The following is a 1153433-nucleotide window of genomic DNA, read 5'->3' as shown; positions in this document are numbered from 1 at the left end:
GAATATCGTGTACCTAGAGGAAAGTTCCATGTTAGGCATAGAACTTTCCTAGGCAGTTCCTAGGCAGTTCCATGTTAGGCAGCCCATCCTGCAGTATATATGGGACACGACTCAGAGGCTTGGAGAACCACAGGCAAGGATGAGAGAGGAGAATATGGAAGGGATTGGAGAGGAGGTGAGGGAGCTGATGGAAAAGCTGAGGGAAAAGCAGTCTGCGGGCAGTTAGCACGGACCTCCCTCACCATGACCATCGTGATGAGTTTTGCCTTATGCCTTGAATCCTGATGTTTTCCCTGAAGTTAATAGGGAGACACACCTGCTTCCTTAACTTACATGTTTGTGGTGTACCTTTGTTGTAAACCTTTTGGTGTTACTTGTTTCTTGCGGGTCTCCTATTTCCAGCTTCTAATTGAATGTTGTGTTTTTGACCCAATCTGTAAGTTTCTGTCAGCAGGAGAGTTTTACTTATTGCATGGAGAGATGTTCATTATATATTGTGAAGTTAATAAAGTAGTTTAAAAAAAAAGTAAATAAATAAATAAAACCAACAAGGACCTACTGTATAACACAGGGAACTATATTGAATATTTTGTAATAATCTATAAGAGTAAAAGAATATGAAAAAGAATATATATATATATATATATATATATATATATATCTGAATCACTGTGCTGTACACCTGAAACTAACACAATATTATAAATCAACTACACTGCAATTAAAAAAAATTAAACTAAATTTTTTAAATAAAGATGAGTTGGCTGCACACTGAAAAACTAGAAACAAATGAAGAAAATAATCAACTCTTAAGCCAAAAAGCCATTGGTTAGTGACTCAGGTATATGTTTGCATGTTGAGTTTTCCCATACCTGAGAAGATAACCAAAGTCATGGGCTGAGAGGAGGGGAGAGGAGAGGGAAGCAGAGACTAATTAAGGGGGCAGGAGAAGGTGACACTGACAATCTTAAACTCACAAGAGCAGTTGGGTTATCCTTACTGCTTCCATTGAGGGGTATCAAGAAAAGAGTGGAAACAATAAAAGAAATGCTTGCAAAGATAAAAAATAAACAAACAAATAAATAAGAATTACTGCCTCATATAACTAGAAATCCAAGGCAGAAAGTTTCCAAAATTGGTTAATTCAGCAACTCAACAACATCATCCAGAACCCCAGCGATTTCCCTTTCTGCTCTGCCATCCTCAGCATGCCACTCGCCTTAGGGCTAGCTCCCCTCATGGTGACAAGGTGGCTGCCTCAGTTCTAGGCAGCAAATTTCAATCGGTAAAGCCCAGCTGAAAAAAGGAGGGCATCAGTCCTGCGTGTCTGCTTTCATGAGCCAGAGAACTTTTGCAAGAAGCCCCTTGAACAGACTTTTCCTCTCATTTCATTGACTAGTTGCCAGGAAGAGTTCACATGCCTATTCTTAAGGCTGAGGCTAATCAGGATTAGCTCTGGGTCACTGAGTCAGGGGTAAAAACCTAAACAATTAGGATCAGCCACCAAGGAAGAGTAAACGGCCTTGGGTTGGCAACCAACAATGCCTGCTGTATAGTCTCCCACTACATGCTGGATGACTGTGTATGACCTTTAACATATCTGAGCCACGACATCCTCATTTGTAAAATAAGGAATTTCATAAATTCTACATGTTACTTTTCAACTTCCTGTTAATTATCTTTCATGAAATGTTATCTTTCTCTTCCAAATTTTCTTCTCTTCAGTTGTATTTCTTGTTTTTGACTGAAATTTAGGAAGCTGGTGGTTTAATGCTACAAAGCCATTTCAGATAAAATTCAGATGAACAGAAAAAAAAGTGGTAGAAAAAATTTGCAATTCATACAGATGAAGGGCTGAATTTATATATATATACATATAAGAAGGAAGGTTCCTTCAAATTGGAAAGAAAAAAATCAAATTAAAAAAATGGGTGAAGTTCATAAAGAAACATATCCTGAAAGAAGAAATACAAATGATTCTTAGGTATATGAAAATGACACAGTTCAGTTATAGTGAGAATAATTCACATTAAAACTATACCGCAATACCATTTTTCACCTGTTAGACTGGAAAAGGTCCAAAAGTTTGGTAATGCCCTCCATGGGCAAAACTTCAAGAAAGCAGGAGCCGCGTGTGTCTCCTATAAAACTGGAGATGGGGAGACTCCTCTGTAGGGTAAGTAGCTGATAGCTCTCCACATGACAAATGCACATGCCCTCTGAGCCAGCAAAGCCAATTTTAAAATATTGTCCTATATTGTATCTCTGGTAACAAGATAATTCACTGCAAAGTTATTCTTTAAAACAAAATACTGGAAACATCTCAATATCTGTCAATAGAGGATTGGTTTTAAAAAATTAAGTAGTATACTGCATACATACAGAGAAATAGTATGCCTGAGGAAAAGCAAAAAAAAAAAAAAAAAAAAAAAAAAGGAAGACTGAGGTGCTCATACATATACTGATGTGAAAAATCTCAAAGACCCACAGACCAAGAAAACACACATAGTATGATAATATTTGCTCAAGAAAAGTGGAAAAATATATACTATTTTTGCTCACATTTAACTATCTCATTAATTGCTTAGAAACTAATCACATTGATTCCCCGTGTGGAAGAAAACTTGACAACTGGGAGACAGAGTTGGGAGAAAAAAATGTTTTCACTGTAAATCATTTTATATTTTTTGAGTACTTAATTATATAGGTACATTGCCTATTCAAAGTTAAATAAAACACTTTAAAATTATTATGATAGATGCCTCATAAAACTAAAAAGTTTACTTCAACATCTATCTCACAAAATGTAACAATAATCATCATAAGCTGGAAAAAAACTCCTACAATATAAATTTCTATTCAGGAAAAAGTATATTTTTTAATTTAAAAGAATATATAAGTGGACTTAAGAACAGTATTTGCTCATTGATTACTGACTGTTCCTAAAAGTGATGCCTGTGGGGTGGTTGAAGTTGGTTTATAACAGTGAGCATCTAGAAATTGATTGTGTATACAAATCCAAACTTTGGTATCCTGCCATCAGCTGCTGTGGTAGCCATGTAATTCACTCACTAGGAGCCCCCCCAGGGCAGGAGAGGAGCCAATACATTTCCTTATTTCCTTGTTCATCTGCCACAAACCAGCAAAACATGACTAGACCCATGATAAAGATCAACCCTCAGCTTCATCTGTGTCATTATGGAGATTGGATTTTCTTTAAAGATGAGAATCAGGACCACATTTTAAGCAAGTGCACATATCTATTTTGAACACTGGGCAATAAGAAACTTCCCTGATTTGAACTATAGCAAGCTATTTGGGGAAACTATAATAGTGGGAGTACTGTCCAGAATAGTCTAGTCAGCCACTGCCAGAAACGAAACTCCTCTTTGTACATTTCTGAGTGCATCCCAGCAATATAATTTTTTGCCTTCAGAGCCTCCTTTACATCTTTCATATCCTATTTACAAATAAATTCATTTGTAATTTATCTACATTGACTTCTTTAGTAATAAATTATATATAAAACCTACACAAGAAACAGCAATATTTTTAAAGATCAAGAGATAAACATATATAAAAATTTTAATATTTCCTTCCTACAGTCCAGCATCATGTTCTCCTTCTGGTGCACACACCCTACCATAGAATATCAAAATTAAATAATTTAGTAATTTTGTCAGGATTTTCATACTATTAGAACTTTTGTTTGTGAATATAATTATAATTAATATCCATACCTGAACCAATAAGATGACTTATTTATCCAAAAAAAAAAAAAAGATTTCATGATCCTGAACTACACAGAAGGCTGTGTTCTACATGTTTTGAATGAAATAATGATTAAGAACTCTTTATCCTTGTCCTTAAGGAGCAGAGAACTTAGTAGGGATGTTGCAATCCATGTTTTTATGTAAAATCTGTATTACCAGGAACTGATAACTATTATATACTCAAATGATTTGCAGTTTAGAGGGAAGATTAAAGGGCATTTCCACAGGAATCTTCAAGAAAGACATGACTGAAGAGGCTAGGTTACATCTTGGCTTTGAATCACAAGAAGAATTTCAACCAGTGGAGGTGGGTGTGGTCAGGTCATGGTAGGCTGCCATGGCATTCTACACGGGGAGAAAGGCAGGAGCAATATGGTAGAATGATGAGGGGTGTTCAAAGAGCAAGGAGAGGTGAGCTAGAAGTGTGAACTGGGAGTCAGACTGTGGAGGACCTTGAATTGCTGGCTAAGGATTTGGGTGTTTACTTAACACTCATTAAGAAAGCTCTGAAGAAGATGTAATGGAATTGAAAGAATTCTAAAATAAGAGTTAGGACACCTGGTTCTAGTGCTACTTACAGTTATTTGATATCAAGAAAATTAATCTCTCTAAACCTCATTTTCTTTCCTAGATGAAAGCTTCTTTCATCACTGATATTCTATAATTCCTCAAGGACTTTTGAGCTTGTCTTAGCATAAGCTGGGATCTGGTTAAAAGTATATCATAATAATCCAGAGGCGGGTGATGGTGGTCTACACTAGGGAGGTGACAATGGAAGAAGGCCATGGTGTCCACAACAATGGAACAAGGACTGCCCTGCTACAGGCTTTACTTAAGAAATTGTCCAAATAAGACTGGAAAGGAAGAAAGAATATGAATGACATTGCCAAGATCTTACCCTGGGGCATAGTGAGTAGTTGGAAACAGGGGGACAGGAGAGAGAAATGCAAGAGGATTAAAAAATTGTTAGCCTACACTATCAAGAGAATTTCGGCACCACTAACAGAGGGATTGGGATTTGAAAAGGAAAATATTATAGAAGTAGGAGGTGAGGACAGTTTGCAGGCTTTTGAGTAGGTAGGAGATTGTCTGGGTCAAAATCTCCAGCAAGGAGCTGTTAACTTGACATGATAGATTTGAGTCATCCCCCCAAAAAGGGAAAATTCAAGATCAGAATTATAAATAAATGTTTCCAAAGAGTTTATAAAGACATAGGAAAACGCTCAGGAAATATTCTCAAGGGGGAAAAGAAAACAATACATACATTTTGGTTGCAATGTATGTACATATAGGTTCACAGATAAAAGGTAAAACCAAAATAATCAAAATATTATTATTCAGTCTACATTATGAATATATAAGCGAATTTTATTCTTTATACTTTTTTCTCCCAGTGTTCTATAATGAACATACATTATTCTTATAAACAGAAAAGAAAAACAGTAAAAAAAGAAATGCAAAAATAAAAGTGATGATCAAAAAGTTTCTATTAAATCTTGATCAGGTTTTTAACACAAATGTCTCTGAAAAAAAGGTCTGTCTCAGAAGTGCTTATACTGACTACAAATCACAGTTCATGAAAGTCCAGTGGGACAAAAGGCAAGAATTAATTTTCTCAAGACTACATGGTTCCAGTTATAAACAATGGGCTATTTATTCTCACATTCCTAGTAGAATCAGGTACATTCTACCTGTCTTCTTCCATAACAGGCGTCTGTATTCTTAAAAGAGAAATAGAAATATATCTGGACATGGAGAAAACCTTTGAGGGAGAAAAGATAACTCTAAGTGTCAAGGTAGAAAACTTGAGCTTCAACAATACAGGACTGACCCATTAAAATCACTCCATCACCAAGCATTAAAACTGAGACTTCAGTTTTAATTTTATGGTTTAATACATGTTGGCAGCATCTTTTCTCTTAACCCCTGACAAAAAACTATATCAAATATAGGAGGAGTCTTAACTGAAAAAAGAAACACTGTTATTAAATCTAGAATTAAGCAACCTAATTTGTTGGGTCAGATGTAACCAAAGTATTAAAAAAAAGTAAATATATTGGCTTTGTCTACTCAGAAACTCACATTTATGCTAACATTAACTATAATTAGCCTAGAGCAGAATATAGCAGCTAATCAACAGGATACAGGATTCCAGGATTCCTCTGAAATTGGTTAGTATTTTTCCTTCCTAGCTATCTGGAAGGGAGCTATTTCGGTTACACCAAGTGGCCTGAGACATTCATTTCTCCTAATGAGAATTCTCCTAGGGCCACTTGGATAAGGATAAAAACATAATTGACCCATGTGATGTCATGAATAAAAAGAACAGACAGTGACAGGAACAAAAGAGAGGTCATTCCTTATATATCATTTAGGTGGGAGGCAATTAAGGTGCTAGGTGCTCATCTGCAATTTCTTAGCCCAATGGAAGTGATCACTGGGTCAGCCTAGACTGTTGATCCCACATCTGGAGCACTAGAGAGTAACGTCCAGCTGAGGACTGAATCTAACTTAGAGCAAACCTCCAGAAAGAACTATAGTTGCACCATAATTGACTTTCTAATATCCTCTGCTTATGATCTCACTAAGGTACCAGAAAACAACATAGCATATTGAAAGGAACACAGGTTTTGAAACTACAAAGACCTGGATTTAAATTCCAGTGCCATCATGTGACACTTACCATATGGCCTTAGACTAGTCATTTAACCACTTGGAACCTGAGTTTTTGCATCTGTAAAAAATGGGGGGAGAAAATTTTACAGGGGATAAGCATGATAACTGAGATAACCACCTACAAATACTGTAACTGTATCAACTCAATATTAATATAGCAAATTGCCTTGTAACAAAGAACTCTTGTATTAGTCAGGTTCTCCAGAGAAGCAGAACCAATATGAGACAGATGAGAGAGAGATATATATATACATACATACATACATTCATACATACAGATACATAGATAAATACATAAGCAGATAGATACATGGAGAGAGAGAGAGAGAGATTATTAAAGCTGAGAAATCCCAAGATCTAAAGCAAGCAAGTTGGATACCCAGAAGAGCTGATGATACAGTTCCAGTCCAAAAGCCAACAGACTTCAGACCCAAGAAGAACCAATATTTCAGTTTGAGTCCAAAGGTAGGAAAAGACTGATGTTCCAGCACAAGTAGCCAGGTAGAAAGAGATCTATCTTACTTGGCAGGGTGTTAGCCTCTTTGTTTGATTCAGGCCTTCAACTGATTGGATGAGGCCCACCCACATTGGGAGGACAATCTCCTTAACACAGTCCAATGATTCAAATGTTAATCTCATCCAGAAATACCTTCACACACATACCCAGGATAATTCTTCACCAAATATCAGGGCACCCCATGGCCTACTCACGTCGACACATGAAGTTAACCATCACTACAAAATCTTAGTGGTTTACAAGAAGAATTCATCCTCCTTAGACCAGTGGCTACCCCAGGCATGGTCTCACAACGATGGTGGACATGCATGAGAACATGTCCATTTCATGTACAAGCACATTTAAGCATCTGTTCACATCATGTCTGTTAACATCAGATTAACTAAAGCAAGCCACATAGCAAATCCAACATTAATAGAACATGGAAATATACCCACCTCTGGTAGGAGAAACTGCAAAGCCACAGAACAAAGGGCTTGAGTACAGAGAATGGCAAAAACTGTGGACAAATAATACAATTTACTATGGTAACCCATGCCAGGAACATGTTAGATAGTCAAAAAATTTTACTTGTGTGCCTTTCCAACTCCCTCCACCCCAGTTCCACTTGCTGTTTTCCAAGAATTTTCCCATCCCTCTATGCAATGTTCTACATTGAATACAAATATAATATTTTAAGGAATTAAGATAATGCTATTAATAAGAGAATGCTCTTTCACTCTATGGAAAGTTTCACATACCAGGCAAGATGTTTCCTTAACTGACCCACAGTACCTGTTAGTTCATTGCCCTAAGAAGTTTTATAATCAATTAGGAATGTACAGTGTGTATAAGTAATTTACATCCTATTCTTCAGTATGTCCTACTTCACACTTGCCTGTTTCAAATTTCACCTGCTGTTATTTTGCTCAATTAACTATGCTCATTCCACAATTATCTAATCTATTTAGTATGTACTAAGAGTCTTTAAAGCTCCTTTCTCATCTTTGCCCTGACTAAATAATTTATCATCTGGCACGTTAACCGTCAGGCCATTCAGCCCAGCTTGTCAGAAACTTCTTTGAAAATATGAACATTTCAAGTTCCAGTGTAGAAGGCATGGATGTTGTACAATTAATTTCTTTTCATGCTGTGACTTGCCTTTTTCTCTTCCTTGTTTTGCTAATCTCTCAACTCATTTTAAAATCCATGATAGAATTTTAAGTCTCACCACAATGCTGCCAGTTTCTTTGTGTACTCCTTTATGGAACAAATATGAAGATCTTATCAAGATATCAAGAGTCACAATTACTTGAGGCAACATGAAAACCACTCATAAAGAACTGAAGGGTTCATGTGGAATTTTAATCTTTAGAAGCCAATGTTTAACAGGAAGATGGGTATTTAACCCTTAAGATGTCTTATTTCAAAGGAAGAACACTACTTTTATTGCCTCTTCTAGGATCTATCAGGCCCTGTATGGATGTGCTCACTTTTTTCACTTTAATTCTCACCACAACCTTACCAAATTGTTACTGTTATTTCTATTTTACAGATGAAAAAAAAAAATGTATTAACCACAAGGACTCGACAAGGGTTGTCAGCAAAGATGTGAGATTCCTAATGGTTGATTTCAAAGTCTGTCTTTCCTCTAAACCTCACTTAATAGCTCTTTCTCATTCTTTTGTCTATGACTCTTAGTGATAAAGAAAATTTCTCACTATTACATAGCTATATTGGGTATTATATTTCAAAAATAAATTGAAGCAAGAGGACAAAACACCAGGTTTTTCAAACTATACTCTTCCCTTAAAAAAGAAAAAAAATGCATATATATACATAGATATATATAAAATATGACTTCCCATGGGAGAGTTCCCCTCCCAATTTGAAAATCAATCCTTTATAATATTAAAATTAGTTCATGAAAATTATCTCCCCTATACCAGTCTCCAAATTCACTAGGCTTATTTACTGTTCTCACCATACAGTAACTCCGGACATTTCTGGTCCGACATTTCTATTAGTAAAAAATTTTGCATATCCATCTCCAAAGCAAGTATATTGATTTATACATTATTTACATGGACTATTTTGATCCATATGCTAAATTTTTCATAAAGCTAATGTTTTTCTTGTTTTCAGGAAACAAACTTAATTAGAAGTTTTAGTATCTTTTCCTCCACGTCCAGGTGGGAGCAAGGGTAGTTAGAGACCAGTGCTGAATCATAAGCTCCTTGAGGTCCTCAACAGTGCCTTGTTTGCCTTTGACTCTGTGAGACTGAGCAAAGACCTGGACCATGCTAGGCATGGAACTGAGGCTTGTAAGATGAACAATGGATGATGGAGATGACTTTTTAGGAAAAGATCAGAGCCAAGCCTTTGTTGTACTTCTCTAACTCCAGAAAAATACCTTTTGTCAAGAGCACATTGGGAAAAAAAAATTAAAGAAAAGAACACATCGGGCCTTACATTATTTCCTCAAATAATCTGAATTTTCTCATGAAATGAATCTGGCTTGCCGCCATAACACTCAAATCTCCACTCTAATATGAAATGGTTCCTAGGAAAGGGCACTGGCGTGAGACTTCGAGATTTGAGTTTCAGCCCTTTTACTGGCTTAACTTCATGCCTTTGCACAAGTCAATCCAGCCCTCTGAGTCCCTTTTGTACCAACTATTACAGAATCATGGAATGGATAATTATGAATAACACTGCAGCTATACCCATCTAAATAAAGACTGCTTGTAATTTTTTTTCTAAAAAAAAAGTTATATTGTATATATTCAAAGATTTATATTATATAAAAACCTTGAAAAAATAGTTACCTGAACTAGTCTGAGACTGAGAAAAAAATCCAAAAGCTATTCCTTCTTCTCTGTATTCCTCAGTAAACAAGCAAATTACGCCCAGAGGTGAGTAAGGATGTGGCTAGGTCCAAACATGGTTAAGGGTTGTAAGAGGTACCATCCTTCAGCAACTCCCGTGTAAACACACTGTGTAATAAATTCCCAACTGTTTCCCTATGAAGCCTACCTTTGTGGTAGAGTCTCTAAGGAGAGATAAAGACAATCAATCTAAGGCTAACAGGTGATGCAATAAGAACCAAGTCATAAATTTATTTGTTCTGGTCTGTTTCTGTTCAGGGAATGGATGCAACTTGATTAAATTACAAAAATGCTATTATAGGAAAAGACAAATAAAGGAGCATTGGGGTTAGGGGAGGAGAGATTCTTTCTTAGAGTAGCTGAAAATTTCCATTTTCAAAGAAATAACATTTATTTATGTAATTAAATATATCATGTAAATCGTTCTGCCAGACACACATTGTATCTAAAAATCGCCTCTTGGGGTTTTGTCAGACTCTGATGTCTCAAAGCCCACACGAATGTGAAAGATTGAAATAAGTTATGCTGAATAAATAGAAAATTCTACCATCAGATGGCAATTTTCTGTCAGAGATCTGCCCTTTATCTCTTGAATTAGATCTAGTTGCCTTCCTGGAAATAAGCATTCTTATCAGAGATTGAAGTAGTCCCAATACAAAAGAAAAAGTTTAAATGCTCTACAGTTTCACAAAGCAACCTTCTGACTTCCCAATATTTATTACTTTGACAGAAAGTAAAGTGTACATTGTAATATGTATTCAGCAGGATGAAAATAGAATCCTTAATTTTTTTTCCTTCGTGAAATGGTTTGCTTAAGGAAACTCCACAATCAAATGTTCTCTGTAAGAAAGGCTGCTTGCTGGACAATCTCCTGGTGAATAAAGTGGATTGGGGAAGATTTTCCTTCACAGGAGCAGTTCTATGGCTTTTTTTCTCATTCTACAGTGTTTCCCACCAAGGATGTAAGACTCAGAGCAAGGAATGCCCAAAGCCAGCTTTTGAGCCCCTACTAACAGCCACGTGATCTCAGGGAGGTCATCTGAGTGTGGATAAGACAGCATTATTCCCTTTTTATAGCTGAGTAAATTGAGGCGCAAAAAAGGTAAAATAACTTGCCCAAATCCAGATAGCTAGCAATGACCAATGTCTGTTTACCCCAAAGCTCACTATATCATGCTAGCGTGTGGACAACCTGCTGATATCCTGAATGCTCCAGTCTTGTTTTCATCTCAACAGTGATGGAATAAAATAGAATTCCTCCAGACACTCCTGTTACTTCATACAAGATTAATCCTTTACTCTTTTTTTTTTTTTTTGCTTTATAACAAATGTAATCAGTTATACATATACATATGTTCCCATATCCCCTCCCTTTTGCGTCTCCCTCCCACCCTCCCTATCCCACCCCTCCAGGCGGTCACAAAGCACCAAGCTGATCTCCCTGTGCTATGCGGCTGCTTCCCAATAGCTATCTACCTTACGTTTGGTAGTGTATATATGTCCATGGCGCTCTTTCACTTTGTCACAGCTTACCCTTCCCCCTCCCCATATCCTCAAGTCCATTCTCTAGTAGGTCTGTGTCTTTATTCCTGTCTTACCCCTATGTTCTTCATGACATTTTTTTTCTTAAATTCCATGTATATGTGTCAGCATACAGTATTTGTCTTTCTCTTTCCGACTTACTTCACTCTGTATGACAGACGCTAGGTCCATCCACCTCACTACAAATAGCTCAATTTCATTTCTTTTTATGGCTGAGTAATATTCCATTGTATATATGTGCCACATCTTCTTTACCCATTCATCCGATGATGGACACTTAGGTTGTTTCCATCTCCGGGCTATTGTAAATAGGGCTGCTATGAACATTTTGGTACATGTCCCCTTTTGAATTATGGTTTTCTCAGGGTATATGCCCAGTAGTGGGATTGCTGGGTCATATGGTAGTTCTATTTGTAGTTTTTTAAGGAACCTCCATACTGTTCTCCATAGTGGCTGTACCAATTCACATTCCCACCAACAGTGCAAGAGGGTTCCCTTTTTTCCACACCCTCTCCAGCATCTATTGTTTCTAGATTTTTTGATGATGGCCATTCTGACTGGTGTGAGATGATATCTCATTGTAGTTTTGATTTGCATTTCTGTAATGATTAGTGATGTTGAGCATCCTTTCATGTGTTTGTTGGCAGTCTGTATATCTTCTGGGGAGAAATGTCTATTTAGGTCTTCTGCCCATTTTTGGATTGGGTTGTTTGTTTTTTTGTTATTGAGCTGCATGAGCTGCTTATAAATTTTGGAGATTAATCCTTTGTCAGTTGCTTCATTTGCAAATATTTTCTCCCATTCTGAGGGTTGTCTTTTGGTCTTGTTTATGGTTTCCTTTGCTGTGCAAAAGCTTTGAAGTTTCATTAGGTCCCATGTGTTTATTTTTGTCTTTATTTCCATTTCTCTAGGAGGTGGGTCAAAAAGGATCTTGCTGTGATTTATGTCATAGAGTGTTCTGCCTATGTTTTCCTCTAAGAGTTTGATAGTGTCTGGCCTTATATTTAGGTCTTTAATCCATTTTGAGCTTATTTTTGTGTATGGTGTTAGGGAGTGATCTAATCTCATACTTTTACATGTCCCTGTCCAGTTTTCCCAGCACCACTTATTGAAGAGACTGTCCTTTCTCCACTGTACATTCCTGCCTCCTTTATCAAAGATAAGGTGACCATATGTGCACGGGTTTATCTCTGGGCTTTCTATCCTGTTCCATTGATCTATCTTTCTGTTTTTGTGCCAGTACCATGCTGTCTTGATTACTGTAGCTTTGTAGTATAGTCTGAAGTCAGGGAGCCAGATTCCTCCAGCTCCATTTTTCATTCTCAAGATTGCTTTGCCTATTCGGGGTCTTTTGTGTTTCCATACAAATTGTGAAATTTTTTGTTCTAGTTCTGTGAAAAATGCCAGTGGTAGTTTGATAGGGATTGCATTGAATCTGTAGATTGCTTTGGGTAGTAGAGTCATTTTCACAATGTTGATTCTTCCAATCCAAGAACATGGTACATCTCTCCATCTATTTGTATCATCTTTAATTTCTTTCATCAGTGTCTTATAATTTTCTGCATACAGGTCTTTTGTCTCCTTAGGTAGGTTTATTCCTAGATATTTTATTCTTTTTGTTGCAATGGTAAATGGGAGTGTTTCCTTGATTTCACTTTCAGATTTTTCATCATTAGTATATAGGAATGCCAGAGATTTCTGTGCATTAATTTTGTGTCCTGCAACTTTACCAAATTCATTGATTAGCTCTAGTAGTTTTTCGGTAGCATCTTTAGGATTCTCTATGTATAGTATCATGTCATCTGCAAACAGTGACAGCTTTACTTCTTCTTTTCCGATTTGGATTCCTTTTATTTCCTTTTCTTCTCTGATTGCTGTGGCTAAAACTTCCAAAACTATGTTGAATAAGAGTGGTAAGAGTGGGCAACCTTGTCTTGTTCCTGATCTTAGTGGAAACGGTTTCAGTTTTTCACCATTGAGGACAATGTTGGCTGTGGGTTTGTCATATATGGCCTTTATTATGTTGAGGAAAGTTCCCTCTATGCCTACTTTCTGTAGGGTTTTTATCATAAATGGGTGTTGAATTATGTCGAAAGCTTTCTCTGCATCTATTGAGATGATCATATGGTTTTTCTCCTTCAATTTGTTAATATGGTGTATCACGTTGATTGATTTGCGTATATTGAAGAATCCTTGCATTCCTGGAATAAACCCCACTTGATCATGGTGTATGATCCTTTTAATGTGCTGTTGGATTCTGTTTGCTAGTATTTTGTTGAGGATTTTTGCATCTATGTTCATCAGTGATATTGGCCTGTAGTTTTCTTTCTTTGTGACATCCTTGCCTGGTTTTGGTATCAAGGTGATGGTGGCCTCGTAGAATGAGTTTGGGAGTGTTCCTCCATCTGCTATATTTTGGAAGAGTTTGAGAAGGATAGGTGTTAGCTCTTCTCTAAATGCTTGATAGAATTCGCCTGTGAAGCCATCTGGTCCTGGGCTTTTGTTTGTTGGAAGATTTTTTATCACAGTTTCAATTTCAGTGCTTGTGATTGGTCTGTTCATATGTTCTATTTCTTCCTGATTCAGTCTTGGCAGGTTGTGCATTTCTAAGGATTTGTCCATTTCTTGCACGTTGTCCATTTTCTTGGCATAGAGTTGCTTACAGTAATCTCTCATGATCTTTTGTATTTCTGCAGTGTCAGTTGTTACTTCTCCTTTTTCATTTCTAATTCTATTGATTTGAGTCTTCTCCCTTTTTTTCTTGATGAGTCTGGCTAATGGTTTATCAATTTTGTTTATCTTCTTAAAGAACCAGCTTTTAGTTTGGTTGATCTTTGCTATCGTTTCCTTCATTTCTTTTTCATTTATTTCTGATCTGATTTTTATGATTTCTTTCCGTCTGCTAACTTTGGGATGTTTTTGTTCTTCTTTCTCTAATTGCTTTAGGTGCAAGGTTAGGTTGTTTATTCGAGATGTTTCCTGTTTCTTAAGGTGGGACTGTATTGCTATAAACTTCCCTCTTAGAACTGCTTTTGCTGCATCCCATAGCTTTTGGGTCGCCGTGTCTCCATTGTCATTTGTTTCTAGGTATTTTTTAATTTCCTCTTTGATTTCTTCAGTGATCACTTCGTTATTAAGTAGTGTGTTGTTTAGCCTCCATGTGTTTGTATTTTTTACAGATCTTTTCCTGTAATTGATATCTAGTCTCATAGCATTGTGGTCGGAAAAGATACTTGATACAATTTCAATTATCTTAAATTTACCAAGGCTTGATTTGTGACCCAAGATATGATCTATCCTGGAGAATGTTCCATGAGCACTTGAGAAAAATGTGTATTCTGTTGTTTTTGGATGGAATGTCCTATAAATATCAATTAAGTCCATCTTGTTTAATGTATCATTTAAAGTTTGTGTTTCCTTATTTATTTTCATTTTGGATGATCTGTCCATTGGTGAAAGTGGGGTGTTAAAGTCCCCTACTATGATTGTGTTACTGTCGATTTCTCCTTTTATGGCTGTTAGTATTTGCCTTATGTATTGAGGTGCTCCTATGTTGGGTGCATAAATATTTACAATTGTTATATCTTCTTCTTGGATCGATCCCTTGATCATTATGTAGTGTCCTTCTTTGTCTCTTCTAGTAGTCTTTATTTTAAAGTCTATTTTGTCTGATATGAGAATTGCTACTCCAGCTTTCTTTTGATTTCCATTTGCATGGAATATCTTTTTCCATCCCCTTACTTTCAGTCTGTATGTGTCTCTAGGTCTGAAGTGGGTCTCTTGTAGACAGCATATATATGGGTCTTGTTTTTTTTTTTTTTTTTTTTTTTTTTTTTTTTGCTGTACGCGGGCCTCTCACTGCTGTGGCCTCTCCCGTTGCGGAGCACAGGCTCCGGACACACAGGCTCCGCGGCCATGGCTCGCGGGCCCAGCCGCTTCGCGGCATGTGGGATCTTCCGGGATCGGGGCACGAACCCGTGTCCCCTGCATCGGCAGGCGGACTCTCAACCACTGCGCCACCAGGGAAGCCCCATGGGTCTTGTTTTTGTATCCATTCAGCCAATCTGTGTCTTTTGGTGGGAGCATTTAGTCCATTTACATTTAAGGTAATTATCGATATGTATGTTCCTATTCCCATTTTCTTAATTGTTTTGGGTTCATTATTGTAGGTCTCTTCCTTCTGTTGTGTTTCTTGCCTAGAGAAGTTCCTTTAGCATTTGTTGTAAAGCTGGTTTGGTGGTTCTGAACTCTCTCAGCTTTTGCTTGTCTGTAAACGTTTTAATTTCTCCATCAAATCTGAATGAGATCCTTGCTGGGTAGAGTAATCTTGGTTGCAGGTTTTTCTCCTTCATCACTTTAATTATGTCCTGCCACTCCCTTCTGGCTTGTAGAGTTTCTGCTGAGAGATCAGCTGTTATCCTGATGGGGATTCCCTTGTGTGTTATTTGTTGTTTTTGCCTTGCTGCTTTTAATATGATTTCTTTGTGTTTAATTTTTGACAGTTTGATTAATATGTGTCTTGGCGTATTTCTCCTTGGATTTATTCTGTATGGGACTCTCTGTGCCTCCTGGACTTGATTAACTATTTCCTTTCCCATATGAGGGAAGTTTTCAACTATAATCTCTTCAAATATTTTCTCAGTCCCTTTCTTTTTCTCTTCTTCTTCTGCAACCCCTATAATTCGAATGTTGGTGCATTTAATGTTGTCCCAGAGGTCTCTGAGACTGTCCTCTGTTCTTTTCATTCTTTTTTCTTTATTTTGCTCTGCAGCAGTTATTTCCACTATTTTATCTTCCACCTCACTTATCCGTTCTTCTGCCTCAGTTATTCTGCTATTGATCCCATCTAGAGTATTTTTCATTTCATTTATTGTGTTTTTAATCGATGCTTGATTCATCTTTAGTTCTTCTAGGTCCTTGTTAACTGTTTCTTGCATTTTGTCTATTCTATTTCCAAGATTTTGGATCTTGGAAATAGAATCTTGGATCATCTTTACCATCATTATTCTGAATTCTTTTTTAGGTAGACTGCCTATTACCTCTTCATTTGTTAGGTCTGGTGGGTTTTTATCTTGCTCCTTCTCCTGCTGTGTGTTTTTCTGTCTTCTCATTTTGCTTATGTTACTGTGTTTGGGGTCTCCTTTTTGCAGGCTGCAGGTTCGTAGTTCCCGTTGTTTTTGGTGTCTGTCCCCAGTGGCTAAGGTTGGTTTAGTGGGTTGTGTAGGCTTCCTGGTGGAGTGGACTAGTGTCTGTGTTCTGGTGGATGAAGCTGGATCTTGTCTTTCTGGTGGGCAGGTCCACGTCTGGTGGTGTGTTTTGGGGTGTCTGCGGACTTTTTATGATTTTAGGCCACCTCTCTGCTAATGGGTGGCGTTGTGTTCTTGTCTTGCTAGTTGTTTGGCATAGGGTGTCTAACACTGTAGCTTGCTGGTCGTTGAGTGAAGTTGGGTGCTGGTGTTGAGATGGAGATCTCTGGAAGATTTTCGCCGTTTGATATTATGTGGAGCTGGGAGGTCTCTTGTGGACCAGTGTCCTGAAGTTGGCTCTCCCACCTCAGAGGCACAAGCACTGACTCCTGGCTCCTCAATTTGGGATGATTTGTTGTCTATTCATGTATTCCACAGATGCAGGGTACATCAAGTTGATTGTGGAGCTTTAATCTGCTGCTTCTGAGGCTGCTGGGAGAGATTTCCCTTTCTCTTCTTTGTTCTCACAGCTCCTGGGTCTCAGCTTTGGATTTGGCCCCGCCTCTGCGTGTAGGTCGCCAGAGGGCGTCTGTTCTTCGCTCAGACAGGAGAGGGTTAAAGGAGCAGCCTCTTCAGGAACTCTGGCTCACTCAGGCCGGGCGGGAGGGAGGGGCACGGAGTGCGGGGCGAGCCTGCAGCGGCAGAGGTCGGTGTGACGTTGCACCAGCCCGAGGCGTGCCGTGCGTTCTCCCAGGGAAGCCGCCCCTGCATCCCGGGACCCCGGCAGTGGCGGGCCGCATAGGCTCCCGGAAGGGCGGTGTGGACAGTGACCTGCGCTCGCACACAGGCTTCTTGGCGGCGGCAGCAGCAGCCCCAGCGTCCCACGCCCGTCACTGGGCTCCGCGCTTTCAGTCGCGACTCGCGCCCGTCTGTGGAGCCCCTTTAAGCAGCGCTCTTAATCCCCTCTCCTCGCGCACCAGGAAACCAAGAGGGAAGAAAAAGTCTCTTGCCTCTTCGGCAGCTCCAGAGTTTTCCCGGACTCCCTCCCGGCTAGCTGTGGCACATTAGCCCCCTTCAGGCTGAGTTCTCGCCGCCAGCCCCAGTCCTCTCCCTGCGCTCTGACCGAAGCCCGAGCCTCAGCTTCCAGCGCCGCCCGCCCCGGCGGGCGAGCAGACAAGCCTCTCGGGCTGGTGAGTGCCGCTCGGCACCGATCCTCTGTGCGGGAATCTCTCCGCTTTGCCCTACCCAGGTACGTGGGGAGTTTCTTGCCTTTTGGGAGGTCTGGGGTCTTCTGCCAGCGTTCAGTAGGTGTTCTGTAGGAGTTGTTCCACGTGTAGCTGTATTTCTGGTGTATCCGTGGGGAGGAAGGTGATCTCCGCGTCTTACTCTTCCGCCATCTTACCCGGAAGTCTCTAATCCTTTACTCTTGATTTGACTTTACATTGTGGGAATTTTTTTAATATTTAAAATTGAACACAACTTTTTTCCTCTGAAAACAAAGCCACACGTCCTTAATGAATCATGCACCCACAAAATGTTTAAAACCAGGAAAAGTGAGTTACCCAGATGTATAAAGAAATCCACTCTAGTAATAACTTTCTCCTTAAGAATTTACAGTGTCTTCATATTTATCATCTCATTCCTTATAACATCTTTCTATAAAACCTAATTACCACATTTCATGATTGGTCATAGTTTCCAAAGACTGCTATTTCTAAACTAGCTCATCCAAAGAAACCGCAGGAGGAGAGAAAGATTTATTTCATTGTCTTAGCTTTAGCACAGGTTTTTCCTAAATAAAAACAACTGAAGAATGGAGAGTACTTGTTCTAGTTGAATGTAATTCTAACCAATACCTATAACCCACTAGCTTTTCACAAAGTGCTTCTTTCCATTCTCTCACTGCTGCCTGCTCCCTCCTTTCCCTCAAAGAAAATTTGGACAGATTCTAGAGTCATAATCAAGTAAATTTCTCCATCATTCTCACAACATACAATGCAGACACACATGTGCATGCATGCACATACCTTTTTATTTATTTATTTATTTATTTATTAGAAAAGCTACAATAATATGTCTTTCCTTACTAAAGGCTGGTGATTCTGCAAGCCAGGCAAGAAGAATTTGTCATTTTCACTAGGATTCCACAAGTTTTGAATTTCTCAAAATTTTCTTTCCTTAAAAACTAGTGAGTAAAGCAACACATACAGTTATATAGAAAAAAATATACTGCTGTCCATGCCTTTAAACATAACTAGACTAGTAAGCTCAAGCATAAATTTTCATGGCATTTAATAGATATTCACTGCAACAAGGGAAAAGGGATGGAAAGAGATATCCTCAGAGTCTCAAATAAAGAGACTAAGATCTACCCAAATGCACAGTTGTGGCCCCACTGTTGTGGATCAGATTTACCTGGAATAAGAGGCCTTATTATGGCATCCAAATGTAACCATTTACTACCTCAAAGCCCGGTTATCTACACCTTTGTACAGGTTATCATATGAGTAAAAAAAGATTTTCACCACTTGTTATTTTACCTTATTATCATGTAGAAGATCACATCGATGCAAATTACCCACACTGGTATCAACTCAAGTAATTTTTGCTCTTACTATAAAACACATATTCCATCCCTTTGCCCAAAAGCTGTCCCTGTGATTAAAAAGGATTCTTAGAAAAAGAAATGTAATCCAAATTGGAAATGAGAACCATCACTGAGTCTCCAACTTTTCTCTTAGATGAAAAAAAATATGAATTTAGAAGTATCTTTATTACTTCTCTTCCAGACACCTATCAAATACGACATCAGGGAGAAGCTGCATAGACGCCTCACAAGAGGAACCTCTCTAATTTATATTTATCATTGTGATTATCACCAATGAGTTCCTGGGTAATACATAGCTCCCCTCTACATGTAACAAGTGGTGCTGGGCAAAACCCTGTCAATTTTCCTAAGACATGAGTTAGTTTGCTAGGGATGCCATAACAAAGTACTACAGATTAGGTGGCTTAAACTACAGAAATTTATTGTCTCACAGTTATGGAGGCTATAAATCCAAAATCAAGGTATCACCAGGGTTGGTTCCATCTGAGGGCTAGAAGGGAAGTATCGGTCCCAGGCCACTTTCCTTGGCTTGTAGATGGCTGTATGCTTCCTATGTCTCTTCATATTCTCTTACATCTATGTGCATCTCCATGTCCAAATTTCCCCTTCTTATGAGGACACCAGTCATGTTGGATTAGGGCCCACCCTAATGAGCTCATTTTAACTTAATTATCTCTATAAACATTCTATCGTAACATAAAGTCACATTCTGAGATACTGGAAGTTAGGACTTCAACATATGAATTTGGAGTGGACACAGTTCAGCCCATAACAAGACACTGCTACCTAAATATCATGCACAGTTTAGGAGAACTGTGTCACGTTTTATGCAGTAAGTTACTGATTTTTATCATCACCAAATTTTTATAAGAAACTGTTGCAGATACAGGAGATCCAAATAGCATAAGCACCCAAATTCTGCCCTCAAAAGCTAACCAATCTTTGAGAAACTGGACACATACAATGTGAGATAGTATTACGATGAATAGTGAGATAGAATTTTATAAATTGTATTACATTCTTTCATTTACTTTTGATTTTAATTATACATTTATCAGTGCAACCAAACTTGACGTGCTTGAGCAACCACAGCAGAAATCACAGCCATGACTTAGAGTGAATAGAGGCCAAGTACAAACAGAAACACCACCCGGAAATTGTTTTTAAGTGTAATAGGCCAGTATCAGAGCTCAATGTACAATAATATATCAACAGAACCTTTGTGTCTGGTTTACTTGCTCTGGATGCTAGTTTCGACACTTGTGCTAGCAAGAGATGCAACTGCCAGCTGTTACACAGGTCATCTTATTTGGTTTTCCCAGCACATGTATTGTAAATTTACAAATGAGGACAATGAAGCTCAGGAGCCCTTAGTTGACGTGGCCAAGGTTATACCACAACTTGGCACCAAAAACAGGTCTAGATCTTGGGTTCTTCTGCTTCTCCTCACTGTTCTGCTTCTCATAAAGTGGGTAAGGAGTGCAAACCTTGCATGGATAAGATTGCTTTTTTTTTTTTAACATCTTTATTGGAGTATAATTGCTTTACAATGGTGTGTTAGTCACTGCTGTATAACAGTGAATCAGCTATATGTATACATATATCCCCATATTTCCTCCCTCTTGTGTCTCCCTCCCACCCTCCCTATCCCACCCCTCTAGGTGGTCACAAAGCACCGAGCTGATCTCCCTGTGCGATGCAGCTGCTTCCCACTAGGTATCTATTTTATATTTGGTAGTGTATATATGTCAATGCTACTCTCTCACTTTGTCCCAGCTTACCCTTCCCCCTCCCCATGTCTTCAAGTCCATTCTCTATGTCTGTGTCTTTATTCCTGTCCTGCCCCTAGGTTTTTCAGAACCATTTTCTTTTTTTTTTTTAGACTCCATATATATGTGTTAGCATACGTTATTTCGGTATTTGTTTTTCTCTTTCTGACTTACTTCACTCTATATGACAGATTCTAGGTCCAGCCACCTCACTACAAGTAACTCAATTTCGTTTCTTTTCGTGGCTGAGTCATATTCCACTGTATATACATGCCACATGGTTTCTCAGTCAATCTGCACCTGCTCCAGGTAGCTGCCTCGTAAATGTGTTTTGTGGGTCACAAGGCCTATCAGTGAAAGGCTGTGAGTGAATCAATAAGAACAATTTAAAATGAATGCTCTACCGGTGTTGGGTCAGGAACAATCTACCTATCTTATTACATGAAAAATGTACTTATAAATTCTATTATAGACAGTCAGCTAAAAAAACAAACAAAAACAAAACAAAAAAAAACCCCAGCATTCTTTGGAACCATTTCTGTTCCCACAGCCTTGATATCATGTTTACAAATCTGTTGCTATAGTTTCATGCATTCACACAACAGTTTCCTACATGTATGGGTCTTGTTGCTACTATGATGAATAGACACAGAATCAGAGCAGCTGTGGAGGAGAGAGAGAAATATAATGGAACAGTCATTAGAGTAGTTGAGCTTACACACTGGAGATTCTCAAACCAGAGGAGTCCTGTCCCTAAGGAGACCTCAGAATCACCTCACATGATAGACTGTCCCCAGATGATGACAATGATCCCTCACATCCCGATGTTCTTTCACTAATGTAATTGTGTCCTTTTCTCATCAAGAGCTGGTGTCTATTTCCCCTGCACTTAAAGCCGGGCTGACCCTGTGACTTATTTTGACTTTGGTGCTTTTTGAGTTTGGGATCTCCATCTTAAGAGAACTTACAACTTCTGTTTTTACCTTCTTGGAAGCCAGACGTCACGTAAAGAAGCTGGGGTGAATGATGAATTACCATGTGGACAGAGAATGCTCCCAGCCTCCTAGGCATCCTCAACAAGGCCCCAGACACGATGGTGTGGGTGAAGTCATCTTGGACCTTCCCACCCGCCAGCTGCCAGCTGAATGCAGCAACCTAAGTGAGGCCAGGGAAGACTAGCAGAAGAACCATTGTGCCAATCCACCAATCATGAGAAATTAAATGGTTGTTGCTTTAAACCATTCAGTTTGGGATTGATTTGTTAGAGAAATAAATACCTGAAACACCTGAGAGATTTTCTGAAATACCCATGCATCCCTAATTTACTCCATTGGACTCTGATGTGCTACTTACCTTCCCAGGAACTTGAGATTCATCAAGTAAGAATCAATAATATGACCTTTTCTTGCTTTCAGTTTGTTCAAGTGAAGACAATTAGCCACAGTACAAGGCAACTTGTGGTAAGTGTCATAATTTAGGGGCACAAGAATTTTGTATTTTATCAGAAGTGCACCCCACTCTTGTCAAAAGAATTGAGAATTTCTACTTTAAGGAACAATTAAAAATAATTCTCATTCAACAACAACAATAAATAATCACATTTATTTTTAAAATGAGCAAAAGACTTGAATAGACACTTCTCCAAAGAACATATACAAATGGCCAGCAAGCATATGAAAAGATGCTTAATATTACTAATCATTAGGGAAATACACATTAAAACCATAATGAAATAACCACCGCATACCCATGGAGATGACTACTATCAAAAAAAGAAACAAAAAATAACAAGTATTGACAAGGATGTGGAAAAATTGGAACACTTGTGTATAGTTGGTAGGAATGTAAGATGATGCAGCTACTGTGGAAAACAGTATGGTGGGCCTCAAAAAATTAAATATAGAAATTCCATATGACCCAGCAATTCTACTCCTGGGTATATATCTGGAAAAAAAGGAAAATGCTAATTCAAAAAGACAGGTGCACCATAATATTCATAGCAGCAGTATTTACAATAGCCAAGATATGGAAGCAACACGAAGTGTCCATCACAGACAAATGGATAAAGAAGATGTGATATATATGTATAGATATGTACATATACATCATGGAATATTACTCAACCATAAAAAGTAATTAAAGTATGTCATTTGTAGCAACATGGATGGACCTAGAGAATATTATGCTTAGTGAAATAAGACAGAAAGACAAATACTGTATGCCATCAATTATATGTGGAATCTAAAAAATAAAACAAGCAAATGTATATAGCAAAACAGAAACAGACTCACAGACATAGAAAACAAACTAGTGATTACCAGGTGGAGAGGGAAGGGCAGAGGGGCAAGTTAGGGGTATGGGATTAAGAGATACAAACTACTCTTATAAAATAGATAAGCAACATGGATATATTGTACAGCACAGGGAATTATAGCCATTATCTTGTAATAACTTTTAATGGAATATAATCTGTAAAAATACTGAATCACTATGCTGTACACCTGAAACTAATATAATATTGTAAATCAACTATACTTCAATTTTAAAAAGAAGAAAGATACTCCATTGTAGAGTAGCACTGACATATATACACTACCAAATGTAAAATAGATAGCTAGTGGGAAGCAGCTGCATCACACAGGGAGATCAGCTCGGTGCTTTGTGACCACCTAGAGGGGTGGGATAGGGAGGGTGGGAGGGAGACGCAAGAGGGAGGGGATATGGGGATATATGTACGCATATAGTTGATTCACTTTGTTATACAACAGAAACTAACAAAGCAATTGTACTCCAATAAAGATGCTTAAAAAAAGAAAGATAAACTCCTAAAAAAATTTATATTCACACAAAAACCTATCCATGACTATTCATAATTGCAAAAACTCAAATACCCTTCAACTGATGAATGGATAAGCAAACTATAGTACATCCCTACTATGTGATGCCTCAGTTTCCCCAGGGCAAATGGAACCATATGAAGAGATTAGTTCTGAGAAGATGTGGATAGAAACACATAGATCTCAGCTTTGTGCAGTATTTCTTTCTGACACATATCCCATCAAACACTGTGACCAGGAAGCTTCCTGGCAGAAATGAAAAGAGCAGGTCTATGCCATACAGATAATGGGCAAAATAAAGGATGTGCTCCATGTGGTTTGAGGTCAGTCTATTCTCAATCACATTGGAGAAATGAGACCTAGGTAGAAGTAAAGAATGAATAAATGACCAATCTCTGCCCTCAAGAAACTCAAAGTTTAGGAAGGAATTGTTCACCAACAAATGGCAACTGTCCAATATAATAGATGGAGTAAGAGTAACATGTAGTGAGCCATGGAAATACAAGGAAGGGGATGATCCACGGAATCAGAGAAGGCCTAAGAGAGGAGACGATAGCTGGGTTTCATTTTTAACAATCCTGTTACGCCACCAAGGAAATGTAACTTAAAACCTTGAGATACCACTTCACACATACTAGGATGGCTAATTTAAAAAGACAGATAATGACAAGTTTTGGTGAGGATGTTGAGAAATTGGAACCCTTGAACACTACTGATGGGAATTTTAAATGGTGCAGTTACTTTTGATACAGTTTGATACTCCTCAAAAAGTTAAAAAGTAGAGTTACCATATGACACACCAATGTCACTTGTAGGTATATAGCAAAAAGAAATGAAAGCATATATGCACACAAAATCCTGTATACAAATGTGAATAATAGCCCCTAATAGAAATAACCCAAATGTCCCTCAACTGATGAATGCATAAATAAAATGTGGTATGTCTATACAGTGGAATATTATTTGGTAATAAAATGAAGTACTGATACATACTACAACATGGATGAATCTTGAAAATATTATTCAAAGTGAAAGAGGCAAGTCACAAAATGCCACATATGAATGATTCCATTTATATGAAACGTGCATAATAGGCAAACCCATAGAGACAGAAAGTAGAAGTGGTTGCCAGGAGCTGGAGCGAGGAGAAATGGAGAATAACTGCTAGTGGATATGAGGTTTCTTTTTGGAGTGATGAAAATATTCTGAAATTGATTATGAATAAATTAAAGACCATTGAATTGAACACTTTTAATAGGTAGATATTATGAAATGTAAATTACATCTCAATATAGCTATAAAAAAGTTCTGAAGGAAATATGACAAAATTCTAATGTTTCTTAATCCTTTTGTGTGTTGGGGAGTAAGTGTAAGTTCATCAGAAGACAGCAAGGGAATTGAACTCCAGGGTAGAGAACGTGGTCCAAGGCATGGAGGCATTAAAGAGCATGTTGTATTGAGGGATTAGTGAGAAATCCAGTATGGTCCTGGAAGGGTATGGAAAGTATGAAGTGGTAAGAGCTGAGGCTGGAAAGAGGTTTTCATCTTTGGAATTTGCATCAAATTCTGCATTTGCCCTGAAGGTAACTGAGAACCATGAAATGTTTTTAAGCAAGAGAGTGAGTCATATTTTAGGAATATTTGTCTGGCAGTGTGGAGTGAATTGCTGAGGTAGTGACTGTAAGCAAGAGAGACCAGTTGGAGGGTGGCTATGATCATCTTCATGAGACCTGACAAGGACCTGACACGTGATAGTAGTGAAGATGGACAAGAGGGAACATATTTGAAAGCTAGTTACAAAAACTCGAAAAGACCAGAAAAGTCACTTACGATGCTAAGATTTCTAGGTTGGGAGAATAAGTAGATGCTGTTAGCAGTTTTACCCTTTATAGTAAAAGCCAGCAAATTTGGGATGCAGTGTCCATGAAAATGCACCAGTGGGATCTCCTGCTGCAGGGGCATAAGGACTGAAGGCTCAGGTGCTCTGAATTCACCAATTTGTTAGCACCAAGGTTGCGCTTCCCCTGGGGTGCTCTCAGCCAATGATTGATGTGGTAGGAGCACTAAGGCAGGTCCCTTCCTGCAAAATGTGGCCCTACTCTGAGAGGCAAATTTAACTCAAGGACTTCTTACTGAAACTTGCTTAGAATGGTGCTGCAGTATGAGGCTCCCTCTCTCCTTCACCAAGGTCAGACCTGCATGGCTCTGACAGCTCTCTCAGTCTCTTCCAGCTCCCTCCCATTTTTCCCTTACAGGTTGCTCTAGACTGAATGTTTATGTCTCTCCAAAATTCATATGTTGAAATCTTAAGCCCCAATATGATGGTATTAGGAGTCAGGACTTTTTTTTTTTTTTTTTTTTTTTTTTTGCGGTATTCGGGCCTCTCACTGTTGTGGCCTCTCCCGTTGTGGAGCACAGGCTTTGGACACACAGGCTCAGTGGCCATGGCTCACAGGCTCAGCCTCTCCACGGCATGTGGGAGCTTCCTGGACCGGGGCACGAATCCATGTCCCCTGCATCGGTAGGCAGACTCTCAACCACTGCGCCACCAGGGAAGCCCGGAGTCAGGACTTTTGATGGTGTGTGCTGCACCCCTATGTTCATAGCAGCACTGTTCACCATAGCCAAGACATGTAAGCAACCTAAATGTCCATCGACAGATGAATGGATAAAGAAAATGTGGTGTATATATACAATGGAATACTACTCAGCCATAAAAAAGAATGAAATAATGCCATTTGCAGCAACATGGATAGAACTAGAGATTATCATACTAAGTGAAGTAAATCAGAAAGAGAAAGACAAATACCATATAATATCACTTATATGTAGAATCTAAAATATGACCCAAACAAACTCATCTACAAAACAGAAACAGACTGACAGATATAGAGAACAGACTTGTGGTTGCCATGGGGGAGGGGAGGGAAGGGAGGGATGGATTGGGAGTTTGCGATTAACAGATGCAAACTAATATATATATGATGGATAAATAACAAGGTCCAACTGTATAGCACAGGGAACTGTATAGCACAGGATACTATCACAAATATCCTGTGATAAACCATAATGGAAAAGAATATAAAAAATTCTATATATATATATATAACTGAATCATTTTGCTGTACAGCAGAAATTAACACAACATTGTAAATCAACTATACTTCAATTAAAAAAAAAAGATCTTTAGGGGTATGACTAACTCCATTTTGTCAGCTCCATCTTAGACCCACAGTCCTACCCACTCCCTTCTCTATGTAACTGAACTTTAGCCTACTCACAAGGAATGTGCACAAGGCAGATAAATTCCTCATCAACTTTTACCCTTGCCTTCATCTGATATGAAAACTGGAAGAGTGTCTTTTTCTGATACAGATGGTTAATGGTCATGAGACCCCTGGTGAGGAAGGAAAAAATTCCAGTTCCAGTCAGTACAGACAGGCTTCTCACTTGATAGTCAAATACTATTTTTAGTGTTGGTCCCTTTAAATCCCGCTGTACCCCTTTCAGTGATGCGCAGTGCAGCTGTGAATGCCTCTGGATCTTCTGTCTGCCTGCCCCATTTTTCCTGCCTGTATGTAACTTACCCACAACAAACTTCATAATTGCACTTTAGGGAGTTGCACACTCAGTTTTTCAGTCTCAAAGTTCCTTCTCAGTTCAGAGAATATTACTCAATATCTCTGTCTCCCAACAGGAAGATTAGAGCATGAGGGTGAAGCCTTCATGAATGGGATTAGTGCCCTTACAAAAGAAAAACCCAGTGACCTCCCTCACCCCTTCCTGCATGTGACAATACAGTGAAAAGACAGCCATCTGCGACCCAGAAGACGTTTCTTACCAGAACCCAACCGTGCGGGCAACCTGATCTCAGACTTCCAGCCTCTAGAAATGTAATAAAGCTCTGTTGCTCATAAGCCACCCAGGCTTTGGTGTTCTGTTACAGTGGCTCACACTGACTAGGACAGAAGCTGGTACTGAGAGGTGGAGGTGCTGCTTTGACAAATACCTGAAAGTGTGGAAGCATCTTTGCAACTGGTAGAATCTGGAAGAGTTTTGAGGTGCATGCTAGAAAAAGCCTCCATTGCCACAAGAAGACTGTTAAGGGCAATGGTGCTGAGAGCTTATAAAGGAGAGGAGAGCTCCAGGGAAAGCCTCAGTCTTCTTAGAGATTACCTAACTAGCCATGAACAGAGTGTTGGCAGAAAGGTGGACAGTCAAGGCCATCTTAATGAGGTCTCAGATGGAAATGAGGAACATGCTATTGGACAATGGATGAAAGGTGATCCTTGTTATAAAGTGGCAAAAAAACTTGGCTCAACTGTGGAAGGTAGAATTTGTGAGCAATGAAATTGGATAGTTAGCTGAAGTGATTTCTAAGCAAACTGTTGAAGGTGCAGCTTGGTTCCCCGTGACTGCTTATAGTAAAATGTGAGAAAGGAGAAATGACTTTACAAAAGAATTGTTAAGCAAAAAGAAACTAGTTTAAGTTCTAGTTTTAAGATTTGGAAAACTCTCAGACAGTGGATATTGCAAAACATGAGAGTGTGTTGGGAAGGGAACACTAGGGTGTGGCCAAGTGACCATCTGATGAAGATTTTAGTCTGAGTGTGAACCATGGACTTAGTCACCTATTTCAACAGAAGCCAGGCGCTATTCTCCAAGCCAGTGGAAGAATGACCTCAAAGTCAATTCAGAGAGCATCAGAGTTGCCAGTCTACCACAAGCCCAGAGAAAGGAAGGAGGGTCAGGGAGCAGAAGGGACCACATGATTTCAAAGTCAAAAGACTGGCGCCTGTGGGTCCTGGTACAGCATGGGCTGCTTTGGCTGCCCCTCTGGAGGACACAGGCAGCAAATTTTGGCAGTTTCCATGTGGGCCTGAGGGACATGGCTGCCTCCACCTGGATTTCAAAGGATGAGACTTGTCTAGCAGAGCCTCTGGCACAGGACCCCAACCTGGGAGAGCCCAAGGGTCTGGGCAGAAAGCTGCTACGAGGCCATCCCACTGAGCCATGGGGTAACAATGCCATCATAGTTGGGCCTGGAAGGCAGAGCATTGAGCCAAAGAGAATTATTCACAAACCTTAAGATCTCATAGCATTTGCTGTGGAGTTTGGACTTAACTTGGAAGCAGTCTATCCTGTGTTTGTCCCACCTTCATATTTTGGAAGTACACAACTTGTTTGGTTTCACAGATTCACAGCTGGAGAGGAATTGGCCTCATAATGACTGTACCTTGAGTCTCACCCATATCTGATTTAGATGATACTCTGACAAGAGTTTGAACTTTATACTTCAGTTGATGCTGGACTGAATTAACACTTTTGGAGCTGTTGAAATGGAATGAATGTATTTTGCATGGACATGAATTTTGGGGGACCAGCAGTGGAATGTTGTAGATTAAATATATGTGTACCCCCAAAATTCATATGTTGAATTATTAACCCCCATATGATGGTATTGGAAGTGGGGGTCCTTTGAAAGGTGATTAGGTCATAAGGGCAAAGCTCTCATAAAGGAGATCAGTGTCCTCATAGAAGACAACCCAGAGAGTTTCCTTTGCCCCTGCAGCCATGTGAGGACAATAAGAAGTAAGTCATCTATGAGCTAGGAAGTGGATCCTCATCAGACACCAAATCTCTCGGCACTCTGATCTTGGAGTTCTCAGCATCCAGAACTGTGAGGAATAAATTTCTATTGTTTATAAGCCACCTAGTCTATTGTATTCTGTTATAGCAACCCAAACAAACTAAAACACAGGTGTTTTCTCCAATAAATTTCTTGCAATCTAATCCCATCTTGGTATCTGCTTCTCAGAAGATCCAAAATAATAGAGGAAAAGAGATGAAAATAATGCTCCTTATTCCTTTAGCCTAGTTTCATTTTTTTTCATTGAAATTCAACATTCACTCAACAATATTTTTGAAAACCTATACAATGATCCATAGAGTAACTGAAATCAAATGCCACAAAGGATTTCTTGGTTATAGTTGTTTTCCAAGGTTCTGTGATTTTGTATTACGTATTAATGACCTGGCCTTGGTTCAGTAAACATTTTATAGAGAAATATCATATAAAAATAAACATTGTATAATACTAAGGGAACAAAAACAAAGTTAAAACTTTAAGGTTTCCCCAAATATTTTAAATGTATTTATGTACAAAGAGAGAGAAAAGACTAAAAGAAAATAACAACCGAAACTTGAATGTTGATTTCTGAGAGGTAGAAATTATGAATTATGGGTTAGAATTATGAGTAACTTTCCGTGTTTACTCTCTTCATTATATTTTTTTAATTATCCAAAATTGCTGAAACAAACATTTTTGTAATGAGCAAGATGTCTATTTTTTGAGGTTACCTATAGAAAGAACTAAGTTCTTTGAGGCAGATAAGAAAAGATTACTTTCTAGTATCAGAGACCTTGGCTAGACTCTTTTAGTGTGTTGCCATGGGAATTAAAATAAAAATAAGAATTGCTATGATTTTTTTTAAATCTAGAAAGATCCACATATAGTGTTGAATCTCCTAGATTATCTGAATCATCACTCTGCAGTTCTATGTATATGTTCCCATAAGTCTTACTATTAAAACCAGGTTTAAGAGCTCACCCTTACAAACTGTGCTATAAACTATGAAAAACCGCTCTCTTAAATACAGGAATAAATATGCCCCCAATGCTCATTAACACTGAAAAGATATTTAAATTTAACATAATCCTTGAAAGAAAATTTAGGGGCAGCGATGTCTGTGCCTAAGGTGCACTTCAGTTCCCTTTCCACTACACCATTGGTTTTTTTTTTCCTTCTTGGTCTTCTTCATAAAAACTCATCCCTTCACCCTGGCTGCTATTTTTGCCCACAGCAAGAAAGTCAGATGTGGCATAAGCCTGTACCTAAAAGATAAAAAGTAAATGACATTACACTTCTATCCTTGGGAGACATGACTTTGCTTGCTTCATTATGTCTATGGCTATTGTGCCACTCAATTACTCAACCAGAATCCAGTGAAGAATAAAACATAAATGTTTTATAACTCTTGCCAACACCCTGAACAACCAGTCAACTAGAGCTCCAGATTAAAAGACCCAGTAGATATAGAAAAATGAAGGTGACCATTCAAGAAATTTGGTGCAAAGAAGTCATCAAGGTGTAAGAAACAATAGCATTATTAGAAAAATGGAATCATTTTCTTTTCTTTAAGAAGACAAATTTCACTGCTTAAAAGACTGCACAGGGGGCTTCCCAGGTGGCACAGTGGTTGAGAGTACGCCTGCCGATGTAGGGGACACGGGTTCGTGCCCTGGTCCGGGAAGATCCCACATGTCACGGAGCGGCTGGGCCTGTGAGCCATGGCCGCTGAGCCTGCGCGTCCGGAGCCTGTGCTCCGCAACGGGAGAGGCCACAACAGTGAGAGGCCCGCGTACCGCCAAAAAAAAAAAAAAAAGACTACACAGTATTCAGTTTGAAATACAGATCTCTGGGCCAAAATCTCCAGCTTTAAGCTCTTGCTGTAATACACTGGACCAAGATTGCTGTGTCTAGGTAGCTCTCAGTGAATGGTGAGAGCCATTTGATTTTGTGAGAAGGGAAATAAATCTGGAAAATACAGAGACTATTTTGGAGGAACCAAGTAATCTTTTATGCATTGCTATGAATTTGACTAGTGTTCCCAGTCTCAAATTAGTATATTAAAAAAAAAAAGGTAAATACTTTAGTTACACAAAACCAACAGGACTTGAAATGTAAGCAATCTCATTTCACAATACAGAGCAACAATGGCAAAAATAAAGCAGATCATTATTACAATGTTCTCTATTAATTATTCACATGTAATATAACAATATTGGACTGAGAATTAAAGAAAGCCAAGTTCTAATCTCAGATCCACCCTCTACCAGCTGTACTAATTACAGCAAGCAAACTGAACTTTGTCAGTTTCCTCATCTACAAAATGGGTTTAATAATACCTGCCCTGTCAACCTAAAGGAATTATTTGAGATTTGAATAAGAAAATGGCATAAAAGTGCTTTGAATACCATGAAGCATTACTTAAAGCAAAAATTATTATTACTTCCAAATTATTAATGTATAGCACATGGGAAATATGGCAATGTGCATTTCTACTCCTCAGCAATGTCAGATAGAATGCTCTCTCTCTCTCTCTTTGTCTCCCTCTGCCTGCAAACACACACACACATACACACCATCCCTTATCAAAGCCAGCTATGAAGAACAACTTGGGTGATAAAAGAAATAATAATATTTAAGAGCACATTAAACACATCTTTAACTCATTAAAGAAAAAAAATCTGTGTTTTCTGGGAAGGGGAAAAGGTGATCAGGTGTGAAGATGTTGGGTGTGACATGCCTGAGAAACATCCAAAGATGTGAGGAAACAGATTAGGAAAGAGATCTGTATGGGAAATAGAAATTAGTGAATTGTCAACATAGAGTTTACATTTAAAGCCATTGTAGTAGGTAAGATAAGGCTAAGAAAAGAAAACAGAAGGAGAATAGGATATTGCTGCTGAAACTGCTGAGTTGTGGAGAAAACGAGTTTTGTGGGTGCAACACTTCTGAGAAGTCAGGTGAATACAAGAATGAAAAGTATCTTTGGGATTGGTATTTTATTAAAACCGTTTCAACCACTCTATTTCTAGGAAATTATTCTAAGGAAATAATTTGAGGAGCACAGATGCCATTAGGTAAAAAGGTGTCACAGAATTCTTTATAATAGGAAAATAATCTAAATGACTGAAAATAATTGATTAAATTATGTTTCGTCTATAAATAGAATGCTATTAAGTCATTTTAAATGTTTTTGAAGAATGCATAAGTAAGTATACAGGAAAATTTTCAGGATATTTTTTAAAAAGCAGAATACAAAAATACATAGCATGATTTCAAATTTTGTAAAAAAAAGTCACAAATATAGGATTCCACACAAAATATTTTTAAAGACAATATATCAAATTCTTCTCTATGCAAAGTTATGGATGATTTCTATTATGTTTTTTAGTTTTCACAATATTTCTACTGTGACTGTGTATTACTTTAATAGAGAAGAAACTATAAATTATACACATGTTTTAATAAGAGGTTGCCTATGCACCTCTGAGCACCCTATAGTTTTTAGTGATAGTAAAACCATTTTTCACAATTCAAATATGTTTCAAATAATGTATCTAACCAGTCGAAGATGTTTTTTATTTTTATAATAAAGGTGGAAAATATTGATCCAAAAATATTTTTTCACATGCCAAAAATCCAGAAATAGCAAAATTAAAGCCACCAAGTCAATAAATAGTAAGAGTTGATTGTGTATATAAGAACATTTTGCAAGCTGGGAACTTCCTAATTCCAAGACTGATATGAAGCTCAGGAGCAAGAAGTTACAAGATGGACTGTAAAGTGAAACTGAGAAAGTTGTTAACCTTTACAATGATTGATTATTATAGTGAGGGTTTTCAGGCAGCAGGGTATTGGTGAAAAGTAATTATCTCATACGTTTTTAAGGAAGATGACTTGTTGTTTTTATGATGGTCAGAGGCATTTACAAGAAATGACCTAAGTTAAGTTTTGCTTATGTTCATAAAGCAAGCTAGATTTAGTTTTGCTTATGTGTCTTAAATGCTTTTGTCTGCTTGGGAGAGTCTCAAGTCTGGTCTCCATTTTGTATTGAACACATAAAATAAATTTAGGTTACAGGGAAAAGACGGGAGAGAATGAATGAGCCATGGGACAATCAAGGAAGAATACTAGAAAATAAATGATCTCCAAGACTTCTTACAAGTACCAAACCTTAGGCTCAGAAAGGCCAGCCCTTTGTAGGAAGAGTTGCAGAGAGCTGGTGACGTTTCACTTCTTCTAAAGCCAGGACACCTGCATCTCTATTTCTTTAGCAGATTATGCTGCTGACACTGCTAACTGGATAAAAAAAGAGACCCAAAATTCCCTCCCAAAAGTTAAAATTCTATATCCCTTTCTTTGTAAAGTGATATAAATGAAACTAAAACAACAGCAACAGAGAGTAAAGGAAAATAATTGATCTAGATTCTTGGTTTCAGAACTCAATGTTCAAATCCATCACCCATCGAAATGACACTTGGGGAGGAGTCTTAGACATGTAGATAATAGCTTCCAGCTAAAAAATGAAAGAGCAGTACAGTAGGTTTTGAATGGGTCATTGAGTTCCTGGCCTGGAGCAAGTCAGTCTGCTTAAAAAAGAAAAAAAAAAAAGTCTGTTTCTCACAATGTTACCATGCTTTCAAAATCAGAATTTAAAGTTTGTAATAAAAGACAATATCTACTTGCAAAAAAAAAAAAAGTATAGTAAAACAGTTATAGAAAATAAGTCTTCACTGCACTGCTCCCACAAGACACATACACCCTTTAAAAGGGATGCCTGCCTTTTCATTGAGGACTAAAGAAACATTGAAATCTTGGTGGCAAAAGTTACTGCAGGTATACAGACAAATTTTGAGGTGAGAAAACCCAATATTTTGTTTCTGAGAATAAGAAGGATTTACAAATGCCATACTTTTGGAGCACATTCTCATGTACTTTTCTCTTTTCCATTGAGCTGTATGCCCTCAAATGTTCTCTAACACTACTTATTACAATAAAAACATCTTGCTTCTGCTTCAACCTACTTTAAACTAAGGTTATCCTTTTTTTAAAATCTGCTTTACTTGCTTTAAAAGAAATTCTTCATTGAAACAAAGAAAAAAATAATCCACAGTTATAAGTTAATCTTTAATAACTTTGAACATAAAGATTAATAAGGAAAATCAGCTTTTTAATGGAAAGCACCTATTAGCACAACTAAGTTTGAAATGTGTTAGAGTATCTTGCTTAGTAATCTTACTGCCTCCTTTATTAAAAGCCTATCATTTTTTAGCTATGCTTGACTTTCTGCCTCAATTCTTAAGAGAGATTAAAAATCTACCTTCCATTTTGACAGATTAATTTTGCTAACTTCCAACTTTCAGAGTTTCAGAAGTTTTCATGAAAGTGTACTGTTAGCAGAGCTTTGTTAAACTAATTTACTCAGCATCTCTCTTTATTACTGTGGGCTCAGTTTCCAATAGTCCTCTAAATTATATCTGCAAAGTATGATAACCTTCTCAACAGACAAAATTGCTTATTTTCTGCATAATTGTTAATTTTGACCATAGTAATACAAGAACTTATCTGCAATTTTAGAAGTCTTTGCCAACTTATTAGATCCAAAAGAATGTTTTCGTATCGTTCAAGAGCTGATAGATATTTAAAACTTTAGTTCGAGGTCTAAGAAGGAGAATATTTAATTTATTTTTTCATTTTACTTGGTCACTAAATATAGACTAGCTCCCATACACAGACTAACGAGACCAGGATTTCCAAACACAAATGCCTACCAGTGTCAAGAAAGTTGAGAATATATGAGAAAAGCAGAAGTGCCCTGCACAGTAAGAGGATATGACCCATTCAGAGCAGACAGCTGCCCCTCAGCACTAGCCAACTTTTGCTAGGAGAGAATATCGACCAGATGAAACAGAGCTTTTGATTCATCAGAGGAAGCCAGAAATTTGGATTTATATATCCATTAGCAACTAATGTTTAAAAAAAAAAAAACTCTGAAAATTAAATCAAACAAATAAAAAATGTTTGTGGCCCATATCCAGCCACGATTTTGTTACTTCTGGTGTAGGAAATCCCTACAAGAAGTGCAAGTCCCTCTGTACCTGTTCCTTTAAAGGTATAAATTTTACTGTTTAAATGTAATTATACTATCTGAAAGGAAAAATATTAATATAGTCTTAGTTTATAAAATCAGAAAAAGATTAATCCAAAACTAACAGAAATGAGGGACTTCCCTGGTGGTCCAGTGGGTACGACTCCACACTCCCAAAGCAGGGGGCCGGGGTTTGATCCCTGGTCGGGGAACTAGACCTTGCATGCATGCTGCAACGAAGATCCCGTGTGCCACAACTAAAACCCAGCACAGCCTAAATTAATTAATTAATTAATCAATTAAAAAAAAGAAAACTGCAATGGATTGTAGCATGAGAAAGCCTAGATGTAGATGAAGCAATGGTCAGGGATTTTTTTTTTTTTTTTTTTTTTTTTTTTTAGATATTGGGGGTAGGAGTTTATTAATTTATTTATTTTTGCTGTGTTGGGTCTTCGTTTCTGTGCGAGGGCTTTCTCTAGCTGTGGCAAGCGGGGGCCACTCTTCATCGCAGTGCGCGGGCCTCTCACTATCGCGGCCTCTCGTTGCGGAGCACAGGCTCCAGACGCGCAGGCTCAGTAGTTGTGGCTCACGGGCCTAGTTGCTCCGCGGCATGTGTGGGATCCTCCCAGCCCAGGGCTCGAACTTGTGTCCCCTGCATTAGCAGGCAGATTCTCAACCATTGCGCCACCAGGGAAGCCCAGGGATTTTTTTTAATGCAAATGAAGTACATGAGCTTGGGAGGCTTTGAGGATCTAAAGGCTCTGCAAGAGTCCCAAGGAATAAGGATGAGGCTGCAAAAGCTTCAGCGATTTCTAAAAGTTGGAAGAAGTCAGCTTTGTTCTCAAACAACTATTTCTATTGGCAATTTAGTGTAATAAGTCCCGAATCAATCAATCAACTGACTAAGTACAGTACATGGGAAGAGTTGCTAACTTTTTTCATCCACCATGTTAAAATTAAACATTATGCAAAGCATTCAGACATTTAAGAATCATATTATTAAACCACCACCAAGTCCTGGAAACCAAGACACAACAAGAAATCAAACCAAAAGAGGAATAGTGATAGTACAGCGCTGGTGTTTTTGCAAGCCAATTTGTTTATAGGTGTTGGGTAGAAAACTAGAAAGTTCTCATAGGATTCAAAAGAGGGCCAAATATTGAGGTAAGTGCACAGCCAGGTTCTAAATTACATATCCCAAGTACCACGAGACCAAAACACCTCACACTTCAATTACCTCTATTCTGACCATGTTCACTCTTTTGTTTCTTCTGATGATGCACAATATTCTCATGCTCTTTCATTATGGCATTTACCGTAAGCTGGCTTGTATTGATACTGTGGTTAATTGTCTTTACTTGAACAGCTGGAGAACAGGAAAAGGTTATTTTATTACCACTAACATACATAGCAGGGGCCCTGGTAGAAAATACCAGCTCCATAAACTTTGGCGTGAATCTAATGGATGATGGTGTTTCCCTATTGCTTCCTGGTAGCTCCCTCTTCTTCAACTATTCCCCAGCAAACATCTGCTCTACCTTCTTATCCGGCTCTGCTGCCAGCCTTATCAAGAATGATCTCACTTCTCCCAACAGAATCTGTCATCCAGAAACTGTTTACAAAGTTTGCTTTTCATAATACCCTTATGCTGGCTCTAACTTTGTGTCTTGGTATTGAAAATGGTCTTTTAAAAACTAGCTTTTCCTTCACATTTTACAAATTATTCCTGATACAAAATTCTCCCAACCTCTTATAAAACCTGAAAACTATCTTAATGTAGTCAATAACCTTCCTAAGACTTTATGATGATAAAGACTTGAACTCTGTCACATTTACCTCTGAATTTCCTAGTATTGCAAATTCCCGTCTCTTCAGAACTATTATTTAACTCTCTCTTAGGGTATGATTTGGTCCTTAATCGGTATTGACTCTTCTTTCTGACAGTCCAAAGACACCTTCATCCTTATAGCAATAGACAAGGTTTAATTTCCTTTCTCTCTGCTAGAATAGCTGCCAAGAGAAATGGCATTGCTGAAAAGTGAATGCGATTCGATTCTCCATTTGGATGGTGAACCCACATGCTCAAGTGGGCATCCCAAAAGTCTATCAGGGATCTCAGGAGAACACAAACCTATCTTGCTTGAACAGGCCCTTGACAAAAGAAAACCAGTGCTTCTCAAACTTTGGTGCTCATATGAATTACTTGGGGATCTGGTGTAATGCCCATGCTGGGTCTTGCAGTCCACACAGACTGCACTCTGAATACCAAGGATCCAGACAAGGTGCCTTTTGAACTCTTCCTCTGACACTTTTTCAGTTTTCCTTTTCTCCAAAGCACCCACCCAGTTTCTACACCTACTCTTGGTCACACTGCAATAACCCACACAAGCCTGCCTCTCATGTACTGACTGGCCCACCCCAGTCCCTCATTACTCTCTGTGTGATTCCTATAGGGACCTGCCCTAAGCAGGCTGCAACATTGCAAGAAAAAGCTAGTCAACTGACTCACATGAAATGTTAATAGCTGCTTTCTGAGCTATGCTTTATTTTACGAATCTCTACTTCATCTAAGAGCAGTGAGAGGAAGATTCTAGAGCAAGGGTGGGGGTTTTCTCTAGACTCCTTAAATCCCAAACCATTGAAGCTACCTAAACTCACCTGTGTCAGCTGGCTCCCTTCTGCTCTTGAATGTTATTACTATACTAGAATTTTCCACTATTTGGTACAGCTCAAGTTCACCTGCCTAGAGTGACTCTGATTCTCCTTATTTTCTCCTAACCCCCAAGTGGAGATGCTGTGACAGCTTACTCAAGAGCTGAGACTGTAAAAATTGTTGAAGTGCTTCTGAAAGCCTATCAGACTTGGCAATATTACAGGGATGAATCAGACACAGAGGTATGTTCAACTTTCAGCTGAAATGAGAATGTCTGTATCTAAATTCCATTAAGCCTGGCACCTTTCAGAGAGTTCTCCAACAGGAACAAAACTCAAACATAGTGTCTGCAAGCCTGCCAAGTTCCCCTTATCTGAATAACCTTCAATTTAGGGCTGGCCTATATCATTGACTTTAGAAAATTACCTGTCATTCCATTTTTGCTTCTTGTGTATTTTAGGTTTTATTATAGTCAACTTGAAGTATCATTTACAACATAATATTAAGATTCTTTATGGTCATTATTTTAACCTCCATAAGCATACACGCCCATGGGTGAGAAAGAGAAGAGATTTTAAACTTGAAAAATTTTTAAATATTCATGATCAACTGCTCCTGTATCAACAAAGAAGAACAACCAGCCCCCAATTTTAGGTGTATTTTTCCCTGAGAAATGTTTTTAAGCAGAGGTGAAGTTTGGGTCATCTGTAAGCTGGATGAATGTGCCCTGTCTCTTTTATAGATTAACCATCAATAGAAACAGAAAGGAGAGGTCAAGTCAACAAGAGGCGAAGCATATCATTAGGTGATGAAAAAAAGAGGATTACTAGAATGGGAATCAGAGACAGGAAGATATTTGTCTTGGATTTCCTCCTTAACCCACTAGCATGATTCTGATTACAGCTCCTGTATTTGCTTCTTTAAACAAAGATTATCCTAATGATTTTTTCAACAATTACTTAGAAAAGCACTGCCTTACTTTCCCAATTAGGCACTAAGCAAACAAAAATAGGATCTGATTTTACAGTATTGACAGAATGAAGCAGCCACAACCCAGGGTCAGCAGAGAAGAGTATTGAGAGACACAGACCAAGAGCTTCCTCTCCTGAACTCCAAAAGGTACATGTAGTGTTGCCTAGCATTTCCTATTTTGGAACTCATTGTTTCCTTCTCTTTGAATACAAAAAAGGTTGACACTAAAAATCTGTCTGAAAGGGCATACACTGGGCAAGGCAGAGCAATGTGAGGGTCCTCCTGTAATTCTGAATGTGTCTAAAGCTGAACAGCCTTAAAAGCTGGTATGTTCAATCTCACAAAATCCCTATCACCTATGTGACTTTGATTTATCAAGAAAACCCCCAGCTAACTTCTAGGCTCTGACTTATAAGAAATAAGCAGGAAATCATTAGTTATGAAGCACACAAAGCAAGCATGTGCTGGGAAGTTATATAAATCCAACCAACTCTTAAGTTCCCGAATTAGAGCTATAATCCTGGGAGGGCCTCTTAGCCTCCCACCAGCAGCTTTGGTAGGGTATGAAAAAAAGGAACAAAGGAGCCAGTGCAGGTTGTAAATCTACTGTGATGGATTCCTCGATGACCTTGAAGCTGGAGAGATAGCTCTATGGTAGAAGGCTCTGGAAGCCTGCAGCCTGAAGCTGATTGCATAGCAGCTAGAAAATGTAATCCCAGAGTCAGCAGCAGCTTCTACTAAGTGTGAGTTGTCTGCAGGTGCCCACTTATCATCCTTAATAAGTGCCTGGGAGGTGTCTGTCATGTTCACAGTCTGGTCAGACAGAAAGAAAAATGTGTACAGCAAGGTCCTTTCCCTGTTATACCCTTGTTTACTTTATCCATAAACACCACTCAAATCCTTGGCCCACAGGAAATCCTCAGTGAGCATCTGTTGAAAAGGCACATAGCCCAGAACTGAGAATGGGAACATTTCAATAGATTAAAGGACAGAAGCCAACAGATTCACTTATAAATTAAAAAGAAAAAATGGGAAGAAAGAGTTGTAGACAGAGGTTGGCTTAGTGAGTTTGGACACTAATCAAACTACCATCAGTATCATCTGGATTTTAAAGACCTGGCATTTTCAGAACTTGCCATCTGTTAATTATATAATGCCCAAGTTTTCCTTTCTGAAAATTACCAATTCATGAAATAAAAGATGTTCTAAATGTTATAAATGAAAACACGTATTTCTCCACTACTCTTGCACTAACATGAAATCTGGTTTCTTCTGTTTGAAAACACAGTTACCAAAATGCGGCTTTACAAATATTACCAAAATGTATTACTTTATATCATCTCATCAGAAAGTGGGCATAGAGTAAAATAACAGAAATATTCTATATTTCTCAGTCAGCAAAGGCCATTATATACCCAAGGCAAGAAATTATTTGCCAGAGTAAACTATTAAACTATTTTATGACTCAATCAATTGTCAACAGAATAACGCAAATATTTTAGAAGGCTTGATTACATAAGACTAGCTCACGAATGAGAAGTTCAAAGTATATTTATTTAATAAATGTAATAAGCTCTTGCGAGAACACCAGAATCACAACTAACTGCTGAACAATCATCAACAGGAAGACACTGGATCTCACCATAAAATATACCCCACATCCAAAGACAAAGAGAAGTCGCAATGAGATGGTAGGAGGGGTGCAATCACAATAAAATCAACTCCCATAACCATAGGGTGGGTGACTCACAAACTGGAGAACATTATATCACAGAAGTCCACCCACTGGAATGAAGGTTCTGAGCCTGACATCAGGCTTCCCAACCTGGGGGTCCGGCAACGAGAGGAGGAATTCCCAGAGAATCAGACTTTGAAGGCTAGTGGGATTTGATTGCAGGACATTGATAGGACTGAGGGAAACAGAGACTCCACTCTTGGAGGGCACACACAAAGTAGTGTGTGCATCAGGACCCACGGGAAAGGAGCAGTGACACCATAGGAGACTGAACCAGACCTACCTGCTAGTGTTGGAGGGTCTCTGGCAGAGCAGGGCAATGGCTGTGGCTCACTGCAGGGACGAGGACACTGGCAACAGAAGATCTGGGAAGTACTCCTTGGCATGAGCCCTCATGGAATCCACCATTAGCCCCACCAAAGAGCCTGTAGTCTCCAGTGCTGGGTTTCCCTCAGGCCAAAAAACCACAGGGAGGGAACTCAGCCCCACCCATCAGCAGACAAGTGGATTAAAGTTTTATTGAGCTCTGCCCACCAGAGTAACAGTCAGCTCTACCCACCACCAGTCCCTCCCATCAGGAAGCTTGCACAAGCCTCTTAGATAGCCTCATCCACCAGAGAGCAGACAGCAGAAGCAAGAAGAACCACAATCCTTTAGCTTGTGGAAAGAAAACCATATTCACAGAAACATAGACAAAATGAAAAGGCAGAGGACTATGAGCCAGATGAAGAAACAAGATAAAACCACAGAAAAACAACAAAATAAAGTGGAAATAGGCAATATTCCAGCAAAAGAATTCAGAATAATGATAGGGAAGATGATCCAGGACCTTGGAAAAAGAATGGGGGCAAAGGTCAGCAAGAGGCAAGAAATGTTTAACAAAGACCTAGAAGAATTAAATAACAAACAAACAGAGGTGAACAATACAAAAACTAAAATGAAAAATACACTAGAAGGAATCAATAGCAGAATAACTGAGGGAGAAAAGTGACCTGGAAGACAGAATGGTGGAAATCACTGCCACAGAACAGAATAAAGAAAAAAGAATAAAAAGAAATGAAAACAGCCTAAGAGACCTTTGGGACAAAGGTTAAACACACCAACATTCACATTATAGCAGTCCGAGCAGGAGAAGAGAGAGAAAGGACCCGAGACGATATTTGAAGAGATTATAGTCAAAAACTTCCCTAACATGGGAAAGGAAATAGCCACCCAAGCCCAGTAGGCACAGAGAGTTCCAGGCAGGATAAACCCAAGGAGACACACCAGGACTCACAATAATAAAATTGATGACAATTAAAGACAAAAAAAAATTATTAAAAGCAACAAGGGAAAAATGACAAATAACATACAAGAGAACTCCCATAAGGTTAACAGCTGATTTCACAGCAGAAACTCTACAAGCCAGAAGTGAGTGGCATGATATATTTAAAGTGATGAAAGGGAAAAACCTACAATTAAGATTACTCTACCTGGCAAGTATCTCATTCAGGTTCAACACAGAAATCAAAAACTTTACAGACAAGCAAAGCTAAGAGAACTCAGCACTACCAAACGAGCTCTACAACAAATGCTAAAGGAACTTCTTAAGTGAAAAAAACAAGAAAAGGACTTACAAAAACAAACCCAAAACAATTAAGAAAATGGTAATAGGAATATACATATCGATAAATACCTTAAACATGAATGGATTAAATGTTCCAACCAAAACACACAGGCTTGTTGAATGGATTCAAAAATAAGACCTGTATATTTGCTATCTACAAGAGACCCACTTCAGACCTAGGGACACACACAGACTGAAAGTGAGGGGATGGAAAAAGATATTCCATGCAATGGAAATCAAGGAAAGCTGGAGTAGCAATACTCATATCAGATAAAATAGGCTTTAAAATAAAGAAAGTTATAAGAGACAAGGAAGGACACTACATAATGCTAAAGGGATCAATCCAAGAAGAAGATAAAACAATTATAAATATATATGCACCTAAGACAGGAGCACCTGAATACATAAGGCAAATGCTAACAGATATAAAAAAGGAAACTGACAGTAACACAATAATAGTGGGGGACTTTAAAACCTCACTGACACCAATAGACTGATCATCCAGATGGAAAATTAATAGGAAACAAAAGCTTTAAATGACACAATATACCAGATAGATTTAATTGATATTTATAGGACATTCCATACAAAAACAGCAGATTACACTTTCTTCTCAAGTGCACATGGAACATTCTCCAGGATAGATCACATCTTGGGTCACAAATAAAACCTTGGTAAATTTAAGAAAATTGAAATCATATCAAGCATCCTTTCTGACTATAACACTATGAGATTAGAAATAAATTACAGGGAAAAAAAGTAAAAAACAAAAACACATGGAGACTAAACAATACGTTACTAAATAACTAAGAGATCACTGAAGAAATCAAAGAGGAAATCAAAAAATACTTAGAGACAAATGACATTGAAAACACGATGGTCCAAAACCTATGGGATGCAGCAAAAGCTGCTCTAAGAGGGAAGTTTATAGCAATAAAATCCTACCTCAAGAGACAAGAAAAATATCAAATAAACAATCTAACCTTACACCTAAAGGAGCTAGAGAAAGGAGAACAAACAAAACCCAAAGTTAGTAGAAGGAAAGAAATCATAAAGTTCAGAGCAGAAATAAATGAAATAAAAACAAAGAAACAAAGAAAACAATTGCAAAGATCAATAAAACTAAAAGCTGGTTCTTTGAGGAGATAAACAAAATTGACAAACCATTACCCAGACTCATCAAGAAAAAGAAGGGGCTTCCCTGGTGGCGCAGTGGTTGAGAGTCCACCTGCCGATGCAGGGGACACGGGTTCGTGCCCCGGTCCGGGAAGATCCCAAATGCCATGGAGCGGCTAGGCCCATGTGCCATGGCTGCTGAGCCTGCGCGTCCGGAGCCTGTGCTCCACAACGGGAGAGGCCACAACAGTGAGAGGCCTGCATACCACAAAAAAAAAAAAAAAAAGAGAGAGAGAGGACTCAAATCAATATAATTAGAAATGAAAATGGAGAAGTTACAACAGACACCGCAAAAACAAAGCATCCTAAGAGACGATGACAAGCAACTCTATGCCAATAAAATGGACAAACTGGAAGAAATCGACAAATTCTTAGAAAGGTATAACCTTCCAAGACTGAAGCAGGAAGAAAGAGAAAATATGAACAGAATAATCACAAGTAATGAAATTGAAACTGTAATTAAAAAGCTTCCAACAAACAAAAGTCCAGGACCAGATGACTTCACAGGTGAATTCTATCAAACATTTAGAGAAGAGCTAACACCCAACCTTCTCAAACTCTTCCAAAAAACTTGCAGAGGAAGGAACACTCCCAAACTCATTCTATGAGGCCACCATCACCCTGATACCAAAACCAGACAAAGATACTACAAAAAAAGAAAATTACAGACCAATATCACTGATGAATATGGATGCAAAAATCCTCAACAAAATACTAGCAAACAGAATCCAACAACACATTTAAAGGATCATACACCTTGATAAAGTGGGATTTATCCCAGGGATGCAAGGATTCTTCAATATATGCAAATCAATCAATGTGATAAACCATATTAACAAATTGAAGAATAAAAACTATATGATCACCTCAATAGATGCAGAAAAAGCTTTTGACAAAATTCAACACCCATTTATGATAAAAACTCTCCCGAAAGTGGGCATAGAGGGAACCTACCTCAACATAATAAAGGCCATATACGACAAACCTGCAGCCAACATCATTCTCAATGGTGAAAAACTGAAAGCACTTCCTCTAAGATCAGGAAAAAGACAAGGATGTCCACTCTCACCACTGTTATTTAACATTGTTTTGGAAGTTCTAGCCACGGCAATCAGAGAAGAAAAAGAAATAAAAGGAATCCAGATCAGAAAAGAAGAAGTAAAACTGTTACTGTTTGCAGATGACATGATACTACATATAGAGAATCCTAATGATGCCAACAGAAAACTACTAGAGCCAATCAATGAATTTGGTAAAGTTACAGGATACAAAATTAATACACAGAAATCTCTTGCATTCCGATATACTAACAACAAAAGATCAGAAAGAGAAATTAAGGAAATAATCCCATTCACCATTGCAACAAAAAGAATAAAATACCTAGGAATAAACCTACCTAAGGAGACAAAAGACCTGTATGCAGAAAACTGTAAGACACTGATGAAAGAAATCAAAGATGACATAAGCAGATGGAGAGATATACCACGTTCTTGGATTGGATGAAACAATATTGTGAAAATGACTACACTACTCAAAGCAACTTACAGATTCAATGCAATCCCTATCAAATTACCAATGGCATTGTTTACAGAACTAGAACAAAAATTCTTAAAGTTTGTATGGAGACACAAAAGATCCCAAATACTCAAAGCAATCTTGAGGGGAAAAAAAGGAGCTGGAGGAATCACACTATACTACAAAGCTACAGTAAGCAAGATAATATGGTACTGGCCCAAAAAAAGAAATATAGATCGATGGAACAGGATAGAAAGCCCAGAGATAAACCCACGCACCTATGGTCAACTAATCTATGACAAAGGAGGGGAGGATATACAATGGAGGAAAGACAGTCTCTTCAATAAGTGGTGCTGGGAAATCTGGACAGCTACATGTAAAAGAATTAAATTAGAACACTCCCTAACACCATACACAATAATAAACTCAAAATGGATTAGAGACCTAAATGTAAGACTGGACAGTATAAAACTCTTACTGGAAAACATAGGAAGAACACTTTGACATAAATCACAGCAAGATCTTTTTTGACCTACCTCCTAGAGTATTGGAAATAAAAACAAAAATAAATAAGTGGGACTTAACGAAACTTAAAAGTTTGCACAGCAAAGGAAACTATAAACTCTCAGAATGGGAGAAAGTATTTGCAAACGAATCAACGGACAAAGGATTAATCTCCAAAATATATAAACAGCTCATGCAGCTCAATATTAAAAAAAACAATCCAATCCATAAATGGGCAGAAGACCTAAACAGACATTTCTCCAAAGACATACAGATGGCCAAGAGGCATATGAAAACCTGCTCAACATCACTAATTATTGGAGAAATGCAAATCAAAACTACAATGAGGTATCACCTCACACCAGTTAGAACGGGCATCATCAGAAAATCTACAAACAACAAATGCTGGAGAGGGTGTGATGAAAGGGAACTCTCTTGCACTGTTGGTGGGAATGTAAATTGATACAGCCACTATGGAGAACAGTATGGAGGTTCCTTAAGAAACTAAAAATAAAATTACCATATGACCCAGCAATCCCACTACTGAGCAAATACCTGGAGAAAAACATAATTCAAAAAGACACATGCACCCCAATGTTCACTGCAGCACTATTTATAACAGCCAGGGCATGGAAGCAACCTAAATGCCCATCAACAGACGAATGGATAAAGAAGTTGTGGTACATATATACTATGGAATATTACTCAGCCATAAAAAGGAACGAAATTGGGTCATATGTAGAGACGTGGATGGACCCAGAGACTGTCATAAGAGTGAAGCAAGTCCGAAAGAGAAAAACAAATGTCGTATATTAACGCATATATGTGGAATTTAGAAAAATAGTACAGATGAACTGGTTTACAAGGCAGAAATAGAGACACAGATGTAGAGAAAAAAACATATGGACACCAAGGGGGAGAAGGTGGGGGTGGGATTAATTGCGAGACAGGGATTGACATATATACACTAATATGTATAAGATAGATAATAAGAACCTGCTGTATAAAATAAATTTTTTTAAAAAATTTTAAAAAAATGTAATAAATATGTATGTTGATCAATAAAATATTAGAGGTAGATTAGATTTTTGTTTTTTAAGTATTTCCATTGCAAAACAGAAAAGTAGCTCTTGCTATCATATATGTTTTGCTGTTCAATGTTCTCTGTTAGTAAAGTAAAACATTACCCAAGTATGATGGCAAGTCATATCCTAGAACAGGTAAACCAAGAGTTGACAAACTTATTCTGTAAGAAGTCATACAATAAATATTTTAGGCTTGCAGGCCACTTCGTCTCTGTTACAATTACCCAACTCTGCAGCTACAGCATAAAAGCAGCCATAGACAATACATTGAAGAATGAACACGGCAGTGAGACAATAAAACTTTATTAACTAAAACAAGTAACAGACTCAATTTGACCAACAGAATATAGTTTGTTAACACCTGTGTAAAGCCAAACCCCACTGTAAAAATCAGATCCAACAATGTTGTCAAATTTTACCTAATATTTCTAGTATTTGGCATTTATTTCAACTGCATTTTCTAACTGTACTAAACTCATATTTCCACAAGTATGCAGAAAATGAAAAATTCTGATAAAGTGTATAATCAGGTTAACATTTTTTTCAATGTATAAGTATTCATTAAACTAGGACATGTCACATAATATTGTGCTAATACTAGATTACATAGAAAATTGCATGAAAAGCAAATAGTATTCTTCTAAAACATCATAATCAAAGCACCTTTCAGGATCTTAAAGTAGTGCTGAAATGTATGTATAAACAAACTTCATTATATAACATTGTTAAAATATAATTACAAAAAAGCAAATCGTGGCTCTCAAGCAAACATAAACACATGCTAAAGATTTTATTTAACTCATTATTGAATGAGAGAAGTGGTTCAAGGAACATTTGAAAAGGTATATGTTGGCAATTTAAGAAAAACATATTAGGATAAGATTACAGGGCTAGATTTAAAACTGGTTAATTGACCAAAACTGAGGTTATCTATTCCACTGGACAGAAATTATTTGCATATTACCTGCCATAAATTTACAAGTTAATCTTTGTCCCACAGAATTATAAATGGCCAAGTTAATAGAAGCCCAGCACTACACTGAAAGAATACCCAGTAATCTCTTTTGCCTCTTTCCAAGTTTCAAATGATTTTTCTGGCAATATTGGAGATCAGCCTATATCTATTCTGCATGTATAAAATATCTTAAAATGTATTAAATAAATTCTATGTATTACCTTGTGGTCTCATTTTTTGTTTTGCTATAAGAGTAGAGGATAGAATTAGGAAAAAGGTGGGCTTCTCTGCATCATAGCACAATGGAGACTCTAAAAAATTATGACAACAAACAGCCTTCTCCCAAGTTGTTCTGCACTAAGCCCTTGGTTGTGAGGACTGCACACCCGTGTCCTTGGGCTTTACTGTTCCCAGAGTCTGTATTCACATGGCCAACAACGAACAGCTGAATGGAGGATGGGATATTAGTACCATAGAATAAGTGCAGCTGTTGCCATCGTGTTGGAGAAACATTTTTTGGCATGAAAATATTTTCATAGTTTATTCACAGGTGAAAAAAATTAAGCTACTGAACAATATGCATAGGCACTTCTTTCTGTGTGTGTATTTTCCTGTTTTTTTTTTCATTACTTTTATAGCTTTTAAAGTTTAAGGTTCTCTCTGTATTCCTTAAATGTAGTCTGTACATAATAACGTTTTTTTCCAAAGAGTACAGTATGCAAAGGGAGGAAAAAATAACTTTACAGTGAAGACACCTGACAAACACTACCTTAGCCAGGTAATCAAGGTCAGTATCAACAGTGATCATTCATTCATGTTGACACCATATACCCTTAATATGATGTGATGAAATGTCACTTTACCTCTGTGGTCTTCCTCCCAAAAACCCATCGCCCCAGTCTAATCATGAGAAAAAGTTCAGAGAAATCCAAATTGAGAGACATTCTACAAAATCCTGGAATTGTACTACTCAAAATTGTTGAGATCATCAAAAAGAAGGAAATTCTGAGAAACTGTCACATCCTAGAGGAGCCTAAAGAAGACATGACAACTAAATATGATATCCTGGAACAAAAAAGGACATCAGGTTAAAAACTAAGGAAATCTGGGGACTTCCCTGGCAGTCCACTGGTTAAGACTCCATGCCCCCACTGCAGGGGGTGTGGGTTTGATCCCTGGTCAGGGAACTGAGATCCTGCATGCTACATGGTGAAAAAAAAAAAAAAAACCTGAGGAAATCTGAATGAAGAACAGACTTTCATTAATAGTAGTCTATCAAAATTGGTTCATTAACCTTAATAAATGTATCATATTAATGTAAGACGTTCGTAATAGGGGAAACTTGCATGTTGGACATATTGGAACTCTGAAATATTTCACAAGTTTTTCTGTAAAGATAAAACTGTTTTAAAATAAAAATTACATTAAACTTTTTTGAGATTTATGAGTCTCTATTTTCTGTATCATTATTTTTTCACTTCAATCTCTTCAAAAATTTTCATCCACGTTTCCCCTTCATAAAGTGAAGGCATATTCACTTTAAATGAGGAAGGCATATTTTGTGAATTTATGCTTCTATATTTTCAAAGCTGCCATCTCAAGTCTCAAAGTCTCTTTTCTCAAAAAAAGAATACTTCTATATGCATCACACCACAATTTTCTCCAATATCTCCTTAATCATTTCCTTTAAGAGAATCCTCTGCACAAATATGAAAAACTGTAACTTTGATATAATGAGACTTAAAATTCTTCATAGGGTTTGCATGATTTATTTCCTATCACATAAACTATCTTCTGTAATAATATTTTACTTTATGAATACCACCCTAATGCCTCAGTTAAATCAATGCAGCTGTATTGGTAAGGAAAGAAATAGTAAAAATATTAAATGTGGGCCCTGCTTTATAAACATTCCAGTATAGTCTAGGGTGACAGAGGAATCTAACAGGTAATCTGGTGGTCAGAACTGATTTGTGTCTTAAACTTTATCCCATACTTACTGAGAGGTCAAGTTATCTGTGTGGTAATTTTAAAGTATAAATAATATGATATACGTGTGTAAATTAACTTTATATTCCCAGGTAGCTCATTAGTGGTTGGAAGACCCCAGTCAGAAATCTACAGGACAGAAGTGTCTAGTAAGCCCTTCAAATGCCTTTATTGAAATATGCATCAGGATATTTGTTAATTAATATAGAGGGTATCTAGAAAATAATTTTCATGCTTGAAATAAATTGTGTTCCATGGTGTTTACCTGGACTAAAATGATTATACAGACTCCACCAGCCTTGAATGAAGTGAGCACAAAAAGCCAACAAGCCCCACACTCTAAACCTACTGCTCCGTTCATTAGGGGAACCACTGACAAAAACCACCCGCCCTGGCCAGGCATGATAGTAACCACTTGCATGAGTTATCTTACAACAGGAGGTCCTGGTAAGGAACACAGAACTGACAAGCTACCACCAACTGAAAGAATTCAGGAAATGTCAAAAGGAGAGAGGAGATGCCAGTCCATATGTCCTACCAAATTCCCAGAATCCTTCTCACTGGAATTCATATTAGCTGAGCAATACATCCTGAGTCAGAATGATTGGCCAGAGACAACCTGGAAACTAACCCCATTACCATAAACTGTGAGACTGCGAGCCACGTGGCAGAGCAGTTCTCCTGGTTTCCCTCACCCTGCTGCTCTCCACCCAGATGCCCCTTCCAGATAAAGTCTCTTGCCTTGTCAGCACGTGTGTCCCCTCAGACAATTCATTTCCGAGTGTTAGAAAACAGCCCACTCTCAGACCCTGGAAGGCGTCTCCCTTCCTGCAACACATGGGGTTCTGAGTTCTCCCCACTTCTCAGGTGACCTGTGGCCTGACCACTCCAGAGTTAATGTTGGGCCACTAAAACGGTGGAACATGGTTTGTGTCCATGTCAGTGTGAATCTTAAAAGTAGGAAGAACTAAGATTTATTGATCAGTTGCTGTAAGTCGGGCATTGTTCTAAGCTTCATACACACAAAAACTCATGCAGTGTCTCTGAACCCCCCTAAGAGATGCAGAGCTATGTAGCACAGATGAAGAAACAGAGGCACAGAGAGGTTACATAACTCACCGAAGGTCTCACTGCCAATCAGTGATGATAATGAAAGAAGCCCTCCTAACCCATGCAAGTGTACTATGTCCTATATTTTATTTTATTTTATTTTATTTTATTTTATTTTATTTATTTTTTTTTTTTTTTTGCGGTACGCGGGCCTCTCACTGTTGTGGCCTCTTCCGTTGCGGAGCAACAGGCTCTGGGCGGGCAGGCTCAGCGGCCATGGCTCACAGGACCAGCCGCTCCGCGGCATGTGGGATCTTCCCGGACCGGGGCACGAACCCGTGTCCCCTGCATCGGCAGGCGGACTCTCAAGCACTGCGCCACCAGGGAAGCCCTATGTCCTATATTTTAAAACAGCTGTCCCCTACCTTTTTGGCACCAGGGACCGGTTTTGTGGAAGACCGTTCTTCCACAGACTGGGGAGGGGAGGAGGTGGGGGATGGTTCAGGCGGTAACGCGAGCGATGGGGAGCGGCAGATGAAGCTTCACTCGCCTTCCCGCTGCTCCCCTCCTGCTGTGCCGCCCGGGTCCTAACAGGCTGCGGACGGGTCGCAGTCCGAGGCCCAGGGGTTGGGGACCCCTGTTCTAAAAGGTAGAAATTCCAATAACAAAGATATCCTTAAGGTATACACTGCCTTGAATATATTACATGACAGGACACTCTCCTTTGTTCTTCTGAATTGACTCCCAATTGACTCCCTTTTATTTCAAATGTTTGTTTACTCTGTTGCCCCTTCTTTTTAAAATGTTTATTTGAATTTCTTTTCAAACGTGTATTTGACCTCTTTTTTACTGCTATCTCCTAAACTTGGAAAATAAATACTTTAATTGCTTTTAAATTCATGTGTTCAAAAACTATTGTGTGCATACATCCTTCCTCTATGTCTGCATCTCTATTCATGCCTGCAAATCGGTTCATCTGTACCATTTTTCTAGATTCCACATATATGGGTTAATATACAGTATGTGCAAGGTGGCGGGGGGGATGAACTGGGAGATTGGGATTGACATATATCCACTACCAAGTGTAAAATAGATACCTAGTGGGAACCTGTGCTATAGCACAGGGAGCTCAGCTCGGTGCTCTGCGGTGACCTAGTTCAGTGGGATGGGGGTGGTGGTGGTGAGAGGGAGGTCCAAGAGGGAGGGGATATATATGTATACATATAGCTGATTCACTTCTTTGTACAGCAGAAACTAACACAACATTGTAAAGCAACTATACCCCAATTAAAAAAAAAAAAAAAAAGAACGACAGAAAAAACTATTGTGTGTTAGTACTTGGACTCCAGCTGAAATGACTGACCCATCATTTCATCCTCCAAAGGGACAAATGTTATGCTGGTCTTTTCCCACCATACTTTGGTGTAGTTTTGGCCTGACAGGAAACAGAACAGACCCTGAAAAAGAGTAGATGGGCTACAGGAAAAAGGCTCATCAAAATCTCCAGAAAACATGCCCTGAGCAGTTTTCACTTCAAAAGGCTCTCATTATTTCAAGTACACTGAGCCCGACTTCTGTGTTTGCTTGTTCTGTCTATCCTGTCATCCCTCCCTACCACGTTAACATATTTTCTATAAAGATTCCATTAATCACTTTTTCTAGGTAGCCTATTTTCATCCTTAGGCAAGATCCACTTTTTATAGATGCTCTCTGTCCAAGGGTCAGGGAAGTAAAGCCCCACCCTGCTCAGTTATTTTCAACTAAATGGACTCCATTCTGCATAATTTGCTGTACCAGCGATGACCCAAGGTATTCCCTTGATGACTTCTAGGATCATCATGACCTGAATCATCTCAGAAAAAATAGAAAATGTTTTTCCAGTAGAAAAATTCCATCCTGGCCAGATGGAACCTGGTATCTACAGGAAGAAGAAGCATGCAAAAAAAAAAAAAAGAAAAGAAAAAGCCATATTTTAATTGATTCCCTCTCAGATGCCCAGGAGAGGTTGAAAACCTTACTAAGTACAGAGAGAGAATTTGGGGACAAACCTTATAAATGTATCTGTTATAAGGCCCCAAGAGCAAAAGTTCTAATCCTCCTACCTTAGAGGGGGTACAGGCTCAGGTCCCTCCACCAGACTATGATTGGAGACATGGACCCCTGAGAAACTCCTGGCACTGATAAAGTGTAACTGAGCAGGACCCCAGGGGGCCTTCCCGGGACAGGCCTTCCCCCAGATCCTCTGCTGTGGCTCCTCTCTGAAGTACCTAGATTATAGTATTTGATTGCACATTTCCTGAGTTGTTTTGCAGATGTAAAAAACCCCCCTCTCCAACAAATGCACAATGTTAACTATTGACAACCATGAGCACATAGCCCCAAGCCTCCTGGAGCCTAAGGACTGATAACGTTAACCCCTGTGACACCACCCTGCTTCCTCACCATCAGCCAATCAGAGAATTGTGCACAAGCTGATCACATACCCTGCGAGCCCCCCTCCCTCACCTGACTTTCAAAAGTGCTCTGTCGAAACTCTTCGGTGAGCTCAGGGCTTTTTAGGGCATGAGCCACCTCGTCTCCTTGCATGGCCTTACAATAAACCTTTCCCTGCTCCAAACTCTGGTGTTTGTTTGGCCTCACTGTGAGTTGGGCACATGAACTCGTGTTAATAAGAGGAGTGTCCAATAACTTCAATAACCTTCATACTTTGCTCCTAGGCTTATAACCACCCATACAGTGAGTCCCTACCAGCTTCCAGATTTCCTCCCTCAAGGATGGTAGGAAAGTTTCTGAACAATTACTTCGGTATAAGATTAAATATTCAAAGCATTATTATTGAAGTTCCTAAACCCTGAGGAGGTCACAGCTTAGAAATAATGGCCAGTGGTGGCCATTCCACTTACAGTAAATGGAACAAAAACGAATCCACAGAAAAAGCCTTCCTCTGCTGTCCATTCCTTTACTTTTAAATGGTAGGAAGTAGATCAAAATAACCTCTCTCAAGCAAGCCTAAATTACAAAGAACAGTAGAATAGAAAAATTATTAGTCTAGCAGGAAGCAGTGAGTAGATGTTGAAATTCAAACAGGTATAATTGTAAGCAATTCTGTTTTAGGTTGTAATGTAATCTCTCTTCCATAGATGAGAAATATTATCCTAAAAAAATTTTATCCTAAAAAAAACTAAAAACCTGTTTGGATAATTACAAACATAAACTTGTTGAATTACAAATGATGTTGAGAACTCTTTAAGAATCTTAAAAACTGTCTGTTTGAAAAGGAGCACTCCAAATATATTTACCATATAAAATGTCTATTTTAAAAAAGTATAAAATGTATTGAATGTAAAGTAGAATATTTTGACTGAATATGACAGTTGATTTTTTTTAACCAGAAAGACAGGATGACACTGAAAGTTTGTGTATGAAAATTTAAAAATAGTCTTAAATACTTTTTAGTTGTTTACAATAAGAGTCTAACACTCAAAAAGAAAAAGCTATCTGTGGTCTGATAAAGGCCAGCAACAAGCCAAGTAACTGATTCTAGGCTTGAGCCTGAGGCCAACCTTTGAAAGTGAATAAAAAGAGAGGGAGGATGACTTCCCCGGAGGTCCAGTGGTTAAGACTCCATGCTTCCACTGCAGGGGGCATGGGTTCCATCCTTGGTTGGGGAACTAAGATCCTCCCACATGCTGGACTTCAGTTCTAGAAAACTGGGGAAGAGGTGACCTCATTACATCCTTTTCTTTAATAAAATATTCATATTTTATCTCACTTTTCTTTCCAAAACATTCATTGCAGTTTTGTGGAGGTTTTGTTGTTGTTGTTGCTGTTTTAAACATCCCTGTTGGGAAAAATATATCTAATATATGGAAATAGGCAAAAGGATGAGTGTGTGTCCTTTCATTGTCGTCCTGGAACATTGTCTAATAAGAGTCAGTGGACTAGGGGAGTATTCCTTTGTTTGACTTACTATTTACTGTTGATTAAAGTTCAGACAGTGTAAAGTTAGCTATTAACTTACAGAATACATATAAGTTGCAAATGATTTTGATCTGGTAGAGATGTAAATAATGACTGCCCTATAGAAAATACAACCCCAGAGATTAAAGCTTTATTGTCCTGTTTTGCACCTAATTTAGTGCTCTTATTTCAGCATTCTTTTTTTGAATACTCCTTTGATCCAGCTTTGCCACCCTGCTGGTTTCCTCTTTAATGAGTTGAATATATCTTTGACTCATTCTATATTTATATGAGAATTATGTTTTTAACTATCTACCTATTATACTTTGACATCTTTAAATCTCAAACCATAAGTTTTAAAAACATTGAATAATAAAAATGAAATTTCTATTGGTGTACTTGAATTGTAAGGAATATAATTTTATATTGTACTCTAGTTACAAGAGCAATTACTATGAGATATGAAATTGGAAATCTCAGGCAGAGCATATTTGTTTCCATTCAAGAATTTGAATTTCTGCACTAAATCTGAAGAGCTAACGTTTTATGTAAAATATGACATTTCTTTCATTTGGAACGAAGTGCAATTGAAATGCGTTATAATTATAAACCTGGGTATTCTTTACAAGTATCATTCTAACAAGACCCCAAGAGAATCTGAAAATTATATGAATCCATGGAAAAGTTTCCACTTGAATTTCTTGAGTATAAAATCTTCAACATTTTCCAATTATTTTTAAATCAATTTCATTTTATTTGGATATACTCTTGATAGATTTTAACATTCTTAGTTGAGCTTTAGAAGTCTGAATTCATAAATCCTAACATAATATCTAACTGTGTTTATCCAAAGGCTTCTGAAAAAATGGTTGTGTTTATTAGAATCATTATTAAACTAAGGATACCAATAATATATGTGTAGTAAGTATTTTTGACCTTTTATTCCAGACAAGGCCTGAGAAGCCTATAGATCCATGTTTTGTTCTTTGATAATCACATGAGTTGTAACATATGAGGTGTTGCCTTGATATCCTTGGAGCAAAATGGAAGACCTTGACGGTACTGGGTCAATATGATCCTAGTTGGGAGATTTGGATTTGGATACCGTAAATTTGGTATAACAACGTAAGTCATGAGATGCTGAGTCCTTAACGGGATGTTATATATTGTAAAATAAAATAGGAATTTGTAGCTCAGAAAAGGAAGCAAAATAAGATCAGGAGATGATTTAGCAGAGTTTAAAATATATATAACTAAATACATAAAATATATAGATTCTGATATTCTAGAAATTCAAGAATACTTAGTAATATTTTAATATATGATTTACTTTCATATTTTTATTAGGGATGATGATGTTATAGACAATGTACAGAATTTTGAAAACTGAGCTATTCGCATTTTATCTCAAGTAGAGCAGATCTTTCTCTCTCCTAGTTGACAACAGGCCAAAAACTAAGGAAGCTTATGAAGTCGTGTCAAAATTACACCACGGCCAATCATAATGGAGCTCCCATTGGCCAAAATTGTAATCATCTGGGCATCAAAAGGAGAAAACTGGCTGAAGTTGACTCATACTTTAAATCTGAAGAGCCATAAATCCATAATGATACATGAGTGGGGAAAAGGCTAATGTAAAATAACCTGAGAGAAAAGAACTAAAAAATATATTTCTATCGTTTTGTACTCAATCAAGATGGTCTTACTGAATCATTTATTATATCAAATGATTAATAAATAATTAATCATTATTAATCATAATGATTCATTATAATCATTATAATTATAATAAAGCAAATAAATGTAAAAACTTAGGTAAAAGGCATTTTCTGATTATGGAAAATAGCAATAGAAAGACTCCATAAAGTATGACCTGGGGACAGATAAAGCCACATAAAATGTACACATTCAACCAAGATAATGTTAAATATTTTAAAGAATTGATCTGAAACATGTAAAAGAATACACAATTTCACCAGGTCCCAAGACTTTACATTTCTCAGGATACCAGAGCGAGGAGACTGACCTGAGTGGGAGCTGCAGAGTTCTATGGTGACATAGAAGAATCAGGCAATAGGAAGAACTGGAATGCAGGAGAACGGGCTATAGGATCACCACCCTCTTGAAGACAGAGGATAATTGACATGAAAACCACAAGTGGGACTCAGCATACTCCTACAAAGCCTACCTGGTTGGTGTACCACAGTATACAGTAATGGTTAATTTTATGTGTCAACTTGACTGGGTCACAGGTACCCAGATACCTAGTTAAAACATTACTTCTCGATGTGTGTGTGGTTGGGGAAGGGGGGTGGTACTTCCAGAAGAGATTAACATTTGAAATGGTGAACTGAGATAAGCAGATGGTCCTCCTCATTGTGGGTAGGCATCATCCAATTGGTTGAGGACCTGAATAGAACAAAACGACGAGGAAGGGAGAATTTTCTGTTTGATTGCTTGAGCAGAGGCATCAGTCTTCTCCTGCTCACAGACTGGGATTTACACCATTGGCCCTCTGGTTCTCAAGTCTTAGACTTGGACTAGAACTTACACCATCGATCCTCCTGGTTGTCAGGGCTTTGGAGTCAGACTGGAACCACACCACTGGCTTTCCTGGGTCTCCAGCTTATGCATGGCAGATTGTGGGACTTGGCAGCCTCCATAATTCTGTGAGCCAATTCCTTAAAAATAAGTCTCTTTATATTGACACTGTTTCTCTGCAGTACCCTGAGTAATACCACACTACAACAAGGAAGTCTGAAAGAACTGCATGGAGACACAGGACAAATAACCTCAGGACTGTGTTATGAATTTGAAAAGCCATTACACTAATAGTGGCTATAGGATTCATTCCTTCTTTACCTCACTTACAGTTGTAGTTTGCTGCTCCCTACAAGACGTTCCTTCTAACCCATTTCTCAGACTTCACCTTCCCCAAGTATCTCTCACAGTGAACAATGATAGTGCTTGGAAAGGCAGAGTTAACAGAGTTAATAAAAAATATGTAGGTATAAATGTGTGGATTTTTATACCCAGAAAAGAGAGAAAATGATGACAGAATCAGAACCTCTATAATCAACAGAAGTTTAATATATGTTCTAAAATTTTAAATCTCAATTCATTTTTAAAAATCCTTAACTTTTCTCTCTGGAAGCAACTTCATGAAGGCTTCAATATCACATCGCTCTTTGTTCTTCCAAAATAAAACTTGACCCCCACCCCATTCTTTGCAATAGATATCTGAATTTCTTTTCAGAACTGTATTTACTTTGTTTACTATGTCTCCCTTGTTTCAAATGTATATTTCATTTTTTTAAAATTCACATTTGATCTAATTTACTGTTGATATTCCCATTTTCAAAATATATACTTGAGTCACTTTTAATGTCCTAAGAATTGAAGTGTCTGACTTCTGACTGATAGATGTTCCCTTGTTTCTTCCTCCATGTAAATTTTATACAAATAACAAGTCTTTTTTCCAAAAGCCTTCTATACTCTTTTCCCCTATCCAAGGCAGAGCCTGTGGATAAAACCTAGTATCTCATTGATCAAGTGTCTGATGATAGGAAGTAGGGTGTTTAATTAAGATTCAAAAATAGGTTCTATGGTATCTCTTTGCTAATAAGTAATGCCTTGCTTCATAGAATTTGGCCTAAGACTTACTTTAATTCTAATATACCCCTCAGACAGAGTGGTGAGAGATAGATATGGCCTAAAAGATCCTGAATCACCAGAAGCTCCTGATATTTACCAAAAGAACTTAGCAACTGCTGAACAGCTCTGGTCACAGCACAAGGCTATTTCACTATATTAAACATTAATATTCTTTTTTATTGAAATATAGTTGATTTACAATGTTATGTTAATTTCTGCTGTACAGCAAAGTGATTCAGTTATGCATATATATACTTTTTAAAATTCTTTTCCCTTATGGTTTATCACAGAGTACTGAATATAGTTCCCCGTGCTATACAGTAGGACCTTGTTGTTTATCCATTCTGTACATAATAGTTTGCATCTGCTGATCCCAAACTCCCAATCCATCCCTCCCCCACCGACTTCCCTCTTGGCAACCACAAGTCTGTTCTTTATAAACATTAATATTCTTACTTACTAGGTCAAAATTAATAATGAGAACTCAGACTTTGTGTTTTGTAGATAAAGCTGGACAGTGATTTTTTTAAGCTACCTTGGTATGCATTTTAAAAATAAACAGGCTAAAGCCTGTCATTTTATCAATAAAATATTTTTAAACTTAACACATATTGATTTCTAATCATGCAGTCCAATTTCTTAAAACTGCAGATGCCTTTGGAAAGTCAAAAGACTCTAATTCTACCTCTTTTCATGCTGTTAATTATCTGTGGGCAAGTAACTCAGATGTTAATACCTTTATCTATTGTTCCTTTTCTTCAGAGTATTGTAGTAAAGATCAATGAAGAAAACATACTTGACAATGCTTCAAAAAAGTTAAAAACAAATAAATAAGGCTACAGTTGTCAACCTTTTTTCTACTGTGAAATAAAATTTGTATTTTATGGCAAGACAAAAAAATTTAAACATAAAAAATTTTCTCTGCCCTTTGGCCTCCTCTTTCCCCTCTACTGTGCATTGTGCACCTGCATTATGCATTCACCAAACCTCCCCCAACAGCAGAAATACTGGCTCAACCATAAAAAAGCATTCCTCTAGCCTTATTCTCCTAGCATCAACAAGACAACTCTTTAAAAGATAACATTCCTTTTTTGATCTTAGTTCTGGATTGTGCAAACTGTCATTTAATGTACAGCCCTCTGTCTCAAAAAACTTAAATAACTGTGCCTTGACTTCTAAAGAGCAGAAGAGTTCTCAGACCTTTCTGAGATGCTGTTCCCAGGTTATAACCCTCAGTTTGACTCAAATAAAATTTTCCATTTCTTTCTTAGATCGACTGATTAATTTTTGTTGACACTACCGAAGAGTACATGATAGATGATGTTGACATACACTATCCACTCCTATGGGAATATTTATATATTTTACAAACATTCAAACAACACTTCCTCTGTTCCAGGCACCCTTCTAAGCAATTTGGAAATAACAACTCATTGAATCCACAACTCCCTATGAAGTAGGCGTCCTTATAATGTCTATTTTACAGATGAGGAAACTGAGGCACAGAGAGGTCATGAAACTTGCTCAAGGTCACACAGGAAGATGAGTCAAAGAATTAAAATATAAACTTACCACACTATGACTTCTTACCTACCACAGGAAACTGTCTCTAATGAAAATAAAGTGAATCATGATGCAGTTTTTGTTTGTTGTTTGCTTTTGAGTTTTTAGCAGTTATACACAGTCACACGAAAAATAAAGTCAGCTACTTGAAGACCCAAAATTGTAATTTTACAGAAAAAATAAAATAAAAATAAAAATAAACTGAACCTTTTTAAAAATCTCAATTTTTAAAAATCAACTCTTCTCTCCCCACCTTGGGTAATAATAATAAGACAATCACTTGAGAGGCATATGGCATAGGGGTAGAGAGGAAAGTTTCTGGAGTTAGACTTCAGAACAGCTTAGCACTGACATTCTTGAAGGATCTTGTAACTATTGTTCATGAGTATTTAAGGGTCAAAGAATAATATTTGTGATTTTCCTCATTCAAGACCTGTTGCTGAATCATTTCCCACAGATTCAGGACCCCCAGAGTCTCTCTTTTGTCTGTTCTACATGGGAGAAAAAAAGGGGGGCAGAAAGCAGAAAGATGTTTCTCAGACGATAGCATAAATTTCTGGGTTCTCTTGTTTTCTTTTCTAATCAGAAAGCATAACTTTTACTCATAAACAAATAAAAGGATACCTTTCTTCCCCAGCAGAAGTTTTACTGATTGCTGCGGGTAAGGTATTTAGTGAAGTTTAGTAACAATGGATTTCCTCTTCAGCTAGAGTTGCCACTGGCTGCAATTCCGTTTTCCACATATTTCAGCAAGGTAATATTTCAGAAATGATGCCTCAGTATCTTGTATCCTTAACAGAAACAAAGATCTTTAAGCATTGCAGCAGAAAGAGTAACTTCACAGTTATTTTTATACAACAAACACTCCTGGTGGTAAATGCCTACTATGTGTGAAGTCCTGCACTCATCGGGGAGACCAATGTAAGTCATGGAACATGTCCTAAAAGAGGTCCCATAGCAGTGGTGGAAGCAGTCAGAGGAGTAAATAATGACAGAGTAATATGATTTGTGGTCTGACACAGGCAGATAAAATATTGTGGAAACACTGCAGGTGAACAGCTCCATCATCCTAGGCAAGCAATGATGGGATGACCTTTAGTTTTGCCTTGAAGGGCAATAGAATTTTAATAGGTGGAGAAGGGAAGCAGAAGGTGTCCATATTTCAAGAAGGAGGAACAGTATGAGAAAGGGCTAGAGGGATCAAAGGCAATAATTTGTTGTGGAACTGATGATAATTCTTAGTGGCTAGAGAACAGCACCCATGGGAGAAGGCTGATGAGAAATGAGGCTGCTGAGGAGTATGGGGATGATTTGTGAAGAACCTTGGAGGGCATTTTAAGGAGTTTACATTTTATCCCCATAGACAAATAGGAGAATTTTTTTTTTTTTTTTTTTTAGTTTAAAAGTAAGCCAAGTAACACTTCTAAAAAAAACTGTGGTTTTGAAACATCACTCTTGTTGTAATGTGGAGGTTAGAGAAAAGGAAGAAATTAGAGGTGGGAACACTGCTAGAGGAGTATTGGGATAATCCTAATGGAAGATAATAAGAGAGTAGCCAAGGAGATCAAAAAGATGATTTGAAAGCACTTCATGAGGGGACTTCCCTGGCGGTCCAGCGGTTAAGACTTCGCCTTCCAATGCAGGTGGTGTGGGTTCGATCCCTGGTTGGGGAGCTAAGATCCCACATGCCTCGGGGCCAAAAAACCAAAACATAAAACAGAAGCAATATAGTAACATATTCAATAAAGACTTTAAAAATGTTCCACATCAAAAAATCTAAAAAAAAAAAAAAAAAAAAAAAAAAGCACTGCATGACGTATTAATAGAATCAGTGGGAGTTGCTAACCATTTGATTAGCTGAGATGAGAAAAAGGATGACACATAGGTGTGTGGTCTGGATCATCAGAGTAGGGAGTATAGAAAGAGAAAGATTTAATCAGAAAGTAAAAACTGAAAACATACCTGGTACTCATGCTCTGCCAGAAAAGGACAATGGGGAGTAACTGAATCAGAGTCTCTGAAGTGGGTGTTTGAATGCAAAGCACAGAAAGATAGGAGTGGGTAGTAGAATCAGAAGCAGAGAGACACCCAGAGTGAAAGCACTTAGAAGAAGCTATATGTCTGTAGAAGTCATGAGGTGGTAGGAGCCACAGGGCATCAAAAACCATTCCACCAAGAGAAGGAGAGGGGAAAGAATTCAACTAATAAAGGCAGGAGCAATAAAGGCAGAGATGGTGCTCGATGGGTTGCTTTCATGTGAAGCTCCTCCAAAGTAAGGATGCATAGTTTCTAGAGCTGCCATTGTATCTCCAACAGTGCTGGAGGTCAACTGCAGGACTGCCGCTTTGCCCAATGAATCCTGACCATTCAGCTGTTCCTGGTCTTCCAGGATTGCACAGGGAGCTCTCTATTCCTCCACTCTTTCCCACGTACTCTGAAAATAAAACCTCTGTCACCTGAATCAACATGAGTTTATTTGTTGTATACTGCTTTGTTTTGTCTTTATGCAAGCTTATTACAGAAAAAGACAGTGAACTATGCTTTAATTGACTTCAAATCCATGGCATTGGATTATTTTGGCAAGTATTGTACCTCTAGAGATTTGATACAGTAATATAATTACACCATTCAAGGACTACACCCTTCTTAGAAGTTAATTTCTGAAAAAAACTCATAAATTTGTGTTTGGAATTTCATGATCATAAGGGTATCATTTTAATGCTAATGAAACTTCAATAAACAAAAGTTATCCTTCAGACACTGTACATGGCTTGCCCATGTACATATATGTCTGCCCATAATTTCTAATTCCTTTTCTTCTTATGTTAGATCAGAGGTAGCTGTAAGCTCTGAGGTTTTAATTGAATCAAAATTAATAAAGAACTTGCTGCAGGAAAGTACAGGACAGATGACATGGTTTCTTCAACAAATGAATTACAAAGAAAAAAAGAGAAATGATATTAAACCCATAGAATAAGAGAGGTTTAAAATCATACTAATCACAATGTGTGAGCTTGATTTAAATAATGTAAACAAATTCAAGTAAAAATATAAATAAATACAAAAAAGTTGGCATTTATGAGACCCTTGGAAATTTGAACACTGACTGGATTTTGATGGCAAGAAGGAATATTGTTAATTATATTTGTTTGTGATAATGTTTTGTGGCTATACATAAAAAAAAAAGAATCCACATCTTTTAGATGCACAAACTAGTATCTAGGATTTCCTTCAAATAATACAGGAGGGGAAAAAGAGTGAGGACATAGATGAAACAAGATTGGTCATGAGATAATTGTAGAAGCTGACGATGGAGACTCATAATACTATTCTGACTCCTTTAACATATATTTTGAAATTTTTCATAAAAAATCTTTAAAAAAATTAATAAAGATTTTGAGCATCTGTTCTTTCTGAGCCTTGATATTATGTAACAAAAATGAGATAATTTTGTCTTCTTCCAAATGTGTGTTTATGGATATGTATATATGAAGATATAATTGGAAATAAAATGCCAAAATATTAATAGTGACTATATGCATATGGTATGTGCTTTAGACTGTTTGTATCCCCCTAGAAGTCATATATTAAAACCTAATGCCCAGGGCTTCCCTGGTGGCAGGGAATAGTCCGCCTGCCAATGCAGGGGAAATGGGTTCGTGCCCTGGTCCGGGAGGATCCCACATGCCGCGGAGCGGCCGGGCCTGTGAGCCATGGCCGCTGAGCCTGCGCATCTGGAGCCTGTGCTCCACAATGAGAGAGGCCACAACAGTGAGAGGCCCGTGTACCGCAAAAAAAAAAAAAAAAAAATCTAATGCCCAATGTGATGGTGTTTGGAGATGGGACATTTAGGAGGTGATTAGATCATGAAGGTGTAGCCCTCATGAATGTGATTAGTGCCCTTATAAAAGAGGACCCAGAGAGCTCTCCTGCCCCTTTGGTCAGGTGAGATTACAGCAAGAAGATGGCTGTCTATATACCAGGAAGCAACAGACACTGACTCTGCTGGCACCTTGATCTGACATTTCCCAGCCTCTGAAACTGTAAAATATAAACTTTTATTGTTTGTAAGTCATCCAGTTGATGGTATTTTTCTTACAGCAGTCAGAATGGACTAAGACTACATGATTCTGAAAGAACGCTTTAAAACTTTCCTGCTTATCTGTATTGTATATATATATATTTTTTTTTTCCTCCCATAGTGGGTATATATGATGTAAGAGATTTTTTCTTTCATTTTGCACAAATATCCATAATGCCTGAGATAATAGTTGAATCATCATGCTGAAATTACACTGCTCAAATTGGTAGATATCCCTGAACTGAAACATATACAAGTTGAGAATTACTGGGCCAATCAGAAACCTGCTAGGGACTAATACTTTCAGCCACAGTTCTCCCTTATTCCCTGAATATCACATTGATATTGTTCTAACTGCTTTCAAATGTATACTTTCTTCATGATTTACTCTAAAATACCACATTCTCAAAAGTCAAATTCTAATTTTTTTGCCCAAAATAAATCTTTTCCTTCTACTGCGTATTTCAGGTATCAAATTAATTCTTTTGGCAAGTCGAAATTCCAAAGATCTACAAATTTACAAACATTTATTGAACATCTATTGGGTTTAAGATACTGTGCTGAGTACTACAGGAAATAAAAAAGATGAACGACACAGCAGTCCTGTCTCTACATATATATAATCTTTTGTAACATTTTATATATTTATATATATTGGCCAAACCAATATATATGTATATATATAATCTTTTGTGATATTACACATTGTGTGAGACTTCATATATATACACACACACATATATGTATCTCTCTTTTGTGAAAATTATGACAGCAACACAAGCAACTACAAACATAAGGCAAATGGAATGTGATAAAATGGAGATGTTAAAATACTATGGGGAAAATAAAGGAGGGACAGATTACTTCTGATGAGACGCTCTTGGAATCCTCATGGAGTTGGTTACATTTGACCTGGGTCTTCAAAAGTAAGTGGAATACAACAAGCAAAAGTGCATAGAAGGATATTTCTCCCATTTCTAGGAAAAACACTCCTGTGTTCTCCTTTTTTCTCACACTTACCACATTTCTGACACTACATGTGTGGGTTTTCCACACATCAAGTAACTCCCTGCAACACCACCTGAGTCTCTATAATCCAATTCAATTCTGATGCTGTCTACCTGAAGTTAGCATCATATCCCACAAGTTAAGGGCTCAGTCCCACAAGACTGCTCCCACTTCAGACATCCATTGCAAGTCTCAGGTTGTCACCTGTACTTCTGACCCACTGTCTATAGGTGGGGGTTCCCACCGCCCCACCTTGGGTTCCATAATTTGTTAGAATGACTTAACGGAACTCAGGGGAACACTTTCTTAACATTTACTGGTTTATTACAAAGGTTATAATAAAGGATAAGAATGAACAGCCAGCTGAAGAGACATACAGGGTGAGGTCCAGAAGGGTCCCCAGTGCAGGAGTTTCTGTCCCCGTGGAGTTGGGATGTGCCACCCTCCTGACACGTAGTTGTGTTCACCAAACCCAAAGCTCTTCAAACCCTGTAGTACTGGGATTTTTATGGAGGCTTCATCACATAGGCATAATGGAACATTAACTCAATATCCAGCCCCTGTCTCCTTGCCAGAGAATGGAGGGTGGGGCTGAAAATTCCAAGCTCCCAATCACAGCTTGGTCTTTCTGGTGACCAGCCTCCCATGCAGGAGCCCACTAAGAGTTACCTCATTAGAACAAAAGATACTCCTATCACCCAGGAAATTCCAAGGTGTTTAGGAGTTTTGTATCAGGAACTGGGGTCAAAGACAAAACATAAGAACAAAAGATGCCCCTAGTGCTCTTATCATTTAGGAAATTACAAGTGTTTTAGGAGCTCTGTGCCAGGAACCAGGGCCAAAGTTTTTTGTTTGTTTGTTTGTGTTTTAAAGAGAGATTTATATTTTTATCATATATTTTTTATATTATTTCACACTCCCTGGTATAGGGAAAGGACAAAAAGAAGCAGTCCAGTGGCACACAGCCTACAAGAATCTTAAGTGAGAGATGAGTCTGGAGAAGTAAATTAGGGTCAAATCATAGGTGGCCTTAGATACCATATTGAGACTTCTATGCAGTTTAAGAAAATGAGGCCAAAAAATTAAATTTTACTCAGATGCAATTTTATTGGTATCACAATGCTCTCTAAATGTAACGGTCTAGTTAGTTACCACAATCAATACTATTGAAAATTTTACTAAAGTGGGCCTCTCAGAACCTTTGGGACCCAAGGCCCCGGCTGGATCAACTTAGTTTTCCATTGACACTGTGACTGTAGATAAAACTCTTGGGAATGTCTACATATTTAGGAAGTGGGCAAAATGGGAAGAAAAAGTGGATTACTTACAGGAATATGTCAAATTTCCTTTGAGGTTTTTGCTTTAAAAAAACCCTCTTTTCCCATCCCATGTCTTCTCCCTGGTCCTACACATGCTTTTCCTTGACCTCCCAGTTCACATTCCTGCATCTACACTGGGATCTGTATAGTCACTGTAAACAGAAGGCCAGGCCTAACTCTGAGCACACCATGTTCTGACATGCTTCAATACTAAGCCTTTGTCTCTAAGCTCATATGAGAAAGAAATACTCCCCCTCTCAGGACATATTTTTATACTACCGATGCCCCTGATGAATATTAGATTAGTAAAATCCCATTACCATACATCCCAATGGATAGAAAGGAAAGCATCATACATGATCCTATCCTGGGTAGACTGAAGGAACACTCTCAGCCTGGTCTGACTGCATTTATTGCTCCCCAGCAGACACAGCTTGGGGCAGAACAGAAAACCCCAAAGTGATCACTTTATGATCAACAGGTTACAAGAACAAGCAATTTTACAAAGCAGCCTTAGGCAGCAATATATACAAGTGTGTATAAAAACAATGGGAAGTTTTAAAATAAAATCCAAATGTCAGGCATAAAAATGCATTTTTCTTACTTTACTCTGAAAGGATGCACCAGGGAGAAATTCAGCAAATAAAACCTGTTGAAAATATGAGCGTTCCTGCAGGCTTATTTCCAGTGGGACATTAACACAGGCTTGCAGTAATACCTCTATTAATGAAGAGGATGTGTTCAAATGACACACTTATTCATCAGATATTTCATAAGCAAGACAGAAAAAATACAAAAGATCTAGGTGTTAGCTTCAGATCTTCATGTAGGAGGGTAAAAATATGACATATATTACAGGGGAATATGACAAAATACTAAAGAAAATAGTATCAAATCTGTGGGAAAACATAAAACAGGCCTCCTATGAGTCAGTGTTGAAATAAATGATGAGAAATCATGCTAAAGGATTTTAGGAAAGAAACCCAATATTAACCCTGTAGTTAAGAAAGGTGGATGGTTTGGGGGAAAGTTGATGGGAAAAGTTTCACCAGGTGACCTGTTGAAGGGCAGGACAGCCCAGGTTTCAGTAAGACCCTGTAGCAAAAGACACAATTTCATCCAGCTCCAGCCACCCCAGTAAGTGCTGTTGGTGACCCAGTGGAGGGAGGGGGAGAGACAGGGAGGAGTAGTCTAGGGAAAACATTGAAGTATCATTCCTCCCCTCCTATTTGTATTTTTTTTTCATTTTTCCCCAGTTTTATTCAGATATGATTGACACACAGCACTATATAAGTTTAAGGTGCACAGCATAATGATTTGAGTTACATAAATCATGAAAGGATTGTCACAATGTTTAGTGAGCATCCATCGTCTCATATAGATACAAAATTAAAGAAATAGAAGAATAAAAATTTCCTGTGATGAGAACTCTAAGGATTTACTAAGGGTTAACAACTTTCACATATAAGTTACAACACTTTTATATTTACCATGTTGTACATTACATTCCTAGTACCTATCTATCCTACAACTGGAAGTTTGTACCTTTTGACCATCTTCATCCAATTCCCCTACTCCCCACTCTTTTGCTTCTGGTAACAACAGATCTTATCTCTTTTTCTATGAGTTTGTTTCTGAAGTATAATTGACCTACAACACTATGTTAGTTACACAATATAGTGATTAAATATTTCTATACATTTCCAAATGATCACCATGATATGTCTAGTCGATATGTCACTACACATAGATATTAAGTAGTTATTGACTATAGTCAATAACTATAGTTCCCACAGAGTACACTTCATACCTGTAACTTGTTTATTTTGCAACTGGAAGTTTGTACCTTTTAATCTCCTTCATCTATTTCTTTCCTCCACCCACAATCCCCCCCCCCCCATCTTTAATAGGAGTAACTCTACTTTCACAATCTAGAGACCTCATGATTTGAGTTACTTACATACCTGCTTCCCAAGGTCTGATATTCTTTTAAGAGGAAACCAAATCTCTCCCTTCACAATTAGAATGTATAGGTATAAAACTTAAATTCGTAAAACGTAAGTGCTATTGAGGGTAAAATAATCATTAAATACAGCAGTCAAAAGAAATGTCCACAAGGGCCAGCAGGTGACATAAATGAGTGAATCAGCTGAGGAGGGAGAATGATGGAGTTGCTGTCGGGGGCACGTCTTGTCTGCAGGGGACAGACATCTCCCAGCTTCAACTTTGGGTGGCCAAGGGAAAGTCTGGATGGTTACACATGTTGCAAGAGCTTCTTATATTTCAAGAGAGATGCTGACCCCTATTTTTATGTAAAACGTTTGTATTTTCAAAACAGTGGTAACTAATTCATTCGAGCAAACAAAACAAAATACTCTGTGAGGGCAAACAAAAGTTTTAACAGCCAAACGCAGGATATAGATAGCCATTTTGTAATTTGCTCTTCAAGAGGCATTCAGTCAATGAGGAAAGCTAGTGGAAGTGAGAGTTATTAGAGCTTCCTCTTTTGGCAAAGTAGAGAGTGAAGAGCACAGGAGGGTATTGGTTTAACGGGGTGAGGCATATTTTGACGGCCTCACAGTTTTGCTCCTTGTAGCCCTGGCCACCTGTATTTAGATGGGACAAGTGGAAGCCATGTAGTGCCATCTGTCAAGCTGGTTAACCACATACAAAGTTTTACTTCCCACAGTTTTTTTTTTTGTTTTTTTTTTTTGTTTTTTTTTTTTGCGGTACGCGGGCCTCTCACTGTGTGGCCTCTCCCATTGTGGAGCACAGGCTCCGGACACGCAGGCTCAGCGGCCATGGCTCACGGGCCCAGGAGCTCCGCGGCATGTGGGATCTTCCCGGACCGGGGCACAAACCCGTGTCCCCTGCATCGGCAGGCGGACTCTCAACCACTGCGCCACCACGGAAGCCCCTTCCCACAGTTTTAATACTGCCAGTTTCGTGATAAAGGAGACCAGTTCCCAGAGTTTTCACTAATCAAGGTATCACATTATGTTTTTTGGCACGAAGCGTATTTATGAATCACATTAAGTTCCATCTATATGGATGATTTTTCCAAGATGCAGCAGACTGAGTGTGGTTTTGGATTCTGCAGCCCGAACATCAACAAGGCATTTTTTTTTTAAGGAATTAAACTGTAATCTGCAATGCAGCAATAATTCACCTCAGAGCTTTGGGCAAGAAGCCTGCCACAAATTGTCAGCCTGAAATGTTATTAACACATCAGCTACTAAGGTCACCAAAAGACAGTATAGAAGCTTCTTTTACTGTTTTTAGATGGTGAAATACAAAAATCACTTAACTGGTGCACAGAACTTGCTTTAAACAAATAACTTCAACATTTGCTATTAATTGATTTCAAGGAAAGCAGCAAGCTGATGAATAGCTCTTGGAATAGTGAGAATCCTAGAGCTTAAGTTAGATAGCAAGAATCACCCACAATGATACCCCAAGGTACTCACGTACCTCTGAGTAAGAGGAACATATATATGTTTATAGGTATGTGCATGGGGTAGCTATATAGTGTGTGTGGAGAAACTGTTCTCTTGGAAAAACTAGAAACATTCATATGGTCTCACTATGAATTTTTTAAAGCTGGTACTGCTTGGTTACATGCTTTTTGCACTCTGTTGTAAATTTATTTTATACATAAATAAATATTATCTCATTACCAACCATCTCCATTAGAATCTAGCAGACCATGAAATAGGCTTTGCAAGATCAAGCAATGCACTTAGGCCCGGAAAAACATTGTTTTGGCTTCTAGCTTAAGAATTCACAGAGAAATAAAATTTTACATAATAGTTTGAAGAACATACACTATATAATCCTTTCTAGTCAAAGGCATTTCTAAAAAGGAAAGCAGATTATTTATAATTGTGAAAAATAAATGTTTCTACCTAAGTCTTCGTCTACCTTACTAGTATTTCTAACTTACACATTTTCTGACAATCCATGTTTAAAAAAGTATATTTTCTGTAATACAAAAATAACCCAAGGGGTACTTCCCTGGTGGCACAGTCGTTAAGAATCCGCCTGCCAATGCAGGGGACATGGGTTTGAGCCCTGGTCCGGGGAGATCCCACATGCCGTGGAGCAACTAAGCACGAGAGCCAAAACTACTGAGCCCACGTGCCTAGAGCCCGTGCTCCACTACAAGAGAAGCCACCGCAATGAGAAGCCCACTCACTGCAACGAAGAGTAGCCCCCTCTCACCGCAACTAGAGAAAGCCGCGCGCAGCAACGAAGACCCAACACAGCCAAAAATAAATTAAAAAAACAAACAAACCCAAGGACAAAGCATCCTGAGATTTAAATCTGCTAAATTAAAGACCAAGTAAGTGATCAATCCATTCCCCGACTTGTTTCGGGCACATAACTTCCAATGATAATGTCACTAAGAATATTATAAAGTTCAAGAGCAACTCAGTGGCCACATCCTAGATGCAATTCTGAAATGTTGCTAAAATGTCAATGAATCAAGTGTATATTCCATTAATTAGGCAAATGATGCCCTATGATAATGACAGCAAATATACACAACCAATTATGGTTATAGGCATTCATTTAAATTTTTATTTAAATTGCATAAATTTTAGCACTTTTACAAAGTGCATGTGCCGAGAGCCCAAAGTTCAAAAGGAGCATTTAAGTACCCTCCCAAAGAAAAAATTAAAGAGTTGTATTTTTGCCCAGCATTTAAAGTGAGCCGGAAATATAGCAACACAAACTTTTGCAGCACAAGTTCTCTTGCCAAGTTTAGGAACTGGCAAAAGCCCAGGAAAGTTGGCACAGCGGGAACAGTCAGTTTTGACTGGCAGAAGGCATGCCTTGAGAGGCACAGCAATGCACACACAAGGGCACTTGTATTCTGGCTCCTGTGAGCCCCAGAAAAGAGGCAGTGTAAGGACCCCAGGATGCTTACACAGCAGAAGGCATCAGTTCTGCAGCATGCATGAAACATATCAATATTTTTATTTAGCAGAACGTGAGAGTTTTAAAAGAACTGAGCTTATGCTTGAAGAAAAATGAATTCATCTGTTAAGTCATTTGGTCTAATACAGTGTTTATATCGCTTATTATAGGATGTAGATTTTGGGTGGCCATATTTCAAAGTCATATACATTTTTCACATCCTCCAAGGGATTTCTAAAAAATCAAGTGTATTTAAATATTAACTATTTAATTAGAGGATTTTATTTTCAAAAAAGTAATCAGTCTTAAAGTTCAGCTACTTGGTGGTGCTGAGACATCACTGTAGAGACTGATGGCTGGAGGGGAGGAATGTAGGTTTGTAGGGAAGGACCTGGCTGGGGCCTCTTGGACTCAGGGAATCAGTCTTGGCCCAATGGTGGAGGGGTGGTGGGATGCATTAGGAACTAGGTGACATTACTCATAAAGCATTTGTGTCAAAAATGTATCAATACAACCTGAATCAAGTCACTCCTAAAGATCAAACTTCTGGTTTATAGAAAAACAGGCGCTGGAAGAACAAGCTAAAGCAGCATCACCAGGAAGCAATTAAACAAATTCAAAAAGCAGGTGGTTTTACAAGACAACTTGCCTAGTCTCATCAACAAGTTAATATCATGGAAAGGGAAGGAAGTAAGGGAGGGAGGGAGGAAAAAGTGGGGGTTGTAGATAAAAACAAACAAAAGACATCACAACCAAAAGCACTGTGTGTCCTTCGTTAGGATCCTGGTTTCAGTAACTGGCTATAAAAGACATGTTAGGGACAACACAGAAAATTTGAATGTGGGCTCAGTACTAAATAGTGTAAGGTAATTATTATTATATCTTTAGCTGTGATAGTAGAATTGTAATTATGTGGGAAACTGCCTTTATTTTCTAAGAAATTCATTCTGAACTATTTAGAGACAAAATGTCATGATGCCTATAATTTATTTTAAAAGATTTCAGAAAAAATAGAAATATGGCAAATCCCAGTAAGGGGTGTATGGGTGTTTATATGTGGTATTCTCTATACTTTTCAGTATGTTTTAAATTTTTAATAATAATAAATATAAATGAAACAAAACAAAGTTATTTATCTTTTTTTTAGTTATTTATCTTTTTAAAGTTACTTCTGTTACTTTATTAACTTTAGAAATTCAAAGCAAAATAGTCACTATATTGCATTTAACTATCTCCCTGTCCCATAAGTCCTAATGAATAATTTTTGATCTTCTATTTATTCATACTCTTTAATGCTTTTCAAAAAAGCAGCAGGTTTCTGGGTCTTAATTCAGTAAATTTTATAGAACACTTAAGAGCATACCTTATTCTACTCCTCTAAAATACAAGTTAAAAAATAAAGTATTTTAAAAGATAGCATGTCACTCAATACCATCATCCAAAAATGACCATGGTTAATATTAATATTCCAGTCTTTTTTTAGAGTACCATATATTTTAATATACTAAAGATATTAATATATCCAAATTTTTATTCTGCTTTTTACATATATTGTAACAGAGACCAGGTATTGGTCTTTTTCTAAATATTACTTTAAATTTTCTTAAAGCAATTTCCCAACACAGGGTAGATTTTATAACTACAGTGCACCTATGCATAAGGAAGAATTTTTTAAGTCAACATTTAATTATCTTTTCCATTAGAGAAAGTCCTATTAAAGAAGCCACAAAGAGGAAAACCACAGTTAGCAGACAACCACCAAGCTATATTATGACTAGATCACAGCCCCAGGGCTCCCCACTGCCTACATCCAGCCAGAGATGGGGGCAGACTCATTCCATTCAAAGTTGCATAATACTGACATCCAATTTCATAACTTTAAACAACTTGAGGCAATATAGCCTTGGGGATATGCTCCTTCAGAATGGAATAACTGAACTGAGATAGAAATATTTATAGAAGTAAGACTTAGTTGGACCTGGAAGAAAGCATGGCATGGATATTTGGACTGAGAGTCAGGGTGAAGGTAAAAAAGCAAGAGAAGGGATTGAATTGGAGAAGGGTTTGAAAATGGGCATCTCTGGCAAAGACAACATAAGCAAAGATGTGGGGATATGCTGAGTTTGTATCAGAAACCAAGCTATAGCAGAGAGTATAGTTTGGGGAGATTTAAAAGACAATTTCTATAAGTACTATTAGACTGATGATAAAAGACCTTGAATGACAGTCAAGTTCAATTGGATTTCAAACTTCAAGTCATATACAGTTGCTGTGAGCTCTCAAGCCAAAGAGAGCCACAATAAAAGCAATGTTCTAGTTAGGTTAATCTGGCCAAAATGTGCAGTATGGTTTGACCTGGAGGTAAATAAAAGCTGGGAAAGAGTGACATGCTGGTAACAACAATGAGTCAGCAGAGGGCTGTAGCCATGGCACTAGGGAGGAAGGGACACTGCAAAGGAAGAGTAAGCAAGATTCCATGGCTAATTAAATAAGAGAGATAATGGAGAGGAAAAAGTGAACGATGGCTCATGGACATATCCCTTAGTGACTGGGAGAGAGGTATGCCACTGATTGAAAAGAGGGGTGGGGAGATGGGAAGAGGAGCCAGATAAGAGGGAGGCTTGACTCAGGATACTAGAGTTTGAGCTGATAGTGGGACATGAATATGAAAATGCTCTATAGGCCTCTGGAAAGATGAACCTGGACCTAGAGCGAAGAGTAAAACTCTGACAATAAAGTAATGTGAAGAGTTTCATGAGTGGTTTGTAGAATCCAGCATCTTAACTAACTATATAGGACTCCTTGTACAGGCCAGTTACTTAAGTGGTCACTGAAACAAAAGTGAAAAATAGTCTTCATTCATTCATTTATTCAACAAATACACACTTATTTTCATCATGAATGACATACTACATTTACTCTTCATCAGTGACATTCTAATCCCATTCACATTAAGAAGGTTTACAAGTAAAATTCAAAGTACATGAAAGTCAATTCAGGATAACTAGGGAAGGTGTGCTCTCTTCCTCTATGTTGGCAATTACCTGTGTATTGAAAAATCGAGACGGGTTGTTTTCATATCATAGAATTTATCCGTGTGACTCTATCTCCACAATTTGATAACACATTCTTTTAAAAATACTTGTTAGCAAACTTAGTCTTAAAAGGCTATTACCTCTGGAGTCAAAGTTATATTAAACCCACTTATAAAAAATTCCCTGCCATTATCTTTGCTATGACTGTCAATATTACTCAGCTCCCATTATCCACGACATGATTAAGTCCCACTGAGTCTATTCCAATTCTCTTACATAGTTATTCATGGTGTTTCTGCTATGTCTCTAACCCACATAGGTATGAGGTCATATAATTCACAAAACTGTCAAAAAAAAAAAGTGAATCAAAAGGACATTAGCATAAGGGCTTAATCATTCAAAAATGAGTGGTGGTAGCTAGATGAGCAAGTCAAATGCCTTTTCAGAGCTCTTTCCCAGGGTATCAAATTCCTGATTTTCTTTATCCTATGCCATGGTCTAAATATTGTTAATAGTGTTAATATTTTTGTGCATAATGTTAATAAAAAACCAATATGTCAGAAATAACCATTTCTAATATAGGTCATTAGTCAGCTGATATTAGCTGGAATGCTCTCAGCTGCAAATAAAAATATGATTTAAGCTATCTAGGATAAGGATATGTATTGGCTCATATACCTAGAATTCCAGAGGAAGGCATAGTGAAGGTTTGGAACAAGCCAATAAACTCCAGTCCTATTTCTCTGTAATTCACTCCACTAAATCCTCCACTGTGAATTAATTTCATCCTTAGATTAGCTTCTGCATAGTGGAAAAAGAGCTGTGGCAGTTCTGAGCTTTTTATCTGCACTTCCATGATGACCAGAGAAAGCAAGAATATCCCTTTTGAGTGGCTCTTCCTTAAGAGCAAGAAAATCTCTTTCCCTGAAGCACTTAGCAAACCTTTCTTTACATCTCACTGGCACAAACTGGGTCTCATCACATGTCCATTTCTGAAGCAATCACTGGCAAAGAAGAGGGATTATTTTTGGTCAGTGATACCAATCCTTAGAACTGAGAAAAAGGGTCTTACCCAAAGTCCGTGAGCTGCAGGGGGACAAAGGGGAGATATTAACAAAAAAGGCAGGGGAGGGACTTCCCTGGTGGCTCAGTGGTTAAGAATCCTCCTGCCAATGCAGGGGACATGGGTTCAAGCCCTGGTCCGGGAAGATCCCAAATGCCGCAGAGCAACTAAGCCCATGCGCCCCAACTACTGAGCCTGCGCTCTAGAGCCCAGGAGCCACAACTACTGAACCCACACACAACAACTACTGAGCCCACATGCCACAACTACTGAGCCCATGTGTTGCAATTACTGAAGTCTGTGCACCTAGAGCCCGTACTCCACAACAAGAGAGGCAATGCGAAACTTGCGCACCACAGAAAAGAGTAGCCCCCACTCACAGCAACTAGAGAAAGCCTGCGCACAGCAATGAAGACCCAACGCAGACAAAAAAAAAAAGAAAAAAAAAAGGCGGGGGAGGGGGATTGTTAGGAAGGAATAGATGCTCTAACAGACCAAAAGCTCTGCCACTGGACATTATTATTATTATTATTTTCAGGTAGGGAATTTTTGGTGTGAGGTAAAGAAGAAAATGGACAAGAAGCTATTTGCCAGTTCTCATGGTTATCCACTCCTCCCAATTGCCTCAATTTTTCTTTTGGATTTTTCAAGATACTTTGCCCTGTCATTGCTCCTCATTTATTAGCCTAATTGCAAGTTTAATTTCTCAATAAGATTAGTGACTAGGATCCAATATACTGGGACTACTTCTTCCTAGTAATTTTTTTCATGTATGTATTTTTCTTTCTTCTATTTTTAGAAATATTAGTCAAGTTTCTAACACTTGAGGGAAAACTCATCAAGAAATAAAGATTTTCTGTGTATCACTTCCAATACTAGATCATTTGAATACTTTTTCGGGGTGGGAGTATGCGTGGTATTTTTAAGACACCAACAATTTATCAAAAGAGATCTCACATTATCACTGCTAGTTAAAAATTTTAAACACAATATGCTTGAGCCTGGTCAGATTGAATGTTCTCTCTGTCTCCCATAAACTGCTTCTGAAAGGGTGTAGTTGTATCTATTACCTTCCTTGTTCTCCCACTGGTATGAAGAATTAGTCCTTTGCTCCCAAATCTGAAATGTATTACAAATAATAGCTACTATTTATTGAGCATGTAGGAGGTTATCTAAGTTAGTCCTCATATCAATTCTGCATGGTAAAAATTTTTCACTTAATTTATTCCCAAGAAAACTGAGGCCCAGAGAAGTTAAATTTCACAAAGTTTTCAGACTAATGACTGGTAGAGTCAAGATTCAAATAATGTCTGTCTGATTCAAGGTCCATCATGTTATTTTCACTGCATCAAATGGAGTCTTAATTCCAAATTCCCACCAACAATTTTTTTTAATTAAAAGGCTTTTCTTTTTTTAAGAGCAATTTTAGATTCACAGCAAAACTGAACAGAAACGGAACCAAAAGTACAGACTTCCCTTATACCCGCTCAGATGCAGAGCTTCCCCACTATCAATATCCCTTACTGGAGCGGTATATTTCCTTCAGTCGACTCACTCTTGATGTCATGCATTTAATGGGCTTTGATATACATGCAATTCAAGTACACACTACTGTAGTATCATACAGAATAGTTTTACTGCCCTAAAAATCCTCTGTGCTCTACCTTCATCCCTGACACCCTCTTACCCCTGGCAACCACTATTATTTTTACTGTCTCCATGTTGTTTTGCCTTTTCCAAAGTGTTGTATAGTTGGAATCATACAGTACGTAGTCTCTCAGATTGTCTTCCTTCACTTAGTAATATGCATTTAAGTTTACTCTGTGTCTTTTCATGGCTTGATAGTTCATTCCTTTTTAGCACTGAATAATATTCCATTGTCTGGTGGTACCACCATTTATTTATCCATTCACCTACTGAAGGAAGCAATCTTAGTTGCTTCCAAGTTTTGGCAGATATGAATAAAGCCACTATAAACATCTGTGTGCAGCTTTTCATGTGATATGTTTTCAATCCCACCGACAATTTTCAGTCACCGCCAGCCCCAACAAATCCATTTAAACTATACCAATTGTCACAAAGATTTCCTGCAACCTTGTCCTCTGAGTGGAGTTTCCCAGGGGCATAAAGAATTCTCTAAATCCAAAAGAAAATGTTTTAGAAATATAGATGAGCTGTTAATAATATTTTACGAGAGAGTTTATATCAAAATTATACAAATGCTTAATATGGACTTCTCAACACAAATGGAACTCCTGAAATATTGTAAAAATGTAATTTGAAGAATATTATTAACAAAGATTAGTTTTCACTGTTCTTCAATTGGTAGAAATGAAAGTCTCAATGTCAAAGGAAAATAATAAAGAGGAATTATTTTCCAGGAATCACATATTTGTATCCCATCCATTCTTGGCACATATTTTAGAGTGAACATATAAAGAAAAAGGAGAAGGCTGTGGAAGCAAACACAAGAACCTTATCTTCAGAGGCCTTAGATCCTGTGCTCCCATGGGAAAGGCGAAGGGTGTGACATCTGCAGTGCTGGAGAGCAATATAATTAATTCCAAATCATAAATTTCACTGAGGGCTAATGTCCAATATGGGCTGAAACAATCATTTTAAAACAAGGACACATAAAATAAATTCCATTTTCAGGACAATTTTAGGAGCTTAATATGAACCCGATGAATCATGTTTAACACATATAAATTTTTATTGGTACAGTTCATGTTATTTTAGATCTTTTTTTTATTATACAGACAGATCTCAAAGATATTGTGGGTTTGGTTGCAGACTGCTGCAATAAAGTGAATAATGCAATAAAGCAAGTTACACAAATTTTTTCGTTTCCCAGTGCATGTAAAAGTTGTGTTTACACTGTACTTTAGTCTCGTAAGTGTCCAATAACATTATGTCTGAAAAAACAATGTACATAACTTAATTAAGAAATAATGCTGTTGTTTGGGGGTTCCCTGGTAGCTCAGTGGTTAAGAATCTGCCTGCCAATGTAGGGGACAAGGGTTCGAGCCCTGGTCCGGGAAGATCCCACATGCTGCGGAGCAACTAAGCCCATGCACCACAACTACTGAGACTGCACTCTAGAGCCCATGAGCCACAACTACTGAGCCCAGACACTACAACTACTGAAGCCCGCACGCCTACAGCCCGTGCCCCACAGTAAGAGAAGCCACCGCAACAAGAAGCCCACGCACCACAACAAAGAGTAGCCCCCACTCGCCGCACTAGAGAAAGCCCGCACGCAGCAACGAAGACCCAGTGGAGTCAAAAATAAATTAAGTAAATAAAGTTAAAAAAAAAAAAGAAAGAATGCTGTTGGAAAAATGGTGCAAAGAAACTTGCTTGTGATGTAGGGTTGCCACAAACTTTCAAAGACGGAGTGGAGAGGCTAGACAAGGGACCCACACTTGTGAGGCTATAATGAGCTGCCCCAAACCCTGTCTGTGGTACCGTTAAAGAAAGTAAAGTAGGATGCAAAAACCTCCATACCAGAGAGGACATCCTTGTCTTAAATCGTTTCTGACACATCTGCTGTCAAATCTTTTTAATTTATTTTATTTTCAGAAATAATGTGATATTTTCAATACTAATGTCCCAACCATAAAACAAATCAAACAAACACAACACCTTGATGTTAGTTAAAAATTTCTGGGAGGTGTTATAAAATACTGAATAAACATTCAAACTGTGAATAGTACAAAGACAGTTATGTCTAAAAGAACAAAGTTAAAACTGTACTATATAATCTTAATAGACTAAATATTAACACCTTATTTTTTAAATTTAATTTTATTTATTTTTATACAGCAGGCCCTTATAAGTCATCAATTTTATACATATTAGTGTATACATGTCAATCCCAATCTCCCAATTCGTCCTACCATGCCCCCCACTGCCCACCACTTTCCCCCCCTTGGTGTCCATACATTTGTTCTCTACATCTGTGTCTCTACTTCTGCCCTGAAAACTAGTTCATCTGTACCATTCTTCTAAGTTCCACATATATGCGATAATATACGATATTTGTTTTTCTTTTTCTGACTTACTTCACTCTGTATGACAGACTCTAAGTCCATCCACCTCACTACAAATAATTCAATTTCATTTCTTTTTATGGCGTAGTAATATTCCATTGTATATATGTGCCACATCTTCTTTATCCATTCATCTGTCGATGGCCACTTAGGTTGCTTCCATGTCCTGGCTATTGTAAATAGATCTGCAATGAACATTGAGGTACATGACTCTTTATGAATTATGGTTTCTCAGGGTATATGCCCAGTAGTGTAATTGCTGGGTCGTATGGTAGTTCTATTTTTAGTTTTCTAAGGAACCTCCATACTGTTCTCCATAGTGGCTGTATCAATTTACATTCCCACCAACAGTGCAAGAGAGTTTCCTTTTCTCCACACCCTCTCCAGCATTTGTTGTTTGTAGATTTTCTGATGATGCCCAGTCTAACTGATGTGAGGTGATACCTCATTGTAGTTTTCATTTGCATTTCTCTAATAATTAGTGATGTTGAGCAGCTTTTCATGTGCTTCTTGGCCATCTGTATGTCTTCTTTGGAGAAATGTCTATTTAGGACTTCTGCCCATTTTTGGATTGGGTTGTTTGTTTCTTTAATATTGAGCTACATGAGCTCTTTATATATTTTGGAGATTAAGCCTTTGTCTTTTGATTCGTTTGCAAATATTTTCTCCCATTCTGAGGGTTGTCTTTTTGTCTCATTTATGGTTTCCTTTGCTGTGCAAAGCGTTTCAGTTTCATTAGGTCCCATTTATTTTTCTTTTTATTTCCATTACTCTAGGAGGTGGATCAAAACAGATCTTGCTGTGATTTATGTCAAAGAGTGTTCTTCCTATGTTTTCCTCTAAGAGTTCTATAGTGTCTGGTCTTACATTTAGGTCTTAAATCCATTTTGAGTTTATTTTTGTGTGTGGTGTTAGGGAGTGTTCTTTTTTTTTTTTTTTTTTTTTTTTTTTGCTGTACGTGGGCCTCTCACTGTTGTGGCCTCTCCCATTGCGGAGCACAGGCTCCGGACGCGCAGGCTCAACGGCCATGGCTCACGGGCCCAACCGCTCCGCGGCATGTGGGATCTTCCCAGACCGGGGCACGAACCCGTGTCCCCTGCATCGGCAGGCGGACTCTCAACCACTGCGCCACCAGGGAAGCCCTAGGGAGTGTTCTAATTTCATTCTTTTACATGTAGCTGTCCAGTTTTCCCAGAACCACTTGTTGAAGAGACTGTCTTTTCTCCATTGTATATCCTTGCCTCCTTTGTCATAGATTAGTTGACTGTAGGCACGTGGGTTTATCTCTGGGCTTTTTATCTTGTTCCATTGATCTATGTTTCTGTTTTTGTGCCAGTATCATATTGTCTTGATTATTGTAGCTTTGTAGTATAGTCTGGAATCAGGGAGTCTGATTCCTCCAGATCCATTTTATTCCCTCACGACTGCTTTGGCTGTTTGGGGTCTTTTGTGTCTCCATTCAAATTTTAAGATTTTTTGTTCTACTTCCATAAGATATGTCATTGATAATTTGATAGGGATTCTGTTGAATCTGTAGATTGCTTTGGGTACTATAGTCATATTCACAATATTGATTCTTCCAATCCAAGAACATGGTATATCTCTCCATCTGTTGGTATCATCTTTAATTTCTTTCATCAGTGTCTTATAGTTTTCTGCATACAGGTCTTCTGTCTCCCTAGGTAGGTTTATTCCTAGGTATTTTATTCTTTTTGTTGCAATGGTAAATGGGAGTGTTTCCTTAATTTCGCTTTCAGATATTTCATCGTTAGTGTATAGGAATGCAAGAGATTTCTGTGCATTAATTTTGTATCCTGCTACTTTACCAAATTCATTGATTAGTTCTAGTAGATTTCTGGTGGCATCTTTAGGATTCTCTATGTATAGTATCATGTCATCTGCAAACAGTGACAGTTTTACTTCTTTTCCAAGTTGTATTCCTTTTATTTTTTTTCTTCTCTGATTGCCGTGACTAGGACTTCCAAAACTATGTTGAATAATAGTGGTGAGAGTGGACATCCTTGTCTTGTTCCTGACCTTAGAGAAAATGGTTTCAGTTTTTTACCACTGAGAATGATGTTTGCTGTGGGTTTGTGGTATATGGCCTTTATTATGTTGAGGTAGGTTCCCTCTATTCCCACTTTCTGGAGAGTTTTTATCATAAACGGGTGTTGAATTTTGTCAAAAGCTTTTTCTGCATCTATTGAGATGATCATATGGTTTTTATTCTTCAATTTGTTAACATGATGTATCATACTGATTAATTTCTGTATATTGAAGAATCCTTGCACCCCTGGCATAAATCCCACTTGATCATGTGGTATAATCCTTTTAATGTGTTGTTGGATTCTGTTTGCTAGTATTTTGTTGAGGATTTTTGCATCCATATTCATCAGTGATATTGGTCTGTAATTTTCTTTTCTTGTAGTATCTTTGTCTGGTTTTGGTAACAGGGTTATGGTGGCCTCATAGAATGAGTTAGGGAGTGTTCCTTCTTCTGCATTTTTTTGGAAGAATTTGAGAAGAATGGGTGTTAGCCCTTCTCTAAATGTTTGATAGAATTCACCTGTGAAGCCATCTGGTCCTGGACTTTTGTTTGTTGGAAGATTTTTAATCACAGTTTCAATTTCATTACTTGTGATTGGTCTGTTCATATTTTCTCTTTCTTCCTGGTTCAGTCTTGGAAGGTTATACCTTTCTAAAAGTTTGTCCATTTCTTCCATGTTGTCCATTTTATTGGCATAGAGTTGCTTGTACTAATCTCTTAGGATGCTTTGTATTTCTGTGGTGTCTGTTGTAACTTCTCCTTTTTCATTTCTAATTTTATTGATTTCAGTCCTCTCCCTCTTTTTCTTGATGAGTCGGCCTAATGGTTTATCAATTTTGTTTATCTTCTCAAAGAACCAGTTTTCAGTTTTATTAATCTTTGCTATTGATTTCTTTGTTTCTATTTCATTTATTTCCGCTCTGATCTTTATGATTTATTTCCTGCTAACTTTAGTTTTTCTTTGTTCTTCTTTCTCTAGTTCCTTTAGGTGTAAGATTCGATTGTTTATTTGAGATTTTTCTTGTTTCTTGAGGTAGGCTTGTATAGCTATAAACTTCCCTCTTAGAACTGCTTTTGCTGCATCCCATAGGTTTTGGATCATCGTGTTTTCCTTGTCATTTGTCTCCAGGTATTTTTTGATTTCCTCTTTGATTTCTTCAGTGATCTCTTGGTTATTTAGTAACATATTGTTTAGCCTCCATGTGTTTGTGTTTTTTACATTTTTTTCCTTGTAATTCATTTCTAATCTTATAGTGTTGTCATCAGAAAAGATGCTTGATATGATTTCAATTTTCTTAAATTTCCTGTGGCTGGATTTGTGACCCAAGATGTGATTTATCCTGGAGAATGTTCCGTGTGCACTTGAGAAGAAAGTGTAATCTGCTGTTTTTGGATGTAATATCCTATAAATATCAATTAAATCTATCTCATCTATTGTGTCATTTAAAGCTTCTGTTTCCTTATTTATTTTCATTTTGGATGATCTGTCCATTGGTGTAAGTGAGGTGTTAAAGTCCCCCACTATTATTGTGTTACTGTCGGTTTCCTCTTTTACAGCTGTTAGCAGTTGCCTTATGTATTGAGGTGCTTCTATGTTGGGTGCATATATATTTATAATTGTTATATCTTCTTCTTCGATTGACCCCTTGATCATTATGTAGTGTCCTTCCTTGTCTCTTGTAACATTCTTTATTTTCAAGTCTATTTTATCTGATATGAGTATTGCTATTCCAGCTTTGTTTTGATTTCCATTTGCATGGAATATCTTTTTCTATCCCCTCACTTTCAGTCCGATGTGTCCCTAGGTCTGAAGTGGGTCTCTTGTAGACAGCATATAGATGGGTTTTGTTTTTGTATCCATTCAGTAAGCCTGTGTCTTTTGGTTGGAGCATTTAATCCATTCACATTTAAGGTAATTATCGATATGTATGTTCCTATGACAATTTTCTTAATTGTTTTGGGTTTGCTTTTGTAGGTCCTTTTCTTCTGTTGTGTTTTCCACTTAGAGAAGTTCCTTTAGCATTTGTTGTAGAGCTGGTTTAGTGGTGCTGAATTCTCTTAGCTTTTGCTTGTCTGTAAAGCTTTTGATTTCTCCATCGAATCTGAATGAGATCCTTTCTGGGTAGAGTAATCTTGGTTGTAGTTTCTTCCCTTTCATCACTTTAAGTATATCATGCCACTCCCTTCTGGCTTGTAGAGTTTCTGCTGAGAAATCAGCTGTTAGCCTTATGGGAGTTCCCTTGTATGTTATTTGATGTTTTTCCCTTAATGCTTTCTATAATTTTTCTTTGTCTTTAATTTTTGCCAGTTTGATTACTATATGTCTCGGCATGTTTCTCTTTGGTTTATCTTGTATGGGACTCTGTGCTTCCTGGATTTGGGTGGCTGTTTCCTTTCCCATGTTAAGGAAGTTTTCAATTATAACCTCTTCAAATATTTTCTTGGGTCCTTTTTGTCTCTCTTCTCCTTCTGGCACCCCTATAATGTCAATGTTGTTGTGTTTAATGTTGTCCCAGAGGTCTTTTAGGCTGTCTTCATTTCTTTTCATTCTTTTTTCTTTATTCTGTTCCACAGCAGTGAATTCCACCATTCTGTCTTCCAGGTCACTTATCCATTCTTCTGCCTCAGTTATTCTGCTATTGATTCCTTCTAGTGTAATTTTCATTTCAGTTATTGTATTGTTCATCTCTGTTTGTTTGTTCTTTAATTCTTCTAGATCTTTGTTAAACATTTCTTGCATCTTTTTGATCTTTGCCTTCATTCTTTTTCCGAGGTCCTGGATCATCTTCACTTTCATTCTTCTGAATGTTTTTTCTGTAAAGTTGCCTATCTCCACTTCATTTAGTTGTTTTTCTGGGGTTTTATCTTGTTCCTTCATCTGCCCCATAGTCCTCTGCCTTTTCATTTTGTCTATCTTTCTGTGAATATGGTTTTTGTTCCACAGGCTGCAGGACTTTAGTTCTTCTTGCTTCTGCTGTCTGCCCTCTGTTGGATGAGGCTATCTAAGAGGCTTGTGCAAGTTTCCTGATGGGAGGCACTGGTGGTGGGTAGAGATGATTACTGCTCTGGTGGGCAGAGCTCAGTAAAACTTTAATCTGCTTGACTGCTGATGGGTTGGGCTGGATTCCCTCCCTGTTGGTTTTTTGGCCTGAGGCATCCAACCACTGGAGTGTCCTGGGCTCTGTTGTGTGGCTAATGGTGGACTCTGGGAGGGCTCACACCAAGGGGTACTTCCCAGAACTTCTGCTGCCAGTGTCCTTGTCCCCATGGTGAGCCACAGCCACTGTCCGCCCCTGCAGGATACCCTCCAACACTAGCAGGTAGGTCTGGTTCAGTCTCCCCTGAGGTCAGTGCTCCTTCCCCTGGGTTCCGATGCACACACTACTTTGTGTGTACCCTCCAAGAATGGAGTCTCTGTTTCTCCCAGTCCTGTAGAAGGCCTGCAATCAAATCCCACTAGCCTTCAAATTCTGATTCTCTAGGAAATCCTCCTCCCATTGCCAGACCCCCAGGTTGGGAACCTGACGTGGGGCTCAGAATCTTCACTCCAGTGGGTGGACTTCTGTGGTATAAGTGTTCTCCAGGCTGTGAGTCACCCACCCAGCAGTTATGGGATTTGATTTTACTGCGCCCCTCCTACCGTCTCATTGTGGCTTCTCCTTTGTCTTTGGATGTGGAGTGTCTTTTTGTTGAGTTCCAGTGTCTTCCTGTTCATTATTGTCCAGGAACTAGTTGTGATTCTGTTGTTTTCGCAAGAGGGAGAGAGAGCACATCCTTCTACTCCGCCATCTTGGTTCCTCTCCAATCTTATCTTTATTAATCTATAGTGTGTGTTTTTTTGCTTTTCTCCTTTAGTTGCTTTTAAGATTTTCCTTTCATCACTCCTTCTAGGTAATTTAATCATAAGGTTACTTGGTGTAGTTTTCTTCATGTTTCTTGTAAATGGGATTCATTGAGCTTCCAGGATCTGTGGGTTTAAAATTTCACAACTCTGAAAATTTTTCAGCCATTATTTATTCAAATATTTTTCTATACCCCACTCCCTTTCTTCAGAGACTCCAATTACAGTCATATGAGGCTGCTTGAAGTTGTCCCAAAGCTCACTGATGCCCTTTTCTTTTCTTTTATGTTCTTTTGTCTCTCAACCATTCGTTTTGGATACATTTTATTGTTATGTCTTCGAGTATACTAATCTTTTTCTTTCCTGTAATGTCTTATCTATCGTTTATCTTATTCAGTATATTTTAAAATCTCAGTCACTGTGGCTTTCATCTCCAGAAGTTTGATTTGGGTCTTTTAAAGATATTTAATTTAGCTTTTTGAATATAGCTTAATCTATTTTAATGTCCTTTTATTAATCCAGTTCTGGGTCAGTTTCAATTGATTGATTTTTCTCATTATTATGGGTCATGTATCTCTGATTCTTTAAATTCCTGGTAATCTCTGATTGGATACCAGGCATTGTGATTTTTGTATTATTGATGGCTGCATGCTTTTGTATAAGTATTCTTGAGTTTTCTTCTTCAACACAGTTAAGTTATTTGGGAAAAATTTGATCTTTTTAGATTTTGCTTTTAAGATTTGTTAAGTAGGACTAGAGTAACATTTAGTTTAGGGCTGATTAATTATTCTCCACTGTGGAGACCTTTCTTAGTACTCTACTCAATGCCCTGAATTGTGAGATTTTTCCAGTGCAGCTGGTGAAATCAGGCCCTCTTCTTGGCAGTATGTGAATACCAGGTTCTATTGCCTCTAATCTTTTTTTTTTTTTTTTGAATAGTTCTTTCCTTGACCTTAGGTAGTTTCCTCCCATGTAGATGTTGATTAGTACTCCACTGAATACTAGAGAAGGTTCCTCTGCAGATTTCCAAGATTCTCTCTCTGTGGAGCTCTCTTCTTTCAACACTCAGCCCTGTGAACTTTACCTACCCTAATTTCTCTGAACTCCCAGCAGCATCTCCTTAACTCAGGGAGTCCACCATTCTCTGCCTCCATTTCTTTTTTCTGTGCCAAGGCCTAAAAACTCTCTCAGGCAATAAAAGAGGCAATAGTAGGGCTAACTTCATATGTTTCCCATCTTTCAAGGATCACTATCTTTATGTCCAGTGCCTTGAAAACTATTTTTTTCATATATTTTTGTCTTATTTGTTTAAAGCTGGAGATTAAATTCAATCTCTGTATTCTCTCTTAGCTAGAAGCAGAAGTCTGGTGAGAAGATCTTGAAAAAAACTAGATTTGGGAATTGTACAGTCAGAAGAGAAGGGAACATGTATCTGCCTACTCCCTTTTACTCTTCAGTGGGATTTGGTGTTCTGATAGTCACCATTAACTAAATTTTCTTGTCTCCCTAGACCCCACCTTCACCAATTCTCAGAATACCTCAGCCTTAGGGAAATGTGCTCTTAGGAATGGGGGATATATACTGGAACTACATCCTACTCCTCTGTATAGGAGTTGAGTTTTTCTGAAAAGTCAGTGGAGATTCACCCAGCACAGTTTCAGCAGAACTTGGAACAGAGGATGCAAACTTGAGATTAGCACATGGCATTTAACCTGTGAAGGCCTGAACTTTTTGAATGTGTTTTCACACCAGCCCTGAGAAGCACACATGATCCGAAGGTGCAAATTCCTCTAAGGGGAGAACTCAGGAGGGATGAAGCTAAAATCTCCCCTTTTCTAACACATTCTAGAATAAGCAAATCTTAATTGCATTACTTAATTTCCCCAAGAAAGAATATAAATAATAGATTCATAAATATAGTGAGAAGAGACTATGGTGAAAGCCACAAGTTACTAAAGTTAGACTCATTTGCTTAGTCTGAGATTGCTGAAACTGACATTCAGAGAGCAAAGTTTCCTGGCTGTGCAAAAACAAGTTTATTCTTAGACAAGAACAATTAAAGAAATGACCAATACATAAAAAAATGATTTTCAGCATATAATATAGACAAGCTTGCAACATATTTTCAATGTAATGTTACCAAAACCTGCCATTTGAGTTGAAGTTCTAGTGAAAAAGTTAATCCTCAGGAGTGACCAGCTTCCCTGCCTTCTTCCAAATTTCACTCCAACTTCCTTCTTGGAGAAACTCCTATTGCTTATATGGACATACATCTTATCCTTTCATGAAGTTCATTCCTCAGATGACAGCCCAAAAGGAAGAGCATAGGACCTTGTTTGAATCCTATGATATTAAAGATATCGATAAACTTTACAAGGAAAAACATGGTATCCTAACACCAAAACTCAAGCTTGCCTGCAGATATCCTACCTTTTCATAGAATCTAATTCAAATCTTTCAAATGTATAGAGGTGATTTAAAATAAATTCTTTCTTCATTAACACTCCCCCACCAAGGTCTCTATTAGAAATTCAGTGTAATAGGTTCAGCCACTTCTTTCTTTCCCCAAACCACCATTTGTCTTTCATTGAATCTGGGAGATAGGCAATAGCTCTAAAACAATAATATGTAAGAAATGGCTGAGCCCTTACTCACAGGACATAGAGGTATCTGATGTGCCCAAGGTCCCTTTACACTCTGAGCACATAATCCCCTCTCCTATACTAAGATTGAGCCCCAAGCCAGCTGAGAAGTCTTGATTTCCTAATCTTATTAAAGCATAGGTATAATAAATAAGTACTTTAAGCCTCCAATAGGTGGGAGGGCAGATCCTCCTCTGATAGGACAAGAAAAATCTTCACTCTGCTACAGAATCAAGCTATCATACAATCCCCAGCTCTAGTACTACATACTGCTCCTAGCTCCAATTCTACAGTAGCAATATATGCTCCTAGTCATTTATCCAACAGATATCTATTGTGCACCTGTTCTGTGCTAGGCATTGTGCTAGATGATAGAGACACAAAGGAGAACAACTCAGAAAAGGCCTCTGATGTCACAAAGAGTGGAAGAAGGTGAGAACAGATAATAGATGAGTAAACGAACAAGACAATTTCAGAAAAATGAATGCTTAAGGAGATAAAACAGGGTAATTATGAAAGAGTACTTTAAATGTGGTATAGGGGTTTCATTAAATAGAGTGGTTAGGGAAGGTCTCTCTGATTAGGTGACACTTGGGTTGAGACGGAAGGCAAGCCAAGCAAGAGCCCAGGGAAGAACCTTCTCTCAAGTAAAAGGGCAGGAAGGGCAAGGTAAGGCCCTGTAAGACCCTAGCCAAGCTTGTGGTCCTTTTCTGGAGCCCCTACCTCCCAGACATCAGGTCACATAAACACTTACTTTCTGACCTGCCCTACTATGACACACCTGTCCTACCCCCAAACTCCTTTCATGTTGAGCACAAGCACTAAAGATTCCCAGCTCTATCAAAAGAGTCACCATCCCAGGTCCAACCTTCTGCTCATGATCAGCACTCCAAGAATTGCATTAGCTTTACCCTACAAGTCTATGTAGACATAGTCTTTGGGTGTCTTCCCAGCCAGGTGTTAGATCTGTGCTCAAAGCACACTTACAGGAAGAAGCAGAGATAAGAGATGGGGAGAAATTGATGTTTTCCAGTTCCTGGAGTCACTCCCTTCCTGAAGCCTGACCACAGTCATGCTGTCGGCATATGAGACACTTATAATAAATAATTTTTAAAAACACAAGCTAGCTTGAGTTACTCTGTGTTACTTACAATCAAAGAATATTAACCATAATGCTCTCTCCACTTTTCCCTCTACCATGCAAGTATTTCTATCTAATGTGAGTTCTGAACTATGTACCCAGTGATTTAATATAATGATGTGTGACCACACTTTCTCAGGCATTTTCTTCCTGATGGTAGAGAAGTTTCACTAGACAGTCTGTCATTTCTTAGATGCTAGTGGCTTGTACTGTTTTCCGAATATAATACTGGATCTAGCCTTCAAATTGCCCAGCTGCTATTTATTTCATATCTTTCATCTGATGGCTATGCACTTTGATAATAATGTGTTCATTTTCCTGATTCTGTCATGTTTACATATTTTACTTAATATTCACTTTGACGTTAGAGTCTTATTTTTTCCTATAAATATTTTAACAAATCTTCTTATAATATTTGCCTTGATATCACTGAAAGTTTCAAAATGGGTTCTGTTGTAGCAAAACACCCATGCTCTATTCTTTGATCAGTAATTATGTGTAAAAGAAATGTCACGTTTTCCTTCTCACTTGTTAATTTATTTTTTTAACTCTTTATTTTATATTGTAGTATAGCCGATTAACAATGTTGTGATAGTTTCAGCTGCATAGCAAAGGGACTCAGCCATACATATAAATGTATCCATTCTCCCCCAAACTCCCCTCCCATCCAGGTTGCCACATAATATTGGACAGAGTTCCCTGTGCTATACATTAGGTCCTTATTGGTTATCCATTTTTAAATATAGCAGTGTGGACATGTTGATCCCAAACCCCCTAACTATCCCTCCCCCCCAGGTTTCCCCCCTGGTAACCATAAATTTGTTCTCTAAGTCTTCTCACTTGTTAATTTAGTTCAGTGTATTTGTTAGGTATTTTAGACTACATCAATTTTACTCTCATGTACAAATACATAATAAAAGCAAAATCAGGAATAGATGCTAATCAGGGAAAGAAGCACTGGAAACTATTTCACAAAAAATAACTTAGAATCTGTTCCCAATAAGAACAAGTTTTTCTGAGAACACAAATTCTGTTTTTTAGTAGCCATCACCATTTTTATAATACTTGTAAGAATAATTCCAATAGAAGAAAGAGTTGTTGGAAAAAATTATTGGAAAGATTCAGACATTTAAGTCACTTTTTTTCTTAGTATAAACAAATGATCCTTAGTTACTATTTCTAAGATGATTTTAGTAATCCATCTACAATTGATTTAGTTATGCCAATAAATATTTTAATTAAAAGATAAACCACACTTAGATAAGTGATGTCTAATGGAAACTCTAATTTCAAGTGTATAGAAAGAGACATTGGAGATGTGATGTGTTCGTATTTTGGTGTTCGAAGCCCATAGTGGGTGTGTAATAGAGCAATCTAGTAAATAGGCAACCCCATTCAGATATAATAGATATATTTTCAAAGCATTAGACCAGCCCATTTACCCCATTCTCTTTGAAATGCCCCCTGACACACTGGGCTGAAACCCTGGCAGCCATTTTTGCAAGGGGAAATAAGAAAATAAACAACTAAAATATACAGTACTTATATGATAAAAAGTGCCACGGAGAAAAATAAACCAAGGAAGGGGCTCAGTCATATTCAATGCATCTTTTACACAGGGGCACATTCATGTTCTATTTCAAATGTGAATATGATTTTGTTTTACAGATATTTAAAAGAAATTTGATGAGACTCTTAATATTTAGGACCTAATAGAATACATAGCTATTTAGGGACTTAAAAAATGTGTCAAGGGGGGGGCTACCCTGGTGGCACAGTGGTTGAGAGTCCGCCTGCCGATGCAGGGGACACGGGTTCGTTCCCCGGTCCGGGAAGATCCCACATGCCGCGGAGCGGCTGGGCCCGTGAGCCATGGCCGCTGAGCCTGCGCGTCCGGAGCCTGTGCCCCGCAACGGGAGAGGCCACAACAGTGAGAGGCCTGTGTACCGCAAAAAAAAAAGTGTCAATGGAACACAAGTTTATAATGCTTTAAAAATAGTTCCTATAAATAAAAAAGCTTTACCAAATTCCAGAGAATAGCACTTATTTAGCAACAAGATCATCCTCCACGTTCATCTCCATCAACACCACACATCATCCCAACAAAGAACAGGCCACACACACATGAATGTCTATGAAAGCAAATATATTTCATTAAGGTACTAAAATCACTCACAAGAAAGCATGGAAAAATAGGTCTAAGAAAAACTTTATCCCTTGGTCTTATTACTTTATGCACCAACCTGTTTCTCACGCAAAGTCTGCTAAGACCCACTACAGTTTACAAAACACATCTAATCCTCCAGCAAGCTTTTAATACAATCCATTTTGCCTCACACTCTAGTTATTCGTGTTCACGTCCCATCATACTGACAGACTTCCAGTTCCTTAACGGTGTAATATTTATTGAAAGAATATTTTTAAATATTTAACAACTTTTTAGTAACTTGTTCAATATGACTTATCCAATGATATAGTAGATATTATTTCAGAACACAGAATAGTTGTTATTTTAGGCAGGACTTTTTGAGAACTCAAGATATGATGTATAAGTGTATAATGAAGACCACAGTCAATTTATATCAACTTGAAATTATAGAAAACTGCAGCTGAAACAATCTTTAGGAATAATTTAATCCTATTTCCCTTTAAGAGGAAAAAGTTGAAAATCAAAGAGAAAAAAGTGATTTTCCCATCTGCACTTTGATAATAATGTGTTCATTTTCCTGATTCTGTCATGTTTACATAATGCCTGAGAAAGTGTGGTCACACATCATTATATTAAATCACTGGGTGCGTAGTTCAGAACTCGCAATAGATAGAAATACTTCCCCATCATTTCCCATCCACTAGTGAGCTGATTATTCAGCTCACTAGTGGTAAGGAGAGGCCTCAATCAAAAATATTCTGGCATCTAAATCTTATCTTCTCTCTCTAAAACTTGGCAAATGCCCTCAAACTTAAAAGTTAATACTCTGAATTATAATTCAGCAAACTGCATTTTCTAAAGTATTGTGTAAAAATCCTTAAAATGCTTAAATATGCTCTGAGAATGTATATCCTTAAATTTACCCATAGACAACACTAGCTTCATCATAGCAAAACAGCAGCATTTAAGTCTTCTCTGCCAAATGATATTTAATGGAAAAATATACAGCCTTTGCCTTGAGGTTGCAGCCATCCTGACCTTGGTGCCCCATTGTCTAAGATGAAGACATTTAGGTAGACATTGTAGTAGCTCTCTGCAAAGAGCATCTACTCGCAAATCCAAAGAGCTAATTCAACCTTAAGGATGAGGCATTTTCTTATGTTATCCTTCAGGTTTGACCTAGCCTCAAAGACGAAGAGATTATTCACAGTGACTCAGCTCTGGAGTGGCAGCAAAGGAACTAAAGCGTGGGTACAGATGGAATTCAAATCTGGAACATTATAAGACAGAAATCGTTCTTTTAGGGCCATGGTTTCCATATGGAAATTACATTGAAGGCTTTTGTCTAGGACTGCCTCCTTGCATCCTACAGAGTAAAGCACACAATTAGATTTTTTTTTCCCTCAGTAGACATCAAAGAAAATGTCCTAAACATTCTTCAACCAACCTCAGTGCTGAGCAGACATGCACATTTATTTACAAGGCAGCTGCTCAGAGGAAAAAGGGGGAAACCTAAGCAGTTTCCAAAAATTTTAACTTACAGTAAACTAAGGGACTAGTGGTTAACTTTGATGAGACAGCACATTCTGATGTCCCTTTATATCACTTAAAGTGGTAAAGACACGGCTTCCCTGGTGGCGCAGTGGTTGAGAATCTGCCTGCCAATGCAGGGGACAGGGGTTCGAGCCCTGGTCTGGGAACATCCCACATGCCACGGAGCAACTGGGCCCGTGAGCCACAACTACTGAGACTGTGGAGCCTGTGCTCCGAAACAAGAGAGGCTGCGACAGTGAGAGGCCCGTGCACCGTGATGAAGAGTGGCCCCTCGGGCTTCCCTGGTGGCGCAGTGGTTGAGAGTCCACCTGCCGATTCAGGGGACACGGGTTCGTGCCCCGGTCTGGGAAGATCCCACATGCCGCGGAGCGGCTGGGCCCGTGAGCCATGGCCGCTGAGCCTGGGCATCCAGAGTCTGTGCTCTGCAACGGGAGAGGCCACAACAGGGAGAGGCCCGCATACCGCCAAAAAAAAAAATGTGGCCCCCGCTTGCCACAACTAGAGAAAGCCCTCACACAGAAACGAAGACCCAACACAGTCAAAAATAAATAAATAAATTTATAAAGTGGTGAAGATGAACCTGCTCTCCTAAAGACTTCAAATGTAAACAGACAGAAAAAAAATTAATGAATGTGTCCTACTTTTTCAGATTAAGTTTTTCCCTCCTTTAAGAATGATTTTTCAACAGTATCCTGTTTGCAAATAGTCAGGCTGAAAATTGTTCCAGCATTTCTTCTTTGTCTTGGTTGAAAAGCGTGGCGAGTAGTTGAAGGATGAGTTCCCATGGCCACAACTCTTCTTCTTTTTCCAGTTTCTCATATATGTAACTCTAGGTACATCCACAAATAGAAATGCCCTCCAAAGAAAGGACAACCTTTTAAAATGTGGAAACACGTATGAGCATATATTTTGTTGAGCTCAAGGCCTGGTACAAGCTAACTTTTTCTTGTCAAAATATAAAATGGTGCAAGGCAAGTATTGAAGATCACATCACAGGCATATATTTTTAAAAGCATCAAGCTGTCAGAAACTTGCCAAGAGGAAACAAATATCACACGCACAGAAAAACATCTTGCCAAAAACTTGAACAAAGTTGAAAGATCTGCAGACCCATAAAATCTTTTGCCAGTAGTACTAAATATAACCTGAGGTGGCATGTAAACTCAAAAGCTAATCTCATCTGATGGGTCATCTCCTAAATGTGACTTGAGAGTATTTTAAAAAGGAACACAAAACAGATACGAACATTGCTTTTAGCAGTTGTCAAAACTCAGAATTTTTGTTAAAACCAGACATGCAGGGTAAATAAAAAACTGATGGCTTGAATTCAGTTTTTTAAATCACTCTTTTTATCCCTATAGAATGTACAAAACAGACAGTAAATAAATGCTTCTTAGTTAGTAAAAACACTATGGGGAAAGAATTGCTGGGAATTTCAAATGGGACCCAAATTACTAAACTGTTTTCTTAAGGGGGTTCTTCATCCAAAGGTATGACATAAATAAATTTTTCTTCAGGGACCGCATCACAGATATGTTTTTGACAGTCTGGACAGCTTGTCAGAATAACAAAAGCATTACTAAAGACCTAGAGAGCTTAGCAATTTTCCCCATGATTGCCAAGATTCATCTAGACTTTAGAGATGGTAACAGCATACTTATAATTCAGAACTTAATTTTATGAATTCAGTAAGAGTGAACAGATTATTTTCTCAAAATCAGACTGAAATACCTGTACTTGAAAAAGTGTGCATCACAAGAAAAAAATTAGAATCAAGTGAGAAATTTAAAGATGCTTCTATACATTTTTACCTTAAATTTTTATTGGGGTTACCATTAAAAATGAAATGAATCCTTTTTTTAAAAGTATCGCCTCGTGCCTTTATTTTACTTTCTACTCCTTTTTAATATTTATCATCCTACCATGATGAGCATAAAAAGCACATCCATTTTAAATAACTCTTAACAAAATAATATGAGTAAGAGACCCTCAAATATTGGTGATATGGACTTATATCATGAAAGATTATTGAGTGGGAGCAGATCAAATGAGAAGTAGGATATGTAGTGAAAGAAGACCCAAACTGGGGCAGGAGACCAGTTTCTAGGCTAAATATTGCCACCAACTGCCCCCTCCTACTTCCTGGTAATGACCTTAACCACTCCTGGTATAATTTCTCATGTATCATGAAGAAACTAGATTTGGGGACTTCCCTGGTGGTCCAGTGGTTAAGACTCCACGCTTCCACTGCATGGGGCACGGGTTCCATCCCTGGTTGGGGAACTAAGATCCCGCACGTTGTGTGGCACGGCCAAAAAATAAATTTAAAAAAAGAAAAAGCAACTAGATTTGATGAATGATTTTTTTTTTTTTTTTTTTTTTTTTTGTGGTACGCAGGCCTCTCACTGTTGTGGCCTCTCCCGTTGCAGAGCACAGGCTCCGGACACGCAAGCTCAGCGGCCATGGCTCACGGGCCCAGCCGCTCAGCGGCATGTGGGGTCTTCCCGGACCGGGGCACGAACCCGTGTCCCCTGAAACGCCAGGCGGACTCCCAACCACTGTGCCATCAGGGAAGCCCAATGAATGATTCTTTTAACTGTGTTTTTCAAAGTAATAGGGTTTTGAGGAAGTGCCTCCTTTGGGGCCACCCTGAGGCTGGCATAGGTGATGGCTACAGCAGTCAGAGTGGGCCTACACTATCTATCGGGAATCCTTCAGGGATTTTGTTTGCAAATAGTTTACCTCTGCTTGTAACACTTTCAGAAACTACTGGACTAAACCACTAACATCGCTTTGGCCCTAAATTCTTAAAAGTGAGAAATAGTTATGGGTATTTAAAGGTCTCTGCTGTGATCCGTTGATTCAATTCTCTCTGCTAAAGAGTAGCACATCCATTTCTTTCTGTGGCTGCCTTGTCATGTTTTTAAGTGTTGTCTAAAATCCAGGTATTACCTGCATTCTGATGTGCCTTCCCAGAGGGAGACAGTCCATGTGTTAAGAGAATGTGCTCTAAGTAGGATGGGGTAATCTCCAAGACTGGAGAGCAGACCTTCCTGGGAAGCTCTGTGTCAGCACTGTCCTAGCCGATCTGACCTAGCAGGTCCCAGCTGGCCAGGCTGACACTGGAGAAAAGTAGCATAAGCATTATATGTAAAGGTGCAGTCATCATTATCATCATGATCATCATCTACATACAAACTAAGGTGAGAAAGAACAGGAAAGATGGGAATAACCAGGAAGTGTGGAAAGCTTTCAATTTTAAAGCTGAATCCAGAAGTTAAAAATAAAGTTACAAAGGGACAGCAGAGAAGCTATGATGGCTGAGGAGGTGCTGTGAGTTAGAAGCTCTACCTAGCCATGTATGTACACAAATGGAACCTCTAGCAATCTTTTGATGTTCTAAAGATCCAGCACTAGGAGTCCTTATGAAAGTCATACATGATGGAGAAATGTGAAATCAATGGCTTGATTTCATAATACTTGTTTATAGAAATAGTAGTGCTACTTATCATGTGACCTGCAATGATTTAATTTGGCTGATATGATATAGCTGTAAACAAAAAATGTTGCCTGCCATAACAGTTCTACAAGGATCAAATTATTAGCCACTGCAGTCGCCCATTGACAGTGCACCCTGAGGGGAATTCAGGATGGAGAAAAACAGGAAGTATTCTGTGCTTTGGATTGACGGGCCTCTAGATAGTTAAGATACATATTTAAGGAAAAATTTCAATGACCCCAGATTCTTGCATCTTCACATACATAGAAAAGCACTAAAATCTTTAACTTGAGATGTCCATTCTTTGTGATTAGCAGTAATCTCTTGATGTTCGTCATTTTTTTTTTTTTCGCAGCAAAATTGTATATATATGCTGGCTTCTCATTTACCTCTTAAGAACAGTTCCTCAGAGCTGTCTGAGAGGCTGTCTCCTGGGCTATAGTCCTCAGTAAGGTCCCTGAATAAAACTTAACTAACAACTTTTATGTTTTGTGTTTTCCTTTCAGTTTACACAGCCTACTGGGAACGGTCTAAAAACTTAGGTGGGGTACTACTGGGCATATACCCTGAGAAAACCATAATTCAAAAAGAGTCATGTACCACAATGTTCATTGCAGCTCAATTTACAATAGCCAGGACATGGAAGCAACATAAGTGTCCATCAACAGACGAATGGATAAAGAAGATGTGGCACATATATCCAATGGAATATGACTCACCCATAAAAAGAAACGAAACTGAGTTATTTGTAATGAGGTGGATGGACCTAGAGTCTGTCATACAGAGTGAAGTTAAGTCAGAAAGAGAAAAACAAATACCATAGGCTAACACATATATATGGAATCTAAAAAAAAAAAAAAAAAGAAATGGTTCTGAAGAACCTAGGGGTAGGACAGAAATAAACACTCAGATGTAGAGAATGGACTTGAAGACACAGGGAGGGGGAAGGGTAAGCTGAGAAGAAGTGAGAGAGTGGCATGGACATATATACACTACCAAATGTAAAATAGATAGCTAGTGGGAAGCAGCCACATAGCACAGGGAGATCAGCTCAGTGCTCTGTGTCCACCTAGAGGGGTGGGATAGGGAGGGTGGGAGGGAGACGCAAGAGGGAGGAGATATGGGGATATATGTATACGTATAGCTGATTCACTGTTATAAAGCAGAAACTAACACACCATTGTAAAGCAATTATACTCCAATGAAGATGTTAAAAAAAAAAAAACTTAGGTGGGGTAAGGTGTAGAACCTCCTTGAACGTTAAAAAATGCTCAGGCTGTATCAGTGTCTGGATCATTTATCTATTGCTGCTAAACAAAAGTATCTAACACTTAGATATGGGAACATATGTATATGTATAACTGATTCACTTTGTTATAAAGAAGAAACTAACACACCATTGTAAAGCAATTATACTCCAATAAGGATGTAAAAACAAAAGTATCTAACACTTAATGACTTTAAAAAATAAACATAAATCAACCACATAAGTCAATTATTTGCTCATGATTCAGTGAGTCAGCAATTTAGGCTGGGCTCAGCTGAGCAGTTTTTCTGTTGCTTTTGCCAGGTCACTCATGTGGCTGCAGGTATTAGGTGGCTCAACTGAGACAGGATGGTCTATGATGACCTCATGGACATGTTGATGAAAAATTAATCAGTCGATCTAAGAAAGAAATGGGAAATTTTATTCAAGCCAAATTGAGGATTGTAACCCAGGAACAGCATCTCAGAAGGCTCCGAGAACTGTTTCTGCCCATTAGAAGTCAAGGTACAGTTATATAAGTTTTTTTGAGACAAAGCGTTGTACATTAAATGACATATTATGGGCAGTTTACATAATCCAGATCTAAGCGTCATGGTGGACCCTTACAAGATCAAGAAGGAATGTTATCTTTTCAGGAGTTGTATTTTTGATGCTAGGAGAATGTTGCTCCTATGGTTGATTAGGTATTTCTGACTATGAGGGAGGTTTGGTCAATGCAATAATGCAGATCCATGATGCACAGTAGGTGGTAGACAGGAGGTCAAAGGGTAGAGAAAATCTCTTATGTTTAAATTCTTCTTGTCTTGCCATAAAATGTGAATTTTATTTCACAGACATAACTGGCAGTGGGTACTGCCCATCAGCTGAGTCACATGTCTTCAGGCCATGTTCTCAGGCTCCTTCACAGAACAGCAGCTGTGCTCCAGGAGGGCAAGAGCAAACACCTTAAGCCATCTTGAGGCCTAGGTTCAAAATTACACCATTCTGCCATAATCTATCAGCCAAAGCAAGTAACAAAGCCAGTCCCAGATTCAAGGAATGGGAGAACAGAATCTACCTCTTCATGGGAAGAGGAGAAAAGCCACACTGCAAAGGAGCTTGTGTACAAGTGGGATGGATTACCTTCCACAATGTCTTTAATGCATTTTTCCTCACTCATACCTGGAGTGACAGCTCCCAATATAGAAAGAAAAGGAAAGGATAGGAAAGGGAAGGGAAGGGAACCTGGCATTTAAATAAATGATGCTGACCTTAGTAACTTTGGAATATGTTTTGTCTGGAAACTGTTAAGACTAAAGACAAAAGGAAAGGTGCATAAATACTGTACTTAGATGGATAAAGTTGTTTCCTGTGGAGGTTAACATTTCTGAAAGTACTCTACATATATACTGAGATTGAGCAAATAAGTAAAGGCAGGACAGGTGGTGGGAGCCAGGTTTCTCCCTATTGGAGAAGGAGGCTACAGGCTAACAAGAGGGGCAGGCTAGAATGAACCGTGTGGGCTTGGATTAAATTTGGCGACATCAGCATGAGCTCATGTTTAGCTTAATATAGATACAGAGGGATAGATACATGAATAACTATAGATATTTGTGTATACATATGTGTACATGTATGTTAATACACATACATATATTTCCTAGCTCTCTGCACTGAAAAGGCTTAGGAGCAATGACACTCCCATAGCAACAGGCACACCAAGGGCCCACATGTTGCTTTCTGTACCATTCTCCTATTAAAGAACCAGTGATCTTTGGAGAAATGGCTGATTCTAGGGCTGGTGCCGGGAATATACCAGATGAACCTGGAGTGTTTTGTAGTGCCAGAAAGTAAGGAAACGCTGAAAAAATAAACGATGTGGTCATGTCAAAGGGACACAGGAGCCAATCTGAAGAGCTCCCAATGGCCAAAGCTGAAATAATTCAAACAATAAAACAAATAATATGGTATTGGGTTATAGCCCAAAATATAAAATAAATATTCAAGAGTCTGTGCTGATATAAATGAATGATTGAATAAATAAATAAATGGGGGAGAAGACACAAATCTCTCATACAGGAGAATTCCAAATAATTTATGTAGATATTTCTCTGAAAGACGCAGCTTAACTCCCCACCCCTCAAGTATAGGCTGTGCTTAGTGACTTGCTTCCAAAGAATAGAACAGGAAAGTTAAAAAAAGTAACTTTACAGTGGAAAAACGTGGCAAAAACTACCTCAGGCAGGTGATCAAGGTTAACACTTACAATGATAAGTCATGCTAGTAACATGAACCCTTGGTATGAACATGAACCTTAATGAGATGAGAATGGCACTTCACCTGTGTGGTCATACTTCCCCAAATTCCATAATCCCTGTATAACCATGATAAAAACATCAAACTACCCCTCAAAACTGCCAAGATCTTTAAAATCAAGGAAAGTTTGAGAAACTGTGATAGACTAGAGGAGGCTGGGGAGACATGAGGACTAAATGTAATGTGATATCCTGGAACAGAAAAGGGACATTAGGCAAAAACTAGTGAAATCCAAAAAATTATGGAGTCGAACTAATAATGTACCAGTGTTAGGTCCTTAGCTGTGACAAATTTACCATTGTAATGAAAGATGCTGATGACAGGGAAACCAAGTGAGGGTTATACAGGAACTCTCTGTACCATCTTTGCAACTTTTCTGTAACTCTAGAAGGCTTAATAAAAAGCTTATTAAAAAACAAACCTGACTCCTACTCTCTGGTTTAACCTTACATCTGCTTTCCCAACTTTCCATCCTACGATCTTGGACCTGGAGTCTCTTAATATGCCCAGCCCTTTGGGTTGAAGTCTGGATGACCCATTGATTTTCAAATGAAAAACATATATATATATATATATATGTTTAAATATACATATATACATATACATATACATGTGGAATGCACACACACATACATATATGCATATACACACATATATAATCACATTGCAGAGATACAAGATAAAAATATACCAAAAGTAAAAATATAAAAAATAACCACTGCTAGCAGCCCTCTGCATAGCCCATTAGGCTTTTCTGAAATAAGAACAAAGTTTCACACGCTATTGAGAAAACTACCTTCTTCACAATGTGTATTTATGAAGCTTAAGCTTTAAAGCCCCACATAAGCATAGACCCCTTCCAGGTATCTGAATCTATCTTCTTCTTAAAGAAATTGTGTAAACTTCAGGCCCTACATACCTGGATTCGCTCACTTCCATGTGAATAAGTGTATCTCTGCATTATCATTTTAAGTGCCAGAAAGCATCATAGTATTTGACTGCATGGATGGACCATCCTTTTTTCAATTAATCCCTTAAAGAGATGTCTAGCTTTTCTAACTCTTTGGAATATCACTCAGTATTTGCACTTGGGTGTTGAGTTAGCATCGCTCTAAAATGCTTCCTCTGAGCCCTGAAGCCCCGCACTCAATCCAGGCTTCTAGCTAGTGTTCCTGTCCTTGGTGCTTCTGGCCCCTAAAGGTCTTGAGGGGAGAACTGGGAGTAAATTTGGGACAACAGAATATAAGTGCGAGTTCTTGAGAAGGAAGTCAGTGAGAGGAAGCTGTGTTTGGAGACTGTTATTATGACAAGCATTTTATCAACAAATCAGTATGGCGTGTGTGTGCTTTGCAAATGTAACTCTCAGAGTAACAGGAAAAAGAGAAACTGTGACAGATCTGAGACCCTCCTGTAGTAGCAGTTGCAACCCCAGGGGCATAGGATCCCTTGACATGGCTCTTAGGAGACACAATCTTTGAGCTATAAGTAAACAAATAAATAGGAAATAGAGGGTCTGCTGAGAGGGCAGGGATAGGGTATGTGGGTGGGTACACTTTAGAAAGGTACCCCCATAAGCTACCTTTTTTTTTCTCCTGTGAAAATAGGAGGCCCCGTTATGCAGGAAGAGACAGGAGTTTGATGTTGAAATATGCACTAAGTCGACAGAGGAGGTTATAAGAAAGTAAATTCATACCAGCAGCACAAGGGATGGTTTAAGTTTGGGAATGAAGCCTAGTACATCACTAACCAGACACCAGACACAGTGAAGGAATCGCACAGCTCCGGGCAGAATCACAACAAAACAACAGCCAGTCCCAGGAAGGGCAAGGCAAGCCTGCAAGGAAGAGGGGCCTCGCTCTTTCTGACAACGGTAGGCAGGAAAGGGTGGTCGTTAAAGAAAGCATTTCAAATGTGGAATTGTAGGGCCAGAGCGGCACAGTGAAGAGGGCTGGGGGAGGGGGCACACCCCATCTTTGAAGTTCACTAGCTCTGGGGCCTTGGGCAGACACTTAACCTCTAGGACCATAGTTTCCAGTATGTAAAATGGAAATAGCATACCTCTCTTGCTTTAAAGATTAGATATAAAGTGTTAAGCACAATGCCTATCACTTAGTGTGTGCTCAAGGGGAGTGGTATTTTAAATGATGTTAATAGACCTAAATCATTTGCTTCTTCTCTCTCCCTGTCTCTTTTTGGTAGCTTCTTCTCTCCCCAAGCTCCAGGTCACTTCTGTGGTTTCTCACTCTCTCTCCTTTCTTAGGCAGAGCCATTGAGCTCTTTCCACCTGCTTTTCCAAATTTAAAAAGATGAATTGTTCAGTAACTCTGGGCATAGGCTTACTCCTTAGATTTATTTACAATGGCTAATCTCTTTGTTTCTAAAGATACAATTAAAGAACCTCTGGCTGCTCTTGCACTTCATAAGACATACACCTGTGTGGACACTGTTGCTCCCAGTTCCCTCACAGCCATTGCTTCACCCTTACCAAGTCTGGGACAACAATGGACAACTTTCTGTTCATCTCCATGGTGTCAATCAGATGTTAAAGTTAAAAGATAAGTGATAGTCTGGCAATTTCTGAAAAGGTTAAAAATAAAATTCCCATGTAACCCAGCAATTCCACTCATGCATATACCCCCAAAATTGAAATCAGGGACTCAAACAGTCACCTGTATGCTAACATTACTTTCAGCATTATTCTCAATAGTCAAGAGATGGAAATAATCCAAGCATCCAACAATAAATAAATGGATGGGGAATTCCCTGGTGGTCTAGTGGTTAGGACTTTGTGCTTTCACTTCTGAGGGCCCGGGTTCGATCCCTGGTCGGGGAACTAAGATCTCACAAGCCATGCAGTGAGGCAAAAAAAAGAAAGAAAGAAAAAGAAATGAATGGATGAACACAATGTGGTACAGACATAAAATACAATATTCTTAATAAGGAATACAATTCTGGTACATGCTACAACATGAGTGAACCTTGAAAACAAGTGAAGGAAGCCAGACACAAAAGGACAAATGTATGACTCCACTTACATAAAATATTTAGAATAGGCAAATTCATAGAGACAGAAAGTAAATTAGAATCCTGGGGCTGGGGAAAGGGGTAATGCAGAGCTGTTGATTAATGTGTACAGAGTTTTGTGTGAGGTGATGCAACAGTTTGGAAATAGACAGTGGTGATGGTTGTACAATATTGTGAATGTAACTGATACCACTGAACTGTACACTTAAAAACGGTTAAATGACAAATTTTGTTTTATATATTTTACCATAGAAAGAAAAGAAGAGGCATGACACATTGGAAAAAAAGCACTCTAATTCATCAGTTAGAACACAAACATTTCTTCAAATTTTAATATATCTGACACCAACATTTGTTTTACAATCTCTGCGTCTTATGTTTGCTGTCTACCAGGCTGTAGTTGTGAAATGAAGCCATTGCCTGCACATGTTCAAATGTGGTTGATACTCCCATTATTATTGGAAAGGTGCAACCTCAAAACACGAGGGTTGACATGCTATTCAAGAACCATTTAAGGAGAAGAATGAGACTTCTAGTTTTTTTGTCTGAAACCCTGTTACTTCTATTGGTAAGTTCAAGACAGTACCAGCATCAAAACTTAAAGAATTGGTGGCTATGGCTTGGAAGAAAATTCTGGAGACTGCACCGAAGCACTCTTTGGAGAAACGTGGCTGCACCAATGTTCTTGGTGACACAGAGGATGACATATAGTGTGGAAAAATGTCTACAGCAAGGGCTCTGATAAGTGTGTCAAGAGAGTGAATTCTGAATATAAAATGTTTTGCAAATACCTTAGCCAATCTATTTTGCTTATATTTTCCCTCTTAAGTATACACTCAAAAAGTCTAAGCAAGCTCTTTCAGTACATATAAAATAAAAATTATAAGTGATAAGACTCACTGTGACATAGCTTCACTAACAGCGTTTTATTTTGTTTTTTAGGCTTACTCCCCTTAGGAGTATATAAAATAATGGTATCTCACAAGCAATGGCACCTTAGATTTAATAAATGCAGTAATTGTGGTAAATAACCAAAGATTAATATCCTTAATAAGATGAAGCGCTCCTACAAATCAATAGAAAAATATCAACCAGCTTTTAAAACTGGTCAAAGGATAACAGCAAGCAGTTCACACAAAAATTAAATGGTCATCAAACTTATTGGAAAGATGGTTAACCTCACTAAGGCAGGAGCTGGGGTGTTGGGGGAAGACATTAACTCATGTTTCCAAGTGGAAGGACTGCCTGAGAGGGGCACTCCTGATCTGTCTTCTCCCCTTCTCCAGTGACTCATCTAACTGGTGAGTTGGGAAAGGGAACTGGACATGTGTGGTCAGACACTTTCTCTTTCTTTAAGGGGTATGACTGTCTTCTGAATCACAAACTCTCTGCTTCTCCATGTATGTTTTCCAAGGAGAGACAACCAATGGCAGAAGGTCTGTTGTTTTGCAACGCTGCCTGTGATAAAAGTGGGGAAGATTAATTCTAGGATATAGTATTCAGAAGACGATTTTTATCATGGACATAGGCCATGCTGTCCAACAGCTTTATATTGATAAATAGCATAGGTGATATTCTCCATCTCCTTGATTCCTGCATTTGCCTCTCAATTTATTCTAAATCAGGCAGGAAGGTAAGAGGGTGTTATTAGTTCTCTCAAGCTTCATCAACTAATTATTAGGAATAAGGGGAATAGTATTTTGCACATAATATTTGTAAAAATAAAACTAAATAGGGAATTCCCCGGTGGTCCAGTGGTTAGAACTCGGCACTTTCACTGCCAGGGCCCAGGTTCAATCCCTGGTTGCGGAACTATGATCCCACAAGGTGTACAGCACAGCCTATATGTATATACATATATATATATATATATGTATATATATGTATATATACGTATATATATGTATATATATGTATATATATGTATATATACGTATATATATGTATATATATGTATATATACATTATAGTCAGTGTTGGCAGGCAGTAAGAAGCCTATCCTCGTACAGTTTAGGGGAGAATAAGTTGGGAAGCCTTTAGAGAGTTTGGAAGCTATATTTCCATATTTAAATATGCATACCTTTGACCTGGCATTCACTTCCTACAGAAGTACTCATATATGTACAGTGTTATTTGTATAAGGATAGTCAAAACAACTGTGTTTAATAGTGAAAAATTGGACATGATTACAAAAATAAAGTATGGTTATTATTATTTTTTTTTTTGGTACGCAGGCCTCTCACTGTTGTGGCCTCTCCTGTTGCGGAGCACAGGCTCCGGACGTGCAGGCTCAGCAGCCATGGCTCACGGGCCCAGCCACTCCGCGGCATGTGGGTTCCTCCCAGACCGGGGTGCGAACCCGTGTCCCCTGAATCGGCAGGCGGACTCTCAACCACTGCGCCACCAGGGAAGCCCAAAGTATGGTTATTTTTATGCAGAAATACTATGTAACAATTTAGAACAGGAGTTGGCAAACTGTGACCCATGGGCCAAACTTGGCCTATTTTTGCAAATAGAGCTTTATTGGAACACAACCATGCTCCTGAGTTTTTGTATTGTCTATGGCTGCTTTTGTGCTATACAACTGCTATACAACGACAGAGTTCAGGAATTCCAACAAAGACCACATGACTTGCAAAGTCTTAAAGAAAATGTTTGCCAACCCGATTTGGAAAAATGAAGTAGATTTAGACTGATAGGCTCTGAGTTCTACCAAAAAAAAAAAAAAAATCCAGTTGAAGACTAGTATGGTGCCTATTATGTAGTTAATGTGATCTCCATTATGTAAAAAATCTGTATGTATGGCTACATAAATGCAATCCAACACAAACAGTATGAACAGCAGTTACTTTTTTGAAGGAGAAGAGCTGGGGTAGGGGAAGAGGGGTGATTTTAATAGGTATATATTCATGTGTTACTTTTGGAATTCTTATACAGGCATCAAAAAGGGCAAAAAAATGTCTGGATCCATCCAGGGATTTCTCTCTTTGCCTTCTAGCCTCTCTAGCCCTTTACTAAATCCTTGCTCTAGACTCATGTTCTGACAAGCCAAGAAGAAAAACTCTTCATCTGCTTCTGTACCATTTTTACTGGTACTGTTTCCTTCCAATGAGGAGGGTGTGGAAGAAGTGGCTTATTATTTGATTATTAATAAGTTCGCATATTTTGCCATGTCAGCCCCATTATGTATCCTCTTTTCAGAACTGTTAAGACTTAAGTTACATATACTATGCTGGTTTCATTATTTTTGATCAAAGAAGATTCTAAGTAAAACCATGAGCTGAAAATAAATAGCCATACTTTAAGTATCATGGTAACTGATATTTTTTACTTTTTGATATTTCAACAAAAGATGCAAAAATTTAGCTTCAAAAATGATAATTAATTTGACAAAAGTCTTGGAACAGTCCCTTCCCCGAAAAAAGTTTGTGATTTTTTTCCCCCTGTGGATTATAAATTATTATCCTATGAAGCACAAGAACCTGGAAACTTAAAATTCTCATGCTGAATCATACCTTTGGCAATTTCATCTAAACCACAGGAAGTTTTCTAAAAATATCTGCTGCCTTTCCTCCTGCTAAAACTAGTTTAGAGCCTTAAGTTATAAAGAGGTAAAAGTCATGGGTGCCTGTGCACTTCCAGCTAGCAAGAAGCCAATTATTTAATCCTTGAATGAAGCCTCTTCTTTCTCTCTGGGCAAACCATCAATGTTTATTTGTTATTACCATGTACTTGTATAGCACTTCACAGCTTACAAAGTGTTTTCCCTTACATTACTGCATCTGGCCAGTAAACTTGTAGTAAGAGTCAAAAGAGGAAATTCTGTGTTTTTTAATGTGAACACTATCTCACAGATGTTAAATAATTTGTCTAGGGGAACAACTGGCAAGTATCAAAGAAGAGATTCAAACTCTCTAAGAAACATTTAAGTATACATTTTTAATAATTCAAAGATGTCTTTGTTCTCTTTTTCACTGCCTTTTCTCAAATGACATCAGAGAAACATTTTTTCATGGGGGACATGTAAGTGTTAAGTGTTTGAGATTTCTATTTGTGGCTTTAATAACAAAAAATGACTTTTTAAACGAATATTAGTTTCAGAGGAAGATAGAAAAGAGCTATACTCAAAACTTCATTACAGGGCTTCCCTGGTGGTGCAGTGGTTGAGAGTCCACCTGCCGATGCAGGGGACACGGGTTCGTGCCCCGGTCCAGGAGGATCCCATATGCCATGGAGCGGCTAGGCCCGTGAGCCATGGCCGCTGAGCCTGCGCGTCCGGAGCCTGTGCTCCGCAACAGGAGAGGCCACAACAGTGAGAGGCCTGTGTACCGCAAAAAAAAGCAGAAAACAAAACAAAAAAACTTCATTACATCTGAGTACACCAGTATCATTAACTAATTTCATGAGACCAAAATCTGCCTGTAACTTCTAATTCTTACCTTATTCTACTTCCACAACATTTGAAAATAAGTTATGTCTGAAAATCATTACATAAAAGGACCACAAAAATATAGTGTCCCAGTAATAGTGGGGAAAAAAAATCAAAGAAACTCAAAAATACAGGCGTTGATTAAAAAAAAAAAAAATTCTAGAAGGTTGCCTTTCAGAATTGTTAATGAGACAACTGAAAACACCTTTCAAAGCAAGTCTCAGGAAATAATTTGGGTAACCCAATATTATGAAGTGATTACTTAAAAAACGTAAAGATAACCTACGTGGGAAGTCCTTAGGAGACTGTAAGTATAATTAAGTAATTTGCATAGCTAAAAAAAGAAAAAAATGAATACATATTACAAGAAACTAAAACCAATAATCAATGTCTTCAAGTATAAAAAGAAAAAATGGAAAAATAGTGAGACCACTCAATGTCATTGGAGAGCCACTGGTTTTGTTTCAGGATTAAAGTGAAATACAGAGAGCATTGCTTCTGCTTGTCCTACCTTTATCTAACAGCCTACAGGTGACCTCTTTCAGTATTCTGAGTCACTGAAACACCTGAGATATACAACTAAAAGGAAAACAAATTAACAAAATCCCAAGCCTGACTGCATAAATGTTGAGCTTATTTTAATGGTCTGTCACCTTACAAGGCAGACTTTCTTATAGGTCTGTATAGTCTTAGAACTTGGGAGTATAAGGCATGATGTACAGTTTCAAGTTATCTGTAGGATAAAGAAAGGGAAGAAAATAACTTGAAAGGTTGAGGTAGATCCCTAGAGACAGACTATATTAGTAAACTCATGTTGGGAAGAGTAATCTAATCTATATAGATCTATGAGGCCTAACATTTCAAGGTCAAAGACGAAAACATCTTACCCTTTTATTTCTCTCACTCTCTACTCTTCTCCCCGCATCTCTCTCCTTTTTTTTTTTTAACCTTGTATTTGTTTTTAAATTTTTTAAACATCTTTATTGGAGTATAATTGCTTTACAATGGTGTGTTAGTTTCTGCTGTATAACAAAGTGAATCAGTTATACATAGACATATGTCCCCATATCTCTTCCCTCTTGCGTCTCCCTCCCTCCCACCCTTCCTATCCCACCCCTCTAGGTGGTCACAAAGCACCTAGCTGATCTCCCTGTGCTATGCGGCTGCTTCCCACTAGCTATCTATTTTACATTTGGTAGTGTATATATGTCCATGCCACTCTCTCACTTCTTCTCAGCTTACCCTTCCCCCTCCCCTACCTTGTATCTTAATTGGGATTTTTCTACTTCTTGCCCTCACAAATCTTCCCCTCCACTAATTTATTAAAAATTGAGGATATGGATGTAAACGTTTTATGCAATTATATTCATATGCTCTTGTCCTCAACTATATGCTTCTGGTTCTTAAAAGTTGCCACATGGTATAGGAGAGTGTTGAAGTCAACCAGAAAATCAATGTTGAGCCGCAGGTCTGCCACTACCTATTTTTGTGACCATGGGCAAATAACTTTTCAAAAAAAAAAAGAACTATAATGTCTTTATCCAAAATTTAGACATATAGACAAAATTTAGACTTCATATAGGTAGTTTTATCGTTTTTCCACATATTAAGGCAAGTGCAAAATTAAAGTAGATGAGGTTACTCAAGACATCCACCTTTTTGTTTAGTTGTTCAAATTTGTTTCCACTTGGTTTTAAAATAGATTTGTTCAAATCAGGATACAAAGGTGACATTTGCATTTACTTTATATGTTACTAAAGTCTCTTTTAATGTATAGGGTCCCTCTCCTTTTCCTTGCAATTTGTTAAACAAAGCCAGGTCATTTATCCTGTAGAATTCCGTGTTCTGTTGATTGTATTCTGTAACATGTTCTGTAACATGTTCTTTTGTGCTGTGTTTTTCCCATTAATGGGTAGATCTAGGGGCTTGATCAGATTCAGGCTTTTTTTTTTTTTTCCCTGTCAAGACACTTCATAGGTGGTGCTGGGTACTTTTTCATTGAGTTGTATTAGAAGACACATCATTAAGATTAACCAATGAGTTCATCAGGCTGCCATTCAGATCCATTCATCCAAAGTTCCTCATCAGCTTTTCAATTAATAGCTTCAGCTGTCACTGATGTGCATTGCCTAGCTCTTGCCAATTCATTAGGAATTTAAAAATGGTGATATTCTAACAATACTCCTTCTGCATACTAACTAGAATAATGCTACAAATTCTTCCCCTCAGTTGTTTGATTATCCTGGGGGTAAGGCAGGATAAATGCTTCTTTCTCTCCAGGTTTCCAGTTTTCAGAATAATTCCTCAACATCTTTCCAAAGGTAACTGAGTTGTTTTGTTTTTGTTCATGTTTATCATTTTGAATGCATAGGTTACATATTTAATGAATTTCATTGCATTTCAGTTATTATCCTTATTTATCATCATATTACTCCATGCATGTATCGCCAGTGGTTTAAAGTCCCTGCAGTTGGATCTTGAGCTTCTGAGAAAACATCTTTGAGTTTCCGAAAGCTCTCTTGCTTTGGTGATATTGAGGTATTAAGTTTTTGGATGTGAAATTTTTGCTGGAGAAAATGCCTAATGTGCACAGCTGAATCAAATGATATCTCTCGTAAAATAAGCTGCGGCAAGTAGGCTGAGGTACAGATGAAACAAGTTTGGCCACCCGTTGCTAACTTTTGAAATTAGTATAACCACAGTTTATTATTGTTCATTATATTATTTTCTTGTATACATCTGAGAAATTCCATAATGAAGTTCTCTATCCCATTTTAGTAGTAAAAGTTTAAAAAGTCACCAACTACTACAGAAAAACAGAAGAAAATAAACACACCTTAAGTTCGGATCACACCCAACCAGATAGTTTCTGAAAATTATATCAAAATATATGCAAGAGAAAAAAAAAAAACTTATCTATATAACCCCACTTTCCATTCAAGAAAAAGCTGTATATTTGAAGTTAAGAGATAGTCTGAAAAGTGTGATTCTTAAAGTATTCTTTATTAAGATCATTAAAAGTTGTAGAAACAACTTTATATTATAAAGGCACAGGGAGACAGTTCTGATAAAATATTCAAATTAAGCAGTAACTTACAGTACAAAAGACAATTTTAATGCACATACAAATCCCAAATGTCTGATTCAAAAATATTTTACTGCGTCTATTAATGGGCAATGATTAAAAATATAAATTGCTGCTGTATAATAAATATCTGATAGTGAACATCTTGATAGCAAAGTGAACAAAATATTTATTGCTTTTCACATACATATTTTTCCCTGTAATTTTAAATTCCTAATTCTTTTACTATCTTCTCCTCAACTTTTCCAAAGATAAAAGAAATTACACGTAATCTCATGGGGGAAATGGTAGTTATAAAAAACTACCTCAAGTTGCAATCACTGCTGGCAGTGTTTTCTCACTTCCTGTTCTGCAATCACAATCACTCTTCCAAAAAGTAAGATAAATGTCTGCTAAACCACAGAAAGACAACTCCTCTAATGACTGGCATTCTAAGGTTTGTAATGAATACTTATCAAATATAAAAGGTGCTCCATTTTGAAAATGTGTATTTTATTTGAAGTTTTGAGTAAGAGGCGAATGTTTGACACGTAATTTTACCTACTCCCCTCAAAAGTTTTCCAAAGTTGTAAAAAGTCAGCTTAGTAAAATTTCCAGCACTTAAATATTTCTTTGAGGGCTAGTTGATACATGTAATGTACTGATGTATAAAAATTAACTTTACAACGAAGAGATCTTACCCTTCTTCCAGTTTTTAAACTGGGATTAACTTTATTGATTTCCTCCTGCTCTTTTTGTAGCAACCCAGTTGCAGATGGTACAGGTGGAACTTCCATCACAACGGTAAAATAACATGAAAGCATCATCCTAATTTAATGAATGCTCTTTCAACTTAAGAAATACCCACATTAAAGTCTTTGATAATCATTTTAAAGTTACTTAACCATATGTCATGTTCAGACAGTGTGTAGCAGCTAGTAATGTACCTGGCACAGAGTTGATGCTCAATAAATAGTTGCTGAATGAATGAAAAAGAAAAGAAAAACTTGGCTTTGGTTGTGCATATTTAATCACTTTCTGATTAGAATAAGGTCAGTCTAGAACTAAATACTGCACACTACACCAAACTTTGCGGTAAACAAAAGTTGTACTTTCAAACAGAAAAATATCACCTATGTTAGTGATAGCCTATTTATACATATATTGTAACTTTAAAAAACAGCCCACAGAAATCTCACACGTTTAACTTTTATCCATATACTTAAATTTGATGATTTTTATGGCTAACAATTGGGTAATGAAGATCAAGTTGGACAGACTGGCTAAACCTGTCTGCTTTATAGTAAGAATTATTAGTCCATCAATAAATAAAAAGTTATGATGCCATATTAAACTCAAACAATGACTACCACATTGACTTTTGCAAAACTACCAATGAATAAAAGGTACGACATCTTTAAGTTACATATGTTTGGAAGCAGTAGCTTAACTTTTCAATGTAAAAGAATAATCAGGAAGATATGAATTTAATAATGACAGAGTTGAAGTACTGGAAGTAGGATAGTAAAAATAGGTAGGTGACCAATTTTAAAATCTAACCATAGGACTAGGTCTAATATTTCTTTGGCATGTGCATTACTATCCTGGAATAGTTAGCATTTAAAAAATACTGGGTTTTTTTTTTTCCCTCAATCAAATTAACATCAAGCTATAGATTGCTAGTATACTCTTAAAGCCTTTTAAGGGACAAAAATGACATTTTGCAACATATGCCAAAGTTCATGTTTAGCGTACACTTATAATTTATTGGCATAGAGGGATGTAACTGTTAAACAACCTTAAATGATCTCATGCAATGGTGAAAACACAGAAAGTGGGAAGAAATGTATTTACATAATAAAATATTCAGCTTTCTGAAAAAACAGTAAACCTGGGAATCCTGCCCTAACGGTAAATGTGTACCTTACAGCACTGAATGAAAACTAGCCCAGATGTAAATGAATACCTATAGTAACCTGAATGTGTAAAATTTAATTAAAAACATAAAAATGGGAAAAAAAACCCAAATCTACACATCAGAAGGAAAAAGTAGCCTATAAAACAGGCCAATCTAATTTGACATTCAAAGTAAATACAAGAGATTCACAAAATCATAATCATAACGCAAACTAAATCAAGTACCAAGTACCCTTTGATACACAAGCCAATATAACTATCAGACTCATTTCCAATAGCTTAACAATACTCATTAATCCAGTCAGGCATTCAGGGGGTAAAGCAGTTAACGATAGCTCAAGCCTCCAAAGTGTAAGAACAAACTTATTTGCAGAAGCATCATGTGATTTTTTGAAATTATGTCTTACTTTGATGGATGTTAACATTAAGATCTATCAGTGCAAGTTTATCATCCTCTGAATGTATTACTTCCAAATTTCATTTTTCCAGATAATTTTTGGTGGTTTCGTTTTAGCCAGTGCTATTTAAATGAAGAAAAGCGAAGAAAAGTCCACTATAGACTACCTCACATTGTTACTTAATTGTGCTAGATATTCACGCAGTTCTTTTGCAGCCTGGAATCTGCCATAGCGCTTCTTTGGGTTGGCGCACTCATCCAGCAAGGCCTCTAGTCGGCCATCTTTGGCAATTTCACTTGGTGGATCATGAAGCAGTCCTCCAGAGGTGCCACGCCAGGTGGCATGTCTGGATAAGAGGTTCTGACAAACAGCATAATAATTGTGGTCCACAGTGGCACGAGCACAAAGAATTTCTTTTGAAAATGATAAGCAAGCTTCCTTATCACAGTCATCAAATTTGCTTTCATACCATACATCCCAATTTTCAGGTTTATCTGTGAAAAGCGAAAAAGGAGAAAGAGAAAAATACATTTTAAGAGAGTTTTCATTGTTTCCCAAAATGTAACATTTGACTAATTAACACAGTATTTGTTCTTAAAATTGTATAACATTAAACACTTAAATATATTAATTTATACACAAACGTTTATCAGGAGTCCACCAATGCCAGGCAGAAGGATCAGACAAGGTCCCTGCTACTAAAAGGTTCAGCGTAGAGTGAAACTCTCCATGATACAGAGAAAGTGCCACACAGAAGTATGACATAGTGTGACGTGAGTACAGAGGAAGCAGTACCTGTGCCTGGGGCTGCAGAAAGCTGCACAGAGGAGAACAACTGATTTAGGTCTTGAAAGATAAGCAAGTCTGAAAAGCAAAGAGGGAAAACAGCATGCTAGGCCCAGGGTACAGTATGTACGAAGGCACGGATTTAAGCGATTGGTACGGCTGGTTCAGGAAACAGTAAATTCACTGTGGCTAGAGCATGAGACAGATAACTGGGGAGGAGGTACAGATAAGGCTAGAAAATAGTTTGTACCTTGGATGGTCATGACCATGATTCGTCTAATAGAAATGTAAATCTGGGCTGAAGACTGGAGGGACTAAGATGGTCTAGGAAAAAAAGCCAGACTGTAGAAACATTTGAGAAAAAAATTAACAGGGAAGTGTATGAGTAAAGTCTGAGGTTCTAACTAGATGGCAAGATAGACACTATTAACATGTTAATATTTTATACATAAATACAGAGTAATATAAAGTAGCTGTGAGGTATTCAGTGGAAAGGTTCATTCAAGAAACTAAAAGGCCACTGTAGCTGAAGCATTAAGGGCAGTGGAGGGATGTTAAAAATGAAGCAGAACAGATCCAAGTCACACAGATTATTCTCTGGTAAGGAGTTCGAATTTTACTCGAAGAACCATGGAAAGTCATTAAAAGCATTAAGCAAAGGAGTGCTAAGATCAGATTTATGTTTTAAAAAAGGAACTACCTGAATAGAAGGAAACCAAAGGAGGAAAGAATTTCAGAAAGTTGTTACTAATCAGTCACTTCATGAATTTGCCAATTGGGTGGTTGCAGATGGTAATGCAGTCTTCTAAGTCAGGTTTAATGGGTGGAGAAATGAATGGAGGCTGAGGAAGCAGAGACAGGCAGTAAGCAACTTTTTAAAATGCTGGGAAAGCAGAAAAGAATCTTATGCATACTTGTTTTGGGGAAGGTAAGAAAAATTGGATTTTAAGGAGGAGGGTGGAAAGTAGAAGAAGATAACTGATGCAACAATTTCTCAAGGAAGGATCTATTCTGTTTGAAAAAAATGAATGTGTATTGTTTTTACTAGTTTAGATGATAAAGGGAAGGACATTGAGGGAGTTGCCACAACAAAATCACAATTTCCCTGTAAAGGTCATTTACAAGAGTTCAGAAAAGAGGGTGAATAACTAAATATGGCCTTTTGCAAAGTGTCTATTTAGACAGCCCTACCATGAGACATTTGAAAAGAATTAGCCAGAGCTAAAGTAGCACTGGAGTAATGCTCACTGGATGAAATGCGAGAATACAGAAGCTATATTGTATTCATTCAAGGTCAGGAATTAGTTGGTATAAAACTGTAACATGTATTCCAGGAATGCTCACATTAAAAAGAAAAAAAAAATTACAAAAATATTATTTTTACGAATACTGGAATTAAAGTGTTTTAAAGTTTAGGCAAGTTGCACAACTCTGAATATAATAAAACCATTGAATTGTACACTTTGACAAAGAAAAGCATGGTGTAAGCTGCTACAACATTCACAAATGTAGGAAGAGATAAGTAGGAAATGAAGCACTCCAGAGCATGGCATCCACTCCCCATGAAAGGATCTACATGGCAGGTCAAGAAATAATCAGAAAGTAGTTTGGTGAGTACGGAATCAGATCAAGGCATTGAGAAAAATAAAGTATTTAACAAGATCAAGCTGATGTAAAAAGTATAAACCTAATAGATTGCTGTTACATTCACTGCATTCCATAGGTGCCACAAATTTTTGGTCTCTTCATCAACAGACCCCCATATGATATGAGGGGATTAAGAATACAAGACCTTCACCATGGAATAACAACCCTTTGGGATTTTTTTTACTAAATACATTAGTTATAGAACTATAGGCTTTGTCTCTTAAACTTTAAAATTCCTGTGACACTTAATTTTCAAAACACTTCAGCCATTCTGCCCACCTATCCTTTGAAGAGCTCATAAATAAACGGAGAGCAAAGTTTTGGATGAGACGTAATAATGTCAAACCAAAGTTAGAGATCTGCAGTGCTACGAATCATCTAAATGGTTGAAAAGAAAAAAAAAATCACTGAAGGGACCTCACAGAACAATGAAACACAGGATATCGCTATAAGAGACTCCACAGAAAAATATGGACTCCACGAAAGCAGTACAGTCTCTCTGGTGGCCTTTAACTATATAAAAACTTAATTCTGCATTAGATCCTAAACCACAGCATAAATCAGACAGTATGAAAAAGACATGTGTACACACACACACACACACACACACACACAGTATATCTGCGTCCATTTGAATCTGAAGGCTATTTTCTAAATAAGGACAAACTGTGACTAAGAGTACAAGCGTAAGTATAATAAATCAGTATTTGTTTACTGATACTGGTCAACTAAAACAAAGAAAGATGCAAGGTTGCCCTCTAAGGAGGAAATTAAAAGTTTGCTTCACATAAATGTAAACATTATTTTGACATAGAGAAAATCTAAAAGTTATAATACTTACTTTGTCTAATTAACCTTTTGTCAGCAACCAAAACATTTTCAGCATCCACGATGATCACCTTCCCATCTCTAGGACCAACTGCAAAATTGTCAAAGCTGACGTCCAGGAGGTAGAGTGCAAATTCAAAGTCATTGTTTGTCAGCTGCTCTGCTATTTCCATTAATTGCCAAGCGAGGTCAACTCGTTTCTCCCATGGTGCATTAAAGTAACTCCACAGTTCTTCTCCAACATAATTTACAGCCACCATTCTTCCACAAGCTCCAAGATATTTTGCAAATGGCCAACCTTCATCAGATGGAAAACTCTACAAAAGAATTATCTTATTATAAGAGATTCTGATGAAGATATCCTAGGTCTACCCCAGATCCTCCGTAGGGATTTCTACTAGGCATGAGCTTGGATTTTCTTTTTATATTCAATAGTTCAATAGAGATCAACTTTTTTTTCCTTCTTTCTTTCTTGAAGTATAGTTGATTTACATTCAGTTATACATATATACACATTCTTTTTTTAAATATTCTTTTCCATTATGGTTTATCTTAGGATACTGAATATAGCTCCCTGTGCCACACAGTAGGGTCTTGCTGTTTATCCATTCTATATGTAATAGTTTGCATCTGCTAACCCCCAACTCCCAGTCCATCTCTCCCCAACTCCTTCCCTTCCCCTTGGCAACCACAGGTCTGTTCTCAATGTCTGTGAGTAACTTTATTTCTTCTTTAACTCATACCGTGACCATGGACATGAAAATTTTTTAATAGATTACATTATAAAGCTAAAATAAAGAAAGTCTTTCTTATCAAAATCTCAGAACCAAATTGATCAACAAGACACAAGACACCTTCTTTATTACCAGATCTAAAAGTATGTATGCTTTCCTTTATCTTTTTGACTCCTGTAAGTACAATCAACCAATCCTTTCTTCTGAATGAATAGGACTGTAGGCCTATTAGCCAGCAACTGTTTAGCAGGCACCAGGCACCGTGTTATGCTGGAAGAGTGAACTACACAGTCTCTAAAATAAAAATTTTAGAAGAAAAGACATATACCAAACAAATAATTATGAGTGCGATAAGTGTTAGTTACTAAAAGGTGGTGCAGGTCCTAAGAAAGTCTTTAATAGGGGCCTTATCTAGTCCAGAGGAAAGCAGGGGTGGAATTCAAGAAGGATTCTTGGGAAGTATCTTCTATCTATACCCAAAGATTGGTAAAGAGCAATCTGATAACCTACCAGTGCAATCTCTACTCCAAGTATCTCTGGTCCCAAGTTAGCCTTGCTTCCCTTTCCAATGCCATCACATTGTCTATTCACCTTAAACCCAACTTCAAAATTATTTATTCTCTTAATCTTGGCAAGATTTTCTAATGGATTTTATAACTACTAGGAAGATTAACATCCTAAAACAAAAATCTTCCAGGATCATGAACAAGTCATTTTCAACCTAAGTAAAATGGCAGGCTTATTCTAAGGTACTCACTCTCCAAAGCTAAAACACCCAACTACAAGATGAGCAATGGAGTGCAAAAGGGTGATAAGTATTGTTTTAAACAACTTTTTGGAAGACCACATGACCAGAGGCGTTTTTTAAAGAGACATTTTTCAGTCTAGTACCTTTCCCTAAGTTGGGGGAAGAAATTATATAAAGATGATGTTTACATAAACTTCAGGGGAAACAAAGCAAAACACTACAGAATATAAATGTAGCCTACTTCTATTGCTAAAAATTGAACAATCTACATACAAGAGCTGGAGATGAGGCTCTTCTTGGGCCTCTCAAGAAAAGTAAGTAATTTTACCCTGAGCTTTTATAAAATTGACAAAGCTCAATAATACCCTTACATTAAAACTTTTATCAACTTTAAAACCAAAAGATTTTTAGAACCAAACTTCCTCCATAATTACCTATGTTCATTTGTGTTTCCTTTCAACACTATCAATGTACAATAACTATTTGTTCTTGGTACATATACCTTTTTTTCTTTTAAATTTTAAGATCTGGAGTTTTGTGATAAAATACTAATTATGTAAATTAAAAATTTAGATATGATAGTATGAATCTTTAAATACAGTAAATGAATTGATTCAATTTTGTTCAGAGACGATATCTACTGATTTCTTTAATAATTAGAGGAAAATACGTTTTTAATCGTATTACCTGAGATTTTAAAATTTCTTGTGGGCAATGGGAAGAGTGACAGATTGCTCATGTCCAATGTGACATGCAAAAACTGCTAACCACATGTTATTTTCAACCTTTCCTCCCAACTTAAAATACCTCCACAAACTTGAAAATTTATTTAGACAAAATGATTACAAAAGATTTAACTATTTCCCAGAAGTATTCATGTATAAAACCTGACATATAAATGAAAGCACTGAAAGTACGTAAATATGTGAGATTACATAGTTTTGTCATGCAAAAAGTAAACGAAAAAACTCCTCCATACACTATTGGTATATTATTCACATGCCATATTGTAGAACAGATACAAACTTATCTTTGTGAAAATAAAATGGTCTTTGACAACAGGAGAAAAGGGAACCCTGCCAACCTCTGCACATGTACAAATGCCTCCTTGTTTTTGGAGGCTTTCCAACTGGCAAACGACAGTCAGATATACACTTCATTACTCAAGTCCCTCATGGAAGACGATAAAATATATGAACAAATGTCATACTGAGCAACTTTACATTCATACAGTAATTTCTGACAACGTTAACTGAAATCCTGTTATACCTCATTTTAAGAAGAGCACTACAATTCTTTCATACAGTTTGCTACCTAATCTTTTGGAAGAACTTTAACAAATGAATTCATATCACTTGCTCATGAGAAGAATGTTCATTGTGTAGTCAAAATAGTCAGACTTCATTAATGAGAACAGAATTCTATTGAGCATTCTATTGAAAATGCTTCAAGGAAGCCAAAATATTTATAATTTGTATTTAAAACAATTCTGGCTTAGGATCAAAGTACCATGATGAAGGAGAGTTTGAGAGACAAACTTTTAATGTTACTGCTTGGATTTATTAAATATATCAAGCAATAAGAAACACAACTTCTGACTTCCTGACTACCCAACTCCCACAGTGCACAAAACCACAGTAGCTAAGATAAGAAGTATACTGCTGAGGTCCACATTTTTTTTCTTTAAACAAGATCTTAAAATCAGATTTTCAAACTGCCTAGCACAACAGGCACACAATTTAAAGTAACCTGAAATAAAATGCGTGTATTTCATTTTTATTTCTATTTTTACTTTATTTTTTATTGAAGTATAGTTGATTTACAATATTGTGTTAGTTCCAATTGTAAAGTACAGTGATTCAGTTATACATATATATCCTTTTTCAGATTCCTTTCCCTTATAGGCTATTACAAAATATTGAGCGTATTTCCCGATGCTATACAGTAGGTCCTTGTTGGTTATCTATTTTATATATAGTCGTGTACACATGTTAATCCCAACCTCTTAATTTATCCCTCCCCCCTCTTCCCCTTTGGTAACCATAAATTTGTTTTCAAAGTCTGTGAGTCTTCTTCTGTTTTGGAAATAAGTTCGTTTGTATCTTTTTTTTTTTTTTTTTTTAAAGATTCCACATACAAGCAATACCAATATAACATTTGTCTTTCTCTGTCTGGCTTACTTCACTTAGTATGATAATCTTTAGGTCCATCCATGTTGCTGCAAATGGCATTATTTCATTCTTTTTTATGGCTGAGTAATATTCCACTGTGTATATATACATCTTCTCTATCCATTCATCTATTGGTGGACATTTAGGTTGCTTCCACATCTCAGCTATTGTAAATAGTGCTGCAACGAACACTGGGGTACATGTATCTTTTTGAATTTATGGTTTTCTCTGGATATATGCCCAGGAGTAGGGTTGCAGGATCATATGGCAACTCTTATTTTTAGTTTTTAAAAGAACCTCCATACTGTTCTCCATAGTGGCTGCACCAATTTACATTCCCACCAACAGCGTAGGAGGGTTCCCTTTTCTCCACACCTTCTCCAGCATTTATCGTTTGCAGATTTTTTGATGATGGTCATTCTGACTGGTGTGAGGTGGTACTTCATTACAGTTTTGATTTGCATTTCTCTAATAATTAGTGATGTTGAGCATCTTTTCATGTGCCTTTTGACCATCTGTATATCGTCTTTGGAGAAATGTCTACTTAGATCTTCTGTCCATTTTTTATTGGGTTGTTTTTTTCTGATATTGAGCTGTATAAGAAAATGTGTGTATTTTACAGGATTATTTACTACTGAAAAAATGTGTACAAACACTTTTCATGTGAAGGAAAGAGACTTTCAACCTGGAATGGTTTAAATTCTAATTGGATTGGAGGCACTCCAATTAACTGTTCAGGGCTTTTCATCAGGCTTGAACGTATATGTCATAAAGTGTAGTATGTGAAGTTTTTATAACTATTAGTCTAAGATTACACAAAGGCACATAATAGTTACAAAACAATATATTTACTACTCTATTACTCTTTTTTTTATATTGAGTGGGTGACTACCCAAAGAAAGTCTACAGAGTATTATTACCAATTTAAAAATTAAAAATGGAAATTTAAGTATCACGTCAAACATGCTTAACTCTAAGATTTAAAGCAACATTAAATGCCTTCACTGTTAATTTACATAATAAAAGGTACTGTGAATATGAAACCTAAGATAAATCATCATGTCTAGGTATCTTTTAGCTTAAAGCCAAGGTTTCGGAAACAAACAAAACCACTAGGATCATCTTCATTTTATGAGAAAATAAAATGAAGGTGACATAAAACATATATATCAATAAAGAGAAAATTTATTTTATACTCTTTAAAGTACATAGTATTTCATAAAATTTCTACATTTAAAGGGTGAAACAGTATATGAACAGAATAATGGACTTGATATCACAAGTCTAGCTTTTGAGTTTCACCTTCACCTCTGCATCTCACTAGCTGTGTGATGGTGGCAAAGCCAAAACTTTTTAGAGCTTTAGTCTCTTCCTCTGTAAAAGTGGAATAATATTTGCCCCATATTCATCAGGGCAATGTAAGATCAAAGAAAAAAGTATGAAATGTACAATTTACTACTGCTTTATAAAGAATTGCTTACCAAAACATTTTTATACTTCCTGTTTAAATCTTCCTATTTATATAAGTCCATACATTCATCAATAGAGGTGCTTGTTTGCAAACCGCCTATTGAAAAGGCATCTACAAATAATGAACACCTTCCAAACGTAGCCAAGAACCACTAAACTAGAAATCTATCTTCACTGTCCTCTAGTAGTTTTTAATTTACAAAGGAATGTATAAATTAGTTACCAAACTTTAAAAAGGCTCAATGCTATGAGAAATGTATAGGGCATCCACAAGCACTAAAAATATAAAAAATTTAAAACTTGGTAATATGTATAAACACAGCATTGTAATTTGATTTTCATTTATAATAGGTAAGCACCACAAAATGGCTATTTTATAGCCATTTATTATCTCACAACATTCCATTAAAAGGAATATAACTTTGCAGTTCGCCTAAGAAGGAAATGTGTTACAAGACTGGCTCTTTTTTTTAAAATTCTAAATGCTGACATAACTATCACATATCTATTGATCAAAACCAAATGTCACGACACTTTATGTGACCAATAAATGGGATGTGAAATCTTAAGAATTCTAGATTTGGAGGGTACCTGAGTTGTAAGTACAGTTCAACTTTATCAGCATAGTTTAAGTGATTTGCCTCAAGTCAAATTACACAGGTAATTAAGAGGTGAACTCAGGCTAATACAACCCCTCAATCCAATATCCCTCTATTTCAGAAGTTTTCAGATTTTGGAAAGGTGACAGTACGTATATTTCATACTCATATTATGCAACGCCTCAAGGAGAGTCTGAGGTAGCACCTCACAAGAAAACATATTACACTGCAAAAATACTATAAGCTTATTCATCCTAAGTGGGATAAAGCACATAAATTACCTCGCGTTTTCACATTTGTTTGTTTTTAATTTGACGAAACCTACTTTTCTTCAGATTTTTAAACTTGGAATTACAGATAAGGGATTGTAGGTCAACCCACATTTCATTGAGTACTACAAGCAGCTGGAGTAAAAGGCAGTGAGACAGTTACTGTAGAATGAAAAAATACAAACCTTGAATTAAAAAATCCTAGATCTAGCCTAACTCCATCAAGAAATGCTAAGTAAAGAGCTGTAAATAAAACATAGCCCCTATTCTAAGGAAGGCTTTTTAGCCTGAGTTAGGAAGATGATTATTAAGCATGTATAAGTAATAAATTATGGAATTTGTTGCAAATCACAGAAAAGTATACAATATGTTGAGAAAGAAGAGTAGGGATCTATTTTAGATGGTGTGGTAAAGGGCAGCCTCTCTAAGGAAGTGCTACTTAGGGAGAGATCTAAAGGTTGAGTATAATATTACGTAGACTGGGGATGAGGCAGTTTAGAATGTTGGAGGCATATGTTAGAGCCAGAAACTGTCCTCTTCAGAACTTAAAAAAAGTCCAAAGCAGCTGCAGTGAAATGAGGAGGGAATTGCTTGAGGTAATGGAGTCTGGAGAGGGAGGTAGGGATCAGATCACGTTGGGACTTACAGAACAAAACACAAACTCCTCAACATGGTCCACATGCCATGAAAATACAAAGTATGTGTCCAAGGCTTAACATTCAGAAACATCTTACTTACTGGAGTTAGTCAATATCCCGTGGTATATAACATCATTCCAAAAAACAAGTTTTTACAATATCACAATATCCTTTAATCAATAGCCATTGTCCTACCAGATTAATTACGTCATTTTATTCTATTATGTCAGAACACAGTCCTAAAAAAAGGAGATATGGGATGTATAAGAAAAACTGATAGAACAAAGTAAGGTCAGCTCTAAAGAGTTTGTATTCTATTATCTTTTTCTCTCCTTACATGACCAAAAGTAGTTTGCATACTAAGTTTAAAAGATCCGAATTCCTTTCATACAAAAAACATAAAATATTTTATAGCCATTTATTATCTCACAACATTCTATTAAAAGGAATATAACTTTGCAGTTCGCCTAAGAAGGAAAATGTGTTACAACAATGGCTCTTTTTTTTTAAAGAAGAAAATTCCTAGTAAAGACACCGAATTGAAAAAAAAAAAATCCATTAATAGTCAAAACATGCAATCTAAAATCTAGTTAATAGGTTTTCTAAAGAACTGGCATTTCTACACGTACACGCAAATTTAAACTTGAGAACATTTTTAGAAAGTAAATTATCAAAAGCATAGAAAATGCTTAAAGGTTCAATTTGAGCTTCAAAATTATTTTTAAAAGCCAAAATTTGAACAAAATCCCATTGTAGTAACGCATGTTGTAACAGCTGTTCATAGAGATTAGTCAAATGCACTGGTGACAGACTAATGTGTTCATAGTTTTGTGAACTGTCTGGAGGGAAAATATAGTAAAATTACTGGGATGATTTAATGGTTACCTAATTTTTGATAAAATTTCTCTAAGACTTCAGCTTCTTAATTTATACTGCCAAATAGTGGCCAAAATCCATTGCAAATACTGTAGAATCTTAATAATCTCAAGATTTTCAAGTCACAGGGTATGTTCCATATATTTCATGAAATAATTTTCTGAATGCCATTTCCACCCACCTAGAATTCCAACAATATTAAGCAATGCCTTGAAAATAGCATGGTTGTGTTATTTCACTGAATATCATGTCCAACAGCTGTATCTAAAATAGGAAACTAACATCAAAACAAAAAATCTACTAAGTTTAACAGAAATAACTCATCTTTTAGAATGAGTAGCTTAAGAAATGCTCTCCCACACCAAAAAAAAAAAAAAAAAAATCACTTGGCCACAAATTTTAAATGTAAATTTTTAAATATATAAATATTTAACTCGTCTCAACTGACCCTTTCTTACCTCATGAGAACCAGCAACTGTGATCCATGTTTCTAAGTTGAAAGATATACCTAGAAACACTATACTCAAATATTTACTTTCAGTAAAACAAAATGTCAAATAAAGAAAAAAAAAAGATATAAGCAGCTTCTTTTGAACCCAATAACCTACATTACTTTCTTTAGTCAAGACCTGATTTCTTTAAAAAGTCTGCCAATAGAACAATACTAACTTCCCCCCTTCCCTTTAACTGAATTAACACAGCCCTTCAGAAGTAAAGCAAAATACCTGCCAGGAACATACTATCTCTGCATTAAATACTTGGTGCCTGGTTTTAGATTTGTATTCCTGTTGTCTTAACTTTATCATAGCCAAAACAAAACTCTTGGTTCCCCCTACTCCAACAGCCATTCCTTCTCTGGGCTTCCTCATCAACAGTTGCTCGGACCAAAAACCCTGGAGGTATCTTATTTTTCTCTTTCCCTCATACTGTAACCAATCCCAATCATCAAGTCCTGTCAGCTATTTCTCCAAAACATATTGGGTCTAACAGCTTTTCATAACCTCAACTGCAACCACCTTAATACAAACCACCAAGCTGTCTCCTACAAACCAGTGCAAAAGCCTTTCTGATTGATTCCTGTCTTATTTCTTATAACCCATTCTCCACAAATCAGGCCCTACTAAAAACACTTCTACTGTTTCCCAGTGCTCTGAAAACAAAATTCTAAACTCATTAAGCATGTTTCCAAGGCCCTACAGGATATGGACCTTGCCTACTTCTATGATCTTGTGTTCTACCACGCTTTGCTACTCCCATGCTTGATCCTGTTGGGGCCTCTAAATTTGTCATACCTCTTGCTTAAAAACACTCTGCCTTCAGAACTTTGCACCACTGGCTTTTTCTCATCATTCGTACCTCAGCTAAAATGTCACTAAATTCTGACCACCAAATTTAAAATTCTATCCCCAATCCAATTCTCCATCATAGGAATCTGCTTTGTTCTTTTCATAGCATGTAAAATCTAAGATTACCTTGTTCTCTATTTGCTGCCCACATCTAATGCCCCAGAAAGCAAAGACTGCACAAACTGTGCCCTGGCGTGTCATCTTTACTGTATCCTAAGGGCATATAGGTCAGTTCCCAGTACTACGGAGCGATGCTACAGAATTCCTGTCAGATCTTTTCAGTTCATAGTTAAAATTCCAAATGAGCACTAAGGCAAATTATGAAGACCCTGAAACATCAAACTTACCTCAAATAATAAATCTTCTAACATTCTGTCTCAGAGTCTAAGAATGTCTAGAAATAACCCAGACTTAACCTCTAGTTTTAAAATTATCATTCATCAATGTACTAAACAAAATTATTAAGCTTAATAATGATTTACAGAGAAAAATTAAACTACTTGCTTTGTATTAGTGAATCCTTACAAAAAACCATGTTTCGTACAATATTCACTCTATTCGTCATACGGGACAAATCCTTAACCCCCTTTTAATTGCTAGTCCAAAAAAACTATAGCCTGAAGCAACAGCTACATAGGTATTTATGATGTGTGTATGTGTATGTAAGGGTGGTGACATTTGAACATTTGCCATAGGAAGAGTAAAATTTACATATTTCTAAGATATCAACACAGTGTACTAAGGAAGTTTACTATAGATGTCTAAAAATGGAATAAGCTGATTTGCAAAGTAATAATATACTGTAAAAAACTTCACAAATAAGGGTATTTTGCATATAGTACCTGAATAATCCTATCTCCTTTAAAATAATCCTTTCTATCAGTATTAACATTCCCATTTTACTGATTCAAAAACTCAGGCTCTGAAACATTAAGGGACTCGTTCATTGCCACCCAACAACTTTGTGGTAGTACAGAACGCTATCTCAATACTGTCCTCACCACACCTCCTGGGCCCCCCCAAACCCCCACCTCCCAAATCTACAGGCAAAATCCCATTTATCCTCAGAATTCAATTCCTCTGTGAAATCTTCCCTGGTATCCATTCTCATGAAGATACACCCAGATGTCCCTCCCTAAATGAGTCATCTGACAGGGTGCACAATATCCTTTTTTTTTGTAGGGCTTATTATGATAGCATAATAATTAATGGTAATTAGTCATGTATATACCTACCTCCTACACAGCTAAGCTACTTAGTAGTTGCCTAGAAAGAAGGTTTCAATCCAAATGCCTTATAACAGACTATTTAGCAAATGAGGAAACAAAATTCAGTTCTTCTGACTCTAAGTCCAGGGCTATGGTACGTCCAAAGAGCTTCCGGGTATTTTACAGATAACTTCCTCCTATAATCTACAAAAAGACATAAAAATTGGATAAAAAATTTGATTACATAATTTAAAACCTTTCAAGGTCTATGACCAGGATGAATAACTATCCTCATCTTACACCAATAATTTACAGTCTCAAGACAGCTTACAATCATGTACTAAAGTTCATTGCATGTATAGGAAAAATGCAGGGCTTATATTCTAAGCCCATGTTAGTTTAATATATACAAAATGAGTGAGTAAAGAAAGAAAACGTGTCAGCATTCTGTGAAGAGTCAGCAGCAATAACTGCAATATAGGAAGTAGACCAGAGACATAAGCCAGAAAATCAGAATAAAAACCAGACTGATGAGCCACTGAGAAACTGACCACCTATGTCCAGAAAGTAGATCCCCCAAAAGTAAGCTTTCTACCCCCCACCAACATACGTGAGGAATATGTGCTGGTGCAAGCAATGGAAATATGAGGGAAAATAGTTCAAAGGTTAGACAAAAGTACAGAAAGGATCTCAGAACTAATAAGAGTCAAATGATATGAACATATCCAGAAAATAGGCTAGGGTGTCAAATGATTTTGCTCCACTGATCTGGAAGTGGTGCTTTCCTATGGGTGACTGTCTGTTTCTATACTCTTTCCAAAATAAAAGTCTCCTTCTTTTTAGGACCTGAGTTACACAGATTTTATTATTTTTGTTTGCTTTGTCCGGAAGCACAATCAAGTGTCAATGAAACCTCAGATAAAAAGAAAAACAGGAAATAAAAAACAACCCTCTAGATTTAAGCTCATTCATTTATTAGATAAAAAGTGCTCTACTCAGAACTATCTAGTCAGAACCATCTCTGAAGCCTAAATCGGGGAGTGCAGGAGTGTGGTTACTGCAGCAGCAGCCAGGAGGAGAGAAGGAGGTAGCCCCTTAAACTGTTGCTTGAAAAGAAATTCCCGTGACAAAGTCTGGAACATCCTTTCTAGGTGCCAATACCCGACAAGACCCTTAGCTACCTTTAGCTCCAGATTTGCTTCCTTTAAAGGCAGTCTCGAATTTTGATTTGCTTTAATCTGATTTCATGTGTGTAAAAATTTGAGGCTAGGAAGACAAGCCTGAAAAAGGACTATCTATCCTGGCCTCCAACCCATAGCAGGGATCAAGTACAAAAACGCCCAACCCCCTTTTATAAGAGCTTAAACTCACCAGTTAAAGTCAAGCTCAGAAGAAGAATAATTTCTCAAGTCGAGAGTTTGAGAGTCACAGGATGTTGGGGCTGAAAAGAATTTAATCCAATAGTCTCACTTTATAGCTAAGTAAAGGGAGTCCCATAAAAAGTTTATCAACTGGTCCAAAGTAAGACAATTAGATAAATGGCCATAATCTTTTGTTTACGTCAAAAACTGCATCTTAGTGCATCTTAAAAGTACATTCTTTTCCTGTAGAAATTATTTTTAAGGACAAAAACAACAACATTCACTCAAAGTTTAATTATAAAATTCATCTTGTAATGTAGGAATGGAATAAATCTGTAATTAAAGATATGGTTGATATTCAGAATCATAACTATTTTTAAGGTGATTCACATTCCAAACAGGCTTCAAAACCACTAATCAAATGCATTGGATAATTAAGTCACTTACTTATTTAATATCTAAGCACTCTAATTATTGAGTGCTTACTATGCATGAGGCACTACATAAAATGCTTTCAATGTATTATGTCATTTGTAAGAATAGAAAAGTTTAAAATCTATAGCTTAAACAATGATAGTTACGTTACACACTGTAAATATTAAAGAAATCCCATTAAAACCATGATTCAGAAAATTTAAGACAAAGTTCTACAAATATAATAAGACAAATTCCCACCTCCTTGCCCCAAACAACCAAGAGCTTTCTTATTTCTATAAACAGGACCATCTTCACTATCTCCAAGCGATAACGTCAGAGAGACAGTTTGGGCCTTAGGAAATCCAGACAGCATTTTTCTCCCTTATACACACAATTTTTATAAATTCAAGGATAAGTAAGTACAAATACTGGTAGAAATTTTATCAATAACAGAAAATATCCTACTATCTTGCCAAATACTTCAACACCTCAATTTCTGACTATTCCAAAAATGCCATACGAATATTACAAAGTTCCTCTCCACATTTTTTTCCAGTTAAGATTAGCATACTTGTAATTAAAATATACCTCTGGGTGAGGTAAAAATGTGAAGAGAAAAAGTAGAAAATAAAGATTCTAGCATTATCTTGTTGCTTGATGCTTATAAAAATTTTTTAGAAGATAATTCTATGGCAGAACAACTTTCCTTAGAATTAGATAAGCTGCTGAAGGCTAGTAAAACTATCTAACAATGGGAAGAGAGTTGTACTTCTGTATCATTTCATATCGGGAAATCTATACTACAAATCTGTATAGCCTTACATAGCTAAGGTATGTCCAAAACATATCTTGCAGACATTTAATACCATTCATGTCTCCTTTCAAGGCATAACAGAAACTTCAGTTTGTTACTGTTTCTTAAAATCAGAAGATGCATGTTTAATGGGTTACATTAATATATACTTTTCAGTTTTTTCTTTAGTACCTTATCAAAAGAGATTTTTCAATGTTTATTTTTGGAAGCATGTTTCCTACATTGGAACTTTTCTTAAGAATAGTTTGATGAATTCAATCCAAAAGACTTTTTCTCTCAAGTAGTTAATCTGGGGGCAATATAAGAAAAATCTAGTTTGTTATCAACTGTCCAAAAATTCAATAAGTAGCTCCCTCTCCTGGAAAAAAAAAAAAAAAAAAAACAGAAAAAAAAAAAAAAAAAGCAAGTTCAGAGTCTTCAAGCTGTAAAACACACACTTGTACCCTTAAAAATATTTTTTAAAACTACATGAACCCCAAAATATATAGAGAGCCAAATCTGAGTGAGTTTTTCTACCATTATCAATTAATATCCCAATACTACCATAAACAGCTATGAACAGTTTCACAGAAACCTGTATAAATACTAAAATTGTGTATGTCTGTCTAGCTAACAAAAAGTAATGAACATCATGATGTGACTTAGTGTATAACAATCTTTGTACTTGACCAAAGAATTGTGAGATTCCTTTCACTTCAGTGGTTTTATACTGTCATCAAATTTTAATTATATTGTTCATACTTAACTCATTAGTTTTTACCGAAGATTAAGTGGTTCTATAAAGTAAGTAGCAGCTCTATGAAGATCTTCTATTTAAAAATAAGTCTTCTTATTCTACTTGTTTGTTCAACAGTTAAAAAAAAAAAACCAATGACTGACTGGTATTAAAGACCCCAAATTTATATTTCACACAGCATGTAAACAGCTATAGAACTAAATTAAAATTTCAAGTTACAAATATCACAGTCAACAATGTTGATACAGATATTCCCTCACATACTGAAAACAAACTCTTATACTATAACCCACCTAGCCACCTGCTCACTGCAATTGTGTCAAGTAAGCTTAAATTACAAAAATATAACTGATTTTTTAAAAAAGTTTTTTATCACTAAAGATGAAAAGAGAAGTTTAAGCGAAGAGTTCATCAGAAAACAAGATATACGTACACTTGACTGTCTCAACTATAAAGTAAACTGAAAATACCAAGACAACTTCAAGCTTCAAAAACATGTAAGTTTCCCAAATAAAGCAGATTTACCTTAGTGCAAATCAAATGCCAACATTTCTCATATTAAAATGCCATACATTTATAGAACTGGATATACAACGTTCTTAAAATATTGGTTCTAATATAAGTAGAATTAACTGATAAAAACCTTTCAATATGCAGCCACTATTTTAGTTGCAGAAAATGTGTATTACTAAGATAGCTCTTTACTAAATTTTTGGGTCCCAGAGAATTTGAGAGACTATCTGCTAAGCAAACCATACTGCTAGAGCTTTCTCCAGGGACTAACCTTGCTAACATAAACATCTATTTCTCACAGAGAAAAAGCAGCTTAAATGGAAAAAACCTTTCAAGTCAAATGTATGTATCCTAAGTATGGACTTAAACTTTAGAGGCTGACTAGTTTTGGAACTACCGAATAATGTAATTTCTTCGAGGAAAGCTTAACCAGTTTTATATACCATTCACTGTTAGAGAAGCATTTAATATACAATCTGTACTTTAAATGACCCGTTACATACATCCTAGGACGACTTAAAATTTACTACGGTTTTGTTGGAGGCAAAGTATTTATTTTGTGTTAAAATTATTTGGCTGAACTAATCAAACGATGCTGGTTTCTCTTAGTTAAGTTGGGCAGCGAAGAACTTGAGAAAAGCCAGCAATATAAATGAATACTGCACATTCCTATTGATGCACTTTAGATTTTAAAAAAAATGCAACCCTGTAAACACCCCCCCCAGCCATCAGTGCCATTCTTAGCAGCGCCGAAAGGGCGTGAAGTATTCAAAATTACTTGTGATTAATTTTACGTCATGTTTTTTTTCCCTTTGTATTTGAAATACAGCACAACTGCTATGTAAAAGGAGCAAGGTAACTTTCCCTGCGGTTATCGGGCTAGATCAAAAGCCCAACAGTTGTAACCACTATCCAAGGACACACTGCACTAAAGGCGAGTGGGAATGTGGATAAACTCAGCAACTTTTCCCAAGGTAAACACAGTTTTGAGAGGTTCTGTTTTCTTTTTGGCTGTCACCACCAGTAAAAAGATCCCAACCTACTCCCCTAAAAGGCTCGTTTGGTTTCAAAATAAACTCACGAGAGAACCAATAAGTCAGCTAGAAGAGAGATGACTCTCCTTTTTCCCTGTTTTCTAACCCTGGCCTAACATTTCACCTTCCTGCTGCCAAATTACCGCATGAATAGAGCAGGTCACAGGATCAGGATGAAAATGTCCGTCTTGGCCTTAAAGCCTCGCAGCCCCAAGTCCAACGGGCCTTACTTTTTCCTCTTTCTAATCCCACCCAAAGCACGGCTTGCAGACTAACCCCAGCCCGGACCCCGGTCCCCATTCTCTGACCTCATCCTCCCGAGTCTATCCCCAAATTGGCGGCCCCAACGATGTGCCAGGTGAATGAGCTAAGGAATAAAACAAAGACAGACTTTGGGGCCGAAGTGAGGCCAGCCGCGCGGGGTGCTGAAGACGAGACCAAACGCGGCACAGAAACACTGGAGAACTGAGAAAGGTCCAAGGGCTCGTGAACACACTGCGCCGCGGAAGCGCAAGCCCCGGCGGATCAAAGCAGAAGGGCAGGGAGGAGAGCCGAAAGAAACTCGGCGGAGAGACATTTTGCGAGCGTACAAGACGCGCTCCCTCTGGCGTTGAAGGATCCGCAGTCAGACCCGAGATGAGCCCGCGCCCAGCTGAGAAGAGCAGACCCTCCAGCAGCCGGGTCCCCCTCCGCGATACCTCACAGCGCCAGGGGTCCTCCAAGCGCCGCCCCCTCCCCACGCCCGCCACCTCGCCTCGCCGTGCCGCACTGGGTCCTGACCCGGCGACGGGCGCGGGAGGGGCCGCTTCTCCGGACTCTCGTTCCCCGGGCGGCCCTCCCGGCAGGACGCCCCCCGCCCGGGCTCCGCGCCTACCTGTAGCACCAGCGGCTCGGGGTTGAAGGCCAAGGTCAGCAGCAGCTGCATGCGCTCCGAGTCCTTGAGGTTGCGGAGCAGGAAGCTGCCCGAGTCCTTGGTCTCGGCGTAGCGGCGCACCAGGCGGTCGAGCAGACGCTGCGAGGGGCAGTGCACCAGGTCGGACCAGCCCTCCACCGCCTCCGGCGTGAGCAGCCGCACGTCGCCGTTGAGGCGCGCGAACTCGGTGCGGGGCATGGCCTGGAGCAGGTCGCAGCGGGGCCGGCCGGTGGCCCGCTTGCAGATGCTCTGGTCGAGCTGCGCCAGCTCGCGCTGCGAGCCGAGGCGCTTGAGGACCACTCGGCGGCGGCCGCCCTCACGGGGCTCGCCGTACTGCGCGAAGTAGACGTTCTTCACGTTGAGGAAGTCCAGCAGGCGCAGGCGGCCCCACGCCTCGAACACCACCTGCCCGTTGAGGAAGCGGCGGCACCAGCTCGTGCCGAAGCACGCCGGGCACTTATTGAGCTGCAGGAAGCGCCGGTCGGCCAGCTCGTTGCGCTGCCAAGAGGCGAGCAGCGACGGCGAGTGCAGCACCATCAGCACCAACAGGCTGCCCAGCGCCGCCAGCTTCAGCGAGCGGGACAGGCGGCCCAGCTTCGGGGGCACCAGGCGCCACATCCCGCCCGCCGCCCGTCCGCCCGCACCCGGAGGGCGAGGGCACCCCCGGGGCGCCCCCGCCGCGCCGAAACCCGGAGAGTGACTGGCAGGGGCCCCCGGGCGAGAAAAGGAGCGAGGGCGCAGGCTGGGGCGGAAGGCGGAGTAGGTGTGTTAAGAGAGAGAGAGAGAGAGAGAGAGACGGGGAGCGGGAAGGAGCCGACCGGAGCAGGCTGCCACTTCTCCCAGTCACTAGTCTCCACAACTCTCGAGCTCCCTCCTCCGAGCTCCCCGCCCTCCGACTCCGGCGGCGCCTCCTCCAAGCCAGTCAAGTTATACAGCGGCGGGAGGGGGAGGGAGCGCGGGGACCTGACGGCCGCGCGCCCGCGTCCGCCCGTGTGCGCGCACGCGCTCTTCTTGTTTGGGGCGCGAAAGCTGTTGCGCTGGTGGCCGCCCGTCGAGCGAATGGGGTCTCTAATAAGAGGAAAGGAGGGACTCACGGAAGGGGATGAGAAGCTGGAATGTCTCACATCGAAAAGTAGCAACAGTGTAGGAAGGTGGGAAGGATGAGGTGCCCGCGCGTCCCTGACGCCGCATGCCCTAGTTCGTGCGCGCTGGCTCTCCTGAGGGAGGGAGAGGGGGCCGGAGGGCGGGGCTGGCGGGGCGGAGCGAGCGCGTCGCGCACCGCCCGGAAAGCGTAAGCGCGGGCTCCCAGGGGCGGCTTTGGGTGGGGGTGGGGGGTGGGGGGGCGGCTCCATGGGGGCGGAGTTCGAGCTATTTTGGAGGCGGGGTAAACTCGCGAGCTCCTGTGCTGAAATTACTTTTAGCAACAGTTACTCTTTTATGATTGTTGACTTCTACTGGGCCCTGTTTTTTGCCATTGTGGAAACAGTCTTCTAAGAGGAAAAAAAAAAAAAAAAAAGAAAGAAACTGCGGAAACCTATTGCAACCCTTGCCTCCGCCCGGCGCGCGCGCGGGCTGGAGGCAAGGTGGGCGGAGCGGCGTGCCCCCCGAGCCTTATACGCGTGGGGCGCGCGCCCGGGGGCGGGGCGAAGCGAGGCCGCGGCGGGAGCTCAAGCTTCCCCTGTGCCCGGACAACTCTCACTCGGGGGCGGCCCTGCGGAGAAAACGTGGGAAAAGGCGTGAGTTTTGGCGGGACTGTTCGGAGGCTTCACCTTTGGCGTCTGTCACGTTTGTGGAGGCATCTTAAATTATCCTGCGTGGGCACGGAAAAAACGAGGTCTGCAAGGCACCATGATAAAAAAGGGAAAGAAGGATGTAGAAGGAACTGACGCGGCCTGGTGTTGCTGGGAGCTCTGCCCTAGCCATTGCGAAGAAGCAGGGACGAGCATTTGGCTTGCTCCCCGCCAGCTTTCCCAGCCCGGCCCTGAAGCCGTTTCCTCAACTCGGGGAAGACAGTGTCCCGGCGCCTCCCCTGAGCGTCCCTGAGGCGCGGGCGGGCGCCCTCGCCCCTCCCCGCGAGCTGGGGCCTGCCTTGCGGGACGCGACGCGTTGCTGTGGCGGTAGCCGTGGGGACCCGGGGCCGCCTGGTGCGCCACACGGGCACCTTGGCTCAGATTCACGTCACAACTGCAAAAATAACTCGGAAATGCTGAACTACAGCGCCTTGTTTTGGTAGAAGTTTTAGGGGACCCAGACTCTACAGTAGCTGGAATATGCAATTATAATGCTTTTCAGTTTTAGCGCTAGAATAATTAAAATGAGGACTAGTTGTTTTTCTGATGGACAAGTGATTCTTGATGTGACATTAAATATCGGGTTTTAACTGAGTTAATGATAGGGATTGGACAATGATTTTTAGAAGAACCGTTAACTGGCCTGTATACATCAACTCTGGAAGGCTTAATGAGAAACATCTATACTGGATTATCAAATTTATTTCTCTGTGTTGTTCTCAGTAGCTGTTTAATTGTAAAAGGCAGAGCCATCCTCTTGAGAAGTACTGTTGAAGTCAGTGTTTTGACCTTCATGATATAAGAATTCAAACTTTGAAAAAGGAAACAAAAAACTTGTACAATTTAATAAATGCATTCAACACAGAAGTGACTTTTATTTTTTTTATTTTTATTTTTTGTGGTACGCGGGCCTCTCACTGCTGTGGCCTCTCCCGTTGCGGAGCACAGGCTCCGGACGCGCAGGCTCAGCGGCCATGGCTCATGGGCCCAGCCGCTCCGCGGCATGTGGGATCTTCCCAGATCGGGGCACGAACCCGCGTTCCCTGCATTGGCAGGCGGACTCTCAACCACTGCGCCACCAGGGAAGCCCCAAAAGTGACTTTTAAATGGTGTTACATTGACTACAGACAAGTTGGACAATTTAGTCTTCCGATTTGTACAAAGCCTGTACAAAGTGCTTAAGAAATGTGATAAAGCTAAGGACTTTTTGAAGCCTTTGGCAGTAATTGGATTTAACTTACCTTCAAAGCATCCCAGAACTTCATAAAATGTAAAATTATGAGCAATATCTCAAATGAGGATTTCGTAAGAAAAGAGTTTGGTGCGATTGGTCTGGAGAAGTCAGCTCTGCTGAATGGTAAACTAGGCAAGTTATTACTAAATGCAAATTTCTTATCCCTAACATCTTTTCTACCTGTCATTTAGATGTGTTCAATTAATAGTAGATAATTTATGTGGAATTGCTTTAAAACAATAAAAGCACTACATACATTTTTATATTTTTATTTAGAATGAATGATTCCATTGGCACTTTTGCCAATGATTAAGCTGAGAGGATTGAGGGGCAGTGAGACACCATTTACGGCCCTTGTAACAGGATTAAGGAAGTACTGCTTCTATGTATAGAAAAGATCTTTGGAGTTCTTAAGCTATTTTCAGTCTCCAAATCTTTGCAATTTTATAGGCATCATTTGAAGAATGGAAGTAAAAAAGATTACTAGCCTATATAAGTTGAATTTTGAAAAATATTTGTATCTAAATATATTACATGTGTTTAAAAGCCTTGATACTCTTTCAGTTCAGTTTTCTAGACTTTTACAAAGAAAGATAGTCCTCAAGAACTTAATACATTCATCAAGGGGAAAAAAAAAAGAAGGCTTAGAGCTATATGAGGTAAACTCGAGTGTTCTAAGGTACCCGTTAGGGTTTGGGAAAAGATCTGTAAATGAATGTTAATGTACATTACCCACCTATCCTATGAACTGCTGAATGCCTTTGGCTAATGGATTGTGAGCTAACATCCAAAGTTCCTCCCCATAAGTTCAAATAATGGCAATGTAATTTCCAGTACATCATAAAATGTAATTTTACAATCACTCTTTTAAATGTATGCAATGGGATTAAATATAGTATTTTGATACCCATCATATATTTTAAAAAAATGAACTAGCTCTTTGATAAAGTTTTACATTACACTGCTATTATATTCCCTACAGCAGTGGCACTCAATTAGGGAATATTGCCTCTCAGTGGGGTGGGGGAACATGTGGCAATATCTGGAAACATTTTTGGTGTCATAACTAGGGAGTAGGGGCTATTGGCATCTAGTGGGGAGAGGCCAGGGATATTGCAAAACATCCTACATTGCACAAGGCAATTCCCAACAACAAAGAATTAACCAGCCCAAAATGTCAATAGTGCTGTACTATTGAGAAACTCTTAACCTACAAAATGCCACTGTTAGGTAGTAAGGTTTTAGGTATGGAAGTTTTATTGGTTATTCTTTTGCAGCAAAAAAAGTGTGTATATTTACATTTATTGCGTATCTTGTGATCATAATGTTCTGAACGTTGTCAATTCAGAGAAATTTTTTATCATTACAGCTGTTATTAGTATACAGCTGATCAAAGTATAAATGTCACAATTTTGAGTATTATAAAAAGTAATATTTTATTGGAATACATTTCTTAGGATATTGGGGTTTTTTATCATTTAGGTAAAGTTTTCATGGATGAGTAGTATTTATTGCTGTAATCTGACAGAGTTCAATGTACATTCTTTTTCTCTTTTTCAGTTTTAGAGATGTAAAGGCCAAAACACCTTGTTAAGTTGAGAGGAGTAAAAAGAATGTTATAAAGTAATGTCATTCAATTCTTTTTATTCCTTCAATGTTGTATGCCAAAAATCATTACTGACAGTGATCTATCAGAATATTCTTAATGACATATCAATTAGGTTCTCCAGTTTAGTCTGGTTAAGAAGCAGAGCATTGGAATCTTGACTTGGAAAATGATTCCTTACTGAGTCATTAACTTTCTCATTGTTGACTGTTTAGTCCCCTCATAGTTATGTCCTGGGACAATGCATCATAGTAAATTTAGGATGGATAAGAGGTATTCCTTTTGTAAAGGCCAAAGGGGCAATTCTCTGTGTACTTAAGTACCCCAAACAGTGTCTGATATAAGTGGTTGTTTATTAGTAGTTTTTGGATGGGTGGATGGATGAACAGTTGAAGCAGTGAACACTTTAGGATTAAATATTGTTGTAATAATCCAAACTAGAAATGACAGCTGATAGCAAGGAAGCTGGTAAGAACGTTCTGGTTATATTCCGAAGACCGATGTAACAGAATTTACTCAAGGTTTGGATGTGAGAGAAGGAAAAGCATCAGCTATCACTGCATAGTTTTTGTCCCAAACTACTGGAAGAGTTACCATTTACTGAGATGGGGGAGATTTAGAGGAAAAGAATGAGGAAGATACAAGTAAAATTTTCCATGTCCATTTACTTCAGTGCCACATTTGTGTTTCTAAGCTTAATTTAGCTGTTGAAACCTGTAGCTACCTATCAAAATATGAATAATAATAATATATTGTTTTCAGTCTAATTAAAAGACCTATGTCATTTTCCCACAAAATGATGGGGTCTTTTCCCTGTTTCCAACTCCAATACCTAAAATTCAAACACTTGACAATGTTAACTGTAACTCTTCTACTAAGTAATGTTAATTATCTCATTTATGTATATTAGATGTACCATAAGAACAGGTTTTGTAGTTAAAAGCTGTTCAGTGTTTCAATAGAATTTTAAGCACATTTTATTGTATTTTAAATCAATGACACTATACACAGGTGTTTTTTAGGACAGGTTTAGTATCAAACAGTTGGCTTCATTGGATGTAAAAAATAGACTTCTCAAACTAATAAACCTCAAAACCATGACTTTGTTTGAGATAACTGAATCATATAGTTTTCTGACTTGGTCAGAATAATTCAAATTAGCTCAACTGCAACTGCAATTTATAATTATTGATGTATATTAATTCAGATTAACATGTAGTATTACAAAAGAGTTTTCTACCTTGACTACGCTAATCCAGAGAGGCACATTTTCTCTTAGTAAATTTTTAGTACTTCTGTTTTTTTCCCAGCTTTTTTCAGCAGAGAAAGTAAGATAAGCAAAGACAAAAAAATTAACACCATTTCAATGAGAGAACACTTACAAACCCAGTTGTCAAGATCTTTTGAAAAGTTAAACCAAAACTTATGTAAATTAGCATTATTATTATCTACTTTATGAGTTGGCATACATACTGGAAGTGCCTCTTATTCACTTCCACCCAAGTACAAGATTCTGTGGGTTTGGGTTTTCAGAGTCCAGTGGAGAGACAGGTACATACATATTAACTTTATTACATGTTTGAGAAATATTGAGATATAAGTAAATATTAAAGATTCATAAATAAGGAAGAAATTCCTATAGCTTATAGACATTATCTTTGCATTCATAGCACTCCTCTTAGGAGAGTAGGCTTTGTGCACTAGGATAATTTTGCTTCTTTTTCCCTTGACAGTCTCTTTTCCTCATAAGCCTCACATTTTATGTCTCCTACCCCCCTGAATCTACTGGCTTATGCATCTGATGTTCCTGTCACCTCTGCTGGATGATGGCAGCTGCAGCCCATTGCTCCTTTTAAGCAAGTATGCCAGAAAGCTGGGAGAACCACAACTGCCCTTTTCAGAGCAACAGAATCTTCTGGGTAGCTACCGCTCGGACTTCTTCTAAGTAAGGATCCCTTCACGGAAACCACATGTATAGGTAAAAGATCTGCCGTAGTCTTCAGCCTAATGGCTGTGGCCGTCATAAAGGTCAGCCACAGCTGAGGAAGGCCATTTATGTTTTGCACTTGGATATCAAATGTAGTGTGTATTTAGTATTCAAAATTATGTGGTTGATATATGTCGAAGTTTTTGGTTTTTTCCTTATAAAAGGGTTTATAAACCCTGTAGGTAAATAATTAAGAATCCCATTTTGGGGACCTAAAGATTCTGGTCACCAATTCCTGTGTGTGGGGTGTATGTGTGTGGGAGGGCATTCCCCACATCAATAAGCAATTATCTGACACCAGCTGGATATCCTACAATTTGACTCAATTCTGACACTGTACGTCTGGAGAGAGCATCAGATTCCACAGGTTAAGGACTTAGTCCCACAAGACTGCTGTTTACTTCAGAAGAAATTTGTGAGCCCAGGTTGTTGTTACCTGTGCTTCTCATGACCAGCTATAAATCAGAGGTTCCCTCGACACCCTCTTTGGGTTACAGGTTAAGGGGTCCATCCTACAAGACTCCCCCTCCCACTTCAGAAGCCGGTCATGTCAGTCCAGGTTATCACCTATGCTTCTTACCATATGCCCTCCTTGGGTTTGGTTAATTTGTGAGAGTGGCTCACAAAACTCAGAGAAACTCACCAGATTACTGGTTTATTATAAAAGGATATTACTCAGGAACAGCCACATAGAAGAGATGCATAAGGCAAGGTATGGGCAAAGGGCTCAGAGGTTCCATGCCCTCCCCAAGTGTGCCACTCTCCCGACTCTCTACACGTTCACCAACCCAGGAGTTCTCTGAATCCCATCCTTTTGGGGTTTTATGGAGGCTTCATTACATAGGCACAGTTGATTAAATTATTGGCCATAGGTGATTGATTCCACCTCCAGTCCCTTTCCTCTTGCCTCTCCCCTCATCACGGAGAAGGACTGAAAGTTCCAATCCTATATTCAAATTGTTTCCCCTGGCAACCAGCAGCATCCTTAGGTGCTCTCCAAAAGTCACCTCATTAATGAAAGCCAGCTGTGGTGGAAGGGGGCTTGTTATGAATAACAAGACACCCACTTCATCTTGATGGCTCTGAAGTGATTTAAGGAACTGAGGACAAAAGACCAAATGTTATAACAAAAGGTGCTCACATTGCTCTCTGCTCAGGAAATTACAAGGATTTGGAACTATGGGCCAGGAACCAAAGGCACATATGTATTTTTTATTATAAATCACTATGTCACAGGAACTAACTGTAGAGATGTCTTATTATCCAGTCTAATCTAGTTACAGAGTATGGCCAGTAGAACTATGAGTTCACAATAGAGATATAATTGATTCACTGGTCTATCCGATTTGACAGATCATCTACTACTTTTCTGTACTTCTTACGCTGCCCTATACTTTCTGTAGAAAGTAGAGGGGATGCAGAAACAAAGGAAAAGCAGTATAGCAAGAAAAGTAAGGATAACCTAAACAATAGTTCGGTGAAAAAAAGGAGTCCTAGTTCCTCCTTAAGGGATATACATAACAAACTGATGCTTTTTCCCTTTTTTTCCTTTTTTTTCTTCCAGGAAATAGTAAAGCTCTGGTTATTTTTTGAGAAGTTGCTACTGAACTGAATTTGAGTCTGCTTGCCTGCCTTGTAGCAAAGCCAATCTACTGACACTAGGTTGTGGTTAAGGAAACTACAGCATTTATTTTCAGGGGCCCAAGCAAGGAGAAAAGGCAGCTCATGTTCAAAAGACCCAAACTCCCCAATGGCTCTCGTGGAAGGGTTTTTAAAGGCAACATTTGGGATGAGGGCTGCAGCTCAGGGATTTTCTTCTAATTGGTTGGTGGTGAGGTAACAGCATGGCCTTTCAGGAATCTTAACCGTCAGCCTTCTGGTTCCAGCCAGTCTGGGGTCTATGTTCTCCTGGTCAGCATGTAGTCCACCTTCTTCCATATGGGTAGGGGGTTTTAGTTTCTGCAGAACAACTGGAAGATATGCATCAGATCATTATGTATCTCCCTGGAGGAGGAACTAGAACTCTTTTTTTTTTTTTCACTGAACTATTGTTTAGGCCAGAGGTCCCCAACCCCCAGGTGATACCTGACAGAAACCTGTTAGGACTGCACAGCAGGAGGTGAGCAGCAGACAAGCAAGGGAAGCTTCATCTGCCACTCCCCATCGCTCACATTACCTCCTGAACCATCCCCCCATTGCTCACATTACTGCCTGAACCATCCCCCCACCCCAGTCCATGGAAAAATTTTCTTCCACAAAACTGGTCGCTGGTGCCAAAAAGGTTGGGGACCACTGGTTTAGGTTATCATTACTTTTCTTACTTTACTGTTTTTCCTTTGTTTCTGCGTTCCCTAACTTCCCTAATTAGTAACTATTTGAGTCTGCTCTTTGGAACTCAGGGAAGGCCTAGGAGATTAAAGTCTTTTTCTGCAAACAAGAACCAGGAGACATGGAGGGGTTTTTGTCCCTGGGAGGGGCCGGAAGGATCCTGCTCAGTTTCAAAGTCAGGGATTAAAATCTTAAATCACATCAAAGGGATTATAAATATTACATATTCCTTTATTATAACTAAGCTTCCTTGAAGATTTGCCTGATACTTAAAAATAGAACTGAAATAATTGTATAAGTAAAACATGTGTAGTGATCTAATTAATGATAAAAAAAATTATAGAACTTGTTGACAAAGTAAAAATAGCAACTTAGTAAACTGAAATGTAAAAATAATTTATATATTTATAAATGTTATATCATTCTAACATAAGGTAGTACCTAATTGCAGCTATTAGTTTGCAGACTCAGTAGTAAATACAGTAATTGACGTTCTAGCATGTATTTTAAAAGAAGCTTTAAACTCTACATAAGGGCAGATTTTATTTTATTTTATTTTTGGCCACAATGTGCGGCTGGTGGGATCTTAGTTCCCCCTGCCAGGGATCGAACCTGGGTCCTAGCAGTGAAAGTCTTAACCACTGGACCGTCAAGGAATTCCCAAGGGCAGATTTTAATTGTTTTTTGGATTAGGTTTTGATTCCCAAGTCTTTAAGACACTAGTACTTAGTATGGAACTGTAGATAATGAAAGACAATTTAAAAAACAGTTAAGTAATCTTCAGTATCAAGAGAGAAAAACTAGTTCAGTGTTAAAGTCTGAAATACCAAAGCAATGACCAATAGTAAATAGTAAAAACTTTCCTATAAAAATCATTAAATCATAACATGTATGTTTATTCATTTTTTGGAATGTTCGGTTTCTACCAAAATGACTACCAATGAACTACATTTCCTTTACATTGTTTTCTCTCTTAAAACTGGAAGTAATTTCAAAGGAAATTACAGAGAAAATACTAAGAAAAAATTTATTTTAAAAATTGCTTTCAAATTCCACAGATATTTTTAAAAGTCACAGCTCAATGTGCAGGTTAATCCTCAGCAAGACTCTAGGTCAGCCTTCTACAGATCTCTGCAGTGATTTCTATACATTATTATATCTCCTCAACATCATTATATCTTGCAAATTATAGAAAACTTGGCATCCTTAAACACCAAACTCCAGTTCCCTAATTTAGTGTGACTGCTGATTTCTGTTTGGGTACCCTTTCATATGATGCAACCTGGAAACTCCAGAAATAAGCTTGGGCAAAATAGGGCTTACCTTCCTTATTTCCTTTTTAACAGGGTCATTGATCACTGTCCTGTGCTGACATTGCCCAGAGTCTGAAAACCATTGTTTCATATAGTTTGTTCCCTGACCAGGAATCTATTTGTTATGGCAGGAGGATAAAATCTGATCCCTCTTACTCCACCATAGCTGGAAACTAAACTTACTTCAGAGTGTTTTAAAAACTTTTTTGAAATTAAATTCCTTGAGAAGGCACAAACTTTCCAGTTTTACCCCTAAACTACTCACTCACCACTAAATATAGTTTTAGAATGAACAGTTTCACACACATTTATGCCACCTGCTTGGTCTCTAAAGTTGGCTGAGTTTGCAAGTGATTTCTAGTGTCACCTTTCCAGTCAGCTTTCTCTTCTTAGAGTTTTTTTTCTTTTACAACACTAAAGCTCCTACAACTGTTCAAAGAACAAGGACAAAAATAATACACAGGGCAATCCAGATCCAAACATAAAAGGATACTTTTGCCAAGGAAGCCCCAAAACTTGTAGAAACCTGATACCTAGGTACATTTGATTTACAAAACAAAACTCTTAGCTGCTCTAAGATATTTACATTCAAGATTCTTGTGGTTTTCTCAGGAACAATAGATACATGACTTGATTTACTTTACAGGCCCACTTTGTGGCTTTCTTAGAACAAAGAAACAATCTAAAAGGTAAAGTTAACCTCTTAAAAAGCAGACATACTTATAACATTTAAATGGCATTTTTCCCAGTCTGTATTCATCCAGGATTCAAAAGCATCTTGTAGTCCAGTGTGTCACCTTTTTGCATAAATGTGTAATAGAAAAATATTTGGTCTTTGTCCCTAGTTTCTCACCCAAATCCAAAATTTCTGGAACTTCCTTAGTGGTAAGGCAGGCCCTTAGATGGCTTCTGGATGGATTCTGGTCACCAGAAAGAGCAATCCACGATTAGAAGCTTGGAACTTTTGTTATCTGAAAATAGGTTCACCTTTTAGTGAGTGCCAAAAGACACAAACAAGCCAAAGAGCGGGGCAGGGATTTATTACTTGCAGCAAGTAACGAGAACACCGGGGATCTTTCCCAAAGCATTGTTCCCCAAACAGCAAAGCTGAGGAAGTTTTAAGCTAAGGGTACATTCATATTCATGAAGGGTCTTGGGCAGTGTATGCATATTCATGAAGGGGCTTAAGCAGAGGAGAATTTAGCATTGAATTGAAGCAAAGGTTGACCAAGTCCAAGCTTTAGTTGATTAAAGTCATGAGGGTCAGAAAAGGTCAACATCATCATTCCTTAGGTTCCACCAGTCTGAAGTCTCAGCGTGTAGTTACTATCCTCCACCTGGGTGTGGGCCTTAGTTCCTGTGGAACTGAAAGAAATGTATCAGAGTGTTCTGTATATCCCTTGAGGAGGAACTAGGACTCTTTTATCTGAACTATTGTTTCTTGACTGCTTTTCCTTTGTTTCTACATTGCCTCACTTCTCTTAAGATCATTAATTACTGAGACCTGTTCAAGGGCAAACATTGTGGCCAGGCTTAGATCACAAAAGGACTTAGGCCAAAAATGGTTTCTTTTATGTCTAAAAAGCTATGCCTGGTTCTCTTTCTCTGGGACCTCCTACCCTTTCTGCTTACACTTTCAGCCCTACCCTCCAACCTCCAGGAAGGGAGAGGGGCTGGTGATTGAGTTATTTACCAATGATCAATAATTTAATCAATCATGCCCACGTAATGAAACCTCCTTTAAAAACCCTCATCAATGGAGTTTGGAGAGTTTTTCAGTTGGTAAACTCATTGAGGTGCTGGGATGGTAATGCATCCAGAGAAGGCATGAAAGCTTCACACAACTACACCCATACCTTGCCCTACACACCTCTTCCATTTGACTGTTCCTGAATGATATCTTCTATAATAAACCAGTAGTCATAAGTAAATGCTTTCCTAAGTTCTGTGAGTTGTTCTAGTGAGTTACCAAACCTATTGAGAGGGTTGAGGGAACCCTTGAATGTTTAGTCTGCTGAGCAGAAATGTAAGTATTTTGGCACCCCGTTTGTGGCTAGTGTCTCTAGTGGGGGCACTCTTGTGGAACTGAGACACTTGTGGATCCTGATGCTAACTCTGGGAGTTGGTGTCAGAATTGAATTGAATTGTTGGAAACCTAGTTGATACAGGAATTAGTTGATGTGAATAAACAGCAAGTATTTACTTTTACAGTGACAATTGTTATGGGCTGAATTGTGTTTCCCCAAAATTCATCTGTTGAAATCCTAATCCCCAGTATCTCAGAGTATAATCATAGTTGGAAATAAAGTCTCTAAAGAGGTAATTAAGTTAAAATGAGGCCATTAATGTGGGTCCTAATCCAAGCTGACTGGTGTTCTGGGGAGCAGATAGGGTAGGGGGGGAATCCTTGGAGAAAGAGAACCAGGCATGGCTTTCTTAACATAAGAGAAGCTATTTTGGGCCTAAGCAGGCATGGCTTTCTTGACATAAGAGAAGCTATTTTTGGCCTTAGTCATTTGCTTTTATAGAAGAGGAAATTTGGACACAAAAACTGACACCAGGGGGTGTGCACACACAGAGAAAAGACCATGTGAAGAGGCAGCAAGAGTGCAGCCCTCTGCAAACTAAGGAGAGAGGCCTCAGAGGAAATCAATACTGTTGGCACTTGATCTTAGACGTCCAGCCTCCAGAACTTTGAGAAAATAAATGTCTGTTGTTTAAGCCACCCAGTCTGTGGTATTTTTTTATGGCAGCCCCAGCGAACTAACACAATTTATTACTCCTTCTTCATTTCTGCTGATTTTATATGCTTATTTCAGGCCTGAGTCTTTAGCCTGGAAATTTTAGGAGCACATTAACTAGTATCCCTATCTCACACTGTCCCAACCCAAGGATTTGAATAATAATTTTCACACTTTAAAGCTCAGCACATTAAAAGCCAAAAACTCAGCACATAAATCATATATCAGAATTAATAGTATGAAACATGAAATGGTGGAAAATTGAGAGCACAAAACAAAAATATAAGTGGATGGAAAGCATAAAAGACGAGATCACGGCTTCCCTGGTGGTGCAGTGGTTGAGAGTCTGCCTGCCGATGCAGGGGACATGAGTTCGTTCCCTGGTCCGGGAAGATCCCACGTGCCACGGAGCAACTAGGCCTGTGAGCCATGGCCGCTGAACCTGCGTGTCCGGAGCCTGTGCTCCGCAACGGGAGAGGCCACAACAGTGAGAGGCCCGCATACCGCAAAAAAAGAAAAAAAATAAAAGACAAGATCAGAGAACTGAAAGACACATACAGAAGACCCAACAGAGTAACAGGAGTTCCAAAGGGAGGAAGATTAAAAGATGGAGTAGCATTTCATATAAAAAAATATAGAAACAATGTTCCTGAACTAGAGAAAGACATTCATCTGCAGAATAAAAGATCTCACTCAGGCAGGATTGATGAATGAAAACATTGTTGTGGAAAATAAGACCATAGACTCCAAATTTTAAACAAGACTTTGTTGTTTACTAAGAATGACATTGCAGAAAAGGAGGGGAGTTCCCATCAGCTATAGCAAAGCAACCATAACTAATGTCTTAATACATCAAAATTATCATGGTTTATATTACACAGCAGTACAATGAAAGCCCAATTCCAAGAATTGCATTATAGGCAAAAGGGAAGAAAGGACTTCAGTGACAATGAGAAAGGAAATATCATCAGTCACAAATTAGCAAACAAAAATGACTACGTGAGGGCTTCCTTGGTGGCGCAGTGGTTGAGAGTCCGCCTGCCAGTGCAGGGGACTCGGGTTTGTGCCCCGGTCCGGGAGGATCCCACATGCCGTGGAGCGGCTGGGCCCGTGAGCCATGGCTGCTGAGCCTGCGCGTCCAGAGCCTGTGCTCTGCAATGGGAGAGGCCACAACGGCGAGAGGCCCGCATACCGCAAAAAAAAAAAAAAGAAAAATGACTACGTGAAAGATATGCCAATATCATGCAATTAGAAAGGGTCATAGAATCTATTCATTAATATCTTAAGGACCTGTCATTTTGTTGAGGTTTCAACTTTATTCACATGCTGACTTTTAATACTATCTTGTTATGGACATATTAGAAATAATCTTAAATTTCTAAGTTCCAAGGATAAAGAAAAAAGTCTGTCTTCCTTGGTAAAAGAATAAATCATGAAGGAAAAATAATCAGACCACCTTTTACTTACAATATGAGAAGCAAGAGGAAAATTTAGTATCATTTATATTGAGAAAAAAGACTATGACCCAATAACTCTAATATAACTAAGATATCATTTAATTGTCAATTTCAAAGGAAGTTGTTTGGAAATATGCGAAGATTGATAGAATATATCACTCAGTAGTACAACTGAAGAAATAGTAAAGGAAAGGACTGTAATCAAACAGCAAACAAATGAAAGAAAATACAGCCCTCAAAACATGGGAAGATGGACTAGATGAAAGAGTGATGAGCTCTGACACATTTGTTACCTGAAGAGAAATCTAAACAGAGATGCAGGCTGAGTATGTATAATATGAGTACAGACTGTTGATTCTTGAAATAGAAGTGGCATATATGAGGAATCCCTGATAATAGACTGACTAAAGGTAATTCTCAATAAAATATGCTAATAAATCCTAGCAGTTTGGGGGTGGGGAGAGGGGACGTAAAAGTATTGTAAAGGGCTCATCCAGTGAAGGAGCAGAGCACCTAAAAACAGAATTCATTGGTTTCTTATTTTCATATAATCCTTTCGTATGGGTTTCATTTTGAGTATATGAAAATGATAATCAGTTGAATGGAAAAGTGTAATAAAATTTGCTAATTATAAAGAGGAAAAAGATAAGTAATAGTAATGATCAGAGAGGGAACTAGTAAGGGAAATATTTAGAAGGAAAAAAGGAAAATGTTTAAAAAAGCAAACAGGGCTTCCCTGGTGGCGCAGTGGTTGAGAGTCCGCCTGCCGATGCAGGGGACACAGGTTCGTGCCCTGGTCCGGGAAGATCCCACATGCCGTGGAGCGGCTGGGCCCGTGAGCCATGGCCGCTGAGCCTGCGCATCCGGAGCCTGTGCTCCGCAACGGGAGAGGCCACAACAGTGAGAGGCCTGCATACCGCAAAAAAAATAAAATAAAAAATAAATACAAATGCAAAGTATAAGGTGAAAGGAATAAATCATAACAAATGTTTAAATTCCCCATTGTGTAAAACAGATTCTCAGATTTAGTTGATAAAAACAAAACCTATCAATGTATTCCTAAACACACACACACACACACACACACACTTAAAGCAGTGAAGAAATATTGGAAATAAAAAATAGGAAAAGAGATAAGCAACTGCATACAAAATAAATGGAAGAAAGGCAACATTCATATCAGATCAAATAAAAAGGTTAAAAGTATTAAAGATTATGCAGTGATAAAAGTCACAGTTTACAAAAAGAATATAACAGTTATAAGCCAGGTTTTAAGGTATTATCTCTCAGCTTCAAATTGACCCTTCTATATTTTGCTTTGTGATGCTGGAGTTAGAACTCTGGAAATTGCACTTCTGGTTTGTCAGCTTGCTTCCTGTTAACCTCTGGCAATAGGGAGAAGTATAGGGTGATCACAGGACAGAAGGAGGAGGAAAGAAACTCTTCTTTTTCTTACTATTTTCTTCCTGTTCTATTAGCATCACCCCAATAAAGCTTCACTCTGGCACTAACATTTCCTTTCAGCATCAGCAGTTGACTGTAGTTTGCAGTCTTTCAAATATCATGTTGATTATGTCCCCTCAGGGAAACCAACACGAATGTTGCTCCAGCTTCTCTTAGAGCTGGATCCCAACTCCATGAGTCCCCTCATCTGAACTCAGAAATGCCAGCACCAGCCAAGTAATAAACATTCTTCGGTTTCCCAGATCTAGATATCGTAGTTGCTTCCTGCAGTTTCTAGCTCTGTGATATTCAAGAGTTCTTTTTATGCCTTTTGGTTCTTTAACATCTAAATAACTTTTTTATATTAAGTCATCTCACTTAAATAACTGTGTGAGATTCTGAGAGGATGGTAATAGAGATGGTAGCATATGTTTGAGATCTTTTGAATCCCCACATAAAAAGACATTGCAACTAGATAAAGCCAAAAACAAACAAACAACAGGCTGGCTCTCCTCACAAACCCCAGAATACAAGCAGGTGGGACAATAGTCATAAGACCTGTGTCTTATCAATGTCTATGTAGGGGAAAGCAGTGTGAAGCCAAGGGACATCTGACGGAGCTGAGAACAGAAAAACCCCACATAAACTAAAAGTTATTCCCTGGAAATCATGGCAATTCAATTTGAGAACAGCAGCTAAAACTGGGAGAGGTGTAGCATATTCCAGTAATCAGACCTAAGTCTTAGAGTTGGTTCATTCCCATAAATTCTCATGACTGAGACCAGGGCTCGCTTCAAGTACAAGGTCTCACACTGAAGAGAAACTGCTGGGATGACACAAAATTGTTCAGCATGGGAACAACTAAGACAAAGGAAAAAGAAGATCCAGAGAAAAGGGAGAAGGAAACGGAGCTGTTAACTGCACCAAGCAAGCACTTATAGCTTTACTAATATAGCAAACTATAGAAAAGGGAGCTCATGAGAAGTTAGAAAAGCTATATGAACCAAATCTAAGAAGCTATGCAAATTAAATCCATGTAAAAATGAACATTGGAAAACTATTGAAGTCAAATAACATACAAGTAACTATAAGAAAAGATGACAATAAGAAACAGAATAACCCTGCAGGCAAAGAAAACATACTAGAAAGACATGCTCAACGTGTATGCAAACTGAAACATACCATTTCAAAATGAGCTAAGAGACTTAATGTTGCTTAATGAAAAGATACAAGATATGAAAACAAAAATTAGAATTAGGAAAACTCAGAAATTAGCTAATAAAGCTCAAAAAAGAAAGAAAAGAAAAAATATTTCAGAACTGAAGAATAAATTAGAAGAAAAATACTTAACACACACAGATACACACACACACAGACAAATACAACAAATAATGCCTTACAAGAAATAGTAAATTAAAGGGAGGGAGTTTAAAAAAAAAAAAATGAAAGAAAAAAAGATTTGAGGGAAAATGACAAATATTGAAGCTATAAAAAGAAGATTCAACATATAGGAGTCCCTAAAAAAAGAAACAAGAACATCTAGGGAATAGAACAAATATTAAAAACTTGATGAAAAATATTACTGTGAAATATACATTAAAAGAGCACACTTTTACATGAGACTATTCAGAAGAACTAAGACCAAGAAATATTCTAGTAAAGGTATTGGACTTTAAAGGAAAAGAAAAAAAAATCATTGGGAATCTAGGCAAAAGAGTACATATTTCAGAAGGGCATCAAAATTATCAGATTTTTTAACAGCAATGCTTTATGCAGGAAGAAATGGGACAACATACTTAAGATACTTAAATATGGGATAAAAAACAAGGATAAAACAAATGAGCAATTGTGATATATTCTAAATCTATCATTACTTGTGACCTTGAGAATGAGGATTCTCAGTGTGAAAAGAAAGATGTAAAATAAAAAAGGTTAATTAAAAACCCTGTAGTCCTGAATTTGAAAAATCCTAGAAAAAAAAAAATCACCAACCAGTAGCAAATAGCAACCCTAGCTTCCAGACTATTCTTTTGACGTATCATTTTCTTTTGAAGGAAACCATAAAGGCTTCTTCAAGATATGATTGATTCCAGGTGTACAGCAGAAAATATACTAGAACATCTTGAAGTATTATATAGCAGAAAAACAATCAGAAATTACAAGGCTCATGTCACAAGGATTCAGAAGTCAAATTGAGGCTCTAATTGGCCATAGTTTGTATAAAAATTACAATAGATTGAAGCCAATCAGATATGTTTAAACTTGTGAGTTCATAATAATAATAAATAATATTTTTTAAAGATTGCATTGGTCACTGTGGTAGGCCTCCAGAGATATACAATTTTTACTGTATGTGGAAAAAGGGTCTTTGCAGATATGATTAAGAATAGTTAGATGGTGGGACTTCCCTGGTGGCACACTGGTTAGGGCTCCGCGCTCCCAATCTAGGGGACCTGGGTTCGATTCCTGGTCAGGGAACTAGATCCCACATGCATGCCGCAACTAAGGAGCCCTTGAGCCACAACTAAGGAGCCTGCCTTCCTCAACTAAAGACCCAGCACAACCAAATAAACAAATAAATATTTTTTAAAAACAGAATAGTTAGATGGGGAGATTATCCTCAATTATCCAGGTCTTAAACATAATCACAAGTATTCTTATGAGGGAGAAGGAGATTTGACTACAGACAGAAAATAAGAAGGCCATATGATGGAAACATTGTCAAAGAGAGAAGATGGAGGAAGCACCTGGACATGGGATTCTCACCTAGAGTCTTTGAAGTGAGTGTGGCCCCGCTGAAACCTTGATCTTAGCCCCATGATACTCATTTCAGACTTCTGGCCTCCAGCATTGTAAGGGAACAAATATATGTTGTTTTAAAGCATCAAGTTTGTGGTAATTTGTTACAGCAGCCATAGGAAACTATTATAGTCGCAAATCATTATCTTAAAAATAAATGAAAGGAAAACAGCAAGCATTCGTGTCACCCTACCTAAGTGAACCATACCACTTGGTAAATAGTAAATAAGTTTGTGTCTTCTTATAAACTTATTTCAACTAATAAAAACATTAGGCTATCACTATTTCACAAGCACCAATGAATTAATGAATCTAGGCATTGAACACAAATGGCTGCACACATCAAAACTGAGTGAAAACAAGCTATAAGTGCCTTCAGATGAAAATTATAGTCTTACCAAAGGGATAAAAAGGTAGTTTTATCAAGCTACTGGATCCCAAAGACAGTTTGCAAGAAATAGAAAAAATAGAATATTTGAATTACACCATGAATACGTAAACAGCAAAATTCATACTGTGAGAAACTGGACAGGACAAACAGCTCAGTTCTTCAACAGATAAATAGTAAAGAATAGAAAGGGATGAAGGGAACTCCTGTATATAAAAAGAGGCAAGACAATTCAAGTTAACAAAAATGGGTAAGGGTCTAGGGGTGCCCACTTCAGTGATTGAAAACCATAAAAACTCCAAGGAGGTGAGTATTATAAAAGTTGGGAAACTAGATATGGGTGGGAGGGGGCTGTGAAAGGAAAAGAGCACACAGAGAATCTTCTAGGATGGCTAGTCAATTTCTGTTTCTTGGCCAGAGCGATAGTTACAAAGGTGTAGTCTTAGACTGTTTGGGCTGCTATAACAAAATACCACAACTGGGTAGCTTATGAACAACAGAAGTTTATTTCTCACTGTATTAGAGGCCAGAAGTCTATGATCACAGCACTGGCATGGCTGGATGAGGGCCTTCTTCCAGGTCACAGAATTTTTCTTGTATTCTCAGTAGGAAGACAGGGCTAGGGAGCTCTCTTTTGCCTCTTTTATAAGGCAGAGTCCCATTTGTGAGGGTTCCACCCTCATGACTTAAGCACCTCCCAAAGGTCCCACCTACTAATACTATCACCTTTGGTGATTAGGGTTTTAACATATGAATTTCGGGGGGACACAAAAATTCAGACCATAGCAGGTATTTAACCTTATAATAATTCATTAAGATTCATTTTCTTTTGTGGTTTTTTTCTGTAATTTTATTTTATTTCACAATAAAAATACAAAAAGGAAAGTAAGTAAAAAGTACTAGACTGGCATACAACTAAAAAACTGGACAAAGTATAGGAAACAACTGTTTTCAGACTTCAGAAAACAGGCAACACAAGGCTGTGATCCTAAAGAGAAGGGAAAGCACTTAAGTGAGTCCAGCAATCATTCTACCTTTCTAACTGGAGGCACTTTCCAGAATGAAAAGCAGGAAGGTAGAGCATAGACAGACCTGGGGTATATTTGAGTTCAGACCAGCCAAAGTGTAGTAACATTAGTGAACGGTCCAGGCATTCAGCAGAGACCCCAAAAGGGTACTACCTTAGTAACAAGGCTAAATTACATCCACATTAAGGCTAGTCTAGCACCTCACAAACAAAACTTTTTAAACAACCTCAAATGGATGAATAATTGTGTTACACAAAAAAGTCAGCATTCTTTAGAGGAAAACTAAAAATCCAGACTCAACAACATGAAAATTATCATATTCAGCATTGAATCAAAAATTACTAGACATGCAGGAAAAAGCAGCTAATAACTAGGAATGCAATTAGTTAATAGAAACAAACCCATAAATAAAATAATGATATTAGCAGACACATTCTTTAAAATAGCAATTAGAAATATTTTTAAGGAATTATAATGAGGAAAGAAAGTTATGAAAAGAGAACTAAAATGAACCTTGAGACCTGAAAAATATATCCAAAATGAAAGAAAAAAAAAAAACAGGAAACAGTAAATGGGCTTAATGGCAGATTGTCCAGTGTAAAATAAAGAATCAATGAACTTAAAGATATAGCAATTAACAATTATTTAAAACAGAGAGCAAAAGGGTTGAATATAAATGAACATTCACTCTGTGAGCTATGGGACTATATCAAGTGATCCAACTTAAGTACAAATGGTGTTCCAAATGAGGGGAGCAGAAATTTTTTTGATGAAATAACAGTTAAGTATTTTTTTCAAATTTTAAGAAAATTATAAACTCACAATCCCATGAAGCTCAATAAGCCCCAAGTAGAGCAAACACAAGAAACCATACCAAGGGACATAAAATCAAATTGTTGAAAATCAGTGATAAAGAGAAAAATTTTAATGAACCAAAGATTAAAGAAGGGGGGGCATTTTCCATGCTTTGGAATTAATAAGAGTTAAAATTGACTTCTCATTAGAAACAATATCAGCTGGAGGGCAATGGAAAAACATCTTCAAAATAATGAAAGAAAAAGAAAACTATTGATCAGATTCCATATCTAGTTAAAATATCCTTCAAAAATAAAGGCAAAAATAAAGACATTTTCAGACAAAGCTAAGAAAAATATATCATTAACAGTCCAGGGCCTCCCTGGTGGCGCAGTGGTTGAGAGTCCGCCTGCCGATGCAGGGGATACGGGTTCGTGCCCCGATCCGGGAGGATCCCATATGCCGCGGAGCGGCTGGGCCCGTGAGCCATGGCCGCTGAGCCTGCGCGTCCGGAGCCTGTGCTCCGCAGCGGGAGAGGCCACAACAGTGAGAGGCCCGCGTACCGCAAAAAAAAAAAAAAAAAAAAAAAAAACAGTCCAGCGCTACAAGCACTACAAAAATAAAGGAAGTTATTTTTGGCTAAATAAAAATTTAGATGGAAATTTGGATCTACACAAATATTCTTACAGTCCAATTAAAAGGTAGAGATTTTCAGACTGGATAAAAAGGCAAGGCCAAACTTTATGGTGTCCACAATAATCACTTTAAATATAAAGACAATTATAGGTCTTTAGTTGTAAAAAAGATAAAGTGGCTATATTAATATAGGACAAAATCAATTTCAGGTCAAACAATATTACCAAAGTGAAGAATGTCATCTCATAATAATTAAAGGATCATTTAATCAAGAGGACATAATTCTAAATGTGTATGTGCCTAATAATGAGCTTCTAAATGCAAGAAGCAAAAACTAAGAGAATTGAAAGGAAAAATAAATTAATCCATAAATGTTGTTGAAGATTTCAACACAGTTTAGTAATTCATAAAATAGGTTGACAGAAAATTTCTCTAAGATTATAGAAAACATGAATAACAATAGCACCCTGATTGTCCTAACTGAAATTACAGAAAACTACACCCAACACAGAATACATCTTATTTTTGAATGGGCAGGAAATATTCATCAAGATAGATCATATGTTGAGTCATAAAAGAAGTTCCAATAAATGTAAAATAATCAAAGTCATACAGCATGTATTCTGTGACCACATGAAATTAATTTAGAAAACAATGACAACATTTATCTTGAAATAAATCTCTAAATATTTTAGAATTAAATTACACAGTTCTACATACCTCATTGGTCAATGAATAAATAACATGGTAAATTAGAAAAAAATGTTGAACTGAATGAAATATTATTTTTGAACTATAATGAAAATAACACATCGAAATTTGTAGGGTGCAACTACAGTAACTTACAGGGAAATTTATAGCTTTAAGTGCTGATATTAGAAAAGAGGAAACATTTAAAAACCAATGATCTAAAACCAATGATCTAAGCTTCTATTTTATTTTATTAATTTTTTTTTTTTTTTTGCGGTACGTGGGCCTCTCACTGTTGTGGCCTCTCCCGTTGCAGAGCACAGGCTCCGGATGCACAGGCTCAGCGGCCATGGCTCACGGGCCTAGTTGCTCCGCGGCATGTGGGATCTTCCGGACCGGGGCACGAACCCATGTCGCCTGCATCAGCAGGCAGACTCTCAACCACTGCACCACCAGAGAAGCCCTAAGCTTCTATTTTAAAAAGTAAAACAAACAAACAAAAAATTAAACCCACTGTAAGTAGGAGGAATGAAATAAGGAATAGAATAATAAATTAAATGGAAAATAAACGATAGAGAAAATCAATTGAACAAAGAGCTAGTTCTTTGAAAGGATCAATAAAATTGATAAACCTCTTGCTAGACTGATCGGGAAAAAATGAAAAACAAAAATTGCCAAAGACCGGAATAAAAGAGGAGAAAACGCTTTGGAGCCTACATACATTAAAAGAATAGTAAAGACATATTTTGTTAAAAACTATGACTACTTAGATAAAATAGAATACTCCTGAAAGGCCAAATTAAAACTGGCATGGGGGGAAAAAAACATGTAAGTCTCCTATTTAAGAAAATGAAATTGATTATTTTAAAACTTCCCTTTTACAAAGGAAACAGCAGTCCCACATGGTTGGACTGGTAGATTAAAACAAATATTGAAAGGAAAACATCACTAATCTTATACAGTCTCCTTCAGAAAATAGTGGTAATGAAACTATTACCAATATCCAATTCATTTTATGATGCCAACATTATCCTAATAACCTAAAACCAGACAGAGACGTTGTTAAGTAAACAGAACTACAGACCAATATCCCTTAGGAACATAGATTCAAAAATTCTTATCAAAATATTATAAATTCAGCAATATATAAAAATAATATATCATAACTAAGTGGAACTTATTCTAGAAATGCAAGATTGATTTAATTTTCAAAAACTACAGATACTTAATTTGAAATGGGTCATTGATCTAAACATAAAAGCTAAAACATCATAGAACTTCTGGAAGTAAACTTAGGAGAAAATCTTCACAGAACTGGAGTAGAAAAATGTTTTTGAGATAAAACACCAAAAGTTCTCATCATGAAATCAAAAACAATGATAAATTTGGGGAATTCCCTGGTGGTCCAGTGGTTAGTACTCGGTGCTTTCACAGCTGTGGCTCCAGGTTCAATCCCTGGTTGGGGAACTAAAATCCCACAAGATGCAAGGTGCGGCCAAAAAAAAAAAAATAGGCTAAATTTATTTTATCAAAGTTGAAAACTTTTTTAAAAATGCTTTTATTGTAAATTTTATAGTTTAACAAATTATTTAATAAAATATATAAAATATATTTTATGAGGTAAGGAACTGAAGTAACTGGAGAACTGGTTACAAAGGTTATTGAGAGAGCGGGCATGTGGATTCTGAGATCTAATTGTCTGAATATAAATTGCAGGTACTAACGAGGAGAGCATCCTGACTCCATTAACATTCTGAAGTAATTCTTCATGCCAGGAAATTACTGCAGCTTTTAAAACTCTATTTGGCAGGGTAAGACCACACTTCATCCTAGGGTAGAATGTGAGAGCAGCTATATGTTTTAAGGCTAGTTTAAAATCTACTAATATTCTTTTTTTTAACATTTATTCTGTGATTCTGACTTTCCTACTCCTTTTCTCTTTTCCAGTTTCTTCTTAATTATTAGCTGTTGGTTTACAGTGCTCACCCAGTTTATCCTTACTTAATTGTTTTCCCTTGCTTGATGTTTTTTCTTGCTTGAAGGACATGTAGAGGTGCCAAAAGATCTCATGGTGATAACTGCCCCTCTTCTTTTCTCCTGTGCTTCCCACTCAGGGTTGTTTTATTGATTTTTTTTAATAAATTTATTTTATTTATTTATTTTTGGCTGCGTTGGGTCTTCATTGCAGTGAGTGGGCTTCTCATTGTCGTGGCCTCTCCTGCTGCAGAGCACGGGCTCCAGGCATGTGGGCTTCAGTAGTTGTGTCATGCGGGCTCAGTAGTTGTGGCTCGCTAGCTCTAGAGCACAGGCTCAGTAACTGTGGCACACGGGTCTAGCTGCTCGGCGGCATGCGGGATCTTCCCGGACCAGGAATCGAGCCCGCGTCCCCTGCACTGGCAGGCAGAATCTCAACCACTGTGCCACCAGGGAAGCCCAGGGTTGTTTTATTATCCATTTTCTAGGTGTAAACCTGTATTACTATGTGTTTTGTTATGACACAGTCACAGTCTTGGTTCCTTTTGGAGTGGTTTTAATAAATGAGTTATTTTTAGATTTTGCAATAGTATCTTTGTTATATTTTTCCAGTTTTATTGATATATAATTGACATACAGCACCACATAAGTTTAAGGTGTACAGCATAACGATTTGACTTACATATTTGTGAAATGATTACTGCAATGAATTTAGTTAACATCCATCATCTCATATAGATACAAAAAAAAAAAGAAAAATTGTGTGTGTGTGTGTGTGTGTGTGTGTGATGAGAATTCTTAGGATTTACTCTCTCAACAACTTTCAAATGTGCCACAGAGCAGTGTTAACTATAGTCATCATGTTGTATATTACATCCCTATTACTTGTTTATCCAATTACCTTCACAGCCCCACCTCTGGTAACCATAAATCTGATCTCTTTTACTATGAATTTGTTTTTTGTTTTTGTTTTTGGCTCCACATATAAGCGAGATCATACAGTATTTGTCTTTCTCTGTCTGTCTGACTTATTTCACTTAACATAAATGCCTCTAAGTCCATCCATGTTGTCACAAATGGCAGGATTTCCTTCTTTTTATGGCTGAATAATATTCTATCATATACATATATATATATGGTGATATATGTATATATATATATATATCATAACTTCTTTACCCATTCATCTGTCAGTGGCCACTTTGGTTGTTTTCATGTCTTAACTATTGTAAATAATGTTGCTATGAACATTGGGGTGCATGTATCTTTTAGAATTAGCATTTTCATTTCCTTCAGATATATTTCCAGAAGTGGAATCGCTAGATCATATGATAGCTCTATTTTTAATTTTTTGAGAAAACTCTATACTGCTTTCCATAGTGGCTGTACCAATTTACAATTCCTCCAATAGTGCGCAGGGGTTCCCTTTTCTCTACATCCTCACTAGCATTTATCTTTTATCTTTTTGATGATAGCCATTCTAACAGGCATGATGTGCTATCTCATTGTGGTTTTGATTTGCATTTCCCTGATGATTAGTGATGTTGAGCACCTTTCCATGTACCTGTTGGCCATTTGTATATCTTCTTTGGGAAAATGTCTATTCAGGTCTTTTGCCCATTTTTAATTAGATTATTTGCTTTTTTTACTATTGAGTTTTATGAGTTCTTTATATTTTTTGGATATTAGCCCCTTATCAAATATACAGTTTGCAAATACTTTTCCCCATTCTGTAGGTTGTCCTTTTACTTTGTTGATCATTTCTTTTGCTGTACAGAAGCTTTGTAGTGATGTAGCCCTACTTGTTTATCTTTGATTTTGTTGCTTGTGCTTTAAATGTCATATCCAAAAAATTACTGCCAAGACCTATGTCGAGGAATTTTTTTCTTATGTTTTCTTCTAGAAGTTTTATGGCTTCTGGTCTCAATTTGAAGTCTTTCATCCATTTTGAGTTAATTTTTGTGAGAGGTATAAGATAGGGGTATAATTTCATTCTTAGAAATATTCAATTTCCCCTGCAATATTTATTGAAGAGACTGTCATCTCCATTGAGTATTCTTGGCTCCCTTGTCAAATATTTGTTGACCATATATGTGTGGATTTATTATGTTTCTAGGCTATTGATTCTGTTCCCTTGGTCAATGTATCTGTTTTCATGCCAGTATCATACTGTTTTACTTACTTTAGCTTTATAATATAGCTTGAAATCAGGAAGTGATGCCTCCCACTTTATTCTTCTTTTTCAGGATAACCTCTGCTCTTTAAAACACATGATTAAGAAAATGAAAAGGTAAGCCATATTGGGAGAAAATGTTATATCTATCAAATTACATACATATATATGTGTGTATAATTATACATGTATAATACACATATATATTTATATTATAATTATATTTTATATAAAACTATATGTATTACATAAATATGTAAAAATATAGGTAGTCAACAAACACATGAAAGAATGCTCACTATCAATAGTTGTCAGAAAAATACAAACTTAAATGCAAATGAGTTACTACTACACATCATTTCACATGGCTAAGATTAAAATAACTAGAAATAACAAGAGTTGGCAAGGATGTGAAGCAACAGAAACTCATACATTGCTGGTGGGATTGTGAAATAGTACAACACTTTGGAAAACTATTTAGCAGTTTCAACAACATCTTGTTGTAGAACACATTTACACAAATAAGTCAATGTCAATAAATAGCCTAAACATTTACCTTATTCCAAAAGTAAAGAGAAAATTATATAGAAATTCATCCCAGTTACAATCAGTGCTAGAAGATGAGGCAACATTATTTACATTTTCCTCAGGAAAAGAAAGAACATCAGAAAAATTTAATACAAAACCAAATTATTATACATGTTTAAAGCCAACAAACAGAGTTTTCAAGCCTAAAAAATCAGAGGATAGATTATATTAATTTTAAAAAGAAAACCATTGAAATTTTAGGAAGAAAATAAGCTTAAAACTAAACCAAAGAGAAAAGATAACCTTATAGTAAACATTAAAAAAGTTAAAAGAAGAAAACAAAACAATTTGACAAAACTAAGAACAAACATATCTATCAGATCAATAAATTTAAATAAAATAAACTCAGCTAGTGAAAGAGGAATCTCTTAGGTCAAATCATAGAGCTAAACCCAAGTATAAACTGTAGATTCAAGAGATTCATCTAAAACCAATCTAATCCAGAAAGGCTGAAAATTAATAGTTGGGCACAGACATACCTGCAAATGCCAACAAAATGAAAATAGGAGATACTTGTATATGTTTGTATGTGTCAATTTTTTTTGCAGAAATTTTTTTTGCTAGGTGCTTATCAATCCCACTTCTCCTTCCACATAGGAAGACTGCCTTTCCCGGCCCAAACTGCAATATGAATATGACTGGATTCTAGACAAAGTAGTGTGGTAGATGGGATACATCCACTTCCAGGGTTGACAGCAAAATGTTTCATGCAGCCTTCTCACTTTTTCTCTTAGCCAGCTAAAAGCAAAAGATCCAGCATAAAATTCTGAGAGGGTCATAGTAGGTGGCTTGAACTAATTTACTCTTTTCTAAATATAAATATATAAAGATGATAGTTTATACTTATTCCTCTAGAAAATATGGTCCTCCACACCAGAAGATAGCATCTCTGGGGGTGATTTCCTAGTTCTGGGGCCTTGGTCTGCTCAAATCCCAACTATCAGATATCCTTAAGCTTCAAGGGAAAGGTAATGTTGAAATATTGCTGGGTAGTGCAATGTAAAAACCATTGTTTATAATGGAACTATAGCTGATTTACAGTGCTTCAGGTGTACAGCAAAGTGATTCAGTTATACACTTATACATATATAATATACAGATTCTTTTCCATGATAGGTTATTACAGAATATTGAATATAGTTCCGTGTGCTCTACAGTAGGCCATTGTTGTTTATCAGTTTTATATATAGTAGTGTGCATCTCTTAATGCCAAATACCCAATTCATCCCTCCCCCGCCTTTCCCCTTTGGTAACCATATGTATAAAACCCATTTTTATTCACATACTTTCCACCATGTAAAGGTTCTAAATCATCAAAGCTTTGTCCAACTATTAATATTTTCAAGTCAGTCTAACCATTTGATGAGAATGATCTAATTCCTAGCATGTCCCTTTGTCTAAATAATTTCTTTTTTTATGTTGTGTACTTACTCTTGACATATGGTTATGATTTTTGGTTCTTCCAGCAGCCTTTTCATGATCTTTTAACTAAAAAGTTATTGCTAGCTTCTGGTTACCACTTTTGTTACTGAATATATCTTTCTTGTTACTATCTCCTGGAACCACTTTTCGAATCTCTCCTTTAACTCAGATGCCATGATTTTCTTTCTCACAAAATGGAATTTTCTGTTTTTTCTCTTAAAGTTCTAAAGAATTTCTGACTATGATATTTATAGATTTTTTTTCAGATTTTCTGGTGGTTGTTAACTAGTGATAAAGTGCTGAATTATATCAATGTATTAAAATGTGTTTTGAACAGTAAAATAACACCACGTTTTAGATTTCAAAGTCCAATTGAACTGCTCTAAAATCTCAGCCTTAACCAAATCACTGTTGACAAAATGATGGATGTTATACTCCTTTAAAAGTTTCCTTCTGATATTATTTAAAATTTCCTGTTTCCCTTTTCCCATCTATCTGGAGTGTCTGTACTTCTTTGGCCCAAATCAAATATTGCTCTAGGAGTTGGGACAACCTAAATGACCTCTCCTGTCTTGTAGACCCTTGGCTTGCGTAAAGTTTAAAAGTACATCCTTGGACGTTAAATCATCCTCTGTTACTTATAAAACTAGCTCATGTTCTCCAAGTCCACTTGGAATGTTGTTACATACCTAGAATCTCCTAATGTTGTCTTAAAGTGAGAAAAATAAAATGTGCTTTATTGTGGAGAGCATAAACATATTTTTTTACTTAAAGATTGTACTACGTGATTCAATTTACCTTCTTGTTCCTTCTTAACTGCTTATGAAAGACAGGAGACACAGCCCCTTAGCTAATAGTTCCTAGAAAATAGTAAATCTTTCTAAACAAGTTCTGTGCCCTGTTAAATCTAGAAGATTTATTAAAACAGTTGCTGTCTCACTTTTCTAAGACTGCCATAATAAAGTACCACAAACTAGGTGGCTTAAAAAAATTACCCAAAAATCTATTGTGTCACAGATCTAGAGGCTAGAAGTCCAAAATCAAGGTGTCTGCAGGGCTATGCTCTCTCTGAAACATACAGGGGGATCCTCCCCTGCCTCTTCCTCGCTTCTGGTAGTTTACAGCAATTTTTAGCATTCTTTGGCTTGGAGATGCATAGTGTTCACATAGTGTTCTACCTGTGTCTCCTGTTGGAAGCATTCCTCCCTTTGAAACTCAGACCTGTAGATCAGAGTGTAAAGTTGCAGGTATAGGGAGCAAAAATTTTGCTAGTGAATCACTAGGAGTAATAGTAAGTGGTGCCACTCTCATATTCTTCAGGAGGCTATTTACGTCTAAATCAGCATCCAATATACGGTATTGTTTCTTCCATAGCCAGTATTCACAGGGCCAGGTATCAGAGGTAGAAATGGGAATGAATCCTATTGCTGTTTTTTGTTTGTTTGTTTGTTTGTTTGTTTTTTGCGGTACGTAGGCCTCTCACTGCTGTGGCCCCTCCCGTTGAGGAGTACAGGCTCCGGACGCGCAGGCTCAGTGGCCATGGCTCACGGGCCCAGCTGCTCTGTGGCATGTGGGATCCTCCCGGACCGGGCACGAACCCTTGTCCCCTGCATCAGCAGGCGGACTCTCAACCACTGCGCCACCAGGGAAGCCCCTTATTGCTGTTTAATACAACTGTTTCCATACTAATTTGACCAATAATAGTATTTTGATGATTAATTAAAATTAACTCTTAAAAAAGCTTTTAGCAATATTTTAATCACTAATGTAAACACATAATTATATATTGCTTATACTATAAATTTTGAAAGAGAGCTGAGTTGAAGTTTACTTGTACCTTATCTGAATTCTTCATAGTTCTCTTCTTTCCCCATCTGTCAGTGTTGACTCCTTAATCTTACCATCTCAAATTCCTCATTTATCTTTATCAAAGATAGAGAGGAAAAAAAAAGATAAACTCAGTCACCTTAACAACTCAACAAAAAGAAATAAACTAGTAACACGAGAGAAACAAGTTTAAAAAAAAAGGTAAGATTTTTAGACTTTATGTTTTTGAGTTTAAAACACTTTGTGACTAATTTTTCACAGCAATGTTATCGTCATTGCCATCTGCCTTGAGTTCTTAAGTACTAGATGTGTGATATTTATTAATAGAAAAGAATGTGGACAATAGTCCATGATTTATTTACAGTTTCTTTCATGTATAATTTTATTATTTATGAAATATTTTTATATACACTATTTCACCTAATCAAAAGCCCTTAGAAGTAGATTTAGAAGTAGCCTTTTTTTCTAGTAAGAAAACTAAGTTTCCAGGCAGCTAAACAATTTGTGTTCAGTCGTATAACTAGTTTAGTGGCAAATAGGAAACTCAAAATCCTTTTTTTCTACTAAACTCAGCTTTCCAACAACATTACAAACTGAATATTCTCTAGTGAATATTATTATAAAGATTAGTTGGTATATTAAAATTCTCCTTTTAAGCTATCAAAGATTATGCTACTTGTATGAACCCCATTCTAAAAGGTATAATGGTATAAAAAATAATTTTTATTTATAATTTACTTACTATTTTAAAAATACCACTGGATTGTTTGAATATTAAAATGTGTGATAAAACAATTTTAAGAAAAAAGCAGTTACAGCTGAAAATTATCATTTCTTAGTCATGATAAGGTTTTTTTAGTTATAGTCTAAAAAGACCTCATGCATCATCCAATATAATTTTCACAATTACTTCTTGTGTTCATCCCAAGGACATTTAAAAAGTTGTGGGGGCAATGTTTCCTTTTATATACATTTTCTGTAGTAAAGGATTATAAGTCATCAGGTGCCAGTGTAGTTGAGAAGGTCATGGGTATAACTTCTAGAAAAAGTATTTCACTTTGAAAGGAAATGACTGCACCACTTTGTTTAAAAACAGTCCAATGTGTTAAACTTGAGAAAAATGGTACACTTCCATGTACTTGTGATGGTCTAATTTATATCTGCAGCCTTGATTGCTCTTCTGAGCCCCATACACACATATCTGCCATTATGACCTATGCACTGGGATGACCATTAGGCACCTCAAGTTTAACCTGGCCCTAACAGAACTCTTGTGTCAGCCTTCTAGCCCCATCTTTGTAGATGGCTAAAATCTCAGACAGTCTTATTTCCTCTTTCCTTCACACCTTACATCCAACCTATCTGCAAGAACTATTTGGTTTATTTTCAGAATATATCCTGAGTCCGACAACTTCTTGAAACCACTACCCCTACCATCCTAGTCCAAGTCGCCATTATCTCTTCTTCAAACCACAGCAGTAGTCTCCTAAATGTCTGCCTGCTCCTACCAGACCATTACCCTACCATCCAGTCTCTACATGGAAGCCAGGGTGATATTTTTACATTGTAAATTAGACCATATATGTTGCCCCATAGCCCAGAATATGGCCCAATGTTTTTACGTTGGCCTAAGGGCCTGCATACCCTTGTCTAGCCTCATTTGATATCACTCTCCCCCTACCATTGCTCCAGCCACACTATCCTTCCAACTCTTCCTACGAATACACCAAGCTTTCTCTGGCTTCAGGACCTTCCTACTTGCTATTTCTTTTACCTTTCACTGGATATTTTTGCAGATTCAGTCCTTCACCTCATTCAGGTGTCTGATCAAATGTCCCCCTGAGAAGCTTTTCCTGATTGCTTTATTGTACAATGCTACCCTTCTCCACTACTTAATTTTTTTTTTGTATTCCTTGGTTCTTTTTCTTCATAGGAAGTATTTATTTTTTGTTTCCATATTAATTGTTTGTCCCTCCTGTAAGAAGAGTAGCTTTGTCTTTTTCATGGCTTCATCCCCAGTGCCTGGTACAATGCCCAATGCTTAGACAGAAATAAGTATTTTTGAATGAATGTATAAATGCATTTATTTAAATACTCATAGTTTTAAAATTGAGGCAAAATAGTTTAATTTAAAAATGTATAGTGCTCGCTTAAAAAAGTTATATTGCTTTAGAAAAATCTCAATCAGTTAAAATTGTATGCAGTTTGCTTCTATGAAGAGAGTTGATATGCTGAGTGAATCAAGCATTAATGGACACACCTGGTGGCAGGTGCAGGTATTGCAAAAATAAAGACTAAAAAAACCAATTTGTCTCCATCTACAGCAGTGGTTCTCAAACTTGGCCATACATTAGAATCACCTGGGGAGGTTATACAGGTCTAATGACCAGGATGGACCCCAGAACAAGTAATTCAGAATCTTTAAGGGTTGTATCCAGGGCTCTATTAACATGTTTTTAAAAGTTCCCCAGCTGATTACAATGGACAACTAAGAATGAGAACCACTGATCTATAAGGTAGGGGATTTTTGCAAAACTATTCCCCATGCTGACAATAGTATAGGAAGTATTCAAATACTTGTTAAATGAATTAATGAGTGAGTGAATGAATGAATGGGTGAATGTAAAGTGTATTGATAGCCAGCTGAACTCTTGAAAACCATTCAAAGCCAGATTTAGCAAATGAAAATACCGAATTCCCATTTAAACTTGAAATTTAGAGGAACAAGGAACGTTTTACAGTAATCCATGTCCCAAATATTGTAGGGGAGGCATACTTATACTAAAAATATGTTTTTATTATTTGCCTCAAATTGAAGTTTAACTGGCATCCTGTATTTTATGTTGCAACCCTATCTATTGATGAGGGAACAGTTAAGGTTCTCTTGTAAAAATCAGCATGTTATTAAAATATTTAAAACAATTCACTGTTTTTTATTAAATTTATTTATTTTTGGCTGCATTGGGTCTTCGTTGCTGCGCGCAGGCTTTCTCTAATTGTGGTGAGCAGGGGCTACTCTTCGTTGCGGTGAGCGGGCTTCTCACTGTGGTGGTTTCTCTTGTTGCAGAGCACAGGCTCTAGGCACGCAGGCTTCAGTAGTTGTGGCTCACGGGCTCTAGAGCACAGGCTCAGTAGTTGTGGTGCACGGGCTTAGTTGCTCCGCAGCATGTGGGATCTTCCCAGACCAGGGCTTGAACCTGTGTCGCCTGCATTGGCAGGTGGATTCTTAACCACTGTACCACCAGGGAAGCCCAACAATTCACTGTTAAAGTGGTAATTGAATCTCTCCTATCTTCAGCTATAAAAAGCTACCACAGAAACAGTCTATTATCCTTAGGAATAAACTTAATTTTGCACTGTTAAGCTATTGATAGAGTAATCATAAAAATGAGGTGAGTTCTTGTGCATTATAGATTTTCCAAGCTAACTTAGAATTTAAATTCTTCAGTATCTATTTTCAAGCTATCAAATCTTATTCCATAGAGTAAGAAAAGCAAAATTCAGACTGTTTTTAAGACCTATGAAGTACATTCTCAGCATGACTTCTGAATCAGGGGCTACATTAAGGTGCTGTGTCTTGAATTCTCCACAGGTCCCTAGGAAGTGTGAGAAAGACAGGAATCCTTCAGGCTATAGACTTTATTTCTCCCTAGCTATTTTCTGCTCATTATACTGACCAGCTAAAACTAAGATTAAATGATAATAATGAATAATACTTGACTTTAATTCTGGAAAAAGAAAATTATTGAAACAAATCAGTTGAATAATTTGTCATGCAAGCAGAAGTATCAAGGACATTGCCTTTTTCTTAAAGGATCCGTGAAAGTTCCAGTCCTTTGTAAATGGCAGATAAACACCTTTCACCAGAAGGTAGCATGCCCATATGTTCAGAAACTCTCCAATGAATGGGTGACCCAAAAAAGGATCAATTACCGTTTGATTATCAGTGTGGAAAGAATGGAATGATGAAAAGACAGAACAGAAAAGGCTGTTCACATTTGTAATGTTTTCTGTCCCCAACTGAAGTGCACAGTGTGGACTGGTTTCTATGCTTCCTGCAGAATGTGCAGGAAATGGCTTGCTGAGAGTTAGGTGGTCAAAATTTTTGATTTTCTTGGAACACTACCTTTTATTGTTTGAAGACATCTTCAAAACTTGTGCAAATGTTGTAATAAAAACCAAACTTTTGCAGCAATTTTCTTGGTTATATGCCATTTCTTTGCAGACATGTTAGCAGGCAGCCATCCCTAAATCCAATGATGGATTAAAAAAACAAAACCAAAAAATCAGGAGGGGAAAAGGTCTATCTCAGATAGAAGTTTTACTCTGTTTATCCCATAAGTCTGAGACTGTTTCGGCAAGGGCAAACTCCGACAAGCTATATATTTTCTGCATATTGCTCTGGCTGACAATCTGAAGTGAGGATATAAGAACATAGGAACTCAAATTGATTATTCTGAAATGGACTGCATATGGCACTATGCTCTTTCACAAACATTACTGCACCTTACTTTCTCAGAGCTTGAGATGACATAATTGCAGGCTTTATCACTTTTCAGCAACACACACTATTTAAGATATCTGATGCAGATGTGAACATAAATTTGGAAATCAAAATTTCAAATTCTGTTTCTTAGAAGGATTGTCCTGGGAAAGTGGATTCAGGTGTGGAGTGCTTAGTGCTTAGCTCTATTTTGACTTTTAGAAGTTGTCCTCATATTTACTTTGCAATTCAGTACAAAGATAGATGCTCTCAATTCAATAGGTTATACCTGAAACTATTTGATTCCCTAATTGCATTTGTCAAGTTTCAAACATATGCATAGGTGTATCTTTTTAGTACATTGATTTTATGTTTTTTTTAAACTGATACCTATGGTAATAATAATAATAATAATAGCTATTTTTTGCTGAGGTAGTACAGTAAAGGTTAAAGGCAATGGCTCTGAGGGGTTTCCTTCTTGGGCTCTGTCTCTGATTAGCTGTGTAACTTTGGCAAACTATTTAATCTCTCTAAACCTTAAGAGAAAATAAATGCCAAGTCTCCAGCATGTAGTAGGCAGTAGATGGTTGGTAGCTGCTCCTCTAAGGGTAGAATTTGTAAAGTGGAAGTTAACATTTCAATGAACTCATCTCTGAATGACAGATAACGGTACCTCCCTTTATGGCTTTTGTGAGGATTAAATGATGTAAAGTATATGACATACTGAGTTTAGTGGCCTTCACATAGTAAGCAAGTCAATAAATGGGAGCGATTGTTTTATTATTATTATTATTCTTTTTTCAGGTACCATATACACTATATCTATCACCAATAAAAATATTATCCCCATTTTATTAAGTAGAAACTTTGGCCCAAACAGCCTAAAAGGAATTCGATCCAGCAGTCAAACCCCAGTCTGGTTCCAAAGCCCCAGACCCTTTCATGACAATCTATTTGGCTCTAACCAATGGCTATTCTGACATCAAAAGAGCTGACATTGGGCAACCAAGGAACAAGTTTTATTTCAATTTAATTGTTCAGAGATGGTAAATTCCTCACACCACTTTGCTGATACTCTACTATATAGTTACTGAAAAGTACATTATTTACTCTAAGTTTTGAGGCCTTTTTAAAAAACATCATAATGAAATTATCTTCTATCATTCAGACAATGAGATTACAGAGATTTCATAACTGAATAAGATATAAAGAAAAAGACAATATCATATTCTTTAAATTCTCCAAAATCTCTGACAGAATTATAGACTTCTTTGTACTTCTTGGTGCATTTTAAAAGAACAAGAAAGCCAGTGTGAAGTACTTTGTATAAGGATGTTATATGAAATTATTATTTTTTACCTCTAATGCTTAGTTTTGACTGCTAGTGTTTACAAAATGCGCCTGGCTAAACATAATGAGTCAATCAGTTGGTGTTCCAGATGTTTGGGGAAATATCCAGATGTTTGTGATCTTAAAAAAGGATATTTTCAAAACAAACATTTTATTTTCCCACTTTTCAGCTGCATGTACTAGCCTAGCTATTATCAGACTTAACTATAATTTGCTTTTTAGTGTAAAATAACCTGAATCTTTTCACAGAGAAAATCTGATTTCAAAAATATAAACATTAAGTCACTTTGGAAACATTTTAGAAAATTTGAGTGGAAAGATTGGCAAACTTTTTCTGTCAAAGACCAGATAGTAAATATTTTAGGCTTTGCAAGCCTAAAATCATTCTTGAAACTATACAGCTCTGCCTTTTGTAGAGTTGATAGGTGTGGTTGGATTCCAACATAGCTTTATTTACCAAAGCAAGCAACAGTGGGCTGCATTTGTTTGGCCTAGGTCTAAACACACTGAAGATATTAGATATATTCTATTTTGGGTAATAAGTAAACATCTGTCGACATAAATTAGGGAGAAGAAATTTCAAAATGGTAGCATCTATCACTGTTTAGTTGGCCTTGAAGATGGGCTGATTATGCTTCGTGTGCCCTCACTTCCTTGTTCTCCTTTCTCTGCCCTCCTCTGTCTACTGGGAGGCTGACCTTAACAGACTACATCACCACTGGACATTTGGGTGACACCAATAGGAGATGAGAAGCTAGAAGGAGGGAGAAACTCTTCCAACTTTGGAGTGCCTCTCCCAGACACAGATAATTCACTGCCTCCCAAACCTGACTGTTGTGTTCTAAGGGAAACCCATACTGGGCACAAATCTTTCCCCTCTCCTCCAAACACAAGTGTCTTGCTTCTATATGTATTCTCTCAGGGCAAGCTTCCTGCTGATTGTCACGTAGAAAACAGATGCTAAGTCTGCTAAGTATTGACTAAACCCGGGGTGTGTGGGTGGTGGATGTCTCTTTATTAGAGGACTCCAAGAAATGCCTTAAAAAGTAAATAAGAAAGGAATTTATAAAGATGGTACCAAAAGCTGCCCTGTGGAAAATGAGGGCAAAAGAGCCATTCTGGCAATTCCTACCATAGAGAAAATTCATTATTCATAAGTTCAGCCTTGATACTGGCAGTGAACCAAGATTTGGAGTCACAGGTTTGTTGTGTCACCTCACCAAATGCCATTAGGGCTTAACAAGTGGTGTAGTATTTATTCACATTTGGTGCCACCTTTACTACCATTCTAGAGATACTTTTTTTTTTTTTTAAGATTTTTTTTTTGATGGGGACCATTTTTTTTTTTAATGTCTTTGTTGAATTTGTTACAATATTGCTTCTGCTCTATGTCCCGGTCTCTTGGCCCCGAGGCATGTGGGATCCCAGCTCCCCGACCAGGGTTCGAACCCACATCCCCCCACACTGGAAGGCGAAGTCCCAACCACTGGACTGCCAGGGAAGTTCCGATTCTAGAGATATTTTAAATTATTCTCAATTGTCAGGTGTTATGCTACCCATGATATAATTGAGAGATGATGAAGTAGAGCTAAAGAGGTGATATTTTTCATGGTATCTTAATGACATTTAGAGATATTACTGTTTTGACTAGGTATGTGTCTACAAAGAGTCTGTTGGAAAAAAACCCCTTTAAAACTCTTTTAATGAGCCATTTGTACTTTTATAATTCCTGAAGTCCACTTCCTGGAACACTAATCCTATGAGTCTCTGCAAAGGAGTCCTGTTATAACCTGCTCTTAAAGGATCACAATGCACAGGAGAAGATTAAAGCCTCTGGGAAGTATTGGCAGTAACTAACCTGTTTAACTTTCTTCACTAAATGTTTCCCAAGCTTACTTAACCATGACATTTTATTTTGAACATGATTTATTAACACTCCATGGAACTTACTTTAGGAAATGCTGGTAAAAGCTATTAAGATATTTGGTCTTAATCACTAGGAAAACTGCTACTATTTCACTTGATTATTTTTGTCATCTATCAATTGATTTGAATATTTATTTAAAATTGTTACCTTTGAACAGATTTATAAGGAAAAAATAATAAGGCATTTCCCAAAATTTCTGGTAAATAACTTTTGCCTGCCTCGAAGTGTTAGATCTGCTGAAGTCAGGTCACCAATAGTGCTTGAGAGGAAGTACGTCTTACCTGTGTCCGACGTTCAGCTCAAGTATCACCTCCACTTGGAAGTGTTTCTGACCCATGATCCAGTTACTTGCTCCCTCCTTTGTGTTTCCCTTACCACGGCATTTACTAATCGTATTTATAGTCTGTGGCTTACTTATCTAATCCCACTCTCATGGATTATAAAATCCTTGAGGACAGAGACTATAATTAATCTTCTTTGTTCCTAATATCTAACACAGTACTTGATTTTTAGTAGATGCTTAATAAAGTGAATTTTTTGATAATTCTAGATGGTTTGAAGCTGCTATAGAAATAATTTGCATTCTCACTAGATATTGAAGCAGTGGTGTGCCAGAACTGGTATATACCAACTCATGAGAGCAGGTGGTCAAAACTGGAGGAATTTTGCCAGCCACTTGATTTCCTATTAGTACCTTGATATCAGGCCATGGTGAGAGTATTTACAACATAGAAATAGGCAAAAGCTACAAATCAAGGCTTTTTCATTTTCCTGGGGAGCCAGTTGTTAAACATTTACCAGCATACCACTATATATGATATCTTTTATCATTTTTTCATTAAATAGTAATTTAATAATAATAAAATAAAATAAATTTTAACTGTTTTAAAAGTAATGATTTTTAAATGAGTTGTTCTGTCTCCTCATTTAGATTGCAAATTCTCTGGGGAAAGGGCCATTACTTTCTTTACCTTTATTGCCCCAGTGCCTAGGAACTTATAAGCACTGAATAAATAATTGTATGTGGAGAGACTGATGTCCTAAACAGGCTTTGTGTTTTGAGGAGTAGGGGTGGGAGTGTCAAAAAGGAATGGAAAAAACAAAATCATGTTTTGAGTTGATCCTAACACTGAATTCTGTGTTCAAAATTTTGGGTGTACCATATATTATTTTTTCCTTCTGATTTTGTATTTATTCTCAAATTTTAACTATATTGAAAGAGTTATATTAAAACCAGTGACATAATCATAGCCACAAGATTATAATCTCAGGGATACAGGATTTTATGGTGGCTGGACTACAGACAAAGATATATTTTCACTGATGCAAAACTGCAGCAAAATTAGCTGGAGTTGCAGGATTTCCTTAGTTTACCATTTTAAAAAAACTACCTTAAAAGACTGTTAATTTCCAGCGATATTAATCAACCTCAGGAACTAATTTATTGTGTGGAATGTGATGAGAATTTCAACAGGAGTTTTTGACCATAAGTGAAGAAAATGCTGCCTCTGCAATGTACCATGTAGTATTTATGCTCATGCTGTTACAGATAAAATGAATCTTTGAAGCCAAAAGCGTCTAAATCTAGGATTTCACCTAAGCAAAATACATATTCTAAAAATATTTTAAAATAAGATATCTTTTACATATAGTAAAATACACAAATCTTAAAAGGAAAGTTTGGGCTTCCCTGGTGGCGCAGTGGTTGAGAGTCTGCCTGCCGCTGCAGGGGACACGGGTTCGTGCCCCGGTCCGGGAAGATCCCACATGCCGCGGAGCAGCTGGGCCCGTGAGCCATGGCTGCTGAACCTGCGTGTCCGGAGCCTGTGCTCCGCAACGGGAGAGGCCGCAACAGTGAGAGGCCCGCGTACAGCAAAAAAATAAAAATAAAAAAAATAAATAAAAAGGAAAGCTTGATGAATTTTCACAAACATATAAACCTCTGTTACCATCACCAGATCAAGAGATAGGCATTTCCACCCTGCCAGAAAGTTCTCTTCTGCCCCTTGCCTGTTGATACTCATCCTTCTCATATTATTATTCTGACTTCTACCACAATAGATTAATTTTGCCTGTAAAAGACATATTTTATGTCTATTTTTTTATTGTTAAGAAATATATAAAATTGAATGATTACTGTCTGAGGACTAGTTTGGGACAAATGAATATAAAACAGATTAGTGATTATATATTTATTAATAATAATGATTAGATATCACTTTCAGGCATCTAGCAATGCTTTCTTAAGGCGATTTTTAAAATATCTTCCAACACTTTAGGAACATCTTAGGACTTGTCAATTAGCTACTACAATTTTATTTACTCTTTGCCTACAGTTCACTTAAACAGCATAGCTATTCTGTATGAAGAACTTTTCATAAAAAGAAACATTTTTTATTCTTTGAGCTCATTGTTAGAGGACCAAGAGACCAAATTAAACAGACAATTCTGTCAAGAAGTTTATGATCTAATGTCTATAGGATGTACACATCTTTCATCATTCACCACTGTTTGCTTTATTAAGCTTTCTCTCCTAAGTAGTATGTTTAAAACCAACCGAGGATTGGAATCTGGTTCTCCAAAACACTTACCCTATGGTTAGCTCAGCCTAGTCAAAAGAAAAAGAAAAGATGTTTCCTTTGACAGTGGGCTGCAGGGATGTAGCCACAAAGCCAAATGCTCTTGCTCAAGTGGAACATTGTAGGCCCTGAACATATGGTTTCTGGGAGAAGCCTGAAGGGTGTGATTTTCTGTAATGTGTCTGCACAGACAAGATGGACTTCAGAGGCTGGAATGATAATAATTATCCTTTGTATGGTCTAGAGGTTTCTTGCTTTCCAAGTTGCTTTTGAGAAGGGGCAGAATGTGAATGGAATAAGTTCCTCAAGACAGCATTCTTATGGTGCTGCTTTCCTGGCCTGCTCTCCAACTCTGAACACCACAATTCTGTCTATAATTGTCAGCTGGTGTCCTGGCTAGAGATTGACTATACCCTCTGCATCTTTAATCCCTTCAGCAAGTATTCCATACTGCCTATTGCTGTTGGCAGTCAGCATCCCACCTCACTATTCCCCTGGTGGAGTGTAACAAAAGCCTCATGAAAGAAAGGTTAATGATTTCTATATCTTCCCTTTACGTGTTTAAAAAAATTATTAATCTATCCAAGAGACTCCTGTTTTCCTTCAAAGATATTTCATTCATCCTAGTCCCCTAATATTCCAAACTTAAAATTGAAGTTAAAAAAATTTAACCTGAAATTTTGCCTAAATACGATTTCTCTTTTCTCCTAATTATTCTTTCAAACTTAATTTAAATGAACTCAATTAAACAAATATCTCTTGGGTTCTATTGTGTGCCTGGCACATATCCTAAGTCCTGGGGAAGCAACAACAAATAAGAAGCTCACAGTTTATTAGGCAAAGGTTCTCAGAGTGGCTGGGGTTACAGAGACAGGGCAAGCCTGGGAACATTTTTCTTTTCTTTCTTTTTTTTTAAAATTCCCAGTGAATGAGAATTTTGAGAATCACATGTAGTGAATATTGTGGTGTGACTTTCTCTCCAGCCTCTATTTTTCTTTTCTTAGAAACTTCCCTGAATTTTCACTTTGGTAGACACAACGACTTCAGACACCCCTGGCTCTAGGGTGAGGCATGAAGTTCAGGCTCAAAGTAGATTTTATATTCTCATGTTTGGATCTCAGTGATTGGTTAATGGTTGTACCACTGTAGGAAAGCCAGACTCAGAATGAGGCTAATACATTGAAGACTGAGACCTAGAAAGGAATGACTCCTTGATCAAACCAATCCTGAAGCCCACAGAAACCCTAGACTTTCTAGTTTCATTAATCAGTAAATCCCTTTTTTAAAAAAATTTGTTCTGTCTTAGGGTAAATATTAAGCTGCTATAACAAAGAGACCAAAAAAAAAAAAAAAAAAAGAAACCCCAAATTAGTTGCTAAAATAAGATGGTAGTTTATTTCTTTCTTGTGTTATAGTTTGCCTTGACCATCTAAGGCTGAGGAAGCAGCTCTGCTCCATGAGGCTGTCCAGGGACCAAGAACCCTCCATTTTATTCCTCTGCTATCACTCGGGTTACCTCTTTTTGGGGAATAGTTGAAGCTGGGTCACTGCCATGTCTGTACCCCAGCCTATAGGAAAAGGGGAAAGAGAAGCTGGAGAGATATATCCCCAGTGTTTTTAAGACCAAAGCCTAGAAATGGCAAACGTTATTTCTATTCACATATTGGTCTAAATTTAATCACATGGTCCTATCAAGCTACAAAGCAGACTGGGAACTGTAGTCTCTATCTGTATGCCTAGCTAAAACTTGATTACTAAGCAAGAAGGGGGAGATAGACTTAGGAGACAACTAGCAGTGTGTCAAACGGTTTACGTCTAGTTTTCTGTTACAACATCAAAACTTCTGAGACATCATTATTATAAGAGGAGAAATTCATGTTAACATTTTTATGTAGTGAGGTAAATACTACAGAAACACAAAAAGCAAAGCATTTTCCCCCCTTAGATCTTGCTTTAACGATAAAAATTACAGATCTATGAAACTATTTGTAGGGCACATTTAAGCCATTAGAAGGTTCTTGGGGATGTCCAATAATTTTTATTTGATCCTTTGTCTCACAGTTCCCTCTATCCTGGTCTATTATCTGCTTTTCATTCAGTTTTCTGCTTTACTTCAAAGTACAGCCTCCAAAATGGTCTTTTATTGAATATTTTGAGTTGTCTTTCTGAGCACATACAAAACTAAAAATGTTTTCCAATTAATTGTTGCTTTTATTTGTTCAAACAAGAGTATGGGAAAAGTCAATGGCATTTATAGAAAGGTACTTCAACCAACCAAAACTTTGTCAATATTTTTTACACTCATTGGGCCATCTATGTGTAAAATGGCTCATTTTAGTAATATAATTTCATTTAAAAATCACAATAGTGGAATGTTTTAGTTAAAACCTGAGGAAACAATATTACAATTTTACTTGAAAAAAATTTACTTCCTTTTGAAAAATGGTAGCATCCAAGAGCTTATAGATTTTTTATGTAGGCTTTATTTTTTTTAAGATTTTATTATTTTTTTAGAGCAATTGTAGACTAACAGCAAAGTTGAGAGGAAAGTCCGGAGTTCCCATATACTCCCTGCTCCCACACATGCATGGCCTCCCTCTTTATCAATATCCCCCACCAGAGTAGTACATTTGTTACAATTGATTAACCTGCAGTGACACATTATAAGCACCCAAAGTCCATAGTTTATATTAGGGTTCGTTCTTGGTGTTGTACATTCTACGGGTTTCAACATATGTGTAATGACAAGTATCCACTATTGTGGTATCATACAGAACAGTTTCACTGCCCTAAAAATCCTCTGCACTCTGCCTGTTCATCCCTGCCACCCTCCTACCCCTGGCAACCACTGATCTTTTTACTGTCTACATAGTTTTGCCTTTTCCAGAATGTCATATAATCGGAAACATACAGTATGTAACCTTTTTAGGTAAAGCTTCTTTCATGTAGTAATATGAATTTCCGTTTCCTTGAGATCAAGAGAGCTCAAATATAGCCATCCCCTTTTTTAATAGTCCAGCTAAAAATTTTCACTTGAAGTAATGTTTTTTTCCATTTAAAATATTCCGATTCCACATCAGATCTAAAGTGAGGCTTTTAAAAGCTTTGGGGATTGATTACTGAAGTTTCTCAAGGAGCTATTTTCTCCCTGTTGACCTCCAGAATTTTATTTTCATACTTAATCTCAAAGATTTGCTTTCCTACTAAGGGCATTTCCCATGTAGCATCACTTCATTCTCTTTTCAAATCCTATGGTTTAAAGATACAAACATACACAAATATACATTTATTTCCAAATATGTATATAATTTTAAATTTTAAGAGTTTAGTATATTTAAAAAATGACAAGATGTTTCCCTTTACCCAACACATCCTTAGCAATTAGGTCTATGGCTGTTGCCTTTTTTATTCATCTTCTGAAAAGTCTTTCTTAAAAGAGTTATTAATGCAGCAATAAGATGAGTTATGACAACAAGCAACAATACCTCCCTTATTTGTTAAAGAGAAATTTAGTAAAGAATCACAATTATTAATCAGTTAATGTTTTATTTGTTTACAAGATGCTGTGTAATGGCTATATTATATATTGTATTGGCATGTCATTAAATTTAATTCATATTAATACAGAAGTAAAGAAGTAGAACTGTAAAATAAAATATTTATATTCTCTGTCTGAATTCCAAGTTGAGATACTCATTTCATGCCATGTATTATTTGTTACCAATCGGAAATCATAACATAGCATAATTTTATATCTGGGAAATTGCAGAAGTTTGAAGAAAAATATATTTCTTATTAAGTTGTTTTCCTACATTGACATATAATTCTTAAATTCACATAACATTTTGAAAGAGGTCTATTCATCTGTAAAATAGGTCAAAAAATATACTTCCACTTTACAAATTCATTATTTCAATGTCAATGACAGATGCATTAAACATTGGTCAACAGTTTCAATGGTCTTCAAAGTAGGGCACCTCCACACCTTAATTGCTATGCAAATTGATCCAGTGGGGTGTGGGGAGATAATGTTAGAACATATATTTCTTGTTAACTTTTGAAAATCTGATCCATTTAAAATGGCTGTTTTTATGAATTCTTACAATATATACAATATTAGTACAGGAACACATGTATGTTACTTATAAATAAATAATGGATGTACTGCTTCTTTTTTCCTAATAGTATTGTTCAGTTTAAAAATTTTGTAGACACTGTCTCTAGATATAAACTTCATTGTTCTCTTTTGTATGACTTGTACCTCATACAGTACTTGACACAGAGTAGAGATGCTCAGTAAATATTTGTGAATGAATAATTAATCAGAATGGGTAGAGAAGGGCCCCATGCATTACTTAAATCTGGGAATGCCATGGAAACAGGCCCAATATATAAGCAGGCAGAGTAAATGTTTTCCAGACATTTTTTTAGGACACTTAGACTTAGTGATTGCTGTGATACTGCATTGCCCCAGGAAGCACAGAGCCTTCTAAAATGCATTCCCCCCCATTTTTAAACTTTATGCAGAACAAGAACAAAAATAAAAACAAATAAATAAACATAAGTGGTTGATAGGCTAGAATTCCGTTTGGACTTAATGAAGAGGAGATTAGGGAAGAATTTACTATTGACTCTAAAAATGTGGAAAGAGAGCAAAATGAGGTGTTGACACAGATATTTACAAAACCATATCTTCTACTAATGTTCAAAACCTAAACCTTAAGAAGGAATATAATTTAAATTTGTTATAGATCTTTATACCTTTAAGTTTATATAGGTTTCTTAGAGTCTTTAAAATTAAGTAATAAGGAGAAATAGAAATTTAGGGGAGAGTTCTTTTTAGAAAGGAATGAGTGACTGCATAGCTTCTCATACAGAAATTACAGCCCTGCTGTTTAAGAGGGAATGGGAGTATTTTCTCAGGCACCTGCACTGTGGGCCTCAGCAAGGTGTAGGAAAGGAAGGAAATAAGATTGGTATATACAGTTAAACTTGATGATCAAAGCAGAGGACATATGCAAAGTAACTAGAAAGACAGGAGTCTTGGCTGTCCCCAGACTGAATGAATCACCATGTCCAAAGAAAGGCTTGCCAATAAGGTGGGGCTGTTCAGTCAAGGAGCACCCGCTGACCTAGCAGCTGGACTTCATAGTGTTTGATCTCCAGTGAGTCCTGGTATAGTTAACAGATGCAGGGAGTATTACCAGTGAACTTTAAAGGGTGTTGTTTTGCTTTTTTTTTTTTTTTTTAAAGCAAGACCTTCCCCCTTCTGAGGTTCAAGTTAGTGTTTCTGCCTGATCTGATTTCATCCCAACAAGGAGCCTTCTGAACAAAGGTCCTTTTTCTGATTTGGCTGCTCACAAGGGCTCACTTACAAGGAGAAAAATATACTGATTATATGAATTTGGGTTTTTCCTGATTCCTATGATAGTGGTTTCTTAAAGTAAACTAATTAAGTGGCTTCTGATGATGTTTGGGGTTCAAGCTGAGAAGGTGACCATGCTGAAGAGGCCAGCAGTCCAATCTAAGAGAGTTCTTACTCTGCATGAACTGGTGTCTTCTTCTAGTTCACACTCATTTTAGGAAGCATGAATCTTGCTCAGGTCTTATCATTCCTCAGTGAGGATAAAAGTGAAATATTTGGCATTGCAAAATGTTGAAAGGCTGGCCTGAATCCAGGATTTGTCAGTCCGATGAACCAGCCTTTGCTTAAAGAACTTAGCTTGGCTACCTCTTCTGTGCTCTCTCTCCCTTACCCAGGAAGGAATTTGAACACAAAGCACCGAGTTCTTTCACCTCTGTGTAAAAGAACAAAGAAACTACCAAAAACTTGAAGAATAACTTGGACATGTGTTATGAGTTTTCTTAAAAGGGTGGCACAGTTATTTCACACTGTGCATCATATAGCAAGCCACCCCCCCTCCACACACACATATCTATTAGCAGCTCTCCTTCTCCACGTTTTCACCCTTGAGCAGCTATTTAAAAATGAGTCTCTCTCCCCAGCCTTTCTCTGAAAGTAGTTCTATCACCCACATAGCCTGCATTTCACAGTCCTCAGCCCAGGCCCTTCCAAAATCCCACCTAACATCTGGCTTGCCCTCTCCTGAAAATAGTGCATTCCTCATGCTGAGCAGTCCCCCTGAGATGCTGGAGAAAACAATCCTTTACCTCAGCTCAGCAGTGAAAACAAAAACTTCCTTAGAAATAGTCTTTGACATGATGTGTCACTTTTGTGTTAAAAATAAGCAAGTATATGGGCTTCCCTCGTGGCGCAGAGGTTGAGAGTCCGCCTGCCGATGCAGGGGACATGGGTTCGTGTCCCGGTCCGGGAAGATCCCACATGCTGCAGAGCGGCTAGGCCCGTGAGCCATGGCTGCTGAGCCTGTGCGTCCGGAGCCTGTGCTCCGCAAGGGGAGAGACCACGGCAGTGAGAGGCCTGCGTACCGCAAAAAAAAAAAAAAAAAAGAAAAGAAAAGAAAAGAAAAAAAAAAGCAAGTATCAGATGGATGATTTCTTACCTTAGCATAGGCACAAATTCTTTAAAAATATGAAAATAGCATATTGAGAGATTGATTATTCAAACCTTTCAATTTGGTAACAAATGACCCTATCATAGGAAAAAAGGGCTTTGAAAAGAATTCCAAGAGATATTTGAAAGTATTTAGTAATGAAGAAATAAAAGAATTGTGGTTTTGTTTGTTTGTTTGTTTTTTGCGGTACGCGGGCCTCTCACTGCTGCGGCCTCTCCCATTGCCGAGCACAGGCTCCAGACGTGCAGGCTCAGTGGCCATGGCTCACGGACCCAGCCGCTCCGCGGCATGTGGGATCTTCCCGGACTGGGACACGAACCCGCGTCCCCTGCATCGGCAGGCGGACTCTCAACCACTGCGCCACCAGGGAAGCCCAGAATTGTGTTTATTTTTGATATTACAGAGCTAATTGCTAGACAAACCTTCCTCTTAATCTCAAGCCATTACCCAGTTTACTGTATTTTTATTCTTCATTTTTAATTTTTATTTTTTTGAGTTCATTCAGTCAAAATTTATTGAGCAGCAGCTGTGTGCCCAACATTGGGAATACAGCAGTGAACAAGATGGACATGATCTCTGCCCTCATGAGCTTACAATCTAGCAGCCAGCCAGCCAATTACATCCATAATTTTAACATTACTATTGTAATAAGTGCTCTGAAATAGACATGGTGCTAAGAGAAGATTTAACAGAAAGTCTTGACCTGCATCGAGAAATCAGAAAAGGTCTCTTTGAGGAAGAAACACTTAGGATCAGCAAGGTGGGAACTGGAAGAGTGTTGTAAGCAGGGAGAACAGCCTGTGTGCCGGCTCTGAGGCAAGAAAACCTTTAGTGAACAGAAAGCCAGGGAACAAAGAGGGGTGATGCAAGGTAGAGGCTGATTTATGCAAGGTCTTTGCATTTAGGACTTTATTCCAAAAGCAGCTGGAAGCCACTGAAGAATCTGAAGGAGGAAAGTTAGATGTTTAGGTTTGTTTTTCAGAGCTCACTCTGCTGTGTGTGGAGGACAGAGTGGAGATGGGAGGACCGGTTAGGAAGTTACTGCAGCAGTCCCAGACCAGAGGTGATGATAACAGCTTCGAGAAAAGAAGGTGGATTCCAGAGATGTTTAGGACATAGAATCTACTGGGAGAATGACTGGGTGTGTGAGGAGAGGGATGTGTTTCTGGCAAGAGGTACTAAAGTAGGAAACTCTGGAAGAGGGATGAGTTTGGGCAGGTCCCATAGGCACAGGCCCTGTGGCTGGGGTTACAGCAATAGCATAGCTTTGGTTCTCAAATAGTTTAGGGTTTAGTTGAGCAAACAAGATACACATGAAACAACTGCAGGTGGATACAGATGTCTCCACCTCTGTCCATGCTGTTCATAGTCAGCCCCTCAGCATACTCCTCTGCAGCCTACCCAGTGTCTCCTAGGGCGCCACCTTCCACAAAGGTGCGTGCACATCTCCCTGCTTTTTTGCCTGCTACTGTCAAGAAACTCACCTGTGATTCTCATTCCCCTTCCCTGCTTAGGTCATAGGGTACCAAATCTGGCCACTGCCCTCCATGGTTGTTCTCTTTTGAACACCAGAAGTTTTCTGACTTAATTAGCACTTCTCTTTACCTCACCTCTGTCAAGCCCCTTCTTGTAGAGTCACCATCTGGCAAAGTCGACCCTGTCTTCCTCATCTTCCCTTCAGAGGTGCAGGCTCATCATGAATATACATGCTGTTGCCTCCTTTTTGCTCCCCCTTCTAAATGGTCCCAATCCAAAGGCCCTTTCCCACTCTAATTTTCCTGGAGTCAGTATATAGCCACCTCTTTGCCTCAGAAAAGTCAGAGGAAAGTTTTGCTGTGTGATTAACCATGAAGTAGCCTCAATAGCTATGACTCAGCTGACACATAGCCTTCCCTGTGTCCTCTCTGCCACTGCAGAACTCTGCTAAGTCCCTTGCAAAGACAATAACTAAAAAAACAAAACAAAAAAGCACAACACCACAGCTACACAATAGGCCTATAGGTTCCCATTGTGCAGTGAGCCTGGACATTGAGAAGAACATAGACTTTGGACTTGGGAAGACCTGGGTTTGCAATCTGGTTACTAACTGGTGTGCCTTTTGTGCTATTATATCTTGCTAAGCTTCAGAATATTTATCTGTAAAATAGTGGTAATGGTATCTGTCTTATGGGTAGTTGTATTAAATGAGGTATATAAAGCACATAGCATAATACCTAGCCTGAATTACCTGGTGACCATTCACTTCCTTCGCTCCTCTTGGGTTTCAGCTGCCAAATACTATTCAGAAGAGAGATTAGCCAGTTTTATATGGCCAGTGATAGACATTTCCTATTCCTGTCTTTGTAAATCCCATCTTCCTGCAGCCATCCCATTTCCATCATTGCCAGAAGAGTTCTTCCATCCCTCATCCCTGTGTTTGACTTCTCTTTCTCTTACTATTGAAAAGTTCTGCCTGAGCTCTCTCTGACTATCCTCTTCTACATCTCCCTGATCTAAGATACTTTATTTTCTTGTATCATTCCTAAAAATTAATTCACTTCTAGCATTCTTCCTAACTTTCTCAGAGTAAATTGTAATTAACCCAAGGAATAGGACCTTTACACTTCAGTTGAGCATGGGAACCTCAGGCCAGCTCCCAGAGCAGAATGGAGGTCTAGGTCCAGGTACTGCCCTCCCCGCCCCATCCCCACCTCTTTTCCTACAGGGCACAGAAACAGCTAAACTCAAAATATGTCTTGAGCCTACATGAGCATACATCTCCCTTTCTGTAGCTCTGTGAGGTCATCATTGAAGTACAGCAGTACTGCAGGTATGTAGAGTGTACTGTCCATATTGAGATGATCAAATTCTTCCTCCTCATCCCAGATGCCATTCTCTTCCAGGGTATAATCCATGTCAGGTTCTCCCCTTCTTATTTCCACGTGTAGCTGGCAGCATGTGCAGCATAGGGGAGATACCTGTGTAGGATTTCCCACATTGATTCCCGGGCCCCCACCTCTGGTGTGTGCTCTTGCGATGTGCGCGTGTTAATGATGCAGTTATTCCGGGTCTTGGCGGACAGCCTCCCCACATCGTAACGCGACCCCTGCCACCAAGGCTTCCCGAAATCATTGGCCCAGTCCGAAAGGGGCAGCTGAGGCGGCACATGCAGAAAGCAGCCCCGGGGGGTACGGTATCTCAGGGAACCTGTCAGCGGATCTGTGTGCTTTGCCGATGTCTCTGGTGTCTGGATCAAACCAGTGGCTGATGTCCTGGCCCGCAACTTCCACGATGGGTTTCAGCAGCAGGTCTCCCTTGTACTTCTGTAATAACCGCGTTAGGTCATACACGTTCCCCAGGTAAGACACTCAGAGGTCTTCCGGCTGGTTATGTTGGGCTACCTCTGCTGGCGTGAAAGAGTGACGCTGAAAATAGTCAAAGTCTGGCCCGGCCACTAGGCCCCGATGTGGCATGGCTCTTGCTCTATCTGTTACCGACTCCTTTAGTAGCTTCCTCACTTTTCAGCATGCAGTCACTGCTGCATCCTCCCTCTCGTCCAGGAGCTAAGGTGAGCATGTTTATCCACTCCAGGTTACTGTATTTTTTTTTTTAAAAATATTGAATTTTGTGGTCTTTTATATTTCTGACATTATAACTGCACTATGAGTTCATTGTACACAAATTTTTTCCCCCAACTTTAGAGATATAATTGACATATGGACTTGGAGATACATGTATATATTGCAAAATGATTACCCTATAGCATTAGCTAACACCTTCATCACATTACATAATTATGATTTCTGTTTTGTGGTGAGAATACTTAAGATTTACTCTCTTAGCTGCTCTTTCAGAGGTTCTTGTATTTTGTTTTTATCGTATTCTAGGGAAAACCACTTGGCTAGACTTGGCCCAGTGTCAAGCCACGTGATGCTACATTTCTTGGAACTTCATATTCTTCATCTGTAATCTAGGATTAATATTTGCCCTGCTATGGAGATTAAATGATACTATTAATATATGTGTAATAAGGAAAATTTTAACAACTGATACCACAGTCCTTCCTAGGGAGAATGTTAAGGGACAGTTGCCTATATGCTAGAACATAAGGTGAGAGTTTGCGTTTTTTTACCCTCAAAATTATTTATCCCTCCAAAAAGATAGCAACCTTACATTCAAATCTCATAGGACATTATTTCAGTAGTATCATGTTGGAGGACAAAGAACTGTTTGGGGAAGATCAGCCTGAAACCACTTCAATCAATGTTAATTTCAGTTGTTTATAAAGGTCACTCAAGAGAATTGGTTACAAAAAAGGACACAAGGAAATTTAACCCAGCTGTAATCATTATTCCCCAGTACGAGCTCTCAATTGCAAGTGTTGAATGTCCTTGTAAATAAGGCTTAAAGGTCAATTTTAAGAAGCAGAAAATTAAGTGGTTACATTATGGAGAACATAAATAACAGGTTGATTTTTATGGCTTGGGCTGACTGGATTAAGTATGCTGTACTTCAAATTAGTTAGAAAGAAATTAACTTCATGTGTTTTAGAGAACTGTGTTAGATGACTCAACAATGGCTCTATTGATGGCAAAGACACCTATGTCAAATATGAAGAATTTGTTTCCCCCAGTTCTGTGGAGCTCCTGCAGTCAAGCCCCACTGGCCTTCAAATGCAACTGCTTTGGGGATTCCTCCTCCGGATGCAAGACCTCAGAATGGGGAGCCTGATGTGGGGCTCAGGACTCTCACTTTTGTGGGAGAACCTCTGCAGTCTCTTCAATAAATGGTGCTGGGAAAACTGGACAGCTACATGTAAAAGAATGAAATTAGAACACTCCCTAACACCATACACAGAAATAAACTCAAAATGGATTAAAGACTTAAATGTAAGGCCAGACACATAAAACTGTTAGGGGAAAACATAGGCAGAACACTCTTTGACATAAAATTGCAGCAATATCTTTTTTGTTCCACCTCTTAGTGTAATGAAAATAAAAACAAAAATAAACAAATGGGACCTAATTAAACTTAAAAGCCTCTGCACAGCAAAGGAAACCACAAACAAAATGAAAAGACAACCCACAGGATGAGAGAAAATATTTGCAAGTGAAGCGACCAACAAAAGATTAATCTCCAAAATATACAAGCAGCTCATGCAACTGACAGAAGATCTAAATAGGCACTTCTCCAAAGAAGACATACAGATGGGCAAAAAGCACATGAAAAGATGCTCAACGTCATTAATTAACAGAGAAATTCAAATCAGAACTACAATGAGGTATCACCTCACATGGGTCAGAATGGCTGTCATCAAAAAATCTACAAACAATAAATGCTGGAGAGGGTATGGAGAAAAGGGAACCCTCCTACACTGTTGGTGGGAATGTAAATTGGTGCAGCCACTATGAAGAACTGTGTGGAGGTTCCTATAAAAACTAAATATAGAACTACCATATTATCCAGCAATCCCACTCCTGGGCATATATCTGGAGAAAACCATACTTTGAAGAGGTACCTGCACCCCAATGTTCATTGCAGTGCTATTTACAATAGCCAGGATGTGGAAGCAACTTAAACGTCCATTGACAGGTGAATGGATAAAGAAGGTGTGGTACATATATACAATGCAATATTACTCAGCCATAAAAAAGAATGAAATAATGCCATTTGCAACAACATAAATGGACCTAGAGATTACCATACTAAGTGAAGTAAGACAGAGAAAGACAAATATCATATGATGTCACTCATATGTGGAATCTAATTTTTTTAAAAAAGAAAAGAAACAAATGAACTTATTTACAAAACAGAAACAGACTTACAGATATTGAAAAGAAACTTATGGTTACCAAAGGGGAAATGTTGCAGGGAGGGATGAATCAGAAGCCTGGGATGAACATACACACACACTACTATATATAACATAGATAACCAACAAAGACCTACTGTGTAGCACAGGGAACTCTACTCAGTATTCTGTGATAAGCTATATGAGAAAAGAATCTTACAAAGAATGAATATATGTACATGTATAACTGAATCACTTTGCTGTACACCTGAACATAACACAACACTGTAAATCAACTATACTCCAATTAGAAAAAAAGCAATATAGGTCCTCTATAATGCATTCTTTTAAGTATGATTGTGTGATTAAATTGATAAATTCAATACTGTAAGAAGACATATGATGGGTTCTTCTATATCAATCATTTATATACATATTTAAGTTGGCTAAAAACTTTTTAAAGGGGACCTTCTCTTTTGGAAAATACATTCTTGGGTCTCTTATGTTCAGGCATATTTAGTATCTTGGTGAGCATCTTGTTGGAGAACTTGTGACTCTGGAGATGGAGAAACAAGTTTGTTTACCCCTGAGGGAATGAGGCAGGAATAGACGGAAGCAGGAAGCTAGAACCTACTGAAAGTATGGGGCAAGAATCTCCTTGGGGAGGACCTTCAAGATGGCAGAGGAGTAAGACATGGAGATCACCTTCCTCCCTACAAATACATCAAAAATACATCTACATGTGGAACAACTCCTACGGAACATCTACTGAATGCTGGCGGAAGACCTCAGACTTCCCGAAAGGCAAGAGACACCCATGTACCTGGCCGTGTGGCTGACAGGGTCTTGGTGCTCCAGCCAGTTGTTAGGCCTGAGCCTCTGAGGTGGGAGAGTCAAGTTCAGGACATCGGTCCACCAGAGACCTCCTGGCCCCTCATAATATCAATCGGTGAAAGCCCTCCCAGAGATCTCCGTTTCAACGCTAACACCCAGCTCCACTCAACACCCAGAAAGCTTCAGTGCTGGACACCCCATGCCAAACAACCAGCAAGACAGGAACACTACCCCACCCATTAGTGCAGAGGCTGCCTAAAATCATAATCAGTTCACAGACACCCCAAGACACACCACTGGACGTGGTCCTGGCCACCAAAAACACAAGATTCAGGCTCATCCACCAGAACACAGGCACCAGTCCCCTCCACCAGGAAGCCTACAAAACTCACTGAACCAACCTTACCCATTGGAGGCAGACACCAAAAACAACGGCAGCTACAAACCTACAGCCCATGAAAAGGAGACCCCAAACACATAAGCAAAATAAGAAGACAGAGAAATACACAGCAGATGAAGCAGCAAGGTAAAAGCCCACCACACCAAACAAATGAAAAGAAAATAGGCAGTCTACCTGCAAAAGAATTCAGAGTAATGATAGTAAAGATGATCCAAAATCTTGGAAATAGAATGGAGAAAATACAAGAAACATTTAACAAGGACCTAGAAGAACTAAAGAGCAAACAAACAATGAACGACATAATAAATGAAATTTCAAATTCTCTAGAAGGGATCAATAGCAGAATAACTGAGTCAGAACTGATAAGCAACCTGGAAGATAAAATAGTGGAAATAACTACTGCAGAGCAGAATAAAGAAAAAAGAATGAAAAGAATTGAGGACAGTCTCCAAGAACTCTGGGACAACATTAAACACACCAACATTCAAATTATAGGGGTCCCAGAAGAAGGGGAGAAAAAGAAAGGGACTGAGAAAATATTTAAAGAGATTATAGTTGAAAACTTCCTTAATATGGGAAAGGAAATAGTCAATCAAGTCCAGGAAGCACAGAGAGTCCCATGCAGGATAAATCCAAGGATAAACTCGCCAAGATACATATTAATCAAACTATCAAAATTAAATACAAAGAAAAAATATTAAAAGCAGCAAGGTAATCCCCATAAGGTTAACAGCTGGTCTTTCAGCAGAAACTCTGCAAGCCAGAAGGGTGTGGCAGGGCATATTTAAAGTGATGAAAGGGAAAAACCTACAACCAAGATTACTCTACCCAGCAAGGATCTCATTCAGATTCAACGGAGAAACCAAAAGCTTTACAGACAAGCAAAAGCTAAGAGAATTCAGCACCACCAAACCAACTCTACAACAAATGCTAAAGGGACTTCTCTAGGCGGGAAACACAAGAGAATGAAAAGACCTACAATAACAAACCCCAAACAACTAAGAAAATGGTAATAGGAACATACATATTGATAATTACCTTAAATGTAAATGGACTAAAGGCTCCAACCAGAAGACATAGACTGGCAGAATGGATACAAAAACAAGACCTGTATATATGCTGTCTACAAGAGACCCACATCAGACCCAGGAACACATACAGACTGAAAGTGAGGGGATGGAAAAAGTTATTCCATGCAAATGGAAATGAAAAGAAAGCTGGAGTAGCGATTCTCACATCAGACAAAATAGACTTTGAAATAAAGACTATTACAAGAGACAAAGAAGGACACTACATAATGATCAAGGGATCAATCCAAGAAGAAGATATAACAATTGTAAATATTTATGCACCCAACACAGGAGCATCTCAATACATAAGACAAATGCTAACAGCCATAAAAGGGGAAATTGACAGTAACACCATCATAGTAGGGGACTTTAACACCCCACTTTCATCATTGGACAGATCATCCAAAATGAAAATAAATAAGGAACACAAGCTTTAAGTGACACATTAGACAAGATGGGTTTAACTGATATTATAGGACATTCCATCCAAAAACAACAGAATACACTTTCTTCTCAAGTGCTCATGGAACATTCTCCAGGATAGATCATATCTTGGGTCACAAATCAAGCCTTGGTAAATTTAAGAAAATTGAAATCCTGTCAAGTATCTTTTCTGACCACAACGTTATAAGACTAGATATCAATTACAGGAAAAACAGTGTAAAAAATACAAATATATGGAGGCTAAATAATACACTACTAAATAACCAAGAGATCACTGAAGAAATAAAAGAGGAAATCAGAAAATACCTGGAAACAAATGAAAATGAAAACACAATGACCCAGAACCTATGGGATGCAGCAAAAGCAGTTCTAAGAAGTGTATAGCAATACAATCCTATCTCAAGAAACAAGAAAAATCTCAAATAAACAACCTAACCTTACAGCTAAAGCAACTAGAGAAAGAAGAACAAAAAATCCCAAATTAGCAGAAGGAAAGAAAACATAATGATCAGATCATAAATAAATGAAAAAGAAATGAAGGAAACAATAACAAAGATCAATAATACTAAAAGATGGTTCTTTAAGAAGATAAACAAAATTGGTAAACCATTAGCCAGACTCATCAAGAAAAAAAAGGAAAAGACTCAAATCAATAGAATTAGAAGTGAAAAAGGAGAAGTAACAACTGACACTACAGAAATACAAAGGATCATGGGAGCTTACTACAATCAACTATATGCCAATAAAATAGACAACCTGGAAGAAATGGACAAATTCTTAGAAAAACACAACTTTATGAGAGTGAACCAAGAAGAAATAGAAAATATAAACAGAGCAATCCCAAGCACTGAAATTGAGACTGTGATTAAAAATCTTCCAACAAACAAAAGCCCAGGACCAGATGGCTTCACAGGCGAATTCTATCAAGCATTTAGAGAAAAGCTAACACCTCTCCTTCTCAAACTCTTCCAAAATATAACAGAGGGAGGAACACTCACAAACTCATTCTACGAGGCCACCATCACCCTTTTATCAAAACCAGACAAAAATGGCACACAAAAAAGAAAACTACAGGCCAATATCATTAATGAACATAGATGCAAAAATCCTCAACGAGATACTAGCAAACAGAATCCAACAGCATCTTAAAAGGATCATACACCATGATCAAGTGGGGTTTATTCCAAGAATGCAAGGATTCTTCAGTATACACAAATCAATCAATGTGATAAACCATATTAACAAATTGAAGGCGAAAAACCATATGATCATCTCAGTAGATGCAGAAAAAGCTTTCAGTGAAATTCAACACTCATTTATGATAAAAACCCTCCAGAAAGTATGCATATAGGGAACTTACCTCCACACAATAAAGGCCATATATGACAAACCCACAGCCAACATCGTTCTCAGTGGTGAAAAACTGAAACCTTTTCCACTAAGATCAGGAATAAGACAAGGTTGCCCACTCTCACCACTATTATTCAACATAGTTTTGGAAGTTTTAGCCACAGCAATCAGAGAAGAAAAAGAATCCAAATTGGAAAAGAAGAAGTAAAACTGTTAATGTTTGAAGATGACATGATACTATACATAGAGAATCCTAAAGATGCTACCAGAAAAGTACTAGAGCTAATCAATGAATTTGGTAAAGTAGCAGGATACAAAATTAATGCACTGAAATCTCTTGCATTCCTATACACTTATGATGAAAAATCTGAAAAAGAAATTAAGGAAACACTCCCATTTACCATTGCAACAAAAAGAATAAAATACCTAGGAATAAACCTACCTAAGGAGACAAAATACCTGTATGCAGAAAACTATAAGACACTGATGAAAGAAATTAAAGATGATACAAACAGATGGAGAGATATATCATGTTCTTGGATTGGAAGAATCAATATTGTGAAAATGACTCTACTACCCAAAGCAATCCGCAGAGTCAATGCAACCTCTATCAAACTACCAGTGGCATTTTTCACAGAACTAGAACAAAAAATTGCACAATTTGTATGGAAACACAAAAGACCCCAAATAGCCAAGTAATCTTGAGAGAGAAAAACCGAGCTGGATGAATCAGGCTCCTGACTTCAGAGTATACTACAAAGCTACAGTAATCAAGACAGTATGGTCCTGGCACAAAAACAGAACTATAGATCAATGGAACAAGGTAGGAAGCTCAGAGATAAACCCCCGCACATCTGGTCACCTTATCTTTGATAAAGGAGGCAAGAATATACAATGGAGAAAAGACCGCATCTTCAATAATGGTGCTGGGAAAACTGGACAACTACATAACAAAGAATGAAATTAGAACACTCCCTAACACTGTATACAAAAATAAACTCAAAGTGTATTAAAGACCTAAAGGTAAAGCCAGACACTATAAAATTCTTAGAGGAAAACATAGGCAGAACACTCTGTGACATAAACCACAGCAAGATCCTTTTTGATCCACCTCCAAGAGAAATGAAAATAAAAACAAAAATAAATAAATGGGACCTAATGAAACTTAAAATGTTTTGCACAGCAAAGGAAACCATAAACAAGATGAAAAGACAACCATCAGAATGGGAGAAAATATTTGCAAATGAAGCAACTGACAAAGAATTAATCTCCAAAATACACAAGCAACTCATGCAGCTCAATATCAAAAAAACCAAAAAACCTAATCCAAAAATGGGCAGAAGACCTTAACAGACATTCCTCCAAAGAAGATATACAGATGGCCAACAAACACATGAAAGGATGCTCAACATCACTAATCATTAGAGAAATGCAAATCAAATGCAAAATCAAAACCACGATGAGGTATAACCTCACACCGGTCAGAATGGCCATCATCAAAAAATTACAAACAATAAATGCTGGAGAGGGTGTGGAGAAAATGTTACCCTCTTGCACTGTTGGTGGGAATGTAAATTGATACAGCCATTATGGAGTACATTATGGAAGTTCCTTAAAATCTCAAAACAGAACTACCATACAACGTAGCAATCCGACTACTGGGCATATACCCTGAGAAAGCCATAATTCAAAAAGAGTCATGTACCACAATGTTCACTGCAGCTCTATTTACAATAGCCAAGACATGGAAGCAACCTAAGTGTCCATCGACAGATGAATGGATATAGAAGATGTGGCACATATACACAATGGAATATTACTCAGCCATAATAAAAAACGAAATAGAGTTATTTGTAGTGAGGTGGATGGACCTAGAGTCTGTCATACAGAGTGAAGTAAGTCAGAAAGGAGGATAACAAATACTGTATGCTAACACATATATATGGAATCTAAAGAAAAAAAATGGCTCTGCAGAACCTAGGGTCAAGACAGGAATAAAGACGCAGACATAGAGAATGGGATTTAGGACACGGGGAAGGGGAAGGGTCAGCTGGGATGAAGTGAGAGAGTGGCATGGATATGTATACACTATCAAGTGTAAAATAGATAGCTAGTGGCAAGTAGCCACATAGCACAGGGAGATCAGCTCCGTGCTTTGTGACCACCTAGAGGGGTGGGATAGGGAGTGTGGGAGGGGGACACAACAGGGAGGGGATATGGGGATATATGTATATGTATAGCTGACTCACTTTGTTATTACAGCAGAAACTAACACACCATTGTAAAGCAATTATACTCCAATAAAGATGTTAAAAAAGAAAAAAAAAGAATCTCCATGGGGAGAAGGGCCAGTGCACATTCCCAGTAATGGAGAGACTGAAGGACAGGAAAGAAGCAGAGAGGGATATGTTCATATGAAATTACTTGTGTGCTTCAAGATAAGCCCTTCCAAATCTTCCATCAGGCATAATCTTCAGAAAATGCTATACACTTTCACATTGCTTTGGGAGAGCAAAATTTTCTGGGCGACTCAAGAGGGGGCATGTTTTGCATCTGAGTTAACACTGGAACTGGGTCAGAGGAACCTGGAGGCCAAAATGACCTTACGAATATAGATTATTCCTTGTTCTCTCACCTTGTACTTGTGGGAAACTTGAGGAAGGCTCAGAGATGTCACCAAGCAGAGGTCAGATCAGTCTCTCCCAGACTCCATGGGAAGGGGGACCAGGTGACATGTGGACCATAAGCATGAGAGTTGGCAACACTAATGCACTTCATAAAGTTAAGACTATATTATTATTTAATTTAATTATTATTACTTTCTATCTAGCAACTTGTATCAAAAATTTAAGTACTTCTGATACAAATAACAATGGAGTATTTTAAGTGTCCTACTCTGACTTAAAAATATAATGTTTCAGACCCTTGTGTATTTTTTTTTTTTTTTTTTTGCGGTACGCGGGCCTCTCAGTGCTGTGGCCTCTCCCATTGCGGAGCACAGGCTCTGGACGCACAGGCCCAGCGGCCATGGCTCACGGGCCCAGCCGTTCCGAGGCATGTGGGATCTTCCCGGACCAGGGCACGAACCCGTGTCCCCTGCATCGGCAGGCGGACTCTCAACCACTGCGCCACCAGGGAAGCCCCCCTTGTGTATTTTTATAACAGATTAATTTTCTCTTACCTCATTTGAGCCCTATTTTCAAAGAAAAAAATATATTTGAGTAATCGATTGTTAACTTGGAAGTAAGCACTTTATGAAATAAGAATCCATGTTTTTATTGAAGTAAAACCTGTCACTGAGTGAGTTTGAATCTTCCTCACTTTGTTTTTACATGAACTGTAAGTACTCTTGCTAGAGTCACACAGTTGCTCAATTTTTCTGTATTTGATTTTGTAATTTAGTTATTACCTTCATTTTACAAAGAACCACGTTAGAAGTTCAGCTTTATTATTTATGTTACCAGAGAGCTTTTCTCAAGAATATAAATACTAGGAGTAGCAAATATCTGTCTCATAGCTCGGATGAGACCTTGAGGGGACTTCCCTGGTGGTCCAGTGGGTAAGATTCCACGCTCCCAATGCTGGGGTCCCGGGTTCGATCCCCGGTCAGGGAACTAGATCCCACATGCATTCTGCAACTGAAGTCCACATGCATGCCCCAACTGAAGTCGGCATGTGGCAACTAAGAAGTCAGCATGCTACAACTAAAGATCCCACGTGCCACAACTAAAAAAACAAAATAAAAAGATCCTGCATGCCACAGTGAAGATCCCATGTGCTGCATCTAAGACCCAGCACAGCCAAAATAAATAAATAAATAAATATTGAAAAAAAAAAGACCTTTAGGAAAATTACTTTTAAAACTTAATGGAAAAAGCATTAGCTTCAAGAATCATAACTTTTTAAAAGTCAACAAGATTGGATTAAAATATGCTCTAATTTTATTCTAAAATGATCTTCATATATTTCTGGTTTCTATAACAATAAAAAAGCTTTCATCATTTTTGTTAAATGAAAGTGGCATTTTATAGGCTTTGGTAAGGAAAGCAGTTATAGGAAGTTACTTCTGTTAGTAAATTTTGCTAAATTGGTCAGTCTTGTTTGAGCCATTTAACTTCTTACATCATTTTAAGTGTGTTATCTGTTTTGAAAGCAGGCATCTAGCTTATCCTTGAAAAAAAATTAAGTTAAAATCTGAATATGCTTTGCAGTTTACTGTCCTGTGCAGTAAGGACTTATTTTTGAGAATGTTTAAGATGGAGAAGTGGGGAGGAACAGGATGCCACTTTTTTAGTCACAAAGGATTTTTACTGTGATCCTTGTGTTTCTTGTTATCTTGGATCTATTTCTGTAAAACTTGTAGCTTTACAAAACTTGTAACTATTTTCTAAAAAAAGAATTTGAGGCCTAACTGCTGATATGTAATTATAGCAGTATTATTATGTCTTTTGGTATAATCCACTATAATCAAAGCTGTGTACTCCCTGATTATATATCCAATTGTTCTACCAACCATGAAACAGTTGCTAGGAATGTTCTTGAGAACCAATTTTGCTTCTCCTTATCAGTCCTTCATAAAATCTGCTTCTGCATTTACTGTAAAATCTTGAAGACCTTGTCTCTCAGAAACTCATTATCTTCCATACATATAAAGCTTCATGTGAGGAATTTCTTTTAGAATTTAGTTTTGAGGTTCCAACTTTCCATACTGACAAAGAAAATGAGAGGTCAGAGAGAGGCAACTCGACAAAAGCAACTCAAAAAAGAATTAAAAACAAAAATGTCCTTGGCCAACCTTGTTTATATTTTTGTTCTTCCCACTGGGAAGCTCATTTGTTCATCCCTGAGGACCCCATATTGTTCTGGGGGTTGGAGTAGCATTTGTAATCCCAGTTTCGCCTGTTACACACCCCATTTCCTGTGCCTGTGGCTGACATTGTTAGTTAATTTGGGTATTAGAATCCTCATGACCTCAGAATCCCCATCAATAAACAGGATTGGCAGCCCCTCCCAAGCGATCATAGTTGGCTTGCAAGATGAAATCCATATGTCATCTTTAGTTTAGAAGGTATGACTAACAATTCCCTTTTAAATGCTTTTATTGATGTTTGTGTGAAAACATTGAAACTTTCTTATTAGATTTATAAATGACATCATGGTGTGAAGATTGATTGTTATGAGAGCAGTTTAGTGTTGTGCAAAGAACAGTGGTCTGGGTACAAGTCCAGACTTTGACCCCTCTGTGTGACACTGCACAAATTACCTTCCTTTGTCTGTCTGCTTTTCCCTTTTGTAAAATGGCTATCATGATGTACCAGTTAAGTCTGCAGTTAGAATCTAATTTAATACTGGATGTGACAACCTTTGTAAAATGTCTGATGATATACACATGGAAGTCAGTGTTATTTTTATGTTTTCTTTGAAAAACTGTGAAACAAGCATATGTTTTACTCTTTTGTCTTAGTCTGTTAGGGCTGCCATATCAAAGCACAACAGATATTATCTAAGTAGAGCTGCAGTCAAACAGACCACTCACCTCTAACAGACGACTGAAGCAGTTTAGTCCATTAGTCACAAGGAGCTGGAAAATTTCCCTCCTTTCCTATTCCCCAGCCCTCCTCTTCCCTGTCCCCTCTTCTCCTTTTTCTTCTCTTTCTCCACTTTCCTCCTCTGCCCCAACTTCTTCTCTTTCCTCTAGGATGTTTTAAGGGAATATTTGGCTAAAGATTAGGGAAGATTCCCTTTGCTATACCAGGCCTCAAATAAATTGATAAACTCTTTTTATACAGCAATAGATAAAAAAGTTCAAAATGCCAAGAGACAGTCATCAGTCAAGGTTTTGAATAAAGTTGCTTATTTATATACTTAAGAAAAGGTGAGGTAATAGTCAGATGTCACCTGTACTGGTTTCACAGCCCTGACAGATGAGGCTTTGCTTCTTCCAACTGTTTCAAAGATCTGAGAAACCTATCCTAGGAAGGAGAGATCCAAAGGGGGTCATGCATGGTCAAGATCCATGGCACAATCTGGTCACTCTTCCTCCTGCTTCAGAAGAGGTATCTCTCCCTTTCAGACCCAAGAAAGATAATTGACAGTGAGGAAATCATCAGTAACTTTACTGTTCTCATTTGTGGTGATGAGAGGCCACCTTTCTTTTCTCTCTAACAAATTTACAAGGTCAGAAGCATGCAAAATTGCTAAACAAAGAACAAGCTATAAAGCATATTATGCTTTTGTTCTTTGCCCCTTGTTTTCACTTATGTAAATTACCTTGTGGGCCAGGTTAAGCTTGCCATGTCAGGCTTTCCTAAAGAGTGGATACCCATCGCATGTGCTCAAAGACTGTGTAAGATCAGGACACTCTCTCTGTGTGCTTTATGAGATTAGGCAATAATCTGGAAAATGAAAGAAAAAGAAATAGAAATATCCCGTTTAGAGCTGTGTAACAGTGGAATAGGTTCCTTCACAAAGCAGTGAAATTCCTGACACTGTAAGTATTGAAGAGGGGGGGGGGGTGTGCAACTTTTAGAGACATGTCAGTAGAGTTTTCCTCTACTTTGGCTCAAATGACATCTGACTGTTCATTATAACTCTAATATTCATGGATCTTCTGGTTCTGTATGACATCTTAGCAGGGGGCAGATACCACAGACAACTGAAATTTAGAGAAGCAGTTGAGGAAAACAATATTGAGTATGTAGAGTATAAGATTATATGAATTATGACTGTAAGAGCCAGTTCTTGCCACAGAAATTCATCAATACCAACACACAAAGGCTGCCTACTGTCAGTAAGGGCCACCTTAGCTTTCCAACATGTAACGTATTAGGTTAGCCTAATTTGCATATATCCAATAATACTGAGAGTGTGAAGAGAAGTAATTCTGGGTGAAATAGTCACAGAATAGGAGCACCTCACCACAGAGAGCAGAACCCCAGGCTTCCATGGCTAGATGGCCTTGCTCCCTCAGCAGGGAGCCATTGCTCTGTTTTCCCCACACTTGAAAGTTGAGGCTCTGGATCCCACTTGACTCTGACAATACAATTTGCTCCATGACAACAGCCAGACAATTTCCTGGGAGAGAGAAAGCATTCATATCTACAAGGCAACCAATGGACCAATGCAGCTACCCACCTAGAGACCTCACCCCTCAGGAATGTATGTGTGATGGAGGGAGGTGCATGTATTAATGGAAATGGCTCTACATTTGTAATTCTGTAACAGCTCTAAGAGAAGTTATATTCCACTTAGTACATCAAGACCATGGATGTTACACTGTCACTGTACATCTGACCCACCAGGAGCTTTTAGGATGTAGTTTCAATATCTCAGTACTTTGGAGTTTTTTTCCAGAGAGTCCCCCACTCCAAGGTTAGACTCTTCTGGAAATGAGAGGACCCCATTGATTATATTAACCATGGCAAGTACTGCTCACCCCCAGACCCACTCCTGTGAGGCAAAAAGGCCATCATTGATGGATCTGGGGAGTCCCACTCTGGTTGATTCTGACAATGGTAGGGCTGAACAGGGACATTAGGAACTTTTGTCTTGCCAGTGGTGGGTGGAGTTGGATTGGACGTAGTTTTAAGTTCAGGATTCAGCAAGCCTTGGGCCTCCACGTATTGAAAGCTCTGGTCTTCCATGCTGGTCAGTCCCTGCACTAAGGGTCTGGTCAAAGTCGGTACTTTTTCTGCCTCAATTTTCTGTTCAGCTTTCCAATTCTCTAGGGAACTATATACTCCAGTATAGCCCTTAAACCTGGGCAGAAAGGGCCCCCGCCCTGAGCCCTGAACTCTGGACAGCCTACATATCAGAAATATCAAACTGCAAAGATTATGAGAATGTTTTTTGGATGTTTGGTAACTGATGGAACAAATGGGAGTTATAAGAGAGGAATTTATGAGCTGCACTGGGCGTCCATCCAGCCCAGAAGATGCAGGGCTGAGAACCCTCGCCTGTAAATGTGGTGGTGAGGGTGGGAAGGGGTGGGTAGAATAAAATCACAGCCTCTGCCTTGGGGAACCAGGGAGAGGGAGTAGCTGCTTTTTATTTGAAGCTGGCTGCTATTTATTCAAAGTGGCATCTATGCAAACTGGATTCCATAGATAACTGTACTCCCTCCTTCTTTTTTGGGAAATGCTAAAAATTCTGAGAAGAAAAAGTTCATTGTGGGAAAGAGAACTGGCCCCCTTCAACATTCTGGGGATCTTTTCTGGATCACTGGGCCTGGGCCCAGTTTCTGCACTGCCCTGCCCCACCCCAGCTAGTCTGTGCTGGCCCAGGAGAGAGGCCTCATCCTTCAGCCGTCAAGGCTCTAGGGTAATACCTGGGATACCGGTGGGAGAGGAGGTGCCTTGGAAGAGAATGTGGACCACGCACTACACTTTTGCCAGTCCCTTGTGCTGGGTTACATGAGGGGGATTGGATTCTGCTTCTGAGAATCAGGTCATGGTCTGGGATCTTACTCAATAAACTGATTATCTGGAAGGACAGTGCCACTGCCTGCTCTCTGGGTTTGAGCTGAGTTGCCTAGGAGCTTATGCTGCGATGTCCTTCCTCCCTAGAATACCCACCATCATAACATCACCACCACAGCTACCACGTTGGGTCATCTTGGATAACTTAGTTAGCCTGAGCTAATCCTCAGTTTGCCTTGGGATGTTGGATATTAAGTAAAATCAATTCTCCCTTAACCCCATTTCCTCCTAGGCCTGATTCCCTGGTGAAAAAATATTTCAGGCCAGGTGAAAACTGTGGGTTAGGCACTGTAGTTAGTTTTCTGGGGCTGCCATAGCAAAGTACCACAGACTGGGTAGCTTAAACAATAGAAATTTATTTTCTCAAAATTTCGGAGGCTAGAAATTCAAGATAAAGGAGAGTTGGCAGGGTTGGTTTTTCCTGAGGCCTTTCTCCTTGGCTTGTAGATGGCTGTCTTCTCACAGTGTCTTTCCTCCGTGGGCCCCCATCCCTGGTATCTTTCTGTTATAAAGACAGCAGTCATATTGGATTAACATTCACCCTAATGATTTAATTTTCATTTAATTACTTCTTTAAAGATCATATATCCTAATACAGTTACATTCTGACGTATTGGAGGTTAAGACTTCAACATATATAAACTTTGGAGGGGATGCAGTTCAGCCCATAACTGTTACTTATTGACTGTGTGACCTTGGAAAAGTTATTCAGTCTTTCTAAGTCTCAGTTTCTACAGTTATAAAGTGGAGAAAGGCATAACCACCCGATGAAGTTATTAAAAGAATTAAACATATAGTATATGTAAATAACCAAAATGCTCCTTGGCACTCCAGAGACCCTGGGATGCCAGCTTGACTACTGTGGGGTGCCTGAATGTGTGATTAACAGCTCCGCTAATTCAAATCACTCATACTATGGTGCCTGTGTGTATATGTGAATGTGGGTAGAAAACACATGACTTCTAAATACCCACTTATGGGCTTCCCTGGTGGTTCAGTGGTTAAGAATCTGCCTGCCAATGCAGGGGACATGGGTTCGAGCCCTAGTCTGGGAAGATCCCACATGCCGCGGAGCAACTAAGCCCATGCACCACAACTACTGAGCCTGCGCTCTAGAGCCCGCGAACCACAACTACTGAAGCCCTTGTGCCTAAAGCCCATATTCTGCAACAAGAGAAGCCACTGCAATGAGAAACCCACGCACCACAACGAAGAGTAGCCCCTGCTCGCCGGAACTAGAGAAAGCTGGCACACCGCAACAAAGACCCAATGCAGCCAAACAAACAAAAAACGTTTACCATTAAATAACCACTCATGTATGTGCCTTTCTAGTGTCTGACACAAGTATTTATAATTTAGTTTGAAGAAAAACCCTATACAATTTCAGAAATGAAAGTTACAGTCAAATTCAGGTGTTAGAAAATGAAGGAAAGCCTGTTTTCCTTTTGGTGCAGTTTTTTGTTTTTATTAATCTTTCGACACTTTAACTTTGGAGTAAAGCAATTCAAATTATGTTGCCGAATGGCCTTTGGTGTGCAGTTTACAAACTGAAGAAACAGAATGAAACAGAAGAAAGAATCTACCATTGGTATAATAGGTTTCATTTTTCTTCTTTCTCTTTTAACATATTGTTTTTGAAGTAGATTCCCCCAGGAGTAGAATTTCCTTCATGAAAGTTGAAATGAAACTGAAGAGCTCTTCACAAAGAGAAGGCTGCGTGATTCCAAATATGGTTTCCATTCATCTCCATAATGAGGATGAATTTTCTGTGACATCACTGAGAAATGTGGGCATAACGGCTGGGGTTATCAAATAGGGCAAGGTCCATCTCAAGGAAAAGCAACAACAACAAAGAGAAAATGACCAACAAGAGAATTTGCTTTTCCTTAGTGCCCTTTGCCATGCAGAGCTGGTAATTCCCGGAAGCTCTGGTCAGAGGCTTGTCTGGGGACAGGGCTGAGCTGAGTCCATTCTAATGCAGGTCTTCAGAACAGCTTAGGAGGAGTGGTCAGGCCCAAAGGGCCCCTGCAGCCTGAATTCCAGGGCGAGGTGTTTGGGCCTAATGAAGAGTGTTTCACTTCATGGGCATAAGCACATGGGGGAGGTGGGGAAAGGAGGCCTTGTACTGCTACTTTGATATCTTTCTGTAAACAGCCTGAGGGTATTTTCAGGACATCTTGAACTTGTTTTTGGAAGTCTTTTCCCATTGTATCCAGTGAAATAGTTCTGTTGCCCTGGCAGCTAGTCTGAGATGTGCAGGTAGCTTTCTAAATGTCCTTATGCTTTCTGTCTATTTTTCCCATCTCCCTGACAGCCCCGGGCCCAGGCCTTCTCACTGGTCTCCCCAGCCTTTCTCAAATCCATGCTTCACACTGCAATCAAAGTGTCCTATAGATAAAGCTCCAAATCCTTTCTATATCATGTAGCAATGCCAGATAAAATACAGGATGACCAGTTAAATTTAAATTTCAGATAAACAAAGAATAGTTTTTTCAATACTTGGAACATACTTGTGCTACAATGTTACTTGTTATTTATCTGAAATGAAAGCTTACCTGATAGTTCTGTATTTTTATATGCTAAATTTGGCAGCTTAGTGCCCTGCATACTCTGGCCTAACCTTGCTTTAACCTCTTTGGATATTACAAGTTTTCTCTGTGGCTCAGCTGCTTCCAACTCACCCAATAAGGCTGCTTAGTCTGGATTCCCCAGAGCAGACCCTGTGACAAGGACTGGAGGGAAAGCCCTTTATCTGAGAAGCAGAGAAAACACTGGTAAGGAGTGGGGAAATGACACAGGAAAAGGAAGCCAGTGCCCACAGTGGGGGATTGGAGCTAAATCCCTGGGCAAATTCTGGGAAACATAAAACACACTTAGAATTATCCCACCTGAGGGAAGAAGGAACTGGGGTGTTTTCATATTAACTGCACCACTCTGTCATTGTTTGAGGGCTGCTCTAGTGGGTATTAGTCCTCTCAAGCTTTTTACCAGCATTTCCCAAGAGAGGGAAGAGTGGCCTTCTGCTGCCCTGGAGGAAAACTATCAGGTGGAGATGCAGATATAGGCAGGTGAAAGTGCCCTGAGAACAAGGAGATTTTCAAGCCAAGGGACATAGACAAGGCAGCCACAGCCTTGCTATACAGATAGTGCTTTTCCTCTTCTAGGTCTCTTTTCTTTGCTACTCTTAGACTCCGCTCATCTCCCCAACGCCTTTTGTTCTATTCCCTCTGCAGTATTTAATTTAGATGTCACTTCTGGAGGAATTTTCCCCACCCCCATGCCCACCCACTCTTACACCCAAAATTCAAATACTCCCCATATCCGTGTGCTAAAACTTCTATTACAACTCTTAGTAATTTTCTTTTCTTTTTTTTTTAACTGAAGTATAGTTGATTTACAATATTGTGTTAGTTTCAGGTGTACAGCATAGTGATTCAGTATTTTTGCAGATTATACTCCATTATAGTTATTACAAGATAATGATTATAATTCCCTGTGCTATATAGTATATCCTTGTTGCTTATCTATTTTATACATAGTAGTTTGGATCTTTGTCTCTATCTCTTTTATAGAAAACAAACCATAAGTTTGTTTTCTATATCTGTGAGTCTGTTTCTGTTTTGCATATATATCCATTTGTATTATTTTTTAGACACATAAAAGTGATATCGTACAGTATTTGTCTTTCTCTGTCCGACTTATTTCACTAAGCATAATATTCCCCAGGTCCATCCATATTGCTGCAAAAGGCAGTATTTCACTCTTTTTATGGCTGAGTAATATTTCATTGTGCATATACACCACATCTTCTTTTTTTTTTTTTTTTTTGCGGTACGCCGGCCTCTCACTGTTGTGGCCTCTCCCGTTGCGGAGCACAGGCTCCGGACGCGCAGGCTCAGCGGCCATGGCTCACGGACCCAGCCGCTCCGCAGCATGTGGGATCTTCCCGGACCAGGGTACGAACCCGTGTCCCCTGCATCGGCAGGTGGACTCTCAACCACTGCGCCACCAGGGAAGCCCCACCACATCTTCTTAATCCAGTTATCTGTTGATGGGCACCTGGTGCTGCTTTTCAGCCAATTTAGTTATGAGTATGTGTCAAAGTTTCATTACAACTTTGCTGCAAGGAAAAAGCCTATGAGTGTGTATGCTGGTTAAAGATTCTTTCTTGGTAAGGAATTTTATAGTCAAAAGAATGATTAGGTAGTTATTGTTGAATCAGATCAAAAAGAAAAGAATATTTGGTAAAAGTTTATCACACTTTTGACTGACAGTCATCAGGATGATGGGTTACTTGATTCCCCAGAGCAACTTTTTATCTACTAAAATCTGTAGGGATATTATTTAAAAATTAATCGGAAGTAATACTTTCTCCCAAAAGGACATCATGAATTACATAACTCAAAACATGTTCTTTCTCAGATCAGGCTTGGAACAACTTTTTCAAAATGTGATTACATATTTTTTTTCTCTCTTGCCTCCCTCTAACTCCTTGAGAATAATGATTATATCTGGCTCCTGTTATATTCCCAGTAACTAGTACAGTTGTAGAGCCCTCATACACAACATAGTGGGGACTAAATAAATACTTAGTATTCTGGATGCTACTAGTCTGGTACTAGCCTGGTAATATAGCCTCGAATCTTGCTTCTCAGCCTTAATCAAAAATGTGTTTCCAAAAAATAATTTCAGCAGGGACTTCTGGTATCCAGCCTGGCATGTAAGGATCATAGAAGTTATCACTCTGTTCTAACAATAAGTAAAAACTTTAACAAATCAACAACTCAGTCTATCACAGCAGTGACGTTATAGGGTAATCCACTGCCCCCCAAATCAGTGTCTTAGTCAGTTTTGGCTGCTATAAAAAAATATCATAAATTGTGTGGCTTAAACAACCAAACATTTATTTCTAACAATTTTGGAGGAAGACCAAGATCACGGCGCCAGCAGATTTGTCGTCTGGTGAGAGTCTGCTACCTGGTTCATAGATGGCTTTCTTCTTGCTATGTTCACACATGGTAAGAAAGGGCAAGAGAGCTCTCTGAGTTCTCTTCTGTAAAGGCGCTAATCCCATTCATGAGTCTGATTACCTCCCAAAGCCCCCACCTTCAAATACTGTCATATTGGGGGTTAGGATTCAACATATGAGCTTTGAGGGAACACAGATATTCAGTCTGTAACTTTCCATCCCTGACCTCCCAAAATTCATGTCCTTCTTGCATGCAAAGTATGTTTATTTCATCCCAACAACCCCAAATGTCTTAACTTGTTCCAGCATCAACTCTAAAGTCTGAGTCCAAAGTCTTGTCTAAATGCCATCTAAATCAGATATGGGTGAGACTGAAGGTAGGATTTATCCTGAGGCAAATTCCTCTGTAGCTTTGAACCTGTCAAACCAAGCAAGTTGTGTGCTTCCAAAAAACAGTGGTGGGGCAGACATAGGATAGACATTTCCATTCCAAAAGGGAGAAATAGGAAAGAAAAAGGGGCTAATGGGTTCAAAGTAAGTCCAAAACCAAACAGGGCAAATAACATTAAACCTTGAGGCTCAAAAATAATCCTTTTTGGCTCAGTGTTCTGCCCTCTCGTCCCACTGGGATAGCAACATCACCCCAAAAGTCAGTGGGGCACTGTTAATGCCATGCTCTCTGCAGCGGCCCTGCCCTTGCCGCAGCTCTCTGCTGGGGCCATATCACTGAAGCACTGGGGCCATGTCACTGAAGTACTGGGCATTCTAGCCCAGCTGAACTGGAGAGGCAGCCTCATCCTTTGAAACCATTCTGCTACCTGGGTCCTTTCACTCTGGGACTGTGGTGGAAGTGGCAGGCCTGATCTCTGAATCACTTTGGGAAGATGGGGTATCATTCTTTCCTGTCTTGGAGAATAGTGCCTGGCTTCTGCTGAAATTGCCATTTAGGTGCATGGTTCATATCCACATTAATCTCCTTATCAGATTATCTTTTTCCTGTACCCTAATGTTCTCTTTAGAACATGCTTTCTCATTTTTGCATATGGATAGGCTGAGAATTTTCTAGATCTTTAATTCTGGTTCTTTTTTGCTTAACAATTCCATTTTCCAAAGACTTCTGTCTTGTCACATCTTACTACAAGCAACCAGAAAGAACCTTTAACATTTTGCTTAGAGATCTCCTCAGCAAAATATCAAATTTCATTGCTCAAAAGTTCTACCTTCTACAAAGCACTATGACATGAATACAAATCAGTCAAGTTCTTTGCCACTTCACAACAAGGATGGCCTTTTCTCCAGTTTCCAATAACATGTTCCTCATTTCCATGTGAGATCTCATCAGAATGGCCTTTACCCGTGTTTCTACCAGTATTCTGTTCAGGATTACTTAGGTATTCTCTAAGATGACTGAAGCTTTCTCTACAGCTTTATTCTTTTCTTTTGAGCTCTCACCAGAATCGCCTTTAATGATCCATTCAAAATGTAATTTTTAACTAACTTCTACCTAAAATTCTTTCAGCCTCTCCCCATTACCCAGTTCCAAAGCTGCTTCCACATTTTGGGGTATTTGTAACAGCAGCACTCCAACTTCATAGTACCAACTTCTGTATTAGTCAGGGTTCTCCAGAGAAAAAGAATCTATCTATCTATCTATCTATCTAGAGAGATTGATTTATTAAGAGGAATTGGCTCATGTGATTATGGAGGATGAGGAGTCCCACAGTCTGATGCCTGAAAGCTGGATACCTAAGGTGGAAGTATAATTCAGTCTGAGTCTGAGGGCCTAAGAAGCAGGGGAACCAATGGTATAAATCTCACTCTGAGGGCAGGAGATGAAATGAGATGTACCAGGTGAAATAATGAGGCAGAAAAAAGGAGAAAATTGCTCCTTCTTATACCTTTTATTCTATTCAGGCCCTCATTAGATTGGATGATGCCCACCAACATTGGGGAAGGCAATCTACTTTAGTAAGCCCACTGATTCGAATGCTTATCTCATTCAGAAACACCCTCAAAGACACCCAGAAATGATGTTTATCCTTTAGGTACTCTATGGCCAGACAAGCTGACATATAAAATTAACCATGACAATCAGAGAGACAAACGATATGGAGAATCACAACTAACCAGATCAGCAACCCATGAGAGCCCGTGCCAGGGTAGGAAAATCTAAACTGTAATTGATGAATTGTTAGAGGCTTAGGGTGGACAAGTCTGAGAATTAAAAACTCCAGGGAGGACTTCCGGGTAAGATGGCGGAAGAGTAAGACGCAGAGATCACCTTCCTCCCCACGGATACACCAGAAATACAGCTACACGTGGAACAACTCCTACAGAACACCTACTGAACGCTGGCAGAAGACCCCAGACCTCCCAAAAGGCAAGAAACTCCCCACATACTTGGGTAGGGCAAAGCGGGAGAGATTCCCGCACAGACGATCGGTGCCGAGCGGCACTCACCAGCCCGAGAGGCTTGTCTGCTCGCCCGCCGGGGCGGGCGGCGCTGGAAGCTGAGGCTCGGGCTTCGGTCAGAGCGCAGGGAGAGGACTGGGGCTGGCGGCGAGAACTCAGCCTGAAGGGGGCTAATGCGCCACAGCTAGCCGGGAGGGAGTCCGGGAAAACTCTGGAGCTGCCGAAGAGGCAAGAGACTTTTTCTTCCCTCTTGGTTTCCTGGTGCGCGAGGAGAGGGGATTAAGAGCGCTGCTTAAAGGGGCTCCACAGACGGGCGCGAGTCGCGACTGAAAGCGCGGAGCCCAGTGACGGGCGTGGGACGCTGGGGCTGCTGCTGCCGCCACCAAGAAGCCTGTGTGCGAGCGCAGGTCACTGTCCACACCGCCCTTCCGGGAGCTGGTGCAGCCCGCCACTGCCGGGGTCCCGGGATCCAGGGGCGGCTTCCCTGGGAGAACGCACGGCGCGCCTCAGGCTGGTACAACGTCACGCCGACCTCTGCCGCTGGAGGCTCGCCCCGCACTCTGTGCCCCTCCCTCCCGCCCGGCCTGAGTGAGCCAGAGTCCCCGAAGAGGCTGCTCCTTTAACCCTGTCCTGTCTGAGCGAAGAACAGACGCCCTCCGGCGACCTACACGCAGAGGCGGGGCCAAATCCAAAGCTGAGACCCAGGAGCTGTGAGAACAAAGAAGAGAAAGGGAAACCTCTCCCAGCAGCCTCAGAAGCAGCAGATTAAAGCTCCACAATCAACTTGATGTACCCTGCATCTGTGGAATACATGAATAGACAACAAATCATCCCAAATTGAGGAGCCAGGAGTCAGTGCTGTGCCTCTGAGGTGGGAGAGCCAACTTCAGGACACTGGTCCACAAGAGACCTCCCAGCTCCACATAATATCAAACGGCGAAAATCTTCCAGAGATCTCCATCTCAACACCAGCACCCAGCTTCACTCAACGACCAGCAATCTACAGTGCTGGACACCCTATGCCAAACAACTAGCAAGACAGGAACACAACGCCACCCATTAGCAGAGAGGTGGCCTAAAATCATAAAAAGTCCGCAGACACCCCAAAACACACCACCAGACGTGGACCTGCCCACCAGAAAGACAAGATCCAGCCTCATCCACCAGAACACAGGCACTAGTCCCCTCCACCAGGAAGCCTACACAACCCACTAAACCAACCTTAGCCACTGGGGACAGACACCAAAAACAACAGGAACTACGAACCTGCAGCCTGCAAAAAGCAGACCCCAAACACAGTAACATAAGCAAAATGAGAAGACAGAAAAACACACAGCAGGAGAAGGAGCAAGATAAAAACCCACCAGACCTAACAAATGAAGAGGTAATAGGCAGTCTACCTAAAAAAGAATTCAGAATAATGATGGTAAAGATGATCCAAGATTCTATTTCCAAGATCCAAAATCTTGGAAATAGAATAGACAAAATGCAAGAAACAGTTAACAAGGACCTAGAAGAACTAAAGATGAATCAAGCATCGATTAAAAACACAACAAATGAAATAAAAAATACTCTAGATGGGATCAATAGCAGAATAACTGAGGCAGAAGAACGGATAAGTGAGGTGGAAGATAAAATAGTGGAAATAACTGCTGCAGAGGAAAATAAAGAAAAAAGAATGAAAAGAACAGAGGACAGTCTCAGAGACGTCTGGGACAACATTAAACGCACCAACATTCGAATTATAGGGGTTGCAGAAGAAGAAGAGAAAAAGAAAGGGCCTGAGAAAATATTTGAAGAGATTATAGTTGAAAACTTCCCTCATATGGGAAAGGAAATAGTTAATCAAGTCCAGGAGGCACAGAGAGTCCCATACAGAATAAATCCAAGGAGAAATACACCAAGACACATATTAATCAAACTGTCAAAAATTAAACACAAAGAAATCATATTAAAAGCAGCAAGGCAAAAACAACAAATAACACACAAGGGAATCCCCATCAGGATAACAGCTGATCTCTCAGCAGAAACTCTACAAGCCAGAAGGGAGTGGCAGGACATAATTAAAGTGATGAAGGAGAGAAACCTGCAACCAAGATTACTCTACCCAGCAAGGATCTCATTCAGATTTGATGGAGAAATTAAAACATTTACAGACAAGCAAAAGCTGAGAGAGTTCAGCACCACCAAACCAGCTTTACAACAAATGCTAAAGGAACTTCTCTAGGCAAGAAACACAACAGAAGGAAAAGACCTACAATAATGAACCCAAAACAATTAAGAAAATGGGAATAGGAACATACATATCAATAATTACCTTAAATGTAAATGGACTAAATGCTCCCACCAAAAGACACAGATTGGCTGAATGGATACAAAAACAAGACCCATATATATGCTGTCTACAAGACACCCACTTCAGACCTAGAGACACATACAGACTGAAAGTAAGGGGATAGAAAAAGATATTCCATGCAAATGGAAACCAAAAGAAAGCTGGAGTAGCAATTCTCATATCAGACAAAATAGACTTTAAAATAAAGACTACTAGAAGAGACAAAGAAGGACACTACATAATGATCAAGGGATCGATCCAAGAAGAAGATATAACAATTGTAAATATTTATGCACCAAACATAGGAGCACCTCAATACATAAGGCAAATACTAACAGCCATAAAAGGAGAAATCGACAGTAACACAATCATAGTAGGGGACTTTAACACCCCACTTTCACCAATGGACAGATCATCCAAACTGAAAATAAATAAGGAAACACAAGCTTTAAATGATACATTAAACAAGATGGACTTCATTGATATTTATAGGACATTCCATCCAAAAACAACAGAATACACATTTTTCTCAAGTGCTCACGGAACATTCTCCAGGATACATCATATCTTGGGTCACAAATCAAGCCTTGGTAAATTTAAGAAAATTGAAATTGTATCAAGTATCTTTTCCGACCACAATGCTATGAGGCTAGATATCAATTACAGGAAAAGATCTGTAAAAAATACAAACACATGGAGGCTAAACAATACACTACTTAATAACGAAGTGATCACTGAAGAAATCAAAGAGGAAATTAAAAAATACCTAGAAACAAATGACAATGGAGACACGACGACCCAAAACCTATGGGATGCAGCAAAAGCAGTTCTAAGAGGGAAGTTTATAGCAATACAGTCCCACCTTAAGAAACAGGAAACATCTCGAATAAACAACCTAACCTTGCACCTAAAGTAATTAGACAAAGAAGAACAAAAACATCCCAAAGTTAGCAGAAGGAAAGAAATCATAAAAATCAGATCAGAAATAAATGAAAAAGAAATGAAGGAAACAATAGCAAAGATCAATAAAACTAAAGGCTGGTTCTTTGAGAAGGTAAACAAAATTGATAAACCATTAGCCAGACTCATCAAGAAAAAAAGGGAGAAGACTCAAATCAATAGAATTAGAAATGTAAAAGGAGAAGTAACAACTGACACTGCAGAAATACAAAAGATCATGAGAGATTACTACAAGCAACTCTATGCCAATAAAATGGACAACCTGGAAGAAATGGACAAATTCTTAGAAAGGCACAACCTGCCAAGACTGAATCAGGAAGAAATAGAAAATATGAACAGACCAATCACAAACACTGAAATTGAAACTGTGATAAAAAATCTTCCAACAAACAAAAGCCCAGGACCAGATGGCTTCACAGGCGAATTCTATCAAGCATTTAGAGAAGAGCTAACACCTGTCCTTCTCAAACTCTTCCAAAATATAGCAGAGGGAGGAACACTCCCAAACTCATTCTACGAGGCCACCATCACCTTGATACCAAAACCAGACAAGGATGTCACAAAGAAAGAAAACTACAGGCCAATATCACTGATGAACATAGATGCAAAAATCCTCAACAAAATACTAGCAAACAGAATCCAACAGCACATTAAAAGGATCATACACCATGATCAAGTGGGGTTTATTCCAGGAATGCAAGGATTCTTCAATATACGCAAACCAATCAACGTGATACACCATATTAACAAATTGAAGGAGAAAAACCATATGATCATCTCAATAGATGCAGAGAAAGCTTTCGACAAAATTCAACACCCATTTATGATAAAAACCCTGCAGAAAGTAGGCATAGAGGGAACTTTCCTCAACATAATAAAGGCCATATATGACAAACCCACAGCCAGCGTCATCCTCAATGGTGAAAAACTGAAACCATTTCCACTAAGATCAGGAACAAGACAAGGTTGCCCACTCTCACCACTCTTATTCAACATAGTTTTGGAAGTTTTAGCCACAGCAATCAGAGAAGAAAAGGAAATAAAAGGAATCCAAATCGGAAAAGAAGAAGTAAAGCTGTCACTGTTTGCAGATGACATGATACTATACATAGAGAATCCTAAAGATGCTACCAGAAAACTACTAGAGCTAATCAATGAATTTGGTAAAGTTGCAGGATACAAAATTAATGCACAGAAATCTCTGGCATTCCTATATACTAATGATGAAAAATCTGAAAGTGAAATCAAGGAAACACTCCCATTTACCATTGCAACAAAAATAATAAAATATCTAGGAATAAACCTACCTAAGGAGACAAAAGACCTGTATGCAGAAAATTATAAGACACTGATGAAAGAAATTAAAGATGATACAAATAGATGGAGAGATGTACCATGTTCTTGGATTGGAAGAATCAACATTGTGAAAATGACTCTACTACCCAAAGCAATCTACAGATTCAATGCAATCCCTATCAAACTACCACTGGCATTTTTCACAGAACTAGAACAAAAAATTTCACAATTTGTATGGAAACACAAAAGACCCCGAATAGCCAAAGCAATCTTGAGAACGAAAAATGGAGCTGGAGGAATCAGGCTCCCTGACTTCAGACTATACTACAAAGCTACAGTAATCAAGACAGTATGTTACTGGCACAAAAACAGAAAGATAGATCAATGGAACAGGATAGAAAGCCCAGAGATAAACCCACGGACATCTGGTCACCTTATCTTTGATAAAGGAGGCAGGAATGTACAGTGGAGAAAGGACAGTCTCTTCAATAAGTGGTGCTGGGAAAACTGGACAGGGACATGTAAAAGTATGAGATTAGATCACTCCCTAACACCATACACAAAAATAAGCTCAAACTGGATTAAAGACCTAAATGTAAGGCCAGACACTATCAAACTCTTAGAGGAAAACATAGGCAGAACACTCTATGACATAAATCACAGCAAGATCCTTTTTGACCCACCTCCTAGAGAAATGGAATTAAAGACAAAAATAAACACATGGGACCTAATGAAACTTAAAAGCTTTTGCACAGCAAAGGAAACCATAAACAAGACCAAAATACAACCCTCAGAATGGGAGAAAATATTTGCAAATGAAGCAACTGACAAAGGATTAATCTCCAAAATTTATAAGCAGCTCATGCAGCTCAATAACAAAAAAACAAACAACCCAATCCAAAAATGGGCAGAAGACCTAAATAGACATTTGTCCAAAGAAGATATACAGATTGCCAACAAACACATGAAAGGATGCTCAACATCTTTACTCATTAGAGAAATGCAAATCAAAACTACAATGAGATATCATCTCACACCAGTCAGAATGGCCATCATCAAAAAATCTAGAAACAATAAATGCTGGAGAGGGTGTGGAAATAAGGGAACACTCTTGCACTGTTGGTGGGAATGTGAATTGGTACAACCACTATGGAGAACGGTATGGAGGTTCCTTAAAAAACTACAAATAGAACTACCATATGACCCAGCGATCCCACTACTGGGCATATACCCTGAGAAAACCATAATTCAAAAAGAGACATGTACCAAAATGTTCATAGCAGCCCTATTTACAATAGCCCGGAGATGGAATCATCCTAAGTGTCCATCATCAGATGAATGGGTAAAGAAGATGTGGCACATATATACAATGGAATATTACTCAGCCATAAAAAGAAATGAAATTGAGCTATTTGTAATGAGGTGGATGGACCTAGAGCCTGTCATACAGAGTGAAGTAAGTCAGAAAGAGAAAGACAAATACTGTATGCTGACACATATATATGGAATTTAAGAAAAAAAATGTCATGAAGCACATAGGGGTAAAACAGGAATAAAGACACAGACCTACTAGAGAATGGACTTGAGGATATGGGGAGGGGGAAGGGTAAGCTGTGACAAAGTGCAAGAGCGGCATGGACATATATACACTACCAAACGTAAGGTAGATAGCTAGTGGGAAGCAGCCGCATAGCACAGGGAGATCAGCTCGGTGCTTTGTGACTGCCTGGAGGGGTGGGATAGGGAGGGTGGGAGGGAGACGCAAAAGGGAGGGGATATGGGAACATATGTATATGTATAACTGATTAAATTTGTTATAAAGCAAAAAATAAAAAATAAAAAAAATAAAAATAAAAAAATAAAATGTCCAGGGAGACCCAGTCATAGAGAGGGCCCACAGTATTGTGAGATTTACCTCCAGGAGCTCTACCAGGTTCTCATAGTGAATGTTAGAGACAAATCCCCTCATACTTCCAGCAGGGGGAGGGGAAAATGAACCATTTTCAAATACACCAGAGCATTCTGTTCTTAACAAACCTTTCCCTCAGGAGAAACTATTTTACCAGAGCCTAAACCTGCTGGGATTTTGTCAGCAATAATCTACCTGGAGAAAGGGAAATAACCAAATCCAGCTGACTTAGCCTTCCATGTGGGGGAAACAGGAACAGATGACTTCACAGGTGAATTCCACCAAACATTTACAGAAGAGTTGATACCTATCCTTCTCAAATATTGTGAAAAATTCGAGGGTAAGGAACACTTCCAAACTCATTCTATGAGGCCAGTATTACCCTGTTACCAAACCCAGACAAAAACTACAAAAAAAAAAATTATAGGTCAACATCTCTGATGAACATAGATGCAAAAATCCTCAAAATATTAGCAAACTAATCAATAGTACATTAAAAGGATCATATGCCATGATCAAGTGGGATATATTCCAGGGATGCAAGCATGTTTCAATATATACTAATCAATCAACCTGATTCACCACATTAACAAAATGAAGGATAAAAATCACATGTTCATCTCCATAGATGCATAAAAAGCATTTGACAAAATCCAATATCCATTGCTATAGAGGAAACATATCTCAACATAATAAAGGCTGTATACAACAAACCCACAGCTAACATCATACTCAACGATGAAAAGCTGAAAGCTTTTCCTCTAAGATCAGGAATAGGACAAGAATGTCCACTCTCCCTGAGGCAGGAGGAGCAATATTGGAAGTTCTAGCCACAGTAATAGACAAGAAAAAGAAATAAGAGCATCCAGATTGGAAGAGAAGAAATAAAACTGTCACTATTTGTAGATGATATGATATATAGAAAACCATAAAGACTCCACTAAAAAACTGTTAGAACTAATAAATGAATTCAGTAATGTTGCAGGATACAAAATTAATATACAGAAATCTATTGCATTTCTATACACTAGTAAGCTATTGGAAAGATAAATTAAGAAAATAATCCCATTTACAATTTTATTAAAAAGAATAAAATACCTAGGAACAAATTTGACCTAGGAGGTGAAAGACCTGTACCCTGAAAACTGTAAGATATTGATCAAAGAAACTGATGATGACACAAATAAATGGAAAAATATACCATGCTCATTGACTGGAAGAACTAATAATGTTAAAATGTCCATACTACCAAAAGCAATCTGCAGATTGAATGCAATTATTAAAATACCTGTACCATCTTTCACACAACTGGAACAAATAATTCTAAAATTTGTATGGAACCACAAAAGACCCTGAATAGCCAGAGCATTCTTGAGAAAGAACAAAGCTGGAGGTATCACACTCCCTGATTTCAAACTATACTGCAAAGTTATAGTAATCAAAGCATAATGGTACTGGAACAAAAACAGACACAAAAATCAATGGAACAGGATAGAGAGCCAGAAATAATCCCATGCGTATATGATCAATTAATGTATGACAAAGGAGGCAAGAATACACAATAAGGGAAGAAATAGCCTCTTCAATAAATGGTGCTGGGAAAACTACATGCAAAAGAATCAAACCAGACTACTTTCTCACACTATATACAAAAATAAACTCAAAATCAATTAAAGATTTAAATGCAAGACCAAAAACCATAAGACTTCTAGAAGAAAACATAAGTAGTATGCTCTTTGACATCAGTCTTAGCAATATTTTTTTTAGTGTGTTTTCAAAGGCAAGGGAAACAAAAGCAAACAAACATATGGGACTACCTCAAAATAAAAAGCTTTTGCATAACAAAGGAAACTATCAAGAAAACACGAAGGTAGCCTTCTGAATGGGAGAAGATATTTGCAAACAATATATCTGATAAGGGATTAATATACAAAATATACAAAGAACTCATACAACTCAACATCAAAAACAAAAACAAAAAACGCTGATTAAAAAATGGGCAAAGGATCTGAATAGACATCTTTCCAAAGAAGATACGCAGATGGCCAACAGACACATGAAAAAAAGGTCAACGTTACTAATCATCAGGAAAATGCAAATCAAAACTGCAATGAGATATCACCACACCTGTAAGAATGGCTATTATCAAAAAGATAACAAATAACAAGTGTTGGTGAGGATATAGAGAAAAGGGAACCCTCTTGCATTGTTGATGGGAATGTAAATTGGTATAGCCACTATAGAAAACAGTATGGAGGTTCCTAAAAATATTAAAATTAGAACTAACATAAAAGCCAGCAATTCCACTCCTGGGTATTTTTATGAAGGAAAAACCCCACTAATTTGAAAAGATATGTGTACACCTATGTTCACTGCAGCATTCTTTACAAAAGTTAAGACATGGAAACAGCCTAAGTGTCCATAGATTGATGAATGGATAAAGAAGATATGGTGTATGTATCTACAATGAAATATTACTCAGCATAAAAAAGAATGAAATCTTGCCATTTGCAACAACATGGATGGACCTAGAGGGTATTATGCTAAGTGAAATAAGTCACACAGAGAAAGACAAATACTGTATGATTTCCACTTATATATGGAATCTAATAAACAAAACAAATTAGCAAACACAAGAAAATAGAAACATACTCATAGATAAAGAGAACAAACTAGTTGTCAGAGGGGAGGGAGGGGGGATAAATGGCCAAAATAGGTGAAAGGGATTAAGAAGTGCAAACTTGTAGTTATAAAATAAGTCATGAGAATGTAATGTACAGCACAGGGAATAGTACTGTAATAACTTTTATGGTGACAGATGGTAACTATACTGATAATGGTGATTACTTCATAATGTATAAAAATATTGAATCACTAGCTGTGCAACTGAAACTAATATTATACTGTAAGTCAACTATACTCCAATAAAAAACTAAAATAATAAATAGTTGTGAAATTAAAAAAAAAAGAAAAACCAGAACTGAATAGCCAAGAACTGTGAGACAACTACAAAAAGTGTAACATATGTGTAATGATAATACTAGAAAGAGTAGAAAACGAGATAGGAACAGAAAAAATATATGAAGCAATTGTGACTGAGAATTTCCCCAAATTAATGTCAGACACCAAACCACAGATTCAAGAAGCATAGAGAACACCAAGCAGAATAAATATCAAAAATACCTACACTTAGACATATCATATTGAAACTTCAGAAAATGAAAGAACAAGAAAAAATGTTGAGAGAAGCCAGACAAAAAAATACCTTACCTTAAGAGGAGCAAAGAGAAGAATCCCATCCACCTCCTCCTCAGAAATCATGAAAGGAAGAAGAGAATGGAGTGAAATATTTAAATTCTAGAAACAAAAACAAAAACAAAAACAAAAGAAACAACCTAGAATTCTGTACACTGCAAAACTATGCTTCAAGTGAAGGAGAAATAAAGACTTTCTCATACAAACAGAAGTTGAGGGAATTTGTTACCAGTAGACCTACCTTGCATGAAATATTAAAAGAAGTTCTTTAGAGAGAAGGAAAATGATATAGGTCAGAAACTCAGATCTACATAAAGTAAGACCATTGGAGAATGAATTAGTGAAGGTAAAATAAAAATTTTATTTTTCTTCTTAATTAATCTAATAGCAGTTTGTTTAAAATAATAATAGCAACAACATATTCATTTATAAATTCTTATGTATAAATGAATATAAATTATAGCAATAATATAATAAATGGAAGGAGAAATTAGGAATATTTTGTTATAAGGTCTTGCACTACCTGTTAAGTGCTATAGTGTTATTTGAAAGTGGATTTGGATTAATTGTAAATATATGTTGTAGGATAACAATGAAAAAAAGAAGTACAACTGATATGCTCAAAAAGGAATTATATTAAGTTTTGCAGTAAAACTACAAAAAGCAGAAAGAGTGTGGAAGAAAAAAATAGGAACAAAGAACAATGCAGTGAATAGAAAAGAGTAACTAATATGGTAGATATTAATCAAACTATGTCAATGATCAGTTTAGTCATTAATGGCCTACATACACCAATAAAAGACAGAGATTGCTAGAGTACATTTTAGAAAAAGGACCCAACTATACGTTATCTACAAGAAACCCACTTTAAATATAAAGACATATATATTCTTCAAAAAACTCAAAATAGAGTTGCCATATGATCCAGCAATCCCACTCCTGTTCATGTATCCAGACAAAACTATAATTCTAAAAGATACATGAACCCCTGTGTTCATAGCAGCACTTATTTACAATAGCCAAGGCATGGAAACAACCTAAATGTCCATCAACAGATGAATGGATAAAGAAGATGTGATATATATATATATATATATATATGTATATATATATATATACACACACACACACACACTAGAATATTACTCAGCTATAAAAAATGAAATAGTGCCATTTGCAGCAACATGGATGGACCTAGTGATTATCATACTAAATGAATTAAGTGAGAAAGAGAAAGACATGTACCATATGATACCACTTATATGTAGAATCTAAAATACGACACAAATGAACTTATCTATGAAACAGAAACAGACTCAGAGACATAGAGAAGAGACTTGTGGTTGCAAAGGGGAAGGAGAGAGGGGTGGAGGAGGGAAGGACTGGGAGTTTGGGATTAGTAGACACAAACTATTATATATAGGATGGATAAACAACTAGGTCCTATTGTATACCACAGGGAACTAGGTTCAATATCCTGTGATAAACCATAATGGAAAAGAATATGAAAAAGAATATATATGTATAACTGGATCATTTTGCTGCACAGCAGAAATCAACACAACATTGTAAATCAACTATACTTCAAAAAATTTAAAAAAAAAGACATATATAGAGCTAAAGTAAAGGGAGGAGAAAAATACACCATACTAATCAATATACATTAGTATATTGTATAAGTTATATAATACCACATGAGAGTTGCTATATTAATTTCAGATACAGCAGACCACAGAATAAAGAAAGCTATCAGGGATAAGGAGCGGCATTGTATAAATATAAAATATTTAATAATCCAAGAAGGCATAACAATCATTATTGTGTATGCATCTAACAACAGAGTGTCAAAATACATGAGGCAAAAACTGATAGAACTGCAAGGAAGAAATAAAAGAATCCAAAGACTTTAATAACCATTTATTCGAAATGTTCAGATCCAGCAGGCAGAAAATCAGTAAGTACATAGTTGAACTCAATAGCACCACCAATCAATTGGATACAATTGACATCAAAATGCTACTGTATCCAACAATGGCAGATTACACATTATTATCAAGCTCACACAGAACATTCACAAAGATAGATCACATTTTGGGCCTTAAAACATACATAACAAAATGAAAAGAATGTAATTTACATAATGTCTACTCTTAGACCACAATAGAATTAAGTGAGATAGGAATCAATAACAAAAAGGTAGCTGGACACCCACCCCCACCCCACCCCAGTACTTGGAAATGACCAAAATACTTCTAAATAGCACATAGGCCAAAGAAGTAATCTCAAGAGAAATTTAAAAATATTTTGAACGAAATGAAATGAAAACACAACTTCTTAAAACTTGTGGGATGCAGCAAAAGCAGTGCTTAGAGGGAAATTTACAACATTAATGCATATGCTAGAAAAGAAGTAATATCTAAAATCAATCCTCCAAGCTTTCACTTTAGGAAAGTAGAAAAAAAAAAAGATAAACCCAAAAGAAGCAGAAGAAAAGAAATAATAAACGTTAGAGTGGAAATCAATGAAATTGAAAATAAGAAACCAGTAGAGAAAATCAACAAAACCTAAAAGCTAGTTCTTTGAAAAGTTTAATAAAATTGATAAGCCCTTAGCCAGGCTAATTAAGGAGGAAAGAGAGAAGACACAAATTATTAATATCAGAAGAGAAAGAGTGAACATGACTACAGATCCCAGGCACATTAAAAGATGATAAATGAATATTGTGAACACTTCTAGGCCCATACATTTGATAACCTGGATGAAATGACTGATTCTTTGAAAGACACAATCTCTGAAAACTAACATAAGAATAAATTGTTAATCTGAATAGGCCTATATCTATTCAATAAGTTGAGTCAGTAATTAATAACTTTGAAAAATAGAAAGTATCAAGCTCAGATGTGTTTACTGGTGAATTCTACTAAGGATTTAAGGAAGAAAATACACCAATTCTTTACAATCTCTTCCAAAAGATAGAAGCAGAGGGAATATTTCCTAACTTATTCCATGAGGCCACCCTTACCCTAATTCTACAACCAGACAAAGACAGTACAAGAAAAGAAAACTACAGAGCAATATCTATCATGAATATACATGAAAAAAATCCTCAACAAAATATTAACAAGTCAAACCCAACAATGTTTAAAAAGAAATGTACACCGTGACCAAGTAGGATTTACCTCAGGTATGCAAAGCTGGTTCAACATTTGAAAATCAATGAATGTAATCTATCACATCAACAGGCTAAAGAAGAAAAAATCACACACTCATATCAATAGATGCAGAAAATGCATTTGACAAAATCCAATACACATTCATGATAAAAACTCAGAGCATATGAAGAGTAGAGGGAACTTCCTCAACTTGACAAAGTGTTTCTACTATCTACCTACAGCTAACATTGTACTTAATTGTCAGAAACTTGAAGCGTTCTTGCTAAGACCAATAACAAGTCAAGGAGGTCCTCCTCTCACCACTGCTTTTCAACATTGTACTGGAAGTAATAGCTAAAGTACCAAGGAAAGAAAAGGAAATTAATGGTATGTAAATTGGGAAGGAAGAAATAATACTGTCTTTATTTGCAGATGATATGATTATCTATGTAAGAAAACCAAATGAATCATCAAGTATCTCCTGGAACTGATAAGTAAAATAGAAAGGTTGCAGGATAAAGAGTTAACATATAAAAGTCAGTCAATTTCCTATATACCAGCAATGAACAGGTGGAATTTGAAATAAAAAACATATTACCATTTACAGTAGCACCCCCAAGGTTTAATTACTTAGGTATAAATCTAACAAAATATGTACAAGACCTATACAAAGAAAACTACAAAAATCTGAAGAAATATATCAAATAGGTAAATGGAGAAATATTCCAAGTCCATGGAAAGGAAGACTCAATATTGTCAAGATGTTAGTTCTTCCCAACTTGATCTACAGAGAATCTATGCAATCCCAAACAAAAGCTCAGCAAGTTATTTTGTAAATGTCAGCAAATTGATTCTAAAGTTTACATAGAGAGGCAAAAACCCCAGAATGGCCAACTCAGTATTGAAGGACAAGAACAAAATCAGAGGACTGTACTACCCGACTTCAAAACTTATAAAGAAAAAGTAATCAAAACAGTGTGGTATTGGTAAAAGATAGAAAAATCAATAGAACAGAATAGAGAACCCAGAAATAGACCCCCATACATATAGTCAACTGATCTTTAACAAAAGAGCAAAGGCAATACAATGGAGCAAAGACAGTCTCTTCAACAAATGGCACTAGAAAAAAAGGACACCACATGCAAAAACCATGAATCTACACCCAGACCACCCTTCACAAAAATCAATTCAAAATTGATCAGAGACACAAATGTAAATCAAAAAGCTATAAAACTCATAGGAAATAACCTGGGAAAAAACCTACGTGACTTTGGGTATGGTGATGACTTTTTAGATATAACACCATGGGTACTATCCATGAAAAAAGTAATTGATAATCTGGTCTTCATTAAAATTAAGACTTCTGCCCTGTGAAAGACAATGTCAAGAAATGAGGAGACAAGCCACAGACTGGGAAAAAATATATGCAGAGGACATATCTGATACCTGACTGTTATCCAAAATATACAAAGAACTCTTAAAATTCAACAGTGAAAACACAAACAACCCAATTAAAAATGGGCAAAATATTTGAACAGTCACTTCACCAAAGAAGATATACAGATGACAAATAAGCATATGAAAGTATGTTCTATATGATATGTCATTAGGGAAATGCAAATTAAAACAACAGTGAGATACCACTACACACCTATTATAAAGACCAAAATCTAAAACACGGACAACACCAAATCCTGGTGAGGATGTGGAGCAATAGGAACTCATTCATTGTTGGTGGGAATGCAAAATGGTACAGACACTTTGGAAGACAGTTTGGCAGTTTCTTACAAAACTAAACACGCTCTTGCCATATGATCCAGCAATCATGCTCCTCGGTATTTATTGAAAACTTACATCCACACAAAAACCTGCTTATAGATGTTTAAAACAGCTTTATTCATAATTGCCAAAACTTGCAAGAAACTAGGATATCCTTCAGTAAATGAATGGATGAACTGTGGTACATCCAGACAACACAATATTATTCAGTGCTAAAAAGAAATGAGCTATTAAGCCATAGGAAGACATGGAAGAACCTTAAATGCATATTAGTACATGAAAGAAGGCAAACTGAAAGGCTACATGCTGTATGATTCCAACTATATGACATTCTGAAAAAGGCAAAACTATGGAAACAGTAAAAGATCAGTGATTGCCAGGGATTGGGGGTAGAGGGGAGGAATGCATAGGCGGAGCACAGAGGACTTTTAGGACAGTGTAATGATTCTGTGTGATACTACAATGGTGGATAGATGCGATTATACATTTGTCAAAACCCATAGAATAGACACAACCGCAAGTGAAACTTACGCTACAGGCTTTGAGCGATAATATATGTCAATGTAGGTTCATCATTTGTAAACAATGCACCACTCTAGTAGAGTATGTCGATAATGGGGGTAGTTGTACATGTCTGGGAATAGGACGTATATGAGAACTCTCTGTACTTTCCACTCGGTTTTGCTGTGAGCCTAAAACTGCTCTAAAATATGTTTATTAATTAAGAAATTTAGTTGTACAGAGATTTTATTTTTTTCCCCTATGCCTCCATTTTCCTCATCAGATCCAGTCACTTCCAAAGGTGAGAATAATAGAGAAGGCCTTTTAGTAAAGCTGACTGAAAGAGCTGCTAAAAAGATTTTAACAGTGTAGTGTGATTACCTCGCAGGTACCTCGTAATATAGGATTAGAGTCTCTTCCTATCCCTAGCCCTGTCTAGCCTAGGAAAAATCTAGCACAAGAGGCTAAACCAAAGGTAGAAGAGGGTGGACTCTGTGAAAGAAGGTGAAGCCAATATTATATGATCCCATTTGTATGCAATGTCCAGAATAGGCAAATCTATAGAGACAAAAGATAAATTAATGGTTGTCAGGGGCTGGGGGAAAGGGGCCACAGGTAGTGACTGCTAAGGAGTGTGGGTTTTTGGAGGGAGGGATGAATATGCCCTAAAATTGATTTTCTGATGGTTGTACAGCCTGTGAATATACTAAAAACCATAGAAATATATGCTTTGAACTTTATGGTTTGTAAATTATATTTCAATAAAGTTGTTTTTAAAAAAGGAGAGTAAGGCAAACCAAGAGCTAAAATGACCAAGGAGTGGGAAAAAGGAGAAGGACGGGAAAGAGAAAATCAAAAGGGGAGGAGTTTCTTGGCCATCCTCCAATTTTCAATCTCAGAGGAATGACCACATGCGGATGCCTTGATAGTTTAAAAATTAGACTTCAGGTTTTTAAGGAACTACAGAAAATAAGAGTGAAGAAGCCAATTCTGAATCTCAGTCCCTCTGTGAACTCTGTAGGGACTGGAATAATCAACTTGAACCAAAGGAAGAGACAATTTTGCACATGCTTCTGGACTCTCTCTGTGTGCCTATCAGTGCGATTGTTTGGGACCCACCTCCCTTTAAAATAGAGGGAAACTCACAATAGGGAGTTACCTATTTTTGAATCCCTCTTGATGTTTTATATTTTAACATAAGATCAAACATGAACCTCAGAGAACTGTGTACTCAAACTGTACTCTTTGGTCATCAGAAAATTGCTTTTATTTAATTGTGTTTTGTCATTTTGCCATCTGCCTCTTGAAGAATGCATTGAAAAAACAACGCTTGAAATTCAACATCATCTTTATTGTAGGGGTTGTTCTCCAAAACATGTTCACAGACCTGACTACATCAAAAGCACCTGAAGCTCTTATCAAATGCACAGATGCAAAGCTACTGAATCATAACCCTGAGACTGGGGCCAGGGTTATGATTCTAAATGTTAACATATAATTCTGTATGTTAACGAAGGACTCTTCTGTTGCATATCCCAGCTGAAAACCACTATAGTACATCACCTGTTCCTCCTCTATAACACCCCAGAAGTGTTTTTTAGAAAAAAAAATTGAGACCCAGAAATAAAGTTATTTAGGCTTGGATGATATGGCAGGTCTCTTGATTCTTCACTCAGTCCTTTCCTTACCACACCATATCCACATTACTTACTGATTTGCTAATTTTTAGGGGTCAATAAAGGAGAGTCATTGCTTCTCATTCCATGTAGACTATATTCTAAACACTAACCTGAGGGATGCACTCTGGACGACCCAAGACTTTAGAACTAGGAAGACACCACTACCTGGGCTTAGTACATGAAAGGAGTTGGGAGCTGAGGGGCCATTGAATCATCAGGTGTTAAATAGCCCAGAAGTCCACAGGCCTTTGCTTCATTGCCTGCTGGGTTAGTCTGGCCCTCCTCCATGCTATCCCTAAAAGTCCAATCTCTCCTCCTTTCAGTGGGAGCACCTCTTAGAAATATGTGGAGTATGATATGAGCATTTTCAAAGAAAAGATGGTTCTTTGGAGAACATTTTATTGATGGGATTTTTCCCCTTTAGAAACATGAAAGGTTTGGTCTGAAAAGCCCAGATATTATATGGAATCATTCATATTCTGGTGTTACCAGGGACAAAAGTATGTGCAAAATCACAACACTCAGAAGGGCAATTTATTTATATTATATGACAATTAGCAATATGTAGATGTCCTAAAATTGGTTATAGTTATATATTGCAATAATTTCTAATCTATTTCTCATGAAATGACAATGACAGATTACAAAATATAGCAACAAACATGATTCCTCTTGAGTCAGTCTGCTCTCATTCTGGCTCACTTGTTCTTTTTTTCATCAAGAATGAAATATTGATAATGCACATTGTGATATTCTATAACTTCTTATTTGGGTATATTTCCAGAATTTGATGTCTCTGAAAGCAAAAGCACTTAAGATCTATAAATGTTAATATTAAAGTATTGTATAAATCAGCTCAGGCCACCATAACAAATACCATAGACTGGGTGGCTTAAACAACAGAAATTAATTCTTCACAGTTCTGGAGGTTGGGAAGTCCAAGAACAAGGTGCAGGTAAATTCAGTTCCTGGTGAGGACTCTCTTCCTGGATTGCAGACAGCTGCCTTCTAGCTGTGTCCTCACATGGTAGAAAGAGAGATGAAGGATCTCTTTCTCTTCCTCTTCTTATAGGGCTACCAATCTTATTGGATCAGGGCCTCACCCTTACAACCTCATTTAACCTTAGTTACTTCCTAAAATCCCTATCTCCAAATACAGTCACACTGAGGACTGGGATTCAATTTTATGAATTTTGTGGGGGCACAGTTCAGTCCATAGCAGGTATGTTTTTTTTTTTCTTTTTTTCTTTTTTTTTTTTTTTTTTTTGCGATACAAGGGCCTCTCACTGTTGTGGCCTCTCCCGTTGCAGAGCACAGGCTCCTGATGCGCAGGCTCAGCGGCCATGGCTCACGGGCCCAGCCGCTCCACTGCATGTGGGATCTTACCAGACCGGGGCACGAACCCGTGTCCCCTGCATCGGCAGGAGGACTCTCAACCACTGCGCCACCAAGGAAGCCCCACAGGTATGTTTTTAATATCAAGAATAATTAGAATAGGAAGGGAGGACAAACAAAGACAGGGGAGAGAAATTTTTCAGGGTGTGAAGATATAAACATTGGTGTCCTGGTTTTTCGGTTCCTGAATGGGCTGCTCTTAAGTTTATGGCCTCGAGTTTTACTGCTACAAACAACCATTAACTAAGAAACATTTCCGCGCAGGCTGTCCCACACAAAGGTGTAAGCTAGCATCCTTCTCACAAGTTTCCACGGAATTCTCGGCTAACTGGCATTGTTATAGCAACCAGAGTGCCAATGGAAGCAGTCATGGTCTTCATCATCAAGTATCACTATGGCAACAGGAGCCTCTGGAAAGTAAAAGAAAAAAAAACCCTTAAACTGTCAACTGGAATAAAAGAGGTTTGTGAAGGAAAAAATGTGGAGGCTGAAATGAACATGAGGCTGAAGGAAGGGGCAGAGCAAAGAGAAATGATTGTACAGATGCTGAGCAAGCAAGAGAGAAAGGAAACAATACGCAAAACGGAGGACAGAGGGCCTTCCCTGGTGGCGCAGGGGTTGAGGATCCACTTGCCAATGCAGGGGACACGGGTTCGATCCCTGGTCGGGGAAGATCCCACATGCCGCGGAGCAACTAAGCCCGTGGGCCACAACTACTGAGCCTGTGCTCTAGAGCCCGTGAGCCACAACTACTGAGTCTGCATGCCGCAACTACTGCAGCCCGCGCACCTAGAGCCCGTGCTCCACAACAAGAGAAGCCACCGCAACGAGAAGCCTGTGCACCGCAACAGAGTAGCCCCCGCTCACCGCAACTAGAGAAAGCCCGTGCACAGCAACCAAGACCCAACTCAGCCAAAAGTAAATAAATAAAATAAATAAATTAAAAAAAAAAAAACAGAGGGCAGAGACATGACTCACATAAGAAATAGGAAGGCAGGAAGAAACATAAAATGGTAAAGATAAAATGGTGAAAACGTGTTTCTAATGAAGGATTTGTAATATTTATTGATTTGAATAGCCCAGAGATAAACATAGGATATTAAGGTCTATATTGTTGGAACTATCCAACACACTACCATTACTAATAAAGAAATATTTAGAATCAGCCCACAAGACAGTAAGAAAGGGTAAACCAATTTATGGAGTGCTTTTGGCATAGCATCCTTCTGACTAGGAATTCTTGTAATACTTGGTGTTCCGAGGCACCACAATTAAATGTGGATCTTCCCTTATTGAACAGTGTGATTGCTTCAGACAAGGGCATGTTGCCATTTGGTCCATTACAAATATATATTTCCTTCATTAAAGTACCTTAATGGATGTTTTCTTCCAAAAGAGAATTAAGGTAATTACTCTAATACTATTAAAAAGTGAGTGGCAATGCCATTTGGAATTAAACATTTTCACTTAATGTTTTCTGTTTTATTAGTGCTCAGACAGATTGAAGTTTCTCATGGACCAATATTAATTTTTGTAAATGGAAAATATCTACTTTATGAAAAGATGCCACTAAAATGTTGTTACATTTTTTTAGAATTAAGAGAAGATTTTGAGAAATGAGAGATTAAAGAAGGAATGAAAATAGAGACAGGGAAAGATGTGATAGGTGCAGTCATAAAGAAATAAAGCAAAAGAAAAATAGCAAAAGCTTGAGATTAAAACATAGAAATAAAACCAGCAGTCTGGGTGCTTTGCATAAATCTGTACTTAAGAATTTAAATAGGATTTTAATTTTTGCTGTTTTCTGTTTTAATGACAAGTATTTCTCTCAAGCACTGTATTTCAGGTGTCATTTGCTAACTTGGCAAGGGGTGGTTTGTGGCCATTTCTCTTCTGCTCAGAAAAAGTCAAGTGGTTGACACCAGAGATGAACAACACTCTTCACGAAGGTCCACGTTTTCAGTAGCCATTGACCCCTTCTGACCTGTTCCCACCAGAAGTACAGACCAAGCCCCAGAGCATATCACAGGACAAATATCCATCTGGTGTTTGGGATCCTTCCCAAAAGCTTGGATGCCAACAGTGATTATGCCTCTTTGTCAAAGTCTGTGATTCAGAAACCAATGCAAAGCTTTTTCCTGGATAATACTCTCAAACAAGTTGCATTTTTCTTTTTAGTATTACAGCTATGTTTTAATTTTTCCATATTTTTCTACCAACACATACACCAAGCATCATAATTTATAAAATGTGTATAAAATTCAATTAAATGAATAAATAAAATAGCCAATTTCTAATATTCTAGATACTTAAGAAATGAAACAAAAAAGTGAGAGAACATGCAAATAGAAGTCAAATTATGGATTATATCTTTAAAAAATAAAACTTTTTGTGAAGTATAATATATAAACAGAAAACGACCTAAAAATCATATTGTAAATGCATTGCTTGATGAATTATCACATAGTGAACATACCTGTTTAATCATCCAAATCACGATATGGAACACTATATTATATATTATAATACACTGTATTATAATATAGTAGAATAAATTCTACTATATTATTTTCAATGGTTTTCTAATAATGTAAGAAAAGAGTTTTGATATATTTTGCAACCACAGCCATTTACATTGTAAGATTGGTAAGCAAAATGAAAATATTCCATTCCAACATCTAAGAATTTTTTGTACCATGTGCGGAGAGAGACCCCTGCTGGAACAATTTTTTTTTTTAAAGAGAATGTCTAAACCAACCCAAAGAAATTGTATGGGGAAAAAGAAGAGCTGCCACTAGCTCTTACGGCACCCTTGTAAAAATTAGAAGAAGGTGCCCATTTTTCAGTACCCCTTACTTACCTTTGCCAGGAAATTGTTCTAATATACTTACGTAAACAAATGAACATTTGTTAAATGCAGTCCGGGGTTCTGGATGATGAGCCGCAGTTCAACAACAGACCCAAGAGAAACTGAAATAGAGAAGTTATTACTCATAGTTCCTGGAGGAAGTGCCCAGGACATCTCAAGGGGCCACATGGAGAGGTCAAGCCAGAGAGAAAGAGACAGGACCTTGGGCACATGCTTTTATTAAGCACTGGTGGAGTGCTTTGGGGTTCCCAAGTAAGGGACAGATTGACCAATTCAAACCAAAAGAGCTGTGTTTTTGTGAGTCCATGAGGGTCTTATGTAAGGGGTGCATAAGGCAAGCAGACACTGGGAGACAGGGGGCTTGATCACGTGGGCTGTTGAGGAAGTCTTATCGGGAACTGACTTTTGCTTCTGATTCTACTGGCTGCTATCTGGGGCATATGCTTGTATGACAGGGCTAGTGTCCATTTAAGGTTACTGCAGGCTTCTTGGCTGAACAAAATGGATGCTGAGGCAGCAGTACTATGGAGTAACTTAGCTAAACTCTTGATACCTTAGTTTGTTAAAACAAAACACTTTATGTCTATCTGCCAGAAAAAGTGTTGTAATAACTCTATGATATCCGCAGTGGGAATGACTCCCCTTTATGTGTGGTTCCCCTATACATTACAGACCTGCATAACCGTACACAGCATCTGTGGTCATGAGAGAAAGATGCAGTACATTAGCATACCTTGGAAATCTCCAGAAGTATTTGAAAGTGAGAACCTGCTAATCAGAGCAGGTTAGGACTGGCTAAAGAGAACATTACCACTTCTGTTTGCATGCATGAATGATGTTTTTAAACAATCACACACGGTGTATATTTTCACCAAACTGGGCAGCAATATAGATGACTACATAGACACTATAGTCTAGTCCATCTACAGTTATCAGAAAGTCCCCTTTGAAAGCAGTCCAAGACTTTCCCCAGACACTTCTTTTAAAAAAAAGGATAAGGGCTTCCCTGGTGACACAATGATTGGGAATCCGCCTGCCAATGCAGGGGACGCGAGTTCGTGCCCTGGTCCAGGAAGATACCACATGCTGCGGAGCGGCTGGGCCCATGAGCCATGGCCACTGAGCCTGCACGTCCGGAGCCTGTGCTCTGCAATGGGAGAGGCCACAACAGTGAGAGTCCTGCGTACCGCAAAAAAAAAAAAAGGATGAGATGTCTGGTCACCTTGTTCAAATCCAAAGAATTGGATCCTTGCTGAATCTGGCTTAATCTTCCTCTGTCCTGAAAGATGTAAGATGTCCAGCATTTTCTATTTATACATGAAACCATCTACTCCTACTTTTCAGGCAGCAAAGAACTGGAATGCTAACCAAGACAAGGGACCAATGCCAGGGCTAGGTGTGAGAGCTGGCTGGTTGGCCTGTGGACTATGAAATGCAAAGGAGAAATGAATTCTGAATCTGGGAATGAGGGAAGCTAGTAAGAATGGGTCAATCTGGAATATTTGGTCTAATGGGGAAAATGGGAACAACAAGCGTATCAGAAGCAGAGAGTCTAGAACAGGTGAAAACTGATTTGGTAGGGTCAGGAGGTGAAAGTGGAGGAGATACCTTGGGGTGATGCTGCATAGAGGGAAGACACCCCACATGGGGAAACCCAGGGGAGGGGAGGGAGCTACAAAGGCCAAGCTGGTTCAGAGGGGAAATGTGTCACCTCTGTGACTGTTCAGAATCCAAACACTTTTCCTGTTTGGGGTTAATTCCAAATAGATGAGAAGCAGGACCCCACCTCTCACCATAGCATCATAGGTGAGGCAGAAGTGCCTTTTCCCAGCTCACTGGCGGGGGACATGAGCATTGTAGCCCAATATCAACCAACTGACTGCTCCAGCCTGGAAATTTGAAAGTTAAGGTTGTGACACTGACCTAACACTTGTTCCCTCAATAAAAGGCCTGGAAGAAAACCCTAGATGCCAAGTTTTTTTGTTTGCCAGGGAAACAAGAGTGAGAAGGAAAAGGGAAGTGAAGCACAGGAGGGAAAGAAAATACAAAGTGATGCATTACAGATCTGGCCACAGCTTTTCAAGAAGACACCATTGGTAGCTCAGTTATGTGAGACATGACCACAGTATGTGCACGGAGGTCTGTCTCAGAACAGCCCAGCAGCGGCAGAGAAGAGGAAGAATTTCCTGTCAGCTTCTTCCTATCTTCCATCTCCTGTAGATCAAAGTCCTCCTCATTTGGGTGTTAAATCTCCTGCACTTTTCGGTTGTGATAACCTGCCCCCATGGACAGCTCTGGGGAAGGCTCAGTATGTGTGGACAGATTGGACTGGCCCTGGAGCTGCTTTGGACATACAACACCTAATCCCATCTCAGAGGAGACTGATAAGGTAGATGGTAATAGGAGATGTGATGATGTTTGCAGCAAAGGTTTAGCACCATAGAAACAGCATGCTCCATCTCTGGAGCTATGTGTTTAGGAAGCCAGGCAAGTGGCTCAGGCCTGAGAGCATGAGGGCCCAGCAGCTCTGGTGTGGTACAGAAAGTGGCTCTGGAACTAGGAAGTAGTCAAGGAAACCACTGAAGATTATTTAAGGACATATCTCATGTCCCAAGTTGGCCATGCCAACAGTGACATTATAACAACTATTCCCATGATTAGGCAAAAATGTAAATGAGCAATCATTTTTTAGCTTTCTGTGGATCCTTAAGCTACTAGATTTCCTTCCAGTAAATCAGCTGTCAGCATAAATAACCAGAGTGGAGTTTTCTGGCTTACATCAGAAAACCCTGATATCCATCATAGCCAATTATCCTTTGGTTTGCAAAATGCATTACTCTTTACTTGCTCTGGATGGAGCGTGTGTGTTAACATAAGCATATATGTTGGGCTTGAGATAGGTAAAACTATTTTTATGGCTCTAGAACAAATCACCAGTGAAACATTTTGAAAATTATTTCAAGTTTTTAAGATACTATATTATAGGGTATGGGAATTCTCTGGTGGCTCAGTGGTTAAGAATCCACCTGCCAATGCAGGGGACATGGGTTCCAGCCCTGGTCTGGGAAGATCCCACATGCCGTGGAGCAACTAACCCCGTGCACCACAGCTACTGAGCCTGTGTTCTAGAGCCTGTGAGCCACAACAACTGAGCCCATGTGCCACAACTTCTGAAGCCCACATGCCTAGAGCCCGTGCTCGAGAAGCCACCGCAATAAGAAGTCTGCACACTGCAAGAGAGTAGCCCCCGCTCGCCGGAACTAGAGAAAGCCCGTGCACAGCAACAAAGACCCAACGCAGCCAAAAGTAAATAAATAAATTTATTTTTAAAAAATACTATATTACAGGGTATGAAGAAAGGAGCTAGCATTTTCTGGAGCTCATTTAATTTACCATGTATCTTATGTATGTTATTTTATTTAAGTGTAGGAACAACTTCTGTGATAGGCATTAATCTCAGACACCACAGAAAGTTTAGACATAGCCAGAATGGTTCAGGCACTCCTTAATTGCCATTTCTTAGAAATGTAAACCTCTGTTTTATATAACATTCTCTCCCTCTGATATCTTTATTAATGTTTTTGTTGGTATCTCTGAATTTTTCTTTGCAATACTTCTAACATAGTAGGCCCTCCAAAGGTTCAGCAAATGGAGTTAGTTATATGCCATATACTACCAAAAACTGCCTTTACAGAGTACGTAAAAAGCTACTTTGTATTCAATCTGCATATTGTAGCAATGGATTTTCATTTTTTTATGGACCATGAACAGAATAGCAATCTTGATGTCTCCTCAAACTTGTTAAAAGAAGAATTTACCTGTCTGTATATGTCTGTGCGTGTATAACTCTTTTGTTTTGGAAAATGACAGTGACTGTGATTACTCTCTGCAAATCACTTAAATGACTGCTGTATAATTAGCAATCATTTCTACATTGTACACACAAAGATGCCCATTTGATTTTAACCCATTGTTGCTGTTTGTGTGCTGTTCGTTCTTCTCACTGTAGATGGCAACCCACCACTTAGATTTACTTTCAGGCAGATTATTTTATGAGACACTTGACATCTCTTTTGCCCCAACAGCTCCTCATGGTGCCACACTTGTTCATTCAGTAACTATTTATGAAGCACCTGCTGTGTGGGCTTTGGTGTTATTGGGCTTCAATGAATTCTAAGCATTGCCTTGATTTTTCACATAGGACCTTGATTTTTCTATTAGTTACATGAAAATCTAAGTTGCTATAACAAAGAAGCCAATAAACTAGGGGATTAAAGAAAATTATTTCTCTTATCTAGCGGTCCAGGGTGGGTTGCTGAGCTGCTATGCACCACATGGCTATTCAGGGACCCAGCTGCCTTCCCTCTGGCTTCCACTGTAGGTTGTCACCCTCATTTGCATGGTCAAAGGTGGATCACAAGCAGCAACCTGTTCCAGTTCACAGAAAGGAAAAGTGGGAAGGAGGCTATGTATAAGGCCCAGGCCTGGAGTGCCGCACATCATTTCTGTTCACACTCCATTGTCACACCTGGATGCAAAGAGACCTGGACTCAGTAGCCCATAGCTAAGTGGCCACATATGCAGGTACAACTGCACTCACATGCAGAAAGGGGAGAGTGGAAATTTGTCTGTTACAGCCTCAGGACAGTCAGGGCTTCTTATGCTTTGCACTTTGTTTTTGAGCAGTGTAAGTCACTGCCTTTTTATGAGCACCACTGCAGAGCTATCCTGAGGCCTGACTTTTGGAAATAAAGGTTTTGTTGACCAACTTCTCTAGAATTTCATGCTGGTCCAGGAAAATGACATTTTTCTTCTCCACAGTTGATGTAGCACCTTTCCTTCATCTATTATCTCACTTTCCTAGACTCATTCCTGACCCCAGATCACCCCAACTCCACTACATCTCATTGTTCCTGGAACTTGCTTGCTCAGAAATCTATTATCATTAAAGTTAATCCTTGTGGCCAGATAATTTATTAAAATATTTACTGAGGTATGCATTTGTGTTTTTGTTTTCCAATTTCAGAAAAATCAGAGAGGTGCTTATGTTTTTCTTTTTTATTCTCTAAAAGTTTTTTGAGCATCTATTTATTTATTTAATTGAGATATAATTGAAATATAATATTATATTAGTTTCAGATGTACAGCATGATTCAATGTCTGTATGTATTGGGAAATGATCACCACAGTAAGCCTAGTTACCATCCTTTACCATACATTGTTACAGAGGTTTTTTTTCCCTGTGATGAGAACTTTTAAGATCTACTCTCTTAGCAACTTTCAAATATGTAATATGGTATATCAAACTATGGTCACAATATTTTGTGTTACATACCCATGAGTTTTTTACTTTATAACTAGAAGTTTGTACCTTTTAACTCCCTTCACCAATTTTGCCCACCTCCCATGCCCCACCTCTGGTAATCACCAATCTGAAATCTATATCTATGAGCTCACTTGTTTTTAGATTCCACATATAATTGAGATCACATAGTATTTGTCTTTCTCTGTCTGACTTATTTCACTTAGTATAATGCCTTCAGGGTAAGATGTTATTCCTTTTTATGTTTGAATACTGTCTCTTTTATATATACCACATTTTCTTTATCCATTCATCCATCGACAGATGAACAGTTAGTTTGTTTCCACGTCTTGGCTATTGTAAGTAATGCTGCAGTGAATATGGGGATGCATATATTTCTTTGAGTTAGTGTTTTCAATTTTCTTTGGATAAATACCCAGAAGTGGAGTTGCTGGATCATATGGTAGTTCTATTTCTAATTTTTTGAGGAATCTCCATACTGTTTTCCATAGTGGCTGCGCCAATTTACGTTCCCACCAACAGTGCACAAGTGTTCCCTTTTCTCCACCTCCTTGCCAACACTTGTTACCTTTTGTCTTTTTAATAATAGCCATTCTATTAGGTGTGAGGTGATGATGTCTTATTGTGGCTTTGATTAGTATTTCCCTGATGATTAGTGATGATGAACGTCTTTTCATATGTCTTGGCCATCCGTAGGTCTTCTTTGGAAAAATGTCTATTCAGATCCTTTGCTGTGCAAGACACTTATGTGTTATGCTGAATGTTTATTTTTTTGATTATAGCCAGGCCTCTTCCTTCCGTGGCCTTGAGTTGCAGTGGGGTGCTATATTGAAGGCTAAAAACAGAAATTGCCTAAGTTCTTGCTTTCAAAACTTTGAGTTAATTGAATGCATTGTGCTAGGTCAGTCTTTCTCAAAATGTAGCCTCGGGGCTTCCCTGGTGGTGCAGTGGTTGAGGGTTCGCCTGACGATGCAGGGGACATGGGTTCGTGCCCCAGTCCGGGAAGATCCCACATGCCGCGGAGCGGCTGGGCCCGTGAGCCATGGCCACTGAGCCTGTGCGTCCGGTGCCTGTGCTCCGCAATGGGAGAGGCCACAACAGTGAGAGGCCCGCGTACAGCAAAAAAAAAAAAAAAATGTAGCCTCAAATCAGAGTCACATGGAGGATTTGTTAAAACACTTCCTTCTGGTCGTCTACATCGAGATTCTGATAATTTCCATTTCTAACAAGCTCCCCCAGTACTGCTGCTGCTGCTCTCAAAATCACACTTAGAGAACCCCCGTGAGAGAGGTAAGGTAGGAAGGAGAGTGTCCCAAGAATACTTCAGAAGCAGCATAAGAAAGGAAAACAATTTCCTCAGGCTGAGAAGGGGTCAGAGGCCCCAGGGACCTGAGACCTACTAGATGTCAGACAATGGCTTGCATCAGAGTCTCCTGCCTTCTCCCAAAGAGGAGCAGTGCCCCTGACCTCAAAGGACATGTGGGCTTTGCTAACGCACATAACAAAGAGGGACTGCACTCCTGGCTGCTTCTTACCCTTTGAAATGTTCTTCTCTGTGTAAGATCCCCAGGACTTTCTCATGACCCTGGTGAGTGGACCTAATAATCCTGAGATTGAATTTCCCAACAGCTCTGACCAATCAAGATGGAGATTGAATTATGATTTGAATAAAGAAAATGACATTCTTGCACATCTGGGACTACAGGGTAAAATTCCTACATGCTTCATTGACTAAGTTGCTTTCAGGGACTGGCTTAGGGCACTAACCCTTCTCTTTATACCTGTACATCTTTCCAAGGCCACAGGGAGAGTACTTCAAAAGGTCACTTATAAGCCCTGTGATTTAGCTCTGGAAGAGGACTGGGACAGGAGGCCAAGATCATGCCCATGACTCTGATCCTCTGCCCATCCAGCACTGCCAGCACAGCTGTTTTGAGGTTATGAGTGAGGGGACCTGGTACCCCGGTTCAGCTGACCTCCATTTTATCTAGACCTTAGGGCTACACTCAGCTGCTGCACTTCTATAAACACGTTTTCATTTAAGCAACAGTGGAAAACTTTTGCAAAAATTATTATTGTTCCTCAATTCCCCCAAACAAAAGGCCATTTTGTATAAATGGCCAAGATGTTTAAAACAAATGTTCTCAATCAGAAATGTTTACTCTCCAAATGTTATAAACAAACTTTTTTTCCATACACTTACCCAAATAATGTGTTTATTGGGACAAAGTGTCTTCTGAGAAACTTGTCAGGGAAATCTCCAAAGTATCTGGAATATTTCATTTAATGCTCTACTTTGTCCTTTCAAAATCACCCTTCATTTTGGCTTTGGCCTGTTCTTTATTGACTGAAGTTCTAAGCATAGCCAAGAATAATGTCTGTTTTCTGAATTATTTTCTGGCCATTTTCACAGAAACATGGAAGGAGTTGGTCATTATACTTAAAGGACCCGAGAGTAGAAAGAGAAGGTGACATAAATAAGGTTTATAAATACTTATCAGGTATTGACAGTGAGATGAACCACTGTGAAAGAAAGTGGAAAATGTCCCTATTATTAAAGTATGGTGTTCACACTGGATCATTAATTCATATCCTGCTGTGTCCAGACCACACAACTATTTGACACAGAACCTGCCAAGTTTAGTCTCAGTCTAAGCTTTACATTATTTGTGAAGAGGCCCCAACTCTCACTTTCTGCACATAGATGAACTCTGTCAAGTCACATAATATATGGCTGTATTGGGTGCTCTATTAGGTGTGGCATAAATGCAATACAACATGCAGCACCCCTTCAAAAAGGCAACACTAGATTATTATTTATCTATTATTATAGCTTGGGCCTGATACATTTTTGGTAGTTATAGAAATTGATAGCTATAAAAATAATCAAACTGCATACTGGGGACTGGTATTGCTTCACAGTTCTAATTTCAAAATAAATTAGTAAAAATATCAGCTTTTGCTGCTGTAAATGCACCATTGGATCCAACACAGGAAAGGGATACTGTGTATAGGGGACAATTCCAAGTCAGCCTCTATCCACTGTCATTTCAGGTTCTGTCTTTTTTGGTTAAACTGTAGAGAGTTCTTATATTTGCCATTTGCTAAGATGTGGAGAATTCTTAGACACTGTGCTAAGAAATGTGCATATATTTCTCATTTAATCCCTACAATAATGCTATGAGGTTGATACTTGTTTTAACTCAGACTGGCATAACAAAATACAATAAACTGGGTTTCTTAAACAAGAATTTATTTCTCACAGTTCTGGAGGCTGTAAGTACAAAATCAAGGTGCCATCAGGGTTGATGTTTGATGAGAGCTCTCTCCTTGGGTTGCAGACAGCCACCTTCTCCCTGTGTCCTCACATGGCCTTCCTTTGGTGCATTTGGATAGGGAGAATGAGCAAGTTCTCTGGTATCTCTTCTTATAAGGGCACTAATCCCATTATGAGGGCCCCACCCTTATGATCTCATCTAACCTAATTATCTCCCAAAGGCCCCATCTTCTAATACAATCACACTGGGCATTAGGGTTTCAATATATGAATTTTGGAAGACAACATTTCAGTTCATAGCAGCACTATTATTATTTCCATTTTATAGATGAAGAAATCAAGCTCTGAGAGGTTCAGTTAATCAGTGGAGGAGCCAGGAATTGTATCCATTCCATCTCCAAATTCTGATCTCTGGAAGACCATATGACTTTCATAGAGCCATCCTTGGGACAGTATCACTGGCTGATGTCAGTATCACCTAATCCCCCAGGCCTTAGCAGCTTGTTCTATAAATGGAGTTAAATTTCCACTAGATCCTCCTTTCCTGCTCATTCAGGGTCTCATCCCTTTCAGATTGCAGCCCTCCAGTGCTTCTGGGAGATGGCAGGCAGATACCTCCTATGGGCAACTATAATTCAGCTTCAGTAAGACTGTCTCTCCTAAGGTACCTGTCCTCTCCATCCCCAAATACTATACTTCACACCAGGCTTAGATCCTGGAAGCTTCAAACGTCATGACTTCCTACTGGAAATGTTTATTGAATGTCTTCTGTGTTCCTGGCACTGTGCTTCATTTACCACCATGGGTGAGACAGAATATAACTAGTGAAGTATTATATACATGACTACAAATTATGGTACGTGTTTTAAAGTTTCAAACCTGTGTGTTGCAGGGGGAAAAGTATATCTTTCTCCCTCTTTTTATGAATGTATTAAGAAAAAAACCTAAAACAGAAGAAAAGGCAACAGGTAACTGTGTGCTTTTTTCAAAATCATAATAGACTAGTGATTCTCAACCATGGGCAATTTTGTCCCCCAGGGTCATTTGGCAATATCTGGAAACACTTTTAATTGTTATGACTGGGAGGGAAGGTGCTACTGGTGTCCAGTGGGAAGAGGCAGAGATTCTGCAGAACATCATACAGACCACAGAATAACCACCCCCCCATGACAGTTATGCAAATTATGCAGCCCAAAGTGCCAGTAGTGCCAAGGCTGAGGAACCCTGTACTCTAGAGCATTGTCTACTAAGCCTGATTAAGGGTCAGCTGGTGCTCCAGGGAACTGTAACTTTGTTCGACTTTCTATTTACTATTGATTGTCTTAGACTATGTAAAGTTGGATGTTAACTTACAGAAGATTGATAAACTGCCAATGATTTCTGTCTAGTACAAAAGTTTTATTGTCCTAGTCGTCACTGACCATTTTTTAAAATCTAACTTTGAAATTGATTCCAGCATTCTTTTTTTTCTCTGAATATATATACAATTGATGTTCATTGTTTGTGGTAGTTATGTTCTATAAGGTCACTCTGAATGCTGAATTAGTGAATACTGAACCATTGCTCCTAGAGGGAGTATGGGGTTAGGTTCCTTCAAGCTTCTGGTCACATTTTAATCAATATTTAACCTTGATTTATATGTGTTTCTGCTTCAAGGGCAACTTATTTGGTATATGCTGTTGATTCATTAACACTGAGCTCACAGCCAGCAGCACCATAATTCGTGCTTGAACGAAGCTTATGTGACACACAGAGTTCCTCTGTGAGGCATATCACAGTTTTCTTGAGCTTAGAAGCAATAGATAGAATCCCAACACTGCATGTAGGACTTATTTTGAACAGTAAAATCACCAAGAAAAATGCAAAAATGCAAAAAAAGTGGCAATAAATAGACCTCAAAAATGACACTTATTTACAATATGAGAGCTGAAACAAGAAGGCAGAGCATGCAGTTGTTTGACCTTGGCTGGGAGCTTATATGTTGGGAGACTCAAATAGTTTGCCTCTCTGCACATGACCTCTGTGTGTCCTTGAACACTCCACAAATGACCACGAAAGTGCTGCAAGGCTTGATTTTGTGATTACAAATAAATTTTAGTGAGTAGACAAATTTGCAAATATGGAATCTGTGAGTAATGAGGATCTATTTTATTAGTTTCTCATGTTCTATTTTGAACCAGCTTTTCAAAACAGATGTTAGTTCCTTCATTACGGAATTAAAAAATTATTTGACACATGCTCACTATATTGGTATAAGATTTATGTTTTTAGCTTTTTGAAAATTAAAATAGAAAACTTAACCCCCCCCCCCTTTTTTTTTTTTGCGGTACACGGGCCTCTCACTGTTGGGGCCTCTCCCTTTGCGGAGCACAGGCTCCGGACGTGCAGACTCAGCAGCCATGGCTCACGGGCCTAGCTGCTCCGCGGCATGTGGGATCCTCCCAGACCGGGGCACGAACCCATGTTCCCTGCATCGGCAGGCGGACTCTCAACCACTGCGCCACCAGGGAAGCCCAAAATTTAACCCTTTTTAGGTGTCAAAATTTGTTATTTAGATAGACAAGTGCCCAGTGTCTTATGATGGTTTAGGGTGGTAGCTCTTCCAGGTTTATTTTAGGGACATGAGTCCCTCCCAGTCAAGTCTCTGGACCCAGAGACAAATGTGCATGGCAGACGACTCACTGTGTTCACAGTCTTCTCTCCCTTCAGGTGTTCCTGGCTAAGCCCCTTGTGTCTGGCATCTACTTCCCTCAGCATGAGTTCTCCCTCAGGAGGCTCTTAGTCCTCAGGGAAACAGGCTGCTACTGAGCCCACTGCACAATTTCCAGAAATGCCAGGCTAAACTCAATCTGGGACCCCAAGAGACAGGTGGGAAGCTGGTCTTTGAGGTCACAGCAAGAGTTAGCTGAAGTCAGGAAAGTTTCAACAAAGTTAAACCAAAAAGAATTCTGAGGGAAAAGACTCTCCACAGAGTGAATTCTCACTGAAGGGACTGGGGAAATTCTCTTTCATAATAGAATTTTCTGGAACTTAAAGTGATAAGGCCCAGGGCCTGTAGCAGAATAAATGTGTAGCAACTTCCACATACAACTGAAAGTTTATCAGAAAATTAACATGTAAGAAGTCTTTGCAAGTAGGAGGTGCTACATTATATTAATGGGGCTGCTAAGAGGAAGGCTGATGTCTTGAGAACCAAAAGTAACTTTACAATCTCTGCATACCTAGAGTCCATGTGAGTTGTATTTTTAAACAGTAGTATACATTTTTTGCTTGGGGAGTTTTAAAGTTAAAAATAGTATTTAAAAAACTCAGCAAGAGATAAAGTAACATTTTCCTTTTCCTTTCCCTTCCCTTCCCTTCCTCCTTTTTGTCTTTAGCAACAAAAGACATGAATGTTTTTGTCTATGAATCATCCTTATAGCCTTGTGAAAATTACTGGGGTGGTGTTTTCATCATTTACAGCAGTGGTTCTGTTACCGACCTGTCTGAGTCTGAGTCGGTCCCCAAGAAGCGTTCTTCTGCCCAGTGTCAATCAAGTAAATAGAATGAGATCAAGCTCCATTCAGAAGCAATGGAAAGCTTTATCCTTTGATCAAAGAATGGAGAGGTGTGAGCTCGACTCTAGAGTACGTGTTCTCTAGAGTACATGTTGGCAGGGCTTCTTTATAGGGTTCTCTGCTATGGAGGGAGGGATGGATGGAGTTCCTACAGGTCCTTGCAGTCATGTTGCTCACAGCGCTCCAGACTGAAGTGTTGGGCACAGCATCTCTGCACACAGTATGCAGTTGCCACCTTGAACTGCAGTGTTGTGGGCAGCGCTTCTGCACATGATGTGCCAAGTTGGGGTATGGGGCGCAGTGGTTCTGTGCTGGGGATGCTAATCCATAACTTAGGTGTAAGATTTTATCACCTAGATTCCATCTTATTCCCCTCACCTCAGTCCCCAGTGGGCTTGGTCTGTGACAGTTCTCAACCAGGAGGGATTTTTGCCCTGCAGGGGACATTTGGCAATGTCTGGAGATGTTTTTTCATAAGGGATGGAGGGGTGGTTAGGGAGTAGTCCAAAATATCAATAGCGCCAAGGTTTAGAAACTAGTCTACCCAGGGATCAGCAAACTTTGTCTGTAAAGGACCAGATAGTAAGCATTTTAGGCCATACTCTGTTGCAACAACTCAACTCTGATTGTAACGTGAAACTAGCCATAGACAACATGTAAATAAATGAGTGTGGCTGTGTTCCAATGAAATTGTATTATGAACACTGTTAAATTAATTAAGCAAGGAAGCCATTAGGCTGAGGTAGCCCTAACGCTGTGACTGCCTACACAAGCAAACCCAAATCTAAGCCTATAAATACCACAAATGTACGAAATTGAAACCTAAGGCCAACCAATCGCAAACAGCCAACTAGGCTTTAAGCTGTACCCATCAATAATTTCCTTTCTTTGCTTCCACGTTTTTTTCTATAAAAGTCTTTCCTGAGCTCCTGTCAGCAGAGCTGTCCTTAGCACTTCTGGTTTGGCAGTGCCCCATTTGAATCAATTTTTGCTCGAATAAACTCTTACACTTTTTAATATGAATCAGTTTATCTTTTAATAACATTGAAATTTGAATTTCATATAATTTTCATATGTCATAAAATATTATTCTTCATTTGATTTTTTTTCTTTTTCAACAATTTAAATATATAAAAGAAAAACCATTTCTAGCCTGCAACCCATACAATAAAAAGTATTGGGCCTGATTTGGCCCATGGTCCCAGTGAATAGAAAGGTTTTTGCTTCCATCTCTTTTAAAGGAAGTACAGTACTTTCATTCAGCAAAACCATTTATTCTTATTTTTTAACTTACAATATTTTAAAGTATGATTTGTGTTGTGTGATTCAGTGATTCAGCTAAGAGGAGCTGTGGATGAAGAATAGCCCTTTTTATGTAAGCAGCGCTGTTGTGTTCCAGTCATTAAGAACTGAATTTTTAATAGGCTCATGGACTGAGGAAAATTATTCTTTTTCTTAAGTGTTTATGATTTGCTTATTTAATCTTTGTCCCCTTTTTTAGCCTTCTTGTCTTCTTTCGGCTCAGTACTGGATCTTCCGACTGAAGCAGACCCAATTTTCTGTGGGACTGAAATTTCACCAGGGGTGAGTTCATTCAGATTCAGGGTCATTTACATTTCAAGTCTGCAATTTGATCTGATTATCACTGGCTGAAAAGAAACACTAAGGGCTTTTTAATGTGGGCTGAACTGGATAATCCATTCCAAGGGCTGGGTAAAACTGGGAGAAACTGGGAGTCTGGAGGGTAGTTGCTTTTTATTTCTCAGCAGGGGAATATCATGGGAGAGTTTTATAAACACCATTTTCCAAAGAACAACTGAAAGAAGCTTGAGATTTTTGCTGAAGAACGGGGGAGGGAGAAACACTTCCTGCCAGGGTGAAAAAGAAGGAAGAATGGAAAAGGAACATAAAGGAGTTATCGTGGAACAGGCTGAAATATGCCTAAGGGTGAAGGGCATAGTTATAGTACTTCCAGTACTTTCTCCTTTCCTAAGTGGTGTAAAGAGTACCTGAAAAAACTTCTAGAACTGATAAGAGTTTGCTACAGTGCCCAGATATCATATAAAATATACAAAACATTAATTTCTCTAAGTTTACCTATTAGAAGACATGATATGGAAACAAAGGATCCCATTCTCAATGTCAACAAAAGACATAAAATAGCTAAGAATAAGCCTATCAAGAAATGTGTAAAGTATACATGATGAAAACTACAATATTTTACTGAGAGGTATAAAGAAAAAATTGAATAAATGGAGAGATATTTTACCAGTCAGGTTTCTGTCAATGAAGCAGAACCATTATGAGTGATGAGAGTCAGGGATTTATTCAAGGATTGGGCCTTACACAACTGTGGGAACCAGTTGAGAAATCAATGTACAGCAGTTGTTTCTGCATCTGGTGCTGGCCTCATGTCAGCAGAGCTGGCAAATGGGAAAGAAAGATGGTCTTAAGTGGGGGAGAGCAGGGAAAGACTGGAAATTGCATTTCTTTTTCTTATCACCTCCAACCTCCAACCTGAACCTGGCACATGAAGCTGATTCTGAGAGCTGGAGGAGGAGGTCCGGCATTAACTGCTAGAACCATAGGTCCAGATGCTGCTTCATTTCTTCTCTTCAAATCTTGTACACATTTCTCTTGGCCAACGCTAACAGAACCGTACAGGAGAGGAAAGTGAAGCATAGTTCCAGCTTAGCTAAGTTGACCCTGTATAAAGCAACCATACATACTTTGTCTCTGGATGATGATGATATTGGTGATGATGATAATAATAACAACAATAATAATGTAGCAAATATATGACATTAACTACATGTTAGACACTTTTCTAAGCATTTTACATTTATTAACTCTCACCACAACTCTCTGAAGTAGGTATGATTATTAGCCTTATTTTATAAATGAGGAAACTAGCTTGCTGGTGGCCACATAACTTGCAAGTGGTAAAGCCATCATTTAAATCCAGACAGTTTGGAAAGACCGCACTTTTTTTTTTTTCTTTTTGCAGTATGTGGGCCTCTCACTGTTGTGGCCTCTCCCGATGCGGAGCACAGGCTCCGGACGCGCAGGCTCAGCGGCCATGGCTCACGGCCCTAGCCGCTCCGTGGCATGCGGGATCTTCCCGGACCGGGGCACGAACCTGTGTCCCCTGCATCGTCAGGCGGACTCTCAACCACTGCGCCACCAGGGAAGCCCAAGACCGCACTTTTTAAAATGTCAGGTCTCATCAGGGACTTCCCTGGTGGTCCAGTGGTTAAGATGCCACTCTCCCAATGCAGGGACCAGGGTTCAATCCCCAGTCAGAGAACTAGATCCCACATGCCACAACGAAGGTCCCACATGCAGCAACAAACATCCCATGTGCTGCAACTAAGACCCAGCACAGCCAAATAAATAAATACATATTTTTAAAAAATAAATAAAATGTCAGGTCTCATAAGATTAATGTATTTTAATACAATCTCAGGTAAAATCCCAGTGGGCTGAGTATTGAGAATTTGTAAGATTTTTCCAAAGCTTTTCTGAAGCCTAAACATGAGACTACATAAATAAAATTCCAATAATTAAAATAGCACATTTCCATAAGAATCAACAAGGAATCAAATACAGCTCTAAACAGAGCTTAATATACAAACATAGAAAAGAAGATCTAGAACGTGACAAATGCACCCTTGCAAAACTGGCTTCTGGGTGGGGAAGAATCCAGTGAGACCCCCATCTCCCTGTGACTCACTGTGACTGTGACGTTAGAAGAGGGGAGGCGACATCACTTGCATACTTTCTCACTGCCATCCTGGCAAACCTGCCACATCAGCCCCTTTTTCTCCTGTGTACTTGAGAGCTGCCCTGGGCAGGTAGGTCCCATCATTTATTCAACCATCTTTAGGTAATAAGTCACTCTAGTCACATTCAGTCATAGAAGTAGGAGTGGTAAAGGGCAGAAAGTTCTAACTGACAGGCAGAGGTCCTCTGATATTCGCTCCCCCTGGCTGTCACAGATGTTTAAAGCAGGATTCTTATTATTCAAAAGTTTTTGGGGTGGGGGGTGGTTACCCTAAAAGCCCCTGCTGGACCCCTTCCACTGCAGATCCCCTGAGGGGCAGAGTTCCTCCTGGCCTGGTTCTTGCCTCCCACCTTAGCCTCTCCTGAGGGCTGTTTTGCCTCTTTTTTCATAACTTCTTGGGCAATGTGTAAGGTGACCAGCCACTCTGGTTTGCCTGGGACTGAGGGCTTTCCCAGGATATGAGACTTTCAGCGCTAAAACTGACAGGCCTGGACAAATCAGGACGATTGGTCACTGTCAAAGGTCCCTTTTAAACACCTCTCTACGACCATGCCTGTCTGCATCGGCTCCTAAGAAATAAGCCCTTTTGTTTGTAATAACATCCCAAACACAGCCTTCTGAGGCCATGGATCACTACTGGTAAGTGACTTGAGTCTTACTCTGGTCCACTGTGTTCCCAAATACCAGGGAACTATGCACCAGGCTCTCACAGTGGCCTCCTAGAAGCCCCCAGTTGGGCTTGTGGTGAAAGGAAAGAGTCCCCAATTTCTCCCTTCAGAATAGGTGTGGGACCCACACTGACAACTCTCTCTAAAGACAGCTACCCTCCCTTGGCTTTTTCGTTGTCAGTCCTTGTAGGTCTTTCTCTACAGTTGGCTAGGGGCCACACACTGGTGTTTGTCATTTCTTTGCAGTGCTGCTGAGTCACTGAAGTTTAGGCATCCCACTTTGGAATGTGGAAGCACCTGCCACGCACTTTCATTGGTCATGAGCTTTTTAGACTTCAGAAAAAACTGTGATAAAAAGAATTAGAGTTTTAATATCATGTTTCATAAACCAAAAAAAAAAAAAATTTCAGGGCAAGAGAGGATTATGAAGCATTAAAATAATTGATTTGATACATGGAATTGTTAAGTATCTGTACATCAAAAACTGTATACAAATTTAAAAGTTAAATGACAACCAGGAATTTATCTCCAACAAAATAACAAATAAGAAGCTAATAAACATAATTATGTAAAAAAAACCACTTTTACAAATAATAATCTAGAGTCCACCTCTCACCACCTGTACCCCACCTCCCCTGTACAAACCACTTACCAATTTCTGGGCCCCAAAGCATAGCAATTTAGGCTAATGGATGCCTCTCTTGTCTGCCTATGTGCTATTCACTACCAGCAGTAAAATGATCCTTTAAAAATGTAAACAAGGGCTTCCCTGGTGGCGCAGTGGTTGAGAGTCTGCCTGCCGATGCAGGGGACACAGGTTCGTGCCCCGGTCTGGGAAGATCCCACATGCCGCGGAGCGGCTGGGCCCGTGAGCCATGGCCGCTGAGCCTGCGCGTCCGGAGCCTGTGCTCCACAACGGGAGAGGCCACAACAGTGAGAGGCCCGCATACTGCAAAAATAAATAAATAAATAAAAGTAAACAAGATCATGTCGTTGCTCTACCTGAATTTTCTTTATGGCTTACCTTACATTTAAAAGTGAAATCCAAAGGCCTTACACGCCATGGTGCAGAAAGCCTCATGCTATCTGGTTCTGGATGCATTTCTGACCTTATTCACACCCTAGCCCTCTGTGAGAGCAGGAACTTTATTGCTATCACTCAGAACAGTGCTTAGCACAGAGTGGACCCTCACTAAATTTTTTTTGAATGAATGAATTAATGGATGGATGACTAGAAGAAAAAAGACCAATGAATTATGAAGAGTTTTTTTTAAAGAGGATACAATTCATCATTGGCTAGTTGTTAAGGGCACTCTCATATACTGCTTGAGGACATGTATATGTAGACAGTATTTGGGGAAAAAAATTTGGAAATAAGAATGTAGATTTTGTGAAGTTCATATCATTTTAAGATTTAGTAGTTTCAACTATAAATCCAGAATATGCATACCTACTGATTTAGGTAAAAGGAGCTTATTATAGCATTATTAATCATAATAAAAAATCGGGAACAATCTAAATGTCCAACAATAGGGGAAAAGTTTAATACATGTTTGTCTACTCACATGATGGAATATTGTATAGGTATTACCATGATTTCCAAACAAATTTTTACTTCTGGGAAATTGCTAAGTAAAAGAAAAAAATACAAAATTTTAGATATCATATGATTATAATTAAAAATACATATGTATAAATTTAAAATTGGAGTAAATCATTACAATGTTACCTGTGGTTAATTGTGGTTGGTGGGATAACTAGTGATTTAAATTTTCTTCATTATACTTTGTTTAAATTTCAAATTTTATTATGTTTAGAATCAGAAAAGCCTATAAAATTTATTTTTTTAAATCATTATAATTGACAGAGAAACTACTGGTCAATGAATGCTGGCAGTCTTTAACACTTCCACAGACAGGTGTGGGCCAGTGAATTGATGAATGTGAATCAAATGTGCATAAAATTAAATTACTTTCCTACAAAACAAGGCCAGAGAACCTTATAACAAGATTTCAGTTCACGTCTATGGCTCAGATATTCATAAAAAGGAACTTCCTTTACTTATTTATTTTTTTAATAACTGGTCCCATTTTATTCTACCTTCTTCCATGCCTCTTTTGGTAGAAAATACTTGATTTGTCAGCCGATGTTGTCTCTGTCTCATAGAGTTTAAAATAGTAATTACAATGTGCTATTCCATCACTTCCTTCTTTGGTTGATGTAAATCTGGGGGACATGCTTTATGAGTTTGCTCTAGAGACATGTCATTTCATCCTTGCTGGACCTGCTTACAGTATCTCACTTCATCTGACCACATGCCACATCTGCCTCAGTGTCTCCTGGCCCCTTAGTGACTGGGGTCCTGTTCCATCAATTATGGGAGTGAGGATGGTCTCACCTGGTGTTCGGGGCAGTGTTTGCAACTGATGCTTATAACAACTAGCTTTTATTGAACATATATCATGTGCAAGGTCGTGCATTCTAACAACCTGAGGGGTACTAGCTTGTGCAATCCTCATACCACCTCTATGAGATAGACAGACAGATAAGGAAACTGTGGCTCAGAGAGAGTAAGTACTTTGCCCACAGTCTGTAAGTGTCAAGATCAGATTGTCCATGGACCTTGTCACTGCCCCCAGTTGTCAGGCTCCCTCATGCTGTGGGCTTCTCATTTGACCCCAGGTCTCCTAGGGACCGCTTCTTCACAGTTACAGGAACCCTTGGCTGCTTCTCTACAGGAGAAGTTGGACCCTATGAGGTTGTTCCCATACCTACGTACAAGTCTGTACCTTGATTCTACAAGCATTGCTACATTACTTTGCCTTGCCAAGGCTGTCGGAGGCAGTAATGACAGGCTGGTGGTTTTCCCAGGGTCCTCACAGGGAGAGAAGGGAATTTGTCCCACTGTTTTCTAATTTTCCAGAGTCTGCCTTCCTGAGGACTTTTGGGAAACTCACTTTCTCCCTCTAGCTTCTGGATGAGCTTTCTCCTTTTGAGCTTTGACCTTTTTCCTCCTTGTCTGATCTTCCAGCTTTAGATACTGATGTGTGAAAACCAAGTTGTGGGATATTTGATAAAAACATTGAAAAGTAAGGTTATTAGTACAGAAAAAAGTCTTCCTAGGAGAAAAGTTCAAACAAGTCTTCTTAACTTCAGGTCTTACCAGTTTGTTGCTTTTCTGGATTTGTCTATGATGAAGAGCTGAAGAGGAAAAAAACATCTGAATTACACAGAAACGACACTGGGTGATATTTGAAAATGTTACCCTGCTCCTTATTTTTATCTTCAACCCTGAAGGTCTATGCTAGCCTGGCTGTCCCTATCTGGAAGCACCCCTTCCTGTCTTGGTCAGTGGTCCTGCCTTTCCCATCCTGCCATCACGCACTCAAGAGCTATTAATATCCAGGTTCTGCCATTCATGTCAGCATTTGTAAGGTTCTTGGGTTTCAAAGGACCCTTGTTTAAACTCCACACTGGTGAAAGCAAAATCTTAAGCATCAAAAGCTGACATCTTAGCTACAACTCACTTTTGTGTTACAAGTGAGAGTGGGAAAAAGAACTCAAAGAGGGAACCCATAGAGGGCCACTGAGAGCATTAGCATGTTGCCCAGAAGACCCTCTTCTTTCTAGTATGAATGCCCTCATTGCACAAAGGGAACACTGTGCTACTTGCAGTTTAAATCTGTTTAATGATAACAAGTCTTAGTTATCTTCATTTTGTCCACACATCTACTTCCAGATTATGTTTTACTCATGCAGGAGAAACAATCAATATTCCCTTTTTATACCAAAGTGTTTAGACTCACATTATTAACTCCATTCAATCTTAGTCTATAATTTACTCTAAGGTACTTACTCTAAGGTGAATAAAAGTGAACAAGCAAGCAAACAAAACCTACAGATTATGCTTACACTGGAAGAAAATAACAAAAAGAATCACTTTTCACTCAGGTTTTGTTACAGAACCAAACTTGGACCCCAGACCCCAACCAGAAGCCTGGCATAAGATTCCTGGGACACCACTCTGTTACCTCACCACCAACTAAACAGAAGAAAGTCACACACCCTGCAACCCTACCCCTAAATTTTACCTCTAAAAACGCTTCCCTGAAAACCATCAGGGAGTTGGGTCTTTTGAGCATGAGCTGCCTGTATTCTTTGCTTGGCACCTGCAGTAAACACTGTACTTTCCTTCACCACAACCAGGTGAGAGTAGACTGGCTTTGCTGGGTGGTGGGCAAGAGGACCCTAATAACATGCTGTGTTAGGGAACATGTTGGAAAACACATATCCTAAAAATTGGTGCTGAGATTTGGCAAAATCTGACAAAGTTGACAATGCATATAGTTGTTGACCCATAAGTCCCACTTCCAGTAAATTTATCCTATAAGTATATTCACACCCAGGCAAAGTGACAGATGTAGAAGTTTTTTTTTTTTTTAACATCGTTACTGGAGTATAATTGCTTTACAATGGTGTGTTAATTTCTGCTTTATAACAAAGTGAATCAGTTATACATATACATATGTCCCCATATCTCTTCCCTCTTGCATCTCCCTCCCTTCCACCCTCCCTATCCCACCCCTCTAGGTGGTCACAAAGCACCGAGCTGATCTCCCTGTGCTATGTGGCTGCTTCCCACTAGCTATCTATTTTACGTTTGGTAGTGTATATATGTCCATGCCACTCTCTCACTTTGTCACAGCTTACCCTTCCCCCTCCCCATATCCTCAAGTCCATTCTCTAGTAGGTCTGTGTCTTTATTCCTGTCTTGCCCTCAGGGTCTTCTGACCTTTTTTTTTTTTTTTTTTTTAGATTCCATATATATGTGTTAGCATAGAGTATTTGTTTTTCTTTTTCTGACTTACTTCACTCTGTATGACAGTCTCTAGGTCCCTCCACCTAACTAAAGATAACTCAGTTTTGTTCCTTTTTATGGCTGAGTAATATTCCATTGTGCATATGTGCCACATCTTCTTTATCCATTCATCTGTTGATGGACACTTAGATTGTTTCCATGTCCTGGCTATTGTAAATAGAGCTGCAATGAACATTTTGGTACATGACTCTTTTTGAATTATGGTTTTCTCAGGGTATATGCCCAGTAGTGGGATTGCTGGGTCGTATGGTACTTCCATTTTTAGTTTTTTAAGGAACCTCCATACTGTTCTCCATAGTGGATGTATCAGTTTACATTCCTACCAACAGTCCAAGAGGGTTCCCTTTTCTCCACACCCTCTCCGGCATTTATTGTTTGTAGATTTTTTGATGATGGCCATTCTGACCGGTATGAGATGATATCTCACTGTAGTTTTGATTTGCATTTCTCTAATGATTAATGATGTTGAGCATTCTTTCATGTGTTTGTTGGCAATCTGTATATCTTCTTTGGAGAAATGTCTATTTAGGTCTTCTGCCCATTTTTGGATTGGGTTGTTTGTTTTTTTGATATTGAGCTGCATGAGTTGCTTATATGTTTTGGAGATTAATCTTTTGTCTGTTGCTTCATTTGCAAATATTTTCTCCCATTCTGAGGGTTGTCTTTTCCTCTTGTTTATGGTTTCCTTTGCTGTGCAAAAGCTTTTAAGTTTCAGTAGGTCCCATGTGTTTATTTTTGTTTTTATTTCCATTTCTCTAGGAGGTGAGTCATAAAAGATCTTGCTGTGATTTATGTCATAGAGTGTTCTGCCTGTTTTCTTCTAAGAGTTTGATGGTGTCTGGCCTTACATTTAGGTCTTTAATCCATTTTGAGTTTATTTTTGTGTATGGTGTTAGGGAGTGTTCTAATTTCATTCTTTTACATGTAGCTGTCCAGTTTTCCCAGCACCCCTTATTGAAGAGGCTGTCTTTTCTCCACTGTATATTCTTGCCTCCTTTATCAAAGATAAGGTGACCATATATGCATGGGTTTATCTCTGGGCTTTCTATCCTGTTCCATTGATCTATATTTCTGTTTTTATGCCAGTACCATACTGTCTTGATTACTGTAGCTTTGTAGTATAGTCTGAGATCAGGGATGCTGATTCCTCCAGCTCCATTTTTCATTCTCAGGATTGCTTTGGCTATTCGGGGTCTTTTGTGTTTCCATACAAACTGTGCAATTTTTTATTCTAGTTCTGTGAAAAATGCCAGTGGTAGTTGGATAGGGATTGCATTGAATCTGTAGATTGCTTTGGATAGTAGAGTCATTTCCATGATGCTGATTCTTCCAATCCAAGAAGGTGGTATATCTTTCCATCTATTTGTATCATCTTTAATTTCTTTCATCAGTGTCTTATAATTTACTGCATACGGTCTTTTGTCCTCTTAGGTAGGTTTATTCCTAGATATTTTATTCTTTTTATTGCAGTGGTAAATGGGAGTGTTTTCTTAATTTCACTTTCAGATTTTTCATCATTAGTGTATAGGAATGCAAGAGATTTCTGTGCGTTAATTTTGTATCCTGCTACTTTACCAAATTCATTGATTGGCTCTAGTAGTTTTCTGGTAGCATCTTTAGGATTCTCTATGTATAGTATCATGTCATCTGTAAACAGTGACAACTTTACTTCTTCTTTTCTTTCTTTTTCTTCTCTGATTGCTGTGGCTAAAACTTCCAAAACTATGTTGAATAATAGTGGTGAGAGTGGGCAACCTTGTCTTGTTCCTGATCTCAGTGGAAATGGTTTCAGTTTTTCACCATTGAGGATGATGTTGGCTGTGGTTTTGTCATATATGGCCTTTATTATATTGAGGAAAGTTCCCTGTTTTCCTACTTTCTGGAGGGTTTTTATCATAAATGGGTTTTGAATTTTGTCGAAAGCTTTCTCTGCATCTATTGAGATGATCATATGGTTTTTCTCCTTCAATTTGTTAATATGGTGTATCACGTTGATTGATTTGCATATATTGAAGAATCCTTGCATTCCTGCAATAAACCCCATTTGATCATAGTGTATGATCCTTTTGATGTGCTGTTGGATTCTGTTTGCTAGTATTTTGTTGAGGATTTTTCATCTATGTTCATCAGTGATATTGGCCTGTAGTTTTCTTTTTTTGTGACATCTTTGTCAGGTTTTGGTATCAGAGTTTTGGTGGCCTTGTAGAATGAGTTTGGGAGTGTTCCTTCCTCTGCTATATTTTGGAAGAGTTTGAGAAGGATAGGTGTTAGCTCTTCTCTAAATGTTTGATAGAATTCACCTGTGAAGCCATCTGGTCCTGGGCTTTTGTTTCTTGGAAAACTTTTAATCATAGTTTCAATTTCAGTGCTTGTGATTGGTCTGTTCATATTTTCTATTTCTTCCTGGTTCAGTCTCAGAAGGTTGTGCATTTCTAAGTATTTGTCCATTTCTTCCAGGTTGTCCATTTTATTGGCATAGAGTTGCTTGTAGTAATCTCTCATGATCCTTTGTATTTCTGCAGTGTCAGTTGTTACTCCTCCTTTTTCATTTCTAATTCTATTGATTTGTGTCTTCTCCCTTTTTTCTTGATAAATCTGGCTAATTGTTTAGACAGATGTAGAAGTTTATTGTAGAGTTGTTCTTAATAGCTTTACTGGAAACAATCTTAAATGTTTATTAATAGGGGTTGGATAAATTATACTACATCCCTACATTGGAATACTAAGCAGCCTTAAAAAGACTGAGAAGGGGGACACCTTCAAGATTGCGGGGGAATAAGATGTGGAGATCATCTTCCTCCCCATAAATACATTAAAAATACACCTACATGTGGAACAACTCCTACAGAACACCTACTGAACGCTGGCAGAAGACCTCAGACTTCCCAAAACGCAAGAAACTCCTCACATACCTGGGTAGGGCAAAAAGAAAAAAGAAAAAACAGAGACAAAAGAATAGGGATGGGACCTGCACCTCGGGGAGGGAGCTGTGAAGTAGGAAAAGTTTCCACACACTAGGAAGCCCCTTCACTGGCAAGGACGTGGGGTGGACAGAGGGGAAGCGTCGGAGACATGGAAGAGAGCACAGCAACAGGGGTGCAGAGGGGAAAGTGGAGTGATTCCCGCACAAAAGATTGGTGCCGACCAGCACTCACTAACCTGAGAGGCTTGTCTGCTCACCCACTGGGATGGGTGGGGACTGGGAGCTTAGGCTTGGGCTTTGGAGGTCAGACCCCAGGGAGAGGACTGGGGTTGGCTGTGTGAACACAGCTTGAAGGGGGCTGGAGCCCCACAGCTTGCCAGGAGGGAGTCTGGGAAAAAGTCTGGACCTGCCAGAGAGGCAGGAGACCTTTGTTTCGGGGCACACAAGGAGAGGGGATTCCTTCCCATTGTGCCCACAGAAGTCAGAGCACTGCCTAAGTGAGGTCCAGAGACAGGTGCCAGCCGTGGTTATCAGCTCAGACCGCAGAGATGGGCATGAACTGCTAAGGCTGCTGCCACCAAGAATCCTGTGTGCAAGCACAGATCACTATCCACACATCCCTGGGAGCCTGTGCAGCATGTCACTGCCGGGGGCCCATGATCCAGGTCCAGCTTCCCTAGGAGAACACATGGCGTTCTTCAGGCTGTTGCAACATCATGCCAGCCTCTGCCTCCTCAGGCTTGCCCCACATTCCAATCATGACTACCGTACCCCTCCACTTCCCCAGCCTCAGTGGGCAGGAGAGCCCTAATCAGCCACTGCTTTAACCCCCTCCTGTCTGGGTGGGGAATAGATGCCTGAACGTGGCCTACACACAGAGGCGGGGACAAAAACCATAGCTGAACCCCAGGAGCTGTACAAGCAAATAAGAGAAAGGGAAATTTCTCCATGCAGCATCAGGAGCAGCAGATTAAAACCCCACAATGAACTTGATAAAACATGCATTTTAAGAATACCTGAATAAACAACAAAAGTTCCGAAAATTGAGGTGGTGGACTTTGGGAGCAACTGCAGACTTGGGGTTTGCTTTCTGTGTCTAATTTGTTTCTGGGTTTATGTTTATCTTAGCTTAGTATTTAGTGCTTATTATCATTGGTGGATTTGTTTATTGGTTTGCTTCCTCTCTTCCTTTATATATATATATGTATATATATATATATATATATATATATATATATTCTTTTTTTCTACTTTTTCTCTTTTTGTGAGTGTGTATGTGTATGCTTCTTTATGTGATTTTGTCTGTATAGGTTTGATTTTGCTTTTACCATTTGTCCTAGGGTTCTGTCTGTTCATTTTTCTTTCTTTCTTTTTTCCTTTTCTTCTGAGCTGTGTGGCTGGCAGGGTCTTGATGCTCCAGCCGGGTGTCAGGCTGAGCCTCCAAGGTGGGAGGACTGAGTCCAGGACATTGGACCACCAGAAACCTCCCAGGCCCATTAATATCAATCAGTGAGACCTCCCCCAGAGATCTTTGTCTCAACACTAAGACCCAGCTCCACCCCAATGGCCAGCAAGCTCTAGTGCCGGACACCCCATTGCAAAAAACTAGCAAGACAGGAACACAACCCCACCCATAAGCAGAGAGGCTGCCTAAAGTCATACTAACTCCATGGACACTCCAAAACACACCACCGAATGCAGCCCTGCCCACCAGAAAGACAAGAAACAGCCCCACCCACCAGGACACAGGCACCAGTCCCCTCCACCAGGAAGCCTACACAACCCACTGAACCAACCTTACCCATTGGGGCAGACACCAAAAATAACAGGAACTATGAACTTGTAGCCTGGGAAAAGGAGACCCCAAACACAGTAAATTAAAAAAATGAGAAATGAGAGAAATTTGCAGCAGATGAAGGAGGAGGATAAAACCCACCAGACCAAACAAATGAGGAAATAGGCAGTCTACCTGAAAAATAATTCAGAGTAATCATAGTAAAGACGATCTAAAATCTTGGAAATACAGTGGAAAAAATACAAGAAACATTTAATAAGGACCTACAAGAACTAAAGAGCAAACAAACAATAAATGAAATTTAAAGTATTGTAGAAGGAATCAGCAGAATAACTGAGGCAGAAGAACGGATAAGTGACCTGGAAGATAAAATAGTTGAAATAAGTCCTGCAGAGCAGAATAAAGAAAAAAGAATGAGAAGAATTGAGGACAGTCTTAGAGACCTCTGGGACACCATTAAACACACCAACATTCGAATTATAGGGGATGCAGAAGAAGGAGAGAAAAAGAAAGGGTCTGAGAAAATATTTGAAGAGATTATAATTGAAAGCTTCCCTAATTTGGGAAAGGAAATAGTCAATCAAGCCCAGGAAATGCAGAGAGTCCCATAGAGGATAAATCCAAAGAGAAACACACCAAGACACATATTAATCAAACTATAAAAATATAAATTCAGAGAAAAAATATTAAGAGCAGCAAGGGAAAAGCAACAAATAACATACAAGGGAAAACCCATAAGGTTAACAGCTGATCTTCCAGAAGAAACTCTGCAAGCCAGAAGGGAGTGGCAGCACATATTTAAAGTGATGAAAGGGAAAAACCTACAACCAAGATTACTCTACCCAGCAAGGATCTCACTCAGATTCAGTGGAGAAATTAAAACCTTTACAGACAAGCAAAAGATAAGATAATTCAGCACCACCAACCAGCTTTACAACAAATGCTAAAGGAACTTCTCTAGGCGGGAAACACAAGAGAATGAAAAAACCTACAATAACAAACCCAAAACAATTAAGAAAATGGGAATAGGGAAATACATATTGATAATTACCTTAAATGTAAATGGATTAAAGGCTCCAACCAAAAGACACAGACTGGCTGAACGGATACAAAAACAAAAGCTGTATATATGCTGTCTACAGGAGACCCACTTCAGACCTAGGGACACATATAGACTGAAAGTGAGGGGATGGAAAAAGATATTCCGTGCAAATGGAAATCAAAAGAAAGCTGAAGTAGCAATACTCATATCAGACAAAATAGACTTTAAAATAAAGACTATTACAAGAGACAAAGAAGGACACTACATAGTTATCAAGGGATCAATCCAAGAAGAAGATCCAAAAATTGTAAATATTTATGCAACCAACATAGGAGCACCTCAATACATAAGGCAAATGCTAACAGCCATAAAAGGGGAAATTGACAGTAACACAATAATAGTAGGGGACTTTAACACCCCACTTTCACCAATGGACAGATCATGCAAAATGAAAATAAATACAGAAACATAAGCTTTAAAACACACATTAGACCAGATAGACTTAATTGATATTTATAGGACATTCCATCCAAAAACAACAGAAGACAAAAACAACACTTTCTTCTCAAGTGCTCATGGAACATTCTCCAGTTTAGATCATATATAAGGTCACAAATCAAGCCTCAGTAAATTTAATACAATTGAAATTGTATCAAGTACATTTTCTTAGCACAACACTATGAGACTAGATATCAATTAGAGGAAAAAAAGTGTAAAAAATACAAACACATGGAGGCTAAACAATACACTACTGAATAACCAAGAGATCACTGAAGAAATCAAAGAGGAAATCAAAAAATACCTACAAACAAATAACAATGAAAACACAATGACACAAAACCTATGGGATGCAGCAAAAGCACTTCTAAGATAGAAGTTTATAACAATACAATCCTACCTAAAGAAACAAGAAAAATCTCAAATAAACAACCTAACCTTGCACCTAAAGCAATTAGAGAAAGAAGAACAAAAAAAAAACCAAAGTTAGCAGGAGGAAAAATCATAATGATCAGATCAGAAATAAATGAAAAAGAAATTAAGGAAACAATAGCAAATATCAATAAAGCTAAAAGCTGGTTCTTTGAGAAGATAAACAAAATTGATGTACCATTAGCCAGACTCATCAAGAAAAAAAGGAAGAAGTCTCAAATCAACAGAAGTAGAAAAGAAAAAGGAGAAGTAACAACTGATACTGCAGAAATACAAAGGATCATGAGAGGCTACTAAAAGCAACTATATGCCAATAAAATGGGCAACCTGAAAGAAATGGACAAATTCTTAGAAAAGTACAACCTTCCGAGACTAAACCAGGAAGAAATAGAAAATATGAACAGACCAATCACAAGCACTGAAATTGAGACTCTGATTAAAAATCTTCCAACAAACCAAAGCCCAGGACCAGATGGCTTCATGGGCGAATTCTATCAAACATTTAGAGAAGAGCTAACACCTATCCTTCTCAAATTCTTCCAAAATATAGCAGAGGGAGAAACACTCCCAAACTCATTCTACGAGACCACCATCACTCTGATACCAAAACCAGACAAAGATGTCACAAAAAAAGACAACTACAGGCTAATATCACTGATGAACATAGATGCAAAAATCCTCAACAAAATACTAGCAAACAGAATCCAACAGCATGTTAAAAGGATCATACACCATGATCAAGTGGGGTTTATCCCAGGAATGCAAGGATTCTTCAGTATAAACAAATCAATCAATGTGTTATACCATATTATCAAACTGAAGGATAAAAACCATATGATAATCTCAATAGATGCAGAAAAACTTTTCTACAAAACCAACACCCAGAAAGTGGGCATAGAGGGAAGCTACCTCAACTTAATAAAGGCCATATATGACAAACCCTTAGCCAACATCGTTCTCAATGGTGAAAGACTGAAACTGTTTCCTTTAATATCAGGAACGAGACAAGGTTGTTCACTCTCACCTCTATTATTCAATGTAGTTTTGGAAGTTTTAGCCACAGCAATCAGAGAAGAAGAAAAAAATAAAGGGAATCCAAATCGGAAAAGAAGAAGTGAAACTGTCACTGTTTGCAGATGACATGATACTATGCATAGAGAATCCTAAAGATGCCACCAGAAAACTACTAGAGCTAATCAATGAATTTGGTAAAGTAGCAGGATAAAAATTCATGCACAGAAAACTCTTCTGTTCCTATACTCTAATGATGAAAGACCTGAAAAAGAAATTAAGGAAACACTGCCATTTACCATTGCAACAAAAAGAATAAAATACCTAGGAATAAACCTACCTAAGAAGACAAAAGACCTGTATGCAGAAAACTATAAGACACTGATTAAAGTAATTAAAGACAATACAAACATATGGAGAGATATACTGTGTTCTTGGATTGGAAGAATCAACATTGTGAAAATGACTCTACTACCCATAGCAATCTACAGATTCAGTGCAATCCCTATCAAGCTACCTGTGGCATTTTTCACAGAACTAGGACAAAAAATTTTACAATTTGTATGGAAACAAAAAAGACCCCAAATAGCCAAAGCAATCTTGAGAGAGAAATATGGAGCTGGAGGAATCAGCCTCCCTGACTTCAGATTATACTACAAAGCTACAGTAATCAAGACAGCATGGTACTGGCACAAAAACAGAAATATAGATCAATGGAACAAGATAGAAAGCCCAGAGATAAACCCACACACATACAGTCACCTTGTCTTTGACAAAGGAGGCAAGAATATACAGTGGAGAAAAGACAGTCTCTTCAATAAGTGGTGCTGGGACAGCTACATGTAAAAGAATGAAATTAGAACACTCCCTAACACCATACACAAAAATAAACTCAAAATGGATTAAAGACCTAAATGTAATACCGGACACTATAAAACTCTTAGAGGATAACCTAGGAAGAACACTCTTTGACATATATCACAGAAAGATCTTTTTTGAGCCACCTCCTAGAGTAATGGAAATAAAACCAAAAATAAACAAATAAGACCTACTGAAACTTAAAAGCTTTTGCACAGCAAAGGAAACCATAAACAAGACCAAAAGACAACCCTCAGAATGGGAGAAGATATTGGCAAACAAAGCAACTGACAAAGGCTTAATCTCCAAAATATACAAGCAGCTCAATATCAAAAAACTCAATCCAAAAGTGGGCAGAAAACCTAAATAGACATTTTTCCAAAGAAGATATCCAGATTGCCAACCATCACATGAAAGGATGCTCAACATCACTAATCATTAGAGAAATGCAAATCAAAACCACAATGAGGTATCACCTCACACCAATCAGAATAGCCATCATCAAAAAAATCTACAAATAATAAGTGCTGGAGAGGGTGTGGAGAAAATGGAACCCTCTTGCCCTGTTGGTGCGAATGTAAATTGATACAGCCACTATGGAGAACAGTATGGAGGTTCCTTAAAAAACTAAAAATAGAAGTACCATATGACCCAGCAATCCCACTACTGGGCATATACCCTGAGAAAACCATAATTCAAAAAGAGACGTGTACCACAATGTTGCACTATTTACAGCAGCACTATTTACAATACCCAGGACATGGAAGCAACCTAAGTGTCCATTGACACATGAATGGATAAAGATGTGGCACATATGTACAATGGAATATTACTCAGCCATAAAAGGAAACAAAATTGAGTTACTTGTAGTGAGGTGGCTGGACCTAGAGTCTGTCATACAGAGTGAAGTAAGTCAGAAAGAGAAAAACAAATACTGTGTGCTAACACATATATATGGAACTTAAAAAAAAAAGTGATTCTTGTGAACCTAGGGGCAGGACAGGAATAAAGATGCAGGCATAGAGAATGGACTTGAGGACACAGGGAAGGGGAAGGGGAAGCTGGGATGAAGTGAGAGAGTAGCATTGACACATATACAACTATCAAATGTAAAATAGATAGCTAGTGGGAAGCAGCTGCAGAGCACAGGGAGATCAGCTCAGTGGTTTTTGAACACCTAGAGGAGTGGGATAGGGAGGGTGGGAGGGAGTCATAAGAAGAAGGAGACATGAGGATATATATATACATATAACTGATTCACTTTGTTTTACAGCAGAAAGGAACACAGCACTCTTAAGCAATTATACTTCAATAAAGATGTTAAAAAAAAAAGACTGAGAAAATATACATAGGTACATAATGATCTCTAAATATAAGTTAAAAGGGCAAAGTATTGAAAGGGGGCTACTATATGTATAGAATAGTTGAAGGGGAGGTCTTTATTTATGTACAGCATTTTCTTATAGTAGCAAAAAATAGCTCAGGAAACTGATGGCATATGTTGTCCCCACAGAAGGCACCTGGAGGTCTCGGTTGTGGAGAGGGAGTGACATTTTTCACTATATTTCTATCTATCTACACAGATACAAATATACAAATTATTTTTTGTTTGAATTTTGGACCACACAAATATATTATCTATTTAAATCGTACACACACTTTTGTTTATAAGTAGCAAACACTTTTAAGTAACTGTGAGCTGTTTCTACTTACAACACTTCAGACATAAAATGCATGGTGTTCTTCTAGCACCAACAAATTCTCCAACTCTTCAGCCATCAACTGGGTGTTCTACAATTCATTTTAATTCTGACACTAACTACCCAGAGTTAGCACAGATCCCATAGGTTAAGGGCTCATTCTCAGGGTAGTAGTGCCCCCACTTCAGACACCAATTGTATTGATAAGTTCTGGATCCCCTTACTTCTGACCAACCAGTTATAAATTGGGGGTTCCCATGACTCCCTCCTCAGGTTTGATAATCCGCTAGAACAGCTCACAAAACTCAGGAAAACACTTTACTTACGATTACTGGTTTATTATAAAGGGTGTAACTCAGGAATTCACTCAGTCATTGGCCCCTGTCCCTTTCCTGTAGGTTAGGCAATGGCACTGAAATTTCCAACCCTCAAGTAGTGCCTTGGTCTTTCTGGCAACCAGACCCCATCCTGAAGCTATCTAGGGGCCCTCAGTTAGCAGTCATCTCATTAGCATACAAGAGACACTCTTTGGCTCCAGAGATTCTAAGGGTTTTAGGAGCTGTGTGCCAGGAACCACAGACAAAGACCAAACATATATTTATTCCATCACAGTAACACGATATCACTTTACAGAGGATGTGGCAGATTAAATTTTCCAAAGGTCGCTACATCAATATATCCCATCTCACGAGCTCTTCTTACAATATGATGCTGACGCTCCTCTTGAATCTGGGTGGGGCTGGAACCATGTGACAGCTATTTGAATTTCAAGGTTAAGTCATAAAAGGTGATATAGCTGCTCCAGTCTCTCTTTCTCTCTACAGACGCTTGCCCCTGGAATCTAGCTACATTGTTGTAAGGAAGTCAAGTAGCACCTTAGCAAGATTTTGTAAAGGTGTTTCTACCCCAGCCCCAACTGAGGTCCAGGTGGCAGCCAGTACCGACTGCCAGACTTGGGATTAAGTGAGCCAGCTCCCAGCCTTCAAGCCATCTCAATTGGTGTTGACTAGAGCAGAGACAAACTGTCCCCTCCCAGCTCTGCCCAAACTGCAGATTTATAAGCAAAATAAATGATACATTGTTTTAGGCCACTAAGTTTTGGATGGTTTATTGTCACACAGCAATGAATGAATAACTAGAACAGAGGGGAAGTTGTTGGAAGTTTTTGAGAAGACCTCTGAGGCACTTTCATGAAATAAAGCCAGGGATACAGCTTGGTGTCAGGCACAGCTAGAATCAGATTGGTCACTTCCACAATTTCCTCTCTCTATATCAGTTTCTCCCCATCGGTTGGTCATCGCTGCTACTTTTTTTTCTGGATATCATTCTCTTAGGTCTTTTGGCTTCATTTGCATGGTATGCTTTCCCAATTCCCAATTCCTAACTTGGCCCTTTAAGAAGAACTAAGCCTCTTTTCTTAGTTACAGGGTTCAATATCCTATGAACAACTTTGGCCCAATCAAATGTGCCTAAAGGGAGGGTCCTATAACATTTGGCCCTAGGGGCTCCTCTGGAGAATTGGGGCTATTTTCTGAGAAGAGAAAATTGCAAAACGAGTAGTCCTCACTTTTGACTTTGGGGAACTCTTAGGAAAATAATAAATTGCTCTCTGCGTGAGTTTAAATCTCAAGCCAAAGGTAGGTCTAATTTTATGATGGGAATCAGTGTCAAATAGGATTAGCTGAACAGGAATTCTTCTAATGGTACCATCTTGGATCTTCGATAAAAATCATCAAGATCAATTGATTAGGGAGCCAGCAGGATGTTAATAGTAAATCGAAAGGGAGACTGTGAAGGGCACATTTATCCAGTATGGCTTTAAATGTAAACTAATTTTATGGAGCAGCAATACATTATAGTTGTTAGAAACCTGGACTCTGGAGCCGGATGGCTCTGCTCAATGTGGCTCCACCACTGCCATCTTTATGACATTTAGCAAGTAGTCTCTCTGTGCCTCAGTTTTCTCATCTGAACACCGGCACTAACAACATTTCCTGCCATACTGGGTTATTGTGGGTTTTAATAAATTACATGCTGAGCACTAATAATAGTGGCTGGCACAAAATGAGTCCTCAATAAATAATGACTCCTGCTTTTATATTCCAGACATCAGATGCCCTGTAGAATTTATCCCAAATTAAGTCTTTGTCATTGGAACTTACAATCAAGTTAAATTCATCAAGTGTGAGCAAGTCCCAGCCAAAAGTTAGATGCTAATGGGAAACTCCTTTCTGTTGCCCTTTGGTTCCTGTCTCCGCCGATGTTTGGGAGTGGTGGAATGTTATGGATATGGTAGATTGGCCTTCAGCCTTAGTTCCCAACTCCTCCGCACATGCTTGGAGTTACACAGAGACTGGCGTACTGAAACCTACCTTTCCTAAACTTCCACACAGCTGGTATTCTGGGTACAGATTAACTCTTTAATCTGACGCGTTTATGCAGAGTCTTTAAGGTGGACGTGAGATGGGTGCCATCTTCCTGTTGCTTTGGATCTTACTGGCAAACATCATTGTGAGGATTTTGAGATTTTTCTGGAGAAGTCCAGCATCCCTTGACTAGTTCCATGTGTGTTGAAAGGCAGCTGTGATGTGGAGGGCAGTGGCTGCAGCTTCTTGATCCCCGGATCGCAGTAGGTGGCAGTGGGTTTTGAGGTCAACCAACCCAAACGTCAACTCCTGAAGCCCCACATTTCCGAACGGGTCAGAGGTAGCAGCTCTCTTGGAGGACTTGTTGCATGACGTTGTTTGGGAGTAATTCCTCCAACCCTTACACCACTAACAGAAACACCCAATTTCCTACACTGTATCCTTTTAGCTCCTTTTCTTGCAGCCACACTCTGACTGATTCAGACAGGAAGCCACAGAAGTTATCTTCCCCATGGTAGTCCTCTGTCAAGTGATTAATTTTTTCAACTTATTCCATGTGACCTTGCTGAGCTTCTCTATATAATGGAGGAGAACAAGAAAAGGAGGGTGTGGGCTAAGGAGTTGGATTGCTGATAAAGGATGATTCTTTAAAAAATAACAAACAAGTTCATCATGTGCACAAGGGAGAAAGCCATTCCTCTGCTGCTGCACTGTTACGGGAGTGCACTGGGGTCATGTAGTGAGGGTACCTGGAGTAGTCCTCAGTGTGATCACCCCCGAAAGAATTTCAGTTGATTTTACAATTTATTGTTAGATTTTTCCACTTGAGCAGAACGATTTGGATCTGTTTTAATCTCCTCTGCTGTGCCACCTTGAAAAATTGACTTTTTAATGCCTGTCATTTTTCATCAACACTAGCGTTGGGTTCCCCAAATGTTCTCAGCCCCTTTCTTCCTTGCCACAGAGCATAGAAAGCCATACACTTACTGCTCTCCCTTCTCTCGCCCTAGCAGGGATCATATGATCCAGTTCTAGTGGAACTCTGGAGTAGCTTCTAGAAAAGCTTTTGTTTTCCTTACTTAAAAAAAAAAAGATATAATTAACAGGACTCCCTCCTTCCTTCTCTCCTACCTTAAAAATAAATATGGTGCCTGGAGTCATATAGCAGCCATTTTGTAAACATGAGGTGACAAGTCAATTCACCAAAGACAACAGAGGAAAAAAGAAAGGAGTTAAGATCTTAGGTGACACCATTGAGTTTCTGCATTTGCCCTGAATTTCTTACCCCAGGGCTTTTCCTTAAGTGAGAATAATAAACCTCTATTTATTTAAATAAGTATTTGTAGGGTATTCTATTCCTTGTAGTCTATAAAATTTCTATACAATATGTTATTTGTATCTCCTGGAATTTTGTGGGGATCCAACAAGATAACTGGTGTGGCAGTACTTTGAAAAACTATAAAAAGAGAACTAATTTTAGGACTTCCCTGGTGGCTCAGTGGTTTCTCAACCACTCCTGCCGATTCAGGGGATGTGGGTTCGTGCCCCGGTCCGGGAGGATCCAGTGTGCTGCGGAGCGTCTGGGCCCATGAGCCATGGCCACTGAGCCTCCGCGTCCGGAGCCTGCTCTCCACGGCGGGAGGGGCCACAGCAGTGAGAGGCCCGTGTACTGCAAAAAAAAAAAAAAAAAAAAAAAAAAAACAGAGAGAGAACTAATTTTAAAGTCCTATTTTTAAGGGAATCAGATGTTTTCTGAGTAGCTCAAGGTAGAGGAAATTTCAATGAAATAAATATGCCACATATTCCTTTCAACAACTCAGATGAAGGCTTGCTTCTCTCTTAAATTATTAATAACCCCATTTAGTACTTTCAAAGTGCTTTGCTATCATTTGATATTTAATCCTCAGAATTTCCCTAGCAGATTGTAAAATCTCATTTTACAAGGGTAGAAGTGAAAACAAGGTTTTTCAAAGACTTTCTCAGAGACAGATATGCCTGTGGCAGACTCAGAACTAAAAATCAAAGAATCTAACAGTCCGGTGTGTAATTGGCTTTCTCATGTAAGTTTGATATGCAGGACATGACACAGCCTAAGGAAGCCCTAACCATTTAAAGTTTCATAGTATATGTATATTCAAACTAAGATCCAGCTAATCATGTACTTTATACTCTTTATCCTGTGAATAAAATGCCTTTATGCACAACATTAAAAGAGGACAAGGAAATAATATCCTCTACCAGTAATGAACTTAAGTCTATTTACACACTGCTCTATATTGTGTAATAGTTCTGTGTTCCCCCCACATTCATACGTTGAACCTAATCCCTAATGTGATATTTGGAAGTGGAGCATCTGGGAGGTGGTTAGGTCATAAGGGTGAAGCCTTCATGAATGGGATTAGAGCCCTAAAAAGAGAGACCCCAGAGAGCTCTTTAGTCCCTTCCACCATGTGAATATAGCAAGATGGCGGTTTTTGAACCAGAAAGAGGTCTCCCTAGATACTGAATCTGCTGGTGCCCTGACCTTGGGTTTTCCAGCCTCCAGAGCTATGAGAAATGAATTTCTGTTGTTTATAAATCACCCAGTCTATGATAATTTGTTATAGCTACCCAAACTAAGACACACACTGAAAGCATCATCCTATCCTGGCATAAAAGAAATGAGGTCATATTACTTTGTTATTTTCCTGATGTACATTGTTATAAGCAGTAAAATGGGGGTTCTTTTGATACTACATGTTGAAAAAAACAGGGGCAAAGTAAGGAGAATATCTAACTGCCTAAACAGGAAGTGGTTCATGCTTTAAAAAGGAAGTGAAGAAAAATCATCGGTGATCAAAACTTCATTCAGAATTGTGCTGCTGAGAATCTCCCTCCACCTTCAACCCAAGAAAATGTTCTGGCAATTTTAATAATGTTATGTTCAATGAAAAGAAACTTGGCCCTTAATTAATGGTGTTATTTTCAAGAAAAAATTTATCCATTTCAAAGCCTTTTATCCAAATTCCGACTTAGTAAGATTTACATGACATGGGATCAAAGAGAGGAAAAGGAAAAAAAGAGCTCAAACAGAAATACAAAAAGGCCTTAATTAAGTCTATATTATTACTATCTTTATTTTCAAATCCAGAGATGGATGATATAGAGATTTCCTTCCCCAGCTCTACTACTTCCTAGCCATGGGACTTTGGGCAAGTGGCTCTCTCTGTGTTTAATTTCCTCAAGTGGTAAATGGACATAATGATAGTACCTACTTCATTGGGTGGTTAAGCGGATTGTATGAAATGGTATTGTAACAGTAATGTTAGCTATTAGTATTGTCTGTAAAAACCAGGAAGCAATAAGCACAACTAAGTCAGGGACACCTGCGACACATACTACAAAGTTGCAGGACCTATGTCAAATACATTTTGTAAAATACTAAATGGTAGATTGTTGAGAGGTGACAAAGAGCACACTTTTGTCCAGTTCTACTATTCCTAAGGGCAACAATAGTCACTGGATTCAAGAGGACATAGCTGAATTTGAGGAATGAAGAAGGTGGTGTTCAGCAAGAACAGGGATGTTCCTGAGCAGAAATCCACTGTAAATGGGAGAAAATTATCAAAAATTATTAACGGATTATTACTGGTCACAACAAGGAGCAGATGGCTTCCCAGAAAGCCTACCTAGTAGAACTCTGATAAACCCTCTGGATTCTTGTTGAGGCTTATGAATTTATGGGAATAGCACACAACCTGGGAAAATGAGAATTTTGTAAGATATTTAAATCTCTGCCACCTGATGTTCTAAAGGCTGTTGTATTTATACATTTTATTTGTTAACTACCTCTTTTTCTTTTTTTTAACAAATAAGTTTTTAAATTTTTATTTATTTTTATTTTTAAATTTTTTTTTTATTACTGTTATGTTTTGGGCTGTGCCGTGTGGCATGCAGGATCTTAGTTTCCCGACCAGGGATCGAACCCGTGCTCCCTGCCGTGGATGCATGGAGTCCTAACTACTTGACCGCCAGGGAAGTCCCTGTTAACTACCTCTTTTGAGACAGTTTTATGATAATTAGAACAGGGGAGTGAGGTGACAATCTTTCCTGTTTTAGAAAACAGATATTTTCAGGATGTAGTGTAATTGGATTGGGGGAGAGATAGGAAAATGAAGCCAGAGAAATCAAGTGCTTGAAACTGGAAGAATTAAACTGGGTAAACTTCAGGAAAGAAATGTGCATAACATACTTGTCAGGCCAACCCTGGCTTCTAAATATTGTTACTGCCAAGAGCACCGAGCACAGGACAGGGCCCTTCACCAAGTGTCCTGTGTTCCAAGAACACCTCTAGTGTTTCCTGTCTGCCTCCCAGGTGGCTCGGTCTCTCGTGAATAAGCTACACTGAAAGGGGAAATACGATGAAAGAAGGGTGAGGAAGAGAAGACAACAAGGAAAAAGAGGGAACCAATGAAGAATACAGAGGAGCGAGGGAAAGTTAAGAAGGGAAAGAGAAAGGAAAAGAAGGAAGAAAATGAGATAATATGGGGAAGAAAGAGATGAAAGCATGAGAATGGGACAAGCATGGAATAACAGAGACATCACTAGGAAGCTTGGACTGGAGTGTTGAGCTAGAATTGGATACAGGAATGGAGAGAGGAGACACTGTGTCAGGAGGAAATTCTTGAGAGTAGAGGAGGTAGGAGAAAATGAGGTTAGAGGAATAAGAAAACACTATGTGTTATCCTAGATGTCTGGATTAATAATCATCTTTATGTCTGTTGTGTCAAAGCTCTTAGTGACATTGTGGGCAGAACCACTTCCAGTACTGTTTCAGAATAATGACGGCTTTTGGTGAAGCAGAGTGTATGAAGGGGAGGAGAAATTGGATGAATGAAGAAGGAAGAGATAGGAAGCCAGTCCCGCAAGACACCACAGGGAGACGCTAATGCTGAACCCTTGGAAATGAAAGTGATGCAATGCCTGTGAAAATGAGCAGGATGTTTACTATCTTTCTGCTCAATTAAAAAAAAAAAAAAAGAAAAAAAAATGATAGCACTGGCTACACACTACTGTTTCTTAAAGAAGAACATATTGGCATCCAATTTATCTGAGACTGGGTGTCACCTTGAGGATTTGGCATGTGTGTTATTACTTACATGTGATGTTCCATACCAGTTATTTTACTAGTTTTAAACCAGGCTTTGACACTTTTTCATTTGTATATTTGCTCCTTTTACTTTATGGTATGAGTCATTTATTGCTCTATCAATTCATACCTCTGTCAAGATACCTCTTGGACCAGTCGTTCTCACACTATAATGAATCTCAGAACCATCTGGAGGGCTTGTTCAACGTAGATTTCTGGTCTCTACCCCTTCAGAGTTTCTTACGTATGCAGTGGTCTGGAGTGGAAGAACTTTCATTTCTAACAAGTGTCCAGGCCATGCTGATGCTGCTGGTCCAGACCTCGCTTTGAGAACCACAGTATTTGATAAATAATAGAGTGTTCCTACTGGGTGCAAATTCTATTATTGCAGAGATATTAACATACAAGATTGTATGTCCAAGGGTGGAATTTTTAGACTTCAGAAAAACTGTGAGAAGCATTACTATACAAAACTATCAATTATATTATTTTATCAATAGTAAAATCAAAGAGTTCTATGACTTTTTTCAGGAAAGTTTCTGAATTTGTGACTTTCTCTGATTAGATGATTCACTTGAAATTCTGGCCTTCCCACTGTAGTTTCCTCAATTTTAAAACCTCAAACTTAAGAGCTGTGAAGGAAGTATTACACCTGAAACTAACACAATATTGTAAACCAATTATACTTCAATTAAAAAAAAAGTTGAAAAGAAAAATTTCTCCTCTTCTTCACATGATCCCATCTTGGCCCAGAGAGAAGGACGCATTCACCAATATTTCTGTCCTCTCAGAATCGTTCTGGTGAGAAAGCTTGTGCCCCTCCCTCCACCTGCTGTGGACAGAGCATGATACTCATTGGGCCATATTGGTTGTGAGGACTGTGCCCATGAAAAGAGGAGGGGGCCTTCTTAATCTCTGTGACCCCCCTAGGCTCTCAGGTGCAAACAGGCTTACCTGCACTTCTGTGGCCAAGCAGTAAGCCCACCTGGGTAGTGCCCTTCCACGGGCATCAGTCCCTGCTGGAGACATTACACAGTGTAGCCTGGTCCTTGCAGCTGACTGGGTAAGTGGACACAGAGTCCTATCTGTGACCTGGACACAGCTCCAGGGTAAATGTGCAGATCCTATATCTAAGAAAACTTCAGGGCAAAGCTGTAGTCTCCAACATGTTTTAGCAGAAGCCCTGCTAAACCATTCATACAAGTGGCTATCTGTTCTTTAAGTGTTTGCTTTATCAGTCAGCACTCTAAAGGGGAGCAGAATAGGATTTTAGATCTAAAAGACCTCTAAAATAGGCTGGGAAGCAAGTATATACATAAGATGGGCATGTGGGCAGCAAAAGGCAACCTAGGGAGACTGAGGATCTCAATGTAAGACTCAGTGGTCAGCTTGGGCTGGGGCAGCTCACAATGGTTTATTATACAGCCATAGCTGGTACATAAGGCACAGAATGCTCAGAAGCAGAGTTCTGGTTAAATGCAACCTCAAAACATGTGGTCTTCACTCTGTGAGGCCTTTTTAGACATTTGTAGAAAGAATGATTGCTACTTTCATAGTGTCTTTTTTCTCCATATAGTGCTTGGGGCACAGGACACTAATGTGTTCATTCTGACCTCCAGTTTGTTAGCATCAGGCCTGAGTAGCAGCTCCAGATAAGTTCCAAATCTTACAAATAGTCTCTTGGGCTCATGAGGCTCCATTATAGGATTTTGGAAATATACAACCTCTACCTTTGGGTTGTAAATTGGCTCTGAAATGGGTATTTTAGCAATTCTGCTCATCGGTGTGGATTTATCCCAACCACAGCTTCAACCATGGAAGGGTAGTGCAACAGGCAAAGAGGAATATGGAATTTCTCCAAAGGAGCTATGTCACATTTTTAAGCTGGAGTAGAGTTCAAAACAAAACCATCCTCATTATGAACCAAAGGCTAGTAGGAACAATTTCAAGATTTCCTTCCAGGACACTCTGTCATTTGGAATTTGGTTTGCTTAGTGATATATTGAGGAAAGAAAACTGGAAAGAGGTTTGATCTTACAATCAAAACATCAATGAGAAAAAGTAAAAGCAAAATGAAGGCATACACACTGAGAGTATAGATAGAGATGGAGAATGAACTTTTACCTGTAAAGAAAGGTTGAATTCTTGAAAAAAGATGTAACTGGGAAAAAGGGAAATATTTTAGTTGTTACTCAATCAAGGAGTTTGGGGAGCTCATGAAACCAAATAAAGGAAATGAGATGGAGAGAGCTAACTGGGTTAATTCTCCCAGTGAGAGCCCAGATAGAGAATACTGCTGAGAGTGAAACTTTCCCTTCCTCCCCTCCCCTGCCTCCCCATCCCTTCCCTTCTCTTCTCTTCTTTTCCTTTCACTTTCTTTTCTCCTCCTCCTCCTCCTTCATGTTTTAAAAAAACATTTTAATTACCAAAATTTCCTAACAAACACAAAAGAAGAGAGAATAATATGATGAACCTCCATGTGTTCATCTCTCAGCTCCAGCAGTTATAAACATATGGTCATTCTCATTTCATCTATACCTCTCCATTCCTCCCCCAGCCCCTTATCCCACGCTGGATTATTTTAAAGTTAATTTCAGGCACCATCTAGTTTCATTTGTATTGTCTTAAAGAAATAAGGATTTAAAAAGCAAAATTTAACCACAAGCTTCTTTCATATCTAAAAATATTGATAATAACTCTAGGAGCTAATAACCTATTATACCAAAGTTCCAGGATACAATGTTAATATGCAAAAGTCAATTGCTGTCCTATACACAAACAATGAGCAAGTGAAATTTGAAATAAAAAATGCAATATCATTAACATTAGCACCCCCCCCCCAAAAAGAACTACTTAGGTATAAATCTAAAAAAAAAAAATGTGTAAGACCTATATGAAGAGAACCATAAAACTCTGATGAATAAAGTCAAAGAAGAACTAAATAAATGGAGATATATTCCATGTTCATGAGTAGGAAGACTCAATATTGTCAAGATGTCAGTTCTTCCCAACTTGATCTGTAGATTTAATCAAAATTCCAGCAAGTTATTTAATGGATGTGGCCATACTCATTCTAAAGTTAACATGGAGAGGGAAAAGTCCCAGAATAGCCAAAACAGTACTGAGGGAAAGGAACAAAGTTGGGGAACTGACACTACCCAACTTCAACACTTGCTGTAAAGCTACAATAATCAAGATGTTTTGATATTGTACAATACGGGGAATATAGCCAATATTTTATAATACCTATAAATGGAGTATAACCTTTAAAAATTCTGAATCACTATATTGTAAACCTATAACTTACATAATATAGTACAGAAACTATACTTCAATTAAAAAAATAATTTGGTATTGGCAAATAACAGATTAATAGAACAGAACATAAAGCCCAGAAAGAGCCACTCATAAATATAGTCAACTGATTTTTTTTGAAGTTATAACTCACATTTTTATTAATATATTTATTCACTTTAACAATATTTCTAAGTTTCAAGCCATGTAATTTTTTGGTTTTGTGTTCAAATGTAGACTTTTCACTCTTATACCTTCCGAGATGAGTTGCATAAATCAGTTGTTAAAAATACTAGATTCATCTGCTCTGACAATATTCCCTGCTAATTTAGTCATTTAAAGATTTAGCTTAACTTCTAAAACTAAAACATACTACACCTTTCTTTGTGAAATAAGAACTAGCCATTTTATTCAAGAGTACTGATGTCCGACTATAGATAATTTTGTTACAAAATTGCCATTATTTAGAAACAAGACCAATAAGTCAAGACAATCATTAAGTCCTACAACAGAAGTGTGAATTAATAAATGTAACTGAGAACCACTAAGTCAATGAATAATGACCATATCATATACTTTGCTCAGTTGTTTTAAAAAGCATTCATCTGTACTTGTGACTGACAGATGCCACTAGCATGACATCAGGCCCAATATGCATACATAATAACTTTGGTTGAACACATAATTATTTAATTATTATAAAGTTATTAAATACATAATAACTTTTACTGTGTCCATGTGCAGAAAAGAGTTACCATGGCATGCCTAACACTGTTCTCCTTAGAAAGGCCCGCTTACAAGGCTGGCCCTTAGCTGGCATCAGAACCTGGATTTGGGGAGCATTCCCGCCATTCCCTAATTGATGAGAGCTGCTCACTGCGCCTAAACTGTCTGGATAAACCACGTGGTTTGTGTTCAATCCCTGCTTTCCTTCTGGTATTCTGGAATTTTGGTACATGCTATGCAGAGGCTGCCACGTGACCGACTCCCAGTTAGAAGTCTGAGGCTGAGTCTCAAACGAGTTCTCCCAGAGACAACATTTCACACGTTGTCACAATTCAACCATGGTGGAATTAAGCTCATGCTGAGTGACTCTACCAGGAGAGAACTCTAGAAAGCTTGCACCTGGTTTCCTCTAGCCTTTGTCCCATGTGCCTTTTCCCTTTGCTGGTTTTGCTCTAATAAATCTTAGCCATCAGTATGACTATATGCTTAGTACTATGACTCTTTGTAGGAAATCACCAAACCCAGGGGTGGTCTTGGGGACCCTGACACAGTCCAGTGTAGGTCCAAAAAAGAGGACTTGTGCCTTAAATCTCTTTATATTTCTTAGAATATATAACATGCTCTTATACATAACAGATACTCATATTTTGTGATTTTATATATCCTCTCAATATACCCAAACCAGTCTAAAGATGTGTTGAATCTCTACTTCAGCGTGTAGTCAACAGATCTTTGACAAAGGAGCAGAAGTAATACAACAGAGCAAAACCAGTCTCTTCAGTAAATGGTGCTGAAATGCCACAGACTGGGAGAAAATAGTTGCAAAAGATATCTGATAAAGGACTGGTATCCAAAATATAAAAAGAACCCTTAAAACTCAACAATAGAATAATAAACCACCCAAGTAAAAATAGGTAAAAGATTTGAACATAGAGCTCAACAAATAAGATACACAGATGACAAATAAGCATATGAAAAGTTGCTCCATATCATATGTCATCAGAGAAATGCAAATTAAAACAGCAATGAGATACTACACACTTATTAGAATGGTCAAAATTTGGAACACTGACAACCCCAAATGCTGAGGAGAATGTGGAATAATAGGAACTCTCATTTATTGTTGGTGCAGCTACTTTGGAAGACAGTTTGGCAGTTTTTTAGAAAACTAAACATAATTTTACCATATGATCCAGCAATCCTGCTCCTTGGTGTTTATCCAAAGAAGGTGAAAACTTGTGTCCACATGAAAACTTGCACATGGATGCTTATAGCAGCTTTATTCATAATTGTGAAAACTTGGAAGCACCAAGATGTCCTTCAGTAGGTGAATAAATAAATAAACTGTGGTACATCCAGACAATGGAATATTATTCAGTGCGAAAAAGAAATAAGCTATCAAGCCATGAAAAGACATGGAGGAATCTTAAATGCATATTAGTAAGTGAAAGAAGCCAATCTGAACATGCTACATACTGTATGAGCCAACCATATGACATTATAGGAAAAGCAAAATTATGGAGATAATAAAAAGATCAGTGATTGCTAGTGAGGGGCAGGGGGTGAGGAGAGGGGAAATATGAATAAGCAGAGAACAGAGGATTTTTAGAGCAGTGAAAAAATTCTGTATAATATTATAATGATGGATATATGCCATCATACATTTGTCCAAACCCATGGAATGGACAACTGCATGAGTGAACATTAAGGTAAACTATGGACTTTGGGTGATTATGATGGGTCAATGTAGGTTCATACTTGGTAAAAAATATACCATTCTGATGAGTGATGTTGCTAATAGGGAGGCTATGCATGTGTGTGGGCAAACTATATATCTCTGTACCTTCCGTTTAATTTTTTTGTAACACCTAAAACTGTTCTAAAAACTGTCTTTAAAAATATTAACAATACGGGCTTCCCTGGTGGTGCAGTGGTTGAGAGTCCGCCTGCCGATGCAGGGGATGCGGGTTCGTGCCCCGGTCTGGGAAGATCCCACATGTCGTGGAGCAGCTGGGCCCATGAGCCATGGCCGCTGAGCTTGCGCGTCCACAGCCTGTGCTCTGCAATGGGAGAGGCCACAGCAGTGAGAAGCCCGTGTACCACAAAAAAAAAAAAAAAAAAGAAAAAAAAATTAACAATAATTCCCTCATATTATGCGTATATTGTTATCCATATATTCATGGACATTTCATGGAAATGCTGTATTGGGTGGTTGCAGAAAAATTGGGTACGGGGACTTCCCTGGTGGTGCAGTGGTTAAGAACCCACCTGCCAATGCAGGGGACATGGGTTCAGTCCCTGGTCCGGGAAGATCCCACATGCCACGGAGCAACTAAGACCATGTGCCACAACTACTGAGCCTGTGCTCTAGAGCCCACATGCCACAACTACTGAGCCCATGTGCCACAACTACTGAAGCCCGCATGCCTAGGGCCCGTGCTCTGCAACAAGAGAAGCCACCTCAGTGAGAAGCCCGCACACCACAAAGAAGAGTATCCCCCACTCGCCACAACTAGAGAAAGTCTGCGTGCAACAACGAAGACCCAATGTAGCCAAAAACAAATAAATTTTTTAAAAAAGAAAGAAAAAGTGGACAACGTTTATGATAGAAGGACTGGGAAGATTAGCAGAGAATACATTAAACATTGTTTGATGAGTTCGAAGGTAACAGTCATTTCAGGTGGCCAACTCATATGGCCATTGGGGGAAGATGTCCAGGAAAATCATAGGGTTAGCACTCTGAGCAAAGATTTAGGGAAGATGAGGTACAGTGAAGGCGAGCCTGGTAGGTTTAAAAGAGATCAATTCCAGACCAGGGTCAGGTGCTAGGCTGATGGAACGTACTTATGGGTAGAATTATCGAGCTTGGGATGGTGAAGGTAATTGGATATGTTTGAACAGTGAACACATTTGGCTGACCCAGAACTGACTGATTTCATGTAGGGGATCCCAGAACAACTGTCTGGTTTGAAAAAAAAAAAAGTCAGGAACTCTGATCCAGCAATAAGTGCTACCCAGGAGGAAAGAAAATTCAAAGCTTTGCTGAGCCTGCAGAGTTCATGGAAGAAGAGAAGGAAATGGAACATTAGGGGATATTAAACTGCTGTAGGAAAAGATGAAGCTGAATGAATAGCTCTGCTACCAATGATGTGGGAAGAGAGACGTTCAAGGTCTGAAAAGTCCAAAAGCCAAGGAAAGGCAAGGTTTGGGGGGAAAGGACGTGAAAAAGAACACAATGATCCTCATTTAGAACTATCCACAGAGGATTCAGATAAGGGTGTACTGAGGATAATTCTTTAAATGAGACCATCAGGGTGATAAGAGGGAACTGCATCTATAAGATATGGTTCCTTAGATTAAGGTTAAAGGAATTCCAGCTCCAAATCTGCTCCAGCACAGGCTAAAATCCTTTTGAGTTTCTACTGGAGATGTAGAAATAGAGAAGGAAAGAGGTTGAGTTTACATAGAATGTTAGGTCATGAATATGCTTAGAAGGGGATGAAGCAGCAGTGTCACTAGACAGAGTTCAGGCTCTGGGAGGAACTGGATACTCCAAAAGCAGCAATCAAGAAGGAAATAAAAATATAGTTAAAATTTTTTATTGTGGAAATTTTGAATTACACATAAAAATAGATAGAATAATATAACATTCCCATTATGCAGTCACAGCAACCATAAAATTGTTGCCATTCTTATTTTAATTATTCCTTCACATGATTTTATGGTGGAGTACGTTAAAGGTCCAGATGTTTATTATTTCATTAATAAATAATTAAGAGGTTTTCAACATACAGGACAGACACAGAGCGGACCAGTGAAGCCTTGGGTTAACCCAGAGTACTAGACTAGAGGTGTCACCCCTGCACATTTCACAGTTTTAGAAGAAGTTACCATTTTATTTTATTTTTAAATTTCTTTATTGAACTATAGTTGATTTACAATATTGTGTTAGTTTCAGGTGCACAGCAAAGTGATAAATTATATATATATATATATATATATATATATATATAGTGATATCTGTCTACATATATATATATATATATGTATATATATATATACACTCTTTTTCAGATTCTTTTCCATTATAGATTATTATAAGATACTGAATCTAGTTCCCTATGCTATACAGGAAATCCTTGTTGATATCTATTTTATGTATAGTAATGTATATCTGTTAATGCCAAATTCTCAATTTATCCCTCCCCACCCTTTCCCCTTTGGTAACCATAAATTTGCTTTCTATGTTTGTGAGTCTGTTTCTGTTTTTAAATAAGTATATTTGTACTATTTTTTAGATTCCCCATATAAGCGATATCATATGATATTTGTCTTTCTCTGTCTGACTTACTTCACTCAATATGACAGTCCCTAGGTCCATCCATGTTGCTGCAAATGGCATTATTTCATTCTTTTTTATGGCTGAGTAATATTCCATTGTGTATATATACCACATCTTCTTTACCATTCATCTCTTGATGGACACTTAGGTTGCTTCCATGTCTTGGCTATTATAAATAGTGCTGTTATAAACATTGGGGTTCATGTATCTTTTTGAATTTGAGTTTTCATCTTTTCTGGATATATGCCTAGGAGTGGTATTGCTGGGTCTTATGGTTATTCTATTTTTAGTTCTTTAAAGGAATCTCCATACTGTTTTCCATAGTGGCTGTACCAATTTACATTCCCACCAACCGTTTAGGAATGTTCCCTTTTCCGTACACCTTCTCCAACATTTATTATTTGTAGACTTTTTGAAGATGGCCATTCTGACTGGTGTGAGGTGATACCTCATTGTAGTTTTGATTTGCATTGCTTTAATAATTAGTGATGTTGAGCATCTTTTCATGTGTCTGTTGGCCATCTGTATGTCTTCTTTGGAGAAATGCCTATTTAGGTCTTCTGCCCATTTTTTGATTGGGCTGTTTGTTTTTTTGATATTGAGTTATATGAATTGTTTGTATATTTTTAAAATTAATCCCTTGTCAGTTGCATCATTTACAAATATTTTCTCCCAGTCTGTAGGCTGTCTTTTTGTTTTGCTTATGTTTTCCTTTGCTGTGCAAAAGCCTGTAAGTTTGATTAGGTCCCATTTCTTTATTTTTCCTTTTACTTCTTTGGCCTTGGGAGACTGAGTTAAGAAAATATTGCTATGATTTATATCAGAGAACGTTTTGCCTATATTCTCTTCTAGGAGTTTTAAAGTGTCATGTCTTATATTTAAGTCTTTAAGTCATTTTGAGTTTATTTTTGTGTATGGTGTGAGGGCGTGTTCTAACTTCACTGATTTACATGAGGCTCTCTAGCTTTCCTAACACTACTTGCTGAAGAGACTGTCTTTTCTCCATTGTGTAGTCTTGCCTCCTTTGTCAAAACTTAATTGACCATACTTGTGTGGGTTTATTTTTGGGCTCTCTATTCTGTTCCATTGATCTATATGTCTGTTTTTGTGCCAATATCATGCTATTTTGATTGCTTTAGCTTTGAAGTATTGTCTGAAGTCTGGGAGGATTATGCCTCCAGCTTTGTTCTTTTTCCTCAGGATTGCTTTGGCAATTCTGGGTCTTTTGTGGTTCCATACAAATTTTTGGATTATTTGTTCTGGTTCTGTGAAAAATGTCAGTGGGTAGTTTGATAGGGATTGCATTAAATCGGTAGATTGCTTTGGATAGTATGGCCATTTTAGCAATATTAATTCTTCCAATCCAAGAGCATGGGATATCTTTCCATTTCTTTGAGTCATCTTTGATTTCTTTTATCAATGTTTTATAGTTCTCAGCATATAGGTCTTTCACTTCCTTGGTTAGATTTATTCCTAGTTGTGTTTTTTTTTTTTTTTTTTTTTTTTTTTTTGACGTGATTTTAAACAGGATTTTTTTTTACTTTCTCTTTTTGATATTTCATTGTTAGTGTAAAGAAATGCAACAGATTTCTGTATATTAGTCTTGTATCCTGGTACCTTGCTAAATTCATTTATTAGTTCTAATAGTTTTTGTGTGGAATCTTTAGGGTTTTCTATATAAAGTATCAAGTCATCTGCATATAATGACAATTTTACCACTTCTCTTCCAATTTGGATACCTCTTATTAATCTTGTCTGATTGCTGTTCCTAGGACTTCCAGTACTATGTTGAATAGTAGTGATGAGAGTGGGTCTCCTTGGCTTGTTCCAGAATTTAGTGGGAAGACTTTCAGTTTTTCTCTGTTGACTATTATATTGGCTGTGAGTTTGTAATAAATGGCTTTGATTATGTTGAGATATGTTCCCTCTATACCCTCTCTGCTGAGAGTTTTTATCATGAATGGACGTTGAATTTTATCAAATGCTTTTTCTGCAAGAAGATAGGATTTCAAATGCCTCTCTCTAATGGAGAGACAATATATCCAAGTGAATTTTCCCATCGCTGCAGGAAACACGGTATGACCACTAATGGACAATTTCTCCCTTGTGGGTTTAAATTTGCTGGAAATGGCCTCTGGACCACATGCCCAGATTGATGTCTGTTGGTTAGCCTGAAACCAAAATATTTTATCTATAACTGTGTTTTCTTCACGTGCCTGTCTTTCCCTAGGATAAAACTCTCAGCAATGTTCTGCAGATAACAAAAGTACAGAACTAGATTGTACTGTCTACAAAACTCTGGACAGATAATTTTGCTTGGGATAATGCTCTGGTGGCACAGGAGTTTCTTGCTTGTATTTTCTAAACTTCGTTAGAATAAGTCTGGTGCTGTGATTCTCAGGCACAGCAGAATGCATGAGTAATTTGTAATTGGGTAAATTCAACTTTGTAGCTGCTGAAGAAGCTATAATTATTCTAGTGCTTCAGAGATGGCGCAAAACACTGCAGCTGCTAAAAGAAAGCTGGCCACATCAGAGTGAGATGAATCCATTAAACCCAGAAAGAGACAGAAAAAAAAAAATTGAATTTAGTTTACAAGGAGAAGGGGAATTTGATTTAGACTATTAGTACTTTCTCTCATAATTTAACAATCAAATAATTAATATTCAAATTTGGGGTGTTTGAATGTTGTTTGTATGGTGTGTTTTTTGAGTAGTTTTATGCTGGCACACGGAGCTTTTATACTTTTTTTAAGCTGTGAGTTGCACAATGTGGATCAACACAACTTACCGAAAATAAAAAGAATTGAATAGGAGTGAGTTTTCATCCTTTGGTGTGTGGTGGAGTTAAGGCAAATTTAATGGGTTCTTATCCTTCCTCACAGGTTTTGGGAGCAATAGTTAGACCACTCAACACACTGTCCCAGGTGGATGCAAAAGAAGCATCCTCTTGAACACAGGAGCATGATTGCTTAGATACAATGCTGATTTCCATTCTGGAGCGGGTCAGTCTGCTCCTGGTTGATCACAAGCCTGGCAGTGAAGTCTAACAAATACCTGGGGAGAGTTTATGGGGAACATTTCTGCTCCTAGCCCCACATTTCCACACTGGTTCATGCAGGAGAAAACTTCTACCTATGCTTCTGACCTTTTGCAAGTGCCATGAAGGAGCTTCTGCTTCACTCTTGATCCCTTGGAACAAGAATGTTCAGTGGGTGATCTAGGCATCACATGGGCTGGGCCACACCTTATTAGAGGGAAGTTTTCTGGGCTTAGGAACAGAGAAGTCTGAACTGTTTCTTCTCTGACTACTACAGTCAAGGTGAGCCCAGAAGGTTAAGGAGTGGTTGAAGCCCTAACATTCTTTCTTTCTTTTTCCTGCTGTGTCTCTGCAGGAGACCTCCTTAAAGCAGGCTGAGTGCATGGATGTGGATTCTGCTCTGCTGATAAGGTCTTACATCATTAGGTGTGTCTCTGAATGTGCTCTCCTCAGCCTCTTTGTAGATTTGGGATGAGGTGGGAGACTTGTGGTCTAAGCCACCTTCTCAAACATAGTTCACAAAAATTTTATATTTTGGATGCGACTATTTTGTTCAGTTATTTGTTTTGCGTGTATTCTCCTTTGGTTAAGATGGTGGCAGGGAGGAGCTGTGAGGTTAGGCTGCTCATGGAGCCTAACAATTCCAACAGAACAATTCCATTTTTCACATGGAGATGAATCTAGCTATTATAGTAGATTTTGGTGGAATCCAATACTGTTTCTATCTCAAATTGCTGACAACCAATTGATTCTGCTCTTTCCAAATTTAATATTTCTTAATTAGAGTGCCTTAACAGACAAGGTTTAAGTAAGTTGAAAGTAGAGTTAGAAAGACATTTTTGTTTTAAAAAAAAGATTCTTCATTTAACATTTAGAAACTTATATAGTTTATAGTCCCTCAATTTTGAAGCCCAAATGTACTGAAGAAAAATTCTTCTTTTAACAAGAATACTAAGAATGAATAAATATTCAAAGTTATCTATTCTTTTTTTTTTTTTTTTTTTTTGCGGTACGCCGGCCTCTCACTGTTGTGGCCTCTCCCGTTGTGGAGCACAGGCTCCGGACACGCAGGCTCAGCGGCCATGGCTCACGGGCCCAGCCGCTCCGCGGCATGTGGGATCTTCCCGGACCGGGGCACGAACCTGTGTCCCCTGCATCGGCAGGTGGACTCTCAACCACTGCGCCACCAGGGAAGCCCTATCTATTCTTTTAAAAGTAATTTTGTTGAAGAATCTGGGAACCTGAAGGCCTGCTATAACATAATGTTCTCTGTTACAGCTTAATTGAGATTTATAAGCCCTGATAATATTTTGGGGAATAGTTCTTTCCCCCACCCAGTGTCTAAGAGACATTTCTGTCAAAATCTGCTTGACATTTATGTACTTCATTTCAGAAAAATATTTCCAAGTTTATACAACTTCATGTTGTTGGGAACTCTGTCTTCTCTCCTCCTGTGTACGTTTCTTTAACTGGAGAAATATGCAGAGACCAGGGAGAGGTGAGGGGCATGGTGCCTTTCTTCGTTAGTTCATATAAAATTTTAATAATTTAATGGAGAAGTGATAGGGCAAACTATCAATATATTTCAGCTAATGAGGTCAGAGTTATTAGTTTGTAAGACACAGAATAGAAGTTACATCCTAAGAGGAATGTGAATTTATCTTGTAGACACTTAGGAGATCAAAGGAATGAATTTTCTCAGGTCTTTGATCACAGAAACTTTGCATTAAAATTATCAATAGTTGCAGCTTGGAGTGTCAGTTCTCCATCTCGTCCTCCCTGTCCTTGGTTCCAGAGCTCATACTTCTTTCCAGCTCTGAAGTCTCCATCCTGGGTTGTAGGGAGGTTTCAGCCACTGTGGCCAGCCTGCACTTACCCTGCCTCGTGAACTGACTGAACAAAATGAAAAGGCAGTGAGTGAAATTTTTCTCACAACTTACCCTTCAGTATGTTCAAGACAGAAGAGGGGACCAGTGGACCGAAGCTTGTTACTTTTTTTTTTAACTTTTTAAAAACTGATATATAATTGACATGTAGCATTTATTATTTCTTACAGTGGTACCCTCTACAAAAGAAAAGGGGGGATATGCTGTGGATAGAAGTCTAGGAACAAAGAAAGAGAAGAGGCAGAATTAGGAATCAAGGGGTATTCATCTGGGACCCTCGTCACTCTGAGGCTTTAGCTGTGAAGCCCTTTGATGGCACAGGGATGACATGGCTAGATCACAGGCAAAATGCCAGCCTTGCCTCTCTTCAGCTCTGTACAGCTTTGGGACCCTTCAATGAAGCAATGCTTAAATTAAAAAAGTGGGATCCAGTATATGTTTGCTGGGACAAAGCCAGCAAGTGGCATCTAGTGCAAGTGTAAGGCGATTGCCCTTTTCTCTGGTCACCCCTGGTTTGGGGTCCTTATTATGTACTTGTGTACATCAAGGATGAACAATCTAGAGATAAGACCTCACCTTGGAAAACAGTAAGGTCTGTACCCCAGTTTTCCTTCCTCAGAGCATGACTGGAACTTGGTGGAGTAGAAGAAGGACGAGATCCTCATTCATGCGCACATGTTTCTATATATGAGTTGTCTAATGAAATTATACAAGCCCTCTCATTCTCACTAGTTTTCAGTGAACTTTATTTCACTTTGCCGCCATAATGAAGAGCAGTGGAAAAAACATGCACTTGGAGGTTATGTCCTGGGTTCATGGTCCTTGGTCCCATAGACTCAGAGTCTGAAGAGAAAAACCAGGTATTAGGCAGTGAATGTCTTTGGGACTTAATACTGTCCAAGTGTTTACATGGAATTTAACTTTCTGTGAAATTTTTGAACTTTCATTTCTCTGTGGGAATCTACTAATGGGAGCAGTTCATATTGTTCAAATCAGGGACATTTTTATGCTAACATGTGACTTTTGGAGGGTGGGGAAAGCTAAGACGTGTTAAAAGATAAACTGAAGCACATTAAGGTTTTCAAGAGTTTATTTGTGCATACATCCATTCAAACTGGGACAGCACCAAACTGAAAGTGATTAGGAGCACTCCACCAACAGAAGCTTAGAGAGAAGTTTTTGTAGGAAAGATAGGGAAACAAAGCAAGGACAGTATTTGATTTGCTATAGCTTTCCTGGTTGCCTTATTTGGGAAATCTTAGTTGGCCGTTTGTGATTGGTTGTTCTTAAATTTCATTTTCTTGGATTTGAGCACATTGACTCTGGCTTAGGTTTGGTTTGCTTGCATAGGTGACCAAGGCATTAGAGTCACCCCAGTCTAATAGTTGCCTCATTTAATTACTTTAACAGATGGATTTATGGCAAGTTTGAAAATAGAATAGGGGGTGAATCTTTAGTTTAGTTCATTGTGTGACCTTCAAGTAAATTTAATTACAGTCCTGTCCTGGTCTATTTTAGAACCTTTGGGGGCAAAATATGAAACTGCCATCTCACTGGTCTCAGAGAGGGATTCATATCAGGAGAAAGGCCAAGTGAATGAGGAAATGGGATTTTCCTCTAACCCAGGGCCTGAATTGACTTAAGTATTTTCCGTGAAGCCCGATGGTTGAGAGAGAACTAAGGCTGGTCAGAGTGGGGCTCTAGGGAACAGGGAAGAGGAACTCTCAGCATCTCTCCTCACCCCAGGAAAGTTTCCCTTCTCGATCCTCTGAGCCCACAATCTCCACTGTCCTCTCCAAGAGCAAGGAACTCTCAAATGATTGGCTAGATTATGAAACACAGTCTATGGGTTGTAACTGGTCACATTCACTAAGGGTGGGGTTATTATGCTACACCAAGTTATTTGGCTTGGAAGTCTCTTCTCTTCAAGTTTTTCCTTCCATGAAACTAGATGGGCAAGCTGAGACAGGGGAATTTCACTGCATAAGCTCGGCCATCCTGTTTTTCTCTTTACTTCCTTCCTCTTACTGGCATGTTGCATCTTTCAGCAAGAACCTTTGACTCAGTGGCCAAAAGGTGTTAAGATCTGAATTAAGGGACAATCAAGAATTCTTCTTTGGGAGTATTTAAGTTTTGAGATCCCAACTTTGTCAGAGACCTAGTACTAAGGTTTATGTCACCAGCTAATAAAATACTGCCTTAATTTTTAATTGATATTCTTCTTTTTGTGAATACCTCCCTCAGGAATCTCATAAAGAGTAGTCATTTTTGATAGTACAGGATTTGTAATTTTGGGGAACCTTGGCTATTAGGGTGACCAGTTGTGCTGGTTTGCCTATGACTGAGAAGTTTCTGGGATACAGGACTTTCAGTCCTAAAACCACGAAAGTCTCTAACAAGGCAAGGTGAATTGATCACCCCAGCTAAAATGCCATCTTAACGCCACTAAACCCTGTGTGTGAATTTAACCCCTACTGGCTGTGCAACCTTGGATATATTACCAACCCTCTCTGAGCCTTAAGTGCCTCACATGTAGGGTTTTTATGACTATTACATTAAATTAAATTTCCCAGCATATTTCCTGGTTCATAGTAGATATCAAAGTAATATGTGCTTCTACTTAGTTTTCTTATTTTTCTTGGTACATAAGAATATTAAATGATAGTCTGAGAAGAAAACACAAGATAGGAGGAATTGAAATACTTTTCTGAATGGAAGAATTGGAAAAGTTTCCTAAACCCCTTTTCTTTTCAGCTTCCCATCCTAACAGTAAACAGTATCAGGATCGGACAATGGAATGGTGAATGTATTCCATTCCTGGAGTGAACAAGGGGCCACATGTTCAAATGACTGTAGGGGTCATGCAGGGAACATAAATGAGTGAAATAGAATGAATGGGACTTGTGGCAAACAGGAAACCCCTCAGCCTTAACAGGTTGTGGCCACATGGGAAGGAGGGTCCAGTGTGCCAGATCTTACCAGTTTTTTTCTAGAGGAACCATGTGTCTGATATTTTTATGTGAAATATACCTTTTTTCATATGTTGACATCAAGTTTAGGATTTTTAAAAACAGTGTATTAGCCAATCAAAACATTCCATAGGCCTTTAATCCTCTCACTGAGTTGCTTCTTTGGGTAAGAGAGTGAAATTGGATGTTGTAATAAGACAACCGAAGAAAGTTTATCCTGGCCAGATGGAATAATCATCATTATTAAAAGGAAACCAAAGTAATTAAATGATGACTGAAAAGAAAAAAAAAAAGATAGGAAATTGCCACGTTTTGAAGTTGGGTTATCTTGTAAATCTAACAACTCAAGACTAAACTTGTGGGGTTGCAAAATTGTAAAGGTAGAACCTGCTAGCAAAGCTTCATGAAATGCTTGCAAGCATTATCTGACAGATTTCAAAACAGTTTGAATATTAGTCATCACGGATATGTCTGCCAAAAAGGGTAGTGTGTTAAAAGAACATCTGCAACCCACATAAATACCCCCTGCTGAGTTAAACTCAGGAAATCAGCTTCAAAAGTTGAGAAGGCAAAGAAGCTGAAACAGCAGAGTTTTATATTAAGTGGTTGATAGACTTTCTCTGTGGGTAAAACTGTTATTGAGGAGCTAGTTTAGCCCCCAATATATTGTGTGTTTGACCTCTAGCTTTTGGTGACAAGATATTCTGAGGCTCTATTTGGACTCATCTTACTCAATGAATCACTTACACCATATGAATTGAATACTAATTCCATCAAGTATGGGGATACTAGATGATTATTACAACCCCTGAGTTATAATAATATCATGAAATGATGAAGAACCTCACTTAACCCTGTATCTAATTGTATCATAAGACCAATAAGGCAAACGAATCATAACAATTACTAAGAAAACAGCAGAGCCTATGGTAGTGTTGCCTTGATCTTTTTCAAAAAGCATAAGAATCTTAATTCAAACAGAACTAACCTGCCAAATGCAAGATGGTCTGAAGAATCATCACTTTCTGTGCCCTGGAATTCTGGAAACTTCATTGTTGGTGGCAGACTATTCCTCAGTGAACCACATAGGACAGAGGAGGTTTGTGATCCGTGGCAGATTCTGTGGGTCCTGAATGTCTGGACCAGGAGCTTTACAAAGAGAAATCCACAAATGTTGCATTACTGGGAATGGCTGTATGGTTTTTTCCTTCAAAGACACGTGTTTAGTTTCTTTTCTTTTTTGACTCAAAATATAAAAACAGCACACAGCTGTAGAGATAGGACAAAATTCTTTTTGTCTTGTGCTTTCATTTATTCTTGTTAAAAGAAAAGCAATTGATTCAGAGTTTAAATACTGCTCTTGTGACTACCAGTTATATAAAACCAGAGAGAGAGACAGTCATATACAAAATTATTTCTTGCTTCTAAACTTAAAAAAAAATCCTTGTGAAATCATTTTCAGTCTGTCCCCATCACATTGCTAGGCTTTGGTTGGAAAGGAAAAATCTCGAATGTGAGTGAGGTTATGATTCAGGAATTGGCTTTTTGAATTTAGAAAATGTTGGTGATGTAAGGTGATCTGCTTTATTATTAATCTACAATTCACCTGTTATGCAGCTTAAGAAGACTTGTTCTAAACGATAAGATCATGACTCAAGATCTCAGAATGACTGATAGCAGGTTTGTCCGATATGAAAGTTAATTTCATGGAATGAATCATTTAAAGACAGTAAGAGTCGATGATGAAACCACACGCTGGAGTTTGAAAAGAGACGAGGCTGCTTTAAGAGAGAAACAGGAAGTTGTAACTAGAAGCCATCTGAATACTAAGCCAAGGCAGAATGCTCATGAAGTAGCAACTTAAGTGGCAGTGTTATCCTGAAATCCTCAGGCAGCCAGACCGTCTTAGGCAAACCTTGATAAAACAGTCCTTATCCAGGTTTTTATCTAAGGAATCCCGAGTAGACTGGAGAATGGAGAGACAGCAAAGGTTCATGTCAGAGAGGGACGAGTATCAGTTTCAACATCAGGGAGCGGTGGAGCTGCTTGTCTTTAATTTTTTGCTCATCCTTACCATTTTGACAATCTGGTTATTTAAAAATCATCGATTTCGCTTCTTGCATGAAACCGGAGGAGCGATGGTGTACGGTGAGTGCAGAAACTGTAGGATTGATGTGAAACTTGTTGCTTGGGCGTAATTAGAGACTTGTGCTCAGATGGCAAAGTACCGAAACTGGAGAAAACATGCTGATTGAAATGTCATTAGCTTGATGAAAGGTGCTGCAGCATAATGAATGCTCATCTCTATCCAGATGAGCTGCCAAAATTTGCCTTGTCACAAGAGTAAATGTCACAGTCATGTTCTCACGCGGCACATAATGCGAGTCTGTTGACAGATGCAGGTCCATTGTCATGTGGGGAGACAAACAGGGCTAGCTGTTTGTTTTTGTAATGATAGATATTGGGAAGTCACAGAGAGCAGCCTTCTTTCACTGGAGGGGCTGATGAGCTTTATAAAGTTCTAGAAATAACATCACTTAAACATGTATTGAGTAAATCCTCTTACATCAACCAGTTTCAAGAAGAAAACTTGCAGAAACGTATGTATTCCACCCCTACTATTGGAGTAATTTTGTTCAAATCTATTTTAATTATATGAGCATGTTTTATTTTCTTATAGTACACAAGTTTCTTTATGCAGTGCTCTTCATTTCTTAGCCTGATTTCATAATTTCTAGTTTATAGTTATTATTAGTATGATTTACTATGTATCTTCTTTTTTGGAGGGAGGGACAAGGTGTGGAAAAGAATTTAACCTTTTAAACTCCCAAGGTATTGCTCTTTCTGTGCAACTTACCATGTCATTCCTTTCAGAAAGCTTAATAAAATATGACAGAGATTATCCAGTATGTACTCTCATCTTTTAAAGTAAAGTGTAAGACACTGGTGGTTTTAAAACTGATCTGATTTATGAAATAGTTTGCTTTACCACTCTTAGCCAGATAATGGATAGGAACTTTGAACACAATGGAAACAGCTGAGGCATTGTTATAAGTCATAGTAAAGAATATACTTTTATATTTCACTTCCCTTAATTTGGAAGTCCTAAAGCCTTTTATACCCCCGAGGTTCAGGGAACAGGATCAGTGCACATTTTTTATGCTAACCATATGATGTCCTGATGATAAGAATGTACAGTCATGATTTGAGACCATAAGAAATCGGATGCCTTAACTGGATCCCACTGTGAGATACTTGAGCTAGAAGGCAGAAGTTTTAGGCTAAGCAGTGTAATTTCTTTCAGGAGACTGATGTGCTGGTCCATTCAGAGCACAGTTAAGTTCCTTTCCATTGAGGGACTTAAAAAACATAACAAAACTCTCATTTGAGGGGAAAAACTTACGATCAGGTTAAAGAGAAATAGTCAGAGAGAAGGGAAGTGACACCACCAGATGGAAAGCCCGCGGCGCCAGTCACTGCCCTTCTCCGCCATCAGCGGACCAGGCTTTCTACTGACTCTTCTAATAAATAATCAAAGAGGATATAGGATGTAATCTGAGAAGCCAGAAACAATGTAATTCTTGGCATTAAATTAAAGGGCTATATATAGTTTAGCAAAACCACACTGGTTTTAAAATTATAAACCTTTATTAGAGGGGAAGATTTCTTCACAGCCCTGAATTTGATTGAACTATGACTCATTTACCAATTTCAGCTTATCTATGATGGAGATACTATTTTGTAAAACTTTTGATTAAACTTTGGTGACCTATTAAAATTCAGACATACTTTGTACTCACGACACATAAATGTAACTTTTACTTTTTAACATGAAAATTCCCAGATTAACTTTAATCCTTAAAAACTGCATGAAATACTTTTAAGTTGTGGTTGAAGTCATAAAATATTAGCACATTTACTGTATAGCACAGGAAACTATATTCAATATCTTGTAATAAACTATACTGGAAAAGAATTTTTAAAAGATTCGGTAATATATATACATATATATATGTGTGTGTGTGTGTGTGTATGTGTGTGTGTATATATATGTAAAACCGAATCGCTTTGCTGTACACCTGAAACTAATGCAATATTGTAAATCGACTATACTTCGATAAAGAAGAAAAAAAATTAACACATTGAGCAATAGTTGAGATAGCGTTTCTCTAAATTGCTATTCTTAAGGCAGTTTAAGCTTAAGGTTTGTGTGGGATTAAGTTGAGCTATCTGATTTCTGTCCTTTTATAAATTTTTTATATGGGAGTTATTGAAAGCAAGTTCTGAAACACTACAATGTATAAGGATTATAAAAATTATGGAGACATCTATATATATGTATAACTATCCCATTACTAGAATTTTTAGTATCCTTGAGTTATCTTGAACTGTATAAATCAGTGAAAAGACTTTTATTTTAGTGTTGTTTAGTTTTTTTATTGGCATAGGATTATAATTGTTGGAATTTAAGGAGATCTTAAAGGTTATTTTCTCTAGCCACCTCATTATACAGAGGAAGAAACTAAATCTCAAAGAAGTGAACTTCCCCCAAACTGAATAGCTACTCATGGCGGCGTCCATGTGATTTTACTCATCCACATGTCTAATAAGGTTCATGTTCACCTCAAAAGAGTTCTCACTGATAATCTCTGAAAATAGTCCATATGGATAGCACTGGTAACATCTCATATTTCTTCTTCAGGGATGATCTAAATGTTATGTCTAAAATATTTATTAGAGACTTTCTGTCAGTGATGTAATAAAATCGTCTGAAACTACAACAGAGAAATAAGATGGGACATTCAGATAAACCTTTTTTGTTGTTTTATTGGAGTATAGTAGCTTTACAATGTTGTGTTAGTTTCTGCTGTACAACGAAGTGAATCAGCTATATGTATACCTGTATCCCCTCCCTCTTGGACCTCCCTCCCACCTACCCCCCCCAACCCACTCATCTAGGTCACCACAGAGCACCAAGCTGAGCTCCCTGCGCTATACAGCAGGTTCCCACTAGCATGGTAAGGGGAAGGGAAATGCCAAGTGAATGAATCTGCCAGTAGCTGTAACTGAATTTGAAATTCATATACTGGGAAGGAGTCAGAGATTGTAGGTCCAGCATCCTCATCTCACAGGTAAGGAAATGAAGACTTAGAGATATGAAGGTCATGTAATTAGCCACCAAGCTGGGCTATCTATGTATCTCTATTAAGAGATGCTGAAGATATTTTAAAATAAATAAATTCTTTCAATGATTGTCATAGAGAGAAAATGTATCTGTGAGATCCAGATGCATCCTCATATTGTTTATGCTTTCAAGATTAGTCAGATAGATTCTATTTTCCAGAAAGTCCAAAAGAATGAAATTTCAGAGTAAGACCAAACAAACCCCTTCATCACCAGAGGATGGAAGCCATGGCTCTTGCGAGAGTTCTGCCAGGGGCCTGGTGATAATCAATGGGGAAGAAAAGAAACAAAACTATGGTTCACGTTGAACTTTTAAAACTTTTTTTTATCTTCAAGGAGATGAACACTTGAAAGTAAACTGTACTTCAGTCAGCTCCATCTTACAGACAGATATGCTTGTAATGAAACATCTTCTAAAATTGCTTGGTCCTATACCTGACGCTTATCAATGAATTTGACTAATAGTTCCCCTACTAGACTGACTACTGCTCTTACTCTCGTCAACTATTTGTATAACGTTTCATTTTCCTCTGCATCAAGAACCATAAATATTTTTCTATGGCCCTGGATTTCCTGTTTCAGCCCAGCCAGCCTTTTGCCTTTCTGTCACTATTCTGCCAATATGTGTCAGTTATCCTTTAGAAGACACACTAGATGTTGATGCATTTTATCTGTATATGGGGAAATCCAATTTAAAAAATTTAGGGAGGAGTGTCTTAGGAAATGAGCAATTAAATAAAATTGAGGAGAAAAGGGACCAAACAGAACATTTAACTGCTCTTTTATAGTTATTGTTAGGAACCATTTCCACGTTGTTAACCTTATATTATATGAAGTGTTGTAGAGGCCAAGAAAAATCATGGGTGGTGTTTGATTTGACTCTGGAGTTCATTGGAGATAATTCTGATACTCCAGATACAAATAATCTATCTTTCTTGGTATCAAGTGTCCTAGGATGCTTTTAAAAATTAGTGGCAGCATTTTAACAATATTTTTGCTTCACCAGGAACAGTGGTTGGTAATTGTGTCTCATGACATTCTACAGCTCTCATTATTTCAAAATCAAAGGATTAGAATCCATAACTAGCTTAAAGTATAAGCCATGATGATATTCATTTAAATTGGACTAAAAGCTTAAGAGACTACTAATGGTCAAAATATTGACTGGCAGCAGATGGTGCACTTAGCGCTGCTCACTTAAGGCCCTGTATCCATTGCTCGTTGTTCGTAAAAGAAAAATTGCTCCTTGTTCCCTGATAGCATTAACAATTCCATTACACATCACTGGGGGCTCCCTTACTTTGTAGGACATTCATAATGCCATGCATTTGAGGGTTGGGATCTGAGTTTAGGGACAGACCAATTTAAATCTCTTAGAATTCTACCTTTGATTTCACAGCCTTATAATATAAGGGACAGTCTCCAAATACAAGGGGAAATCTTGCTCACTGTTCAGTGGGCTGAAGGGAAATTTTAAGCCACAAAGTTTAGATTTTGAATTCATTAAACTATATTATATTAACCTATTAGATTATGTCTGATCCTCTAAGAATATATTTAGCAGTTTAATAAGGCCAATTGAGTTCACTCAACAGCCTGTTTTTCAAGATTTAAAGAAAACATAGTTACATAGTCAAGCACTAAGGTTTTAAAAGCTATTTTTCTTAAAAAATCATAAGGCATTAATTTTATCCTAGCACTGCTTGGAGGTTCCTCAGGATAAAATAGGCTTGGTGGACATGATGTGGCTCTCCCCTACTCATCTGCTTCAGTCCAGCCCTGCCTCCTTGACTGCCAGGCCCATAGGAGATGTTGACTGCCACTTCACACCCTTCTCCCTGCCTGGAAGGCCCTCCTGAGGCTTTTACTTATTCAAATGTAGCATGCTTTATAGAGAAAGCATTGGATGCTCTCTTGGGGATCTGGGTTTTTAAATCCTTATGATTTTCTCTTTTTTTCAGTAGCTAGATGCATTACTTTGGGCAAGCGATTTAATCTCTAGCCCTAGTTTTCTTATCTATAAAATGATGAAAAAATGAAATAGATTTCACTAACCTTCCTTCCAGCTTCAAAAGTCCTTCAAAATTCAGGCCAAGACTGACATTAGCCATCAGGCAACTCTCAGCCACTCCAACTCACACCAATAGCTTTTTTCCCCTACCAGCCTGTAATGACATCCGAGTCTTTCTCCCAGATGGGATTTTAATTAGTGTTATTTTACCATTCTTACTTCTTCCAGTCCTGCTCTGATTTTATATGGAATGCTCAGTAAATCCTGTTGAATTCATGTTAGAAAGGCAAAGAGAGAAAGTTATACCATCAGAACAGTGAGGTCTGGCTGTGGATTTGGGGATCTGTGGATGCATGTCATATGAAAACCAGAGTGGCTCTAGTTTAATTTGAAGGGATCTGCAGGAAAGGTAATTAGGGTTAAGAGCCTTGTAAAACTTGCTTTCCCTCTTAGGGGAAAAAAAGGTTGGTTTTAAGAAGCTTTGGAGATCAGGGCAAGGTTTTCCATGCTGTAAAGTGTTAGCCAAAGAAAGTTTGAAAAAGTGGAAAAAATCAAAGATGTATTGCTCTGTGTAGGTTTTTAAAATTTGATTTTAAGAAAATAACTTCCTATATATCCTGCTGTGCTTCTGAATTACTAAGGAGCTACAGAGGAAGCCCATAGAGCAAACTACTGTGTTGCCTCAAAGGATCCCATCTCAGATTCTAAAGGCTAATGAGTGTGCACATCAAGAAAATGAATTTTTGATTTAAACTGTTTATGGAGATATTATATATAGTCTAAATGGTTAGGCAAGTGGTAACATGATAAACTAATATTTGCTAAACATTTATTATGTCAAAATAACATATAATAAAAATAACAATATAACAAGTAACAATAATAAAAATAGCTAACACAAATAGCATTTACAGTATGAATTATGCTGTCATAAGTACTTTACATATATTAACTCATTTAATCCTCACAACAACCATTTTTTATGTGGGGAAACTGAGACGCCAAAATTTTAGTAACCTGCTTAAGGTCACACATGTACTAGATATCTAAGCTGGGACTCATACCTTGGCAGTTTGTCTCCATAAGGCCACTGGGTATCACAAACATGGGTGTGTTTGTGTGTGCATGTGTGTGTTGCATGGGGGAGGTATTGTCATTTTTATGTTACAGATGATGAAACCAACACTCAGAGACATAAAGTGACTTGCTGGTAACCACCAGGGCTGAACCTCAAACCCACGATCATAAAACCCATACTTTCACCTGTATCACACATTTAGCCCTAGAAGTGTTGCTGTTACTTAATAAATGTCTATTTTGTGCCAGGTGATAGTACTTTAGAAAGTTTATAAAAGAAAGACAGAGATTGAAAGATCTAACTACATACTAACCCTCATGGCTAATCATCACCATATCCATGCAGAATAGGTCTGAGGCTCTTCAGTTTGTATATAAGGAAACAGAAACTCAAAAAATTTACAACTATGGCCAAGGCTGCCCACAATAATTGGGAGAAATACCATTTTTGGAAGCTAGTGCTCTCAAATTCTGGCCACAGTTGTCCTCTCATCAAAGTCTGCTGTTGGTATTTAACTCTCCCAGGAAGTTAGGAGTGAGGAGAGGTTGGGAAAGGGAGGTGGGTCGTTAAGTTTTCTTTTTACCTTGAGGCCTCAGAAACATTATACTGTCCATAGCAAAAAGCCCAGCATGGGAAAGGCAGTGGGAGCAATATTGTGAAAGCACATCCATGCCAAGCAGCTGGGTTGAAATGTCCCAGTGAGAGTGATGAGGCTGACCCGGAAACTACCTGCCCCAGCATCAGGGAAGGTGGTGTTGCAAGTCCACAGTGATTCTGGTTTTAAATGCCTGTGGTTGTCAGAATGGGTGGGGAAGGAACTGCAAATGCCTTATTCCTGTGGAGTGTGCAAAACTAGGCTTTCATCTAATCTGAGTTTAATGGAATTAAATTTTTGGAAGAGACTGAAGATAAAATTAATTATTCCTCTGGGCTCTCCAAGCTTGATGAAACCTGTGTGCATGAACCTGAGGTGACATGGCTTTTGATGGAGTTCTATGACTGTGATGGCAGTCGTATTGGTAGAAACTGCTGTCTTACAAGACAGTGCTTCTCACAGTAGGGTTCCAGAAGCAGCAGCAGCAGCATCACCTGAAAACTTGTTAGAAATGTATATATGTGGCCCCCAACCCAGCCTTGTTAAGTCAAAAACTTGGAGTCCAGCAGAGCAGTGGTTTAATGAAACTTCCAGAGGTTTCTGATGCACTAAAGTCTGAGAACTACTCCACTAGGAAAATGAAACATGCAGTTTTTCTGGTTTTGTCTCCTTTTCTCCTATCTTTTTTCTTTCTCACTTCATTACCCTGCTGTGATGAAGAGAGAGTTTGGGAGACAATCTCCATGTATTGGAGAGTCCCTTCCTCTTTCACTATCTAGAATACTTTGTGATGTTTCCACCTCTGGTTTGAGAAAAAATAGACTGTTCTGTGTAAACATTATAAAAGAAATCATTTTGTTTTAGTCAATATTTATCTAGTTAGATATCTCTATATTTCTTTTGTAAACTTCCTAAGATGATTTCAAGGAAGGGTATTAGCTACATATAAGCTGTGGCTGAGATAGTTTCTAGAGAAAAGTTACCTATAGTGCTATGTTAGGAATCCTGGAGTGCTGTGAAATGTGTGTGTTTGTTGTATGCACGAGTGTGTGCATGTGTGTGTTGTCTGGTATGCACCAAGGATGGATGTGCACATCGGGCAGCCTACCATGGTGGAAGATCTCATGGTTGGGACTCTGTCATTTCGCATATGACTCTAACCTGTGAGAAGATAGAACTTTGAATGGATGAAGCATCCCAAGGTGGAACAGCTTCATGGACCACTTTCCACCTTGGAATATCATGGGATACTCTTGCGGGCAGATGCCCCAGACAGACCTGTTCTGAAATCGTTATGGGATGCTTTTCTTCAGCAAAGCAAGTTGATAGTGAACCAGCACAAAGCAATAAATTATGTCCCTTTTAGCAACACCCACACCTTCCTTTAGTCCTTTGAATTTAGAAGGTTGGTGGGAGAGCAGAGAGGGAACAAAAGCCCTAAATAGCCAGAAGGCATTGTATATTTTTACTTTTGGTTCTATCCCTGACTAATCTCAGTGTAAAACTAAACTGCTAAAGGAAAATGTTAGGGAATGCATTTAGCATGTGAAACTCAATCCCATACCATCCCTCTAAATCAGTGTTCTGACAAAGGCTTTGATAAGATGGTAGAGGTGGATAAATATCAAACAGTTAAAAATTGTAGCGATAACACGTAATATCTAATATTTGTGAATGCTATCTTACAGTTAAATGGTGTCCACTGACTTGGCTTCCTTCGAATATTTATCACACCCTTTCCTTCTTCATTTCCACATTTGGATCCCTAGTTCATATTTTTTTAATCTGAGTGACTGAAATAACATCTTAGATTCCCTGCCTTAAAGAGTCTCCCACTATAAAAAGTCTTAAGAGTGGTAAAGAACACTCTTCCTTGGCTTTATTTTATTCCTGTCATCTTGAAATTCCTCTACTCAAATTCCTTTGCTAAATTCTTTTTCATATAAGTAGACACTATTTCTGATGTTGACTTCCTCTCCATGTTCCCACTGTATCTCAGTTCTCTTTTCTCTCTTCGGATAATTTTCTCCAAATGCTCTTTCCTCTGCCCCGAAACAGAACAAATCTGCCTCTTCAAAAGGAGCTCACTCGGTTCTTCCTCAGGATCTTCTTGGCAACCATCTCTCCCTCTTGAACACCCTCTTTTTCTCAGCTGCACTGGGGTCCTTGATCTCAGGTGCCCTAGTGGGCCACCCAAACTGCTCGATGTTCCCGATTAGCACCCCACTTATTGATTTCCATGTGCTTCTCCCTATAAAGTCCACGCCCTCTTCTCTCTCTTGCAAATCCTGTGCATCCTTAAGAAGCTCCTCTGCGAAGCCTTCCTTAATACTGTAGGGGGTGGAGTTAGTCGATCTCTCCTTTGGGGTTCTTTGGGACTTTGTACATTCACTTGTTAAAAAAAAACTGTATCTGTTAGGATGTGTTCAACTGCTAGTCACAGGAACCCTAACTCAAACAGACTTAAGCAATATGGCAATTTATTATCTCCCATAACTAGAAGTCTAGAGAAGCGTAGTCTTCAGGGCTGGCTGATTCAGCAACTGCTGTTGTTTAAAAGGACGCAGGGTTTTTTTTTCCTTTTCTCCGCTCTGCCATTCCCAGTGCTGACTTCAATGCCAGGCTGGGCGCGAGGTGGGCATGGCAGTTCCTGGTGTCCTGACCAGGCACAATAATAGCCTGAGGAAGAAGAGAGCTCATCTCTCCTCTGCCCCTCTTTTAGGATGTCAAAACTTTTCTAAGAAGCCTCCTAGCAAGCTTCTCTTCACATTTTATTGACAGGAATAGAGTTACATGCCTTCTAGCACCAATTATCGGCAAGGGGAATAGAAACACCCTTGGAACTGAGAGAGAGGTCAACTTACCCTGAGCACATGTGGGGAGGGATCGTTAGCCGAAGAAATCAGGGTTTTGTTGGGAAAAAGAGGGGATAGATGCTGAGTTGCCAATCAGCAGTGTCTGATACCCTTACTAAGTTGAAATATCATATTACGTAGTTTAAGGATTTATCTTGTTTTTTCAGTAAGAGACAATACCTCATTTATTTAGCTTATTCTTCGTAGCCACTCCGTGCATAGAGAGTGAAAGAACTACAAAACTCAGTTCTTCAATCTTCATGTATTAACTACATTTTCTTGAGGCTCCTAAATTCTCTCCAGTGTCACGTGGCACTTAAGTATACCTGTGTGACAGTCTGATTAGATGCATGTGTACAGTTGGGCTTGTTGCTTTATGTGACTCCTACAGGAAGAGAATCTGAAAGGAGCCCGCTGGAGTGTGCCATGCAGTGTGGCAGTGTGTGTGATAGTGTGTGAACACAATCATTGGTCTGAACATAGACAAAGAGGTTTCAACATGTGGTGTTTTAAAAACCATCCTGTTATCCATTTCATTATATATAAATATGATCATTATCTATAAAAGTAAATCCCCATCTATATTCCTCTGAGAAAATTCTCTTTAGGATAACATTTCAGCATCATGTAGAATGACTAAATAAGATGCAGGGGAACTGGTTAGGAAATGCAGGCTTAATATAAGAAGACACTTAGGACACCTTTGTACCTTATTCTTACTGGAAATCAGGATCACAGGATTGGGCAGAAGGAAGAGGACTGGTAGGATTAAAATATTTTAATATTTTATGATCAGGGCCATATGTTGTTCATTTTTATAATTCCCACAAGTCCTAGAGCAAAGCCTTCCATGTCTGTAGCATGAAAGCAGAAGGAGGGAGGGAGTGGGGTTTTCTCATATTTTCAGTGTGGAGAATGGAGAGCCAGTCCAGAAAGAGGAGGCTCATATTTCTAAATGTCTCGCAGTTTGAGTACTCATGAGGCTCTTTCCTCCTTCCTTCCTCCGTCCCTCCTTTCCTCTCCCACAGACATCACCGTGTCAACTGTATGTCAGGCATCTGCTCTGAGAGTTATATTGCAAGCTCTGTAAGGACAGGAACATCACGACATTTGGTGTGCTGCTCCTTACATGTGACATTTCAAAATGTCGGTCACTGACTAACTACATAAACTCAGAGGATCCTTTTCTTCTTGAATCCAAGGGAGTTTGTGGACTTGGAGAAAGTTGGGTTATAACTGCCTAAAGTGTTTGGATTTTCTAGAGAAAAAAAGAGATGAAGAATAGCACAGCTTCTGCCCTAAACAGTCTCATTATCCAGTGGGGGTGACAAAGCCAAAGTCTACAGAGCAGTGCTGAACAGTATATATCTTTATATAAAATGGGGCCAAAAAGGGTGTGGTGCAAACTGTAAGTACTCAAAGATTAGGGAACTTAGTGAGTACAGGCTGCATCAGAGCACAGGTCCCCCAGCTGGGACTTGAGATGGACTTTGTAAGACTGTGAGGACCTTAGGGATGAGGCCTGTTGTCCAAGATCTGTCTTGGGAGTTTGTGTGCTTCTGGGGCAAGGTCAGTGTTCACTAGAAAGCAAGTTCCCACTGCTGTCACCCTATTTGCCCAGATGCTCAAATTTGTAGACCCAGGGGATGCATCTGGACTAGAGTTTCTGCTTGGAGAAGGTAATGCCACCAGCCGGCCAAGTGACAGAGCTCAGCAAAGTGTCATGCTTGTGAGGATACAACCTGGGGTCAGGGCTACGCACACATGTGTTTGTGGTATTGCTTTGCTGGGACAGGCTACCTCCTTTTCTCCCCGGGCAGGTAGGGTTCTGGTTCATGGCTTACCAAAGAGAGTAGTGGTTTGTGTCCATAAGTCATGGTAGACAGTCCCCTCTTTTCTTCTGTGCACAAGTGGTTGATGCTCTCTTTACCCTGTATCTTTGTGGGAGTATAAAAATAACCCCTTTTCATTAGCATTTTCTTCCTACTAGCAATCCTACCTTACCTGTCACCTGCTCTCATGCAATACTGGGCTGGAGTGTGTTAACTCAATATTCTACGTTTGTGTCAGCATACAGCTAAAGCTCTGAGTGGCTGTCAAAAGCATTATGAGGCTCTATGAGTAGGTGTCTCGCCTCCAACATTAAGGATTTTCTCATTGCTGCTACTGCACACAAATGGGTGGATGCATTTGTTAACCGAGTGCATGGTGAGGCTGCAGCTTCCCCACTGGCCCTTGTACTGTGCCAAGATGTTGATTCCTCTCAACCCTTGTGATTGGGGAGAACGAAGGCCAGGGCCTTCTGTCTAGTGTGTTAATTTGGGTCCTCCAAGAAGCAGATGCCGGAGAGAGATTAGCTGTGCAAAAGATTTATTGGGGGAAAATTCCTTTGAGGAAAAATGGGGAGGGAGACTGCGGCTGCTGAGCCAGCTATCAGGTCTTGGAGCAGCCCACCCAGCCCCTGTGGAGAGAGGGAAGGAGAGGAGGCTGCGTAGGAAAAGGTTTAGGCTGCGGTGCAATTCTAAGAAAGGTTGGGCAAACCTGACGCGGAGGCTTTGAGCCATGGTGACCCTTCAGAGGAGTCCCATCTCCCTGTCTTAGTGCCCCTGCTGCGATCAGTCATTGGCTGGCTTCAGCATGACTGCAGTCGTGAATTCCAGACCATCGGTCAGACTACACGCTCCTCATAGTGGGAGATCTATCTGCAAGGTGCATTTTCATGGCTCTTACATCTGGTCATCTCTGGCAGCGAGCAGCTTACTCCCCTTACTCCAGTGTGCCGCTTCTCGAAGGCTGGAACCAGAGAGGTACAGAGGGCCAGGCACCGCCGTTTAGCTTTTGAGGCATTGTATGAATTTAACCACAGAAACCCAGGTACTAAGCACTTGTTATTATGACAAATACTTGTTTCCCCTGCTTGAGAAGAAACGATGGACACTTCATGTTTACTTCTTGTTACTGCACTGAAGGCATATTGCAAAAATAAGCGGCTCACAGCTCACCCTTTGGGAATTTCAGATGTTATCAAAACAGGTTCTCTCCATTCAGGCCCTATGCATGTAGTACCTTGTTTCCCTTCTTTATATTCCACTTAGCAGAAAGCAGAGGTCATAGTATCATTCATGGTAATTGCCAAGTAACTCTTAGAAAACGAGTCCTTCCTAGGATTCCACTAGAGTGTTGGAAAAGTGATGTTCTTACGCAGGCACCCTAAACCATGTGCAGTGTATGTGGTGTGTCTTCCCTTCTCTTTCCTGACTAGTTTTATTGTAGTCATTTGACACTGCACATCGAAGGCTGCCCACTTTTCTGTGATGGGTCAAGTGCTCATGATGGTTACATACCCATCACTTAGTTTTTCTTGCTGGCAAAGGTTGAGATAAAATATTTCTCACTATTATGGGGGAGTGGGCCAAATACTGAAGCAGGAACAAGTAAGGTAAAAATATTTTTGACAGAAATCTGCTTTCATTCTCACCTATTACTCTAGTTCTCTACATTACTGCCAAAGTGATAGATCTTATATGAAAATCTGACTGTTTTACTGTCCTGCCTAAAATCTTTCAATAGTTCTATATTACCATTGGGTTAAAAATAAAAACTTCTTAGCACGACAGAGGAGTCTCTTTATGACCTGGCCCCTGTGGTCTAGATTTTCTCTCTCTTTGTCTCTGTCTCTGTCTCTCTCCACCTATTCTCTTCTTACTCCACTGCTGATTCCCTAAATCCATCAGATTTCTTAAATTCCTCTGTATTTATACATTATATTATTAGTTTATCCTAGTGAGTGTTAACACAGAACCACTCACATTTCAGTGACTACACAAGTGAAGTTAACTCTTCAGTCAAGTAACAGTCCAGTGCAGGTTTTCCTGGTTGGCGGATGGCTTTCCCCCACCAGGGATGCAGACTTCTTCAGTGTGGTGACTCTGTCTACCTATAGGGCCTTTGTTTCCGCCCCATCCATATGATAAATGGGGAAAGAGAAGGGAGAAAACTCACCTACTTCTTCAGTGCTGTGGCACACATCACTTTTGCTTATATTCCATAGGTGAGAACCCAACCAAATGCCAGAGAGCTGGAAACACAATCTCTGGCCAAGCAGCCACTTCCTGACAACTATTCTACACATTGGCAAACAAAAATACTAGGGAACATTTATCTGTCTCTGCTGTTACGTGCTGCCACCCACATGTGCAGCCTGGATCCCAACTCATTCCCTGATTCAGGTCATCTGGACAAATCTTATGTGACCTTTTAAGATTCATCTAAAGCTTTGCATCATTCACAGAGCTTTGGAGTGTCTCCTCTCTGTACTCGTATAACACAGGGTACTTACCGGCTGTCATAGCACACGTCACATTGTATTATAATTGTTTGCTTATGGATCTTCATTTTACAAACTTCAGCTCCTGTAGGACTGGGACTGTATTTTTATTTTAAGTCTATAAATATCTGAAGCAAAATATGCACCCAACAAATGTTTTATTGAATAAATGAAAGGCCATTAGATGACTAGATTTACAAAAGAGTGGTAAAACCTCCAACCTTTGATGTTTTAAAGAGTGAACTGTGGATTTATCCTAAAACAAATACATCAATCCTAATTTTAAATTGAGGAATGTGTGGACCTCTAAAGTTTCTTTGTGATTTTGTTAATAAATCCACAATATTAAGAGAGTTCACATTTATCAGATTACCATGAGCATCCTAACAGAGTCTGTAAACTCAAAAGTCAAGGATTGTCACTTGAGTTCAACTCTTTGCTAAGGGACTATTGTATCATTAGAATGCGTTTGGCTGCAGGTAAGCAGAAACTTGATTTTATATTGTTTGAAAAATTAGAAAATGTATTATGTCACATAACAGGAAGTCTAAAATTAGGGTAGCTCCAGGATAGGTTGATCCAGGGCTCAGTGAAGGCATCCAGGACCTGGGTTCTGTCTATATCTCAGTCCAACCATCCTCCGTATATTGACTGTGTCCTTGGACTGTATCCCCTCGAGGTCACAAGATACCTGCCAGCAAAAAGTGGAGAAACATATTGCCTTGATCATATCCTGAGGGAGAGAATAAGAACACTTGTCCCCTAACCACAGTATATAAGTGCAACCTTTTAGTCTGATGGGGCTGTCTCAGATATGTGCTGATCTGTGGACCAGAAACTTTCTCCAGGGGAATTCCATCTCCTGACTGATTAGATTACTCAGTATCTCTCATGGAGCCAAGGTTTTCTTGAGCACTTGGATGGATAGAAGAGGTGGGTAGCTTGTCTCTCCAAAATCTGTGGGTCCATTAGGAAGGAAAAAAGGAGAAGTATTAACAGTGTCCATCGCAAATATTTTAACAATACAGTCTATTGAGTTGAGCTGGTATCTATGGAAGAGTGAACAATTTTCTAAACCAGGCAACGACCCTTTCTCCTGCCACCTATACAAGTTACAAATCATATATTTGAAAGCATCTAGTAATGAACATTTTAGATTACAGTTCTCCAGTGCAATTATTTATTCTTTATTTTAGGCCTTGTAATGGGATTAATTTTACGATATGCTACAACACCAACTGATATTGAAAGTGGAACTGTGTATGATTGTGGAAAACTGGTCTTCAGCCCTTCAACTCTGCTGATTAATATCACTGACCAAGTTTATGAATATAAATACAAGAGAGAAATAAGCCGGCACAACATCAATCCTCATCAAGGCAACGCTATACTTGAAAAGGTAAGGATCCTCCCTCTCTGGTCACATATTTTTGTTTTCCAGTATAAATAATTGCATCATATATGAGCCACCATAAGTAACGCATCCATACACATACATATGCCTTTTTTCAACACCACACTAATGGGGTGATTTAGCTAAGTGGTTAATGCCTTGATATACTCTGATTGTAAGTTCAGTTGACTGTATTTTTTTCTAGAAGTTGGAAAAATAATGCTTTTTATTATAACTGTTTTGCAAGCCACAGTTACATTAGGTAAAAAGATAATAGTAATTAAGCTGACTCTGCCTTTCATGTTACTTGATTCAAGTTTTCACATGTTTTTTTTTTTTAATTTTTGGTTGCATTGGTGTTTTTTTTTTTTTTTAATTTTTGGTTCCGTTGGTTGCTGCACGTGGGCTTCCTCTAGTTGCAGTGAGCGGGGGCTACTCTTTGTTGTGGTGCACAGGCTTCTCCTTGCAGTGGCTTCTCTTGTTGCAGAGCACGGGCTCTAGGAGCGCAGGCTTCAGTAATTGTGGCACACGGCCTCAGTAGTTGCGGTGCTTGGGCTCAGTCGTTGTGGCTCACGGGCTCTCGAGCACAGGCTCAGTAGTTGTGGCGCACGGGCTTAGTTGCTCCACGGCATGTGGGATCTTCCCAGATCAAGGATGGAACCTGTGTCTCCTGCATTGGCAGGGGGATTCTTAACCGCTGCACTATCAGGGAAGTGCCACATGTGTGTTTTAAGTGTTGTTGTATATATTACCAGCTGGCCATGCAGTTTAAATCTCCCTTAAGTCAAAAGGAAAACGGAGGGCTTCCCTGGTGGCGCAGTGGTTGAGAGTCCGCCTACCGATGCAGGGGATACTGGTTCGTGCCCCAGTCCGGAAGGATCCCACATGCCGCGGAGCGGCTGGGCCCGTGAGCCACGGCCGCTGAGCCTGCACGTCTGGAGCCTGTGCTCCACAACGGGAGAGGCTACAACAGTGAGAGGCCCACGTACCGTAAAAAAAAAAAAAAAAAGAAAGAAAGAAAGAGCCCTGACTTCATTAAGTTGAACTCCATCATTTTATAGATGAGTAAAAGAAGAACTTAAGCCCTAAAATTGATTTAAGTCAGTGATTTACAAACTTGTCTGAATTTTGGAATCATTTGAGGCTGCAGAAAATCCTGATGCTTGTGTTCCACCCCTGAAGTTTGTAATTTTACTGGTTTGGGATGCCACCTGAGCTTTGGAACTTTTAGAAGATCACCAGGTGATTCTTTTTTTTTTAATTTTTTATACAGCAGGTTCTTATTACTTATCTATTTTATACATATTAGTGTATATATGTCAATCCCAATCTCTCAATTCAACCTCCCCGCCCCGACTTTTCCCCCTTTCACCAGGTGATTCTAATGTGCAGACAAGGTTGGGAACCACTGATTTTGGTCCTGTGTTGTGTTCAGGTGAATATAGTGAGGAGAGAAATGCCACTTTTCTGCTGCTTCTCCTCGCCTCCACTGCTGCAGATCTATCAGCCCCTTTTATACACAAAGTACTTTTCTTGCTTCTGGACCTCTACACATGTTATTCTTTTTGCCTAAAATAGTCTTACTCCTTCTCTTTGGATGCCAGCCTCCTTCTTATCCCTAGAATCTTGAAATGCCATCCCTTCAGAGAGGGCTCGCCCTGTGATTTTCCCACACTGTATCCCCTCTCTCTCTTTCTCTCCTGCCCTCTCTTTTGTTTCAAAGTACTTAGCACCATATGAAATTTTATATGTATTTTCTTGCTTATTAATTATCATTCTTACATTGTTTGATGTCCACTAGACTGTAAACTTCACAAAGGCAGGGATCATGCCTTTTTTATTGACCAGTGTATCCCCAAAGACTACCACAGGGCCCGATGCATATTGCTGCTAAATAAGTAGTTTGTGAATGAATGAATGAGTAAATGGAAGAATCTGAGAGCTTGGTGGAGTATATACAGCTAGACTATTTGGAAGTTATCATCTTGGAGTTGGTAGAATAGTGTCTTGGATACTTAATGGTTGAAGAGACTAAGATATTATCTAATCTTAGTTGTGTACATATAGATAGAAATTCATATCCAGAGAAATTATTTGCTGGGTCCAGGGCCCCACTACTGGTGTAGAGGCAGAACTGAGACCCATAGCACTTTACTCTGAGTCCTGAGTGATATATCATATCCCACATCATTGGACAGGCTCTTGAGTGGCCCTGTGGACAGAGAAAGACTGAGGCCTGGGCTATCTTACACTGAGATGGGTGGAAGGAGATGAGGACCAGTGCTGGAAAGAGAAGAGGATGGTCAGAATTACAGAAAGAGTTCTAGCACCCTGGTGTTACAGAAGTCATTGGTGCGGTTCCACTGGGACCTTTTTCTTTGTGGTACAGATTTAAGGGAGTATTTGGCCTTTGTTTCTAAAAGTTACAGGATGAGGAAATGAGTTTTACTCTCAGAAGAATGTAGTTTAAGGGCTTGGATGAAATTTCTGACTTCAGGATTTGAAGAGGCTGAAATAAATTCCTGTGCCATATAATCATCTCTTGGAATACTCGTAAGAGCACGTGTATTTCTGAGACGGTTAGGCCTTGATGTGTTTGGAAACAGCTCTGGGCTTGATGGCTCCCTGAGTTTCTTCCAATAAGAAGGTATAAAACTGGAAAATATGAGAGCTGTTGGCATGTATATATGCAGCAGTGTACTGTGCTTTTATGCCACATTATAAACATATAAAAATTTCAGGAAATACCATATGCCAAGCTTCTTTTGGTCATGCTCAATACAGATAAGGAAAAAATATTTTCGCTTAAAGATGTGTGAAAACAGTATTTTTCTATATGTTATGAGCAGCTGATGATCTCAAAACAACCTTCTGAGAGAATAAAACTAGATCGTGTTGCTTTGTATCTATCCGGTTAATGCTTCCAACACTGTTTGTCAAACTGTTCTGTGGATCTCGTGTATCCTTAAGTAGTTTTAACTGAGTGGGGCCTATATTCTATTACACAGTGGCTTTACAGACATTAGTTTGTTACAGAGTATTTAGTCATTCTAAGATGTCTACTAAGCATTTCTGAATTTCATATCAATAGGAAGCTTAAATCTTGCTCTTGAAGAGCAGGAGATAAAAGAACTTTCTCCATCACTCATTCATTCTTTCAACACAAGTGAACTGAGTGAGTCTCATCCATTTCAATTCTGAAATAAAGAATGATCTCAAAGAGTTTATTAGTAAATTGGAGGAAACACAGCATATGAATAAATGAACAAATACACCACAAGACAGCTATCAAAGGAGTGGGTCAGATACCACAGACATTCATAGGGGGCAATATTATTTCTTGTTAGGGTGACAGGAAAGATTTCAAAGAAGGATAGCTGATTAACTCTGGTGGTGATATATATAGTGTGTGAAGGTAGGAGAGTCATTCCAAGCAGAGGTAAAAGCATGATGTGGAGGTAGAAAAAGGGGTAGAGAGTATTCCAAGAAAGAAAAACATTTCCAATAATTTGAAGTATGGAAGACCAGTGAAACATAGGGTGGGAATAAAGGCAGATCTTGTTTACGGAATCCCTTAAATGCCAGGCTGAGTAATGCCTACTCTATTGGTAGTCAGTGGAAGAGTGCAGTGTTGACAAAAGAAAATAAATAGTTAGGCTCCTGTGCACAAAGTAGAGAGTGAAAGCAGAGAGACAGATGAGGCTAAGCTTGAATGGTAACCAAGGGGCAGATGAAAGAGAAGCAAGAAAGGAAGACGCTGTAGAGTTTGGACCAATTGGGCACAAGGACGAAGAGAGAAGAGCTAATTCTGCTACCCTCTCTTGTGGGTTCACAGACAGTGGCAGGACAGAAATGGGGACCTTAAAAGTTAAGGGAAGGAGCTGGTTTGTAGTGGAAAATCACAAGTATAGTTTAAAACTGATGAATGAATTAATTTCTCTCATCATTAATTTATCATTGATTTAACACATTATGTTTTTCCACATTGAGTTGGAAAGGTCAGCAGACCATTTGGCTGGAAAAGTCTTGCAGACCCAGTAGGTTTTCAAAAGGTTGTCAGCACAGTTAAATTTATACTTCCTATAACTTATAAGTCAGTTGACTGTAATGTGAAAAGTCAAAGGAAACTACTCAGTGAAATGTTTGCCAAGTCTTCACTTCCTGTGTGACAAGTGACACTATCATTTGGTGAGGAAAGTTATTTTGGAGTAAGTTACACTGCTGAGTAATCTGTCCTGTCTATTGTTTCAGTAAAGAGAATTACCAGGCAAATAGGTCACCCTGAAGCTGTTATCAATTGTGCTGATAATACTGTATATTTTTGAGATATTTTAAGGAAGTCCTTATAGCCACAGCTAATTATATGACTTTAAAAAATAATTTTGTATTTGAAGTATCAAAACATCAGGGTCTTAATATTTTTCCCACTGTCCAACTTTTTTTGATGGTGATTTTGACTGTCTGTGGTTCGGAGTCTTAATTCTCACATATTTATTTGTAAACTATTTCTGTTCTTTCCATTCTTTCTTATTGCTTGATTATTCTGGCTCAGAGGCAAGCTCTTCTGGTAACAGGAACAGCTTGATCAGAAGGAGTCATTAGACCATGAGATAAATATGTGCAGTTAGTGCTGGGGCACTTTTGGAGAGGATAAAGAAAAGACAGGAAAGAAATCTCTAAAACTGTTCTAGGCACAATGAGAGAAGCAAGCATCATGATAAATCAGCACTTTGGATTTGGAGAAACATTTGTAGGACACTATCAACTATTTCTCCATTATATAGAGAACAGGGATTCATGATTTATGTTTCTTTATCATGACAAGTCCTGACTCTTACACATGAGATTGTCCTGGGGGGATCTCAAGCTTGGCAGAGCATGGGATGAGGCTGTTTGGATAGACTTAGCTACTTTCATCGTAAATCTTAGTTAAGAGATCTGTTGTTAATAAAGAAAGCTAACATTTTAAATTTGTATTATCTGGTTTCTTCCACCTTTGTTCAACTTTCTTTGTAGAACATTGGCCTGAGAAATGATTTCAGAACTGTCTCGACTCTAAATATTCCATTAAAAATTTTTTTCCAATTTTATTGAGATAAAATTAACATATAAAATTATATTAGTTTAAGGTGCACAACATAATGATTTTATATAGATATATAGATATCTATATATATATCATGCAAAATGATCATCACAATAAGTTTAGTTAACATTCATCACCTCATGTAGTTACAAATTTTTTTGTGATGAGAACTTTTAAGTTCGTAACAACTTTTGAATATACAATACAATGTTATTAACTATAGTCACCATGCTGTACATTATATCCCCAGGATTTATTTATCTTATAACTGGAACTTTGTATCTTTGGACCACTTTCAACTATTTTTCACACTCCTCATCTCTCAGGTCTTGCAACGACCAATCTGTTCCCTGTTTCCATGAGTTCATTGTTTTTTTTTTTCTAGATTCCAAGTTAGTGAGATCATACAGTAGTTGCCTTTCCCTATCTTATGTCACTTAGCATAATGTTCTCAAGGTCCATCCATGTTGTTGCAAATGATAGGGTTTCCTGCTTTTGTACTGTCGAATAATTCAATTGCATATATCTATATATATACACCACATTTTCTTAATCCAATTATCCATCAGTGGACACTTAGGTCATTTCCATGTCTTGGCTATTGTAAATAATGAGACAGTGAACATGGGTGTGTGGCTATCTCTCCAAGATCCTAATTTCAATTCCTTTGGATATATTCTCAAAAGTGGGATTGCTGGATCATATGGTAGTTCTATTTTTTAATTTTTTGAGAAACCTCCATATTGTTTTCCATGCTGGCTGCACCAATTTTCATTCCCACAAACAGTGTGAATAGTGTTCCTTTTTCTCTACATAGTGGTCAACACTTGTTATCTTTTGTCTTTCTGATAATAGCCATTCTAACAGGTGTGAGATGATATCTCCTATGTCGTTGTGATTTTGATTTGCATTTCCCTGATGATTAGTTCCATTTGATTTTAATTTAGTCATTGAACAACATAGATTTTCTTTAGTCATTTAGTCATTCAACAAATATTTATTGATTGGACACTAATCATATGCCAGTTTGTTTTAGATGATGCAAATACAGAAGTGAACAAAGCAAAGTCCTCAATCTCATGGAGCTTAGGTTCTAGGGGAGAGGCAGATAAAGTACAGTTCAACATAAGTATTCATAATCTAATGCCAGGTGGAGACACGTGCTATAAAGAAAGGTTAACAAAATGAGGGGATGATGAGAGAAGTGTATTTAGGTATGTCCTGCAGGGAAGGTCTCATTGAGGAGGTGAAGCTGGAGCCAAGATCTGAATGAAGTTGGAGTGAGCCACGCAGAGATCTGTAAGCAGAGAATTTCAAAACAGAGGGCAAAACTAAATAAGACTAGGTGCCTTTGCTTTCTGGAGGTCATTTTCTTCCCTTGCCAGTTCTTTGCTATATTTTTCATCAACATCCAACACCATTTTTGTCTATACAAAAAGTTCTGGAAAAATTCTATTTGTTGTGGTTGAGAAGGGTAGAGGAGAAGAAGAGAGACGTCCACTTGGAATGGGCAGTGAAAATGCAGAAAACGTAGAAATAACAGAACATCGTGCCCCAAAGACTGGCAGGCTCTGCCTAGCGTCCTGGCAATTTTTGCAGTCTGGCCTTCAGAATGCACAGTCCAGACACAAAGGAGTTGTTCTACTACAGTTTGACTGTAACCTGGAGCACCCCCAATGCAGGATTAAGAATTACCCTAGACAGATCTATGTGGCAGGGTTTGGATTAAGCCCTTGCCACCTGGAAGGCAGCTCAGCTTTCTAACACAGGGCTATGGAGGCAGCACTCAAAAACTCTTATGACTTCCTTTCTTCTTCTTCACAGATCATCACTCAGGACTCATGTTCTAAGGAAACTGACCACTGGAACATTTATTTGTGGCAGGGATTGCATTCCAACCAGCTGTCTGATTTTATTTCTTAACAAAAAGCCTAGCTACTCAAAATAATGTAAAAACTGTTGGTGGCAATGGTCTCTTGGAGTGTCATGTGATTAGAGCACAGATTGTACTGATATCTCTCATATTCACTCTTGGCTGGGAAAGGAAGGAAGTCACGTGAAAGTGTATGAGTAGGATGAACACTGGCATGGTGCTCTTTCTAACATGACAAAATTTGATAAGAGGAGAGCAGCTATGGAGTAAAGGGATAGCTTCTCAGAGTCCTGGCTTCAAGCCCGAGAAAATATCCCAGACCACCATGGGGAGAAACAACTGAGCTGCCCACCCATCTCCCAATCACCTCTGCCTCCTGACTGTTGCCTGGTCTTGGACCATCTTAGCACGTCCATTTGGTCATCCATTTGCCTGGTTCCAGAAGGGACTTAAAGTGGTAGCACAGACATATTTTTAGGAACTATGGGAGCCAGCACGGCAGACCACACCGTGGACTAGCATTTTGGGGTGCTGAGTAGCCATCCACTTAGCTATCAAATGACAGGTTTTCAAAGCTATTTTGAGGGGAGGGGGGTGGCTGAGGGCTCTGAAGCTATTCTCTCCACTTCCCTATCCTACTCAGTTCAAGATCATGGTGAAATATATTCCATGAGAGGCCAATCTTAAAAGAATGACTTATACCTTGTTATTTGTTACTATTTTCTGTAATTATTAATGTCTTGTATTTATTGTGTGTTATCTCAGAACAAAATATTCCTCCTAGGTGATCTTTCCAAAAAACACCAAAGTATTATTCTTTTAAACATCAACACATACGTGCTGGGAACTGGAGTGTATGAGGCAGCATAATACGGTTAGAGCCCCACGCTGCAATCAGAATACCTGGGTTTAAATCCCTGGTCTGCCTTTTTTTTTTTTTTTTTTTTTTCTTTGCGGTACGCGGGCCTCTTGCTGCTGTGGCCTCTCCCATTGCGGAGCACAGACTCCGGATGCGCAGGCTCAGCGGCCATGGCTCACGGGCCCAGCCGCTCCGCGGCATGTGGGATCCTTACCGACTGGGGAACGAACCAGCGTCCCCTACATCGGCAGGCGGACTCTCAACCACTGTGCCACCAGGGAAGCCACCCTGGTCTGCCTTTAACCTGATCTTTAGCATGTGACCTAACCCTTGGTGCCTTTGTTTCGTCAAATGAGGCAATACTAGTACCAACCTCAAAAGGTTATTATGAGGACTAAATTAAATAATTCATATAACCAGATAATATGTTATAGCATTAATAAATCCTCAGTAAATATTAATTGTTATTATTAAGCACCAGCTAACTGCTAAGTACTTTAAAACACTGATTTCCATACTTTGATATGTGCATCAGTAAAACACTATTATGTGTACCTAATATATGCCTATTTATTTACAAATGAGATGAAAGTACTATTGTACCAATGTACTGTGTATATTATAAAGCAGTATCAAACTAGAATTTTTTAAAGGATGAGATAAAAATAAAATGTAAAAAGTTTTTTGCACACTCAGGTGGATCACCTTGTTTACTTCCTAACATATGTACACCTCAACTTAAGGACCAATAGAATAGTTCATATTTTATTAAAATTTTATTTTTATTTTAACTATTTTTGATGTTTCCTGAAAAAATCTGCTCTTCTCTAAAATCTTACTATATTCTGAGTCTCAGCAGCACCAGTATGTACATGGGCTCTCAGCCTGAGATAGGGATGCTCTTAGGGGCTGTGAGCTTTGTGAGAACATTCAACCCCACCCTAAGTGATCCCACACTGCCATACTTCAGTACCTAGTTCTATCGTCTCAAAGCTCCAGCTGGTGTTCTCCTACTGTATCTTAGCTGAGTTGTAAATTAAGATTTATATCTATGATGTTGGATTAATGTCTGTCTCCTCACCAGACTATAGGCCCCAGGAGAGGAGGAGGGACCAGGTCTGTCTGTGGTCACATTGTATTCCCAGCTGACAGCACATGTGTGCTGGTGCCTGGCACATGGTTGATACTCTGTGGACCCTGGCAAGTGAGTGGGTGATATAATGAAGTATTCTTCTCTGCTTTTCAGTTGCAACTTCTCACTGCTACTGTGTCCTGTCTTAGTTGTCAGCCATTTTATACCCAAGTATCTATCACAGATTTCTCCTCAGAGTGAAGTACCAGGACTTTGTGATGGCCTTTTGCTACTCGGAGGGTTGAATTGCTGGCAGTCTCATCTCCAAATAATTGAGTAAGGATAGAGGGAGAGGGAGAAAAGGAGGCTGGGTACAGGAGAGACAAACAGAGGGAGAGAGAAGGAGGGAGGGAGAAAGAGAGATTTCTCATAAGGCTTATAGTCTCAGTAGATAAAACTTAAAACGGATCTTTCAATTTCTTTCCTCTTTGCTTTATTCCTTCTAAAACATTAAACCGTGGCGAGAGTGCACATTTATCATTGCTGGGCTCCAGTGAGTAGTTATATAAGGTTCTATCCAACTGCATTTTCTGGTTCTTCCCAAAGGTCATTAAGAAGCTCCTCATTAGTAGCTTATACAGCCTGAAGGTAGGATATGCATCAGTGGCACAGGAAGGGTGGGGACCATCAAGAGAGGTGAGAACCTTAAGGAAGCTGTGCATTTAACTGGCTTGTCTCCTGATGCCATGTGAGCCTGTCTTGTGTTAGGGGTCTCCCAGCTGCTCCTCTCAGATCCATTTTTAATTATAAGGCTACACATGGTCTGATTTACAGAGTTCTGCCTCAGGTGAAGGTGTGTGAGTCGAGAATGTCTACAAATTCAGGTTCTCTTCACTGTTCCTTTTTTGTTTGGTTTGGTTTGGTTTTGTTGGCCGTGCCACAAGGCATGCAGGATATTAGTTCCCCAACCAGGGGTAGAACCCGTGCCCCCTGCAGTGGAAGCACAGAGTCCTAACCACTGGACCACCAGGGAAGTGCTCTCTTCACCATTCTTTCTGACTATTGGGTTCCTAGAGGACTCAGAGGTGGGGTTTAATGGGATGGTTAAGTGCTCTTGAGATCAACACCTTATGAATGGAAGAGGAAGAAAGGCTGAGAGGGCCAAGGGAGAAGTTAAGCTGTGATGCAGGCCCAACAATTTTGTCTAACTCCCTGGGAAGCTCTGGAGTTAGAATGGCTCTTCAGAGTCATCCACGGTTGGACTGAGATGGCCTGGACTCTAAAATACCAAATCATTTTGTCTTTGGATGTGGGCTACTCTGGGAAGGGCATGACTTTGCGTGAGCTGCCTCTTTTCAGTCTTGGCAATCTCTGAAGGGGCTGACAGCATTCTAAGCGGCAGAGGTGACAAAGCCTTCAATGAAGGAAAATCCCAGTGTCTAACACATTGACCCTTGTAGGGGAGAGAAATCTTTCTCTCTGCCTGTCTAGGTTTTTGACTAGGGCCCTTGTAACATAAGACAGATTAACAAGAGAAAGACAAACAGAAGTTTATTAACATATTTATTTCATGTATACCTGGGAGAAATCTAGGGAATGAGTAACCCAGAGAGATGGCTTAGAATTCAGGCTTCAGTACCATCTTTAGCTAAAATAACGAAAAGTGTGTAGGGGAGGCAAGTTTTAGGAAGGTGAGCAGGACATGTTTGGTAAAGAGGGTAAGGTTATGATGCAGATTTAAGTCTGTGCCTTTTTTATTGGTAAGTTTCATATGATTTAGAGTCATCCTTCTCTTCCTAGAAGGAAACACCCTTACAAACGGAGGTTTCCTTAATGTAAGTTTCCCTTACAAAAGGGTAACTTCTACTCTGTTTTCAGAGCTTCTCCTGTGTCTGCTGTTTCTCAAAATAATCAGGTCAAAATAATTCTAAGGCCAAAGCATATTTTGGGGGGATATAATATATCCTGGCCTCCTATACCTTCAGTAGTGTGAGAAGCTTTATATAGGTTATGTGTGCAAGAAGAGTACCCAAATGATGAGTTAAAACATAGTTGAAGTAAAATAATGCAGTGGAGTACTGAGAGTCTGTGCTCTGAGAGCTGATTATTTATTAAATATCCAGGAATCTTGCAAGCCAGTTGATCAAACATTGACAACTTGAAATGGGCTGTGGTAGGAGTATTTAGACTACAGAAATTGTCAACTACTGCAAATCGGGGCTTGTAGGCTTTTTTTACTCCAGAGAGATGATTTACTAGCACACCACTGAATATATACTATATCATTGCATTTTTAGGAGAACTGAAAATATCCACACACCACATGTTTCATCTCACAAAAAAGTTCTTTCTCACATGATGATTGTCTTAAAATTTCACTATTAGAGCTTCATATCTTCAGCTTGAACTGACTCCCTCTAAGGTGATATAGAGAAATGTGTAAGGTTTATGTCTTTGTCTTTTTGGGCAGCTATAACAAAAATACCATAGCCTGGATGACTTAAACAACAAACATTTATTTCTCACAGTTTTAGAAGCTGGAAAGCCCAAGATCAGGTCACCAGCATATTTGGTATCTGGTGAGAGCTAGCCTTCTGATTCATAGATGGCTATCTGCTTGCTGTGTGTCCTTATGTGATAGAAAGAATGAGATAGCTCTCTCAGTTTTCTTTTATAAGGACATTAATCCCATGTATGAGGGCTCTACCCTCACAACCTAATCACCTCCCAAAGGCACCACCTCCTAATACCAACACCTTAGGGGTTGGATTTCAACATATGAATTTTGAAGAGATGCAAATATTCAGTCCATTGCAGTTTTGCCATTACACCTAGGGCTGAATCCTACCTCTGCCACTTTCAGCATTGAAACTTGGAGAAGTTAACTTCTCATATTTTTCTTTATCTATAAAACAGGGATCAGTGATACCTATCACTTTAGCTTTACAAAATAAAGGAGAAAAAGTTATTTAGTGTTAGGCGTGCTGTAAATATGACTCTGCTTCCTTAACATCGGCCCTCGGTAAGCATGGATTTCCTCCTTGGGACAAAGTTTGAAGTTGGCATGTTGAAGGAAGTTTGGTGTTGTTTTTTAATGCATCATTTTTAAGATGAATGCACTGTTTGAAAAATACATCATTTTAATTTTAAATCAAGATGTATGGTATCATTTTCTGCTGATTTCAGCACCTCCCCCCCACCCCACTTCCCCCAAATCCCCTCAAGCATGCCTGCTGTGACTGTGGTCCTTGCTGACTCAGCCCTTCCCTGTCCAGCTTCCCCAGGCCAGTTGCTCCCTGGTGAGGTCTTGTGATGGGGAAGCTACAAGCACACTTCAAAACTAAGGACCAAAAAGATAATGCAAACTCAGAAAAACTGTAAGGCAAAAAAGAAACTCTGTGGGACTGTGATGCTCCTGTATATTCCAAGGGTTGGAAAGCACAGTTTCTTTGGCTTATAATATAAAAATTGGCCAAGATTAAGATTGATTCCAGATTAGCGGGGAAATCATTCTTGAGGCACAGGTTTTCAGTTCTGTTAGATGTCTTTCCTTTTGCAACCCTCCCCTGGGTACTGAGGAATGAATACTCTTGGTGAGATGGGGGACCAGGCCCTTCTCACACACACCTATTATTTTCTCTTCCCCTGCTGATCTGTAGCCAGGGAGTCCCCCTGTCATGTTAATACCACAGCTAGTGGAGGTAAGGGGGCTAGGCAACCCACACAGCAAAGGGTACCAGCAGCCAATCCGAGCTATATGTAGGGAGTTAAAAGGTCAGGAGTCTGGGTGTCTAGGGTCGGGAGTAGGAAACCATATCATTTGATTTTCAAACTGGAACTCTTGAGAGCTAAGTGAGGCATGATAAATAATGAGGCCAGGACAACAGGTATTACCTGGGACTGTTCTGGTCAAACCAGAAGGTATGGTTACCTTAGTAAAGGGTCACAAAGGTAACAGAGGTAAGTTCATATGTCAAGAATCTTATGCAGAAATATAGGAGACTCTCTGCCCATCGGTGTCTAGGTGCTGTGGCAATGATCTGGGAAATGTAGGTGGTCTTTATGTATTTGAAGCTCATGAGGACACATCCAGTAGTGGAGTGGATAACCTGAACCCATAGGTGGATGGCAGATGGACTGTTTTAGTTAAGAAGGAGGCCCCTGGCGTCATATTACTTGGTTCGAATGCTACTTAACAGCTGTGTGATGCTAGATGAGATGATTAGTTTTCCTATGCTTCAACTTCCCCATTTGTAAAATGGGATATTCCTAACTAGCAGTACTTTGTAGGGTCATTGTGAGTTGCAAATGAGAAAATACATGTAAAGCACTTAGAATAGTGCCTGGTTCATAGTAAGTGTTCAAGGTATATTAACTGTTAGTTTTGTTATCTTTATTGTTATCAACAAAGCAATGGACTCACAATTAGAAGCTAAGGTTTGAGTCCAAGTCTTACTACTTACAAGGTGTGACTTTGTGAAAGCTACATATCTCTCTGAGCCTTGGTTCCACCTCTGTAGACATGGGGTGTTCACAGTACTTACCTCAAAAGGTTGTTGTAAAGAAAAAATGAGAGTCTGTGTATGAAGGCACTTTTAAAACTGTAACAGCCTTATGGAAATGTCAGGGTTTTTTAAAATTATTACTTATTATTGTAATTAATTGACAAGTGGTAACTGTAGTAGTCTATAAGTGAGGAAGACAGACCCTGAGCTTCAGCCCTGCCTAACTTATAATGACTGTGCATTCCCTTTTCCATAGTAGTTGTTATTTCCATTTCAGTCTCACCATTATTCCATGAGGTGATCAGATATCACCCCTATGTTTCAGAAACTGAGGCTCTGAAATCTTATGTGACTTGGTCAAGATTGATCCGTGGCCCAAATGGTCTTCTGACTTTGAGTTCAGTGTTCTTTCCACACCTCTGTGTTGCCAAGCTAAATATTTAGAATTATATGAATGTTTTGTTCTCAGTTCTCCACTTAAGTTTGCCTGGGTTTATAAACATTACCTACCTCCAATGAAATACCAGTGCTTATATCTGTCATTTTTGCATGTATAATGTTCACAATAGTGTATTTCTAACTTCTAGAATTTTAATTACTTGAAAAGTCATCATAGTTTTGTGAGAAATCTCACAATTTCTCAATGATAATTTATAATTATTATTACAAATAAAATATATTTACATATATTTTACATATTTTTCTATGTGATTTAAATCAGATGGTCTCTCAAACTTTGCAACTTGCTTTATTTATTTATTATTATACCCTTACCTTTCCTCAGGCTTTTAAAAGTTTAGGGTAAACAGCCAATTATAAAACTTCAGGAGAAAATATATTTATGACATCAAGATAAGAGAAGATTTTTTAAAGAAGTTACCAAAAGCTGAATCAAAGTAAAAATGGAATAAATTTTACTACATTAAAATGAAAAACTTTTGCATGAAAAGACACCATGACAAAGTTAAAAAACAATGTTAAAAAGTTTAAGGAGGTGAGAGAATAGAAGAATGTATTTGAAGTGTAAATAACCAAAACAGAATAGTAATCAGGTTGTGTGAAGAACTAATAAACAAGAAAAAGTCATACTGGGTAAAAGGTATGATCCAAAAATTCACTAAAGAGATGTCACAAAAGACCAATGAACAAGGAAAATATGCTTATTTCATTAGTAATGGGAAATGCAAAGAAAACAGTAATGTGGTAGCAGCTCATATATATCTTACTGCTAAAAATTAGAAATTTGTCAATACTAAGTGTTGGCTAGAAGGTGGAGAAATACTTCTAGACTTTCCCGTGGAGTGTAAATGGTGTAACCACTTTAAAGTTACTTCAACCTACTACTGTTGAAGATTCGTATACCTTATCATCCAGCAGTTCTACTGCTATGTATTTTCCTCTTCTAGAGAAATTTACACATGTATGCAAAGGCTTAAGTACAAGAATATCTATTGCATTATTTTTAGTCATAGTGAAAATAGGAAAATACCTAATTGCCCTAATTCTCTTATCAGAGAAGGGAAAAAATTGTGATATATTCATCCAACAGAAGGCTATACAGCAGTTGAAATGAATAGACAAGATCCACATGTATTAACATAGATAAATTGTAAGAACACTTCTGAATGTAAAAAGCAGGATACAAAAGGCTAGTTATGGCTAAATTTCTGTAAAATTTTAAAATACACAAATAATACTAATTATTTCTATGGATACATGTATATGAAGTACAAGATTACAGTCATGGAAGGAAAACACTTTCTAACTTCAGGGTATTGGTCACTTCTGGGGAAGGGTCTTCAACTCTGACACATCATTTAAAACTTGTTTGAAGCAAAAATAAGAATATAAATATAATAAAAAGAGAAACAGCTCTGGTTTAGGATTTCAAAGTTCAGTGGTGCCTCTGAGTGATCCTGTGATTTTCCACATGTCCCTTGAACTTTCTGGGGGACAATATTAGGTCAGGGTTTCAAACATTTTTTAACAGAGGAACACTTCATTCAAAGAAAATCTGAAAATCCTTCACAATGTGTGAAACAGGTAAAATCAAAACTGCTCAGGCAGAACCTGGAGAGCAGAGCCAGGGTGGACGCAGCGCAGTTGTCTCCACTTCCCATCACCACCACTCCCTCTGTGCAGCCCAGGGATTGGCAGAAATCAGTTTGCAGACCCCTAAGTTGGGTGACGTCTAAGGCAGCTTCTCCTTCTGACAGCCTGTGTGTCTGTGGCACTCTGTATTTCTTAAACAATAGCCTACAGGAGGTAAAGCCTATTTCTCTGATGAGTCCCTGCCACATATAAGAGCTCTTAGGAAGCCATCTGGAAAAATGAAGAATGCTTTTCACTGTGAATAACTATCTCCTAACCTGGCCATTCCATAGATTTGAATGTCAAGAGCAGGATTTCTCCCCATTTTTAAAAGACAGTAATTCATTATCTTTTTGCTGCTTGTATGGCTTCCTTATCTCCCTAAACTTATATCCTTACCATTCTTTGTCCTGATCTCACTTATTCTAAGTAAATATTGTTGAATGAATGGATGTCTCCTGGGTTTGGTCCTTTCTTTCCATTCTGTCACAGTCACCTTCATTCACATTGTTATTACCTTGTGCTCATTTTGGTTCTGTGACTTGACAACGGTTTCCCTTCATCCAGGCTAAACTTGAGGCCCCTTCAAACTAATCTACCTGAGACACCTTTTTTTTTTTAATGACTTTAATTTATTTTTTGAGTAAGTAATACATTCATGTGGCTCAACGTTCAAAAGGTACAAAAAAGGCAGGTTGGCATCTTGAAGACATTATTCAATATCACTTCTTTTGCCCATCTGATTTTTAACTTGATAGTATTTATTAACAAAGACTTTTTGTTGTTGCAGTATAGTTACCCATCTGATTTTATAGTTAGTTGAGACATAGATACAGGAATGAGAAAGACAGAGAGCAAAAGCTAGGTAAAATAATGAGTCTCAGTCTGTAAGCTGGCTTGCTCATCTTTCACCCCAGAATTAGAAGGACTGACCCACCCAGCCATGGACCCAGCTGGACAGCATGAGCCTTCCCTAGGTCTGGGAGGAGCCAGGGACATCCACTTTGAGCAAGCAGGCCGGTTCCAACACCGAGAGAGAGGGAGCTGAGATGCACACACTCAGTTCCTTTACTCCAGCTTACCAATTAGACTAGTCACTCTCTGTTTCCTAGGGAGAGTGAGTGAAATGTGGGACCAGGGCCAGGAGTGTTAAATCCTGTACAGCGCTCCCCACCTGGTGTGCTGATGGGTTACAGGTGTGCCATGAGATATCAATGTCTTCATCCTCAGGCTGAGGATGGTCAGAGTCCTAGTCTCATCTTTTCATCCCTGAGTAGTCTCATCAGGACCCTAATTTCCCCACAGTTTACCCCATTGACCCAATATACTCATTTTCTGTGTGTGTGTCATGATGGCAAAAATGCTGGGATGCCCTGCTCTAAGCAGCAGTCTTCTCTGTATCCATAGGTATGAAGCCAGGGCAAAGAAAGTCAGCCCTCACTAAGTACACACAGAAAATCCTTCTCCTAACCCCCATACTTCCTGCCACCAAGTTCTCCTCCCTGGCCTCCCCAGAAGCAACTGATTATATATATATATATATATATATATATATATATATATATATTATATATTATATATATATTATATATTATATATATATATAACTTATATATATAATATACAGTAGACAATAGTATATATATGCATATATACACACACACATATTTATAATATGCAGGTAAATATTCTACACATCGTCCTTTTCCATACAAATCATGGAATAGGCCAAATGCTTTAACAAACTACCCCCAAATCTCTATGACTTAACACAATAAAGGTTTATTTCTTGCTTGTATTCCAATCCATTGTGGCCTTTGGGCCATGAGGGGACCACTGTAGTCTTCTCCAGGGGCCATTAATCATTCCCATCTTCCTTTAATCTAGTGGTTCTGCCAGTCCCTAGTATTTGAGACCTCTGCCAGATGTTCTACAGGAGCTAACAAAGGCAGAAAGACAGAGAACATGGAAGATTCAGGGGATTTTTAGAGACCAGGGTTGGAAATTATTTATATTACTTGTATCCATATTCAACTGGCCAGACCTTTGTCATATGGCCCCATGTGACTACAAGGAAATGTGGTCTAAGTGTCTGGCCAGGACAAAAAGAAAATGGGGTGTGGTGAGGCCATAGCAGTGTTTGTTACACATGCCAGACAGACTGTTCTACACCTTGCTTTTTTAGCTTGACAGCAAATTTTAGAAAGCAACCATATCAGTTCATAGACAGTTTCCTCAGCCTTTCTAACAGTTGCATAGTATTCAATTTTACAGATTATAGTTGACCCTTGAACAACACAAGTTTGAACTGCGTGGGTCCACTTATATGCAGATTTTTTTCAATAACAAGTACTGCAGTACTAGATGATCTATAGTTGGTTGAATCCGCGGATGCAGAACCATGGATAAGCAGGAACTGCAGAAAGGGAAGAATCTCATATACAGAGGGCCAACTGTGAGTTATACCCAGTTTTCGACTGCATGGAGAGTCAACACCGCTAACCCCTACCTTGGTCAAGGGTCAGCTGAATATTGTGATTTATTTAACCAGTCCATTTTTCAATCATCGTCAATGCTTTCTTTTTCCCCATTTATTCATCTGCAATGAATACTCTTGCCCTTATGTCATTCTACACATGTGCAAGCATATCTGCAGGATAAATTCTCAGATGAGGTGTTGCTGAATCAAATGGTATGGATATCTGGGCTTTCCTGGTGGTGCAGTGGTTAAGAATCCACCTGCCAATGCAGGGGACACGGGTTCGAGCCCTGGTCCGGGAAGATCCCACGTGCCGCGGAGCAACTAAGCCCATGCTCCACAACTACAGAGCCTGCGCTCTAGAGCCTGCGAGCCACAGCTATTGAAGCCCACGCGCCTAGAGCCTACGCTCCACAACAAGAGAAGCCACTGCAATGAGAAGCCCGCACACCGCAATAAAGAGTATCCCCCACTCCTTGCAACTAGAGAAAAGCCCGCGTGCAGCAACAAAGACCCAACACAGCCAAAAATAAATAAATTTCAAAAACAAAACAAAACAAATGGTATGGATATTTGACATTTTGATAACTTTTGCTAAATTACTCCACTAAAAGGTTATACAAATTTGTACTCTCAATAGCCATTTTATTGTTTAATCCTGCTGTGCAAAATATCTCTATTTTCTTCCGTGTTTGAGTGAATATAGTTTCAGTTCATTTCCACTGGGTTAGAGAGGTTAATAGTCTGGGCAGTATGCATAGCCAGGCCTTAACGTCCTCCCACATCACTTAGGAGGTCTACATTTTCTACTTCTGTTCCCAAGTGCACCATGTACCTCCAATCCTTAACCCATTGCTTCAACAGTTTCTTCCATTTCAATTCAAGTATAGTGAGCATTTCTTGAGAAACAATCAGTGTCAGGTACCAAGTAGAACACTTTACATCTCTTATTACATCTAATCCTCAAAAGCAAGTCTAGGAAGTAGGCATTTGCATGCCCATATTACAAATGATGAAACTGAGCCTCAGAGAGATTAAGTGGACTAAGCTCATCTAATTAGTAGGTGGTATATTTTCATCAGATATTCTGAATTTGTTCTCCATTCTCCCCCTCTGGTGCTTTTCATACCAAAACTTAGGGCAGAGGAAAGGAAACACACACCCTTGAGTTGTCTCTATGTATATCCCAAAGCTGTCTCCCCCGAGCAAGCCAAGGTTTCTTTGAATTCTCATATTTATATTAAAAATGCATATGGGTTTTGATTTTCACTTTTAAATATATCTGCATTTTAAAAATATTTAAAATATTTCAAACTGCTTGCTATCAAGTGTAACTGAAACTCCAGGAAGCCACCAGTTTCCCTTGTGGCTTGGTGAACCCTGGCCCACTGCTTCCAGGGCAGACAAAGGAGCATGGTTCTGTATGTTGGTGCCCCATGGAGAGGCTCCTACCCATCCTTCAAAACCCAGCTCATAGGCTGCTTCAATATCAAGCCTCCCTGCAGGGTTAGCAAGCCCAGAGTGGTGTCTCTGTCCTAGAGAACCATGAACTACAACGTAACCCTGTGCAGTGTACTGAAACTACACAGCTTCTTTCTTTTGACTATAACCTTCATGGATTCAGTCCATCTATCATATATCTTCCAGAACTTTGCAACAGAGAGGAGGCTTGTTAGATTTCTAATGAACAAAGCATTGAAGATAAGTGAACGCATTGTTGTGTTAACCACTTTTACTTTTCCAAAGGAATTGGGAATTGCCAAAATAATGAAAGCCTACTTCTGAGTCCCAACTTCTCTTAAACACTCCTAAGTCTTGCTTTAAGTAGTTATGTTAGCCTGGTTCTCCCTTGGAAAGCACACATTTAGCTTGCCCATGCAGATACACCCAATTCCCAGCAATATCCCTGACACATTCATTGACACTGGGCATGCCATTCATTTCTTCTCCTGTCTCTGGAAAAAGGGGATAATTGCATTTGCTAGTTACCACTCAGGAATGCTATCAGAGTTGATGAAACTATGTTTTTAAAAGGCCTCTTTGGGAGTAATATGCCACATAAATCACAGTCCCCTATTAAAGTGGTTCTTTTAATGCTTATTTATTTAGTAGTTGCCTAGAACACTGATATTTTTTCCTAGATAGTTCATACTGAGTTGCTGGATGCCTTAATACTCAGGACCAAACAGAATTTTTTTTTTTTTTTTGGGTGTGTTGGGTCTTCGTTTCTGTGCGACGGCTTTCTCTAGTTGTGTCAAGCGGGGGCCACTCTTCATCGCAGTGCTTGGGCCTCTCACTATCGCGGCCTCTCTTGTTGCAGAGCACAGGCTCCAGACGCGCAGTCTCAGTAGTTGTGGCTCACGTGCCTAGTTGCTCTGCAGCATGTGGGACCCTCCCAGACCAGGGCCCAAACCCGTGTCCCCTGCATTGGCAGGCAGAATCTCAACCACTGCGCCACCAGGGAAGCCCCAAACAGAATTTTTGTATCTATAACCTTCTGATGAGAATTAAACTTGGTACCTTTGCTTTCTGCTTTTGGAAGTTTTCAAGTTGATTATCTCTATCAACATGTCCAGGCCATTCCTAGCCAAATACCGGTGCATATTTGAGTTAATAGGTAAAACTACTGCATCCTTGTAGTAGTTGAACATATTGGTATTTTTCTGTCTCATATTATCTGGTATTTTAAGAATTGAATCTCAGTATTTAAAAATCTCACAGTTTTCATGAAGCATCCATAATTCTACCACCTGAGTCTCAGGTCGGTTGCTCCAAATTAGCCATTCCTTATATGGGACGATAAACCATCTAAGAATTGAATGGTCTGAATTTTAAAATTCTAGTAACTGTCTATAAATGTACTGTCCAACAGTTACTAGCCACAGAAAATAAAAATTTCAGTCCCTCAGTTCCAGTAGCTTGCAATTCAATTGCTCAATAGATCATGTGACCCATGGCTACTGTATTGGGCAGGACAGTAATAGAACATTTTCACTTCACAGAAAGTCCCACTGGACAGTGCTGGTGTATAAAATTTGTATCTTAAGACTAATGTATTTAGCTGGAAGATTTTTAACTTTCTGCTCTTCCCTTTCACACCTGTCTTAGGTTTTTTCCCCCCTCATACTATAATGAAGAATTTTAATTGTTTGGGCCTTAAAAACAGTCTCACCTCCAAGGCCACGATTTGAACACAAAGTCTGAGGAAAATGACATGTGGAATCACCATCTGGAGGTTGGTGCAGTGGCAGATCCAGCCATTTCTGAGAAATTGTCTGGGTTTGGAGTTACTCCCAGAACTCTGATTTAGCAGTTCCTAAGCTTATAGCAAGTCTGAAAGGAACACAAATCTGTTTTGTATATACAAATAAATCCTCGTACACTGCATGCCATTCTCAGCCTGCCAGTTTCATCTGGCTGCTCCAGAAAATATAATTCAATAACACATTAGTTAACCTGCATGCAGGGAATGGGGCATTCTGATTATTGAAATGTTCTGGTTGAGTGACTAACCTGATTTTTGCAGAAAAACTGCCGAGGCGAGGGATTTTCTGTCCAAGATGTTGTGCCACTGTAATTCTCTCTTCCAGATGATCACGGCTGCATTGCTTCTCTCCTCCAGAACTCAGAGATACACCTCTTTGCTAAAAACTTTCAAATATGCAATTGATACACTCTCAAAGAGGCCTCAAAAATAGATCAATAATGGTGTTTCAGATAATCTTAGAAAAAAGAGTAAACCTTGAAGGAAAAGTAATATCTTTGCCCAAATGTTACACAGTTGTAACACTCAAGAGTTCCTAGCAACAGGGCAACTTCTTCAAATAGTATAACTTCAAAATATTAATTCAGATATTTCATTTTCTTTAGTAATAAATACTTAAAGGTGCTTGCTAGATGTTAGGCAATGCTGCAAGGGCTTTGTAAGTATTAATTCATTTAATTTTTATAACCATCTTAAAATTAGGTACCAGATTATTGTATTCATTTTCAAGATGAAGAAACTGGCACAGAGAGTTCGGGATGGGCCAAGCTGATCTATCTGAATGCTTACCGGTACAAGAAGTTGTAGCATCAATGAGGGAATAACTAGGTTTATGAGAGGGTGCCCAGCTGAGTTAGGTGGCTCCTACTTCCCCCCTTCCCCTTCCCAAATATTAGAAGAATAGAGTTGAGGGGCCAGTATGCAGAAAAGCGAAGAGGGACTCTGGCAATGCTCAATTAGGCCCAAAGTAAAAAATGGGAGTTAAGAAAGGCTTTTCTTAATTTTTACTTAAGTAATTCTTACCTGTAATGTGTAAGGTTGTTAGGGATATATATAATTCATTCCATTTTAATAGATTTGTCTCTCAAAGGCAATTAATTTTTTTTCCAATTTAGCAAATATATATTGAGCAATGGGGTAGCACTGGGAGGGATGAAAGCAACACAGAATTGACTAAGACATCATCATGATCCTTGATGGCTTCCCAATTTAACTGGGAAAGCAGTCAAACGGAAACCAATAATCGTGTAAAATATGTTATGAAACACATATGCTGCAAGGGAGGGTACAAAGTGCTGAAAGAACATAGAAGAAAGAATGGTCAGTTTTGACTCGGGAAGTCAAAGCATGTTTCAGAGAGGAGTAGCTTTTGAGATCCAGCTTCAGAGATGAGTAAGAATTCAGGCAAAAAGGGGGAGGAAATTAGAAAGTATAGTTGTGAAACCCATACATCTCAAAGATTTTGACGAATGCTGTAATGGTAAGAAGGCTTAGTGGTGAAATAATGAATGGCAGTATGTGTGTGTGTGTGTGTGTGAGAGAGAGAGAGAGAGAGAGAGAGAGCAAGAGAGAGAGGGAAAGTGTGGAAGAAGAGAATGAGCCTAAGGAAGGTTTTAAAAATTAAATGAGTTAACATTTTCAGACTACCCAGCAAATAGCAGATATTGGATTCAAGAATTTCTACATCTCATTTCATTGTATTTCACACCAAGGAATTTTTTGCCAAGTTTATTTTAACATTTAAGTAAAAGCCAATAAACAAATACTAGAAAAATCCAGTTTCACTTTCAAATGTGTTTTTCCAGAGTCCAGAAAATATTTTGAACTTCAGAGTGGGATAAAGTGGGAAAAGTAAGACTAAATTTCTAAAAATGCTTTATTTGAGAAAACCTTAGATAAATCCTTGTCAGAGCTAAAATATTGGAACACTACCAATCTCCTCAACCAGAAAAATATAAAATATAATAAAAACATTGAAAATATGAGGAATGAATAACTAATCAAAGGAAAAGGAAAAGGTTTTTTTGCCTAGAGAGGTTTCATTGAGGTTTTTTTGATGTTCTTATTAGCTACAGAATAAAGTTTTACATTTAAAATATTACTTTAGGGCTTCTCTGGTGGCACTGTGGTTGAGAGTCCGCCTGCCAATGCAGGGGACACGGGTTCGTGCCCCGGTCCAGGAAGATCCCACATGCTGCGGAGCAGCTGGGCCCGTGAGCCATGGCTGCTGAGCCTGCGCGTCCGGAGCCTGTGCTCCACAACGGGAGAGGCCACAACAGTGAGAGGCCGCATACCACACACACAAAAAAAAACAATTACTTTATAGTTGTATTCAATTATGAATTTCTAAGTTTGCATTTTCTCTTATTTTCATCTTTGCTAATTTAATATCATGTTAATATGCCTCAGACAACCTTAGCAAGGGTGACTATAACAATTTTTTTAAACTTATTTTTAGTAGCCCAAAGGAGCATCTTCTTAACTATACTTTTGTCTTTTCTGGCAGATGACATTTGATCCAGAAATCTTCTTCAATGTTTTACTGCCACCAATTATATTTCATGCCGGATATAGCCTAAAGAAGGTAAATATACAGTGATTTTTTTCTTCTTTTATCATTAAGTAGAGAATTTTGCCAGCACTAATGAAAAAAATTATTTTATTTCATGGGTTTACCTATTTGGTAAGAATATCATTACCTTAGATCATATGTGATACAGATTCAAATCTGACATGCTTAGAATCTTCTAAATTGTGCTATGTCCAATATACTGACCAATAGCCACGTGCCATTGAAATGTGACTAGTCTGAATGGTGTGCTTTTTCTTTTTTGTTTGTTTTTTTAACTTTTATTTATTTATTTATTTTTTAATATTTGGGGCTTTTTAATCAGTTGTTTTTCTACAGTTATCATAGTTTATTTTATTTTATTTTATTTATTTATTTTTGGCTGCGTTGGGTCTTCATTGCTGTGTGCGGGCTTTCTCTAGTTGCGCCGAGCAGGGGCTACTCTTCATTGAGGTGCACAGGCCTCTCATTGCGGTGGCCTCTCTTGTTGTGGAGCACGGGCTCTAGGCACGTGGGCTTCAGTAGTTGTGGCGCTTGGACTCAGTAGTTGTGGCGCCCGGGCTTAGCTGCTCCATGGCATGTGGAATCTTCCCAGACCAGGGCTCGAACCCATGTCCCCTGCATTGGCAAGCTGATTCTTAACCTCTGCACCACCAGGGAAGCCCCTGAAGATGTGTTTTAAGTGTACAATATGCACTGGATTTTACAGACTCAGTATCAAAAAATAATGTAAATTATTTCAATAATGTTTTATATTGATTTCATATAGAAATGATAATGTTTGAATATATTGGGTTAAATAAAACATTTTATTATCAACATTCATTTTACTTTTTAAAATCTTATTTTAATGTGGCTACTAGAAAAATTTTAAATGACATATATGGTTTACATTATATTTCTACTGGGCAATATTATTGTAGATGATTATAACCAAAGAGTTTGCTGTTAATTACATTGGGTTTACCCATCACCCATTGGGTGAAAACTTAAGATTGTTTTGCTAATACTCAGCTGTTGATGCTCACAGAGACAAAGTCCGGTTTTGCAGTTTCTATGCACTTGCAAAACATTACTTAGGTGCAGCCTGAATGCTCACATTTCCTAAATTAGTAATTCACATAAAAGTTTAGGTGCTAGCATCCCCAGTGCTGCAGAGTGAGGTTCTGGCCTGAATGAGTTTTGAGATGCAGAGGTAGTGCAGTTGCTTTTCCGCTGCCCACCACCCACTCCAGAGATTCCTAGCCCTCTCCTCCTTTGGCCTGTGGGCTCCAGCAGCCTTTGCTTTTTCAGCACAGACCTGATTTTCTTGTGTACTCCAGGCTCCCTCTTTCTGTCAGTTCTGCCTACTCAGGTGCCACTTACAGAACTGGAAGCGAGTTTTCCCGAGCAACCATTTGAAAAGATTTAGAAAGCTAGACTTATTCCAGTCATCCTTCCTCATCCCCAGCCCCAAGACTAGGCATCATTTTGTGTGATTCATTAGAATAAACTGTTGTAGGTGGTTAAGGTTTTGTTTCATCACATTCAGAAGAACTGTAAATCAGAGATCCAGTAAAAGTCAAATGACAACTTAAATCTTTTAGAATAGTATATTTAAAGTGCTGAAGGGGCTTCAGTGACAACAAAACTTCTGAAAAACTCTGTCTTCCTTTAATCATCCCAGAATCCTGCATGGCCATTGCTCCAGTCCCTTCCCTCTCTCTCAGGTCCAGCCAGTTCTGGCAGTAGTTTCTCTCATCTCTACCCTGTCACCTTCCAGGTGTATTTTTTCCCCTATTTTTTGGAAACCTCTATCCTTTTCTGTGTAAATCAGTTAAGCCTTATTTGTACAATAAGGCCAGGAAATGATGCTCCAAAAACAAAATTTGCCTAAACAGTGAGGGAAGGGTGGGGCAATTTATTGCATTTATTTTTATTTCCTGTTAACACTAAGAAGAAAAATGCTGATGTACTATATAAAATGTATCTTTTTCTCCCCAGAGACACTTTTTCCAGAACTTAGGATCTATTTTAACATATGCCTTCTTGGGAACTGCCATCTCCTGTATCGTCATAGGGTAAGTGACATTTGGAGCTCAAGTTCCAGAAGGCTGTAGGGCCGGTGCTCTGGAAATGTGGGAGGAATCTCACATTTCCTGGACTCACACTGACTGGGTGAATTTTCTCTTTTTTTCAGTATATCACCTCTTTACACATTTTTCTGACTCAATTCCAAGGCTTGCATGTCTTCTGACAAACACAAGTCTTCAAATCAAAGCAAACTAGAATTAGACTGTTGGATTTTCTCTGTGAGTTTTGAACTTCTGACTTAGGGAATGTGGATAATTTGGTTTGAGTTATGTGAAGCACGTTGCCTTTTTTTGGCTTAAATGATGCAAATACGCACATCGCATTCCTTTTCCTTCTTCTTGGCAGAACCTTACCTATAGTTGATAGGAGTAAAATAGTAACTATACCTTAAGGGTTTTCTTTCTAAGGGAAAGTTTACAAGAGAGCAGTCTGAGACAGACATCTCTAAATATCAGCAGAGTTGTTTAATGCTGTGATACACTGTAGGACACAGACTTGTTTTTTTCTCATTATATTTTATTGGTTATGCTGCTAAGCCCCAAGTCTAACTATACGGACTCCGGCTTGCAGCTCATCATAAAGCAAAATGTGGTACAAAATGGTGAAGCCAATCCAATTCACTTGTAATACTATCCAATACGTTAAATCTCCACTGCAGAAAACATGTACAGCTGCTATGACTACAATGGCGTGGATGTCTTAAATTGTCGATACAGCCAGTTCTACCCTGGAATTTTACTGCATACAGCTGTTATATCCCTAACACAAGAAACTGAGGCTAAAAACACCCATTAGTCACTCATCCAGCCTTTTCCTTATGAAATATTTAGTGTGTGTCACTGGAAGGCTAAGGAGCTCTCATTACTTGGACCTGAAAGTGGGGAGCAGGGCGGGGGGGGGCATTATTTTGAATTCTCTGTTAAATTTTTATTGATTCAAACCTAGAACAACTCAGGCTACATTATATGAAAATGTCCAGCATGGTTAAGGTGGTGAGGAAGTTGAAGATTTTAGCACCTGAAGATGGAGGCTTGCAGAGATGTAGACTAGGGAGCCTTATAAAATCTGGACCACTAAGAGATCTATCAACTGTTTGTGATTGAGAGTCACAGTGGATTTGATCTTTCTCAAAGCTTGTTCAAGGCGGGCTTCTCTGTTCTGTGGATATGCCATAGCTAAATATCCAAATTTCAAAGCTGGCAAGGGCCTCAGAGATCTGTGTAATTAAAACCCCTCCTTCTGAAGATGAGGAATGTAACATCTTGAAAGGCTAATTAATTGTTTCAGTCTCACCATCTATGAGAAGTAGGACCATGGTCAGGACAAAATTCAGAACTTCTGCTCTTGATCCAGTAGGTCTTTCCATCACCCCCCTCTTCATTTAGCAATTTATCTTGAATTTCTATATATACCTAATATTATTCCTATACATTGACACAAGACTCTGAGATGTGTGGACCTACAAATGATTATCAGTTTATAGCAAGATTGATCTTTAGCAGTTTTATAATATGGAAATCTGAGATTTACAATAGATGCAAATTCTAAACTTGTGGACAATGCTGTCAAACTATGACATAATCAGTTTCATTATTACTCTGTTTATTTGCATAACTGATTTTAAGTATACATAAGTGTATGCATTTATATAATATGCTTTACTATTATTAAAAATCTATACATCTATTTTTAAAGCACAATAATGTATAGTGTGTGTGTGTGTGTGTGTGTATGCTTGCACTTGCACATTGTATATATTGACTTGTTCTTAAAATTTTCAATTCAAGAGATCTAGTGATATGTATTTATTGGAGTTGAGAAACTCTTCTAGTTGATTTTTAAGGCTGAGATCAATAATTTATAATGAAAAGTGATTTGAATAAAAAGTACAGCGCTGGCAAAACTTTTAGAACCATGTTCCTTGTTTGAACAACAAAAACTTGTAGGGTGCCTTCCTAATGTGGGTCATTAGGTTAAAGTGCAGAAGGGTTAGATAGTTTAAAGATTTTAGGATCCTATCCAGCAAGGTAAGGGAAACCGTTGAAGAGCTTTAGCTTGAGCGTGACAAGGTCAGATTTATACTTTAGGAAGGACATTCTGGTGGCCATGTGAAGTGGGAAAAAGGCAGCAAGGGGACTATTTTAGAGGCAATTTCCAGGCTAGGTTGGAAGTGATGAGGGCCTAGTCTTAGGCAGTGGCCGTAAAGGTGGATATGGAGCTATCAACTTGTTAAAATCTTGAGAGAATGAAGTCATCCGGGGCAAGTATGTGGAGTGAGAAAGGAAGGTACTTATGCAACAGCACTATTTGAAGAAAGGAAGAGGTGCCCACGAAGGACTAAGTACTGGGCCCAAGAAACAGGAAGCAAACCAGCAAGCAATGTATCTGGAAGTTAAAGTAAAATGTAGATGGAGGGTGGACAGTGTCTAACACAGGAGAGGTCAAGTGGGATAGGCGTAGGTCCATTGGATTCAACCCCTAGGAAATGATGGGCGACTCCACACTTATGCTATGGGCAGAAATAGAGGAAGAGTATTGGTAGGTTCAGTTGTTTGGGGTAGTGTACAATGAGAAACCATCATTTATTTTTATGCTGTTCTCCAGATACAATCAGAAATTTTGAAAGAAAGGCGCACACTTAAATTCAGACCGAACACTTTCATAATTTGGTGACTCCTGTTGTGAGTCACTCAAACTTACACTTAAGTCTTAGAAAATGACCAGTTATAGTTTCTGATAACTTAATGGTGGTAAGAACAACGCAACAAACATTTATTCAGTGCTTAATATGTACCGTGCCCTTTTTAAAAGTACTTTACATGGATTATTTCATTTAATCCTCCAAATAATCCTATTAAGTAGATAATGTTATTAGCCTCACTTAACAGTTGAGACAGCTGAGGTTCAGAGAGAATAACACAGTGTAAGTAACAGGGCTGGTGTTAGTAACCAAGGCGTTTGACTCCAGAGTTAAATTCTTAATGCCAAAAAATGTGCTTTACTTCTATGTATTGGTATCACTAAAAAACAGCATTCAGAATATTAAACTAAAGAAAACATTGTGTACATCAGTCAATATTTACTCACATGCCCCTTGTTTCTTCATTTATCCCCTTACAGGTTCTCACAGACATGAGAGATTTTTATTAGGGAACCCTATCTAAAAGAAATCCACATGTTTAAGGGGAAGAAGGGGGAGGCCTGAGTTTATGCAGTTCTGTTTATACTCGCATAAACTGGGCAAGAGGAGGGATTCAGGACCGTCAGGTAGATTGGGCTCTGAGAATAAGTTTATAAAGAAGGCAGATTCTGGGTAGTCACTTAGTGAAGAGGGATGAGGTAGTTGGCTTTTCCATACTCTCAAGTGCATTAGTCCTGGTGGGTATGGGGAATATTGTGCAAGTTTCCAAGTTAGAGAGTAAGTCTCACTGAGCAATGTAAGAGAATGTGGGAACTAAAATACTGGAGCATCAACTGACAGGTGGCCATGAAGCCCAGGATCAGAAATATATTATATTTTTATTTTTATTAAAAAAAATTTTTTTTTTAAATTTATTTTTGGCTGTGGTGGGTCTTCATTGCTGCATGCGGGCTTTCTCCAGTTGCAGCGAGCGGGGGCTACTCTTTGTTGTGGTGCACGGGCTTCTCACTGTGGTGTCTTCTCTTGTTGCAGAGCCATGGACTCTAGGCACACGGACTTCAGTAGTTGTGGCACGCGGGCTCAGTAGTTGTGGCTCGTGGGCTCTAGAGCACAGGCTCAGTAGTTGTGGCTCACGGGCTTAGTTGCTCCGCGGCATGTGGGATCTTCCCAGACCAGGACTCAAACCCGTGTCCCCTGCATTTGCAGGGGGATTCTTAACCACTGCACCACCAGGGAAGCCCCAAGATCAGAAATTTATGAGAATGTGAAGGTCACAAAGAGTGATCTTGGAATATGAATGAAAACTCAGCTAGTGGGTCATGGTCTTCTGTAGGTAAACACTGTAATCAAACTACAGGTTGGTTTTAGAGCTGGATTCAGAGGCTTTAGTAATTTAGATCATTGGGTCCATTTAAATGAAAGAGTTCTTAACCTTTATTAACTTCATTTTGTTTCAAGAATTAGATGTGAGGGCTTCCCTGGTGGCGCAGTGGTTGAGAGTCCGCCTGCCGACGCAGGGGAAACGGGTTCGTGCCCCGGTCTGGGAAGCTCCCACATGCCGCGGAGCGGCTGGGCCCGTGAGCCATGGCCGCTGAGCCTGCGCGTCCGGAGCCTGTGCTCCGCAACGGGAGAGGCCACAACAGCGAGAGGCCCGCGTACCGCAAAAAAAAAAAAAAAAAGAATTAGATGTAAATCATCTTTCATATTACATGGGAAATTTTAGCAGTATCCTCCTGGCAATAAAGTCAAAGAAACCTTTAACCATTTTTTTATAGGATGGATTGTTCTTAAAGGATCAAACCATCTTTTCTAGTTTTCTCTCCCATTTTATCACTTAAGAAATATTTTAAATGCATATCTGTTTTTAAATAAAACCCATGTGTTTGAATTATTTTGCTATTCATCTCCTTCATCTTTGGGGACTATTCCTTTATCTTTGACTCCATGTTTCCACTCTATGGCCACACAGATGTGTCATCATAATGACAACCTACCTAATGCTTACTGTCAGCACATACATTTTTGTTCTAAGAACTCATTAGTACCCATGAAGTGCTTCTTCTTCAAGAGCAATGAAAATGATACCCTTTTAGCTTCTCTGTTAATGAGGAATTAAAACAAATGCCACAGTTTCAAAAATATTTGGAAAAAAGGGACATGGAAGATTTCCCTGGTGATGCAGTGGTTAAGAATCCACCTGCCAGTGCAGGGGACACGGGTTCGAGTCCTGGTCTGGGAAGATCCCACATGCTGCAGAACAACTAAGCCCATGAGCCACAACTACTGAGCCTCCACTCTAGAGCCCGTGAGCCACAACTACTGAGCCCGTGGCATGCCACAACTACTGAAGCCCGCTCACCTAGAATCCATGCTTACAACAAGAGAAGCCACCACAATGAGAAGCCTGCGCACCGCAACGAAGAGTAGCCCCCACTCTCCGCAACTAGAGAAAGCCCGTGCGCAGCAACGAAGACCCAACACAGGCAAAAATAAATAAATAAATAATAAGAAAGAAAGAAAGAAAGAAAGGGGACATGGATCTAAATGATGAAGAATGGGGTGTTAATGTTAAAACTAGCTCACTTTTTAAATCGCATCCCATGTGCCACACTGACCTATGCTTCTATCTCATTTTATTCTCATAATGCCCCTATGAGACAGGTACTATTATTATCCTTATTTCACATACAAGGATGCTGAGGTTGAGACTTGCTCAAGGTTACACAGGAAGTAAATGGTAATAAATGGCATAGCCAGTCTGACTTTAGAACAGACACACTTAGAATCTCCTTGTCCTCCTCCTCCTCCTAAGATGATGCGTTACATTTCCTGTAGTGTTTTGCAATTAATAACTATATATGCCAGACAAACCAAGTCCTCAATAATTTCAGATTCTTGTATTTATCATTATGGCTAGCAATTATGAAAAATCTGTATGTTTAAGAATGAGCTGTGAATATAATTGCAAAGTAGAAATGGAACCTGTCTTTTCTTACTGGAGATAGTTGGAGGGATGGTATGAATCCATTTTACTTGCCTAGAATTGTTGGACTCTGCGTAACTCACTCTGGAAAACTTGGATTCAGAAATGTGAGGTTGTTTATATTATTCCTATCAACATTCCTCAGGAATGTTGATTTTCCTGCTGGGCTCCTTAATATACCACAGAAGCATGCCTGACCCTGCCCTCTTGTGTCATCATGCCTGCTGAGCTGGGGACCCGTAGGTCTAAGTGCCCATGGCGCTGGTTCTGGAATCGCTGTTGCTCTGTCCTTAAATGGGATACTGTATGCTGAGGTTCAGTAGTCTCCAAAGGCTGACTCCTAAACCTGGAAGAAGGAACAAGTGTCTAGGACCAAAACCTGAAGAGGTTTAGTTCATAGATGGAGGCCGAGTGATACCTCAGTGCCTTAAGCTCTAACACTGGGAAGAGAGTGACTTAGAGCAGTTCTTAATTCCTAATCCAGTTCTTAATCCAGGAAACACAGACCCTTAAATGGTTCATAAAAGGACTTCAGGGTGGGGCATTCAACCCCCTTAAATCGTCCATGAATTTTTCATGGGAGAGAGTCTGCATAGATTTCACTGATTCATCAGCTTTGCTAAGAGATTGAAGTTGACAAAGAACAAGTATGTTTTTCAAGAGCCGAAGCAAAGAGAGTGTTGAGAAAGGAAGGATTTCACATATCTCCATATTTAATTAGAACTGAAGAATTCTCTAGACTGCATTCAGTGTGGCCATAAAGTCTGTAAATATGCATGCTATTATCTTATCATGTACTATAATGTAATAACAATAAACTAGCTATTACGTATTTGTCCATGGTCCCAGACTTGGTGGCCATTCTGTATCCATGCCTAAGAGTGGAAGTGCCAGGTGGTACGGTCTGCAAAATACTACTCATTTTTACAAAATAATGCAAAATCATTTCCAAAGCACTTGTACCAATTTTTCCTCTTAAATTTTGGCAACCTAATAGGTGTGAAGTGAAATTATACTGTGGTCTTTATTTGTATTTCTCTGATTGTTAATGAAGTTGATTATATTTTCATATGATGCCTCACCAAACTTTTTTTTTTTAATTTATTTATTTATGGCTGCGTTGGCTCTTCGTTTCTGTGCGAGGGCTTTCTCTAGTTGCGGCAAGTGGGGGCCACTCCTCATCGCGGTGCGCGGGCCTCTCACTATCGCGGCCTCTCTTGTTGCGGAGCACAGGCTCCAGACGCGCAGGCTCAGTAATTGTGGCTCACGGGGCTAGTTGCTCCGCGGCATGTGGGATCTTCCCAGACCGGGGCTCGAACCCATGTCCCCTGCATTGGCAGGCAGATTCTCAACCAGTGCGCCACCAGGGAAACGCCCTCACCAAACTTTTTGTCCATTTTTCTAATGAGTTGTTTTACCATATTTTCATTAATTTGCCTGATTTATTTGTATGTTCTGCATGGTAGTCTGTATTCAGTTACATATGCCACAAATATTTTCTCCCAGTTTGTGTCTTATGCTTTTACTTTTCCATGATGTCTCTTAATGAACAGAATTTCCTAAATTTAATGTAGTTAAATTTATAAATTTTTCTTTTATGGTTACCGTTTTTGTATTTTATTTAAAAAATCCCTCCCTACCCCAGAATCAGAAAGACATTTTCTTCTAAAGTGTTTTAAAGTTTTGCCTTTTGCAGTAAGTCCATTTTCCGGAATCGATTTTTGTGTATAGTATGAAGTAGACATCCAATTAAAATTTTCTTTCTCAAAGGGACAGCCAGTTATTCTAACATCATTTATTGTCTAGTCCCACTTTTCCCCAGTATCTACAGTTCCTCCTGTACTATGTGTTGTGGTTTCTGTTTCTAGACCATTAATTCTATCTTATTGGTCTCTAATCTATCCCTGCACAAATACCACATGGTCCTAATTATGATGGCTTCATAATAAGTCTTTATATCTTAAAAAGAAACTCTTCTTCATGAGTACCTTTTCTATTATTATTTCTTTACTCTTGAATATAAATTTATTCCAATGTATATATTTATGAGTATATAATTTTAACATTTATAAATACATTCTTATATACTTTGTACATATTTGTATAACTTATAACTCTATTTCTGAGTGTTTTCCTAAGGACCCCCTTGTACATGTGCACCATGCATAAAAGTATTTGTAGCAATTTTATATAGTAATATATATATTATCATATATAGTTATATATATTATTTATATATATATATATTATATGATAGCAAAAACTTGTAAACAACTCATTTCATTAAAAGGAGAAAAGAGAAATAAATGTATTTAATATTATACAGCAGTGAAAAGCAATGAAATAAAATTGCTAATGACAATAGAGGTGAATCTTGGAAACATAAGGTAAGATCAATAAATCAAGTCCTGTAAGACCTTTTTTATAATGTTCATAAATGACCAAGATTAAACAATGTTGCATAAGCATACATGCATATAGGTGAGGATGCATATATGCATATGTGTAGTAAATAAGGGAATTAAGAACACAAAATTCAGCCAAGTGGTAATTTCTGGGAAACAGGGAAAAGAATGTAATGGAAAGAAACATGTAGAAGAAATAAGTTATTGGTAATATTCTGGCTTATGGGTTGGGGTGGGTTTCCAGGTATTCAATATACTACTATAATTTATAACTTGCATATATCTTCTATATATTCTCTTGCATGTGTCAATTGTATTAAAAAGAAAATAAAAGGGAAAACAAGTTGATGGAGCTATTTAATAGATTTATAAATATAAGCAGCTTGGTTATGTTGCTTACTTCCATTTCTGGGAAACTCAGACTCTTCTATTGTTTCTCTTTGTGTGTGTTTTAATAAGAGCAACTCTGGTTGGCAGGCAGTAGCAGAGATGCAAAGGTGCCAAGAGTGTATTTGCTAGTATCCCCTGGTTAATTCTTATCAACCACAAAGCCCTCTGTTTTTCCTCTCTCTTCCCTTATCTATCTTCACCTTCTCTCTTCTTTCTCCCCACTCTCTTCCCCTCCATCCCAACCGTGTTTTTCTCACTGTCCCCTGAGACTCTGTCTGGGCTGCTGCTCTCTGAGACTCCATTTTCAGTAGGCTGCAACACAGCAGAGCTCGGGAGGCTGTGTTGAGTCATCCTAGAAGGCCCCATGCTTCCTCAGTGCATTCATTTACTCTCTAGATACGGAGCTGGCACGGTAATAACTGTCACTGGTGTCAAAGAGAAAAATAAATGTGCTGCTGCCCTGACACAGCCAAATGAGAAAAAAATAATCTCTAATCTGTCAAGTACAGCCCGAGCTGCTTAGCAGTGTGGTTTCTCATATCCATATCACAGCAGGCACGGGCTGTATTTCTGGCAGCAAAGAGGAAAGTGAAGTTTATGAGGAAAAGAAACAAAAGGTAAGGAGGGAGGGACTGTGGAGAACATCAGAGATGTAGTTTGGAGGTAAAGGAGGTGAAGCCGTCAGAGCGCCATATGGATCTATGCATTAGTTACCACGTTACTCCTTCTATCACAGCCTTGAAGATGTTGGGAATAAGAATGACAGCACAGAACAGAGAAAAGTAAACAAATTCTGAAAGATTCAAAAAGGAAAGCAAAGAAAACCTAACTCCAAATTAGGAAGAGGAATGCTGAAAATCATGTAGAAGGAACAAAATACGTGAGATTTTCTACATGGAAAAAGAGAAATATATAATAATAAAAAGGTATAAAAATAATTGAAACAATCTATTCTGAAAAAGCATTTGCCTGATAAGTCTTATTATTAAATAATATATTCTAAAGATTATAACTATGAGATTCCTTTTAAATGAAATATTCAAGTCTTGGAATTACCTAGTTTATCTTCATTCTTCATTACCCTTGGGCACAAAGTCAAATATTTTTCTCAATTTGACCAAAATCTGATGGAGAAGCTTTAAATGTGGCTCTGCTTCTACATGCACACACACACACCACAGCCCTTGCAGATAAAAGGTAAAAAAAAAATAAGGGAAATATATCAGTTATCTGTTGCTGTGCAACAAACCACTCCCCAAACTTAGTGGCTTAAAACAGCTATTTTATTAGTTCACAATTCTGTGGCTCAACAATTTAGGTTGGACTCAGATGAGCAGTTCTGTGGTTCTCATCTGAGGTCACTCATGTGACCACAGTCATCTGGGGCTTGACAGGGATTGGGTGGTCTAACATGGGCTCACTCAAATGTCTGGTGGCTGATTCTGATTATTAGCTGGTTGGTCTGGGGACTCAGTTCTGTTCCATGTAACCTCTCACCCCCCAGTAGGCTAGCCCTGGCCTTTTTCCATGGTGGTCTCAGGGCAGCATTCCAAGATGATGAGAACCGAAGTGCAAGACTCTTAAGGCTCAGTCCCAGAAGTCTTGCAATATCACTTTCACTGCACTGTATTGGTCAAATTATCACAAGAGCAGCCAAGATTCAAGGCATGGGGAAATAGGCTCCAGCTCTTGATGCAGGTTGTGATAAAGTCACATTACAAAGGGGTATGCATACAGGGATGGGAAACTTATTGTGGTCATCCTTGCAAATATTCTACCACAGGAAGGAACTATAAAATATCTTCAGAGATATCAAGGTAAGAGCTGGCATTAAAAAATGGGACTCAAAACTTGGTGTGAAACCTATGGCTACGAAAGGAAAACATGATGGAGAATCAAGTTGACCTTAGAAAGGCTAACTCACCAGCCTTCTCTGTTAGACTTCCCGATGTTCTGAAAAGAGTAATAATGAATCTGTACCCTGATGACTTAAGTGACTTTCAAAGAAGTATCTTATAACATTCTGTGTTTGGATATAAAATTTTATGCAAAAATATACAAAAGTTCAAAGGAAATAAAGTAGAGAGCTTGGCTCACTAAGATTTTATGCTACCAAACCAAATGGCATTCGTGGAAAATTGAGCCCTGCTCAGCTAGAGTGGAGGATTATGGAAGAGTTTTATTTAATTTGAGAATTTCAGTTGCTCTGTTTCCAACCAGTGGTGCTGAGAATGTGGAGGCAAAGGTGTGGCCATGTTCACTGTAAAGGCAACAACATCCTTGCTGAGGTTTCTTTCATGGCTGCACATCCCTTGCCAAGGGCTGTCATAACAAACCTGATTTGCATGCACTATTGTCTGACTGATTGTGGTGCTTTGGGAAAGGGTGGAGCTTTGGAGATGACTAAAGCTTGATCTTGGCAGCTTATTCATTTTGTTTGAACAGTTTAAGAAGAAATAAGACTAAGGAGTTATGCCACATGGCCTTTATTGTATGTTTTCGGGGCCTTGAAAATTTCCTTAAAAATGGAAACCCATGAATCTTTCACTAAACTATAAGCTACATTGCCAAAACTGTCCAACTTACCTGTGTGCTCCTCCCCATTCTCCTTCCCCCCATCCCCAGAGGTAAATCTTACGCTGAATTTTTATTTACAGTCTTTCCATGTGCTTTCGAACTTTATAAAAACAGTATTATACTTTATGTCATCAAGCCATTTTCTTTTTTCCCCCCACTCATGACTTTTCTAAGATTCATCCATGTTATGCTTTTTAGCTGTAGTTCATTCACTGTCATTGGTAACATGTAAATGTGGGAATAGTCCACGCTTTACTTATTCTCTTATTGATGGAGTTGCTTCCATCTATGAATATTCTTTTTTTTAATAAAGCTGCATTTATTTTTGTTTGTTTGTTGTTTTTGTTTAATTAATTTATTTACTTTGGGCTGCGTTGGGTCTTCGTTGCTGCACGCGGGCTTTCTCTAGTTGCGGCGAGCAGGGTCTACTCTTCATTTTGGTGAGCAGGCTTCTCATTGCGGTGGCTCCTTTTGTTGCAGAGCATGGGCTCTAGGCGCACGGGCTTCAGTAGTTGTGGTGCACGGGCTTAGTTGCTCTGCGGCATGTGGGATCTTCCCAGACCAGGGATCGAAACTGTGTCCCCTGCGTTGGCAAACAGATTTTTAACCACTGCACCACCAGGGAAGTCCCATCTATGAATATTCTTGTACAAGTCACCTGCGGCTCTTGTAAAAGATTCTTTAAACAATGAACTTGAAATGGAATGTGTGATACCACATTGTTTTCCAAAGTGGTATCCCTACCAGCTGGTGTGTTTCCATTGCACCACATCCTCACCAGTGCTTATTATTGTCAGACTTCATGATCAATTTGTCTAGCCCCGTGACAGTATCACACTACTTTAGTCATTGTTGCCTTCTAGTAATTAACTCAATATTTAATAGGAACCACCTTACCCTCCTCCCCACCACACACACCCTACAATATTCCTTATGAGTGTCATAGCTCTTTGGATCTTTTTCTTTTACTGTAAAAATTTTAGAATCATCTCATCAGGTTCTTTGACTCACTGTGATGGTATTTTGATTAGAATTGCATCAAATCTATAGATCAATTTAGGGAAAACTGACATATTTATGATATTGCCTTTCTATTCTTAAAATCTGATATCTCTTTTTACTTATGTTTTCTTTAAGTCTTCCAATAACAGTCTTGCACAAATTTTACTAAATTTATTCCTAGGAATATTGTATTATATTATAAATAGTTTTATTTTCAACATTTCATTTTCTTAGTGTTGCAATTTAGCAGTCTTTGAAAAGCAATAAAATGGCCCACTTCTAGCTGGCCTGGAGCTTACAGTCTACAAGGGAGGCATTCATGAGGGAGTCAAATAAGCACATGGAAAAGCACAGCTACAGAGAGTGTGAGCAAGGAGAAGTGAATGCTGCCAAGAGATCAGAGACTTGGAGGATCTGCTTGAGGCTTGGGTCTGGAGTGATAAGAGCTCTGAAGGGGTAGGTAGAGGGAGCTGTGGGAGCACACTAAGGAGACCAGGAGGGGCTTCCGGGCAAATGACTTCTAACCTGAGATCCTACATTTATTTCAAAGGAGGAACCCAGGAAAAGATCTGAGAGAAGACATTTCAGGCAGAGAGTATAGCAGGTGGGAGGCCAGCAGCAAGGTGAAACTTTAGTTCTGGCTTTTGTCCAGGGCCAGAGTATGGACAGGAAGCAGTAAGAGATACACAGGGTGAGGGCAGCATTTTTTCTGGGAACTTGAGACCTTGTTCTGGAGTTTGGACATAACTCTGTAGGCTGTAGAGTGCTCAACAGGATATAAGCACTTTTAAAATTTCACTCCAATTGGAATATGAAAATGGATGAGAGAAAGTCAAGGTGGGAAACAAGAGAGCAGCTAGGAGGTGATGCTACTTTAAACCTGGAGACTACTTGGTTGGATTTGAGAGCTGACTGGGAGATGGAACTGACAGGACATGGCCATTCATCAGATTTACAGAAATAAAGGACATCATGGATAACTGTCAATTTTCTGGCTTCAACCATAAGCTCACTCTGAATTTGACTGTCAAATCTAGCACAGTTTGGACCTTATGTGCTATCCCCTTCCATCCTTGTCTTATGTTCCCTCATAGAATTAACCCCTTGGGGGCCTCCCTGGTGGCGCAGTGGTTGAGAGTCCGCCTGCCGATGCAGGGGACACGGGTTCGTGCCCCGGTCCGGGAAGATCCCACATGCCGCGGAGCAGCTAGGCCCGTGAGCCATGGCCGCTGAGCCTGCGCGTCCGGAGCCTGTGCTCTGCAACGGAAGAGGCCACAACAGTGAGAGGCCCGCGTACCGCAAAAAAAAAGTTAACTTCTTGGTAATCATGCCCTTACTTTTAGTAAAAGTCAGTAACTATATTGCCAAGTGAATCAGTGAATTGATGAAAAGATCTGAGAAATGTATATCCTTTGGTTGACAAAGAGGTAGTAGAAGTAACAGAAGTTTCAACAGAAGCTAGCTTTTTGGTTCATTTTTTTGGTTCCTGGCATTGAACTGACCATTCTGCATTTACTATCTCATTTAATCTTCACAACAAACAGCAGAGATGAATAATTTCTATTCTTCCCTTTTTGTAAGTGAGAGGTATGAAGCTCATATTGCTTAAGTAATTTTTCCAAGGAGTGATTGACTCCAGAACTCGTATGCTAAACGCATCCTTACAACTTAAGTTGCATCTTTGTACCTGCAACAACACCTGGAGTTTCTTAGAAATGCAGTCTTGGGACTCATCCCAGACCTCCTGAGTCCTAATCTGCATATTAACAAAAGCCCTAGGTAAATTTACTATGCTGCACTTCCAAATTGGTAGTGAGATTCAATACCTTACTTAGGGATTTAGTAAGAACAGACTATAGGAATCAAGATGATTTTAACTTGCATTTAATTCATATTACCCAGGCATCACTGAAACAAAACCAAATCAATTAATTTCAGAATTTATATCCACAAGATTTATATAGCTATCTGTGTCTGTGCACATATCTGAGTCAAATACTGTATGTGTGTTACGTAGAAGGTAATTGGTAGATTACTGTTAGTGGGGCACATAGAGCCATCCAGTGAGAAATGCCCAAAGTTCTGGTCTAAGGGTTTTAGCAGTATCAGTGTAGGAGGTACACTACCTGATTTAGCAATTACGCTCTGATGTCAGTAAAATGAAATGGCCCCAATAAAAGGAATAGAAGTCAATCTTAACCACAGCTCTGAGATGCTTTATTGCTCTATTTCACCCTTACTTACTAATTCCCTCTGCGTGAGAGGCAGCTATAAAGGTTTCCAATAGGTAAGCTACATTATCAACAGAATCATGAATATGAATGATGACATCATTGTTTTAGCATCAATGAGCAAGTTTAAACTTGAAGGTCATTGCTACTGGATTATAGGTACCTACGATCTATTTTTATATGATTCTTGACTATTTGCCCTGTGGTTGCATCTTCTTCCTCCTTGTGATTTCAACATCTATATGAATTTGACCTGCTTTTGACTGGATTTTTCTTGGCAACTCTGTTCTAGTGCTTGGTGAAGTGAATTACTCAGTCTTTTCTTTAGCTTCTGAAGGATACCATATCACTTTGTCCCCGTCTTCAAATAAGGTGTATAGCTATGAGAACTATCAACTCTAATGATGATAATTGCTTGCATTTATTGAGCATGTACTTTGTGCCAGCCACTGACATGCACTTTACACATATTAAATTCATTCATTATCACAACCCTCCATTTAAAGATTTTTCTCATCATAAGCATATACATTTTCATATTCTTTACTAAAACAATTTTTAATTTTTATTTAGAATGTTAAAAAGTTTTGCAAAATACTTTCATAAATATTCTTACTTATGGAATAGACTCTTGCTGGAATGTTGTTAATATACAGTAGAAGCTTAGGGTTCTTAAGGAAGAGTGTCCACAAAGACAAAAAATGAACCCCAATGTAAACTACAGACTTTAATTAATAATAATGTATCAATATTGGATTATGGTAGATGAAACTGGAGGAGAGTGAAGGGGTATATGGGTAACTATCTTGAGATTTTGAATACTTTCTACTCAATCTTTCTGTAAACCACTCAAAAAATAGTTCATTAATTAAAAAAGAATGTCCACTTTATAAATCTTTTACACAACCTCTTTCTTTGATAACATATAGAATATACCAGATATTTCCTATGGCCCTAGTGGTCCGATATTGGATGAATACTAGAGGTTCTTATCCTTATCTAAACCTAGGACTGTAACTCTTTTGGGCTCATGGACTCCCAAAGTCCACTTAGCCTGTTTTAGTGATAACACCTTAGTTGACCAGTTTGGCAATGGCCCTACTACACTTCGTCTCTATCATAGTACCAGGGGTCCTAAGAATAGTAGAACTAGAAGCTGAACTCTTTATGGCTGATGGGAAACTTTCCCTCTGGTTAGCCTCCATTATATGGTGGCCACCTCCCCAATCTCTTAGAATAGGTGTTATGAGGATGATGCTTTCTGAATTGCCCAAGTTAAATCATATTTCTTCTATTTTACAGAATGGATATTAGCACTCATGAGTTTCTTGCTTCTCTTCTTTCAGTGTCCAAACTACACTATTGACAAAATCATGATTGAATAAAACTTTTCATAAGAGTGATCATAATGTATCATCAAGCCCTAATTGGCTGTGATTCACTAATCACATTTCTCAAGATCATTTTCTCCATGGCTATGATCATAATATCTTCATTATGTTTTTTGGTTGCATGTAGTGTGCCAATGTTTTCTTCCCTCCAAAATACTAACCATAATTTAGTCATTTGTTACTAATTGATTCTTTCTCTCTGCGTAATACCTGACACTTCTTTTTCAAAGTTTACTTATGTGTTTAGTTTTTCCTGTTGATTTTGTATAGCTTGGCTTCTGTTATTGAGCTGTCCTCTATCCAGGTGACCTATGGCTTCTAACATATGTATATGTATATGTAATAAATAAACTGCTTACATGATTGTGAAGGCATTGCTTTTAATTTGCAGCAAAAATACATCTATTCTAGGTCACAAATTTAAGACTTCTACAGGAATCAATAACCTAATTATCTAATAAGTTATCTACTGTGCTTCACAGGGCTAAATACAATTACAGCCTTATCCCAGCAGAGAGAAATTAAGAGTATAGGAAAAGGTAAGCCTTATCCTCTAAGGGTGGAAAGTAGATGGAGACTCATTTGGAAGAATGTAAGTGGTTATTGTGGATGGCACACGCTTTAGGAAAAAATTTTACTTTCAAATGGCCTGTTTTCATAGAAATGATACTCATTTTAGAAATATGAGCGAAGTGTACTATTCTCGTAGTCCCTTGCCCTCCTCACAAAGTGTATTCATTTGCATTTTACCACAACCATACCAGACAGGCAGAGGCAGAAATTATCCTACTTTATACATAAGGAAACTGAATATTAGAGAAGTTATATTACTTTCTAAGATACTTTTTTCATTAGTATTTGTCAAAACTGGAAATAATATCTGTTTTTTCTAATTCCTAGATCTCTTCAAATGCTTTACATCCTTGGTTAAGGGCTATCCCACTCTTGAAATCTATTCTTTTGCTAATCATTCAATACAACAAGTGAAATTTGAGACTTATAATAGACATGATAAATAATAACAGTGTATTACGTACACTGCAGGTGTATATATATATATATATATATATATATATATATATATACACACATATGTATAATGCATACACATATGTACATTATATATATATATATATATATACATACCTACACATGCATACACATGCACACACAGACACATCACTTTCAATTTTTAATTAATTTTTTTTACATCTATTATTTTAACTGCCTATCAAGACAGCAGGGATGTGAGATTTCCCCCCAAAGACATCCCTGAGCCAGATCCAGAAATGAATATAAATCCAGTGAAATTGTTTAGGACACTGGAGGTGTAATTTCATGTCATTGCAAGAGTCCTACATTAGAAATAGTGCTGTGTTCACAGAATTTTGGAGAACTGTATTTAGTTGATCTCTAGAGGAAATTACATACACAGGGCATGCAAGTCAACCAGCATTAACTCACTCAATGGCAGCCCAAATTATACTTTTCAGGAGCTGTGTCTCTAATCTTAGATTCAACTGTTCTATTACTTCCACTGATGTTCAGTTTAGCTTGGCTACTTCCAATGAATAACTCTTTGTAAGGAAATCGATTTTCCTGTTGGGAAAAAGTACAGAAGTTTCCCCAAAGGTTTTACTCTCTTTCCTTCTAAATTTAACTAACTTTCCATATATCAGGTTAGGAAAATACAGCTATTTTTAAAGATATTTTCTTACATAGTTGCCAGATGATTTCCAACCCTCCTTTTTCTCTTCCTCCCTGCCTCCCAGATGGATACGTTTACAAGGAACATAGTTAAGCATGGATATACAGTTCCAAAAGCCGTTCTCTGACTCCATTCCTCCCATTTTGAAGAATTTCAGCATTCAGTAATAGTTATGGGATTTTTGTTTTAAAGTTTTACAAGATGAAAGCGATTTTACTTAAACCTTGAGTTATTCATAGCTATTTAGATACTTTGAAACATATTTTGAACAATGTTAGTACTCTTAAGGCAATGTAGCTATGAGAACATGTCAAGTTTTTTACAGCCTTGCTGTAAGAGGAAAGGTCATGAGCACAATGCTACTGAGAGTGTTATCTGCAGACTGGTGCTGGTCTGTGAGCTGGGTGCTATTAGATTGGGAGGAATAATTACAAAAACTGAGAATAAACATTTAGGAATAGCCACAGTCATTTGATACCTGTTGAATTTAATAATAAAATATTTGGACTTGCATTTTGTGTAATGTAAAAATACAATTTATGCAGCATTTCATTTTTATTGCATTTTACAAAAGTATCAGTGGCAATAGTTTGGAATTAATAATAATAATAATTAACTAATTGATTAATGCTCCTTCACCACAGAGAGTTTGAGAAGCAGTGCTCAAGGAGGTCAATTCAAAAATGTCCTTATGGTAGGGGTATTTCATAGAGGAAAAGAAAGTAGTTAGAAAATCAATTCTAGGTTATGGTTTTAAAAAAGTCTGGTTAAAGTCCACTAGGTGGATAACTAGTTTCTCAGAACAAATCTTAATTCCATTAAAGTTCATCAGAAAATTACTTAACCATTTTTATAAGATGACATTTTTTCAAGAAGGAGATTTTTAATTTAAGATATATATAAAAATATAACTCAGATAAACTTTGCTTCAAATTTTCTTTTATTGGAGTCAGGGAGGAAAGGCAGGCAATTCAGTTGTATACTTGAAATCTAACTTGACTACGTTTCTTCCTGATGTAAGCTCTCCATATTGAGTAAATTTCTTTGAGGCAGCCGGACTTCAAGTAACTCTGACTATCTAGTTTTTAATTAAAATGGCTGTTTTCCAAGATAGGTCCCGTAGAACTGAGATTCAGGCATGATCTCTGTGATGGGTACACCAACACCAGCCTAGTATTTTTAAGAAAGAGAGAATGGGGCCAAGGAAGAGGTGATAAAAATGCCTTTTGGTGGCCTCCTTAGTCCCCCAAAGAACTAAACTAATGCATCTTTCACCAGATAGATATTCAATTCCTGAATGTTGTGAGTTGCTTCCCCAGAAGAAAAATTTTATATTGAAAATATATCTTAGCATTCTCTTAAGTGAATTTACAAAATTCTTATGATGGGAAGTGTTCAAAATTTGCAGCCTTTCTAAAATAACAAACATATGTAGGGATAGATTTTCCTCAATTGAAGCAACATTGCTACCATGGTGTGAAATTCATTCACTTGAAGGGGAAATATTGGTAAAATATTGCTTAAAAACAACACTTATAATTGAAAAGAATTCTGATCTAGAAAAATATCCCCCCCTCTCAGATTTTCAAATTTTAACATCTAATAATATTTGTAAGACTTTTTGTTTTATTAATTTGAATTTTAGTCTTTTTTTCCCTCCAGTTACATGGTTTTCAAAAATCCATAATTCTGTAGAAGAAGTTATAGTTATGGGAAATAGCTTTTATTTTACATGGCATATTCCTGCTTTATCCTTTTTAAAAAAGGGGGAGAAAATAAATAAATAATTATATATTTTAAAAATAAATAAAAATAAAATAAAAGGGGGGAGAAAACATTACAAATTATATTCCTTAGAATGGAAGAGTTGACTTTATAATGCTTTAGAGTTTGTTTTCATCACCTGCCTTGCTGTTCAGATTTTTTCAGATGTTCACATGTTTTCTTGCTAGTTTACAACTTCACAGGATAAGTCCATTAAATCACTATGAAGAACATCTCAATAGGGGGAAATTCCCTTAACAAAATTTGGTTTGAAGAGATGGAGAAAAATTATACAATTGCCACAAGATATAAATAAAAGATCTAATGATAGTCTTTATACCTATTCCTTTTGAAGGATAGGAATAATATATAGCTTATTATTACATGTATTAAAATCCTTTCAAACTGCCATTATACTAAATAAACACATGTTTTGAGAAAGCAAAAAAGAATAGTAAATTAGTTTTTTTAATTGTGATGTTTTAGATTTAAAGAACATACATTAAAAATTTGAAGGTGATAGATTTTATTTAGAACATGATAAGGATGTGTATATTTTCTCAGTGTCCTGAGAATTTCCATGTAAACTAGATTCGGAGCACAAAACAAATTGATAAAGCTACACCCCTTGCTTTTTAACAACTAACACCCACACAGAGTTGAAGCCAGATTTTAGCAGTGTTTAAAGGCACCATAGAGTGTTATCATAAGTTTACATTTCAAGATCATTTCAAAGTTACAATGTTTTGCCTATTGGAAAAAAAAGTTGGAACTTAAAAAAGGTCTGTTTCAATAAGCAGATGTGAAAAGCCATTTTGGTAAAATTATTTGTGTATTTCAGACCCAAGGCAAACCCTAAACATGTGAAGAATGGAGTGTGGATTATATTAAGATGGATGTTAAACAGGAGGGGGCAACTATCACCACCTAGGAAGCTGAAACGCCATTCCAAAATCAACAGAATGAAATAATTATACACAGTAAACATACACCAGCCATAGCTCAGCAGCCATTGGCTTTTATACTGTGCCCTCTGGTGGGAAAATTTATAAATCACAATTTTAACAGTTTCAAACTGACTCAACAAGATTTATTATTTCTGGGCTTTATGTATAATCAAACTTTAGCCTAAGGGAGGATATGTACTGATTTTTTGAGGCAGAGTTGCCTAGGGCATCAACTAATCCAACCCCCCAGTTTTACCTGGAGATGTTAAATAATTTAGTCAGGCTTAAAAAAAAAGTGAACTATTTATTATTCAGTTCTCCTTTGTCCCAGGAAAGTATTAATTATTGAATACCTCTTAAGTGCCAGACACTATATAATCATCATTTCATTTAACCTCACTAACTCTGAATTCAGTCCAATACTTTCCCTCTTCATTTCCCTGTTACCTTAAGGTCTTCCCAGAGCTAAAACCTCATCTCCAGTCTGCTCATATTTGCAAATACAGGTTTTAAATGTTATTTGCTTCCTCTCCCCTTTCAGAGAGGGCCAAGTAGGGGCAAGACCAGCAGGGTAGAGGTGGGTCCCAGGAGGTGCTGCTCTCTTTTGACTAGTGAGACCTGGGGTCCTTCACACAAGTTACAGTGGGACTGGGAAATCCAACTCCAGGTCACCTATCTGGGGCCAGGTGGGGACAAAAGTCCGTAGCAGTGGGCCACAATGAGGCTTGTGAAGCTGAAAAAGCTGAGGAGAAAATGAACCAAGGAGGCAGGGGAGAGGAGGGTCCTGGGGTAGGGGTGGGGGATGGCTGGAACACGATGGGGCATTTTCACCCAGCCTTGGGCTTGTCCACATATGCTAGGTCAGTTTGAAAGGCTGAGAGTTGGCAAATATGTACATAATATGAACATTTTTAGAATTAGAAAATGTTGCAACAATATGTAGTTCAGCTTTCGGTTTTTTAAAGATTGTCTTCTTTCCTTCTTTATAATATGATACATGATACACATAATAATAATATAATTGCTAACCTTATAGGCCATCTTTTATGTATGTATTTTGTTCCAAGCCTTTCATATATCTTAATCCATTCAGTCCTCACAAACACCCCATGGAGTGGATGGTGGTGGTGTCCTCAGTTTGCTGGTGGGGAGACCACAGCCCACTGGGAATAGGAACCATGACAGATGTCACATGGACAGTACGTGTGAAGAGCTGAGGTTCAAACCCAGGCCAGCCGGCTTCAACCTATGCTCCTAACCAATATGCCATGCCTATTATGAAGCATAATAATAAATCACACACCTATAAACGCTTGGCTCAACTTTAGAAATGAAAGGCATCACTGGTGCCAGTGAGGCCCTCAACCAGTGAAGGTTCCTTTCTCAGAAAGGCTAAGTGACTGTCCCACAGTTGGTTATTATATCTTGCTGAGTTTAACACTCAGCCGTTGAGTTTATATGGATGCTACATAGTAGCAAATGTAGAAGTTTACTAGTTGATTTATTATTTATTAAAGCCAAGAAAATAGAATTTTTGCCTTATATGCAGGGGTCACCCCCTCCACCCCTTAGTTGATTTTAAACAGACCTGAATCTTTTAGTGCATTTGCATTTGGAAGACTTTTAGGCTCAGAGAGTTACTCATTAACTAATGAGCCAGTTAATTCACCAAACATATGTAAAACACCTACTAGGTGGCAATCACCATGCTAGGGACAGTGTGACGATCAGTGCCACACTGAAGTGGCTTGTACTGGCTCACAAGAGCCAGTGGTTAATGTTTCAGGACTTTTGTGAGTCAGTTGTCAAACACATCCATTATTAAAAATTATTAAATTATGTGAACATACAAATATATAAATTATATTAAAACAAAGTTAATAGTAAAAACATCACTTCTTAATTTTCACTACATTTTATTATTCATGCTTTTGAGGTTATTTACAAGTGTATCTGTATGGTGGAAATACAATGTAAGAATGTGCTATCAACTGTGCATTTTTTCCCAACTCTACTTCAGAGATCTCACGTTGGTAGCTTGAAATTGGCTATTGTGTATTTACATCATAGAAATCGGCAAAGGCTATAAATCAGAGCTTTTCTTCTTAAAGAGCTAGTTTTTAAACATTTAGCAGCACACCACTAGATACAGTGAAGACTAATATACAACTAAAAAAAGAATTCTTGGTCTATTGGAACTAGTTATTTGAGCAATACACACACTCAAAATGTTAAAAAAAAAAAAAAAAAAAAAAGGCTGAACAAAACAAACACCAAAACCCACCGTGGTCTCCAACAATGATAATTTTAAAGTATCACCTTTCAACATAGTTAAAATCAACTTCATTTCCATATTTCTCTGGAATTTGCAGTTGGAAATACAGAACTGCTGCCACACTTCTGAAATTGGAATCAGTTGGGCAGGACCTCTTGGGGGCAGTGGTGTCTCTATAAATGTTTCCAGTCACAGCTCCAATCTGACAGTTTTCCACAAACTGGACTTTGGGGCAACCAATAAGCTTGCTAATTAGCACTTCACAAAAGTGGTCACAAGTCTTCTTTTGAAGTGAAAAGGCCGTTTGTAGTATTTAACTAACAGGGGTTAAGTGCTACAGTTCCTTCCGGAACCTGCTTTCACTTCAGGTTACAACTAGGCAGAGAGAATGCTCGGAAACAACCACGGAGTCCCTGGGCTTACAGCATAAACTATATATGACCCAACCTGGAGTTTGAGGCCCTTCTAACTAGAACCCTCCTTCTCAAATATCTGTATTTGATTTTACTGACTGTCCTTTAATCCACAAGCTTGAGTGTACCAGAAAGAAACTTTTCTTTACATTTTTTTCTGTAACTAAAATTTGTTTCTGTTTTGAGGCTTTAATATCCTGTCTGGGTGGCTGAAGCTAAATCTCTCTCCCTGGGATCATGTGCAAGACTAGGGGACTTTGGAGCCCCAAGGTATCAGGGTGGGGGGCCCCCTGGATGTTATCAGGGCACGCTGGCATTCACAGAGACACCATAGTCTGGACTTCAGGCATTGGTCTACACGTTTCATTTGTATACCCTTCCTTGTCCTGGCAGCAAAGTCTCGCCAGGGCTTCCAGCAGTCTGAGTCATGAGTGTGCCACTCTGGGACCCATGAAAAAAAAACATTCTGCTGCCCCTCCACTCACACATTCGGGAGCTCCTCTGAGGCTGCCTTGGACCCATCTGCCTAGGCTGGAAGCCCACCTGTGGCTCAGCTGACCATCTGGCCATCCTTGAGCACTTCTTCTTCTGTTTCTGCTGCGCAGACTGGAGGGTAGTCTGGAAAGGAGGCTTTTCCAGAAGGGGAAGTGGTCACTTCTCCAAGTGATGACAAGAAGAGAAAAGAGTCTGAGTGGTTTCCACTACTTTCAATTCCAGAAGGGGAAGTGGTCACTTCTCCAAGTGATGACAAGAAGAGAAAAGAGTCTGAGTGGTTTCCACTACTTTCACAGCCAAAAATATGACAAGGAATGGCAACAGGAGTAGAGAGGAAATCATAATGTCTTATTAACCAAGTCCACCCCAATGTCAATAAAATTCCTGTTTATAATTAAGGAGTTTCCTGGGTTTTCAAAGACAAGTTAGCCTAAAAGGGGACAGTTCAGTGTAGAGGATAAATTCCCATTCAGTCTCTTTATCCTTGAGCTTGAGATCTCAGCCTTTCCCCCATGACACCTACTCTCTGCAAGGTCAGGCTGTCTGTCTATGTGTATGTGTGTGTGACTAATAATGACAGTGTTAATCTGAAAAAGCAAGCTTCACTCAGTCTAGTCACTCCATCACTTCCCTTCTTTGGTACATGCCATGCACCACTTGCAGTTGAATCAGAATCCCACCCAACACGTCATAAGAAGGAAATAAATATCATAAAGAATACCTCCTGGGCTTCCCTGGTGGCGCAGTGGTTGAGAGTCCGCCTGCCGATGCAGGGGACGTGGGTTCATGCCCCGGTCTGGGAGGATCCCACATGCCGCGGAGCGGCTGGGCCCGTGAGCCATGGCCGAAAAAAAAAACAAAAAGAATACCTCCTCCTCCTTAACATGGTTGGAACTCAGTGAACATTGGTTCAGTGTAGAGGAGACTCCTTTCCCAGTTCCCTACAGATGCTCTCATCAGCCATTACAATTCAGCCCTGTTATGAGATCCCTTTGCTTCTTTTGTGTTGTATGAACTGAATATTTGTGTCCCCTTCCTCAAATTAATATGTTGAAGCCCTAACACCCCAAAGTGATGGTATTTGGAAGTGGGACCTTTAGGAGGTAATTAAATTTAGATGAGAACAGAAAGGTAGGATCCAATGATGGAATTCGTGTCCTTATAAGAAGAAGAAGAGAGGCCAGAGCTCGCTCTCTCTCTGCCAATGTGAGGACACGGCAAGAAAGCAACTATCTGCCAGCCAGAAAGAGGGCTTTCACCAGGAATGTAATCTGCTGGCACCTTGATCTTAGACTTCCCAGACTCCAGAACTATGAGAAATAAATGTCTATTGCTTAAGCAACCCAGTGTATGGCATGTTGTTATAGCAGCCAAGCTGGAATATTATATAGTGTGTGCTTAGAATCAGGGCACCAAGTGGAACATAACAGGGGAGGCATTTTCCCTTCTACAAACCTTTTAATTTGATCTTTGCCATTTTGATAGGCGAAAAAAAAAATAGCTTGTAGTTTTCATTTACATTTCTCTTACTGTGAGTAAGGCTGAGCATCTTTAAATTTGTTTAAGAGCCATTTATATTTCCTTTCATTGAATCATCTTCTTCATAATTTTTATTTATTTTGTCTTTTATTAAGTTGTAGGAGCTCTTTATACATTAGTGAGATTAGTCTACTGTGATGTGAGTTGCAAATATTTTTCGCAGTTTGTCATTTCATTTTTACTTTTAGGAAATTTTTTTTCCCATATAATTCTTGTTATCAATACTTTATTTTGTGGCGTTTAGATTTTTCTCACAAAGGCCTTTCCCAGTCTAAATTTTATTCATTTTTTCCCGCGTTTTCTTCAAGTGCTTTCACTCCTGTTTGTATTTGTAGTAATTATTTTGTCTATCTTCAATTTCTGGCATAAAAGTTATGATGTAAGACTCTAACTTTATCCACCCTCCATCTCCATCCAACCCCCCCAAATAAATAGTTATTTATTCCTATAGTATTTGTTGAATGCCTCATCTTTTGCCCACTTATTTTAAATACTATTTTTGTCATATACTATATTTATACGTTTATTTGGGTCTATTCCTGAACAGTATAGTCTGTTTCATTGATTGTTTTTTTTAAGAACCACCAGTACCTCACTATCTTCTTCTTCTTCTTAATTATTATGGCTGTAAAATACGTTTGCCTATATGAAAGGGCTAGTGTCTCTTCCTTTTTTCCCCAGAATTTTTCTTACTATTCCTGTTTGTTTATTTTCAATATTAACTTATGAATCACCAGTATAATCTTGCACCAAAATCATCCAGAACTAGGTGTTTTTACTAGGATTGCATTAAATTTATAAATTAACTTGTGAAAAATTTGTATATTTATGAGGTTGAGTCCTCCTATTCGAGAAACAAGATATGTTGCAAGTAATTTATTCTGAATGATAAAGTATCAATAGAGGAAATAATTTATATGCTTTATATAGTTAGAATGACTCTCAGGTTATCCATAAACATTCATGTTTACTTGCATGCAGCTATATCTTCTCTTGAATTGGGGAAAAAGAAACCAAGCTTGCAGCTAGCTCCCTAGGAATTCCACACATCTCTTGGCATATCTTATCTCTGTACTCAAGGCTGTGTATTCTTCATGTAAATATCATCCATCCTTGTGTCACATTGGGAGGAAAAAGGTTTTGAATTTTAGCCAGAGCCTATGCTCCTATTTATCTAACACAGATTGCTGTGCTTTCTTGACCTTTTCCTGGAGTACTACCTTTTCAGATCAGTATTGGCCTAACTCGCTGCTATATTTTTAGTTTTTGTATGTTTGTTTGCACTTTTTATTCATTAGCTTACATGGAATTACAAGTTAGCACAGCTTGCTGGAAATTTGGTGGCTGCAAGTCTACTCTTAGAAAATAGCAAAAGAGAACATTTGTAATAGTGTGGAAAAGAAAGAGTTCTCACAGTTTCTAGTGTTTTCTTCTGATTTTGCTTTTGTTTCAGAGGAATACCTTGGGTACTGAAGAATAAAACATTAAAAAGACTAGGCTGGTATCAGCAACTGAATTTAATATGGGCTTGTTTTCACTAATGTTAACATGGATAAGGATTGTATAAATCCACTGAGGGGAATAAAGAGAAGTGTTGGTTTCTGGGCATAGGATAAGCATGATGCAGAGCAGGGGCCAAAGCAAGTTCAGGTTGTAGTAAGAGTTGAAGAAGCCACTCCTGTATTTTTAAGATTATAAAATACAATTTATTTTCATTTAATTTGACAGCTCCTTGCCTCACCTTTAATTACTGGTAGTAACAACATTTACTATCTACTATGTGCCAGTTGCTAAGTATTTTACTTACATTTTCTCCTTTAATCCGATAACTCTATCATGTTGTTTCTTTTCACTCTGTAGATGAGGAAATCTAGGCTTGAAAAAGTTAAATAATTTGGCCAAAGTCTCACAGACAGTAAATGGGGGAACTTGAGTGAATGTTTAAATACTTAACCACTAATCCATGCTTAACCTTTTATAACAGACTAAAAAACCTTATTATTTTTAATTATTCATATTTTAATGTGAAACATTTACTCAAAGTGACAAAATATAAACATTTGTACTAAATGTTGCATAGAGGTATATAATCTTGTTTTAAATAGCGTTAGTACTTTGGAATTGGAAACTTTACCGAGAAATACCATTTCCCTTTATTTACCACATTTTACTGAATGAAGACATATTCATAGAGTATTAACATGCCATGCCATTTATTCAGCAATTACTTTTAAAGTACCTATTATGTATATAGCACTGGATATCTTAGTAACCTCATTATAATGAATCTGTGTCTTTTTTTTTTTTTTTTTTTTTTTTTGCGGTACACGGGCCTCTCACTGTTGTGGCCTCTCCCGTTGTGGAGCACAGGCTCCGGACACACAGGCTCAGCGGCCATGGCTCACGGGCCCAGCCGCTCCGCAGCATGTGAGATCTTCCCAGACTGGGGCACGAACCTACGTCCCCTGCATCGGCAGGCGGACTCTCAACCACTGCGCCACCAGGGAAGCCCTCTGTGTCTTTTTGTACACATGAGTAGGAGTTCTTTCACCTGAAGTAGCCCTTTGGTATCTTCAACACAGTTCCTCCTGTGTTTGGTTAGATGAGGTACACTCCATCCAGTTTCAATACCTCATTAAATCGTGTTCTATTACTAGATTCACATGCTCAGAGGAATGTGGTACATCTGATTCCAAGAGAACCATGTTTCATTCTCTTAAAAAAAATAGAACAACCATTTCCAGCATCTATAACTTAGGGACGAAATATAGGGCAGGGTGTTTTCAAGAGTAAATAAATTAATATATAAGAAGTTCTTAGAACGATGCCAGATACATTTTGTCCCCTCAGTCAGTAGTGTTCTTGTTGCTTATTATCACAGCCATCACTGTTATATATAGGTAGAAATGTTTATATGATTTTTCCTCCTGACTGAGAATCGTTGAGAGAGGAGCCCTTCAGGTGTGTAAACTTAGTGTATAGCAGTTAATGGGTGAATATTGCATGCAAGCAAGAAGAGGGGGTGGTGTGAAGAGTAAGAGGGGAAAGGAAATGATAAGAAACGTGGAAAAGTCCAGCTGGAGGGGCTAGAGCAAACAGGGTGGTTATGGAGAGTATCTCTATAGCTGTCATCTACTTACCTTTAATTGCCTGGTACAAACTTTGCAACAAACAGAGCAAACATGAGAATTCATACCAGCTCTCTTCAAGAGAATATATTTTGATCATTAAAAAATTCTGAGGAAGTGAGAGACTGGAAAGATATAATTACTGTCTGTGTAGTTAATTCTAAACCATTAGGCTTCTCCTTTATAATCATTTAGGTATAAGATAGAGAGGCGTCACAGAAATGCATGAAGTGATAAAGATGATTGGGAAACCAGACATCTAAATGACCATTTCATTAAGGAAATAGGCTGTTATTTTTAAACATTCCATGATTTTTTAAAAAAATCATGCTGTAAAGGACGAAGGAAGATTCACACTTACTGCTGAAAAAATTCTAAAGCTTTTCACCTCTATAAAAACAAGCAGCTAGTTGTTTGGCTGGAGGCATCCCAGCACTGTTGCCTGCGGGCTATTGGGTGCTGCCAGGTCTCAGTGCAAATGAGCCAAGAAATTAGCTTCCAGCAGCAGTGTTCCTGCAGCTGAATGTTCCTCAGTGTGTCCTCCACCAGTGTTCACATTCCCAGGGTGAGCCACAGCTGTACGCCCTCTGCTCTCCCAGAGACTCTCCAAGACCAGCAGGATGGTGGTTCTTAAAGCGTGGTTCTTGAAGGAGACCTTCAAGATGGTGGAGGAGTGAGACGTGGAGATCACCTTCCTCCCCACAAATACATCACCAAAACATCTATATGTGGAACAACTCCTACAGAACACCTACTGAACGCTGGCAGAAGACCTCAGACCTCCCAAAAGGCAAGAAACTCCCCACGTACATGGATAGGGCAAAAGAAAAAAGAAAAAAACAGAGACAAAAGAATAGGGGCATGACCTGCACCTCTGGGAGGGAGCTGTGAAGAAGGAAATGTTTCCACACACAAGAAGCCCCTTCGCAGGCAGAGACTGAGGGTGGCCGAGCGGGGAAGCTTTGGAGCCACCGAGGAGAGTGCAGCAACAGGGGTGCGGAGGGCAAAGCAGAGAGATTCCTGCATAGAGGATCAGTGCCAACCAGCACTCACCAGCCCAAGATGCTTGTCTGCTCACCCGCCAGGGCAGGTGGGGGATGGGAGCTGAGGCTCGGGCTTCAGAGGTCGGATCCCAGGGAGAGGATTGGGGGTGGCTGCGTGAACACAGCCTGAAGGGTGCTAGTGCACCACAGCTAGCTGCGAGGGAGTCTGTGAAAAAGTCTGGACCTGCCAGAGAGGCAAGAGACCATTGTTTCGGGGTGCGCAAGGAGAGGGGATTCCTGCTCCGTGTGCCCACAGACAGCAGAACACTGCTTAAGCAAGCTCCAGAGATGGGTGTGAGCCACAGCTATCATCTTGGACCCCAGAGGCAGGCATGGACCACTACTGCTGCCACCACTGCCAGCAGGAATCCTGTGTGCAAGCTCAGGTCACTACCCACACTCCCCCAGAAGGCTGTGTAACACACCACTGCCAGAGTCCTATGATCCAGGGACAACTTCCCTGGGAGAACACACAGCATGCCTCAGGCTGTTGCAACATCATGCCAGCCTCTGCCGCTGCAGGCACACCCTGTGTTCCAATTATGACTACCATACCCCTCCCTCTCCCCAGCCTCAGTGAGCAAGAGAGCCTTATCAGCTGCTGCTTTAACCCCCTCCTGTCTGAGCAAGGAACAGACGCCTGAGGACGAACTACATGGAGAGGTGGGGGCAAAACCAAAGCTGAACCCCAGGAGCTGTGCAAACAAAGAAGAGAAAGAGAAACTTCTCTGTCCAGCCTCAGGAGCAGCAGATTAAATCCCCATAAACAACTTGATAAACCCTGCATTTTAAGAAGATCTGAATAGACAAAAAAGTTTCCAAAATTGAGGGGGTGGACTTTGGGAGCAACTGTAGACTTGGGGTTTCTTTTGGCATTTGATTTGTTTTTGGTTTTATGTTTATCTTAGTTTAGTTTTTAGTGCTTGTTTTAATTGGTGGGTTTGTTTATTGGTTTGGTTGCTCTCTTCCTTTTTTTTTCTCTTCTTGTGGATGTGTGTGTGTGTGTCTGTGTGTCTGTGTGTGTGCATGTGTGTGATTTTGTCTATTTAGTTTTGCTTTTAACATTTGTTTGGGGGTTCTGTATGTTCATTTTTCTTCTTCTCCTTCTCCTTCTCCTTCTCCTTCTTCTTCTGTGCTGTGCAGCTGGCAGGGTGTTGGTGCTCTGGCCAGGTGTCGGGCCTGAGCCTCCGAGGTGGGAGGGCTGAGTCCAGAATATTGGACCAACAGAGACCTCCCAGCCCCATGGAATATTAATTGGTGAGAGCTCTCCCAGAGATCTCTGTCTCAACAGTAAGACTCAACTCTACCCAATGGCCAGCAAGCTCCAGTGCTGGACACCCCATACCAAACAACTAGCAGGATAGGAACACAACCCTACCAATTAGCAGAGAGGCCACCTAAGGTCATAGTAAGTTCACAGACACCCCAAAACACACCACCAGACATGTCCCTGCCCACCAGAGGGACAAGATCCAGCCCCACCTTCCAGAACACAGGCACCAGTCCCCTCCACCAGGAAGCCTACACAAGCCACTGAACCAACCTCACCCACGGGGGGCGGACACCAAAAATAAGAGGAACTGTGAACCTGCAGCCTGGGAAAAAGACACCCCAAACACAGTAAGTTAAACAAAATGAGAAGACAGAGGAATATGCAGCAGATGAAGGAGCAAAGTAAAAACCCGCCAGACCGAACAAATGAAGAGGAAATAGGCAGTCTACCTGAAATAGAATTCAGAGTAATGACACTAAAGATGACCAAAATCTTGGAAATAGAATGGATAAAATACAAGAAACGTTTAACAAGGACCTAGAAGAACTAAAGAGCAAACAGTGATGAACAACACAATAAACGAAATTAAAAATACTCTGGAAGGAATCAGTAGGAGAATAACTGAGGCAGAAGACCGGATAAGTGACCTGGAAGATAGAAGAGTGGAAATAACTGCCACAGAGCAGAATAAAGAAAAAAGAATAAAAAGAATTGAGGACAGTCTCAGAGATATCTGGGACAACATTAAACTCACCAACATTCAAATTATAGGGGTCCCAGAAGAATAAGAGAAAAAGAAAGGGTCTGAGAAAATATTTGAAGAGATTATAGTTGAAAACTTCCCTAACATGGGAAAAGGAAATAGTCTATCAAGTTCAGGAAATGCAGAGTCCCATGCTGTATAAATCCAAGGAGAAACACACCAAGACACATATTAATCAACCTATCAAAAATTAAATACAAAGAAAAAATATTAAAAGCAGCAAGGGAAAAGCAACAAATAACATACAAGGGAATCCCCATAAGGTTAACAGCAGATCTTTAAGCAGAAACTCTGCAAGCCAGAAGGGAGTGGCAGGACATATTTAAAGTGAGGAAAGGGAAGAACCTACAACCAAGATTACTCTACCCAGCAAGGTTCTCATTCAGATTCGAAAGAGAAATTAAAACCTTTACAGACAAGCCAAAGCTAAGAGAGTTCAGCACCACCAAACCAGCTCTACAACAAATGCTAAAGGAACTTCTCTAGGCAGGAAATACAAGAGAAGAAAAAAGACTTACAAAAACAAACCCAAAACAATTAAGAAAATGGTAATAGGAACATACATATCGATAATTACCTTAAATGTAAATGGATTAAATGCTCCAACCAAAAGACATAGACTGGCTGAATGGATACAAAATAAGACCTGTATATATGCTGTCTACAAGAGACCCACTTCAGACCTACGGACACATACAGACCAAAAGTGAGGGGATGGAAAAAGAAATTCCATGCAAATGGAAATAAAAAGAAAGCTAGAGCAGCAATTCTCATATCAGACAAAATAGAGTTTAAAATAAAGACTATTACAAGCGACAAAGAAGGACGCTACATAATGATAAAGGGATCAATCCAAGAAGAAGATATAACAATTATAAATATTTATGCCCCCAACATAGGAGCACCTCAACCCATAAGGCAAATGCTAACACCCATATATGGGGAAATCGACAGTAACACAATCATAGTAGCGGACTTTAACACCCCACTTTCACCAATGGACAGATCATCCAAAATGAAAATAAATAAGGAAACACAAGCTTTAAAAGACAAATTAGAGGAGAGAGACTTAATTGATATTTATAGGACATTCCATCCAAAAACAACAGAATACACTTTCTTCTCAAGCTCTCATGGAACATTCTCCAGTATAGATCATATCTTGAGTCACAAATCAAGCCTTGGTAAATTTAAGAAAATTGAAATCTTATCAAGTATCTTTTCCGACCACAGTGCTATGAGACTAGATATCAATTACAGGAAAATAAACTGTAAAAAATACAAACACATGGAGGCTAAACAATACGCTACTAAATAACCAAGAGATCACTGAAGAAATCAAATAGGAAATCAAAAAATACCTACAAACAAATGACAATGAAAACATGATGACCCCAAATCTATGGGATGCAGCAAAAGCAGTTCTAAGAGAGAAGTTTATAGCAATACAGTCCTACCTCAAGAAACAAGAAACATCTCAAATAAACAACCTAACCTTATACCTAAAGCAATTAGAGAAAGAAAAACAACAAAAAATAAACCCAAAGTGGGCAGAAGGAAATAAATCATAAAGATTAGATCAAAAATAAATGAAAAAGAAATGAAGGAAACAATAGCAAAGGTCAATAAAACTAACAGCTGGTTCTTTGAGAAGATAAACAAAATTGATAAACCCTTAGCCAGACTCATCAAGAAAAAAAAGAAGACTCAAATCAATAGAATTAGAAATGAAAAAGGAGAAGTAACAACTGACACTGCAGAAATACAAAGGATCATGAGAGACTAGTACAAGCAACTATATGCCAATAAAATGGACAACCTGGAAGAAATGGAAAGATTCTTAGAAAAGCACAACTTTCTAAGACTGAACCAGGAAGAAATAGAAAATATGAACAGACCAATCACAAGTGCTGAAATTGAACCTGTGATTAAAAATCTTCCAACAAACAAAAACCCAGGACCAGATTGCTTCACTGGTGAATTCTGTCAAACTTTTAGAGAAGAGCTAACACCTATGCTTCTCAAATTCTTCCAAAATTTAGCAGAGGGAGGAACACTCCCAAACTCATTCTATGAGGCCACCATCACTCTGATACCAAAACCAGACAAAGATGTCACCAAAAAAAGAAAACTACAGGCCAATATCACTGATGAGCACAGATGCAAAAATCCTCAACAAAATACTAGCAAACAGAATCAAACAGCACATTAAAAGGATCATACAACATGATCAAGTAGGGTTTTTCCCAGGAATGCAAGGATTCTTCAATATATGCAAATCAATCAATGTGATACACCATATTAACAAATTGAAAGATAAAAACCATATGATCATCTCAATAGATGCAGAAAAAGCTTTTGACAAAATTCAACACCCATTTATGATAAAAACTCTCCAGAAAGTGGGCATAGAGGAAACCTACCTCAACATAATAAAGGCCATATATGACAAACCCACAGCCAGCATTGTTCTCAGTGGTGAAAAACTGAAACCATTTCCTCTAAGATCAAGAACAAGACAAGGCTGCCCACTCTCACCACTATTATTCAACAAGTTTTGGTAGTTTTAGCCAAGCAATCAGAGAAGAAAAAGAAATAAAAGGAACCCAAATCAGAAAAGAAGATGTGAAACTGTCACTGTTTGCAGATGACATGAATTATACTGAGAGAATCCTAAAGATGCCATCAGAAAACTACTAGAGCTAATCAATGAATTTGATAAAGTAGCAGGATACAAAATTAATGCACAGAAATCTCTTGCATTCCTATACACTAACCACAAAAAATCTGAAAGCGAAATTAAGGAAGCACTGCCATTTACCATTGCAACAAAAACAATAAAATACCTAGGAATAAACCTACCTAAGGAGACAAAAGACCTGTATGCAGAAAACTATAAGACACGGATGATAGAAAACAAAGACGATACAAACAGATGGTGATATATACCATGTTCTTGGATTGGAAGAATCAACATTGTGAAAATGACTATACTACCCAAAGCAATCTGCAGATTCAATGCAATCTTTATCAAACTACCAATGGCATTTTTCACAGAACTAGAACAAAAAATTTTACAATTTGTATGGAAACACAAAAGACCCTGAATAGCCAAGGCAATCTTGAGGGAGAAAAACGGAGCTGGCGGAATCAGCCTCCCTGACTTCAGACTATACTACAAAGCTACAGTAATCAAGACAGTATGCTACTGGCACAAAAACAGTAATATAGATCAATGGAACAGGATAGAAAGCCCAGAGACAAACCCATGCACATATGGTCACCTTATCTTTGGCAAAGGAGGCAAGAATATACAATGGAGAAAAGTCAGCCTCTCAATAAGTGGTGCTGGGAAAACTAGACAGCTACACATAAAAGAATGACTTTAGAACACTTCCTAACACCATACACAAAAATAAACTCAAAATGGATTAAAGACCTAAATGTCAGGCCAGACACTATAAAACTCTTAGAGGAAAACACAGGCAGAACACTCCGTGACATAAATCACAGGAAGATCCTTTTTGACCCACCTTCTAGAGAAATGGAAATAAAAACAAAAATAAACAAATGGGACCTAATGAAACTTTAAAGCTTTCGCACAACAAAGGAAACCATAAACAAGACAAAAAGACAATCCTCAGAATGGGAGAAAATATTTGAAAATTAAGCAACTGACAAAGGATTAATCTCCAAAATATACAAGCAGCTCATGCAGCTCAATATCTAAAAAACAAACAACCCAATCCAGAAATGGGTGGAAGACCTAAATAGACATTTCTCCAAAGATATACAGATTGCCAACAAACACATGAAAGGATGCTCAACATCACTAATCATTAGAGAAATGAAAATCAAAACTACAATGAGGTATCAGCTCACACTGGTCGGAGTGGCCATCATCAAAAATCTACAAACAGTAAATGCTAAGGAGGGTGTGGAGAAAAGGGAACCCTCTTGCACTCTTGGTGGGAATGTAAATTGGTACGGCCACTATGGAGAACAGTATGGAGTTTCCTTAAAGAACTAAAAGTAGAACTACCATATGACCCAGCAATTCCACTACTGGGCATATACCCTGAGAATACCATAATTCAGAAAGAGACATGTACCACAATGTTCATTGCAGAACTATTTCCAATAGCCAGGACATGGGAGCAACCTAAGTGTTCATCGACAGATGAATGCATAAAGAAGATGTGGCACATGTATATAATGGAATGTTACTCAGCCATTAAAAGAAACAAAATTGGGTTATTTGTAGTGAGATGGATGGACCTAGAGTCTGTCCTACAGAGTAAAGTAAGTCAGAAAGAGGAAAACAAATACCGCATGGTAACATATATATATGGAATCTTAAAAAAAAATGGTTCTGGGGGCTTCCCTGGTGGCGCAGTGGTTGAGAGTCTGCCTGCTGATGCAGGGGACACGGGTTCGAGCCCTGGTCTGGGAGGATCCCACATGCTGTGGAGCAACTGGGCCCGTGAGCCACAACTACTGAGCCTGCGCGTCTGGAGCCTGTGCTCCACAACAGGAGAGGCCGCGATAGTGAGAGGCCTGCGCACCGCGATGAAGAGTGGCCCCCACTTACCAAAACTGGAGAAAGCCCTCACACAGAAACAAAGAACCGACACAGCAAAAATAAATAAATTAATTTTTAAAAAATGGTTCTGATGAACCTAGGGGCAGGACAGGAATAAAAATGCAGACATAGAGAATGGACTTGAGGACACGGGGGGTGGGGAAGGGTAAGCTGGGACTAAGTGAGAGAGTGGCATGGACATATATCCACTACCAAATGTAAAATAGCTAGCTAGTTGGAAACAGCTGCATAGCACAGGGAGATCAGCTTGGGGCTTTGTGACCACCTTGAGGGGTGGGATAGGGAGTGTGGGAGGGAGATGCAAGAGGGAGGATATATGGGGATACATGTATACATATAGCTGATTCACTTTTTTATACAGCAGAAACTAACACAACACTGTGAAGCAATTATACTCCAATAAAGTTGTAAACAAAACAAAAACAAAAAAACAAGGCTGCGCTAAAAGTCCCCTACTACAAAAGAGGAGAAAAAGTAGAACATATTTGTTGAGGGTCTACAATGTTCATTCCAATGGAGTTGAATGCTACAGGTATTTAAGAGTGAGATGAGTCCCTGGCCACAGGGAGCTTTCTAGTTGAGGTTAATGAGATATTTGCCTATGAAACTATCCTTCCTCTCCCAAAACATGATAGTCAGTTAAGTTAGCCTTTGAAGTCAATTTATTTTTTCACTTTCTTGCACTCTCTCTCTTTCTGTTTCTGTTTCAGTAACCAAATCATATGAAGGGCCGTGCCAGCCCATGTGTGTATATGATAGGGAAGGAGTAAATAGCTTTACTCAGTATGGAAAATTGCATGTAGCTGGGTGATCATCCACATCTTCAGAGGTTTTATTGTCCAATCCTGTCTGAAGATACCCTGGCATGAAGGCATGAATAACTTGCATGAAGTTTGGCCTTGTTATTGTAGTCAAACATCAATTCTTTCACTTTGTCCCCTGCAGAAACTTCTGGAGATCCAATCAAGGGGCATACCTCCTGAATGAGACATATGCTCTAAACCCCTAACCATCTTATTAGCATAATTCTCATGAAATATTCTTCAACTCAGACGCACTCAAATCATAGTGGTATTAATGTTACAGATACTGCTTTCTAATTGCATACAGTAATTTTGGGCATGACTACCATGCATTGTTTCTCAAAATAATAAATTGGTATACTGAGATAATAGGGTTATGGGACATGTGGAAGGAGCTTTGGAACTCTTCTAGTCTACCCCTCCACTTACAGCTAAGAAAAACCAAGACCTACTTGTAGAAATGCAATTTGCAATTCCTTAATGGTTAAAGCAATCATCCCGCTATTTTTAAATATGTGGTGAGGTCAAATCCTGTGTGGTAGCCATTCTCTTCCATCAGAATCCCTTCCTTCCACACACATTCACTAAGCGTGGTCATATTGGTTCTGGCCTTGTTGCCTGATACTATATCCTTGTCAACTTTCTTAAATGTCCACTTATTTTCACCATGAAGTACTTTTTCACTTTTGTTCCTTGTAGCTCTCCTTTTTCAAAATCCCAAACTACAGTTCTTCTTTGCTCTCAGATGACTATTTTTCAATAAGAACTTCCTCTGGTTAACCCCTAAGCCATCCCAAAACTTAGTGTGCATCCTCTATCAGTTATCTATTGCCTCAATGACAATAGACGTGGCAAATAGATGGAAGGGTGAGGAATTGGGGCCATTAATGAAATCATTACACCAAAATATGACAGGAAAGTAATTTGAATTTGGCTGCAAAGAGCCCAGGGTGACCCTGAAACATAGATTTATGTCAGTGGTTTATATCAGCAATCACAGGCTTATATTTTTCATAGGTAGCAGTCTTTATACCAATTGACCACTGATGCTTTTTGTTTTTGGAGTAAAGGACAATTATTGTATAAATTATGTGTTGTCCATGAATAAACAGCTAGTCTATTGAACAGCATAATTATAACAAGATCCCTACTGAACCCGAAATGCCCCACATCTTTCTAGGCAGCATATGGATAGTGTGACAGACTCATGGGATATGAACTCAGGGATCCCTCTTGGTTCAATGATCTCTCGGGGATCATTGGTAATTAACACAGGTGCCAGAAACAAAATACCAGACGTGATGAAGAGAAGACGGAAAATTCAGCAAAGGAAGTCAGCCTTTCCAGATCACTGAGGTGGACACATGAGGTGGTGACTATGCACCTAAAGATTTTCCAGAAGTTACTCTGAGAGCAGCAGTTAGTACTGCTTGTGGAAGTGTAGCTTGCATTGCATATGTTTTACCTTTCAAAGGGAAAAATGATCAGAAGTGGTCTATCTGGAAAATTACATGCTATCATTGAAATTCATTCAGTTGTCTACACAGATATAATCTGTATTCATCCTGAGAAGTAGATGAGAGCCCCATGATTTATTATGTCTCTTTAATCTATCTGAGAGCACTCACATCACCTTGTTAGATACCTTATCAGCAACTTTCTCCATCAACCTTTTGATAATAATTAATAACTAGGAAAAAATGTCCTTTCCTGAGCAACAGTCCCTTTCTTTTCCCTACCCATTCAGAGTGGAGTTTTTATAAAGCAGTGTCTTCTGATATGAGCTTGGCAAAGGGAAAGAAGAAGAACCCAAGTACCCTGCTTATGATATGACAAAGGATGGCTTTCAGGGGTCAGAGATCTTAGTTGAAAAAGATCTCTTAATAGTAACCTAGGAAATGTGAACCCTCCCACTTAAAAAGAAGCAATATTGACTTATCATATCAGACTCTCAATAAATACATTTTGTGTAGAAAAAAAATCACTCGTCTGACTTGATGGCCCCATCCTCAAATTTCTTAAGTTTTAGAGGTTTTACAACAGAGTTATCACCTTAAAGATTCCACTAGGTGGAGATCCTGAGCCACATTCCATGCTTTAGGACAAATACGAAGAAATGTGAAAAATATTTTATTTTGCTTTTTACTTCATTTTTCATAGCTTTTTTTCTTCTGAAGGATTGCAGAGTGGAACTATCTATTTGTTGGTATATTAAAGAAAATCTGGCATGTACAAACAAGCACTCCAAAGATTTTTAGTAACACCTATCGCAGGAGGCTGAATTGATACCAGAAACTAGGAGTACAAAATCCATGATGGTATTTATTTATAAAAGAGAAGTGCAGGGGTTTGTGCTTTGTTTTAGAACCACAGTGACCAAATCCCACGTCTATTATTTGAACTTATCTGTTTATAAAGGCATTTACCTTAAGTCAGATTAAGAGATTTTTCTGACCTCAACATTTCTTTGTTCAGTAAAGAAACTAGTAAGATAAAGTCAAGTTAAACAAAAAAAGTAGATGGATGTAAATTTCCAAAGCTTGTGAACTAAATGGCTCTGGCTTTAGTGACTGACACAGATATCTGAATGTCATTGTGGGTTGAATCTCATGCACATTATCTGGGTTCTGAAGGAAGAGGGTGGGGAACTCCCTTGGCTCACAAGAAGACCCTATGAATTTCCAGTTCTGAGCACTGTATAGGAAAGCCAGTAGAAGCTGCCACCAAAAGCCCCAATGGGAGGCTAGCCAGGTTTTCTAGAGGCATCTGAGGACTCTCCAAAATGTCAAGAAACCATTGGAACTAGTTCCGTCTCCTCACTTTTTTTTTTTTTTTTTTTTTTTTTTTTCAAATGGGACCCAAAAGCACAGCTCTGTAAATGGCAGAGCCTGGACCAGAACTCCCCATCCAGTGCCTGGCCATTCTACTGGATACTTCTCATGTGAATTGATCTGAGTTCCTCAACCTTAGGTTGCCTCTTAATGTTATGAAACTGGTAAAAGCCACAAAACCTTCTCAAAGAGGTGAAATGTAAAGAGCTTTAAATCAGGAATATTAGCTGACTCAGGATCTAGTGCCAACACTGCCACTAAATTGTGTGACCTTGCTCTTTAGGCCTCAGCATTCTCATCTGCAAAATGAGAATGATGGAGAAGGCCTATCTGTTCTATCTGTGTTTAGTCACAGGCATATTAATTGCTCAGGCAAGTTCAGGTCAACTTGAGAAAATAACCATAGGCAGTATCCTTGCCTCCATCCCCCTCATAAAAACATAGTTGATGTGGGAAAGTTGCTTTGGAGATCATCACGCTATTAAAGCAATCCACTGCAAAGTTTTATTTGCGAGTATAAAAGTTAAGCTTCTATCAGGGGCTATTTTAATTATTTATCAGGGATTACAGTAGAATTCCATTTTAATGAAATTGGTAGACTATCAAAAGAGCCCAAGTACCATTAAAATTAATGTCTACTCTACAAATAAAAAGGGTATTTGTGATATCAGATGTGATGGTGGCTATTGTTATCATTTAAAAAGTCATTTCCATAAAGCAAATATGTACAGTACACTCTGTGGTTATTTTGTTCCCAGTCTTTCTAGTAGGAGATGGAGGTCTGCTGGTGTCTGTGATATTTTTATTGTTCTAAGACTAAATCTCAGAGGGATTTAGGAAAGGGTTTCTTATCTGAAAGAAGACAGAAAATGTTGATGAAAGGGATAAATGCTTAAGACAGTAAAATACAGAAGAAGAGATAGAAACTACAGATTGGAGTTCTCTGTGTTATTTTAGTTACATCTCTGGTTGTAAGTGACAGAAACCAACTCAGAGCAGGATAAGCAAAAAGGGATCCTTATTATGAGGATAGAGGGCATTTTACTGAATCTAATGGCAGGAGAGGAGCTGGCCTCAGTTTGGCCTGGAAAAAAGGAGCTGGACACCCACTAAGGACCTAGGAAATGCTCCCTTTCTATCTCTTTTCTGTGTCCTTCCACTCATTCCCCAGCTTCTATCTCTCAGTAGACCTGAAGGGAAGGAGGCAGATACATGGTAGCCCCTACACTGACATTTCTCAGCCTAAAGGACCAAACTCACTGGTTATTTCTATCCCAATTCCAAACTGTTGGGGTGGGGGAGAATCTGAAGGGATTAGTTTGGTGCAAGGTGCCTACCTTGATTTGAACAATTCTGTCCTGGGGAGGGGATAGTGCACGCAGGGCTTCTGGGGTCCACTCTTGTTGGGGTAGGGATAGTTCTCAAGGGGTCTGTCATCCTGGGAATAACAGAGAGTGTCAGATGTGAAAAGAGGCAGTGTCACTTGACAGTTAAAAGCAGGGATTTGGAGCCAGATGCCTGCCTTCAAATTCCCCTTAGTACCCATGTGACAGAGTTGACCCAGTTATTTAACCCTCTCCCCCTTAGTTTCTTCATCTGCAAAATGAGGATGCCCATAGTATTGACATAAAAGAAGCTAATCCATGTAAAGTTAATAGAACATGTTGATATTATCATGATTATTAAAAAGTACAGATGTTTTAAAAACATATCAAGAGTTACTTTGAATCAGTTTCTGAGGCTGTAGGAACTTGTTAGTGACCTCTTATTTTGTAATCCTCCCTTCCTTGTCAATAAGCGTGGACATTACATTTAAAAGCCCAGCTTCATACCAAGGCTTAGAGGACTCCTTCCTCCCTCAAACCCACCCCTCCCCCATATCCCCTCTCTCCCCTGCAACACACGCCCGGTCTGCTAGTCTTTGCTTCTCTGCTAGAACCAAGCTTAGTGTCAGTTATACCTCCTGACCTTTCCTTACACTGGTTCTTCCACCCTGCTTTACCTATGTCTGACACTTCTCTATTCTGAACTTTTGAAATTGTCTGACACCTATATGCCCACCCCCACCTTGGTTCATTTTCTCTTCTCTGTTAAATTTCATTCCAAACATCTTCAAATCTTCATATCCCTGAGACCTTTTTCTTTTTTTTACTATTTTAAAAAATGCGAGGGCCATTTCTCCATGGGGGGAACCCTACAGTCATCAAGTCCTTATAGTTTACAACATTCTCCACTCGGAGGAAACAAAAAACTGAACTTTGAGAATTGATGCCAGATTTACACAGGATATTATAACATGCAATCATCCAAAAGTAATTTCTATTTATGAATGAAACACTATATCAATAGGTGTATTAACTAGGTTGACTGGTAAATGAACAATGACTTGGGAATACGTTTGTCTTACATGAGTTTTTCATTTAAGGAAGCTAATTATATCCATAACAGCAACCTTGAGTTACTGTGGGCTGTTGACCATGAGTTGGCAATGGCCTCATTATGTAGAACTGGATGTTATAAATGGTGGTCATTAAGACAGGATTCTAACTTAATTTAGGGGCCAAAGATATAAATGCAAAGTTTCTCAAATTGGGCATTCTGGGAAAGTTCCAAGGTGATGGAAGAGGATGAAAGAGAGCAGCTTTGAAAAACTGTGTGGTGGTAGCAATAATAAAAATCACTAGTCCAGCCTCCATCTCCACATACTTTCCCTGCTGTTTCCTTTGCCTAGTGACTGTACTGACTTGCCCTTGATCATTTTCTCTTCCTCCTCATCTCATTATCTTCATATTTCCTGCCAATCCCTTCATAGTACCCTTTCTAATTCGATGTAAGACAAAGGAAAGGGCCTGCTATTATACTGTTCTCCTTAAATCCTGAAAATCATTTGGTGAAAAAGGAAAAATACAAGGTGAGATATGAAAATACCAAGAGGCAGAATAGTTTAGACATGGAACTAGACACTAGTTCCCACCTTGGGGGGTGGGGGAGGAGTGGGAAACACACATTTGAAATTTGTGGGGTGGTGGGAACACCTTCAGTTGCCTGAATGGTGCTATAGCTTTTGGTTCCTGGGAGACCCGGATGACCACAGACTTGCAATGCACAACAAAGTGCTGCACAGTGAAAGTTGGTTCCACTCCAAGTGCCAGTAGTTCCACTGTTGAGAAACTTTAGTGGCGTGAAATATATTGATTATTTAGATCAGGGGTCACAACATAGCCATTGAGCCAACAACTGTGGTCAACAGATGTACAATATTTTGTCTGTCTTGAGGCTTGTTTTATAAAAATTTACATTTGAATGATGGGAAGGCACATTCTCCATTTCCCCATAAGGCCCACCCTCTGTGGTTTTTCACCACTTCATTCATTTATACCCACACTTCCAACCTGAAGGCATTTAAATTTGCCCAGTGATTTTGGTTTAGGTGTCACAAATCTATGTTTTTGAAAAGAGAACCCTGAGTTCTCCCTGTTATTGGTTTGGTTTTTTCTTCCTCCAGCATGTGTAAACTGTTTGGCTCTGTGGACCAGATATTGTTCCAGGGGACAGTTTCTGGGATATCACAAGGAAACTTTATTCTCATTTGTCTTGTACCCTGATATGCATCTTTTGGTTCATCCTGCATTTTACCTAAGTTCCTTTAGAAAGCATTTTTGTTTTATTACATTTGCTTATACATGATTTACACCTTTTAAAAAAGACTTTGAGCAGCTTACAGTAACAAGACAATTAAAAATAGAAACAGAACCATTTAAGAGATCAATTAAAAGGAGTAGAACTGGGCTTCCCTGGTGGCGCAGTGGTTGGGAGTCCACCTGCCGACGCAGGGGACACAGGTTCGTGCCCCGATCTGGGAACATCCCACATGCTGCGGAGCGGCTGGGCCTGTGGGCCGTGGCCGCTGGGCCTGCGTGTCCGGAGCCTGTGTTCCGCGGCGGGGGGGACCACAGCAGTGAGAGGCCCGCGTACCGCAAAAAAAAAAAAAAAAAAAAAAAAAAAAAAAAAAAAAGGAGTAGAACTACCAGGATTAATTTGTTACTTCAGTCAGACATTTAACCCTGTGCTTCGGATGAATCAAAGAATAGACTATAGAATTCTCTTGCCCGGTTAACGGAAGCATACACCTTTGTTTGGAGGGACAGACCTCTTGAGCTGATATTGAAGTCTGAAAATATTTTATTGCAGAGATTCTTATAGTGTGGTAATTCCTATTAATATGTTCAGCCTGTCTCTATTTATTGTTACAAAAATGGATTATCCATTCAATAAACCAACACTCTCCCCAGAGCGCCTTAGTTTCTGAAGTGTAAAGGTGTGGAGGACCAATGAATGCTTTTGAGAATAAGTACTTCTGAAAATCTTTGGAGGCTTAGCGTACACAGGGCAAAGAGTATAAGGCAAATGGACGCTTGTGCTAAAATTTGTCAGGCAATTTGGAGCATAGATATTTTTAAGAAAGCACACTAAAAATAGGGTACTAGAATGAGATAGTGTATGGAAATGACAGCAATAACTCTCTTTTCACGCTAAAGCCCTTGCCTGGTGAGTCAGTGGCTTTAACTGGTTTATTCCAAGGATTTATAAGGGCTGGATACTGCTACTGTTCTGTGAAGAAGTGCTTTTCTTTCCTGAATCCTGAGGTCTAGTTGTGGGATTGTGGCCTTCCTGTTTTGTGACCATAGGCACAGAAAGGCCTGTAGATATTTTCTTTTTCTGAGACAGTGTGATGGATGAAAAGTGATTTGTTTGCTTTTGTGTGTGTGCAAAGAGGAGGAAGAAGACCCGATTGGTAAGAAACGGTGCTCTACCTGCCATGGTGTTTTAGAGACTTGGGCCCTGCAGTCCCCACTGCATTACCTAAGAAGTGCCACTGATCAGGTTTCTTACTGGAACCTCAGTTTGCTCAACAGTTATATCCATCATCTTTTCTTTTTTCTTTCCTTTTCTTTTTTTTTTTTTTTTCCATTTCTTTTCTTGTTCTAGGAAGTTCAAAGAGAAACTTAGAGCCAAATTACTTTAACTTACTTTTTAAAATCCAATACAATTCTCTCCCACTCTTCCCTTGGTATGTTTTAAAAATTACATACACACACATGCATGCATATTTGCATATATAATAGATATATTTGGCATAATATATATTATGACATTATATTCTAAGCAACTTCAAACTATTTTTGGAAGTCACAGGAATATGTACTTTAAATACACTAGATAAGTCATGAATTATGATTTTTTTTTAGTGCTTTTTAGCAACCCTACTATATTTCTATCTTCCACCTGACTGTTTAATAGGACACTTCTATGTCCTGTCCATGTAGGAGCCTCACAATAAATATTTCTTGAACGTCTTGAAGCCAATGCTTCTACTAGGGCTCTAAGACATTTTCAAAACAGGTCTTATAAGTTTACTATTAAATCACCATGACCAAGGTTGCATACCGATTTAGGCAGTCCCTCTTTCGCTCTGTCCTTGAATATAATCTGTAGAGCTCTTCCTTGCTCTGAGATACCTGTGAACATGTTAAACGCTTGAGAACACACTTGTGGTCATTTTGGGGAGTACTCTTTTGAGGGAATCAACAAATCTTATAGATGTGTATACCAGTGCAGGTCCAAATGTGTTCACCTTGGAGAAGCCGAGGCAGTGAGCCTTGGCAACCTACTGAGAGGGAAAGTGTCTTCAGTTCATTCTAGGGTGGCTTGGGGGCAGCTGGAGAGAGCCCGGCAGCCCACACTGCTCCCTGAGAAGGGCTGGAAGCTCCTAAATCACCCATTGTGCAAACACCTATTCACTAGCAAGTTGTGGTTATAAGATTATATGTCCATAGCAAGGTTTTGATGGTGCTGTAAACCACTCAGACTCAGCTGTTATAATTTATTGAAACATCAGTTCCCCTCAAGGGAATTATAGGCTGATAATTATCATTTGTCCAGGTGCCATAAACAACAAGTCAAGAGACTTTGGATTTCTCTATGGCAGAACTAAACACTGTGCTGTAATGGGGGGAGAAAGCTTTTGTAAAAACTAAACTGCTTAACAGACAGGAACCATGTCATCCAGATGAGGTTCTTTTGATACACATATTCCCTCATCTCTTGTTGCCACCCACCCTTGTCTAAATCCCTAAAACTTCCTTTTTTTGGAGGAGCTTCTGTGATAACCAGCTTTCCTTTTGAACATCTCGAGAAGATTTTGTTTTCATCGCAGGCTTTGTCTTAGGACTGCTGGCTCAGTTTCCGCCCCTCTGTTTCCCTTTGTCACTTTCCTCTCCTGGCTCCTGCCTCTGTCTGACTCGTGCTTTTCAGTGGCTCAGCCTTTTTAGTCACTTGCTCACATGGGGAAAAAGTCTGTTCTCCTCGGGGACCCACTGAGGCTTCCATATCAATAAAGCAAATTGATGGCAGCTTTAACACATTTCCCAATTATTGTCTGCAGATGCTTTTCAGAACAAACAATCCCCCAAACCCTTCACACACAAGAAAACACTCCCCTGGCAAAATGATCTTGTTGGGAGGTTGAAAAGGAAAACCCTGACAAAGGAAGAATAGAAAATATTCATTGGCAGGAGCTTCCTGGCTATAGACCTTACTCCTGTTCAGAGGGATAAGAGCAGGAAAAAATCCCAAAGCATGATAACCTGACCCTGGGGTTCCCATATTGGAACTAAATTTTACTGAGACAGGGTGGCTGCAAGAACACTTTCCCTTATTTTATCAGCTCAGTGGTTACATATTTCTGTATTTTCTATTTCTTCGGTCTCACTTTTCCCCTATTGTGGATTCAGGTGGCTAATCCTGACAGCTGGCCATGTCTTTTCCATACCTTTGTCTTAAGAGTCTCTCAGACTCTTAAGATCTCTGAAAGGTCTATCCAAAACTGTGGAGGATGGTTGGGCTTCGAGCCCTTTTCCTGGCTCCTAGGAGGAGAAAGAGAAATCCTGAGACATCCAGACAGACCTGATTATAGGGGAAGATTCAGCACATGTCTTGGTCTGTTCCCTGTTGGCAGACAATATCTGGTAAGTTATTTACTTTTTCTCTTTGTCAAAAATCTTTCTTTTTCAGTATCCCTTTTTCCTTCCTCTCTCCACATAAAGAATTAGGGCATCTACCTAGACAAAACTATACTTCGAAAAGATACATGCACCACTATGTTCATAGCAACACTATTTACAATAGCCAAGACATGGAAACAACCTAAATATCTATTGACAGATGAATGGATAAAGATGTGGTATATATATACAATGGAATGTTAGCCATCAGAAAGAATATTGTCATTTGCAGCAACATGGATGAACTTAGAGATCTATCATACTAAGCGAAGTAAGTCAGAAAGAGAAAGACAAATACCATATGATATCACTTATATGTGGAATGTAAAATACGATACAAATCAACATATCCATGAAACAAAAACAGACTCTGATATAAAGAACAGATTTGTGGTTGCCAAGGGAGAGGGAGTTTAGGGGAGGGAAGGATTGGGAGTTTGGGGTTAGCAGAGGCAAACGATTATATATAGGATGGATAAACACCAAGGACCTACTATATAGCTCAGGGAACTACATTCAATATCCTGTGATAAACCACAATGGAAAAGAATATGAAAAAGAATATATATACACATATATATGTATAATTGTCACTTTGCTGTACAGAAGAAATCAATACAACATTGTAAATCAACTATACTTCAATAAAATTTAAAAAAAACGACTGACTCCTAAAAGAAAAAAAATTAGTTTCAAGATACTTTCTTATATCTGTTATAACTACACACCATTCTGGGCAGCACCGGTAGATATGCAAGTGACCTCTGCAAGGCTGAAGGCCTGAGAGGACTAAGTCCCCTCCACACTCAGCCATGTCCATCTACAGTGAGGGGCCACAGGGGTTTGAAAAGCTCCCAGGACTGCCGCAGTGGAGTACAGCATCATCCCTGGAAATCCTCTAATGTTGCCATGGATAGTCACCATTCCAAAACTCAGCTGTAATAACCTGTTAGGGTCCTGAAGGGCACCAGGGAAGAACAAAGGCCGGTGCTTCATCAGGCCCAGGGGACGGCCTCCGTCGGCTTCCTTTCTTTTCCTCTCTTGGAGGAAAAATTCCACCTCGTTTTTTTCACCCATCCAAAGAAGGGATTGGAGTTCTGTATGGCTGCAGTTAACAGAAAACGGGGCTGGTGGGGAGGGGAAAGCAAGCTTTCAATTGATGTTTGGTATCTCTGCAAAGTTCAGCTAGTCTGCTACTTCCCAGTTTGCATGCATGTGGAGTCAGCAAAGTCATACATCTACATCTTTCTTTTTTTTTTCCACATGGGCCAAATCCTAATTTCAAGGAGACAGAAAAGCCTTCCAAATGTGGCAAAATACAAAGCAAAACTACAGCCAAGGGGCAGATGTGAGCTTTCTAAAAGCAGAGCAAAACTTATTGGAGCCATTCTGCTCAAGGGAGTGGGGAAAGAGAAGGAATGAAGGCCTGAACTTCAAAGAAATGTAAATAAAACATTCCTCCTGCTCTGACTGTAATCTTTTCATTGGCCGCTTTCTGTGAGGGGGTCCCTAAGTGAGTAGATTTGCCTACCCCTTCAACAAATCAAAGCTTTCCAGAACAGGATCATCAGCGGGGACTCCTTACCCCAGGAAACTGTAGTTGGAGGTAAATATTAATTTTAGAGGAAGGCCTTTGAGCCCAGGAAGTGCAGCAACAATGTGCCTCCGAGGAGCCACTTCTTTTCTCTTCCATATCCATTGGAAGCAGATTGTGGGAGCAAAGCTTATCTCCCATTTTTATCCACTTTAACAATGCTCTGCCTACTGCTAGTTAAACTGAGCTGCCTTAAGCTCAACACAAAAAGCTCTTTTCAGAGCATCTGGCAGATACCTTTAAAAAAAAAAAAAAAGAACAGAAAAGGAACCTTTTCACACAGCTCTCCCCAGTGCCTTTTCATGAGATGTGGCTGTGTGCAGACAGCCAAGCTTTTGGGGATAAAGACATCACCAAGTATTAGGTCTACACTTATTATTCTTCTTTAAAGTTGCTGCCATACTCTTGCCTCTACCTTCTGCCTTCCTACAACACCCACCCTCACTCCCCCAAGGTGGGTAGGCCTATGCTGGCAGCTATGATGGTTTTTCTTTGCATGTTGGTCAGTAAAGCCCAGTGAGGATCTCCTGTGTTAAATCACGTCTCACCTTCATCAAGTAGTTGTGTCTAAAGCCCATGGTCTCATCTGGAGACTTACTAGACCACCTATGGTGAAGGTGATAAAAAGGAGAATTCAAAACAGACGGGATGGTGGCCAGATTCTGCTAGAAACCTGTGAACAGTTTGTGTCCGTAATCAGCAGGGCTAAAGATGGGCTGCTGTTCTCTCTGCTAATGAGACAGATCCCTGGACTGCCATCTCCCATCCATGATAAGGGCAGGAGAGGTGCTCACTCTGCTACTGCTGCTGAGGAGGTTTCTGAGAACTCCAGAGTTTATTTTCAAATCTCTGAACCTCACTTTGATAAGGCTTCTTTGAAGTAACTCTGAAGCAGGTTCTGAAGAGTTTGATGAGTGTCTGAGAGGTGATTAAATAGACTGTGGATGGAGGAATAGTCTCTCCTCCCAACCCTAGTTGTCCTTTCCTCTCAACAGCGGGCCGTGTTGGTGGCAACAGGTTTTTCAATAGTGAGACTCACTGAGGAGGCCCCAGGCTCTGGTCCAGAATCCACTTGACTCAACTCAGCCTGAGGAGAAAGGAAAACATTGCCTATTTCGTTTTAGTCTCCAGCGTGACCTACTTCTCCCCCGTACCTCCAACTACTTTCTTTCACATCCTTTTATCATTTGCCTATTGACGCCATGCCCACCTTGTTAATGACTGTGATCAGTGTCATACCATTTAACTTCTTTTTTTTTTTAATTAATCTTTATTGGAGTATAGTTGCTCTACAATGCTGTGTTAGTTTCTACTGTACAGCAAGATGAATCAACTATACATATACATATATCCCCTCGTTTTTGGATTTCCTTCCCATTTAGGTCACCACAGTGCATAAAGTAGAGTGCCCTGTGCTATACAGTATGTTCTCATTAGTTGTCTATTTTATACATAGTACAAATAGTGTGTATGTGTCAATCCCAATCTCCCAATTCCTCCCTTCCTTCCCCCTCAGCATCCATACATTTGTTCTCTACATCTGTGTCTCTATTTCTGCTTTGCAAATAAGATCATCTATATCATTTTTCTAGATTCCACATAGATGTGTTTGTTTGTTTGTTTGTTTGTTTGCAATACGCGGGCCTCTCACTGTTGTGGCCTCTCCCGTTGCGGAGCACAGGCTCTGGATGCGCAGGCTCAGCAGCCATGGCTCACGGGCCCAGCCGCTCCGTGCCATGTGGGATCTTCCCCGACCGGGGCATGAACCCGTGTCCCCTGCATTGGCAGGCAGACACTCAACCACTGCGCCACCAGGGAAGCCCACATAGGTGCGTTAACATATGATATTTGTTTTTCTCTTTCTGACTTACTTAACTCTGTATGACAGTCTCTAGACCCATCCACATCTCTACAAATGACCCAATTTCGTTCCTTTTAATGGCTGAGTAATATTCCATTGTATATATGTACCACATCTTCTTTATCCATTCGTCTGTCAATGGACATTTAGGTTGCTTCCATGACCTGGCTATTGTAAATAGTGCTGCAATGAACACTGGAGTGCATGTGTCTTTTTGAATTATGGTTTTCTCAGGGTATGTGCCCAGTAGTGAGATTGCTGGGTCATATGGTAGTTCTATTTTTAGTTTTTTAAGGAACCGCCATACTGTTCTCCATAGTGGCTGTATCAATTTACATTCCCACCAACAGTGCAAAAGGGTTCCCTTTTCTCCACACCCTCTCCAGCATTTATTGTTTGTAGGTTTTTTGATGATGGCCATTCTGACCGGTGTGAGGTGATACCTCATTGTAGTTTTGATTTGAATTTCTCTAATAATTAGTGATGTTGAGCCAAGAAGAAATAGAAAATATGAACCGACCAATCACAAGTAATGAAATTGAAATTGTGATTTAAAATCTTCCAGCAAACAAAAGTCCAGGACTAGATGGTTTCACAAGTGAATTCTATCAAACTTTTAGAGAAGAGCTAACACCTGTCCTTCTCAAACTCTTCCAAAAATTTGCAGAGGGTGGAACACTCCTAAACGCATTCTATTAGGCTACCATCACCCTGATACCAAAACCAGACAAAGATATCACAAAAAAAGAAAATTATAGGCCAGAATCACTGATGAACATAGGCGCAAAAATCCTCTACAAAATACTAGCAAACAGAATCCAACAGCACATTAAAAGGATCATACACCATGATCAAGCAGGGTTGAACCCCAGGAATGCAAGGATTCTTCAATATACGCAAATCAATCAATGTGATAAACCATATTAACAAACTGAAGAATAAAAACCATTTACTTCTTCTGGAAGGGAACTTCCTGTCATTTCTCTCACAGGCCAATTCCTTAGGAAGCCAACTCTGAAGCAGAGGTTAGTGTGCAGAGATTAAGAAGTGTTCTCGTGATACAGGCCTGTGGAAGGAGGTAGGGTGGGGCAGAGTGAGCTACAACGCAGTCCCAAGGAAGGCCCCAGCTGACCCCAAGGGGGTGGGAGACCCTTGAGCCAGGACCACCCTTCAGAGTTGCCCCAAACTGACACAAGGAGGCCAGGCCTTTATACCCTTTATAGCACTGGATGTAAGCTGACTTTGGAAGGAAGTATGCCCTTATACAAGGTGAGTCTCTTCAACCAGGGCAATCCCTCTAAGGGGCTGACAGCAGCAGGGGAATAAGTCCTGCATTCCTGAAGGGAGATGAGACCATGCATCATATCATGTACTACAGTCTCCATGTTAAACCATTAGGTGGTCCTTCTAGGAACATCCTACTAGTGATTTTAAGGTGATAGATGCTTAGAAAGGAGGGTGCCCTCTGAGAGTGTGTATCCTCCTGTCCACACATCAAGAACCTGATGGAGGTGTGGCAAGAGCAGCCACCACAACTCATCCTGCAATGCCGGACTGGGGTCCCCGCCAGCCTGGCTTCAAAAGCAGGACTGTCCATAATGGTGACTTCCTATCTTATCGAAGCAACATCTGATGTGCATCTCCTCCAGCAGCCCTGGAAACTGGTTCTGCCAGTTGGAGAGGAGAGAGCCAACAGCTAGACTCAACAGGAAGCCTGAATTTCAACACAGAGAAAAAAATATAAATATTTATCTAATCACATAATTAAAGGAAATCCACTGTCCCTCCCTGTACAGTTGCAGTCTAAATGGCCCACTTCATTAAAATGCAAAAGTTTTGTGAAATACTTAAAAATATTTCCTGAAAAGACTCTCTCCTCCATGGATTTATTTTTTTAAAGAGGAAATATATAAATATATTTATATGTAATATTAACATATTTTATTTAAATAAGAAATATATTTTATTTAAGTATATATTTTACATACCATATGTAGTCATATATGTGACTATAATTTGCTTTTACCCTGTACCTTCTTCCCACTTTTCTGTAGAGTAGTTATTGGTTATTGGTACTTAACAAAGACATTACCAAATGGCATTATGAAACATTTTCTTCTATGTTATCATTATAGGATAGCGGGTAGATTTGTCTGCACAGGTAGGGGAAGTGGAGAGCTGAATTATTCAACGACTTTGATTAATGTTTATGTCAGAGCACGAACTAATGCATCAGTAATGGGGAAGTTCAATTAGTGCTTTAATTAATTAGACTCCTGTTTTTAGCTCTATTGTGAAGGATAATTATTTGTTAGCTTTGCTTAGGACCTGGGTGAAGGCCTTGATTACAGGTATTACAAAAAATATGCCACTGAGTTTGGGGCTGTTTGAAGAAATGTGAAGCTTGTGAAAATAGAAAATGTCAGTGAAAATTTAAACACATTGTCATTTACTAAGCCATTAAAGGCTCAATTGAAAGTTAGAACAAAGTTCAAAATAAACGGTTATAACTGAAGATGGTATTGATGCATTAATTGTCTTCTATTTGAATTTAGGGCCACTTTTAACTACAAAATCAGGACAATACAGTATCATGCAGTTAACCATAAGCTGACTTACTTTTATCCTTACAACGATAAATCTACTAACAAATATTAAGATCATGAAGGCCTAGTCTTACCAAAAAATGGAGTAGCACCTGCAGAGGAGCGTGCATAATTTACATTTCTCCCCCTACTCACTGCTAGGGTTTAATCATATCTGAAAGACAGAATAATTTAGATGCCTAAGCATCGGCATATAGATTTTCCTTTTGTTCCTTATTTTAGTCTGACCAGTGGTTCTGAAACTTTAATGGTATACTCATGGATTACTGTACAGAATTATGTTCTTGAAACCAGGATAGTTATACCTCATGGACCAATAAGGGCTGTTCAAGGGCAGTTTTGGCTATCTGAGAATTATAATAAGAAGCTAATCAACTATTGAGCCACTTAGGCCTTGAAATCAACTAAACATCAAAAGCGTTGTCCCAAAATGCCATTCTCCTCAACTCTAGCTTTAAGATGGAACACAAATATTAGGCTTCTGATAAACTGTTGAGTGATTTGCTTTTCACTTTTGAATGAAGTAGAGAACATTAAACATTAGTCCCATAAAGTAGCATGCTTAATCTTTGGCATCTAGGAATGTTTTCCTAAGTGGGATAAAAGGAATTCCAGCTAAGTCTCCAGACGCAGAATTTTTAGCCTAGCTCTTTAATGCTGCAGCATTTTGCTGTGGGTTGTCTTTCAAATTACTGTAGTGTTTCTAAAATGTGATTTTACAGTTAATTTTCTTCTTAACTTTAACCATGGATTCATTTTTTCTAAAAGGAAAAAAACAAAGAATAAAGGAAGAAAGCATTTTGATTGTGTGTGATAATGACACCATAGCTATCTGTTTTAAACCTCCCAACAGTTTCAATTCCTCCAAAACAAGGCAAAGAGATTTATGTAGGCTTTATAAATATCAATTTAAAATAACAAGGAAATGAGTAAAACCATGTGTTCACAATATTTATAGTAATAAAATGCTTTAAATTTTTAAATAGTCTGTACTTGCATCCATAAAATGCATGAAAGTCTAGAAAAAAATATTTAAAAAATTAAGTTTAGCTAGACAATATATATTCCATATTTAACTGTTTTCTATGAAAAATGACACTTTTATTATTCACATGCTTGTATAATTCTATTATGCACATCTTTATTGTGTTTGGCTTTTTTTGGTCTACAATTTTAGTTTTATTCCTGTCTTCAGTTAGTACCATCCTTTTTTAATGTCTTCTTTTACCCTTCTTTCAACTATTTTATATAGTTGAAATAAATCTTTCATATTTTACATTATCCCTTTAAGACTTCTGAAATCTTTTTTTTATAAAGAAAGTGTGTATATATATGTGTGCATGTGTGTGTGTTTGGGAAGGAGGATAGTGGTAGCAAGCAAGAAAGTAAATAAACAAAGATCTTAAAACAAAACAAAACAATATATATATATATATATATATATATATATATATATATAGAGAGAGAGAGAGAGAGAGAGAGAGAGAGAGAGAGAGGCATACATGGCCCTGTACCTCTTACACGGCTGTACTTGAATGAACAAATGAACACAATCAGGAAGAAAGCTGTTCTTAGACTTCATATATATTAAATCTATGTAATTAACTTACATATTCATTGGGATTTTTGAATATGCTTCTCACTTGCAGGAAAGAAATGATTGATAAGATGTGACCCTTGCTTTCAGGCAGCTTGTGGTCATAGGAAAGGACAGAATAGTATACAAGCTATCACTGTTTCATGAGATAAGTTCTGGCAATACTTGTGCTTAGGCCTGAAGGAAGAATAGGAGCTCTCCATGAGAAAGGTCCTCTCTGTTATCAAGTCAACAAAATCCAAAGCAGCAAGAGTAAAATAATCAGCTCTTGGAGCTTCATTGGAGGAATAGGTTCGTTCTTTCTGTTTATGATGGGAAAGAGAAGCACTGGGGTACCAGATAAAGCATGAACATTCCTGAAACAAGTAAGAGATAGTGAGCCCAGGGGATCATAAATCACACATCCTGTCAAAGGGAAGGGAGTGAGGAAGACTGGCATTTATTAAAAATCTCATATGAGATGGGTGACGGATTCACTGAACCCTCAGAGCAAGCCCTTGACAAGTGTTCATTCAGGATATAGTTACAGAGCAAACACTATGCTAGGCACTGAGAATACAGCAGGGAACCAGTCAGCAAGTCCCTGCCCACACGGGGCTTCCACTCCATTAGGAGAAACAGGCAGCCAATACAGAAACAAACAAGTGAACGTGTGATAGAATGAGCCTGGGAGTGGCTCTCAGGAAGTGATAGTTGAGCTGGGAGGTACTTGGAAGAAGGGGTCCAGTCCTGAGGCAGTGTGAAGGCAGAACATTCCAGGCAGATACAAAGGACCCTAAAATGGAAATGAATAGAGCATCTTCAAGGAACAAAGGAAGGAAGGTGGGTCTACAGAAAGGTGAGCAAGGAGAAGCAGGGAGGAGAGGAAGTCAGACAGGAGCCACACCCCAGCTGTGGGCTGTCCTGGAGAGTTTGGCTCTTCTAAGTGTGGTGGGAAGTCCTTAGGTAGTTTTCCGCAGAGGACTGATGCCAAAGAAAAACCAGAGCTACACAGTAAGGTGGTCAAAACTGATTTTAACCAGGAACTATTGCAATGGGGGAAAGAGACCTCAGTATAGAACTGGGCTCAATTCTGAATACAAGGAAAAGAGGGGATTTACAACCAATGAGCAGGGTGAGGGTCAGTGGACAAAAAAGTATTAGAGGAAACATTAGGGCTGAGGGGAGGATTCTGGCTAAACTAACTCAACAGGCTTCTTGTTGAAGGCAGGCCAGGCGTGATCAGATATTGAGGGTGAAGGATTCTCCACAAATTGACTTAGAAGGATTCTTGCTCTTGAGGACAAGGACCCCAAACAGGGCCTAATCGAAAAGGGGCAAGAGCCTGACTAAGTTTGACAAAGGTGAGAGTCTTTGCCCGTGACATGATCTGATTGTCTTACTAAAAATATCTCTCCAGCTCCCGGGTCGGAAATGGGCTTTGGAGAGCAAGAGTAGAGACTCTGAGGTCACTGCAGTGGAGCAAGCAACAGGCAGCTGAAGCCCCATGAACTTAAAGACTGTGCCCCCAGTGGTGGAGCACAGATTTGATGCCAAGTCTGATTCCAAAGCCCCAATTCTTTCTGTTATTGGATCCTCTCCCCTGTTGGTTGTAGTAATGTGCCAGGACTTGTATTATACAAGAACTCTGATCAAGGAGCTCAAGAACATGGAATGCTCTTTAAACTAGCTATCAGACACTAGGACTTGGGCAAGGAAGAGGAAATCACAAGATGTCAGCTTGGTAAGCCCAGACCTATTCCTGGGTCTATAACATTTGTGGGGACCTGGACAAGAGCATAGACGGACACCCACATATCATATGCCTACATATTTAAAGGTAAAAGGCAGGCCCAAAGACTGCTAAATAAATATGTTCATACTTATACCTTGACAAATATACCTTTATAATGACCTGGAAGGCCAGCTCCAATTTGGAATTCTCAAGACGCCAAGTTCAGTGCCAGAACATAGGGGCAGTGAGAGTGTGAGTCTCTGGTCCCTGGCTGCCACCCACTTTGGCTCCATCTCAGACTTAGGAAAAGGGCCCATAGAATCCCAGGAGCTGGCTTGGCACCATTAGTGGCAGGGGATCCTGGAGTCTGAGAACAAGAGTGTGGCCTGGATAGCAGGGTTATGGGTTCAGGGTGGCCACATCTCATTGGCCCATACACTTTCCACCCCGGGGAGAGGGGACATCTGGACAAGGTCAATAGTTGGGTCTCTAGGGCACAGGACCTTGGACAGGTGGTCATTTCACCAGGTCTGAGAGCAGTGCTGCCTGTCCAGTGAGCTGAGAGGTAAAATGGGATGCTGCAGAGGACAGAATGCAGACCAGATCCCCAAGGAGAATTCTTAAAAAAATAACTCAAAGCATAACATTGCTGTATTGGTTTCCTATGGCTGCTGTACGAATTACCACAACCTTAGAAACATAAAATAACAGAAATGTATTCTCTCACAGTTATGGAGGCCAGACTCTGAAATCAGTTTCACTGGTCTAAAATCAAGGTCTTATCAGGGCTGCGTCTCCTCTAGAAGTTCTAATGGGGAATCGATTCTTTGCTTCCTCCAGCTCCTGCTGGCTGCTGGCATTCTTGGCTTGTGGCTGCATCGCTCCGATATTCAAGGCCAGCATCTTCAAATCTCTCTGCCCCATCTTCACATCTCCTTTTCTCTGTGTGTTCAGATCTCTCTCTTCCTGTTTTATAAGGATATATGTAATGGCATTTAGGACCCACTTGAATAATCTAGGATTATCTCCCCACTTCAAGATTTTTATCTTAATCATAGCTGCAAAGTCCTTGTGTCTGTATAACGTAACGTTTACAGGTTCTGGTGATTAGGACCTGACATTTTCTGCGCTCACTGTTCAGCCTACCACTGCACTGTCTTTGTCTGATGGTTCAAGTTATAATATTTGGTCCAAAAGAATTAAAAATATTACTTTTGAGGGAAAAAGCAATTCGATTTGTCACATGATTTAATAGAGAGAGATAAGTATTTTCATCTTGGATGTTGTCAAGACCATCACCAGTGAAGACAAAAATTTTCTGTTTAGTCATCTTTTTCCATGGTTATGGAGGAAAACTAATAGTAGATAAAGAAGAAAGCAAAGATTTCTAGCCAACTACTTTCCTATTCTGTTTATATGAATCAGCACTATTTTTATTTGGAATGGGCAGGTGGCAAACCACACTACCTTGGAAGGAAATTATTTGAGCACTTTAAAAAATTGGTGAATGTACTCACATAGGCAGGGCTTGATGACAAGCTTTTTTCCTGAGAATTTGAGATAGGAGTCTTGAATTCAATTCAACATATTAATTAAACACAAAAACGTTTATTGAGACACTGCTAGATGCCAGGCCCTGGGCTTTGGAAATAGAAAGATAAATTATATTCCATACATGTCCTTCAAGAACTCACAATTTAGCATGTGAGAAGAGACACAGAAACAAACAGCTAAAAAATGAAAATACAATGTGGTACGTTCTATGAGAGGGATATAATGGAAGTGCTGAGGCTGAAGGCTCAGGAGGAGAAAAGAGAAAATAGGAAACTATCGGACATTCAAGGAGCGCTCAGTAAATACTTGAATGAATGGCCACTGCTGTCTCCTCCCTAACACCTCCTGCACCTGCTCCGAGTTCAAGCCACCACCATTTCTTGCTTGAACCACTCTCAGACCTTACAAACTAGCCCACCAGATCTATTCTCCATGCAGGAAATCCATGTCTTCTCTGCCTAAGACCCTCTAATTGCTTCTCAGCATATTGGGAATAAGATTCCACCTGCTTGCTATGGCCTAAGTGACATGGTTTACCCTCTGCCTACTTTTTTAAAAAAATTTTTATTGAAATATAGTTGAATTACAATGTTGTGTTAATTACTGCTGTACAGCAAAGTGACTCAGTTATACATATGTATACATTCTTTCTCATATTCTTTCCCATTATGGTGTATCACTGGATATTGAGTACAGTTCCCTGTGCTATACAGTAGGACCTCGTTGTTTATCCATCCCGTATATACCAGTTTGCATCTGCCTACCTTTAGAGTATTGCTTATGGTCAACTTTCTCCAGCCACGTTGGCCTTCTTTCTCTTCCTGGAAACTCTGAGCTTATTCCTGCTTCAGGACCTTTGCTCTTGCAGTTTCCCTTGTTCTACCTCAGCTTCTCTTTTCATCCAGTCCCTGCTCAGGTGTCGCCCTGATAGAGGAATTCGTCTGATCACACACAGCAAGTATCAATTTCCAAAGTGATTTCCTGTGTTTATTTTATTTCTTTTCAACTGAAATGCAATTTCCATGAGGCAGGACCTTGTTAATCTTATACATTTTATCCCTATTGGTTGTCTCAAGATAGATGTAAACTTTGACCCCTGCCATGATATGAAAACTCTAAATCTACACTGCCCAAAGTCAGGACCTTGATGAAGAGAATTTCCAGAAAAATGTAGAGCAAGCCCTAGTGTTCTAAGTATTGGTGACATTATTATCCGAATCCTTTAAGTAGGCTTGAGAGTTAATCCCATAAAGGTAGCGTTGCACAGTTGTAAAGTTTTCATGAAGGATGATTTTAGTGTTCTTTGCAGACTTCTAGGCTAGTCATTGAGCTAGGATTATGACACAGGAGTAAAAATGGTCTTAAAAAATAACAGTATCACTTTAAAATGAGAACAATTCAGGAGATACAACTGTGATGATTTGAATTAGTTATTTGAAAATCTCTCTTTTTTTCTTTTTCTGGAGGCTTTTTTCTGTATTGCAACAATAAAAATATCTGTAAATGCTTTGCAATCAAAGAAGCTTATTATAAAAACATATCTTGGTTGCTTGAAAATGCTCACTGGTCAGTATTTTTCATTTATCAGTCTCTATGCCGTGTTTTGTCTGGAAGCTCCGTCTCTCTCTCTCTCTCTCCTGTGAGTTATTGCCTGAGCATCCAACTAGTATATTTTGTATGCCAGTCATATTAAATTAGAAGTTAAACTGAAAAATCTCCTTTGTGTAAAGGTCAAGCTCTCTTTAAAAAGCTTTTGGCATTCAAAGTCAAAGCAGTAAACAACAAAAGAGGATGGCAGAGTTGAACAAATGGGGCTTAATTGGCCATTAGACTTGGACTGATTTAAAAACGAATACCTAACTCTGCATTCTGGGTATCCACCAAACCTAAGGTAATTCCTCTTAGTGGGCTTACTTCAGATAAGTATCATCTAATTCCTTTCTCATTAAAAACTTCCTCTGGATACTGGCACAGTAAATACCTGGTATAAAAAGCTACCCCTGACTCACACCCCTTTCCTCTGATTCTCCACTTAATCAGACTTAATCATTATTCATTTGCCTAATTCAGGAAACATTTAAAGCTGTTTTTCACTTAATCATTTTGACTAAAAAAGCTACAAGACCAGTGGAGACTTTTTTAAGCCTTTTAAAACCTTTAGAGCATAAAATGGTGAATTCGAATTATTATCTAAATAAGACAGTGGAAAAAAAGAGAAACAGGAAGTTCTTTTCAATGGCGAGAGGAATGCAGGGAGGGCCTGGGTAGGCTGGGGAGTGAGTGGATGGGGCCCTGGGGAGAGGGAGAGTCAAGTTTTCTATTACTGTGGCTCAGCTCTGAAGCGGTTTTGAGTTAGGGACACCTGTGTGGGAAATAACTATGTACAGGTAACTGTCATTTCTGATTAGCACAGCCTGGAGTCCCGTGATGAGGGAGACACATTCAGGGCCTGTTAGAGATTCGGTCTCCCCAGGCAATAGGTGCCATGAGGGATGTCTTTGGCGGGCGTGAAGTGGCCTTTGCCAATGTTTCTGAAGAGGACTGGGGCAGCAACAGGTTTCTACCAGCTGAGCCCATGTCTGGGGATACCGGAGCCTAGGGCACAACTGGAACATCGTGATGCTCTAAAGCAAAACTGAGAACTGGCATTAACCTGGAGGCGTTAAAGACTCTGGACTTTTCAAAAATTACTTTGAACTGGTGGTGCCTGGGATGTGGTTAAGTATTTAACTGATGTTGCTACTATGATTACTATTAATCATATTAGCTACTCACTACCTGAATCCACAGAATCAGAATTCTTTAGACCATCTAAAGCCTCGATGGTCATCTGGTCCAGACTTCTGCCTTTAGGGGCTTAGAAGTGTCAGAATATATTAAAGTTGAACTTCTCACTTGCATTCATGTCTAAAGAATTGTTCAGCAGAAAAAATATTCTCCTCACTCTCATGCTTTCATTCCCGAAATAATTAGGAATGCCACAGCAAACTAACACAGGAACTAGCACATACCAAGGCATCTATGCAAATTAAAAGCATATACCAATGCCTTTCTACAAATTACACAAAGTTGACCCCTCTGAAGGGGTGCAGTCTATTACCTGGGCCATGGGCTGTACAAGCAGAGTGGGAGTTGGGCTTCAGCCCCCGATCACCCTCCTAAATTGGCATAAATTGGAAGGAGTTAAAGAGAAGCTCCTGGGAACAGGCAGCAGGCTCTCTTGGAGAGTTGTGATACATTTATTTTAACTCTTTAAATAATAGGCTATATTTTAGAACAGTTACAGATTTACAGAAAAACTGAGCAGCCAGTACAGAGTGTTCCCATTATGTCTCCCCATACCCCCAACCCGTGCAGTTTCCCTTATAATTAACGTCTTACATTAGTTTTGTTAAATAACAAAAATTCCACTGAGTAAATTTTAAAGACCTAATTGACTTTACTGAACGATTCATGAATCGGGCAGCAAGCCCTCTAGCAAGTAGAAAGGAGCTCTGAGGAGTTGTACATAGTGGAAGCCTTTTCTAGGCAGAGGGGGAGGAACAGTAGGTTTCAGGCTTAGGTACCTCCTCCCTGTGGGGGATGGAAGGGCACATGTGGCAGATTGCTGCATTGGTCCTGACTAGAATTCCAGACTGACTGGCTAAGACTACATTCCTGGGAGAGGTTGTAGCTGCATTTAGGGTAGGTATTAAGTCTTGATTTGCTGACATGAGGCTTACCACAAGTGACTCCATTTGGTCCTGTTGTTTCCTTTTTAACTGTTTGGTACGTTTGTTACAACAAATGACCCAATATTGATACATTATTATTAACTAAAGTTCATGCTTTCATTCAGATTTCCTTAGTTTTTACCTAGTGTCCTTTTTCTGTTCCAGGATCCCATCCAGAATATCACATTACATTTAGTTATAATGTCTCCTTAGGCTCCTCTTAATTGTGACAGTTTCTCAGACTTTTCTTGATTTTCATGACTGACAATTTCCAGTACTGGTCAGATATATCATAGAATGTCCCTCTACTGGAATGTGTTTGATATTTTTCTCATGATTAAGACTGGGGTTATATGTTTTAGGGAGAAAGATCACAAAGGTAAATTGTCATTTTCATCATACCATATCAAGGGTACAGAGTTTCAACATGATTTTTTTTTTTTTTTTTTTTTGCGGTATGCGGGCATCTCACTGCTGTGGCCTCTCCCATTGCGGAGCACAGGCTCCCGATGCGCAGGCTCAGCAGCCATGGCTCACGGTCCCAGCCGCTCCGCGGCATGTGGGATCCTCCCGGACCGGGGCATGAACCCGTGTCCCCTACATCGGCAGGCGGACTCCCAACCACTGTGCCACCAGGGAAGCCCTCAACATGATTTTTGACTATTGATGTTGACCTTGGTCACCTGCCTGAATTAGTGTTTGTCAGGTTTCTCCACTATAAAGTTACTCTTTTCCCCTCCTTCCAGTTACTCTTTGGAAGGGAGTCACTATGTGCAGCCCACACTTATGGCATAGAGAGTTATGTTCCTTTTCCTTTCCATGGAGTATCTGCATCAATTTTTGGAATTCTACATGGAGAGATTTGTCTCTTCTCCCCCATTTATTCATTTGTTCAATTATTTATTTATTTCAGTATGGACTCATGGATATTTATTTAGTATTTTGGTTGATAATCCAATACTACTTTATTTTATTGCTCAAATTACTTTAGCTTTGGCCACTGGGAAATCTTTTCAGTTGGCGCCTATACCCCGCTGACATATTCCCATCACTGTGGGATTCCTTGAGTGGGGGTGGGTCACTTCCTTACTTTCTGGGGCTACAACATGCTCCAGGCTCAGACTGTATAATTTCTGTCCAGAGCTAGAAACAGCCATTTCTCTAGGGAACACTGGTTTCTTTTGTTGGAGAATGATGTTAGAAACCAAGATCTGAGGACTACGTGTACTCATTGCTACTGGGTCCTCTCTTTTAGGCCTCTCAGCTGACAGAGCAAGGAAATATATGTGTGTATACTGTCTACATGCATATATCTATAAATATCTCTATATGTAACTTTCTGAATCTATATTAACTAAAACATGAATTCTTACCGAGTCTCCAACTCTGTTACCACAAGGGTTGTTCTAGCCTCCTCCCCTTGCTGACCTATAAATTTTCTCTCCAAAGGGGAGAACCATTTACTTACTTAATTTTAATATACATGTATAGCAGTATCAGAGTTTTTAACCTCTACCTCCATGGAAAACAATTTTATCAATTAAAGTATTTATGTGCAGTTCCTTTTGCCTTTAGTTTTAGGTCAGCCTTTTCCTCCTTCCTCCTTTAGTGAGTTGTTTCATACATTTGTGATATAGCTAGATACTCTTGTCAAAGTCTGCATTCTTTCCAGAGATTCTCTAATGAAGAGATATGATAATTTAATAAATTAATTAATCTCATATTTACCAAACATATCACTGATATGCATTTATTTTAATTTGTACTAGAAAAAAGTATATAACTAGACGAACAAAGCTATGATTTCGTGACAATTATTGATTAGGACAAAGGTAAATATATTTAATTTTAAAACTGGGTCATATTAATGAAAATTGGCAGTGACGGGGAAAGGCTGAAGTCTGGGAAAAACTGAATTAATTTATGCACAAGGCCCATCAAAATCATACCTATATCTACTTTTAATGCATAGCCAATTGAGAATCCTGCTTCCACTTCAGATCCTCAACCTACAACATTCTCGACAGTTCAAAACAATCTAGTGTACAGATATTAATGATCTATCATACATTATATATTTTTCTCTTAATTTTTTGTCTAAAATAGTGATGCTGCTCTCTCTGATCTAGTCTCATTTAATTTTACAACACATGAGGCAACAGTCAATTCATAACTTTGGCCAACTTCTCACTAAGTTCACAACTTCTTCAAATGGTATACTCTAGAGAATTCCAGGATCTCCAAATGGAGGAAGCTGGATTTTGTCAGATCTTAAATAAGACAGTCCTAGTTGACAACACTAATGCTCTAACTCACCTTACAGACACCCAACCAAGAGAAATAGCATCTCAGAGGGAGCATAGGTAAGACCAAGATACCTTGACAAGGATAGGGATAGAGATTTTAAAAATAGACAAAAAAATCTTAGAGGATTTATTAAACACAGATTTCTAGGTCCCACCCCAAAGTTTCTAATTCAGTAGGTATAGGTGGGTCCCAAGAATTTGCATTTATAACAAATTCCCAGGAGATACTGAAGTTTGGGGTACAGGGATCACACTGTGAGAATCATTGGTTCAGGCGTTCAGGCAGTGGCTTAACAGAAGCAAAAGAACAGATTAATCTTGTATATGTTATTATAGAAAATATCACTGCTTGAAGGCAAATGAAACTTTAAGTATCTAAATGAAATTAAACTTGAACTTTGGAGCATCCTTAATTTTATTGTGGTCACTGATCACAAGATCAGGTAAGGAAATATTAAACCTTCAAATTTAATAAACGTGACAATTATCAACATCATCATCTTTGTTTCCTTTCATGGCAGGTTTTAAGTAAGTATTAAGTAACTATTCTCTTTGGGTTTGACCTTTTTAAAATCAGGAACATTTTGTTGTTTTTTTTGGGGGGGGGTGTTAATAGGAGCAAGTGGTTTGGTCACGAAGAAATTTCTTTTACTTTGTTTAGTTTGAAAATATACCTCAAATTTGCTTCATATTTCATTTGCTCATTTGCTTATTATTTTAAAATATAAGTATAAAAATTTTAAAGAAATTTGTAGCCTGAGATACAGTAACCCAATTTTTAGGAATCTCTCTTTATGGTACAATGTGAAATGCACGTAAAGCTTGAGAGCATTATTTAAGAGTAAAAACTGGAATTTGTCTCAATGTCCAATATTAAAAGACTGTTTAATATATTATGTTAAATAAAATGAAATGGGGCTTCCCTGGTGGTGCAGTGGTTGAGAGTCCGTCTGCCGATGCAGGGGACGCGGGTTCGTGCCCCGGTCCGGGAAGATTCCACATGCCGCGGAGCAGCTGGGCCCGTGAGCCATGGCCGCTGAGCCTGCGCGTCCGGAGCCTGTGCTCCGCGGCGGGAGAGGCCACAGCAGTGAGAGGCCCGTGTACCGCAAAAAAAAAAAAAAAAAAGAAAGAAAGAAATGTTCTATGACTCATAAGTTAAGTGTGTAAACGAGAAAGAAAATCATGTACTATTTGAAAAATGGTAATTTGCAACATTTTATAAATGGTATGGGTCACAAATGGGTTTAAATGCATAAAAATTAAATTGGCATAAAATGTGCTAAAGTTATATACAATTTATCATAGGACTTAAAAGTGCTGCCTCTGGATGCAGACTGAATGGACATAAACCTCAGCTCTAACACTTTCTAGTCTTGTGGCCTTGAATGAGTTTGTCAGTCTCTTTTTATTCTCCACTGTGAAATGGGAGTTGTGGTACAGTGGGGAATATATATTTGGTCTTTTTCCTGGCTTTCTGACACACAGCTCCTAAAATCTTTGGAATTTTCAGAGTGATAGGAGTGTCTTTCATTATTTGTGATAAGCTCCCTTCAACTATACCTGCATTTATGCTTATGAGGTGACTCTTGCAGGCCTCTAGATAGCTTCAGGACAGGGATTGATTGCCAGAAAGACCAAGGCATGATCAGAAAGAAGCCTGGAACTTTCAGCCCTACCCCACGACCTCCAGGGAAGCAAGAAGACCTAGAGATTAAGTCAGCCATCAATGGCCAATGATTTAATCACCAATGCCTATATAATAGAACCTCTATGCAAGCCCTAAATGATGGGGTTCAAAGATGTGTTCCAGGTTGGTGATCACATCAAAGGGCTGGGAGGGTGGTGTGCCTTTCCACCCCACCCCCTGCCCCTGCCGTCCCGCTGCCACTATACCTTGCCTTATACATCTCTTCCATTTGGCAGTTCCCAAGTTGTATCTTTTATAATAAGCTGGTAATAATGAGTAAAAAGTTTTTACATGTTCTCTGAGCTATTCTAGCATGTTACTGAACCGAGAAGGGGCTGTGGAAACTCCTGATTTATAGCTGGTGGGTCAGAACTAAAAGTGGCTCAGGACTTGTAACTGGCATTTGAATTGAGGGCAGTCTTGTGGAACTGAGCCCTTTAACTTGTAGAATTTGATGCTAACTCCAAGTAGATAGTGTCAGAATTAAATTAAATTATTGGACATCTAGTTGGTGTCCAGATAATTGGAGAATTGGTTATTGATGTTGTAAAATGCCCCAGGAGTCATAATATTATTTAGCTATAACACTAACGGTTCAGTTGAGAAAACAGATCCACTCTAGGTATTTCAAACAGAAACTATGTAATAATATTTGGGGGTTTACAAAACTGTTGGAAGGGCTGGAGAGGGAAGTAAAGAGGGTGGCCATTAGATTTTACAGCTGTGTCCCAGAGATCCCATCCAGTGGTGAGGGACTGTAGGACACCTTGCTGTTATCCCAGTTATGCCTGTGTCCTATGGCATGTGACTGGAAGGGGATTCAGAAGCCACTGAAAGACTGATTTCTCCTAAGGCCCACATATCTGCCACTGCAGGAGAAAGAAGAATGAATTCTGACTCCCTCTTGTCTCCCAGATCTAGTGCTAAAGTATTTCACTAAATGGCAAAATATAAAGTACATGCAGAACCTAAGTGTTAATGGAGTCTAGGACATGTAGTTCTTGGTCTTCCAGCCCCTGTGATAAAGGAAAGGCACAAAGAAGCATGGGGATATTATAAGCTAATCACTTAAAATAGTTTTAAAAATCCAGCATACTATCTCATAGGATTTTGTGGGGATTAAGTGAGAAATTCATGTAAAGCATTAACAGAGCATGTGAACACATTTTAAGTATTGAATTAGTGTAAACATTCTTGATGATGATGATGATAAGGTCTTAGAGGGTGAGGGAGAAGATGGATAATGTCTTGCTCTATACTTTTCCCCCACTTTCAAATTTTCTACAGTAAAAGCTTATTATATATTTAGAAGAAAACTAAATACCAACATAAAGCTAGGAAATCATATTTTCTATAGGTGTATTAGTATAGGACAGCATATTAGAAGAAATTGTATATAAACTCATAAGCAAAATATGTTTTCTGCACAAACCAAATACATTGACCTTCATCCTGCACATGTTTGAAACTTGAGATTGAAACATGCCATCAGCACAGTCTTCACTAGCTTTGCCATTCATGGGAGTTTTAAAACTCCCTTTAGTGGGGTTCTTATTTTAGGTATTGAGTGAATTCTGAATCAAGCCTTTATTTCTGTGATTCAAACTTAATTATTCTACCTGCTGTCTTCCAAAAATAAAAGTGCATCCAATTCCTGTGAGAACATCTTGGTAAAAATTGGAAAAGGCAAACGACTAACAGGAAGGACACCAAATGTACCTGGAACATAAAGAGTAATAGGAAAATGAAAAGAGCTAATTTTTCAGTGAACCCAGGGAGGCAATTCCAGTTAAAGGACTAATTAAAATACTGGGGCAGAAAATGTTGCTTTCATGGTGAAATGATGTAAAGACTTAGAAGCTTGGTACTTCCAGAGCAAATCTTAAAATGTGACACACTGCCTTGACATTTTTAATGTGGCATGAAGTCTATTGAGTTATTATTACCATAAATCTTTAATAATACAAAATATTATAACTTGGTTTTTTAATCAAAGAATATTATTAGAATGACTCAATATCTGAGCTTTTCTCTACTTAGTGTATTAAAATAATTCTTTCAAATGCTCCAATTATGATTGTCAGAGTAAGTGGAAAATAATTTATTTAGGAAGTAACCGCATTCTTAATGTTCCCTACCCACTGACTCAGAGCTGATTAATACTTTACAAACTAGATGTGATTAGCTGGCAGCCTGGCTTGGAAGAGTCATCTCATTACTGGCCCATTATCCTGTTAGCCCTTTGCTCAAAAACTGATTAGTGAGCCAATTAACTACTTCTCCTTAGTGTGCAGGAGCATAGAATTGTGGTGTGTTTGTCTTTTACAGATGTCACCTACCATAGTCATTTATTTTGAATATCATGAGAACTAAGAGCAAATAAGACAGAGATTTCTCAGTCTTAGACCTTCTTGCTATTGATTAAAACAAACCCCAGAGGGCTTCCCTGGTGGTGCAGTGGTTGAGAGTCCACCTGCCGATGCAGGGGACGCGGGTTCGTGCCCCGGTCCGGGAGGATCCCACAGATCCCACATGCCGTGGAGCAACTAGGCCCGTGAGCCATGGCCGCTGAGCCTGCGCGTCCGGAGCCTGTGCTCCGCAGCGGGAGAGGCCACAACAGTGAGAGGCCAAAAAACAAACCCCAGAAATTTAGATAAAACTTGAAAGAGGGAGTAAATAGTTACTTCCACAGATCCCCCTGTTTAGGGTGTAGTCTGTGTCTCTTCAACATTTATTGAATATCCACGTCCTCTAACACGTAACTTCTAAGAGGGTAGGATTTTTACCTTGATCACCTTGGAATCCACATGCTGAGAACTGTGCCTGGCATGTCGTCGATGCTCAGTAAACATGAGTAAATGAGCAAATGAACACTTGACAGGATGCTCGTGCATAACGGCAAAGAGAACATTGTTCTTACCTTTAGGGAACTCCCAGGCTAGAAGAGAAACAGACACATAAGCAAATAGCTATAAGGTAGTGGGTGATGAACTATTATAATACAGGTGCAAGGAAGAATGTGAGTCAGGGAGAGACTAAATTTTGTGTCAGGAGCGGGGGGTGGGGTAGGAGCAGCGCAAACTTTCCGAGGATGGAGATGCATAGACTTTACAGAATCGTTAGGAACTCCACAAGCCAAATGAAAGGTTCCAGAGAAGGAACACAACATGTATAAAGATGTGGATTCCTGGAAGAGCATCCTCTATTAAAAATATCTCAAGGGAAGTTTTCTGCATAACCCAATAACTTTTGAGATCTCATGTCGTGATTTTCAAAAAGAAAAATGACAAGATATGGGAAAGAACAAATAAGTTGCCAGGAGAGTCTGAAAGAGGCACATTAAAATGATTGTTGAAGACATTAAGGCTCAGAGAGGGCTAAGTAACTTGCTCAATGTTAGACAAGTAGCAAATGGGAGATCAGGGATTTGAATTCATCTCTCTTTACAACCCATGATCTTACACACTAACTCTTGGCAGTATCTGTGAGGCATCCACTTCATTTTTTCCTTGAATTATTATACCTGAGAAATTAGATTAGTTATTCAAAGCCTTATTTGGTGAGCATGAAGTCTTAAAGAAGGAAGCCTATAGTTTGAATGTTTTTACAGAGTCTTACTTTCCCTTCAGCTTTCCGCAGGTTCATGGCTTCATTCATTCAGTCAGCAGTTCATAGCTCATGTAAGCCAGGCACCGTGCTGAGCATTGACTCTATAACACTCCTTACCTTGGGCTTTGTGAGACAGACCATGAGAAAGTCTTAATTTCCAACTTTACTTTCTCAGGCTCACTGGAGTGTTCCTGCAAATCTAATTTTACAGATAGCATATCTTTTAAATCTAGGATTCCAAGGTTGAACAAAATATTACTTGAGTAATTCCTGGGATTCCCCAAAGGGTAGGAGTTCTTTTATTTGAGGTCTTTAGAGGTCTGTTGTCTACTTTTCTGCTTCACATTATTGACTGCAGAAGCTTTAATCATTATTAAGCTTTTCATTTTGGTAGTTGGTCCTCAAAAACCATTCTAGTGATTGCTTTCTCTTTGAGGAATGGGGAATTTTATTTTACCAACAGGACAAGAAGTGTGGCTCTCACATGTATTAGTGTTTATTTTGTCAGGGATTGCATTGTGTGTTCTAGTGAACAGGCCCTTCCTTCTACATAAAGCAAGTGTGTGACTATGAGTACACTAATTATTGTCATTTGTTAAATAGATCTGATTGAGCTGTAGCCAGACTGACTGATGCATCTTTACTAAAGTACATGTGACAACACAATTCACAATCTGATAATCTTTATTATGACTTAACCACAAGATACTTCACCAGGGATTTTCTTTAGCCACTTAGAGAGGGAGAGTAGAGGACAGAGCATGGCCATGTTACTCCACCTTAGTTCACCTCCCAACTCTGTCACCTCTGTGACCTTGAACACATTACTGAAGCTCTCCATAATACAGCCTGCTCATCCACAAACCTCCCCAGGTTTTTTTATGGAGGGTATTTATGAGGATAAAAGATAGTAGCTATATGTAAAGTAACCAGAACATAATCAGTAATCAATAAGTGCTGACATTATTTTCTAGGAACCATAGATGTTTTACTCGTTAGTGTAATGGCACATATACATGGGAGCACATGAGAACACTGGAAAAGGGTTAGAGAAGAACCACAAGATGAATTTGAAGGTTGAAGAATGAGCTTTGGAATGGAAGACTATAGAGACTGAGGTTCATGATATTAGAGATGAGAAGGAGGAAGACAGTTTTTTAATGGTGTTGAGCAATATGGTTATTATCCCAAAGATGACAATTGGCTGTTTGCCATTTAACTGAATACAAAGTAGGATAATTGGGGCCTACGATACAGAATGGTGAGTAGGGGACAAGTAAGTTGTTCCCATGATATTTGCACACACTAGACTCTTGATGCACTAGTTGGATGAAAACATACATGAATTAATGAGCAAATGTGGAATAATTTCCTAGTATTTATGTTTCTTGAACATTGGGTTATTACTGAGAGGGGTTGAAAAACTCTTTTATCTGGTGAAATGAAAAGAATGGAGATGTAATTAAAGAGGGGCCTTCAACTGTCTTGATAATGTGTTATTTCTGAGCTGGGTGGGTATGTAGTTACTATAGTTGTATGTTGATTTATTCTTTACTTTTCTGAATATGTTAAATATTGCATAATAAATTTAGAAATAACCACACCCACTAAAATAGATTCAAGTGTCTCAGAGGATGAAATTCTTTGGCAATGAGGCTTAGTGATGAGAAGGAATAACAGGAGAAAAGGATACCAAAATGCTCGTTTTGATGGCACCTGTGGAATTTGCTGTACTAGTTACCCAGGATTCAACATGCAAGGGGCTGGGCCCCACATATACATTGTTCCACTGCCCTTGTGGTAGTTGCCCTGGAACCGAGGCTGCAGCAAAGGCAGGAGAGAAAGGTATTCTGCTGCTCATAGCTCCTGAGGTGGGCCCAGGAGAAGCTGGGCTAGTTCTGAGCATGTAACATGACAGGCTGTGACCTCAGGCTTTCCCCTTGGCGGTCGGTAGTGGTGACAGCTACCATCATGATTCTATGTGTTTTTCCATTATATTAGCACAAATTTAAACTAGTGCTCAGAGGTAGTTAAGTGTTGAGTGAATGGAAATAGGGCATCTTTCCAAATGCTGAAAAAGAAAACTGTAAAGAAATATAAACAATTAACAGTTTTGAGTATTATTGACTCAAGTAGACAGACTTTCCTCTCTCTGTTTCCAATGGGCAGTTGCTTCCACCTTTGGTTCCAATTTGGTCCTTCTCTCAGAGTACCTATTTGGAATGATCTGTCCAGTGGTCAAAATGCCTGTAAATCACAGGAGGTTCCTGTGGGATTCCTGGGCCCTTACAAATGGAGGACAAAGAAGAGACCAATTATCCCCCTTCATCCCTTCCTCTGAATTGTGAGCCCCTGAAGAAGACTTCCTACAGCCTTGTGACCATTAGCTTGCTCTCCCCTCCCCTCCACCCCCCATCCCTGTCAAAATCCTCCTTGTGGCCATCCTGAGTGTAAGACCCATGAGTGGTAGGTAGTAGGGTCAGTGTTCCTTCATTCGCTTTTTAATTGTGAAAAAATATTTGTAACGTAAAACGCCATTTTAAACATTTTTAAGTATCTAATTCAGTGGCATTAATTGAATTTCCAATGTTGTACAGCCGTTATCACTATTTATTTTCAAAACTTTTCAACATACCAAATAGAAACTTTGTAACCATTAAGTAATAGCTCTCCATTCTCCCCTGCTCCAAGCCCCTGGTAACCTCTAATCTACCATCTGTCTCTATGAATCTGCCTATTCTAGATATTTCATGTAAGTGGAATCATACAATCTTTGTTCGTTGGTGTCTGGCTTATTTCATTTAGCATAAGTTTTCAGGGTTCATTCATGTTGTAGCACGTGTTAGAACTTCACTCCTTTTTATGACTGAATAATTTTTGTATAGCATAAGCTACATTTTCATAGTCCTGGGTCAGCCATACAAAGATAAATAAATAATACATAATCTGTGTTCTCAAGATGGTCATGATGCAGGGCAGGATGAGGGAAGGATTCATGGAAAGTGGAAAACAAACAAGTAAATCAGTCATCATTGATCGTACCATGTGCTAAGTATGTGCACCGTGTAACAGGGCTGCAAGTAAAAAAAAACAACAGTTCAAAATGCCTTGAACAATAAGTGGATTTACTGTCTCAAATAACCAGACATCTGGAGTTCTCACAGTTGGTTAACTGAGCAACTTAAATCCAGGCCAGTGTCCTCTCATCTTTCTGCTCTGCTATCTTCAGTCTCTTCCCACCAAGCTAACTCCCCTCCTCACAATAGCTGTGAGGTTGGACAATAGCTGAAACAGTTCCAGGCAGCTATTTCTCACACACAAGTGACCAGAAGCTGAAAGGGGGACTCTATCCATCTTGAGTCTCCTTTTAAGAGCTAAGGAACATTTTCCACAATACCCACCCACCCCTAGCAGATTTCCCCTCGTGTTTAATTGGCTTAGATTGTCCTGCTTCACCCCTGGGCCTGGCATGTGGCCTCTCACCCAGAGTGCACCAAGGGAGGCTACCTGAACAAACTCAGTGTTCCTCTAGTAAGAAAGATGGGAAGGAAAGGGCCTAAGGTGAGCAACCGCATCCCGTTACATCCTGGGACAGAAGTGCTCACGGGGTTTCTAAACAGCTTGCAGAGTAGGAAGGGCTTAGATAGGATCTTCTCTTATTGATGTTTCATTTCTCTGATGCTCACAAACTGGTTACTTACGTCAAATTCTTCTTTCTTTTGTAACTAATAGTTTTATTTCCAATATTGAAGTTCACATGCCTCTTGAAACATGTTTAAAATAAAAAATATATGAAGAAGAAATAAAAATAAGACATAATTCTACTATCCTGGGGTTTATTTTGTATATTTCTTTTCTTTTCCCATAAATTATAGATATATATAATCTGTCAAAATCTCAGGTATATAAGCCATCTAACTTTATGTTTTCCATAATTCAAATCACCATTATGCCTGGGGGCAAAAACAAAATCTTGACTAGTTACATTAATCTCAATCAATTCAAGGTTTTAATTAGTCAATCCGAGTTATCCTCAGTCAGTTCAAAATGTTCTCTTTCTCTTTTCTTGGGGATTCTCTAAATTCCAGGAGTCACAGTGTTGGACTCCTGGAATTTAGGAGAAAAATGGAAAGTCAGGGCATTTGTTATTTCATTGTCCTCTGTCCACAGTCCATGGCTAGATCTGAATCCTGGGTAGTTTCTCATCTTTGGTTCAAATAAATGATGACCATGTCCTCATTGTTTGTATAGCAAGACCTCTTGGCTCTGTTGGCTATCTGCCTGTTTGCCAAGAATCACACCACAGTATCTAGGAAAAGTTGCCTTAGGCCTGTGTGTGTGGATACCTCACACCTGTGTTTCTACCTGACATCTCTCAAGGCATGCTCCACCAGTGACCAAGGTGAGGTAGGTGCCCTCACTGGGACCTACCTAGAAAACAATCCATACAGGCTATGCTCTCAAATACCCCAAGTCTACCCGAGGAGTGGCATCTATCCTCCCATCCCCACTCCCAACATGCAGCCAGGGATGAACCAATGTGTAAAGTCTTTTCTTTACCCTCCTCCCATCCCCATCTCTTCTCTCCATTTAGCCTGGAAAACTGTCCCTCATCTGGATTTGGTGCTGAGGGTAGAGGGATTGGAAAACCTGGCATATGATTGAAATCATATCCTTCCATATCTATTCATTATGACTGAATCCTTCGAGGTCTTTGCTTTTGACATTCCAAACCTAAGCTTTTGAGAAAAACTCAAAAGCCATTTTCTCTCCAACATTTGTGAATTTTAAAGTTCAAAATCTGAGAATTATAAAGCCAAAGGCTGAGCCAAAGTGAAACCTGAAAGAAGTAATAATAGTCCATGGAACAGACAATTAGGGAAAAAATAAAATATCCAGTTGATGTAGAGAATATGGCAAAGTATTGTCTTTACTGACTGATAGGTCAGTTGATGGTTTTGATAACTTTTTATCCCCGTTTCACCATTCCAAGTGCTAGTTACCACTCAGCATATTCAGTCTAAGACAGCCATGTGGTCCGACTGAACTGGTTCTAGTGATAATCATGTCATATTTTACCACTTTTTTTACCTCTGATCCAAATTTCCTTTCTCTGGAGTTCACAAACTGGCCATTGTTATTTTCTGTGAGTAACAAAATTCCTTTAGAGGAGATAACTCAGCGGTGCCTTGAATTACCAGGAGGTGTAGCAAGGGAGGAGGTTAATGAAGAATTTAGATGGATTCTAGTGAAGCATGGATTTGTCTATTGTAAAACTGGACATTAAACATTTAAGCAAACGCTTTGTTAATGAGAAGTCAAAGTGGTCAGAGGCTGTCCTTAAATCCCCATTCACAATTCCCATGTGTCTCTCTAAGACATTCACACATGAAGCTGAAGGCAGTGTTGCCTAAAGCTCTTTCTTTGAGGTTAACACCATAAACGCACACTTTCATTTATGAGAAAAGGGTCATTAATGGTATTTGAGGGATCTCTGTCACATAAGGAGAGAATGATGAAGAGCCGCCCCACTTTTCTTTGTAAACTCTCTACATTGTCCACAGATTAAACGCAAATTAAGATATTTACAGATAAAATGCGCAATAGAATTTAGGAGGCCAAATTAAGGGACTTGTGGATTTTTGACAGAGAGGCATAAACTGCCACCAAGTTTCAGACAAAGTGAAATATTTTAAATTCATGGCACAGTGAGCTTATCTTTTGAAGTGTGAGATCTGGGCCTTCTGTTGTCGTCAAGTTCATCCTCTGAATCAGTGACACATGCTCCAGTAAACATCAAGTTACAGCTCCTAGTCACTAACCAACACAGGGTTCCTGGAGCAGATCCAATCCTCAAGAACAGAAGCCATGTAAATAAACTCTGTTCAGCAGGTCATGCACTGAGAGGGAACCAGACTAAGACATCAAGGCAATTCCTGGGCATATTGCTATAGCTGAACAGATGGCGGGCAAGAGAAGTGCTTAAAGGAGCCACTGGAGCACAATTTCAAGTGGTGTCTCACATCCTTTGACAGTTGGAGAGTGATAGAAGCAAACAGATCATGGGGATGTGTTACCACTTGGAAAGAAATGATTTCATTCAAAGATGACTGAAGCAAAAGACACAGTAGGATCTCCTCAGAAAAGGGCAAGGTGATATGGAGAGTTGACTGCAACTTGGGCACCAAGGACCTATCCTGGGTCAGGAGTGTAGCAAAGGGGACTTTTTCGCATCTTAAGAGTATTATATTCATTGTGGGGCTCTGCATCACAAGTCATCTTAACAGTAAGAATACTTGATATTAGAGGAGGACAGGTATATTCAAGCACTTCCTAGCTCAGAAGTATGTCTGAGGACACATTATGTGGTTGAGCCTACAGGTGGGAAGACGAGTGAGAACAAACTGTGGAGTACGAGAATCAAGACCCTGAGGGAACGAAGTGAGGGCTGACAACAAGCAGGAACACTGTCCTCATCCCTTTCTAGACCTTGCACAGGCCAGGAAGGAGCAGTAGAATTCAAACTCAAACTTGTTTGGGTATGCATGTTGAATAAGGGAATCAATTGGGAACTTCAGCTTGAGGAACAGATATCTACCCAGCATCCTCTCTTCCTCCCCCTTGCTACCAGAACTCCTATTTTGTTTAGGCATCTACCCATTATCCACATGGCTCTGAGGATGATGATCTCTTCCCTAGTTCAAGAGTAAATCTCTGTAGGCATGACTAGGCCCCTTGCCAGAGATTGGTGGGCCTGTGAACTAGTTCTGGCCCATGAGGCTTGTGGGGAAAGCCTCTGAGGGGTTTCCGGGAAAGGTTTCCTCTCTCCTAAGGGAAGATAGCCCTTTCATCTCTGAAAGTTATTGTGTCTATATATAAGGGTTGGAACAAAATATTGCAGCCATGCTGTGACCACAAGGAAACAGTCTATGTTGATCAGGTGAAAGTGGCTGAGCTGGAAAATTACCAATATGAATCAAGGTTTTTGTTTTTGTTTTTGTCACTTGCAACCTATATCATCTTAAGTGACAGATTTTTTTTAAGTCATGCTAACTTTTCTGAAAGTTTAGTAGAGGTCTGGGGGAGGGGAGGTGGCTTAGTCTGCAAGGCTCTATCTTCTGCTCTGTCCATCCACCCATCTATCCATCCATCCATCCATCCATCATTTATTATGTGCTTACAATATACCAGGCATTTAGATGAGCATTGAAGGTATGAAGATGAATTGGAAATAGCCCCTGCCCTTGCAGTGCTCATAACCCTATTAACAGATGGTATGATATGTCTTGTAAGATAGGAATGTACAAAATGTCTTGGTAGTCCAGAGTGGGTAGTGATGAGCTCTAATCTCCAGGTCGGACGTAGAGCAGGACATACAGAGACTGATTAGGACTTGCCCAGCAGAAAGTATGTTTCAGGGAGTAGGAACTGAAAAAGCGAAGAGAGGTAGGAAGGAAAGCCCAACTGCTTCACCCCTAGATGTAAATCCATTCAGAAAGGTAGGCTACGTAGAAATGGACAGTCTGTATCATAAGAGAATCTCAGAGAATGGTGAACAAAAAAGGAAGACAGTTTACTTATTTAGATGCTGCAAGGGAAAGAAGGTAGGTTTGAGGAATGATGGAAGGTGGGTTGTAAGACTAATCCTTGCTCTTGAGATACACAGTCATGCCAAAGTCTCCAAAATACCTCTCTTTCAAAGGTGGTCCAACAGTGAATATGCTCCCTGAGTTTTTGTGACCCCCTTTCTGGTTCTGATTGTCAGAATTATATAAGGCCACCACACTTGGCCTTAACATGTGCACTTCAATTCTGAAAACATTTATGTAATCAACCACTTACTATATGTGATACAGTTTGAAGAACAAGATACGGTGATAAATACCAGGATTCATACCTAAGGAACCCACAGGATAGAAGAGAAAACACACACATAACACATACCTATCATACAATAGAAAACATTACCATAAAAGTATGTACACAGGTGAAATCCTTGAGGGATACAATGGGGGGACCTTGGCCACGTATAGAGAGTAGATAGTATTTCTGTTGATTCTGAATGGTAAGTAATAGTAGGAGTTTCCAAGTTGGGAAGGTACTTCCAGATAGAAGGACCAACAAAAAGAGGGAACCCCAGAAGAAGAGGGCATCTAAGGTGAGAATCTTCTAGGGGGCAAGAAGGTACAATGAGGTGAACTGGGGGGGGTGGCACAGAGAAGTGGATGAGAGAGCGGTGTGAGGTGACAAGATGGAGAGGGCTTATGGACCAATAAAGGTATTGTATGCAGTCTTGAGGAGTTTGAATTTCATTGATTATATATATGTTGAGTGTCTCCCATGTGCCCAGGAGTTTTAGGATCCACAGATACAATTTCAAGTTTTAATCCCTACTCTCCAGTAGGCCTGGACCTGTGGAGGAGATAGACACATGGACAGGAGTGAGGAGAGTTAATGTTTGAAGAGCCTTGACCTTGTGCTAGCACTCTACCTCAATTATATGATGTATGCCTCACAATGTACCAATAATAGAATATTATTATTCTGATTTTACAGAAGAGGAACTGAGGTACAGAGAGGTCAAGCAACTTTTCCAAGACCTCACAGCTAAAATAACAAGTAGTGTGGATTCAGACTCAGGTCTGTTTTATTCCAGAGCCAACACAATAATGTATAAATTTGGAAGCTCAATAGAGTGGTACTTAGCCTGAGGATCAAGGAAGCCTTCCTTAGGGAGATGATGTATAAGCTAAGTTTTAAAAAGTAGAAGGAGTTGGCTAGGTGATGAAGGAAGGACATTCCAGGCAGAGGGAAGAGCATGAACAAGAGTGTGGAGGTAAGGAACTGCCTGGTGGTAGAGGGAATTAGGTGTTGGTATCACATACGTTATGAGGCAAGAGGGGAAGGAGATGAGTCTAAATATGTAAGCAGCAACCAGATTATGGATGACCTTTATATTATAAGGATAGGACATTGACCAAAACACATTTCTTTTTCAACCATGTCACGATCATCAGCTCCCTGCAAAATATCTTCACCACGTCAGTTATTGGAACCATAATCTACTTGATTAAGACTAGACCTTGATAGTCATCCCTGATTTTTCCATACCTCTACCCACTTATCCAATGAATCAAGAGTTAAATGAGGCCATTTCTTCCTTCTAAATACATCTCTAATATTCTCCCCGCTCCATCCTCACAGCTACTTCCCAACTCTGAGAAAATCGTTCTTCACCTGGTTATGGTGAGGGCCTCCTTCATGACCTTGCAATTCTGCTCAGCATCCACAGCAACTTTCTAAAAATGTAACTCAGACCACCTACCTCCTCACCCCTGCTTGAAATCCTCCTGTGAATTCTCCTGTATTTCAGATGAAATCCAAATACCTTACCATGGCTGTCAAGGCTCTGCTTTCCTCTCCAAGCTTACCGCACCCCTCTGTCTCCTTCATCCGTTTTGCTCCACTTCCTTCAAGGTCCTAGAATGCGCTATATCCCTTGCCTCGAGGTCTTTGTCCATGCTGGTCCTCCTGCCTGCAATGATCACCTTCCAGATCTTTACATGACTTCCTCCTTTCCATCCTTCAGATTTCAGCTTAAACAGTGCGTTATTTGATTCCTCTTTCCATTCTCCTCCATCCTACTCTGATTTGTTAGCCATCATTGATATTGTGATTTTCTTAGCATCCTCACCACAAGAAGTCACCATGCTATTTGCTCATTAAATATCTGTCTCTTCTGTTGGTCTGTAAACTTGCAAGAGGACAGCACCATGTTGTTTTGCTCACACCTTACCCTGAATGCCTGGCCCAGAATAGCCACAGTCCTTAGAAATGTGGCTGTCTCCCATTAATTGTTTAATAACAGCTCCATCAACTAATAACTGAAGACTTAAAAACAACTTTAAGGGACAGTATGAGATATAGAAGAATGTGGAGAAGAAATAAAAATTTGTGCAGGAAATATAGGGAAGCATGAGGATAAATTCAATTTAGGAGGCATGGGGACATGGTAACTCCTCTGGACAGTGCCTGGCACAAAATAGTCATCAATAAATATTTGTTAAATAAATTAATATTAGCTAAATGATTGAATCTATTGACACAGATGAATAATCCAATACTAACAGACCTCATAGTGGCAAGTAGAAGTAATAGCCCAAGGTGGGTCGCTGTCTAAAGCATTTTCTTCATCTGTGAAAGGAAAGCACTCAGTGAATTAATCTGTTTTATTTTCTCAGCTGTCTTTTTTTCTTTACTATACAAATTTGAAGCCAAGATATAATTTGTTACAGAAGATGAGCCCTGCTAGCCATAAAATTTTGGCAGGAGAGACGCAGAAGCCTTTTCCCATGGTAGTAAATAAAATCTGATTCACTAAGAGTAATCTAATAATAGTGAGAGAAACAAGTGTCAAGGCTAAAGAGTGGCCAGAGAATCTTTGGTCTGCATAGGCTAATGCATGGATAGGAATATATTTTAATTCTAAATTTTATAATTCAAACAGCACAACATACTAATCCAATCACTGAAGTTGGATTTTAAAAATATAACAATGTTTCCATTGATGCCCCAAGTAGCACCTATAGAGAAAGCATTTAATAACACAGATTTTCTTTGCTGTTCACCTTTTATATTTGGATAATACGCAGTCTATGTTTGAGCTACCTTGGTTAGAAATAAAGATAAGATTTTAGACAGTTGTATCCTCTTCTCAAAGTACTCAGAATTTTTTTTTATTCCTGCTTATCAGACAACAAAGATTTATTGAATATCTGCTATGTATCAGACAGTGTTAATTAAAGTTTGTTTCTCCTTTGTCATGTTAAAACTCTAGGCCTTTTTTTGTTGTTTGCAGTATAATTAGGCAGGCAGCTTCTATTTTCTTTTTTGATTTTTTGAATTTATTTTTTTATACAGCAGGTTCTTATTAGCTATCCATTTTATACATATTAGTGTATATATGTCAATCCCAATCTCCCAGTTCATCCCACCACCACCACCACCACCCCGCCACTTTCCCGCCTTGGTGTCCATGTTTGTTCTCTACAACTGTGTCTCTATTTCTGCCCTGCAAACTGGTTCATCTGTACCATTTTTCTAGTTTCCACATATATGCATTAATATACGATATTTGTTTTTCTCTTTCTGACTTACTTCACTCTGTATGACAGTCTCTAGATCCATCCACGTCTCTACATCCATCCACGTCTCTACAAATGACCCAATTTCGTTCCTTTTAATGGCGGAGTAATATTCCATTGTATATATGTGCCACATCTTCTTTATCCATTCATCTATCGATGGGCATTTAGGTTACTTCCATGACCTGGCTATTGTAAATAGTGCTGCAGTGAACATTGGGGTGCATGTGTCTTTTTGAATTATGGTTTTCTCAGGGTATATGCCCAGTAGTGGGATTGCTGGGTCATATGGTGATTCTACTTTTAGTTTTTTAAGGAACCTCCATATTGTTCTCCATAGTGGCTATATCAATTTACATTCCCACCAACAGTGCAAGAGGGTTCCCTTTTCTCTACACCCTCTCCAGCATTTGTTGTTTGTAGGTTTTTTGATGATGGCCATTCTGACCAGTGAGAGGTGATACCTCATTGTAGTTTTGATTTGCATTTCTCTAATAATTAGTGATGTTGAGCAGCTTTTCATGTGCTTCTTGGCCATCTGTATGTCTTCTTCGGAGAAATGTCTATTTATGTCTTCTGCCCATTTTTGGATTGGGTTGTTTGTTTCTTTAATATTGAGCTGCATGAGCTGTTTATATATTTTGGAGATTAAGCCTTTGTCCGTTGATTCGTTTGCAAATATTTTCTCCCATTCTGAGGGTTGTCTTTTCTTCCTGTTTGTAGTTTCCTTTGCTGTGCAAAAGCTTTTAAGTTTCAATAGTTCCCATTTGTTTATTTTTGTTTTTATTTCCATTACTCTAGGAGGTGGATCAAAACAGTTCTTGCTGTGATTTATGTCAAAGAGTGTTCTTCCTATGTTTTCCTCTAAGAGTTTTATAGTGTCTGGTCTTAAATTTAGATCTCTAATCCATTTTGAGTTTATTTTTGTGTATGGTGCTAGGGAGTATTCTAATTTCATTCTTTTACATGTAGCTGTCCAGTTTTCCCAGCAGCACTTAATAAAGAGACTGTCTTTTCTCCATTGTATATCCTTGCCTCCTTTGTCATAGATTAGTTGACCATAGGTGCATGGGTTTATCTCTGGGCTTTCTATCCTGTTCCACTGATCCTTATCTCTGTTTTTGTGCCAGTACCATATTGTCTTGATTACTGTAGATTTGCAGTATAGTGTGAAGTCAGGGAGTCTGATTCCTCCAGCTCCGTTTTTTTCCCTCAAGACTGCTTTGCCTATTCGGGGCCTTTTGTGTCTCCATATAAATTTTAAGATTTTTTGTTCTAGTTCTGTAAAAAATGCCATTAGTAATTTGATAAGGATTGCATTGAATCTCTAGATAGTATAGTCATTTTCACAATGTTGATTCTTCCAATCCAAGAACATGGTATATCTCTCCATCTGTTTGTATCATCTTTAATTTCTTTCAGCAGTGTCTTATAGTTTTTGGCATACAGGTGTTTTGTCTCCCTAGGTAGGTTTATTCCTAGATATTTTCTTATTTTTGTTGCAATGGTAAATGGGAGTGTTTCCTTGATTTCTCTTTCAGATGTTTTCATCTTTAGTGTATAGGCATGCCAGAGATTTCTGTGCATTAATTTTGTATCCTGCAACTTTACCAAATTCATTGATTAGCTCTAGTAATTTTCTGATGGCATCTTTAGGATTCTCTATGTATAGTATGATGTCATCTGCAAACAGTGACAGTTTTACTTCTTCTTTTCCAATTTGTATTCCTTTTATTTCTTTTTCTTCTCTGATTGCCTTGGCTAGGACTTCCAAAACTATGTTGAATAATAGTGGTGAGAGTGGACATCCTTGTCTTGTTTCTGTCCTTAGAGGAAATGGTTTCAGTTTTTCACCATTGAGAATGATGTCTGCTGTGGGTTTGTCATATACGGCCTTTATGTTGAGGTAGGTTCCCTCTATGCCCACTTTCTGGAGAGTTTTTATCATAAATGGGTGTTGAATTTTGTCAAAAGCTTTTTCTGCATCTGTTGAGATGATCATATGGTTTTTATTCTTCAATTTGTTAATATGGTGTATCACATTGATTGATTTGCGTATATTGAAGAATCCTTGCATCCCTGGGATAAATCCCACTTGATCATGGTGTATGATCCTTTTAATGTGTTGTTGGATTCTGTTTGCTAGTATTTTGTTGAGCATTTTTGCATCTATGCTCATCAGTGATATTAGCCTGTAGTTTTCTTTTTTTGGGTGACATCTTTTTCTTGTTTTGGTATCAGGGTGATGGTGGCCTCCTAGAATGAGTTTGGGAGTGTTCCTTCCTCTGCAATTTTTTGGAAGAGTTTGAGAAGGATGGATGTTAGCCCTTCTCTAAATGTTTGATAGAATTCACCTGTGAAGCCATCTGGTCCTGGACTTCCGTTTGTTGGAAGATTTTTAGTCACAGTTTCAATTTCATTACTTGTGATTGGTCTGTTCATATTTTCTATTTCTTCCTGGTTCAGTCTTGGAAGTTTATACCTTTGTAAGAATTTGTCCATTTCTTCCAGGTTGTCCATTTTATTGGCATAAAGTTGCTTGTAGTAGTCTCTTAGGATGCTTTGTATTTCTGCGGTGTCTGTTGTAACTTCTCCTTTTTCATTTCTAAATTTATTGATTTGAGTCCTCTCCCTCTTTTTCCTAATGAGTCTGGCTAATGGTTTATCAATTTTATTTATCTTCTCAAAGAACCAGCTTTTGGTTTTATTGACCTTTGCTATTGTTTTCTTTGTTTCTAGTTCATTTATTCCTGCTCTGATTTTTATAATTTCTTTCCTTCTACTAACTTTGGGTTTTGTTTGTTCTTCTTTCTATAGTTCCTTTAGGTTTAAGGTTAGATTATTTATTTGAGATTTTTCTTGTTTCTTGAGGTAGGCTTGTATTTCTATAAACTTCCCTCTTAGAACTGCTTTTGATGCATTCCATAGGTTTTGGATCGTCATGTTTTCATTGTCATTTGTCTCTAGGTATTTTTTGATTTCCTCAGTGATCTCATGGTTATTTAGTAACATATTTTTTAGCCTCCATGTGTTTGTGTTTTTTACATTTTTTTCCCTGAAATTGATTTCTAATCTCATAGCATTGTGGTCTGAAAAGATGCTTGATATGATTTAAATTTTCTTAAATTTACTGAGGCTTGATTTGTGGCCCAAGATGTGATCTATCCTGGAGAATGTTCCATGCGCACTTGAGGAGAAAGTGTAATCAGCCGTTTTGGGATGGAATATTCTATAAATATCAATTAAATCTATCTGGTCTATTGTGTCATTTAAACCTTGTGTTTCCTTAGTAATTTTCTGTTTGGATGATCTGTCCATTGGTGTAAGTGAGGTGTTAAAGTCCCCCACTATTACTGTGTTACTGTTGATTTCCTCTTTTATAGCTGTTAGCAGTTGCCTTATATATTGAGGTGCTCCTATGTTGGGAGCATATATGTTTATAATTGTGGTATCTTCTTCTTGGATTGATCCATTCATCATTATGTAGTGTCCTTCCTTGTCTCTTGTAACCTTCTTTATTTTAAAGTCTATTTGATCTGATATGAGTATTGCTACTCCAGCTTTCTTTTGATTTCCATTTGCATGGAATATCTTTTTCCATCCCCTCACTTTCAGTCTGAATGTGTCACTAGGTCTGAAGTGGGTCTCTTATAGACAGCATCTATATGGGTCTTGTTTTTGTATCCATTCAGCAAGCCTGTGTCTTTTGGTTGGAGCATTTAATCTATTCACGTTTAAGGTAATTATCGATATGTATGTTCCTATGACCATTTTCTTAGTTGTTTTGGGTTTGTTTTTGTATGTCCTTTTCTTCTCTTGTGTTTCCCTCTTAGAGAAGTTCCTTTAGCATTTGTTGTAGAGCTGGTTTGGTGGTGCTGAATTCTCTTAGCTTTTGCTTGTCTGTAAAGCTTTTGATTTCTCCCTCGAATCTGAATGAGATCCTTGCTGGGTAGAGTAATCTTGGTTGTAGGTTCTTCCCTTTCATCACTTTAAATATATCATGCTGCTCCCTTCTGGCTTGTAGAATTTCTGCTCAGAAATCAGTTGTTAACCTTATGGGAGTTCCCTTTTATATTATTTGTCATTTTTCCCTTGCTGCTTCCAATATTTTTTCTTTGTCTTTAATTTTTGCCAATTTGATTAACATGTGTCTCAGTGTGGTTCTCCTTGGGTTTATCCTGTATGGGACTCACTGCGCTTCCTGGACTTGGGTGGCTATTTCCTTTCCCATTTTAGGCAAGTTTTCGACAATAATCTCTTCAAATATTTTCTCGGGTCCTTTCTCTCTCTCTTCTCCTCCTGGGACCCCTATAATGTGAATGTTGTTACATTTAATGTTGTCCCAGAGGTCTCTTAGGCTGTCTTCATTTCTTTTCATTCTTTTTTCTTTATTCTGTTCCGCAGCACTGAATTCCACCATTCTGTCTTCCAGGTCATTTATCCGTTCTTCTGCCTCAGTTATTCTGCTATTGATTCCTTCTAGTGTATTTTTCATTTCAGTTATTGTATTGTTCATCTCTAGTTGTTTGTTCTTTAGTTCTTCTAGGTCTGTGTTAAACATTTCTTGTATCTTCTCGATCTTTGCCTCCATTCTTTTTCCGAGGTCCCGGATCATCTTCACTATCATTATTCTGAATTCTTTTTCTGGAGGGTTGCCTATCTCCACTTCATTTAGTTGTTTTTCTGGGGTTTTATCTTGTTCCTTCATCCGGGACATAGCCCTCTGCCTTTTCATCTTGTCTATCTTTCTGTGAAGGTGGTTTTTGTTCCACAGGCTGCAGGATTATAGTTCTTCTTGCTTCTGCTGTCTGCCCTCTGGTGGATCTTCTTTTTTTATTATTCAGTTTCTTTTTTACAATTACTCAGGAGTTTTTTGGGGGTGGGGGTCTTTTATGTTTAAAATCTTCTGTGATTCATCTCAATCCTCGAGTGATTATTAAATAGTCCAACTGATGCAGTAAGTCCAATCTTGAGGCACTGGGATGAGTCCTTTATACTTTATGCTGGAATGATGGATTCCTTGAGAATAAGTAAAGATAACTGCTATCTTTGTTATTATATTTCCAGTCAACCATATTCTCCCAGAGTATTTTCCTTAAGCATTTTACAAAGGAGGTGGATGTTTTTTCCATCTCTGAAGACTCTTATTCAATTCACTGGGTCAATACTTTTTAAAATTCTGACTACAAAAGCCAGAGTTCACCTCTCTTTGCCTCCTATCTGAATATACTTTTATTATAGTTTATTCACGGACAAGTAGCTTATCCACTGAAAAGACATGTCACAGACTGTATTCAGAATATTCAGGGGCAAGCAGAAATCTAATGATGTGATATCATTTTGTGTGCTATCTATGTCTGATGATCTTTTCTTTTACCTTTTAAAATGAACTTTATCAAGGTGTAATTTTCATACAGTAAAAGGCACCCATTTTAAGTGTACAGTCAGATAAGCTTTAACAAATGTATGCCCATTTAAACAACACCTCAATCACTATGAAGGATGTGTCCATCATCCCAAAAGTTTCTTTGGTGTCCCTCTGCAGTCAGTCACCCTCATCCTCACCATAGGCAACATTGATTAGTTCTGTATTTCTAACTTTCTCCTAATCACTGGGCAGGATGAAGGACAAGACACATCTCCTGCCTTCAAAGCCCTTATGCAATAATGGGAGGGGGGTAAATGGACACTGAAGAAATTCAGCAACAAGATAGTAACATACTCAAGAATCACGGGTGTTGGGGGCAGGCAGTGCTGGGATGAGAAGAGGCATGGATTAAGCAATACATACAAGGCCTGGGCTCTTTCTTGTACGGACTCTATTTCTAACCCTCTGTCTTGGTTTTCCCAACTATAACACGAGGAGCTTGAACCACCTGACCTCTAAAGGCCCTTCAGGTGTCTTGCCTTTATATTTTACTTGTGAGGAGTGAATGCTCAAGTCCGTGGGACCACCACTGGTGCGGAAGTCTGTAATTACTCTGTGGTAGGTAAAATGTCTGACTTCACTCACCAAACACTTTTTCATAAAAGCTAATGTTTTGGGTGTTTAGCATATTAGGATCTTCTCATCAGAAGCAATCAATGGAGTTTTATTTCAGTCTGTTTACATAATTTGAAATAATTTGAAGGAGCTACTTTTTGGTTCAGTTTGAGAAATATGTTAATTGATGTTTTCTAGCAAGGATATAGCTGCAAGAGACTGTCCTCAGTTGTCTATCATCTCCCCTGCTGGCCAGTCTCCTTTACTCAAAGGTGGCTTTCCAAAAAGTTAAATCTCCAGAAAGTTACAACTCAAACAGGAAATGAGACAGCAAGTGAAGACAGAGGAAAAGAGATCTCCACAGTGGTCTTCAGTTAGAGCAAGGGTAAAACTTCCATCTCCAGTAAATAATTGGGCAATTATTTAGACATTATTCTAGCTTCTCTTCTAGCTTCTCTGACCATTAAGGGTGTTTTATTTTTCTTCATTAGGCTTCTCATACTTTCACAGGTTAAACTTCTCAAATCACCTGTGAATGTTGTTAAAATGCAGATTCCAAGCCAGCAGGTCTGGGGAGGGGCCTGAGATTCTGCATTTCTAACACACTCCCAGGTGGTGTGGATGCTTTTGGACCAAGGACACACTTGGACAGGTGCCTGAGGTGGTGAAGTGTTGGATGGGTCACCTTTTCTGGATAACTGACCTACCGACCGCTCTACTTCAAGTTATTTATGTTATAAAAGGTGCATAGTTTAGAAATGTCAACTTATTCAGGGAATACTCTTCCTGTGAGTCGAGTCCAAAATAGAGAGTTGAGTCCAATATAGAGGCAGCCCTCTGAAAATGTCATTGAAACACACATTTTCCATTGGGCAACCAACCCATAGTCTAGCCTTCTGGCTAGAAAATGTTTCATTCTTTGGATTAACATGAAAAATATGAAAATTATCTCCACCCTAAAACCCCAGGGACCCGTTTACAGGAAATAGAGGCCCCATCCATCACCATCCTGGCCTTCTGATGGACTTAAACTTGAGGCAATGGCAGGTTTGGGTCTCTCTACCCAGGACACTTGTTTTTGGAGTTTAGCTTCTAATTCTCTGTGTGCAAGAGTCTGACCAAATTTTTCTCCTGACTGTGGTTTTCAGGAACACAGGTTTTTTTGTTTTGTTTTGCTTTGGTTACTGCTTATTGGTTTGTTGATTTCTAAAAGCAATCTTTGTTCCATCAATCACATACCAGGAAGACATATTATTTTTATCTCCTAAAAAAGGCAGATACTGAAACTCAGAGCAGATTTATGTGTTGTTGGGTTTATTTATCTGTAGGGGTACCAGAACTCAACCAGCCTGCTGGGTTGACTAGCTAGGAGTAAAGTGGACAGTAATCATCAAACTATAGTGAGGAGGCTGGGGAGAAAGTTAGGAGACAGTGAAGTCATTGGTGTTCTGAGCCCTGTTTATACTCAGCAAATATTAAAATACCAATTTTCAAAAATAATTGGTCCTTAGGAATAGAGAATGGATAAATAAACAGAAAATGGTCTTGGAAACATAACACAGAGACTATTTACTGGCCACTGAAGACAAAATTGACCAAAAATGAAAAGGAAATTGGAGGGGAGTTGGGGAGTAAAAAGAAAATGTCCTCTTCTCAAAGAAGGGGAACAAAAGGAAAAGAAAGTTAAGGCCAGAGAATTTTTGACCAAGGAGAGAGAGAGGGAAACCTGCATTCTATGTGATTCTGCAGTTTGTATGAGACTCCAGGAAGCCAGACCTTTGGTACACTGGCTTGGCCCTAGGGTGTGCCATCAATTTTATTGATGACTACGACTCATTTTAGCCTGCAGAAAACTGTTGAATTCAGGAGGAAGGAGAGTGTTACCAGATTTACACCTGGCAAAATTGCACCTTATTTCCCCATCATACCCCCCACCCCTCCATTCATCAGATTCTTTAAAACTTAACATGATACTGCTTTCCTTCATTCACTTAAAAAAATTGTTTTTGACTCACAAAAATCTTTGTAAAGGCCATGTTTTCAATAATACTTTTGTTTTAGACGCTGACTTGTCAGATTGCTGAGACATAAAAGCAAACCTTCCGTTTAAAAAATGATGTTTTTCTGGGCTCTTCTTCATCTGTTCTTTGTCTGATGTCCATCTGACCCTCGGTGTTAAAGGTCACCTCAGAAAGGGCTGGCCACTTTCTCTCCTTGTGCTGAGCTGCTACTGTGTGGGGATTTCTCGCCCTCCTCCCTTCTCCTCAGTCTCCACCACCACTGAGCCGTACAACCACAACCACCAGTGATTCGGTGCCTCACTTCTACCCAAGGGACTCTATAAAGCCTGGGCTGCTGGGAAGAAGTTAGGGGGGTGCAACAGGAGGACAGTTACCTACCTCCACAGCCACTGTAACAAGGCCTCTCCCCGGGACCTGGGATGGATGATTGAGACACACTTTCAGCTCTTCCCCTCCACTCTCTTCTTTTTATTTATTTAGTTACTTATTTTTGGCTGCGTTGGGTCTTCGTTGCTGCACGCGGGCTTTCTCTAGTCATGTCGAGTGGGGGCTACTCTTCATTGCAGTGCGTGAGCTTCTCACTGCTGTGGCTTCTCTTGTTGCAGAGCACGGGCTCTAGGGGCACGGGCTTCAGTAGTTGTGGCACGCAGGTTCAGGAGCTGTGGTGCACGGGCTTAGTTGCTCCACGGCATGGGGATCTCCCCGGACCAGGGCTCGAACCTATGTCCCCTGCTTTGGCAGGCAGGTTCTCAACCACTGCACCACCAGGGAAGCCCCCCTCCACTCTCTTCTTATTAACTACCTCCTTCTCCAGAGATTCCCTTCCTACACCTTCACAGGCATCCTCAGATTCAGAGAGTGGAAACTCACCACTTCTTTTATTTTTTCAGTTAGACATTGGATTATTTATTTTATAGTAGAACATACCTTTTGCACCTCCTCTTTTGTTTCTAACTCAACAACATAGCTTAGAGATCTTTCCGTATTAATGTATGAAGAAGAGCTTCCTCCTTCTATTTAAAGTCTTTGTGGATGAATTCTAATTCATTTAACAATCTTCTGTTGATAACATGTTGATAGCATTATAATATTTAACTCTTATTTTAGATACTCAGTATTGTCTAGGTGCTGGGGATACATTGATGAGGACAAAAAATAAAAGAGCATATTTCCTCTCCTCATGGAACTTGAATTCAATGAGATAGACATTAATAAAAGACCTACTCAGATAAATGTAGAATCATAACACTGATAAGTGCTGAGAAGAATCTAATAGTGGGAATTTATATAGTCAGGGAGTAAAAGATAGCTTTCCCACAAAAAAGTGGTAATTGAACTGATATCTAAAGAAAGAACTCACCACTTCTGTTTCTTTACACCATGCCATTAAAAGGATTAATGAACGGAAGTTGCTAGTATTTCTCCTCCCTCTGTCTGCCCACATGAGGGGTTTCTGACTTGGTCCTCTCCTATAGCTTCCTCCCACAAGCTCTGAGGATGTGGCATGTGATTGTAGCAGGTGGGAGATGTAAGGGAGGATTTTGAAGAGGTATTGTTGGGACATCTTTAGGTTCAAAAATTATATCTGATGACCTGGACTTTGTTCTTGTAACAAAGATAAAGCTTAAGGAAAATACTTAAGGACTGAACTATACATGGGTTATAGCCTCAAAATATTAAATCAATTCTTCCTATACCTAGACAGCTAACATTTTCATTTATCCATTCTTTTGCCTTCCTAAACTGGACCTAGAAAAGATTTGAACATGAGAACCTAAGAAGGCACTTTTCATTGCTCTGCCCATTTTCCCGTTGAAGGCTACATGCGTTCCTCAGAGACAGGGGGGTGGAAATGAGGGGGAAGCTGAGGCTGTTGGAAGCAACAGAAGGTGGAGGTAGAAAGGGATACTGGCTCTTTGCAGTTATCCCTGCAGGGGTGTGACCGGAAGCCCGTAGGCCTAGGAGACCTAGGCCTAAGCCTTTTGAGGAGGCTTATACTGGCAGGAGAGCCTGGTTTCCTGACATCTCTGTACGTCTGGCTTGAATTTAAAAGAGTAAAACTCCTCACCTGCTCATTTGTTCTTTCCTCAGCAAGTGAGACCCGAGTCGTTGACAGCCAAATGCATCCTCCTCAGGTTGCCTCCAGCCTCACAGTTAGTTCTGACTTTGATTGCTAGGCAAAGAACAGCAAAGAAAAACCCTGGGCCTAGGTAGAAATCTCTTTTGTTTTTTCAAATCATTTATCATGTGTATAGCTATATAGATAGAACCCTTGGAATATCTGCCTCATAATTCCAGTAGAGAACCCAAGTGTGGCACATTGGTGAGTGTGTGTATCAGAATCTTTACAAATATCAATTGGGTTTATTAGAACATTCATTTGGAAGCCTTTTAAAAATACTGCCAGATGGGCTTCCCTGGTGGCGCAGTGGTTGAGAGTCCTCCTGCCAATGCAAGGGACACGGGTTTGAGCCCTGGTCTGGGAGGATCCCACATGCCGCAGAGCAGCTGGGCCCGTGAGCCATGGCCGCTGAGCCTGCACGTCCGGAGCCTGTGCTCCGCAACAGGAGAGGCCACAACAGTGAGAGGCCCGCGTACCACAAAAAAAAAAATAAAAAAATACTGCCAGTTATTTAGGGTTAGGAATTACAGCCAAGCATGAGAAGAAAAGTAGATTATTTATTTAATTGTATAATTATTGGGCATCTACTCAACAGTAGGAGCAATAGTAGAAGCAGTTTTTCAGGAGGGAACTTCAAGGAGTCTCCATGTAAGAGGGCCTCTGATTCTCTGATTGAAAGTATTACCATGTTTGACCTACACACACATGGGTGGCTGAGTGAGAAATGGAAGGTGATATCCCAGAATGACAAGAGGGCATACACAGGACTAGGATTGGAGATAGTTCAGTACAGCTACCAGAGTATTCCTGTTTTTTCATTTATCATAAATGTTTTCAACAAGAAATTATTCAGCACCTCTTAAAGGCCAGGCACTGTGCTAAGTATTGAAGATAAGAGAAGAATTAAATATGGTGCCTGCAGAGGGCATACACAGCCTAGTAACAACAAATAAACAAATGTTACCAAATGACAAGATAAGCTACATCTACCATGGAATCAGGGATAGGAGAAGGAAGGAGAGAACACTACCTTGGAAGACCCAGTGTAAACGGTGGACAGGTCCAGATGGCTTCCCAAAGATAGAGCCCCTGAATTAAAACTTGAAGAACGGGTAGGACTACTTCAGGGGCTGTCCAGGGGTGGGAGTGGTGGAGGTAGAAGGTATTCCGTGTGAAAGAAACAGCAAGTACCAAGGTGCAGTTTTATCAGCCTGACATGTTATTCAACAAGGAACATCACACACATATTTGCATATATTTTATTTTCAAGTAAAAATAGGAACTTGTATTTCTCCAGTACCACGTCTTCCATATTGTTAAGACTCTCACCATCTCCCTATTAGGAAAAACAAGCAGATACTCAAATAAAATAGTGACTAGATTAATTAGGGCAAAGATAATTAAAAGCTGAAGATCTAAAACTCTCTTGTAAACTAATTTCTCCCATTCCTGAAAGGACTTATTTTTTTTTTAAATTTTTATTAAGGTATCAAATTTGTCATATTAGTTGTACGTTTAATGAATCCCTTTTTTTTTTTTTTTTTTGCTGTACACGGGCCTCTCACTGTTGTGGCCTCTCCCATTGCGGAGCACAGGTTCCGGACGCGCAGGCTCAGCAGCCATGGCTCACGGGCCCAGCCGCTCCGCGGCATGTGGGATCCTCCCGAACCGGGGCACGAACCCGCGTCCCCTGCATCGGCAGGCGGACTCCCAACCACTGCGCCACCAGGGAAGCCCAGGGCTTATTTTTTGAAAGCTAAAGGATGTGTTTTGGTTGCTTGTATTTTTATTAAAGACACAAGAAAAGGGACTTTTTTCCCAAGTAAAAACAGGGTTTAAATTTACAATTTACTTTATCATCATCAAGCATCATGCCTGTGCATCTGGTGCCCCTGGGCTGCTGCAGCCCAGATGTCTTCCCCATAGGAATGGAGGTGCCTTGAGGGAGCTAGGAGTCCTGCCCAAAGATCTTGTAAAATAAAAGGTGGCAAGTCACCTGTCTGCAGGAGGAAACTCTGAGCCCTTTATCTGCCATGAAATACAAATTTCCACAGTTAGAGCCTCTCAGTAATGTGCACTATGTTCTATAAAGAAGCAAATGCGAATTGAAAGAACACATTAAGAAATTAATGTCCATGAACACATTAGCATGGATTTTCAAAACTCTGTTTAAGATTCAACAGCCATTTGTTTGTTATCCTCATCTTACAGAGGAGACTGAGTTTCTGAGAAGCTGAGCTGTCCTAGTTTAAACAGCTACTAAATAACAGCACTTGGAGTTGAACCCAGAGTTTATGACCAGTCAAATGCTCTTTCCCCTATATTCAGTTCTCACCATTTTTTTTTTTTTTTTGGCGGTACGCGGGACTCTCACTGCTGTGGCCTCTCCCGTTGCGGAGCACAGGCTCCGGACGCTCAGGCTCAGCGGCCATGGCTCACGGGCCCAGCCTCTCTGCGGCATGTGGGATCTTCCCGGACCGGGGCACGAACCCGTGTCCCCTGCATCAGCAGGTGAACTCTCAACCACTGCGCCACCAGGGAAGCCCAAGTTCTCACCTTTAAACTCAGAAAGCAGGGTCCTAAGGAATGGAATTCGAGATTAAATAATTTTTTTAAGACAAGAAGTGATAAGGAAATTTTTAATCCATGAGATACTACCAGGGTGGGCTGACCCAGGTGAGCTGCTGCAGGGCTGGGCATGGGCCACTTGTAGGAGAGCTATGAAGGGCTCGAGAGCAATAGCAGAACCTGCCTGTCCAGGTGGTAAGTGGGAATGGGCTGGGAAGGAGTGGAGCCCAGGTATTTCACCCCATGAGGGGTTCAGCTCCAGGTGAGAGGTGCTGGTACAGCAGGGACGTAACTGAGCCCGATCCAGTCTCGCTGGCACTTTGCTGCCTGTGCTTTTCATTCAAAGCTCTTGATTCCCTAGCAGGGGCAGAAATGTTCACTCTGCAAGGACTCTGTTGGATACCATTTCAACAAAAACAAGAAAGCATTATGCAAGGAAAACATTTTCCCCTGAGTTTCTTCGCAAATATGTGTGTATGTGTAGGAGAGAGAAATATGTGAGAAGAACAGAAAAATGTAAGTAAACAGTGCAAATCAAAGCAGTAGGCGAGCTTGCACACCCCAAGACGACAAGGAGGAAAAAGGAGTTATTTCAGCTTTATATTGTTCTCTCTGAAGGTTTCTTTTTTGTTCTTAATGTTTTCAAGTCAGAGGCTTGTAAACTTGCCAATTCCTAAGAAATGGCTTAGCTGGACTGCGCTATCTTTTGTTTCCTTCTTCTTAGCTTCAGTCATTCTCTTCTCCCCTGTTTAACTCCCCATAACCTATTTGATCTTCAACTTCTGTGGCTTGAACTTTCCATCACCATCTGGATCCTTCAGTCATCATTGAACATGATTAGCTGCTTAATTCTTACCCCTTGAGAAGGTTACATCCACATTGTGACATGTGGACCTACTAACCCCACCACTGTTTATTCAACGAATCATTTTGCTCTCTTTATCTGCAAGTGGATAAGGAAGGCCACCTTGCCATAAAAAACGTGTTCTTTCTGAACTTGTCTGCATCCTTAATACCAGGGATATAGCTTTCTAAAATGGAGAAATGTGTTGATAACTAAAAAGACTTGACTGGAAGCAAAATTCTCTTTCAAAATACGGGGTGCATCTCAGTTCAGACTAATATAGCAGAATTCACAGACACAAATGCAGAAGGGGATGCAGCAAGGGATGTAAAGATTGAAGCCAGCTAGATGTAAGAGTAGTTCAGACTGTGGTCAGGTAGGGAAGCAGGCAGCCACCGCTCAGTTCCAATGGGCTGCTTCCATGAGGGAAACATGGTCCAATGTTGCTAGATCTTCTTAGTTTCCAAGAGAAGCTCATAGTCTGAATTTTTATGTGTGATCTTTTACTGTTAGCCACTAATCCTAACAATTTTCAAGGCATTCAACTGCCTCTCAGCAGCCAGATTACAGTCTCTGTGGTAGGTGAGGAATGAAATAGAGATGCCATGCTGAGATAGCACCATTCACTGGAAAATGCCTGTCGCGTGACGTTGCTCCTTAAGTGTGGTCCATTGACCAGCAGTATTCATATCACCTGTATTCCAATCTGAATGCATTAGAATTCAGAATCTCAGGCCCCACTTGAGACCTACTGAATCAGAATCTGAATTTTAACTAGGTCCCTAAGTGATTGATCTGTGCATTACAGGTTAAGAAGCATTGATATCTGTATAAGGTGATGATTAGTGTAAGGACAACTTTGATGTTCTGGAAAGGGGCTCCGCCATGTTCACCCACTCTGGGAGGCACCAGAAGAGGCTTATTAAACTCAAGGAGCTACAGACAGTAAAGCAGCTGAAGGTTGTGGTTCATTTGCAGTCCTCTCTCCCTCATCCTCTTGCTCGTCCTCCTTTGCCCCATCCCGGGTCTCACCAGCTGTGGTTGGAGGAAACATGGCTGTTGCTCCCCATAGATCTCCCAGACATCCAAGCCAACAGCAAAAGAGCCACATAAAGGGCTTTAGCAACCTCCTCCACTTCCACTCTATAATTCTCTCTCCTTTTTCTCCCTCTGCCTGCTGCACATTGCCTCACGTACCATCTCTCCCTTGGTCATCATGTTGCTTGGTTTTCTGTTTGTTTGATTTTGTTTTGTTTCATTTCACCTCAGCCCTTGTCCATCACCCTTTGAGCTGACGACTGCCTGCTGGACTGATTTCCTAACCTCGACCTTGTGCTCTCTGATGATGCTTCTTCTGAGTGTCCTTTCTCCTCTCACAGCCACGTAATGGGAGAAACTTGCCAGAGTTCAGCATAGGCTCCGGGGCTAACCGTGGCCACTCTTCGCTACTTGGCAGGAGTCTGGAATGAGACACTTTAATTAATCTCTTATTTGATATGAACTGATAATTAACAAGCAATGCTTAATAAGAAATTATGAATGTGGGGTTATTTTTTCTGAAAAATATTCATATTTGAGTCTTGAAGGAAAAACACTATTTCTCTTTTGAAAATAACTCAAAGCAACACCTATGTCAACTCCAGCCAAGTTGCTATGTGGTGGCTTTGTGTGCAGTAACAGAAAATGACTTACTCTTTGGGGTATAAACCTCACATTTTGAAAATGCATTTAATTGAAGATATTCTCTTTGACAATCTCCTTGTGAAAAGTATCCTGCCAAACAATTTTTTGATGTCATACCTCCCCCAAATTTTCTATGACAATTAGAGGACAGTCTATGCTGCCCTCACTTCTTGGCCTTGTAGTGTGGAAGGTTTTGGTTTGTGATGGCTCTGGTCAATCTGACTGGGGCTCTTTCATTCCTGCCTTGGCCTTCCTCTCCACCTATCCCTCTTCCCCACTCTCACCAACCTTCTTATTTGATAAATAATTATTGAGCACCTATGTGTAAGTGTCCTAGGGATTTGGGGATGGCTAATACGGGATGGTCCTTACCCTCATCCTAGCAGGAAAGACAGATATTAGACAGTCTATTATACAATTAATCATTTAATTCTATGGTGAGTGCTATGAAGAAGAGAAGGCATGACAAAAGCTTCTATTAGGCAGATCTGACTCTTGCAGGAGGGTCCAGAATAGTTTCATTGAAAGAGTAATGTTTGAGGACTATTTAAAGGATGTGGGCAGGGCAAAGAAAAAACATAAGGGGTAGTCTGGTTTCCCAGGGCTGGTAATAGTGGGGCACAATTATCTGAGGGGGGAAGTGATGAAGAGGTATTAGAACCTGAAGAGATCTGTGTGGACAGGACCAACTGAATTTAGGTGTGACCTTTATTGAAGGACAAAGAGCCCATATAGTCCCTGAAGGGAGAGAACTGAAATCATAAAGAATAAATACCCCAACCTTATGCTTGTCTGCCACTTTGATCTCCTGCCAGCGTCCCTTCACCCCTTTGACCTGTTGGTCAAATCAAACCAAAATCCAGAGAATAGGAGAGCTCACTGATAGAGCTCATACATGTCAGCCTCTTGGAGCACAGAGCAGGGTGGAAAGGATGGAGAATGGACCTGGAAAGGAATAGCCACCACAAGTATTCTGGCATTTAATCTAAGAGGAATGGGAAGTCATGAAAAGGCTTTGAACATGGAGATATATGGTCAGATTTGTGTTTTACGATGATTCTGGCTACACATTGGTGGGCAGTGAAGGGATACAAGGAGACAATTTCAGCAAGCATAGAGATATCTGGAGGAGATGTGGCCTAGGCTAGATAGATGTATTTGAAACCAACTCAAGAGGTAAAATAGCAGTTTAGTGATAGATTGCCTACAGGGAGGGGCATGGAGAGGAGGTAGAGATATGTCTAAGATGACCTCCAGTCTTCTGGGTAGGAGTTGCTGCCTTTGCTGAAGAAAAAAAAAAAGAAAAAAAGTCACTGGAATAACCCCAGGGTTCTGGAGAAGATCCTATGTTCAGACTCAAAGCTAGTGAGTTTGAGGTGCCTACAGGTCCTCCTAGAAGCCAGAACAGGAGCCTGGGTATTAGATAAGGTATAGAGGCTGCTAGACATCCTGTTCAGTGTCATCTGGGAAATAAAAATGAGTTGTTCTCCAGTCTTGGGGAATTCAATGAGTTTTGTGAATGTCTCATCCCATCTCCTGGGAAGGTGGAGGTATTTGACACAGGCGAGGATAACCTCATCTGTTTGCATTCTATTCCAAAATAAGCATTTGTGAAGGAGCTACTGTCAAGTTAGGAAAAGAGTGCTGGTTAGTAAAATCAGTTCCTGGTGCCAGACTTTAGGTCCTGTCAAACCTGTCTTTATTTTTACTTTGATAACTGACTAAATGCTGGAAAGTATTGTCAATTATGAAGTTTCCCATCTTCCTCTCTTGGTCTTTGCTTTTATTTTATTCTTCAGATTTTTATAAAATCATGAAATTTTAGAGTCTGAAATCACCTAAAAATTTATTTAGCTCCACCCCCTAAATTCACTCCCTCAAGTACACCTGTATCCTTTTCATATAATAAGCCAGCATCCTTTCTGGAGAATACTTAAGGGATGCTTAAATTCCTCCAGGGAAGGAAACTCACTGCTTCCCACCATAGTGGATTCCTACCACACTGTGGACAGTTCCTCAATAGGCTGATCTGACTCTTTGTAATGTCCTGGTTGTCTGGAGGAACATGGATTAAATTCTCTTTCTCCCTTCCAATGACCACCCTCCAATTCTAAACTCTGGGTACCATGTTGCTTCTTGACCTTCTCTCAGGTGGCAAACCCAGCTCTACATCTCCTGCCCATCTAACATGTTTCTAATCCCTCAGTATCTTAAGAGCCATTTTCCAGCGGGGTGTTTTGAATAAGAAAATATTTTAGCTGAGATCAGACCAGTTTTGAATACAGTGGAATTAGTATGTCTCAAGGTCTGCACAAGTATACTTTCATCGATATAGATATCTTTCCCCTCCACTACTTCTTTTGCCATAGATCTGTCTTCTCTTATCATCTTCTCTTGTCACGTCACTAGCTTTGGGAATTTTGTGATATTTGTTTGAATATTTTCATTATGTGGGTGAATAAACCTATTAAGCTATTCGTGACCTCCTGGCAAGCTTCTCTTCACCATCTTCTGCTTGGCTACTTGCCTGTTTTTTTCAGGCCCAAAATTGGATGTGGTGGGGTCAGGGGATGTGGTCTCTCAGTTGTGTGCTGTGCTGACAACACTAGATCCGGTTGAAGAATCATTTAAAGGAGTAATCTCTTTGCCAGTGAGGTCTTGGCAAATGTCTATAATGAAATTAGATGAAAATGTATGTTTCTATGTTGAAAACAACCTATTAAAGGCTTCTCTTGATAACTCGAAATCTGAGCCTTTCTCAATTTGCTGATTCTTTGAGGGAGATGGTCTCAAAGGCTAAATGACATTTTGTGTTTCTCAACAAAAGTAAGAGCTGGAATAACTAAATAAGCCCTTGGGTCATTCAGCAGTGGTTCTCTGGTAATAATATTGTACAAAAGGAGGACTATTATTATACCCATCTTATGGACAAGGAAACTGAGGAAAGGATGAGATAGACAAGTTGCCTAAAGTCAAAGAGCTAGAAAGCAGCAGAGGCATCTACCATAACAGATTTTAACAATCCGTTTACTTCTCTATGTACCTGAGTAGACTGCTCATTATCTTTTTTTTCCATTTTATGCCTGGCACCTGGCAGGGTTCTGGGTATATAGTAGGCACTCAATTAAAAATGTACTGTATGGCTTAATAAATAAACTTGATTCTTACCTCTCCCTCTAAGCCTCATTTTTTATAAAGAAGAAAACATTTACTCCTTCTATTGATATGTTGAGTTTTTAAAGATGAAATTATGCTTGATAATAACAGGTGCTTTGTTCTTCAGAGGTATAGAGTTGTTAAGAAATTAAATCATTAACTATTGGCCCATTTACTTGGGTGAGTCCTCTGCATATGGTTCATACCACCATGTCTGTCTTACAGCTGAATTAAAAGCCCATTCAATTCAAATCACATGGGGACGTGCCCAACTGTCTACATTTCAGTTCAATGCCTAATAGTGTAAAGCAGTCTGTATGTCAGGTAGGATGGGGGTTAGTAGACAATAAGTAGGGGCATAGATGAAGAGTAGTTATATCAATTGTCTGGTGCTGTGTAGACCAGATAGGTGGGTAATTGTCAGAAATGTTCCTATAGATTGGTCAGGCTGGCCCCAGGTAGATCTAGCCCTGGAGTCTGGTCATTTAATATTATGACAGGGACAACTTGGGAGTAACAAGATTTAACAAACCAAATGGCCTTTTTTGGAAATGCTTGTGTTGCTGGGTTGATGGGGAACAGCAGTAGTGATCTCAAAGCTCAGGATCTATAGGGGAATACATAATTTCTTTATGGCACTAAATATTTTATTGTTTTCTTGTTCTCTAAATCATTTGGGTGATTTTTTTCTATATTTGATTAGTTGGTAAACTCTGTTATTAGTAGAGAAACCCATGAGAACAATCTGTCTCTGGGCTCTGATAGTTGATTTGAAATATTCCAAAAGAAATTCACTTTACAACTACAAAGGAATTTCAAGTAAGAAGTTGTATTACATGCATCAGAAGCAAAACAGACCATTGGAAACTCTCCATTCTAGATCAAAAAGTTTTCAAAAATATATTGACATGATTGAAAAAGAAGAATCAGGGCAAGGAATTAATGTTTGATTTTCATCACTCACAAGATATATTGTTCATTCTATCTTGTCACCAATAATAATAATATATTTTAAAGCCGTAACAGTGAATAGTGTAACATCCTACTTTGAGCTAAATATGTTTTATACATCTACATTATTTATGAGCTTGCTACTTGCTGGAAAATTCATCTGATTGGGGAAAATCCAGAGAGTTGCATTTTCTTGTTATTTACATTCTGTTGCAACCAGCAGTTGGCTTTAGGGTTCCAAATGGTACAGCTGAAGAACATAAATATGCTTTAGGGAATATGAAAAGGGATGAAAAGTTTTCTGGGAATAATAGATTAGGCAAATTATATTCAAATCACAGGTTTTATTCCCTTTGCTGAAATCCTAGGCAGCAGAGCGTCTGTGGTATCTGCCAGTTCCGGTAAAATCTCTTTAGGAGAAAACTGGCATTCCAGTCCTGGCTCCCCTACCAGCCGAGTTCATTGTGACTTTGACCAAGCCACTAACCTAGGTGAGTCGTGGTTTTTATATTTTTAAATAGGGATTCTGAGTTGAATAATTTTTTAAGGTTTTTTTTTTTCCAGATCTAAACAACTGGTTCCAAAGTGTTTTAGTTTCACACCTGAGGAAAAATGGTGGAGCAAGTGCTGTGAGGCGGTAATAGGCTGCTAAGCTCCTTGTGACGGTTACTTCATCTGTGAAAGTAGGATAATGGAGCTTGATTTTATCCACCTCCCAGGAAGGGTGAGAGCAAGTGAGGCAACAGTCATGCATGTGTTTTTAAAGATGAAAAGTAGTGGCTAAGGGGCTAACTGTACAGGGCAGCAGGCTCCTCTCTTGCTGCTTTAGCCTGGATGAATTTCATAGTTAGAGATATTTTGTACAAGCTCATTTGTTATTAATCAAAGATTATATGTATATATGTGTATACATATATGTATGTGTGCATTACACATGCACACACACGTACATACACGTATTTCTACTGCCAATCAGAGCTTCTGAGTTGATATAGTTCAGCCCAAAGCAAAGAAATGGGTTGCTTTATTTAACAGGCATAGTATTCCTTTAACAGACATGCAAATTTCTGCTAAGAGTAAAAAAAAAAAAATTAAAAAGAAAAGCTTGAAGATACCCTTTATCACTTTTGAAGACTCAGTAAAACTTTGCAGTGACCAGCCTCAGATTTGATGAGACCAAAGGAGTCACCCAGCTCTTTCCCTGTGTCAGTGAAGGGTGGGTCTCTGTACCTAGGACAGAAGTCTCCATGGAGCTGTAAATCAAAGGCATAATGGAAATCTGTTAAATTTTACATTTTACTGGGAGAGACATTCTTTCACTCCCTCTTCCCCACCTCTTTTTAAATTTTCTTCTACAAAGAGCTCCAGATTGGAACTGAGAGGTAACAGTACCTTGAACCTTCATATGTTATTCAATAAGCCTCATCACTCATCCACAAATCAGCAGGGAGACCAAGTCACCATGCAGTGGGTAGTAAGTATTAGGTGCTTATCTGTATGTGAACCTGTATTAATTGCATCTCAAGCAAGCTCCCTGTGTGAATTCAAAGTGCTGCCTAGAGTTTACCATTAGAGCCAGAATGTGTACAAGTGTCTCAGTGATTTTCCTTAGTTCGCAGCATCCTCATTTAGGGTCTCCTACTCCAAGTGTGGCATGAAACCAGCAGCATCAGCACCTGGGAGCTCATCAGAAAGGCAGAATGGCAGGCCACACTCTACGGGCTGATCCTTAGGTGATTGGTCTGGACACTAGAGACATAATGTGGTGATTTAGAACACTTGTTCTAGATCTGGCTGCATAGTGGAACAGTGGAAGAACTTTAAAAAAAAATACTAATGTCTGTGTCCCACCTACAGAGATTCTTATATTCTTGGTCTGGGATGTAGCCTGGGCATCATGATTTTCAAAGCTCCCTATGTGATTCTAATATGCACCAAAATTTGAGAACCGTTGAATTAGACTATATAGTAATTCATAGTGGAAGAATCCATCACACTAAATTACCCACGTTTCATTGTCCACACCTCAGGTGTTGCCACCCACTTGCTTTGGTGGCCCATGTTAACTTTTCCTTAGTGACCACCCCACCCCTTTACATGACTACAACTCATGTCTGACCCCATTGGTCCTACAAGAAATATGCACCTCCAGTGCTTTCTTCCCCCAGACCATAGTTCTCCTTTCTTCCCCTGAGTTACCCCTTTAGCTTTCTTACCAAACTTGTTATTTGTTACTTAGTAGTCCAGTTATTTATACACTTAGCTTGTCCCTTCTCTAGGAGCTGTTAGCTCCTAGAGGGCAGAAGCCGTATCAGATTCATCTTTGTAACCTTTAGTATCTAGCAAGGCTGGGTAATATGTGCTTAGAATGGAGACGGGAACAGAGAGGAAGAAGGCAGAACAGTCCAGATGTGCTGTCTTTCTTCAAATTAGTCAGGTAAGATAGGCACACAAAGAATGCATGAGCGGAATTTAGGATCTGGATGAAATAAAGAAGAGAGATTTTTTAACCACATCAGAGGGCGAACAGTGGGGATACAAGTTGAAAGAGGAATGGCAGCAAGAGAGCAGTGATTATATCCAGCAAGTGTTAGGCATGGTTTTTTGAAAGGAGAAGGCAGGGTGCCCGGGTTGTAGAGAGAGCTGAGATGACTCAGAGCACTCTAAGGGCCAGGCATCCCTGGCTGCTGGCGTAGGCTGACACACTGCAAGGGAGGTTGTCATTTAGGGTACCTGATGCCTTTAGTGAGTGTGACTGACTCCCACACCGCCTTCACTGTTCCTCTCAGTCTCCTCAAAAGCAATCCTCTTTCAGCCCTGGATGAGCCAGCGTACTCCCAGAAAGTGGACCTGAGTAGACACGCCATTAGGATGCCTGGTCAAGCTCTCACCTGTGTGTAGTTCACCCTTCAGTAGATCTCAGCTTCTTGCTGCATTTCAGCATTGTGACTTCTGCCCATTCCATATTCATGCTTGGGATGTATATCCCATTTCCTCCAAGAACTGTGAAGCACTTAACAGGAGGGTAGCTTGTTTCCCTGCAGGCAACTATGTAGGTTGCTATAGGGCCTCTGGGGAGGCCCAAGAAAGTGACAAGTTGACAGGCAAGTGGGCAGTAGAGTATGTGGAAAAAATGGATTCGCTTAACTTTGTTCCAAGGATCCCACGGTCGCAAAGCCTCAGACTCCAGCCATGGTTAAAAAACAGTGTATTTCATCACAACCTCCTCTCTGCACCCTTTCCATTCTTGAAAAGACATGGTGACCATGTTTTCTTCTAGGCCCATAGGAAGCCTGATATAGAACTGACTTAAAGGGAAAATCATGGAAGGTATGGTGCTTTCCAAACCCTCTTACAGCCAAATTTGATGCCGAAAAGCAAGGTCTTCAAGGCATTCCTAACCCTTAAAAAGCTGGTCCCTTTATGTATCATGCCAAAAACATTCTTTCAGAAACAAAGAATATAGTAATGGACTTTTAAAATTTGGGAAGCCAAGGCAAAGATATCTTAAATTTTCTACTCAGTGTCCTATACTAAAAAGTAGAAAGGAACATATATTTAAATCTCATTTCTATCCTTAGCTGGATTTCCTTGTCTGTAATATAAGATTCCTGATAGCTGCCCAACTGGTGTGTGTGTGTGTGTGTGTGTGTGTGTGTGTGTGTGTGAAGATTTAAAAAATATAGAAAATGCACTCACATGGGAGGTCTACAGAGTAGGAACTCAAATGTTCGTATGTTCATTGCCTTCCTCCTTCCCCCATTTTTATTCCTAATACTTTTATTCCTTAAAATCTCAGGGCCAGAGAGCCACCTACCCAATGACAGTTCAGCGCCTTGAAAGAATTAAAGTTCCATGGGGTTGGCAGCCAAGAAGAAAGTAGGAGAGTAGAAGCCATGGGGGGTACAGTTGTCTTGCTGATGGCTGTTGCAAACAAAATTTTTGAGTGGTCAAATGTTCCGGCATAGAATTTCCCAGCCCTGACACACGCATTTATGCCCCTGACAGTGAAACCTCCCCTCATCTCTCCTCTTCCTCTCACCCCCACCCCCTTCCCTAACCAGCCTCCTCTTTCCACTTAGGGACAGAAAATTCGGATACAACCTTTCCCTTCCTCTACTCCTCTCTCCCTCTACCCCTTTCAGAGGAAAGAGGATTGAGGGCAAGCAGTCTGCACTCTTCCTAGTTGCTGGTACAAGATATCTGATAGAGGAGCTGGACAGGAGTTCACTTGTCACCATAGCAAAGCTGAGTGGGGCTTCACCTGATCCCCTATCTTCTTTTAACATGGCCACAAGCCACCCAGTTGATTCCTTCATCCTCCTCTTCTCCTCAGCTTTCACTAAAACAGAAGGAACAAAGTCTTGGGGCTGGTGGGAAAACTAGAATGGGCCAAGGGGTCATCTAGTGTATGAAATCTTAGCACCTGACTCAGCTACAGCAGGGCCCATGGGCTTCGTGGGCTTCTTGGGGCCGAGCAGCCCACTCTGGGTGCTGAGATAAAGGCCATAAATAGAGTCACCGTTCAGTCAGGACAAGCCTTTCCCCGCCATCTCTGCAGTGGGTGGCAGATGGCAGATGGTTTCCTGGATTGCTAAAGGAGAGGTTTCATTTTTTGGCCATTGTATTTTTATTGATCCAAGAAGAAACCACCTTCAGTAGGAACAGTTTTGCATTCTAGGGGAGGAAAATCAGTAGTTTGGGCATCTTACATATAGATGGGATATTGCTGGCAGTCTCCTTCCTACTTGAATGTATATTTCAGATTCAGCAAATACGCCACCTTCCTCTCAAAGCCTTTCCTGCGTCCCCAGGAGAGCTGCTTCTCCTCTGTGAACTCAGTGCATTTGATCTGCAACTCACCTAGGACACATAACACTTTCTATCACGTATTCTGCTTTTGTAGGTGACTTGTCTCTCCCTCCTGAGGATGGAAATCATACCTAACTTATCTTTGCATTTCTCATAAGCCTTAGTAAAGGCTTTTATGATATTAAATACTATATATATAAATATATATATATAGAGAGAATTTACTATCATATATATGTATGAGTTTATATATATATAAACGTGTGTGTGTATACACACACACACACACACACACACACACAAACTGAGAAACAGTGACAAAAGAGGAGAATCATTTCTTTGATACCTAGGAGCAAATGATCCTACATACCCTTTAAGGCCCATATAGTTTCACCTAAAATCAGACTCACCATCTCACGCCACTACTCTTGACAAAGCAGAATTCTTATTTTGTAACTCCTGTTTGTGAGCCCCCATGAGATGTGAGCTTCTTTACAGCCTTCTTCCCCACATCTTTAAGATCAACTCAAGTCTCACCCTAAACCCCCTTCTGGAGACAGACCCGATTTCCCTTATAGCCAAACCTCCCAAAAGTATGGGTATGTTGCCTGTCTCAGTTTCCTCATTTTTTTCCATGGGCTCTTCAACCCATTCTAATCGCGCTTTAGTGCCCACATTCCTAATGACACTCAATGAAAGGGCTCACTTGGCCACATTCAATCCTACGTATCACACCCTCCTTCTTGAAACACTCTTCTCTTGACTCTTGTGACACTCTACCAGATTTCCACTCATGTCTCTGTGGACCAATTCTTTGTATCCTCTTTTCCTCATCATCTCTACCTCATCTTCAAATGCTGGAGTTCCCAGGCCTCAATCGTGGGCCCTCTTCCACTTTATGTTCTCTTCACGTTTTCATTCACACCCAACGCTGAATACCCAATAGGCTCACCAGCTTCTCAATCTCAACATTTCTCAAGTTGAACGTGTAATCTTTCCTATAAAATAAAGTCCCCCTTTATTGTTTCCAGCTAATAGAAGTGTGGACGTGTGCAATCTGTACTTCTCTCCATAGGACTTAACCACAATACTGTTAAAATAATAAATTATAAATTAGCTATTAAACATCTGGCGCCCCCAATAAAATATAAGCTCCCTGAGAGGAGGAATTATGTCTGTTGGTACGTATTTGTTGAATGAATGAGTTAATGAGCAAATTAATGAATGCATGAGTGAATGAATTTGGCTAGAAGACCTTCCCAATTCCATCCATCCCAACATTAGTAAATTATGAGTTCTCTCATGGAAACAGAGAGCAAATTGGTGGCTGCCAGGGGCAGGGGTCAAGGGGGAGGTGGGAGAAGTGAGTGAAGATGGTCAAAGGGTACAAACTTCCAGTTATAAGATGACTGGGGATGTAATGTATATCATGGTGACTAGCGTTAATAATGCTTTCTTGTATATTTGAAAGTTGCTAAGAGAGTAGGTCTTAAAAGTTCTCGCCACATACAAAAATATTATAACTGTGGGGTGATGGATATGCTAACTAACCTTATTGTGGTAGTCATTTTACAATACATACATATATCAAATCATCATATTGTATACCTTAAACTGACACAAAGTTATATGTGAATTGTATCTCAGTAAAGCTGTAAAGAAAAAGAATTTATGGGGCTTCCCTGGTGGCGCAGTGGTTGGGAGTCCGCCTGCCGATGCAGGCGACACGGGTTCGTGCCCCGGTCCAGGAAGATCCCACGTGCCGTGGAGCGGCTGGGCCCGTGAGCCATGGCCGCTGAGCCTGCACGTCCAGGGCCTGTGCTCCGCGACGGGAGGGGCCGCAGCAGTGAGGGGTCCGCGTACCACAAAAAAAAAAAAAAAAAAAAAAAGAATTTATGACTTCTCTAGTGGGGTATTGCTCTTGAATGCATGCCCCAGAAAAAAAAGAAACTGAGATTGAAACTATCCATGAAATGTGAACAAATAAATAAAGATGCTTATCCAGAGGAAATGTTTGAGTATAGAAATCAGAAATTTAGGTGCAGATTATAATCTTTGTTTTGCTATCAGAGCCTGTTGGTGCTGGGCTTTCCCACTGCAGAGTGAGGTCCACGTAATGGTCTGTTTCACAAGCTTTCACAGGCAGGAATGTGGCTCTTCTGACAGTTAACAGGCCTGGTCCACACAGCTGTTGCCAAACTGACAGCAATTCCCCTTGCATATCTCTAGCAATTCAAAAAACTGCTTTTTCCAGTAGATCTATTCATAGCTTGATCAAGACTATTTTTAAAAAAGAAGATGTATTCTTTTTAAAAAATACCGAGAGAGACTAAGATGGCATACTTAAAAATCATCCAAGAAATTGAGCCTTCTGGAACTTTTTGTTTTGAAACATTTCTGCAACATACCTTTAGGTGTGCAGCTTTAATAGTGTGAAACAAGCTCATGAAATTCAAAATCAGTACGTGTGTCACAAACACTCAATAAAGTGAGTATATGGAGCATTGTGTAGGACATTTCTTCAAATTCTCTTTTACCCAATGCCTTCTATAAGTGACATGACTGCCATCCTGTGAAACTCTACTCTTTAAAGGCAGGTCATGGATTTGCACCTTTGTATCCTCTGTAGCATAAGCACTCTGCTTTTTAAAGAATAGCACTAAGTGGATATTTGTTGAAATCAATGTTATCAGCAATTTTGCTTTTTATATGGCAGTTCTGCTTCTGCCCATCCCTGTGACCTGGGCTGTCCCTAAGCACAGGCTGACCCCAGAAGGACATCTCACTTGGGTCCACCATCTTCACAGCATTGCGTGCACTGGAACTCACTGGCTTCCCTCTCCCCATCAGACCACATCTTTCCTGTATCCTGAGCCATCTGAAATAGTTTCTGTGAAGTGCTGATAGAACATACCACCCTGCGAGAATGTGGTGGTTGCTAATGGGTTCATTTTTTTATCCTCCCAGTTAATATAGTTACAATTAGTTAGTTATAATAATGTAGCAACAATAACAATAGCTATTTTTTTAAAGTGCCTGGCACATAATAGATACACACTAATTATTGACATTATAGTTATCAGTGACAATGACCATTGTTATTGGTAATAATAACAAAATGATCATTCTGAGCTCATACTACACTGGGCTTTTTCTGTTTTTCTTGCTTTTTAAGGTATTATCTCAAGGAAGATATTGGAATTATAGTTATTTCGTGTCCAGGAGTTGATTTGGAGCAAACAAATCATTTACTTTCTTTTTTTAAAAAAACAAACTGTGTGTATGGGGTATGTGTATATATGTGTGCATGTGTATGTGTGTGTGTACATGCACATGTGTTTCTCTTGATTTCAAAACAGTTCCCGAATTTCTATAGAATGGTGGTTGTGTATGCAGATTTTGGCATCCAACTGCCTGGGTTCAAATCCAGCTCTGTCACAAGCTAACTTCTGTGACCTTAGGCAACTTACTTAACCTCTCTGAATCCTGATTTTCACCTTTGTAAAAAGGAATAATTATAGTACCTAACTCAAGTATTATGAAGATTAAATGACATAATGAATGTCATGTCACATAATAGCACTCACTAATGTACATTGTTATTTTTTTTATTATGACTGTTATTTAGAAAGAACTGAAAAATGCAGAATAGGAAAAAAGAAAATAGTCACATGTCATTTTATAACCACTATTAACTTCCCAGACTATATGCTTCTGACCTTTTTCTGTTTATATGTGTGCTTAAATATATTCAATTTTTATAAAATTAGAAATTATTATATACTACCACTTTATAATTTGCTTTATCAATTTACTTTTCAATGCCTAATATACACTCTTGTATATAGTATTAATAGTTGCATAGTAGTTCATTATATGTGTGTTCTGTAATTTATTCACTGGATATTTAGATTGCTTTGAATTTTTCACTCATGAATAGTAACAATCTGAAATAATCTAAATACTTTCTGGTGTGTATTCAGATTAATTTCTTGGCAAAAATTCATAGAAAATCATTTAATAAGCTACAGAATATAAAAAATTTACTACTTTTAAAATAAATTGTCAAATTGGCTTTTATAAAGACTTTAATTTTATTTTCATCAATAGTATATGAGGCTTCTAGTTTCCAAGTAATCTTCCCAAGCCTGGTTAATATATATGCATGCATATATTTTTTTTATCTTACCCAATCTAATGGCTTCTGTAGGGCAATATGGGGCAAGTCATTTTAATTCTGAGGCTCAGATTCCTAACTTGTAAAATTAACTAATGGGTATAGAATTCAGAAATATAGTCATAGGTCATAAAGTTGATACTGATTCCAGAGCCTATCCATGCTCCATATTGGAAGTGTAGCTCAAATGAGAAAGAACTGTGGTGAAGTCAGGGTAACACCAGGTGAGGCTGAAGGGATGACTATCGGAGAACATTTCCCTGGTAATGTTGTGACTGTCCAGAAAGTCTCAGTGTTCATCAGACATGCAGATTCTAATTCAGAGGGTGATGTGGATAACATATATAATTAAAATCTATGATTATATTTATTGCCATCTGCCTTGCTATAAAAGACATGCTCCATAAGGACAGGGATCTTTGTCTTGTTCACTGATGTATTCTAAACACCTAGCACAGAGCCTGACAATAGTAGGGGTTCAGTAATAAATATCTATTGAATAAACAAGCTGAATGACTCTACTCTTAACCTGTCCAGAGGCTGCACACCCTGGTAACCAGCAGAATGCCCTCCCCAAGATAAGTGTAGGTGAGCTGCCATGATTGAGGCCTCTTCCCAGAAACCATTGCTGTGTCACATGACACAGGCTTTCTCAGATATGTTAACACTTGCAGCCTAGTTAAGATTCAGCCTCCCCTGCTAGAATCCACACACTTCACAGCAATATTAGGTCTCTGCTCAAACCCATGTTGGTTGTCTTAATAGTTCAACTCATGGGTAGTAGTATCTCCAAGTTCTTAGGGATACTCCATTGCTGCGCCTTTGTCCTATATAGAACAACCACCTTATGGACTAGTTAAGAGTATACTGTATGAGATAACATATAACGTACAATATAGAACTGTTCATGTAGGCAATATGACATGGGAATTAAAAGCCCGGGATCTGGGTCAAATTCCTCAGTTCAAGTCTGGGTTCCACAATTTAATAGCTGTGTCACCTTGAGCAAGTTACTTGATCACACAGTGTTCAGTTTTCTCATCTGTAAAATGCAAATAGTACCTACCTTGTAGGATCAATGTGTGGATGAAATGAGTTAAAACATGTGAAGAAATAGATATAGAAAGTGAATATTACCTATTTTGATAATTACTATTAGCAGTAATAATCTCATTGAGAATTTACTATGTGTCAAAACCCAAATTTATATTACCTCAGATAATCCTTAAAACAGCTCTGTAGACTAACCATAATTGTTATACCTACCTCAGAAGGTTTCAGTAATGCCCTAAAATCACATACTAGTAAGTGGTAGAAACTGGATTTAAATGCAGGTGTGTCTGAAATATTCTCTCATAGAGAAATTTTTCATAAGAGAATTTGAAATATCCACATTCTCATTGTCATTAAAATTTTGAATATCTGATTCCTAGTCTTTTTAGTCATGCTCACAACCCTAGAACATTTTTCAAGAAACTAATTTAAATACGTGTGAATATCTAAGCAACAGTCTATTGGTCTGAGAGTCAGTGGTTTCTAAGGACTCTTACAGTCACTTTTAGTGATTCTACCGTGGTCCAGTTCACCAATTTTTGTGTTTCCTCCACTAGGATTTAGAAAAATCAGTTAATTAAATACAACTTAAAAGCTATAGGGTGGCAAATGATGACCAAAACAGATAATTTGCATTCCATGGGTTTGGTAAACATAATCTCATGAAAAGAATGGCTTTCTTTGCAAGATCAAACTGTAACCATTTCAAGATTCATTTTCAACTGTGTTGAAGTTACAGGCGCTCTAAACCTAACAGTGATTCTCTACCTGGTGTGGAAGTGTCCTGACACCACCAGTAGTAGAGACTCATCTATTGTAAAGTAACTGGTTGACTGAGTGCCCTGTGAGTGGCCAGTATCCTTCTCATCACAGTGACAGGCTTGAAACTTGAACCCTTTTCAGACACTCTAGCAGACAAAACAGTAAAACTGAAAAGCAATCCATTTACAGATGTCAACCCAGCCACTATATTTGTGGGTATGATTTGCTATGCCATATTTCACAGATAATTTTTTATATCCTTGAGATTTGTTTTCACTGAAGTACAGTATAAAATGTTCTTTTACCTTTTGCCAGGTGAATAAATTGTGATATTTAGTACAGTGTACTGAGAACTAGCATGGCTACAAATAGGCAGAATAGTGGTAATTTGTGCATCATGCTTATTCAGGAAGCCCATTAGAATGTCAGCTATGATGGCATGGGTTTACACAGGATTCAAGTTGATGTTTAAAGATCACATTTTTCTCTTCAACAGGTTAATTATGTATGGCTTTGTGAAGGCTATGGTATATGCTGACCAGCTGAAAAATGGAGACTTTCATTTCACTGACTGTTTGTTTTTTGGTTCACTGATGTCTGCTACGGATCCAGGTAATTGCCCAAATGATATGTTTCCTTCTTTCTAAGAGTCAAACATTTAAACTGAATTTTTCTCTAATGACCATCACCCGAGTCTACATGATAATATTCCTTATTCCTTTTCACTTGCAGTTGACATATCTGTTAGTGATTACAAAAAAAAAAGAAAAGAAACAGGTGAATATTCAAACACCTCTCAAAAAATAGTTCTGAAAGCAATTTCAGTAATGGGAAAGACTCTTGAAAATTCATCACTGTTTATTTCTGTAGAATATGTAGCCATTTTGAGCTATGGTCCTTAATTTCTCTCTATTTAATTTTCTTCTTTCAAAAATGCTCTATTGGGCTTCCCTGGTGGTGCAGTGGTTGGGAGTCCGCCTGCCGATGCAGGGGACACGGGTTCATGCCCTGGTCCGGGAGGATCCCACATGCTGCAGAGCGGCTGGGCCCGTGAGCCATGGCCTCTGGGCCTGCGCGTCCGGAGCCTGTGCTCCACAACGGGAGAGGCCTCAGCAGTGGGAGGCCCACGTACCACAAAAAAAAAAAAAGCTCTATTGAATTAAATGGTAAAAAATAATTTTTAAAATTGTTTACTATGTAACATTTTAAACATATTAAACATAGGGAGAATAATAAAAAGAATTGTCATATACCCTTAAAATTATCAAATTATGATGAGTATCAAATATGGCCAATGTTTTTATGTATACCCTTCTACACTCCTTCTCACTATGACTGAATTATGTTAAAGCAAATCCTAGACAGCATATCATTTTATTTGTAAATGTTTTGAAAAATGACCATTGTCATAATGAAACCTAAAAATATTAATAATCTTTTTTAATATTATCAAAGAGCTAGCCTCTGTTCAAATAGCCTCAATTGTCTTTTTGTCATTATCATTATTAGTTTGTGTAGTAGTTTGTACAAATTAGGACCCAAATAAGGGCTACACATTACAATTGATGGATATGATTATTGAGTTTCTTTTAATCTATATGTTCCCCTTCCATCTTCTAATTTTCTTGTCACTTATTTGTTGGAAAAAAAGGCAAATTGTCTCGTGGTTGAATTAAATATGGTTGCTTAAAATGTTCCTCTAGCTTCTGTATTTCTTGTAAACTGATGGTTAAATCTAGAGGTTTAATCAGATCAGCGTTCATCTTTTTTGGCAAGATTACTTCCTTGGGGCTTCCCTGGTGGTGCAGTGGTTGAGAGTCTGCCTGCCGATGCAGGGGACACGGGTTCGTGCCCCGGTCCGGGAAGATCCCACATGTCACGGAGTGGCTGGGCCCGTGAGCCATGGCCGCTGAGCCTGCATGTCCGGAGCCTGTGCTCTGCCACAGGAGGGGCAACAACAGTGAGAGGCCCGCGTACCGCAAAAAAAAAAAAAAAAAAAAGATTACTTGCTTGCTATGAATCTCTATAGCATCACATCAGGAAGCACATACTGTTTAGTGACTCACCTGCCAGCCTGATCCACCACACTACTGAATTGCTACTCCAGCAAAGACCACCAGAGCACACCTGTAGTTGAACAAGATGTGTTTATTACATGTTTTAATGAAGAGAATGCTCACCAGAGGAACCATGGGACATCTCAGAGAGTGTTAGAAAGGACTTGTTATAGGACTTGGGCTTATGCTTGGTGATTTTAGGGAAGGCTTAAGGAATTGGGGCTTTGCTCTGGATTAGATGCTGTCAGAAAGCATGAGTGATTGGGCATTTTAGTAAGTCTTATCCGGCAGGAGGAAAGACTGAATAGAGCCTAAGGCTACAATTTGTAAAGAAGCGGCTCCACTTATAATAGCCAAGATAGGGATGTTGTGGTTTGGACAGTGTTCATTTTTTGTGTTTAGATGTGATTACACAGTAGGCTTGTTTTTGTCTTGATCCATCATGGTCACAGAGTAAATTTGTCTGATGTTTTCTGTGAAATTGTTTACACTCAACAAGAGAACAACAAAGCCCAGCTGATAGTACCAGGCCAGCTCCCGGATACTAGGGGCTGCTCTTCTCTTTCTTAGAATGGCCCTCTGACCAGCAGTATTGGCACCATGTGGTAGCTTGTTTTAAATTCAGAATCTCGGGCTCAACTCTAGAACTACTGAATCAGATTCTAGAATTTAATATCCTCAGGTGGTTTATATGCACAGTAAAGTTTGAGAAGCTCTTAATGTTAGACTTCCCCATTTTAGCTAATGGCTTTAGTACCTGTTGATGGTTATGCTTAGTCTAGAATTTGTTAGGGGTTACAAACTAGTGGTATGCTAATTCTATCCTACATTTTGCATGTATTAGCTGGTACTGTCCTGAAAGAAGCAGTTTTCCAGATCAACTTTTTGAGTACCCTGTGATAATTATTTGAACAAAAAGTCAGGATAAATTATTTATTCTTTTTGTTTATTTACTAATTTCTAATTTTCAAAATAATGAGTTGTTTATCATCTCCCACATATGGTCAAGGAGGTGGTTTGGGTCTTTTTTTAAGTATCATATCAACACATGGATTTAAACATAGTTGATATGTTTCAATCTACTATAGTAATTATACTTTTTGAACAAAATATTCCATCTTTGACAACTGGGAACCTCTTCAAGTTTCTCTTATATCCTTTTGCCACAAACCCAATAGTCTCTCATAGATTTCTTGTTTTGGAGCAGGACTAGATGTTCCAACCTTATTTTGTATGTTTCCTGTACCCTGATTTAGAACCAGACATTTCTCTAAGAAGACTTGGTTCTTTCCAAGAGGGAAATTTATTTAGAGAACAAAATGTGGGCACTGGGTGTTTTCATTACTATTGTATTGGTCATTGTTACTACATATCTTTATTTGTTTTGAAGGAGAAATAATATCACAAATTCAAATTAATATTGTTACTTCCAATTTAGGATTATAGAAATTTAACTTAACTGCCTTGAATTTATTTTGCATTTAAATTTTTCTTCTGCTTACTTTTCTTCTTTCTATTACATTAATATAATTTCTTACTTCCTTTAAATGTATATTTTCAAATTTACAATACACATATTATTACTAAAAATATGATTATTGAAAACTGCTTAGATTACATTGTGGTTCTTTTTAACCTTTGTGTATACGCCACTAGGATGAACAGTTAAAAATTACTCTGTTTTAAGAGCTCTTGAAATAATCCTCTGTGTGGATAAGCCACAAGTCAATTATACAATAATGTTCATTTGTTTCATTTTGCTTTTAATTGTTGTTTTAAAATTAGATTAAATATCTACAGAATTCCAAAATGAAAACCATAAGACAAAAGAAGAGAAATCTAGCTTCTAGACCTGTCCCCTCTATCCTAATTTTTCAACCATTTTGGTTGGTTTTTAGTTTATGCTTCTATTTTTATTTTTTTAACATCTTTATTGGAGTATAATTGCTTTACAATGTTGTGTTAGTTTCTGCTGTATAACAAAGTTAATCAGCTATACGTATACATATATCCCTCTGGTATCCCTCTGGTGCGTCTGACTCCCACCCTCCCCATCCCACCCCTCTAGGTGGTCACAAAGCACCAAGCTGATCTCCCTGTGCTATGCGGCTGCTTCCCACTAGCTATCTATTTTACATTTGGTAGTGTTTATATGTCCATGCCACTCTCTCACTTCATCCCAGCTTACCCTTACCCTTCCCCGTGTCCTCAAGTCCATTCTCTACGTCTGCATCTTTATTCCTGTCCTGCCCCTAGGTTCATCAGAACCATTTTTTTTTTTAGATTCCATATATATGTGTTAGCACATGGTATTTGTTTTTCTCTTTCTGATTTACTTCACTTTGTATGACAGACTCTAGGTCCATCCACCTCACTACAAATAACTCAATTTCGCTTCTTTGTATGGCTGAGTAATATTCTATTGTATATATGTGCCACATCTTCTTTATCCATTCACCTGTCGATAGACACTTAGGTTGCTTCCATGTCCTGGCTATTGTAAATAGTGCTGCTGTGAACATTGTGGTACATGTCTCTTTTTGAATTATGGTTTTCTCAGGTATATGCCTAGCACTGGGATTGCTGGGTCATATGGTAGTTCTATTTTTTTTTTTTTTCTTTTTGCGGTACATGGGCCCTCTCACTGTTGTGGCCTCTCCCGTTGCGGAGCACAGGCTCCGGACGCCCAGGCTCAGCAGCCATGGCTCACGGGCCCAGCCGCTCCACAGCATGTGGGATCTTCCCAGACCGGAGCACGAACCCGTGTCCCCTGCATCGGCAGGTGCACTCTCAACCACTGCGCCACCAGAGAAGCCCTATTTTTAATTTTTTAAGGAACCTCCATACTGTTCTCCATAGTGGCTGTATCAATTTACATTCCCACCAATAGTGCAAAAGGGTTCCCTTTTCTCTACACCCTCTCCAGTATTTATTGTTTGTAGATATTTTTATCATGGCCATTCTGACTGGTGTGAGGTGACACCTCATTGTAGTTTTGATTTTCATTTCTCTAATGATTAGTGATGTTTCATGTGTTTATTGGCCACCTGTATATCTCCTTTGGAGAAAAGTCTATTTAGGTCTTCTGCCCATTTTGGATTGGGTTGGGTTTTTTTTTTTGATATTGAGCTGCTTGTATATTTCGAGATTAATCCTTTGTCAGTTGCTTTGTTTGCAAATATTTTCTCCCATTCTGAGGGTTGTCTTTTTGTCTGTTTATGGTTTCCTTTGCTGTGCAAAAGCTTTTAAGTTTCATTAGCTCCCATGTGTTTATTTTTGTCTTTATTTCCATTACTCTAGGAGGTGGGTCAAAAAGGATCCTGCCGTGATTTATGTCATAGAGTGTTCTGCCTATGTTTTCCTCTAAGAGTTTTATAGTGTCTGGCCTTACATTTGGTATGCTTCTATTTTTAACTCTAAGCAAACAAACATGAACATGCTCGACTATATACTACAGCACACATGTTTCATCACCTTGCTCTTCTTTAATTAACAGTATTCTGAAGAGTAATCCATAGCAACATATAAAGAGTTTTCTCATTTTCTTTTATAGCTGAAGAGTACTCCATAGTTTATTCAACCAGTTGCCTGTTAATGGACATTTGGGTTCTTTTTTGTCTTTTGCAATTATTCATGGTGTTACAGTTAATAAATTTAAAATTAATAGCTTTCCACATTTTGCTCCTGTTTCTTTGGGATAGATTTGTAGAAACAGGTTAAAAGGTATTTGTAATTTCCTAGATGTCAAATTCCTCCCCATAAAGTTTGTACCATTTTGCATTCACACCAGCAATGTATGACAGTATCTGTTCTGTACAGCCTTGCCAATGCAGAATTCTGTTACAATTTTGGGTTTCTGCCCATACAATAAGTGAGGATTTGTATCTCTGTGTGGCTTGACTTAATATTTCTCTTAATATGAGTAAGGTTGAACATTTGTTCATACGTTTAGGGAACATATGCACTTTTTTTTCTGAAAAGCAAATGTTTATAAGATGCCCTTTTCCAGTAGGGTTGTTGGTCTTTTATTTTTCATGCTTTAGAAGCCCTTAATATACTAGGGATATTAACCCTTTGTCTGTAATATAAGTTACAAATATTTTTTGCACATTTTTGTCTGTTTTATTTTGCTTATGGGATGGGGGAGGAAAAAGCATTTTTTAATGTATGATGTTGACCTGCTTCCTGGAAGAGGATGAAATGAAAGTATGTCTCAGATTTAGAACTCGTGGTGTCCATTAGAAGATCAGAGTCCCAGAGTGGGTACAGGGAGAGACCGTTCCATATCCAGGCCTAGAGAAGACCTGGCCACTAAATCATTGCTGGAACATTTCACGCTACCATCCCCCAAACCCAGGGAAATGCAGAAGTCCTTTGGCATCCACGGAAATGGGGCCTCAAGTAAATTATTTTCAATCCATCAGTGATTTCTAGGTAGTTCAGGTTATTCTCTTCTGCCATATATGGATACTTTGCTTTTCATAGTCAGTTCCCATTTTAGGTCACCTGTGCACAAATCTGCATTTTGAAAAGTATTGCATCCATTGTTTTTTGGTCCCAATGCTAATGGCCAAGTTGTTGTATTTTATGGAGTGATTCAGCCAGCTCCAAGTGTGTTGTGTTCAAGCTTTGCTCCTTCTGTGACTAGTGATATTCCTGAGGTTATGTTTACGTGACACAGGAAAACTGATTGAAATAGAAAAAAAAATCTAGCTCAGTAAGATGGTTATTTATCTACATTGTATCAAACAACTGAGCTGACTGAATTTTTTTGAAATACAGATTTGACTCACAGCCATAACGAGAATCCTGGGAACCAAGTCCACTTTCCAAGTCTGGCACAGACCAGCTGTACAACTTTGGGCACCACTTAGCCTCTCTAGATTTTATGGGTTATTGAAAGTGGAAGATATTCGATCTCATCTTTTCCAACCCCTTCATTTTACAGATGAAGAAACTGACTTTTCATCTGTAAAATGAAAAGTTTAGACTAGAGCCCTTTCCAGCTCTAACATTTGGCACTTATTTCTGTGAGACTGTTTTTTGTTGTTGTTGTTTTTTAATTTTATTTTAAAACAAGTTTTTGTTTTAAAGTAGTTAAAAGTGAACCCAAAGCCCTCCACCCAGACATTTGGGGGTTCTAACACCAACTCAGCAAATGTTAGAGAAGATCTCACATAGCAGAGACCCACACATGAACAGGAATACTTAAGCTCCCTTTTCTTCTGGGAGCTAATTGTTATATTAAAACACACTGAACCTACTCTCTGCTAAATTGGTGCAATTTAAGATCTTCAACAACCTTTAAACACCTAGTTAATCTTACCCTACAATTATTCATTTATTGCCTAAATTATTGTGACTCACTAATTTATGAAAGAGAACCTATGCTCTCCAGGTCTGATTTTTCTTGGCCTTCTTTAAATTAATTCTTTCCCATTTAGCCTTAGCTAAATCTTAGCAAGGTATTATTAACTATTCATATTTTTCTTTTACAGTTACATATTTAGACTTAAATCTAATTCTTCCTGCATGTTTCAGACTCCCTTCAGCCAATTTTCAGTTTACCTCCAGTTAGGGTGATTTAGATATTATTTGATTGATTTAATTTCCTCCTTTCCTCACTGATGAAGATCTTGCTGATGATGTAAACATCATCAGCATCCCTTAACAGAAAGAGTGGATAACTAAAGGGAGAGCCCCCAAAGAGACCATGTATGATAAACTGCAGGGTATGGGAAGAGAGAAGTACTTGCAGGGCTTGATCGGTGAACCAGCTCATCTTACGGTGTGTTTAGACAAGGAAAAATAGGAGGATGGGGGAGGGAAGAGAAACAATCAACAAAATGGTAATAGAGTAAGAGACCCAACAACTGGAAATAGATACTATAGTTAATATCCCTCTTTTTACAAATGGCCAAAGCCCATTAGGAGTCTCTCCGACCTCATACTATCCTCCTGTCTCTTTCATCACTGACTTGGGTCCCAGTTTGGTATATTTAGATTATCCAAGATAACGATTTTTATTATTAAGACTGAAATGTCCCTTTATATGGAGTGAGTGACATAGAGAGGTCCTTAAGGTATGTAAAGATACTTGGGAATCCCACTGTACCCATGTGCTATTCCTTAAACACACCAGTCTTTTTATTATTATTATTATTCAAGTATAGTCAATTTACAATATTAGTTTCAGGTGTACCACATAGTGATTCAATGTTTTAATATATTCCATTTAAAGTTATTACAAAATAATAGTTACATTTCCCTGTGCTGTACAATATATCCTTGTTTCTTATTTATTTTATACGGATTAGTTTGTATCTCTTAATACCATACCCCTGTCTTGCGCCTCCCCCTTTTCTCCCCACTGGTAAATACTAGCTTGTTCTCTATATCTGAGTCTGTTTCTGTTTTGTTATATACATTCATCTGTTTTATTTTTTAGAGTCCACATATAAGTGATAACATAGTGTATTTGTCTTTCTCTGTCTGACATTTCACTAAGCATGATACCCTCTAGGTCCATCCACATTGTTGCAAATGGCAGAATTTTATTCTTTTTTATGGCCAAGCAATATTCCATTGTGTATATATACCACATCTTTATCCATTTGTATGTTGATGGACACTTAGGTTGCTTCCATATCTTGGCTATTGTAAATAATGCTGCTACGAACATCGGAGTACATGTATCTTTCGGAATTAGTGTTTTCATTTTCTTTGGATATGTACCCAGCAGTGGGATTGCTGGATCATGTGATGGTTCTATTTTTAGTTTTGCGGGGATCCTCCATACTGTTTTCCATAGTGGCTGCAACAATTTACAATCCTACCGGCAGTGTACTAGAGTTCCCTTTTCACCACATCCTTGCCAACATTTGTTATTTGTAGAATTTTTGATGATAGTCATTTTGACAGGTGTGAGGTGATATCTTATTGTGGTTTTGATTTGCACTTCTCTGGTGATTAGCAACGTTGAGCATTTTTTCATGTGCCTATTGGCCACCTGTACATCTTCTTTGAAAAAATGTCTATTCATGTCTTCTGCCCATTTTTTAATCGATTGATTGTTTTTAGATACTCAGTTGTATGAATTGTTTATACATTTTGGATATTAAACCCTTATTGGCCATATCATTTGCAAATATTTTCTCCCATTCAGTAGGTTGTCTTTTCATTTTGTCAATGTTTACCTTTGCTGTGCAAAAGCTTTTAAGTTTAATTAGGTCCCATTTGTTTATTTTTGCTTTTATTTGTTTTGCCTTAGAAGACAGATACAAAATAATATTGCTAAGAATTATGTCAAAGAGTGTTCTGCCTATATTCTTTTCTAGAAGTTTCCTGCTTTCCAGTCTTATATGTAGGTCTTTAATTCATTTTGAGTTTATTTTTGTATATAGTGTGAGGAAATGTTTAATCTCATTGCTTTACATGCAGCTGTTCAGTTTTCCCAGAACCACTTACTGAAGAGACTGTCTTTTCTCCACTGTATACTCTTGCCTCCTTTGTCATAGATTGATTGACCATAAGTGTATGGGTTTATTTCTGGACTCTCTATTCTGTTCCATTGATCTATGTGTCTGTTTTTGTGCCAGCACCATACTGTTTTGATTACTGTCGCTTTGTATAGTCTGAAAGCTGGAGTGTGATACCTCCAGCTTTGCTCTTTTTTCTCAAGATTGCTTTGGCAATTCTGGGCCTTTGTGGTTCCATATAAACTTTAGGATTATTTGTTCTAGTTCTGTGAAAAATGTCATGGGCATTTTAATAGGGATTGCATTAAATCTGTAGATTGCTTTAAGTAGTATGGATATTTTAACAATGTTAATTCTTCTAATCCTCTAAGAACATGAGATATCTTTCCATTTACTTGTGTCATTTTCAAATTCCTTCATCAGTGTTTTAAAATTTTCAGAGTATGGGTTTTTCACCTCCTTGGTTTAACTTATTCCTAGGTATTTTATTCTTTTTGATGTGATTTTAAACAGGATTGTTTTCTTGCTTTCTCTTTCTGATAGTTCATTATTAGTGTATAGAAAAGCAACAGATTTCTGTATATTAATCTTGTATCCTGCAACTTTACTGAATTCATGTATTAGTTCTAATAATACATGAAGACTGTTTGGAGACTTTAGGATTTTCTGTATAGAGTGTCATGTCATCTGCAAATAGTGACAGTTTTATTTCTTCCCTTCCAATTTGGATACCTTTTATTTATTTTTCTTGTCTGGTTGCTGTGGCTAGGACTTCCAATACTGTGTTAAATAGAAGTGGTGAGGGTAGGCATCCTAGTCTTATTCCTGATTTTAAAGGAAAGGCTTTAAGCTTTTCACCACTGAGTATGATGTTAGCTGGAACACACCAGTCTTGCTGCTGCCTCCAGACATTGCATTTGTTGTTTCTCCATCCTCACCTTCTTCAGGTCTTTTCTCAAATGTCACCTCAATGAGACCTTCCCTAACCATCCTAGCAAAAATCACTCCCTTCTTCTCCCCAACACAGTTTGCCCCAAATCACTGTGCTTCCCATCCTTTTTCCTTGACTTACATTCTTGTACAGCACTAATCACTATTGATCTACTATTTATTTTATTTCCTTATTGTTCCTTAGTTTTTTGTCCCTCTGAAAGAGGAGGGTTTTTTTCTATTTTTTCTGGGGGTTTTTTCCTATCTTTTCACTCTTATATTTCTAGTATCTAGAACAGTAGGTTTTCAATAAATGCTTGTTTAATTAATGAATTAATAAATTTGTGGAAGAAACTGCTAGACAAAGTGTGGAGCTTGAAAGGGTATCTTTTCTCAAATGTGAAATGTGAAGCAGTTGAATATCCCAGCTCACCCTTGGAGATAAGGAGTCTCATGACCCCAGGAGGGACAGTGACTCAAGATGAAGGTGGAACTCCTAGCACATAGCTGAACTTCCAGCACAAGCTGAGTGCAAATATTAGTTTCTGTCCTCTGGAAAAAAAAAAAAGATATATCCAGCTAAAACAAAAATGTGTCTTTCTTTTTGTTCAACCATGCAGCCAATATTTCTTTCCCCCTTTTCATCGGTGGTCAGTAGCTTAACACTTTCCAGAGAGCACAAAGCTGTAGATTGTAGACTTGCAGAAGCAGTTATAACAGTGTGAGGTTTTTTTTCAGGTTGAAAGATGTCCAAAATAGGAGGTTCCTTTAGGAAAAGGAAGAACTCAGCACAATACATTAAATATTGATCACCCAGAAGATGACAGAAACTCATCCTGGTATTTACAGGACTGACATTTCTTCCAAGGTCCCAAGGAAGCCATTCATTCAGGAAAATGCACAGTGGGCTGTGCATTTTCTCACTTCATCAATTTCCCTGTTTCCTATTTGGATTAAAATGTCTTCATTTTATGTGATGCAGCTACTTTGAGACTCAAATACAGCTGTGCTATTTTGAACTCCAGAAGTATTAGTCCAGTATTTAAAACTAGAAAATAATTCTTACTTTGTAGACTTGTCCTATTTTCTCTCAAGAAAATTAATCCAGGTTGTCCTGACTTAGGCAACCTCAAATAGGGCTTACTTGAGCATTGCTCTGTCCAGTGTGATGGCTATGAGCCACACGTAGCTATTGAAGTGTAGCTAGTCAAAATTGATGGGCTGTATGTATCAAATACACCCTAGATTTCAAAGACGTAATGTGAAATAAAGTAAAATATCTCACTGATAATTTTTATACTGACTACATTTTGAAATAATAATATTAATTGAATATTGAGTTAAATAATATATACACTACCAAACGTAAAATAGATAGCTAGTGGGAAGCAGCCGCATAGCACAGGGAGATCAGCTCGGTGCTTTGTGACCACCTAGAGGGGTGGGATAGGGAGGGTGGGAGAGAGGGAGATGCAAGAGGGAAGAGGTATGGGGACATATGTATATGTATAACTGATTCACTTGGTTATAAAGTAGAAACTAATAATAAAAAAAGTGAAAGATGCACATTTTTGCTTGTTTTCCTGGTAATAGTAAATGGATTTCCATAAATCTACATACTTGGTTAGTGGAATGTTCCCTTGACCACCTCCATTTGTTCATGAGTTGGGAGTGTAATATATATAATGTGGCAATTTTGCTTTGGATAAAACACAAATACACTTTTATATTTATATTTCACAGGTAGAAGATAATATGTGAAAGCAAGTCCCAGACATTGCCATTTTTCCCCATGTGTTTTGGTATGCATCTCTATAATTATGATCATTATTCTTACATAACCATGGAGCCATTATCAAACCTGCAAAATTTCCCATAATCCATTGATATCATCTAATACCCAGTCCACATTCAATTTCCCTGATTTTTGCCTTTTACCTTAATCAGACCCCAAAAAAGCTTCACATTTGACATTTAGGTGTTATATCTCTGCATTCTCTCTTAGTCCAAAGCAGTGTTTCCCTCTTCTACCCCACCACTTTTTATGCTATTGACTTGTTGAGGAAATTGGTCAGCTCTGTAGGACATCCCACATTCCAGATTTGTCTGTTCACTTACCGGTGGTGTCATTTAATTGTTCCTGTATTTCCATTTTGAAAGTTAGTTCAAAACATCTTGATTAGATTCAGGTTCACCAGTTTTGCAAAAATGCTGCATAGAGGATGCTGTATAGCTCATGTTGCATCATATCAGAAGTTACACATTCTCTGGGTGTTGACTTTTAGTGATGTTAAGTGTGATCAGTGGGGTTCAGGTGGTGACAGCCTGATTCCTCCTTGTGAATTTTCCCATGAAATTTTCATGTAATAGTTTCGTCCATTGATGCTTATTGTCTGAACCTATTAGTTTCATTAAGATTGACAAAATAGTGATTCTTTTCTAATTTTGTCATTTCTTTCAGATTATTAGCTAGAATTATTATTGCTGCAAAAAATCCTACGTTATTATTTTAAACCAATCCTTATATCATCTAAAAGGAATGAGTAGACAATACCTGGATCTTTGGTCAAATAAAGCAGCTGTAAACAAATTTCCATTTTAAACATCTGGCTTAAAACATAGCCCCAATGCCATCATCACAACTAAAATATTAACAATAATTTTTGTGGTAGGCAAAATAATGGTCCTCCACAGACATCCATGTCCTCATCTCCAGAACCTGTGAATATGTTACCTTACTTTGCTAAAAGGGCTTTGCAGGTGTGATTAAAGACCTTGCAGTGTGGCTATTACCCTGAATTATCTGGGTTGGCCCAATCTTATCACATGGGTCCCTAAAAGCTGGAGAACCTTTTCTGGCAGTGATCAGGAATAGATGTGACTATGGAAGAAAGGTACAAAGAGATAAAATTTTTCTGGTTTTGAAGATGGAGGAAAGGGGCTATTAACCAAGGAATGTGGAGGGTGGTCTCTAGAATCTGAAAAGGACAAGGAAACCAATTCTCTCATAGAGCTTCCAGAAAGGAGTGCAGCCCTGTTGACACCTTGACTTTATCCCATTGAGACTCATGTCAGACTTCTGACCTCCAGAACTATAGGATAATCCATTTGTTTTGTTTAAAGTTTGTGATAATTTGTTACAACAACAATAGAAAACTAATATAATTTAAGTGTTATCAAATATATAGCTAGATTTAAATTTCTCAAATTGTCTCATAAAATTTTTTATAGCTTCTCTATTAGACCAAGGATCAAGACAATGTTTGCACATTGCTTTTGGATGATATAAGGAGTAATTTAAAATAATAAAATTGTAGAATTTTTTTATTAATTAATTAACTTATTTTTAAATTTTTTTTACTTATTTGTTTTTTTAACATCTTTATTGGAGTATAATTGCTTTACAGTGGTGTGTTAGTTTCTGCTTTGATAACAAAGTGAGTCAGCTATACATATACATATATCCCCATATCTCCTCTCTCTTGCGTCTCCCTCCCACTTTGCAGAAAGAGACTTTAGAAATCATTTAAGGTAACACTCCTATTTTACAAAAGAGTGAACTAAGGTTTAGAGGTGAATTACTTGACCCTAAGACATGTCAAAACAACATTATAATCACTCTGAAAAATTTATGAAGGTCTGCAGTGAGTTCTGGGAAAGTGATGGCCTTAACTTGACTTCCTTGCCTTTTATTACTCACTCTAATCTACCTGATTTTGCTAAAATCAGATAGATGCCTATATGCAACTGAGTGCTGGTGAAGCAGTGAGCCCACCACAAGTGAAATAACAAGCACTGAGCTTTCTCTACCATGAATAGCATGAGCATCTAGATGCCATCTTCACAGATGTTTTTAGATGGAGACTGGAAAGCTATGAATACTCAGTAAAGGTTTGGGTTTGCAGAAGTCTGTGTATCTTAGTGATGGAAAAGGGAGAATAGGTTGACCCACTTGATCCTGTATGAGTGAACTTGGTTTCCTTGATTACTGGGCAAAGGTGTAGCCTCATCCAGCTGTCTGAGGGTAGCCCACATGCTTCTACACCACTGGCCTACTTTCTGCCACTTATGGGACTGCTGTCTTGGAGGGTAGTCCAACAAACAGTCTTAAGCCCCAATAACCCAACAAAGAAAAATAAAAACACAACATGGCTTTTCAGTAGCCTGAGAGAGGAAGATCAGTCGAAACAAACAGAACACACACACACACACACACACACACAGAGAATAAATTCCTGAAGTAGTCAGAGGACAATTTGAACAATATTTTTATAAGAAAAGTTAAGAGGATCAAGGGCAGATAAAATTCATGATTTTTCCAAGTAAGCAATTGGGTAGATAAATCAAAGGATTATGCAGTTAAGACCTTCCCTCCACAACAGATAATCATCTGGCCCAAAATGTCAATAGTGCCCAAATTGAGAAACCCACATTAGCTAATTTCTCGGGTCGGGTTTAGACCCTTAAGGAAAGACAGCACTGGGAATCCACCAGCCCCAGGATTTGTATGGAAAGAGAATGACTAAGATTCTCATCAATTCCTTACGCCAGGATATCTTTTGTACTGCCCGATATTACTCCCAGGAACACTTGTTCTATTGTCTAGCTAACTGTGTATGCTTAGTGTGGCAAGGAGCTGAGCAATAATTACTCCATGGAATGCAAGTGAGCCAAAAGGGTGGCGCTTATATTGATTTTTTTCTAATTTGTCTTTTCACTGCTGTGTATAGCTGCCCTTTGCTGGAGTCTGATGTACGTACCTTTCCCAACTCCCTCACCTCCCTTCCACAAGCAGCAATTCAAAACAGACTTCTTCCTGGGGATTTCTCATGGCTTTTGTTGGTATTGTTATTATTGTCTGTTAGCTCCAATTCCATTTTCTTTGTATACTTTCTCTATCATTGATTTAGGGGAGGAAGCCAGTAGCTTACACTAGCTCATCGTCTTGTTGATGGGAAGAATGCTATGATTAAAATGCCACTTTTTCTCAAATTAATATAAAAATTTAATGCAATTCCCATGAAAACCTAACACTTTAAAAATTTGGAACTGGATAAAATTATCTTAAAGTTTATAAAGTAGAATAAAAGCATGAGGGGAACTGCCTAACCAGATATAAGAATAAACTACAAAGCTATTATAATCAAATTAATATGGTATTGGCCTAGGAATAGGGAGACCAGTGGAAAAGAATAGAGGATCTAGAAACAAGTCTCAGTATAAATGGGAATTTGAGGGGTGGTATTTCAGTTCAGTGGGAAAAGGATTGTGTATGTGACAGATGATATTTGTAAAATTGGCTTTCTATCCATTTAGAAGACATTAAAATTGGATACTTATCTACCATTTACAAAAATATACCTAGAAGAATTAAAATGTAAATGAAAAAATGAAGTAAAAGAACTTTTTCAATAAAATCTGTACATTTATATTTGCAGATTATAGATAAGGAAATTCTTCTTAACAAAGAATGGAAACCTGGAATCTACAAATAAAGAATAAACATACTTGACTATATAAAATTGTTTTAAAACAATTTTTAAATTGTTGGGGGAAAAACATTTAAATATAGAGGACAGAGTATTATTGTCTCTAATATACAAAGACACTTAAAAAGGACAATCTGGCAATAAATAACAGAAAAATGGACAAAGACAATAAAGAGACAGTTCATAGAAGTACAAATCCTCTTGGGTCTCAAATGTGAAAAGTTATTCAAACTCATCAGAAACCTTAGAAATGTAAAATAAAGTAACAGCATATCATTTTACCCCTAGCAGTTTGGCAACAACTGTAACACCAAGTAACAGTCATTGCTGTCAAGGAGGCAGGGAAAAGTGGACTCTTACACATTTCTAGTGGAAATTTAAATCATCAACAGACTTTTGGAAATCAATTTTGCAACAGCTATTAGAATTTAAAATACATAACCCCTTCTCCCAGCCATCTAACTCCTGGGAAGTTGTCCAACACAAGTAAAAAGACTGATTCTTAAGGATATATGGACAGGGATGTTTATTGCAACGTCTTTTTAAGTGGAGGGGGAAAAAAAAAAGAAGCAAAGTGAATCCTATCCATAAGGGAATTGTTGGATAGGTTGCAGGACATCTACACGATGTCATGTAGCCATTAAAAAAGAAAATTAGTGCTCTTCCATCTGACTTGAAAGCTTTCCAGGAGGCACTGTTGACTATGTAAAGCAAAATGCAGAAGAGTATATATATGATTCAAATTTTTTAAAAACAACAGTCATTCCCATGTATTTATGTATATAAATGTATTTATATACATAATGTACATACATAAATACATGGGAAGGCCTGTATTTGTATTTACATATACATATATATGTATAAAGCAGGACTCATGGGGTATAACTGTAGAAACTGCTTTTTTTCTCCCATTGCTCTTTTAAAAGTATTCTTTTAAAAGACTACTCCTTTCCCACGTGGATGAAAACTTTTGGTCTTTAAGTTGCAGTCAGAGTCTCAATTCAGCAATGAATATGTCCAATATCATGTAATATTGCATGTTTTCAAGTTAATTTAAGACTTTGCCCCACATCTCCCAGCACGTTGAAGGCAGGTTGGTTGGGGTCTTCTTTCTCACATGCCTCATCTACCCCTTGCTAGATGCAGCTCCTGACTCCTACAAGATGGGGGCAGAGATGAAGTAAGGAAATTTTTTATTTGATTAACAGTAAGCCATCATTAGAGCAGCTGGACAGCCACATCCCATTAGATTTCTCAGGCGAGAGTCAACCAATATTCCACTGTGTTCCCCAACTCCAGGGGTCACATCTTAAGCTGCCTGACGGTCTAGGCAAAGATCCTTTTCGTAGGCTTGAGATAAGGTCAAACACCCCCAGCCCTCCCCATGTGGGAGTGTGAGATTCACAATTCACAAGTAGCAGAACACCATTCACAAATCTTAACCTGCTAGGCTAGAGTCTAGAGACCCTTTCACATTCTTAAGGTAGGTGAGAGGTTTAAAGGAATCATGTAACTGGTTTTTGGATAAGTACTTTAAAATTGTGCATCTCACTGTGGAAAATGTTATTTTTTTCTTTTCTCCTCAGTTTAAACTTCTGATTTACTTTGTTACAAATGTGTGTGTATGTGATTAACATAAAGAGAATTTTCGTATGAAGAGACATTGGTGGGATGTGTACTAGATTGTAAAGTTGGGTTACTTTGGAAGGAAAAGAAGAGATGGGGAAAAGGGAGACATGTCAAAAAGGAAAAGAAAAAAAAGACTATTAAAACAAAGCAAACAAAAAATGTATAAATATAATGTGACATTTACATATTTATGCATTTATATGGAAGCACATCTATGTATGCAAAAAAGAAAACTTCAAAATTTCATAGAAATGGGAACATTGATGAATTTTTTAATGTCATGTTATTAAGCCACTATAAAGTGTAATTAGAAGATCTTAAAAGAAGATCTTCAAACTCGATATGATATTATGCATACTACAAAGTAAAAAAAAAAGTTCAACGACTTTGCATATTACATGTAAGTCACACATCTTGACTTGATCTGGCAGCTAAAGTGTGCTAAGAATCCCAAGTGCTTGATGAAGCCCTGGACCCTGGGTGTTGGCTTTCATAAGGAGACTACTGGCTCATGTTAATTGAATTTACAATATTCACTCTGGCATTATCCTGTCTGGAGCCCAAATTAAATGCATGGATAATTCATTTATTGAAATTAGAAGCCAAGAGGAATATAGATACAAAGTCTAAGTCTCTGCTTTGCTAATACGGAGCCCAACCAGCTTCTTGACAAGTGTTGTAGCACCATGTTATTTTTGTAACTGGGCATTGGGTGATCTAAGGTCTAGTTCAGTTCCTGCTACTAACTCACAGGGCAAATTCGGGTGGCCACTTAACCTTTCTAGGCTTAGTTTCCTCATATATTCCTAGAAGAATTAGATGATTGCTGAGGTCATTCACTTCCTGTTCTCCATTAGTGATTCTCCAACTTGAGCGTATGTAAATCTCATTTGGAGAGTTTTTTAAAATTCAGATTACTGGGCTCTGCTTCCAGAGATTCTGATTCAGTAAGTCCAGGTGGAGTCCAGAACTTCAATTCTGACAAATGTCCAACTGACGCTAATGATGCTAGTCCAGAAAGAAGCCTGATGAATATAAGAACTGATGAGTGAAATATTTGCAATCCTGAGTAAACATGGTGAATCATAGAAAGTGAAGTAGGCTCAGTACTGATGTTTTTAGGTTGAGGTAAATATCGGTTTACACACTTATAGGATATATATGTAATTTCAAGGGTGGCAAAAACGAACTTTTTAGGATAATTGTAGTAAAGATAAATTCTCACCACCATATGTGTTCCCTCCTCAGAGAATGTGAACTGTAAATGTCCTAGTTCCCAGGAGATTGCAGAAGTATAGAAAGTGCTGCTAGAAAGCCTCAGAGACGTCCACCTCTGGGAGGTGGTGACCTCCCTCCTGAGACACACCTGACTGTCTCCTGGCAGGGCAGCCTCCATTGCCCAGCTTTCCCAGCATGTGCTACCTAAAATCACAGCTAGGTGTCACTCTAATTCTGGGGCTAGCTGGTCTCAAGTGGAAAGCTAGAATGAGCCAGGGCACTGGGGAATACATTACCAGCTCCTATGTTTGTGGGTTAAAGCATTTAAGAGATCGCCTAGGAAATTCTCCACATAAAAGGATCACAGTTAGGGATGGATCGTAAACTTTCAATCCCAAGAGGAATTGCCACTAAAAATAAAATAGGTGTGTGATGGTGTAGGAGAGTTACCTAAAAATGAGGTCAGGATGGGGCCTTCCAGTGGCCAAATTGTCCTGGATATTGAAAGTATATGTTCATTAAGGCAAGATTAGTGCCATGGGTGAATGGAGCACCATATTTTAGTGATTTAACTTCTCTGAACTTCATTTTCCATGTCCTTAAAATAGATACTGTAAAAACAAAACAAAACATCAAGTACCTTCAATTTCTTCACAGAATTCTTGTGAGATCAAAAGAAATGTTGTTATTTGTAAATTGCTAGGTATTATTATTAAACAAATTTTTACTAACAATGAGTTGTTCTAAGTCACTTTATTGACTTTTTAGATGACACTGTCAAAACATTTGTTTATAATTGAACATGAAATTGCCAAATATCCACTCTTTTCTTAAGTAACCATGAAGAAACAGTTGTTGTCTCATGATATTTCATTACTTCTCCATCCGCTTTCAAGGTAAATCCCAAATGTAAAAGGATTAAAAAGAAACAACAATTAAATTGTGTATATCTTTGTGTGGATTCTCTACTTTTTGTAGCATCCAGTGTACATTATTTATTTATTTATTTTTATTGAAGTAGAGTTGATTTACCATGTTGTGGTAATTACTGCTGTACAGCAAAGGGATTCAGTTATACATATATATACATTCTTTTTTGATACTGCTTTCCATTATGGTTTATCATAGGATATTGAGTATAGTTCTCTGTGCTATACAGTAGGACCTTGTTGTTCATCCATTCTGTATATAAAAGCTCACCTCTGCTAACCCCAGCCTTCCACTCCATCCCTCCCCCAAACCTCTCCTCCTTGGCAACCACCAGTCTGTTCTCTCTGTTTGTGATTCTGTTTCTGTTTCATAGATAGGTTCATTTGTGTCATATTTTAGATTCCACATATAAGTGATGTCATATGGTATTTGTCTTTCTCTTTCTGACATACTTCACTTAGTATAATAATCTCTAGTTGCATCCATGTTGCTGCAAATGGCATTATTTTGTTCTTTTTTATGGCTGAGTAGTATTCCATTGTATATATGTACCACATCTTCTTTATCCATTCATCTGTTGAAGGACATTTAGGTTGTTTCCATGTCTTGGCTACCGTGAATAGTGCTGCTATGAACGTAGGGTTACATGTATCTTTTTGAATTATGGTTTTGTCTGGATATATACCCAGGAGTGGGATTGCTGGATCTTATGGTAATTCTATTTTTAGTTTTCTGAGGAACCTCCTGTTTTCCACAGTGGCTGCCCCAACTTACATTCCCACCAACAGTGTAGGAGGGTTCCCTTTTCTTCACACCCTCTCCAGCATTTATAGTTTGTAGACTTTTTGATGATGGCGATTCTGACTGGTATGAAGTGGTACCTCATTGTAGTTTTGATTTGCATTTCTCTAATAATTAGCAATGTTGAGCATCTTTTCATGTGCTTATTGGTCATCTGTATTTCTTTGGAGAAATGTCTGTTTACGTTTTCTGCCCATTTTGGAACTGGGTTGTTTGTTTTTTTGTTGTTGAGTTGTATGAGCTGTTTGTATATTTTGGAAATTAAGCCCTTGTCAGTCCCATCATTTGCAAATATTTTCTCCCATTCTGTAGATTGTCTTTTCATTTTGTTGATGGTTTCCCAGTGTACGTTATTTAAATATTTAAAATTCAGAGTAGTTTCCCTGTGCTTCCAGATGCTGCTCCTGGAGTCATATCAGGCATAGCAAAATGTAGTAGAAAGGCTTGAATACCAGCCTCTGTTTGGGATTATAGATCATGGAATAATTAAGAATGAGTGCTCTGGCCTTTTATTCCCTGCTCACCCATCCCTCCCCACCCCATTCTAATACTACCACAAATTATAAAGCCAAATTCAGATCTATGTTTGGGTTGGTACTTCACTGGTCTTTCAAACGAGTTCCACTTCTCTAATTAAAGGCTCCTTTTCTTCATAATTTGACTGCCAGTCCACACCTTGAGTCACTGACTATAGCTTATCCCACGTAATGTGTGTCTACAATCACCACTGACCAAAGCCACCCTCTGAGTGCATGGGCACAAAATATGTCTTCTCATCCTGCAGGGCGCCCAAGGGTAGGGTTTTACCTGTAACAAATTCTCCAGCTTGGCAAAATGATTATTATTGTCTCCTCAGCATAATCAGATGGAAGCACTGGACAAATGAACAGCATTGAGTTTTCATCTTTTCTATTATTAACACTTTGAGGAAATCAGAGTCTTCCAAAATAAAGGTGTTTTTATACACCATACTTGCAAGTCACTATTTTCATTTAACATTTAAGTTGTAAGGGGAAAAGAGCCACCTTTATCCTTTACAGTTTGCTGCAGTGTAACTATTCCAGAGGCACATGAACTACATTACCTTTGATCGTGTTGATAATCCGAAGAAGACCCTTTCTATTTGGGGTTACTATGGTTACGGCTGCACGGGTGATGTGCGAGCTACACTGCTGTTTTGATAAAAATAGGTATTAACTACCAGTCATAGTGCTTCTCATTTCACAGTAGTTCTTGCAGAAGAACAGCATATTTTTTTAACAAAGGAGGAAAAGAAAGAAAAAAAGCCTTTCCAAAGAAGCACGAAGGAATATCTGCATAAATAATGGTGATTGGTCATGTGTATAAAAATATTTTTAATTAAATTCTTTTTAATTAAACAAGGCATTTTGCTGAATCCTTCTCTGTTATTTGCACCAAGCTTAGCCTTGAGGAAGATGGCTGATTAATAGACCCAAGAATCTATAATTAAAAGCAGAACTGTTATTTTTGGAGAAAAGCCTCTCCAGTAAGGGTGACTTAATTGGGCTGTCTCTCATATTTTTTCATTTGTCATTGAACTCTCTGGTTAGAATTTTGATTTTTTTAAAATTAATTAATTAATTAATTTTTGGCTGCATTGGGTCTTCATTGCTATGCGTGGGCTTTCTCTAGTTGCAGCAAGCGGGGGCTACTCTTCATTGTGGTGCACAGGCTTCTCATTGCGGTGGCTTCTCTTGTTGTGCAGCATGGGCTCTAGGCATGCGGGCTTCAGTAGTTGTGGCACACAGGCTCAGTAGCTGTGGGTGCAGGCTCAGTAGTTGTGGCTCACAGGCTCTGGAGCACAGGCTCAATCGTTGGGGCTCACAGGCTTAGTTGCTCCACAGCATGTGGGATACTCCTGGACCAGGGCTCGAACCCGTGTCCCCTGCATTTGCAGGGGGATTCTTAACCACTGTGCCACCAGGGAAGCCCTGATTTTTTTTTTTTTTAATATTGGAGGAATGATTATTAACACTGTCAGGCTTCCCTGGTGGTGCAGTGGTTGAGAGTCCGCCTGCTGATGCAGGGGACACGGGTTCGAGCCCCGGTCCGGGGAGATCCCACATGCCGTGGAGTGGCTGGGCCCATGAGCCTATGGCCGCTGAGGCTGCCTGTCCAGAGTCTGTGCTCTGCAACGGGAGAGGCCACAACAGTGAGAGGCCCACGTACCACACACACACACAAAAAAACATTGTCATAATCAGAAGACTTTTCGTTGTTTAGTTCTGTTTTTTTAGGTCCCTTTGATCACACGCTCTCTTCACTATTGTCTTTCAATATTTAATTGTGGTCTTCATTTCTTTTGTTTGTATTATAGCTTTTTTTTTTTTTTTTTTTTGCGGTACGCAGGCCTCTCACTGTTGTGGCCTCTCCTGTTGTGAAGCACAGGCTCTGGACACGCAGGCTCAGCGGCCATAGGCTAACGGGCCTAGCCGCTCCACGGCATTTGGGATCTTCCCGGACCGGGGCACAAACCCGTGTCCCCTGCATCGGCAGGCGGACTCTCAACCACTGCGCCACCAGGGAAGCCCTATAGCTTCTTTTTTTACAGTCATATATATTGTTCTTTTTCTTCTTTGGTCCTCTCTGCCTCTGCATTTCAGAGTTTCAGAATACACCAAGTTTGTGGTTTCTCAACACTGGTGTTAGCAGCATTCTACACAGAAATTCAAGAGAAAACTGAATAACTTTCTATCTGCAGACAAAAAAAAAAAGATGTAATTTACAAAGCAGTCTCTTCAGCACCAGGGCTGGCTTTGAGAACAAAGACAACATTCATTTAATATCTGCTAAGCAGCATAGGAAGAGATTGAGATGGTTTTATTCCCATATTCAAAAAAAAAAAAAAAAAGCTCACATACAGTATAAGGTTATGTCCCTAAATCATTTGCCTAGTTATCTGTAGAGAAACTTGGGTGACTCTACTTCTATTGTGTAATATTTGGTAGAGAAGTACTGTATTAGTATTGCTGTGGAAGAAGGCAAGCAGTGAGGGATCATTTGGGGTCTTTTCATACGTTTTCATTGAATTCCAGGTAGAAAAAAATTACACATCTGAGGAAGTCAGGGGATATTAGACCAGCGTACTTCCCATAGAAGGCAGCAGGCTTCTAGAGACTGCAGACAGACCAGCCATTTTTACAAGGCAATCTGTGCTTCAAACCTATACACAGTGTCATTTAATAGTATTCGGTTGCATTTTTTTGTGTCTGTCCAATTCCATGTTAGACACACTGGGATAGCATCAGTTTAAAAGTCTCTACATAAACCCAGGTCTATAAAACACCATCATATAAACCCAGATTCTATTCTTGAGCTAATTTGTCCAGAAATAAAAAGAACAGGTTGAATTTATATTATGTATCTCTTTCAGCGAACTGAAATAGCTTCCACACGCAGTATTTCAATTACTTTCATGTAGTTTTCTTGGGTAGAGAGGATCCATTTCTTAGATGAAATAATTGAAGCACAGAGAAATGTTGGGTTTTTCTTAAGATTTTATAGTAAGTCAATGAAAGTTTGACACAAAAGCCAGGACTTCTATTTTCTTAGATGATTAGACTATGTTTTCTATAAGACACTAACATCTGTATGATCAAAATGTATTATTGACTTCAGCTAACGTGCAGCCAGCTCTAAAATCAGTAACGTCCTTATTCTAACCATCAAAGCATGTGTTAAGTCAAAATTTGGAACCCAAAGCCACCAATTGGTAGCAAACAAAAACCTCCATCTGAATTTTTCTACCTGGAGAGTATACCATTTAGTGATAACAACAATTAACTAAGTGTGTACACATATATCATATAATTTGATCATCACCACAGCCAGCCAATTATCTCCATTTTAAGAAACTTAAGATTATAAATACTTAAGTGGTTTATTTAAGTCTACAAGGGTCATAAGTGGCAGAGATGGGAGACAAAGTGTATCCAACATTCTTTGTCCTACACCACTGTTATTTCTCAAAATATTATAGAACAGTGATGTGCCCATTAGGCTTAGCACAAAATGAAACCTAATAGTCAATTTCTCACTTTATTGTTGATTTCATTTAACAAACATTTATTCAGCACCTGCTATGCACTAGGTACTATAGGAGTGACTGAGGGAGGGAGTGAGAAGCAAAATACTGATCCTGCCCTCAGGAAACTCCAGTCTAAAGGGGGATATAAATATGACAACTGGCAGTAAGTTTAAAAGATAAGACAGAGGTAGTCAGGCAGCTTTGTGAGCTCGGAGGAAGGGCCCCATGAACTCTTGTATCACTCTGGTTGGAAGAGGGTCCTGGGAAGACATAGGACCTCCTCCACGACAGTATTTTGCTTGATTGAAGAAGACAACATGGGGCTTCCCTGGTGGCGCAGTGGTTGAGAGTCCGCCTGCTGATGCAGGGGACACGGGTTCGTGCCCCGGTCTGGAAAGATCCCACATGCCACGGAGCAGCTGGGCCCGTGAGCCGTGGCCGCTGAGCCTGCGCGTCCGGAGCCTGTGCTCCGCAATGGGAGAGGCCACAACAGTGAGAGGCCCGCGTACCGCAAAAAAAGAAGACAGCATGTCAGTTGGAGGAACCACAAACCATGTTTCTCCCCTATAAGAGGTGGCCATATGAGTAGGGTTCTTTTTAAATTCCCATTCAGGCCACAGATGGCATGACCTGCTCAATTTTAGCAAGATTTTCCTAGGCTCAGACTCCCTTTGGGGGTGTCCTGGCTTGATAATTCAGGGGGCCAGGGTCAAATCGAGAGCACACACTCTTGCTATTATAACAGCTCTCTCCTCACTTATGCAGAAGAGTCAAGCTCATGATCATTTGTCTTTGACACTCTTATGCACCTGTTGCTCTGCAACCCCTGATCTCAGTCCCCACCCAGGCTCCATCAGCATAATTGGAAAATATACACTCTCCACACCCAGAGTCTACAGTTTGGAGTTTAGGTCTGAGAGCCATAGAATCTTAGTTTTGGAAGGACCTTAAAGACAAGCTCTCTCAATCTCATTTTTAGACGGGGACCTTGAGACTCAGAAAGAGAAAGTAAATGTACGTTGAGTAGGAGTAGGTGTTCTTTCCAAATGCAGAAATTCAAGGGGTAATTTGTGAGAAATGGAGGGAGGCAGAGAAGAGTTTTCATCACTTCTCTGCTTGATAATATCTATTTACCTCTCTTGAAGTCATTTTTGAGTATCAAAGGGGAAACACACAAGTAGAAGGTGTCATTCCGTTTTATAATGGACAAACCCTCTGATGGTTTTGATGACATGAATAATAGCATTAATGGTAACCACCATTAACTGAAATACAATATGCCAGACACTTTACATAAATTATCCCACTTAATCATTCTCCAAAAACCTACGACAGAGGGAATATTTTTATCTCCCTTTTGCCAATGAAGCTTACTGAAAGCTTAGTGAGGTTAAATAACTGGCTCAAGATCACCAAGTTCATTTGCATTGCAGCTCGGATCTGAATACAGGTTGGTTTGACGTCAGAGTCAAGTTCCCAACCATTATGTCTACCTCAGAACAGAGTTGTGAATAGCAAGGTCTTGGCACAAAGTTCTTGCTTCAGAAATTGGAAGCCTAGTTATGGAAAGTCAGCTCCACAGAACAGAATTAGAGAAGATAGTGGGTGACAACCAACTATATAAATGCCCGGGATATTGAGAGTGGATAAAGCAAGACTCCAGGTGTTCTGAGGATGGGATTTCAAGAACACACTGAAAAACCATTTGAAGCAATTCAACAGCTCCGTGGACAGCTGGGAAACAGCTGTGGCTGACAGACCTCTCTGGCTCGCTGCTTTGGGGAACAGAATGACTCTGTTTAAATGAAAGCAGTTCATTTTCAACAGTGCTCAAAGACAGACCTGCAGAACAGAAGTTTTGAAAGTCAGTGTCCAGCCCACACTTTCCATTTATGTGTTAAAGAAGATATTGCATATGGTGGAAAATTGGATTCAGAAATTTCTTGGAGAGTGTTTCCTTGGACAAGAGCACCCTCTGGCTCCCTTTAGGGTTTGGCTTGGCTGACTGAGGTCAAAACCATGGGGCAATGAGGCAACTACTGAGTCACACTGAAGGCAGCATTCACTCTCAGAGTCATGTAAATGCAGCGTCAGCACTTGCACAACCTGAAAGTGAGCACCTCCTGAAGGGTGAGATACCTAAGGAGCCAGGAGAGCCCCCCAGGTAGCAGCCTGGGTTGAGTCCCCTTGCTCTACAGAGACTCTCAGAGGCCCCTGGGGTTAGGATCCTTTGAAAAGTGGTTTCCCTCTTTCTAGAACACAGCCAAGAAAGGACAGGGACTGACCTTTTACCTGGGTACTATAAAAAAAACACATTGTAGTGTTCAATGTATTATTTTGAACTGAAACAAAAACAGCTTTTTATAACAAGTGCTACCAGGTCAGTGAGTGGGCAAAGAAGTCATTGACCACAATGGGAGGACACAAGAGAGGCAGGAGCCGGTCTGATCTTCAAGGAGTTAGCCACATGGCGCATGACCTTCAAGTTTCATTCATTTGTTCACTCATTAGGTCAACAGAATTAATTGCCTGCTGCTTGCCAAAACTATCAAAGGCATCAACAAATATATAGATGAATAACCGATACCAGTGATGACCAACTTTTTATCCAAGGGGACCAATTTAAAGAAAAGTAAAAATGCTTGCAGGCTGTTTTTTTGGGAGGTGTTTTTGTTTGTTTGTTTGTTTTTTAATACTGCTTTCACATAAGAAAAAGCATTTATCTGCACCTGAACTTCTGCCTGCTTATATTATTTTCCAATCCAGAAAGGATTACTGTAGAGGGATAAAATTTCAGAAATGACAAAGCTAGTTCACACTGCAGTATCTGATGTAATATAGCACCTCTAGAACTGGTTCCTTTTTCTTTCCTTGACTGACCTTGTAAACCACTGAACTGCAAAGTGTGACTTGTCTCTTAAAAGTATATCCTATAATGCCAGAGATTTTTCCATTATAAATAAGATAAGTCAACATTTTTTTACACAGACAAAAAGTTTCTGAGTAGGTAATGATGCCATTCCTTGAGATTGGTAGTTCAAGAGCAAGAGCAGCCGATTGATAAAGGCTGGTTAGGGGACAGGGAATCTATAGCACATCCATACCCAGTGCCAGGCACACAGTGATGCTTAACAAGTATTTGTTCCAGTAGAAGAACTCCAGGTGGAGTTGTCTTGGCAGTGGCTAGATACGGGAGTCTGTAGCTGAGGGAGAGGAAGAGATAGGCTGGAGATTGAGATTACTTAGTGTGGATGAGATTGCTCAGGGAGAGTTGGTAGAGTGAGAAGGGAACCGAGGAGGAGTTTCTGGGCAGCATCTGCTTGAGTTTACACAGGAGAGAGAGAAAAAGGTTTGAGTTTACACAGGAGAGAGAGAAAAAGAGACAAGAGGGGTTGAAGGGAAATTAGGTGAAGCTTGTATCCCCAACACAAAGGAGAGCACTTGGAGAGACAAGAAGTGTCCACAGTGTCATGTCACATAGAGGGCTCAACAGTCTGGAAGCCCAGGGAGGAAGTTCTGAGAGAAAGGGAGGAGGTGAGGGGTGTTCACATATGGCATCCTGGGCCGTGGGAAGAGACTCCAAGTTCCATGCTGTATCTCCTTATTAAGTTTGGCCAATTTTTTTTTTTTTTTTTTTTTTTTTTTTGCGGGCCTCTAACTGTTGTGGCCTTCTCCCATTTTAGAGCACAGGCTCCGAACGCGCAGGCTCAGAGGCCATGGCTCACAGGCCCAGCCGCTCCGCAGCATGTGGGATCCTCCCGGACCGGGGCACGAACCCGTGTCCCCTGCATCGGCAGGCAGACTCTCAACCACTGCGCCACCAGGGAAGCCCAAGTTTGGCCAATTTTTAAGATGGTTTTTACCTTTCTTATTCTAAAAATAGTGCATGCTTATTGTAAAAATTTATAAAATACAAAACAAAGTTCAAAGAAGAAATATAAAAATTATCCTGAGAGCTGCTTTATGACTTTTGGCTTGCCCGCTTTAGACTTGGCTTACCCAATTGTGCTAACTTTCCACCCTGGTTTGGAAGTTATCATTCCCACTTCAGCACCAATTCTTCACAGTGTAGGTCATATAAAATAAACACTGGAAAATAAAGCGATCTGATGAGCTATAAAGTAATACATTCTGAGTAAATGAGTGATCTGTTGTGTGTGATGATCATACCAAGGGTGACTCACATGGATAATTAATTAGCACAGAGGGCCCAATACGCACAAATATTTTCAAACCCACAGCTTTCTCATCGGTCCAAGTTTTCCCTTGCTAAGCATGAGCTAAAAGATTTGTCTAAGTGCCTTCTTTTCTACCCATGGTGGGGTAGGGGCCGGGAGGACTGAAGGGCCATTCTAGCTACATCCCCACTCAGTAACTCATATATTGAAAAGTCAAATGCCTGGAAGTTTAGCCATTTTGTAGTTCCTATGGTGAGAGGGTAGCAGAGTGTATTCATTTGCTAGGGCTGCTATAACAAATTACCAGAAATGTTGCAGCTTAAGACAACACAAATTTATTATTTTACAGTTCTATAGGTCAGTAGTCCAGGTTGGCTCAACTGGGGTCTCTACTCCAGGTTTCACAAGGCCAAAATCAAGGTGTTGGCTAGTTGGGTTCTTACAGGGAAGCTCTAGGAAGAATCCTCTCCCAGGGTCATTCTGTTTGTTGGCAGAATCCAGTTCCTTGCAGTTATAGGACTGAGGTTCCTGTTTCCTTGCTGGCTGAAAGCTGGGAATACCTTGGCTTCTAGAGATCTCCCTCTGGCCCTTGCAAGTGACTCCCTACATCTCAGAGTTAGCAATGGAGTGTTGAATCCTTCTCACACTTGGAGTCTTCCTGACTCCCTCTTTTTTTCAGTCTCTCTTCTGCCTTGCCTTCAACTGCATCTCTGACCAGGCAAAGAAATTTCTCTGCTTTTAAGAGCCTGTGTGATTAGGTTGGACCCACCCGAATAATCCAACATAGTCTGCCCATTTTAAGGGAACCTTAATTACATCTGCAAAGTCCCTTTTGCCATGTAAGGTTATATATGCACAGGTTCCAGGGGTTAGTGCATGGACATCTTTGGTTGGGGGGTGGGGTGGAGGGCAGGCATTATCCAGGCTACCTCACAGAGTGATGACATGAATGATTGGACACATGGTATGATCCCTCTCCTCCCGTCCCTTTTCCCCTCTCTCTCACACAGGCCCAGTGTGGACTCTTCTCAATATTACTCTTGTTCATCCTTAGCAGCTTGTCTAAACTGCTTAGAAAGCAGGAATATGCACCCTCTACTTTGAAACCTTTCAGTAATGTCCCTTAGGGTCTTGATCCACAGATTGGGCAATGATGGTGTAAGATACCTGCTTGTTTCATATCTTTTTGTAGCAAGAGAAAAATTTATTTGTGAAACCCACTTATATTATGACCATGACTAACACTACCATCTTTTTTCCTACAATTGTTACATTTAATGGGTCACAGTGATATTTTTACCTTCCATTGATGACCCATCCAAGCTTTGTCTGCTTTATGGCTCCACTGAGCTTTTCTCTGAATTTATTTCATGATTTGTAGGCAAACCCTCGCCTACTGTGTTCATTTTTAAAATGGCAAAATGCTTGTCGTAATCCTGATTGGAGAACGCTTTTTGATGACAGGGTGAGTCATCTTCACTCAGATATTGTGCATACTGCGAAGATTCCCCATTAAACTGCACCATGGCTCATTAAACCCCATTGGTGAGAAAACTGGGTCTTATTTTAAATGTTTATGTTCTGTGCTAATGTTAAATTTAGAATATTTCTGTTGCAGGTACCTTTGGGAAAAATTTTAATGCACCAGCTAAAGTGCCAACAGATTTCAGCCCATAAGTTCCCAAATATGGAATCCGGGAAACATCCCCCCGACCCCTGTATTTATTCTCAGTTTCTCCCTTCCTAATCTTTAAATATCTTTTTTTTCTTAATACCAAACCTTGTGATCTTCTGATTACCTTTTTATAGTCTCAGTAACTGCTAAGGACTGTACTCCTGGTTTTAAAACAAAAGAGGAAGTAGATTATTCTGGAACAACATTCAGCCATGTTTGAAGTCAAGGAAAGGACGTATGATTGTCAGTGTTTTTATTATTCATATATTGAAGAAATAATCTCTGTCCACAAAGCACTTACATTCCAAAAACGGACTTAAACAAACAGAAACACTCATGACAGAACTGTGATTCCAGAAATGTGCCAGTGGAATTAATATGAAAAGAATAATTTTCCTCATGTGGGAGTTTTAGAAGTCCTCTACATATATGCCAGAAGAATCAGCTGGTTATAGTGTGGCAAAAGATATTAAGATCTAGGGTGGCTTTCTCAACAGGAATCCAACAAGAGAGTTAAATTCTACAGAAAATGATTTGAGCAACTATTTTCTCATTTCTCTCAAAGATGATGCTTAGCCAGTATCATTCTGGCTGCAGAGGATGTAAATTAATTCATTATGTACAACAAATGCCTTTGGACAATGGTTCTCAAGCTTTTTGGTGTCACAACCACTTTACAGTTCTTCAAAATTAGAAAAGACCTCAAGGAGCTTTTTGTTTATGGGTGTTATATCTATCAATTCTTACCATGTTAGAACTTTAAATTTTTTAACATGTTTTCATTGATATATTTAAAATAGCCATCATAAACCATTTATAAGCTAAATGACATATTTTTATAAAAATAAATTTATTTCCAAAACAAAAAAATTTCCTGAGAAGGGTGACATTGTTTAACATCTTTTCAAATCTCCTTAATGTGTGGTGTAGTAGAAGACAGCTGGATTCTCACATCCGTTTCTGCATTCAATTGCACTCGCACACATCATATAACTTCTGGAAAATTCCACTGTACACAGATGACATAATAAGAAGGAAAAACTCAAGTGACATTGTCATATTATTCTGAAAATGGTTTTGACCTTGGGGATCTTCCTGGATAGGTCTCAGGAACTCCCAAAGGACCCTGGACCATACTTTGAAACCATTGCCTTGGGGCATTGTTTCTCTCGAGGATCCCTGGTGAAGAGGGCTGCAATAGTGTGCTTGCATATGGTATTTTCTCCACTACTAACTCAATACCAAAATAACATATCATATTGATGGCCAAAATAAAATTTCAGCATTTTAGGGTTAAATCATCCATGATGATTTTGTGTAACTTCTGATTTAGAATAACCTCAAAGAAGTAAATCTAGTGGTTAGCTTTCTAGATCTGGCATAGTTTCTCTGACTTATTTCAGAAGGGTTAGGTTTTCTAGCTGTAATTCTAGGATATGATTAGCAAAGCTTGACTGGCAAAACCAGTACATGCACTGATTCTGCTGCCAAGGCTTCACTGAGAAGGTTTAGGCTCAAAATAATTCCAGTATTCTAGCCTGTACTAGGATACCTCAACTTTTTTGGAAGACTCTCCTTGAAATCTCACTCTGTATAATATTTCAGAAAAGTGGGAAGAGTTACAGGAGAATTTCTTCTATAGGAATTACATGAGTAAAAAAAAAAATCCCACATTTCCCCAATAATCACTTGTGGAAATGCAAAAATGCCATCTTATTTATGAGACTACCAGGATTCTCCACCTGTCAGGCCTGACATGGTTCAGCTGCATAAGCCAGAGACATTTTTGATTCTCCATGTGTCAGGGACAAGTGTCATACATACTGATTTGCACAGAAAACCACAGAGAGCACTCTCCAGGGAAAGCCAGCATTTTGACAAGGCTCAGTGATGACTTAGAGCAACAGGGGTAGGAACTATTGTGTGATGTTGTCCATAGACCCATATCATTTGAAATTTAAATTCCTTGTAAAACACCAAGAAAATATGGGTCAGAGAGCTGCTAATGGGGATTCTAAGGAAGGGACTGTCACTAAATCACCCTGAAGACTTAAGAGTGACTGAAAGAGCAATGAGGCCAGTTCAAAAGCTAGCAGTAAAAAAAAAAAAAAAAAGCAAAACATCATTTAAGAGTCAACACAGTGAGGTACTGATGGAGTCAGCCAGTCATTTTCTGAATTTTTATCTCCAGGTATGGATATTACATTTGAGATGAGAAAATATTAGTTTCAATGCTTTACAGGGGTTCCCCTCTTTTTCCTCTCTCTTCAACTTCTCTTTCCGCTTATTCTGCTCAATCTGTAATTTAGAAATTGAAGAGAAAGCCTCTCTTGGCTTTCTGCTCCATAGGCTTAGCTTTATCACCAGCTTCTCAGAAGTGCCATCCACACCACTGCCTCATTCATTCCCCCAAGACCCCTCGCTGTTTGATTTCTGAAACTATTTTCTCAGATATCTCCAGTGAGTCAGTGGCATTTCTCAACCATCCTCTGTTCTTACCTGGGGGTAGTTGTGTGTGCTTGTGTGTGTGTGTGTGTGTGTTTGAGCATAAAGTTATGTATGCTTGCATTCCTTACTACCAATTTGGGAGACAAAGCGGATATTTCTCCAGCTAAAAATTCAAGTAGAAAGGGGATGTGTTGGGGAGGGGTCCTGAGCCCCAAGCGGAGCTTTCAACCCACCACTAAGCGATGGGTGCAACTACAGCATGACAAAGGCAAATATGACTGAATCCCCTGATAAAACCAGAGGCTTAAGAAATTGGATTGTGTCTTCTCCCCTTCTTATCCACATGGGGTCTAGAATGTTCTCCCCATACTGTCACAAGAAGGCTCATCTAACTATGCATTGCTTTTCAGCCCAGCCTCGGACCTAGGTTGTCCTTACAAACCCAGCAACGCGTGGGCAGAGCTTGTGTGAGCATGTCCACAGCTGTTCCAAGAGATTCTCTCCTGGGAAGATGCCACAGAGTCTTGGACATTGTGTGTGAGATTGAGCCCTGCCAACGAGCTAATTAAATGGGTTTTTTAAAAGCTCTAAGCTTAGCAGCGAGAGTGGGCAGCTAATTTCCTGACTCACCTATTCAACTCATTTGTGGTCCCAGCAAATACTTCCTCTTGTAGGACACACTGCCTGGCTCTATTTCCAAGCCCTTCCATTTCTTCACAGGGTAAATAGGAATGCACAAAGTAATAGCTTTCTCTCTTGTGTGGGATAACGTTTATGAAGTGGAATGCAGTTCTTTGTGCAAAAGGAATTGTGGGAATGTCAGAACAGTTTTGAACAAAACTGGATATTCAGTTAAAAGCCTTTCCCTCCTAAGGCCCAGAGCTCTCACTGGAAAGGTGCAGAGTCCATCCCAGCCCAGGGTGGACTTCGTAACTGGGGATGTGAGGAAAGAAACCCTGGGCCTTACATCCCTATTCATGAGCCTAGGAAACCTGTGTGTCTGGGAGCGCAGACAAGCTGCAAGTCATCTTCAAAGCTTGGAAAATCAACAATCACAATAAAACAACAGCCAATATTCAATAGAGCTTCCATGATAGAATTTTCTAATTTAAAAATTACTTTTATTCCACAAAATCCTAGCAAAAGGAAAATGTTGCTAATTAAAACCCCCAATGGAAGTCTCTTTGTTTTGATTAGATGCAGGGTCTTGACTATCCTAGCAGGAGACAGAGGTTACTTAGCAGAGGTGATTGTTAGCCCCTCCTACGACCGCCTGCAAAGGCTAAGGGTGGTGGCAAATGTGAAAAACTACATGCTAGTAGAGAGGACATCTCTGCCATTCTGCCTATCGTGATTAAGGATCTACTCAGCTAGAATAATGAAATTGACTCTATGCCTAGTAAAATGGGAGCCGGCTAATTGTCATGCCAATTCATGACATTTTATATCTGTTGTCTCTTTACCTTGGAGCTAGTTGTTGAATTCAATACTCCTTTCCCTAGGATAATTTTTATTAAATAAAACTCTATGCATGATGAGTATGGTTTTCAGCCAACTTGTTCATGCTTAGGGTCAGGTTTGGCAAATATCCCACGTGTATATTTCATGCTTCTTTTTCTCCATTTACCCCTTAGCTGTAAGTGTTCCCCAAGGATCTCTCATGAACTCTCTTCTCTTTCTATATACTTTGCCCAGGCAATCTCAGCCACTCCTGTGGCTTTATGTTCCAACTACATACTTATAACACTTAAAATCTTTCTTCTGCTTTAACTCTGTCCAACTCAGCTTACAGCCTTTTATTTCCAGCTTTCTTACTGAAATTTCCATTGGAAATTCTACCTGGCTATTTAAGTCAACATGTCAAAAACCAAACTTACAAAATGCTCCTGTCTACAAACTAATTTCTCTTATGCAACCCATCTACCAACTGCCCAGGATTGAAACCAAGATCACTCCTTGCTGTCTCTCAAGCACCAAGACCCACCAATTCTCCATCCCAAATATCTTGTGGGTATTGTCACCTCTGCTCTATCCTCCCTGACATTATCTTTTATTCATTCACTCACTAAAGGCTTACTATATTCTAGCACTGTGCTAAGGGCTAGTGACACAGAGGGAAGATGAGAACCAACGAGTAAGTAAAGTACAAAGCACGGTGGTCATTGACCTATCAGAACCCAGGGTGGAGGATGTTCAGGGCAGAGCAGGATGTGCAAGAGTTTAGGACTCTAGGAATCTAGGACTCTTCCTGTCTTGGTACAACTCATCTCTTGCCAGAACATTTGGGAAAGCTTCTAGCCACACATCCATTCTGCCCTCTGCCCTGCTGCCTGCACTTAATTTCCAAAGTTTAAATCAGATTGTGTCACTGTCTGACTAAAACCCTTCCATTATAGCAGGACAAGCGCCAAACTTCTTGATTCTACTTAAAAAACAGTCCAACTCAGCTTTTCCTCCCCCCAGCACTCTTTTATACAACACAGTTCCTAACCTCACAACCCATGAAATAGGAAAAGAAAGAGCAGAACTGAAAATGCCCACTCTGCCTTAAAAATTTACCATCAGTGTCATTTGCAACCACCCTCTTTTCCCCTTTGGCAACCAACTCAATGGATCATTTTCCTAATGATTGCTGTTCACACTTTGCATGACTGTTTCAAGTATCAAGACACTGAATAGATTTGATGACCACAGCTAATCAGTGTGTGATTATCTACTGCCCTGGTGTACTCCCAAAGGCTCCATACATATATGAGGTATATAGTAGCCATGCAGCAGGCTGCCAAAAATGAATCCTCAGGTCTTGCTTTTAGGACCATTGAGTCCATCTTTATAGATGAGTGTGATCTCGAGAGAATGAGAGCCAGGTGCCGACTACCTCTCCCTTCACAGGAATAAGTCGCTGCGACAACATTCATTCATTCATTCACTTAGTCGTTCACACATCAAACATTTATTGAGCGTTTGCCAAGAGCTCACAGTCTCTTCTGTGATATGTTCTGTGATCCCAACTTCTGGGATCAAAAAGGAGTGACCCAGGTTTTTGCTGAGGGATCAGCGGGGGTGGAGGGGAAATTTGAAAGGCTTTTAAAGATTGAATAAAGGGTTTTTGTTGTGTTTTGGTTTGGGTATTTTTTGGAGCAAGAAGTGTGTGTGTGTGTGTGTGCGTGTGTGTGTGTCTGTGTGTGTCTGTGTTTATGTATTTAAGGAAGGAGGGGAACAGTAGCACTTGGATGGGAAACAAATAGCTGCTCTGGTAAAGTGAGTCAAAATGCCAAGGTAATTAAAAAATGACATGTGTTTGGGAAATTATGGCAAATTCCTTGTGGCTTGAGGGAGGCAGCAAAGGGTGGTTAGGGGGTGGGAGTGGTGCAGACAGAGATGCTGGAAGGTAAAGAGCATGAAGATTATAGAAGACTTGTACCTAGGAGCTCAGACTTTCTCTTGTAAGCAGGGAGGAGCGAGCCCAGAGAAATCTCTAAGCAGGGGAGTGAACGGTTACATCGTTTTTTGATTAAAGGTTTGGTGCGTGTATAGTGATGGATTTGAGAAGATGAACATTTAATGAGTGCTTTATACAGGTGACCACAACCAAGGACAAGTCCCTGGCAACGTCCCAGCTAACTCTGCATATCTGTGTGTCTTCCCTAGTGACGGTGTTGGCCATTTTCCATGAACTGCATGTCGACCCCGACCTGTACACACTCTTGTTTGGGGAGAGTGTGTTGAATGATGCAGTTGCCATAGTCCTTACATAGTAAGTACCAGAACTTGGCCTGTGCTTCTTTGACCACGTAAAATATGCTTCTACTTGGTGATAATTCCTAGTGGCTTTAATAGTATCTTTTCTGTTACGTCATAGAGATACAGTCAATTTCTAACTTTTAAGGAATTATTATCACAGAAGAGCTCCAAGAGTAGGAACATTTCATTAGCCACTTAATTTCTAACACCATTAATAAGCTTCATGTTTCCAGCTTATTACAAGATACTACTCAAAGGGTAACATTTTTTTTTTCCTCAGTGTATGTATTTAGCTGATTCACTTAGGCTTCCTAAAATGCACATGAATAAGCTTTCTTCATTTCAAATCAATATCATTTAATGTTTTCCCTTAAGTCGCTTTCCAGATAATAGACTAATAGAAACCGTTGTATTTATACTAATTTTGGCAAATTGGAGATAGAAGTTGAGAGTCAGAATATTCTTTATTTATCAGTGCAAATGTAACACGTTATAGGAACACACATGTTTTAAAATCATCACGTGACAAGTAAAAATAATGGAGCTTCGTCTGCTAAGAGTTAATGTAATTTTCCCTTCATCCTGGAAGAATTTTCTCTTCAAGATGAGAACTAGTACTCTTTCCTCACCTCCCCTTTAGATGTTTACCATTTATATTTAATAAATGACACTTTGGTGGCTTTCACTATGTCAGAGGTCTCTTCTTGGCTTTAGATTAAGACCAACATTTGGGGCAACAGTCAAATACCCTAGAGGAAGGTAGCTATCTAATAATTAAATGTGACAACAAGATTCAATTCAGGGTGTTAATTACTTCAAATGCATTTGAAAATGTATTGCAAAGTAACAAAGGATTTTTAAAAGTCAGATCACCCAGAGGGGCGTAGGAAACAACAGAGCAGCACTGTTCTTTCTTTCTGCGAGCTGACATTTCTTAAGGCTGCCACCCTAAAGTTACCACTGAATTCAGCAACTTTCAAGAAAGAGTCTCCAAAAAAACGTATATTTTACCTGGCTACTGCGAAGTGCCTCTCCTGCATTAAAGGAAAATACCAGTGAGTGCAAATTAAGAGCAAAAGCCATGGCAGATTCACAAATGCCAGAGGATGCTTTTAAAGAAACACCAAGAACAATTAATTAAAACATCAGGGATCTTTGTCCAAGATATACTAGTATTAAAGGAACATTTGGAGGAAAAATTTTTAAAAATCTGCTGAGTCCCTCATCTTCACTTCCTGAGCTGCCATGTTGTAAAAAGGCCAAGCAAAGCAAAACGACTAAAGCACAAATGAGCCTTGGGAAAGAATCATGCAGCTACAGCCAAGGAAAGGTTTGGCCTTTCTACTTTCAGCACTACCATGCACAGTAGTTTTCCATTCAAAATGCAGACTCCAAGGATGAATGTTGACACTGTTGAGCACAGGCCTGGGGGGCATTTGAAACAGTCCATTTAAGATCTCCTCAGGTCAATATGTGGTTATTACTGGTAGCGCCTTTTCTACTCCCCTATCCATGCGCTGCATGTCTTAATAAAATGTGTTTCCCACCATGGCAAGGTCCTTTACTTTCTAGGCACCAGACACTTGCCATTCTAGCTGAAATCTTGTGCTTCCCAGCTTTGGCATTTCAGGTATTGTGCAGAGTGACCCCAGTGAGTTTCAACTTAAATAAAGATAATTCTAAATTAGGAATACTTGACACGGAAACTTCCACCCATTCAAACCTGCAAGCTCGTTCTTCCACCTGGTGCATTTGGACTCCACCAGCCTCTTCCAGGAGCTCTACTTAGCGTTAATGTACAACTGTCCCTCTGTATCCACAGGGAATGGGTTCCAGGCCCCCTGTGGATACGAAAATCCACAGGTGCTCAAGTCCCTTATATGAAATGGCATAGTACAGTCAGCCCTCTCTATCCGTGGGCTCCATGTCTGCTGAGTCAACTAACTAAACCTCGGATTGTTCGATGAGGAACCCGAGAATACGGAGGGCCTCCTGTAACTAGGTTACCCTGGGTCTAGACTCTCTGTCCCCCTGTGCCGTCTGTTGACCATTTCTTCTTTCACCTTACACAATCCTCCATGTGTTTTACTCTTCACTTTTCTCACTTGCTTCTTAAACTTAGTTTACAGCACGTATGACAATCTCTTTTTTTTTTAACATCTTTATTGCAGTATAATTGCTTTACATTGTTGTGTTAGCTCTGCTGTATAACGAAGTGAATCAGCTATATGTATGCATCTATCCCCATATCTCCTCCCTCTTACATCTCCCTCCCACCCTCCCTATCCCACCCCTCTAGGTGGTCACAAAGCACCGAGCTGATCTCCCTGTGCGATGCGACAATCTCTTTTTATACATCTACTTACACACATATTCCCTCTCCTTTAATGCTGCATCCCCACCCTCTCTCTTCCAACTATCTTCCAGTTCCCATGAAAGAACCCTATTTAACAGTCTTCCATGACTTTCAGACCAGGAGTTCAAACATTTGTCTCTCCATTTTTCTCTTCCTTCACTCTAACTTCGCATAGTAGCCAGACACGTCTCTCTGGCTTGTAGCCTCATGCCTTTCTTCACAGGCGCAAATTTCTCTCTTCCCAGCTCCTGCGTCTGCCCCATCAAGTCTTTCACCATGTACCTCAGTCTCCTCCTCTGGGAACCACTAGCCCACATGCTAAGTCCCTCCTCCACCTCTGTATGTGCCTCCATCGATTCCTTGCCAGCTCAGCCATGAAATCTTGGGTTTACACGTATATTTGCTTTTCTAGATAGTAACTTTCTGAAGATGGAGACTTTGCACTTGAAACGTATATTAACAGAGCAAATGAAAACCTCCTTTGTATTTTCCCTTTCTCAGTTCCATCTCTGTGTGGTTTTGAAGTTCAAGAATAGAGGTAGAGCTTTTATTGTACCACGGAAAGGAAAAGACACATTTTGATGTGAACTCAAGCCCAGTAAATGACCTAAATCATCAGCCACTATGGCCTTGGCAGTGACTCCAGAGCCTCTTTGGAATAGCCACACACTTTCATTTGTCTTTCCATCTTCTACAAGCAAATCTCCTTGCTTAAGAACCATCCTCTTAGTATTTAAAAAAGTTTTATTGTTAGTTTTTTGACAGTAATGTGCTCTAGTATTTCTCATTCAAATACAAAGTAATTTAGCCACATTTTAGATTAAATCAGCTTTTCTGTGCTAATCTAAGAAGCGACTAACGAATTATAATACTTCTTCTTAGGTTAAATGTGCTCTGAATTTCAGACAACTAATTTATAATTGAATTTGATGACCACAATTCTTGTACACAGCGACATGTGGTGGGTGGTGTCCCTAAGGCTTAAAATGATCCAGAATTATCTTAAGATAAAAGTAACTTTATTTAACAAAAAAGTTTTGAAATTAGCTTTTCTCTGATCCATGCTATTATTTCAAGTATATAGGGAATGTCATACCCAAATATGTATGTGTGTTGGTTCATGAATGAATTCCATGTGATGGATTTGCATTTCTAAAGATTGTGTAATAGACTGTGAAGGAAGGCAAAAGATATAATGAAGACATTTTGAAAGGTGTGTGTTTTTGAATCCTGAACAAAGACATTACTTTCAGAGACACCATGGTAGGGTAGAAAGAGCCCTAGATTTAAGTCAAAAGTGGTGGTGTCAGGATTGTCACGAATTAACTGTACAATTATTACAGTTGACATGAAATCAACCCAAACTGGAGTAAACACAAGGGGAGTCTGTGTTGGCTGATGTAACTGAACAGCAGGAGTAGAAATGGCTCAGGAGAGGATCCAGTGAAATGAGCTGAGATCTCACCTCACTCAGCTTCTTCAGGGTTATCTCCCTCACTCAGTCACTAGATAGCTGCCAGCGAGTCCCAGGGCTGTATCTTTCTTCAGGAGGATAGAGCAAGAATCTTTGTCCCATTATTCCCAACATAAATCTTAGTACACCTTATAGATTCTGATGCTATTCCAGACCCACTTGTGGCCAGGGAAATGTGCTTCATTTACTGTCTCAGGTCTAAGTCACATTGTTCATAAATTCAGGGCAGTAATTAGTTTTACTTGGAAGCACATGAACTGAGACTGGGGAAAGATGGGATTCTTGCTTAGAGTAATACTGCCACAGAACAGGAAAAGTGGATGCTGGTCAGAACCAAAACAAAACAAAACAGAACCTTAAAGACCACGACAGCGACTTCATATGGCCATAAACTCTTCATGCTTGTTTCCTAACCTATAATATGTAAGAATAGTTCTGTATACATTACAAAATTATTCTGGGCAATAAATAAAGCAATATATTTGGAAAGGCTCTATAATCTATATAATCTACATAATCTATGCTTATAAATATATATACTTATTATAATTTATATAGTCATGTATATCAATATCTTTCATTGTACTTACACAGATCTCTCTGGTTTCTTTGTTATGACTAAAGACAGGCCTGCTTCTAGTGAAGCATTCCTTCATAAATATGGCATTTTATGATCCAAGGGATAGAGAGAATAACCATTTTTACATGTGATTTCCCCCATTAGGAATGAACCACTTAGTTAAGATACACTGTCTAAAGAACTAGAGGTTGAAGTATATTACTTAAAGTTATACAGGTACTCACAACCAAAACTGATATTACTTGTGGAAGTTAATTGGAGGACAAGAGAGAGAAAGGCAGGGCTAAGTTACCTAAAATGTCACATCTCTCACAGTAAGAAATCAATATATATGTGTGGAGTTGATAAATCAAGAAATGGAAGTATATACATATTATTTAGAGTCATGGGGCAGCCATCAGAAGAAATGGTTAAAAGGAGATAATTTTGCTATTGTAGGACCATGACAAAGGGGGAAAAGATAATTTAACTCTTTGTGTCCTTTCATACTGTCTGAATGCTTGTATGTGTTTGAATTATATTTATTTAAAACATTCTTCAGGTGATCAAATATCAAAATAAAAGCCAATTTATTTGATGAGAATAGAGTCAAGCAATCCTAGCAGGCAAAATTCACTACAAATAAAATTAAATGACAAAGGATAAACCAAGGAAAGCAGTTTCAACACACATATTGATAGGTTAATAGTCCTTATAATATATATAATGATTGTTAATCTTTTTAATGTACCAAATGTACTAGTTATGTTACCTGAGACAAATTACTTAACCTCTCTGTGCACCAGATGTGTCGTTTATAAAATAGGGGTGGTAACAGGACTTATCTCGTTGGGTGGGATTAAACATAAAGCTCCTGGAACAGGGCCTGGCTCATAACACTCAATAAACATTAGATACGTACTGCTGATATTACTCCTGTTATAAAAGACCAATAAAGAAAAGGGAAGGGCTTGCCTGGTAGCACAGTGGTTGAGAGTCCGCCTGCCGATGCAGGGGACGTGGGTTCGTGCCCCGGTCCGGGAAGATCCCACGTGCTGCGGAGTGGCTGGGCCCGTGAGCCATGGCCACTGAGCCTGCGCGTCCAGAGCCTGTGCTCCGCAACGGGAGAGGCCACAACAGTGAGAGGCCCGCGTACCGCAAAAAAAAAAAAAAGAAAAGAAAAGGGAAGCATAATAGAAAAATGGACAAAGGATATAAATAATGAACAAGAGAAGAAACAAAAATGGCTGATGCTCCACTAAATAAGATCGCCTTCACTAGTAATAAAACAAATTACATACCATTTTTTGCCTAGCGAATCTTCAAATTTTCAGAACTCAAAAAAGAACAATCATACTTGGGGTAAATTGGAGTTTGGGGAAATGGGAACCCTCCCACATTACTAAGCAAAAAGAGAAAAGTGATAGAACTTCTACAGAGGCAATTTGGCGATATTTACAGTCATTAGATTTTGTGAATCCTTTCATCCATTTATTTTATTCCTGGAAATTTATCCTAAGAAGCAGCTAAGGGCATGCACAAACATTTCTCCATGAAGATGAATGCATTGATTTGAACAAAAAGTTGTACATAAGTTACTAGTTGGTTGAGTAAATTATAATATATTAAGATCATGAAATCGTATGCAGACATTTGAAAAATGATAGAAAAGGAGTGTTGATGTTAAAAGATATTCACAATATATTTTTTTAAGAAAATAGGAAAAATTTTTAATGGTGTATACTCTAAGATCTATTTTGGTTAAAAAAAATCACAGCCAAATTCATGTGTGTGCATGCATGTGGGTGTATAATTAGAACACATTATTATTTATATACAAAATCAAAGTGTTAGGTGGCATCACAGGTGATTTTTATTTTCTTCTATTTGCTTGTATATATGTACTGGAAATAGATTAAACTACTTATGATCAACTCTGGTCCAAAGAATCCCCCGTTAACATACTTGAAAATTGGCAATCTTCATTTAAATGCAGATTCTACAGAGGTTTGAGTTTGAAATCTTTTTCTACCCATGAAAGAGAAGAAAGAGGATGATGATTTGTTCTCAGCCATTTATCTGCGAAACTGAAATATTGCCAGTATTGTACTGAAACATCTTCTTGTAAAATAATTCCACAGTATACAAATGCCTCCAGATTTTCTTAGAGATAAAATAAGAACCTCATTAAACAGCTGGCTCTTGGATGATAATAAATACATACTAGGTGCCTTTATTTTCTGCTAAGCAAATGCTTACAAGGAAATTTAATATAGATTATTGAAAGAGATGGAGAAATGGACACCATTTTCTCATTTTAAATAAGAGTGTTATGCTGCTTAGAGGCTCTTACTAGAAAATGTCATTTCAAGTGTGATACTGGTGAGTGCTTGGCACTTAGGAGTGAGTGACATTTTGAAAGACCACATTTCTTATAGTCCATGCATCTTAAGGGAAATTTAACATGGAAATTAATGGGATGGCTGTGAGACTCCAAGTACCATGCGACTAACAGGAACCTTGAGATGTCATCCAGCCATTTGACAAAAATGTACTGAGGACCTGTATGTGCCAGACTCTATGCTGAGCGTTGGTAATGTAGATGGATGGGCACAGTCACTTATCCCTACTCTCAACAGCTCCTCACCGAAACGAGGCAAAGGATAGCTAAAGCAGGATTTAATATGTGCAACAAAAACTTGCTCTATAAATTATCCCAGAAAATAGCTATGTAGGGATTGGTTCTAAACATATATCGTTAAGAAAATCTATTATTTCTCTTGGTACCATCATCTCTAAGTAGATTACAAGCTCCTTGAACGAAAGATATACTTTTCTCCATCCTCCATGACATGCAGCTAATTATCTGGAAGTTTCTCAACCTTTCAAACACAGGTGGGGACATTTTACTTATCCTCTCATTAAAATACATTCCAGAGGATGGATGTTTAATATTCTTCATACTGCTTCTTCTAAATATATGAAACGCCTTATTAGTTATCCTCACTAGCACTACTTCTCCCATTTTACCCATAGCTGTAAACATAGAGGTGATAAGGAGATGTCTCCTTTTGATGAGAATGAACCAAAACTGTTATTACCACCAGAAAGTATAATATTTCTCATGAATCTGCTTAACTTAAAAACAAATTGCTTATATCTTGACGCATCTTTCTGAGGGTAAATCACTTTGATATTTGCCTTGGAAACTGGTAATCAGCATAAAATACATTTATTTTGATGCCTGTCTAGATACTGCTGGGATACATAATTAGAAAAAAAAAAAATTATGGTCCTTTTTGCTTAAGGACTCCTTGCCCTAACAGTCAATCCATGCCAACTTCAATTTTTGGACACCAGGTGGCACCACCTAGCAGGAATGGGACAGTGTCCTGGCATCTTTAAGAAGCTACTGGGAGGCAAAGCTCAGCTGACCTCCAGCATAACTCAGAACGCCCAGTGTTTGCTGTCCACACCCCTGCCTGCTGCTGCGGCCTTGTTTGCTTTTCCTTGTTCCTGATCCCTGGTTCCTGTTTCCTGGCTATGACTCTGGCATCTCCCCTACCCTATCTTTTAATGTCCCTGTTCAGATTCCTGGGAATTGACATTGACTTTATCCTGTGACTCCAATCCCTTGCCTCTCAGATTAGATCTGACGTTTACTCACTGCTTCTTGGGAACTCAGAACTTGCTTTGCTTCATGTCAAACCATGCACTACAGACTGAACTACCAAAAATAAATAAATAAAAGAAATCCATATTGGGACTTCCCTGGTGGTGCAGTGGTTAAAAATCCACCTGCCAATGCAGGGGACACGGGTTCGAGCCCTGGGCAGGGAAGATCCCACATGCTGAGGAGCAACTAAGCCCATGCACCACAACTACTGAGCCTGCGCTCTAGAGCCCGCGAGCCATAACTACTGAAGCCCGCACGCCTAGAGCCCATGCTCCACAACAGGGAAGCCACCACAATGAGAAGCCTGCACACCACAACTAAGAGTAGCCCCCGTTCACCACAACTAGGGAAAAGCCCGTGCGCAGCAATGAAGACCCAACGCAGCCAAAAGATAAATAAATCAATAAATAAACTTAATAAATAAATTAAAAATTTTTTAAAAAGAAAAAAAATCCATATTGATGGTTTCTTATCTCAATTCAATTTATACTTTAATTTATTGGTGTATAAGTCAGATGTAAGTGCCAGAAACCCAATTCAAGTTAGCTTAAGCAAAAGGAATTCACTGGCCTATTTAACACGAGTTGGGCTGACTCTGAGCATGCCAGGATTTAAGGATTCAAATGTGGTTGTCTATTCTTTCTTGGCTCTGATTCCCTGAGTGCTAGTGTCATTCTTTCCTAGTACAGACAGATGACTGCACAGATAGATGACTACAAAGTAGGAGAGAGTGACCTATGGCATCTCCAGGCTTATATTGTTCTAGTTCAGAATAACACTTAATTCTCCCAATATTTGCATATCAGCCACAGAGAAGGACTCCTATTGGCTCTGCTTGTATCAGAAGATCACCTCTAGGCCAATCACACAGTACTCTATGGAAATTAAACATGATAATTGGCCAGATCTGAATGATATCCCCATCCTTGTGGCCAGTGGCATGGAATCTATTATTAGAAGAAAGTGATTGGAAGTCAAGTTTAATCCCAGAACAGCAACTACCGTATTTCACAATAATGGAATGTTCAGAACATAATGAATTGAAATGAAGCACATAGGCCCTATGCCTTTACGAACTTTAAAAAATGCTTTATATATCTATTTTTGTTTTTATTTCCATTTCTCTAGGACTACACTACCAAATGTAAAATTGATGGCTAGTGGGAAGCAGCCACATAGCATAGGGAGATCAGCTCGGTGCTTTGTGTCCACCTAGAGGGGTGGTATAGGGAGGGTGGGAGGGATATGCAAGAGGGAGGAGATATGGGGATATATGTATATGTATAGCTGATTCACTTTGTTATAAAGCAGAAACTAACACACCATTGTAGAGCAATTATACTCCAATAAAGATGTTAAAAAAAAAGTTTTATCTAAAAAGGCAAAAAATCTTTGCTAAATGTAGAATTGATTTGAAGGAGAGAAAAGGAAATTCCCCCGGTGTACAAGGCAAGAGTGGGAAGATACCACTGTCAGTAGCTGCATGATTTTGTATAGGACATAAACCCAGAGGTTTTGGAGCTGGAGTCCCATTTCCGTGTGGAAATCAGAACACTTTCTCTTGTAGGCTCACTCATGATAATAAACTTGAGCAAAGCTCTTTGAATAAAGCCTGGATTCTCAAAGTGGTCCCTCCATCACAGACTCTGTCCATCAGCCTTAAAAATTGGTGAGGAGGGGCTTCCCTGGTGGCACAGTGGTTGGGAGTCCGCCTGCCGATGCAGGGGATGCGGGTTCGTGCCCCGATCTGGGAAGATCCCACATGCCGCAGGGCGGCTAGGCCCGTGAGCCATGGCCACTGAGCCTGCGCGTCCGGAGCCTGTGCTCGGCAACGGGAGAGGCCACAACAGTGAGAGGCCCGCCTACCGCAAAAAAAAAAAATGGTGAGGAAACGTGTCATTTATCTGGATTTTGCATCAGAATCCCTGGCCTGGGAAGTTGTGTGTAGGAAATACAAGCCAATGAATTAAGATTAAAAGATTTTAGGACTATTGAAACATCTGCCCCAGCATTATTTCCCTTTCCTTATTTCTAAATATGCTAAACTTCTCTGAAGCGATACTATCTCAACCCAGACACATGGAAATCCAACAGAAAAAAAAACAACCCTTCCTGAAAATAAATTCACAATAAAAATTTACAAGCCACAAAAGGAAATAACTCCACTATGAAGAAAAGTCAGGAAATAAAAGTAAATCAGAACAAGCACCCTAAGGAACTAAACAAAAATTATAAAATCTTGAGATATATTATAAATAAGCATACTAAAATGACTAAAGAGATAAATGGAGGAACAGAAAACAAGTTAGGAAAGAATAATGCAGATATCGACATTAAAAACTAAATGGATGAGATAAATGTCCTATTAAATGCAGCTGGTTAACCAGAAGATAAAGTTTGCAAATGACCCAGAATGCAGAGCAGAATTAATCTGTGGCAATATTTGAAGAGATAATGGATGATAATTTTCCAGAGTTGAAGAGAAAAACTGAAACATCATATTATGTCCAGAGCTGGAAAAATTAAAACTAACCCACATCCAAATATATTATAGTGAAATATGAGATCATCAAAGACAAAGTGGAAATCTTAAAAGCAACCAGAGAGGAAAGATGAATTACTTACAGTGGAAAACAATTTGGACAGTAGAATAATATGTACAAAGTTATGAGGGAAAATAGCCTACAAACAAGGTTCTAAATTCAACTAAAGTACTATTCAAGGGAAAGAATGAAATAAAGACATTTTCAGGTAAATAGAGTTTACGACTCATAGATAATCAATTATAGAAATAAGAAACTGAACTCACAAAGACTTGGGAGACAAGGAGTGGTGAGCAAAGATATTGGTGAAACAATCATAAATCTAATAAGCAATGACTGTGACAACAATAATGATGATTAATGGGGAGGGGCAAATTATGGAAGAAACAAGCACTATATTATCCACTACAGTATTCAGAGATAGTGGACATTGAATGATAGTGGACTGAGAGATGATGGATGGTATATAGAAGAAGTGGAGATACAGCAAAAGAGCTGTTTTAAAGCAATCCAATTTTCACTCAAGTAGCCATATTTACCGAAATGTTTCTCAAAATGGTGCAAGAGTCTGACAACAAATAATCTTTTTCAGTTTGGTTTAGAAATGCTGCAATCAATTTATACTTGCTCTGAAACCTTAGATAGTCTTTAATAATTTTAAACGGTATGAGGTATTTCTATACATTAGGAAGCTGGTAAAGTATCTTCTCTGGGATCCCTCCATTTTTCTGTTGAAGATTGTAGGCTGTATCCTTTGCACCTCTAGCGTCTCAAGTGTGGGACTCGTCGTGTTCTCTCTGGAGGCTGTCCTTCATCTTTCTCATTGTCTTCCTACTTTTGCTTACTCTCTGTTCTGATTTCCTCATGTTCTCTTATTGTCAGATTTATGATCCACACTAGGAATTCATCTATTCAGTTCTTGCCAATTCCTGAGAAGAGGTTACTTCCATGGGTGGAAAGCAGGGGACGTTTTCTACCACACCAGTTCTTGATATGCTGTGTGATGGAGATTCTTTTAAAAATTGTTCTTTATGTGCACAAATGACTGTGAGCTAATGTTTTAGGCAAAAAAAAAAACAGTTGTGAGAGTTGAAAGAGGTAGTTCTGTCTTTTGATGTACATTGTCACCAAGTCATAGTAGTGCCTTATTTATTTTAGGCCCTGTTTGAAATTTTGGCTCTCTCTCTACACTGAAGAACCTGGTGATGTTCTCTTGTTTAGGCCTGGCATGACCAGCCATGTACTAAGAGAATGATTTGCACTAAGCCAAGTATGCATGAGGCAGAGGTGGAACCAGGGTGCTGATATAATAAACACCAAGAAGTTACTGACCCATGGACCAGACTATCCATGCTAGCATGATCAGCTCATTTTCTTTCAATAGTCAAGCTACTTAGGAAGCTGAATCATAATCAGCATCCACTTTATTAATTCACCACAGGAAATTACTGTCACCGGGATTTGAAGTACCCCAAAGATCACATGATAAAAGCAGTATTTCCTGTGGCCTGACCTGCATATAAAGACAAATAATATCCAAAGGATTGTATGCTCAGCATGGGGACAGATGAAGGGTAGATTGATGAATCAGATGTTTATCTGCATCTTTCACACAAAAGGTATTTTTTCCCCAACGGAACTTGGAATTTTGAAGTGGTAGGCAATGGCAACCACTCCCCAAATCCATACCAACGTTTAAGACATTTAAAACTATTCTACATTTGTTAGGATAACTAAACCTTGCTCTCTCCCCACTAGATAAACCTGGGATGGTCACTTGCAGTGTTTGATTCTGTGATTCTCAATTCTTCTATGACTAGTCCGTCCTTCTTCTGATTGATACATTGCACTTTTGTCACCACACATGAATGCCTTTGTCTCTAATTAATGTCCTTTAATACCTGGTGGGAGAGTTAATAGTGATTGTCTCTCCTTCTCTGTGTTGTGACCAGTGACATACATTCACAAGACAGTGGCCTAGTGATAGAGGATAGTTCATAACTAGGTATCAGGGACATCTATGAGAAGAAACAATCATGGCTTTGGCTTCACGTGAGGTAAGATTTCCAACATTGCCAAACTGGCTTCTGTTCATAACATGATCTAAAACACTACACATTAAACTTTTGGGGAGGAGGTCATAAACTTCTTTTAGAATATGTAGAAAGCTATGGCTCTCATGTCAGAGAGAGGGAGGTGTATCTAAACAAAAAAGACAAAACTTTATATTTCAGGAGCTCTGGGTTAAGATTTTGTTTTGTCCTAAAGCATATTTTCTTTCCATTGTGTTTAAGCTTGACTTCTCATTCTGAACAACCATGAAAATGCCTTTTATTTTAGGTGATCAATTCTGAATTTTTTCCCAAGAAAAAAATTTCCAGAGAACAAGGGGTCAAATCAGTATGCGATCATAATTTTAGTCTAAATTAAAAGCTCTCTCTTGGCCTGGAGAATATAATCTGTTCATGTTATTTGGGCTCCATAACGAATTTACATGGCAGGCTTATTGCAGATTTTATGTGGGCTCTGCCTTACTGGGGCATGTAATGCTCTGGGAATCTGATTAAAACTTTGGGAAGGAGCAGCTGTTCAGCCATAGAAGGTGAACTCAGGACCCATTTTTCAGAGCATGACCATAATGCCGGATACCCTGACCTGCTATTAGATGATAAATGAACTGTCTTTGAATGCCCAGCTCCTGTGTTAATAGCTTTAAAAGATCGGTTGTTTATGGAAAAGAAGTTGGGAGCTCTTATCAATTTTCCTGTCCCGGGGGTCCTCAAATGCATCATTTTTTTTCATTGCCAGAATGACAGGCAGTGTTGAAGGGAAAAGGAAGAAATTCTTCCAGTATTTAGGTTGCTCTTCATGGGTTAACATCAAGAGTTTCTCATTTCAAAAGATAGTGGAGTGAGTGCCCAGTGAATTCTTTTATGAAGTGAAACACATAAAATCCAGACCACATGCTTGCTGGCATTATCCTATAGTATCAGAATCGTTATGTAATTCCATCTGATTTTTCTAAAGGTACTTAATTCAACTCAATATATGAAAGTCAAATTCTGGAACCTGTGCCAATTAGCTTATTTCCAGAATGACAGCTAAATGGTCAAATTTGATCTAATGCCATTGATTGAGCATGCTATCCCTGATGCCATTATATTAAATCCTGACCCCAATATATTTGGAGGTTTATCCTTTTTTATCTTTAACCCCATCCCCACCCTCATCTGCCTACTTTGTTTTTATGGACATCAGGATATCTTCAAAGCAGAGTTAATTTTTCATTATGTGACTATTGAACATTTAGATTTTTAGACATTGCCTATTGTTCTAACAGCAGTCTGCTTTTAGCCTTTTCATTAACATGTTTATAAGAACAAGTTATGAAAAATAAAAAAATATACATATGTATGCATTCAATTTCATTTTATTAGGAGTTCTGGTAAAAGTTTTGGTGGAAGAATTTTAATCTTAGAACATACCTCATGTGTGGGTTGTGTGTTTTACTTTCTCCATGAAGAAGCGAAGGCTGGGCTGGGAGTCTGGATGATGACTCTATCATTTACTAGCTTTATACCATTGAGCAAGTCAGTCAGTTTCTGCAAGTCTGCTTTCTAATTTCATCAAGATGGCAGCCTCAGTATACACATCTATCCTAATTTAAAATATAAAAATCTGTTGGGATTTTAGAAGTGAGATTGCACTGAAGATATAGATTATGAAAGCAATAACATCAGTGTCATGGGAAAACAAAACTATAGAAAACCAAAGCCCAAAACATGTATAATTATTTACTAAGATGGGGTAAAAGACTATATCCTGAAGACAGGGATAAGCTGAAATTTTAAAAGTAAACTCATACAAATTTAAAATATAAAAATTAAAATTAAATACTTAATAGATGAGCTGATATAATTGTCTACTTAAAAATACAAGCGACTCAAATGGCAAAATTTAGAGAGCTCAGAAATCTAGCTGGACAGAAGACTGACACACAAACATCAATAGTTTTTCTAGACTTCAATAACAACTGATGATAAAATGTCATGGAAAATTATTTTGTTCACGATAACATTTTAATATTTAAAATAACTAGAATAGCCCTAAATAATAAACCTATAAGATACGTGAGAAGAAAAATCTTAACTTTAGCGAAGGACAAAAAAGACAACCTCAATAAATGAGGAGCCCTACTACGAAACAGGATGGGAAGATTCAATATTGTAAAATAGTCAGCCCTTCCCCCAAGTAATCTGTACCTTCAGAATAATCTGCCTCCTCAAATCCCAACAGATTTTTTTAAGGTGATTCTAAAGTTCACATGGAGCTTCTGCTTAAAACAGGAGGATAAAATATTTATCCTACTAGACGCCCTCAAAACAAACTAAAATTATGAAAAACACAGAAAAATAGAGGGGAAATTTTCATAGCACATGAAACATAGAAACAGTCACAACTCCAAACCACAAACTATGAAATATTTACGTATGAAGTATTGCTGCCAAATAATGTGAAATCTTGAACAAGAGATGGAAAGATGCTGAGCCAGATCAATTCCTTTCAGATTTGACAGCATATCACATCACTGACAGGCCTAGCTAACATTCCATTGTTTAAAGCACAGATAAGATCAGGTTGGATGGGCCAAGGAAGAAATGGAGGAAAATAATCTGACCCTTCAAAATGCAAGATGAGTAGAAATCATGCTGACCTACACTCTAGTTTCCCAGCTAGGGCATTGCAGGAGGCTATTTGCATGGGGGTGGGTGGGGGAGGGAGGGAGGCAAAAATTTCCAAACCAAAACATACTTTATCTGTCACTGATGGATCTTTTCTCTATGGCACTCAATTTGAATGCCATGGACTGCAAAAAGATGTATTCCCAAAAGAAACAAAACAGATTTAGCAACAAATGCTTGAGACAGACAACTTGGGGCAGTTTTTCAAACATGACTCCCAAATTCTTTGACAGTCCTCCCATGGGGAGGTGAAGTCTATGTTCCCTCCCCTTGTCCCTGTAAATCTATAAAATGCAGAGGAAGGGATGCTGTGCCAGTTTCCAGGCCCAGGCCTTAAGAAGCTAGCAGCTTCCACTTCCCGTTCTTTGTGACACTCCCCATTGGAACGCAGCCACCTTACTGTGAAGTCAAGCCTCTCTGTGAAGTGTACCACCTGGGGAGAGAATGACAGCCAGCCTGACTTCCCAGACCTTTGGGTGGTCCATCCTTGAAGTGGATCCCTCAACCTCTTTAGAGCTGCCCCACTGATACCATGTGCAGCAGAAATGAGGTGAACCTGCTGAGCTCCACCCAATTTGCAGATTTGTAAACAAAGCAACTGATTGTTGTTTTAAACCACTAAGTTCTGGGGTAGTTTGTTTTGCAATGATAGATAACCAGAACAAAACCCAAATTAGAACTGCAATTGGCTTCTGCTTACTCAACTCTATTCCACCCATTTCCCTGTATCCCTGCACTATACTATTCTTTAATAAACAGCCAGTCTCTTTTAAAGATGAGTAATAATCAAAAAGGAGGGAGTGAGACATGTTCATCAAAACTGCAAAATATTTTTTTTAACTTAAGCCAAAGAAGAGCCCACAATCCCCCAAATAAATTTACTAAAGTATTAAAGAAAAGTTTAGCCAAAGAGTTCTCCACTATTATGAAGGACAGCATGAATTTTCTCTCTCTCTCTAGATGTAGATATAGATAGATAAAGATATATCATTAAAGATTTCACAGAAGAGACATAAAAAAATCAAGGGAGATTAAAACTGTGCCAGCAGAGCTCAAGAGAAAAGTTGGAGAGATAAATAAAATCACTTAAGAGATAAAAAAGACTTTAGAAGCAACAAAAATAGAATGAACTTCTCTGAAAGCACTGTTAGGGACATAGAAGATAGATTTGAGGAAATAACATGAAACAAAGTAGAAAAGAGCAAAGTTATAGTAATGACTCTAAGGAATATGGTAGAAGTGGATGGCAGATAGTTGAGTGTTTTTGAAGAAGAAAGCACATGGAAATTATTTTAAAACATAATAAAACAATATTCTCCTGAAATGATGTAATAAGTGGATGGAAAGACTTAAAGGACCCACCAGATGCCAGGAAAATTTCATTTGGAATCATCAACACGATGAGACAATCTGGCAGAGTTATTGAATTTCAAGTTTAAAGAAAGAATTATGGGGACATCTAAGCAGAAAATCCAAGTCACTTACAAAAGCAGGAATAATCAGGTTGGCCTTGGACTTGACCAAGGCCCAAGTGACATTCAATTTCAGAAAATGGAAAGGCAGCACATTTTTACTTCTGAGGGACAGAATGTGAAACCCAAGCCAAATTGTTCTTGCAATATAAAGGCAACAGATTAGGTGTTTTAATAAATAGTGTGGGTCAATGGGCTATTCCTTTGGGAGACAAAGTTAAATGCCTAATTCATATTGTTCCTAAAAAGAAACTCTAGAGGGGTTACAGAGCAAAATGTTAAGAAAAAACTATAAAAATACCAGGAGCTATTTCTATAATTTTGGAATGTTGATGGTCTTCCTAAATAACACTCAAAAAAAATACCACTCAAAACTTAAAAACAGTAAAATTAAAAATTAACCAATTTATACACAAATTTTTAAAAGTAAATAGCATAAATAGGAGACAAAGGACAGACTAGAAGAAAATATTTGCAACATCTTTACAGTCTTAATATTTTAAATACACAAAGAACACCTACAAATCAATATGAGAAATTTTCAATACAAAGTTGAATAAAAATATGAAAAAATAATTTGCAGATCTCTGTATGTGTGTGTATATATATATATATATATATATATATATACATACATACACACACATGTATATAGCCAAGTAAAATGATGTTTATTTACAAATTTAGAAAATTCAAATGAGACATTTTACATCCATCTGATTAGCAAGATTTAGAGTTTTTTCACGTTCAGTTCAGTGTTGGCAAGAATGAGGAGAATCAGGTGTTCTTATACACATTTTTGTTGGTCACTCAACATTTTAAATGTACTCAGTTAAGCTGCTTCTAGTAATATACCTCAAGAAATATTTCCTTATGCAGACAAAGATACCTATGTAGTGCATCAGTATAATGACAACAAAAATGTAAACAGCCAAAAATGTCTATTGATAAGGAAGAGATTAAATATATTGTACTATATACAGCATTGACATACATACACTACCAAATGTAAAACAGATAGCTAGTGGGAAGCAGCTGCATAGCACAGGGAGATCAGCTCAGTGCTCTGTGACCACCTAGAAGGGTGGGATAGGGAGGGTGGGAGGGAGGCTCAAGAGGGAGCTGATATGGGGATATATGTATACATATAGCTGATTCACTTTGTTATACAGCAGAAACTAACACAACATTGTAAAGCAATTATACTCCAATAAGGATTAAATATATATATATATTGTACTACATACAAACTAGTGAAGACTTTGGAGCCTATAAAAAGTAGAAGACATGGAAAAATCAACCTTTTTAGTTACAAAATAATGTTTCTGAAAAATGCATATTGTATAATAGCATTTATGCAAAAATGACATTTGTATGTAAATGCGTATAAACGTAAGGGAATGGCTTTCACATTTTACTCTGTACACTTTTGCATTGCCTTAATCTTCAATACAGAGGGCGTATTTCTGTTTTACTTCTGTAGTAAATGCATTTTTAATGGGAAGAAAAGTGCCTTACCTGCTTACTTAGTAGAGGTTTTAAGTTGTGTTTATTGCTACATTCTGAGCACCTACAACTAGCATAATAGTTGGCCATCTGTAGTTAGTAGGCCTCTGTCTAATGAATGAATGAATAGGGATTTGGTGAGAATCCAATGGGAGGATGGTTGTAAAAAGCTTATACAAGCAGAGGTATTTGTGTGACAGCAAAAACCTGATTTTAAATTATAAGAATGAAACTCTAGAAATGTGTGTGTCTCGGATGCCAGAACAGTTGATTGAAAATTGAAATCTTTGGCCAATTCATTTAGATCATTTTCAAAGTTCCAAATCCCTAACCATATAAGAATGTTTAAGACGTATTGGATGTATGCATCATGAACTTGACTCAGGAAAATATATTCACATAAAATCAAAAAAAATTTGCCTTTGTATTAATGATAATACAGCTCTAAGTAGTTTGTGAACAAAGCAGGTAATACGAATTTGTGATGGTCCAGGACACAAGACAACAAAAAGTGGTGGGGCCAGTGACTAAGTGGAGGATGCATGCCCTCCAAAAGTACTTTCGGTTCAATTTTAATTTTAAGCATTGTGATAGCCAAGCCTAGCTGGAGGGGGCCAGTTTGTGACCCTAGGTGTAAGCGACATAAACAATCCACTTCCATTAGAATCTTCTCATTGCCATCTGCGTTTCAGGCTATCCTCATTTCTACCTTAATTCTTTTGTGCCTTCTCTTTTATCAGTTAGGAATTCCCTCCCAAGTCTTCTGTGTCCAAATGGTTATTGTTTTGCAAAGCTGAGATTACATCCTACCTCTCCAACAAACACTATCAAGAACGTTCCAGCCATAGATTCCTTTCTCTGAACCCCCAGGGAAAGTTTTATTTGGAACCATAGCCTCTCAGAGTGAGACTGGGCATTAAAATTCAATCAGTGCAGTTTCAGATAAGGCTGCCTTCCATCATGACCAGCAGGAGGTCACTCCGCCCAGAGCTGGTGATCTGGAGGGAAAGCAGGGCAACTCCGAGGAGCAGCGAGTGCTTCTCTCCACTCACCTCCTACCTGATTCCCTGTATCTGCAAATCATTGGTCCTGGTCTCACCTCTGGGAATCCTATAGTAACTAGAGCTTGGTTTTGTTGGGCTTCCCTAGTGTTGACTGGCAAAGTTTTTTGTTTTCTTTTTAAACTCTGAATTTATTGCCCAGATTTAAAAATCAAGAGAATTAACATAAAAACCCAGATTTCTGATTACTTTTGAAAAAGCTGTTAGCTGTACTAATATTGGGAGTGCATAGATAACATCTCCCCTGAGAACAATTAGCTGGCATTAGGAAATGGCTGCCCCCGCTTTTAATCCGCGGGGAATACCCCAGTTAGTCACAGTTCCCTCCACTCCATGTTGCCCCTAAACTGAGCCCAGGGATCCTCTGCCATGGGCTATTGAGTTTACACAGTGCCTTTTTACAGGAGAGTTAAGAGGAAAGACATTATTTCCTGTGCTTCTGTCTCTATCAAAGGTGGAAAAGGAAGAGTAAGGCTGTGCTCCCTCACTCACATTGCCTTCCAGACCTCTGTGGAAGTTTGAATTTGCCACCTTAGCAATGAAGATGAACACCTTCTTTTTCATATGAAAGCCATTTATACGTTAGAAAAAAAAAAAACTATCAAAAAAAATTCAATGTTTTCTTCTCTGCAAATCCCTATTTCTGTTCTACATACGACATAGTTCTGAGTTCATTCATCATCCTAGTTGCTCTACTGTGAACGAGTTTGCTGCTATGTTTTCAAAAGTGCATTAGAATTTTTGACCCAAATGCAGGGATTATTTTTAATCCCTACTAAATTTCGTCTGGATTTATGCAAGGCACTTAGCCTCTCATCAGAAACTTGTGGAATAATATGGAGAAGTTAGAGTTAGTAAGAAGCAAAATTAAGTAATTGGGTATTGATTTAAGTATCAATAAAAGTCCGTATTTCTAGTAGCTTGGCAGAGAGCTCGACTGAGGGATTTATTCTGTTTAATATTTTTATCGGTGACTGACATGGAAGGACAGATTGCAGACTTATCAAATTTGCAATTGATATGACTCTAAGAGGTATAGCAAATAGACTGAATATGATATTGAGATTCCAAGAGAGAACAACAGGCTGGAGAAGTAGTCTACCCTATGTATTTAAGGTTAGCTTGACGTAACTAGTCTCTGAATTACTATATCATAATCATCCTATCAGATTGTTTTGTTTTGGGCTATTAATTGATGAATAAACCTAGGTAAGAGCATTTCCAAAGAAATATACTTTAAGCAAAGTCTGTAATATTCATAAAATACATTGGAATATGAATTCATTTTTTAATTTGCTCAGATAAGCAAATTAAAAATTGAGCCTTTGGGCTTCCCTGGTGGCGCAGTGATTTAGAGTCCGCCTGCCGATGCAGGGGACACGGGTTCGTGCCCCTGTCTGGGAGGAACCCACATGCCGCGGAACGGCTCGGCCCGTGAGCCATGGCCGGTGAGCCTGCTTGTCCGGAGCCTGTGCTCCGCAACGGGAGAGGCCACAGCAGTGAGAGGCCCGCATACCGCAAAAAAAAAAAAATGAGCCTTAAATTGGATTCTGTTTCTTCCCCTTAGATTTTCACATAATGAACTCAACTCATGGTTTGAAAGCTAACCTCTGATCATTTTTCCTGAACTGCATTACCATTAATACAATGGATATTATCTGAAAAATCTCAGATAATTGTCAAGGCAGAAAAAATTTGCCTTAGCTTCTATGATGAGAGGGATGGCTCTGTGCTCTTATCCACAAGAATCACTCCTTTCCCCCAGATGAACTGATCTTCAGAGCAAAAACACAATTCACTGGAGAAAAAGATATCTGTGGTTATCCTGGAACTTTCCAGATGGTTACATTTCTAGAATTTATCTTTTTTTTTTTGGTCCTTTCTCGCATCCAGAGCATCTTTGCTATTCTTGAGGCACACTGGATCAACCAAGTGGTTGTTTTGTGTTCATGTCTTTGTGCCTTTTGCCTTTTTTCTCCACTTGAGTTGATTGGTTTAGGGAGTTATTTAAACGAGTATGAATTTTCTCTAGAGAGTTCATTTTACTTCTCATTAATTTTGAAGCATTTTATTGATGAGCAACCCAAAGACAATTATTGTAAAGGATAACAAAAGGTTGTCTGTCAATTTCTTTTTTTTCTTTTTTTTTCCCCTGGCCAAGTTCAGGATAAATGGTTGTTGAATTCAACAAATACACATTTTTTGTTTTTTTCTTTGAGCCTCATATTAGCAGCTAAGGGAATAAAAGTGGTATAGTTGAATTATCTTCCGTTCCCTTGCTAAATATGATCTCACTGCTGCTGTGCCCTGTTGTTCTCAGTTGGTACTTTAGACTTGTAGGTCCATGAGAGTAGAGAATGCTTCTGTCCTGCTCACCATTGTACCCCCAGTGCACAGGGCCTGGCTCATAATAGACACTCAGTGAATACTTGCTGAATGAATGAACATCTCGGGGCCTTTGAACCCCTTTGAACCCCCTATGAACCCCTTTTTGTCTGGAATTCTGTACCCCCCACCCATACCTGCAACAACATCCCACCATATGCCACCCTATTCCTTTCCTGACTGGCTCCTTTTCATCTGTTCAGTCTCAATTTAAATAGAGTGTCTAGAGTGAGCCTTGCTTGATTATCCTATCTAATATATCTCTCCCCTGACTCTCTCTCACACACACACACACACACGCACACGTGCACACACACACACATGCACACACACATTTATTTTCTGTACTGGTAGGGTTGCCAGATTTAGCAAATGAACATGTAGGACTCCCAGTTAAATTTGAACTTCAGATCAACAATGAAAATTTCTTTTAGTATATGTAAGTTTAATACTGGCAACCCTAAGTATGGTGCCCTGATCATAGCTCTTATCATGATTTGCAATTATATATTCATTTATTTACTCATTTATTGTCTCTTATCCCCTACTATGATGTAAACTCCATGGGAGCAAGGACCATGTCTGTTTTCCTTACCAACATGTCATTATCACTCAACACATCTCCTTGCACTAGTAGATGCTTAATACGTATTTGTTGAGTGAGTTGATTGGAGATCAGATGAGCTATCAAGCTTAATAAATGATTTTTCATTAATTGATTGATGAGTTGCGTAGACAGACCGTTTATTGCTTAGTGCTTCCCCCCACCACGTGATGACAGATTGCAGTCAGTTACATTAAAAGAATATTACCTTTTTTTTTGATGACATCACCAAAAAAGTGACCTAAGTGCAGGTGATCCAGAGGAAACAGAAATGGTCATGAACTTACCCAAAAGAGATTTTGATTAGTAAACCACTGATACTGAAGCTCCTCTGATGCTGGTATTTGTGTCTGTTTTAATCTTTTTAGCAAAGAAAAATACTTAACTAAGCTACATTTTCTTTTGTTTTGTTTTGTTTTGGCTGCACCACACGGCTTGTGGGATCTTAGTTCCCCCACCAGGGCTCGAACCTGGCTCCACAGCAATGAAAGCCCGTGTCCTAATCACTGGACCACCAGGGAATTCCCTAAACTATATTTTACATTTTAAAATGTATTTTACTTTATTGTTTTTGCACAAGAAGAAATTTTGAATGCATTAATCTTGAAGAAAATAAGGTGGTTTAACTATGACATTTCAAAGACATATTTGAACATACTCTTTGGGCCTGATTTACGTTACCTGCAAAATGAGTGTTAATGAAATGCCTCTTATTTTATGTAGTGTAACTCTGACATCCCAAAGCATAGTTCAGAAGATAACTTAGTTCAGAAAATGATTGTTCTAACAGAACTAATCAATTTAAGTGACTCAAATAGGTCTCTATATTCCATCTAACTAATGATGAATATTAAGGAGTGAGTTATTATGTTATTCTCTCTACCCTTTTATCCTTCCATCTCTCCATCTCCATCCATCTGTCCCTTAGGGAAATAGCTTCTGCACCCCAGGCTCTCACATTCTAAACAAGACTATCTTCCTTCTAAGAGGTGAGAAAGTAGTGTTTTCCTAAGAGTGTGTAGAAAGGATTAACATATTCTTAGGGAGAGCCCCAGGGTAGAATACACACTACATTAAATAAAATAAATAGGAGCTTCTCTGGTGGCGCAGTGGTTGAGAGTCCGCCTGCCGATGCAGGGGACACGGGTTCGTGCCCCGGTCCGGGAAGATCCCACATGGCGGAGCGGCTGGGCCCGTGAGCCATGGCCACTGAGCCTGCGCGTCCGGAGCCTGTGCTCTGCAACGGGAGAGGCCACAGCAGTGAGAGGCCCGCGTACCACAAAGGGGAAAAAATAATAATAATAATATAATATAATATAATAAATACAGATACATGAAATAAATAATGGCCTGTCCTCCTGACAGCTCACAGTTTAACTGGATAAGTAAATGTTCTCCACTGAACTTTCATATTACCAGCTTCCTGCTAATTAAAAAAAATTGTTTTCTTATCTATTGAGTGTTTAGTACATGTTATGTATTGATAAGTGATTTGCATACACCATTACATTTCATCCTCCCAACAATGCTATGTGATAGATACTTCTTATCCCCATTTAATAGATTTAAAAAAACCTAGGCTCAGGGATGTTAAGCTACTTGCTAAAACTCCTTAGTTAGAAAGTGGCAGAACTTAGTAATGGAGCCACTGCACAGATAGTTAGTTGGTACCATTTGAAGTGATATAAATATTATAGAATAAATGTCAAAAGAAAGAGGACCTGCAAGAGAAGGACCCTCCCTGAAAATGAACTGAAGTATTATGTCATGACTCCCAGACACAGGGGCCACTGAAAGGAAGAGGGCTTCCCCCACTCTTGCTGCTGTTCCATGGCCAAGGCACAGCTGTGACAACCCAAACACTGCCTGGGTTGAAGCCCTGCATCTGCCGCCTCCTAATGATCCAGGACAATTATTCAATCTATTTGACCAGCATTGCTGTCATTAACAGCAACTTTTATGAAAACTTAATGAGATGGGCTTTCTGTTGACTGTAAAACACCATGAACGTGGGATTTATTATTTGGTCTCTTAGTGGGTCCAGAAGTTGTTGAGATACTGAGAAAGAAAAGGCCATTCTTAGAAGTGCTTCACCTCAGTTCTTCCTCAAATCTCTGGCCATGTGGGTGGCCCTCCAGAGTCAGCTGCAGGGTAGTGAGATTAAGGAGGACTAGTTTATCCTCTTACCCAAAGCTATTGTCCTGTTAAAATGAGGATTTGTGTGCCTTTCCTCAGGATCGACACAGCATGACACCACAAGATGAATTTTTATCTGGGGCAGTGCAAAATGTTGTACACATGCATTACACTAAATAAAAGGCTCTGTAAAGATTTTAATATTTGAATGCTGTGCATGGAAAATGTGTGTGCGTTATGTATAAAATGCAAATTTTTGCAAATTTGAAAATCCCATTTTTATCAGACAAACCTAATGGTTCTAGTTTGCTTCCAGTAAGTTTCCTTTCTAAATATTAGTTACTGTTTCAAAATGTGTTTTCTTTCTTTTTTCTCCATACACAAACAAAATTACTCTGCTTAGAGCAGTTATCACAAGTTCTCTCCAACAGTGAGCATTGTCTGAGATTTTGCTTCAGAAACTGTCATCTTTACAGTGACAGCATTTTCTACGTTTCCTTTTTAACCTCTTTGCTTTTCCCCTTGTCTTCCAGTTACTCCTTGTGGATTTTCTTCAACACCTCTCTATAATACTGGTAAAATATAGGGCTTAGAAAATTGCCTCAACTACTCTTCTGAATGAATTTGACAGAGGTGTGTGGGTTGTTAAGGAAAAATCCTTTCTCTTCTGTAAGATTCGGTTCACTGTTAATGATGAGCTTGATTGGGGAAGCTACCATTATTTTCAAAATTCAGGATGCTGTGGTTTGAGTTTCTTTGATGTGATGCTCCATGGAAACTGCCATGTCTTCTCTCCTCAGAGAAATGGCTTAAACCCTCTGTGTCTTTCATTCTCCATTTGGTCAAACTCTTTAGAAAATGCTATTGAGTACTTGTTTTTTCTTCAAATAAATAACTGTTTTGAGATTATCTCTCCATTCACAAATGAAAGTAGCATTTCAATTCTCCTTACTATTAGGTGGGAATAGATCCTTATTGGAAAGCTCGTGAGGGTCTTTCCAGCAGGCAAGAAGTGACTCGTCTGCTGTGCATCTAAGGAGGCTGAGAGGAATGGTAAGTCTCCTTTCATAGTCCTAGGTTGGTCCTGAGGGAGCTGCTCTTCCACCATCAGAAACCATCCTTGGTTTTGGAGGCAGAATTAGGAAGGAGTAGAAAGAGGCAGGTGGATTTGGTATTATCTTTGAGCCCCTGTGAGGTCTCTATATCTATCTGTATCTACCAGACTTTCCAAATCTAGGATGTACATTGGACCCCAAGGCTCCCAACAAAGCCATTTCTCCCTTCAACTACCTAATATTCTACACCTACCTATAATGGAAGGCCACTGGCCCCAGATATTTTTTTTATAGTCTCTTCCAAAGAGCTTCTCTGCCCCACCTCAATGCCTGTCATCCCCAAAGCTCCTGATACATAAGCTGTCTTGACCCAAGGTCGATCAGTCAACCATACAAAGCAGGCCCTATGCCTTATTGACTTTAAGAGTTTGTTGACAATCCCCAAGTGGGTGTTCAAAAAATGGTCAATGCTAATGCTTTTCCCCACACCATTCTAGTAGAAGTAGCAGTGGTGAGCTTTTGTCAATCTAATATCTCCTCTTTGTAGCTCAGTCCCAACTGTGCTTTTGGTTGCCTTGTAAATATTCCTAATACCGATTGCTTCTTTACTTTCCCTCTGACACCAAGTTAAGGCCTCCCCCAACTCTTTACCGGACTTCGTCAAAAGCCTCTTAACTGGTCTTACTGCCTCCAGTCACTGTTTCCATTAGTTCATTCTTCGTGGTGCTATCAGAGTATTGTTCTTTAAAAGGCCAGTCTCCTCAGGTCAGTTGTCTCTTTCAAACCTTTCAGTGGCTCCCCGGCAGCTCAGGATCAAGTTCAAACTCCTCCACAGGGCATTCCTAGCTCTTTACTGAATCACTACTACCTTTATCTCCAGCTTCTTCTGGAGTTTGTACACTTAGATTGCTGCAGGACAGAGGTAGATAGACGAGTGGATTAGGCTGGGAGTGGAAGGACAGTGGGAAAATGGAGAGCTCATGCCCATGCAGGGGGTTGCCCCTCGTCAGCTCTAATTCTGGCTATGCAGAAAATTACATCCAAAAGTGTTAGCACTTCTGATTTTTCAAGAGTAGCTAGGAATCTGGGTTTTTTTTATGTGTGATCTCAATTTTAAATGTTGAAAAGATTTCATATTTTCTTTTAAACAAACAAAAGAACAGTGTATAGGCCAAATAAAACATGGCAATCAGATGAAGCCCATAGGCCATCAGTGAATAATCTGTCCCCCTGCTTCCATCTACTCTAATCCAGGGTTCTGCAAACTTTTTCCGGGAGATTGTCAGATGATAAACATTTTAGGGTTATATGCCATATGGTCTCTGTGGCAACTTAACTCTGTCATTGTTGTACAGTGTAATCTTTTGTACTTCCAGAAGTCTCTCAAACTCTTTACAATTTGCCATTTCTAATATGTTTTACAGTATAAAACTGGATAATCAACTTCTCTAAACTTCTTAGAATTGTGTAGATAGTAAGGATGAATGGAAGCAAAATACTGTACTGAAAAGAACACAAACATTAGTCAGATGAAGATTCAATTCTTCCTTCTTTCACTCACAATGTACAGCCTTGGGGAAGGCACCTAATCTCTCTGAGATGTTTTCCTCATCTATAGAATGGGGCTAATTTTACATATCTCATGCAGTTGTTGTAACAATGATGATAAATTATTTATAGCATCTAATACATAATGAAAACTCAACAAGTGATGCCTGCTACATTTATTTTACTATTACTATTGGCTCTGACTTATCTCCTGTGATCATTTTAATACATGGACATAAGCTTTCATAACCTATTATGTTTTTTTTCAAATGTCTGGGCTTACAGCTACCTTTTGAAAAACTGAGATTGTCATAAAGCCAGATAGTATCTGAGAGAACAAGTACCCCATCTGACACATAAAAAGATCCCATGAATGTAGAATCTGAATTGATAGTTCCACCACCCATCATGGGAGTGGAAAGTTTTCAATGTCCTAACCATGGTTTATATCTTTCTTATGCTAATAAAGAAACCAAAAAAAAAAAAAAAATCCAAAAGCCTTAAATTGTCCTGGATCCCTATTGAATGCCATGTGAGCAAAGACATGATCCAATTATAGCACACTGAGAGAGCAATTTCTCCTGGTTTTATTAGGCAATCAGTAAGATATACTCTTATTGTCTGTTGGAGGACTGTGAGTTAAAGTGCCTGGAATCAGAAGAGAGCTCTGCGTAGTCTATTTTCTCCCAAGCTAGAGGTGTCTCTGAATAAGCTTTGTGGTTCATTAGAAAGGAGAGTTAGAAATGATTGAGAGCCAGAAAGACTGATCAAAGAACTAAATATACAGCTTACCAAATGATACGTAGCAAGAGTGGAGGGTGGGGGAAAGAGGATCAGAAACTGATACAAGCATACCACAAATGAGTAGAACGACCTTTTTTAGAGAGAAACTGAGCCTAGGAAACACTAGTCTTATTTCTCAGAAATGAAGTACTCATCACATGGCTCGTTGAAGACTCCCCCAGAGCAAACAGTGGAATAACCCAGACTCATTCAAGCTATTGGGTGCTGCTCTGGAGCAGAGGGGTGATGGAAAACACAAGCAGAGGTAATGCTCAGAAACTATAGGAGGAGAATTATAAAATTTGAAGAGGGGAGAGATATACTATTGCATAAGAAACTCATTATTAAAAATGTTAATTCTCCCCGAATTAGTTTTAAAATGTAATGCAATTCCCAAAAGTAATATGACCACTTCTACTAAAACTGGATAAAATTATTTAAATTTTGTATAGGAGAATAAATGAGTTACGATAATGTCTAAAGCAATCCTGAAAAAGAAAGCCTAACGGAATGATACAATTATAATTATTGCAATATGGTACCAGTACAGGAATAGACAAGTCAAATAAAAAAAATAGAACACTCAGAAATAAACAGAGGTGTGTCTGTGGACATGTATGCACATGTGTTTTATGTTTAAAGTAACATTACAATTCAGTGAAAAATGAAAAAGAAGATGAAGTTGGAACATTTTGCTGGCTAATTATAAGAAGACAAGAGGAAAAGATTATAACTCTACCGTCATACCTTACATGAAAACAAATTCCAGATGACATGTAAAAAAATGTACGTAAAACCACCAGAAATACTAGGTTTACTACAACTTAATACTAGCTAGTAGCACTTAATAAATATATTTGTGGAAGATTTTGTGGCCATAAGATTTAATTGCAAAATTTGAGAGGTTTTGATATATTCTGAAGACTGGTTGCCAAGACTTCAAACATATTAAAATTACAGAAAGTTTCACAAATTCTTTATGATTCCATGCTTAATTTTCTTTTTAGTAAGTTATTATCCATAACTGCCAGAAAATTAATCATTTGCTATTGACATTTGGAATTCTTTTTACACACTTTTCAATTCTAAGATGTTTTTTGAAAAGAAAGAAAAAAAGAAAAAAAACAAGTATACCTCGGGGCCCCGCCCCCTCTGCTCCCTTAGACATTAATCATGTGACTAACGACAGCACAGCACACAGAAGGAAAGGTAATTGATCACAGTAAAACACCTTGCCATAAGAAAATGTTTTGTAACTTTTCAGTACTTCCAGGAGTCAAGGAATCAAACTGAGAAGAAAATACAAGCAGTATATTATTGGGAGACTATCGCAATCCACACAGCTGTTTCCAAATTGTTTGTCACATATTTCAGCCCCTGCTGTGTTAGTTTTTTTCTTTTTTTCTACATTAGAAAAAAAAATCCATATTGGTTTGATTTAGCTTTCTTAAAGTGCTTCAGGTTTCTAAGGCAGTTCTTTAAGTAAGTTGCTATTGAGGTAATTCCTTTTGTTTACATGTAATATTCAAATTGAAATCACAGTCGTCCTCTCTAAGTGTCAGCTGGAACATTTCAGTGCGAGGTGTCATAGAGTTTGCCCTCAGGGATGTATGAAAATGTAACTTGGTGCAAATTAGCTGGGAATTCCTGTGCATGTCATTTAAAATCTGCTCAAGACAGTTGCAGGTATTTTGGTCTGTTTTTCTATAAACAAAAGGATACTATGAAATGGAGGTTTGATAAACAGACAGTTCTGTCGGAGAACCTTGAAATCACCTCAGGGAAGAAATTATTTACCTCTGTATTCAATCGGTTTGCATACTGGTGGTCTAGCATCCTAACATGATCCTCTTGCAAACCTGTCAGAGCACAAGGGCACCACCCTGAAGGTCAGTGTGATTGCAAGCCAAGCCAGATCCTTGCTCATTTATCTGTCTTTTGAATGCTTCGAACATTGACGATTGACCTAAAGCATTGACTTAAAAGTATCCCCTGCTTTAATCTCCAATTGCTTCACATCGACCTCTATAATATCGTTGTCTTTAACCTCTTGATTTTTTCAAACCAAGATCCACTCTGAGTCAACCCACTCTGTATTTTTCACTCATGCTCCCAGGCCCTAGAACACCTCCTAGTCATCTTGCAGGACAGGATCCAATTTAAAACAACTTTAAAGACCAACTGGCTGCAAACAAATTGATCTATCAATACAATAATTTTTTTCCATATATCAATTGCATTCTGTTTTTTTTTTTTTTTTTATGTAGCAGTTCGATTTTTGAAGTGCCCCAGATCACTTTTAAAATGCTTTGTTTGGGGCTTCCCTGGTGGAGCAGTGGTTAAGAATCCACCTGCCAATGCAAGGGACATGGGTTCGAGCCCTGGCCCGGGCAGATCCCACGTGCTGCAGGGCAACTAAGCCCGTGCGCCACAACTACTGAAGCCCACGCGCCGTGCTCCGCAATAAGAGAAGCCACTGCAATGAGAAGCCCGCACACCGCAATGAAGACCCAACGCAGCCAAAAATAAAAATAAATAAAATACATTTATAAAAAAATAAAAATGCTTTGTTCTCCTCTGCTCATCTCTTTTTGGTTTTTTGCTGTTTCCTCCAAGTCACCCCACCCCACCCCTATATACCCCAGAATACAAGGGGAACTAAATGTTCAAAAAAATGTATTATTGATAAGTTGAAAAAAACCTAAATACTCAACAGTTGGGGGTTACAGCCGCCATAATTGTTTGGAAAAGTTTTTAATGGATTGAGGGTAAAAAAATGAACGTTTCCCTTCACTATATCAAGACTTTATAACTTTTTGTATAAAGGTCATGAGGTAGTATATGAGGAGACCACAGAACAGGCCTAACAGCTGAGTAGACTCACTTGACTAAGAATTAACTCAAACTTTATAAATTAAAGAAAAATATCTAAAAGGCCTAAGTCTGAAAATTTTTAGTATTTTTCATTTTCTGTGTTTTTCTTTTCACCTATAAATAAAAGTAGTTTAGGCCCTACAGAAGAAAATCATAAATTGCAGACAAGCAACAAGACGTACATCAGAAACCCCACCATGATCCAACCTAGAGACAACCACGATTATAGATATACCATTTCTTTGCTCATACATATGAATAACATATACATATATACCTTATTCAGAAATTATCTCATACCATACTTAGTGTTTGAGAACATTTAACCAATCATCTATTGTTGGATATTAGTTTTATTTGTGAGTGTGTGTGAGTGTCTTTTGGTAAATTTTTACTATTACAAATAAGTACAGTAATAGTTATAAAAATAGATATTGAAAACTTAAGAAAGGAAAAAGGAAAAAATATTCTGGAAATTGACAAAAATATTTAACAGTGAAACATTATAAATAAAACTGAAGGAGCACCCAAGTTACCTAGTGTGGGGAAAAAAAAAGTGTTTTTGATAATTATTTTCAGCAATTCATTCTTTTGTCTAAATTATCTTGTTTAACAAATTTCTCATGAACTAGTTATTTCCTATCACCAAGTCCCTTTATTGGGTCCCATTAAAGTTTTTTGCTGCCAGTGTCTGTCTCTCATGAGGAGAGTGGTTCTTCCTGAGCCCCAAGTGTTCTGCAATTTAACGTTTCAGATCTATTCCTTGCTCCTTAAACCTCTGATTCTTTTACCCTCCTTCTGAGTTTCTCCTTCAGGCAATGATTTATAGTAATACCCAAGTCACTGCTTATAAATTAACTTTTACACAGTCAACCAGACCTTAACATATCATCGTTCCTGCTTTTGTCTTCTTAATCTTTTCATGTGTCTCAGATAAACTCTCCTTGTTAGAGTGACTGACTTCACTTGGATTCTCATCCCTTTGTGTCCATTTTAAGACTTTGTTTCTAAGCTCATCTCTTCCTCTGTTTTGCTGTATCTCTTCTTCTGTATCATCTCCTTTTTTTCTTTCAGCTATGCCATTATTTTCCCCTCCTTAAATAGTACTTTTGCTTGTCTCTACTATCTATTTTTACTACAAATATATTTTTCTTCTTCCTTGCATCACCAATCTAGTAAATGAATTGTTCTACTCTACTTTCTCATATCCCTCCTTAACCCCTGTAAACTGACTTCCATCCCATTGACTCAACAAACCTGCTTCTCCATTCCTTTTGTGCCTATTCAAACTGTGCTTTCCAAGAATTCAGACTTCTTCTCTGAAGCATCAAAAACTGTTTAACCACCTACTGTTTAGGACTCTCTCCACTTCCATCTATTCTCAACTCTGAACTAACCTAGCTTTCCATCTGTCTTTCTCTAGACCCCCTTTTGTTTTGTCTTAACTGCATCTTTCTCCTGGTCCCAAGTTTATGAGGCTTAAGTCTGTGTCCTCACCTCCATTTCTCTCTTGGCATTTACTCCCTTCAATAACTTATCTCTTCTCATAGTTTCACATCCATGCTCTATTTCATCTTTCCCCTATATTTTCATGGAGCATATCCTTCAGTATGTTTCTGCAAAGGGAACATAAAGAGCAATTATTCTGAGACATTGCATCACTGCATGGTAAACATGGCTTTACAGTTGGACCTCCATATCCACGGATTTCACATCTGCAGATGGAAAATATTTGGGGAAAAAAAACTTTCGAAAAGGTCCAAAAAGCAAAATTTGAATTTGCTGCAAGCTGGCAACTATTTATATCACATTTACATTGTGTTAAGTATCATAAGTAATCTAGAGATGATTTAAAATATACAGTTAAGGGGTGGGATAGGAAAGGTGGGAGAGAGACGCAAGAGGGAGGGGATATGGGGATATATGTATATGTATAGCTGATTCACTTTGTTATACGTCAGAAACTAACACAACATTGTAAAGCAATTATACTCCAATAAAGATGTTAAAAATAAATAAATAAATAAAATAAACAGTTATTATGCAAATACTATCCATTTTATGTGAGGGACTTGAGCTTCCATAGGTTTTGGTATCCACAGTGGGTCCTGAAACCAATCCCTTGCAGATACCCAGTTTCAACTATATTCCTCTCTCATGCTTGGAATGATTCTTTGGCTGGCTATGGAATTTTAGGTTAGAAGTCATATTACTTCAAAATTTTCAAGACATGTTTCATTGTCTTCCAACTGCTTTCAGAAATCCACTGCTGTGTGACTTCCACCCATTTGTTTGTGTTCTTTCTTTTGTCTCTCAAAGAATTACTTAAACATTCTCTTTATTCCTTTTATTTGAAATACCACAATAACGTGTCTGAGTATAGTGCTCTTTTCCATTCATTGTGCTTCATATTTGGTGAGCCTTACAATTTAGAAACATATTCTGCAGTCTGGGAAATTTTCTCATACATTTTCTCTCATAATTTCATCTTTTCTTTTCTCCTTTCTTTCTTTTTTTTTTTTTTTTTTTTTGTGGTACGCAGGCTTCTCACTGTTGTGGCCTCTCCCGTTGCGGAGCGCAGGCTCCGGTCGCGCAGGCTCAGCGGCCATGGCTCACGGGCTCAGCCTCTCCGCCGCATGTGGAATCTTCCCAGACCGGGGCACGAACCCGTGTCCCCTGCATCGGCAGGCGGACTCTTAACCACTGCGCCACCAGGGAAGCCCTCTCTCCTTTCTTTTCATGGAACTCACTTTGTAATGTTGACCTGATCATCTCATTTTCTCATCTTTTCTCTTGTACTTTTCAATTCTTTATCATATCTAGCTAAATGTCTATCTATTAATATAAATATTTTCGAAGAGATTTACTCAACTTTATATTCCAGTTTTGAAATTTTCATTTCAGCCCTTGTAATTTTCTTTCTAAAAGTCCTTTCTTGTTTTCTGATTGCTTCTTTTTCTAGAGTCCTATTCTTGCTTCATGAATGCAATATTTTCTCTTGCCTCAAAATACTGATAATAGGTTTTGGAAGATTTTTTTCAGAACCTTAGGTTGTGTCTGTTTTCTGAAAATTCTTTTTCTTTTTTCCTGTCTTTTCATTTTGTTCTCTGTTTTTCCTCATCTCTCTAGAGAGGCTTGGCTGAATATCTATATTTAAGAGTAAAGGGGGGAGAAAAAGCCTAAGAAGGCACAGGATGTGGGCTAAGGGCAAGTCTTGGCTGTCAACTGGTTAGCCTCATTGTAGGGTAATTGGAGAACCTGACCTTTATTTGGGAGTACCTCCAAATCTAAGTACCTGTGAACCAGTCAGCGTCTACAAATAGTCCTTCTAATGGGAGGTGTAAGTAGATTACCAACACCCTGGGAGTACTGCATGGAAAAGGATCTAAGGGTTCTCACAGTTTATGGTATGGACTCTTATTTAACCCACCTCTATTCAGTTCTGTATCCTAGTCTTCCTCCCCTGTTGTTGCCTGCTGTCCCCAGTCCAGACCCTCCCTGCCTCAATTTCTTAAGTAAATCCTCTGGAGATGGAGTGCACAATAATGGCTGACAGCTCAGAGAAACAGATTGGATTTTTTTTTTTAATTTATTTATTTATTTATTTATTTTGGCAGTGTTGGGTCTTCATTTCTGTGTGAGGGCTTTCTCTAGTTGCGGCAAGCGGGGGCCACTCTTCATCGCGGTGTGCGGGCCTCTGACTATCGCGGCCTCTCTTGTTGCGGAGCACAGGCTCCAGACGCGCAGGCTCAGTAGCTGTGGCTCACGGGCCCAGTTGCTCCGTGGCATGTGGGATCTTCCCAGACCAGGTCTCGAACCCATGTCCCCTGCATTGGCAGGCAGATTCTCAACCACTGCGCCACCAGGGAAGCCCCAGATTGGATATTTTAAACTTAACAAAATGATGCTAAAGTTTATCTGGAAAAATAAACATTCAAGAAAAATTCTGAAAGTCCTGAGTAATGCTGAGGTACATGATCTACCAGATCGTAAAATGTATTATGAGGCTCTAGCCATCAAAGTTTGGTGCTGTGAAGGAAAAGGCTGGCAGTTTTATGGAAGACTAGAGTTAGAAGAAATCCGAACAAACACATGTGGGAATTTTGGATATGTTAAAAGTGGCTGTTCATATCTGTAGGGAAAAGATGAATTATAACAGGATGTTTATTGCAACACTGTTTATAAAAACAAAAAATTAAAAACAACCTAATTGTCCACCAATACGGAATTAGTTTAATAAATCTGATCACTTTATACAATATTTGCAACTGTTCAAAAGCACGAAATCATTAAATGTGAGCTTATTTGGAAGATATCCAATATATCACTTAAGTTAAAAAGCAATTTATTGAATAATACGTATGGTATTTTCTCATATTTTTTCTAAAACTAAGAGAGGGTATATATTGCTAATCCATACATAAAAGTTTTAGAAGCAGAAGAAATATTAATAGTACTTCTGGGAGTGGGAATTGGAGCCTGGAGAGGAAGGAAAAGTCTTTCACTTTTCATTTTATACCCTCTGCACTCTTTGAATTTTTTTTTCAGTTTTTTTCCCATGAGAATACATGTCTTGTATAGCTAAAATTTTGTTAAAAATTAATAACTACAACATTGCTAGCTTGATGTCCAAATACTAGATTGTGAAACAGTTTTTAAATGTAATTGAAAAAATATTGATTCTCGGCTGGCTTGCCTGTAACAAATTGGCCCATGAGCTGGGATTTCTTCAGGCTTGTCATCATCCCATATTTTTGCCTACACCAACTCCAACTGCCAACCATCATGCTTTCTTGCTTGCTTCTTAGAACACTCTCTCCACAATTTTTATTTACCTACTCTGTTGCAACATAAAAGTTTCCCAGATATCTGTTCTCTTAGGTCATTTGCTACAGTTGTAGCAGACCTGTACCTGGAACAGACTGAGAATAGACTTATCTTCTCCCCTGCTTTAACTCCCTGGAGTGTGGAAATAGGTCAGATAATGGAGTTATAGATCACCACCTACAAGGGACACAACAAACCATGTTCCAGCATAGATAACTAGAGATTTTACATGATTTCACATTTCTTTTGTCTTAGAGAAAATGTTTAAAATGATTCAACTATGTAAAAGTGTACAGAAAAAAATATACCCATTACTCAGATTTTTTTTCAAAAGATTGATATTACCTTAGAACTCTTTTTAAAGGAATAAAAATACAGCTACTGTTGTAGTCCAGTTCCTTGCTATTCTCTTCCTTCCCCCAGCTCCCTTCTCCCCGAAGGTAACCACTACCCTAAAGTCAGTGTTTACCCTTCCCGACCATTTTTTATTATGCCCTATGTCTGTATGTATCTGTATACAACATATAACATATTTCTGTAAATTTTATGTAAAAATTTACATAAATGGTATTATACTTATTTATTTCAATTAGATTGCATTCAGCTGCAAGTAACAGAAAAATACACTATAAGGTAGTAAATAATTGAGTATTATTTGTCTCACAAAACAAGAAGTCTAAGGAAAGGTGGTCCTGTGGTGGTCCAGTGGCTCAGTGATGTCATCTGAGATGATAGTGATGTTATCTGTCATCCTGCTCCACTGTCGCAGTGGGTAACTCTTCACCTGCTGGTGAGTTGGCTACGAAACCTCAGGACTTCACGTTCCAGGGAAGACAAAGAGGGAAGGCAATAGCCTTTGCCTTGTTAAGTTTTATTATTTTATTTGGGAAGGAAAAGACACCCAGAGAATTTCACTGCATCTCATTTGCTAGAACTGATACACCCTTTGCTACAAGAGAGGGCAAAGTATCGAATATTTTAGCTTTTCAGCTTTCTTGTAGAGAAAGTCACTGGGGAAAATGGGAGCTATTAACTTTTAAGTAGCTAGTCATGATGTCTGCTAGGTTATTCTTTTAAAAGTTGCGTTTTTCCATTTGCCGTCATTTCATTTTCAGCTTATCAATATTGGTAATTCTAGATATAATCCATTCATGTTAACTGCTGAGTAATAGTTCATTATATAAATATATCAAACTTTATTTGAGTATTTTCCTATCGATGGACCTTTAAGTTGTTGCCATATTTTCACTATTACAAAAATGAAATCCTTGTGTGTATATATATATATATCTTTGTACTCATATGATAATTGTATATATAATACATATAGATTACATAAAGTGTAATATATAATACATATATTACATACTATATTATATATTAGTATACTATATATTATTATTGAATACATATAAAATATATCTTTAAATAATGAAATAGGACGATAGATCATGTCATTTTCATCTCTGATCACACACACACGTGTGTGCATACATATACCTTACTTTGTGCTTTCAATGTAAATGCTTTTCTATGTTTCTTGTTTTCTCCTTTGCTTTTTCATTTGGAATATTGAGTGCTCTATGTCCCTTTTATATTGTCATTGTTACACTACTGTGGAGTGATTCATTTCAGTTATTTGTGTTACCTTAGTCATTATCCTTAAATTTTAAAGATATAATTCACATAGCATTAATAATTAACAAAGTCTGAAATAAATAAATATCTCTAGCATCATCCTGGATAATACCAAGAAATTAAAATGCTTTAACTCTTCTTACTTCTCCCATCATTCATGTTATTAATTGGCTAGTATTTTAATTCCAACTCATTTTTAACCATTCAATAATAATTATTGTTGTTACAATTAATGCTTATTTTGGTTCATCTTCATGTTTAATAGTTTCTTTAATTAACATTGCTTCATGAACCTACTCTTTCTTCTGTGTCCAGTTTTCTTCTTTTTGAAGCTTCTTCTGTAATGATTCTTTTACTAAAGATGTTAGATTAACAGATTATCTCAGTAATGGTAATTTAGCAGTAAATTATTAGTCTTTGGCTTAAAATTTTCTTTATTTTGTCCTCACTTTTGAAATATAGTTTATCCAGTTATAGAATTCAAAGTTGACAAATATTTTCCCTCAGAACTTTAGACATGTTAGAAAATTGTATTTTTGACTTTGTTGCTATTAACAATATGCTCTATAATCATTATCTTTTTAAAACTAATCTATCTTTTCTCTCTGGTTGATTTTTGGTTTTCTCCTTATATACTGTAATTGTGCAGTTTCACTGCAGCAAGTCTAAGTATGCATTAATTTTACTTTATTCCACTCAGAATAATGATTATTCAATTATATAAAAATTCTCCTAGAATATTGTCTCTCCCTCATCTCTTTTCTTTCATCTGAAACTGCTATTAGATATATATTGGATCTTTTCAATTTATTCTCAGTGTGTCTTATTTTTTTAAATTTTTTCTCTCTTTATGTTACTTGAGTGATTTCCTCAGATCTTGTTCTCTAATTCTCTTTTGAGCTGTGCCAACTGAGTTTTTAATTTCATTGTCTACAGTTTACTTTCTAGATTTTGGTTTCTTTCTTTTTAAAATTGGCTATGTTCTTTCATTATTATTATTATTACTATTTTTTTGTGGTACGTGGGCCTTTCACTGCTGTGGCCTCTCCCATTGCGGAGCACAGGCTTCGGACACGCAGGCTCAGTGGCCACGGCCCACGGGCCCAGCCGCTCCGCGGCATGTGGGATCCTCCCAGACCGGGGCACGAACCCGTGTCCCCTGCATCGGCAGGCGGACTCTCAACTACCGCGCCACCAGGAAAGCCCTCATTATGTTTTATATTTATTTTTAACTTACCATTAATCGTTTTAAATGTAACTGTTTTGGAGGGTTTTTCAGACTGTGCTGCTATTTCTATTTCTTATGGTTCTAGTTCTCCCTTTTTAAATTTTTTTTATTTTCTGCCTCTCCCTCATGGTGGTTTCTCTTTTTACACTATGTATATATTTTCAAATTTTTTTGTTAAACAAAGTTAGAATGAAAAGTGAAGGATATTGATTTAAATTGTCCTCCAAGTCGGTTAAAGAAAGCACACAAACTTGTCTTTTGTGAAGGTTTTGTTTTTTTTAGTAGCATCAAGTGGAGCTGATTCTTGCTTTCAGTTTTTCTTTTGTTTCTTACTCCTAGGGATTTCCACTTCTTTATTTCACATTCAGCTATGAGTTCAAAAAGTTGTTATAATTTACGTTTAAATTTATATACACTAATACGGGAAGAAACTCTACATTAGTTTAGTTCTACTGTTTGCATGAACCCCCTATTAATGACTTTCTGAGGACACTTAACTTCCTTAACACTGCTCTGTACTCCTGTCAGCACTCAGTGATGTCATAAAGTTATTGAAAACAAATACAAATCTTAAAAGTGGTTTCTGAACAATTTTTTAATATGTGCCAAAGATAATACTTGCTAATATAATTTTCTAAGTCTGAAGTTACAAACATATGGTCCACTGCTCATATCCCATATTAAGACACATTTTGTTTAGTCCACACAATGTTTAAAATTTTGTATTAGTTTCCAACATTTAAAAATTGGCCTATTTTATATAATGGTTAAGATTTTTAGTGTCTCTTACAAACAAAGTAACCAAAAAAATGCAGTTCCTCCTGCATGCCTGTGCCAGTACTGAAAGATGGAGTTCTCAACCCTCTCCCTTGTTTCCACAAACAGTTTGTTCCTTTATAGGTGTGGCCTTGCACACACCTGAGTTTGTAACTTCTGGTCTAAGGAAGTAAAAAATTTGTGGAGTGCCACAAAATACATCACCATTCAGCTCCTAATAAACATGTAAAGGAATGATTAATCTGATTAGTTCACTTTAGTATGTAAGCACTTTAACTCACTAAGATCAGAAAGATGATCTGCTTTTTTTTGTGTGTGTGTGTGATATGTGGGCCTCTCACTGTTGTGGCCTCTCCCGTTGTGGAGCACAGGCTCCGGACGCGCAGGTCCAACGGCCATGGCTCACGGGCCCAGCCGCTCCGCGGCATATGGGATTTTCCCAGACCGGGGCACAAACCCGTGTCCCCTGCATCGGCAGGCGGACTCTCAACCACTGCGCCACCAGGGAAGCCCCATCTGCTCTTTTGACATACTCCAAGGGAAGCATATTTACTTTGGGGAGTAATCCGAGGTCCTGTAAAGAAAACACAGACACTAATTTTAGTAAATATAAACATAATGGGTTCCAGTGTGATTCAGACCAGCAGAAAAGAGCAGAAAATCTTTCATTTTTGCTTCGTATTTGTGCATTTGTATCTTTGTGGGGTTTCATGGTTTCTTTTGGAAGCAGAGCCTCCAGAACTTTCTCTAACTCTTGTTTCAACCAGTGGGCCCCTTGTTGGAAACTTGATAGAATCTGTGGGTAATTAATAAGAATTGGACATGTTTCCAATTTTAAGTTATTCCTTCTTTCTAGTTTTGCAAGGATTCAGCAGTATCACAGCCAAGTAGGGGTGCTGTAAAATGTTATGAAATAGCTTTATTATTTCCTGTTAGGTTAGCTATTTATTCATTTGGTCAGTACTCACGTGGAAAAAATAGGCTTTATTGTGTTACAACCTCTTCCATATAAACTGTGTTCCCAGATACTGAGAAGCATATTACTTGTTTTTATTTGTACCCCATACACTTCCACCTCCACTTCACCCCCACTTGAGCCGCACTAAGCTCCTCACCATATCCTAGATGACTCTTATTTTCCCTGAAACATAACGCCAGCCTCTCCCTCTTCGTCAGGCCCAGTTTGGGTTTTGTCTCAAGTCAGGAGTCATTTTCTCTTGCTAACACTTTCATCCTGCTTCATTCACTCTGTGATGAGCATGACTGTCACTTGGTTTTATGACTGGTTCTCCACATAGCTGTTCAGTACTAGATTTTGAGCTTCTTAAAAGCAAGCCTTACTTCTTGTCTTATTCATCTTTGTATTTCTAGGGCCTGGTACCCTGCTTGGCACCTAAGAGTTACTCAACAAACTCACAGTATCTTGAATTAGACTTAATTATGTCCAGAAAGGAGTTGAGTTAGTTTACGGGACTAAGGAATATTTACTTTCAAAAAGGATAATAAGTAAAAGATTAAAAGACACCTCTTAAAAGAAACAAGAAAATGTGTATCTGGCACCACTTAGTCACTTAATTTAGCACTAAATTTTGTTCAGAGCCTCCTGGCTACAAAGTGAAAAGGGAAGTACAACAATTTATATAGTTCTTCAAGCCAGCTAAAGAAAGCACACAGATCATCTGCCAGTGTTGTTTGTTATTGAACTCCATGAGAAATAAGGCATAGGGTGACACAGTAGACAATGTTCTTGACTACAGTCTTATGAAAGACACAAAATTATTCTTCATATTGACCTTCTAAAATCTGCCCTCTGCCAAAGCTAAAAGTAGAGCAATAATCCCTAACTAAATAAAGCCACTACTATAATAGTTCTTTAAAGTTGTTTCCTGATGATCTGATGTGAAACAAAGTTAGAGCTTAAGTGACTGTTAGTTATCCATTGCTGGGTAGCAAATTACCCCACAACTTTGCTGCTTAATATGGCAAACATTCATCTCACCATTCCTGAGGGTCTGTTGAGGCTAGGTGTTCTGGTTCGAGGTCTCTTGTGACTTTGCAGTTAAGCTGTTGACCAGAGCTGCAGTCTCTGAAGACTCAACTGGGACTGAAGCACATTCACATGGCTGTCAGCAAAACGTTTAACTTCCATGCCACACATTCTCCTTCACAGGGCTGGGCATGACTTGACTTCCCTGACAGAGAGCAATCCAAGAGAAAGATTGAAAGATTATGATGTAGCACATGTGAGAGAAAGAAAGAGCAACCAAAATGGAAGCCGTGGTGACTATTTCAGTCTAGTCTCGGAAACGACGTATTATCACTTCTGTTGATCACACGGATCAGCCCTGGTACAATGGGAGAGGGGACTACACAAGGGTGTGGATACCAAGTGTCAGGGATCACTGGAGGCCATCTCAAAGGATGGCTGCCAAAGCAACCGAAGAATGTTTGGTTCTCGTGTACTTTAGATGGTCCTTCTGGAATCTCAGATGTGAGCACTTATAAGTAGTGCATGAAGACCATTCAGAGTTGACTTCTGAGGTTGCAAGTCAGTAGTTATGTTGTTGATTAATGAGAGATGTATATACTTCCAGTCTCAGGAGATTAATGTACCTGGTACGGGGTGAAAATGTGCAGGCCTGATGCGCATGTTTCTTTCCCACCCCTGCAGTGATAAAGCCAACAGTTTCCTTGAAAGAAATCTGATTATGTTTAATTACTCAAAAAGGCTGCACATAGATTTCTGCATGTAAAATATGGAAGAAAAACTCTTGGCTTTAAAACTTTTAAGCCATGTGTGGTCACAGGTATTCTCAGCCACAAGTCTTAGAAATGCCATTTCACATGCTTGACTTTCAGTAGGACTGCATGTTAAATGGTCCTCAGGGACAGAGCTAAAGAAGGGAACTGTCTTAAAATGTGAAAGGGACTCTTTTGGAGAAAGCCAGGTACTGTTATCCCTATTGTACAGGGGGATTAAGTAATTTACCCAATATTACAGAGCTAAGCATCAGATATATTCAGCCAGGAATAAAGAGGTTAAGTACTCTCATTTTAGACTACATGCAGAATTGTCCCACTCATACCCATATTTCCTTTAGCCTTTTAAAAGGATTTATTAACCCATTAAAAATGAATGAAATATTAATTAAAAGAAACACAAAAGCTAGTATTAAATAGAGTTAAAGTAATGTATTTGAATGTTAAGAATTTCTAGCGTGTAAAAAAATTGCTTTAATTCCTTTTATAGGCAACTAGTAAATGTTTGGAGCACTGACATGATACACAGCTGGCTTTCCTCACCGGGAAGAACTTCTTAAGGGGCAGACTTTAGCTAAGATCTCACCATTGAGATCTTGAGAGGTGTTGACATAGAGTCCTTGGATCTGAGTCAGAGCCTCCAGCCCGGGTCAGGAACATGCGCGGGAAGGAGGCCCATGACTGTGGGGCTGGCTACGTACTGCTGGTCCCACAGTGAGCAAGCCAGCGATTTTTCAAAGCAAACTGGTCCAACAGGCCTCCTCTCTCCCCTGACTCTTGGCTGCTTTGAAACATTGAATAATACAACAGCAAAGTTAGTTTTTTATATGATAGTGTTAGGGATGAATAAAGCCTGCAGGAGTAATAAGTTTTTAAACATTGAAGAAAGGCATTGTCGAAACATTTAAAATAAATAGGAAAGAGAACACTGGAAACCTGTTATATACACTGGAAATGTAATAGAGGAGAATTTCTCCAGGAAATCTCCCCGGCAGGGCCTCAAGTCTTAGCCAGGGGAGTGTGAGAGCTCGGAGGGATGGTGGTAAGGGTTCGGGGTGCAGGGGGTGGGGATGAGTGTGGGAGCCGTGCGGGGTGAGTGGAGGGCGAGTGAGAGGGTCTGGGGCCCAGCAAGGGTGCTTCCTCCAGAAGAGTCTACAGAGGGAGCAGTGCTCCTGTGCAGACACGTGGACACATCCCATTGAGTTCAGGCATGTTTCAAAATATGTAGAACTGAGTCTTCCTTCTGGGTGACTTCATATGAGAGCTAGATAATGGGCTCATTAAATTGTCCCCCAAAAGGTGTGCTTTGCAGCCCTCTGGGCTTGAGAACCTAGGAATCAGACCACCTGGTCTGTTAGCTGGAGTTTTGCTCACACCATGGCATTGGCCCCAAACTTCAGCAGACCACTTGGGTCCTCTTCGTGAATGGAAATAACAAGAAGCCTAGTCTAGCTACATGTCTTCTGTCGGGCATCTGATTTAGAGGATTCCTTTAGCGATAATTATACTTCACCATTCACAAAGTCTTCCTACGTCTGTTGTGCAATGTTTCTTATGACCACCCTAAGAGATAAATAAGGTAAACTAACGTAATTATCATTCCCTTTTTTCCAGTGAGCCAACAGAGGCAAAGAAAAGTAGTGGTAACTCCCCAGGGTTACATCTGTAACCATCATGTTGCATGTGCCATGCATTGCCTCATCCCATTGAATCCTTACTGCAGTCCTGTAATTTACTGTACTTGGAGAGGTTGAGTGACTTGCCCAGTAAACTGCTGCCTCCAGGGTGATAGAACTTACTCTCAAACCCAGAGAGTCTGGCACCAGCCCTCCTATCTCTGCACAGTGAAATTTGAAAGCAATGGTTAAACTGCAAAGCTATAAATTAGCAGTACGGAGTGGGAGGGTTAAATACATGAATTTGGAGAATTATTTAATACTGGATTTGGAAACTGTACATAGGTACATAAAATTTTAAATCAATCCTTGGAGGTGGTATGATATAGTAAAAGAGCAGAGGTTTTGAAGAAAGGCGTTCTGAATTTAAACCCTGGCTTCCCCATTCACTGTTTTTGTTTTTGATAATTGTTTTTTATGTATTTTATTCTTTTTTATTTTTATTTTATATTGGAGCATAGATGATTAACAATGTTGTGTTAGTTTCAGATGTACAGGAAAGTGATTCAGTTATACATATACATGTATCTATTCTTTTCCAAATCCTTTTCCCATTTAGGTTATTACAGAATATTGAGCAGAGTTCCCTATGCTATACAGTAGGTCCTTGGTTATCTATTTTATATATAGTAGTGTGTGTACATGTCAATCCCAGACTCCCAACCTATCCCTCCCCCTCACCATCCCCCCCACCCCCCAAGCCCATAACATTCACTGTTTAAATGGATTTGGCCAAGTCACTTCACTTTGCTTAATTTCAATCCCCAAATCTACAAAATGGAGCTTTCGCCACAAAACTTATGTCATTGGAATATGATGAAACTCAGATAAGATATTGTCTATGAAGTCACTTTATAATTCTAAATTCTGAATTATTTCAGATCTTTATGTGGGGAGGGTCACAGATCATTCCCCATCTCAAAAGATTGATTGTTGATTTTCATATTTATTTTCTGTCTCTTTGCCTCCCCCCTCTATATTCACCTATGGCATCTACAATAGTGCCAGGCACTTAGTAAGCACTCAGCAAATATTCATTGAATGAATAAACATGAAAACCAATAGAAATAATCATACTGGAATTTAATTAAAGAGAAGAAATTTTGAAAAATAACTCCCCTACTATCATTATTGAGACTGTTTCTCCCCTCAGCGTCCCATGTCTAGGGGAAATGAAATGTGTACCTAAACAAATACACACTTGAGGCATTTACACTTACATCCCCAATTGCCACTTTCTTGTGCTCAGTTAAAATAAATCACACAGAGCTTCCTCCCCATATTGTTTTCTGATCTTCAGCAAGCTCTGCCAAGAGCTAGAGGGACAGCCCAGTGGGTCTCTTCTCTCAGCCTTGGACACAGTGAAAGAGAGGATTTGAAGTAGTTGAAAGCATTTGTGAAAAAAATATTTGGGCCTTCTGGTCTATTTAACAGCCTGTATCACCCATATTTCATTACCTTAGCTCTTCTCGACAACTATGAAATAATTTCCCAATTCTTTCCTTAGCCATGGTTGCTGATCAACATAGGTGTTTCCATACTGATCAGTTTTTTTGATTTGCTGGGAGTTGAGTTTGGGGACAGTCATCTCAAATCCACTGAGGAACAAGAATGTCACCAATCTCTGTACATCATTAATATTTAAAAAGCTAATAATATTTATTAGCTTTAAGGATTGACTTACCAAGGTTAATATTTAAATCTGATAAATTAATGAGTTCTACTTTTGTTTACTTTTTTCACGCTTAAAGAATTCTAATCTGTCTAGAGGAAACTTTTGTTTTTGCTGCCTTTCAGGGCAGCAGACTATCTGCAAGCAGCACTGGACTGATAGGTAAGAGGCCAAGAAAATAATAGTTGGGACAGTTATTGATTAGCTGCATGACCCTTGACAAGTGACTTCATTCTCCATATTTCCTTTGGTTTCTGAGTTTAAAAAATAAAATGGAAAGAGCCACTGATTTCCTACTTTGTGACATCATGAGAAGACAAATGGAATATTTTGCGACACTGATTTCTTATAGGTCTCGAGGGACCCAGATGAGTTTGTTTTATTTCTGTTTTATTATACACTTCATTATGGATGACACTGAACACTTCAGGGCACTGTGAAGGAACTTGGATTCCTTATTCCTCACAGCCTTGTCTGTGGTCAGCCTCAGCGCCGTTTGTATTGCAGTAGTACAAAGGAGAGAAGTGATATTTTGCTGGGTCACAGAGAATGTCAGTGACAAGTTAGGACCAAACACAGGCAATTGTTTAGCTCATAAAGCCCCACAGCTTCCCGTGGATTATTTGTGGGTCGCATCTCAACCTTATGTTTAATAACAATAACCACCACAAAGATTGCTGATTACTCAGATGTTAAGCACAGCCGTATTTCTTTGCAAACAAAGGCCTTCCTCACAGAATAAAAGGACCAATTATGCTTTCCAAGTAAAGTCCTTTTATTATTAGATTCCTGGGCATTTGGTGACTTATACCATTTATAATTCAATGCTCTTAGTGATAACAAAATAGCTGTAACCAACTGCTTGATAAAATACAGAGAATTCCAGAAACATAATTATGTTTTTAAGAGTTAAACAGTGATACGCGACAGGGAATATAATTTCTTTTCTAACTCTTTTCCCGTGAGGCATATGGTAAGCTTTCCTTTCCTACTTTGCTGCCAGAGTCCCACTGCGCCTGTGTGACCGCAAGAACTGTCCCTCAGGTTAACGAAGGGATAACTTCTTTGAATCTTGTTTAGAATGAGGAATTGAGGCCACCAACATTTTGAAGCTACTCCCATAATTTTCAGCATCTGAATTTGCCAAGCAAATCAAGGCCTTAAAAACAAAAAACAAAGCAACAAGCAAAAGGGTCCTGCTCCCTGAGAAACACAATGTCATTGTTAAAGAAATGTCAGCTCCACATGTATCTATGTGTCGTTATTGATGCCTACTGCACCCCACACAGAGAAGACCAAACTTTTTCCCTCTTGAAAGACCAGGACAGCAGCAGGCAGCGCACCCTCCCCAACTGGAAAGTGGGGAATGATTTTAAATACATTGTGTTGACTTTCTTGCAGCCTTTTAATAACACATAGGTAGGAGGCCATGGAACTTCAGATAAACAAGGACTGAGTGAGTGCTGTCAGTTGAGCTTGCTTCTGGAATGTTCTGGGGTAACGTTGAGATTTGGGGGATGAGGGTATGTTTTGAAAAGGCAGCTACTGGAGAAAATTATGTAAACCTGGTGCTAAGTATCTGCCTGAAAAAACTGGGTATAAGTTGAACTCTCATCAGCTTTAAGTTACCCTCCGATAAGCCCTGATGGGAACATAGCTACAGCCCCATCTTTAGTTCTGCTTAGACTTATACGCATGTCCCTCTTACTACAGCAAAAGACAGTAGCGTCATTACATCTGGACGTGTTTTATGATTCCTCTTGGAAACAGCTGTGTTGCCTGTCTTTGTGTGGATACAGTTTTTTAAAAATGAAAGTCACCATGGCAACAGCTGCAGCCACTTATTACAGAGCAGTGGAAGTGATGCTGGTATTTGTGAAGAAAGCTATGCTCTCAGAATAATGTGCCTCTTACAGTGGAGTGGATTTTTCCTGCTAAAATTTCCATTTTTAAAAAATACAAAAGTATAAGAGTGTGTTGAAAAGAAATTTAGCAGGGAACTGGAGAGCTCAGGGAATTGGTATGCAAGAATGGAGGCTTTCATCTGTGGCCCCTGAGTTAAAATCCAACTGTTTGTTACTAGCTCCCAAAAATGGGATTCTAGGGAGAGCAGTGCTCATTATTTGTTTTAAACTCCATGGTACCTAATATGGTACTCTAAGTAGAATTGCTTAATAGCAATCATAGTGATGATTAGAATTAATTGAAGCCAGTTTTCTGCTTCTTTTAGCACCACACCTTCCTTAGAACTTTGAGGAACCTCTAAATTTGGGACTATAGGACCCAATGTGCTCCATCTCAGCCAATAAGTATAAAGTAGTTTAAGAGTAAGTTTTGGTTTTCTTTTAACTCAGTTCTGAGATTAATGACATATTTCATAGGCTCATGATAAATGTTCTGGCACTTTCTCTGTGCTAAGCACTAAGAAGTAGAGTGAAAGGGAAGCTAGCAAAGAAGATTGCCACGACATATGTTCAAGACTTTTTACGTTATGGGGGGAGCATCTGCATGCTGAGTTTTGAACAAGTTTTTCATATTCCCTAAGCATGATGTCACATCATTTTAATGATCCCATAGACCATGTTCTTCATGGAAGCAGCCAGATAATTCAACAGGAAGTGTTTAACTATAAGGAAACAGAAAAGCGATACCAATTTGGGGTACCTTATGGAAATAATAAAACCTCCAAAAGCTGTGGTCTCTAAGACTACAGATAAATAAGCCTTGAGCATAGCACAAACATCCGTCAAAACCAAAATCCTTCACTCACTTCCAAAGAACTCTGACACCTGATGAGGTCCTTCAGTTGTGCAGGGGTATGTGGCTACTTATGTCTCTGAGTGTGCATGTGTGTATGTGTGTGTGTGTTGAGAAAAGATTAGGATTTATATGATCTGCTCTATCTCTCACAAAGTTCAAATCCCTTAAATAAAAGTTATTCCATATATTTTTCTGGTTGTTGGATCCTAAAGTTTTAGAGTGTATATTTCACCACCAAAGTTATACTTCATCTGAACTTGGTTAAACTATGTTGTGCCATGGTTTGTTTTCCTCCCATCGCTGGGAAGAAGCAGAGAAGCCCATGGAGAAAGTTTTTGCCCTGGGCTATAGGCAACATATTGCAAAAAGTCTCCATCTCATCCTATTCCAGGAAACGACTGAAAAACAAAAACTTTCCCCCCGTTAAGCCCAGCCACTAGGGATTGTTTTATGTTTATTAGAAGTCAAGGCAGCATATTAGAATCTATTGTGCAGCAAGCAATATGACCCATCTCTCTCCTTTCTGCTGCCAAGTTTGTTTCCCATTCAAGCCAACCAAGCAACTGTTACACAAAATAAGCCAGAATTTGGGATTAGAACACCATTTGATGGACTCTCTCCAGAGAAATCTTCAGTGCTCGTGATTTACCCCTCCCCTTATTTCTACACTCCACACATACCACCCGAACCCGTGCATTCGTGGCATTGCATCATATCTTACTTGAGAGACTCAGGAGGAAGGTGACTCTAACCATTTTATTTTCACTGAACTAGGCAAAAAGGGAGGACGTGCTGATTTAATCCTGATGCAGGAAAGGGAACACTGAAAGGAATACAACAGTAAAGAAGGAAGATAATCAGTCTTTTCATAAGAAGTCAATACATTTTCCTGGATCTGGTAGCCTCAGGCAGATGTTTGATAAGAGTTGTTGGTTGAGAGGGAATCACCATCTGGCATGAAATGCATCTTAGTATCATTAATTTCTCATTTAATAAATGTATTCCATTTTGCTGGACCACTCTGAAGCCAAAGGAATATGATTCTGTTGGGAGGATCTTGGATCTGAAAGGTGGATCAGGTCCACCTTTGCTGCTGTGCTTAGGTCACAAGGAACCACTGCCCCCAAATCTGGTGTGTTCAAAGGAGAACTCATCAAGGGTTGCATTTCTGGGTGACACCTGTCTTCAAGTCTGCTTTGGCGGTGTAGGCTTCCATCATTGGGTACTCCGTTTGGTACTACATTCCATTCTGATAGAAAAATAATGTTTTGATTATCCATAAAATTTAGTAGCAGCCAAGGACAGATATGCTACTTCCTGCCAGATAACAGGCAAAACACTCTACCTTTCAAACACAGACATTTTGTTAAGCCTAGGGCAAAGTCTGGAGGAGAGCTGACCCTGTTCAACTTCAGTTTCAGTAGCCCTGTGGACTTTTTTTTTTTTTTCCTGCTGGTTTGCTATTAAATAAACACACAAAGGAAGGACTAAAGAAATATGCAGATAGATACTTTAAAGACCTCACCTCACCAGTAGAGATTACCAAAGGGAAGGACTTACCTATTGGGACCAGCACATATAGCTACCCTTTTGTTGATGCACACTTGAGGACAGTTTACTGGGAGGGGTCCGTAAGGAGGTTTAGAACTGGGTTCTAACGCTGGTCCTACCACTTACTTGCCATGTGTCTTTGGCCACGTAGCTTAACCTTCCTCAATGTCCTCAGTTTCTCCTTGTAATATGCAGATAATATTATCTCTCCTGTGGGGTTGTTGGAACCATTACAAATAATGTATATGCTGATCACAGTTCTGGCTTGCAAGAGGGCTTCAATAAGTGGCAGCTATTAGCATTGCAATGTGGAAAGCACAAAGTCCAAGAGGATTTTAACACTGAATATTTTGCAGGAACATACCATATATGCTTTCCGAATTCAGTATTTAAGACTCTAAAATGAAGCTGGCATTGCACGGACTGATCACTCAATTTACCAACTATCTTTTTATATCTTACCAGTTTATTTTATTATGGTTTGAAAAGCCAGAAATTATTATTTTTTTCTTGGTCGTCATTTTGGTAATTTACTGAGTCCTTTTTTTTTTAAATCCAGAAGTTTGAAGGCAAAACGTTTTCAAAGTAAATAATTTAATAGAACCAGTGTTCTCTTGCCTCTCCACTGCCACCTACACAGACTGGTTGGTGCCAGAGCCAAAGATTGTCAGGCAGTCCAAGGTAGAAGATGGCAGAGGTGCTTGTCTGGTTCTCTGAGACCTCCCAGTTCATTACATTCCCCAAATTCTGGCATTAAGTTTGTGGGGATTATCATACTTTTCCTGTGATGAAGTTACCTGGGCCTTCACCATCACAGTCCATACACATCCATGGTGCTGTAATCTCTAATTATGCACTGACCTCCTCCTGACGATGTTTCATTAGCATTAAGTGATAAAGCAGGCTTTTCACACACAAAAACATGGATTTTGCTATTTCTCTGCATAAGATTTTTTAGAGCTTCTCTCTCTCTCTCTCTCTCTTGCTTTCGCTATCACTCTCGCTCTCCCTCTTTCTCTAACACACACACACACACACACACACACACACACACACACAAAATGGATATGAAAGCAGCACAATCCTCTATTGTTTTCATCTAAATGGCATTCTCCTCTTCTATCACTGGCTCACCTCTGTTTCCATTTGGATGCTTTCTAGCAATGGCCCCGAGGCATGTTTTTAAAAACTGGATTTTCCAAGAAGGTGGTAATAGGTTTGAATACAAATCTAATGAATACATTTAATCCAGAGGAGACAGTGAGGTATAATTATTGAATTTCACCCTTGATCTCAAAGACTTTGTAATTTCTATATAACCTTAGTCCCATTTAAGTAGTAAAGTTCAACACTAGCTGGTAGCATACCCAGTTAGTGGTGGGTAGAATGGTAATACAAAATAGACCTGACCAAAGAAATCCAAAAAACAAAAAACAAAATGAGAGAGCGAGAGAGACCCCTACCATAAAAGGAGGAGAGGGTAATTATCCCAAAGCAGCCTTCCCCACCTGCCACTTGCCCTCCAAATAGGAGGGGCCACATCTCCAGCACCTCCTTCTGACCCACCCTGGCTACCAGTTTCTTCCCTTGCAAACAATATGAACAATTCACTAGTTTTTAACCCATCTCACAGAGAGACATCTACCTCCCAAATGCTTTTTATTACCAACATGTTACTTATTTCATAATTGAGCCATCAAGGAACATTTCTCTCGCAAATTCCCTGTTTCTCCCATGTGCTCTCATGACATATAAATAAAGACAGTAGATCTTTCGAAGATCTTGCCATGGGTGCACTGAACGAGGCCTGGGAGCTGTTGTGTCTCACACATTCTGATGGACCTAAGGAGAGCCAAGCCCTGGTAGTGGTGGTGGTGATGGTGAATTTGGATGTTTTGAATCAATAAAGTTGACATAAGCTAAACCCTGAAGAGAGAGTAGGATTGATTCAAGCCACAGTTAATTTATGCTTCACGATGTTATCTGCTATACTTCCTCTGTCATTTATTCCTGTGTAAATACAACTCTCAAAACCTCACCTTTCTCTCCAGATATACTTAGATGTCATTATTTACTTACATTCTCCCGTGCATTGCCTGCTAGCCCACAGCTGCCATATACGACCCCTACCCGAGCAGGCAGCGAGTGAAAGGCCATGGCTTACGCACGGGGTTCCCTCCATGACCCCACTCCTGTTTCTTGTACCTTGATCTGGTTATCTGATTTTGTCTCCTACCTCCCCTTCTGCAGATCACTGTTAGCCTCAGCTTCTGACCACTCCCTCCTTGTTCTGCCATCAGAATTCGTGTACCCCTACTTCAGTGGTATTTAACCTTTTTGAGGTCATGGAATAAATGGTGAAGGTGTATGAAAGTTAAGGACTCTTCTTCCAGCAAAGTGCTTGTGTGTATTTATGTTGGGTTCACATCCATCCCTGGACTCCCTGAATCATTGATTCCCTGGCTGCCTTGCTGGTTGTATATATACTCATTGTGGCTTGCTCACCTGGGTCTAACTTGAGGTGTTGTACTGACCTGACTCCACCCCAATCCTCCACCAAGTCTTCCAGTCTGCATTTTCCCCAGCCTCTGACCTGCTGTCCACCTAGATGTGCAAAACCTAGCTTCTTGAATCTTTAAGACTGCTTCAGGGCCCAGGGCTCAGGGCCCTAGCCCTAGGAGCTTGTGCTCCTTCACGGCTCAGCAATGGCCTTGGTAAATGAAGTGTTCATCCTGGTGCTTGGCTTCTGACTCCAAGTCTTAGAAACTATCTTTATTACATGGGTGGGAAAAACCTATTAATTGCTTGAGTTAGAAATCTCTCAATTTTTACAAGTTGTATTGGTTTGAGATTGAAATATACCATAAAGTCTACATTGTTATCCTAGATAAAGCTGTATCCTGAAGATGCAGTATCAGAGATGACTCTACTGTGGAACTTTAGCATTCTGCAATATATACTTTATAGCAACTGCTAGACACATATAATGTGATTTAAAAGCATTATGTGAAAGCAAAACCCTCTTTGGTAAGATTTGTTGGTCCACAGCTCCCATGCTTCAAACATTAAATCAAAATCTGTAGAGGGGAGGCAACATACCTATGTGCTTTGCCCCCAAAGATAAACTTGTACTCAAGCAAAATTATCTGCAACTCTATTTAGTTGCAACTCTATTTATGGATGCAGATTCTCAATTAGGTTGTGATTTGGGGCCCAGATGCTCACTTAATTGCTAATAAATAGAAGCACAGGAGAAGAATCTGGGGATATGAGTTGATCAGTGCAAATATTTTCTGGGAGTTGGCTTGTCACCAGGTGAAACTCCATCAGGCTGTCTCAGGAAGCTGTTTATAACAGGAATGAGTTTTGTTTAACACAGGAATGAAAGGCACCCAGATTAGGAAAGCTTTTCATAGAACATTGTCTATGAAAAGTCCTTTGACCCAGCCAGAGGAAGCTAGTGTGTCATTCAGCCCCTCATCTCTGTCCTCAGCCCACAGCATCTGTGAAGCACTGCAGGCCCCAATGAAAGCAAGTGCCTGTTTTCGGATTCTTTTTATCTCTATGTAGCATGCAGTGAGCTGTGAATTGGTGATCGCCATGAAAGCAGACTCCATCGGTTTCATGATTTTTCCTTGATTGTTGCTGATCCACGATTCTATACAACTTCATTAGATACTTTCTGTTCATGAACATTTTTGCTTCAGGTATAGCAACGGGATTTCTGTGGTATGTCTATCTTGGTGTCCCCTTCTCCAGCAAGGCTGCTGGAAGTTAAACTCTGCTGGATTTGTATAACAACCGTGGATCTTTTGGTCTTAACTGTTGTTAACAATTTACATGCATCTTCTTTTTTGATACTATCCCAATAACCTTCTGCCTTACAGGTCTCATTAAGAAAAAGATGAATTCAGTGCATGATCTAATTCCAAATGTATTACTCATTCCACCTCAGAAGACTCTTATAATGTTCTGACACCTTAATTGGAATTCCTGAATGCCTCTATATTCTTAGAAGAAGAGCTCAGTTTTTATTGATTTCTTTTGAGCAAATGGTGAAAGATAATCATTCCAACAATAATATTGATATAAATAACAGTAACAACAATAATAACAGCTCACATTTATGGAGTGCTTTCTATGTTCCAAGTAGAAACACTGTACACGTATTAACCCAGTTAATCCCCACTCTATGAAGGAGGCACAGTTGTTATTATCACCATTTTTTAGATGAAGACACTGTGACACAAGTAAGTAACTACTATAAAGAGACAGTAGTCACCACATGGCAGCACAGGGTGAACAACTGCATGACATGATATGACGCCTGAGTTGGTGCTGGCATGAACATCAAGAGACATGGAGTGTACGTAGTTTCATAACAAACTCATTCAATGGGGAGAAAAGCCCTCCATGAAGAAATCCTGGCCTACAAGCAGCAGTAGGTGGTCAGCAAAACTCCTCATATCGAAATGAATATATTCATTAATGCAGTTTTTTTCTTCCAAATTAGTACTAGAAGTCCTAAAATCTTAACCTTCTGTGAGTAGTCTTTGCCTCTGTCCTATGAACGTGAAACGTTTGTTGAGTTACTTATCTGTGTGTACACTCAGGCGATGGATCCAAGTGTTTTCACTTCCCAGTCTACATTGCACACGGGCTTTCACTAGTGGGACCTGAGTTGAATGGCTGCCGCTCCAGTTACTAGTGAGTTACTTGAGGCAAATGATTTACCATCCCTGAGTCTATTTATCTCTAAAATGCAAATACTTTCTTCATTACATTTTTGGAAGGATTAAATGAGGTGAGATATATAAAGTTACTTCATTTCTCTAAGCCCTAGTTTCCTCATCTATAAAATGGAAATCATAATAGCACCTACTTCAGGGGGTCACTGGGAGGGTTCAGTGAGATAATGTTTATAAAAATGCTTAACATAGCACTTGACACATAGTGAATGCTCCATAGTAACAAATACAGCGAATAATATGTATTCTGAATTCTCAGTAAATGTTGGAGCACCTGACCCCCTTCTCCATTTCAGCCTTGGGGATTAATATTTGGTCTTTCTTACACCTGTTAGTGATTATATTTTAATTTTAACTAGATTTCCATCTTTAGTGGCTATTAACCTACTTTTCTATATCTTTTTATATCTATTATGACTAAAAATTTCACATATTACTGTACTCTTTGGAGCTAAGATTTCATTAGTGAGGATTAAAGGAACTGAAAAGTTGGAGAAAGGGTTGAAGTTCCCATTAGATCATGAGAATTAGTGTCTCTCTCTTTTTTTTTTTTTTATCTCTTTTAAATAGGTTCACAGTGGTGGGATTCAAATTCCTGTTTCTGCTTCAGAAAAGAAAGAAAGAAAGCAAACAAAATAAGAAGAGTATTTGCGAGTTATTTTTATCTTTAGGACTATCTCAGATTCACTTTCCTCTCAATATTAGGTGCAAGAGAAAATTTCTCAAAGCCCACAGACTAATCCAATTCTGACAATACTTTTCAGGCTGAATCGCAAAGTAATTTAAGATCTCCTTTCAAAGAAAATGTACATATAATTCATAACAAACCTCCTTTAACTCTTCTTCCCTTTGAACCAATTTAAAGCTCAGAGCTCTCTTTGTCACTTTAAAGTTGGAACTTAATGGACCAGAGCCACTTAGGAATCTGTCAAAGACTTTATTCCGTGCTGAAATTTGTAACTGTTCTTTATTTTATTTTATTTTATTTTTTTGCGGTACGCAGGCCTCTCACTGTTGTGGCCTCTCCCGTTGCGGAGCACAGGCTCCGGATGCGCAGGCTCAGCGGCCATGGCTCACGGGCCCAGCCGCTCTGCGGCATGTGGGATCTTCCCGGACCGGGGCACGAACCCGCGTCCCCTGCATCGGCAGGCGGACTCTCAACCACTGCTCCACCCGGGAAGCCCCTGTAACTGTTCTTGATGTCATCATTATCAATACGGTTCCCACCTAAATCATCGGCACCTTCAATGCATCCCCACTGAAGTACTGCCCCCGCTCGCTGAATACTCAGCCGTTTCCAGTGGCAGCATTTGGGTAGCACAGAAAGCCAAGTACCCTCCATCCCTCTCTTGATAGTCCTGGAGGAAGCTGGAAATAGATGGGGAGTCAGTGACCCTGGGGGCGGGAGGTTCCTCGAGGCCACATTATCCCACTGTCTAGTGCATGAATTTTCTCCATAACCCCCTGACAGGTAACTCTTTCATTCTATGTTTAAGTATCTCCAGCGACAGAGAACTTGACTTTTATAGATCTCATTTCATTTTCCATCAGATCTAAGAATTAGGAAATTCTGAAATAGAGTATAAAGCTGAAATCTTTCTCCCTCTGATGTTTTACTCGTGGACTTTATTTTGCCTTCTGGAAACACAGAGAATGAGGCCAGTCCCTCCTCTGCATGGCCGCCTTTCCGAGGCTCGCTGTAGCTGTTTCTGCTAAATTCATCCATCCTTTAAACTCCCCTCCTTCCTTACTTCTACTTCCCCACCACCCTACTCTTTCTCCTGTGGTCTGCTATGGTTTGTCAGCTTTCGTTCAGACGGTGCCACCCAGACCAAAGAAGAAAGCCCCGTCTGATCCAGCCATGGGAGAGGACAACGGGACCATGCTGACTCCTGTCCCGCTTCCTCTACTGTTATTAACATAGCCTTCACCTGGAATGTTCTATACCATGCTCCCCTACCCCAAACCCTCCAGTGGATGCCCTTTCACCCCTAGAGGAAAATCCTAAGTCCTAAGAAAGTCCCGTAAACTTCCACACGACCTGGCCCCAGCCCAGTCTCCAGCCCTGTCTCCTACCACTTTCCCCTTGCCTGTTCCCCTCCAGCCACACTGCCTCTGCTTCAGGGACTAGAAAACTCTCCCCTCTCGTTTCATGCCGGACTCCACTTAATAATGTTTTTCAGAGAAGCCTTTCCTGACCATCCTAAGTAAAACAGCACCCTCATCACTCTCTATTCCATCCCTTCATGCTGCTTTCTTTTTCTTTTCTGTCTCTGTCCTTAAATCATATGTTTACTTGCTTAGCTGTTTATTATGTTGATTTCTCCACTGGAACGTAAGGAACATGAGGTCAGAAGGTTTGTTGTGTTCCCTGCTGGATCTTTAGTGTCTAGGAAAAGGTCTGCACATAGTAGGTGCTCAAGAAACATTTGTTGTTAGAATGAATCCATTAATTCAGCCTGAGATCGTATTATTCTGGGGGCAGCCATGATATACTAACTCATACTTCCCACAAAATTCTCCTTGTCTTGTGGTGCCAGACATCAAAATGGCAAAGTGATATTTGGAAAAATCACTGTTTGGTGTGAATTTGGACCCTAAGGGAGCGGTCATTAACTAAACAGTCCTTCAGAAGCTGAAAGAGTTCATTAATGTGCTCTCCTGAAACACAGCCCTTGACGCTGCAGGGCTGTTGGCCCTTGGGAAGGTGAGACCCTGTGGTTCTAACTCAAGCTCAGTGAACTTCTGGCCAGAACCACTTATTATTAAAAGGCAGCTTTTCTAACCTCCCAGGGTGCCTGGAATGCCCCCAATTCCTGAAGTCATTATGTTTTACAGCAGGTTCTCTTGACAGAACTTCATCAGCCTTTGGCAGGACATAAGCCAGAATAATGGGCAAGCAGATGCCAGAATGAATTCCAATGTGTACACACAATTCTTGGCCCCATAAAATCAATTCCTTATTCATAATTAAGCAACTTCTTGAGAAAGGGCAGGTTGGTAGAGTTATTAAAAGGTAAATAATAGATAAGGATCCACTTGTTTCTTTTTTGGGGGGGGGGAGATAAAAAATTTTAAACACAAAATAGCACTGTAATTAGTTTTTATTCTACTTTATTACCTGTGAAACTCAGGGCCAAACAAATAGAGCGGCTTTTACAAATTTCCATCACCCCTCTATGTTGTATTTCTCCTTAAAATGTATCCTTCAGAGCAGAATGACAAGGCAACTCTAGATAGATGGGGAGAAAAGAAACTAGAAGCACCCAGACATAAAGGTCACAAGATGCATCATCCTGTGGGGTTTTGCCTGTTTTCCAAACTGGGTTTAGGAAGCAGACCTGAAACAAAAGTTGCTAAACGCCTCCGTACTAAAAGGAGCATCAGGGCTCCCCAGCACTTAGAACCACACACCTCCCAACGGGCTTAATTGGCAACAGAATCAGCCTCATTTCCTCCAATTCCTACCCCATCTCCTTGGTCTCAAAACAGTGTATGAAAGGAGTGGGAAAGAAAGGGGGTCCTCCTTGGAGAGACTGCAGCGTTTGAGGTGTGAAGCTGTTACCCCTCCCCATGAGGGAGCTTCCTCTCCCCTAAGTCAAGTGGAAGGAACGCCACTGGAATCACCCAAATAGATGGAGGCTGCCTGCAAGAGGAAGGCTGCCAGCTTGTTCCCATGGGAGGAACTGCAGAGGGGCTGAGCCCCCTCTCAAAACAGAGCAGGGAAGGAGGTTCTTGGATGTGGCTTCTTGGAGTGAGACAGCAGAAGAACACAGGGACTGGCCTTCAGATTTCTGAAAGGAGTCAGCTGGAGTCCTCTGTGTCAGCAGGACCTGAAGGCTCCCTAGTTTGCTGTGTTTGGGGAGTGGGCAAGGTTGAGCCCTCCTAGAAGAGTGCTCCATGGCCCATGGAGGGTGCTCAGGGGTGCCCTAACTAAAGGGGACTGGAGATCAAGAGAGGTGTGAGAGCCACTGAATTCCCCAAGTGGCCCCTGATCCAAGCCATAGAAAAGGGCTGCGAATATATAGAACTGGCAGGGCAGAAGGAAAACTGAATGGTCCCTGTGAGGGGATTCTTAATAAATTGGAGGTGCCACCATGTCAGCAGGGGCTTCCAATAAACGGACCAAGCAGGGGCAAGAGTGAGGCCAGGGACCCTGTCCATTGTGGCCAAACAATTGGCCACAAAAGGTGGAGAGCTTGGCTCCCCATCACTCCTCCATGTCTCTAACACCAGGGGGCGCTGGTGCTCAGGAGGGAGGTGGAGGTGAGCATTCCTGACCACTTTTTGTTTTTTTGGCTGCGTCGGGTTTTTGTTGCTGTGCGTGGGCTTTCTCTAGTTGCGGTGAGCGGGGCTACTCTTCCTTGTGGTGCGCGGGCTTCTCATTATGGTGGCTTCTCTTGCTGCGGAGCATGGGCTCCAGGCTCACGAGCTTCAGTAGTTGTGGCGCACGGGCTTAGTTGCTCCGCAGCATGTGGGATCCTCCTGGACCAGGGCTTGAACCCATGTCCCCTGCATTGGCAGGCAGATTCTTAACCACTGTGCCACCAAGTGCGCCACTCCTCCCTTTCAAGTCATCCTGCCTGCTGCTCTAGAATATTCTGCAGGGAGAAAAAGAACCTTGCTTTGAAGATTTAGGTTTTAAGCTGGACAGTATTAAGTTGTGATAACCGAAAGGAACTGAATAATGGAATTTGACCAAGACATCATTAATGGAACTATACACCCAGCACAAAGAAGGATTCAATATAGTACAGTTGGAAGAATCAAGAACTCTGTAAAAAACTGGTACTAGTAGTTTAAATTTTTTTGTTAGGGACTAAAGATTTGGCAGAGAAAAGGGAAGGTCCTTTTTGTATATCTTTGGCTATAGTAATCATCTTCCCATCTTTTTCTTGATTACATTCATAGAAATTCAAAAATGGATGTGATGTATATGCTTAAAACTTTTCTTTTAAAATTTTAAAGTGTCATTGATTCATGTTAACAAGAGAAGTGAGACTGGACTGGGAGATAAGAGAAGCAGGTTGTCCCAATCAGTCACCCAGAATATTGAGTAGATTGTGGGAGTTGGGAGGACCTGTCAGAGACGAGCATCATTATGAAAGAAGGCTGCCCAGGAGCTTGAGGTTGTTGAGTAGTTTCTGTGAGGGAAAATTATGGGGAAAATATTTTAGCAGTAGCAGTAAAGAGTAACAGGAGTGGGTGGTGATGGAAGCTGGGTGGTCTTAAGATTGTAAGAATCAGGAGAGCGATGACTCAGTAGGGTCCAGAATGGGAAGATGGCCAGAGTTTTGGAAGGGATGGCATTGGCGGCAGTGATGGTGGTTCCATTTATAGGATACTTTCTATACATTATCTCATCTTCACTCTCAGCATGATTGCAATAACTTCTTCCCTACTTCCTCTTCTTTCGTTTCCTCCTCGCCCCCCTTCTCGTTCTTCCTCATGGCTGGCATTTATTGAGCATATGTGCCACATGCTATTCTACACAAAACAATGTGTATGATCAAATGATCCCTGATACCAAGAGATTCTAGACCAAGGACCAGTCAGAGTGGGAGAGAGACAGGTGATGACTTCTCAGTTCTGTTTTGGTTGAGGTACTCATTAGACATCTAGTTTGGTATACTTCTTTTAGAACTAAACCAATCTCTCAGTTTGAGAAAGAGACGGAAAGACAGACAAACAACATGATGACAAAGCAGAGGAAGGGGGAGGGGGAGGGGAGGGGAGGGGGAGGGGGAGGATGGGTTATTTGAAGAAGGATGATTAACTTAAGAAATGCTTATCCAGTTCTCACTATGTGCCAGGTACCATTCTGAATGCTTTATACACATTAACTGATTGACTTCTCATAGCAACCTTATGTGATAGGTACTATTAGTATCATCCTCATTTTATTATCATTTTTTAACTATCATCATCATAGGAAACTGAGGTGCATATAGTCTAAGTAACTTGGTCAAGTTCACACAGCCCGTAAGTGGCAGAGCTGAGATTTCAACCCAGATCTCAGATTGAGATACTATGCCCTTAATGCCACCTAAGTTGCCAGGGGGTTTCCTGTAGGAACATCGTAAAGATGAAAAGATGGGTTGTTGAGAAACTCTGGAGTTTTGATGGTGTCTGTGAGTCTTAAACGATACAGCGAAGGGCTTCCCTGGTGGCGCAGTGGTTGAGAGTCCGCCTGCCGATGCAGGGGACACGGGTTCGTGCCCCGGTCCGGGAGGATCCCACATGCCGCGGAGCGGCTGGGCCCGTGAGCCATGGCCGCTGAGCCTGCACGTCCGGAGCCTGTGCTCCGCAATGGGAGAGGCCACAACAGTGAGAGGCCCGCGTACCGCAAAAAAACAAACAAACAAACTATGATTTCATAAATATTATTTAATAAAAGCTTTTGCATTTGAATAAAAATGAGTTGATTTAAGAACAAACATTACGTAAGTAATGATACAGAATATGGCCAATAGAAGTGATGGTGGTGCTTCAAGCTAGGGAAGCATAGGGACAGAGAAAACACTCTCAGCGAGTGCAAAGGTGAAGATGGGGTTGAAGAGATGCCTGTTCTAAGGATCAGATCTGCTGGGAGCAGCCTTAGGAATTAACAGGATTATTTACAAAACTGTTACTGTGCAAAAACCTTTGTTTGAAAGACAGGCAGCAACTGGAATGTTTTTTTTTACACACGCAGCCATGGGCACCAAGTTTCAGAACGGCCATGGGGTTTTACACCCTTTCCCAGGACTGTCAGCTACAAAGGACCCAAATATGGGTTTGCTTTTCCTTTTTTTCTGCAAAGCACAACACTTTACAAAAAGAAGAACACTTCAAAGGCAATCCCTTTCTCACATACATATCAGGGCTCCATTTGAGACCCACATTCATCTTCCTTATCCAATTACATGATCAAAGCAGAAGTGTTTGAAACAACCTAATCAAAAAATGGGCAGAAGACCTAAATAGACATTTCTCCAAAGAAGACATACAGATGGCCAACAAACACATGAAAGAATGCTCAACATCACTGATTATTAGAGAAATGCAAATCAAAACTACAGTGAGGTATCACCTCACACCAGTTTGAATGGGCATCATCAGAAAATCTACAAACAACAAATGCTGGAGAGGGTGTGGAGAAAAGGGAACCCTCTTGCACTGTTGGTGGGAATGTAAATTGAGACAGCCACAATGAGAACAGTATGGAGGTTCCTTAAAAAACTAAACATAGAATCAGCATATGACCCAGCAATCCCACTACTGGGCATATACCCAGAGAAAACCATAATTCACAAAGACACATGCACCCCAATGTTCATTGCAGCACTACTTACAATAGCCGGGTCATGGAAGAAAACTAAATGCCCATTGACAGACAAATGGATAAAGAAGATGTGGTCCATATATACAGTGGAATATTACTCATCCATAAAAAGGAACGAAATTGGGTCATTTGTAGAGACGTGGATGGATCTAGAGACTGTCATACAGAGTGAAGTAAGTCAGAAAGAGAAAAACAAATATCGTATATTAACACATATATGTGGAACCTAGAAAAATGGTATAGATGAACCGGTTTGCAAGGCAGAAATTGAGACACAGTTGTAGAGAACAAACATATGGACACCAAGGGGAGAAAGTGGTGGTGTGATGAATTGGGAGATTGGGATTGACATATATACACTAATATGTATTAAATGGGTAACTAATAAAAACCTGCTGTATAAAAAAATAAATTAAATTTTAAAAAAAAGCAGAAGTGTTTGGCCTACTTTGGGGGTTTAAAGACATCCAGGGAAAAACTAGAAACATTTAAAACTACCTTTTTTATGCCACACATTTTCCTGGAGGAGAATTGGAACCCACTCCCCCCCATTCTCTCTTAACTAGTCTTTAGACACAAAAAGTCAGGTCAGAGAGTTAACATACTCTCATCATCCAAGTCACAAGAGATTCAGTTACATCTCTGTAAAATCCTATCTAACCTCAAGTCAGTGTGTCTGGTGTACTGTTTGCTCTCTAAGAGCTACAAAGTCCCTCCCAGCAGCTGCTGAGAAACTATTGATGTCTGATTATCTTTAAAGACCTTGTATTAAAATAAAAACTGAAGGGCTTCCCTGGTGGCGCAGTGGTTGAGAGTCCACCTGCCTATGCAGGGGACATGGGTTCGTGCCCCGGTCCGGGAAGATCCCACATGCCATGGAGCGTCTGGGCCCGTGAGCCATGGCCACTGAGCCTGCGCGTCCGGAGCCTGTGCTCCGCAACGGGAGAGGCCACAGCAGTGAGAGGCCTGTGTACAGCAAAAAATAAAAAAATAAAAACTGCAAAAAAAAAAATCTGAAAAGTTACTTCATTAGTCTCCCGAAAGCTACTGGTTCTAGCACATCCGTTCATTTTGATGCTACAATACAGAGCTCATGTTTCCTAAAATAGGACACACGTTGTCCTTTACATTGACACTGTGGGATTTGAGGCCCTGGTTACAAAAAGAAAATAGCAAATATGACATCCTCAAAAATATTTAAGTGAACAGACTGCCTATTGGTAGATTGATTTTTCTCTGTGGGTATAAATCTGTTGGCAGCCACCAGAATTGGGGTATAAAAGATGACCTCAGGCAGCTGCTGCCATTGGTTTCAGTGGGAAAATGAGGGTTTTGTCTCTCCCCAGGGGTTAATACTGTGATGCTCTGAACGTCCTCTGGGCTCTGTTTCTGAAGGGTTACACTGGAGAGGAACAATGCTTTGTGGTTTATGACAAGATCACAGCAGAATATTTTGTGCATGCTGTGATTTGTATCACCCATTTGTGCACAGGACATAAAAGTGCACTTTTTATCAGGAACATTTGTGAATATATAACAGCACTGAAGACATATGGCCACTAAATAATTCACAGTTATCTATCTCCTCAGCAGATTCCTTATACACCTACCATGTTTTAATGCCTAGTTTGCTCAGAAACAATATTCCTTACGACCCTTCTTATATAAAAATGTTTACTGACAGGCAGCAATATATAGATACCATGGGATTGGGTTGTAAGGAAACGGAAAGCCTTCTGCCTTCTCCACCTCTCCCGGTCCTCATCCGTTTCCCCTGAAAGCTTCCAACCAGCACCTAACCTCATGGGAAAACGTGCCCTTCCCAAAAGTGGGTGCTAAATTCTGACTTCTGGTATTTGGGCCATGAGATGGGAGTCGCTGACTAACCTTCACCCTCTTCTCTTTTCAGTTCTATATCCATTTACAGTCCCAAGGAGAATCCGAATGCATTTGATGCTGCAGCATTCTTCCAGTCCGTGGGGAATTTCCTGGGGATCTTCGCAGGCTCATTTGCAATGGGGTCTGCATATGCTGTTGTCACGGCACTGATATCCTTTGTCCCGTGTGGAAAGCTGGGGACTGTTAAGAGCAGTCAACTTCCCTGGAATGTTTCTGAGGACTGACAAATTCCAGGCTAGGAAATGGTTAGATAGTCTTGTTCAAGTGCAGTATGGCACCACTGGAGCCATCTTGATTCCGAGCCACCCCTCAAAGCATAGGTCGGTACCAGTGGAAGAGGGGCCCAGGCTCTTTTCCTCTCCAAGGCCAGTTCTAGCACTGCTCATACTGTCTGATCCTAGGATAGCAACAGTCTTTAAAAAATTCCCACCTAGGAATATAGGTGACCAGGGGGTATCAGGCTTGGATATATTAAGGTCAAGAGGAAGAACTGAAGATCCAAGGTCAAGAATAAAACATGATTGACTGGGAGTGTTCTCTGCCTCCTTTTCAAACTTGTATCAAGCACTAGTTCACAGGGCTGGCCAAGCCAAAGATCACTGTGAGTTTAAATGAGCATCCATAGCTCTTTTATGGAAGGGGAATAGCAAGGAAAGCAGAAATGATGTTTGCCATATCCAGGCAACTGTGTCATCTTACTCCCTCTTTTTCAGCAGAGAGGTGGGAGGATGGGTAAAGTTCCTAGAGGATTTGAGCCAGGGAAAGAAGCTGGTCTGGTGAGCTCTTCACTCACAGCAGTTGGATGGGACAAAAATAAGTCAGATTTGAAGAGGAAAGCCAGAAGGCTAATGTCAAGTGTTAACTGAGGCTACAGAGAAGAGGCAGAACAAAGGACCAGAGACCTTGGGGGAAAAGAGAAGTAAGAAAGGAGAAAGACGCAAGAAGGGCCCGGGATTAAGGCAAGGAAAGCAAAACGTTGGGGTCTTTTTTCATGAGGACTAGCCTAACAGTTCACTGAACACCTGCTAAAAGGCTAGGTTCTACTAAAGTTTTCTAAGATAAGTCAGAAGGTGAATAAAACATGGACTCTGCCTTCAACTAATGGCAAACTTGGAAAGACAAGCTCTACAGTAAGAGTTGGGTGGAAAGTGAGCGCTAAAGCTGCAGCCACCTTAGTAAGATTATAAAAATTCAAATGATGATGAGGCCACTGTGTCTGGGATAGTCCAATAGACTCTTGGCCAACCTTATGATTCAGGAAAATAATCTGAAAAGCAGTATTTACATGCAGAGTAGGACCTGGGCTTGACCTGAAAGATGGGTAGGATACAGGCAAAAGCCACATGGTAAGAGATTCAGGAGAAGACCAGCATTCATGAAGGTGTGGCGGAGGGAGCAGTGACATGGCACATGGCAGTTGTGCCTGAAAGGACCTGAGGGCTCAGGCTGGTGAGCGGTGGAAGATGAGGGGACACAGGTGGGATGGAGTCAGCTTGTGGAGTATCTTGGAGTATTATTCAAAGGAGCCTGGGCATCTTTCTGTAGTCCACAGAGAGGGACACAATGAAAGTCCTGTTTTTAAAACATAAATAAGGAACTGGTATGTAGGGTGAATGAGAGAAGGAAGATTAAGATCAAGGAAAACTGTGATGATAACCTGTGGGGGGAAATCGGGAAGGAGGCCAATGTTTAGAAGAATCTCTAGGACTTAGTGATTGGTTGGTCCTAAGAACTAAGGAAGAGGAGAGAATCAAAAGACCCCTCCAAAGTCATGTCCTGGAAACCCTGGAGAATGTCAACTCCATTGACAAAAGTAAGTCGGAAAAGGTAGGGCTGACTTCCAGCTAAAAATAATGATTAAAAATCTACCCAGGACCGGAGACATGTCAGGCCCCCTACTACTTGTTTTACATGCAATAACTCATTTAACTTTCACAATGGTCATAGCTTTTTTTACTGGACACTGGAGCTTAGAAAGGGTAAGCTATTGCCCAAGGTCATACAGCTTGGAAGTAGAGCCAAGATCAAACCCAAGGAGTGAAACCGAGAGACAGATCATGCTCTTGATCACTACTCCCTGTTGCCTCTTAATTATTAAGTGGAATGACGATGGGGGTCACATGTTGTTTGGCGTAGAGTAATAGCAATGATCACGACATTTAGTGAATGTCTAGCATGGGCCTTTATATATATATCTCCTTATTCGAATTAACCCTGTAAGACACCGGGTTACACAGGAGGAAACCGAGGCTCAAGGAGGTTAAGTAGCTCACTCTGAGTCACATATCAGTAATAGTGGGCATGATATTAATTATGTCATCTTACACATGTTCAGAACTGTACCACGTGCCAGCCATTGTCCTTACTATTTTACATAGATTATCTCCGATAGTTTTTATAAGAACCCTGGCAGGGAGATACTGTTATTCCCCCAATTTTCAGCTGAAGAAGCTGACGCATAAGGTTAGGCAACTTGTCTAAGTCCACACAGCTAGGACATTTCAGGGCAGGGATTTAAAACCAGTCCTTTGGTCCCAGGGATGGCACGAGGTGGAAGGGCTGAGATTGGAACTTTTTTCTGCCCAGTGTGCAGGGAATGTATGGATACATAAGTTAACAAATTGATAAGGAAGGTAAAAATTCCTGGAGGTTGGAAGTCTGCCCTGATATTGGATCAGATCTGGGAAAAGGGGTGGAGAAAAGGAAGAGACAGGGGCTCAGTAACAGTGGCGACACCTGATGGCCTTGGGTCACAAACTCAGGCTGTGAAGGAGACAGGGGCACAGTCCATTCCTCCACCATAACCACCTGGATGCCTTGTCCACGATGAGGCAGAGGCTCCTCAGATTGTGGGCCCCTGGGCTCCGGACAAACTTAGGGCTTGACTCAGAACTGAAGAACTTTCTGGAGGCCATGGAAAGAGAAGAACACTTTACGCCCAGTTGGTATTCTGTTACTCAAATCGGCCTGAGCCTTCTTCTCTTTACAACAAACTAGGGGAGGGAATTCAGAGGAACTAACTCCATTAGAAACAAAGCCTTCCCTCCAAGTAAGAAGACGGGACATTGGAAAAGGGTCAAAGGGCAGCCCATATTTTCCTCCAGATAAAGAATTGCTTCCAGACCCTTACTGAATCTCTTTCCAGAAAAGATGTTTTACCAAACAAATTTATTTAAATCACACTAATTGAAAAACTTACACATCCTTTGTTATATACCAGGCACTCTTCTGAGTGTTAACATACTGTAAGTGGTTTATATACCTAGGAGGTAGGTGGCACTATTATGCCCATTTTCAGACATGGAAACCAAAGCGTAGAGTTTGGTTTAGACACGGACCCGTCTAAGCTGATACCGTGAATATGAGCCCAGGTAGAGTTGCCTTCCAGAGGCCACACTCCCAACCATGACATGATCCTTAGTATTTTGTGCTTTCTAAGACTTTACAAAACATTTTTAATATCTTCATTGCATGTTACTCTGCACATTGTATGAGTAGGTATTATTCTTATTGCCAGTTCACCTAGGATACAAATAAGACTCACAGACGTTAACATACTGCTCAGAAATCACACAGCCAGTGACTAGCAGAGCCAAGACTCAAACCCAGATCAACTAATGCAGAGGTCATACATTTTTGCTTCCTTGCCCTGCTGCCAAACATCTCCTAATATGGAATCTTCCTTACACTTTGCTGTAGAAACATAAAAATGCAACCGCATAACATCTCTTTATCTGTCAGGGCATTTTCCGCCTGGTGGTGGACACAATTACAAGGTAGCCCTTTCCCATCCATCGCTTACTCCTAATCATCTCCCCATAGCCCATTCTCTGCCTGACTCAGATCACTGTGCCTTTGTTCTATTTGCAATTTATAGACTATTGACCAAGTATCATCCTGGCCAAAATTAACCACTGCCCGACAAAGGGCATCTTGCTTGACCTAGAAACAACACCCATTTTCCTCCATCCTACTTTTACAAAGAGAGTCCGGGCAGCTTCCCTCTCACTGAACATAAATGCTCCTCCTCATTCAATTTCTATCCCCAAGAGAGAAGGCTCTTCAAGGTGATCTGTCCACAGACCAGCACTCCCTGGGGAGCAGTGGCCTCCTTCAGTGTTGACGCACTGGCAGCATCTCACCCAGCCTCACTCCCCTTGGCTTTGTTTTCCCAGATCTGCCAGTATTCTGAGGGGCACACCCCAAGGGCTGAGGCCAAATTTAAGAAGTTTTGTGTCTACACTTAGCTGATTTTATCCTCTTAGTAAGACATCTTTTTTATCTGAACACCAGTTTGCATTTTTATAGGAGTGTTCAGCCCGCTGTGAAGCATGATTCCTGATGGCCTTCAAAGTCAAGTCTCAGTTAGTTACAGTCAGGTCTGAAAATTAGTTCTCTCATCTAAAACACAACCAGATTAGTTTTTCACAGCCAAAAAGGAGATTTATTCATAAAAGCAGTTGTTATTTCCCTTAACGCATCTTTGTCACTTGACCAAATTTACCAAACTGTGTGAGTTCCCTATGCTGGAAACGGGCCTGTTTTTCCTCCTGTCTTGGAGCGCCTTCCTGTCTGCCGAGGCCGCTGGCCTAACAGGTCAGTGTTTCGTCCAGCGCAGCAAACTGGATGTGTGAACACATGTGCTCCCCCTGCCTCTCCCCATGCCCCCCTCCCTGACCCAGCCGGAGGTGAAATGGAAGCCCTTTTCTATAGGTTTGTGTCAGAATCAGCCTCTCCTGGGTACCCTGGGGCGAAGAAAAAATATCATCCATTTATACAACAGCTCAACTGAAAGTCTCCAAACTGCCGTTTCCTCTCCTGTCCTTGCTGGTCAGGAAGGGGATGTTGAAATCTATGAATGACTGGTATACTGAGGTGATGGATGAATTTACAAATAGGAGTCTCTGCTCAGAGTGTGAAGGATGCACAGCCGCTTTGTGGGAAAGGGTGGTGACTTTCCATTGGCTGTTAACAGCAGCGCCCACGTAGGCAGCCTCTCCTGGTGTGCTCATCTCCACACTCAGCCGTGTTTAAAAATCTTTGCATACGCTCCATGGCAGGCCAGAAAACAAGGAGCTAACTTGGTGGCTTCACGGTTTAATTAATGTCTCTTACTGTAGAAAGTCTGTATGTAGAGTCCTCTGAGTTGGAGCAGTTGATAGAGAGAGAGGCCGTCCCTAAGGTCCCAGGTGCCACGCATCCTGTATCTGGATTCAGCAATTAGATTGCCTTTCTGCAACAGCGAGGGTTTGCGCTTGGCTAGCTGCAACGATTGGGTACTTTTCCATGTAGAAGAATCACTGTGGCTCTGAGCAAAATTTCAAAGCTGTTTCTCTCCTTTGGCTTAGTTCCTTGCTTCTCCTGGGTTTCAGTCCTGGATCCCTTGCTGCTCACTACATCTTAATTGACTTTCAAGTGGTGAGACTCCCCCGCCCCCCTCCGAAGTACTAACTGGGAATAAGGTATGCCTCCCTGGGTACTTGCATTTTAAAAGGTGGTACTTTAAGTGTAAATAATAATAAAAGTTGATATATAGTGAAAGCATACCATGGGCCAGGTGCTGGCTAACTGCCTTTCATGGATTTTCTCATTCATTGACAGAAGGACCCAAAGTTAGGGACTATGCCCAGTTTACTCAGCCAACAGTAAGTGGTGGAGCAGGGATTTCAGATAAGGAGATCTGATTCTAGAGCCTGGGCTCATGGGTACCAGGCATTGCTACCTTGAATGAAATTCTATCTATAGAATATGAGGCAGGCCCCCAGGAGTAGGAAGATATTTGGGGCCCCAGAAGCCTGCTTCGTCCATTTGCTTCTAGGCTGGTTTGGCCTCTCCTGTGAAAGCCATGGCAAATCTTTTTTGTAATGATAATTTGTTGCTCTGGGCAGCTGACCCAACTTACTTCATAGCCATGGGAACCAAGCTATTTCCACAGGCTTTGAGGGTGTCTGTTGCTGATACAGACAGCCACCTGCCAGTTATTATGACACTATAATCAAGACTGCATTACCAGAGTCCACCCTACCAGGCCCAGTATCATTCCAAACCATTCTAATACAACATCCATTATATTAGAGCCTTACCGTGTTATTAGAAAAGTTGCTAAAGAGCTTATGCCTTGCAAAGAAAAAGGATACTGGGGTCTCTTAAATGAAATAATGGAGGAAACAATTTACATACGTCATTCAGAAAATTGTGGTTCCCTTTCCTGCACATTCTATGCCCTTTTCAGCACTTACCATATTGTAAAATGATGTAAGTAATGTTAACAGTTAGAATACATATTTGACCTTCTGGAAAGATAAAGAAGTACCTTAACTCACCTGACATTTTTTAGTCTACTGTTGATCATTGTAATAAACACACACACACACACTTACACGCACACATCCCAATGCTTAAGATTGTTTCTGTTCATGAAGATTGTCTATTTCCTGATCCAATTCAGCAATATCTTGTTTTCTTAAATGTTTTTAAGGTTATGGTCCAAGTATAAACTCTTCGTTTATCTGTGCCTTGTTCTTTTGCTATGCTTTTGACCTGATATCCTTATTGGATACCATGCAGATCACTTCTAAGGAGCCAGCATCATGGGGTGGGTGGATACATGTGTGGGCCTTGGTAGCAGAAAGACCCAAATGTCCACGTCTGCACCCAGGGGAGCGCTCATCCAGAACAGTACTCCAGATTAAGCAACATGCCCGAAAGGCATTTGATACAAATCAAACTTTAGGTGTGAGCGTTTTGTACTGCCGAAGACCAAGCCTGCTTAGTCCAAATTACTTATGTGTTTGTTTGTTTATTATTTAATCCTTGCCTATTTCTAAATTGGCTTTGAGACAACTCATAACCTGAGCCATGCATATCATGGGACCATTTAGTTGAGGCTAGACACTCAAGTGCTTTGGGATAGAGTTTTTCTGCAAAATGAGGCAGCTGTTCATTGCTGTGGTTTGGCAATAAATATAGCTCTGAGCTTTCTGGCAGCCAAAGCCAAAAGGGAAACATGATGAGTTATGTAGGAATAATACAGTACTATAAAAGGAAGTCACAATTATTTATAAAAATGGGCAACCTTTTTTTCTAAAACTTTAGGGGAATTTATCACACGCATCTTTATGTAAGGGCCTTTGAGCACCATAACAGACAATGTATTGTTTTAGTGAAGATGGAGATCCATTCTTCATGTAATCATTTCTCATATCAACCTTCAATAAAATCTGATGGTGTGGAATTAAATTATATTCTCTGAGGATATTTCATGTAGTAAGAAAATCTTTTTATCTCTAATCCACAAGTAAACTAATATAACACAAAGCTCAAATCTAGAAAAATTTTCAGAAAGTGCTTAACGAATGAACATATGACAATGAATATAGTGAACTAAATGAAATGAACTATTAAATAGTTTATGAGTAACTGTAGTGGTAACCAGCCATCCTGGGGCCGTGTATGGGTTCACTGAAAATACATCATGTAGGACCCAGAAATGGTGTTTACACACAATGGGTTCTCAGCAGAATTCCCCCAGCCCTGACATTGCTAGGTGAGGGCTCAAGGGTGCCCATCAAGGGAGCAGGCCTCTAGGCCTGCCACCCCTACTTCATCCCTCTTATTGGTTCCATAGATTGGGTTTTCACCTAAGATTTCATTTTAAAAAAAGGATTTCTGTTGCTTTAAACAAAATATATCTGTTTTAAGAATATATTTTTTATTTTTTCTTACTACCAAGGTAAGGCATATACATTGTAGAAAATTTGGAAAATGTAGATTTACAGAAGGAAATAAAATTAGAGTTACCTGTATTCTCACTGCCTATTAATAACTATTGTCAGTATTTGTCTGAATTGATCTAATTATATGCAAATACATATACGTAAGTAAATATATACATGCGAACATATATGTAATTACATTTTTATTTTTAAGTAACTTGCTTTTTTTCACTTAACAATCTATAGTGAATGTTTTTCATGGCATTAAATATTCTTCCATATTATTATTTTTAATTGCTGCCTGGTACTATATCATATTAACTTGCCATAATTTATTATACCAACCTTTTGATTGTTTATAGTTTTCAACATTGTTAATATGATTGCAATGGTAATCCTTATAGCTTGATGTATGAACTTCTATTTATATAACTGCCTAAAAATAAAATTCCTGGGTTAATAAGAATGCTAACATTTTAATGTCTTGGAAAAATTCATCCAAGTTATCCTCCAGAAAATTTGCATTCCTTTATACTTCCACCAACGATGTAAGAGAGAGCTCATTCACTCACCTCTTCATCACCCAAACTCATATTCACCCCTGCTAATTTGATAATCAAGTTCCATCTTATTCTGATTTAAATTCATTATATTTTTACTGAGGAAATCATTTTAATTATATGTCATTGGCAGTTTGTATACTCCCTTGGTGAGCTACCTGTTTATGACCTTTGTCCTTTTTTCCTATTGAAGTGCTTATTTTTGTCACGTTAAATTTTAGAAGCTCTTTATCTATTAGAAAATCTTAACCTTTTGACTGTCATGTAGGCTATAAATATTTTCCAATTCATGGGTTTACCTTTTAAATATGTTATGCTTTATTTGTTTATGTAAGGGAAAGGTTGGTATAGACATTTTCAAGTTTCATGTGGTTAATTTTATCTCTTCCTTAGAAAGCCCAAGATTTTATTGATTTCTACTTATAAAGCCCACTTTTATTAATAATAATATACGTTTTTTTAATACTCATCTGGTTTTATCTTTGCATTGGAACCCATCTGGAATTTGTCTTGCTATGAGGTGCAAGATATAGTAGGGATTTGATTTTCTTCCTAGATTGTTGTTCACTCATCCTAACACCCTTCAAACTTAATCTATGAATTTACAATATAATGTCCATGTATGTAGGTACATATATGTGTATATATGTTCTGGGCTTTCTGTTGTTCCACTGAGCTCTTGATCTTTACTGTTTTCATCATTTCAACTCCATGGTTCCTTTTAATAGCTAATAGATCCATTTCTCATCCCCCTTCCCCAATTTCAGGAGATTCTTTGCTATACTCACATATTTATATTCCAGAATGACTTAAAATAACTTTCTTATGTTTCAAGCAGAAAATAACTTTAGGATGATGATTGGGGTTGTATTAAATTTTTAGATTAATTTGAGGAGGAATGGTGTTTTTACAATGTTGAGTCTTCCCACAGAGGAATATGTTATGTCTCTCCATTTATTCAACTCATCTTTTATGGCCCTTAGTAAATTTTTATAGTTGTCTTCACATTAGACCTACAAATTTCTTGTTAAGCACTTTTTAAGTTATTTTATATTTTGGCGTACTATGATGAATGGAAACTTCTTCCATTATAGTTTCTGGAAGGCTATTGTTTGTTTATGTGCATCTAGACCTCACCATGCTATTTGATTTACTCTCCGCAGTTCTGAAATATAGAACCATAGCTGATGTGTAGAATTTGGATTGATGGGCCACAATTATATTAGACTATCAGGTTTGTGAGGACTATATCAACACCAGCAGTGTGGCTGAAGCATGCTAGGCATTCAATATCTTTTGAGCAATGGAATGAAAGATTTTAGCTTAACAAAAGGAAAATTTTCTAAAATCTGAATAACAGACTGTTTTATGAGTTAGTGAGTGCCTTATGCCTGATAATATTCTTGTAGGTTCTTTATGTCCACCAGTCAGGATATTTCACAGCAGATTCATACATCAACTAAAGGATATATCATAAATTACATTAATCTGCAATTTCATTTCCCTAACTCTTAGGTTAAAATGGAGACATGGAGACCTTGGGAAACAAGAGTCTTATCTAAAAGAATATGGTGGGCATATGTCGGCTTTGGCTGCCCAGCACCCATTCTCCCTTTCACTGAGAATAGCATCCTGATATTATTTGGGGAACTACCCCTCCTCCATCAGATACCATCTTCTTTTTTTTTCTTTTTTTTTTTTTCTGGTACACGGGCCTCTCACTGTTGTGGCCTCTCCCATTGCGGAGCACAGGCTCCGGACGCGCAGGCTCAGTGGCCATGGCTCACGGGCCAAGCCGCTCTGCGGCATGTGGGATCTTCCCGGACCGGGGCACGAACACGTGTCCCCTGCATCGGCAGGCAGACTCTCAACCACTGCGCTACCAGGGAAGCCCAGATACCATCTTCTTAACCAAGGTACCCCACCCTCACCTGCCAAAGAGAATAGGGGCATCCTAAGCTAGGTCAAACAGACACTCCTTCCCTGTGATATGAACTTTTAGGAGGGAGTTAGAAGTATATACAACTGTTGGCACCCGGACTTTCCAACAGCAAAACCCTATTGGGACCCCCTATTTATTCCTGCCACAGATCTCTGGAGCTGCCTTTATGCCTCTTCCCTCCAATAAATTCCTTTCTGATTACCGTTGCTGGAATCAGTGTTTATTGCTTGCAAACAAAGAAATCTAAATAATACAAGGGAAGGAATAATCTATGAGGTATTTCAACAAAAGAAGCTGCATAACTTGGTGACAATTCAGAAGGGAAGAGAGGCTCAAAGACAGCACAGCCTCTAGGCTAGGATGCTTGGGACCATCTCATGCCAGGTGCGTACTGATAGACAAACAAAAAGAATCAAGCTTACAAAGACAGTTTGCACAGTCTTCATTATTCTTTTTCGATTCGCCTCCTTAGAAGATTCATTATGAACACTTCAGTGTGGTGGGCGGGGCTTGCTCATGACCACATTTGTTGCTTTCACTTTTAGTTGTTACTAATTTGATGATGATCATTTGATTTATTTTGATCATCTTTTACTTCAAGGGCCACATTTGCAGCCGCCTCATCTCAGTCTCTTAGAAATTGCACCTGCAAATGTTCAGTAGTCACACAGAAGCACTTAGTTTTATGGAAACAAGTGGCTTTTAGACATGCAAATGAAGGTTGGCATTTCTATTACCCAAAGGTCTGATGCTCTGCTACTGGAAATGTACAAGTGCTGTCTGAGAAAACTTTTATTTACGAAGACTGGGCAGAATATCAAATGCAAGTGAGAAGTCTTTCTAGAAGATGAGGGTGTGTAGATAGAAATGGACTTTAGGGAGTCCTCACAAGCTGGGAGAGCATAGAAGGAAGAGAATGTATATGGAAGTTTCTGCCCTAATTACAAAATCAGCCACTAAGGGGGATGTCTCGGATTTCTAGTTCTTCTGCTAACTTGCTGAGGGATAGGAATGTCGCCCTGTTAATTGGTATCTCAGTTTTCTTTACTGCTGAGGTAAAAAGATTTTATTATTTTATAGTGGAAGGACATGGCACACATACAAAATGTGGCTTTTGAGTAAATACATGACCTGAGGTATTCTCTCTGTCAGGTACCTGGTACACATGCATACCTAATTTCTGATCAAGTAGAATTTTTCTTGGCCTATTTTCTAAAAGTCATTAGGTTACTGAGCCATTATTTTAAATTGAATATTGAAAATAATGCAGCAGTATTATTTATAGCATAATCTCTGGTGGCATTGAATGCTGTCATAGAAGCTGCTTTACAGTTTATAAAGATAACCAAAAAGCACAGCTGGATAGGTGGTTTGAAAATTCATTTTTATAATCTGTGTCCCAGCTGAGACTTTGGGGGTCAGGTTTTTGTTTTTTTTTTTTGTTTTTTGAGGTACACGGGCCTCTCACTGTTGTGGCCTCTCCCGTTGAGGAGCACAGGCTCCGGACGCACAGGCTCAGCGGCCATGGCTCACGGGCCCAGCCGCTCCGGGGCATGTGGGATCCTCCCGGACCGGGGCACGAACCCGTGTCCCCTGCATCGGCAGGCGGACTCTCAACCACTGAGCCACCAGGGAAGCCCTGGGGGTCAGGTTTTTGCCAGAAGCAAATTTTCAGGGACTGTCATTAAACACCCAAAGAGTAAGATTTCTAATGGCAACATTGACACTGCATCTAATGATTTCTCTGCTTCCAGGCACTGTTGTAATAAAGGCAGCTTCCAATTTTAGGTTCCTGGGGCATATTTTATGTCAGCTGGAAGTGAAGGAGGAGGAGGGAGGCCCTTGGCATCCCTCACTTTCTCATACAAAAAGTCAAACAGTATAACCCACTATTTACTCAGCTTAGAATGGTTTCCATCTAAGAAAACAAACGTGTAAAAATCTGAAAGAAAAAAAGTCCTGATTATTGTACTAAGCAATGCTATTGGGCTTTGTAGTCTGACTCTAGAGAGTAAGAGACTCTGAAAAAACTTTTGAACGTAGAAGGGTAAAAACAAATGCCACTCTGGCTCATTCACTAAGGAATTGACCAAGATGTCTGAACGAGAGAACTCAGCACACACAAACATAAAGCACAACATAAACAGTCAATTCACCTCAGTGCCATCCCCCAGCCTCGTTCCCCACTGGTCTCAAATGACAAGGGCCTAATTACATTGTCATGATAAGGAAAAGCTGACACCTGAAAGCTCAGGTCCTGCTTATCTGTCCAGTCAGCTCTTGAAAGGCTTTTGTAGAATACGTAGTTGGGAAGGGGGGAAACTGGGAATGTCTTTCTTTTTGGCAACAGACAAGGAAAGATTTCCAAATGAAATGACTATTACTGGACACGTTGAGACTTTACTTGATCTGAGTAAGTAAGTTGGCTCATTACTTCTCATCTCCATCATCTCTCGACTTGGTGAATACTTGTCTGAAACTCTTAAGGCTTCTAGTTCAGGGATAAACGTGTTCCATTTGGCTTGCCACTGATGCATCGCATGACTGGATGGGAAATATATTTCTAGATCTCAGTAAATAAAACAAATCACCAGGAGGGACTTAGTTTGAATTGTTCCTCAAATCAAATCAGGCCAGTTTTAGCTTCTAAATGCATGTCATTAGCTGACATCTCAGCTTCAAACTGTTCTTGCTTTCATATTGACAGGACCATATGAATCCAACTTAATTAGCCAACAATTCACCAACAAATGAGGTGCACTGAGTGTTTTCCAAGGCAAAAATAGAGCCAGAGGCTCAAAATATGAGGCATTCAAGCTGTAGCAATAGACACCCAAAATTCTCAAGGGGATTTATTAACTAGCTTGCTGAACCAAGGGCAAACACGCAAAGACACCATCTCAGTAAACACAGGTGTAAAGTACACCTCCTAGCATAATAACTCATTAACTCACACCTGCACTTTCTTGAACCAAATAACTCATCATTTCAATATTCAAACAATCTTTCATATATAACTTGAATAGTGGACAAATATACCTCTGCTTTCTTCACTGTAAATGTTTTCTGTCTTTACTTAACATCTCCTCACGGTGCCGGCAGCCATAGGGAAAAGAGAAAGTTGCTCATGTCCTGCACAGGCGTGTAGAAAACTTTCAGAAGATGGATGGCATGAGTGATTAACACACTTGAAGGAGAAAAAGGAGTCGAGGATACTGGGAATTATATCAAATAGATCAATGGTTCATTTCACCAAAATGGGGAATGTGAGTGAATACATGTAGCAGAAAGAGAGACACAAAAATTAGTTCATTCCGGGCTTCCCTGGTGGTACAGTGGTTGAGAGTCCGCCTGCCGATGCAAGGGACACGGGTTCGTGCCCTGGTCCAGGAAGATCCCACATGCCGCGGAGCGGCTGGGCCCGTGAGCCATGGCCGCTGAGCCTACGCGTCCAGAGCCTGTGCTCTGCAACGGGAGAGGCCACAACAGTGAGAGGCCCGCGTACCCCCCCCCAAAAAAAAAATTAGTTCATTTGAAAGTCTTCTGGATTCTATACAAGTGTGGAATTTCTACATGGAAAGGTACAGTGGTCAATTGGACATGGATACCTGGGATGAGGCTGCTGACTAGAGATTTAGGTGACACTGGTGTACATGTATTAAGCGACTCCAAGGAAATGAAAACTGAAAAGAAGGAGTAAACCTGACAGTACCAACATTTGAGGTGGAAAGCCAGGGATCTAAAAAAGGATATTTTTCTTCTCCTCTTGACCTCAAGTTAATTTGCATAAGTACTCACTTCTACATTATTTAAGGAATTTTTTATTTTAAATGGAAATTTATAAACCTTGCAACACAGACAGGAAGTAATCTTAAATGCATGCCTACCCTCTGCACTGGAGGATCTAGAAGGAAGAACATAGATTTGTGCTGTTTTCTATATTGATATTCTTGTATCCCACAGACTCATCATTCATCTGCCAACCGTAGCATTGCCAAATATAGTAAACTAGACAGTAATTGTATTCTTTGCAAACTTGGAATCCTTCATATTCCCTGAAGGAGTTTTCCATTTCGTTAAGTCTTTGACTTCTCAGTTCCAGGTTCACATTCAGCAGTGGTGGTAGGAAACCTGTCAGAAACGTCTCGTTTTACTAGATCAAAAATAAATAGAAGTGTGGCATGGAAAAATAACCCGTCAACCTTAAAACCCCTCAGAGTGCTGCCTGAGAGCAAGACACATTTTTTTCTTTCTCACTCGCTCTCTTTCTGTGTTCTGATGATATAATCAATATTTCCTGTCCAAAAACGCAATATTCTCCAGTCTTAGAAACCCCTCAAGTCTGCATTTAATGCCAAAGAAAATCATGCTCCATATGACAGATGTTTATTTTTCAGCTTCTGTATCTGAAGTCTTCATCAACTTTTAATGAGAAAAGAACCACTGAATAATGTTATCAGTAGCAGAGACCGTACGTGACAATAGTCTTGAATAAGAAAATTTAAATGTTAGAAGAAAATAGACTCTGCCACTAATAAATCCAGATAAACATCTATTTGTATGTGAGGACCAAAAATAATTTCTCCTTCGTTCTCTTTTTAGAGCAGATAAATATTTCTTGAAATAGAGATTCATTACTTTGACAAACCTGCATTTGAGTGTCTGATGTCTACTGGGCACTGTTATGGGATTGGGAGAAATACAAAGAAGCAGGTCATAGACCCAGCCCTTGAGGAAATCTAGGTCGAGAACGTAATCTAGTTGTCAGGAAGTCCACGTGAGGCTTACATGGGGGTCCCATGTAATTCTCCAATTCCATATATGCAGTCCTTGAAGCAAATGTAAAAACAGCAGTTCAGATCACAGACACTTAAGATGGGAAGGTGCTCAGAGATCATCTAGAGCAGTATTTACCACAGTTTCTTGACCCTTATCATAAAAAAATAAGATAGTTTTATCATGCACTTATCTGCACATGAGCGTATTTTTTTGCCCACAATGGTACTTACCTACCTTAAAATACACAAAAGTCCTAATTAAAAGTTATGAACCTGAAACTATCACATTATTAATCAACTGTACTCCAATATAAAATAAAAAGTTAAAAAAAATTTATGAAGTTCTTATATTTTCTTCTACCCTTCAGTGGGTTTTTTGCATACCCCAATCTAAAGAACACTAATGCAGACCATCTTCTTTAATTCTTTGAGAAGAAAACAATGGACCAGGCAATGAATTTGAATTGCATTAGTCATTCAACTAGTTAAGTGTCCAAACTATGCCAGATAGATCCCAGGTCTCCTGACACCCATTGTAGTACATTTTTTCTTACATAATTTACAACCACACAATGAACCTTGATGTCATGTAACCATAGCTTTGTGTGTGATGTGTGTAAGCATAGGTTAATGTTACTAAATATTGTATATACACAAGCATTAGTAACACTAATGCTTTCTGAGAAGGTCCAGAAGTGGGAATCATGGAGAACAGTGTAAATGGTGTTCTGTTAACCAAAAGGAGCTAATTGTCCTCTCAGAATTGATCTCTCTGGGGCTTCCCTGGTGGCGCAGTGGTTGGGAGTCTGCCTGCCAATGCAGGGGAAAACAGGTTCGAGCCCTGGCCCGGGCAGATCCCACATGCTGCGGAGCAACTAAGCCCGTGCGCCACAACTACTGAGCCTGCGTTCTAGAGCCTGTGCACCACAACTACTGAAGCCCATGCGCCGTGCTCCGCAATAAGAGAAGCCACTGCAGAGAGAAGCCCGCACACCGCAGCGAAGACCCAACGCAGCCAAAAATAAAAATAAATAAAATAAATTTTAATAAATTAAAAAAAATTGATCTCGCTGGAAAGAATTTACTTGCCAGCAGAATCATTATTCTTCCCAAAGAATTACAGACCTCCTCATGCTGTTTCCTAAACTTCTTTGCCTGGCAATAATTTGAATTTAACTGTGTACCTCTTTGTGGTTTCTCATACAGCTCTTTTAGTTAGTGTCATAAAGTATCGGTTCTAGTTCTTATTCAAAATTGCACAAATGAGTCCTTGCAGACAGCTCTTCAGGGATCTTGCCCACCACTGAAAGCTCACTGTGCAAACTGAAAGGCAATTTTGAGCATACACGTGAGTCAGAAACTCTTATTATTATTTTCTCTAAGCCACTTCTTGATTTCTTTCAGAGCTCCTTATCTATTTTAGTTCTCAGATATTTTTGAGCATGCTCCCTCCCTGTGGATCTTGATGTATGTACTTGGTTCCACTTGTCATTGCTACAGCGCCCCATAAATACAACTTGAAACCAAAACCTTAGACTTGCAACCCTCATAGTTGCATTTAATGACCGCTTGTGTTTTTCAGAAGAGATGGAAGCAGAATGATCAGGTTTTACCTCAGTTAGGAAAGAAAATACAGTAATGTTTGCCAGCAGAAGATCAACATATTAGATGTTTCATAGTTCTATTTTATGGATACTAGGATTAACACAGCATGTAAGAGAAATACTTTCATACTTATAATAATTAGTTTGATCATTTTAAACATAGAGCATATTAGATGTTTCTTCTAAGTTTTGTATTTGGAAAAATGTAATTAATTAATTCAACGTGTATTTATTCCCTAACCTATAACAGATTCCAACCCAAAGTGTGCAGGTAAACTGCATGTTCCTGGGACATGACACATAGTCTCCTAGCTTTCGCCCTTCACTCACAATGAATTCCCTACCCCCGACCCTGCACCTCCAAATTCTTCTTATCTTCCAAGACCTAAATGCCTCTGTGTCCTTTAGGAAAACTTTCCCCATCTCTCTCCCACTTTCCCCAGCCCAAAAGAAATCACTCCCTCAGAATTCCCATTTTCTTATCACCTACTTCATTCGACCTGCTTTTAGATATCTCTGTGTATGTGTGGTCTCTGGTAGGAGACATAAAGCTACTTGAGGTCTAGGACTGGGTTTATTCATCCTTGCATTCCCCACATCCATAACCCATGTTTTCCTCATTGAATATCTCAGTAGATAGATAGAATTTGCAAAAATCTGATACCTTAACTGTAATATTACTGAAAATTGTCTAAGTTTGGATTTCTAGGAGTGAGGCACACATTTTCACCTGCTTTTCCTTGTTGCAGGAGTTGATGTGGAAGAGAAGGCAACAAATAACTATTAAGGACATAAAAGGAGTGAGACGTGCTAGATGTTTTGTATTTCTTGCCCCAGCAACTTGTTGAATAGGAAATGTTGTTGTGTTTAGACCTGTAATGAGCTTCTCTGAGTCATTCCTTCTTTTCATGCTTTCTTCCTTTCACCTACTTCTAGTAATTATAGCAAAACCTTATATTTATTTGTTAGTGTTTAGTTTACAAATCATTTTAAAATCCATTGTATTGCTTTATACTTAGAACAGACCTGTGAGACAGGTGGGCCCTATCCAAATGAGAAAACTGAGTCTTAGGTGGATGAAGCCCTTGGCCAACATCACCCATTGCATACCTGCAGCCATGGCCAGAGAACGGCAGCCTGGGGAGGATGGACACCTGAGGGACCCCAAGGCCTGAACCATATGGTTATCAGGAATGTTTTCTTTGGCTGTATTTTTTCATTTTTCTTTATTAAGTTTTTAATTCTACTGTCTTTGGTTCCATTTTTATGTCTTTTGTCTAGATTCTTTAGGTAAATAGTCCATTTATTTTCCTTTTATTTTTTCTAACAGAATGCATGTAAGAATATAACCTTTCCTCTGAATAATCCTTTGGTTTTATCCCATTGGTTTTGATAAGAAATGTACTATACACTTACTGTTATTTATCTCTACATAAGCTAAAATTTCAAATTTGATTTCATCTTCAACTCCAATTTTATTGAAAAGAATACAGTTAAAAATCTCTAATGGTTACATTTATGTAGCTATGCTTTTTGTTAATTTTCAGTTTTATAACATTTTGATCAAAGGATGCAATTTGTTTGTTTTGTTTTGTTTTGATTTTTAGAGGGGGAAAGAATTTTTGAACTATTCGATAGTAAAATATATCATCAATTTATTCCATGTTAACTAATTTCTTTTATATTCTAGTGTTGCTCAGATTAAAAAATAATTTTAAAATAAAGAAAAAAATGTGTAACTCCTCAAACATTCTTAATAGATAATTGTTCCATGACCCTAAAATTATTTCATGGAATCATGTCAATTCTAGAAAGTCACAGAAAGAAAAAATGGAGAATAAGACACAAAAATATAATTTAAAAAAATTTTAGAGTTAGCAAGAGCTGCGAAAATAAAAAAGGGACACTGAGGCAACACAGAGGGAGTCACTGCAAGAAGCAAGTGTGACCCCTTGGACTGGAGGAGCAAAGGGAAGAGAATCTAGAAGCTCCTAAGAAGGAACCACGGAGCTGGGACTCAGACCTCTGAGGACACTGCCTGACTGCCGCTGCTTTCTCTGAGGGGGTCCCAGGAGGCTGGTCTGGAAGTGAAGGAAAACAACAAAAAACAAAAAGAGGAAACAAGGCTGGGACCAACTGCCAAAGCTGTGGTGAAGAACCATGGCTGAGATGCAGCTGACAGGACCGGCAGGCAAACAGGAGGCAGCAAGGCCTTCTCTCCCGTCTGCATCCTACTCTGCTCCTGGGGCTCTATACTGACAGAGCCCGTCAGGCAAAGGAAGGTGTAGTCTGGAGAGCCCCAGCCTCAGGATCACAGAGCCAGCACAGGAGGGTGGGCTTTGGGCTCAGACACTAGCTCACAGCCTGGCACAAGGAACACTTAGTCCCCCTCCCCGTCCTTTTTACAACTGAGAATCTGAGATCCAGAGCATGTAAGAGAGTGGTCTAGGGCCTCACATAACAGGGGTACAACTAGGGCTAGCAGGCACAGGTATGTAAAACTATAGTGGCAATTAAAATATACTTTTGTAAGGTAGAAAACTGGCAACTGTGAATCTGTTTAGATGGCAGAGAATTTTATAGCTAATAGATGTATTCGGGTGAAACATTTTCAAAATGTGTTTTAATTTGTGTGAGTGAATTAATTACCAAGCTATAGAATTATGATTATGCATGCTAATACTAAGGGTCAGATCAACTTTGTTGTTTTATTTTACTTACAACACCAGGACTCTGGGCATGTAGGCAGACTCTCCATTGTTTGCTGCTTGTGTGACATATCTGTAGACAAAACTCAAAAAATATTAGCAGAAACTTTGCCTATTAGTGTTCTAATGGGAAAACCAATGGAGCTACTGGAGAAAATATCCTCAAAGGAGATGTCCAGCCAGGTATATAATCTCAGGTATATAATCTTCATCACCAAATCTCTGACTCTTTCCCTGGGACATCAGAAATGATATTTTTTAGATGGCTTAAGATTACCTTAAAACATTCCTGGAGGGTCTAATACAGGCAGAAAAGTACAGGGAGTCTGTGGAATTTTGAATCTTAGCTCTGCCACTTTCAAGGTGACCTTGAGTAAATTACTTTGGTTTCTTGTTACCTGGTGATAGGAATGTTCATTTATTTATTCAGCAAATATGTGAAGTGCCTACCATGTGCCTGACATTGCTCTAATGGCTGGGGACCAGTGAATCACTCTGCACTCCCTGAGCTTTCCACTGCAGTGCAGGAAGGCAGAAAATAAACCTATAAATATATGAAATGTTAGGTGGCAGTAAATAATATTACAAAAATAGGTCAAGGTAGGCAAGTAGAGAACGACGAGAGGGATTATTTTTATAGAGTGCACAGCAGAGGCCAGTCTGATAATGTAACATCTTAAGGAAAGGAGGGAGCCATGTGGATGTTCTGGAGAAGACTTTTCCAAACAGTGGGAACCAGACATGCCAGGGCCCTGCAGCGGAACCTGCTTAGCGAAGACGAAGAGGGTGTGTGACAAGGGGTGGGGCGTGGGAAAAGTGGAGGTCCGGGAGCTGGGGGGAGGGGAGGAGGAGGCAGGACTAGATCCTGCAGGGCCTGCTTGTTATGGGTTTCCATTACAGAGCTGGGACCAGAGGACTGACATGACCTGAATTGTCTTAAAAGATTCACTAGCGCTGCTGGGTGGCAGGTAGACTGTGGAGAGTCAACAAGGGAGACGGGGTCGGAGGTGCAATTAGGAAGCTCTTGCTGTAATCCAGGCAGAAAATGATGGTGGCTTAGAAAAGGGTGTTAGTGTGGCGATGTTGAGAGGTGATGGCATGCCGGGTAGGTTTTGAAGGACCAGTTAACAGCACTGCTGATGTACAGAGAGGGGAGAAGTGAAGAGTGTTCCCACAGGTTGTTGTTGTTGTTGTTTTTTGTTTTTTTTTTTTTTGCGGTACGCGGGCCTCTCACTGTTGTGGCCTCTCCCGTTGCGGAGCACAGGCTCCGGACGCGCAGGCTCAGCGGCCATGGCTCACGGGCCCAGCCGCTCCGCGGCATGTGGGATCCTCCCGGACCGGGGCACGAACCCGTGTCCCCTGCATCGGCAGGCAGACTCTCAACCACTGCGCCACCAGGGAAGCCCTTCCCAGAGTTTTTTGCCTGGGCGGCAGGAAGAATGGAGATGCTGTTACTGAGAAGGGGAAGAGAGCGGGAAGGGCTGGTGAATCGTGTGAAGCCTGTTGTGAGATAATAAATCAATGAAATAAATGAGATGATGTGAATAAAACTAGTGTGTTCCTTGCCCACAATAAGCATTCAGCCGGTCTTAGGGCCCTTACCTATCCTTTATTCTTTGTTACTTCTTTTTGTTCTCAGAATGCATTTGTGCACTACCCACACACCCCTCCCTTTTTATTCACTACTTCTCCGCAGATCAATATATAGTCAAAACATTTCCACAACAGTGGGAGGTGGGCTAAACCTCACCCAGAAAAACTTCCAACAGACTGCTGAATCAGCAGAGGTAGATAAATTGCATTTTTAAAGAAAGAAAGAAAACTACTTGATGACAAAACAACATGCATGGCAATCCTTCCAGTTCCTCGAAGTCCTTGAAGTCCTTCAGTACCCACAAAGTTTCCCTGGTACTGGTTGTTTTTTAATAGAAATTCTGTGAAGAGTGAAATATAGTATTTCATAAGCCGTTTTTTCTTTGAATTTCTGAAGAGAGGCTAGAAAACTGAAAAGTTACCCAAAGCAACTATATAAATGCTTACTGCATATATTATTTCTTGGCACAATTTCCTAGTTGTTTTTATTCTTTTGCCTAAAAGTTTGAAGCATAATATTAAAAGGAAATAAGTGATGTAAATGTGTTAGACAAATATGTCTTAGCCATATTTTATCCAAAGCCAACACCCAAAATAACCAACATATAAATAGAAGCATACAGTGTACATGTAGAAAATATGCTTGGTTCTTTAAAATTCTTTACTGCAAAATTTTTATTTCATTTGAAATGTCAGTATTCAGTTCACATATCTCTATACTCTTAAGAATCATCAGCATTTAATTTATGAGTGTTTTTAGTTGGAAAGAGTCTGCTGTTTAAAATTCAATTCAATCCCCTTGGTTTGGGTTGAAGACTACTTACATCTTGTGTTTTTCCCAAAGCCCTCCTCTATGCCCAATTTCCCATAGCTAATCAAATCTTTAATCCAAGGTAGAATGCAGCCCCTACCACTTCCCCACCCCAGCTCAGGGGCAATAACACAGAGAATAACAGAGCCCAGGGACAAATAACACATTTGTCCCATGGTTTCTCCTCCTCTGTCCCCAGGCAGCATCTAGTGTATGTGTGGCTTCATGTAGCATTTAAAACTGGGTATAATGATGGCTTAAGAAATAAATCCTGCAACCAGCCAAGAAGCAGCTGAGGGCCCACTGTGGATAAGAAGCACACAAGAACAGACCAGCTTACCTTCAAGGAGTGTGTGCCTTGGCTGTGTTCACGAGATTATCCAGCAGCAGAAAGACGAAGCCCCCAGCTTTGCCAAGGAGGTATAGAGGCAAACAAGGATCTCTTTTTGGGCTTGGCAAGTAGGAGTATTGGCAGAGGCAACTGAACCCTTGTAGATGTCTTAGGTTTATGACTCGTGGTTTTTAATACTAAATTATGGTATGATAAGAACTTCTCAGGCTCCTGAAGGTACACAGTGGAAAGCAAATATCTAAGCAAATATGCCAGCATTTAGTATAAAATGCAGCCAAGTAGTTGGCACTAGCTGTGAGAGGCCTGGAATTGACTATACAGTCTTTTGTTCATGGGTTTCCAAGCATAACTTTCCTAACTCATGACCAGAGAATCATTTATCCCCATGAAGAATCTACTTCTTAATGCTTTTCTTTAACTTTAATCCTGTTAAGTTCCATGTTTAAAGTAAGCAGCCAGGTTTACCAAAGGTTTCATCACCGTAATTATTAGCAATTTTAACTCTACTGATACAAAGTCTGTTTTCCAGCTGGGATAGCCCTACCCCTTTGACTTAGATGGGAAAGAAAATTGATTTTGACTGATATGTTTTTAAATTTCAGGGATAGTTGCTGTTCTCTTCTGTGGAGTCACACAGGCACATTACACCTACAACAATCTGTCGTTGGATTCCAAAATGAGGACTAAACAGGTAAAAGAAAAAACTCACTACAGGCTTTGTCTCTTTTCTCAGTGTAATGGTTATGTAATTCTGGCAGGGCACTTGGAAAGAATTTCATTAGTAAAGGAAGACAGTAAGCTGAAGCCTTCGTTATAGGTTGGATATTTATAGTTTTTTTTTTTTCTTCAGGATAACTATTAACAATTCTCTTGGTAAGCAAAAATATAGTTATAATAGTCTCTTCCTCCTGAGAAATGTGGAACGTAGACTGTCAGTCCTGAAGATGAAAGGCCCACCGTCAGTAATAATTCACAGTCACTTACATCTAAAAGCACTATAAAGCATGTGAGATTGGCTAGTTTTATAGAAAGAAGGAAATGAAGAAGGATAAGGAAGTAATATTTGGTCTTTAATTGGGTGCTTTTGCTTCCAAGTAAACTCAACTGCCAGTTGTCACATAAGCAGAATGTATCTCCCATATGCCAGGAACACATCTGTTTTGATATTGGCACATAAACACAGATTCCTCCCACAAACATTTGCTGCATCACCACTCTGTGCCAAGCACTGTGCTTGGTACAAGGAATCAAAGGGCAGATAATATATGACCCTGCCTTTAAGTGGTTCATTATCAAGTGTGTTGAGGAGGATAAAGATGTGCAGTGAGCAATTAATTATCCACAGTGTGATAAGTACTGAGATAGAAATGTCTATATAGGTTGTTTGGGGAGAATTCCATAGGGCCTCCTCCCATGGTTAGGCCTGGGAAGGTGCAGAGAAAGTTTCCAGAGATGATAGCCCAATCTGGAGCTTGAAATACAAATAGAAGGTAATTAGGTAAAGATGAGGGATCCAGTGGGGGATGAGAAGGTAGCAGGAAGGGCATTCGAGGCCAAGGTTGTAGCATGGACAAAAGCTCTGAAGCAGTTTATTGGAGCACTTTAAATAGTTCTATGTGGCTAGTGAATGGGGTAAGGCTGAAGTTAGTGGAATACAGTATGCGATGAGACTGCACACACAGCCAGAGACCAGCTTATTGAAGGACTTTCATACCTTGTGAAGAAGTTTAGACTTTAACCTAAAGGTAATGGGGAGTGGCTCTAACAACAGAAATTTATTGTCTTACACTTCTAGAAGGTACAAGTCTGAGATCAAGGTATAGGTAGGATTAGTTCCTTCTGAGGGAGAATCTGTTCTATTCCTTGTTTTTACCTTCTGGTGGTTTTCTGTGAATCTTTGGTGTTCTTTGGCTTGTAGACACATTATCCTAATCTCTGCCTTCATGTTCACACGGCATTCTCCCTGTGAGCATGTCTGTTTCTAAATTTACCCTTTTTATAAGGATACCAGCCATACTAGAATAGGGACCCACCCTACTCCAGTATGACCTCATCTCAACTTAACTAATTACATTTTCAAGGACTCTATTTCCAAATAAGGTCAGATCCTGAGGTACTGGGGGTTAGGAATTCAACATATGAATTTAGGACGACATCACTCAGCCCATAACAGGAAGTCATTGAAGTGTCTTAGGTAGAGTAATTTTCAGATAATTGAAGTTCCATTTTAGAAATATCAACTGACAGACAAGAAGAGCATGGATCAAATGGCACTTGTATCACCTAGCTTGTGCTGTATAACAAGCAACCCCAGTGGCATTTAACAATAAACACTTATTTATCGTGCATCTGCAGGGCTTAGCTCTTTTGATCTGGGTTGATCTGGGTGGCTCTACTTGTCTCAACTAGGATGATTCACTGTCTGTGGGTTTGGTGGGGCTCTATGCTAGAGTGGGCTTGTCTGGAGCACCTTCACCAGTGTCCCATGTCTGTCATTCTTCTCCTGGCAGAAGAACAAACCCCCATGTGCCGGTTCATTTCAAGCTTCTGCTTGCATCACATTTCCTAAACATCCTATAGGTAAAGAAAAACACATGGCTGAGCCCAGGGTCAAGGGGCTGAGCAGGTCACTAGCTTACAGTGGGAGAACACTGTAAAGTTACATGACAAGGAACATGGATATAGAAAATTATGAAGAATAGAACCAAATTATTGCAGTCTATCCCAAAATGCAAATGGAGGTAGATAGGCTCCTATAATAAGCCCAATGATGCTGAGAACATCTGATATTGGAGCAGTGGGAGTGGAAAAAACCCAAAAAGACATCTAAGCAAACCTGTAATTGGCTAGGCATTCCTAAACAGTTTTTGAAGACTTACCTTAAAGCTCTGTAAAATGGCTATTGTTTTCATCCTTCTCTCTTTGTCATGTCCCAAGCTCAGCTGGACCTGAGTCCATCTCCCACCTACCCAGCAGGGACTCTGCAAGGTCACCCTTATCTCTGCCCATAAGAGGACACAGGAAATGCAATTACAGACATTTTAAGGAGCCCCAGTTTTAAAAAGTGCACCAGAAAACTGAGACCAGTACCTAGAAACTTCCGATACATAGTCTCCTAGGATCCTTTTAATTATGGAGACTACTAGCATTCTCTAGAATTTAAAGGGAAATATCTTAGGCTGGTGTTTCCTGACCTCATATGGTTCTCTGAGCATTTGTATTCTGAAAGGCTGAACTCTGTTTAGGGACTTGCACTTTTAAGTCACGCTATCCAGACCGCTCAGCAGAACTTCAAAGATAACTCATCTCATGGCGAGACAGCAGCCCAGCACCTAGGGGAGCCAAAGCCAAACTCAGTGCCCCGCAGCCTTCTGTTCTTCTCTGAATGGCTTGACAGGCACTCCCTGATGGGCTGCCAGCACCCATTTTTACAGCGGTCTCCTTTAGGGAAGGAGATGTTGACAAGTTCATTCCTTCACATCCAGAGGATTGCATCCCTCCATCTTTGCTCCCCCCAGCGCCTTCTTTCCTGGGTGTCTGGTTCATAGTAGGAGCTTAATGGACGCTAATTCCCTTCCCTTCCCTTCTCATACCTTTCTCACTTTTCTTCTGTCAGGATATCTCATTTTCTATTTATTGTTTCTCTCAATATATGCATACACAGCAACTGTGCATATTTATACATGAATATATATGCATACATCTACACACATATTCCCCACTCTAGCATATATAGAGTCCGAGGTCACCATTTTAAAAAAAATGAGATCAAGTACTTTCTTTTTTATTTTTTTAATTTCAATAATACACTTTATTTAATGCAATGTAGCCAAAATATTATTTCAACTTGCATCCAGTGTAAAAAATTATTAAGGATGTACTTTACTCTTTTTTCTGGTTACTAAGTCCTTGAAATCCTGCATCTGTGTCACCCTTATTACAGCACATCTCAAGCCACATTTCAAGTGCCCATTAGCCACATGTGGCTAGTGGCTACCGTATTAGATAGCTCATGTCTAGAGGCTTGATCAGGTTCAGTTTTGATTTCCTTTTTTCTTTTTTTTTTTTTTTACATCTTTATTGGAGTATAATTGCTTTACAATGGTGTGTTAGTTTCTGCTTTATAACAAAGTGAATCAGTTATACATATACATCTGTTCCCATATCTCTTCCCTCTTGCGTCTCCCTCCCTCCCACTCTCCCTATCCCACCCCTCTAGGTGGTCCCAAAACACCGAGCTGATCTCCCTGTGCTATGCGGCTGCTTCCCACTAGCTATCTATTTTACGTTTGGTAGTGTATATATGTCCATGCCACTCTCTCACTTTGTCACAGCTTACCCTTCCCCCTCCCCATATCCTCAAGTCCATTCTCAAGTAGGTCTGTGTCTTTATTCCTGTCTTACCCCTAGGTTCTTCATGACATTTTTTTTTTAATTCCATATATATGTGTTAGCATACGGTATTTGTCTTTCTCTTTCTGAATTACTTCACTCTGTATGACAGACTCGTGGAGAAAAGGGAACACTCTTGCACTGCTAGTGGGAATGTGAATTGGTACAGCCACTATGGAGAACAGTATGGAGGTTCCTTAAAAAACTACAAATAGAACTACCGTATGACCCAGCAATCCCACTACTGGGCATATACCCTGAGAAAACCATAATTCAGAAAGAGTCATGTACCAAAATGTTCATTGCAGCTCTATTTACAATAGCCAGGACATGGAGATCAAGTACTTTAATGAACTTCACAGATCAAAAGTCCTTGGCCACATCTTCACCAATGTAGCAAGCAAAGTTTAAACTCCATGTGGGAAACCAATTATAAATTGTAAAGAAAAGCTAAGGCAGGGATTATAGAGATTGCCACTGTTTCCTTTTGAAACGGATAAAGGTTTAGAAAGTATTATATGACAACACATGGTTACAGAATACATTATCTTCCTCTGCATCTCCCTGAGTGGTGTTCATTGTCAGTAGGAGAAATCGCCTCTTTGCCTCTGTCCCCAGGACTGTTTAATGGGAGTGAAGGAAGTCAATTAGTGAAGTGCAGGAAAAAATCAATGAAAATCCACTTTGTGTTATAAAATCCTTAGTTATGAGCTTCCCTGGTGGCACAGTGGTTGAGAATCGGCCTGCCAATGCAGGGGACACGGATTCGAGCCCTGGTCTGGGAAGATCCCACATGCCGTGGAGCAGCTAAGTCCGTGCTCCACAGCTACTGAGCGACGAGAAGCCCGCGCACCGCAACGAAGAGTAACCCCTGCTCACCGCAACTAGAGAGAGCCTGTGTGCAGCAAGGAAGGCCCAACTCAACCCAAAATAAATAAATAAATAAATGTGTATATTAAAAAAAAATCCTTAGGTAATAAGATTTTAAAAAGAATTTTATTCCTGGACTGTGCCTAGATCAGCTAATGAAACGGCTATATCTGGATACAAAGACTTTTGAGGATTAATATATCCTTTGTAGCTTCAAGAATTAGAGTGCCTTTTTTTTTTTTTTTTTTTCGGTACACGGGCCTCTCACTGTTGTGGCCTCTCCCGTTGCGGAGCACAGGCTCCAGACGCGCAGGCTCAGCGGCCATGGCTCACGGGCCCAGCCACTCCACGGCACGTGGGATCTTCCCGGACCGGGGCACGAACCCGTGTCCCCTGCATCGGCAGGCGGACTCTCAACCACTGCGCCACCAGGGAAGCCCTAGAGTGCCTTTTTAAAACTGCAGTTTTACATTAAAATATGTTTTGTAACTGATAATGACCATCTAGATGCCGGTGAATTGATTTTCACTCCAAGCCATGAAGAAACATGTAGTATCACTGTGTGTTAGGCACAAAGCAGCATAATAGAGACATTCTGGTGCTTTTACCCACCATGTGGATTTCTATTTCCATAGCAAAGCACTCTAATAAAGAGTATATGAACATACGTGGCAACCCTTTCCCTGGACTCAAAGCTGTTTGCTTACTTTAGGGTGTGCACATCTAGCCCTAGAGACAGACAAATACTACAAGCCCTGACTCTTGACCTAGAAACTGAGAACCGTTAGAGATTCTCGAGATGGACATCAGCACACGGCAGTCTGTGAGCCTAGAGGTCTCACCCTGAAGCATCCAGAAGACCTCATACCGACCTCCTCACCCCACTCACACAAGTCCCGGCCTGCCTCCCAACCCCTTCCTCCCTCATGCCCTCACCCGCTAGGCAGGCCTGGGAGCTGATAGTCTGGGCCAGATTCCAGGGTGTTTCCATCAGCTGTCTCTTCCTGGCCTGAGACTGACTTACAAAACCATGTACTTCTCTACCATCCTTTTTTTTTTTTTTTTTTTTTAAGATTAAAGGGTATCCTTCAATTTTTCCTCCAAGGTTTTGGGTTTTTTTTTAAATTTATTTTATTCAAGTGTATTTGATTTACAATGTTGTGTTAATTTCTGCTGTACAGCACAGTGATTCAGTAATACATATATATACGTTCTTTTTCATATTCTTTTCCATTATGGTTTATCACAGATCTACCATTCCTTTTAATTAGAATTTCTCCTTCCCTTCCTGCAATTTCCACCTAAAAATTACTTTTACAGATACACATGGGCGTACAATGTTAATTTAAATAATTAACATCTATGATGCATTAACATGTACAAAGTACTTATTTAATTTTTACTTACTTCTCTACCTAAGTGGTAGCTCTTCTTATTATCACTGATTACCTTCATTCATTCATCTAATATTTTGTGAGAGCCTATTTTGTGCCAGCCACTCTTCAAGGTGCTGAGATACAAGAGTGAATCAAAAAGAATTGCTAGTAGAGGATTTTGGAGTAATCAAAATAAATAAGCAAAACATATAGAGTGTTCACGGTAAGTTATAAGGCCCATGATAAAGCAAGGAAAGGAGGAAGGAGTGTGTGTATATGGGAAGGCAGCATTGCTACTTTAAACAGGGTGGCCAAGGAAGGCCTCAAAAAGAAGGTGATCCTCGAAAGAAAGAAAAGAGGGAGCTATGTGGACATCTGGGGCAGAGCTATCCAGAAATTGGGAACCACATACACAATGGCACCCTGGGACAGGGTGACCAATGTGGCTGAGGTGGAGTGTACCAGGGGAGAGCATGAAAGACAATATCAGAGCAATGACAAGGGACGGGTCCTGGACAGCCTGAACAAGGTGGGAAAACACCAGAGGCTTTTAAGTTCAGGCATGGCATGATACGATTTAAATTTTAAAAGAAGGGAGGTGTCATGTATTAACTGGAGAAGATTGCAAGATAGCACATTTGAGGGACAGTCAACAACCAAGTGCTGATTTGTGACATTTGAGATGTGTATTAGTCCACAAAGCAAAGCTATTGATAGCCAGTGGGACAAAGAATTCTGGAGTTCAGGAGCGAAGTTTAGGCTACAAGTATAATTTTAGAAGTCACCAGGATAGAGATGATATTGAAAACATGAGGCTGGATGAGATCTCTAAGGAAGTACTAGAGGAGAGATCCAAGAACCAAGCTTTGAGGCACTCCAATGGTGGTAAGAGGTCAGGAACCAGCAAAGGAGACCTAGAGGGAGAAGCCAGTAGGGAGAAGGAAAACCAAGAAAGTATGGTGTCCTGGGAGTCAGATGAAGAGTCTCCAGAAGGAGCATGAGGAATGGTGCCAAATACTGCTGAAAGGTCAAGTAAGGTGAAGAACATGAATGTCATTGATGACATTGATAAGAACCGTGTTGGTGGAGTGTCAGGGTAAAAGCTTGAATGTAATGGGTTCAAGAGAGAATGGAAGGAAAGAAATTGGAAACTGTGTGTATAGACGAGTCTTTCAAAGGATGGGGAGCAAAGAAATGAGATGATAGCTGGAGGGAAAAATGAGGCCGAAAGACAAATCGTTTTATTTTTAAGATGGGAGAACTAACAGTACTTTTGTGTGCTGATGGGAATAATACAGAGTAGAAGACCGTGTTTGAGAGGGTTTGCCAAGACTTATGAGTGGCAGAGGGAAATTTTTAACTTAGGTTTTTTGACTTGTCGTTCAAACTATTTTTCCTTTTACTATTCTTTGATTAGTAAATGGGTTTCGTAGCAATTGGGGGGCTTAGCATCATTTATTCAGTAAACCTTGAGTGGATGGATAGATGAATGAGTGAGTGACGAATGAATGTTTGGCTATCTTTATTATCCTTTCAGCTAATTAGTCATTTAGCTTATATTTAATTCTGTCATCTTTGAAAGTCTTTCAGTGCATTTTAATTTTTTTATTAAAATATAGACCGAGATGGACATAGATGTTTTCATGCATTTATTTTTGAAAAGCCAGATTCTTTGCCTAGCATTTATGGGCAAACAATGACATCTTCGTTACAGCACTTTCTTTCCAGATGCTTATTTTATTTCCATTCCCCCCAGATGATATTTTGAGTGTTTATCACCATTGAATGGAAAAGCAGCAATGCAAATCCAAATTTAAATTTCCAATAAAAAAAAAAAGACAATGGGAGCCAAATTAGATGTGCTATGCATGACTTTGTAAAAAAAAAAAATTCAAGAAAAAGAACAGGAATGTGGGGAAATCCAGATGATATGGTGAAAAGAACACTTAAGTGAGAGTCCAGAAAGCTAGAGTTTGCCCATTATCTCTACAACTAATGGTGGGGCCTTGGATAATTAATTTAACACCTGTGAGCTTTACTTTTCTCATTTGTAAAATGAATGATTGAACTATATGACTGGGTTTTAAGGAGGATGCTATAAACCTAATAATTCTCTGACTTGACATAGAGCATAAAACACACATCTGGTTCCCTCTTCCAGACTGGGATGGGCAGGGATCACTTGATTACAATGCAATGCACAGAGATGAGAGGAGCAGTCACAGTTTGCCAATGCTCTTGTTGACAGATCGTTGGGTAGACCATTTTAATAAGCTGTCAAATCAAATCCAAGGATGAAGCTGTAGAACATCAAAGTCCTTGATTTATCCTGGGGTGAAAAGTTTCACTGAGGGCTGGATACTTTTTCCTGGAAAAATTCTCTGTTCCTATGTGAGTGATTGTAATGGGTTCTTCAAAGACTGCCTGCTTCCTTGGGGGTGGAGAGAACAAAGCTTACGTTGCTACCACTCAGTGTCAGGGTCTGACTGAAGGGCTTCCCAGCTTTTCATTTCAAGCATGGACTGAGTGTGGACTAAGCACCACATGGTTGCATGGCAGGCACCATGCTAGAATCCAGGGAGACAAAGGCAAAAAAAAAGGCAACCAGGAGACTGAATTGCTCCCTGGAGGCAAGGTGTTCACGGGAGACTATAAAGATAATTAGGAGATTATCATGCAGATTTCATGGGAAATGAAAACAAAGAGAAAAGAGTATGCAAAAGCAGAAAACGAAGAATGATCTTGACAAGTCCTAGAGACAAAGAGATAGCACACTCTGCCTGGGGCTCAGGTTCCCTTGGGGAAGTAGATAGGGGTGGGTTTGGGCTGCTGGTGTAGGTTGTGGAGCAGGAAAGGGAAAGGTTTGGGAGAGGGTTGAGGATTAAAATGGAGAGATGAGTTCAGGTGGACATTTTAGTGTCTCACTGTGCTACGTTTAGGAGAACTATATTCTTTTTTTTTTTTTTTTTTTTTTTTTGCGGTACGCGGGCCTCTCACTGTTGTGGCCTCTCCCATTGCGGAGCACAGGCTCCGGATGCGCAGGCTCAGCGGCCATGGCTCACGGGCCCAACCACTCCACGGCATGTGGGATCTTGCCAGACCGGGGCACAAACCCGTGTCCCCTGCATCGACAAGCGGACCCTCAACCACTGCGCCACCAGGGAAGCCCAGGAGAACTATATTCTATAAGGCTCATACTTGCTTAAGGCTTTTAGACATAGAGATGATGATAATAATCAGATTTGTTACAAAGATAATGAAGGTAGGATCATGAAGGAAATGACATCAACCCATGACATCAGTCTCCCTGCTCACCACACTTCCTTTTGATAAATGCTTATATATGTAGCATCTAAATTTATCTTAACCTTCTGTGGCTCTAGGTATACTTTTGTCCTGTCTGATTCTCTTAGGATGTTGTGGTCTATATGAAAAGTTTATGGAAGTTTACCATTTAGTTTTGTCTTGAACTTAGGAGTTGCTGAATTAATAAAAAAATAAATGAATGAGTGAATGAATTATGACCTTTAACATTCCAAAATAAAAAATAGAGAGGGGAAACAATGTATGCTAATTCATAGTTTTATTTAATTCTGATATGATGCATTAATTTAAATGTAATGAGTTGGACGTACAAAGCAAATGTCTAGGGTAATCTTGAGATATTGAAAGAAAGATCAAGTATAATTCCATTGCTTGTTTCCTGCAGTGTGCATCTGCCTTATTGATTTGCATTACAGTGGTTTTTGATTATGGTTTTCTGCAATTTTTCTCCATCACTTTTAACAAAAGCAAGCTCGTTTCATCCCAGTTACCTGTTCTGAGGCACAAAGTACAGAGAAAGTCGGGGGCAACAATGCCCCTGTCTCCCTGGCTTCTGAGAAGTAAGATCAAAGATATCTTCATAAAGCTTAGAATTGCCATTTAAAAAAAACTCTAATTACATTTCCTTTGTCAAGATTTCTACCACTTTTCTTCTTCCCTTCATTCAAAGTACGTTTAAAAATACCATCCTAGAAGGGTTGAATTCATAAAAGATGGCAAAGTGTTTAAATTTCTCCTTAGCTAAGCTGGTGATTCTTTCCAATGAAACTCATTATATTGTATAAAGGACATTTAGTAGTTCAGCTAATAAGTGTTCTCTTTTAAATGCTAATGAGAGTGGAGCTCCCACATAATGGCAAGAACACACTGTACTTTCGGTGCCCAGAAAGAATTATTGTCTGTGAGCCCCTAGTTAAGAAGCCGTATGCCACAACCAACTTGGATTATAGTAGGGGCCACAATTGACCATTAGGCGCCCTCCATAGTAGGTATCTCCTATATGCCAGGTACTAGGGAGAAATAAAGCTGAGTAAGACATAAGATGTGCTTTCCCTTGAAAATTTTTCATGTAAGTTTTTTTCTCTGATAAAGCTGTAACATCAAGGTACCGTAACTTCTCGATTAAATTTTAGCTACTCTTTTAACCACACATCTGTGTTTGTTTATCATAGTATATAATTGCAGTTGAGAATTTTAAGTCATAAAATCTAAGAAGTTCAGAGCAAGGTGGGAATATAAAGATTTTAAACCCAGAATTATGTTGGAGGAAACTGAAGCCCAAGGAAGTTCGATGACCTGAGGGGTAGAGTCAGTTCTGCAACCCAGGGGCCAACGTGGTCATAGACCAATGCTCCAGGGATATGCCCTGCAAACTAAGAATACCCAATACCCACCTCCAAAAAGCAGCCTTGGGTGTATTACTTATCTATTGCTGTGTAATGAATTACCCTAAAATGTATCAGTTAAAACAACAAACTTGTACTATTTTGTATTGTTTTTGAGGGATCAGAGTCTAGGAGCATCAGCTTAGCTGGGTAGTTCTAGCTCAGGGTCTCACATGAGGTTGCAGACAAGCTGTTGGCCATGGCTGCAGTATCTGAAGACTCAGCTAGGCCTGGAGGATCCACTCCAACATAGCTCACTCACATAGCCATTGGCAGAAAACCTCAGTTCTTCACCATGTGCCTTCCATAGGACTGCTTGGGTGTCCTCATGGTGTGAAAGTAACTTTCCCCCAGAGCAAGTGAAACCGGAAAGAGAGAGAGCAAGAAGAAAGCAGCAATGCTCTTTTTTTTTTTTTTTTTTTTTTGCGGTACGCGGGCCTCTCACTGTTGTGGCCTCTCCCGTTGTGGAGCACAGGCTCCGGACGCACAGTCTCAGCGGCCATGGCTCATGGGCCCAGCCGCTCCGCAGCATGTGGGATCTTCCCGGACCGGGGCACAAACCCGTGTCCCCTGCATCGGCAGGTGGACTCTCAACCACTGCGCCACCAGGGAAGCCCAGCAATGCTCTTTATTAACTACTCTCTGAAGTCACACACTGTCACTTCTGCCATATTCTGTTTGTTAGAAGCAAGTCACTAAGGCCAGCCCACACTCAGTGGGAGGGGAATTAACCTCCCCCTCTTGAAAGGAGGAGTTTCAAAGAATTGTGAACATATTTTAAAACTACCATGGAGCCTGATGCCATTTTGGGAAGAGATTTTTTGATCATGGTTTCAATTTCTTATATAATTGAATACTTAGGTTTTCTACTTCCTCAGTCAACTTTACTTTCCTAGTAAACCATCTATTCTCTCCAGCTTTTCAAAAATTTTAATAACAACAATTGTTGAACACTACTACCTGGCATTATAAATATATATTTCACATAAATTACTCCAATTAAAATTCACCAAAAAATTCATGAGGTAAATAATATTAATCATATTTTACAAGCCTTAGAGAAGTTAAAAAGGTCACCCAAAGGATAGAGTTGTGCACCATAACCCATTATTATTTTAATGTCTTTTTCATATATTTGATTATAGACTTTTCCTGTAGAAAGTGATGTGTATGTATTTTCCCCTTTCTTTTTTTTTTTTTAAGAAGATGTTGGGGGTAGGAGTTTATTAATTAATTTATTTATTTTTGCTGTGTTGTGTCTTCGTTTCTGTGCGAGGGCTTTCTCTAGTTGTGGCAAGCGGGGGCCACTCTTCATCACGGTGCGTGGGCCTCTCACTATGGCGGCCTCTCTTGTTGCGGAGCACAGGCTCCAGACGCGCAGGCTCAGTAGTTGTGGCTCACGGGCCTAGTTGCTCCGCGGCATGTGGGATCCTCCCAGACCGGGGCTCGAACCTGTGTCCCCTGCATCGGCAGGCAGATTCTCAACCACTGCGCCACCAGGGAAGCCCTTCCCCCTTCTTTAATTTATGAAACTGCATATTATACTGATCATTTTAAGAAATAGCACTTGGATTTGTTTATCTATTCTACTACCGTGTTTTCTAATTCATTCCTTTCTCTTTTTATCACTGTCACTTTCTTCCTCTCCTTGGGCTTCACTTCTTCCTCCCTGTCCCCTTTGTAGATGACAGTGAACCCAAGTAACCCTGTCCTTGCCGACCAACACTCCTCCCTTTTCTCTTCTTTTCCTTTATCAGCCTTAACACTAACCGGAGACAGCCTTGATAGGTAGAACCAAGAATGACTTTTCTTTTTCCACCAAAGTATCGATGCTGTCACATCTTCTATCCTATTCACCTCCTTATCTTGTGACAGATATTTTATTCCATTTTGCTGCTGTTGTTTTCCTCTTTCTTCAGGATTCATCAGTACTCCATGTAGCTAAGAGTAATTGAGTATTATTGTTGTTTTCTTCTGCTTCCTCATCCCGATCATAAAAGGCTCTATATCTGAGTCACCTGCCAGGACTGTCTATCTCTACCCAACAGGCAATATTTGGGGGATCCATATTAATTCACCATGACATTTCTTGCCAACAAGATTCAAAGCCTTCTCTTAACTTTTGTCTTATCTTAACCCTAGGAAAGTATACTCACCTCATTCAGCATTTTCTAAAATTTAATTTTTTACTGCGTTTTCCCCAAAATAATGGCTTTGTATTCTTTACCACTATGTAGAGCTTCAGCCTCTCAGAGAGATGGTCCTCTCGCTCTCTCTTTCTCTCTTGCCCTTTGTCTCAATATTTTCTCTCATTTCTTTCACCTTTAGAAAACAAGAAAAAAAATCATTATTAATGCTTAAGTATTAACATATAAATATATATGATCCATGTCCTTCTATGTATGAGTCTGATTCACTGCTTAATGGGAAAAATTTATCTGAATAGGTTTTAAGAGATCAACTGGCCTGGTCTCCATTTTGATGACATTCAAGACAGATGGTTGCTCATTATTACCTTAAAATTTCTAAGGATGGCAATGACATAACCCCCTTGAATAGCCCATTATAGTTTTATCACCCTGCTTGACAGGTGCAGGTATGAAGGGCTTCAGTCTCATAATGGCATTTTGGGATGATAAATGGAAATTACTGTCATCTTTCTACTCATTTTAATTAAATTTGATTGATGCAGCACAGAAAACATCAAGGCTGAATACGTGCACCAGAGCATGTGTTTGTTAAAGAATACTGCCAAATTTAAGGATGCCATTTCCTTGATGGTCTTGAAAGATGCAGCAAATGGATTTAATAAAATGTTAAGTCTTTGTGCAATTCCTTCAGAAGAGAAATTGAATTACTTCTGGAGGCACAGCTCAAAAATCCAAAAAATCTCATCAGTGGAGAGATGATACAGAACACCAAATTACCTAAAAGGAAAATCTAATAAATGAGAATAAGACTTTGGTTTTAGGAAAGTCACTTAATGCAATTGTTCTGAGTTGCATTGAGAAGGCACTTGATTGGAGTCAGCAGTGACCTATCTGTTCTTGAGGGAGAAGAGAATGTCCCTTATTATGGACTGCTGTAGCAGTGAGCACCCAAATAACAAACTATTCCTGATGTATTTTTCCATTGGTTCCAAGATGTTAAAAATTATGCTTGAAAACATACTTCTTTTCCCTTTTCGTACTGTGTCTTGCTCCATTCCAATTAAATTTTCAAGGACAAACTAGAGGGGCAAAGATGCCTGATGGAAAAATAAAGGAATTCTTCTGTTGAGAAAGAATGTCTAATCTTTTCTGACATTATAGGTAACTGAATTTACACAACTCTTCTCTTCCCCAGAGATCTGTGAAAATGTGGTCCTTGGGACTCAGATCTGGAAAAAATGTTATTTTAGGTTTCTAGGACAATGACTTCAGACCTCAACACTAGTCATCCTCTGACTTGCTTTTCTTGTCTAAAGATGCTGCTCTGATGATAGCACAGGGATCTACAACATAGGGCGGCCGAGGTAGAAGATCTCTTGGCCGACTAGAAACAGACAGGCAGAGAAGGGCTCAAGGTAGCACGTGGGATGAGATGAGAACCAGCCGAGTTTCGCTATTTTGAGTTCTGACACAGCAGGTTTCTGGAGAGTTACTGTGAAGTTCTATGAGCAGCCTCTGGGTTCTTTCCTAGGGTCACAAGGTGGACTATATCTTAACTGTTTATTCCTTCTGCAGGTGTTCCCAATGGTGGTTTGTAGGCTAGTGTGATAATGATTCAATTTTATGACACTGCCTGCACTCAGTTCTGGCATAAATTAATGATTTACACCACCCTCTTAGGGGAAACACCACCGTTCTTCCACTTTGTGCTAATCTATTGTTTGGTTTTGGGCTTGCTTTTATAGTATCAAGTGGGGCAGGTAGTCTACAGGGGTCTTTTGCTTCATCCAAGTTTATTAGAGACAAAAGAGTTTGAAACCATCTAACATTCCAGGGAAAATAGTCTGATTTTAAAGGAACATTTCTGGCTTGTTCGGCCCTACTGAATGTTTCATGTAATGGCTGGACTGTTGCTAGGACTCAGATACACTGGCCTGTGGAATAAAGCACCATTCCTTAAGGGTCTTCCCTATGTTCTGGGCAAAAAAGTACCTTATTAAAGGCTCTAGAATGTTCCCAGGCACTAATACAGGCATCTAGCCCTAGTTCCTGATTTGTCCAAGGTCCAGACAACCCAAGGGAAGGAGCTTGAATTTTATCCCTGACTGGGCTTCAGGCATGTAGTGATATATGTATGAGGAAGGGGTTAATGACAGAAGCCAGACACAGAGAGGAATAACCAAACCCTTAAGTGGGAAATTCCTATAAATGGGAAGGGGTCTAGTACAGCCTGAGGGTCAGCATCTTTTTGTGGGACTTTGTGAGAATGGACGTGGCCCTCCTAACCCACCCACCTGCTGGCCTGCCTATACTCTGAGGACGAGAGCACTAATTGGTAAAATAGGGAGGCAGCAATGTGTCCCTGCTGGGACCCTCCTCTCTTCCCAGAGTGCTGGCTGGTAAACTAGAAAGAATTTAAGTGGGTGTCCAAATACCTCTACTAAGGGGCCATCTCTAAAAGAACTGGACACAAGGAAACCAAGTTGGAAGGAGAGAGAAGCGGCAAAGACCAGGAGGCAGGCAGAAATAGAGCTTCAGGTGCTGGTGGCAAAAATAACAGGTGCCCCCAGGAACGAGGCTGTCCTAGAATTGCAGGCAGCAGGCAGCTGTGGTGCAGGCGGCATGGAGAGCACGGTCAGCAGCTCGGAGTACAGCGAGAGTAGGTGGGCGCAGGTAGCACGGCTGTGGCTGAGCCGAGCAAGCACGTGGGCAGCCGGAGCTGAGGCGTGGCAAGTTCCAGGCTCTGGTCATATGTGCCACCCCCGCTCCCTCCTCCTGAAAGCCCTCAGAGCAGGCGTTCTCAACCCTGGACTCTGTTGGAATGACTGAGGAGCTTTCACAAATCCCAGATGCCTAGGAACTCTGATTTAGTTACTCTATGGTAGGGCCTGGGCTGCAATATATATATATTTTTTAACTCTACCTAAGTGATTCTAATGAGTGACCAAACCTGGGACTCTAGAAAGACACTGGGCGGGGAAGGGCTGAGGTTCTGTCATTTGACAGGTGGGGTTTTGATCCAGCAGCTAGAAGCCAAACTGTCCAGGTGACTTCATGGGGGGTGGGAACTGCACGCTGGTGGGCTTGAGGCCCTTCTCCAACCAGGCTGCACACTGGAATTACCCAGGAGTTGTGCCCGGTGCCTCCCCCAGGGATTCTGATTTAATTGGCATGGGGTGGGATGGACCAGGCAGCAGAGCTCTTTAAATCTCCTTGGGTGGCTTTAATGTGCAGCAACTCTTGAGAGCCAGTGACTTGGGGGACATTAACATCACTCATGGGGTTCCCCTTTGGGATTCCCATAAATATTCAAGAGAAAAGGAGGGGCTTCCCTGGTGGCGCAGTGGTTGAGAATCTGCCTGCCGATGCAGGGGACACGGGTTCGAGCCCCGGTTTGGGAGGATCCCACATACCATGGAGCAACTAGGCCCGTGAGCCACAGCTACTGAGCCTGCGCGTCTGGAGCCTGTGCTCCGCAACAAGAGAGGCCACGATAGTGAGAGGCCCGTGCACCGCGATGAAGAGTGGCCCCTGCTTGCCACAACCAGAGAAAGCCCTTGCACAGAAACGAAGACCCAACACAGCCAAAATAAATAAATTAATTTTTTTTAAAAAAGAGAGAGAAAAGGAAACTCTGGAAGGGATTTTTACATTCTGTGTGAGTAGGTGGAGGTTCAGAGCCATCAATGTTTAGATGTTTGTACAAATGCCTTTATCTTTGCAGTCAGGATGTTTCGGGGACATTACCCAGATAGGTATTTCCACAGTTCTTAGATCTGGGGAGGCAGTCAGACTGACAAGCCGAAGAGAACGATCGACAGACCCTGTCGTAGGGTGACTTGCTCACTTGTCTGAAGCAGACAAATGGAGGTTTCACTTTAAGATTCACAGATTCACTGTAGTGATCACAGATTGCAAAACTGTTGCACTACATAGAAAATGGTACTTCAACTAGAATGAGCTATTTAGGGGTATTTATTTTCACTACTTTCATCTTTAATTTGGGAGAATGCAGATTTGATTAATATTTATTGAATATCTAATAGGTGCCAGTCACTGTCTAAGGTGGTTTACTGAAAATTAGTATATTCAATCTTCATGACAACAACTGGTCAGTTAGGTCTTAAGAGCAGCTATTTTACTGAGGAGGAAACTGTCACACACAGAGCTAACTCATTTACCTGGGATCATACAACAAATAGACCTGGATGGGTTTAGGACAGATTCCAAGTTCAGGGTTTTTTTTCCACCTCACCAAGCTGCCTTTCTTCCACCTCTACTTATTGACTTGAGGGTATCCCACAGTTTAACTTTCATTTCCAGTTGTAGTTTCGTAGGAGCATTTATTTGTGATGAATTTCATGAAATACCTTGGGAAAGTTGCTAAGTATACGATCCATATAAATCTAGACTTACCTACAGTATCCCATACTATAGATAATTCTAGGATAGAGAATTTTTTCCACCTAAAATTATTTGAAGCCTCAATAAATAATATCTTTTTAGAGTCAATACTCTTGAGAATGTTGAAATCAAATCTCTAATTTCTTCAGCTAAGGAGGTGGTATTCTTAAATGACAGTGATTCTAATTACTGTACTCTACCATGTATGGATTGAGAGAAAACTTGCCACGTCTATTTCTCAGAAGCTGTGGCTAAGGCACACTTTGATAATTTTCAGAACTGTACAAAAGAAAGTTTAATGTTTTCTATATGATGAGGTAGACCTGTAAAGAAGAATCGTGTGTTTAAAGTTATAATCTATGTGCAATTTTTGTACATGTTTAAGAATTTTAGATCCCCAACTAGGGATCTAACCCATGCCCTCTGCATTGGACGTGCGGAGTCTTAACCACTGGACCACCAGGGAAGTCCCAAGAATTTTGGATTCTTTAACATTCTCAAGAGCTTTCATCTTAGAACACCTTATTCTATTCACTGAATCCTTCCCCCACAAAGAACACATTTGTGTAAGTTATCAGTACTCTGAAAGCTCATATCACCATAAGGAACATACTCAGCTACTTGGAGATAGATAGAAAAAAATGCTGTTTCCAAAAGTGTATATTAGTACTTAATTTCAAGCAATTTACACCATGTTTTTCAGAGTTAAGCAAAAAAAAAGTAAATTCATTGACAATGTTCAACTGGACATGAAAATAAAACACCCAGGTATCATTGGCAGAAAGTGATAGGATTGAAGCTGACTCCAGGTTCTGCTTCTGACATGAATTTTTTTGTTCAGAAACAGTATGTGCTAGTTGATTTTGTGATATAGAAACTTCTATGACAGAACACTAAAGTCTTCTAAGCTGCCTTAAGACTTGCTCCAATCTCTATGTTCGTCAATATCTTAATTTTACTTTGACTTGAATGTATATATTCTATGCCTTCTCAGCACTTTTAAGTGCTTTTAAGTGATTGATTCTTTCCTAAGTGTTTTTCTTGGTTGTGATTTATTATGATGATTTAAGTGGTGACCTACAGGAGTTAAACTTCAGATCTGCTTTTAAAAGAGAGACAATTCCATTTCTATTGTTCATCCGAATATTCTAAGGATTTAATGATTTATGCAATCAAAGCTCCTTTTTCTATCATTTTTTAAAAGGCCTCCCTCAACCTAGAAATTCCATTTGAAAAGAAAATGCTTTTTTATTTTAAATTGCAGCAGAAGCTTCAGCTTATGCCGCAGAACACAAAAGTGACTTTTTTTAAGCCTTTTTTTTTTAAGTAAAATGTTAGTTGTACCATTCGTTTCCCAATGACTTAAGGGTTGCAGTTCAAAGAAAACCTCATGCCAAACTTATTTATTCCAAATATGTTTTTCTGATCCCACTGTCCAGCATCCCAACTCTTCCACCAGTTTCCAAATGTCAAGCCAAGCAACCACTAGGGTTGATAAAGAAACACTTAAATCTACCCTGCTGGTCAGCACAAAAGACTCAGAGGGATGCCGGGACCCCTAGCTCCGCCCTAGTAGTAAACCCGAGCTCTGTGGACCAAAAGAGTCTGGGGTCCCTAAATGAACCCATGATCTTTAACGTGAACAAATGATCCTCCTGCTAAAAAATGCCCAGCACCTGTATCCAAAAAACATCATTGCCTGACCCTGGGGGAGTAGTTCCAGGGTTCTGGGAGAGGGGTCCAAGTGCAGTGGGCTCCTGGAGAAATCTGTTACCATAGGAATATTGAGAAATCCAGTTAAAAAATTCACATTTTACGGTCAGTCAACTTCAAACAGTCACGCTTTCCCTTTCAAACTTTGAACTAGGTGAACAGAGAGATGATTTGATTTGTGGTTCTGCTGCACAGAAGTTACACATCATTTAAAATAATTTTTTAGAATTTATTTTCAAATGTTTAAAAGCACCAATAAATTATTTTTGTGTTTTATTGACTTTCAGATTTACTTGATTCTTGAAACATTATTACCTTTTAATTACTATGAGCTGGTCTTGAGTTTCAAAGTATCATCTGACAACTGATTTAATTTTCAATGTGTAAAATATGGGCTTTCTTCCCACAAACATAACTGGTTTTTTTTTTAAGCGAAATCTGGGCAAGATAATTGTTACACTCAGTTTTTACCATATGAAATCTTTAATAAGAAAAGCTTTTTGCTGTAGCTTTGTGAATTGTTCCAACTTGCAATATATAACTCAATTTATTTGTAGATGCTTATGCTAAAAATTGCATTATATTTTAGGCAATAGGTTAGGTGGACTAAACCCAGACATTTATTGCTTTACAGAAGAGATCTACGCTATTATTTTTTGAAAAATATGCATAATAGCTATTCACAAATGTTCACCTCATTAAAAAAGAAATGCCATTTCACTTTAGCTACAAAGACCTTTCCTTGACAAAGGGGCGTTGGCTACAATGGTCTGTTTGAAATATTTTTCTCTCTCTCTCAGATACATTTTTAAAATACCTCTACCTCCAGATGATTCGAAGATATATGATATTTAAAGATGTAGGGTTTCTTTCATGGTTATGCATCAGTAACACAACAAAGGTCGGCTTTGCTATGCTTTGCATGTGGTATGCTCGTATATCTGACTTCTACCTGTTTAGCCTCACTTACTGCACCTTCCCAGATTCCAGTGTGTTTGTCCTTTTCAAAGCATCCTCTGCTGGGTTAGAGCCATGACTCTTTGAATTATTAACACCTGCACAATGCCTCCCAGAAGCGAGAGGATACAAGTACTGAATTATCCTGTGTGTCTCCAAGTCAGTCTTCACACAACCTTGGCATCTGGGAAGCAGGGAAGGTCGGGCAACTGACACTGGACATGGGAGACCTGGGCTCTCGGCCTGGGTCTGCTCGTGCACTTGTGGTATCTCCCTACACCAAAGATTCTTTCTTTTATTTATTATTATTATTTTTTTTGTGGTACGCGGGCCTCTCACTGCTGTGGCCTCTCCCGTTGCGGAGCACAGGCTCCGGACGCTCAGGCTCAGCGGCCATGGCTCACGGGCCCAGCCGCTCTGCGGCATGTGGGATCCTCCCGGACCGGGGCACGAACCCGTGTCCCCTGCATCGGCAGGCGGACTCTCAACCACTGCGCCACCAGGGAAGCCCTTTCTTTTACTTTTCACTATTTTTTAACTTACTATGTCATGGGCGATGTTCCAGGCCACGATATAGATATCCTTCATTAAAATGAGGCTTGTGGATATATGCTGAGCAACAATTACCTAGATCATTTGGTCTTGTTTTTTCCTACCATTTCTCATCATCTACACCCACATTTTATATTTTATAGAGAGTTAAGCTATAAAGAGGAACTGCGAAGGAACCCAGTGAAGGAAGGTTTGCATAGACTCCCTCTTTTCTAAAGATTTTTCAGACAAGCTTCCCACATGTCATGTCCTCCCTGGTTTACTGCACTTCCAGCAGGAGGACGGACTGTGGACCACTTGTGGTGTGGGTTCTTTCATCCCCTCATCTGAGTCCCAATCCCCAAAGACAAGAAAAGGTGCCCTTACTACTCTTTTGAAGAGAATCAAATAAGTAAAACTCAGCTGAATCCATTGTGGGCTCAGGAGAGTCCAGAGCAGAACTCTCAGGAAAAGAGGAAGTCTGGGGATTGCAGTTTGCTTCCCGTGCCAAGAGAGCATTCAACATCTCAAGAGGTGGGTGAGGCCAGGATACCCAAAAGGAGGCCTGAGGGGGTGAATCAGGTTCATTCATGAATGGGGATAATGACAGCTTCTACTTCACGGCATCAGAATCTGTAACAGAGTTCACCAAATAGCTGTTGACGAATGAATAGAATTGTGGTGAGGATTAAATAAGTTTTCACACACTCGTTTTTACAGCGTTTGTGGCACTTATATGCATGTTAGGTTTGGTTTTGGTTATTTTGTTTTTGTTTTGTTTTATTTGTTTTCTGAGTGCTAGAATTAGGACTCATAATTACATCTTGCAGTTCAAGCTTCTGTTCTGTAATAGAATTATCTTATTCCATGAAGTCAAATTTAAAATGCTAAAAGAAGCTCAGTTGACATAGGCAAATCATGGATCGCATTATAGCAATTTTTCAATGAACTTAGGTAGAGTAGCAACCAATCTGAAGCTGGTTAGATCAGAAAACAGGTAGTGGGGAACGCATGTCTTGACAGAGCAGTGAGAGGCCATATCTGCCCTTCAGCTGCCTGATTCTTGTCTCTGTTTGCTGTGTGCTGCAACAACTATTTGGATAGTGTTTTCAAGACTTCTGACAGACTTGAGAAAATGCATGGGCATTTTTCCACCTGGTCAGTAAGGGAAAACCTTGACCAGATAAAATAACTTGGATATTCTACCAACCATGATAATTCATTTGCTTAGTAGCCACTTCTTGTTTATTAGCCACAAACCTCTCCATTCCTCAAAGGCAGGTATTCCTTCCCTTCTGCTTGCACAGTGTGTGTCGCAGACTCAATAAATGCAGGCTGAAATAAACCATAAAGCTTAAACGAGGCTGCAGCTGCCTTCCAGGCTCTAAGAACAGGTGATACTCAGGCTAGACTCTTGGCAAGCACGACCCCAGATTTCTCATTCTCACTCCTCCATCCTGGAGTCATGGGGGGTGGCATCCCTTCCTCCCATAATAAATTTAAAACGAAGTAAGGCACTCCTTGGACAAACTCTTCTTTTGAGAAATTAGCTAAAAATACAGCATCAGATATAATGTCCAATTTTTTTAGGCTTCCATTTTTGAATTCTTCACTTTTTAATATATATCAACTACTTTATACTTTATAAATACTATACAAATTTATATAAATATCAAATACTTTATATAAATCTCAATCTCTCCCTTGAAGCCAGTAACCATTCATAGGTCACAGCGTCCTTGGAATTGAAAGCTACGACTTCTATTTTCTTCTCTGTTAAAATGTACTTTGAGTTTTCTTAAGTTAAAAACCCCTGCTCTAGTGTGTTCAGTTCATCCAATATATAAAACTATCCAACAAAACAGAGTTGGATCCTTCCAAAATCCACTCACAGATCCTTTCAAGGGATGACATTCCCCAAACAAAACTTCATAATGCCCTTGTTTTATCTAAACCCCTAGAGAGGATTACATATCAAAAACAATTAAAACTTTTTAGTAGAAATGGGGCCAAAATGCTTGAGATGAATAAGAAATCCTCTAGGTCTTTGCCAAAAGCCAATGAACCTGGACTTTTTCTCCCTCCTGTGTTTTTATTAAAAAAATTTTTTTTAAGTTTAACTTATGTTTTTCTTAACTGTCTCAGTGTTGTGGTTTAGGCCATGGAAGGTTGACTTCCTTCCAGAAAGGCATTTCCCACCCTGAAGTGAGATACTGTGATTGTTGCTCCAGAGGCTTCTGGATCTGAACTTCAACGAGTTAGGTTCCCCCAAGGGTCACTGCACCCTGTTCAGACGCTCTCTCTCCTCCCACCATGGCCCTGGCTCTCTCCTCATCTGTAGGATGCACATGTTCTCCTTCAGGCTTTTTTTCTTTTCCTTTCGAGTTAATGCTCTTGCTGGCTTTATATTTCCATTGTTTCATGTTGTTGATTTTCCCCACTTATGAATCATGAAGATTAACCAAAGTAAAGTCCTGATTTACCACACAGTAAATACTCAAGAAATCTTTGTTGCCTTTTATTTCTTTTAAGCTAAAGGGACAAGTTAAAGTATAGAAGGCACCTTCTTCTCCTTACCCACTCCTAGCCATGTTAGGACTTTTTACTGTGTTGGACCATATGAAACTGTGGCTATTTGACGTTTTCAACTACAGAAATGGCAATTTCGTATGATTCAACTAATACCATGCTGCTAAGCAGCTGGGCATTCTGTTTGCAAAGAGTTCCCACACTCATTACTAGGTGACCAGCCAATGGTCCTGGTTAGCCCAGCACTGAGGGGCTCCCAGGATATGAGATTTCAGTGCTACAACAGGAAAAGACCCCAGCAAACTCAGACTAGTTGGTCACCCTAGTCGGTATACTACAGTCGAATTCTGCTTTCTGTGATTTCTTATTTCCTAAATGTGTAAAGAAAAAAATGTCCAAATGTATCATAAAAATATAATCATCAGTAAGAGTTATTGAAGACCCACCATGTGCAGACACCTCAGTTAATCTGTTTAATCCTTCCAATAATTCTATGAGGTAGGAACTCTTCTTATCTCCATTTTACCTGTGGGTAAAAGGAGGCACAGAAAAGCAAAGTTGCCTGACTGGGGTCACAGAGCCTGCAGTGGTGGAGCAGGGAGCTGAGCACAAAGAATCTGAATCCAAAGTTAGTGCTCAAAGGAGAAATATTCACTTCTCCCTTCCTTGGGTGTCTATGGTTTCTGCAAAGTCGGCTGATGAAAGTGGTTTCTGAGGAAAAGGAATGGATATAGTTTTCTCCATCCCTCTCCGGCTTTAGTCTTCTTTTTTTCCCTCCCACTTCCATGCCCTGGATATTGACTTTCGTTACAGCCACTTAGCCTTGGTCATGCTACTGCCTAGCCCCAACCTGGTGGTATTCTCGTCACCTTGTCCCAGGTGCACACGCCCGGCTCTTAACATGAGGTGCCACTCTCTGTCCACTAAGCCTGTCCCTCACCTCTGCCTGGACCACCACTCCCTGCAAAACAGTTTCATATGTGGCCCAGACCACCTCTTGGCTCTGCTCGCACTACTAAGGGGCAGAGGGGAGGAGGGCTAAGCATCAGGAGATGGGCCTGGGGCTAGATCTTGCAGAGTGTTGAGTCTTAAAAGTCATGCTAAGCAGTTTGGCTTTTATTTGACAGATGGTAAGGAGGCAGCTAAAGTTGATGGGCAACGGCAGGAGCACACTGTGTTTTAGAAAGATAAGTCAGAAGGTGGACTGGGGCAGGGAGAGTCTCTAGGATTGCTTTCATTATATGAGAGCCGGCAAATTCTGATGCAATAGCGCTCAGCGTATACTGTGTGGCACCAAGACAACTCGTCAATTAGATGAAAAAAAATCATCCTAATCCAGTTACATCAGCCTTGTGATCATGTTCCCTGATTTTCACTCTCCTAAACCGATAGAAAATGCTAACAATGAAAAGACACAAGTTGTCAAGTTTTGTCAAGTGTCAATTAAATACTTTTCGCTGTAGTGGATCCTACTGTGCTCCAATACGGCTAATATGTGTAGTTAAAATGATAGTCTATTAATCTTATGTTAAGGTGTAAAAAGGAATGACAGAACTTATTTCATGCTATCTATGAAAAATGGTGAAAAGCAAAAACAAAAATGAAAATGTTAAATCTGTGAAGGGGAAACAGGTCATCACTGTTCTGGGTATATTTGTGGATTCCAAGTAGATTTGCCTAAAACTGCATGGAAGGAGTTTCAGAACTGGAAGTGTAAAACCCTACTTTAAAATAAGCAAATATCTCCCCAAATAACCCTGGTCCCTAATACGGGGTAGATCTGCTTGAAATGAATGCAACAATTGTCCATGTCCACGTCCGTAGTTCCGCAAGGGTGCCCAAGCCCCTCACCGCACAGGAAGCTTGATATATATTTCAACACATAAGATAGCATATACTTTGCACTGAGACTTCCTTGCTAAGTTCAAGATCCTTACAATGGCTGCCAACTCCTAATATTTCAAAGACTGTCTACATTAATATCTTTCAAAGCCCCAAACCTTGGCAAGGAACAAAAATTGTTTTTGAATCTGCTTCAAGAATTAATATTAGAGAATAGGAGGTTTTCCTCTCAGCAAATTGAAGCTGAATAAATTGTTCTCTGTCTCCTTAGAAATGGAACTGATTGCTGGAGGTGAGCACGGCTGGGAGGGGGCAGCATGCAATGCTGGGGAGGGGCCTGTGTGGGCTCAGAGGGGCCTTTGTTCTCCTAAATTATTGGCAGATCAGTTTCTTTAAACCCAGTGTAGATGCTAAAATACAGGAAGTAAGTATATTAGCTTGGAGTTACATTAAAGACAGCTGGAACTGCTGGACGATTACTGCCTATTTTCTTTGATTATTGCGTGCCCACAGAGCAGCCTGCTCCCAAGCATTTCTGGGCGGTTGCTCACGTCCTCACCACTATGACAGGTCAATTGAAAGAATCCTGTGTAGACCTGCATTCAGGCTATTCCTTGGAACAAGACAACGAGCCCAAGAGACATTTCCTTGTGGCGCTTCTGACGACTGCTTTGTCACTCCCTGCCCCATACAAGCAGGGATTCTGTGGTTTGATGGTTTGGTGTCATTCCCCCTGTGGACTTAAAAGACCCAGACTTCAAAGCCACCTGCCAAAAGCTTTTGGTAATGGCTTTGACTTTATTTTTTCTATTTATAAAAATAACATAATTCTTGTAGTATACCAGTAAATATAAAACAGAATAATGAGAGTAAAAGAAAATCTTACTGCCTAAAAGCAGCCACTGTAACTGCTAATACTTTGGCTTATTATTATTATTATTTTTTTTGCTGATCTGTTGCAAACTGCTTTTCTTTCAAATCATTACTTCTCTTTGCCTTTTAGAATATCATTATATTCCCAAAGAACCAACACAGTTTCTCCATTCCTGATCAGAACAACTAATACGTATCTACCCACAATTCCAGGATTTACAAATGTATGCTAAGAATTCATTGCATATTACCTGAACTTGGCATTTTTTTTCTGCTAGTATTTCTTAGCTATTTTAATTTAGTCAAGAATAAACTGTGTGTGTACAATTTTGTATCTTGCACCATCTACTTGACAGTTACAAACTAAGCATCTCCCATTAATTTTAAGTCTTCTTCTTTGTTTTGTCATTACTGGCCAAATAGATGTATCTAGATCCATCTACTTTTCTTCTCTTACAACCTGTGGATTTTTATCATTTCATTCTTTCTGATTTATACATCAGATTAAATCAGATGCCACAACAACTTATTGACACCATCTAAGTGAAAGGGTGTGTTTTAAAGGGATAAAATTGTTCTTCATTATAGACTCAGAAATATGCTCTTAAGGGTGTAATGACATTTGAATGCCAATTCCTAAAATAAAAGAAGAAATGTTTCCCCAAGAGACTCACAGAGCAAAGAGAAGATGGTAGGGAGATTTGAAGGATGAGATTCATATGCTACTTCAGCATTCTAGAGAAAGTATCCATCAGTAATCTGACAGAGCCAGGGTCCTTACTTGTCACTTGCTATGTGATCTTAAATATGTCACTCAACAGTCTGAGCCACAGAGGCTTCATCTGGGAAATGGGAGAAATAATACTCACCTCATGCAGGGACACTATTTAGCATGTAATCGACGCTTGTTGGAGCTCTGTCCTTACTATTCAAGATGAGGTCTTTTTCATAATGGATTTGTGTGAATTTAAGCAATATAAAAATAGAGAAATGACATTTTCAAAAGCCTTAAACATATAAGAACCAGTTCCTTAACTGCATCCTCCTTTAGCTAGCATTTTTTAGAACAGGTAGCCATATTTTGCCTAAGCTGACAATTTCTTTTGACATCTGTATAGCATTCAGTATACTTTGTTCATCTTGGTTGAGTATGGATATAGATCTCAAGAAATCTAATTCCATTAATTGGTCATAATGATGGGCACTCTGGAAACCCAAACGATTAATATAGATAGAATTCTAGGGTCTTGTTTCAAAAAATATATGCAAAAACTGATTTTAGTACAGTCAAGTATTTTCGAAACAACTATGTACGTATGAAGAAACAATGTGGCCACCACACATTCTTCCCTGATTATTAAAGCTGATCCACTTTCTCCTCTTTCTGCACATTCTCCAATCCCATGCCACCCTTGCCTTCAGCTTGACTTTGATACCTGAGACTATTAGTTGGATGGGTAATCTATTAACCTTGATCCCTCATCTCAGTTCAGCCTCTATCCTTTTCCTCTCCTGTGAGAGCAGGGACTTGGATCTCCTCAGGGACTTCGGTCATCTTCTTCCCCGCTGTGTCTTCAGCCTTTCCATCCCTTCTAGCTATTTCTCCTCAGCACAGTGTTTTTCATCATAGACAACAGATACATTCTTCAATCCACCTCTTTACTTGGTTTCTCGGAGACAGTCAGTCCCCTCCTGATCTTCCTCCTCCTTTCTGCTCTTCCCTTTTCAGTCTTCCATCTGCTCTGCTAAGGCATCCATTCCCTGGACCACCCAGGGAATTCCCTGGTGGTTCAGTGATTAGGACCTGGCACTTTCACTGCTGTGGGCCCAGGGTTCCATCCCTGGTCAGGGAGCTAAGATCCCACAAGCCATACAGTGAGGCCAAAAATGGAAGAAAAAAAAAAAAGGACCCCCCAATATTATGTCCTTTCAGCATATCAAAGAAATGTAACATTATTGTTAGATTTCATTGTTTGACTTGGGTAAAGGAGACATCTATATTCAACTCTTTCTTCTTTTTACATAGCTTATGTGGCAGAAGTCAAAATAAATATATGTACCATAAATATTTTGTTTCTTTCTCATTACCTTCTTACCTTAGATATACACAGTACACACAATCTTGTCATGACTGGTTGTCTTTCAACGATTAATAATTGAGAATCCCTATGTGCTAGACATTGAGGGGATTACAGAAAAATATAATGATAACAGTTAGCCTTCATTGAGCCCCTCATGTTTGCCGGAAGGTTTACATAACAACAATGTTGCACAGTAGGTATTAAATTCTCCAGTTCTACATGGAATAATGTTGAGGCTTCAAGTTTTCAAGTTCACACAGCTTGCAACCAAAGAGCTGGGATTCAAGCTGTGTCTTTATAACTCAACACTTTCTTTTTATGACTCGACGTTAAGTATAACAGTTCCTAAGAGGTACAAATTACTAGGAGGGGTGATTACTGGGGTTAGCTTTGAGTTTTGATAAAATTAATTATATGGGTTTTTTAAATTTTTCATTTGTTTTTCTAAAAATTAAGAAAAATATGAAGTTCTGCAAAGTTTGAGTTTTGTGAAAAGTAAAAATAAGTCACTCCTATCCACATTTTTCATTTTAATTTACATGTCAATTTTTTTCTACCTTATGAAATTGTGCATTTTGGAAGCAAAGATAAGCATTATATGAAAATACATTCAGAAAAGTTAAGTGCTGGCCTTTCGCTGGTCACGCCTAAGAGCTGTAGAGTAGGAATTTTTACATGATTCAGGATGTGTTGAAGCTGTGTCTCCCTGACAGTTCATTAATTATTGACATTTTCTCTTTTTCTCTCCATGGAATTCTGGGACTGGAAGAGACCCTGTTATGTAGCCCCCATATGAAAATAAGCAATGACCTGAGAACCAAATGAAATCCAGGCAGGCCCAATGAGAATCAGGAGGTGTGGGTAACGAGAGGCAGGCAGTTGGCCTAATGAGAAACTTTACAGATCCTGTTTCTTTCTATTACCTTTTTTCTATTTTTCAGGGTAATCTTTTAGGTTGTGTTTTACTGAATTTTTAAGCATATTTTCACTTATGCTTTCTTATATTCTTATAAGTTTCTAATGTAGTGAATATAATGGCATGAAGTGGCAAGGTTGTGCCACAATGTAGGTAAATATCCAGGGCAGTGTTAAAGTAGCACAGGGAAATTCTTGTTAGATCTGATTGTTTCTATGCCACCCTGGTGCCCAGTCTTTTCTGACCTTGGAAGCTGGTTATAATTGGAGGGAATACTAGATGCTTCAGGTCTTTCTTCTAGGTCAGGAAAGACAAGAAAGGATGATATATGAAGACTCAGATGAACTGACAATATGATGTAGAGGTGGAGTTTTATGACTGTTTCCAAAATCAATGGAAAAGAAAGCTGGGACCAATTAAGTACCTGTCATGGGCATACAAGGGAGAACTTGTGGTGCACATACTAGGTTTTGACCATTTCTATGTAACAAGACTGTAAATTTCTCTATCCAACTATTATTTCCTTGAAAATAAGAATTATGTTTTATTTCTTATTGTATCCCCAGTGACTAGCACATCTTTAACATAAGGCAAACAGTCAACCAATATTTGGAAATAAATGGGAATTGAATTAAGAGGATACAAATGATGATTTTAAATTATTATCAAGTCTAATTTCCAGGCTAGACTTGTCTCCTAACTAGTTCTTACATGTGATCTACTATATCTACAATATCTCAGAAAACATTGGTGGGTTCTAGGTGTGGAAAGATGTATCCCCTGAGAAATTTAGACTTCAGGCTTGACCTTATGAGAGTTTATGGTTTAAATTTATATTGCCTATGATATCCACAAAACCCAAACTTAAAATATAAATTTAAAATGTGGTCCAGGTTGGAAATATGCCTGGAACAACTGGCAAAAACAAAAACAAAGCATCTTTGGCAAGCCACCTTCTAGACAAAGGCCACAAAGTTGTCACCTCTGTTAAAACTCCACCATTAGCTCATAGATCAAAATTAAAAACACACAAGGAAAAAAACCACCATGAGAGACAGCAGGAATAGCAAACAATAGAACTAGACCTCAAGATTTTGATACAATGAATAACTGGATAAAGATTATAAAAAATTATATTTAAAATATTAAAGAAATAAAAGATGGAAGCTGGGCTTCCCTGGCGACGCAGTGGTTGAGAGTCCACCTGCTGATGCAGGGGACACGGGTTCATGCACCAGTCCAGGAAGATCCCACATGCCGTGGAGCGGCTGGGCCCGTGAGCCATGGCCGCTGAGCCTGCACGTCCGGGGCCTGTGCTCCGCAACGGGAGAGGCCACAACAGTGAGAGGCCCACGTACTGCAAAAAAAAAAAAAAAAAAACTACAAAGAATTTAAATTTAATGAGTAACAATATCAGTTTAAGGGTTAAGAAAAGGAACAAGCAGAACAAGTCCAAAGAACAAAATTAAGTAAAAAATAAAGGTAAAAGCAGTAAAAAAGGAAAGAAAAGAAATGGAAAGCAAAGCTACAATAGAGAGGATCAACAAAGCCAAAAATTGTTTCTTTGAAAAAAACCAATAAAATGGACAAATTGGATAAGGCAAAAAAAAAAAAAAAAAAAAAAAAAAAAAAATTAACAATGTTAAAAAAGAAAAGGAGGACATTACCATAGGTGCTGTGGAAGTTAAAAAGATGAGATGTCATGCACAATCGATGCAAATAAATCTAAAAACTTAGGTGAAAAGGACAATTTCCTAGAACCATATAACTTACCAAAACTGTTTGAAGGGACTCCTGTTTTCCATTCCCCTCCCCCTCCCTTCCCCGTCCCAGACGACCGGATCCTGAAGAGACATCTGCAGTGGCAGCTGCTGAGTTCTCGGTGAAGGTTTTTCATTTCTCCCATCCCCTTCTCTCCCCACCCCATCCATTAATATTATTCTTTTGAAGATTCTTCATTGTCAAGCTGCCAAAGTGGTGAGTGTGATGGTAGAAGCGGCTGCTTCTCGTTTCAGTGCTTCTTCGGGCAGAGAAGGAAGTAAGGGTGCACCTCAGCACTACCCCAAGACTGCTGGCAACAGCGAGTTCCTGGGGAAAAACCCCAGGGCAAAACGCTCAGAAATGGATACCTGCATCAAGCACTAGACGAGATGACAACTCCGCAGCAAACAACTCCGCAAATGAAAAAGAACGACATGATGCAATCTTCAGGAAAGTAGGAGGCATACTAAATAAGCTTACTCCTGAGAAGTTTGACAAACTATGCCTTGAGTTCCTCAATGTGGGTGTAGAGTCTAAACTCATCCTTAAAGGGGTTATACTGCTGACTGTGGACAGAGCCCTAGAAGAGCCAAAATATAGCTCACTGTATGCTCAGCTATGTCTGCGATTGGCAGAAGATGCACCAAACTTTGATGGTCCAGCAGCAGAGGGTCAACCAGGACAGAAGCAAAGCACAACATTCAGACGTCCCTGAATTTCCAAATTACAAGATGAATTGAAAACTGAACCAGAAATGTTGATGTCTGTGATAAGCATGAAAATCCCCTCCTCCCCGAGGAGGAGGAACAGAGAGCCATTGCTAAGATCAAGATGTTGGGGGACATCAAATTCATTGGAGTACTTGGAAAGCTTGATCTTATTCATGAATCTATCCTTCATAAGTGCATCAAAACACTTTTGGAAAAAAAGAAGAGAGTGCAACTCAAAGATAGGGGAGAGGATCTGGAGTGCCTCTGTCAGATAATGAGGACAGTGGGACCTAGGTTAGACCATGAACGAGCCAAGTCCTTAATGGATCAGTACTTTGCCCGAATGTGCTCCTTGATGTTAAGTAAGGAATTGCCGCTGCAGGATACTGTAGAGTTGAGAGAACACCACTGAGTTCCTCGCAAGGCTTTTCTTGACAATAGACCAAAGACGATCAATCAAATCCGTCAAGATGCATTAAAAGGTCTAGGAGTGTTTATTCCTGCTGCTATGGCTCAAGGGATGAGAAGTGACTTCTTTCTGGAGGGCCCATTCATGCCACCCAGGATGAAAATGGATAGGGATGCACTTGGAGGACTTGCTGATATGTTTGGACAAATGCCAGGTAGTGGAGTTGGTACTGGTCCAGGAGTTACCCAGGATAGATTTTCACCCACCCTGGGGCGTCATCGTTCAAATCAACTCTTCAGTGGCCATGGGGGACACATCATGCCTCCCACACCATCGCAGACTGTGGAGACAGGAGGCAAGTTTATGAAAACCAGGGGCTAAGCCAGCTCTCCCATAACCAGAGTCAGGGACTCTTATCCCAGCTGCAAGGACAGTCAAAGGATATGCCACCTCGGTTCTCTAAGAAAGGACAGCTTAATGCAGATGAGATTAGCCTGAGGCCTGCTCAGTCTTTCCTAATGAATAAAAATCAAGTGCCAGAGCTTCAGCCCCAGATAACTATGATTCCTTCTAGTGCAACCACCACGCACTCAAACACCACCTCTGGGACACACACCTCAGCTTGGTCTCAAAACTAATCCACCACTTATTCAGGAAAAGCCTGCCAAGACCAGTAAAAAGGCACCACCATCAAAGGAAGAGCTGCTTAAATCAACCGAAACTGTTGTAACCGAATATTTGAATAGTGGAAATGTAAACGAAGCTGTCAGTGGTGTAAGAGAGATGAGGGCTCCTAAACATTTTCTCCCCAAGATGTTAAACTAAGTAATCATCCTGTCACTAGACAGAAGTGATGAAGATAAAGAAAAAGCAAGTTCTTTGATCAGTTTACTCAAACAGGAAGGGATAGCCACAAGTGACAACTTCATGCAGACTTTCCTGAACGTACAGGACCAGTGCCCCAAACTGGAGGTTGACATCCCCTTGGTGAAATCATATTTAGCACAGTTTGCATCTCGTGGTATCATTTTGGAGCTGGTGAGCATTTCAGAACTAGCTCAACCACTGGAAAGTGGCACCCGTTGTCCTCTCTTCTTACTTTGTCTTCAGCAATTAGCTAAATTACAAGATCGAGAATGGTTAACAGAGCTTTTCCAACGAAGCAAGGTCAATATGCAGAAAATGCTCCCAGAAATTGATCAGAATAAGGACCGCATATTGGAGATCTTGGAAGGAAAGGGACAGTTTCTTACTTCCAGTCCTCCAATTGGAGAAGGAACTGTTAAAGCAAATAAAGTTGGATCCGTCTCCTCAAACCATATATAAGTGGATTAAAGATAACATCTCTCCCAAGCTTCATGTAAAGGATTTGTGAACATCTTTTTTTCTTTCTTTTTTTTTTTTTTTTTTTTTTTTTTTTTGCGGTACGCAGGCTTCTCACTGTTGTGGCCTCTCCCATCCATCACGGAGCACAGGCTCCGGACACGCAGACTCAGCGTCCGTGGCTCACGGGCCCAGCCGCTCCGCGGCATGTGGGATCTTCCCGGACCGGGGCACGAACCCGTGTCCCCTGCATCGGCAGGCGGACTCTCAACCACTGCGCCACCAGGGAAGCCCGTGAACATCTTAATGACTAGCTTCTTACAGTACATTTCTAGTGAAGTAAACCCACCCGGTGATGAAACAGATTCTTCCTCTGCTCCTTCCAAAGAATAGTTAGAGCAGGAAAAACAACTGCTTCTTTCCTCCAAGCCAGTAATGCAGAAATTCCTTCATGATCACGTTGATCTACAAGTCAGTGCCCTCTATGCTCTTCAGGTACACTGCTACAATAGCAACTTCCCGAAAGGCATGTTACTTCACTTTTTTGTTCACTTCTATGACATGGAGATTATTGAAGAAGAAGCTTTCTTGGCTTGGAAAGAAGATATAACCCAAGAGTTTCCAGGGAAACGCAAGACTTTGTTCCAGGTGAATCAGTGGCTAACCTGGCTAGAAACTGCTGAAGAAGAAGAATCAGAGGAAGAAGCTGACTAAAAACACCAGCCAAAGCCTTAAATCGTGCAAAACATACTGTTGCTATGATGTAACTGCATTTGACCTAACCACTACGAAAATTCATTCCGCTGTCGCATTTTCACAATATTTAAAGCAGAAGCACGTCAGTTAGGATTTCTTTCTGCACAAGGTTTTTTTTTTGTAGTGTAATGTCTTAATCATAGTCTACCATCAAATATTTTAGGAGTATCTTTAATGTTTGGATAGTATATTAGCAGCATGCAATATTACATCATAAGTTCTCAAGCAGAGGCAGTCTATTGCAAGGACCTTCTTTGCTACCAGTTATCATAGGCTGTTTTAAGTTAGAAAACTGAATAGCAACACTGAATACTGTAGAAATGCACTTTGCTCAGTAATACTTGAGTTGTTGCAATATTTGATTATCCATTTGGTTGTTACAGAAAAATTCTTAACTGTAATTGATGGTTGCTTCTGTAATAGTATATTGCCTGTATTTCTACCTCTGGTAATGGGCTTTATGTGCTAGATTTTAATATCCTTGAGACTGGGCAAGTGCACAAGCCTTTTTAAAAGAAACATGGTTTACTTGCACAAAACTGATCAGTTTTGAGAGATCATAAATGCCCTTGAAGTGGTCTTTGTGGGTGTGAAACAAATGGTGAGAATTTGAATTGGTCCCTCTTATTATAGTATTGAAATTAAGTCTACTTAATTTATCAAGTCATCTTCAAGCCCTGATTTTATATACTTGTATCTGTCAGTAAACATTGTGATACTCGAAAAAAAAAAAAAAAAAACTGTCTGAAGGGGAAAAAGAATTAAGTAGACCTATAATCATTAAAGAAATTGAATCAGTTGCTAAAAATCCATTCACCAAAAAAAAAAACAAGGCCCAGATTGTTTCATAGGTGAGTTCTATCTAACTTTCAAGAAACAGATCATTCAATTTTATACTTACCTTTAAAGAAAAAAGATAAAGGAGGAATGCTTCCCAAGTCATTTAATGACACTATTATAATACTCCTGAAATAAAAACCAGTCAATGGCAGTAATAAAAATGAAACGTGTATGCCAATCTCATTTATGGACATAGATACAAAGATTGTGAAAACAATATCAGCAATCCAAATTCATCAGTGTAAAACAAAAGTACATTATGACTGAGCTGGGTTTGTCCCAGGAATATAAGTATGCTCTAATATTAAAATATTGTAAGTATAATTTACCACATAAACAAATGAAAAGAAAATATCTCAGTAGATTTTTAAAAAGCATTGAATATGAAAGATTCAACAAATATTTATTTTAAAAATTCCTGGCAAAGTATAGAAGGGAAGAATTTCCTTTATCTGATAAAATGTATCTGGTAAAAAGCCATAGGAAACATCATACATGGCAGTGAACCTTCAGAAGTGTAATCCCTTTTAAATTGCTTAAGTGTTCTTCTTTTGATGTATGTTTTGGTTGTCTTCCATATCTTTTTATTTTAAGCAATGAACATCTTGATGTAATCTATGTATACTTGTCACATTATTTGCTTAGGAAAAATTCCAAAAAGTAGAATTGTTCAGATCAAGGTTTTACATCTTATAAATTTTATTATATTTTCCTAAATTTCCATGAAGGAAGATTGTGCAAACTTACAGTGACACAGGCAATTCCTTAGAGTTCCCTTTTTATTCACTTTGTTTATTCAATAGATATTTATTGAACATTATGATATGCTAAGCTCTCTGCTGGGAGTTGGTGTTCAGTGACAAACACGACAAGTGTGCTAGGCACCCTTCTGAAACTTACAGATTAGTTTTGGGGTCATCTGTATATATTCTTTAAGATTTGCTTGTTTGTGACTTATCCATTTTTCTGAATTTTTAGTTTGATTTTCCAGAAGTCAAGATTCTAGGATGTTTGGCATCTGAAGTATAAGGGGTACAAGGAATGAAATCTCTTGGGGTAAAGTGACTTTGTTTTCCAAACCAAAAATAGAATAGAGGATAGAAAAGCACAATAGTACTTAGATGGGGACAAAAGAACAAAGTGTCTGAAAATAGGTCGGTCCCCAAAAGTCTGAAATAGATGATTTCCTCACCCATGGAAAGGGAGGAAGTGCCACACGCAGAGAGGCTGAGGGCATAGGCCATAGACAACCTCATATCCCCAGTTTTGCCTTGAGCAGGCTTTTCAGTAGTTTGACTCAAATTAAACTCAGAAACCCCTATGGAGGAGAACACTTCAATACCATTTATCATTCTCAATCAGCAACTTTAACTTTAAAAATAATACAAAACTCAGTGATGACAAGATAGCAAACTCGCTTCAGCTGCTGGCTCCTTCTTCCCAAGTGAAACCTGGAGAAACTACATGATTGAGAGAAAATATGGAACCAAGCAAGTAATAAAAACTATAAGAACACCTGGAGAGGCCAGAGGTGGTCAAAGTGGTATGAAGGATGGCCACACCTGCACAGCAGCGAAAGCAGGAGCCGGAAGAGAGGATCAGTTAGAGATTTTAACTTCTGCATTTGCTTCTTGCCCTTATTGTTTTGGGGTGATCTTCACCCGCCTCCTTGCAATAGCCTAGAGCATCCATTGTGGTAGCCCTGGAAGTAGCATCTGGGCAGTGAAGAAGTTGATAAAAGTGCAGGATGACCAGGTGCCCTGCCTTTGAGCATCCTCTGTCTTCCATCTCCTGTGCCTCCAAACCCTCAGGATGATGGAAAATGACCTAGACTCTGCCTCTTCCCAGTGTTGCTATGTTCTAAGGGTTTAAGGGTGAATCCCTGACAGAGGAATTGCCAGAGGAGTGAAACCAATTCAGTTTTGGGGGGTGATCAAAAGTTTGATGGTGCTGAGGGCTTCCTCCACCCTGGAGCTCATCCCTGCTCATCTCCTAAAAATCACTGAAGGAACTCTAGTGTGTGTCCCTCGTAACATTTCCTCATGACATTGGCAGACAGGATTGACCCCAGGAAAATATGGGCTCACAGGCCAAAATAACAAAATGTCCAAAAAGCACAACCACTTAAAACAGAGACCAAAATCTGGACATAGACCACAAGAAGCAAAACTATTGGAAACGGCAAGCCAACAATTTAAAATATGCATAATTAGTATCCTTAAAGAGATAAAGAAGAATATTAATAATTTGGAACAGGTACAAAATGTTGTAAAAAAATAATCAAATGGAAATATTAGATACAAAAAAAGTGTTAAAAGAGAGAAAAACAGGCACCACTTTTATCTAAAGCAAAATTAGCATCAGTCAATTAATGGAAAAGTCAGTTAAAGCAAGGAATCATTTTAAAATGACACAAATACCTCCAACATTTAATCGTCACTTACACAAATGCATATTAATTTGCCAATCTTTTGATAAAGATTCAATGCTTTTTCTTTGAATCTTAGGGTTCTAGGATGCCTTTCTTGCACAAAGCACACCCAAAATATATCTACCAGAATTTCCAGTTTCTATTTCTGTGTCTTTAGTTCAGAGCCAAGAATTAAAGACATCGGCAGAGCATATATGTTAAGAACTTTTCTGTATTTAAACGTTTTATAGTTGTCCTGCTCACCACTAATTTAGTAGCATTTTCTACGCAACTAAATTTTACCAAGTCTTTTCTACATATTTAACTTAGTTTTGAAAAACATCAACTCTTTCTTTCATAGTCACACTTAATCTACGTAGTTACATTAACAATTACAAATACCAATTTAAAGCAAAGATAAACAGACTTTGGAACAAGTGGAACTGGCTCATTAAGCCTAAAAATGTATGTGGTAAGAAGGAATGGAGGGTTAAACTAGAGAGTAGAGACTGATTAAGATCTTCTAGTGCATATCTACAGCTGAGTCTTTCCCTCGGTATTTGCATATGATTTGTTTTGCATACAAACTCATTCTGAACATCGTCAAAAATACACATGTAGCCCAAGAGAACTTTGTGTGGTAACTCTGAAGTCCCCAAAGAGTTTGGAACAAAAATAAAATTAGCTCCAAACCACCAAAGTAAGTCAAAGCTAAAACTCTCATACAGAATCGATTTAGGCATGCCTGGTTTTTATGTGAAAATAGAATTGCCTTCCTTGGAAACAAAGAGAAATACATTCACGTACTGTAATCATTCATAATTTTTGACATTTTACTTATATTGTCAAGGGTGTGCAGGAGCTTCAATACAAAGAGGCTTCAGGGAGGGGGCTTTAGAAATCTTGCTGAAAAAGAAGCTCAACAAAGTTAATCGGTGTAAAATAAGAGTTTTCTGGAGTTCAATACAAGCACTGACAATCTACATTCACTACATTTTAACTCTCCATTACAAAGAAACAAGTCAAGCAAACTTAATTTTCATCAGCTATTGATTTAGTGATATTTGTGCCTTCATAAAAATCATTTGGCAGCTGTTTTCTAATTACATGGCATTATTCAATTGTCATATATTTTTGTCTCATTTTCATTGATTTCTCTGATTTATAAAGACTCTTTCACATGTTCCAATTTCTTATCATGTTTAGCACAATGTTCTACTCTAAGCTTCAAACCTTCTATTGAATGCCTTTCCATAATCCAATCCACCATAGTTCAGGAATTGAATTCAAAATCTTCTTCATAATTAAAATGCTTTTTAGGGGCTTCCCTGGTGGCGCAGTGGTTGAGAGTCCTCCTGCCGATGCAGGGGACATGGGTTCGTGCCCCGGTCTGGGAAGATCCCACATGCCGCGGAGCGGCTGGGCCCGTGAGCCATGGCCGCTGAGCCTGCGCGTCCGGAGACTGTGCTCCGCAAGGGGAGAGGCCACAACAGTGAGAGGCCCGCGTACCGCAAAAAGAAAAAACAAACAAAAAAAAATGCTTTTTAACTCTTCGTTGTGATATTTTCTTTGTCAGTCAAATCAATGAACTCTTTAACCATCTGGAAAACAAAAAATTAAGAGTTTGCATATTACTATTTACATATAATATAAAGTTGTGTTATATACTTGTATCAGACTTAAAATAATATTGAAATACATAAGAAAAAATATATACCTCTTTACATTCTAAATTGTGAAAAACCTACCTCCATGTATTGTACAAGAGATGACCTCAAAGCAAAAGGAAAAGTTGAACAAAGAGTTTGGTCAGGTTAGATAGCAAACCAGTTGAATTAGTCTTCAAATAACTTTCCCTCAAAAATAGGAGATGGGGTAAGGGTGGTAAAATAGTTTTTTCTGAGAAGTTCTGGCTACTGTCATACCATTACAGTAAATTATTCAAAATTATCTAATTCAGAAAGTTTATCAAAGGAATTCAAATATGATAGATGCACTAACATAAATGACAGTGTTTATTAGGCATAACATAACATGAAACAAAGAATCTCTGGAAATTTTCAAGCTAGCTTTACAACTAAGTGTTATTCCACATGCTTCAACTTCTCAATCTGAAATACTGAGGCAAAGCCTTTCTCAGTGAATACTGGTTTGGCTCTAGTGTTTTGCATTTGTCCTGATATTCTATGCATTACATTGTGAAATAGCTGATCATGAAACAACACCGAGTAATGTCCTTAATCCTAGGCATTTTAGTTTGTAACACTTTCATCAAGGAAATGAGATGGCAGGAAGAAGTCAAACACAGCTCACAGTGTTTGGGGCTCCATATACTGTATGTTGCCAGTGCCAAATCTTCATGTAGAAAGAGCACAATATTCTCATGGTGGATGGAGCAATATATCCTCAGCCATGTTGTGGGTGGTTGTCACTCAGATCAGTGGCAAGGGCTGGGGTATTGGTATTCAACTCAGAGACCTAAAGAAATGACATCATTAGAAATCTTCCTTTGGGGCTTCCCTGGTGGCGCAGTGGTTGAGAGTCCGCCTGCCGATGCAGGGGACACGGGTTCGTGCCCCGGTTCGGGAAGATCCCACATGCCGCGGAGCGGCTGGGCCCGTGAGCCATGGCCGCTGAGCCTGCGCGTCCAGAGCCTGTGCTCCGCAACGGGAAAGACCACAACAGTGAGAGGCCCGCGTACCGCAAAAAAAAAAAAAAAAAAAAAAAAAAAAAAAAAGTGGCATTTGCTGCCTACACTGTAAAATTGCCTAAACTGCAACACTTCTGATAGAAATCCCCTTTCTTTCTTTTTTTTTTTTATTAGTTTCTGCTTTATAACAAAGTGAATCAGTCGTACATATATATCTGTTCCCACATCCCTTCCCTCATGCATCTCCCTCCCTCCCACCCTCCCCATCCCCCCCCTCCAGGCGGTCACAAAGCACCGAGCTGATCTCCCTGTGTTCTGCGGCTGCTTCCCACTATCTATCTACCTTACGAGAAATCCCCTTTCTGCTGTTAGAGCAAAGCAGTATGGAATAAAATGATACCCTACTTGACTTATTTTTTTTATGAGCTAAAGAAGTAGAAGTAGGAGAAGTAGTTGAAAGTGATAGAGAACGAAATTTCAGCTCAACATAAGAAAAGATTTTCTTACAGTTACAGATGTCTAAAAATGCCATTTGCTTCCTTGGTAAGTGGTGAGGTTTCTGCCTTTGGCTGTGTTCAGTTATAAGCTGGAGAGACCATTAACAAGAGTGTTGGAGCAATCAAGCGTTGGCTAGATGTCTGGACTATATACATCACAAGGTGACTCTACCTTTGAAATTTGTGTTCCTATATCATGGTGTGCCTGTGTATGTGCATGTGTGTGTGTGTGTGTGTGTGTGTGTGTATGTTTAAATTCATCAAAATAGATCTAAGGACAGTCTTATTTGGTGAACCAATATTCCTGATCAATATCATGATACTAAGAACTTTGAAGTTGCAGACTTGAGAAGTTATTCTTAACCTAATAGTGTATTAACTTAAATTCAACCTTGCAAAACTCTACACTTTTACCTTAATAGCCCCCAAAAAAGGAAGAATCAAAACTGGAAAACCTCCAGAAATAAGAACACCATTATCAGTGTTTACTGGCTAAAGTAATTTAGCAAATTCATAGAAAATAACCTTCCCCTTAAGTTATAAGCTCAAGGATTTCAAGAAAATCTGGCTATAGTATTTATTCAGTTTAATGAAGCTCAATTCCTTGTAGCTGTAACTACATTCATTTCCTATATTAGCTTTACTTACTTAATGATGCCTATTCATCTTCGTAAAATGTGTTCTGTTGTGTTTTTATAGGCTGTGCTTTTGAAATTCTCATGTTTTTAAAAAGTCAAATTAAGTTTAAAAGAAAACAATGAAAAATGCAGGGGACGGGAGAGAGCTGGGTAGCAGCCAGGAGTGCATACGGAACCCAAGAATTCTCAAACAAACAATTCTCAAACTTTTGGGTTGGCCAAAAGTTTCATTTGTTTTTTTTTCAGTAAGATGGCTCTAGTAGCACTTAGCTGTCTTTAACTTCATTCGAAACAATTTTGTTAGATTGTATGTGACAGCTGTCATATCAACATGCATTTTAAAAAGACATCAAAATTGGTGAATTTTTGTGTAGCCATTTTAATATTGAAGATGGAAGAAAAATAGCAACATTTTCAGCATATTATGCTTTCTTATTTCAAGAAAGGTAAAAACGCAACTGAGATGCAAAAAAAGATTTCTGCAGTGTATGGAGAAGGTGCTGTGACTGATTGAACGTGTCAAAAGTGGTTTGCAAAATTTCGCACTGGAGATTTCTCACTGGATGATGCTCCACGGTTGGGTAGACCAGTTGAAGTTGATAGTGACAAAATCAAGACATTACTTGAGAGCAATCAATGTTGTACCACGCGGGAGATAGCCGACATGCTCAAAATACCCAAATCAAGTATTGAAAATCATTTGCACCAGCTTGGTTAGCTCAGTAAAAGAGCTCTCCGAACCTCCTTTACTTCAGGGCCTGTATTGTCCTAACTTTGAAGAATCTGATCTTGGATTTGGAGTCCACCTCCGAGACATTGCATGAAGTTTGTCTTATTTTAGGCCATAGATAGATAGATACATAGATACCTAGATACAGAGAGATATAAAGATATATATATGTATCATAATATATATATAAAACCATATACAATCATTATGTAAGGCACAGTGAAAAGTCCAGAATTTCTCTAAGGGGAAAGGGGTGAATGGGAAGGAGATTTGTCTTGAAGTTACAAATGCATGGCAAGACCTTTGTTTTTACTTTTTGTACTTTGAGAGGAGGGAAAGGGTTGGAAGAATTGGTTTGGGTGAGCGGATGGTAATAGACATTGCGGGGAGATAAGTATCCCCTACCTCAAGTCACCCCCTGCATCCACTAGTTGGGTACAAGGAAATTTACCTTTCGGGTTTCTTTACTTGAAAAACAATGTGGTCAGAGTCACAGATATCTTCCCTACCAACCAAGAGTTGCTCTGATGATCAAACAGGATGTATATATGTATGAAACTATACTTTGCAGACTGTAATGTGTTACAAATATTCACCAGTACTATTATTACAAACTTCTTGCTGTCCCTGAACCTGAATCTTGTCTAATGGAGAGGCAGCCTAGTCTGGCAGAAGTGGCATGGGCCTTGGACAAAACTCAGAACAACTCATTTCTTCCCTTTATTGTGCTTTACATGGGCAAATGCATTACTATGGTTGGGTGCAATTTCCCCAGCTGTAAAATAGAAATAATATTATCAATTTATGAGTTTTCTTTTCATAATGACATGAATTGCTAAAAATGTTTAAAGTAAGCAAAAGCCTTTAACTCATTCCCTAGCACAAGTTAAGTCCTAAAAAAATGAGTCCCATTAGCATTATTACTATTTTAGAAGTAGTAATACTGATATTATTACAGTGTCCTAAATCTAGAAGAGGATCTCAAAGGATTGCCCTTGTACTTATTTGTAACTATAGATCTTCGGCTTTATAAGGAGAAGCTTCACTCTGGGAACCATGACCTTGACTGGCAACAAAGCTTTCAGATCCCTTATGTCCTGGTGGTAAAGGTCACAGGTCTTCAGCACAATTCAAGTCCTATGCTACCTGTAGAGCCCACAGGAATTATTGGGTTCACCTTGAACAGATTTCCTCAGGACTTGGGACTAAGCAAATATTAGAATCCCAGGAGCAAAAGTTTATAATTTTAATAGAATATATTGTAATGTTTGTTTGCAAATCCCCCAATATAGGAATAAAAATTGTTTACTTGTACTCCAGTTTGTTCAGAATAGTTATAGATATACCCAATAATGTATAAAAATTGAAATCTGAGATATTCTCTAAAGAAGGCTCCCAGTTAGGAATAAGGGTAAATTTTATTAACAAACAAACAAAAAATTAATCCCAGCACAAAATTATGGGGAAAATAAAAGAATATATTTAGTTCTTTCTTTCCTTTCACTTTTATTATAGTTTTGTAGGTTCTTTAACATCCCAATTAAAATGCATTACTTGGCCAAGTAAATGAAAGTCAATATGTTGAAACAAACTTTAAGTCAAATAAAAGCCATATTGAGGAGTTCATATGAATTTAATTAGTATTAGTTAAGCAGGGTATAGTGAACTGCTGTAATATTTCTGTACATGATCCACAATAATATGGTTGTTTCATTCTTTTACTAATAGGAGAAAAAGTCAATCAGAATTAGTAATAAACATATTTTATAAAACAGATATGACTTTTTCTTACTTTCTAATAAGTACAGTAAGTAACACTAACTGAAAAACGTAGTATCGAATAAGTCTTTAGAGAACACAGTTTGCTGACCAGATTAAGTTGTTTAACATGTAAGTTGTTACCATGAACTTTCAGAGTTTTTAAACACAGATTGTCCTCTTATGCAGTTTAAATATTTCCCTAGTCTTGCTTGCCCTATTAAACGTGCTTTTTTGTCCTAAAGAAAAGCTCTGCTAAGCAAATATTACTTTTAACCTGGGTCCCCTCCACAGGCTCACAAACTGTGAATTAAGGGAGATAAAACAAATGTTGCTTACTGTACTGGATAAATAAAATGTTGACTCAAGTTATTTTTCATTGACCCTGAGTGGGAAGGAAGTAGATTCAAGGTTATTCATATTAAATACTGAATTAACTAGTTTGACATTTATTATTATTATTATTATTATTGGTTTGGGGGTGGAGTTTGTTCTTTTTTCTTTTTTCCAAAATTGACCAGTAAATCTATTCCCTCAGTAATTGACTACTCTGGGCCAGACTCAGGCAATGAAGATTTAATGGTCAAATTGGTTGCTTCTGTCAGCTTGGCCTTAATGTACGTTCTCTTTCTGAAACATGTCTTCAGGAGATTTTTGCATGTGAAACACAAAGTTGAATTTGCCCACACATTTTCATTAAGTGCCCTGAGAAGGAAGTTATTATGAAGCCTATTCATTCAGAGGAATGTTGTTACATGATATAAGTAGACAAAGGAGTGCTAATCAGTGCTGCTGCCTTGCTATGAAGGGAATCTTTTTTAAAATGATAACAGCCATCTACAATTTAAAATAAGTGAGTCTATTAGATTGTCAAAGTTTTTTTAAAATTGATAAAAATTAATTTTGGCAAGAGTGTGAGGAAAGGGCAGCCTCTACACCATTATTAGAGATGTAAATTGGTATAATCTTTCTGAAGGGTAGACTGGTAGTATGTTGAAAAAGAAAATTTAATATATATCCTTTGACAGAAGTAGCCCATATCTAGGAATTTCACCTAAGGAGTAATCACTCAGCTGGGGAGCGAGATTTGTATAAAGATGCTCGTGCAGCATTGTTTATAAGGGGAAAATCTGAAACAACCAAGTGTCTAATAATGGGTAATAATAGATACAGTGAAATAAAATTGGGTATGAACATACAAAGGGATATTGTGCTGCCATTAAAAATTGTTCAGTAGATTGAAATTTATTGCCATGGAAAGAGGTTTGTGAAATATTACTGAGTTAATTGAAGTAAATTATATAAAAATACGGTCAGATTTATGTAACATTATGCTTGTTGTCTGTATAATCTATGGATCTGTGAATAAAGAGATCACTGAAAAAGATGTTCCACAAAAAGATAAGTGCTTTTTTTGGTTGTTGTTTGTATTTTCCTGCACTCAAGAACAATTTTTAAGGAAAATAAGAAAAATATTAGAAATAGATAAGAATGCTTGATAACTTCCTGAAAGTAAAAAGATGAAGAGTTGGTGCTTGAGCAAGGCTAAAGAAGGAAAACATTTGGGAAGTATTTTATTCCACTTTAAAATTTTTGTTATAATTTAATTCAGTTTTTTAAGCTATGAAAGTAACATGTTCATGGTAAAAAACAAAATTTAATAGGAATGTCAAACGTCTGTAAAGTGGAGTGCAAGTTATGTGTATATGTATATGTATATGTGTATGTTAATACACGATGGATTCATACGTATACAGGCATATCCTTTGTTTCCTTAACTTACTTTTCTTTTTAATGTCTCACAATCAGAAGTCCTAACTCCAGCTAATAACTGCTGAATTCATCACACACATTTCTGAACCAAACATGCTGGGCTGAGTGTGGGGAAAGAGGTGGACCCCAGAGGCAAATTGGGGTATGACCACTAACAAGAGGCTGAATGGATCCTAGTCAGCAAAATGTCCCCTCTAGAGTAAAATACACTTGGGATGGGGACCAGAGAAGGAGAAGCCCTATGAATTTAACCTTGATATGTGATTATTAATGTCAAAAACTGGGTAGCTGCTCTGGACTGAATGTCTCCCCTTAACCCCCTTCAAATTCATTTGTTGAAGTCCTAATCCCCAGTGTGATGGCATTTGGAGGTGGGGCCTTTGGGAGGTAATTATATCATGAGGGTGAAGTGCTCATGAATGGAATTAGTGCCTTCAGAAAAAGAGACACAAGAGAGAAGATTTCTCTTTCTCTCTGCCATGTAAGGATACAGCAAGTAGGCTGCTGTTTGCAAACCAGGAAGAGGACCCTCACCAGAACTAAATCAGCCAGCACCTGGATCTTGGACTTCCCAGACCCAGCACTATGAGAAATAAATTTCTGTTGTTCAAGGCACCCAGTCTATAGTATTTTGTTATAGCAGCCTGACATGTTATGGCAGATTAAGACAGCAGCCAAATCTCACTTTTTGAAAAAGTAAAGACATAATGAGATAGAAAAGTGTCCCCCATCTCCTATATTTCCCCCTATATTTTCAAGCTGTCTGTGGTTATCTGAGTGACGCTGTTTGTTTAGATGGGCTGGCCTAGAATGAGTACTCAGGATAACTGACGATCGCTAACCCCTGCAGAAAGACCATTCTGTACCAAAAGGGCTGTGTTTTTTTTTAATCCATTCTTTCTATTACTGGTTTTAAATAATATGTCTGACAAGATTCTGCTTTTCTTTCTGTCAGCTGTCAGTGAACAGGTATTGGGCATTATTTGTGGGGCTGTAGATACATTACATGAAAAAATAATGCGTCCTTAAAAAATCAAGAGAAATGTCTCTGGAGACATCTACCTAACATGGTGATTTATGTAGGTCTGGGAAAGAAGTTTCAGAACTTCCAAATGAAATAGTCTGGATCATAAACTAAAATCTCTTCTAAATATGCCTTTGCTGTAGCCCTTGGACACATTTCCCTTTCACTTCTAATCTGGAAGTTGGAGAATGTTTTTCTTGTTCAACGTAAATTGTTTAGTTAATGGTCTAAGAATAACTCTTGGGGGCGTCCCTCAGCATTACATGTTATTACTCTATCCCTCTGACTGAATTTGATCTATCGGTTGTGTTCTTGCTGAATTAACTGACCCCTGGGATTAATCATTTCCTTTTTACCAGCTAGAGATTGTAGACATTTAATGGATATACCTACGTCAGTCAATTTAATGAGTCCCATTGTCTGAAGTTTGAAATATACTGATTATTCTAATGTTGAAATATAGTCGACATTCATCCTCACTACAGGTTTCTAAGTTTTCCAGGTTTGCCCCTCCTGCCTGCCTGAGGAAGGTAATTTAGCTAAAGCTTTTTTTTTTTTTTTTTTTTTTTTAGTTCTTCAGGGTCTGGAAACTCACGTGTATCTACTGGGTGATGTGCAGAAGGGGCTAAACAATTCTTGCATCGTTCACTATGGTACACGTTAAGCAAATCATGTAGTTTCAGTTTCTGTAACAGGGACTATTCTTTCATCCTAGTAGGAATTGTTCCACGGAGGATCATGTCAGTTAATCTCACCCTGGGGTATCTCTGGCAGCCCTGCAGTTGGAAAGGAGGGTGGGATGTTGACATGGCTGCAGCATCTGTCACTGGGTAGAGAGCCAGGGTAGAGTCAGCTGACCTGGCAGAATAGGCAAGGCCCCTGCATCCCGCCAGAGGCTGAGCAAAAGGCCAAAGGATGGCCTTCCCAGTTACAGGAGGACCATCCAGTCACCAAATACAGTCACAAGAAATTGAATGGACTCAAAGCTGAGTCATAATTCATGGATTCTGTTTTCTGTTTTGTTTTCAGTTGTTTGAATTTATGAACTTCTTGGCTGAGAACGTCATCTTCTGTTACATGGGCCTGGCGCTGTTCGTGTTCCAGAATCATATCTTTAATGCTCTTTTCATACTTGGAGCCTTTGTATCCTTTGAAATACAGAACAATGGGTGATGAGAAAAGAGAACAAACTACCTTTAGTGATTATTCTGTTAAATTGTTAAAGTAATTTCCTCAGGTTTACTGCAAAGCTCAAATTCAAGGCAGACAAGTAATTCTAATTAGGGGTGGAAAGTATCCTAAGAAATTGGGACCTTTATTAAATGTTATGGTTCAGGGTAAAAAGTTTGGAAAATACTGAGGGAAGTAAGGGGGAAAAACTAAAAGAAAATTATGTTTTTTGAATATTCAAAATATGTTCAACTCAAATTATGAATCATTTACATAAAGAGTATGTCAATCCATTATTTATATTTAATCTGCATTAGAATGTATCATAAGACAGCCAGGATTTAGAACTTCAGAAATACTTCTAGTGCAAGATGGTAAAATCTTTTTTTCCAGTGAGGACTTTGAAAAAAAGATAAAGAGCAAGTGAAATTAACATGATAGATGTGCTTTCAACGTCTTAAGCACTGTGCACATGTAAGTTTATTTTAATAAGATAGCCCCTTTCCTGTAAGTAAAAGGACAGGTAAAATCTAGACTTCAGTTTTAATGCAGAGGGCTTTTCTAGCTCTAGGTCTGGGGTATAAGCATTGCCAGTAGGAAGGGATGTCTATCAGAAAGGATACTGAACCACTGCAGATGTCCCCAAAGGACAGTCAGCAGCTGTTGTCCTTGTTCCCACTTGGAAAATGGGCAGATGCCCCCTAGGATCACAGGCAGATGATCGTAACAGCCAAGAGAACCAGCTCCTCTCTGGAAGCCAGGGTCCAGCTAAGCACCTGCACCTACCTCTTGTTCTCTTTTCATTGAGCAGTCAAGTGAATTTTCAAATTCCATCCAAAACCTGGATCTTAGAAGGAAGCTCCCTCTTCCCAAATAACTCCATCCCATTTGAGGACAAACTAGAATAGACAGGCTATCAGGGAAGGAGTCCAAGAAGTCAAAAGAGGAGAGATGACTACCACAAATATTTTCATAGATTTTTAACCTAGAAAGCTTGGAGTTTAGTGAAACACCTCTTAAAGCAGAAGTTGTATTATACATTTAGACAGGCAGTTCCTCTCAAAATTAAATCCACTAAAAGAAAAAAAAAAAGTGAAACTTGCTAGGTTTAAGGAGTATAAACTGATGGAAAGTAAGATGATAATCATGAGCTGAAGCACATTTATCCTTTCTAAAGCGCTGCTTGAGAGGACGATGCCACCACCTCGGAATGGTCTCTGCCTCACATTTTGCAGCAGAACTGAGTGTAGAGTCAGTTATCAGCAACATAAACATGATGAGAAAATTTACAGTGATGGAAACGATATTGGGTTCACAATTTTAAACCGAGTATATGTTCAAAGAAGACAGAGTTCTCTACTGTTTCTGGAAAGGAACTGACATTGAAAAATGAATTTTGGAAGCAAGTTGGACATACATGTATTGACATGTTTATTCCTGTTTTCTGGGTCCTAATATAGAGAAGCTTAAGGACATAATATTTAAAGCTCAAGAACTCTCACCCTTATTGCAGGAACATTTTCCTCAATGTTTCCCTGTGCTTATCCACAGCTAGCAATTTTTGTAGCCAGAGCATGCAACATATATCCCCTCTCCTTCCTCCTGAATCTGGGCCGGAAACACAAGATCCCCTGGAACTTTCAGCACATGATGATGTTTTCAGGTATGTGAACTACATTGTGTGTCAGTGCATGTCTTCTCCCGTAATTTCCCAGTACTTGAAAAACCATGAGGATACTTAGAGACCTTCTGGGGAAGCATAACTTCTCTTTATCCCGTTGTACATACTGCCATGTGGATATCCATAAGTTCTGAACAACAATGGGATTTTTTTTTTTCCAGAAGGGAAATGAAATTAAAGGGAATCTTGTTGGAATGGCCTCAAGGTTCAGTATCTGCCAGAAACTGGCCTGGAATAGGCATTGGACTTTCCCCTGACTTATTTCGGATCAATTTTCACTCGGGAGAATTTGCCTAATTTAATCATTTCATAAATTGCATACTTGCAGGTAAATAGTGTGTAAATGGTACCATTTTTGTTCAGTGTTAAAGCTCCTTCTCTTTAGAACCCCTGCTCCTTCCCTAATGCCAAGCTCCAGCAACTTCTTATGGTTAATACAAAAGCAAATCATATCTAAGTATGATCAGTTATTAGTTGAGAAAACAAGTATTAATTGCACTCTCACCAAATTCCAAGAGCGTTCTAGGCACAGGTGGATGAAATCGACAGGATCTCTGCTCTCAAACCATACCTGAAGGCCCTTTTTTTCCCAAAGAAAATAAACAAAATGAATTTGCTGACCCTGAACTACTCTGGGGATTCTGTTTCTCTCTGTTCAATTAATTTTCCTACCATCAGCCTTTTCTTGTTTGGAGACCTTTCCCTGTACATGCCTTCTATGTATTTGTGCACTTATATTACACTCAGAGGTAGTTCATTGGAAGATGCATGAGAGTAAAACAAAACTGCTTCAGAATAGAGCAAACAAAATTTGGGGTATTCAGGGAGATATGGAAAGAGTGAGAAAAACTATCATTTATTGAATATCTGCTGTTTGCCACTCACTATATATCAATCCTATAAAGCAGATATTAACCTATTTTGTATATGGAAAAACTGAGGTTCAGGATCTCAAAGAGGTCAAGTAACTTGGCCAAGGATGAAATCATCCGTAAACCCAGGTCTGTGAGACTTCACCTCAAACCCAACCAAGTGTCCCAAATCCACATTTTTAGAAGTAGTAGTAGGAATAAAACGCTTGTTTCACCTTCAGGTCCCTGAGAATGAGTCATTTAATCAAGTACTGGCAAATGGAGACCCAGAGTTTAACAATGTCCTTCTGTAGGCCTCTGACAGTGCTTCTCTACATTTCCAGACATGCCAGCGAGGTGAGAGAGGGAGTCATACAGAGGATAATTCGTACCGATAGGTGATCTTTGACTTAGAGCAGTGATGAACTTTGGTAATGATTGACTCCATTATGGGAAAGCAAAAGGCAAATTGGATCACATAAATAAGAAGTCGGCACTGGGTTGCATTTTTGCAAAGCATTTCTAGGAGTTGGGAAGCACTTTTCCTTCTTTCCCATCAAAATATCAGTGGCTTTACTCTGGAGAATGGTGGTTTATTTTTAAAACTTGGAGATTACATTTTAAACAATGCTTTTTTCTTACAAAGAAGATTGTGAGAGAAGTGCAAGGTTTAGATAGCCATGTTGGGATGTGAAGTGTTTGCCCAAATAACCTCGTGGCTTGGTGGTTTTCTGGATTTGGCACCTTCTATGTTTGCTTAGCTGTTGGATTGGAGCTGCATTAAAAACTGAGGCCAGGGCTTCCCTGGTGGCGCAGTGGTTGAGAGTCCGCCTGCCGATGCAGGGGACACGGGTTCATGCCCCGGTCCGGGAAGATCCCACGTGCCGCGGAGCGGCTAGGCCCGTGAGCCATGGCCACTGGGCCTGCGCGTCCGGAGCCTGTGCTCCGCAACGGGAAAGGCCACAGAAGTGAGAGGCCCACGTAATGCAAAAAAAAAAAAAAAAAAAGACTGAGGCCAGCAGTATGGTGTGTATGACCAGGGGATGTGAGGAAGCCCAGAATTCGGTGATACCTTTCTGATATCCTAAATCAGGGAGTCAGCAAACTATGGCCTTTGAACCAAATCTAGCCCACAGGAATTTTGTAAATAAAGTTGGAACACAGCTATACTCCTGTTTACATATTGTCTGTGGCTGCCTGTTGTGCTATAAGAGCAGAGGTGATTGTTGCAACAGAAATTGTATGGCCCACAAAACCTAAAATATTTACTATCTGGCCCTGTTCTAGATCATCTTCACCCTCTAGAAGAAAAATAATAACCCCATCACTTTAATGGGATTGACATTAATAGTTTAATTCAAGGGAATATCCATCTGCTAGTTCCTATCATTAAGAACATTGGATTTTCCGCTAAAAAGCTGTCTTCTTAGCTTTAAAATGAGGAGATTGTAATGTTACATGGTTATGTAATGGAATCATAGATGCTCAACTCCAAAGTCACTTTATACCTTTCTAAGACCTTTTGTGTGTAATGTTTTGAGACTCATAGCCAGGGCAAGATAAGATAGGTGCTATTGGTCTCTTCCTGCAGGTTAAAAAAAAGAAAGAGAGAGAGAAAGACTGGAGAGTTTTTGAGTATCTTGCTCACGATCTGACAACTCATTAAGAGATGAAATTGAGACTTGAACCCAGGCCTCTTGACTTTGAATTTAGAGCCTTCTCATCTATCTTGACACAACTTCAGATTTACCCTCAAGGTCATGAGAACAAAAGTTAAATCAAAACCATGCCCTTCCTAGCCCAGGCCAACTCCAGCATGTCTTAATATGTCTCTCATGCAAACCTGACCCCGATCATGTTCACAGTAAACCACACACGTGGGTGACACCCCTCCCAGCCATAGGTTCAGGTTCTACACTGCACCCACTGACCCCCTCCAGAATGTAGGAAGGACCAGTGGAGTTTACCATGTGCAGAGCAGTATTTTTCTTCAAAAGAGAATGGTTCAGACTGGGCTTTGATTTTCTGCATGAGTTCTGATATGCCATACCTCACTCAGGACCTAAAGTTTTAAATATATTTGCCAGGAAGTAAAGAATTTAAAAGGTCAACATAAGGTAATGTAAGCCTGAGGAGGAAGTGAAAAAGCAGATCAAATAACACTGTCTAGCCTTTTCTGGGTGTGTGGGCACAACAGCCGCTGAAACCAGAAGAAACAGCCAAACCCCTTAAAGAATATTTGCATTATAATGTAGTTTAATGTTCTTAATTATGTCTATCTCTGGTGGAAACTAGTTGTCCATGCCTCACTAATAAATTTAGATGGAGCCTTTCTTTACATAGCTTAAAATGTTTTTCAAAGAGTCCTCTGGAGAAGGTAAACAACAATGACTCTAGATCTAAAATGAGAGCGTGAAGTTATTTACACAATCCCTCAATCAGTCACCCAGCTACTCACTCAGCAGACACTCCCTGACAGGCTCTCTTTGGTAGGTATTTGGGTGAACGAAGACAGCAATGAGAACCCTGCCCTCAAGGTGGCTTGCAGCCTAAGAGAGAGAACTTGGCTTTGGGCCAAGCTTGGTTCACCAAGCCCATGCACCACAGATGGTTCAAAGACCAAACAAATAAGAACCAGAACTTCTGTCTTAGTCAATTACACCTACTATTTGATAAAGCCTTTTCCATCACCTTTACCCTCACCTTGTGCATGCCTTTTTGCACTGGCTTTACTTGTAAAGTTAAAGAAGCTTCAGTTTTAAGCTCCCCGTGTCCCCCTTCCAAGACCCTGGGATGGGCGCTAGCAGTGTGTCCTCATGGTATATAAAATTTGTGAAAGGTGTTTTTGTATCATTTTCTTAAAGAGGATCCAAAAATGTGTAAGTTTCAGGCTCCATAAAACCTGAATCAGACCTGTTTCCAAATACGGATGCACCTGGAGGTGACAGTTTGCAGAGGGATCCAGCTGCTTATTACTTACCTCCTGGTGGGGAGCACACACTACCGGCAGTGAGCACTGAAGCAAAGCGTGGAGCTGTGTAGATGGCTGGGGTACAGCAGTGTTTTTGAGCAAAGCACACATTGTTCATGGATGACCCTACTGCCACTTCCACCACCCTGTGCCCTCCCCTCCCCCGACCCCGTCTCCACCTTTGGCCTCTAGAGCCAGTTAAACTGAGCGAAGCAACTGTCAGGACCCAGATGGAATTTCTCACCTAGCACAGGCCCTACCCGATTGGTTTTGTGTAGTCTAGTAATCCACACACATGCAGCCTTGGAACCTTAAAATGAGGTCTCAGGGTCAGGAGTAGTGTGGTCTCTCTGCCTCATTTGCCTTGAGAAGCTTTTAATAACGCAAATTCTGTTTTTGATAGCTAGGTTGCAGTTAAGAATCAGTTGGGGGAGTTTACCCTGAGACATTTCCAGACCTTCTTTAAATTCAAGGCCAGGAGTTCACAACTGCTCTGCTGTATCATGTGACACCCAGCACAAAGGGCTTAAGAGGACCGCTAAGCTCCCCTGAAACTGTTCCTGTCCCTCTCAGCACAGCCCTGGTTAGTGCCTGGTGTGAGCTGCCCTGCCCAGCGCTCAGCGCCCTTGAAACCGGAGAAGCAGAGCTCTGTGGTTTAAATTAAAGGAGGAGATGTGCTTTGCACAAATTAGCTTTCCTACTGATGTGGTGCATATTACAAAGATCGGGCCTCTTGTTTTAATTCAAATCCATGTGCCGCAATTTTGATGTAATTTAAAACTAAATAAGAGCCGGGACTTGCTTGAAGGAGGGGAAAAACCAAGCCCAGTTGAGCCCCGGCAGCCTTCCTGAAACCACCGTGGCTGGGGACTTTAGCCTACTGGGCTTCAGAGGCTCCATGCAGAGCTGCTGTGCTGATCCGGACAGAACGGAGGCCCTGAAGCACCCGGGCAGGTTCAAGGGGCCCAACGGTGGGTCACAGGACATAATTCTCCAATTTGTCCATTTCGGTTGCACTTTGAAGAGACATTGCAACCCTGATGTGTCCTATTGCATAAACTAGGAAGGGTTTTTAACCAGGGAAATGTGACCTCAGTGTATGGATATAATATAAAACCTCATCCATGAGTTTACATAGCCATAAAGACAACAGCACCAAGCGTGGCCAGGCTTTGCTGCTAATGTTGCTTGTTGCTCATTTGATTGTCCCCAGCACTCATTAGCATTCAGACAGCTACTGGCACCAAAGAACTGAGAGAAAGGCCTGGAAGTAAAACTTTAAGAAAATTTTCCCATTAGCATTAAGTTTTTTCCCCCTTAATGGTAAAAAGTCTGCCATTACTATTCAAGTTCTGGGAAGTACTGTATAGAACCTCAGTGTTCTACAGAAGGACAGCTTAAGGACCACTGCCCAGGTGTAGGTGACGACCTTTCTCAGTGCCTTTTTGGTGAGCCACCAATCAGGCCATTGTCAGAGCCAGTCTGAGACTTTGACCAAGAAGTGGCCTTCCCAGTTGATTTATCAATTATACCCAGGAAGAAAACATAAGTGGAATTCATGAAAGTGAAGAGTCAAGGTTATTGTTTCAGCAGTGCCTAGGAACAGGACTCTGTATCTATGACCACCCAAATTAATGGAACGCTATTAAGCCACCAGGACTGTCCCACAATAACTACCAGCCACCATGAAAAAGGGACACTTCCATGCTTTGTTGATCCTTCAAACCCAAAAGTGTGGTCCAGGGACCAGCAGCTACGACATCACTTGGGGTCTCTTTAGAAATGCTGAATCCGAATCTGCTTTCTAACAAATCCCCAGGCAATTCGCATGCATGTGAAAGTTTGAGAAGTGCATCCCAGAACATAATCACAATTCATGGTTTCTGTTCTGAACCTCTCTCTTCAATCCATCCCTCCCACCTTATTCTGTTTTGCTTTGGACCCTCTTGGGTGCCAGTCTTGCTTCTTGTCCTTCCCCTTGCCGTCTGATCAGCACAGCAATGTTTACCCATTTACAGAATCTCCTCCAGTTCCTCGAGTATGTGGAACTCTTTCCCTGTTCACTCAGGCTCTCCATCTGCCTGGACCCCTTTCCACACCCACCCACCCCCCTCACTCTTTTACTCAGCTAATACCTTTTATCCTTCAGATCTTGGCTTAGACATCACTTCCTGTAGGAAACCTTGTAACTCCTCGAGTCTGGGTTGATGTCCCTCTCCTCTGTTTCCATAACACCCAATACTTCTCCTCTCCTAGCACCCATCACATTCTACCATGATTTTTGGTTTGCCTGCCTGTGTGCCCCTCTAGACAGGGAACTTTGTGAGGCCAAATACTTATCTGTTTCATTCACTCTGTACCTCAGCACCCAGCCCGCTACTTGAACCTTCCACAAATAATTGAGGGATGAATAGGCAAATGAATGAACAACCTACAACAATGTCTATGCAACTAAAATTGTACATTTCACTAAAATTTCACTTAAGGACTCTCCATTCCTGTTCTATCAGCCTGGGAACTTCTGAATCCAGAATTGACCCCAAAGGCAGCTCTCAGACCATGTTTGCCCAGGTGGGAGCTAAGCAACAATAAATTTAAGGAAAGAGATCAACAAATAAAGACTTTTGTTTTTGAAATAAAAGAAAATATTTTTCACCTACTCACTTCTGGCTAAAAAACCCTTCCCTGAGCATTCATAACAGTAAACATTGTTAACACTTCCCCAACAGTAGCATTCGGATATGAAACTATTTTTCAAATCTTTGCTTGCTTTGTGTTGGATGGATGTTTATGATTTCCAGTCAAAGACCTAAGATCTCATTAAAAACCCTGGGACTTTTATATGAGCCAAATGATTTGAATCAAGAATCAGGCTTGGGGCTTCCCTGGTGGCACAGTGGTTGAGAGTCCGCCTGTCGATGCAGGGGACACGGGTTCGTGCCCTGGTCCGGGAAGATCCCACATGCCGCGGAGCGGCTGGGCCCGTGAGCCATGGCTGCTGAGCCTGCGTGTCCGGAGCCTGTGCTCCACAACGGGAGAGGCCACAATAGTGAGAGGCCCGCGTAGAGCAAAAAAAAAAAGAATCAGGCTTGACTTCAGCTCAGGAAAAAGATTTCTTTAAATGCATGTACAAGGGTTGTCTGAGAGACTGAGTCTTCTAAGCAACAGGACTGTTTCTTTTCTTGGCTTTCAGGGATCTTAGTTCCCCGACCAAGGATCGAACCTGGGCTTGGCAGTGAAAGCGCCAGGTCCTAACCACTGGACCGCCAGGGAATTCCCGACAGGACTCTTTCTCTCCTTGTCTCTTCCTTTGTTCATCCTTCCAGAGAGCGACAGCCCAGATGACGCCATCACGCTGTCAAGCATTCCTTGCCAAGCCTTCCTCTTCTCAGCCCCTCCCCAAGAGTCCAGTGTTCCCTCCCGTTCCCGTGGTGGTATATCTCCTTCCTGCTCTGGGCATATCTTGTGCAATTAATTAGGCCACTATCTCTTCCTTACCAGTACAAGGTCACTAACCAGCTAATGGGACATAGGCTGAGAACATTTTCTCCATTAGAGTGACTACCAAGTCCCCACCTCTCTCACGTGACACCCACTGTGGCCCGGGGCAGGCATTAGTGAGCAGGTGGCTGACTGGTGAAGGTCTTCTGAGGTCTTCAAATGGGACAGGGTTAACCAGCTTATGCAGGAAATGAGTCATGAAAATGTTCTAACCAGTGTGTCCAACAGTCAGATAAAACACATCTTGAATAACAAGTAACCACTTGCCGCATTGCTGTGACAAAGTAGACAAGCACGGTAGGTCCGTATGAACTGAAGATCCCATTAAGTCCTCATAGTTTCAAATGCTGAGAAAAGTTTATGTGATGATGACAAATTCAGAACATCTGAGAACTAGCTTTGAGCTACAGCCAGCCCCATAGTGTTCTCCTATGATTAGGTCAAAATAGCATATTCTTCACTTAGTTCCAAAATAAATTTGCAGTAAAAGTTATTAGCTCTTGCATTTTTAAGCAGCATATTAGATTCTATTGGGCACCCCACATATTTTCTAAATAGGAACTACCGTTTTGGTGAAATGCAGAGGGCTCAGGCTTTGAAGCAGCCTCAGCCATGGGGCGCTCTATGGTTAACTCTCTCTAAACCTCAGCTCCCGTGGCTGTAAAATGGTACTTACATTAGACGGTCAGTGTTGAAAACCAGAGTAGAAAGTGTGTATAAAATGCCTGGCACAGGGACCGCCACTTAGGCCACGTTCGACAATTGGGAGTTTCCATCACTTTCTTTAACCACCAGATAGGAGATAGCCGTTAGTGCTTCACAGAGACAGGATTCATATAAACTCACAACAGCTCTCGGAAAAACCTCCTATCAGAGGTTAAGGTTTTTATTCTAAGTAAGGTTTGACCGTCAGATCACTGCTGAGGACCTAGTCTGAGGCCAATGCTAAGTGCTAGTGACATACCCGTGGAAGGCAAGATCCAAGGCTCCACCCCCCTCCCCTTCATTTAAGGACAATTGCTGATATTCTACTTTTAGTTGCAGCAGTGACCTACTCCTGGCACTAAGACATGGAACGTTGTAAACTCAAAGTGAAACTCAAAATACCAGTTTTTGTGAGGAAAATATACTGTAGCCCCCTCTGGGACAAGTTGACACATGCAAAATGCCACTATCTACTTAGATATTTATTGAGTGTGAAAAAGTGGCAAGGTCTTGTAGATTACCCAACCGCACTATATAGAGACAGTAGCCAATAAGAACACTCTAGCCCCTGAGAGACACTGAGTAATGAAAGGGGACAACCCAGAACACTTGTCACCTCTCCCTGTGTTTCAAGGATAAGGTCTTAGATACAGAAAAATGAATAATCTTATTTAATTTGGGAAGTTTCTGTGTGCATTTCAGTTTTTCAGGAGTGTCACAGATATCACAAATATCTGACCGATGGTTTTAACCAAGCTAACCTGTCCACTGAGGCAAACAAAAGGACCACGTTGTTTTTCCCTGTTTTCTGCCTGAATTTGCTTACTAATTGCTTGCTTGTTTTTGGCATTAGGTAAACATAACCTTAGAAAACTATCAATACACACGAACCAAGCTCAAAAAATAAGTCTGTTTGTGCCATGCATAAATCCCTCTAATTCTGCCCTCAGGTTCTGTGAATAGAGTTCAGAAGAAGTCAATAGGATTGACTCTAGTAAGTTATATGTGCAAATGAGCAAGAAGCAGTTACATTTAAAAATGCCTTGTGCTAAATTTCAAAAGGGCCATTACATCATTTAGGAATTATCGGCACTGGCTCTAATATACTGAGGACATTCCAGTGCTGTTTGGGCAACCAAATCCTTCACAGACAGACCAAACCTGTATGAGTAGGGCTGGGTCCCAGCCACACTGCCCAGACTCCCACTGACCCTCTTCCAAAAGCACCAGGAACTTTTAGAGGCCTGTGGTCGCACTTGAGGGCAGAAGGAGACACCAGAGGTGCCCTGCCTGTGAATAACAGCCTCGCCCTCCCTTTACAGGATCCTCAGTCCCACTCACCAACCACTTCCCTCAGTGCCTGAAAAATGTCACTAGACCTTCCTGGAGCTGTTTTAAATTCCACAAGTAAATGTGAAAGCACGCATGTTAACTATTTTAAAAAGCACGCCCTTCAGGAGAATTGTGTGCTCTCCTTCCCCAGCAGATTTCTTCCTTCCAATTGTTTTCTTCCTGGCAGGAAGCTCATTTTGGCTGCATGCGGAAATGGGAGTTTTGACTGAAGAGTCAAAAACCGATCATTTTAGAGTAGGGTGGCTGGGACTGGGATGGGGAGGGCAGCAAGATGGCAGTAATGCGCAGAAAGGGAGAGAGACACAGAGACACAGAGAGAGAAGGCACAGAAAGAACTGGGGAGGGAGAGCAAAAGGCAAAACATCTTTTTCAAAATGTTGCCTCAGGTTGATCGTCTGCCTAGGAAAGGGGAAGAAAATTTTCTTCTTCGCATCTTTCCTAAAAATTCAAATTATTAAGATAACCATGATTTTTTTTAATCTTTGTTATGGGTTATATATTCAGTGGGGAGAATGAAACAGTTGAATAACAAGCCATACCATTTACTATGTAGCCTTGGCTACGCCATCCTTCCCAGCCCGTATTCCCTCATCTGTTAAGAAAATATTCTGTGATTCTACAGGGACATGTAAGGGAGAGAGATGTAGGTTGGGTAGATGTAGAGAGCCTTTAGATAGGCTAAGCTGCTAGAACACACAGACTCCTAAAATTCAGTTGTTGAACCACAGTAGTAAATCCTCTCTCATTCAAGTCACAGGTAGGGTTGATATTAACATGAGGATGGGGGAAAGATGCCCCTCCTCCAGGTGGTGATTCAGATATCACCAGGCCCCTTCCATCTTGTGGCATCATAATCCCCTAAGTCAAGGGTTCTAAAAGTGTGGTCCCCAGACCAGCAGTATCAGCAACACCTGGAAACTTGTTAGAAATGCAAATCCTCAAGCCCCACCACAGACCAACTGAAATCAGACACTCTGGGGGTGGAGCCCAACAATCTAAGGTTGAACAGGTCCTCCAGGTAATTCTGATGTAGCTAAAGTCTGGGAACTGCTGCTATAGGGATTCATCATGATTTATAACTGGCTGGTGGAACGGGAAAGAGAGACTGGGGTAGGTAGCTTTTCTTAAAAGCCTGGGCCCAGAAATGACATGTATCACCTCTGCTCTCATTTCTCTGGTGAGAACCAGCTGTATTCCTAGCTGCAAGAGACGCTAGGAAATGTAGTTTATGCAGTTATAGCAGCATAGCATGGATGATAAAAATAGGTTCCGGTGGACAGATAGCCATCTTTGCCAAAATAGCCCTCTGCAGTAGGAATATTTTTAGCGTTGCTCCTATGGGAAAAAAGCAATCCAGTGTCTAAACTAGGGTTTCTCAAACCAGCAACTATTGATATTTGGGGACTGATAATTCCTTTTTGTGGGGTCTGTCTTGTACATGGTAGGATATTTAGCAGCACCCCTGGTCTCTACCCACTAGATTAACATTAGCACCTCCCACCATCCAGTTGTGGACAATCACAAATGTCCTCAGACATTGCCAAATATTCCCTGGGGGACAAACTCACCCAAGTTGAGAACCACTGGTCAAATAGGAAACTTATAAGTTGACCTTTGAAACACAAGCTGGCCATAAGTTGGGTACTGCTCACAGAAAGTTGACTTTCTTCTGATCTCTCTTAGCCTTTCTCTTGAAACCCGCCATTGAAGATATCAGCTAGTGGCAAGGATTATTCCACAGTTCCCTACCACATCTACCTTCCCTATGTAAAAATAAACTTCCAAAGACAGAGGCATCTATGCATATTGACTCAGAGCTGTGACAGAGCTAATCCTATTTACAATTACCCTTCCTGGCTGCCTAAGGTGTCCAAAAACAAACTTCATTCTATGCAAAAATATATTGAAGTTATGTCGCATTCCTTCTCAGTGGCCTTAGGTTAAAATGATTCAAGTTCAGGAAGAGAGATGAAGGAAAGAAAGTTCTGCTTGTCTAACACAGACTTACTTTCCAGAAAAACTCAATTTATTTTTGAATGCAGAGGCTTTTTCACTGAAACAATCTGTTGGCTTCGCTTCCATGTGATAAAACGACGTTGAACTGAAAATGGGACTGTATAACAAGGTTGTACTATCCTGGAAAATGTATTTTGAAATCAGACTGACATTTTTGCTGAAAGTAGTTACCTTTTGCAAGGTCATGGGACTTCAGCAAAGGTAAAAGCAATACATAATTCTATTGTAGACTCAAACTAGGGTTTGATTTATCAGAGTGATGAGAAGGTGTTAAATCTTTGAAATCAACCCCCTCACAGTACTTGAAATGAAAGGAAAAAAGGTATTGCAATGGATTATATCCCAAATGAAAAGGAAGGCAGCAAAATAACTTATCTAAGGGATATTTCTTTTAAAGAATGGGTCAGTTTCTCAGGGACATTTCTGCATCCCTGTCCAACTACTGTTCATTTGCCTTTGGATTCCAATTGTGTTTCAAAGGCAAAAGATGATCTTTCCCTCATCCATTCACTCATGCATTTATCCAATGCTTAAGGAGTGCCTACTATATGAGAGGCACCATCCTAGCACTGGGCCAGCTGTCACTGAACTCACTGTCTTGTGGAGGGACACAGGTCTTAAAGGCTAAAAAACAAACATATAATTTCAAATGGTGATCAGTGTAATAAATGACATGTGAAAAAGGCCTGGGTTCAAGTGGAGGACACTTAGCTGGCATGGTCAGGGCAGCCTTTCCGAGGACTGAAATGAATGAGGAGAAGCCAGGGCTGGGGGCCGGCGGGGGAGACTGGGGAACGGGACGAGGGGAAGCCTGGGAAGATCACTGGAGGTGCAAGGAGCAGCACAAAGTCCTTAAAGCAAGAGAAAACATGGTTTCAAATAAACTTTATCTTCCCACACTTTTCAAACTCCAACTCCCCACTGTCTCCAGTAAAAAAGACTCTAACCTCTCCCCTGAACTCCAGACCCTTAGCTCCAACCACCCACTCAACCTCTGCACTTGTATGACTGCTAGGGATCATAGATTTCACATGGCTGGAATATAACCCTTGATCTCCTCCAGACACCCCAATATGCTCTTCCCACAGTTTCCCCCAATTCTTCCAGTTGTTCAAGCCATAAGTTCTTGGAGTTCTCTCTTCTCCCCATACCCCTCATCCAAACCATCAGCAAATATTGTCAACCTTTGACATTATTCCAGTACTTACCATGCTACCATCCTGTTCTGATCCATTTCCACTTCTTGCCTGGATTATGCAGCAGACTTCTCACTGACCTCCTGCCTCCAGCCTGGAAATCTGTTTTTCATAGCAGAGCCAGAGTGATCCTTTTAATCATAGAACAGATCCTAGCACTACCCTGCCAAAAACCTTCCCGAAGTTTTCCATCTCAAAATAAAATTCAAAAGCCTTGCTGTTAAAGAGCCCAGCATGATCTGGCTCGTTACCTCTTTGGCATTATCTCCTTCCACTCACCCCCCACTCCCGCCCCCCATTGATTCCATTCTAGCCACACCAGCCCCTTTGCTGCTATGTGAACATATCAGGCATATCCTTTCCTCAGGGCCTTTGAGCCTACTGTTCCAGAAGCCTGGAGTGCTTTTCTTCCGGGTACCCACATGGCCTCTCCCTCATTAGAGTCTATGCTCAAATGTCACCTAACCAAAGTGGCTTTCCTAACCACCCTAAAAACTCCAGCCCTTCACATAAATATATCCTCTATCTTCTTATCCTACTTTTGTTTTCTTCAAAACAACTTACATATTACTTTTTTTTTCTTTTTTAAACTAATCTGGAAGCCGCTTTAAGGCAGAAACTATCTCTTGTTTTCTGCTATCCCCTAGAGCCTGAATGAATGAAGGAACATATGAATGTCACCACCTCATATCTCAAGAGTCTGAAGCCACTGTAATCATTCAATTCAAAAGCGTTTACTGAGTTTCATGTTTTGGATACTATGAGAGATATTAAGTTGTGTAAAGAAGTTGTAATTCCAGCCTTTTAAAAGATTAATAATTGAGAGGAAAGAATAGATCATATTAAACTACTGATTCATCTCAGACTATCATTCAATAATAGGAGTGGCATGAGCAATATGTTTTATAGGATTTCCAAGAAAAAGAGAGCAATGTGGACTGGAGTATTCCAGGAAAACTTCATGGAGGTGGAATAGAGGCAGAAAGAAGTGAAACACAGGCTTAACAGTGGGATCATGGCATAGGGGCAAGGATAACAATTGTTTACGGAGAGAAAGAAGACCACTTTGTTGGTATGCAAAGCTCTCAGTGGACAAGGGGAGGTAGACCCGGAAAGGGGGGCAGAATTCTGATTGAAGTGTTTCTATGGACTGTAGGAAGCCCCTTACGGTTTCTGGGTCAGATCACCACCTCATAAAGCTAAATTCTGAGGAAACTGTTCAGAGGCACGTTGATAGTCTGGAAGGAAGAAAGGATGGCGGCTGTTAGGCCAAGAGACAAGGTTGTTGGTTAGGGGCACAGTCAGAGTGTGAGGTGATAGGCCTTGGACCAAGGTGGTACAGAGGGAAGAGAGAGGAGCCTGAGCTTTCAGGTAACTCATTCTCTGCTGAATCCAAATCTCTAGAGTCAGGACACTAGCATGAATAACTCATACATTTTTAAGTTTCACAGTTGATTCTGATGTGCACTTCTGGCTAAAGACCACAAGCTAGTCTTAAAACCTCCATTCAGTGATGAGACAACACAGATTCAGATGAGGCTAATGATGATGCATCCTGTCGGGCAGGCCTGAGAACAGATCCCAGGTCTCTTGACTCTCAGTATGAGGCTTTAAGGGTCTCAATAAATAATAAAAGGGCAGAAGCCAAACTTGAAGAAACAATTACTCAACCATTCCATTGAACTAAGAGATATCAATCACTTTTCCATTTGTAATCAAGAATCATGAAGAATCAGAACATTCATCTGTTCATTGACCTTGTATGTGCTTGGCATTGCTCTACATGTGTGGATAAACAAAGAGCCAGCCAATTAAAGTGTAATGTCATAAGTCACCTGATAGGCCAAGCACAGTTTGTCCTGGGAATGTCAGTTAGCCTAACCCAGGCCCAGACCTCAATGGAGGCTTCACAGAGAAATCAGAGGCTCAGCTGAGCTCTGAAGATCATTGGAATTAGGTGAAATTTGGGTGAGGGTTATAGAAGAAAGAACTAGAGAAAATTTGAATGGGAGAAAAATGATTCAAGTATAGAAAACCACATGTCAAAGACCTCTTTCACCCCACCATTGATTTCAGTGCCTTAAACATTGCACATTTGTTAACAATGGCCATGATTTGGGCCCTCATGAAATTTAGCAATCTTACCTTTTTCTTCAACAGACTATACATGCAAAGCATACTCTTTATACCTCTAATATACTTTATCATAATTTACCTGTTAAGAGACTCATTTTTGTAGAACCTTGAGCCCTAAAATAGAGGAGCCCAAGCTTCCTCACCATTGCATCCCCCCACTGTGCCTTGGGTAACAGGTAGCACAGAGTGAGTGCTCAATAAATGTTTAGGTTTAGACTCTTGCTTTGCACCTTCAATGCAAATGACTTAGCGGGTACTTGTATTCTTGTGATTTAAATGTAGCTGTATATGACCTTCACCCTGTTCAGAACACATTTGCAAATTTATAACAGATTAAGTTTCACTTTTGCTGTTTAAAGATAAACAGGAAGCTGCACTTTTTCTGCAGTAGGGGTCCTTGCCTGAAAGCTTTCCTTGGTTCAATAGTCTTCTATTGTTATGAATAGAACATCAACATAATTAACATAAGAATCCCTTAGAGGCCAATTTTAAATGAAACCACATTTAATTTCAGGTAATTCTTTTATTCCACAAGATGATGCTAACTTTCCAACTGAGTATGTAAAATATGTCAAGTCTCTGAACAGTAAACCCATCTAAAATGAGATGATATAGTCTATAACCCCCAAAAGTATAAAATTATGTCCATTAGTTGGCCAAAACAAAGAGAAAAAGAAAAGTAAATCCAAAGAATCAAAGTACCCATAAAACAAAATAAAACACAAGTTTTGACACTGAGTTCTGAATTTCCTGGTTTGTAAGCAAAATAGCATGTGTTCTTGGAAAATAGTGTTTTGCTAAAAGAAACTCCTAAGTCAATACTAATCTTTAATTTCTAGTATTTTGCTGGTAGCCTAAGTAATTTATTTCAGTCCTAAAGTCCTCTGTTTCCCAAATCCATGGTGTGAAGGAGATAGGATAAGTGTGCCCAGAGCCTCCACATAACAGATAATCAGTACATATTGCTATGGACTCCCCTCACATAGTGTCCCCTTCAAATCCATAAGTTGAAGCCCCAACTTCCAATATGATGTTATTTGGAGATGGAGCCTTTGGGAGACAATTAGGTTTAGATGAGATTATGAGGGTGGGGTGCCCTATGATAGAATTAAGAAGAGACACCACTGAGCTTGCTCTTGCATGGCAAGCAGGTCGCCTTCTGTAAGCCAGAGAGAAAGCTCTCACCAGACCTGGCCATGCTGACACCCTGATCTTAGACATCCCAACTTCCACACTGTGAGAAATATTTTCTGTTGTTGGAGCCACCCAGACAGTGGTATTTTGTTATGTCAAACTAAGACACATATGTGCTGAATGAAGCAATGAATGGCCATTGATTTGACAATTGTCTAGGTGCCAAATGTGTGATCAATAACTGACTTCATAAAGGATGAATGGTATGTAGGCAGTTGTTCTCATCTAGAGTTCTAAATGAGCTTCACTTTGTCTACTTAGTGACCTCACCTTTCTCAGTTCCATGCTTCCCATGCTACTAGGCCATCTCACATGTGGCATGAGCCATATTTGCGACAAGTGGCCAGGGCTACAGACAGATACTCTCTTCTCCAAAAACACACTGTTTCTGTGGTTTTTAGGTGACCATTATATGGGGAAGGGCTCCTCTTATAGAGCCATCTTAAAGTTGGTTCTAAATATCAATGTTTCTTAATATTCCACAAGTACAAGTACAAGGCAGTGGCTGCATTTTTCTTTCTTCTTTTTTTAAAAGAGATCTCTACATTGCATCTCCTGTAAATATAGAGTTTTATTTATAGGATATAGATTTTTTTAGAAGTCAGAATAACATATATCTTTTGAGTATATTTTTAAACTAAGAACTGCTCATGTATAGATAATTTAGATTTAAGAGCCTAGCTATGCTAGTTTAACATAATAACAATACATTATTAAACATATTCAGGAAGATAAATGATTATGTCCATCCTTGCCCTTGGTAACTAACATGAACTTTACAATAAACACGACATAGCAAGTTTTAACTTTTATTCCAGTCTCTATTTTTCTCTTTCTCACAAAATTCAAAGTAAAAACAAAACAAAAAATGAAAAAACAAAGCCAAAAACATACACACACACACAAATATTCAATATAATGAAAACAAATACTTCGAGTCTTAGCACTTAATATTTCTAATACACACCATTTAACTGGAGTAATGTTTCTTTATGGACACATCTGGAAATGTGAGCTTGAGGAAAAGAGAAAAAGAAAAGATCACTTTCTATCTCCAATCTTGTCCTGATTAAACACTGCTAGGAGCTTTACCTTAACCTATACATTTTCTCCTCAGATATAGAAGGCTGTTGGAAAACTGCTTCTTTCAGTTCTCATTCCCTAATGACACCATTTGTATTTCCTGGAGAGAACATTATTGAAATATTCTCCAGTAATAAGGGTTATTAATATCCCCACTCTCTTGTCCCCAGCTGGGTCTAAGTGCATGAACGTCTCTGGTGTACTCTTCTTGAGTACAGCCATCTAAGTGTTCAGAATTTCTGATGTATAAGAACTTTTCTTTATTAATATCTACTTCAAATGTTATCTTTCTTATCTTCAGGCCATTTCCTTGTCTACATGGAGATTTAGAATAATTTTCTTCCTCCATTACATTTTGTTCCTTGAAGGTAATTTTATAATCAGAGTGCATGTTCCTCTCTCTTTCTGAGGCTTCCTTCTTTCAGGCAAAATATATTAAGTCTCTCTATTCTAGTCCTCTGGATCTTGTGTTATGCCACTTGTCTCTTGTATATTCTCAGTGTAAAGATGAGAAAGGAGCATTATATTCTAAGTTGTGAAGCCAAGGATAAAGACCAAAGTAGTTACAGTTTTTCTCATCCTACCCTGTATCCAATTTCTAAAAGTCTTTTAATGTATGAATAAAGATTTAGAAAATTAGAAACCTAGATGATATTAATACAATAAATATTATAAAAAATGGACCATTGAAATTTTATGTATGTGACTTAAACCTTCCTATAAAAGTAGCAAAAATCACTACCTTTGACTTATACTTGCTGTAATTATAAATGTTTATTTGCCCTGTTACGTGGTATAACAGAGCCTGTAAATGTCTTATAAGTCTTGTGTTACCCAAGAGAGATTTTCCATTTTAACTTTTTTATTTTAGTACTTGTGCTTTTATTTACTTTTCTTCAAAGTCTACATCTGTTTTTATAATGTTATCACACTTTCATTTGAAATTGTAACATTTCATCTTCTTTAACATCTTCTTGCAAATATATTTAATATGGATTCATAAAAATTCAATTAACATATTATTATTAAAGAAGAAAAATAGACAAAAAAGCAGGTTTTAATAGGTCAGTTTAGATTATAGACTTTGTAAAAGTATGTTCTCAGGCTGGAATAATTCTTAAATGTCATTTAATCGTTTATTAATTTTCAATGGTCCATAAGCTTGGTTTTCCTTGTTGTCTAACACACTTGATTTTCTAAAAGTATTTGTGCCCAGAAAGATTTTTTTTTGTAAATACAGACGATATTCTTTTAAAATTTTATGGAGAGGCAAAAGATCTAGAATATTTAAAACACTTTTGAAAATGAAAAATAAGTATCACTCTACCCAATTTTTTTTAATAGATCTTTATTGGAGTATAATTGCTTCACAGTACTGTGTTATTTTCTGTTGTACAACAAAGTGAATCAGCCATATGCATACATATATCCCCATATCCCCTCCCTCTTGATCCTCCCTCCCACCCTCCCTATCCCACCCCTCTAGGTAGTAGCAAAGCACCAAGCTGATCTCCCTGTGCTATGCTGCTGCTTCCCACTAGCTAACTATTTTACATTTGGTAGTGTATATATGTCAATGCTACTCTCACTTTGCCCCAGCTTCCCCCTTCCCCACCCACCCCGTGTCCTCAAGTCCATTCTCTATGTCTACGTCTTTATTCCTGCCCTCCCACTAGGTTCATCAGTACCATTTCTTTTTTTAAATTCCATATGTATGTGTTAGCATAAGGTATTTGTTTTTCTCTTTCTGACTTACTTCACTCTGTATGACAGACTCTAGACCCATCCACCTCACTACAAATAACTCAGTTTCATTTCTTTTTATGGCTGAGTAATATTCCATTGTATATATGTGCCACATCTTCTTTAGCCATTCATCTGTCAGTGGACATTTAGGTTGCTTCCATGTCCTGGCTATTGTAAATAGTGCTGCAATGAACATTGTGGTACATCTGTTTTTTTGAATTATGGTTTTCTCAGGGTATATATGCCCAGTAATGGGATTGCTGGGTCATATGGTAGTTCTATTTTTAGTTTTTTAAGGAACCTCCATAATGTTTTCCATAGTGGTTGTATCAATTTACATTCCCACCAACAGTGCAGGAGGTCTACCTGATACTAAGTCCTACCATATACCTACAGTAATCATGACAGTGTACTATCAAAACAGGAATAGACACATAGATCAATGGAACAGAATTGAGAACCCAGGAATAGAGCCATGCAAATACACCCAATTGGTTTTTGACAAAGGTACAAAAGCAATTCAATAGAGCAATTAAACATCCATAGGCCAAAAAAACAAAAAAAGATCCTCATCCTAAAACTCGCCCCTTATACCAAAATTAACTCAAGATGAGCATGGACTTAAAGGTAAAATGTAAAGCTAAATAACTTTTAGAAAAAAATTTAAAATACAAGGGAAAATCTTTGGGACCTGGAGCTAAGTAAAGAGTTCTTAGACTTGGCTCCAAATAGATGATTTATAAAAGGAAAAATCAACAGATTAGACTTTATCAATAAAAAGCTACAAAGTGGGAGGAAATATTTGCAAACTATATATCCAACAAAGGACTATTATCTAGAATATATAAAAAAAACTCTCAAAATTTAACAAACATCTAACAATTCAGTTAGAAAATGAGATAAAAACACAAAGAGCCATTTCACCCAAGCAGGTAGATAGATCACAAATGAGCACATTAAAAAATTTACAATACCATTAGGAAAATGGAAATTATAACCCCAATAAGCTATCAAAATGGCTAAAATTTAAAATAATGACAACACTAAAAGCTGGTAAAGGCGGAGAAACTGGATGACTTATCTATTGCTCCTGGGAATGTAAAATGCTAGAGCCATTCTGGAAAAGTTTGGTAGTAATTTCTTTTAAAAACATGCTATATAAAAAAATAAATTTAATTAAATTTAAAAAAGAAATATAATGTACACGTGAGACATAATGTTATAATATATACAATGTCATACATATAAATTTAAATAATGTTACTTCAATAAAATTTTCAATTAGAATCAATTAATTTAAAAAAGACCATGCAAATACCATATAACTCAGTGATTGCACTCCTGGGCATTTATCTCAGAGAGCTGAAAACTTACGTTCACTCACACAGCAGCCTTATTTGTAACAGCCAAAAACTGGAAACTACCCAAGTGTCCTTTAACAGATGACAGTTAAACAAACTGTGGAATATCCATACCATGGAAATACTACTCAACAATAAAAAGGAACAAACTATCAATACATTTGGCAACCTGGATGAGTATCCAAAAATTACGCTGGGTGAAAAAAAGCCAATTACAAAAGGCTACATACTTCACGATTCCATTTATATAACATTCCTGAATCGGCAAAATTATAGAAATGGATGATTGATTACTGGCTGCCAGATGTTAAGGAGTTTGTGGGAGAGAAGTAGGTGTGATTATAAAGGGCAACATGAGGGATCTTTATGGTGTTGGGAATGTACTGAATCTTGACTATATCAGTGTCAAAATCCTGGGTGTGATATTGTACTAGACAGTTTTGCAAGATGAGACATCACCGCTGGGGAGAAAATGGGGAAAGGGCACACAGTAAGTCCCTATTATTTCTTACAACTGCATGTGAGTCTACAGTTATCTGAAAATTAAAAGTTTAATTTTAAAATATAATTGTGTTTGTCAGTAAATTGTAAAGATACATTCAATGAAATGAGAATGACACTCGTGCAGATGTTTCTTTTCCTTCTTTTCCTTCCTTACAGGTTTGCGAGGAGCGATAGCTTTTGCCTTAGCTATTCGGAACACAGGATCTCAGCCCAAGCAAATGATGTTTACCACCACTCTGCTCCTGGTGTTCTTCACAGTCTGGGTATTCGGAGGAGGAACAACCCCCATGCTGACTTGGCTTCAGATCAGGTGAGTGACACTGCTTAACAAAGGAAATCATTATGAGGCATGGCTACACTGTTCCGTTTCTGATGTTGCTGACTGGTCAAGAGTACAATGGCATGTCTGTACACTAACTTTCCCTGGGGTCAAGTTGACCTTCATTCACAAGGTGAAACAGTATGACCTATCACCAACAGAACTGACTTTTCCAAGAGTTCTAGAAATCTCAGGATGATGTTTATAGTCTACAGTCCCTAGAAATGAATTTCTTTATGAATTTTTCCATTCAATCATATTTACTGAGTATAATGTGATAATCTATGGAGTTTACAAAAATGAGTAAGACATGAGTCTTGTCCTCAAGATACTTATGATACAGTAGAATTTATACAGAAAAAGCTATAATACCAAGGAGAAAATGAACTTGCTTTGTTTTTAATTTGTCACAGCACTTAGGATAGAATTAGAGACACAGGAAATGCTTAAATGTATTTGATTATTCAGCCATATGTTTGGCCAGAGGGATGCTATAAACACAGATTAGACAATTTCTTAAAGGAAAATCGGGTCAAGGCTTCAGTTAGGGGCCATCCAATAAGCAGTGCTTGGAAGATGATTGCTATTAACCCAAAGTATGCAGGTAGTAGAAGATTTGATGAAAAATGAATAGCTTGTGCCAATTGTGAAAAAGTAAAATGTTGTTGTCTTTGTTTCTTTGATCTGGGTCCTCATTTTCATATCCCAGAATGTAACAGTGTTTTGCATAAATCACATTTTACTTTCCAAAGCCATACATCTTGATGATCATGCAGCCCCTCCCTGGTCCCCACCCATTCTCTGTGAGTCAAATCCATACCCACCACCTCTGACAAGAAAAGATCCATCTGACTGGGAGGGGATTTCCAAGAAGATTTTTTTTCAGGCAGGGACTCTGTTATTCCAGCACCAATGAAGTGCTTGGCACATAGTAGAATGGAATAAATAATTGCTCCATGAAAAATTGAATGAATATAACCACACATGTAAATTCCTTTTGTTAAGCCTTTACTGACAAATTTCTATCCATCTGACAAATAGAAGCAGAAGCAGGACTCATGAGTTTAGGGTAAGAAAGCTTATGTCTAAACTGGGCCAAGTGGTTATGCATTAAACGCAATTCAAGGAAAAAAGGACCTCTTCAAGTATTGTGAATATTGCTAACACATAAAAGGGCTTTGACCAAAGGTTGAAATGGAGAATGTTTTGAAATACTTGTTGAACTATTTTCTAGGCATATAAATGTGACTTTCAATTTCTTTCACGGTAGTAGCTGCTTATAGGCTCCTCTGGATGAGCACGAATGTTTTATTAAATGCTATAGTGTTGAGTCTCCTGTAAACTGATAGTAAGATAACGGTGTGTTCAGGTTTCGGGAAAATAAATTCAGTAGGTGGATCCATGCATGGAAAAATTGGGACTTGGAAAGCAGAAGTTAGAGGATACCAATCCTCACAAGATAAATGTATTGAATGCTCTATCAGGTAAATTAGAATATTCAGAACATAAAGTGGTGCCGGCAACATTTTCTTAAAGTAATCCAAACATAACTTATTTTCTACTATTGTCTTTCTTTACCCTGAAGGATTTGTCCCCAAATCAATACATGTTTTACCCTAAAATGTTTACCTAACTCTACTGTAGTGTTTTCCAAAGGTATCCACTGACTTCAGATAGATGTCATAGCTCATGCAGTCTCTTGATATCCAGATCAGTAGGAACAGGGTAATATAAAATGGGGCCTAGGCAGGTTAGAATGTTTATCAGGTTATAGGACAAGGACTAATAAAGAAGGATAGTAATGTCAACTATAACGTCCACAGGTGAGGGGCCTGGAGGTCATCTTAGGCCCATGCTATTATGGCCTGCTGGGCAGCACAGCATGGAGTTGCCAGGTCATAGAGATGCCCCAGTGCGAACTGGCTCCAAGTGACCCAACTGATTCAATGCCAGACTTGTCCACCAGCCAGGAGGGGAGAAGAGTAAAAGCAGGACCGTGATATATTTAAGGAAAGGAGCTGACAGGGCTCTGGTCCAGCAGGCCAGGTGGAAATCCCAGCTGGGAGCTAGAGTGTTAATCTGAAATCAGGGCATAAACCCAGTCAGAGAGACAGAGACCCAGTAATGAGGAAATCAGAGGGGATAACTGAGCTTTATAGGGGCTAACTTGAAGAGAAAAATTCATTGTGCATTCAACGAGAAGGAAATAGAGCACAATAGAATAAACGTAAAAGAATAGGATCATAAGTTAGTGTGTGTTCAAACACACACAAGCATGACATAAGTTTGGTTTGACCATGTTATAGTGATACCAGCATATGCTCCACTTCCACTGTGGTTTATAATGCTATCAAAGAAATCCTTCATTTCATTATTGCTTTTAAATGATAGTTGTTCATCATTTTTTTTTTTTTTTTGCGGTACGCGGGCCTCCTCTCACTGCTGTGGCCTCTCCCGTTGCGGAGCACAGGCTCAGGACGCGCAGGCTCAGCGGCCATGGCTCACGGGCCCAGCCACTCCGCAACATGCGGGACCCTCCCGGACCGGGGCACGAACCCACGTCCCCTGCATCGGCAGGCGGCCTCTCAACCACTGCGCCACCAAGGAAGCCCCCTTTTTTGGTTTTTTTAAATTTCTACATTTTTTTCTCTTAAATTATTAGGTATGCACTTGAGTTTATTTATTTATTTTTTTAGTCCCTATAATATTTGCCATTCAGCTGCAAACTACCACAGTAAGATGCAGGTAAAATGTTTTATGTAAGCTAAAAATTGATATTAATATGAATTGCACTTTGATAGAAAAACTTTAAAACAGCAATGACTTCATGCTTAAAGAGATTCAGCATGATCTTAACATATGAAACAAATTCTCCACTGGTTAACTTTTATCCTAAGCGCATTCAAATTTCTTGTCCTAAAGCTGTTGTTTTTTTAATAATAACAAATATTTTTAATGCAGCATTTGAAATAAATCACGAACCTTTGTTTCTTAAAATTCTAGAGAAAAAGAAAAGACTCCCCCAGTATTATTTTGGAGGTTTTCAGGTAAAAGAAAGCAGAATGGTTTCTCGATTAGAATCCAGATCTCCTCCCTTCTGTGAATTACATTAATGCTGGTGGTGACGAAAACCCAGCTCCCAGTCTCCAAGGACTAGCTCTGCTGTTAGCCAAGAAACAAGAGATCAAAGGTGTCAGGCTTTGCCCTGCAGACGCCAGTAAACAGTATTGTCCACCAAATAATTACACATGCCTACAAATACACCTCAGAAACCAGTGGGGCAGGGCTCTCCGGCAGTGGTAAATAATCTGGGATGGTAACCCCATCCTTAGTTTAGGGTAGGGTGTCACATGGAGTTAACAGAACTCACGAGAATGGAGCCCATACCACAGTGCAAACCTTTCCTGGCTTCTCCCAGATAGGAATGCTGGACCCATCTCTTCGAAATACCTCAAGCACAGTACAGAAAGCCTTGCACACCAGAGTAATTCAGAACTTGTATTCCAGACAATATGAGAAAGTGCCCCCAGCAAGATGACTTCTACAGTTTCCAGATTTTTGCTTCGAACATCTCAAAGAGTAATAGCTGGCTTTTTTTTTTTTTGCGGTACGCGGGCCTCTCACTGTTGTGGCCTCTCCCGTTGCGGAGCACAGGCTCAGGACGCGCAGGCTCAGGGGCCATGGCTCACGGGCCCAGCCGCTCCGCGGCATGTGGGATCTTCCCGGACCGGGGCACGAACCCGTGTCCCCTGCATCGGCAGGCGGACTCTCAACCACTGCGCCACCAGGGAAGCCCTAATAGCTGGCTTTTATTGACTATTTACTCTGTGCTAGATATTTAGAAAATAAAGTGCCAGGCATAAGACCACCCTGTGACTCAGCCTCTAATCTATAAAATGGGAATGATAGCAGTAGCTACCTCCTAGGGTGGGTGAGGCCTGGCAAAGTGGCCCAGGGTCACCCCCACTGTCCAGCTACAGAGTCAGACTACAAGGCCTGGCAGCCTGAGCCCAGGGCCTGCACTCCCAACTGGTTCATTCTTCTGCTGCCCCAAATAAATGAGCTAATTCCTGAAGCCTGCAAACTACCTTGATTAACAAATTCTCTGGGGAAAAAGAGATGTACTTTTATAAGCAAGACAGGCCAGTTAAAAACAAACACAGGGAATCTTCATCCCTCATGAGTGATGGGGTTGACCTGCTAGTGTTGCACAGAAGTTTCTTGCTGCAGATTTTTTTCCTTGACCTAGAAAACTTAAAGGTAAACAAGGCCAGCCCTGATCTCAGGTAGCCAAGCAGGGACGTTTGTCTTCCTCAATTATAGGATTTGGAATTAGAGGAATTTGTTACCCTCAGGCTCATTTCCCAACCCCATTTGGGATCCCAAGTCAGCCTGCTGTCAGCGCCTTCCTCAGATCAAACAAAAAATCACACATACTGCCCTGTGTCCATTGCAGAGTGAATAACTTTTAGCTAATGCAATGTCTCCACTACCATTATTTTAGTTAAGTATTTAAAATTTATTTTGGGTTTATGGCCCATCCTATTTTATGTCATCCTAGAATGATTTCTTCATCATATATACCCACTGGCTACAAAGTTTATAATAACAGCCACCATGGGAATGCACACAGTGGTAAGGAGAGAACTGTCTTTAGTAATATTTTTTCATCTTAAACAATAGTAGAGTTAAATACACCTGCTTACATACAGACTTCCTTTATTGTTGAGGTGAGGCAATGTCAATTGTATATAATGGAAGAATACATATAATCAAGTTCCCTTCATATCCAGCTGTGTTCTGCCTGGTTTTCTTTCTAGCATCCAACGTCTCATGCATGCTTAACAATTTACTTCACTGGTGTATTAACATAGTAGATCAGTGCACACATTCTGGAGGCAGATGGTATGGGACCCAACCATGCCTCCCTCTCTTACTAGCTATGGGATCTTGAGCAAGAAATTCAACCTCTCTATGCTTCAGTTTTCTTATTTGTAAACTTGGAACAATAATAATACCTACCTCTTTAGATTTTTATATGGATTAAGTATTGCATGTATAAATTTAGGGCACACAGTAAGTGCTCAATAAATGTTGCTGTAACACTACCCAAAAGACCACCTATGAGCCTTTTCTTATCCAAACACTCTTCTTCTGCCTATGGCATATATATACACACACACATACATACACATAAAGTGTTATTAATTAACTGTATTTATGAAAGCATGCTTTACATGGGGAATAGAAAGAAATAGCCTCTGGGGAGCTTAGTTCATTTTTTGTAATGATTAGATTCACCAGTTTTACAGGCAGCTCCTATTTCTGCATTCAAAATGATAAACCTCTTAAGGAAAAATGCTCACAAAAAGCATTATATTCATCCAACAGCTCAGAAAGATTCTTTCTAGAGCATGCTTTATTTCCTTCTGGACATGATAATCTTTGCTTAGGATCTCTTCAGATATTTAATTTGCACCGCTTCATCAATGTGTATCAATTCATTATTTTGCATTGACTGTGTACCAATTTATACATTTTGTCTCAATTTTTATTAATTGGCAGGTCCGAGAAATACCCTTTGTCAAGAAACATGGAAAACCAGTTTACTCATTTGAATGTAAACTTGTACTTAATATCCCCTACCTCTAACCCCCATTTAAAATTATGTTCTATTTTCCATAGGCTCTTTCACAACTCCAAATATTTATTGCTTAAATCAATCTAGTTTGACATATTTTATTAAAGATATTGTATAACTCTAGTAACCTATTGTTAACCTAAATATATCCTAGGTTTTTAACAAGCAGGGATTAGCAGCTCCTAAATTTGCCTCCAATGCCATCTGGGTTCTTTAATACGCTTTCTTTCTATGTACTGAATCTTCCCAGTTTCAGAGATAATAGACTTTATGTTCATAACTGCCAGCTATCCTCCACTAGGCATGTTCTTATTTATCTTCTCCAACATGCTCTTGAGAACATCGATGTTAATAAGCTTCACCCATTTATTAAGTTTACCAAGCAGTGAACATTTTCTTCTATCGAAGAGAATTTATTAGCTTGCTACCATAAAGTATAATCAAATATAGGTGCCTAACTTTAAGTAATAGATGTATCTTTACTTTGGGTAATAGGTGAAGTCTGAAAAAAAAATATTTTAAATGCAATAGATGGAACTTGTGATCCAAAAGACTATGGAGGTGTTCCGGTTCTGGTCAAGATGGTGTAACACACTTACTCCCCTCTGGCTCTTCCAACGAATGCAACTAAAATCCCTGGCCAGAATGAATGTAGCAGTCATCTAAGGACTCCTAAAAGCAAGTGCCAGCAGATACATTGGGGAAGGAAACCAGAATTCAGAGTACTATTAAAACAGTGATTAATTTCCCTTTTTTTTTTCCTCTCTGGAATCTCTTGACCTGAACTCAAAGGCAGTTTAAAGGCCAGAACTGCACAAAAAGGAAGAACTGCAAAAGAAATGTTCTGTTTTGGACATAAGGAACAGGACAGAGGACTGCTGTGGGTCAAAAGAGTGGGGGAAATCCCCTCTTTTGTTTGTTGTTATCATTTACTCCATTCTCATTCCAGTACCAGGCAAACCTGAGGCAGCAGTGGTAATGATGGCAGCAACAGTTGGGTGGACCCCAAATTCCCAACCAGAGGAACTGAGGTCCAGAGGTCTTGGGAAGAAGTCCCACTGCATTTTTTTCTCTCTTAATCTTATCATTGCTTGAGCTTGGAAACAGGCCCAATATTATGGAAAAATCATGGGAAACATGTAGCAGTGTAGGGAAACGAAAGCCCTGAGCTTTGGGAAGCCAGAAAACATGGAAGACATTGTGGAGTAGAGGGAGTACAAGAAAGTGATCCAATAAAATTGTGTATAAACTTTTGGGCTCACTTCCAAGCTATGTAAGCATGTATCTGAGCCTAAACAGCACACCAAAGTGTGAGACATGAGCTACAAGATAGAGCATCACTCAGGTCCCAGACTATACACTGGATGGCACACATGCAGGACATGTGTGGATCATAGATCAATATGTAAAATATAAAACTATAAAACTTCTAAAAGGAAACATAAGAGAAAAATCTTCATGACCATAAATTACGCAAAGGAGTCTTAAATGTTATACCAAAAGCATCATGTACAAAAGAAAAAAATGATAAATTGGACTTCATCAAAATGAATATTTTTCGATTTGCAAAAGACACTGTTAAGAGAATGAAAATACAAGCTACATACTCACACTTAAAGAGAATGCATTGCTGGTGGGAATGCAAAACAGTATGGCCAATCTGTAAATCATTTTAGCAGTTTCTTATAAAGTTAAACATACAATTATTATAGGACCCAACATTCCCTCTTCTAGAGCCTAGAGAGCAAAATGGGGATAACAGGATCTGTCTCTGAAGATTAAATGTGTGAACATTAAATAAGAAAATACATGCTAAAATCCTTTAAGCAGAACTAAGCACTCATTAGTAACCTTCTTTTATTCACAGCTTTTATTAGAAATGTCAGATAAATTTTAACAGTATTTTCAGCATATATTGAGATAATCACATAGTTTTTTCCTCTACTTTATTGATGTGATGAAATATATTGATAGATATCCTGGTATTGAGTTATTCTTACAATATCAGGATAGCTATTTTTTCCTACAATTCTGCTATCTATAACAATAACTGAGGTTAGTCTATACTTTTTCTTTCTGGGGGTAGAGGGGGCTGTCTTTATTGGGTTTAAATAGTGTTAAGGATGTGCTACATTCATAGCATGAGCTAAAGACTTTTCTATTTTTTCATGGCCTGAAATAGCATAGCATAGAAATGATCAGATTTTTAAAGGCTAGTTAGGAGTCAGCTGTAAAACCATCTGGTTCCTGGAGTTCTTTTAATGGTGGGTTTTTAATCACCCTTCTAGTGTCTCCTATGGTAATTGGTGTATTCAAATGTAAAATAGTCATTTCTTTAAACTCAAAAATGGTCAAGTATTGTTAAATTCATATAGTTCAACTAAAAAGGATATCCATATACCATTTACCTAGTTTTATCCACTGTTAATAATATGCCCATTTTGCTTTCTTGCCTTTATATATACATATATATCACATATATACATATATATCACATATATTAAATGTGTTTTTATTTATTCTTTTCTTTTTCACTGAGTCATTTCAATGTAAAAACAGACATACACTTCTTATCTAAATACTAAAGGATACAACTTTGAAAAACAAGGACATCCTATTAGGTAACCAAAATACCATTACTGTGTCTAAAAATATTAAAAACAATTAATAATTTAATCAGTACATACACAAATTTCCCCAGTTATTGCAAAAAAAATATGTATAGGTGTTTTTTAATTCATGATCAAATCAAGATTATGTATTATATTTGGTCAATTTTTTTTTTTTTTTAGTCTCTTTTAACCAGTTTCTCTCATTTTCTTCCCCATGACATTGATTTTTAGAAGAAACCAGGTCAGTTGTTTTGCCCACTATTCCACATTCTGGACTTGTTTGTTTCCTCCTAGCATCCATTAATATATTCTTCTCTCTGCTATATTTCCTGTAAACTAGAAATTAGGTCGAGGCTTGAAATTCAGGTTGAACCTTTTAGACAAGTATATTCATTGGCAAATACACAAGTCTTTCTCACTCGTTAGGGGTATGCTTCAAATACAACTGTTGGACTGTACTATTCCACAGGGTACCTGGTAGCCCCATGTCTTTTGACCATGTGGATGTGGCTAGTCCAAACTGAGACTTAGCATGCTGTGTAGTGAACTGTGTCCTCTCAAAATTCATATATTGAAGCCCTAATCCACAGTGTGAGTATACTTGGAGACAGGGCTTTTAGGAGGTAATGAAGATTAAATGATATCATGAGGGTAGGGTCCTAGCTGACAGGACTGATGGACTTGTAAGAAGAGAGATCGAGATCAATCGCTGTCTCTCTGCACACACGCTCCATGGAACGCAATGAGGACACAGGGAGAAGGTGGCTGTCTGCAAACCAGGACAAGTGCCCTCACTAGAACTTAGCCATTCTGGCACCTTGATCGTAGACTTCTAGCCTCTAGAACTGTGACAAAATAAATGTCTGTTGTTTAAGCCAAAAAGAAAAGAATATTCATTGGTAATGCTCTATGCTTAATAATGTGTATTTCAAAAAAAATTAATAATGCGTATTTCATATCAACAGGCACGTAAGGTCAAGTTGTCCCACTCTTGGTGATGCTAAGTTTGTTCATATGGTTATAGTGCTAACCCCCATTGTAAAAGTATAGTTTTACCTTTGGAATTAGTTTTTAACCTATGGGACAATACTTGAGCACTGGGTGAATCTCCTGTCTCCAATCTCTCTGTAAGCCACTGTTTTTAGCGTCCATTGATGATCCTTGTCTGATTCAATGATTACATTTGAGATGATTCAGTTTTGATTTCCTTTGATAGGTAATTTTCTTACAGATTCTTAGTTTACCAAATGATCACAGTTTTGATCACCTTTTAAAAAATTTATTTCTAATTTATCAAATTATGAGAATGTTATCAGTAATAATTCTACTTTTAAAATGTAAGATTTTCTGGACTTCCCTGGTGGTCCAGTGGCTAAGACTTTGCCTTCCATTGCAGGGGGTGTGGGTTCGATCCCTGGTCAGGGAGCTAGGATCCCGTATGCCTCACAGCCAAAAAACCAAAACATAAAACAGAAGCAATATTGTAACAAATTCAATAAAGACTTTAAAAAAATGGTCCACATCAAAAAAAAATTTTTTTTTAATAATAAAATATAAGCTTTCTTTGTGATCAAGTACACGACTGATTTGGGTGTATATTCCATGGACATGAAAAGACATATATTTGCTATTTTTAAGAAGAAAGTTCTGTACATATGTATTGAGTTTCTTGATTATGTTACTCAAATTCCCTATATCCTTATCTATATTTTTACTAGATGTCAGATTCTGAAAGAGGTACATTAAATTTCCCACTATAATTTTTTTTTGTAATCAAGGTCTTGCATTCTAATTTTATACAGTCTTTCACATATTTCTGATGTGTTGTGTGTAGTACACCATTTTATGATAGGGAATCTTCAAATTGTCTGGTATGTCTTTCTCATCCCAGAAATGAAACTTAAAATGGTTGTATCCTTCTTATATGTTCATGCCCCTCTTCTATCCTCTAGTTCTCATAATGTGGAATCTTAAAAAGTAATATAGAAAAGTCATTTTCATTAGCACTAGACAGTGGGGACTCCCTATTTCCTCCATTTCATTCTGGTTATAAGTAAGCAGTGAGCTAGTAGATTTCAGTGTTTTGATCAACATCGTTTCATTCCCTGAAGTCCTTAACTTCTCTTCAGAAAATAAAGTCTTATTTTTTAATCTATTATAATCTTTTACCTGCTAGTATGCACTTTAAACCTTATGGTTTAAAATGTGTAAAATCCAAAGAATTACAATAAAGCTCCCATTTAGCATCTACCGTAGAGATCAATTGCAAGCCAAAATATGGGATTTTAACTGGAGTTTTTTAAAATAAGTGTTGAATTCTATCACACAGAGTCACTTGGAAGAAATTGCTTAAGACAGGGAATTGCCCATTAGAGGCAAAATACGCTTTCATGCAGATTTCATTGTATTTGGTACAACGAATGTTTGGAAGAGCCTTAGCTGTTCTTTTCTTTTCTTTTTTTTAATGGGCAGTGTTCTATGCTTCCCAGTGCTAGATCTGTAGTGCAGAGTATAACTGGCCAGTTATGAAGCAACACTCATGTTTGGAGATGATGGTGAAAAGCATCTCAGCAGTTGACTTCTCAGTGGCACTGGCTGCTTATTTCTTATTTTCTGCAGGATTCAAAGTGGACCTCAAAGGTCACCACATGTTCCCTTGAGCCTGCTTGTCGCTCTTTCTCCTTGGGCACAGCACCCACACATGAGTCCCCACCAAGCAAATGATCATCTTTGTTTGGAAAGTTCCAGCTAAAATGCTGGGAATGGGTTTGGTTCAGTCCATTCTGGGGCCACCACAGCCTGGGTTTCCTCACCTGCCCCTCTGCCAGGGAGTGCAGCTGCCTGCCTGCAGCCTTTGTCCCTGTGGGTTGCAGTTTATTCTGGTCTAGCCAGCAAAATAATCCCACCCTTCTCTCTTTTTTTTTATTTTACTGTCACCATGGATCTACTCATTTTTATACAGCACTCTTAGCATTTCAAAGGATTCTCAGAGAAAGGAGAGAAAATACAAATGTTTGAAACAGTAATCTTAATTCTATTTTTCATGAGCCATTACCAGGCATTTAAGCAGGTGTTTAATTTTTATGAGTATAAACTAATACATGCTTATTATATAAAATTAGAAAACTAAAAAATTATTTTTTTATTTTATTTCATTTTTTTTTAAATTAGTTTCTGCTTTATAACAAAGTGAATCAGTCATACATATACATCTGTTCCCACATCCCTTCCCTCATGCATCTCCCTCCCTCCCACCCTCCCCATCCCACCCCTCCAGGCGGTCACAAAGCACTGAGCTGATCTCCCTGTGCCCTGCGGCTGCTTCCCACTATCTATCTACCTTATGTTTGGTAGTGTATATATGTCCATGCCTCTCTTTCTCTTTGTCACAGCTTACCCTTCCCCCTCCCCATATCCTCAAGTTCATTCTCAAGTAGGTCTGTGTCTTTATTCCCGTTTTACCCCTAGGTTCTTCATGACATTTTTTTTTAATTCCATATATATGTGTTAGCATACGGTATTTGTCTTTCTCTTTCTGACTTACTTCACTCTGTATGACAGACTCTAGGTCTATCCACCTCATTACAAATAGCTCAGTTTCATTTCTTTTTATGGCTGAGTAATATTCCATTGTATATATGTGCCACATCTTCTTTATCCATTCATCTGATGATGGACACTTAGGTTGTTTCCATCTCCGGGCTATTGTGAATAGAGCTGCAATGAACATTTTGGTACATGTCTCTTTTTGAATTATGGTTTTCTCAGGGTATATGCCTAGTAGTGGGATTGCTGGGTCATATGGTAGTTCTATTTTTAGTTTCTTAAGGAACCTCCATACTGTTCTCCATAGTGGCTGTACCAATTCACGTTCCGACCAGCAGTGCAAGAGGGTTCCCTTTTCTCCACACCCTCTCCAGCACTTATTGTTTGTAGATTTTCTGATGATGGCCATTTTGACTGGTGTGAGGTGATACCTCATTGTAGTTTTGATTTGCATTTCTCTGATGATTAGTGATGTTGAGCATCCTTTCATGTGTTTGTTGGCAACCTGTATATCTTCTTTGGAGAAAAGTCTATTTAGGTCTTCTGCTCATTTTTGGATTGGGTTGATTATTTTTTTGATATTGAGCCACATGAGCTGCTTGTATATTTTGGAGATTAATCCTTTGTCTGTTGATTCGTTTGTGAATATTTTCTCCTATTCTGAGAGTTGTCTTTTTGTCTTGTTTATGGTTTCCTTTGCTGTACAAAAGCTTTGAAGTTTCATTAGGTTCCATTTGTTTATTTTGTTTTTATTTCCATTTCTCTAGGTGGTGGGTCAAAAAGGCTCTTGCTGTGATGTATGTCATAGAGTGTTATGCCTATGTTTTCCTCTAAGAGTTTGATAGTGTCTGACCTTACATTCAGGTTTTTAATCCATTTTGAGTTTATTTTTGTGTATGGTCTGAGGGAGTGTTCTAATTTCATTCTTTAACATGTAGCTGTCCAGTTTTCCCAGCACCAGTTATTGAAGAGGCTGTCTTTTCTCCATTGTATATTCTTGCCTACTTTATCAAAGATAAAGTGGCCATATGTGCATGGGTTTATCTCTGGGCTTTCTATCCTGTTCCATTGATCTATATTTCTGTTTTTGTGCAGTACCATACAGCCTTGATTACTGTAGCTTTGTAGTATAGTCCGAAGTCAGAGAGCCTGATTCCGCCAGCTCCATTTTTCTCCCTCAAGATTGCTTTGGCTATTCGGGGTCTTTTGTGTTTCCATACAAATTGTGAAATTTTTTGTCCTAGTTCTGTGAAAAATGCCATTGGTAGTTTTATAAGGATTACATTGAATCTGTAGATTGCTTTGGGTAGTATAGTCCTTTTCACAATGTTGATTCTTCCTATCCAAGAACATGGTATACCTCTCCATCTGTTTGTATCATCTTTAATTTCTTTCATCAGTGTCTTATAGTTTTCTGCATACAGATCTTTTTTCTCCTTAGGTAGGTTTATTCATAGGTATTTTATTCTTTTTGTTGCAGTGGTAAATGGGAGTGTTTCCTTAATTTCTCCTCCAGATTTTTCATCATTAGTGTATAGGAATGCAAGAGATTTCTATGCATTAATTTTTTATCCTGCTACTTTACCAAATTCATTAATTAGCTCTAGTAGTTTTCTGGTGGAATCTTTAGGATTTTCTATGTATAGTATCATGTCGTCTGCAAACAGTGACAGCTTTACTTCTTCTTTTCTGATTTGGATTCCTTTTATTTCTTTTTCTTCTCTGATTGCTGTGGCTAAAACTTCCAAAACTTTGTTGAATAATAGTCATGAGAGTCAGCAACCTTGTCTTTTTCCTGATCTTAGAGGAAATGCTTTCAGTTTTTCACCATTGAGAATGATGTTGGCTGTGGGTTTGTCTTATATGGCCTTTATTATGTTGAGGTAGGTTCCCTCTATGCCCACTTTCTGGAGAGTTTTTAGCATAAATGTGTGCTGAATTTTGTGGAAAGCTTCTTCTGCATCTTTTGAGATTATCATATGGTTTTTATCCTTCAGTCTGTTAATATGGTGTATCACGTTGATTGATTTGCATATATTGAAGAATCCTTGCATTCCTGGGATAAACCCCACTTGATCATGGTGTATGAACCCTTTAATGTGCTGTTGGATTCTGTTTGCTAGTATTTTCTTGAGAATTTTTGCATCTATGTTCATCAGTGTTATCGGCCTGTTGTTTTCTTTTTTTGTGACATCTTTGTCTGGTTTTGGTATCAAGGTGATGGTGGCCTAGTAGAATGAGTTTGGGAATGTTCCTCCCTCTGCTATATTTTGGAAGAGTTTGAGAAGGATAGGTGTTAGCTCTTCTCTAAATGTTTGATAGAATTCACCTGTGAAGCCATCTGGTCCTGGGCTTTTGTTTGTTGGAAGATTTTTAATCACAGTTTCAATTTCAGTGCTTGTGATTGGTCTGTTTATATTTTCTATTTCTTTCTGGTTCAGGCTTGGAAGGTTGTGCTTTTCTAAGAATTTGTCCATTTCTTCCAGGTTGTCCACTTTATTGGCATATAGTTGCTTGTAGTAATCTCTCATGATCCTTTGTATTTCTGGAGTGTCAGTTGTTACTTCTCCTTTTACATTTCTAATTCTGTGGATTTGAATCTTCTCCCTTTTTTCCTTGATGACTCTGGCTAATGTTTTATCAATTTTGTTTATCTTCTCAAAGAACCAGATTTTAGTTTTATTGTTCTTTGCTGTTGTTTCCTTCATTTCTTTTTCCTTTATTTCTGATCTGATCTTTATGGTTTCTTTCCTTCTGCTAACTTTGAGGTATTTTTGTTCTTCTTTCTCTAATTGCTTAGGTTAGGTTGTTTATTTGAGATGTTTCTTGTTTCTTGAGGTAGGGTTGTATTGCTATAAACTTCCCTCTTAGAACTGCTTTTGCTGTATCCCATAGGTTTTTGGTGGTCATGTTTTCACTGTCATGTGTTTCTATGTTTTTTTTTATTTCCTCTTTGATTTTTTCAGTGACCTCTTGGTTATTTAGTAGTGTATTGTTTAGCCTCCATATGTTTATATTTTTTACAGTTTTTTTTTCACTGTAATTGTCTAGTCTCAGAGCATTGTGGTCAGAGAAGGTACTTCATATGATTTCAATTTTCTTAAATTTACCAAGGCTTGATTTGTGACCTAACATATGATCTATCCTGGAGAATGTTCCATGAGCACTTGAGAAGAAAGTGTATTCTGTTGTTTTTGGATGGAATGTCCTATAAGTATCAATTAAGTCCATCTTGTTTAATGTGTCATTTAAAGCTTGTATTTCCTTATTTATTTTCATTTTGGATGATCTTTCCACTGGTGAAAATGGGGTGTTAAAGTCTCCTTCTATGATTGTGTTACTGTCGATTTCCCCTTTTATGGCAGTTAACATGTGCCTTATGTATTGAGGTGCTCCTATGTTGGCTGCATAAATATTTACAATTGTTATATCTTCTTCTTGGATTGATTCCTTGATCATTATGTAGTGTCCTGCTTTGTATCTTGTAATAGTCTTTATTTTGAAGTCTATTTTGTCTGATATAAGAATTGTTACTCCAGCTTTCTTTTGATTTCCATTTGCATGGAATATCTTTATCCATCCCCCCACTTTCAGTCTGTATGTGTCCCTAGGTCTGAAGGGGATCTCTTGTAGACAGCATATATACAGATCTTGTTTTTGTATCCATTCAGCCAGTCTGTGTCTTTTGGTTGGAGCATTAAATCCATTTACATTTAAGGTAGTTATAGATATGTATGTTCCTGTTACCATTTTCTTAATTATTTTGAGTTTGCTTTTGTAGGTCTTTCCCTTCTCTTGTGTTTCCTGCCTAAAGAAGTTCCTTTAGTATTTGTTGTAAAGCTGGTTTGGTGGTGCTGAATTCTCTTAACTTTTGCTTGTCTGTAAAAGTTTTAATTTCTCCATTGAATCTGCATGATATCCTTGCTGAGTAGAGTAATCTTGGTTGTAGGTTTTTCCCTTTCATCACTTTAAGTATGTCCTCCCACTCCCTTCTGGCTTGCAGAGTTTCTGCTGAAAGATCAGCTGTTAACCTTATGGGGATTCCCTTGTATGTTATTTGTTGCTTTTCCCTTGCTGCTTTTAATATTTTTTCTTTGTATTTAATTTTTGATAGTTTGATTAATATGTGTCTTGGTGTGTTTCTCCTTGGATTTATCCTGTATGGGACTCTCTGTTCTTCCTGGACTTGATTGACTATTTCCTTTCCCATATTAGGGAAGTTTTCAACTATAATCTCTTCAAATATTTTCTCAGTCCCTTTCTTTTTCTCTTCTTCTTTGGGACCCCTATAATTCGAATGTTCATGCATTTAATGTTGCCCCAGAGGTCTCTGAGACTGTCTTCAATCCTTTTCATTCTTTTTTCTTTATTCTGCTCTGTGGTAGTTATTTCCACTATTTTATCTTCCAGGTCACTTATCTGTTCTTGTACCTCAGTTATTCTCCTATTGCTTCCTTCTAGAGAATTTTTAATTTCATTTATTGTGTTGTTCGTCATTGTTTGCTTGCTCTTTAGTTCTTCTAGGTCCTTGTTAAATGTTTCTTGTTCTTTCTCCATTCTATTTCCAAACTTTTGGATCACGTCTACTATCATTACTCTGAATTCTTTTTCAGGTAGACTGCCTATTTCCTCTTCATTTGTTTGGTCTGATGGGTTTTTACCTTGCTCCTTCATCTGCTGTGTGTATCTCTGTCTTCTCATTTTGTTTAACTTCCTGTGTTTGGGGTCTCCTTTTTTTAGGCTGCAGGTTCATAGTTCCCATTGGTTTTGGTGTCTGCCCCCAGTGGGTAAGGTTGGTTCAGTGGGTTGTGTAGGCTTCCTGTGGAGGGGACTGCTGCCTGTGTTCTCGTGGGTGGGGCTGGATCTTTTCTTTCTGGTGGGCAGGGCTGCATCCTGTGGTGTGCTTTGGGGTGTCTGTGAACTTAGTGTGATTTTAGGCATCCTCTCTGCTAATGGATGGGGTAGTGTTCCTGTCTTGTTAGTTGTTTGGCATGGGGCTTCCAGCACTGGAGTTTGCTGGCCACTGGGTGGAGCTGGGCCTTAGCATTGAGATGGAGATCTCTGGGAGAACTCTCTCTGATTGATGTTATGTGGGGCCGGGAGATCTCTGGTGGTCCAATGTCCTGAACTTGGCTCTCCCACCTCAGAGACTCAGGCCTGACACCAGGCCAGTGCACCAAGACCCTGTCAGCCACACAGATCAGAAGAAAAGGGAGAAAAAAAGAAAGAAAAAAAAATTTTTAATAATAAATTAAATTTTTTTTTAATTTTTAAAATAAAAGAATAAAAAAAGAAGAGAGCAAACAAACCAATAAACAAATCCACCAATGATAATAAGCGCTAAAAACTAAACTAAGATAAACATAAAACTCAGAAGGAAATCAGTCACAGACAGCAAAACCCAAGTCTACATTTGCTCCCAAAGTCCACCACCTCCATTTTGGGATGATTCATTGTCTATTCAGGTATTCCACAGATGCAGGGTACATCAAGGGGATTTAATCCACTGCTTCCAAGGCTTCAGGGAGAAATTTCCCTTTCTCTTCTTTGTTCGCATAGCGCCTGGGGTTCAGCTTTGGATTTGGCCCCGCCTCTGCATGTAGGTCGCACTTAGGCCTCTTTTGGGAAGTCTGAGATCTTCTGCCAGTGTTCAGTAGGTGTTCTGTAGGAGTTGTTACACATATAGATGTATTTTTGATGTATTTGTGGGGAGGAAGGTGATCTCCATGTCTTACCCCTCCACCATCTTGAAGGTCCCTCTTCCAGCTTATGATTACTGAAAACTCCTGTGAGATTCTAGCACTAGTCTGCCCATTATTTTAGGGTTTCAATGGTATTGGAGTTGTTTGCCTTTTCTGGGCCTTCAAAAGCATTTTAGTAGGAAATTAGGAGGGGTACCATTAGGGACTGCTAACGTGAAACCATTTTAAACAGAAGTCACACAGGGCATTTGCAAATTTTGACTTGCTCTGTTTCCTTTTTTCAAGGTAAACTTTGAGGCAATCATTTTTGGAGAAATTTTTTGCTGGCAACACAACAAAAGAAGCACAAAAGTATAGGAATAAATATATTTTGTAAAACTACTGATGATTATTGATGATAGTATAGTTTTGCTTTTTTGTTTTACTTAATATTTCTGCCTCCAATCCTGAACACAAACATCTGGCTGTGATTTTGTTTTTTTCTGTCACTGAGCCAGATCCTGTCTAACTCAGTAGGATACTAAGGTGAAATGAAAATCTGGCCTGTGTTTACATCCTAGAGTTAACTTCTCTTTGGATTGTTCAGTGTGTCTCATAACTTCTAATACATGCTATAAAAATAAATAGCAACATCGTAATTTTGTCTTCTGCCAAGTGTATTTGTGATATGTGGGGCTTAGTGGGGGGATACAGAGGTAGTTTCAAGTATGTGACATGCATCAAATGGAAATGGGAAAAAGGCAGAATGTTGCTGATGGTAACATTCTCTACCTTAGACTGTGAGACTCCCGAGGGCATGGTCTGGATCTCTTCCCTTTGTCTCCTAGCTTTTAGCATCACGCTTGGCACTCAGAAGACACTCAGGGCCTTTGAGGGATGCGCAGAAATAATCCTAAAGTTCCCTAACCCATTAACAATCCCACTCTGCTAGACAAGCTCATTCGTACCTTCTCTCCACCCCGCAAGCCCCCATCACCTCTTCCCCAGCTTTCTCCTTCCTTTGATGAACTTCTCAATTCACTAAGGAAACAGAAGCAATCAGAAGATACTTTTCACAAGTTCCCCCTTTATCTACCTACTTCCCTGTATCAATGCCCTTAAACTCCACCTTGTTGTATTACAAGGGACAAACTGATTTTGCTCCAGTTAAGGCTCATCCTCCTGTTTGTGTGTTACTCTCATCCTCTCTCACTTACTGGAAGACATCACTCCAGCATTTATCTCTCTTCTCTCTCATATCATCACTTGCCCCCATTTGCCCCCTTCCCTGAATAATTTAAAAACCTAGTGTAATCACTCTCATCGTAAGTAAAAACAAAAAACCTTTCCTGCCCACACATCCCCCTCCAGCTATAACCTCATTCTTTGCTGTCCTTTATATAAAGCAAAATCCCTCAAAAGAGTTTTCAAATCACAGTATCTACAAATCCTCTCCTCCCAATCTCTCTTGAATGTACTCTGATATTGCAGTGGCCCTCATCATTCCACCAAACTCTTCTTACCTGTCTTTTTTCTTTTTTGTTTTTTGGCTGCGGGGCTTGCAGGAGTTCCCTGACCAGGGATTGAACCTGGGTCCCCTGCAGTGGAAACGCGGAGTCCTAACCACTGGACCACCAGGGAGGTCCCTGTTCTTACCAGTCTTGATGCTCCCCTGCATGTTGCTAAATCCAATGGTCAAGCCTCACTTTTCATTTTATTGGACGATCAACACCATTTAACTCAATTGCTCCTCCTTCTTACTTGAAACCTCCTTCTTCACTTGGATTCTAGGACATACTCCCTCTAATTTTCCTAATACCTACTGTGCCACTACGTAGCTAGTCAGTTTTTGCAGCAGGGACAGTAGCCCAAATATCTCAGGGATCTGCAACCACAGAGGTGTTTGTTGATGTTTGATGTTTGTTGTTCAAGTTATGTAAAGGCTATGAGTCACCTACATGTCTGCTTGACTCTACCGGGCTCTACTTAGCTGCAGCTCAGCTGGGCTTGACTCCTCTTGGCTGCCAGTTGGCTGGAGCTCTGCCATCTGTTTTCTCATCCTAAAACCCAGGCTAAGGAGCAGCCTTATCTGGAACATGCTCCTCTCCCATGACAGGAGAAAGGGCTGAAACTTCCAAAGTCTCTAAAAGCTTCCACTTGGACGTAGTGTGTATCATGTTTACTCACATTCCACTGGGCAAAGTAAATCTGTGAGTCCCATCATGTATAAGAAAGGGGTAACACAGATGAAGTTTGCCCCTCCCCTTAAGCCCCTGAGACGAGGTTCATTGAGACCATTGACAAGCTTGATGAATATCCCCAGAGGATTGAGAGACCCAGTGTCAGACCTGCTGCCTGACCCACCTGAGAAATCTAAAGGGCCAGGAGCTGGCTGAAACAGCCTGCAACAGAGTGAGAGCCACAGTTTAGGAAGCTGATGTGTTTCCACTGAGAACGCATCTAAGGAGCATGTTTCCTATTGACTGATCATGTGGTGTAATAGGCTGATCCTGTTGTGTTGAGTTGTCATAGACCTGGCCCTAGAATGTCACCTGGAGAGGCCAGAGATCACAGCAGAAGAAAGCCAGGGCTATGCAGCTGGTTGTTCAGGGGCCAAAGGAGGGGTGGATGAAACGCACAAACCGTGTAGGAAACCACAGGTTAGAGAGCCCTCTGGGCTTCCTGAAGAGCCCTCACAAATGCCCACACCAGTCAACTTCCAACATCTGTCACAGCCAAAGGGAAATGGCACCTTAGTTGTGCCAGACAAATGAAACCTTTCTTGCCTATTTATTTCTCCTCCTTCTCCTGTCCCCTAACCTTGGAGAAGCCAAGCTAGCAAGTAGGAGTGGAGTGGGAAACATCAGGAGGATCAAAAGAAAGATGGATCCTTGCAGCAGGCCCAAGCTGGTGAAGGGAACTCACTTGGAATGAAACTCAGATTCTGATACTATTACATGTGACTGGACATAGTTATTACCTGAGACTATTTCTGTGATTACAAGTGACCAGAGGACTCTTTTTTAAATTATCTTTCTTTTTGAATAGGAAATGCACATATAAAGTACAAAATTTGAAAGATACAAAAGAGTAAATAATGAAAAGTCTGCCCCACCCATATGTATAACATACTATACACACTCTTTTTTATAGTGTATTTTGTTCAAGTAGAGTTGATTTACAACGTTGTGTTAATTTCTGCTGTACAGCAAAGTGGTTCATATATATATATGTTCTTTTTTACATTCTTTTCCATTATAGTTTATCATAGGATATTGAATATAGTTCCCTGTGCTATACAGTAGGACCTTGTTGTTTATCTATCCTATATATACTAGTTTGCATCTGCTAATCCCAACTCCCAATCCATCCCTCCCCCACCCTCCTGCCTTGGCAACCACAAGTGTGTTCTCTATGTCTATGAGTCTGTTTCATAGATAAGTTCATTTGTGTTGTATTTTAGATTCCACATATAAGTGATATCATATGGTATTTGTCTTTCTTTTTCTGACTTACTTCGCTTAGTATAATAATCTCTAGGGCCATCCATGTTGCTACAAATGGCAATTTTTCATTCTTTTTTATGGTTGAGTACTATTCCACTGTATATATCTATACTGTACCACATTTTCTTTATCCATTCATGGGTCAATGGACATTTAGGTTGATTCCATGTCTTGGCTATTGTCAATAGTGCTGCTATGAACATAGGGGTACATGTATCTTTTTGAATTATAGTTTTGTCTGGATATATGCCAAGGAGTGGGATTGCTGGATCATATGGCAACACTATTTTTAGTTTTCTGAGGAAACTTCATACTGTTTTCTGTAGTGGCTGCACCAATTTACGTTCCCACCAACAGTGTAGGAGGGTTCCCTTTTCTCCACACCCTCTCCAGCATTTGTTATTTGTAGACATTTTAATGATAGCCATTCTGCCCAGAGTGAGGTGGTACCTCATTGTTTTGATCAGAGGACCATTTTTTAAGCTATCTGAAAGTAATAAAAAGTCATAGGACCAGCCCCACAGAAGGAGTCTGTAGAAGCAGAGGTGTGTATGCATGTGTGTGTGTGTGTGTGTGTGTGTCTGTGTGTGTGTTGGGTGGAGGGGAGAGAGGCCTGAGAAAGGTGTTTTCTTTCTTGCTGCATGAGCCACATTCGCTCCAAGGGCTCTTGACCCCTGGCCTCGTTGCTTCAATCTGCCTGGATTTTCTCCATACTAAGAAGTTACATCATGACTTTATGGTGTCTTCACTGGCATCTTTGATCATGAGGCTCCAGGAGGCCAGAACCTTAGTTTACAATTGGCTGCCCTCACATTTGACCCCGTTTACGCAAAGGAAATCTAGGCATCTGGCCAATTCAGGACCAAAGAATTTTGCAGTGGGGGTGTTGAGCTTCATTTCCTTTTTCATTTATAAACGCAGTTGGAGCTGATTCCAACATGTTTTTAGGAAGTCAGTAAAAACATTTAGGCGTAACTACTACTGTTTTATGAAATTTCAGCTATTGTTTTCACCTCGCCTGTGCTTAAATCCAGAAATAAAAAGCTTGGTGTGGCCGTGGGGGAGTGGAGAGGCGTTATGTCATTACAGCACCTACTTCAGGTTCAGGAAACTCTGAACCCACCATCCGTTTCCTACTTTACTAAGCCAAGGAACGCAGTCGAGTGTGTGACCAAGGGTAACATGATTCAGGTTAAGAACTGGGTCTGTGGAATTTGTTTCCTGGCCAAGAGAACTACAATTCAATTGCTGCTAGAGTTAAGTGGAAAATATATACTTTTGCCTTCACTAGAGCTATTGTTACTTTTAAAGACTTGTTGAGAACAGAAGCTCAAACTCAAACATGATAGCATGGATTCTAGTTATTGGAAACGAAGAGAGCCCTTGGGAATATTGCCTTCCACTCCCAGCTCTACCCATGCTCCATGTCTGACCTTGGGTATCACACCTCAGTCCTTACACTTGAAAGAGAGACTATTGCTCATTAACACTCAACATTGGGCAAATTAAAAAATGCTCATTTAGACACTGGTTTGACTAATGTAATCTTATCCTTATGTGGATTTATTTATCTAGTTCTTCACTTCTTAACATGGTACCCTTCACGGAAGCATCTTGGGATACACGCAGCACATTAAAACAGTAATTAAAATAGATAAAATATTGCAAAGCAGCAATTAAAAGAGCAGCAAATAAGGTTACATCTTAAAACACTATTATGCTTAAAACCGAAAAACAATGCTCACCTCATCAGTACAGGAGGCGCCTACGCAAGCAGTGAACAGGAGACTTGGGGTGGCTTTGAGAAATCATACATGGGAAGCACATGATGATAAAATTATTCTAAACCTTGCTTCAAAATGTAATTTTCCATCCCTCCCCACCTCTGCCCTACTCTGTTCACCTGTAGGGTGGCTTGCTGTACACTGTGCTTTCACGTGTCTGTTCAGCCAGAAAGGGTTACAGAGGGTTCAAAAGCTCCTTTCTTTCCCAGAGGCTGTAACCGGAGTCCTCAGTCATACTTTACACGGCTTAAAGGGCAGTTGATGATGCTTAAGTACTGGAAACAAAGGATTATAACCTCAGAGAACATTCTACCAACTGAAATAGGAAAAGCCTTGTCCTTCACCACCAGCTCCTACCCCACTGGGTCCCACAAACCCACCCAGTGTCCTTACATGACCCCGCGGACCCTCGCAGCCTGTCACACACCTAACCCAACCTACTAACTGGCCTCACCCATCCTGTTTCGCTTTCCCCTGTTAATGAAGGATACTCGAAAGATGTGGCTTTTAAAAGTTAGGATTTGCGTGGGTAGCAAGCAGTTTACAAAAGCTGAGCACTGTGCCATTGTCTGGCTGTTAGGCATGTGAGAGCTTGGTGAACGTTCTGAAATGGGAAGTTGAAAGTGGATTGTCTCCATTATGTTGAACCAGGGCGCCAAGATGCTGTTCTCCAACACACTGAGTCCTTTCAGAAACTGCTCTGTAGGAAGTCCAACTTGTTGTTTGTGTGAAATTGTCACTGCATGTCCATTTTGGTTCATAAGGTACTTAAAAGGCAGCGTTCCACTGTGCCAGCGCCTGCCTCTGCAGTCCTGGCTCCGGTTCCACCCTCCCACTTTCTCTCACTCTAGCGAGGCCAAACCACTCAGGATGCTCAATTCAGTGAACAGAATTCCCAGTAACAGCATCTTTAAATCTATAGTTCTGGACCAAGCTCTGTAGAATAACAACCCACAAAAGTTATGCCAGGCTTATTTTAAAGTTTCTTCTGTATGAACATATTTAAACAGTTTCAATTCTGCCAGCAAATCTCCTTTGGGGGATGTACTGGTTCAAATAGTTTTTTACCACAAAGCCCTCTGTGATCATTCTGGAAGTTCTCATCAAAGGGAGCAAGAGCATCTTGATGTTCAGTAAAGACCCTGCCTTGGGAAGCAGAGGCTTGCTGAGGCCCCTTGGCGAACCCCTCCAGGTTCCTAGGGCTCATTTCATAAAGAACTTCATGTACCCGTTGGGATGTGTCGCCACTCTGTCAACAATAAACAATAGGGAAGTCTCCCAGAATTCAAACCACATTAGCATGGCGGTGATTAAAGAGATCATTAGAATGTCTTAAAGGACCTTTTGATTTCACAGGACACATGAAGTCGCTGTGTTCTCAGAGCTTGTAAAATCCTTAGGTGGGTCTCCCCTGCCGAGGAAAGCGGCAAACCAAGGTCAAACACACTCTCCACTAGCATCAGCCTGTGTTCCCCTTGTTTCCTGCACCATTCACTCCATCTTAACTGTCTCTTTCCTGCTCTAAGCACAGTTTGAATGTGGCTTAAGTGAGCATGAAGACAAAGCAACTTGCATTGGCTAATTCTGCTGCCCTGGGAAGGCCGTAAGGTCAGGGGCAGGCTGAATTTGGCACCAGGGTAGCCTCTGAACTCCTGAACCCATAGAGCCACTGTGGGCTTACCTTTAAAGCCCAGACGTAAGTGCCAGAGCTTTAGAAGAGCTGCCTCTGCCCCAGCAGGACTGGCTTCTGATTCGTCCTTGTGGCCACAGCTGCCCCTGAACTATCTCCTCTCCTCAGAGCCAGGGTCCCTGCATTCTCTGTCCCACCCTCTCCTTTTCATTCACCTGGTATTTATTGGGGGCTCTGGGTGGGAGACACAGAGGAATGGCATGGTCCCAAAAGGTGGCCCCTTACTAGGGGGACAGATTACACCTAAAAGCCACATGACTCCACAAACCAGGAAGTGACAGGTACCCCACTGCGAGGTCCCTCCTCCACCCTCTGCTCCTGAGCCCCCAGAGCTCAGGCTGCCTTTCTTGCCTTAATTCTTCTTCCTACTCCACCTTCCACCTGGTGCTGATTGTGGCGACTTCTCATCTGTGAACCTTTCCTGATCCCACGGAGAACTGACCCTGTGCCTCCACTGGACTCTCAAGGTACAGCGAGCTTAGCCAGAGGCAGTGCGAGGCTGTGGCTAGGAAGATGGGCTCGGAGGCCCAACTACCAAGGTACTAAATCTTAGGTCTCTTTAGCTGTGTGACTTGAAGCAAGTCTTTCTGTGCCTCTGTTTTCTCATCTGCAAAATGGGACAACAGCACCTACTGCACAGGGTTACTGTGAGGGATTAACTAAGTAAACAGAAAAGGCTCCAGACAGTGCCTTGCAAGTGATAAGTTCCTGTAATTGTTGTTCATTATTACTGCTGTCACTGCTGTTAGGCTGTGTTATTCCCTAGGATATAGACACTGCTCATTTAACTTTATATCCCCACCCCTTGCAGCTGTGAGTAGCACAGAGTGGGCAATCACACAAGGTTAACACTGTACAAATTGAACAACTGCATAAATGACTGAATCAACAAGCGAAAGGACCTTAGCAAGGACAAAGGAAGCAGCATGTTGTTGTAGCCAGAGCCCTGGGCTTTGAATGGGGAGGCCTGAGTTCAGCCAGCGGCAGTGTGACCTTCCTCCGTCAAATGAGCCCCCAAGTCCTCCAGCAGCCGCATTCCCGAAGAAAGGCGGTGGGGTGTGGCTCTGGAGACTGGAGTCCACTCCCTGATCAGAGGTTCAAGATCCATGTGGCTCCAACAGTCTCAACCTTGGTTTCCTCAGCTGCCAAAGGCAGGTGCTGGACGGACCAAAGGGCCCCAAACCCTGTGGGTCATTCCAGACTAAGGGCTTGTAAGATAGTGTTCTCACTCTCCCCTGGGAGACCATTTCCGCTGTCTCAAGTGGGGCTGGGGATCTGCATTTTTAAAAACTCCCCAGGTTTTAAATCTCATGTGTTTATGAATCTCAGACACATGCTTCTGAACAACTAAGCTAGACGATTTCTCAGGCTGGAAGGCAGAGATGGCTTTCGGGCTGTACCCTGGAGTGTACTTCTTTTGCAGAATTCCACCAGACTCCCTCCCAGCCCCTACCTCGTGTGTGCGTGCGCATGTGTGCACACACACACACACATGCACACCAGGGGGACACTTGGTAGAATCCGTCTCCACCCTGCTCCAGAAACACAGAAACTTGGGCACTGCCAAATCCCACATAAACCTCTGCTCTGTGAGGGAGTGCAGAGTTGCTGCTCTGAAGCCACCTTTCTGCAGAGACTGGGCCTCCCGCCCCCGGTCCCTCCCCACAGCACACACCTGACGAGCAGTGGGCTGAATTACCACCTGCGACTGATCCATGCGAGTTCTAAACTGTATGGACCTGGTTAATTGTCTTGCTTGTATAAGCACATTTTGCTTCATCCACTTGTCAAGCTGAAGGAAGGTTGTTTTATAAAAGGGGGTTTAATTAAATGTTTTGTCCCAGCCTGGCCTTTCCTTTCCTCATCTGCATTATGCTTGTGTCATATTTTCCCTGGAGGGCAGGAAAACAATTTAGTGAAAATGAAGGATCCATTGATTTACTATTGAAAAAAGAAATGCCAAGCTAACAGTCCCCCTCTATAATTTTCTACTGACCATAAGAGGGAACCCAGCCGTTTAACTTAAAGACAGTGTGTTTCCTGGTGCACCTGGCTCTTTACATCCCTCTGTACCATTCATGCTGTTATGTTTATGGCCTTGCTCTTGATTGAAATTATTTCTTGAACACTCTTAAGAGCTATTTTTCTTCCCTGGACAGAAAAGATGTTTCTAGTAAGTAAAACCCTTTCATTTTTTCCTCCTCCAATTTGGTGACTGGGGGCGGGGAATCTTTCTTTCCCTGAGACCGTATCAGTGGGATCATAACACGCCTCCAATCATTTAGCCACAGATCTCCCTGTGCACAGAATTTAACTTGACCTACTTTTCTGCCTGTTGAGCTGCCTCTGGCCTCAAATGTTCTAGTAGAGATCAGCTGTTTTTCTGGGTTAAAGTCTTAGATCTTTAGCTCAATACAGTATCCCAAGTCCTCAAAGGAAGCAGGTTGCACTAACCGTCTAAAGGTGCTGAATATGACAGGACCCACACTGGGCATCCCCTTCCTCTAGCCACCCTATGTCCACTGATTACCATCCTGGAATCCGAGCCTGAGGCCAAGGACCAGGGTAGTTCTGGAAGTGACCCATTTCATTCTGAAGGCAGTGAATGTGGGAAGGAATCTGGAATTCGAAATCAGGAAAATATGATTGCTATAAGGGACACTGTGTCTTTGGACACATTATGTCACCTCTGGGGGCTTCAGTGTCCCTTCCAGTGCTAACAGTCTGTAATTCCTTCATTCAGTTTTACTGAGCATCCGCTAGGCGGCAGCCTCTGTGGCTGGAGCAATAGTGGGGAACCGAGGCAGACCCAGTCCTGCCATCATGAAGTTCCGAGTCTAGGGGGAGGAACAAGCTGAATCAAGTGTGACATGATAATACTCTGATTAGAGCTGTACACAAAGGGCACACGAGACGATGAGACATAACCGGAGGACCTAGCTAGGTGCCTGGCTATACGTAATCCAGGAAGTGGAGAAAGGCCTTTAGAAGGGAGTGACTTCTGAGTGAACCCATAAAAGGTGAGTTAACTAGGAGGAAGGTGGCTCAGGCAGACCCATGCAGACAGAGCAGCAATGCTACCACAGACTCGGCCAAGCATCCCGGCTAAGGAAGCTCATTTCCCCGGGACAAGCATTTGCCTTCTCTCTTTTTGATCTGTTAGGAAACACACCAGCTGACCTCTGGATTGGAGCTGGTCAGCCAGAAAGCACTTAGGCCTAATTAGTCACAACTTACTGTCCATGAAGAGGAAGTATTTTATTTTGCTATATTAGACAGGAATCAGGGCAGCCGTCCTTCTCACTGTTGCCTCTCCCACCCGCGCCGTGAAGAAAGCAAGGGAGAGGCCCTCGCTTCTGCTCTGATTTTCACAAATCATCTGACCAAATCGCAAGGGACTCGATGGAACAGGACAGTAACTCACCTCTCACTTGCTGATGGACCGAACAAGGTCTGACTGAGGCTGTTTTGCATTTATAGCACTTTCCACCTGAAGGCCTCAAAATGTTTTGTGAGCATGACAGGTAACAGGGTGTCATGTGAATGCTAAGTGCTCTCATGTTACATGTTCACAGGCCAGGGTCTGGCTCTTTAGCCACCTGGGGTCGGAGAGGGGCATGACCGGGATGGGGTAATGAGCTGAGCCTGTCAGCTAAGACCAGACCCTGTGCCCACCAGCCAGTGCTCTCACCACAGACACCAAGTGTGAGCCTCATGCAGACTTGAACCTACTTCTCCCCATGGAGAAGGGAGCCCCCATGGCCCTTGTGTCTGAAGAGGTGCTGTGAGGGCTGATTGACAGGAACTTGGAGCAAGAGAAGGGCAAAGAGAGACTAGAGGTAAAGCAGGAAAGGCCTGCCTTGAGGATGAGGGAGGGTAAGGAAAAAGGGCCTAGGGGGTTGATTACAGTGACATAAAAGCTGGCACAATCATCTTAAAGGTTTAGTGTCAGGGTCTGTGACTTATCTTTCTACACGATTCCTTCTAGTCCTATACCTCCAGCCCCACTATGTCCCTCGAGGGAGGAAAGGATGTAACGTGTGGCGCAATCCTCTTTTGTATATAATTATGTTAGTCCTCCAGGTGTATTAGTGGTTTGACTAAGCAGAGTAGAGAGATGGATTCTCATGTGCCATTTCAGACTGAGTGGCACTCAAGCTGGGACCCTTTGGGAGAGATCTGAGTGGGGCTTTCTGTCACCCCTCAGATCCTGCCACTCTACAGGCTGCTCTGAAATCTGCCCTAGGCTTCCAGGTCCCTGGCCCTCTCATTCCAAAGCCCTTATCTCCTAGAAAGCTTGATTTCATTGATTAATTACTTAAAAATAATTTACTGAAAGTCTAAGGTGTTCAGGCAATGTGTTAGACTCAAAGTGAAGACATTTTCCCTTGCTTTGACTTCTGAATTTCCCAAATTTTCTGTAATGAGTCTGCAAATTTTTTTGGACAGTAGGATTTGCTGTAGAATTATAATTGAAAATGGATATGTAAGCTAAGCATTTATTAGATACATAAGCAAATTATTACTTTTTTTAAAAAGTCACTTGAAACTCTTACTTTAAAACCTTGACTTTACTGTCTTCTTCATCAAGAAAATACAAGGTTATTGGACTCCAACTTTCTCATTATCTACAATGCCTTTCCTCCAACTCAGGGAATCAGGTACATTGGGTTTATAATGGGAAAAAAACAAACAAAAAACTTCTTTAAAAAGCAAAGACACAGTCGTGCCTTCTGTCCTCAAGATGCTTACAAGATAGTCAGGAATAAAGACGCTGACATAGAGAATGGACTTGAGAACAAGGGGAGGGGGAAGGGTAAGCTGGGACAAAGTGAGAGAGTGGCATGGACATATATACACTACCAAACGTAAAATAGATAGCTAGTGGGAAGCAGCCACATAGCACAGGGAAATCAGCTCTGTGCTTTGTGACCACCTAGAGAGGTGGGATAGGGAGGGTGGAAGGAAGATGCAAGAGGGAGGGGATATGGGGATATATGTATACATATAGCTGATTCACTTTGTTATACAACAGAAACTAGCACAACACTGTAAAGCAATTATACTCCAATAAAGATGTTTAAAAAAAAAGGTAGGAGAGAAAAGACATCCCAAAATAGAATCTTTTATAATACAAAATATATGAAATATTATATTAAATATAAGACAAGATTGAGAGGGATAAATATTTTAAAAGGTATCTTGATAAGGTCTAAGGGATGCCAGTAGGAGGTGTTTATTCCAGCTGAAGTCTGGGAAAGCCTGATGATGAAGAAGCACAGGAGCCATGCCTGAAAGAAAACAGGGTCCAGAGCCACAGTCAAGGGCAATATTGGGTGACCAAAAAAGGGGTTAGCATGAGTGGTAGGAGAGAGGTCAGAAGAGGCTCATGGGATGGACCACATGAGCTTGGTTAGCATGAAGCCCAGGAGACATAAAGAGATGGATGTAAGGCTGAGAGAGCTGGGTGTGGAGAGGTCATGGAGGGTGCTGGGGACCAGGCTGAGGGAGATGATTCTATCGTCAGAGGCACTGACATGATGAGGACTCTACCCACATCCAATTGGTCCAGCAGCAGAGGTTATGGATTGGGGTGGGGAGAGATGGAAGGTTATGGAACTGAATCCAAATGAGATGAGATGAATACGTGACCTAGGGGAGTAGCTGCGGGGATAGGGAGAAGGGGAAGGCACAAGAGGCATTTTTGAGACAGAACCAGTAGATTCTGGAGAAATAAGGAGTTTTCTTTCAACCTGTGCCCTCAGATTGGATGGGCCCAGCAAGAGGAGGCCAAGATGGTTAGTAGTTGCAATAAAACACTGGAAAGGAAAATTACAGCACAACACAGAGGCTGGAAAGGAAAAATTACAGGATGTTCTTCCATGAGAACTTCTTCAGTTCAGAGACGCTAGAGGAGATGCCAGCATAATGAAAGCTAAACATAGGGTTTCCAAATAAGCAAGAAAGATAACCTATAAAACTTCTCTTTCATTTTCCTTTCTTGCCTCTCTCTTTCTTTTAACTCATCAGTCACTAAATATCTATAAAGCAGTCACATTATGCAAGAAACCAAAGAAACACAATTTAACACCTAGTTCCTATTCTCAAATGACTCTCAATATATTTGCAGAGATAGAACTGCATCCACATGTCAACATAGCATCATATACTGTAGTTCATGATAAAGGCCACCTTGAAAAAGATGCTGAAACTTGAAGCAAACTTGAAACATTACATAAATTAGAAGAAACTAAGTATGTGTGTGTTGGGGAGAGGAATGCATGTATCATAGTGTAGTGCTACTATGTGCCATATACTTTTTATCTTATTCTTGTGCCCATTTTTTAAAATTGGAGTACAGTTGCTTTACAATATTGTATTAGTTTATACTGTACAGCAAAGTGAATCAGCTATACGTATACATATATCCCCTCTTTTTTGGATTTCCTTCTCATTTAGCTCACCACAGAGCACTGAGTAGAGTGCCCTGTGCTATACAGTAGGTTCTCATTAATTATCTATTTTATATATAGTATCAATAGTGTATATATGTCATTCCCAATCTCCTAATTCATCCCACCCCTCCTTTCCCCCTTGGTATCCATACATTTGTTCTCTATCGCTAAGTCTATGTCTCTATTTCTGCTTTGTAAATAAGATCATCTATACCAATTTTTTCAGATTCCAGATATATGAGCTAATATACGATATTTGTTTTTCTCTTTCTGACTTACTTCACTCTGTAAGTCTCTAGGTCCATCCATGTCTCTACAAATGACCCAATTTTGTTCTTTTTTATGGCTGAGTAATATTACATTGTATATATGTACCACATCTTCTTTATCCATTCATCTGTTGATGGACATTTATGTTGCTTCCATGACCTGGCTATTGTAAATAGTGCCACAGTGAACATTGGGGTGCATGGGTCTTTCTGAATTACGGTTTTCTCAGGGTATATGCCCCATAGTGGATTGCTGGGTCAGATGGTAGTTCTATTTTTAGTTTTTTAAGGAACCTCCATAATGTTCTCCATAGTGGCTGTATCAATTTACATTCCCACCAGTAGTGCAAGAGGGTTCCCTTTTCTCCACACCCTCTCCAGCATTTACTGTTTGTAGATTTTTTGATGATGGCCATTCTGACCTGTGTGAGGTGATACCTCATTGTAGTTTTGATTTGCATTTCTCTAATGATTAGTGATGTTGAGCATTCTTTCATGTGTGTGCTGGCCATCTGTATGTCTTCTGGCAGAGCCAGAAGAGCCTTCCCCGAAGACCCTCTGCAGCACATCACCCTCTAGTGAGGCAGAGATCAGGTAGGAAGATACCTAAATGAAAACTTGATGTGCAAAGATAAGGAAGATACAGGCTATCTAAACTTCAAAACCATTGAAACGCTAAAGGTTTGGTATGCAACTCCCCACTTACTTTACTTTATGGGTGATTTTAATCAAGGTTTCTGAGAGATTCCTGCTGCTGCCAAGAATCTGCACATTTCCTCAAGATGTGGGGCAGGGCAGGACAAGATAGAAACACACGAGTAAACAGAGTATAAGTGAATTGCTTTCTGGAGTGTGTATGAGAGTCAGGTTTAATCCTTGTGTGGTTCTATATGCCTGCCTCCTGGGCTTCATAGGGTTAAGAGACACCAACCTTTTATAATATCAGCAGATCTTGATTAATCTGGCAAATGCTATAAATCAAGGGGCAGTGTGAAATTGGACACTAACTGTATTGGACGTTATTATAAAAAGAGAAATTGGATAATTTCTACTCATTCCTATCTGAAAATGAAAAACCGCCAAGGTAATGAATCTCCTTGATCTGCTGAAATGCCTATCAGTTATAAAGTACTTTTCCATCAAAGAGATAAGCAGAGTCAAAACACACAATAAAAATTATTCATCTCAGTATTTTTGAATACAAGTAAATAAATCTCCATGATGCTTGTGCTATAAACCCCCCACCCCCCAAAAAAGACCAAGTGACCATCTCTTTTTAAAAAGCCATAAAGTCAAAATCAAGAGGTGCTCTTGTTGCCCTGACACATTTGAGTCAAGGGAGGAAACCTCTGCAGTCATTACGGGAACTGTCCACCTTTCCAGGAAATCAAGAGCAAACTTATCAAGACTGAATCTTATGATCAAGTCCAATTAGATGTGCATGAAAAGGAATGCTGTCTCAAGGGTTTTATTTAAATTCTCCCTTTCATTGTTAAGTTCAAAGAAATTACCAGGGCTGTAACTTCATTCCCAAGGGAGTTGGTTGATGCTGTTACTCCAATCAGATTATGTCCTGGATGCTGATTTCCAGTCAAAAAGGCGAGAGTGCCTTCAGATGAGATAAAATGTGGGCAAGATCAGCCAGCTGGCCTCCATCTCAAGGAATAAAAGCCCTTCAAATACTGATTCCTGGGCAGCCTGCTCATTGTAATAACATCTTTCTTTGTAAAGTTCCTCAAAACCTGGACCCAATCTGTTTCCCTTTCTGTATGAATTATGGATGGGATTGTAATGAAGGAGCCCTCCAGAAATTAATGTTTTAATTCTTATTCTTCCTTTATATGATAAATATACCCTCTACCTATTAGTGAGACTAGTCTAAGTAGGGTAACTGGGATGGTAAACAATCATCTAGCTGCAGACTCTCAGGAGCCAGGACCGTAGCTCATTCCCACCACATCCCTAGGACCTGAGAGGGTGTGACACACGGGAGGTCCTCAGTGCCATGTTAATCTTAATCGTTTAAGATTAATTTATTAATTAATTTATTAATAATTAGATTAATTTAATTTAAATAAATTAAATTATTATAAATAATTTATAAAATAAAATAAAATTAATTTTATTTACTTAAATAAATAATTTATAAAATAAAATAAATTTATTTATTTATTTATTTATAATTTATCCATTTATTCAGACACTCAACAAATATTTATGTGCAAAGCACAATTCTGGGCACTTGAAATAAGTCAGCTATCGAAAAAAGACAAAAATGCCTGCCCTCAGGGAGCTTTCCTTCTGGCAAAAGGAAGTGAACCATAAGCAATTAGCACAATAAATAGGTAAATTATACAGTATATTAGAAGGCGGTGAGTGCTATAGAGAAAAATAGAGCAAAGTAAGGGAAAGTGGAGGGCTGGATACAGGGGATGGGGTTGGGTTGCAATGTGAGTCAGGGTGGTCCAGGTAGGTCTAAGGAGAAGGTCTCTCTTGAGCAAACACTTGAAGGAGGGAGAGGAGGAAGAGAGCTCTGGCAAAGGGAGCCACTTACGCAGACTGTAGGTGAGAGCGAGCCTGACATGTTGGGGCAGTGTCTACGGGCCAATGTGGGTGAAGAATTAGAGTTAGAAGGAGACCCTGGAGAAACAATGGGGGCAGGAAGGTCGTACGGGACCTTACAAGCCATTGTAAGGACTTTGCCTTTTACTCTGAAAGAACGAGGAGTCACTGGCGGATTTTACAAAGAGGGATGTATCTGACTGGTGTTTCAAAGGAACCTCTCATCCTGAGAATACACTGTAGGGAGGCAAAGGTGGAGGCTGGGAGTCAAGTTAGGAGGCAGTTGAAAGAATCTAAGCAAATCAGCAAATAATACATGGTTTTATGTGTCGTGGCGATGGTACGAACAAGGTTAGAGTGTAGAGCAGGGTGTGCGACCAGTTCCCCGGAGGACTTCTCAGGGCTGTGATATTTGGATCAGAGGAATGGGGTTTTGAGAAGGGAGGGAGGTGGCAGCAGGTGAGACAGGAAAGGTTTTGTGGCATCGGATTGTGAAAGGCCTTGAATCCCAAGGTTGTTACTTGTTATGATACCAGGAAAATACCCAACTATGTAGCTTACACAAATAGGGTCTTCTTTGTCTCACATATTAAGAAATCCGAGGATCTGTCCAGAACTAGTGCAGAAAGTCGATGATGACAATGGTGACTCAGGCTCTTTCCATCACCTCTGTCATGTTAGTTTGTCGCGGTCATAAGAGGCCGCCACAGATCCGTGTCCTCAGAAGGAAGAGGGGGGAAGACAGCGTGTATAGCACATGAATCTGTCACCTCCTTGATTTAACCAGGAGAGCAGATCCCCTAGAAGCCCCATCCAACAGCTTCGGCTGATGGATCTTTGGCCCAACTGGGTCACATGACCATCCCTACCTGGAAGATTGTTGAGCAGAAGGGCAGGTGGACCAGGTGCGTCCATGACTAACAGCGCTGCTACGAGCTCTTCATGCAGCTGATGCAAGTGAAGAGGATGCTTTCCCAGAAGGCCACGTGCAGCTGCACGGCCTCCCCACCCCTTGTAGGCAGGGTCAGTGGAAGGAGAGTTGCCTAGAAGCACCCACTCCCAACCTTGGCTGTCATTGCCCTGCCCCCTCCACAGGGGCCCAGGTGGGCCAGCTGGGGCTTCCAAGTCTTGCCTTTCCTGTGTGTCTGTGAGCATCACTGACTTGGCCGTGGGTTGGGCTCCTGTGCTGCCTTTGGGGTCTTCCTCTCAGTAGAGAAGGGGGGTGTATGCGTGTATATAACACTCAACATTTCCCTAAGCCTGCAGAGCTCGCTTGTGTTTTGTCAGAAGAGGCTTCTGTCCTGTCAGCCTAAGTGATGTAGCAGGAAGGCACCCGTGTGAGGGCACCCGTGGCTGTGTGTGACTGAGCCACATTATGAATCTGCAAAACTTGATCTCAGTGGCCACAACCAGCCCTCCCCAAACCCAGGGCACTGCTTCCTATCTCTCTTCACCCTCTTTCCAAATCTATTCTCCTAGAGGCTCTGATGAAGTCACTACCCCTGGAGTGTAAATGACTCATAAGACAGAAAATAGCCCCTCCCCTAAGCGTGTCCTTATTTTCCTAACTGCCAAGCCCCTGTGGCTCAGGCCTAAGTGTGGCATGAATAGGGCATCAGAGCATCTGGTTTCTATTTCTAGCTCTGCCACTCACTGCCCAGTCAATCAGTAGATCTTGTGGGCTTCAGTTGCCTCATCTGTAAAATAACAGATTTGGAGGAGATGACCTCTAAGGCCAATACAGCCAAGTAATGAACCCAGGACACCGTGACTCTGGCCTCTGCTGGGCCTTAGTGGCCATCGTGGATGCAGGCTTTGTCCTACACACTATCTGACGACCAGGACCACAGACACTCTGCTCCTCTTCGGGGGTGATCTCCAGCCAGGGGTGCAAGTCCTTCCTCCCAGACCTCTGTCTGACTTCCTCTAAAAGTAAGTATCTTGGTGTGGACAGCCATGGAGAGGAGCTGCCTGTTAGTGTCATCCACTAGACCATCAACCTGTTGAGGGCAGGGATGTGTCTGGGTCACCATGGTACCGTAGCATCCAACACAGTGCTGACACACAGCAGGCATTCAACAAATGTTTGTAAAGATGAACTGCCCTAATTGTGGTTCGAAAGGTAGCAGGGACAGACCTCTTTCTCCACTCCTCTCCTTGCAGATAGACTCAGTGGGGCTTTGAATTCTAACTTTACCTGCCTTCTCTCCTCTCTTCCTAATACAAGTCAATGCCTGCTTTACATACAGTCTTTTTAGGGCGTCCCAAGTTGACCCCTTACCCCAAACATCATCCAGACAGCCTCACAGCCTATACAGCTGCCCGAGTCACCACTGAATCAGCCCCCTAATTTAAAGGTATTATTGCTTTGACTGTCCCATTAATAATAATAAATACCTCTAACACCTTTTCAAGTTTTCCAAGTGTTCTCATTTATTCTACCCTGCTCTCTTGGGAGAGGTCGTTTCTCAAACCGATATCAAGCCCTGACTTCTAAGAGATGAGCCGACAGCCAGCTGAGAGACCCTGGGAGGAAGGTGCCTCAGGAGACATGTGGAGAGAAATATCAGCATTAAGTACCAGTAGCCGGGCAGGGAACGAAGATAAAAGATGGAATATCAGGAGCTAAGACACGTTTCACCAACATCACACCATTGCTTTGTGCCAATTAAGCACGAAATGCTGGGCTCATTTGTCATAACTATGTCCGGCCCTAAGTTTTCTAAAACCATCATTTTCTACCCACCCCTCCCTCCATCCCCCTCATCATGACATAACACTTGTCCTTGTCCAACTACGTGACCTTCTATCGTAAGTTGCCTCAACTCCTATTTTGTAAAAGGATAGGGTATGGGTAAGAAGTACCTTACTTGATCATTATTAGGGACCATTTACTCTACACAAGATGCCCTGATGCAATAAGAAGAAGATCCAAGAATAGTTTTAAATGCCTAAAAAGTAGCCTAAATTTGTAAATAATAACAATAATAGTTGTAAATATGTGGCAACATATGGTGGTTTCTTTTCTTAGAGTATGAGACCACATAAAGAGGTAACCTTATGTGCATGAGTGTGTTACACAAGCATAACTTTTGCCACTATTTCCATGGATATTTTCTGGACATTTAACCCACTTCATGCTTTAACCTGGTTCATAGTAAGCAAATGTATATTCCCCAGGAATCTCATCAGTGCGGTTGTCAATCAGTATATGAAGACATTGCTTCTCAAATCTCTTTTACTTCATTTTTATGGATTTAAAAACAAACAAACGAACAAAAAGCTTCGACCTTGCTTCAACAGTCATCATGTTTTGTAGATACTAGTAGACTGTAGTGGCTGAAAGCATGGGCTCTGGGGCCAGCTGCCTGGGTTTGAATCCAGCTCTGCCACTTGCACGTTCCATAACCATGGCCTAATCACCCAGCCTCCTGGCACCTCCCTTTTCTTTTTCTAAACTGGGGACTATAATAGAAACCACCTCAGAGGGTCATTGTGAGGTCATTAACTGAATTAAATTGTGGACAGCGTATACAGTACTTTAAACAGTGCCTGGTACATAATAAGTGCCCTATAAGTGTTAGCTTTTATAATTATGAACAGTCATCCATTGTTACACTTAACAATTTCCATTTCTAGTGACATTTTCCAACATGGCATTGCTTATTATCTAAATTATTAGCTTTTTTCAAACAGGTTGTCCATGTAAGGGTAATCATAAAATTTCCATTTGACCTTGAACAAAATTAGCTTCTTGTGTGTTCTGCATGTGTGTGTATTTGAAAAATATTAAGAATATGAGCCTACATTGAGATAAAAGAATTTATTTAAGGATGAACAAGAGGAAAAAGGTTGGGGGAGGGGGAAGGCAAGAAAATTGCTTCTACATTTTCCAGAAATGAAGAATCAGTGAACTCCCAGCTGAATGTTTTAAGAAAAGAAACTGATAGGTTTCCACAAGATGCTTCTTATAAACCCAGATCAGCTTGGAAATTTCCAGTGGCTTAATTGTGAGGGGCCAAAATGGTTCCACACTAGTGACTGAATCTAAAAGAGTTGATTAAAATACTTTCTTAGTAGTTCACATCCTTGAAAGTAAAGTCCCGGCTATGACCTGAGCCAGTAACAGCCAGTAAACAGCTAATTACATTATAAAGTGTGTTTTTTAATTGTTAATTATAATAAAAGAAGCAACAACCAAACAATAATTTGCCAGTCCGTGCATCTGTGAAGTTTAAATGGGAAAAGTGCCTCTTGTCTCAGCAAGGATGTAATTGATTCTTGGGCAATTAACAATATAATACCAGTTGCTGCCTGTTCTTTCTTCCTTCAAAGAGCTGACACTATTATGTCACTGATATAAATGGAATCTTGAAGTTGCATCAAAAATTCTCTGCCTTGGGGCTTCCCTGGTAGCGCAGTGTGGTTAAGAGTCCGCCTGCCGATGCAGGGGACACGGGTTCGTGCCCCGGTCCGGGAAGATCCCACATGCCGCGGAGTGGCTAGGCCCGTGAGCCATGGCCGCTGAGCCTGTGCGTCCGGAGCCTGTGCTCCGCAACGGGAGAGGCCACAACAGTGAGAGGCCTGCGTACCGCAAGGAAAAAAAAAAATTCTCTGCCTTTTGAGAAGACAAAAAAAAAGGAAAAGCCAATGTGGCTCTTTAGTTCAGAACACCGGCATATTCAAGTGGACATCCCAGGGTCCAGGTCAGAGTTCAGCCCAGCTGGAGGTTTTCACTCTTTTCCAAGGGGTGAGGTGGATCCCATTTTGTCATGTTAGCAGTGGTCATTGTGAACCTCTGAAACGTTTTAAAGTAACATTTTAAAAGACTGCCAAATGAGAGAGCAAAGAGGCTTTGTCGGGGCCCATCGGCTCTCATGTCAACCAAAGCTAACTGAAAAAGAACTCAGGGTTCTTAAAACTGAATTTCATTAGTGGAGACGGACCCAAAAAAAGTATGCATTGAAGATAACTAGCAAAATACTAGCCTTACTCCCCAACCCACACTCAGCTTCTCATATTGTGTTATTCCTGCTCGGTATTAAGTATCCAAAGGGCAGAAAAGGAATAATTTCAAAGAATCAACATCAAAGTGCAATCTGTGCTTCCTTCCCAACCAGAACATTGTTTTAATTTCCATTTTTTATTTCCATTTTTAACTGAATTAGCCACTGTTGGTAGTGGATACACTTTAATCCTTTATAATAGGCCATGCATGTATATTTTTTAAATTGCTTGAGAAACATCTTGTCAATGTGATAATCACTTTTTCTTCATAGTAATGCCTAGATTATTCCTAACACAATATCTTGGCCTGATAGGATAATTATGTATAGTTTAAAAAAAAACTAATCCCCATTGGGCCCTACATCAAAAAGTATATATCCAAAGATTACAGACACATCTGTGTTATTTTAAACTTTCTCAGTCTGTGAAATCTACAGCCATCTGCCTGAATAATAGGATTGACCACATAGCACATGTTTTCTAGCTGAATTCTATTTCTAGCTGAATAAGTCAGAAAGAGTAGGCCAGATCTCTCTCCCTGGCATACACCTTGAGGGGAACATGGATCACAGAGAACCATATCACTGCCTACCATGTAAGAAGAACAACCAGCAGTATTAAGCACTGATTACAGACCTCACGATATCAAGTACTTTATGGTTGCTAACTCATTTAAATCCACAAAGAATCTATGTTGGTACTTTTATTATCCCCATTTTACAGACCAAGAAAGTAAGTCACAGATAACTTAGGCCTAAGTTCACATAGCTAGTAAGTGGAAAAGCTGGAATTCAAATCCAGAGCCTAAAGAATGTTTTTAACCACTTTACTATAACTTCTGCATGGACCACCTGTGTTCCATTTTATTTTTGTTTTTGTTCTGAGATGTTTATTGTTTGGGGAGATAACTTTTTATCTTGAAAACAAATACAATACAAAGACCTTTTTCTTCCTGAGCTATCTGAGAGTAAGTCGTTCACCTGATACATCTTACCTTGAAATATATTAGCATGTAATTCCAATAAAGCAGATATTCTCCTACACAACCACAACACAACCACCAAGATCAGGAATTTAACATTCAAAACATTTCTTCCATCTAATTCTCACACCCCATTCACATTTTACCAGTTTACCACTAGTGTCCCTTAAAGCAAAATCATGTGTTACATTTATTTGTCACATCTCATTGGTCTCATTTAATCTGGAACATTTGCTCAATCTTTTAACTTTCATGACCTTGATACCTTTGAAGATTACAGACCAGATCTTTTGTAGAGATCCTTCCTTTGGTGGGTATCTGATATTTCCTCATGATTAGATTCAGATTTTCATCTTTAGCGGGAATATCACAGAAGTGATGCTGAGTTCTCTCATTGCATGCTCTCAGGGGCTCATGATTTGGACGTATCACATTGCATTTTACCCTCCATAATTAACAAGAATTTCTGTGGGGGGGCATTTTGAAGCTATGTAAATATTCCGATTCTTATCAATTTTCAAGTCATTCATTTATTTATGAATACCAACATAGACGTGCTTTTCTACTTATTCAGTGGATTATAATGTATTACTACTGTTTTTTTATTTTGATATTCCAGTTGTCTTCAGTTTGCCTATTGGGAGCCCCTTCAACCTGTCTGCTTTGTCTTTTTAAATTTTCCTATCATTTTTAGAGCACTTCCTTGCGAATTGGCACAATAAGATATTCCAGGCTCATCTTGTACCTTCCCTGCTCCAGCCTTGGCATCAACCATTTCTCCAAGGATCCCTGGTTTCTTTTCATGAAGAACAGTATTTAGAAACCAAGATGTGGTGTTGGTGTGCTCATTGCTGCTTCAAAGCTGGCCCTCTAGGTAGAAAGAATTAGGAATTATGTGTATACGTGAAGAAAGAGAGATTTACATATACGTTCATTTCTATTCTGGATGTGGCTACATATACCTTTATATATGAGTTCATACCAATGCCTTCAAAACAAGTCTAATACCGTTCTAGTTTCTCCCTTTCCATATTTCCATCTCTGACAGCAAGAAACCTAACAGCCTGTGCTCTTAACCATTCTACACTATTGTCTGCCCCCCGGGGTTCAAGGAAAAGGAAGAAAACTGCACTGAAACTTGGGACTGAGTCCCGGGCCTCCTCTTCAATAGCTATATGATCTTGAACAAGTCACTTAACTGCTCCGGTTTGCCATTCTTCATCTGTAAAATAGCTGTGACCATAATACCTGTTTCAGGAGCACACACAGGATGGAGGTCAGAGTAAAGGGCCTGTGGCCAGACTGGCGCTGACACCCGCTGGCTGTGTGAACTTGAAAAAGTGACGCAACTTCTCTGAGCCTTGTTACTTCATTTTTAAAATGTAAATAATGCTACCACCAAGCTCCCAAGTGGTTGTGATATTTAATTGTATGCAAAACTGTTTGGCAGAGCGCCTGGTAGATAGAAACAATTAATAAATAGTTATTCCCTTCACTTTTCCCCTCACCACAATGTTAAGTAATAATAGTAATAACAATAATAATACAACTATAGGGGGCTTCCCTGGTGGTGCAGTGGTTGAGAGTCCTCCTGCCGATGCAGGGGACACGGGTTCATGCCCCGGTCCGGGAGGATCCCACATGCCGCAGAGCGGCTGGGCCCGTGAGCCATGGCCACTGAGCCTGCGCGTCCGGAGACTGTGCTCCGCAACGGGAGAGGCCACAACAGTGAGAGGCCCGCGTACCGCAAAAAAAAAAAAAAAAAAAAAAAAAAAAACTATAATTATACCTATATAGAGTTAAAAAATGAGCAACGAAGTTAAAATGATCATGTAATTTCTTAAGTATGGTCTAGTGAGATAACCTTCTAAAAGAGCAATTGAGTATAATAAGTTGCATTTTTATGGCATTTTCACCCTCTCTGAATATTTCCAAGGTGCGATAGAACTCGGAGGAAGAGATGGCTGCTCCAGCAATAAAGGATGCATTTAAGACAATTTTACCATAGAGTTTTAACTCTGTGTAATAATAATGATGGCTCTGGGTTGATTGAATGCATATTATACTAGGAAATTTGCAAACTCATTGCTAATCCTTAGAACATCCCTGCAAGGAAGATCCATTTCATAGATTAGAAAACTGCAGTTTGGAAAACTTTAATGTCTTCCCAAGGCTGCACAGGCAGTAAATGACTGGGTCCAGATTGGATCCAATGTGTGAGGGGCGCCAGACCTACCTTCTGTTCAGCCCACTGTCACGTTACTCGTCAAGAGAAATATGCCCAGGACGTGACCCCATCCAGTTGATTTGTGGAACTCTGACCGTGCCCCACTTGGCCAAAGAGGCAAATTAAAATTGCTAACAATGAGCTCAGAACACCACCTCCAGTTCCCAGCATTCCACATTCCCCTTGTTCCGGACATTCAAGAGCACAATGACTAGAGTTTTTGGCCTCTTGTTGCCAGAGTATTTCTGTAACACAACCAGAAGAGTTGGCGTCTGCTCAGGGACTAAAAAGGCTGCCATTGAGAATGAAATAAATTCGGCACCATTGACCTGTTCTTTTTCCTTATGTAGTTTGTTTTTCACAGGATCTTGTGTCTCTGGGGGTTTCCCTGTATCCTTTGTTGTACTTTCCCTGTCCATTTGTCTGATCCCCAGCTAGACTGAGTTCTGGGGATGCAAGGAGAGTGTTTTGGTCACCTTTATCTCATTTGTGCTAAAACAAGGTAGGCCTTTCATAAATATATGTTGGCTGGTTGGAGAGATGGTACTGGTCATCTTTATCCTTAATGATGGCAACAGCAGGAGGTACATGCAACATGAGGGGAAGGTAAGGAAATAGCCTAGTTAGAGGTAGGTAGATCTATTATAAATTTTCTCAGAAAGTAAATATTTTAAAGAGACACAAATTTTTTAACTTCTTTTCAAGGGTGCCCTAGAGAAGCATAGAGGTACAAAGCATGGAGTCCAGAGCAAGGCTGCCTGGTTGAATCTTAGCTCTGATACTTCCCCGCTGTGTGACCTCATGCAAGTTACTTAAGCTCTCTGTGCCCTACCTGAAAAATGAATGAGTTCATATATGTAAAGTGCTTAGAACAGTGCCTGGCACATAGTAAGTGCTATAGAAGTATGAGCTTTCGTTGTCATCTTGTGCCTTTGTTGCTTTGGCACAGAGAGATTAAGACCCTGATACGGTAATAAAAAGAAAATGCAGTACCCAAAGCCACATGAACTTAGAAAATGAGTTCTTTGTCCAAAGCATTCTACAAATTAAATTACCATAAACTGGTAATTTACACATGTGGTCTCAGGGGAAAGGGACAAGGAAATGAAAATGAAGCTACAACAAGGTGAGAAGACTCTAGAATATTTCCCTTCATCATTAACATAGTATGTTATGAACAAAACTGGCACAATCGTCATGTATAAAAGCAGATGTTAGTGCACAGTGGACACACAGCCCTGCAAACGAGGACAGTCAATCAGAAAGCAGCTCCACGCCTTCTGCCTGCATCACCCCGGGTTGCTGGATGTTGGAAGAAGTTCACACAATCAAGCCTCTGTTTTCACTTTAAATTCATGATCTCAAGACTTAAATTGGCACTCAATATTCCTCAGCAAGCTTGCTAGGTTTCTCTAGAAGGTTCATTTTCCCCCTCTTTTAGACATCTAACTCATTCCTTCTCCAGCCTTCACAAGCCTCCCACGGCCCCTCCTCCACACTGCCCATCAGCTGATGACCTTGTTTCACGTTTCACTGAGAAAACAGCAGCCAGCAGGCACACACCCTCTCACCCTCCACTACCAAAACTGCCACCCCAACTTCACTTGCTCCCATCTTGTTCTCCCGATACAGTCAAGACCATTTTCCTTTAGAAGCATATGCCTTGGACTAACTGAGCTGGCCATGCTTCAGCTCCAGGAACTGCCATGGGTCCCCTGCTAATGAACTCAAGGAAGAAAAACAGAAAAAAATAATAAGAGCCAACATTAAGTATTTACCACATGCTAAGATTTTTTACATATATTAACTTTCTTGACTCTCCACAACAAGCCTACAACGTGGATGGTGTTATTGTCCCCACATTACACATAAGAAAACAAAGGCACAGAGAGGTTAAGCAATCTGCCCTAGGTCACGATACTGGTAAAGTGACGAACCCAGGCATCTGGCTCCAGAGACTGAATTCTTAAACCGGTACAGCCTCACCATGAAGCATGGGTAGCAGAAGTGGGAAGAAGAGGCAATAAATCATGAATTTTTATGTCAACCTTTTTGTGCTCAGAACAGACCCTCCTGCTGGGTCTGCTTCCTTCTTGAGGGTATTGAGTAGGAATTAACCAAATAGAATGCCATGGTAGAGGAGCACAAGAAATGCATGTAATGAAGCTCCTTGCACTGGAGAGTAAGGCTACGGAATCCTGATACTCCTTCCTCTGAGCGTCTCCCATTGTCCCAGGCTCTGTGACCATCACACAAAGCAAAGATATGCTCTTTCCAAAGCTAGAGTCCCTCTGGGCCTTGGAAGCTACTCTTTCACGGGTCAATGGCTGTGTGGTAAGAGTCCTTAGGAGGGGCATCTTAGTCTGCTCAGGCTGCCAGAACAAAATACCAGCGACTGGGTTGCTTAAACAATAGAAATTTATTTCTCACAGTTCTGGAGGCTGGGAAGTCCGAGATCAAGGTCCCAGCAGATTCAGTTCCAATTGAGGACCTTATTCCTACCTTGCAGATAACTATCTTCTGACTATGTCCTCACATGGACTTTCTTCAGTGTGTGCAGGTAGAGAGAGAGACCTTTGTCTCTCTTCCTCTTCTTATAAGGCCACTAATCCTATGGGATTAGGACCTCACCCTTATGTCCTTATTTAAACATGAATTACCTCCTAAAAGCCTTATCTTCAAATACAGTCACATGGGGGTTAGGGCTTCAATATGAATTTTAGGGGACCCAATTCAGTGCATAGCAAGGAGAATTTCACAGCTTTCTGCTACAGTTGCTACTGCCCTGAGAGCACAGAAACAGGGTCACGCAGCTTGGAAGGAGCCTCCGAACCCAGTAGAAGGCTTGCCCCTTCTCCTATCTAAAGCAACCTCTCCCCTGAGCTCTGGAGTCTATCCTCTCTCACTCAGATCTTCCCTCCTTCAGTCCTCCTCTCCCTTTTTCCTGTACCATCAATATCTCCCTTTAGACTGGAAGGTTAATATCAGCATCCCAAATGTTCTCCTATACCCCATTCCCCTGTCCTCCTCCAGTAATGCTACAAGAATCAAGGAATAAACTTAAGCAAGATGTCGTTTAGACTCTTTTCAGGCTAGATTTTATGAAGAAATGGCTTCATCATCAGCCGTAGTGGGTATCTGATATACACATTTTTTATTTATAAAATATATATTTATACTATATATATTAAATGTGTGCATGCACACACATATATACATACCAACATACATAAACACATACATGTAGATATATACAAGTATATACACATGCACAGATATGTACAGATTTACGCACATATACTCCTCCACACAAAAATATATTCACATATACACAGACATATATACAGATATACACATATACACACATATATAAAAGCATATACAACTTTACCCACATAAGCACATATACACATACACATACAAACACACACATATACACATGTAGTCTTGAAGAGGTTGTAAAGAGGAAAGGAGAAATTGGGATGCAATTATAAAAACAAATGGTATAGGGGCTTCTCTGGTGGTGCAGTGGTTGAGAGTCCGCCTGCCGATGCAGGGGACGCGGGTTCGTGCCCCGGTCCGGGAAGATCCCACATGCCGCGGAGCGGCTGGGCCCGTGAGCCGTGGCCGCTGGGCCTGCATGTCTGGAGCCTGTGCTCCGCAACGGGAGAGGCCACAACAGTGAGAGGCCCACGTACCGCAAAAAACAAAAAACAAAAAACAAAAAAAAACAAGTGGTGTAAAGGCCAAAAAGAAAGGAAAGATCAGACTGAATCTCTACCTTTCCGCTGAATGCTGACTATTCCATTTTCAGCACATTTTTCAAGAGCCTGCTATGCGTCTGGCCCTGTGTGAGGCACTGGCCGTTGCCTTTAAATGGTGCATTTAAAGTGACAGTGTGCTAAATGGGATTCTTAAAGGGGCCAACAGGCTCCTTTCCAGGAAGAGCTGCAATATTTTCTCACCAAGGGAAGGCTGCTGCTAATACATCTTTACAATAAACACACACTCAGTTAATAATACAGGTCTCTGTATTTTAGTACCTTCAACTTGGCTTTCTAAACAAGAGCAAGAAAATGGCACCGTGACACCAGCTACTTCAAGGACCCCCAGGCAAGAAAATGGTTAAGCTAGTCAAGGTTAGACTGTTGATTATCCAATTGTGTCATCTTTGCTCATTCCCAAGTCACAAAGAGGTCTGGTGACAGGTGAAGTGTTCTTCAGAAAGTTATGGTTCTCTATGAAGTGGGAGTCTGCAAGCAGGTGGAAGGAGGGTGAGTCCTGCTTCATTATAATCAGCTGCCTTGGGAAAGGCACCTCCCAACTCTTCTTGTGCATTCTGTAGGACTGCACTTTGCTTGACTAATCTCTCTACTTCTTAACATGATGAATCTTTTCAAACTTCCTGAAGTGTCAGAGGCATTTCCCCCTCAGAGCTTATCTTTGCAATGGTTCATGTACGACAGACAGGTCTTCTGAAAAGCACAAACCTCTGGTCTTTCGCGGGCCATCTTCTACCTGACTAAGCTGCCTACTTCCAGGCAACTGGAAGTGACATGCAGTGGCTGTGACTGACCACAAACCCTGTTACCCACATCCCGTCTCTCTCTTTATAATAACACCTCGGTGGAGTAGGAGAAAATAATTGGAAGTCCTTCCCATAAGATTCAGTGGCCTTTTCTGAAGGTGCAAGTCTGTAAACTGATGCTGAGGACATCAGTTCCTCTGTTAAACTCCAGTAGATCTCAATGACGCTATCTTCCACCAATAGTTAAAAAAAAAAAAAAAGCCCAGGGTTGCTCCTCCAATGTCCAGTTTAATCGTTTTCCATTGTCAATTCAACACTACAAATATTGGGCATCCATTTCACGGAAGACACAGTGAGAAGAGATCAAATAAAACAGACCTAGAACCTGCCCTCATGTTATTTAGGGTCTGGGGTGGGAGAGGGAGAGAGAGTAATTTAAGAAAAGGCTGGTTGGGACTTCCCTGCAGTCCAGTGGTTAGGACTCGGCACTCTCACTGATGAGGGCCCGGGTTCGATCCCTGGTTGGGGAACTAAGATCCCACAAGCCACGCGGCACGGCCAAATGAAAAGAAAAGAAAAGGTTGGTTGTATGAAGTGCTGTCACTGAGGAACAACTAGGAGCTATAGGGACACAGAGGAGGGAAGAATAAATTCCAACTGAGGCTTCCTGTAAAAGGTGGCATCTGAATCAGAGAATGAAGAGGATGCCGGAAGTCAGAGCAAGGGGAAGTGGTGGGACTTCCCGATGAGGGGAACGTGCACGTCAACACAGAAAGGGAATACACGGCATGGGTCTGGAGAAAGTGAGGAGTCAGGTATGACAGAAAACAGAGGGGGTGAGGCCTGGTTCAGTGCATCCAACTTAAGGAGGGTTCAGCTCATAGGGCCTAGGGCTTGGATATTGTGCTACAGGAGAGGGGAGCCACTGGAAGGTATCAGTATCGCCTACACTTTGGGAAGATAGCTTGGAATCTGAGAAGGGGACTGCCAGAGAGAAAGCATGGCCTTGTCCCCTGTCCTTCTCAATAGAAGTGAGACTAGAGCCAGAGTCCAGAGGACACAACGAGGGAGAGCATGTTGGGGACTTCGGGCTCCATGGCAGCGTTGACTGGAAAAAACTGCACAACGTGAGAGCTGTGAGTTAAGTTTTATTGGGGGCAACATGAAGACTATAGCCAGAGAGACGGCATCTCAGCGAGCTCTGAGGAACTGCTCCAAAGAGGTGGTGGGGAGATCAGTTTATACGTGATTTTGTGAAGGGGGGTACATGCGATCAAGCGCACGTTTTTGGCAGAAGGTTGCTTCTCATCTCATGAAGCTTCCTGCTAGTCACGAGGCGCAGATGTCACCGTGAAGGATTTTAAAGCTTTTCTAGATATGAGGAGATGCAGGAATTTGAGCTCATAAATTCTTCTCCTGAAAACATCTAACTATCCGAAGGCTTGTTCTGCCGGTTTTTTCCCAGAGCACAGAGATTCCTGATCTCCACCCTGAACTCCTTTCAGGGGGTGTTGAAGGTCAGCATCTGCAGCAGCTCATAATTTAACCCTGGTAGAGGCAGATGGCAAGTGCCAATTTGTAGTTGGCAGCCACCAGCAAGGCCTGGTCACCAATGACAGAGGAGGAGCCATAAAGTGAGGACCTTGGATTTTGCGACTCCCCAAAGAAGCCCCTCTGGCAGATGTCTGTCTGTGCCCTTGGAAGGGGGCTGTGTCTCTCCCGACTACAGATGTGGAATTCGAAGAGGTCACCAATTTATGCTCACCCTCTTGGACCTACATGGGGCTTCCCTGATGGGCTGGATCTGTTCTATTGAGAGAGAGTTCGATCAGCACCTCAACAGAAGGTAACACTTTGCCTGCTTGCTGGCCGCCAGCCCATAAAAATGGGCACTGGCATGCCTCCTGCCCCATGCTCTGCCATCACTGATAGAATTCCCCAACTGGCTGACGGGGACATGAATTGAGGGAGCACACAGCATCAGTAGGTAATGAAAAATTACAACCCACTTAAGGGGGCTCTGTAGACAGAGGGAGAAAGACAAGGCTGAGCAAGTGAAGCTGGCAACTTCATTTACATTAGAACTAATGGAAGAGAGAGAGAGGACATTAATAACAGTAATTAGAGCAAGATCTAATTAGAACACAGAAAGGGCTTCCTTGGTGGCGCAGTGGTTAAGAATCCGCCTGCCAACGCAGGGGACACGGGTTCGAGCCCTGGTCCGGGAAGATCCCACATGCCGCGCAGCAACTAAGCCCTTGCACCACAACTACTGAGCCTGCGCTCTAGAGCCCATGAGCCACAACTACCGAGCCCATGTACCACAACTACTGAAGCCCGCGCACCTAGAGCCCGTGCTCCGCAACAAGAGAAGCCACCGCAATGAGAAGCCCACGCACTGCAACGAAGACCCAACGCAGCCAAAAATAAATAAATGAATAAATTTATTTAAAAAAAAAAGAACACAGAAAGACTTCCTGGAAACAAGAATGATATTTCTGAATTTTAAAAGTTCAGTAACAAATTGAAAAAAAATGAATGCTCACTGCTGAGAATAGAAGTCATGTTCTGTGAGATCAAGTTAAAGAAATATCTCAAGACACAGAGAACTAGTCCCCAAAGTATAAGTCATGTGAAATGAGAAAAGAGCCCTAGAAGACACAGCCAGAGGATCTACCATGTTAACATATGAAGTAACGTGTGCAGAGCCATAAGCAAATAATGGAAGAAAATATTCCCTAAACGGAAGAAATACTTGGTGCTTCAGACTGAAAGCTCCACTGAGTCCTAGAGAAGATGAATTAAGAGGGGAAAGCAACAACAATAAAAACCTGAGACATACTCTAGTGAAATTTCTACCTTTCAAAGATAGGGAGGAAATATTACAGACCTTCTGACAGAAAGAACAGGTCACTTGTTCATCATCTGAAATACTAGAATCTAAAGAACACTGAAATAACACCTGTATAGAGAAAGAAAGATTATTAATAAAAGCAGATTATGATCCTAAAATCTTATCCAGCCTAAGTGTCATTCACCTGAAAGGGAAAGGAAAGAATATCATAGTCCCCATCCTTGAACAACATGGAGGTTAAGGGTGCTGACCTTCAGTGTAGTTGAAAATCTTCCTATAACTTGTAGTCTACCTTCCATATTCAAGGTTCTTCCATATACGCAATTCTGCATCAGGCATTCAACCAAACACGGATGAATTATGCAGTACTGTATTATTTACTACTGAAAAAAAAATCTGCATATAAGTAGACCCATGCAGTTCAAACCCATGTTGTTCAAGGGTCTACTGTATATTGTAAATCAACAACAAATGGTTACCCAAAACAAGTGTAATTACCTGCAAATTAAGAAACGTTCTTTGGCATAATAGGCAAGTCCTAGCAAAAATGTGACATTATCTAGAGAGTAACAAAAAAGTATACATTTGATGCCAAAGAGTACAGGACGCAGCTAAAACTGTATTCAAAAGGAAAATGTAAAGCTTTAAATGCTTTTAGTATATTAGAAAAATTAAAATGAAAGTAAAGAAAGACTGAAGAGGGCTTCCCTGGTGGCGCAGTGGTTGCGAGTCTGCCTGCCGATGCAGGGGACACGGGGTCATGCCCCGGTCCAGGAAGATCCCACATGCCACGGAGCGGCTGGGCCCGTGAGCCATGGCCGCTGAGCCTACGCGTCCGGAGCCTGTGCTCTGCAACGGGAGAGGCCACAACAATGAGAGGCCCGTGTACCGCAAAAAAAAAAAAAAAAAAAGAAAAGAAAAAGAAAGAAAGACTGAAGATAAATAAAATGTACCTATTCAACTTAAGAAATTAGAAGAGGGATACCAAAGTGCAGAAGAAAACAATTCTGGCAGCAATGCCCTGAGATAACGGTGGAGATAATTCTGCAGCAAAGTGATGAAGCCTAAAATACCGAAGTGGCAGGATCAGAAGAAGAGCTGGATTGAGAATGAATCTGGAATGAAATGATCCTGGCATTTGGAAGCAGAAAATAGGAAGTAAAAGGAGTCAAAGGGGAGTGAGAGTTGGAGATTGGGTCATCAGGTGAAGGTGATACTATTAGTAAGACAGAAAATGGAGAAGGAAGAATAAGTTGGAGAGGGAAGACATGAAGTTCAATTTCAAATACATAGCGTTTGAGGTACCTGTGGTGGGCAAGGCACTTTATGAGGCGCTGTACTCATCATAAATCTGAATATGCCCCTGCTCACCCAGATGCCTCTGTCACCAGTCCAGGGATGCAGTTATCTTATAAAGGTGATAAATAATCAAAAAAATATATGTTTAATATAGACTGATTCCAGAAATGTCCAGCCAAGCTCTGGAGTGAGAGAGAAGAAAGTTCCCTCCTCTCCAACCCTCTCTGCTACAGTTCAGAGGGCCCGTCCTAGGGGACTGGGGATGGAGGGTGGGGACAGAGAAAAACAAGCAAGGTCAGCATTTCCTCATTATTATTCCTCGAGGCCTCAGTATTCAACTCTAACGTCCTACTTAGGGAACAAGTGAGCTGCTCAAGAGACTTGTTCCTAAAGTAATTAAACACAGCTTCACAGTTGTAACTCAATGACTATTAATACAGCTTTAGTTCTTCAGCTCAATTTATGTTTTCTTTGTCTTTCTTTCCTCCTGCCCCTGCAGTCCAGAACCCTAACAACACATCACTGAGAAATCTAGATCTTGGGAATCAAATAAAAGAATCACTGGTCAAGATCTCTTCATATTCAGATAACTCTTTCAAACAAAACTGGTAACAAACATTCTGGATTCCATCCAAGTCAATCTTCCTGCATAGCTTCTAGAAAAGCAACAAGTCGATGATAATATTTGCTTGGGGGAAAAAAAAAGAGCCAGGCAGTGAAGCATCCAGGAAAGACTTTTCTGTTCTGTGCCTCTACTTAGGCCAGCTTGATTTTCTCTTTGATGGAGAAGGGTAGGTTCAGGCAAAGTATATTTGCTGAACTCTCTACCACTGATTTGTGCCATGTTAATTTAGTCTTTTGGTGAGGTTTAGCCTGTGAATGAAATGGAAACATTGAATATTGGCAGCTGATTTTATTTTATTTTTGCTGTTTATCTTTTTATTGGAGTATAGTTGCTTTACAACGTTGTGTTAGTTTCTGCTGTACAGCAAAGTGCATCAGTTATACGTATACATATATCCCCTGTTTCCTTCCCATTTAGGTCACCACAGAGCATTGAGTAGAGTTCCCTGTGCTATACAGTATGTTCTCATTAGTTATCTATTTTATACATAGTGGTGTATATATGTCAATCCGACTCTCCCAATTCGTCACACCCTACCCTTCACCCCTTGGTAACCATAAGTTTGTTCTCTACATCTGTGACTCTATTTCTGCTTTGCAAATAAGTTCATCTGTACCATTTTTCTGGATTCCACATAAAAGAGATATTATACGATATTTGTTTTTCTCTTTCTGACTTCATTCTGCATGACAATCTCTAAGTCCATACATGTCTCTGCAAATGGCACTATTTTTTTCCTTTTTATGGCTGAGTGATATGGCATTGTATATATGTACCACATCTTCTTTATCCATTCCTCTGTCGATGGACATTTAGGTTGCTTCCATGTCCTGGCTGCTGTAAATAGTGCTTTGGCAGCTGATTTTAATCAAACCTTTCTGGTCCTTCGTTTGAGGCTATGCTTTGTTGCTGAGAGGCTAAGTCACTATTCTAGACTCCCAGAGATGCTTAAAATATGGAGAACTCAGTTTGGTCCTCCAGCCATGAACCTGTATCTGAGAACATCTGTGCAGTATCCCAAGAAGTGTTCTTCCATGTTCAGGCCATGGAAGGTCAGATAATTATTTTTACCCACCACTTTTCAGTCAGAAGAAATAGCAGGATATCACACTATTTACCGTTGAAGTCTCTAAAGTTTTTCTTTGGGTTAATAACATTAATGGGCACAGTGGCCTGACCTCACATCCAAATGAGCCTGATTCATGCTCAAGGAAAACAAAGGCACATATACCCAAAGTAGTTCTGAGAACCACTGACATACCACTGGAGAAAAATGGTATTCCTGAGCCCAGAATTAACTTGCCTCATTTGTAGGAAACTGTCAAAATACATCTGGGCAGGCATTCTCTTTTCTTTTTCTTTTCCTTTTGTGTGTGTGTGTGTGTGTGTGTGTGTGTGTGTGTGCAGCTCTTTTGTAAAGTCAGTCCTCAGTTCTCCTGGTTGGTGATGCTTATCAGCAGCCCAAATAAAATGATGGCAAAATGGCCTGATTCATCATCTTTTTCTAAGTTTTATCTGTCTCTGTAGAGTTACTAGTAGTACAAATTTGGAAATTCAGGCGGAGTCTTCTTTCCCCTCTATGTGCTAAGATTATTTTTCTCATATAGTAATGATGTTTTTGTCTCTTTGCTGAAAATTTAATAATGCTCCAGAGAAGGGGTCTTTGGTAAGAAGCTTTCAGATTTGGAGGCATAAGGCATTTCATCTGGAGAACTTCACATGTCTTAGAAAAAATCCAGAAATCTGAAAGATACCATTCAAGGCAGTTTCACTTAGGGTCATTTGTTGAAGAATTGACTGCCATTGTGCTAATCTGTTCATGTCTTTGTGCTTTCTTTGATGACATTTTACACATCAATAGGATGCAGTGCTGTTATTCTCATTGGCATCATTCCTGAACAAGCTTTACTAACATGATTAACCATGTCATCCCATTTATCATTGAGCACCCCGATTCTGTCCTAAAGCAGGACCTGGGACCTTTAACTTTGGTTCTCTGATACCCAAAATGTGGTCCAAAGGCAGATAGCATCCATATCACCTGAGAGCTTGTTAGAAATAGAGAATCTGAGGCCCCACACACACCTACTATTATGGACTAAATTGTGTCACCACCCCAAATTCATATTTTGAAGCTCTAACCCTCAATGTGACTGTATTTGGAGATAGGGCCTATTAGGAGGTAATAAAGGTTAAATGAGGTTGTAAGGGTGGGGCCCTGACCTAATCAAATTAGTGTCCTTATAAGAAGAGACACCAGAGAGCTCGTGCTCTTTCTTGCCATACACACAAAGAAGAGGTCATGTGAGAACATAGTGAGAAGGCAGCTATCTGCAATCCAGGAAGAGAGATCTTACTAGTAAGCAAATCAGTCACTACTTTTATCTGGGACATCCCAGACTCCAAAACTGTAAGAAATAAATGTCTGTAGTTTAAACCACCCAGTCTATGGTATTTTGTCATGGCGGACCAAGCTGACTAAAACTCCTCTGAATCAGATTCTTCATCCTAACAATATCTCCAGATGATGAGTATGCATATTAAATTATGAGAAAGACACTGCTTAGTTAACCTTGATCAAGACATTATTTAAGCCCATTCCCTGTTCTGTCTTTTTCCCATGGAAAGAACTTGAGTCATGGACTGGGATGGACTTTGAAATGAGCCTTAGGCTTGGTTAGGCCCTGACTCTTTGATTCTAAAGACTCTTGCCAGCCTCAATTTGCCACATAATCTCTGAAATGAAGAGAATCCTGGTTCTCTGGTTAAGAGGGAAGAGGTGCTCCTTGGAAAACACTACACATCTGTGAGCACAGAAAGCTACAGTACTTTTTCAGGAGGACTCTATAAGAGGGTCAGGAGGGATTGTATGGTGCAAAATTGAACCAACAGCACAATTCTTTGGATTATACCAGAGGCTTCCCATCCTACAGGTACATTTATTTTTATGTGACATCAGTCGGCTCTTCAGTCTATTTGGGGGGTCCATCACGTTTACAGGGCTATGTTGTTTGGAGTCACGTTTACTCCCTTTCAGAAACCTGAATATTTTTCCATTATAGAAGGTAATCAATAAATACTTGGTTCTTCCTTCTTTCTCCTTGGTATCAGTAATATTTGATGAGATAGGATGCATGACCAGAAGAACATTATCACTGGACAAATGTGTCTTTCTCAAAAAGAACATTACAAATAGGAATTGGCATCTCAAGTGACAAATGAGCAAGAGATACATGTTAACTATAGGACGGTATCAGAAAAATCCAGACCCACTTCTGGAGTGGGAGGAAACAAGGGCTCCACCCTCTCCAAGACTCTCTTCTACCACAGTAGTGGGAGCATCCTTGGGCAGGTGTGCCACCTGTTTTTGTATGGTTCATGAGCTAATAATGATTTTTATATTTTTAAATGGTTGAAGAAACATTTCTTAAAGAATAATATTTCTTGACATGTGAAAATTATTGGAAACTAAAATTTCAGAGTTAGCAATAAAGTATGGGAACACAGCCACACTTATTCGTTTATATATTGTCTATGAGTGGATTCATGCTTCAATGACAGAGTTGAGTAGCTGCAACAGAGTATGACCTAAATCACTACTGGCCTCTTACAGAAAGCATTTGCTGACTGCAGTTCTAGGGGAATTGGAGTGGAGGTCAAGGGACAAAACCTAAATTGCTTCTAGATAGGTTTTTGGACTGTTGGTGATAATCTGTGGTGAACATGATGATGCTTTTAGTTTAGGTTTTATTTGAATTGTCAGTTGGGCATTTGAAATAAAATCAATTCCTGGGAGTAGGCTTTTGGTGCCAAAGAGTGACTTTTATGACTTTTACATATTGCCTAATTGTTCTACAAAATAGCTGTAGCAATTTCTAATACCACTGACTGTTTAGCCATGTCTTTCCTGAGTGTTATGAAGTATGCCTTCCTAAAGCCAGAGGTGTACCTAATTGAGCCTATCATTTTTTTCCCTTCACATTAGTAAAGTCCAGGATAATGTGCCAAAACTTCCCTAAATTTTCCATTCTTTCTTTGTCATCACTATTCTGATTTCTTGGTCAGTATTGACAGCAAAATAGAAATCCCTCTTGTTACTTTCATTTTGTTCTGAGTAATAATAATGAAATTGTCAGCAGGGAAAACCAAGAAATAATCAGATGCCTTATATTTAAAAAAAAAAACTTAAACTTCCAACAGATATCTGGAGCACTGAAGATCTAGCTGTAGGAGCTCTTCTCTGTACGGGTCTGTACACAATACTAAGAGGGTATGTCAAGGCCTTTCCCTGGCCTCGAAGTTTGTATAATACTCCCAGGATATAATCCTTCCACTTCTCTTTCATCCATGCAGAAACACTCTTCATCTCATTTTTCCACTAAGATTTGTTTATTTTCACTTAATTATATATCTTTAAACACACACACACAGTGCCATTCCTCTATTTATAATGTTTCTTTTGAGCCAGACCTATTTTTCCATAAGTCTTAGTCTAGTCATGCATCTTCCTCAACAAAGATTATTAATACCAAAAGGAAAGAAGGAAGAAGAGAGTATTTATTGAGCACCTAATGTTTCCTAGTAAATACATTGGGTGTTTTTTCTTCATCTCTGAATATGATGTTAACTCTGCAGAGCAGGTTCTATTATCCTCTTTTTATAGATGAATAAACTAGAATTTATAGAAGGGATGTTTCTTGTCCATGGTCACACAGCTAAAAGGAGTGGGGCCAAAATTCAAACCTGGGTCATCCTGGTTCCAAAACCATTAGGCATCCTAGCACATCCCTTTGCCTAAAGTGTGATACATATGCATGCAGGAGTATTTTAAGAGGTACAATGACAAACTTTAAATTTTTTTAAGTTACACATTTGTGTTTAATCCCTAGTACAATAGGAAAAATATTCATCACCATTTACTATCTAGATCAAATTTGCTTTTGTTTTTTATATTTTAAAACATTTTATAAATAATTTTCAGAAAAATAAAAGGATACCATATGCTACTGCACATATGTGGAATCTAAAAAAATGGTACTGATGAACCTAGTGGCAGGGCAGGAATAAAGATACAGATGTAGAGAATGGACTTAAGGACACACTGGGGGAAGGGGAAGCTGGGACGAAGTGAGAGAGTAGCATTGACATAAATACACTACCAAATGTAAAATGGATGGCTAGTGAGTAGATGCTGCATAGCACAGGGAGGTCAGCTCGATGCTTTGTGACAACCTAGAGGGGTGGGATAGGGAGGGTAGAAGGGAGGCTTAAGAGGGAGAGGATATGGGGATATACGTATACATATAGCTGATTCACTTTGTTGTACAGCAGAAACTAACACAACATTGTAAAGCAATTATACTCCAATAAAGATATAAAAAAAAGGATAGTGAAAAGCAACTTTATTCACAATTTTATTAAGAATACAAACACATAAAACACAATTTTTGTTATATATTTTTCCTCTCTTTCTCTCTCTAGGTACATAAATGAGAGAGAGAAATCTGAACTGGGCAACATTCTCTTAGTTCAATTAATTGCTTGTCAACTGTCATGCATGCACCTAGAACATATTACAGATTTCACACATATCACTAAGAGGATCTAGCTTATCATTACTTATGGGTCTTCTTTTTGCATTTGCATCATGAAAATGGAAAATGTAAAGACTTTTTAAAATTGTGATTAATCATAATTTTGTTGAAGAGGCCATATTTTTAATTCCACATTACAAAACATTTCCATTTTAGATTTACAAACAGCAATTAAAATATTAATGTCTATTGAATTGTTTTAATTTTCTTTCACTCATCTTTGTATATATATATCTGATTCAGCATTTGTCTACTTACAAATCATATCAAATAATTTTGGCACAAAAGCATCATAAAGGATAAAAAAAAATAATGGATATGTCCTTTTAGAAACATGGGATAATCCAAGTTCTTGTTGCAAAATATTACATGATAAAGTTCTTCCTCTTCAATGACTAAATTGATGAAAATGCCATATTTCCTTTATGCTCTTGCAATTATATTAATCACTCATGGATTCTGGAGTTTAAAACAATTCATCTAGGATATTGTTATTTGAAGAATTATGGTCTAAGATTTTGCTAATACAATCAATTTGACCATCATCCTTAGAGAATAGAGTTTTACTGTCTCTTTCCTTTTGTTTTCTCATTTGTCTAATAACTGTGAAATGTCTTCTGTTGTAAATTCTACTCTTTTTATCATTATGGGTGAGAAATGAAAAAATTCTGAATTCTCAATTGTGTCCAATGAAAACTAAAAGCAGACTATGACTACAAAGAGAGTGTCTTCTATCTTATCTTACACCTTTTCAACAGGTAATGCAATACTTTAGACAACTTAATAAGAAAGCTAAAGGATAATAAAATAATGATGACTCATATCACTCATATCATATCAGTGTATCTAGGTGATCCCATCAGTTTTCTTGTTTTCTTCTTAATTTAGTATTTTATAGCATCATTTGGAATAATGAGTGAGGAGGACATAATTTCTAGGATGACAGAATAGCAAAATTTTTCAAGATAAGAAAAATAAGATCACTAAGATTTTAAAATATATTTTAGCTTTTTAAAAGGGTCCAGTGGACCTATTGTAGAATTATAAGAAAAAAAAATTGGTATTATTTTATTTTTTTAATATGTAAGATTTCTCCTTGAGCTTTGGAAGACTTATAAGAAAGAAGGAAAATATCATGAAATAGCAATACTTACAAATAGAACTACTCAAAAAATAAACTCAAAAACTAAAATTAGATCCAATGAATGCTGATGGTATACTGAGGGTAAAGGGATATATAAAATACATAGCTAGCATATCAAACCATAATTTCATAGATATTATTGCTTAAGATAGACTAAGCTTATAAAACATCAATTGAGCAGGACTTCCAAAATGGAAATAGACTTTACATAATTTGTCCAGGCAATCCACTAAACAGATAAACTAATAAAAAATAGCAACATCATCATGCCCTGTGGGTGGGAAAGGGGACTAATCAGAATCCAGAATTGGTACAGTATAATGTTCAGTTTTTGACAAAATATTATAAAATATGGAAAGAAACAGGATATTGTGACCCTTGTACAGGAAAACAACAACAAGTAAGCAATAAAAACTGCATTTGAGGGAGCCCAGGTGAAGGAGACAAAGATTTCAAAGCAGCTATTATAAATATGCTCAAACAACTAAAACCATGAAACCATTTTTAAAAAATTAAAGGAAAGTATGATGACCATGACTCATCAAATAGGAAATATCAATAAGGAGATAGAAATCAAATTGAAAAATGGAAATTCTGAAGTTGAAAAGTACACCTGCTGAAATGGAAAATTCACTACAGGGGTTCAACTAAAGATTTGAACTGGAAAAAGAATCAGCAAACTTGAAGATAGATCATTAGAAATTATACAATCTTAGAACCTAAAGAAAAAGGAATGAGGAAAAATGAATAGATCCTCTGAGACACCATTAAGCACAAAAACATGCATGTAGTGAGAGTGCCAGAAGGAGAGGAAAGAAGGGGGCAGAAAAAATATTCAAAAAAATAATGGCTGAAAACTTCCCAGGTAGTTTGATCTACACCTTGATCTACACATTCATGTTCAATGAACTCCAAATTGGAAAAACACAAAAGAGCCATATCTAGACATATCATAGTCAAAATGTTGAAAGTAAAAGAGAAAATCTTGAAAGCAGCAGAGAAGAATGTCATCACATAGGAGAGAATCTCAATGACATTACAGCTTCTTATCAGAAATGGTAGAGTGCAAATGGCACTGGATAGCATATTTAAAGTGCTTCAAGAAAAAAACTGTTAGCCAAGAACACTATATCTTTCAAAAGTGGGGAAAACATAAAAACATTCCAAGATAAACAAAGACTAAGATAATTTGTAGCCAGCAGACCTGCCTTACAAAAATTACTAAAGGAATTCTCTAAGCTGAAAAGAAGTTAAGGCTAGACTGTAGTTTAATCCATATGAAAAACAAAAAGTGCTGACAGAGGAAATCATGTATTAAGCATAAAAGACAATACAATTACATATTTATTTTCCTTTCTTCTCTTAATTAATTAAAATACAACAAGATTAAACAATATAAAATTGAATTATGGGGCCTATAGCATAATAATCATACAAAGGGGAAAGGAAGAAAGGAAGCTACCTATAGTGAGCAAGGAAGTAACATGAAATGATAACTCGAGTCCATGGGAAGAAATGAAGTGTACCAGAAATGGTAAATCAGAAGATTAATAAACAACTTTATAAATATATTTTTCTGCTTTCTTAGTTTCTTAAAAAGACATAAGATTATATAAAGCACCAATTATAACGCTATATTTTTGTACTTGTAACACATATAGATGTGATATATATTGTATTAATAATACAAAAGAGGGGAGAGGGAATAGAGTAGAACAAATTTTCTATATCTCACTGGAATTAATTTAGTATAAATCTGGCATAGAGTCTGTTAAGTTAAAATGTATATTGTAATCCCCAGAGCAACCACTAAGAAAATTACTCAAAAATATTTTAAAAGTTATTAGAGGAATTAAAATGGTACACAGAAAATATCCATTTAATACAAAAGAAAGCAATAAATTAAGAACAGAAGAATAAAAAACACATGAAAGATATAGAAAAAAATACCAAAATGGCAGAGGTAAATCTGACTATATCAATAATTAAATGTGAATGAACTAAACAATCAAATCAAAAGGCAGAGATTATTGAACTAGATTTTTAAAAGACAAGATCCTACTAGATTCAAAGATACAAATAGGCTAAAAGGCAAAAGATGGAAAAAGATACACCATGGAAAGAGTAACTGTAAGAGAACTGGAGAAGTATACTAATAGCGGACAAAATGGACTGTCACACACACAAACACACACACACACACGTTGCTAGAGGACTCCTTTATAATGATAAAAAGGGCCAATACGTTAGGAAGATATAACAATTATAAACACACGTTCTGAACAATAAGGCCCCAAAATACATGAAGCAAAACTGACAGAATGGAAGAAAGAAAAGTTAATTTAAAGAAAAATATTAAAGAAATAATGGTACAAGTGGCTTTCAGTAATGTAAAAACTCACAAAGAGACTAAGCAAATTACTAGAGTTTTAGAAATACCACCTCACGCCACATTAAGGCTATATTGTTCTCAAATTTCAAGTTCACCCTGCATTGTTATATCCTGACGTCTCAGACAAAAGTATCTTCCACTAATCTTTTCATTTTAATCTTTCCCTCTCCTAAAAGTCCATTCTCACCAAAGGATAAAAAAGATTCTATAATCTCCCCCATCATTGTTCATTTGCTTATTTAAGGTAGGCAACATACAAAGTTGAAACAACCTAAATTTAAAAACTGATTTAAGTCTTGTTTCTATTACTTACAACCTAATTGCCTCTGCCAGGTAATCTCTGTGGGTCTTGGCATTCTCATCTTTTAAACGATGTGGTAGAAGGAGACCATCTGAGGTCTCTTCTGAGTCTGGTGTGAACTGTTTCACCAACCTCACCATTAGGAGGTCAGCAGGATCCTGACTGCTGAGTTGGTGAGGTCCACCTCACTGCTTCACTGGGTTACAATTTCAGCTTCTAGAAAGACTTCTGCAAACTCTTAACATTTCTACAAAATTCAGTAGTTTAAGATGCAGATTTAATAAAGCACACTTTGCCTTTGGTTGTAATAAGTGGATTCGGTTCCGAAACACTTTTTAAAAATTTTTTTATTTTCTATTGAAGTATAGTTGATTTACGACATTGTGTTAGTTTCAGGTGTACAGCAAAGTGATTAAGTTATACATATGCATGTATCTATTCTTTTCCAAATTCTTTTCCCATTTAGGTTATTACAGAAAATCGAGCAGAGTTCCCTGTGCTAAACAATAGGTCCTTGTTGGTTATCTATTTTAAATACAGCAGTGTGTATATGTCAATCCGAAACTCCCAGTTCCTCCTGTTTAGGTCCTGTCTGTGGTATGATCTGCACTCCTAATATCTGCAGTCAGCAGATTTCCCTGGTGAAAAATCTAAACCAGCCTAGGGCTGAGAGCAGTTTATGTCAAGCTGGGCATGAATATGCAGGTGCCCTAGAGAAACAGTTAAAAACGCAATTTTAACTTTTAAGGCTGGAAACAAAACTCTGTTTAAGATTTGTTTATTATATTCATGAGTTCCTTAAGAAATTTCAAGTGCCTACAGAATTCCCAGTTCAAAGTAAGAACTTACTGCAGCTGCATGCTTACAGATGTGGAATATTTTAGACTAGCTCAAGTTTAGGCAGAAAGCAAGTAGCACGTTCAAACTGACTCATTTAAAGAAAGTCAATAAAGGGAATATTTACAAAGATATGGGCTGGCCTAAGAAAACCAACCAGGGACAGTGCAGTACCCCAGGACTCGAATCAGTGGAGAGAAGTTACCACCCAAATGGATAGGGAGAGGGAGTATTGACCAGGACCCAGAGAGAGAAGCTATATAGACAAGGCTGCCAATGAGGAGCTGAGGCTTTGGGAGAGGGACACAGACAGCCACGGTGACCTGGCAAGGAGGGAGCTTAAGGAATAAATACCCTGTCTTCACTCTCCTCCCTCCTTCCAATATCCTGCCAGTGCTTCCCTTTGGCCAAAACCAATCTAAAGTCAGAGGGCGAGAGAACACCGTTAATGTTTGTCACAATGGTGAGCATCCCGGAGCCCAGGACAGTGTGGAGCAGGTAGAAGGGCAAATGGAAAAAGTCACACGTTTCCCAAATCCAGGGGTAGGGCAGCAAAAACAATGGTGAGGTTAGTTTATCCAAGATCAAGACAAGAGTGAAGCAAACAAGGTACCTAGGATGCAAAATTTAAGAAGGTGCTCAGTCTCAGGGTCAGGCTGAGGTTCAGCACTTTCCTGACCTGGAAAGAGGGGTCGCCTCGTCCCAGCCCTGATTCACCCAGGGACTTAGAGTTGTTTGCAATACAGTTAAGAGAGGGTATGTACTACCTTTTAATCTGTAAGTATAAAAAGAGCATTTGGGGCTTCCCTGGTGGCGCAGTGGTTGAGAGTCCGCCTGCCGATGCAGGGGACACGGGTTTGTGCCCCGGTCCGGGAAGATCCCACATGCCGCGGAGCGGCTGGGCCCGTGAGCCATGGCCGCTGAGCCTGCGCGTCCGGAGCCTGTGCTCCACAGTGGGAGAGGCCACGGCAGTGAGAGGCCCGCATACTGCAAAAAAAAAAAAAAAAAAAAATCTCTTTAGAGATTTAAAAACTCTCTCTTTAGACGTTCCCCCCCACCCCCCCCGAGGTCCAGGCAGATAATACACTACTCATACATAAAACGTCCAGAGGCTAGTGTGATTAACGGCCTGGCACCGAGCCCTGGATTTTGATTATTTTGGGTGGGTGTGTCATTGATTCCAACTGCACATTTTTTCACATCTTAACATTGCTGAAGTCAATCTTATCTTATAATCAATGATGTGAGAAGTGCAATTAGCAGCATTTTTCTTCTTAGAGGTATACAGAGTAATAGTGTGCCTTATAAGTGATGGCACCTTTGATTTGATGAAATTCAGTGTAAATACTTTGAGCATGTATCTGGATTTAACACATACCTAGGATGTAATAATGGTCACTGTATATCTTCAGCCAGCATTTCATGAAGGAATGGATGAATAAGTGAGTGAAGGAGGGAATGAACGAGAGAGTCCTCCTGGCCTAGCTGATATTTCCTTTTAGGGCTTGGATAGTGTGGTGTCAGGAAAAATACTAGTTCGTATACAATAGTTTAAGCTATCATCACGATCTTCTGCAATGATAGGCTAAAAAAGCCTGAATGTCGCATTCACCGTGAGCATTCACTTAACTCTCATTATTTCATTTTCTGCCAAGTTGACCCTAATTCTGTATCCATGCTGGGCACTTTCTCTAGTCTTCACGACAATCTGAAGCCATTTTACAGCAGATTTTCACTCACTCTTCTCATCTTCCTCTTTCTCATCTGCTCTAAGAGAACTTCTTCCCAATGGCATTTCATTAATTCTCAATTCACACCCCTGATTTTAAGCCTTTGATTCTGAAATCAAAGCTCAGTTTTCAGTGTAATTCTAGCATTAACCATGAATTCTTTTACTTTAAAGTTTAAAATTTTCATTTCACTTTAACACAGTCCTGCATGCAGGCATGCACCTCAGTCTCATGGTTAATAGAAGCTGGTTTGGCCAGAGAAAACATTACTTTTCTAGCGATTTACTTTAATCCCTCTTTGCAAGAAACTAACATTATTTTCTCCTTTTTGATGAGTCATGCAGTAACAGCTTCCTAGCTTAGCCATTACTTCTTCCTGTGAATTTCCCTTTTAAAATTGACATTTACTCATTTATAATGCAATATTGAGACTGGTATTTCTGACTTAACTCTCTTCTGAGGATAAGGAAGACGTTTTTTCATTAAAAAATTAAATATGAGTATATCAGAAGGCTGAGTATTAATTATTAATAGCATCACATGGCCTTAAAAAGTGTTAACCACCCCAAAGGAGAATAAGATTTCAGTTGTTTGCAGAGATTATGGATCACAATCTACTTCCAATTTGGGGCTTAAGTAATGATTTGGGCAACCATTATTTACCCCAAAGCTGTTTTAATTTCAATTTTAGTGATTTATTACTGTTGCTGAAACAATTTTCTTTGGCTATTTTTTCATGTTTTACGTCCACATGGTTAATAATTCTGTACTATCTGCAGGATGTTGGTGATGGATAGCCAGAAGCAACAGATTTACTGGTGCAAAATTATTATAGAACCCAGTTGCAAGTGCTTTTTAATGGCTAACTGAAAGAAATGGGTTATAAATCTTTTTTTAATTTTTAATTATTAAAATACATGGTATTACAATGATAACTTAAGATCCTCTTCCTCACCTCCATATGCTTTAGATAAAACAGGAATATTACTGAATGCTTATTCTAACACTCCTTAAGCACCCAATATATATTAGTTGCTACTATTAAGTTTACATTTCCAGGTGCCTCTTCACACTCTGCCGCCCTTACTTCCACGTTCCATGATGCCCTCTCTCAATACCTTGGTGCCCTTTGAGCTTTTGTTCTCACCTCTTCCTGCTCTCAGGGATAAGCCTAATCCAGTCACTTGTACATTGTGTGAATACAAGTCCAAATATTGCCTCTACCAAGTCCTTGCCTTTAGGTCTAATCTTCAACTGGGAATGAAGCACTTTATCTCATGTTAAGGAAGTTCAGGCATTAGAAGTTAGAGAAGGTCACGATTTGGGGAGGTAGCCTTCTCAAAACACCTTGTAGATTACCTGCCCTACCCACAGGTAAAGCCAACTTGGGATGGAGAATTCAGAACCAGCCACTGGAATTATACCTCCTGCAACAGCTGTACTATAGATAAACATCCATCAATTTTGCAAAGCTTTGTTGTTCTCCTCTTAAGATAATTTCCAGGACATCATTCCACATAAATGTCTCCTGGCGATCATTTACTCTGGCTGGGTCAACTTTTCTCCTGGGTTATTGCTTAAAGAAATTTAATGGTTCCCTAAATGTATGTTTCATGTATTTCCCCCTTATCGTCAAAGTCCATTCTTGATTTTTGTGAGTGATTTCTCACGGGGATAATATGCTCCTTGCATCAAGAGGACACATCCCCATCCAGGCTCCTTCCCACTGAAGTCTGAGCACATCAGAGAACAGCAGTGTGAAATCTTGCTCTGAGATGGCCTCTAGACCAATGCTAGTTCAGTGCAAGTTCAGTCTTTCCTGGAGAGCTGGGATTAGGCCACAGTTCCACCTTGAGTTCCTTATAGCCTGGGGTGGTTTGGAGTGAGGGAAGGAGATGCAATTCTGGTATTGCCAAGGGAGGCTATTTGACTGTGAAGGAACCACAACAGTTTCCAAGTTTTAAATTTTCCACTTCTCACTCAGACAGCTGACAGTCTGGGATTTATTTTCAACCACTTTTGGTTTCACACCAACATTTAAAGCAGGCTCCTACAACCTCTTTATATCCAGTAATAAAATGTCTCTCTTTTTTCTCATAAAACGTCTTCAGTTTGACATTGAAAAGACGCATCACCTGGTAACACACTAGAATTTAAACAAGCTAATCCACTTGAAAGGATGGCTTTTCTTGAAAGGGGATGAGAACTTGGCTCTGATAAATCCCTAATTGCCCAGACAAGGCACCCAGAGTGAAGCCTTAGGGAAGAAAGACCAGATGCCTTGATAAGTTATTACATCTGTCTTCCCACCAAAGTGTGTCAGTGTGCTTGCAGCTTAGGTCAAAAGAAATTAGTCCATGTATTCAGTCTCAATCCCCTTTCTAATTGACTCTTATCTGTAGCCTGAAATTAGCTTACAGCCTGGCAAAACTAAACACTCCAAACTCAAGGGACGTTTTGCCAAACTTAAAGAACAGGATATAGATCTGGTTTGTGTCTGTGACATGTACTTGTTTATTGGTGTTTATTTTTCAAAGAACATAACGTTTTCAGCATACTTATATGTTCCCAAATGTATTTCTAAATTGTCAGAGATTATAAACACGAGCCCAATGGCTCATCTATGCATCCAGAAAGCACCTCCTCTTCTCAGTGTTTACACTGTAAATAAGCCTCCGCTGGAACCAGGAGTTACATGGAAAAGGGACTTTAAGGCCAGGTGACGAAGGGTGAAACATAACTCCCATGCTGGAGACACTCACAGTTAAATCTCTATCCAGAAGGCCTAAGCAGCAAGGATAACATCAACAAGAAACACAACAATAACAGCAGCTACCACTCCTGAGGACTTCTTGGTGAAGTCCTGCGCTGAGCCCCTTACATCCACCAACTCACAGCAACCCCATGGATAGTTACTATTCATATTCCATTTTATGGAAAGGGAAAGCGAGGCACAGCTTCTTGCCTATAGCCACACAGGTAAATGATGGGACCAGCTTGTCAGGGTGTCTAACTCCTAATGATTAGGCTATATGCCTTGTTAGCTGTTACCTAGTATTTTTAGTAAACTGTATCAGCAAAGAGTTAAAGAGAGATCAGACCCTTCTCTAGTCTGATCAGCCTGATGGTGACCCAAGGAATCTGTTCCACATCCATAATCTCCTAAAAAAACAAAAATCATGTGAGCAGCCACAGGACACCAGGACAGGAATGTCACGTGAACACTTGATCTAGCCATTTTCAATTTAGTGATCAACCAAGTCCCAGGGGTGGGAAAGTATAATCTAGCAGAGCATACAGGAGACCAACAGATGACAGTGTGTCCATGCACTGGTGGAAACCCAGAGGGACAGCTCTGCTCTCAGCAGCATCCCCAGACTCACCAGTATCTTACTTGTCTATGGAGTTCACAGTCATATCAAATGCTTCATGTCCCCAAATTATGGAACCTCCCTTTCTCCCTTCACTTCATTGGCAGATATATTATCTTATCACTCCTCAAACTCAATGCCTCTGTGCCCTCTAAATCCAGTCTTCTGATAGAAGTGTAAACCATCCACCCAGTTACTGACCAAGGGACTCACTGTCACACCTCTGACATGATCCATCTTTCTTTGCTTAAAAGCAAACAAGAAATGGGGAGGTGGGCTGCTTTTCTTGATTCTGAGCCCACATTGTCTACATTTGGGTAATTCCTATGTGGTACTGTCTGTCTCATGTAATGGATGTTAATCCAAACTGAAATTTTTCTACCTCTATTGCCACAGCCTTCATCCAGAAAATGTCCACCTCTCTTTAAGACTATGATAAATTACTCTCCTGAGCCTCTTTCCTTAGCCTCTCTGTAGCCTTTCTTAAATAAGATGTCCAAACTGTCTTCAAACACTGATTGTGATACACCCTTCTCCAGCTTCCCTGAACATTCCCAGTCCACTGATCTTGGCCTTGAAACACCCATTTTCCCTCCCTTATTCCTTGGATTTTACCATTTAGTCTCAACCTCCACCTCAGACAAGCAAATAGCTAAAACTCTTAAGGAGCAGGGGCTACTTTTCTTGAGCTGATAAGAATGTAGCGGGCTGACCTTGGGGAAATATGGGAGGAAGTGCTAAATTAGGAGATTGGGATTAACATATACACACTACTATATATAAAATAGGTAACTAATAAGGACCTACTGTGTACCACAGGGAACACTACTCAATGTTCTCTAATAACCTATATGGGAAAAGAATGGATATATATATATATATATATATATATATATATGTATATGATTCACTTTGCTGTACACCTGAAACTAACACAACATTGTAAGTCAACTATACTCCAATAAAAATTTTATAAAAAAAGAAAGAAAGAAAATCCACACATACGCCTCCCGTATATGGTTAATGGCAGGGGTGAACCATTCAGGTGTGCTGAGTTAAAAACTCAGAATCATCTCGGTAGTTTCCTCTCCTTCCCTCCACAGTCAGTCCGTCACGTACCACCACCACCACCACCACCCGCCCCTCCATGTACACATCTCTCAAATCCATCTCATCTCCACCACCAGTGTCTGAGCTTAGACTCTTGGCTGGACTCTTGCAGTCGTCTACTAAATGACTTCCATGCCTCCAGTTTCTTAGTGTCACAATTTTGCCACCAGTTGTTTTTCTAGAACCTAAATCTAATTATTTCAACTCCTACTGCCTACAGGAAAACAGAACAAAACAAAAAACACTCTCATAAGCATAGCATTCAAGATCCTTTATAATTTGGCCTCAAATTACTTTCTGATCTCACCCAGAGCAATTCTGCCCACCTCAACATGCATAGCCCTCCCAATCTACTCACACAATTATTTACCATGTCCTAAGTCTACTTCGTTCTTTTAAATTTCTAGCCCTTTTGCCCATGCTGTGCCCTCAGCCTGGAGTACGCTCTCCCAACCTCTCTTTCATTAAATTCTCATGTGGCGTGGGTCCCAGTCTATTGATAGTGATGCTCTGAGTTAGGAATGCCTGAGGCACTCCCTCCCCCATATTCCTCATAGAGAGACCCCACAGACATTTCTTCCACTGGGGCCAATGTTTTGGCTGGACCAGCCCTTGTGGGTTTTGTTATGATTGCATGACACACTTCCAAAACCATCAGGGAACTTTCAGGAACAAGTTTCATTGCTCAAAGGGTGTACTCAGCACCCCTGAGGCCACACAACAAGGTCATGGGGGCAGCGGGGGGGGAGAGAGAGAATGGACCTGGGGCTCTGCCTTTTTTAGGTCTGAGGGTGGGGTATCTAGGTTTTTGGGTGCTCACTCTTTATTGCCTAATTTAAAGCATAAGGGTAGGAATTTGAGGTTGGGAAAGGAGAACCTGGGTCACTCAAGCAGTCAGTCATCTGGGTTACCCAGGGCTTTCTGAAAGAGGGAACTTTATGAGTGGGGCAGCTTAATTCCTAGTCTGGTTGTTATGCTAGGAACTGTATCATATAGCAGGCAATGTGTCTATAGAAGATGGATGTCTTTAGAAATGGATGCCTCAGCAATCAAATCTTAATGTCAAGCACATACACTATACTCCCCTTTCAATACCCAGCTCCTCTTTGTTTTTTGGGGTTTTTTTGTTGTTGTTGTTTTAACTTGATGAAGCTATTTAAATTTTAATATTATTCTAAACTCCAACTAATATTCAATTAGTTAGTTGAATTACACTCCTCTTCAATTTATATTGCAATTTATATTGCAGTCTACAAAGAATGAAAGTTCATTAACCTGGCTGTGGAATATGGTTTGGGGATGAATTTTTTTTTTTTTAACCCAGCTTTGAAATGTGCCCAATTCCCTCCACAACCCATCTTGGTTGGGCTCTTTGTTTGTGTGTTCCAATAATTCTGTGTACAATGCCTACCTCACTGTACTCTAGTTCTTTGCTTCCAATGTCTGTCTTTGCCGTTAGATCTGGAGTCATTGATGGCAGGAATCCTGTCATTGATCTTTATAGCTTAGCATCTATCATTTATAGACAATCTACTCTTGGCTTTAACCTATTCACCACTCAATTTAGGGTACATCAGTGTCTTGCTAATAACACCAAGAATATCAGTTAATGTTTCATGAATGTTTCCTAAGTGGCAGCCAATATTTTACACACTTTATATGTATTAACTCATTTTATTCTTATAATAACCCCTACATTCATATATACATATTCCCATTTACAATTGAGAAAGCTGAGGTTTAGAGAGATTAAGTAGTTTGTCCCAAAGTGACAAGGGGAGTAAATCATAGAAGTGAGATTTGAACCCATACAACCTGGCTGCAGGCTCCTAACTCATCTAACTACGGTGCCACGCCGAAACTACAAAATGAACTGAGGTGAGTCTTTCCAATTACATTAGTCCATTTTCTTAATTCCCCAAAATAAATTTAAAACATTTGAGTGATTATATTAGATTGATTTGGGTCATACACAAGCCCCACTAATATTTATTCAAATAATATAGGGTGAAAATGGGGTGAAGTACCGGATTTGGGCCCCTGTGGGATGTTCTCATGGCTACACAATAGTCCGCAAACCTCAGCGGGTGTCTTTCAGACTCCTCCATTGTCCTGCTGTATTTATTGCATTCAATATCCAGTCGCTCTTCCCTCACTGAAAATGTCATTTTTTACATTTAGCCATCAAATACAGTTCTTAGAGGAAATGGTTTCTCCTCCCTCACCACCTGGCCCCTGTCAGCGGGAGGAGGGCCGTGGGTCAAAAAGAACCAAACGGAATGTAAGACTATTGGAATTCACACAATGAGACTAAGCCCTGGTAATATTTCACTCCCTTTCCTGAGGTGCTAAGTGATAAGGATCAGAATGGACTTTGTTGGATTTAATGGGAAAAGCGAGCCTTTTGTTCGTTACTTACCTTGCTTCCCCTCTATGAAAAAACCCAACTTTGGAGCATTCTTTTTGCCGTGGTTGGTTATGGGAGCATCCTGAGACTTTAATATGTCTAATAAAACTCAACAAAGAATGGAGGTGCCATGGGAGGGGAGGTGCATGATGGTGCACAGAGTTGTGTTTGGTTCTGAAAACGGCGCTGGCTGCTCGCCATAAATGAGGAATCCGGAGTGAGACATTGGAGGGCACAGCTGGGAATATGTGCAAAGCTCGTTTTCATTTTCATCTGAATACCACAGAGGCGGCCCTCGACTTGTTTAAAATTAAAAGGTACATCAAAAATGCAAAACATGGTATAAAATTTTAACCAGACTCTTTAATTGCTTTTTAATCCTCTACTGGCTCTTCAATTCTCTATATTTTTAGAGATTTTCCTGGGCTGTGCGGTTGTTCCTCCACCCACCCTTGGCTTCCCTTTCTAAAGTTGCACGCACCTTTGTGGTTATTTATCCACCACCTGTACCTGTTCTTTATAGTAAGATACTGTTTCCTTTACCCCTGCCTTCTCTTTGCTCTCTTTCTGCTCAGTTCTACACTTTCCTTCCTTCCCCTTGCTCTCTAGACACCTTCCTTTCCTTCTTTGTTGCCCTCTTACCTGCCTAGCCTACCAGTAAATTGTAAATGAATTCCAATCTGGGAAGCTTGGCCCTCTGTAAATAGAAATGATGTTTTACTGTGAAACTGGAAATTCCTGCTGTGCACTGGCCACTCCCTATGGCTCAGCTGTAACTGTTAGTTTATACCCAAGGGTTGCCCAATGCAGAACCAGGGACTAGAAGGGTTGAGCAGTGAGCATGGCAGTACTGAGTTCTGGCCCCATTGATTTAAAAAAAAGTACTGATAATAATAAAAATAATAACATGGACAATAGCTGCTAGCGTGTCTTGAGAGCTCAGTGGGTACCAGGCCCTAAGCTAACACTTTACAAGTATTTTCTCATTTAATCCTCAGCACAACTATAGGAAGAAGGTTCTGTCATTATCCCCACTGTACTAACAAGGAAACCAAGGCAGTGAGTGATGCAGGTCACACAGTAGTGACAGGCTCTTCACAGCGGGGTTTCACTCACCCCTCAACAACCACAGGGTGATCCTGAGTCCTGGGATTCCAGCCAGGGCTAGCATATCCTGAAGAGCACTGGCTAGCCCCACTCGGCTGGCTGGCACCAAAGAGGTGAACACAGGGTGGGCCAGGGACACAGCAGGACAATCACAGACACACTGGAAGGGGTTCTGTTGGGAAGCAGAGAACGAAGTCGAAGGTGTATGGCTACTTGCCATCCAAGTCAGTGAACATTTTAAGTGATGGGGCATCTGAACCAAGTTAGGGCAACAAAATGGATGGTCCACGGTGGTGATCAGAAGAGGAAGAGCAGGAGAGGGAAGTTCAGGAAAGGAGGCGGGGCATCACAGATGGCCAGTGATGGCCAGCATGGCCCAACCACCACCTAGAGTTTGGAGAGAGGGGATTCAGTCGATGGAAGAGGCACTGATCCAGGCAGGACCAGAGCTCAGGGGCCCAATTGGGTACTGAGGCTCAGAAACAAGGGCAGGTCCATTTACCAGCCCTGGAACACTGCATCTAGATCAGATGAGCAGAAAGGGTGGTACGAGGCTGTGGGAAAGGTGCTGAAGAGTCTTGGATAACACCTAAGGAGGGTGCGCTTCATCCCATACACCTGTGATCTCACCTTGGGAGCTGCTGTATGTATACACCCGTGGTGCCACATGCCAGGGTTCATTGTGTCTTCTTTCTAATAATCTCTCAAGAACCCACAGTGTGTAAATGATCTCTTATGCATAAAAGTGAGTGGATTCAAGGTTAACCCTTTAGGGGGTTACTTTCACACTCTGACTTGCTTTCTTGAAGAGAAGAATAAGAGATACAGGCGCAGCTGGCGTGTTTGCTTAACCCTGGGGATGCTGTGTGAATGTGCCACACATGCTGAGGCCAGTTTATACATCACAATGGAGAAAAGGCAGAAAATTGCCCTCAGAGGAGGGGAGTCGGTATGTGGGTGTGCAGGGTGTGGCAGGAGACTACTGTGTTTTCTTGTAAGCCCTTCTGTAATGTTTCAATTGTATTATTTTGTTATGTATGTGTGTGCGTATTATAAACTTGAAAAGAAAAAACATGTACTAAATTTGACTCTCAGGCTATCGGTCCCACACTAAATTAAAAAGTAGGGGGTGAAAATCCAAAAATGGGCAGAAGACCTAAACAGACATTTCTCCAAAGAAGATATACAGATTGCCAACAAACACATGAAAGGGTCATTAGAGAAATGCAAATCAGAAGTACAATGAGGTATCACCTCATACAAGTCAAAATGGCCATCATCAAAAAATCTAGAAACGGGGCTTCCCTGCTGGCGCGGTGGTTGAGAGTCCGCCTGCCGATGCAGGGGACACGGGTTCGTGCCCCGGTCCGGGAAGATCCCACATGCCGCGGAGCGGCTGGGCCCGTGAGCCATGGCCGCTGAGCCTGCGCGTCCGGAGCCTGTGCTCCACAACGGGAGAGGCCACAACAGTGAGAGGCCCGCATACCGCAAAAAAAAAAAAAAAAAGGAGTCATGTACCACAACATTCATTGCAGCTCTATTTACAATAGCCAGGACATGGAAGCAACATAAGTGTCCATCAACAGATGAATGGATAAAGAAGATGTGGCACATACATACAATGGAATATTACTCAGCCATAAAAAGAAATGAAATTGGGTTATTTGCAGTGAGGTGAATGGACCTAGAGTCTGTCATACAGAGTGAAGTAAGTCAGAAAGAGAAAAACAAATACCGTATGGTAACACATATATATGGAATCTAAAAAAAAAAAAAAAAGGTTCTGAAGAACCTAGGGGCAGGACAGAAATAAAGTCACAGACATAAAGAATGGACCTGAGGACACGGGGAGGGAGAAGTGTAAGCTGGGAGAAGTGAGAGAGTGGCATGGACATATATACACTACCAAATGTAAAATAGATAGCTAGTGGGAAGCAGCCGCATAGCACAGGGAGATCAGCTGGGTGCTTTGTGACCACCTAGAGGGGTGGGATAGGGAGGGTGGGAGGGAGGGAGACGCAAGAGGGAAGAGATATGGGAACATATGTATATGTATAACTGATTCACTTTGTTATACAGCAGAAACTAACCCACCATTGTAAAGCAATTATACTCCAATAAACATGTTTAAAAAAAAAGTAGGGGGCAAGCATAGAGACAATATTCTAACATATTGTTGCAGGTAGAAAATCAAGGCAAACTAAATGGCAGATACAAGAATTTCAAAAAGAAAAAGAATAGTAGCCAGGGACCATTTAATATGGGCATAAAGAGGTTCACATACCTCTTGGAAATCATTATAACAAGTGAGTGTTAGATTTTATGGGGCCAGTGGCGATACTGAAACCTCCAGTAAAGTTCCAGGTAGCCCCATCACACTCAGTTTAAGGAAGCAGGGGGCCAGGTAATATATTTTAGCAAGATTGCTATGAAAAAGAGGCAAAATCATAAGGGAAAGAAGCATCATTCTTAGGTGCCTTTCCTTCATAGCACCTCAATTATAATAGCATAGAGAACAAATGTATGGATACCAAGGGATTAAGGGAGGAAGGGGGGTGGGAGGAGTTGGGAGATTGGGGTTGACACATATACACTATTGATACTATGTATAAAGTAGAGATCTAATGAGAACCCACTGTACAGCACAGGAAACTCTACTTAATGCACGTTGGTGACTTAAATGGCAAGGAAATCCAAAAGGGAGGGGATATATGTATATGTATGGCTGATTCACTTTGCTGTACAGTAGAAACTAACACAACATTGTAAAGCAACTATACTCCAATAAAAATTAATTTAAAAAATAAAACCAAAAAAATTATAAGAAACTTTTCAGATTTTTCTAATTAAACGTACCTAACCGTTATGCCCTGTGAGGGCAGGGACCACATCTGCTTTGTTCCCCACCGCTGCCCCAGGAGGGAATAACTCACACAGAGTCTCTCTTTCCTCAAACCTCTTGAGATGTTTAGTCTGCTCTAGGCAAGAGGGCTGCAGGCCTGGCCCCAGGAGCAGACCCTGAGCTTCCCTGAAACGGGAGGAGGGAGATGTATTCTTGCTCGGAGGAAAACAGCCGATCTCTCGGGCCCCTGAGATGCTTTTCACCAAGTCCCACATAAAACTGAAGCACTTAATCCACTGCTATCATTCCTCCGCTCCATCTGGCTTCTAGAATAATTGAAACTAGAAATGTCTGCTATGACTGCTGCTGGGGAGGAAGGTCTCAGTGCTGCCTCAGACTTTAAATGCTGGGTTTCTTGTGAAATTTGATTTCTGTTCTCTCCAGTTTTCTAGACAGAGGAAAAAAAAAAAAAAAAAAAAGGCCCTAAACAAACGCAGCAGGAGGAATTTCAGAACCCTCAGTTCAATTCACAGCCTGCATGGGTGCCTGTAGCTCCTGGTGTTGGGAAAGGGGTTAGGGCTCAGTATTAAAGGCTCCTAGGGGCTCCCAGCATCTGCCAGAGAGCTCAGATCCACCAGAGGCATGAAGGTGGCCCAGCCCCACAAGAAAGGGGGCCAGGGTGCCTCCAACTGGGACCCCACTATTCATAGAGGTTGGACTCAGGCCACCCATACGCCAAGGTCACTGTCTAGACCCACCTTGAGAGGCTGGGCCTTCCCTCCCCTCCGTTCTCTCTCCCCTACCCTTTCCCTCCCCCTCGCTTCTTCTCCGTCCTCCCACCCTCCCCGCTTCACTCTCCCAGCCTTCTCTCCCCCGCCTCTCCTTCCTCCCCCATCCCTACACTGCCCCCTCCCTCCCGTCTCTCTTCTCTTTCCTCCCTCCCTCCTCCCTTCTCCTTCCTGACCCTCTTTCCCCCCTCCTCCCTCTTCCTGTCCTTCTCTCCCTCCAACTTCAACGAAATAGATCAAATAGCTCTTTCTACTCTAAGGAAATCAAAGGTTAGTCCCCACCAGAGGCTCTTTCTAGTTACCTGAAGGCCAAAAGGTTCAGCACACAATAAATAGCCACCCATTTCACCCTCTGGGTTAGAGAAAAGGGGCTATTCATGCCCAGAGGACACTAATTTTTGAAGAATCAGAGGGTTTTCTTTTTCTTTTTTGCGGTACGTGGGCCTCTCACTGCTGTGGCCTCTCCTGTTGCGGAGCACAGGCTCCGGACGCGCAGGCTCAGCGGCCATGGCTCACGGGCCCAGCCGCTCCGTGACATGTGGGATCTTCCCAGACTGGGGCACGAACCAGTGTCCCCTGCATCGGCAGGCGGACTCTCAACCACTGCGCCACCAGGGAAGCCCCAAATCAGAGGTATTTTAAACAAGCCACCTCTCCACCGTGGCTTTCCTTTCACAGACTAACACATCTGCAGGCCTGGTAGCTTCTAACCTGCCTCCCCTCCCCCCATCTAGGGACCAGAGCAAGAGCACTGCAGAAGTGTTTACAGGGGCCGGAGTGGAAGGAAAGACTCTAAAGCTCTAGAAATTGTGACGTTCTCAGGAAAGGCTCTGGTGGAGCCCCAGCCAGGTGGCTGAAGCCCTGAGCTGCACCCCCATGCCGCCCACCACAGGCAGAGGCCCACTCTCCAGAGCAGAGGAAGTTCAAGCTCCAGGCCCTCACATGCTCCGGCCCTTCCAAGGCCCTGGGAAGAGCCCCAGCATTGTGTTCCCATGGTCCTATGTTTTCGTAAGATTTCCAAAAGGGATATTTTTTAACCACTGTTGGGTTTGATCACTGTTTCTTTGTACTACAGTTTCCCCTCCGTCATACTTCTCGCCTGGTCAGATGGCTCTGGAGTGGCCCTGGGCAGCTGTGGGGTCTGACCAAGGGGAAGCTGAATTGGGAGCACATTTAGTTTGTATTTAGTGGGATGAGGCTGTGTGGTCTGCAGTCACTTCTGTGCAAGGGCAAGTCACTGCTGGCCAGCCTCCTGCAGCAACGGCTTACAGGAAGCGTGTCACAAGGCTGGATGGAAGATGAACATGTCCTATGGCGCCTGGCTTCACAAGTCTGGGGGTAGTGGAGGAAAAACAAGGCTTCAAATGCACTGAGCCAGAAGCTAGTCTGTGGAAAGTTCTTCCAGTCATGAGATACGTACAAATCAAAGTGGAGGATTCTGTTCTCATTGATGCCCTGTCAAAAGAGAAATTCGGGAATACATACATTCAGTGATGCAACATATACACTGATAAGCGTACTGGGTATTGTTGATGAGAATTGCATGAAGTGAAATTTATCAGAAATCTTGTCTTTTCAGGGTATAAGCCTTTAGAAGTACTGCACACAGCAAGCGTGTCTGTGTGTGTAAGGAACCATGTTTTAATGCCTCCCAAGTATTAATAATTGTGATGACTCTTGCTAGAGGAGAGACTACCTTGTCCTCCTATTCTCTCTCTCTCTCTTTTTTTTTTTTTTTTTTTTTTGCGGTACACGGGCCTCTCACTGTTGTGGCCTCTTCCGTTGCGGAGCACAGGCTCTGGATGCGCAGGCTCAGCGGCCATGACTCACGGGCCCAGCTGCTCTGCAGCATGTGGGATCTTCCCGGACCGGAGCACGAACCCGTGTCCCCTGCATCGGCAGGCGGACTCTCAACCACTGCGCCACCAGGGAAGCCCCCTCCTATTCTCTCTTATACAAAATCATTATATCATATAAAGAGAGTAACAAAGTATGCAGGCAAAACTTAGGAGGAAGAAGTTATTTTAGAGGTACGTCAGGCAGTAAATTAATTAGAATATTATGTATTTTATAGATGTTGAGATGTCTGTTGCATTTGCCAGATTTTAAAATTATGAAATGTGTTATCATTTATTTTCTCTTTCTCTTTAAAGAGTCACTTTCATCCCTAATTTTGTATTTGTATTTTTGTATTAGTTTGCTTAAAGAGAGCCCCCAAATTGTATAAGTCTCAGGCCCCACAAACCTGGATCCTCCCTACTGCCAGCCTCCATGAGCATCTGGACAAAGGATCTGTTTTGTCTCTGTCCTGGGGAGCCTGCTCCAGCCTGGGCCAACACATTCCCAGAGCAGTTTTGTCAGTGAGTCCTGCAGGAAGAACAGGTGGCCTTCCTTCTAGGATCCCTGTTTTGGGGGCCATGGAGGTCTTTTCCTGAGCGCTCCTGTCCCAGGTTCTCAGGCTTCTGCTCTTGCTGGGAAAGACAGCAGCAGGGAACAGCTGTTGGTGCCTGATCTCACCAGCTGTGCAGAGGCCCAGCTGTACAAGTTCTCCTCTTGCCATAAATCTATTTGAAGTTCTTTTGATTCAGGGAGAGGTAGGAGGGTTTTCTGTCAAACCTTTCCTCTGATTCATATTGTCTTTGGTTCAGGTGATCTGACCCAAGAGACTGTCTCATCTCATCTGCAGCAAGGCCCTTACCAGTTCTCTGTTCTCTTTAACAGGGTTGGTGTGGACCTGGATGAAGATCAAAAGGAGCCCTCTTCACACCAGGCAAGTCAAAGAAGCAGATGCGTAGAGTACAGCGATATGAGATCTTCTGTTCCGTAGCCAGTAGGCTCATTCTAAAGGGGGCTGGCCCCACAGATAAAATAAATCAGATGGGGCTTCCCTGGTGGCGCAGTGGTTGAGAGTCCGCCTGCCGATGCAGGGGACACGGGTTCGTGCCCTGGTCCGGGAAGATCCCACATGCCGCGGAGTGGCTGGGCCCGTGAGCCATGGCCGCTGAGCCTGCGTGTCTGGAGCCTGTGCTCCACGACAGGAGAGGCCACAACAGTGAGAGGCCCGCGTACTGCAAAAAAAATAATAATAATAAATCAGATGACTATAAAATACGCAGGAATTCAGGGTGTAGATAACCTTTTTGTAACCTCTAGAGTGCTTAGAACTAGCATACACTCGTGCCTTCTTTGTGGCTGCAGGAAGCCTGGAAACTGCAGTGTACGAGCAAGAGCACAGCTCTTGGAATCAGGCAGCCTGGAGTACAAATGCCTGCCCAGCAACTTGCTAGCACCGTCATCTCAGTGAAATTTACTTGATGCATGTTCGATGCATGTTGGGCACACATCAGATGGGCCTGCTTCTCCTGCATGACTTCTCATTTATCAGGTCCAGGTCTACAGAAATACAGAAACATTGAAAATCTGCAAAAGCACAGCCTGAAAATCCTTAGGGAAAATTATTCAGAACAACGTGCTATCGCCTTGAATAAGGGAAGTGTAGTCTCCGCAAACTCTGGACTTGAATCTAACATCAGAGTGAAACCTGTCATTGACAATTTTGCTTTAGTCATTTTTAACTCAGTACTTAAAGCAAACAATTGTGTAGAAATGTTGCACCTCTTGCTGAAATTGCAGGTAGACAGACATGATAGAATAACATCTTAAATAAGCGGTGCTGCTTAATGAATTGTGTCCTGACCATATCTGGATCTGAAGAGGATCCATCTCTCTTTTATTTCGTGGGTTTTTTTCCTACAGTCCCATCAATGAGGCACAGCTGGTTAGTGCCACCAGGCAAGATGCTGCTGCTTTCCTGGTTCATGTAAAGAGGGGGAAGGATCCTATGCTCTACAAAGGGCTGGAAAATGAAGTTGGCAATGATCCTGGCTCATATGTACTTTGAATTTTTTTGTCACATGTGTTCCAAACCCATGCTGGTGCTGTTTTCACAGACTTTATTGCCCAGGAAAGACACTTAACTGCAGGACTGAGCCCAGCAGGGTGTCAGCGTACTGGGATTAGGGCCAGAGTGGTGCCCTTCAAAAGGGGATCAAAGCCTGTCCATCTCCTTACACTGGTGGGCTGTAATGAGTCCTTAGGAAGGGCTGGTACAGATTTTCACAAGCATTTTATCTCATATAGATCAACTAATCCATTCTCCTACTTTCACGTAGAGCTTTTATCTAAATTTGTCCTTCTCATATCTTTTTCTTTAAAAGAAAAGTGATAGAATAAGAAAATTCAGGGGCTTCCCTGGTGGCGCAGTGGTTGAGAGTCCGCCTGCCGATGCAGGGGATACGGGTTCGTGCCCCGGACCGGGAAGATCCCACATGCCGCGGAGCGGCTGGGCCCGTGAGCCATGGCCGCTGAGCCTGCGCGTCCGGAGCCTGTGCTCCGCAACGGGAGAGGCCACAACAATGAGAAGCCCGCGTACCACAAAAAGAAAAAAAAAAAAAAAGAAAATTCATCAAAGAAAATTCTTCATCTTCCTCTAACTGCCTAATATTTTACAATTACATATAATTATTGGTAAGGTTACCTGCTAGCTTAACTTTTTTCTTTTGTAATTTAAATGTATTTTATTTTAGCTCATTCATACCATTGTCAATTTAGTAATTACTCTTACCTGAAGATACTTACACCAGTAGAAAGTATTTTTTTTGTTGTTATTAGAGAAATGAGATAGTACAACATAGTACAGTGAAAACTACGTGGTATTTGGATCTTGGGCAAGTTTTTTACATCTTTGAATTGCAATTTTCCTAACTGTAAAACGTGAATGATAATCTACTTCTCCAGGTTGTTAGAATTATATTTATGAAAACTACCTAACTTAATTAATTTCATTAAAACCATCTTATCTCATGAAGGATTTGATGAAGCAGCTTACACCACCACATATGATAAAATAATAGTAAAATATTTTTTAAGAACTTTAAAACTCAGTTAAAAAAATTAATGAAAGCAGGAACAAAACCAGAGGAGTAAAAAGAATCATGAGTAAGCAGATCATAAGGTCCTATGTACTTGCTAAAATTGAACCACAAGTAAGCTTTCTGGTAACCAAAGGGGGGGAAAAAGGAAATGATAACCGGTAATATACTAAATTACTATAATTAGAGGGGAAAATTATACTCTGTCCTCAAGCTGTACAGAGGTTCACAGGCCACAATTTCTCACTTGGGGCTTCCTGTAGAGGACACATAAAGAGTTATCTAACTAACCTTGGTATAATTTACATGGTTCCTACTGATCTTCTGCTGCTATTGTTTTTAAAAAGTGTCCTGGAAGTGTTCTTATTCATGATGGTTGACTACCGAGGTAACTACGTTTCAGAAAAAGGTTTTTTCCACCCTTGGAATAATTCTTATGTTCAATGTCAAGTACAGGAAATGGTGGGCTCAGGCCAGAAGTAACAAACCACAGCGTCCATGCAGCTGCCACTTGACCTGGACAGAGGGGGTTTTTTGGTACTTTCCAAACTATGTGTCAAGAACCTGTCGGCCCTCATTTTGCCTGACAACTCTTCGCTTATTATCACCATCTGTTGCTCTGACTACAGACCAGAAACCTAATTCTTAGGAGGATTGCATTTTTCCACTCAGCTTGCACTTATTAAATTGGTCTTGCATTAACAAATAGGATAATCTTTGCACTGGTCAACTTCTGAAAAAAAGACTTTACTCTTACTTGCCCAAAGCTAAAACTTTCAGATAATTGTGGCAATTACTGATCATATACTCTCAAAATCAATAATAAGCATATGTAATATGTACTTTTTTTTTTTTTTTTTTTTTTTTTTTTGCGGTACGCGGGCCTCTCACTGTTGTGGCCTCTCCCGTTGCAGAGCACAGGCTCCGGACGCGCAGGCTCAGCGGCCATGGCTCACGGGCCCAGCCGCTCCGCGGCATGTGGGATCTTCCTGGACCGGGGCACAAACCCGTGTACCCTGCATCGGCAGGGCGCCACCAGGGAAGCCTGACATGTACATATTTTTGAAGGAATTTCCTTTTTCTCTGTTTCTGGAGAGTAAAATAACCTTTGGGAAATATGAACTTGTGGCTGTGACTAACCAGCAATGTCCCAATTTTCCTTTTTGCCTCGTAATACCTTGAAAGTGTGAATGGTGTTACACTCTTACTCATACCAGACCCAGAAGCTTTAAAAAGAATGTTCCACAAGGAAGTATTAAACTTTAAATATATAGTCTATGCAAATGTGCCGCTTTGAGAAATGGAAAATATCGCAGTTGTGATTTTATGTCTCTTAAATGTAAAAAAAAAACCAAAAAAAACCCTCAGACAAAATTCCACCACCCCACCCTCGCCCTAACAAGAAGTTGTCCTTGTAATTGATTCTGTGTCCTTGGCAGCCCAGCATTACAAAGAAGCTGAGACTTGCTGGAGCACCACGCCCACCTTAATCTTTCAGTAGAAAATTCCCGCTACCCGAGAAGGGCTGCCACGATTGCTTCTCTTTTTCCCTTTTTGCCCTTTTTCATGATCATCCTAGTATTTGTGGAGTACTGACTCTTGTTGTTAACACTGTTCTAAGCACTTTATCTGTGTTAACTCATTTATCTTCCAAGATAAACCTATGAGTGGGTACTGTTATTATGCTTATATTTTAAATAAGGAAACTGTATACAGAGAAGTTAAATAACGTACCAAAGGACACGTAGTGAAATTCGAACCCAGACAATCTGGTTCTAGAACTTCCACTCTTAATTGGTGTGCGTGCGTCTATTCGTTCATTCATTTATTCATTCATACAACCCACCCATGTCAGACACGAATCTAAGTGTGAGGAGGATGCAGCAGTTACCAATTCAAAGTCTTCACCCTCACAGAGCTTACGCTCTAATGGGGGACCCTGGGAACAAAAAGGTAAACAGCTACATACTATATGTTTAGAGAATGGGAACAGCAGAGCAGGTACAAGGATGGAGAACAATGGAGGAGAGGCTATGGCGGGCCAGGGCAGGCCTCTCTGAAGAAGTGGCATTTGATCAGAGTCCTGAACGATGTGCAGAAGTGAGATGTGTATGTGGGCTCTGGGGGGAAACAGTCCAGCCAGAGGGAACTGCAAGAATGAAGGCCCTGGCCTCACAGCGGGTTATGGTGCGCTCCACACACAGCAAGAAGGCCAGTGTGGCTGGAGCCCAGTGAGCAGGGTGGGAGCCAGTGCAGGTGGATTAGGAGAGACCAAGAGGGGCCAGATCACTGGCTACAGTGGTGATTTTGATTTCATTCTATGTGTGATGGCAGCAAAAACTTGCAGGTGTGGAACTTAAAAGTAATGGAATCAACTTTTTTAAAAATTCATTTTTCTTCCATCTCCGACTCTGCCAACTGTTACAGTGAGGCTAATTTTCATCTTTTCTAACATAATTTTATTTTGAACACTATGCTGGCTTCTCTATGTGCTCTCTTAATGCTAACTTCCACTTTTGTTTTTGCTTCGAGAAGTCCCTTCATTGAATTCTGGTTTTGGTTGTCATTTATGCTTGTGTGTAACCTGGGTGGATAAGTTCTGGTCACCACAGCTCAAGAAAGTCAAAGCAGAGCTGAGAAAGGTCCAGAGAAGGGCAGATTCAATGAGCAGAGGGAGATTAAAAGAATTACGATTTCTCCAGCAGAAAGACTAGCACTAAGAAGGGATACAACAAAGTGTCTGTAAAAATATGGAGGGTATGAGTCAGATGAACAAAGACTTGTTTGCCAAATCCCAGAAAACCATAACTTAAAACACCCTTAAAACTGAAAGAGCTCATTTGGAGAAGAATAAAAGTATGTGTTCTTCTGCACAATTGATACTTAAATGCTGGAAATATAAGTAGGTTCAAGAGGGAAAGAGATTAGCAGATGGTAGGGTCATCTAGTCATTAAATAAAATTTAATTTTGCCTTGTGAATATTTTCTAGATATTGCTAACAAACCTATAGAAAATGGAATAAAGATTCCCACGTATATGTTCCTCAGATCGAACATTTATCAATATTTTTCCATACTATGTCCCCATGCTGTTGGAGCTGGCCTCACAGAATGTAAATTCCATGCTATACCAACAAATATTTCAGAAATAGAACAGTAAGCTCTAAAATTGACCTGACCCAGATGAAGGTTTTTTTTATGTTATTGTAACTAATAGTACTTTGAGAAAAATAAAATGACCATTTCAGAGCAAGTATCTTGGGTTTTCCCTTGGCCAACACTGAATTTATTTTGGTTTTACTTACGGCTTATACACCCCAAAGTATACACCCTCCCCACTACATTTTTACTGCTTAAGACTAAATTCCATATATATATATATATATATATATATATATATATATATATATGGAATAGAATATAGAATCTATATTTACAGATTCTATAATTACATGCTCTAGAAAACAGAAATAATAATGAGGAAGAGGAAGTGGAGGAAGGTGGTAGCCTCAATTTAGCAATTAGGTGCCATATGTAAAGTCACATTTAATCTTTACCTTGACCAATTGAGATACATATTATAAACCCCATTTTATAAATGATGAAATTGAAGTTCAAAGAATTAAAGTAACTTTCCCAAGATGACAACAACAACAAAATTCCAGCCGCTTCCATAACACCCAATCTCCAATTTGTAGTTCTTCAACTCAGTGAGACTGTTGCTCTCAGCTTGAATTGTTGTCTGCTTGGACTCTAGCTCCTTGTACTACAGTTGGGAAAGGGCCTCCAGGCAGAAAGAAAAGAGAATATAGGGCTTACCTCATTTGTCCTTTGCTGCCTGTTACCCAATATCTGAATTCTATCATGTATTTATGATACCAGTTATTCTTATCAGCCATTATGTATTTTGCAAGTAGTTTTGTAGGGGGAAACATTGTTTTGTTTTGTTTTCAGACAAAAATATAATACTGTATACTCAAATCACAAGTCTAAATGTAGAACCCTTATCTTTGCTATGGTGTTTGTGGTTTGGGGCACTGTCCCTGGGGAACAGCATGAACTAGGATCTTCTTGTTCCAAGGTGCATTTTCTACTCCAGTGCCTTTTACATCCAGAACTTATAATTCCAATATGTAATTGTATCAGCCTTCTAATGCTGCTGAACAAATTATCCCAAAATTTAGTGGCTTAAAATAACAAACATTTATTATCTCACAGTTTCTAAGTGTCAGGAATTTGAAAGCAAATTAGCTGAGTGTTTCTGGCTCAGGGTCTCTCATGACGTTGCAATCAGGATGTCAGCCAGAGCTAGAGTCATCTGAAGGCTTGACTGGGTCTGAAAGGTTCACTTCCATGTTGTCAGGAGGCATCAGTGCCTTGCTGACTATTGGCAGGGAGACTCGGATCCTTACCACATGGATCTCTCAGTAGAGTGGCTTGGGTCCTCACAATATGGTAACTAACTTCCCTCAAGTGGTTCAACACAGACAGAAAGGAGGAAACCACAATGTTTTTTTGTGACTAGCCTTGTATATCACCATCCCTTCTGCCCCATTCCATTGATTAAAAATGAGTCATTATGTATCGTCCACACTCAATAGGAAGGGAAATTCGTCTACATCTTTTAAAGGGACAAGTACCAAAGAATTTGTGAATATACATTTTTAAATCACCAAACTATTATATTTACCTGAACCAAGCAATTTATTTTTCCCTGGATTAACTTGAGTCTCTTGTATGGACAAAGTTATTTGAAGCAGACCTTTTTTTTTTTTTTTTTTTTTGGTAGCTAAACCATGAGTTTAGCCCATCTGGTAGTTTTTCTGTGATGTCTACGTTTCCTCTTGGCATTTTTACCCATCCTTATCTAGTTGTTTCCTTCATTCTTTCTCCCTAAGCATGTATTTTGTGACTATACCTTCTTGGGAACGTTTATGAATTTATCATAGTGTGAGGAAGGTGAAAATATTTGTATAAAATACTCTCTATGTGGAGGCTAAGAGTTAATTTTACCTTTTAAAACATCAATTTGAAAAAAATGTCTTATTGACTCTCAATTGTATCATGTCCCCCTTCTTCAGAATCCAGAAATCGTTCTCTTTAGGGACAGAGAATCCGGTCTTCTCCTTGGTAATCAGAAAATCAAGGCAATAAACTTGAAATCATTACATGAATACATTCCACACTGGGAGATGGCAGGGCAAAAGTACTGCTGTCAAATCCCATCACACTGACTACTTGAAAAAGTGCTCTGGAACCCATAAGGAACTCTACAGATTTGTTATGATAATTATCTGTCTTTGTCATCATTCTGTACAACCTCCACTGACATTAATATTGAATATGAAATCTTATAAATAGAAAGGAAAATCTTCTCTCTCTTAATCCACTGAATCCCCGTGAAGTGAGAAGCAATCCCATATGACTAGCCCAGAGCAGAGTTCCTGCGGTTCACTTAGCAAAGGCCCCTCCTTTCAATATTGATAGAGGAATGTATTTACATTTGCTTAGTTCTTTTTCATTAAGGTTAATACAGCAAACAATCCCCTCTTGCTTCAATGTCTGTTTTTTAAAGATTCCTGGCCAGAGCCTTTGTTTTCTCTCTGGGATCCAAATAAGCATAAGACAAAGAGTACCTTCCTAATTTTCCTGTTGCTCCCTCTCTAGGGTGGTGCTAGAGGGGTCACTTAAAAGACAACTACTGGGCTTCCCTGGTGGTGCAGTGATTGAGCATCCGCCTGCCAGTGCAGGGGACACGGGTTCGTGCCCCGGTCCGGGAAGATCCCACATGCCACGGAGCGGCTGGGCCCATCAGCCATGGACAACTACTCAGTCCTTATTATGCTCAGCCACTTCCCAACCTCTGATCTATTTCCTTGTTTAAGGAGAAAAAGGAAAGATATCAAATGCCCCAGTCATTTTTACATTTTCCCAGAAATGGAGGATAATAAAGGAAACAAATTACACATATATCAAACACTCTGCTTCTTAGAAGTAGCAAGGGCAAATAAAAGCTAACATTCAATGCCCTTGGATCTCCAGTTCCCATTTCCAGCTGTGAAACATGAGGCTCAGATCTGGAAAGTGTATCATTATTATTAAACGGTAGACAGTAGAGAGTCGGAACTCAAATCTTGGTCTTCAGTTTCTGGATCCTCTGCCTGTTCCAACATGGATGCCACTGCCCCTCTGGCATCAAAGAACTCAAAAAAGAAGACATATTGCTAGCAGTAAAGAGACTATCACCAAGTTCCAGATTCTTCTTCTGATGACTGCTTATATCCATTGTCCTTGGGTGTGATCTGATCTCTGATTCAGAATAATCCAGGTGAATTGATGCTACCTGCTGTCCTCTGCCCATCTGGGCCCTCCCAGAGGCTTGCCCTCTGCGCTTCCTCATCGGATACCTTCCCTGTTCCAGGGTGACTGCAAAGGCTGGCCTTCCCTTGGCATGTTTATCTTCAGCCCCCAGTGAACAAGCAGAGCACACAGTGGACTAACTCATTTATTTCTACTCATTTATTGATGGCCTTTCATAACCGAGTTATTAAGTCATCAATAACTTCAGAGAAATAAATGAATGGATCCAGAACTGGGCCAACAGATATTTAAGACATACACTGAACATTTTATCTCAAATCAGCAGAAAAGTCAATGCTGGGTCATCCATGGTATTTCCCTTACCTGGAAAAACATTTTCTTTCTTTTTTTTTTTTTTTTTTTTTTTGCGGTATGTGGGCCTCTCACTGCTGTGGCCTCTCCCGTTGCGGAGCACAGGCTCCAGACACGCAGGCTCAGCGGCCATGGCTGACGGGCCCAGCCGCTCGGCGGCATATGGGATCTTCCCGGACCGGGGCACGAACCCACGTCCCCTGCATCGTCAGGCGGACTCTTAACCACTGCACCACCAGGGAAGCCCTATGTTTCATTCAGTTTGGAACCCAGTTTATTTCTCTACAAAGCAGTAAAATGAATAACATCTCCAGTATCCCAAGTAAATTAAAGTTTGAAAAATAGATTACAAGTGTTAACATTTTTTCCAAAATGCTACATAGTATGTGTTGCTCTCATCAGCTGGCAAAAAAATAACCTTGGAAGATTTCCCAGAAATAGAGTATAAGCTCTTTCAGGAGTGCCTGTAAGTTCTGATATATTCCCCTCAGGAAATAAAATAAAAAGGAGAGGAAAAAGGGAGTGAAAGGCAGGGAGGTTTTCCAAGACCTTGAGAAATCCCTGAAACCAGTATTTAGGAGTCTAGAGAAATTTCTAACACTGAAGTTGTTTCTACAGGGACACTTTCCAACATATCAGCGTCCACCCAGCTGAGGGGAGCCATGCATTTTCATTAGGTTTGAGGGGATATATAGCTGCTGCATCTCAACCTTCAGTATCCTGACCTCATCTCCTCTTCAGATACCCATTTGCCCTAGTTTTCTCTTCACTTACACCCACCTAGATGACAGGAATCATGGCTGCTGCTGAGAGGCCACAAGTGTGCTTGGAAACCTCTCTGTGCGCCAGTTGCCTCAGTTTCCTCATCTGTAAAATAGGAATAATAATATATGAAAAGCACTTAGAACAGTGTCCGGCACATGGCGTCTATTCAAGACGTGCCAGCTGTTATTGTTGTCATTAATGAAAAAACAGTATTTTCCATATGATTAGGACCTCAGAGACCAGCCAATCCAATTTCCTCAATTCATTTTACAGATGAGGAAACTGCAGCCCAAATAGCCTATCATACAGTGTGTGTGCTTTCCAAAGTTCAAAGGCTGAGTGAGATACCAGCAGAAAGAACATCATCTTTGGAGTCCTTTAGTCCTACGTTCAAATTCCAGCTCTATAGCTTGCTAGCTATGTGACTTTGGACTCATCTCTTCCCTTCTCTGGGCCTCTCTAGGTCCTCACCTGTAAAATAGGTATAATGCAACCTACCTTGAGGGTTTGTTGTGAAAATTGAAAAACAATGACTGAAAAGTTAGTGACTGGATAATGTGACCAGCACATTGCCTGGGAATGAATGAGCATTCCATAGCTGGAGAATATTATTACAAATGTCATTCAGCTGGGCTGCTGTGGAGTGGGTGCTAGAATCCTGGGCCCCTGACTGCCAGCCAAGCTCAACACTACATAGACCACCTTAACTTAGAAACAAACAACCAAACAAAAAAACAGGAATTTGCTTACCCTCCTTTCTATCAATTTTCTTCAATGACTATCTTGTCATCAATAGATATTGTCAGCTATCAAAATTACCTGTGCCTCTGGATGGATAAAATTTGTAACTCCTCATTGTTCTTAAGGAAAGAAAAAAGAAAAGAAGAGAAAAGAAAAGAGAGAGAGAACTCCCCAGGGCTAGCCCAGAGCTTTACTACCTAGTTTAGTTTAGGGATAACAGTTTTACTCTGCCAGCTGAGCCCCAACGTGCTGACCTGTTTGAGAGACAGTGACTCAGAAACAACTTGCAAATGTTGCAAGATGATGAAGAAAACACTAAGTATAGCAGTGACTTTGCAAATCTGACACCTTTCTTGGGGTAGAAATAGCTAGGGAAAGGTTCAGGGAAGGATGGAAATTGAACTGGACACCTTGGTTTCCCTTTTGTGGAAATGCGATGGGTACATTCTAGCTCTAGATAACAGGGCATGGCACTCTGGGTCTATCAAAAAACAGATCTATGAAACTCTGACATCCATGAAAAGGTCATAGATGTCCCACTGTGGGACTTGGGAATGGGGCATGTGGTCCATGACCAGGTAAGTTGGAGAAAGGCTTCCCTCTCAAAGATTTACAATGCTTATTTACAAATGAAAGATTCCAAAAATGTCTGAATATAACAAACCTGGTTAACACTCTCTAACCCATCCTTTCCTGAACGATCGGCACAGAATTTCCATCAACATCACGTAGAATAGTGGCGTACTAAGGAACGCCTTCAGGAAACTGTTCAGGGTTGGAAATCAGAGATCTTAAAACAACCAATGGGAAAGGCTGCCAGTTTGGGTTTTCATTTTATTGTTGAGTGTCTGCTTCAACCATTTTAGACAAAGGATAAATGGCTGCCTAGAAAGGGAGGGACCACACTTAGCATTCTTGTATTCCCCTTTTGTTTGTGAGGCATGGAACTGCAGCATCTGCTTTTACATGTGTTTCAGAGAGCAGAATACAGCCTTTTGTGTTCCGTTATTTATCATTACCCATCAGTGGAACTGTCTGGAAAGGGGCAAAAAAGTAAATAAACAAAATAAAGTAAATCACCTTGAGTTCAACTAAGGGCTAGCTTTGGAGCAGCCAGTGGTTTCTCACTGTCTTCCATGCCTCATGATTTCTTGAGAATGTTCGCATTATTACTGGACTGTGAACTCCTGATACCATTTGGGCATGGAAACCGAGGGCCCAAACAAAGCAATGAAGTCCATGCTATGATATAAATGCTTTTAATGATGAAGATAATTACAACTGATTGAAGTCTGGGATTCTCTTAATATGCAAAATGAGATACACAGAAGAGGTAAAAATGTCACTGAATCTCCTTCATACCACATTGCAATGTCCATTATCATCTCTCTAAAGTCCACAAAAATTTTCCACCTTTTTCTCACATTTTCATCCTCTACTGTTACATAAACACCTATCAGATGCTTCTCTTTTGTCCTTTTCTGCCTCCCTCCCACTGTGGTCCTTTGAGGAAAAAAAAAAACAGAGAGTGAGCATGGAGTCGGGGGAGACAAACACATTCACTCAGTTATTAAATTATTACAGGGTTCTTAACCAGAATATCTATTTCAAAACTTAAGAATCAAAGGGGGAAGATATCAAAAATTAACCATAGGCTTTGGTTGTATCTACCAAAAATAAAATGAATGAAAACTAGTTTAACAATTATTAGACTGTTATCCCTTTAGTCTTGACCTTTTGGTAAATCGTAAATAAATACCATCCAAATCTGACAGAAGTAACTGCAAAATTCCCACAACAGCAATCTGACAGAAATCTCATGTTCACTGGTGTCAACAAAGTGGCATTTCTTAGCTGTTTAATAAAATAGGAATTATGAAAAAAAGTAAACATTGAATTATGCCACAAGAACCTCACCCATATGGCAAGATCCATGAGCTAATCTGCTTGGCAGCAGGTTCAGCATTTAGATGAAAATACCTGTATCTGAAAAGATTTTTTTTAAGTGGTTAAGTTTAATTTGGCTTGACACATATTTTTATAGTTAAAATATATTAATATTATATACATACTATATATTAATGTTGATATTATATATCAATATTTATAGTGATCATTTATCCAATGCCTTTTTCTATTGTCTCTCGCTAGGAAGCAAACAACGCTGGCAAAAGCACGACAAAAACAGAGACTGCCTGGCTCTTCAGAATGTGGTACAGCTTTGACCACAAGTATCCTTTGATAGTGATAATCTCCCAGGTCCTGCTACATGACAGACACTGACTTCGAGCACTTAATCATTGAGGTATGTGCTCCTGCTCTTCAAGAAACACAGAAAGGTAAAGCGAATTCACGAGCAAATTTAGCCAAAAGAATGATTTCAAAACATAAAAAGCTGTGTAGTCCATACTTAAGTGTTACAAAGAGCTAAAGTGAAATCTCTCAGAGGCAAATGAATTTGGTGTGTTCGTGGCAATCTACTATTTCCTAATGCCCTATGATAAAATCAGAGTCCTGAAAAATTGATCTATTTTACTAATTTTACTGTTCGTCCCTTTGTAAAAATCTTATTTCTGGTGGAGTCGGCCAGGGTGACAAAGCTCCTTCACCCTTCTGCCAGGAACACATTTGTCTGTTTTTGATTCATGCTGTAAAAAATGAAGGGGGAGGGGGTAGAGAGGATGAACGGTCCAAGGAGAAGAATAAGTCCGGTCATCACATTGTGAAATAGTACTACTTTGTTTTCCAGGAAACACTTGAGTAAGCTTTTTCTAGTGACGGGCAATTTCAAAATTCTAGCAATCAGTGTAAACATAGTGGCTCAGATACACCTTGCCATGCGACTCACAGAGCTGAGAAGTCAGGCCTGAAGGGGTTTGCATTGTGAGTTGCAGTAAGCGGTCCACCTCTTATCCCAGGCAAAAGCGCCACAGAAGAAAGGAAAGAACTGTGCTGAAAATTGAATGTGTTGGGTCTTTGTAGTTAGTTTTCCACAGTCACAAATCCCTCTCCTTTCAGGGAGAAAATGTCAGTCACTGGGTGATTTTAAAGCAGCTCAGCAATGATTAAAGCCACAACAGATCAGAGGGAAAGGAAGAAGAATTAAGAACAAGGGAACGAAATTCAAAGAATAAGATGAAGAAGAGGTAAAAATGGAAAGGGGAGAAGAAGCAAGAGAAATACAGGAAATTCATAGCAGGAAGGAAAGGAAAGCAAACTCGAGGAATGACTGTAGAAAAAAACATAAGTAAGAGTGAAGTGAAGAGAAGCCAACTGAACATTGCAGACATAAGCAAAAGTAAAACAAGGTTAAAATTAGAAAGCAATTCTGAAATAGTAGAACATTCCAAGAATTATGAAATGAGATGTGGAAGGTAGAGGCTTTTTGAGGCTACAGTTTTGCTTTTCCATACTTCTGTTATCTATGGGCAAATACCTTGCCTCACTCACTCTTGAGCTTTCATGGACAGTGTAGGTTGCCACCACCCTAAAAGTGGTCCATCTTGGCCATTAACCTCTTGGAGGTTCTGGTACCTCATTAACCAGTCACTGGTCTCTCTGAGGGAAGCCAGTTCTTAGCAGCTTACGCTGGTTTGTGTTCCAGTTTGTTTCTCTTCTGGAAACACAATTTTCTCCTGCCATTGCTTGAAGTATCTGATAACCAAATTTGTAGGAAGTTATAAAAAGGTGGCTAACGAGTACATATAAAGGCTGCTTGGTTATGACAAGATGTACAGTAAGAAAGTGTCTTTTGGGGTTCCAGGACCCGATTTCCAACTTGTGGAAGGGGGGCTTCCCCACCCATCCAAGCAATGCGCCAGGTCAGTGTCCTACAACTCAACTCAATTCTGACACTGTGTCCCTGGAGACAGTGTCAGATCTCACAGGTAAGGGCTTGGTCCCACAAGACTGCCCCTACAACCACCACTTCAGAAGCCAGTCACAAGCCCAGGTTGTTAACCTATGCTTCTGATCTATCGGCTACATGTTGGAGGTTCCTGTGACCTTCTCCTTGGGTTTGATTAATTTGCTAGAAGACCTCATTACTTACTAGATCATTGGTTTATTATAAAAGGGTATAACTGAAAGTTCCAACCCTCTAATCACTCTCCTGGCATCCAGCACCCAACCTTAGCTGGGGTCCAAATGTCATCCATTAAGATAACAGAAAGATGCCTTTTTGCTTTCATCACTTAGGAAATTCAAGGGTTTTAAGAGCTCTCTGCCAAAACTGGGGATGAAGACCAAATTTCTATTTCTTATTATAAATCACAATATCACAAAATGGCAAATCAGAAATTAGATAAAAGATGTTTTTGTTCAAATTCTGACAGTGTTGTTAGGAATGCTTTGTAATGAAGAAAAGGATCAAAATGGAAAAGATAACTTAGAGACAAGAAAATGTAAGTAGGAACCCACCCAAATTTTTAGCTTAGAGCAGTGACACTAAATTCAGATGATGTCATAGTTTTTGTCTCACATTTCACCGGGGGGTTATTTCCATATGATTATGGACAAACTAGCAAAAAATGAAAGCAGACTTACACTCTCAGTAATATCTCTTCTCATGGTAATTTGTCCTCCTGTGCTTTCATCCTAGAAATTGCGGGGCTACCATCACTGCATAAATATATTTTCACTTAGACAACAGAGTTTTTATATCCTAGTTATGCTCTGAATTCATACACAGAGTGTAGCAAACCAACCAGTTTCCACTCTGTAAACTCTTGATTTATCCATATTTTTAGAGACAAATTATCCCGTTGGCACTTATCGTCATCCTGTTGGCCACCTAGAACTCAGGCAATGTGCCCCATGGACCTCATGGGTAGACTATGCCAGCTGCTGTCAATGTAGGGATGATCCCCCCAACTCCGGGGTCAGATTGCCTGGCTGAGGCCAAAAAGAAATTGTGAGGCTGAAAGAAATGGATTATGCAGTTTGGAGCTGTTCAAGTTTCATTTTAGTAAAATTGCATCATGCAAATGAGACATCATAAAGAATTACCGACAAAAGAAAAAGAAGAATAAATGAGCCTTCATATGCACCTTTGTAAGTCAGGATTCTCCAGAGAAACAGACACAGAACCAGTCAGGAGTACACACACACTCACACACACACACACACACACACACGCATACATACATATACATATAATACACATACACATAGGTTTACTTCAAGGGATTGGCTTATGTGTTTGTGAAGGTGGCAAGTTCAGAATGTGTAGGGCAGGTTCTCAGTCTAGAAACTCTCCAGTAGGAGCTGAGCTGCTGCAATCTTAAGACAAAACGTCTTCTTCCTCAGGGAAGCCTCAGTTTTGCTCTTAAGTCCACTCAACTGATCAGATGAGGCCCACCCACCTTATCGAGGATCATCTCCTTAAAGTCAACTGACTGTAGATGCTAACTACACCTAAAAAATACCTTCACAGGAGCACCTAGATTAGGGTCTGATTGAATAAAGAGGTAGCCTAGCCAAGTAAATATGTAAAACTAAGTGTCACAGTACTCAATTCACATTGAACTTATGCCCAATATTCAGACCCAAGGATACAAAGATGATCTTAACTCACCATCAGTATCAATAAAACAAGTCACTATTGCTCATATAGCTTTTTTTTCTTTTTTTCATAGCATAATTAATACATATGCATTCCCATAAAAATTTTCCAAAAGCTACAGAAAAATAAAAATAATAAAAATTAACATTCCATAAGGATGAACCATGGCCAAGTACCGTGCTGAGTGCTTTACCTTATAATTTCATGTCACCTCCACAGCTCTGTAAGAGGGTGGCTCCAAGGGTAGAGTACCACACAAATGGACTGCTGATTGTCTTGGCCTCTGACAAAACAGCCTGTGCGGGCTTCCCTGGTGGCACAGTGGCTAAGAATTCGCCTGCCAATGCAGGGGACACGGGTTCAAGCCCTGGTCTGGGAAGATCCCACATGCCACAGAGCAACTAAGCCCTTGGGCCACAACTACTGAGCCTGCGCTCTAGAGCCCACGCTCAGCAGCAAGAGAAGCCACTGCAATGAGAAGCCCATGCACCGCAAGAAATAAAAATAAATAAGCTGGAAGCCTATGGTGCCAAAATTGACAATTAGTTAAGATTTCATTATGATTCCCTGTGGGCAGCAATTCTGAGTCTTGCGGTGCAAAGCAGAAATTGAGAAGGGGGCAATGAGAAAGGGAACCATGTTACTGAGCACCAGTGCTTTGCCATCGAGAACATTCTTTCATTTAATCCTAATAACCACCCTTTCGGTTTCATTCTCACAAAGACTCTTTTTGAGATGGAAGAAACAAAGTCTCCAAGAACTTAAATAACTTTCTTAAGTCTCCATAGCTAGTGTCAATTCCATGATCCAAGCCCGGATCTGTCAAAATCTAAATTAGGGACTTGCCCGGGGGTTAGGACCCTGGTTAGCGGTTAGCGGTTAGGAGCCTGTGCTCTCACTGCAGGGGGCTTGGATTCGATCCCTGGTCAGGGAACTAAAATCCCACATGCTGCACGATGCGGCCAAAAAAAAAAAAAATAGACTACGAAACACTTCAAAACAAAGACTGTAATGACAAAGGAAGGCATTACATAACGATAAAATCCATAAATATACTTAAATGAACTCTCTCACTGACAACTCTATGTCCATGATAGCTCTTATCTACACATATACCCCATTTCCATACGTCCAGAATGTCACTATTAAAGCAATGACTGTTATGACTGCTTACATTATGTCATACAGAGTTCACATCCCAAGCATCTGTTGAAGATATAGGAGGTGACAAGTTTAGGGGTCCTGGTCGGTCACCCTAAGAACACCACCATAAAGGAGTCTCCAAGTTTCTGAATCATGTTCTCAACTTTTCAAAGGCAGAAAGTTCAATATGCCAAAGACTCTGAGAATGGTTTAGTTTCATAGAAACGGGTGCACTCTAACCAAGCTCAAGGAGGCACGAGTAGAAACCAGACATCAAATTCCTAAATCATCATATGTATCCTCATGGGGAGGGATATTCTTTCCCAGCCCTTAGAAGGGTCAAGTCGCAATCTGGTCCCCAGTGTCCCTCCGGCGCCTTCTCTTCCTGTTGCTCGCTGGCTCACCCTGCTTCAGCGCCCCGGTCTTCCTGAGGTACACCAAGCACATTCCTGCTTCAGGGCCTTCGCACTGTTTCCTCTTCCCCCTGCTTGGGGTGCTCTTTTCTCAGACATTCGCAGGCCTCCCTCCTTCACCTCTTTCATCCAACTTGGCAGTGAGACTTTCCCGGCTCCATATTTAAATTAGCCATCCCAACAGGAGCACTCCCTCTCCCCTTCCCCGCTTCGTTTGTCACCATTATGCTCATCACCATCTGACACTGTATGTACTTTATGCATTTGTTATAATATTCTCCCCCAACCAGGATATATGCTTCCTGCGGACAGGGATTTGGGTCTGTAATCAAAGCATAGAACAGAGTTTGGCATATAGTGGACACTCAATAAATATTCACTGAATGAATGAATCAAGCAAGAAAGCAATATTTCCTATCCAGGGCACATTTACTCTAAAACGTTGATGTAGCAGAAAAATCCAATTAATTATCTGAGGGTTGCTAAGTGAGTCTGAAAGCAGAGCAAGGCAGAGGGGATAATCTTAGTGTTTTTCATCCAGGCTGCCCTTTGGCACCAAAAGGCACACCCCGGGTGAACACCCACCCCTCCCCCAGCTGCGGGGTCCCTCTCCCTGGCATGGCAGAGTTGGATCCCTGTTGCCTCACTGACCTCCTTCCTATGGTTGGTTCATCCTTCCTTAGGTTTAATTCGTACACCTGATCTCATATATTCAAGCCTGGCTCTGGCTTAGAAGCCATTCTCTGTCTGGGTGACTGTATCTTATCTCACCAATTGTGTGTTGATTTTATTTGTATACAGAAATCAGAATTTAGAGCCACCTATCATCCTCACTAACAATCTCTTATAATGAGAAGATTAGAAGCAGAAATTGACGCCCCCTTATTCAGATTTTAAGACATCAGATAAAACGGTTTGCTTGGATTCGCAGTGTTGCAGCTGGTGTAGGAATCGTAGGTTGCCTTATTCGTACGTGACTCATGATGCTGCTGGACTGTCTACTTTCTACAGTCTCTATCCATGCTATCATTTATCATCTCTCCCCTTAAGCATGTGTATATATTAGTTCTACAAATGTGAATGACAGAGGATTAGAATGACTTCTTCCAAAATAAAAAGGGCAGCCTCAAATCATTTTTAGCGCTTCCTGTACGCCAACATCAACTGAAAATAAGGAGTTATCCTGTGGTTGCCAACATTTTACATAAGTGTAAAGATAGCACAAAGATAACAATGGATTGGCAAGTTGACACAGTAACAGAATGACAAGGTCACATGGATGGAGACTTCCTTCCCATCACTGGCTTGAAATGAATTGTGCACTGAGATGTTACCAAGAAAATGAAAGACCCATGGCAGATGTGTAGCTGTTGCAGCTCTTGAGTTTTCCATTAAAAAGTCTGGCAAGGAAAGTGGCAGATGCCAGACCCCTTCCTGTACCAAAGTGTGACAGACTGCATTCCAGGAAAAATAAACGTGAACGTCAGGATCATTCAAAATGATCCTTGGAAACAAGTATTTAATGGATTTAAATGTAACGGCATTGTAGTCTTTAAACAACAACAACAACAACAAAAAAAAAAAAACAAAGGAAAAGAACCCTTTTCCTGCTAAAACTTGACAGAATTCATTATATCCCACACAGTTGTGCTTATTTTAAATCATAGGTATGAATATTGTGAGCAGCAATTTCCATTTTAAATGATGATCACTGCATTGCAGTTTTTTCTTATTCTGACTAGCTGAAGCATCTATGAATTATTTATTGGGTTGGTACTGTGGCCTTGTGAATGACTTGAGTTCACTTAGCAAAAAACTCTCAGAGGAACAAGGAATGTTAGCTCTGTGATTCCTGTTTTACCGATGAGGCAACTGAGCCCAAAGGAGGGAAGAGGCACACCCAAGGTCAGTGATGGACTTGGAGGCAGCATTCGTAATCAACCAAGAGTGGGCTGTGTCCACCTGAAGAATCCACGGGTCCTGGTTCAGGGAGTCCATCCAGTGAGCTCTGGTGGCATTAATATGTGTGTGATGCTCTTGTTGTCAAGTGTGCCTGGCATACAATTGATAGCTTGACGTGATAGCTTCTTGGGTGGCTCATGAAAAATTTCACCAGTCTGGAGGCAGGGTGTGTTTTACTTTAAGTAGAAAGCCAGAGGGATAGCAGATGATGTAAGTAAGATGCCTTATGTTCAACTTATTGAGTACCTAATATGTGCCAAACACTACAGGAGGTACTGAGGCCAGCAGCAAACAAGGTAGGCACAGTTGACTCTCATGTAGTCTTGCTTATTTGATTCATTCAAATGAGTCATGACCCCAAAGCCCCTTGAAATGACAGGTGGCCCTTAGTGTAGACATTGGCATCACCAGAGTTGAATGGGGGAGCTCTTCAGGGAGCCATGAATTAAAATAATTTGTAACCCTCACTTGCAAAATGTAACCAGATAACTCCACAAGCGGTTTCAGAAAGCACCAACATTTCAAAATATTTGAAACAAACATAAGCAATCAGCTTTCTAAAGACTCTCTCTAAATACATCACCAGTGGTATCCCACGTGAGGATGTACATGGCATTATAACTGCTTCCCTCCTGAGAAGCTGGCTATAGGGAGGAGCTGAGCTTGTATGGGGCAGTAGTGCAGCCAGCCTCCCACCCAGGTGGTTAATCCATTGGGTATGCAGCTTGACTTTTGGTCATCCTTGTCCTCACAAATGCTAGTGTAGAAAGATCTTGTAGACAGCCCTTGACTTAGCACCTAAGTGAAATGAAATTAAAATTCACTAAAAGAAAACACTAGCTTCCTGGATCCTTATATTCCTTGACTGTTTGGTGAGAACAAATGTAGGGGGTGGTATCAGTGCCTGGAAACACGAGCTGTCTTTTGTTCAGGTCATAACTTGGGTCTTCCATGATTTCTTCTTCCATATAATGGGAACAATAAATATTATCTTCTGTTTTGTCTAAATCCATTGGAAAATTTGGCTAGTTATTAAAACAGCTTCCTACTGATGGTAACTTGTTCACTTATCTCTCAGAGCCAAAACATGTTTAAAACAGTTCAGTAGTGCAATCTTCTTAAGACCCTGTGGCCTAAATATGTTGAAATATTCTATAACTGGACTTAAACTCTTCTGGAGTCCTGACAAGTGACTACAAGCATGACATTGTGAATTGTTGCTCAAACATGTTGGATACTCTGCTATGAATGTGAAAAGTTGTGGATCCCAAGATGATAACTGAGTTTTCTACAATAATCCTAGGATTCTACAAGAGTTTTGGCATCCCTGATTTGTTTTGCCTTTTTCCCTGTAAAAGTTTTAATAATATTTCTCTTAAATGAGAATGCTTTCTCATTTCATCTTCACTGTAAGCAAACAATATGAAAATTTGGATTTACACAAACAGGAAATCAGAACATGAATCCTCCTCTTCTCGAATGGATTCATAAAACAAATTCCTTTAAATCCAATTTTAAAAATCTGTTGAGCACTTTCTCATTGCAAAGCACTGTATTAGACTCTCCTCTTTTCTCTATTTATTCACATATTCATCACATGATTATCAAGAGGCTACCATGGGCCATGTGCTATACTAGGCAGTAGGGATACAGCTGTTGACAAACCCTCACAGAGCTTACATTCCAACCTGGTTCTGTTTTTGAGTTTCTGATTTACAGATGTCTTTTCAGGAAATGACTATGGTATAAAGAAAGATACACTTAGACATTCCACTATTGGTTTTCATCAAATAGAGGGAAATCTGGCTCAGTGGTCAGGATTTACTGATTAGCTACTGTAGCCTACACACTTACTAGTTGTGTAATTTTAGGAAAGTTATTTACCCTGTCTGTGCCTCAGTCTCTCAGCTGCAAAATGGGGATAATACAAGTCCCTACGTCATAGGTTTGTTTTGAGGATTAAATGAGTTAAAGCACTCAGATAAGTGCTCAAAAATGTGAGCTTTATTATTGTCATTATTACCTGTTGATGTCTGCTTCTCTTAAAGGGCAGCATCATGTAATGTATTTGGTATTCATTGTCATTTATTGTTTCTGAGTGACCAAAATATCCATGGTCTTGTATGCTTGTAAAAATTTTTTGTTGGAACAGCCATATTTTAATACCATAAGAAAGTCTTCAGTCTCCAGAAACAAAAGATTCCACTCAGGCTATAAATCAGACACAATTTTGATTTGATCTTGAGTAGATGGAAGTAGCTGGGTGTTCGGCATTTCCTTGTGTCCCCTGTTCTGCACATGTGATTGTTTCATTTACAATTTTCCTAAGTTACAGTACTTCGTCCCATAGTATTTTTCTGGAAATTACACCACAGAAAGCAATTTTTGCTTGATAGAAAAGTGCAACAATTTTCCTGTCCAACAATGGAAGCAATACAAGCCTTTGACGATAATTATTCCTCTTGTACATTCTTGTGATAAAGGAAATCTTTTAATTGCACCTTTCAGGTGAAGCCATCATGTTTTGTCATTAGCAGTGTGATGTTACATTTGAAGATTTCTAGGTCAGTATATATTGAATCATTTTATTAGAAGAAAAGGAGAAGGAAATAATGTTAAGACCAACAAAAACATATGTATTACCTTAATGTTGCCAGTTTTGAATTTAGTTTCAATATTTCTTCCCCATGGGAAAAAAAGAGTATTTTGCTTAAATTGTCTTTAATTGCTACTTGGTCATTCCTTCTCAGCCGTAGGAGACAAGGCATTTACAGGCTGCCAACAAATTCAGGAGCTACCAGAGACACCTTAGCAGCATGAGCCTTGGCTGCTGGTCTCACATATTCTCACCTGACAGGGAGACAGAGGCCAAGTCTATCTCGTGGACAGCAGTACTCAGCCCTTGTCTGATTGTGAAACTGTGGTAGACACAGGACAAGGCATGTGGGCAGACATGACCCCACCCTAATTAAAGTTCACTCCACAAGGTGGACGGTGATAACACCCTCTCAACTTATGTCACACCAGTGCATAAATAAGAGCAGGCAAAGAGGTATGTGCGCTGGCGGTGAATGAAAGAAGGGATTACAGGAGAAATCACTACTGTTCTTCTAATCATGTGGGAAAGAGTCCATGGAGGAACTGGGATTTCCTAACATGAAATTAAACAATGGGAAGTGAAGAAGAGCATGGAATACCATGGAGGATGGTCCCATGACAAGTGTGGCACGAATAGCTCAAAGAAGCCTGAGTAAGGCTGCCTGTAAGGCACAGAATTGGGAGAAGAGAAAGCAGGTGGTCTCCAGAGAACTATAGTGTCAGCCTTTGAAGCAAGGGAGGAGACTCTTATTCCCTACACCTAGCGCAATCAGAATTCTCTCCCACTGGTATTAATTTTATTTCTTTGTTTTGGTCACTCAGATGGCTAAAGGTAGGGCAGCGTGTCACAGGCTAAAGAGCCTTTAAAGTTTCCTTTCTGTCGCAAATCTGATTCATCTGTCTGACAGTCATTTATCAGGTACCTACACATTTAATGTTTCCAGAATTAACATTTAATTTTAATATTTCTCCTGGAATAAAACAAGTATTTTGCTTAAATTTTCTTTAATTGTTTTAACTGACTTTAGTTTTAATACTTCTTTCCTAGAAAAAAAAAAATAGGAGCATGTCTTCTGGCTTCTGAAGTCACAGAGATAAATAAGAAATGGTGGTTGCCCTCAAGATGCCAGTAACCTAACGAGGTAGAGACAGCAGCCACCAATGCACTAAGAACTATATAAAAGTTATGAGCAAAAAGCATTACGGAAGCCAGAGGCGGGTGTAGCCAATGCACTCACCAGCTTTGGAGAATCAGAGAAGCCACACAGAAGTAACTTAGAAACCAGGTGGGGAAAAAAAGTAAGAATCCGTAAGGAACTGGGCTGAGGATGTGAATGGCATTTTGGCAATAAAACAGCACAGGCAGGGCTTCCCTGGTGGCGCAGTGGTTGGGAGTCCTCCTGCCGATGCAGGGGACACGGGTTCGTGCCCTGGTCCGGGAAGATCCCACGTGCCGTGGAGCGGCTGGGCCCGTGAGCCATGGCCGCTGAGCCTGCGCGTCCGGAGCCTGTGCTCCGCAATGGCAGAGGCCACAACAGTGAGAGGCCCGCGTACCGCAAAAAAAATAAAAATAAAAACAAAAAAACAGCTCAGGCAGAGACACAAACAGGGTGTGAGGTATTTGGAAAATGGTAAGAGATTCAGTGCAGCTAGATCAGTGGGAGGTGAAACTAAAGAGTTCTCATGTGGACAGATTGGGCTGGATCACATGTGTCACAGTCAAGAAAATGGATTTTATCTTATTGACAGCAGGATAGCAATGCCGCGCTTTAAGTACGGAGTCACACAGTCCGGCTTGTTATAATGAAGAGAACTCGTGGCTGTGTGGAAGGGGGCGACTGAGAGAACAATAAACTTAGGATGATTCCGGACAGTTGCTCTCAAAATCACCCACCCGTTTTCTATGTGGGTAAAAATGAGGACAGGAATGTTCTCATTCTCCTTTGAGAAACATTTGGGAACGCTCAATATGTGTTTCGAAACACAAGCATATTAACATACAAAGGTATCGTTTCATTAAGAGATTGATTTTTTTTTTAACTTCCACTAAGGAAAATCCGGTGGTGAAACGATTAGGGTCTACCAGGAGGTTTTCTGGTTCAAAAGCCAACTCAGTCTCTCAGCTCAGCTTCTGGTATTACAGTTCCCTAACCATGGTCAGAAAAGGGAGCACTTCTGACAAAGAGGTTTAAACTAATCTAACAGAAAATGTTGGATTAAAAATCACTTCCAGGGATTCCCTGGTGGCGCAGTGGTTGGGAGTCCGCCTGCCGATACAGGGGACGCGGGTTCGTGCCCCGGTCCCGGGGGATCCCACGTGCCGCGGAGCGGCTGGGCCCGCGGGCCATGGCCATGGAGCCTGTGTGTCCGGAGCCTGTGCTCCGTAACGGGAGAGGCCACGGCAGTGAGAGGCCCGCGTACAGAAAAAAAAAAAAAAAAAAAAAAAAAAATCACTTCCAAAGAAAAGCCTGCTCTTTGTTCCTAAACTGATAAACTAGAACACCACCAGCCCCCAGGCTACGCTCAGCCCTGGGGTCAGCCACTTGCCGGTGGTAACTGCTGATTTTAAATGGAGGGGAAGAAGCACAGGAGGGCTAACCTTTCTCCAGAGGAAACAGACACATCCTCAGAGCATTGCCTTTGACATTCCTTAAAGCCATTTCCTTGGAATTCCTGGAAGTAAACCAGTGTGTTGAGTTTCACTGACCTGTTGCTTGTAAACATAGCCAGAGCTGATTTCCAGCTTATACTTACAGCCTTTAATAGCTGGAACAGGAAAGGCCAAAACTCCTTTGTCCCTTTCCTCACTACCCTTTCCCAGCAGTCGCAAACACCTCTTCCTACGCCCCTCAACACCAGGAGCACTTGGGTTGCAGGTGCCAAGCCCTTTGCCTTTCCCTCCCCTGCTTCATGTAGACGCAGATCATGCTTGGAGCTTCCAAGAGCAGCGTGCCAAGGCTGGCTGCATGCACTGCAGGAAGAGGGCACCCTACTCAGAAGCAGGTACACCACATCTTGAACAGCTCTGGCAGCATAAGCCCAGAAGCCTGGTCTTTAGCTTGACCAATTCTTTTTCCTTTACTTTTTTTTTTTTTTAATTTTTACTCTCAGTCTGAAGTCCTCAGGCCTTCTCTGAACTGCAATGTTCAGAAGATGAACATTATGGTAATTGGTAATTATACAAACTCTTTGCAAACGTCAAGTGCTTCATAAAGTTGAAATGATACTAACTTCATTGACGGGTTTATAGGCTTGAAGGCTCTCAGACTCACTATGCAGATATAAACGACAAATTTTTATTACATTTTTACTATTTTTAAATTCTAGCTGATTTCCTGCTCTAGTCAAGATTATGACGAGCACACAAATCTGCTCTCAGTCTACAGATGTGCCTGATTGAGAAATCTTTCTCCCCCGATCTCTGGCACTCTCTTTTGAAGATGATCCACTGTGAAATGGATGCACCCCTTTCCTCTATCAATTAGCCCGTTAAGGGTGCCTCTCCTTGCATAATCTCACGTACATGTGGAAGCCAAAAAAGTCAAACTCATAAAAGCAGAGAGTAGAATGGTGGTTACCAGGGGCAGAATTGGGGGAAATGAAGAGGTGTTGGTCAAAGGGTACAAAGTTTCAGTTATGCAGGATGAGTAAGTTCTGGAGATCTAATGTACAGTATGGTGATTATAGTTAATAATTCTGTATTCTATACTTGAAATGCGCTAACAGAGTAGATCTTGAGTGTTCTCACCACCAAAAAAAAAAAAAGTAAATGTATGGGGTGATGGTTTTGTTAATTAGCATGATTGTGGTAATCATTTCACAATATATACATACATCAAAACATCACGTTGTACATCTTAAATATATACTATTTTTATTTGTCAACTATACCTGAATAAAGCTGGGGAGAAAAAATCCCTGCTCTTGACCTTCCAGCGAGTAGAAGCTGGTGCTCTCCAGCTGAGGCCCTTCCTTCCTGGCCTAGCCTTTGTGAGAGGTGCTTGTGTTCCTGATGAGAACCACAGATTAAACCCCCAATGAACTTAGTTCTCTCGCTAGCTCAGTCTTTTACAAATCTTTGAAAATGTTGTCTAGGCCATTTAGAAGGACAGATTAAATTTAAATCAGTTTTCCAAACTGCTGACTAGGACTCATTAGTCCTCAAAATCAATTTAGTGGGTTCCTAACTAGTACTTTTTAATAAAAATAAAAACAAAAAAAACCTAGAGAAAATATGATAATGCATTGCAGCATTAGAAATACTGTATCATGAAACTTGTTTCAGGGGTGTGTGTGTGTGTGTGTGTGTGTGTGTGTGTGTGTGTACACTACTTTGTGATATAAAATGTGTTTCTTTTTTGTTTTGTTTTGTTTTTTGTGGTACACGGGCCTCTCACTGTTGTGGCCTCTCCCGTTGCGGAGCACAGGCTCTGGACGCGCAGGCTCAGCGGCCATGGCTCATGGGCCCAGCCGCTCCGTGGCATGTGGGATCTTCCTGGACCCGGGCACGAACACGTGTCCCCTGCATCGGCAAGTGGACTCCCAACCACTGCACCACCAGGGAAGCCCTAAAATGTGTTTCTTAATGGAAATCCTAATCAAAAAGACTTGAAACCTTGATCTATGCTGGCCTCAAACCCTTATCCTGGAACTCTCAGGCCTTTTCACCTAATTGCTTTAAGTGCCAGGGTAGTTGGGTGAGGAGCTGTAAGAGCGAATGGAAGAGAGAGCCATTGACTCTTTTGGGTTATTTTGGAAGAGTTCATGGAGCTAGTGGATTTGAGCTGGACGTGGACAAAAGGCAGAACTTGACAAGTAGAAACTGGAGGGAACCAGAGGAAAGGCAGAAGAAGGAGAGAGAAAAGCAACCCAGAGCTGTGGAGAGAGGGAATTTGAAGACCTGGCTCCTAGGCCTACCTCTCAGCTGTGGAACCTCAGGCTCTAGGCCTGCTCAGAGCCAATATTTTCTAATCTGCTATCTGCCCTGCTTAGTAATTACAATTTTCCAATGGAATAAGGAAAGTGAAACCACTTTGAAAACTAGGAAATATCAAACAAACACAAGATATGCTTAGTAAGTTTTTCCAGGCAAAGCAAAGTTCACACATGAAGGTGAGACTGTGCCTAGGATAGATGGAGGATGGCAGCCTGGCACATGTAGGGCTGGCCATGAGAGAGGAAGGGGCTAAAAAGCTGTGTTTAGGGAAATCTGTAAAGCTTTTGAGTATCAGGTGAAGGTGTCTGGATTTGATTCAATAGATAATGGGGAAGTGGATGATTTGTAGACACAGGAGTGAGTCTTGTTTCAGAAAGATTGATTTAACAGCATTGATTAGGGAGAAGTCACAAGGGCCTAAATAGGACTAGTGGCAACGGGACTAGAAAGAAAAGGGACAGATGCTAGAAAACCCTGGCCCCAAATCCATAGAATGTGATGCTGTGGTACTGGGGGTATTGGGGCTGCAGAGAGGAAGAGCCAGGAGGTGCAGTTATTAGGGAGTGGGGGGCTGTGGGTAGCTGGGGGGGTTCCAACCCTCTGCTTCTGCCAGTCACAGAAACAGGAGGCAGGAAGACTAGTCTCATGGGGAGAAGCGGTTGGTAACCACACAGGTGGAAACCTATTTATATGAACCTGCTCTGTGTTCTTGCTGAGCCTGTTCTTTGGGAAAAACAAGCCACTGGCCCAGTCTTGCCTTGCAAATACAATTCTCTTGACCTCTGAGTGAACTAAGTTTTTTCTCCCAAGCTGCTCTCTCACAGGGAGATGCTCTGCAATTAAAATTATACACTTATTCAACATAGTTTTGGAAGTTTTAGCCACAGCAATCAGAGAAGAAAAAGAAATAAAAGGACTCCAAATCGGAAAAGAAGAAGTAAAGCTGTCACTGTTTGCAGATGACATGATACTATACATAGAGAATCCTAAAGATGCTACCAGAAAACTACTAGAGCTAATCGATGAATTTGGTAAAGTAGCAGGATACAAAATTAATGCAAAGAGATCTCTTGCATTCCTATACACTAATGATGAAAAATCTGAAAGTGAAATCAAGAAACACTCCCATTTACCATTGCAACAAAAAGAATAAAATATCTAGGAATAAACTTACCTAAGGAGACAAAAGAACTGTATGCAGAAAATTATAAGACACTGATGAAAGAAATTAAAGATGATACAAATAGATGGAGAAATATAGCATGTTCTTGGATTGAAAGAATCAACATTGTGAAAATGACTGTACTACCCAAAGCAATCTACAGATTCAATGCAATCCCTATCAAACTACCACTGGCATTTTTCACAGAACTAGAACAAAAACTTTCACAATTTGTATGGAAACACAAAAGACCCCAAATAGCCAAAGCAATCTTGAGAAAGGAAAATGGAGCTGGAGGAATAAGGCTCCCTGACTTCAGACTATACTACAAAGCTGCACTAATCAAGACAGTATGGTACTGGCACAAAAACAGAAATATAGATCAATGGAACAGGATAGAGAGCCCAGAGATAAACTCACACACATATGGTCACCTTATCTTTGATAAAGGAGGCAAGAATATACAGTGGAGAAAAGACAGCCTCTTCAATAAGTGGTGCTGGGAAAACTGGACAGCTACATGGAAAAGAATGAAATTAGAACACTCCCTAACACCATACACAAAAATAAACTCAAAATGGATTAAAGACCTAAATGTAAGGCCAGACACTATCAAACTCTTAGAGAAACACATAGGCAGAACACTCTATGACATAAATCACAGCAAGATCCTTTTTGACCCACCTCCTAGAGCAATGGAAATAAAAACAAAAATAAACAAATGGGACCTAATGAAACTTCAAAGCTTTTGCACAGCAAAGGAAACCATAAACAAGACCAAAAGACAACCCTCAGAATGGGAGAAAATATTTGCTAATGAAGCAACTGACAAAGGATTAATCTCCAAAATTTACAAGCAGCTCATGCAGCTCAATAACAAAAAAACAAACAACCCAATCCAAAAATGGGCAGAAGACCTAAATAGACATTTCTCCAAAGAAGATATACAGACTGCCAACAAACACATGAAAGAATGCTCAACAACATTAATCATTAGAGAAATGCAAATCAAAACTACAATGAGATATCCTCTCACACCGGTCAGAATGGCCATCAACAAAAACTCTACAAACAATAGATGCTGGAGAGGGTGTGGAGAAAAGGGAACCCTCTTGCACTGTTGGTGGGAATGTGAATTGATACAGCCACTATGGAGAACAGTATGGAGGTTCCTTAAAAAACTAAAAATAGGGCTTCCCTGGTGGCGCAGTGGTTGAGAGTCCGCCTGCCGATGCAGGGGACACGGGTTCATGCCCCGGTCCGGGAAGATCCCACATGCCGCGGAGCGGCTGGGCCCGTGAGCCATGGCCGCTGAGCCTGCGCGTCCAGAGCCTGTGCTCCGCAACGGGAGAGGCCACAACAGTGAGAGGCCCACGTACCACAAAAAAAAAAAAAAAAAAAAAAAAAAAAGAGTAGACAGATGACAGCAGTGGTGGCCTCTTCATTCTCGCACAGAGCAGGAGGCTCCTCTCTCTTTACACGTATAGAAACGGAGGCTCAGCAGAGCTGGGACTGAAACCCTGGGCATGGGACACCCCCATCCAGGGGCCCTTTCCCTATCTTGTGTTTTATCGCTCTGGACTTCAGCTGGGAGTAGCTGCCGTTTGATTTCTGGTTTAGCCGAAAACACCTACATGTTCTTATAACAAATTCTCTTTGGAGGAATTTTGAACTTCACTTTTATTCCTTCACTTATCTGTTTCCTTGAGTGAGTTTCTTGATTTCCCCTTTTATCTGTCTCATCATTCCATTTGTTAACGCAAACAAATGCTCCTTTCCCATGCTGCCATCTGATTAAACCATACATAAAGCCGCTTCTCTATTAAAGTCCTAAATTAGTTGCCATGCTTGGGAACGTTCTTGAACCAGTACCTGACCAAATTCAATGATGAAATATATCTTCGATGTTCCTTGCTGAGAAAAATGCTATCCATTATCTCATAGGCTCACAGATGGGCACATTCTGGGATTCAAGCAATTGCTTCAGTTATGTCCCCTACCAGGTTCAAGTTCATGTCCTTGGATTGTTTAGATGCTTTTTGTTTATTTGAGGTTTAGCTGGTGAGGAGAAATTCCGTTTCCTTTCCTTTGCTTTTCCGGAATAACTAGTCATGTCCCTTTCTGGAAAAAAAGGAAAGTTAGACTTGCCCTTGGCTGTGATATTACTTATTATTTGGTGAAGGAAATTGACAACAGTCATCTGAAAAGTTTTGTGGAGATTGAATGTAATGTTTTTTCCTCACGATTTTTCTCTTGTTTTCTAATAGCTAGTGTTTTCTTTTCCTTTTCATTTTATCCAAAGGTTTTAATAAAAATAATATAATACAAAAAGGCCACAAAGTGCTGAGAAAGAAATGAGACTTTAGTATGATTATTTTTAAGTGTATTTTTTACAACATCAAGTATCAGTTTTCTCCTGCAATTAGCTCAGCACTCATTTTGCTGAGAATAATGGAAAAATTAAATGAGGTTCCCCTTTGTGTAAAGTTATGCTTTTCATCCTCTCTCTCCACTTTTTTTCCTCATCTGGTCTCCAGTTCTTTGTACACAGTGGTGTTCCTTTACCCTTAGCCAAATGCAAAGAGAGCATTTTTCCCACAAATTTATTATGCTGAGAGAGTTTTAACTGGCATATAGGAGAAATCTATATTCAGATAAGAATTTATACAAGTCTGAGCTTGTCTTTGAAATCCGTTTTGTCTGTGCTTGGACCTTCCTACAAATTTGAAGGGAGAGGTTAAAATTGGATTAAAATTAAATTAGTTAAAATTGGATTTAGTTCTCTTTTGCCCTTTAGTTTAATCAAAAAGAACTTCTTTATATTCAGTGACCTTAAATATCTATAACTTTAAATAAGACATCATTTTTCCTCCTTCTGTAGACAAGCTATATTAAGGGGGGCATATGCATAGATGAGACCATTCTTTCATGTGATAGAGACTCCAGTTCACTAAGGTCTATCCTTTCCCCACTTTTCTACTTACCTAGATTGGAATCCATGCTCCATCATTTCCATAACACCTTTTCAAGCACTCTAGATTCCTTTGTCCGCTATCCTTTTGGTACACCCATCTGACAAAATCCCAAGCAGTGGTGGACCCAACTCTCTGCTTTTGGGGGAAACTGCATCTGAGTCTCTGAGCCCTGTTACAGTTACACACCTGGGAAGACTTCTCCATTAAACTGTTGAATACCAACCTCAAATGGATCTGTACTGCTCAACTCTCCTACTTCACAACTCTCATAACTTTGATCTTTAATTACTCTTTCAAACCTATGTCTGCTCTCCTGAGATTTCAACTCTCCAACTTTCCCATCTCGCTCTCAACAAATGAGCTCCCCTCCTAATAGAGAGAGGAGGCTAATGGAGAATAGAAGCCATTAGATGGGAACTCCTCTCATCTATCTGTCAAACGTTCAAACCAACCTACTTCCACACTTTCTCTTTTCTTATATTGTCAACCACTCCTTCTCAACTAAATCTTTTGAAATGACTTTAAAAAAATTTTTATTTTATTTTGGAGTATAGTCGATTATCAATGTTGTATTAGTTTCAGGTGTACAGCAAAGTGACTCAGTTATACGTATACATGTATCTATTCTTTTTCAAATTATTTTCCCATTCAGGTTATTACAGAATATTGAGCAGAGTTCCCTGTGCTATGCAGTAGGTCCTTGTTGGTTATCTGTTTTAAATATAGAAGTGTGTATATGTCGATCCCAAACTCCCAATTTATCCCTCCCCCCAAGCTTAAGAAGTCTTAACCATTTAACACCAACTACATAAATAAAAACTTTCAGTAACCTCACAACCCCTTCATCAATCATCTTCTTTCACCTTCCCTTTTAAAGTCGAAATTCTCAGAAAAAATGACTATAATCACTGGCTCCATTTATTCTCCATCTACTCAGTCCTCATCCCACTCAGTTCTGGCTTCCATCTCAACCACTTTACTAAAGCAGTTTGTTAGGTCCACAATGACCCCCAGATCTCTAAACCATACGGATATTTTTCAGTTCTCTTCTGACGTGTCTTTTTAGCAGCATGTGGTACTGTTGATGGCTCCCTGCTTGTCATGCTCTTTCCCTTGTCCTCCCTGACTCAACACTCTCTTTGAGTTTCCTCCTGTCACTCTGGCCAATCGTTTTCAGGCTCATCTTTCTTTGTCTTTTATTATTTTTTTTAAATTTTATTTATTTATTTATTTATGGCTGTGTTGGGTCTTCGTTTCTGTGCAAGGGCTTTCTCTAGTTGCGGCAAGTGGGGGCCACTCTTCATCGCGGTGCGTGGGCCTCTCACTATCGCGGCCTCTCCCGTTGCGGAGCACAGGCTCCAGACGCGCAGGCTCAGTAATTGTGGCTCACGAGCTCAGTTGCTCCGCGGCATGCGGGATCCTCCCAGACCAGGGCTCGAACCCATGTCCCCTGCATTGGCAGGCAGACTCTCGACCACTGCGCCACCAGGGAAGCCCTTTCTTTGTCCTTTAAATGCCGGGATTAATCAAGATTCAATCCAAGGCCCTCTTCTCACTCTGTTCCCTATCCCTAAGTGTCCATCTATACTCTTGGATTAAAACAACAGGGAAACAGAGATAAGTCACAATTTAAACCTCTGTCAAACTCCAGGTACGTAGATGCAACTTACTTGATAGCCCCACACATATGCCTTAAACTCAGGAATTTCCCCTGCAAACCTAATCCATGTCCAGTGTCCCCTCTGTACTGTTAACACAGACAAAAAGCTCAAGCATTTTCTTGGGTTCCCTCTCCTTTATCCAGCTGTTATGTAAATCATCTCTCACCAGTTTTACTACCTTCAGAATTTACGTTCAGGATAGCTTGGAATGTTCTGATTGTTATTGTTTGGCTGAGTTATTTAGAAGAACTACCTAACACCTTTTTTTCCCTCCAACACACTGAAACAAGAAAGAATTATAAATGGGAAATGATGTAAGTGTAAAATAGTGCACAGGATCGAGTATTTTTTGAAAAAAAAACAATTACATGCCAGGAAATATTTTGTTTTTTTAAAGAAAAACAACATTACTAGTGGGCATCATTCTTGTCACCTTCTCAAGGTCAGAGTCGCTAAATTACACAGTACTGAGACACATTCTCGCAGCTACACCCAAGAATTTCAAAAGGTCTAAATGGATTGTCATATCTTCTTAGATACATACATTTCTTCCATTTGGAGGAATTGTAAAACAGAGTATTAAAGTTAATTTTCTGATCATAAAATCTTTTAAATGGGCCTCCTTATCATATTGGATTTCTCAAGAGATCTGTAACTTAGCCTGTAAAAGAGATGGCTTAATATATTTTAAAATATTATCTTTGGTTCTAAGCAGAAAGCACTAAAGACTTAAAATGAACATTTTACCCTGTTTTCTTTTGGTCTTGACTGTTTTTACACTAGTAAAACAATGATATAGTCTTCTGCAAAACCTCCTAAGAATATAGAACTAAATGCATCAGAATATTGCATTGTTTGGAAAAATGAAAGAGGTGTATTTTTGCAAGTAAACCCTCTACCTATATTGAAAGCTCAGTATTCATAGGCATATTGATAGGAGCTTTCTCAAATAATATGCCTCCCTCTGCCAACATACAAAACAACCTCCATCAGTGAATAATGAGCATGACTAATTATTAACCTGAACAACAGATGACATCAGAGAAAACGGGCATAAATTATCCCAAAATGAACTGTGAATGAATCTGTCCACTTAATGAATCTAATTTACATGATTCTTCTCCCTGGTGTTCCCTTTGTAAATAATCTTTCATTTAAATAATTTCCAGCCCAAAAGCTGAAATCATTATTCTGAGAGTTATGTGGGTTTGATGGGTAAGCCATTCCTTCAGCCGTAACTCACGAGCTGTTCAGATCATTGATCACTACACCTGGCTGTTAGTTTAGATATAATGTTGCTTAGGTAGTCAGCTCAGGACCTTGTTCAGAGCTCAGATCACAGAGAGAGAACTCATGGGAACTCATGGGACCTAGAACCAGGCTTCCAAGGCAGCAGTGTTAGGTAAATAGCCTAGTGAAAATGTATACCCTCCGTCATTTTTAACTTATGAATAGCAGACAAAAGTGCTTCCTTTTATATATAACCATGAATCATCTTTGACACCATCAGGAGAATCAGTGGTAGTCAGGCCACTTTCACAGCCTTCCAGGTTCCAGCAGACCCTTTAAATTCATGCTGGGGGGACACGGTGGGGACTCCTGCAGTTTTCTCTTTACAGCATTTTTTTTTTTTTCTGAATCCAAGACCACATTATGAAGCCATATCATTGATTTGATCGACTACCACTTGTGGCAGTTCTCTCTTAGCTGTTGGAAATTACTTTTTTTCCCTCTTAACATCTTGCTAAAACATCTCATTCTGAAAATTGGCCTACTCTCACCCTTCATTCCCACACTTTGCTTAGAAAAAGAGAAGAATTGTAAAAGAATGCCCTCCTGTTCCTGTCACTACAAAGTGAGAAATCAAAAGGAGTTCAGTATTTCCTGTCACACATGTACTCGTGTGAGCCTGGTCACACAAAATTAGTCCCTTCATAATAAAGAGGGAGAAAACCAAGGACAAAAAGCGTTCATAACCTCTTCTGGTATTAAGTCTATGGGATGTGCTACACAGTCAAACCATCTATTAAGGTCAAAACCATTATATCCTTCTCTGGGTGTCTAAACTGCCTGTATCAGTCATTTCAGCAGATAAAAGAATATAGACTAGAAAATAGGATAGTTGCAGATTTGAGAAACAAAGTGTCAGTGCCATGAATGGCAATAATACCACTTGTATTATTACAGTCATTTTTATATTACTAGCATTTGAGGATTATATTGTGTAGCATTTGAGGATTGTTTTGACAATTTGTTCAAAGAGAGATAAGATAGAAAGAAGGAAGAGTCTTTTCACAAAGAGAGACATGTTTGTGTGTGTGCATGCATATGTGTGTGCATACCTGTATGTCCTGGCTTGAACGTGCACTAGACATACTGTACCCAACCTGAGTGATTAAACAGATCACCCAAAAGGAATTCTTGCAACTAATTTTCAGTTTGCTTGGTCTTTTGAAATAACATGATATGCTATGGTCTCCACAGGGGTATGTGTCTACAGCATTGCCAGATTTTAACTTGCTCAAGTTAATCTTGACAAATCCAGTTCTTGGCAGCTGTTTGGCCTTGAAGGTTATTTTATTTGTGGCTATTGCTCTAGTGGCTACCTAGATAATAGCATTGTGTGGGGTGTTTTAAATCTAAGGTAGTTCAATGATAAACAGGAATACATCCCCAAAAGCTTTATAAGTGGCCTCATGAGGAATCTTCCAGCTCAGTAAATTCTGGATTAGGGCCTTCTGGTCATAAGGAAGCACAAGTTCTGGTGTTTGTTTCATTGAGAGTTCCCTTCCTAAGGGATCAACAAGCAGCTTCCAACATGGTCAGCAAAGCACTCAGTTGTGCTAAGTAAAATCTGAAATTTGGAGCCACAGCTTCCACATTCACCTTTGCCTGCCTCCTACTAAGGTGGCTGGGCCCTTCCCATGACATGGCTCATAACACAGCTCTACATCCAGACGTGGATTTGCCAAGAATCGATGACATTCAACTCTCAGGGCCCTTCACTCGAGGGAGCCCCTTGTAAAGAATCTGTCCTTATTTTATACTCAAAGTTTATATTCTTTTTGTTAAGGAGGGTCCCCCAGATTGGATAACCTTCAGGGTCCACAAAATCTGGATCCACTCCTATTCATTTGAGTAAGCAAGACAGAGCAAATACGATCTATTGTGAGTCTTATTGTAATAATATGTGTCACATCACTGTGAAAGATTTCAAGCCCTAGCACCCATTTAGCACCATTTTCTGCATTTGCTTATTGGAGCAGTTTTGGTAAAATAATATATTTTCAATTTACTTCAGTGGGGCTCAAAAATTCCTCGGGAAGTTCAATCCTCAATTTGGTATCTGAAACTAATGTTATTCCTCTCCACATCTCTCCCCAACCGTCTTGCACAGCTTCTCCTGCTCATCATACTATGGCAAGTACCTTGTCACCTCCTGAGAAGTGTGCTTAAATTTGCAGGTTCCCAGTCATGTTGGTTACAGGATGTCCTCCAATACCTTCCATTCTTCAGTCTAAATTTGCACCGTACGGCCAATGACCTAGAATGACTCTCTTGCCCTCCTTTGCCACTTGGTACAGTTATGAATTGATGATTATGTTGAAATCTCACTCTGGATCCCCCAAACCACCCCAGACCACATATCCTTAACTTCAAGCATTGGAGGCTCCCAAACTGGCCTCATCTCAGGCATACATTCTCATGACCAAGGCTTCATGGGAGCTCGGCACCTGTAAGCCTTCTGCTCCAAAGGGTCTGCACAATAGAAACACTAAAGAACAGTGACAAAAAGCCTAATGAAGGAAAATTACCTCCCAATCATACCAAATTAATGCTATCCTGAGATAAACCCAGAGAAAAGAACTGATTATATTCAATATAAGTGCCAAAAGGCATTTGGGCAGATTTTTCAGCCTAAAGGATAGTGGGAGGGGCAGTCTTAAGAGTTTTGTTAAGGATTTCTTAAAGAATTTTCTTTGAATTAAGTACCCTTTTCAGCTTTAATTATGATTCTGCTACCAGCAAGAGTGGTAAAGTTCAGATGATCCTAACTGCACAAAATATGTAGAAATGAATAAAAACTTTTGTCCTGATGACTGATAAATTTCAATAAATTCCTCATCTCTCTTTTTTTACATTCCTCATACCAAGCCATTCATACTGTCATCTTAGAAAAAGCAAATGAAAGGGCACCTGCAGACAGGTTTTTGGATCTTAAGAGAACCTTTACTGAGTGGAGATAAGATCTGAACAGAAGAGCTTTTCTGAGTATATTCTGAAATACAGACAGATAAGTATAGTAAGGGCAAATAATTATTATGAATTGCATCTGGAAAAGGATCGGTGCCCCCTTTCCAGAAGAAATCTTGACGAGGGTGCAAACAGAGAGCCCTGGGAAAGCCGCCAAAGCCCAAACCAAAACCTCATTGACAGTGTCTCTTCAGACTCTGCTATAGAGTGGTTGAGATAGGAACCCATCTTGGTTTTCCACTGAGAAATCCCAATGGCTCATCAGTAACTGTTTGCTCACCATGATAGCCTCTAGGACTACCACTGTGCCTGGCACATAGCAGGTGTTCTAGTAAATGTTTAATCGCCAGGTAATCAAAAAGGTCCTGCAGTTAAATAATAGTAAAAACATGAACGTTTTCCACAAAAAGGCTTGCTCTATTTCAGGCTAGTGTTGGGCATTGGCTTTTGACCTCTGCCCACTGCTTTATTTATTTATTTGCTTTGCACTTAATTTTTCTGGCTTAGCATGGTTGTGCACAGAATCTGGGACCTAAGACCGTATTAGGCCATTCAAGCATGAAATTATAGTTTGTTGGCTGATCATGCGCAAGGGTGCCTAGGAGACTAAGCATGATATAATAGTGCTGAGGGCTTCTAACAGGAATTTAATCCACCATGATTCCAAGACACTTATTATTTTGTTTACAATGTCACGATGCACAAGTTCTCATGTTGTGTCTTTAATGCCCTTTAGAGTTCTCCTATGCATTAGTCTTTGACCTGATTGCTTTTTTCCATATCAGTTAACACCTTTCTGGGAGCTGTAATTGTATGTAGCACACCCCATAATTCAGGCAGCACAATTCTTTAACAGAAGCAGTTTTCACTCCCACAGTTGTATTAATAATTGTGAGAAAACAGTGAATTGAGCAACAGTTGTAAACATGAACCTAATGATCAGAACTGAACATAGCCAAGCTCGGCTTTGGAACAGGAGAGGAAATGATCAGAGTCGTGTGATTGTTGAGAACTCCAGAGAAAACCTCAACAATCTGCTCTTTTAGTGACAACTATCATTCACCAGGCACAACAAGGGTTTTCAATGATGGGGCAATGCAATATGATGGAGAGCCTTAAGAACAGCCGTGAAAAGGATCTGAAGAATCATTTATTCATATTAGAAACAAAGTAGTATGTCAATGCAGAAGGAGGGAATGTGACATAAAGGAAGGCAGGAGGGAAAAGGAATTCTGTGCATTGAGCAAGAATCAAGCAGCCTGGAACCCAAGTGGAGAAGATCCTCATCCAAGGCTTGAGCCGAGTAGGTGAGCGAGAGAGCTGGAAACTGCATTTCTTCCCTCCAGACACTCAGCTCCTATGTGGCAAATTGTAATGAATTACAAAAGCGAGAGATGACAGCCAACACACACTAGCAGTGAAGGAGGCTGAGGGCACCTGTCCAAGGAGCAGTGTGATGAGCCTCCACACCAGGAGGGAGCAGTAATGAGCAGACTGTGAGAGAGAGCGAGGTGGTGTTCCAGGGACCCACAAATCATCACTGATGATGATGGAGAGTGAAGCCCTCGGTGGCAGGTAGTGGCGTAGGGAAGCCAGAAGTCCGTCCCTTGGGCTGTCAGGTGACACAGAGCCTTGTGTAGGAGGCATCAGTGAGATTTAAGTTATGGAATCTGAAGGTTTCCAGCATTCTTAACCACTCCTTGGTTATAATTCCAGCAAGACCTAATAGGGAAGAGATCACATGGCATTCTTTTATGTTATAAGCTAAGGTGGTGTGACTTGTGGAACTTTGAAGGTCTTTGGATTCAAAACACATGGGTTCAGACCCCTATCTCTTTCACTTAATAACTGAGTGACTTGGCCAAGTCACTTTTCAAATCTCTTTCGTAATCTTCAAATGGGAAGAAGCTATTGTCATAATGGCAAAGTATCAAGCACTGTACCCACATGCATGATTATTTTAATCAATTGGCAGCCTAGACGTACAATCCTCAGGCTGCTCTAAGTCATTTTTTAATATAAAGGTGATTGATTACCCTGGACCATTCTGACTGTTTTCCTCAACCCAGTGGCAGCTGTGAGTGGAAGCAAACACCTGTGTAAGGCCATCACCTGGTTTGGGTGCAGTCAGGTGTGTCATTATTTTTAAAGAATCTTTAAAAAATATGTGTATGCAGGTCCCCAGTTCTGTACACACACTCTAGGCTAGGAATGAGTTAAATGATTAAACAGAGCTGACTGGCTCCCGCCCGCTCCCTCTCTCTCTCTCTCCCTATGGGTTTCACAAAGGTGTTTGTTAATATAACACTGCCCTGTCTCCCTGTCAGGAGCTCCAGTCTGACACAGAAAAACACAGACCAAATCAGGCCAAAGATGTTTACAGTGCCTTTCCCTTTGCCACATTTTTTGTGCAAACTGAAAGATTACAGAAAACTGGATTCAGTTTTATTTATAATGAAGCCTCTTAGAATGGATTTAGGCACAACTGGGTTGACAACCGTAACACTTTGACATTGCAATAAAAAATGAGAGCTCTTTTCTTTCTTGAAACTCTGAAAGACCACTACAGTAATGTGGCCAGTTTTCAGCCTGGTACAAAAAAATACACATTCTGTACCTCTCCAAAACCACATGACTATATGTTTTGATAGGGCTTTCTATTTAAAGAGACATCTATATTAGTCTCTTGTATAATATATAAAAGTCACTTAATTGGCATTCAAGGATCCCTCCTTGCTTGAGAGAAAAGCAAAAAGCATGTGATTCTCCTTCATGGGGTCATGACTGCTTCCACTCTGGCCCTGACATGAAGCAGCGGTGGGTTCTGGCTTTCAAAGTATCCAGGCAAGGATGCTCCTCTGCCAACAGAGAGGATGTAGGTCTAGGAAGAAAGGGATGTGGGTACAAGGCCAGGAGATTCCCCTAGGCTGGAGATTCCCCTTCCCACTCTTTAGTTCCCCAAGAATCTTCATCAGGGTTTGTCAAGCTGTCTCTAAAGTAGTAGTTTCTAAACATGGAGGCACCTCAGAATCCCCTGAGGCACTGATTAAAAGTTCAGATCACTAGTCCTCCCCCTGCAGATTCTGATTCAGGCAGCCTGGGTGTGAGGCCACGGGATCTGTATATTTAACCAGTATTCCAGGGGTTTCTGCTAGAGTAGGTCAACAGGAAAGCTTTGGGAAAGTCCAGAAGTCCTCTGAAGAAGCTGCCCTGTCAGATTCCAGTAGAGCCTGACTACTGTGCCCATTTTACAGAAGAGAACACTGAGGCTCAAAGTAAGTAAGGGGCCAAATTGGCTCATGAACCAAAATCTGTTAGATTCCATAGTCCACACTGTGACCCACAATGTCACAATGTCCCTCCAGTGTAGTGGGTGACTGAGTCTCATGTCACTTCCTCTGCTGTGGCTTCTATTAGTTTTCCGCATGTCAGCTTCCAACAGCTCTCTACTCATATATGCTGTTGAAATGTAATAACCAGGACTGTTAAATCAGAAACCTTGACTTTAAACCCGTTTTAACTCCATGGTCATGGTATAAGGGCATGTAGGTAGATCCAGACCTCTCCCGAGAGTCAAGTTCATGGGCTTTGTGACACCTCTTTTCTGCTATGTTCAGGCCACTTTTTCAGACATGCACAGGGTCAAAATTGAATTTCCAGACAATTAAAATTAAAAGAAGTCCAATTGATTGACACATGCAGATGCTTACCCAGGGATTTCTTATGTCTAGTTCAGTGCTCTTCACACCAATTATAGCCTTTTTTTTTCAAATATAAAATTAGTAAAAGCAAAACTGCTTGGGTTGAAGATGGGATGAACATCCTAGAGCCTAGAGTCCAACCCTCTCTCCTACCTTCTTCTCCTCCCCATGACATCCACTGAGGTCCCGCCCATACAGCAAGGAATCTTGGGGCTCCACAGAACACAGCTGGAAAGCCAAGGTCCTAGGGTCTCCTTGCAATTAAAAAAAAAAAAACAGACGCTAACGAAATGCATAAGATTTTGTCGAGAGAGTAAAACATAACAAATGAATAAAACACCCCTTACTTGGCTCCATTGTTAGGAATTAATACAATCTGATCGTTGAAGACTTTAAACAAAGTTAGGGACTTCTGCACTCTGTCGTGTGTTCCTCTGACTTCTGCACTCTGTGGTGTGTTCCTCTGCTGGCGGCTTTTATTACCAGGGCAAGCCATGGGGCTCCCCTAGCTGCAGTAACATGCTTCCCTCAAGCCCAACCTTCATGGCCAATCACCCAGGCCAGGAAGCAGCCTGCTGGATTGTAGATGAGATACAGGTTGTCAAATTCAACTCATGTCATGGCTGCCGGCTATTCCAGCTGCCTCTGTTGTATAGAGAGAGATAATAGAATTGAAGTTTCAGACCAAGTAAGAACTTAGTGCTTCCTGTGAATCACTAGTTTCCAGCTTATTAGTTCTGAAATGATCTGGATAGTTAGGTAGCCTCGGAGCATTAATTGGTCACTAAATAACAATTGGTCAGACAAATCCAAGTTTTATATACATTTGCAAAAGGACCTAATGTGTCTTTTAATTTTAGAGGTTTCATTGTACTATCTGTTCACAGGAATCACAACCAAGCAAACACACCTAGTCAGGGCAATGCTGTGATGTGCATACAATGAGGATTTAGGCCAACCAGGACACAGAGTGAAAGCATAGTTCCTCGTGGGTGGGAATTACCTTGTCCAGACCAGAGGGAAACACGGATGTTCCCATCAGTCCTCCATAAAAAGGCTACAGTAGGTGTAAAATAACCCATTTCCTTAATGCCATTTGCGGCAACTTGGACCGATCTAGAGATTATTATACTAAGTGAAGTAACTCAGACAGAGAAGGAAATACTACATGATATCACTTATATGTGGAAACTAAAATATGACACAAATGAACGTATCTATGAAACAGATCCACGAATATAGAGAACAGACTTGTGGTTGCCAAGGGGGAAATGGGCTGGGGGAGGGATGGATTGAGAGTTTGGGATTAGCAGATGTAAACTATTATGTACAGAATGGATAAACAACAAGGTCCTACTATATATCACAGGGAACTATATTCAATATCCTGTGATAAACCATAATGGAAAAGAATATGAAAAAGAATGTATATACATGTATAACTGAATCACTTTGCTATATAGCATAAATCAGCTATACTTCAATAAAATAAATTTTTTTAAAAGTCACCCATTTCCTGAGCCACAGGGCCAGCCCAGCCTACTTGACAGAGCAAGAGGCTCAGGTTTTAGTTCCCGAAAGTGAACTTGATCATACCTAAGAGTAACAATACACTCCTCAACGGCTCTTATTTCTTCTAATGTATTTCCTGCATTTTATATATGATTTAAATTAAAAGTCCTGAAAGTAACATGGAGGAGTGAAAAGAATATAGCTCTTGGCATCAGAGTACCCTGTGATCATAAACAAGTTACTTAAGGTCTCTGAGATGTGGTTACTTCAGCTGTAAATTGGAAATAATAAATATATATTTACAGGATTAATGTGGGGATCAAGTGAAATTATACATCTGCATATAAGTTAGCAAACACATAAACACACAGAAGACTGCCCAGAAAGCACAGTCATTATTAGTTATACTATTTGAATAAAGGCCAAACAAGGGCAAATCCTTTCCCATCTTCCCCAAGTCATCTCCTCCCCTCTCCAAGATCATCAGGAAGGAAGACAAAACCTACTACGTTTAATAAATGTTCTCACTAACTAATACCCAGACAAGTGGATCTCAACCCTTGGGCACACATGAATCATCTGGGTTCACTGGTTTGGGGTGGGACCTAGGTACAAGATATTTTTAACAAGTACTCAAGTATTTCAATGTGCACCCGGGGTTGAGAACCAATGGCTTAAACTATTAAACAGTTTACTACTGTTTTTTCTGATTCAAGATTCTGCCCACTCCAATCCATTCTCTAGTGTACTAGTAAAATAGGCTTTCCGATAATCAAATCTGACCTTGTCATTCCTGTATTTAAAAACCTTAGAATATTTCCTTTGCCTACAGCAAAGATAGTGAATATACTTTTCCTATGTTCCAATCCTAGTAAGGTGGAGGGGGCTTCCTAAAGCCCTGTGCAGAGAAGGATTCCGTGGGTCGGCCTGGGCTCAGCAGGAAAGACGCCATTCATGGCAGACTGGGGACATTTCCCGTGAGGGTAGGAAGCGGGAAGCTCTGGGATTGCCATTCCCAGTATATAGAATAAAGCTAAAGCTCTAACATGACATTGAAGATCCTGAAGAGGTTATTTCTCTAGTTCCATTTCCTGTCTATGAAGCCACAAGCTTAATCCCAACCAATTTCTTATTTTCTTATTTTTCCTCCCAAGCATGAATCCTTAAGTCTGTGACTTCGCTCATACTCCTCCTTTGCTAGGAAAGGAAAGGGCCTTGCCCTCCTCCCACCCCACCAATACCACTCCTTAATCCACTAATCCATCTTCAAAGTTCAGGCTGAAGGTCACTTTATCAATTTCCTATGACGATGCCAGATATAATTAGTCTCTCTCTCCACCTTCATCCTTGCGAAGCATTTTCCCCTATTATTATAACTGACTTTGTCATAATACCATATGGTAATTTACTCTCTGTTTACATATTCAAGTCCCCCAATATACAATGCACATCATTAATGCTCAGTAAATGTGGAAGAATGAATGAATGAATGAATGAATGGACTCCTTGGTGGCAGATACCATTGCTTACTCATCTTTGTTTCCCAATGCCCAGCTAATAACCGACGCATAGTAGGAATTCAGAAGTCTGCTGAGGGCTTCCCTGGTGGCGCAGTGGTTGAGAGTCCACCTGCCGATGCAGGGGACACAGGTTCTTGCCCCGGTCCGGGAAGATCCCACATGCCGCGGAGCAGCTGGGCCCGTGAGCCATGGCCGCTGAGCCTGCGCGTCCGGAGCCTGTGCTCCGCAAGGGGAGAGGCCACAACAGTGAGAGGCCTGCGTACTGCAGAAAGAAAAAAAAAATAAGTCTGCTGAGTGACTGAGTCAGTGTCTAAAGGCTCTGCTGTCATCCATATGGCACAGTGATCTGGGCTCATTCTGAGTCACAAATCACAATCTGCCAGAAAACTTCCATCTGGAGAGATCACTCCCCTCAGCAGCTTTTCCTTTCAGTCTTTAGGCCTGTTTTGTTCCTTATTCAACAGGAAATAATTGAATGCTAGCACTGACTCAAAAATAACTCGGGAAGCTATAAAAATTGTAAAAGGTCTATTAGTAATATTGTGCAGGGTGCTTTATGGCAGCCCTGCAGAGGGCCATCCATTTAGTTCCCAGGGTTTCTTTATGCATTTCTGTTGCAGGTGTTCTTCTTATCCAGGTGGTCAAGGCAGCCCACCAGCCCCTCACAACCCTCTTGTGTGCAACTTGGCCTTGCTGACTGCTGGGTGCAGCGAAACTGATCAGCTGTCTATGTGGAGTAAAGGGAAAGTGCTCAGGGTTTGCTCAGGATTATCCTTAATCAGTTAATGTGCAGAAGAAATGCTGCATCCGTTCTTTCTTACCCCGTCCCACCTGACACATAAGTGCTGTACTCTCTCCACTAACTAAAGGTGAAATTCTGCCCCCAGAGAATTCTTTTGTAAGCACGACCATGCTGAGATACACAAAGAGTTAAGCTTTCTCGATTCCTTGTGGTTTACTCATTTAAAACAGCCTCGCTACAGAGCAGAAACTATTTTGGCTCCATGCATAAGTGGAATATCTAATATAGAATTACATTATAATGAAGTATGCATTAATGCAAGCCTCATAAAGTGCTTTTCATGTTCTGTGGACATCCAAAAGTTGAAAATGCCTATAATCTTATTTTGGTTGCTGCTCAAGTGATGATTCATCAGGTTAATACACTTAATTAAAAGTCACATTTGAAACATTCAAAGGGATAGTTAGTCCGCTATTGGCATTTGCTATAACACAATTAAACATTGTGGAAATAAGACAATAGGATGTGTCACACCTACAAACAGAAGGAAGACCTTTAATGATTTTCAGGAAACAACATGTGCTTGACACCCAAGAAAGTGTAACTAACCGTATCCTAAAATATTAGCCATTAATAATAAATTTGTGCTTAAAGAAACACTCTCAAAATAATATCCAAACTACTTTTAAATGAAAATTAATGAAAAAGAGATATGTCCAAGTGCCATTTATTCCACAGCTCAGGTCTGATTAGTTGACTGTTGGTCACAGTCCTCAGAAATGGCCCAAGACGGTCGAGACTGTCCCTTTTGGCTTCTGATGACCTACCCGTCCCCAGTGTTGAAGGTGAGACTTGAGGCTAATTAAGTCCACTCCCCACCACTTGGCACTGAATTTAAAATAAAATGACTGAGCTCGTTCCGTTCACAAACGTCTTGACTTCCCACTAATGCGCTTTATCCTTTTCTTCCCCTGCCCTCAAGTTCATGTTGGTTTAAAATGCAGTTGGGCTGCCCTCTGCTCACACGGCTCCTACCGATGCTAGGCTGCCCCGCCGATGGCCCTGGCCAACACATCAGGTAGCACACACGGTCCCTCACCTCACCATCTGTTTCCTCCACCTCGGACTCAAAGCCTGGCGTGGCGGGTCATAGCCCGGTCAAATTCCACTTTTCCTAGAATTGCACCTCCAGCATTTTTGTAAAGAGTATTTTGAAAGCTCTTTCTCAGGATTTCCTTCTAATTACCCTCCCTCCTATATTACGGAGAAAAAAACCCCCACAGAGCCAAGCCTGCAGGTACAGGTGCCGAAGAAAAGCTGCGGGGAAAGGGATCTTGGGCCCTGGGCTCCTGAGGTCCCTCCAGCGAGGACCCCGTAGTTCCCGCGGAAGACGGGACCAGCCCTTCCCAAAGGGGAACAGCTGGGAGGCTGCGCAGACGAATGGAAGAGAAAGGGTGCTTCTTGGGCCGGGAGGAGACCCGAGACCCCGCCAGGCGGGCACTGGGAGGCAGAGGGTCGTGCACACAGGTGTGCCCAGCTTCTCCCGTGTAACCATCCTCCCCCCCAAGAATCTGATGAGAAATCAAAATGGTTTTGCTAATCAACGATTTTAAATTTCATGTCAATAGAGATCCACTGCTGCCAACACACAGGGGAGTTTCCTTTACAGGGTCTACAAGTTATTCATTTTTTCCTTTTGGCTATTTTGTTCCTCCTGGCTTTACTGAGTACCCTGTTCTGCCCCCTGGGTTCAGCTTCTCACCTTTTGCATCAACTCCCCTACCGCCACTTCCACCCCAAACGTGTGCACGTGTGCACGCACGCACACACACACACACACTTCAAGGGACAATAAATTACTAGATCCGTAAAAGGTTGCCCTAAATAGGAAACATCCCTTATACGGTAGGATTTCTTGTCAGCATTATGGAGCAGTGTGTTGTTTGGGTCACGGCTATACTGAGGCTCAGAAACAGCTCCTTCTTCTTAAATGGTTGGACTCTTGAAAGCCAGCTGTTGGCATTCCTGACCCTTTTAGAGCAAGTGCCACATGCAAAGATCAACTTGAGTGGGAAGTTTGGGGCCCGCATCGGGCAATAAGGTTATATTTTCAGGGCTCTTTGACAAGATCTTTAAATGGGTCACACGTGGTCAAGCACAGTTGACGCAGAGTACTAAAACAGCACAAAACAAGCACACTTGCAGACAGGCAAGAACAGTATGATCAGCAAGGAAAAGTCCAGGTACTGTTATAACCATCTTTCGGGTCCATAACAAATAGGGTAAGGGGGAACAGATCAAGCTAATCAGAGAGAACAACCCAGATACCCTCCAGCAGCTAAAGCTAACTTGTGCCAGAAACAGGAGAAGCCCTGTGTACAAGTTGTGGAAGCTGGGAAAGTTCCAGCAACGGTGACAACATTACTTCCAGGTGGAGAACTGGATGTTCTGAAAAAGAGGATCTCAGGGAACTGGGCTGAGAATACTGTGTAGGGTTTTGAATCAGGGAGATGAAGGAAGGGGGATGTGTCAGACATGATCGGGGCATCTAGACTCCAGTGTTACATCAGCACCCGTTTAAGATGGCAGAGTTCACCTGATTCTTTATGGCTCACAGTTGCTGTGTTTTCAGGCTGTTCAGAATGGTTCTGTGAAACAATCTTTAATATCATGAAAGATCTTGAAACCAGAGGGATTGTAACTACTTAGTATTTTTTTAATCACTAGAGTTTACTTTTTAGAGCAGTTTTAGGTTTACGGAATTTTGAGCAGAGTTGAGCAGGGTTCCCATATACTTCACCTCTCTCTTCACATAGTTTCCCCTATTATTATTTTGCATCCGTGTGGTACATTTGTTACAACTAATGAGCCAATATTGATACATTATTATTAACTAAAGTCCATAGTTTACATTGGGTTCCACTCTTTCTGCTGTACATTCTGTGGGTTTTGGCAAATATGGAATAACATGTATCCACCATTACAGTAACATATGTAATAGTTTACTTTTTTAAAGACAGCTGAGACTCTGCTTTCTAGATATCTATCTATTATTTATTTTTTTATTTTTTTTTTTTTAATTTTTTTTTTTTTTGCGGTATGTGGGCCTCTCACTGTTGTGGCCTCTCCCGTTGCGGAGCACAGGCTCCGGACGCGCCGGCTCAACGGCCATGGCTCACGGGCCCAGCCGCTCCGCGGCATGTGGGATCCTCCCAGACCGGGGCACGAACCCGCGTCCCCTGCATCGGCAGGCGGACTCTCAACCACTGCGCCACCAGGGAAGCCCTCTATCTATTATTGATTAAAATAAGTATCTATTATTGCAGGCAAGAAAAGCAAATAGTACTTGTACAAGGAGCAGAAACGTGTATGTAGAAAAACTCCCTCTGTTGACACATATATTGCAAGCAGGAAGAGAGGAGCCTTTCAGAACCTTTCTTTTCTTAGTAAGAATAGCTCATCCAGGTTTGCAACTTTTTTTTTTTTTTCCGGTACGCGGGCCTCTCACTACTGTGGCCTCTCCCGTTGCGGAGCACAGGCTCCGGACGTGCAGGCTCAGCAGCCATGACTCACGGGCCCAGCCGCTCCGCGGCATGTGGGATCGTCCCGGACTGGGTCACGAACCCGCGTCCCCTGCATCAGCAGACGGACTCTCAACCACTGTGCCACCAGGGAAGCCCCAGGTTTGCAACTTTTAGTGGAACATGAAACCTGGGAATTGGACTAGTTAGTGCTCAAAGAGTTTAGAATGAATTTGGAAGAACTGGCACTGCTTCTCACAAAAGTTATTACATGTACTTGATTTTTCCCCTAGATAGCTTGGAAAATCTAGTTACTACCACATTCTGGAACAGCGTGCAAACACAAAAATTTTGAGATCAGAATGTCCTGTTAATCCTGTGTTACATTCAGAGTATTACCCTCAAGTACCCTGAACACAAAAGATGTTAGAGGCTGTTTCTCTATCTCCAGTAGGTGACCACAGATGTTTGTGGAAGAACTAAGAATAATGAAGGGGGGTGGTGGGGAACAGAGGAAAATACTTCTAAGTTCTAATGACAGGAAACAGGAAAAGCCTCAGGGCCCAAGAAATGGAATCAATCTACTAGTAATAATAAGAGGAGATGGAAAAAGTTAAACAGACAAAAGCTCCGTCTCCTTCTCTTGAATTAAAATTCGTAGTTGTTCCATATGGTGTTGTACTAAGGAACTTCTTTTTGCACTGTCTGATCCAGTGTCTAAGTGGGTTTTCTTCTTTATTCCCCACATGTACTAGTCAAGTTCCTTTTACTGTTCATTCGCCCCACTCTACCTCACACCCACAAGTCTACTTTTATAGATTTTTTTCTTTCATTGTGGGAGGTTGTGATTTTTTAAGAGAGGAAGTTTAGCTCTCACTTGGATTTATCATTTGCAATTTTTGGAGACTTTAGACTTCCTTCCTCTTTCTTTCCTGTCTGAAAGAGCTTCTGCAAGTGAGAGTTCTAGTTGAAGTTCTGGAAAAATGTGTTTCCAGCTCTCCACTGTACTCTCAGAATACTTGCAAGGACCCTTTCTGAGCTTTTTCAACTGAAATTATCCTAAAAACACTTACCTCTGAACCCATGTCTGCTGACAGATTCAAGGGGATCATTACTGCTGATGAAAAAAAATTACTTTATTTCACCACAAGGTAGATGAGTGGCCTCTATCACCATTTGTAAGAACTGTGAACACAGGCAAGAGAAAATGGACCCCTGAGACAGAGACACACGTGACTCTTGATTTAAGTGAGCAAACATATAACAGCTTATTGATTCTACAAATATTTATTTAGTGCCTACTAAGCGCCAGCCTCTGTACTTGGGCTGGGGCTAGAAGACATGGCCCCTCTTATCATGCAGCTTGCAGCCTAACAATCTAGCAGGTGAATAAAACAAAAATCAAATCAAACAAGTGGAATAATTACAGAGTCAGCCATTTTTTACCATGATGGAGAGGAACCATAGAGGGGAGAAGCTACATTAAAGGCAGTCAGGGAAGAGCTTTCCTTCAGAAACTAAAAATGAGAAGGACCCAGGCTCTTGCGGAGCTTTGAAAAGAGGGTTCCAGGCAGAGGAACAGCACGTGCAAAGACCTGGCAGGGAAAGAGCTTAGCATGTTTAAGAAACAGAAGGGCAGCCAGTGTGGCTGAGAGAGAGGATGACTGAGGAACAAGGTTCAAGGGAAATCTGGTGAGGAAGGCAGATCCCCCAGGGCCTGGAGGCCAGGCTGAAGAGGGGAGACTTTATTCTAAGTGAAATAAACATGCATCAAAGAGTTTTAAGCAATCTTGTGATCTAATTTACTATTGTACAGATCACTCCGGTTATGCTGTGCGGAGTGAGCATGGCATCTGGGAGACTAGTTAGGAAGCAGTTGTATTAGTACCGGCAAGAGACAGCGGTGGCCTGGATGCAGGGAATCGTGGTGCCTTGAGTCTAGTCTGGAGGTGGACTCACAGGACCTTCAGGCATTGGTATGGGGAGTGGGGTGAGGGAAAAGGAGGAATCAAGACTGACTTCCCAGGTTTCTGACGTCAGCCACCATGTGGCTGGTGATGTCATTTACTGAGAGAGGGAAGACTGGTGGGGGCAGGGAGGACTCCAGAGTTCAGGTTTAGATAAGTTAAGTTTGAGGTTGGCCAGTGGAAAAGGTAAGTAGTCAGCTGGATATATGCATTTAGAGCTCAGAAAACATATGGAGATATAATATTTGTTATATGTGATTTGTTAATCTCTAGACACTATTTAAAACCATAGATGAGATCACCTAGAGAGAGGGTGTTTGGGGGAAGATAGGAGGTCCCAGGACAGACCCTCCAGGAATACCAGTTTTTAGACTTCAGTAGAGGGATGGGTGTCTGCAAAGAAGACTTCAAAGGATAGGCCCACGAATGGTGGATGGGGAGGCACGAGGGTGCAGAAACCTGAGAACTCAGGTGGCAGCGTGTGTGGAGAAGGCTGGTCACTGTGCCAGGGGCCGAGGGGCACAGAGAAGGGTCCTTTGGAGTTAGCACCACAGAAGTCATTGGTTGACCTTGACTAGAGCAAATTCAGTGGGGTGACAGGAGCAAAAGCTGGCTGGGGCTAGATTGAGGAGTGAATGCAAATGAGAAAGTGAAGGTAGTGAGCATAAATTAACTCTTCTGAGTATTGGAGCTCTAAAAGGAATCAAAGAAATGGGGCAAAATATGGAGGAAAGTTAAATATGGAAGATGCCAGTTCACATTGGTCTGTAGCTGATGGAAATGTTTCGGGAGGGAGGGAGACAGCAGTGCTGAAGAGTGAATAAAACAAGAATGCCCTGAGAAGGTGTCAGAGGATGGACTTCCAGTCCCAGGAGGAGGGACTGGCCTTTGAGGGGGCAGGACAAACACTCAGAAGAAAGAAGAACAGAGGAGGAGAGCGTAGGCCAGGCGGGTGGGAGTTTGATGTTGGGAAGGGGAGGGGGCTCCCGTCTGGTCCAGCTTCTGGTTCCTCTTTATTTTCAGTAGAGTACGTGGCGAGGTCATCAGCTGACAATGAAGGTGGAGCAGGAAGCTGAAGGGGAGAAAGGCAAGTCATTTCAGGGAAGAAAAGCAAATCGTCTTAAGAAACACACAATAGGGTCATCTAGCACAGTTAAGTACCCAGTTGAGGTTTGTTACCACAACTCAGGTCAATGATTTCCTCCAATACTTTTCCGAGAGAAGATCTTTTCTCCTTTCTCCAGAGGAAGCCTCTTTACTTGCCACAAAATGTGTCCCTGTTCAGGTGCTAACACTAAGTCACTTCAGAAATGCCTACAGAACTAGAAACTCTTTGTAGAATGAAACCCAAACGCCCCACAGGTACCTGGGAAGAAGAGATACCCAGAAAAGCTGACAGAGGGTGAAATGGACGTAGGGAGAAATTTCTTCTAATCCTTCCTCCGCTCCTTCAGAGTATTCATTTCTCCAATAATTGGGTCCAAAGACAGTCAAAACCTCCTTTCACTGCACATCCAAGATTTGTACGTTTTTTTTCTTTTCATTATTGCGAACAACTTTTTATTGAATTTTCTATGAATGTTCATGGGCAAGCAAATACATAAAGCACTCACAGAACAGTTGCGTGCACGAAGAGAAAACCAGTACCAAGTGGTATCAGAGCTTCAACTATAAGAAAATAGATTCATCCTTCCTAAAGCAAAAACATTAAGCAAAACTTTAAGCCAGGACACATTTGCAGTGCCTCAGGACTGACTGAGGGCACGTCAGCACATTCCAGAACCTGCGCAAGTGATGGCTGACACACCCTCTGTGTCTGCCCCGAGCTCATCCTATAGGCAGAGACAAGGTCTGAAGGATTCACTTTAAACAGCAACTGACAAGGCACCCATAAACAGTCCATTACTGTACCTTTTGATGCCGCTGCTGATAATCCTGACTGGCATGAGGCCACGGGCTTTCAAAGATTTGAACACACTGCAAAACCCAAGGGGATGTCTTGTCCTATGGAACAGGCCAGGGCTGTCCAGGTGTATCCGTTCCTCTCAGTTACTCCTGCCCACCGCATCTTCACCCTTAGCAAAGGTAAGGAAGCTTTTGATCCTGATTTGCGCGTGTGGCACATAAGGCAGGTCCCTGGTCTTGGGAGCCTGCAGTCAGAGACAGAGGGGACACGATAAGGACAGCCAAGCTGACCCTGCCAGAGCAGAACCCAGTCTGACAGTAAGCTCTGTCTGAACTGAGGCCAAGGGAGAAGTTTTGGGTTATGGAAGGTGAAGAAATGAGAGACGTAATTGACTGTATTCCGCAGATCTGTTAACAAACCCTTAGCAAGGCCAGTATTTCAGGCACTTCCTGGCGCTCAAATCTCTCAGTGCTTAAGCACTGTGCTGGGTATTTTACATGCATTTTCCCATTCAGTCCTTGCACAAACAGTCTTTCATAGGTGAGGAGAATCTGGGGTTGAGGGAGGTTAAGTGACATAGTGACATAGCCAATGAGGACAAATTCAACCAGGGCCAGTGGAGAGCAGGCTTGGAACTGTTCTCTCCATGGTGGAAAAAGGAGAAGCGATAGAGGCTTGCTTTTATTTATTTTATTTTATTTTTTTTCTGGTCAGTGAGAAGAGACAGAAACATATAAAAAAGAAAACAGCAGGTCGTCCATAATCTGACCAACCAGAGTAAAGGATTTGGGGAATTTTTACATATTTTCCATAGAAGATTTTTGATGACATTAAGAAGAGTAAGCTGACAGCTGTGTTGGAGGTGGGAGAAGTAGCCTCTAAGAGGCTGCCCTAAGAGCCTTAATGCAGATGAATGGAGAAGCAGCTACTATTTACTAAGCATCCACACTGTATCAGCACCACCCAAGGGCCTTTACATGTACACTGTCCTCACTCAGTCCCAAGAGACAGGTATTGCTTCCAGAGATGGAGGAACTCACCCAACGAGGGTCACACACTAGTAAGAGGAAGGGCCCCGACTGCAGTTAAAGTCCAGATTGGTCTGACTGCAGAGTGTTTTCCCACAGGGCTATGCTGTTGGAGCTTCAGGGAAGCAGGGAGGCTGTGGGAATGGAGAGCAAGACCTAGACCAGGCTCACCTGTTGCCTGGGGAGCATTACAATGACCCCACGGTGCTCCCACTCGTTCAATAAGTCTCATTCAAGGAAGGTTACTGTTGTTCCCCTGACCCCATCTCTGTCCTTTCCCAGGGGAGCAGGAGGTTTAAGTTGAGCAAAGGAGAGAGGTGATGATAACAGCAAAGAACAGCACGGGAAGGAACTTTCAACCTGGACTGTCACCTCCACCACCACCAACAGACTGATAAATATAATGCAAAGAAAAATGGATACAATGGGACCAAGTATATAGGGCCAACTAAATAATTGGAAGATTAGGTAACCATTTTCTTAGGCTGCCAAACTGAAGACTAACATAAACCAGCTTCAAGAATCCATTTTAAAAATATTAGTTTCCTCAGGGCGCATATGTATTATAAATGGATCCATATGCCGGAAACAAAGCAAACATAACCATCTTTTATGATTACAGCTGTGTGAAGACCATGCCAGGCACTCTGGTCTGGAAGACTTCTTCTTTCTGTTACTCTGTAGGCAACCTATTTTGCACTAATTAATACCCTAAAAGTAAGCCTTGGAATTTCTACTTTGAAAACATACACACACACACACACACACACACACACACGCACGAAGGGCCTAGATCCACTGTGGAATAAGCAGTTCACAGGCAAAATGAGGTACAGATTCTGACTCCTCTTTCCCTGGTTATATTAGTCAGGGCTCTTCAGAGAAAGAGAATAAACAGGAGATATACTTACATATTTACACACTGGGGAGAGCAATCTGCTTTACTCAGTTTGCTGATTCAAATGTTAATCTCATCCAGAAACACTTTTACAGATACACCCAGAATAATGTTTGACCAAATTTCTGGGCACCCCGTAGCCCAGTCAAGTTGACACATAATATTAACCATTCCTACTGGTGAATTATGTAAATGAAGGAAAAAGTCAGCTGAGATCAACCAAAAGGTCAGGGCTCCTCCACTAACTTCCCAAAAGCCAGAGGCCAGGACTCCTCTTCTGAAAAGTCATTGGAAGGGCCAAGCAGCTTCTCCTTTTGATAAGCTGAGATGAAGAAAAAGATGATCCACCTAGGGCAGAGCAGGAATTCCTAACTCAGGATCCAGGGCCTAAAGCATCATCCAGATGTCCTATGGATGTCCACCTAGAGAGACTCCATAACATCATCAGACTCTTAAAGGGTCTGCCACCTAAAAAGTCTTAAGATTCATGCTCCAGAGTCTTCCTAAGGAGCTAAAAATCATGATCAAGAATCACTGACAGGGGCTTCCCTGGTGGCGCAGTGGTTGAGAGTCCGCCTGCCGATGCAGGGGATGCGGGTTCATGCCCCGGTCCGGGAAGATCCTACATGCCGCAGAGCGGCTGGGCTCGTGAGCCATGGCCGCTGAGCCTGCGCGTCCGGAGCCTGTGCTCCGCAATGCGAGAGGCCACAACAGTGAGAGGCCCACGTACCGCAAAAAAAAAAAAAAAGAATCACTGACATTCCAAAATTACTTAAAGTTCTAAATATTCCTTAGTTACAAGAAGGAATATACTTCAGAGCAATGGATGTACTATTTCAGCTGGCTCTTTGGACCTCAGTGATTATGATTGACGTGAGGGGAAATGTCCTAGAGCATACCTGACACACAGACTGCAGTGCCCATAGCAGACCCATTTGTCTCACCAGAAACAGAGAGTATAGACCACACAAAGTAAGAGCTTGAAGCTCCAAAATGCAAGGGCAGCCAGTCAATAGGTGGCTGGTGGTATCCATGGCGGTGAACATGCCAAGAGGAGCTAACCCCAGGAGAAACACCTCCTGGAATGTGAAGGACTTCAGGGGGGCCATATTTGAAGACCAGACAGACCCACCTGGGTCAGAGGGCTCCTGGGCACAAAGGGAAGGCCTCAGTAAATTTCACACATTTCCCTTTCTTCCCATCTGTATCTATTACCACCACTCTGACAAAGCTGCTATGATAACTGCCTTGCTCTGCAGTGGAGGCCATAAGTAAACTGAGCTTCCAAGCAAAAGCGAGCAGAGCTTCCTGTCTCATTCCCCAAAGGGTCTCTTGCTGATCTGTAATAACCTTCATGGATTGGTTTCCCAGGGTTGCTGTAACAAAGTACCAAAAACTGGGTGGCTTGAAACAGCAGAAATGTATCCCCTCACAGTTTTGAAGGCCAGACGTTGGAAATCAGTGCGTCAGCAGGGCCATGCTGCCTCCAGAAGCCCCTGGGAGGAATCCTTCCTTGCCTCTTCTAGCTTCTGGTGGTTGCTGTCAGGTACTCTTTGGCCTCCTTGGCTTGTAGGTGCCTTGCTCCAATCTCTGCCTTCGTCTTCACATCGTCTTCTCCCCGCGCATTTGTGTCTCTATGTACAAATTCCCCTCTTCTTATAAAGACAGCAGTCATTGGATTTAGGGCCCACCCTGACCCAGGATGACCTCATTTTAACTTGATCACATCTGCAGAGACCCTATTTCCAAATAAGGTCCTATTCACCAGTACTGGGGATCAGAACTTGAATATGTATTTTGGAGGGGATACAATTCAACTACAATACCTCAAACACAGAAACTTCCTCTTCTTCTAAACAGGAGCTTGTTGTCATTGAAGTGGTAGCGTATAGAGGATAAGCAGTAAATTCATACAAGCAGTATTTATTGAGCAACTACTATACACCAGGCCAGTCCCAGGCACAGAGGATACCATAGTGAATAAGATGGACAAGGAGCATCTGCCAGCACTTCCCTCAGGGAACTCACAGTGCTGTGAAGAGAGACAGAGTATGAACAAGTAAACAAGTAAAATAACTTCAGAGGGTGGTAAGAACTGTCATCCCAGCTGCTCCAAAGTGGCCATCCACGTGGCAGAGAACTGGGTGGACCTCCAACGACAGACAACTCGTGTTTGTAGGGCATCATAGCAAAGACCTTGAAGCAGTGGTGTTAATGAATGATACCTCCCCACAGGGTGTGGGTATATTAATTAGTTAAGGTTTGTCATGCGGCTTGAAGATCAGAGCTCTACCTACTGTAAAAGCTTTTTACGGCTGTTCCCAAGAAGTCAATTCCCTTAGAAAAAGAAGCCACCTCCCAGGGCAGTGGCTGCTCTCCATCTGATGGGATACGATTTTCCCCATGTTTTCAGCTGTCAGGAAAAAAAAGGGTTTGTTTAATTAGCAGGCAATATTTTTCTGGAAACGGCTTCTGTGAATTAGCAAGGAGGCTACAACTCCCAGTGTATTATTATCATTTTTCTTTTCCCCCATCTGACATTTGCAGTCTGTCGCAAGTCACAGATTCCTAAAGGATAGATGTACTGGGGGGAAAGCTAAGTGGTGAGAGTAACAAGCCACTAAGGATTTCTGTTGCAACTGAAATTTAAGGTCTTCAGGAAACATCTGCAAGATTATCAGGGCAAAATGGTAGCAGAGAGAGTAGAAGCCTGGAGGAACTATGGGTAAATGACTTCCTATTTTGTGTTTCTATTTTCCTAACTCTGAAATGGGCTGATAGTCCTCACCTGTCCCTTTGCTTCCCTGTCATATTATTTGAGTTGGTCCTGTGTCCAACCTGTGTCCACTGCTTGTACTTTATTCTCAGACAGGCAACAGAAATGGGTATCACAGACTAAGTAAAGACCAGGAATGACAAGTGAGACTCCACCCCATGTCTGGGAGAAGGGGTGGGAACTCTGGCAAGTCCAAGGTTCATGCATCATAAAGGGCAGCCATTTGTGACTGATGAGTTGTTTTGGCTCCTTTGGTCCAATGTGTGCTTCTGGAGGTCGCCTACTAAATTTACTGGCTAATTGTGAGGTCTGTATGTAGTTACAAGTTCTGCTTGACTGCATTGTGTATTCTGAACGAGCACATCACTTTCCCTCTCCATGTTTGTTTCTTCATGAAAAAAGTGCACCTAATCACATTTCTCTCGGATTTACTTCACCGGGCTAATCGAAGGTTACTTTGAGTTCCTCAAAGAAATAATACAAAAATGCTGCTTATCTTTCTTATTTTAAAGATTGCAATAATGACAGCGTCTTCTCAATACAATTTTAATTTATTTCTCATCTTCCCTTTGAAATATCCCAGTCTTGATTTGTTGAAAGAAGGGTGAAATGCATGCAGGAGTATTTATTAGTCAGTGGAGAAACAACCTTAGGTATAGTTTCTAAAAGTAGATTGTCTAATAAAAAGTGAAAATAAAAAGATGACTATATATCAACATCCGGCCCCACTGCTGGCGGTTGTAACAAACTTCTCGAAATCCCGCTGGGTGGCAAAAGCCTATAAAGAGATTGGGATGGGGAGAGAAGGAAGAAATGGAACACAGAACATATCAACTTTCTGGAAATAATGAATTTGGTAGAAACTGCTTTCTTTAAAAGAAAGAAAATAGATGTCTGCTTTCTCCAGTGCCCAGAATGCCTACGTCTTGGAAAACACTGCTGGGAAGCGTGGTTCATCACCTCTCACCTGTTCCCTGCATGTCCCCACCCCTCCCCCTCCCCAAGCCCCACCTGCTGGCGTGGGAATCAGGAGGATTTTGACTGAAGAACGTGTTTTAATCGGTAACACTGAAACATCCAGCCCAAGAGAAAATGGAGGGACAAATGGGGTGGGAGTTGTCCCCACCTTGGGCTTCCAGGGCCCCCACTGGGCTCTACCTGGGCAGGGAGCATCGTGGAGCTGGCTCCATGGAGGATCCCCTGCACTGCACACCACGAGCCTGACCCTGGCTGGACACAGGGGGCTGGCAAGCTCTCGCCTCATTTCTTTTCTCCTTTAGGCGCAGGTAATCGGTGCCTTTAATCACTGAGAGGTCTGCATGAAGTTGGTTGTTTGAGGGGAGATCATTTATTTTTCTCTTGGAAGAGATCTGCAGGCGAGATTTATCTGTGTTGGTAATAATGGTTCACTCTCATCGGATGCTGGCTACGTTTCAGGCCCCATTCCCAGCACTTCGCACATATTTAGTCCTCATGACAACCCTAAGATCAGAACTAAGATCGACTCCTACGTTCACCACTTACCATTTGTGTGATACTGTGCCCACGCAAGCTACTTGACCTCTGTGAGTCTTGATTTGCTCATCTAGGAGATGGAAGTAACGATCATTTCTTTCCTGGGACGGTTGCTGGGAGAATTCAAGGCAGTAACACTTGTAAATTGTTTTAAGTGCTCAGTATGAATTTGCAGTTAATATTGCCAGCGTCATTCTTCTCTATTCCTTGGTGCATCCATTATATCCTGCTGGTTCCCAGCAAGCCTGATTTTTCTCACTGTCTGTCCAAGTCAGATGGTCAGGGTTCTATCAAATGTCGAGAGTGCATTACTTCATATTTACATGCCTGGTATGGGGTCAACTAGGTATTTTATTAATATCATTGTGGTATCAACATCAGTGTGGTCTTAAAGGCCCATCTCCAGAGCAATTCACTGCATGGAGTATTGTCTGCTTGGCACTTTGTTGCATACAGCTCTCCTGGGAATGTAGAAGAGGTCCTCTTGCCACTGAGTTTGGTAATAACTTCCAGTCCTGTATGCTTCCAAAGACTCCTATCCAGACCCTCTCAGATCACTGAGCACTGAGGACTTGAAGTTGCCTGTTTACTTTTTGTCTCCTCACCAGAATAGCAGAGAGTCTGAGGGGAAGAACTATGTCACAGTTATGGTTATATCACCATTGCCTAGCAAGCTCCTTGACATGTCGTAACTGCACATCGTAACTGTTGGGTGGATCGATCAAGACAATGAAATAAAGCTGGCAGCCCCCTTTGCCTCTGGGGTCTTGTGGGTGGCGAGTGGTTTTCAATGTTTAGAGATGTGGGAATGTTTTCACCTGTGCAGTTTCAACAATGCGTCATTTCCTCTTCGTATCCAGTTTCGAACCCTCCAGTGCCCCAGCATCCCTCAGTGCTGGGTGTCTCAGCTAAGTATAACCCAATTTGTCTGGCTCAGACACTCAGATACCTATCACAGAAGCTTCTGGCTCTAGCTTTGGGCAAGGAGACTTAGGTGTCACCGTCTCCCGTCGCTGCCTCCTGGCTTTTTTCATCAGCCAGAGGTCCTTCCTGGCTGCCATTGGAGGCCTTTTCTCTCCATCCAGATCCCAGGCTCCGTCTTCTCCAGGACCTTCCACAGCACAGGGCCGTGGGATCGCGTTCACTCCACTGGCACACCATTAATACGCATTTTAGCATTACCCCAGGGGAGCTTTAAGCCCTGGGTTTATTTTAGCTCTACCCAAGTGGGAATTCTTCCAATTAAGGAAGATAATATAAAAGCCTAAAACCGGTACAGGCAACAAGTGTTATCAAGTCTCCTTGACCAAAGGACAAGCAACCCCCTGGGTCTTTAGTAACTTCTGGTTCCTGAGTCATGATCGCCACACGTGGTTTTAAACAAATCTAGGTAGGAAAGGGACTAAGTGGCATCTCTGTTCTCCTTGGAGGTGACATGGATGTTGCTTAGGGCCAGCCGTGTACCTACTCTATGAGCTAAGCAGCGGAGAAAAGAGGAGTGGACCGCTGGGTTTTGTTTTCTCAGGCCGCACAGCAGTACATCAATTCTTGAGACACAAAGAATGCTTTATAGAGCTGAGCAGAAGAGAATCTTCCCAGATGGAGTGTGTTGCTGCTAGAGGCTCTCACCACCCATCAGCCCTGTCAAGATGAGCCAACTATATCTTTGCAAAGATCTAATTTTAGAGAGATCAGAGCTCGGTAATGTGTGGCCAGTACAATAGGAATAAAATGTGACTTCCATTAGTTAGATGACCAGAAGATGTACTATAACTTGTCTTTGCTGGGGCCTTACAGCTGATGCGTTTTAAATTTAACTTATTCTCAAAAATTGATTTTCTTTATTTGATTTGCCGCCTCTATCAGGCTTTCTATGAAGACTGCCCACGCTATGGCCATTAATAACCCCAGGACTCTCTGAAATTTCCTTGAGTATCACACCTTGAGTTTATTTGTTTCTATGAATTCGACTCTTAATTCTCTAATAAGAACAAATCAGAAACCAAACAGTATTTTATGTTTAACTTCCCAGGTGCTGAAGGGCTATTGGAAATGGCACTGCCCACCAGCCTATCAGCTACTCACTGTTGAGGGCTGTGATAGAGTCCAAGGGCTGCTCTGAGGTTCATCTCCAAGAGTGTGGCTCTTGCCCCAAAGTAGAGTGAGGCTAGCCTGGCCGCCCCCGTCTCCGGCAACATTTTACTTCCAGCTTTGCCGACAGTGCCAGGGCATTTGCTCAGGACCAGTTAAAATTCGTGACAAGCAGCCAGCAAGAAAGAACTGGGATTCGTTTTATCTCTGTAATGTAAGGGGAACCGTAACCTCTAGAAGGACTGTCCAGTAGGGGGAAAGCAGGACTAACAGAGATCTCTTTGGTCTTCAGCTGGAGAAACTTCTTTCCTTCAACCCATTTAGAATGACGCATTTCCACGGAGATTTGTTTTAAATTCTGAGTCCATTTGTAGTGACACTTGGTAATCAATTTTAAGTGGAAACAGCTGCTGTGTGTCACTCACACAGTTCCCCCTTCAAACCCTGGAAAAGTAGAATTCAAACCATTCTCTCCTCACCCCCAAGTCGACGCACCATGCTCATGCATATGGCTCAGTCTGCTGGGTTCCTTACCTCTATTCCCTGGGGCCAGCCCCTCTATGGGGACAGGTCAGAAGGAGAAGGACCAGCAAAATGTGGGGAGAGGTAGGTGAGCAAGGGGAGTGTGGGGTCCTGACAACGTATGGGATAGAGCAGTCTGTGATCTCAGCAGTAAGGAAGGAGGCAGCCATGTTTCTCCTTCCACTCGTCCGTGACATATTTATTGAACAGCTACTATGTGCTAACAAACTATGCTACCTGCTCGGGATGGAAATGAGAAGATGCAAACCCTGTTCTCAAGGAGCTCATGGTCCAATGGGGAGACAGGGGCTTAAAAAGTCATAATTCACAGAGTTAAGTCCCATGATGGAGGTGGGCACAAGGGCAGTGGGAGCTCCCAGGAGGGTTGCTGAATTTACTCTCCACCCCTCCCGAGCTCACCCACATCTTCAGTCCCACAAAGCGGCAGGTCTGACGGCGTGGTCAGCTCGGTGCTTTGTGAAGGCCAGCATCCCAGGCAGGGCCATTCTCCAGGACAGTCCAGGAGAAGAGAGACATGCTGCCTTGCCTCTACCAAGAATGGAAGAAAGGGAAAGACCCAAGTGTGCCCCCATAAGCCAAGAGGTAAAAAGAGTGTGAACTTTCACTCCTTCATTGCTCTCAGGACATGAGTTTCTCCATCTGTAGGATGGGAATAACACTGAGAACATTTGGGGAGGATTCAGGGAGAAAACAGAAGTATTGACATTCTGGTGAGAAAGCGTGAAGAATCTCACGACAGGCGGCAAGCAGGTCCCCGCTATTGTGGCTCTGGGCCTGAGCATGGCTGTAGCTTAGAGCACTCTGCCAATCCCAAACCAGCTGGGCCCTGGCTGTGTTTTGTGGAGCTATGTCCCTATGGCTACGAGGGGACCAAAAAATTCAAAGAGAGCCAGGGACAGGGAATTCCCTGGTGGTCCAGTGGTTAGGATTCTGCACTTTCACCCAGGTTCGATCCCTGACTGGGGAACTAAGGTCCCACAAGCCACGCGGTGTGGCCCAAAAAACAAACAAAAAAAAGAGGCAGGGACAGGATTTAACCTTGGGAATGGGACCCTTCCCCATCACTGGGCCCCTGCCCTCCTGGAGTGTGTGGCCTTAGAATCAGTAAGACGCTGAACTGCAGCTTTTCTATTCACTACGGAACTGAGGCTCCATTTCCTCAAGCACAAAGCTAACACCAGCCAAACCCACCTTGAAGAACCATCCTGAGGATTAACTGTGAGGGTCCATGTGGTCCACAGTAGAAGATCAATTAATTCTAGTTTTTAAGGGTTTCTTTTTTAACCTCCTGACCCTTTGCGCTGTTTCCTACGTAATATTATTAGCTTGTGAAGCTTGTGAAGTCGCACAAGGCGAATTCATTAGCTCTCTTGCCCAGAGAATGAAGGGTCAGCAAGAGGATATTTGAAAAAAGAGGAGGTATAGTCTTAACAAGAGCTTGTTCTCTGGGATGGAGGATTCACTGGGGAGCTCTCAGTCAGCAACATAAGGCACGGGTTGTCACGGGGCACGAGATGCCATCTTGGTCTGAGCACTGATCAGAGGTGAGAGGGGGATAACGTCAGTCCCCAAATGTCTGATGTTATTAGAAAATGGCAGCCAGCTGCACTGAAACAAGATGCGACACGGGGAACTCAGTTTCAAAAGTGAGAAGACCTTCTAGGAAGGTGGGGTTGCTACCCCAAGGAATGAGTTGCCTGCAGGAAGGTGTAGAATGTGACTTCTCTGCCAGCTGTAGAAAGCAGGGTAGGTTTTCATCCACTAGAGAAAGGCAGGATGATGGAACAGATGACTTCACTGGGTCCCACCTCATCCTCAGGCCTGGTGAGCCAGGGTCCAGTTTGGAAAGGCCATGCTTTTCCACCCCGGTGTGACATCAAGCAGCTAACCTGCTTCTCTCCTTCGGGGCCGATTCAGAGAGAGTCAGATGGAGGTTGGAACAAAGATTTGAGAGCAGCCTTTTCCCAGACAAATGCTCGTGCTTCCGGAAACAGCACGGCCAGAGCTTTTGTAGAGGTGCTTTTGTGACGTTACAATTGAGGGTTAACTTTTTGGCAACCGTTTCTGTGTTTCCTCCAAAGTTCGTTCCGGTTCCTTTGACTTGCTGTTGGATTGAGCCCTGTTGCAATACATTTTCAACCATGCACCACCATTCCTCACCCACAAGCCCACACATCAATCCTTGCTCAGCAAATGACAGAAGTAGGTTACACCGTGTCCTCTGACACGGAGAGAGGGCAACTGAGTATTTTCCTGGAAGGTTTTGACTCTCTGTAACTTAAAGAAGATTAACAGGCCAAATGGTCAGCATTCAGATTTTGTTTCTACGTGAAGATTGGAGCTTAATGCTTTTTTTCACCTTCTGGTAGACAAATAGAATGTCTCTCATGCCTCAAAAGGACTAACTCAGCTAATGTTTTTGTTTTCTCCATGGGGTAGGGAAGTATAATATATTTTCAAATTATTTTCTAAGGCTGAACTTAGGACGAACTCAGAGAAACTAAACTATGGAAGGGCAACCATCACTCTTCAGCCTCATAATGTTTAGGGTTGGTATTCAGTACACAGGGAAGCAAAGTCAGCCAGAGCAACAGGTAGAGACAAAAGAACATTCAGAACGTAGTTCCTCTCTCCACTAACTAGTCAACATAATTAGAAGAGACATTTTTTCCCAATATTTTTATTTTATGTAATAAGACCTGACATATCACCTGCTTCTAATACAACTTTACTTGTCCTAATCTCCCCCATTCCTGTTGTTTAGTTCCACAAGGTAAAAGGTGTAGTTATTGTTAGTAGAAGCATCTAACCTGCCTGGGAGTGAAGTCTGCTTTCACCAGGGTCCTAGAGAAGAATTTCTCATAACCTGGAAAAGTTGAATTGTTTTAAGATGGAAAAAGGAAATTTTGAATTGTCATAACAAGTCCCTGGGTCAAGCCCTACATCTGCCACTTAATTACTGCCCTTGAGCGAGTCATTCTTCCCTATGTTTTTAATTTCCTTATCTGTGAAAATGGGAACACGTACCTCACAAAACAGACATTTAGAGCAGATGAAACACTGTGTTCTCATTAACTTGTTAAGTGCTATACAGATGTCTAATACTGAATGATATTTAAATGGTTTTGTTCCATTACATTTCCCAACTGACTGTAAGAGAAGGTCATAACCAATAGGGAAAGCAGGCACATTAATTTATTAATGTAGACTATTTATGATCCCATACCAAAATAATATGCCATTTCACTTCACCAGCCATGTAAGGTCTTCCCTAGGTAGGCCCAAATTATCCAAACCTGGACTATCAGTATTGATTTTGGTTCCTGACTATCAGGAGTGTTTCACTGTCTTTTCAGCTCACTGAGACATCCTTCCCTTTATTGCAAAGTATAAACCCTCCTACAAGAGAGAGACCGGGCAGGTAAGAAGAGTCCTGGCCACTAAAGACAAGGCAGCTGACCAAGGGCCAATTAGAGCACGATGGACTTGCTTTTAAAGAAAAGACCACCATCTCCCACTGACCGTGTAGGGTAGGTAAGAAGCCAGTTTTAGTCTTGGCTAAACTGGGTGGAAAAATTTCTCTGGAAATCAAGTCGTTTACACAGAGAACTTTTACAAACTCTGGTAACTCAACCTTTCAGGGTGCCCATTTTCTGATCTCTAAACTATGTGAGGTCTAAGGACATCTGACATCCTCCCAAATAAACAATCCGGTTTGAATTGAGGACATTCTTAGCCCTGAAGGATTTTAGGCCCAGAATATCTTTCTGGATCTGAAATTTTCTTCTGATTTTCTATTCATGAACATTATGACCACCTGTGCTTATTAGTGTCTCCATGATCTCATGAGCCTGTGAGACACAAATTCTTGTGGTTACACCAATTCTCATCACTTCCCTCTCCTGCACACACAGGATTTGCCCCCTAGTTTTCCTAGTTCCTCTAGGGAATGCTCCATCTACCTGCACAGCTATAACTACCCCTACAACTCTATAATCCCTGCAACTAGAAAGCATCCCTTGTGTCAGGATGGGGGAAGCAGAAAGTATCCATTTCTGAAATTGGTGGAAACCTAGATTCTAAATTGGGATTTTTTTTTTTAAGTGCAAGACTTTCTGGGTTTGTTTTGTAAAGGCCACACCACCTCCACATTTCACTCCAAGCTTCTCAGCCCTCATTCTGGCCTGATGCCAGCTGAAAATTTCATAGCAGCCCCAGACTTCTGTGACTTTCTTCTAGAAAGGAGATTATTACACAGCCTATGGAAAAGGGAGAGAGTACCCACTGGAAACTGTTCTTAGTTTACAAACCTCATTCACAGGCTGATTCAAACTGGTTGGCAAATCACAGTTCCTTAGAATTTGAGCCTTTGGTCTTCCTTTCTAAGCTGTTTGAAAATGGAGAAAATGGCATATGGCCTTAAATCTCAATGAAAGTTGAGAGTGGCACAAAAAACCCTTTCCCTTTGTCTCTGAAGTATCTGTCAGTTCAGGACCACTGCAGCAGAAGAAGGGCAGATTAAACTAAGAGAAGAGATAAAATTACAGTCTTCACTCCCACTAAAACAATACATGTTTAGTCTGGCCCTGAGCCAGTTCATGTCAAAAGTACAACCTTAAATTTAAAAATATATCACTCAAAAATGAGCTGGATCCATTGTCCAGACAGGGCTCCCTCAGTGATAGAACCAGCACAAATGGGGGTGGGTATGATTTTTGGAAGTAACAGGATTTCCAGAGACAGAGACTTTTTTTTTTGTCTCTAACTCTCAACCTTGGGAAAAGCTCAAAAATTTCCAACCACTAGGCACATGACCAGATGCCCCATGGAGAGGTCTACTGGGAATTCACATGGACCAGACCCAGGGAATGACTGAGAACATTCCTTCCTTCTTTTCAACCTTTTCTTTTAAGGGAATGATTAGATATCCCCAAAAGACCAGTTGAGATAGAGGGAAACAAAAAATTAAGAAGATATGCTTTTATGACAAATTCTAGGTCCATAGACCTCACTACAAATAACTCAGTTTCATTTCTTTTTATGGCTGAGTAATATTCCATTGTATATATGTGCCACATCTTCTTTATCCATTCATTTGTCTATGGACATTTAGGTTGCTTCCATGTCCTGGCTATTGTAAATAGAGCTGCAATGAACATTTTGGTACATGACTTTTTTGAATTATGGTTTTCTCAGGGTATATGCCCAGTAGTGGGATTGCTGGGTCATATGGTAGTTCTATTTTTAGTTTTTTAAGGAACCTCCATACTGTTCTCCATAGTGGCTGTATCAATTTACATTCCCACCAACAGTGCAAGAGGGTTCCCTTTTCTCCACACTCTCTCCAGCACTTATTGTTTGTAGATTTTTTATGATGGTCATTCTGACCAGTAGATAGCTAGTTGGAAGCAGCTGCATAGCACAGGGAGATCAGCTCCGTGCTTTGTGACCACCTAGAAGGGTGGGATAGGGAGGGTGGAAGGGAGACACAAGAGGGAGGGGATATGGGGATATATGTATACATATAGCTGATTCACTTTGTTATACAGCAGAAACTAACAACATTGTAAAGCAACTGTACTCCAATAAAGATGTTTTTTAAAATTAAATAAATAAATAAAAGAAGATGTGCTTTTAAAGGAACATCTTTTTATTCACCCTGGAGTACAGAAGCGTGAGAAGAAAGGGTCTGGGAATCCTGCACTCAAATGGGAAGAGAGGAAACCCTCATCCTTACTAAGTAGAAATTACTGGAGAAATCATGAAACTAAGCCTGGGTCAGGTGTCCTGCATTTGAGAAAGTAGGAACATACTTGAAAAAAATATCATCCGGTGAGCCTAAAGGAAAATTTACTTTTTTTTCTTTTTTTTTTTTTGTTTTTCTACTTCTTCTTTGTTTTTATGAAAACTTTTTCAGAAGAGAATAATTGCAAAATATGATTATAAAGATGTCTTCTGATGTTTCCTTCGCCGGGAAAGAAATGGTATAATCCTGTGGAGGAGCAGGTCTTGATTCCTACCCTCCTCCATCTCATTATACAGCCCCAGGAGAGGCATTCAGCCATCCCAAGCCTCAGACTGCTCACGCGTAAAATGGGTTGACCTTTGAATTAGAGGAACTTTAGAAAGAATATATACCCTGATTTATGTATCCAGGGTTGGAAAGACTCTTTGATATGAAATGAACTTGAGGGCCAAATAGAATCTCAGCAAACCCAGGGAGGGAGAAATTGCTTTCAAAAGAACATTAAGACTCTGGTTGTATGCACAAATGTCATGGAGTTGGCCAAAACAAATTTAGAGCTGGTAAGCTCTTTAGAGATTTCCTGCAATCCCCATGTTTTACAGAGGGAAAAATCTGAGCCTAGAAAAGATGAAGTGACTTACAAAAAATCACCCAATTTACATTACCATCAAGGTAAGAATTCAGGATTTGTTCTGGAAAAGGCTGAGCAGGCCAGGGGGAACCAGGTCAGACCACAGAAACAATCCCCCCCACGTTCTGGACATTTTCCCTGGGCCAAGCACCATGCTCAATGCTGTCGATGCTTCGGGCCATGGAATCCCCACACCTCTGGATGATAGATGTTATCAGTAACCAAGACTAGCTTCATGGGCTTGAGACCAGTGGTGTTGCAGACCGACACCATTCAGAAGGGCCCTGTGCTCTGCGATCACCATCTTGAAATTCTTAATTTTTGAACAAGGGATCCCCCATTTTCATTTCACACTGAGCCCCACAAATTATGTAGCTGGTCCTCATTATCTCCATGTTACAGATGTATCAACAGAGACTTAGAGAAATTAAATGGCTTGCTCTTGGTCCTAGCCACTCACAAAGATAGGGACACAGATGTACAGAGTCAGCAGGCAGTGTGAAGGTGACCAAAGGGACTGGCTAAGTGGATGCTGTGCTTTCAGAGCCCCTTTGGGATTTCCCTTCCTCTGTTGGCCTCAGTAGTCACTGTATTCTAAGTTGGATGACTAACCATTCCAGATTGCCTGGGACTGTAGGGGATTCCCAGGACATGGGACTTTCAGTGCTAAAACTGGGAAAGTCCAGGGCAAACTGAGATGAGTTGGTTACTCTACTATGCAGTCGCAGGCATGGGGCTCTGGAGGCTTCCCAGACCTTATCAGTTGTGCCATGTCCTGTGCCCACTGGGCCACATGTAGGTCCCCAAACACAGGGCTCATCCAGAGGGCAGGCTGGAGACCATAGCAGAGGGTGAGCAACAAACTATCTGTCATTGTGAGACTGGGGACCAAGCAAGTGAATCCAGAGGGACCAGTTTATTTGGGAACAGGCAGGCTTCAGTCCATCTTCAGAGACCCAAGCCAGGCTAGAGACAGTGTGGGTGCAGACAGCCAGGAGCAGAGGGCGACAGGCTGGAGCAGAGCCCTAAGGCGCAGGCACAAGGGACCTTCAGCTCACTCACTCTGTGACATTGGGGAAATCACTTACTTTGCTGAGCCTAACTCTCCTCATTTGAAAAACACGAGACACAGTACATACTTTGTGAGGTCATTGTCAAAATGAGACATTAGATAGATAAGTAGATAGATAGATAGATGATAGATAGATAGAGTGCACAGCTCAGTATGGTCACCCTGAAAGTCTCAATGTATACTTATTTAGTTCCATAAATATCTAAAGAACCCTATTATGAGCCAGCCTCTGTGGGAGGGACTGGGATACCTTCAGCTCTTGTGGGACTAACCAATGGTGTGCTAATAAATGTTTAACAACCAGCTTTCTGGAGAAAAAGTAAAAAATTGCTTTGTCACATATGCCAGTTTCCATGGTATAAATATTCCCACCATGGCTGATATCAATGTACCAATGTGAGGTCACCGAATACAGAGTTGGGAAAAGTTGTGCTGAATCTGCTCTAGGGAACCTATGCCAGCATATCACTGAGCTACCATCTATTAGAAAGAACAAACTATAACACTGAAAGTTTTACAGAAGAAAAAGGAGAGCAGGAAACAGGTCAGTATAACTTTGGACAGAGAGCAGGGAGGACCTCCTCGAGGAAGAAGATTTCTACTGAGACCTGAAGACATAGATGTGAGACCATAGACATGAGCAGGGGAAGGGAACAGCATGTTTGCAGGCCAGGAGGAAAGAGAGGGAGGAAGAAAGGGAAGCATGTTTGAGAAAGAGCTGGAGCAGGGAAAGACAAGGTTGTGGAGAAGCAGAGACCAGACAGTCAGACAGTGCAGGGGACAAGTTCACCAGCTTCCAGAGCTGGGTGTTATGATAAGGCAGCCATGGACATTGTACTTATATTTTAGAACCATCACTCTGGCTAAGTGTGGGCAATGTGTCTACAGGCAAGTGGGCAAGCAGGGAGACCAGGCAGGCCATGGCAGCATCCCAGGTGGAAGATGCTGGCGTCCTGGGCCAGGTTTTATATATCTGTGTTAACAGGTATTTATTGAGCTTGTGCTATATACATATACCTGTGCAAGGTCCTGGTGATTCATCAATGAGAATACTGCCCCAGCCTTCATGGATCTTCTAGGCAAATGGAGAAATTGTTTTCAAAGATATAATAATAGTTAACTCTGGAGTGTTTACTGCATGGCAGGCATGGTATGCAGTACCATTTTACATGCATTGCCTCATTAATTCTCAAATAATTCTAGAGGGGAGGTCTAAATGTTACCCTTGCATGAAATATTAGGTCATAAACTGAAAGCAGGTAGGTTCATGGTGCAGGTGCCTGGGTTTAGCTGGAAGGCAGGTGGATGCCAGTGTGAAGGCAGAAAGGGGCCGGGTCCTCCAAGGATCCAGCAAACTCCTGCCTTCTTGTCCAGCACCCCTGCTGCGCTTCCCCACAGCCTCCGTGATGGTGCTTCTGAGGTGCATTAAAATCTTTCAGGAAAAAATAAGGCTAGAGTGCGACAGTAAGGAAAACAATGTCCATGTTTGTCAGTGTCTCAGAATGTTTGTAAGGAATTCCACTTTTATGATTTTTCAGGTCATACGTGCCAAAGAGAAAACAACAAATGTTCATAAGCTGATTTAATTACCGAATATACCACAAAAGGAGGTTTTGTTAGACTGTTTTGCTCACTCTCAAATAAAAATGATTTTGACAAATAGCAAACATTCTTCTTCACCACTTGACAGCTGAGAAATTGAGACAAGCCAGGAAAGAAGCCTAGGAGATGGTTCTATGACTTGAGCTGGGTGTTCTGCCAATCCACTTCTGGTCAAAAATATATTTCTTTATATCTTCAGTCATTTCTTTTTTATGGAGTGATGGACAGTTAGTTTTGATCAGAGGCCTTAAATAGAATTGACCGTCATTGACCGGATCCTTCAAATTTGCCAGAACATTTCCTTGAGACCAATCCACACTCTCGTATTTATATTTTCATTTGCGGCCCCTCCCCTAGACTATCTCTTCCTATCAATTCACTTCCCCCCAGCAACCCTGTCACAAAGAAAGTGAAATCCAAATAGTCGTGAACTTGTATGAAGACAACAAAATTGCTTTTAGACTTCGAGGTCAGATAGACCTGGTTCCAGTACTGGTTTTCACCATTTTCAAGTTGTGTGACTGGGAAATATACTTAACTTCTCTGCACCTCAGTTTCCCAACTGTAAAATGGCATTACCTACCTTATATGGTTGTCAAGAAGAATAAACGAGGTAAAGAATATGAGGTCCTTAGCACTCAGTGTATCTATCGCTATTAGCATCACCATCGGTAGCCACTGCTGCGTAACAAAATAATCATGATTCAATGAGAGGTTTAGAAGAGGAGGCAGGGATCACCTGCTGGAACAGAGTGAGGAGCAGCAGAAAAAAGGTCTAATGGAACTTCTCAAAAAGTTGGCCTCAACTCTCCCTTTCCCTATCTACCCAAATGGCCCACAACAGTTGGCATTACGATTCTTGAGCACCAAGATACTAATAAAAAACCTATGACTTTGCCTTGTCACTTCCTGAGCAAAGGAAAAGGGAATTTTTTTCTTAATCCCAAAAATCTAATTTTGACATTGGTCCAGGATCAGATATCAAAATATAAAATATTCTCCAAAGCTCTTTTCTATAGACCCAGATCAATTGGTTGACCCTGAGTTATAAAGTTACAAGCAGAGCTGAGTGGCTACCAGCAGGAGGAGCTAGAATGCCAGTGTGTGTGTGTGTGTGTGTGTGTGTGTGTGTGTGTGTGTGTATGTGTGTGTGTGTGTGTGTGTGTGTGTACTGGGGAGTTTTGACCTAAGGGTGGGGTTGCTCTTCACCTGGACTTGCAAATAGTCAACCCTTAAAAAAAATCTGTGTGTTAATTCAAAAAGACACATGCACCCTAATGTTCATTGCAGCACTATTTACAATAGCCAGGTCATGGAAGCAACCTAAATGCCCATCGACAGATGCATGAATAAAGAAGATGTGGTACATTTATACAATGGAATATTACTCAGCCATAAAAAGGAACGAAATTGGGTCATTTGTGGAGATGTAGATGGACCTAGAGACTGTCATACAGAGTGAAGTAAGTCAGAAAGAGAAAAACAAATATCATATATTAACGCATGTATGTGGAACCTAGAAAAATGGTATGATGAACAGTTTTGCAAGGCAGAAATACAGACACAGATGTAGAGAACAAACGTATGGACACCAAGGGGAGAAAACCAGGGGTTGGGGGTGGTAGGATGAATAGGGAGATTGGGATTGACATATATACACTAATATGTATAAAATAGATGTTATAAAAAAAATCTCTGTGTAAAACTAATGTATTTAATGTCACTGGACTTAAATTGTAATAGGAATACTCTAGAAGGAAGGAGAGTATGTTAAACCAACACTTTTTTAAAAATTACTAATAGAAGATGTACTTTGAATGTCTGTGGGAACATTCTGGGAAGTCATTATTGTTCGCGTTAACTTTATTTAGAGAAATCTCAAAGAACTCAGCCTTATCAGCAGTGATAATAATAATTTATTGGCTGCTCTGAAGATAGACCTTGGGTGTCTCATTCATGAACCAGCCTTGGCTGGACTTTTATCAAGTCTGTCAACTTGAAACCAAATTCTTGACCGAGGCCTGAATGCCACCAAGATGAAGCTGAGTGTAAACAAGTTATAAACATCCCCTCTAATCCCAAAGTGCCTCTCTTGCAGAACTCCAGATGACTAAGAGACTTTGGGTTCCTCTCTCAGTTTCATGTCTTAGACACAGGAAGCAGTTTCTCACTGCTGGAGTTGAACAAAGGCACTTCCCAGGCACAACCATTAAGGTGGATATTTCCTGGATGCTTCGGCCACCGGTGATTCAGAAGATGAACCCCAGAAATTGGATTTTCAAGGCTCTTTATCATTTCTCTCCTCCCTGAGGCCATCTCTCTTTGGCAGAAATCTCACCTATGTATAGGAGACAGGAAAAGGAGAAAAACGCTGAAGGAATTCCATTTTGTTTTCATAAGCAGACCTGGAATGAAGTTATATTGAGGTCACAGACCAAAACCAGTAGATACACCATCCAGTGGCCACTAACAATTGACTGTAGTTGCTGTCTTCCCACGGAAATCTAAGAGATCACTGAGTCCTCTTTCCCCCAATTTCTTTCCCTCTTTCCAGCTGACAATATAAATATTTTCTGGAAATCAGTGCCAATAAATGCCCAATGGAGCGTTTTTTGGTTCAGCTTTCTAAAAACTAACCTAGTATGAATAAAGCCTTTCTGTTAAGAAATGAAGCAACTAGATTTTTTAAAGTATCTCTTTAGGGGCCCAAGGGGCATTCTCTGAACTGGCCTGAATCTAGTCCTTTGTGGCTTTTGAAGGTGAGATGGGCCTAACAAATTCTGCAAGGAAAATCTCACAGGTCACTCAGACCTGAGGTCTGGGTAAAGAGATCAGGTTTAAGCAAAACAAAACAGAGTCAAGTTCTGGTTCTGCCATCAACTATGTGACACGGAGCAGGTCATTTATAAATACCCCTCTGAGGCTGAGTTTGATCATATATATAAAAAACTAAATAATAATACCTTTCCAAAGTAATCATTCTCAAATGCAAATCTCACACCTCATCCTTGCTTCGAACCAGACACTACCTAGTTCCTGTAAAGTGATATATGGTTCTGAGCCTGGCATTCAAGTTCCTTCACAACCCCGTTCCTTCCTCCCTGTTCTAACCTCATCTCCATCACTGGGTCCCCTCTTAACCGCCTTTCACACAAACGCTCCAGCAATATTGAAAATCACACTTCCCACCTCTGGTCCTTTGCACACGCTATTCCTGCCCCAAAGCAGTTCTTTCCCTTTGTTCCACCCCCACACACACACACACAAAACCATCTGGAAGAGGGAAAACATTTGCTCATCTTTGAAAACTCAGTTCAAATATCACTTTTTATGAGCAACTTCGGCCGAACACCTCTGTATACACACCCCTCCCCGCACACACACACGCACGCACACACACACACAGCATCCTCGCAGAGTTGCTGACTGCGACACAAGTCTTGCTTTATCCCACCGGCACTTTTCTCCAACTCATCTGCCCAGGACCCCACGGGCCCCTTTTTCCAAACTGCACAAAGGCTGTGGATAGGCTGGCAGTGGCCCTGGCGGAACGAGGGTCCATGGGGACAGGAAGGCGGCTTAAGAGTCCGTGTGTCACACTGGCCGGCAGTGCCTGGAAGTCGGGAGGGGAAATGACTGGAGATGCAATGGAGGCTCTGGGGGCGGAGGGCCAGGATGTGGTGGCTGGAAAGGGAGGGCCGGGAGGCGGCCGAGGAATCATCCCGGTGTTAGCAGTGGCTGTCTGGGCTTAACCGAGGTGGATTTGTAAGGTGGCAGGGACTGTGCTCTCTCGCAGAGGATAATTGAAAACAGAGAGAATTATGCAGTTTGAAAATATCCGATTCCAGAAAACGTGATGAACCCTGACAGTGGCCCACTTCACTCGCACCGGTTTGGCTTTTCCCTCCAGTCCTGCCTCAGTCAGACCTGAGCCACTCGTGTCTGTCCTCAGAAGAGGGGACCAGCTGTCCTGGTCCTGGGAGGTTCTGTCCCCATGACAGCTGTCCGCCTCCCCGCCTCCTTCTTCCTACCTTCACTGCCTTCCTCTATCTTCAACTGCCCGAGGTCCCTCGTCAGTCACACCTTTACTTCTTTCTCTCCGGTCATTTCCCCTTTTTCTCTAGCTGTCCCAGGGGCCTCTTCATCCCCTCACAAACCTCACTCAGGCCTCCTGGCCTTTCCTGCATCTCATTTACTGAGCTTTTTCAGCCCTTCACTTCATTCCCTTCAACATTTATCAGCATCAATACCTTATTTTTACCTACTTTTCCCATTAAATATCATTTCCTTTCTGTTTCCTGAAATCCTTTGGTTCCTCCATACTGTCCGATTTTACTTCTTTCTGCCACTTCATTCATTTGTTGGACCAGCACTTCTTAAGCACCTACTATGTTCCAGGCAGTATGCTAAGCGCTAGGGAAACAAAGATGTATGAGCCTGTTTCATAAAGCTAAAGTATAGGCAATCAGCCAGAAGAAGCGCAAGCCGGGGGACCAAGTGGGCCACTGGAAAGTTGTGGGACGTTTCCACTTAGGGCGTCAAGAAAAAGACTGACCCTGCCAAGCCTGCAAAACCACAGCTTTTCAAAAACCATTTCCGCCCTCTTGCTGATTTTCCTGAATCCCTGGAGTGTGTTAAGCCTAAACTTTGTGTGAATAGAAGAGGAAGCAATTGGTACCCTTAAAAGAGAGAGAGAGATAGAAAACTATAGTTTAAATGTGACAGATTTTCAAGACTCACGAAGTATGCATTTTGCATAAATGTCCAAATGTAGTCAGCAAATCAGAACAATTCGGGAGAAGTGCAGCACGAGTGTTTTTGAAGCCGCAGCTGACCATAGACCAGTCCTGTGGTCACTTTGTAGGATTAGCCAGGTTTCGCAAATGAGAAAATGTGGAAACATAAACATGAAAAGATTCTCCAAGGTCACGCTGAAGGTGGTGACGGAAGGAATTAGGTGCTGAATGTTCTCTCTTGAGCCTCTTTCTGAGCTACTGTACAACACAGCTTCCTGAATACAGATGTTAAACAGTTTTTTGCCTTTAAAATAAGAGTAAAAAATATTCTTATTTTGGCCATATTTCAGTGTAGATCTCCTGGGGAAAAGGGGACCCATTTGAAAGGAAATTAATTGCTTCAATCTCCTGGAATACAAGTCAATCTAACTTCTCCCTGTGCCTTACTAAAGAGTGCTTTGGACTTTAGAAAGAGGTTCTCAAACTTTACTGCTCATTAAAATACCCGGGAGCTTTTGAAAACCTTAATGCTCGGGCCTCACCCTGGACCAAATCAAAATCTCTGGGAGTGAGACCCAAGCATCATTATGTTGTAAAACTCTCCAATATGTAGCCAACTTTGAGAACCAGTACTGTCCAAACTACAGGTTGGGATCAGCCGTGGAGCTTCGACCATGACTGATGTTTGTACCCCACCCCAGAGACTGGGATTTACTTGGCTGGGAGTATGGTCTGAGGTTGTTAAAGGTCCCCAAATGATTCCAGTGTGCAACCAAGTTCAAGAGCAACTGCTGAGGAGACTTGCCACTCAAGGTGTAGGTCTGTGGACTAGGAGCTGGACCAGGAGTGTGGGCGTCACTTGAGAGCTGCTTAGAAATGCAGATTCTCAGGCCCCACCCGAGACCTACTGAGCCTGAATCTGCATTTTAATAAGAACCCCAGGTGCTTTGGATGCACATTCAAGTCTGAGAAGCATTCTTTTAGAGCCATGCCCCTGCCAAAATAAAAAAAATTATAAAGCAAACAAGTTCTTACATTCTTACATTCTTAAAAGTTCTTACATTTCTAAACACTGAAGGTTTACCTCCCTCTTCCAATAAGGTCCAGAATAGGTGCAAGAGTGAATCACAGAATTTTAGAAATGGAAATAATAATAGCTACTAATAAGAAATATTACCTAATAGTTATTAGCCTTCAATCTATGCCAGGTACTTTGCATGCCAGGCACTGTATGTGCACAGCTTTGTTTGATATTTACCATAAGCCTATGATATAGATACAAGCACTGGGCCCATTTCACAGCTGACCAAACTGAGGCTCAGACCTAGGTGGACAGCTGCAAGACCACACAGATAAGCAGAGGGAGGACTTAACCTAAGATTTCCAGGACTCGAAAGCACATGCTCTTAACCACTTAATCTGACTTTCCCAACCAGACACTCGGGATGGGTTACAGATGTGCCAAAGTAGTGATTCCCTCAGCCCTCCATCAGTGTAGCAGGACCTGGGGTGGTCACTCGCTACAGAAAAAAGATGAGGAAGCTCTTCTCTAAATTGTACTTTTTCCAAGTTACACTATTTGCCTGTTGCTGGACAGAGAAGAAGCCATGTCTCCTAGGGCTTACGTGACTTACCTAAGGTCACGCGGCCCTTCAAAGCCAGCATGGGTCCGGAGCCCTGGAGTCCCAACTGCCTGCGTGTCTCCTCCCACAAAGCACTGTTTCTCCACTTGCGGTCCCCAGACCAGGAGCATCAGTATCATCTGCGAATTGTGAGAAATGCAAATGTTCAGGACCCACCTAGCAAGCCTTTTTTTTTTTTTTTTTTTGCGGTACACGGGCCTCTCACTGTTGTGGTGTCTCCCGTTGCGGAGCACAGGCTCCGGACGCGCAGGCTCAGCGGCCATGGCTCACGGGCCCAGCCGCTCCGTGGCATGTGGGATCTTCCCGGACCGGGGCACGAACCCACGTCCCCTGCATCGGCAGGCGGACCCTCAACCACTGCGCCACCAGGGAAGCCCTAGCAAGCTGTTTTAACAAGCGCTCCAGGCCATCCTGACGTTGCTCTTTTGAGAGCCAGCACACTAAGGCAAGCAGCCCCAGTGGCCCTGCCTGTGTGCTTGCCCACAGCTCCTGTGCTTGAGCCCCTGCCACAGGAGGGGACCCTCTGCAAAATAAAGATTTCTTAAGGGGCTTAGCTTTGAACTAAGCTGAAATTTACATGCTGATTGAATCTTTCAGGGCCTTCCTCACCTCTCAGGAAAGAATCGTAATGCTCTAGAAAAGAGAAAGAAAATGATGGATAACAGATTAAATATTAAGCCCTCTTTCCATGCCTTCAGCTCACTTTCTGCTAGGGCAGGAAACACGGGGGCATCAGAAAAAGAAAAGAGAACTGGCATTTCTTGAGCACCGACTGTAGGCCAGGCATCAAGCATACAGCGATACAGCATATACACCCTGCTCACCTATCATCTAATTTAACAGAGTGATCCCTGTCTGAGAAATAGGGAAACTGAGGTTCAGAGAGATGATGTGACTTGCCTAAAATCACAAAGTGGCAAGGGTAGCCCCAGGGTTTTTCCAACAGCCTGTGCTCCTGTATTCCTTACTCTCCAGCAGGAAAGTTAAAGAGCTTAGGGCACGCTCAGTATCTGGAATGACTGGGTTTCAGAATTCTCACAGCAAGGTCCCAAAATAGATCCGCCTACTCAAAGCCCCGGGATGCCTAGCTCAACAAACCTCTTCTGTGTTCTGGCTGCACTATGGAAGCTGCTCTCAAAGCATAAGAATAGATCAGCCATGGAAAGTGAAATAGTTCAGCTGTGCTTGAGCACCCTGAAACACTTAGAGATCTATTCTTAACCGGCAGCGAATGTTCCAAGTTAGCAGGTCCTGCGTTGGCAATGCCCTGCTAAGCAGCCTTGAGCTTCACTCTTCAGAAGACCAGGGAACCTCTTTGCCACACCTAGAACTTGGGAAATGAACTCCCAAGAGAAAGGAGCATGTGAAGATAGAGCTAGTGAGCCATGTCCTCCCCACATCCCCAGTAAGAGCTCACGTTCGTGCCATTAAATGCAAGAAGGCTCTGAGCTATGATCTGACAAGTCGAACAAAAAGGACACTGGTTAATTCAGTCACAGAATGAGATGGACACCTGCTTAAAGGTTAGCGTTGGGTCGTGGATCCATACAGACTTCCTTTGCTGTCTGCTTGCCTCAGCACCTGCCCAGAACAACCTCTAAACACCCTCTTCCCAATTGCCATGTTTATCCACAGGATGGACACACACTGGTTAACCTGAACCCCAAGACGTGGGAAGCCCTTCCAACACTTGGTCCAAAGAGATCAATTCTATGGAGAAATCAGCAGGCAAAACAAAAATTGTGTTTCAACCTTTCTCATTCATGCAAGTTGAAAGCCATTTTCCACTCTAAGTAATTTTATTTGAATTATACGTTTTTGCCAAAATGCAGGTCAGTTATTCCTGTAAGGGCCTCCATGGGCCATTTTCCCTCTTGTTTGAGGTTAAGTCAGGGACTCTTTGAAAACCTGCACCCAGCCCAAGGGTTACCGCTTACTTGTCACTACTGGGACTCCAAATTCCACTTCCCATTGTACCTTCCAAGTAAATACACACCACTGTGGCTGAGTCTTAGATTGAAGTCAAGAAAAAAGTTATTCAGACATGATTGGGCAATACCATATTATTAACAATTGTAGGCCCTTGAAACAGGAGTGATGAAGGAAAGATCCAAAATGGTAGCCACAGGCCAGAGAGTGTGGGCGCCTCATCTCCCAGGGGGCAAAGAAGGGGTACCATGAGCAGCTGTGTGAAGGGGCGTTGGGGAGGCAAGGGCCTTTGCATGTTTTGTTCAATTGCTCCATTTCGTATTATGAAAAGATGTTGCTATGTAATTACAGTAATGTTGGAAACGGTCTGAAGCACAATTAAAAATCACTTGACTAAAGGAAGAATGAAAGAGAGCAAAAAATGGTCTAGAAAAGGGTGTAGGTGATTTGAAAGGTTAGCTATAAGATGGATGTGAGAGGCTGTTGGTACACTGTCAGTTTTAGCATCCTCTGTGGATTAGTGGTGAGGGCAAAATTTCTTTAAGAACTGTTTTCTAAGAATGTCTTAGAGTCAGTTAACATTTATTGAGTCTAATCTCATAAACTTTTTTTTTTTTCTTTGCGGTACGCAGGCCTCTCACTGTCGTGGCCTCTCCCGTCGCGGAGCACAGGCTCCGGATGCGCAGGCTCAGTGGCCATGGCTCACAGGCCCCGCCGCTCCGCGGCATGTGGGATCTTCCCGGACTGGGGCACGAACCCGTGTCCCCTGCATCGGCAGGCGGACTCTCAACCACTGTGCCACCAGGGAAGCCCTCATAAACTTTTTAATTTAATCTTCCCCAAATCATTCATCATTCCCATGTAACAGATGAGGAATCTGAGGCTCAGAGTGGTTAATGCATTAACCTGAGATCATAGAACTGATTAATGCCATGGTAGATTCTGGAATGCAAGTCTCTCTTCTTTTAGCTTCTACTGCTTTCTGTATCAGGAAACCCACCTAAAAGTGCCTACAGGGACAAAGCAGGCAGGACAAATAAAGGGAGCTGCCAGGTTTGAGGGGAAAAAAAGAAGTAAAAGCAATCGATACATGGCTTCAGTGTCAGGGAGACATTAGGGATTGTTAGGGACTATGGCAAAGTGGAAAACTGCAGACAACATCTAAAGTGAACAGCTGGTACTCAGAACCAACTGTTTGTTACCTTTCAGGAGTGCAGACCCAATTGCCAGATCTGCTGATTATTCAGATTTTTATATAAAGTTTATATAAGGTTTATATAAGTTTATATAAGGTTTAGTGTTTGCTTTACTGTTAGCTCAAAAAAATCTTAACCTCAGATGTTTACCTGTTTCATCAACAGGCAAAACAAAACCTATCTGCAAACTAACTTCCGTTCATGGACTTCCAGAGGTAACTTCAGCTTTTTCTAAACCACTCTCAAATCATTAAACTTTATCACAGATAGGACTTCAATCAATGATCTTCTGATCAGCTCCTCCATCTTGTACATGTAAATATTAATCCCCATGATAATGTTATTTTTGAAATATTTCTATCTATTTCCTACATGGGACATGTGTAGAAAAAACATGTTGTCCGATCAAGTTTAGAACCCCAGTCCTGCTAAGCAAGAGCTGTGTGACCTTAAAGCAAGCAACTCAACCTCTCTGAGTATTCAGTTTCTTCGTCTGCAAAATGGAGACACTGACATGTGAATTACAAAGTCGAAATAAGATTTAAATTAGGCAACTATTAGATGTTATAGTGCACAAGGCCTGTCAGAAAGAGCTTGGGCAAGACCCTAGGGGTTGCCAATGCCCACCCTCCACCTGTCTACCCTCCCTCACCTGAAAATTTCTTTTCTTTCAGTATTTGGACAACCCACTTGGAATACAACTGATTTTCTCAAAAAGTTAATGTAAAATAGAAACTGGAACTTCTACTTTTGTCTGAAGCAGACTCCTCCAGTAGATTTCTGTGCTTCCTTGTCCCCCACTTACTGGGTACCTTGTTTGGCAATAGTCTTGCCTTATCCTTTGGTATATGATATATCTGAAAATGCACAGTACGAATTTGAGCCTTACCCTACTCGTACCAGATTTTTCCTTCCAGAGTAGAGGAAACCCAGTTCCTTTCTGCTGTGCTTCTTTCCTGGTAATCTCCTTTACTACTCACCTAGCTCATTTCAATTCTGACACTTCCGGTCACCAGAAGTCGGGGTATCCTGCAATTTAGCTCAATCCTGACACTACCTACCAGGAGATAGCGTCACATCTCACAGGTAAGGGCTCAGTCCCACAAGGCGGCTACCCTTACCCCCACTTCAGACGCCAGCCACAAGCCCAGCTTATCACTTGCGCTGTAGATAGGAGGTTCCAACGACTCCTTCCTCAGGTTGGATAAACTCCTTAGAGAGGCTCCCAGAACTCAGGCAAATACTTACATGTACCAGTTTATTAAAGGATATGATAAAAGATGCACATGAACAGCAGATGAAGCAATACACAGGGCAAGGTCTGGGAGGGTTCTGAGCACAGAAGCTTCTTCCCCTGTGGAGTTGGGATGCACACCCTCCTGGTACGGATGTGGTTACCCACCTGGAAGCTCTCCAAACCCCCTACTGTAGGGACTTTATGGAGGCGGCCTCACGTAGTCATGACCAATTTTTAACTTCCTTTCTGGCCCCTTTCCTCTCTCAGGAGGATGGGGGTGGATATGAAAATTCTAAGCTTCTAATCATGGCTTGTCCTCTGGTGACCAGTCTCCATCCAGGAGCCCCCCAGAGTCACCTCGTTAGAACAAAAGATACTCCTGGTACTCTTATGACTTAGGAATTTACAAGGGATTCAGGAGCCCAGTGTCAGGAACCAGGGTCAAAGACCAATACATATATATATATATATATTTCTATTATCTCACACCTAATATAAGTGTGTGTCAGTTGAAAACAGGCAGAAAACCAAGGCTCCTACATCTCTTCCGCTTTCCCCATCAGTTGCCTAAATTCAACGTGTTCTTTCCCACTGTAAACACCAACAATTACAAGAGAGGGTAAGCAATTGGGGGTTAGTTTTCTTTAGTTTTGTTTGAGGTTAAGTGAATCCCACAGCAATGAAAACTCAATATCGTATTTGGCCAGATAGACATTATTAAAGCACCTAGATTAAATGGAACATAAGTAATAGTCCATTGATTTTTTTATCCAATTTTTTGTAATTTAGTTTACAAGAAACAGTTATTCACAATGCACCAAGTGCTTGACTTGGCTGAGTATATTCTACAACATTTTATATGAATTTACGTTTCATCATCTCATATTATTTGTTCTATTTGTTTTTACAGATGTGTGTAAGAAAAGAGTTTTATAAATTTTTTTTTTTTTACTCTCTGGTCCCTAACTGAATGCTTGGTTTTAACAAGAAACACCTCCTGCAAGGGTTACAGACACATTCAAAACACTGACTTGTGCTCAAAGATGGAATTCTTCAGTATTAGTAAATACTGTAGGAATCATATTTTAAAATCTGATCATGGAGATTAAACTGCCTTCTGATTCTGAGACTACCCAATGCTTGTGTCACATTATTCAGGAATTTCTAATTCCAAGCCAAATAGACTCAGATAAGCTCCCGTGATTGACAGTAACATACTAAAATTCACAGCCGCCAACCTCAGTCTCAGATCACATTCAACAACAGAAAGGGAACTTGCACAATGATGTGCAGTCCTCAGGTGGGTTCCATTTTCAAGCTTCTCTCTCCCATAAGCACTGAAGATCTTGAAGGCACTTATCGGGAAAATGCCAGTTATGCCAATAACAGAACAGCTGCAGAATGATAAACGGCATGAATTAGTCTCCCCTCCAGAGCCATTTCCAAAAGTATCTGCTAGGGCTTCCCTGGTGGCTCAGTGGTTAAGAATCTGCCTGCTAATGCAGGGGACATGGGTTTGAGCCCTGGTCAGAGAAGATCCCACGTGCAGCAGAGCAACTAAGCCCGTGCACCACAGCTACTGAGCCTGCGCTCTAGAGCCCGTGAGCCACAACTACTGAAGCCTGCACACCTAGAGCCTGTGCTCCACAACAAGAGAAGCCCGCACACCGCAATGAAGAGTAGCCCCCGCTTGCCACAACTAGAGAAAGCCTGCGCAGCCTAAATAAATAAATAAATACTTTTTAAAAAAAAATATCTGTTCATGACAGGTTTCCTGTCTAAAGGTGCAATTGCCAAGTTAACTTTATGCACATACTATTGATTTTGGGCGTAGTGAAGCCAATTAATACCAAAAAAAATGTAAAAATGAAGAATACATGCAGGTGCACATATCTACCAGACCACTTGTTAAACCCTGCCTGAACCAGTGCATACAAGTAGGTCATTGAAAGTCAATGCAAACCAGGGCAGCTCCCCTGGCAGGAGATATTAACCTGCAGGAGGAATCTTGCAGACAAGTAATACATTTCAGCCAAGCAGCTGTATATTTTATTTATGAATTGATATAAGCATAGAGATATATGGGAAGAGGAATGCATATTATATGTATCCTTAAACACACTCCAAAATAAAGACAGACGGGAAGAGAGATTTATACCCACAAGTTCTTCAGTTTAAAGGGTCTCTTCCCCCACCTTCACCCCCAACTCGTCCAAAAAAAAAAAATCAGAGCTTTAATTATAGCTCTGGGGCCTTAGTGCACTTAAGTGTCTTCTATGTTGCCCCCCAGCAAGTGTAGCATTAACCAGCCCAGGTCTCCTGTCTCAGTTAAGACCACCCATGCTGCAGCCAGAGCAGTGCCATCAAGGCACAGAGGGATCAAGGGATTCATATATGTCACTTGGTCCAAAAGCACCAGGGTCTTACATTTTGGAAAAGAGGTCTTAAAGGGGGCAGATTTCCCTTCCTAGGCATCCACTTGGATGTATACCCCATTGTAGACAGTGGAACATGTGTTTGCTTCGAGTTATGGAATGAGAGGTCAGGAAGGAACCTTTTAGATCATCCAATCCACAGCTCTCATTTTACAACCCTGGGACATCCCCCAGCCACATAGATGCAGGAAAACACAAGCAGGGGACCTCCATGTGGCCAGAAGAAGGCAGGACGTAGTAGAAAGAACATGGGTTCTGGAACTAGGCCAAGTTGTGTTCAGATCACAGATGTATAAACTGCACCAAATCCCTAACCTTTCCGATCCTCAGGTTACTCACCTCTACAATGGAAATAATAGTATAAATCCACAAGCTGTCATCAGCAGTTCAGAAATCTAAACTGCCCTGAAAAACAAAAGCATTTCCTAATTCCTTTGGTAGCAGAGTCAGCCCAGACTGAACTTACTTAGAGGTAAAAGCCGACCTGAAGGGACGAGGCTACATGTTGTCATTATTAATCCCATGGCAGCCGAGCACCATGCCAGGGGCCAGTCCAGGGGCTTCTAAGCCGAATGGAAGCCCTCTGGCTCTGTGTCCTCATCCCATGTGCTCAGTGGAGAGGCTTCTGCTGTTCCTAAGCCCCCGGGTCCTGCCTGCCGTTCTGGTTGGTAGCAGGTTAGGCCAAGAGGCTGGCTTTTCTTTACAGGAGCAAAATCTACAAGTCTACAGCATTCTTTAGTAAGGTAGGGAGACAAGTCAGATTGACTCAGACTCTAAAAGCTTAAAGTAATTTATTTCCCTGCAGATGGACCCCCCCTTTCCTAGGAGAGTCCCTTTGGCCTCACCCCCGCTGGCTTAGAGCAGCCCTGTGGGTGACAGGCCCTCCCACTGGACTCGCTTGCAGCCCATACTGGCTCCACTGCAGAGTTTCAGGATGGCATATTCTGAGTATTTTTCCCCTTTTAGATTGGAAAAAGGACAGTGAAAAAGGAGAAGATTCAGCTTGTAGCTTCATGAAATTTTGTCTTTCTATAATAAATAATTAATTTGGAAGAAGGAATAGTATCCCAGAAGGAAAAAGAAGTTACACTGCCAAAAAATTCTTCAAGGCAGACTTTTAAACCTGCTCCAAAGGAGCAGCGTTTAACTTCTGAGCACCATCTTTTTTTTTTCCTCCCTCATTGGGTGGTTTTTTGTTTGTTTGTTTGTTTGCGGTACGCGGGCCTCTCACTGTTGTGGTCTCTCCCGTTGCGGAGCACAGGCTCTGGATGCGCAGACTCAGCGGCCATGGCTCACGGGCCCAGCCGCTCCGCGGCATGTGGGATCCTCCCGGACTGGGGCACGAACCCGTGTCCCCTGCATCGGCAGGCGGACTCTCAACCACTGTGCCACCAGGGAGGCCCCGGTCCTACTCTTTCTAAGCAAAGAACAAGAAACATTACTTCACGGAACATGGCTGTCAATAGGGCTTTGCTTGATAGTGATGCTGTAGCCGGGTTTGCCTCTGTAGCAGTGATGAAATTATCCCACCAAGAACTGTCCAGTTCAGGGGCTGGAATGATCCTGTTGTCTGAAACCCTGAGCCATCAGCAGATGTATTTGTCACCCCCAAAAGCCTCTTGTTGTAATCCAGAGGGCCAACCTTCGCAGGCAAAGCAAGAAAATTCCAAGTTCAAGTTGCATTTCGTAAGTGTTACAGTGACCCAAGGCCAAGGGAAACCTTTTAAAGAAAGCCTAAAAAGAATTCTTGGCCTTGAAAATGCAAACAAGTAGAACCTGAACAGTATATTTATATTTTACTTAGCAATCCCAAGAAACCTATGAGCACTTGGATTTTATGAAGTGTGATGTGTTCTGTGGTTTTTGTTATAACAGGAGTCTAGGCTTAGCTTTTTCTCCATGCTCTCTCTGTGTATAGCTGGAATTACAATCATCATAATCAAGCATTTAAGCAAACAAAAATAATCATTTGAAAGCTATTTTCCATAAGCTCTTTAGTTCTCAATTCACTACAATTCTGTTCAGAAGGAAATGTTCCATTGTTTTCCTATTGTAGTACTTACTGTCAGCAGTAGAAGCAGAGACCAGTCCTCCACCTATAAAATTAATTCCATTTTGGCTTTCTGAATAAAAACAAATCAATCAAAAGCCTAAATTTGTTTTTCTTCCAGGAAGACATTTTGGGGGGACAGGACAGAATCTACTGGAGAATAGCATTCTAGTGATACTTAAGTGTAAGCACTTGGCATAATTTTGAGCCCTTCTGGAAAAACCAAATAGTTTACCTCTGAGACATTTTTTAATCTCTGAAATCCCCTTTGGTATCCACTTCATGCAAATTCTCCTCTTACCCCAGGCCATTCCTAACTAAAGCTCAAAGGTCTATAGATAGAACGATTCTATAAACTAACTCACTATTATTCCATCGCCACTGAAGGACAAGGTGCTGAGCAGAAAATGGGAAGATGATTGTCCTGGCCTGCATGAAAAGCAGCAACGGGAATTATTCCAAACCCGGGGGAATAGCTACACAGTCAGCTCCTTCATTCTGTTGGCAAAGAGAGTGAATTTGCAGGGATAACTCAAAACAATGGGCGACTGCTCCCGGTTCGTATTTCCACTTCAGTCACCTGTGAATCACAGAAATGAGATGCGACATCACAAGAGAAGCCAGCAATGGTATGCACAGGAAGAGAAGCTCCCAGAGGATAAAGAAGAGAGAAGAGAATTTCTCCCTCTGGTCCATTGCACCCTTTGATGTCTGCCCCTTAACAGGCTATTTTTTGAGTCATCCAATTATTCCTAGTTTGCTGGATTAGCACTCTTCTAAATTGGCAATGCAAGACTTTTGCCCAGGGTGTAAGCTGGCCAAGCCTCAGGTCAAACAGAGACTAGGGAACGGTATCTGCTTTGCTGCCTCGTCCAGGTCACGCCAGCGGCCCCTCTAGAGCTGCCTGGCCAGGCATTCTTGGGCCTCCCCTGTTTGCCGTGGTTATCTCCCATTCCCCACCAGCCCAGCTTCGAGGATAGAGAAGGGGTTGAGAGATGGAGAATTTTGCTGACACCTACCTTGTGAGGTCCAGAAATAGGGGAGCCACATTTTGCTTTAAGACTTCTCATGTCGTGGGCTATGATGACTCAACGGTGACCTGCATTGGCACCTGCATTTCACAGTCTAGCAGACACTATGAAGTCTTATTCTAAAGAGTTTGGAGTTAATCTGAGTTATTTATGTCCTGGGGGAACCCCAGAAGATGCCACTGTGATGGTTATCTGTAGTCACTGAAATCTGGTGTGATTGTTTCCACCTCCATTTATATCCGGACAGAGCTGCATCCCTAAACTGGGAAGAATCAATGGGAGAAAAAGAATGTCCATCCACAGCACAAAACAATGCAGCCTTAGCCTGAACAAGAACACCCTGTGAGGACCTGGCTGAGAAGAAGGTTGGGAGCCAGAGGGAATGTCACCAGGCTATAAACCTCAAGACCGGGCACCGCCTATACCGAGAATGCCCTGGCCTCCTTTCAAAAATGTCAGATTTACTCCAAGGGCTCTGAATGGCATCAGGAGCCCTGTGGCCCTGCAGGAGCCAACAGAAAGAGTCGTAGAATGCTTGGCTTGGCCTCCTCCAAATCCTCAAGAAGATCGCAGAGCCGCTATGTCTGGCAACACTGTGTGCACAGGCCCAGGGCCTGGCCGAAGCTCTCAGGCAGATCCTGGGAAGGTTTATCGAGACCCCACTGCTTCCTACGCCTACCACCTCCAGAGCACACACTCGCCTTCCTTTGTAAACACCCTTAAAATCAGCCTCAAAAAAAGAAGCTCAGTTAGGAGAAAATAACAACTGTTCAATCAGCAGATGGCACGTGGAAGATGAAAATTCCCCCACTTCCAAAGTCACCAACTCTTGAATGTCCTTGGCCTCCCTTTTGTTGGTTGAAAGAGAAGAGAATCTTTCAGTTCTGAGTACCTTACTAAACTCTGTATCCAACCCCTCCCAGGTTCTGGGTTATTAAGTCACATCTCATACTCCCTCAACTGTGTATTCAATTCCTAAAAAGCTCAAAACACTATAGCTCATGAATAGAACCTCAAAACACTATAGCTCATGAATAGAACCTCAAAACTACACGTAGTAGAAAGAAAGGGAGGAGGGTGAGACAGCCCAGTTCCTCTTCCGGGGTGTCTCTGCTTTCCTCTCCTTTTCTTTTTTTTCCTCAAGGAACCAGGGATACGTGGGACAAACTATTAAAACTCCAACCATTGCAAATGGAAGTCTGCCCCATGGCAAATCTTTTCACACCAATAATTCTGTTCCTAACCTAAGCCCATTATCATGCCACAAAGTTCCTGGGCCACAGTCACCTACTGGGTTGATGGCCTCAGGTATGAATGGTGCTGAAGCAGGCTCAGAGAATGCAGAAAATGAAGGTCTTTTCTAAGAGACACCTCTGCTGACTTTTTCCGAAGCCAGGGATGTGATCGTCGTGCTCTGAGCTCCAGAGTCAAAGCGAGGGGAAGTAAGGCTGGCAGTGCAGCAGCTCAAGTGTGCCTCTGGCTTCACCATCTCCTAGCTGAATGGCTTCAACTCCCGGGGCCTTAGTTTCCTCACCCATAAAATGGGGATAATGATAAAGCTACTTCCTAGGATTAAAGGAGATTATTCATGTAAAGCACTTAACACAGAGTTTCCAATATACTTACTGTTAATAAATGCTGGACACCATTAATATTGCAATTCTGAGCCAGAGGGTCAGAGAGGCATGAGCTTGCTGCTTTTGATTCTAACCCAGGTCAGGAACTCGACAGTGTTGCATAGCATGTGAAACTGGAGGGCAGGAGTAGCAGGAACTCATCCGTACCGTAGAAAGGCCCATTGATACCAGCACGTCTTTACCTTCCCTGCCCTATTTGTAGTCAATCAACAGGGATCTCAAGGGTGTTTGGAAACTCACGTAGAGCCAAAGGACGCAGCCAATCTGTATCGTTCATTTTTTTTTTTTTTTTTTGCGGTACGCGGGCCTCTCACTGTTGCGGCGTCTCCCGTTGCGGAGCACAGGCTCCGGATGTGCAGGCTCAGCGGCCATGGCTCACGGGCCCAGCCGCTCCGTGGCATGTGGGATCCTCCCGGACCGGGGCACGAACCCGTGTCCCCTGCATCGGCAGGCGGACTCTCAACCACTGCGCCACCAGGGAAGCCCTGTATCGCTCATTTTGTCAGCAGAAAGTTTCATTGGATTGGCAGATTACCCATAAATGGTCACTTCATTGTGGGGTGGGGGAACCCCTGAGAGCAGTAGCCAAAGAGCAAGGACCCTCCCATCCTTGCAGAGTGGTTCCCGTGGACTTCAAGTTTTTGTCTCGCCACCAAGGTCCTATTAGATTAGGTGAAAATCTCATAAGATCTAGTTTCCTTACCAAATTCCAGTTCCTAAGATTCAGGTGGAGCTGGAAATGTCCTTGAAGTAATCATAGTTCTGAGAACCTGCCAATATTTCTCACCCATACCCCTGCTGAGTAGGATAGGGTTGTAAATGAGGGGAATTTCTCCATCCTACTAAAATATTTAGAGAGGAATTCTGACTGAAAGTCACAACCAATTCAGCCTTCCCAATTCCTGAGGGTGATTTCAAATTGGTTTTCAAAAGAGAGGCCAAGAACCAAATCCCACAGAAGTTTCTGGAGCTGGCATTAAATGAATCTTTCACAGAGCTCCTAGCAGCGGTTGGATATTAACAAGGAGAAAAGAACAATTATTGTTTGGCGCTCCAAGTGCCATTTTATGTCACTTTAAAGAATGAATAGACTTCCAGCTCCACTCAGCTGTCTCCTCACAATTACAAAGCAATGGTAAATAATTGTGGCAAACGGAAGGTTTGATTTAGGAGAGTGGAATTGTACAACGACTCGGCGCTTTTTCTTCCTTTTCTGTGGCAAGCGGGACAGCACCTGCCACTGGTTTGGCTTATATCCAGATCTGTGACTTAACAACAACAAAAAAGACCCTAGAACCGTTTATTAAAGCAGACACACAAAAGCACAGCAAACCTACCAAAACATTTTTTTATTATTTTTACAAGGAGAGAATAATCATATCATGTGGCATGGTTTAATTGGCCCTCCAGTGGTTTTATTTAGCCAAAGGATCATATTTGTCCATGCCAATAAAATTTTTGAACGGTTTTAATAGAAAGTGCATCTTTCCATCTTCTCAGCGCACCGGCTTCAGAGGACGCCACCTGAGCTCTGCGCCTGAGAAGATGTGTTGATACGGTGGATATGTAGGACTTCTCTCCTTCTGCACCCGTAATTCACTGAAAGGCGGGGGGACAGGTTTTATACTCGCTCTGAAAGGGGTCTAGAGCCCGGGTAGGGAAGACTTTGATCTAGGGCCCAAAAGCATCTTATCCAGACATGCATTCATTTAATCTTGCAACTCAAGAGTGACAGACCCTTCCAAAGTGGTTTGGGAGGACCAAGGGGACAGGGCTGGGGCATGCAGGAGGCACTCGCAGCTATGCCCAAGGAGCCAGTTATCTGTGATACCTGGTCTCGGGAGAGAAGCTGTGCCTCTCAGAGAGGCAGGAGGGACGAGGTAAAGCATTCCTAATGCAGGCAGCCTCCTCTAGGGCTCTCCAGGGAGCGAGGTTCTGTGTACAGAAAAGCATAACAGCAAACAAGAGCTGCCCGAGGGAGATCCAGGTGGGCTGCAATCCATGGCTGTGGTTTTTCCCACTTTCCTCCTGCGGCCAGTTCAGCCCGACTCATCCCTCACACCCTCATCCCAAAGGCCCCCGTCCAGTGTCATGTCCCATGATGTGATTTCTTGCCAACTAAATCCCAAATAAGGTTCAGGTTTCAGATAATACCCTTTCCCAAAGAATTTGCAAGTTAACAGAAAACCCGAAATCCTTTTCAAGTCTCAATTCAACTCGACAAACATCAATGGAGAGGACTCATTTCTAGCTACCGGACATTAAGCACTGCAGACACGAAAAGGAATGAGACAATGTTCCTCCCTCAAGGAGCTCACAGTCTTACAGGGAGGAGATATATAGTCAAATAGTTCTTATATATCAACATAAATATACTCAGAAAGTTGAGTGAAGGCCTGTGGGAGCCCCAGTAAAACAATTCCCTAGTTAGGATACAAGGATGGTGACAAAGAAGAATTGAGCGGTATATCCATTAGGATTATGTTTTGCTGCATATAACAAAAATCCAAACAATAGCTTCATCAAAATAGAGGTTTCACCTCATGTAAATGAAGTCCAGCATTAAACAGTCTACAGCAGGTAACAGAGTTCTATGATGTCATCAGTATTCCTGCGGTCCTCCTATCTTTCTCCTCTACCATCCTTAGTATACAGTTTCTAGCCTCAAGTTTACCTCATGGCCCCAAAACGGCTCCTGGAGCTTCAGACAGCACATACAAGTGCCAGGAAAGAAAGGAAAAAGGACAAAATTGAAGCTCTCTTTGCAGAGCTTCTCTAGAAATTCTACCCAACAAACGTCTTCAATTTCATTGGCCACCTAATCTGCTAAGGAAATAGAACCTCTTGCTATCATAAGGAAGAAAGGGAGACTAGATATTGGATAGGGAAAAAGCAATCTATCCCACAGGCTTTAAAGAATAAATGGGCTTCCCACAAAGATAGTGAGGAAGGACATTCCTTGTAAAAGAAACAGAGCATGCAAAGATAAAAGTCCGTATAGTATTTGGTAAATATGGGAACAGTGAGTAGCCTACAAAGGCCTTCCATGTCTTAGTAAATCAACCTTGGTTTTTGTTTTTCAATTTTTTATTATTATTATTTTATTTTTATTTTTTTGGCTGCGTTGGGTCTTCCATTGCCGCATACGGGTTTTCTCTAGTTGCGGTGAGTGGGCGCTACTCTTTTGTTGTGGTGCACAGGTTTCTCACTGCAGTGGCTTCTCTTGTTGCAGAGCACGGGCTCTGGGCACACAGGCTTGAGTAGTTGCAGCACGCGGGCTCAGTAGTTGTGGCGCGTGGGCTCTAGAGTGCAGGCTCAGTATTTGTTGTGCCCGGGCTTAGTTGCTGTGTGGCACGTGGGATCTTCCTGGACCAGGGCTCAAACCCATGTCCCCCGCATTAGCAGGTGGATTCTTAACCACCGCGCCACCAGGGAAGTCCCTCAACCTTATTTTTTTAAGTCAGTGGATTTTCTAACTTTAGGGTATGTGTTATGGTTATTGTTGTTCATAGGCAGCCTTTTATTTGGATGGAATTTTATGAGGAACCCCAGGATATAAAAGCTAAAAGAGAGCGGCTCTGGCTCCAGGTAGGATTGCGGGAGGAGAATTGAACTTTAATCATCCTAAGGTAGAGAGTGGTAAGTCCTAGAAGAGGAGTAAATAAAAGATCAATGGGATTTCAGAGACAGTGACAGTTGAGCTGTGTCTGAAAGGATGTAGGATTTCCAAGTGCCAAGGTGAAAAGAAAAGCTGTTTAAATGGAGGGAACAGCATATGCAAAGGCCCAGAGAGACAGTGATACATAAACAGGAATCAGTGCCCAACTACATTTATCAGAAACCAAGGATTGTGGAAAAGTATGGGGAATAGGGTTGGGAAAGTAAGTGGGATCCACAGAAGATAATGAAGTTCAAGTATCTAGTCAAGGACGCAGCCATGATGGAGGCCTCTGATCTCACCACTTGACAGTACAGTAGTAGCAGTCATGCGATTGTACTCCAACTTCTTTTAATAATAAGCAGGATACACTGCTTATTTGGGTTCTCAGCACATATAGGACAATTGATAAAATGCAGTATATAGGAGGCCTGAATCTGGGTCCATGTACATCCAAAAGGCAAAAAAATGTCCCACAGAAAGGGTAAATGCACTACTCAGTCACCTTTGGAACTAGTCCCTGGTGCCTCCGCACCAAAACTATTGTAACCTAACTCTCTAGGCCCCAAGTCACACAACCAAGTAGTCCTTAAGTCAACCAATCCCCAGGATTAGGAAGCCTGAGGAGAGACAGCACTGGTATGTGCTCACCCTCCTCTGTGGCGTTCTCTCTCTATCTAAACTTTGGGGCTATCGATGTGGCAGATACTTTGAAAAAAAGATTTGCAAATTGTAGGAGGCTACCCATAGTGGGTCATGGAATCGTTTCAGTAACCCAGGACCAGCATTTCTTTAAAAAAAGAAATAAATAAATAAATACACGAGAATACCATATTAGAATAGGATAGACTATCCTGTGGTAACAAACGCTCCCCAAATCTCAGTGGCCCGTCAAACATTTTTATTTCTCTCTTACTTAAAGGCTGCTAAGGATGCAGGTGACCCTCTAGGGCAACAGACCTCCATGAGGCAACTCAGTGATGCAGGCAGCTTTGATCTGGGCCTCCACCAACTCAGCCCGAGGCCTCCTGGGATCACTGTATCAGGGAAAGAGTGAGCTGGAGGTTTGCTGGCTTCCTATGTTTCAGCGTAGAAGTGACACTAGTGACCGTGACCGCAGCACATTGGCCAGCATTAGTGATATAGCCCCACCTACTTCAAAGAAGCCAAGGCACCTTCTTCAAAGATGCTGATGTACCTGAAAGACAAGGAGACCTGGATATTAGTGAATCCTAGCAATGCTCAGGAGAAACATATAGAAGACAGACTGAATGGCATGGGATAGGATAGGATAGGGTAGGGTAGGATAGGATAGGATGGAGAATAGGACAAAGAATAAAAATAGGAATAGGAATAGACCCAAGTGCATCACAGCAGTATTTTTACTTTTATGACTCGGCAGATGTTAGGACACGTACTGAGAAGCAATTATGAAATGTATTTCCAGGTAAGGGTTAGAGGGGAAAAAGAGTTTGAAAGTGACTGCATCTGAGAGAAAAATGTGCCTGGAGAGCAGAATGAGATTATTTATGACATGTGACCCCGTAACAACAAAGGGCTCTCCTCCTATGTCCTCTCAGTCAAAGGAAAAAGAGTTTCTAATGTCTCCTGAATGGGGCTTCATTCCATAACTCCAAACAACCCAGGGTCACATACCCTGATTCCCATATGCGTAACTAACTCAGTGGGTTACAGCAGTCAGCATTGCGGGTGTGTGTGTGTGTGTGTGTGTGTGTTTGTGTGTGTGAGAGAGAGAGAAACAGAGCGACAGAGATTTGTCTTTCTCAATAGTAAGGAGTTCGCTAAATGGCCAGGAAGAGACGGCGTCTTCAGAGTATAGGAAACTTGGATCGGCCTCAAGGACAACCAGAGCTCAGAGAAACAAATACAATGATGAGAAAGGGCTGCTCTAGGGCGACCTTAAAAACCCGATGCCCAACATGAAAACACCCCCCTTCTGAGTGAGTGCCTCACTCCCATGGAGACAGGTCGTTCCTGTGTCAGGAGCCTCGGAATGTAAGTGCTCCGTTGAAACCCTGCTGACATGAAACAGTGAGCAGATCCTCCCTGGGCACTATCACGTGGGGCACAGCACCAAGAACAGAAGGGAATCTTCTGAGAGAAACTTTGCATTACCTTCCTCTGGGCTCCAGCAGCCAGCAGAAGAAATATTAGGAAATCCTTGGGGCACATGGAGGGGTTTTCATGAGTAAATTGACTTGGGGATATTTGGAATATATTTCTAATACATACAACTCCTCAAAGGACACAGTGAAAATAATAATAATAATAATGTTAACTAATGTTTGCTGAGTGCTTATTATGTGCCCAGACCTGTGCTTTAAAAAGTATCTATTTTTATCTCACTTAATCCCCCCATGAAGTCACTATTGTAAGCTATTTCCATTCTATGGATGACAAAAATGTGGCTCAAAGAGCTTAGGAAATTTGCTTACTCACAGATAATAAGAGCTGTGACTCAAACCCAGCCCGTCTACCTTTTTAACTACTCCCCCCAAAATAAATAGATAAATACACAGAAGACCTGGGATTATTCAGAAGTAACAGGAAATCACTGGCTGAATTATTTCCCCCAAAAAAAGATATACTGAAGTCCTAAGCCCCAGTACCTCACAATATAAGCTTATTTGGAAATAGGTTCGTTGCAGATGTAATTACTTAAATTAAGATGAAGTTATAATGGAATAGGGTGGGTCCCTAATCCAGTATCACTGGTTTGCTCATAAGAAGACAGTCCTGTGAAAACTCAGGGAGAACAGCATGGGAAGATGAAGGTAGCAATGCAGTGATGCACCTACAAGCCAAGAACACTAAGCAGTTCTGGCCGTAACCAGGAGCTGGGAGAGAGGCATGGGACAGCTTGGCCCTCAGAGCCTTCAGAAGGAACTAACCCAGCCAGTACCTTGACCTCAGACTCCCAGTCTCCAGAACTGTGAGATAATACATTTCCGTTATTTCAAGCCACCCAGTTTGTGGTGCTTTGTTAATGCAGCCCTGGGAAACAAAGACACGAGGTAATTGCAATCTCTAAATACTTACCTAACCAGATCTAACATAGCATTATGAGTCTCCTCATTAATGAGAAAATAGAGGCACAAAAAGTTGGAGACTTTTGCTCAAATTGAGAAGCAGTCATGGAGCCAGAACCTCAGCCATCTGTGTTTGGTGTCTGCCATCAGCCTCCCCATGAAAGCATTGAAGGTAATTTCCTCTTTAGCTTTGTGCTCTGAGAATCCTGACCCATGGAGTCCTCGTTGAAGTTGTCAGTGCAAAAGTGACTGTTCCTGGCTCCCTAGAGGTAGAAGATGAGTACAGTTATGCATCCCCAGGGGGTCCCTGCCCATGCCCACATGGGGAAGCATGTCCCTCAGGTACGCACTCTGTTCTGGATGTCGAGGGGAAGGGCCCAGCCCCATGGATGAGCCACAGAGGGCTTGGGCAGGGCTGGCCACCTCCGTCTTAAATGTGAATCCTGGGGTAGCCAGCTGAGGCTCCAATACTCACAAGACCAGATGCAATCAGTGTTGGGGGGAAGAAATCAAATAAAAATTTCCCTCCAAACAAGAGTGAAGACTTGGAACATTGGAGCAGGGTTACTTCTCAGAGCCCAGTTCTCCAAAACACCGCGAGGGAGGTGACCCATAAAGGGTCAAAATCACCATGAGCTAACAGAGGAGGTCTGGGTCTTTGGCAGCACTTCTCCTAACAACCAGAAGGCCACGAAAAGCCAAGACCCACTCCATGTGAGTATCGGCAGCATTCTTCTCCAGAACTGTCTTCTCTCGAAACAATGAGCCAAATGTGACCTCCCATGTGGTGCAAATGGATTTAACTGCGTCTGATAGGCAGCAAAGATTCCTGGAAATCTGTGATCCCATCCTGTGCCCAAAGGGAAAAATTTTAAGGCCACAGTAGTAGGTGGAGAAGCAATGGTGGTAAGGGTGAAAGTAATACAATTGTCATCATTGCTTTTATTGTTATTATTGCACTGTGCAGCTCATAAATATTGTACCTCCACATCCAGAGCTCTTCAACAGACAGGATGCCATTCTGCTCTGCATCATTTAGACCAGTGGTTTTCAGGGAGTTCTTAATATGCAGACTGCTAGGCCCCCACCTAAGGGGGTCAGGGTCAAGGGCCTGGAAATCTGCATTTTAAGAAGCAACAATGATTTTGACGCAGATGAGCAGGTGACCACCCTTGGAAAAACCCCAGGTTTAGACTTTCTTTTGTATTTAGATCCAAGGCTGTGGATCAGATGAACTCTCAGGTTTCCTCCAGCCTCATGATTCCAATATTTCCCCCTGTTTATCTCCTGTCCACTTGCCCTACTTACACTGGCTGCTTTGGTATCTTACAACTGTCTTCTTTCCTTTAACCTTTCAACAAACTCCACTGCCCTTTCTCTGTCCCTGGATTGTTTATCTGGAACCGAGAAGCCCAACAGAATTAACATTTGATAGTAAGATCCTATAGATATCACTGATAAAACCAACTCCCGGTACAAATAAGATAGCAAGCACATCATTTTATAGGCCTTTAGTCTGCTCTTGTCCTTAATACTTAATCACCAGAGTTTCCTAGCTCAGGACTTCTAGGGGAACATGGATGCATTTCAAGGCATCTGGAAACTCTCTGAAATGTCACATGAAATTTTACGCAAATGATGAGCACACAAGCATTCTTTCAGAGATGCCAGTCCAAGGCCAGGGAAGGTTAGGAATCATGGCTCCAGGTACCATCAGCTCACCTGGCTGTGACATAGGAAGTCCATTTTGATAAATCTAAGCTACATTGCTTGAATTATGGACAGTCCCCAGTTAGCTTAGGCAATTCAGACAGAGCACAATTTACAAATCTAACTAGACCACATCCCCATTCATTAGTAATGTGCTAGATACTAATCACCAAAGATAGAAGATCAAATAAAATACAGTCCTGGAGGATTCTGGGAAGATGGCAGTGGCATCAACAGCAGTCTCTCAATCTCTCCAAATCCCTACATAAAAATAGGCAGAACAATTTTAAAAAGTAAGTAAAAAAATTTTTAAGTTAAAAAAAAATAGGCAGAACAATTAGGTAACAAAACCAAAATCCATGGACACATTTACAGCAAAACTAAGGGCAAGTTTTCTCACAAACTCCAAATTAAAAGTGAGGGGAAACAAACCACCAATAGTAAAGTGTCCATTCAGGAGGAAAAAGGAAGCAATAGGGTAACATCTGAGGTAACATCTGAAATCAGGAGAACTGAATGGCCAATAGTATTTCCTGGAAAGTGTAGTTGGACCAATTTGATAAACATCCCTAAACCTGGTATTGGGGCAGGGAGTGGGAGATGTAGTTTTCTCTAAGAGGAGTAAGTGGAAGGTCCCAGGAAGAAGGACTGAATGGGCTGGAGCTGTTGAGACCCCTGAGAGCTCTCAAAATTGTACATGAGTGATGAGCACACGGGCATTTTTTCAGAAGTCTCCCTTCCAGGTCAGGGTCCTACACTCAGGAGAAATGGCCTTGGAGTGGAGTTAAAATTGAGCTGCATAGAGACAATAGTGATAAAGGAAAGACAAGGTCCAGATTAGCTGGGGGGTGCGGGGAAGTGCGGTGGGCACAGGAAACAGGGCAGGAAATCTCAGAATGCAAGCCACCATGTTTACCACTATATAAAAACAACAGAAGAGGGAAACCTGTGAAGTCAGAACAGCTTTCCTGAGCCCTACCTTATTCTATAACTTTAGGAAAACTAATTTTACATAAGAACGAACAACAGAAAAGAATAGAAGTCAAATCCCATAGAGACTTATTATAAGGAAAAAAAACAAAAAAGAGGATGAGGAGCAGAATAACATCTCTACAAATAATGAAAACATGCCAGAAAGATGTGCCCATAAATAGATCAAAACTATAACATACTATATTAAAGCAAGTTAAAAGATGTTTAAAAAAATTATGCGAGGGCTTCCCTGGTGGCTCAGTGGTTGAGAGTCCGCCTGCCGATGCAGGGGACACGGGTTCGTGCCCTGGTCCGGGAAGATCCCACATGCCGCAGAGCGGCTAGGCCCGTGAGCCATGGCCGCTGAGCCTGCGCATCCAGAACCTGTGCTCCGCAACGGGAGAGGCCACAACAGTGAGAGGACTGCGTACCACAAAAAAAAAAAAAAAAGATACGAGCTATGAAAGAATGAAATAAATCAGAATTAGAAAAAAACTCTGGAAACAATTTTAAATGTTTAAAAAATTATTTCAGAAATGAATAGTAAATTAGAAAGACTACAAAAGCAAATAAACACAATGGATAATACCTTAAGAGAAAATGCAAGTGAAAAGAAAGAGAAGTTTTTAAGTCAAAAATAAATGAAGAAAAAGATTAAAAAGATTCAAGAGAAAGTGACAATTATTGAAGATAGGAACAGGAGATTGAACATCTAGAAAACAGGAATCCCTGAAAAAAGAGCAAAGCAAGGAAACCGAACAAGTCCTAACTCAAGAGACCTTCTCTGAAATACAACACATTTAATACATTGGGAACTACACTTTGAAAGAGCACACCATGTACCTGAGACTATCAACTAGGAACAGCAAACATCAGAAAAAACTTAGTGAAATTAATGAAATTTTTTTAAAAGTCCTTTGGACATCTAGAGAAAAAAAAACATGATTTATAAGGGAAAGAAAATTATATTTTCATTAGACTTTTCAGGAGCAACTCCGTATGTTAAAAGAAAATAGAAACATATTTAAGTAATCAAATAAAGAAAGTATAAGCCAACAATTTTATTTCCAGAAGAACAGAATTTCAATATATAAAGGGCACTAACTCTTATCAATATTTGAGAACTCAGAGAATGTTTCCATGAGTCCTTCCTAAGGAATATACTAAAGAACAAGCTTCAAAGAATCAAAATGTCTAGAAAGACATTGATATAAAGGCCTGAAGGTGAACATTAAATGTACAGTTACCTGTAGTGCTAAGATTACATGAGGGCTGAGGGAGAGTATAGAATGTAATGGTTATATATTCTGACAGTGTAAATATAGTACAACTATGAATAGTTCTACTATAGATTTTCTTTTTTTAATGAGAAGTTAGAATTCAGGAAGGATAAGCAAAAAGTTTTAATATATGATGTAATTATTACGGTGGTAGTATATTATGATTATGAGACTACTGTAAGTATAATACTGTGGATAAAACAAATGAGTCATTGTGGAGTATTCTAATTCTATCATCCCCTATGTCCTTGAGAATCAGAAGTTCTTGAACTTGAATCGGAAGTATACATAGGAGCTCATGAGATATATAATCAGTGGTGTGGTGAAGCTGGTTTACAAAAGCTGGTAAGAACAGATTGTACACATTTGTCCCAACTCCACATTTAATGACTCCATGTTGGTATATTGGAATCAGACATAATGGGAGTATTTACACCATGAAAATTGGGAAATGCTACAAATCTGCCCCTTTTTTAAGAGAGTCAGTTGTTAAACATTTGCCAGCACCCCATTTTATATTGCAACCTTTGGTGCCCAGGTTGTGCTGTTAAAATATCCTTTCTCACTGAAAAAAAAAAACCCAGAGAAATTTGGAGAAATAGCTTCTTTGAGGTCTGAAACAGAAATGTATAAGATGAACCTACAACTTGCCATGCAGATGACAAGGAAGCTATCAAAGATACTGGCATCATGTCAATAGGATTCAGAAGCCAATCTGAAGAGTCCCATTGACCAAAGAGCTTCAGTTTGAACTTCAACAGGGATAAAAATTGCAATCAAATTCATTTAAATGCATTACTTTATGGTGATATTTAAACAAAGAATCAGTCATTTTCAGAGGGTCATAACCAATCATTATCTGGAAAACTAGTAAATAGAGGGAATAAATCAAACATTTATCTTGCCTTTCCTGTATTGACTATTCCACTGAATATCCCAATAGGACAAATGAAAAGTGTCTCTTTATAAAAGTATTCTACCTAATAAAATAATAAAAAGATAAAATTAGAATTTCACTGTTTGCACACCCCAGTGAGCAAATAGATATAGTTATTATACATCAGTGGCTGCTAAAATCACCCAAAGAGAGACAACCAGATATGATGTGCCTTCTTTAGTCTTGCAGAAGGCCTAGAATAAAACCTGAATCGGATCCAGTCTCTGGACCCAGCTGGCAATTTGCAGGAGACACGAAGGGCAGAGGAACATGCTGGGCTGCACATGAGTTTGCAATCAGCAATTCAGACCATGGGAAACTCCACAGGCCCAATGGCCCAGGTTCTTCAGCAAATAAACTATAAAGAAAAGGGTGGAAGAGGAATCTATAGATTAAAAGACATAACACATTTTTTAAAATAGGCAAGACCAAACTGTAGTGTGCCAGCATGCACATTTAAGTGGCCAAGCTGTCATAAAAACTCAAGGAAGTGACTTGTATAAAAATCAGGATAGTAGTTACTTTTAGAGAGAGGAAGAAGTTTTGATTAGGATGAGACACCTGAAAAGGGCTTCAAGGGTAGGCGACATAGTTCCGTTTCCTGGAATCTGGAAGGTTTTCATGCCTTATAATGATCCATTAAGATACACATTAGATTTGTGATGTTTGATGTATCACTTTTTCATTTTACAATAAAAAGATTTTATTTTATAAGCTCCCTCAAGGAGCTTAGGGTCTAAAGAGGAAGATGGAGATATAAACAATCAGCTTTAAGACAGTGTGATAAAGGCTGTCAGGCAGGTATGTATTATACACGTTGCTCCGGATCCGCCATGGAGCTGAAGCGGTTCAGCGTGACAGATCTGAGATGGCTATTGGGAGGAAGGGACACACCAGCCTGGCCTTGAAGGGAGAGCCATTCTCCAAACAGACATGTGAGTAGCAGAGCCCAGAGACCAGGCTGAAGGGGCTTGCAGTCACTCCTTGCTATCTTATTCCAGGCAGCTCTGCTTACCCCTCAGCGTGTTTATTCGGGCTTCCTTTCCATCCTAGCACTTGTCTAGGGCAATTTCTTTTAAAATGGTAAAGGTTAGGATTGTCAACCAAAGGAACACATGTTCACCCTTGTATGTGAATAGCGGGTTTCTGCCTTTTCCTTTTTTCTTTTTTTTTTCTTCTTTTTTTTTAATTGGAGTATAATTGCTTTACCATGTTGTATTAGTTTCTGCTGTAGAAAGAAGTGAGTCAGCTATATGTATATATATATCCCCTCCCTCTTGAGCCTCCCTGCCGCCCACCCCGTCCCACCCCTCTAGGTCATCAGAGAGCACCAAGCTGAGCTGCCTGTGCTATACAACAGCTTCCTACTAGTTATCTCTTTTACACATGGTCGTGTACATATGTCAGTGCCACTCTCTCACTTTGTCCCACCCTCCCCTTCCCCCCTGTGTCCACAAGTCCGTTCTCTACATCTGCGTCTCTTTTCTGGCCTGCAAATGTGTTCATCTGTACCATTTTTCTAGATTCCATATATATGCGTTAATATACGATATTTGTTTTTCTCTTTCTGACTTACTTCACTCTGTATGACAGACTCTAGATTCTTCCACATCACCACAAATGACACAATTTCATTCTTTTTTATGGCTGAGTAATATTCCATTGTATATTCTTGATAGCTTGTTCTTGAAATAGATTGGCTGCTTCAAAGACAGGACCACACCTCTACGTTCTCTGCATGTGCCAGTGCAGAATGGGAAGTCCTCCCTCAAGGTAGAGAGAACAGAGTGATGAAACAGCTTAAAGAAGAGGGCTTTTGGTTGGACTCTTAAAGCCTTCCTCCAACCTGAACCCCAAATACACCTCAGCAAAATTTTTCATCACATACTTAAGCAAGATGGCAAGATAGTGTCTCCAATTACAGAATCCAACATATCCTAAGGAAGAGGGAGAACACACTCAGTTCAATTTGTGAGCCCACACTTCCTGTGAAATAAAGCATAAAGGGTGTGATTTGCATATTGGAATCAAAGAATGATGGAGTGTGTACAATTTGGGGCTATCCTCTACTTGTTCTGTTCATGGATGCTGAGTAAATACCAGCGTGGGGACTCAGCAAGTCCATAGCAAATGGGACCTGGTTTCCTGCAGTAACATATGGGCTTGGAGGGCAAGGTCAGCTCCCACTCTGGGATGCACTTACCCTTCCCCAGCCACCTGCCATTGATCCCTGACCATCTCTGGTAGCAAGTCAACCCTGGAAGTTAAATGTGCTCTGGAAAGGGAGGTAAAGATAGTTTAGAAGAGAATTGAAAAGCCATCTGATTACACATTTCTTGATCTGTAAAATGGGACTATAATACCCACCTACAGTTGTAAAGAGAAAATAAGATATAGAGAAATGTCTTATAAATAAAAAGATGCAGGGTGTATTCCTAAAAAGATAAATGTGCTTTCCTTCTCTACACACCTCTGAATTAACAAGAATTTTTCCCTGATAACAAGACCATTTATCAAGCTTATACATACAAACACATGCAAATGCTCCCAATAGGCACAAAGTTTTCCTACACAAGCCAAGATGCGATGCTTCATTATTCCACTCTCAGGTGTAACATTATCAAGACTGTATCTTGTTGAGCCAAGTTGCAGACCCATCCCTCAGGGACAAGTTGAAACAATTGGTATTAGTCAGGTCTGGGTTCTGGGCAAAATGGGCTTATCTTATACCTATGCTCACCCTAAAAATGATGGCTTTATGGACATAAGAGGCCATGTTCTTTTTCTTCCTATTTAAGATCTAAATCTCATATGGAGGGCAATACTCTGGAGAGAGACCACTGTGTTCCATACTTGCCTGATCATCAGTTGCCTGGGCCATTGAAAATTCAGAGTCCCAGGCCACTTCCCAGACCTGCCAAATCAAAATCTCCAGAGCAAGACTTGGACATCTGAATTTTTAACAAATGCCAAGATGGTCTTCACGATGAGGCATGTTTAGAGAAAGCCAAGATAGAACATAGCTCTTCAGGGTTCTGAAATCAAAGACTTTTCAAGAAGTCCAGAAACAGGGGCATGTTAGTCTTCTCAGGCTGCCCTAACAAAATACCATAAAATGCTGGCTTAAACAACAAAAACTTATTTTATCACAGTTCTGGGGACTGGAAGTCTGAGCTCAGGGTGCCAGCACGGTCAGGTTCTGGTGAGAACTCTCTTCCAGGCTTGCAAACAGGCACCACCTCACTGTGTGTTCACATGACCCCTTTGTGGATATGTGGAGAGAGAGAGAGCAAACTCTCTGGATTCTCTTCTTATAAGGACACTAATCCCCTCAGGAAGGCCCCACCCTCATGATCTCATCTAACCCTAATTACCTCCCAAAGGCACCATCTCCAAATGCCATCACAGTGAGGGTCAGGGCTTCAACATGTGAATTTTGGGAGAACACAAACATTCAGTCCATAGTACAGGGCAATGCGGCTTACTCCCTTCAAAGAGGCAGATGTTTTTTGTGGAGCTGGATCTTTGCTTGGGGTTTCTGCATCTGACCACTCTATGTAGGACCGTGTTATGAGAGGCATAGGCAGGAGCAAGCTGTGCACCCATTGGTTTTGGCAACTTACAAGGGACAAAACATGAGGACTTAGAATAATCAAAACAGAAACTAACAAAAGAGAGAAATCAATGTCACCACTATTTTGGATGTTGGTTCAGTTAAGCACTAAATTTAGCTCTGGACCTGCTGATAGCAGATGCATTTTCTCCTTTGGCCTGAGTTAATTGTCTTTCCTATTTCACACATGTTAAATTCTGGGTAGAGTTCCAGCTTTTACTTACATCTCCTGAACCAGACTGCTCTTCCCAAACTTATGCCCTTTAAAGATGAGAAAAGTCATTGTTTTTTTTTCCCCCCAGAGCTTAACATTTCATCTCAATGCATTTCGAGCTTATTAGAAAAGCAAAACTAGCTGTACCAGAAATGCCCAATGGGGAATCTCTCTCTCTCCAAACATATACTAGAACCTGATAAGAAAAATAACACATTTTGCAAAATCGGCAGTTGGGATTTCCTGTAGATCAAAAGAGTTTTCTTACTTTTTAATAATTCAGGTAATCCTGGAGATCCAGCCACTTTCCAGATACTGCTCAGCAATGAAGAACTCAGAAAGTCACTGAGTCCCCAATTCCAAATAAGTTATCCAATTAGATGAGACTTGTTACTCAGTGTCTCTATACCAGCAGGAAGGTGCCCAATGTGGTGGAAATGTCTGGGGTCTCGGGCCCAGCTCTGCCAATAACTAACTGGCTGTGTTCCACTGAGCAATTCTTTTACTCTCTTTGAGCCTGTTTTCATCATTAATTCAACAACTATTTCTTGAACATCTAAAATACGCCAAGCGTTGTATCCAGCTGAAGGGGACAGCCCTGCCCTCAAGGAGACCACCGTCTAGAGACAAGGGAGCTTTCCATTCTATAGTGTAATTGTTAATTTCCTTGTGTGGGTACTTCAGTAGTTTAGCGCATAATATAAAAACATGTGAGTATATGAAGGAACAAATGAATGATTGAATGAGTGAAGCACAAAGTTGTTTTCTAACCACTTTATTTTATGCCATTACCACATGGTCCCCTTTCTCTAATAACCTAGGCCCAAGAGATCTGTCTCTGACTTGACCTTCCTTAGACTTTTATCCTCAGGAAATCCTCATTTGTTGGCTGTAATCTGCTCCCTTCATTCTTCCCTTGACACAGTTACCCAGAATCCACCTCCATCACTCATAATACCCCTGAATATTTTCCTAAACTATAAATTCAACGAACATCCACTGAGCACATTGTATATGGCAATCATTGGGCAAACCAAGACGTTGCAGAACGTAGACTCTGGTCCACGTCTGCCGTGTCTGCGGATGGTGCTTACACGTTCCGTTCACTTTTTTTTTTTTTTGCGGTACGCGGGCCTCTCACTGTTGTGGCCTCTCCCGTTGCAGAGCACAGGCTCCAGATGCGCAGGCTCAGCGGCCATGGCTCACGGGCCCAGCCGCTCCGCGGCATGTGGGATCCTCCCGGACCGGGGCACGAACCCGTGTCCCCTGCATCGGCAGGCAGACCCTCAACCACTGCACCACCAGGGAAGCCCCCATTCCATTCACTTTTGCCACGCGGTGTATGTGTCCTTCCTTTGACTTGCCGCTACTGAGACGCCAGCACAGCCAGAATGGCATCGTGAGTTTCCTAGAAGAGTCTTATGTCAGCAAATTCTCCCACCTCTCACCTACTACCTGACTCCAGCCCCCCATACAGCAATGTTTAACCCAAATAGCTATTTTTGGTGTAGGAGCAGCTCAAATCTTCCAACCACTAACTAGCCTGTGACTCCCAATGCTGCAGCAAATGCCAGGAGTGCCACTCTCTCATCTCTACCCTCATATCATTTCCTTTCTGTTATTTGCACAATCATTGACACACCACCCTCTCCAGAAAGTATTGCTTAGAAAATAATGTTTTTAAATAAAATAGCATTTGAATGGCCTGTGAAAGTGTAACACCTCTGTTCCATGTTATTTCAGTTAGTATCCATGGCAATGCTTGAGGCTCACAGGGGTCAATCACTAGACCACAGGTCATAGAGTCGTTGAGGGGCAGAGATGGCAGTTGTGCCCAAGTCTTCTGAGTCGAAAATCCCAGAGCTTGTCCAGAGGGGCCAGATGGTAGCCCATGTGGTCCAGGCCTCACAGTCACAAAAAGCTACAAAGTAAGTCATTAAGTGTTAGCCCCAATAACAAGACACATAAAGTTGAAGAGATACCTCATGAGGATGAAAAGAAGAAAATGTGCCTTGTGCAAGTTTAAATTTGTGTTTTCCTTTTGTAACATGATTTTGGCATTTTGATTTTTCATTATATTGAGAACCTCAAACAATGGAAGTTGCCCAAGCCTCTCTTAAACAACAGACTTCATGTTTATTTACACAACATTGCTAAAAATGTTGCTTACTTGCTGTCACTTTTCCATCTGGAAATAAAATTGCCTGGATTTTCTTTGATTTATACTCCAGTTGTATTATATATATATATATATATATATATATATATATATATATATCTCGCCCACCTCACCTCCCTAAAAAAAACTTTCCCTGATCTATGCACACCATAAAACCTAGTAAGACCACATGCCCCCTGCCTGAGAGGGTCCGCAGCTCACCAGCAGGGGTGCTGTCTGCAAGCTTTTCTCTCTAGAGAACCAGCTGGTCACATGCACGATTCTTCTCTGATAAATTACCTTTCACTAGGGGATGACCGTGGTGGATTCAAATAGCAAAGGGAGCCTCCGGATTATTTAAAATCATCATATCTCTAGGCTTCAATTCTTTCATCCCTAAAATGAAGGTAATAACACTCTGTAATAAAAATTAATGGCAAATCATCAAGGGCTTTCCAGAGTTGTAGATAGACTTACAAGATGTTGCAGGGAATGCCAGGCTCTGAGCTTTAATATCTTCCCTGTCCTTAACTGAGCACGACAGCTACTCATCTGAAAAGAGTCGTCAAGTTTTCTATTCGTAGTTGCAATTACAGACCCTCTTAAGCATCTTTTCAGTCGCCCTCCTCACATCATAACTAGGCTGTGTTCATGAGCCTCACCAGCTTTGTCCCCACTGTGGTGGTGAGTGATTTGAAGCCAGAGGCAACCAGATTCCTGGCCCATGTGGGCCGCACCCTCCTGTCCCACACGCTCAGAGCATCCCAGGCATGACAGAATGGTGTCACCATCCAGCCATGGGTGGGTTCCAGTAGAGCCATCGCCTAGATTACCTCTTGTCTTGAGTGCCTGGGGGTGACTGTACATCCTCACAAGCCGATGGTAACTGCTTTCCATTTTGTTTTCCCTTTCCCTATTTATTAGAGCTTTTCAGAAAGTTGATGAGGTGACCTATTCTCCAGAAGAGGAAATAATACAAAGCTTAAAAGCTGTTTCTGATAGAATGGTGAAATAATTTCACTACTTTTCTTGGAGGAAAAAAAATAAATAAATAAGGCAACCTGAGGCAGCCTCTAGGGATTTCATTATTGATAGATTTGGAGGGAAACATAACGGCTTTAGATGAACAGGTTTTCCTTTTAACTTGTTAGAGCATTTCGGGATGAAGAGAGGGGAAAGACAGGTGCTAGACAGTAGAATAAACCTGGCTCCAGCTTATTTACATTATTTCGTATGGAGATGCATTGATGTATGAAGTGTAAAGTGACTGTGTTGAATAGTGAAAATAAAGTATTTTGGTAAACAATCTCTGTTCACTACCCAGTCCTAGAATGAGTGAACGTTTTATGAAATACCTCTTGCTTCTTTGTGACAATTACCTCTGGTTTAAGCTGTGTGTGCGGTTTTAGGAAAACACAGTCTTGTATGCTGCTATTAAAGTCATTCAGGTCGAGGCGCCATTTCTCCATGATTAAAGACCACGAGGAGGGCTGGGAACGTGTGTGGAGCAAGGAATATAGCTAGCCATTTTTGCGGGCCAAATTACCTCCTAAATGAGGGAGTAGGCAATTTAAATGTAAAAATAACTGTCTCTTTGGTGGCATGCAAATGTTTGTGCTCTGTAAGAAACTAAATCCTGGCTTCCTCTTGGCAAGTATTCCCTAACAGGCCTCGCAGATATCTGAAACCAATTTTAACCCACTCTGGTCCTCCGCTGACCACGACATTACCTGAATGGTGCGGCCCAGTTTCCAGACTGCTCACCAGTCCTCAGGCCTATGGGGTGAGTAAATATCCCGAGAGGGACAGGCATGGTGAATATTGATGAGCCTGGGAACCTTGGAGCTATTTCTTCCCAGCATGAGGAGGAAGCATTTTTAAAATTCACGGCACAAAGGATCATCTCCCTTCTCTTTTCAGTTGTTGCTGATGTGGGCTCATTCTTCTTTTTAAAAATGCAATTTTTAAAATTGTGACCAATATTTTTAACCATAAAATGAATTTAGAAAGTATAAAAGAAGGAATGTGCCCTCACAAAGTGCTGTGTTTTGAGGTTTAGAATATTAGGCCTGTGCTTTATAGCTCAAGGAGGTGGAATCAAAAATGCTGAGAAGCAATTAGAATCCTTTTCAGTAAATCAGAGTGTCAGGGATTGGCGAGGAACAGAATCTTGGAGTTTGTGGCACCCTTGGAGGTTGTCCAGCTGGCTGACCCCTTGTCTAAACAGAGAAAAAGGCGTCTCAGATCTCAGACGTGCTCAGGACACCACAGTGTGAGCCAGTGGTTCTCAAAGTGTGTCCTCAGACCGGCAGCCTCATCATCACTTGGAAACTTGTTAGAACTGCAAATTCTCAGGCCCTACATCAGAACTCTGGTCTCAGGGGCCCAGCATCTGTGCTTCAACAAGTGATTCCAAGACGGGCCAAAGTTGGAAACCACTGAGCTGAGGTCACCTAGCCAGGGTTCATTCTACAGGTAATTTCCTGTGGTCTTCCAAAAACCAATGGAAGAAGAGTTGAGATTTTATTTACATTCTTTCCTATGTCTGAGGAAAACTTTAGTGGCCAGATCTAGTTCATTTCCACCATTATCTGCTATGGTAACTTCCAACCCTTTCTAGCCCTGTGACATTCATCCCAAGAAACGTGCTGTGAGGATATACTTTTCAAAGAAAATATAACAGACATTGAGTTTTAAGAATTTTGTGATAGGCAGGAGTGTTACAAAACCTACATTGAGAATCATTCCGTACTCTGAGGTCACAGGATTCTGCAAACTCCTAACTCCTCTTACCCAGATTAGGCATCCATTCAAACAATCCACTGCATTTTATTTTAACTTCCTTATCCACAGAGGTGCTCAATTAGCACATGTTCCCTTACCCACAGAGAGGGAAAACGTGACATCTGCCATACCAGCAGCTTCAGCTGAGACAAGACAGGGCAGTTAAAAAAGGAAAACAAACATCCTAGTTTCTAACACTGTAGGACTGCTATTGTTTTCTGCTTTTATCAGGAAGTGACCTCTCTTTCTTTCCAAAACCAGGAACAGCTCAAAGGGGATGATGCAGAATGTATTGTAAACCAGGATGAACTGGCCATGAATTACCCGGAGCAAGCGACCTCACCCTGCAGCCCTCCTGCAAGGCCGGGTCTGGACCAGAAAGCTTCACCCCAGACTCCAAGCAAGGAAAACATTTATGAGGGGGACCTTGGCCTAGGAGGCTATGGACTCAAGCTTGAGCAAACTCCGGGTCAATCCCAGCTGAATTAATGGGCGTGAACAGGGCCGAGGCAATCACAGGTAACGCAGGGATCACAGAGGACCAAGCCAAGCCGATGAGGCTGCGTGGGGGAGAGGCTGGAAAATGTATGAAGAGCATAAATTGGAGAGATTCAAAACCTTATCACGTTCATCCTCTGGTGCCTGCAGAAATGAGAACTTATTATCAACCCTCTATATTACACAACTGCATCTAAGTTTTTGACAGTGCCGTTTTTATTAATGAATTGGGTGGGGTGGGAAGGGTACAGAGGGGAGGGAGGGAGGAGTCTAGCTGCTGGGAGGATGAAACAGATGTGCTGTGTCTGCAGGGTGTTTCTTTTCTGTGTGCAGCTCTCTGGGCCCTTTACTCAGATTTGGGATTCTCTTCCCTTCATTAAGGAGAGTTTAAAAATCAGAAAAAGAGTTTCTGAGCTTAAATGCGTGCCTCCTAAGCTGGAGGGAATGCCCAGTTCTTCAGGAAGTGAGACGTTTTATATGTTTAGAAACTAGGCTCCCTCTCGCTCCGAATGACCCACGGATATTTGCCCACATAAGTGCTTGCTTGATACCACTGCTGACGGCCTCACAGAGCCCGCGGCGCCTGGGGACCCGCTGTTCTCCGCATCCTCTTCAAGTTGCTCTTCCTGTTGCTTGAAGCTGTAGGTGACAGCTTTGTTGCACTCTGCACTAAATGCAGTGCCACTCTTCACCTTGGTAGGACCCCTTCCAGGGACAGTGGGGTCCTCTTCTGCATACCATGTTTCAGCCTTCCTGTCCTTGCTTGCATCTGAGTCACTTCCTGGCTCCGTGGCAGGTCCCTCTGTCTGCTGAGTGATGAGATTCCTTAGCACAGGTTCCTCCCCACACAGCAGGATTCGGGACAGGACCCCTGACCTGTCCTCCAGTTCCAACTCTCACAGCTCAACAGCAGCGCAGGGGCAGGAGCGAGAGGATCGGGGCTGAGGATGCGCAGAGACCACACGGAAGAGACAAGCACGCAGCCTCAGGAGCATTTTTACAAGGCACGGCTCATGGCCCATGGTGGGGAGACCAACGCAATAGCTTTTAATTTAGCTGCACAACTTTTAAGCCATTAAGATACCTCAAACACAGCTTCTCTTGACATGCAAATGTTAATATCAGACTCCAAAAAAAGCAGACCCCAGTCACAGGTGCCCAGGCTCTGATGAGTCTGTGCCTGAGGTAGGTAGGAATGGTATCTTCCTGGGGCCCAAAGCTTGGAAGTAATATAGGCTTTGCTGACCAGTTATTTGGCTTTAGTCATGAACCATGGTGGTGCCGGGCACGCCACTATGCAGATTCTCTTGCTTTCCAAACAGTAGAATCCAGGGGCACAAATAGTTTTCTACTCAGCTAAGTATAACATGGTCATTCCGGGTAAATATGGCAAATGGCAAAGCAGGAAGTTTTCTAATTTGACTTAATCCTAATAAAATTTTGTTAAAAAGCACGATTGTTTTATTTATGTATTTAAAGCCATCTTCTACTGTCTACGCCAATTGGCAGTGCTAAGCCCTTGCTCTCGAAGTGCCAGGTGAAGGGGGACTGAAAGGTGATGTAAGGGCGATGCAGGGGTCCTCTGGGCCAGGAAGAGCCATGGGGGCTACTGGCCTAGTCAGTGATGCGGGCTGGGAGGATGTGAGAAGGGAAGGCGGAGTCAGGCAGAGGGGAGCACCTCCTCCTTTCACACTGCAGGGGACCAGAAACTTCCAAAACAGAGGAGGAGGTGCTAGAGGAGAAAGGATGGAAGGAAAGGCGGGAGAGAGGCTTCATCTTATTTCTGCCTTTATCATGTGAAACGGAGGGATGAGAACTCGGTGTTTTGTTTCTTTTTCTCTGCGTGGAGAAAGACACATCAGGGAAAGAGAAGATCCCCCCAAAACAGACCAACGTTAGTGAGGGAAGGAGTGGAGAGAAGGGAGAGAAATATGACACACTGGATGGCAATGAGGTGGGGTGGGGAGGGGAAGATACATCATCTACACCCAGTACCAACTGGCTAAGAGGGAAGACCAAAAATAGCCTCCTGGCCCACAGGCAAAGCCCTCTTCCTGCTTGGAAAAATATCTCTTTGCATCTGAACATCATGAACCATTACCCACAAGGAGAATGAGGGCTGTTTAATCTGGGCTGGACCACTTACCCCAGCTGACTCCGGGTAGGTATGATATTGTGAGTTTGAGGAAATGTGTGTCCCGCCCAATTGGACAGGGTTCCAGCTTCAAGATGTGATAACCAGCCTCTCCCTCTGAATCAGACCAAGACCAGAACAGAGGCTAGCTAGTGTTCCAGTTAGCAATTCATAAAACCAAATTCCCTTTCTGCTCCTGTTGTGAAGCATAATAATTTATGATCTTAAGAAATGCTCTGTGCTTTGATTAGCAGCATCAGGATGGTGGAATTCAAACCTATTATTTACTGCCAGTTTCTAATGAATAATGAAGGCAAAGGAGCTTTATTCAAACCATTAATGCTTGCATTCATTATTAGAGCTTTAAACAGGACCCTAATTAATTCACCTAAGGTTCTTCCTTGAACTTCTTACCGTGTATACATCACACTCACATACACACACACACACACACACACACACACACACACACACAGAGTTCCTTTCACTGTCAGGGTCGCAGCTAACGTCTCTGTCGTGTTCTCCCTGGTACTCGGCACATGTCTGAGCAAGTCTGAAGCCTGGTGGCAAATGCCATCACAGTCTTCATTCATGAAGTTTCTGGAAACTTCTTGGAGGACAACTTAATGATATAAATGGAAGCTGAAAATTCAAATACCCTTTGACTCACCAATTTCATAAGCAAAATTTTTATTCCAGATATTTGAGAATTGTATACATATAAAGAATATTTATTAAAACAAGTGAATTGCCATCCTGGTTAAATAAAACATGGCACAGCCATCTCATGAAACAGCACCATAAGTACTGATATGGAATGATCTCCAAGATATATTGTTAAACAAAAAGAGCAAGGGGCAGAACAGATGGTGTGCTGTCATTCTGGATGTTGAAGAAGAAATTGGTAGTATGATTGCCTCTTAAGAATTAAAGAGAGATTTCTCACTTTTGCAGCTTTTGGGTTTTGTACACTGTAAATGCACTATTTATTCAAAATAAGAAGAAGAAGATTCCTATGAAGCAACACATTAAGGTACTGAGTTGCAATAGGAAGTAAGGACTGGAAAAGCTATTTTACACTGCAATCTTTGAGACCTTGAAATACAAAGTATAGCATCAATAGCACCAATAGTTTCTGGTTTATTCATTTGCATCATTCAACATACATGGATGCAAACTACGTAAAAGATCTTTAAAATTCAAAGACATGTGACTCAGTCCCATCCAGCCCATATCTAGTAGAGACAGAGAGCTAAAAAATAATGTCTCCTTATAAAGTATCAAAACATACGATAAAGCTATAGTAACCAAAACAGTGTAGTATTGACCCGAAAATAAGCAAAGCATCAAGAAAATCTACTACAAAGGACAGAAGTTGACTCATGAATATGTTTAGAAACTTAATATATAAAAAATGTCATTTCAACTTGGGGCCATGGATGAATAGAATAATATTCAATAAATAGTATGGACCAGTGGACTTTCAATTTGGAAAAAGAAAGAAAATTAGGTAATACCCTCAAACATCATAAAATTAAATTCCAAGTAACTTTAACAGCTAAATGTAAAAAATAAAGCTACAGAAAAACACAAAATATAAGATAGAATATGTAAATAACCTTGGCATATGGATGGTCTTCCTGAGAAAGATGAAAACCAAAAGCAAAGAATGATACATTTGACTACATAAGAATACAAAATTTCTTATAATTAAAGACACGATAAGCAAAATTTTTTTAATGAAGTGGAGAAATATATATATATATATATATATATATATATATATATATATATATACACATACTTTTTGTTTTTGCAACTAAGGATCATTCTTCAAAATATACAAAGAGGGCTTCCCTGCTGGCGCAGTGGTTGAGAGTCCGCCTGCCGATACAGGGGACACGGGTTCGTGCCCCAGTCCGGGAAGATCCCACATGCCGCAGAGCGGCTGGGCCCGTGAGCCATGGTCGCTGAGCCTGCGCATCCGGAGCCTGTGATCCGCAATGCGAGAGACCACAACAGTGAGAGGCCCGCGTACCGCAAAAAAAAAAAAAAAATATATATATATATATATATATATATATATATATATATATATATATATATACACACACAAAGAACCTTTACTGATGCATGAGAAAAAAAAGAAAAAAACTACCAAATAAAAAAATATGTCAAGAAATGTAGAATCAAATATGTATACCTTCTATCCAGACTTCTAGTTTTAGGCATCCCTGTAGAAAAGAAATATTTGGCATCTATGCATAAGGAAGTGTACAAAATGATATTCATTGTGACACTGTTATTGCAAAATACTGGGAGGGAAATGTTCTTCAATAGCAGAAAAGTTGGACAGAGGATTAATCTCCAAAATATATAAACAGCTCATGCAGCTCAATATTAAAAAAAACAAATAACCCAATCCAAAAATGGGCAGAAGACCTAAATAGACATTTCTCCAAAGAAGACATACAGATGGCCAAGAAGCACATGAAAAGCTGCTCAACATCACTAATTATTAGAGAAATGCAAATCAAAACTACAATGAGGTATCACCTCACACCAGTTAGAATGGGCTTCATCAGAAAATCTACAAACAACAAATGCTGGAGAGGGTGTGGAGAAAAGGGAACCCTCTTGCACTGTTCTTGGGAATGTAAATTGATACAGCCACTATGGAGAACAGTATGGAGGTTCCTTAAAAAACTAAAAATAGAATTACCATATGATCCAGCAATCCCACTACTGGGCATATACCCATAGAAAACCATAATTCAAAAAGACACATGCACCCCAATGTTCATTGCAGCACTATTTACAATAGTCAGGTCATGGAAGCATCCTAAATGCCCACTGACAGATGAATGGATAAAGAAGACGTGGTCCATATATACAATGGAATATTACTCAGCCCTAAAAAGGAATGAAATTGGGTCATTTGTTGAGACGTGGGTGGACCTAGAGACTGTCATACACAGTGAAGTAAGTCAGAAAGAGAAAAATAAATATCGTATATTAACGCATATATGTGGAACCTAGAAAAATGGTACAGATGAACTGGTTTTCAGGGCAGAAATACAGACACAGATGTAGAGAACAAACATATGGACACCAAGGGGGGAAAGCGGCGGGGGGTGGAGGTGGTGGTGTGATGAATTGGGAGATTGGGATTGACATGTATACACTGATGTGTATAAAATTAATGACTAATAAGAATCTGCTGTATACAAAAATAAATAAAATAAAATTCAAAAAAAAGATAAATTAGTGGAAAAAAGATTGCTAAGCAAAGCAATTTAATTCTTTCTATTTGAAATTTTTTGAGAAATGTTAATGCCGGCATAGCACACCATCAATAAAACTCCTTTTAAAAGGTTAAAAAAAATAGCAGAAGAGTTAACTAAACTGTATTATACCCATACTCTGCAGCAGTTAGTTATACTCTATGTAGAGATGGACCCATACATATGCACTCACATGGAAATATTTTCAAGATAAATTGTTAGTGAAAAAACAGTCTGGAATGATCCACAGCAGACTGATAACAAAAAGAGGAGTGGGAATAGGAGGACTGAATCAAGAGAGCCTTTTGGTTTATCCGCATTACTTTAAATTTTTACAGTGATACCATTTTCATTTATGATCTGTTCTTAGAATGGCTCTGGCTTCAAGATGGAGGTAGGGAGTGAAGGTATGGTCAAGCAAGGCTTCAAGGAGGAACTTACATTTGAATGAAGTCTTGAAAGATGAGAGGATATGACCAAGCAGACATGATGGGTGCTGGCCCATGGGGCAAGAGGCACAGTGGATCATTAGAATATGGAAAAGTCATTCCAATCAAAGGGAACAGCCTGGGCAGAGACAAAGGGGTATGAAGTAGCCTGGCACATTAGAGAAACTATAAATTATGCCACATGGGGCTGTTTATGTGTTTGAGTGTGAGAAAATGGAAGAATAAGAGATCATTCTGGAGATGTAGATCAAATGGAGTAGTCTGGGTCATGATCCTTTGAGAATGGGGAGCTACTGAAATATTTTAAAAGGGAAGAAAATTACATGTATTGTGAGGAGACGGAGTGCAAGTAGGACTGGGCGTTGGTGCAATAACCCAGTTAGGATGTTATTTTACTAGCCCAGGAAAGAGATGATTAGAGACTTAACTCAGGTGGAATCAAGAAGGATGCAGAAGGGGGCACCTTCTAGATGGGTTTCAGAGTGAGAATCTACAAAGCTGGTGACTGATTGGATATGGAAGGTGAGGAAGCTGGAGGAGCCCAGAACAATCCCACGTTTAAGGCTTAGGTGACAATAGGTTGACGGCTCCGTTCACTGAGGGTATTAGGAGGAGGAACAAGGAAAAGCCAGTGGATTCAGCTCTGGACATGCTGAGCCTGAGGTTCCCATGTAGAGCTTCGTGGAGCTATCCAGAGGTTTACAAGCATCTGAAGTTTTAAGGAAAATGTCCAGGCCGGAGGTGTGTGGTTGGAGGGATGAGATGTGCATCACAGCTTCACTGAAGAGTTTCTCAAATGCCACATGACCTTCATCCCCTCTCTCTAACTCCTGCAAAGAAATTCCGATATGCCCTCCCCATAAAAGGACCGTGTCAGAATCTCCAAGAGGACAAGCATATTTTTCCTCAAAAGGCGCCACAGATGATTCTCACTCAATCCCTGGGGAGAACCACTGACAAGAAGAAGAAAGAGAGAGTCGGACAGAGGCTAAGTGCTACATTCAGTGGATAGACAGTGTGCACCCATGAAAAGAGCCTGGATGAGCCCTCACAGAGAATTCAAGAAGCTCTGGCATTCTGGGGACAGGGAACTAGCTCAGAGAAACATCGATTTCTACCATTACTGTTCTAGTGGTCGTGTACGACGGTCCTACCTCTCCTCAGCTGTGATCGTTTTGCTTGTCAACTCGGCTATGATATAATCCCCAGTCATTCAAACACTAATCTAGGTGTTACTATGAGTGCATATTTTGTAGATGTGATGAACATCCATCATTAGTTGACTTTAAAGGAGACTGGGCTAGCTAATCTGGGTGGGCCTGATTCAATCAGTTAAAGGCCTTCAGAGCAGAACTGAGGTTTCTGAGGAGGAAGTTCTGCTTGTGACCGCTGTGTCACCTCATACCAGAGACTTCCAAACTGCCCACTCTGACGGCCTGCCTGCCAAGATATGCCCTCCCTCACCTGATCTCTCTCCCCTCCCTCTTCCCTTCCCCTCTCCTTCCAGAATGGACCAGAAGGACAAAGACTATAAGAGCAATGCTCACACAAAATAAATGAAACAGGCGGATTATTTGATCAATTCAAATGTTTTTGAAAGGAGCACTTCAGGGATTTGTCTCTAAAAAAGCCACCTTCCGTGCTGTATGCTGATTTACTCATAGTGTTGCCCCAATCTCTTATCCCTGTGTGTGGAGATACATAGCACAGTTCAAGGATAACTGATGTCCATAGGATGATCCTGAAGCACACTTTTTTTTTTTTGCAGTACGCGGGCCTCTCACTGTTGTGGCCTCTCCTGTTGCAGAGCACATGCTCCGGACACGCAGGCTCAGCAGCTATGGCTCACGGGCCCAGCCGCTCTGCGGCATGTGGGATCTTCCCGGATCGGGGCACGAACACGTGTCCTCTGCATCGGCAGGCGGACTCTCAACCACTGCACCACCAGGGAAGCCCCTGAAACACACTATTGAAGTACTTGTGAGATTAGCCCAGAAGCCTTCAGGTGTGTTTATTGCTGAGTGTGGGCAGCCGTTAGGCTAGGTTTGGGGAGGTTGCAAGGATAAGACGCCTGCCTATGGAAGGTTCCATAGTCTTCCCAAATATTGTCCATCAACCTGTCTTTCCTTCAGTTTCACAAACATTTATTAGAGGCTTACAATATACTGCTGATAATCCAAGTTAGGAATTGCCAGTGTCAGCATCCTTACTGGGATCAGTCACGATGGCACAGATGACTAATGGTGAGTCCAGACAGCACATGAATTCAAAGACATCTTGGTTCGTTGCATCACCTCTACAGGCAGACTGATTCGTTTTAGCAACGAGTACAGAGCCAGCCTGGAGGTAAAGGAGGGGACTGGGCCATCTGCACCTTGGCATTACAGGAGGCAGCTTCTTTGCAGATCCTCATCCTCCTCTATGCCCCCTCCCCACTGGGAACTGGTCAGTGGGAGGAGAGAAGCTCAGCAAGGACCAAACACAAGAGATCAGATTCCAATGCCCCCTACTTCAGGATGTGGCCTAAGCAATGCAGTCATACTGTGAAACTCACCCATCCTTTGCCTGGTCTACAGGCAGCCCTCAGTTCACCAAAATCACCAGGTCCCCCTCCCTGAAACCCCACTGTCCACTCATTATCTTGCAGATGGCCAGTATTCGGGATACGCTGACTTAACAGAACTGAACTGAATTCAGTCATGGCTTGGTAGAGTTTGGTTGTACCTGGCACCATGCCTAAAGGGAAAAAGGAAAAATGACAAAAGGAAGAAAAGGAAACAAATATTAATTGACCTTTTGATATGGGCCTCACTTTTCCAGATACAATATCTCATTTTATCCTCACAACCACCCTGGGAGCATCACATGTCAACTCCCGCTCTATGTGCGTGGACCTGGGAGAAAGGGATGTTAAGTCTTGGCCTAAGATCACGCAGTTGATTCATGGCAGAGGGGAGTTTTGAACCCAGAACCATATAGTTCCAAAGACCATGACTTCTTCCCCAATTATACCAGCCTGCAGGCAGACTTAGCACAAGTCTGTCAATATGCACTAAGAACCCTTGATGTCCCAGCATCAGGGGCAGAAAACCAGACAGATGTACCTCAGCTTCATGCGGTTCACAGTGATCAGACAAGTGTTATGGTACTAGTACTGGCTGAATATTGGAGGGGCCGGGAGAGCTTTACAAGCTCCTGATGCTTGGGTCCACCCCTGCGATCCTGACATAACTGCTCTGGGCTGTGGCCTGAACGTTAGGATTTCTTAAAGCTTCTCAGATGATTCTGATGTGCAGCCAAGGTTGCAAACCACTAGATGAAAGGGATTTTGGAGGAGGGAGCAATATCATCCAGTTGCAGAAAATCATCAAAGAGGAAGTGGTGATTGGGATGGGCGGTACAAACTGGGAATGTGGAGCCGGGGGACAGTCTAGGGAAGGGGAAGAGAAGGACAAACGGTGACGGCAGGGGGTGGAGGGCGCGTCCCTGGCATCCTGCTTGCTGGGGCAACAAGGAACCACACAATGGCTAAGAAGTAACAGAGGTGATGAGGATGCTGCCCTCATTTGCGCCTGATTCTCAATCCTCAGGCTATAACCACGCGCAAGGCCGAGACCACTGTCCGGCTAGAAAAGCACCAACTCACAGAACTTGTGAATCATCAAGTTCTAAATCCCCAGCAGGCAACGCATATGGGAGCCACAGCTGCTGCCTGAACAAAAGAAGAAAACATAATTGCTCCCTTCAAGCCCCCGTGACCATGCAACGTCACCCACCAAATCACTTCAAATTGTCTCCTTTTCATACCACTGGGTCCAAAGATACGAACTGCATCAGGAGCTGGCCTTGGTCTCCAAGTGCGTCCTCTTCCTGGTGGAACCTTGACCAAGAGCCAGCCCTGCCCCTCCCACCCTCTCCCAACAGTCTGCGCCTGCTAGAAATGAAGAGATGACTCCTTTTGTGTGTGTGTGTGTGTGGCTGTGTTGGGTCTTCGTTGCTGCACGCGGGCTTTCTCTACTTGCAGAGAGTGGGGGCTACTCTTCCTTGCGGGACGCGGGCTTCTCATTGCAGTGGCTTCTCTTGTTGCAGAGCACGGGCTCCAGGTGTGCGGGCTTCAGTAGTTGTGGCTCACAGGCTCAGTAGTTGCAATGCACGGGCTTAGTTGCTCCACAGCATGTGGGATCTTCCTGGACCAGGGCTCGAACCCATGTCCCCTGCATTGGCAGGCAGATTCTTACCCACTGAGCCACCAGGGAAGCCCAAGAGATGACTCTTGATACAGTCAAGGATTGCGTAGAGTGGAAAACTCTTCTCTCCTTCCCTTCTAGGTTCTCTGGCTGGTTTAATAATTAAATTGACGTAAGACAGATTCACAGGAGAAAAACAAATTTGTACATATGGGAGCCCCATAAAAATATGACACACCCCTACAGTCAGGTAATTGAGGCTTTTATACCATCCTGAGCTAAGGAGAAGGGAGTAGGGATCTGGGGCTTCAAAGAGGAGGAAGACAATTCACAGGAAGATGGGAAGAGCCAATGTTTGGGAACAAATGTTTGCCACGCCACGCAGGTGAGTCTTTTGGATATAAAAATTCTCTCTGCCAATAGCTCTCTTCCTGGTACAGACCCCCTATCTAAATTCTTTTAGGCAGTTAAAGGGGAGGTAAAAAGCTCTACCTGAGCCTGCTGGGCCCCGATTATCTTCAGGCTGAGATAATCCACATGCCCAAGTGGCACCTTCTGGGGTGGCTTATTCTGTTCCCCCTCAATTGCCCGTTCAGCTGGTGTCGTTGCCATCCTTGAAGGCCTACCAGGCTGCTCTTCTTTATTAGGAGAGTAACCCCGCCCTCCTGACACCTATCTTAAGAAGGGCTGTCTAGAGCATCACTTCTCAAACTTTAAAGGGCATTTGAATGCCCTGAGGACTGTGTTAAATACAGATTCAGATTCCGAAAGTCTCGGATGGGACCTGAGGTTCTACATTTCCCGCCGCTCCTGGGTGATGCTGATCTGCTGGTCCCTGGACCACACTTCAAGTAGCTGGAGGCCAGAGCAGTGTTTCTCAGGCTTGGGATGCAGTTAACAGGCAGTCTTTATCTGTCAAGCGTCTGCAAGCAGTTTGGCAACTTCAGAAATGAAGTGACAGAACCATTTGGTTCGCAGCCAGGGCACTCATATGAAATGTAATATTAACTGTGATCTTCACAAAAATTCTTCTATTTTTAAAGTTTGTCCGTGTCTGGTAAGGATAGTATCGCTCAGTTTTCCCCAGCTACTTCTCAGTTAGCTAATCCTTCAGTTATCTAATCTTCAGTTTACAGGGCGCAACTCATCTTAATTAATATATTTTCTCCTTATTTGGGCAAAACGGCTATGTTTGTCATATATGCATTTTTGTCCTTAGTACTGTGTCACCACATTCCCAGAGATGGATCGATGACTCAAAAGTAGTTCATTGGAGCATAAAAGTAGGGATAGAAATAATCATGTAACTACTATAATTCAAAATGTTATACACGTGGGCAGCAAACAAGACTCGAGCGAGAGCTTGTTTCTGCGGTTCTGGTGTCTGACCAGGCAGGTGAATTCATCGAGTGACAACTGCACACAAGCAGCACAAAGGAAAAGTATCTGAAACTCAATTATCAGGTCACCCCTCCCTCGAAGAACATCATCTTTTACAAAACTTGTCAGAGGAGGGCATAAAGCTTTACCTCCACTTCAGAGCACAGAGGGAAACTTCCTTTCCTTCTGTGGTAAAATCTTTCCATTTTTCTACAACAAATAAAAAATAATACATTCCAGTACAAAATTAACAAATCTGGCCCAAAGTTGAAGAAGAGTTATAAGCCACAGAAACACCATTCAAAGTTGTATGCCTAACAGCAGAAAATGGGTCAAACTATACTTTTTGCCAAAATGTTTGTTAAACCAGTTTAATTATAAATACTCCTCTTAGAGGGAAAACAAGAGTAAACTTTAGGACACGATTTTCAAGGTGAAACGTCTTTGTGATCTTGTGAGTTTGCGAGTGGGTATTTCAGTTTTCACTTGGATAATACCACCATTGAATAGAATATAAATCAGCTCTAGGCTTATGTGCAATAAATAAATGAAGTAAAAAATGCCCTGCAAGTTTTTGTTCTCTTTGTTACTAAAAACCTTTGCTACAGAAAAGACTCTTTATTTTGGAATTGATTGTTTTATACCTGGGGAGGTAGACCAGAAAAGGTGTGCTTGGATCATACTGACAAAATACTGTCAGGTGGCCAGAGAGGGCTTTGACAAGCAAGCAGAAATGTCCATCCACACATTGTCTTATTCAGAGAGAACCTCTCTGGTCACCAGTATACCTCTTGACCTGTATTTATTCTACAAATACTTAATGAGCACCTACACTATGTCAGGCACGGTTCTAGGTGCTTAGGATACTGAGTGAACAAAACAAAGTTTCCTGCCCTCTGAAACTTACATTCTAGCAGAAAAAGAAAGACTTTAACAATGACTGTCTGGTAGATTACTGAGTGATAGCACCATAGGGGAAGGAAATAGAGCAGTGTAAGGGAGGTTGAGATTACAGGATGAGGAGTAGCATGAAGGTTGGGATTTTAAGTAGGATGATCAGAGGTGGCCTCTCTGAGAAGATGGCATTTGAGCAAAGACCGTGGAGACACCTGCAGGGAGAGAGTTCTAGTCTTGTCTGGAATGTTTAAGGACAGCAAGGAAATAAGTGTGACTAGAGGAGAGCTAGCAAGGAGGGGGCTTGTGGACGATGAAATCAGGAGGAAATGAGTAGGGCGAAGAGGTCGTCCATATGGGTTCTTGTAAAACTTTTTGTTTGACGCGTAGTGAAATGAGAACCGAAGGCATGGGCAGCACATAACTGACAAGGTCTGGCTTCTAAAAGGCTCATTCCATCTGCTGTGTTGAACATAGACTCTAGGAAGGTAATGAGAGAAATAAGGTATTCTGGTCAGCTATTGCTACATAACAAACCAATACAAAAATCTCAGCAATACAAACAGTAAGCATTTATTTAGCTCATGTGTCATGAGTCATTTGTTGGGGGACAGGGGGCATGTCTGTTAATCCAGGCTGGGTCCCACTGGGGTGGTCACCAGTCTAGCCCTGCTGTACCTGCCATCCCATCCTCCTCTGGGACCAGCAGGCTAGACCTGGAATTTTCTTTTCAGGAGATTCATTGGCATACAGATGGTGTTTTTCTTTTAAGCCAGGATCTTGATTTAGCTATAAAAAGTGGCATATCAAGTCAAATTGTGGTCACCAAGTATAGAGTTTTTCCATGTACCACCTAAAGCATGGACGGGGAGTCCTCTGTGTTTGACTCACCAAAATATCCTGAATGTCAAGGAGAAAGGGACTCACATAGTTTTTTTTTTTAAATGGATAATATGATTTTTTACTTCATGCCTCTGGAATCCAGTAGGAGCCATTTCTGTAACTAATCATTTCAACTGTGTTGTTCAAGTTACATATCACACTTGAACTTTCAGTGTCTTAAACAGCCTGCAACTCTCACTTCAGAGCTGAAATGCCATCATTTTTAATATTGGAAATGAGACATCTGGATTTTTAAGAAACAAACAGTGGTACAGACAACTCCATCCCTGGAAGTAGCTATTTTCCAAAACAATTTCTCTTGTCTTCTGATAGAGAGAAATATATGGCTTATTAATGGGCATATTGAAAACCCATATCTGAGGCTTCCCTGTTGGCTCAGTGGTTGAGAGTCCGCCTGCCGATGCAGGAGATGCGGGTTCGTGCCCCGGTCCGGGAAGATCCCACATGCCGTGGAGCGGCTGGGTCCGTGAGCCATGGCTGCTGAGCCTGCGCATCTGGAGCCTGTGCTCCGCAACGGGAGAGGCCACAACAGTGAGAGGCCCACGTACAGCAAAAAAAAAAAAAAAAAAACCATATCTGAATATTACAAAAGAATATGAAGAAAACTTACAAATGAAACCAAAGAAGAAATAAGGAATTCATTCACCATCATCTTCCTTGTTGAAACATCCCCATTAGTAGGACGTGTTAATTGACAACGGGGCTGATGGGCAGAAAGACAATAACGAGAAAGCACCCCATAATCTGGGGTGCTTGCCCTTCCTATGCAGATATCCAGAACTATCTGACAGAGTCACCTTATATGTCCCTTCATTACCAAACACATAATTATGAATAAGGATTTCCAAATTTAGGAGAAATACAAACCAAAAAGCAATAGATTATAGGGAAACTCATCTGTGGCTCAAACTCTCCCCCACTGAACAGATACGTTATAATGGGTCTGTATATGGATATGGACACATTAGTGAAAGATGGTAAACTATATCATGTCTCTCACCAGGAAAAAAAACAAAACATTGTTTTTCATTTTGAATGCAGTTTTCACTTTACTATTTTAAAAATTGTGTTGCATCTTTTTTCTATGAAAACGGTGGTCCATGGGTGTATCAAATGTCTGATAGGTATTCTGGTAGGCTAACATTCTGAGAAACACATGTCAAGAAGCTGCAGGTAAACCCAATTCAGTCACTCACCTACCACCAGTCAGGTTATACTAAGTACTTTTGACGGATAAGTTCGTTCCGAAGTAGGGCAGGCTTTTCACTTGAAGGAAAAAACATGACTCCCAATAATTCTCAGTCCAGAATACCCAGGGGTGTCAATAAGCCAAGCCAGTTATAAGAAAGATGACATAAGTACAGCCATAAAAACAGTGACCCATCCACATTAAAAAGACAACACAGACAACTCCATTTAGCAGCTCAGTTACGGTGACCTCTAGCCATCACCCTTATTCCGGTGACACCTCCTCCCCCAACACCCACCAGCCTTGGCTGTCTCCTGTGGCCTGGAAATGACGGAGAGGGGAGAAGGAATGATCCTCTCTCTCTGTCCAGGCATCAGCATTTCACAAGCGCTTATGGTGGCTTTAACCTCAAAAGAGTTCCTGCTCTGAGGGGTAAAATTTCTCCACCATATGTAATTAGCCCATTGATGCATCTCCCACACTGTGCTGATCCTCTGGAGGGCAGCATTAGTAGGTCAAGTTCAAGTGAGGAAGGCAGGTGGCACAGCTGCCGAAGATGAGAGCAAGCCCTCTGTGGAGAGAGGGCCAGAGCCCTGAGGGTCTCTGAGCAAACACTGATGCCCTGGGAGACAGGACGATAGTTTGAACCTTACAGTGTGTGACTAAAGTGTTGACGGGGGTTGGGGATGGGGGACAGGGAGCACGTGACTGACGTGTGCTGGTGTAGTTGTTCCTCCCGTCCAGCCTTTCACAGGAATTCTGAACCAGGGGAGGGCACAGCTGGTGGAGGTGGGAGAGAAAAGGAAGCAGAGAGGGCGACCAGAAGCTCTACTATAGGCGCAGTCCCCGAAGGACGCCCGGGGCTGTGGGTGGGGGGCAACCCTTGTTTCGACCTCAATGTTAACTAAACACAATTACAAGAAGTCCCACGCAACCACAGCTGAAATCGCAATTGATTAAAGGAGAGTAAGAAATCTGGGTCCTCAGCCAACCCAAGCTGAGTGAGCACGGCCACCCTGAGGACAGGGATGCTGGGATGGAAGTGTCCTCATCAGTTGATTTGCACCCGAGGGGTCCATGTGTTTCTTTGTTTTTCTGTTCTAGATTGCTGAGAAATAGGGGGATTTAGCCTTGCTCCAGAACAAAGAGAACCACAACTCAAGGTTCTCAAGTTTTGAAGCTGAGTTTATACGCTTTTGACAGTGCTGATCTAATGTCAACACTTACAATCCCCTCCCCGTACAGGAATCTGGGGGGAAGATGAAAACACATCCTGACTCCCTCACAGGTAGCCTGGCAATGCTAAGGGGTTGGTTTCCCATGAGGAGGATCCGCAGCCCCACTCAATGGGGAGACAGAACCACACATGTGGATAAAACATGGGAGTGACCATAGGACCCAGCAAACATTCAAGAATAGACTTGCCCTCCAAGACACCACCTGTAAAACCCATACATAATGCATGAGTTCAGCCATCTGTGGAAATAAACCCAGAGACTGTAAATATGTAACTGAAAAGATTGGGAATATTCAAAACTCCAATCAAGGGGACCAGAGTGTAATTTTAAAGAAACAAAACCAAACTGTAATTGTAATTTAGAAAAATCAATCCTAATCAATTATATTGTACCCAGTTTAAGAACAGTCTCTGGAACTCAGGGGGCGTGGTTGGCCTGGAGCACACAGCAGGGAAGCCCAGAGACCCCATCACTGACAGTGTTTGTTCAGCTCTGTCAGGCTGGATGGGAGAGATCCCAAAGCTGGCATCAGCAAGGAGGCATATCCTGCCATGGCACAGGACTGACACACCAGGCCTGTCCCTGGAAGAGCCCTGGTGGGTTTCTGAGGGCCTTTGGGGGCCACCACAGGTGCAGAGGAACCTCCACCCCTGATGCACCAACTTCCACATGCTAGACTTCCCCAAACATTTTTAAGTGCCTTCTTTTGAAAACGGTCCTGAATTAAATGTCCCCAAACTCTGATATATTAATACCTCCCTTTGCTCTGACTTCATGTCTACCAAGGAAGCTTCTGATAATTCTTCTTCCTTAGACTCCAAATGGCAAGTATCAATACCAGCCGGCAGCATTCAATACGCTCAGTTATGGATGTATAAAATCCAGCTGAATCATCAGTCTCTTCTGAGTTTAATTGGCTCCAATAACACCCAAGTCAAGTCATCCTCCTGTCCAGCTGGAGCCCAGTCCCGTGATGAATTCACCACCACCCCACCACCGAGGCCTTCAGTAACCCAGTAGAACCTGGCCTTCCACCACTATCTTCAAATTACAACATGTAAGTGTGAATTAAATGGTTAACTTTGTATCCATCAACTGACGAAAACTCTTCTATCACAGTAAAACCCAGTGAAAAAGCAAGGGGACAGTTTTTACTGGCAGCTGCTGTGGCAAGGGGAGCGATTGTTAGTGCAACACAGGAAGCAAGTGGAGAATCGAGGCCTTGTAAGGAAGGGGAGCATTTTTGACGATGCACACAAACCAAAAGTTATCCTCTCCCCTCTTCAAGCCAGAGGAACCCTTGAAACCCCCCTCCCCAGGTGGCTCAGGGGAAGTCATTTGTACACCTTCACGAACATCAGTAAAACAATGTGCAGCACGTGTTTGCTAAAGGCAAACACAAGGCATTTGTTTGCTGGAGGAAAACAAAAAAGTCCCTCGAGCATCTAAGCTATGGTTTGGAGCATTGCTGCTGTAAATTACCACAAATTCAGTTGCTTAAGTCAACACAAATTTGTTATCTTATAGTGCTAGAAGTCAGAAGTCCAAAATCGGCCTCACTGGCCTAAAGTCAAGGTGTCGGCAGAGCTGGTTGCTTCTGGAGGACAGGAGGAGAGTCTCTCTGCCTTTTTCTGCTTCTAGAAGCTGCCGTGTTCCTTGGTTCATCACCCCCTGCCCGCATCACTCCAACCTCTTCTGTGATCAGATTTCCTTCTCCTGACTCTGAGCCGCCTGACCGTTCCTCTTAGAAGGACCTTGTAATTGGGCCTACCTGGATAATCCCGGATAATCTCTCCATCTCAAAAGCCTTAACTTAATCACACCTGCAAAATCCCTTTCATCACGTAAGGCAACATCCACGGGTTGCAGGGATGAGGACCTGGATGTCTGTGGGAGCCATTTCCAGCCTACAATAGCATCATAACCATAGGTGGTGTTGAAAGATAAAATATTTAAAGTACTATCTTTAACATTTTAAGAGTTTGAGCAAAAATCTCTTCTATTGGGGCAGCACCAAACCAGAAGTGGTGAGGGGTCCTCTGCAGACAGGCGCAGTGGGAAGGATTTCTGCAGAGAAGGTGCAAAAGCAAAGAGAGGAAATGATTTGATTGTCTGTAGCATAAAGCCTGGTTGGCTGTTTGTGATTCGTTGTCCTTAGCATTTCGGATTTGTAACCTGGAGGCATTTATGGGCTCAGATGTTGGTTGGTTTACGTAGGTCATCAAGGCATTGGAGCCAGTCTAATGGCCTCCTTGTTTAATTAATGTAACAGTTGGGACAGAATTAAATGGCACAACTGTAATGCAATTGATAAACCTTAAAGACTGAGCTCCAAGGGGCTGCATTCGAGAAGACAGAGAACTCTTTGTATCTTGGATATCGATTCCGACTGAGAAAGGAGCTGCACATCTGAAGGGGGCTGGCATGGATCCATGTGGGACACAAATCACCACAGGCCATTAGCACAGACCAACAGAACTCCCAGGACTGGCACAACCTAGGAGAGAATACTAACAGCGCCCGGCAGACATCCCGAGCCCCAGTCAGCTCCACATTTACCAACTGGTAATTACACTGATGCTCAAATTAAGGAGCATCCAGTGTGTTTAGGGTTTATTTTACACTATATAGGCTAGATGACAACTGTGTTCTACATTGTGCTCTTAATTATACTTTCTTCTTTTCTTTATAAAGTCCCAAGTAGAAAACTCCTTTAGATCTCATCAAGCAAGTAACCTGACCAGAGGTCCCAACTAAAGTTGGTGGTCAGTATGCCAGGGCTTGAGTCAGGTAGCTCAGGTCAACACTATCTGGGACTTATTCCTGTTGACTGTGCGTCTATGGCAAGAGTCCCTCCTTAGCCCCAAATATCTCCCCATCCAGCCCCATCACAAGCCTATAATGAAGACCTGCTTCCTATCAAGCTTGGCTTCCAACTTGAGTCTGTCTGGATACAGATTTGCCCTCTTTTTAGCTGCATGACAGTGAACTTAACATTTCTGAACCTTGGCTACATCATCTATAAAATATAGGTTCTAATCTCTACCTTGCAGGTTATTACTGTAATGAATAAAGTAGAATTATAGCTAACATGAGAACATAGCACTCAATAAATTGTAGCTATTTATTATTGTTATTGATATTTTTTTCCCATCTGTGAAACAAAGATAATAATATACACACAATTTGTGTAAGAATGAGGTAACATTATGTTAAGCACCTGACACAGGACCCAGCGTGTAGAAGATGCTCAGTGACAATTCATTCCCTATCCCCTCTTTCCCTGTGTTCCTCACAATCACTCTGCTGGGTTAACTGAAAAGAAGAACTATTGGCTCCAGAAAAATGCTGTCAAAATGTAAACCTTTAAGTGGGAATGTAAATTGCTGCCGCCACTATGGAACACAGTATGGAGATTCCTCAAAACACTAAAAATAGAGTTTCTATAAGATCCAGCAATCCCACTCCTGGGCATATATCCCAACAAAACTATAATTCGAAAATATACACGCACCCCTATGTTCATAGCAGCACTGTTCACAATAGCCAAGATATGGAAACAACATAAATGTCCATCGACAGATGAATGGATAAAGAAGATGTGGTATATCTATACAATGGAATATTACTCAGCCATAAAAAAGAATGAAATAATGCCATTTGCAGCAACATGGATAGACCTAGAGATTATCATACTAAGTGAAGTAAGTTAGACAGAGAAAGACAAATATCATATGATATCATTTATATGTGGAATCTAAAATATGATACAAATGAACTTATCTATGAAATAGACTCACAGACATAGAGAACAGACTTGTGGTGGCAAAGGGTCAGGGGTGGGGGAGGGATGGAGTGGGAATGTGGGATTAGCAGATGTAAACTCATATATAGAATGGATAAACAACAAGGTCCTACTGTATAGCACAGGCAATTATATTCAGTATCCTGCAATATCCATAATGGAAAAGAATATATATTTATGTGTGTGTGTGTGTGTATATATATATATATATATATATATATATATATATATATATATGTATGACTGAGTCACTTTGTTGTACAGCAGAAATTACACAACTCTGTAAACCAACTATACGTCAATAAAATAATTATTTTTTAATGTAAATTTGTACCTGAGACAACCCTCTGACTGGCTCATCAACACAGACTCATTTCTTAGATGAGCTTGCCACTACCACTGTCCAGAGAGCCTGTCCCTAAGGAGACAGGAAAGACTAGTTTTAATGGGATGAGCCACTAAGGTGTGTTAGGAGGGTATTCACTTAGGGACCTCTTATGAAAGGACCCTGTGAGTGACAGAAACACAGCTTTAAGAAGCTTAAGGAAAGACTATGTGGGATGAAAAATCTGTTGACTAATATAACAGAAAAGTCCAGTGGACATATCTCGTAAATACACCTAGATCCGGATACTCCAAAGATGTTGTCAAGAAGTGTGTCATGCTCCACCTCTTGGCTTTGCCTTCTTCCATTTTGTTTCTCTGTCTCAAGAAGCTACCCTCTTCAGGGTGGCCCCTGGTCACCAGCTTAGCAAATGCAATGGACAGAGGGAGCCTCTTTCTCAAGAGTTCCAACAAAATCCCTGGGTTGGAATTCACTGGACCAACTTGGGCAAGGTGACCAGCCCTATACAAGTCACTGAGGCTAAAGAGACGGAATATGCTAATAGTCAGGCTGAGGGAACATGCCCACCTTGGAGCTAATATATGTGCATGCTGGGAGGGCGGGTGAGTCACAGCTCCCTCCTGAGCTCCATGGATTGAGTGGGTGATAAGTAGTTTGCCAAAGAAAGAGAAAAGTGCTAAGGTTAAAAGAAGCAGAAGTAGACTCTGGTGAAGCACAACCTTCCAGGGGACTTAAGACACAGGGGGCCTGGGTTAACTGAGCCATAAAATGTCCCCAGCAAATACAGCAGACCCCAGAGATGAGAGGAGAGACACATAACTTACTAGCAGCTCTTCTGCTTACAGTTCTTGCCCTGTCTGCCTTTGATTAAGTAGATTACCACATCCCATCAGCCTTGCCAGTCTCTGGAATACCCATGATTCATTTTCTTTACAGCACTTTAGAGGATCTTACATTTTCAGAGTGTGAATCAAGGTCTGGGGTCAAAGCCAGACAAATAGCCACTCAACCTTACCACCCTGTCCTGGACAAGCAAGGAGGAGGGCAGAGAGCTGGTCATTAACCACTTTGCTTGAGAGCCCTTCTCTCTCAAAAGATGCTGTAAAATTGGGTAATAAAAACAAAAAAGAATCTTAGAAATCACAAAGTTTGTTGATCAGATCATTGTGCGGGCCCCCGCTGAAGCTGGCTACACTGAAAACAGACATTTGTTCCTGACCCCAGGAGTCCCAGTTCCTAATCAGTCCTAATCCCTGGCAGTTCTGCAGTTTCCCTCCCCAGTTACCAGGTTCTATTCTCATGAAGAACTTTATCAAAGGCTTCTGGAAAAACTAAATAAATTATAGCCACTAGTCCCTTTTATCCATGGCTTTATTTCAAGGATTTCTGACAGGTTCAAGAGGCATAATTTTACTCAAGCCAGCTTGTTCCATTCAAATTCTACACATCCAGGTGCTTTAGAAGACTCTTGAGTGATTCATTTTGCTTTGTCTGTCTCAGCCTCGTTACAGAGAAGTTATATCATCAGTCTGTAATTCCCAAGGATGAGATTTTTTTCTTCAGCATCTGCAGAGTACAATAAATGTGGCTTAAATTAAAAATAGAGCAAGGTTCCAACCCGTTTGGCCATGGCTCTACAAACAAAGCCTGCTTTTAAGGATAAAAGCAAATCGGCAAGATAGCCGAGAATATTCGTTCGTCACCCTGGTTATACGTTAAAGTCATTCAAAGAGATTTTTTTTAATAACCATGCCAGAACCTCACCCTAAACCCATTAAATACAAATCTCTGAGGTTGGGGCCTAAATTCTGGAATTTTCTTTTAAACGTGAAGCTAAGTTAAGAACTACTGCTTAGAACAGCGGTCCCCAAACTTTCTGGCACCAGGTACCGGCCAGGATGGTTGCGGGGAATGGTTCAGACGGTAATGCGAGCGATGGGGAACGGCTGTAAATACAGATGAAGCTTCACTCGCTCACTTGCCACTCACCTCCTGCTGTGCGGCCCGGTTCCTAACAGGTTCCGGACTGGTACCAGTCCACGGCCAGGAGGTTGGGGACACCTGGCTTAGAAGATGCTGGGGTTCTCAGGGAATGAGTCCAGATCATCATTTCTGATTCATCTGCAGGAACTAGGAACTGTGTGTCCCGTTCATTGCGTCTTGAATACCTGAGGATGATGAGCTTAAGAATTAAAGGATCCTGAGGTCAGCTTTAAAGGGGGGCAAATCTGTGCTTATGTGGAAAAAAACTGTCTACTCACAAAGGAAGACACTGACAGATAAAGGAAGCCTATCCCCTAAGCTACAAAGGATCAGACCACCAGGGTACAGTTAGCAAAATCTCACAGTGACACCATGTCTAGGCCTGGGTGTTTGTTCTTCCCAGACTCTGACACTCATTTGTTATATGACCTTGGATGAATCTATTAACCTCCCTTGTCAAGTTTAACCACTTGAGGAATAGGCATGGCCTTCTTGGCCCTTTAAAGATCCTTTAAAGAAACAAAAGGCATTAGCTCTCATCAAAAAGTAACTTTTGACCTATAATGAATGAATGAAAAAACAGGCCACAGAAGCTGTTAAAGGGAGAGAAGGGCAATTCCTCCTGATAAATGTTACCTTTACTTCCTCCCTATTGCTTTACTTATCTGTTTACAGAAACAAGAGACAAAACTACTGGAAATGTACCAAACTAGATTAAGGACATATTAAAGCCCCCTCAGTGTGCTGAAGATAAATGTTTTGAAAATTAAGCTGATCAGAGCTACTCAAGAGTTGAAGTATGTTCAGGGTAAATCAGAGTGTCAGAAGTCTCAACAATCTGTTAAAAAAGCATAAAAACCCACAAGCTTTCAAAGAGTACCCCATAGCTACAGATGAATTTGTGCCTTGTCAAAATTTCTTTCTTGTTACAGATAAACAGGAAATAAGGGTAGAAAGTTATTAACCATGACAAGCCTTCTTAACAATAAAAACCGATACAAAAACTAAACAATGATATCCAGTGAGAAAGACCAGGGTCAGGACTGACTTACAGATGCAGCTTAGCCTTCGTTCTTCCAAAGTCCTCAGTACTCCGAGGTCGAGTAGCTGAGAAAGTGGACTTAAACTCTTTATGTGATCGCCATTGTCAGAAGGACTGAACTTGGGAAGCCGGCTGGTTAATTCCTCCCAGGCTGGGGACCTGACCCTAGTGGGCAATGTTATTTGATTCTGGAGAGCACAGGAAGCAACTAGGGTTCTCTCCGTGTGCAGATAACCGAGATGGAACGCAGGCGATTCATCTCATGATGCCATCCCCTGCGGCAAGCACCAAGATGCAGACATACTATCCTGGAGAACCATCTACCTTCTTGGTTGTTGTGTTTTTTTTAAGTTTTGTTTGTTTGGTTTTTTTTTTTTTTTTTGGATGTGGACCATTTTTAAAGTCTTTATTGAATTTGTTACAGCATTGCTTCCATTTTATGTTTTGTTTTGTTGGCTGTGAGGCATGTGGGATCTTAGCTCCCTGACCAGGGATTGAACCCACACCCCCTTCTTTGGAAGGCAAAGTCTTAACCACTGGGCTGCTAAGGAAGTCCCTACCATCTTGATTTATTCCCATCAAAATGATTCATCTCCTCCTTCCTTCTTCTGTTCACTCTTTCAGGAAACATATTATATTTGTATGGTGTGCCAGACCTAATGCAAAGTATGGTGGATACCAAGCTTAAAAAAAAAATTCCCTTCATTCAAAGAGTGTGGTAATGTAACTGAAAGTGGGGTCTGGCTGCTCAACACTCAAAAGCCATTAAAGAGGCAAGGTTGGTGGAAAGGAAAGTTTGCTTTATTTTGGATGCCAGCAACCAGGCATAGGGCGGACTCCTGTCCAAAGGCCAAGTCCCCCCCACTGACAATCAGTGGGCAAGAGCTTTTATAGATGGAGGGAGGGGGTCACATGCAGAAACAGCACAGTCAGCTCTGACAGTCATCTTGAAATTGGTCATCAGTGGTCTGATCAGCATCGTCTTGATTGTTTTAAGCACAATTAATCTTCAGTTCCAGGGTCAGTTTTTTCCCATTTCTTTGAGGCTAATTCTTGGAATTGTGGCAGCTTATGTCATGGTTACAGTCTGGTCATCATGTAGTTAACATCTTCCACCTGGCGGGGGTTTTAGTGTCTATAAGACAGCTCACAGGATACGGCTCAGAATATTATCTATAGCCCTTGAGGAGGAACTCAAGGTTCTTGACCTTGCTTACTGACTAAACTATTATTGTTTAGTCTTGTTGGATGTTTTCCTTTGTTTCTGCATTTTCTCACTTCTTTGATTAAACTTCTTCTTTGGCTAAAGTTTTTCCACAGACAAAAGGCAGGCGGAGGACATGGGGGGACAAGGACCATAGGGTCCTGCTCCATTTCAGAAAGAGCTGTGATGAAGGAATGCCTAGGATGCAGTGTGCGATGTGAGGGGAACAAAAGCCAGATTTGAGGGGTTTAGTCAGGAAAGCCTTTATGGGAGTATCAACTGAGATGGAATAAATAACACAAAGAAAAATTATGGAAATTGCATTCCAGGCAGAGGGAAGAGTTTATGCAAAGTCCAAGACATGTCCATGGATCAGGAAGAGTGTTTCAAGCAATCCAGCACAGCTGGAGTGTGAGGAATTTAAAGACAAAGGGAAAGAGATGGGATGAGCAGGAGGGGTGGACCAAATCGCAGGGTTTTGGAGGACCCCATTAAGGAGTTTGGATTTTACACAGAAGGTAACATGGAGTCACCAAAGGTTTTAAACAGTGTCATGAATGAATAAGACCAACACAGTGACGGGTGGATTGGAAGATGGAGAAAATGGAAATGAGGAAGCCAGTTGGGAATGCTCGTTGCATAAAATGGTAGAAATCAAGGGGCACCAAGGCAGGAGTGAGGAGGAGAGAAAGTGGGTGCTGGGATGAGCTGATGGCTGCACTGGGTGACTGGGAGATGGTGGTGAGAGAGAAACCATGGAGGAAACCGTGTTTGGGGAGAGTTCAGTTTTAGTGTTAGTTGCAAGCTGGGTCCTGTCAGCAGGTGAATGTGTAAATCTGGGGCTGGGATGAGAGGCTTGACCACAATAGAAATACAAAACTGGGGATACAGGATGGAGGGAGATGTGATTGCCCACAGAAAGCGTGTTTGTGAGATGCACACGTAGTCAAGGCGAGAATCCTCCCTCTGGAAACAGAGGGGTTGACAGTGATGGACTCTGTAATGACTAATAAGAAACTTACAGCCCCTCAAATGCATACAAATAATACACCAGTGCTGGCTACCATTTGTTGGACACTTAGCAGGTGCCAGGCAGTGCATGAGCGATCCCTTGTCATCCCCAAACAATCGGAGACATGTGTCCCATTTCTGTCCTCATTTTTCAAATAAGCAAGCCTAGATTCGTGGAGGTTAAGGGACTTGCCCCGGGTTATACATTGTAAGGGAAGGAGCCGGGTTTTGCCGCCAGTTTTGTCAGAGCGCGGAGCACAAACCATTAACCTGCGGTGCAAATCTCACTTATTATTTCCAGAAAGAAAAGAACTATTTTTTTCCTCTGCTCCTTACCAAGAGGCGAAATTTTACAATGCAAACCTTAGAAGAAGAAACAACGATTTGGGGGCTAGGAGAACTGAGAAGGAAGGCGTGGATTACTAAAACAGAAACAGAAACTGCCTCTGCCCCAGCCTGCCGGTGCTGGGGGCAAAAAGGGCACCCTAGGGAACAGACCTCAGTCTGGTCCTTCCTCTATGAAGCTGACAAGCACACGCTGACATGTTAGGATGGTTTGCGAACACAATGCAGAGTGGGTGGGCCAGGGACTAAGATGCTGAAAACAACAGACTTCAAGGCAGAAGAGAGCTTGACCGAAAGCGCACATTTTTTTCAGCGAATCATCCGAACCGAGAGTGCCTTTTCACTTGCTTGACATCAGACAAGACGGTTCTCACACATTTTTTTTTTAATTGATCATCTTTTTTTTTAACATCTTTATTGGACTATAATTGCATTACAATGGTGTGTTAGTTGCTGCTGTATAACGAAGTGAATCAGCTATACATATACATATATCTCCATATCTCCTCCCTCTTGCGTCTCCCTCCCACCCTCCCTATCCCACCCCTCTAGGTGGTCACAAAGCACCTAACTGATCTCCCTGTGCTATGTGGCTGCTTCCCACTAGCTGTCTGTTTTACGTTTGGTAGTGTATATATGTCAATTCCACTCTCTCACTTCATCCCAGCTTACCCTCCCCCCACCAGCCCGTGTCCTCAAGTCCATTCTCTACGTTTTCATCTTTATTCCTGTCCTGCCCCTAGGTTCATCAGAAGGCAGTCTGATCTTGGGTCTGGTTTTGTTTTCCACGATTTGCAGTGTCCAGACCCAGCCACAGCAGGAGCCCGACCTTGCCTCAGAGAGGGAGTCCTGGAGGAAAATTGTGCCCATGAGCCCTTTTGCCAGAATCCCACCCAGGGCTTGTGTTTTCGTCTTTGATTTCACATGGCCTACTGGATCCCATCATTTCAGGAACCAATTTTTGTTTTTTGTTTTTGTTTGTTTTTTAATTTTATTTTATTTTTGTTTTATAAGTTTATTTATCCTATTTATTTATTTTTGACTGCATTGGGTCTTCATTGCTGTGCACGGGCTTTCTCTAGTTGCAACGAGCGGGGGCTACTCTTCGTTGCGGTGTGCACGCTTATCATTTCAGTGGCTTCTCTTGTTGCAGAGCATGGGCTCTAGGCACATGGGCTTCAGTAGTTGTGGTCCTTGGGCTCAGTATTTGCGGCTCGTGGGCTCTAGAGCACAGGCTTAGTAGTTGTGGCACACAGGCTTAGTTGCTCCACAGCATGTGGGATCTTCCCAGACCACGGCTTGAACCCATGTCCCCTGCATTGGCAGGCAGATTCCTAACCACTCTGCCACCAGGGAAGTCCAGAACCAATTTTTTAAAGGTGAGTGTTTTTCTTCACTAAACTCAAGACTGGCAAGCCTGCCTCTCTCTCTCTCTCTCCCCCCACCTCACACACACACACACACACACACACACACACACACACACACATACCCCTCTTCCTTTCTAGCCACATCTCACTGCCTTGGCAAAGAGTGCAGTGAAGCAGAAAACAAATGCAGGAAGTGACAGACGACACAAGCCTTTGTCCAATTAGGAATAAGAAAATCACAGGCTCCAGTGGTGACCATTCATGTCACACAGCCAGCTCAGCAAAGAGCCCTGCTCCATGTCTCTCTGATCTAATTAGAACCACTCGGGCCATGGCTGCCCAGCCAGTCTCTGCATTTTTAGTCCACACAGGGTCCATGCCCGAGTTAGCCATTAATGAGGGACATGAAACCATCAATAGTTTTGATTAAGCCACAGACTACCATGCTATTTAGATGTACCATATTTCACAGATTCTAAGACAGGCTTCCCCGCCCTCCACATTTTAACATCTTTTAAAATCAAAATGTGCCTTAGAATCAAGGCAATCACAGGATAGTCGTCATGGCCTCTGTGTGGCAAACTTGGTCACAGCTGTTCGTGCTATCATACTTTCAGCTGAGTTCAATGCATGGCTGCAAGGACAGGTGTGGAGGGTCAATGCCGTTTAAAAGGCCCTCCAAAGATTATCCTATATTTCGGCATTCGGACAATGAGCTATTGTGGATGCAAAAAGAAACAGAGGAAGGGGCTGTACATTTGACATTTGTGAAGCAAATATTTGTTGCTACAGGAAAACCGCCATTCCGTACTTTCTCACAAAGCAACAATCAACTTCTTTCAAGACCTCAAAAAGGATGAAATCTACAAGAAATGAAGCAGTTATATTTGCCCCACATCCAGCAAAGCAACTGAATGCAAGAGAGATTGACAAATCCTTCAGAAGAGATGAAAGAAATTTCAAAGCAGCACAGGCTAGTATGACTGATCAAGGACCATGCAGAATGACTGTTAAGACATTATGTAAGAGTTTAAAATAACTTTTTCTATCTTAGAAGTTCACTAGACAATGGTGAATCTTGTAGTCTATGGTTTCTTAGGTCTGATGAAATATAGTATGTCCAGAATAAGTTTCACTTCCAAGAAAACCCTTTAAAGTGCTTGAGAATTTGAAAAAGATAAGTTCACATTTCAGGAGAGGGCAGCCACTGCAGACATTGATGAGAGATAGAGACAGGTCTGTGTACCCAAAAGCATCACCCACCGTACAGCAGTCGCTCTTGCTTGTCATCCCCTGCTCTACCTTCCTTGCTAGCAGAACCCAGAGTTGATTCAAGGCTGACGCAGCCTTCTGCTTCAGAAGAGACTTCTTCCTTCTCCACCCCAGAGAAGCTTCATTAATCAATCCCAACATCATGATTGCTTCTCTTTCCCATTGGTTGTTTTAGCGGTGACACGTGACCCAGTTCTTACCAATAGGATGTGAAAATATGGGAGTGGGACGGGAGGGAAGACTTTTAGGATTAAAAAAAAAAGGATGCAAGAGGGCAGACAGAAGAAGCAAGAAGAACTACAATCCTGAAGCCTATGGAACAAAAACCACATTCACAGAAAGAGAGACAAGATGAAAAGGCAGAGGGCTATGTACCAGATGAAGGAACAAGATAAAACACCAGAAAAACAAACTAAATGAAGTGGAGATAGGCAACCTTCCAGAAAAAGAATTCAGAATAATGATAGTGAAGATGATCCAGAACCTCAAAAAACAATGGAGGCAAAGATCGAGCAGATGCAAGAAATGTTTAACAAAGACCTAGAAGAATTAAAGAATGAACAAACAGAGATGACCAATACAATAACTGAAATGAAAACTACACTAGAAGGAATCAATAGCAGAATAACTGAGGCAGAAGAACAGATAAGTGACCTGGAAGACACAAAGGTGGAATTCATGGCTGCAGAACAGAATAAAGAAAAAAGAATGAAAAGAAATTAAGACAGCCTAAGAGACCTCTGGGACAATATTAAACACAACAACATTCACATTATAGGGGTCCCAGAAGGAGAAGAGAGAGAGAAAAGACCAGAGAAAATATTTGAAGAGATTATATTCAAAAACTTCCCTAACATGGGAAAGGAAATAGCCACCAAAGTCCAGGAAGACAAGACAGTCCCTTACAGGATAAACACAAGGAGCAACATGCCGAGACACATAGTAATCAAATTGGCAAAAAGTAAAGACAAAGAAAAATTATTGAAAGCAGCAAGGGAAAAATGACAAATAACATACAAGGGAACTCCCATAAGGTTAACAGCTGATTTCTCAGCAGAAACTCTACAAGCCAGAAGAGAGTGGCATGATATAGTTAAACTGCTGAAAGGGAAGAACCTAGAACCAACATTACTCTTCCCAGCAAGGATCTCGTTCAGATTCGATGGAGAAATCAAAAGCTTTACAGACAAGCAAAAGCTAAGAGAATTCAGCACCACCAAACCACCTCTACAAAAAATGCTAAAGGAACTTCTCTAAGTGGGAAACACAAGAGAAGAAAAGGACTTACAAAAACAAACACAAAACAATTAAGAAAATGGTCATAGGAACATACATATCGATTATTACCTTAAATGTGAATGGATTAAATGCTCCAAACAAAAGACACTGGCTTGCTAAATGGATACAAAAACAAGACCCATATAGATGCTGTCTACAAGAGACCCACTTCAGACCTAGGGACACATACAGACTGAAAGTGAGGGGATGGAAAAAGATATTCCATGCAAATGGAAATCAAAAGAAAGCGAGAGTAGCAATACTCATATCAGATCAAATAGACTTTAAAATAAAGAATCTTACAAGAGACAAGGAAGGACACTACATAAGGATCAAGGGACCAATCCAAGAAGAAGATATAACAGTTATAAATATATATGCACCCAAGTTAGGAGCACCTCAATACATATGGCAACTGCTAGCAGCTATAAAAGAGGAAATCGAAAGTAACACAATAATAGTGGGGGACATTAACACCTCACTTACACCAATGGACAGATCATCCAAACAGAAAATTAATATGGAAACAAAAACTTTAAATGACACAATAGACCAGATAGACTTAATTAATATTTATAGGACATTCCATCCAAAAACAGCAGATTACACTTTCTTCTCAAGTGCACATGGAACATTCTCCAGAATAGATCACTTCTTGGGCCACAAATCAAGCCACAGGAAATTTAAGAAAATTGAAATCATATCAAGCACCTTTTCGGACCATAACACTATGAGATTAGAAATGAATTACAAGGAAAAAAACGTAAAGAACACAAACACATGGAGGCTAAACCATACGTTACTAAATAACCAAGATATCACTAAAGAAATCAAAGAGGAAATCAAAACATACCTACAGACAAATGACAGTGAAAACACGATGATCCAAAACCTATGGGATGCAGCAAAAGCAGTTCTAAGAGGGAAGTTTATAGCAATACAATCCTACCTCAAGAAACAACAAACATCTTAAATAAACACTCTAACCTTACGCCTAAAGGAACTAGAGAAAGAAGAACAAACAAAACCCAAAGTTAGCAGAAGGAAAGAAATCATAAAGATCAGAGCAGAAATAAATGAAATAGAAACAAAGAAAACAATAGCAAAGATAAATAAAACTAAAAGCTGGTTCTTTGAGAAGATAAACAAAATTGATAAACCATTAGCCAGACTCATCAAGAAAAAGAGGGAGAGGACTCTAATCAATAAAATTAGAAATGAAAAAGGAGAAGTTACAACAGACATTGCAGAAATACAAAGCATCCTAAAAGACTACCTCAAGCAACTCTATGCCAATGAAATGGACAACCTGGAAGAAATGGACAAATCCTTAGAAAGGTATGACCTTCCAAGACTGAACCAGGAAGAAACAGAAAATATGAACAGACTAATCACAAGTAATGAAATTGAAACTGTGATTAAAAATCTTCCAACAACAGAAGTCCAGGACCAGGTGGTTTCACAGGTGAATTCTATCAAACATTTAGAGAAAAGCTAACACCCATCCTTCTCAAACTCTTCCAAAAAATTGCAGAGGAAGGACGACTCCCAAACTCATTCTATGACGCCACCATTACCCTGACACCAAAACCAGACACAGATACTACAAAAAAAGAAACTTACAGACCAATATCACTGATGAATATAGATGCAAAAATCCTCAACAAAATACTAGCAAACAGATTCCAACAACACATTAAAAGGATCATACACCATGATCAAGTGGGATTTACCCCAGGGATGCAAGGATTCTGCAATATACACAAACCAATCAATGTGATACACCATATTAACAAATAGAAGAATAAAAACCATATGATCATCTCAATAGATGCAGAAAAAGCTTTTGACAAAATTCAACACCCATTTATGATAAAAAAAAAAACTCTCCAGAAAGTGGACATAGAAGGAACCTACCTCAACATAATAAAGGCCATATGTGACAAACCCATAGCAAACGTCATTCTCAATGGTGAAAAACTGAAAGCATTTCCTCTAAGATCAGGAATGAGACAAGGATGTTCACTCTCACCACTATTATTCAACATACTTTTGGAAGTGATAGCCATGGCCATCAGAGAAGAAAAAGAAATAAAAGGAATACAAATTGAAAAAGAAGAAGTAAAACTGTCACTGTTTGCAGATGACATGATACTATACATAGGGAATCCTAAAGATGCCACCAGAAAACTACTAGAGCTAATCAATGAATTTGGTAAAGTTGCAGGATACAAAATTAATGCACAGAAATCTCTTGCATTCCTATACACTAATGATGAAAAATCTGAAAGAGAAATTAAGGAAACACTCCCATTTACCATTGCAACAAAAAGAATAAAATACCTAGGAATAAACGTACCTAGGGAGACAAAAGACCTGTATGCAGAAAACTATAATACACTGATGAAAGAAGTTAAAGATGATACCAACAGATGGAAAGATAGACCATGTTCTTGGATTGGAAGAGTAAACATTGTGAAAATGACTATACTACCCAAAGCAATCTACAGATTCAATGCAATCCCTATCAAATTACCAATAGCATTTTTTATGGAACTAGAACAAAAAATCTTAAAATTTGTATGCAGACACCAAAGACCCCGAATAATGAAAGCAGTCTTGAGGGAAAAAAACAGAGCTGGAGGAATCAGACTCCCTGACTTCACACTATACAGTAAAGCTACAGTAATCAAGACAATATGGTACTGGCACAAAAACAGAAACATAGATCAATGGAACAAGGTAGAAAGCCCAGACATAAACCCACGCACCTATGGCCAACTAATCTATGCCAAAGGAGGCAAGGTTATACAGTGGAGAAAAGACAATCTCTTCAATAAGTGGTGCTGGGAAAACTGGACAGCTACATGTAAAAGAATGAAATTAGAACACTCCCTAACTCCATACCCAAAGATAGACTCAAAATGGATTAGAGAATTAAATGCAAGACCAGACACTATAAAACTCTTAGAGGAAAACATAGGAAGAACACTCTTTGACATAAATCACAGCAAGATTTTTGATCCATCTCCTAGAGTAATGGAAATGAAAACAACAATAAACAAATGAGACCTAATGAAACATCAAAGCTTTTGCACAGCAAAGGAAACCATAAACAAGACAAAAAGGCAACCCTCAGAATAGGAGAAAATATTTGCAAACAAATCAACAGACAAAATATTAATCTCCAAAGTATATAAACAGCTCATGCAGCTCAACATTAAAAAAAAAAACCCAATCCAAAAATGGGCAGAAGACCTAAATAGACATTTCTCCAAAGAAGACATACAGATGGCCAAGAAGCATTTGAAAAGCTGCTCCACATCACTAATTATTAGAGAAATGCAAATCAAAACTACAATGAGGCATCACCTCACACCAGTTAGAATGGGCATCATCAGAAAATCTACAAACAACAAATGCTGGAGAGGGTGTGGAGAAAAGGGAACCCTCTTGCACTGTTCTTGGGAATGTAAATTGATACAGCCACTATGGAGAACAGTATGGAGGTTCCTTAAAAAACTAAAAATAGAATTACCATATGATCCAGCAATCCCACTACTGGGCATATACCCATAGAAAACCATAATTCAAAAAGACACATGTCCCCAGTGTTCATTGCAACACTATTTACAATAGCCAGGTCATGGAAGCAACCTAAATGCCCATCGACAGATGAATGGGTAAAGAAGATATGGTCCATATATACAACGGAATATTACTCAGCCATAAAAAGGAATGAAATTGGGTCATTTGTAGAGATGTGGATGGATCTAGAGACTGTCATACAGAGTGAAGTAAGTCAGAAAGAGAAAAACAAATATCATATATTAACGCATATATGTGGAACCTAGAAAAATGGTACAGATGAACTGGTTTTCAGGGCAGAAATTGAGACCCAGATGTAGAGAACAAACCTATGGACACCAAGGGGGGAAAGCAGCAGGGGGTTGGAGGTGGTGGTGTGATGAATTGGGCAGTTGGGATTGACATGTATACACTGATGTGTACAAAATTGATGACTAATAAGAACCTGCTGTATAAAAAAATAAATAAAATAAAATTCAAAAAGAAAAAAAAGAAAAAAAGGATCCAGCTACATTGTTTAGATATATATTAGTTGTGACTTTATAATGTAATAGTAGAATTTTGAGACATTTTACAATTAGCTTGCTTTTGAATGTTACTTATGTATGTAAGCGCTTCGTGTGTTTGATTTTGTCCTAGTTTTACTATTTTTTTATTGCATCTTTTTCCTACTGGGTCAAAAGTTAGTTGGTGCTTCAGTTAAAACCATTTGGATTAAGCTTTTCTGAATAGTAATAAAAATTTTAAATATATATATATTTTTTCAAAGAAGTTGAAAAAGCACTAACTTATTACAAGCTGAAGTGGAATCTGCTAAGGTGTGCTACGACTGTTAGTGATAAAAATACACGAGGGGCAGAAAAAGGTTTAGAGAAATTTACAAATTTTACATTTTAAATTTATTAAAATGTAAAATTCTAAAAGTCTATCTTTATTCCTTGTACTATTTATCAGCAGTTGTGTAAAATACTCATGTGTTATTGAAACAGAACTGTCCATGGCATATTTTACTTGCTCTTATGGACTTAAATATCATCAGTTCCATGAATTTTTGTCAGAAGTAGAAGGTGAATATAATGACTTGTCCTACCTTAGAGCAGCTTAATGTCTTAATGGTGGTAAAGTTACATTTTAATTTTTGGAGCTTAGGACTGAGACTGAATTTTTTCTGAATGAGAATTGTCCTCTGACACTATTAGTGAGTACTGAATGATTTTGGAATTTAGTTTTGCTATAAACTTGACAATGTTTCTTAATAAATTCAACCTAAACTTACCAGACCAAAAAAAAAAAAAAAAAAAGATGCATGAGAAGAAAAAAAAGGAGCCTTTTCTACCTTTGGGCTTGGTGATGCCTGGAGCTACTGCAGCCATCTTGCAAGCATGAGGAAAGCAATCTGAAGGACAAAGACACACACTGAAAACCTAAGTCCTTAATGACATCACTGAACCACTTTCTTAACCAAGCCTAAAGACTGGCTTCTGGTTATATGAGATATTAAACACCTTTATTGTTCAATCCATTGTTAATAGTTGAGTTTTCTGTTACTTTCACCCAAAGTCATGTAATTGATACACTCCCGCCTCCCCACTACTGTGATGATGTCACCTTCCCTTCTAGACTTCTTGAAACTCCCACTTGGGATGAATCAATGGAAGTATGGACTCTGAAATGAGGGATATGACGGTCCTCGTCAAGTCTGAGCTGGACTTGTCAGTCAACATCTACAAGAGTTTCTTCAACTCTAGGAAATACCCATTTACTGGGGGCAGGGGAACACATATTAATAAGAACCTGACAAAATAGAGCTGAGCCCTGTCCAAAGGAGAGGGAATACTATTTGTTATTTTATTTAGGAGATTTATTGAATGAATAGCAAGGATTATAAAGTGACATCAAAATCACGTGACAAAGGGAAAGCTGAAAAATATTTTATTTTAGGGAAAAAGAAGCCTTGTTTGGGATAAGGGAGGAGAGCGTCTTCAAGGAACTGGAGGAGCAGCATGCGTGAAAGGGATGACACTGTTTCTGGGTGGACCGAGAGGGTAAGAATAGAATACACTATTGTCACTCACTCATTCATTCATTCATTCATTCAATAAACATCTACCAAGTTGCCACCTAACAGCCAGAACTTGCCCTCATGAAACTTATGGGCTAGTGGGGCAGGCGGATGATAAGCAAACAAATTAATTATTATAAAATGTGCAAAGAAGGAAATGGAGCAAGGTGCTGAATTAGAGAAGAGGAGGAGAATTCTAAAGTCAATAGAGCAGCAAGACATGATGTGTCTAAGGCAGTTATGTTTAAACTGAAGCCAAAACACTGAAAGGAAGACACTATTCAGAGAACAAGGGGAAGAATATTTAAGGTGAGGTAACAACGGGAAACGAAAGAACAGGAAAATGGTGAGAGGACCCACACTGTATAGGGCTTTAGGCCATTTAAAAGTCTGCATTTTACGTTAAATACAGCGAAAAGCCTTTAAAGGTTTTTAAAAGTAGAGGGATATAATTCAAGTTAACTTTTTAAAAGATCATTGGCTGTGGCCTGAAGAATGGTTTGAAGAGAGGCCTGAGGGAAAGAGCAGAGAGCAGTTAGATGTTGTCCCTGTTCAAGGGGTTGCTCCTGGGGGCTTGGACAGAGTGGTGGCAGTATAGAGGGAGCGAAGGGGACACATTCCAGACATACTCTTGTAGTTGTCATCGATAGGCCTTGCTTACAGGGGGACAGGAGGAATGAGTGGAAGCAAGCAATCACGGGTGAGTCTGGTTGAAACAAACAGGTAGACGGTGATACCATTTATCTAGAGGAGGAAGAAGGCTGGAGCATCGTCTGGGAGGGTGGGGAATGGAACATTCAGTTTGGGTTTGGGGGGTTTTGTTTGTTGTGTTTTGTATAATTGATGTACAATGTTGTGTTCGTTTCAGATGTACAGCAAAGTGATTCAGTTATACATTTATACATGTATATTTTTCAGATTATTTTCCCTTAAAGGTTATTATAAAATACTGAGTATAATTCCCTGTGCTATACAGTAGGTCTTTGTTGATGATCTGTCTTATATAAGGTAGGGTGTGTATGTTAATCCCAAACTCCTAATTTATCCCTCCCCACAGCTTTCCCCTTTGGTAACCATAAGTTTGATTTCTATGTCTGTGGGTCTGTTTATGTTTTGCATATAAGTTCATTTATATCATTTTTTAGATTCCACATATAAACAGTATCATTTGATATTTGTCTTTGTCTGGCTTACTTCACTTAGCACGATAATCTCTAGGTCCATCCATGTTGCTACAAGTGGCATTATTTTATTCTTTTTATGGTTGAGTAACTTTCCATTGTATAAATATACCACATCTTCTTTACCAGATGGCCAAAAGGCATATGAAAAGATACTCAACATTGTTAATTATTACAGAAATGCAAATCAAAACTACAATGAGATATCACCTTACACCAATCAGAATGGCCATCATCAAAAAGTCTATAAATAACAAATGCTGGAGAGGGTGTGGAGAAAAAGGAACCCTCCTACAGTGCTGGTGGGAATGTACATTGGTGCAGCCACTATGGAGAACGGTATGGAGGTTCCTATAAAAACTAAAAATAGAGCTACCATATGATCCAGCAATACCACTCCTGGCCACATATCTGGAGAAAACCATACTTTGAAAAGGTACATTCACCCCAATGTTTATTGCAGCACTATTTACAATAGCCAGGACATGGAACTAACCTAAGTGTCCATCCACAGAGGAATGGATAAAGAGGATAGAATGTTCACTTTGGGACATGTTAATCTGAGATGCCTGTGAGGTAGCCAAATGGAGGAGTCAAGATGGCAGTTGGATATATGAGTCTAGAGCTCAGAGGATTGTTCAGAGAAGGACCTACAAATTTGGGAGCCTGCAGATGCTAATGAAAACCATGGAAAAAACGGGTGAATAATGTAAGGGAGCAGTATGTAAGGAAATGGAGGGCTTAACACCAGGCTGTATTAGAACTTAGAGACTGGGTAGAGATGGGTTATCAGCCAAGTAGAAAAAAAAAGCATCGAAGAGAAAAGCCAGAAGAGTGTTCTATCATGGACGTCAACAGGGTATCTCAAGAAGGAGTTAGCACTCAGCTATAACAAAATCATCTGAGAGGTCAATAAACTGATGACAGAATAAAGGAGACATTGGATTTATAAACTAGAGGTTGCTGGTAATCTTGACAATGGACCGATGCAGACAAAAACTACATGGGAGAAGGCTGACCAGTAAACGAGAAGCAAAGAATTGGAGATGGCTTCCAAAGACAACTCTCTCATGAAGCTGGCTATGAAAAGCCTCAGGAGATACAAGGAGAAAATAACAATAACAAGGAGAAAAGCTACCATTGATGGCACCCACTATCAGCAAGCAAACTGTCTCCAGTCCTTACAAGAACCCTAGGTGGTAGGTATTATTATGTTTTATAGAAAATCAATGAAGTTAAGAAGCAAGCCCAAGATTACACAGTATGTTATTCATTTTCTTTGCTGTGTAACAAATTACACAAATAGCAGCATAAAGTAACACACATTGATTATGGCACAGCTTCTGAGAGTCAGGAGGTCGGGAATGGCTTAGTTGTGTCCTCTGCAGAGCTGAAATCAAGGTGCCAGTCAGAGATGAGTTCTCATCTGAGGGCTTGACTGGAGAAGGTTCCACTTCTAAGTTTTCTCAGGCTGATGACAGAATTTATTTCCTTGTGGCTGTAAAATTCATTACAGCTTACTTCTTCAAAGCCCGCATTGAAGATAGAGAGTGGTCTGCGAGGGACATGGAGTCTTATATATCATAGGTATGGGAGTGACATCACCTTGGCTACATAGCATAATGTAACCAGAGGAGTGACAACCCATTACTTTTACCACACTCTGTTGGTTAGAAATAAGTCACAGGGCTCACCTACACTCACGGAAAGTGAATTACACAAAGACATGAACACCAGGAGACAGGGCCCATGGGCTCATCTTAGAGTCTGTTCAACTCACACAGTTAGTAACTCTCGTGGAATTGGAGACCACTTCTATCCTATTCCAATATCCATTCTCTTTTAAGTTAGCTATGAAGCCTCAAAAATATAAAATAAGTTTCTAAAAAGGTAGAGCCTTCTGAAAATGGAATGTACTGACCACAGAGGCCCTAACTTCTCTGTCACTAACAATGTCCATGCTTAAGGGGGACAGTCATTACATGCGGATGTGGCTGAAGGGGCTTCCACTTTAGCCAGAATATCATGGGGCAATATGGGGGTTTGGGGAGCAGTTGTCGAGTTAGGTGACTTCCAAGGTGTTTCTCAAACTTGCAGTTCTGATAGAACACACAGAACTTGCAGTTCTGATAGGCACATCATAGAACCACAGAATGTTATGGTTGAACAGAGTCTCTGAGATGAAGCCCAGCCCCTGCACCTTACAGATGAGGAAACTGAGGTTAGAGAAGCCAAAACTTGTTTCAGGCTCAGCGAACACTGTTGGTGACAGAAAATAAATGGACTTAATTCCTGTCTTCAAGAAGCTTACAATCTAATGGGGAGAAAACAGTAAAAAAGTAACATAATAAACAATAAACAAGTCCTGTGATGAAATATAATTTCAGGCACCCCTGAAACGTAGAAGAAGAGAAGAAGCTCAGGAGGGGGCAAGTTGTGGGAGCAGATGATGGGCTTAGAATCAGACCTGTGGACCTTGAGTACTTAAGGGACATCCAGGTGATGATGTCTGGTCCGGGGCTTCTCAAACCTTAATGTTCACACGAATTCACCCAGAGATTTTCTTAAAATGCAGCTTCTGATTCCGCAGGTCTGAGGTGGAGCCTGAGATTCTGCATTTCCAACAAGCCCCCAGCGGGTACAGACGCTACTTGTCCTCAGACCATAGTCTGCGTAGCAGTCTAATAAAGCAGTTGGTAAACTGTTCTCAGATATTCACTCTCCATTCCTTTCCCCCTCACTCCACTGTCCTCTCTCTGAAAAGGGGAAAGACTGGAGGCGTCTGCCAGAATGAGGAAGAGGGACACAGAATGAGGCGATTTCAGATATGAGCACCTCCACCAGAGGCCACGGGATACAGCCACGTTACCTGGGAAGGGAAGATGCCTTTTAGTTGATGTAAAGACTTCACCTACTATTTCTTACCTTCAACTTACATTTACTAACTTTCCTTTCAAAGGGAGTACAAAAATGAATGACTCAGCCCACCGGTGCAAGAATTTAATAATGCAGATCAGTGAGCCTGATAAGCCAAGAATTGTGGCCTTGAGGGCAAATGATATAATAGGTTTCAGTGCAGAGGGTGGAAACCAAAAGGAAATAGGTAGGGGGTAAGATACTAAAAGACACTAAAAGGAGAATCAGGGCTGAATACCGAAGAGGCTAGAGCTAAAAGACAGTCTCCTAAGATGTCCTTTCCCCTTATCAAGATAGCCCATGATGGGCTTCCCTGGTGGCGCAGTGGTTGAGAGTCCGCCTGCTGATGCAGGGGACACAGGTTCATGCCCCGGTCCGGGAGGATCCCACATGCCGCGGAGCTGCTGGGTCCGTGAGCCATGGCTGCTGAGCCTGCATGTCCGGAGCCTGTGCTCCGCAACGGGAGAGGCCACAACAGTGAGAGGCCCGTGTACCGCCAAAAAAAAAAAAAAAAAAAAAAAGATAGCCCATGATCCACTCTAGATAAGAATAAGTTACAGACATTCTGAGTCTACAATCCTCTGAGACTGTTTTCTCCAACAGACGCTCTCAGCCCAGTGCTTATGTCACATGAGTTCTTCAGGGACCTACACAAACGTTTGAGGCCAGAATATAAAATCATTGACTCTCAGATGTGAAAGGAAACCAGCAAAACATAAATTAATAAATGTTTATTGCCAAAATACGTTATTTTAACCTCATTAATTGTTCAGTTTAGTATTCATAAAAATTCCATTACATCTGAAAACCATTTGTAAGTCAGATTTGCTCACTTTGCAGAAACTCCTGAGCAGGCACAATGATTGCCAAGAAATCCTAGCAAATTGTCAATTAAGTAAGTTTCCAGTAGCCAATAATTTCTAAAGAAATCTTTGACTTATTTTACAGCAAAATAGTTCTTTCTAATGCAGGCTTTTGGTGTCTGAATGTGGTCTAAAACCTGGTACTGACCTTAGAATGTGACAGTTCTTTGTGAAAAACTATAAACCAAAAAACAGAGATGGATCTCCAAGTGACAATAATTGTCCAGGTGCAAATTATAGAATTTTGGGGGTCTCACTCAAAGCAGTCTAAGGACAAAAGAGACGAACTCATTCGTTCATTCATTGAACACTTTCACTGAGCACCTACTATGTGCCAGGCACTGTCCTAGGCAAAGCAATACAACAGTAAAGAAATTAGATAAAGCAGCAGGTAGCAGTGTAAGGTAAGGTACCGGGAGATGGAGCTCACTAAGCCATGCCTGCTGCGCCCACCAGAGGCAGGGCCAGGTGAGCCCAACAAAAGGAAAACAAAAGGACCTCCAGGATGCCTGCCATGGAAGGCCACCTTGCTTCCTCAGAGAGAAGGAAGGAAATTCACATTGATTAAGTGCCTACTTTGTGCCAGACTGTGCTAAGGGCCATGTCATTCATTCCTGTTGACCACTTCCTGCAGCTCTGTGGGTCTCTTAATTCACAAATGAACAGCAAGGAAACTGAGACCTGCCCCAGATCAGACAGCTGGTTAGCAAGTGGGTCACTCAGGGCTCAAGCCCATGTCTCTCTGACGCCAAAACCACACTTCTTCCCTCAGACACCCCTGCTGAGGGACAGCCTGCCCTGACCACTGCATGCTCGGGAAGTTCCCCGAGTTGACACTGTTGGTGAGAGCCAGAGACAGGGCAAGGCTCGTTGGGGGTCACTCTTAGTGCTGTGCGTCTTTGTCACTTCCTGGGCACAGAGGCCCCACCCAGGCCCCAGCTCTGTCAGAGAACCCCTGACAGAAGCCTTGAAGGTTCTGGATGTGCCCAGCCTCTGCCCTTAAATAAACACCTCTCTGGCCAGGGCAGGGTAATCTGGCATCTGGGGAGAATGCCACCCCTGCCCTCGCCAGCACCTCTGGTCGTTCAGATGGTTACCTGTGGCTGCAGCGATGCTTCACCTTGGGATCCGAGCTCAGCGTCCTCTACATCCATGAGCAGCATGGCAGAGGGCTCCTTCCCTCCCTTGAGGTCCTCAGCTCAGGTCAGCTGCTCCGCCAGCAAGCCCCAGGCCTGAGAGGACAGTGCCCAGTCCACTCCCGGGCTCTCTGCTCAGCTGGCCTCTCTTCTCTCCTCCCCACACCCACAGCTCCTCAGGTGATGCTGAGCCCTCTGTCTCTCAGGACCAGATGCCAGAAGCACCAGGAATAGGACGTCTTTCAAGGGCGACTATCCGATGGGCTTTCACGGCTCACTTCCAGACAACCCACCCAAGGGTCCTCCTGTGCGGGATGCTGGGGAAATGGAAATGGTTAATGACCCCACACCTGTCTTGGGCATCCCTTAAAAGTGGGTGAAGAAAGCAGTTGGCCTTCTGCTTAGTTTCCTGGCTTTCATCCCCTTTTCTTCAGAGTATTAAGCAGCGGTAATTTCATTTCTTTTCCCTCCTGCGAAAGAGTGGTTCTAGAGAGTTGGGGGCAGGTGGTGGTGGGTGTCCTAGACATGATATTTGGACTCTTTCCTCCTTGGTACCTAGGATAGAAGTCACTCTTCCTGTCCCCCTAGGGGCTGTAGGTACCACAGCAAAGACCTGGCCAGAAGCCAAAGCTAATCAAAGCAAGGGAAAGCCATCCTGTCTTGTAGCATCAGCAATGGATCCCAGCCAATGACAAAAATACTCCAATATAAACTCCCTCTCGCTCTCTCTCTCTCTCCAGCTGGCTTTCTTTAGCAGATACCACCAGTCGCCTACTCAGTATGCCTTCTCTTTGTCTTCCTTCATTGTGTTCAAAGCCTCCACTCCCTTGCAGCTAGGCAGATGGGAAGATGCCAGCTTCCCTTTCATCCTGTGAGGACTTTGGACAGAGTTGACTCCAGATACAGTGGCCAAAGTAGAGTTTCAAAATGTGAAGTCCATCCGTTGAAGGAGACCCTACAAGTCTCATTCCTTTAATCTGTTTGGGATTTATTTTTATAAATGATACTAGATACAAGTCCTCTTTAATTTTCTTCCAGATAGATAGCCTGTTGCACACATTATTTATTAAATAAATCATTCTTCTTCTGTTGAATCGAAATACCACATTTTCGTATGTAAAATCATCCTAGCACAGGCAAACTATTATATATAGTATAGATAAACAACAAGGTCCTACTATATAGCCCAGGGAATTATATTCAATATCCGGTGAAAAACCATAATGGAAAAGAATATGAAAAAGAATATATATATGTATAACTGAATCACTTTGCTATACAGAAGAAATTCACACAACACTGTAAATCAACTGTACTTCAATAAAAAAAATTTTTTTAATCCTATGAAATGGGATCTATTTCTGAAGTGTCCATCTGTGTTTTGATCTATATGGCCATCCCTATGCCTGTATCATACTGATTTATTATGGTGGCTTTTTAGTTAAGCAGATGCCTCCTTACTATGCTTCTTTTTATACTTTTTCTGGCTGTTCATAGGCATTTTTTCCTCCATATGAAATGTAATATCATCATAATCAATTATCCCCCTGAAAGCTCTCATTGGAATTCTAATTGAAATTGCATTGACATATTAGTAATGATGTAATTGATTTTGTTTAATATTAACACTTCCAATCCAAGAACATGAAAGTTTTTCCAGTTATTCAGATGTTGACTTACATCCTTCCATCTCATACTATCATTTATTTTACAGGTTCTGTACCATTCTTATCTATATTTTAAATTTTTGTTGATGTTATCAATGAAATGTTTTCCCATTTCCATGTCTTATTTCTAGAATAAAGAAAAGCTTGTGTCCCACATCACCAAATTCTCTTATTTCCCCTTCATTCTCTAGGAAACATTTTTTTCCTAGAAATTTTTCAATCTAGAATTTCTTGGTTTTTCTAGGTGTAGAATCATATGATCAGTTTACCTCTTTTTTCTCCATTGCTTATACTTACTACAGTAAGTAAGTCCCCTACATATGAACGAGTTCTGTTCCGAGAGTGCGTTCATAAGTCCAGTTTGTTCGTTAGTCCAACAAAGTTAGTCTAGGTACCCAACTAACACAATTGGCTATATAGTACTGTACTGTAATAGGTTTATAATACTTTTCACACAAATAATACACAAAAAAACCACAAAAAATAAAACATGTTTAATCTTACAGTACAGTACCTTGAAAAGTACAGTAGTACAATACAACAGCTGGCATACAGGGGCTGGCATCAAGTGAACAGGCAAGAAGAGTTACTGACTGGAAGAGGGAGAGGAGGTGGGAGACGGTAGAGCTGAAGGATCGTCAGCAACAGGAGACAGAGGGCAAGCTGCAATTGCACTCACGCCAGACGTTGATGGAATGCACGTTCACAGCTTCGAAAGTTTGCAACTTGAAGGTTCATATGTAGGGGACTTACTGTATTTTATTTTTATTTTGTCTTAATATATACAACAGAACCTCCAAAATAATATAGAATGATAAAGGCGATAGTTGGCACGTCTTTTTTGAATTTCATTGACTTGCCTTCATCATTTCAGTACATAGAGTGATGTTTCCTATTTCATTTTCAAAAAAGAGTCTTTTGTTTTGTTTCTTGCGGTACGCGGGCCTCTCACTGCTGTGGCCTCTCCCTTTGCGGAGCACAGGCTCTGGACGCGCAGGCTCAGCAGCCATGGCTCACGGGCCCAGCCGCTCCACGGCATGTGGGATCTTCCCAGACCAGGGCACGAACCCGTGTCCCCTGCATCGGCAGGCGGACTCTCAACCACCGCGCCACCAGGGAAGCCCGAGTCTTTTGTTTTAATTGAGGTATAGTTGACCTATAACTATATTAGTTTTAGGTGTACAACATAATGATCCAATATTTCTATATATTGCAAAATGATTACCACAATAAGTCTAGGTAAAATCTGTCCCCATACATAGTTACAATTTTTTTTTCTTGTGATGAGGACTGTTAAGATCTACTTATTAGCAATGTTCAAATATGCAATACAGAATTATTAACTATTGTCGCCATGCTGCGCATTACATCCCCATGGCTTATTTATTTTATAACTGGCAGTTTGTATATTTTGACCCTCTTCACTCATTAATCATTTTTAAATACCTTTTCTTAACTGCCATTTATTTAGAGGGGTTTTTTTTAGGAATAACTACTGCGGTTGTTCTTTGTTTTTGTTTTTTTGTTTTTTTTTTTTTTGCGGTACACGGGCCTCTCACTGTTGTGGCCTCTCCCGTTGCGGAGCACAGGCTCTGGCGCGCAGGCTCAGCGGCCATGGCTCACGGGCCCAGCCGCTCCGCGGCACGTGGGATCCTCCCGGACCGGGGCACGAACCCCTGTCCCCTGCATCGGCAGGCGGACTCTCAACCACTGCGCCACCAGGGAAGCCCGCTGCGGTTGTTTTTAATCAAAATTTTTTAGCATTTATTGCTCAGATCATATTTGCATTTCTCTTATTTGCTGATATAATTAATTATTGATAAATTTCTTGATAATTTAGAGGCAACCACCCTTGCCTTTTCTCCTTGGTTGTAATATATCATTCACTCGGTACTTTGCTGTATTTATTTGTACATGTTAGGTAGGCCAATTACATCTCCTGATCTTGGAGAAGTGGCTTTATATAGGAGACCTCCTGTGGGACCCAATAGCACACTCCCCGCTGGTCACCAGAGCTTTATGCTCTAGGGATGCCCCTCATCTGGGTTGTGTGGGCCTTTCTGTTGTGGTAGGGGTGACTGCTGTGGACCCACTGGTCACTAAAGCTGGCACTCAGCCCAGTTAGCTGCCAGGCCCTGCCCCGTGTGGTGGTTGCCAGCCTCCTGCTGGGCCAGGCCAGGTCCCCGTGCTGCTGGCTGCACAGCCCAGAGTGTCCAGGGCTGATGACAGGCCATAAGTGGGGTGGGGGGGGGACTGGGTCCCAAGACTGGTGCTGGCCTGCCAGTCGGCAGTAAGCCCCTGGCACTAGTAGGCTAGAGGGAGGACTCCAAAATGGCACTTGTCATCACCAGTGTCCTCAGGATAGAATGAGCTCCCCCAAAATAGCTGCTGCTAGCATCTTTGTCCCTAGGGGGTGTCCAAATTGCTTCCCGTCTCTCCAGGAGGCGCTCCAAGATCAGCAAGGGGGTCTGACCCAGGCTTCTTTCAAAGTATTACCTCTGTGCGAGGACTCGGAGCATGTGAGATTTTTGTGTGCACCCTTTAAGAGCAGAGTCTTGGTTTCCTACAGCCCTCTGGCTCTCCCCTACGCAAGCCCTGCTGGCCTTAAAAGCCAGGCATTCTGGGGGCTCATCTTCCCGGTGCAGGACCCCCAGGCTGGGGAGTTTAATGCAGGACTCAGACCTCTCACTCCTTGGGGAGAACCTCTGCGATTGTGGTTGTTCTCCTGTTTGTGGATGGCCTGCCCCAGGGGGATGAATCTTGACCATACTGTGTCTCCACTTCTCCTACCCATCTCTTTGTGGTTTCTTCTTTGTATCTTTAGTTGTGGAAAATCTTTACTGCTAGCCTTCAGGTCATTCTCATCAATAGTTGCTCTGTAAATAGTTGTAATTTTGGTGTGCCCATGGAAGGGGATGAGCTCAGGGTCTTTTCCTACTCCACCATCTTGGCCACATCTTTCTCTATAAATACTTAAATGGTTATTTAAATACCTACGTAATAGCCTCGATTTACCTCTCACGGAGCCTAAAATATTTACGACCCGGCCTCCTAGAGAAAAAGCTTGCCAACCCCTAGTATATATTTTTTTTAATAGATCTTTATGGGAGTATAATTGCTTCACAATACTGTGTTAGTTTCTGTTGTACACCAAAACGAATCAGTCATATGCATACATATGTCCCCATATCCCCTCCCTCTTGAGCCTCCCTCCCACACTCCCTATCCCACCCCTCCAAGTCATCGCAAAGCACCGAGCTGATCTCCCTGTGCTGTGTGGCTGCTTCCCTCTAGCTATCTATTTTACATTCAGTAGAGTATATATGTAGATACTACTCTCACTTCACCCCAGCTTCGCCCTCCCACCCCATATCCTCAAGTCCACTTTCTTCTTTATTTTTTTTAACCTCTTTATTGGCATATAATGGCTTTACATTCAAGTCCATTTTCTATGTCTACATCTTTTTTTTTTTTTTTTTTTTTTGCGGTACGCGGGCTTCTCACTGCTGTGGCCTCTCCCGTTGCGGAGCACAGGCTCCGGATGCGGAGGCTCAGCGGCCATGGCTCACGGGCCCAGCCGCTCCGCGGCATGTGGGATCTTCCCAGACCGGGGCACGAACCCATGTCCCCTGCATCGGCAGGCAGACTCGCAACCACTGCGCCACCAGGGAAGCCCTATGTCTACATCTTTATCCCTGCCCTACCACTAGGTTCATCCGTACCATTTTTTTTTTTTTTTTTTTAGATCCTGTATATATGCGTTAGCATACGGTATTTGTTTTTCTCTCTCTGACTTACCTCACTCTGTATGACGGACTCTAGGTCCAACCAACCCCGGTTCTTGATTTTTCAGATAGGTTGCTGATGATTTGCATGAATATTCTCTTACTGTTTCAATCTACCTTCTCTGTTAGCTCTGTGTCTTTTCTTACTCCTAATCCTGTATATTTTTGCTCCCACACTTTTGTCCTTAATCAGGCTCATGAAGAATTTATTTATACATTACCAGTCTTTGCAAAAATCTAGTTTTTCCATTTATTTATACATGCTACTCTTTCAGTTTTCTATTTCATAACTTTAACTTTTGGCTGTGTAACCCCATTTCATCATTATTTTGGACACCACTAAAAAAATAAAACTCTTCGACATTATCTAGGACATAAGGCTTTCTTATCACTTAGAATGTTTATTCTTTACTTATTGGAAGAGCTCTTTTAGACTCATTAGGCATAAATTTTAATCATATTTCTCTTATGCATCCATAAAAGAAAACATAAAATCACTTAAAGTACTTCTAAGATGTCTTCTGATTGAGAGACCAGCTCTTTTAAATCATCATCCACTCAGTCATCAATGTTCCAATTTTTCCACACAATTTTGTCCTCCGTGCTGGTGACACAGCATTTCCTAAGAGCGACCCACAACTGTTTCCAAGATTTTCTTCCGAATTGCTGATACTCACTCTTCAAGTTTTGATGCTAGTTCTCTCTTACTGGAAGTGTCATTCAAAGTATTTCAGACATCAACCAGTATTCATAGTCCTTCTTCAAACAGTGCTTAAATGGTTTTTTGACTGACATCTCAAGGGATTTCAATCATGCCACCAGGAAGAACAGCCAAGTTCTTACAGGCACAGGTAATAACAAGGTCACACTGCTACATGGTCAACAGAAATTGAGGACATGTTCTGATTTAAGAGATGTCAAAATAAAAAGGAAAGTGAGCCTTAGAATTGATGCAATATGGTAATCCTCACTTCCTGGCTTGTTTTGTTTGATTTATTATATTTTATTCTAAGATAGGCAATGTTTATTTTCAGTACTTCTATAATAATAAAGATATTTAAGGCTATGGATTTTTCTATGAGAATAGCTTTTGCAGTGACTATTAGGTTTTAAGATAAAGCATTATTTTCATGGTTTTAAAAAGACTGTAACTTCAGTTTTGATTTTGGATTGTACCAAGTGTTTTCTATTTATTTTTATTCTCCATGCAGTAATATTTTGGTAACTTTCCAGTCTTTGTTTTTAACTGTATTGAATTACGACCATACAATTTCCCTGTAAAATCTCTACCTTTAAAAATGTAATAAGGTGACCTTTTTTGGTAACATATAACTAGTTTTATAAATTTTTGTGGACATACACACATACGATATTTATCCCAAGAAAATGAAATTAAAATTAATGAAAATAAAATCCACTAAGAATTAAAATCAGTTTGATAATTGTTTCATTCAGTTCCTCATTGTTTTAACTTATTTTTTTTCTACTAGTTATGAAAGCAAAAAAATTAAGAAACTTTGAGAAGCCTGGAGTTTCTGGGTAATATGGAAACTTAAGCGGGTCTGGGGAGTGAGGTTCTTTTGTAACCACATGGTCAAGCAGAGCTCAGGTGCAACCACAGCGTTGGAAGTCGGAACAGAGGCATTTCTGTGGGTTTGTGACTGACAGCATCATGAAGAGAGCTTCTAGGATCCTGGTAATACTCTGGGTTGATTTATTATTATTATTACTACTCACTCGGTTATGTGGACATATTCCGTTTGTGAAAATTGTATGATTTTTATACATTTGTTTATATGTATTATTCTTTTTTAGAAGTTTTTCATTTTTTAGTGTAACCACAAGGTAAAATTATTTAATGTCATTTCTTCTTTCTTTCCCTATTCCCTGCACTCTTCAACAAATATTGATGTAGGAGAAATATTGATTCCACCTTTAGATCTGTTTTGGGAAAACTGCTTTATGTTTTTGCTGCTTCCTTTCTTCCTAGGTCTTTTCCCATATATTAGTCAGGATGGTTTAACCTACAGTGAACCCAACATTTCTATGGCTGAACTTGTTCACACAAAGCCCTATACAGGTCAGGAGAACTTCCTCTGTCTTGTTTTCATCTAGAAAACTTCACAGAGTAACAGAGAAAGAGGAATCTGGAGAGTCTGCCTGGCTTTTAAAAACCAGGTCTGCAAGTGGCTTACACCACTTCCGCCCTCATCAGACGGCCAGAAACCAAAAGCTGCAAGGGGGCCTGGGGAAAGGGAGCTATCATTCCGCTCCTGGTGACGTGACTTAATGGCCTGGAAGAGCATGTTCCATGTGTCAACCCTGCAATCTTCCCAGCTGTTCAAGATCTCTCTTAATCCTGCAAACCAGCTCTTAAACTCATGAAACCGGTATCTTAATCCCTTTTCCTTCATCATAAAATCAAACGATGTAAGTAAACATTTTGCTTTGTTAAGAAAAGACCTGTGCTTCCTTTTCCAGTAAGCAGCCTGAGGTGATCTCTAAAAACGGTTCTCTATTCACTTGACCCAGAAAATCCCACAAAATCATGCAAGTCAAGAGGTTCAAATCTTCGTGTTCACTTTAAGAACACTCGTGAAACTGCCCAGGCCATTAAGGGTATGCATATCCAAAAAGCCACCAAGTATCTGAAGGGTGTCACTTTAAGGAAGCAATGTGTGCCATTCCGTTGTTACAATGATGGAGTTGGTAGGTGTGCCCAGGCCAAACAATGGGGCTGGACACAGGGTGGGTAGCCCAAAAAGAGTGCTGAATTTTTACTGCACATGCTCAAAAATGCAGAGAGTAATGCTGAACTTAAGGGCTTAGATGTAGATTCTCTGGTCATTGAGCACATCCAGGTGAACAAAGCCCCCAAGATACGGCACAGGACTTACAGAGCTCATGGTAGGATCAACCCATACATGAGCTCTCCCTGCCACATTGAGATGATCCTCACTGAAAAAGAACAGATTGTTCCTAAACCAGAAGTGGAGGTTGCACAGAAGAAAAAGATATCCCAGAAGAAACTGAAGAAACAAAAACTTACTTATAGCCTGGGAATAAATGCCTCAAAAAATAAATGCAAATAAAAGTAAAAAAAACAACAACAACAAGAAAAGACTTGTGGTTACAAAGGAGAAAAGGGAGGGAGGGATAAACTAGGGATTTGGGATTAACAGATACACAATACTATACATAAAATAGACAGACAACAAAGACCTGCTGTATAGCACAGGGAACTGTACACAGTATCTTGTAATAACCTATAATGGAAAAGAATCTGAAAAAGAATATATATATATGTGTGTGTGTGTGTATGTATAACTGAGTCACTTTGCTGTACACCTGAGACATTGTAAATCAACTATACTTCAATAAAAAATTAAATTTTAAAAAAGAAAGCAATAGGATTCCAGTGCTTATTCCTAGTTAGGTTTGAAGTGGGAAAGGGAGAGTTTTAATCATCAATTTTTACTTATTTAACATCTCTCATTTTTCTTGGACATTCCTTAACACTTGTCCAATTTCACCTTTGATATTCTCATGGAATCCATATATGAAAAGAGTCAAGCTCATGTGTGGCTTGATCACCTTCTCCTCCTACCTATTCAAACACATCCTGGGAGGCCTAATTTTTGCCCTGCTTGCTAGAAGAAATTGAAGACAAGTCTCATGGTTTTATGGTCAATCATCACCAATAAGAAAAAACAAAAGAATTTTCCAGCTATGTGTACTTCATGAAAATGGTCTTAGTTCAATAATTAAAATATCCAGTCTTACGGAAGAGTCACAAGATTCGATTACATTTAGAATGACGTCTTCTTCCTGTCAGACATGCTTTGAGAAGGAAATAGATGTGGTCAGCTCCTTTTCTGTTTCTTCATCTTGAGTTTCTGTTCCCCTCCAATCCCTAGTCTGCGTTCACCTCTTCTAGGCTTAGAGCGCAGGGAGAAGCCAGGGGCAGAAATGTTCTTATTAGACAGAGGTTGTCATGAGCTGGTACATGGAGAGGATTAATGCCAGCAAGCCTGGAATAAGGCTGAGCTGTTTTACTCAGATATGAAATGCACCAGCATGGCACTGACATGCCAAGGCATGATTAATAGTGTCACTTTATAATCATGTGTCTGAGGAGTTTGGAGTGGTTTGTACAAGCTTGTCAGCATCTTTATGGATAACAGTGAGGCTGATGATTTGCACCTGTCTTGGTGAGAGCCCCCCAAAAACCTTGGCCATTGGAGCTGGCTGAATAGCAAAATTATACCCATGTGACCAGCAGAGTATGAGAAACCCTGGCCCAGACTCTCCTCTGGGCTCCCCGGTTCCTAAGTATTCTGTGCACACATCAGTGGTTCCTGAGCTGAGATAGCAGGGGCATCCCACCTCAGCCCTTACAGAGGAAGACACCTGGAACTTGGGCTCTCCTGACCCCTTGCTGTGAGGCCGCCCTTGGCTGAGATGTATGTCCTGGCTTTAATGCTGATGCTCTATTTCATCCTTTTCCTGCAATGAACTGTAGATTGATAAGCGCTGACTACTGAGGTCCTGTGAGTCTTCTTTCACAATCCTACCCCACCTGCCACCGTAGTGCTGTGACACCAGCACTTCCTAGGATGGGCAGCTGTATACAACTGACTCTTTGTTTCAAGGGGCACTTATGTGGGTTCTTCAGAGACTCCTCAAAGATTGGGTTTCTCCCACAAACCTCACCCAGCAGGACCCAACCACACTCTCTCCTGACTTCACTTTGCCCTTTCAGGCAACCTTCCTGCTTGGCAGCTAAGACAACCCTCCTGGGCAACATCTGGTCAGAAGGACACATATGCTCTTTGCCCCAGTCAGCCTGGGGAGTGAAAGTCATCCTTATGCAGCATCTTTTCACTCTTCTCTTGGTGAAACGAAGCAACAACAGTCTCTTACCTTTCTGATGTCTTCAGCGTGACTCAAACATCAATCCGTTGGGACACATGTCAAACTCACTTGTGGTCCCACTGAAGACCTTCTCCCTGGGCTTGAGGTAAAAGAAAAATGTCCCACCTTTCCAAATAAAAATCTTCTAATCTCTATTCAACCCTTTTATATCCTTGATGCTGAGGGGATAAGAGTCCCAAAATGGTGTTAAACACTTTGTTGCAAGTTCTACATGGTGGTGTCATACCCCATGTTGTAATGTAAATTAATATCATGGTCTTAAAGCCCTGGCCAAAAGTGATACCAAAAAAAAGTTTTATTTTAACATCCTATTACACTGCTATAAGTGGAAAATCAGGATTTGAACCCACACCTAGCTGATTCCAAATTCCCTATTCTTTCTATTATGCCAGACAACCTCCAAATTCAAATTCAGAATTCCATTTAGAATTTATTTAGTACTTTTTGAATAGTCTTCATTTTGGTCCTGGAAAAGATGTCCTTTCAAATGTGTCTGTGCCACATCCTTCTCTTCTCAGTGATTTTTGTCCATTTTACCCAGATATGGAAAACCAAAGGAAGCTATTAGTTTCCCTTTCCTTGGTCAAGTGGAAAAATTTAAGTAGCTCCTCTTCTCAATGAATCGTGCCATTTTTAACTATTGTCAAACTATAGTCTTGTGGCATCATTCTCTCCTTAGAAAAATAAGGAGGTAGGGCGGAGTACAGAAAGAAAAATTATCTTCTCAACAAATGCTTAGAAAAAGAATTTGAAAGCTTTTGCTGCTGGTTACTGACTCTGAAGCCCAGGATTTCCTAATTTTCATTTCCAACTGGGGCCGTATCAACAAATGTGTAAATCTCTCTGCGTCCTGCAGGTGAGGTTGCTGTATTCATTGCAGGCAGTAAATTCCTGGCTCTCTGACACCCCTTCTCACTCTGAGTTTCGGCCATGTGGTCAGCTGGTCAGAAGTCACTAGGGAGATGTCTTTCCACAGTTTAATTATTTCCCTCATTCATTCTGTCCACCTCGTCCCACAACTGCCCCATAATAGAAGCAAAGAGAGAGATAATGTTGTATGAAACACAATAGTTCCTCTCTTTTTACTACAAAATAATCAGTCCTCCTCAGTAGCATTTACCCAACCACATAAAAGAGCCAGCAGGACCTCTATCTAGAAAGAAGTTTGTAAGAAGAGCCCCATATAGGACTTCCCGGGTGGTGCAATGGTTAAGAATCCGCCTGCCAACGCAGGCGACACAGGTTCATGCCCTGGTTCGGGAAGATCCCACACGTCACGGAGCAACTAAGCCCGTGCGCCACCACTACTGAGCCTGTGCTCTAGAGCCCACGAGCCACAACTACTGAAGCCCGCACGCCTAGAGCCCGTGCTCCACAGCAAGAGAAGCCACCGCAATGAGAAGCCTGCTCACCACAACGAAGAATAACCCCCGCTCACTGCAACTAAAGAAAGTCCTCATGCAGCAATGAAGACCCAATGCAGCCAAAAAAAAAAAAAAAGAATAGCCCCCCACATATAAGTCTCTCAGGCAGATATAGCATTCTGCCACAGCAGAACAGCAGGCTGGGTTTCTGTTCCTGAACTTTTAGCCCAAAAGCCTTCCACTGCATGGTTTTAATTAGCACCTTCATGTTAGCTACTCCTATTTCAGGAAGACTTGAAATAATTTTTTCTATAAATTAAAAACATGTTTTGATTGTTATAATAAGTTAAAAAAAAAAGATGTTGAAAGTGTGAACCATTTCTCTCTATCCCACCTCTTAGAAATCAAAGTTAGAAGCTTGGCCATATACTTTCCCACTTTTCTTGAAGATCATTTAAACATTTCAAGCATATATGCATACATACAAGGCAAATTCTTTCACAGATATTTTAAAATCATATCATACTATACACATGACTCTACAACTGAAAATTTTTTTCCTACTTATATGAGGTATTAATTGGGCTACAAGTCTGACTGCAGGTAACAGAGATCCAAATTAAGAAGACAGAAGTTTCTTTCTATCTGACTTAACAGTTCCTAGGTAGATGGTCAAGGGGCCTTCTGGAACTCTGTCCCATACGGTGGGCCAGGCATCCAAAATTTTCTATCTTGTTACCCATTCTCCCCAAGCAGTATCCCTCATCCACATGGCCTAATTTTGCCATCACAGCCACGTTCAGGAAATACGATGAAGGAAAGAAGGGAAGAAAGGACATGCCCAGAAGTTGCCTATCTCACTTCTCCACATATGTCATTAACCAGGGCCTGGTCACGTGACTATACTTTGCTACAAGGAAAGCTGGGAAATGTAGTCTTTTCCCCTGGCAGCTATGTGGCCAGCTAAATTTCATGGAAAGGGATAGACTTATTGGGGGGTGGGGGTAACGCACAGACTTTGCCCCAGATAAAGCTCTTACTATAATACATACTGCTTGTTTTAATAACCTTTCTTTCTAATAACCAATCATTCTTTTTTTAAATTTATTTATTTAATTTATTCATTTTTTGGCTATGCTGGATCTTCGTTGCCGTGTGCGGGCTTTCTCTAGGTGCAGCAAGCGGGGGCTACTCTTAGTTGCAGGGCACAGGATCCTCACTGCCATGGTTTCTCTTGTTGTGGACCATGGGCTCTAGGCACGCGGGCCTCAGTAGCTGTGGTTTGCGGGCTCTAGAACGCTGGCTCAGGAATTGTGGTGCACGGGCTTAGTTGCTCCATGGCATGTGGGATCTTCCAGGACCAGGACTTGCACCCCTGTCCCCTGCATTGGCAGGTGGATTTCCAACCACACCGCCACCAGGGAAGCCCCCAATCATTCTTTTTAATAATCGTTCAATTCTCTAAAGTGTGGGTGATCATAGTTTTTCCAACCATCCTCCTATTTCTGAAAATGTGTCCTACTTCCAGTCTTTTGTTGTTTTCTCTTTGCCATGACAAGCAAGAGTACTTGAATTTGAGTGGAGATTTATCAAATATATTTTTTAAAATGTGTTACATTTTTACCTCTCCTGGACTGACAGGTGAAGAGACTGTCAAGTCTCTCTTCTTCTCTATTAAAGAACATTGAGAAAAGATGAAGAAACTCATGTGAAAGGCCCTCTTGTTGTCCCTTGTCTCTGGGGGTTTGTTATTCCCTTCTCAGTGCAAAGAGCTGTTGAGGATCACACAAATGGAACTAGACATACGTACTTAACTAAGAGGAGGCTGCCTTTAGGGAAGAACAATGACTTTGCTTATTTTCTTCAGATAATAGGTTGTGAGCTATAGTCTGGGAGGTATACCCTTAAGCTTAATTTAGCCTTCAAAGCTCAGGGCTTGTACCTATGGGATTCCTGGCAAGAAAACCACTTTGGGTTAGAACAGGGATTCTCTGTAACCTGAATACACAATGGCAATGCAGTCCTGGGGGTAAATGAAAAGCAAAAAGGAAAAGTGTGGGAGGGAGAGAAGGGAGAAAGGGAGGGAGGGAGGAAAGGAGGGAGGGAGGGAGAGAGGAAAGAAGAGCAGGAAGGAAGAAGGAAGAAAGGAAAATCAAGCAGCAATATCCAGGCACCAGAAGTATGTTCAGGAAAATGGGTCTATGCTAGTTAAATCTCTTTGGTTTTAAGTCACAGAAAGTAACTCAAGTTGGCTTAAAGATATAAGATATAAGAATATAAGATATAGGAATAAAGACATAAGATATAAGAATTCTTATAAAGATATAAGAATATTCAGGAAGCAAAAGGAAGGTGGGATCTGGAAGCCAAAAGGAGGAAAGCTCTGTGGAATCCACTTCTCTTTTCCCTCTGAAGGGCCTCTGATGCTTCTCTGTGCCTGTGTGAGCAAAGGGTGAATATGTCTCAGCTCCCAAGTCTCTGTCCTCTCGCTTCAATAGACCAGCCAGGACTAACTGGGTCACAGCTCAGTTCCAGTTCCAAGGAGAAAAAATATGGTTGGTTCAGCGTGGATCAGTTGCTCACCTTAGCTCCAATCAACCGTGGCCAGAAAGACAGCATCAGGAGAACAAACCTGGTGGGCAGGACAAGACCCCTATGAGGACAGGAGTCCTTCTCCATGAAGTGTAAGCTGGGAAAGCAGCCAGGTACCTACTCAAGTTAAAGGCCAAGCCAACTACCTACTCAGGCCTCTTAATAAAGGAAAGATAAGACCTTCTACCTCGAATAATATAAATTGTCGTGTGATCCTGGCTATCTCTGGACATGTTTCTTGGATTCAAGATTCAGATTACATAGTTAAGGATGAATGAGAACTGACGTAGTAGTTCTCGTCCACAATCTGTGCAAACCTCAGAGTTCAAACCGATAGATCAGAAAAAAGTCATTAGTGATTGCACAATCATCTGAACTCTAGTCCATCCCCCAGGAAGGAAGGTTTGGCATTTTCTCACCACATTCAGACCCAATCATCAGGAAAGTCATTTCAGCCTTAGGCATATAATGACCTACCTGCTCCTAGGAAGGTATAAACCAGTACAAAAATGACAGAGACGTTCAACTTAGGAATTTAGTTCTTGCATACAGCATGGAGGAGAGCTGCTTGGACCAGAGAAGTGAAATGCCCTCCCGGACCCACAGGGTACACCTTGTGGCCACTCCTATAGGTCCATCCACATGCCTCTGTAGACTGAAAAAAAAAATACACAATGTGAGTGTTGTGAGTTAAGTTTTATTTGGGGCAAAATGAGGACTATAGCCCAGGAGACAGCATTTCAGATAGCTCTGAGAAAATGCTCCGAAGAGGCAGGGGGGAAGGTCAGTATATATATGATTTTGGTGAAGCGGGGTACATGCAATCAAGCACAGAGTTTTGCAGAAAGTCGCTGCTAGTCACAAGCAGCAGATGTCACCATGAATGATTTTATTGCTCTTCTAGACAGAAGGAGATGCAAAAAATGGGCTTATAAAATCTTCTCCTGAAAATATCTAACTCTCTGAAGGCTTGTTCTGCCAGTTTTTCCGAGTACAGAGAGCCTCTTTCCTGGTCTCCACCCTGAACTCCTTTCAGGATGTGTTGAAGGTCAGTGGCTTAATCCTTGTAGAGGCAGATGGCAAATGCCAATTTTTAGTTGGCACCTCTTTCTTAGACCTCTTTGTCCCCAGTCTGCTAATCTTTCTCCTGCCAGACATCTGACCAACCAGTCAAGTCATTTGCCACTGCCCAGGAGTCCATTCGTATTCCTGCCTTGAACCACTTCTCTTTCCATAAAAGTATAGACTAGATGCAACACTCAAAATTCTGCCCTTTGAGAGGGTCTAGTTCTTTATCAGTTATGCTAATTGCTGCCATTTCCCCCAGGATGTTATATTTTTTATGTACAATTGTTTATTTCTTGCTGAATAACAAATTACCACAAAATGTAGTGGCTTAAAACAGTGACTATTTTATTATTTAGCACAATTCTGTGGGTTAACAGGGGCTTAACTGGATCATCCCTCTGTTGGCCTTGCTTGGAGTCTCTCACGCTGATGCAACCAGATGGCAGCTGAGGCTGGAATGTCCAAGATATCTTCATTCACACGGCTGGCATCTTAGCAGAGATGGCTGGCAGTCCACATCATCTCTTCATGTAGCTACCTAGAGCATCTTTACATGGCAGCCAATCCCAAGAGCAAGCATTCCAAGAAGACAAGTCCTTATGTGCAAACTCTTATCAAGCCTTTGTTTGCATCATGCCTGCTCATACCCATTTTCCCAAGCTCAGACTCAGTGCTGGAGGGGACAACTCAAAGCTGTGAATACTGGGAGGTGTGGTGCATTCAGGGCCACCAAAGTTACTGCCTGATTGACCATTAGGAGGAGAGCAGCTGCAGCGAAGTCTTCCACTTGGCCTTTTCCACTACAGTATCTCTTAGCTTAGAACCAAGGAATAAATATGGCGTTTCTGCAAACTACCAAGTATGTCTGTTCCAGGGAAAGACCTCTGGATGAGTCCATGAACTCAATGTACTCTGTGAGTTAGACTATGCTATTGAAGAGGAAGGGACCCCAGGTATTAATATCAACTCTGTTGCCAACAGTCTTTGAAATGTTTGGGTATTCCCCTTTATCCAGTGTACAGTTAACTGAGTAAATGATTGGAATGCCCTCTGGGGCATCATTACCCAGAGGAATTATATCATATTCACTTGCCATGGTGTTGCAGGGTCCTTCTTCCTAGGGACGCTACCTCTCTTTCAGTCGAAAAATTCCAAGTCCAAAAACTGGCTCAGGCCTGGAAACTAGACAAGGGACATCATGAATTTTTATTACATTAGTTCCCTCAACTTCCTGATAATCTAGCCTTGATGGTTTTTGATTGTATGGATTGGGCAATCCTTTGTGGCTGCCCATCTATCTCACCTGCAGCAATGCTACATTTTACTAACCACCTCCATAGCTCTCAGTGGGTCAGGTTTTCTGGCTGTCACTTTGATCTTGTCATGAATTATGATTATTTTGCCCTCCTCACTTCTGAGAGTGAAGTCCTGTGGATGCTATCAGCCCCATTGCTGTCACCAAACTAGGTGCTATAAAGGCATCACTTGTGTTAGCCCTGGCCTTCAGAACACAGCCACCACTGAACTGCTCAGTGAGGCTGGTATCCTTCTGACCTTATTCTTCTGGCTTTCTCAGGGAACGCCAGAAAGTTAATTGGTACTTTTTTATCCTTACTTAGTGTATTCTCTCTAGCATCCTCAATTCTCTGAGCCTTTGATCCCTTCCACCATCTGCCACGGTTCTGGAATTTCTACTTCACCTAGTGTAGGGTATCACCTTCTTTAAGCTTCTAAGAGCAATGTGCTAGCAGCGTGTCAGCCTCATCCCCCAGGGTCCTTGCCAAGGTGTTAAATCATGTATCCTGTGAGACTGTTCCCATATCCATAAACTCCCCTTTAACCATCCTTGTATTTCCTCTTCACCTTCACCCCCACTTGATCCAGCCTCCCATTCATACTCTCCCAGTTCTGAGAACCACGTGCTGGCCAGGTACTGCTGCTCCCTCTCCTCCCTTAGCAGACCCAGCACTTCTCTGGCCAGGTTATACTGTGGCTTAACTCTAGTTACTGGTCTAGAGAAAAGGTGGAGATAGATCCTGGGGATGGTGGGCATGGTTGATGTATTGTTTTTCGAGGCAGAGACTTCCTCCTAGTCTTCAAGAAAGGAGTACACTAGTCTTTAATAGTGAGGACTCTGACCATTTCTACAAGCTCAGAGACTTTGGGGGACTCCAGGGATTGAGTTTAATTACATCAACCCAGATGGCCCCATTCCAAGTCTCAGAGTCCTACACCTTTCTCATCAGAACCCTAAACTTGGGGTGGCAGACTTGCCATGTTTAAGAATTCAGCCTCTTCTGGAGCACCATCACTCTTATAATTAAGTCCTAGATTTGATGCTGCCTGTTTTCTGCCCTTTGGCTACAGGAAATGAGAATCTCTTCACATGCTGCCAGACATGTGAGCTGGCTCTGCTTTTCACACTTCATCTGAAATTGGTGATTAATCACCCTCAGCCTTTCCTTCTCTCAGTACCTTGAGATCTCCAACCAACCACCATCCAATTCCATAATCCTAAAAACGTTTACTTTCCCTGAGCCTCTCGACTGCTGAGGTATTGCATCTGCCAGTGAATTCCCTTCCACAAGTACCCCATCCCAGTTCACCACCAGGGACATTTTAGCAATTGCACCACATAGCAGGGGGCTACCACCAAGGATGGGGTTCTCATTGCCACCTGATCAGTGATCCAGCTCCAAAATTCTACTTTGGATGCCATTTGCTAGGACTATGCCTGGCACAAACATGTGTAGGTGGGCTTCCTGGAAACAAACTCTGAAATAGAGGTTTGTTAGGCTGTCTTGTTGGAAAAGACTCCTGTAAGCAAGTGAGGAAAGCTGAATGGGGTGGGGGGAGTTGAACTGTGATGCATGGCAGCAAAGCCTAAGCCAAGCCCATGGGGAGCTCCAAAACTGGAATGGCTCCCATAGTGAAGATTTAGAATATTGAAGCAAGGGAATCAGCATTTGTACCACTACACCAACCTGTCTTTGGGGCAAGGCAGCTCCCTTTGCCCAAGGACAGTTTCTGCTGAGCCGTCAGCAGGCAACATGCCTACCCACGAGTGCCTCAGTCATCAGGGGAGGAGCTGGAAGGCACATCACAGCATCCACTATGTAACCCAAAGAAGAGAACTTACCGCACAAACCTAATCTTCTAAATGCACTTATTAATAAGAATGAGATTCTAGGAGTGCATAACTGCGTTCCAATAAGACTTAAAGACCTGGCCAATATACAATAATGGCAGGATAGTGAGAAAGACAACAAATATCAAAAGCCTAAAAGCCTCAGAAATCTAAAATCTCATGACTAGCAAGAGAAACAATTAAAAAGTGGACCCAGGGGGCTTCCCTGGTGGCCCAGTGGTTGAGAGTCTGCCTGCCGATGCAGGGGACGCAGGTTCGTGTCCTGGTCCGGGAAGATCCCACATGCCGTGGAGCGCCTGGGCCCATGGGCCATGGCCGCTGAGCCTGAGCGTCCGGAGCCTGTGCTCCGCAACGGGAGAGGCCACAACAGTGAGAGGCCCGCGTACTGCAAAATAAATAAATAAATAAAATAAAATAAAATAAAAAAGTGGACCCAGCCTGGGCCATTGACCAGGGTTCTGGTTTAAATCATCTCGAACTTAAAAAACAGGTCCTACATCCAGACCAAGAATCTGCTGATGCATCCCAGAACTTGGCATCTAAGTTGGTCTGGTAAACTTACTGCCACCCTGGGAAGGTATAAGAATACAGATGAGAATGAGGATACAGATTTGGATAGAAACAATAAAACAGTGAAATCAATAGTGTAAGTATAAGAATAAGGGCTGCAATCATTGTGATATTCTGTGTGTTTTACCTCCCTCTTGGCTGTTTAGAGCATTTAGGAGAATCCTGATACATAGGACTTGTAAAGATTTACTGTACGAAAACATTTAATCAAATAATTTTCTAAGTTTGTGTGGGGGAAAATATCTTCTCAAACTCCTAAATTTTGACTTATTAGTTGTGTTGAATAGCATGCAAATATTTAGAAGAATATTAGTTATTTAATTATGTTAATGCTTATTGTTTTATAAAGTCCAAAAAGTTAATAAATTGAACATGAAAGGAAGCTAGGTAGTAGCAAGTATTCCTCTCCAAGCAAAAAAATGCCCTTCAGATAGTAAATAATAGAATCAATAGAGACACTATCACAAATTATTTCCCCAGGGTAGGCATGGAATATATAATTTGATATATGCTGGTATTGCTATAACCATAAAATTCCCCATATTCAAAAGACACAACCCAACAAAAGACAGTTCAAAGCTAAATGTAAGTAATTGGGTATCATCCACAGCTGTCACATTTTTCTATCCATCATGTCTCATTTGCCAGACAATTGTGGGCTGACCCTACACACAAATAGGGATGAAATTCTCTTGGTTGGCCATGACACAGGAGGAGCTCTTTATCTGCTTCTCAATCAACCCCTTCCACCCTTTGTTCTTCCTAGAAGGCAGCAGAGAGTGTATTCCAGGGTCCCATCGAGTGTCAGCTGAAACTGGTCATTATTGGAGACTTTATGCAAACTTATTTCCACTGAGAAGGTAGCTCAATCTCCCTGGGTAGGAGAAAATCAGAAAAATCAAAACAAATTCAGACTGATTTTTGTGTGAAACAATAAATAGAAAACACAAAACTACTGACACTTCAGAGAAACCAAGAACCAGGCAAAGTTTCAGATTTTAAAACCAGTTCCTTCTCAAGTGTGTTTTTAAGTACTCGGGCTTCCAAAATGCATGCTGTCAACTTGAAACGACTCTCCTGGACGTGTTCAAACAAACCCCAACGAGCTTATTTCCTTTCCTTTGTGAAGCATTTAAGCTCTGCACCTGCGATGGGAACCCTCTGTCCCTGGACTCATAACCTCTCGTGGAAGTTTTTAATCCGCATAGAATGTAGGTGTGAGAGCTTTCTGGCTTGATTCAAAGCCACTTTAACATCAAAAAAAGTGAGTGCACAATGCCTACTCTGTTCTCACAGATTTGTTTGTTTTTTTGGGGGGGTTTCTCTTTTGTTTTCCTTTTCAGCTCTTGATTTCCTTTTCATTTTAGGTCGAGTTAGTATTTACTTTTCAAGTCACTTTCCTGAGCCAGCTTGTCAGCAAACATCAGGCCTGGAGCTGCCCTAGCGAGAGAGGGAGAGAGAGAGAGAGAGAGTCCCAGGTGGTTGATGCTGAGCCTGACCGCCATCCTTCAGCACTTCTTTCTTCCCAACAGATCCACAAAACATGGAGACCGTTGTCCCCTGGAGAAAGGATTTCCTTGTCCTCCAAGAAGACTTTCCACCAGGTGCTGTGAAGGGGAGGAAAAATCTCTGGTCTCCAGAGGCCTGGATTCCAGCACCAGCATTGCCTCTAGCTGGCTGTGTGACCTTTGGCAAGTCACCTTCCCTTTCTGCGTTGAGTCCCCATTGGTAAAAGGAAGGCACAGGATTAGATCATGCAATGAGAAGTCTGACTCTTCTATGATCAGCAGCTGGAATTGACAGCTTTTAACCTCACCCTCCCTCTTCCCCTTTGGCCCCACATCTGGAAAAGCTGAAAAGAAAGCCCAGATGTTCCCTCCGGGGACTTTCTAGTCACTCAAGCCTCTGCCAGCACATGGCAGAGCCTCACCCCAGTCCCATTCCCGAACGGCCATAAAAACCCCAAGCCAGTCTCCTATCCCTCAGCTCTCAGGGTATTTTTGGAACTGCCTAGGACCTACACTGTTCTCCCCAGAAAGCCTCATTACGTGAGTAGCAAACCTTTTCATACCCTCTTGTTATGTGGCAACGTCTGAACCAAATCTGGGGTTGAAGCCCATCCAGCTTCTAGCGGGTGGTCACAGCAGATCAACTCTGAGATCTCTGTTCTAAGGCAGCACTGTCCAGGAGAAAAGAAACGCGAGCTGCGTATGGAAATTTACAGTTTCTAGTAGCCTTACAAAAGGAAAAAGAAACAGATGAAATCAACTTTAATAATATAGTTTATTTGATCCAATAGAGCCAAAATATTATCATTCCAACATGTAATCAACAGAAAAGTATTAAGGAGCTATCTTAGCATTATGTTTTTCCATACAGAAGTCTTCAGACTCTGGTGAGTATTTTGTGCTACAGCACATCATCATTTGGACTAGCCACACTTCAAGTGCTCAAAACCCACATGGGGCTAGTGGCTACAGTTTTAGGCAGTGCAGTTCTAAGAGATCCTAAAGAAGGCCCTAGATTCCTGAAACTGTTGTTTATAAAAAGTGTTACCTTATTCATCCAAACTAAGATGCCATCAATGGCGAGATATGTTACTTCATATACCATTAAAAAATTGTAATTATAAATGCCATAAATTGTCAAATAAATTCAAAACTCAGAGATATTAACTTTTTAAAATGTGTACCTTAGAATTGATTTTAAAATATGTATAATATATATACATATTATATATAGTGTGTGTGTATATATATATATATACCTTAGAACTGATTTTAACATCCATAATATATTTTATATATATACACATACTAGATTTCCATAAAAGGCCTGACATCCAGGAAAGCTGTGAGGTGAGAAAATCAATGTCTTTGGTGCTATTACCCATTTCCTACAAGATTCTATCTCTCCCCTTTGACCCTCTCCACTTAATTCCTGCCAATCCTTGTTTTAATTATCATTAAAGTGTTGAGTGAGTGCTCATTGATAAGCACTCATTGTATTGTAGGAATCCTTGATGTGACACTTGTATTTTCAAAGAGGACATCTAAAATGAGACATTTATTGAGCCCCGTGCTATGCAGTGAGCTCATCTAATTCTTCCATCAATCCTGTGAGTTAAACATTATTTTCATTTCCATAGGCAAAAAAAAAAAAAAAAAAAAAAACAGACTCAGAGGGGTTAAGTGTATTACTTAAGGTCAAATCGTATCTAGATGACAAGTTCGGCTTTCAAACCTAGGTCTGTCTAAGAGCCCAGGCATTTTCTCTATAATCAAAAAAGGAGATGGAAAATGTGGGATGACAGGTAGGGTCCCAGAAGGCAACTACTTACCTACACCCCTTCTTAATAAGACCTCCTCACCCCTTTGCAGAGGCCTAAGGCTGGAACTGTCGGTGACCCCTCCATCAGAAACACCATCAGATGCCACCTCTGGCCACTGCATTTGGCCACCTGCAGTAATTCAACAGGTTTCCTCCACAAGACTGCAAGAAGCGCTTGAAACCAAAAATCCCCTTTAAACAAAAAATACACTATCCTGAGCTCCAGGGAAATGCCTCAGTGAGCAGCTGCAAATGCACACACAAAATGAAAGGGCTGCATGTGCATTTTTGGAGGGGAGACTCTGCACAGTTGAGTGGTCGTGGCCCATCACTCAGGACACCAGGGCTACACAGCTGACATTCTCAGGAGCCCAGCAGACAGGGCTGGGCAGACATGACTTGTTTTTCTTCTCCACACTTGACAGCAGCAGCCTGAAGACCTCAGTCAGGTCTGAAGCGCTGCCTGGCAAGCCAGCCAGATTGAATTCCAACCCGGCTCAGCCAGCTGAAACGTGAGAAGGGGATATTCTTCAGGATAACCAGGGTCAAGGCAGTGCATGGCATAAGCAATGTATGGAAACACACAGGCAAAGAACCCTTCAACTAAATCTCTCAGCTGGAGGTGTGGGTAGGTTTCAAAACTGCTTTTCAGCACTATTTAGCATTGACAAGCTGTGAATATTAGGGAAAAAGCAAACAAGAATAGTTGGATGCCTTAAAAGAGAAATAAGACAGCGCAGAAAACATGGTCCAGCCTCTGTCACTGAAGGGAATTAGCAGCAGGCCATCGTAGGAGAGAATTTCCTCTGCCACTTGGAGCTGGGAATCAGGACGTTTCATACATTAATCTTTCTTAGACACCACTATAATTTAAAACTACTTCACAAATGCCTGGCCCATAGGTCCCTACCAAAAATCCATACTGCGTTGTTTTTGTCATTATTCTCCAATTTCTAGGTATTTGGGATACTCAGAATGAAAACTGCTGCTCTAGGAGCTCCAGTGGCACGATCGGTTAGCGTGCGGTACTTATACAGAACTGCTGCTCTAAAGTCTACACAAGCCTCATCACAAGCCAAGCCCTCACGCCTTCCAATGCACAGCCTCAGTGTGGACTCTAAGAGCCAGTGTCACCCATCTACCCGCTTTGCAGGGTTGGCAGACCTGAGGCAGGGGACCACCGTGGAGGGGAACATGCTGGCACTTGGCCACCTCCATCTGACATACTTCAATAGCCCTGGCTGCCCAAGGGTCAGAAGAGAGCCAGCGGGGACCTGTCCATGGAGCTCTCCCACCAGCCACACATCTCTCCTCGGCTCACTTGGGGAGGGGCTGCACCCAGGAAGAGCCAATTGCAAGATCCTGAAGGGTAAACATTCAGGCCAGTGCATTGCAGAGAAGGCCTTACCCACTTAATCCTAATGGATGGAAATGCGGGAGGGGGAACAAACAGCCTTCATGTTTCTACAATCCTCAGACCAAACTCAAAGTTCACTCATGCGACTGACTTTCCCTCATGGCGGTTCCAATGCTATTTATTAACTTTAATAATAAAGGTAATAGATGTCACTACAGATGGCTTGCACTGTGCCAGGCCCAGTGCTGAGCATTCTGCAGACCTCCTCTTATGTGATCTTTATCGTGCTTTTTGCCACTACATGAGATTATCTTGTTTAGGTCCTCATTTACGATCTATCTCCCTCACACGAATGTCGCCACAGTGAGGGTTGGAAGCTTATCTGTCTGATACAAAGCCATTTCCCCAGAGCTGAGAATGGTACCTGGCACACAGCAGGCCCTCAATAAGCACCTATTGCGTGACCGATTTTATTTTCACAAGAATTCAGTGATGAAAATCTTTTTTAGCCTAAGAAAACAGAGAACCACTCAAAGTTTGACAGCTAATAAGTGGCAGAACCAAAATTTGAATCTAGATCTTTAGGACCAAAACCTATGCTCTGAAATATGAGATCTAGGGCTGAAGCTCTCAGAAAGGCCAACACAAACAGGCTTAAACAATGAGGGAAATGTTAGCGTAAAAAGAAGTGCAAAAGCAGAGGTAGTTCCAGGATTGAGCATCATCAGTGTGGAGCCTCATCAGGGACACAGATTCTCCATCCTTCTCTTTGACCTGTTCCCTTCAGTGTGTGGCTTGTCCTCTTTGCTCTCCTGATGGTCCTAGGTTGGGTACCACGGGTGTAGGCGTCATGTGCAGACAGCAGCATCCAAAGGTAGCATGGAGAACCAGTCTGTCCTTCAAATCTTATGGAGAATAAGGGAAATTTTCCCAAAAGCAGCCCAGCAAACTCTTCTACTCACTGAATTGACCAGAACTGCATCTCCTGAGCATACCCAACCTAAACACATAGTAAGAGAAATGAGATGGCCATAATTGCCTTAGACAAATAAATACTCACCCTCAGGAGTCAAGAAAGGGCCACAGCCTCTCCTTCAGGACATAAACATAGACGTGGACGACTGGGCTTCTGAGTGTTCTGGTTATTACTGTTGCTTAAACAACTTCCTTAAACGTAGTGGCATAAAATAATGATGATTTCATCATTTTTACTGATCATTTAGAAAGGTACAGAAAGGATGGCTATTATGTTTCGCAAGGTCTGGGATTTCAGATGGGACAATGAGAATGGCCAGAGTTGGGTGGTGGACAGCATAATTATCTGGAGGCTTCTTCACTCAAATATCTGGTGCCCAGGCGGGAATGACTCGAAGGCTAAGCTCAGCTGGGGGGGTCAACAAGAATGCCTACACATAGCGCCATAGTGCGACTTCAGTTTCCACACAGCATGGCGGCCTCATCGTAGCTGGACTTCTTTCATGGCTTCCTGAGCTCCCAATGTGAATGTTCCAGTGAACAGGAGGGAAGCTGTATCACCTTGTATGAATCAGCCTAGAAAATCATCTAACATAACTTCCACAATAGTCTATTGGTTGAATCAGTCATAAGGTCAACAGACTCAAGGAGAGATTACAAAGACCTTATCTCTCAACAAAGGAGTATCATTTAAAAAATTGTGCCAGGGGCTTCCCTGGTGGCGCAGTGGTTGAGAGCCCGCCTGCCGATGCAGGGGACGCAGGTTCGTGCCCCGGTCCTGGAGGATCCCACATGCCGCGGGGCGGCTGAGCCCGTGAGCCGTGGCCGCTGGGCCTGCGCGTCCAGAGCCTGTGCTCCACGACGGGAGAAGCCACAGCAGTGAGAGGCCCGCGTACCGCAAAAAAAAAAAAAAAAATTGTGCCAATTTTTTAAAACCACACTGTTAGCAAAAAAGGAGTAGATAAATAACAGCATCTGCCTTCGGATCAGAAATAAATTTCATTTTCAGAAAACAATCCCAGAGTAACCACAAGTTTAGAAAACTGACAACATCCTGCAAATCCTTCCTAGAGCTGATTCTTTTTTTCAGCAGTGAGGCTGCAAGGCAGACCACCTACCCACTGACTTCATCTCCAATTTAGCAATCAGTAAGGCAACTACTTTTCAAAATAGATGAAGAACACATTCTCTGCTCCCTAGGAGTTGAAAAGTTTAATGAGAAGAAATGAGCTGGTTTACAGATCCTTTTCTTTCGCGTTTTCCATTGGCTGGAAGTTCTGCATGCTTCCTAGCTCGTTCTGCCGCTCACGTAAAATGGACTCTTGTGCTGTGTTTGCTCTAGCTTAGCCATCTGTAAAATAGAGCTAACCGTCTCCAGAGGAGCAGGTTCTTGTGACTCCTGTTCTCTATTTGCAACAGTCTGTAAGGTCTTTGGAGACTGTGCTGTTTAAATGCAAAATGTTGCGACTGTCGTTTCATTATTTGAAAAACTAAACAGCACGTGGATGCTTATGTCGCCACGTTGCTAGGTTACCGACAGATCTCCCTGTCTTCACTGAAATGTCGAGACTCAAGACTCGCTGCAGCTTTGCACCAGGGCAGCCTTTCTCAAGCTGAGATGAAGGTGGGAGAGAGAGGTGGTTGACCTAGAGTCAAACTGCTGTGGACATCACTGGGAGGAGAGGGCATTTGGCAACCAAGTACCATGGCAGTGACCACCTGTTCTTTGAATCTAACAGCCCAGCTTGTAGTATCAATGCTAGAGACGGCTCAACACCCAACCGATGGGCTTAACCCTGACAAAGTTGAGATTGCCTCTCTGAAGGAGCCAAGTCCATATGCACTTCATTTTCTGGAGAGTAAGGGATGAGATAATCAAAGGTAACAAGCAGGCAATAAAACCTGGAACGTCTTTCATATGCTCAAGGCATGACATTGCCTTTCTGACACATTTGTCCACATTTTTTAAAGGGAGGAGGAAAATCATATGCTATTAATATGAGCCATTAAAAATCTTCTTTCCGGGGCCGAGTAATCTCCTATTGGCAGTCCCAAGGTGGATGCTATTGGAAATGTCTAAAGGAAGATAATTTCTCCCAGATATGACATTTAGATACAGTGACAAGTAATTATACATAAACACACACACACACACACACACACACACACAAAAGAAGGAGCTCTCATCCAGCGTACCTCCAGGTGAGTGCTATTTATTGAATATGCTCTACTACTAAAGAAAGAAAGAAAACTTTCCAGCAGCTTTATCCTGGTGAGTCTTTGTCTCTTTAATAATGACTTAAACCTGGCAGCAGCATCCCCACTCTCAAAAACCCAGGGATATTTTCTCCCTGGCCATGTAACCACAAAGAGTACTTTTAGAAAATTCCAAAATGATCTCATCAATGGGGATGTGATATTCAGTATTCATCCGAAATCCTCTACCCATCTGTTTCCTTCTAGAGCTGTATGGGAGAAAAACAAGGAAACCAATAAAGTTGTTACAAATGAATAGGGGAAGGAGGGAAGGACAGAGGAAGGGAGTGAGAAAGTAAAAAGGAGACAGATGGAGATCAAGCTGTTGGAGAATTCTGCCAAGACAAGGCAGGGACGGGAGTGGAGATGAGTCTTCCTCGGAAAACCACAAAGTTCGCTCCTTGGTCACCGAGGCTGTACTGGGCACTTGCTGTGTGCCAAGCCTGTTCCAGGTGCTGGGGAGCCACAGCGGAGCCCTGAGGAGGATGTACAACCTGGCCAGAGAAACCAGTAAGCACACAAGTCAATGCACATTTACAGATGGCTGTGAGGGCCGGGAAGGAAACCCACAGGATGCCACGAGCAAATACAACTGGGAGAGCTGAGTTAGACCTGCAGGTCGTGGAAGGCCAACCTCAGTTGGTGACATTTGCTCATGAGAAACACTGGGAGCCTGTGGAGGGCAGCGGGAAGAGAGGCTGGTGTGGAGTTTGCGGGCTGCTCAGCATTAGGACCAGACCTCAAAGGCAACCGGAAGAGGAAGTGGAACTGGTCCATTGCCCTCACTGCATCTGGACCGAGAAATTCCCAGGAGCTGCAACCTGTGGGCTGGCTCTGCTGCCTCCGCCCTCTTCCTTTCCCAGGGCTCCCAGGGAAAACAAGTCTTCTATGTGCAGGATGGGTTTGTAAACACTCCCTCTTTCTTAGGTCTAGAATGAAGTCAAAGACATTTGTCTGTTTGGTTTTATAATTTGGCATATTATCCTCTCTTTCAATCCTTGTCACTTTTCATAGCATTTTCATCATTCTTGTATCCACATGAACACCCTCCTCCCTTGGTGTGTAATTAAATGCTTCCCCAGAATCCAGTTGTAAAGGAGGCTTCGCAGTAAGCTATTTTCCAAAAAGAAAAGGGACAGGATCTCAATGTGTACCGACAGGGTGAATGTATTTTTTTAAAAACAGATCAAAGGAAAAGAAAAGGAAGGTTCTGGAGTTGGGAGAAAACATTTATTTCTCCTGATGTTGGAGAGTTCCTTAAGAGGACTCACAGAAACCTCAAAAAGGACTACATCAATTAGCTGCAAATTAAGTTAAAATTATATAAATTTGAACACTGTCTCTCAGTCCCTTGAATCATTTTTCTTAATGCAGCATGGTCACAACTTCCAGATGCTGGTAGCCTGGACAGAGATGGGAGGCAATGTTCACAAGAACTGGCTGCATTTATTCATAGTCACAGCTGCCATCCTGCAATAAACATTCTATATGCAAATTGCCTCAAGTGAGTCTCCAGAAATTGACTAGTTTCTTACACTGTAGCTTAACACCAAAAGAAATTGAAAACATTTTTATGGCTTACGTCCATAATACATTCCTTCAGTATGTGCTGTGTTTTAATCTGCCAATATATTAAGCTCTTCTTCTAGTGCTTGCTTAGGCATCACCAGTTCGTTTTTTTGTGACAGTGGGAAAAAAAGAGCTTTCCAAAATATCCTTCTAAATGAGAACTGTTAATGGCCATCACCAAACTGAGTTCAATCTTCCACTGTTCTTGAAACTGAATTGTTTTCAAAAGCAATAGGAAAAGTTGTGCAGATTCAAACCGTTTATGATGTGGAAATTAAGCCCCATTTTTCTAGGGATGAAGGATCTTGGGTGAACCTGTAGCTTTGCTCTGAGTTATTGTGTCCTGGCCATAAAGCTTTGGGCACTTCGTTGCAATAGAATTTCCATAAAAACTTTATAATCCAATTAATGAGATCAAGCAAAGCCACTGTCCTTCGTGTTTTCTTTTTAATGGTGAGATGAAGATGACTGTGTTTTTGTTTTGTGGGTTCCAGGGGGTATTAAATGCTTGGTCATGCTCTTAGAAGCCTCATTTTCCTCCTAATCCCACTGCTCTTAAGAAGAGCTGGCAGGGACCTTCAAAGCAGCTCCATTTCTTTTGTTTCGCTTCCCTGGAGCTTTGCAAAATGGTAACAGTGCCCACGGCTCCATGCCCCTCCATGAGGCCCCCTCCTCCCACTGAGAGCTCACATCTCAACCCTGCTTTGGAACAGCAACAATGGCCTGGTAAGGTGGTTTTAAATTTGTTTTTATCACAGCACTGAAAGCTAGAAAATGTAAGAAATGAAACTAATTCCATAGTGTGCACAGTTCTTCTCTTTCTTACTGACTTTCATGTAAGGAATGGTGGGTGGATGTGTTCAAAGTTCTGTGCACGCCTATGATGCCAGTGCAGGGAGCTAGAGTAACATTCTCCTCCTGGCGGGGGACCACTTGCTGTACAAATTTTGCATCATGATTCATGGAATCACAGATGCTGTTGCTGGAGAGATCTTAAAGAAATCTTTATCAAGCCTTCCTCATTTTACAGGTGAAAACACAGATCCCCAAAGATGATCATCATCCAAGTTTACACAGCCAATTGGTGGCAGGGCTGGAGCAGGAATCCAAGTTTCCTGATTTCTGTTCCAGGACCACTTGGGTCAAATCACATTTCTTCATGATTTTATGGGTTTATCAAAGATATTACACTGTAGATAATTTACTGAATATAACAACAAGTTAGCTATTTGAATAAATGAGAAGATAGATCATGCTGGGCAAAGAAGCCTGGGTAATGAGAAGATGCTACTTCTCTTCAAATTAATTTATAGGTTTAACACATTAGATTAAGTAGACTGGGGATAGGAAAGAGTGTGAATAAATTATTCTGAAGTTCATATGAAAGAATAAATAGGCAAGAATTGCTTTGAAATATTTGAGAAAGGCAAGTCATTGGAATATTCACTACCACTTATAAGAATATACTGTAAAAATACAATAATTAGAACAGTGTAGTAGCACTTCAGTAAGCAGATACAGTGATAGGAAAGAATTGATATCCTTGAAGCAGATCCCAACATATGTAAGAAGTAAGTATATTTCAAAAATAACATTTCTATTTGGTGGATAAATAAAATATTATTTGGTGGATGGTGTTGGTACAGTTGGCCATATGTTTAGCAAAACAATAATGTTAGATCTCTATATCACGCTTGCAGAAAGGTAAATTCCAGATGTTTTAAAGATTTAAATTTCAAAAATGCCAAAGAAGTAAACCCATAAGAGAAAGGATTCATGCAAAAAACTTAAAACTTCTCTATTCAAAAGAAAGTCCTAGGGATTCCCTGGTGGCACAGTGGTTGAGAGTCCGCCTGCCGATGCAGGGAACACGGGTTCCTGCCCCAGTCCGGGAAGATCCCACATGCCGCGGAGTGGCTGGGTCCGTGAGCCATGGCCACTGAGCCTGCGTGTCTGGAGCCTGTGCTCCACAACGGGAGAGTCCACAGCAGCGAGAGGCCCGTGTACCGCAAAAAAAAAAAAAAAAAAAAAAAAAAAAAGTCCTAAACAAAACTAAAAAGAAACTCAGAGACTAAAAAAATTGTTTGAATATATATACATATATGTATACACATGCATATATTCAAGAATTCTTCTCTTCCATATACATATATATGGAAGACAAGAATTCTTAATCCATAAAAGTCTTATAAATAATAGAAGAGAGGCACACTAACAGAAAAATAGGCAAAAAGATCTGAGCAGGAAAAATTACAAAAGAAGAAATGCAAATAGGATAGTTAGATAGACAGACAGACATACTTAATTTTAGTAAGAATCAAAAAAACACAGAAGAACATTGAAAAACATGTTCTTCTATCATGCTGATAGAAAATCTTTTTTCCCATTCTCTTTTTTTAAAAGATAATATCAAGTTTAGATGCTAGGGAATTCTTACACAGTAACAGAAAAATGTATTCATTGATACTATCTCAACAGATGGACAATTTGGCAGTATGTACCAAAAGCTTTAAAATGTGCTGAAACACTTTGGCCTATATCTGCCATCCTAAGAATTAATCCAAGGAACTAAGAGATGGGGGCAGGAGGAGCTTTATGAACGAGGATATTTCTCATAGTATGACTCAATAGAAAATCTAGAAATGCTCCAAAAATCAAAAGTAAAGAATAGGCAAATAAACTGTACTGTAGCCATGTGATAAATATCATGCAACATCAAGGATCATGTTTTGAAGAATATTTAAAGACATAAACTATAAATTTTTCTAAAGTCAAATAAAAACTATGTACATCATATGCTATCTATTTCTCAAAAAACTGGAAAGGTATACAGTGAATTTGTAACCTTTTTTCTGGGTAGTAGAATATTGAGTGATATTTAATATTTTAAATTCTGAATTTTTCAAATTTTTCACAATGATCTTATATTCACAAGAGAAAAACTGTTATTAGTAAAATAATACAGAATACCAGGTTAGGAAGAGGCCAGAGCTGGTCCAGGGGTAGCATGCCCATCCCCTTCACTAGACAATATAGATTTAAACAGTGGCTCTATATTCTGAGTCCTAGAGGTCTGCTGTGCTGTTAATGGTTATGGCTGGTAAGTGACTTTGTAGGTGCCCAGGGGCTGGAGGAGACGGTTCTGATTTCTGAGTTTTGAAAAGGGGAGAAAAAACTCACAACCACCAAAAATCCTCTAAATTGAAGCAAACAAGATGTCCTTCAATGGTTGAATGTATAAATAAAGTGTGGTACATCCAGACGAGGAATATTATTCAGTCCTAAAAAGAAATGAGCTCTCAAGTCATGAAAAGACATGGAGGGACCTTAAATGCATATTACTAAGTGAAAGAGGCCAGTCTGAAAAGGCTACTATATGATTCCAATGATCTGACATTTTGGAAAATGCAAAACTATGGAGAAAATAAAAAGATGAAATAAAATAAAGAAAATAAAAAGAAAATAAAAATATCAGTGGTTGCCAGAGGTTGAAGGGAGGGAGTGATGAATACATGGAGCACAGAGGATCTTTAGGGCAGTGAAAATGCTCTGTATGATACTAGAATAATGGATACGTGTCATTATACATTTGTCCAAACCCAGAGAGTGTACACCACAAAGAATGAACCATAATGTAAACTATGGATGTGTCAGTGTAAGTTCATCAGTTGTAACAAATGTACCACTCTGGTGGGAGATGTGGATCATGGAGGAGGCTACACATGTAAGGAGAGAGGGGGTATATGGGAAACCTCTGTAACTCTCCCTCAATTTTGCTATGAACTTTAAACTGCTCTAAAAATTTTTCTTTAAAAAAACAAAACAAAACAAAAGAACCCTCTAAGGTTCCCTTGTACACAATCAGCCACATTAAATACTAACCCATGCCAGACCTCCACTTATAAGACAGACTCCCCTTCTGCACATCTATCCCTCAAGCCACACATTGACTTTTTATGTCTTTTTCTCTTAAATCTTCCCACAAGACTCACTTTATTCTGGCTTCACCTGGATAAAAATACAAAGTTATATACTGACCCTGGAAGATGAGTAACTCAGACTTTTTTTTTTGAAAGAGGAGGATATCAGTTGTAGAAATAGATCTAATCAGCTCCAGAAGAAACTTACTTTAGTGGCCCTTAGTAGAAAATCTAATCCTTTTATTACAAAGAGAAATAAGCAGCCAAGCCTCAGCAAACAGTTAAGGAAATCAACAACATGAAAGAAACTCTAAGGTAAACAGAGCAACTGATTACCAAGGAGGCGTGGACAGATTCAAAAGGTCACCACATCCATCAAAATTGAACAGGACACTGGAACATGTGCAGAGACAACTACAACCTTTCAGAAATTAAAGAAGTAATTGTTAAAAGAAAAATCATAGAAGGACTAGAAGACAAAGTCAAAGAAAGATTGTACATTATAAAGAAACAAGAAAGGAAAGAAGGAAAAAATTTTTAAAGAAAAAAAAGAAAAACTTAAGCAACATGGTAGATTTAACTCATTCTGAGGATTCCAACACCAATCCAACAGGAGTTCTAGAAGGAGAGGGGGGAAAAAAAGAACTGGAGAGAAGAAAATAATGAAATAAATCATAGAAGAAAATTTCCTAGAGTAGAAGGAAGCACAAGCCTGGGATGTACCAATTACTGAACAAAAACATATTCTTATAAAATTTTGAAACATCAAAGATAAAAAGAACATAAAACTTCCAGAGGGGGAAAAATATCTTCAAAAGAACTGGCATAAAACTTCTCAACTATACTGGGTGCTGGAAGATAGTGGAGCAATATTGGCAAAGTTTTGATAGATTATTTCCAACCTAAATTTATAACCAGCCAAACTATCAGTCAAGTGTGAGGGCAACATAATGCAAAAACTTTTTAAACATACAATGACTCAGAAATTTTACTTTCCCGTTACCCATTCTGAAGAACTTACCTGTCATTGCATGCCAGCAAAAATTTAAATGAAATAAAAGAAAGAGGAAGACGTGAACCAAACCAGAAGTACAATAAAAATAAAATGTCAAGATGGCAACTACGCAGCAGTACTAAACCTGAAAGTTTAAATTGAAACAGGGTGTCAGAAACCTTCCCACAAAAGGTCTTCAATTTAGAAAAAAATATTTACTTCAATAACCGTGTAATTAAGAAGTTTGATATGCTTACTAATTGGGTAAAGACATCACAAAGTGATTAAAATCTCAGTCTCCAAAATTAGACTGCTTGGTTCAAATTACAAACTATGTGTGTAACCTTGAGCAGTTACTTAAGTTCTCTTTGGTTCAGTTTTCTTGTCTGAAAAATAGGTATAAAAATAATTTCTACTTCATAGGTCATTATGGGTATTCAATGAAATAATACATGCAAAATATTTAGTGCCTGGCCCTCAGTAAGATTTATATTGTTATAATTTTCGTATCAACAGAAAAAAAGGCAATTAGAGATCTTGGAAAAAACAAAACAAAGCTGTCAAGAAATGTCATATGTCAAAGCAAATGAAACCACAGGGTGACTTTCGCAAGTAAAAGAATATGGAGTGGAAAACAGAGAATTAATTTGACCTTGAAGATTGGATTTTTTCTCCATTGCATGTCATGGGTTTGGTAATTTGGGATTATTTTTCCTTCTCTACAAGTCTAATCAAATTACTTGGTTCTACACTGAATAATATTTACATAATCATAATTTCCAATTGCCATTTAATAGTATTCAATTTTACGAAACTAATCTATCATCAAAGCACAGAAGACTTAATTATAGTTACAGATCAGAATATAAATGTAATAAACCTTGATCATGTGAAAGTAATGACTGAAGCTAAGAGGGGAGGGGCCAGAGAAAAGGGGAAGGAGTATCTGTGTATATTTTCTCCTCTTCCTTAATGGGGAGACAAGAAATAGCGGTTTAGGTGGGCTATTCGTGGTTATAAAGTTAACCAAAAGAAGACATTTTAAACAATGATGTAACTTTTAAACATGGACAAAGAAGAGGAGAGAAGTGATGGTAATATGATGAATTCTACAAACTTCCAAAACCAACTTACTTCTTGGGAGTGAGAGCCGGATGGAGGTGAGGGGGTTGGTGTCCTGAGAACAGACAGATGGATAAGTTTCTTAGTTTATGCCTTGATGCTATTTGAAAATTTTCTCATGTGTTTGAATTACTCATATTATTCAATAAATTAAAAAGCACAGGTCCAGTTAGTTAATAAACATTTACAGATACATACTCTGTGCCAGCCCTCGTCTAGGTTCCGAGAATCACAAGTGAGAGTCCTTGGCCTCAAGAAACTAACATTCTGGGCTTCCCTGGTGGTGCAGTGGTTGAGAGTTCGCCTGCCGATGCAGGGGACGCGGTTCGTGCCCCGGTCCGGGAAGATCCCGCGTGCCGCGGAGCGGCTGGGCCCGTGAGCCATGGCCGCTGAGCCTGCGCGTCCGGAGCCTGTGCTCCGCAACAGGAGAGGCCACAACAGTGAGAGGCCTGAGTACCGCAAAAAAACAAAAACAAAAACAAAAAAAAAACTAACATTCTGGTGAGGAAGATTAACAATAAACATGGAACTTGATGAATAAGCAAATTTTAGATAGTGATTGCAATGAAGAAAATGGAGTAATCGGATATAGAGTCTACAAGGGGTCACATGAAATCTCCTTTACCTACAGTAATCAAAGAAGGCCTCTTGGAGGAGGTGACTTGAACTGAGTTATGAATGATGCTCTCAGAGCAGCCATGTGGGAAGTATCACATTCAAAGGGCTGAGACTGGAAGGAGCATGTTCTCAGGCTAGAAAGGCCAGCTGGTTGGAACAGAGTAGGAAAAGGGGACGTTGAATATAGGAACTGAGTTCAGAAAGTTTGGCAGGAGCCTTTTCAGCCATGATTAACCATTTAATTTTGTTCAATTGCAATGAAAAGTCATTAAAGGGATTTAAGTAGGAGAGTGAGATAGCCTGATATTCTCCTTAATAAGCTGTCTCTCACTTTCTTTAACTAGTTTGTCATTTGAATCAGGCAGTCTGATGAAATTCACTGTGATTTTAACCACATAGTGATGGCTTTACCCAACTAGTAATAAAGTAAGTTGCTACCAGTGAAAGTGAAGGCAGGATGGGCAGCTACAAGATGTTATTGTGGCTTTTGGACTGCGATGATTGCAGTGGAGATGGTAAAACAGTCATATTCAGAATATTTGGAAGCAGAGTGGAAGGACTTAAGGATGGATGGAGGGAGGGAGGGATGGAAGGAGGGAGGGAGGAAGGGAGGGATGGGTGGATGGGTGGATGGATGGAAGGATGGAGGGATGGATGAAGAAAAGCGAGGAATCTGTTAGGACCGTGGGATTTTTGTCATGAGAAACAGAATGGATGGTGGTGGGCTTTGCTCCAGTGGGAAGCTGAGGGACAGCAGTTTAGGGTAGGAGAAGGGGGTTACATCCATTGTTCTGTTTTAGCTGAGTTAATTTTGAAATGCTTATTAGACATTCAAGTGGAGACATGAAGTAGGCAGCAGGATATACAAGCCCTAGCTAGAGTTATAATTTAGGAATCATCAAAGGACAGATTGTATTAAGACCATGAGATTATTTGTGATCACCAAGAAGAGAGTGCAAATAGAGACAAGAAGACATCCCAGAGACTGAGAAGTTGATGATGTTAGAGAGAGGAGGGAGAGATGCAGGAATGAAGTATTTAATGAGGTGAGAAAGGACGGAGGACGCCATGCACGACTGGAAGGGTTTGCCTTGGGAGGCATCAGAGATTCTTTTTCCACTTCAACAGAATGGAAGACAAGGTGTGTGAGTGCAGATTCCTGTAAGTTGATGGATATGATGATGGGGAAAATGAGGTACTTCTCATCTGATTGTGTATATAATTTGTGAGGTAAAGTTAACCCCAGGGTGGGATAGAGGGATAGAATGATGTTGGGGATTTAAGGAAGGAGAGGAGGTGTGAAATGGTCCTGCTGGAGAGTGGAAGGGTGAACATCAGGAAACTGTGTGTAGACTGTCTAGAAGTCTTCAGAGATCGTTTGAGACTCATGGTGATAACATAAAAGTGAGAATAATTAGAAAGTTGTGTGGTCTTTCTCCAGAAACATTCAGCTACTCAGGTGCAAACACGGAGTCAATTGATAGTTGGGTTTGACCAGCTCAGGAATATTGCCAGGCAAGGAGGAAGGGAAAGAGGATAGGGGAGGTACAAGCCCATTCGAAGGAGAAATTGTAATGCTGTGTCATAATTACATTGCTTCCAAGGATAGTGTCAACAGTCTTCCCCCACCCCTTTCCACATGCTCTTTTGCAGTGTAATCTTGCCATTCATCCACAAGAGACACAGTCTATTTCCCCTTCCTTTGGATCTGGGCTCACCATACATTTTGTTTCGGACTAAGAGAATGCAGCAGAAGTGATGCTGTGTAACTTCTGCAGCTTCTAGCTTTGTTGATTGCAATACTCACTCTTGAGATCCAACTGCATGTAAAGAAGTCCAGGATGGACACTTAAAGTGCAGTATGAACTGAGAGAGAGAGAGAGACAGAGAGATCCCTGCCATCACCACCAAGGGTCCAGACATGAGACAGAAGCCATCGTAGACACTCCAATCTCAGTCACCATCTGACTACAACCCCATGAGAGACTCCAGCTGATGCCACTTGGCGTAGAAGAACCATCCCATCAAGCCCTGCTCAATTCCTGACCCACAGGATTGTGAGTGAATAAAAGGCTTGCTGTTTTGAACCACTAAGCTTTGGGGTGATTTGTTACATGGCATTATGTAACTGAAACAGGAAGTGCTCCCCTAGCTTGTTGCCATCGTCCACCAAAAGGAAATGAGGATTTCAGGGGGTGTTATTATAAGTGAAATAACAGAGTCAATGGAGTTGTTGGATTTGAGGCTTCCATGAGGTTGAGGAATTTCTGGAGTGGAATCACTACAGTAGAGGGTTGGAAAAATAGGAGTTGACAACTTGCCCAAAGCCAGACAATATTTCACTGTCCCTCAAATCAGCTCTTCTTCTAAGGGCCATTTACCCTCAGGGGAAACTTGGGCTTCCCCTGTGATACCCTCAGTCTCTTCTGTCACACCAGACCAAGTCACTGATTCTTCAGTCACCACATCTTTTGCGTTTGTTCCCTGTATTTCATTCCTGAGTTTAGTCCTCCTCGTTTCTGCTCCTGGAATACTGGGACACGTTCCTGAATTGTTTCTCTGACTCCTTCCTCTTCTTGTCTGATCCAACCTGCTCAGTATTGGAAATCGGTCCTTCTAACATGTTCTCAGGCCAAGCTCCTACTAAAAACAGCTCCAGTGATTCCTTATGGTATGCTAATTAAAGTTTATTAAAATTAAAAAAAGAAAGAAAGAAAGAAAGAAAAACAGGGGTTGATGCCAGACAGGAGGGAACTTGAAATCCATATTTGGAGATAATGCTGTTGTAACTGAAGCAAAGATCGCAGGAGTGGGCAGTTGTGGTAGAACAGGGGAACCAAGGAGATTAAGGAGCAGAATGGCCAGGGTGTCAAGTGGGTCATCTGCAGAGATGTTAAGGTTGCCAGGAACGGCGACAGGGAAATAGCTTAATATAGTATTTAAGGGCACTTGCTCTGGAGCCCGACTGTGTTTCCAGCCCTGACTCTGCCACTAACTGGGTGTGATATTTGATTACTCTCTGCACCTCAGCTTACTCATCTATAGAATGAGGATGATATTGGTACCCATCTCATAGTATTATAGGAGTTAAATAAAATAATGTTTTTAGAGAGCTTAGAAGAGTTCCAGGAGAAAAGAGAGCACTTGGTAAATGCTAACTATCATTGTCATTATCATTGGCAGTAGAGATAAAGACAGCAAAGCAGATGCTGGAAGCACCAAGGACTAAGGTCAGTGAATGACAGCAGCAAGGTAGGGTAGCAGGCGGTAACATCTGATGCTGTGCTTCAAAGGAGCTCAGATCTTTGAAGTTAGAAGCAAGAGCAATGATTAATTAGAAGCAGTAAAGGGGGCTAAGGAAGAGACTTACCCTTTTTCCAGGCTTTCAGATCCATGGGGTATGAAATCAAAGTCTCTCCTTGAGAGGATTGTGGCGGAAGCAGAGTCCTCAGGGAGAGCCAGGTTCCAGTAAGAGTGAGAAGGTAAAGGGAACATTCGGGGGAAAAGATGACAATTTATGTCTGATACAGACAAACCAGGAGCTCCAACGGGCATAGTGGAAGGATTTGGACAGATGCAAAGGCATGGAAGAAGAGTCATATTTTAGGATGTACAGAGCAGTGTAGGGATAAGGCAACATGCAGGTAGTGAGGGGTTATCAGATGGGGAGTAAGGATTAAGGCAAAAATGTTCATGATCCACAGGGGCTTGGTCCAAGAAGTCTCTCAAGAAGAAATGTGGAAAGATCCAGAACAAGCTGGCCATTCTTATGGCTCAAGGTGGTGCGTGGGTCTAGGGGATGACAGAGGCCTCCTCAGAGCTGTTCTGCTGAGCAATTCAGTTCCTATGCAAGTTTTGAAAGGTACAAGGGTGGGGGGATAAAGGGGGTCTTCCCATCTCTCCCTGGCTGGAAGGGTGAAGAATCAGAGCATCTATCTGTGATCTATTCTTGGAAGCCCAGAGGGTGATTATTCTCTTCCTGGGCCTTAGAGGCTAGGTCACCTGACCCTGGGTGATTAAAGGGTATTAGGTGCTAGACATGTCCCATGGCAAAAGAGGAACCATTACTGGTCTTTACAGTACACCTCAGTCTGTTTGGGCTTCTATAACACAAATACCATAGATTAGGTGGCTTATAAACAAAAGAAATTTATTTATTGCCGTTCTGGGGTCTGGGAAGTCCAAGACCAAGGACCCAGCAGATTCAGAGTCTGATGAGGGCTCACTTTCTGGTAATTAAACAGCTGTCTTCTCGTTGTATCCTCACATGGCAAAAAAAAAAAAACAAAAAAAAAAAACAGGAAGCTCTCAGAGGTCTCTTTTATAAGGCCACTAATTCCATTCATGAGGGCTCCACCCTCATGCTCTAATCACCTCCCAAAGTCCCACCTCCTAATACCATCATATTGGAGATTAGGTTTCAACATATGAATGTTAGGGGCACACAAACATTCAGTCCATGTTTCAGTACCTTAATGTAAATCAGGAAAAAACACTCTCTCCCATCAGATGCACCCTCCAAGGTACCTGGCTTGACCAGCACACAGTACTTTATAGAAAGGAAAGGCCTCTGCTTCCTCTGAGCAAGCACAGCCTATAACAAGGACACCAAGCCTGACATGGGCTCAGCCAGGTGTCCCCCTTATAATGCACAACCTGCACGTAATACCTGGTGGCACAGGCTGGAAGCAGACTAAACATCAGCTGCACTGGGTTCTTGTGTTGGTTCTAATTATGCAAACTGAAGTCAATCACTTCCCCTCTCTGAGCTCATTCATCTTTAGGGGTCTTATTTGGTTTATATGCCAAATGAATATGTTGGACTAATTCAATTCATACATTTTTTTAATGCTGTAATGTGTCTGGCTGGTACTGGGCACCGAAGACACCGAGATGAATTAGATACCCACGGTCTTTGGAGGAGGACAGACACTTAAACAGCTAGTTCCCACACTGTAAAGCAGGTGTTATGACAAAGGAGTGTACAGGTATCTATGAAAACAAAGAGGAGTCCCTGTGTCTCCCATCAGACATGTGACAAGTCCTGGCCAATGAGAAGTGAGTAGAAGTGAAGTCTGTCACGTCAAGCAGAGACGGTGACAAGCTCCCCCACTCCCACCACCCCCACCAATTCTCCAGTCTCCTCTCATCCTGGTACAATGCTCTCGGGGAGGCTTCGTGTTGAGATGGTGAAACCATATAAGACCAAATCATCCTGGGTCCCTGAGGAGCCAACCACATGACAGATGGCTGCCGGGACCCACAGTGGACTTTGTATGAGCAATAACTAAGCTTAATCCACTAAGACTTTGGTGGTTATTTGTAACAGTGACAAAACCTAGTCTATCTTGACTGATGTTGGAAAAAGTTAACTAACAATGGATGATGCCTAACTTGCTTTCCAAAATGGATAGGTCTGATGAACTGCTGGGCTTTTGTTCAGCTGAACGTCTATGCAAAACTGGGTCCAATGTTGAATTGTTCAGGATAACAGAGGAAGGCTGGACATGCTGTCCCCACAGCCTTCAATCTCTTCACTCAGATTTCCTCCAAATAAACGTGATGCAAATCATTTAATTTTTTTCCTTCGGGGACCTATCCTCCCACACTCTCAGTTCATGTGAACTAGCTCCAGGATGGAGGGGTGTACCTGGCCAGTTGCAGTCCCACATCTTCTTGGCCACAATGGGAATATGAACCAGGCTAGGCCAGAGAGAAGAACCCAAGGTATCTTTCTGGAGAATCACTGGGGGAGAGATTTCTTTCCTAAGAGGTGGTCATATGAATGGATGCAAGGCTGGAGCTGCTACGCTGACTTTACCATGGCATGGAGAGAATCTTCCTGAAAATGAAGACAACTCAGTGGAGAGCAGAGTGAAGAAATGAAGAGAGATGGTGGCTAGATGATGTTGTTTCTCCTGTGCAGGACACCCACATGTGACAGTCTCACCATGGTGTGGCACAGGAGCCACTGACCCCAGCTTTGGTCCTCGGTGCTAAGCACAAACTCTGGCACCTAGTTCATGGCCTCCGTCCACAGGAATGGAAATGAGGCCAAAAGCTCAGGTGCTCTGGATACCACCACCCAGCCATGTCTCCACACCCTCATTGGCAGGAGACAAGAGGGGGCTCCAAAGCTCTGTGTGTCCCTGGGAAGACCACACACACCTTTCCTGCCCCCTGCCACCACCAACACTCACAGCCTCAACATCACTGTCTGCTGTAGAGACCACCTGGATCCCCGTTTGCCACCCTCTACAGATGTGTTTCTCCAGGTCATCCCTTATACCCCAGCCCTCATCCCAGGCATCCTCTACTCTGATTCTCCCTCCCACCCCTCCCCAACTCCTGAAACTCTCCCACTGTGTCCTCTGAGGCTCACTGCACATCCACAAAATCCCACATCGCAACATCTTTTCTAAACATTTCCGTCACCTCCCTGCTCCATCTGAAACCGCCTGTCATCTGAGGACGCTCCCTCCACTTCAGCCCCCGGGCATTGTGAGCTATTTTCTGTCTCACGGTCATCATTTCACAGGGCCTGGAGGTGGACTGGGTGACTTGCTTGCTTCTCACTGACATCTCACATCTCCTAAAATTCTCCCAGCTTTGCACAGCCAGCTATCAGCCTAGACGTCCACTACCTCTCCCGCTGCCAAGACCCTCATCACACTCCCTCACTCTTTATTGCTCTTAGCCACAAGGTCACAAACTAGCACCTGCCTGTCTTAATAGTGGCTGATTTCAAGATCCGTGGAAATGAACCTTCCAGTATTCTGGCTTCCCAGTTCCTAGACCTACCCTTCTTCCAATGATCTGTTCCTTCCCCCCCACCACTGCTGCCCTACCTCAACTGCTCAGTCACATGGTCGCCCTGAATCTTGTCAGTATCAAGAACTACATGCTCTCTGCAATCTCACTTTAAATCTCCTGCTGCCCATTCACCAATTACATCACTCCCTCTGGTACCCCAACTGCAACAACTCTTTGACCCACCAGGATAAAATCTATTGATCCTACCACTTTTATTGTTCAGATTCTCACTTCCCTCTCTACATAGCTTAGAATCTATGGTTCACCATTGTAATCATTCCCTTGCCCTTTCCTCCTTTCTTCTTATTCATCTGGAAAAAAACACAGCCCTAGTTTAACCTCATACCCTCCTTGATCCACACTCGTATACTCCAGCTGGATGTGGCTGGAGAAAAGCACACAACCAGCCTGACAGGTCCCAACTTAAGTTCAAGACCATTATCTACAGCCCTTCATGCTGCCACCACATCTGTTTCCTGAGTCCACTCGCTCTCCTTGCTCCTAGATTTCTCCTGTCTCCTCTCTTACACCCTCCAACATCTCTTCCCCATCTTCCCTCTTGGTTAACGACTTGGCTTCCAATTCTCTGAGAATATAGAATCAATCAGAGAAGAATTTTCACATGCTCCTACCACCCACCCATGTGATCCCCTATTTTGTGCCTCCCTTCCCCCTCAGTGGATAAACCATCCATACTTCTAAGACCAATTTCTCCCCTTGTGCCCAAGATTTCCCCCTCCTTTCTTGCCCATTCAAAGATATGGCTCCACCATTTACCCCATCTTTTCTGCAGCATTTTTTCCCTTTCTTGGCTAGATTGTTTATATCTGCATATAAACTTGCCCTAATACCAAGTATCTTTTAAAAAATAAATCTTTTATCTCTGCTCCCCATGCCATCCCAAAACTCCACTTCACAGAAAAATTTCTCAAAGGAGTTTTCATGGGTTGTTTTGTTTTGTTTTGTTTATCCACTGCTTCCAATTCCTCTTGTTCCCATCTCTCTTGAGCCTGCTCCAAACAGGTTTTCAGCCTCTCTACTTTGCCAAAACAGCTCCTTTCTACTGAATTTATTCATCTGCTGTTGTTGTTGAATGAATGAATCCAGTGGTCAATTCCCAGCTCTCATCTTACTGGAACTGTCAGCAGCATTTTTTCACAGAAGATCACATCCTCTTCCTTGATACACCTTTGTACTTGGTTTCCAGGACTTCACCCTCCCTTGGTTCTTCTCTGTCTCCTGTGTGCATGTCCATCTCATGTCCCTAACTTGGGGCTCAGGCCTCCAACCTCTTCTCTCCTCTATTTACACTCACTCCTTTGTGATCTCTTCTGATTCACGGTTTAGAAAACAGCAAGAATCCCAGATTCGTGATCTCCAACTCAGACCTCTGCCCCGAATTCCAGACTTATATGTACACCAACCTCCTCAGTGTCACTACTTGGGTATCTACTAGGCATCTCCAACTTAACTCATCCAAATCCAAGCTCTTGGTCTGCCCTTCCCAACCCTTCCCCCACCTGTTCCTCCTACCGTCTTCCTACCTCAATATATGACAATGGCATCCTTTCGGTTTCCTGGCACAAACACCTCGGCATCATCCTTGACTCCTCTCCTTTCCCCACATCCTGTATCCAAACCATCACCAAATCCTGTAGCCTCTGCCTTCAAACACTTCTCATCACCTCCATGGCCACCATCCTGGCCTCAATACATCATTTCTTTTCTTTTCTTTTCTTTTTTTTTTTTGCGGTACGCGGGCCTCTCACTGTTGTGGCCTCTCCCGTTGTGGAGCACAGGCTCCGGATGCGCAGGCTCAGTGGCCATGGCTCACGGGCCCAGCCGCTCCGTGGCATGTGGAATCTTCCCAGACTGGGGCACAAACCCATGTCCCCTGCATCGGCAGGCAGACTCTCAACCACTGCGCCACCAGGGAAGCCCAATACATCATCTGTTGCTTGGATTATTACAAGAGCTCATAATGGTATTTTACCTTCTGTCCTTGCCTCCTGACAGTCTATGCTCCACATCAGCTTCTTCAAATGTAAGGCCTCTGACTCGAGAGACAATACTATACTGCATTTGTAAAGTATGATAGTCCCTTTGTCACTTTGTTTGATTTCTTTCCTGAAGGGCTTTTATGATATTTTATAATGCCTTCCAAATGCCATGAAAAAGAAAAGATGTTAAGAATTCTATCTGGTATGTTTTAATAATTTTTCATAGTTTCAAAAACAGAAATTTATGAATTCCCTTCTTTCTGTTACATTATTGGGAATCTCTGGTGGTTAATTGGTTAATTACATTTAAGAAATTAGAGAAATGTTCAAAGTATGTAATATAGAAATGAATTGCTGTTGGATTAAAATGTCCTTTATTATATCATGAAAATAAAATTAAATGTAAGGCCTCAATACCATGCCTCTGCTAGAACTCTCCAATGGCTTTCAGAGTAAGTACCAAAGCCCTAACAGTGCCCTGTAAGGCCTTACATGAACTGGCCACCTGTCTGACTTCAATTAGTACCCACTTCCCCCTCACTCTTTCTGCTCCAGTCACACTGGTCTTCTCCGTCCTTGACCAGGCCAAGCACACACTCACCACAGGGCCCTTGCACTTACTGTTCCCTTATCTCTGGAATATTTAAATGCCTTGCTTCCACATTTCCTTCAACTCTGTCCTTAAGTGTCACCTTGTTAGAGAGGACATCCCTGACCCTTTCCCACATGAAATAGAACAGTCATCCACACAAATGCTATCTCCTCATCTGGCTCCGTTTTTCTCCATTAGTCTTCTCATCCTCTAATAGACTATATTCACTTTTGGATTTTGTTCCCTGCTTCATCCCTGGCATTTAGAACTATTCCAAGAATGTCAACATTAGTTGAATAAATGAATGTATTTGAACCCTCACTCCATCGTATTCTATGTGCATGACCTTAAGTATGGGACTTAACCCTCTCAAGTTTCATTTCTCCATCCATAAAATGATATCAGAACATATCTCATATTTCTATTGCTAAATTAACTGACATAATGTGTGTGAAGTATCCTCAATTGTGCCAGAATTTGATAGGAGCCACATAAGGAGTTGTTATCACTGTTGTGGTCATCACTGATGTTGCCACAGCAAAAGGTGGTTAAGAATTCAGTTTTCAGAGTTCCCCAGAAAACGCTCCTGACCCAGGTCTAGAAACTTCAGGGGCCAAACACAATCCCCATGCTTGCCCCGTCCCAGCAGACTTTCAGCCAAACATCCTTCAATCCACCTACAAGACTCAGGCTCATGGGTCCCCCAGGGCCCTCTGTGTAGGAACACTTTTGCTCAGGGAGAAAATAGGTCACCTGTGTGACACCAGTCTTGTCTTCCAGGACACCAGGGTGGAATTCTGTGCAATGAAAGTCATTTACTAAATAGCCCTCTACTGCCATTGAAAAGTGAATTCGTTTTGCACAGGTCACAAGTTCACTTTCAGAGAGCAGTTTCCTCCCTGCCCAAGCAGGCCCGAGTCTAATGGACCATCAAAGGGCAGTACCCAGGGTCCCTGCAGACAGTTGTTCCCCACAGTCCTGGTCTTTGGGAACCCGGTTGAGGGAAAGAAACAGGAAGAGCAATAATGACCATGAGAAAGGGAAATCATTCTCTATGTTGCTCTTGGGATTGTTGGAACCAAAAGATTGGGGTTGAGGTGACTACCATCAGGAGGGGGTAGGGAGAGAGGACAAAGCCAGGGGCTCAACACCATAGTCAGAACCAGGTGTCCAAAGTACAGTGAACTTAAACCTGACTGGGTTGAGAGAGAGAAAGTGTATGTCAGAGAAGGGAGCATACAATGTTTTTAACAGTATTCTTAGAATGTGTTTGGGAATTCCAGTCCCCAGATGTAGACAAAGCATGAAGTGATATGACGAATACAGAGTCTTCAATACATGACAAATCTCTATATCAAGTTCTCTCTCTCTCTCTCTCTCTCTCTCCCTCCCTCTTTCTCTCTCTCATTTCTTTGTTTTAAAAAGATCTTTTCACATATGTGTGCGCACTCCATAGCTGTTCTTCTCAGATAAGTAACAGCGTCTCTCACCAGATCTGGATTTAGAATCTGCCCTTTTTGAGCATTTAGAAATCACTCTAAAATATCAAAAAAAGCAAGGCTATTTGAGGAGACATCCACAGCACACATGGGGAGGGCAAGTGAGCTTCTCCACAATACTTCCCAAGCTTACATCTAGAGCTGACTAAGATCAGGAAGAAATCCAACAATGTTATTCCATGATGGGAAATGTCAGTGTAGCAGATTATCATAGACTTAAAAGGTGAATTCAGACAGTATAAGCAAAAAGACAATCATCTGTTTCATTGTTTCACTTCTTGGTTATTTTTTTCAGCCCCTTTTTGCTTGCCTTCTAGAAGCCTCAGAGCCAACACTTGGATTTTAAGGAACCTGATTAAAATTGTATGACACTGGTGCTATAGGATGTTAATAAGAATTTTGTGAAAAAATAATCCTTTGGTCAGTTTAACTTGATAAATTCTAGGCTGAAAAAAGCTAAGAAAGTGTGTTTCCTGAAGGACTTTTCAGTACCTTTAATATGTGTGTTGTAAATCTCAAATATATGTATATAGCATGTGAAGTTCTCCAAACTTATTTGATGATGTAGATGTTTTTACAGGGAGCATCCTATAAGGGCATTCCTGCAAGGAACACATTTTAAGAAATGTTAATTAGATCTTTCCCTCTTACCATAAGAGAATTCATTAATGTTTCTTTGACCCAAAGAAACATTAATGGATTCTCTAATGGTAAAAGTCTAATCAACAGTCTTTTTAAGGTGAGGACTTATCTACTAGGCACTTTTGAAAATCTTGGTTTAATTGTTTGATAAACACTTCAATTCATGAAATTGAAATCTGAACCCCACAGTAGTGGAATTATTGTAAACTCAAGCCTCCACTGAATGAAGAGAGCCTGGTGTAGTGGTTCAGGGCACAGACTCTGGAGCCAGACTTTGGGTTTGAATCCCAGTTTTAATCTGATTTATTAACTGTGCAGCCTTGTGTTAGGTACTTAAACCCTCTGTGCCACACTTCTCAGCTGACCCATACATGTAATGAGGAGGATAATAATAATAGTACCTACTGACAGCATTGCTGGAAATTTAATGAGTTAAAATTTTATCAAGTTGGGCTTCCCTGGTGGCGCAGTGGTTGAGAGTCTGCCTGCCGATGCAGGGTTCACGGGTTCGTGCCCCGGTCCGGGAAGATCCCACATGCCGCGGAGCGGCTGGGCCCGTGAGCCATGGCTGCTGAACCTGCGCGTCCGGAGCCTGTGCTCCGCAACGGGAGAGGCCACAACAGTGAGAGGCCTGCGTACCGCAAAAAAGAAAAAAAAAACATAAGTAACATTCATGATTCCTAAATGAGTTAAAGTACCTCAGAGACAGTTATTTAGCAAATATTCGAAATGTTTCAAAATGTATAAATTAATGTTCTCAGAAAAAAAGAAGAAAAAGCTTATGTTGAAATCTTTAATTTAGACTCTCACAAAATTCATCAACTTTAGCAAACATGCTGGGTCCTTCCTTGCCCTTGCTTCCTCTCTCTACCTGCAATTCTCCAGATCTCTTTATGGTTGACTTTTTCTTATCATTTAGATCTCAGTGGTGACCCACCTTGGACCCCAGCATTCTAATTTAATCCTGTACATAACATCTTTTACTATTTGGTTGGTGGGTGGGGTTTTTTGCTATTCATTTGTTTGTTTGTGTACCTTCTCCCCCACTAGGACATGAGCTCCATAACAGCTGAGACCTAGTCTATTTTATTCACTGATGTATCCTCAGCATTTGTACCATAGTAGCTGTTCAAAAACAAAATCATTGAATGAATTGATGAATGAATTGGCATTTTGTGAAAGATAAATGAAAGAAAATACTGTTTCTGACCTCAGGGAAGTCATAAATGAGGAGAAAGAAACACACCTGAAAATTTATAATGAAAGATCATGCTGTAATAGAAGAATACACAGAATACCACTTCCAGCTACAGCAGACTATGTCATAGCAGAGCGATCATCCCACTGAACAAACTACAAAGATGTGCTAAAATGAAAAAAAAAAAAATCTGTTTGGAGACATTGGAAACTCTTAAGGAAGCCAGGATTTGCAGGAGCCCAGAGAGAGGAGAAACCCACTGAGGTGAGCCCAATATTTCATATCACTTTTCTCTTTAGGATATTTTCTGATTCATACACAGTGTGTGTGATGGCTGAGAAGCCAAGAAGAAAGCAACTGCTGAGACAAAAAGGCTGAGCAGAGCTTTCACCATCTCACAGAGATAGGGAGAAAAAAATTGGAGTTTAGAGCCAGCAAGACAGCCAGGACTTAAAAGGCCAAGATGCAGGGAGGAGGGAAGCAGAGGGGTGAACCCAACAATCTGAGCAGCATTTACCCTTGAGGCATTTACTGATTCATACGAAGCACCAAAGGAAAGGCAAATAGTGGTTTCTAAGACTATAAAAAGCTGGGCAGAGCTATCAGCAGCACCAGAGCGCTGGAAGAGTTTTTAAATTCTCTTTGGAAAAAGAAAGTGTTATTATACTTTCTACAAATTTTTCTGTGCATATCTGGCATTCAATAAAATGTTTCAGACCTCCAAGAGAGATGACCAAGAGGGGGGAAAGACAGTAAAAACAGACCTTCCCCCTACAGCAATCCAAGGAGTTATTTAAATTCTTTCAAACTCCTGTGATTTATAGGTTAATAAAAATAGATGGTAAGATTGAGAATTTCACCAGAGAATTAGAATCTATAAAAAAGAATCAAATGGAAATTCTAAACTAATATCAGAAGTTGAGAACTCAATAAATAGATTTAATAGATTAGACACAGCTAGAAAAAAGACTAATAATTTGGAAGATAGGACAGTGGAAATTATCCAGAATGAAGCACAGAGAGAGAAAAAAAAGATGGAAAATATTGAAAGAGATATAGGGGACCCAGTAGAAAAATCTAACATATGGAATTAGAGTCCCAAAGAGAAGAAGGAAAGAAAAGGGCAGAGCAATATTTGAAGAAATAATAACAAAGAATTTTCCAAAGCTGAAAAAAGACATCAAGCTACAGATTCAAGTAGCCCCTCAAGCCCCAAACAGGATAAATACAAGAAAAATATACCAACCCACATCACAGGAAACTGCTAAAAGCCAAATGCAAAGAGAAAAATCTTGGAAGAATATGAAAATGTTATTGTCACATAAAGGAGAAAAATAGTTTTGCTTCAGAGGATCAGATATTCACAAAGGAGGTAACAATTCATTTATTCATCCATTCAGCAAGAAGAATTCATTGAGCCGTTAACACATATCCATCACTAATTTGAATCTTTTAAATTAAAAAGAAAAGATAAAAATGACATAGTCCCTGCTCTCCAGGAGCTCAAATCTGGTGCACAGGAGAGATGGAAATGTAAACAAAGTCTCCAGAAAGCCTGCCAAGAAGGGTTGTTTTTAAAACAGAGGACAAATGATGCTTGGACCAGATGGGGGTGAGGGGCTAGGGGAAGATGCAGGATATTTGCATGTTGTCTTGCTGGAGGCTCTTGTGGGTGAAAACAGCCCAGGCAAAGGCACAGTGGGCATCTCATTGAGCAAAGTGAGTTGTCTTTTGGAGCTCAGTGTGGGGAGATGGCGGGGAGTTGCAGAAAATGAGGCTGAAGAGTTAGGTTGGAAACAGATTCAATAGGCAGTGGTGGAACCACCGCAAGTTTTTCAGCAGAAGAAGGGTATCACCCAAGTCATTCTTTAGGAAGACATCCCGGAGGCCTCATGAGGGTGCTTTTGAGAGGGAATCGATGGCAGCCCATGAGACCAATTAGGACAATTCTTTGCTGTCATGACCCAGGTAAGCAGGAACTATGGCAGTGGAAGTAGAAATGGAAACTGGAGAGCGTATTCTGTAGACATTTCAAAGGCAGAATCAACAAGACTCAGCCACCATGGATTGATTGTAGGAGACAGAAAAATTAGTCAAAGTTGACTCAGGCAGGGGGAGGATGTCAACGGTATTGATGCAAATACTGCTCGGGGATAATATCATGAGGTCACTGTTAGCTTGATGAGTTAGAAATTTCAATAGGACTTTTCTGAAATGTTTATTAGAGAGCGAAAAAGTTCAGTCTGGAGCCCAGAAGCAAGATCAGGAGCTGACACCGAGCGGTGAGGGCCCAGAAGGGGAAGACTGGCAGAGCAAGAGCTGAATAAAGACCAGCGACTCCAAACTGAACATGTCTTGGGAAATACAGATTATCCTAACAATATATTCTTGCATTTCTCATTCTCAGATGTGTGAAACTATGTTAATTGAAAGAAAGTCATTAAGATGCTCCTTACGTAAGAAAACTCTATGAGAAATAGATATATTACTCTTCCTATTTTATGTTTTCCTCAGCCTTTTGCTGAGCCACATTCCCATTTTTTCTGCTTAGACAGCAGAAACATTAATGAAGTGGACTGTAGTTAAAAGTGCTTTTCTCTTCGGCTGGTTGAAAGCTTCAGTATGAATAATGCCACAGGCCGGGGGCTGTTAAAGGTTAATCTGTGCCATGTTTTTAAAATAATGCACATCAAATTAAGAAAAACACCACTTAAAACCGAGATGAAGTTTCCATAATATTAACCAATTACTTTGATTTAAATATATATACACATATGCATAGACTGTGTACTGTCACTGGGGACATTTTTTCTCTGCTCTCAGTCAGTTGGTCCCTCTCATTTCAGATAGATTTATGGGTAAGAATATAACTTTATCAGTGAGATTAGAAACACTTTTGCAGCCCCCATGTTATCACAGGAGACTGAAGTTCAGGTCGAGAATAACAGACTTCCTCTGCTGTAGAAATTCTCTCACAGGGTTACACCGGATGCAATTTGAACTTTTGTGTTTTTCAGCTACTTGTGGTTTATTTCTTAAAAAGTCTGTTGATCTGATCTAAGTCCCATGAGGCCTACGGAGAAGCAACCTAAGTTAATATTCATATATTTGGTCTTTGGAGATGATTCCCCCAAATTACTTTCTTACAACCCCTAAAACCCAGCACCCTCTGGTAGCTACTCCATAGTGGATCTAATTAGAGAGTAAAACAGTTAATAGTTACCAAGCTCCTCCTACATGTTCAACACTGCTTCATATGACAGGAAGCAAGGGAGCAGTGGAAGAAATGAGCTTTGAAGCAAATGAAAGACAGACGTTATTAAAGAAACTAACCAAAAATGGCTATAATCAAGGGCTGGAATAGTATCAAGTATTAAATGCTGTAGGATCTTCTGTAAAGGGGTGATGTGTGTAGGCTGTAAAAATCTGCAGGCTTCATGGAGAAGGGAGAATTAACCCTGGAAACACTCGTGTGTCTCTCACACGCTCTTTAGTCTGGGTACAACCTGTGTACTGCACTTTGCCAGCCAGCCAGGGAGGAATGAAATATCCTAGACCTGGTTTTGAGACCAGACTGAAAACTCAAACCCTCTTCCTCAAACACTGGAGTAAGCGGTCAAAACTACAACTTCCCTCACTCCCAAGCCCACTGCCCCCATCTTAAACACACACACACACACACACACACACACACACCCCAACATGAGTGCCTGAGCAGGCATGAAGAGGTAAATCAAGGAGGAAGGTGTAACGTTCCTTATATGCTGAGGTCTGTAGCCTTATGTGAATAGAGTTGTTGCAGCCTGATTCCAGATCAATCTCAGGCAAAATAGTGGCATGACGGAAGCTGGTCCACAGAACGGCTAGTTCTACACCTCCTCCAACAGCTCTCTTTTAGCCTCTCTCTGGAGTTTTTCACCTGCAGATTTAGATGTCATGAGTTGTCATTCACCAAATATTAACTAAGCCCCTACAAAGTTCTCTACATGAAGTAGGTAGAACATGTGTACTGCATGAAGGGACGGCCAAGAAGTATACAATCTGTCAGGGGAGCAGACAGAAAATTCTAAGGCTGGCAGGGAGTACTGTGTGCTAGAATTGTGTACAGACCAAACTATAGGGTGAGGTAAATATTATTATGGCTACAGACACAGGAATTTTTTAAAGCCTTGTGGTACTAAGATCTGCAGGGAGGGGAGTGCTCATCAGCCAGTTAACACATAGAATTTGCAAGAAAAGCCCTCTGAGAATTGCCTTGTGGTCAGCAGGGGAAGGGGACCCAGATGACACTCAGGGGAGAGGAGATCTCATTTGACTGCATATGAGAGGGAAGGGTAAACCCTAGAACTGTAAAAAAAAAATAAAAGTGGTGTGGGGGAGAGGAAGGGGATTTGCTGATGATACACTTGAAAAAAGTCTCAGTGTTTGTCGGATAAAATTTTCACGAGCTTTCATTTTGCTGAAACTTTACCTCTCTTTCTCTAACTCCTGTTGTGCGATGTTATCAAAGTAGGGGCTGGTTTCTGCATTAAGGATCACTAAGGGAGAGAGAAATGAATTAGGAAGCTCAAGGAAGACTTTTTGTAGGAGGTGGCATCCGAACACAGCCCAGTGGGTAGACTTTTTAAAGACAGTGATGGGAGGACAGCAGGATGGGAATCCATGGGAAAAGTGAGTAGCACATTCAAGAAGATGCATGGACTCCGGAAGAGCTGTAATATTGACTTGTGGGGTAAGATGGGAGAATTCAGGAGGAGTCCGGTCCAGAAGAGTAGCCTGGCACTAGTTCTGAGAGCCCCTGTGGACCAGGCTAGACTATTCAGACTTAATCACAAGGGCACTGGGGAGCCACTGAATGCTTCAGAGCAGGGATGGGGACTTGATCCCACCAAACAATTCCCCAAAGCCACTAATTAATATTGCCTCAGGTGCTGCCCTCCTGGAAATATTTATATTTCAATTTAAAATTTCCTGGACCTCCTGTATAGCACAGGGAACCCTGCTCAATATTCTGTAACAACATAAATGGGAAAAGAACTTGAAAAAGAATAGATACATGTACGTGTATAACTGAATCACTTTGCTGTATACCTGAAACTAACACAACATTATTAATCAACTATACTCCAATATAAAATAAAATTTTTTTTAATTTTAAAAAAAAACTCCATAAAGGCAAAAAAAATGTTTTTGCTTATGCAAAGAAATAGGTGTCAAATGAGAGAATATCTTCAAGGGATGTGTCTTGGGACAGCACCCACAACTAGTCCTCAGACAACCCCTTCCACACCAGGATGGTCTTCCTTGAGGCTGGGAGATAAAGAAGTTCTAGCCCCAAGTCTCCCTACACTTTTTCCCCTGAGACACCCAGGTCAGATGATGGTCACAGACAGAACATACTCCCATGGGTGTACCCAGGCTCACGTGGGAAACGATCTCATGGAACAGTCTGAAGCAAGCAGGGTTCAAACAGGAAACAGCTTTGTTTTCCTCTAGCTGCTGCCCTCAGATCTGCCTTATCAGACCGCCCTCCTCTACCCCTTGACATACTTGACCAATCTCATAACTTTCCTGTCTCTACCACTTCTAAGAACAAGCCTCATTTTGGCCATCAAGACTCACTCTCAAGCCTGGTCCATTCAAAATCAAAATATCAGCCCCATGCAATTCAAGGCTCAACCTCCTCTCCTTCAACCACTGATACCCTGTCCCCTCAAGCTTAGCACTGACCTGCAGAGGCTGGAGAGTTGTCTGTATTTCCACCACCCTTTCACACCTCCTCCACCTCCACCCAGTTCTCTTCTGGGGTAGGAGCAGGGAAAGGCGGATGGGGCAAAGTGGGCATACCTGATCAGGGCTTTTGTGATTCAGTGTTGGTGCCCTGGGGGAGCCCCCATCCCAGGCTTGGAAGGAAGAACCAAATCCACGTCACTCATTTCCTTGATGATCCTTTTGAAGTTCTCGTCTTCTCTTCATATAGGTTGGAGGTGGTTCTTGGGTTCAGGCTCACTGGGTTGGTTTGACCCCTTCTCAGTAGGGGCTGCAGGGACATGGCTAACAGCAACACCCTAGGAGCTTATCACCCAATCATTATTGGCTTTGGGACTTTAGCTGAATTTTTCAAGATGGCAGAAGTGCCATTCAACACCTGATGGATACGCAAGTTACCACTCACTAATTGTTAGAAAACCTTTCTCTCCCACTCATTCATGAGACCATATCAAATGCAAGTCAGTGAGAATGAAATGGTTAGACAGAAATCCCTGAATCTACTCATTTATTTTTTTAAATACATTGTTAGTGAATTTGGATGCTGTAAGCATGACTAATAACAAGTTTGTTTTGACACACCTCATGACTGATGTTCTGCAACATAAATGGAAACTTTCCTTGTTGGGGACAACTATAATCTTATTCCAAGATGAAGGACTCAGTAGAGAGAGAGTCATTTATGCAGATATGTAAGTTCTAAGATGCCAGTGTTAAGTATTACTTTGTATTACTAATTTGCATGTCATGTGGGCAAGTAAAGGAATCCTGGCTAATTGCACCTTGCACTTCTGATTCACCTCTCTGACTGAGGCAGGGAGGAAAGTGATGGAGAATCACGAGAGTGGAAAAGGACCATGGCAGAGAGCATGTGGTATAGAGGCAGTATTGATGGTTTCAAATATGCAGCCCTCACAGTACACTTTGTAACATTTTCCAGCCACTGAGTTGTGAATACCTTTTGTCTCTGTGGCCTAATTTGTGGTGAACCAGCATTATAGGAACTGCCTGAGAGCCTGACCCAAATGCACCAGTGTTTGGACCCCAGTACCCATTCTCTCACTTTGGTCCCTTGCAGATTAGGGCCTTAATCTTCATAGTGATTTATTAAATCACTACTGCATCCATTAGCCTCTGCTTCTGTAGGCAGGGAGAGGTCGGTAAAGGATAGCCAATTTTTGTCAATTTTTCAGTCTCCATTAATGAAAACCTTTACAGTCACAAGCAAATCAATCAAGCAACAAATATCTAAGAAGCACCCACTAGGCACAAAACCCTGCAGGCCCACCCCACTCCTGCCCCCACCACCCCCATTCTAAGGAAAAGTACAAGCTAGTCTACCTTTAAGGCTAGAGAGACTGGACCCATCCAGTGACACTACAGCTCACAGTATATTCCCTTTAGGAATGGACTTGAGTTTGGTGTGGGCCAGGAGGGAAGAAAAGAAAGGCGAAAGCTCATCAAGAAGTGGAAGAGATGCTCAACTGACAGTAAGAAATTAGGAACGTTGAAGAATTAGGGTTCTTAAGAAAAGACAGGGGCTTCCCTGGTGGCGCAGTGGTTGAGAGTCCGCCTGCCGATGCAGGGGACACGGGTTCGTGCCCCGGTCTGGGAGGATCCCACATGCCGCGGAGCAGCTTGGCCCATGAGCCATGGCCATTGAGCCTGCGTGTCCGGAGCCTGTGCTCCGCAACGGGAGAGGCCACAACAGTGAGAGGCCCACATACCGCAAAAAAAAAAAAAAAAAAAAAAAAAAGAAAAGACAGGTCTAGCAATATAGTGGTTCTAAAATTAGGAAGTATGACTCATGCACAAGTCAGATTCATCCATTCAACAGATTGGGTTGAGTGACTTCTAAGTCCTCATTACTCAAAGCCTGGTCCCCAGACCAGCAGCATCAGCATCACCTAGGAACTTGTTAGAAATGCAGGCTCTTGGGCCCCATCCCACAAGTAGTGAATTAGAATCCACATTTTAACAAGATCCACAGGTGACTCATAGGCATGTTAAAGTTTGAGGAGAACTGTTCTGAGTGCCAAGCATTAGCTACACATATATCTACAAATGGAGACCAGGAAATCTGTTTGAACAGACCATTCTGAGCTACTGAGAAAGCACCAGTCCTAAGTTTGTCCTTCTCCTCTACAAATCTAGACAATTCTCAAGTGGTCGGTAACTCCCACCTGGCTCCCAGTTCCTTCAGTGGGAGTCATCAGTTACAGCTGATGCTTTAGAATTCAAGAGAGTCCTCTTTTCAACCACTGAGACAGCAGGAGGAATGCTGAATTAGAACTCAGAATGCATTTTTCCCATTGGACAGTGCTTGTTATCTGTTGTTATGTGCTGGCATTATTTATACTTCCAAATTAATTTATAAATTATTTATACTGCCAAAAATAATCCATAACAACTTGCAGCAAAAAGAAAAAGATATATTCAGTAAGGTTATTCAAATGCAAAAAAAAAAAAAAAAAAAAAAGTCAAACATCAGGTAGGAAAAAGAAGAAGCGAAAGGAAATGCTTCAAGCACCGTGAATATCATGGTTATTTAAACTAAGCAATAGTTATAGCTTTGAGGTTGCTGGTAGCCAAAGCAAAAAGAGAAACATGATGAGTTCTGAAATCCTCATTATCTGAAACATACTATTCAAGGGAGGTAAGAGCTATTTTTGTAATACCTAGAGATCAGTGTGAGGAGGAGGAAGTTAAATATTTAGAGAAAGAGAGGTTAAAGAAGCAAGTCTGACTCCAAAATCTTCAGACCAAGAAAAACACTTCAGAGAGCCATCAAGAGTAAATGTTTTACATTTTACACACAACCTTCAAACTCTGCCTAAAACTCTTCAGGATAAGAACTGTGTTTCCTAATACTTTTGTCCCCCTACCAAGGCACTGAATACAACCTGCAAATTCCATACAATTGAAAATCTATTTCCTTCATTTCCTCTCCATTACAGACTTAGAATTTAAAGCACTGAGACTTTCAAAACACTTTCAAGTGTTATATCTTGTTTGATCATCACAACGACCTTCTGAGATTACTTCCTCCATTACACCATGAGGAAAGCAGGCCCAGGAAGTTTACAGCACTTGCCTAACATCACACAGTGGGTCAGCCCTGGAAGTTCATCTGGAATCTACATCTGCCAACACCCAGTCTGGAGTATTTGACACTACAAGTTGCTCATTCTTGGAAGTCAAGATTTAATTCCAGTGAGCAGCCTGAAAATCTCATTTCCAGCTACGAAACAGCAGGTTCTTAGGGAAAGTAACTCTTCAAGACAAGAGGGAGATGGATCTGTAATATCTTGCAAGGCCAGTGACTCCCTGTAATTAGGAAGCTCATTCTTAAAAGGGTTAATAGGAGAGGGCCCTCCGTCTAAAAAATTCCTGCATCCATGCACTTGATAGCTTGGCTGAAACCCTAAGAAGAGGTTTTAAAATCTAAAATAACTCTGAGAAGGGGAAGGGAAAAAATAAGTCTACCATAATCAAAGAAAAACAACCAAGATGGATGAAAGAGACCTCTGCTGGGAAGGGCCATTCAGCAACAAGCTTGTCTTGCCGGAATACCACTCAAGAAAAGGTGTCAACATCAAAACTGAAACTGCAGAAAAACAGCGTGAGGATGAACTGGGCAGTGGGGTGGGCTGCTCACCCAGAGGATGACCACAGAGATTCAGAACACAAATAATGTTATCTCCACTGCATGGAGAGCCCTGGCGACACTAGCTTCCAGAAGGAAACCTTCAGTGTCTCCCCGCCAGGAAAACTGAGCCAAGAGCAAATAAATCTCTAGTTCCTTCTCTCCTCACCACTAATCCACCACTTGGGGAAACAAATTTGGACACCTGGGGCTCTGAATAACAGATACCAGCTCAAGATGCTGCTTGAGGGCATCTGTGAATCTGCTCTGTGGGCTGTTTAGTGACTAATCATATTTCCCTTTTTGTTGCTGTGGCTAGGAAGCTCAGAGCCTAATTTGTAGCCTACCTCGAGCAAGGGCTGAGAAGCAAATGGTGTCTATTTCCTTCTGGCTTTAGGTTTACATTTGTTTTCTACACCATTTTATCTGGTAACTGACTCTATTATTATAACCGCGGTAAACTGACTTTGGAATGAGGTGGAATAAAGATGAGAAATGAATAGGAAGGAAGGAGAGAAGGAGAAAGGAAGAAAGGAAGGGAGGGTCATGATTTTCTCTGTGTGTGTGTGTGTGTGTGTGTGTGTGTGTGTGTTGAGAGAGAGAGAGATGAGGAGAAAGAGAGAGAAAATGTGTGAGTTAAGAATTCAGGTGCAAATAAGCAAATGGGACCTAATTAAACTAAAAGCGTTTGCATAGCAAAGGAAACCATAAACAGAACAAAAAGACAACCTACAGACTGGGAGAAAATATTTGCAAACCATGCTACCGATGAGGGATTAATTTCCAAAATATACAAAGAGCTCATACAGCTAAATATCAAAAAAACAAACAACCCAATGAAAAAATGTGCAGAAGACCTAAATAGACATTTCTACAAAGAAGATATGCAGATGGCCAACAGGCACATGAAATGATGCTCAATATCACTAATTATAAGAGAAATGCACATCAAAACTACAATGAGGTATCACCTCACACCAGTCAGAATGGCCAACATTAAAAAGTCCACAAATAAATGCTGGAGATGGTGTGGAGAAAAGGGAACCCTCCTACACTGTTGATGGGAATTAAATTTGTGCAGCCACTATGGAGAACAGTACGGAAGTTCCTTAAAAAACTAAAAATAGAACTACCATATGACACAGCAATTCCACTACTGGGCATATACCCAGAGAAAACCATAATTCAAAAAGATACATGCACCCCAATGTTCATGGCAGCACTAGTTACAATAGCCAAGACGTGGAAGCAACCTAAATGTCCATCAACAGATGAATGGATAAAGAAGAGGTGGTACATATAGACAATGCAATATTACTCAGCCATTAAAAAGAATGAAATAATGCCATTTGCAGCAACATGGATGGACCTAGAGATTATCATACAAAGTGAAGTAAGTCAGACAGAGAAAGACAAATATCATATGATATTGCTTATATGTGGAATCTAAAAAAAATGATACAAATGAACTCATTTACAAAACAGAAAGGGACTCAGAGACATAGAAAACAAACTTACAGTTACCAAAGGGGATAGCAGAGTGTGGGGGAGATAAAGTAGGAGTTTGGGATTAACATATACACACTACTATGTATAAAATAGGTAAACAACAAGGACTTACTGTATAACACAGGGAACTGTACTCAATATCTTGTAATAACCTATAATGGAAAAGAATCTGAAAAAAATACATATATATAAAAAAACTGAATCACTTTGCTGTACACTTGAAACTAATACAGCATTGTAAATTAACTATACCTTAATAATAAAAAAAAAGAATTCAGGTGCATCATTGTGGGTAACAATAATCAAATCAGAACATCTACTAAAAGTCCCCTGTGAGTCCACAGGACCCTGCTAGGCAAAGGAGATGGCTGACAGAGCCTCTGACTTATTGGGGCAGCAGATCAAAACTAAAACTACTGGTATTGTTGTCCATGCCTGTAATACCCACAGCCACCATTCCTGAGAAGTTACCCTGTACTGTGCCCTTTACCACATTGTCCTTTTTTTTCAGGAATAGTTTACATACAGTAAAATGCACACATCTTAAGTGTTCAGCTCAGTGAGTTCTGACAGTTCTATGCACTCGTGCAACCACCAGTCCTGTAAAGATAAAAATCATGTCCATCACACCCCAGTGTTGCTTTGTGTCACTTTCAAGTCAGTTCCCTCCCATGAAGACAATGATTGTTTGATTCCTATCGCTATAGATTCATCTAGTTCTGTCCTAGAATTTAGCATAAATGGAATCATGCTGTATGTTCTCTTTTGTATCTGTTTTCTTTCATTCAGCATAGTGAGGTTCACCCATGTTGTTACATATCAGTAATTTTTTCTTCCTTATTGCTGCGCAGTATTCAATCACATGGATATACCATAATTTGCTTATCTTTTCAACCTGCTGATGGATATGTAGGTTGTTTCTGGTTTCTGGCTATTAAGAATGAGACTGCCATGAACATGCTTGAACAAGCCTTTTTGTGAACATAGGTTTTCATATCTCTTATCTCAGATAAATATCTACAGGTTTAATTAGTGGGTCATAGAGTAGATGTACATTTAACTTTATAAGAAATTGGCAAAGAGTCCTCCATAGTGGTTGCACCATTTAAATTTCAACCAGCAGCATATGAATGTTCCAGGTATTCTACAACTTGGTGTTATCCGTTGTCTTAATTTCAGTCATTTTAATGGATATCTAATGGTATCTCATTCTGATTTTAGTTTGCCTTTTCCTGATGAATAAAGATATTGAATATCTTTTCATGTATTTTTAGTCCATTTGTATATCTTCTTTTGTGACTTTCTCTGCTCAAATATTTTGTCCATGTTTTTATTGGGTTGTTTGTCTTACTGTTGAGTTGTAAGAATTCTTGGTATTTTCTGGATACAAATTCTTTGTCAGATCTATGCAGATACATGTATTACAAATATTTTCTCCTAGTCTGTGTCTTGCATGTTTATTTTCTTAACAGTATCTTTTGATGTACAAAAATTTTGGCTTTTGATGTGGTCTAACTTACCAACTTTATCTTTTATGGTTAGTGCTTTCCACATCTTGACAAAGAAATCTTTGACTAAGATATTCTCCTATACTTTCGTTTAGAAGATTTAGGACTCTGATTTTATATATTATGTCTATAATTCATCTCAAATTAGTTTTAAAGGTGGACTTGTAGGGGTTGAGGCTCATTTCCCGCTGCAGGGCTATCCAATTGTTCCAGAACAGTTTGTTGAAAAGACTTCTTTGTCTTGCACTGAAATAACTTGGCACATCAGTCAATTATCATGTTTTCATATTTACTCTTCACAATCCTGTGGTGTATTTTCCCTATTTTACAGATTAGGAAGAATATATGTATGGGGGGGAGGGAATACTACCCAGCCATAAAGAAGAATAAATTCTGCCATTTGCAACAACATGGCTGGACTTGCAGAGTTTTATGGTTAGTAAAATAAGTCAGACAAAGAAAGACAAATACTCTATGTTATCACTTATATTGGAATCTAAACATAAATTAGTGAATATAACAAAACAGAAACAGACTCACAGGTACAGAGAACAAGCTAGTGGTTACCACTGGGGAGAGGGAAGGGGAGAGGAGCAATATTGGGGTAGGGGATTAAGAGATACAAACTACCATGTATAAAATAAATAAGCAACAAGGATATAGTGTACAGCACAGGAAAATATAGCCGTTATTTTGTAACAACTTTAAATAGAGTATAATCTATAAAAACATTGAATCACTATGCTATACACCCAAAACTAATATAATATTGAAAATCAACTATGCTTCAATAAGAAAAAGAAAATAATAGGTAAATTCCCGTCAAAAATAGTTGTCTCCAGAAAACTGTAGCTTTGTCATAAATATGAAATATGTGTGTGCCACTAGACACAGAGAAATTACAAAAGAAACTGAAGACTGAATCATGGGGCACTGTTGGAAAGGGAGGATTCTAAGGAGTCCCAAAGATATAAGGTATTGAGCTGAGCTTCTGGCCACAGATGACACACTGGAAGGTCAAAGGGCACCAAGAAATGCAGCTAAGAAGCCATGCCCTCATAAGGCAGGGTGTCTGAGGGTCCGAGAAGCCACAGTCCACACAGGGGGTGAGTGTGGTTACTGAGAAGTTAAATTAATTTTTCAAAACAGCCTGCCCCTCAGAAGAGATGATGGAGCAATTTCCATCCCAAAGACACTGTCAGCAAGAAATCATGGGGTAATCAGAGCTAGAGGCTAAGGTTTCCAGGGAAGAGGTAAAGCAGCCTCTAGAGAAACACAGAGGTGATCAATCACGAGGACAGAAGGCCAGTTGTCCAAGAATTCAAAAGTCATTAAAAACAAAATGTTAGAGAAGCAAAAAGAACTACAATCCTGCAGCCTGTGGAACAAAGACCACATTCACAGAAAGAGAGACAAGATGAAAAGGCAGAGAGCTATATACCAGATGAAGGAACAAGATAAAACCCCAGAAAAATAACTAAATGAAGTGGAGATAGGCAACCTTCCAGGAAAAGAATTCAGAATAATGAGAGTGAAGATGATCCAGAACCTCAGAAAAACAATGGAGGCAAAGATCGAGAAGATGCAAGAAATGTTTAACAAAGACCTAGAAGAATTAAAGAACAAAAAAAAGAGATGAACAATATAGTAACTGAAATGAAAACTACACTAGAAGGAATCAATAGCAGAATAACTGAGGCAGAAGAACAGATAATGACCTGGAAGACAAAATGGTGGAATTCACTGTTGCAGAACAGACTAAAGAAAAAAGAATGAAAAGAAATGCAGACAGACTAAGAGGCCTCTGGGACAACATTAAACGCAACAAAATTCACATTATAGGGGTCCCAGAAGGAGAAGAGAGAGAGAAAGGACCAGAGAAAATATTTGAAGAGATTATAGTTGAAAACTTCCCTAACATGGGAAAGGAAATAGCCACCAAAATCCAGAAGCGCAGAGAGTCCCATACAGGATAAACCCAAGGAGAAACACGCTGAGACACATAGTAATCAAATTGGCAAAAAGTAAAGACAAAGAAAAATTATTGAAAGCAGCAAGGGAAAAATGACAAACAACATACAAGGGAATTCCCATAAGGTTAACAGCTGATTTCTCAGCAGAAACTCTACAAACCAGAAGGGAGTGGCATGATATACTTAAAGTGATGAAACGGAAGAACCTACAACCAAGATTACCCTACTCAGCAAGGATCTCATTCAGATTCAATGGAGAAATCAAAGCTTTACAGACAAGCAATAGCTAAGAGAATTCAGCACCACCAAACCAGCTCTACAACAAATGCTAAAGGAACTTCTCTAAGTGGGAAACACAAGAGAAGAAAAAGACCTACAAAAACAAACCCAAAACAATTAATAAGATGGTCATAGGAAAATACATCTCGATAATTACCTTAAACGTGAATGAATTAAATTCTCCAACCAAAAGACACAGGCTTGCTGAATGGATACAAAAATAAGACCCATCTAGATGCTGTCTACAAGAGACCCACTTCAGACCTAGGGACACATACAGACTGAAAGTGAGGGGATGGAAAAAGATATTCCATGCAAATGGAAATCAAAAGAAAGCTGGAGTAGCTATACTCATATCAGATAAAATGGTCTTTAAAATAAAGAATGTTATATATATGGAATCTAAGAAAAAAAATGTCATTAAGAACCTAAGGGTAAGACAGGAATAAAGGCACAGACCTACTAGAGCATGGACTTGAGGATATGGGGAGGGGGAAGGGTAAGCTCTGACAAAGTGAGAGAGTGGCAGGGACATATATACACTACCAAACGTAAAATAGATAGCTAGTGGGAAGCAGCCGCATAGCACAGGGAGATCAGCTTGGTGCTTTGTGACCACCTAGAAGGGTGGGGTAGGGAGGGTGGGAGGGAGGGAGACACAAGAGGGAAGAGATATGGGAACATATATATATGTATAACTGATTCACTTTGTTATAAAGCAGAAACTAACACACCATTGTAAAGCAATTATACTCCAATAAAGATGTTAAAAAAATAAAGAATTTTACAAGAGACAAGGAAGGACACTACATAATGATCAAGGGATCAATCCAAGAAGAAGATATAACAACGATAAATATAACAATTATAAATATATATGCACCCAACATAGGAGCACCTCAATATATAAGGCAACTGCTAACATCTATAAAAGAGGAAATTGACAGTAACACAATAATAGTGGGGGAATTTAACATCTCACTTACACCAATGGACAGATCATCCAAAATGAAAATAAATAAGGAAACGGAAGCTTTAAATGACACAATACACCAGATAGATTTAATTGATATTTATAGGAAATTCCATCCAAAAACAGCAGATTACACTTTCTTCTCAAGTGCGCACGGAACATTCTCCAGGATAGAACACATCTTGGGTCACAAATCAAGCCACAGTAAATTTAAGAAAATTGAAATCATATCAAGCACCTTTTTGGACCACAACACTATGAGATTAGAAATGAATTACAGGGGGAAAAACGTAAAGGACACAAACACATGGAGGCTAAACCATACGTTACTAAATAACCAAGATATCACTAAAGAAATCAAAGAGGAAATCAAAACATACCTACAGACAAATGACAGTGAAAACACGACGATCCAAAACCTATGGGATGCAGCAAAAGCAGTTCTAAGAGGGAAGTTTATAGCTATACAAGCCTACCTCAAGAAACAAGAAAAATCTCTAGTAAACAATCTAACATCACACCTAAAGCAACTAGAGAAAGAAGAGCAAACAAAACCCAAAGTTAGCAGAAGGAAAGAAATCATAAAGATCAGAGAAGAAATGAATGAAATAGAAACAAAGAAAACAATAGCAAAGATCAATAAAACTAAAAGCTGGTTCTTTGAGAAGATAAACAAAATTGATAAACCATTAGCCAGACTCATCAAGAAAAAGAGGGAGAGGACTCAAATCAATAAAATTAGAAATGAAAAAGGAGAAGTTACAACAGACACCACAGAAATACAACCCATCCTAAGAGACCACTACAAGTAACTCTATGCCAATAAAATGGACAACGTGGAAGAAATAGACTAATTCTTAGAAAGGTATAACCTTCCAAGACTGAACCAGGAAGAAACAGAAAATATGAACAGGCCAATCACAAGTAATGAAATTGAAACTGTGATTAAAAATCTTCCAACAAACAAAAGTCCAGGACCTGATGGCTTCACAGGTGAATTCTATCCAACATTTAAAGAAGAGCTAACACCCATCCTTCTCAAACTCTTCCAGAAATTTGCCGAGGAAGGAACACTCCCAAACTCATTCTATGAGGCCACCATCACCCTGATACCAAAACCAGACAAAGATACTCCAAAAAGGAAAATTACAGATCACTATATTCATCACTGATGAATATAGATGCAAAAATCCTCAACAAAATACTAGCAAAAAGAATCCAACAACACATTAAAAGGATCATACACCACGATCAAGTGGGATTTATCCCAGGGATGCAAGGATTCTTCAATATATGCAAATCAATCAATGTGATAAACCATATTAACAAATTGAAGAATAAAAACCATATGATCATCTCAATAGATGCAGCAATAGCTTTTGAAAAAATTCAACACCCATTTATGATAAAAACTCTCTAGAAAGTGGGCATAGAGGCAACCTACCTCAACATAATAAAGGCCATATGTGACAAACCCACAGCAAACATCATTCTCAATGATGAAAAACTGAAAGCATTTCCTCTAAGATCAGGAACAAGACAAGGATGTCCACTCTCACCCCTATTATTCAACATAGTTTTGGAAGTCCTAGCCACGGCAATCAGAGAAGAAAAAGAAATAAAAGGAATACAAATTAGAAAAGAAGAAGTAAAACTGTCACTGTTTGCAGACGACATGATAACTATACATAGAGAATCCTAAAGATGCCACCAGAACACTACTAGAGCTAATCAATGAATTTGGTAAAGTTGCAGGATACAAAATTAATGCACAGAAATCTCTTGCATTCCTATACACTAATGATGAAAAATCTGAAAGAGAAATTATGGAAACACTCTTATTTACCATTGCCACAAAAAAATATAAAATACCTAGGAATAAACCTACCTAGGGAGACAAAAGACCTGTATGCAGAAAACTATTAGACACTGATGAAAGAAGTTAAAGATGATACAAACAGATGGAGAGATATACCATGTTCTTGGATTGGAAGAATCAATATTGTGAAAATGACTATACTACCCAAAGCAATCTACAGATTCAATGCAATCCCTATCAAATTACCAATGGTATTTTTTACGGAACAAGAACAAATCATCTTAAAATTTGTATGGAGACACAAAAGACCCCAAATAGCCAAAGCAGTCTTGAGGGAAAAAAAACGGAGCTGGAGGAATAAAAAAGAAGGAAAGCATGACTTCAGACTATACTACAAAGCTACAGTAATCAAGACAATATGGTACTGGCACAAAAACAGAAACATAGATCAATGGAACAAGATAGAAAACCCAGAGATAAACCCACGCACCTATGGTCAACTAATCTATGCCAAAGGAGGCAACAATATACAATGGAGAAAAGACAGTCTCTTCAGTAAGTGGTGCTGGGAAAACTGGACAACTACATGTAAAAGAATGAAATTAGAATACTCCCTAACACCATACACAAAAATAAACTCAAAATGGATTTGAGACCTAAATGTAAGACCAAACACTATAAAACTCTTAGAGGAAAACATAGGAAGAACACTCTTTGACATAAATCACAGCAAGATCTTTTTTGATCCACCTCCTAGAGTAATGGAAATAAAAACAAAAATAAACAAATGGGACCTAATGAAACTTCAAAGCTTTTGCACAGCAAAGGAAACCATAAACAAGACGAAAAGACAACCCTCAGAATGGGAGAAAATATTTGCTAATGAATCAAAGTACAAAGGATTAATCTCCAAAATATATAAACAGCGCATGCAGCTCAATATTAAAGAAACAAACAATCGAATTCAAAAATGGGCAGAAGACCTAAATAGACATTTCTCCAAAGAAGACATACAGATGGCCAAGAAGCATTTGAAAAGCTGCTCCACATCACTAATTATTAGAGAAATGCAAATCAAAACTACAATGAGGTATCACCTCACACCAGTTAGAATGGGCATCATCAGAAAATCTACAAACAACAAATGCTGGAGAGGGTGCAGAGAAAAGGGAACCCTCTTGCACTGTTCTTGGGAATGTAAATTGATACAGCCACTATGGAGAACAGTATGGAGGTTCCTTAAAAAATTTTAAATAGATTTACCATATGATCCAGCAATCCCACTACTGGGCATATACCCAGAGAAAACCATAATTCAAAAAGACACATGTGTCTTTTTGTCAAAGACACATGTCATTGTCATTGGGGTGTCAAAAAGACACCCCAATGTTCATTGCAGCACTATTTACAATAGCCAGGTTATGGAAGCATCCTAAATGCCCATCGACAGACGAATGGTTAAAGAAGACATGGTACATATATACAATGGAATATTATTCAGCCATAAAAAGGAACGAAATTGAGTCATTTGTTGAGACGTAGATGGATCTAGAGACTGTCATACAGAGTGAAGTAAGTCTGAAAGAGACAAACAAATATCATATATTAACGCATGTATGTGGAAACTAGAAAAATGGTACAGATGAACTGGTTTGCAGGGCAGAAGTTGAGACACAGATGTAGAGAACAGACATATGGACACCAAGGGGGGAAAACTGCAGTGGGGTGGAGATGGTGGTGTGCTGAATTGGGCGATTGGGATTGACATGTATACACTGATGTGTATAAAATTGATGACTAATAAGAACCTGCAGTATTAAAACAAACAAACAAACAAAACAACTAATACTAAACTGTCATTGGGTTATTTGTATGGAAATATGTTAATATAAATGTTTCAGACATTACATGAAATTTCTAGAAATCTTATATGTTCTGGTATAATGTTATAAGTCATAATTCTAGTTATTACTTTAAAGTATATATCTCAGAAATAACTAAATTTCCTTGTCAATTGCATTATTATGAACTTTCATCACATCTTTAACCATAGTCATTTTTAGCTCTTTTGTCATTTACAGACAGTTCTGGATGCACTCTGATGCTTTTGCAAATATGTTCCTATAAAAGGGTTTCATCTTCAAGGAATTCATGGAAAAGACTCTGACAAGTACAGGTTTCTGGTAACTTACTGTACAGCGGCACTGAATGAATAAGCATTTTCAGAACTCTAATGAAAAACTGATGAACTCATAAAAGTGCTAACAAAAGATAAAGATGAAAAAAAAATTAATTACATGGGACTGAGTGAACTGATGAGGATGATTATAATTTTTGTGACTTTCTGTTTGAATTAAAAAAAAATCCCACAAGGACTCAGAGGCAAAAAATATACAAATCAATTTTCACTGCAAAGTAAAAGCTGTTACAGTGGAGGATTACTGAACTGAATGTCAATATTATGACATAGTATGAGTGTGTTTCATGTTTGGTAATTGCAATCATTGTTGCTTTTGTTGTGGTCATCCATTTACAATGCTTGGTGTCAGTCTATTTATCTCTTGTAAAAATAAAATACAGTGTGTGTGTGTGTGTGTGTGTGTGTGTATGTGTGTGAAATAATTAATTAATTAATTTCTTAAAAAATGGTAGCACTCATGACAAAGAACGAAATCTAAACGGTAGAAAGAGAAACACTTGTATGCAGAAGCCAATGAGGAGTTTAGCTTTAAAATCACTTTCATGGGAGAAAAACAAATATCGTATATTAACACATATATGTGGAATCTAGAAAAATGGTATAGATGAACCTATTTGCAGGGCAGGAATAAAGACGTAGATGTACAGAACAGACATGTGGACGTGGGTTGGGGGGAGAAGGGGAGGGTGGGACGAATTGGGAGATTAGGACTGACATATATATATTACCATGTGTAAAATAGACAGCTAGTGGGAATCTGCGGTATAGCACAGGGAGCTCAGTTTGGTACTCTGTGACGACCTAGATGGGTGGGAAGGGAGTGGAGGGTGGGAGGGAGGTCCAAGAGGGAGGGGATATATGTATACATATAGCTGATTCACTTCGTTGTACAGCAGAAACTAACACAACATGGCAAAGCAATTATGCTCCAATTAAAAACAAAAAGAAAAGAAAAGAAAAGCACTTTCATGGGATCTGTGGACCACTCCTACTATCAGGACACAGTCAAACGTTCCTGTCTCCACAAGCAAAGCAGAGAATTCAACACATCCCTGGGAAACTGGGGACAAAGGATTCAGGGTTTTTAAGAAAGGGCTGTCGGTTTCTCTCTTTATCCGAATTATTAGAATGTATCTTCAGTGCTACCTTTAGAGCTCTACAAATAGAACCTTGCAATTAAAGACAAGGCTCACCATTTCAGTAGCTCCAGAGAAGGTTAGATTGTTGAATCAAATCAGTTTAATAAACATTTTTTTCTAAAAATCTCCTGAGGTCTTTGTAATCTTTTATTAGTCTCTGAAGAAAACAAAAGCAACATAGAGTTTCTCATCAGATACAAGGCAATTTGGTTAAAATATATATACAAACACAGGAACTCAATTACCCAGACAAATGAAGGGAAGAACAGGTAATTCACAAACTGCCATTAAGCCACATAATAACAACAGCCACCATTTATTAAAGGTTTAGTGTAGTAGGGCAGGCCCTATGCCCAGAACCTCACATACAGGAATTTAATCCTCAAGAAATTCTGTAATCAGGACTTCCCTGGAGGTCCAGTGGTTAGGACTCTGAGCTTCCACTGCAGGGGGCAATGGTTCAATCCCTGGTCTGGGAACTAAGATCCCACAAGTTGCACAGCGCAGCCAAAAAATAAAACAAAACAGAAATTCTGTGATAATAATACCAATGGCAACTTATGTAAATTATTTTATTTGTTTATCAGATCAAGCCTTGGAGGGAGACACTATCATTATCCCATTTTCCAGACAAGGAAAGAATTTAAAGACATTAAATAAATATAAAGACACTAAATCTATTTCCCATGGTCATATAACTAGGGAGTGTGGACCACGGAATCAATCCAAGGGTCTGATCCCATTGCTTGTGCCTTTGACTACAAGGCCTTCCCACATTTTACAGATGAGACAACTGAGCCCCAGAGAAGATAATACATCAAAGAACACACAGCTGGTGAGTGGCCACGTCAGGACTTGAATTCCAGTCATCCTAATTCCAAGTTTCCACGCTCTTCAACTTGGTATTGTACTAAATTGATGTTCACACCCAACCTAACTTCTATTTGCATTTTATTTGAGGATTTCATAAAATGTGAAATCAGGGGAATCCCAGGGCTTCAAACCAACACCCAATTCCACAGTAAAGGACTGTCTCAAGAGAAGCTGGGTGAACGTCCAAGTGACACACCCTGACCATTTGCTATACTCCACCCTGAAAGATGACCCAGAGCACATTTTGGACAACAGCAAAGCCAACCATGTGTCACCTCTGACTCACACTTACCCTGGCAGGGAGTGGAGAACTTTGTAGGATTTACAGTGAATACATGTAGGGAATATGGGGAAAGACAGCCTATTGCTCAACTTTTTTTTTATTGCTAAATTAACTTAGAGCTCACAATAGATGGAAGAAAGATGACCATATCACAGAGAGTACTGGACTTCTGTTATTGGAAGTTTAACCTCCTCTCCCCATTGGTGGGTTTCTATTCAAGGTTCTCTGCCTTCCCACAACCAAAGGTGGGCATGTGGCCCAGGCTAGACCAATAGAACACTCCCAGAAATTGAGTCTTGTGCGGAGAGACACAAAGAGAGGTTTCTGGAATTGATTCATTCTGGCAGCCATGGCCTGGACACAGGGACAATTGGTTCCTGCTATGGAGTTTCCCAGAGCTTCTAAGTCCCTATTGTTCTGAAACAGGGTCCAGCAGCTTTCTCTTCCATTCTGTGAGCAACCTCATATCCTCCAGCACATTCCTTTTCTGCTTAAGGTAGCTAGGGTTTTTTTTCCTGTTGCCTGCAACCAAAAAAATCCTAACTGAATCTCAAGTTGCCCAAGGGGAGGCATCCTTTGACACTGGTGAGTCTGAGCCTTAGAATCCACTACAGAGATCAGAGGGTGACTGTTACTGGACAGCAGATGAGTGGAGAAATGGGGCTGTTTCGAGAGACAAGAAGATGAAGGAATAGGCTCTAATTTTGTTGGGTTTCTAGATAGGTTTTAACCCCGGGAATTCTCTGTCCCTTGCATGATTCACACCTTTTACAGTTACTCACCATTTAAGCCCATAGAGTTATCGTCCTGTGAGAAGTAACTCAGCTGTCTAGAGCATGATGCTAATGAGGGCAGCACTTCTGACTTGATTTTTGTGGGCTGGTTACCTTAGTTCTGAGTCACAGCCAAGAATGGCACTCGAAACCCGATCAAAGCTCTTTTGACATTTCACGGGGCTGCAGTAATGAAGCTGATGGACAACACTAATCACTGCCACAAATTCAGGTTCAGCTCATATTTCTTAAGACCCTGAGCCATGCCAGGTAGTGCATTAGGCACTTCACATGCATTATCTCACTGACCGTCAAGCCAGCACTTGTGACAAATGAATCCAAGTGTATTACAAATGAACGACATAACCACATTGAAGATGTTGAGGAAGGAAGGAACTGAGCTAAGTAACTTTGGAAAACAATATCTTGACTGGATACTACAAGGCTAAAGACATAAAGAATGTACTCTAGTTGGTAACTTTGTTCCTCACAGGAGTATTGTGTTAGCAATTTTGAAACCATTTTCTATGTATTCTAGAGTTGAACATACAAGAACATATATTGCTGATAATGAGAGCTAAATTTCCTACTGCTAGAGGAAGAAGTTCCAAATAAGGTAAGAAGGAGGCTAGAATAATCCCTGTCCTGCTAGATGGGAGTGGGAGGTAGCAACGTGAATTTATGGCTATTTTTTTTTTGTGGTTAAAATATTAACTACATTAACTACATTCACACCATCATCACTATCCATCTCCAGAACTCTTCTATCACCCCAAACTGAAACCCTGTACCCATTAAATGATAACTTCTCATTGTTCCATTGTTTTTTTCTTGTAGTGTCTTTGGTTTTGCTATCAAGGCTCATGGTTAATTGTAATATATATACAGCTACAAAAATACAGAAGGAAATATAGATGTATGCATAGGTTAGTATACACACATGTGTCCTAGCTCAGTGTGTCTCCTGAGAGAGTCTAGAACTAGTAATAGAGACTTCCCTGGCGGTCCAGTGGTTAACACTCCACGTTTCCAATGCAGGTGACAGGGGTTTGATCCCTGGTTGGGGAACTAAGATCTCATGTGCCATGTGGTGCAGCCAAAAAAATTTTTTTAATTTTGTAATTAAAAAAAAAAAAACTCTAGAAGTAGTAATAACCCAGTAGCAATGAGCACACCTACTACCCTGATCTTGGTTTCTAATACCGTGCTACCAAGAAAGGAACCCACGCCCCTTGGAGAAGTGGTTGATTCCAGGGCTGGAGCAGGAAAAATATAGATGGCCATTAATCTGCATTGTGTCTAAAATCTTGATTAGCTTACAACGAAAGGAAGAATAATTTGATGCCCAACAATTATGTTTTGTGACTAGTTATCAACTGGCTGCTTATTAATGTCTATCTTTTCAGTCAATCAAAGTAAAACTCCATTCTGCTATTTTTTTTAAAAAAAAAGATGAACTTGAAGCATCTCACACTAGCAGAAAGTTAAAAAGGGGTTTTTTACAAAAAAATAAGAAGATAAAGGCATGCTACAAAGCACAGGAGCCAACCTGAAATAGCTAAAGCTGGAACAATGTGTGCAACAATATAAATAGCAAAAGTATTGGATCATAATCCAAAAATTAAAATAAATATCCCCTGAGTCTATAGTGAGATAAATAAATGATTAAATAATTAATAGATAGAAGGGACAACACTTCCTTACAGAAGATTTCCAGTAAATAAGTGTAGGAGGAATGAGAGAAATAAGAAATCACTATTAGAACACCACCATAGTGCCCGCTGGAGGAACAACCCACTGATAGTTGTTAAAATTAGTGAGTGAAAATTTAAGGAGAAACAGGATATTTCCATAATCTCAAACTATCTCCCCCCAAATAAATATTTATTCATATCAAAGGTAAACATGGTCATTGTACAGCAGAGAAACCACCTTAGCCAAATGATCAAGGTTAATATCACTAGTGATGTCATTATGACATCATGTACCCTCCAACATGTCCCACTGACAAGGGTACATCACCTCTGTGGTGTTCGTCCCAATAATCCATAGCTCCAGCCTACTCACGGGAAAATATCAGACAAATCCCAACATAGGGACATTCTACAATATCTCTGATTAGTATTCTTCAAAACTATCAAAGCCATGAAAAACAAGGAGAGACTGGGGGATTGTCACAGATCCGAGGAGACTAAAGGGACATTATGCCTAAGTACATTCTCACTGAATTCTGGAATAGAAAAAGACATTCTCAGAAAAACTCAGGAAATTCTAAAATCATCTGTAGTTTAGTTAATAGTACTGTGCCAATGTTAATTTCTGAGTTTTCATAATTATACTACATTTCTATAGGATTTTAACCTTAGGGATGGCCTGATAAATGGTATATGGAACCCTCTGTGCTACTTTTGCAACTTCCTTTAAAGTCTAAAACTATCTCAAAATTAAACGTTTTTTAAATATCTGAAGAAAAATACAGGCACACAGAGTGAAAACTTTGAGAGTCCTGAGACATCATCTTTTTTTTTTTTTTTTTGCGGTACGCGGGCCTCTCCCTGTTGTGGCCTCTCCCGTTGCGGAGCACAGGCTCCGGACGCGCAGGCTCAGAGGCCATGGCTCACGGGCCCAGCCGCTCCGCTGGCATGTGGGATCTTCCCGGACCGGGGCACGAACCCTTGTCCCCTGCAACGGCAGGCGGACTCTCAACCACTGCGCTACCAGGGCAGCCCCTGAGACATCATCTTTCTAGGCAAAGACGGCACACTTTCATTTTACATGAGTTAGTAACTCACAGTAGGAGTTTACCGCTTCTCCCCGTTAGGAGTATAAAGCCTTAAGGGGCCGTTGATGAGGCAAAGGATTTAGGAAGCACTGTGGCACTGGGCTGAGGCAGATCTGAGTTTGAACTTAGGGAATTTGTCAGGGGAAAGTTGTTTCACACCTCTGAAATTCAATAAGATCTTTCCAGAGTTGTCTTGAATATTAAATGAGGTCATACTTAAGAAAGCACTTTATCCATAGTAGGTATTCAGTGAATTTCTTTTCTTTTCTTTTCTCTTGTTTTAAGCATGTTAGAATACAAAAGGAAAACAAGACGTGCTCCCTTTTACATTAGGGCCTTATAATCTAGATTGGGAAAAAATGTACACAAGTGTAAAATAATGACCAAAGAATGGTTTTACCCTCTGATATAATCAAATGCTGCGTCCACCTGAGAGTGGGACAGTGTGTACCAGAGCACAACCCAAACTAAAGTAGAGAAGGGAGAAATGTGATCCAGCATCCCCTGGGCAGCCTTCAAGAGCAGTGGGACTGTCCTGAGCGTGGCATGCACCGACAAGGAAAGGATGGGGCTTGTGGGGCACAACTGAGCCAGAGAGGGGGAGAAGCAAGGGCATGAAGCCAGGAGTACATGTGGGTAGATGCCAGCCATTTTCACTTATTTTTCCATTATTTTTACAGATAAAGGCAGACCAGTGGGAGATACATTCGTTTGGAGCACGGGATGAATGTGAGGAAACAAACCCACCCTGACTAGCCTGGGAATGGAGCAGAATTCTGGAGAGTCTGAAAGGCGGCCTGAGTTGTTCTGGATGCTGGAGGCAAGAGAGACTGTGGTTGGTTCTTGAGGGAAAGTAAGACTCAAGGGAAGCACAGAATGTTTTAGTTTGGACTGTATTTGATACACAGAAGTGGGGTTTTGTATGTGTGTGTGTTTGTTTTAATTGAAGTATAGTTGACGTACAATGTTGTGTTAGTTTCAGGTGTACAGCAAAGTGATTCAGATATATGTATGTATTCTTTTTTCAGATTCTTTTCCCATATAGGTTATTACAAGATATTGAGTAGAGTTCCCTGTGCTATACAGTAGGTCCTTGTTATTTACCTATTTTAAATATAGTCGTGTGTATATGTTAATCCCAAACTCCTAATTTATCCCTCCCCTCCCTTTCCCCCTTTGATAACCGTACTTTGTTTTCTATGTCTGTGAGTCTCTTCCTGTTTTGTAAATAAGTTTGTGGGGTTTTTTTTAGATTTAACATATAGGTGACATCTTATGAGATTTGTCTTTGTCTGGCTTGCTTCACTTAGTATGATAATCTCTAGGTCCATCCATATTGCTGCAAATGGTATTATTTCATTCTTTTTTATGGCTGAGTAACATTCCATTATATATATATATATATATATATATATATATATATATATATATATATATATATATATATATATATATATATACCACATCTTCTTTATCCGTACATCTGTCGATGGACATTTAGGTTGCTTCCATGTCTTGGCTATTGTAAATATTGCTGCCATGAACACTGGGGTGCATGTATCTTTTTGAATTAGAGTTTTCTTTGGCTATATGCCCAGAAGTGGGATTGCTGGATCATATTGTAGCTCTATTTTTACTTTTTTAAGGAACCTCCATACTGTTTTCCATAGTGGCTGCACCAATTTACATTCCTACCAACAGTGCAGGAGGGTTCCCTCTTCTCCACACCTCAGCATTTATTATTTGTAGACTTTTTGATGATAATTGCCATTCTGACCGGATTGAGGTGATACCTCATTGTATAGTTTGGATTTGCATTTCTCTAATGATTAGCGATGTTGAGCATTTTTTCATGTGCCTGTTGGCCATCTGTATGTCTTCTTTGGAGAAATGTCTATTTAGATCTTTGCCCATTTTTTGATTGGTTTGTTTGGTTTTTTTGCACAGAAGTGGTTTAAGCAGAGAAGTCCTGTGATCATAGCATGGAAAATCAGGCAGGATTCTGTTGCAGGAAATCAAAACCACTTTGGCAATTTTAAGCAGAAAGAGAATTAAGTGCCTATAAAATCATTGAAAGGGCTGGAGAATTGGGCTCTAGGCCGTTCTGTTAAGGGGGCTGTAAATTGGTAAAACCTTTTTCAAAAGCTGTTGGATGGCACTTATCAAAATTGTACATGTATACAATATTTTTTATTTTTATTTTATATTACAGTATCATTGATTTACAATGTTGTGTTAGTTTCAGGTGTACAACAAAGTGATTCAGTTATACATATACTTATATCCATTCTTTTTCAGATTCTTTTCCCATATAGGTTATTACAGAATATTGAGTAGAGTTCCCTGTCCTATACAGTAGGTCCTTGTTGAAAATATACATATAATATTTGATTTAGGAAATCCATTCTAGAAAAAACTCAGTTCTAGAAAAATCTATTCTAGAAAAGAAGATTATGTATAAACACAAAGATATACAAGGTTGTTCATGGCAGCATTTTTTTCTACCAGCAAAAAAATTTTTTCCTACTTCCTAAATGGAAGAGGTTAAATAAAGCATGGTATGGAATACTGTGCAGTTGTTAGAAGAAAATATTGAGCCTTTATAGAAAGATCTTCCAGACAAACTGTTAACTGAAACCCAAGTCACAAAGCAAAGCCCACAGTATGTCCCATTTACGCGTTTAAAAGTGCATGGGGGGCTTCACTGGTGGCGCAGTGGTTGAGAGTCTGCCTGCCGACGCAGGGGACACGGGTTCGTGCCCCGGTCCGGGAAGATCCCACATGCCGTGGAGCGGCTGGGCCGGTGAGCCATGGCCGCTGAGCCTGCGCGTCCGGAGCCTGTGCTCCACGACGGGAGAGGCCACAACAGTCAGAGGCCCGCGTACGGCAAAAAACAAAACAAAACAAACAAACAAAAAAAACATTGTTTCCCTCTGAATATTCCTGCATTGTTGGAGTCTTTTATGAGGACTATGCATTCATGTATTACTAGTGTGGTAAAAACATGAGCAATCGGTCACCTCCTCCAAACCTCTCCTTAAAATGCAATAAAGAAAACAATCTTGACCTTAATTCAGATCATGATAGGGATGGGTGAGGAGTGCCATTCTTCTCATACAAGAAATGGGCTGTGGTCCATCTCAGGTAGAAATGATGACTAAAAGGGAACACCTATCAGTTTCTCCTGATTTTGTTCTAATGGGTTGGGTGGTGGAGGGAGGGATGGAGATTTAATTTTTCCTTCACGTGCCAGTTATGGTTGTAGGTCTTACCAAATGGAATGTATTGAAAGGATGGAGGCACTCTCTGAATCCATTGGAAGACTGAAGATGTAAGCTTGGAAAACAGACAGAAAAAGGCAGCCTGGGCAGCCCAAGAACATAGACAAGTTCCCATCCAGGCAGAGTGTTTTCAGGTCACCCCCAGGAGAGCCAAAAGCACCCACCTCTGCATGCTACAACTTGCTCCAATGGACCCTGCATCCTTGCATCACTCCCTGAAAATTCCAAGCCTTGATGGAAGCATCTTATTTGCCAAGCAAGCAAGGAGTAAGGAATAAAGAGTATCTGTCCTTCTCCTTGATTTTGTCATGGACATCTGGGCCCTGCCCATCCCCAAGACTCCCACAAGCAGAGGCTTGTCTCAAATAAGAAGGGTTCTTTGATGCTGAGAAAGCCAACAATGATGAATGTCAACCACACTTGGGTAGTTCAACTCAGATTTCGCCTGATGATTGAAGAGATGCCCCACATGCTGGTCCACTTGCCTTGGTCTAACAAATTTATTTGCTTTGGATTTTCCAGCACTCCAAGTCAGCTTAGCACTTCACAAACCGCGTGAGGGAGGGAGGCTCCAGAGAGAAGAGGCGCCTTCACTTCTGAAGAAGGCATCAGTGTCAGCATCCCTGAGATGAGTATTTATTGAGCTGAGGGGCAGAGGGGGTGACTGATGCCCTGTCCCGCAGCCTTCAGCTGAAACTATGAGCCCCATTTCAGGTGCCCCATTGCATCAGGAAATGGAAATGAGGCAAATGATTGGGAAGTGTCTAGGCTGGCTGGCTGGCTGCAAGGGCTGGGGGGTTGTATCCACTGCCTTCAGCAGGCTGATAGGTTATACTCCAGAAAAGAGTTATTCAGCCTAGACTAGGGAGACAAAAAAGCAAATTCAATTGAGGTTCATAAAACTTATGAAGCATATGCTGAAAAGTGCCTCAGCAGCTCACTCTCAGCCTTGTCCCATAAATAACACAAGGACAAAGGGAGAAAAAAAATGAAATTAGAGACTAGGAAAAAAATCTCTTTGATACAACCAGGAGTTTAGATGAGGCATGCTCCTCTGGTAAGCAGTAGCTGCCAGAGCACACAGCATAGCAAAACGTCTTTGGAGAGGCCCATTCATTTGATTGTTTTTATTTTTTTTTTTTTACCACTTTCAGCTTTTGCAGGTATTGGCACTTCTTGATTTAGAATGCAATTATATGTTTATTGGAAAAGGAGGGACTTGGAAGGTGATTATTTCCCGTGTGTAAGAGCCGTTCGTAAATAACCATATTCACTTCTGCATTTCACCCCAGGCTGTCTCCACGTGACCCTCATCACTTCAGGAAAGGAAATATGTGAATTTCTTTAATCTGGGATATCTCTGGGCAGATGTGGACACAAACAAAGAGGAATCTGAAAGTTTGGTCACATCTTGGCAGACATCAGAGTCCCTACTTGCTGATAGCTAAAGGAGCGGGCATAGGCTGTTCCCAGCACTTTCTCCCTTTTACACGGAAGAGTGGGTAGTGGGGCACCAGACTCCGAGCTGTAACTGCACACCAGGAGCCTTTTGCCTAAAACCACGTTCCTCTTTCTCATCCAGTAAACCAGGAACTAAAACAAGGGGGTTAATTGAGATAATACAATTACCTCCGAATGTATTGGCTGTTGAATTTCTTTTTTGAAGGGCCAGGAAAAGCAATTAGGACTATGCTAGTCTCTCTCGGGCCATTCTCATGGCTTTAGGTCAAGTCACTCCCGGTCAAAATGAAGAGAAAAGAACTGTCTCTGAATTCATTAACTGCAGAGAGAGCAATATTTGGGTGGCAGGAAGAGCCAAGAAGATGCTGGGGGGTGTGACCCAGAGGAAAAGAGCCAGGACAAGAAATCAGGCTAAATAGGAGAAGAAGAAACCCTGCCAGATCTGGAGATGTAAGTGGCCTGTCGGCGTCCTCACAAATGATTGCTTCAATTTAAATTTTGTTAAGGAACAAAAGACATAGGAAGCCAGATGCCATAAGTTAAGACAAAGCAGTAGCTAGGAAAGCCAATTCTCCTACAGAGAACTAGACTGTATAATGTTTTCATTATCAGCTCATATGCCCTCTGTTTTCACATAAAATCGAGTGCCCGTTTCCAAACGGGGAAATTTATTGCTGTCGGCTAGCCCATTGTTATGGAAGTTATTTGTATCAGTTAGAAATATGTGCAGATGCAAATAAAAGAAACCTTGACTACCAGGGACTACCTTAAATAGATAAGGATTTATTGGTCTAATGCATGAAGCAATCTGGGGGTCTGCAGTCTCGCAATAGCGCCGAAACTCAACACTGGCATCAGGATTCCAGGTTCTTCTCTTCTTCCTGTCCCACAAGTCTTGTATCTTAGGCCTCCGTTCTCATGCTTGTTGCCACATGGCTCCGAAATAGCTGCTGCATCTTAAGTCATCACATATACATTCTAGGCAGGAAGAAAAGAAAGAAACTAAAAGGGGAAGCATTGCATCCAGAAAGTGAATGCTTTTCCAAAACCCCCTTATAGCAGAGTTCTGCTTACACCTCAGTGACCAGAATAGTGTCCCATGGCCACTCTTAGCTGCAATGGAGTCTGAGAGGTGTGCGTTTCTAGTGGGACACATTGCCAACCCCACACAAAATGACCATTCTATTAATAAAGTTAAAATACATATTGGATAGGCAACAGCAGGGCCACCGCAAGAGTTGAGCTAATTATACCATGTACGATCACAAGCACCAGCCCAGACAATTAGTGGGTCTGTCATACAGTTCCTGTGTTGTAATCTGCTGAGCTCAGGTGGCTGTCTGAAGAACACTGGCATTTTATATTAATGTATAATGCTGATAAGTGTGTAGTATGTGAGTTAGTCTTGTCAGTAGCTCAGTTTTCTACATCTGTGAAATGTGTCTAAGCAGAGTTACAATTATCTGCTGAGGAGAAGGAGCAAATAGCCCTCCTAACAGTGTGGAACATGTATCTGATTTAGTTCTCCTCTGCCGCTGCGTAGAGTCTACCATTTGTGATGACGTGTTCCCATAATTACCCAGTTTCTAATTCCATTGAAAGGAGTGGCTGTGGAACAACATAATATCTCAGGGAGATCCTGACCACAGGACTATGTCACAGGTGAAACTCTCATTAAAGTTAGTCTTTCTCTACCTCCAATCCTTGATCTAGACTCTAAGATCACCCTACATCCATCATATGTCACATCAAATGTCACTTGTTCAGAGAGGCCTTCCCTCGCCACCTTCCCTAATACATTTGGTGTTTCCTTGTTCTCTATTTTCCTGCCTGGTGCTTCTATTACATGTCTAAAAGCTCCTGGAGGGCAAGTATTCTGCCAGCACTCTCTCCTGTGCCTGGACCAGTGCCTGGCATAGAGAAGATGCTCAATAAATGTCAGTCCAATAACTTCTAAGTAAACATTTATAAAATATTACCAGGCATGATTCTCATTGCTTTACATATATTAATTCATTTAAACTTTACAACAAACCTATGAGGTAAATGCTGTCATCCCATTTTCAGATGAGAAAACTGAGGCTTAGTGAAGTTAAAGTTGCACAGTAAATGGCAGAGCTGGGACTCAAAGCCAGACAGTGGCTCCAGAGCAAAGACGTAAGCCACTGCTTTATTCTGCCTCCACCTTGTAGAAGTTTCCACAACACAGTGGCATGTGTTGTAACAGTGCCTGTCTACTGTTCAGGGACTTCGTTCAGTTCTGCAGTTATCCTTACTTCTTAATCTTTTTCTCCCTTTTCCCCGCTGCTTGAAGTGACCCCAGGCCTCGTTTAATGCATCATGAATTCAGCACAAAATAGGCACTAGTAAACATTTATTAAAAACTGTATGACTGTCCTTAAATGCTTGGGAGAGTCATCGTTTGTTGGAAATAACCTACATTTTTAAAGCCAACTGTGAAAATAGTTATCTTTTTCTGCTCAGGCAATTTCAATAAGGACAGATATAATTTGAGTACCTACTTCATGCCAGCAATGTGCTGGATGCTGTTCATACGTTATTTCTAATCCTTTCAACAATCCTGTAAAGAAGGCAGCATTTTTCCATTTTTAAATTGAGAAACAGGGCCTTCAAGAGTTTCAATGAATTGTCTAAAGTTGTGTCATAAAGAGGGGGTGGAGGATTGGTATTCCTGTTCACCAATGTCACCATCTTGTGAAAGAATTAAGTGTCTTCTCAGGCCTGAGATCTTCACCAGGAAAATCTGAGAGGCAGTAGACATTCAATCACATCATATGATCCATAAGAGAGTTTAACAAACAGGACAGTTTCATCCTAGTTTAAAAGGTGCTATACTTGTTCCAGTAATTATGCCAAGAGGAAGGCATTTCCGAAATTTCCATAGAGCCAATTCACAAATCACACGAGGAAAGAAGCATTATGACTTGGCCGTCTCATCATATATGCCCAGCTTCTCCCGGAGAGAAACCTCACCTTATTCACAGTCCCTTTCTGCAAAGAATTTTTAGCTCTAATCCAAAACTCAAACCTACCTTCAAAGGATAAAGATTGGCCCATCACTGGAGATGATGACGAGGTTCTAATTATCTCCAGTTTACAAGGAAGGAAGTGAAGACTCAGAGCTTGACGCCATGGCCTCAGGTCATTTATTTTGTCATCAGTGGAGCTCAGGCTTGACCTCTCATCTTAGGACACTAAACCCTGTGCTTTTCCTCCATTTCTAAGAGGAGCTTCATTGTCCAGGACGGGATACAGAAGCCGAGGAGACAGAGGAAGAGAGAACTGGTGGTGTCATTGGAATCAGCCCATCTTGGCTCAGGCTTTGACTGTGGAGGACGCCATCCCCATGTGTGTTAAAAAGCCATTGATTTTACTTCATAGTCACAACTCCTGAGATGTCATTACGTGAAGGCTTGGTGGTTCTTGTCCCCAGGGAGAAAATATCATCAGGCCCTCTCTGCAGAATGTATTTCCCTGGACACCGGGGCGTAGAGAGTTCTAGGATATCTGCTCATCTCAGTCTAGCAAATGGTGGGTTTGAAGGACCTTCTGAATTCCATAGATGACAGGCTACCTATCATGATGGTTTGGAGCCTGCCATGGGCTCTGGAGTGGGACGGACCAGGGTTCCATTCCCATCTCTGCCAGCCACCAGGTGAATAATTTGTTTCTCCCAGCAATACAATGGGGTAGCTGGTGCACTCCTCAGGGGTGGCCATGAGGGTTGGATGAACTCAGGATGCAAAGCCTTGAGCTCAGCGCAGGGGCTGTGGGGCCCTTAACAGGGCAGAGGAGGCAAAAATTGCTCTTCCTTCCAAGGTCGGGAAGACATTGCCTAAAGGGACCCTGGCTTCAGATGCAACCACACTGGCTCCCTGAATGAACCGTTCGGGTGCGTCTGCCCGGGGACACCATCTCTCCCACGAAGACAAGCAGGGCAAAGAAAAACACCCAAGAGCAGCTTGCTTGCAAAGCAGCCATCCAGAATCTAAGTACACGTTTTCAATTTTAAAAATGCACGAAAACACTGTCTTTCTTTGTTGATACCGTTTCTAGCATTGAAACGTTGTCTGAGAGACACGTTTCCATAACCGCGGTCCCCTTCTGTGCGCATAGCCTGCTTCTTTCACAAAATATAATTATTCCCACTCTCCATGCTTTTAGCCGAAGATTAACTTGTAGCAACTTAAAAGGTCAAAGCTGAGATGAAACTGTGTCTGTTTTAATCTCCAAACGATGTAAATTGGGCCAAAATTTCAAAAATAACAAGCCCTGTGGGTAGACTCTATATTCATGGAGGGTTTCCCATGACATACGAACTGGTCTTTGGATAAGTAGCTTTGCATCGGGGCAGCAGGTGTAACCTCTGATGAGGCATTTGCCATGGTACAGTAAAGGCTGATGCTTTATCGAAAAGAAACAAGCAAACAGAATAGAAATTTCACAGGCTCCAAAACGTTCCACAGTTGAAATGAAGGCTGTCTCCGGCGTGGTGGCCACGATGATTTATTCAGCCAAATGTTTAAAAGAAATGCCTTGGTATGTTCGTATTGATTGTCCTGAGTTTGGCTGACAGAAAGTGTATCTACTAACTCCATCTCTGGGTAGCAGGGGGATTGGATTTGGGGATATAAATTCCACCAGTGGGTACCATAAACCGTCCTGAGATAAACGGGCTCCACTTTGCACAGAAACAAAACACATTCCTTTCCACGTGGCTGTTCTTCAACAAGAAATAATGAAGGAAAACAGTGCTGAAATGTGCTGTGCAATTCTTAATGGCATTTTAATAGTTTAAACTAGGAGCAAAAGGCCGCTCGGCATGTGGTTTTACATAAACATTGCCCTTTCGTGATATTAATTGGGGTGAGGAGAGACGAGCTAGGAGAGACACATCAGATGGCAGGGCTCAGAGCTGGCTTACTCCAGGAGGTGGCCAGTGGCATAGACTCTCCTCTTCCCCTGAGAAGCCACAGCCAGACCCGGATGCCAGAGTAAAGCAAATCCTATCGGCACCCCTACATTATGAACTGACTTCCAGTGTGAAGTACACTTGGCACGCAGTTGACAGCTTGCTGGCCTGGACACTGCAACTGCTTAATTTATGTAATGTTCAGCTAGGGAAGAAGGCTTGGAAGTAAGTAAGAGGTAAATGACCCTTCACTTGCCACCAAAATCCATCTTTTCTAATCTCTTACAAAGAGGGTGATCATAATAATAAAATTCCAAAAGACAGGCAGCTTACAGGGGCATGTGCATTTACAGTTTGGGATGTACCTGAGACCACAGCATACAAATGAAAGAGGTACATACTTGTTTCTTCCAGGTAAAGTTGACGGTTCTATGTACAAATTGACACAAGCATTGTGAGCATGTGGTAAGTTTTCGCCGTTCCTATTCTAAACCAGGGGGATATGCTCACGACCAAAACAGACAAGGTCCCGGCTCCCAAGGGTTTCCTATTCTAGGCCCCCAAGTGTCGAGTAAACAAATCAACCAACAAAATAATATCAGATCATTATGAGTGCTATGAAGAGAATAAAACTGGGACAGGAAAGAGAGTGCCTGTGTGGTCAGTCAGGGAAGCCTCTCTAGGGACGGTATATTTAAGCTGAGACCTGAATGGTCAGAGGGGAACAGCCATGCAAAGATCTCAGGAAACAACATTCTGAGCAGAAGGTACCACAAGTGCAAAGGCCCTGGGGTGAGTCTGTGCCATGTTCTTTTCCTTTCACCATCAAAACGGGTCCATGTCATGTCAGATCTTCTCACTGCAACATTTCTTGAACAGATGGCCTAGCTCTCCAGGGTAGAACATGCGCATGTTTTTAACATAGAAAATGAGCACCTTTTTGAAGAAGTGAATGTAATGTTAAAGAATCATAAGGGCACAGAATCCCAGGAGAGTAGGAGAACATAAGTGCTGTTTTCAAGGTGCAAGAGCTGGTTTGCAGAACCCCCTCTGAAACTTCTAGGGGCAATTACCAATAAAAATGACACATGGACTCAAAATGTATGTGGGGCTGGGGGGTGGTCCTGAGAAGGTGTTTAACAAGCACCAGGTTGTTTGTTAGGTTTTTAACAAATACTGAGGGATAGCATATTCTGTGGCCAAATTGGTTGATCTGGGTCGGTCTCGCGTTTTCCTCTTCCCCACGACTCTCATGATGGCAGCAACACCTGCCCTCGGGGTAATCTACAAAGGAGAATTGAAGTTGAGGACTATCCATTGGAGCAGTAGCCAACTGGAAGAGGAGTCTCTGTGCTGGGGTGAGAGTAGTTGACTTTCCCTCCATCAGGAGCTCTGAATGAAGAAATGATGCTCCCAAGTGGCTTCAAAATGGTATCAAAGTGTGTCTCAAAAGGCTAAGATGGAAGACTTGAATGGACCTTATTTTTTCAAAATACAATTTTAAGGGAAGAACTACCCATAAGAAACACTGTTCTGTTAAAATAGTCCCATGAGGCACACAGGAAGTAATAGAGATATCTGGGTGATCTTTCCAAGGCTATTGGGGATGTCCTTCTCTTTGGAAGGATGGTGCCATGGTCAAGTCTGGTATACAACCTATTCAGATGTATCTCTTGAACAGCAACTACTTTTATAATCACAACCTGGGTTTGATCATATCAGGAACTGCTCATCTTTTGGGGAACTAGCTCTGGACAATAGCAACACAAAAAAATCTTTTTATAAGAATATAATTCCTCTTAATTTCTCTTTTGAAATCTTGTAGTTTTCCTTCTTAATCTATTATGTGCCACCAAATACATCAAGTACAATGTAGAAAAGTCTTTGACTTTCTGGATAAGAAGAATTAGGTGATTTGATTTATATGATTGCTCTAACTGCATTACCCATGTGGGAAATTGTTGGCTAAATCAGCATGATTGAATCGTGTTCCAAGGGTTTCCTCACTGCACTCCTGTTTGATCTAGAGTGAATTTGCTTAGGAATCCATCGAAAATGAAATAGAGACATCCTTCACCAAAACAGACCAGCATTAGCTTTTGCACTGGGAGATTTGGCCTTAGAGTTCATAAATTACCTGTTGACTATGCATATAACTATGGTATCCATCAGGAGAGGGAGTATCAGCTATGCTGATTTGATATGACTCAACCATCTTGGCAAATGTATTACAAACTGGGAAACTGAATTTCTAACTAAAGCTATCTCTACACAACAGCACAATTATTTAAAAAATGAAAAATGTAGTTAGCTGATTAGGATCTAGCTATGCCAAACAACTAGCCAAGCTGATTTTTGCTTTACTAAATTGACCAGTAGCTTGAGCAAATGGGCTGAGTTAACCAAGTGATAAGGCATTAAATAGATCTATTCACACCAACACATACATGTATATAATCAGAGTTAGATTATCCAAAATCTATTTTCTTTTCAGCTCTAGCAGCAATAAATTTTGATGCTCACAGGTAAAGAGATGAATTGTTAGAACAGTAAATATTCAATAAATATTTGTCAAAAGATAGTAAATAAACATAAACACGCACACTGATATTTCTGTGACTGTTAGAACAGTGGCTTTTATCCCAATATCTCACAGGCCATAAAACTAAGTTGAAAAGAATGAAAAGTGGCAACATGCAACCATGCCCCCTTGTATAGAGGCTTACACTTGTTCTAGCTGATGACCAGATCTAGCACTCAGATCTTAATTTCTAAATACCATTCTCCAATAAAAGAAATCACAGCTTCTTAGAGAAATGGCTGCTTCCAGGACAGGGAAAGAAAAGAAGAAGATGAACCTGGACCATCTTATGGTGCCAAAGAGTCAGAAATGCTCAAAAAATGATAGAGATACGGTCAAAATGACACAGGATCCAAGTGGTCAAATCTGGAACAATTTCAGCAATAAAATAAATAAAGATAGTAATAGATAATTGCCCATAGAGTAAAATAAAAGCCATTAATCTATACAGATATAAATAAATAATTGAGAATAAACAAATAAATGAGAATGAAGGGAAAGCTCTTTCTTGCAGTAGACTTCTAATTAATAAATGTAGAAAGCATGATGACAGCAGGGAATTTGACAAATACCACAGTAATAATTGTTTCTGGCAAGAGTTATCAATGGGTGCTAAAATTAATAGGCATGAGTATGAGAAACAGGATGTTTACATGGTCTCAGAGTATCTCCCCCTAAAATATCTATTAGTTACAGAGGGGGAAATAGTAACTTCCCAATGGAGAAACTTGTCCGACACCACCTGAACCAAGTTTTCAAAGTTAATATCCCCAGTTATGGAACAAATCAATCTCAAGGGCCTCCTGATACATTGCACGAGAAGGACACAATACCACTTCTGTGATGTTCTTGTCAAAAACGCATAACCTGAATTCAGTCATCATGAAACCTGGACAAATCCAATTAAGGAACATTCCACAGAGTAGCTGTCCAGTACTCTCCACAAAAGGTCAACGTCATGAATGACAAAGACTATGGAGAAAACTGTCACACATTAGAGGAAACTAGGGGGCATAACAACTAAATGCAACATGCTGTCCCGGATTGGATCCTGGACCAGAAAAGAGACATTAGATGGACAATTGGAGCAATGTGAATATGGTCTCTAGATTACATAACAGTATGGCATCAACGTTAATTTTCTGGTTTTTATCATTTTACTGTAGCTATGTGAAATATTAACATTTGGGGACTCTGAGTGAAGGGGATAAGAAAATTCTTTGTACTATTCTTGCGACATTTTGTAAGTCTGAAACTATTGCCAAGTTAAGCATTAAAAAATAAAATGTTTATAATGGTTCCCATTGGGGTTGTGGTTGGAGCTGGTAAGCAGGGGGCAGCCAGCTTTGTAGAGACTAAACTGTGTGGTCTGGCAGAGAGCTAAGGAGTCAACCACCAACAGGAGGCAGCAGTGACCTGAAAGAGCAAGGTCTAGATCAAGCCTAAACCCTGCACTAACCTATTAACCCAAACCCAGACCTTTGGCCACACCTGTTTATACCCGCGTATGTTTCAGACCTCACCCTGCTTCCAACTGCTCTCCAAATAGAGAACAAACTCTGTAATGGGGCTTTGAACATGGTACTTAACCTCTTCATTCTCCATCTACAAAATGGGGCCATAATAGCAGGTAGGTCATAGGGCTGTTGTGAGGGTTACATGATATAACATGGAAAGCACTTACCATGGTGTCTGGCACAGAGAAAGCTCTTGATGAATGTTAGCTGCTCTAACCATCATACTCCTTTCCATCATCATCATTATTATGATTCTGCTTGCAAAGCCTTACAAACAGCCTCACTAGAGTCTAGTTCCATGGGAGTGGGCACTCTGTCCAGCGTGGTGACCTCAGTAACTCCAGCTTTACATGGTCCCTCCACAGAGCAGACACTCCATATGGCATGCTACTCAAATGGAAGAAAGAAACATCTGGCACAGCTTCTCTCTGGAATTATTTTGAACAGAAATACAGCTGTTGTCACAGAGACCCAAGAGACCAGTAACTTAAATAAGAGAGAAGTTTATTCTTCTCTCACATAGTCATCTGAGTATGAACGGCCCATAACTGTAAGATACTTCCAGGAACAGGACCCTTGGGGCAGGGCCGTTCCCAGAAGGCTCATGACCTCATTCACATTTCTGCCCACAGGAAGCAGGAAAGGGCAGGAGGAAGGACACACTCTTTAAGGGCACAGCCAACAGGATATACACTCACTTCTGTTTCCATCTCACTGGCCAGAACTTAGACATGGGCAACATCCAGTTGCAAGGGAGGCTGGGAAATGTAGTCTTTATTCTGGGCAGCCATATGCCTTGCTAGCATTTGGTGGTTCTATTACTGTAGATGAAGTGGATGATGCTATTCGGAAGCCACCAGCAGTACTTCCAATCTCGCCAGCTTCGTCTCTCCCACTCTAGACGCCAGCCCCACTCCACTTCTCCCAGGCCTTTGCACCCACTGTTCCCTCTGCCTGGTGCCCTAGCCTGGCCTCAACCCCACACCTTTTAGAAAATCCTGTTTCACCTTTCAGACCCCTGAAGAGACGTCACTTCCTCTTGGAAGACTTCTAGCACCCCCATCACCACCCAGGAGGGATTAGGTCCTCCTCCCTCCATGCAGGTTCTTTCACTGTCCCTGAACTTGTCCTGCAGTGGCACTTGTCACACTGTACCTAAACTGTTTATTAGTCTATCTCTCCTACTACAATGTACACTCCAAGAGGGCAGAGAATATGCTTGTCTGTGTCCCTTGCACATTACAGTGCTTTAAATTTCTGCTGAATTATTAAGTATATATACTTTTGAGAATCTGTATTTGAATTTCCAAGTTACTGTTGCTTTTCCCAGTCGAAGAATATTCTTGGCATGAACATAACCACCCTGGACCCAGGCAGGTAGTAGAGAAGATACCAGTGAAATCAGACCCACTGCTTAAGAAAGGAAGGAATCCAGATGCTGTGGGCCCCGCAGGACCCTGGGAATGTTTGTCCCGCTCCCGACTCCTGTTTCCATCCGGCTGAGCTGGAGGACAACAGAGCCCCATCACCAATGCCTCCCTCCATGAAATCAGCCAGACTGGGGGCCGTCTCTAGCTCAGGACAGCACAGGCTCGCTTCCTGGGCAAGGAGCATTCGGGTGGCAACATTAGGACTCTGCTGGTTGAAGTCACAGCACAGATGGCTTATGAACATGAAAAGCCTGTTTCATGATAAAAGCCTTTGACTGTTTTTTTTCCAGATTAATTCCTTCTGTGCCCTGCAAGCTGTACACAAAACTGTATGAGCCAAGGAGAAAGGGCATTTCAACCAAAACTCTAAATTTCCTTGCTTGATACCATTTCCATGAGTCCCAAATCAGTGTCTTAAATACATGTTTGTGGATTCAATGTTTCTTTTGGTTTGTTTGAGGTAGGAGAGTGAAGGATATATCAATAGTTCTAGGCTGTTTGCTGTCCTAGTTTCAACAAAGGGGAAGAGAGAAAAATATTAAGCTCAGATGGAAGAATAAAAACGTACCATTTGTGAGTGTCTTAAAGGTTTCACTGGAGGGTCCTTCATTCACTCCTCCCAGCCGTCTACCTTTAATCACTACTTTGGAAGCAAGATAGAGAAGGAAATTGGAAGACTGGTCATCCCTTGGTCTGGGGCATCTCTCTGAACAGAGTAGGGATTGCGGGTTTCTGGGAAACCAAAGGAAAGTCCTAGAAGAACACAGCTCGCAACATCCTCCAGTCAAAATTTTGGATTGTGGATTCAACACTGTTTTCTGTTTGTAGCTTTAGCTTTGGGGATCGGAACACTGTGTTTCTGCTCTGTCTCCTTCGTGCAATTATGTATCAAAAAAAAATAAAGAAGGTTACTGATTGCTAAGGAAGCTGTAGTGAAGGAAACCTAATCTTAAACCTAATCCTAACTCTCATTCTGCTGCCAGGCTTAGAACCCCAGCTCACCATCTTTTCCTCACTGAGCGCCATTTCCCTCACTCCCAAATCAGAGTTTTGAACATGAGTTTGTCAATAGAGGGCTTGCTTCTTTTTCTTGTGAGGAAGAGTTCTTTCGGTATTAGACATCGAGCTCTCTAAACGTTGGGCTGCAGCAGAAGTTTCATCTCCTTTAATTTTCTTGCCGATGATAGAAGGTCAATAACAAGACAGGGATCAGAATGGTCCCCAGCTGGGAAATGACAATGTCTTCTCATCAGACACCTCCCAGCTGGGAAAAGAAGCCAAAGATACAATGTTTTCTTTGAATACTCAAGGAAACCCCAAGAACTCTTTCTCGAGGAAGTTAATAAGCCCATACATCATTCTGGGTCCTTGGCCCATACTAGTCTGTGATGTCACCAGCCCATAACACCACTCTTAATCAAAATCTCCCTACTGGGCTTCCCTGGTGGCACAGTGGTTGAGAGTCTGCCTGCCGATGCAGGGGACACGGGTTCGTGCCCCGGTCCGGGAGGATCCCACGTGCCGCGGAGCGGCTGGGCCCGTGAGCCATGGCCACTGAGCCTGCGCGTCCGGAGCCTGTGCTCCACAACGGGAGAGGCCACAACAGCGAGAGGCCCGCGTACCGCTAAAAAAAAAAAAAAAAAAAAAAAAAAAAAAAATCTGCCTACCTTCTTGCCTCTTACTGGTTGTTCAACAGGCCAGAGCGATTTGTGTGTACTCCCTGGATGACCAAATCTGTGCTCCACGGCCGTCTCCTGTCGGTGAACACAGAGCTATGACATGAAACAGTAACAGCTGTCACACACAGTCAATGTCTTTATCCTTATTTTTAAGTACATAACGCTGTGGAAGATGACAGGTTTGGCAATATTTTTTTCAACCTGCTCAGAACTTCACCAGATATTTTCATAATGACTTGAGAACTCAATCTCTAAAAAGCCAACATCCACCTGTGACTAAGGTTTCAATGTGCATCTTTATTAACAATGGGGTCACTGAAGTTCCCCGCTCACACTTCTGATTAAGAAAACACGTAAATAAGTCCTCCTAAATCATTCCTTGTCAGCTGATTCTAAATGGCACCAAAACAGAAATAATTGCTTTCCTCTTGCATCCAGATAGGACACTTCCATGCAAACTGTTCATTTGATTCAAAATAGGGCCGATACATGATGATGATTCAAATAGGAAACTAGATCCTAATTGGGTCTTTGGATAAACAACTTGAAGTTTTCTTTAAAAAAAAAAAAAAGAAAGAAAGAAAAGAAAGCTTGAAAAAGCCAAAAACAAAGATCCCTCCATAATTACCCACACGTAAAAAGGAGTTGTGTGAGGTTTTCCTCTTTGTGGCAAATCATTAGGTCTATTCTAGGTTTTCAACTTAGAAGGTAGTTATGTCGGTCTGAAATGAGAACAACTACAAACCCTTTAACCGAGAAAAAGAGCTGCATGGTAAGATCTTGGGCTCTGGGCTGAGACTGCTGGCTCTCCCGGTTACTGGCTGTGTGACCATGGGCAGGTTACTGTATCTCTGAGCCTTGTCTGTGAATCGGGCTAAGAGAAGTGGCTACCTTAGAGGCTCACTGGGTGGATGACATATATGCATAGCACAGTGGCCAGAACAGTACACTCAGTCGAGGTCAGCAAATTATTATCATCCTCTGAAGGTCAAAGGCAAGAGGATCTTTCTACCCATTCACTGTCAGTATAAAGTTGCTTTTGAAAAGTGAACCAACCAACCACCAGTTTGGCAAATCTAAAAGAGCTGGTACCTCTCCTGGAGGAAGAAGGCATTGCCTGCACCAGCTGGCTGATAGGTACACTCAGTCCCTAAGCTGTTAGGTTAGGTACCAGCTGGGAGGTGCACTCAAGCCCAAGGTGGGTGTTTTCCCCCTCTTTGCTCAGCTCTGTTATGTTAAAGTGCTGTCTGTCCCTAAAATGGCTTCCTTTAAAATACATGTATACACACAAGCATATACATGTATGTATCTATATAGATAATTGGATATAATGTATACATAACCATCTATTGCCACGATCTTGATTTTCCCCACACTCTGAGGCTTCAGCCTTAGCAACGAGAGCTGGTGTGGCCAACTGTCCTCAGCTCTTGCCCCATAAGTGTTCCTCCAGGCTACGGCCGGTTGATTGTGCTCCACAATGTGTCGTGTTTAGGCTGTGGTGTCTTTGCTCTCTACCGTTTATTGGAGCTGTAAACATTGTGGAAATGAAGGTACTTAACCTGCCACAAAGAAACGAAGGATGAGTAACATGTTGGATATTAAAATGTAAGCTATCATACTGGGCAGCTCTCATCAGAGTGGTTAGGGAATCATCTCTGGGCCATTAGGAACTCCTGGAAGTCCTTAGATATTAGCATCAGGCATCATCACATCACGGCAGCCCAGATAACTGATCCACAGCTGACTCTCAACTCTACACTGAGCAATGAAAGCCAAAAGTCTGAAGTTATTTCTCAAGAGCAACTGCCAATGGCAATGCCAGGACCACGTCTCCCCTGGGGACAATGCTGAGTCAGTCATCACTCCCTCATCCTGGAGAGCAAACCGCAGCCAGGAAGCATGTGACTGTGCTCCTCACCTACCCCCAGCTTGAAGTCTCCAACCAGCCATTTTTAAACAAATTCTTAAGTTACAGAAAAGAAATGACTCATTCTTTCTGCCCTGTGTTAATCAAAAGTTATGCAAATTATTTATGTTACATGTACATATGTATAAAACATACATATATGACCCTTAGATGAGACTCTAAATTTACTCCAAATTCATGTTATGATTGGGTGTAAAGCTCGTATGGTAGAAATATATTCTTATTAACTGAGGTGAGCAGAAATCAGAAAAAAAGAACAAGACTGACATTGTCATTTTTAACCAGCATCTAATCTTTAGAGGGTCTGGCATGTCAAGTTTTCTTATCACCTGAAAACATGCTAAGAAATGAGAATATCCGTCATTTTGTCTGTTATTTATACACTGCTTGTTTGCCTTTGGTCCTTCTAAAAATGCACACTCAAAAAGAGTAAAAATCAAATTCTGGAGTCAGCCACATGGCTAAGATGCTGCAGGATGGAAGCCCAGAATTCATTTTAACATGTAGTATTCCCTAGACTGTGGCAGAATTCAGGTTTCAATTAGCTTTCTTCAGGCTCTCCAAATCAAGAAGAATCTAGTGGGTTGTTAACATATTCATAAGTAAACAAATGTTTGGTCCTTTGACAGGTGGCCAGGATGGGGTGCAGGGAGGGACCGAGGTATCCATGGTGAAGCCACGGGGGGATTTCACGTCCCTCACTCCACGGGACTGGATCAGCTACGCATGCTGCTCCTGTCTTTCTGATCATCTTCATCTATACATTTATGGAAGGGAGCAAGATGCCCACTGAAAGAAGACTGGCACGCAGCCAGAATTACTGAACTGCGATGGTGCTCCTCATACAGAACCGCTCCAGGCTGAATGTTAGCAAAATGAAATTGCCTATAGGTTGGCCACAAACTTGAATGTGAACATCGATCACCTGGGAGCCTATTAAAATGCAGATTCCAATCTGGCAGGATAGAGAGGGGCTGATGCAACTGATCTGAGGACCCCACTTCCCTTCACAATTAAATAAACGTGGTTTGGAGGCATCCCAGGGGCCAGGCACAGTGCCTTCTCCTAGAAATACAAAGACAAGACAGGGGCCCTGCCTTAGAGAAGTTGGTGTCATAGGAGAGACAGCTTAAAACACTCTGGGAAAATTCAGCCGTCGTTTGGATTCTTTGCATCGCAAGCAAGAAACCCCCATCCAAAGTGGTTCAAGTGAAAAGGGAATGTAACTGGCTCCTGTAATTGCAAAGCTCGGGTAAGGTGACTTCAGGTCCGGTTTGAAGCAGGGCTAAAATGACATCATGAATACCTAGTTTCTCTTTCTCCACCAGTACCTGGTTTCTCTCTCTCAGCCTTTTGGATCTGCTTCCTGTGGTTTGGCTCTTTTCTCTTGGAGGCAATGTGGATACCAGTCCATATTTCTCCTCCTCTTAATAAGAGTGCCCACTTATCCCAGAAATCTCAGCAAAAATCTCAAGGTATCTCACTGGCTCTAATTGGGTCATGTGTTCAACACTTAACCAATCACTGTGTCCTGGGAAGTCAGACTTCCACCATGGCAAACACTAGTGTTTAGGGTGGAGTTAGCCCCAGCAGAACCACACTCATCAAAAGAGAAGGAGGCATGGATTCCCAAAAGAAAATCAGCAGTTGGATGCCAGGCAGCCAAAAGGCCACAGTCACCACAACAGAGGTGTGATAGAAGCATGTGCATAGAGAAAAACACTGGTACCTGATAAATACTGTTGACAACGCATGCGCATGTGTGTGTGTGTGTGTGTGTGTGTGTCTGTCACCAGCCACAGGCAAAGCACACACAGTGTCCAATCTGGAAAAGACTGCTGATTGGTTTCTTGGGGGCCTTTAACACAACACTGCTCCACCTCTACCTCAGCAATGGTGTAGTTCAGTCACTCCAGATATATTTCATTCATTACTTTCCATGCAGGAAATGAGAAGTGAAAAGTCTGGTTTAATTGTTTCCGAGATTAGAGTTAAATTGGAATATAGACCAGACTGACACATCAAATATTTTAAAGCCAATACAAAATACTGTGTAGCTAAGTACTGATTTGTCCTCAAAGAAAGGAGGCATTGGTGTAAGCTGGAACAGAAGCTTCCACAGGCGTGAACATAGAGTTGCAGTAATGAGCTAGCTTGTGCATTGGGACATGAAGAGACTAAGCAAGTTGTAGAAGAGGACAGTGTCAACTTCAAACACCAGGGATAAGTGCAAGATTTGAGTGCCCAGATAAATGACCATGGCCTAGATCACCATTATCCATGATTTGAGTGTCCATTTTGGGAAGCTATCTGATATCCTAGACTTTTTCATCTCCTTAACATGTTCACCTTCAATCCACACAACTACCTTAGCCCTTGACTGAGAACAACTGCACCATCTCAGAAATATAGGATTCAAGAATTCCTGACTGCTTGTTCTATAATCTATCCTGCCAGAACTGTATATATATATATATATATATATATATATATATATATATATATATATAAGATCTCAAATCTTTGCTCTCATTGAGAGTTTCAGCATCTCTCCTACTTTTTCCCTATCCTTTACCCATCATCCAAGCAGCCATCTTTTCTACACCTGACCTAAAGCAGCAGAATGTAGCTATAGAAACATGCAAACTTTAAATTCATTACCACCTTAAATGCCCCAAATAGCAATGATGATGATGATGTTGATGATGTTGATGATGATGATGTTGATGATGATGTTGTTGATGATGATGATGATGATGTTGATGATGATGTTGTTGATGATGTTGATGATGATGATGATGATGATGATGTTGATGTTGATGATGTTGATGATGATGTTGATGATGATGTTGATGATGATGATGTTGATGTTGATGATGTTGATGATGATGATGTTGATGATGATGATGATGTTGATGATGATGTTGATGATGATGTTGATGATGATGATGTTGATGTTGATGATGTTGATGATGATGATGTTGATGATGATGATGATGTTGATGATGATGATGTTGATGTTGATGATGATGATGATGATGTTGATGATGATGTTGATGATGATGATGTTGATGTTGATGATGATGATGTTGATGATGATGATGATGATGATGTTGATGATGGTGGTGATATCATTATCACCTAACATTTATGGAGTATCATTATGAGGTAGCTTTATTGTTGGTTCTGAGTCAGTAAGTACATAATTCTCTTTGGCTTAATTTAGCTCAGTATTTCTCAAAGGAACCACTATTGGCATTTGGAGCAGGACAATGCTTCATTACCTGGGACAGTCCTGTGCACAACAGAATATTCAGCAATACTGCTCCCAGCCCACTAAATGCCAGTGTCATGGCAAACACACACACACACACACACACACACACACACAGTTTTCCAAAGGCTGGCCCTCAATCCTCCCCACCAAGCAGATTGAAAGGACAGTTGAGAACCAGTGGCTGAGTGGAAAGAGTACTAATTTGGACCTCAAAACTGACATTTACTGTATATACTTTGACCTTGAGCGAGCCACTAGCCTCTCTGAGAGTCAGTTCCTCCTCCTATAAAAGATGGATCGTAATCCTACTTCTGCCTGGTGGTGGCAAGTTTCCAATAATCTAATAAAGTATTAGTGAGAATATTTAGTGCATTCATTAGGATTGTATTTGACTGTGAGTAACAAAAAATTTGACAGCAGCAGCTTAAACAATTAGGTGTTTATTTTTCCTACAACACAGGTATTCTGAAGGCTGGTGGTCCACGACTGGTGTGGTGACTTCATGATCTCATCAACATCCCTGGATTCTGTCTTTCTGCAAGTGGCCTTTACCTTCATGGCCGCCTCTCAGCCACAGCATAGAGTCTCCCCTTCCAGACTCAAGACAGACAGACAGACAGATGGATAGACAGAAAGGATGGGGGAGAGGAGGAAGGGAGCAAGGAAAGAAGGCAGGTAGGAAGACAAAACAGGCAAGAAAAAGCTCTGTCTCTATCAGAAACATGACACAACTAAAAATCCCCAGCAGATTTCCATTTACGTCTCATTGGCTGTCGCAGGATCATTCCTACCTACAAGGGAGACTGGGAAATATTTTTAGCTGAGCATATTGCCTCCTAAGATTCTGTGAGTAAGAAAGAAGGGGATAATGGATAGTGGGTAGGAAACCAGCAATACCTGCCATACTTAGTAAACTACAAAGCATTACAGAAGTGTAAGGTGGCGTTATTATTAAAATCTGAATGAAAGCACATCACAAAATGCACTATCTACATGAATTTCATTACCTGAATTAATCCCCATCACTTAAATAAGTGAATGTTCTTATTTACATCCAACGAGCATGGCTGCCCAATTCACTAATAAGGTATATCGCTGCCCACATTTTAACATAGCAATGCGGAGAGAACCACCTTTTGTGTAGTGGGCTCTGAAGAAGATTGGTCCCAATTATTCAAGGTAACAGGAGATAATAAGAAAGTATGTAAATGAATATAGAAGACTTTTCTTGGTTTAAGGCCACCTGGAATTTATTCACCTACTTTTGATCATTGCACCCTGATTTTCTTGTGGAAAAGTGCTCTCCCACATTGTGTGCAGGTTGGTGGTGAACTCAGGTGGCCTCGGCCTGCAGTGGCTTGAAGCAGGATCTCAGTCCCTCGACCAGAGACTGAAGCCAGGCCACAGCAGAGACAGCACTGAATCCTAACCACTAGACCACAAGGGTCAGGGGCTAGTGACAAGGCCCTGGTTTGTCTGCTTTGGAGAAATGAATTTCAACAAAGAGACAGAAAGCAGTAAAACAAGTAAAGTGTTTATTAGGAGGGAAAAATTACCTGTGAATAGACACACCCCGGCGGGCTCAGAGAGAGAGTCACGATTTGTGATAGTTTGAATCACTTATATGGGGCATTTCTGCCAGGTTTCCTCTGGCCAATCATCTTGCTTTGCCTGGCTCTGAGTCCATATTTGGTTTATCTCAGGGTCCCCCCACCCCGTGCACACACATCTCTTAGCCAAGATGGATTCCAGCACAGAGGCCTGTGGGAAGGTTGACACCACTTATCATGGGGTGGTGTCCCCTCCCTTTTTGACCCCCAGGGAGCCTTTCTGCGCATGTGTAGTCAGGAGGTCTCCTTGACCTCCAGAATGAGAAATATGTGGTCTCTTTATCTTTAATCTCGGCAGGACTCAGCTCCTCCTGGCTCCCGCCATTATCTTTATCTTGGAGTATCTGTCCACAGTGGACAGACTTCAGCTGCTCAGCCTGGGGCCCATCTATCTCCTGCCTCAGTGGGACTGTCAGTCAAGGTGCCCTGCTCAGATGCCCCAACCTCAGCCAGTGCAACTCTCTCTTCCTAGACATTGAATTCTGAATGTGTGAAGCAAGACAAATGAAAGAGAGAGAAAGGGAGAGGATAAGGAGAGGGAGAGAGGGAGTACAAAAGAGAGGGAGGGGAGTGTGGGAGGGATAAGGGAAGGGAGAGAGGGAGGGAAGGAGGAAGGAAGGGAGGGAGGGAGGGAGGGAAAAAAGAAAGAAACAAGGAAGCCAGTGTATCCAGCCTTGCTTTTTAGCTGTTCTTCAATTCTGTGGCCTCCCAATGTATTTTCCAGCTAATTTCCTGTTTTGCTTACTGTAATTGAGTCTGTTTTTCAACCAAAGAACCTTGACTGATGCCTATGAGAATGACACTTGAAGACCACCCAGACACTCAGCTCTCTGCTTTGGATTCAACCTCATCTCCTACTAAAACTTGACCAGAATCCCAAAGGGCACTTCTTCTCTGATTCCCAGACATTCTATACAGATGTGAAACACTGGAATGGCCAAAAAACTGGTAGAAGCCAAGGAAATAAGTCTTAGGGCAAGGATGTGTCAGGAAACCAAGAGCTGTGGTTTCTAGTTTGTGCAATTTCTCTGACTAGAGACACAGAGGACATCTTTCAGCCTCTCTGCACCTCGATTTCCACACCTGTGGGTGACTGAGCTGTCTCTATCACATCAACCTTTATGACATGCCAGTATTTCCCAACTTTGCTAGGTCTCCACCTGCCCACTGAGTCCCTACCTCCAAAGCCTTAGAGTCACAAGCCATATATCCACCTCCTGGACATCCCTACTCCTTGAGCAGGGCTCACACCACCTCATCCTTGAAATTTTAAATAAGATTGCCTAGAAGCCCCATCTCACAGTGGGAGAGAAATTTCCTTCCCTGCCCAACGCCTCCAGGGAGTCCTAGAGTAAGCCCACACTCCCACAGGTCAATTCTAGCTTGAGTTCCTGCTTCCACTGAATTTGCAATTGCCTCCCTGCCTTTCACCTCCTGTAGTTTTTCACCCCATGTCATCCTGGGTGGCACTACTCTGATCCCTTCGGCCTGCAAAGCACCACCCACTCAAGGCAAAGCATGTAGCAGCCTTGCTGAAGGCGTGGAGTAACAGAGGCTACTACACACCGCAGCTGAGGAAGGCAAACACCTCCAGGCTGAACACTGGCCATTCCCTTCTCTCCCAGGGACATCACTGCAGGGTCCCCTCCTTGGGCTCCAGCATCCCGTCACGTTCTTGTCTCCTCTCTCTACCTCTTCCCCTCTTCCTTCAAACTCTTTCTCCCAATCCCCAAATTTCCTGTTCAGATTTTCCATGCCTTCTTCCCCCCACCAAAATGGCCTATTACATGTTTTGCTAAACAAAGGTCATTCCAAGAGGATTTCTGACCAACAATTGCTTCTTTCTTTCTGCTGCAAAAAATGCATCTCTAACAATACTGATAACACCTGTTCCCTGGCTGAAGGCATAATGCCTCCAGCATTTAGGAAGCATTTCTCAGAAAGCATTTGGCTGGAATAAAAAGCTTTGCTATTTTGTTGGTATCCCTTATATGGAAATAGTGTGACCTCTCATGTACCAAGCAAAAAGAAAGAGGCTCTGTCACTTAAATAGCTGCGTGACCTGAGGAAAATTAAGCATCTAAACCTATATTTCCCTTCCGTAAAGTGGAGACACTCATCACAATGAAAAAAAAAATCTATTTCTATGTGTCTATATGAGATGATGGATGCTCACTAAACTTACTGTGGTAATTATCCCATGATGTATGTAAATCAAATCATTATGCTGTACGTATTTAACTTAGTGCTATAGGTCAATTACACCTCAATAAAATTGGAAGAAAAGATGGAGACAGTAATACTTATGCCATAGGATTGTTATGAGAATCAAATAGAATCATACATATAAAGTACTTTGCACAGTGACTAGCACATAACAAATGCTCTACAAAGGGTAAATGACTATTAGTACTATTATCACCATCACAATTAGGGCATTTGAAAGTGAAACTAAAATGGTGATAGAAACTTATAAAAAGCACAACACATCGAGAAGTCACTTGGGAAATGTAAAAATATAAATGAAGACTTAACCTAAAAAAGTGCACTCGGAGCTCACATTCTGGAAGGATACTAGTCTCACCAGCAAGTGTGGCTGGTTAAATAACAGGGCTAAAAACTATAAATGTGAATGCCCATTCTTTCAGAAGGAAAATGTGTTTCATTTCTATTTTTCTTTTAGAAAGAAATAACATAATACCCTCCTTCATCTAAAGATGCTGAGCATGAATATGAGAACATCAAATATTTTAATTCCTCCCAGGAGCTAGTTCAGTGCTAGAGAGAATAAGAGTTTGCCAGAGTAACTGGGACATCTGAAAATGGAAATGTAATATTCAGACCTCCACATTGTTCCTTGAAACCCTTCCAGTCCCTGAAAAAGTTAAAAGATGATCATACCAGTGATGAGCTCCACATGTCAAAATAAATACACGGGCTCAGCCTACATTACCGCCATACATTTTCCTAGTGGGCCCTTAAACATCGTATCATTTCTACATGCACCCGCCAATGTTCATAGCAGCACTATTTACAAGAGCTGAGATATGGAACCTAAGTGTCGATCAACAGATGAATGGATAAAGAAACTGTGGTGTGTGTATATATATATATATATATATATATATATATATTTTCTATTGTGTATATATCTATATTAGAGATAGATTCCATTGTGTATATATATATTCCATTGTATATATATCTATATCTATAGATAGACAGGTAGATAGATAGACACAATGGAATACTACTCAGCCATAAAAAAGAATGCAATTTTGCCATTTTCAGCAACATGGATGGAGTTTGGAGGGCTTTAGGTTAAGTGAAGTAAGTCAGACAGAGAAAGACAAATACTCTATGATATCACTTATATGTAGAATCTAAGAAACACAACAAACTAGTGAATATAACAATAAAGAAGCAGACTCACAGATACAGAGAACAAACCAGTGGTTACCAGTGGGGAGAAGGAAGAGGGGCAGGTAGAGGTGGAAGAGGGGGAGGGGCAGACTACCAGGTGTAAGGTGGGCTCAAGGACGTATTGTCCCACACGGGGAATAGAGCCAGTATTCTGCAATAACTGTAAATGGAAAGTAACCTTTAAACATTGTATTACAAAATTTTTAATATGTAAAAAGAATACATATATATTACGTGCACGGGTAGGCCCAAAAGAATTGTATCATTTCTATTGACTGTAATTCAGTTGTTACCTTTCTTTGGGGGGCTCCAATTTAGTGTTCCTCTGTCTCAAACATTAATAGGGAAAGACCACATTTGAGGCCTTCCACAGGACTTTTTGGAATTCCTTTTCATCCGTATTGATTTGTCTGGCTTTTTCTGCCTTCTGTCTGGCACACATATGAAGCTCAGACCCTGGTGGAATGTCACATCCCAACTCAAAAGCCTCTGACAGTGTCTGCTCCCCTCAATCCCTTCTGCTGCGGTGGCTTCTTGGGGGATCTCTTTTATTTAGCACTCCTTTTTTTTTTTTTTTTTGGCTGTGCCGGGTCTTAGTTGCGGCAGGTGGACTCCTTAGTTGTGGCATGCATGTGGTATCTAGTCCCCTGACCAAGGATCGAACCCAGGGCCCCTGTTTTGGGAGCATCGGAGTCTTAGCCACTGCGCCACCGGGGAAGTCCCCAGCACTCACTTTTTAAAGACCCACGAGCAAGATGCTGCTTCAGTGTTGGGGAGACACACACACAGATAGGATCCAGTTTCTTTCCTCTTGAAGGACCATGACTAGAAGAGGAAGTGGATTATAAACAAAGAACCCCAATCTGCAGGGATACATACCGATAGATCTATGCACGAGGCAGTCAGAGGGAATAGGAGACAGAAAGACACGTCTGCATCTTGGAGCAGGGCTGATAAGTAAAAGCTTCAAACATATCTAGGCTCTTCGATAATGAGTAGGAATTTACAAAGTAGAGAAGAAATGGCAGGCAGGAGAGGGGAGGAGAGTGCAGAGAAATTTCCCCAGAGAAGAGCAGGACATCCCACACTTATAATGAAATCAACTTAGCCAAACAGACTGGACACAATAAGGAGGCTTAGCACACCCTGCACCTTTACTCCTTGCGTTCATTGTAACTTGACCTTCTGCTTTTCTATGCACAGACTCTCCCTCTCTATTATTATACACGAAGCAAATGCAGAGAGTCCCACAGTAGTTTCAGAAGGAAGGGAACATTGTTGTCAGCAGAAGTTACTAGCATCCCCACGCTGAGGACAAGGAGGTCAAGCTCTCCATCCTTATGGAAGACTATCTGACCTGTTCCTGCCAGAAGGATTCCCCTGACGGCACAGGCCATATATATATATATATATATTATATTTATATAAAGTTATAGAAAATAACTTCTTGAACTTAAGAAGTAAATATTCAGATCAAATGGGCTTGATGAATACTAGACAAAATTAACATAGAGACTAGTTCTTGTGCAAGTTAGAAATTTTAATTTTTCATAAAAAGAATTCTGGAAGACAGGAAAAAACAAAATAAAACAAACAAAAAGAATAAACAAGTTAGCTACAAGGGAACAAAAATCAGGACCAGAAGTTAATAAAGCAATATCCATCCTGAACAGGATTGGTCCCAAGTTGTCTCAAGCCCAACTGATGACTCAGAGGGCCTTGTCAATCACTTGCTACAATCATCAAGGATTATTTGTCATGTGTGCACTCACCTCCTTAGAATTCTATCATGCAGAGTGCACTTGTCTCGCTAGGATGTCTGTGCTTTCATTATAGTTACACACGATACCCTGCAGCCACTTTCTAGGAAATCGTAGGCCACTGTTATTTATTCTCTCCTATAATTAAGCATTTCGTTTCTGTATCTGGATGCAAGACTGGCTTCACGACAAATACCCGTACAGTTTGTGGGCCCTACACTCAGAAGGGCCCATGCTTGATTTAATCCTCTGCTGCTGCAGAATGGAAATGCTTAAGAATTTTTTTAACAGGAGGCCCTGCCTTTTCATTTTGCACGGAGCCCGACAAATTATGTAGCTGGTCCTGTCTCGAGGATTCACTGCCTCAAGGTGAATTTCTATCAAGCCCTGTCTACACACTCAGGATGGGAGCCATTACTGAATGGTTCTGAGTACAGCTTTTGGTTACAGAGATCATTTTCACAGTCATTTACTTGGCAGGGTGACTGTCACCAACCTGAAAGTTCAAACAGCCCCACAACACATCTGAAGTCTGATTACAAATAACTGGCTTGGTCAAAAGTTAAGCTTCGGCCTTGGCTATCCTCTCTCATCCTGCCAGGTATACAGACAGGCCTTATTTCTTCAAGGCTCCTTCAAGTTTATAAACAATACCACCTCCAACACTGGTTCATAAAGTTTCCCATTCTACAAACTTAATGTGTTATTCAGAATTGAACCATTTCCTTAGCATAATTTGATGAAGGGTGTGCAGAATTGTATCAGATGTAATAAAAGTCAAGCCCTGTAATTTCAATTATTAAACACTTGTACCAGAGCCCATACCCAAGCGGCTCAGTGGCTTGTACTTGAACTGCAAAAGTAGCAGCCGGATTGCCAGAAAAAAAGGGAAGGTATGGAAACCAACTGTGTTCTTAGCCGTGACAGATTTGAAAGAGTCCTTCTCAAGGCGAGTGACAAAAGGGATCTATAAACTGTGCATTTGCCTTGGGACATCCCATCACCCACCTCAAGCCATTCTGCAGATTGCAACGGTCATTTTCTACCTGTCCACATTGGATCCTGACACGGAACTGTCACTGGTTCTGATAGAATCATCGCCCACGAGCTCTCAGAGGCCTGAGATCGAAAAGTGTCCCTCCCCACACACCCATTAGCTGGTATAAAAACATTCTCTCTTCCAGACCTCAAGACAGTGCACAAACACACTTGTATGTGCAGGCGGGCATGTGTGCTGTGCATAGAGAGGGAAGGGAAGGAGGTCGGGGGAGGGTGGTAAAGTGACACCTCGTCTTTATTCACGACTACAGCTAAGACACGCCTTTTTACTTCCCTCTTAGCCTTTCTGAAGTCATCTCTAGAGACGGGGTTTCCAACATGATGTTTATTTCATTGTTCAGACAGAGGGAATACTCATTTAACGGCCTCACTCAGATTCACATTCACATTAATTTCAAACAGACAGCGTAATTCAGCCACCACTCTCCAGTGTGCAGCAGAAATCCTGGACAGAACTGGCCACGGCCCGGCAGGGGATGCATGGGGACAGGCAGCCATTGTCTCATCCACTATCCACAATAGGACTCACTTCCTGCAAGTAACTATTCTCTGTCTGGGTGAAACTCACAGCACTCGAAACCATAAATAAATATCACAGGCTTCTGCCATCATTAACAACATCCCTTAGGTACCAGGGCAGCATTTATTCTGCCCCTATGTTCTGATCCCTGCCTTTTATCTTGTTCATGCCGTTGGAAAAACAAGTAATAAAAATAGAAATCCTCATTTGGAGACTTTTACCTCTCCATGTTCAGAAATTCTAATTCATCAGTGGGAAATACTGAACTAAACACAGATCCTCCTGGAAATCTTGAAGGTGTTTCTAGTGCCTATGCCCCACATCTAAATAGAGCCTAAGGCCCTTTCTCTTCAGCAAACTTTGGTGAACAGCCTGGCACTTTCTCCAAACAGGTAACTCGTTTTCCCACTCTTTCCCTTCTGAGCACTTTCAAAATTGGATAGTTACGTATTTCACTCACTTAATAAATAGTTATCAAGTACCCACTGTGTAGTAGACACTGAAGGGTACAGGATTTGCCCCCACGCCCGCCCACAAGGTACCCACGGGTCAGTCTGAATGAGGCCTTTGAGTGCCCCTGAGCTCCCTGAAACTCAAGCACCCAGCCTGAGCTGCTGCCCCTGTTCCAAACTCATATTTGTTGGCTAAATGCACTGAGTAGACTTTGTTTTACAAATAGAGCTTTCTAATTAACAAAGGCATTCCAAAGGCAATGGGGTAAATCAGGCGTGCTATCAGTCAAGCAGAATTTGAAAATAAAAATCACTCTGATAACCTGCTCTGAAGAATATGTCCTCCTGCTGATGGACATATTGCCCAGTTGGGAACGGTGAAAGGAACTCCTTCACATTTGCTGCTTCAGAAATGGTCACAATTCTCTGTCACAAATTGTGTGGCACAAGTCTGCTTGCTCCCGGGGCTGACAGAAGCTGATTAACGCCCAAAATTGCTTCTCTCCTTCTCAGACTTGTAGGTGAATGTCACTGATATGACGATCTCGGCTGTTAGCGGGAACTACACCTGTCTCGCTTTCCTAGAATGCAGCGAGGTACAAATCTCCAGGAGCAACAATTCACCCTGTCAAATTACCGAGCCCAGGAGTGGCACAGTGGAGAGAAGGCAGCTGCTACAAAACAAGGATATTATGGGCGGAAACCCCGTTCAAACACAGCAAGGGGAGAACTGTGGGTGTTTAGCTTAAATTTTCATCGGAGCAGAGACCGTGAATGTGCTGCAGGCTACAAAGCCTCTACATGGCATCTCACCTTTTAAAAATACAAGATCCAAAAACATCGTGATTCCACTTTAATGCAATCAAAGTCCTTAGCTATCCAGAGAGAAGAATGAATTCAACTGCTTAAAAATCCTTCACTCAAACACTAAGCGTGAATTTTACTGTGATTAAGTGAAACGAGTTGATTCTAATGCCACATGAAATTTGTTTTTAAATGGTTCTTTTATTCAGAGTGGTTGCCTTTTAATGATGCTGCCTTAATTTCCTGCTAAACCTGTTTCATCTCTAGTCATCCAACATTAATATTTATTTTGTTCATTTACTTTTAAAGTATTCTTAAATTAAAGTTGTTACAAATATTCTACTGCTGCTGAAGATAATTCAGCACAGGCGCTACCATGAAAATATCATAGAAACCATGATCAATGTGTTATAGCTGTAATCTGGATTAATAAACAATTACTATAAACAATTTTAGTAAATTAAGAAATAACCATTCTAGAATGTGTTATAAAATCCACTGCTAAATACATCCCTTCTTTTTAACCTCTGTGCTTTTAAACTCTCGGAATTCTTAACAGTGTAGTTAGATTTCACATTGTAATAAAAATTATACTTAAAGTATTTCCCATGTACACATTCCTTTTCATTATATTTTCCTTCAAATGAAATCCTCAGCATTTAACCTATACAGATTGGCTTGCACAAATCTCACAATAAATTACAGTAAAATAAAATTATGATGAACTTGAACTTGTACCATATTTAATGTAATATACAACTACACTCTCTTGTTCCTATTTAGCTTCATAACTTCTTATCATAATACAACATTCTGCAGAATGCTTCAGTACAAATGGGCTCAAGACAGCAGCAACACCATTACCACTACAGGAAAATTGCAATGGTTCTTTCCCTGGAAAATACCAAATCTCAAAATCCAACATACAAACTCATAATTCATTTTCATTTCCTCTTTCCCATAATTTATTTTCATATCTAAAAGAAGCTCTTGGTTGAAGACTTATACTGTCAGCAACACGTAGCTTCTTTGCAATTTCTTACTTTCAGAAAACATGATAAAAGAAAAGCAATGTACCCCACAAGCAACCTAAGTAAACCATTATAAATTCACATTCTCTTTTGCACTCATTTGGATGGGCAGCCAGGAATAAGGGGGATAACCTGTGGGTGCCCTTACAGTTCCCAGATCAAACTTCCCTTTTCATATGCCTCTGTAGACTGTGTCAGAGGCAGAAAAACGCCCCAAACTCAAATACTTCTGTCACTTTTCTAACCAAAGAACTTGTTACTGTTGCCAACAAAACGGTCGCACTAACTTTTGAGGTTTGTGTTATCATCAGAAGTTTTTTGAACTACATACTTCTCTTTTTTAAAAAATCCTTTTTCTGAACTAACCTCAGGACCAAAACACTGGTCTCTGCTTCAAGGTTTCCCAGTGTTAAGAGTAATCAAAACCGAATGCCTTCAGATCCTCAAGGGGTTGCTTCTTCCTTTCTGTGCTCCAAGTGGAACAGGAAAGTAGTGCTGTGCTTTTTCCTCCACTGCCCTGCTTGGTTTTTGCCTTTAGAATCTGAAGATTTGTCCCCATTCCTGGGCACCTGACAGACTGTGATTTACATGGGAGAACACAACTCCAAGGCTCTTATCAAGGAGTCTGAAGCTGCTCCCACCCATCTGAGCTGTTTTCTAGGAAACAGACAGGAAAAGGGGGTGGGGGGAGGAGAAGCAGATTCTGTCTGAAGCTGCACAGGACAAGGAACACAGGCAAATCCAAAGTAATGGAGGCAAATGTAAAAAAGAATATTATTTATTATTTTCTTTATTAACACTCACATATAACCTTTGCTTTTTACACAAAAGTCTACTTAGAAGAATGCCTCCTTGGTTTAGCATGCCCAGTGGGGCTTTTGCTCCTGGACCACTTCCCCTTTCTCCACCCTCCCACACCTCCCACCCCACCCCCGACATCCAAATGACTCTTCTACATGTTCACAGATACCACGAAAATTTTGGAAACAAGATTTGGGTTACTGGATCTTGATTTAATCAACATCCCACTTCAAAATGGAAGGCAGGTAGGGGAGAGGGTAGGAAAAGGCAGGGGAGAGAAGAGGAAGGACAGCGGGTCAGAACTTTCCAGCCTTGCCTTTTCTGAGATGTGTGTGTATTGTGGCTGTTCCTTGAAATTCAATGACTCAAAACACTGACAGCAAGTGCCTGTGTGGTTATTTATATTATGTATCTGTAACAGAATGTGTGGGCTTCCTCAGTTTGGATCTGGGCTGTTTTTGTTGAAACACACCACAGTCCTTCTGTGGGTGTCACCACAGGGAGTCTGGTCTCCCGGGAACCCCTCTCAGAGCCGGGGTTTCCGGAGCAGGGTCTTGCTGAGGTCCCTGACCTCTTCAGGGCTATTGACCCGCTCGTAGCCCAGCACGGCCATGGGCTGGTAGCAAAACTCCTCCACCTGTTTGATCTGCTGGAAGGTGAGGGCGGTCCGCCAGGCGTTGGCGGCCTGCGTGGCGTTGCGTGCTGACACCACGAAAGGCTTAGAGGAGGAGCCCGAGCCACTGGTCATGTTGAGGGCAAACTGCTCCATTTCAGGGCTCACCAATAGCCCCACAAAGTCATACACCCTCCGTAGGGTCTTGACGGGGTCTCCCACCAGGTCCTCGTACCGCACCACCAGGTAGTGGCCTTGCAGCCAGTCAGGGGGCTGCAGGGCCGTCTGCAGCGTCTTGGCCATGCTGTGGCAGATGACCTCCATGGCGCCAAGGGCGTGGTAGTCTGCAGGCCCACCCATGCTCTCCTTCTTGGCGCCCAGCTTATGGCCAGCGGCCTCCAGGAAGGGCATGCGGTGCGCTCGGGGGTCCCGGCTGCGTACCACCTGCAGGCTTTCACGGATGAGACCATGACGCGAGCGGATGCGTGAACTGGCCACAGCGCGGGGATCCCGCACCAGGTGAATGACCTTGAGGTCCAGGGCCGGGTCGCGCAGAAGTGGCGCCAACACGGCCACGTCGAAGACACGCACGCCCTTGATGACCAGAGTGCGGTACTTGCGGCATTCCTCCTCGAAGCGCGCCAGGCGCTGCGGCGGGCACTTCTTGCACACGCGATCGTCCACCAGTCCAACGACCTCCTTGCGGTAGGCGGGGCAAAGTGGCGACGAGCACACCACCTTGTTGGTGGCCGCGCCAAAAATGCCCAGCGTGGTGAGGTTGCGCCCCCCGCTGCCAGCGGGACTGTACAGCTGGAAGACGGAGAGGTCGCAGCGGTAGAGAGCGCTCAGCATGTCCCGCGCCGCCCCTTGCAGGGAAACGGCGTCCCCCGGGTACAGTTTTTGCCACACGTGCCACACTGGCTCGTAGAGGAAGAACACTTCGGGGTTCTGGTTGAAAAGCTCGCCGAAGAAGGACGAGCCCGAGCGCCACGTGGTGAACACGTACACCAGCTGCCTCTTGTCCCCGCCATCCCCGGTGCCCCGAGTGCCATTACCGGGAGGGGCTGCGGCCCCCGCCGCCCCCGCCCCGGCTGCCGGAGCCGCCCGGACGGGGGCGACGGGAGAGCGGTATGGGGTACGGGGGTCCAAGCGGGTGTGTGCGCGGGGCGGCACGGCCGGAGGAGGCCCCGGACGCCCCCAGCCGCCCCCAGCCGCCCCCGCCGCGGCCCCGAGCGGCCCGTCGGGGCTGCACTGCTGCAACGGCTCCTTGTGCCACTTGTAGTCCAGGAGGTTGAGCATGGTGAGCACCAGCAGCAGCGCGTAGCCCGCGCACAGCACCAGCGCCTTCCTGCGGAACACCTTCATTCCGAGCGGGGACGCGGGCCAGCGGCGACCCGGGCGCCGGGGCCACGGCGGGAGCAAGGCGCGCGGCCCGGCGGCAGGCGCGGCCGCGAGCAACCGGGGGGGCGCGCCCGCGGGCAGGGCTCGCGGCGGGCTGCGGCTCATCACAGGCACAACCCGGGCCGGCAGCGCGGCGGAGGCGGCCCTGCAACCCGGGAGGAGGACGCAGCGGCCCGGATTCGGGCGCTGGGACTTGGGCCGCGACTCCGAGGCGGGCGCGGCAGCAGCGGCGGCTGGTCCCCGGCGCCCAGGGTTGGCTCTCCCATGGCAGCGGCTCTGAGAAGGACCTGCGAGGGGAAGCAGAGTAAGCTCGTGCGCCCCAATCCTCCTCCCCCTAATTAACGCCCACCCTCGGGTCTGCCTGGCTACCCCGCTAACCTGGAGCCGCGGGCGCTCCCCGGAGCGGCCCGGGAGCACAGCCCGGCGGTCAGTCCTGCTGTCACTCGTTCCCCGCCTTCTCGAGCGCTGTTTTCCGCCCGGGGTCCGCGCGCCTCCGAGGGGGCCAAGGGACTTGGTAGCCCAAGCCCTGGGCAGAGTTTGCGGGCAGCGGGCGCCCTGCGGCTGGGGAAGGGAAACTTTCACCGGGCCCGGAGCCCTGCTCTGCGCTCCGCTGAGTCCAGTGCGCCCGGCTCCATCGGCGTCTCCACCGCCCTCTCGGGACTGTAGCTTCCTTCCTCGCTCTGGTGGGGGGGGGGGGGGGGGGTGAAGCTGGCCGAGGGAGGGGAGGGGGAGGCGGCTTATACGGGACCCAGCTCCCGGCAAAGCGGCTCCGCCTCTCTTGCTCTCGGCCTCCGCGCCCCGAATCTTCCCATCTCTCTGGCGGTGGTAGATGGGGCGCAGCGCGACTCTGCAGCGGCGGCGGCGGCAGCTGCTTCTTCCATCACCCGAAGGATGCCCGGGCGGGCATTGCCGGCAGCCCCCGCCGCTCCTCAGCCTCCGACTGGCCCGGAAACCCCCTACACACACACACACACAGCTCTAGGCAAAGGAGCCGGGTCCGCAGCGCTCCCTTGCCCGCCTTCCCCGCGGCACCAGCCTCTTCAGGTCAACGAGGCATCGGGGCAGAGAAAACCGCGCCGCCGCCGCCGCCGCCGCCGCAGCCGCCGCGCGAAAGCCGGCGCCCGGGAGGATGCTGCTACCCGACTCTCCCTACGCGGAGCGGCTGCAACGCGCTCCGGCCAGCCTCTGCGCGGCTCCTGCCAGCCGGCGCCGGGTTGGTGCGCGCCGCCGTCTGTCGCTGCGGCTCCTCCCCTTCGGCGCGCTGCCCTCCTCCTCCGCGCGTCCCGCGCCCGCCCCCCTTTCGCAGCGCCCAGCTCCCGCCGCCGCCACCTTGGGGGTTGGAGATGCGGGTTCCGATTTACAGCGGCGCCGCTTGGGCCGCCATCCGCGCAGCGTAGGCTGTAGCAATCCGTGCGCCAAGCGCCAGGGTACGGACGCGGGGTTCGGAGCGCTCGGGCGTCCCGACCTCTGGGAAACTTGGATTCTCCGTGCCGCTACCGGGCTCAACCGCACAGTTTTGCTCTCGGAAAGAGTTGGTGATAAAGTTTGGGCAGAAATCCCCCAGCGGCCTCCCACTCCGCTCTCCCCCCGGGGTCGGCACCGCCGGGCCTCTCCGGGGACCGAGGACGCACCCGCGCCCCGGAGCGCTCCGAGGAGGCCGAGCGCGGCTCTCAGGCTTCCCACTCCCGGCTCGTCCCTTCCAGCTGGCCTGAGGCTTCTCCCTCACCGAGGAAGTAATAAATCTTTCTGACCCCTGGGTCAAAGAAGAAGCTTCAGTTTTCCGGAGGTGTGTGCCAGCGGGGCGTCTACTCCACCTATGGAGAGGGCCTCTTCGGTTTTATTAGCCCCCAGCAGACGCTCTCCCCACCTCCGATCGTAATGACGCGCCCGCTGTGACTGACGTCCTCGGGAATTGGGGTGATGGGGGGTCGGGGGTGACTCTTTGTTCCAATTTACAGTAAAATACTTGTTTTGCTTCTTGGTGTTAGAGATGAGATCAAACGATTTCACCCTAAAGGAAACGCAGTTTTTGGAAGTAGATCATTTTTTAAGTTAAGGTTTAAGTACTTTTTTTTTTTTTTAGGATAATGAGGAACAGCCCTCCCTCCCTCCCTCTCCTCCTCTCTCTTTCTCTCTCAATCTCTCACCAAAAGAGACTAAGCCATAGCTCAGTTTCATCCGCAAAATGGGGACAATTATAATAGCCTCCAGTAATTGAACGGTGATGGGGAGCTAGACGCCCAGATGATTAAACCCCACTTGAGTCCTGGGCTGAATCGCTACGAACTGCGACCTGTCTTGAAGCTCACGGGCCGCTGGTAACAGACTGATCTCCTGGAGACATTTTGCTGCCTCCTGTCCTGATGGAGTTTTTAGAAATTTGATAAAGTTACTGCGAATTTATGTTTGTACTGTTTGGGGCAGCCTTCCTCAGCAAGATCCGTCTAAACTAAAAAATGTTGTTTGTGCTATTATTCTTCAGTGAGTCTTACTAAAGTACGAATCTTCGGAGTGCAAGGAGTCTTAGAAAGTGACTTAATTCATATGAGTTTTCAGGGCAGAAAAATGTTCCAAGAACTTGACCTAGCCTCGTTTTCCAGAAAAATCCATAATGCCACGGGTAGAGTTCAGATAATTCCACCCCCCCCCCCCCGTGGTTCTGATAAAAGGTAAGGGTGAGACGTTTCTGACACAGATTTTATGCAAACAGAAAGAGGGAGAGTAGACATCGAATTTTATCCACAGCTTTCTCAAGCAGCATGGCATTTCCCCTGGGAGCATGTCAGGACAGACAGACATTTTTAATCCCTGTTTACAGACGAAGATGATAGTTTAATGGAGTGACTACCCTTTCCCCACGAAACTGAAGTGATATTGACACATTAAAAGACTGGTGGAAGAGAGGAAGTTACGGAGGCAAGAAAACCTCGACGTTAGTATTCAGCCTGGTTCCAAGAAAAATAATGTCGAATATTTAAAATTTAGTCCCTGGCTTTGTGGTTACTCAGAAAGCCCCTGAATTGCAGTTATTTGCTGTAAGGGCCCTTTTCTAAACAATTGTTTGCATAGAAACAGTTTTGTCTGCCATTCTGTAACACTTTCCTGAAGTTGGCAAAATACTAAATCCATTTGCCAGACACCCCCCCCAGTGAGTGCTCAGCTGGCATCAATTTACAGGTTCCAGCATCTCCACCCTCTCCTTGCTTGCAAATGTTTTACCGTTTTGCACCGTGTCATGATTAATTCCAGCCTTCGTCACAACTAATGACACCCAAAGACTTGATAACGCCTGTCCTCCCACGTGGGTTCAGGATGTCCTTTCATTTTAAGCCACTTATCCCGTTAGCATAGTAATGACCCAGACCTATAAGAAGTCACATAATTTCGTTGCCAGAGGAGTCAGGCCACAGGGCTGTCCTTAATTTCAGCTCACTGTTGAGTTTATTGCAATTCAGAGTCTTTTCCAGGAGGCTCCGCAGTCCATCCTCTGCGGTCTGGGCTGTGGAAAGGAAACTGCTGTTGGAAACTTGCTGTGGCATTTACCTAATCCTGGGCAGATAGGAGGCCAAACGTTCTGGGGTGCTGTAGGCCCAGGGCCCAGCCTGTGGGATGTGGCAGAGAGATCTTCCCCAGACCTTCCTCCATAGTCTGTCGAGAAAAGATGTAAGGCTGGGTTACCCGGCCAGTTTCCGTCCAGGCCTGTCTGTGTCACTGTGGACCCACAAGATTCCCCTCTGGGGAACGCCTGCCCCTCTCCGGGCACCAAGATAGATTCAGTCACTCATCGTTTCAGCGAATATGCATTGTCAGGGGAACTTGAGCACACAGAATTGGATTAACCATAATCCTTGGTTTAAAACACACTGTTGGGGCTTCCCTGGTGGCGCAGTGGTTGAGAATCCGCCTGCCAATGCAGGGACGCGGGTTCGTGCCCCGGTCCGGGGAGATCCCACATGCCGCGGAGCGGCTGGGCCCGTGAGCCATGGCCGCTGAGCCTGCGCGTCCGGAGCCTGTGCTCTGCAACGGAAGAGGCCACAACAGTGAGAGGCCCGCGTACTGCAAAACAAACAAACAAACAAAAAAAACCACACTGCTGTCATTAGTCCAAGTGTGGTCCTTTTCTTTTTTATATGATTTTAAATAATATAATGAATACTCATGAACCCACTACAGAGCCCACGAACCTCCAGAGGTAACCGCTCTGCTTAATTGAGTTTAAAAGCTGAAATGAAATGGTCAAGTTTGGGGTGAGGCGGAGAGGGGTTTGCCTTAACTGGCAAAAAAGGAAATAGCCTGAATCGTCTGACGGCTGTGAAGGAACTCTTTTGAGTTCCCACCTTCAAATTCTAGTATGTAGCCACCAGTCATCCTGAGGAACTCCAGCCCAGCCTCTACATCAGCACCAGTGACCTCACCCCTCACACCTCTCCCTGGCCTTATTTATCACCAGCTGGATGAGAAGAACACACAGGTTCCCACCTGTGTCTTTCTCCTCCACAGAACACTTTGCTACTCACTTCACTTCTGACGCTCCAGGTCACCAAAAGTGTGGATTCTTTCCCCAACACCAAGCAATTCTGTGGCACCCGCTGGGTGTCCAGCAACTTTACTCAATTCTGACACTATTTGCCTGGAGATAGCGTCAGATCCCAGAGGTTAGGGGCTCAGTCCCACTAGACTGCCCCCCACTTCAGATGCCAGTCGCAAATCCAGATTGCCACCTGGGATTCTGACCAATCGGTCCTAAGTAAGAGGTTTCCCACGACCCCCTCCTCGGGTTCAGTTAATTGGCTAGAACGGATCACAGAACTCAGGAGAAGTTTACTTCCGTTTATCGGTTTATCGTCAAAGGGTACGATAAAGTATATGGGTGAACAGCCAGATGGAAGAGATGCACAGGGCAAGGTATGTGGGAAGGGGCACAGAGCTTGCACACCCTCTCTGGGCTCACCGCTCTCCCGGCACCAATACATGTTCACCGGCGAACCCCCTACTGTTGGAATGTATGGAGGCTTCTCATGTTGTCATGACCAATGGTTAACTCCATTTCCAGCTCTTCTTCCCTCGCCGGAAGATGGGGGCTGGGGCTGAGAATTCTAAGTTTCTAATATGACTTGTCCTTCTGGTGACCAGCCCTTATCCAGGAGCCACTCAGAAGCCCACCCAGAGTCACCTCATTAGAACAAAAGATGTTCCTAGTACTCTTACCACTTAGGAAATTGCAAGGGTTTTAGGAGTCCTGTGCCGGGAACCAAGGACAGAGACCAATATATGTATATTTCTCATTATCTCACACTAACACTGACTGGGCTGCTCACTCATAACCCCTGATCTGCTGGGCTCTTTTATTATTATTTAATTATAACCTCCCATTCAAAAAAAAAAATAGCAGGAATGTGAGGTAGCCCACAGAGATAAACACAAGAAAAATGATCAAAGGGGAAAATAACATGAAGCCAGGGGTATGGTCTGGACAGCAATTCATTTCATGAGGTCCTGTGCAACTGTGAGAGGCGAGTCCAAAAATTGGCTCTGAGCTTCCTAGTAGGCATTGTAAAGAAGGAAAGTTGCTCAGGAGATTGACAGCTTTGCCTGACAGAGAGAACTAAGAAAATAATTTCTCTTCTTTGTATTGTAAGACTCATTCATGTGATTTCTTTGTTCACTGCTTTTTTCCTAATACTAGCACCCTATCTGGCATATAAGTGTTCAATAAATATTTGTTGGCTAATTACTGTGGGTCCTTAAAAAGGAATTACGCAGCATGGAAAGTGTACTATGTCCTTAAATAGGTCTCCACGATCTACAATAAAAAAAACTATAGAGTTGGGGCAGTAGGTGCTGGTTCTTATAAGCCCAGTCAATGAAATCTAATGTCATAATATCAATGCTCAGTTCAGGAAAGGTGGACTAGTGTGGGCTACATCTACCACTCTGATGGTCTGGCCTGATGGCTCATCTCAGCACGCTGCATTAAGCTATTTCTCATGCCCAAGTGTGTAGGGATGAATCCCTTCTAGGAAGAGGCTTCTTGGAGAATTGACTGCCTGGAAACAGACTCAGCTTCTGTCAATTCTTTTCACATCTCCATGCCAAACATCTCCCAACAGCAGTAAGAGCTGTGTCTTGTGCTATCCTCAGCTAGAAAGTGGTCTTGAAGCATTTGGAAAATCATTTCATTTCCCCCTCCCCACCCCGCTCTCCCCCTTCTGTTTCCCAGGACTTGTGAGCTATGAACACACTAAACGGAGTTGAACTGGGAGCAGGCAGCGTGCCTTGCTCCAACCACCACCCTCGTCCCCAGGCTGGACCTCCAGTTTGCAGGAATTGCTCCTTGGAGCAAATCTGTTCTCTCCACGGAGAGCCTGTCCCCCAACAGTTGGATGTCTGGAGGTTGGACCTCCCTATAGGCCCTGAGAGATGGCCAACTGCCTCACTGTGGACCTTCTGGACACATCACTCACCTGGCCCCAGTCGGTCAGGAGCAATGACTTTCACGGTATTTTTGAAACACAACATTTGAAAAACTGGAGAAGCTTTGCCACTGGGGTTTTAGTCCATGATCGGAAGTACTTTAAAAATAATCAACCAGTCACCAAAATCAACTGTCGTGAGGAAGCAGAGATAATGTCACACTGGTGGAAACTCCGTGGGACATCCACATGTCTGTGCAGTAATAGAATTCTGCTTAAAACAAATAAAGAGCTGTCTAGTGTAATACCCCCATGCCTTCAATGTGACTTCTACCACAGGTAACACAGTCTCTGATAAAAGGCCGTCAACTGGAAAACTTTATTGACCTAAGAAATTAAGTTCCTTGAGATGGAGAAACAAGATGTAGTGGCTCATGGGGCTTCCCTGGTGGTGCAGTGGTTAAGAATCCGCCTGCCAATGCAGGGGACAGGGGTTCGAGCCCTGGTCCGGGAAGATCCCACAGGCTGCGGAGCAGCTAAGCCCGTGCACCACAGCTACTGAGCCTGCGCTCTAGAGCCCACGAGCCACAACTACTGAGCCTGCATGCCACAACTATTGAAGCCCGCATGCCTAGAGCCCGTGCTCCACAACAAGAGAAGCCACCACAGTGAGAAGCCCACGCATCACAACAAAGAGTAGCCCCCGCTCGCTGCAACTAGAGACAGCCCGCGTGCAGCAACGAAGACCCAACGCAGCCAAAAATAAAATAAATAAATAAATTTATAAAATTAAAAAATAAAAAATAAATTTTAAAAAAAGATATAGTGGTTCATGTACAGAATTTGAAATCGGCCCTGGATTCAATTCCCTGCAAGTTTACTTACTAGTTCTGTGTTCCCAGACAAAGTATGTCATCTCCTCGGGCCTCAGTTTTCCATCTGTAGTAATGGGATAATAATAGCCATCTCCTCGAATGGCTAGTAAAACCCAGGGCAAGTGCAGGAGGAAGACACACAGCGTGGCTCCGAGTGGTTAGTAAATCACAGTTCTTGCCCCCCACCCCAGGTGAAGGGTATCTTCTCCTTAGGGTGGCGTGAACTCTGGGGTCTGCAAAAGGAAGGGTGCCATATCACTTCTCCTACTCCTTCTTTGGTAAGGACATTTGGGGATCTGGCTCAGCGAGGGATTTTTTTTCAGGGTAGGGAGTGTTCTGGTTGAGACTTGTAAGGGCAGAAAGGTGGGAGAAGGATTCAGTGGTTAGCAGAAGGATGAGGCCATCATGACTGGAGTTTGACCTTGGGATTCATTGGCCTTGACGTCCCCTGGGCCTTGCTACTCAAAATATGGTCAGTGGATCGGCTGAATCAAGGTCACCTGAGAGCTTGTTAGAAATGCAAAATCTCGGGCCTCCCAACGGCTTCCATCAGAATCTGCATTTTAACAAGATCGCTGAGTGACTGGTCTGCACGTTAGAGTTTGGGGAGCCTGGGAAGCCCAGTAGCAGCCATTCTGGTGTTAATGAATGAACACCTAAATAAATAACTTAAGGTCACGCAGGTGGGTGACTGGTTTTCACTCCCTTTTCTGTCGCGCAGGATTATCAGGTGGCTAGGACAGGCTCCTTCTGGAGCAGTTGCTAGCACACATATTAATAAGAAATGCTTCCTCTCCACCGTCCCCACCCCAGGTACAGCCCCAGGCCAGGGTGCGCAGCCAGCGAAGCAGAGGCTGGAAACTTTGTGCAGAATACAACCTGCACAACCGCACGAGGGAATGTTCTTGGCACAAAAATAAGTAAAAATAATACAAATTTCCAGAACTCGTCCTTCACTCTCAACTTCCGTATTTACCTAAAGCCATAGAAATAGCTGCTTTGCTGGCATTAAATAGAAACCAAAAAAAGGAACTATGCCCGCACTTAATTACGGTAGCAACCCATCGTGACATCAGTTTTTTCTGAAGAAAGACGAGTGCTCTGGGCATGTTCTGAGTCTCATGGTACTCAGCGCCACACACAAAAGCAAATTCTATTCTGGGCCAAGTTATCTCCGTCCTTGTAACTTATAGACAAACTATTATGCAGAAAGCCAGCGATTTTCCACAGGTGACCTCCATGCTTATGTGTGTAATTTCTACGGTGTGTCGGTGAAGGCAGGGGAATGTAGAATTTCATGCATTCATTGTTTTGGCAGTCACAAGATAGAAAATCCAACCGGGGAAAATATCGGAGAAAGAAAGTAGGTCTTAACCTAGATAGTTTCATTCTGCATCTCCTCTGTCTATAGTTGGTCTTCCCCCCTCCCTGCCTCATGCCCCGCTTTCATCTATGGCAGCTTCTGAGTTCTGAATTCCCAAAGTTTTAGGTCAACTCTTTATACTTTGGCTCAGATCTTGCCTAGTTACACGCTGAAAAGTTGGATGCAATTTTGGCTCAGAATGTAACGTCTCATTAGTTTTCAGATGATATATCCTTGTCTTTCGACAGATTTCTCTTTTCTCAGTCACGACGTAACAAGTGGCTTTACTTCCTTCAAAGGAGCAACCTTTTGGCTTAAGCATGATTTCTGCCACTTCCATTCTGAGAGCACAAAATGTTCTGTTGATCTGTTGAGTGTTTCTTTTCCTTTGCCTTGTTAGCTGTCTAGTTTTATGCAAGATTTCATTGTTAGGACACAACTTTTGATGCAGAAAAGTTTCTTCTGCAAATCTGTGCCCCACTTACAGTTTTGGGAGACAATCTACATCTTAATGCCACAGGTCAAATTCCAATCCAATAAATGTCTAAACTCCTAGCCTTCGTACAAAAATACATCATTCTCTTCATCTCCAGCCAATGCCCCATTTCTCATTTATTTCTGGATCTAATTGACTCGATGAAATTTCAGTACAACATAAGAAATTAGGAATTTATTATACTAAACTCTCTGTTTTGATTTTTATGACAAACATCTGGGTTCATCCAGATTTATTTTTCCATTATCTTTTTAATGATGCATGTTTTGTTTCTTTTTCCCTCAAATCTCCTCTGCCCAGACCATAGTGGTCATGGCTTTATACTCATTATAGAGAAGCAAAGTTCAGCCATTGCCACTGCCTGGACTCTGTACGCAGAGAATGAAGATATGATGGACAGCATCATAGCATATGATGATGTGCTTGACAGAATGGCAGTACCAACAAAGTGGGAATAATGGTCACTAATGAGAGAAGAAAGCCCTCTCCTTCTGGTGAAAATTAATTCTTCTCAATTAATATGCATGGCACTGCTCTGCAAGCTTTTGGATCCCTGGCCTGTTGAACTCTGTCCATAATGACGTGAAAGCCACAACATCTTCCCCTATTTGCAGCCTTTGCCAGTGTCACCACATCAGAGCACTTGGGTATCCATTGCTCAAGTTTTGCCCTTCTGCCTGGTGTGCTGTGTTGGAGAAGAACCCAAGAGAGATGGTGCCATTTGGTATGTTTTGGCTGAACGACATTGGTTCTGCACACAGCTGCATTTGTCCAACCACGTTGGCCATCACCTTAAGTATTTATGGCTATTATGAAACTCCCATATCACTCAGGCAGGCAACTGTTTGCTTATGTTCTCCTGGAAACCCTTAGAAATATGTACTCAATAGCTGCAGATGTGCCCACAGCTTTCCCACAGTCCCAGCCTGGGTCAGCAATCTTTTGCATCCTTTTAAATAACCCACTCAGAATATCCCCTAACAGATTACTATCCATCTGGTAGTTCAAGTCAAAGTGCTGAATATGCACTGTGTGCTTTGGGGGCTCACATTTAGTCTAATCCCATGGTTCCTCCTGATTCAAAAAGTCTTTATTTACCTGCAAGACTCCCCACATCACCAATTCTTGCTGTCAGTAGAAGGTAGATAATGTCATCTGTTTACATAATCATGGTTCACTTTCAAATCACTTTACAGAAGCTCGTCCTTATAACCTCCCACCAGAGAAGGATAGAAATTTCATGAAGACTGGAAATAAGGCACTAATTTTACCCATGAATAGCTAGGTCCAGCAGAATTTTAGCATCCTTATTTCATCCTGTCCTCCAAGGACCCAGTACTGGATGCCTAGCCCTTCACGAGGCTTATATAGAAAGCAGGAACAGAGAACTCATAGCAGATCTTCTCTCTCCATCTTCCCACATCCAAGCATTCTCCTCCCAATCCCTCCCACAAAAACACCACCAAACCGGTAGCAAGTATGTGTATAAGCCTCGTGGGCCACGTGAGAGTGCTGAAACTGATGTCAGCCGGGATTGCAGTGAAGACACAGGAAAGTGGAAGCAGCCCAGCCATGTTGCAAGTTTATGACCACGAGAGGGATGCTGACTCCATGCTCAATGGGCTCTGACCTCCAGGTCTGTGTTTACTCTAGATTCACAGGCCCTCTCAAATTGTGGTCCAAGGACCTGCTCAAAGTGAGGTTTAAACACTCCCCTCCCCCGACCCACAGCATCATTATCTCCAAGGTCAGGGTCCTGGAAAAGCTCTCCAGCTGATTCTGATGCACTTAAATGAGGGGGACCACTGTCAACTGCAGCACACGCCTTGACCCTCAGGCTTTCACAGTCATTTCCCCCGTTTTGCAAGCCCCTTGGCTCCAACTCTAGTCCCCATCCATAGACAGGCTGAAAAGCCTCCTCCAGGGAGCCTTCCATGATTACTACAGGAAGAAAAGCAGCCAATGCCCAGAGCTCCTTCTGTCTGTAGCTCATGTCTGAACCACTGAGTTAGCTGAGCAGATATGTGTGTGCATGTCTTACTTCTGCTCTGGCAGTTTACCAAACCTCATTCATTCCTCTTCCACTTTCACTCCTTCTTGTCATGTCCAGATACCACCTGTTTTATTGTTTATTTAATATTTTATTTTATCTGATTCAGTGTTCAAGAGCTAACTTATATTTATTTTAGATAGAAATTGTATATCACCACTATAAATGGAAAACCATTATCAATTTTTACAAATGAAAAGTAACCAAATATAAATGTAACAAAAAACAAAAGAAAGTTATTAAATTCAATTAGATTATAGCCTTTCTTTGTTTTTGGTTTCTTTTTTGCTTTGTTTTTTTGTGTTTTATTGTTTTTGTTGTTTGTCTTGTTTTGTTTTTGCTTTTTTGTTTTGTTTTTAAAAGCAGGGGGAAATTAGTAGGTATTAAAGACAGACCAGCCCCAGACCAAAATTGAAAATTATTCCTCATTTTCCTGAAAACAATCTGACATACCATGAGTGGTAGGGTTCCTAGTCTTTAAGAAACACCGTGCCAGGGCTTCCCTGGTGGTGCAGTGGTTGGGAGTCCGCCTGCCAATGCAGGGCACACGGGTTTGTGCCCCGGTCCGGGAAGGTCCCACATGCCGCCGAGCGGCTGGGCCCGTGAGCCGTGGCCGCTGAGCCTGCGCGCCCGGAGCCTGTGCTCCGCAACGGGAGAGGCCACAGCAGTGAGAGGCCCGCGTACCGCAAAAAAAAAAAAAAGAAAAAGAAACACCGTGCCAGAAATTGAAGTTTCTCAAAGGCAAGAACTGTATTTTATGGGCAATGTAACAATTTAAAAGTAGATTGCCACTTAAGAAATCTGTCTGAACGTTTTATAATACCATCATGTACATCTTTAAAACTGCTTTAGGACTTAGCACAAGTGCCTTGCTTATGGAGGCACTGAACAAAGATTGAATATTTGTTGAGGGAATGAATGAGGGAATGTACAAACATCTTGACTGTAAAATTTGATTTTGCAACTTTCCTCCATTTAATTACTCCATTAACATTTAGGGGTCCAGTTCAGGGTCTTCCTGGTACAATGCAGATTCTACCCCATGAATTCCTTCCCCTGTGTGGTGAGTTCCTGATTTGCATGTGATTAGATTAGGGTCAGAATGCTCATTAACAGAGGCTGAAGTGGGGTTTTTTGTCTGTTTATTACACTTTCCATCTGGCATCCCAGATCACCCCATTCACTATGTTAGGTCATGAATCACACGGTTTATTAGAGCCACTGATTGGTTTTTATGTTCCGGTTTTGGTTTAGGATTGTATGTCTAATATTAATCCTCCAGTTTCTAGCTTCTCCGTTGCTGAGGGTTTGTGTTTACGCCTGTGCAACCCAAAGCAGTTATGCTCAACCTGCAGCCCTGGCTCCAGCTCACTGAACAACTTCATGCTATTTCCTTCTTAACTTAACAGTAAACATTTCCATTCCAGGCTCATGAGCATTGCAAGAGATGCTGGCAAACTCCATGCACCCCAAATCTGATAATTCCATTGAAACGCTTCTGTGAACTATATACATACATACAATTCGCTTTTGTTGTTAAGGTTTAGAGTTAAGAAAGACCTTTTTAAAACACTCAATTTACTTTTATGTGTATCTCGTTCTTCTTTTCAGAATAGTATATAATCAATTATTTTCAAACATCAAAACCACATGAGTACCACACACATACAGTTACAATGAGAAGGGAAAACACATTCTGCTTGCCATTACACTCTGCATTTCTATTCATACAAAAGATTCTTATATTCAGCACATACTTTTTGAACAGCTACTAGAGGCATGAGGTCAACATTATACCACCACCTAAATTAAATCACAAAACATATAAATGGTCCTTCTCCATGCTAAATCTTGTTCTGACCTGCTTTGGGGGTGCACATTGTATCGTGTTTTCTAGAGTTGCCATTTGGGGGTAACATATGCAAATCCTTATAAATGTTCTACTCAGAAGGTACTGCTTCCATTAGTGACAAACTTGGTTATTCGGATTAACATACCCACTTACTGAAAGTTCGTGGTGTCAACTGAAAAAAAATGCACAGCCTAAAAGTTGAGAAGTATGTTTTATTTGTCAGACAAAACTGAGGAGTTAACCCTGGGATGCAACCAATCAGATAGCTCTGAGGGACTGACTGGAAGAAGAAAGGGAGGGAACTTCCCCGGTAGTGCAGTGGCTAAGGCTCTGCGCTCCCAATGCAGGTGGCCTGGGTTAGATCCCTGGTCAGGGAATGAGATCTCACAGGCATGCTGCAACTAAGGAGTCTGCCTGCTGCAACTAAGGAGTCCGCCTGCTGCAACTAAGACCCGGCACAACCAAATAAAATAAATAAATAAAGGAAGGAAGGAAGGAAGGACCCAGGATACACAGGGGCTTTTGCAACAAAACACCAGGTAGTTGGAACATCAAAAGATTACTGCTAATTAAAGAAAACCAGCCACCTCAAGTTAATGAAATTAGCACTTTCCTAATGTACGGGAAGATGCAAGAGTCAGGGCTCATTGAAATCATTCCTTTGATATGTACCTCAGCTAGTTAGGTAAGGTCACTATCCTGTGCTTTCCCAGCCTGAGTCCCCTCAGGGTGCACTATAGCGTGTGGCTTCGGGGGCAGCCTGTTTGTCTCCATCCTGAGTTCCCTCAAGGCTCACCGTCACGGGCGGCTGTAGTGGCTTGATGGCTGCAGCATCCTTTATTTACTGAGAAGGCAAGCACCATTTTTCATTCACAGTGGATATACAGGGTAGAGGACCAAGCCAAGCCAAGCAAACCTCAAAGAAGAACAAGCAGGAAGACTTGCTGTTGTAGATATCAAGACTTGGTATAAAGCTCTCGTTATTAAGACAGTGTGATATTGGTGCAGGAAAAGAAAACTCGAGCATGGATGGACTGGAATAGACCAGGTAGCTCCTTCACAGACTCATGCATATATGGACCTGAGCTGTGACGTAGTTGCCACTGCAAAGGGGTAGGACAGAGACAGTCTCTCAATACATGATGCTAGGACAATTGAATGTCCATATGGAAAAAGATGACATTGAACACCTATCTCGTACAATACATAAAATTCAAGCCCAGCTAAATTACAAACCTGAATGTGAAAGGTAAAACACTAATGCTCTTAGGAGATAATGTAGAAGAATAGCTTAATGATCTCAGTAGAGAAAAAAAAAATTGTAAACATACAAAAGCACTAACCATGAAGAAAAAAATATACATATGTATTTAACTACATTAAAAATAAGAGCTTCTGTTCAACAGAAAAATAGCATAAAGGAAATGGAAATACAAACCGTGGAATGAGAGAAGATATTGCAACACATGTAAGTCTCAAAGTACTTCAATCCACTTTACACAAAGAATTCTCACAGCTTAGTAAGAAAAAGGCAGGTGGCCTAATAGAAAAAGCTGTAAAAGATTTGAATTGGCTCTTCTCAAAGGAATGAACTGAAATTGCCAATATACACGAAAAGATGCTCAATCTTATTAGTAATCAAGGAGATGCAATTAAAGACCAGAAAGCACTATTACTACACACCACCAAATTGCTAAAAACATAAAAAATCTGGCAGTGCCAACTGTTGGTGAGGAAGGGAACTCTCATTCGCTGCTGGTGGGAATCAAAAACTATTGCTACTTTGGAAAAAAGTTTTGACATTATCTAATAAACTTGAAAAAGTTCATCGTTGTGACCCAGCAGTTCTACTTATAGGGCATATTTGCTAGAGCATCTGTGGACATGGGCACCAGGAGACAGACCAGAAGTGTTTATAAAATCCAAAACATCAAAACAAATCAATAAATTATATGGTCAAACAATGGAATATGACATGAAAAGAAATGAACTAGAGTATAAACAAAAACATGAATCTTACAGACACTGTTGAGTAAAAATGAAGCAAGACATACAGTATTGTCTCATTCCTATGAAGTTCAAGAACAGGAGAAATTACACTATGTTCTTTACATATTTTTTAATTATATTTTTTTAAATAAAGAAAATGCTTTCCATGAAAGTCAGTAGTGGTTACCTCTGTGGACGAGAAAGCAAATGATGATTGAGAAGGCATGTTGGGGTGCTTTCAGGGAGCTCACGATATTACATTCCTTAACGTAGAGGGTGTTTATTATAATGTATATTTTATGTACTTTTCTTATGTGTGGTATGTTTTATAAGAGGAAGTACAATGAGAAGAAGATAAAGCAAGAAAAGGAAGGAAAGAAAGGAGAGGGGGATGGAGGGGAAGAGAAGGAAAGAAGGAGTGAGGGAGGGAGAAATGAGAGCGATCAAAGGCAGAAAGACCGCAGCTGCAGAGATGCTGGACCACAGACAGGCTGGTGACCCAGCTTTGATCATGCAGTTAAGGACGGTCCCCTAAGGGATGGCAGAGCAAGATGGAGGGAGCATGGTCCCTGAATGACCACGTGGAGCTCAGCTGGCCCCCAACCTCCCAACCCACCAGCCTGGGCCACAACCTCAGAGAAATAAATGTCCATCTTCTTATAGCCACTGTATTTTGAAATGTATTTGTTACAGCAGCATTGCCTTTTACCATAACTAATACAGTTGTCTACATTGCCAATCACGAGATTTCACATAAAAATTCAGATTTCTGTTCAAAAATCGGAATATCTAGCAACCCTGGAGTTGTATTCTCATAAGATAATCTTCCAGAGCTGAAGGGTGGCTGTCCCCTCAGTGGGACCATGTGATGGTCAGCTCACCAGAGCCCACACCTGGTGCACTTCATTCGTTCATGGTACCTGCCTAGCTTTGGAGAAATTTGCAATCCCAGCATCAAATGCACTTTTATCAATCCGTTCTCCTGATGCAAAGATTTCATTCGCTCCCCACTGCCAAGATTTGGGTCAGCCTCCTCAGCCCAGCATGGGCAGTGCTGCATTCTCACCCCTCCTGTGTTACCCCTGCACTCCTGTACTCCCAGAGCCCCACTTCCAGGCCCTGGCTCGGCTGGTCCCCCTGCCCAGGAAAGACAGCCTCCTCCTCTCTGCTCAGGTGACATCCCACATAAAGCTCCTTGGTGCCCAGTGACCTGGTCATGCTCTAAACTGCTAAGACACAAACTAACTGTGTGTGCTTCTCAAAGGATCTTAGAATGTCAGAGCTAGAAAGAACGATAATAAAAGAAGAGAGAGATGTAATGAGAGCATTTGAAATGAAAAAACTAATTAATGGTCAATTTCTGGATGGAAAAACCTAGACTCCCAAACACCTAGCCCTTTTCACTCCATCTCATTCATTAACTTCTCCAAGCCAGGGTTTTACAAACATTTTTTAAAATCACAACTCACCGTAGGAAACTGATTTTACATTACAACCCTGTACACAGACACAGACACACACACACACACACACACACACAAACTCTTGCACATGTGTGCCACTCACGAAACATGAGAGGTCCTCTGATATTTTCTAGTCTATTCTACTTTTTTAATACTGTCCTTAACCTCTGAATTATTTTCATGACCCATAAATTGTTTGCAACACAGACCAAAAAACAGTCTGCTCCATGATTCCTCTTTGGCCAGGTGGCAAAGAGCTCTGCTTGTCTCCAATCCGGGATCAACCTCTTAGGGAGCTCTGAGGCCTTGGGAAAATTGCCTAACTTCTTTGAGTCTCAGTGTTCTCATCTGTAATATGGGATAATAATATCTACTAGGTTGTCATAAGGAGTCAAGATAATGTATATAAGTATTTTATCACAGCACCTCAGACATAACAAGTGGTCAATAAACAGTGGCTTTGTTGTCAGTTTTTCTTTAACGTTTTTGTATCATTCTTCAACTGCATGGCAATTTTCATTAGAATGTCATGGCACCCAGACAGCTGCTGTGCACCCGCCAGGATCTCAGTGAGTGCATCAGGGACAGTGTCCTGTCACCTCCTGGATCTTTGCCTTGAGGTCCCAACTTCAGGAGTCACCTGGGAGAGTTCAAATGGAAATCAGGGGATGCGGAAGTGTGGGAAGAGGGGAGGAGAAGAGGCAGTTTTCCCTCCTCCAATGCGTGTGATGACCGGCCACTGTCCTCCTAAACACTGATTTAGAGGCTGTCAAAACTGCAGTCTTCAAGGTGATCAGAACAAAATTCCTCATGTGGGGACCAAAGGAGACATTCCCTGGCAGCCGCAGGAAGGATGCGTTAGAACAGTGGTACTCAATTTGAGGAGGGGCAATTTTGAGGAGGGCAGCTTTTAGAATTTACACACACACACACACACACACACACACACACACATGCACAAAGACACATGTACATGTGCACACACATACACACGCACACACTGAGTTGTCTGGTGAAAGTAATAGTATAATGTGGTACGACAGCTCCATTTTACAGATGAGGAAGCTAAAGTCCACAGAATAACTGGCTGAAGGTCACAAGCTCACCCCGATCCGCGCCCGGGACAGAGTTCTTTTCTCAGCCAACGCCTTTTCCCCTGTGCAACCGCCAGCTTCATGCTTCCAAGCGTCCCTCAGATGCCCACTCTGCCTCTCTCCCCCGGATACAGTCAGGTTACACGTTGGTTTTGGAAAGTCGTGGCCGCTTAACCCTCTGTTCCTATTTTCTATAAGAACCAAGGCTGGTTTTGGTTATTTTTTGTTTTTTACACTCTCTGGGGGAAGTAACGTTGATGATGTGATATGGAAGTATAACCAACCTACTGGTCTCTCCATAAGTAGCCCCAAAGCATCAACAGTGGAAACATCTCTACCGATGATCTTTTCTGAAGGCATTGCAGTTTGCCACGTAAAAATGGACTCTCTTCCCATCCTCACATTTGCCTCATTTGATTCTGGAAATCAGAAAATAACCGCTGACCCATTAAAATATGGTTGAATCACTGACTGATGAGAAACCAAGTAATTTCATTGGCAGCTCACACTGCTGGCTCCCCACCCAGCCCGGGGAAACACCGAATGTTTAGGCCATAAAGTACAGGCCAGGCCCAATCCACTCGGTCTGCAAAATGCAGGAATTTCTCGTATACGGGAGGCTGAACAACAGCCTGGCCTCTAAGTTTCTAAGCTTTTGTCAGTTTAAGTTAGGATTTTAATGCAATTTTAATAAGTAGTGATTTTATTTTGTATCTAATGAAATCAACAGAGCGTGAAAATAGACATCAGAATTTGGAGGATAATGAGTCTGTTAGCTCAGCTGCCAGCGTCGCTGAGCGAGAGGTACAGTACTTGAGGTACGAAGAATAGCCCGCTTCAGAGGAGGCTTTTATTAGCTTCATTAGGTGGACATCAAATGAATGATTTCATAGCAGATCTAATTAACCAAAGAATGTGCACAGGTTGCATCTTCTTCCTGATAATTGGGCATCTAGACGCAAGGCATCTTAGCTACCTTAGAAATTCAGCATACAGATAAACCTGATAGATTCTTTGTGGGAAAGTGTTCCGTGCAGGGGATGTTTTATAAACAGAATTTTGAACAACCCGGGATAAAAACTTTCTAACCTTTTGGATCCTGATGGTGGACCGAGGACACTGAAGCCACGTTGAGAAAGCGTCAGAATACTTGGGAGCCAAGAAACAGGAACGGAGTCTGACCCTCATAAATGAATGGAGATTTTATTAGAAAGCTATGGGGGTGGTTGGGAGAGAGAGGGGAGGGCAGTGTCACAGGAGAGAGGACGGTGGAAGTCCCAGGCTCACAAGGGACAGAGCCAGTCCGGTCTGGTCAGGGGACGGGGGGTGCGCAGGAGACTGTGTTCCAGCCTCCGCCAGGCACAGCCCCGCTGGAGTGAATGACGCCAAGCATTTTCTGTCCCTAGGTCAAATCAAAAAGGGATTCAAATTCCAGGGAAGCGAGTCCCTTCATCCTGCTTGGGTCCCTTGCCTACCTCGTAGCAACTGGTTCAGGTGCAATGATAAAATGGGTGCTGCACCATCAAAAAACCCACTGTCCACTCCTGTTTCCTTCTTAACTGAAAACTGCCTCTGCAGAAATATTCATGGGTAGAGTATTTCACCAACTTTATTCTGAAGGTGGAGACGCTTTTGTGTCTTTTGGGCAGACTTGGTTCTTTTGCGGAAATCTTATGTTGTTTATCGGTTTGATGTTGGAGTCTTTTTGGAGGAAGATTGGGTCACAGGGGACATTTAGTAACACTATGATTGTCCGGCTTTTAAAAATAAATCTGATTTAAATAGATTAGAAGTACTCTGATCATCACAATCTACCGATTACCTGGACCCAGAAGAAATTCCTTCTGGCTCACATTTGAAGACCTCCTCATTTAACCAGAAAGTTCAGAGTCAAACTTTGGTCCACAGACGGAAACTGTGTTGGTTTTCGCCTCACTCCATTTTTATATATTCATGCTTGTTTTTCTTGTTTGTATCACTTCTTCCTAAACTCTACCTACTTCCTTTTACGCCATATTATTCGCTTTTTGTATCCTTCAAAGGTACCTTAAATATGATACAGAACAAGCTGGGAGGTGACGATGATAAAGATGCAAATACAATATACACACACAACAGAATGTTAAGATGGGCCTCTTTCAGTCTCAGTTTTCGCCAAAACTCCATATGGTCAGGAACAAATCAATAGGTTGAAGAATACAATATACATTATGATATCGGAGGCTTGTGTATTACTGTAATATTTGTCAACATAGCTCTTTTAAATGTCAAATAAAACTGAAATTTATAAAATTAAAAAAAAAGAACAAATCAATAAGTGTCAAGTACTCTCCACATTTCACAGGTTGCTACTAGACACCCCCATACAAGACTTGCAAAAGAGGGGCTCAAAAACTGCAATCTTTAGCCCAATGCCACCTTGAGGGTACTAAAGGGGTGAAGCTGAGAGATGATGGAGAAAGCTCTTAGAGAAATGAGAGAATATTTCTCTCTCTCCTCCTATGGGAAGAAGTCAGAGGCTTGTAAGGGACAAGATGAGAGAATAAGTGGTTTCTTAGTCCTCGGGACGCCTACGCTCTCAACACACCAGAAAGTCACAGTCTTTTTTTTATGAAAAAGATGCTTCGGTTGTTCTTTTTTATTTCCTTGACTATACATTAATTTTGGTGATTTATCCAAGCAATTTTAAATAACTAAGGAAGTTGGATTTTACCTATTCAACTTCAGATCATTTTTTCTTGTAATTTATTTTTTTTTCTTTTATATTCTTTTCCATTAGGCTTTATTACAGGATATTGAATAGAGGTCCCTGGGCTATACAGTAGGACCTTGTTGTATATCCATTCTATATATAATAGTTTGCATCTGCTAATCCCAAACTCCCCATCCATCCCTTCGCCATCCCCCAGTCCCCTGGGCAACCACAGGTCTGTTCTCTATGTCTGTGAGTCTATGAAGGCACCGTAGAAGACGAGACGAGCTGGAGCATTTCAGAGAGTGGTCAGAGGCGCGTCTCTGAGGAAGGGACGTCCAGGACACCAAGATGGAAGGCAGGGTGGAGCCGGCCAAGCATAGGCTGGGCGAGAATGCAGGAGTGAGAAAGGGAAGAACACTTGGCATATTCTAAGTCTGTGAGTCCGTTTGTGTCACAAACTCACAGTCTTAACCCACAGAGTTGAGATCATAGGAATCAACTCTTCACCCAGCATAGGTGCCAGGGTCCCTGGGTACAAGTGTACGTGATTTCCACGAGAAGACCTATGACGGAACTAAATGAAAATTCTTCCTTGTAATTGGACCAGAGAATTGGTCTAAATCTAGCAAAACGCCACTCCACCAAGATGCCTAGGGAATCTTCGGATTTTGTTTCTTGATCTGGGAGCTATCTGAGTTTTCCCTTGTTTGCATTGGGCCTGCACTGGCCCTTTTAGGCGAAGGACTGGACAGTTCCTCCCCTTTTCTCAGGCAGCATGCTGACAGAGGGCACTGCCCTGTGGCTGGCAGGTATGTGCAGAGGCTGAAGAGGGAACGGGGGAGGGAGACATTAGAGGAGCAGAATGGTGGTGGGTCCAGGAAGCAGGGAAATGTCAAGCTGTAACCCTTAGAAAAGCCCGTGAAGTATCTGGACCAGATCCTCAAGCCGGAAATCGAGTGGTGAGGTCCTTGCCTGACTTCTCCAAGGCTGGGAGGTTCAGCAACCTTCCTCCTTCATGGACTGCAGTAGCTAAATGCAGGGCTCTCAAGGGGAACCGACTCAGTTCACCTAATTGGTAAACGCTTTGAGATTGGGTGTTTCTACGTCTCCTTAATGACAGGTTGTACTGAATGTTCGATACACGTTCATAGATGCGGTAGGAAGAATGGATTGTGCAGTTGAGACAAGTGGGATGAAATTCTAGCAGATCAATGCACTCTGGGTTAAGTGTTTTATTACAATTACAGAAAAACTAAGAGAGTCAAAGAAGGAGCTCCAAATAAACTGTTCCTTAGGTTTCTGAGGTTATGTCTTGAGAACATTATCTTTTCTGAAAATCAGAAACACAGCAAAAGAGATTCTTTTTTTTCTCCAGTTGTTTAATTATTTTTTGTTCACCCCTGGGATTGTGTCTGATAGCTAGAAAAATGAGAGATCAAGGCATCTCAGGGCCCCTTCTTAATTCTACACACCAAACATTCCCAATTAACCCTATATAATACACCACTGACAATAAATATTTTAGTCTGAGAAATAAATATATTTAATTATAAATGTACGGTTTAAGGATAAGCTAGCTCTCAGCTTCTTAAGCTTTTTATTGTTTCCCAGAAATTTCCCAAAGATAGATGTTGAAGAAGGACTTTTCAGAAATAATTTTTTTAATGAGTTATCAACTCAATAAAGAAATGGGCAAAAGATATGAACAGATACTTCACCAGCAACCAAATCCCTTTCCCATATTCGGAAACTTCCCCAACATGAGTCCCTTCCACTAGAGGAGCCAAAGGGGGGCTGAAATTCACGTTCCCCAGCTCTGTATGGAGGGCCCAGGACTGTGACTACAGTTCTACTAATGAGCCTCGCAGATGCACAACAGATGAGAATCCAGTCCAACAGCCGTCTGTGCCCTTAGCACCTCTATTCCCACTCATTCTGTGAGCCTGACTCACTGCCATCCCGGTGATTCTAGGAGGTGCCCAGTAACTGTTTTTCCCACTAATCAGCACTAGTCAGTTTCTGTTGCAGTCAGTTAAAAACCCTGGCTTATTTGGCAAGGATGTGGAGAAAAGGGAACCCTCGTACACTGTTGGTAGGAACGAAAACGAGTACAGCCACTATGGAAAACAGTATGGCGGTTCCTCAAAAAATTAAAAATAGAATTACTATATGATCCAGCGATTCCACTCTGGGTATTTATCCAAAGAACACGAAAACACTAATTCAAAAAGATATATGCACTCCAATGTTCATAGCAGCATTATTTACAATAGCCAAGACATCCAAACAACCTAAGTGCCCATCAACAGATGAATGGATAAAGAAGATGTGGTACATATATGCAATGGAATATATACATATATACTCAGCCATGAAAAGGATGAAACCTTGCCATTTGCAACAACATGGATGGACCTTGAGGGTATTATGCTAAGTGAAATAAGTCAGAAGGAGAAAGACAAATACTATATGATTTCACTCATATGTGGGACCTAAAAAACAAACAAACAAAATAAATGAACAAGCCAAACCAAACAGAAATAAACATGTAGATACAGAGAATAGAGTAGTGGCTACCAGAGAGGAGGGGGCCATGGGGGTGGGGGTGGGGGATAGATAAAGGTGATGGATGGAAACTATATTTCTGGTGGTGAGTATGCTGCAGGGCATCCTGAAATAGAAACATAAAGTTGTACACATGGGGCTTCCCGGGTGGCGCAGTGGTTGAGAATCTGCCTGCTAATGCAGGGGACACAGGTTCAAGCCCTGGTCTGGGAGGATCCCATGCCGCAGAGCAACTAGGCCCGTGAGCCACAACTACTGAGCCTGCGCGTCTGGAGCCTGTGCTCCGCAACAAGAGAGGCCGCGATAGTGAGAGGCCCGCGCACCGCGATGAAGAGTGGCCCCCGCTCACCGCAACTAGAGAAAGCCCTCGCACAGAAACGAAGACGCAACACAGCAAAAATAAATTAATAAACTCCTACCCCCAACATCTAAAAAAGAAAAAAAAGTTGTACACATGAAATTTGTATAACATTATAAACCAATGTTACCTCAATAAAAAAATTAAAAACCTGACTCGTTCATTTTTGAACAAGGAATGTGAGAACACTGTGTTCGGACAAGACACCAGACCTCAAATGTGCCTGTTTCCCACTTAAAACATGGAGCTACTAACACCATTCTGTTTCACTGAATTCTTGAAAAGAATAACTTGTAAAAATGCAAACGTTTTTTAAATTAAGTAACATAGACAAAACACATATGCATACATGTTTTTGTACCAGCATGTTTTATTAAAAGGAATGCAAATTTCAAAGCTAGAGGAGAAAACAAAAGCCTTCATGAAGAAATGCTGCACAGAATATCCTTGTTCTAGATCCTTCAGGCAGTAAGTGGAAATCCAGCCCACACTGCTACCTGACTGGACTTCAGAATTTATGGAGCCACCTAGGAGAAAAGACGGGTTTTTTTCACAGACCCAACAATGCCATCTAAAGCTTTGAAAAGCATCCCACCTAGCCATAATTCCACCTGTGTGTCACAGCATCTCTGTGTTTCCCTTCCCTGTATCTTTTTTAAGCTGCTGAGATAAATACAGAACCTCGGTCTCTTAAGAATTCATCTGGTGGAGCCTTTTTCTTCTCACCAGCTGTAACCTCCAATTGTAGCATCCAAGGTAGAGGCTAGGGACATGGTAATCAAGTCACGAAGAATGAGCCCAGAAGGAAAAAAAAAAAAAAAGCAGCAAACACGAGAAAACCTTGCACATCAGAAGCCCATTCTTAGAAGAAAAGGTCACTTACAGGTAAAAATAAAAAAGGAGGGCTTCCCTGCTGGCGCAGTGGTTGAGAGTCCGCCTGCCAATGCAGGGGACACGGTTTTGTGCCCCGGTCCGGGAAGATCCCACATGCCGTGGAGCGGCTGGGCCCGTAAGCCATGGCTGCTGAGCCTGCGCGTCCGGAGTCTGTGCTCCGCAACGGGAGAGGTCACAACAGTGAGAGGCCCACATACCAGAAAAAATAATAATAATAAAAAATAAAAATAAAAAAGGAAATGAGCGGAGACTATTGCTTCATTAAGACTTTCTTTTAAAGCCTGTAAGTTCAAGGTACCCACAACCTTTAGAGAATATCACACACTTTCATTTGCAAATCCATCCAAGGACATTGTGTCCCCTTTCGCTGCATATGTGTTGCAGACAAGGAACAAGAGGCAGCCCTCGTGACCCCACGGGGAGGAGGGAGCCCCAGGGAGTGCGGGACATCAGACCAGAACAAGCTGCTGGGACCAGAGGTAACATTTTCTGCCGGTGTCAATGACTTGGAAAGTCACGTCTATTCCATTGCGCCTTTTTCTTCAGTTATGATGCTCTGAACCCATCTTCTTTTCACACCTGCAGCTTAGGGACAATTCTGTGAATCAGTCTGTCACCAGCTCACCCTCTGCACATCTCTAACAGGCACAGATGGGGCTGCAGCAGCTGGCTGGAGGCAAAGAGAGATTCCTTTTAGGGGAAGGTGCTACCAAAAGATTGTCAAGACCCAGGCCCCCAGAAGGGATCTGCAGACCTCCTGCTGTCTGCACAGAACCAGACCCCGGGCACAGGGCCCGAGGGGCAGAGAGAGGACCACTGGGCTCCCCCACCCAGAGGCTGACTTTGTTTATCCCTCCACACTCCTGGAGGGAGTGCCCAGAAGACAGACAAACTCACAAGCACTTGTAGGATTAAGAGGAAGGAAGATAGGGACTTCCCTGGCAGTTCGGTGGTGAAGACTCCGCGCTTCCAATGCAGGGGGTGCAGGTTTGGTCCCTGGTCGGGGAACTAAGATCCCACATGCAGGCAAAAACAAAAACAAAAAAAAAAATGAGGAAGACAGGCAGTGGCAGGGTCCAGCTCCAACCTCTCCCTGTACCTCTGAAGTCATCAGCTGAACGTGGTGCAAGAGGCCTGGGGCGCCCCAGCTCCCAGAACAGGGGATACCAGGAGCCCCAGCTTTGTCCTCAGCCTACACTGCCCCTCACCCAGGCACAGTGAACGGCCGCCACTCAGTCAGAGATGGGCACTCCCTCGCCTGCATTCAAAACGTGTGCAGCCCAGAGCGTCAGCCTCTACAAGTTCAAAGAGCTTCGGCTCTCCCTAGCCCAAGGAGATGTGGAGGGGGCCGTGCAGACCTGGACTCAACATAAGGCCCAATACGTGCCTGTAATTTCCATTCTATACAGTCCGTCCTGACTCTTCAGAGGGTTTAAACCATTCGTGTTAGCATTTTTCAATATTATTCCACGATGTGATACAACTTTATTACCATCTCTAGCTGCCCTTTCTAATTCTAATATTCTCATATTCTGTGCATCCCAAGAGGTCCCTTTCCTGACAAAGATATTTACCTTAGATATGTGCAACTTCCAGAAGTCTAAAAGATGATCATAAAGCTATTAAGCGAACGCAGTGGTTTTTAGCTTCTCCAAAGCAGAACCCACATAATTAATGTCTTTTAGGATATTCATCTCTGCCTAGCTTTCCTCTATCCCCCTATGTGAGGAGGACTTATTATAGACTCTATCTTGGATCCACCAGGGGACCACAGAAATGAGGTCTGCATAGCATTTCATTAGCCCAATAGATTATATTCATGATGGAGAGGGAGAAAAAGCACACTGATACCCCAGGAGACTTGTCATGGTCCAAAGCTTTTCCCTCAGGCTGAAGCAGGAGGGAGAAGCCCCAGCCTGGGCAAGAAAAAAGGCAGGCTCCCTCATTGGGCTCACTTCTGCCTTTCAGAGGCCAGAAGGTTTATGCTATTCTGGAAACCAGCTCCGAGAGGCGTCCTGAGGATCAGAGTTGGTCTAGACGGGGGTTCTCATACTTCAGCGCCCATCAGAACCCCTGGAGGGCTGGCGGGGGCATAGATGCATGGGCCCCACCAGAGTCTCTGATTCTGTTCATCTGGGGTGGGGCATTAGAATCTGCGTTTTTAACCAGTTGCCAAGGATGCTGCCTCTGCTGGCCTGGGGACCACACTCTAGAACCAGTGGGGTTCCAAGATGGGTCACTGGTTTAGGACACTCTAAGGGGGCCAGTGGACACAGGTTCTGCGGGGCGCCCCAGTCCAGCTGCTCTTCAGGCCCCCCCTGCTCACTGTGAGCCCCCCTCCTGAGGAGTCCAGATGTCCCTGGACTGGCCCAAGGCCCATTCGCTTTGACCCCAGGGCCAAGGGCTGTCCATGCAGCACCCCGTCACCACGAGGACAAGTGCTCACCGGCTCTGCCCGTTTCCTCCTTCGCCAGGACCGGCTACATAATTGGTGGAGCCCAAAGCAAAATAAAAACGGGGGGCCCCTTGTTAAAAATTAAGAGCTTCGGTACAGTGACAACAGAGCATCAAGCCAAGCACGCACGCTTCTTCCCAGGGCTTGGTCCCTGGGCCCCAGGCGGCAGGCAGGCGAGGCCTGAGTCTTTCTCTGCCCCATCCTCCCGTCCCCCTCATGTCTCCACACAAAAATCCACCCTCCCTCCACACCACGCCCCACCTCCTTGACTCCACAACTTCTGCCCCTCAAAAAGGGGGTATTAGGGACTTCCCCGGCGGTCCAGTGGTTAGGGCTCCGGGCTTTCACTGCCGAGGGCCTGGGTTCGATCCCTGGCTGGGGAAGTAGGATCCCACAAGCCACACGGCACGGCCAAAAAAAAAAAAAAAAAAAAAGAGGGTGTTGGTATATTTTTTGGAGGGAAACTTAAGTACCTGTGAAAGTTATAAAGTGTTTCTACACTTTGACACAGGAATCCCTCTCCAAGGGATTTATTTGTCCTGCAGTGGATAGATTCCTTGAAGTGCTCTCCCGGGGCTCAAAGGATGTTCACTGTTATGGTGTCTGGAATCAAATGTTTATCAATGGTAGTTAAAGAATGAGGCAGATTTATAGGTAATGACAAGGAAGTATATTCAAGATCTAGTTAGTATAAAAAGCAAGTTGAAAATGGGGGTGTGTGTGTGTGTTAGCACATGAATAGAAAAAAAATCAGAAAATCGAAACAATACGTTGTTAGCCATTGCCACCAGGAATTTTCACTCTCACACTCTAAATCTTAAACTTTTAAAGTTACTTCTTTTATTATTTCTGAGCTTATGTAGAACTAAAAAACTACTTAAAACCCTCACCAAAACTGGTTTCATCCAGAAACCTTGACCATCAGCCGGGTTGCTCCCTCCCCGCTCCCCGCTCTTCCTTTCAGCCCTGTCCCTTTTCTCTCTTACTTTGTACGTCCCAGCCCTGTAACTCTCCACTCGCTGCCATGAAGTCTCTCAGGTGCCTGACTGAAGCAAGACTGCAGCTGAATCTGCTGCATCTAAATACGCTCAGTACTTCCCAGAAATGGGCTCCTATAAAAACCCAGTGAGAATATTGAAAGGAGAAGAAGCATTTATAGAATGTCTTTCAGATCTTTTGCCTTATTGAGTTTTCACTCTGAGGTATGGATGTATTCTTTCTTTAATATTTTAATTTTATTGGAGTATAGTTGATTGACAATGTTGTGTTGGTTTCAGGTGTACAGCAAAGTGATTCAGTTATACATATACATATATTCGTTCTTTTTTAGATTCTTTTCTCATATAGGTTGTCACAGAATATTGAGTAGAGTTCCTTGTGCTATACAGTAGGTCCTTGTTGGTTATCTGTCTTATATATAGTAGTGTGTGTGTTTATGGATGTATTCTTATTTTCACATTTGGACTTTGGATATGGAACAGGACACCCACCCAACACCTCAGTCAAAAGTGTCTCAAGGTACACCCCAAGTTGAATTTTTATCTTCACTAAGGGCTCCAGCCTCCCCACCTCCTAAGACTCTAAACCATCCCTCTTTCTTTTTTTTTTCTTTTTTTTTTTTTTTTTTTGCGGTACGCGGGCTTCTCACCACTGTGGCCTCTCCCGCTGCGGAGCACAGGCTCCGGACGCGCAGGCTCAGCGGCCATGGCTCATGGGCCCAGCCGCTCCACGGCATGTGGGATCCTCCCGGACCGGGGCACGAACCCATGTCCCCTGCATCGGCAGGCGGACTCTCAACCACTGCGCCACCAGGGAAGCCCTAAACCATCCCTCTTTCTGACTCTCAATCCTGAATAACAGTCAGCCAGTTGAGGTATTAGGGTGAGTAATGTTAACAACAAACTCCCAAATTTCAGTGGCTTAACACAGAGGTTTATTTTTCATTCAACTAGGTCCAACGTGGCTGTTCCTCAGTGGCAGATGGCTTTCTGCTTGGCCATCCAGGGTCCCAGGTACGTACATCTCTGTCTTTTCCTTCCTTTGTGTCCTCAGCACAGCAAAAGGGAGACAGTGTGGAGGGCAAACAAGGGAGACTTTATGGTCCAGGCCTGGAAGGGCAGAGTAGAAATCACATCATCTGGTCACATTCCAATGGCTGGGATTTGGCCTCATAACCCCACCTAACTGTGGGAGCCTGGGATGAGTGGTGTGTAGGCAGATTATGGCCCCAAGACGTCCCCAGAACCTGTGTTCTATGTTATGTGCCACAAGGACTTCGCAGGTGTGATTCAGTTAAAAATCCTGCTATGAAGAGATTGTCCCGGATGATATGGGTGAGCCCAGTGTAATCACAGTGTCCTAAGAAGAGACAGGCAAGAGGGTCAAAGGCAGGAAAAGGAGATGTGAAGATGAAAGCAGAGGTTGGAGTAACATACTTGAAGATGGAGGAAGTAGCCCAAGCCAAGGTGGTGCCTCTAGAAGCTGGAAAAGACAAGGACACGGAGTCTCCTCTGAAGCTTGCAGAAGGAACAAAGCTCTGCAACACCTGGATTTTCGACTTCTGACCTCCAGAACTGTAAGAGAACAAATCTGTGTTGAGTTAAGCCACTAAGTTTGTGGTCATTTGTTACAGCAGCACTGGGACTAATACACGTGGTCCAGCTGTGTGCCAAGGAGGAAAAGGCAACAGATGCTGGTAAATAATCGCAGCCTTTTTCCTCAGTGGGAGATCCATGCTACCCTTTCTGCTGCTGCCATGTCCGTTCAAGCTCCCTTTGTTCACCTGGCCCCTGGCTCTGGCTGCCCTCCCACTGACTTTACCTCATGCCAGTGTCTTTCCTGCTCAGCTGCCAGAGTGGTTTTCCTAAATTATAGGTCAGATTGCATCACTTCTTTGCTCAAAACCCCCTGTAGTCCCTAGAGAAGAAAGTCCAAAATTCTCAGCGTGGCATTCCAAGTCCTGTAATGTGGCTTCTCTCTGCTTTTCCATCTCAGCCTCTCATGTCTTCTCTCCCGTGAGGGGGAAACCCTGGGGCTATAAGGGCACATGACTAGAGTTCAAAAGATGGGGTCAAAGGGTGCTGGCAGTTGGCCAGGGCTCATCCCTTTCCTCACCCTCAGCTTCCCCTCAGGCACCACCTCCTAACAAGAGAGAGAGAAAGCCAGGGGAGGGCCTTCCAGATGTGAGGAGCGGTTTGAGAAAAGATGCTTCACATACCGATAAATACAACCCAAAGAAAAAGGCGCTTCTTCTAAGTCTAAATAGTTGAAAGGGCAAACCCCAAACAAACTTTCATTGACTCCCTTGGTTACCTGAATATATTGAAGCCAAATTCCTCAGCCTGCGAGGCTGGACAGTCATCCCTGCCATCAAGCCCCGATGAAATGCCTGAGGGTCCACCAAGGAGACTAGGAGCTTGGAAAGATTCCAAGCCCATGCTTGTAGCTGAACTGTTCGTGAGTATGATGGAGACAAAGCTCAGGTAAGACCGAAAGGGAGCCACAGTCGCGTCCACTGTCACCCCTACTGGCCCTTCTCAGCCTGGTGCTCGTGTCCCCTCCCCCATCCCTCCCTAGGTAACACCCCCCCACCAACTCTGGGCTGTGCCTTATTCTCTGCGCCCCTTTTCCCCAAGCCCTGTTGTTTCTAAGTGACAGGGCACTGCAAGTCAGTTAACCATGAAATATCACAGACCCATAGAAGTTTTAAATACACGTTTAAGTAACTTTGGAAAAGGGGGAGAGGAGAGAGAAATCACCCATAAGTCTACTAACCTACTGCTCTCATTTTGATATATTCCATTTTAAACATTTTCGTGTGCATATTTTAACATTATGTCATAGATACAATTTTGCATCTGGCTGCATAGTCCTCCCAGGCATTATTTAATGGCCTCATAATATTCCTTCCAGTAAATTCTCCACAATCTACCAAACTGCTCCCCCATTTTTGGATGTTCAAGCTATGTCTAATTTTTTTTACAGTTTGCAAATAAAGCGTTGGTGCATGCATCTTTTTCCAGATACATATATATTTTTTACTATTTCCTTAAACCAGATTTCTAAAAGTGGGATTTCTGGGTCAAAGTATATGAAAATATTCAGGGTGTGGTCAAAGTGCATTTTAAAAAGTTGTACCAACTTAAAGTGCAGTGAGCAAAGGAAAAGAATGTCAGGTATGGAAATATATTTGTATTTCATATAAATATTTTAAAATCACTTCAAATATATTTTTGCTACTGTAATTAGCAAGAAGAAAAAAATAGCATTTTGGAGTTGGAAGGAATCTCATACAACCCAGTGGTTCCCAAACTTTGCTGCAAATCAGAATTACCTGAGGAGTCTTTTAATAATATGAGTTCCACTAAAGCTTGAGAAATGGCTGTTTTAGCTCTGGGGGTAAAAAATACACAAGATGAGTCTTGAGACTTTATCATTTCAGAAAACAAGGAAGCTATGAAAGACCAATGTCATGTGTCAAAAAGACTCAGGAAGCAATGGATAAAAGCACATCAAACATGTTAAAAATCCATGAGGTTATAATGATGCTAATAATAATAATAAAACTTTAATGGTCACTTTGGAGGATGGTAGTGATATTCCCTGCATCGAGATGATTTTGCAAACTGGAAAATAAAGAGAAAGAATCAAGCATTTAGGCTGCCTTTCCTATCTGAACTGTACTGTGGCCTGAGCAAACAGTAGATGAGGGGAAGTTTCTCTGTATCATCTCAGCTAACAAATGGAAAAGGAATGATAAATTTAGAACATCACCATATGCAACCATAATGGATTAATAGACATAGGCAATGGCCATCAGTGGCGGCTAATGTCACAAAAAGAGACACAAGCAGACATTATGTGCCCCTAATGGAAGTGCACACCACCTCTTATTAAGTTTCCTTGCCAAAGCTTTTGAACCCAAGGCATCAAACCTCTAGATCAAATGTCTGCTTTACAGAGAATAAACCCGGTAGGAGGCAGAGGTGCCGTCAGCCAAATCCAGACTATGGGAAAGTCTTCAGGACAAACAACGCAGCTTCTTCAACAAAAGATTTAAGGGGGAAAAAATTAAAATGATGGACACCGATGGATTAAAAATTACTTAAGAGATACATTAGCCAATCATAATGCAGGATTCTTACTTGGGTTTCAATTCAAACACACAGGAAAAAAACGCATTTTTTAATAAGACAATTGTGGATTTGTGAACACTGACAGGATTTTTAATGATATTAAGGGAATACTGTTCATTTCTTTTCTGGTGTATAATGGCATAGTGGATATATTTAAAATCTGTATCTTGTAGAGAAACATTGATACTATGTATAAAATAGGTAACTAATGAGAACCTACTGTATAGCACAGGGAACTCTACCCAATGCTCTGTGGTGACCTAAATAGGAAGGAAATCCAAAAAAAGAGGGGATTTATGTATGCGTGTAGCTGATTCACCTTGGTGTACAGTAGAAACTAACACAACATCGTAAAGCAACTATACTCCAATAAAATTTTTTTTAAAATATGTATGATTAAAATAACATGTCTGGGATTTATACAGATTAAAGTGGCTGTGAAAGGATAATTGTTGAAGCCAAGTGATGTAGTCGGGGGGTTCATTATACTATTTTTTCTATTTTTGCATATGTTTGAATTTTCCATGCTTAAAAGTAAAGCCATATATATATATATATATATATATATCTGGTCCTAAGTCCCACCTCAGACCTGCTGAACCAGGATCTCAGAGGTGGGACCTGGAATCTGAGTTCTGAGATCTCTCCAGTGAATCTGATGTGGCTGGTCTGTGGACTGGTGCTTGGGAAACAGTGATTTGACTCACAAGGACCCTGAGGCGCAAGGACATCACATTTCTTGCCCAAGTCACACAGCTAGTTCACGGAAGAACCCAAGTTGCCTGACTCTGGCCCAGGATCATTTTCAGAATAATAGGCAGACTCTTGAATGCAAATGCCTTCACTCCTAAATGTATTGCCCTCTTAGGCAACATGATGCTTTGACCCAGTTTAAATACACGTGGCCGGAAGTCACCCTGGGAATTGTCTAGGATCTTTCATCACTCTGTAATCATAGTCCCATGGGGCTACCTGATCCGTGAGGACCTCAGTGTCTATCATGGAGAAGAAGAGGACTTTCGAGCCACATCTGCACACAGACACTCACATTTAAGACCTCCCATGTTAGAGGGCAGACAGCAGAAGCAGGAAGAAATACAATCCTGCAGCCTGTGGAACAAAGACCACATTCACAGAAAGACAGACAAGATGAAAAGGCAGAGGACTATGTACCAGATGAAGGAACAAGATAAAACCCCAGAAAAACAACTAAATGAAGTGGAGATAGGCAACCTTCCAGAAAAAGAATTCAGAATAATGATAGTGAAGATGATCCAGGACCTCGGAAAAAGAATGGAGGCAAAGATTGAGAAGGTGCAAGAAATGTTTAACAAACACCTAGAAGAATTAAAGAACAAACAAACAGAGATGAACAATACAATAACTGAAATGAAAAATACACTAGAAGGAATCAATAGCAGAATAACTGAGGCAGAAGAACGGATAAGTGACCTGGAAGACAGAATGGTGGAATTCACTGCCACGGAACAGAATAAAGAAAAAAGAATGAAAAGAAATGAAGTCAGCCTAACAGACCTATAGGACAACATTGAAAGCAAAAACATTCGCATTATAGGGGTCGCAGAAGGAGAAGAGAGAGAGGAAGGACCTGAGAAAATATTTGAAGAGATTATAGTCGAAAACTTCCCTAACATGGGAAAGGAAACAGCCACATAAGTCCAGGAAGTGCAGAGAGTCCCAGGCAGGATAAACCCAAGGAGAAACAAGTGAGACACATAGTAATCAAACTGAAAAATATTAAAGAAAAAGAAAAATTATTGAAAGCAACAAGAGAATTCCCATAAGGTTAACAGCTGATGTCTCAGTAGAAACTCTATAAGCCAGAAGGGAGTAGCATGATATACTTAAAGTGATAAAGGGGAAGAACCTACAATCAAGATTACTCTACCTGGCAAGGATCTCATTCAGATTCGAGGGAGAAATCAAAAGCTTTACAGACAACTAAAAGCTAAGAGAATTCAGCACCACTAAACCACCTCTACAACAAATGCTAAAAGAACTTCTCTAAGTGGAAAACACAAGAGAAGAGAAGGACCTACAAAAACAAACCCAAAACAATTAAGAAGATGGTCATAGGAACATATATATTGATAATTACCTTAAACGTGAATGGATTAAATGCTCCAAGCAAAAGACATAGGCTCGCTGAATGGATACAAAAACAAGACCCATATAAATGCTGTCTACAAGAGACCCACTTCAGACCTAGGGACACATACAGACTGAAAGTAAGGGGATGGAAAAACATATTCCATGCAAATGGAAATCAAAAGAAAGCTGGAGTAGCAATACTCATATCAGATCAAACAGACTTTAAAATAAAGAATCTTACAAGAGACAAGGAAGGACACTACATAAGGATCAAGGGACCAATCCAAGAAGAAGATATAACAGTTATAAATATATATGCACCCAAGTTAGGAGCACCTCAATACATATGGCAACTGCTAACAGCTATAAAAGAGGAAACTGAAAGTAACACAATAATAGTGGGGGACTTTAACACCTCACTTACACCAATGGACAGATCATCCAAACAGAAAATTAATATGGAAACAAAAACTTTAAATGACACAATAGACCAGATAGACTTAATTAATATTTATAGGACATTCCATCCAAAAACAGCAGATTACACTTTCTTCTCAAGTGCACATGGAACATTCTCCAGGATAGATCACATCTTGGGCCACAAATCAAGCCACAGTAAATTTAAGAAAATTGAAATCATATCAAGCACCTTTTCTGACCACAATGCTATGAGACTAGAAATCAATTACAGGGAAAAAAAAAACACAAAAAACACAAACACATGGAGGCTAAACAATACGTTACTAAATAACCAAGATATCACTGAAAAAATCAAAGAGGAAATCAAAAATTACCTAGAGACAAATGACAATGAAAACACGATGATCCAAAACCTATGGGATGCAGCAAAAGCAGTTCTAAGAGGGAAGTTTATAGCAATACAATCCTACCTCAAGAAACAACAAACATCTCAAATAAACACTCTAACCTTATGCCCAAAGGAACTAGAGAAAGAAGAGCAAACAAAACCCTAAGTTAGTAGAAGGAAAGAAATCATAAAGATCAGAGCAGAAATAAATGAAATACAAACAAAGAAAACAATAGCAAAGATCAATAAAAGTAAAAGCTGATTCTTTGAGAAGATAAACAAAATTGATAAACCATTAGCCAGACTCATCAAGAAAAAGAGGGAGAGGACTCAAACCAATAAAATTAGAAATGAAAAAAGAGAAGTTACAACAGACATTGCAGAAATACAAAGCATCCTAAGACTACTACAAGCAAGTCTATGCCAATAAAATGGACAACCTGGAAGAAATGGACAAATTCTTAGAAAGGTATAACTCTCCAAGATTGAACCAGGAAGAAATAGAAAATATGAATAGATCAATCACAAGTCATGAAATTGAAACTGTGATTAAAAATCTTCCAACAAACAAAAGTCCAGGACCAGATGGCTTCACAGGTGAATTCTATCAAACATTTAGAGAAGAGCTAACACCCATCGTTCTCAAATTCTTCCAAAAAATTGCAGAGGAAGGAACACTCCGAAACTCATTCTATGAGGCCACCATCACCCTGATACCAAAACCAGACAAAGATATACAAAAAAAGAAAATTACACACCAATATCACTGATGAATATAGATGCAAAAATCCTCAACAAAATACTAGCAAACAGAATCCAACAACACATTAAAAGGATCATACACCTTGATAAAGTGGGATTTATCCCAGGGATGCAAGGATTCTTCAATATATGCAAATCAATCAATGTGATACACCATATTAACAAACTGAAGAAGAAAAACCATATGATCATCTCAATAGATGCAGAAAAAGCTTTTGACAAAATTCAACACCCATTTATGATAAAAACTCTCCAGAAAGTGGGCATAGAGGGAACGTACCTCAACATAATAAAGGCCATATATGACAAACCCACAGCAAACATCCTTCTCAATGGTGAAAAACTGAAAGCATTTCCTCTAAGATCAGGAACGAGACAAGGATGTCCACTCTCAGCACTATTATTCAATACAGTTTTGGAAGTCCTAGCCACGGCAATCAGAGAAGAAAAAGAAATAAAAGGAATACAAACTGGAAAAGAAGAAGTAAAACTGTCACTGTTTGCAGATGACATGATACTATATATAGAGAATCCTAAAGATTCCACCAGAAAACTACTAGAGCTAATCAATGAATTTGGTAAAGTTGCAGGATACAAAATTAATACACAGGGCTTCCCTGATGGCGCAGTGGTTGAGAGTCCGCCTGCCTATGAGGCGGACACGGGTTCGTGCCCCGGTCCGGGATGATCCCACATGCCGTGGAGCAGTTGGGCCCGTGGGCCATGGCCACTGAGCCTGCGCGTCTGTAGCCTGTGCTCCGCAACGGGAGGGGCCACAACAGTGAGAGGCCCGCGTACCGCAAAAAAAAAAAAAAAAGAAAAAAGAAAAAAAATTAACACACAGAAATCTCTTGCATTCCTATATGTTAATGATGAAAAATCTGGAAGAGAAATTAAGGAAACACTCCCATTTACCACTGCAACAAAAAGAATAAAATACCTAGGAATAAACCTACCTAAGGAGAAAAAAGACCTGTATGCAGAAAACCATAAGACACTGATGAAAGAAATTAAAGATGATACCAAGAGATGGAGAGATATACCATGTTCTTGGATTGGAAGAATCAACATTGTGAAAATGACTATACTACCCAAAGCAATCTACAGATTCAATGCAATCCCTATCAAACTACCACTGGCATTTTTCACAGAACTAGAACAAAAAATTTCACAATTTGTATGGAAACACAAAACACTCCAAATAGCCAAAGAAATCTTGAGAAAGAAAAACGGAGCTGGAGGAAATCAGGCTCCCTGACTTCAGACTATACTCTAAAGCTACAGTAATCAAGACAGTATGGTACTGGCACAAAAACAGAAATATAGATCAATGGAACAGGATAGAAAGCCCAGAGATAAACCCACACACCTATGGTCAACTAACCTATGACAAAGGAGGCAAGGATATACAATGGAGAAAAGACAGTCCCTTCAATGAGTGGTGCTGGAAAAACTGGAAAGCTACATGTAAAAGAATGAAATTAGAATACTCCCTAACACCATACACAAAAATAAACTCAAAATGGATTCGAGACCTAAATGTAAGACCAAACACTATAAAACTCTTAGAGGAAAACATAGGAAGAACACTCTTTGACATAAATCACAGCAAGATCTTTTTTGATCCACCTCCTAGAGTAATGGAAATAAAAACAAAAAAAAACAAATGGGACCTAATGAAACTTCAAAGCTTTTGCACAGCAAAGGAAACCATAAACAAGACGAAAAGACAACCCTCAGAATGGGAGAAAATATTTGCAAACAAATCAATAAACAAAGGATCAATCTCCAAAATATATAAACAGCTCATGCAGCTCAATATTAAAAAAACAAACAACCCAATCAAAAAATGGGCAGGGGCTTCCCTGGTGGCACAGTGGTTGCGAGTCCGCCTGCCGATGCAGGGGACATGGGTTCGTGCCCCGGTCCGGGAGGATCCCACGTGCCTCGGAGCAGCTGGGCCCGTGAGCCATGGCCGCTGGGCCTGCGCGTCCGGAGCCTGTGCTCCGCAGAGGGAGAGGCCACAACAGTGAGAGGCCCGCATACCGCAAAAAACAAAACAAAACAAAAAAAAAAAAAAAAAAAAAAATGGGCAGAAGACCTAAATAGACATTTCTCCAAAGAAGACATACAGATGGCCAAGAAGCACATGTAAGGCTGCTCCACATCACTAATTATTAGAGAAATGCAAATCAAAACTACAATGAGGTATCACCTCACACCAGTTAGAATGGGCATCATCAGAAAATCTACAAACAACAAATGCTGGAGAGGGTGTGGAGGAAAGGGAACCCTCTTGCACTGTTGGTGGGAATGTAAATTGGTGCAGCCACTATGGAGAACAGTATGGAGGTTCCTTAAAAAACTAAAAATAGAATTACCATATGACCCAGAAATCCCACTACTGGGCATATATCCAGAGAAAACCATAATTCAAAAAGACACATGCACCCCAATGTTCATTGCAGCACTACTTACAATAGCCAGGTCATGGAAACAACCTAAATGCCCATTGACAGAAGAATGGATAAAGATGTGGTCCATATATACAATGGAATATTACTCAGCCATAAAAAGGAACAAAACTGGGTCATTTGTAGAGACGTGGATGACCTAGAGACTGTCATACAGAGTGAAGTAAGTCAGAAAGAGAAAAAGAAATATCATATATTAATGCATATATGTGGAACCTAGAAAAATGGTACAGATGAACCGGTTTGCAGGGCAGAAATTGAGACCCAGATGTAGAGAACAAACATATGGACACCAAGGGGGGAAAGCGGTGGGGGGGTGGGGGTAGTGGTGTGATGAACTGGGTGATTGGGATTGACATGTATATACTTAATATGTATAAAATGGGTAACTAATAAGAATCTGTTGTATAAAAATGTAAATAAAATAAAATTCAAAAAAAAAGACCTCCAATGTTATTTCCAAATGAGATTACACACGGAGGTCATAAACCTTGTCCTCCTGGATTCACAGTCCAACAGTAACAAAATCTCCTGTGTCTGCAACATCTTTTCTGAATGTTCCTATTACATTCTGCTCAAATGAAAACCAGAAGGCAGCAGGAACATTCAGAAAGGAGATTAAGGACATTGGGGATTTTGTTTCTGTTGGTCCATGAATCCTGAACAGAACAGGGAATATTCAGCCTGAGGTGTATTAGAATGTTGGAGGTGAAGGGTGATGTGGGAGTCTGGGGCTCCTCATGATAAAACTGACATAACCCGGGCTGAAGGATTAGGAAAATTCAGCCTTGGCGGAAGAAAGAAAAATAGTGGTCGAATCAGTCGTGAGAAGCTGTGAGAAGGGAAAGGGAGAGAGGGAGAGTTGGGTGTCTGTGGTTTTCTTTGGACCACAGGAGATGTGAGGACCTCTTCTTGACATTTGGTGATGGGGGCAGAGGCTTAAGGGATGTTCACTGCTGATCTGACCCCTGTTGTTAAAGGGGCAAACCCACACCAAAAGCACTGGCTCCTTCCTGGCCCAGAAGCTGCGGGTGTCTCATCACTCAGTGCATGGTGATGGGGGTAGGAAGCTTGGGAGGTATGGTTCCCCTTTCCACCTTGCTATCTACCACGCTTAACGTTCAATATTGCTACTCTTTAGCTTAATCAAACACAAGTTTTGGAAGATAAGAACCTTAAAGGTCCAATTTTTTATTGACTCAGTGAGGGAGGATCTCTCAGTATTCCATCTCGAGTCATCTGGGAGGAGAAGTTTCCTCTTAACCACATACCAGGATATAGTAGAAAAATGGAAACCTACCTAGGTGTCCCTGGTCTGGAAAAGAGGACACACAGCATTGCTTGGCTTGATTTTTTTCATGTACCAGAGGTGTCTTCCTTTCTGTAACACATAACCATACTCAGACACATATGCACATGGAAAACTAACTTGCCAAAATCACACAAAAAATTGAAAACAGCTAAAGCCACCCAAAGACTTACATTTAAGTTATTATATATAATTTTTCTCTCTTCTAAAGATAATATAAAATAGTGATTTTTTTAAAAAACTGAGTTAGAATAGATTCATATCAGGCGTATTTGGCCTTTTGCCTCAGATGTCAGAGGAAATTAGTGTGGCTCTAGGGATATGGCTGCCACTCAGTATGGCTCCTGCAAGTGGGATTGCTTTAAACCTATACGTTTCTTCAGATGACTGGACCAGTTACCTCATTCATCTATATAACCTGCCAAAATCACCCTCTGTTTTATGGATTCCAGAAATCTCCCCAGCTGGGAGCAAGTCATTTCATCCAATTTGAATTATTTTTTTAAATTGTACGTCACAAGTTCCCAATGGTGGCAAAGGTGTGGTGAAATACCCATCCCCCAACATTACCTAAAGTCTAAAATGGTACCTATTTGGAAAGAAAGTTGGCAACATGCATCACATGAGCTTTAAAATGTTTACATTCTTTGACCCAATTATTCCATATCTGGGAATAATCCAAAAGGTTTTTTGAAGAATGAAAACAAAAATGTTATACATGGTGATGTTCATCACAGCATTGTTTAGAAAAAATGGAAACAACCCAAGTTTCTAACAACAGGGTCTTGGCAAACTACAGTAAAGGATTGTTTGTAGCCATTAAAGTTATATATTTTCTAAAAGTTTATGACTGGAAAGCTAGGTCCATCAGGTGCCCCCTTCCTGGAACCCAAACCTCCAGGAGAAGAACAGGGAGGCTGAAGAAGGCTGGAGCTGTGATCCTTCCTGGTGGGGGCCTGGCCAGACTGCCCACCACTGTGATTCCAGCTCCCTCGCCTGCTGCGCTCTACATCCTGCTGACTTCCACATCTGGCTTTCCATATGGCACTGTCAGTTCTCTGAGTCTAGACAGGCTTCCATTGAATTCCTTTTTGCTTAATTTAGCAAGAGATGGTCTCACTGACTTGTGCCCAAGGACTCTGACTAATCTAACCAACCCATCAATCAGATCATCAGACTCCAAGAAATAAAGTTTCCCAATCACAGTTTGAAAGTGTCTTCCAGAGTATGTTCAGTGGAACTTTAGCCCTCTGAGATCAGATACGTTTGGGAAATGACATAATGTCTCCTGCCTGGGCATACATAGTCCATAGTCAAGGTTCTGAGAAGGACTGCTGTAAAGAAGCCTATTTAGCCTGGTGTTTCTCAACTGATTTGACCACACAACTCCTTTTTCCAAGTAGTACCTATTAACACCCTGCAGTGCAGTAGGCAGCAGTAGCAGCGGGTGGCAGTGAAGGAATGCTATGTAGTCTACACAGTTTATAATTTCCTCATATACCAGCAACAGGGGTGCTGTGTCCTGATCTGGTTGAATTTGTTTAAGAGAGGTCAAGTGAAGTTAATCTTAAAATGAATGCTTAGCCTCTGCTGGGAAGAAAGGAATCACAAGATCCAAGAAAATGATGAGAGGAGAGGTTGAATGATTAAGTAGCTGCTATGTGCTCGGGGCAATGCCACATACTTCACTTATACGATCTCATTTAATTTTCACAGCCAAGAACTTCCTAAGTTCCGTTTCCCCTCTTGCCTCTCTGCACAGTGGCCAGTGATCTGAAACTACATCACTCCCATGCTTAAAACTGTCAAGTTCTTCCTAACCTCACCTCATTCCACGCCTTCCTTTCCTCACTGCACTGGAGCCACACTGACTGCTTTCCATTCCTCATCACACCAACACTGTTCCTTCCTTAACACAGCCATACTTGCAGCTCCCTGGGCCTGGAGCACTCAGTGCCCTATCTTCACACAGCCAGTCCTTCCTTATTACTCAGGTCTCAGCTCAAACATTACCACCACTACAAGGCCCTCCTTGACTACCCTATCCAAAAGAGGCACCTCTCATCCACTTTGTGTCTCACCACCCGCTCTTTGTTATTCAGGACCTTTTACCACTGGAAATGATCTTGTTTTTCTGTCTGGCTCCTCCCATTAAGATGTAAATTCCACAAGAAAGACCTTGTTCTATCATTACCATATACCCCCCGCGCCTAGAACAGTGCCAGGTGCGCAGCAAATGCTGTTTGTTGATGAACCCTATAAAGGGGATGGTGCACTTGTGCTGATAAGGAAATAGGCGTTGTGACCAAGGCCACACAGCTGGGAAGTGATTGGAAGCCACGTTTTGCAACGAAGCAAAGTTGAAGGGAGTCTTTGGAGTCCGGGTATTGTGTTATATTGTTTGGCCAAGTCCTGCTGGGCTACAAAATACAAAGAACTTGGCTCTCAAGGAGGCACTCAGCTTCTGTGAACTTTCTATCAAGCCCTGTAGGAGCTAATCTAGATTTATTAAAGATGATCAAGGTCAGAAATTCTTCTTTAGAAATCACATTCCACCCGAAATATCCAAAAAGCTCTAAGGTCTTGAGGTCTGACAACTAGACTCATTCGTACATGAGATGATGGAAGTGATTATATCTAGTATTTTGTGTCTTCACCTCAGTCTTCCTTCTTGCCCTGGGCAGTGTTTGGGTCAGAGGTAAGCATCTGTACAAATCAATGAGAAATATCATTTTAGCCACGATCAGATGTTTTATCATGTTTACCTTGTTGTCTTCAACACATTCTGCAAGGAAAGAACTAAAAACTTCAGAGAAAGTGGGGAGGGAAAAAAAAAAAGCACTACAAGGCAATCAGAAGAGGTTAAGGGGGTCAGGCAAGTCCTCTAGCTTCTCCAGAAGTACATTATATCCTCCTCCATATTCAACAAAAGGGTCTGTTTCAACAGAGGTAAAACACCTTCCACACAGACATGAGGAGCTTTGCAAGGTCTTCAAGGGTCTCTGGATCCCCAGTGGGTGCGTGTAAGAACATCAAGATAAACTGACAAAAGGCCAAAGTCTAGGATAAAGAGGGGTAGGTACTAGTATACTCAGGCACTAAAAATTGCTTGAAGGCTTTTTTTCCTATATTCCAAGGACGTATAAGGTACAAGGAAAGCCATGATGTGGTGATCTCTGTAGCTAAGTACTTTGAATTCCATTGTGATAGGCTATGGTACCTGAAGAGAATCATTTGAACTATTCATTGAGTAGGACAGTATCAATGTATGTGCCATGATTGTTAATCATGAAGACTATTATAAGATAAGCTGTTCTGGAAATACACGGAAACAGATCTAGTACAATTCTGCAACTTGTCGTGAATGGTACCATAAGCTCTGAAACATACAGCAGGCAGAGGTTTTTTGTTTTTTTTTTTGCGGTACGCGGGCCTCTCACTGTTGTGGCCTCTCCTGTTGCGGAGCACAGGCTCCGGACGCGCAGGCTCAGTGGCCATGGCTCATGGGCCCAGCCGCTCCGCGGCATGTGGGATCTTCCCAGACCGGGGCACGAACCCGTATCCCCTGCATCGGCAGGCGGACTCTCAACCACTGCGCCACCAGGGAAGCCCCAGAGTAATTCTTTCTTAGCACCAAAACTTTCTCTCGTTCTTCATATATTGTTAGTCACCGTTTTATTATGTAATAGAAAAAGAATACATTAGATTTCATAATACATGCAAATGAAGAATATTCTGACAGGTTTCGACAAGTTCCACGTCAGTCAAGAGAACAGGTAAAAAGATGATTCCCTGCTTAAAGACGTTCTCTAACATATGCCTACTATCTGAGTAAAATTAAGCATGCTCTTAGGGCACTCAATTCAGAATTCAACCGGTACTTTTAGACGTTGATGCCTCTTGAGAAGTACTTGAGTGATACTTCTGCTTTGTGGCACACATATGTAGTATTTGGCACAGACTTGGACATGCTGCAGATTTTTCTGGAGAGGACACATTCTTAAAAGTAAGATGGATGTATCAGAAGTTAAGGATAAGCACCCTATGAAATACATAAGGTACATATGTGATCTCGAAATTTAGAGTTGAAATTCCCATTAGCTAAATGCTGTGATTAGAGACTATAAAGATTAGAAAATCTACTCAGAACACCTTTTGGTTTTTGATACCACACTACACCCTGTAAGGGAGGCCTGTATTAGGCCCAGATAGCTAACTTTCTCGGAAGTGAGTGAAGAGTTTGACACAACCTTTATTAAAACTTTAGCATGGCTAAAAACCATCTGAAAAGCATCTTCCTAAATGCTGTTTAACAAACTGCTCACACCCAATAGCTATTGCAGCAGTGAAACAAAGTATGCTAAAGAAGAAAAATCATCTAATAGCACTTCATGTAACAGGACTATTTAAGCTGCTAAGGTAGCCAATGGATAGTGAGGTACTTATTCGTTTCGATTTCAATGTTTCAGCTATATGGAGAACGAAATAAGTGTTTTTAAGCAAAGTTTTGCTCTTCTAGATTCATGTTGGTGCAGCTGCTGAGAACTCTAAAGATCATTACAAATGTCCTGAAAGGTATTTTACTACAAAGCCATTATTCCTGAGTAGAATTTAAAGTGTAATTTCCTTTTCAAATTCTATATAGTTTCAGCTCTCCTTTCTAAAAGTAGTTTTAGGGTACATTTCTTATTTCTGCATAATCTGAAAATACAAATCGTAACTTGCACATATACACAAAACACAGTTCCACTGCCCTCACATTACTAACCCTCTTTTTAGTCTTCCCTCATGCTGTTCTCTGTCCGCTCATTCTGTGAATATCGCATACTGCTGCTCAGCTCTGGTAACTGGTATAGCTTTTCTTCTTTTTTTTTTTTTTTACTTTGAACTTGGTCAAAGAATCCAGTGCTTCATCCTATTTTATACTATTTTCCAGGCTCTTTCCACATATACCCTATTTAAGCTGTTTACATTTGGATTTTGCTTTATGAGCTTCCTTTCGGGAACTTTGGTTAATGGAATTCTATAATAATAAACGACAATTTAAAAAGTATCTTTAAAAACCTGCTTAATGAAAATGTTTTTCTCAAAGGAGATCAAGAATTAAACGTCATCTCTAAGACTTGACAGCAAATTATGAAGTGATATTCAGTGTGCAACAAAGCAACATATCCCCAAGTGTAAGTCCACAAAATCTGTTAATACAAATCAAGTACACAAATATATCTTTTAAAGGTACCAGTAATACAGAATTGTAGTGTTAATCTATTTTTAGTTAAAAGATGTTCCCATCATTAGTGTCCAGGAATACTGAAAGTTTATTAAACCACCACCGTAGGACAACTACACGCCAGTGATTTACGTGTGATTCCATCCTTAAAATAAACAGGCAAGGTTATTGCCATCTTATAGGCAAGAATAGATTCCAAAGGATCACACAGCTCGTAGTGGGGAAGAGCTGGTATTCAAGTTCAAGTAAGTTCAAATACAAGGCCACAGACCAGCCTCTTCCTCTTCCTCCATTATGCTATGCCACATCTCATTTAAAAATCAAAAAGTAAGTTCTTTATTCTAAACAGTTTCATGCTCTGTGTTTTCTAACAGGAAAAAATAACTAAAAAAATTAAAACAAAAGTTTTTTTTTCCTTTGTGGCAAAATGAGTGTCTAATCTAAACAGAGTATACTAAATGCCAAAATTTTAGTTTCCTTTTCATCAGGCAATAAATAAGCTAAAAAAGCATGAGTATGGTCATTTATATTAATACACTACAATTTCAAAATCACATATGCTTTGAAAGTATATTTTGCACCCCATGCTATGATGTTGATGTGAAGTCATATCATACATAATCATTTAAAGAGAACACAGCACAAAAGTGATAAAAAAAAAAGTCGGTGGTTGGCATATATACTTGGTATTACTGTTTTCTTTAAGTTTTTACTCGAAATAGAAAATGCTAATGTGCCATTTGCAGAAAAAAACTTTTCAAATTCTATAAGGAAATATAGAAATTTTAAAAGAAAAAGTAGGCTTTAAAAAAGAACCAATGCACATGCTACCACATGGATGAACCTGAAGGGACATTATGCTAAGTGAAATATGCTAGTCACAAAAAGACAAGTTCCTTATGATTCCACTTACTTGCATGCAGTATCTGGAGTAGTCAAACTCACAGAAAGTAAAAAATGGTGGTTGCCGGGTGTGGGGATGGGGGAGTAATGTTTAATAGGTACACAGTTTCAGTTTTGTACCATGCAAAGTTCTGGAGACAGGTTGCATAACAATGTGAACACACTTCACAGGACTAAACTGTACACCCAAAAATGGTTAGGATGGTAAATTTTGTTATGAGTATTTTACCACAATTTAAAAGATTTTAAAGGAACCAATAAATTATTTTTAACGTGATAATGATACTGTGGTTATGTTTTAAAAAGAAAACACTTAGAGACATTTAGAGAATAATAACTTGGTATTTGCAGACCGATGGGTATTAGGAATGCTCATCCTGTTATTCTACTTTCATATATGTTTGAAAATTGCCCCCATAAAACAGAACAAACTCTCTTTGAAAAGTGGAACCAATAAGGAACTAAAATTTCCTTATCAAAAAAATCATCTAGGGCTTCTGTGGTGGCGCAGTGGTTGAGAGTCCGCCTGCCGATGCAGGGGACACGGGTTCGTGCCCCGGTCCGGAAAGATCCCACATGCCGCAGAGCGGCTGGGCCCGTGAGCCATGGCCGCTGAGCCTGTGCGTCCAGAGCCTGTGCTCCGCAACGGGAGAGGCCACAGCAGTAAGAGGCCCGTGTACTACCAAAAAAAAAAAAAAAATCATCTATCATGACAATATTTTATTATGGTTTAAACACGTAAAATGTAGTAACATTTTAGCTATAACTGATAAATATGACACATCACTTATTTCACTTGGGATAATGCTGCTGAAAACTAGATATGGTTTGCTGGGCTTACATTAGAAAAACTGTACGGAGAAAATTACATGAACAGTCTAAAGTTTGCTATGAAAACAATGTATTTTATTAAAGTAATTAAAAGTCAGAAAACAACAACAAAAAGGAAATTCCACAACCTTTGTTTGCAACTATATAATCTTTATGTAGAAAAACTATAAAGTGACAGTCTGGAAAGCAACTCCACAATAAACTGAATCCTTACATCAAGAGTAACTAAATTATGGAATCAGTTCACCCAAAAGAAATTGTCTTGCTATAGAATATTTCAGCTAAGCTGATTTCAACTGTATTATTCTCATTTCTGAAAATCTGTCTTTCCTGATATTTCAAATCACCAAAGATATAATGTACAAGACCCTGTTGAAGTCAAAGAATAAAACACAAAAATACTCCAAGCACAATTACATATAAAAATGAATGAGGGCATTTATCTACAGATCTACAAAACTATATAAATAACCAAGTATACATATAATCCGTGTACACTGACGCTCCATGAGGTGGTACTGAATAAACACTGAGGCATTGAATTTTCAACACTGGAACATGGCTCACTCTGGACAGCAGCGCATTCCCACCTTTTAGTCCAGCATCACAACACATCCCCTGGGATCTGTATTTGTGTATCATCTAAGTCCTGGGAAGTTGATAACAAAATAAAGAAAAATGCCAAAAGGAAAATGAATTAAATACTCCCTAAAATCTATTCTAAAACATGCATGTGAAATATGAAGAAACCAAGCACTTCATGAGTTTTTACAGTCACATGTTCCTTTAAACTCACACTAGTGTCTTCATTAGTACCTGCACTGAATTTTCTGTAGCTTTTCCATTAATATATAATAGAAGAGGAAAACAACAAAGCAAAAAGAAGCTCTTATTTTCTTAGAAAAATGGTACTATTTATTTTTTAAAACAACTTTTTCTGCTAAAGAAATCACACTGTTGTGGTCATCAGAACAGGTTAAGTCACTTTGACAATACTTATTTCACCTCATTTTTAATAATCATATACTATTATCATGTCCATGGAATTTTTCAGAACTTATACCACAATGGAGGCAAATATGTGCAGAGTATTTCTAATAAACTATATTAGCTCACGATTAGAATTTCTTTAAAATATTTTCAAGTGCTCAAGAATATTAAAGTTTGTGGGAAAAAATGCAAAAGTCATAAGCAAGTATTTCCTCCCTCTAAGATTCTTTAATTGGGATAAAAGTTTCAGGAATGGTCTGCAATAAAGAAAAACTAGGTCAGGGCTTCCCTGGTGGCGCAGTGGTTGAGAGTCCGCCTGCCGATGCAGGGGACATGGGTTCGTGCCCCGGTCTGGGAAGATCCCACATGCCGCGGAGCGGCTGGGCCCGTGAGCCATGGCCGTTGAGCCTGCGCGTCCGGAGCCTGTGCTCTGCAACGGGAGAGGCCACAACAGTGAGAGGCCCACATACCGCAAAAAAAAAAAAAAGAAAAAAAAAAAAACTAGGTCAGTGTATAGTACTTTCTGCAAACTTTAGCAGAAATGCCAAGAACACTCTGAGCCAAATAAAAGTGATTGTTTGGGTCAGGGCTTTTTGTTTTAGTTCTTTAGTCTCTAACTTTTCAACATGCTGCAGTCCAGAAGTGCCCATAAGCTTATTAACAGTAATAAGGAAATACAAAGTTAAAGAAAAGATTCACAAACATGATTTACTTTCTCTCACCTGTTAAAGAATGAGAGATTAAGTGGTATTAACCTGGTAAGGAATCCCTGTGCATGTTAGAGAGTGAAGGGTTTAAGCCACGCCCTTTATAAAAAGAGTAGCCAACAGAGGATTTCCTCCTACATGTAGCTGTGGTGGAGGATAACTGTCTATCACAGAGCTGAAACAGGGTATTTCCTATAACTGGATGGCCACATCTACAAACATTTTAATCAACCTGTAGAAGTTTTGTTAACTAATTAAGTGTTCTTTAGACAGGAAACAGGAATAACATGCTATTATAAAAATATGGTAGAGAATATCTCCTCCCTTACAATTTACCAATTTCTGACCGTTAAGCTTTCATAGAATCCATGGAGAATTAAACACACTTACTCTGGATATTTTCTCATTAAGTTGGAAATAACCTATGTAACAATACCATTTGCAATTCCAGGGGGAAAAAATCCAATACAATCTATTACGAACATTAGCAAACTTCACAGAATACATATTCTACCAAGCCTACACAATCCCCACCCATCACCCAAAAGGAAGCCAGTCTCCCCACTCTAAGATAGATAAACGATGTTCGTTATATCTGGATGCAGATTAAAAGAACTATGTCCCACTGCAGTAGAAAAAATACTAAATATAAGCACCCGAAACTGACCTAACAATTTCTACACACTCCTGCTTCTCCAGGATATTTTTTTAAAGAGAGAAAAAGAAGTACTCCTTGCAACTTGACTGGCAAAATCATTTCCTGACTAACTATTTCTAAGCCTATACTAGATACCAATGAATGATAAGAGTGCCCGCAGTCACCAGCAACTCAACATTGTTATTTCTGCAAAGAAAGGTAATTATATAAAATTCCATTCTCCCAGGGAATGAACAGGGGAGAAAAACATGCTCTTTAAAAATGGCTATATTTGTAGGTTTCTAAAAACCAGCACCAAATGCTCATGTTTAATTATTCTGAGCAACATTTAGTAATTAACACCCTAACAATACGGACAAACAAAAGAGTGAATGATAAGGGAATAACTTTCAAGCAATATTGCATGTTGATAAGAACCACTAAGTAAAATAATCTGATTGGCTCATTTCTACAGCTATTGTAGGTCTGCCCAGTTTGGCAATAACATGCCTCACTGCTCAGCTGATATTCCTACTCCTCAAATCATGAGTACAGCTTTTTTATTTTGTGACTAGGCAAGACTAAGTAAAACAACTTGAAAAGATATTTTTAAAAAACAAGCTGACTCAAAACAATCCATTATTAGAACAGTTTTCTACTCTATTAAGAGGGGGGAAAAAACATCAAACCATTGTATAAAGTGCCTAAATGAAAAACTGAAAGCAAGATTTACAAATAGTAGTAGTGGCAGTTCAAGTCTACATAACCCTTTATTACATTATAGCAATATTATATTCAACATCACACAAGTTTTCTTATTTCTTCCTCATACTGCAATTTATTACCACTGTATTACAGATTTCAACTCTGCAAATGGTTTAAATCAACTTTTTGCACCTTTAATTTACAAACCATTGGATGTTAAGTTTCCTGAAAATTATTTTATTTTTAGATTTTACTTAAAGCTAAACCTAAAACTAAATTCTTTAAAAAAAAAACCCCAAAAAAACCAACAAAGGTGCTTTAAACTGAACCTTGTAGAAATATTCTGATACCAGTGTTTGAAAGACAGCCTACAGAGGGCTGTAAAAGGGTGACCTTCAAAAAAAATTCTATGGCCAACTATTATTAGAAAACTTCTTTTAAGTAAACTTTTCTAATGACAGAAGATGAAATCGAAAGATGGAAATTTAATTTTTCCCTGAAAATAAGTAGTTGCTCAGGACACAGGTTAAGTGTATTGAAACCATATTGCTTCTTTGAAAAAAGAAAGAAATATTTTAACCAGGCATTGCATTAACAAAAGACTACACCACATTTGCCTAGTCTTTTGATCTCTGGGTACTAGCATTACTTCAGGGAACCTTACCAAAGAAACTGGTTGGCAAACCTACCAAATGTGAGTCTCAGGTCCCTAAATTTTGACAGTCATCTTAGTAAATATAAAACTTTAGCTACCTGAACAATGGAGCTTGTAAAGTGCATTAGGTATAAGAAACACAGCAGAAGTGCTAAACTCACTTAAGTAGGACTTTAAGGGACTTGATGTCATCGATAGGGCAAAAAAACAACGTTATAGTTTTCTGTTCAGATTTTATTTGAAATCTAATTCAAATTGTCAAAGCTACAAAAGGGGGGAAGACATCTGTATTATTTTTTGCTAAGTCACAACATCCTAAAACAAAATATTACTACTGCCAGCAGATCCATTATACACATTTTTGATGAAACGCATTAGCACAATAGAAACCTCATCTTGAGAAACAGCCACAATGAAAGTAATTTATACAATATAAAACAATGACAGGTCTACAGATGCAGTTACTTATGAGTTTACACATGCATTCACAAACAAAGAAAAACCCCAGGAATGCTCTTTCATTAGATTTTTTGTTTTTTTGTTTTTTTTTTTAAAAAACAGACCGCTCAGGCACAAAACAAAATCGCATTTCCAATAAGTGACAGCATCTTAAAAATGTATGTCAGTGTTTGTTTTTCTTTGACTTTTTATGAGACCTGTGTGGAGATCGGGACTGGGATCTGGATTTCTTCCCTGATTTTTTAGGGGATCTAGACCGTGATCGCCTAGACCTTTTAGGTGTCCTTGAACCAGATGGAGATCTGAGGAAACAAACAAAAACAATTTAACCAAAGTACTCATGTGATCAAAACTGACTATCCTTAAATTATCTAAAGTGATCTTTAAGAGAGCACAATGAAAGTCACTGAAATAAAAAAGGTTGTAAACTTTCCAAGTTTATACTTTGCCTACCGTGTGCACACACACAGATTTTGTACTTCCTAGGCACCACATCAGTGATCATTGGTGGTATGCATGCTTAGAAAGACAGACTCCTGAGCCTTACCACTGCTCTGCTGAATCTAAATCTCAAGAGGTAGGGACTGAGAATTTGCATTTTAACAAGCTCCCCAGATTATATAAGCCGAAGTTCAAAATCGCATCCAAGATCATTCACAAACTTTTAAACACAGCAGCTTTGCAGCCTATCTTCTCGAAAGGAAAAGAACCAACTACTGCAATATCATTTGAGGGAATCATTTAAGACAGCATAACTCTGTAAGTGCTAGTCATGAAAATTACCAAAACAAATAATTATATATATATATATATATATATATATATATATATTTTCATGAACATGTATATAAATATATGCACAAGCACCATTTAGAAAAAGAGACTTATCTGTTGTATAAAGATTTTACTAAAAATGGTTACAATAAAAACATTTTAGGATAAAAAGCAGTTTTAGCTCTCAGAAAAATTCTTCTATAAAACACTAGATAAATAAAACATTTCTGAACCACCTTTCTGGAACTAGGAGGAGAAAGGTATATAACACACTAAATTAAACACTGAAGAAATAGTATCTATGTCCATAAGTCTCTACCCAAGAACTTGCTAATAAGATTACTGTTGGGTGGGGAGGGAGAATGTATTTTTCTTTCAGCCTTGACAAACATCAAAGAATATTCTATAGAAGCTAAAGAACAGAAAGGAAAGGAAAGCAGCTATCCCTACTCCACAGGAAACTGATGTTTAAAATTCTTGGCTGGTCTTTACTTGTTGGAAGCTTTCTTGTGCTTTAGTCATGACAAGGCTGGGGTGGTGAGATGGGAAGGAAGATTCTAAAATGAAAGTATATCTGTTTGGTTTTCTAGAATCCTTTTAAAAATGGCTGCCAACCAAATTATTTTCAAAAGCTGGTGGAATGACAAGGAAACTGGCATTTCAAGTATTACAAAAAAATGACTTGCGTTTACCTTTTGGCCTTTTTGCTAACATCTCTAGGAGAATCTTTGTGAGATGACCTGGACCGTGAGCTCTCTTTATGAGATCTTTCTGAACGCTCTGATCGTTCCGATTTTGGTGATGGGGATTTCACTCGTCTACCACTGCTACTGCGAGATGGGCTAGGGGACGTACTGTGTCGCCTTTTCCTATGGAACAAAGCCCCCAAAACATTCCAAAAGTGAGCAAAGGATCAGGTATTCATTTTCCTTCTACTAAATTAGCTTTTAATTCCTACCAGCTTACACTATCTTTATTTTCACTAACCTTATTAATGTTATTTTCCAACAACATTCAAAGCCTTTTATACTAAGAACAAATAAGTCTTAAAGATAGGTTGATCTAGACAAAAACTGAATTCAACTAAATTAGATTTTCTCCTGCTCTAAGAAGGATTACTGGAACAATGGACCAAATTTCATCAAGGTCTCTGATTAGACAACAGTGATTTTAAAATGTTAACTTCCTGCTCTTGAAACCTTTTTTTGTTGTTTGATCTTGAAACTTTTATTGTAGTTAAGTATGAGAACGGGGCATCATGTAGGCACAGTACTCTTAAATGAATGGGGATGAGGGGGGAAGGAAGAGAAAGAAGAAAATAAAGCAAAAGGAGAAATAGTTTAACATTGGGGGAATGTGGGTGAAGGTATCTGGGAATTCTTTATACTATTCTTGCAACTTTTCTATAAATCTGAAATTGTATCAAGATAATAATAAAAAACAAAAAAGTGATAGATTTACTACTTAACCAATTAGTGTAACTGTTATTTGTAACTATATGTAGAGTGACTGAGCCAAATTTTTTTTCTTGGCATTTGCTTGGTTTTTATTAGGAAAACCTCAATTCTGTTAACTGAAGTAATTTTCTCTACTAATCAGAGATTTAGGAACTGTGAAAGTAAGAAATAAAAACTAAAAGAGAAATGATTTTGATTAGAATAAAGACTTAAAGTGAGGACCAAGTCCCTATGGCCTATGTACACAAACGCCCTTTACAAACAGGACCAGGAGACTCAAGTTTACAGATATCAGCCTCAGCACAGAAGAAAAGCTTATATTGGAGGCAACAGGCAAGATCTAGCAAGTTGTTTAGTTATTTAAGCCTTAGGTTTGATACCTAATATGGTAACTGAATTCTTGCACTGAACTAAGGCTAAGGTACCATACGAACCATGTAAAGGGATGATGTCCCAGATAACTAAGCCAAGTGCCAACTGACTGCCCCATTTCTCAGCTAATTCTGCCTCCTGCAGGCAGAGGCCAAACATGTTTACCACACACACAAAAATACTTTTCCAGTTTGTTGGCACCAGTGATGAAAATATTACAAAATGAAACATGATTCCAAATCCTGAAACCAGTATAGGCATTAAATGAGAAATGTCATACCTTTCTTTCCTTGTTGGTGTACACTCATCTTTTTCCTTCTTGTCTTTGGATCGAGATTCCAATTTTTCTTTATCCTTCTTATCTCTTTCTCGTTCTCTTTCTAATTCCTTCTCTTTCTCCTGTTTTTTTTTTTTAAAGAGAAAGTATTTAGCCATTAAAAACACCAACCTGGTTAATCTCATTTATGAAACAATATTGCCTCTTCTAGTTAACTATTTTTTAAATTACTACTGAAGGTATAACTATTTTTTTTTAAATACCTACTCTTCCAGAAAACCAGTCATTTCTTCTACTCTTCTACTTATACTGAATAATAATGCCAGTGACAGCAGCTAAACATTTTCTGAGTGCCTACCACAGGCCAAGCAATTAATAAACAATCTTCCATATACCGTTTCGTGTAATTCTTCAAAACATGCCTAGGAATAGCATTATCCTCATTCTAGAGATGAAAAATGAGACTGAGAAAGGCTAAGTACCATGCCTGTGGTCATACAGGATGGTGAAGTCAGGATCTGAGCCAAAGCTCTAGAGCCAGGGGTCTCTTAGCTACTACCTAGAGTGCTGTCCCTCCACTTAAAAAAAATTGGAAAAAGCTAACAGTACAATGACCTTTCCAATTCAGACTGCAATAAAATTGTCAATAGTGATTCTAATGGTACAGCAAGTTGATTTAATCAAAGGAAAGCCCTTACAAAGTAGTATGTTGAAAAGGAGAAAGAGCTATTCACAATAATCATCCATCAGAAAATACGATTAGTGAGAAACAAGCACCAATCATATTGGAAATTTTAAATCCTAATTTATAAAAGTACAAACTGACTACATGACTATATAATTGTATAAACCAAAAAATAACTTATTTGCTTATCCCCAACTGCTACAACTGCCACTTCTCACTTGAAATTATGATTTCTATTGATAATTAAAGGAGTGGCTATAGACAATGAACCCACAAAGCCAACTTAGCTCTCCACTAACAGGAATTAAATTTCTGTATGATTTGTATGCATCAAGAAAGCTAACTGATATCTGATAAAAAGCCTACATCAGATGCTGGCACGTTTTCCATAAGGGTCAGGTGGTGAATATTTTCTTTGTGGGCCACAACCGGTCTACTCTACCACTTTAGTCCAAAAGCCACAGTAGATAATACACAGATAATAAGTGAAGGGGTATGGCTGTGTTTTAATAAGTTTATTTACAAAAATGAGGTGATGGCCATAGTCTGCTGACCCCTAGTATGTACCTTCAAAAAATACATTCTTCCCTCCAATTACAACCATGGAATGCAAGGAGACTAAAATGGTAATAATACATGTATTACTACATTAGACCCAGTGGGCGTCTCAAGGTGTAGTCTTCCATGCAGATCAAACATCTACCACCATCTCCAAAGGGACTCATGGGGTTCAGATACATAACATCTTTTTTAAAAAAAAAAACAACTCATTTATCTTTTTTCCAAATACAACATACTGAGCACACATTTAAAAAGTGATGCTGAGGAGACTGACTTCCTCTGGTGATCTGTAGGATACATTTTCCTGATTGATACTTTCATAGGAATCAGACTACAGTTAAAACACTCAAGATATTTTAAACATTTTAATTCAATAATAAAGAGTTAATGTAGCTATTATCTAATTCACAGTCCTGCAAAACTGGGACTTATCAACCCAGTTTCACAGAGTAAAAGCAGGTTTCAGTGACGTGCCTGGGAGTGCACAGCAGACAGTGGCACCAGGACTCCACAGTGCTGGACAGCAACACGCTGCTTTACCATACTGTTGTGCTCCCGTCACCATTAATAGGTTTGTATGATGTTAACCTCCCTTCTAGTTGTTTCTATTTCTCTCTATAATCTTTTATTTGTAAGGCAGTCAAGATATAGGTAAAAATTAATAGCAGTCCCCCAAAAATTCTTAGGTTCTTTCAACAATTATCATGGAGGCCTCCTTGTTCTGAAATTCTCTGTATAGCCCTACACACTTTTTTATGTATGAGAATACGAGGTCCCTCAAAAGCTCAGAATTCACAGATGAGATATTCTACCCCTTGCTGTCCCCTCCTTGGACACCATGGAAAAGGAGTCCTAAATGAAATTCCCAAACCCCAACTCCATCTCTGATTCTGTGCTACTTCTCAGGGCTCTTGGTGTCTCACTGTCACAAATGTGACTCTTTCTATAGTATCTTCCAGCTCTGAAAGCATGTTCTTAGCAGGATTTCATGCTCCACAGGTAGTGTCAGGAATAAAACAGTGTGCTCTTGCCCCAAGACTGCTTTCCACGCTGAAATAACTGTAAAACGTCAAGTTTCAAACGTTCCTGATTAGCTACCAACATTCAGCATTTAGATAAAGGATATAATTTGAAGTATTCTTTTCCTTAAATATGCCAATATATCAATATTGTAGGCAGTCAAACAAATAACTCTGGAAGATGCATATTACTGTGTATACTTATTCCTTACTCGTTGAAGAAGTTTATCTCTGTAGTGTTCTACTTGTTCCTGAAAGCTCTGGCCTGGTTTTTTAGGTCTTTTTCCAGATTCCAATTCATCTTGAAACTTCATAACTTTGAGCTGTGAAATAACACATATTTAAAATAAATCTTTTTATCACTATAGCTTCTCAAGGAGCGCTTTGCTCCTTTAAAAAAAACTCTCTTCTTTGAAACAAGTGTATAAAAACGAAAAGCATAAGTATAGTAACATAAAAACATACAGTAACTGATTAAGGACTCAGTCAAAATATAACATCAATGTGTAACTCCCTAATTGGAAGGCCACTTGTCAGACAAGCCCAACTATGCAGAATTCAAGTAATCAGACATTGGCCCACGTGCTCTCTGCACAGCCACACGAGATGACTTGACAAAAATGACTGTTCTAATTTGTGGTGAATCAGTTTAAGAGTTAAGCATCCAAGAGTCAAACAACAGACCTGAATGTTACTTTGGTGAAAGAAAGGCATTCCTAGAGCACCTTTTGAAGATCATTATAAAATCCCTAGCTACAGTTCCTACTGATGTGGCCTAACTCAGGCACAAGCACAAGTCCAGGGCACTCAGAAAACAGGTCACAAAGGGTCCCAATTCAAAAGACAGCAGCCCACGGAATGGCTTCTTAGCCATCTATCCCCTGGCTGCCCTGGGACAGTGCCAAGTATATCACCTTTCCCCTCAACTATTCACTCTTTCCTCAGGGATGAGGGCAGAAAAGGGATCTTTCTACTTCAACAACAAAGAAGACCCTTCACCTGGCTCCCCACCTAGTGTTCCACTCCTCCAACCCTTATTGATAGAAACGGAGACAACAGCACAATGAGAAAAGAAAATGCCAGCATAGGCACTGCTCTAAGCAGAATCTGAAAGATTAAGAACTTGCTTCCAGTAAACACTGTAATTTATGGCTGCGTGTTTTCTAGGTGCTTTGCAGAGAATGTCAATATTTTATAACACAAATCCTTTGGTTTTTATTAATCCCATGGTAAAAAAGATTCAGCTATAGACATCTTTATTACGACACATGTGGGGAAGAAAAGAGCTTTTAGAAAGAAAAACTATACTATAAATACACATTATACATACTATATATACTATAGTATATAATAAAACTAATTAGAACTTAATTCTCTATTTAAGGGTTCTCCAATAAAAAGGTATTCACTGAATTCTAAATTCAGAAACTGACATTTGAATTTAGGGGCAGAGAAGAGAGTGCGCATGAATGAAGCTCACGAGCCCTGAGTTCTAGTTCAAATTTGCCACCAGTTGTGGACCTTTACTCCACGCGACTAAATCTCAGAGTAAATAAGGGAGAAGAATAGATAATTCTATAACAAAGCCAAGATCTACATTTTAAAAGCAGGATTTGGCTCACGTCCAAATCCCAAAAGGGTAAGTAAATTGCGATAGGGTAGCCACTATGAGAGCAGGATGAACAACTGCTGAGTATCTAACAAAGAGAGAGGCCAGATTCTCAAAGAACATATAAAGTAGGGAAATGTATATATATAAGGTGTGTTGGTATGTGCACCTCTGTGTATGCATGTACAGCACAAATCAGTATATACATATACAGTGTAGAACCATCCAAATTAACAAAAAAGTTGTATCACATGGTTTTCTTTCAAGTCAATAAGAAAACAGAACATTTAGAAACAGTCTGTTTTGGCATTTATAAGAGGGTCATTCATTTATCAAGAAAATATATTTTTTATTGAACTCAATCTTTGTTTCTACTCCAATAGATCCATCAGGTCAGTAAGGCAGAGTTCAGTAAGACCGGGAGAAGTTCTGAGAGTTAAGGGCCATGTGCAGCTTGAAAAAGGTCCACGGGTGAGCACATTCACTGATAACACAACATTTGATTCCCCTACAATTTTATAAAGAATGTATATGAATACACCTCAGGAAAAATGAATCAACTTACTAACTCTGAAAATCCCTCCTCTCTACTTAAAACTGACATCATACTGATTCTGTGTAAGGTTGAAACAAAACGTTTTCTCTATTAACTTTTTGGCTTGGTGATATCGAGAAAGAGGTGGGCAAGAACTTGTACCAGCCCAACAGTCAGTAAGTGGAGAAGCGGAAATTCAGGTGGTAGGTATTATAAGTTAGTAAGAGGAAAAGCACTGACCACCAGTAGGCATATAAAATACTGTTACATGAATGGACAGAGTATTAAAATTCACTCTCATGCACACTTTTGAGATTCTGGACTGACTGCCACACGACTGCTAATACTTACTGGGAATGTTCCACCACCTTGGGGCAAGAACTAACGAAGTCTCCCATTATAGAACCCTCCCCTCACTGACCTGTCTGAATACCTTTGGTAATTTTAAAAAGGCATTATAATAGAAAAGGGAATGGAAAGAAGTCTTGAGAGTTTGGATTCCCACGTAAGTCATTCCCCTTCTTGTTGTTAAGCCCCAATCGACGTCTACTCTCTCCCCATCACTTGTGCAGACACTGAAAATGAGCCTACTACAGTACCATATATACATAACTTGAACGTGTCAGAAAATATCTCACTTTTTTTGTTACATATTATTTATCCTCAACATGTGATGGATTTCGTAATGTGAGATATAATCTATTCATTACATCAATATCTGCGAGGGTCTCCTATGTGCCAGGCACTGGAGATATGATGATGAACAGACAACAGACATGGTCCCTTACCCTTGCAGAAATCACAGCCTAGAGGGGAACACACTAAACAAGCAAGCAAGAAAAAAAAAAAAAAATACACACACCACAACACATGTAAAATCGTAACAGAAAGACAGAAGAGATGCTTGAACTAAGAGGCCTGAAGGAAGACAGCTGGTATGAAGGTTTCCAGGCAGAGAGGGAACAGTATGGACCAAGGTATGATGCTAAGAGGAAGCACAGTTTGGTGGGAAAAGTGAAAGAAGGCCAGTGTAGTGTAGTTTAAACTTCAATGCAATACTAACCTCAATTTCACGGAGTTTAGCTCGTTTTTCCTCACTCATTTCAGAGTACTTAGAGAACTTGGACTCAGTCATTTCTTCTTTGATTGGATTAGAGTACGAATGATGTTCTTCAGATTTGGAACTTTGAGTATCTTCTTCATCTTCACTTTCTTCTTCCTGACTTTGGAAATAAATAAGCAGAATACATTGTATGTCTCGACAGCAAAGAAAAAAATTACATTTTACAGTACAGCTTTTTGATTTTTCACCGCCTTAGAGCTTAAATAATGTTAACAAAACATAAGAGGATAATTCATCACTAAAACATCTTTTACTAAATATCTGATCAAATAACAATTTTATAAAACTCTTGTTTCCTCCATAGAAAAAATCTGAGCTTCAACATAATCACACTTCTAAAAATTCTGCTTATGTTAATATTATTTCTGTGCTTTTCATTCTGCCACAAACGTTCCTTGCAACAGTTAAATGAAATGAATAATCAATCAGTGATTTCTGCATACTTCGTAGTTCAGAGTAATTTCATGATGGTTAATGTTTAAAAAGCCAAATGTTTACCCTTCCTTCAGCAGAGCCTGTAAGCTAGAAAATACATAAGTTTGAGTCACAGAGTTTCTATGCAGCAAGTAAAAGACCTTATCTAATTAACACATAACCCTAAGAACAAAACAGTGTATTAATTTTAAATTTTAGCACACATTAGTATTCATGTCATAGTTGATTATGAAAGTTGTATTGGTTCTATGTCAGATAAAAAGAAAATGATAAACTAAGTGACTACCATAGCTAAGGATACAATGAAGAAAAATTCTCCTGTCCTTCCAGAAGCAATCGAGTGGAAAGAGACAGGGAAGCAACTATGACAAGGTGCTCATCATTGCCAGGATAGGATTAACAAATGTTCTTCAATGTTCTTGAAGCACAAAGAATGATGGGACTTTAAAAAAAAAAAAAAAGCTTGTATGGGACTGGGGCCTTTTGGGTGTAAATGCTGGATCTGGGCAAAACAAGTCTTCCATGTACAAACTCAAAATGTTTACGTATATACAAACAAAACTCCTCATAAACAATATTGTGATAAGAACATTACTGGCACAGCCTAGAATATATGCCATTTTCCCTTAATATTTGAACCTGATAAGCCCTTATATATTGGTATTTGGGTACTAACTACACTCTACCATGAATAAGAGGAGTTCTTTTAGTATATATTTAAAACTATTCATGATAATATAAAAACAATTATAACCAAATTCTTTCCAAATAAAATTTTAATTATTTTAGAGTCACACACTGAATGAGAAAAATTTAAGCAAGGTAGATAAAAATAGAGTACTAGCTTTTTTATTTCTCATCTAAAGGTCCTTTCTAGAATACTCATAAAATACTTTTCACACTTTAGACTCTCAGAGCCCCACAAATCATTAGTAGCACATATAGGCACAACTCAATACAATACTTAGGTGATGAAAAAAAGAGGAAAAAGTCAAAACCAACGATTAAAAAACATGTTCTTTTCGGAAATAAACTTTTACTTAATATTTCCCATTAATTTGGCAGAAACTTCCTAAATGCAGTTCTTAGGTAATTTTTTAAAAGACGAGAATTTCTTGTTTTATGGTGCAAAATAGTTTTACAAGTGTCTCAGATGCTTTTAGTGGTTAAAGAGTGTGTGTGTGTGTGTGTGTGTGTGTGTGTGTGTGTGTAAATACAGTTTACTGAAGGATTATTCTGGAAAGAGTTAATCAATAAAGATGCAACACAGCTAATGAAACTGTGTTATCTATGCAATGGAGATTACTTAACCAATTCCAGCCTGTTATTTACATTTTTTTCAAAAAAATTTTTTTGCAATTTGAAATATTCCTTGATAAACTTCCTTGGACACTTATCTGAATGCTTGCTTTCAACCACAGATGAATACAGAGCTGATAAACATATGGACTGACATGGAATAACAAAACCCATGATACTTGAGTGAAAAACATGGGTCGCAGAAGAGTATGTACAATATTACATAGTTTATGCTTTAAACAGATATGCATGTTTTTATACATACAGAGAAAAAATATAGGTGGCTGAACACTACTCATATAATTTAAGACTTTTAAAATGAACTACACTGCAATTTGAGAATTTAAACTACGTACATACTCTACAGCTGCTATTTAACTTTTGTAAGGCCTGAGTCATCTGTTCTAATTGGCTTTGACTTTAGCTCTTAGTTACCAGTTCTAGGTTCAGATCTCATCACAGCCTCATCTTGCTCTTCTTTTAAAGAACTGGAAATTCAAGACTAAACCCATACAGAATTCATTACAAACGCACTGAATTACTATTGGAACTTTTCTCCAAAGCATTAGTAGTGCTATATGTATTTTTTAATCACCCTTCTGCCACAAAGACAATAATTACTAACAATAATTACTAGTGTCAAAAAGCAGCTCCAGGGCTTCCCTGGTGGCGCAGTGGTTGGGACTCCACCTGCCAATGCGGGGGACACGGGTTCGAGCCCTGGTCCGGGAACATCCCACATGCCGCGGAGCAACTAAGCCCGTGCGCCACAGCTACCGAGCCTGTGCTCTACAGCCCGCGAGCCACAGCTACTGAAGCCCGTGTGCCTAGAGCCCGTGCTCCACAAGAGAAGCCACCGCAATGAGAAGTCCGCTCACCGCAGCTAGAGAAAGCCTGCACACAGCAACGAAGACCCAATGCAGCACCACCCCCCCAAAAAAAGCAGCTCCTTGGTAAAAAGGCATTTTTGGATTCAGCCACTAGAGAGCAGCAGTGAGGCGCAAGAAAATTTCAAGGACCAGAAAGCAGTAGTATGTGAAAAAGTATTTTCCCGTTTTGTACTTTCAAAAAGTTATTTTCACGTTATCATGACTTATTTGGAGCTCCTAGGAAAAATCAAAAATATAAATTATATTTTCAGTGATCCATGCTTCACTGTATGAATGTACAATTACCATCAACACAAAAATGCTTTCACATTTCAAACATTAACATAAATACCAAATTCAATGCAAAAAAATAAGCACCTTTAGAAACAAAACCGCTTGAACAATATTTGAGTTCTGCAGTGGCTTTTCTACCCTTCTTTTCCCTTAAATAATTATTTTATGAATACACATACTCATTTTAAAAAGCAGTGATTCTACAATGGTGAGAGATGTTACTAATGATGGGACTGCAGACATAAAAATGAAAAACTGGACTGTTCCCAATTCCTGTACTCCTAAACAGCCTCAGAGAGGTACTTCCATCAGCGAACCACATCTATATTTTGTAAACATGTTGTCATAATCATTGCTGACTTGTTCTGATCACACTGTTTCTGGAAGGACATCACCATTGCCAAGTTTTCATCATACCAAACTGTGTTTCCACAAATGCTGATCAATCGTATTGCCTTAAATCTAAATGCTAACACCCAATTATTGAATCCATACAAATGCTCAAATTGTGCTGGGACACAAAGGGACTTTTCCTTTTGTGCACTCTTCCATATGAAAACAATAAAAGATTTAAAAAAAAACAAAAACAAAACCCAGAAACCTCTGCTTTGATGCCATCTCTTTCCCTATTAAAAAAAATTAACTTTTTTTGTAATGATTTTTAAAGGTGTCAAGTGCTATCTTAAAAAAAAAAAAAAAAAGAACTACCAGCATAAACTTGCAGGAGAATTTGGGAGCAGGATTCCTATAATCACATTCAGTGTTAAACTCAAAATCAACCGGGGGTAATTACCAAACAGCAAGATTGAAAACTATAATTTCTCCATACGATAAAGGTAAAATGGTTTTTTTCTTTTAGTTATTCTTAGTTCTTCTGAGGTGTTAACATTTAAATAATGTAACGGTCATAATGGTCATAATGCATTATTTTTCTTAGCAATGCACAATCCCCCCCAAAAAGGAGCATAATAACCTTCCCATTCACATTTTAAAAAACACTTTTTGTGGAGCCAAAACAATACTTGATGACAAAGATTTAAAATAAATGCAGTTGACCATTTAGTAACTACAAAGTAAGAATGTATAACCTAGCATAGGAAAACAAACTCAAAAGCAAAGTGAAACCAGATGCGTCAAAACCAGAAAGCAAAAGCTCTTTATTCACTGGAAAAACAATGAAGAACTAAAAATGATCCTCTTAAAACAAGTTTTTTTAAGAGTTAAGTTTTCCTCTTCACTATTATTTCAAGCATACCTCTTAATGAAAAAGGGAGTGTATAAGCAATAAGAAACTGAGTATATTCGAAACTTAGATTCTTACTTTTGATTTTCTTCTTCTTCTGATTCTTCATGCTGGTCAAATAACTCCCATTTAGAAGTTGTTACAGCTGAATGGAAGGGAAAAAAGGATGTAATTCCATAAGGTAAATCAGCATTTTTGCAGCAGCACAGTAGAAGCCCAACTTTAGAACTGAAAGTTTATATTACAGAAGTTATCTACATTTCTCTTTTCTTTGAATAGCCATTTCTATGTACTAAATGTATTTCTTTCCTCACACCTACACTATAATTTTACTCAAATTCATGAGGTGACAAATAATGCTGTCATCCTTATTTCTATGCTAGATGGTAAGATTTATTTCATTAGAACCTACAAATACTAAATTAACAATTACAGATTATAAGCGCTGGGATACATGTCCAAGCAAGTATGAAAGGCAGGTCTAAACTGCATCTAAGAAATCAAGCATTATAAGAGAGACAAAGCTTTGGTTTTTCTGAAACTGACCTCTAAGTAAATTTCCAAACAGGTACAGCTTCCCATCTACATTTTCTACTGAAATGGCTTAACCTAAAAGGTTTTTAGTGAGTTCCCTGATTACTCTTGAAGCATCCAAACTGAATGATCTAAGAAAATTTAAACAGCAACCACAATGAAAACTTAGCCACTAGACATAAAATATGACAACACTGGGTCTTAAGGTTGAAACATGTTATAAAATACAAAAGGAAAATGTACACACACACAACAATGATTTGGTAAAATTTTAAGTACTCAATTTTTTAAAGCTTTGTGTTTATTGTATTTTTACTTACCCTGTGCTTCCAATTCAGATTCATCTACAGCTTCCCATTTTGATGGGGCAACCTTAAATATAGGCTCATTCTTCTTTGAGTCTTCAGTCGCATCCACTATTGAAGAAAGATGAGCCATTAACTCTGACTACTAGAGGATGACTTAAGGAGCTCATGAGTATTCACTTATTATTAAAAAGGAAAATTACATAAGGTCACACTTGGATTAATAATGCTAGTGTCAAGGACAAGGATTATGACTAATCCATCCAACTCTCTGCACCTGAGGTCCAATTTTTAAATATAAGTATAAATATAATTTTTATATATACATATGCATATATGTATGTGTGTGCGTGTGTACACACACACACACACACACACACACATATACCCAGAACAGAGGTGGTTATTGCAAGCAAATGGAGAAGCTGAGGAAGTAAAAGAAACTTTAGTACCTTTATCTAATTATTGTTTAAACTGAAGAATTCATATATTATTCAATATTTTAACATATAATCCAAATGTACTAAAGATTATGTATACTTCCTATTTCCAAAAATGATTTCAGGCAACTAGGAAAACTGAATCTATAAGTTAGGAAAAATAATAAAAATAGAACTGATAAAACCAAGCACCCGGGATTATGCATACAACTGAACACAGGATTTTGCCTATAGTTTCCTAACAATTAAGACAGGAAAAACCTGCTAATATTGTAAGAGGCTGACTGTCCCAACAAATAAATGTGACCAGAAAGGAAACCTTTTTCTTGGCACAAATGTATTACTGGGTTGTTCCATTCTGAAAAGTCAGAAATAAAAGACAGAAAAAAGTTAATGACTGACAACCTTACTGAGAAATTATAACCTTTTCCCATATCAGCATGTGTGGAAATTAAAGAGGCTTGGAATCAAACTTATTAGCTAGATTTACTGAGTTTGAAGTTTGAACTTACAAGGTACTCCATCAAGATCATCATCAAGGCTCTTTATAGGGACTCCATCAAGGTCATCAATGGGAGTAGCATCAATAGGAATTCCATCCACATCTTCTAGAGGTGCACCATCAAGCTCTTCCTCAATGGGGGCACCATCAAGGTCATCTGGCACATCCTATAAAAACACATACTACTGTAACATTTTCTTTTGCTTGCTAAAGTCATATTGCTAAAAGATTAACTTGCAATCCAGTATAAACCAACTAACATTCCCAGGTACAATGTGAGGAGATAATAAGAATATATTTTTATCATCCAGCTGACAAAGACGCATTCATCTGTGCAATATTTATCAAATAGTTACCAAGTACTTAATTATGCCAGGTACCATGGGAGGCACTGAGGATACAATGATGGGCAAAAATGAGCCTTGGTCCCCTAGTCCCTCCTGTGATAGAGCTTTAGTACAACTAGGGGGTGGGGGGGACAGGGGGGCAGAGAAGGAGCCAGGCAATCAGATAATCACAACAATATATGATGACTGCTGTAACAAAGAGGTGCACTGTGTTATCAGAATGTGTACTAAGTAGGTTCCGCCTAAAGAGGTCTGAGAAGGCTCAATGAATTTATGCCTCAAACTGAGATCTGAAGTGTCTCAGATAAAGAAGAGATGTTCCGGAAAGAGGAAAGAACATGTACAAAGGTCTATGGTAGGAGGACATATATTTAAGAAACTGAAACAAGGACCATGTGGTTGGAGCAGTGAAAGTGAAAATATGATAGCTGGATTAGGATGGTAGAAATGAAGATGATGGATTTAAGAACTATTGAGGAGGTTTAAAAAAAAAAAAAACAGAATGGTGATGAATACAATCTGCTACCACTGTGGTGTATCTTTTCAGGTACATGTTTACTTACACAGCTATCTTTAGTTTAACAAAATGAAATCATGCTACATACATTGCTCTATTACTTGCTTTTTTTCTACTAATATACTATAAATCCTTTCATGTCATCAAATAAAAAGTCACCAATTTTCACATAAGGACACAAAACAGAAAATTCCTGTTACATATAATTTCAAGTCCTGGGCTCCAGCAATCCCAACAACAAAAATCCACTGTTTAGTGGTAAACAGTAGGCATTTTCCACAAAGAAATGTTACTCACATCTGTAACATATCATACCTCCACAGCATTCCAGAAATAAATTTTAAGATAATTGGACAAATACACTGAATACCTACCTCTGTCTCCTTTTCTTCAATAATATTTACAAGTCCTAAGAAAATATTTTGTAGTTTGATCAAAAACGGTTCTGGATAAATTGCCCAATCTTCCCATGCTCTAAAGCAGGTCATTACCCGTTGCTAACAGGAAAAAGACAATGAATTATCATTTACGGCAATAACTATCCAATGTCATCTCATGATAATGACCATCACAATTTGCTAAATTTTCCTTTAAACCAATATTCTTTTTAAAGTTTAAGGGAGATAACTATTCATCATTACAATATTTTTTTTAAAAATCAATATTACCTCCCCATTAAAAGAGGAAAGAAACTAAGAATAAATGTAATAAAAAAGAAACAGTAACTGTTTGCTCTCAGTCACCTAAGATCAAGGTCCCATACCACTGGTGGTACACATGAGGCCACATTCTGGGAAACACTAGCTTAGAAACTTATGAAAGCTGGATATCAAGGTAGCCCACATTTTGATCTGAATTCCTTTATGGTCCGATGAAGTACTTCCTGATTCTGGCTAACAATTCTCTCTGTCCCCTCCTTAAACTTTTTCTATAATCTCTGTCTTATGGTCAAAATTTAAGGTCAAAAAAAATTTTAATGGAGTTGTTTGTCTGAATCCCCTAAATGGTGGGGTCACTGGGCATCTTCCCAAGCTAAAAATTTCCTTAATGAGTATTCTTCCCACGAAAGTGTATCTATTTTTTCAACTATAAGTAAGGTATTCTGTTTGGCTTTTCTTAACATTGGTCTACAGCTTGCACGTTAATAAAAAATTAATAACTGAATATACTTTCAACATGAATAACTTATATTCCTAATCCAGCCAAATAATATATGCCACTACAAAGCAAGTGATCTTCTGAGTGTTTTCTGTGAAAAGACCAATATTTAAAATGTTTAAATAAAATCCTTAAAACTAAAACAGACACCCAACAAAACACTAGACGTATTTTAAAATTTCAGGCTTTTTTTGATACTGAAGGTAAAATGGCAGTAAATTTTAAAACAATAATGTCTGAAACATCTAAGTTATGTCTTACACTTACTTAAATTAACATACTCTTTTAGCCCTCCAATGTGCTCCCCGGCGCCCACTTCCCATTTAAAACACTAGGGCAAAAATACCCAAACAATAAACGTACCTTAAAGTTTTCAGACTGTAAATGGCCTTGAATTGTACGATAGGTAGCATTGAGGTCTGAAAATATCTGACACAACTTTGTTTCAAAACTGAAATTCAAATAATATGCTTTTTACAATAGAATGTGTTTTAAAATCCTTATCTACTTCAACATGCTAGCCAATGAAAACCACTCTGGACTTTTAATTTTATAAATAAATTAATCAAGTAAAGCTTTAAAAATAAGAATTAGGTGTTTAAACTCTAAAACTTTAACTCCTATTATTCTGAATTTTTCTTCTGCAAAATCACACGAAGAGCCTTAAGAACTAGTTCCCTTAATTAACAAGGAACTTTTACATCTAGGATACCTTGAGCCATCTAGTCCAACCTCTTTGTTTTATAAAATAGGAAATAGAAAAGGTAAGTGACCTGTCCAAGGCAAAAGAAGAAATAGCAGAGCTAAGATTAGGGCCCAAACCTCCAAATTTCCTTTCAGAGCCAGTTCCTAAAGAAAAGCTTCCCTAATTCATAAAATAAACACCAAAAAAGAAATGTGGGGAACTGAGGAAGAGTTGTATATCAATATACAGCAACATAATTTCCTATTGCCTAGGAAAACATTAACAATGAACTACAACCAATACAATGATGATCAGAGAACACTGATTCTATAAATAGTTAATGCTCCTTTGTTTTCTTCCTTTGTTGGCCACTATTTCTAGTGTTTCAGCTTATTTATTACACAAGTGGCTAAATACACAATAGGAATAAAGTGATTTTTAACTCCTATTTGTTCTTTTATTGATAGTTAATCAAGAAACTGATAGAAAAACTTTCAAAAGATTATAATAATTTAGCTTAAAGTGGTTTACTTCAATGAATACAATCCAATTTTTAGAATATTCAACAAACTATGAAGAAATTCAAATTATTTCTTATTATTGAGGGTATTATCAAAACTATCCTCTGTTCTGAGCTCCTTACCCTTAAATATTTTAGTTCAGGCATGTCAACTTACATCACTATACTTACAATTTTCTATAATAGGAAGCATTGGCAACTTTGGCTGAAGAGTTGTACAAAACATCAGAAACCAAATATAATCTGGCAATCTAGAATACCAAAAGATAGCATAAAATGGATTAAAAATAAAAACCAACAGCAAAAAACGTATCTAAAAAAATTTCCATATTGAAATGTTTTGAATCAACAGCATAAGGCCAATGTTTAGCCATAATTTAATAATCCTAACTAATGAGAAGAGTTTTAAGAAATTCAGTATCACAACCATGACTCTGGCATGGATAAAAGTTGTAACTCATTTACATTTCAATCTGTTGATAATTTGTGTGTTAGTAACTAAGATAAGTTTCCCAGGCAGAAGGAAAATGAAACTGTACGAGAAAGATTTCTTCAGTCAACTTCTTCATTCAAAAAGGAAACCAATTTCAATTCAAACAGAAGTCAACTATTACCTCTCCTTTACTTAACTAAATGTTCCATTAGGAGAAATTATTCCCATACCTTTTTGGGAAGGGGTGTCTTTAAGATGGACAATGACTCGGTAATGCAATCCACTATTTCTTCAGCAGCTTCAGCATTATTAAGACAGAAAACCATTGCATCTCCAATATCATTTTTCCTTGGAGTTAACCCCCGCAGAATTTCTTCTAATTTGTCCCTCTGTCTGAATACGAATTTTTTAACTTATAAGTATTTATAAATACAAATATCAAATGCCATTATAGTTTCTGTTCGCAAGTTAATTTCTTTAAAACCCACTCAGATAAAACTCTGAAGACTAAATTGTGTTAAGTCTGATTTGTGTTACGTATTCCAAATATGTTACATTTTTTTAAAGAATTTATATGGGGAAGAAAACTATCCTGGGAACTAATAAATTATTTTAGTGACTTTTAGTTTACAAGTTAAGTAAATTTAAAATTATAGGCATTTTTTCAAGAGTCTTCGTGAATGTCCCACTCCTATTATCCTATTACACGGAAGAAGAACCTTCATGGTCTTCACTCTCCTTTGAAGGAAGTTTGTTACTTTAGCACTTCTGCATAGGATTAGGACAGGCTATAAAGCAAGGGTTGACAAACTTTTTCTGTAAAGGATCACAGAGTGAATATTTTAGGCTTTGAAAGTCATACAGTCTCTGTCACAGTTACTCGGCTTTGCTGCTATAACACCAAAGCAACCACAGACTACATGTAAAGGGATGGGTATGGCTGTGTTCAAATAAAACTTTATTTACAAAAACAGGAGGTAGCCAGATTTAGCCTATGGGCTGAGTATGCAGATCCCTGGGCAAAAGTAATGATGAACATAACATCTTCAGAAGCAAATATACTCTCAAATGCTATAGTTCTCTATCAGCAATGCTCTCACAAACAATGCATCAATGCAACTAGCATTAAGATTTATTGACAGGAAGTATATAATCCTAAAAGCTAAAAATTATTTTGGCCTTTTTTTCCCCTTCAGGTATACAGAATTTCCTCTAAACATTTCAATAGTTTAATTTGTTTTTGCTTCTTAAACCAGGTTAACTGCCCTGAAGCAGTGCTGACTGAGCACTAATAATAACATGTTTCTATGGTGGCCGCACACGGCACTTCATGGGCAGCTTTGCAGTCACCCATTTGACTTCACTAAGCCATAAAATAACTTTACCTCTTTACGTTACATTCAAAGAGGCAAGAGTTCTAATGGCCATGAAATAATTTCTATAAGAATATAAAGTATTCCACTGCTGGAGTACCATCACTTAAGAGATCATCAATAATTTTTGTGAGTAGGAAGTGGTCAAGTTGAGTAAGACACGCACTTATAATACTTGCCAAGATTTTTTAAATTACAATGCATATGTTAAGAGATGTTACTATTTTAAACAATCACCAATTTTAAAAACCATTTTATTTTAGGGTTAACACATCTTATTAAAACCATCAATTAAAGTGACCATTAAAGCAACTTTTCTGAATATAAAACAAGAAAGGTAAAAATCTTACTCTTCCTTAAGTGCTCCCTTTTTACTAGGCTCCTCTACAAAAGCTTCTGTTTCCTGCTCTTCTGACATCCCATGCAGATATGGATTTAACGGTGGTGGCCTCCAAAAAGATCCATTTTTGAACATACGAAAATCTTCCGTCCGCCACTTAGTTGGAGAATCTCCCTAGTTAAGTGTCCAGAATGTTATTAGAAAGATCTAATAATACCTCAGAGTCAAAATTAAACAAAGTAGTTGATTATACTTGCCTGCAGAATAGAATAAAGCTTCCACCTATAGTAAACATGGGCTGGTGTCTGGTTTTCAAATAAGAATCTAAAACAAAAACAAACAAAAAATTAAACATTGGATTCTTTAATGGAGAACTATCTTCAAGTAAATATGAACAAATGAGAAACATTATTTGTCTATTTACTTCTAAATAAAACCAAAAGCAAAGATCCCCGAAAGAAATCCTCACCCACTGCCATCTACCCACTTCCTCACCCCAACCCCAGACTGCCTTTGTGACTGACACTAATACTCAGAAGGTATGTATGCATCTTGCTGAGTCTTACAATCAGTTTTATTGAACACTGTGTCAGGTACTGTGTCTGGCAATGGAGGTCTTCCCAAGATATAATTTCAAAAGCAGTGGTTTTTAAATGACTTAAGTAAACTGCAAATGAAGTGTTAGATATAACTATTAAGAAGATAAGTAGTTTCTTATAAACCTCATTTATTCTACCATATTTTGCCTATGAAAGACTCTTTCATTGAAAAACACAATGAAAAATATTTTCCTCCTTGAGAATGCTAAAAACAAAGCTATTTAATTAATCAAACCATGGAAATCACTGGAAAATTGACACAGGCACATTCTAGTCTAATTATTAAAACTGCCTTCTCACCCCACTACGAAAATAACCTCATATTTTTAGGACTTTTTTCTTTGAGTGTTTTTAATTCCAAAAAATAATTTTAAAGTATTTTTAAAAATGCACATCTGAGAATAAACAAAATGTGGTATATACATGCAATGGAATATTACTCAGCCTTAAAAGGTAAGGAAATTCTGACACATGCTACACCAAGGATGAACCTTGAAGACATTAAGCTAGGTGAAATAAGCCAGTCTCAAAAGCACAAATAAGGTATGACTCCACTTAGATGAGGTACCTAGGGTAATCAAATTCACAGCAAGTAGAATGGTGGTTGCCAGGGGCTGAGGGACCAAAGGAATGGGGAGTTACTGTTTAAGGGGTACAGAGTTTCAGTTATGGAAAATGTGAAAAGTTACGGTGACGGTTGCACAACATGAATGTACTTAATGCCACTGAACTGCACATATATAAATGGCAAGTTGTATGTTACATGTAAACGTTATTACCACAATAAAAAAATGCACACCTGAACATAGGATTGTTGATCTCTCTGTTCATAATCATAGCTTCAAACATTGGCCCTTCACGTACAACAAACTCTATCATTCGATGTATCAGGGCGAGCAAATTCCTACAACAACAACACAGTTAAAGAAAATGGATTCAGACCTACCACTAAATAAAACTACACTTGACCTAAGTTACTATAATTGTGCAGAAAAAGATTATTCTGCTGACTAATACAGAATTTTATACCAAGAAAGTAACCTGGAGCATATGTTAATACCTTGTGCATTAAGAGGGAGTGGGGCAATGGGGATAAGGGAGTGGGAGGGGAGGGGAAAGGAAGGGAGGGTGGGAAACCACAACACAGCTTCACAGTAATAAAGATTTCAATTTCTAAATACCACTTAATTTTACTTTCCAAATGCAGAACATTAAATTATGAATCACAACTAACTGGAAAGCTGCAAATATATAAGATCAGTAACTTAAAGCTTACATGTTATCATAACCATCTAAAAACTTACACACTATCTCAGTTTTAAAACATTCCTAAACCAAGCACTTTTGTAGTGATATTGAAATGTTATAGACATGACTATAATTTATAAAAATGCACAACTACTAACAAGTTTAAGGTCTGATTTAATAATAATAATAAAAAAAATCCATCCAACTCCTGTGCTTTTCTGGTACACATATAGCAGATGGAGTTTTTACTGAATCTGACCTTTAATGAGGCAACATCCCTTTGGACCACACTTCAAACTAGTTCACATAGTTCATGACATGTATAATTCTGCCTGTGTGTTCTGAATCAGTAAAGCAATTATATTGCCAAAGCCTTAAACGAATGGAGTCCTGTTTCCAAAATATTCCAAAATAAGGGACATGGTGATATGCCCTTCCCATTTTTCATAACAATTACTTCCCAATATTTAAGCCAAAAATAAACATATGTAACTTTTTAGTTGTCATTTTGTTGACTGGGCTTATACAAAGTCTTTATTTTTAAAATTTGATACCTTATTAGGCTCCAAACACAATTTTAGACATTGATTACAGTGTCAGGCAAAAATGATTCAGCTTATGATAGCTACTTCTGATTTCTCATTTCACCAGTCGCCACCATATAGAGTTGGCAAATAACAAATGGGAAAAGCAAAAGGATATTGGCTCTTGGTACAAGGCACACACTAAATTACACCTTTAGCATTCCCAGCTCAAATTAAGTTCATATAACTGCTAGAATATAAATAAATATATAGTTATAGAATAAGACATTTTTTTTGCTCTATAAAGCCCTGCTTCAGAGTACATGAACAGTAAAATAATTTATCTCATGCTGATTATAATTATTTTCTCAGTTCTCAAACAAACCTACTTAAGTGGACACTAAAATCTCTACATAGTGAAAAAATGAATTTTTTTGACCTCCTAAAAGAGGTCAAAGAAAAATATGAAGGTTTAATAAATCTTTAACAGAGGGAAAACTATATATTAAAATTATTAATTCAACCTCAAACTGTTAAAACAAAAACCCAAAAGTATCAATTTTAAATCTAAAAATTCTTTCACAGAAGTATTAATTGGTCTGCAAATATGCAGTTCTTGATATCCAAATGAGAACGTATTCTCAACATCCATATGGTTAATGACATTGTTTTAAAAGAAGGGAGATATGGTATTGATTCAGTCCCAAAACTCCCACTGGTATATGTCAAATTAAAGGGAAATTTTATGTATCATAATATATAAAATCAATGACTAGGTGGACAAATACTACACATCCAGAAACTTGTATGAATTAAGTCAAAAGCAACTTGACTTGCATATTAAAGGTAGATGAAAAATGATTTAGTAAGTTTAAAACAAAGGATTCATTGTAATGGTGAGTCAAGACTTTACAACAAAATGTATACTCAAAATTTTGTTTAGAAATAAGCTGAGCCACATGTAAAGCTAATACTGGATATACGCTTTTTAAGTGCTGCCAATATACTACTTTCCTGTGAGTGTTTTACCAGTGGAAAAAAAACCCACTATAGTTTTAAACAGGCTTGTAACTGATATATCTATTTTTAGAAAATTTAAAGTTTAAAAGAAGTTTTAAAATGTTTCATGATTATTTAAAATCAAAATCTGACAATTAGTTGTTGCTAACTTAAATTCAAGATTCTTAAAGAACTGTAATCACTCTTTTTTCCTTAAGGATTATGTGCTTATTTTTAAAAAGGTGACTTTTCTATCAGAATGAAACAGTGTAGTACAAAAAGATGATATAATTTAAAGTGCATTATTTTATTTTAAAATGGTAATTATCTTATTCTGGGCAACAACAACAAAAATTGTCTCTCAGTTATAATAAAACCACATTTATTGGAGTCGATCGTACCAATGTCTGGTCAAAAACTGTATACTTTCCCAATCCATCCCATGATGTTTTCCTGGTCCCCCGCTGCCGCAGACAGTTCAGCTGGTGTTGCTCACCAAGGCCAATGTCAAAGAGAATTTGGTATTCTTTTGTGTTCATTTATTATTCAACCAGTGTTGTGTTCTTGTGTTTGGGAAAAGGCTTAGCTTGACTGAGCAAGAGCATACCTACAGCATGAATTCTTCTGCTTTAACATTATGTTGAAAAAGAAAAAAAGGAAGAAAGGAAAATAAAAGAACTCCAAACACCTTTGTTATCATGAAAAAAGTTTCTAGTTATGGTCAGTGTTCACGAGAATAATAGAAATTCCTTCTTAAAATCATTTAGGAAAAATAAAGCTATGCTTTCAGTAAGGAAAACTCAAACTAAGCTTGCATATTAAACACAGACAATTCAGAAACCAAGAAAAAAAATAACAGATTGGGTCAAAATGTAACATTATCTAAAATTTAAGATACATTTAAAACACCTATTTTCCCATCCCAATAGTCTAATGTTATTAGACTAACAACTCCAGATTAAATCTATTAAACACATTCTGACTACTAAAGCTACAAAATACCCTACATTGGTAACAATAAAACAAAAACGATAATGACATAAAATTGCAAAGTATACTAAAGTTAGTTAAATTTCACATATCCCCCCCAAAAAGTACTGGGAAGGAACCATTGCTCAGTCAAGATACTACCTTTTCCTCAACACCATTTTTTTTTTAAATTCAGAAGGGGATATTGTCTATATTTAGATCAGTAATAATAAAGAAAAACATGTACCTTTCTGTTGGGATAACCACTTTGACTATGGCTTGCGACAGAGTCTGTATATGAAGTCACATCAGATAATAAACATAGAATATGTGAGTATTGTTAACAAGTAACAAGCAAAAATATACATATGCATTGAAAATACTACACATCTAATCACAAGTTTTGCAGGCAATCACTGCATTTGAAGTAATTATACACTAAGCAATTACATAAATGCAAATGGATGTGTTCAGTGAACAGTAAACGTTCACCAAATGCAAAGAATCAGAACATTCCTGCCAGAATGCACATCAATGCACTGAAATAGGTACTACACTGAGAATTATCAGATAAAGATTTTAATTTGTGAAATCATTAACTGTTTGCCTCTGACCATACAGTTTGCTACTTTGTTCCCAAGCCTTTAAAACCAGCCCTGTCATTTTAAGTGTAATTAATTCATAATAGAACCAACAAATTCTTATAACTTGAAATTAAGTTGGTTTTATGTTTAATAAAAAGAAAATATTCACCCTTTGCTTTTACTAGAGTAGCCAACTTTTTAAAAACCATATATGCTCTCAAATATTCTAATACTTTAGATCTTGAAAACGAAGTTATTAGCTAGCTGCCATCCAAACAATTTAACTATTTAGGAGTCTAACTGAAAAGGCACTTAACCAAATACAAAGTATCACTTTCTCAAAACAAAGTAAATTTAGATACTACACTTAAGCAAACCTGGATACAACAGTGGACAAAGGAAAAAAAAAAAAACTTAATAAGTGGTCAAAAAAGGAATGATAGCCACAAATAAAAATATGACCTAGTATCCCAATACAGGGTTTCCATGGGCTAAGGCAGGGAACACATCTAAGTTATTTCATTTTCTTTAAGAGTTGCCAAACAGAATTACACACACACTTTCTATAAATTGTTGAAAAGAAATACTACCACAGATTTAGTATTTACAAATTAGATGCGGCCCTATGTACATTTTTTAAATTACCTTCTCAAAATCCTCCTTGTTTTTAGGTGGTGGTAACATGGGAGCATTGGGGTTTTTTAACCGCTCTCTAGGCTGCGCATTAAAAGGCAGTCCTGATGGAGGTGGGGGAAGCGTATGTTCCATCATGGAAGGCGGAATGTATATTGGATGTGGAGGAATAGGCACAGCTTTACCCCAACCTAACTTCATTTCAAAAGACATAATCATCTTTCCTAAAAGAAAGAAAAGAAAAGTCACCCTGGTAACTCTCAAAAGGAAATAAGGGCTCTCTTGTGATTTAAATTAATTTTCATGTTTAACCTTTACCTTTCTGGTCCATTATTCCCCTCGAGTTTTTATAAATACTTTTCAAAACCAAAGCAATATCTGAGTTCTACAGATGGGCTTCCTTACCATTTAAGTTTTTTAAAGCTCTTTCAGCATCTCTTCTATTCATAAAGGCCACAAAGCCACAATTTCTCTCTCTTGCCCTTTCTTCATCAGTTCTGGGCCACATAATTTTCACGCTGGCCAGGGGCCCAAATCTTCCAAACTCCTGGCACAACATTTCTTCATTCATCTATTAAAAGGCGTAAGATATTTTTGGTAAGCAAAGAGGAAAGAAAAAAGAACTCTGTGCAGCACAGAGCAGTTTTTGCAAAATGAGAAGAGACCTATCAATGCTACAGCTTTCCATTCAAGTACTGGGACCTCTACAAGGGTAAAATCCTGCCTTCATGGGGCACGCACAAATCTTTTCACACCAGAAACATTCTGTTTTACATAAGTGGTCGGGTGAAGAGGCTGGGTGGCTGGAGAAATCAAGAGCACACCTTTACCTTCACTCTTCCTGCTTCTGAGATCCTGCACCTAAAATACGCTTTCTACAGCAATGGTTTGTTCAGCATTTAGCAACCTTTTTCAGGCAGCAATGATTACCACACTTAAGTCAAGGAGGAAATATTTGTTGGCAATGAAAGAAATAAAGGATCTGGTCACTTTTTCTTTTTCCAGCACCCAGCTGCCAGTGTAATCAAGAACAGAGAAAACAAAAAAGGGTAAATATGCAATGAGGTCCAAAATATATATTATATTTTAAAAGATCTTATTATGCAGAACAACCACTGCATTCCCCATAACAATTAAGAATGAAGCAGGGGAAAGAATTAAAATATAAAAGACAAAGCAAAAATATTAGTTTGCTATTATTAAGATGAAAAAAGAAAAAAATCCATAAGGAAGTAGGCTATGCATCAGAAGGGGACAGTCTCAAAAGAGTATTTTCTACCACTGGTCATATCCTGATAAATAAAATCAGCACCTAGCAAAACATTTCAAAATCAGAGGATAGTCCAGTTACAGCAAGAGGAGACAGGGACTTCCCTGGCGGTGCAGTGGTTAAGAATCTGCCTGCCAATGCAGGGAACACGGGTTTGAGCCCTGGTGTGGGAAGATCCCACATGCCGCGGAGCAACTAAGCCTGTGAGCCACAACTACAGTGCCCAGGTGCTGCAACTACCACATGCCTAGAGCACGTGCTCCACAACAGAGAAGCCACCACAACAAGAAGCCCGCATGCCACCACGAAGAATAGCCCCGACTCACTGCAACTAGAGAAAGCCTGCGCACAGAAAGGAAGACCCAACACAGCCAAAAACTTTTAAAAGAAATAATAAGAGCAAAGCTAAATAAATGTATTTTTAAAAAAAAAAAGAAAAGAAAAGAAAAGAAAGAAAGAGGAGACAAGCCCTTAGGAATTATAGCAAGAAAATTCGGCCCATACCGCTAAGGCTCAATTTCACAAGATAATTTTAGAGACTTATCTAGTTCCACCAAATCTGCTTACTTCAGATTTTTTTTTTTTTTTTTTTTTTTTTTTTTTTTTTGTGGTAGGCGGGCCTCTCACTGTTGTGGCCTCTCCCCCTGTGGAGCACAGGCTCCGGACGCGCAGGCCCAGCGGCCATGGCTCACGGGCCCAGCCGCTCCGCGGCACGTGGGATCCTCCCAGACCGGGGCACGAACCCGTGTCCCCTGCATCGGCAGGCGGACTCTAAACCACTGCGCCACCAGGGAAGCCCTTACTTCAGATTCTTGACTTCATTTTTTTTAATGACTGACAAAGCAGTTTTCCTACAAAAGTATACAGCATATGAGCCAACATTCATCTTACTTTTCTAATATTACCTGTGGATTAATGTTTCCAAGGTATAAATTAGTAGTGCTTGGATCTCCTACATCATGTGAGCCAGGTGCATAATCATCGAGAACTAGGACAAAGAAGAAAAAATTATAACCTGCAAAATACAAAGTTTGGACAATTTCTATGGATTAAAAAAAGCAAAAAACTGTATTACCACCAGATGATCTATTTCTTCTTGAAGGCGCATCCACTTTAAAAGGGGGAAAAGAAAATAATTCTTAGTTTTTGGAATAGTTCGTCACAAAAACAAACATTAAAATAAATGTCACTTACTAGAACGACGCTGACCATCAGAATCTGACTGAGGCGGCTCAAATCGACTTAACCTGCCTTTTGTTTTATGTCTCTCATCACGCTCTTCTTGAATTCTGTTGAAAATATATATAATCACTAATAACGAGCCAAAATTTGCTTGTTCACATTTAATAACAGAACTTATCCAGATATCATCTTGAAATAACCTGAAATATTTGTGTGTAATGCCAGTACTGACAACCAAGATTAAAGAGTCCCTCAGCTACAAGTCATGAGCAAACTTCTGATATATCATGTAAGCAGTAGAATACAAAGCCCACTTCTAAGGTGAGAAGGAAATTCAACATTAAAACCACTTAATTTGTTCTTTCTTAGCTAAAGGTTGACCACTCCTCATATCTCAGTGACTATATTGTTTCCACTGCAAACAGGACTCTGGACATTAGTTAAATCAATTTAATTGCATCCACATAACAGAAGCAACCTAGATGCTGGACAAAAGGCTAATTTCATTTTCAAACATAACCCACAAAATAAAACAGCCTCATGGTAAGCCAGTTAGTAAAAACGAATTGGTAGACTACATTCTTCATACCTGCATCTATAAGTATCAGCTCAAAATACCTACGAGAGCCATTCTCAACACTATATAAAACTTACTGTTTCAATTCTTCTTTGAAGAGTTCCAAATTGCTTTTTTTCTTTTCTTTCTCGCCTTTCTTCAGTGGCTATGAAGGATATGATAAGTTATACTTCAAAGAAAACAAGGTTAAACAAAACTAATGGTTCGATAATCAGATCACTTTAAATAAACTTATTTCAGTGCCAATTACGATCTAATTATTTAAATTAAAAAGAAAGAATGCTTCTGTTACCACTGAAGTTTCCTTCCTATTTTCTAAAACTGAGAATTTAACACATTATTAAAACAACAAGGAGCAGTCTTAAAGGAGCCACCAACTCTATCCCCTGCCCCGCCCCTGCCCCAAAGCCTACAATACTTAGGCCGGAATACTGCTGGAAGGGTACTGGAGGGAAAATTAATAAACATAAAGTAACTGAACTGCCATGTAAATAACTGCCGTGAACAACGACCAAAAATATGCACCCTTCAAAACAATCACCTTAGAAGGAAATGAATTACTGAAACAAACAGTAACACCACTGGAATTCCTCTCTTAAAACTGCTTCCAGGGCTTCCCTGGTGGCGCAGTGGTTGAGAGTCCACCTGCCGATGCAGGGGACATGGGTTCATGCTCCGGTCTGGGAAGACCCCACATGCCACGGAGCGGCTGGGCCCGTGAGCCATGGCCACTGAGCCTGCGCATCTGGAGCCTGTGCTCCGCAACGGGAGAGGCCACAACAGTGAGATGCCCGTGTACCGCCCCCAAAAAAAAAAAAAAAAAAAAAAAAAAAACGGCTTCCAAAAATGCTTTTGGAATCCCTCTTTTGAAAGTGCCAAAATAATTCAATGGGGGAGAATAGTCTTTTCAACAAATGGAAGTACAGAAACTGAATATCCACCCATAAAAAAGAATGAAGTTGGACCTCTACCTCATACCATATACAAAAATTAACTCCAATGGTTCACAGACCTAAATATAAGACCTAAAAACATAGGAGTGAACCATCATGAGCCTGAATTCGGCAATAGTTTCTTAGATATGACACCATGAGAAACAAAAGAAAAAGCAACAACAAAAAATTGATAAACTAAACTTCACTAAAATTAAAAGCTTTTGTTATTCAAAGGACACTAACAAAAAAGGGCAAAGCCAACCCACAAACTGGGAGAAAACAACATAGTTGATAAGAGACTTGACTCTAGAAGCTGTAAAATACTCTTACAACTCAACAATAAAAAGACAAATAACTCAATTAAAAAATGCGCCAAGGATCTGAAAAGACATTTCTCTACAGAAGACTCCAAGTGGATGATAAATAAAATGATGCTCAACATCACTAGGCAAGTGCAAATCAAAACCACAATTAGATACAACTTCACACCCACTCAGTTGACTGAAATAATTTTAGCAAGTGGTGATGAAGATGTAGAAAAACTGGAACACTCATATACAATGCTGATGGGACTGTAAAGTGGTACAGCTACTTTGGAAAACAGTATGGCAGTTTCTCAAAAGGTTAAACAATTAGTGACCATATGACCAGCAATTCCACTCCTAGGAATATAAAAGAATTAAAAATATATGTCCACACAGAAGCCTATACATGAATGTTTTCAGAAGTATTGCTCATAATAGCCAAAAAGTAGAAACAACCCAAATGTCCATCAAGTAATGAACGGATCAGCAATATGAGCTATATCTGCAAAATGGAATGTTATTCAACCATAAAAAGGAATAAAGTACTGATATATATACCAAAATGTAGATGAACTTTGAAACATTATGCTAAAAAGCCAGACACAAAAGGCCATATGCTATATGATTCCATCTGCATGAAATGTCCAGAACAGGCAAATCCAAAGAGATAGAAAGTAGATTAGTGGTTGCCAGAGGTTAGGGCTGACTGAAATTAAGTATAAGGTTTCCTTCTGGGATGATAAAAATGCTTCAAAATTAGAGATTAGTGACTGTTGCACAACTGTCAACATACGTTAAAAAAACACTTAATAAAGCTGTTTTTTAAATTGCTTTCAGAGCTATTTTAAAAGTCACACAAGAAAAATCAGTCTCACTATTCAGCATAATCACATTTCCTCAAATCTGGCTCCAAATGACAAGACCCACATCTACCTACCATCCCCCATGAAAAAATCCCACTCTCAAAACATAAAGACTTTCTAACACTGAGAATATTTAAAGGAAAGTGTCACTAGTTCTGATAGTAAATCCAAATAAATTCCAAAAATGTTCCAGGCAACAGACACATTGTTGGAGTACACCATCTTCCAAAGTAACTGATACTACACATGCTGATATTTAAATACCCAAGTTCAGCATTGCTTAAAAAGACAATCCCATTATTTTACATTTATGCCTATACTATAGCTAACTTTCAACTTGCAGTATGCTATGAGTAACAGCAAATGTTCACTGCTCAACAAACATAAAAAGAGTATCATCTATGTGTCCTAATTTATTATCTCTCATCTAGGAAGGTTAAGCATCAAAACTCAACATCTACTACCAAAATAATTAGAAACGAGAAACCAAAGTCCTGCTTACAGTGGAAGTGCAGAAAATATTATTGGCAATGTCATCTCTGAACATAAATGGTCAATTATTTAAGTATGACTTACAGGTTTTTTGGTTTCTATCACAAGAAGAGATGGTGGTCTTTCATTGGATGACTGATTTGGAGGATTTTTTTGATCTGCAAATCTTGAAGATGGCTTATAGATTTTACCTCTTTTTTCATCTGTTTCATGTTCTTCTGAAATTTAAAATACTAAGTTTCAAAACTAATTTCACATTATGTGGATTTTGTTTACTTACTATTTTTATTAAAAATAAACACAACTTAGTAAAATGTTTTTAGTATTAAGATATATCACTAGTGACAAAATATGAAATTCAATTCAAATATTATTCAAATATTACTGCCTTACTCTCAAAAATACTAATTTAATCATTTTATAGTAAAACTATAAAACCTGTAAAATGGTACAGCTACTTTGGAAAACAGTACAGCAGTTTCTCAAAAGGTTAAACAAAGTTACCATATGAGTAGCAACTCCACTCCTAGGAATATACAGTAAAACTATAAAATACTTGAAAATGTTTGCAAAGTTCTCTGCTATCTTGAAACCTGAAAGGTACTAAAAACATTTTTTAAACTTATCTGGCTCCAATCTGTCATTAATCCACATTTGGCCATTAATTTTACTAATCATTACTAATCACCACTAGAGGGTGCTGATAGAAAGGAAACATGAAACTCAAAAGCAATTCAACCAAGACTTTTTGGGTTTGCTCAAAGACTGTAATATTCACACTAACCTTTAGCTGCATTAACAACACCTCCGCGCACAAACGTTTTCACTTTATTACCATCACCTCCTTCAAAGGCAGCAAGAAATTCCTCATAAATTTCAGCAGCTGCCTTTTCATCCTCCTAAATACATACGAAAATATTAACATCACTTGATACAAAAATTACTGTATATACGGTGAAACTCATCCAAGAATAATGTAAACAAAACCTCTCCCTCCAATGGGGAAAGCAGGTTATTAAGCAACCTTAACAGGCGGTAATATCTAATGCTTAGTAGATATTTAAGATACTAATTAACACTGGAATTAAGAGGGGCTTTGCTCCTCTACAGGTAATTTGTGGAACAAGAAAAGGACCCACTAAGTAAATCTGTTTAGAGACAATGCAAGGGTCCAACTGTATGACAACTGACTACACAAAATATATTATTCAATTAATGTTTATGACATTTCTAAGGCACAACAATTTAACTCTGAATACAAACATTTCTTTCAAACCACTAAAGACATGAGTATTAGAAGTCTGAAGAACCAATATCTCCAGACAGTTGGCATTAAAGAAAAAAACCTCAAAAGAACCTTGACAATTATAACTATTCTAAATGTCCCCAAAACATGTATGAATAGGAAGGCCAACAGAACAGAATAGAAAATACAGAAATAAATCCAATAGCACGTGGAAATTTAGTATTCAATAAAAGGGGCCTCTCAAATCAGTGGAGAATAGACGGACTTTTCAATGAATGATGGTGGGATAATTTGACAGTTATTTGGAAAAAAAGATAAAAATGAACCAATTCTTCACACCACATACCAGGAGAAATTGCAAATGAATCAGATTTAATTTTTTTTAAATGTAAGTATTGGGAAAAACAAGAGGAAATTCCTTTAAAAGCTTGGAGTAAAAAAATGTAAACTGAAAAACCAGAAATCATAAGACTGATAATAAATCTGACCATACAACAAAAAATAGTTTCTGCATGGAAAAAAAACAACAGAAGCGGGCTTCCCTGGTGGTGCAGTGGTTGAGAGTCCGCCTGCCGATGCAGGGGACACGGGTTCGTGCCCCGGTCCGGGAAGATCCCACATGCCACGGAGCGGCTGGGCCCGTGAGCCATGGCCGCTGAGCCTGCGCGTCCGGAGCCTGTGCTCCGCAACGGGAGAGGCCACAGCAGTGAGAGGCCCGCGTACCGCAAAAAAAAAAAAAAAAAAAAAAAAAAAACAACAGAAGCAAAATAAAAAGGCAATCAACAAACTGAGTAAGAACACTGTACCTTATGTCATAGACAAGTGTTACAATATACTTAATACAGGAGTTTCTAAAAACAGAGATATCCTACTAACTTAGAGGAATACTGGTTTAGATATGAGCAGACAGTTCACAAAATCAAACACAAGAAAAGTTGTTCAACCTTACTTATAAAAGAAATGCAAATTTAAAACTACACTGAGATACCATTTTTTCACTTAGCAGATTGGCAAAAGTCCTTCAAAAATACTGGCAAGGCTACAGGGAACCAACCTCTCAAACACTGCTTACAGGGATGCAAAATGGACCCGCCCATATATATGAGAGACCAATTTAACACTATCTAGCAGAATTACAGCTATGCATTTACCATTCAACCCAGTAATCTCACTTATAGGAATATACCCTAAAGATACACTAGGAATAAACCCATATGCCTAGCACTATCCCTAAGTGCGCTACTGGAAACGGCAAAAGACCAAAACACAAATGCCCTCAATAGGCATTGTAGTGAATGTAGGATTTTAGTGAATAAACTATGGCATATCTATAGAGCTATAAAAAAACAACAAGCAATATCTCAGTATACTTCCAGTAATCTCTGAGATATAATGTTAAGTGAAAAAAGCAAGGTGGAGAAAAGTGTACTGAATATAGCAAGCTATCGTTCATCTAAGAAAGAGCAGGCACAACATACATTTATACAAACTTGCTTATACAAAAAGAATAGACCAGAAAACAATCAAAACTCTTATACAGAAGAGAGGAAATGTTGGAGGGGACAGGGATAAAGCTGGACTTCTCCGAATATATCTTGTGTTATAATAAGACTTAACTTGGGGTGGGAGCTGAGAAGACACTGGACGTCAAGAATCTTTGAAAAACATCTCTCTACTGTCCATACACTTAACGCCTCCTTAGACACACTTATAAAGGTAACTAAAAATACATTTTAAGCATTACCTTCTTCTTTAATTCTTCTTGCTCCTTCTTACTTAAAGTTCGCTTAGCTGTACTCATTTTTCCAATACTGAATGCTTTAAGTTTGTTTTCTAGAAGAGGCTGTGAAAACAAATAAAAAGCATACCTTTACATACACATTATCAATTTAACTTGTTATTAACCTCAAGGTTAATAACTTATAAAAGCCATTTTTAAATACATAAAGTAAAAATAAAACACAGAGAGAGACATAAAGGCTTAGAACTCATTCAACCTACTTGGCGACAAGAATAAAAGCACTTGAGGAAGGAAAGTATAGATGTTTCTGGGCAAAAGAAGCAGTGATAGAAAACAGACATTCAAATAGGGAGAAAGAGGCATCTATTTCCATGGTTCAGTAGCAGGAATCATTACCATCTAGAGCCCCCAATTCAGGTACAAAAATCGCATCACTTCCTTTTGTAATTCAGTAAATTACCCAATTCTTCGTCAACAAAACTCATGTTTATGAACAAAATAATTTCATTTTCATTGCTGGGAAAATATCACATACTGTGTTCTAGGTTTCACACAAGTAAACAGTCATCAATTAATTCTGAATATGAGAAAATAGTATTTTAATGAATTCTTCATTTATGTAACTTAGAAGCAATTTCCTTGTAAATATGGTTTGAACAAATTGTAGACTTTTAATTGTTCAGTTATTTATTTGAATGATAATTTTGAGTCATAAACTTTTAAAAGAGAGGAAATGTTTATTAAATACAGACTAGAATGGTTCAAGATGGCGGAGTAGAAGGACGTGCTCTCACTCCCTCTTGCGAGAGCACAGGAATCACGACTAACTGCTGAGCAGTCATCAATAGGAAGACACTGGAACTCATCATAAAACATATCCCACATCCAAAGACAAAGGAGAAGCCACAATGAGAGGGTAGGAGGGGCGCAATCACAGTAAAATCAAATCCCATAACTGCTGGGTGGGTGACTCACAAACTGGAGAACACTTATACCACAGAAGTCCACCCACTGGCGTGAAAGTTCTGAGCCCCACGTCAGGCTTCCCAACCTGGGGGTCTGGCAACGGAGGGAGGAATTCCTAGAGAATCAGACTTTGAAGGCTAGCAGGATTTGATTGCGGGACTTCGACAGGACTGGGGGAAACAGAGACTCCACTCTTAGAGGGCACAAAGTAGTGTGTGCATCGGGGCCAAGGGGAAAGAGCAGTGACCCCAATGGAGACTGAACCAGACCTACCTGCTGGTGTTGGAGGGTCTCCTGCAGAAGCGGGGGGTGGCTGTGGCTCATGTGAGGACAAGGACACTGGCAGCGGAAGTTCTGGGAAGAACTCTTTGGTGTGAGCCTTCCCAGGGTCCGACATTGGCCCCACCAAAGAGCCCAGGTAGGCTCCAGTATTGGGTCGCCTCAGGCCAAAAAGCCAACAGGGAGGGAATTCAGCCCCACCCATCAACACACGAGGGGATTAAAGTTTTACTGAGCTCTACCCACCATCAGTCCCTCCCATCAGGAAACTTACACAAGCCTCTTAGATAGCCTCATCCACCAGAGGGCAGAGAGCAGAAACAAGAACAACTATAATCCTGCAGCCTGTGGAACAAAAACCACATTCACAGAAAGATAGACAAGATGAAAGGCAGAGAGCTATGTACTAGATGAGGGAACAAGATAAAACCCCAGAAAAACAACTAAATGAAGTGGAGATAGGCAACCTTCCAGAAAAAGAATTCAGAATAATGATAGTGAAGATGATCCAGGACCTCAGAAAAAGAATGGAGGCAAAGATCGAGAAGATGCAAGAAATGTTTAACAAAGACCTAGAAGAATTAAAGAACAAACAAATAGAGATGAACAATACAATAACTGAAATGAAAAATACAGTAGAAGGAATCAATAGCAGAGTAACTGAGGCAGAAGAACAGATAAGTGACCTGGAAGACAGAATGGTGGAATTCACTGCCACGGAACAGAATAAAGAAAAAAGAATGAACAGAAATGAAGACAGCCTAAGAGACCTCTGGAACAACATTAAATGCAACAACATTCTATTATAGAGGTTCCAGAAGGAGAAGAGAGAAAGAAAGGACCCAGAAAATATCTGAAGAGATTATAGGTGAAAACTTTCCTAACATGGGAAAGGAAACAGCCACATAAGTCCAAGATCAGAGAGTCCCAGGAAGGATAAACCCAAGGAGAAACAAGCCGAGACACATAGTAATCAAATTGGCAAAAATTAAAGACAAAGAAAAATTACAGAAAGCAACAAGGGAAAAACGACAAAAAACATACAAGGGAACTCCCATAAGGTTAACAGCTGATTTCTCAGCAGAAACTCTACAAGCTAGAAGGAAGTGGCATGATATACTTAAAGTGATGAAAGGGAAGAACCTACAACCAAGATTACTCTACCTGGGAAAGATCTCATTCAGATTCGATGGAAAAATCAAAAGCTTTACAGACAAGCAAAAGCTAAGAGAATTCAGCACCACCAAACCACCTCTACAATAAATGCTAAAGGAACTTCTCTAAGTGGGAAACACAAGAGAAGAAAAGGACCTACAAAAACAAACCCAAAACAATTAAGAAAATGGTCATACGAACATACATATCGATAATTACCTTAAATGTGAATGGATTAAACGCTCCAACCAAAAGACACAGGCTTGCTGAATGGATACAAAAACAAGACCCATATAGATATGCTGTCTACAAGAGACCCACTTCGGACCTAGGGACACATACAGACTCAAAGTGAGGGGATGGAAAAAGATATTCCATGCAAATGGAAATCAAAAAAAAGCTGGAGTAGCAATACTCATATCACATCAAATAGACTTTAAAATAAAGAATGTTACAAGAGACAAGGAAGGACACTACATAAGGATCAAGGGATCAAAGAAGAGATAACAATTATAAATATATATGCACCCAACACAGGAGCACCTCAATACATAAGGCAACTGTTAACAGCTATGAAAGAGGAAGTCGACAGTAACACAATAATAGTGGGAGACATTAACACCTCACTTACACTAATGGACAGAGCATCCAAACGGAAAATTAATAACGAAACACACGCTTTAAATGACACAAGAGACCAGACAGATTTAATTGATATTTATAGGACATTCCATCTAAAAACAACAGAATACACTTTCTTCTCAACTGCTCATGGAACATTCTCTAGGACTGATCATATCTTGGGTCACAAATCAAGCCTTGATAAATTTAAGAATACTGAAATCTTATCAAGTATCTTTTCTGACCACCACACTGTGAGACAAGATATCAATTACAGGATAAAAACTGTAAAAAATACAAACACATGGAGGCTAAACAATATGTTACTAAATAACCAAGAGATCACTAAAGAAATCAAAGAGGAAATCAAAAAATACCTAGCAACAAATGACAACGAAAACCTCAATCCAAAACCTATGGGATGCAGCAAAAGCAGTTCTAAGAGGGGAGTTTATAGCAATTCAAGCCTACCTCAAGAAACAAGAAAAACGTCAAATAAACAACCTAACCTTACACCTAAAGGAACTAGAGAGAGAGAAGAACAAACAAAACCCAAAGTTAGCAGAAGGAAAGAAATCATAAAGATCAGAGAAGAAATAAATGAAATACAAACAAAGAAAACAATAGCAAAGATCAATAAAACTTAAAGCTGGTTCTTTGTGAAGATAAACAAAATTGATAAACCATTAGCCAGACTCATCAAGAAAAAGAGGGAGAGGACTCAAATCCATAAAATTAGAAACGAAAAAGGAGAAGTTACAACAGACACCACAGGACTATAACGCATCCTAAGGGACTACTACAAGCAACTCTATGCCAATAAAATGGACAACCTGGAAGAAATGGACAAATTCTTAGAAAGGTATAACCCTCCAAGACTGAACCAGGAAGAAATAGAAAATATGAACAGACCAATCACAAGTAATGAAATTGAAACCGTGATTAAAAATCTTCCAACAAACAACAGTCCAGGACCAGATGGTTCCACAGGTGAATTCTATCCAACATCTAGAGAAGAGCTAACACCCATCCTTCTCAAACTCTTCCAAAAACTGCAGAGGAAGGAACACTCCCAAACTCATTCTAGGAGGCCACCATCACCCTGATACCAAAACCAGACAAATATACTACAAAAAAAGAAAATTACAGACCAATATCACTGATGAACATAGATGCAAAAATCTTCAACAAAATATTAGCAAACAGAATCCAACAACACATTAAAAGGATCATACACCATGATAAAGTGGGATTTATCCCAGAGATGCAAGGATTCTTCAATATACGCAAATCAATCAATGTGATGCACCATGTTAACAAACTGAAGAAGAAAAACCATATGATCATCTCAATAGATGCAGAAAAAGCTTCTGACAAAATTCAACACCCATTTATGATAAAAACTCTCCAGAGTGGGCATAGAGGGAACCTACCTGAACATAAAAAGGCCATATATGACAAACCCACAGCCAACATCATTCTCAATGGTGAAAAACTGAAAGCATTTCCTCTAAGATAAGGAACAAGACAAGGATGTCCACTCTCGCCACTATTATTCAACATAGTTTTAGAAGTCCCAGCCACAGCAATCAGAGAAGAAAAAGAAATAAAAAGAATACAAATTGGAAAAGAAGAAGTAAAACTGTCACCGTTTGCAGATGACATGATACTATACATAGAGAATCCTAAAGATGTCACCAGAAAACTACTAGAGCTAATCAATGAATTTGGTAAAGTTGCAGGATACAAAAATTAATGCACAGAAATCTCTTACATTCCTATACACTAATGATGAAAAATCTGAAAGAGAAATTAAGGAAACACTCCCATTTACCATTGCAACGAAAAGAATAAAATACCTAGGAATAAACGTACCTAGGGAGACAAAAGACCTGTATGCAGAAAACTATAAGACACTGATTAAAGAAATTAAAGATGATACAAACAGATGGAGAGATATACCATGTTCTTGGATTGGAAGAATCTATATTGTGAAAATGACTATACTACCCAAAGCAATCTATAGCTTCAACACAATCCCTATCAAATTACCAATGGCATTTTTCACAGAACTAGAACAAAAAATCTTAAAATTTGTATGGAGACACAAAAGGCCCTGAATAGCCAAAGCAGTCTTGAGGGGGAAAAAACGAAGCGAGAGGAATCAGACTTGCTGACTTCAGACTATACTACAAAGCTACAGTAGTCAAGACAGTATGGTACTGGCACAAAAACAGAAACACAGATCAATGGAACAGGATAGAAAACCCAGAGATAAACCCAAGCACCTGTGGTCAACTAATCTATGACAAAGGAGGCAAGGATATACAATGGAGAAAAGACAGTCTCTTTAATAAGTGGTGCTGGGAAAACTGGACAGCTACATGTAAAAGAATGAAATTAGAATACTCCCTAACACCACGCACAAAAATAAACTCAAAATGGATTAGAGACCTAAATATAAGACCAGACACTATAAAGCTCTTAGAGGAAAACATAGGAAGAATGCTCTTTGACATAAATCACAGCAAGATCTTTTTTGATCCACGTCCTAGAGTAATGGAAATAAAAACAAAAGTAAACAAATGGGCCCTAATGAACCTTAAAAGCTTTTGCAAAGCAAAGGAAACTACAAACAAGACGAAGAGACAACCCTCAGAATGGGAGAAAATATTTGCAAACAAATCAATGGACAAAGGATTAATCTCCAAAATATATAAACAGCTCATGCAGCTCAATATTAAAAAAAACAAACCACCCAATCAAAAAATGGGCAGAAGACCTAAATAGACATTTCTCCAAAGAAGACATACAGATGGCCAGAAGCACATGAAAAGCTGCTCAACATTACTGATTACTAGAGAAATGCAAATCAAAACTACAATGAGGTAACACCTCACACCAGTTAGAATGGGCATCATCAGAAAATCTACAAACAACAAATGCTAGAGAGGGTGTGGAGAAAAGGGAACCTTCCTGCACTGTTGGTGGGAAGGTAAATTGATACAGCCAATCTGGAGAACAGTATGGAGGTTACTTAAAAAACTAAAAACAGAATTACCATATGACCCAGCAATCCCACTACTGGGCATATACCCATAGAAAACCATAATTCAAAAACACACATGCACCCCAATGTTCACTGCAGCACTATTTACAATAGCCAGGTTATGGAAGCAACTTAAATGCCCATCGACAGACGAATGGATAAAGAAGACGTGGTACATACATACAATGGAATATTACTCAGCCATAAAAAGGAACAAAACTGGGTCATTCGTAGAGATGTGGATGGATCTAGAGACTGTCATACAGAGTGAAGTAAGTCAGAAAGAGAAAAACAAATATCATATATTAACGCATATATGTGGAACCTAGAAAAATGGTACAGATGAACTGGCTTGCAGGGTAGAAATTGAGACCCAGATGTACAGAACAAACGTATGGACACCAAGGGGGAAAGCGGTGAGGGGTGGTGGTGGTGGTGTGATGAATTGGGAGATTGGGATTGACATATATACACTAATATGTATAAAATGGATAACTAATAAGAACCTGCTGTATAAAACAATAAATAAAATTCAAAAATACAGCATAAAATATTAATCTGCAGTTGAAATCTGAAGGTTTCTCTCTCACCTACCAAAATGAGAAGTTAACCAATTATGACATTAAACTATCAACCCCTTGGTTATTAAACAGGCTTGCCCTTGGCAAGATACAAAATAGAAAAGTAATATTGCTGCAAACTACTTCCAGGTTACATTAAAATCCCTTTAAAAAAAAATAAAGCTGTTCATAACTCAAAAGTCAATACTGGGTTTCACAAACACATTCAAAGTAAATTTTTTCCGAAAATAGAAAAAAGGAAAATGTTTTGCCATCATTCAGCACCTTTGGTTTCAACTGCTGAAGTTTAAACAAATGGTAAAATTACATACAAATTCAATGAGAAACATACTTTTACAAAGCAAAATTTTTGTCCTCAATTTTATCTATATCCTAAGAGCTAAACTTAGACACCTAAGAGAGAAATGGTTAAGGAAATTATGGAACACTTACTCAAAAAATATAATCATCCATTAAAAAGTTTGTTTACACAGTTTTTCCTAAAATTAAAAAAAAATTAGACCTGAAGAATCTTTTAAAATGTGTTCCTGTAAAATGGACCTCAGCAAAGTAAAAATATATTTATGCTTAAAAATATTAAACAAGAAAAATAAAGTGTTATCAATATCAATACTGGCTGGTAATGACTGTCCTCTTTATTATATTTTCCAAATTTAACCATGACAAGAAAACATTATTTGAAATTAAAAAAAGACTAAAAGAACACGAGAGTACTTTGCAGATACAGGCAGTGAAGATGCTCCTTCTCTGGGTGCTTGCAGCGCCCTGGGAATTGCACTGACCAGAGTGAACAGCACCTGCTCCTGTTAGCTTCCCAGGCTGGGACTATGTATAAGCTGAGAACAAGAAGTGTGTTTTAATCATCTGTGTATTTCCAGTGACTGGCCTCTGGCACTTGGTTCAGTAAAGGTTTGGCATAAGGGGAGAACAATAAATCTATTAACCATTTTACATTCAAAACACTCCTTGGTTTTTTAAAATAAATTAAAAATTTTAAATGAAACATATCTTACATATGAGCTAAAAAACATTTCCTTAGATGAGTTTGAATTTATTGTTAACCCAAATAGAATAATGAATGCTATTTTCAAATAGTACAAGATGAACCAACAAGTACAAAACCAAGATATTCAACTACCAAATTCAATCAAGGGCAGATCAAAATCATTATCTATCCTTTCTTATCTTTATCAATACTTACTCTTGAGAGATTCTGATGAGGAGAGTCACAAACGTTTTCACGGGTACTTTCATTCCTATAATTATGCTTTCTTGGGCTCTTGGGTCGTGTCCGGCTTGGCACATCACTATCTGAGGGTCCAGATGCATCCATCTTCGAGAAAAGGAAAACGAGTTTTTAAAAATCATATATGTAGTACTGAAACTAGAATCAACCCAAATGTTCAAATATTGACAAACTTCATTTTACACTATCAAAATATTTCACTAATTATCCCTTAGTCCCATTCCTTAATACCACTGATTTCATCAGAAAAGTTCTTAAGTACAGAAAGTTTTCAATAATTCTAACTTGCACTTGAAAGATCAAATTTTATATCACTAACAAATAGTTGTTTTCCTTAAAAGAAAAGGTTAGTTTCCTTCATTTTCAAGAAAATATCTGCCAAACACCCAAGTCTGACTAACCACAGTTTGTCTGTCAGTTGTACCTTCAAGTAAAAATGGTATTCCATGAAAGAAGGAGCCAGTTTTATTTCACAACTTAAACAATCCCACAAGTATTATACTCTTCCTCAAGACAAACACCACACTTTGGCAAGCAGAAGTGCCTTATATGTGCCTCCCGTTTCATCACTCAGAACGTTAAAAACACCCATACACAAGGACAAGATTTAATATTAATAATTTTTACTGCTTCATCAAGAACATTCTTAAGTGAAACTAGCATATTTTTACTGTGTCTGGAGGGGAAGAACACAATGACTACTAGCACATTTTGGTGACACTGCCTTGATTCATGCTAAGGTGCCAACAGTTTACCCATCAATTGCTTTTGCACCATTAGTACACATGTCAACACAGTGATGGCAAATGATGTCTTAGTGTTATTACAAAATAGTTCTGAATTCAGCCACCCTGAAAAATTCTCAGCAACCCCAGGGGTCTGAAGACCCCACTTTTAGCACTGTTATAATAACACATGTAAAGGAAAGTTTATCGCAGTATTATTCAAAATGTCAAAAAGCTTGAAACAAAACATCTATGCCCATCAACAGAGAAAGAGCTTAATAAATAATTACACCTCTCCCGTGGAAAATTAAGATGCCATTAGAAAGACTAGATTAGAGCTGTATCTGTTGACTTGCAGGGCTTTGCAATAGGTGTTCTGTGCACTGTGAAAAGAAATGTGTATAACACAAAACTTGTTAAAAAAAAGTATAAGCACACACACCTATGTATGTACAAAATTTTACAAGCACAGTAAAAAAAAAAAAAAAAAGGAAATATACACACTTGGTTTCTAACATGGTTTGAGGGGCCAACTTACGTGAATAACAGAACACAAAAAAGAACACAGAACATCTAGCAAAAAAGGTTAAAGAAAATATGCACATACAACGCAATCATATTTATTTATCAAGTAAAATCATAAGGGACACATCAAGTAGGGATATATACAAAAAGAAATTACATTTTAAGGAAAAAAGACAATGATTGCCTTTTATACTCACGTGGGCATCTGAAGATCCAGATGAATGAACATCTGATGATCTGGTCTGCAAGCATTAAAAATAAAAACCAACATTTAAATAATCAGAAAATGTATTATGCTAACAAAACAAGTATTTCTCGTGTTACACAATCTTTCCAAACTTGTAGCAATTTCTTCTCAGCTAATAAAACCAAACAAAGGCAATCTCTGACTTACAAACAAAAATTGTGATCCAAAATAAATGTGTCAGTCAAGTTCAGTCTTCAAATAATGGCACTTTCCAATAAGGTCAAGTGTTAAAGCTTCACCTGATTTTGTTTTAATTAATCTACATTTCAGATTACATATGGCATATAATAATTTATTTGATTTTTCACTATGCAGCAAAGGATGAAGCCGCCAAACTATAACACTATTAACTAAATAAATAATATGTGGTATCTTTCTGAAGTTTTAATTGGAGGCCCAGAATTTAACTCTGGTACTGAGTTGTTTTTATTTTTCAAGGTATTGGGTAGTGAGATTTTACTTATTTTATATATATATTTAAGTATTAAAAGTGAAATCAAGAATCTTGAGATCACAAGTACCTCATCGATCCTAGCTCCCAGTTCTAGATTTCAAATGTAATGCACAAGACAATATATTCATTTTTAAGAAAAAATTGAAGATTTGTATGATGTAGAAAAAAGCCAATAAGATTCCTATGGGTCCACACAGTACTGCTTTACTTATCTTGTTGAAACATAAGGATAAGAACAGCTGATCGGATTTTCATACTGAATCAATTTATTCCTCTGAACTCCATACTGAACCCTAGGCAAAATCAGCCCAAGACAACCAAGCACTGAGCCACCAGCCATCTCCATTCTTTCTACCCATCTTTTTTCTGTCCCCAACTTTTATTGTGTCCCTCCTATTTCACTTTCTTCTCCCTGCTAACCTTTCCTAAAAGGCAAGGTAGCATGAAAGAAATTTTTTTATATTTAAATTTAACCCTGTGGGGCATCCCTGGTGGCGCAGTGGTTGAGAGTCCGCCTGCCGATGCAGGGGACACGGGTTCGTGCCCCGGTCCGGAAAGATCCCACATGCCACGGAGCAGCTGGGCCCGTGAGCCATGGCCACTGAGCCTGCGCGTCAGGAGCCTGTGCTCTGCAACGGGAGAGGCCACAACAGTGAGAGGCCCGCATACCACAAAAAAAAAAAAAAAAAAAATTTAACCCTGTGAAACCTACTTTGAATCAGTTTGAAATGCACCCATTTGCAGACACTTAAAAAATACAAGAGAATAAATAACTCCTCTTAAAAAAGAAAAAAACAGTTCCGTCAAGGGACTGAGTGAATTGAGGAGAAAAAAAAATTCAATTGCCTTCTAATATACCACTGTTAACCTGCTAGGTAACAAAAATAACACGGTAATCATAACAGTGAGAAAAAACATAAAACACCTAGAAACCAACTAAAGAAATATGTACCACCTGTGCGAAGAAAATACAAACTTCACAGAAGAGTTGTTATTCAAGTCAACTTTTGAAAAGATTCATCACATTCCTAGATGGGAAAACTCATTATTAAGACAAAGTCAACTACACCTAAATTTATTTATGCATTTAATGCAATTTCATTCCACAGCTCAAAATCCTAAAGGGAAGTCTCTTCAAGGGGACAAGGGGGATTGACAAAAATAATTCTTAAGCTCACCCAGAAGAATAAGCATGAAAGAGCAGCTAAGAAAGTGCTACCCTTTCCTTAATCTATGCCACCACATCCAAATCATCCTTTCTAGGATTTAAAAATAACAGCATGGCTTAGGACGATGCATCAGCTGATTTCAATTAACCTAAGATGGTCATATTTACCGCAAACCAAACATTTTCCACTGATACGCTACACAGCATCAGAATGAAATTTTAGGCTTGAGAACAGTTAAAGAGATGCAAATACTAGTGAATAAAAATTTTAAAGGAATAACCAACTTCTAAAGCTAATGGTCCAGGTAAGCAGTAAATGTAATGCTACTTCTGAAGCCGAGTCTCTCCCTCTACTTAATCTGGAACTGCAGTATGTTATTTGTCTTGGGTTTGGGTTTTATGTTTTCACTGAAGAACAGTAAATTAGTGATGCTTAAAGATCTTCTGAAGTCCACAGCACAATTCCTCATCCAAATGAAAAGACCCAAAAGCAAGAAATGAAAAGGCAAAATAAGGGAGATTTGAGGCAATAAAGAAGCAGACACAAGAAAAACTTACCTCAAGTTTGAGAAAGCAGATATAGTACAGATGTGGGGAAGGACAGCAAGGGGGAAAAAAAAAAGGATCATTCTGATGGCTGCTGAGGAGACAGAGGTGAAGCCAACTAAACGATACCATAAAACTTTTTTTTCCAGCTGCTCCTACTTTACTTCAATTGAAAAACCGCCACACCTGAGTTTTCAAATTAGCAAGCTACCCACAGCAACATTCCTCCAACACCTCCACTCTGCCTAGTCCGCTCTCCATTCCCATCTGCCTCCTTCCTCCTCACATCCTCTAAAGCATCAACTTAACATTTCCACAAGTTTAACAATCACTCCCATAGGAAGCATATCAACACTTTTATTGTGCTGAGATGACTCCCAATTCCTTATCTTCAACCTTGGTGCCTCTCCTGGGTTCCAATTTGTTCTTCAACAACTTCCTGGACATCTTCACCTGCATATCTGCAAGTTCCTCACATCCTATATATATAAAATATAGTTTCCTCCCAAACTAGCTTCTCCTGTTGACCTTCCTACTTGTGACACCGAATGGTAACTCTCAATCAGTCATAACATGGAAGTAGTGAAATGTTAAGAGCACAGACTCTGGAATCAGACTTCCTGTTTTTAGCACTTACCAGCTTTGTAAACTTGGGCCTAGTTCCTTCATCTGTAATGCTGAATAGCACCTGCCTTATAGGATTGTTGTGAAGGACAAAGACAGGTGAAGCACTAAGAACAGTGTTTGGTACATAGAAGTGCTCAACGAGTGTTAGCCAGCAGCATTTTACCAGGGTCATCCTTGACTACTTCCCTGTCCCCCATGACCAACTGAGTCAAATTCTGTTCACCCCACCTCTACTGAAACTCTTCTCTGGGGACCCTTTTTACTAAAGACACTATTGTGGTTCAGATCTTCCCTTTATTCAACCCATTTACTGGGCAACCACTTACTAATACTGTGCCTTACATCAGAGATATAAATGTTCTTAGGAGCTAATAAATAAGAGAGACAAGTAAAAAAGTGTGGCTATACCACCAGAGCACAGAGGGCAAGCAAATCTTAATGGGAGTGGGGACGACGTCAGAAAAGCTTCCCAAAGAGTATCTGAGGTGAGATTTTTGAAGCAATCTTTAATATTTATCAGCAGCACTACAAAAATCTTCAAACTAATCCTCCTCACTCCCAAATTCTTCCTAAACTATGTCTCCAGAAGAGCTTTCCTAAAGGACTTTCCTGCCTTGAATCTTCCATGGCTCTCTAATTTTGTTCCATAGGTTTTAAAGCCGCCACAATTTAGCTCAAACTTATCCTTCCGTCTCAGAAACTTTTATCCCTATGCAAATGTCCTATATACATTGGCTAAACCAGAACATGTATCAATCCATTTGCCAGTGATTTATTTTCTTTACCTCACCCATCTCTTTTTTATACCTCTGCGTCTACCCTTCAAAACTCTGTTCATTGTTCAAAAGACTCAAACTCCTCCATTCCTGAAGCCTCCCCACCCCACCCTCCAATCAACCATATGTCATTTCTTTCCCTAAAGTTTTAGACGCTTCTGATGACTCCGCTTTGAACTATCATGTGTTGACTCTTTTTCCACTAGACAGCATGTTCCCCAAAACTGATTATCATCTTATTTAATTTTTTCTTCCTCAGAGTCAAACAAAATCTGGCAAGTGAAGGAGCCTCAATAAACTTGCTGACGTACCCAGTTGGAACAAGTACCTACACAACAAAATTGCACTCCTCACTATCAACATACTAAGCTGTCCACTCACCAACAAGTAACAGCTACCTAGCTGAATACCACTTTCCAAAACAAACCGAAGTCTACCTCTCAAAAAAATTCATCAAATCTATTGAGTTAAATAATAAACCTGAAATTATCCTTAAAATTACATCCAAAACACTACCAATACATGAAAAGTTGTAAGTACGCTTTGAATGATCTGTAATCTAAAATGAGGAAAGCCTGGTAAAAAAAATTAACTGCTCAAGGAAGAGACATCTAACAGTACCAAATAGCCTCAAGTGCTATTGGCAAATGCATCTTGCTTTAAAAAAAAATTATTTCAGCAAAGTATCTGGCATGTGGCCAATCTGCAATAAACTGTTAAAGCTACTTAACAGTACAAGAGGCAAATTATTTGTAATATTAATATTTTTGAGTTTAATATCCTGTAGGAAGTTTGGGGCTCCTTTTTCTTTCCTTGTTTTTGTTTTTCAAAAATGATGTTCTTTGTAAAAAGGGATAGAGAGGCAGGAGTCTTCAACTTGCATACCAAATGAGCCCTCCTCTCATTTGCCTTACTGGCAAATGAGTATCTTTTTGTCAATTTATCATACTTTCCAGGAAAAAAAAAAAGCTTCAGGAATAAAAACTAGAAGAGAATAAAAACTAGACTTTCAGGGCTTCCCGGGTGGTGCAGTGGTTGAGAGTCCGCCTGCCGATGCAGGGGACACAGGTTCGTGCCCCGGTCCGGGAAGATCCCACATGCCGCGGAGCAGCTGGGCCCGTGAGCCATGGCCGCTGAGCCTGCGCGTCCGGAGCCTGTGCTCCGCAACGGGAGAGGCCACAACAGTGAGAGGCCCGCGTACCGCAAAAAAAAAAAAAAAACCTAGACTTTCCGAAAACAAATAATTCAATCCAATAAGATAGAAAATTTTTAAAACCATATTAATAGTCATATTCGAGCACCAGTGCTACAAATACTCGAATTTCTAAAAGACACCAATCAAGAAAACCAAAGTTCCTAATTCCTCTCTCCACCCCAAAACACAGCCTTCCACCCCAAAAACTAACCACCTTATATTTTAAGATAAGACGGTTATCTTATCTTACAACCATATCATAATAAAGATTCAGTTTAAACTAAAACTGGAGAACAGAGCCTAATTTTTCAAGGTTTGTGTTTTGTTTGGAGTTTTTGATCATATTTAATTCTTTCATAGCTTCAGGTACCACCAAAAAAATGTACACAAGCAGTAATATATACCTAAGGATGATAAGCCTTGAATGGATCCTCATTCTATCAATACATATTTCGTACAACTGAAATACTTTTGTTAATCAGCAATTAAAATAGTTCCCACACCAATTTAGCACTGGGTGTCCAAGGAAGCCAGCAGTATTTCCTACTTAGCCATTTACCTCTCTAACCCACTGGCAAAAAATAAGCACTGTCACAGAGTGAAATAACAGGGCACACAATTCCATTATATTAGTAGTACTACCAGCACAGGAGCTGCAGAGGGAACGAGAATACCACATTCTCTTCATATCCTCATTGTGCTGAGCAAACAACTCTTACAATCAAAATAAATTAATTTTTATAAATTAAATTCTAATTTTATATATTAAATTTTACATTTTTCTAAGCAAACAATTATAGGCTCTTTGCCTCTCCTCCCAAAATCAAAGCTACAACATGGTATCCCTCTCCCCCAAAGCATCATTTTAGTCTGGTGATACAAGAATAAATGCACAGGAAATTTTTAGCTAATTCCTAAAACATTTACTGAATTTCTATATTTGTCAGGCTTTAAAATAAAAAGTACAGCAAAATTACACAGAAAATAAAGGGTCTCTTCATCAGGGACAACTACACATAAAGGTTAAATCATTTGACTATACAAACTTAAAATGTGATTTTTATAGCAAAAAACCCTATTATACATTTTATTTGTTAAATTACCTCAATACCTTAAATTACCTCAATTAGCTCCATTTTTTTTTACTGAGGTCTAAATGACATACAACACTGTATTAGTTTTGGGTATACAACATAATGATTCAGTATTTGTATACACTGCAGAAAGATCATCACAATAAGTCTAGTTAATGGCCGTCACCAAACATAGTTACAGAGTTTTTTCTTCTTGTGATGAGAACTTTTAAGATCTACTCTCTTCTTAGCTTTCAAATATGCAATACAGTATTATTAACTATAGTCACCATGCTGTACATTACATCCTCTTGTACATTTTAAAATTAACATTTTCCTCAGGGTCTAGAAATACAATTAACAAGCATCCCTACCCATAGCAATGGGAATTTAACTACCAAAGAGTAAGAATGAACATGAAACTAAAGAATTTTTTACTCCATCTGTATGGTAGAATATGTCACTCATCTGCACTCCCCAGAGGAAGAAATCAAAACAGAGATCAAAGGCTAGAAATTCCAAACACTGTCATATTAACCAAAATGATCTTATACTCTCTCCAATAAATTCTGGACTTGTGTTAGAAATAGAAAGCAGTAATCTGAGCAGTCATTATGATAACAGATTCTGAATCTCAGGATTAGAACTTAGCCTGACATTTTGAAAAGTAAGTACTTTTTACTTCCTCTAAGAACAAAGGGGAGAGAGGAAAGGAACTAAGTTTTTTTTTATGTACTTGATATTCACTCATTTAATCCTTACATGAACCCTGTAGAAAAGGGATTATGTCCATATTACGAACAAGGAAATTGAGGCTGAAAAGTTTAAGCAATTTGCCTTGATACCGCAAATATAATTTATTGCCAAGTCAGGATTTGAATCCAAATACCTTTTGTTTGTTATCAAAATCCATAATCTCTCCACTACATCATGCACCCTCCTGAGATATTTTACAGACATCGGTAGATCTCTTAACAGCATCAACTGATTATAATCTAAAGCAATATAAACTAAAAAGATTACTGGAAGATCCAACAATTTACTTACAGGGAACAGCCACACAGTCACAACCGTGAGAAGTACTACTAGAGAAGGAGGCCTGAACATATATATACATTAATGTTTTCAATGTACCCAAAGCCTCAAACAGAAGATACTTAAAATATTACGCTGAGTAGAAACAAAACTAGTGAGGCTTGTGCGTGAATTTTATGGATGCACTAGCTTTAGTAACAGTTCCCTAATAGTAAGCAGGGCTGTTTTTGTCAGAGTCCGCTGAGGAAGTGGGCAGTCAGGTACCCAACTATGCCCCTCCTCACCAAGGAGAAATGTACTGGGGAGGGGAGAAACAAACAAGGAGTAAACGCAGGTTGTAGAGCAGCCAAGACTGGCCCTCTACCACAGTTTCTACATAACTAAAAGATTTCTGGTCAATCCATCACTAATTACGAACTAATTATAAACATCATTCACCAAATGGCATAAAGACTATGATTTAACAGAAACTGAGAACGCAAGTGTGTAATAGCTTATGTTTCCCAGAACAAACTGTACACACAAGACTAGCCCCGTCTACCGTAAACGTAACTTCCTCATAACCTACTTACTATAATACACACTCTTTAAGATGTAAGTCCTTAGAACCTTTAAGTATTACACTTCTTGCATCAGCATCAAAAAGCTTAACAAGTACTTCGGGCACTATTACTTTTAATATCGTGTTGGAGATGAAAAACTCGAAGCAAAAAACGATTAAGTGACTGACCCGTCCAGGATGGCAACTTAGGACCTGATGCTAATCACAACCTAACTAACGCTAAACGACTTCTACAGTTCAGTGGTTTCACAATACGTGCACACGGTTCCCTGTAAACTCAAAAGCAATTTACTAATCTTAGGTGGCTTCCAAGTCTATGAAAGTTTTCCTTTCAGAAGAAGCGGAAGACCCCGAGTCCTCGAAAACGAGCCCTCCAACGAAGGGCTCATTCTACACTTCCTCTTATGTGAGCTAAGACCACGTGTAGAGCGTAGCATTAACCTTGGCGAGGCATCACCGCAAAGGAGAACTGCACTTCCAACCCCGCTTCCTTCCACTATTGGTCCTCCCCTCACAATTTGCGGCCCTAGAGATTTATTCCCTGGAGGACGTGAAGGAAATAGAGCGAGGCCGGAAGCGTGCGAGATCCAAACCCAACGAGCCGAGGAAACAGAGGCAGACACTTAAGCACCGGGAAGCGATTCCCGCCTCTCCCAGGCTCTGTCCCGCGGCCTCAGAGCTCAATAAGCTGAAATACAGGGGCGCGTTTTCCCGACTTCAGACCTCAGTCTAAATCACTGATTTCACTCCAGTGCTAAGCGGGAGCCGAACTACTCACGCCACCCGCCCTGGGCCCGCCAGTCTCGAGCCGAATCCAGGCTGGGACTAAGGGGAGATACCAGGCCTCTCAACCTGCGCACCACGGTGCGTCTGCGCCCGGCCTACCGTCGCGACCAGAACGCGGACCCCCACCCCAATCTCCTCCCTCTGGCCAGAAGCGTCTGTAGTCCCCAGACGACAGTGATACACTCACTGACTTACTAAGTTCTCTAAGAAATTACCTTTGAACTGGCCTTCTGAGAGCCGCCTGGCGTTTTGTCCGCCATCTTGAGCTTTGCCCCTCCTTCGGCAGCGGCAGCAGCGCGGGCGAGTCGAGCGCCGAAAGACTGGATCTCAGCGGAGCCGGCCTGAGGCGCGTGCAAGGCCGAATAGTCGACTGCCGAGTTGGCGAAATTCAAGAGGAGCTTCGCCACGTGACTTCGGTGTTGGTCATTTCCCGGGCCCGCCCATTCCGGGGAATATTTGGGGGCGTTTCTGTGGCGTGTCGCGTTATTGGGCCCGAGAATTTAGAGAATCTTCTTGTCCTGGCTTTCAGGGCCGGTCGGTAGTTCACTCTTTTTCCAGCACCAACCCTTGGTAGGTGCGAGCCAGTTGCACTTGCTGGGCGAGGAGGAAAGTCTTCTTAAAGAAAAAATGCGTCGTCAGCTGGGGAGGAGCCTTTACTTCAACTCAGAAAATAAATCTGGAGCCGACCGGGGTCCGGCGCTCCGTGGACAGAGATGGTGTTCGCGCCACCTCTGTCGCTCACACCCTAGTGGGAAAGGCAAACTTGCAGTCTGTTCAAGTTAATATAAAATAGAGTGGTGTCCGGAAGCGGAGGAGGGAAGCTTTTGACCCAACCTGAGATTCCGGTAGTGGGGTTATCGGATAGACTCTGGGTCAAAACGGGTACATGCAGAGAGAGGGTGAATGAAAGAAAAATCATAAACAGATGGTATTCTAAATCTAGCATCCATGTAAGTTGCGTGTCATTTAAGAATTACATTCTACGGTTTTTTCATTTTTAATCACATAAATGGGGGGAGCACCATAAACCTTTCTGTACTTAGCTTTTTGGTTTTTGGTTTTTTAAATTCTTAATAGGATCTATAGTCAAAGAAGGAAAGCTTGCTTGAGGTCATTCCTGAGCCAAGCCAGGCAAGGAAAATGGAAAGGGCATTTCAGGAAGAGGGAGTCGTTGAAATAAAAGCCTGGTGGCGTGAATCAGGACAGCCCTGTGGTGCAGTCACATTAAGCAGTCCCGTTTTATTAGACCAGGTTTTGGGAATCGCCGTGGCTGGAGAAGTGGATGGGAGCAAGCTCACACGGGGCCCTGAGGTAACCAGTGTGCTTAGGGAGTTAGAATTCTATTCCAAGGATGAAGAGCGGCCCTCAACACAGTTAAGTAGGGCTATGATATGATCAGATTTTAAGTTTTAAAAGATTGCTCTGGGCTTCCCTGGTGGCGCAGTGGCTGGGGGTCCGCCTGCTGATGCGGGGGACGCGGGTTCATGCCCCGGTCCGGGAGGATCCCACGTGCTGCGGAGCGGCTGGGCCCGTGGGCCGTGGCCGCTGGGCCTGCGCATCCGGAGCCTGTGCTCCGCGGCGGGAGAGGCCACAGCGGTGGGGGGCCCGCGTACCGCAAAAAAAAAAAAAAAAAAGATTGCTCTGAGCACTGGGGGAAGGGAGGAAGAAGGGTTCATGACCTTCTCCTGAATTCATTTATTCAAAATATTTTTGAGCCCGTTTTGTGTGTAAAAGCCTGCACGAAATGTTGAGAGGCTTACAGAGATGCCTAAAACACATTATCTTCATATGATTTAAGATTTAATGAGGAACAAAACAAAAAAAGATTTAATGAGGAATAGGGGAGAGAAGGGAACAGCAAACTAACTAACGCTGTAGAATTCAATTTATGCTGCAAGGAAGGGTCATTAGCTGTGGGAACCCTGAAAGAATTAATTCTAAAGGTAGGGGTTGGGCAAAGAGATGGGGGAGGTTTCACAGAGAAGGAAGTATTTGAGCCAACTCTGAGGAAGTAGAATTTTGTCTGTTGGATGGTGTTGGGGGGAGAGGGAGAGGAGGTTGGCGTGGTGGTGAGGGAAGCTGAATCTGACACATGGAAAGACTCACAGTCGTGTGTGCCAGGCTGAGGAATCAGCAGGCCAGGTAGGGCTCCTGTTCTGTGTGAGGGGTTGGGCGTAGAAGAACAGACAGTAAACAAATAAGCAAACAAGGAATGGTCAGAAAGGAACAAGTGCTACACTTGAAATGGAATGATGCTTTACAATCTCTAGTCCTGCTGAATTTATTTTCGAGCCCAGCTTTTTTCACTTCTGGGCTTCTCCCCCGCAATTAGTCCTGACTGCTAATTGAAGGCTAATCAATTTCTTTTTATACTCTTATTGAAGATATCCCTTCCTCCAGGAAGACTTACAGGCCTTCCCTCCCCTACCAAGCCTAAGAAAGAGACTCTGCTTCTGTTACCATAGGAACCTGTTTCGCACTCAAGATGCTCATTGCACCAGATCTTCATTGTCTGTTTACAATCTAGGATTAGAAAATGAAATCATCAGCTGAGATGAAGGGAGAATTGTGGGCTTGGCCGTGCCTAGTCATGTTCTGGCAATGCTGCAGGCTGACTTTGTCACTGTAAAGTGAATACATTCATACTTTTCATTTAAATCCCTAAAGTCCTACTTCACATAAAAATCATTTTTATTAAATGTTTACTCCTAAAGACTTGAACATAAAGGAACATAGCCTTCTTCTCTCTCTTCTTTTTCATACAGTAAAGCCCCAAAGGAAGTCAAACAAATATGACCTGACTAGAAATGGTACATAGGCATTTATTAAGGCCTAAGTAAGTACACTCTTAAAAACTCACAATCACAGGCTTCCCTGATGGCGCAGTGGTTGAGAATCTGCCTGCTAATGCAGGGGACACGGGGTTCGAGCCCTGGTCTGGGAGGATCCCACATGCCGCGGAGCAACTGGGCCCGTGAGCCACAATTACTGAGCCTGCGCGTCTGGAGCCTGTGCTCCGCAACAAGAGAGGCCGCGACAGTGAGAGGCCCGCGCACCACGATGAAGAGTGGCCCCCACTTGCCACAACTAGAGATAGCCCTCGCACAGAAACGAAGACCCAACACAGCAAAAATAAATTAATTAATTAATAAACTCCTACCCCCATCATCTTCTAAAAAAGAAACAAAAAACTCACAATCACAATTAAGAGCAGCTTCCCTCAATAGGTACATGTAAGTTGTGGCCCTGTTACTCAAGCCACAAATCAAAGAGGATGAAAGGGCATGAATATGAATATGAATGGAAGTTTACAGAACCTGAAATTTTTAATTAGATTCACAATTATTATTGCCAAGTGACTACACATGAAGAGTAAGAAAATCATACCAATTACTGCAATTAGTATTACTTTTTTACAATCACACTGAACCCATACCATCCTTCTCTTCCTGGCGTGTTGGTTCTCTAGTCCTACACCTGTCATCTGTTTTCAAGGGTTCTCTCCAAAGCTACATTTGACCGAGATTACAGAGTAGTGCCAGATGCAGTCCACAGAGGTGTTTTGTTTGGCTCAAGTAGGGAGGGTTTTTTCTTTGAATTTTGAGCATTTTTTAATTGGGAGACTTGACTTTTTTCTACTCAGGATTTCCAGTTTTTCTTGAAAAATGGGCAAGTCTGGGAAAAACCCGGTGGAGGTGAGCCACAGGGAGCTCTTGGGTAGGGGGTCTCGGGTTCACCAGGGCTTCACCACACACGGTGGACAAGTGCCCCACACAGGCCTGCTTGTAGGCCTATGAGTTATCTACTTCTCATGTACAATGTACGTCTCAGCAGGGGTAATGATCAAAATATTTAACAATCAGTCCCCCCGGCACCAAGGAGAACTGACTTACCCGTTAGGCACAGAAGGCGCAGTGCCTAGGGCCCATTTACTTTTAGGGGCCTCCCAAAATGTTTTAATTTCTTTTAAAATAAGCGGGGGGGGAGTTGGAGTGGAGAGGCTGAAACAATAGCAGCATTTCACAGTACACGCAGTGAAAGGTAGAGACCTTAAAAATGGTTGCCCTAAGGTTAACATCTCCTTTATTGTGCCAATGAACTGCTCCTACTTGGTGGCACTTTCTTTCTAGAGAATTTTTAAGCAGCTCTCCCTGCTCTTTAGGCTTCAGGATATAGGTTGGTGAAAGGACAATCCCATCCATTTGTTCATTTGGCAGTTATTGAATTTCTAGCATGTGCCAGGCTCTGCAGAAAGAAGATAAAAGGGAGGAAGGGAGAGCTAAAAATCCGACTTAGCTTATCTGCTGAGAGATCCTAGCCACTTCTAGGAATAGTCAGGTGACAGCCTCCAAGGAGGGTGTGGTCTGTGTGGACTGGAAGATTCTTTCTGATTAACCTGATTGCCTGCCCCACCCCACAATGCTAGCCTGACAAGTAAAATTTCAGTGGCAATAACAGCTTCTCCTTTTTCTCCCCCCTCCCAGCAAAAAAAATGTACTTATTGATGATGTATAGAATTCCTTTGACAATAGTAATTAGCAGTGGAATTTTTTTTAACTACAATGCCCGGGATGTAGGGAGGTAAGAAGTACATAAAAACAGTGTCCAAGGGCTTCCCTGGTGGCGCAGTGGTTGAGAGTCCGCCTGCCGATGCAGGGGACACGGGTTCCGTGCCCCGGTCCGGGAAGATCCTACATGCTGCGGAGCGGCTGGGCCCGTGAGCCATGGCCACTGAGCCTGCGCGTCTGGAGCTTGTGCTCCGCAACGGGAGAGGCCACAACAGTGAGAGGCCCGCGTACCGCAAAAAAAAAAAAAAAAAAAAAAGTGTCAGAAAGCATATAGCCCAAGAATGGTCTGGTGACATGTTGAAGATAATAAAAATTGCTATTTTAGCTTTGATCCTGGAGAGATTACCCTTACTGTGTAGCAATTATTGTATCAACAATATAGTAAAACCTAGGATGGGCCAGATAGGGTATTGTGGAAATGGGTGTTTCTAAGTTTGTGTGTGTGTGTGTGTGTGTGTGTGAAAAAGGAGGACTGAAGGTGCCCAGGGCAAGTCACAACAACCGAGCAGAGGGCAACATCTCCTAGGGAGAACTCACTTGCCATGGCCTGGCAGTCCAAAGGTGGGCTTGGCTTGGACCACCAGGTAATATAAAGGCTAGGTGGAGAATGAAGTTATGGAGAGAAAATAAAACAAGACTATTTCTCTCATCAATTTCATTTGGTTGCCAACAACAGAAGCCCAGCTGCAGTGGTCTTAAGCACATAGGACTCTGTTTTCACAGTGCTATCATGGTAAGTCTTTCTCTTAAGGAACATGGCATACTTTTCTTCTTTTCCAAGTTTTGTTCTGTTTCCTTTGTATTGACTTTGCACATTTCTTGTTACCCTAATTCTTAGATTTTAAATTTTTTCTGTTACTGCAAATAGGATGTTTTTCCATTATTTATATGTGTCCTAGGTAATTTTTTATGTTGATTACTATGCATGAATGTTGTACCTACCACTTTGCTGAATTCTTTTATTATTTGTATAGTTTTTCACAGTTTCTTTTGGACTTTCATTTCATTGGCAAATAACTATAAGTTTACCTCCTCTCGTCCCACTTTTTTTTTTCTATCTTTTGTGTAATAACATTAGCCAGTGAATCCAGAATAACGATAAGTAAGAATGGTACTAATGGATATCCCTGTCTTGTTCCTGACTTTGATGAGAATGCTTTTAGTGTTCTTACGAGGATGAGGCTGACTTTGGGGTTGTACGTTGAATTATTAATTAATATATATTAATTATATATTAATTTTTTAGCCAAGCATGGAACTGAAAATACAGAATTTTTAATTCTCATAGAAAACTTGGGAACCCTGAGGATATGCCAAAGACTGCCAATGGTCAGACAACCCTATGACAGAAACGCTATTACAGGCTTGTGTTAAGAAACCCCAGGACACCTCCATGACTTGGGAAAATAAGGGAACAGAGTAGAAATGTCCTGCTCTGTGCACCAGCGAGAATGGGCAGTGGGGTGAGCAGATTAGAGGGAGGACAGGTAGAAATCTATATTAACTTCCTGTTGCTGCCAGAACAATTACCTCAAAGTTAGCAGCTTATAGCAACACAAATGTATTATCTCATAGTTCTGTAGGTCAGAAGTGTAAAATGTGCCAGCAGGCCTGTGTTCATTTTGGAGGCTCTAGAGAAGAATCCATTTCCTTACCTTTTCCAGCCTCTAGAGTTCACCTACACTCCCTGGCTTGTGGCCCCTTTTCCATCCTCAAAGCCAATAGCATAGCATCCTCTCTCTTCTCTGACCTCTGATTCAAACTTATAATCTTCTCTCCAAGTCTTCCATCTCGCTCTTTTAAGGTCCTTCATGATTACATTTGGTCCTCCACAACAATCCAGGATAATTTCCCATCTCAAAAACCTTAACTTGGGCTTCCCTGGTGGCGCAGTGGTTGAGAATCCGCCTGCCGATGCAGGGGGCGTGGGTTCGTGCCCCGGTCCGGGAAGATCCCACATGCTGCGGAGTGGCTAGGCCCGTGAGCCTTGGCTGCTGAGCCTGCGCTTCCAGAGCCTGTGCTCCGCAACGGGAGAGGCCACAACAGTGAGAGGCCCGTGTACCACAAAAAAAATAATAATAATAAAAAATAAATTTTCAAAAACCTTAACTTAATCACGTCCACAAAGTCCCTTTGCCATGTAAATTAACGTATCTGCAGTTTCTGGGGGTCAGGATGTGCATATCTTTGGAGGGCTATTATTCAGCCTACCACAGGATCTAAAATGAACTTTCTTCATCTTAGAAGAAAGCTGGCAGGCACAGCTTTGATCCGACCAGAACACTAACATGGGAATGGTCCTAATAAATACAGTCTTCTCAAAGCAACTGAGCTCTGAAATTGTTATTGGGGAATTAAAGGGGTAGACGGTATGGTTCCAGTGAAATGGCATGAGACAGATCCCTGTTGTCAGAGGACTTACAGGGCATAGAGGAGACAGATGTGTCACAACAAGTGTAATAACATTGAAATTCTGGTCCGATTTGTTTACTGCTGTGTCTGCAGTGCCTGAAACAGAGTAAGCACCATGCAGGCACTCAATGACTATTTGCTAATGAATGAAATCCACAGCAGAGGTGGTTTTTTGGGAACACAGAAGACTGGTGCTGCATAAGAGGAGTCAGGGAAGGCCTTGTCAAAGAATCTGTAGAACTTTTGGGGGTATCTGTCCTGCTCTTAAGAGATCACCTCTGGGGCTAATTCCCAGGAATTACTAGAGGCTCTCAGAGAGCAGGATGGAGACCTTAGCACAATGTTATCTCATTTTAAGAAAATGCAAATTTTGCTCATTTTAAACAGACTGAAAAGTCTCCCTTCCTGTGCAAATTTTGAAATAATACGAATCTCCTCTCATCCTCAATTTTAAAAACCCTTTTCGAGGATTGTGTCATTTCAGGAGTTCCCTGGTGGTCTAGTGGTTAGGACTCAGCACGTCCGCTGCGGAAGCCCAGGTTCAATCCCTGTTGGGGAACTGAGATCTCACAAGCCACGCAGAGTGGCCCAAAGGAAAAAGAAAAAACAAGAATTGTGTGATTTCTACAGACAGGCTCAACGGACTACAAACATCATTTACTATTTTGCCACGTGGTAGCACTGCTGCAGCTGGTGAATAAAAACACCCACCATCCTTTGTAGATCTTGTGAACACACACACAACTTCTGTGAGTGGTCCTGGTGCTCTTGTCAATTAAACATCTTCCTAGTGTCCTGTCAATGTCAACCAAGCTTTCATTGAGCAGTTGTGCTAGCTCCAGTGCTGAAAAAAAAAAAAAAAGTGCTAACAAAATAATGTAGAGGGGGAAATTAAATACGATGAAACGATGGTATACTGTGTACAGAATCTTAGAGATAACAAACATATTATAGATAACATTAGAGGTAATATCTTTTCAGTCTGGCTTGCTCTGTTTCTTGAGGAGGACAGGGACAGGGCTGAATCCCAGAACTTATTACTGTGCCTGGCACCCATAAGCAAACAATAAACGTTTGTTGAATAAATAATAAATGAACATGGAAGCTGGCTACCTTGTAGCTCCCAAACATATATCCTCTCACCCTACACAGAGACTAACAAAAAGTTCCTGAAACCAAATTCCAAAATCACAGCCGTGAGTTTCTGAACAGTCCAGCTCAGATCAGCTGCCCATTCTTGGTCCAATCAGCCGCGCCCAGGGAAATAGGGCCACATAGTACAAATGGCCCCCAGAGGCTTACCGTGTGATCGAATGAAGATTTCATGTCAGGTGTGGGGTTGAGGGGCCAAAACTAACCGTGGAGTGTATGAATAATAGGTCTCAGGCACATATACAATTTGTTTTTCAAATGTTTGGAGATGCTGCTGTGACTGCTAGGATACAATTTGGTTTACTGTGGTAAAATACACATAACATACAATTTGCCATTTTAACCATTTTAAGGGTGCAGCATAGTGGCATTAAATCCATTCACGCTGTTGTGCAAACTCTCATCCATCTCCCGAATTTTTTCATCTTCCCCAGCTGAAACTCTGTACCCATTCAACACTCACTTCCCATCTCCCCCCACCACCCCGGCACCAGGAAACCACCATTCTACTTTCTGTCTCTATAAATTTGACTACTCTGTATATCTCACACAAGTGAAATCAAACAGTATTGGTTCCTTTGTGACTGGCTTATTTCACTTAGCATAATGTCTCCTATAACGTAGCTATGATGTAGCACGTGTCAGAAGTTCCTTCCTTTTTAAGGCTGAATAATATTCCATTGTATGTCTATAGCACAATTTGTTTAGCTGTTTATCCATCGATAAACATTTAGGTTGCTTCCAGCTTTCGGCTGTTGTGAATAATGCTGCTATGGACACTGTCAGAGCACTCCTGAATTCACAACAGCTCTTTGTCATTTATACATACCAGCAATCAGTGGTCTTAAAAATATACCTACTATCAAGTGGGGATCAGCAGAAACACTGGCAGTGTGGGTGCCCTCATGCTTGACATCTTTTTGAACCTTAGAACAGGAGTGTGTTCAGAGTAGAGGGATCAGTGTGGTGGTGCATCTGGAAATCAACTCCTGGGAAGAAGGAATGATACGAAATAAAGTCATTGGCCTGGAGGAGAGCAGACTGAAGGAAGCTACGGGAGCTAAGGAACAAAGGCTTTTTCCTTGTTTCTCCCTAAGACAGATGAGGAAGCACTGGATGGAGGCACAAAACAACAAATTTCTGATTTCAACTCAATGTCCAAAATACTTTTTGACCTCTAGAACTGTTTACCAATGGGACAATCTACCTTAATGAAATAAGTACTTCTCTATGAAAATACACAGACAGAAGCTGATTGTAGAAAGGGCTCCAGAATTTGGAAGGCAGTTGGAGGAGAGCTATATCTGGATTCTAGGACTTCTTTTACCCCAACATTCCCTGTCTTTCAAACGCTTGAAACATCCATAGAGAAGACAAAAACAGCCAAAGCTGTAAAGTTTCCAAAGTAAATAATTACTCATTATAAACTTGATTCGATATTCATGAGTGCCATAGTCCACAGATGCAGCTGGAATCTGAGAAGCTAACTGTTGAGTGCTGTTAGGGACCCACACAAACCTCAGAGAGGGAAGCATTATCTAAGATTATAGTGACGAGAGCCGGAAATGATCAACAGGTACACTGGGACCTCAACTCAAGAGTCCTTGCTCTTGTTTGTATATTACACTAGGAAAATACCCTGGTAAATCCAAATCAAAGTAAACAAGTAGTGTTCCACTTTTTGTTACTAAAAATTAATGACTCCAATTTGTCTCACTTATTAGACTTTGGTTTCTAGTTTTTCTCCTGTGATTTCTCTTTTCATTAAAACTTGTGGCAAAAAAATGCCTCAAGAAGCTGTGGAGAAGTAGACAATTCTTCTGCTTTGGAGTTTGGATGGCCATTTGGCCATAGTTACTAAAATGTGAAGTGAACATACCCTTTGACCCAGCAATTCCACTTGTAAGAATGAATTTTCCCCCTGGATGCTTTCTCACTCCAGTAAAGAATATGTGCAGCAAAACATCAAAAATGCCCTGACCGGGCTTCCCTGGTGGCGCAGTGGTTGAGAGTCCGCCTGCCGATGCAGGGGACACGGGTTCGTGCCCCAGTCCAGGAAGATTCCACATGCCGCAGAGCGGCTGGGCGCGTGAGCCGTGGCCGCTGAGCCTGCGCGTCCGGAGCCTGTGCTCCAAAGCAGGAGAGGCCACAGCAGTGAGAGGCCCGCGTACCGCAAAAAAAAAAAAAAAAAAAAAAATGCCCTGACCGTCCATCACTAAGGGACTGTTTCCTAAGTTCTAGCACATCCATAGAATGTTCAGTGTGGTGCAGGGCCAAAATGCTATGCCAAGAAGATCTTTATACACTGACTTGGAAATTGCTCCAAGATACACTGCTACATGACAAAAGCAAGGTAGGAAACTTTATGCTTGAAAAAAAAAGCCATCAATAGGTAGAAATATGTACACATGTGAGCCAGGCAGCTTCTAAGATGACCTCCAATGCTCTCCAACCCCTGATAACCATGCCCTGTGTAATCCCCTCCCCTTGAGTATGGGTTCAACTTAGTGACGTGCTTCTAATGAACAGAATACAGCAAGGGTGAGAGGATGTCACTTCTGAGATTCGGTTAAAAAAACTTTGGCTTCTTGTCTTCCTTGACTTTTCTAGCTCTTCTCAACTGTTGGCTCAGATGAAGTCAGCCGCCATGCTCCGTGGGGCCCAGTGGAGAGGCCCATGGGTCATGAAGCTGAGGGAGGCCTCAGGCCAAAAGCCAGTGAAGAAATGAGGCCATCAGCCCAACGACCTGTGAGGAACTAAATCCTGCCAACAAGACCTTGAGCGAACTTGACAGCAGATGTTCCGGGGTGGAGCTATGAGGTGACTGCATTCCCAGCTGACAGCTTGATGACATCCTTGTGACAGACCCTGAGTCTGAGGGCCCAGCTAGGCCACTGGTCTCCTGATCACAGAAAATGTGAGATAATAAAAGTTTGTTGTTTTAAGCCACTAAGTTTTGGTGTAAATTGTTACACAGCAGTAGATAACTAATACAAAATGCTTGTTTGTTATGCATATATACAGTTCTTTAAACACTGGCCACTGTGCTCGCCATCGGGAAAGGAAATGTAAGATTCTGGGGATCAGAGGCAGGAGGAAACTTACTTTTTAATATAGACCCTTTGGTCTACTTCAGTCTATTGTTTATTCAACAAATGAGCAAAGAGACAAATAATAACATTTTTAATATCCTCCAATAAACAATCATTCCAAAGACCCATTTCTAAAATTCTCACATAAACGTTTTTTCTATATTGACATACATTAGCTAACTCACAAAGAAGCATTTTCATACTTTGTTTAACTTGAGCACATATCACATCACTTCTCACAGAAAAAGAGACTCTTTCCTTTCACCTCTTTGGGGGAACAGGAAAATGCCTTCTTTTCAGCCCCATTCTCTGTGGCCTGATAACCTTGTGCTCCAGCCACACCAAGGGTTCCATCTCCCCCTCGGGGGCCTGTTTCTGTCTCCACCTCTTAACGCACACCTCCTCTCAACTTGGAATACTGTTCCTCCCAGGCCTCCCCCGGATAATTCCTATGCACAACACCCAACTCAAGGCTCTTCCTCTGACACCTTAGCCCTCTCCTGCCCCAACCATCCTCATGCCCTTACCTGATAATCCAGCAATTCTGTTCCTGGATATACATCCCAGATAAGTGGGTCTCTCAATCCTTTGGGCTACCCTGTACTTTACACTTAGTCCCAGGCAGATCTTCACCCACTGTCATGTCATTTTTCTGTCTTCCCTACTAGACAGTAAGCTCCTTGGAGATGAGAGGGGATGGGATAGCAGGCAGGCATATGGGAACTGTGGTACAATATGCTCTGTTCACTCCCCCACTCCCTACCTCGAGCAGGGGCAAGTGCATGTGGTTAGCCCATACAGAGGTCACCTTCTTGACTTAAATTCACAAGAGATATTTGAGGACTTATACTTACATCACCTTAGGAAGCACATATAGGATACCATACGTTGCAACTGACAGGAGCCTCGTCACTTGTGTGACTTACACTGTAAGGAAATTTTATTATTTCACTCATCAAGAAGTTCAGAGGCAACACTGTCCCAGGACTTGTTAATTTAGCAGCTTGGTCTCATCAAAGACCCAGGTTCTTTCCATCACTCTGCTCTGCCACCTTCAGCGGGTCAGCCTGCTCCTCAGGCTAATTTCCCTCACAGTCACAAAATGGCTACCACAGCTCCCAACATCACACCAGAGGAAAAAGTGTTCCTTTCTTCCTGAAAGCTTGTATATCTTTTTTTTTTAAGAAAAAAACTTCCTAGAAGCCACTCTATCAGACTTTCTCTTCATGTCTTATTTGCCAGAAATGGGTTGATGCTCATGCCTAAACCAACTGATGGCAAGGGGAGTAGAATGACCATGATTGGCTTATATGCAGCACCCGGTTGACTAGGGTGTGCATTATCTGAATAAAAAAAATTTGTTTTTTCTTGGCTGCCCTGGGCCTTGCAGAATCTTAGTTCCCCGATCAGGGATCGAACCCAGGCCCGGGCAGTAAAAGCACCAAGTCCTAGCCACTGGACTGCCAGGGAATTCGCGATCTGAATAAAATCTGAGTTCTGTTGAAAAGGAGGAGAGTGAGTAATAACAACACTGTCTCCTACATTGTGAGAACCTAGGTTTCTGACATTTTTTTAAACTACTGAGCTAAATTGCATATACTATAGTTAGAAAACACTACATCACTCCCAAGACCTGGAGCTTTACTTTTAAAATTACCACATAAGTGACCTAAATCTAGCTCAGAATATGGATTTTTAAAACTTTGAACATTGGTAGTACTGAGTGAAAAAAAAATGAGGCAATTAAACCTAGAACCATGCCAGTGTTTGCCAAGAGACTGAGATGATGAATTTTTTCCCTTTCCCAATTGGTCAGGACTCTTCATTGAGCTTAAAGAGCAAGCAGACCAGGAGCTGACAAGCTGGGCATGTTGTAGAAAGGAAAACACAGGCTCTCAAGCCAGATTGACTTAGTTTAAATCCTAGCTCTACCATTTAAGAGTATACATGAAATTTGGGCAATGAAATTAAAATTTCTGGGCCTCTGTTTCCTTATGTGTAAAATACAGATAATAATACTGACCTAGATCATCACAATCATGGTAATAAAGTCACCTCCAAAAGTTAAAAAATAATAATAAAAACATAATACTGACCTTGCAGCTTTCTGAGAGAATTAAGTGAGAACCTGGAGTGAAAGCACATGGCTGGGACTTCCCTGGTGGCGCAATGGTTAAGAATCCACCTGCCAGTGCAGGGGACACAGGTTCGATCCCTGGTCCCGGAAGATCCCACATGCCATGGAGCAACTAAGCCCGTGTGCCACAACTACTGAGCCTGCACTCTAAAGCCCGTGAGCCACAACTACTGAGCCCACGTGCCATAACTACTGAAGCCTGCGCACCAAACCCCGTGCTCCAACGAAGAGTAGCCCCCACTCACAGCAACTAGAGAAAGCCCATGCACAGCAGTGAAGACCCAACGCAGCCAAAAATAATACAAACAAATAAATTTATTTTAAAAAAAGAAAGCACATGGCTGAATGCTTAGAACATAAGAATAAAATATCAAACCTCCTGCCATTGTAAAAACAGAACAGAACAAACAAACAAAAACAGTGTTATATTAGCACAAGACTGAAAGATTGGCCAGTGGACTAGAAGAGCTAATGTAGTGCCATTTGCACGTGAGATCTTAATACACAACAAAGGTGTCACCACAACTCAGTGGGGGAAAGAATGCATTGCTCAACAGATGGTGTTGGGAGAACTGACTCATTATGAAGGAAAAGAAAATCCAGTTTGGTACATGGGACCAGGGTGGAAAATGCCCTTTTCACCTCTCAAACTAGCAGAGTGGTTTCAAGGTGAATGAAGGTTCTAATTATCTGAGGGAGAACTCTAAAATTAATGGGGGAAATTGTAGTAGGATGTCTTTGTGACCCTAGGAGTTAAGAAGCATTTCTTAAACAAACCTTGACAAACACAGGCAGAGAAAGACAAATACTCTATGATATCACCTATATGTGGAATCTAAAAAATACAACAAGCTAGTGAATATAACAAAACAGAAACAGACTCAGATATAGAGAACATACTAGTGGTTTCCAGTGGGCTGGGAGAGGCAATATAGCAGTAGGGGATTAAGAGGGACAAACTATTATATATAAAATAAGCTACAAGTATATATTGTATAACACAGGGAATATAGCCAATATTTTATAATAACTATAAATGGAGTATAACCTTTAAAACTTGTGAATCACTATACTGTGACACCTGTAATTTATATAATATTGTACATCAACTATACTTCAATTTAAAAAATTTACAAACACAAACCATAAGGCAAAAACTTGAGGCATTCGATTACATAAAAATTAAGGAGTTTTATTAAACAAAGGCCATCACGGGTAAAAAATAGTAGATTACAGAATAGTAGAAGATATTTATAGTGTCTAAAAATGGAAAAGGATTAATATCCCTAATATACAAGAACAAAAAATCATCAAGAAAAAGTCAGCAACTTCATAAGAAAAAGGGGCAAAGAATATGAACAGGCAATTTAAGAAGAGGAAGCCCGAAGTCCACCAGGCACATGCAGAAATATTCAATTTTATTAGTATACTTCTAAAAATCCAAATTAAATAAAATATTATTTATACCTATAAGATGGATAAAAATAAGAAAGCCAGATTATGTCAAGTGTTGGTGGGAATGTGAGATATGTCAGGGGGGGAAATATCACTTATCTATTGCTGCATAGCACAACACCCAAAACGTAGTAGCTTAAAACAACAAACATTTTATTTAGCTCACAATTCTGTGGGTTTGCAATCTGGACTGGGCTCTGCCAGGCAGCCTACTCTCTGGTCCCACTACTCTCCACTCACTCCCATGTCTGGGGCCTCAGCCAAAGTGTCTGGGGCACCTGGGTCCTCTCTCCGCATGGTCGCTCATCCTCCAGCAGGCTAGCCCGGGCTTGTTCACGTGATGGTGGAAGGATCCCAGCTCAGCAATAGGAGTTGCAAGAACTCTCAAGGCCCAAACTCAGAACTCAAATAATGTGTTTTCTGCCATGTTCTACAGTTCAAAGTAAGTCACAAGTCAAATCAGATTCAAAGGGAAGAGAAATAGTTTCCACCTTTTGATGAGAATTTGTGAACACGTTTTTGGCCTTCTGCTATAGGAGGTACAGATTAGTTCACAATCTGGTACTATAGTCAAATTAAACATATTCATATTCTATGGCACAGCATTTCCATCCCTCACTATATATCCCAAAGACGTTCTCACTCAGATTCATTAACAGACAGCATTATCTGTGGTAGCGGGGAGTTAGAGACAATTGGTTATCCATCTCTTGGCCAGTGGCTTGTTAAAATGGTAGATATACATCATGGAATATTATGCAACAGTTAAAAATAATGGATGAAAAGTACACACAGCAATATAAATAGATCTCAGAGGCATCTGCTGAAGCAAAAGAAAAGGAACAGAATGAGAGATATACTGTAGTACCACTCAATTAAAAATACATGTACACAAAACAATTATATATTTTTTGCAAGAAACATACACACAGATACACATTAAACACATAATAATAGTTGCCTTTGGGGGAAGGCTTAAAGGGAAGCAGATAAGGGAAGAGGAGATAATAAGTAAACTATTTAATAAATCAGCCAGTCACAAGAGGAACCCTACCCAGACAAGGATAACAATGCACCTTGAAATGAGAAGTATGATTATTTGAAACTTCTGAATCTGAGATCCAGGATGAAAAAGATAGACATGATACCTCCTTCATCTCTTCCATTCCTTCCTGTACTAGTGTTCCTTTCTGCCACTAAAGAATTGTCAACTTCAGAAAAGGCAAGAGCCAAGAGAAAGGAAGGGTTAGCCCAGGGACCAAGTCTATGTAAGGGCCTCTTTCACAGGTGGTAAATCCGAGAAAATGTGGCATGTTAATATCCTGTGCATTTTTGCCGGAGTAAAGGCATTGGAACTGGGTGTTCTTCCTTGAAAAGAAGTCCACATCTATTCTGTTTTCCTTCCACTGACATGGGTGGAATTGTCAGTCAGCTCCATCAAGACAGCCCCCATTCACCCCACTCTGAGCTGAACTTTCCATCCTGTTGGACAAAGCTGCTCTCAGAAGACCACAGCCCAACACTCCTTAGGTTTCCAGTCTTCTTCAAAGAGACCCTGGTTTACCATCACCAGACCCGAGGAAGCTTCGCAAACAAGGGCTGTGACCATCAAATCACCCTCTGTGACACACTTTCTGAAAAAATTCTATGACTTTTGTTCTTAGATCTCTTACTAAAAGCAGGCATTCTTTCATTAACCAATTCCAATGGCTATTTACTTTATGACGCATCCTTTGTTTCGTTCCTGGGCAAATTAAAGTTAGAGTTAGTTTTCTACTTCCAATCCAACTAAGTTGTCTTTCTAACTAAATCTAAACTTTGGAAAGTCACCTTTGATCTGTGTATTTGGCTCCAGAGAGATGGATGGTAAAGCAAGTTAAATATGTTTTGATCGTTTTCTTCCTTAGCTACTATTTTTTTCTGATTTAAGAAATGTACCTACTGTTATGGGCTGAATATCCGTGTCCCCCCAAAGTTCACATGTTAAAATCCTAACCTTCAATGTGATGGTTATGGAGGTGGAACCTTTGGAAGGTGATTAGTTAGGCCATGAGGGTAGAGCCCTCATGAATGGAGTTAGTTATTGTTTATCCTTTCTATATGTAAGAGTTTGCATCTACTGACCCCAAACTCCCAGTCCATGCCTCCCCTTAGCAACCACAAGTCTGTTCTCTTATGTCTGTGAGTGTGTTTCTGTTTCATAGATAGGTTCATCTGTGCCTTATTTTAGATTCCACATATAAGTGATATCATATGGTATGTATTTGTCTTTCTCTTTCTGACTTACTTCACTTAGTATGATAATCTCTAGTTGCATCCATGTTGCTGCAAATGGCATTATTTTGTTCTTTTTTATGGCCGAGTAGTATTCCATTGTATTATATATAGGTACCACATCTTCTTTATCAGTTCATCTATCGATGGACTTTGAGCTTGTTTCCATGTCTTAGCTATTGTGAATAGTGCTGCAATGAACATTGGGGTGCATGTATCTTTTTGAATTATAGTTTTGTCTGGATATATGCCAAGGAGTGGGATTGCTGGATTATATGGTAATTCTATTTTTAGTAAAACACAGAAGTTCTTGATTCTTGAGAAAAGAAGAGGCTGGTGAGTTTGAGAGTGTTTTCTTTAACCACTAGAGGGCACACTACAACGGGTATTTTGGTTTTATTTCACTTCTATGTAATTTTAAATGTTTATTTCAAGAGTACTCAAAGAATAAGAGGAAGAATAAGAGAACTTTGATTTTTCAATGTGAATATTTCTTTTTTTAGCATCTTTATTGAGGTATAATTGCTTTACATTGTTGTGTTAGTTGCTGCTGTTCAATGTGAATATTTTTAAAAACCCTCATTAACTTAATGATAAGCATGAAGAAAGGGACAAAATAAGAGGGAAAGAAATCAAAATCCTTGAAATCTAAAAATTGGCAAATCCAGATACTGTACTTGACAATCAAATACATAAATACATACAATTTTCCTTTCAGTTGCTAAGTAGTAAGAGGGTAAATCTAACTCTCTAGAAAGCAAAGAGAGAGTTGCAGCACCAGGAAAGAGGTAAACTATGAAGTGTAGGCAAAAGATGCTCTATGGTATTGTGATAAGAGGTAATTCCCTACTTAAAAAGTCATTAGATGTTTTATATGGTTTTATTGGATTGACAATATATATTGGTCATAAAAAACTTAAAGGTACAAAATACTAAGTCTCTCTTCTTCCCCCAATACAGTTCCCCTCCTTAGAAGCCACCATTGTTACTAGTTTCTTATACAACCTTCAAATAAATCTATACATGTGCAAACATAGAACTGAACAAATATATTGAGCTCCACCCCCGATGGAAATGGCAGTGTGCTACCTACACTGTTCTCAATTTACTTCTTTTCTTTTTTTTTTTTTTTTAACTTAATGCTATTATCTTGGAGATCCTTCTCTGTACGTTTGGATCTGCTTTATAGCTGCCTTACTATTTTTAGCAGCTGCCTGCTATTGAAGTTACATGATTATTTTATAATCCTATTGAAATTATACTCATCATGTATTTCATCACTCTCTAGTAACGAACATTTAAGTTATTCCCAATTATTTCTTGCATAAACATTATTGCAGTGAATACTCTTTTACAGAGGTTATTTTGCAGTGTGTATATCTATAGAATAAATATCAGGATTGAGTCAAAGCAAATACACAATTAAAGTTTTGATAGACACTATCAATTTGTCTTCTACAAAGGTTGTACTAACTAAATTCCCATAACCCTGTTTTCCTGTATCTTGCCCACACAGTTTATACTTAATTTTTTTTTTATCTTGACCAATCTTCTACGTGAAAAAAATCTCCTTGTATTTTGCTTTGTGTTTCTCTTAATATAAGTGAGTTGGGCATCTTTTTTACATATTTAGGAAAGGCTAGTCTTAATTAGGGTGAACTCTACTATATAAAGGGATAGGATGTGGAGACAGTATCACCCAATTAAGACTAGAGGGGAGTACACTTTCACAGGGAAAAGAGAATCTGGAAAGTCCTGAGCTGACCCCGCAAACAAAGCCCTCGACATCACCCCAAGCTGTACTACTGCTTTCTAGGCTGGGACCCCAGGCCCTCAGCAGGTCTCATAGGGGCCCTTCCTGTCAAACTGAGAGAAGACCGGACACCACCTGGGACCAAAATGTACTAAAGCACCTCTTGTCCCCACAGTCCTCAGCCGTGCTCTGACCTGATCTCCCTCTCAATCTTTTCCCCTGCACTTTTTAGATCAATTCTGTCCAACAGAAATATAATACAAGCCACAAATGTAACTTAAAATTTTCTAGGAGCTACTTTAAAAAAGAAGCAGCTGTGGGCTTCCCTGGTGGTGCAGTGGTTGAGAATCTGCCTGCTAATGCAGGGGACACGGGTTCAAGCCCTGGTCTGGGAGGATCCCACATGCCGCGGAGTAGCTGGGCCCATGAGCCACAACTACTGAGCCTGCGCGCCTGGAGCCTGTGCTCCTCAACAAGAGAGGCCACGATAGTGAGAGGCCCGCGTACCGCGATGAAGAGTGGCCCCCGCTTGCCACAACTAGAGAAAGCCCTCGCACAGAAACAAAGACCCAACACAGCAAAAATTAATTAATTAATTAATAAACTCCTACCCCCAACATCTTCTTAAAAAAAAGAAAAAAAAAAGAGACATGCATGACCATTGAGGTAGGAAGAAAGCAAATAAACAAACAAAAAAGCAGCAGCTGTAATTACTTTTTAAAAATGTTATTGAAGTATAGTTGATTTACAATATTGTGTTAATTTCTGCTGTACAGCAAAGTGATTCAGTTATACATATATACATTCTTTTTCATATTCTTTCCATTATGGTTTATCACAGGCTATTGAATATAGGTCCCTGTGCTATACACTACGACCTTGTTGTTTATCCATCCTGTATATAATAGTTTACATCTGCTAATCCCAAACTCTCAGTCCATCACTCACCTACCTTCCCTTCCCCTTTGTAATTACTTTAAATAATATTTTTATATGATGTAATATATGCAAAATATTATCACTTCATGTAATCAATATTTAAAGTTATTAATATCTTATATTCTTCTTTTGGGACTAAGTCTTTGTAATCCAGTGTGTATTTATGCTCACAGCACATCTCAAGGACTCAGTAGCAGCATGTGGCTAGACTAACATTGTCCAGTAGAACTTTCTGCAATGATGGAAATGTTAGATCCTTGTTCTCATAAATACCTTCTAACCTCCTATATATTCGGTCTTTCCCCAGAGCACTTTTTTTCCTCTTCTTGCATCATTGGGATCCAGGTCCGCTCCTAAGGCCACTACACCACCCCTGGGCGTCTCTAGCAGAGGCCACTTATTCTTTTATACCTCAAACTACCAGAATCGGTTCCTCATGCAGCTTTAGGCTAGCTCTGTGTTGTCCAATGTGATAAACACAAATAAGCATGTGGCTACCTAAATTTAAGTTAATCAAAATAAAATAAAAAACTTCATTTCCTCAGTCGCAGTAGCCACATTTCTAGTGCTCAAGAGCCACATGTGGCCAGCGACCTCCATATTGGACAGTATTTCTCTTCTATTTCCCTTCCACCACCAGATAAAGCCATCTCTCCTTGGAGACCATTCAGCCCTAGAACCTCCAGCCACGCCCTCTTGGGAGTCATGGAGCTGCCTCTCCTGATGAAGACTTTCAGAGGGTCTTTCAGCCTTCAGAGCTGCCCCATGCTGTCCCAGGCCAGCTCCCAGCATCACACTGGGGCTTTTTACCATGTGTGTAGCTCTGGGTAACAGCTTGACTGAACACGTCTGGTACCTCCTTAACTCCAGCCTCACCCTCACTACATTTCAATCACCTACTCCCAGAATCCAACCCTTAATCTGGTCATCACCTGACAGTACTCCACCCAAGATATATTTTTTATTCCTTTATTTATAACTAATTCATAAATAATGCATACTACATTCTTCTTTTTAAAAAAGAATTGACCCATACAGCTAAAAGGAAAGTTGCCTTTGGCCAACCCACCCCTAAAAATCAAACCCCCCTCTTGTGCCCTTCTCCAAATCCCCTGTCCTTATATTTCTAAACCTTGATAAGTGTCTGCATGTTGTTTTGCAGCATGCTTGTTTTTCTTAACAATTTGTCTTGCAGGCCTTTCCATGTCAGAATATGTAGACCCACCTCTTCCTTGTTTTGTGTATGTAGGGGCGGGGGGAGGTAGTATATTCACATAGTTAAAGCCCCCAAAGTATTTATTTATTTATTTTTTAGCCCCGTGGCATACAGGATCTTAGCTCCCCGACCAGGGATCAAACCTGTGCCCCCTACACTGGCAGCACTGAGTCTTTTTTTTAATATATATAAATTTATTTTATTTATTTATTGGCTGCGTTGGGTCTTTGCTGCTGCGCGCGGGCTTTCTCTAGTTGCAGCGAGCTGGGGCTACTCTTCGTTGTGGTGCGCGGGCTTCTCATTGCGGGGGCTTCTCTTGCTGCAGAGTATGGGATCTAGGCAAGCAAGCTTCAGTAGTTGTGGCACTTGGGCTCAGTAGTTGTGGCTCGTGGGCTCTAGAGCGCAGGCTCAGTAGTTGTGGCTCATGGACTTAATTGCTCTGCGGCATGTGGGATCTTCCTGGACCAGGGCTCGAACCTGTGTCCCCTGCATTGGCAGGTGGATTCTTAACCACTGCACCACCAGGGAAGCCCGGAAGCACGGAGCCTTAACCACTGGACCACTGGGGAAGTCCCCCCAAAAGTATTGAAAATGTACAGTGGAGTTCTCCTCCCCACTCTTGCTCCCCACCTACACCGTTCCCATACAAGTTTCATAGGTAATCACTGTAGTCAGTTTCTTATTACCATCCGTTATCCTTCATGCACTTCAAGCAAATATGAATATAATTCCTATTTTCCTCCCATTTTATGCACTATTCTGCACCTTGAAGTGACTTTACGTATCTTGAAAACTCTTCCATATCAGAGTATTGAGAATATCTTCATCCCTTCTTCAGCACCATGGTGTTCCACTGTATGGCTGTACCATAATGTAATCAGCCCCCTGGATGGATGTTGATGGAGTCCTGGGTTGTTTTCAATGTTTACTATTACAATGAGTGCTACAGTAAAGAACTTTGTACCTATGTCACTTTCCATGTAGAAGTATACCTGTAGGGTTAATTTCCAAAAGGGAAACTGTACAGTCAAAGGGTTTTTTAATTGCTAATTTTGATAGATATTGTCAAATTGCCTTCCACAGGTAGTGTACCAATGTATACCCCCATCAGCGTGTATCTCAGTGTTTCCAACTGCTGCATAATATTCTGAAGACAATGGTCTCCCGGTATCCGCAGATAAGGAGGACCGGCTGTACAGAGGATATACATTGTAGTGAATAGGCCCTTTTCTACTGATGCAGGACATTAGGTTGTTTTCAGTTGTCGTATTTCAAAGTTGCTTCAATAAATGTCCTTGCACATGCTTCCTTGTGCATGTATTTCTCTGGGATAATTAGAACAAAGAGCAAAGGAAGCAGCTGTGCAAAGGCTCCAGGGTGGAACAAAGCTCAGAGTGATGAGAAACGGGAAGAGAGCCACTGTGCCTGGAGCACAGGCACGAGGCTGGAGTCCTGAGGGCACAGGTTCACAGGGGTCCGTAATTGGGCCAGGAGGCCATGGGTAAGATTTTGGATGTTATTCAAAGGTCAAGACTACCTGATTTACATTTTAAAAGATCGGTCTGGCTGCTGCATGAAAAATGGTTTCCAGGGAAAGAGTGGAAGCAGAGGACCAAGAAAGAATGTATGTCAGCAGGGGCACCAGAGGCCTGGCTGAAGTGAAGGAATAAATTCCTAGCAGGTTGCACCAAATGGGAAGTAAATGGAACCGGAAGTGCCCTGTTCCCAACAGAGGACTCTGTAGAGGGCAATGAGGGACACCTGCATCCACAGGGGGACACAGCCTCTGCCCTCAAGGAGCTTACTCTCTAGCAAGGGATTCAGAGATTAAGCAAATAATTTCAAGGGTAGACAACAGTCCACGCACAGTGTGACAGAGAATAGAGCTCTGGCTTTGACCTCAGATCGCTCCACTGCATTCAAAATTCTGCTCTCCCACTTACTAGCTGTGCTACATTCGGCAAGTATCTCTCTCTCTCTCTCTCTCATCTGATTTCTTCATCTGTAAGGGTTAGTCAGAGGATTAAATGCAATCCTTTTTGAAAAGCACCTAACACTGGTAAAAAAGAGGTACTTAATTATATTTGGTAAATGCACAAAAAAACACATTCCCTTTTCTCTGCCATCTGTCTTCTTGTGCCCCTGCTGCCTTTCCAGGCAATCATTTTGGTTCTAAATTCCTGCCACCCCCTTCAACTATGGAATGCGGCTACCAACTGAGTCAACCCAGCTCATTAACCCTTTGCATGTGCTTTGCCAGAATCAGGAGCTGCCAAGTAATGCAAATTAATAGTGTACACTCCTTTGGGTCTATTCTTTTCCCAAAGTTATCCTTTTTAAATTGTAAATATACTCGAAACCGTGGATGGATGAATTAATTTATTTGATTAATGGATACCAAATTATTATGGCTAAGTTTATTGTTTCAGACCACAGCTCCATGGGGACATTAATAAATGTGATTGCTTTTGCTAGAATATTCGTTAATCCTGTGGTTTAGTGTGCTGATAATGGAACATGCTGTTCCCCTGACTTTTAATGAGTGTGCTCCACTGACTAGCAGGGAAGCAAAGAAAGTAATTTTATAAATGTATACACATTAAGAAGAATAAGGTAGTTTTTAAACCTCCTTATGCTCTCAGAACATGGCACAAAGGTGCTCTTAAATGTAATTTCCTTCTCCTATAGGTTTCTATCTATAGATATTTTTAAAATTTAAACTAGAAATCTGAGGAATAGTGCTCTTAAATTCTGAAACAAGATGAGTTATTCCTAGCTATTGGGATTTTAAAAGACTTTCTTTGGCTTGGAGGCCTTAATTAACATGATGTGTTTTGGCAGTTATGGGGTTTTACCTTCTTTGTGAGTATATAATTCAAAACTGACAAATTAATATGATGATAATAGATATTGTACCTTAGTTGATTCAGGTCACTGAATCAGTTTACAACTGAATCAGATTCGATCCATTTACAACAGATATGCACATTTGTAAAGTGAAATAATGTTATTTACAAAATCATGGGAGCTTTCTACTCAAGGACAATAGATTACCAATGTATCCATTCAAATGTTAAGACTCACTGTGTACTCCTTCCTACCTTCCTCTGCCCTCATACAAATCTATATAAATCAAAGCATGCAAATGCAGGGCAGCTTTTTCCCTCTTGTTTAACAACATGAAATTAAAGGATTCTGCTTCAAGAGAGTGGACCAAACATTTGTCTCCTGTTGTTCCAGAGACAATCTGTATAGATAATTGGGGGGTGGGGGGGTGGGGAGAGGGATAAAATTAAAACAACAAAGGGAACAGATAAGGAAGTCACCAATGGACAATACTTTCTGGAAGACAATTCAGATAAAACAGAGCAGAGAAAGCCAAACCCCGGAATACACCAGGGAGGAGGATGCAGATCCGGTGAGAGAGAACCCTGACAACGATGTTTAATGAAGAGACCATATTTAAATGGCTTAGCACATTGTAAGTGCTCAATAAATGTCAGCCATTATGTCATGACTCAGGAACTTGCTTTTGTTACTCCAGATCAATACATAACATGGAATATATTCTTTGTAGACATAATAGTCCATCTCTTGTTCATCCATTTCTCTATTTGAGAAAACTTCAGATTATTTCCAGTGGTTTTTTTTTTTTTCTTTTTTTTTTTTTGAGGGGATGGTCTAAAAACTTGGTGTACCAAATTCCCTTATACACCTATCCTTTAATGATTTGTGCTCTCATTTCTATAGGCTAGAGTTGCAAAAGTGGGATTGCTGGGTCAGAAGGTATGTGGAAGTTTAATTTTAACTAATTAGCCAACAGATTTAACTTTACAAAGAGTTGTAGCAGACACACTCTGGCCGGCAACACTGGGCACCACCTGTTTCTCTATCCTCCAGCCAGAGCTGGAGGATAAATTTACAGATTTTTGTCAGTCTGTTGGATTAAAAAAAAAGTCAACTCAGTACTATTATAATTTGCATTTCACTGGCCTAGTGTAGCTGAGCATCTTTTCAGACATTTTTCAGCTATATAAAGTTCTTAATTTGTGACCCGATCATTCATACCCTTTGTCCATTTTTTCTTTTTCTATTTTCTTATCAGATTGTAGGAGTTCTCTGTATTTTAAAGATATTAATTTCTTGTCTGTCCTATACTGACTTTGATTACCATTTTTTCCTAGGCAGAAGTTTCTAATTTTTATGTTGTCAAGCTCATCAGATTTTTCTTTTATGGCTCTGGGTTTTCTGTCTTCCTGCAGGCTGTCTCCCTCAAACTGAGATTATACAAATACTTTCCTATATTTCCTTCTGATATTTTTATTGTTTTACGTTTTAAACAGATCTTTAATCCCTCTGGGATTTTTTGTTATTTATTTATTTATTTTGAGGGGGAGAATACAATCTTTTTTATTGAAGTATAGTTGATTTACACTGTTGTGTTCATTTCAGGTGTACAGAAAAGTGATTCCGTTTTACATATATATTCTTTTTCAGATTCTTTTCCATTATAGGTCATTACAAGATACTCCTGTGCTATACAGCAAGTCCTTGCTCTTTATTTTATATACAGTAGTGCATACCTGTTAATCCCAAACTCCTAATCTATCGCCCCCCTCCCTTCCCCTTTGGTAACCATAAGTTTGTTTTCTACATCTATAAGTCTATTTCTGTTTTGTAAATAAATTCATTTGTATCACTTTTTTTGATTCCACATATAAGTGATATCATATGATATTTGTCTTTAACTGGCTTACTTCACTTAGTTTGAGAATCTCTAGGTCTGTCCATGTTGCTGCAAATGACATTATTTCACTCTTTTTTATGGCTGAGTACTATTCCATTGTCTATATGTACCACATCTTCTTTATCCATTCGTCTGTCGATGGACATTTAGGTTGCTTCCATGTCTTGGCTATTGTAAATAGTGCTGCAATGAACACTGGGGTGCATGTACCCTTTTGAATTAGAGCTTTTGTCTTTTCTAAATATATGCCCCCATCTGGGCTTTATTTTTATACAGTGAGAAGAAATAATAATAATGAGCAACAATAACAGCTAAAATGTACTGAGCAATTTCCATATGCCAGGAGCTCTGTAAGCACTTGATTCACTTCACATAGATAAGAAAATTAAGGATTAGAGAATTTAAGGAACCAGCCAAGTTTACACAGCTACTAAGACACAAAAATGAAAATTTAACCCAAGCAATCTCACTCAAGAGCTTATCCTTCCAAACATCCAGATGAACAGTTAATTGTGCTAATCCCATTTAAGAAACATCCTTCCCATTTAACTGAAACACACATTTCATGGCACAAGTTCTCAAATATAGCCTGACTAGTCTATCTCTGGATTCTATTGTAGTTGTGTCACATCTATATTGTTTTGATTTTAGTTGTTTTATAGTATGTTTTCTCTCTCTGGTAAGGCAAGTACTCCCTTACTACCCTTCTAAATTTATCCAATAAATTTTAAATAGTTTTATTCCATACAAAGGTTTAAATCATTTGTTCAATTTCAAAGAAAATATATTTTCACATTTTGATTTGGATTGTATTAAATATGCCTATTAATTTGTTCAGAAACTGACACATATATTAAATCTCTTTATCCATGGACATGGTGTAATGCCCCATTTATTTAGGTTCTTCAAGAAAACGTTAGAGTTTTTAAAAATAAAATTCTTGTGCCTTTATCATTGAATCTGCTCTTTCTGTCACTTTTTTTTTTTTTTATGGCTGTGTTGGCTCTTTGTTTCTGTGCGAGGGCTTTCTCTAGTTGCGGCAAGTGGGGGCCACTCCTCATCGCAGTGCGCGGGCCTCTCATTATCGCGGCCTCTCTTGTTGCGGAGCACAGGCTCCAGACACGCAGGCTCAGTAATTGTGGCTCACAGGGCTAGTTGCTCTGAGGCATGTGGGATCTTCCCAGACCAGGGCTCGAACCCGTGTCCCCTGCATTGGCAGGCAGATTCTCAACCGCTGCGCCACCAGGGAAGCTCTCTGTCACTATTTTGAATGGGATTTTTCTCCCATATCTAATAGACAATTGCTAATATAGAAGAAACAATGATTTGGGCATATTTACCTGGCATTCAGCAACTGAGCTAAAATCTCTAATTGTTCTAATTGGTTTTTTTTTTTTTTTTTTTTTTTTTTTTTTTGCAGTACGCGGGCCTCTCACTGTTGTGGCCACTCCCGCTGCAGAGCACAGGCTCCGGACGCGCAGGCCCAGCGGCCATGGCTCACGGGCCCAGCCGCTCCGCGGCATGTGGGATCTTCCCAGACCGGGGCACGAACCCGTATCCCCTGCATCGGCAGGCGGACTCTCAACCACTGCGCCACCAGGGAAGCCCTCTAATTGGTTTTTAACAGAGTCTTGAATTTTCTAGGTATATAGTCACACCACTGCAAAAAGCTTATCCTCTTTTCCAATATTTAGACCACTTGTTAAATTTATGGAAGAGTCCCAAATACATTAGTTAAAACTTTCAAAAAATGTTGAATGGTGGTGAATGTGCCTATCCCAGCTTTGTCCCTGATTTTAATGACAGTAGCTTTGATTTTTCACTCAATAATATGATGTTGCCAATTGTAATTCATAGTTATTAGCAAATTTAAGTAGCTTCCTTTTGTTCCTATTACACTTGGAATTTTTATTAGAAAACCTACTTTGTCAAAGTTTTTTCATCTACATCACCATAATCACATAGATTTTAACCTTTAATGTTATAATATTCTAGAAAATGTTGATATATTTCCTAATGTTATAAAATGATATAATTCTGGAATAAGCACTACATAATTATTCCTATCCTTCCCAAACCATCCCAGACCATGGAAAAAGACAGAAAGCACTTTATTTCACTGTATGATTTTACCATATCCTTAATACCAAAACCTACTACAAAATACACAACACAAAAATGATGGAACAATTTTACTTATGAAGATGAGGATAAACAATTCTAAATAAAATATTAGCAAATTAAATCTAACAGTGTGTTAAAAGGATGATAGCAAATGATGTGAGAGTATAATGAGAAGACATAAGAGATTCAACAACAAAAATATATAAAGGATTTTTAAAAAATGGCTAGATATCGAAAATTAATAATATCAAAAATCAATAGCTATTCTATATATTAACAACAACCATTTGGAACTGGAAATGGAAAAGAAATCCTATTCATGCCATAGTTTTATGTTTTTAATAGATTTTTTGGAAGAACAATTATTTTCCATGTTATTTGGGGATTTGTAAAACATAATCTTGCAAATGGAAAGTAAACATGGGTGGGGCCCTGCATGTGGTCTAACGATTAATTCACCAAAGACCATTTAGAGATAGAGCCCTGGCTGCATTGCTGACTCATCAGATCTTCATTCCCTCAACCAGAACCGGTGCACCAGCCGAATTCAAAATAATCCTGCAGGTTCCCTAAGAAGTACTGATTAAATAGCATTTCACAAGAGAACTTGTGGAATTAATATCCTTTTGTTTGGGCTGGTCTTTACATCAGGGCATGGCTGATGTTCACTTTACGTCTGCTAAATGTTGTGCTGTCACTGTTAACTATTAGAGAAAAGAAAGAAAGCTTCTTGAATAGAAAGTCCCCTGGAGAAAAAGAACCGAGTTGTCTCATTGATTTCCTATTTCTGGGAATACATTCATTCATTTATGAATTTAACAGGTATTTCCTGCACTTCAGGTGCTGTACCAGGTGCTGGGAATAGAGAGGCAGCACTGCTGGACAGGGACACCCTCATGGAGCTTACAGACACATTTGGGATGAAACTGTGATGTCCTCACCACTTTCCTTTGGAACAACCAAACGGAGAGCCGTTGGTGAATGAAGAATCGGTTATCTCCACCTCTAAACGAACAAACAGGATATTTTATCATTAAAAGGCCTGATAACAGTATAGTACAGTAAATTCTGTTACTACACATAGGAAAGTCCTTTTCCAGTTCAGTTCTATATCCTGTTTCCCTCTACCGTATGTTTTCTAAGAATCAATAGAAACAGAAGCAGCATTTCTTCTCTGCCTTCTCTCTCGGGCTGAGGTCAGCTTTGGGCCGAGGCCAGCATAAGTCAGCTTGCCCAGCACCGACTCTTACCTCTGCCTCGAAGCCAGCCTTGCTAAAATCTTGATGCACACATGAAGTGCGTCTATCCAGGGTCCAGGGCAAAGATGGGGCCATGTCCCTGTGGAATATGGGAGGGGAGACCTATGTGGGCTTTGGGTTGACAGGGCATTGAGGAGGGAGATCTCAGGGGTTTTTGCAAAAGAAATTTGTCAATCATGTCAGAAGCCACCAAACTGTTCATATATTTGATCTCATAATTCTGTTTTGGGGAATTTATGGCAAAGAAACAATGTAAAAGAACAAAATGGCCAAAGATATTCTCATAATAGTGCAGTTGGTAATTATGATAAATTCTTAGCATCCCCAATACTTCCAGTGGGGAACTGTGATAAAATCTGGATGAAAGATTACAGAAGTATTAAAAATGGAAAGGATGTGTACTATGTTACTTCATGGAAATATCTACATTTAGAACAGAAGATGGAATTCACACATGGATTATAATTATGTGAAACATCTGTAGGAATATTGAGAAAGATTAGAAGAGTATTTAGACTATTTCTAACGGTTTAGAATTTAATTCGTTTTTTCCCCCAGAATTCTCTATTTCTAAAAAAATGCTTTTATGCAAATAAAAATAAATAGCAACTGACACATCGACATACACAAGCTACTCTTGCCAGACTTAAAAGGGAAGCACACAAACAGTTGTCTGCCTGTTGGGATTTGTCGGTCTGCCCACCGCCAACCTCTCCAGGACTGAACGTGAGAACAGGTGCTGTGGTCTCCCCACCTCCTGATGGATCGCCCTGATGTCAGCTACTCAGACTTACAAGTGTGCATCTCAACTCCTCCAGGTTTCTGGTTGTTGTGCCGTGTCCCTCTTCAGGCTAGCTAGATGGCTAGCTACCTGCCCTAAGGCTGCCTGCCTGCCTGGACGTTATCTGTCTTCACGTGTGCACGCGTCCTCCTCGCACTGGCTTCCTCCCGGCACCGTCAGAGGAAACTGTTCCCCTAACGCTTAACCCATCCCCCTGCATGTAGCTGGACCATGCCCAGATGTCCACCCCATTACTAAAGTTCATCCCTTTATATCTCAGTGGCTTTTTATTTTCAAGGATCTCTACTAAAAAATTAACACTCCTGAAAGCTCTACCATCTTAAACTAGTGTTTTGTAATATCTGTGGCTGTGTTTGTTTTTCCTTGACTAAGGTTTTGGGGGGAGGGCATGGGAACAACAGTCACAGCTACACTTTATTGATACCTAGTCTGTATCTAGCACTTTTTATGCATCAATCTTCCCAACAAACTTGCAAGACAACATTATGGGTTCCCTTTGCAGATCAGAGAAGTTAAACAACTTGCCCAAGGTCACACAGTCGATATATAACAGCCATGTTTCAAGCCCAGGCCATATGATCTACCAATTTCACTCCTGGGTATATATCCAGAAAAGATAAAAACTTTAATTCAAAAAGATACACACAGGGGCTTCCCTGGTGGCGCAGTGGTTGAGAGTCCGCCTGCCGATGCAGGGGACACGGGTTCGTGCCCCAGTCCTGGAAGATCCCACATGCCGCGGAGCGGCTGGGCCCTTGAGCCATGGCCGCTGAGACTGCGCATCCGGAGCCTGTGGTCTGCAACGGGAGAGGCCACAGCAGTGAGAGGCCCACGTACCACAAAAAAAAAAAAAAAAAAAAGATACACACACCCCAATGTTCATAGCAGCACTATTTACAACAGCCAAGACATGGAAACAACCCAAGTGCCCATCAACAGATGAATGGCTTAAGAAGATGTGGTATATATACACAATGGACTATTACTCAGCCATCAAAAAGAATGAAATTCTGCCATTTGCAACAACGTGGATGGACCTGGAGGGTATTATACTTAGTGAAATAAGTCAGAGAGAGAAAGACAAATACTGTATGTTATCACTTATATGTGGAATCGGAAAAATAAAACAAACAAATGAATAGAACAAAATAAGACTCACAGATGGAGAGAACAAACTAGTGGTTACTAGTGGGGAGGGGAAGAAGGGAGGAGCAAGATAAGGGTAGGGGATTAGGAGGTACAAACTATTATGTATAAAATAAATAAGTTACAAGGATATATTGTAAAGCACAGGGGATATAGCCAATATTTTATAATAATTTTAAATGGAGTATAATCTATAAAAATATTGAATCACTCACTACCCTGTACACCTGAAACTAGTATAATATTGTGAATCAACTATACTTAAATTTAAAAAAAGTTTTTAATTAGTGTTGTGGTCCTAAAAGCTCTTTAAAATTTGCAAACCTCCAAGCATTTTTTTGTGTTTTTTTGTTGTTGTTGTTGTTGTTTTTTGTCTCCCTCCCACCACCTCCAAGCATTTTAAATCAGACTTTCAGGAAAAGGATCTGTTAAGTTCTAACAGCCCAGGCCATAGGGGAAGAGGGTGTACATTCTTAATATCTCTGTGGCACTATAGCCACGCTGACATTTGCTTCTTTATCTCAGTGAAGGTGAAACCATGGTGAGACAATCCTAAATAGCCTGTGCAGAGCTGCCCGGGTGCAAAATGATGCTATTAATAGAAGAGATTTGAGGAATTCTCTTTGATACAAACTACTTTGTTAGAATTGACCTTTAAAATTCAAATCAAAGCACTGGTAAGTCTTCCTATCATAATAGCCCACGTTATATGTTGTTTCTTTCCAGATAAATGACTTGTCCACCAAGTGAACAGGGCTCTTTCCAGAGTTTCAGCTGAGGGGAGTGGTGAGAGTGGGGTGGCATGCCTCATTTGGGGGTTTTGTTGTGAAGGTCCCCAAGTGATTGATTCTGAAGTGCAGACACCACAGCCCTAGTCACAGGTTCTCAGCCAACAGCTTTCGTGTTTTCTATTTTTGGTTTAGCTTTTCTGGGTTGTGGAGATCAGTTAATTAGAGAAGAGTCTGCTTGAACAGGGTCAGTACAAATGTTCTGAATTGAGCCTAACTCTGGACTTAGAAAGCCTTGGAAATGGGTGTTTTTAAACATTTCACAAATGTTGATTAAGTGCCTTCTATGTGCCAGGCCCTCTGATAGGTGCTGGGGATACAGCAGAGAGCAAAGTTCCTGCCCTCACAGAGCTTATATTTCAGGAGGGGAGAAAGAATGAAGAAGTATATATCATGCCATATATTACACAGTGTCAGCTAGTAAAATATGAAGAAAATAAAGCAGGGAGAGGAGGCAGAGAGTGACGGGGGCTGCCATTTTAGATCGGACGGGTGGCAGACTTTTCTGAGAGATGGTGATGTTGATCAGAAAACTGAATGAAGGGACAATGTCAGGGCGGAAGGCATCTGAGGCAGAGAGAAACAGCAAGTGCAAGGGCCCAGGGGCAGCTGTCAGCCCAGCAGTGAGTCAGGGAAAGACACCCTTTCTTTTGGGGAGACAGCTCATGCCTGGGCCCAGAGTGTGGCTGGCAGATTACAGGCTGCCTGTCAGACCTCCCTGCCCCTGCTGCCAGGCTGTGGTGCAGGGGACAGCCTGTGCACAGCCACACGAAGCCTCTCCTGGTGGCACATGCTTTTAGAGGGACAGCAGGAAGGCTGGTGCAGCGGATGAGAGAGAGAATTGAATGAGGGAGCATGGTAACTAGCAACCTCTGTCTTAAAAGATGAGTGATGTAGATTAAAAATCCCTTTCTTCCGTGAGCTAACCACCACCCCCATGGGACAGGATTTAGGAGGCCCCATCCCCCACTGGGGGGATGATTTTCTGCCATCAACCATGAGGCTGACGTAGAATTTAAGAACCACATCAGCCCTAATACAATACCATTCCAATTTGGAAACTAAGGCAGGCTATTTCCATGCCCCTCTCAGAGAAATCCTCTCCTCCCTCCCCATCATTTTATTCCTTCTTTTATAGTATTTGTACCATGCTTTGTCTCTCCTGAGATAGAACATTCTTCCCAGCAAAGTCAAAAGATTCTTAACATAAGCGTAAAATCACTACCGGTTTTTATTTTTATTTATTTATTTTTTAAATTTAGTTTTATTTTATTTTATTTTAATTTATTTTATTTATTTTTTGCGGTACGCGGGCCTCTCACTATTGTGGCCTCTCCCACTGCGGAGCACACGCTCCGGACATGCAGCCTCAGTGGCCATGGCTCACGGGCCCAGACGCTCCACGGCATGTGGGATCTTCCCAGACCGGGGCACGAACCCGTGTCCCCTGCCTTGGCAGGCGGACTCTCAACCACTGCACCACCAGGGAAGCCCACTACCGGTTTTTAAATTACCAGATAAAACAAGAAAAATAGCCTTTCCTCACCCCTTCTTCCATCTCTAATCCCCTTTTTTATGAGCTTTTCATTTTCTACTTTATTTCTGAATTGTTTAAAATGTCTTACAAATTTATGGTTTTGACAAGCCCACATATAATTACTCGATATTTGTTTTCATTTTGTTTAATAATATGAGAAAACAAAGTGTTGTGTTGACATCTACCAGACCTGGATTAGCCTGTCTCCCCTAAGTCATTGCAAAGGAATTTGATGCCAGTAGATAGAATATATGTACATTACTGAAGGACCTGTTAGAAATGTTAATTGAGAATTTCCGATGCAGTCTGGAGCTTTGCAATATGAGATAGAATTGTAACCCGAAGAGTCATTCCATTCCCACCCCACTTCCCTCCCAACACTGACCCAATTAAATAAAGTTAGTATAATCCAGAAGCTTCCAAAACATAGGAGTGGACATTCATGCAATTTAAAGTGGAAAACAAAGTCAGTTCCATACTCTGGCATTTCAAAGCTGTTAATTAGAAGTGATTGTATCAATTTACATTCCCACCAACAGTGTAGGAGGGTTCCCTTTTCACCACACCCTTTCCAGCATTCATTGTTTCTAGCTTTTTTGATAATGGCCATTCTGACCAGCCTGAGGTGATACCTCATTGTAGTTTTGATTTGCATTTCTCTAATAATTAGTGATGTTGAGCATCATTTCATGTGCCTCTTGGCTATCTGTATGTCCTCCTTGGTGAAATGTCTATTTAGGTCTACGACGTCAGCGCTCTGCAAAGACCTAGAGGGGTGGGATAGGGAGGGTGGGAGGGAGGCTCAAGAGGGAGGGGATATGGGGACATATGTATGCATATGGCTGATTCGCTTTGTTGTGCAACAGAAACTAACACGGTATTGTGAAGCAATTATACTCCAATAAAGATCTATTTAAAAAAAAGAAGAGGGCTTCCCTGGTGGCGCAGTGGTTGAGAGCCCGCCTGCCGATGCAGGGGACACGGGTTCGTGCCCCGGTCCGGGAAGATCCCACGTGCCACGGAGCAGCTGGGCCCGTGAGCCATGGCCGCTGGGCCTGCGCGTCCGGAGTCTGTGCTCCGCAACGGGAGAGGCCACAACAGTGAGAGGCCCGCGTACCGAAAAAAAAAAAAAAAAAAAGAAGTGAGCCTGGGCATTGGTATAGTAAAGGAGAAATCAGAGAACAGAGATGCAAGCCAAGGGACAGACAAACAAATAATCCAGGGATGACAGTTCTCTTTGAGATGAACAAGTGTGGATGACTCATGACTCTTCGTTTTCCATAGTTTTCTTGCCAGATGGTGCTTAACCCTCACCCCAGCCCTGACCGTCGTGGGTGGGGTGCAGGTGTCTGTCTAGCACATTACTTAGAAGTAAAACCATCAGAAGCTTAATGGTGTTTGAAGCAGCATTGAAATGTTCCTGGTTTCAAAATGGCTGCGTTAAATAAGTAATCACAAAGTGGCTGCATTAAAGCATTGTGGACCACTTTCCCCTCCAAGTGAGAAGAGGGATGATTCTGACTTCTCTTTGTTGTGCTCCAACTTGCTCCTCTGCCTTTCCATGCCCTGAGCAATAGGTACCAGCTATGTGCATAAGTGGTGTTTATTATTGCTTGTTAAATAAACAACTGGCCTGTGTCCAGAATGCTCACTATAGATTTATTCAATAATCCCTATCCAGCACTGGGTTATCTCTCATCAGTGAGTTAAGTGTATATGAGAATGAGGTATCTAAAGCTGAGTTTGGTGGAAGTTTGGACGAGCAGGGCAGGGACCAAGAATAAAACAAAACTAATGCATTTTGACCATAGAATTCTCAGAACACATGGCTCAAAGGAAACGTGCCACTGGGTGACCAAGTGACTACGCACGTTCCTTAAAAAACGCTCCTTGTTCTTTGCGTAGAAATGAATTAAGTGTGTGGAGGAAAGTCCTATTATTGGTAACCCCACACTTTTGTGGTTTTCACATGAATGGGGCACAAGGTGAATGTAAGATCAGACTCTTTAAAAAATCAATATATGTAAGATACGATACCTTCAATTAGTTTTGTGATTGGTCCCAAGATAATTATGTTGATAAATATTTTCAACAGATAGACATTGTACCCCAAAGAAAAAGAAAATCATTACATTAAGAAGCTAGATGTACAAGTCCATGAAAAGATGCTCAACATCACTAATCATCAGGGAAATGCAAGTCAAAACCACACTGAGATATCACCTCACACTTGTTAAACTGGCTACTATCAAAAAGGTAAGAAATAACCTGTACTGGAGAACAGGAAACCCTTGTGCACTGTTGATTGGAATGTAAATTGGTACACCCACTGTGGAAACAGTATGGAGGTTTCTCAAAAAATTAAAAATAGAATTACCATACAATCCAGCAATTCTACTCCTGAGTATTTATCCAAAGAAAATGGAAATGCTAATTCGAAAAGATATCTGCACCTCCATGCTCATTCCAGCATTATTAACAACAGCCAAGATATGGAAACAACCTAAGTGTCCATAGATGGATGAATGGATAAAGAAGAGATAGATAGATAGATGGATAGATAGAGAGACCAATGGAATATAATTCTGTCATAAAAAAGAGTGATATCTTCCCATTTGTGACAACATGGATGGACCTTGAGGACATTATGCTAGTGAAAAAAGTCAGACAGAGGAAGAAAATAACATATTCAGGGGCTGGGGTGGGCAAGATGAGTGAAGGGGGTCAAAAAGTACAAATTTCCAGTTAAAAACATAAATGTCCTGGGGATGTAATGTACAGCGTGGTGACTACAGTTAATAACACTGTATTATTGCATATTTGAAAGTTGCCAAGAGAGTAGATCTTAAAAGTCCTCAATGCAAGAAAAAAAAATTTTTGTAACTATGTATGGTGATGGATGTTAACTAGACTTATTGTGGTGACCATTCCACAATAGATACAAATATCAAATCATTGTGCACCTGAAACTAATATAATGTTGCATGTGAATTATGCCTAAATAAACATTTTTTTTTAATTTTTAAAAAGAAAAAAACTAAATGAAACCATAGCAGAATATTTTCCTTCCTATATTAATCAATCACTGTAGTCAATAATATTGTACTAAATACAAGGATCATCTCTGAAATCACAGAATCTGCTATTTGCCTCTTTGTAGAGATCAAGGGTGTGGCAAGCCCCCTGGTAACAACAGATGTTAATTGTTTACAGGAAAATGCTCTTTGTATGAAATGTACCTTCCAGCCATGGATAATCGATATGCAGCTGACACATACTGCATGCACACACGTCTTATTTGGCATCATTCTTTTCGGGGACTTTCTAACCAGATCCAACCAGGGACCACATTCAATAACACTTATGGTTGAGCTTTAGGCTAAGATGCAACAGTGGCTTTTTTCTCATCAGTTGTGTACATTTAATTATTTACAAAGTTCTCCAACAACAACCATTTAAAATGCTTAAAATGGAAGGGGAGACCATATGAGGTAATAGGTGCCTTTGCTGGAGATGTTCAAGGCTGGCTACACCATAGCCTTGCCGGGGACAGTGCCCCATAAAGGAAAGAGTGGGGAGTCTGGAATTAATAGTTTGACTCTGGCTCTGCCACCCAACTGCTTCACATCTCTGAGCCTCTGATTTCTTGTCTGAAAATGAGGAGAGTGGATTTACCTTACAAAGAGTATTCTGAGAATTAGAGATAATATAGGTAAAGTGCCTATCCCAGTACCTGAATACAGTGTATGATCAATAAACTGAAACAACTATGATAAATGGGAAGAGAGGTGGACTAGATGACCAACTCTGTAGATGACCAAAGGGTTACAGGACATGCCTATTCTAAGATTCTAACCTTTTAAAGAACTACAGTACTGAAAAGAATTGCCCCAATCACAAGTACGTGTTGAGTACTTACTATGTGCAAAGCACTGTGTCTCAAGGAAAACTGTCAATAAATAACGAGGAGCAGGGCTTCCCTGGTGGTGCAGTGGTTGAGAATCTGCCTGCCAATGCAGGGGACACGGGTTCGAGCCCTGGTCTGGGAAGATCCCACATGCCGCGGAGCAACTAGGCCCGTGAGCCACAACTACTGAGCCTGCGCATCTGGAGCTTGTGCTCCGCAACAAGAGAGGCCACGACAGTGAGAGGCCCGCGCACCGTGATGAAGAGTGGCCCCCGCTTGCCGCAACTGGAGAAAGCCCTCGCACAGAAACAAGACCCAACACAGCCATAAATAAATAAATAAATAAATAAAATTAATAAAATAATGAGGAGCAGGCACTCAGTCATCTATCTTACACACTTGTATCACTGTTTCTAAAGTTAAATGAATGGAAGCCACCTCAAGTCACCACCAAAAAAGTCTCTTCCTCAAAGGGTAACTCTGAATTAGGGTGAATGTAACATGTAAATACGAGGATTTTACAGGAAGACAATACAGGCTCTAGTCAGGAAACAGAAAGGTCAGACTTGGGAGAAATAACTCCAGAATGGAGACTGCATTAGCTCAGCAGAGCTGTGGGAGGGGCTGAAGGCTTGGGCAGGGCTAATCAGAGCCTAGGGACTGTAGGAGGACAGACGGTGACTCCAAAACACCCTTTCCAGCAACCTGAGAGGCAGGAAAGGGGAGTCCATCCTGGATCTGGGACAGGGGATGGAAGCAGACCGGACAAACAAGGGCAATGGACTCTAGGGCAGAAGTCGTCAAACAGTTTCGATCGCGTGCCCTTTACCTGCCAGTGTTTAGATGCTCCCCACGACCCAATGTATTATTTGTAAGTTACCTCCATGGGTTCCACATTAAGCGTATTATACAGCCTTCACAGAGTATGGACATTCAGAAGGATGAGATCTATTGAAACAGAAGTTGCGACATCTTATTCTTCACCTTAATCGGTCTTCTTGTGCAGCCCACTTTGGAGACCACTGGGGGAGAGCAGGTGAACTTGTGGAGATAGGGGCATATGGAATTGTCACTCCCGGCATAGAACCTCAAAAGGCAAAAACACCCTCAACAAGGCTCCCTTAGCTTTCCTTCAAAAGAGACCCCTGTTGGGAATTCCCTGGAGGTCCAATGGTTAGGACTCCACATTTTCACTGCCGAGGGCGCAGGTTCAATTCCTGGTCGGGGAACTAAGATCCCACCAGCCTTGCAGTGCAGCCCAAAAAAAGAGAGAACCCTGCCACCATGTCAGTAACCAGGAAGGAACGGTGCCAGGTAAGAACTCAATCTCCCACCACTCTCCCTCTCACTTTCAGCCCTCTACCCAGGCTTTGGATTGCACTTTGCCCTGAAAAAGTTGCCATAGTTACACCTGATGCCACTGCCAGAAGCTTTTCCACCATTAGGAAGCTGGGACCCTGTAATCTGTTAGTGACCACATCTGACATGGAAGTGATTGTTTGTTTTTGTTTTTTTTAATTTGCATTGAAATATAGTTGATTCACAATGTTGTGTTAGTTTCAGGTGTACAGCAAAGTGATTCAGTTATATATATATATATATTTTTTTTCTTTTTTAGATTCTTTTCCATTATAGGTATATTGGAAGATACAGCATATTACAAAATATTGAGTATAGTTCCCTGTGCTATACAGTAGGTCCTTGTTGGTTATCTATTTTTTTTAACATCTTTATTGGAGTGTAATTGCTTTACAATGTTGTGTTAGTTTCTGCTGTATAACAAAGTGAATCAGCTATATGTATACATATATCCCCATATCCCCTCCCTCTTGCGTCTCCCTCCCACCGTCCCTTTCCCATGTTATCTATTTTATACATAGTAGTGTGTATGTTTTAATCCCAAACAGCATGCAAGAGTTTGGATGATAACATTACGACTGTTTTCAATTTGAGGAAAGGGAAGCACTTTGTTTAGACTGTATATTCTAAGGAGAGGGACCAAACCTTACAGAATTCTCTTCATACAGAGTCATGGGTGCATTTAAGCACTGGGTCCATAGTAGGTTTCGTTTGGTTGGTTGATTGATTTTCTAAAACTGATGAGACTAGCAAAAAAATTACTTCCTCCAAAACCAGGTGTAGTATTAACAAATATCATAGCATATTTTTTTCTGCAGGTTTTACAAATATCTCATCATCCTTATTAGAGGACATCACATGTGCTGGGTAATTTTTATATATGCTTCATCTTATTACTGCAGAGAGAAACACAAATAAACCTATAGTTGGTCTATAAGAACATCACCAAAGCAAACCACAAGGGCAAAAGCCATTTGTCCTGCTTGCTACAATTCCTACCTATGACTGCATTTTGCAGCCAGGACCCCTCAGCATCCAAATGTACAGAGCCTCCATAGAACTGCGAAAAACACATTTGTAGCCTTGGTTTGACAAGATTTCAATTGGGAGAACTAGCTGGTTTCTGCCTCTAAACACTGGCACTGGCTTTCCAATGTAATACCTGGTGACTCTTCTCTATCAGGAACTTGGTAGATCTGGTTACCTTAGAGATGCCTTATCGCCAGTGCACCTTCAGGGAATGGCAGCCAGCCCGCTGCTTCTATCTACTTAGCCAAGCCCAGGGGACGGAATCATGGTTCTCACTGACAAGAGGCAGTTAGTTTACTGGAGTTAAAAGCCAGCCTTTGTAAGGTTTGGGGAACACAGTTTTACATCTCAAAAACCTTAAGAAAAATTAATTCTATAGATTGGTAGTAATTAAGGAAAAATCATAGTTTTTTTTTTTTTTAAATAAGTTAGGTGAATTTTGCAGTTTCCTTAGTTCCTTTTTACTTGGCTTTGTCAAGGTATAGCCAGGACACCTGTCTTGGCTGGCATCAGAGAGCTTTCGGGAACACCACTTCAAGGCAGCAGCTGATTTTGTGCCTCATGTGCGGTGGGAGACGCGTGAGAAAAGAGAAAAGCAAAAGTCACAAAGACTTTCCGAAAGACATGAGAATGTTACAACAGATCTTCTGACTTTATAAAATACTGAGTGTTTTAAAGAATGCCATCTTTTATTATAACCAGTCTCATCACTCTTAGTCATAAAGATAAATGTCATTCCATCTAACCAGAGTTTTTTCACTTTCATTTAGAGTCAATTCCACTATTTCACTTGATGTGAACTTTCTATTATTTCTCCCGATTATGTAAGTGAGCTGATTATGCAACTAAGAGGTTGGTAAATATGGGGTTTATTATAAGACCAACATTTTTCTACAGCTCAGGTTGTTTGTGGAGTAACAAAGAGAATAGAAAAAAAAATATTTTTCCAGTCTGCCCTGGATTCAGTTTTATCATTCCCAGGTTTGATTTATAAATACCTGAATCTTAATCCCTTTTACAAATTAGCCTGGATCCTTAGTCCAGATGTGAAAGGAAATTAGGTTTTGCTTTAAAACGACAAGGCTATAGACACTGGCAAAACAAAATACTAGTTAAGTAACTACGGCAAAATCTCATTTATTTAAAATCCATTAATAAGGAATTTGTGATAGTTCAGAAAGGCTCAAGACCCAAGTGTACCTTTGGTCTAGTTGTGTAAGAGTTTGCTAAAGCAGTTATTAATGGAAAACACTTTTTTCAAAGAGAAGGCGGAAACTTCTAAAGGGACTGTTTCTAGTACCTTTAAGTAATTTTAGACATTTACAATACTGAATGGTTTCTTAGTTATAAATAATTATTATCCATAACTTAAGTCCTCTGAGCCACCACTAAGTAAATCTTCCTTGACGTACCTACAGGATTTGTTATAGTGATGAAGGTGGCCTTTCACTTATAAAATGAAAATGAAAGGCTTTCCTCAAATCAGACTATCCTTCCCTACTAGTTTCTTCTGAGCAAATCAGGTTGTTGGATGTTCTGCTTTAAGTACACAAGATCCAGAAGCAGCTTGCTGGGTTCAAATCCCCCTTCTGCCAATTGGGCATATTATTCACCGTTGTGGTGCTTCCACTTCCTTACCTGCAAAATGGGAAAAATAATAATACCTAAAAAATTTTAAAACTGTAAAGCACTTAGAACAGTGCCTGGTTCCTTAAAGGTTAGCCCTTGTTGCCATGACACTATACAGCAGGTCAGTGATGCAAGTCAGACTCAGTCACATCCCCAAGGCATCACTAAGAGAAACTTCCGTGAAATGATAAACACTTTACAGGAGGCAGGTTTTTTAGCCCCTCTTTTCACAAGGCTTACGGGCATATTTTCACAGCGCAGTGCATCACAACTGTTTTCCATTCTTCAGTCTTCCTTTCTTCTGGGCTCCAGCCACCCAACTTAGCCTGCCAGGTACTTCTGCTAAATTATGCATAAGCTTTTTCCAAGCCACCCCTCCGAGTCTCTACGAATTCGTCTCCGTTCTCTTTTCAGTTCGGGCTAGAACGCACCTCCTCCCTGAAGTCCTCCGTCATCAACGTCCCCCACTTATGATCAGCCTTTGACTCAGGCGCAGCTCTGCTTGGGAACCCCTTCTTAATAAATTCCTCAGATCGTTACAGGCTTTCTGAATCGCCTGGTCTTCACCTGAATTTTTTCATTAAAACGTGGAGTTTGAGCAGCCCGCTCTGAGTTGTAGGGCTTTGGGCTCCAAACAAAATTCCTAGTTAGAGACACAAGAACAGGAGCACGGGTGAGCTGCGGCCCCCGAGGCCTGGTGAGCGCGACCACAGGCCAGTTTAGAGGACCGTTCGTTTGGACCGGACAAGGACGAAAGGAGGTCAGTGACGCACCTGAATAAGTCCGCTAGACGACAGGAGACAGACTAATGCTTGATATGGTGCTGAGAGTGAGGACCGCGCGCGCGGGCGCGCGCACACACACGGAAAGAGACGAGCAGTCCCAGGTATCTGACAATGACACGCCCCGATCCAGACATGGCCTCAAAGGCCCCCGATTTCCGGAGCGCCCCCGCCCCCTCCGGAGATTACTGTCAGCGCATCCCTCCGCCCTGCCCCGGCTCCCGCGCGCCGGCTGCGCTCCTCTCCCCTCCCCCAGCGGCCGCAGCTCCCCGCCCCCAGCGAACGCGTCTCTCCAGTGTCCTCTCGAATGCCCGCGTGGCTGTCGGGTTTCGAATCCCCGCGCCGACCCTAGCTCTCGGCGCGGGCTGCCGAGTCGCGGGCGCAGCCTTTGGTCCCCCGCATCAATCATTAACGGGCCAGCTCGGGCTTCTGCGACCCGAGGGAGGGGGGATGGTACGGAACTCGAGCCCAGGGACAACTCTATCCCCCGAGGCCGCCGCGAAACACTAGCCAGAGAGGCCCCCGCCCTCCCCCAGTGCGCCCGTCCCTCCCTCCCTCCAGCGCCTCAGCTCCCACATCCCCGCCTCCCGCGCCGGGGGCGGCTGCTGCTGCGCCCGCACCGCGCGATGCCCAGTCACCGCAGCAGCGCCGCCGTCAGCCGCGCCGCCACCGCCGCTGCAGCAGCGCGGGCGGCCGAGAGCCGGTAGCAGGGAGCCTGGGGAAGGGGCCGCCGAGCCCCGTGCGCTCCTACCGGTCGCTACGCGGCTGCGAAATCGATGACTATTTTTATTTACTTATTTATTTATTTCTTAGGAACGGCTGCTCCGAGGCTCAGGTCCTCTCGTGAACCTGCAGCGACGCCCCCGGCGCGTGCACAAAGGCTCCGACGGCAGCCGGCGGGGACTGGCGAGCGCGCCGGAGCCGGCGCCAGAGGTCGCCTGTGCGCGCCCTAGCCAAGCCCCGGGCACCATGCCGCGGCGCCTGCAGCCCCGGAGCGCGGGCACAAAGGGCCCGCCCGGCACGACCGCGGTGGCTTCGGAGGCCGCCTCGCGCCCCCACCCCTCACCCTCCGGGGACCCTCCGGCCTCCGCCAAGCCGCTGCTGCGCTGGGACGAGGTGCCCGACGACTTTGTGGAGTGCTTCATCCTGTCGGGCTACCGGCGGCTGCCGTGCACGGCGCAGGAGTGCCTAGCCTCGGTGCTGAAGCCTACCAACGAGACGCTGAACTTCTGGACGCACTTCATCCCACTGCTGCTGTTCCTGAGCAAGTTCTGCCGCCTGTTCTTCCTGAGCGGCCGCGACGTGCCCTTCCACCATCCGTGGCTGCTGCCGCTGTGGTGCTACGCTTCGGGCGTGCTGCTCACCTTCGCCATGAGCTGCACGGCGCACGTGTTCAGCTGCCTGTCGCTGCGCCTGCGCGCAGCCTTCTTCTACCTGGACTACGCGTCCATCAGCTACTACGGCTTTGGCAGCACTGTGGCCTACTACTACTACCTGCTGCCCGGCCTGAGCTTGTTGGACGCCAGGGTGATGACCCCGTACGTGCAGCAGCGCCTGGGCTGGCACGTGGACTGCACGGGCCTCATTGCCGCCTACCGCGCGCTCGTGCTGCCCGTGGCCTTCCTGCTGGCCGTGGCCTGCACCGTGGCCTGCTGCAAGAGCCGCACCGACTGGTGCTCTTATCCGTTCGCGCTGCGCACCTTCGTCTTCGTCATGCCCCTGAGCATGGCCTGCCCCATCATGCTCGAGAGCTGGCTCTTCGACCTGCGGGGCGAGAACCCCACGCTCTTCGTGCACTTCTACCGCCGCTACTTCTGGCTGGTGGTGGCCGCCTTCTTCAACGTGAGCAAGATCCCCGAGCGCATCCAGCCGGGCCTCTTCGACATCATCGGCCACAGCCACCAGCTCTTCCACATCTTCACTTTCCTCAGCATCTACGACCAGGTGTACTACGTGGAGGAGGGCCTGCGCCAGTTCCTCAAGGCGCCGCCGGACGCGCCCACCTTCTCGGGCACCGTGGGCTACATGTTGTTGCTGGTTGTCTGCCTGGGGCTGGTCATCAAGAAGTTCCTCAACAACACCGAATTCTGCAGTAAAAAGTGAGCCTCTGCCTTGGAGGAGGCTGCCGGCTCGCCCACCTGTTTGTTTCAAGTTTCTGTTGTTGGTTTGTTTTCAAGTTTTGTTGTCTTTCCTTCTTTGCTCGAGGAGGGTGCTGCAAAACCACAGGGAAAAAGTTCAGTGCGACAAGGGAGTCTCAGTGCACTTAGGGCTTTGGAAGAAGGAGGTTGGGCAAGCAGGAGGGAGAGGGCGGCTGGTTCTTGCCCCTGGAAAAAATGCAGGTGGTGTCTGTGACATCCAGGGATTCTTCTAAGGCAGCGAATAGAACCCCACATAAAACCCCAACCAGTTCCATCTTCCAGTCGTCTTCTCTGCCAGAGGTAATAACGAGCAGCCCTTGTGAGGTCAGGCATGCGGTAAAGAGGGTAAGTAGACAGAATCCATGGGTACTTCCGTTTCGGTGTGAGGAATGCTTGGATTTGTCAAAGAATAGAGCTTTGTAGGAAAAGAGCACAGAGACACTAACCCAGGGCTTAACCTGCTAGAAAATGCATGGAATGTGAACACACGTTAATTATTTCAAACTGTTTCTTAGATGTTATTAAATAGTAATATATACAATGATTTTTCATAATTTATCAAAGCCTGTGATCTGCACTGAATTTTCTTTGTCACGTAGTTTTGAATCTTGCAGCTCTTCTGCATTGCATATACTTGAACTGGACATCAGGGCAAGCTGCTTGAGAGTTCTCAGCTACTTTTTTAAACAGTATTTTTTGAAGGCCTGTGTGTGTCATGATACAACTGTGAATTATTCTACCTTAGGGACTCTGGTTAAACTATTGGGAAGGAGCTAAGTGGTTTGTATAGGTCCCAGATTGCTATTTACTTATGTATTCCACAAAACCCATCCAGTTTTTTGGTTTTGTTTTTAATCTTATTCTCTCTTTCTCTACTGATTCAAATTGCCACTGGAATAAATGTGCCTTTGAAGCGATGTCCAAATGACTGGTCCTCAGACATAGTTTCTTGCATGGGGAGAGCAGTAGGTGTAAGCTTTTCTTACTTTATTGCAAATCAAGGTTTAACATTCTACTCAGGAGGGAAGGAAGATGGTATGGGCTGTAAGTTTTTGGCAGGACCGGTAATAGCTTCCTAGGACATGCAGAGCATTTGGCTTCTCTCACAAGGAGAAGAAATCAACCCACTAATGAGGCTGTGGTTCCTAATGCTGCCATCGGGGAAGGTGAAAGGACACTGTTCTAGACTGAGCCCATCTAGCCTTGCTTAAAATTAAAATCGTAGTATTCAGGAGTAAATATGGCAGTTGTACTATGAAAGTCAGGAGTATGTTACTTGAGTTATAGCTGACAATTTTGAGTTAAATAAGATGACCTTTGCCTAGTTACGCACTGAAGTCTCATTTGGATCCAGACTATGGAAATGAATGGCGGTCACCCTAAATCGTTGAAAAATTAGGGAAACACACTCCTGAGATCCTATCTGACAACCTCATTGGCCAGTGTTACTTAAGACATTTCTCATAAACGTTATCCTGGACTTGAGATAGCAACTCTAGACTAACACAGACCACTGAGGTGGCTTATTTAAATACTTATCACACTTCTTGACAAGTCCTTTGGGTGAAGAGCCAAATAAGTCATTGAATGGGGAAGACTTGACTTCATGGTATAATTTAGATCAAGCACAGAAGGTAGATGAACACTTACCTCAGCACTGGTAGGCTGGTGCTCCTGCCAAGATTGCTCTTTTTGTTTATGCTTTTAATCACTACTGTACTTGTAAACAGACAGGCTGCGCACAATTCCCTGGAGGAACCAGTATCCTTGTGTGTTAATTGCACACGGAAGTTAACTTTATATGTGTCTATATTTAACTTAGACCTCTTAACGAGATCGTAAATACACTTTGCACGTTTGCTGATGGGTGTCAGTGTCTCATGTTTGGCAAAGTGCAAGGAGATTCCTGTTAGGTTACAGAGACTGAGAGTTGTGCCTGCCACGGATGTTAATCCTCAGCTGTAACTTAATTCAGTACATGTATTCAAGGACAATTGTGGAAATCAGGCTATTTCCACATGCAAACTCATTTGCATGTCATTGTTGTCTCTTCTAGAGCTCCCAAAAATGTTGGTTTGGAAGCTAGAAAAACAGGTTGAGGGGCATTTTGCATCTTGCTTGTAAAATAGAAGAAACTTTCTAGAGACAGACTTCTAAAAAAGGTTGATGAGTTTGAGCACAAGAAATAAAGCCTCTATTTGTCATTTTAAATTTTTGTTGGCGATCTTCCAGGTCCTCAAAGAAAATTCTCTTCTTGCCTTGTGTCTTTGTCCTTAAGCAGAGGCCACTTAAGGATAAAATTATACCCATATAATTTTCAAGTGATTATGATGCATGAGCCCAGTAAGATGACACACGTTTCCCCTGGAAGGTTTCAGCAGAGTGAGGACTGACTTTCCTTCCCTTTGCCTCTTCCTTCCTGCACTTTCCCTTTCCCATTCCATCTTCGTTTTTATATACCACATACAGCACTGACGAGGGACATTCGAGTTGACAACAGTGGTTTGGCTTTACCTCATGTTTCCAAATAGGTACCTTATACACTACATAAGACCAGGGTTGATTTGTGAAGCTATATATGTTATTTGCTAAATGATATCAGATTTCAGTCAAGATAAATGATGATATTTGAGAATTAGCAAATATTTACTCAGTCTCCACATTTGCATGGAACTCTCCAGGTATATTATGTATTTCAGGGGTGAAATGACAATCAGAATAAAATCGCCTTTAAAATATTTTTTCACACTTCATTTTGCCACATCCTTTACAATTCAGTCAGTTTATTGTGTTCAGCTGTTAGAAATGTAGGACAAATGATAAGAATGCACTCCCTTATCTCTGTACAACCTATTTCAGCAGTAGAATTTTGAAGCCCGTTATGTAATGCATTTTATTTTTACTTGTTAGTCATGATCTGGATGACATCTCAAGGAGCAGCATCAGAGAGTCATGCCTGGGAAATGAGGGTGTTCGACTTCTATGCCTGTCACCCTGGGAGTTGGTCTCTGGAATTGACTCTGGCTGATTTAGGTGGCTAAGGGGAGGTTCCTTTCTTCCCTGCCATTCTTATATCTGCACCTGCAGGTGAAGAGGGTGACCTCCCAGAGAGAGGAAGTGAGTTCTTCGGTCATGTCATGACTGGCTTGTAAAAACAAACGTGATCTTTTCCCCCGGCCATACGCTTTCTGTAAATAGCCCAGGAAGAAAGTATGGGGCTTCAGAGCTGGCCAGAGTGGCCTTCCCATGTTTCCATTCATAAATCCTGCCTGTAAGTGATCGCAGTCCAAAACCGTTTCACTTAATTCATCATACTACTTCAGGGGAATTATTTTGAGGACTGCAAAATTTGAGGATAGAGGTGATTTTTATAACTTTTTCTGATTTGGTGCTGAATCTGAGAGCTAACAGCAATAACAAACAGGGATTTTAATCTTCAGATCTCTTCACAACTTGATTTAATCTGCACAAAGCTATAGTGGGAGACATACGGTAGGAGTTATCTCCACTTGAACGTTATACCGTTGGTCCAAGGTAGCAGAATTAGAACGTGGAGACGGTTGTGTGCTCAATTGTGAGTGTTACTAGTTCGCATGGCTATGATGCTTGGGCAAGCACACCGACACTAATTGGATATCTGTATATTTTCCCCCTTTAATTGATTACCTTATCATTGTAAAACAGCGAGGTTAGAGATGACTATCCTTGAATTTAGGTTATAAAATTTTAAACAAAATGTTATCAGCTACTTAAGTACTTTCTGTCATCTTGGATTGTTCTTCATCTGCTGAAGTCTGCCACTGCCGACTTCACTCTGAGTTGATTTTCACTTACTTGTTCATGTAATCCCTTTAGTGATCATTAGCAACCTTCTGCATGTAAGATGCTGGGCAAGGAACCAGCCATATTATCATAGCCATTACCCTTTTATCTGCTGGTGGAACAGAGGTGGGAGCACCAGAAAGGCCCTCTGGCCAGGGATCCAACTCTGACCTTGGCCATAAGCACAATGTCCCAAGCCACTGAATTTGGTTCTTTTCTCCTGTTAGCCGAAGAGCAATGCATAGAATTTTATTTCACTTAACATGCTAATTTACCCACAATCGATTTCATTCCTTTTTTTTTTTTTTCTGTCTGCTCCTAAGCCTATGTGAATTTTCTTGGTAAAAATAACTAGAAAGTTTAAGGCATAATCCAGGTGAAGGGAGAGCAGGCATATGTACAAAGAGTTGAAAAATTTATCATCACTGCTAATTCATAAAGACACTAATAACGATCACTTTTGGAAGTTTCATGGTTTTAAACCACTGTGAAGCAAGGTTCATCCAAAGTGCCTAAACCGTGATATCATTAAGTGTCTGCATTTCACAGATAGTGTATTTAAGTTTTTTAAAATGTGAGCTTAAATGCTTATATCTCCAAAGATTAGCTGAGATTACCTAATGTTCTTTAGCCTTTTTCCTCTTTTCAGGTCATTGTGTTGTAACCTATGAAACCTGTTTTAGAAAAAAATTAGTCTGGAGAAAGCTACATAGAAAAAATATCAGATGTGAAAAAGATAGGAAGCAGGCATGTGAGAAGGGAGAACAAGGAGGATTAGATTCACACAGTTAGAATGGGACAAGTTGAACTACGGACAGTGTTGCCTGAGTTTTACATTTTGTCCCTAGAAAAGCATGTGCACTCCCAGGGCATTAGTGCTCAGAGAGGCAGGCGAGGAATTCTATTTGGCAGCCTGACCACATCCTGTAGCTTATGACCTGAGCACAAGTGCCTAGGTATGTTTTGAGTAGCAGATGTACTCCTGGTTTACCGTCTTTAATTTGTCTCCATAAAATTAGGGCATAAAGCAAAAAGGCACGAGGGGATAGCATCAGCCAATTGTAAATCACCTTTTGAATCATTTTCTTGAAGGATTGCCAATATTCTCTGACATATATCACCTGACAAAAAGCGAACAAGTCTAGACAAACTGAAAAAGGCATCAATCATTGGTGGAAGCTGAGTACTGCTGTACTCTGTTGTGATAGGCTGCATGTCTTCCTACTGAAGATTTTATTCCTTCAATATTATGAATAATTATTTCTTAATTGTGAAAATGGGTGTCCACTCTTTTTTTTTTAATAAATAAATTTATTTATTTATTTATTTTTGGCTGCATTGGGGTCTTTGTTGCAGCACTCCGGCTACTCTTTCTTGCGGTGCACAGGCTTCTCATTGCAGTGGCTTCTCTTGTTGCGGAGCACGGGCTCTAGGCGTGCAGGCTTCAGTAGTTGTGGCTAGCGGGCTCAGTAGTTGTGTCTCATAGGCTCTAGAGCGCAGGCTCAGTAGTTGTGGCACATGGGCTTAGTTGCTCCGTGGCACCGGACCAGGGCTTGAACCTGTGTCCCCTGCATTGGCAGGCGGATTCTTAAACCACTGCACCACCAGGGAAGCCCCTGGTTGTCTACTCTTCTTGGTCACTATTCCAAAAGCCAACACAAATTTTTGTCGTTAAAAAAAGGAAAAATGTATTGTATTTCTGGTTTGCAGATTTCTAACCGGTTCGTGGGCTTCTTTTGTTTCCAAACAGCTTCTTCAGAGCCTGTGAGTGTGTTGCAGAATTAGTGTTTACGGATAGGTCAGAGGCCAAGAATGCTCATTTGGCTGTTAATTGTGGCAGGATGTGACTTCTGAAAGCTCTGAACACATACCTAGAGGCAGCAAAAATGCTCATTTATTGACTATTTAACTCAGTGGAACACAGCTTTGCATTTGAGCTTTTGAAAATGTTCTCCAGTGTATTGTGCTTCTAAATGTAATGCACGACCTTTAATACGTTTTGTTCTTGAACAATCTCTGAAAGCTATTCCAACCGTGGCATTTCTTGAATGTGCAGCGTTATTCTCCAGCGTGTAAAAGTGGCTGGCCACCTTTCTCATGCCTTATACTCCACCTAAAATATGCAATAAGCACTCAAGCAGGAGTGGAGGGGTCTTCGGTTGGGTTTTTAACCATGCTGTAGAGATGGCCCTGCTCCTCACAGCTCACCACAACATTGAGAAAGGACCCCGTGTAAATAACCCTTGTTTCCAGATGGAGTACAGGGACCCATGAACATCATTTCTCCTTTTAGGTCCATCTCTAGTTAGAAAGCATGATCTGTTTGTAATATGCTGGATGCAAAAATGAAAATTAATAGGCAAAATTTTTAGAGAAGAATTCTAATTTTATATTTTAAAAGTTTATAATAGCAATTTATTTGTAAAAACCAGCCTTTGCACATAGGTGAGAACCAGCGCTTTTTGGAAAGCCTCATCTTTGTCCTGGGAGTTTAATCACCTGGAGCTCTTACCCAAATGATCAAGACCTACAAGGTCTTGAAAAATGTAAATAGTGTATAGTTTTAAAAAGGATAAAACAATTTTTTTAAAAGAAGAAAACAGGTCAGCTATGTTATAGGTGTGTCACAAGGCTAAATTTAAGTCTTTTTAAAATTCTAGTTAGAAACATCATTAAATTCAATCTCCCAGCAAGGCTTAGCACAGAAGGTCTACTTTTCTACCAGGCTGGTCTTTTATGGAGGCTATGAGCAAAATTGTTCCAACTAAGCAACTGAATACCAAGGCAATAAAGAAATGAGGCCCAGTTGAGTTTGATGAGGGTTCACTCGCAGTGGATAACATAGCCAGTAAAATGTATAGCCCTGGACCCTCCGCTCCTAGTTTCTCTGGAGTGGAAAGAAGAATAAAGCCTCATGCCATCCATCCACAGACCAGGACAAGGCTGTGTTTCAGGGTTGGGGGAGGCCGCTGTGGCCGCTGTCTTTAAATAAAGCACGTGGTAGCTCTGAACTCTCTTCGTATCAGCCTTCTCCCAGACCATGGCCATCACCCCTGAAGCTTTCACTTTCCAACTCAGCCTTGAACACAAAAGGTTTCTAGAAGGATTCCATGTGTATTTAGGCCTTCTCAAACCATCTGCCTTAGGAGGTTCAACCATTTCTAAACTGAGGATTTAAAATACAATGACTGTACTCAGATTTACAAGAATGTACAACCAGCAGGTCCCCTTTTGCAGTCAAGGGCATTAATTGAAGGGCCATACTCATTTTTTTCCTCAGGTCAGGGGCAGAGGGAGGATTTAACAGTGACCAGATAGAGCCCTCCTTGTGTCAGTATTTTTTAAGTTCATTTAATGGTGATAATGGAGGAAGAAGGGAGTAAAGGAAAACGCAGGCATGAAAAAAGAAACTAATAGTTTCTAGTTTTTCCACTGCTTGCTAAATTAATTCTTCTTAGGCTACCTTAACTCCAGTCACCACCTAGATCTTAAACAGCTGTGTTTAGCTAGCTGGCGAGGCTTTCTCAGGATGTGTGGACAGGGACTATACAATGTGGTTTCAAATCGTTGGTGTATTCTGCCAGAAAAGGAGTATTTAATCATAATCCCCTGTTACCTGATAAATTAAGCAAAATAATCCATACAGATAACTATCACTTGGTCAGTTCTGTGCATGTAGCTGAACAAAATTGTGACTCATTTCTGTTGTATCGTGATTTGGGTTTTCTGAGACATTTGTTCCCTACGATCTTGAATATGAGAATCTGTATAAATAACTATTCATTTTTTGCTGAAAAACAAATGTATGAAATAAGAATAAATTATTTGTAAGCATCGTGTTTAGGACTGCATTTGTACGCCTCTGTGCATGTCCAGAAGATATCCTTCAGCAAACAGATTATTCCTAAATTAATAGTATGTATGACACAAACATCAGCAGGCAGAAGGGAAGAATGTTAAGTTTGTCCTGAGGAAGCACCCTTAGTATATTATTTTTACAATTTTTTTTTTTTTTTTTTTTTTTTTTTTTTTGTGGTACGCGGGCCTCTCACTGTTGTGGCCTCTCCCGTTGCGGAGCACAGGCTCCGGATGCGCAGGCTCAGCAGCCATGGCTCACGGGCCCAGCCGCTCCGCGGCATATGGGATCCTCCCAGACCGGGGCACGAACCCGTATCCCCTGCATCGGCAGGCGGACTCTCAACCACTGCGCCACCAGGGAGGCCCTATTTTTACAATTTTAGTTAAATGAAAAAGAAAATTCATGGGAATTCCCTGGAGGTCCAGTGGTTAGGACTCTGTGCTTTCACTACCAAGGACCTGGGTTCAATCCCTTGTCGGGGACCTAGAATCCCACAAGCCGCTCAACAAGGCATCCCCCCCAACAGGAAGAGAAAATTCATGACTTACTTTGAAACCATATCTTTTAAGAAAATACTCATATAACCCAGGTAATGAAGTTTTTCCTTACACCTCACTATTTTTCAAGGGCACATGTGGTCCATGGACTTCTGTGCAAATACAGCCTGTTCCAGAACCCTGTGATCTGTGTAACTTTGCATCCTCTCTGTCCTAAATAATACTAGCAAGGGAGATTCAACTTCAGTTCTTAAGCTCTGTGGTGACTGCTAAGTCTTTAACTCATGTTGACTCTTATTTCAGGGGTTTGGGGTTGTTAGGAACAGAAAGAATCAATTAAGCACGAAAAGGTTTGTAGGAAGAATACTACAAACCTTCTGGGAGTTCCCAGAATGCACAGAGCTGACCACCCGCACCTCAGGAAGGAAAAAGCAGGACAGAGCTTGAGATTCCAGCTGGGAACTCCTGCCCCAAGCCGGCATCTTTCCAGGGTACTGCTACCAGAGAGAGGCAACTTCTGCTGTTTTCTGGCCCTGTTGTATCTCTCCCCAGTTCAAAGGGAGGGAGTATCTGATTGGCTTAGCTTAGATCACATGGACTCTTCTGATGTCAGGGTATGGGTGCTTGTGATTTACAGCCCTTTTCAGAACCGCAGGGAGGGGAAGAGTTAGTTCCCCAAAGGAAGGGATGATGGGCAGACAAAAACAACTGCTGTCCACCTCATCATGCGTCCCTTGGCTGTCTGGTACACAGGCATAGCTCTATAATCCCAACTCCTGGGGAGTATGAGGACAAGGAAAATGGGAGACCGAAGGTTTGGGCCAATGGACTCTATGTAAGGCACTTGTCTAAGCCGAGTGTCTTACCAATGTGGGGTTCCCGTCCAAGTTCTGGAGCACCCAGTTACAGAAGGAAGGAAGAAAATGCATTCCAGCAGCCCCAAACAATAACCACCACAGCCCAGCACCTGGCTGGCTAGCCCACACTCTCCTTTCCATATATGCTTGCCTTATGCAATAGAACCGTTACATGTATAATCTTAGTGTTCTTGCCCCCTTTCCCAAAATCAACCCAAAGTCCTGGCTTAGAACTGCAGCCAGCTCCCAGCACCTAGGATCTCCATGTGATAGGAGTTCCTCTCAGTGAGACATTCAACTACACCCCAACTCACTGTAGGTGGAGAAGAATTGGATCACTGAGAGGCCAACTTCCGCTCACAATATTGTACCACTTCTAATAGCATACTGTGCCACCAATAAATGGCAGCCGTCACCTCCCATGATCTAGGAAGGCCAAGCCCTCCATGAGCTGGTTGTAGGATGAGTTCCTCAGGTTCTGTGTGCTGGGAGGATTTCTGTCCACCTTGCGCCTGTGCCAGATATCTGCCTGTTTGCCTTCAGATCCATTTCCCCATCCCTCCCCTCATTTGTTCTGTATTGGAGCTGATTCTAGGCCCCCTTCTCTCTGGCTTTTGTTAGGTCCTGCCAAGGAGAGAAATGGTGGGAGATTGGATGGAAGGGAGATGGCAGAAGGCAGGTATTTTTTTCCCTTTCCCTCCCCACTCTTCCTTTATGGTTCCAATTTTTTCTGGGATCCTTAACCCTGGCAGCTACTGGCAGTCTAAGTGTAACCCTGCAGGAAGCCAGAATAAGAATACAGCTAGCACATGGAGTGGGGTCAAATAGAGTAAATCACAAAAGGAGACTTGATCAATCTATGCCTGAAGCCTACCCATTTTTGGACTTTTCCTTATAAACCTTCATTATATAATCTAGTTTAAGTTGTATTTATTGCATGTAATCAGAAACATCTTAACTGATCCATAAGGTTTGCTAGTGTCCCAGTTATATATAAAATAGGACTTGCACAGCCCCCATCCCACCTTCACTCAGCCACTCCCCCATCCTAGGATCTGTATGTTAGGCATTTGAAATATCTTCTTAAAGTACAGATTTCTGTTGATATATTAGGACTCGGGGCTGCCCAGTGACCCTCCTGTGCTCCACTGCAGGTATTTCGTCTCTTTCATCTTCCCACGCCCACTCTTTCCTCAAATCTCTCATCCTACCCCTTCCCATCTCTTCAGGAACCAAACTCCACGTATTGCACATTGTTCTCCTGTATGTTCAACTACTTCTACTCAATAGGATTCTCCTTATGAACATTTTTAAATGTGCTACTAGTCTTTCCCATCTTCTAAAAAAAGAGTCAGCCTCTCCCCACTCTGTCACACTCTAACGACCACTTCCCTCTCTCTTCTCCTTCACAGCCAGGCTTTTTGCAAGAGTGGTGTACACTTGTCTTTGTTTTCATACTCCCACTCACTCCTTCACTCACTGCATTCTGGCTTCATTAATCTCACCAAAATGGTTTTTACAAGATTTCTAACAACCTCCTTATGGTGTCCTGGACATTTCTTAGATCCTCTTTTCCATTCCCTTCTGCTGAAAGTCTTCCCTCAGCCTCTGTGACCCTGTACTTCCTGGATGTCCTCCTACCTCTCTGGCGACTCTTTCATAATCTCCTTTGCTGACTTCTCTTCCCCTGTTGACGCCTGACGTCGATGCTCTCAAAGTGTGAACGCAGACCCTCTACTATGTATAGTATACATTAAGGATTCGTTATAGTATACGTTAGCGGCTTGATTCTGCCACTTCCTGTCAGCTCTCTGACTCACCAAGGCATTGTAATTCTAGTTCCAGGAAGCTCAACCTTGAGTCTACTCCTCCAATCCTTTCAGTGGGTGTCTAAGCCAACCAATGCCTGTTAACAAATCCCCTTCAGCCCCAGCTAGCTTGAGTGGACTCTGTTGTCTGCAACTGATTCCAAATTGATAAACTAGCTAAGCAGAAAAAGATGGTGATCAGGAGTGCTGGAAATGGGAAGCCAGAGCTCTTTATTCCCCAAACCAATCATTAGCAAGTAGTCAAGAAGGCCTCTGATTTTTCACCCTTAATTCTCCTTGGAAGACAAAGCAGACTCTGGATCAGGCAGAGACTGAACTCTCTTCAGAGATTTGGTTCTACTTCAAAGGAAAAAAGGAACATTAGGAACAGAATTACCTAGGATTTCTTTCCCTTAATGTTGACTTTAAATAGATGAAGGGAGATATAACATGGATACTTAGAACATATGTCAAGTGAAAGAAATCTAAACTAACAAAACTCACAAATAATAAGTGACATTCCCATGTATCAGCATAATGTTTATAATTTTCATATTGAGACTCAGCCCCTAATAACCAAAAATCCATTAAATATAAAGAATATACAGAATTATAACATTGGAAAGGAATTCCATGAGTCTCTGATCTAAAAAACTAATTGTGGTCCTCTATCCCAGTTAAAGGCCATCAGAAGTGAGCTGGAACTTCAGCAGCTGCTTGGCTTCCTCTTTCCCTTGGTTTCCTTCTATCCCTATAATGCAGCCCCCTGCTTCTTCTAGCAGTACCCTAAATTTCCTTTTAGGAAGAATCCCTCCCACTCAACCTTGGTGGGACTGCTGTCCCTGGCAGTGGGGGGGGTGGGGGGGTGGGGCATGTGACCCAAGGTAGGCCTGTGAGCCCAGAGCATCTCTGGATTCTGTACTTTCCATGACTTGCCTGCATATGACTTTATGTAATCCTGTGAGGCACCCATAGCCTTCAATATATTATTCTTTTTAAATTTTTTTCCCCTTAAGTTAGCCAGAAGGTTTCCATTTCCTGCAACTAAAGAACATTGACTGAGGACTTCCAGTTTCTGGTATGGCATGTAAAAAGCTTACAAATTGCCACTCTATCCTAACAACAACTAAAACTCTGAATAAACCAAAAAAATCAACAACTCTTCTTGGATCCATCTGAGAAGTGAGATCACAGAGCAAACCATTGTCCTCAAAATTAGAGATCCAGACAGGTGGATGCAAAGAATTATAACTTGCCATGTTAGGAATCCATGAGCAGAAACCTCTGCAGGAACAAGCACTGGGTTCCTTTTACCTGATACGCATCACGTCTAGCTTTTTTTTTTTTTTTTTTTTTTTTTTTTGCGGTACGCGGGCCTCTCACTGTTGTGGCCTCTTCCGTTGCGGAGCACAGGCTCCGGACGCGCAGGCCCAGCGGCCATGGCTCACGGGCCCAGCCGCTCCGCGGCATGTGGGATCCTCCCAGACCAGGGCACGAACCCGTGTCCCCTGCAACGGCAGGCGGACTCCCAACCACTGCGCCACCAGGGAAGCCCACGTCTAGCTTTAAATAAAAAAACTACAAGGCTCCTAAAAGGCCGAAAACATAGTTTGAAGAGTCAGAGCAAGCAGCAGAACCAGACTCAGATAAGGCAGGGATACTGGGATTATCAGACCAGGAATTTAGGACAACAATGCTAAGGGCTCTAATAGAAAAAGCAGACAACACGCAAGAACAGATGGCTAATTGTAAGCAAAACAATGGGAATTTTAAGAAAGAATCAAAAATAAATGCTAGAAATCAAAAACATATTGACAGAAATGAAGAATGACTTTGACGACTCATTAGTAGACTAGACACTCAGGAAAGAACCAGGGAGCTTGAGGATACATCAATAGAAACTTCCAAAACTGAAACGCAAAGAGAAAAAAGACTGGGGAAGAATGGAACTGAATATCCAAGAACTGTAGGACAATTACAAAAAGTATAACATATGCGTAATGGGAAGGCAAGAGAAAAAAGAGAGAAAGGAACAGAGCATAGCGAATGATACAACACCCACTCAAAATCTGTACAAAGGAAATTCTACACGTAGACATGACATGACTCTTTAAAAAAATTTTTATTGGAGTATAGTTGATTTACAATGTTGTGTTAGTTTCAGGTGTACAGCAAAGCGAATCAGTTATACATAGACATATATTCACTCTTTTTTAGATTCTTTTCCCATATAGGTCATTACAGAGTATTGAGTAGACTTCTGTGCTATACAGTAGGTCCTTATTAGTTATCTATTTTATATATAGCAGCATATATATGTCAATCCCAATCTCCCAATTTATTCCCCGTACCCCCCCCCCAAAAACCATAAGTTTGCTTCTACATCTGTGACTCTATTTCTGTTTTGTAAATAAGTCCATTTGTACCATTTTTTTTGGATTCCACATATAAGCGATATCACATGATATTTGTCTTTGTCTGACTTATTATACTTCACTCAGTATGACCATCTCTGGATCCATCCATGTTGCTGCAAATGGCATTATTTCATTCTTTTTTTTTTTATGGCTGAGTCATAACGACTTCTGAAGCATTTGTAAATAATTTCTTTCTCTCCTTTCTGTCTGAGGAGTCCACTCACAGTTTCTGACCTCCAATTTTTTTTTTTCCAAGAGCTGAAGGAATTTCTAAAAGAAGGTAGAATTAAAGAAATTGGATTACCTTTGCAAATATAAGTACTTCTTAAAATCATAGGACTAATAAAAGAGGTCCCATATCCTGCCTGCTCACATAGTACCCAACCTTCCTATCCTGAACCTATATAATGGTAAAAATATATGTAGAAAACTGAGAGGTAGGGAGAAGGCACGTGAGCATTTATTACTACAAAATGTAATTCTCTAAGAGCTACATTATTAATTAAAGGTGCTCTGAGTGGGTTTTTACTCCTGCTCTTAATTCACTGGTTCACTGTATTATTTCATCCTTACCATCTATAAATCTGTTTTGAAGGTAATCTATAACTATCAGTTTAGAATTATTTCATATTCTTATTTTAGTTGCACAGAAATTTCAAAAAGTACAAAAAGAAACGAGCTTAAGGAAATAAATATTTCTACAGATATATGCATATAATACACCAACTATAAGAAGATCATGGGGTCTTCCCTGGTGGCGCAGTGGTTGGGAGTCCGCCTGCCGATGCAGGGGACGCGGGTTCGTTCCCCAGTCCGGGAGGATCTCGCATGCCGTGGAGCGGCTGGGCCCGTGAGCCATGGCCGCTAAGCCTGCGCGTCCAGGGCCTGTGCTCTGCAACGGGAGAGGCCACAGCAGTGAGAGGCCCGCGTACCGCAGAAAAAAAAAAAAAGAAGATCATGATCGTATCTTGCATATAAGGTAAGAAAAAGGTGCATGTCCTCATTTTCTCTTGTTGTTTGTGTTGGTTGGATTTTTTTGGTTTTCATCTGAATTTTTGCTTTTGGTTATGATGTTTTCTTTTTGTCACTTTTAGATCCTAGGAAAGGGTCACATATAAAAAATGGTAGATGTGAAATCCTGTCAGAAGCCCCTCATTTTGATCTCAAATATTACCTATGTCTTGCCAAATGTAAAGCTTGTTAATTTTTAGGCGCCTATGTATCACGTGAACGCATAAGGAGATCCAGGGCAAGTCATATAAATCATGGTGCCTCCCTTTAATTTGGTTACACAGATGGAATCCAGCTAAAATGAATTTAAAGAGAAGAAAAAGGAAACGTGAGGGCTTTTCTTAGCACCAGGTGGCAATTCTACCCTGTCTCCCTGTCATACTGGTTCACAGAATCGTTTCAGCCCTGGGGCCATCATTTGCTTCTTCGTGGCTGGGGAAGTAGTCCTGGAAGAATGACTCACAGCTATGCTGTGAGTCAGACTCAGGTCTGGTGAAGATGAAGTTCTCCCTTTCTTCCTGGGAGTAACAACACGGGGCTCGTCACGTGAGTAGCAGGGTACTTTAAAAACTAAACCTTTTCCTCCCTGTCCTTGCTGTTCGATGCCAAAAGTAGGTCTGACAAAGACACCTGTCAAGGCTAGTGTTGCTTGACTCCACCACCCCACCCCGAGGTGCTAGTGACTATTCACAGCCCCTCCTAAGATGCCCCAAAGAGGAAACCAGTGCCCTCCTGTAAAACGGGAAGCCGCTTCTGGAATCGCTGCCCAGGTGTTTGGGGCCTCTTAGCGTCCAGCCTGCTTGTTGTGTTTGGAACGATGTTCCCACTGTCCCCGCTGCGGCCATGGAGCTGGATGACTGCGCACTCAGGCAACTTTGTGGAGGCGCAGCCTGAAGTTCTGGACAATCAGGAAGAAAAAGCTGGACCCCCAAATTGGAGGTGGGGTGGGAATCCTGCCTCTCCAGAGAATAGTATCTAAAGAGCTTTGGACAAATATACATACACCAAACACCCTGGTCACTCCAGATGGCGAGATGACCCTCGAGCGATACAGGTCCCCACAAAGGCCTCTTTCAGAACCACGGCCGGCGGCGCGGATGGGGAGATGCAGGCAGCAGGGGAAGGGGGAGGATATCGGCTCTCGCTGGATTTTTTGCAGGAATTCCTGCAGGGCCGACGCTGGCTCGGGGAAATACATTTCGAGCAGCCAGAGGGATGCGGGGTGCTCTCCGGGTGTGCTCGGGGAGTAGTCGCCAGGGGACAGGGGTTGTAGCGGCAGCGGGGCGAGGGCCGAGGGTCATCGGCGCGCGGGTCGCGCGGGGCGGGCGCGTCCCAGAGGACGAGGGCGGCGGGGTCGGCTTGGGGAGGTCGGCGCCTCGCCCTCGGCCTTGGCCTGCGGGAGCTGCTGGGAGGGCGGCCGGAGCCGGCGCAGGGGCGCGGGGCGCGGGCTGGACGGTGGGACGACGGTGGGGGCCAGGGGACCCGCACTCGAGGACCCAGGAGGCTGCAGGAAAGTCCGCGGTGGTCCCGACCCCTGTCCGTGCTCTGAACTCCGGCCTCCTCCCACTGCTACTCCTGGCCTTTCGCTCATCAGACCTGGACGTGGGTCTGACTTCTCACGCCACGATTTCGTTGTCATCTCAGGAAGTTACTTGGCCGCTGCAGACCTCCATTTCCTCATCTGTAAAATCGAGTTGGAAATATTTCTTATGTCCTAGCAGTGTGAGAATTCAAGGAATGAATGTAAAGCAATTTTACTAAGTGCCTGCTACATGCTAACTGTTCAGTATATTTTAGCTAGGGTTATATTCGCTCAAACTCTTAGGAACTCATAACATCCCCAATCCATAAGGATCCTTGGGGGCACGTGTGCAGTCTGGAAAAAAACTGGAATTGAATTAACTTTCTTTCTAGATAAATGCCATCCAATAAAAATATAACACAAACCATATATATAATTTTCTAATAACCATGTTCAAAGGGTCAAAAAATCAGGTAAAATTAAATTTAATGATATATTTTGTTTAACCCACTATATCCAAAGTACTATCATTTCAACCTGTGGCACCAGCCCCATTTCAGGAGCTTCAATCTCCCGTGTGCTGGACAGCACAGCTCAGACTCCTTGTCACTCTCTGAGTCTCAGCTCAAACGTCACCACCACCTCTGACTATGTAAGTAGTGGCCCCTGTCTCCTCCCTCCCTTCATACACACACATTCACCATGGCTTTACCTTATTTTATTTTCTACACATTATTTATCACCATGTGAAATTACCTTGTTTACTGTTTCTGTCTCCCCATTAGAATCTAAGCTCCAAGGCTTCAGGTTTGGATCCTCAGCACCCAGCACAGTGCCTAGTATATTGTAGGCAGTTGTTTAATACTTGTTGAATGTATGAGTTAATGAGTTAAATGAATAAATGACTGGATGTGGCAGTATCTACCTACTCTACAGACAGAACTACCCAATTCTGACTAAGAAGATCTCTCAGCATCATGGAAATAATATTATATTTGAAGAATAAAGAATGCATTATACTCACAGGAATATGAAAGCAGGCTTCTATAAATCTGACGATTAATCAGGCAATGACAAGTGACTTAGCTACCACCTTGTGCCTAAGGTTATAAACTAACTCTCCCAACTGTGATGACATAAGTTTCAGATGTTCTTCAACTGCCATTTATTTACTTCATAGATTATCTGAAATGTAATGCCAACTCAAAGATAAAAGACTTTTTTTTTTTTTTTTTTTTTTGCGGTACGCGGGCCTCTCACTGTTGTGGCCTCTCCCGTTGCGGAGCACAGGCTCCGGACTCAAAGGCCCAGCGGCCATGGCTCACGGGCCCAGTCACTCTGAGGCATGTGGGATCTTCCCGGACCGGGGCACGAACCCGTGTCCGCTGCATCGGCAGGCGGACTCTCAACCACTGCGCCACCAGGGAAGCCCAAAGATAAAAGACTTTTAAAAAGAGTTTTAAAATTAAAGATTAATATATAAAAATATTAGACTGAGTCTAAATGGTGAAGAGCCAATCGACTATGGATGGATTAACCTTCACTAAAAAGAGAGTAGATGGCCTGGCCTAAGAGTATGTATATCTACTCTGCTGAGACCATTTAACACATGAGCTTTCTGGATAAAACTAAATATTTGGGCTATGGGTCAATAACAATGGTTAAAACCTACTTCTGGACAGGCTACACAATTAAGGCAACAAATGTGTTTGTGGTACTAGTTCTAATGGACTCATGCTATTATAAATTGGTTAGTAAAATAGTGGTCTCCAAACCTAGCTGCACAGTAGAATTGCCTAGGGAGTTTCATAAGACAGAGATTCTAATTCAGGCACTCTGTTGGGGCTTTGCAACCTGTCGTTAGAAAATTCTCTTGGTGTCTTGAATAATCAGTCAGGTCTGGGAACCTCACAGCAGAATTGTCCAAGTGTCACCAGAGGCAGATTCACCAGGACATCAAGGAGACTCCATTTTCAGGGGCCTCTCATCTGCAAGGGTCCCTCCCAAAGCCTTGTATTTAATTTCGTATTTGTAATTTTATACTATTTTTTAAAAAAGAAGGACCCCTTAAGCTAAAGAGATGTGCAGGCTTTACTTATTACATGACCTGGATGGCATCCTGTACTGAAAACAGTCCTACATAGGACATTATTGGCACAATTGAAAAAAATGGAGTGGGGATTATAGGTTAGAATAAAGTATTGTATTACTGTTAAATTTCATAAATGTATTAGTTTTACTGATGTTACTTAAGAAAATATCCTCATCCTTAGTAAATGCAAATTGAAACATTAAAATGATAAACTGTTAAAAAAAAAAGAAGAAGAAGAAGGTCCCCTTGTAAAGAGTTCTCTCCTCACAAAACCTGGATCTGCTTCTGGCTTTAAACTATACTGTCCCAGAAAACCACAGCTACAGAGCAAATCCAGCCCTCTGCCTGTTTTTGTACAGGCCATAAGAATGGTTTTTACATTTTTAATGGTTGAAAAGAAAAGTAATATTTTATGACCTGTGAAAATTATATGAAATGCAAATTTCAGTATCTATAGGTAAAGTTATATTGTTCACAGCCATGCTCATCCATTTATAAATTGTCTGTGACTGCTACACAGCAGAGCTGAGTAGTTGCAACAGCGATTGCGTGGCCTGCAAAGCTTAAAATATTTACTATCTGACCCTCCAAATATTTACAATCTGACCGTCCAAAAAGTTGGCCAACCCTGACCTATACCATCGAATGATTACATCATAGATACAATAGAAAATTGATTTGAAAGGGTTACTTTATTTAATGTGAAAAGCATGATAGGGGAACTGTTTAACACAAGCAACTTATAAACACTCCCATTGTAGAGAGATTTATTCTATGAATCTACAAGTGATTGCATTCAGATGTGAATATTAAAGACTTCACAGAACCATAGCATCTTTTTTTTTTCTTTTTGTGGTATGCGGGCCTCTCACTGCTGTGGCCTCTCCCGTTGCAGAGCACAGGCTCCGGACGCGCAGGCCCAGCGGCCATGGCTCACGGACCTAGCCGCTCCGCAGCACGCGGGATCCTCCCGGACCGGGGCACGAACCCGCGTCCCCTGCATCCACAGGCGGACTCCCAACCACTGCGCCATCAGGGAAGCCCGAACCATAGCACCTTATTCAACATTATTTAGAGTAAGCTGTGCTTGGTCTGTGGGTTAGGAGCAATGTAATATAAGACAGAAGAGTTTGTGAGATGATTCAGGATAGGATGATTATAAGTAAAAACCTTCCCAGATAGAAAATACTGGAAAAATCTTGGAGGATAGTTGCAAAAGATGTATGCCATTAATGATTAACCATTAAGCATAAAATAGTATGTGTTCTGGGTTGTGGAAAAGTATAGTAAAATGTTGCTAAAGTTATACTTCAAAGTTTAGCTCAGAGGTAGCTTATGAAACCACTTAACCCAATACTTTAAACAAAGCTAAAAGCATTTGAACAATAACGATTAGACGAATTGGGTAAGAACTGTGACAGATCATCGAATTCTGGCAGCAAAGGAGAGCAAAGATATTGATTTAGCTGTCCCTCTTCAAAGCCGTATGATGGACACCTATGCAGAGCAGTGAGCGTAGCTCTGAAGATCTGAGATGGAGGAGAGAAGTCTTTGAAAGGACAGCCAGTGTAGCAACCTGAGTTGGTGTGAACGCTGACTGGTCAGGTTCTGTAGACATAGCAGATTTCCCAGTCAGACAAACAGCAGGTGGAAAACTAGACCAAAGGACAAATCAGTTAGGAAGATTAGTAGGTGAAATGTTACTAGGTTGGGAGGTCAATGATAAAGGCAGAGCTTTTTTTTATCAGTCAGTTGATTTTACAGAATTTATGATTGGATCAACAAAAGAGAACAAGAAATCTTCCTTAACTGATTCAGGGGCCCAGGTACTTTGAAGATCCAAGTAGTCTGCTACTCCAGCTTCTGACGAATCTTGGCTGTTTGAAGACAATTGCTTCTGTGTCTTTTGGAAGGAGCACAGTCCTCTGCATTCCAAAGACTACCTGGGAATAATATCCCAAATGTAGTCCAACCTTTCCATTTTCATGATAAGAGAAGGGTCGTGAGAGCTGGAAGGTAAGAGGTTTGTTGAGTCAGTCTGAAGGATGAGTGATTTACCGGGCAGACATAAGGAAAGAGGAAGTAAAGCAACATTTTGGAGCATCTGCCATGTGCAAGGTACTTTGCATATGTTACTTCATTATCTCCACATCCCCTCAGTATAATTATCATTGATTCCACTGAACCCCTGAGGAAACAGAGAGGATCAGTTTCACACTTGCAACCAGCCAGCCAGTAACTGTAGAGCTGAAATATGAACGCAGGTCTGTCTGTCTCCCTGGCCCTGAGTCCTTACTCCTTCCTTCCTTCCTTCACCTTCCTGTTCCTGGCAGGCTCTTCAAGCAGAGAAAGCAACAAGCAGAAAAGCACAGCATCATAAATATGTTTTCCCACTTTGAATGACTGCTAAGACATTCCTTTAAGTTTCTTAGAGTTATAAAAATAAAACTAAACTAATACACCTCATCAATTAATAATACTGTCTCTAAGGTGGAAGGTCACATTACCCATCGTAGTCTTTCTTAAACCAAGTGTCAAATTCCAAATCTCAGAAATGTCCTCAATTTGGTCCCTTTGAGAGTTTCTACAATTTAACCCCCCAAATTGGCTGCAAAAATTGTCTCCTATGCTGATGCAAAGCTTTGCTGACTATTGGTTGCAAGACAAGGCAAGCAGCCATCCTGGCCCCTTGTTCCAGTTGTAACTAGTGTCTTTTTCACCACACTCCAATTAGAAATGAGGCTGTACAGGACATGGAAGCAACCTAAATGTCCATCAACAGATAAAGAAGATGTGGCACATATATGCAATGGAATATTACTCAGCCATAAAAAAAACGAAATTGAGTTATTTGTAGTGAGGTGGATGGACCTAGAGTCTGTAATACAGAGTGAAGTAAGTCAGAAAGAGAAAAACAAATACCGTATGCTAACGCACATATATGGAATCTAAAAAAACGGTACTGGTGAACCTAGCAGCAGGGCAGGAAAGAAGACACAGACATAGAGAATGGACTGGAGGATGTGGGGAGGGGGAAGGGTAAGCTGGGACAAAGTGAGAGAGTAGCCCTGACATACATACACTACCAAATGTAAAATAGATAGCTAGTGGGAAGCAGCCGCACAGCACAGGGAGATCATCTCGGTGCTTTGTGACGACCTAGAGGGATGGGATAGGGAGGGTGGGAGGGAGGCTCAAGAGGGAGGGGATATGAGGATATATGTATACATATAGCTGATTCACTTTGTTGTACAGCAGAAACAAAGCAACATTGTAAAGCAGTTATACTCCAATCAAGATATAAAAAATTTTTTAAAAAAAGAAATGAGGCTGTAGTTCTAAGTCTTTCCTCCCACAGGGATTTCTTTATCTGGGCCATTACAGTAAAGAGTCACATGATCTTTCTTCCCTTAGGTAATGGTCAGTGGTAAAAACACATTCAGTAAATCACTAGAGGAATTATTACCAGCTCCTTTAAAAAATGGTTAAAAAACATATGCTGCCATTTAGAAGTCCTTTAGTATGTTATTTGATCAATTTGTAGATATTTCGATTCCCTCTAAAACTGCATCTTCCAATTTGTCAAAGCTTATTTACACTTTGCTGCCCATTCACGAACCACTCAGAAGAGGCTGTAGGAAGAAACTACTACCAAGTAATGCTGTCTCAAAGCCTTCTGTCTACTCTAAATTTAGTAAATTTTTTGTAAACCTAGGCCTAATCTCAGATTAAACAAAACAAATGGTAACTAAGTAGATGGCCTCTTTAAGTCTGCTTGCTTTACCACAGATGAACAAGCCAAGACTATCTTAATTTGCAGTTCAGAAAGCACTCTTCCCAACTTAGAAGTAGAGGGAAAAAGAAGACCAAGCATCAACTTAAAACAGACATTTCATAATTATAGGATTTAGGCTTGGAATCACTTCACTTAATCTTTGCATGACCCAGAACTCAACCCAGAAGATTAAAGGAACAGTATTTTCAATTCCATTCATGAAAATTAAGGACTTGGCTAGAGTTAATAAAGCTGAGAAAAAAAAAATAAGCTGTTAGTCAAGGCAATGTAATCCTTATCCCAATGCCAAGTGAAAAAAATTTAGTCATGTGATTTCCATTATAATAGGTAATACTCTTGCTTATAGATTTGTAAAAGAGGACAAATAATATCCTGAAGGTGAGTCCCTCCATGTGGGAGACCCATATTAAGATGCCACTGCTGGAGCAACCCCAGAAGCTTATCAGATCTAAATAAAAGATTGATGGTGATTCTGAGTTTAAAATTTAATGTCCAAGCCTAGCTACTAAATGTTACATTACAAGAATGTTGACGGTACTGTAAATCAATAAAGTCAATTATGCTCTCTTATGGGATTAATTTTATAAGATAAAAATTATTTACATATTACTGTGTTTTTTTTCCAAGGACATTATTTATTTATTTCACTTACTGTCATTTGTCAAGATTTTCTTTTTGATGGATTTAATGGATAATATTTAATATATGGTACAGTAGAAGTTCCTACCTATAAACATGGCATACTGGGTTTGCAGATACAACATAATAACCTGATATACCCAAATTCAAGGAAATAATTAGCAACTTTTAATTATATTTAAACTGATCCTCTCCTTGGGAAAAGGAGCTCCAAGACAGCTATATTGTGCTCTGAAGACACAATCAAAATAATACTCATAGCTATGAGGCGTCTTTGTAAATAAATGGTAAGTGTCTATTTATCCACAACCTTAGTTACTATGTAAGTCTTTTCCCAAAACCAGGTTACCAATTCACAGGGGCTTTATCTTTGACTAAACCCATCTCTGAAGTGGGTTAGAGGCTTGTGTGAGAAAGTGACCTTTTGTGGGTTTAAAATGGGCTGTGAGGTTAAGACCTGTGAAATGCCACTCAAAGGTAAGAGCTGGCAGTGTTTTCTCCTGGCTCTGTCATTAATGTTCTCACTGATTTCCGTTCCCCAACTTCCAGGAGGGAAAAAACCATCTTACTAAATAATGCAAATGTAAATACTGTAACAACATATGCCTTGAATTGTGTTTTCATAAAATTATAAGATCTAGTTTCTTTTTAAAAATAAATTTATTTATTTTATTTATCTATTTTTGGCTGCATTGGATCTTTGTTGCTGCGCGCGGGCTTTCTCTAGTTACACAGGGAGCCGGGGCTTCTCTTCGTTGTGGTGCGCGGCCTTCTCATTGCGGTGGCTTCTCTTGTTGTGGAGCATGGGCTCTAGGCGCGAGGGCCTCAGTAGTTGTGGCTCGCGGGCTCTAGAGTGCAGGCTCAGTAGTTGTGGTGCACAGGCTTACTTGCTCTGCGGCATGTGGGATCTTCCTGGACCAGGGCTCGAACCCGTGTCCCCTGCATTGGCAGGCAGATTCTTAACCACTGGGCCACCAGGGAAGTCCCAAGATCTAGGTTTTTGATTTAGGTTGATCAGACCCTTGGTTACATTTCTAATCAAGAAATAAAAGATGCCAGTGTGAAAAAAAGTCTCAAACACATATCAGAAGGCATCATTCAAAGCATATTTCATAAGTTATAAGAAGTTATAATTCGTTTTTTAACTCAGAATTCAAATCTGAGAAAGACAATTTTCCAGGACAATAGTGAAATACTTTATTATTTTGTTTTGTTAATATAGGGGTGGGTATATTTTAATCATGGAGGAGAAATCCTGTTTCCTATTCCTAAATATATTGGATTAAAGCCATATGTGCATCAGGTTAACTAGGAATAAGGACGTTTTTAAAAAGCTTTAATCATGTGCATTCAAAATAAGGATATAAAAAGCAATAATGAATTATATTTAAGTTTTGAAATCAAGAATTAACTCAGAAAAGTTTTACTAGGCTTTTATCAGCTGATATGATTATTTGTTTTAAAATGTTTCTAGTATCAAATTTAAGCTTTTTTTTTCTTTTTCTGGGTAATTTGCATCATTTCCCCTTTTATAAATTCCCGTATTTAAAAAAACACAAAACATATGAAAATTTATAGGGTTTTAAAAATTGTAAAAGATACAAACACCTGTGTGAAAGTCAAACATTACAGATATGTATAAATAAAAAGTTATTAATCTTCCCTTCACTCCCTCCAATTCCATCCCCCTGAGAAGCACAATGTTAACAGTTTAGTGTATATTCTCCTCACTAAAGAAATATGTACGTTTATTCAAACACAAATGCATAATTGTAAAGGCTCGTTTTATAAAGTCAGAATCAAATCGTTCACATCATTCTACATATTAATCAGCACTCTTGGTTGCAAGTAACAGAAACAGAAAGTTGTTTAACTAAAAGGGGGGATTTATTGGTTCACTAAACTGAGAAGGTTTCAAGAATAGCTGGATCTAGGGACTTAAATCAGCACCTGGTTTTGCTTTGTCTTGGTGCTGGTCTTCTCTATATTGGTCCATTCTTGGGCAAATCTTCCCTAGTGGTGGCAATAGCTTACATCTTCACAGCTCCAAACCCAGGGAAAAAAAGAGTAAGTTTCTCTTTCAACAGAATCAACGAAAGTTCTGAGGTTTTGCACTCACTGCTTCTGATTGGATCGATGAAATGTCCATTCCTGAGGCTAGAGGAATGCTCTCATTGTGATCTTCCAGTCATGTGTCATGGGTACACATGGACTGAGAATAGGCTCCCTGTCTTAGTTTGGATTTCCATAACAAAAATATACTAGACCGGGTGGCTTGAACAACAAGTATTTACTTCTCACAGTTCTGGAGATTGGAAATCCAAGATCAAGAGCTGGATTTGATCTGGTGTCTGGTGAGGATACTCTTACTGGTTTGCAGACTCTGAGAGAGAGAGAAACAGAGACACAGAGACAGAGAAAGAGATGGAGATGAAGGAGGAGGAAGAGGGGGAAGAAGAGAAGGAGGAGGAAATGGAGAAAGCTCTCATATCTCTTCTTATAAGGGCACTGATCCCATTCATGAGGCTCCACCCTCATGAACTAATATCCAAAGTATCCAAGACATCCCACCTTCTAATATCATCACATTGGTAGTTATAATTTCAACATATGAATTTGGCAGGGTGGGAGCCATGGGCATAAACATCCAGTTCATAATACTCCCAAAAGGAAAACCACATTTACCAGAAAGGTTAATGAATCCTGGGTCAGCAAAAACAACACATTGTTTATTACTTCCTGTATCTCTCTTTCTTCACTTAATAGTACATTATGGACATCTCTCCATATAAAGTAATCAATGTAATATAATGTCAATAATGGAAAAAAACCACCTCATTTTTGTAAATTTCTGTAAAGTATACCATGTCACCACTGATGAATGTGCAGCTGTCTCTGCTCTCCCCACTTCCCATAAAGTTTTATATTATAAGCAGTGCTGCAAGAAACTTCCTTGTGTTGGCTAGTTCATCTATTTCTGCAATATGGATGCCTCAAAGCAGGATTGCAAGTTCTAAAGATGAACATATTTAATGTTTTAATATTTGTTACCTGATGTTGGAGGACAGAAGGAATGAAAAGTGCCCACAAAACTGGGAAGGCATCTTGAGACTGAAAAAATTAGCAGGCAGCTCCATCTAATCAATGGATCAATTTATTACAGGGTAACTTACAGGGTGTAATGGGGATCAGGCAGACAACCATCCAGCATTCGCAGCTGCACTCAGCACCACCAAGGGGCCACTGAAACAACCTTATAGTTAACCTAGGGTGTGGGGGTTGGTGCTTGGAAACAGGACATCCATTCCTAAGTCAAGATTTAGGAATGGGTGACTAGTCTCATGGGCACCAGGAATACGTCAGTGAAGGTTTTCATCATTGTTTGGAGAATAACAGAGCATAGAGGCCACCTGGTCCTAATGATTATTAAAGAATATCTTAACTACAGAGCCCTTGATGACAGAGAAGTGATTTACCACACAGTATAGTCCTAGGTAGCATCAGTGAAGCGACAGGACGGACTCAAACGGGTCCAAGAAGGTGTTAGTTATGCTAACAGCCATATAGCTGATTATATTTCAAAATCTGTTGTTTGCATTCCCATCTACAACATGGGATGAGAATGTTGGTTTCCTCACATCCTTGACAATGTTATTATATGTTATTATAACCTATATGTTATGATAATCTCTTCCGTTTTTTCAAATCTCAAGGGTAAAAATGATATCACACTCATAAGAAGAATGACAAATCTGCATACATGAGAAACATTTAAAATCTGAATGTCAATAAAAAGACAACTTTAAAAAAATTTGAAAACCAGATTCAGAGAATATTTGCTGCAGATGTGACAACTGAAGTTCTCTAATTTGTGTTTCCTTAACAATTTAATGACTATTTATTGTTCTTTCATATTTTGACTGGCCACTTAACCTCTTCAGGTCGTTGGCTTATTGTTTAATTGATTGCTGATTTTTTTTCACCAACTTTAGAAGTTCTTTATATGTTAGGAATGGTTTCTGAATTTTATCAATTCCTCTTCTAGGGACATATGTTTACTCTAACATAGGATTCTTTACTTTTAATTAGTTGATGCAGTATATTGAATAATGTTGATATATTTCTTAAGACTGAGTCATCTTTGCATGTGACCGCAGGACATTTTTCTCAATCCACTTTTAGATTCAATTTCCAGTTATTTTATTTTGAATATCTCTATATAGAGATATATGGTTTTTCTTTGTTTATGCATTTTATTTTTAAGCTTTTTTCTACATATATACATTTATAAAAATACCTAAACATAATCATAAATTTTTTCATCTTTTGCTCCTTTTTTGCTTTGCTATTTGCAACCTCCTTCTCCTCATCACCTACATCATTCTTTCTCCACCCTCACCTTTACCTCCATGCCCATATGGCCAGGTTAAAAATATATCGTGGGCTTCCCTGGTGGCCCAGTGGTTGGGAGTCCGCCTGCCGATGCAGGGGACGTGGGTTCGTGCCCCGGTCCGGGAAGATCCCACATCCCGCAGAGCGGCTGGGCCCGTGAGCCATGGCCACTGAGCCTGGGCGTCCGGAGCCTGTGCTCCGCAACGGGAGAGGCCACAACAGTGAGCGTACCGCAAAAAAAAAAAAAAAAAAAAAAAAAAAATCCGCCTGCCAATGCAGGGCACACTGGTTCGAGCCCTGGTCCGGGAAGATCCCACATGCCGCAGAGCAACTAAGCCCATGCACCACAACTACTGAGCCTGCACTCTAGAGCCCGCGAGCCACAACTACTGAGCCCATGTGCCACAACTACTGAAGCCTGAACGCCTAGAGCCTGTGCTCCTCAACAAGAGAAGCCACCGCAATGAGAAGCCCGCACACCACAGGGAAGAGTAGCCCCTGCTCGCCACAACTAGAGAAAGCCCGCACGCAGCAACAAAGACCCAACGCAGCCAATGAATAAATAAATAAAATTAAAAACAAAAGTTTACAAGACAGCTTGCTAGTGAGCAGCAGAGAAAAAATAGAAGTGAACTCTTACAGGTCAGAGACTATTCTTTGCACTGTGAGTCCATGTTTGTTTTCATTTTAGTTTCCAGCTTTGAAATTCCCTGTTTTCGCTCTAGCTTTCCTTCTTTTTCTCTGTGCTAATGGTTTAATTATGTTTTTGTGTCCATAAAACAATGTCTGAGCATTGTGACAATTTTGCTGAAGTCAGCATTCTTTGTCAGAGTCTGAGTTCTCTGGAAATTAGAGCCTGAGGCAAATTTTACATTCTGAAGCTTTATGGGAAGAATGCAAACCCGGGGAAGCGAGAGTGAAAGGGAACAGGGCACTGAGGCAGGAGGAAGGCGAAGCAGACAGAAGGTGATCTTTGGCTGAGCTGGCCCCCCACACTTCACTAGAAGGCACAGTTGGTTGCTCAGTCATGTAGGAAATTTCCAGAGACCACACGGAATCATTTCTCAGAAGACTCCTTTGGGGAGAGGATGGAGAAAAATCATCCATGGATTCTTTTCCATCCTCTCAGTGGTTGAAATGTTTTTTTGATTTTTTTATTGAAGTATAATTGATGTACAATATTATCTAAGTTACAGGTGTACAGTATAGTGATCCATAATTTTTAAAGGTTATACTCCATTTACAGTTATTATAAAATATTAGCTATATTCCCTGTGTTGTACAATATATCCTTGTAGCTTATTTTACACATAATAGTTTGTACCTCTTAATCCCCTACCCCTATATTGCCCCTCCCTGCTTCCCTCTCCCCACTGGTAACCAATAGTTTGTTCTCTATAAGATGTGGTATGTACACACACACACACACACACACACACACACACACAATGGAATACTACTCAGCCATCAAAAAGAATGAAAATTTTGCCATTTGCAACAATATGGATGGACTTGGAGGGTTTTATGCTAAGTGAAATATATCCGACAGAGAAAGACAAACACTGTATGATATCACTTATATGTGGAAGTTAAAAAATAATGCTAGTGTATAATAACACTAAATATAACAACAAAGAATCAGTGGTTAACACTTACTTCATTGGGTATTAATATCCTGCACTTCCGGCATTGTTTGCAGGCTCCTCCTGGCAGCCATGAAGAAACAGCAGTGGCATCTGCCACCTGTGAGCAGGCACAAGCCAGGGACATCCCCTTTCTGCCTGCAGCCCGCAGCATCTGGGCCCCCTCAAGCCAGTGTGCCTCCAGTGGTTCTGTTGTATCTTGTACCTCCGTGGTGACAGGGAGGGTCCAGGGTGGGAAAGAAGAGGCTGCAGTGTGAGGTTTGAGGCGGGGTGATAACTGGGCTGTACCACGGTGACCTGGGAGACCCGGAGCAGCTATACGATGGGCCCAGCTGGCTGAGCAGGAAGAGCATGATGACGGCATGGCTTCTGCAGAGGTCGAGATTCATGAGCTTCCCTACCAAAATGGTCAAAACCACCTCTCTGTGGCTCCAAAGAAGGTGATTTTCCTGGGGGATCTTGAGAAAACCACAGCTGAGCCTAAGAAACTCAGTCAGTCTGAAACATCCTCACACGTCTACTTGTGCACATACAGGAGATTTCCCTTGGGTGTATATTTAGAAGTGAATGGCTAATTTAAAAAAACAAAACAAAATTTTGCCATTTGCAAACATGGATGGACTTTGGAGGGCATTATGCTAAGGAAAGTAAATCAGACAGAGAAAGACAAATACTCTATGATATCACTTATATGTGGAATCTAAAAAATATGACAAACTAGTGAATATAACAAAAAAGAAGCAGACTCACAGATACAGAGAACAAAGTAGTGGTTACCAGTGGGGAGAAGGAGGAGGGGGATGCAGAAATGGAGGACGGAGAGGTGCAAGCTACTGGGTTTAAGATAGGCTGCAGGGATGTATTGTACAACACGGGGGAAATAGCCAATATTTTGTAATAACTGCAAATAGAGTGTAACCTTTAAAATTGTATAAAAATAAATTTTTTTTAAAAAGAGAAGTGGGGCTTCCCTGGTGGCGCAGTGGTTGAGAGTCCACCTGCCGATGCAGGGGACACGGGTTCGTGCCCCGGTCTGGGAAGATCCCACATGCTGCGGAGCGGCTGGGCCCGTGAGCCATGGCCACTGAGCCTGCGCGTCCGGAGCCTGTGCTCCGCAACGGGAGAGGCCACAGCAGTGAGAGGCCCTCGTACTGCAAAAAAAAAAAAAAAAAAGAGAAGTGAATGGCTGGATCATTGGGAATGTCTGTCTTCAGCTGTACCAGGTATTGTCATATTACGCTCCTAAATAATTACTTCTTACTGATTTGGTCTCATTCTTTTTCTTTCCTATGTATATGTCTAAAACTCATCTACCCTTTAATGAATTCACCCTGGAGTGAGGGGAATCACTGGATATTCCTTCCACAGTTTCTCCCTGCTTACAGAAATCTCCTGCCAAACTCACAGGGAAACTGAAAATATGAATTAAATGATGTCTGTGAGGTATGTTGAACTCGGAGAAGCTGTTTAAATCCACATTAATTTTCAAACCAAAATTTCCCATTGTTTCCAGGAGAGGGCACAAATTCGTTTTATGTTTATTCTTAGGGCTCTTCACCAGCCTCTCTAACCTCACGCCACAGGCAAACATGCCCGTCTGCACGCATACACACCCTAACTGCTATTTCGCACTCACCCAATAGACACACAGCCTCTGCTATCATTTCAGAGTCTATGATAAGTAGCCTTGGGCAGGCTCCTCACCCGGCTGCAAGATCCAGAGGGTGTGCAGGGGCTTCTTGAGGCTCCCATGGCTGGGAACTGGCCTGGAACACAGAGGCAGGGAGGGTCTTACCAATTAAATACATGTGGCTTTAAGTTATAGTTCCTATATTAATTTTCCTCACTTCCTCTGCCATTGGTGTTCCAAGAGTAGTCACACGAATCGTCCCAGGCAATATAAGGGAGTGAACAGTCTGTAGAGAGATTTAAAACAATAATAAAACAGACTAAGTTGGTCTGCTTTTATATAGTCCCACATTGGCAATTCTACACAATGTCAGATACAATGTGAAATACTCTTCCTCTCCCAAAATCTTTTATTTGTCTAAATTCTGAAAAAGTTCTGTGGTTACTATTCAACTTTGTAATAAGTAAAATTAGCACATTTCGTCACTTATCGTTCAATAAACATTGTATTCTACATGGAAGGTAACTCACAGAAGCCTTCGCATAACTGGACTAATCTACACGAGTTTGTTTGATAGCTTAGTTCCTAATGGTTTGGAACCAATCCTGCTTGCTTTGGGCACATTTCATGTCTCCAGTTCCGGTGGAGTTCTCTGCTTTTGCATTTACACACTAGATTTGAAATAAGAGACAGTCTTGATTATAAGAGAACTTGAGCTACTTCAATTCTCTCTTTCAATTTAATTCTCTCATTTTTCTGCGACCACTTGGAGCTTTAATTTGTGATTAAAATTTTAAAGTGAAAGAGTGCAAACTGCAAGGTGGAACATTTTTGTCTGATAAAATAGAAATTAGTTCATATGTGAAATTTAACAGCATTTGAACAATACCTTTAAAAATTGAAATTGATTCCTTTTTAGTTGTCATTTTCCTTATTTGCTGTTTAATCACTATTCACCTGCCATTTAATTAATTTCTGTGGCAGACTAATATGTAGGTATATTTTCCCCCTCCGTTTGAAAAATAGTAATGTAATTAAAAAGTAGTAGTCCATTACTTTTCCCCTTTTATGATCCTGGAATCCTTTATTCTATTACTTGTTTATTTTTATTGGCATGATTATACATACAAAGTTCAATAAAAGAAAAATGTCACTGTGGGTTTTTTTCTGTTCATATTATTTTTCTCATTATTACTATTACTGAAAATAAGGTATAAAGGAGGATCTGTAAACCAATGCCATGCTCTGTGTGTCAGATACACAGGGCACACCACTGCCCCCCAGAGCTAAGAGCCAGGGTTGGGGTCGGGGAGAGCTGCCCTGGCTGACAAGGCTTTCCCCTGCTGCTCGGCTGTGAATCTGCCCACAAGGGTGATGGAAGTTAACCCTCACTTTTCCCTCAATCTTCTTCTTTGATTCAGAGATATATAGTTAACTGAAATGACAACTCCATGAGGACCAGAACTTTGTCTTGTTAGCACTGATCCCAAAGAACAGAGCGGGCAGTCAACACATTCTTGTTAAATGAAGGAAGGAACGTGGTGTCACTTTGCACACATGTGAGTGTGTGCGTGTTCCTGTTTCTGAGCGTTTAGCCTGAGCGTTGCCAGCATAAGATGGGACCCCATCGAGAGCAGACATCGTGTATTTTGCTTCTTTTGCATCCTCCCCATGGCTACCTCCAGCAGTGCCAGAGTCACCACAGTGGCAGACTGACCAATTGACTACAAGGTCAAGACTCAAAACACTATTCTGAGGAAATTTAACATGGCCAAGGAGTTAAAATTCAATAAAACGAAATAGCATTTTTTATTCTCTTCTTACCCTCTTTCTGATTTCTTTTGGAAGGGAGGGCTACTCATTAGAAAATAAAATGCTTAACTTATCAAAAGATACTATACCTTGGGGCTTCCCTGGTGGCGCAGTGGTTGAGAGTCCACCTGTCGATGCAGCGGACACGGGTTCATTCTCCGGTCCAGGAGGATCCCACATGCCATGGAGCGGCTGGGCCAGTGAGCCATGGCTGCTGAGCCTGTGCTCCGTAATGGGAAAGGCCGCAACAATGAAAGGCCCGCGTACCGCAAAAAAAAAAAAAAAAAAGATACTATACCTGATACTAATCTTTGCCAAATTTTAATAATGTATGGCTCATTTATATAACTGATGGAAGGGGGTGGGGAATACATCTAACTATGTGTTAGAATTACCAAAGGCTCTATTCAAAGTAGGAAAAGAGGGAAAATGTAACTTTTAAAGGGTCTGAGCAGCTCAGGTAAGATGTTCTCTCATCTAAAGATTACATAATCCAGACTCGGTCTGTAAATAAAGACTTCAGAGCCCAGAAAACACAAGACTTCTGTCCAGTGTCACAGAAAGGGGGGAGCCAGGACAAGAAGTCAGCAACACTGACTTTTATCCCAGCCTCTTTTTCTATATGACTGAGCTTCTAAAGTACAAGAAAATGGCTCTTTACCTGTTTATTGTATCAACTTGCTTTAAGTAAGATAGGTGCTCCAGAATTATAGCCATTTATGGTAGCCACTGACTAAACAATGAAAAAGAAACTTGTAACGATATCCTTACATTGGCAAATAACAAGATACTGATGAAAGAAGATTTGAGGATACCTTTAAGAACCACTTATCATAGCACATACATTTACAAAGTAGAATTAATAAAGATTTATTGATCATCCACCACGTACATGACCTGAGTTATTTCCTATAGAGACTACTGAATGAATAAATAATAGACACACTTGCATAACACTCACCATATGCCAGTCTCTGCTTTAAATGCTTTACATTCATTAACACATCAATCTTCACAGCAACCTGCTATTATCATCATCCATTCTACAGATGAGGAAATGGAGACACAGAGAACTTCACCAAGATCAAGCAGCTAATAAGTAGATCCTCTACTAATCTGACCACCTGGCACCATAGGCTGTACAAACTGTGATCCACTGCTTGCCTCAAGAGACATAAATATAGGAAAAGTGAAGAGCAGTGCAGATTTAAAGAACAGTTAAGGAAGACTCTGATGTGCCCCAGGCAGTACACAGAGCTGAGGGAGGGGTAAGTCAGAGCTCTTTGGGTCCAAGTGGCAGAAACTAAATTAGAAATAGCTTTTAAAGAATGAAATAATGCTATCTGCAGCAACATGGATGCAACTAGAGATTGTCATACTATAAAGTCAGAAAGAGAAAGACAAATACCATATGATATTACTTATATGTGGAATCTAAACTATGACACAAATGAACTTACCTTGAAACAGAAACAGAATCACGGACATAGAGAAAGACTGGTGGTTGCCAAGGGGGAGGGGGCTTGGGGAGGGATGGAGTGAGAGATTGGGGTTAGCAGCTGTAAGCTTTTATATATCGAATGGATAAACAACAAGGTCCTACTGTATAGCACAGAGAACTATATTCGATATGCTATGACAGGGACTTCCCTGGTGGTGCAGTGGTTAAGAATCCATCTGCCAATGCAAGGGACACGGGTTCGAGCCCTGGTCCAGGAAGATACCACATGCCGCGGAGCAACTAAGCCCGTGCGCCACAACTACTGAGCCTGTTCTCTAGAGCCCGCGAGCCACACTACTGAAGCCCGTGCACCTAAAGCCCATGCTCTGCAACAAGAGAAGTCCCCACTCACTGCAACTAGAGGAAGCCTGCGCGCAACAGCAAAGACCCAACACAGCCAAAAATAAATAAAAATAAATAAATTAAAAAAAAACTCTATGACAAACTGTAATGGAAAAGAATATATTTAAAAAAAGAATATACATATATATCTGAATCACTTTGCTGTACAGCAGTAATTAACACAACATTTTAAATCAACCATACTTCAATTTTAAAAAGAGAAAGGAATAGCTTTTATAAAAAGGAAGAAAGAAAGAAAAGGAAACATTATTTATTCAATAATTGCTGTCCATACATGTTGTTATGGGCTAAATTTGGTGTCCCTACCTCGCCCCAAAATTCATATATTGAAGACAACACCCAGTACCTCAGAACGTGACTGTGTCTGAAGAGAGGGACTTTAAAGAGGTAATTAAGGTAAAATGAGACCATTAGGGTAGGCCCTCATCCAATCTGACTGGTGTCCTTATAAGAAGAGGAGATTCTGACAGAGACAGACACAGAGGGAAGACAACGTGAAGACACTGGAAGAAGACAGCCATCTCTAAGCCAAGGAGAGAGGCTTCCGAAGGAACCAACTCTGCTGACATCTTCATCTCAGACTTTCTAGGCTCCAGAACCATGAGGAAATAAATTTCTGATGTTTAAGCTAGGTACTTTGTTATGGCAGCCTTAGCCAACTAATATAGAAGGATACTGGGTAGCCTATAGAATTGAAGGAAGAGTTACCGGAACCAGTCAAAGCCATTAACCTCCAGGACTAGATCCAGGGCCTCAACACACACACACACACACACACACACACACACACACAGTCTCTCTCATCTGTGTTTGACTTCATTCTTTTCTTCTAACTGCTTTTCTCTCCCAGCTTCAGAATATAAAAGTGTCAAGGATGACACAACTGACCCAGTTTGGGTTGCATGTCTAACACTAGACCAATCAGTTAATTCTCCTCTTTCAATGAGGAGTCTCTGTACACCCTTGGCTGGTCCATATCCCTGAGTCTGGAGCCTCCTCTAGTTCACTTTCCCCAAAGAGTAAACCTGGTTTCTGCTGGGGTGGGAGAAAGGCAGTCATTTGGCTGTGGAGAGAAGGAATTTGGGGATCTGACGGCCCCTTCAAAGGACTTTCAAAAGACTTTCCATGGGGCTTCCCTGGTGGCGCAGTGGTTGAGAGTCCGCCTGCCGATGCAGAGCACGCCGGTTCGTGCCCCGGTCCGGGAAGATCCCACATGCCGCAGAGCGGCTGGGCCCGTGAGCCGTGGCCGCTGAGCCTGCGCGTCCGGAGCCTGTGCTCCGCAACGGGAGAGGCCACAACAGTGAGAGGCCCGCGTACCAAAAAAAAAAAAAGACTTTCCATGAACCTCCTGTTTGCAGCCCTGCCTCCTACCCTCTCTTTCAGAAGATTTGTGCCCCCAATCCCAGGGCCTTTCTGGGGTGCGGTGCCATGAACGGGCTTCCTTCTTAACAGTTTCCCACGTGCAGATGCCGGGGTTGCCATTTTCTCAGCTCTGCTGGGTTACTCACCACTCACCTGGTCCCTGTTCCTGTTCCCAATGAGCTGACGTTGACCCCACCTCTTCCCTCTGTCCTTGTGGACTTGGGCCATTTTAGCTTGCTTGCTGTCATTTTAGTGGCGTTTTGGAAGGGATCAAAGAAAAGTGCATGTTTTTAAACAGCAATGTTTAACCAGAAGACTATTCTGGGGATTTTCAAATAATGCTCTCTGAACATGCCACAGTGGCTGCCTTCCGGCTTGGGAGTAGGGGTGGAGGTGGTGGGATAGAGGAGGAGGGAAGCGTGGGCAGGCTCTGTACCCCACCCCTGTATCAAGCAGAAAATCTCTGCCTTTTTCTGTTTTATATTTTGGGGCCTCTCAGATTTCATTTGGACAAAAAGCCTTTAACTAAAAATAGAAAACCTTTAAAACCACTGCACAAAACAAGGCTGTCTCCTACATATTTTACAGAGTTGTAATCATAGTGTACACCCAGTTTGGTATTCTGGTTTTGTTTATTTATTTATTTCACATTATATTGCATTATAAACATGTATTCATATTTCTGTAGCTTTTTCATTACCAGTTTCTTAACCCAGTGCCTGGCACATGATAAATCCTTAGTAAACAGTGATTGAATGAATGAATGAATGAATGGTAATATTTAATAGCTGCTGTTTCTAATTTTTTCGTTATTGTACCAATAATTTCTGCTGAGTTCATGCATTCATTCACCTAACACGTATTTGTTGAATACCTACTATGTGCCATGCACTGCCAAATGGTGCTGGGAATAAGGCAATGAATAAGATAGACATGGTCCTTTCCACACCAAGCTTACAGTCCAAAAGAGGAACATGGCAAGTGAGTTGACACTCACAGTACAGAAGCATAAACGCTACAGCAAACGAAAAGGACTAACCAAAAACTGGAGCACTTAATAGGGGCCACTAACCTAGACTTGAAAGCCTGAGAAGGTTCCCTGGAGGAAGACACCCAGGAAAATCATTTAAAAAGCAAACAGGGGGCTTCCCTGGTGGCGCAGTGGTTGAGAGTCCACCTGCCGATGCAGGGGACGCGGGTTCATGCCCTGGTCTGGGAGGATCCCACATGCCGCGGAGCAGCTGGGCCCGTGAGCCATGGCTGCTGAGCCTGCGCGTCCGGAGCCTGTGCTCCGCAACGGGAGAGGCCACAACAGTGAGAGGCCCACGTACCGCTAAAAAAAAAAAAAAAAAAAAAAAAAAGCAAACAGGACGTGACAGGTGCAGAAGGGACAATAAATATTCCATGCAGGGGAAGCACCAGGTGCACGGCTGGGCACAGAGGAGACCATGGCACATCCCAGGACCTGGAAGAGGTTCAAGGTGACGGGAGGGCAGGGTGCACGTAAGTGAAAGCCCAGGGATGAACGGAAAGGCAGACAGGAGCCAGAGAATGAAAGATCTGATGGATTCCCTGCATTTGGTCTGCATCCCGAGGCATTAAGCACCCTTAGGGTAAAACCCACTTGCTGTTTCAGGGTCAGATCTGCAGACCCTGCAAGGCCTGTAAGCTGTGATGAGTCTGCAACTCATCCCTAAGAGTGATGGGTACCATTAAGGGGACAATATTTTCACTGCAAAAAAAAAAAACAATACGATGGCAACATGAAGAATGGACACAGGGAAAAGGAAGACCACTTAGGACTAGCAGAGAACATAAGAAAACGGCAATGGGGATGAAGAGAGGTAGATGGGTTCAAGGAACAGGCACAGGTAGAAGCAATAAGCCTTGGTGGCAGAATGTGGGACATAAAGAAGGGGAAAGAGGCTCAGATGACGCCGCATTTCTGGCTTAGGTAGCATGTGGGTTGTGGCGCCATTTATTAAGACAGAGATCACAGGGGTAACCAATGGGTTCATTTGGGCACATTGGGATTAAGGTGCCTGAAGAACCTCCAAGAGGAGTTGTCTGTAAAGTAAGTGGAAATGTAGCTCAGAAGCAGATGCGGATCTGGGTACCCATCCTCAGCATGGAAGTGGTAAGGGGTGTGGAAATGAAGAGGAGCAGTGAGATCCCTCAGGAAGAGATGCGGAGGAGAAGGGTGGAGGCATGTGATCAGATTCCCAAGGTGTCCTGATAGTTCAGGATGGGCAAAGGGAGATGAGCCTGCTAAGGAGCTGAGAAGGAGCAGCTCGAGGTGTTAGATGAAATCCAAGGAGGTGCTGGTTTATGGAGGCCGAGCGAAGATAGTGCAGGAGGAAGGGTCAGTGTGTCAACGCCATAGGGACTGCAAAATGGCATCAAGAATGTCACTGGTAGCCCAGGGACCAATCGTCAATATCCTGAGATAAACCATAACGGAAAAGAATATGGAAAACAATGTATATGTATGTATAACTGACTCACTTTGCTGTGCAGCAGAAATTGACACGACATTGTAGATCAACTATATTTCAATAAAAAAAAAAAAGAATGTCACTGGTGCACTCAATAAGGCAGTTCCAAGCAGAATGACAGGACAGTAGCCAGGCTGCAGTGGTTCAGAGCATCTGAATTTCAGACAAAGTATTTAGGCAAGACTTTCAAGAAATACGGCTGAAAGGGAGAAGAGAGGGATAAGACCTATCTGGAGGGGAAAAGAAGGTAAAAGAGACTTGAGCACGTTTGAATGCTACCATTGGCTCCCTATTACTACCTATTTAAAACCAAAACCAACCAACCAACCAACAAGACTCCCTAATCTGCTTACTATTCAGGGCTCTCCAAAGTTTGATTCCAACCAGCTTGATTTTCTACTATCCTCTCACCATCACCCAGTGCTTCAGCCAAATAGATTAGTTCCCCAAACGAATTGCACAATTCACCACCTCTTTTTCTTGCTTTATATTGTTTCCTCCCCTGAAATGTCCCTGTCACCTGGTCCAACCCTACCCACCTGTACCGCCTACCCCTGGCTCTAAGGAAAGCCACGATGCTCCACTCTGAGACTCTCCACAGCTCACACTGCTTGTCCCACACTCAAGTCCCTTCTTTTCTTCTGCCCTTAAGTTGTTTGGATATTTCCCTCATGCCCCAACTTGACTATAAATTTCTTGAAAGCATGGGTTGTAGCTTACTTAGCACTTTGTAAGCTCTTTTTTATACAGTATGGGTTCAACAAATATGAATGAGTGAAAGTTCCAATGAACTTCGTGGAAGTGTTTATCATACAGAGTTGATGCCCTGCCAAGAGGTAACCCTCACTCCAATCCTGTTCTGGGCCCCTGCATTTTCATTAAATAGTAACTCCCTGGGCATACACGATGTATCTGTGTATCGTATCATCTGTTTTACTCATTAATCCTATGAGGTGGCTACTATCATCACCCCATTTTATAGATGAGGAAATTAAGGCTCAGAGAGGTTAGGTAACTTGCCCAAAGGTCACACAGCTAGTGAATGGCTGAAGCTAAACTCCAAATTCTGATCTCTTGACCCTTGGAGCTTGTGGTCTTATCCAGGACAGCACATTGACCTTGCTGTGTTCTCTCTGCTGTCCTTGCTGACTTGAAGAATGGAGAAAAACAATTTTAAGAAATGCTTTAAAAGTGCTCTCAGTAACAGTCATATAAAAGATTGTAAAATATGTTACTTTAGAAAGCCCTTTCAGACTGGTAGAAAAGTCAGTGGATTCTGTCATTTTTTCCTTCTTTAAAATTTGGTAATGAGTAAATAGCATAAACAGTTGGAACCTCCAAAAAATAGCCAAGTAGAATATAGTTGGTGAGAAAGCAAGATATTGGAATACTAGAAAGAAGGGAAGTAGCTAGATAGGAGAAATATTCACTTATCTTGGCTTTTATCTGGCAACACTTAATATTTAATAAATTCTGAACGTTCAACTCCCTGGCATGATTCTGAAAACAATTTTTTTATAAAAATTATATTTGTCAGTGAGTTTCCTAGGAGCATTCTTTGGTGATGACACAAAATTTTGTGGCTTTAGTTTTTCCAAACTTGTAAAAATGACTCTTTGCTTACACGATTTTGTTTTTCTAGTAGAGAAACATCAAGCATAACAACTTATCACTGCCTGGAATGAGAACCCTGCCCTCATTCCTAGGTAGTGATCCAGAAGTTGGATTGTATTTTCTGTTTTCACCAACATGTTGGGGTCAGCCTTTTCCATTCATCTAGTAACATTACTCATTATTTCTTGACAATAATTATTTAACAACTCATTTGTTTTTCTTTGGGGTGCCATTTCTAATTAGATATTCATTATAATAAAATTAAAACGTTGTTCAATTTCTGCTAACGGACTGTGGCATTCTTCATATTAGGAAAAGCTCCTATCTCTATGGCGTTATAAAGATATTGAGTTCCAGGAATATTCTGAACAAAGTCAGAAACATCCAGTGATAGTTCCTCCTTTGGCCATATTCCCAGGAATGTTACTGTGTCTTTTCCCCAAATAATCTATTAGAACGCTGGTTCCTCATCTTTTAAAGATGTGCAGTCCATCCTTGCTTGATGTGAAAGATTTCTCTTTCGGTCTAACTCCCTTTCTTCTTTCTGACCACCTGTCCTCCATCAAAAAGTGCTTCATGAAACACTTTTAAAAATAAAAGTGAAATTAAAATAGCTGTGTTTTGAGAATTTTTTTCCCCACAAAATTCTAGGTCAGGCTTAGAGAATCAATTTCTGTCAAGATAATTTTATAACCCTTAGTGAATCTAAAAGATTCACTAGCATCTAAAATTTTTATAACTGATTTATTATTTATCCCTGTTCACTTAATGAGAAATTTAGAAGTTGGTCAAAATAATTTTTTTAAATACAGAGTTTTAGAGAGGCACTCAATGTCCTGTTTTTAGCCATGCAGCAGCTGGGCTTTATTCTCAGTTCCAAGCCCCAGGGTAGTGGGTGGAGTACATCCCATCACGCAACTGGGTGAGGCCAAGGCAGGGATGAAAATCTGAGGGTGACCTGGAGTGGGTGCAACGTGGCTTACGTTAGCTGTGTTATATCATGTAGAATATGCCACTGCAGTGCCGGCCAAAGGCAGGCCAGGATTCAAACCCCAAAGAACCACTCTGTGACCTTGGGAAATTCCTTAACCAACACGAACCCCTGTTTTCTCATTCATAAAATGGAAAAACTGCTATATCCATCATGGTCCAGTCAGGAGACAAGAAACCATACCAGTTATCTGAACAGTGAGAATTTAATATATACATATATATAAAAAAAGCTGTTAACTAGGTATAATGTTGTTAATTAGGAGACTGAAAAGGTAGAAAGAAGACACTAAGAAATCACAGCAGTAGCAACTATGGAAAACAGCTACCTCCCCTAGAGGTGGGGAAGAGAGGAGGAGGGTGCAGGTGGGACCTAGGACCTCTGAGGATGGCACAAAAGGATGGGGCTGGTGTCTCCAAGGGAGTGTGATGAGGCTGCTTCTGCAAGTGAGGGGGAAAGTGCAACCTGGATTCAGACTGCCCCTGGAAGGGATGAATAAGCATTGCTGATGTGAGGCGCACAGGAACAAGAAGTAGATCCCAGCCCCCAGGGGAGGAGCACGTTCCTTCTCCCTCCTGCAGCCTTGTAGTCTCCCTCTGGCTTCCCCATTGGCAGAGCCCAACAAGGAATAGCGGGTAAAGCAGAACTGTGGTCTGCAGAGTCCCAGACCCACAAAGCAGAGCAGACAGCGGTAGGTTTAGAACCGAGAGACAAAAACCAAGTAACCGGCACAAATATCATGTATGGAGCGCTCACTTCATGCCACGCACAATGCCAAGTGCTTTACACGCATTACCTTGTTTATCTTAACAACTTAGTGAAGTATCCCCATTTTACAGGTGGTATGTTAGGAAGCTGGGTTTATCTGACTCCTTAACTCCTCTGCTGTACACAACGAGACATCGTCTGGATCCTACGTCAGTAAGCGGATGTCCCTCCCACGTTACCCTCCCTCCCTGTCCTAATATATTGAATTTTCTCAGAGCTTGCTGGTTCCTGGGGAGAGGCACGGGGAATGGACAGTCAGGCAAATTTACAGAGGAGCCGGGGGGAGGAAGTGGACCCATTTCCATTGCGTGCTTCAGATGTGCATAATGTGGCCCTGACAATAGGCAGATGGAAAAAGGAAGAGCAAGAGACTCCAAGGAAATTTACCTGGCAGGAAGGAGAAGACCGAACTCATGGCCATTGGTTCACTGGGGAACGGTGGTGCTAGTAAGTGACGCCTCGGCGGCTGGTCTGACCCAAGAGGGTTGCCAGGGTGGAGGGTTCATAGGAAGGTCTGTGAAGCTGGGGTGGAGCTCCTGAGAGAATCTCTAAGGGTAGAAGCTTTCTTTCTTGTGTCTTGAGCTATCACTGTGGCCTGGGGCACTGGGACAAGAGAGCCATCTCTGGCCATCAGGGCTGAACAAAGAGTTCCAGCTTCAGTGAGAGCAGCTGTGATGAGAGGTGGCATCTTCCTGAACTTTGGAGGTTTCAGGGAGGAAGGCAGAGGCTTTTGCAGTGCCCATGGCCATGTCACCTCAAACAGCTCTAGAAAAAGAGCCAGTCTCTAGAGAGGTTTGTTGAGGTGAGAGCTACAAGGCTGAGAGAATGATGCATTCCATCCACCTTGGATCAAGCTGCCTGGAGAAAAACTCAGAGATTTGCATGCAGGTGGTTCACTGAGGGGTGTAGTCGACAATAACAGCCATAAAGAAGTGAGAAAGCGAGCAATTATACTCCAATAAAGATGTTAAAAAAAAAAAAGAAGTGAGGAAAACAAGACTGGGTAGAGAGAGAGACTGAACTGCAATGGAGATGCAACAGAGGCCTAACTGATTCCATCTCCAGTGGGACCTGGGATGGCCCTTCAAATTGGGACTGATCTTTTAACTCCCACATAGACCAGCCACTGGGTGTCATCCTTGGGGGAGGGGTTGTGAACCTTGTCCTGTGGGAAATTCCTAGACATGTGCCAATTGGAAGATGTTAGCAGCTGACACCCAGCAACTGGGGGAATGAATGCCTTGGTCCTAAATGAGAGATCAAGGAGGTCCACCACAGCATCCCCTGCATATCCATCAATCTTAAAAGTATTTGTTGAATAACTCCTCTAAGTCAGGCACTGTGCTGAGCACCGGAAACACATCAGTGACCAAGACAGCCGAATATCCAGTTCAAGGTATAGTTACATCTACTAAACCTTTCTTTGCCTCAATGCCCTCATCTATAAACTGTGGATAATAATAGTTCCTAACTCAGGGGACTGCTGTTACGAGTGAAGAAGATAGCACACACAAAGCCCTGCCTGGCACATAACAAGCTCTCAATTAGTATTAGATGTTGTTATCATTATATATAATGCCCACTCTACAGTGTTTGAGGACTGCCTGGAGGACCAGCGGGGCAGTCAACTCCACTGCTACCATCCTTTCCAGGCATGGATTTGCATAAAGAAGAGGACATACCTTAAGGGAGAAAGAGTTGGAACCCTGGGATTGGTCCAAGAGCAATAGTAAGCAACTCCTGCAGAAAAAGTATGGTTCTCAGTGACTGATGGCCAGCCCAGCCCCCAGGGACTCACAGTGGGAGAGGACTGCAGGAAACAGTAAGTAATAACATACAGGGTGGTTTGACTAATCTCTGTGGCCAAATAAGCACAGTCTCGCCCAGCCAGCAACTCTGGGAGAGGGGCTACTCATCAGGCAATCAACTCAAGCTCAAGTCCATTTCTCCACATCAGTGCTCCTCAGCTATCTGCCCACCTATGTCCCTGGACTTGGGCTCTGAACTGGGACTTGAACAGGGCACTGCATCCAGGAATTTCCCTGGGCTCCATTGCCTTGGCTTTATAACCACAAATAGTTGTGCTCCAGCTCCATCCTCTGGCTTACCTGTTGGCTGGGCACGCACCACCTGAGCCCTGTCTGTCAGGTAAGAGGGGCTGAATGGCAAAAATGGGAGTGAAGGGTATTGTCTTCACATGGAGTCCCTGTTGGAGAAGTGAAAAGAGACACCAGTTTTTAAAGGCTTTGATCCTTTCAGCAACATGCACACCATTTCTGCTGCCCCTGGAGGGCATTGTACACTGCAGAAGCAGCACCGTGCTTTGCATACCTTGGCCTTGGCAGCCACAGAAAACATCACAAGAGGCCACAGCAAAGGAGGAAGAGGTTACAGGTCCTGAGCAATACCCAGAAGAACTCTTTCACAAGTGTACATGGGGCTCCTTGCTAAAGTCTCCAGGGACTCCCTAAATAATAGGGGAGGAAGCTGAGGGTCTGGAGTTCTCACAGAGCAGGTGGGGATAAAACCAGAGAAATTCTAGTTTGTATGCTCTTGTGACCCTCTTTGTCCCTCCCATCTGCCTCAAGCTGCTATCACCTCTCTTGTGTGGCCTGAGGTCTTAAGAGTTACATATGGGTAATTGACATCTGTTGTTTTGTCACTTAACCTCCGTTCTCCCTACTGGTAACCACAGCACAATTTCCCTTGGGGGATCACCAACGCTTCCTCTCTCAGTTCATGAAATAAGGGTGGGGTTGATTGTAGCCTTGGCTCAAGGTATGGGTATGTGACTCAGCACACCAATCAGAAAAAATATGACATTTCTTTTGGTCACAATGATTGGTATGGGGATGGGCACATGATCCAAACAGTCAATAAAACTCAATGACATTTTTACTGGGACTCTTAAGGAAAGGATAATTACTCCTTTCCAACAGACTTGAATGAGGTCTGCTGCTCCTGGAAGCATCTTGTGACCACAAGGGACAGTAATATTTTGGAAACTGAGCCAACACTGAGGAGAACAGAGGTGAGAGAGATTGGTTGGGTTCCAGTGATGCCATTGGAGCCCAGATCTCTCTGAGGAGTTTTCAGTTATGAGTGTCAGTGTATCTTGT

At 40.3% G+C, this 1153433-nt stretch overlaps 5 protein-coding genes and 4 pseudogenes across 14 annotated transcripts in view; 5 read left to right on the top strand and 4 right to left on the bottom strand.

The window, feature by feature from the left end:
* The window catches only part of LOC307053526 (protein BEX1-like), a 411-nt pseudogene extending 133 nt beyond the window's left edge, over positions 1–278 (top strand). Inside the window, exon 1 of the transcript in view lies at positions 1–278. This exon is cut by the window's left edge and continues 133 nt beyond it. The product of the transcript in view is annotated as a protein BEX1-like (transcript).
* A 112538-nt stretch (positions 279–112816) lies between these two features.
* DIPK2A (divergent protein kinase domain 2A) lies at positions 112817–132380 on the bottom strand (the record flags this gene model as incomplete). The annotated part of the gene is made up of 3 exons (XM_079705032.1): positions 112817–113148; positions 115929–116232; positions 131724–132380. The coding sequence occupies 3 exons, from the start codon at positions 132378–132380 to the stop codon at positions 112817–112819; spliced, it is 1293 nt and encodes a 430-aa protein (XP_079561158.1).
* A 49214-nt stretch (positions 132381–181594) lies between these two features.
* LOC307053189 (cytochrome b5 domain-containing protein 1-like) lies at positions 181595–182305 on the bottom strand (annotated as a pseudogene). Its single transcript has one exon. The product of its transcript is annotated as a cytochrome b5 domain-containing protein 1-like (transcript).
* Positions 182306–283179: 100874 nt separating this feature from the next.
* Positions 283180–813238, top strand: SLC9A9 (solute carrier family 9 member A9; the record flags this gene model as incomplete). 2 transcript variants are annotated; one of them, XM_079704728.1, is made up of 16 exons in its annotated part: positions 283180–283354; positions 298453–298655; positions 322386–322463; positions 324432–324508; positions 434804–434919; positions 470843–470948; positions 534580–534703; positions 539030–539165; positions 557235–557323; positions 604284–604397; positions 605976–606087; positions 626879–627032; positions 704654–704702; positions 717193–717272; positions 811643–811748; positions 813011–813238. In XM_079704728.1, 16 exons carry the CDS (start codon positions 283180–283182, stop codon positions 813236–813238), a joined length of 1947 nt encoding a protein of 648 aa, XP_079560854.1. The 2 variants fall into 2 exon arrangements, with proteins under 2 accessions (XP_079560854.1, XP_079560853.1); XM_079704727.1 differs by having other exon boundaries at positions 534580–534712.
* LOC307053353 (eukaryotic translation initiation factor 4 gamma 2-like) lies at positions 586883–590892 on the top strand (annotated as a pseudogene). The gene is made up of 2 exons: positions 586883–590222; positions 590465–590892. The product of its transcript is annotated as a eukaryotic translation initiation factor 4 gamma 2-like (transcript).
* A 49142-nt stretch (positions 813239–862380) lies between the features above and the next one.
* On the top strand, positions 862381–862851 carry LOC307053188 (large ribosomal subunit protein uL22-like; annotated as a pseudogene). The gene has a single exon. The product of its transcript is annotated as a large ribosomal subunit protein uL22-like (transcript).
* A 99056-nt stretch (positions 862852–961907) lies between these two features.
* On the bottom strand, positions 961908–963515 carry CHST2 (carbohydrate sulfotransferase 2; the record flags this gene model as incomplete). The annotated part of the gene is made up of 1 exon (XM_079704891.1): positions 961908–963515. One exon carries the CDS (start codon positions 963513–963515, stop codon positions 961923–961925), a length of 1593 nt encoding a protein of 530 aa, XP_079561017.1. The 3' UTR covers positions 961908–961922.
* Positions 963516–1013456: 49941 nt separating this feature from the next.
* Positions 1013457–1065468, bottom strand: U2SURP (U2 snRNP associated SURP domain containing; the record flags this gene model as incomplete). 5 transcript variants are annotated; one of them, XM_079704752.1, is made up of 28 exons in its annotated part: positions 1013457–1013991; positions 1015156–1015332; positions 1016573–1016691; positions 1019047–1019157; positions 1022042–1022201; positions 1026320–1026386; positions 1027096–1027191; positions 1028033–1028189; positions 1029261–1029383; positions 1030408–1030495; positions 1031421–1031500; positions 1031913–1032075; positions 1033406–1033569; positions 1033653–1033719; positions 1034794–1034898; positions 1037982–1038025; positions 1038964–1039175; positions 1039357–1039522; positions 1041127–1041209; positions 1041297–1041332; positions 1041416–1041510; positions 1042058–1042125; positions 1044660–1044793; positions 1045360–1045474; positions 1047566–1047664; positions 1055415–1055546; positions 1056907–1056951; positions 1065394–1065468. In XM_079704752.1, the coding sequence occupies 28 exons, from the start codon at positions 1065436–1065438 to the stop codon at positions 1013853–1013855; spliced, it is 3090 nt and encodes a 1029-aa protein (XP_079560878.1). In that variant the 3' UTR covers positions 1013457–1013852. The 5 variants fall into 5 exon arrangements, with proteins under 5 accessions (XP_079560878.1, XP_079560875.1, XP_079560876.1 ...); XM_079704749.1 differs by having other exon boundaries at positions 1041300–1041332; positions 1065394–1065450; XM_079704750.1 differs by lacking the exon at positions 1055415–1055546 and having other exon boundaries at positions 1065394–1065438.
* A 42636-nt stretch (positions 1065469–1108104) lies between these two features.
* On the top strand, positions 1108105–1109388 carry PAQR9 (progestin and adipoQ receptor family member 9; the record flags this gene model as incomplete). Its single annotated transcript, XM_079705489.1, has 1 exon — positions 1108105–1109388. Exon 1 carries the CDS (start codon positions 1108255–1108257, stop codon positions 1109386–1109388), a length of 1134 nt encoding a protein of 377 aa, XP_079561615.1. The 5' UTR covers positions 1108105–1108254.
* Between the last annotated feature and the right edge of the window lie 44045 nt (positions 1109389–1153433).

The sequence above is a fragment of the Hyperoodon ampullatus genome (genome assembly GCF_949752795.1).
Source record: "Hyperoodon ampullatus genome assembly, chromosome: 5".
NCBI classification, from domain to species: domain Eukaryota; kingdom Metazoa; phylum Chordata; class Mammalia; order Artiodactyla; family Ziphiidae; genus Hyperoodon; species Hyperoodon ampullatus.
Note: the sequence above shows the minus strand (reverse complement) of the source record. Positions and strands in the feature narration are given on the sequence as shown.